We start from the raw sequence: 1,153,433 nt of genomic DNA, 5'->3' as shown, positions 1-1,153,433 counted from the left end.
GGTTGAAGGTACAGAAAATCTTGCTAGTCCATCTGGTATAGCTGGATACTTAGAATAATATCGTTAAGATATATACCATTTAAATATTGTGACTGGCCTTTTTTTTTTGAAATTAACATATGCATTGAATTAGTATGATCTCTTTTGAGGTCGTCATGTTGGGGAGCTATACCTCTAATCTGCTGCCATTGCTAAATATCTGGACACCTCTTATTAGGAATTGCTTTTAAAAATCTTTAGGGATTAAAACCAAGATTGCTGTATTATTTGTACTGGGACCACAAAAACCTCACAGAGTTCCCCCGCTGTACCTTCTACCCCCACTCTAACCCTTGGCAACTTCTAATCTGTTCTCCATCTCCACAGTTTTGTTATTTTAAGAATAATATGTAAACATAATCATGAATTACTTAATCTTCGGAGATTGGCTTTTCAAAATTTTTCCCTCGGCATCATTCCCCTGAAGTTCATTTCAATTTTTGCATATATTAATAATTTGTTCCTTTTTGTTGCTCGGTAGTATTCTATCATAAGATTTTATCACAATTTGTTTCAACATTCATCCACTGAAAGACATTTGGGTAGTTGCCAGTTTTTGGCTATTATAAATAAAACTGCTATGAACATTTATGTGTAAGTTTCTGTGGGAACTTAATTAAGTTTTTGTTTCTTTTGGATAAATGCTCAAGAGTACAATTACTGCATTGTAGGGTGAATCTACTTTTAGGATTAAAAGAGACTGTCAAGCTGTTTCTCAGAGTGGCTAAACCATTTTATTTTCCCACCAGTGATGTGATATAATTTTTCTACGTACTCACCAGCATTTGATGTTGTCACTATACTTTAATTTTAGTTGTTCTCTGACATCTCATTATGGTCTTAATTTGCATTTCCCTAATGGCTAATGATGTTGAGCATCTTTTCATGTGCTTCTTTGCCATGTGTATATTCTTTTCCATGAAATGTCTGTTCCTGTCTTCTGCCTATTTTCTAGTTGGATTTTTTTAAGTTGTTTGGAGAGTTCTTTGTATATTATAGATACAAGTCATTTGTCTCATATGGGATTTTCAAATATGTTTTCTTACTGTGTAATTTGAGTTTTCATCCACTTAAAAGGATCTTCTATGAAGCATTTTTAACTCATTTTGATGAGATCCAATTTATCAGTTTTTGCTTTTATTGATCATACTTTTGGTGTCAAGTCTAAGAATTATTCCCCTAGTTCTAGATGCCAAACATTTTCTCCTATTTGTTTTTCTAAAAATGTCCTGCTTTTATATTTAAGATTATGATCCACTTTGATTTAATTTTTGTGTAAGGTGTGGAGGTTAAGGTTCATTTTTTGTTTGTTTTTGTCGAGGGATGTCCAACTGTTTCAGTACCATTTTTTGAAAAGTCTATTCTTCCTTGATAACTTTTGCACTGCTGTCAAAAACAAGTTAAATGTATTTATGTCAGTCTATTTCTGGGTTCTCTATTCCATTCCATTGATCTATGTATCTACCCTCCATCATTACTGCAAAATCTTGAAATTGGGTAGATTAATTCCTCCCATTTTAATCTTCCTTTACAAATTGTTTTAGCTATTCTTCAGCCTCTTCTTACCACATAAATCTTAGAATAAGCTTGTCTATATCCACAAAAACCTTGAGGGCATTTTAAGAGTAATTGTGTTAAGCTTCTTGTCTTGGGGAGAATTGACATCTTTATTATGTTGTGTTTTCTAATCCATGAACAAGGTATGTCTCCCTATTTGTTTGGGACTTTTTAATTTTTCTTCATCAGCATTTTGTAATTTTCAGTATAGAGGTCCTATAAATGTCTTATTGGGCTTATATTTAAGTATTTATTTAAGTCAGTTGTAAATGGCATCACATATTTTTATTTAAGCTTCTACACATTTGTTATTAATATATAATTTGATAAAATTGTGGTGATCTTGTACTCTAAATCATTTACAAACTAATATTATTTCTCAAGCTTTTTGTGAATTCCTTGGTATTTTCTCCATTTAGATTATCATCTCATCTTCAGATACAACTTTACTTCTCCTTATGCAATATAATAGGATATATTACTATTCAACATTCAGTAGGATATGTTCCTTCCTATTCAACATAGTAGGAATAGTCCTTTTATCTTTTAAATAAACTTTTTAAAACTTTAACTTTTAAATTTATGTATTTATTTATTTTTGCTTTATTTTCTTACTAGAACCTCCAGTAATATATTTAATAAAAGTGGTGAGAGCAGATATCGGTGCCTTGTTTCTGATCTTACAGAGAAAGCATCCAGTCTTTCACAGTTAAATATAATGTCGGTATAGGTTGTTTGTAGATCATCTTTATGAGTTTCAGTATGTTCCTTTTCTATTCCTAGTTTGCTTGAAGTTTTTTTTCTTCTTTTTTTAAAATCATGAATGGGATTGGATTTGGTCAAATGCTTTCTCTGCATTAATGGATAGGATCACATGACTTTTCCCCCTTAATCTATTAGATATGGTGGATTACATTGTTTAATTTTCAAATATTTAACCAACTTTGCATAACTGGAATAAATACCACTTGGTCATGGTATACTATTCTTTTTATATATTTCTGGATTTAATTTGCTAATATTTGGCTGAGGATTTTTACAGCCAATTTCATAAAAAATATTGGTCTGTAGTTTTCTTCTTTCTATACTATCCCTGTCTGGTTTTGGTATCAAGGTAATACTGGCTTCATAAAATTAATTAGGAACTGTTCCCTCTACTTCTGTTTTTTATCAAATCATGTAAAGTTGGTGTTAATTCTTTAAGTCTTGGGTAAAAGTGAAACATCTAAGCCTGAATATTTCTTTTGGGAGTTTTTAAATGAAAAATCCGTGTTTCTAATGGTTACAGGAAAATTGAGATTATCTATTTCATCTTGGCTGAGTTTTGGTAGTTTTGGGTGTAGAAGCATTGGCCCATTTCATCTACATTTTTGAATTTGTAGTGTAGACTTGTTCATAATAACTTGTCCCTCATTAACCTGCAGGATATATCATGGTATCCCTGGTTGCATTTCTGATATCTGTGATTTGTACCATCTCTCTTTTTATCTTTATCAGTCTTGCTAGATCTTTATTGATTAGATTGTTTATTTCAAAGAACCAGCCTTTTGTTTCATTGATTCCCCCCCATTTTCCTGTTTTCAGTTTCATGGATTTCTGTTTCATCTTTATTATTTCCTTCTTTCTGCTTGTTTAGTGTTTTTCCCTCTTCCTTTTTTACTATTTTAATATAGAAAATTAGATTATTGCTTTGAATTATTTTCTTTCCCAATTTAGTGCTATGAACTTCCCTTTCAACATTGCTTTCACTTCATTCCGCAAACTTTGATCTGTTATATCTCCATTTTCTTTTATTATATGCATTTAAAAATTTTTCCTTGATGCTGTCTTTTTTACCCATGAGTTATTTGGAATTGTGATGTTTAGTTTTCATGTGATTGAAGATTTTCCTGTTGTCTTTCTCTTATTGATTTCTAGTCTGATTCCATTATGGCTAGAGAACATACTCTCTATGATTTTAATTCTTTTAAATCTGCTAATGTTTTTTTATCGCCCAGTATATGGTATATGAGTGAATGTTCCATGGACACTTGAATATGTATTATGTTCTTATTGAGGGCGTTCTTTAAATGTCAGTTATATCCTGCTGATTGATGCTGTTTTCAGTTCTTCCATATCCTTGCTGATTTTTCTCTCTGGTAGTTCTATAAATTGCTGTGTTGAAGTCTCAAATAATAATTGTGGATTTAAAACTTTCTCCTTTAACCTTTTTCAGTGTTTGCTTCATGTATTTTGAAGTTCTGTTGTTTGGTGCACACACATTTACTATCACTAGGTCATCTAGGTGGATTATTCCTGTTATCTTTATGTAATGACCCTCTTTGCCCCTAATTATTTCCTTTGCTCTGAATTCTACTTTATCTGATGTTAATATAGCCATTCCTGCTTTTTCTGATTAATGTTCACATGATATATCATTTTCATCCTTTTACATTGAACTACCTATATCATGATGTTTAAAGTAAGCTTCTTATAGACAGTATATAGTTGGACCATGCTTGCGATTTTTTAATCTACTCTTCCAATCTCTGTCTTTGACTTGGTTATTTAGATCATTTACAGTTAATGTAATTATTGCCATGTCAAAGATTTGGTCTACCATGTTATTTTTTGTTTTGTCTTTTACCTTAGTTTCTCAATCCTGTGTTTCTCTTATTTTGCCTTCTTGTGGGTTTTACTTAAACATTTTTTAATAAGTCCATTTTAATTTAATTTATTTAGAATCATTTGTGTATACTGTTTGTATAGTTTTCTTAGTGGTTGCTTTTGGCATTACACTATACGTATGTAACTTATCATAGCCTACTGGAATCAGTGTTTTATTACTTCAAGTGAAGTTTCAAAATTTTACTTCCATTTAGGTCTCTTAATATTTCCCAGTTTTAAAGTATGATTTTTTGTAGTATTTCCTTTCTCTACATTGAGAACCACATCAGGTGGTGTCATCATTTTTGCTTTGACAATCATATAGAATTTAAGAAACTCATGAGGCTAATGATAGTCTCTTATATTTACCCCATTTGTTTTCACCCATCCCATTGTTCCCCTTTTCTTTCTGAAGTTCCCAGTCTTCTGTTATTGTTTATGTTTCCATAACAGTAGGTGATACCTTGGATTTCCAGTGCCATTGGATATGAGTTTCAGGAAACACTGAGCCTGGCTCACTTAATGCTACTGAGTTGGAGGGTTTGTATATGTTGGGCCTGTTGGCACAGCAGATGCTAGCAGATTAGACTAATGTTGATGGGACTAGTGCCACAGGAGGATGGGTTCCCATTCAGGCTATGCTGCTGCTATAGTAGATCAAGTCCCCCTCTACCCCAAGTGTGGGGCAGTGACCTGCTGCTGTCACTGCTTTGTATTAGGCTGCTTTTGCCTCCAGTGTGTGGTGGGATCCCTTGGAAGCTACTGCTGCTGCTGTCAATCACAAGGTTAAATTCATTTCAGAAATACTTAAGTATAAATATATAGCCTGGCTCTTGTAGGACCTCTGTATTTTTTTTATGGCTTTCATACAAATTACCCCAAATTTAGTGACTCAAAACAATGTAAATTTATTACAAGTCTGACATTGGTCTCAATTGAGTAAAGTAAAAGTGTTGGCAGGATCGACAGATGAATGGATAAAGATGTGGCACATATATACAAAGGAATATTACTCAGCCATAAAAAGAAATGAAATTGAGTTATTTGTAGTGAGGTGGATTGACCTAGAGACTGTCATGCAGAGTGAAGTAAGTCAGAAAAAGAAAAACAAATACCGTATGCTAACACATATATATGGAATCTAAAAAAAAAAGAAAAATTGGTTATGAAGAACCTAGGGGCAGGGCAGGAATAAAGACACAGCCATAGAGAGTGGACTTGAGGACACAGGGAGGGGGAAGGGTAATCTGGGATGAAGTGAGAGAGTGGCATGGACATATATACACTACCAAATGTAAAATAGATAGCTAGTGAGAAGCAGCCACAAAGCACAGGGAGATCAGCTCTGTGCTTTGTGTCCACCTAGAGGGGTGGGATAGGGAAGGGAGGGTGGTAGGGAGATGCAAGAGGGGGGAGATATGGGGATATATGTATATGTATAGCTGATTCACTTTGTTATGAAGCAGAAATTAACACACCATTGTAAGGCAATTATACTCCAATAAATATGGTTAAAAAAGAAAAAAGAAGTGTTGGCAGAGCTACATTCTTTTCTGGAGGCTCTTATGGGTGTTTCTGTTCCCTGGACTTTATCTGCTTCCAGCGGTCACTTGTAGTCCTTGACTCAGAGTCCCCTTTCTCCACCTACAAAACCCAAAATGCTGCATCTCTCTGATTCTGCTTCTATTAGGACATCTCTCTCTTTCTCTTTCTACAGTTGGGAATGGTTTTCTGCTTTTAAGGACTCATGCAATTAGATTTGTTCCATGAGGTAATCCAGGATAATCTTTCTATCTCAAGGTCTATAACTTCAGTCATATCTGCAAAGTCCTCTTTACTATGTAAGGTAAAATATTAATAGGTTCTAGGGATCAGGGTGAAGGCATTTTTAGGAGCCATTATGCTGCCTCCCACACCCTTAACAAGTGACCTTGAGAAAATTACTGAGATTTTTAAAGCCTTACTTTCCTCAAACATAAAATGAAAAGAAAGATAACTAGTTAGTACCATGAAAGTGAAATAGTATATATGAAATGAACTAATTCAAAAATAAGATTTCTTCTTTTTCTTTATGATTTACATTATTCTCAGAGTTCAGTTACTTGAAGAGTTACTTTTTTTTTAAACAGAACTAAGGACTTTCAGGGTTCAGGTGCTGTAAGATTGTCTGAATTATCTGAGTAGCAATTAGCTAAGCACAGGTGTAAAGCATCTGATTTACTCCCTGGTGTTCTTTATCTTCTCATCCCACTAAATCCATATCCCTTGTCTAGCTCCAGCCAGTAGAGTCGGAGCTTGTTTTACTGTTTAACTAAAGTTCAATTTAAATTCTCTCTACATCTCCAGTTTCTCAGCCCTGGTTGCATATTATAATCACCTGGGGAGATTTCAAGCCCTACTGATGCCAAAGTTTTACCCATCATGGATATTTGAAGAGGGACCTGGAATGAAATGCCCTAGCTTATGGTTTTTGGAGCCAAATCATTGTCTACATTGAGCCAAATCATTTGCGAGATCACCTCTAAAAAGGAATTTATCTGTGGTGACTAATGCTCTTCCTTTGTCAGTATGCTTGTCCCTCTTTGGGGGAAAAAAGAAGGGGAAAAAAACCCCAGCAGTTGGGCTCCTTGAATTACAACCTGATGCTGTGGAATTAGTGTTGGCTCAGAGCGCACATCTTCGGATACCCATTCTCTCTCCTGCTTCCTTGCATGAGCTTATATCCTTGGGCAGTTTTTCATCCACCACCCTGTTTTGATTCTAATCTTAGCAAGTAAAGTCTCCCCTTAATGAAACAGCATTTCATGAGACTTACTGGGAGCATAGGTCTGTTCCAGACCTATCCTATGTTAGCTAAAGCAGATATAAGTGATGTATTTTTGGCATTCATCCTTGTGGGTTGGAGAGAAAAGACAGAATTTTATCCTTTAGGTGTCATCTGACTGGGCAAATGGACTCTTTCCCTCTACTGCCTACCGTGTAAAAAACTGAGGGTGTTACCTCTAGAAGATATCTTCTAGGTATCAAAATAGTTCAGATAAGTCATATTTCTCAGTAAAAGGTGACAAAACTATGGCTTAGGTGGTGAATTTTCCATGTCAATTTGTCTGGGCCACCATGCCCAGTTATTTGGTCAAATATTATTCTGGATATTTCTGTGATGGTGTTTTTGTGTTTTTTTAAATTTTTATGTTTTATTTATATTTTTGGCTGCATTGGGTCTTCGTTGCTGCACGTGGGCTTTCTCTATTTGCAGCAAGCGAGGACTACTCTTTGTTGTGGTGCGCGGGCTTCTCATTGCGGTAGCTTCTCATTGCAGAGCATGGGCTCTAGGTGCACGGGCTCAGCAGCTGTGGTGCACAGGCTTAGTTGCTCCATGGCGTGTGAGATCTTCCCAGACTAGGGCTCAAACCTGTGTCCCCTGCATTGACAGGCGGATTCTTAACCACTGTGCCACCAGGGTAGTCCCTGTGATGGTGTTTTTGGATGAAATTCATATTTAAATTGGTGGCAGACTTTGAGTAAAGCAGATTATCCTCCATAATATGCATGGGCCTCATCCAATCAGTTGAAGCTCTTAATAAAACAAAGACTGACCTCCCTGTCGCAAAAAGGAATTCTGTCAGAAGACTTACAGAAATTGAACTGCAAGTCTTCCTAGAGTCTCTAGACAGGCTAACCTGCAGATTTTGAATTTACCAAGCCTCTATTATTGTGTGAACCAATTGTTTAAAATCTCTCTCTCTCTTTCTCTATCTTTATATAGATATGGATATAGATCTAGGCATCAATATCGATATCTAGATCTATATCTATCAGTATATATGGGCACATTGTATACACATGCTGTTGGTTCTGTTTTTCTGGAGAACCTTGACTAATACAGTGGCCCATATAAATAAAAGGATGAACCCAAGTTCACCCAGGTAGAAAGTAGTACAATGAGAACTGGAACTTAAGGCCTCATGACTCATTCAGCTGTGAACACTGACCCAGAACTGGAGTCCACACACTCTGGCCCACTGATCAGATCTCGCTTGACTCCTGGTTTTGTACATAACGTTTTGCTTGAACACAGCCGCACTCATTCATTAACGTATTGTGCATGGCTGTTTCTGTGCTACAGCAGCAGATGGGCAGTTGCAACGGAGACGTATGGTACAGAAAATCCAAAATATTTACTATCTGACCCTGTACAGAAAAGATCTGCTGACGCTTGCTCTAGGATGCCATCTGATTTCTGATAGCACCGAGGAGAATAATTCATGCATATTGGGATAGATTGTTAATCTCATGTCCTCCTTAGGTCAGAGATCTCTTAAATGCTCACCCTTGCAATAGCCAGCTTGGGGAGCACTGTCTGAGGATGCAGAAATATTTCTTGACAGATCTTTCCAATCCACACTGCTCCCTGACTATGGTTCTTAAATCCTAATTTTTAAAAAAATTTTTATTGGAGTATAGTTGATTTACAGTGTTGTGTTAGTTTCAGGTGTACAGCAAAGTGAATCAGTTATACATATACATATATCCACTTTTTTTTTTCTTTTTTCGGTACGCGGGCCTCTCACTGTTGTGGCCTCTCCCGTTGTGGAGCACAGGCTCTGGACGCGCAGGCTCAGTGGCCATGGCTCACGGGCCCAGCCGCTCCGCGGCATGTGGGATCTTCCCGGACCGGGGCACAAACCCGTGTCCCCTGCATCGGCAGGCAGACTCTCAACCACTGCACCACCAGGGAAGCCCCAATTTTATTTTTTTTTAGAGTCTTTTCCAAATAGCCCATTACAGAGTATTGAGTGGAGTTCCCTGTGCTAATAAGAAGAGCAGGTTCTTATTAGTTATCTATTTTATGTATAGTAGTGTGTATATTTCAGTCCCAATCTCCCAAGTTAGCCTCCCTGCCACAATCTCCTGGTAACCCTAAATTTGTTTTCTACGTCCGTGCCTCTACTTCTAAAACCTGTCTATTTTAACCAACTACCACTCATTGCTTACTGTCTCTGGCTTCATGTACTTGATAATAAATCTACTTCTTTTTCTATCCTGGATGACATGTTCCAAGGACTGAGATAATATCTTATTCTACATAATTTGTCCTTGATATTGTCTATCTTGGGGTCTTCATCTATGTCCCAAAGAAGACAGTCACTCTGTCTTCTAGTACTACTACTAATACCACATTTTATGGCATGAATTTGACCCAATGCACTGAACTATATCCCTTTAGAAGCTGTATGCAACCTGTCATTGGGTTTTAGCACAGGGGTAGAACTCAGATTAGTGTTCATATTTAAACAAATCTACTTGACCAGAAACTTTTTGTCTCACCATTTATTACACAAGTAACTTCTGTCTTTGCATCTATGATGTAAATATTTTTAATTTCCTAAATTATCTGAAAAATTATTTAGAGGGCTTCCCTGGTGGCGCAGTGGTTGAGAGTCCGCCCGCCGATGCAGGGGACGCGGGTTTGTGCCCCGGTCCAGGAGGATCCCACGTGCCGCGGAGCGGCTGGGCCCGTGAGCCATGGCCACTGGGCCTGTGAGTCCGGAGCCTGTGCTCCGCAACGGGAGAGGCCACAACAGCGAGAGGCCCGTGTACCGCAAAAAAAAAAAAAAAAAAAAAAAAAACTTAAAAAAAAAAATTATTTAGAGCTTCCGTTTCAGTAGGCATTGGAATTGCTGTGTTATGACTATTTTATTATTTTATTTCCAAGTGTTAAATTAGGCTTCAAGCTTTGGCCAAGAGTAGACAGGAAAGGGTTTCAAAAGAAAAGAATAGTGGGAAAGACTTATGATGCAAGGGAGACTTAATAAAGATTTGATTTTGAATCAACAATTTATAATAATGGTTTGATTTTGAATCAATAATTTATGTCGGGCTTCCCTGGTGGCGCAGTGGTTGAGAGTCCGCCTGTCGATGCAGGGAACACGGGTTCGTGCCCCAGTCCGGGAAGATCCCACATGCCGCGGAGCAGCTGGGTCCGTGAGCCGTGGCCGCTGAGCCTGCGCGTCCGGAGCCTGTGCTCCGCAACGGGAGAGGCCACAACAGCGAGAGGCCCGCATACCGCAAAAACAAAAACAAAAACAAACCAAAAAAATAAAATAGTTTATGTCATTGCAAAATAGCTCCCTGGTGAAATTCCATTCTTTGGTAATCATTAAGTACAGAAATTAACAATCAAAATATGCAGTGATCTTCTTCATTTTCTAAAAACAAACCTATATCTAGATGAAAGGAGAATTCATCTCATAACTCAGGCTCTGGACTTATGACTCCAAGTCCTGTCTTCTTTCAAATATACCTGTTAAGTTTCTGTCTAACTTCTTGAGCATGAGGTAATAGCTTCAGCTTTCATCCTCTTCCTCAGTATATAGCTTGGTGAGTATGAGTAAGGGATCTAAAACTTGAGAACTTGGGTTCAAATCTTGACTCTAAAATTTACTTGCTGAGTACTCTTGAGCATGTTATCTGTTTTACCTCAGTTTTCTCACCTATAAAATAGAGATAACATTACTTCTCTTAGGGAGTTGCTATGACGGTTAAAAGAGAAAATTCATACAATGCAAGAATTTATCAGTTCTTGGAACACAATAAATACTGAAAAATAATGTTAGCCATTATCAAAGCCCCCTCATTTTATGGATAATATAGATTAGTTTATATAGGTCTAATATTTACATATACATAAACAGTTTGTACCTATGTGTGTGTATACGTTCTTCTTAGAAATTGAGCAGTCAACATTCACATCTAAAAGTATGTGCTCTGTGAAATGTAGATCTGTGTACAGACACAGTGCTATAGTTATCTATTGCTACATAATAAAGAAGTCCAAACTTAGTGGTGAAATAAACAAAAATTTTAATATGTGCCCAGATTCTGTGGGTCAGCAATTCAAACAGTACACAGAGGAGATGGCTTGTCTCTACTCCATGACTGATGTCTGAAACCTCAGCTCATGAGGATTCAGATGGCTGGGGCTGGAATCATCTAGATAATTTTAATTCACATGTCTGGCCCTTGAAGACTGGGCCCAACAAGGACTGTTGACTGGAGTGCCTATAGATGGCTGCCCATGTGGCTTGGACTTCTCATAACGTGGTAGTTAGGATTCAAGATAGAGTATCCCAAGAGAATGAGTGTCCAGGGTTGAAGCATTCCACGAGAATCATGCAAATGCTGCATGACCTTTTATGACCTAGTCTTAGATGTTACATAAGATGTACATCACTTTCATTATATACTATTGCAGGCTTTGGAGACCTTTTTCCATAAAGTGTCAGACAGTCAATATTTTAGGCTTTACAAGCCATACAGTCTCTTTTGCAACTACTTAGCTCTGCTTCTGTGATGTGAAAACAGACACAAACAATACATATACTAAGGAACATGGCTGTGTTCCAATAAAGCTTCATTTATAAAAGCCGGTAGAGGCCTAGACTTGGCCCACCAGCCATAATTTACTGACCCCTGCTCTATTGTTTGAAGCCATGGAAAGCCTGCCCAAATTCAAGGGAAAATGCCCACATCTGGATGCGAAGAATGGCAATGAATCTGAGACCCTGTATTAAAACCACTACATATGGGATATTTATAAGAGGATCTGTCTGCATACCTTGTTTCTCCCATGTATGGTGGATATGAGGTATTGGGACATCTTACATCTCTGTAAGCCTGGGTCAGGGTCAAAGTTGGAATCTGAACTCAATGACCTTGATTTCTGGAATAATTGGTAACTCTAATTATGATATGCTTACACTCCTTACCCCAATAAATATACCACAAAAGATAGATTTCAAGTAAACAATTGCTTTATGGCAGATTTTTATTAAGTCTCCATTGACTGAATTATTCCATTTTGGTTGGAAAGCATGAGTTTTGTTTCTTTCCTAAAGAGATTGCAACTTTTCAGATGTGGCATTTCATTCTACTGAGAGGATGATGTAGGTTTTTATAAACAGAAAAAGCAAGGCAGGCTGAGTTCACTCAGATCATACTAATGCTTACAGGAATAACCGAAACTGGAACACAGACTTCCAGGTTTTCCTGTCCTGTGCTCCTTCCGGTAGGTGCCATTGTCTGCTGGGTCTGGCAGTAATAATTTCTGACCTTTACCTCTCTACGCTGTTGTGAAGTGGTTTGGGGCTTTGTTAGCTTTCTTATGAGTTTGTACTAAATTGTGTCCATAAAGTAGGCTGAATTCCTCAGGGAAGGATGATAGCTGTTACTGTGTTATTACTGCTAATGTTGTGTTGGTTACCTTTTTTTCTTTTCTTTTGTCCAGTTGTATTCTGAACTTAAAAGTTATATTATCTGAAATGAAAATGTGCATTTGGTGGAAAACACTAATTTAAGGGATGAAAATTCCTGATGATTGCTTCAGTCAACCCTTAATACACACTGAGCTTCATTAGTACATAGACAACTCTCAGACCATTCCCTTGGAAGAGGTCACATAATAAGGCTTTGTGTTGATTTCACATTCTGTTCGGTAGAGACAGAACAAATTAGAATAATTAGCTGGTACAGGAAAGCACAAAGAACTTTCTTCTGTTTTTGTGATGCATCCCGTTATAAGGGTTGAAAATGAGACTGGAGGTAAGAACGTGAAACTCAGAAGAGCAAAGGAGAGAGGATATTGTTTCTTTGAAAATATTCTTTCAGTGTTGGCCCAGAAGAAATATGAAGCTGAGGATTTTTTTTTAAATGATGATTTTTGTGTTGATGATGTGAGTGTGGAATTAGTAAGAATCAGGAAGCAAGTATCCTTTTCCACAAAGGACTTGGGAGCAAATGAAACCGTAAATACTCCCTGCTCTTGGAAACCCTTTTGGAGCTATAATCAGAGAAGGGTAAAGGCAAAGCCTCAGGGCAGAGGTGTTCAGAGCAAAGGGATAGGAGGAAAACAAAAGGAGAGTGGATATGTTTAGAGCTGTCATTTTGAAATTTACCTGTTTCTGATTCAGTGCTGCTTTGCTGCTGTGTTGGTCCAGTGGAAATCCTCAAAGCAGGAGCAGCCGTATTTTAAAATAATAAGGTTAGAGCAAGTGACTTTAATCCAGGACTCTTTAGCTCAAGAGCACAGAGGAGAGTGTGAGGAAAGAGTGAGGCCACAAGGAAATGTTCACTGGGTACATTTTCCCCAAACCTCACTAACTGGGAGAAATTGACCACTGGATTATGTGCTTGAAGGAAAGCAAAAATGTTGAAAGCAAAGAGTGTGGAACTTGTTTAGAAAGCAAGCTGTATCATTTGGTCACACACTGATGATAATAGCATTGGCTGAGACCTGACCATTTACAATGAAGGCACTTCTGTAGGTAATAAGTTCCAGGAGGGCCAGAACTATGTCTCTTTCAGCATTTAGCATGGTTTAGCGTCTGAGAGGCCAGTACATTATTGGCATATAGTAGACTTAAAAATGAATATTTGTGGGTTGTCTGAATGAGTGGATGTGTGTGATTCATATCCTATTTGCAGGTCCTATGCCCTACAGTGGATTTTCAGTGTCAGGTTGTGAAAGTATTTATGACGGGGATTGGCATTGTTCCCTATCTAATGGATAAAGATTACACATGAAAGGACTTTACATTGACATCCCAAAAGCCTCATAGGAATTACTTAACAAAAAAATAAAATTGGATTCTGTATAATTTCTAATTTGTAAGGTGGCCACAAAACTGGTATTTCAGCCAGTCCTCTGGTAGTTCCGATGACGTCCCCATGATCACCCAGGCATAATCAGAATGGCTTTAGGATTTGGGAGCCAAAATGTCCCTCAGTATTTACTGCTTTGCTCATCCATTTAAGAAAATGGACTATTGAAAAAATAGCTTCAGACACAATACGGCATTTTATGATTTAGCATGAAATCTGAGAAATATAGAGGTTATCTGAAGCCTGCAATGGTAAAGTTCCCTCTGCTATTGAAGTTATTGTCTTTAAACAAAGATTCTACATCAGTAATGCTATATATATATATATATATATATAAAATGATATTCAGGTTAATTTCCTGTTCTCTCTAAGGAAGTAATTGGTTGGTTGGTATGAGAGATGCTGTGGCTTCCAAGGGTGAAAAGTATTATTTTGTTGTAATTTCCATCTACCTAAGGATGGGAGAGGCCCAGTACACTGCAGTCAGTATATTATGTGGAGCAGGTTATATTGTGGTTTCTTTATGAACTTTTACATGTTTATTTTCTATGCAAGTTTGTGTGCTCCTTTTTGAGTTTTGGTAGATAAGTGTTTTGTAACTTTGGAATACTTGGAGTTATATATATATATATATATATATAACTTATATATATATATATTTTAACGTAATAGTTAAAGCCGTGGAGAATGTACTAGCCTACCTAGGTTCAAATTCTGGCTTTACCCTATGACTTCCCTGTGGCTTCCTCTGCTCACCTATTAAAAAGGAGGATAATAAGACTGCTGTGGTGAGTTATATACTAAGTGCTATTTAAGCATTTGCTATAATGATTATGTATACTCGAAGGCAAGGAACTTGCCCCTTGATCGTCTCTGTATTCCTAGTGCTTAAGAAGTCCTAGTGCTTTTCTAGTGCATTGTCTTAGGATAGAGATAGCTCAGTATAGTTCTTCTCACTATAAAGTACTGTTACGTTGAAAGTCTTTGCTTGTGTACTAATAATCTATGACATATCTGCTGAGGACAAGGAAAGGAATAGTTTTAAAACTGCAATGGATAACAAAAGATTGTATGATGTAATGCCTTTACTAATTAATTATAAAACTAACAAATGATCATGGTAGAAAATTTGAAAAACTCCTAGACAAAAGAGAGATCAACAAAATTTGGAGTAACTTTCAGAGTGTAGAGTTGTTCGTGAATATTAGTGCTTTCATATTTTCCAGGACTTTAAGTAGACTCTGCTTCTTAAGAGTCTATTCATGATATTTTACTTTAATGATGTTTTCATCATGGGGACACACACACAGAGAAATCTGTTAAAAAAAAAAGAAAGAAAGACATGTAAATCACTGATGTTTCAGATAGCCACATGAAATAAAGTGAGAAGGGTCAACAAGCTGAAAGAATGTGGAGTAGCATCTCCTTAATTGCTTACATAACTCTGATAATTACCTCTTTGTGGATAAAGTAATTAATGGAGAATCTAATTCAAGAAAAATGTATGAACTTCAAGCCTTCTCGAGGCCAAGTATTTCTTTCCACAAAAGGTTACTTTCCACGGCCATTCTTCCCTATTATCAGACAGGGAAAGAGTATTGTATGGCAAAGGATCTTCCCGAAGGAGGGTGTTTCCCACACTGATTGTCATAAATGACTTCGGAATTACTGTTGCTGTATTACCAAAATCTTAAACTAGGATATTTTTGACAAATGCGGTAGAGCTACAAACTGTCAGATGGCTCTGAAAAACAATTGTCTGGGTATTCTTCAGGGTGATCATAATATGGTAATGACATTCAAGTATCACTAAAAAGGAGGAAGGTGTGAGTCTTCCTTTGGTTCCAGAGTGAAATGCGAGTTGGAGTTGGAGTTGGAAAAGAGGTCCACAACCAAGTGTTAGAGAAGGAAATGTGAGGTCATTAGTGAAAAACCAGGTTTAAGTTAAGGTGAAGAGGCATGAGGAAATGGTCAACTGTTACAGTATTACAAAGATCATCAAAAAGCATATCCATGAATGTGGTTCGTATTGCAATCTGCTGAAAAAGAGACAAATATCCTGGCCTGGCCTTCATGGAGATTATATTTTATTGATTCTGATAATAGATTATTGTTGAAAAGGGCCTCCTATAAATTATAACCATGCAAAGGCAGCAAGATAATTTTTTTCTTTATGTATGTGTTTCTCATTCCTACTCACTTCTCTCTTAGGGGAAGAGAAAATCACAAAAAACAAAAATGTCAAGTCTCAGCTATTCATTTTCAAAATAATTTTTTTATAAATTCCAGTGGAGGCAATAGGTTAACTGTTAAGATTTGTAAGTCTCAAAAAGCTAGATTTTTACAAAGTGTAGCCAAATTTTATTCCATAAATAATAGCTTTGGAAAGAATATGCGATGATGCAAAGTTGGAAAAAGCTGATTTTTCTTCCGTGAATGGCTTCACTGTGTTGGGAGAAGAGGCAGAGAAGAAATCAAAATAATTAAACATGGGGTGAGTTTTCCTGATAGGGGACTCTAGTGCTTTAAAATAGACTAGATAATCCTAGGGATAATCTGAGGGTAGAACAGACCAATGCCTCATTTCCAGTCTGGTACCCTGGAAGAAAACAGTGTATTTCCTTTGAGGTCTTGAGAGCTTTTTCTTCTGCTTTGTTTTGGTTTTGGTTCATTTTGTAATCAACCTTATTAAGGTATCATTTACATACAATAAAATGCAGACATTTTTAGTCAACGGTTCAGTGACTTGTAATTAATGTATACATTTGTATAACTACCACCCCCATAAAGATAGATAACAATTCTAAAACCCTAGAAAGTTTCCTCCTAGGCTTTTGCAAAAGTATCCCCATCTCCCACCCCAAGGCAACCATGGATCTGTTTTTTATCTTTAGAGATGACTTTTGCCCAGTTCAGAATTTCATGTAAGTTGAATAATACAGTAGGTGCCCTTTTGATCTGGCTTCACTTGCTCAGCACATGGTTTTTGAGATTCATTCATGTTGGGATGTTTTAAACCAGAACTTTAGCCTGGGTGGCTGATGTTGTCTGAAGGCACCTATAGGTACATCTGAGTCTCTGGCATTGTCACTGTCTGTTCTTGGCTCAGTATTTTCAACTTTACTAAGAAGCACAAGGTTGAAGTAACGAAGATCATTGTCAGTATAATGGAGGTGAAGTGGGTTCTGTTATATAATATTCTCAGCATAAATTGACCTGCTTGGAATCATTGTGTTGATAATCGACAAGGATACTCTTCCTCCAAAAACCTTGATACTATAAAACTTCTAAAGGACGCTGTCCTAGGACTCTTTTAATTTTCATGTTTTGGGAAACATTTCTGGAAAATTCAAATGCTCACAACCTGAGAGAAGCAATTATTCATCTGAAGGCTAACTCTGCTAAAGTTGAGTTGTCCGACCTTTACATGCTGATAGAACCCAAATAGCCTTGCGAAACAATGCTCTCTTATTGGATATAAGCATATAGATTGTTTAAGATGGACGTGTATATGCAGTAAAGTGAAAAAACAAAGAATCTTTGAGTTTCCCTTGCTGGGTTTTTTATTTTTTCATTTAAGTTTCTATAGCGTATGCTAATAGCTCAGGGTAACCTCAGGTTAGTTTTAGGTCCACTCTTTACATAAATATTGAAGTATTCCATACCCACCTTTTTTCTACCTTCCTTCTTCTCTTCCATCTTTCCTTTCTAAATTCTTATAATCCATTATACTTAATCCTGCATTTGCTGAGGTGGCAATTAGTGTAGGAAAATTGAAAGCACTGTGAAATTTTGCTGTTCAGAATGCATGTTGACCAAATTCTATATTGAGAAAAGGTCTGAATTTACCCAGAGTAACCCTTTCTCAGCGTCTTTGAATAAAGGCCATAGAAACTGGTCTATATATAATATCCTGACAGGTATGTAGAATTCATAGCACTTGCCCTCAAAGAGCTTACCTAGCGTAGATGCATATGAATGCATTTAATAATTGCTTAATTGGCAGCAGTGCCAACATACACAGTCTGTTTGGTTTTATATCATTCTCATTACCTGCTGATTACCACTGTATACATTGCTAATGGTGTGGTTTCTATGGCTTGTGAATTTCACGGCCAAATAATATGTAATTTATTGCACACTTTAGTGTAGAAGATGGAGACTCCATAACTTTTCGTGTGCTCTTTGCCACTTTGGAAAGCATTACACTGAGATCAGGCAAAGTAATAAATTTATTTCAAATGTGCGTGATAGCTAAACATCAATTAGGACTGATGGGCAATATTTCTTCTTCCAGCAACATAACAGTTTTTAAAGACTAAGCCATTGAACGTGGAGTCACTGAACATGGGACTCAGTTCACTGGGATCCTTCTTAGAAAAATAAAGGACAACTTGAATTGGATTTGTGTGGCTTATTCAAGTAGTAACTAATCAACTACATCTTGGTGAACTTAATTTGTCACAATCGTTTGGTATTTTATTAACTCTCTTCCCCTTCTTCCCCCAACTCTCACGAGAATGGATCATGAGTATCTTAAAACATACTAAGTCGTCTTCCATCCCTGTTAATCTAAATACAAAAGCACACTTTCCTTATCCAATGTAACTTACTGTCTTTTAGAGTAGCTGGGGTTTTAATTCTCTACAAAATTAAAACCAGCAAAGAGAAACATTTTCAAGGAGCCATCACATTGTAGAGCTTTAGAAATAAGACTTTAGAATTAAGGGCAACTATATCATTTTGTAGCTAAAGCACCTGAGGCCTAAAGTAGGAAGGTAACCATCGAGGTCAGGGAAAGGTGTGGAAGATCAGGTTTCAAGCTAAGGAAGAGTCTACAGGGACTCAATCTGAGCAGGTCAAAAACTGAAAGGAGACCACGAATGTTCTGGGAAGGCTGGCATTGGGCCTCCAGTGTGGGATTCAGACAGGGAGTGGGCCTGGGGGGAAACTGAGCTTCTGCAGTAGGCAGAGAAGTCCACCTCACCTCCGGAAAGTGCCACTGACATCAGGGAGTTGAGGGGAAAGAGCAATGAGTTCCAGTCCACCTGAGAAAGCAGGCCAGTCTGATTAACTCTGAATTTAGGCTTATTTCAGATACTTCTTGAGAAAGAACTTGGACAAGAGCAAGTCCCACGCAGCCTCTTTTAAATCCATGCCCAGTATTTTCTGGTGGAGCTGCTAAACCCTCCAAGTGACTCCAGTATTTCAATTTCACTCTATATTTAATTCCGACAGTTCTATGATTATTTAATGGGCAAATAAGTAGGGTCACAAAAGAGTGTGAATGTATTTTACAGGATGAGGATGGGTGGAGTAGAGCAGTCTGGAATGGGACACCAATGAAAAGGGATCTTGGTAAATAAGAACGTCTATTAGAAATGGAGAGGAAATCGCAAGGAAATTAGTGCCTGACACCACGCCCTTCTCTCTGCATGTTTAGAAGCTAGTCTCTAATTTTATTTTCATAGGAGATGTCCCTGTGATGAATTGTCTTTTACCTCCACACCATTTATCACATGGACATATTGTGAAGTTTGTGTGAGAGAAAGCAAGTATTAGAATTTGTCTTGCAAGGAGCTATAAACACTTCCTGGAACAATCTAGGATAGAAGGAAAAGGAAAGGAAGGTGGAACAAAGGAGAAAGACAGCTAATGATGCTGGAGTCTCTCTCTGGGATTTGTGGTATTTCGTTTTGAAACTAAGTACAGAAAGTCAGAACTTGACTGATTGTTTCTTGATCACAGTTTGTTTTCATTTTTGTTTGTTTTCTTGCTCTCTCATTAGTTACTCCAGCCAGTGCCGTGTCATTTTCAGTTTCAGTAAGCATGCCTATCTTGTTTCCATTCACATTATTCATGCAAACGTTGATGGAACTGATGACCCCGAGTTATCAAGGAAACATTAGATACACCAGTAGATACATTTCTTAATTTTAGAAAAAAATTACCGAGTGAAGGTTAAAATAACTCCTCTTAAATTTGTCATTTAAAAAAAACTTCTCCTAACATACAATACCTCATTGCCTAATAATGCCAGATAAATGAAGAATTCCTATGTATTCATGAATGCAGGCTAGTCTGTATATTTCTTGGCAGGTATGACCGTTACCGAGGGTAATGGCCTAGTTTGCTGGCCATGTCCTGTCTCCTACAAAGTTGTAGTTTCTGTTGTCTTTCAGTTGGTCCATTGGATATCAGAGGTGAATTTATAAAACTATACTTCCCTTTACACTTACTTTTTTGTTTTGTTTTGTTTTACTTGAAGTCTAGTTGATTGACAATGTTGTGTTTCAGGTGTACAGCCAAGTGATTCAGATATATATATATTTTTCAGATCCTTTTCCATTATAGGTTATTACAAGGTATTGAATATAGTTGCCTGTGCTATACAGTAGGACCTCGTAATTTATCTACTTTATATATAGTATACACTTACTTTGTGTGATCCACGCTGGTCAGACCACATGACTATTTTCACTTCTGATATCTTTTCAGGTCCAACCTCAAATCTTTGATAAGAAGATATTTTAAAATAAGTTTAGCATGTGTGTGCTCTAAATCCAACAGTAGTTATTAGAGATATGGTTTTGCACTAGGTATTCTTCGCTTTTCTGTTCTTGGCCAACCAACTGAAAATTAGCTTTTATTTTCTGGTTGGTTTGCTAAATGTTTATGACTACAGTAAAAGTCTTAAATTTTGTCTCATATCTTAAAACACAATCTGAATTAGCAATGGATATTGTGCTTTGTGCGCTGTGATATAAATATAGTTTCTCACTTCAAAAACATATAAACAAGAAGGGAACACAGACACATATGCAGCAATTATGGCAACTGCATTTGTTTACTAAGTGAAATAGTACTGAGATGGATAAAGTGCTAGCAAGCCTTGAACAGCCAAATCAGCTTCAAAAATAGATGTGCAGTTCTTTAAAAATCTTTTTAACATTTTTCCAGCTACATGTAGAATATAACTTAGCATAAAAACAGTACGGGTTTTATTTTAAGTAATTTAGCATTTTGACATCCTCATAATGAAATTAAACCCAGAAGGAGGTTTCTCTCCATGATCTCTTGAAATGGTCCTTGATCATCTACAATATTTCCCATCATCACAAAGGTGGTAGCAAGGGCAGGAAACTCCAACATTATTAAAGTTTCATAAAGCAAAGTCAATTTTAAGAATATAATGTCCCCAAACTGACAAAGGTCTTGAGAGATAATTTCAAGGGAAACATAAATTATTTCCTGTTTGTCAGAGGGCAAAAATATTTAGGTTGAGTTAATGAATGGTAGAGTTTTTGAGTGGAGAGTGTCCTTAAAATATTATGTAGATCTGTACTGTCAACAGATGCTAGCCACATGGCATTATTTATATTTAAACAAATTTAAAAATAAGATTAAAATATCAGTTCCTCAGTTGCATTTGCCATATTTCAAAGATGTTTATTAGCTCCATGTAGCTACTGAATTCTGCAATGCATGGTACAGATATAGAATATTTTCATTATCACCAAAAATTCTATTGAGCAATACTAAAATTATACCCAGATATTCACAGAGAAGGCAACCAAGTCTCAAGGAAATAATATAACTTCCCCAAGATCACACAGCTATGTGTTTAAAGAAAAACAAAATGACACAAAGGAAATAGTAACAGAGGCATTAAAGAAACCCAGTAAATTTCTGGAGCAGTCAAAGTAAGGTTTGAAAGTGCATACTTAATTGTTAGCCGGGTTGAAGCTCTTGATGGTTGGTAAGATCTACCTGCCTGAATTTGGACATTAGCATTTTATGCAATGAATTAAAAGCAAAAAATCACTTCAGCGAATGGCTGCCAGCTCCATATTTTTAGCCACTGCCGTGCTTCCAGGTTATGTTTATCACTTTCATATACAGGGCACCACTGTGAAATGTGATGGTTTATCTGACCCAGAGAAATCAAGAAATCTTGTGGGGGTTATGGCTATATTTGAAAAGGTTGATTTTTAAATGCATCATGCAGACTGGCCCTGTTTTAAAAGGGATTCCTGCCATCAAATAATCAAAATGTAAACTCCCTTCTCACCTTGCAAAAGTCAAAGATAGTCCCTGCATCTTTATTATTTCGTTGAAATCCAAATATTATTTTTCCATTCTCTAACTTGTTTTCCTCACAGTGTGATCAACTATTGCCAAGGAAGGAAAGGATTTATCAATCAAAGTTTGCTAAAGGCCCCCTAGGTAACTGAACCCTCAGGAGAAACAATCGTCATGTATTCATTTTCTGTTGTTTCAGTATCTTCGTAAAGAATCATTTCAATATGTTTGGTTCTGTAGCAGAGGTTTTGTGAAGTGCTTATCTTCCTCAGAGGTGCAGAAAGCCTGCGAGTCTGTGGGTAAAGATGGGTAAGGAGAGAGAGGGAAGGAGGCTAGAGAGAGGCTCAGGGCTGAGATAAGGACAGTGTTCTAAAGCCTCCTGGGGGTGAGGCTGGGGTGCACAAACACCCACGACTAATCTAGACAGAAACTGAATAATCAACGGGACGACCACTGTGAAGTCATGTGGCCACCTCTCCCTCTAGAAATAAACATTGCCCTCAGTAAGTCTCCTCCCGCCCCAAAAGAGCATTAGGAAGGTCTGGAGAGGGGGATTACTGGCAGAAATGGAAAAAGCAGGTTGAAGGGATTAGCCTGGAGCAGAGAGACCAAGAAACCCAAGCCAGTAGATGGAAGGCAGACATTTCATGGAAGTCTCCAAGCCCACGTCAAGTTCTGGGACCACCAAGTACAAGTCAAAGAGTGCTCATTTAACCCCTTTGGGCCCCCACGGGAGTGGAGAAAGACTGGACAGAGAGGGAGAAGGGGCCATTGAAGGTACAGTATTTACTATGGGATTTTACTCCTCAAAAGCCTCCCAGTAGCTTCAGATCTGATCAAGAATCCTTCATGTCCTGCTGGTTTGCAGTGAGTGGCTCACAGCTTCAAGGCCTCCTCTGCCAGATGGAGAACTATTTCACACATCCTGCCTCTATTTTGTACTGTAGCAATACAGACAGGAAAGCTGACCCCATTTTCAGGTTCTAAAGAGAAATTCTAAGTACCTGAAAGACTGAGGAACACGGTGGCTTTTATTTAAGATGTGGAGATAGAGAGCACATACCTGGACTTGGGCCTGCAGCAGCACCAAATTGCACCAAGAGTTCCATTTATTTTCTCTCGCATCTCTGTTTCTCCTTTTCTCTCTACTGGATTAGCCATGGGGACTCCAAGTTCTTCATTGTGTGGTCCTGGTACCAAGATTCTCCTGAGAATTATAAAGCTATTCACCTTCTACATCGAGCACTTCTTATTTTTTCCCCAGCAACGTAAGTCATCCTTAAGAGGGGTCAGGGTGCTAGCTCTTAAATATATTTTAGTCATCCCTTTGTACATTAAATTCTCTTTCTTGGAGACTGCTCCTGACATGGTGTTCACCGTGCTCTCAGCTGGCCTCCTGAAGTTCTGCCCTGCCTTCCCCACCAGGTACAGTTCAGGAGTTGCCTACCTCAGGGTGACAGGTTATCTTCTAGTTGCTTTATTCCTTTCTGTTTTACATTTAGAGAGTATAATTGGAATACATAAACTTCTCTGTGACCACAGCTTTATTTGCAACCCACAGGTTTTGTTATGGCATATTTTCATTATCATTGAATTAATAAAATTCTAATTCCCATTGCAACTTTATCTTTGACCTACATAATGATCAGAAGTATGTTTTTAATATCCAAGTATTTGGTAAAATATTGGTTATATAGTTTTACATTTCTTGCTTATTCGGAGTCTTGTTTTATAACCAGAATATAGTCAATTTTATAAATGTGCCATGTGCACCTAAAAATTTCTGCGTAATATATATATTCCATCATTGTTGGTGCAGTGTTTTATGTAAATTTAGGCCAAAGTTTTTAATGATGGTAGTCAGATCTTCTATAATCTGCTGATTTGTTGTTGTGGTTCTGTGTTACTGATCTAGGTAATTTAGATTTTTCTATTTCTACTTAGATTTTTGGAATTTCCCTTCATATATTGCATTGAAGTTTAGGTTTATAATGTATTCGTTGTAAAGTAACAGTGGGTTTTATTATCCTGCCTTATCGCCAGTGATACTTTTTGCTTTCAAATCTATGTTAACATTAAAAAATCTTCTTCAATTTTACTTATTGTTGTTATGACATAATTTTTGAATCCTTTCATTTTCAATCTGACTCTTGTCTCTTGTAGGTGGCATAGAATTAGGTTTTTTGTTTGTTTCAATAATCCTTGTCCTTTAATTTGAGTATTTACAGTTAATGTATTTTCTTATAGACCGGTTACTCCTTGTTTACTATTTGTCCCACCTTGTTATGTTCCTTTTGCTCTTCTTTCTTCCTTTGAGATTTCTTCAAATTCCATTTTCCCTTGTATTAGCTTGTTATTTTTACATAAGTAGCAGTTACACATGTACCATGACTTATTAGGTCTTTTACTGCTTCTCAAGCAATGCTGAGATCTTAAATTTCTTTTACTACTTTTTCCTCTTCCATTTGTTTTAATGCCTTCTAATTTTTGATATATTTTATTATTACCCTTCTGTGTTGTTAGATTTTATTTAGGTTTATCCACTTATTTATCCTTTCTGTTATACATAATTCTTTATAAAGTCCTTATTTTCATGTGATAATCTTCCTTCTGCCTGCAGGTCTCCCTTTATAATTTAATTCAGTCAGTTCTGATGAGAAAATATTTTCTAAATTTTGTTTGTCTGCAAATTTCCTTATTTCATCTTTCCTTCCAAACAACATTTTCTCTGCCTCTAGAATTCCCAATGGGCAGTTCTTTTCTTTAGCACTTAAAAATGTTATTCCATTATTTTCTAGTATCCAGTCAGTTTCGCTGAGAAGTAAGCTGTAATCTTAATCCTATTGTTCCATTGAAAGTAATCTCTCTCTTTTTCGGCTGCTTTTAAGATGTCATGTTTTTCTTTGCTATTCATGAATTGTACTGTGGTGATCTTAGGTGTGGTCTTCTTTGTATTTGTTGCATTTTTTTAGTGCTTATTGAATTTATGGCTCCATATATTCTTTTTAGTTTTAGAGAACTCTCAGCTGTTAATATTTCTGAAATATTGTTTTCATCCCAATCTCTCTCTCCTTTTTTCTTTGGATTCCAGTTTACACATATGATAAAAATGTTTACTGTGGCCCATATGTCTCAAATGCGCTTTTGTGTACTTTTTATTCTTTTTGTTTCCCGTGCTTTAGTCTTAATATTGTTACTACTCTATCTTCCAGTTCGCTTACCTCTCTTTACCTGTGTCCAATCCACTACCGAGTTTTAAATTTCGTATAATTTTTAATTCTATCAGTTCAACTTCAATCAGTTTATAGTTTCTAGTTGTCAAGTTAATTTCTTCACCTTGTCATCTATTTTCTTGAACTTGATAATATTTACCAAAATATGTATGAACTTTAATGTTTAGGTCATCTATGACTCTGATTCTGTTTTGTTTTTTATTCTAATTCTCCTTTTCTTGGTAATTCTTCAGTGAATACCAGACTTGGGATATGACAAGTTGTAGAGAATCTGAATGACATTACAGTTGCCCTTTGAACAACCTGGGTTTGAACTGCACAGATCCACTTATCCATGGATTTTTTTTTCAATAAGTAATACAGTACTACATGATCTGTTGTTGGTTGAAACCTCAGATTCAGAACCACAGAAAAGAAGGGCCGACCATAAAGTTATATGTAGATTTTTGACTGCACAGGGAGTCAGCTTCTCTAACCCCTACATTGTTCCAGGGACAACTGTATTTTCTTGAGGAGAGAATTTCCTATTCTTAGGTAGGGAGCAGAGGGGAAGATCACCTCAGTCACTGGACCAACTTCATACTCATTTTCCTTCTTTATAAGGTTCAGTGTAGATGTTGCATCAACCTTCCTAACTCACAGACACACACACACACACACACACACACACACACACACACACACACACACACACACACACACACGTAGAGACTTCCAATGTCCTAATTCATATCATTAGTTTTCCATTGGGCCACAAATCTTTCATAGGTTCTGAACCCCAATTTTGTCTCTTCAGCATTATGAGCCAACTAAGTCTTTGCTTTGACTTCAGTTAGCTTTTGTTTGACTTCTTAGCATCTTGTCTTGTCTACCTATTATACATGGAAAATACTGCAAGGGAACACTGTTGCTGAATCCAGCTCCGTTCTCTGAATCTTTACTCTCTCTCTGATTTTGGTCCTTAAAATTCTAGCTGCCTTGTTATTTCTCAATTCCAACTCTGGTTTCCTTAGTCCTATGACATTGTCCTAAGATCTACTGGCTTTTCTACCTCTTAGGAGCCACATTTGGTTTCTCAGACTTTTGCTCTTCATCAGTAGTTTCTAAATGACTGGGCTAGAAACGCATGTGCAGAATATTGTTCTCACTTCAGTGAGTCTCTTTCTCTATTTTACTTTTCTAGGTCATGGCTACCTCAGTAGCTTTCTAACGCTCACAGTCAAATGTTGCTTATGATTTATCTGGCCTTTCTAGTATGTTTTCCTAAGGTAAACTGATAGAGTTGGAAATAGAAGTTCGTACCCACCATTTAAAAAATTCTGTTTTGTCTTTCTATGAATTCTCTTTTTGTCCCATCTTCTGTCACTTTTTCCTACCCAAAATTCCCATTCTCACAGATAGATTATTTTAAGATTAAAAATTATTATTAAGCTAATATGTTAATTTTGAAAGGAAGTAATTTGCCTTGAACAAGAACACAGATTGGTGAATGGAATACGGAAGATTCCTTAAGACCTTTTTCATCTCTAAGAGTAGTATCCAACCATCGGTACCATCATAAGTTTGTCAACTATGGAAGAAAGCAGTCTTTATAAAATCAGCATTGTTCAGTAATCTCAAAAACTGCTTCACTTTCCTGCTCATGCCACCAATTTCCAAATGTTCAGTAGGAGCAGAGAATCATGGGATGGGACATGGAGAAATGGCCTCTCATAGTAACTATAAATATTGAAAGAATGAAATTATAAATAAAGAGGGTTTTCTATGAATATATTTGAAGTGTTTGTTCCTAAAGAACTTCTAGAAAAAGACTCAAAAGTTTAACATATAAACAAGTATGAAACTTGTTTTGATAAGTATGAAACTCAGTAAAATTTATCTCATAATAGTTTTTTCTTTTGTGTTATGTGATTGTCAGAGTCACATAAAACTATGTTTTTCTGGACTTCACAGATCTTCTTATTTTTACTATGGGATCAGTGACCCTACATTTTTGAAACGTGGCAAAATAGTTGAAATTGGAACATTTCCCCCAAATCCAGGGCATATGACTTACATTTCTGTAGAAGGAAATATTATATTTCTGTCTAGTTCTGGGGTAAACATATTCATACCTTCCAATCCAATTTGACTAATGTATTGTTTTTACAGTGCATTAAGTGGAAATTAAATGGTAAATTCAGTCAGTCATTTCATACATCAAAAAGGAAAATCAGTCAACACAACTGTCTGACAGAAATGAATGAAGAAAACAATTCAAGGCAAACAACTGTCCCAGTAGACTTGTATAAATACAGTAATGGTGTCATGTGCAGAATTAATCTTTCCTCACCTTTAACTGGAGAACATTCTGCCAGCCAATTCAGTCACTCAAATGATACTGAATTATAATATTCCAGTTTTATTTGCTCTCAGTTACTGGTGACTGCCCTTCCTTCTCCTTCATCTGTCCATCAGTGGAGAATGTCAGAGCAGGAGAATAGTAATATTGGCATATTGTAATGTACTGTCTTGAATTCTACAGTTTCAAAATTCTTAGGCTAACTCAATAATCTTAAAGAGCCTGGTGCAGAAAGGATATGTGAATTAAATCGCAGACCACTGGCTGACCCTTCCAGCACTAACATCCCTTATTCCTGGTTCTAATATATCACAGAATACTCAAGAGGAAGGTTTTGAGTGGTCAGCAGAAATATGGCTCCAAAGCAGGCACATGGAAAAGAAATGTTGTCATCTGTGAACCACTTTAAAGTTGACTTTTCTTTTACTCATAAACCAGATTCAGTGTGAATTCTGTTCTGCTAAATGTTAGAGAGTCTGTTGGAGGAGTGTGGGCAATTCTTTTGAATTTTTTACTCTCTAACTTTTTGGCTTTTTTAACATCTTTATTAGAGTATAATTGCTTTACAATGGTGTGTTAGCTTCTGCTTATAACAAAGTGAATCAGCTATACATATACATATATCTCCATATCTCTTCCCTCTTGCGTCTCCCTCCCTCCCACCCACCCTACCCCACCCCTCTAGGTGGTCACAGAGCACGGAGCTGATCACCCTGTGCTATGTGGCTGCTTCCCACTAGTATCTATTTTACACTTGGTAGTGTATATATGTCCAAGCTACTCTGTCACTTCATCCCAGCTTACCCTTCCCCCACCCCGTGTCCTCAAGTCCATTCTCTACGTCTTTATTCCTGTCCTGCCCCTAGGTTCTTCAGAACAAATTTTTTTTTTAGATTCCATATATCTGTGTTAGCATACGGTATTTGTTTTTCTCTTTCTGACTTATTTCACTCTGTATGACAGTCTCTAGGTCCATCCACCTCACTGCAAATAACTCAATTTCATTTCTTTTTATGGCTGAGTAATATTCCATTGTATATATGTGCCACATCTTCTTTATCATTAATCTGTCGATGGACACTTAGGTTGCTTCCATGTCCTGGCGATTGTAAATAGTGCTGCAATGAACATGGTGGTACATGTCTCTTTTTGAATTATGGTTTTTTTAGGGTATATGCCCAGTAGTGGGATTGCTGGGTCATACGGTAGTTTTATTTTTAGTTTTTTAGGGAACCTCCATACTGTACTCCATAGTGGCTGTATCAATGTACATTCCCACCAACAGTGCAAGAGGGTTCCCTTTTCTCCACACCCTCTCCAGCATTTATTGTTTGTAGATTTTTTTAATGATGGCCATTCTGACTGGTCACACAAAGAACTTTGGCATGGTGTTCATCATCTAGCTAATCCTAACATGCAGACATTTATGAGAGTAAAGTCAGGTCTTTGCCAGAGTGGGTTGCTTATTTGGGCAACTGGGTTAAATCAAGAAGGGCAAATGTAGGCTGCCAGAGTAAATAAGGAGAGGAAAAACAAAAAGAGCGAGACATATCATTCATCAGTGATTTTCCCCCCAATATTCTTAGCCTCCACCTATCTCCATCTTACTGGTAACACAGGAACTAGATTGAAGAATCAGGTAAAAGGTCTCTACAGAAACTGAGGTAATATAGAAAATAAAATAATAAAACATAAAATTGTAAATTTTCTTCCTAGGGATAAATGAGATGATACTTCAATAATAACATAAGATCAGGTGAAGTCTAAAGAAATTTTAGAAAACCCGGATAAAGTAAGAAAACATCTCTTCGCCAGCATCCGAATGTTAGAGAGACACCGAGACATGTGGGCCAAGTTCTGGAGAGAAGGGAAACACAGACGCAAGCTTGACATTTGGTGCAGCTTTTCTCCTTGGGGCATTTGCTGATTCAACTCATACAGCCTAGGAGCTGAAAAGCCAAGGAGTTCAGAAGACTCTAACCACAGAAGCCAAACGGCAAGAGCTCAAGCTAAAGGCAACAACTAATGGAATGACAAGCTACATGTATCCTTAGTCTCACAGGGCTGGGGGAACCATTACATTTAAAGCCCAACAAATACAAGGGTAGTTGGGAATAGGGAGAATCTAAACGTTCACATGGTAATCCCAAAGGGCAACACCCGTAGAGGAAGGTCAAGACAGAAAGAGAGCAACCTTCACACAGAGTGAAAAACGGCTTTGAATAAGCTCAAACTGAGAATGGACTAAGGTTTCCAGTCCCTATAGTAACTGTCTGCCATGGGCAAAAGGAAATCTTTTCAAGGGAACGATAACAACATCCTGAATGTGGATATCTTTATAGTTTCCTAAAATAAGTTAAGCCCAATTTTAAAATAAAAATAATTGGACATACCAGGAAAAAGACTAAATGATCAAAAGCTCAAAAAAAAAAAAAAAAAAAGAAGGAAAAAGGACAATATAAATAGACACAGGAGGACAAGAGTTAGTAGGCTTTGGTTAAAAAACAACTATGATTAAACAAAGAAAATAGACACACGGCAAATAAGCGTATGAAAAGATGCTACACTTCCATGTCATCAGGGAATTTTAAATTAGAACAATGAGATACCACTACACACCTATTCAAATGTCTAAAATCCAAATACTGAAATACCAAAGTTGTTGATGATGCAGAACAACTGGGATTCTCATTTGTTACTAGGAGGATACTTGGCAGTTTCTTACAAAACTAAACATACTTTTACCATACAGTGATCTAGTAATCATGCTATTTGGTATTTACCCATTGGAACTGAAAAGTTACATCCACATAAAAACCTGCACATGGATGTTTATAACATTTTGTTTCATAATTGCCAAAACTTGAAATCAACCAAGATGTTTTTCAATAGGTGAATGCATAAACAAACTATGGTATATCGGTACAAAGGAATAGCATTCAGCAATAAAGAGAAAAGGCTATGTAGCCATGAAAAGACATGGAAGAAGCTTAAATGCATATTGCTAAGTGAAAAAAAGCCAATCTGCAAAGGCTACATGCATATTATATGATTGCAGCTATATGAAATTTAGGAAAAGGCAAAAGTGTGGAGACAGTCAAAAGATCAGTGGTTGCCAGAGGTTGTGGGGAGGGAGAAAAGGATGGGTGAAGCCCGGAATTTTAAAGGCAGAGAAACTCCTGTGTATGGTTCTGTAATGGTGGATACAGGTTATTGCACATTTGTCAAAAATCATATAATGTACAAAACAAAGAGTGAAGTCTAAAGTAAACCATGGACATTAGTTAGTAATAATGTATCAATATTGGTTCATTAACTATAACAAATGTATTACGTTAATGTAAGATGTTAATAATAGGGGAAACTGGGTAGAGAGGTAAGGAGGTATGAGAATTCTGTCCTTTCTACTTAATTTTTCTGTAAACCACAAACTGCTCCGAAATAGTCTGTCAATTTAAAAAACAAATCTAGACCTGCATACAAAACTTGCACGTAAATCCAACCACAGCAGCATTATTCATAAGAGCCCCAAAGTGGAAATACCCCAAATGGCTATTTACTGTGAATGGATAAATGAAACCTAGTAATATCTACACCATGGAATATTATTCAGCCATAAAAAGAAATCAAGTACTGATGCATGCTACAACATGGATGAACCTTGAAGACATGCTAAGTAATTGTATGATTCCATTTGTATGCAATGTCCAGTCTAGACAAATCTGTAGAGACAAAGTATATTAGTGGCTGCCTAGGGTTTGGAGAAATGCGGGAGTGAGTGACCTATAATAGATTCTTTTTCTTTTGGGGGGTGGATGAAAGTTCTAAAATTGATTGTGGTGGTAGATGCATAACACATTAAATTGTACACGTTAAATAATATGGAAAGTAAATTATATCTCAATGAAACTATTATTTAAAATTATGATTAATGTATTAAAAAAAGGACAACATGTACAATTTAAGCAAAAATTATCTGTGAAATGCAACCAAAAGAAACTTCTAGAATTAAAAATGCTTAAATTAAGCACTCAGAAGATCAGTTGAACAGTACCTTAGTCAAACAAAAAAAAGGATTACAAATGTCAATTAAAAAATAACTACACTAAAATTTGGAGGGAAAATGATGGAAAACAGAGAAATAAGTACTTAAGACATATAGAGTATATATAAAACAATGTGTCTAGCCAGCCCCAAGTCACACAGCCTAGGGAGGAGACACACAGCCTACCTGAATCACAAGGACTTCTCCAAAGGAAAAATGAGGTTCTGATGCCAGAAGTGGATGGAATGAATTGCAAAGAAAAAGAACAATGGTAAACTATAATCTAGATATACATTGGTAAATACATAGGTTCCCTGGGGTTGTGATCTGGTACAAACAATAAAAAAAAAAAGATAAGACTCATAGTAGAGGCTGCTAGATTCTGCTGAGGAAAATGTACAGGGAGGGAAGAGTTGATTTATTTCATTATTTTTTTAAAGTCCACATTATAAGTGACATCATGCACTATTTGTCTTTGTCTTATTTCACTTAGCATAGTGTCCTCCAGTTTTATCCATGTTGACTTAAATGATAGGATTTTCTTCTTTTTTAAGGTTGAATAATATTCCATTGTATATATATACCATATTTCCTTTATCCATTAATCTACTATGGACACTTAGGTTGTTTCCATACTCTGGCTCTTGTGAATAATGCTACAATGAACATGGGAGTACAGATATCTTCAAATAATGATAAGTTTCCTTTGGATATATACTCAGAAGTGGGAGTGAGGAAGAACTTATGACACAAATCGACCATGTGTAAAAGATGTAGGAATGAAAAAGTCTGAACACCTAGGAAGAGTGTGGAGTATTTGGAAAGGTCATTGTTCAAGGTCATACACAGTTTGAAATTATGACATTTCAATGAGCCTGTGTGCATGAAGGCTTGCTTATATTTTGGGATTTGAATATAGTGCAAAGAAGTGTTGCTAAATTTTTGATCAACATCAAAAACAGTGTGGAAATTTTTCTTTTATTATGAAACTGCAGGAAAGGCAAGACTAGAATTCTAGGCCCACTAGAATTTTCCATGATGATAGTGCTAATTTAGGAGAAGAAGAAGAATCCAAGGCCATAGAACAATTGTGAAAGCAAAATAAGATTGCTGAGTCTTCACCCAGTGTATGAGATTAAGTTTTAATGGCATATGACGAAGTGGCCATGACACAGCCGGCAGAGCTCGTTGAGTTGTTGAAAATGGCTCTTGAAGCTACAGGAAATGGACAGTAGACATAGAAAAAGAACAAGGTAAATCCCAAAGAGTGGAAGGACAAAATTAATCAAGAGAAAAGTCAAAAATCGAGAAGAAAAGCAGTAAACTTGACAAATAAAACCAAAAGCTTTTTCTTTAGAAAGACAAATAAAATAAGCAATACTTGGCAAATATGATAGTGATGGGACTAGCTATAAAACAGAGAGAATTTTTTTTTAATTACAAAAGAATACTGTGGTAGCTTTATACCAACACATTTGAAAATATGGACAAAATGGCTGATTATTGATTAGTTATGTGCAGCCATTATTTACTTCACAGATGGTGGTACAATTTACTGAACAAAGGAATACTGACAAAGGACCACATTTGAAAAAGAAGGTCGAGAATTGAGACTCAAAACTTGGCAAATTTAAGGTACCTTTGAACTATATACTCATCTCCTGGGAAGGGACCAAAAGGTGCCCCAACTCTCTTCCTTCAAAGATTCATTACTGTGTGTATTCCAACCTCTTATGCTGTTCCATCAGTCAGAAGTCCTGATAGTATGTCTCAGCAAGGCCACTTCTAAATTTTTACCAGAGGAAATGAAAGTATATCATCCACACAAAGACTTGTAGACAAATATTCCTAACAGATTTAGTTATAAAAGACAAGACGGGAAACAACCCAAATGCCCATCAGGAAGTGCAGAGTTAAATTGTGGTATATTCTTGTAGTGGAATACTATTCATCCATAAATAAGTAAATGAATAAATGGAGTAAGCTATTGATATGTTCAATGACATGAATGAATCTCAAAATTATTATGCTGAGTAAAATAACCCAGACCAAGAAAAAAAAAGCATAATGCCATTTTTATAAAATTCTAGAAAATGTAAACTAATATATAGTGAGTAAAGCATAGAGAGAAGAAAGCATTGCAAAGCTGCACAAGAAAACACTGGGAATTATAACATATTTGGTATTTTGATTGGGATGCTGGGTTTGTGGGTCTATGCATATATTAAAACTCACAGTATTTAGTATACTTTAAATATGAACAATGTATTGTGTGTAAATTGTACCTCAATAAAGTTATTAAAAAGTCAAACCCCTGATCACCTTCTTCCAACCAGGTGAGCTCCCATTCCCTGTTCTGTGTCCCATCATAACAACCTATTTGATAATTAGCAGCATACCTGTTTGCTCCTTCTCTCCCTGTGGATTTCCAGCTGGGCGCCAAAAGAGATTAAGTGTCTCTTATAAACCTAACACAGTGAATGAAAGGATGAAGCATTGGTAGTCTCACTCATGCTGGTAAATATCTGAGAATGAACATCTTTTCCTATCAAATCAGGTCCTATGAGGACAGGGCAATAGGGGATGGATCAATGGTGGATACTAGGAAAGGTGTCTGCTTACTGTGCTCTGGTATGCAAGTGAGGGACAGGAGGGTAAACAGGAGAGGGAGTGAGATAGTTAGGAAACAGTGCTTTAACTTGAGACACATGTAGAAACCAGTAAAGAAAAATCTACATGGAGGTGGAACACAATATAAAAACTATCCCATTTAATTTATGCTACCTATGAGACACCAAAGAACAATGCTTACATTTTAGGAATGGTGTTGGAAGTGCAAATCGAGAGGGAGATTTTGTGCATATGTTAGATGCAGCCGTCAGGGAACACCCATTCTGGAATGAAGCGATGTCACATCACTTTGGGGTTTCACTGTCATTCAGCTTCACTCTGAGCTCATTGCCCTCAGGAAGCTAGCAGGTTAGATGCTTTAATTGAGACGGGAAAGCTTTGAGTCCTGGGAGATATTCCTGTAGCTGAGAGTTTAATTTTAACTAAATGGAAACGGCTTATGAAATAAAAGCAAGATTGAGCCTTTATGGAACATTTTAGGATGGTACATGGCGGCAGTCCCAAGATGAAAAACCAGGGTCCAAAGGTAATCTTAAAAAGATGCCTGTAGGGTCACTTAAAGCATCTGAAATGACCTACCATGGAAAATAAAATCCTAATGGGCAAATCCTTGTGCTTTATCTATACATACAATTGGAAAGTTAAATAGTTATCTAGCTGTTTTTAGATATTCAGTTTTATGCAAACAATGTTATTCTTAACGGCATTTTTGTATGGCCCTCATTGCATACCATTTTAATTAAACATTTATTTAGCCACTGTGTTCACTGCCACGGAGCTGTAAATTATAATTTAAGATATAATTATTTCCTGATTTCAAGGATTAGCCTCTCCCTGTGCTACTTAAATAATACTTAATATGATAGAAATTCTGTGATTCAACACTCAACTGAAAGATAAGAACAGTGTTTCAAGGGGGTTGGAAGAGAGAGATCTATGTAAGCAATATGGAACAAGTAACTGCAAAGAAGAGATGGGCTTTGAGGCTACTCTTGAAGGATTCTTGAACTGGGGAAGTGATATAAAATAGAGAAGGGCATCCACATAGGAGAACAGGAGGAGTACAAGAGAGATACCACAGAAAGCTCTCAGGTTTCCCTCCTTGTTAAAAAAAAACAATCTTATGGTGTCTGAGTTTGTTCAAAGTCTAAGAAAAATATTAGCATAGCAGGGCTTCTCTATAATGCGGTAATGATCGAACCTGAATTAGAAACCACCTCAGGACAGAGGGAGGGTAAAAAGGCGTCAATTTCTCATTGTTTCCCATCAACACCCACTGTAGACATAGTTCATAGATTAAAATCTTTTTTGACTGTGAACCTCAGATTGGACTGCCTGGGAATATGGTGTTCCGCAGCACAGGCTAGTTTTATCTGTTTCTGGATTTATTTTTATGCTTATTTTAAACTTCTGTAGTGAGAGATACTCTAGCAGGGTACTAAATATCAAAATGGAATTCATCTTTACTAATGGCTTTAAAGTTAATCTGGGTTAGGGATTATAAAATTATAGATATTAGTATTTCCCTACTGTGTGATGAAAGCAACCCATGCTATACCATGCATTTAAGAAATTGTCACCACACAAATCCCAAGATGGTCTTCCTCCACAATTCCAATGGCCAAATCCTTCAGGAACAGAATGCCATCCTCTTCTTAAATAATAATGTTAGATATAGTACTATTTTTAGAGTTGCTTGAGGGTTTGTTTTCTTGGTTTTTTTTTTTTTTTTTTTGCGGTACGCGGGCCTCTCACTGTCGTGGCCTCTCCCGTTGTGGAGCACAGGCTCCGGATGCACAGGCTCAGCGGCCATGGCTCACGGGCCCAGCCGCTCCACGGCATGTGGGAGCTTCCCGGACCGGGGCACGAACCCGTGTCCCCTGCATCGGCAGGCAGACTCTCAACCACTGCGCCACCAGGGAAACCCTGTTTTGTTTTGTTTTTTGATGTTAACTATAACAGGCCAAGTAGGAGGCATAACCAATATGAGAGGCAGATCAACTTGCCTAGGGCCACAGATACCGCAAATAAAAGAAAATAATTTTAACACGTATTTAATATTTTACAGGTTCTAGGCAAGATTCTATGAACTTTCACATACGTTAAAATCACCATAACAACCGTTGGAAGAGAATATTATTAGCCCCATTTTATGGATGAGGAGACCGAGGCTCAGTAAGATTAAAAGCAACAGAACACAGATACAAACTCAGGTCATCTGACCCCAATCCCAATATTCTGTGTAATCATCATGATTAAAGTAACATGTATTAGGTACTTGCTCTATGCCATCTTCTCTGCTAAGTGTTTTATATAAATCATCTCATTCCCAGCATAATGTCCCTAGAAAGGAATATCACTGGCTAACATTCACAGATTCAGAAACAGGTTGATCAAGGTCACACAGCTGATAAGTAACCCAGCTAGAACTTGAAATCTGAGTTTAGAACTAACACTCTTTATTAATATATTTTGCTGCCTCTTAAAGGATAGTGCAATCCTAAAAGTGAATTCAGTTACAGGTATTAGGACCTTATTCAGGCAATATCTATGTGATAAGGTGAGGGAGAAAATCCATTCTCTTGGGGAATCAGACAGCAAGCACACATTGAAATCTCATTAGAAATTAGTTACAGGAAATAATACGTTTAAATGTTTCAGTATATCATCCTCCTCCACAAAAAGGACATTTTCATTTTTGCTTAATATCCTATCCTTAATTAGCAATGACAAGAGCCTCAATTATGGATTGCTTTCTATATGTGCCTAAAGCCATGCTTAGCAATTTATATAAAATATCTCATTTAATCCTCACAACCAGACTATTAAGTCTATGATTTCTTCCTGTGAATCAAGGGAACAGTATACAAAGCTCAAAGAACTCGAACAGGTACTAACCTACCTAGTTAAGGGAAGCAGAGCAATTCTGGCCCACAAACACCTTGGAAGCTAATCATCTCTGCCTTTCACATGGAAGCCACAGTTGTGAGATTATTCAGCAGTCATCTGGTGAGATGTAATGCATTTTATCTGATACGACTGTGGGAAATGTGCTATAAAAATAAACCCAGCGTGCCTTGCTTGTTGTGCCGAAGAAACCTCCCTGGACAGTGTGAGTGGATAAAATATTGAAGAAATATTGCTGCCCATGATTAGAGTTAGAGAGATGGAAAAAAATGAAGCATATATTTGAGAAGGGGATAAACAGCCACAGACTTCCTTACTTTTGTCCAGAGAATGTGAGCAATTCAGCAAAGAGCTCCTAGCCTTCCTCTGTGTAAAACTTTTGCTAGATGTTAACTTGCCGGGGCTGCAGGACCCAGCACCTCCTGCATGTATACCCTGTCAATGGAATGTGAGCAAAGGTAATGAATGTCACTTCTGGGATGGAGTGATTAAGAGCAGAGCCTCTACACCCTTTTCTCCTCTGTCTTCCAACTACATTCCAAAGGCTTTGAGGCCCTAGGAAATAGAGTCAGGACATAGAAGAAGCCTGGGCTCCTAATTCACTTCATGGAGAAAAGGTCTCAGCAAATAAAAAATATCATGTTGGATTATGTCCTTAAAAGCACAAACTCTATTAGATAGATTTCTGTCTTGGGCAGGTGAATACTCAAATACATAATAAGACTAAATAAAATATTTTTCTCCTGATATTCTGTTCATAAGACTATAATGATACTTCTCCAACTGTACAATAATTATGTGTTAACCTCTATGACTCCCCTCAAGACTGGGAGACCCTCCAAGGTAATGATAATGACTTTTTCACCTTTCCAGCTCGGCACCTAGATCAATACCAGGTATAGTATCCACAGTAACAAATATTTTGTGAATATATGAACGATGTTTAACTAGATGAATACAAGTATGAATAAATGAGTGGAGAGACTGGAGTATGCAGAGAATAAAACAATTATTTTCATAACAAGACCACACAAATTACTTTCCATTTGATTTTAGAATGCATTTTTGAACTTATATTTAAATGTGGGTGTGTCCAAATCAATTCAAAATCATTCAAATAATAGAATTAAGTCAAACCGTCAGAGGTTAAAAAAAAGAAAAGAAAAAAGCTTGTCTCTTTTGTTCTTCATCCTCAATTTCGCTCCCTAAACCTTTCTGGCTTAGGCAAAGCACCAACCTAACTTGAATTGTCCTTTTTCATTCAAAGTGTGTTACCTTCCTGCTGAGTGTCTTAAGTAAAAGATAAAGAATAAATATGTTCTCAGCTCCTGTGAGGCTGCACGTTTAGTCTAGGTAAAGAAAGGGTAAAATAGAGAAGTTTGCCATTTTTTATATTACTTTCAAAGTTCTTCAAGGCTGTTTTAAGTCACATACCTGAATCAGAGGGTACCAAGCAGTCTGCTTAGGTATACAGTTCTGAATCTAATGTTTGTAAGTGGGACATGAGATAATGATTCCCTCAACCCTTGGGGCTGCCTGGTACAGCCTGGGTTACCCAGAACCCTGGAACTATTCACATTCAGCCACAAATAGCCTCTCTAGGGTCTCCCAGGAAGGTTACCCGAGAGAGTGAGTCAGACAAAAGGTCAAAAGTGGTCTCGGATGGCAGACACAGTGAGAAATGCCACACCCATGGGTGCATCAAAGTTCTCTCGCCATTCAACCAGTGGGCATCAACTTGTGCAACAGCCAGCGGCGAGTATGCCAATGCTCATGGTGAACAAGAGATTGCTAGGATTGCTACAAGAACTAATGATCCAGAGCAAAGATACAGCAGGTCAGGGGCGGGAGTCCCAGGAGACCTTGTCAGTGTGTGTTTAGGTGGTTACCCGCCCATCTCTGTCTTCATGTAAAGATGATATGACCGCCTAGTGGATGTGAAGGCTCTACCACAGTCTGTGCCTTCTACCATCATTATTGGGACATACCTTATAAAAGCAACCACCAACTTGGAACGAAATCAGTCTCATACACATCATCAGATGATACTGCAATGAGTTTTTGTGTGCCAAAGAAAGAAGAAACTAGATTCTTTTAAAAACACTGGCTTGAAAAATTTTGAATGATTGTAAAAATGATTAAAATTTTCTTGTCTAATGTGATGATCAAAAATAGAGAGATGTTATTAAAACATTGATTAGAATTACAGTCACAACTTCAAGAGTAAGATCTGGTAAATGAAACAAAACAAACAAACAAAAAAACCAAAAAACACTTATGTTTGTGGAAGCAACTACAAGTTTCTCATTAAAAATCCTGAAAAGCATTACTTGAAAATTATGTAAATTAAGTATTTGATATCTTCCCCAATACTTTATACTTTATTATGGCTTGTTATTTTAAATTTTTATTTATGTTTGTTGTTTTACTTTATCATTGTTTAATATAAAGGCTATACAATTTTTACCAAGCTCCATTTAGATCCCTTCTAGTTTATTCTAGTATAGCATACAAGTATCATTTAATAAGTGTGCCATGAAGTGAAAACAGTAAGCAGTAGTACCCAACTATATAAGCAGCATATTAATATTCACAACTAGACAATGTGTTCTAGAGTTGAAGGGGGCAGAACCCAGAAGATACCCTTAGCCTATTGATTAGGTAAATATTCAATTTAAGATTATATATTCCCTAGACCACACAAAAAATAGATACCAGTGTAATAATAAGATTTGAGGTCTGTAATTTTATCTAGCAATGTAGCCCTTAAGGCAGCAATCACTGGTGTTTCATGAATTAATTGCCTACCGTGGAGCTTTTCAACATAGAATACAAATTAATCCCACACACCTTACTATTATAAAATTTACTTACATTTTTCATGACACATGCAGAATCTAAAGATTTATAAATATGGAGTAGATAATGCTTTCCATTTAAATTTGGCATCAAGCTATCGCTCTGAGCCCAAAATAACAATGCAGACAACGCTGGTTTAAAAAAAATCCCAGATTTACTTAATTTTGGCTGTTTGTTCCTTTGCCTAAGTGTTTGGTTTTTTCTTTTTTTTTAATCTTACTCTATAAAGCCAAGCCAAAGTTCTTTATTCGAAGAATCAGATTTTTTGACTGATGGTGAAGCAGATGGATCACAAAATTAGGAGGTAGGACAACTGGATATTTCTGATTACAAGTCTTTTACAGATTTGTTTGCTTGAGTATGGTTTTTTGCTTCTTATTTGAGCTAGAGTTTCCTCATCACTAGAATGAAGATTTTCATTAAATATTTCTGAGTGTTCTTTTGAGCATCATGTGAATTTGTGATCCTGTCTAACTTGTTGCAGAAAAAATTTAAATGTATATAATCTTAGAAGTATTTATACTAGTTATAAATTCAAACAAAGGGATTTTAAACGCTGAATTATCCTGATTTTATGCCATGCTGCCACTAATAAACAAACAGCAAGTTCCCTGATAGTGATTCTCTATTATGGGATATTGACATATTTTGGGATTTGGAGGTTGGATTGACCTCCCCCTGTTTACAAGACACAACTTTCTGATTTGCCACCTGCTATGTCTCCTATTCATCTTTGTGTAAGACTTTTTAAACATTAAGAAAAACCCTCATGGTACAGAATTTCCCACAAGTGGCCCACATTTGAACAGTAGAATTCAACTGAGACTTGAAGATGGGCCACACGCAGCACACCCTGCTGACATGTTCCTCTACCCACGGCCCTCCTTTTCTCACTGCCTGGTAATTGAAGTGTTTTTTTGTCAGTGGTGTCAAAGCCTGTCTCCTAGGCTGTCTTATTATTTTTAAATCCCCGACAAGTCCACCACAGTGATCCAGCTCCTTGCACTTTATAGGTGCTCAAGATCTATTGGCCAAGCCAACACGTCTCTCTCAGTTTCTCTAGACTTGCAGGTCCTTAACTGCAGACCCTAGGGTGACTGGGAGACACAGCAGCTGGCCTGGAAGAAACTGTGCATAAACCAGATTTTTACTTATGCAGCTTTGTGCATTAATTCTGGATAAGCACATGATAGAATGTCATATGCGTGAATTTTATTTGTCAGGTGTAGTGATGGTGGGAAAGAGGCTGGTAATAGCTATTGTAGACCCCACTGCATTATAAAAAATATGATAAATCCAAGCAATTCAGTTCAAAATGGTCAATTAAGGGGAAAAATGCAGTCATTTAACTTGATAATTCTACATGATACATTAAGTCTCTCACAGACTCCACCAAAATGAAAGCGAAAAGAGTTGAACGAAGGTAGAGGAAGATTTTCTTTAAGGTCCACTACTTGATTTCTTTTAGCTCCTAAATATTTGGGAAGCAGTAAAGCATGGTGCTCAGGCCATTGTACTCACCTGATCTTGGAGTTGGGCAGTGTAATTTGTGCACTGGCTGAACAGATGGATAACTGATCATAGGCAAATTCTTAACTTTTCTCTTCCTCAGTGTCTTCATCTGTAAAATGGGGATATTATTGGTACTTACTTATTAAGAGCTTTGTGAGGATTAACTACACTAATCCATGGACAAGAGACATGTTGTCTGCATAACAGGTGCCCAATAAGTTACAGTGATTGTGTTGTGTTGTTGATAATGCCCATGACAATAATGATGGCATGTGTCTATTTTTATCATTATAGTGTGATTACACGTCATATATGTTGTATCTCCTTGTTCTGAGATTAACATAGCCTCTTTTAGAGACCACCAAAAGGCTCAACAGTGTTGGTGAGAAACATCTGTGAGCAACAAACATTCAGAAACAAACATTCAATTAAGACGACCGCTTCCAGAAGCAGTCTCTGAAGCATGTCTGATCTAGAAGGGATGCCCCCATGCACTTCCTGCTGGGAGAGAATCTTCTATTGTTGCCAGTCAGGATCATTCCCTGTTGGTTTAAATTAACCTGAAAGATCCTCAGCAGTTTAGGTATGTTTAGCTCAACATCGCAGATTGTTTATACCTGTGATGCAGGCACGTCAAAAAAACAACCACTGAGCCACTGGCTTAGGGTTTCCAGCTGAAGCTACAGCGGTTCTTTTCTGTAAGCACAGGAAATCAGCCAAGCTCAGTTTGCTTAAGACATTCAGGTAAACCGTTTGCTTTGTCAGAGCGCTCTCCCAGGAACGACCAAGATATTCCGAATCATTTACTTCTTTCCCATTTGCCATTCTTTTCATGAGGTGGATTCCCCAATCGTAAACACAAAGAAAGTGTTTAATCAGAAGCAGCCAGAAGTGATTGGTGATAACTGGGATTTAATGGCTCAATCTCAAATCTAGTTTCAGTTGTGTTTCACCAGAGATTTTTCAGATTCTTGCTATGAGAGTTTGGCAGAAGACAATAAAAATCATGATTTCCTCACTTTTTTCTGATGTTTTGCTATGGCACTAAATAATATGTCCAGTATTCCCCTGGAAATATATAAAGCACTTTACGTGGTGTGTTCATCATTTGCCTCTGACTAAAATGTCCAAATGAGTGAGAATTAATGAAAATCATTATGGATAGGAGCAAAGGATGTGTACCAAGATGTTCACTAAAGCATTGTCTACAATTGTGAAAATGAAAACATATATTATAAACTATATAACAATAGGCATGAAGTATTTACTACTACATGGACTACTATGAAACCATTAAAATAATGATGTAGAAACAAAAAAATGTGAAAAATGGGTTTTAAAATAAAACAATAACACACTAATATTAGATTATTTAGTTATTATTCTGGGTCCAACCAGAAGAAAAACAAACAGTAATTTGAGCATGGAAAGTGTAATGAAAAAACTATTAATTATGAAAGAGGATTAGAGTAAGGAAGGAATGGCCAGCGACAAGTAAAGAGAACGCCAAAACACACAGCAGAAATAAGGAGAGCCGCTAACCCTCCAGTTGAAAAGAAGACTTCCTCCTCCCTGCCCACAGGACTGAGGTCCAGACCCGGTTGAAAAGGGCATGACTGTGGCTCACTGGATGGTAAAGAAGCTGCTGTGGTGTCTCATGGTGGAACTTTCTGGAAATATGCCCTCTGTAAGTTGCTGGAAATCCACATTCTAGGGTTCCAGTTAAGCTATGCACGGGGAGATTTCTCACCTGAGGCGCTACTCCAAAACTGCTTGATAGAAGATGCTGACGGAAGCTGTCGTCCACTGCTCTCTCTGCGCACTGCTGAAGCCGACTACTGGAGAAGTTGTGAGCCCCGGGAGCAGGGCTGAGGACGCCCTCGGTGCTGCAGGAGTGAGTGGGTGCTGAAGATGCCACCAAGAGCCTTCCCAGCAAGCACCGGGGCATCACGAAGCAACACCTTCCTCAGGTGCCATCAATTAGGAAAGCCTAACATCACACGAGCTGGCCAAGGAAAAACTATTTAAAGGACCCATAGCAGTTTTCACAGAGCAAGTAACAAAAGAGTGAATTTCGAGCTGAGAGGCGGTAACCAATGTTACCTCAAGAAAAATTAAAACGGAGGTTTTTTTTTTTTTTGCGGTACGCGGGCCTCTCACTGTTGTGGACTCTCCCATTGCGGAGCACAGGCTCTGGACGCGCAGGCTCAGCGGCCATGGCTCACGGGCCCAGCCGCTCCGCGGCATGTGGCATGTGGGATCTTCCCGGACCGGGGCACGAACCCGCGTCCCCTGCATCGGCAAGCAGACTCTCAACCACTGCGCCACTAGGGAAGCCCTAAAAAGAAGTTTTTATCACATAATCAGTGAAATGCAAATTCAAGCAATAAGATGCCATTTTTGACTAAAAAACAAACTGACACACAGAGTATATAATATTAAAACGTTAACAATGGCTCTCTTTGGGTGGGAAATTACCAGTGAATTTCTCATTTTTCTTGGAGCATTGCCATATTCCTACAATATAAATGTACATAGATTTCCAATGCACAAAAATAAAATACAATTATCAACTCAGCTACCCAATAAACTTAATATTCACTCAATAACTTTTACTCTATTTAATTACAGCATAAAATGTAAGAACAAATGCAATATGGATGCTGCATATTAAAGGGGCTCGATCAGTCTTACTCATTTTGTGGAATCAAGGAAAGGACCATTCAAGCATTTCCATGAGTTTCTCTTCCATTCTACCTAAAACTCCCTCTTGCTGGAGGAATTCTGTCGATCAAATTCTAGTTATCCAAATCAACACATTTAATATATCTTACAGGGGTATTAGTGCTTTGTGTGGGGGGGGAGGGGTGGTGGGTACAGGTGAAATAAGTTTAGGAAATGATCAATGTACCAAAGGGGAACAGGTTTACATATTATTGTTTCTATCTGTACATACCACACAGGTTTGTACAGAACTGCAATAGTGTTTGGATCCAGCTAGAGCCTGGATATGATTCTGCTTTACCAACCCAACAAGGAACTTCTTCTGTGCATCTGATTGAATCAAGGTGAATTAACATGTTTGGGGGAAGTTTTAAAGGCCTACACAAAGCACTACAGCTCTGTCAAGTGATGTAATATAATTATAAAAGCTCTTTAAAAAAAATTTACTGTTGCCTTCCAGTCTACCTTCCTGTATTTTACTACACTCTACCTTATTTTAAATGTGATTTAAGGAAATGTTTTGCTCCATACTTCCTTAGTCTATCCCTCTCTTTCTTCCTCTCTGCCTTATAAAAGAATAAATATATAATCGAGCCAAAAAAAAACCCCCCAGCTTATTTGTAAAAAAAGCTTCAACTAGCAACCTAAGTGTCCATCGACGGATGAATGGATAAAGATGTGGCACATATATGCAATGGAATATTACTCAGCCATAAAAAGAAATGAAATTGCGTTACTTGTAGTGAGGTGGATGGACCTAGAGTCTGTCATACAGAGTGAAGTAAGTCAGAGAGAGAAAAACAAATACTGTATGCTAACACATATATATGGAATCAAAAAAAAAAAGAAAAAAGGCTCTGAAGAACCTAGGGGCAGGACAGGAATAAAGATGCAGGTGTAGAGAATGGACTTGAGGACATGGGGAGGGGGAAGGGTAAGCTGGGACATAGTGAGAGAGTGGCATGGACATATATACACTACCAAATGTAAAATAGATAGCTAGTGGGAAGCAGCTGCATAGCACAAGGAGATCAGCTCGGTGCTTTGTGACCACTTAGAGGGGTGGGATAGGGAGGGTGGGAGGGAGGAAGATGCAAGAGGGAAGAGATATGGGGATATATGTATGTGTATAGCTGATTCACTTTGTTATAAAGCAGAAACTAACACACCATTGTAAAGCAATTATACTCCAATAAAGATGTTAAAAAATAAAAATAAAAATAAGCTTTAAAAAAAGCTTCAACTACAAAGGGACATGTTACCGCCTGCTACCATCAATATAATACCTAACAATTTATCATTGACGCTGTAAGAAAGTTAGTGGTGTACCTAAAACCATCTTTTATTTTAAATATCCCTTGTTGTGCTAGTAATGATTTTCCTTTATTATCCCCAAGTCATATATTTAAACCTAAAGAGACAAACCCAATTTCACTTCTCTAAATTATTCTACTGTAACCACATGTGCCCTAACTGTAGGAGATGCGTGAGCCATTTTCTACTTAAAATTCTGAAAGACTCGTGCTCACATAATCCCCACTGACACTTTTGCAAATGACGAAAAATTTCATCAAGGCCACTGGATCAGAACAGTTAGTGGGTACATCAAGTAAAAAGCAATAAAAAGGGTTAACACTAAGAATACCTTGAGGGAAAAGCCTAATTGTGTGCCTCTGTAGGTAAGACATCCATATTTCTTTTAAAATGCTTTTAGGGCAATACTACAGTTGCATGTTAATATACCCTGCTTGATTTAAAAAAAAACTTTAATGGTGGAACATATCAAATTCAAATCGCACAAGTTGCAGCGCTTGATTTTTCTTAAAAGGTCCATTTTTACTCCTTACTCTTCAATCTTGACATCACCTTTAGAATGCGTCCCCAACACCTGTCCCCTGATCCAGGCAGGCAGTGATATTTCCTTACATCTATGTTTCTTTTATCACATTGCATCATAATCATTTACTTAATCAACTTTCTGCTTCACTACAATATGAGTTCTGTGAAGCCAGGATCCATGTTTTATTAAGTTTGAATCTCCAAAGTTTAGTGGATTTGCTGTTTCAACAAATATTTATTAAATGTCTACTCTTTCCCAGATGTGTGTGCTGGGTATAAATAAGGTGGCTTGTCAAAAAGAGAGATGCGGTTCTTGGGCTCATGGAATTTAGAGTTCAGTGAGGGAAACAGTAAATTAACAAGAAAACATTCTAACAAATAATTACAAATTCATACAAGTTCTATAGAATAAAAGAGAAAGACGTTGCGACACATATTAACCTGGGGGAGTTTCTCGGGATAAACAGGACAAGGCCACCCTTGGAGGCCACTTGGAAGCCACTTGTAAGTATGTGAGGCTCAACATAAGGGAATAGAGTGTGTGAAGTTTCTGAGTCCAGGAGAACTCAGCAGGAATAAATGGAGGAGTGAAGAAATAAATGATTTGGAAATGAACACTGTGGCAACATGATGGAAAGTTGAAACATTACCTGTGTCTCTAAGAAGCTTATAAACAGAAAGGAAATTGAGCCCAAGAATCCCCATCCTTTCCGTCCTGCAAGTCACTCAACCTATTACTATTCTTTTTTCTTTTAACCAAGGCAGACACTGCTAATCAATCACGGCATTCTTCCCCCCTAAGGCTGGACAGAGCTTAAATTTTTTTCTTAATTCAGTACTTCTGCCAACCATTACCACTCATTCAAAATGGGCACTCAAGATGATACCCTTTTGCCCTTCCTGATGTAAGTGGTTAATACCATTTTTACCTAATTAATAAACATTTGATATTGGCTTGAGGGGGACAAGAGGTAGCAAACTGAGCTAATATATATAAAGCAGTGAAGGTTGTAAATGGATAAGCAGCCTGGCTCATTACCGGTGTTGAATTGATAGGAGTGATTATAATGATGCTGAGAAAATATGGGGCATCCAGTAATTGATGGGAGCTAGCATTTGAGGCTACTCCTGAGGGTGAGAGAAATTACCAAGTGGGAAGCACTGAGTCACTGAAGTCACTCTTTCATAACGTCATAGTTTTTAGCTAACATAACGTCATATGTTATCTTGGGACAGCCAAGCTAATATTTTCTCAAAAATACAGAGAAAAGAATATCTTTACACTCAAGCAAGAAAAAACAAAAAAAAAGATCATCATCAGAAAGGATATATGCAGTTGGAAACTAGCATCTTGACCTAGTCCTAGTACATTTAGGAATGAAACCTCATCAGCTTTACTGACTTCACCACTTAGTCCGTGTACCAGAACTTCAGCAGCCCAGAGTTAGCCAGTCTAAAACATTCAGTTTTCCCCCACCTGCACTGAGTGAACCATGCATCTTAGGTATAAAATGATAGCATTTATAATTTAGTAAGAGCTAAACCCAGAAATACTCTAACGTATTATTAAGGTTGAACATTTCTTAGAAACCAAAGAAATACAAAGGTTTAGTTCTTATGATGACATTAATTGGAAATACGTTGCATCTACTACATGTTGAGAATCTCCTTGGATATGAATTGATGCACTGAGACCTAGCCATAGGATATAGCTACCCAATCCACTGCCTACTTGTAAGTTCTTCTGAATAAGAAGATTTTATTATATATTGTTTCACTTTAGAACTGCCTACGTTGGGCAGAGTAGTTTTCCTGAGTTATAGTAATAGTTACCACTTTGAGTGTCTGTTTTATGTCAGTGCCGTGCTAGGCCTTTTATATATATTATTTATAATGCATACAATAACCCAGTAAAGACTGACATGATTTCTACCTCACAGACAAGGCAACTGCAGTTCAGAGAATTTAAGGAACTTGTTCAATTTACGTAACTAAATCAATGATAGGGATGGGATTTGGATGCAGTTCTGTCTCACTCCAGAGCTCATGTCATTTTCACTACCCTTTGTTGCACTTTGTTTGCACGTTACCCATTCCACAGCCACACACAGATTAGGGAAAATTAGAGGACCACCCCAGACACCACATTTGTAAGGGCCTGCCTTTAGGAAGGGGGAAAGCGGGCTAGCTTGTGGGGGAGAGAGTTGTTCCCATCTGATGCTAGGGCTTGTATAGCCTCCATCAGCCCCGGAATCTCTCTGACAGCACCTGAGCAATGTATGTGATCAACACTTTCCACCTTCCTTATGGTTACATATGCTGATTAATTTTTCCTGGTGTAGATGCTCATTTTAACAAGTCACTCGTAAACAGGGCCAGGTGTAGGGCCCATTTCCTGCTCCACCCACCTTATTGAAGCCAAATACTCCATCTATATCCTTCCCGAGTTGTATCTCACAGTTATAGACAGTAGGCACTGCGAGTCTTAAGCATGAATAGATTGACATAAAAGCATTCTCTCTTCACTAAAAGGAAAAAAAAAAAGTACACTTACTGGGTGATAATATGGCAGGAAGCCTGCTATATATCTTTATAAACAGGGTACCGAGGTATAATTATTCCACTTTAGCTCACAGATGCTTTCACTCGTTTCCTGATTTTCGTTTTGTTTTGTGCGGCTCATGACAGACCAATCCATTTTTGCAGAGATCAGGCCCTGCAGCTCAGGGCCGACTCTCATAGATACTCTGAATCAAGTACAGATATGAGCAGCTGGGAAGATGAGGGAGGCGGTCAGGGAGGCAGGGAGACCTGAACAGATGAGTAACGGGGACCAGGAAGGAGGACAGAGGCTCCATACATGATTAAACATGAATATGGGCCCTCTTGCCAACCAGATGCATCATCTTTATGCAACTGGAATGACCCCTCTTCCCACACCTCCCTAGGCTACACAGAATGCTTTGACTGATTTTTAATGACAGCTCAGCATGTGCTATAACGGCAGTAGCACACCGAGTAGAACAGGTTGACAGTGTGGCAGATATCGCCATCCCTTTCCAATGTTTGTAGGCTTTCTGAGCAGGCCGTGGGCATCCTGTGCACCTCACTCCTTTTCTAGCAGAGGCCAAGCGATGCAGACATTAACTATGCACCTAAATGAGACTCCTAATGAGACAGAGCAGGACCCTATGATCCTTTCCCCTAACCATGTCCTCTGCCTGCTTTTTGTCTGTGGAAAAACTTTAGCCAAAAATTAAGTTTAACCAGAGAAGTGAGAAAATGCAGAAGCAAAAAATAAAAGCAGTCAAACAGGACAAAACAATAATAATTTATCAGTAAGCAAAGTTAAGGACCTTTAGTTCCTCCTCAGTGGCTATAGATAATATTCTGAGCCATATCCTGTGAGCTGTGTGAAACCCCACTAGGTGAAGAAGTTAAGTACCTGATGACCAGACTGTAGGCATGACATAAGCTGCCACAATTCACAATTCTGAGAACTGGCCTCAAAGAAATGAGAACCAACCGACCCTGGAACTGAAGACTAACTGTACTTAAAACAATCAAGATGACACTGGTCAGACCACCGATGACCAATTTCAAGATGACAGTCAGAGCTGACTGTGCTGTTTCTGCGTGTAGCCCCCCTCCCTCCGTCTATAAAAGCTCTTGCCCCCTGATTGGGTGGGTGCGGGGAGTTGGCCTTCGGACAGGCGTCCTCCCTCCCACACCCCCTGGTCGCCGGCACCCAAAACAAAGTAAACTTTCCTTTCCACCAACCTTGCCTCTTTACTTGCTTTTGAGCGGCGAGCAGCTAGACCCCACTTCCGGTTACACTAACAGGAAAGGCAGAGAGAAAAAATCATTTAAAAACATGATGTAGAGAACAAATGTATGGACACCGAGGGGGGAAAGTGGCGAGGGGAGGGTGGTGGTGGGATGAATTGGGAGATTGGGATTGACGTATATACACTACTATGTATAAAATGGATAACTAATGAGAACCTGCTGTATAAAATAATAAATAAAATTTAAAAAATTTAAAAAAACCATAAGTGGCATTTTATGCACCAGTTCAAATAAGGGGGAACCTGATCATTGTGAATGATAAACAAGTTTGTGAAAAACCCACTGCTTATTAGAACAGCACGCTCCATGTAAAATGAAATTTTCTAATGGTAAATATAGCAGAAGGCTACAATTAAAACCTTTCAAAGATTGCAATCCATAGAAAAGCCATTTAGTGATAAATTGGAGAGCAAGAGGAGACTATCACCTGTTTAAGCTTCCACTGATTCTATCAAGTTGTTTGCCTGGCAGTATCTAGGCTATGATGGAAAAGCTGAGAAAAACTCATTTTTCCCCTATCTAAATATTATTAATTGCAAGCATTCATTTTGAAAGATTTGTGGCTCTTTGGGAGAAAAGGATCTGCTTGACAACTACTAATTATACTTAATAATAAATAATATTTACATAATTATTTTCATATTTAAATCCTTTCACAGATTTTGTTTCCTCATATGGAATATCAGTGCAACTTGACTGCATATAATGTTATGATATTTCTGTGAAACCAGCCCCAAGTAGTAAGCTTTCATAAGAAAATTGGGGCCTTAATCTTATCTATATTTACAAGTGTTAACAAATCATTAGAATTTCCTTTTTCAGCACCTGAGGAGGCGGGCAGTATTGAACAACTATCTGAGGAGCACTGAACTGACTTTTCGGCAAAACACCCAGTTAACGCCAAAACCGTGCAAAAATATTTAGAAGAGGCAGAGACATGAGGCAACAAGGTCAATGAGAGACGTATTAAATTAAAAGAAATGCCTATCTCTCTCTCTCTATCTGCCTACCTATCTATCAACAGGGTGAAAACAAAAGAGCAAAACAAATGAAATCAATATACTTAATAGAGTTGTGAATGTAAAGGTCTGAATATAGTTTTAAAAAATTGTCTGTACGAGTTGGATATTTGACCTAGTGAGTACATGTGTAGAGATTTATTCTAAGGATTTCACAGAAATCTAGGTACCATGGCATTAATTGGAATACTATTTGTAAAAAAGAAAAACTTGGAAATAATTTGTTTCCAACAATAGGGCATTGTTTAAATAAGCGATATCATATGTTGAAATATTAAATAATTTTTAAATTTTCTAAATGAGGAATATTAGATCATGTGGGAAATTGTCATAACATTAGGTGAAAAGGTACTAGAAATGAAAATTATATAAACAGTATATCTTAACCTTATTAAATAATGTATGTATAAAATATATGTAAATATATATGTTTATATAAATATATATGCATATATAAGTGGGAAAATGCAAAAATGGAAAAGATAATATTTATCTCAAAGTTCTGCAAGTGTATTTATATTTTTCCTTTACATTTTTCTGTATTTTATAATTTTTCTACCCTAAAATATTAATTTAATTACTATATATTTTTGAACAACTCTATTTTTTAAAATTGTTTTTACATATAGAGTGGTCACGTGTTTGCTTAACAGAGTGCAGGTGAAAAATAAAGGCTGTTTTTGTGGTTCTCATGATGTTTAAAAGACTAAAACAAGTTCTGAGACCTCGAAGTCTACTTTGGCCACACAATTCCACATCTAGTCTGGGAGCTCATCATAAGACTATCAAGCAACTGGGTGAAAAAGATATTTGCTGCAACACTATTTATAATAGGAGAAACATGGAACCAACATTAAGGTCTACCGAAAGGGGGTTTATGAAATGAATGGTGGTACAGCCACTGCCTAGAGCTACAGCTATTAAAATGATCATGTTCCGGGAACACAAATTCACCCAGGAGGGGCTGTTCTTGAAGGCTGTTTGCATCAAATAGGAAACGCTGATGATGAAGCTCTCGTTGGAGAACACCTCCCAGGGCATCAGATGTACCTGAGCTTCAACTTCCCCCACACCCAGGTAAGGCTGCACACCAAGTATCACCAGACTGTCCACTTTTCAGGAGAAGCTGCAACATGCCTAGGCTTTTCAGATGTTGTGCAGGCCCAGGGGTGGGACTGGGGGGTGGGAAATAAAATGTCTACGGGCTGAATTTAACTAGTCAGCCAAGAGTTTGCAAACTTTGATGCAGAATTAAATTTATAACTATGTAATAATGTCCAATGCTTACATTAAATTTTAAAACGGGTTTAAAACATTATGTTTTTATTTAGGTTAAACTACGTGTATATGTTAGTATGTTTGTGTGATGTTCACACAAACGAACATACACACAATATAGTGAGAGAAAAAGCAGAGATGAATGGATCTGAAAGTACTTTTCTTTGGGTAATGGGTTATTTTGAATGACTTCAGGGCTTTTTTTCCATACTACTCTATATCTATATTCTATTATATAAAATATTGTATATTTATACTATTCTGTATTTTTATTTTTGAAACAAACACATGCAGATTTTATGATATAAGAATTAGACAATTATACTTAGTAGAAATATAGATTTCCTTTTTTGCATATGTTGTCTCATTCTGTCTCAAAAGGACCATGTCAGAAGCACTAGATCCAGTTCTGAGCATTGCCTTTTTGGGAGTATTTTAGAAAACAAAAGCAAGTACAAACATCAATAAACAAGATGGGAAAGGGCCTAGACATACTTTCACAGGATTTTTAGGAAAAAACATTAGATGTTTTCCTGAAGAAAAGTAGACTTCAGTTGTGTGATAATGGACTACAAAGATGTGAAGTGCAAACATGGGTATTCGAAACTCAAATATTTTTCTCTGTAGTTCCATCAGGTCAAGCTAAGACCAATGGGTGACATGCTTCAGGAAGGCAACTATAAGGAAGTACTTTGTAGAAATTATAGCTGTTCGTATGCTGGATGACTTAACTCACCAAGTAGAGCATTCAAGATACGAGGAGTGCTCAAACAGAGGCCAGATTACCAGTACTTTTATAGCATGAATTCTTACATTGGATGAGGTGATAAAACAGATGACGTAAACTTCTAAAATCGAGATCATATTTCCCTTTGAGTCCTAACACTATGATAATATAATCTCAGTTATGGTATAAAGCAGGTAACTGATTTGAGAAGGATACTGAGTTTGAGGACATATTGACTGATTCATTCCACAAATACTTTACTAAGGGACTAGGCTAAGGGCCTGGGATCCCATGAAACAAAATGCCAGCAGAAGTGGATCTCTTTAATGAAACAAAGTATGTGGAAGACAAATCATTAAATGCTTACTTACAGCAAAGCATGCAATGTATCCTGAAATAGGATATATAAATGACTATATGTCCAGGGTTTGCCCCAAGAGCAAGTCTTCTCTAAGTGGATTCTTTTCTTTTCTCTTTCTTTACCTTGTCTTCCTCACTTACACCTCTACTCTCTGCTTCAGTGAAAGATATTTCTCCTTTCCACTTCTAGCTGAAAAAAAAACAAGTCTCAGGTGTCAATTTACTATGTAACTGTGGGTCCCTCTCTGTATTACAAAAAAAGACTCAGGGGCCACTGAGTCCTGATATCATGACCTGCAAAAGGGTCACAAGGGATCTCTGAAAATTTCAATAGTTTTAGAGTCTTTTCTACATCTTTTCCAATGATTCAGGTATGGAGGTTTCTATATCTTGGGCCTAGAATTCCTTCTGAGTGGCGAGTCGATGTAGTTTTAGTGCTTATATCCTATAAGTTCTTTTAATTAGTGTCTTATAGCCTCCCAAAGTGTTTATATATATATGACTGGCCACTGTTTAAAATGAAAAAAATAATTTACATTGCTACTTATCCTCATTGAGTTGCCCATTTAAGAAGCAGAACTACACTGTCAGACCATCCACTTTTGTAATACCTTAGCCATAGTATTTTAACATATATAGTAGTTCTCAATATTTACAGTGTATTGGAAGCACCATATTAGTCAGGGTACTCCAGAGAAACAGAACCAATAGGAGATATATAATAAATATAATGTAATATATGTAATTGATTTAACATATGTAATTGATATTAAACATATTAAATATATTGTATATTAAATATAAGCTGGAAACTAGGAAATCCAGGGGTGTAGTTTTCAGAACTGACGTAAGCCACAGTCAGAGGGCAGGGGATCAGATCAAACACTCAGGCAGAGAGAGCAAATTCTCCTTTCCTCTGACTTTTTATTCTTTTGGGGCCCTCAAGAGATTGGATGAGGCCCACCTACACTGGGGAGGGAAATCTGCTTTACTCCATCTACCAATTCAAATGCTAATCTCATCTGGGAACACCCTCACAGACCCACCCAGAAATAATGTTTAGCAAAATATCTGTGTATCTCAGGATATAGTTGAGTTGACAGTTAAAATTAACCATTACATTCTGCAAACCTTAAAATACACCAATGCCTCAGTCCAACCCCCAGAAATTTATATTTAATTGGTATAAATTACAGGCTGGGCTTTAAGATTATCAAAAGCTCCCCAGGAGATTTTAATGAATCACCAAAAGTTAAGAACCATTAACATCATAGAACATTTCTTTCCTGATGAGAAATCAAAATGCTTCTCACTTTTAGTGTTGATGCCCTAGGAGAGATATTATCTACCTCTGTAAGGTGCCTTCAGAGTATCACACTGTACCCCATGTAGTCAGTATTTTCAAACAGGCCACTGCAAACATATGCCTCCAAGTCTGGTAAAAGTCAATCCAAATATTTTTCCCCAGTATGGTAGTAGACGGGTAGAATTTCTTTTATGATCACCACGTTGTATGGTAGGCATAATTATTCCCATGTAGAGGGTGAACTGAGATTCAGAGAAAAATAGGGGTGCATATTGCCAAAAAGCTAGCAAATGTAAAAAATTAGGAAAAGGTCAAGTTTTCTGATCCGATTTAAATAAGTAGTAGGTATCATTATTTTATTTATTCCACAGATACTACTGTCAGGGGTGAGTAGAAAAAAAGCAAATGAATAAAAATGTAGTCAGCCTATGAACGGGAAGATTAGCTAGCATCCTTCACACAAAAGACCTAATATGTATTCAGCCACTAGAGAGGTTTAGTCAGCTGTATTTACAGTCCCATAAATGGAAAGAAGCATCATGACAAAAGGAAATTCTATGAATCCAGGAAAAAACACATCAAATTAAATAAATAATTCACAGGCAGAGCAAAGATTACAGAGTTGGCTCTGATAACAAAGTATCTAAAATAAGTGGTGATGTGTTTCTCCAACCACACAGGCTGCCAGTCCAGGTGCAAAGGAAAATAAATAAAACTATTATAGATCTAGTAAAAGTTAAACAGACAATAAAAACCAACAATGGAGATGAATTTTAAGTTGGTGATTCTTTGAACAATCCTTAAAAGATTTCATTTGCTCTGTTAACGCAATGTCAAGTCCATTTTAGAAATAAAAGAACATTTTTCTGCTTGCTAGAGTTTTAGACATAAATCGTCAAACTGTATTAAATCAAGATGCTTCTAGAATCATAGAGCTAAAGATCATCAAGGATTATTAAATAACTATAGTCACTCCCTCCTTTTACAGGTGAGAAAACCAAGGTGGTAAATGACTGTGTGATGGGCTTAAAGTCCACATGATTCCCATCAGTGGCCAAAACAAGATTAGAATGCAGGTCTCCCATTTCCTCTTCACTTAATTATTCATCATTCTTTAGTCATTTTGAGCACAACTAGTGCACTGCTGTTTGAAACCTGACCTTTCCGATGGCAGTCAAAAAGCAATAGTGCTTCCATTGTCTTTGACCAGAATATTAAATAACTGGCAATCATGTTCTGAGCTTCTTTCCAGATGAATTATATGTTAAGCTCTATTTCAATATTGATTTGTAATATACTTTAAAGCATGTTGATCTTCCTCTGGTCTCTTCTTACAGTTCTGAGCTACATGAATGCTAGAGTTCCTAAAATTTGTGATTTTCTGAATGGCCATCTCTACTATGTCCACCAACCCAACAATAGTCACTGCTTGTTGCTAGACAGAAAAAAGAAGTTAATAAATTTACAAGTGAAATCCTGTGTTCATTTTTTTTAATGAAAAACAGAAACATATTTGATTTAGAATCTAAACCCTAGAAGCATACATAGGGCTTAAAGAAATGTGTGATTCTTCTATGGAATATTGGAGAATTCTTGTTTAATCAATGGAAGCACATCGTTAGTTTACTCAGGTCCCTAAAAAGGTGGAGGACCTCACTTAAAAGAAACAAGTGACTATCTTAGTTAATGTAAATAGAAATGCATTTCCAGCTTATTTATGGTTGTTCATTTCTATACCATACAGTGGTCTGTTTCTCAGGACATCAGTATAAAAGGCAAATTGATAGGTGAGAAGGATAAGTGGTATAATAAAAAAGTTAAAAGCATGGGCTACATGACATGGACAAGTTACTCAGCCTTTCTAATCTTCCATATGCACATCTATAAAACAGGGAATAAAACATATTACAAAGAGATATGCTTCTCCTCCCACCATGCTTTGGCCTTCACATGTTTGGGAGGCATAGGAGATCCAGTGCCTTTCCCCTCCATCCTATTCTTGGAAGAGGAATTGTTAATGTTATTGGTCAGTAACCAGAACACCTATGGAGCAATGGGTAGAATTATTACATTTGAAAGTGACAAACATGTCACAAGGTTCTGTCCCAGTAGCTCAGCTTATGATTCACAGAATAAGGCATGTTAGCTTAAGCTTGTCCCATGACCTAGTCATCTGTGATTTGGGGGCAAGAGAGAGAGAGAAGGAAAGCCTCAATTAGAATTCCAAAATGAAGTAACAGTGGCTAGCTCACTAGTAATAAATAATACTTTGGTCTTTTCTGATTATTGTTTCTTGTGTATGGATCCCTTGGCAGGAAACTTAACCACCCACTTCAGAGGTCTGTTATGAAGTCTGATATGGTATAAAAAGTGCACAGTGCAGTGCCTCATATGCAATAAGCTGTCAAAGAATATTATCTAGATGACCTTGGATTTGCACTTAAATGTTTGTTATTAAATCAGTTTGCATGGGACTAGTATCCAGAGCCTCAGGATAAAGTAGGTTCATGTGAGTTAATAAATGAAAAGCTCTCTGAAATTCTAGATGGCAGGTCATGGTAACTCAGGTAAGTGGAAGCTGGTGGCTGGGCGTTCCCTCAGGACACGTGTTTTGATGGAATGAGGACTCAGGGTGTAGAAACCAGCTTGGCAGTGGATGGTAAACCATTGCCCAGCACATGCTGCCTCCTGTTAAGCAGAAGGCTCTCATGCAAATTGCTTTCTGAGTCGTTAGCTGTCAGCAACCCTCATCTTTCCTCCTGCAGCTGTTCTTTCTGATTTTGCCTGCAAACTTTTCATATTGGGCAGGCTCCCAAGCCAAACAAGTTGCCCCTCTGCAGGCTTTGTTCCTGGGGGCGAGAAGTGAACCTCACAGATAAGTCAAAGTAAGGATGCACCATGGACTAATACACACTGAAGGAACAGACTCCTTTAAGCTAAGGTGAATGCCTTTGAAAGTAATTTTCATGCGGCTTCCTATGAGAATGTCAGCCAGGCTCCAGAAGTTATATGCTGCAATTTTAAAATTATCTGCCTCTGTAGACTTCTAAAGCTTCTATCAGCTAAGAAGTATCTTTTTTTAAAAAAAATATTTTTATACAGTTTTAAAGACTACTTTCCATTTATTACAAAATATTGGCTATATTCCCCCTGTTGTATAATACATCCTGGAGCCTACTTTACACCCAATAGTTCGTACTTCCCACTCCCCAATTCCAACTCTTAAATTGCCTTTCCCCCCTCCCCCACTGGCAATTACTAGTTTGTTCTCTATATCTGTGAGTCTGCTTCTTTTATGTTATATTCACTAGTTTATTTCTTAGATTCCACATATAAGCGATATCATACAGTATTTATCTTTCTCTGTCTGACTTGTTTCTCTTAGAATAATGCCCTCCAAGTCCATCCATGTTGCTGCAAATGGCAAAATTAATTTCATTCTTTTTTATGGCTGAGTAGTATTTATATATATATGTATGTAAATATATATATAAAAATTTAAATTATATATATATATATATATATATAAAATCTTCTTTATCCATTGATCTGTTGATGGACACTCAGGTTGTTTCCACGTCTTGGCAATCATAAATAACGCCGCTATGATGCTACGAACATTGGGGTGCATGTATCTTTTTGAATTATAGTTTTGTCTGGATATATGCCCAGGAGTGGGATTACTGGATCATATGGTAATTCTATTTTTAGCTTTTGAGGGACCTCCGTACTGTTTTCCACAGTGGCTGTACCAATTTATTGCATTCCCACAAGAGGAATATGTGGGAAATCTCTGTACCTTGTGCTCAATTTTACTGTGAACCTAAAACTTAATTAATTAATTCCCAGCAGCATCAGCAAATAAGACCATGCATTTTTTAAAAAATCTTTTTTTAAGGCATAGTAAATATTTGCTGAATAAAATGAGAAACTGTATCTCGATTGGGTGGATTAAATCAGCAGAAACTAAGCTTCACCTGTGATTTTAGCAGCTGAAGTGGTTGAGAAATTCAAAGCAGAACAGGCACAAGTCCTCTCTGAACAAGGTAAGGTACAAGAAAAGGAAGGATGGATGTTGTAGGCAAATCATAACACTCTATCATGGCTAAATATAATATCAGGAATTAAATAATTTGAAATCATATAAAAATTTCCTTTATTCGTATGCCCCCTCCCACATAAAGTGGAAGGTGAGCACAAATGTAAATCAAGCAGGCAGAGGCTCCCACTATCTTATACATGAAATCAAAATTTTAAAGTGTTTTCTTCAGAATCCCTTTTGCCTGAGTGCAGAAGAAAAAGTAGCTGGTCCAAAGGTAAAATGAAAAATAGTAAAAGAAAGTTTTTCTACATTTTTGAATTTAAAATCTGAAATACATTTCTTTAACACTCTTCTTATTTATACCCATGTACCTTAAAAACCAAAATTAAAATTAAATTGTATTAGAGCAGAGGAGCAAAAATTTCCAGCCAATCCAAAGGTTAAGTGGTGCCTGATACACTGTTTGAATAAAATTACGAATCCATATCCAGACTCAGCTAGAAAATTAAAGCGTGCTGTGATCACTTGGTACGAAGAGGGGTCATGGCAATTGATTTTATTTATACACACTTTCATACATAATAATTTATCAAATTTGTCCTATGCCACTTTCCATGCTTATTTAATCCTCATTTAATCTCTACCAAATGAATACTGTGAAACATGTTTAATCATTATTCCCATTTCCAAGATGTGGAAACTGAGGCAGGAAGTATGGTACATCAAAATTCAGAAATTTTGTCACTCCAAATATCTCCAGGTCTAGCTCTTTAACCTGTATAATAGTCTTTTTCTCTTTCCCTTGCCGTGTGAACCTTTCATCTTCTCCCACTGTCAAATTCAAGTTTTAACTCTAACCTCTCTTGACCTCCGCTATCCACTGAAGGATGCCTTCTGGCTTCCTAGAAAAGCTTCATCATTCTTAGCAGAGTACTTGAGATCTAGCAGGTGCTTTGTTAAGTGAATGAGTTAATAAACATATGAGAGAGCATTCAAATTAAAATTGCCGTTTAAGGGATGGAGAAACAGGCTCTGAAAGAGCCTTCCTTCATGTAAGGGGTCAAGCTGGAATTCAGATTCTGAAGCCCAAGTGATCATCCTCAGAATAATCTAAGTTATCTTCACTGGGATAGAATATGCTCAGTCTATATCCCTCACTAGACTCTAAGGAACAAGAAGGCAGTATTAGGTACCTAATGCACTTCACTTTGGGTAAATTTTTCATTTATGCAAAAATACTTGTGTAAAGATAGACTAAAGCCTTAAGCTTTCCCTGCTGGATTCCCTGCTCAACTGTGAGTACTCCTGTGATGAAAACTCACCTAACACACTGAATGACCTTGACCAAGCAGCTTTCCTTTACAGCCTCCATTTTCTTTTCTGTAAAATACTGTTGACAGGACATGTTCCACCTGCCTCGTAGAAATGCGTTTATAAAGCACTTTGGAAAGCATGAAGCTTTCTTCAAAAGCAAGCAAGTATTTTAAATGTCATTATTATAGGACTCCTTAAAAGGAGCCTTTTTATGGTGGAAAGAAACCTTAGCTTATCAATTGTGCAACTCAACCACAGAAAATTTAAGGCAGAACATGCATGACACAATAATAATTCCAAATAAATCCTTCTAATAGTTAACTAAAGAGAAGTCAAAATTCTTCTCTGGACTATTTTGATTGAATACAAAGGGCATCGCTTTAGAAGTTATGGAATTTCAGATACAGAGCCTCAAACTCTAGATTGCAATGCGACATTTGTTTCTGAACTTCTGCTGCCAGTCTTGCTAACAGTTCACTTGCAATGTAATATATTACTGCATTTCATTTCTAGGCAAGAACATTATTTACTCACAGGAGAAATACTTTCCTGAGGAAAGACTGTCTTTGGAAACTTTCAAGGACATTTGAGAAATGCTTCAGCCCAAGCCACAAAATTATGAGCATGCTTTTGTGCCTCTCTGTTCCCAGGGCACCATTTTAAAAAATCTTTCATTTAAGTTTATTGCAAGCATCCATCTTCCCTTTCCAGAAAAAATAGCAATTAACACAACTTCATTGATTTCCAATTTTCCTAGGTGTTATTTCATAATGCATATATTGTAAGCAGTTCACACCATCATTTTTATCGCTTTCAACATTTTCCCTGTTGTCTCCCTACCTGAATTGTGACTTTTTGTATGGAAAGTTTTATTTATCACTTGCATCTTACTTTGAATAAATCTGAAATCAACATTCAGTATTATTTAATTATTTTTATTTTCTTCAGTATGTTTCTAACTTAGCAAACTATGGGTAAAAATGCCATGTAACAGCAATATGTAATATTTACATAGAGCCCATGTAGTGAACATAGTCCTAAACTCTTACCAAATCCTCACCAGACCCTATAAAGTAGGTACTATTAACCTTGTCATTTGATAGATGAGAAAACTGACGCATAAACTGGTTAAGTAACCTGAGGTCAGATAGCTAGTGATTACTTTCCCCATCACCGCCATTGTTTAGTTAATGCGTCCTTCCCATCTCAGTTCAAATGGCACTGACACAAAAAAGCCTTTCTTTGACCTCCTGAAAATACTGGGTCTCATTGCTTTTACAGCATCATATGTTTATTATTCATTTCACATATTTGTGTGATTATCTAATTATATTTGAACGTATTTTTCCTAAGGGTAACTCTAGTCCAGCTGTGCTTTCCAAATTATGAAATCCGGGACTACATGGGCTATGTCTGGTTTGCTTATTACTGTAGTTTCAGTATTTGGTGCATGGTAAGTATTCAGGAAATGTGCTGGATGGATGAATACAGGACTTTGTAAGAACAAATAAATAAATGACTGGATAAATAAATTTGGTTGATCATAACATAAACAACAGTGCCATGTTAAAATTTTTCTCTGGGTCTATACACAAACTCTTCTCAGACAGGGTTCCTGTTTGCTGTCTACACTGCCAGTTGGAAGAGAAAAAAGCCAATCAAGGTCTGACTGTCATTATGTGTACAAGCTGAAGCTGACGCATTAGGTTGGGAGACAGGGTGATTTAGGAATAATTTTACTTCTGGTTGAACTATATATAGAACCAAGTCTTACGTAATAAAAAAAAATCTACTTTTAATATGTTTGTGTGAAGAATGAAATAGGAGCATCAAGCCCATTAATTGTGATATTTAATTATATTGTCCCATTTCCATGAATTTGGATGCCTTTAGGTCAAGCTAACCCAAGCATTTACACCACCATGATAAATAGTGAAATGTCAATGGATACACAGAAAGAAAATTTCCCAACTTTAGCAGAGAACACATTAGCATGAACTTGTAAATTTAACATTCAAGTTCATTGGCGCGCAGAGAACCAAGTGACATTTGTTAAAGTAGGAAACTTAATGACTATGTGAAGAGATGAACATTGAGAAAGTGCTCCCTATTTTAAAACCAGGACATTAGAAATATTTTAATGAATTTATTTTTTACATATCTGCCATCTAGGTGACAGTAAAACTCAATATTTATACATCAGATTTTTAAAAACACTGTGCATATATACTGTGTACTACTACAGAATGTAAGTTGCCCCAAAATCTCCAAGATACAATATGGGATCAAACAAACAAACAGAATGACAAGAAAAACCAACTGTAATATTTTGACACCTCTTAATTATTAAATAATTATGTTTAGTGAAATAAAAGTTTAAAAATTGTGCTCTGAAGAGTATTTAAAATATGAATGAACCTTCAAGATGGCAGAGGAGTAAGACGTGGAGATCACCTTCCTCCCCACAAATACATCAGAAATACATCTACAAGCGGAACAACTACAGAACACCTACTGAACGCTGGCAGAAGACCTCAGACTTCCCAAAAGGCAAGAAACTCCCCAAGTACTTGGGTAGGGCAAAAGAAAAAAGAAAAAACAGAGACAAAAGAATACGGATGGGACCTGCACCTCTGGGAGGGAGCTGTGAAGGAGGAAAAGTTTCCACACACTATGAAGCCCCTTCACTGGTAGAGACAGGGAGCAGTGGGGGAGGGGGGGAGCTTTGGAGACACGGAGGAGAGCACAGCAACAGGGGTGCGAAGGGCAAAGCAGAGAGCATCCCGCACAGATCGGTGCCGACCAGCACTCACCAGCCTCAGAGGCTTCTCTGCTCACCTGCCAGGGCAGGTGGGGGCTGGGAGCTGAGGCTCGGGCTTCAGAGGTGAGATCCCAGGGAGAGGACTGGGGTTGGCTGTGTGAACACAGCCTGAAGGGGGCTAGTGTGCCACAGCTAGCTGGGAGGGAGTCCAGGAAAATGTCTGGATCTGCCTAAGAGGTAAGACACCACTGTTTCGGGGTGCGCAAGGAGCGGGGATTAATAAAGCACTGCCGAAACGAGTTCCAGAGATGGGCGCGAGCCGCGGCTATCAGCGCGGACCCCAGAGACGGGCATAAGATGCTAAGGCTGCTGCTGCAGCCACCAAGAATCCTGTGTGAAAGCACAAGCCACTGTCCACACTTCCCCTCCCGGGAGCCTTTGCAGCCCACCATTGCCAGGGTCCCGAATTCCAGGGACAACTTCCGTGGGAGAACGCACGGCGCGCCTCAGGCTGGTGCAACATCACGTTGGCCTCTGCTGCGGCAGGCTCGCCCCGCACTCCGTACCCCACCTTCCCCCTGGCCTGAGTGAGCCAGAACCCCCGAAGCAGCTGCTCCTTTAACCCTGTACTGCCTGGGTGAAGAAAAGATGCCCTCAGGTGACCTACACGCAGAGGTGGGGCCAAATCCAAAGCTGAGCCCCAGGAGCTGTGTGAACAAAGAAGAAAAAGGGAAATCTATCCCAGCAGTGGAATACCTGAATAGACAATGAATCATCCCAAAATTGAGGCGGTGGACTTTCTGTGATTTTGTCTGTATAGTTTTGCTTATACCATTTGTCCTATGGTTCTGTCTGTACGTCTTTTGTTTTTTTGCTTTTTAGTATAGTTTATAGTGCTTGTTATCATTGGTGGATTTCTTTTTTGGTTTGGTTGCTCTATTCTTTCTTTCTTTCTTTCTTGAAATTACTTTTTAATTTTTAATAAAATTTTTATAATTTTTAATAAAATTTTTAATATTTTTTAATTTTTTATTTTAATAACTTTATTTTATTTATTTTTTACTTTCTTTCTTTTTTTCTCCCTTTTGTTCTGAGCCGTGTGGCTGACAGGGTCTTGGTGCTCTGAAGGGTGTCAGGCCTGTGCCTCTGAGGCAGGAGAGCCAAGTTCAGGACATTGGTCCACGAGAGACCCCCCCGGCACCACCTAATATCAAAAGGTGAAAGCTCTCCCAGAGATCTCCATCTAAACGCTAACACCCAGCTCCACTCAACGACCAGCAAGCTACAGTGCTGGAAACCCTATGCCAAACAACTAGCAAGGGAGGAACATAACCCCACCCATTAGCACACAGCCTGCCTAAAATCATAATAAGGTCACAGACACCCCAAAACACACCACAGGATGCGGTCTTGCCCACCTGAAAGACAAGATGCAGCTTCATCCACCAGAACACAGGCACCACTCCCATCCACCAGGAAGCCTACACAACCCACTGAACCTACCTTAGCCATGGGGGGCAGACACCAAAAACAGCAGGAACTACGAACCTGCAGCCTGCAAAAAGGAGACCCCAAACACAGTAAGTTAAGCAAAATGAGAATACAGAGAAATACACAGCAGATGAAGGAACAAGGAAAAAACCCACCAGACCAAACAAATGAGGAGGAAATAGGCAGTCCACCTGAAAAAGAACTCAGAGTAATCATAGTAAAGATGAGCCAAAAGCTTGGAAATAGAATGGAGAAAATACAATAAACGTTTAACAAGGACCTAGAAGAACTAAAGAGCAAACAAACAATGATGAAGAACACAATAAATGAAATTAAAAATTCTCTGTAAGGAATCAATAGCAGAATAACTGAGGGAGAAGAACAGAAAAGTGACCTGGAAGATAAAATAGTAGAAATAACTACTGCAGAGCAGAATAAAGAAAAAAGAATGAAAAGAATTGAGGACAGTCTCAGAGACCTCTGGGACAACATTAAACACACCAACATTCGAATTATAGGGGTCGCAGAAGACGAAGAGAAAAAGAAAGGGACTGAGAAAATATTTGAGGACAATACAGTTGAAAACTTCCCTTATATGGGAAAGGAAATAGGCAGTCAAGTCCAGGAAGCGCAGACAGTGCCATACAGGAAATATCCAAGGAGAAACATGCCAAGACACATATTAATCAAACTATCAAAAATTAAATACAAAGAAAAAATATTAAAAGCAGCAACGGAAAACAACAAATAACATACAAGGGAATCCCCATAAGGTTAACAACTGACCTTTCAGCAGAAACTCTGCAAACCAGAAGGGAGTGGCAAGACATATTTAAAATGATGAAAGGGAAAAACCTACAACCAAGATAATTCTACCCAGCAAGGATCTCATTCAGATTCGACGGAGTAATTAAAACCTTTACAGACATGCCAAACTTACGAGAATTCAGTACCACAAAAACAGCTTTACTACAAATGCTAAAGGAAATTCTCTAGATAGGAAACACAAGAGAAGGAAAAAACCTCCAATAACAAACCCAAAAGAATTAAGAAAATGGGAATAGGAACATACATATCAATAACTACCTTAAATGTAAATGAATTAAATACTCCAACCAAAGGACATAGACTGGCTGAATGGATACAAAAACAAGACCCCTATATATGCTGTCTACAAAGGAACCACTTCAGACACATACTAGGGACACATACAGACTGAAAGTGAGGGGATGGAAAAAGATATTCCATGCAAATGGATATCAAAAGAAAGCTGGAACAGCAATTCTCATATCAGACAAAATAGACTTTAAAATAAAGACTATTACAAGAGACAAAGAAGGACACTACATAATGATCAAGGGATCGATCCAAGAAGAGATATAACAATTGTAAATATTTATGCACCTAAAATAGGAGCACCTCAATACATAAGGCAAATGCTAACAGCCATAGAAGGGGAAATCAACAGTAACACAATCATAGGAGGGGACTTTAACACCCCACTTTCACCAAAGGACAGATCATCCAGAATGAAAATAAATAAGGAAACACAAGCTTTAAATGACACATTAAACAAGATGGACTTAATTCATATTTGTAGAACATTCCACCCATAAAGAATAGAATACACTTTTTTCTCAAGTGCTCATGGAACATTCTCCAGGACAGGTCATATATTGACCTGTCACAAGTCAAGCCTTGGGAAATGTAAGAAAATTAAAATCGCATCAAGTATCTATTCTGACCATAATGCTACAAGACTAGATATCAATTACAGGAAAAAAAACTGTAAAAAATACAAAAACATGGAGGCTAAACAATATGTTACTAGATAACCAAGAGATCACTGAAGGAATCAAAGAGGAAATCAAAAAATACCTAGAAACGAATGACAATGAAAACACGATGACGCAAAACCTACGGGATGTTGCAAAAGCAGTTGTAAGAGGGAAGTTTATAGCAATACAAGCCTACCTCAAGAAGGAAGAAACAACTCAAATAAACAATCTAACCTTACACTTGAAGCGAATAGGGAAAGAAGAACCAAAAAAACCCCAAAGTTAGCAGAAGGAAAGAAATCATAAAAATCAGATCAGAAATAAATGAAAAACAAATGAAGGAAACGAGAGCAAAAATCAATAAAACTAAAAGCTGGTTCTTTGAGAAGATAAACAAAATTGATAAACCATTAGCGAGACTCATCAACAAAAAAAGGAAGAAGACTCAAATCAATACAATTAGGAATGAAAAAGGAGAAGTAACAACAGACACTGCAGAAATACAATGGATCATGAGAGATCACTACAAGCAACTCTATGCCAATAAAATGGACAACCTGGAAGAAACACACAAATTCTTAGAAATGCACAACCTTCTGAGACTGAACCAGGAAGAAATATAAAATATAAAGGCACCAATCAGAAGCACTGAAATAGAGACCGTGATTAAAAATCTTCCAACAAACAAAAGCCCAGGACCAGATGGTTTCACAGGTGAGTTCTATCAAACATTTAGCGAAGAGATAACACCTATCCTGCTCAAACTCTTCCAAAATATAGCAGAGGGAGAAACATTCCCAAACATTCTACGAGGCCACCATCACCCTGATACCAAAACCAGACAAAGATGTCACAAAGAAAGAAAACTACAGGCCAATATCACTGATGAACATAGATGAGAAAATCCTCAACAAAATACTAGCAAACAGAATCCAACAGCACATTAAACGGATCATACACCATAATCAAGTGGGATTTATCCCAGGAATGAAAGCATTCTTCAATATATGCAAATCAATCAATGTGATAAACCATATTAACAAATAGAAGGAGAAAAACCATATGATCATCTCAATAGATGCAGGAAAAGCTTTCCACAAAACTCAACACCCATTTACGATAAAAACCCTCCAGAAAGTAGGCTTAGAGGGAACTTGCCTTAACATAATAAAGGCCATATATGACAAACCCACAGCCAACACCATTTTCAACGGTGAAAAACTGAAACCATTTCCTCTAAGACGAGGAACAAGACAAGGTTGTTCACTCTCACCACTATTATTCAACATAGTTTTGGAAATTCTAACCACAGAAATCAGAGAAGAAAAAGAAATAAAAGGAATCCGAATTGGAAAAGAAGAAGTAAAGCTGTCACTATTTGCAGATGACATGATACTATACATAGAGAATCCTAAAGATGCTACCAGAACACTACTAGAGCTAATCAATGAATTTGATTATATAGCAGGACACAAAATAAATGAACAGAAATCTCTTGCATTCCTATACACTAATAATGAAAAATCTGAAACACAAATTAAGGAAACACTCCCATTTACCACTGCAACAAAAAGAACAAAATACCTAGGAAAAAATCTACCTAAGGAGACAAAAGACCTTTATGCAGAAAACTGTAAGATACTGATGAAAGAAATTAAACATGAGACAAACAGATGGAGAGATATACCATGTTCTTGGATTGGAAGAATCAACATTGTGAAAATGACACTACTACCCACAGCAATCTACAGACTCAATGCAATACCTATCCAACTACCAACGGCATTTTTCACAGAATTAGAACAAAAAATTTCACAATTTGTATGGAAACACATAAGACCCTGAATAGCCAAAGCAATCTTGAGAAAGAAAAACAGAGCTAGAGGAATTACGCTCCCAGGCCTCAGACTATATTACAAAGGTACAGTAACCAAGACAGTATGGTACTGGCACAAAAACAGAAATATACATCAATGGAACAGGATAGAAAGCCCAGAGAGAAACCCACGCACATATGGTCACCTTATTTTTCATAAAGGAGGCAAGAATATACAATGGAGAAAAGACATCCTCTTCAATAATGGTGCTGGGAAAACTAGACAGCTACATTTAAAAGAATGAAATTAGAATACTCCCTAACACCATACACAAAAATAAACTCAAAATCGATCAAAGACCTAAATGTAAGACCAGATGCTATAAAACTCTTAGAGGAAAACATAGGCAGAATACTCTATGACATACATCACAGCAATATCCTTTTTGACCCACCTCCTAGAGAAATGGAAATAAAAACAAAAATAAACAAATGGGACCTAATGAAACTTAACAGCTTTTGCACAGCAAAGGAAACCATAAACAAGATGAAAAGACAATCCTGAGAATGGGGGAAAATATTTGCAAATGAAGAAACTGACAAAGGATTAATCTCAAAATATACAAGCAGCTCATGCAGCTCAATATCAAAAAAACAAACAAGCCAATCCCAAAATGGGCAGAAGCCCTAAATAGACATTTCTCCAAAGAAAATATACAGATTGACCACAAACCCATGAAAGAATGCTCAACATCACTAATCATTAGAGAAATGTAAATCAAAAGTGCAATGAGGTATCACCTCACACGGGTCAGAATGTCCATCATCAAAAAAATCTACAAACAATAAATGCTGGAGAGGGTGTGGAGAAAAGGGAACACTCTTGTACTGTTGGTGGGAATGTAAATTGATACAGTCACTATGGAGAACAGTATGTAGGGTCCTTAAAAAACTAAAAATAGAACTACCATACGACCCAGCAATCCCACTGCTGGGCATATACCCTGAGAAAATCACCATTCAAAAAGAGACATGTACCACAATGTTCTTTGAAGCTCTATTTACAATAGCCAGGACATGGAAGCATCCTAAGTGTCCAGCGACAGATGAATGGGTAATGAAGATGTGACACATATACACAATGGAATATTACTCAGCTGTAAAGAGAAACGAAATTGAGTTATTCATAGTGAGGTGGATGGACCTAGAGTCTGTCATACAAAGTGAAGTAAGTCAGAAAGAGAAAAACAAATCCCATATGCTAACACATATATATGGAATCTAAAAAAAAAAAAAAGAAAGAAAGAAAAAATGGTTCTGAAGAACCTAGGGGCAGGACAGGAATAAATACGCAGACATAGAGAATGGACTTGAGGACACGCGGAGGGGGAAGGGTAAGCTGAGACAAAGAGAGAGTGGCATGGACATATATACACTACCAAATGTAAAATACACAGGCTAGTGGGAAGTAGCCACATAGCACAGGGAGATCAGCTCAGTGCTTTGTGACCACCTAGAGGGGTGGGATAGGGAGGGTGGGAGGGAGATGCAAGAGAGAGGAGATATAGGGATATATGTATATGTATAGCTGATTCACTTTGTTATAAAGCAGAAACTAACACACCATTGTAAAGCAATTATACTCCAATAAAGATATTTAAAAATAATAAAAAATAAATAAATAAAATGTGAATGACTGTTTTACATGTGATTCATCACAAAATCATAAAAGTGCAATTCTCCATTTTATATGTTTAAGAATATATTCATGATGCTGACTAAGGTCCTCATATGACCGTGGCTTTGGTCTTGAAACACGTAGAAATTTTTTCTTGAATTTCTATCAAACACAACTACCCAGCTGCCATTAACAAGTGATGTGCAAAGTCAGACAGGGTCAACGCTTGTAGGATTAGGGAAAATTTTCTCCATTCTGTGAAGTGTCGAAGTCATTTATTGAACACCCACTAAGTGTAAAACAGGGCAGGATATTAAAATACTGGAAAAATGGACAACATATACTTTAAGTCTTCAAAGAGGTGATACTGACATTAAAACGTGAAAATAACCAACAAAATGAAGAGTGCTATACTATCATTTTAGATAACAAATATGTGAGTTAAAATACATTTCTATGTGATCAAATATAAGCTGTTATTATTAAGGATTGACAACTATATTTGTATTGAGGAGAACTGTATTGAAGCAGCCTATGAACTTATTAATGGTTTATTGATTGATTGACTTATAGATCTTGGAAAGCAAAAATTTTCTTAAGGTCAAGTTGTAAAGGTAGGAAAGTAAAGACCATGTAGGATTTAGGATTGTGAAGAATTTGAAAGACTTCCTAGGCAGATGAAATAGGGATATATTGGAATATAAGGAAAAGAACCTGTACTCCAGATAAGTGAATGCAGTTGGGTGAATGGATATTTGCTGTATGAAAGAAGTGGGGAGAACTACTGGAAGTGGATTTTGGTGGATTAGAGTATGAGTATCTTGAATGCCAAGCTAGGGGATTGAGATTCCATCTGGCAGGCTGTTTTTGAAGGATGGCATGCCCAGGAAGCCAGGGCTGAGTAGTTCATTGCTAGTCATGGTCAGGGACTCAATCATTCAGCCTGGTTGTCTAATTTTTCTACTGCAGGAAATTCATCTGAAGAAAGGTTGGGTGGAAGACTGTGACGGGCTGAAGACCACTTATCCTTACCCTTACTACTAAAATCACTAAAATGCTAAACCTTTAATGGAACAGCCTTCTGGCTTGACTAGGAACACTACTTCACAAAGAAAGGATGAAACCAAAAGGTTTATCAAACTCAGACCTAGAAGTGGGGAGAATGGTGCGAAGGCTGCAAATAGTCAATACTTTATTACTGAATGGAGAATTAAGGACTCTAGAACTAACCTTTGGAGAAAAGTAAGAGCAGAAAAGATAAGATTTGGAACACTCATTATTATTCCTGTTTTCATATAACAGGGTTTCTTGTCATCCAACTATTTGTTATCTACATCCTAATTTTAAGGTGTCTATAGATTCCAGCCCGTCTAAGTCAGCAAACTGCTCATCCTGTTTCAGAAAATTACTCACTGATGGATTCATAACATAAACATAATACCGTATAATAGAAATAAAATTCAAATCAACTTTAAAGTGAAATTCTGAATTTTAAAGATATAATATCATGAAGCCATTGTAAATAATACCAGAGATCTGCTTGGTTAAACATACAAAGCCACTGATAAATGAGGATGTGTAGTTAACAATGTAAAAAAGAGATATAATAGAAGTAAAAGAAAAAACAGTTGAGTATCAAATAATTAAGAGAAGGCCTTGGAAAACTGTTGAATTTTTACCAGAATTAGCCTGTTTGAGCTGCTAACATTGAACATGCAGTGAAGGACAGTTTACTGTCCCATAAACCAGTTTTGCTGAAATAAACACTCGAAACAGAATGTAATTCTTTTTTTTAATTGTAGCACTTGTGCTTAATTAAAATTTAACCTAAATTTTACTGGCTATAAGAGAAAATATACTGGATTCGTTCATATAATAACATATTTTGACATAAATTTCAAATGAAAATTATTTTCAAACGTATTTTCAATTACTCTTCAGTCACTATTTACAGATGATTTTAAGTATATGGATTTATTTTTCATGTACAAATCATCCTTGAAAAATAAGGATTCTTTTACTTGAGTAGGACTTATCTTAATCCAGAGGTCAGATCTAGGTCCAATAAACAAAATTTTAAAACTTAAAATTTTCTGATAGTAAAAGGCACTTAAAAGGTTAAAACCTCCTAATAGACCAGCATTCTGACTATAGAATCAGCCGATTTATGGGTAGTGAGCATTTTGTTATCAAAATACTCATCCACAGCTGAGTGAGCCTATAGCATGGATACATTGTAGATTTCTGTACCAGAAATTGGATGAGCTTGTGTGTGGATCTCCTTCCAAATGCTAAGATTTCAAGGGCTTAACTGAGACCAGAACAGCATTTTCCAAAGTTGCTAGAAACAGAGAGTCCTTTAAAATGTTCCACTGACAAAGGGTTGTAGAGCCAAATAAAGTTGAAAAACACTTCAGACCAAACTCTACTTAACAGTGAAATTCACAGAGCACATTATAGCTCATTCCACATCTCAAAAGTCCTGCAGTCACGAAACATGTTTAAATTTACTGAACCCAGGATTTCTCAAGTTTATTTTACTACAAAATCCTTTTTTTTCTTTTTTGTTGACTTCACATTCACTAATGTGCCATGGGAGCATAGGTGATATTCAAAATATTTAACAAACTTCAAGTGAAGGCACTAAACAATCAGAAGGCTGTCTGACTAATTAGACTGACCCTAAAACTAGTGTTCTTTGGATCACTATTTAGAGGAAAAATCTGGTTTAAAACTGAGATTTTAATTGATAATCTAATGCCATCAATCTGCAAAGTTGCCTTAATTAGTAGGGTTTTTTTTTCTTTCTTTTTTTTTGGTTACAGTTGCTGGACTTAAAATGTAGCTGATATAATGTAAATCATTTCAAAAAGGTCAAATGTATGATGTCACATGTTCTCTAGCATCAAATCCATTTCACTAAGTCTAAAATAATCTCTTTCAAGAGACACAATATTTTTTTAACCCTGGAAGGTTCGGTTCTAACCTTAAAATAACTTAAAGACACGTTTCAAAACTAAACTAAAAATTAAAAAAATAAATAATAAGTAGAAAAAGGCAAGAGCTAAAGTAAGAGATATTTTCACTGGCCATTAAAAAAATTCTCTTCTTAAATCTGATTTTTAAAAATTAATAGAAAAGACTGGCAATTAACTTATTTTCCCTGGTGACTACTGCCTGTTTGGGGTGATACTAACATTCACCTAGATAACTGTGATTTAGGAGTAATAAGAATTATATTTTTGGTCTCCGTCCCAGTTTCTGCCACAGAGTTTCTAAAACCCTTGGGATTTCCTAAGTGATGAGATGATAATGGTGTCTTTTGTTATGTTAACAAGGTGATCTTTGGAAAGCACCTAAGGATGGGAGCAGGCAGCCTGTGGAGCCAACCTTGTGATTAGAGGTTGGAACTTTCAGTCCCACCCCCTTGCCCTCAGGGCAGGGAAGAGCCACTCAAGATTGAGCTCAATCGCCCATGGCCAATGAGTCATTCAGTCACACCTGTGTACTGAAGCCTCCATAAACCCCCAAGGACAGGGTTCAGGGAGCCTCCCAGTTGGTGAGCACATGGAGATTTGGGGAGAGTGGGCTCCATGCTTTCTCCCCATACCTCGTCCTATACATGTTCTCTATCTGGCTGTTGCTTTTATCATTTTATAATACACCGGTTAATCTAGTTAATAGAATATTTCTGTGAGTTCTATGAGTCACTTGGGCAAATTAATTAAAGCTAAGAAGGGGGTTGTTGGAACTTCTGACCTGTGGTACAAGGGTCAGAAGCACAGGTGACAACATATACTTGGTGACTGGCACCTGAAGTGTGTGTGTGCATTCCTGCTGCACTGAGCCCTTAACATGAGAGATCTGATGCTATCTACAGGTAGATAGTGCCAGAATTGAGTTGAATTATAGGACACCCAGCCGTTTGAGCACTGCTACGCTCTCTCATTGGAATGGGGTGCTCAGGACCACTTAATGCTTTCCAGGCTCTGGCTTCTGTGAATTCATGACAACAGTAACCTCTGAAACATACACATGTACCTTTGCCACAAAACACTTCTGATAGACACATAAGAAATTAATAAAAGTTGCTAAAAAGGGGGGTAAGGGACCTAACGTTGTTTGGATGAGGGGCAAAAATATTCCAGAAGGAATTACTACTTCTATTTATCTTTTGATAGTATGTGATTTTTAAATATGTGATCTCATTAGATTTTCCAAATACAAATAAACAAGATAATTATCATTTTTTAAAAAAAGGCTGAAGAAAATGTAGTTTTATATACTTCAGAAAAAAGAAAATCGAGGGAGGATTTGATTATAGTGTTCAGTAGGCCAAGAAATGTGAATAAATAAAGAATTACTATAAAGGGGCCAGAAAAATGATTTAGGAGACAAGACTTTAGGAGACACTTTCTGATAAGCAGAGCAGTAACTCTTCCCATTTCCTTTGTTTTTGGCCACGAATGGTTAAAGGCTCCTGTGAGAGGGCTATGAGGGGACTAGTGTCCACATCAAGTGGATAGCTTAGATCCTGACACCAACTACTGGAAATTATCCAGGGCCCAGGAAAGAAGTACTGGTAAGCTGCAGTTGCCAGCACGGTGCTTGGTAGATGTAAATATTTGTGGGTCTGCTAAATTAACGGTAAGACTATAATTCATAATATCTTGCACACTAACTAGACTGGTAAGCTTTCAGTGGATGACTTTATTACCATTCCGAATTCAGTTAGATGGAACAGTACTCCTCAATGATTGAGAAATCAATCTTCCTCAATCTTCATGTGTCACCATCTGCAAACATTGCTCTCTCTCACAGATTACCTGCCTTCAGCTATGGATGAGACAGTGAGATGCATTTCATTCTCCTCTTCCTGGACACACAGAACAATGACCTTTTCTAACATCCCTTGGAGGATTTCAACATATGAATTTTGGGGGAGGCAAATGTTCAATCTATAGCAGAGGTACTTTCCCCATAGGATGGGGGAGAGGGAAAGTATGTAAGCACCTGTCATAGGGCCTGGTGTGGAGCAGGTGCCCCATACAGATGTTATTACAAAATATTGAGTATAGTTCCCTGTGCCATAGAGGAGATCCTTCTATCTATTCTATGCCTTCTTTGAATGACCGTAGCACTTGTTGTCTGTATCATTTTTATGTCTGTTGTTGCTTTGTGACTGAAAATGAAAAATTTCTATTTGTCCATTTCCTGGCCCTTACATAAAAATGTGTTCATTTATCTATTTCATATTTATTGACTACATCTTAGACACCGTGTTAACTGCTGGTTCTAGATGTTAGTAAAATATAGACCTGCTCAAAGGGTCACAGTATTTGTGGGAAAACAAAAAAATGAACAACCTATGTCTCTAAGAGCTTTGTACTTCCCAAAGAGAACACACCTCGTAGGTATAATAAATCCATGTATCGTACGTAAATGTATAAATAGTTAATAGGATTATACACCTGAGATAACTGCTTTTCGATTCTGAGGAAATGATGATTATATTTCACCAGGAGCTCAATACCACTCTGAGAATGAGGGCTTAACCCCCGACTTGACTCACTGCATCGCTTTCCTATATAAAAATACACAAGTCTGTCCATACGCTCTAGAAAAAGGCTTACCTGGCATGAATTTCAGATAGCAAGAAGAAAACTTCAAGAGGTTCAGAGAAGCATCCAGAAGCTCAGATGACTCTCTGGCACTAATACAACTTGCTTGACAGGAAAATAGAGCTGTAAATCTCACAAAATCAGATGATCTTTTAAGCATTTCAAAACCTCCTGCTATTAATTGGAAATCCTAGAAGAATAGCTTCTTTTAAAATGTACTGATAATATGCTTTACAGCTTAATATTCAGAAGCCTATGTTTTGGCTAAGTGAGCTTCAGGAAGGAAGGAAATTTGTGGTTTACCTCCACTTACTTTGGAACCGCTGGTTCCAAACATCTACTTCTATGCACAGTCATCTTATCATCTGTAAAATGGAGGCAACTCTAAGACAACAGAGTAACAGAGATGTTGCACAGCTCCATGTGTCACTGTCTTCATTTGTTTCAGAATACCAATAACATCTAAGCTACTACTGAAAGAGTGCTATATTATTTGGGGTCATCTAGTGCAGCTCTGTCAAAGTAAAGAAAAGGGACCTAGAATGACTATAATTTTCCCAAGAGGACACAATTATTTTATGGTAAATCTGGGACAAGAACCCTGATCTCTTTGATCCCATTCCACTGTTCTTTCATTGGGTTCTGAACAACCCAGAGAAATAAAGAGAAATAAAACTCCTGTGTGCTGTGTCACTGGTACAGGACATGGCAAGATTAGAATTGGAGCACTACATATTAAGAGGTATCTGAGAAATTCTTCAAACTAATTGAGATATATACCAGGTACATAGAAAACAGTATGTTTTATGAAGATGATTCTGTGCAATGAACAGAACTGGTAACACACACTGGAAGGTGAATTCTCATTTTCTGGCACCTTGAAAACTCCACCTCAACATACACGTTAAAATAAACATTTGAACTGGGTCATATTTAATTCTGCGTGCTCTTGTAAGTCAGCAAAATATTCCATATATCATTTAAGTTGTCACTCACTTTTTAACTTGACTTTCAATTTCTAAAAGTCTTTCCAAACATAAAACAGAGGTGGGAAAATGGTACATGGGAAGCTGCAGAGATGAAATAAGCTTATTTCATTAGGCATAAAGATGAATATCCAAACAACTTCTTCATGGCTGAAAGTGTCCAAATCTACTGTCTTCATTTTGTAGTCAAGGCTTCCGGAAAAATATGCTAATGGTTCCTTATTACCTAAATGCCCCATATCAGTTTCAGTAGGTATCATTATATATTATGGAAATTTTTCTCAGTGACAGTGAAAGACATCCTGACTGAACATCCCCCTGCCCATGACACAGAGATGATGGTCTCAAGCTATCTTGAAGGCATTGGAGCCCACACTATCCGTTACTAATATTAATGGAGGATAAAACTTCATATTCTGTTTGCTCTATATTTGTTCAATCACTTCTTCCCTTCATTAAACTGGGTTGCCCATAATTGAGTCTGTAGTGTGTCTATCATTGGAAACTGAACAAAGTTTTGTTGGTTTTATTAATGCCATACGTTTCTAGGGAGGGTCTATTCAATAACTAAGTCTAGTTTCACAGTTAAAAATAAATTATGATGTAACTTTGAATAAATTAAGCTCATCATAAAGGAAGGATACTGAGAGTTGCTACTACCCCTTCCTTGAGGGGCTCTCGTAAAGCACTAAGTAAAGTAAGAGGTGTATATGTATGCATATATTTTCAATGATATTTGTACAGACTTAAAAAGAACTCTATGGAATGCATTATAAAAACCTTAATGCTGTGTGTCCCTAGTTCCCAGCTCTCTCATTAAAACTACTTAAATGAACACAATCTTATCTGTTAGGATAGCTATCAGAGTACTCCAAATACTACTTCTTGCAGTACCCTGTCCCAACCATTTGCCATCCTCTTCCCATTAGTCCTCAAGTCAGAAGCCCCGAAGATCTGTTCATTAATTTATGAACACATTTCTTCATCCAGCCAAGAAAATTGATTGATCCCTTACCAAATTTCAGGCACCATTTTTCAGTATGATTTATAGGCATGTTCAGGAAACACAGCAGTGATTAACACAGATGAATATAGTCTCTCTTGAGCTGAGGGGGGAGACAAAAGTAAATAAGCAAATATAAAATCATAAGTATAGGGCTTCCCTGGTGGCGCAGTGGTTGAAAGTCCCCCTGCCGATGCAGGGGACACCGGTTCGTGTCCCAGTCCGGGAAGATCCCACATGCCGCGGAGTGGCTGGGCCTGTGAGCCATGGCCGGCCACTGAGCCTGCGCGTCCGGAGCCTGTGCTCCGCGTCGGGAGAGGCCACAACAGTGAGAGGCCCGCATATCGCCAAAAAAAAAAAAAGCTATGAAAACAAAACCTATGGATGGAGACCTACATGAAAGATGGAAGAGTATAATAATGGCCAGAGTACATTATTGAGGCAGAAGCAGCAGCCCTTAAGGAGGACAACTTTACAAATTACAAATTGCATTTAAATAGACAGGGAATTGAAAGTGGAGACATTATTTTCTGCAGAAGATGATGGACAGGGGAGAACAAAGAAAATAAAACTGAGGTTGTTAACAAAATACAATGCTAAGCATATAAGTTAGGACTGAGTCCTTAACTTTCATTTTTATTAATGACAGGGTGAGTATAGATTACTGACTACACAGAACCAAGGCTGGGAACACATTTTATATTTATGATCTTTGTGCCTAAAACTAGATTCTCCTGCAATTTAATATGACACTAGGACAATGACTGGCCAAGTTTTAGATTAATCACTCTTACACAAAGATTTTTCATTCATATAATCTCAAACAAATACTGCGTCACCAATTAAGTTCCAGATCCTATGCACTCTGGCTGAAGATATAAATATCTTGCAAGCACAGCGTCACTTTCCTCTTTCTCTGGTAACAAATCACACTTTCTATTATGACAATGGCCCCAGTTATCGGCCCAGGAATAAACACTTGACTCAGGAAGAGCCAATTAAAGCCCTCCTTTAGAGTTGATCGAGAGCTTTAAGGTTAGAGTATTTCAATCTTATGAAATTTTTGTAAAACAAAATTATTTCAAAATCTACTAATTATTCTTTAAGTTCTAGAAACTGCATTCTGTGACTAAGAGGACAATTTATTTGCCGTCGTTTCTGCTCTGCCCACTTTATGTTTCTGTTATTGTGAGATAAAGGCAGTGGGGAATGGCAAACCAATTCTGATTCATTCAACACATGAGTGCTTCTTAGGGTACAAAACACCATTCTGAACATTGTCCGAGGTAAAAAGATAAATAATACCTAGCCCCTTATAATACCTAGCCCCTTACCCTCAAGGATCTTCCAGCTTAGCAAGGGAAATAAAACATGCACACAGATGACTGCAACAAAAAGAAGATAATGATTGCTGCCAGATGTTTGGGGAGAATGAGTAGAGCAAAGAGAGAACACAGAATAAGGCAACATTCAACAGTCAGCCAAGAACTATTTGTTGAGCAATTGCAAGCTGTGACCTGGAAATGGAAGAGGAGAACATAGATCTTCACATGGGCAGGTGAAAAATCAAGTGTTATTACTTGTAACACAGCTCTTCAAATATATTTTTTGGCACCAAGTGCCTACTAAATAGCCTTAAATTAAAAACTAAATAAGGATACAGTCTCTATCAAATATAGCCTGAGGTACTGATGCCTAAATACTAGGATCACAGTATTTGTGTTCCCAAGGATGCCTTTCTATTGCTTTGCTTCTTTCCCCCTTTCCAAATTAGCTAATGCTGCCTTAACAGGATATCTATTTCACTTGTTCCAGCCTTTTTGATCCAATGTATTGAATAGCAGAATAGGTGAGTTACAAGAGGATATTTTGACTTCAAACAACAGAAATAAAATACTATATAATTGAAAAAAAAGAGGCAATCTTTCAGGCACATGTGGATCCAGGAGTTCACATGTTTTAACCAGGTCCCTCTCTCTCTTCCCCACCCCTTCTTCTCTCTGCCTTTTCTCCTCTCTGGTATCTCTCATTAAGGGATTCAAATATTTCCCTGTTTATGTGGGAGCTTCTGGCACAGCTGCGGGCTTATACGCTCGCAGCTCCAGGGCTGGCTGGAAGGGGCGGGCGCATCACAGCATAAGGTTGCACAAGGTGTGCACTTATATAGCAGGGCATCACATCTATGAGTGACGGATGATCACATTGTATACAGGGGTAGCTTCGCATAGTTTTTACATCACTTTTCTTGAACATGGCAGTAAAATGGTATGTTTTTACAAAATCAAATAGTGTAACATTGTCCAAAAGATATACATAAAGCATTTAGAGGAAGGAGGCTCCTTTTTCTTTTAACTCCGGCACGGATTGTCTATTGGACAGTGGTAACCCTATGTCATCACCCTCGTTACTCCAACAGAAGTCCAGGGATTAGCCCGGCATAACTCTTGTTAGCCTCTATTCCCTTCCTTGAACACTGTAGCCAGAAGGTTTTTTTCCTCCTCAAACATTAAGTATTGAAACCTGGAGGAGGCGCATGTCTGAAAAGAAAATGATGGACTGGACTCTCCCTAGAAGGAAGATAAATGGGTGGTCAACAAGAAAAAAAATAAAATCCTCTGTACCAGGAAATGTTTGAAGTGTTGTTTGGGTATCAAAAAACGGGTGCCCTACACATAAAGCAACAAAGGATATTGGTCTAAAAAGAACACCATGGCCAAAGGTGCATGGCCTATTTCAACAGAGGATTTGAAAGTTCAAAGTTAACCTGTAAAACATTCAATTCAATGTCATCATTTTACAGATGGGCAAAGTAAAACTCAGGCACAGGAACAGAAGTGCCAAGGTCATACAGGTGGTTGGTGGAAGAGACAACCAACTTCCCAACTTCTGACTTTTTAGGTGTGTGTGTGTGTGTGTTGTTTTGTTTATGTGCAAGGACATTTTTCTTTAGTACACTAACATTACAACAGAAAGTATAGTCTTGTTTTGGTTTTCTCTGTGCCCTCAATTGTGTATAAGACCGTTTTGCTGCACTCCAACAGAAAGGCTCAGCAAGAGTAGAGACCACCATAAGCAGTACACGTGGGCAACAAGGGCAGATACATTGCCCTTCCTTGTGTAGGAACTAGGGCCACTTGTTGCTTTAATGGGCCAAGTTTGGGCTGGACCTGCAGGAGGGGACACCTTTGAAAAACAGCTTCCTAACTGCACTACAACCTGCTCTGGCATCCTGATCCCACTCTCCAAACCCCCCAAATCTTCAGCCAGAAAAAAACAAAAAAGAATGGATCACTGGATCGATGGGGAGATTTCTGTCTGCTCCTCCTACTGTCACCTCTTTCTTGCTATTTCCTGCCCGAGGAAACCTGACATCAGCCCAAAAGCATCTCTGGAAATGGGTAGGAGGGAGCCTTACACCTGTCAGCGCCAGAGAAGAAAGTGCGCTCTGCAGAGTTCTCAGTTGTTGCATCTCTTGCGATGAAAGGAAGAAAAGGAGCGAATCCGCCACAGATTTACTGGAGACCAGGGTTACTTCATCCGGCTCCGGCCACAGTAACCCCTGAAGACCAAAGATGCATTTCCATTCCCAGCATTTCTTGTTGGCGTCTTTCCCTACAGGCTAGCCCAGTGCCTGGCCCCGGAGAAGTCTCTGCGTAAAGGTTCTTTAGGTCATAAATCAGGCCCCTGTGTGTATGTGTGTTTTTCTTAGGAAAAACTGGCACAGACGAATTCGCAGTAGAGACTGGGGTCTCCCTACTACCCTTCATGCTTGGCGGCATCACCTTCGACTACCTCGCATTCTCCCGGCGCTGACAGCCCCGGCTCCGGACCTCAGGGTTGGAAGCAGTCAGCCCCAGCTAGAACCGCCCTGTCCGGGGCTGATGCCACCCTGTGCCTAGAATGTGCGTGTGGGTGCAGGCGGGCGAGCGAGCGGCTTCTACAGTGAGACCGAAGCAGGAGCTCAGCCTTCGCCTGCGACCTGCAATCCCCAGATTCCCTGGGGACCTCGAAACTCCCAATCGGAGGTACTCCCCCCCCCCACAGCCGCCCACCCATTCCCTCCCCCCTTACCTCAGCACGCAGCCCCTCCCTGCGTGATGATGCAAAACCCTGGGGAGGGTGGGCGCTGGGAAGGGTGGGGAGAGCCTGAGAGCGAGCGAGGGTGGGAGGGAGTGGGCGGAGGAGGAGAGGGAGCCGAACGCGCATTTAAAGCGATAGCCATCCTCGCTCTCTCCCCAGTGCTGGGCTGTTGGAGAGCTCGAGCTGCAAGCCACAGAGCGCGAGCTCGAGCGCGGCGCGCTGGCCGGGGAACCCAAGAGCGCATTGCGCCCCAAGCTGGCAGGCGCCGCGGGAACCCCACCCTCGCCGGCTGCCCTTCCCCGGGCGCCCCTACCCTCCTCGCCCGCAGGAGACCCTGGGCTTCCCCGGAGGAGCTCACCCCAAGGGGCCAGGACTCCGGCGAGCCCGCCACCGTCCCCTCGAGTGCCGCCGCCACCACCGCAGCCGCGGGAGCAGCATGGTCCAGCTGGGGAAGCTGCTCCGCGCCCTGACTTTGCTGAAGTTTCCCTGCTGCGTGCTGGAGGTGCTTCTGTGCGCGCTGGCGGCGGCGGCTCGCGGCCAGGAGATGTACGCCCCGCACTCCATTCGGATCGAGGGGGACGTCACCCTCGGGGGGCTGTTCCCGGTGCACGCGAAGGGTCCCAGCGGAGTGCCCTGCGGCGACATCAAGAGGGAGAACGGGATCCACAGGCTGGAAGCGATGCTCTACGCCCTGGACCAGATCAACAGCGATCCCAACCCGCTGCCCAACGTGACGCTGGGAGCGCGGATCCTGGACACTTGTTCCAGGGACACTTATGCGCTCGAACAGTCGCTCACTTTCGTCCAGGCGCTCATCCAGAAGGACACCTCCGAAGTGCGCTGCACCAACGGCGAGCCTCCGGTTTTCGTCAAGCCCGAGAAAGTAGTTGGAGTGATTGGGGCTTCGGGGAGTTCGGTCTCCATCATGGTAGCCAACATCCTGAGGCTTTTCCAGGTAGGGGGGCGCTCCCTCCGGGGCAGAGCGCGCCGTAGCTCCCCGCGCTCTTTATCCTGAAGGCTGGCTTGGACTCCAGGGGTGCGGGGTCTGGTCGGCCTTCGCTCATTTCCACCCTGGAGATCCTGCCGAATCCCTCCCACCTCACCCGAGGAGGTACTTTCCCTGCTTGATTCATTTCCCTTCCATCTCTCCCCTGTCCGCGCTCCACTCCATCCGGCTTGACATTCTGGATTTATGGCCCCATTGACAAGAAACAGTCTCCGAAAAACAAGGCGATGATTTAAATGGGTTTGCATTCGAGTGAAATATGGTTCCAAAACAGGCTTGTACAAGTGCCGGGCTCCTGTGAGAGCCACTTAGGCGCAAGGAATATGAAAGATGAGAAGACGCCTAGAAACTAGGCATTTCTCAACTCCCCAGCTTCCCTGCCCCAAGCCGCCCGACAAGCTGCAGCTGTCTTGGAAATTTTCGAGAAGAGCTTAGGGAGGCAGTTCTTAAACCGAAGGCTAGGTCTTCACCTACATTTGGACGTGAATTGCCCATTTCGCTCGGGTTGGATTTCCCGACCTGTAACCTGTCTCTGCGAGGGCATGGGGCGGAAGGCGTGGGGACTGTCCTCAAGCGGGGAGAAGCCACCGGCAGACGTGCCCCCAGGTGATTTGCTCTGGGCAGTTGTTTGCACCGTCTAAACAGCCTTTGCGATCCGGCCACTGGCAGGAGCCGGGCGATCAGCTTTCTACTCCTGCCAGCTCAGAGCCCGGAGGTGAGCTCATGCTAACTGCGAAACACAGTCGCTTTTTCTGCACCCACCCTGTGCCCATCCTTTCCCACGACCTCCCTAACGCAGCCCCCAACCCCAGTCCTGGGTTTTGAGGACGATTCTCAGAGCCAGACAAGAAGGCGCCTGGAGGGAGGCAGTAGGGTGCGCTGAGCAAGGCCGGGCGGTCCTCTAGCTCCGGGTGCAGGCGGGCAACGGCGGAAGATGCGAGGACGGCGGATCGGGCCCGCTGAGCGGTGGGCGGTGCTGCAGTGCTCTCTCACCGCCTGCTCCCGCAGCCTCGGCCCCACGGCTCCTGTGCCGCCCTGGGGTATAGATGGATGGCTTCTGGATGAAGAAATTGAGTTTCAGGGTCTGCGTGACTATGGGTTCTCTTGTTTCTCTGTCTTTCTTCCTGTGTGTCTCTCTCCTTGTGTCTTTCTCCCTGCTTTTTTTTTTTGTCTGTTTTTATGTTCTCCCTTTCAATTTCTGCCTCTCTTTTCCTTCTCTACCCCTATCTCCAAGTTTTTTGTTCATCTCTGTCTTGAAGTGATCCTTTCCTAATGCACAGCTCTCTCCCTGCCTGGTAGGACCCAAGCTCAGTTAGTCCCTTCTCCAGATGTTCTGGCTGACCCTTATGCTCCCCGTAGCTAAAAAGTTGGCTCCCTCTCAAGTGCCTTTCCTGAAGCATGTTGGGTTTCTGGAGGGGACTCCTTGTGAGATTCAAGCTGTCACTACATCAGCACCCAGGGCTATGAAGTTTGTGTTTGTGCCAGAAGGAGGGGTGCCTGTCTAAAGCTGCAGCCTGGTATGGCCCCTCTGAGCCTCTGAGCATCCCTAGCACCTGTTGAGTATGCCACCTCTAGATGTTTGCAAGGCCAACAGTGCTTCTGGGCAGCCTTCACTTTGAGGTAATGCTTTCAGGAAGAGCCTGGGTTGTTGTAAGCAAAACCCAGAAGCACTTCCTTTACCTCTGAGCTTAAACTAGAGAACCTGAGGAGGCAGCGCTGCAGGGAGGATGAGGCCAGAGGTCACCTGAGAACCACAGGGGCAACTCACAGTATTTTTACTGGACCTCTGGGGGTTGAAGGCACATTTGCTGTTTGACATTTTAAAAATTATTTTGGTGCCTTCACTTGGAGCTTGGGAGCTTGCAGATGGGCCTGCCTGTCGAAAAAAGAGTGAAATCTTAAAGTCAAGAGAGAGCTTGCAGACTAGGCTGAAGGATTGTGTTTGCTGAAAGATTCCAGGGGGAGCTGATTCCTTCTCTGGTGTGTGGATCTGAGGCACTTGCAAGAAAAGAGAACGCTTGCCTTATGCTTAGTTCCCCCGTTCCCTGGGCTGGGAAGGAAAGGAACTGAATGCCAGCATTAGCAGTGTGCGTTGGGACCAAAACCATTCAGAGAAAACACTGTCATTTTCCTCTAATTTGCAAATTGCCGCTATTAATGTTGGATTGAACAGCTGAGGGAAAAGAGACCCCAGTTTTCACCTGCATTTATTGAGAAGAGGCTGGTAGTAGGAGGGATGCACCAACTTGTAGCTTGTGCTGCAAGCTGGATATAAGCTTGGTGTGAGCATCCTGGTTAACCACTGCCCATGTTCAAATATACAGAGATAGATTCCCACAATCTCTTCCAGTAGCCTTATTTTTGCGTGTGATCTTAGAAGCTCCTGGCATGTAAGTCCAGTCCCCAGTTTCCCAGCCTCTGTAAACCTGCAAAATGAATAGAGAGAATAGTGGAACACAGACCCATTGTTCAAAGACACAGTCACTTTAGGGAAAGAGGAAAAGAACGGGTAGGTGAATCTTCTCTGGGATTGCAGGGTTCAGCTCAATGAAGACTGTCCTGTATAAAAGAAACTCCTCTAAATGGTTGAATTCTTAGCTCTCCAGAGATTTGAGTTTTCTTTTCCCCAGTCCCTGTGGGTTGCTGTGGGGAATGTGCCAAACCTCTCATTTGAGATAAAAATTTATGGTGAGGTAAGCTTCTAGGCTGGGGGAAGGAAGACTTAGTGACTGAAATGGGGGATGCTAAGCACTGGGGGGCAGGAAGGAACAAGGAGCTAGTAATGGATGTAACAAATGCTGCAGCTGCCAGCAAAGCCTGGATTGAACTTCCTTCCTGAAAATGAGGACCCGGGCAAGAATGACCACTCAGATGTAAACAGTGTCTCTGACTGGGAATTCTCATCTGCCTGCCGGTGGGCCAGAGCTGAGCAAGTCCTTTCTCTCCTCTGTATGCACACTGAATTGGTTAGTAAGTGACATGTCAGAGGGCAGGAATCATATTCAGTGGATCTTTCAAATCCAGGAGTTTGAGGCTAATGAAATTAGTGTGTGGCCAGGGCTCTGCCAACTAGAATTAAGTCACTGCAGCCACCCTGCAATGCATTTTCAGCCTGAAGGGAGCATCAGGGAGGAATTTCGGGAGATTTGTTTCTGAGCCTGTACAAAATAATACTCTCCTAATGCTAAGAAAGATTAAATGTAAATTAATATTGACTACGAGTAACATATTTAAAAAATAATCGCCGAGTGGGGGATGGCTTAAAGTGGAGAGATTATATAATATGGTGTCCAAAGAATAAATCTCCTCTGACCACTGTTTCATCGGCTATAAGTAAGATATATTACAATGGAAAGTAATGGGAACGTTTTTATTCAAGGCTTCTCTGCTATTGACTTGAGAGCAAACACTCTATGTACTGACTCTGAATGAACAATATTTCATGTGCAGTGACATGGTCTAAGCTATAGACTTGGAATTGAATGGCATCTGTTTCAATTGTTTTGTTCTCTCAAGAGCAACTAGATAGAAAAAAGTGGTCAATTTGACCCTTGTGGGAGCGTGTTGCAAATCTAAACCTGTGTCCCTCATACCATAAATGAAATACATTTGTAAATTTGTAAGTGTTTTCCTTCTGTTCATTGATGCTTGAGTATAATCTCAAACTTTGGGAGCAACATTTTATACCTAAGTACTTGGTTTTCTTCCTTTCTTCTTTCTCTTTCTCCTCTCTCTCTCTCTCTCTCTCTCTCTCTGTTTCTATCTCTCGCTCTCTCTTTCTCCATCTTATGTAATTGGATAGAACTGGGCACCTAGGATGATGTGGTGTTACTATAGTGGGATTTTTTTTAAAAAAAAAAACAACTCTAACTTACCCTTTTAAAAATTTCATAAATACAGGTGTCAGTGCCATTTGGAATAGTCTCTATAACAATTTCTGTCTCCACATTTACTGTGTTTCAGCAAATTTACCTAACAGATGGTGAGTGGGCAATTTTTAAAGGGGCATTTTTTAAAAGAGCGGAGAGGGAAGGAATAGAGACAGGCACATACTATATTTGAAGTTACCTCCACGTGTATTTTATGTATGTATACCCATACAATTAAGAAGTCTTTGGATGTTTTATCTTCAAGAATAATTCAGATAATGGATTACTTGAATATCATAAACATTTAGGGTTTAACAGATTTGTTACATATAGACGTTGTATCATGGATTTAAAAGACCATAGCCAGCGGGCAGCGGCGGGCGGAGCGACCGAGGGGCGGCGCGGGCTGGGCGGCGGGTGCGGGGGGTCGGTGCTTCCTCGTGGTGGAGGGCTGGGGTTCGCCGGAGACGCCGGGTTGCTCCGCGTTGCCAGGTTACCGAGCGCGTGCCCCGCGCCCGCTCTTCCGCCCGGGCCGCCCTCGGCGCCGCCTGAGCCGCGGTGCGGGCTGCGCGGGGCGCCGGTTCCGCGGAAGCCTGGGTCGGGCGCTGCGTGCGGGACTCTCGTCGCTTGTGGACGGGGCGCGAGCGCGCGGGGGACGTAGGGCGCCGACCTGGGCCTACCCGGCGCTCCGGCTCCGCTCAGGGCGCCCGCTCAGGGGCCTCCGGCGCGAGGCCCCCTTTGTGGTCAAGATGGCGGCGCCCCGGCGGGCCGTGCCGAGGTGAGCTGGAGCCGGGCCCGGAGAGGGGCGAGTCTGCCACGCCCAGGACTTGGACCCCGGGCTGGTCTCCCGTCTCCCGGGGAGCGGCGGGTGAGTGGGCGCGGCCGCGCGTAGGTCCCTCTCGTGGGGTGGTCAGCTCTCCGTGCGTCCGCAGACTTCTGTCGTCTGATAGTCAGATTTGGGGTGGCCCAGGTTGGAGGCGAGGGTGCTTGACTGGGGAAACCTGAGGGGTTTAAGGACTCTATTGGGATCGTTTCAGACCCCAGCAAGAAGCTGAGCAAGTTTTCTCCTCTCTTCCCGGCTAAGTTTTCTCCCTTCTCTGAAGGCGCCAGCTTTTCTGAATCACCTTGTTACCCGGGGGGATACAGTTGGTGGTTCTGACCGTGGAACGTAGGACCCGGCGCGGGGAAGCCTGAGCTGGTTCTAGTTACTTTGTTTGCAAAGCACTTGCCTTGTCTTTGGAATCTTTGTGTATGTAACCGACGTTGGGAAGAGCCAGCGTTTTCTCCTCCAAAACACTGCGAGGGGTAACTTTATACGTAAGAAACAAGTGGGCGTTCACATCCATCTCTTTTCCAACCACTGAGTTTTGGTTGTGTTTCCTTTCTTTAAGTTTGTCTCGTTCTGAAGTGATAACAAAAACAAAACAAAACAAAAAAAAGACTATAGCCAATTACACAAAGTATACTCTAGTCTCAGTCCTGCCATTAGTTAGCTTAAGTCATTTAATTTTTCTAGGCCTCATTTTTCTCATGTGATGTTTTTTCTTTGAAAAAGTATAGTTTCTAGAAGTCTCTAATCTCTGTGTCATAGTTCAGCTTGGAGAAAATCTGTTCTTATTCAAACTCCATGACATTGTATTTCCAGCTCCAACTTTGGACTTTGAGTGAGTTGGGGGCAACTTTTTAAGGATATTTTCACACAGCTTTTTTAGTTAATATCAGTCTAGCTGACTTGTCATACTCAGACTTTCTCCCATATTCTTTTACCAGTGTGTTCCTTAGTCATATATATAAAGACTGTTGTGGGAAAAATGACCTCCTGGGTCAGCTTACTGCATGGTCATCGACACAGGGCAGGGAGTAAGATTCTGTGGATTTTACAGAAGCAGATACAGGTTTCATTATCCATGTCCTCTCCCCTTTCATCTTACAAAAACAGCAGGCTTTTCTTGGAGAACTGCCAGATAATGCCATCCTGCCTCCTCACGGCCCAGGGACTGAACTCCAGTAAAGCAGGTGATTGGCTCATGGGTAGGCATCTGACCTCGGCTAAGGCTATCAGACTCCTCCCCAGGACTTTTGTCTCAGAGAAAAATGGAAGAATTGTCTTTTCTCTCTGGAATTTCTAAGCTGGGGAGATATGACTCTGGGACTCCCAGTGACCATCCAGCACAAGAAGAGACTTTCTATAAAATAAAGTCTTGCAGAGGTAAGCAGGGCTGAGCGATGGAGAGAGAGCTGGAACCCTGCTGATACTCTGGAACTTCCAGATCCAACTGTATCTGAATATGGCTGCATCCCTGAATTTCTAGTACTTGTTTGTTGAGGTTGTTGTTGTTGTTTGGTTTTTGTTTTTAAATTTCCTTTGACTATTTTGAATTTGTTTTCAGTAATGTGCATTTGAAAGCATCATAGCTGAAAGAGCTAATTTCCTACATTAATGTCAGGTTTGCTGACTGGCATTCCTTAAGTGAAAAGTAATATCCTCTATTTTCTTTAAATAAAATCCTTCTAGCTCAGGTTTGAGATATTCAAAACTCTGCCTGCTACCCGCCTCTTTCCAACATTTACTGTATCACCTTGAAGCATTTGTGACCGCATCTTTCCCATCTAGACGCAGTTGAGAGAGAGAACAAATACTTCTGATATAAACTGCAACCTATACGCCTCCTACCTGGAAGCTTTAGAACATACTTGATTCTTGTCATTAAAGCAAATCTTTTGTTGTTGTCTCCAGGGCACAGAAGCATTTTCATGGCATAATGGAGTACAAAGTACATTAAGCCTAACTCTACTTCTCACCCTCTTTTACTTTAAATAGGCAGAAAAGAACAATCTCAAACACATTTTCCCAACAAATAAAATACATATACGATTATGTTTAGAAGACGTTTATGCAACATATAGTTAGACTGATTAATTAATGGACCTCTCGCCAATTGGCACAGTAAATATATATGTTCAATGTGCTTAATTAAAAAGAAGACAATAACATATTTTTACAGGTTAATTATCTGAGAAGAGTATTGTGCCAGCACACTTGATGCTACAGTATTTCATGCTTGACAGGTAACCTTCTTTCAATTATATTTACTGCTAAATGTTTCTTGGATCAAGCTATTAAATTATAAGGTCAAAAGTAAAATGATATGAAATTACAATGATAAAGGGACACATATCCCACTTTATGAGAATCGAAGTTCTAATTTCTTTTCAATACTACTAGTAGTGACCACAGTACTAATTTGAGCCCTTACTATGAGCCACTGTGCCCATATACATTTAGTTCTTACAGTAGTTCTGCAAAGGGCATATAATAATCCACACTGTAAAGCTGAAGAAAGTGATTCTCATAGCTGAAAGTCACATAGCTGGTGAGTGGCAAAGTCTAGATTCAAACTTAGAGTCGTCTGACAATGCCCAGGTTGTTGACCACTATGTACACTGCTCAATTGTTGCACCAGTAAAGAAGTGCTTGAAATAATTATAGATTTGCCTACCCTGAAACTGCAGTGATTTAAAGACATCAAAGTTGCCAGTTGCTTAACCACATCTACTTACTGTAAGAAATTACATTTTATTTCATTTCTAAAACAAGATTAATTCTGCAGGCCCATAGAAACTTGAGCACACAAATCCTACCTGCAAATGAAAGATGCTTGTTTTCCATTATTCAACAGATGGCCCTGTACAGAGGCAATAAATATATAGTAGAATTTTCATTCAAATAAATGAGAAGAGAGGTTTCTTCTTGTCCTGATTCAGTGCCCATCATTATGGATTATGATGGCTCTTCCCAAACTTTACTTCATTCACTCCACTCTTTCTACAAAACTCCAGTAATGGAATCCATCATTCAGATATATGTACAAAGTGAAAGGACTGTATTAATACAGTTGCTGAAAGTCAAGTTGATAGAGCACAGGAAATACATCCTAATAAATGCAGCATTAATGTGTGTGGGCCTTGGAGTGAGGGGTAGAAGAATTTTCAGTTTAATGGAATATTTTGCCTCTTGCTATGAAAGTGTGGCTTAATAGTCTTGTAATTGGTCATTTACAGAATCCTCCATCTCTGGGTTTCATGCTTTCTTTACTCTGCAGCTGTTGATTCCTTCTCTTGTTCTGGATGGAGGATAGCAACGAAGCCACTTCAAAGGGCTCAGCCTGCCTTTTTGTGTTATTGTTTAGATGAAGATATTTCCATTTATTAAAGCACACTATTTAAACATTTTTATCATGTTTCAAACTTGACTGTGTTCTGAAGGTATGAGCACAGGCAGACATAATGGGGGATGTTTTCAGGAGAGAACATACCCTTATCAAAGGAATTATCAGAATTTTCATGTATGGATTGAGAATCAAATTCTGGAGTTAGACCTGAATTTAAATTCATACTCACAACTTATTACCAGTCTCATCTTGATCAAATGGTTACCACACTTCTCATCAATTTCCTTATCTTTGAAAGCGGAATAAGAGAAGTATGCCTGGTGGAGTTACACATAAAGCTCATCTGATAGAATATTCATAAGGATTTTGCACAAACTATACATGGAAATATTTTAGCACCGAGTTTAGCATGCGATTCGTCTTCAATACATTTAAGAGCTATTATTTTATTATTATTATGCTATCATTAAATATCACTATTACCTAAATGTCATTATTGCTAAAATTGCTGTAAAACTACCGCAATAACCCATGATGAATTCCCTTCTTCTGTTTCCTTTGTTTAAATGGAGAATATATATATAAATCTAGACAGAGAACACTTTAGTGATCCTATTCAGTGGAGTGAGAATTTCCATGGCACTGATTAAAACAAATCCTGAATTGCATGGACTTAAGATAGCAGAGAAGGGCTTCCCTAGTGGCGCAGTGGTTGAGAGTCCACCTGCCGATGCAGGGGACATGGGTTCGTGACCCAGTCCGGGAAGATCCCATATGCCGCGGAGCGGCTGGGCCTGTGAGCCATGGCTGCTGAGTCTGCGCGTCCGGAGCCTGTGCTCCGCAACAGGAGAGGCCGCAGCAGTGAGAGACCCGCGTACCGCAAAGAAAAAAAAAAAAAAAAAAGATAGCAGAGAGGCTAAGAGATTTGAAGTTAGACATCCCCAAGTGTGAATTCTACTGTGACCCTCTTCTAGCACTAGAACCTTGAGGAAGTTGCTTAAACTTTCTGAGCTTTACTAATAGTTTCCTCATCTGTATCTTTTTCAGGACTGTTTATCAAGCATCTTCCTGTTCTCTATGCTTGGACGTATCAATGAATAAATTAGACAAGAGCCTTTGCCTGCGTGCTCCTTCTTGCATGCTTTCTCCCTCCTTACACTCTCGTGTGGAAACGGATGTTATAAATAAATTCTATGCTTTGTCACAGGTTGATGGGCGCTACGGGATAAGGAAAAGGATGTGAAGCTCACTGAAGAGGCTTGGGTTGGGAGTGCTGGAGGAGTGTACAGGTAGGTTCTGATTTTAAATAGGGTAGTCAGGGTGGATTTTATAAGTTGACATTTGAGCAAAGACTTGAAGTGAGGGAGTTGTCAGAATGTATGATGGGGAGACCACTCCCTGGGAGCAAGAATAACCAGGCAGAAATATGCCGGGCAGCTTGGAGGAATATCAAGGAGGCCACCCTGGCTGACTTAGTCAGTGGAGAGGAAGAGACAGCAGGAGGGCTGGAGATCAGATATGTGATGGGATGGATTGTGTAAGTCCTGGGAGGCCATCACATGCATTGTGTCTTTTACTCTAAATGTAGGCAGCCAGGGGCAGGATTTTAGCCGAGGTGTGGCATGAACTGTCTCTTGTTTGAAAAGCATAACTCTATCTGTGGTCTTGAGGATGTGGGGAGAGAGTGGAGTCAGGGAGAACCTTGGGAGGCGACTACAGGATCCTCGAGGTCTATGTTGGTGGCCTGCACCAGGCTGCTAGCGGCTGGTAATTCTCAGAAGTGGCACATTGGGAAGGTTGTGACAGCATTTCGTGGTAGATTGAAAGCAAGAATGGAAAGGAAGAGGAGGTCAAGGGTGAATTCGAGATTTAGGGCCTGGGGAACTGGAAAGGTGTGGTTACTGTCACCTAAGATGGAAAAAGTTTGGGGTAGAGCATGTTTGGGGCATTAAAGACCAGTTTTGGAGGTATAAGATTTGAGATGTTTTCGTGACGTCCAAGTAGAGATGCTGAGTACACAGTTGGATACACAAGTCTGCAGTTCTGAAGAAAGGTCTAAACTAGAGATACACTTTAATACAATGGAGATATTAAGAATAATTACATGGAAGCGCTGTTTTAAAGATAAAATGAAGTAATGCAGTTAGCACTCTGTCTTCTCAAAACATTTAATAACTGTTAGCTAAAATAATTACCTGAAATGAAAAAATACCTATAGTTTTGTTGTTTGCAGTAAAAGTGAATAAAATGTCACAATTATTTTAATAGTATTTGTGACACAGTAGTTTTAGTTAAGACACCATGACTACAAACATTTACAATAAACATTTCAGTCTCCTACTTTTCACTCTGATAGGGTACTTGGAACCATATTTTGTAAGGTTTAAGTTAGTTGTCATAGAGTACCTCTTTAATTAGAAGTAATTCTGAACTGTCTAGTTCCATGCAGTTTTATATACATATATGTATAATTATTATTTTATGATTTATCAAACTCAGTTGAAAATTTGCATCACTGATATACATTAGAATTTAAGCGTTTACCCAGGTATTCAAGGAAAAAAATGTACTTGTCTTGTAATTTCCATAGGGGTACTTACTTTCACATCTTCCCTTCACTTTGCAATTGAAAATATGGCAGGGGAAATATTATCTTACTGGTCTTTGAGTTCCCCTTAGCTATCTGCAAGTCCTTAAACAGCCTTTGTGGCTTAACCAAAATTCTCTTCCATCTTCATTCCGCTAACAGATATTGGTCTAAGCACGTACTTATACTAAAAAATGCATGACCACGTTGTCTCTACACATCTGTAATTTTATGTTAACACTATCATTATGTAAGCTATACTTTAATTGTAATTATAACAGATTTTATGTCAACACACATCCATTTCTAGTGTTCATCTGGTGTTCAGGGGGAGAGCAGCATGTCGTAAATTTTATCAAAATATAATATCTGAAGAATAGAACAGAGGGTAATTGTGTAATTCTGTATTCACTCTAATTAAGTTCAGTGGAGTTGGCATAATAGAATTAAGATGAAAAAAAAAAGACTTTGAGGTACCTTGGCTCCCTCTCCTAACACACCCTTTTCGTATCCGAGAGCAGAGACTCAGCACCTTTCTGTACAGAAATGGAGACAGGAAGAGGCCAGAGGATGAATGACAGGCACGAATGAGGTGGAACTTTGAAGAGCAACATGGAAATGAAATACTTCTTTTGTATTTGGTAGTTGGGGAAAATGTACCAGCGTGTATGCCTACTGGGACCATGTTTTCCAGAACAGTTAAGCCCAGTGTCAACTATGCTGTCCCACCTTCCTCGTAAGTAGGAACATACTGTTACTTGAATCTTTGCTTCCTGTTTCTTGATACCTGGTTGAGAAGATTATCACAGGAACTGCATCTTGTTAGCAAATACACTGTTTTGAAATGATTGACACTCACTGAAGTGTGGCAACTCCAAGCTTGCTCTCTCTTGATCTTGGACTATTTAAGTCTGGAGTGCAGGAGTGGGTTATGGGGAAAGACCATTGGAATTCTTATGTCTTCAGCATAATGGTTATAGCATAATGGTTAGGAGTGTAGGTGCTGGTTCAAATCTCTGCTTTCCACTTGCTAACCATATGAGCTTGGGCAATTTACCTGATTACCTGAACCTCAATACTCCTGCCTATAAAATGATGTTAATAATATTTCATCCCCATAGACTTGTTTTCAATGTTAAAATGAAGTCACTTACACCAAGCACTTAATACAATGCCTAGAGCATAGTAAAGTCTATTATTATTACTATTACTACTACTACTACTATTATTATTATTACTATCACGATGCCAGGTGCTATTTTTCCTATGCCTTATTCCATTATCTTGTGCCCTGTCGCCCCATTTCTGTCTTGTTTCTGTACAAGGGTAGGTTTGTCACAGAGCATTTTCTTTCCCTAGTGTCTGACTCTTAGTCATCAAGGTGACTGGTCCACGACCCGGCATTCATTGCTACTCGTTGAAGCAACCCATTTTGAGAAGGGGAGTTGGATATTGATGCCAAGTTGGGTCAAGGAGAGAGAATTTTCTCTCTTCTGCACTCAGCTAAGTGAAATATTCAGGCCTCGGAGAATCAGGCAAAGGGCAACATGCTTAATTTCATACCTTAGTGATTAAGAACAAGTCAGACAGGCTGGATTTGAACTCATTTCCGTCATGTACTGACAACGGGATCTTAGGTGCTTTTGTAACCCATCCTGTTACATACAGGAATTCCATAATTCCTGTTATGGAATGGGGCTTGGTGATAGAAGCCTGGTTTGTCCTCCACTGATAAAACTAAGACATACTCATATGAGTTTATAGGCATCTTGAAGCCATGGGATAGTAACACACATGAATCTTACCATTTTTGCCTGGGATTAATGATATAAAGGCTTTGGATTTGGGTATGGAAAATGGGTACAATTATGGGTGTGTTGGTTCTACATATATATGGACATCACGTGTCATCAGCCTGCAGCTACCTGCCATTCCTCACTACTCCTTCTTTTCACAAACCAAACAAGTACCTTCTTATCTCTCCTGTGGATGAGCTCTTGACAGTGGCACTAGGGCCTCCCTCAATAAGTACATCATTGGCTAAACCAGTGGTTTCTCAGATATGCTCATTGAACAACCCTTAAGGTGGATTGACATTCCACTGCCTAGAATAGAATATGGTGTTCTTTAGGAATCGGGGGGAAAAAATAGGCCACCAGATGTACTTTCTTTAATTTAAATTGTATATCTATCTATCTATCTGTCTATCTATCTATATATATATGAACAATTGTTATATATGTGTATGTATACTTGTTCATATATATGAATGATTTAAAATTGAAGATATATATATATATATACACACACATATATATATATGTATATTTAAATTTTGGCTTCTGTTAGCAAGTAGTAAATTAAATTATTAGCAGATCCATACTGCAGGGAAATAACCAATCAGATTTCGTTCAGTTGCTCGCTTTTTTGTAGATTTATGGTTGTGATTTTATATCTGCAGGTATGTTTGCTGAAGAAAATATTTCTACCACTTTACACAAAATTAAATTCATTTAATACCAATGTGGCATGTCTCAAATGTCTTAATACAGTTTTAATCTTTAATCGCATCAGAAGTATGAAATTAGAAACATACCCCAAAATCATTTGAAGATATAATTACTTTCATTTCCCTTATACTTTTGAGACTTTTGAAAAATAAGTATTTAGTTGTACTTATCTGTTTCTGTCTCTCTAAGGATAGCAAACACTGAAACACAATTCTTTTTAAAAGTCAATATTAAAAATATATTGTCCAAGATGATCAAAACTAAGGAAGTGGCAAAGAAATTCAAAAATTTAAACTTTCAAAGGGTGCTTTTTTTGTGAATGTGTAGTACTTGTTCTTCTGAAGGAATTAATCTTTTTAAAAATTTAATTAACTTATTTTTTATTGAAGTATACTTGGTTTACAGCGTTGTGTTAATTACTGCTGTACAGCAAAGTGACTCTGTTATACATATGTATATACATTCTTTTTCATATTCTTTTCCATTATGGTTTATCACAGGATATTGAATATAGTTCCCTGTGCTATATAGTAGGACCTTGTTGTTTAGCCAATCTATATATACCAGTTTGCATCTGCTAATCCCAAACTCCCAGTTCATCCCTCTCCCACCTGCTTCCCCCTTGGCAGCCACCAGTCTATTCTCTATGTCTCTGATTCTGTTTCATAGATAGGTTCATTTGTGTCATATTTTAGATTCCACATATAAGTGGTATCATGGTATTTGTCTTTCTCTTTCTGACTTACTTTGCTTAGTATGATAATCTCTAGTTGCATCCATGTTGCTGCTGCAAATGGCATTTCATTCTTTTTTTTATGGCTGAGTAGTATTTCATTGTATATACGTACCACATCGTCTTTATCCATTCATCTGTTGATGGACATTTAGGTTGTTTCCATGTCTTGGCTATTGTGAATATTGCTGCTGTGAAGATCAGGGTGAATGTGTCTTTTTGAATTATAGTTTGGTCTGGATATACGCCCAGGAGTGGGATTGCTGGATCATATGGTAGGTCTATTTTTAGTTTTCTGAGGAACCTCCATACTGTTTTCCACAGTGGCTGCACCAACTTACATTCCCACCAACAGTGTTGTAGGCGGGTTCCCTTTTCTCCACACCCTCTCCAGCATATGTTATTTGTAGACTTTTTAATGATGGCCATTCTGACTGGTGTGAGGTGGTACCTCATGGTAGTTTTGATTTGCATTTCTTTAATAATTGGCAGTGTTGAGCATCTTTTCATGTGCCTATTGGCCATCTGTATTTCTTCTTTGGAGAAATGTCTCTTTAAGTCTTCTGCCTATTTTTTTGATTGGGTTGTTTGCTTTTATTGTCATCAAGTTGTATGAGCTGTTTGTATATTTTGGAAATTAAGCCCTTGCTGGTTGCATCATTTGCAAATATTTTCTCCCATTCTGTAGGTTGTCTTTTCATTTTGTTTATGGTTTCCTTTACTGTGCAAAAGCTTGTAAGTTTGATTCGGTCCCCTTTGTTAATTTTCATTTTTATTTCTATTGTCTTGGGAGACTGACCTAAGAAAACATTGGTATGATTTATGTCAGAGAATATTTTGCCTGTGTTCTCTTCTAGAAGTTTTATGGTGTCATGTCTTATGTTTAAGTCTTTAAGACATTTTGAGTTTATTTTCGTGTATGGTGAAAGGATGTGTTCTAACTTCACTGGTTTATATAAGGCTGTCCAACTTTACCAACACCACTTGCGGAAGAGACTGTCTCTTTCCTATTATATATTCTTGCCTCCTTTGTCAAAGATTAATTGTCAAAGGTTAACTGAGGTGTGTGGGTTTATTTCTGGGCTCTGTATTCTGTTCCATTGATCCATATGTCTGTTTTTGTGCCAATACCATGCTGTTTTGATTACTGTGACTTTGGAGTACTGTCTGAGTCTGGGGTGGCTATGCCTCCAACGTTGTTCTTTTTCTTCAGGATTGCTTTGGCAATTCTGGGTCTTTTATGGTTCTGTATGAATTTTAGGATTATTTGTTCTAATTGCGTGAAAAATGTCATGGGTAATTTGATAGGGATCGCATTAAATCTGTAGATTGCTTTGGGTAGTATGAGCATTTTAACAATACTAATTCCTCCAACCCAAGAACATGAGATGTCTTTCCATTTCTTTGAATCATCTTCACTTTCCTTTATTAATGTCTTACAGTTCTCAGCGTATAAGTCTTTTGCCTTCTTGGTGAGGTTTATTCCTAAGTATTTTATTTTGAGGGTTATGATTTTAAAAGGCATTGTTTTTTTACATTCCCTTTCCGATATTTCATTGTTGGTATAAAGAAATGCAACCAATTTCTGTATGTTAATCTTGTATTCTGCTGCCTTGCTGAATTCGTTTATCAGTTGTAGTAGTTTTCATGTAGAGTCTTTAGGGTTTTCTATATATAGTATCATATCATCTGCATCTAATGACAATTTTACCTCTTCCTGAAGGAATTAATCTTGAAGTTCTACTAGGACTTTTGGGATACCTGTTTTAATGAGCCACTACTTCCTGCCTGAGATTGCACTATGCACCAGAGATTCTAGAATTAGCATAATAAAACTAATAATGCAAACAACAGCAACAAATCTTCACAAACCTTTCTTGCAAGGAAGTAAAGTCCACTGGAAAAACAGACAAGTGAAACACACATTCAAAATGGCAGTGATTCTCAAACATTTATGTGCTGAAAAATCATGACAAGCATGATAACCAGGGCAATTACTAGAGCCCTTCTCCAGCTGGTCAGGTGTAAGGTCCTGTAACTCTATTTTTGGTGAATGCCTCCAGGAGAGTCTGAGACAGGTGTTCTCAGTTGTCGTCAACCTTTAGTGTGCATCAGATTTGCCTGAGAATATTGTTAAAACACAGATTGCTGGGCTCCAGTGCCAGAGTTCTAACCAGTTCCCAGGTGTGGCTGATATTGCTGGCCCAGGGACCACATTTTGAGAACCACCTTTCAAAACTCTGCAGTATGCGGTTGTGTGTGTTGTGAATGAGATGGGCCCAGAGAACCAAAGGAGGGCAAAGGGACTCTGCCCTAAATTAGTCAAAGGTAACAATAGCAGCTAGAATTGATTGACCCAAGAAAAAATTATAAGAACTTTACCTGCATTTGCTCATTTAATCCTTTCAGTAAGGTACATAGGTGCTACTTAGTGTTCCTCTTTTACAGGGGTGTCCAGAGAAGGTAACTACTTTGCCCACGTCCTAAACTGGTAAGTAACAGATTAAGAATTCAAGTCTAGGAAGTCTGATTCCAGAGCCCACACCTCTACCCTTTCTGCATGTAGAGAGGAGTAAAGGGTTGTCAGTGAAGCCTTCCTGGGGGCCCTGGCCTCTGAGTGTAGATAGAAGGATGAGTAGACATAAAGATCATTATTTGTGTGTGGTGGGGTAGGGGAGGAAGTATCAGGGCTTCCAGAAGAGCCCGCCCTCCCCATACATCTGCTATAAGCAAGTCTGATGATCAGGAGTCCGGAACATGAGTATGACTATGGGATACTGAGAAGGGTTCTAGAACCCTGAGGTTAGAGTTCTGGATCAGTTAGTAGGTAACAGAAAGTGAATGAGTGATTTACCTTACTTTCCACGGGTAGCAGGAAGTTTGGAGATAGTCCCTCTAGCGTTAGTCCAGCTGCTGAAGGGCATCACCAGGGGACTGGGTTGCTTCACTCTTCCAGCTTCCACATCTCTAGCATGTCCACATAGCTTCAAAGTGACCCCAAAATCTCCAATAGTGTTCCAACAATTTGGGCAGGAAGAAAGAAGAGGAAAAAAAAAAAGAAGTAAGAAAAAAAAGGCAGTGTCTAACTCAGAGAGCAAATTTTTTACCACAGATGGTCAGCAGACTTGCACTTAGATCTCATCAGCTCGGATTTTAAACTGGCCACCTTAGCCTTAAGGATAATGGGGTCTCCTAAACCAGGGCTCTGATAGTAAGGAATAAGGAGAGAGTGGTACTGATTAGCAGTGCCTGCTGTCCCAAACAAATATTATCCCCAAACTATTTTTTTTATCCTATATTTTACTTTAAAGAATGGAGGGGAAACATTATGTATCTGTAAATAGCCTTTTAGAAAGGGTACAATTATATAGTTATACAACCCCCTAGAGGGCTCCTTTCTTCTAAAATCTCTTTAAAAACTGTTCAAGGTTAAGGACATTTTTATCTTAATTTAGTAACTTGCAGTCGATTATCTTGGAATGACATCCTCTCTCTGCAGATGTTCTGTCAGGCTTTAGAAAATTCTAGAAGTTGACAGAGAAGTGTTATGGTACATGTATTTGCAATATGCACGTCTTTGAAATGAAATCCATTTAGGGACCAAAAGGCATTTCATGTCTTTGCTATACATTTTCACATATTTGCCTTTCCAGAATTCCTTTGAGCAAATCTGTTAGATGTAACCCATCCGTTTCTCCCATCTGAATTCTTTATTACTAAACATTCTTCAGTAAGCTCTCACTCCCCTCTGTCAAAGGCGTTTCTCTGGATCCTCACCCTTCTCATCTCATATGTGAATGCGTATCTTAAACTGAAGCAACAGTCTGCTATGACTTCTCCATAACTTGAAGAACCCGTCTTTGTGGGAAAAGAAGTAGACTTACTAACTTAAAAGGTAAAATGCGCGCAATGTTTCTGAGAATTAAAAACTAAGATAAAAACATAAGCAATGGAAAAAACTTACAGTGGATCCTTTTCAAAGACTAGTTTACAGAGAAGGCAACTGAGGTTTAAAGAAAAAATGCGTTAGTTAAACACTAAATAATAAACCTTAAACCTCAGTGGAGCAACACATGGACAGTTCATTTCTCACTCACTCAGGAGTGTAGTATGGACTTTGGTGGTCTGAGGGTCAGTTTTCTGCTCAGTTATTCAGGGACCCACCACCTTCATCAAGTGGCTCTACGTTTGTCCTAAAAAGGAAAGGAGAGAGGAAGCTGCAAGCTACAATTATCAGCTCGTTATCCTTCAGACATAAACTCTTCAGGTCACCTCTGGTCACATTCTTTGGGATAGAACCATACCCAGATGCAAGCGGAAATGGAGAATGTTGTTCCTATCTTGGTCCTAGTGATGCCTCTACAGGCTGGAGGAGCTAATTAAAGTGTAGTCAACAGCTCGTTGTTTCTGCCACAATGAGTGATTAGCCTAAGACTGTGGATTAATTATGTGTGTGTGTCACATATACATATAATACACACAAACATATATATGTGTGTCTATATATACATTTTTTAGCATGAGTTGACACATGGGGCTTCTGCCGTATCAAAAGAGTACAAACTGCCTCTTGTTGCTTTTTCTTAATTGAAATTGACTACTACTATCTATTTCCCTTCATTTTGCTACCTCCCCCCCCGCCTTTCAGTATTATATGAAAATTCTGAAAGAAATAATTTCAAAGTTTCCAGTGCTTTTAAAGGTAATAGAATACTCAGACCTTAACAATTTTCCTGTGTGAAACTCTTGCCAGACTAAAATAGTTAACTTATGAAAAGTAAATTTAGATTGATACAAAAGAGAAAATAAGCTGATTTTTTTGTTTTTTTTTTTTTACAGAAATACCCTGAGCCAAGGTGGAAAATAAATGGAAAACTGGAGGAATTTAGATCCTTTTGTTGTAAATATAAATATTTTTAATTGTAAAAATAATACAGGTTCATTGCAGAAACTCCAAAATTGAAAGGATTTAAAGAAAAAAGGAAAACTCAAAATCCCATTTCTGATAAGTCATTTCTGTAACATTTTTGAGGGTGTCTTTTGAAACTTTTTTGTGATGAGGTGCATATAAATACAGTGCAAGTATAAAATACCTTTAATTATTATATCAAACTACAAAACAGTTCTATAACATTTTTATTTAGTAATATAAGTATGATTACTCATCACCTAATAAAAATCTGCAGCATCATTTTTAATGGTTGAACAGCATTCTATTATTTATTTAACCAGTCCCTACTGTTCAACATTTAGATTATTCCTGTTTTGCTTTGCTAAACAATGAGACAAGCATCCTTGTTCATATGTCTTTGAGCATTTGTTTATTTCCTTAGAATGGACTTCTAGAACTTGAATGGCTGGTTGTCAGTTCTGGTACACACTGACATATTGTCTTCCAGAAAGGTTACCGTGCTTTTTATTTCTACCAAGAATTTAACATCCAGTGTGGTTTCTTACACACACTCATCAGTACCAGCATTATCAATATCAATACCAGTATTACTAAGTTTTTTAGAACTTTGTCATTCTAGTCAGTAAAATATGACACCTGAATTATTTTATTTGTATTTCTTTGATTAATAATAGCAAGGTTGAACATATTTTCATATCTTTATTGGCTGTTAATACTTTTTAGTTTGTGACTTTATGACATCCATTTTTCATCGATGTATAACAACCTTTTATATCTCAATGTGTTTATTTTGTTTGTTGTCAATGCAATTTTTTTCCTTCATTTATTAATTTTTATTTTGTGTGTGTTGAACTTCTTTAATACTGTCAAGTCTATTCAAAAACCCTTTAATGAACACAACAAATGTGGAAAATCAGTCATTCTCCTGCATTTTGTAATCAATTTATTTCCTTTTGGGCAGTATGGAAATGTAAGTTTTTATTTCATCTTATGGTTGGAAAGAATCTATTCCCTCGGAAAGGGATCATAGTCTCCATGATGCAGTAATGGGAGATTTTATAGGGTAGGCAGGGTCTACAGAAGAAAAAACCCTAAATCACACTCCATTGGTGGTTGCCTTATTTATTAAAATGGCATTTGAGGTTGTGTGACTGCCATCAGGTAAGCAAAATTAATTTTTAGCATGAAGTACTCCTGTCAGCAAGAACAGCCTAGGATAGGCTAGCAGTAAGAAGTGAGGGGTTATGGGATTGGGGCATAGCCTCTGTTTCCTCCAATGCAGCTGGAAATTTAAATTCTGGGGCTCCTGCTTGATCCAGTCAGCCCAGCTAGTATGTGTTGCCAGGTAGGGTGAATAGACTCAGAAGTACAAGAGCTCATCCTTGGTCCCCTCTGGAAATGAGCAGAGAATACTGTGTCAAGCAGAGGTGATCAGTCCATGGTCTGGAGACTTGGATCTCCTCACATAGTCCTTAAAGTCAGGGTGAGACAAAATGCCAATACAAATTATATTGATGACAGTATCAATGAGGTGACATTCAATCCTTTGACCCAACGTGTGTCTGCAGTGTGCCTGCCATCCATTAGTAAATGGGCAAAGCCATTTGACAGATCTATCTGATACAATGAATGAATCTGACAGTCACATTTTGAAAAACTGAAACTGTATCCATTTGTCAAGAACAGTGGCTACTTGTTCTGCTTTATTCCCCCTGGTAGAACTAGGTAACATTGCAGGCAGTAAGATGTTCCGGCATTTCACCCTGGAGTAGCCCCAAAACTGAAGAAGCTGTCTTATCAGTAGTTAGCTCCTTGTCACCAAGAATATTAAAGTAGATTTGTATGATTAGCAAATTAAAGAGACTGTAGTGCCTACCACTACTGTATTCACTAAGGCACCCAAGTTATTCTGAAGAAATCCTAATAATACATTAGGACCGTTTTGAATATTTTTATTTGATTAGCCGTACTCTTCTAGTTATAACATCCATCACCATTTTGACCACTGAAACTTGGCCTTCTTTTCTTACAGCCTAGCCCTGTGGTCTTGGGCTAATCAGTAACCTGCTTAGATACAATTTTCTTCTCTATGAAATAGAAACAATATTATATGCTTTGAAGGACTGCAGGAAGATGAGCTGTAATGTTTATCAAGTGCCTAGTAAGTAGCCTGGCCCATAATAAATACTTGGCTAATTGTAGATGTTAGTTTCATTTTTAGTTTTATTTCCAAACATTGCTCTTTACTTTTGGAACTCTAAAATTTGTTTTGAGAGTGGAGGACTTGTTGTTTGGATTCCTCCAACACTCTCTGTATATTCTGTACTTCTATCCCTACATCATTTATATTAATGGAATAAATGATCTTTGGTCTGGTGATTCCAAGGTGACGAGGAGCTAAGTGGAGGTTCAGTATACACCTGGAAGTATGGATTTTCATGCCCAGTGCAAATGTGGGAAGGGCATTATTCCCACATTATAAAGGGGGTAAAGACCTCCAACTTGAGGAGACTCTGGGTTGAGAGATGTACAGGTACTGTGTTTATCCTACAGGGTACCACAGGGGCTTTTATGTTCTGTATGAAGAATTTGCACCTTATACCCTTGTAGTTAGAAGTAAAGCATACCACATAACTAATATCTAGTAAGCATTAGAGTTAGAATAAATACCATTTATTTAACGTTTCCTTTGTGTTAAGCATTTTACAGTTACAACATATGGATGGATACTATATTGTAATGGTTAAGAGTGTAGTTTTTTGAGCTGGATAATCCTGGATTGGAGTCTCATCTTTATTACCTCTTTTTTTTTCTGTTTTATTGAGGTATAATTGACAAAATTGTAAGATAGTCAAAGAGTATATCATGATGATTTGACATACATATGCGTTGTAAAAGGATCCTTCCCATCACGTTAATTAATACATCTAACAGCTCATGACACCTTTTTCCTTTTTTTCTTTTTGTGGTGAGAACACTTAAGTTCTATTCTCTCAGAAAATGTTTGTTATACAATAGAGTATTATTGACTGTAGTAACTATGTTATACAGTAGATCCTCAGACCTTATTCATCCTGCAGCTGAAAGTTTGTACCCTTTTACCAGTCTTCCCCTCTTTTCCCCACCCACACCCCAGCCCCTGGCAACCAGTTTTCTACTCTGTTTCTATGAGTGTGGCTTTTTTTCTTTTTAGATTCCATATATAAATGATATCATTCGTATTTATCCTGTCTGGCTTATTTCATCAGCATAATGCACTCCTGTTTCATCTATATTGTCACAAATGAAAGGATCTCCTTCATTTTTTAAGGCTGAATAATATTCCATTACCTCTTAAATGAGTGACTTTTGGTACATTGTTTACACTTTCTAAGCCTCAGGGTTTCTTTTCTTCTGTAAAAAAAAAAAAATATATATATATGTATATACTAACAGGTTATTTTCTGATATGTGGAATGTTTGTTGAATCAAGAGATAATTAGTTGAGATCATAAATGTGACACTTAGCACTGTATTAACATTTATTAATACTCTCCCTGTTAATTTCTACAATAAATTGTATAATAAGTAACAATAATAATAGTACTACTAGTAGTTTTAGAAAATGCATAGGATGTGCCTGGCATCATATACTGTACTACCCTCCTTCATGTGTACCACAAGTTACATGTGGATATCATCTTCCACGTTGTTTCCTTTAAAGAAAATTGAAGCTCAGCAAGATTGAGTAGCTTGCTCCAGATGTGAACTCAGGTCTGAATCACTCCATATATAGGTTCTTAATGACTCCATGTCTTTAATTCCACATCTGCATTTGTTTGTTGTTGTTGTTTTTAACTTTCCAAGCATCTGATCTGAAATTCCTTTCTCTTTGGGGAATTTTCCACTTTGTGGGTCTTGGTGAGAAACAGAGCCTTCCTCTCGTTATACAAGCTGAACATGTCAGATACACTGTTTACTCACATGCTCAGTCTCCCTTACAGATGGAAAACAGTCGGGCGACCTTGGGTTGGCCAACTGCACCCCTCTCTTGGATTTTGAATGACAAATAAATGATGTAAAGAAGCAAGGCCAGCAGTGCTGGGTCAACCTCCTGTTTCCTGTTCCTGCTTGGTAGCAAGGCCAGCTAGGACTTATAACATCACTTTGGCCTGATCCTATAATTGCAATAGCATAGCCTTGGCTTTCGGCTGTTTAGTCTGCTTCTAGTTACTGAGACCTAACCATAAACTTCCAAAAGTTTCCTTTTCTGCTCAAATTAGCCGTATCTGGTTCCTGATGATTACAAATAAGACCTTTCCTGATATACAATGGTGACCTACTTATCCAGGCAGATGTAACATCGTCCTGGCAGGGACAGAGGGCAGGCAAGTTCCTTGAACAGCTGAACAAGAAGAAAAAGACCTAAGAAGGAAGAACTGAAGCCAGTTCTGCTTGTGTTATAATTCTACCCGCAGCTGCCTCTGTTTTACAGACCACATGCTAAGGACCGTGTCCCTTCCCCTGTAACAGACGAGCAAAGTAGACCCAGGCCTTCCAACCCAGAGACCAGCTGAGCTGTACCGTGGACAATGTAGGATGTGAAAGACTTCACTCAATGTCTTTGTCACTTGACACATTGTTCCTCTCTTTGGGAAGTAGCTTCTTTGTGTGACAAGAATATGCTAAACCAACACTTAAGTGGACACAGGTGAAAGATGCCAAAATTAGCTACAGAAAAAAAGGCCTAAAGACTTGTATTTTCTGTTATTTGAAGGCGTTAAGACCCCACATAGAATATGAGTCCTTTAAAGGAAAGTTGTGAATGGCCCAGGGAATGTTGAATTTCCATGTGGCAATATGTTCTTGATCGGTCATGATGATGATGATGGTAGCATCAGTAGCATTTATCAGTGTTTCCTGGGTGAGAGGCACTTTATCCTAATGACCTTTTATCCCCATGACGACCCTGTGAAGTAGGAAATACTGTTCAGCATCTTCAGGGTTTTTCTTTTCTTTTCTTTTTTTTATCAGGAATTTACCCTAGATCACAGTTGGGTGGTAGGACGACCAGAACTGGACACTAGCCTTTCCTGAATTCCCAGAGTGTGATCTTAGCAGTTGTGTTGCCTGATGCAGAGCCATGTAAATGTTGCCAAAGCAATGAAACGTGTACCTATTTCTAACAGATTCTAACTCAGAAGCTCTGGGGTTAAGTGCAGAGCAGTTGAGTGTGATTGTCTTTACAGACAGTAGATAACTTAAGAGAAGTTGTTTAAAAGTATATTTGCATATTGCACTACACTGTCATATCTGTGATTGGTTAGCTATTGAGTAACTAACACAAATCCCAATCCCATCTCTAATCTCATTCATCTCTTGTATGATATTTGACCTAATTGAGGCAGTTTTTTTTTGTTCTTTCCCACAAACACGCATCGAATATCCAAAACATGCTTACCATTTGTGAGCATATTCTCTTAGTTATTTAGGAGTTGAGTAAGAGTGAGAGAGAAGGGCTTCCCTGGTGGCGCAGTGGTTGAGTGTTCTGCCTGCTGATGCAGGGGACGCGGGTTCGTGCCCCGGTCTGGGAAGATCCCACATGCCGCGGAGCGGCTGGGCCCGTGAGCCATGGCCGCTGAGCTTGCGCGTCCGGAGCCTGTGCTCCGCAATGGGAGAGTCCACAACAGTGAGAGGCCCGCGTACCGCAAAAAAAAAAAAAAAAAAAAAAAAAAAAAAAAAAAGAGTGAGAGAGAAAAAGACACATAAATATGAAATACGGTCATCATTTTTTAAATATCCTTTATGTTGTTAATCCCTCTTAGCAATTACTGCCATTCACTCATTTGTATTATTTGGGGTATAGCAGTTTATTCACACAGCATTTTTACATATGGCTTATCATTTGTATTCTATTTTAATAACACTAATAATTATAGACTATTGACAGACTCATCAGACCCTACATATTCATTTCAAAATCATGAAAATAAGGTGGAAAATGAGGTGTAAAATCTATGTGTATGTTTTCATTGGTGGAATGAGGAGCTACCTGAATATCACTCCTTTAGCTTTTCCTTCAAATGGTGCAGTTTTTCGTGCATGCATAGGAGTCACTTCCATTAGGTAAACAGTAGTCTTGAGGGCAAACCTCAGAAGTAGAAACAGAACTTTTCAGTTACGGTAAAATCAAACATATTTTTCTTCAGTAGTGAAAAAAAAAATTCGTCATGAGAAGTTCAACCACCGTGAGTTCCACTTTCCACTTATAGATGCAACTTCTTCCAGAATTCTGAGAAATGTCGGTAATAGAGAGGGGTGTTGCATACACCTGTTTCATTTCCCTCTGACTTTTCCTTCTCCTTTCTCTATTGACATTAAAATCTATAGTGAAAGCACATAGTAAGCAGTCTAGGACAATTGATATGACATTTGATCTAAATCTCCAAAGTCTATTTTAGATGGGGATGCTGTGAGAGTCACAGGAGGGGAAAAAATCTAGAATTATTCTTATGTGATCAAATGTACTAAAATAACAAAAGCAAATCTTATTTCTAGCTAATAAAATAGCATTTCTTATATGATGTCATATTATGGCAGAAAAGAAATATATGCGTCTATTTTCTTCTATATTAAAACTGCTAAGGAGTGGGGACCGATGAACTAAATCAATTGTTTTGGGTTCAAGTTGTAGTTTTTAGTAGCCATCCTTCTTAGCAAGTTTTCAAAAGCAAATGTAGTTCGTTTACTATCACCACTAAATGTGCAATTGTGTAGATTTGTGGAAAAAAGTATTATCAAATATATATACTTTAAAATGACTTGTGTAAATTTATCTATTCATATTATTCTCCCCAAGTAAATCAAAATCTACTATATACTGTGTTTTTCTTCTATAGCTTAAAAGGGGAATGTATGTTGAAACTTATTCAAATATTTATTAGGTGTCTACTAAGTGCTAGGCACTCTACTAGGCAGTAGAGATGTTGTATTAGAGGTGGAAAATGTCCTTGACCTCCAGAACTGATACTCTTGTAAGAGAAATACTGGGTCAAACTAAGTCAACAGTTTCTTTGCTACAGAGCTTTTTACGAGTCTTGTGAATTATGAGTCTCTGATAAGGAGATGTAGTGGACAACAGATCCCAAATTTATTTGAAATCTTTTCCTTCATGGACTGTCTCATAGGATTTATGATCCACTGAACACACCTTGAGAGACACTAGTATTCTGTAGTGGTTAGTTAATTGTTTTCTATTAAACAACTATATACTGAATCCATGATATTATTATCTGGATTTTTTGGAGGATACAATGATGTACATGGCCACTGTGATGATAAGGGGGTCCAGTTTAGTTAAGAAGAGAAACCACAGGAGTTATAACTTAATGTAACAAAGAAACACACACACATATACATATATTTATATGTAAATTACTATTTATATAGTATACAATGTCTTCTGAAGAAGATAGAGTTGTTTGTAACTTGGGATCTCGCAGGAGGTTTCACAGAGAAGGTAGACCCTGAGCTGGGCAGAATTTCAGTAAGTTAATTTGGTTCTGACCGTACGATAAAATCAGGTATTTGCACTGGTCAATCTGACCTTGATGGAACAGCATTCCATTTGCAGGGAACAGTGTGATCAAACATGCAGTGGTGGAGATGGCCAGATTGTAATATTCCAGTACCTGGAAAGTGTTGGAACATCTGCTTTCTCCACGGTCTAGAAAAGTGAATCTCAAGTGAAATGCACGTATAATGGAGGCCAGTGCTCTTTGCTTTGTACACTGCTTTGATTCTACAACATGCAACAATGTAGTGATCTGTTTCAGATTGTCATTATTCGAGAGGGTTCTTAGTAACAGGAGTGGAAAAGGAAGACCTCTCTTCCTGTGTTTCTGCCCTATGCTCTTAAGCCAGAAAAGGTACCAACACCACTGACCTGACCTTGTCTCAGGTATCTATCAGGATCTACTAGAATCATTCTAGTAAAAGGTAACTAGATGTCCAAAGGACTTAAAAGATACACTATAACCTTTGTATACTTTATATACCTGGTGAAACAAAAATGTCACCTGAGTGGTCCCCTTCCCGAGAAATACCAGTATGTTTTTCCAGTGCATGGCAGAACTTTGCAGGTAAAACTGGGATAAAGGTGAAGAACAGTCTTAAAATTCTAGTCCTTGAACAGCACCTAACACACAACAGGTTTTCAATAATCTTAGCAACAGTATTCACAAATAATGACCATCAGCGTAACTGCTCTTTTGTGCCAAAATACATTACCATATTACTTTTTTTCCTTCAGCTTTACAACTTGGGTTCTATTATTGTTTCCATTTTACAGATTAGGAAAGTGAGGCTCAGAGATGCTAAGTCACTTGGGCAAGGTCACAGAGCTTGTAGGAGATAAACCTGCACCCTTGCTGTTGGATCCTACAAACCAGACCATAATTTAAGTCCTTCAAAATATACCTCAGAACATTTGAGTAAATTAATGAATAAATCCTCCTAGTCAGACTGACCAGATCATTATATTAGGTTCAGCTATAAGTGGAGGAAAGTCATAATCATAGTTGGACAGTTAATACAGTAATTTACTTGCTTTGAATTTTCTAAATGATGTTTAGCTGGTAGTTTCATGATGATAACCATCGAATAAAAACAGGCATATTTTGGTGTTTGGAATAAGATCTCATATTGAGTAAAATACATATTGATTCCTAGACCTATATGATGTGAGTAACAGATGACATTGAGATGTCATCTCGAAGTACTCCTGTGTAGTTCATCATGTCAACCCAGCTAATAATTTTAGAATGTTCAGAGTGAATAATATATGCAGCCATAAAGCATATTTCTAATCAATGCAAATAATATTTTTCCTATGCTAAACCCAGAGTTAAGTTATAACACGCATCATAAGATTAATGGGCCATTTTTTCTTCATCACTTTGCTAAATTACTTAGTCTGGAAACCATTCAGAAGGTTGCGAATTGGAGCTGAGCAGTAGTAGTGAGACTGTGCCTCTGATGATGAAACTATTTCCACCCCGACCCCTACTGCTCCCTTCTTGGGAAAGAAGGCAACATTTCTCCTAGAAAAAGTCACAGGTTTATAAGCTGGCTTGTATAATACGTTTGGAGGAATAGTGTGTCTTTTAAGCAGAGCCTATCTCGGCATATAAAATAATTTTTACCTGCCATTTAATGAAATTAACACTCACTTTGAGGCTAGGTCTTTTGCCATTTGACTCCTGGATCACGTCTATGGATATATTTTTTTCTTGAGACAAAGTGTGAACCCAATATAGTATCCATTATTCGGTGTATCTAGCTGATGTACATCATCTGAAGCACAAGCTCCCTGAGGCCAGGCACTTTATCTGCTCTATCAGTGTAGCCCTGATGCCTAGTGTCTAGCTTTTGGAGATTCTTAATAAACATTTGTACTGAATAAGGTATGTATATGGTGAGCAAAAGTTGGCTTCCCATTTTACAGTCAAGAGTATCCCACTCATGTTCTGTGAACACTGGATAGCAGAATCTTACTATGTTATTTTTCTGTTCCCTTTGCAAGTTTCCTGAAAGGGCATTCCTGTCCTTAGAATGTCCATCTCCTCCCATCTTCCTGGAGAATAACTCTTCTTTCTTAAATACTTAGCCCCATTATTGACTCTTTAAGATTGAATGTATTACCTCCTTACAAACAGGAAAATGCAGTGCTTTTTTTTTTTTTTCCGACAATTTATCACCAGAAAATTATTCTAACACCTGAAATTCTGGACCTAAAATGCCTGGACTAGTGGTTCTCAAAGTCTGGTACCCAGATCAGCACATCAGCTGCACGTAGGAATTTTTAGAAGTGAAAGTCTTGGGCCCTGCTCCAGACCTACAGACTCGGACACTCTGGGGGTGGGGCCCACTACCTGTTTCAGCAAGCTGTCTTGGTGATGCTGATGCATACTCAAGTTTGAGACCCACTGCTTAGACCTAGAACTTAAGGTTTAGGCTTTGGACAGATCTGAGTCCTAAACACTACTGAGACACTGGAGTGACCATGAGCAAGTTACTTCTGGGAACCTCTTAGCATCTGTGTGCCTTGCTTAGCTATACATATAATAGTGATTTTAATATATATAATAGTGATTTTAATATATATTTTAAAAATATATTTTAATATATATAATAGTGATTTTAATTAATTAGAATAATGCACACGGTGTACTCAAGAGAGTAACCAAAGCATACTTTATGTTCCATAAATTCTAGCTGTTTACCATTATCATCAATCAGAGCTTACTGCCACATCCTGAAGACATTCTTCTAATAAGTGTAATAACGTGGTTTGTAAAATTAACAGCTTAGAAGAGCATATTACGAAGTTCATCAGACAGGGTCTCAGCAGGAAATCAGGGGTACATCAGTAAGGATAAATTGAGCCCAATGTAGAGAATCAAGAGAGAGTGTAGTGCCCTGGGTTCAGTAAAAGTGTGGCTACTTTATAGGAGATGAAAGAGAAAGGAAGCCTTGCTGGAGAGAGAGTCCTGCCCAAAGATGCTGTGACGCCCCACAGAGAAGCACTATACGTTAGTTGGGGGATGCAGCCAACTCCCAGCAATTTGGCAAGAATTAATACCCTAACTTCACTCCCCTCCTTCATTCCCTACAATCTTCTATTGGTACTCTTCATTGGTGAGCCAAACAGAAACCAGAGCAAGGACACTTACTAAGATAGGCCATGCAAGCCATCCATATAGAGTTGGGTGGAGAAAGGATGTGGAAGGGCAAATAGGACATATTTCCCGCAGGTGGTGAGCGAGCTGTAAAATCACTCACCCTTCTAACATCATTGCCATTGCAGGAGCACGGAGGAGCAAGTGGTTAGTTCTGACTTGGCAGATCCAGGAGACTGCAGGACAGAACTGGTATATGAGTTGGGCTTTAAAGGTAGATTTGAATTTTAATGGAGAGTATGGAGTAAGAAATGGTGAAGAACCAAGGGAAAGGGAGATTCATTGCAAATGGAGAAAAGAAAAGTGGCATAAAGACAAGAAAAGTCAAGACTTTTGGAAGAGATAGCAAATACTCTGTGTGTGACTGGAGCAGAGAATGGGTAGACGAAGGCTGGAAGTTAAGATGAAGTCATCCTTGAATAACATTAAAGTTTCCTCCTTTAACCTCAATTTCCACCTTCTACTCCCTTCATTAACATTGGAAAATTAAAAGTGAATTTGACTGGGCTGGTGACAATGGCAGTATGAAGCAAAGAGAGGAGAATAAGAGTAAAAAATTTAGTAGTACCTTGGTGAAGCTGGGTAAATGATGGGTGATGATGTCACGTCAAAGCATGGGCAAGTGATTGTGACAAATATAGGCTTATTTCTTGACTATATGAATTCACTTAAGGTACTTAAGCCCTCTAGGCTGCAGTCTCCCAACCTGTAAAATGGGGATAAAACCTCGCTTCCTCCAGGGTTTCTGTGAGGATCTAATGAGAAATGGAAGTAAGAGTTGAGTCCAGTAATCAGTTTTTAATACATATAAACTAATGTGAGGATAAGGGTAAGAATACTTGCTATCATTTATTGAATACTTATTATGTGTCCAATATTGTGCTAGTCTATTTACATATCTTTTCTCACTTAGCTTTCTTTTATCTGCCTTTCTATAGGCAAGAGATAACTGATGGTTCAGTTATGAGGAAACCCAGTTGTGAGGAAAATGTCAGAGGGAAAATGTACCAGAAAGTTAATTCCTAATGGATCTGTCAGCCTTAAACAGAGCATGTCTGTGCTAAAATGTGTAAAATATCTGTGCTAAAACTACTCAGTTGGACAAGTTTTGATAAAGTATTAACTTAATGAATAGGCATAAACAGCTTGGAGCTTTTTGGAGGGTATGTGGTAATATTAGTATTGGTGTGATGACTTTTGAAAGTTCTATGGCGTATAGAAGTCAAAAAGAAGACCCGGAAAGGGGGAAAACGCTCTCTGAAAGTTATTGGGGAAGTCTGACTAGTAAGACTCCAAAAGGGAGAATCAGTAAGAGGCCAGGTTATTCATAGGCCTTCTAAGAATGTGTCCACAAGAAATATTTACAATGATTGGATGCCGGAATAAAGGAGAACACTGGCTCCATAAATGGTAACTTATTTTACACAAACAGGCTAATGATAAAAATAATGAAAATCTGATGGATTTTTGAGAGTTTCATTGACCAAACTGAGACAGAAGTGCATAACAGCTAGATGCTCATAGTTTTAATCAGTTCCCTTTGGAGTCAAGCAAAGATAGCACCTGAAATGGTAAGGGACGTTTATGCAAGGTCACAAAGATTTTTGGTGGTGCATTTGGGATATAAACCCATTTCCATAAGAATTCTTTCAGAAGTCAAATGTTTGCTTGTCAAAAATAGCATGAACTTACTTCCAGGAAAAGTTCTTAAGAAAAAATAATTTGAGTAATGAAAAACACTGATGTAACAGTTAATTTAAGAACCCAGAAATAGAGGTAAAGAGTAAAGCAATTATGGGTTAAGAGTCTGCATAAATTCCCCTGGAAGGGGGATATGGTCAGAGATGGCAATTTGAAAACAGTGAGTCACCAAAAGTAAAAGTTTAAATTACAAGCTGTTTTGGGGGTCTTCAAGAGAGATTTTATAGATTGAACAACAACAGCAGCAAGGATAAGGTATAACGCTGTCATGTAGACTGCAGCCTGAAAAGAAAGCATTGCAGAAAAGCCACATCATCCTGAATTTATATTTCCATGCATTTGAACAGATTGGAGAGCAGTAAAGTTGCTTTAAGAGCGAGTGATTTAAGTCAGCCAGCTTGTGAATAATACGAGATATTTTTGCATTTACATTAACTTATGTCCATAAATAACAAACTTTAACAATGAACAAAATCCATAATCCTGATAATGCTAAGAAAACTGGAAAGATACCTTTACCTTGAAAAGACAGGATAAAGAAGACAGCATAGAAATTTAGGGAGACGGCAGTTTTGGAAAAATTATATTAACAGTTATTAGCTGCTACAGCTTTGAAATGTGATGATTTAAAGAAAGAAGTAGACTGTTGATTTCTAAAAGGTAATGTGTTGGCTGAAAGAGAAGAGAATCTTGTTGAGACCTAAAGTGTTCTTTTAAGGATATATTTCAATGTCATTTCAAAAAATAAACACATTTCCCATAACAAAACAGTGAGGTTAATGGAATAATGCAGGTGAAAGCTTTTTGGCCCGAAGGAGTTCCATCCTTTGGAACAAAGTTTTATTGTTGAACACACCATGACCCGGGCCTGTGAGCGCCAGCACAGTGGCTGTTTTTACAAGATCTGGTACAATATTCACAGTAGTTCTGGCCTTAGCGCTAGGCAAGGATCATTCTTTTTGTATCTTCCTGATTGCTTCCTCTACAGAAATGGGATAATCCCTCCTCTTCTAAACTGGAAAGTAGTTTCTTCCCTCAATAAAACTAGTTTCTTCTCCAGGTTGAGCTTTTCCAACTCTTAGAGGTCTAAAATGAATGATATGAAACATACTATATTTGCATCTATTTTTATTTAAGAGTTATCTAAGGAGATTTATCTAATTAAATAGGAATTTCCTAACAGATGCCAAAATAAACAATCAACAAGTTTTCTTTAAAGATCATATATATTATATAACAAGATCCACCTAAGAGTTAAAATGTAAGTAGGTATACAATTTAACTATTTGAAGATAATTTTTCTTCTTACCACTGAAGCAATAAGCAGGTAGTAGTACAATTTGGGGAAAACAATATTTCTGGCTTTTGTTTGTTTTATTTTAATTTGTGATATTCATGAGATCTTTTGTGAAGCCTTTGGGTATATAGTAAAATTCATGGGTTTTTAACTTTGTATTGACTCGTATTTTTGTAGGTTTTAAATTTTTCTTCTGGCTTTAATTTATTCTATCTCCTTTTACTTTTTCATTTAGAAATAATGTATTTTTCTCAGGATTGCAATCTCAGTGCAGTCCTCTACTTTTCTATTTGTTGGACGTTCTCTTAGACGTCTACATTTTTGTCTAGTTAGTACATTTCTAGTTTTTTATACAATTGATAAGAACTCTTTAATCTTATGAATTCTTTATATTTTCTCTTTGGAGACAAGATTTATGGGGATTTCCTTGGGCTTAAACTAGAAAGAAAAACGAATTTGCATATGAAATGTTGAAGACTTTGTTACAAAGTGGGTTAACATTATATGTATGTTTGAAATAAACTACTTCAACCAGAGCATCTAGCTGTTAACCTCCAGATTAATATCTATCATAAAATATGTGCATGCTTCCAACACATGGCATTGCCTCCTATTACTGCATGTCCAGGAGAAATTGTTTTGTCTTGTAGCAAAAGGCATTAGCTCTTTGCACATTTTTTTTTTTTAATGACAGCTATCCAAAAATCAAGCTGAACCCTTGTATGTGAGGACAGAAAAGGACAATTTTTAGACAGGTCTAATATCCAGTTGTACCTTTCAGTCACTTAGAGAGAAGGCTTAGACCCCAGAAGCCCAAAGTCACAGGTTTTTTAGGATTATGGTGGTATATACCTCCAGTTTATAGAAAAAAAATGCGTTGTAGAAAATCCAAGTTAAATTAGGACTAAAATCCAAGTTAAATCTAGAACTAAAGTTTTACTGCCCCAAATACTTGTAAACTCTAGGTTACTGCTCTGTTGTCCATTTCATCAGTTGCAGAATATTCAAGTTAGTCTTTCAATGCTAACAAGAACATAAAAATGCATTATGTCTAAAAGCAGAACGTGATTGCCAAGCCAGATCTGCGCATTACCTGAGAGTTTGGGGGGCCACCCAAGCGGCATCTACTTGTTTGCTACTGACCTTCAGTTAGACTTGCTCAAGAATTGTTACAATGTAATAACATACACCCTTATGTACTCTTGAGTTTATTGAAAACACACAGCAAATGTGCACACACACACACATACACACGAGCACACCTGCACGCACCTACTCTAGAATTTTAAGAGTCAGAACTTTTTATTTGCTTCTGCATTAAGATGGACCCTGTATTTCCTCAGCATGCTAATTAGAAACTCTATAAACAATTCAAAACCAGCTTCTTAAAATTCTGTTTTACAAAAATTGATGTTAAATATTGTCCTCAGAGAGTTCTACTCTGACTTTTCAAATTGTTTTTTTCTCCCTTCATGGGATAAACAGTTAGGGTTTCTTTTTGTTTGTTTTTTATCTCTCATTTTAAAAAATTCTATCTTAAAAGCTGATTTATTATTTCTTCCTTAGCATGGATGACATGGGAACAAAGATGATATTTCATCAGTCTTGTTTTTATTTAAGTTGAAAGGTTATATATTTCTACTATCTACTGCAATAATGCTAAATATTTTTATAGTGCTTGTAAATCTTATGACATTATTTTTTTAGTTTGTATTTAAGGCATTTACTCAAAAGGGACCATATGCCTCAGTTCATGTCACTCTATCATCAGTGTGTATGGTCACTCTATTTTCTAATACTTTTAAGATTGGTTTTGGCCCCGACGTTCCTCTGCCAGATTTATTTCCTTTATTTTCCCCTATATAGGGGGAAATATGTAATTTAATATTTAATTTAATATGTAATTTATATGTAATTTAATATGTAATTTCCCAACTCACCTTTCATAGTTATTTTAAACATATGTATATATTTGAAATACCGAATTGTTTTGTATTTTCTAATTTTTGCAAAAGTAGTATCTACTAAAATCACATCCTATTCTTTTATTTTTTCTACACAAAAGTATTGTTTTAAAATGTGTCTGTGTTGCTCCATAGAAATTATTGCTTCTGGCCACTGTCTAATATTCCACCATATGTTAATACCATGTTTTGCTTATCCATTACCCTGGTGATACATACTTAGGCTATTTTCAACACTTTATGTCCGCCATAAAGCATTAATACACTCTTTCCACATGTCCCCTTGAGTAACAGTGCAGAGTAACAGTGCAGCCGTGGAATGGCTGAGGTAGAAGTCATATATATGCCTTATTTCACAGATTCCTCCCCAGAATAGCTGTACCATTTTCCCCTCACCAGCAATACTTGGAATTTCTCTCTTGCCATATCCTTTGTCACCACATGCTGTTAATCTGCATTTTTAAAAATTAAGTTATTTATTTTTGGCTGCATTGGGTCTTCGTTGCTACACTCAGGCTCTCTCTAGTTGCAGTGAGCGGGGTCTACTCTTCGTTGCGGTGCGCAGGCTTCTCATTGCAGTGGCTTCTCTTGTTGCGGAGCACAGGCTCTAGGCGCGCGGGCTCAGTAGTTGTGGCTCCCAGGCTCTAGAGTGCAGGCTCAGTAGTTGTGGTGCGCAGGCGTAGTTGCTCCACAGCATAATTTGCATTTTAACTTCTGGAAATTTGGCATGTGTGGATTCATATGAAGTAAGGTGTTTTAATTCTGCATTGCTCTGATTTTAGAAAAGTTAGGTCTTCATATACTTTCTTGCTATTCATGTTTTCCATTCTATGAATTGCCTATCATGACCTTCGCTCATTTTTCTATTGAGTATTCTGTGTCTTTAGAGATGTAGAAGTTTTTGTATTCAGATGTTGAGTCCTTTATTGGGTTTTAGATAATGTATATGTCTTCTACCCATCAACTGTTTTTCAGTCTGACTTTGGTATCCTTTATTGTACATAAAATTCTAATTTTTTATTAAAGTATAATTGATTTACAATATTATGTTAATTTCAGGTGTACAACATGGTGATTCAATATTTTTATGGATTATGCTCCATTGAAAGTTATTATAAAATATTGGCTATATTCCCCATGCCCTACAATATATCCTTGTATCTCATTTATTTTATACATAAGTTGTCTGCACTTCCTAATTCCCAGTCTGTCTCTTGCCCCTCTCGCTTCCCTCTCCCCACTGGTAACCACTAGATTGTTTTCTATATCTGTGAATCTGTTTCTATTCTGTTGTATCCATTCATTTGTCTTATTTTTTAGATTCTACTTATAAGTGATATCATTACAGTATTTGTCTTTGTCTGACTTATTTCACTAAGCATAATACCCTCCAGGTCCACCTATGTTGTTGCAAATGGCACAATTTAATCATTTTTTATGGCTGAGCAGTGTTCCATTGTGTATATATGGCACGTATTCTTTATTCATTCATCTGTTGATGGACACTTAGGTTGCTTCCATATCTTGGCTATTGTAAACAATGCTGTTATAAACACTGGATGTGGGTGCATGCATCTTTTCAAATCAGTGTTTCTGTTTTCTTCAGATATATATGCAGGAGTGGAATTACTGGATTATATGGTTGTTCTGTTTTGTTTTTGTTTTTATTAACATCTTTATTGGAGTATAGTTGCTTTACAATGGTGTGTTAGTTTCTGCTTTATAACAAAGTGAGTCAGCTATACATATACATATGTCCCCATATCTTCTTCCTCTTGTGTCTCCCTCCCACCCTCCCTATCCCACCCCTCTAGTGGCTACATCAGTTAACATTCCCACCAACAGTGTACCAGGGTTCCCTTTTCTCCACATCCTCGCCAAGGCTTGTTTGTTTTGTTCTTTTTTATGATAGCCATTCTGACATGTGTGAGGTGATCTCTCATTGTGGTTTTGATTTGCATTTCCCTGATGGCTAGTGATGTTGAGCATCTTTTCATGTGCCTGTTGGCCATCTGTATGTTTTCTTTGGAAAAATGTCTATTCAGCTCTTCTGCCCATTTTTTTAAATCAGATTTTTTATATTAATAAATTTATAATTTTAATATAGTTAAATTCATCACTTTTGCTTCATACAATGTATGCTTCTTTATTTTTCAAAGATCTATTTCATCTCTTACCCTGAAATCACAAATATATTACCTTGCAATTTCTTTTATTCTCTCTAGATTTTATTTTTCACATTTAGATATTAAAACTATTGTATTTTAGTTTTGTACATTAGGTGGAATTATATAACATAATGGTTAATAGAATGATTTCTGTGGGGTTTAAGTTCCAGCTCCACCATGTACTTCTTAGGCTAGTCATTTTATCTCTCATACCTCAGTTTTTCCACCTGTAAAATGAGGATAATAGTTTATGCCTTGTGGATTTTTTTGTGAAGATTAGGTGAGCTATATAGGACTGGGTACAACATAAGTGATATCACTAGGTTAAGATCCAGTCTCATATCTCTTTTTAAAATGAGACTGTTTCCCCAAAACCTGTAATTCAACTTCCTCCATTGGACTATGATTCCATCTCTTTCATGTGCCAACTTCCTATCTGTATATAGCTCTATTTCTAGGCCACCTGTTTGATTTGTTTTCTTGTTTGCCGTTTCTTCCAAGGGCATCACACAGTTCTTATCTATCATGACTTCCCAATATATCTTAATGTATAGGGCACATTCTCCATTTTGAGCTTATTTTTCAAAACTACCTTAGCTGTATGGAGAACTTTATTCTTCCAGATACATTTATTTTATTTTAATGTTTTTATAGGAGATAGAGCAATCTGCTCTTTTTTTTTCTTTTCGTTTTTTTTGGCTGCGTTTGGTCTTCATTGCTGCATGTGAGCTTTGTCTTGTTGCAGCGAGGGGTGGGGCAGGAGGCTACTCTTTGTTGTGGTGCACAAGCTTCTCATTGCAGTGGCTTCCCTTGTTGCGGAGCACAGGCTCCAGGCTCGTGGGCTTCAGTAGTTGTGGCTCGTGGGCTCTAGAGTGCAGGCTCAGCAGTTGTGGTGCACCAGCTTAGTTGCTCCGTGGCATGTGGGATCTTCCTGAACCAGGGATTGAACCCATGTTCCCTCCATTGGCAGGTGGATTTTCAACCACTGCACCACCAGGGAAGTCCCCCAGATACATTTTAGAATCACTTTTTTATGCTGTCCCTCAAAAAAAAAGAGCTTGGCCTTTTATTACAGTTGCATTTAATTTTATAGATTAATATAAGGACATTTATATTATTATAGTAAGTCATCTCATCCATACCTGTGATATATATTTCTTTTACTCATGTGTCCTCTAGTAAAGTTTTCATTATGAAGATTTTCTGCATAATTTATTAGGTGAAACCCCATACTCTATAGGTTTTGTTACTATGGTAAATTCATCTTGTATTGTATCTAGATATTGATGCTATGGAGGAACACAATTGATTTTGGTGTATTAATTTTTTTCCAGCCCCTATGTTGAGCTCTTTTCTTAGATTTAATAGCTTATTGATTTCCCTTTGTTTCCAATGAAATACATAATCAAAACAATCTATAAATATGACATTTTTATCTATATTCTTCTAAACCTTCTCTCTCTTTCTATTTCTCTCAATACGCAGCTCCAAAAAGGTTGGTTCCAATAGACCAGTAATGTTAGAAATCTTTATCTCAATTCTCTCCTTAAAGGAAATGCTAATTTTTAAAAAAAATTAGTAGTATAATAATTTTTGTTAGTGTATACATGTGCCATGTATTTTTGGTATATAGCCTTTATCAAGGAAAGATAGTTATTATTTGGATCTAGTTTTATAAAATTTACCCTACCCAATAGATTTTGAACCTCATGGGATGCTTTTTATCTCTTCTATCTAAAAAGAATGATGATATGATTTTCTCCTTTTATGTAACTAATACAGTGAATCACATGATTTGACTGGCTGATACTGAACCAACCTTGCATTCTCAAGGATAAACCCACTTGACCAAATTGTATTATAGTATAGATTAGCTTTTGCTGTATTACAAACCACCTCAAAACTTAGTGGCTTAGGGAGATCAGCTTGGTGCTTTGTGACCACCTAGAGGGGTGGGATAGGGAGGGTGAGAGGGAGGGAGACGCGAGGGGGAAGAGATATGGGGATATATGTATATGTATAGCTGATTCACTTTGTTATAAAGCAGAAACTAACACACCATTGTAAAGAAATTATACTCCAATAAAGATATAAAAAACAAAACAACAACAACAAAAAACTTAGTGGCTTAAAATAGCAATTACTTGGCCATTTGGGACTGGATTCATCTGGGTAGTGTTTTACTTTTGGTTTTATCTGGGCTCCTTCATGCAGTTTTAGTCAACTGATGGATCAGCTGAGTGAGAGCTGGTCTGAGACAGCCTCACTCACAGGTTTGGTGGTTGGCATGGACAGTGGGAGCACCTGGTCCACTTGTCTTCAGAACCTAGTGGGCTAGTCCTCGGCAACTGAGCCATCAAGCTCTTTTGCTATTGTCTCATCATGTGGGTTGAGTATGCCAAACCCAGTCCTGCTGAAGTGGTGACTCAGGAATGAGGGTGTCAGAAGGGGATTGTACCATAATTTTTGAAACATCCTATCACAATGTTTTTAATATACCTTAAAACTCTGTGGAATAATATTGTATTTAGGTTTTTGACTTATATTTTTAATAAGGAAAATTTGATTGTAATTTTTTTTATATTGCCCCTGTTTGGTATAATATTCTTCTTGCACCTGTAGCCCCATTATTCTAGCTTGGGGTACTTAAAATGTATTGAAGGGGATAGAAATGAGTATTGCATCTTAAATAAAATAGTCTTGGACAAGTGGTTCCCACTTATCACTGAGGTTGTTCAAAAGGCTGCACTCTCGCAGTGGACTATTGAACCCTTATGCACACCAAGCATTACATCTCACTTATACCTTACTAGCATTCTTGTGCTGGTTCCTTGATTTTAATTTAAAAAGTAATAAGTCCTTGAAAAAATAGAAAGTAAGAAGCAAAAACCCTCCATCACCCTAGTCTCTTTCCCTCACAGGGGAAGCAACTATAAAGTTAAGATGTCAATTAAAAAATATTTACAAGATGAAAATGATGCTTAAAAGTCCTTGGGGGCATTTAATCATTGAAGGGTATGCTGAAGAAGGTAAGTAACAGTTTGACCTCCAATCCAGAGACTATTGGCAATAAGTGTAAACAGTGCTCTAACAACATGGCCTGATAGAACTATAGAACTAAAGGAAAAGCTAGGATTAGGATTATTGGGCCCAAATTCACATTTTTCATAATGAAGAACCTTAAAATCATGAAATATTGACTGATCTCTAATTCTAAGTCATTCCAGAATGCTATTTTCTATGTCAAGGAGTGGAGTTTGAGAGAGAAATAAGAAGGAATAAAGTCCAATTTGGTTTTAAAGAATCATGGAGAAATGAAGATTATTTCTTTCATAATTTCCCTGTAGATAGAGCTCTTCTATGACTGACTGTTTCACTAAAGCAGGGAAATACAGGGTGTTATCCAGAAAATCATATCAGTTTACTTCAAGTCAGTCCTCTTCTGGGCAAACACATCTTTAACTTCATTTGTATTATATAGTATTTTAAATTATGAATTGTTTTGTCTTCTCAGGTCAGTTTCTTTTAGCCACGTGGGTTTGTTCTCTGTTTATTCCTTCCTCCTTCCCTCTCTTCCTTCTTCTCTCCTGTACTCCCTTTTTTATTAGTGAATTGGAAAGACGATTTCCTTATATATGCTAAACTATGCAATAGCAAAACCCCAAAATATAACTAACGTTTTATGAAGAAGACAATAATGAAAAAAAATTATAGTGGAAAAATCTTAGGAAACTGGAAGGAATTTGGGGGTCTTTCTGTCTCGAAGTAGATTTGGAATGTGAATTTCAGGTTCTCTTTTTTAAAGCAGGGTTGCTAGTTGAGCCTTTATTTTGTTTCCAGAAAAACAGTCAGCTTACATATTTTTTTAACAAGGTTTTCTTCACCTTTGGAAATTAGTAATGATTAAAAAGAATATTATACAGTTAAGTGATGTCTAATTTTTTTCCTCATGAGTTCACCGTACTTCAGGTTATAGCCCTGATCTGTTTAATCCTCCAACAATCCTGAGAGGGAGCAAAGGGGCAGATGTTCTTTCCTCATTTCACAGATGAGAAAACTGAGGTTCAAAGATTCAAAGTGAGGTTAAGTGCTTCTGCCAAGGTCATTCTCTGAGGTGAAGCCGGAGCCGGGAATAGCACCTCATCCTCTTGTTTTCTCTCATGTGATTCTCCATCCGCTGACCCACTCTGACTATAAAAACGCACTGTACCAGGCCTCACACAGTCCCTGAAACGTCCTTTTAGTAGGACACGATGGTAGTGACAAGATTGAACAGATATAAAGAATGCTGTAAAAAAGGACCTGTCTTTTTTGTTGACTCCATCCCATAAAATTCCACAGCCACGCTGCATGAGAAACATGAGACATCCATTAAGATCATGTTCCCATTAGTTCCCAAAATCTAGCTAGAACTAGATTTTGCAGAAATTGAAGACACATCTTGTGGCCTGACTGCTGAAAATGAGTGTCTCAGGAGTCAGAGAGGCATTGCTGCTCAACGAAGTCAAGAATGCCCTTTGCTAATTGTTTCTCCTCCATTTCTGAGGGAATTTAAATTCATGATCGGCACCATATATTATACTTCAATACTATTCACCATCCATCTTGTACGTATTTGCAGGAAAGAATGTTGCCCAAGTCATTATATCCCACCATGATTCACAGTCGTATGACCTTAGGTGGCAGCTCAGCAGGAGCTTACCGGTGCCTTAAATCATCCCTGTTGTGGACATACAAGAGCGTGACCTCTGACTTCCCAAGCTGTCTCTTCATGAAATGAAAATGGAACTGAGAGTTTAGGGGAAAGTTTTGAAAGTGTCTGGCTCTTGTAGTCATCTAATGAGGTCCTCATTTCTAGCTGCTAAGCATGCCCTTTAATTGGTGGTCACTCGAAAATCAATGATAATATAACTGTCCAACTCTTTGGAGCTATTTTTCTCTCTGCTTTCTATCCTGCAAGTACACGATAAAAGACACCACCCATTCAGCCATTATCTTGTGTTACTTACTATTCAGAGATCAGTCTTCCTTTATGTGCTCCTTCAGGAAAGACCTGGGTTGTATTTTTCACTTGCCTTTCAGGCAGAGCGTAGAGTCCTTGGCACAGATTAAGTCCTCAAAAATGTTAGATGGGTGGATGGGTGGGCAGTGGATTGCAGCACATGAGCAACTACAGTAGCATTGTGATTTTTTACTGTACATGACAAGGAAATGACCTCAGTTGGGGAAATAAATGCCTAGCACATATGCCACCACTTTCCCCTTCCATCTTCATTACAGTCCTTACTAATCTATTATGACATTTTTTCCTATTGGGTCTAGACATGACCTCAGGATCCTTGTAGAATATAAACAGTCCTGTGCAATGTAAACCTTGTATAATGTAAACAATGCTTTACTGTTTGATTTGAGTTGGGACACGAGAAGAACCCTATTTTCCGTCCATAACATAGACGTTGGGAATAATAGCTAATGCTCATGTAAACATACAGATTCATAGGATAGAAAAAATAATTTTTAAGAAATGACCTAGTACAGACTCAGGGGGAAAATATATGTTAACTTGATTATAGAAATTTGGTTCAGCCACTCAGCTTCAACCTTCAAAAATCATGTCACTTTTTATTTTAAACCAACATATGAATCCAAGGTATAGCAAAATAAACCATTAACCTTGCAGAACAGGGCCCTTCTAGATACGATCTCGTTAGGACCTGATCCTCCATGGTTGTATCTACACAGAGGGGTAATGCCAGGTCCCCTACTGGGAAGTTGAATTGGAGGAAGAGATAGACATAGAGGTACTATGGATAATTCTAGACTGACATGGTCATCAAGAAGTCCTATGAAAAATAATTTCTGGTGAGTATAGAGTAAATCAGCAATGAGAAATGGAGAGGATTGGAATTAAGTAGACTCATCACTAGTCCATGGTTATTACCAGTGTACCAGTTTAGCAATGAATTACTCAAGGTAATTGATGCTAGGTAGTCTAACAAACACTCCTGAAAGCCAAGTGTCTTAACTTAATAAATGTTTATTTCTCTTGTCAGAGACCAGTGTGAATTAGGTGGTTCATTCTTAGCAGATTGCTTTCAAGTAGTGAATCAGGAACCCATGCCCCCTCCACCTTGAGGTGTTGTCTTAAATGCATGACTACCTAAACTACAGCAGAAGGGAACATGGGCAATCATGCATAATATCTCCTGGCCAGGCCTGAAAGTGGTAGACCCATACCCTTTCAACAAGAATGCAAAAACTTGACCTCTGCCTGGCTCCAAGGGAGGTGAGAAAAGGTCATTGTTCTGTGTGTCCAGGAAGAGGAGAATGAAATGCATCTCACTGTGTCATCCATAGCTGAAGGCAGGTAATCTGTGAGAGAGAGCAATGTTTGCAGATGGTGATACATGAAGTTTGAGGAAGATTGATTTCTCAATCATTGAGGAGTACTGTTCCATCTAACTGAGTTCGGAATGGTAATAAAGTCATCCACTGAAAACTTACCAATCTAGTTTGTGTGCAAGATATTATGAATTATAGTCTTACCGTTAATTTAGCGGACCCACAAATATTTACATCTACCAAGCACCGTGCTGGCAACTGCAGCTTACCAGTACTTCTTTCCTGGGCCCTGGATAATTTCCAGTAGTTGGTATCAGGATCTAAGCTATCCACTTGATGTGGACACTAGTCCCCTTGTAGCCCTCTCACAGGAGCCTTTAACCATTCGTGGCCAAAAACAAAGGAAATGGGCAAGAGTTACTGCTCTGCTTATCAGAAAGTGTCTCCTAAAGTCTTGTCTCCTAAATCATTTTTCTGGCCCCTTTATAGTAATTCTTTATTTATTCACATTTCTTGGCCTACTGAACACTATAATCAAATCCTCCCTCAATTTTCTTTTTCCTGAAGTATATAAAACTACATTTTCTTCAGCCTTTTTTTAAAAAAATGATAATTATCTTGTTTATTTGTATTTGGAAAATCTAATGAGATCACATATTTAAAAATCACATACTATCAAAAGATAGATAGTAGTAGTAATTCCTTTTGGAATATTTTTCCCCCTCATCCAACCAATGTTAGGTCCCTTACCCCCTTTCTTAGCAACTTTTATTAATTTCTTATGTGTCTATCAGAAGTTTTTTGTGGCAAAGGTACATGTGTATGTTTCAGAGGTTACTGTTGTCATGAATTCACAGAAGCCAGAGCCTGGAAAGCATTAAGTGGTCCTGAGCACCCCATTTCCAATGAGAGAGCGTAGCAGTGCTCAAACGGCTGGGTGTCCTATAATTCAACTCAATTCTGGCACTATCTACCTGTAGATAGCATCAGATCTCTCATGTTAAGGGCTCAGTGCAGCAGGAATGCACACACACACTTCAGGTGCCAGTCACCAAGTATATGTTGTCACCTGTGCTTCTGACCCTTGTACCACAGATCAGAGGCTCCAATGACCCCCTTCTTAGCTTTAATTAATTTGTCCAAGTGACTGATAGAACTCACAGAAATATTCTATTAACTAGATTAACCGGTGTATTATAAAATGATAAAAGCAACAGCCAGATAGAGAACATGTATAGGACGAGGTATGGGGAGAAAGCATGGAGCCCACTCTCCCCAAATCTCCATGTGCTCACCAACTGGGAGGCTCCCTGAACCCTGTCCTTGGGGGTTTATGGAGGCTTCAGTACACAGGTGTGACTGAATAACTCATTGGCCATGGGCGATTGAGCTCAATCTTGAGTGGCTCTTCCCTGCCCTGAGGGCAAGGGGGTGGGACTGAAAGTTCCAACCTCTAATCACAAGGTTGGCTCCACAGGCTGCCTGCTCCCATCCTTAGGTGCTTTCCAAAGATCACCTTGTTAACATAACAGAAGACACCATTATCATCTCATCACTTAGGAAATCCCAAGGGTTTTAGAAACTCTGTGGCAGAAACTGGGACAGAGACCAAAAATATAATTCTTATTACTCCTAAATCACAGTTATCTAGGTGAATGTTTGTATCACCCCAAACAGGCAGTAGTCACCAGGGAAAATAATTTAATTGCCAGTCTTTTCTATTACTTTTTAAAAATCGGATTTAAGAAGAGAATTTTTTTAATGGCCACTGAAAATGTCTCTTACTTTAGCTCTTGCCTTTTTCTACTTATTATTTATTTTTTTAATTTTTAGTTTAGTTTTGAAACGTGTCTTTAAGTTATTTTAAGGTTAGAACCGAACCTTCCAGGGTTAAAAAAATATTGTGTCTCTTGAAAGAGATTATTTTAGACTTAGTGAAATGGATTTGATGCTAGAGAACATGTGACATCATACATTTGACCTTTTTGAAATGATTTACATTATATCAGCTACATTTTAAGTCCAGCAACTGTAACCAAAAAAAAAGAAAGAAAAAAAAACCCTACTAATTAAGGCAACTTTGCAGATTGATGGCATTAGATTATCAATTAAAATCTCAGTTTTAAACCAGATTTTTCCTCTAAATAGTGATCCAAAGAACACTAGTTTTAGGGTCAGTCTAATTAGTCAGACAGCCTTCTGATTGTTTAGTGCCTTCACTTGAAGTTTGTTAAATATTTTGAATATCACCTATGCTCCCATGGCACATTAGTGAATGTGAAGTCAACAAAAAAGAAAAAAAAGTAAGAAAAAGGATTTTGTAGTAAAATAAACTTGAGAAATCCTGGGTTCAGTAAATTTAAACATGTTTCGTGACTGCAGGACTTTTGAGATGTGGAATGAGCTATAATGTGCTCTGTGAATTTCACTGTTAAATAGAGTTTGGTCTGAAGTGTTTTTCAACTTTATTTGGCTCTACAACCCTTTGTCAGTGGAACATTTTAAAGGACTCTCTGTTTCTAGCAACTTTGGAAAATGCTGTTCTGGTCTCAGTTAAGCCCTTGAAATCTTAGCATTTGGAAGGAGATCCACACACAAGCTCATCCAATTTCTGGTACAGAAATCTACCATGTATCCATGCTATAGGCTCACTCAGCTGTGGGTGAGTATTTTGATAACAAAATGCTCACTACCCATAAATCGGCTGATTCTATAGTCAGAATGCTGGTCTATTAGGAGGTTTTAACCTTTTAAGTGCCTTTTACTATTAGAAAATTTTAAGTTTTAAAATTTTGTCTATTGGACCTAGATCTGACCTCTGGATTAAGATATGTCCTACTCAAGTAAAAGAATCCTTATTTTTCAAGGATGATTTGTACATGAAAAAAAAAATCCATATACTTAAAATCATCTGTAAATAGTGACTGAAGAGTAATTGAAAATACGTTTGAAAATAATTTTCATTTGAAATTTATGTCAAAATGTTATTATATAAACGAATCCAGTATATTTTCTCTTATAGCCAGTAAAATTTAGGTTAAATTTTAATTACGCACAAGTGCCACAATTAAAAAAAAAGAATTACATTTTGTTTTGAGTGATTATTTCAGCAAAACTGGTTTATGGGACAGTAAACTGTCCTTCACTGCATGTTCAATGTTAGCAGCTCGAACAGGCTAATTCTGGTAAAAATTCAACTGTTTTCCAAGGCCTTCTCTTAATTATTTGATACTCAATTGTTTTTTCTTTTACTTCTATTATATCTCTTTTTTAAATTGTTAACTACACATCCTCATTTATCAATGGCTTTGTATGTTTAACCAAGCAGATCTCTGGTATTATTTACAATGGCTTCATGATATTATATCTTTAAAATTCAGAATTTCACTTTAAAGTTGAATTTTATTTCTATTATACGGTATTATGTTTATGTTATGAATCCATCAGTGAGCAATTTGCTGAAACAGGATGAGCAATTTGCTGACTTAGAAGGGCTGGAATCTATAGACATCTTAGGATGTAGATAACGAATAGTTGGATGACAAGAAACCCTGTTATATGAAAACAGGAATAATGAGTGTTCCAAATCTTATCTTTTCGGTTCTTACTTTTCTCCAAAGGTTAGCTCTAGAGTCCTTAATTCTCCATTCAGTATTAAATTATTGACTATTTTGCCACAACTACTGAGCCTGCGCTCTAGAGCCTGCAAGTCACAACTACTGAAGCCTGTGTGCCACAACTACTGAACTCCATGCACCTAGAGCCTGTGCTCTGCAAGGAGAAGCCACCACAATGAGAAGCCTGCACACCGCATAGAAGAGTAGCCCCCGCTCACCGCAACTACAGAAAGCCCGCGTGTAGCAATGAAGACCCAACACAGCCAAAAATAAAATACATTTATTTTTTAAAAAAGTGGATGTATTTAAAAAAACCCAAAAAGGTCCTACTGTATAGCACAGGGAACTATATTCAATATCCTGTGATAAACCATAATGGAAAAGAATATGAAAAAGAATGTATATAAATGTATAACTGAGTCACTTTTCTGTGCAGCAGTAATTAACACAACACTGTAATTCTACTATACGTCAATAAAAAATAAAATTTTAAAAAACTGCCATAAAAATCACCACAGAAGGGGGACTTCCCTAGTGGTCCGGTGGTTAAGACTTTGCCTTCCAATGGAGGGGGTGAGGGTTCGATCCCTGGTTGGGGAGCTAAGATCCCACATGCCTTGTGGCCAAAAAACCAAAACATAAAACAGAAGCAATACTGTAACAAATTCCATAAAGACTTTAAAAATAGTCGACATCAAAAAAAATCTTTAAAAAAATCACATAAATCAGAAACAAATGAAACATAATAAAGTCCATACATAAAAAAAAAGAGCATGGGTTCTGGTCACATCCCAGCTTCCCACTTACTTACAGCTGTGTAATTCTGGGCAACTCACAAAATGTCTCCTCAGACTCCTCATCTATAAGTGGGGATGGTAATAGTTCCCTACCTCATAGTGTTGCTGTAATCCATAAACACGGTTAAGTGCCTTGGTAAATTGTTTGATGCTCTCTGGTTATTGTGAATTAAAATATGTCAATGGCTTCTGGCCATACGATTTATAATAGTTTGACAGTTAACCAAATAGTAAAACTATTCCATTTATTATTCCCATCTCTTTTTACCCCTTACCCTGTTTTGTTGTTTATGTTTTCTCCCACCACAGAGTGTTAGTTCCAGGAGAGTAAAAGCTTTATTTTGTTCACTGCTGAAAGCAATAGCACCCAGAAAAGGACTGTACATATGAAGCCCTCAGTAAACACTAGCTGAATGAATGGTGCAAACTGTCACAAGGAAAAATACACCAAAACTTCCATTATAATAAAAAAGTATAGACAAATCTTTCTCTAATGGCTTCCAGTCAAGTATTTTAAAACACCATATGCTATAATAAAAACATAAGTAATTTATTAAAATTTGAAGGCAAAAACATAATTTTAAAAGATTTTAAAAGATTTAGACCTATGTTAGGCGTGATGGAATATGGATGCTTTCTGGAAATTCACAATCAGATCCAAGAGTATCACTTTCAGAATGTTCTAGTAGACTGAGTTTACTTTTAGTTGTCTTTGAAGAAACAGTCACTATTGTACTCTCTTTCTTAACAGAAATGTGTTTTTTCGAAGACTCACTTCTAATTGGTTCATTAAGCAAAGAATTATTTTGCCCAATTCCTTTGCTTTTCTGCTTTACAGGTGAGTCAGAGCAAGAATGCAGGTCCTTCCCAGGTTGTTTCTTAGCAGAGTAGTTTTTGGTATATTATGCTCTGGTCATTTTCTCTGAAGAAGACCTGCTATTTCTAAGTAATTCCTCTTCTTTTCTTTGACTTCCAGTTCCAGAAATGACGTCTGCTGAAGGAGAATATGTTCTAGCAATGAAATCTTCAAAAGACTCCTGCCGCTGCTCTGTGACTGCGACCCCCAGGTTGTCTTTGGAAGTTTCTAAGGCCTCCTGAGTAGAGACTGGGACATGGAAGGAGTCGACAGGCAAAGGAATCCCAGCATCACCTGTAATTTTCTGAAACTGGAGGGAAAAACAAAAGACAAGACAAAAATTCGGTGATGAACAAAGCCAACCATTAAAAAGTAGAGTTCAAAACTTCAATGTTACTCTGTGATCTTATTATTAACACAGTCAATTGATTATTCAGAAGATTTCAGAGCCAGTTTTTCTCTATATCCTGCCAAGTGATTCTCAGCTTAACCTAGCTATATCCAAGGCTATGTCCGCTACATTTTCAGACTTTGGTGACTGGGGTAGTTATTACCCATTTCCTTTCCCTCACTAAAAATAAAACCCTACTCTGTAAGAAAATTAATTTCTTTGCTATCCTCCAGGCACATGTAAACAGTATATAATATAGTTTGTGACCAGACTGTCAGTTCCCAAGACCAGCCTGAGATTGGCTGAGCTGGGCGAAGGGGGCTCCAAGTGAGGCTGGAGGAAAAGCTGACAGGTTTCCCCTCCCATTCCCATGACCAGGTGAGTCACTGTAATATCTTACGTATCAGCTATGTCAAGATTACTTACTTTAAAAATTGTATCAGTACGTGTACCTCCATTAGTGTTCCTTCATTGTTAAGCTGACTGCATACAAATAGAAACCTAGATAAAATATGAATAGAACAGACATTTATACAATTTAAAATTTGGGATATTTTCTGTAATGTTTTCTTTCTTCATTAAGGAGAGTTTGCTTTAACTCATACATTTTCTAAAGAACTTCCAGTTTTCTTATGTACAACAATACAGTATCATGAAACGGGTCCACATTTACTAATCTCAGATTTGGAGAGGACTCCAGAGTCTTCTAGCTCCCGAGCATGTGAACTATTAGAGACTGACCATTATTATTTTCTCTCTGACTTGGTCATTTCCTTTTTGCTAATCACTCTTAGAATCCTTAAGTGCTGTCCTCTCCACTTACTTGGAGATTTTGCGTTGGTCCTGGGGCACTCTGCTTTGATTCTGATTTTTCTTCTTCAAGTGCCTTCTTTTCTTCTTTAGGTGGGCTACTAACAGTAGAATTCATCTGGGGACGACCTAGTAAATGAAAATCTGACTGATCTATACCAGCCATTGTGGCCAGCTGCCCAAGCCTGGACCAGAGGAGGAAAGAGAAAAGACAAAGGTTATTATAATCACAGAAGAGCAGTTTAGATTTCCCCAGACCTACAATCATGAAATATTTCTAAAATCTTAAAAGCCAACATCCTACTCCAGACTACAAGCCTCTCTCTCCCCCAAATTCTCAGCCCTTTCCAGATTCATCCTCTAGGAGACATCCCACTGTCTCACTAGCAGCTTCAACATGTACCATGCACCCCGTCCACTGCCAGTCACACCTCCATTCCCACACTTCTTTACCACCTTTCCTCCAGTTTCCAAGAATGTGTTTGTTCCTTCCTTCCCAACACCAACTCATTCACTGACAAAACACCACTCCATCAACTATCAATCTCCACTCCCCTCTTTCAGCAAAATTGCTCACGGTTGAGAACCACTGACCTATATCTTCCCTGCAGATTAATAATAATTTTTATGTCTAAGACAAAAATAACTTTAATTCAAACTTATCAAACAAGCAAAGTAAATGAAAGATAGGAAAATTCTTATCCATTCCCGAATATTTTCAATGAAAACTGCCTTCAATTTAGTCTGTACAAAAAACTGTACCTACTAATTACTCTGTCTACAGGTTACTCTTTTATAATAGGCTCCCCACTCTACCAAAGCAGGCTCCCCTATTTGCATTTCTTAAAAAATTTAATTCCTCCTTTTAAAACGTCAACTATATTACCTATAATTACACTAAATTTGGCTAAATAAGGCCACGTAAGTGATGAAAATTGCTCCAGTTCCTCAGCAAACTACCATTATAGTTGGAAAGAGAAGAACGCCATGAAGAGAAATGAACTAACACAGCATATTTAAGGAGATCCAAGAAATTCTTCTGAAAAGAATTCTTCTGAAAAGAATTCTCAATGCTGCCCAAAACACCTTCATCATCCAGGATCATGCTTGTCAATGAGTCGACATGAAGGGCTTCAGACAAAGAGAAATTTATATTTCTTAACTGGGCATTTTCATGTTCCAGCTATAAAAGAAGACGGAAAATGTCTGACATGATTTTTTCTCATTGTCATCAAAAGTAGTCTTGCCTAGTTTCAAGGAACAAAACTAAAACACTCAAAATGTAATTAATCTGTAATTAAGCTAACTCTCCACCAGTAAAGACAGAGACCATATCACATAATAACCAAAACCCCCAGGCACCCAACAAAGTTTCCTATATAACGCTTAGGTGGTATATAAATAAACCAAAGTTATCGTTTTATTAACGATCTTTCACAAAAGATCACATTTCTAACTGGTTCAATTCATAATGGAGCCTCATTCCACATTAGAAAATTACCTGCTTTAAGTTTCCCTTAAATTAGAAAGTAAATTATAGAATCTGACCTGAACAAAACATATTACAACTCTGATGGATGTTAAGAATTAACTTTAGCGAGCAAAATATCTAATGCTTACGTTTAGAAGTCCTAAATCATACCAAACCCAATTTATTAAATGTACGATCACCAATGTTTTCTTTGGCTCCTTCAAAATGTTCACTCCCGTGCACTCTTCCCCTTCCGCTCATCACCTATGCACTTAAAGCCCCCTATAAGCTCAACTCCAGTACTTCTCAGAAAGGCTGTTATGTTCATGATGCCCCTTTTGCCTTATATAAGCAGGTGCTCACAATTTATTGAATGAGTGTCCGCCAATCCAGTGGATGCACTTTGAAAAATTCCTCCCTACGCTCAACCTCTGATAAAGTATATTTAGATAGAACTTTTTAGATTATGCCCTGCTTTCATGCACATTACCTGATGTAATTCTTATAGTATATAATTTTATCTTTCATTACATTCTTAGAAGTTTTCCAATATCTTAAATTTATTTAAATGATTCACTTTCCTAATTCATTGCCAGGAGAGTCTCATTATGTCTTTTATGCTACTGTATATATAGTATATGCACAAAAAGTGCCTTCTTGAATCAAAGAATCATGAACAGGAAATAAGCTAATGTCATATAAAAGCACACGTGCGCACGCGCGCACACACACACACAAAACGAGATTTTCACATTTTTAAAAACATGCTTTCTGGAATATAGATCATATGATCACTAAATACCAGTAAATGCAAAAGTCCATATGATACAACCAATTTGCAACATATTACAGTTTTAAAGTTTACAAACTATGTGTATATGGATTAAAATCAAATCGAAATAAAACCAAAACACTCCCAAAAGTATAAGAAATTGTTTACTTCATTGACTCATTTATCAGCCTTAAGTCTTATTAGTCTTTCCTCCTTTAACTGCTTTAGGCACTCCTCCAGTTTTTCCTAAACAAACAGAGTAAATGTTATAACTAATTCGTAGTATAATATCCAAAAGCCTTTCCAGCTATAGGACTCAACAGGATTTAGGGGCAGAGCCAGAAGTGAACTCACATTTTAGTCTGCTACTGGTAATATCATACCATGCTAGTGAAATGAATTATCAAAATCTATCAAATTAACATAGTAAAGATTTATTTAAATTCCACTTTTTCCAACATAAATTTGTGGCAGCCCATCATAAAAGGCATATATGCGTATAACATAGCAAGTCAGAAATAAATAGTTAAGAACAAGAAAGAAAAGTTCTATTTTTATTTGTGGGTCTCTTTATAGTAGGAAGTCCTATTAATGAACATGCTTAACACACCTGAATTGCATTAACTGCAGATTCAAAAGAATTTTTTTAAAAAGTAATCACTTTTTTTTTTTTTATTGCGGTACACGGGCCTCTCACTGTTGTGGCCTCTCCCGTTGCGGAGCACAGGCTCCGGACGCGCAGGCTCAGCGGCCATGGCTGACGGGCCCAGCCACTCCACGGCAAGTGGGATCTTCCCCAGATCGGGCATGAACCCGTGTCCCCTGCATCGGCAGGCAGGCGGACTGTCAACCACTGCACCACCAGGGAAGCTCCAAAAGTAATCACTTTTAAAGCAATTTACAGTCAAGCACTGTTCCTGGAGTTCCCTGGGCATTAAATCTAATTATCAAAACCCTAAGAGGGGGCTTCCCTGATGGAGCAGTGGTTAAGAATGCCTGCCAGTGCAGGGGACACGGGTTCGAGCCCTGGTCCGGAGAGATCCCACGTGCCTCGGAACAACTAAGCCCGTGTGCCACGACTACTGAACCTACGCTCTAGAGCCCCCGAGTCACAACTACTGAGCCCGCGTGCCACAACTACTGAAGCCTGCGCACCTAGAGCCCGTGCTCCGCAACAAGAGAAACCACCGCGATGAGAAGCCCGCACACCACTACGAAGAGTAGCCCCCACTCGACGCAAGTAGAGAAAGCCCGAGAGCAGTATCAAACACCCAGCGCAGCCAAAAATAGATAAATAAAATTAATTTATTTAAAAAAAAAAAACCGTACGAGGAAAGAACAATCACTAACTCTATGTTATTTTACAGATGAGGGAAACAGAGGCAGAGAAGTAGAGTAAGTAGAGCAGCACAGCCAAGGTCACACCACTAAGTAGCAGAGCCACACTGTGGACTCAGGACGCTGGGTGCCATTCCTGCTCACGGAGGTGGTAGTCTTCCCATTCACCAAGGTCACTGAAATAAAATGAACACTGATAAACTCCCTTAGGAGTTTCAGGAAATAAGACACTTCGGTCCGTGAAGTGGGGACACTGCTTGCAATAGGCAGAATTCTAACAGAGCCCCTAAGACTCCTACTTACTGAAGTACACAAACCTTCCACTTATCCAATCAACCTCTAAATCTAGGTGCTGCAGTGAAGGGATTTTGCAGACGGAATTAAGGTTCAAAATCAGTTGATTTTTTTAAGATAGGGAGATTATTCTAGGTGGATATGGCCTACTCAGGCACCCCATGAAAAGGACCTGAACTCTTCCTGAATTGAAGTACAAAAGGGACAAGAGGGAGACTCTCCATTGCTGGCTCTGAAGAAGTCAAATGCTGCAGCAGGGAAGGCAAGCGAGAGGCCTCTAGGAGCTGAGACTGTCCCCCGACTGACAGCCAGCAAGGAAATGGGGACCTCTGTCCTGCAACTGCAGAATCTGAATTATGCCAACAAGCCGAAGAAGCCTGGAGGCATTCTTTCCCAGAGCCTCTGGATGCTAACACAGCCTGACTGACATCTTGATTTCAGCTCTGTGACCCACACAAACTATGGTGAACATCCAACGTTTGGGGCTCAATGTCTTACACTTAAATTTCACGTGCTTTAACACTCTCAGGAGGGAACCCACATGTTTCCGTGTGTATCTGAGCAGGAAACCCAGTCACGCTGTGCCTGGACTTCTGACCTGCAGAACTGTGAGCTAGTCAAATAGGTATTGTTTTCAGTCAGTAAGAGTGTAGTAAAAGAATCAATATCCTACTCAACCTCCAGGTTCGTGAACAAAATAAATGACTAGTCATTGTTTTAGGCCACTGTTTCGGGGTGGTTTCTTATGCAGCGATAAACAACCAGAATTCCTATACTTATGAAAACAGTACGGTATATTTATACCTTTTAACTGCTTTGAACAATCACTTAAAGAATGAGGAACTCTATTATATGCCATCATTGGGAGAGGAATTGGTATCACTTTCTGGAGAGTAGCTCTTGGTACCTAACAACAATCCTACATCAGGAGTTTACCCTAAGGAAATCAAAGATGTGGGCAAAGATTTATCTACCAACATGATATCATAAGATTGTTTATAACCAAACCCTAGAAGAAAGCTAAGAGCCTCCAAATTGGGACTGGCTTAAAGAAAAACAGCTCACCGTCTGAAGGAATGTGCTATGAAGCCACTAAGAAAAGAATGACAAGAGGTCTCAACCAGAGTTAATGAATGGGCTTCAGGAGTTCTACATTCATAATATATCTGTGCGTTTTTCCTGGGAGATGATGCATAAGCTTAATCAAATTCTCTGATATAGAAGAGTATTTAGTGACATGGCAAAATATTTTTGATACTTTTTTAAGACAAAAGAGCAGATTAGGTGTGTGTACATGCAGAGGTGGCTTCTATTTCCTTCAAGAAGCTGTTCATTGTTTACAAACATTTGCTCAATGAACATATATTTTTATATTCAGAACATGTTTAAAAAATTGAGAGTCTAAGAACTTCAAATTCTTTAATGTTTCATTACTAAAGCCAGTCAAGTTTTCAATGGGGAAAAAGGAAAAAAAATTGCAAAATTCCTCTACTTTTAATATGATGGTTTAATCAATCTTCTAAAACTGATTTCAAAGAAATCCTAAACAAATAAGCAAACAAACAAAAAACCCTCACCACAGTCAGAGAAAAGTAGACTAAAATTCCTGACTGGTTCTAAATAGCACATCAAAGTGCAATTACATGCAACAGTTTCTCCCTCTAATGGAGGGAATTAGAACACAGTGTTAAATTTTTGTGAAAAAGTGTACTGTCCTCCTACAAAGTATTCATAATTCATGTCCCTTACATGGAAATATGGAATGAAAAAGTTAGAAAGTAAAATTGCTTGATATTCTATTACTTAAGTAAGACTAATGATAAGGCTTTGGAATAATTTTCCTTCCTGTCGTCTGCTCTCCTTCCTCCCTTCTGTACACCGGCTAGGGTGATTTTTCTGGGACAAAGCTCCCATCATATTGGATATCAAATTTTATGTTCAACTTTTCTCCATTTAACATTGAAATCAATCATTTCTCATATAATCAGGAGATTCATAACCTTGATTTTTTTTGTGTGGGCTACAAAATATTCCACTGAGTGGGTTTACTGGTTAACCATTTTACACATTTAAATTCTTTCCAACTTTTCAATATTATCAGACAATAACCGTTTTTATGCATGAAAGCTTTTTTCCATATTGAGAATACGTTCTTACAATAAATCCATAAAAATGAGTTTGAGATCAAAGCAAATGAACATTTTTAAGGCTCTGAGGTAGCTATCTCCAAACTTCTTTTCAAAAGATTTGAGATTTTATACTGCCATCAGCGATGTATCACTTGGTATATAACCTCTACTACTGTTGGCTTATTTCCTCACGTAGAGTGCAAGTTATTTGAAGATAGGGGGTGTATTTTATTAAGTGTTTATCCCCAGCACCTGTGCCTAGCACAACTAGACGGTCAATAAATAATTGCTTAATAAGGAAAATCCCTGCCAATACAAGATGTACGTGTGTGAAAGACAGACTGTGTGTTTTTCTCTAACTGGATAGATGAAAACTTGTCATCTTCTTTAATGTGCAATTTTTTTTCTTATAATTAGCAATTAAATTTCTCTTTTAGATTATATTGTAAAAATTCAGATTCTCTGAGGCAAATGGGCCTGGCACTACCCATTAGCTATATAACCTTGGACAAGTTCTATAACTCTAGGTCTCAACTTCCTTATCTATAAAATGGAGATAAGCTCCCATATCACAGAGCTCTTGTGAGGATTACATGAGTTAAAACACATATAAAATTAGAAGAGTGCTTGGTACACAGCATATGTTCAATTAACGCTGAATGAATAACATGTGAACGCAAACAGTAGTGAAGGGCTTAAAATGAAATAGTCTCATCCCACTCCCACATCCAGCACTCAAGAAGCGACCAATTCTTTACTCAGGTTTTTAATTATAAAATAAGATATGCGTACTGAGAAGTGCACAGAACAAAACTGTCAATGTGACAAATAAAAAGAGAATACTTACATAAACACTACTCGAATCTGAAAGTATTGATACTTGTCAGCATCTCAAACCCCCCCCATATCCTTTTCCCATCACAATCTCCTTCTCTCTTCCCAGTTAAACACCATCCTCATTTCTTAACAATCCTTTCCTTTAACCTGCATGCATCCCTAACAAAAGAGTTTAGTTTTGTCAACATCTAACTTTATGTAGATGATCATAGTATATGAAATCTTTTCTATCTTATTTCTTTCACTCAACATTGGTTTAAAAAATTCATCCACATTGCAGCCTGTAGCTCTAGTTCATTCAATTTTATTGCTTGATAGTTTTCCCACTGTACGAATACACATAATTTATTAAATTTTTGACTCTTAATGGACATTTGGTTTGTTTTCAGTTTGTGCTAATGCAAATCATGGACAGGAATCCTGCTGTACCGGTTATTCTGGTGCATTTACACAGGGCGGGGGTGAGGGCTGCTGGCTCACAGGCTATTTATATACCTTCAGTTAATGGAGAGTGCTAAATGCTTTCCAAAGTAGTTGTGTTGATTTATACTCCAGTGTAAGCAGGGTAGAGGAGTCCCATAGTACTCCAGGTCTACAATACCTGATAGTACCACACTTTATTTATGTATTTGTCAAACTGATTGGCATGTAGTTTCATTGGTTTTGACTCACTTTTCTCTTATTATTTAATGAAGTCGTACACTTTTCTGTGTTTACTGGCTGTTTGGATTTCCTTTTTTATGAGGTTTACGTCAACTATTGTTATTTTATTATTATTATTTTTTTTTTGGCTGAGTTGGGTCTTCGTTGCTGCGTGCTGGCTTTCCCTAGTTGCGGTGAGCGGGGGCTACTTTTCATTGCAGTGGCTTCTCTTGTCGTGAAGCACAGGATCTAGGCGGGCGGGCTTCAGTAGTTGTGGCACGTGGGCTCAGTAGTTCTGTCTCACAGGCTCTAGAGCGCAGGCTCCGTAGTTGTGGCACACAGGCTTCGTTGCTCTGCGGCCTGTGGGATCTTCCCGGACCAGGGCTCGAACCCGTGTCCCCTGCCTTGGAAGGCAGATTATTAACCACTGCGACACCAGGGAGGTCCAGCTGTTGTTATTTTGAATTCTTCTCCATTTCCAAGTAATACTCTTACATGACCATTTTCTGACTAAATTGGTGGCATTATCTGTTCACTTTCTATTTTACTAAGTAAGGGTTTAGTTCCTCTACACTCTTCCTATGTCCACACTGCTCAGTAAAGTTATGTCATCATTAGTTATTCCACTGTTCATGATCTCTTTGACTTGTAGTGATATACTTAAACACCTACATTGTTGATCAACTATAAACTCTCTCAACGTCACGCTTTGTAAAATGAGGACATTCATACCATCTTCCCTTTTTTCTACCTCCTGTCTACCTTCCAAACCTAGCTTTTACATTGTCAAAGTTGAAATTTATATTCTGTTCTATGTGCAGTTAAGTCTTCTGTTATTTGAGAGTCAGTAGGCAGTAAGGTTTAAGACAACAGGCAGAGAACCTAAACTCAAAGCCTCGATCCAACCCTAATTTAGGTACAGCCTGGGCAAGTTCCTACCCTGTCTTAGCTTCCTTTTCACAAAAGTGGGAATGATATTAGCATCAACATCATAAGGCTATACAGTGGATTAAATGAGTTAATATATGCAAAAACACTTAGAGCCTAATATATACTAAGTACATACTAGTACATTTCAGTACATACCAAGTTAATGCAAATACATACTAAGTATAGTTTAGGTTAGTTATTTGTTATTACATGCAAGTTGACAATAAAAGCTGCAAGCCAAGACAGTATTGCTATTATTACAATGAAATTAATATTGCCCACTGCAGATGTACTGTCTCTGTGTATAGACTACACCTCGTTCCATACTGTGTCAGTGTCACTGCCCTTGTGCAGGGTGACCACATACCCCAAGCCGCCTTGGGCTGTTCCAGTTTATACCTGTTGTCCTGATGTTACAATATTAGAGCGCCTCCTTACACTATTGAAGTGTAAGGAGTTTGGACAAGTTCTGGTTTGGACAACAAATTAGATAGGTGGTCATTACCCCTGTGTGTCACTGAAAAGGGGGACATCTATAGTGTCAAGTTTAAGTGGATTCTTCTCTTCCTCACCAATAGTACGTTAAAAATCAACCATAGCTTAGTTTGCTTCATGTTTATGTCAGTATAGCCTTTTGTCCTCTGGAGTTCAAGTTCCTTCTCCTCTTCCTCTCCCTCCTCCCTTCCAACAGTGCCTAATACCTAGTAAGTACAATATGCCTCAAGGTGTTTCTAAGCTCTCAATCACACAATCAATAGAAGCCTCTCCAATCTAGACTAGTTGCTCTCTGCACTGAATCACTTATTACCTTCCTTCTTGGTTTATTGCCTCATTTTGCTGGATTATTTCTATAAATAGCTTAAGATGTAGCACAGGAGGTCAATTTTTCAAATTTCTTTGTGTACAAAATATCTTCTTCAGCCTCCACTTATGACTGATAGTTTGGCTGGATACAAACCCCTAGGGTGAAAATTATGTGTCTGAGAAACTTTGGAGGTATCTTTCTAATTCTTTCCAGGATCTATGGTGCTGAGGACAAGTATGATAAAGTCAGATTTTAACTTTTTTTTTTTAGGTGACCAGTATTTTTCTCTCTGGAATGGATGTATCCTGTCAGTATTTTATTCTATGTTAATTTATTTTTTCAGTATTTTAAAGTTTCACAATGAAGGGTGCCTAGGTGTGAGTCTATTCTTGTTCATCTCGCTCAAAACATGAGTAACTATTTTCAATCTGAGGCCTGATGTCTACTTTCAGCTGTGGGGAATTTTGTTGCCCTTTGACAGCTTTCCTCCATTTTTTTTCTGGGTCTGGAGTTTCTAATAGTAACATGTTGCATCTCCCAGATGCAGCCTCTCTAACTTATTGCTATTACATTTTCCATTGTGTCTTTCTTTTTTATATAATGAGAAATTTTTTAGATTCCTACTGAATTTATTTCAGCAACCATATTTTCATTTCCAAGAGACCTCTCTTGCTTTCTGACCATTCTCTTTTTAATTAACACCCTAATCTTATTTTATAGTTGCTAGCTCTTTTTAAACCTCTCTCAGGATACTAATTAGGGTTTTTTCTTAAATTATTTTGTTCCCTAAATTGTCCCTGGTCCTACTAGGATATGTTTTCACTCTTTTTCCCCCTCTCATGTTGGAAGCTTTACTCAACTATCAGGCAAATGACAGTTATTTTCTATTTAAGAGTGAGTGCAGAAAGCTCCCTGAAGTCAACGATTGATTGGTTTCTTATGCAGGAAAAAGCGGGGAGTAACTGTAATAGGATCCCCCCCAAACACAATTTTCTAGGGTGTAAAAACTCACACTAGCTGCCCTAGTTCTCGCCAGTTTCACTGTTTTCAAAATGAAAGCATCTCATTTCAGGAGCGTGAGGGCAGGGCTGGGAGTCCACTCCTCCAAACACAACCCTTCAATGAGCTCCCCTATTTCAGTCACACTTTTAACTAACTCCACCCTCTCTCCTACATGCGCATCTGAGCATGGGGCTACTTCTGCAGGTGGGGTCAGAATCCTCCTCAGTTGCAGGTGGTCCCTGTGCATATTCTAGATGATGCTTTTCCTCTGTTCTACTGCTTCGGTTTCACACTCTTCCACTTGTCTTCTGTCTTTCAAAACTATGTTGAAATCTCTTGATTGTTGTGGGCTTATATAATTAAACACTTTGATACCATCCTTGTAGTGTCTTGTCAAAACGGAGAAGAGCTGAAAGGGTTCTCAGTGCATTCTGAATCTGCTATTCTGTGGTCCCAGTGTGTAAACTTCTTGGTCTTCCCCAGTGTCTATCATTGCTATTAGAAATACAATCTCCTGGTCTACTCGTGAAGGAAATGAATACAACACATCTAAAATGACAAGGAATGCGGGTTAGATGCTCTAGGGTCTTGTCGTACTCTGCCATTTACTAATAAACCACTTACGTGCTACAAATTGTAGGTGCTCATTTATAAAATGAAAGAGGGTAACTCTACATGAACTATAAATTTCTCCTACTCTAACATTTCATAATTTTCTAAGTTTTTTTCTTAAAATTTCTCTATATTATCATTAATTTTAATTAAAAAAATAAAATCTAACTTTCTCTTTTGAAAATCAAAGAGTTAATTCCCATAGTCCTACAATAATGGGATAATTAGTTCTGAAACCGGACAAGTTCCATACGAAAAGAAAATCATATTAAATAATTTTAAAAAATTAAACATGGGACTTTGTAGCACAAAGACAAGGTCCCCCCCAAATGGTGTTCCTTTATTTACTAGAAATGTTCAGCTCTTCATTAAAGTTGAAATAAAATAAATGTATTATTTTTCAGGTGCAAAAATTTCTTATGAAAATCCATTTTTCTTTTCTGTCCATACAAACAATAGTATGGAATGACATTAGAGGTCAGGTTTGTTTGGTAATGGAATGTAGCTTCTTGATATTTTTTTAGTTTAGGAAAGGAGAATATCAACATCAAAACTTTTTTCAACTTTACTTTTATTTAAAATGAGGCCATATTTTCCTCTTGTAAAAAGAGAGTTCAACTAGAACTGTCAATTTTCTCATCTGTAAAACAAGAGCACTGAATCAGCTGACTATATTCATTCAGAACTCAATTTCTTTATCGTATGATCACTAAGGTTCTCCCTAAATCTAATATACTAAGGTTCTAAGGAAAGGAAAATATATTGCTAACGACATGTTTTGATTTTTATTTCTTAGAGTTCAAATGTCCACCATTCACCTTGGTCTAAGCTTAACCATTCAAGGGGATACAATGCAGATGGGAGGAGAAAACAGAACCCTCACACAAGCTGTGCCGTGTTGCAATTAGCCTTCCGTTTGAAAAATAATCTTCTCTATAGCTTTAAAGTGATACCTTTGTACCGGCAATGCTTCTTGTTTCAAACAAATTTTCTCTGGCTCTTCCTAAACACTTTCTGAGGAATCATCGACCTCTTCAATTTCTGAGGAGGAAGGACTCTCTACTGTCACAGTCACAGGAAATTCTGATGAACCTGAGTGTCACAAGAAGAAGATAGGAAACCACAGAGTTGTTAAACTACAGTGCAAAGAAAGAAAACAAGATTGTATAAAAGACAACACAAGCCAGATACCAAATATGCAAATATTAGAGGACATTTAACAAAAGTGATCTGAGGTATCATTATTTATAAACGTCTCTCACTGCTCCTTAGTCTAAAACAGGCAATGACTAAGTAAAAGTACAGTAACTTATTTTTGCTATGTTACTGTACAGACCTCTGTTGTACATGGTTAAGATTAGTAATGGGAATTGCCCATATTATTTTATTAAGTTTCTTTCACAGAAGCCAAGGGAAGATCCAAGGTAACCATTTTTTCTCAGATCAACTTTAGACTGCAAATGAAAAATTTATTTTTCACTATCAGACAAAAACAGTCTGGAAGAAAATGTAGTTTTTTGGAGGAAAATACATCAGTAAAGGGACTGATAAACAATCAGAAGAATAATCAGAAAGTCAACATATCTAAGCTGTGTATAATAGATGTTAGAATTTTAAAAAGTAAATCACATACACATACATAACTAAAACTGACCCATCAAAATTTCATCTTCTCATCACCCTTAAGCCAAAACTAGGGTAACAGTAATACAATTCTCCTGTCAAGCTTCACTGCCACTGCAATGTTGTTCAATTGGACATTTCCAAACATTTAAAACCTGACTTGGCCACAACCCCACAAAATTCTACAGATCATAAAGAAGTGTGCTGGGATTATGTAACTATGCAGAAGACAAGTCACTAGGACATCATTTTGACAACAAGCAGCAAACCTGCAGCATAGAAAAACCCTAACAGGAGAACGAGGTGCACACCTCTCTCTCTGGGCATGCAAGGGCAGCACTGACACCCAAGATGCTCTTCTCTCAACCTCAGCAGTGGTGTCTTTCACAGAGCAACTATGCAGTCTCCTAGAACCACTGGGAAGGAGAATCTGATACTGACAGTATTAGCTTGCCATGAGGCCAGAAGCGAGGGAATGTGTGTGGCCTTGGTGAGAGAGCAGAGGTTTGGGAGATGTTGCTTTATATTGGCTTTTCGATCAGGAATTTGTACATATAGCCCTCAAACAACGTTTCTTGAAAACATATGAACATTCTTGAGTATGACAGCTCCATGTGAGGGGTCAGAAATGGCAGTCAAGTTCATTTCACTGGGTAACAGCTGATGTGCGGACTGGAGAACAGGTTTCCTTGTTTACAGACAACCACAAGGCTGCCAGTTGTGTGCCAAATCCACACAACTACACAGTTGCATTGGGAGAGCGACCAGACAAGTTCTACACAGATTTATTTCAGAGAGGGAAATGCTTCTTGTAAGGCTCTGTCAGTTTAAAAAGCAATAAGAATGACCATCCACCTCTCCCAATTCAAGCCCTACATATCATAAATATGATAGCTACACACCAGCAACTGATTACATACATCACGAGCTTTGATGAATGGCAAGCCCCTAAAAAGATAACAAAACGAAGTTAGATCTTGATGTAAATACATCACCAGTTAAACCCAGTTAATACAACTATTTAGTATTATGTACAGTAACCACACAGAATTGTGTATAAAAATAAATAACCTCAAAAGAAGGACCTGGAAGGCTCTGCTACAGAGAAAACTGAGCAGAATTCAGCCGACTGGCTTGGTAATAACTCTGAACTGCTGAGAGGCCCCTTCAGTTCCTATGTTCAGGATGCTTGAGATTTCAGTCTCACTTCTGTAAATGGTGATATTAATCGTTCTCTAATTTACCACTCTGTGTGACAAGGATGGACCTGAGATAGTGTCTCAGGAAGAAGATAGAAAACCACAGAGTTGTTAAACTCAAGTGCAAAGACTGGGGATTCAACACTATACTTTATGCAACAGCAATTCACATTACCATTTGGTCAGATTCTTTCAACAAAACAGAAGCTGCACTCACATGTATTAAAAGACAAAAATTAACTGCCATCTGTATTAATATGTTAATCTGCTTCAATCACATGTTTTCATGAAAGTTTAAACATAAAATCACCTTTAAGATCTAGGCCATGTGATCTGCTCCCTGCCATGTCAGATTATACCCCGTGAAGTTTACTGTCTTAAGAGTGATAGAGTTCTTTATACCTTGACAAATAACTAAAAGGAAAATAAAAACACACACACACAATAAGATGAAGAGCCTATACATTTGTCAATCTTGATTTATTTGCTTTTCTTGAGTCAATTGGAAGTTTATAGCCACATTCTTTTTTTTTTTTTTTTTTCCTTTGGTACACGGGCCTCTCCCGTTGCGGAGCACAGGCTCCGGACGCGCAGGCTCAGCAGCCATGGCTCACGGGCCCAGCTGCTCCGTGGCATGTGGGATCTTCCCAGACTGGGGCACGAACCCACATCCCCTGCATTGGCAGGCGGACTCTCAACCACTGCGCCACAAGGGAAGCCCTATAGCCACATTCTTAAAATCATTAACTGCAATCTTCCCAAACAGGTAATTGATGAACTGATGCATTCTAAAACTTGTCAGTAACCAAGTGTTATTCCAGTTTACAGCAACAGTTTAATTCTATTTAGGTACTAAAACTGAATACACTGGATACTGCAAACTTTCTTCCCAACCACTCAGTAAAGTACTACATACTTTTGAGACAAAGGAAAAAAAAGAAAACCTAAAGAGCATAAGACTCTTCCGATTTTCATTTCCAATGATACATGCCAATCTTGATGATCAATCAGCGATTTAAATGTCAACTATAAACCCAGTATTTTATTAGCTGCTATGCAGTATACTAGAGCAATAGAAGAGGGAGGACCTCAAACCCTCTGTTCCCCCAAATTGAAAGGCAGGCTTCCTGACCCCTCCAGACCACTACTGGACACAGGGAACACACACTAATGTTTCAGGACCCCAACCAACAGTCACCTGCTTTGATTACTTCCATGACACACCCTCACCAACACGACTGAGTTTGCTGCTCCTACGGGACGTTACATATATTTCCTATTTGAACACATACCACAGTGCATTATAATTATGATTGCAGATACATATTCTAACAATTTAAAGATCATGATGACTTTTTTGCTCTTTACATCTTGCTATTTCCCTTCCCATAATATTTCTTGAAGAGAAACCATAAAAATATAGACAAACACAAAAAACAGAAAATATACAAAACATGTGGTTTGTGGCTTAACACAAACTTAAGTAAGATTAATTCTGACAGTATCCAGCATGACAAACTTCCATGGTACATGTGATCCAGGCATGAACAACACCAAGAAAAGGCAGACAGGAAGTAACATGGTGTGTAGGAAATCACGAGACCAGTCTGATGGGAAGAGACTTAAACAAGACTGAAACTCACTTTCTAAACCACCATCTCCAATTGGACAATTCGCAAGACACTGGTGCCCCAAAGTGGCCGATTTATTCAGTCCCTTTAATGGGGAGGAACAGTTTAAAATTTTACCCCTTTAGTTTGCCCCAAAAGCAACTATCAAATGTTGGCAGGACACAGTGAAGGCTTACCACCTTTGTTAACATAGTTACGTCTCTCTCTCTCACAACTAGCCCACTTAGCTCCAGGTTCCTTAGCGCACCTGACGCACTTACACAGCATCTAAGAGCTTTACACAACTGGAAGGTCACATCTTTATTTCTTATTGCAGGAACACAACTTCTGGAAACTTTATTTCTGTCAAAACCTAAAGCAAAATTATTGTAAAATGAGTGATTTAAACCATACATTTTATCACCGTTAAAAAGCAGCTAAAAAGAAAAAACACATCTGCTCTGTGCTAAGGATTAGAAACGACTCCTGCCCTTAAAGCCTCATTAAGGAGGGACATGTATAAACTCAAAATTTCAATCACATGATATAAAGAACCATAACCTTTATGAACAGAGGTTCCTATGGAGGCAAAAAGTTATGTCTAAGCGACGGCTTCATGATAAACCTGAAGTACAATCAAGAAAGATGAGGCTATGCAGAGTTGGAGGAGGAGGTGCATTAACTGCAGAGGGAGCACCTGTGCAAAGACACTCAAGCCTGACTCCTGCTGGTCACTGTAAATACTGCAGGTGGCGATGACTAAAGGCCAGGGGTCCAAGTGTGAGAAGGGACAGAAAATAGAGATGTCGGTCGAATCAAGCCTGGGAGAGAGCATGGCTTGTATCCCACAGGTGATGAGGCCCGGGGCTACCACTGGCTGAGTAAGGGTGCCTCCGCTGATTAGAGAAAGGCACCCCGCTGCCGAAGGACCAATTAGATAAAGGGAGTGATCACAAAAAGCTCCCCTTCCTCAGGGCCAAAGAGCCCCAGGAGGCTCGGTAGAGCACAGTTCAGACTACACGCCTCTGGGCAGAGCACAGACTGGGCGGCTAGTATGCACTAACTCTGTGTGGGCAAGCCATTAGCAGCATTATTTTAGGCGTATCTTTTCATGTTAGAAGATCACTCAACCCCAGTAGGCAGATGAACTTAGAGGAACTGAGTCCAGGGGCTGCGAAACCACCCAGGAGCTTCTGCCATAGTCCGGGCAAAATGCAATGTGGATGAAGAAGCAAATTTAGGAAGAGGCCAAAATCTACAAGCTGGACCCACTGGATGCAAGACATAAAGAAAGTTCAGTGAAGGAACTCTGAAGAGAATGGGCTCTGCAATAAATTTTTCTTACAATCAATGTAAAATATTAGGCAAAATTAAGTACTGTGGTCTTTAAGGTCCCTTCCAGCTCTAATTTCTTTTGATTTCTAACTTATTACTCTGGTTAAGTAAAGTCCCTTCAGAGGTATGGAACAGTTCCTACACCTGAATGGGATGCAAAGAAAAATCTGATTTCTCTTCACTAGGGGATGAGTTGAACTGTCCTTGCAGAAGAGATAACACATGGTGTGAACCCCAGATCCTAGAAAAAGGCCAGGCACACGATAAGTATTCAGCTTTTTGAAAACAAATGAACAATCATTTCCTCTCCTAAATCTTCACACCCTTCCTCTGCTGGCTACTTTCTCTCAGCTTATAAACATCCTCAAATATACTCACTTAAGAGAGGCCCGCGCACTGCGATAAAGAGTGGCCCACACTTGCCACAACTAGAGAAAGCCGTCGCACAGAAATGAAGACCCAACACAGCCATAAATAAATAAATAAAATTTAAAAATGTATATATATATATATATATATATATATACTCACTTAAAAAACTCTCAGACCGGAGGACTTCCGGGAAGATGGCGGAAGAGTAAGACGCGGAGATCACCTTCCTCTCCACAGATACACCAGAAGTACATCTACGCGTGGAACAACTCCTACGGAGCACCTACTGAACGCTGGCAGAAGACCTCAGACCTCCCAAAAGGCAAGGAACCCCCCACGTACCTGGTTAGGGCAAAAGAAAAAACTAAACAGAGACAAAAGGATAGGGACGGGTCCTGCACCAGCGGGAGAGAGCTGTGAAGGAGGAAAAGTGTCCACACACTAGGAAGCCCCTTCGCGGGTGGAGACTTCGGGAGGCGGAGTGGGGGAGCTTGGGAGCCGCGGAGGAGAACACAGCAACAGGGGTGCGGAGGGCAAAGCGGACAGATTCCAGCGCAGAGGATCGGGCCGACCGGCACTCACCAGCCGAGAGGCTTGTCTGCTCGCCCGCCGGGGCGGGCGGGACTGGGAGCTGAGGCTCCGGCTTTTGTCGGAGCGCCAGGAGAGGACTGAGGTTGGCGGCGTGAACACAGCCTGCAGGGCGTTGGTGCGCCGCGGCTGGCCGGGAGAGAGTCCGGGGAGGGGTCTGGACCTGCCGAAGAGGCAAGAGACTTTTACGTCCCTCTTTGTTCCCTGGTGCACGAGGAGAGGGGATTAAGAACGCTGCTTGAGAGAGCTCCAGGGACGGGCGTGAGCCGCGGCTAAGATTGCGGAGCCCAGAGACGGACATGGGACGCTGAGGCCGCTGCTGCTGCCGCCAGGAGGCCTGTGTGCGAGCACAGGTCACTAGCCACACGCCCTTCCGGGGAGCCTGTGCAGCCCGCCACTGCCAGGGTCCCGGGATCCAGGGACGGCTCCCCCGGGAGAGCGCACGGCGCCCTCAGGCTGCAGCGTCACGCCGGCCTCTGCCGCTGCAGGCCCGCCCCGCACTCCGTGACCCTCCCTACCCCCCGGCCTGGGTGAGCCAGAGCCTCCGAATCAGCGGCTCCTTTAACCCCGTTCTGTCTGAGCAAAGAACAGATGCCCTCCGGCGACCTACACGCACAGGCGGGGCCAAATCCAAAGCTGAGCCCCTGGGAACTGTCAGAACAAAGAAGAGAAAGGGAAATCTCTCCCAGCAGCCTCAGAAGCAGCGGATTAAAGCTCCACAATCAACTTGATATATCCTGCATCTGTGGAATACCTGAATAGACAACGAATCATCCCAAATTAAGGAGCCCTGTGGATGAAAGGCTCTTGGTGCTGCAGCCAGGAGTCAGTGCTGTGCCTCTGAGGTGGGAGAGCCAACTTCAGGACACTGGTCCACAAGAGGCCTCCCAGCTGCACGTAATATCAAACAGCAAAAATCTCCGAGAGATCTCCATCTCAACACCAGCACCCAGCTTCACTCAACGACCAGCAAGCTACAGTGCTGGACATCCTATGCCAAACAACTAGCAAGACAGGAACACAACCCCACCCATTAGCAGAGAGGCTGCCCAAAATCATAGTAAGTCTACAGACACCCCAAAACACACCACCAGACGTGGACCTGCCCACCAGAAAGACAAGATCCAGCCTCATACACCAGAACACAGGCACTAGTACCCTCCACCAGGAAGCCTACACAACCCACTGAACCAAGCTTAGCCACTGGGGACAGACACAAAAAACAACAGGAACTACGAACCTTCAGCCTGCAAAAAAGGAGACCCCAAACACAGTAAGATAAGCAAAATGAAAAGACAGAAAAACACACAGCAGATGAAGGAGCAAGATAAAAACCCACCAGACCTAACAAATGAAGAGGAAATAGGCAGTCTACCTGAAAAAGAATTCAGAATAATGATAGTAAGGTTGATCCAAAATCTTGGAGATAGAATGGACAATAGAATGGACAAATTGCAAGAATCAGTTAACAAGGACCTAGAAGAACTAAAGATGAAACAAGCAACGATGAACAACACAATAAATGAAATTAAAAGTACTCTAGATGGGATCAATAGCAGAATAACTGAGGCAGAAGAACGGATAAGTGACCTGGAAGATAAAATAGTGGAAATAACTACTGCAGAGCAGAAAAAAGAAAAAAGAATGAAAAGAACTGAGGACAGTCTCAGAGACCTCTGGGACAACATTAAACACACCAACATTCGAATTATAGGGGTTCCAGAAGAAGAAGAGAAAAAGAAAGGGACTGAGAAAATATTTGAAGAGATTATAGTTGAAAACTTCCCTAATATGGGAAAAGAAATAGTTAATCAAGTCCAGGAAGCACAGAGAGTCCCATACAGGATAAATCCAAGGAGAAATACGCCAAGACACATATTAATCAAACTGTCAAAAATTAAATACAAAGAAAACATATTAAAAGCAGCAAGGGAAAAACAACAAATAACACACAAGGGAATCCCCATAAGGTTAACAGCTGATCTTTCAGCAGAAACTCTGCAAGCCAGAAGGGAGTGGCAGGACATATTGAAAGTGTTGAAGGAGAAAAACCTGCAACCAAGATTACTTTACCCAGCAAGGATCTCATTCAGATTTGATGGAGAAATTAAAACCTTTACAGACAAGCAAAAGCTGAGAGAGTTCAGCACCACCAAACCAGCTCTACAACAACTGCTAAAGGAACTTCTCTAGGCAAGAAACACAAAAGAAGGAAAGGACCTACAATAATGAACCCAAAACAATTAAGAAAATGGGAATAGGAACACACATATCGATAATTACCTTAAATGTAAATGGACTAAATGCTCCCACCAAAAGACACAGATTGGCTGAATGGATACAAAAACAAGACCCATATATTTGCTGTCTACAAGAGACCCACTTCAGACCTAGAGACACATACAGACTGAAAGTAAGGGGATGGAAAAAGGTATTTCATGCAAATGGAAACCAAAAGAAAGCTGGAGTAGCAATTCTCATATCAGACAAAATAGACTTTAAAACAAAGACTATTAGAAGAGACAAAGAAGGACACTACATAATGATCAAGGGATCGATCCAAGAGGAAGATATAACAATTGTAAATATTTATGCACCCAACTTAGGTGCACCTCAATACATAAGGCAAATACTGACAACCATAAAAGGGGAAATCGACAGTAACACATTCATAGTAGGGGACTTTAACACCCCACTTTCACCAATGGACAGATCATCCAAAATGAAAATAAATAAGGAAACACAAGCTTTAAATGATACATTAAACGAGATGGAGTTAATTGATATTTATAGGACATTCCATCCAAAAACAACAGAATACACATTTTTCTCAAGTGCTCATGGAACATTCTCCAGGATAGATCATATCTTGGGTCACAAATCAAGCCTTGGTAAATTTAAGAAAATTGAAATTGTATCAAGTATCTTTTCTGACCACAACGCCATGAGACTAGATATCAATTACAGGAAAAGATCTGTAAAAAATACAAACACATGGAGGCTAAACAATACACTACTTAATAATGAAGTGACCACTGAAGAAATCAAAGAGGAAATCAAAAAATACCTAGAAACAAACGACAATGGAGACACAACGACCCAAAACCTGTGGGATGCAGCAAAAGCAGTTCTAAGGGGGAAGTTTATAGCAATACAAGCCCACCTTAAGAAGCAGGAAACATCTCGAATAAACAACCTAACCTTGCACCTCAAGCAATTAGAGAAAGAAGAACAAAAAAACCCCAAAGCTAGCAGAAGGAAAGAAATCATAAAAATCAGATCAGAAATAAATGAAAAAGAAATGAAGGAAACAATAGCAAAGATCAATAAAACTAAAAGCTGGTTCTTTGAGAAGATAAACAAAATAGATAAACCACTAGCCAGACTCATCAAGAAAAAAAGGGAGAAGACTCAAATCAATAGAATTAGAAATGAAAAAGGAGAGGTAACAACTGACACTGCAGAAATAAAAGAGATCATGAGAGATTACTACAAGCAACTCTATGCCAATAAAATGGACAATCTGGAAGAAATGGACAAATTCTTGGAAATGCACAACCTGCCAAGACTGAATCAGGAAGAAATAGAAAATATGAACAGACCAATCACAAGCACTGAAATTGAAACTGTGATTAAAAATCTTCCAACAAAGAAAAGCCCAGGACCAGATGGCTTCACAGGCGAATTCTATCAAACATTTAGAGAAGAGCTAACACCTATCCTTCTCAAACTCTTCCAAAATATAGCAGAGGGAGGAACACTCCCAAACTCCTTCTACGAGGCCACCATCACCTTGATACCAAAACCAGACAAGGATGTCACAAAGAAAGAAAACTACAGGCCAATATCACTGATGAACATAGATGCAAAAATCCTCAACAAAATACTAGCAAACAGAATCCAACAGCACATTAAAAGGATCATACACCATGATCAAGTGGGGTTTATTCCAGGAATGCAAGGATTCTTCAATATACGCAAATCTATCAATGTGATAAACCATATTAACAAACTGAAGGAGAAAAACCATATGATCATCTCAATAGATGCAGAGAAAGCTTTTGACAAAATTCAACACCCATTTATGATAAAAACCCTCCAGAAAGTAGGCATAGAGGGAACTTTCCTCAACATAATAAAGGCCATATATGACAAGCCCACAGCAAACATCATCCTCAATGGTGAAAAACTGAAAGCATTTCCACTAAGATCAGGAACAAGACAAGGTTGCGCACTCTCACCACTCTTATTCAACATAGTTTTGGAAGTTTTAGCCACAGCAATCAGAGAAGAAAAGGAAATAAAAGGAATCCAAATCGGAAAAGAAGAAGTAAAGCTGTCACTGTTTGCAGATGACATGATCCTATACATAGAGAACCCTAAAGATGCTACCAGAAAACTACTAGAGCTAATCAATGAATTTGGTAAAGTGGCAGGATACAAAATTAATGCACAGAAATCTCTGGCATTCCTATATACTAATGATGAAAAATCTGGAAGTGAAATCAAGAAAACACTCCCATTTACCATTGCAACAAAAAGAATAAAATATCTAGGAATAAACCTACCTAAGGAGACAAAAGATCTGTATGCAGAAAATTATAAGACACTGATGAAAGAAATTAAAGACGATACAAATAGATGGAGAGATATACCATGTTCTTGGATTGGAAGAATCAACATTGTGAAAATGACTCTACTACCGAAAGCAATCTATAGATTCAATGCAATCCCTATCAAACTACCACTGGCATTTTTCACAGAACTAGAACAAAAAATTTTGCAATTTGTATGGAAACACAAAAGACCCCAAATAGCCAAAGCAATTTTGAGAACGAAAGAAGGAACTGGAGGAATCAGGGTCCCAGACTTCAGACTATACTACAAAGCTACAGTTATCAAGACGGTATGGTACTGGCACAAAAACAGAAAGATAGATCAATGGAACAGGATAGAAAGCCCAGAGATAAACCCACGCACATATGGTCACCTTATCTTTGACAAAGGAGGCAGAAATGTACAGTGGAGAAAGGACAGCCTATTCAATAAGTGGTGCTGGGAAAACTGGACAGCTGCATGTAAAGGTATGAAATTAGATCACTCCCTAACACCATACACAAAAATAAGCTCAAAATGGATTAAAGACCTAAATGTAAGGCCAGAAACTATCAAACTCTTAGAGGAAAACATAGGCAGAACACTCTATGACATAAATCACAGCAAGGTCCTTTTTGACCCACCTCCTAGAGAAATGGAAATAAAAACAAGAGTAAACAAATGGGACCTAATGAAACTTAAAAGCTTTTGCGCAGCAAAGGAAACCATAAAGAAGACCAATAGACAACCCTCAGAATGGGAGAAAATATTTGCAAATGAAGCAACTGACAAAGGATTGATCTCCAAAATTTATAAGCAGCTCATGCAGCTTAATAACAAAAAAACAAACAACCCAATCCAAAAATGGGCAGAAGACCTAAATAGACATTTCTCCAAAGAAGATATACAGAGTGCCAACAAACACATGAAAGAATGCTCAACATCACTAATCATTAGAGAAATGCAAATCAAAACTACAATGAGATATCATCTCACACCAGTCAGAATGGCCATCATCAAAAAATCTAGAAACAATAAATGCTGGAGAGGGTGTGGAGAAAAGGGAACCCTCTTACACTGTTGGTGGGAATGTAAATTGATACAGCCACTGTGGAGAACAGTATGGAGGTTCCTTAAAAAGCTACAAATAGAACTACCATATGACCCAGCAATCCCACTACTGGGCATATACCCTGAGAAAACCATAATTCAAAAAGAGTCATGTACCAAAATGTTCATTGCAGCTCTATTTACAATAGCCCGGAGATGGAAACAACCTAAGTGTCCTTCATCGGATGAATGGATAAAGAAGATGTGGCACATATATACAATGGAATATTACTCAGCCATAAAAAGAGACGAAATTGAGCTATTTGTAATGAGGTGGATAGACCTAGAGTCTGTCATACAGAGTGAAGTAAGTCAGAAAGAGAGAGACAAATACCGTATGCTAACACATATATATGGAATTTAAAAAAAAATGTCATGAAAAACCTAGGGGTGAAACAGGAATAAAGACACAGACTTACTAGAGAATGGACTTGAGGTTATGGGGAGGGGGAAGGGTAAACGGTGACAAAGCGATAAAGAGGCATGGACATATATACACTACCAAACGTAAGGTAAATAGCTAGTGGGAAGCAGCCGCATAGCACAGGGAGATCAGCTCGGTGCTTTGTGACCGCCTGGAGGGGTGGGATAGGGAGGGTGGGAGGGAGGGAGACGCAAGCGGGAAGAGATATGGGAATATATGTATGTATATAACTGATTCATTTTGTTGTGAAGCTGAAGCTAACATACCATTGTAAAGCAATTAAACTCCAATAAAGATGTTAAAAAAAAAAAAACAAACTCTCAGACCTATGATTCTTTGTATCGTCTTGTGGGTAACCTAAGTATCTCACATGCCTTCAAACACCTGTCCTCCCAAAAAGCCCAGATCTGAACCTTGGGCCCAGACCCGTCTACCAGGCCCCTCTAAAGCACTGAAGATGAAGTAAGATCCTCTCGCCACCCCCAATCCCTTCCTACTGTGCTCTGTATCTCACAAAAAGATGCAGCTGTAAACTGTCACCCACGCTTGCTGCCCTCCCTTTTCTAACTGGTCACCAGGCCCCACCCATTCTCTCTCGAATCTCCAAAATGCAGTCCAACCTTTTATAACTTAAGTGGGACCTTTAGATTACAATTCACGCTGCACCCAATCAACTGCCTTCCACATGGAGGTCCGAGTGAGCCTCTAAACCAGAAGTCCATCTTATTGTTTATTAGGGTTTCCCACAGCCTTCAGGATAAACATCCAATCTTCTGACAGGACAAACAAGGCGCCTTTCTGTTGGGCCCCACTAAGTTCTCAGTATCAACTCTCATTTCTTTCCCAAACCCTGAGTTCCAGTCCTGTACATTAGTTTTGCCATATTTTCTTACATTTCTCAAACTTCAACACACTGCTTTCTCCTGCCACCCCAGGAGCTTCTACATATCCTTAGAAAGGATGGCACTTCCTCCAAGAAGCCTACCCTGAACTTTCCCTTCCAAGTTTCTGTGCTCTGCAAAGGGGAAAGATGGCGGGGAGGGATACATTAGGAGTTTGGCATTAACATATACACACGACTATATATAAAATAATCAACAAGGACCTACTGCATAGCACAGGGACCTCTACTCCATATCCTGTAACAAACTGTATGGGAAAAGAATCTGAAAAGGAATGGATATATGTATAACTGAATCACTTTACTGTACACCTGAAACTAACACAATATTGTAAATCAACTATCCTCCAATATAGAATAAAAATTAAATTAAAAAACAAAAAGATTTTGCGCTCTGTAGCACCAGAACTCACTTCTTCCAGAGCACTGACTACTGTGCTTGTGTTTACCTGCTGCCCAGTAGAAGGGGAGATTACCTAGGGCAGAAGCATCGTCTCCAGCAGCCCCTGGTTCTGACAACTCATTCAAGTGCCAGGATACTTTACACACATAAGGTGCTTAATTAATTGTAAGAACCCTCAGAAAGAGTGGTTTTTAATGTCATTTTACAAGTGTGGGGATTGCAGTTCAAAAGTAACCTGCGCAGGCCACAGACAGCATAAGCCCTGGAATTCAAACCCTAAGCTGCCTTCACACCGGTGCTCTTTCCACTATATGATATGACTATTGAAAAAAAGACTTTTTTGGGCTTCCCGGGTGGTGCAGTGGTTGAGAATCTGCCTGCCAATGCAGGGGACACCGGTTCGAGCCCTGGTCTGGGAAGATCCCACATGCCGCGGAGCAACTGGGCCCATTGAGCCTGCGCATCTGGAGCCTGTGCTCCGCAACAGGAGAGGCCGCGACAGTGAGAGGCCCGCGCACCGCGATGAAGAGTGGCCCCTGCTCGCCGCAACCAGAGAAAGCCCTCGCACAGAAACGAAGACCCAACACAGCCAAATAAATAAATTAATTAATTAAACGAATTTATTTTTTAAAAAAAGATTTTTTTATCCTGAGCCCTGTTTTAATGGAAAGGAAATGAAGCTGGGATATATCAATTTCCTAATCGCTTTGGTCTGTACCAGGCAAAGTCATTCAACAGACCAGGTTACATCTGGTCTGTTGAACAATTAACGATGCTCCAAACTGTGCTAAGTGTTCTACATTGCAGAGTCTACAAGCATTAACAGAGTGAGTCCTTGCAACCGCCACAGAGAGTGGGTCCTGTTAAGCCCATGCTACAGATGAGAACACTGAGACCTAGAAGCCTTAAGGCACTCGGCCGGGGTCACCGAGCTGGCAGGAGTCCTAAGCCGCACGCCCTGTCTAGTGCACGCACACCCGGGCACTGGGCACCGATTCTAGTGCCCACCCTCCACCTTGCACCATCTAAAACCCCGCTTCGCAGCGCCCACACGAGAGCCCCTGGAAGCGGGAACTACAAACCTGCCTCGCCCAGCCGTGGCTGGAAGAAGCTCTGGATACAGATCAGGGGCAGAGGGTGCTCAGGAGCGGCGCCCAGTCCACCCTGCGGAGGCGGTCGGCGTTAAGTCCAGCAGGCCCTCCCGCAGGGAAGGGCGCAAGGCGGGCAGAGGCACTGAGTCCTGCAGCGCGCACAGGTCCTCACAGCGCGGGAAGAAGTCGGCCGCGGTGTCGCCGCGCAGCTTCACCGAGTGATCATGGCCCGAGCGCGGCTTAGGGGACGCAAGCTGTGGACACGATGCCCACACCCGCCTGGGGGTCCTCGGCTCGCCATGAGGTTAGCCTCATGGCTCGCCTCCCGGCCCCTCGGGCGCTCACCGCCCTGCAGCGTGCGCAGGATCCGCGTCGCAGCCAGACGACGTAGGGCCACGGGCCCCAGCTAGGCCAGCACCTCCCTGCCGCGCTCCCGCGCCACCTCCCGCGGCGAATCGCCGGCCCTTGGCGCCAGCCCCATCGTCCTCCGCGCGCGGGGATGCGGTTCAAACCGGCAGGCGGCTCCGTGGGGGCGGGGCTCGAGGACGACTGCGCGCTCGCCGTGCGTCCGCACGCAGCCTCGCCTCACATGGGGACGCGGCCTGAGGAGCAGGGGCGGGCGCTTTGAGACTAGGGCCGCGCCAAAGGTAGGAGGTGTGGAGAATTTGGGGTTTACAAAAAGCGTTTGCTAACTCATCCAGTGAGACATGGTTGTATCAATGCATTTTAAAAGTAGTACAACTCCCGATAAGTGTCTGTGCTCGCCCTGCCCAGGAGAGAGCGTGCACTCCCTGAGGGACTCCCTGAAAGGCTGAGTGAACTTCTGCCTGTGGTCCCTTACCTGGTGCACGGGTGTGTGAATTTCTGCGGTGAGCTCTTAATTTCTGTAGTTTCTGCTGACTTGACACGGTGGTTGGCAAATGGTGACGTATTCCATGCATTCACGACATGATCGTGGTTACTAATAATTACTTTGTTCTCTCTGCATGTCTGTGTCCTAATATTTTCTTTTTATAAGAACACCAGTCATATTGGAATAGAGCCCACCCATCTGACCTCATTTTACGTCAGTTACCTATTTAAGGGCCTTATCTCTAAATACAGTCATATTACGAGGTATTGGGGGTTAAGACTTCCACATATTAACTTGAGCAGGACACAATTCAGCTGATAATAGAAGGTAAGAGTAATTTAAGCAAGTAAGTAACTATTTCTTAAAGTGAGTTGCTTAAAGATATGAATTTACTCAAGAAGAACAGGAAGAAATTACATAACACTGTATGTTATACAAAGATATTAAATTAATCATCATAACATCCTGTGAGATGGGCATTAAATTAGACTAAGCAAGATTAAGCAACTTATCCAGAATTGCATAGTTGGTACTTTCCAGAATTTAAACCAGGTTTTTTCCCAGTTACATTCTACATTATATCTTCATTTCATTATTTGAAATGAATTTTGAGTCTTCATTTTGCTTAGTTTCTGAAGTTATATGGGGATAGAATGGAGTTGGATATTTTCAGTGACATTCACACATGGGGAAGGAAATTGAGTCCAGAAGCTTCAGCAATGTTTCCATGGAGAACGCTAACAACAGAACCAGAAACACTGTTATCCTTTTGGTTCAGTCATCTTTCGTAACACACTACAAGAATTAATTTTAAGAAGCCCAATGTTTTCCAAACTTTCACCAATGGGTTCTGTGGGGTCCTCTAATAATATCTAAGAGACTTCTTAGTTTCACATTCCAAGCCACTTAAGACCAGGAGTTCTGATTGTTCTTTGTGAGAAAATCAAGTGACAATCATAGCTCGTAATTTAGGATGGTTTCTTCAGGGCCCAGGCAAAACCTAATACACAGTAATAATCATTGTTAATTGCATCTTTGACAATGATTAATCGGGTATCAAAGAGGTGTATAAATCGGGAGAAATTATGATCAAAGAGAAACATAGGCCACAGATGCTCAATTATTTATGAGTTTAACTTTGGTTAAGCTAATTTTCCTTCTTCTAGACAATTTCCAATTCATCTCTGCAAAGAGACCAGAATAACCACCTTCCAATACAAGATTTATTGTGTTCCTTTAATTAAGAGCCTACAGTGACTTCGATATTCACTCCGCGAAGTTTTGCTATGAGAGAAAAGGAGCCATTGTATTTTGTCTTGAATTAGATATGCCACCATACTTGGCTTACCTCATCTTACTGGAAGCACTTTGAGGGCAGACCCTACAGTCTTGTCTTATTACATCCTCTACAGTAATAAAACCAAGGGAATCACACATAGTTACAGCTGGAAAAACACTTGTTCTGGGTTGATATTTTTAGACTTTACCACCAAGACTTTATCACCAAGACCTATATTTAGAGTCTCTAAACAGAAGACCTTCTTGCCTTCCGTTTTCGTATTGACTAGGAATGTAAAGGGAAGAACTGAGAAGTAGCCATAGTCTGCTAGCAGCCAGCACAGATAAATCATCTGCGGAGGTATTGTTTCTTTCAAAAGATATAAACATAAGAGGAAGTCCTAGAGTTTGTAACAATTGTGCATAATAAAATTCCATGGAAACCTAGAAATCCATTTGCAGATCAGTAACATATTGGTTAAATAAGCTGTTATGTTCATGCAGTGGACAAGTGTACATACATTAAGAAGAACGAGATACTCTTTTCTATGAGATTCTCTTTTCACTGAACTCATCAGTGCTGCAAAGACAATGTTACATAATTCTTTTTCTTTAACATTATATCAGGCATCTTCATCTTGTCCTGTATTTATTGCCAGTGTTACTAAAGTTTATCATTTACCTCTTTCTCTTTTAGATATATAATTTCGTCTTACTGTAGAAGCATTCATCAATCCCTATTTTACTCTTTCTTTTAAATTAGAAATGAATATTTAATTTTATAAAATATCTTTGGAGGATATTTCAAGTGATTGTATAGTTTTGTTCTCTTTTGACCTTGTTATATGGTAAATTATATTTTGTTATATTATGCTATTTATTATATATGGTATTATGTTTACTAATTACATTTATTATATTATAATTACATTATAATTAAGGTAGCATTTTGTTTCAGATAGACAAAACAACCAGTGGGATAGGAAACATCTTAAAATTAGATGCAAGAGCATAAGAGATTTGAGATTAAAATAAAATTCACATTTTGGGTCAATAGCAAAACTTATTCAACAAAAGTGGGAGAATATGGCTATCATTACTAAATTCTAGATACAGCAACTAGTTAAAAGTAAAAAAATAATGAAACTGTAAAAGTATCAGAAACCTGGGAGACTTGAAATAAATTATTCATGAGGAACACCTTTCTAAGATTCAAAGAAAAAAAGGATACATTTAATTATATAAGAATTAAAATTTTCCTCATGGCAGAATGCACTACAAAGGTCAGAAAACAAGCAAAAGAAATTGGGAAATGTATTTAGAAATGGATATGCTTTCTTTACAACTTTTGAGAGAAGCACATGTTTCTTTTTCCTTTAACCTGTTATGTGGGTATTAATCTGTAATATAAGTGCATAGTTCCTTTCCTTTCATCTGTAATGTGAGTGTCAACATGGGGCACTGTTTCCAAGCACAGACTTTGGATGTTCCTGTACTGGTTCCATCACTTACCATCCACAAAAACTTACAAATGTTGCTTTACTTTCCTGGGGGTTAGAGTCTTAGCTAAGAAATGGAAGCAAAATAGAACTTTCCCCCAGGGATGATAGAAGGTTTAAAGGAGTAAATATGTAAGTGATTTAGCACAGTGCCTAGTACAAGAGAGATCAATATAAGTACTTATCCATTTTTTAAAGAGACAGATGAAAGAAATAAAATGTGGTGACTTCAATCTATTGATATATATTCTTGACATTAAACTACCTTTTCATTCATTGGATGACCTAACTTACTCATGCTTTTTCTTACTCTAGTGAACTTGGGTAGCTAATATCGTAGATCAAAATTTTTGCTTTTATACTTACAAGTAAATTTGACGTGTAAATTTCTTTTTCCTTATAGTCCTAATGTATTTTCAGTATTAGGATTATATAGACTTCATAAGATGAATAAAGGAGCATTCTTCCTTTGCTACTCTCTAGAAGTTTTTCTTTATTAATACTGATGTTATCTGTTTAATAGAAGTTTGATAGAATTCCCCACCCAAAAGATCTGGGTGGGTCTGGTATTTTCTTGGTGAAAGATTGTAAACTATTGACCTAATTCCTTTACTGGTGCAAGAACTCCAGCTGCAAATTTCCTCTTGTGTCAGTTTTGGTAAACTCTAGGAGCTAGGAAACTGTCCACTTTACATAAATGTTCAAATTTACTGGCATTTCATATATTCTCTGTTTTTACTCTCTACTATGACATTGTCCTGATTCTTTCTGTGTATTATTTACTTTTGTTTTTGTCTTGCTTAATCAAAGTGTGTTTTTAAAATATTTTCAAAGAATATTTTTTGACTTACTAAATCACCTCAATTTTATACTTTTTTCTGTTTTATTAAGTTCTGCTCATATCTTTATTATCTAATTTTTCTATGTTCTGAGGGTTTATTGTTTTGCTCTTCTGATGTCAATTAAAACACTTGGTTATTAATTTTAAGAAATCTTTTTAGTTATAAATAGTTGAACTTTTTGAAGATTCCAGCTTAGTTGTAAGTATCTAAGGGTCAGCTCCTCCTCATAGTTGCTGGCCTAAGGCTTAGTTCACCCTATAGCAATGTATATATTGACATTTTTTCCCCTCCACTTTCTGTGTTTTGCTACTTCACACTTTTCTTTGGCGAGAAGCCCTCTGAAATATCCTTTAGTTATTTTACAGCCAATAAGTCTTTAAAATATGTGTATTTTTTAAGAGAAATCTACTTATATAATTAGGCAGAAAATCTGATTTGCCATATTTTTAAAAACAGCATAATTTCACTCTTCTCCATGATTAATCTGCTGTTTACACAACCTTTGAGTTTTTAGCTTTATCAATGACATGTACTTTAAAAATGTTTTAAAGATCCTACCCAGTCTTTTAAAACATCCTTGCTCCTTGTTTCAGTTCTAGTTTTATGTATATTTTCTGCCTTGCACCTGATCATTCCAACATTCAATGGATGGCCTTGGGAATCTAATTCTGGTATTGATTGTTTTTGCTGATTCTCTCCCATTGTAGCTGATTTCTTCATTATTGTGTAAATTTAGATCATGAGCTCATGTTTAGCTAAACTTTATCTGTGGGAACGCTATAGGCCTGGGTTGAAGGTCTACCTCTCCAGAGAGTGTTTAGTTCTGTGTTTGGAATACCACCATTCTGGGAGCATTTTAAGGTAATTTCTTACCTTCTGTTTGCAAGACCACAAATAAATTTGCAACCCAAACACTGTGAACACAGATCGGGGGTTCAGAATTCTCAAGATTTCCTACCTGTTTCCTACCCAGAGCAGAGGCCAAGAGAATTTGGTCTTAGTCTCCCTTTGCCAGCAGATATTTTTTTTTACTGACACACCCTTTCATTAAAGGTGAAGCTAGGGATAGATAGGTTTAGTTCTAACTTCCCATCTAGTAGGGTTGGAGTCTTACTTCCTGCCTCCCATGTGGTCATGGCCATTTAAAAACAAGTCTCTATACCAGGTGTGTCATTCAACTACGGCCTGTATTCCAAATCCAGACAGCTGCCTACTTTTTATGGCCTATGAGCTATGAATAATTTTCACATTTTAACTGGTAATATTTTAAATGGTTACCTAAGTACCTAAATAATATCCTCAATTTTGCCTCTTTGGTCCACAAAGCCTAAAATATTTGCTATTTCGCTCCATAAAAACAGGATTGCCAGCTTCTGTTCTAAGCTATCAAGATCTTCAATCCACTCTTAATATAGCTATAACTCTCACACATGTACCACCCTTCCTTCATGGGTCCTGGAAATTTCGACTGCACACTTCAAAAATCAGAGTTGCACTTAAAAATAAGTTGTTTACATTTAACCTAGCATACCTAACTCTTTTCTTTCAGGAGAGTTTTTCAAGTAATCTTGCCCACCATATTCTTCAGAGCTTCATTAATAATGGCAAAAAATTAAAACAACTTAACATTCAACAAATGGGAATTGTTCATAACAATTATAGAAGCACATACAGTAGAAAACTATAATCTGTTATTGAAACAGTGAGGCATAACTAGTTTTATTTTTCGAGAACTATGTTTATTTAGGTCTCTTTTGTTTAATTAAGTCTGTGTGTGTGTATGTATATAATCATGTATTTATATACACATACATTATTTATATGATATATTTATATAAATATGTGAAATACATATCTTTACACATACTTTTTTTTTTTTTTTTTTGCTGTACATGGGCCTCTCACTGTTGTGGCCTCTCCCGTTGCGGAGCACAGACTCCAGATGCGCAGGCTCAGTGGCCGTGTTTCACGGGCCCAGCCGCTCCGTGGCATGTGGGATCTTCTGGACCGGCGCACGATCCTGTGTCCCCTGCATCGGCAGGCGGACTTTCAACCACCGCGCCACCAGGGAAGCCCTTTGATTTATATTTGTATACATACACAGGAATATAATTATATATATCATATATTTATATACATTGAACTGAAAACTGGTAGTATACATATATATTGTGTATAAATGTGTGTATATGTGCATGTGTAGAAAAACAGGTTGAGAGATATGTAAGCATGATTTAGACAGGGTTCAAGATTTTAAAAGTAGTTATGTGTAGGTAGTGAGATTATGGCCCACTTGATTTAAAATATTGCATATTTTTACATCAATTGTTATGAACAGATTCCTACGTAAATAAAATGATAAATAGTTATACATACTTGTATGTGTAATATATAATTTAAAAATATATACTATTTATATTGTATAATATACTTGTCTTATAATAATACATTATGTATTGTGTTATATAGAATACTTTAAATATAATGTATTATATCAGATAATAATAATTATATATTTATATATTATGATGTAATTGTTTTATAATCAATATTAATGATATATCATATTAGTATTGTGAACATATTAAAAATATAAATACATTGCATTAGTCATATATTTTGTGTACAATATATGCTATGCAAAAATACATGTTAATATAAAACATAATTGTTATACATTAATTTAAACAGTAATATATTACATTTATACACCAATATAATATTTAATATTGGTTATATGTATATTATATTTAATATATACATAGCTAATGCTCTTTAAAGCCAACTGCTACAAGAAGTAGAATGAGACCAGGAGTATGGCCAAAGCAAATTCTAAAACTATTAGATTATTTATATTCATTTATATGTCATTTTCCTGGAATCTGCATCTGGCTATTAGAGAGCACACACAGCAAAATCACGATAAAGTGCCCAGGAGGACATGGGATAAAAAGAAGAGGAAAAGGAAAATAAAAGTTTCCAGTTTGACACTCAAGCTGTCTTCTGCATCCATTTCATCCCAAGACCACCAAGCCAATGTGGAGGCTTTTTCCTCCTTCCCTTTTCTTTTCATGAGACTGATCACAACCAGCACTGCAGAGTCCATTAAATTAAGAAATGCTGTTGTATACATGTGTGAATGAGCTGTGAGTAAAGTGCTGAACTAGAGGACACCTAAAGTAAAACGTCCTCATGAATGTCCATGTGGCTGAGCAGGAAGTTAACCTGTCATAGATGTGCTAAATAAGAATAGTTGGGTTTTATTTTATTACATTTCCCTGGACTGTGTTGAATGACTGTCATCTACAAGTTCAGGCTACTTTTTGCTGAGGATTAATGCACTGGGAGAGCTGAGAGAAAACTGAACAGTAGAGCTGTCTTTTCCTTGACCAGTTCACCTTACTTTCTCAAACTCAAAGTCTTTCCCTATTTCTTTCTCCTTTTTTATTGTAATAAAATGAACATAACATAAAATTCACCATTTTGATCATTTTACAATTCACTGTACCATTCAGTGGAAATTAGTACTGTCACAGTGCTGTGAAACTGTCACCACTGCCTAGTTGCAAAACATTTTCATAACCCCAAAAGGAAACCTACACCCATTTTAAGCAGTCATTCCCTATTTCCGTCTCATCCAAATCCCTGGCAACCACAAATGTATAATATTTTCCGTGTGTATGGATTTGCCATTGCTGGACATTTTGTATAAATGGAACCATACAATATGTGGCCTTTTGTGTCTGATTTCTTTCACTTAGTTGCATCCATGATGTAGCATGTATCAGTAATCCATTCACTTTTATGGCTGAATTCCCTGATCCTGTTTTCTTCATACTGTTTGAATACAAACTTTAAAATATGTTGAGGGTGCAGCTCTGTTTTAATGGCACATCTATGAGGCCAATTCATTTAAAGAAGGTGAAAATAGAGATATTGTGAAATGATCATCGTTGAGAAGCCTCAGCTAATTTGATAATGAAAAGTTTGGGAAATGTTGCAAAACATTATTTGCTTTATATTAAAAGCCTTTTAAACAAGGATTCAGGAGATTGTCTTTTTCTTGAGGTAACTTAAATAAGGCAGAAGAAAATAACTGCCCTTTAAAACAGATTTTGAAAGGATTCTATTTATTCTTAATAGATGAATGGGAGTACAGGTAGTTCACATCCAATATGGACTCCCTGTCCAAACACTGTTTATCATTCTAGCCACCACTATCGAATAATATTTCTTGAGAGTAATGCAGCTTAATTCCTGCATATTACTTTTTAAAATTCATCTATCAAGTCCATTAATACAGTATAAACGAGAAGTTCATGTTTCAGTGCAGTTCAAATATCACGTATAAAGAACCACCAGTAAGAAAAATAATCCTATATCTCTTGCCAGAATGTGGTCAGCTCTGGGGTGCTTTGCTAGCTGAAAGACACTTTTATTGTTAAGAGAATAGAGGTTGTCTAAGAGGGATGAGAGGCAAAAAATTTTAAGTACTTGTTTGTGTTGAAAACAGTGCTAGGCTATCTCATACTCTATATCAGTCAAGGCTCACCATTTTACATATGTGAGAAGCGAAGTTAAAAGTGTTTTAGTAACTTACTAAAAGGCACGCAACCACTAAATTCAAGCAAGACTTCAATCCCAGATGTGTCACACTGAAGTTTGAGCTAATATTGAGATTAATAAAAATAGCACTAAATTAAAAGTTCTGAGGTATATTTTATTTTGTACTCTTTCACTAACCCTCTTTGGAGATAAATCATTTCATTTATATGGGCCTTAGTTTTCACAACTATAATAGTTGGAAGTTTGACTAGGTGACCTCTATGTAGCCTTCCAATTCTAAAATCTTCCATTAATTTGGATTCCTACAATAATTGCCCTTGCAATACATGCATGCTGCCACCAAGTAGCAGTAGAGAGCACTAGTTCCTTTTTTAACCCTAGTGGGGAGTGCATTTTGACATCAGACTTATCTGTGAATAGTACAGCCTGTTAATATAACTATAAAATAACAAAATAATATGGTATTATTCCCTGTAAAGCAGAAGCTTTACATTGTGTCTGTGAATCCTATCAGAATCACCTGTAGATTTTGAAACATAGAGGAAATCCGGAACCCATTGAATGAGGATTTTCAGAGATGGGATTTGGGTATCTGGATTTTTGGGCTCCCATCATTTGTATATTTTATTTTATTTTATTTTATTTTTTGCCTATGTACAACATTTGTCACATCCTCTTGAATCTTTAGCAATTTCTGTTTGTTTTAAAAGTTTCAAGTATTCCATAATCTTCACCCACTTTTCATAAGGTGTTATCTGTTATTTTTATTCACTCTTGTGCTTCTCCTGGTTGAAACTTCTTTTTTTCTTTTATTTTTTGGGGGGCCCTGCCTCATGCCTTGCAGAATCTTAGTTCCCTGACCAGGGATTGAATCCCAGGCCCCCAGCAGTGAAAGCTCCAAGTCCTAACCACTGGGCCACCAGGGAATTCCCAAGACTTCTTTTTTAAATGACTTTTTTTCCCACTCTAATTCATTTCTGGGATCAGTTTCATGTGGGAACATTAAACCAACCTTGCATTACTAGAATAAAGCCACTTTGATTGTGATATATTACTGTTTTACATACCATGGATACAGTTTGTGCTTTTGTTTACAAATTTTGCATACATGTTCAAAAGAGAAACTGGCCTATGATTCTATTCTTGTAATATTCTTTTTAGTTTTGATCTGAAGCTTATGTTGGCCTTATAAAATTTTTGAGCAATATATTATTTTCTGTTTCCTGGAAGGATTTATGTAAGATTACCAGTATTTCTTCCCTGAGTATTTGGAAGAATTTACTTGGAAAGCCATTTATCCCTGGAAATCATTTTCTGTAAAGGTACTTCATTTTACAAACAACTTTTTAAGTAGATATAGATTTTTTAGATATTTCTTTTCTTGGGTTATTCTTGTTAGGTTGCATGTTTTAAGAATTTGTCATTTTGGATGAATTTTCAAATTTATAAATATAAAATTATAATTTTAACAGCTTTATTAGGATGTAATTTACATACCATAATTTAACCCTTTAATGTATACAATTCAGTGGTTCTTAGTGTAACCACTAAAAGACGTGTGTAACCATCGCAACAATCCAACTTTAGATTTCTGTCCCCCCACAAAGAAACCCATTACACATTAACAATGTTTTTTGATTCTCTCAACACTCTCAGCTCTAGGCAACCACTAATCTCCTTTCTGTCTCTACAGATTTGCTATTATGGGCATTTCATATAAATGGGACCATGCAATATGTGATCTTTTGAGAGTGGCTGCTTTTCTTTATATAATGCTTTCATGGTTCATCCATGTTGTAACATGGATCAATAGATCATTCCTTTCTATAGCTGAATGCTATTCTATTGTACGGATATTCCACATTTTGTTTATTCATTTGTCAGATTGACATTTGAATTTTTTCCACCTTTTGTTTTCAGAAATATACTTCTATGAACATTCACGTGCAAGCTTTTGTGCAGACATAAGTTTTTATTTCCCTTAGGTATATATTTAGTAGTGGAACTGCTGGGTCATAGGGTAACTCTATGTTTAACACTTGCAGGAACTGTCAAGCTGTTTTGTAAAATGGCCACACATTTTGTAAAATGGCTCAGACTGTACTTTCTATCCAAAGGTATCCAAAGCCACTTTAGATGCAAAATGTTTAACGTTGCCCTTTGCTGCTGCCAAAATCGTAGCCACTGTGGGCAGTCTGCAAGATGGCATCTTAGGTTTCTGAGGAAGAAATTAGAATACACAAAGGGGGAAATAAGTGTACAATTACATAATGTAGATTTCATATTTAATTTTATGGGAAAAGCAATAATTAGTTGGCTTTTGGTTTTAAATGGAAATAGCCACTCATTGGGAAATAATTAGTCTAATTTCAATTTATTTTACTTTAAATCATTCTGTGATGAAAACAGTTATCAAAAAAGGTCTCCAGAATGGAAGGAGTGCCAAGTCAGAGGTCTATAACATGTTTTAATTCTCTCGGAAGAATTTCTCTTTAATGGCTTTTCTTTCCTTCTTAAAAGAAAATTATCAAGGTACTTTCTGCCATCTTAAAACTAAGTTTTTAGTCAAATGAAATGGCTTTTCTGTTTTTGAAAATGTTGTGTGATGCTTTAATTTAGTTTCCCAGAAATGCAGATTGAAGACCTTTTATTAACTTAAAATATCTTAATTTCCAATGAAGATCAAACCCTCCTAAATTACCTGTAACTTAAATGGCATATTTATCATTTCTGTCTCAGTACCAGTGGATAACTTCTCCATCGGTGAAGGAACCATACAAAGCTGCTAGACAGAAAAGGAGAACTATAATTTTGGAAAGTGGTTGAAAAGGAAAAGCTACTATTAGAATTGGTAACTCTTTCTTTTTTTTAATGCTACTAGAACTTATACCCCTTTTATATCCGGTGTGCTAAAATTAAAACAGCATTAATGGTTATTCCTTAACGGTTAGCTGTCAATATTATTTGTGGTTCTTATGGAACACACCTAGGATGTTCCTGACACATAGTGTTTAATATGTATTAGATATTAATTTTAATATGATAAAGCTCTTGAAGTGACAAAATCCATATCCAGATACAAGGACACCCTTTCATGTGGGGTCCATGCCTTAGGAAAGAGAGGGACGCATGTGATGTGTCTAGTGACAACCCCAAGATAAAATAAAGTAGGCAGAGCCCTTGGCACTTTACAGATATGAATACATTTTATTGTCATCACAATCCTGTGAACAGACAGTGTTTTACAGCAGCGCAGACAGGTTAGAGTCAGGTGCAGCGGGGAAGTGGGATCAGGCAGGAGAAGAACATGGGGAGAGTCGGGGGGGTGGTGGGCCGGTTCTGGAGCCTTTACTAAGGAAAGAACAAAAATCACAGATGATAATGACTGCTTTTTCCAAATGCAGGAATCAGTGGAAAAACTAGAAATGATCATGTTCAGAATTGTGATCAGGTATGTCTAAGTATGTAAAAGTCAGTTACTTTCCCATAAGCCAGATATAACACTAAAAAACAAGGAAAGATCCCATTCGCAACAGTCACAAAAATTAGTAAATATCTAGATGTCAGTTCATTGTTCACCTGAAAAAGTTATTGCAAAAGGATAGATGAAACATTTTGAACATATATGTTAACATTAATAAAATGTAATCTTAACATATGATCTATTAACATATAAAGCCACTGACAGAGGGAATGACAGATCGGTGGAAAAGTCCAGAAACTGGTCCCTGTTTACTTGAGAATTGTATTTTAACTTAGACAATTTTAAAGTCTAACTTGACTTTTTGTCTAATTGACTGATTGAAGCATTGATAATTCATTTAAACAGAAATTATATATTTGCATCACAGCATACACAAATTCTAATCAGTCGAAAAGATGTAAATGCAACTAAATGCAAGAAGCAGATATAAAATACAGGAAAGAATTTCTGTGTAAATGTAGGGAGTACAGAAGCCTTCCTAAGTAAGCCATAAAACTCAGAAGCCATAAAGTAAAAGATATTTAATTACATGAAAATTTAAAACTTTCCTACAGTTCAAGACATAAAGAAAACAAAATGACAGACACAAAAGTTTGGTAGTGTATTAACATATAAAGGTTACTGTTGATATAGAGAATAACCCACAAATAAATGAAAAAGGATAACCAAATTTTAAAAAGGCAGGGGATGGTTTCTACCTGTATGAGCAAACAACTCAGAAGAAACACAGCTGGCTACTAGACAAATGAAGAGGGGCCAACTTCTTTAGGAAATGCAGATGAAAACCATGGGATTTTCTTCCCCTCTGATGGGCAGAAATTCTTAAGACTGATAACATCTGGTGTAGACGAGGGAACAAGCACACTTTGCCTATGTTAAGTATAATAAATGTGTTCAATCATGGAGCGAGGTTTGCAGTGTCCATCAAAGTTCAAAACTCTCTTGCTCTTTGACCAAAGACTTTTACTTCTAGGCACCTGCCCTCTGCCAGTACTCTGCCTTGCACAGAAGTGTGCATAAAGTCAGGCACCCGCAAGTCCAATGAGGGATACTTACGTAATGGGGAAAATCTAGAGACAACCCGGATACCCTTCAGGAGGGGTCTGATGAAGGAAATTAGGATCCATCCGTGGTATGGAGTAACGTGTGTGGAGAACGGGGAAGGTCTGTGAGCAAACTGGGAAGATGACCTGATACGTCATCAGGTCAAAAGGAAAAAGAGCAGGTGTAGAAAAGGACATGTCTATTATTCCACTTAGAAACCCACAGTGTTTGTATTTGTAAATACTATATATGTATATATGTACATATGGAAACATGCATATATACACTTATACACATTTGTGTATCTGATCCTGAAAATGCACAAAAGACTGTTAATGGCAACCACCTGTATGGAAGGGAATAGATCTTTATATTTTTACTCTAGTTTTCCTAATCATGTGCAAATTTAGAGTTATTTTTTATTTAAAAGTTAGGCAGTCAGGAGAGGCCTAGTGACTCTTTTGTGGGCTTCTCTCACCTCAGGATGCACTCGTCGCGCCCTTGTTGTTTCTGGTTTGTCTTTTGGAGCAGACACCACTGAAACGAGCGTCTTGTCATCGCTTGCCAACTGCCTGCGGTTTTCTTGCGCCCTCCTAACCCTCACCACCTTTGTGAGATGCTGTTTCGCGCTGAGGTGGTGCCTTTCCCCTCACACACACCCCTCTTATACCTTGGGAAGTCCCGGGGTTTCTCAGTGGGCATTCTAGAATACTCATCCCAGAGATGCAGTGGGTTTTTCAGCCACATGCATTTGGGGAAAACTCTGTTCCTGTATGAATTATCCTCTTGGGAGTTCACGATTCACCGGAGCTCTTGAGACGCTCTAGGAAGTTGAGTCAAGAAACCCTTGTAGCCCTGTTAATTCAGGATTTCCTAAATTTCTATGACTGACTGTGGCACCGCTTTTCCAGTCACAACCATCCTTATCAGCTTCTGTCATAGACTCCCTGGGGAGCGCTGCTCAGACTCTGTCCTGGAAGCTTTGCAGTCCCAGGATTACCCACTGCTTCCACACCCTCCCGGCCCCCTGCTAGCACTCTGTCAGCCTGGCACCTTCTCCCTGCCCCCCAACTCATTCAGGCCACAGGCCCTGCCCTCGCTGTGGGATTCAGTGATAACGCCTGGGAGCAGTGGCCCAGCACAGCCCACGGCAGTGCTCGGTGTGGCTCACAGGGTTTAAAACACGCAATTTGAGCCCTTACTGGAACATGGGAAGATGATTTAAAGCCAGATGTCTTATTTCATAATCCCCGTGTCTCTGAAAGTGGGAGAAACAGACTGGGAGGGCCGTATGTTTCAAGCAAAAGGGAGACTGTTTCTCTGTGGAAGTAAAGAACAGGCCCTCACAGTTAACAGGTAACGTAGGGAGTTTGTGCTGAGTCTGTCATGTTGGGCCTGTTATACTCATTTATATGACCGTTGGGTCCCTATTGGCATTTGCATTTACTGCCCATGCTTGTAACTCCCCAGTGTCCCTGTCTTGGTCACAAGCCCTAATTCTGTTGACCTAGAAAGTTCTTTGTGGGAGCTTTCTAGCAGGGCTCTCCCGCAGTGTCCCCACCCTCCAGCCCCTATGTCCTAGTGCTTCTTTTACAATGCAGAACTCCTTGTTGTGCAGACCTGATTGCTCCTCGTTGCTCCAGGATCCGATCGATCCAGTTCCCAGGAGAGCGTATCTGCAGGGCCCTCTGCGGTCTGCAGTCCTGCCCCCAACCAGGCACCCAGCATCCCAGGTGCTGCCCACAAACACATGGAAGAATTCTCAACATCACTAATCATTAGAGAAATGCAAATCAAAACCACAATGAGGTATCACCTCACACTAGTCAGAATGGCCATCACCAAAAAGTCTACAAACAATAAATGCTGGAGAGGGTGTGGAGAATAGGGAACCCTCTTGTACTGTTGTTGGGAATGTAAATTGATACAACCACTATGGAGAACAGTAAGGAGGTTCCTTAAAAAACCAAAAATAGAACTACCACACGACACAGGTGTTCCACTACTGGGCATATACCCTGAAAAAACCATAATTCAAAAAGAGTCATGTACCACAATGTTCATTGCAGCTCTATTTACAATAGCCAGGACATGGAGGCAACCTAAGTGTCCATCGACAGATGAATGAGTAAAGAAGATGTGGCACATATATACAATCAAATATTACTCAGCCATAAAAAGAAATGAAACTGAGTTATTTGTAGTGAGGTGGATGGACCTAGAGTCTGTCATACAGAGTGAAGTAAGTCAGAAAGAGAAAAACAAATATCGTATGCCAACACATATATATGGAATCTTAAAAAAAAATGGTTATGAAGAACCTAGGGACAGGACAGGAATAATGATGCAGACGTAGAGAATGGACTTGGGGATGGGGGAAGGGGAAGGGGAAGTTGGGACGAAGTGAGAGAGTGGCATGGACATATATACACTACGAAATGTAAAATAGATAGCTAGTGGGAAGCAGCCGCATAGCACAGGGAGATCAGCTCAGGGCTTTCTGAGCACCTAGAGGGGTGGGATAGAGCGGGTGGGAGGGAGATGCAAGAGAGAGGAGATATAGGGATATATGTATATGTATAGCTGATTCACTTTGTTATAAAGCAGAAACTAACACACTATTGTAAAGCAATTATACTCCAATAAAGTTGTTAAAAAAAAGTTTCACACAGATAATTTCATATAATCCCATAATAACCCCTTTTCTTCCCCTACCCCTTATATTGACCCTCCCCTTTCCCTCTCCCCACTTGTAACCACTATTTTTTTCTCTGTATCTGTGAGTCTGCTTCATTTTTGTTATATTCACTAGTTTGTTGACAACAGGCTGGCTTCGACACTCATGGTTTCAGATCACACACCTCTTTGAACATACAGCCTTCACAGTCAGCCACAAGGAACCACCCCAAGTCAGGTAGTTGACCAGAGCCCAGAGTCAGCCTCTCTCATGAAGAAACACCTTGGCTTGAGATGAGAGAAAATTTTTCCTTCTCCTGATCCCAGGCCTGCCAGTTTCCTGCCTTGACATTTCTTTCCACAGCAAGCAGCCCACCATTAAACAACAAATAACTTGTGAGCAGTGGCAGTGCCAGCTTAATGAGTCTGGGCATCCACCCCCAGCCCCTTTCTGCACATCACCACCTACCCCTCCTTTGTTACACACTTATGAACATGTTCTAAGTTATTTGCTCCGTGTCTTTTTGAATCACATTGCCCCTAGAAGCCTCACTCTAGCTCATTTAGACTAGGGTTTTCTGACTCAGACAAGGGCTCTATGCCATGGTTAGGGTTCTTAGATGTCATGGGATTCAGAGGAGTTCTTCTAGAAATTATGAGCTGAAAACTGAATAATGTCATAAGTCTTTTAGAATGACTAAAAAATCAGCCTGCAAAGCAATTTAAGGCCCAACCATACTTACTGACTAGGCCTCATAATTTTTTAATTTAAATCTTCGGGGTTCACTGAGTTTCCTGAGTGCTGGGCTTAGGTCAGAAAAATATCTAGAGTACCGTCCTATTTGGCAACCGTATTGCATGGCAAGAAGCCACCCAAGGCTTCTAAAAGGGTGAAGCGTTGGTGATACTCAAAGGCCAAGCAGTCATGTCATGTTGAAAGTTGCTCTCTGGTCAGAAGACTGGAGATGTGGAGCGAGTAAGGATTTCTTTGCTTGTCTTTTCTCTTCTAACATAGTCTCCAGCTGCAAATTATGACACCCTAAAGGAAAACACATGTGGTGATTATTTCGCTGTATATTTACATCAAAGCATCATGTTGTACAACTAAAACAAATCCAATGTTATACGTCATTCATATCTCACAAAAAATAAAACTGGGGAAAAAAGGTTCAAATCTTAAAAATAATTCACACAATGTGCTAATTGATTATAAATAAAATTTAAAACTCTGTATTAAGGCAGAGGTTTATTTTTTCTTTTACTTGTCTTCAATTTATGGATAATAATAGTTTATTATTATTTATTTTAACAATATTAATTAACAGTATTATTTATATTTAGTAATAGTATGATATTATTACCCCATAATTACCCCTTAATCTCCTCTGCCTGTTATGTTGTGCTGGGCTATTATAGCCTAGCTGGAAATCCTAGAGATAAATTCTAGACAAAGGATTTATCTCTACTAACTTTTGTTATAAGAATTTGGGCAACTCAGCAAGTCACTGAACCTCTCAATTTCATCTGCCATAAGTATCATATTACTTACTTTTCAAGGTTTCCGGGAAGACGGTGATGTTTGCAGCAGTTTGTATAAGACTTGTCATATGGTATCATGTAAAGTAGTTATTATTTTTATCAATAAACACATACAATCCCATGCACATTTTCCTTTCTCTGTCCCTCTTTTCCTTGTGAAGTGATTGCCTGGACTCATGTCTCTGAGTCCATAGTCACTTAAGTTGTCTGATCATAGACAAGTATAACAAATATCTGAGTAACCTTCATAATTTTCCATTCCTTACCTTTTAACTTTATTGCACTGACTCCATCAGTCTGTAGGCTTACCATATCTGTACAACAGTTCCATCACAATTCACTTGAACAGAGCTGGCTCCTTTAGCTAGCTTAGAAATATCAATTGACCACTAGATGTCAGACTTGCTCAGAAACCACATTTATTTCTTCACAACCGGTTCTTCACAAACGGTTCTTAACAACCGTTTCATGAATCAATTTTATTTGAGTTTGCAAGTCTATGTTTCTTGCCAGTATAATTTGTTTTCTTCAAAGATAAAACTTAAGCACAGATTCTGCTATCTTTGCACCCCACGTGATGGAGTGGCTGACACACACTTGTCCATGGACCCAAGTTACACTGAGGAATAAAGACAACTGCAAAGCCCTAAATAAATCAAATGGCAATGAAAGACCAGATTCAGAGAGCGGTCTGATGACAGTGACAGTTAGAAGCTACATCTAAAAGAAAATATCTATTATGATACGAAAGAAAACAGTCATCAAAAAACGTCATCAAAAGACATCAAGCCTTTTGGAATAAAAGGTCTCTTCTTTTTCTTTAATTGCACTGGGATCCTGAACCAGAGCAGTGGGCATGTGAGTTTGCAATCTTGGAGGGGCTGTTTAAAGAACTGGCTCACAGGATAGCCTACATAAGTGCCTAGCGGCATTAGTGCTTAGTTCAAAAAGTCATCTAAATGTGGTCTGAACATAACAGTAGACATAAGCTATAACAAGACTGATGAGAGAGAAAAAGGAGAGTGAACTATAGAGGAGAGACCTCTGTGGCAAGAATAAATGTACCAAGGCACACAGAACATTATTTTTTATAAATTAAGTTCCTAGGGTCTAAAAGAGTGTATAGCAAGACAAAAAAAATAAATTTGATGTGAAATTTATTCATTTTACTTCATTTTCTTCCCTACATAGGTTTATAATCTGTGAATTAAAAATATAACTTACTTTTATTTTTGGACAGTCATACCCAAATTAATAGTCCAGAGCTAACCATTACGCTATGAACCCTCCATAGTACATTTCAAAGCAGCTATACTGTTGTCTCTTAAAAGGCAATATTATTCTGATGATTCTATCTTCATATTTGACCCTTGTTCTCAAAACTCCAGAAAGTAATCCTAGGAAACACTTTTCTTGTGTTCTGATGAAAGAATCTTAAAAAGTATCTATTTCAATTACCTACATTTTCAGGAGAAGGAAATACATACTTGTAGGTAATTAACTGCGCAAGATCCTATGTCTAGTCAGGGCAAGATAATTTTGGGGGTCCCTTTATGTCTTATGAACAGTTTGATCAGACAAGACAAGCATTCTTCAATGTTTTGCAAAGCAGGCAGGAGAGGGAGACTTTCCTGGTATGATATAGCACAATATATCTTAATCACAATGGCCAAGGGGACATCCTCAGAATTTGAAGACAGTTGGCAGACTCAGTTCCCCAAGACCATGCTCTCACTCAAAGGTTAATACCTTCACTGGTGACAAAGGAGGCTCTTAACTTTATACCTTCTCAAAGTCACTCAAGCAAAACTTTGTAGGTTAGTGGAATAAACACAGGGCTTGGGATAGATGGCTTGGGTTAAAATCCTACCTGACTTGTCAATTAGCCTTGAGCTAATTCTCTGAGTGTCAGGCAAGTCAATTGTTAAGGTCAAAACTGCCCATTTAACCTCCTATTATAATGGTCAGAATTAAAGGTAGTTTCCTGAGAATCTGGAAGGGAAAAATAGACCTGAACACAACTCATGCAGTATAAAACGTGGCAGCATAGATAATTTGGGGAATCACGTTCTGTTTTTTCCAGGACAGTCTCACATTTCAGGTAACAAAATGTATTAAATGAGTAACTTTATGTAAAGTATTATTACACCTCTGTAAGATTTCTTTTGTATGTAGATTAATTTTTATTTATACAAACCTCATTTCCTAAGGGATTTGAAATGGCTTATAGGAGCAAGTCAGTCACAAGTAAAATAAAATTAACTGTATTAGTCAGCATGTATTTGCATATAAACACATTTATATGCTGGAAAAATTTCTGGGTTATGTTTTATTTCTAAAAATATACTCATGATATGTCTAAGAGTAGAAGAACAAAAATGTGCTTTAGTGTTCTGAGGAGGAAATGATTATTTCAGTGAAGATAATCAAGAAGGGCTCCATGGAGCCAGCAGAGCTGGGCCTGCACTAAAAGATGTCAATGGGTGAGTCTTTCAGGGAGCCTGGAGGCATCCTCATAAACACCTGTGGGCCACTTCCCACCACCACCCGCCCCAGCCAGATGGCTCCCTATGGAAAAGGTCTGGGAGCTGCCCTATGTGGATACTATTGTGATTCTTGCTTGTCCTACTTAGATTCTTCCTTAGGGGAGCAGCAATATTAGGATTCCTACATGGCATCTTCATAATGTCAGTGATATAAATGCAGTTATATAAATCCCCCTGCTCTCCTGCCCTTCCCGCCTTTTCCTCCTCTCCCCTTTCCACTTCTCTCTTTCCCTCTCCTCCCCTGCTCTTTCCTTTCATTTTATTTGCTTTTCAGTTTTCAATTTTTTCTTTTCCTTCTTTTACCCCCATACCTACCTCCCCCACACTTTGAGGTTTGATTTGCTAATGACCAACGAAAACAGCAAATACCAGGGAAAGTATAAATGGATCAAAAGTCCTCAAACTAATTATCCATTACTTGAACTAATTACCCTAATGATATATTGAAACATAAAGTGTGTTCAACTCAGCCACTCATAACCTCTTCCCCAAATCTCTGTAAAAGACTTGTGGAAGATCTGTTTTGCCCATTGGTGGATAAAAATATCATCTCTGATGAGCTTCAAACTGATGCCAAAATGCAAGTTCTCTCCTTGTTTCTTGTTGGAAATGAAGTTACACAGATTTTTACTTTTTTGTGCACTAAGCACTGTTACTGAAAATCCACTAGATTTAGATAATCATATTGGTAGAGTTGAGAGTTTTGTTTATATTTACCTCTTGGCAATCCTACAAACCTCTGCTTCACTATGCACCATTTCCTATGAGACCCTGCAATATTCAGGACAAAGATATGGTTTATCAGTGTCCCAGTCACTTTTGGCTTTTTGTTATTCTTTTATTAATTTCATAATTATTAATTTAGTTAATTTCATCATTACTAATTTAGTTTGGAATGTGCTCTTCATTAACCCTATGCATAATAATGCACATTTAGATCTACAAGATTTCTGACCCTAATTGTCTAATAAATAAACTTTAAACTGGTATACATTGCAGCTCAAAGAGACACTAACCATGATATACCCAAATACTAGGTTGTTGATACAGCTAGTATTTTTAATTCCATTCCCCTACCCATTTACTTAAACAATGACATTTCAATGCTTATATGCTGCTTATGAATTTGAGTTATATAAATAAATTTCAATATTCTGTTAAAGTAACTATAGTCAAATCACGGTATGTTTATTTATTGATTTGCCATCTGTGATGGTTAATTTTAGGTGTCAATTTGATTGGACCACGGAGTGCCCAGATATTTGGTCAAACATTATTTGGGGTGTTTCTGAAAGGATGTTTTTGGATGAGATTAACATTTTAATTGGTAGACTAAGTAAATCAGAAGACCACTCCCTAATATGCCCTCAACCAATCTGTTGAAGGCCTGAATAGAACAAAAAGTCTGACCCTTCCCCAAGTAAGAGAATTCTTTCCTGACTGAATACCAGCCACCAGCACACCATATTCCCCCTGTCTTCAAACTTGAACTGAAACATCAACTGAAACATTTGTTATTCTTGAGTCTCGAGCCTGCTGGCCTTCACACTGGAACTAAACCATCACCTCTTCTGGGTCTCCAGCTTGCTGATGTACCCTGTAGGTCTTGGGATTAGCCACTACCCTCCATCAATTCCTTATAATCTCTCTCTCTCTCTCTTCCCATATATATGTGTATATATATATATATGTACACATAAGATGATAGATAGATAGATAGATAGATGATAGATAGATAGATCTCCTATTGGTTCTATTTCTCTGGAGAACTAATACACCATCCAACATTTAGTTTTCCTTCTTAACAGCATCCCAGTCTCCCTCCTTGGGAATTATTTCCCTCACAATGCATACACATTACATACACAATGTTTCACAGTGGGACTTTAGGTGCCTGCAATTCTATTAACAAGAATAAGCTGGATACCTTATTCACTAGACAATAATAAAGATAAAAATTGACAAGATGATAAAGATAATATTGACAAGATTAATAATCATGCCTACAAAGCCCTTACTCTGTGCCAGATCCTGCTCTGATTGTATTATGTGTATAAACTCTTTTAATCACACAGCAACACTTATGTCCATTTCACAGACAATGAAAGTGAGGTACAGAAATTGAGATGGAAACTGGTGGAACCTGGATTTGAGCCATAGACATTCTGACTCCAGAGACTATGAAGAGCCAGATAAAAGGTTTGGATTTTTACTCAGGAGGCAACTAAAAGCCAGCAAGAGGTTTTTCTTAGTAAAGTCATATAGTCAGATCAGGTGTTTCAAGTCTCCCATCCACACTTATTTGGCTATGTCAATCAGAGGAGATGACCCAGAAGCAGTATGGGGAGCCCAGCTGGGGAAGAGTTGGGGAAGCCTTGACTGATTGGTACAAGAGCTTCAACTGGGCCACTCACTCCAGGGGATTTATCTCTTTATTTCCAAAAAACACTAATCCGAGCCTATTATACCAAATAAGTACTTCTTCTCAGTAGCCCCCAAATTGTCACCCAGAAATCTTGTGACTTCCACTCAAGCAATTGGAAATTTTCCACCAGGATCATGACTCAGAGAGGCAGAGATTTGGAAAATGCCTAGAGTTCTCTCCTTGTCCTGTGGGCCCAAGCAGCATGGCCAAGGTTCCCACTTCCAGGTATTTCATTTCCAAGCCTGATGCTCCAGCTTCCCACCAGCTTGTGTAAGTCCCAACAGGCCTCCAGAACCTCCTTTTTTAGCTAGTTAACTAAACTGGCTTTCTGTTGTTTGCAAATGAAGAATCTGAACTGATGTTCTAAGTTACTTGAAATTTTAGGACATTGTTTAAATATAACAATGAATGTTAGTTCATATTATTTCATGCACATTACTAAGTGATTCATATATATATATATATATATATTGCTGTGTTTTATCTGTTTTAGACAGAAAATTACTCTATCAACCTCGATTTCAGCTAGCATAATGGGGGAGATGTTCCCTCCCAATACTCCCCAATATTCCAAAATTCCTGTCTACTGAAGTGAACAGAAATTAAATTTTATTGTCAAAGTATATTTAAATTGTGTTTCCTCCATCAGTTTAGAAAGTAAAACTCTCAAAAATCTGGATCATCTAATGAAGAGATATATCATTAACATGGGTAAGTAATGATAATAATATAACTACCCATTCCTTACAGCATTTTAATGTGTCCTGATATTCTAACACTAGTATAGTGTAAAAAGGGACAGAAAGAATTTCCATATTCTAACTTTTCAATATTCCATAATAGGCTGTATTTTAACATTCAAGTGGATGAGATTAAGATGTACTTTTTTTTTTTTTTTTGCGATACGCGGGCCTCTCACTGCTGTGGCCTCTCCCGTTGCGGAGCACAGGCTCCGGACGCACAGGCTCAGCGGCCATGGCTCACGGGCCCAGCCGCTCCGCGGCATGTGGGATCTTCCCGGACTGGGATACGAACCCGTGTCCCTTGCATCGGCAGGCGGACTCTCAACCACTGCACCACCAGGGAAGCCCTAGGATGTACTTTTAAAGATGAAACTGTTCTAGTACAATGTTTTGCTAAGAACACTCAAAATCCTGGGCTCTAAACAATTTTCCTGTTGCCCAAGATGCCACAAATAGCAAGTGACAGATCCAAAGACTCTAAGACATACTTTTTTTTGCACATTTTACTTCTCTGAAACTGGGATATATCTTATAATCAACAGCATCCCGCAGTCACTGTCTCATGTCTTAGCTCTTACTACCTATGTATGCAGCCCTTGGTTGCTATTTCTGGTGCAGGACTGGGCAACTATAGCCTTCAATACTTTCGCCAACAGACCATTTAAGGACCATTTGAGGAAGGAATAATCGATTTGGTTGTTGTCTGAAAAAACTTCCACTGACATCTTCTGGTAAGATCAAGAAAAGGCCAGCATCAAAATGTACGGCAGGTTGCTCCTGATGTAGTCCTCTCCTAAGAAGTCCTACACCACTGTTCTCTTGATGACACAGATGAAAATACTTTGTGGAAGGATGAGGGTATCAATAACTGGGATGCAAAGTCATTCTGAATAACCAGATTCTGAATGAGAAGAAACTTTTGGAATCCTTTAACAATATATTTATCTCATATTTTTTCTATTTATGGATATACAAGAGTGATATATGACTGAATGTTTGAATAAGTTCTTAAAAAACTCTTTCAATAAGTTTAAAATAAAATTCTTAGTGGTACAAAAGCATTGTGTTGGTTTAATTGACAGTGGTTTGTGGGCTATTTTTTCCCCTTTTATAGTGATACATAATATAATTGTTCATTTTATAATTGGTGAATCTTTAAAGTAATGAAATATAGTAGTGTTCCAACAAGTCAATCTATTCTTCATCATACCAAACTGCTGCACCCTATTTTTATATTTTACATTTTATATGTATGTATTTTTATTTTATATATTTTTTGCCTTAAAAGAAAACTGGGGATCAGAATACAAGATCCAGATTAGCATATTAAACAAATGACTAAAGTATATATTATGAACCCATGAACAATTAATCTTACACATTTAAATGCAGATCAAGATTACTTAGAGATTTTTTTACTTATTAGCCAGGGCCAGGTTTCAGCAAGCCACTGAGTCTGGCAGACATGAATGAGTATGTAGGATTGCTTTCAATGGATGTAAAGAAGGCTTGTATACTTGGAAGTTACAGTTCGCTTTAGATCCTAAGAAGAAGGGAGCACAGACATACTCTCAACACTTGACTGTTTCATTTTAAAGGCATATAGGACTTCTGCAGCTCATCAGTAGGTTTAAAATACTTCCATCCAACTTTTCTATATTCCAGGTACTCTGCTTATTGTTGGATGGATAAGGGCAGGTTATAAGCACTCCAAATAGAGAGACAGGTACTCAAAATAAATAACACTGATATAATCTGTCTCTGGTGCTAAGATGAAAGAATGCACAGGATTCATGGGGAAGGATCCCCAAGGGCAAAAATATGTGGGAACTTGCTTAGTTTAAAACAAACAAGAAAAACCAGTTTGGGAAGGCTTATATTATTCTCTGCTTCCCCTTAATGGGTCTTACAGATTCTAACAAAAACATTAGAATAATTAATGTTAACTAAGTTGATTAACAGGAAAAAAACTGTGAGGAAAGTCTAGAGATTTTTCCCAACAAGGTAGAAATTTTAAAGGGACTTATCCCAAATGGATAAAGAAATCTTTAGATGGTTATTTAAAATGGTTATTTAAAATGGTTATTTAAATATTTAAAATTTAAGCAAAACAGACATTTATGAGATTAAAACACAAGGTTTTGATATAACACTACCTAAGGTTAAATGGACCAGAAGGGATCCCCTACTGGTCCCCAACATTAAAGGTCGAACAAATCCACTCTATTTACCCCAGTTTAAAACCTATATATCTATCTATCTATTTATCTATCTATATCAATTGATCAATAGATAGATAGATAGATAGATTTAAAGGGCTGAAAAAATTACACTGAGATACCTGACCAATAATTACTAATTACTAATAAAAAAACAACTAATAAAAAACAACAGGCCAATTAATCAAGATTGACAAAAGGACCTGAGTTCCTTGGCTCAACCCCTCTCTGGGGATCCCAGAGCCTTTTATTTAAAAATAGATAAACTGGACAGGGAATAAAAAGAAAAACTTCTAGGACTCCTCCTGTAAGATCAAAACTTGTTGACTGAGTCCTAATGAAAACTAAAGTCAAAGGTATAAAAGTTGATAGGCTCAAGATAAAGTTTACAAAAATTTATGTGTGTGTGTGTGTGTGTGTGTGTGTGTGTGTGTGTGTGTATGTATATGGGCTTTTTATGAGATGGTTACATCTCTTTTGATTATTTATATTGTGAGATAAGCATGTTTCATGGGGAAATGCTTGCCTTACATGGTATTATAAGATAAGGCATATAAATATGTCCCTCAGAAAATATTAATTACCCATACCAAAGAAAACCAATAGGGTTACCTGAACCGTACAATATAAAGTAAAACTGGAAACTAATATTCAGGGGTTAATAACAATAAAATTAGTGATTTTGCTTCAGGTTTAACTTGTGAACTCAGAAAGAGGTTCTTTGTTGAATGCCTTATACAAATTTTGAAGGCATGATAAGTTAAACCCTGAAGTTCTAGAACACTTAAATTTCAGTTTAGTTAGAAATATTCTCACCAATATAGAAAATATAGTTGGGCAAATCAATCTTTTAATATCATTTAGGTGACAGACCAGTTCTTTGGGAGAGCTAAAAACAACTGTTTTTGTCTTGCATATCTCTACAAATCAGAAATACAAACTAGCTACAAGGATCTGAGACTGAGCCTAATTTCTTAATCAGGTAAAACCTGAAACCAAGGGGGGAAAAAGTGGCAGCTTTAAACTCAAACTGCTGGGAAGCCTCCCTCAGCTGAAAATCTAGTGTCCTTAAAATTTTATCAAGGACAAATACAAATCTTAAAAGTCTTTTCCACAAATACTAAAGCCTTAGTCAGCTTTAATTTATCCCAACGGTTATATATAAACTAGTAAGTTTATATTGTAATACCTGATTCATAACTTTTTTTTTAAGAGAAGCCTTGAGATCTCTAGTTTTCTCTGTTTATATGTCTGTGTATACTTTATACATATGAGATGTCTCTATCTCTGGAAAATATTATCAAAATTAAATTTATAAAAGAGCTCTATTTAATTGACTTAACAGTAAGTGCTTACAAACTGAATATTTCTAAATATAAAAAAACCCAACCCAAATGACTTTCAGGTTCACTTGAACTGGGAAATATTCAATATTAAATTGACATCTGGTATTAAGGTTAGTTCAAGTTTGTTGAACTAATTTATACACGTCTTTAGAGTCATCAACATTAAGTATAATACTTTTATTGTACCTCAGTTTAATAGAAGTCAAATAAGATCTTGTTACATCTGTTGCAAATTTGTCAGCAAGAAAAATAAATAACTTGGTATGATGAAATTCTATTAAGTAAATGGAATGCAAATGAGATAAGAGCTTTTGGGTGAACTCCTTAAAAACAATTATATTTTTTAAAATGTCTACTTAAAATTACCTCTCCAGTTATGTTAACTGGAAATTCTAGAGTTGTGCTAAATTAAGTTAAATGATGGAAGTTTATTGAATAGCTAGGTCATTTCCAAAGAAAATAAGATGCTAGAACATTAAATTGCTAAACAGGTCTAATTTACTTACTTATGAGAGGGAAACTAAAGATGTTTCCGTTTATTAGACATGTCTTGTACCACATTGAATCAATTGTTATATGTTTCATGAGGCTATGGGATATTCCAATCAGGAAATTCTGGTATGACAGACAGTTCACAATCACTTACTGATTGTCAGTTTTTGCTAGGGATTAAGTTGTTTTCTTTTTTAATAATTTTATTTATTTTTGGCTGTGTTGGGTCTTCGTTGCTGGGCACAGGCTTTCTCTAGTTGCAGTGAGCAGGGGCTACTCTTCATTGTGGTACATGGGCTTTTCATTGCGGTGGCTTCTCTTGATGCTGAGCAGGGGCTCTAGGCACACGGGCTTCAGCAGTTGCAGCACACAGGCTCAGTAGTTGTGGTGCATGGGCTTAGTTGCTCCACAGCATGTGGGATCTTCCTAGACCAGGGATCGAACCCATGTCCCCTGCATTGGCAGGCAGATTCTTAACCACTGCGCACCATGGAAGTCCCGGGATTAAGTTTTTTAAAGGTTAAATTTGTAATATGTAATTAAAGCTACTAGGAATAATAAAGGAAATCTTTCAGTACGCAAGAAAAGTAGAATGTGTGTTTTCAGCAAAAGAACGTATGAGGAGTAGCAATATATTTTGTTAAGGGGAAAAGATTAATTTTGTCTTAGAGCTGGTTGTTTTTGGATGGAAACATAGGCACAAACTAATATGGAGACATATTATGAGAGGTTGCAGAAAAGGATGAGATGAGATGAGAGGTTGCAGAAAAGGAACCCCAAGAAAAGAGTTTGATGCATGATCAGGATTAGTTAAATTTAGATTGAATTTAATTAAGTAAATGAATTTTGTTGTTAAAAGTAAGCTAGTACAAGACTGGAGTTTGATTTTCTCTCTGTTAAGAGAACAAATTTTCTTGGAGGTCTGCTTTTTTTTTGTTTTGTTTTTGTGGTACGCGGGCCTCTCACTGTTGTGGCCTCTCCCGTTGCAGAGCACAGGCTCTGGACATGCAGGCTCAGCGGCCATGGCTCACGGGCCTAGCCACTCCACAGCATGTAGGATCTTCCCGGACCGGGCCATGAACCCGCGTCCCCTGCATCGGCAGGCAGACTCTCAACCACTGCGCCACCAGGGAAGCCCTCAGAGAGTAATATTAAACCAAGTAGGCTTATTTGGTAGGTTAAATTACTAAAGAAACATTATTAAGCGGTTGGACATAAACCTTAGGTCGTATTGTATGAATACATGTCATGAATATAGATATTCCTAACTTTATATAGAATTCCTGAAAGTCTGATATGTCCTGGTATAATGTTATTGGTTCTAATTCTAATTATTATCTTAAAGTGTTATATGTCACAGAAAAGTCCAAGTTTCTTGCCAACTGCATTGTAATCAAATCTTTAACCATGCCATTTTAAGTTTTGTCCTTTATAGACAATCATTATTTTGCACTGATGCTTTTATAAAATGGAGATCTTCAACAAAATTCATAAAAGGACTTTTTTGACAGATACAAGTTTCTGATAATTTTTAGATCATATCACTTAAATAGGGAAAGTGATGACTTCATCCAAGTCAACAGGAATTAATTAATTATGTGGAATGAGGAACTGATAAATATGATTTATAACTTTATGACTTCTTTTGAAATATACTGGCTTTTAATCTTTGTTTTCCAGAAACCTTTCTTCTTATGCTATGAACTGCAACAAGTTGATAAAGTATACCTTTGTAAACAAAGATGAAACATGCATCTTTTCTCTCTATCTGATCCTTTCAGAATTTGGCTTCTCCAGCTGGCTGTCTGGTGTACTTGATGATTTATTGCAACTAGATTACAACTAGTTATACTAATCATTGTTTTAATTTGTTCTTTATTTCCAAATTACTTATACTTTGTGTCTCCCTGCTACACTGTGACTTTGTCAATGTTATTAGTTGTATTACTTATATCCTGTTTATTTTATAGGATCCTTTTTTTTTTTTTTTTTTTTTTGCGGTACGTGGGCCTCTCATTGTTGTGGCCTCTCCCGTTGTGGAGCACAGGCTCCGGACGCGCGGGCTCAGCAGCCATGGCTCACGGGCCCAGCCGCTCCGTGGCATGTGGGATCTTCCCGGACCGGGGCACAAACCTGTGTCCCCTGCATCAGCAGGCAGACTCTCAACCACTGTGCCACCAGGGAAGCCCTATTTTATAGGATTCTTGTCTCTTACATTACCCAAAGTGTAACCTGGCCTCCAACAAAATTAATGATAGCTAAACATCTTGAGGAAATAGATTAAATTCATAACTACACATAGAATAATTGTAATAGTGTGATAGGTATGGGAAGAAGCAACAAGGGAAAACATTTTCTGGATCATAAAAAAGTAGTAAGACAGGGGATTCACAGAATTTTAAATTATCAACAGGGCTTATCCAGAAATTAGCACGCTGAGTGGCATATCAACAGAATCTTTGCCTGATTTAGGAATGAGCCTTCCTAGCAACATGGTACAAAATTGGTCATGAAATGTTTCCCAAACGTTGGTTGAATTTATGACCAAAGGGAGGGACTATCAATGAAAAAAAATGTTGCCTGTCATATCAGTAAACAAAGGATGTTGCAGCCATCAAGTCATCACATTACAGCTGCCCTGACAATAAGACTTGAGGGAACTCAGGATAGAAACAGGATGCCAGCTATCTAGCAGTCAACCACTGCAGCCACCCCCAACAGTGCACCCTGAGGAGCCTCACCATGAGAAAGCATAGGATACTGGCTCCAGATAGCTGAGGTACATATCAAAGGAATGATTCCAGTGAGCCCAGACTCTTGCATCTTCCCATACACAGAAAGTGCTAAATTCCTTAACTTTAGATATCTGATTTTCTTTAATTAACAGTAATCTTTTAAAGTCCTGACTACCTGGTCTTTGTTGCAAAAACTCCTATGTATCCTGGCTCCTCTACCTCTTCAGAGCCATCTCTCAGAGTTATCTGAGATGCTGTGTCTTGGGCTTAAGTCCTCAGTTTTGTTCACCGAATAAAAACATAGTTCTCAGCTTATAGGTTGTGAATTTTTTTCATTTAACAATACACATACAAGTGAGTTCCTACCTACTTAATTGGTATCATTCATGCAACAATTATCTACTAAGCGTATACCATGGGCCAGATACAGTGTTACTGCTGTAGGAGGAGACCTATCTGATTTGGTGAAGAACATGGGCTTTGCAGTCAGACACTCTTGACTTTGAATTCCAGATTCTACCAACTGCTAGCTGTGAAGATGGATTTACCAAGTAGCTAATAAAACTAACAATATTTTCTCCCAATCTGTGACTTTTCATTCTCTTAACAGTTTCTTCTGAAGAACAAAACTTTAAAATTTTGATGAGATCTAATTTATTAATTAATTTCTCTTTTTATGGATCATGTTTTTGGTGTCATATCTTAGAAATCTTTGACTAACTCAAAGTCACAAAAATTTTCCCATATGTTTAGTTATAGAAGTTTTATTGTGTTAGTTTTATATTTAGGTTTATGACCACTTTGAGTTAATTTTTGTGTATGGAATGAAGTTCAATTTTTTCCCTATGGATATCTAATTGTACCAGCATCATTTGTTGAAAAGATGATCTTTTCTCCACTGAATTATCTTGTTACCTTTGTCAAAAATCACTTGTCAATATATGTGAGTTGATTTTTTCCAATCCATGGACAGAATGTACTTCACCATTAAATTAGGTCTTCCTTAACTTCCCTCAGTAATGCTTGAAGTTTCAATGTACTGATCTTTCAAACATCTTGTTAAATTTATCCCTAAGTATTTCATGTTTATGATACCATTGCAAATAGTATTTTTTAAGTTTAATTTCTGATTGTTTGTTGCTACTATATAGAAACACAATTGATTTATTATTACATTTTTATTGAGATATAATTCACACATCATAACATTTATCCTTTTAACTTGTACAAATTAGTGGTTTTTAGAATATTAACAGAGTTGTACACCCATTACTACTATCTAATTTTAAAACATTTCATCACTCAGAAAAGAAACAAATTACTGGTCACTCAATATTCCCCCTTTCCTCTAGCCCATGGCAACCAGTAATCTAATTTCTGTCTCTATGTATTTTTTAATTTTGGATATTTCTTCCTCTATTTGGTGAGATAATATCTCATATTCTCCTCTAATTGTTTAGACCTGATCTCCTTTCATTGTTGGCCATATTTATAATAGCTGATTTAAAATCTTTGTTCAGTAAATTCAACATCTGGGCTTCTGCAGGAACAGTTTTTATTGATTGCTTTTTTCCCCCTGAGTATGGGCCATACTTTCCTGCCTGGGTGCACTTCTTGTAATTTGTTGGTGAAAACTGTACATTTTAGATAATACAATGTGGTAATTCTAGAAATTAGATTGGTGCCACCCTCCCTTCCCCAAATGTTTGTTATTGTTTGTTCTTGTCATTGTTTCTGCTCTTTGTTTCAAGACTTCCCTGGACTAATCCTGTTAAGTCTAATTTTTGTCATGTGCAGTCACTTAATTGTCTGCTCAGGTACCTTAGTGGTCAGCTAAAAATTAGACAGATTTCTTTAAATACCTTGAATCAATAAACTTCCAAACATTCACTGAGAGGCTCTGTATGTAAATTGCTCATATTTTCAATACTCCAGCAGGGAGTTTACAATTCTTCCTTAGCCTTCACTTCCTGTTTTCACAGAGGCTTAAGATTAGTCAAAGGTGAAAGAGTAGGGCCTTCTCAGGGTTTTCTTGGTCATATGTCCAGAACTGTACCTGTGTGTGACCTTCTAGATTCCTTGGAATATATCATAGCTTTATCATTCCTCAGTTTTTCCTTTTATGTTTTTAAGTCAGCCTCCTATAATCCCCAACTGGTATCATTGCCTCAGGTAGCTGTGATGTTAAATAATTGCTACTGATTGTTTTTTCAGCCAACACCCTAGTGATAGGGCTCTTCTCACAGTGCAAGTTCTAAGTCAGGTCAAATGAAGAGAAGACCTGAGAATAGAGCTTTTCAGGAAGCTGCCAGACAGATCCAAGAGTGATGAATCTTTTGGGGTGGGGCTGTTGTGGAGATCTAAACACACTTTCTTCTGTCTGCTGGCTGTGAGGTTGATGGCTTTCACTGTAGTTGTGAGGCTTTTGGCTTTCAAAGTGACCATGAAGCTAGGGAAAGGGGGATGGGAAAAAGATGAGTTAAAACACCAAAGACTCCCTGTTCTTACCAAAATTCATCTGGCTTTCTTGAATAAATGCTTTTCCAATTATTACAAGCCTTTAGTTAATTTCTAGATTTCTGAAAAAAATTGATTTTGATCATTTTTGCTAGCATTCTCATTGCTTTTATGGAGGATCAGACTTCTGGAAGTCTTTACCATTCTGAAAATGCTTTCAATTCAATTGGTTTTTATGTATAGATCTTTTATCTATAAATTCACTTACCAGTACCAGTCAATTTTTTTGTAGATTCAATTGCTCCAAAAGGACCAATTAATTTCAGCTTCTGACAGATCTTGTTAGCTTCTTCTTGTCCTCTGGGAAGAAAAGTTTCAGGGTAATGAGAGAGACTGGAAGTCTTGGCAGACATTACTTTGGCTCAAAAACAAGGACCAGGGCTCCTCTCCTTTCTATATACCTGTGATAAGCTCATATGGGCATATCCTCTTCTCAGGAAATAAGAGCTTCGTTGTTTCTGTTTTATCTACTGTGGGAAGTAATCTGAGGTCTTAGAGCCTGGCTAGAGAAGAAATCCCAGAGTCTGCTTTGCAGACCCAACTCTCCCTATAGCCATGTGGAGTATGTAAGTCCCATGGTTTGGGTTTGGACTTAGATTGTCTGTACTCTAACTTGGGACTTTAGCCATTTTCTCTACTCTATCATTCTTCTGAAAACTGTGATTCTAGAGAGTTGATAGGAGCTTCTTCTTGTATTAGTCATTAATTCTTAACAGAAAGCTTTCCATTTGCATATATGCAATCTATGTTTTTCAAAGCTCTGGAGGGGAGAATGAGTCTTGTGATGAAACTTCTTTGGGAGCTTAGGAAGCTAAGGTGAAAAAAATCCAGTTGTTAATATTTCTCTGAATCAATTGTGTCACATTTAATCTTACAGTGGCCTGAATGATAGAGAGGCATGTAGTCAGGTTTTAAATTTGCGATACCCTCATGTGTGGTCACAGAAGAAAATTTTGGACCTAGGAGTTAAAGGCTGAACTTCCACTTCATCTTTAAATAGTTGAGCCTTTCCACTTGTACTTGCTTCAGGTCAGAACCTCAAAAGAACCTATGTAATGAAAACAGTCAGTGAACTTGAGATGGGAATAAGCCTCTCTGAGACAGACAAGACCAAGTAAGCCACAGATTGGTTAGTATGGATGATGCAGCTTGTCTTTCTCCTTGAGGCATCTTTGATAGTGGAGACTATGGATCAGAGCTTTGAATCTTGAAGTCATCTTAAAGTCAGCAAATTGATAAAGTTCTGTTCATGCTGAGGGCATGCAGCAATTCATGTGCATCAGGCGATTTAATGGTCCTCATTTTCTGACAAGATTAGAAACCTGTTCTTAAATAAATGGTGGGTGTTAATGATAGATACAAGGGGAAAATGAAGTCTTTCTAAATACAGTATAGAAAGAATATGTATTTTTTCTCCCTTGTAGATTTCACATTAGTAAGACCTAAGAAGCCCATAAGATAATTTCCAGCACATATTCTCCCAGCAAGCATCACATCTTCTAGTCTCTGTTCAATTTATTTTGTTGCCTGGATACCATATATTATATACACTTCTGGCCTTTATTTTTCTCAAGTTTTGAAAAAGTACACAAGTTATATATGAACATATGATCATTTCTTTAAAAATTACAATGTTATGTTTAGAAATAAACTTCCATTTTGACCTTGACCTCTATCATGACCCATATTGACTAAATCTCCAAGAAGACAATTATTTTTATCGGAGTTCTCTTACGTACATTTAGACACACGCACACACACAAATATTATTGTTCTGAGCATTTTTTTTGTTTTTTTTTTTTTTGCGGTACGCGGGCCTCTCACCGCCGCAGCCTCTCCCGCTGTGGAGCACAAGCTCCGGATGCGCAGGCTCAGCGGTCATGGCTCATGGGCTCAGCCGCTCCGTGACACGCGGGACCCTCCAGGACCGGGGCACGAACCTGCGTCCCCTGCATCGGCAGGCGGACCCCCAACCACTGCGCCACCAGGGAAGCCCCTGAGTTTTTAAAACATTAAATAGTTGTACATATTATTTAAGAGCTTACTTGTTTATTCAACCATATTTTTGAGAGCTATCTATATTGATAAATACAAATATAATTCATGCTCATAACAACTAAATAATAATCCATGATATTTCATTTCACTTCATTTCATTCCCCTATTGCATCATGTGCATACTTTCTTTTACTTTTCTATAATTAAGCGGGTGCAGTACTTACCTTTGTATCTATCTCCTTGTCCATATATATTTATTTAACCCAGAGTCCTGAAAGTAGAATTGTGGAGAAATTGGGTATGTACATTTTCATATTTAATAGATGCATCAAATTCCCTTCCAGAATGGTTGTAATTATTTTTACTCTCATCAGTGATGTGTCTGAGAACTTGTTTTTCATACAGTCATCAATATGCAATACTGTTAGATCCTAAAATTTTGGCCTGATAGATGAAAAATAATGTCATGATTTTAATTTACACTTTCCTAATAATGGGTGATTTTTACCATCTTTTCATATGTTTGTTGTCTATTTGGATTCCACAAATTGTCTATTGATGCATTTTGCACACATTTTCTGTTGTCTTCTTAAATTTTGGAGTTCTCTTGGTTACATAGCTTTAAAAATAATTCTTGGTTTTATGTGTTCTACTTATATGTTGTTTGTCTTATCCTTGTAAATGTTATTTCTCATTAAGAAGAAGTTTAAAATTCTGATTATAGCCACATTTGTTAATGTTTTTCTGTTCTATGTGTGTTATTGGGATAATTTAATTAATATCTTTCTAACCTAAGGTCATAAAGTTAGTCTTCTTTTTGGCTCAAATAGTTCAGTTTTAAAAATATTTATGTTTCTGATCCATCTGGACTTTATTTTGTATTTCACGATTTTATTATTTACACAGAGATATGTAATTGTTTCAGCAAGATGTGTTAAATAGTCCAAATTCTCCCCCACTGATTCATGATGCCTCCCCATCATACAATTATTCTGTGTATGCTTCTAAGGGGGCTCTTTTCTATTGCATTTATCTATAGATTTATTCCTGGGCCAATTTCACTATTCTAAAATTACTATAACTTTATAGAATTTCTTGCTAAATTGTAGATTAAGTGGTCTTACCTTGTTCATTTTATTTTTTGCCTCATTTATTCTTGCTCATTTATGCTTCTGTATAAATTTATAATTAATTTGAAAAGTTCCACAAATAGTTCTATTTACATTTGATTGAGACTGCACTGAAATTCTAAATTATTTGAAAAAATCGATATGTGTGTAATATTATTGAAAATTCTCATTCTCCATTTTTTAGATGTTTTATGTTCTTCAACAAAATGTATTATTTTCTTTATGAGGTTCATCCACTTTGTTAAAATTATTCTTAACTGCTTTTTATTTAAAAATCATTTTGAATGGAGTATTTCACCTAATTTTTTCTTATTAGTCATTACTCTTATTTAGAATATGTTGTGTTTCACATGTGGATCCTTCCATCAGCAATGTATCTAACATACATATGAGAAACTTGCTGAAATCTATTATGATAGTTTGTTCATCGACATTTTTGAATGTTCTTATGCTTACAATCTTATGCTAACCCTATATTGTATTTCTACTTTCTTTTTTCTCTGAGGATAATCCACCTTCTTGTGAACTTAGTTATGCATTTAAAATAATTTTTTAAAATGTTGTCCAGTATTTTTAGGTGCTCCATTATAGGAGAGTTTGGTATTATATGGCCTACCTGAATGCTCTAAATTATATTCTAGAAATTTATCCACTTCATCCAGGTATTAGAGTAAAGTTACTCAGGCATTTCCCATATTTTTCTAAAAGTGAAATAAAACATTTATCTCTATTTGAAACAATTATCTTTAAACTTTTTCTTTTTCTTTTTGAAGCAAACTTCAAACTGTTGCAAATAAGTACAAAATATTTTCCCCCACAAGAATAATTTGATAGTAAGGTACTGACATAAGGCCCCAACACCGCCAAATCCTTATTTATTTATTTTTTATTGGAGTTAATAATTTCTGCTGTACAACGAAGTGAATCAGTTATATGTATACCTATATCCCCTCCCTCTTGGACCTCCCTTCCATGCCCCGCCCCCATCCCATGCATCTAGGTCATCACAGAGCACCGAGCTGTGCTTCCTGTGCTTTATAACATGTTCCCTCTAGCTGTTTTATGCGTGGTAGTGTATATATGTCAGTCTTAATCTCCCAATTCGTCCGACCCTTCCCTTCCCCCACTGTGTCCACACGTCCATTGTCTACATCTACGTCTCTATTCCTGCCCTGCAAATAGGTTCATCTGTATCATTTTTCTAGATTCCACATATATACATTAATATACGATATTTGTTTTTCTCTTTCTGGCTTCACTCAGTATGACAGACTCTAGGTCCACCCACATCTCTACAAATGACCCAATTTCATTCTTTTTATGGCTGAGTAATATTCCATTGTATATATGTACCACATCTTCTTTATCCATTCATCTGTCAATGGACATTTAGGTTGTTTCCATGTCCTGGCTATTGTAAATAGTGCTGCAATGAACATTGGGGTACATGTGTCCTTTTGAATTATGCTTTTCTCAGGGTATATGCCCAGCAGTGGGATTGCTAGGTCATACGGTAGTTCTAATTTTAGTTTTTCAAGGAACCTCCATACTATTCTCCACAGTGTCTGTAGCAATTTACATTCCCACCAACAGTGCAAGAGGGTTTCCTTTTCTCCAAACCCTCTCCAGCATTTACTGTTTGTAGATTTTTTGATGATGGCCATTCTAACCAGTGCGAGGTAATAGCTCACTGTAGTTTTGATTTGCATTTCTCTAATGATTAGTGATGTTGAGCATCTTTTCATGTGCCTCTTGACCATCTGTATGTCTTCTTTGGTGAAATGTCTATTTAGGTCTTCTGCCCATTTTTAATTGGGTTGTTTGTTTTTTTGATATTGAGCTCCATGAGCTGTTTGCATATTTTGGAGATTAATACTTTGTTGCTTCATTTGCAAATATTTTCTCCCATTCTGAGGGTTGTCTTTTCATATTGTTTATGGTTTCCTTTGCTGTGTAAAAGCTTTTAAGTTTCATTAGGTGCCATTTGTTTATTTTTGTTTTTATTTTCATTACTCTAGCAGGTGGGTCAAAAAAGGTCTTGCTGTGATTTATGTTGAAAAATGTTCTGCCTATGTTTTTCTCTAAAAGTTTTATAGTGTCTGGCCTTACATTTAGGTCTTTAATCCATTTTGACTGTATTTTTATTTATGGTGTCAGGGAGTGTTCTAATTGCATTCTTTTACATGTAGCTGTCCAGTTTTCCCAGCACCACTTATTGAAGGAAGAGGCTGTCTTTGCTCCACTGTGTGTTCTTGTCTCCTTGTCATAAATTAGGTGACCATATGTGCATGGGTTTATCTCTGGGCTTTCTAACCTCTACCATTTATCTATATTGCTATTTTTGTGCCAGTACCATACTGTTTTGATTACTGTAGCTTTGTAATATAGTTTGAAGTCAGGGAGCCTGATTCCACCAGCTCTATTTTTCTTTCTCATGATATCTTTAGCTATTCAGGGCCCTTTGTGTTTCCATACAAATTGTAAAATTTTTGTTCTAATTCTGTGAAGAATGTCACTGGTAATTTGATAGGGATTGCATTGAATCTGTAGATTGCTTTGGGTAGTAGAGTCATTTTCACAATATTGATTCTTCCAGTCCAAGAACATGGGATATCTTTCCATCTGTTTTTGTCACCTTTGATTTCTTTCATCAGTATCTTATAATTTTCTGGGTTCAGGTCTTTTGCCTCCTTGCATAGGTTTATTTCTAGGTATTTTATTCTTTTTGATGGGATGATAAATGGGATTGTTTCCTTAATTTCTGTTTCTGATCTTTTTTTTTAGTGAATAGGAATGCAAGAGATTTCTGTGTGTTAATTTTGTATCTTGCAACTTTACCAAATTAATTGATGAGCTCTAGTAGTTTCTGGTAATATCTTTAGGATTTTCTTTTTATAGTATCATGTAATCTGCAAACAGTGACAGTTTTATATCTTCTTTTCCAATTTGGATTCCATTTATTTCTTTTCTTCACTGATTGCCTTGGCTAGGACTTCCAAATCCATGTTAAATAAAACTGGTGAGAGTGGACCTCCTTGTTTTGTTCCTGATCTTAGAGGAAATGCTTTCAGTTTTTCACCATTGAGAATGATGTTAGCTGTGGGTTTGTCATATATGGCCTTTATTATGTTGAAGTATGTTTCCTCTACGCTCACTTTCTGAAGAGTTTTTATCATAAATTGGTGTTGAATTTTGTCAAAAGCTTTTTCTGCATCTATTGAGATGATCATATGGTTTTTATTCCTTAATTCTTTTGTTAATATAGTGTATCACATTGATTGATTTGCATATATTGAAGAATCCTGGGACTTCCCTAGTGGTGCAGTTGTTAAGAATCCACCTGCTAATGCACAGGACACAGGTTCAAGCCCTGGTTCAGGAAGATCCCACATGCTGTGAAGCAACTACCCCATGTACCACAACTACTGAGCCTGTACTCTAGAGCCTGTGAGCCACAACTACTGAGCCTGCGTGCCACAACTACTGAGGCCCATGCACCTAGAGCCCATGCTCCACAACAAGAGAAGCCACTACAGTGAGAAGCCTGCACACTGCAATGAAGAGTAACTCCCTCTCGCCTCAACTAGAGAAAGCCCGTGCACAGCAACAAATGCCCAATGCAGCCATAAATAAATAAATAAACTTTAAAAAAAAAGAATCCTTGCATAAATCTCACTTCATCATGGTGTATGATCCTTTTAATGTGTTATTGGATTCTGTTTGCTAGTATTTGGTTGAGGTTTTTTGCTTCTATGTTCATCAGTGATATTGGTCTGTAATTTTCTTTTTTGGTGATATATTTGTCTGGTTTTCATATCAGGGTGATGGTGGCCTTGTAGAACGAATTTGGGAGAGTTCCTCCCTCTGCAATTTTTGGGAAGAGTTTGAGAAGGATAATTATTAGCTCTTTTCTAAATGTTTGATAGAATTCACCTGTGAAGCCATCTGGTCCTGGACTTTTGTTTGTTGGAAGATTTATAATTACAGTTTCAATTTCATTATTTATGATTGGTCTGTTTATATTTTCTAATTCTTCTTGGTTCAGTCTTGGAAAGTTGTAACTTTCCAAGAATTTGTCCCTTTCTTCCAGGTTGTCCATTTTGTTGGCATATAGTTGCTTGTAGTCGTCACTTATGATCCTATGTATTTCTGTGGAGTCAGTTGTAATTTCTCCATTTTCATTCCTAATTTTAGTGATTTGAGTTCTCTGCCTTTTTTTCTTCATGAGTCTTTCTAAAGGTTTATCAGTTTTGTTTATCTTCTCAGAGAACCAGCTTTTAGTTGTATTGATGTTTGCTACTGTTGTTTTCATTTCTATTTCATTTATTTTTGCTCTGATCTTTATGATTTCTTTCCTTCTACTAACTTTGGGTTCTGTTTGTTTTTCTCTCTCTAGTTGCTTTACACGTAAGGTTAGATTGTTTATTTGATATTTTTCTTGTTTCTTGAGGTGAGATTGAATTGCTATAAACTTCCCTCATGAAACTGCTGTTGCTGCATCCCATAGGTTTTGTGTCATTTTGTTTTCATTGTCATTTGTTTCTATGTATTTCTTTTTCCTCTTTGATATCTTCAGTGATCTCTTGTTTATTTAGTAGTACACTGTTTAGCCTCCATGTATTTGTGTTTTTTATAGTTTTTTTCCTGTAATTGATTTCTAATCTCATAACATTGTGGTGAGAAAAGATGCTTGATATGATTTCAATTTTCTTTAATTTTCTGAGGCTTGATTTGCGACCCAAGATGTGATCTGCCCTGGAGAATGTTCTGTGTGCACTTGAGAAGAAAGTGTATTCTGCCACTTTCAGGTGGAATGTCCTATAAATATCAATTAAATACATCTGGTTTATTGTGTCATTTAAAGATTGTGTTTATTTATTTTCTGTTTGGATGATCTGTCCATTGGTGTAAGTGTGGTGTTAAATTCCCCCACTATTACTGTGTTACTGTCAATTTCCCCTTTTATGGTTGTTAGCATTTTTCTTATGTATTGAGGTGCTCCTATGTTGGATGAATAAATATTTATAATTGTTATATCTTCTTCTTGGATTGATCCCTTGATCATTATGTAGTGTCCTTCTTTGTCTCTTGTAACAGTCTTTATTTTAAAGCCTCTTTTATCTGATACAAGTATTGCTACTTCAGCTTTCTTTTGATTTCTGTTCTCATGGAATATCTTTTTCCATCCCTTCACTTTCAGTCTGTATGTATCCCTAGGTCTGAAGTGGGTCTCTTGTAAGTGGGTCTCTTGTCGACAGCACATATATGGGTCTTGTTTTTGTATCCATTCAGCCAGTCTGTGTCATTTGGTTGGAACATTTAATCCATTTACATTCAAGGTAATTATCAATATGTATGTTCCTATTACCATTTTCTTAATTGTTTTGGTTTTGTGGGTCTTTTTCTTCTGTTGTGTTTCCTGCCTAGAGAAGTTCCTTTAGCATTTGTTGTAAAGTTGGTTTGGTGGTCCTGAATTCTGTTAGCTTTTGCTTGTCTATAAAGCTTTTGATTTCTCTGTTAAATATGGATGAGATCCTTGCGGGGTAATCTTGGTTGTAGTTTTTTCCCTTTCATCACTTTAAGTATGTCCTGCAAGAGGAATCAACTTCCCTTGTATGTTATTTTTTGTTTTTCCCTTGCTGCTTTTATTTTTTTTCTCTGAATTTAATTTTTGTTAGTTTGATTAATATGTGTCTTGGTGTGTTTCTCCTAGGGTTTATCCTGTATGGGACTTTCTGTGCTTCCTGGGCTTGGGTGGCTATTTCCTGTCCCATGTTAGGGAAGTTTTTGACTCTAATCTCTTTGAATATTTTCTCATACCCTTTCTTTTTCTCATCTTCTTCTGGGACCCCTATAATTCGAATGTGGGTGCATTTAGTGTTGTCCCAGAGGTCTCTGAAATTGTCTTCAATTCTTTTCATTCTTCTTTCTTTATTCTGCTCTTTGACAGTTATTTCCACCATTCTGTCTAGCTCACTTATTCATTCTTCTGCCTCAGTTATTCTGTTATTGATTCCTTCTAGTGTATTATTCATTCCAGTTATTGTGTAGTTCATCTCTGTTTGTTCTTTACTTCTTCGAGATCTTTGTTAAACATTTCTTGTAATTTTGCAATCCATGTCTCCATTCTATTTCCAAGATTTTAGATCAACTTTACTATCATTACTCTTAGTTCCTTTTTAGGTAGATTGCCTATTTCCTCTTCATTTATTTGGTCTTGTAGGTTTTTACCCCATATCCCTTCCCTCTTGCGCCTCCCTTCCACACTCCCTATCATACCCCTTTAGGTGGTCAAAAAGCACCAAACTGATTTCCCTGTGCTATGCAGCTGCTTCCCACTAGCTATCTATTTTACATTTAGTAGTGTATATATGTCAGTGTTATTCTCTCACTTTGTCCCAGCTTACCCTTCCCCCTCCCCGTCTCCTCAAGTCCATTCTCTACATCTGCGTCTTAACTCTTGTCCTGCCCTTACTTCATCAGAACCATATATTTTTAGATTCCATATATATGTGTTAGCATACGGTTGTGTTCCTATCTTCCTGTCTGGCCTGAGGCTTCTAGCACTGGAGTTTGTAGGCTATTAGGTAGAGCCGGTTCTTGGTGCTGAGATGAGCACCTCCAGGAGACCTCACACCGATGAATATTCCCTGGTGTCTGAGGTTCTCTGTTAGTCCAGTGGTTCGGTCTTGGATCTCCCATCAAAGGAACTCAGGCCCGACCTCTGGTTCATGAACCAAAATCCCACAAGCTGCATGGGGCGGCAAAAAAACAAAAAAGAAAGAAAAAGAAAAAAAGGAGCAGGACAATAAGATAGAGTAAAAAGTAAAATAAGATTAGAAAACTAACAGATATATTAGAAAAAATAAAATATATAAGTGAAACTATAACTGTAAGGTATAACAGAACCACAATAGCAAAAAAGAGGAAAAAAAAAACTGGAAAAGGCCTTGGCTGTAGGAAGTGGGGCTTAGGCAGGGACATGGTTTAGGTGGGGTCCAGGACCTAGGCTTAGGACCCATGCAGCTGGAAAGGGCCCACAGTCGGGGGTGGGCAGCGGGGGGCTTAGGCTCAGTGCAGCTGGTGGGGCCCAGGAGTGCCTGTGGCCTCAGAGGTTGGAGGACCAGGCCCGGGACCCCAGCAGGCTCCCCAGGGCCTGAGTTGTCAGGAGAAATATTAGGGGCATTCCCCCTGAACCCCTGATCCTGGAGGTTCCTTCCCTGTTCACCTCTCCTCTTCTTCCCCCCCACTAGGCCCCTAGGACCCATATGGACAGAGGGGGCCCCAGAAGGCAGGGGACAAGGCCCAGAAGCCCAGCAGGCTTCCTGGGGCTTGAGCAGGTGGGAAACTAGCCATATCTCCCCTGATACGCCGATCCCGGAGTCTCCTCCCGCCATTGTCTGCCTCTCCTCCTCTTCCCCTCTCCTCCCTCCTTCCCATGCCTTTAGTACCCATGCGTCTGGAGGGGGCCTTGGAGGGTGGAGGCCCCAGCCTGGGACTCACCATGCTTCCCAGAGCCTGAGTAGGTGGTGGAAACCCCAGTCGCACCTCCCCTTATCCTCTGGCCTCAGAGGGTCCCCCCCTCTGTCTGTCTCTCCTACTCTTCCCCCTCCTCCCACCCTCCTATGCCCCTATGACCTATGCAGCCAGAGGGGGCCTTGGAGGGCAGAAGACCAGGCCTGGGAGCCCAGCAGGCTCCCTGGGGCCCAGGTGGGCAGGGGAAATGGTAGGCACATTCCCCCGATCCTCCGATCCCAGAGGGCCCCTCCCCATCCACTTCTCCTCTTCTCCCCCTCATCCCTCCCTCCTACGCCCCTAGGACCCACACGACCAGAGGAGGCCTTGGAAGGTGGAGGACCTGGTCTGGAAGTCCAACAGGCTTCCCAGGGCTCAAGTGGGTGGGGGAAATGCCAGCTGCACTTCTCCTGATCTTCTGGTCCTGGAAGGTCACCCTGTCTGCCTCTCCTCCTCTTCCTCTCTCCTTCCTATGCCCCTAGGACCCACGCAGCCGTAGGGGCCCTCAGAGGGCAGAGGACCAGCCCCTGGGAGCCCAGCAGGCTCTCCAGGGCTGAGTGGGCAGGGGAAACACTAGGCACGCTCCCCCCTGATCCTCTGATCCTGGAGGGCCCTTCCTCATCCACCTCTCCTCTTCTTGCCCCCCTTCCCTCCTAAGCCCCTAGGACCAATGTGGTCAAAGCGGGTCTTGGGAGGCCAAGGATCCAGCCTGGGACCCCAGCAGGCTCCTCAGGGCCAAGTGGGGAGGGGAAACACTAGGCGTGTTCCCCCTTGATCCTCTAAGCCCCCGAGGGTCCCTCCAGGTGTGGAAACCCCTCCGCTCTCCCAGCCACCCCTTAGGGGCACTGGTCCTGTCTGGCCTCCACTTCTTTTCCCCGCTCACTCCCCACCATGTCCTACCTGGTTGCTCGGGGGTTCCTCCCGTCTCCTTGGGTGTCGAGGTCTCCCACCAGCATCTGGTAGGTACCCTAGTCATGGGGAGACATGAACTCCGTGTCCTCCCACTCCACCATCTTGACACCCCCCAAATCCTTAGTGTGTATTTCCTACAAACAAGGACATTCTTCTATATATCAACAATCCAACTATCAACATTAGGAAATTATCACTGACTTATTACTGCAGTCTATTCAACAAAGCCAGTTCAAGCTTTGCCCATTGCCCATAAATATGCTTTATAGCAAAAGGATCCAGTCCAGAGCCATGCATTGCGTTTAGTTGCTATGTTGCTTTAGTCTTCTTCCATTTGGAATACTTTCTCAGTCCCACCTTGACTTTTTTTTTTTTTGCGGTACGCGGGCCTCTCACTGTTGTGGCCTCTCCCGTTGCGGAGCACAGGCTCCGGACGCGCAGGCTCAGCGGCCATGGCCCACGGGCCCAGCCGCTCCGCGGCATGTGGTATCTTCCCTGACTGGGGCACGAACCCGTGTCCCCTGCATCGGCAGGCGGACTCCCAACCACTGCGCCACCAGGGAAGCCCCCACCTTATTTTTTGATGCTGACAGTTTCGAACATTGTCAGTAATTTGCAGAGTGTTCCTCAATTTGAGTTTGATGTTTCCACATGGTTAAAGTTGTGCATCTTTGGCAGGAATATCACTGAAATGATGCTTATTCTTCTCATTGCATCCTTGAAAGTGGGTGCTTAATTTGGATTTGTCCCGTTACTGGGACTTGATTAACGTGGTGCCTTCCAGGCTTCTCCCTTGTAAAGTTACTCATTCCTCTTTTGTAATTGATATGATTTATGGGGAGCTACTCTGAAACTATGTAAATACCCCATCCTAATCAAATATTCAGTTCATTCATTCATTCATTTGTATTAATAATTTAGATTCAGTGATTACTATTTTATTCACTAGATTATTATTTAATCATTAGATAATCTGTTAATTTCATTACTTATTTTGATACTCAAACTGGCCAGTGAGAGCTCCTTCAAGTTGACTTCTATGTCCTTTAGACACTTCCCCATCAGTCTCTGTGTACTTCCTTAGTTTCGGGTGTTTTATCTAGACATTTTATCCTCATATATTGCCATCCCTGCCCCAGTCCTGGAATTTTCTGTTTTCTCCAAGAAGCTATAGTTCCTTTTTCCCAGGAGCATCACTTAGAAGCTGTGATCTGGGACCTTGGATTGCTTCTAGTCATTGAGATGCAGCTGCTCCTAGGCTCTCTCAGTGGACATAGGGAATTTGTTTGACCTATGTGTATGTATGTACACATTACATCTATTTATTTGACCTATGTGTATGTATGTATGTACACATTATATCTATATCCATTGCTATATAATAAAAACAAGTTCACAGTGGCATCTCTAATGCTAATCAAACATCTTAGGGTTCTTTCTAGTTGTTTCCCTTTTCATATTTCTAAACCCCTTCTCCAACAGTTAGAAGGCTGGCTGCCATTATTCCTCTCTTGACTGCCATTGCCTTTTTCCTCCTTACCTCCTCTCCCATACTTGGTACTGTGTAAGAATGCCTTCTTTACCTCTTTTGGGCTCCAACATTGCACCTACCTCTCCCCATTCCAATTGAATGCCCTATTCATCCTCCTTGGGCTGAGTCACTCCCTGCATGGTAGCCTTCTTCTATCCTTTTGGGCTCTGACATGCTGTACCAGTCCACTCACCATGTGGACTATAATATGCTTAAGCCTCTGGATGCTGTGCTGAGCCTTCCTTCTAGATAGACACATTCTCAACTTTTTCTGGCTCTGACATCTTGTGCTGGCCTCCTGTGAACATCCTCCTTACCCTGCTCAGGTTCCAATGCCCTGCTCTTAGCTGCTGCTGCCACTGCCCTCTCTATGTAAGGATTCCTTCCTCAGCATATGGCAGATCTAACATCCCATGCTGCTGGGCCAACTACCCTCTACCCCCCCAGGTGGATGCCCTCTGGCCTCCTGTGGGCCCCACTCTGGATAGCCCCTATATAGAGGTCCTCTTCCCTCTTCTCAATCTCCAAAAACCTATACCCTCAGGCCTGGGGATGCCCCCCTCACTTTGCTTGGTTTCTGATACCCTGGTTGTCCCTGGGCTGTTGCTTTGTGTGCTTTCTTATGAACACTCTCTTCACCCTGCCCAGTCTTTCATAGGCCATATTAGGTTGCCTTCCCTGTGAGGACCACCTCATCTCCCTGCTTGGTCTCTGTCTCCTTATGTTGAGCCTCTATGACTCTCCCCAAGCACCCACATTGCATAGCCACTCACCTTGCTAAGCCCCACCTAATGATGTGGGCTTTGAATAGTTGGAGAAGGAAAGGAAAAAGAAGAGGGAGAAGAAAAGAATATTGAAGACGTTAATTTGAATATTATTAATTTTGCTACATCTTTTATTTTCATGGTTAATCTGGAGATCTTACCATTTTATTTGTTTTTTTAGAGTGAGTAACAGCTTTAGTTTCTTGATCAGATAGATCTATTTTCCCAGTATTATTTAGATTTCCTTTTTAATTCAAGAATATTGTAGTTTGCTTTTTATATTCTACTTGTATTAAAGAAAGTTTATCATTTTATTGTTGATTTCTATTTTTATTGTATCTTAGCAAATAATACAAATCATTTATTCAGCCTATTTCAATAATTTATTGAGCCTATTTTGCACATAATATCTGGTCAGTATTTCTAAATGTTTTGAGAGTGTTGGAAAACCAAGTCAGTACCCTCTCTGTTGTGTGTGTTTGTGTGTGCAAATGCATGTGTGTTAGTTATATTACTCAAATATTCTATATCTTTAATAACTGTTACACTTAGTTTTTGCAAGCAGTATTTTAGTTTCCCACTGTGATTATGTATTTGTCCAATTTGGCAGTTCTGTTTAAAGTTTGAGGCTGTATTATTAGGTGAATGTAGGTTTATGATTGTTTTAAATTCTTTATGGATTATTGATTATTTATCCATATGAATGTGCCTCTTGATTTCAGTTAATGCTTTTCACATTGAATTGTTTTTTTGGATAGATATATATTCTCAAAATTTTTATGTTCCATTTTTTGGGGTAGTATTTTTTTCACTGACACATAATTGACATAATATATTAGTTTCAGATGTACAACATAGTGATTTGATATTTTTATACATTAGTTATCACCACAAAAAGTCTAGTAATCATACAAAGTTATTAAAATATTATTGACTATATTCCCTATGCTACACATTACATCCCCATGACATATATTTTACAATTGGAAGTTTGCAACTCTTAAAGCCCTTCACCTATTTTAACCATCCCTCCTTGAAGGGGACCATACTCCTCCCCTCTGGTAAACACTAGTTTGTTCTCTGTATCTATTGGTCTGTTTCTGTTTTGTTTGTTCATTTGTTTTGTTTTTTAGATTTCACACATATAAGTGAAATCACATGGTATTTGTCTTTCTCTGACTTACTGCACTTAGTATAATATCCTTTAGATCTATCTATGTTGTTACAGATGGCAATATTTAATTCTTTGTATCACTGAGTTATATTCCATTATAAATATATACCACATCTTCTCTATCCATTCATATATTGATAGACAGTTTGCTTCCATTTCTTGGCTATTTTAAATAATGCTGCAATAAACATTGGGGTGCATATATCTTTTCAAATTAGTGTTTTCATTTTCTTCAGGTAAATACCCAGTGTGGAACTGCTGGATCATATAGTAGTTCTATTATTAATTTTTTGAGGAAACTCCATACTATTTTTCATAGTGGCTGTAACAATTCCCACAGCAGTGCACAGGGGTTCCCTTTTCTCTACATCCTTGTCAACACTTGATATTTGTTATCTTTTTGATATAGCCTGACAGATGTGAGGTGATATCTCACTGTTGTTTTAATTTGCATTTCCCTGGTGATTAGAGATGTTGAGTATCTTTTCATGTGCCTGTTGGCCATCTCTATGTCTTCTTTGGAAAAATGTCTATTCAGGTTCTCTATTTTTAAAAGATCAGTTTGTTTTTGTTTTGTTTTTTTGATACAGTTGTGTGAGCTGTTTAAATGTTTTGGATATTAACCCATTATTTGTCGTACCATTTGCAAATAGTTTCCGTATATATCTATTAATTCTATCTGATCTAATATGTTGTTTAAGGCCAATATTTCCTTATTGACTTTCTGTCTGGATGATCTGTCCCTTGATGTAAGTGGGTGTTAGTCCCCTCCTATTTTATATTGCTGTCAATTTCTCCCTTTATGTCTGTTTATATTTGCTTTATATATTTATGTGTTTCTATTGTTGGGTGCTCAATATTTATGAATGTTATGTCCTCTTCTTGCATTATGTAATGGCCAACTTTTTCTTTTGTTAGAGTTTTTATTTTAAAGTCTATTTTGTCTAATATACACATTGCTACCCTTGCTTTCTGTTTCCATTTGCATATAATATCTTTTTTCCATCCCTTTACTTTCAGTCTGTGTGTCTTTAGATATGTCTTTTTATTGGAGCATTTAGTCCATTCACATTTAGAGCAAATATTAATAAGTATGTACTTATTGCCATTTTGTTACTTGTTTTCTGTTTTTTTTTTTTTTTGGTAGTTCTTTTCTGTTCCTTTCTTCTTTTCTTGAACCCTTCTCTTGTGGTTTGATGATTTTCTTTAGTGCCATGCTTGAGTGCTTTCTCCTTTTTTCCTGTATCTAATGTAGGTTTTTGGTTTGTGATTACCATAAGGTTCATATATATTGTCCTATATGTATAGTGGCTTATTTAAAGCTAATAGTTGCTTAGGTTCAAGCACATTTTAAAAGCACTACAGTTTCAATCCCTTACTGTCTACAATTTATGTTTTTGATGTCATATTTTACATTTAAAAATTTTGTGTATCCCTTACCTACTTTTTGTAGCTATAGTTATTTTTGCCTTTTAGCCTTCCTACTAGCCTTTAAAGTGGCTTATCGACTGCCTTTACCAATGAGACTTTTCTCCTATATATTTTCTTATCTCTAGTCATGGCCTTTTCTTTTCTCCTTAGAGAAGACACTTTAACTTTTATTATAAGGCTGGTTTAGTGGTGATGAAGTCCTTTAGCTTTTGCTTGTCTGAGAAACTATCTCTCCTTCAATTCTAAATAACCTTACTGGGTAGAGTATTCTTGGGTGTAAGTTTTTTATTTTTCGTACTTTAAATATATCATGCCACTCTCTTCTGTCCTGCAAAGTTTCTGCTGAAAACTTAGCTGATAGTCTTATGGAGGTTTCCTTGTATGTGACTAATTGTTTTTCTCTTGCTTACTTTAAGATTTTCTTTTTATCTTTCACTTTTTCCATTTTAATTATGATATGTCTTTGTGTGGATCTCTTTGGGTTCATCTTGTGTGGGACTCTTTGTGTTTCCTGGACCTAGATATGTTTCCTTTTCCAGGTTGGGGAATTTTTCAGCTATTATTTCTTCAAATATTTTTTCTGCCTCCTTTTATCTCTCTTCTCCTTCTGGGACTGCTATAATGCAAATGTTAGTATGTTTAATGTTGTCCTAAAGATTCCTTAAACTGTTTTCATTTTTTAAATTTGTTTTTCTTTTTGCTGTTCTGATTTCATGATTTCCACTATTCTGTCCTCCAGATCACTGGTTTTCTGCTGTATCATCTAATCCACTGTTTATTCCCTCTAGTATATTTTTCATCTTAGTTCTTGTGTTCTTCAGCTCTGATTGTTCTTCTCATATTTTCTCTTTGTTGACGTTCTCACTCTCACTGTGATTCTGCATTCTTCTCCTGAGTTCAGTGAGCATCTTCATGACTATTACTTTTCACTCTTTATGTGGTAAATTGCCTATTTTGTTCCATTAGGTTTTTTTTTTTTTCCCCTGGGGTTTTATCTTGTTCTTTTGTTTGGAACATATTCCTCTGGATCTCCTGTGTAGACTTCATGTACTGAGTGGCTTTGGCAGGCCATCTGCAGCTGAAGTGGGCATGGGCCAGGGGGGTGGAGGCACTGGGGCATGCCATGCAGGAGCTGCCTTGGCAGACAACTGGAGCAGGCATGGGCCAGGGGGGTTCCTGGGGCTGCACCAAGACCACTTTGGTGGGACAGCTGGAGCTGGAGTGCATACAGTCAGGGGAACCTGAGATGCAGTGCACCAGCACTGCCTTGGGGGGATGGCTTGAGATAGTGTGGACTGGGATCTGGGGCACACTGAGCTGGCCTTGGCAGGCTGACTTAGAGCCCTGGATCACATTCCCACCTGTGATATCAAGGTGAAAAGGGAATACAAAAAATCTTGCTGTCTTGCACCTCTGACCTTGGAGAGAGTTTCAGCAGTGTCCTTCCCGTTTGGCAGAAGTTCTAGGATTGGTAAGTGAATTTCCCTCAAATATAGTCTAGGTGCCCTTTAAACCAGTGTTTCTCCATTGTGCCCCAGGGCAAGCAAGTCTATGCGCCTGCCCTTCAGTGATATGCTTCCCTACTGCATGTCACAGTGTTGGGGGTGGGGATCCTGTCAATACTGTGTTAGGAGGTTTGAAATGGAAGCAGACTTGTTCAGGCTTCAGAGGCAACATTAGGCCTCTAACTGATTAGTGACCTTGCCTGGACTATGTGCCTGCTTGTGAGCTGCCGCCAGCAAGTCCAGAGGCACTTAAGATAAAGAAGGGGGACTTCCCTGGTGGTGCAGTGGTTGGGAATCTGCCTGCCAATGCAGGAGACATGAGTTCAATCCCTTGTTTGGGAATATCCCACATGCCTCAGAGCAACTGAGCCCATGTGCCTCAACTACTGAGCCTGCGTGCCACAACTACTGAAGCCCGCATGCCTAGAGCCCATGCTCTGCAACAAGAGAAGCCACCACAATGAGATGCACACACTCTGCAATGAAGAGTAGCCCCAACTCTCCACAACTAGAGAAAGCCCGCACAGCAATGAAGACCCAAAGCAGCCAAAAATAAATAAAAATAAATAAAATTAAAAAAAAAAAAAGATGGGAGTGGATCATGGAATTTCTTGAGCCTTGGGGACCTGGCAAGTTCCCGGGGGTCTAGAACGTCTTATAATACACAAAATGAGATAAACAGCATTGCTGAAGAAACTCAGAGCTGCATATTTGCATGCAAACTGATGATATCACTTTGCAGCCTGGTATTATAAGCGGGACTCCTCTAAACTGCAATTTGAAGTCTCACCTGCAGAGTGGACACACTGCCTGGGACTTTTCCCAGCTGGGACTCCAGATTACTGTTTTTGGGACTTCCCAGCTCTGTTGGAGTCTGGGTGTAGGTGTTGGCCCAATTTGGTGGTGTACATGCTTTTACTTTTCTTTCCCTTTTCATTTCTGTTTCTTTAATGATTTTCTATTAAAATTAAGTTGAAATTGTCATTTGTGTGACGAGTGGTGTCTTCTTGTAAACGAATCCTTCGAACCTAAAACGAAAGTAAAACTTTTGGCAAAACATACTGTGTCTCCATTTCTCCTACCCATCTCTATGGGTACACCCCTCCTACAAACGTCTCTATCATTTTTGTTGTGCAGATGCTGTTCAATTAGCTGTCAGTTCTTCTTCAGGAGGAATTTCTTTACATGCAGATGTTGATATGTTGCATCCATGAGAAAAGGTGAGTTCAGAATCTTCCCACACTGCCACCTTGGATTAGAACTTTGGGTAGTATTGTTTTAGGTGTCTCTTACAAACTATGCCCAGATGCACTTTTAGTCTAATCTGAGAATTTCTAAAAGATGATTTTAAATCATCTCCTGCATTTTAATTACTAAAATATTTGAATTTATTTCTTCCACGTTATTTTGTGTTTGCCATTTAATACGCTCTTACTTCCCTTCCCCTTTTGTATTTCCAACTGTATAGATCTAGTATTCTTTTTTCATCATTTCCCTATCATATATTTTAGAAGTGGTATTTTTCATTTCAATATTCATATTGTATATTGTATAAGTACATAGTTAAAATTTTAAATGTATTTTTTCTAGCTAAATATAAAGCTATTCTGTACTTCAGTTCTCAAAAATAAGACAAAGTTAAAATATTTTGTTTCCTTCTACTCCCTTCTACTTTTCAACTTCCAAGTTTACTTCTTGATAGAGAATGGTCTCTGTCAAGAGAAAAAGAAGAAGTGTGAAGAATATATGCAAAAAAGAAGAATGGTAAGCAAAGAAATTATTAAAAATTAGTTAACTAAATGTGTATTTTCTATAAAATAATAATAACAAAACTGAATATTTTAGTTACTAAATACCCACTTCCTTGTGTTATCCCAGGAGACCTCTGGAAATTTAGAGTGTGAGAGAGGGAGAAGTTTTTATTCTTGTACTTTGGGGCCAAAGATTCCTTTGAATACCCTGAACTGGGAAAGATAGGTAATTTCATCTCTGCTACATTATAATAACCATCAACCACCTCTAGCTCATACTGGCTAGGTTCCTGCAAAAGTTTCTTTTCTATACACAGGTGAGGCTATTGATGCTCTCTGAAAAGTCCCATTTCTATATTGCAGAGCTATAATTTCCAGAATCCACTTGTTCAAGACATAGTTTCCTTGACTTATCAATTTCAGTTTTTGGTCACCCATTTGGTCCTAATTCTTCATTGACTTTATCTGGTTGGTTCTCAACCCACCATCACACCTCACTGTTCTCTATACCTTTCCCTTGGTCTCTGGTATCCTGATTCAGCACTTGGCTTTGGTCTCCTGTCCAGCTAGGAGAGATAGTGATGGGGAATAGTAAAACCATGGAATATTTCAATGTGCTCTTTCAAGTATGTATCTAAGAACACAAAAATCATATGTGAGATGATCAGTGCATGTAGCTGGACTAAATTCATGCTGGTAGCCAAGAGTTGCCTTTCCCCATAGACCAAAATTATTAATAAACCATTGTATATCTACAAAGAGAATTGAGAACTTTACTCCTAAGTCGCAAGATCAACTCACACACTTGCAATAATGAAGAGGGAAGGTTTCTGCCTTCATTTATTTTCCTGGCATCTGACAGGAGACGGCTTAGTTAAGGTTGCTGACTACCTTTCTATTACTCTGATTCAAGCAGAAATTCCTTTGGAGATCCACCAAAAACATTACTGTAACATACACAGCAAAGGAAAGAAGCAGTTGATGCGATTTAGAGGCTATATTACATAGTTTTGCGGTGTAAGTGTAGGAACTCTGGGTCACTGCTTTGGTGAATAACTTTTTAAATTGCTTTAAGGTAGAAAAAGACTTCTTAGAAACCATTTTATTCATTAGAAACTAGAGAGATTTTTATTCTATGCCTTATAGATAAAATTGTCCCAAGGTGGGGTGGGAGACAGTTGCCCCATGCTTATTTGAGTTAGGTGCAAGGAATTCCATAACTTTTCCAAGTGCTTTTCCTGAAATACCACTGTTTTGTAACCTGAGTCTTGTCTAAACCACAGTAAAATGAGTCATTAGGCCACTTAAAACTTTTATGTACTTGAACCTAGAAACTGACTCACAATTTCACTGGGAGCTCCTGACTTAGGGATACTTGCCTGAGGGTTTCACTTCTTTGCCCTCTATTGTCATTCATATGCCTTTCATTTCTGTATAAATCCAATTCTATGATTTGGAATTAGTAAGAATGGTTTTTGAAAAATAGTCTCCAAAATGACCAATCATATTTGTGCAAGGCTTATTGTTTATGCATCATGTTCTTCTAAAAGGATTACTGTTTTCTTTCAAACAATGTTTCCTTTAGATAGGGTTTCAATTTAGCTTCAGTGCTCAAAGCTGTCCTGACTTAAGTGTTTTTAAGGGAGAACATCTATAAACTTAGGTTTATTTGCATTTTATGTATTGTTCTTAAAAAGCCATATGGGCATATAATTAAATCTTTCTTAAATTATTCACAGTGTTCAGATTATAGCCTATATATGTCTCTTCCATCTTGCGGCAGTTTATAAAGTAGCCAACAAGCTCCACTATTGATTTTGCATCAATATTGGTAAACTTTTTGGAATTTAAATTTACTCACAGTAATTAATAGCCATTAATAACTCGATCTCTTTTTCTTTTTTAAATAACCAGATTCTGCAATCCTTTGGTGGACGCAAAAGCAAACAGATTAGGCCTGTCTCTTGGCTGGGTGACCTTCTGTGTCACTGATCCAACCCTTAAAGGCAGTCAGGTTTCTTACCTGGGGTCCTTGGATGAATTTCAGAGGGTATTCTATGAATGTCTTAAAATTCAGTGCAAATATTTCCTATGTGAGAGTGTGTATGGATTTTCACTTAACTTTTACCAAAAGAATTTGTGTGGTATAGTGGATCAGCGTAGTACAGTGGGCTCTAGAGTCCTTCATCTGGATTTGTATCCCAACCCACCACTAGGCTGTGTGACTCTGAACAAGTTACTTAACCTTTCTCTGCTTCAATATTCTCAAAATTGCAGAAATAATCTTATAGGCCTGCTGTGTGGATTAAACGTGAGGATTTTATGGGCATGTGAAGCCCATAATACAGTGGTAGGTACTTAGTAAGCACTCACTAAATGTTAGTAATTACCATCATGTTCTCAAAGGAATTTGTAAGCACCAGAGTTAAGAGCCACCAATCTAGGCAGTTTAGAATTATACTTAAAAGAATCTGTTCCTGAGTTGAAAAGTTACACTAAAACATAATTCTAATAAAATATGCATTTGTAAAACACAGAGATGCATATTCATAATTAGAAAGACCTCATAAATAGCTCTGAAAATGTGGAAGGCCAATTTGTGTTGTTTTCCAGGGGAGCAAAAGCATCTACCTGATCCTGGGTGAGCTCCCAGATGAATCACTTTCAGTCTGCTCCTGGCTGCTGCACCATCCAAGCTTGTCTTGAAACCCTGAAATAAACTTCCAGGGTGAGAGCTTACATTGTGACTACATTTGTTGATGCTTTCTCAGCATTTTCATTTTCAATTAGCACAGAAGTCAAAAGTTACAAAAGCAACGAGATTATGCATCTTTTAATGAAAGATAAAACAACAATATAAACATTCACAAATTTACAGAGAAGGGATCAACTTTAATACATTTCGAGTAAAAGGTGTTTCATTTAAATATGGTATAAAAATAAATGCGAGAAACATTAACCAAGAATATACAGACAACAGACAAAGACATAAGCTTGTTTCTGACTGTGATATATTGGTGAAATGAAACTTTCTGTGCTAATTTATTTAATAAATGTGAAGCTGTATGTATACTTATTGATATATGCTTTTTTTCCTTTTACAATTCTTCCAGTTTGTGACTGAATTTTTAGTGAACTGTGTGTCTAGAAGAAGCTTTAAGATAGAGAGGGGGCGGGGAAAGATTTACTTCACTTGAATCGTTAAAAAAGGAAAAGACACAGATCCAGCTTAGTACAAGGAGGAAGTTAGCAGACATTTTGAAATGGAGGCATTGAGATGGTAGAGTCCCTTGGAGATGGCAGTGCCTTAATGTACACAAAGAAAGAACAATTCAGGTCCTTTGCTCATGCAACATCTTGGTCTAATGTCCTCTGCTGCAGGTAACAACAAAGAACTACAAAGTATATGCAATGACTCCAGTTCACTTTCATGCTACAAGATGATCCTTTTAATAAGACTGAACGAGGCTTGTTAACCTCTTTGACGTGAGAGATTTCCCCTGAGAAAAAAATATAAACAAGAAAAAAAAACAATATGATCACTGAAAACCTGCTTATGAGTAGCATCTATTTATTGCAGCTGATTTTGTGCAAGGGTCAAAATGGAACCCTTTAGGTGCATCTTAGTTCAAACTTCATGACCAAGTTCCCTCCCTCCCTCCACCAACACATCAAACAAAATGATCCTCCCTTCTTCCATCCTCCCACCCCTCCCACCCACTTCCTCCCCACTGCAAACAGACTGATGGGTTCACAGCACAAATCAGCAAATCATAAAACATGTCCAAAATGTTCCACTGAGGCTTAGCGATGATGCAACACCTAGGTTTGCAACTGGTTATAAACATGTTACAACAAACCTTAGGAAGCTGCTCTGCAATGTGAATGCATTCTTGTTCCACTGCTGAAATTAGTGTTGCATTTATAAATATCTAGGTATGCAGAGGGTATGATTTAATTAAATAAAATGATTTTTGAGGGTGAGATTGCTGGAAACTCAAGATTGAGTCTATCCCCTAACCTATATGGTAATGGAAAAACAAACAACCAGTGCCAATTATACATCTAAAGATAAAAGTCTATTTGTTCTGTACTTCAAACTGTATACACCTTCCTTTTCCACTTGATTTCTTCCAACCCCAATCCCAGAAAAATCCCATATATTCTGATTCTACATTTTATGTTAATACCTACTATACATATTCGTTTTCTGAAAACCTTGATAATCAAAACTGTCCCTGTAAATTACAAATACTCTAGAGAGGTAAGAAATTTTAAATTTCTGATCAGAATAGCAGATCATTAATTGGTTATTTCTGTTTTATCCCTCATTGTATGTTCTAGTATAAAAATAGATGGAATTTGTACTTCTCAGAGGATAAAATAATAATGGAAAAATCAAAAGATTTTTTAAGAAATATAATATTTAGTAATAACTTAGTCATAGCAATAGTCTTGATTTACCACCTAATGTGGCTCAGAGTTTGATAAATGGGTGGTATGGTTTGGGGAGAGTAATCAGCATTCATGACCATATTTTGGGAAAAGAATGATATATTTAAGAAATTGTTAATAATTCCAAAATCAAGCTTTCTTTACATACTGTACAGTAACTGAAAAGGCCTTTTTGTATACTTGAACAGCAGTGATGAAAACGAAGCATCATCTCTTTTAATTGGAGAAAGGGTTCAAAACTTAGTTTTTAGCAACTGATAGTAAAAGAGCCAAAGTTTAGCAAAGATCTTTCCCACTTAGCTATGCTCTAATCACTCTATGGGAAGAAAAATATGAAAGAAAACAAAGATTTTTAATAGGACACCCTACTTTACATTGGCCTTATAAACAAAATATGCTTTGTTTCTTCTTGCCACCACTTCTGTGCCTGTTTCCTCATTCATACAATGGGGATAATAGTAGTACCTATTTTTAAAGCTTGTTGTGAAGAATAATACAAGTAAATTACTTAAAACTGTTCTCAAAACATTCTGTATACTCAGTTTATGTTACCTATTACCTTATTATATTATTACTATTATTATTATTCTTTCTCATTAGGACACTGAGACCCAAAGTCACAATTCTGACTCTGAGAAGAGCACAAAATTTCTCATGCATTGGAAGCTGAAATTATACTACTTTTAACACTCCAAACCTGAGCAATAGGTTAATCAAATAATGTTGGAATAGAAAAACTACTTTTCTATACTTGGAGACTATATTATTTCATATATTTACTACTGTTTTATGTTATTAACATGTGTGCATATATATTCATTCTGAGGCTAACGTATTTTTAAAAAGTGCTTACTGTTTCTAGTGCCATTTGTGAGATGGCGAGAACCATATACTGGTTGAAGCATAAGAGTGAATTCTTATACAGTTGAGGAGGAGGATAAAGATGTTAATATAAAACTATTTATTTTAAAACTACAGATTAATGTAATTTGGTTCAAACTATTGAGAAGATGAATAGCATAGTTACATTGAAATAGGAAGCCATTTGCAACTCAGAGTCATTTTTCATTTGGATGGGTGGAAACTGTGTCATCTTTGTAAATGTAACAAATAGTAACATTGTTCTCTTTCTACTTTTTCCCCCCAAATATCCTTGAAGCTATTAGTATTTGTCCTGGTATAGGCTTCATTAAAAGGGGGGGGAGGTAAAAGTTTAGCTTGATAAGCTGTTTTCCCAGGAGATAATTTAAAAACACTCATTCATGGAATGAGGCCTACAGTAAACCTCGGGTTTGTGATAATAGGAAAACAGATGAACAGAAATGGGAGAACACATGTATACATCTTAACATAGCCACACAATGAAACACTTGTGAGATATGGACTCACCAAATATGTAATAAGGGTATTTGTTCTGTGTATTGAGACAATTAAAAGGCAAATTTGGGTGTAACTAATAGTAAAAAGAACTTAAGTGCCCCACTCAGGGGTCAAAGTAAATAGCATGGACACCCAAGTGAGTCATCTAGATTTGAAGACCTAGATTACTTGGATCTATCTGTAAGCCCTGTGCAAATCTTGCCTTTTTCACATACTGGAAAGAAAAATACCTAGGTGCTCTCTAGTGCACAAAGAAATACCAGTTGCTCACTCTACTGGAAAATCTTAAAAAGAACACTAATCCTTTCTTGAGGGTAGGAAATAATATAATTGCACATCAGATATTTTGTAACAATCCTTTTCAGTGAGGTTCCTTGGAGGCTGTATGAAATCACCTTGAAAGATAATTCTGCTAATTATCTTTTCATAATTTTTCTAAGTTGAAGAATCTGGGAAATTTTCTGTTTTTTTTTTTTTTGGAAATTTTCATAGTTAAGTTCTAAAATCTTAATTCTAGAAACTAAAAGGGCTAAAAATCCCTTACCAATAGCAGCTTTTACCAAATTGCTTACAACTGAATTCCATATGAATAATAATTATTTTTAACCAAATGACTACATTTGTGTTATATGATTTATACCCTTTCTTTTCTAAAGGAAAAGAATTTGAAAAAGAATAGATACATATAATGTATAACTGAATCACTTTGCTGTACACCTGAGACTAACAGAACATTGTTAATCAACTATACTCCAATATAAAATAAAAATTAAAAAAAATAAAGGAAATAGATTATATTGTAAATGGAAATCCATAGAGAAAGACAAAGACAGAAACTCAAAACAAAACAAAATAAAAACTCAAGATCCTATGAGATTTTGTAATATCTAGTTAATGGACAGTATGCTAGCAAAAGAAGCACATGATCAATTTTAGGACAAAATTAACCTGACTTTAACTGGCACTTAAGTGAAGACAGAGCCTCTGGCTACTCTACAATACAGCTACCACATAAACAAAGAAGGTTTTCTAGTGTCTCAATAAAATTTCATCTCCACCAAACCAATTCCTTCCTATCTTAAATGTTGCATAGAGATTTTGTTATAATTAGGAAAATAAAACTCCCCCAAACAAAACTACCTATTGCTGGTTCTTTGCCTTCTCAAGTTAACTATCAAAAGTTATGAATTTCACCTGATTTTTAACATCTTTCTTGGTCTTAAAGTGATAACATAAAGTTGACAAAGAGCTGTGAGCCAATAGAAATGGACATAAAGGTCAGGCTCTTAGCTCCAGTCTGAGAGCCTTGAGATGGAGGCAAATTTCCACACTCCTTTCCTGCAGACACTAATCCATAAAGGAAGTAGAGAGAAGCTATATTTGCTTGAGTGACCAACTATTTGTTTTATTACTGTCATAAAGACATACAGCAGTCTTTCTGAGTCTACAGGACACTAAACAAACCAACAATAAATGAAGGGATGGATTTTTAGAAGATAGGCATGAAAGAGCTTAAAGAGAAGAATAGGAAATTATTAGCATCTTTTGGATTAAAAAAGATGTTAACATCTTAACTCTTATAATTCCTACTTGTGTGTTTCTTATCATTGCCTCCTAGTCTTTCCCACATGTTGCTGTAGACTTAGAAGTATATTCTAGAATGCCATGTAGGCTCCAGAGGCCACAGTGAGAGGCTGAGACCAAGAGAGGGCAAATCTTGTCATTGACTTTCTACTGGTGTATATGACCCAGTTGTCTAACCTGTGCTCAGCCCCACAGCTGTGTAATAAAAAGAGCTGACTGTTTGGTGGTAATGAGATGCTGCTGGACTAGAGATAGGACATGTATGCTCTTAAAACAGGTTGAACTAACGGATGTTATCTGTTTACTCTTTTACTCGCATACTGAAAATTGCCCTGGTTTCACTTAAAAAATATAAATGTCTTTGCCTGGGTTTCAAAATCCTTCATAACCTGGTTTCCCTGGCCTTTCAAACTACCTACTGTCACTTCACAGAATGGTTCTTTGGCTGGCTTTTGCACTTGTTACTCTCTCAGCTCAGGTTCTACTCAGTCTTCAGTGAAACTTCTTACTCAGGTTTTGGCTGAAGTCTTCTAATTGCCCCTTAAGTTCTTCTGCAGTTTCCCTCTCTGGACTCTTTGCCAGTACTTGTACATTTTTTGTACATGCTATTTTGTACAATTCTCTAAGTTACCTGGCTTGGTGAAGCAATTGATACCTGTTAAACAATATTAATATTATAGAAGTCCCCAAATATGTGCTTGCTTTGCATGAGCTGAGTTCCTTGGCTGGAAATCACATTTTAAGAATAAGCTTCTAGAAACCAGGGCAACGAGATTCAAATGTATTGGGACAAGTAACTTTTATCTTGGGGGAGGAGAGGCAAGGTAGGATGAGAAATGGGAGCACTTGGTCACACCCTATTAAATAATTAAGTGGCGGAATTTGGGTCTTTTCAACTCTTATTTTGCCCTGGTTGTTCATATCAATGAAACTAACTGGGAATGTGTTAAGAAGGAAATGAACTAGGCTAGGGGTTTGGAAAGACCTTCCCTGCTTTAAATGAAACCAAGCCTCCTAGGTTAATTTGCAGGTGAGTTTACTGAATCACCATGAATAATTTTAGCAAAACTGAAAAGTGTGAGTTTCAATACAATTAAAGAAAGCTCAATTATTGAGATTTAAGAAAGAAAGGAAGGAAAGGAGGAAGAAAGAAAGGAAGGGGATTCTGTAGCTAGTTTGGAGGCTGGTATATTTAATGTTGAACGCTGGAAAAAATTCTGTTATTATGTACTTAAAAGAGATGGTTTATGAATACATTTATATGTAAGCCCTTATTACTAGCTCCCTGTGTGGTTTGAGATAGAAAAAGTAAAGCCAAATACTTTCATTTCCTTAGTTAAGAATAGTTTCCTGAAATAAAAAGTGTATATCCATTAGAGAAAATGAGGAAAACATAGAAAAATATAAAGAGAAATAAACTTTACCCAAAATACAGTTATTTACATGCTAATATATCATTTTACTTTTTATACAAAAATGTTATTTTATTTTATTTTTTTACAAAACTGATATTATATTGTGCATAGTATTATGGCTTATTATGAGTAACATGCTTATTAAAATGATCCTATTTTGATCAATTACCCATGTAACATATATTTCTTCTAAAACAATGTTTTGTTGAAATTCATGACATTAGTGGGAAAGGAAATCAATTTAGAAAGATGCTACCAACATTAAGGAAAAAATTACATATCATAGAATAAATCAAAATATATCAGGGTGCGTTGCACATAATAAGGGAATGTATTGTTTCTGAAATGTTATTTTAGTCCTACACACATATAAATGTACACAAGTACAGTTTGTATAGGGTTTCCCTGGTGGTACAGTGGTTGAGAGTCCACCTGCCGATGCAGGGGACGCGGGTTCGTGCCCCGGTCGGGGAAGATCCCACATGCTGCGGAGCGGCTGGGCCCGTGAGCCATGGCCGCTGAGCCTGCGCGTCCGGAGCCTGTGCTCCGCAGTGGGAGAGGCCACAACAGTGAGAGGACCGCATACCGAAAAAAGAAAAAAAACTGTTGAAGAACTTTGCTCATTTTTCTAATGACGTAGTGCTCTTCTGATTATTTTTTTGATAAGAACTCCCCATATAAACTATATTAGATCTTTGTCATGTACACGCTCGTTTACTCATTTTTAAAAAGAGTTTACCAGACTTGAGGAGAGGAAGTTGCTTTAAACAAAGGTTCTTGGACTAAGTAAGGCATTTAGCAGTCTTTCATGGTATCTCTGTGGATGACACAGAAAAAGGTAAGGTTCATAACTAAATAAACAACTACCTTCAAGGTGTGCTAATTTTTGGAGTAGTGGAACTCTGTCTTCCTCTCTGTACTTTATGGCATTTTAATCAATAATTTGCATTATTAAACTGATGGAATTCTGCTAAAATGAATGTATGATGCCAATTTGCTAATCTTAGTTAAAAGACAGGGTAACAAAGAGATACTCCAAAAAATTATGTAAGGCTATAACTTACAAGATAAAACTTAATGGAAAGAAGGATAAAGAACCAAACTTACATGAAAATTAATAAACAAACAATAAACCAATCTAGCAGTAAAAGAGAAGATTGGGGAGACGTAATCTGAGCTCACAAGAAAAAAAATTCTAGATTAAAAAAAAATTTTAAGCCCCAAATGACCCTACAATTTGATATGGCTGCTGTGACTGGGAGCTGGGGTGGGGAAGCTGATACAATGCTCGGACTGGATTGTAAAAGTTATATATGTTCTTTCTTTCCTGTTGGGCAGATAATATTTCCAATCTATGCTGGTTCGGTTACTTCTCAAGTATTGTGTTCAGTTATCAGTTTTGGAGGACTACTGATGAACTGGGGTGGATATAGGAGGTGAGCAATTAAGGTGGTAAAAGAACATGAGATTATTGAATGAGAAAACATTAGAAGCCCACTTTCCCAATGCAAGGCTCACTCAGATTTAATTTGATTGCAATTTTAAGGCAAGTTTATTAAGTCTTGTTAAGTGTTCAGCTTAGTTTTCATAGAAATATCTTTTTCTTTTCATACTCAAATTTCAGCAGCTTATATGACATTTACATAAATTATGTAATTACTACAAGTTCAATTATGGTAAACAGCTATGGGAACAAACACAGTTGACTCATCCATGTAATTCAAATGCTGCTTGCAAAAATGTGTGAGCATAACTGGAGAGTAGCCTCTCAGATGTGACACTAGGTGTGCCCTTGGCACCTATCAGTGGGGAGAGTGGAGGGAATCTGTTAGGCTAGGGCAGTGGTTTTCAAAGTGTGGTCTCCAAACTGGTAGTATCAGTATCACTTGAGAATTTTTAAAAAATTAAAATTCTTGGATCTTACCAGAAAACTACTTAATTAGCCTTTCTGAGAGGTGAGGTCTAGCTATCTGTGTTATGAGAAGTTCTCCAAATGATTCTGCTGCAGCTAAAGTGAAGAAGTGAGAACCACCGATCTTTGGTAAGGAGAAGTCCGGCTGCTACCTAGATCATGGTTCTTAAACTGAATTCTGAAGCGCTTGTCAACAGTGAGAGAGAGAGAGATTCTAACACAGTTTATCTGGGATAAGGTCAAGGAATCTGCATTTTCCAAGCCCCTGGTTATTTTGAGATATGGGATATGGATAGTTGAACCATACAGAAAAACGGTGAACTAGATTTTAACTAATGGAAATAAAAACAAAACTTGAGAGGAGATATAATTACACCTTCAAGTAATTCAACAGATGTCTAGATCTACTGGAATGTTTATATTATTCTGCCTAGCTCCAGGAGACAGAACTAGGATCAATACTCCGAAGTTACCAAAAAGTAGATTATTCTAAAAACAAGGAATGAAATTCTAAAAAATGGAATTGACTACCCCTGCGTTCTAAAGGTACCACGTCTCTGGAACCTACAGGCCAGCAAATGCTGGAGGCATACTTGTCATTGAGTCTACAGAGGAGATTCATGCAATGGCTGGGGATTGGACCTGGGGAAATTGATGCCTCTAAATCCCTTTTCAATTTTGAGACTCCAAAAATTCATCATTTTCAATGTCTCCCAAAAGTCCTTTGAAGACTTTTAGAATTAGAAAAGATAAAGACTTCCCAATAGTCTTTTCTTTCTGGTGTTGGAAGTATGTTCCTCCTAGATATTAATATGTATATTTCAAGTGAACAGTCTTGATAATGGGTGCTTGCTATCCCTGTTTACATCAGCCATGTCTATCGAGTAATTTTTCTATTGCTGATGAAATAGAAAGAAAAATCTTTAACACCAAAATAAGTAAATAGGAATGAATTGATGAACCAAAAAAATGACGGCTGATCTTTTATTCTCCAGAAATAATAGTCAGTGCAATTTAGAAATGGTGTTTTAAACTTCCAGTAATGACCACAAGCTTATTTTAATAATGGTAACTTCTGGACGTCGGAAAACAACAGTGACAAAAACAGCAATCAAAATGTGATGCACAATGCAGAGGATATGGGATTTTGCCCAGTCTGGGCTTGCCTTATGGTACCTGCCAAACACTTAAGAAAACACAGCAGGGTGTTTGTTTATAAACAAAATATATCTAAGTCTATAAACATGTATGCAATTCAGATAAAGATGTCTATTGTCTAGCTATTTTAAATCACTCATTTTAGAGTTATTGCCTCCAAGTACTAGCATAAATTATGGAAAAGTAAAATTCACACCCATGGCTGGTCATAAATATAAAAATGGCTTTCTTTTCTGAAAAGTGTTTCATAAAGGAATGCTAATGAACACATACAATGGGACACGTGGCTTCAGAATGGATAACAGCAAATGAGATGGCTTGATGATGATATGGGGCTGCTTAGTAAGTGATTTCATATCTAGATATAATTAAACATATGAATGTATTTTTAGTGGAAATCAAATTTAGACATAATCCCAATCTTTATCAATTTAAGTTCCATTTATATTTTTCCTAGCTATGTAAAACACATTTATAAAAAGAATATGCAAACGTATTGTCCTCAGGCTATTGACGAAATTCTATTTAACTGTATGTAATACTATTAAATTCTATTTAACTCAGGGAGGTAATTGAGATCAATACTGAGATTGATAGTTGACTGTCTTCAAGTACTTGACAAGTATTGTAACGTACACAAGCATACACAAATATTCCCCATCTTCTTGCTTTACTCAGCTACAATTTTTTGTCATAGTTGAGTAAAACTTCCATTTCATATACTGTCAAATAAAATAGAAGTGATAATGTAAAATAATTTATTAACTATTATATAACTTTCAATTCCTAATTGAGACAGTCTGAAGTTTATTTTTCTACTATCAACTCTTCCAGTAAACTTAGCTCAAAAATACTGTAGCCTATATGTAAATATACTGGTGCTAAAAGTTGTACTCTTCCTCCTTTGCTTCCTCTATCTCATTAACCAAGTTCTTGGCATTATCATCAAATATGAATTAATATAGTAGCTACTGATCCTATCATGTCCTCTTATCTTTAGGTTCTCTTAACTTGCCTTCCACCTTCATCTTCTGCATATATAAAATGGCCCATTGTTTGGATCCAGATTATGAGCTATCTTTTTGATTACCTTATTCTGTACTATATTCCTCTAACTGGAAATCTCCATGGCAGTCTTGCCTGGAACACAATTTGTCAAGCCCTTAGACCCTCTTTCTGGTTCTACCTTTGTTCTCTCCCTCCTTTAGGGCTGCTTACCCCAACTATTTAATAAGCAGATCTCTTGCTTAAGCTTAACTCTTCTTCCTGCCTACTCTGTGTTGCTTTAAGGAAAACTTTCATGATGTACGTGAAGTAAGCTAATGGGAAGCTGGTAGGAAACTAGTTCTGTTCGTTGAACAGTTCACTTTCATGAGAAGAATGAACCGACTAAGGTATACACGTTAGTGACTATTATTTCTTCTTATTATTAACTATTATTATTATTTATATTTGTCATTACTACTATTATTAGCTTATTATTATTACCTACTAGCTTCCTATTTTTATTATTTATGTATTCTTAACTAGGAAGAAGGTGCCTGACCCACAATAGGTGCTCAATAAATATTTTTTTTGTTGTTGGATAAAAGAATCCAATAATCCTTGGACACATGGGTACTACTGGGTTATAAAACTGTTAAATAGAGCCCCCAGGGTGGTCTCCAATTATGCAGGTAGCTGGGGCCTCATGATCACTGGCTTCAACCCAAGTCCTTAGGTATATGAGAGCAGTGCTTTGGGAAATACTATTGAAACTTCTGCCTCTGGCATATATAGCAGCAAAAGGGGAAGTTTACCACTGGGGATTGTCTACTCAGCAGCCTCAAAACATTCCTTAGGAGCCTCCAGAGTTGTATTGGATGCTCTTTGGCCAAAAACCACTATACAATTTATAGTTTATAGAACTTGAGTGGCAACTTAAGAACTAATGATGCCACTAGGGGAAAATAAAGATATATTGGCCAAACTAAACAGCCTACATAGTTTGATACATTTCACACCAATCAATTTACATCATGCTGCAGGGAACCTAAAACTGCTTTCTCAGGCAAGTTATCACCATAAAGCAGTTTCAATAAAAGAAGATGGATAGCCATATATGTCAACTACAAAATGATAAATGAGATGAGTTTCAGGTCCACTAGAGAAGAAAGAGGAGAATGTAGGTCATTCTTGACCAGACTCACTTTATGTGTTTAATATCTATGGTAGGGAAACCCAATGCCAAGTTTATAAATTATATTTACTTAGGGTGCTCTAGGAGTTTTCTAACATAGTTTTCTATATGAATATACCTATAACCTCAAGCAATAACTATAGCACTCAATCAGAAAAGAATATGCACAAAGTTCTCCTTAGGGTAAATTCACAGGTGCACAAATATAAAATCAAAACCTTCCCTCTCACAGTTTCTAAACTGCTTTTATATCATGATGGATGTTTATGTGAAGCAGATGATCTGCTTCATTATGAGGGATGTTTATGTGAATCGAGGATCTCATTAACTCCATGGAGGTCTAACTATAGTGTAACTTCATTAGTATAAATACAATCTACAGAATGCCCTTTCTGACTTCATTGTGATAGAAATTGGTATCAAGGGAAGTGAAAGTAAGAACAGGATGTCTTTTTTTGCGGTATGCGGGCCTCTCACTGTTGTGGACTCTCGCGCTGGGGAGCACAGGCTCCGGACGCGCAGGCTCAGCGGCCATGGCTCACAGGCCCAGCCGCTCCGCAGCATGTGGGATCTTCCCCGACCGGGGCACGAACCCGCGTCCCCTGCATCGGCAGGCGGACTCTCAACCACTGCGCCACCAGGGAAGCCCAGGATGCCTTTTTAACCACAAAGGAGTAGCACATAACCTGTGTATGGGAGCAAGATTTGCCACCCCAAAATGTCTCTTTGGCATGTGGATTATTTCAAACTGAAAATAACCAAGGCCCAAAACAGGAAGAAATTTTGACCTTCCCCCTGACTGCCTAAAGAATGTAGATAGAGAACCTGTTCCAGGAAGGGAGTAATCACCATAGATAACTATAATATGAACTAGGCAAGGAGATAGGGAGAAACCTAGGAAAGTCTGTTAAAATTCCTCTTTGTGTCCCATTGTTTCTGCATGTCCTACCAAACATTTGCTTTCCCCTCTCCATGTCAGTTGCCTTCTTCACATTTGAGGTCCCAAACCACTACCCCCAACATCCTCTTTTGTCTTTAGCTGAAGATATTTAAGTTAAAAGTTTCAGACGTTTTGATGAGTTAGTTTTCCTGGGTCTCTCCCATGTATACATATTATTAAACTTTTGATTTTTCTCTTATTAATCTGTCTCATGTCAATTTAATTCTTAGACCAGCCAGAAGAACCTAGAAGGGTAGAAGAAAGTTTCTTCTTCCCTGACACCTGTCATATAGTCAAAACTCAATATATGTTGAATGAATGAATAATCTAGGAACTAGTAACATAATATATGAAAACAATGATAAAAATGTAGCATATGAGTGGAACATAGATCACCAGGTCAATCAATTTTCTATATTGGTATTATTCATGGTGAGCAAACCCAGTGACAAGTTTATAAATTTTATTTTTAGGGGCTCTAGGATCCTTTTCCAACAGCTTATCTACACTAATGTGCTCATACAGCAAAGTCTAGAGCACTCAACCAGGAATGCCATGTTTCAATCTTAAGGAGAACCAATGTTCAGCTCAACTGCACAGTTGAGGGGTCTGCATGAGTAGATTTGACATGGCATTGCACTCTTGCAGTATTGCTCCATAGCTGGTGTGAGGCTGTATTTCCAAAACTTGGAATCTGTATTATTCATAGGGTTATACTGGGTGGAGAGGGCAGTCTCAGTGTACAATCACAGTGATTGTTAGGGTATGCAGAGGAAGTTTCATGCTAGATTTCACATTTAATAAAACCAAGTTAAAAATCATTTGACCAGGGACTAGAAATAATCCATAGTGTTTTTGACAGCGTCTTGAAAAAAAGTGTAAGGCTCCCAGAAAACACTATAATTCTTCAGAGATTGAGGACCAATTGATAAGGAAGCCCGTTATTAATGTGTAACACAAGTGGTTTTGGAAATCAAGAATATGAACTCTGATTTCTGTCTTCTGTGATAAGTTATTTTTCCCTCTAGTGTATCTCTTGCATTAGAGCAAAAGTAAAGATAAGAGAGAAAAAAATAAATAGACATCTCTTCTTTCATAATTTTGCATTCCATTTAACCAAGCAACTCAATTTTTTATGAGTATGAGAAAAAAAATCAATATTTAACTTGAAGAATGTTTACCACACTTTGAGCTGCAATGACAATGAATAAAGAAATAAATAAATAAGTAACAACATAAATGTCCACCAATAGAGGAATGGAAAAATGCATTATAGGTATATCCATTCAGAAGAATTTCATGCAGTCAATAAATATAATCATGTAGAAGAATATGAAATGACCTGGAAGATATTTCTGATGCAATTTAAGTAAATAAAGCATGTTTCAAAAGCATAATTAAAGTAGTTCTTAAATTTATTTAATTAATTTATTTATTTATCTATCTATCTATTTATTTATTTATTTTGCACAAGTACTGATTAGAGCTATTTCTGGCTAGAGAAATTGTAGATGAAGAAATTAAGGTTCAGCAGTTTAACTGATTTCTAAAAATTCATACAGCAAGAGAAGTGTAAGACTGGGTTTCAAACCTAACATTAACATGTCAGGCTTCCAGGTCTGGGCTTTTTTTTAAACCACATTTTGCTGCTTGTATAAAATCTGCATAAGGTGTATTAACTAGGAACTCCATGATGGGCTTAGAAAAATAGTTTACCTAGATTTAAACAAAAAGAACATTCTAAAAGAACTAAGCATATTGTATCTTTCTCACTTTTAACACTCCAAACAAGTTATAGGATTTATATTTACATTTGTTCTTATCAATATGTATACTAATGATTTATAGAGTTAAATACAGATTTGATTGCAAAAAATCAACTGATTTCAGCGCCAACTCAGTCCTTTTGTTGAAATTCTCTCACACAGTTTCCAAAACTTCTGGTAATTTCAGTCTTGAGAGGGTACCTTACAAGCCCAATGCACTAGCATCAGTACACTGGAGGAGAGGGGGTGGGAGAGCAAAGTGGTCATTATATCTTGTATGTTGATTCTTTTAAGGCTCTGCAGTAAATTGTCTTCATTGAGATAGGGTAAAATTTTTCTCCAAAAGAGGTTAGATTAGGTGAGTTTCTGGAAGTTCAACATTAACATTCTTTAATTCTCATTTCTACTTCTGTAGCCCAAAGGCAAATTAAGGAGAAGAGGTAATAAATAATACAGTTGGCATTTGGCACTTGATTTATGAATTTTGATTGAAGGTGTAGATGATCAATCCTCCTACTTTGTTTCTCCCCTTATTTCCTATCTGTTCTCCCTTAAGGTTTATATGGCAGACAGATACTTTGATAATTTAATGGTTGGAAAGAAAACAACCGTTACATGAACTTTGTCAAAAGAGAATGAAATCAACTTAATAAGAATAACATTTAAAGGCATGAGAGGACACAGCAACCCTTGAAAGACCTGAAGAAAATTCTCTGATGGCAAGGAAAATAATAAAAAAGTAAATGATAAGAAATGAGATTTCTTGGACAACAAGCCAAGGTGAAGGTATTACACAAATGTGAGTTATTTTTATCCCTCCAGTGTTGGGTATAATGAGAAGAAAAGGAGTAGTCTATAAAGTAATGAATTTAAAGTCAGAAAACATTGCTTCTAGGCCTGGCCCTAACACTCAACAATTGATTAATATTGGTGAAATGACTTCACCCCATTAGTCCTCAGTTTGCTTATCTGTGAAATGATGGTAACACCTACCTGACCACCTCCCACGATAGTTGTGTTTGTAAAGAACAACAACAAAAATACAAACAAAAAGTAATGAGTGTCCTTGGAACACTGTAAAATGCTATGCAGCTGTTAGCTGTTTACTATAATTATTCTCTAAAGTGCCTGCAAGAATTTATTAACCTCAGTAACCAATGGGATTTCCAATGGTATTAGGAAGAGCTGTCAAGCAAAACGTTTTTGACTCTTGTGTGAAACAAAACAGTGATGCCATTTTTATAAGCCAGGTTATAAAAATAACTGTGCTGAAATGTAAATAAATTTCTACAAATAAACACTAACGGAAATGGACTCAGATTCCAGAGGAGGAGAAACCTAGGATTTATCAAGTGGATTTATCTGTCTTCTACCTAGGATTTATCAAGTGGATTTATCAAGTGGATTTATCTGTCTTCTACCGTTGGAAGAGCAAGGTGATCAGTGTAGAAAGAAAGAATTTGGGAACAAAATAAATTTGGGGTTAGTGCTAGCTCCTTAACTAACTGTATGATTCTGGGAAAATTAAGTAACTCCTCTGACCTTTCAGTGTTCTCACCTGTAAAATGGGTAAAATAATGAGTATTATATTACCTAACTTGTAGGTTCAGATTAAATTAAATTAGATAATATAAAGTGCCTAGTACAGAGCCTGGCACATGGCAGGCACTCAGTGAATGTGAGTTATTATCATTATCTCACTTTTCCTAGTTCCTTTTAAAGTCTACACACTTATTTACCTGTAATTCCCCAAGTCCATTTCTTTCTTGGATACTCTATGTTGTAGCCTCCCCGTATTTACCAGAGCAACCTGCACATAGAACTCTTTTAAAATGTTTATTTAAACTGTGTCTTTCCTCCATTATGTCTATCTGATAATAAAATCACTCATTCTTTATCTTGTGTTAAAATCATTTTATTGATCCTATAAAGGTATTCCATAAAATGTATTATGTTAAGTACTTAGGATGGCTAACACAACTTCTGACCCTAAAAGTAATCATATTATGGAGGAACACTGAACCAAGGGGAAATAAAAAAATAAATGAAAATAGAAAGTTAAAGGGAACTTTAAATAGAAATTAACCATCATAAGACAATGATATACAGTTAATATTTAAAATTTTTGTATATAAATAATTTTCAGGATGGAAATTTATTTCTCATAACTAATTAAATAAATGTTACCATTCATAATCTACTGAGGAAATCAGAGAGTCTTTCTAATTTTCTTACTCCATTTCTTTAGAGTACTACCAAAACAAAATATTCAATAAAAACATTACTTTTTATTTTCCTGGATGGAAAAGGATTAACCCTAAACAATTGTGTCTGAAGGTTATCTGAAATTTATCAGTATGTTGTGTGTATATATGTGTTATGGTATGAATGTTACTCAACTTCTCTTTCTTCAGTAATCCCAGCCTTTTTTCCCCCTTCTTCTTAAAAGGATGGTTGCCTTTCTTGGCCTAATGAAATCCTATTTATCCAGTTAAATGTAACTTCTTCTGGGAATTCTCACATTACCCATGGACCTTCCCTATCCACCCTAATACAAGTTGAAATAGTTTATCTTTCTCCTGCACAACATAACATTTTGTCTATATCATTATGTACCTTACCAATTGAGGTCTTTTTCCTAAGACATAGCAATGTCTGCAGTATAGTTGGCACTTGGCATATAAATTTTGGTTGAAGGTGTAGATGATTAATTCTCTCTTTCCTTATTTCCTACTGATCCTTTCTTAAAGTTTGCAATGAGTTACAATGTGGTACTACTTTAAGAATTGGGGAAGTTGGTGAGATTTGGGGATGGTGTTGGAGGAAAGACAACCATTTTGCTTCCCCTTTCCATATTCCTTAATTTGCATTATATGTTTTTAATTATATTACAGAAATTTCCAATCCAATCTCAAGAACAATATTCTGTCAGCGTTATGTTAGAAAAGAATGAATTTGAAACAATTCTTAAACAATACACAGAACACTGTGCAACATCCTGTGGCGACTTCCTCCAGCAAAATCTTGAGGCATTTCTTTAGCATTGTCTTTATCTTCCCATGGTGACTTATGAGGAATGCTTAAGAAAATTTTATATTAAAGGTCAGAGACTCCAAAAGATCCAGCCAAAATTTTGGGAAGTTTATAGTGTGATTAATTCCTGGAGTCCTTCATTTTCCAGCCCTTTAATTTGTGCAATCACATTGAGTGTTCAAAGTATACACTGCTTTTTAAAATCTTTCAAATACTCTGGGCACAGCCACAACTAGGAATTCATAAAAAGAACTGAGTAACATTCCCCACCGAAAGGATCCTTGAAGGAAACTAAAAACAAAAAACATATTTTTGCTGAATCCAATTTGCTTACATTTCAACACACATAACTCCACTTAACTGGCCATCACAGCAAAAGCCACAACACACACCCACAGCAGCAGCAGCATGGAGCTGACCACACAACTCAACAGACAATGCAGACAAACTTGAGTATAAACCAAGATTTTTCTACCTCTTTTCATAACAGGTTAGTGCTGGCCCTCAGTGTTGGTGTACAGTTTTTATGGCATGGGAAAATAGGGATGTTTCTGCCCTATAAAAATAAATGTGTTGAAGGCTTTAGTTTGAGCTTACACAATGTTAGAAAGTTCCAAAGGCACTGGCACAATATCAAAAAAAGAAAAAAAAAAAGAATCCCACAAACAAATATATCACTTATGCACATGGAAAGATGCTAAGAAAACACTGGTAGGGAAACTACTGGTTTCCTGGATGATTTATGCAATAGTTTTCAATACCTTCCTGAAAAATAAAGAATAAGAAAGGCATGCTAGTGGGTCTTTGGTGGGGCATATATTGTTGCCGACCCCCATTCATACTGAGTCTGGCTTTAAACTGTTCAATAAGTCATTTTCTCCCTGCAAAAGTAGAAAGCACAGAACCCTCATTGTTCTTAACCTTTTAAGCCTTAGGAAGAGCTAAGGGAAAGAGTATAGAAATGCATGCACTATCTTTAATGAAGAAAGAGATACATAGAATAAAAATTAAAATATAAAGAACAGTTTCTTCATTTTATGTATCATAATACACATTTCTTTCCAAGCCTTAGTTTGATACATATAGATTTTCACGTGTGATATCTTATCTACTCCAGAAAGTGCTGGGACAGAAAGATAAGTAGGAAGCAGGAAATTCTGAATTTGAATAAAGGCAATAAATACCTTTGCTGTTACATCAAAGGATGCAAGGTGGAAGATGGGGCTTGAAACTGGGAATGTTTCCCAATTGGACTTAATGATTTGTAATTCCTTAAAAATTAAAACTTACCACATTCTGTGCAAAGTTTTCAAAAGATGTTCTGCGATCCACTGAGTATTCCGACTTACATGTGTGGGGTTGGGTGGGGCAAAGGAACAAAGAGAGAGAGAGAAGAAAGAAAGAAAGAAAGAAAGAAAGAAAGAAAGAAAGAAAGAAAGAAAGGAAAGAAAGAAAGAAAGAAGGAAAGAAAGGAAGGAAGGAAGGAAGGAAGGAAGGAAGAAAGAAAGAAAAGAACAAAAGAAATAATGAGAAGAAGGAAGGAAGGAAGGAAGAAAGAAAGAAATAAAGAAAGAAAAAGAAAGAAAGAAAAACAGCAGAAAAAGACAGGATGATGAAATGATGCAACACCAAATTCATGTTCTAAATCATAGGGATCAGGAAGACAGGAGAGTTGCCGCAGAAGGCCATGTCACAGGACATGGGCTCTGTTTGCATTAGTGCTTTTAATTTTAACACCAAAATTCTTCTTGTGCAAACAAAATAGTGTGACTTCAAGCAAAATCAAATTACACTAAAATGAAGTAGATATGTTAAGGTTTTATGCCAACATTTTCAAAGCCTAAATGTTTGAAAATCTAGTGGCTTAACTTCAGAATTTCCTCATAATTTTCTACTGGTACTAAATTTCTGTTGATAACATCATTAATTCTGTAGAGCATTGCTGTCCAGTAGAACTTTCTGAAAGCATGGAAATTTCATTCTATACTAACTAATATTTCAGAAGTCTTTAGCTGTGGCCATTGAGCATTAGAAATTTGAGTAGAATTTTATGTAACCTTAACTAATTTAAACAGCTCCATGTGGCTAGTGGTTGCTGTACTGGACAGTGCAACTACAGAGTATCTATTTCCCATTGCAAAGTCAATGGACTCTGAAAAATACCATTAGCTTAAATGATGATCATGAATTACACAATTATAATTTCATCTCAGAATTTCAAGAAGCTATGGACTATTTTAACATTACAAAATAATGAATGATGTTGATGTTTACATCCAGATTTTCCATTCCCTGTTATACTGGTTATAGAAGGTGTTATTTACAGTGAGACTTTGATCATAAACATTAATTGAACAATGTAGCCTATTGCAGCTCTTCGAAAATGTGCTTGGCTATCATCTTAGGTATGAAACCTCATCGTAGGGATACTAAGTGACTCAGAATAAATGCCAAATGAAAATATGTGGAAGCAAACATTACTGCATTTTGGCAAGTATCATTGAAAACAATGAGTTATGGAGCATATGGCCCAAAACATACATTCTAGCTTACTGGACAAGGAAAACCCTCTTTAAGTTTTTGATCTGATGACATTGTTCTTTTCCTTTCTTTATTGTAATTTTATATTTCCTTAAACTGGCATACAGAAGACTAACATGAAACATGAAAACGGTGTCTAAACAACTTTGTAAAGCATGAACATCTGCAGAAACAAACAAACAAAGAAGAAAATAAGCAATCAACAAACAGAAACCCATACAACTTAAATGGCCCTTATAAAATGCAAAGGTTTGGGGGAGGGTCTTGGAGTATATTCACTTACCATTTGTCCAATACTGTGGGCCCAGCAGAGGTAACTACTCCAAATAACTACAACTGAGAACTAGGTCAAAAGAATTCACAAAGAACCAATACCTTTTTCTTTGCCTGTAGAAGCTCTTGATAGGCACTGGATCTTATAAAACGTGGGTATGAATCACTTTTCATCAGTTTGTAAATGTGCTCCTAAAAAGAAATAATGGTTGAGGTGCTTCCTTATTATTTCTCAGGAAAAATCAAGTACTGTGATAAGAATACAACATTTGGTTCAAAAACAAATCTGGAAGCAGCTAAAAATAATAATGATAATGCTGATGAGAATACCTTATATGCTTATAGAACATTTAGACTTTCAAATTTATTATTTTATTCAAGGATCAATGTTTAAACTGGTTTGGGAGCTAAACCACAACCAGTCCTTAAAAAAAAAAAATGGAATTTAGTTAGCAGATTGTCATGAAGTAATTTCAAATCAAGTTGTTGATTTACATAGATCATTTAAGAATATAAATAAATCTGCTGTCTCTTAAGATTACTCCAGGCCAAAAGACAATGATGTGAAGTCAAGATTCAATAATCATTCTAGAAGCCTTTGGCATTTATATGTAGTTGGAGGGTGCAGACTTCCCAAATGAATCATTTGTTTGGTGAAAACTGTCATCTACATCCACTTTAGGCCAGAGCACAAGTCCAAAAATAAATTTTGTGATATTTAATTGCTAAACCTCCCAATTTGTGTGCATGTTTTGACTTATTCATAGATAGATTAGGTAAATATTTGATAATCCTAATCAATCTGCAATGTTCTGTTTTGATGATGAATATTGGTAGATAAAGAAGAAAAAAATGTATCCATCCAGTTCAGTGTTGGCCCAATCTAGGGAGATTCTGCTTTGGCTTATTGCACTCTAGGGGAGCATAAATGCTCCTTGTTCATTCCAGTCTGTTAGACATGGAGTTTTGAACAACTTGAGAGTATCTGGAATGTCCCAGTCTCTTCTTGTTTGGAGAAAATATATATTTTAAGAAATGACTCAGTTTCCCTGGTCTTAAACACACCAGCGATAATTTGTAGTTACTGTGAATCCACTTAAAGACGTTCTGGATTAAGTCTCAATATCTAGTCTAAGGTTCATCTCCAAAAATATGGTACATTTGGAACTGCATCAGAATTTGTTGTTGGAAAAGTGAGGCAATGTCTTATTTAGAAGTCAATCGTTTTGGGATTCAGATGTTATGTTGCTCAAGATCTACCACTTATAAAATGTAAATTTTGACCACTTTATTCATTTCTCTGAGTCTAAATTTTCTAATCTATAAAATAGAGTTATTGTCAGGATTAGAGGAATGACAAATGTTTAGCAAAGTATAAGGGTATGCCTAGTAAGTGCTCAAATATGCTTGAGTATATGCCAGGTACACTTCTAAGTGCTTGCCTATATTAGTTAATTATATCCTCACAAAACCTCAACAAGGTTGGTAACCATTTTTATATCTATTTTAAATATGAAGAAACTAAAGCATGAAGAAGTGAAGTACTTGCAATAGGTCACAGAGCAAAGCTCAGACTAAAACCTAGGCAATTTGGCTCCAGAATCTGCTTTCTTATTACATTGCATCTCTTCTTAAACAGCAGCAGGAAATTCTATTATTATATTTTTGAATATATGGTTTAAAAGCCTACAAAAAGCTAGAATTAAATATCTGAGGTTGATTGAAAAAAGAAGCCTACGGTCAGGTAGTAGTGTTTTCTGTAGAAAATCATGCCTTTTCCTTTTATTGAAGACCCAATAAGCAAGAATATTCTTCAATGACAAAGATAACAAAGAAATGTTCTTTTTAATATTAAGATTTGGGGAAGGTAATTTCAAATATTTTACACGCTGTTGGCTCCAGAAAAATGCTTGAAAGTTTATCTTGAACTGAAAGAAAGAAAAACCAGCAGAGAAATAAGCAACAGAGCCAGAATTTTCATCCTGCTCTCTCTCATGTGTCTCCATAGAATGTAACTATTTCCACATAGAAGACCATAGCAGAGTCAGGGCGAATGAATGGGTTTTTGGTTGGCTGTTTCAACTTGTGTTAGTTTTCTGCACAGTGGCTCATTTCTTTTTAAACCAAAGCAAAGGATAAATATATTTTCTACCGAGAGTAAAAATAAGAAAGGAAATTTGTGTACCTTATTCTTCATCTTCTATATTTTGTTTTAGTAATGTAGTTATTTAAAAAACAAGATACTTTCTAGAGCTAACATTCTTCTCTAAAAGAGGTTTTAAGAAATTATGAAGCACGCATGTTCTGGTTTAAAAGCCAATTTCAACACATCATTAGGAAATAATATCCTCTCATTTCATGTTTATTTTTCCTATTGAGCACAATATTTTTTTAGAAAAAGTAGAAATTCAAATTGCTTCTAAGGAGGCAATTACACCCAGTTTGAGAAAAAAAGAAAAAACACATAAAAATTTGTCTTAGGATGTTAATAGTAATATCAATTTCCTTTTCTCTTCTTTTTGCAGACTGAAAAAGTAACTTGGAAAAATAATAAATGCCTAAATTTACTATTTCATTTTATCATCAGAGACAAAAGTGGTTTGAATTTTACATAACTTCAAGCTAATTTAGTTTAGTTCTGACTATCCATAATAATAAATTATTTAGGAATGTCAGAATCTTAGAATCTCCTCATTGGAAGACAAGTTAAAGAGTTCAAATACATGTTACTGAGGTGACAAAGTAGAAAATAAAGTAAAAAGTTTTCAAATATTTAAAATATTTCCCTTCAAGAAATTTTCTTGTAAAAACATTCAAATTTACAAAAATTCCCAGGCTTTAAAAACTCATTTTAAAGCATCTCTGTTTTCTTTTAGATCAATTAGTTATTTTACATACAGTTACCTAAATTGAAAATATTAGATATAGCCACCAATTATAATGAAAATAAAATAAAAGTATTCCAACTTTCAACTTCTCAGGAGAACATTTGTGACGCAATGTGAGGCCCATCCATGTACCAACCTGAGCATCTTCGAATGTGTATCGCCCGGGCTCCTTCACATTCTGTGTGGTTTTGTCATAGCTCTTAGAATCCAAGTTAATAGCACTGGGGGCTCCTGGAGCCAGAAATTCTTGCCATATTTCCTGAACTCGAGAGGGGACTTCTCTAATAGGCCTTTTCTTCAAGTCCTCCACTGCTAGCCAGAATCTATGCAAAATGTGACACCAAGCATTTACTCCAATGCCTCATAATCTGAAAATTCTTAAATTATTGACCTATCATTCAATTCACAATGAAGCATAATAATGAACTCATTTTCTCTGAAGGCTTCCAGAAACAGGCCTTTACCGATTTTTTTAATTAGCCGTATTCAAAGATATAACATTTGGGGAAAGGAAATCTTGAAAACTATCTCTTTTAGATGTTCTCTGTTAGAAACAGATCTGCCAGGGTCCTGATTCTGTACAACCTTAAATTTTACTGAAACAAAGGAGCACTGCTAAAGAACCATTTATTAGAAAGGAAGAGGAGTTTGAAGGGCATTAAGGGGAGTGACGCGGATCATCTGATTGCGGGGGATAAAGTATGCCACATATTCTATCTTTTGGATCTTTTGTCCATTTGAGCAATGAGGGTTAGTATGGAGAGGATTTTCTGCTCTACCAGGTAAGGGAATTACAGTGAAGCTTTACTGGGATTAAAAGAGGCCTGGACACAGATTAGAAAATGCCCTAGCTGGAGAAATCAGGGCAAGTAACTAATTTTAGGCGATTTAATTCAGGGAGTTATGAAATGACAGAAGCAGCAAGCTTTCACATGTAATTGTTCAAAAGGCTTAAATTTGCAGAGACATTATAACAATTCAGAAGTTCTGGAAAAAATAATACTGACTCACTGCTAAATATAAAAATATATTTGATATGCTTCTGTATAGAATATGGTATCTTCTGAAAGGAAAGAACACCAGAACATGTTTTGCTTGATAAAAGCAAATAGCAAAGTCTAATAAGAAGTCACATTCTATTAATGGGTTTCATTTTTAAAAATTTTGCTCTATATTATGTCTTTTTGGTTAGACCTAGAAATGATGACAAAATGAATATGTATATAACACATCATATAGTGTTTTTAAATTTAAAAAAGATACCTGAAAAAGGAAGTACTAGATCTATGTTATCCTCAACAGGGGCCAGATGTGATCATGAAATGGAAAAGATGACAACAGAGGTGAAGGTCACTACAGGCTACAGAGTCTTAAGAAAGGTAGAAGGGGATAAGCAGTACCTTCATAACTATTACGTTTTAACTTGCGGATTAATGAAAGTTCAAAAATAAGTAATAAAGTAGTTGAGCTACAATTAGAATATCAAATATTACTCAACCTAGTAATTTTCCAGTTTCTAGATACCATTTTCCTGTAGATAGATAACAGTAGATAATCCAACATGAACAATGCTTTAAACATAAAACTACCATGGGTTGCTTTCAGAAGTGAAAGGTCAAGACCATTTCCTTTTAAAATACAGGTTCTGACACTGTGCAATCTAATAGGAAGGCTAGGTGCAATCTGAGGGAGCATAAGTGTTATAATTCATGCTCATTCAGGTTCATTTCAGCACTCTTTGAACACACAGATAAAAAGAATGTCTTTGTCCTTGAACTAGCAAAGATACACCATTCAAATGGCCATAATACAAGGAAGCACATGAGAGATTCTCAAGGAATAGCACAAACCAGATAGTCTGGGAATGCAGAGCAGGAAGGAGCCCCTCTGCTGGGGCAAGTACTGGGTTGGAAAAGGGAGTTCTAGGAAGGCTGTACAGATGCAGTGACATCTTAAATAGACTTGAAATTATGGGTGAAATATCAAAGGGTAGAGGAGGTAATACTAAGAGCATCTACACTGACAAGTAAGTGCAGGCAATATTCTAAGTGATTTAGCTATATTAATTCATGCAATCCCTACAACTTTATAGAGTATGTGTTAATATTTCCCCCACTTTAGAGAAAACTGAAGATATGAAGGATAAGTCACTTATTTAAGTTACCCACTGTGAGTGCCACAGCTATGGTTTGCCCCCAGATCTGCAGCAGATGACATGCTCAAAACCACTCTCTTGAATGCCTCCTTAAAAGTATCACTGCCTTTCTTATCCTCAGCATAGTCATTGTAATAATTTAGTAGAATGTAAAGGGCACTGGTTATTTATTATAGCCCCTTATTATATGGTAGCTGGACTATGAGGAATTATCTTAATGTCTTCGAGCCTTGATTTTGTCATCAGTAAAATGGAATGCTAATGCCTATCTCACTGGGTTTCCATTAGATTAAATGAGATAAATTATGTAAAGGGCACTTTTGAAGTGCTTGACATATTTTTAGGCACTCATATAACATTCATATTATTACATTTACTTAGTACTTACTCTGCTTTACCTGAAAAAGGAATGAGCAAAAATACACCAAGCGAGAGCAGAAGTTATATTTGAGGAATAAGTACTTATCAATAAGCAGTTTTTCTTGACTATTGTTTCTGTCTCAATACTAGAAGAAAATGCTCATATGAGTGTCACACTTCCCTAAATAGCAGATGCTAAATAAGATGCATTGAGACTTAGTTAGGTGTAATTAGCCCTGCTGGCTAACTTGACTGTTTTGTCTCCCTCGGTCTGTGACACCAGATACCTAGGCAGAAGCAGGGGGGAGCAGTGGACAGTAGCTTGGTATTGGATTATAGAAAGCCTAGGATGCCAATGATTGTAATCTGATTCTGAAAGATGCTTAACTTCTTCCAGTCATATTTTGCTTGCCTGTAAAATGGGGCAAGAATATTTACATTTCATTTCTGAAGTTATGATTAGATGAATGATAATCAGAAATAATAAATACAAAATACAGCATGGCATACTTATAAAAGTAGTGAATATGAAGCATATTATGGCACATAGAAGGTATTCAAGAATTATATCTATATTTATCAATCCTTAGTATGGAAACATATAACAAGCTTATGGTATATACTCAAGAAATATATATGAAATATATAATATTTCATTTTTAATTTTACTTTGTTTTTATTTCAACATAACATGCAGTAAAAAAAATTAACAGGATTTATTAGCATTTACAATGCTTACAAAGAAAAAGGACTCTAAAAGCAATTTAGTTCAGATTTAAGAAATTGCTCTAATTAAACACTTATAATAAATCTATTTCCAAATGATCAGTTTAGCCCAAAATTTAAGATAGCATTTGGTAGATATTTATGTCTGCTGTCTATGTGCAATATTTTTATATAACCTCTGATTCTTGGGATATCCAGCCCCTGTTTTCCTAACACAGCAGGAAAAGACATATACATGTGGCCATTTAAATAAAAGGAAGAAATGGAGTAAGGGAGATCCTAGACTGCAAAAACATATGCAAGCATTTACCTTTTCCAGAACTAAACGCTTCTTCCATAAAAATATTAAATATCTAAGCCCTATAGAACTAGGGCCGGGACTGCTTCAAATTAACTATACTGTATTTTTAAAATTTAGGACAGAAAGCCTTTTGGATGATATTTATACATTTTCACACAATGAAATATGTAATCTTTCTTATATGCAATTACTTATCAGGCAATCTAGTGTGGCATAGAATTACTGAGATAAGAAATAGTTAAGGCACGGATTAAGAAAACAGCAGTGATTCAATTTCATTCATGAAACAGAGTTTGCACACGCTATTCCTTTTGCCCCAGCTATTCCTTTTGCCCCAAACTTCTTCCCTCTTCCTTTTTTGCCTGGTTATCTCCTTATCATCCAAGCCTAGAAGCTGTTTCTCTCAGGATGCCTTTACTGATCTCTACCTCTGGGTTTGCCATTCCTCTGTATTTCTCTGATCTAATACCCATGATTTTGTGTTGTGATCTGTTTTCTTCTCTGTATTCACCACTAGGCTGTACTTTTATTAAGAGCAGGAAGGATTTTTATTTGATTAGGTGATACTGGTGGGGCACTGCTTATTTATTTCTTCATCATGAAACCCATGATGTCAGCATTTTTTCAAAAACTTAGAGAATTAGAGGAAACTCCACCTCCCCATCCACTAAAAGGCTAAAAATAGACTTTATCTCTGCTTTATTTTTATTCATTCTTGTACTCAATAATTGATAATGTGACCTCAGGATAGAAAATATTATTTAGTAGGTCCAATAAAAATCCTTAGCAACTGAAGACCTTGTGAAAGCCCTGTCAAACAAGTGTTCTCATAAACTTGAAAGAGAATAGGAAGCTGCATCCCAACCATCCATGACAGGCATGCACATATAATTAAATTCCTCCAGACTCTGTCTGTGGTCAACTTGCTTAATCCATGGGACATCTGTCAAAATTTTATGTATTTCTGAATGGTTTGGTATTGGTATCTGTTAAATCTCCTGAAAAGAATGTGACATTTCTGGAGCTGCTTAGTTCCAGTGAAAACAAATGAATGCTGATGCCTTTCTGTAAATGAATTTCCCAGGACTGCACAAGTCATGGGAAAGTAAATTAGGGTGTTAAGTTTCAAAAGAATAATGAATGAAAGAGCTTGTAGAAAAACCATTTTATGTAGTGGAAAGTTATCACTCACTTCAGTGATCTTAGAGCCATTAAAATCTATTCCAATGTCTCACATTTAAAATTTCAATTTCCAGGTGCCTCAAGTCAGAAAAGTTTCAAAAATATGTAAGGATGCTGTTTACAACAGATGGGAAGGATGCGCACCCCTCCAGCAGGGCTCAGTGAGGTGCTGCTCTCAACTGCCCTGAGGCTGTATTTAAGTGTACAAAGTAAATGCACTCCATAGTCTTGTTTCAAGTTTTATAGAAGCACTCAATCTCTTTTTCTAGATCTTACTTGAGATGCCATATACAAAGAAGACCAATATTGATAAATAGGTGATATTTTAATTAAACTGCATAAATATTATCAATGATTCCACACTTTGCCAAATACTAGTCTAAGTGTTACACTTCTTTATGCAGGCCATTTCAAATGCATCAGATTTACATAGGTAAAAGATCAGGAGACAGCGTAAAATAAACCTTTATGAGGAAGTGATAATGTTGGACAAAGTGCTTTGCTTTCATTACCTTTTCTTCTTCCATCAGGAGGCAGAAATTCAATGGGCCCGTATCATCATCATGATGTTGGTGGGATAATAACTGGTCTATCAAGTGCAAAATAACCAGACTCATCACAGGTAGGTCTCTCTTGCATATAGTGTAAGAGTCAAACAACATGGTTTACCTTAAGTTTTCTGAGCTGAATTCTGACTCTAGAAATTTAAGGAACTGTTCTCTCCCAACTGGATCTTTCAATGCTTCATCCATGCCAAAACCCCATCGTTTTACCCTCTGCTGGCTTGGTTCTTTGCTATAGGAGATAAAACAAAGCCAAATATATTCCTTTCATTAGAAATTCTATCTTCTGCTATTATATTTCCCCTCAAAATCATATATGATTTTAATTTCCCATCCTTAGCATATTTTTCAGAAAAAAAATCTGATTGATGGATCTGCATGAAATTATCATGAGATGAAAGTTAGGCATTAATAATAAAGTTTAATGTTTATTAAGCATTAGATATAAAGAGATGGATTTTCTCTTTTAGATTTTTTCAGCAACTTTATGAGACAGATCCTATTATAATTCTTATTTTAGAAATGAAGAAATTGAGGCAGAAAGAGGGTTATAACTTGCCAATGTTGAACAGGTAATATTCCGACATTCTGACCCCAGAGCTCAATTTCTTAACCACTACACAATGAAGTCTCATGGTGGCAGGTTGTATTGGAGGAAAATACATTGAGACTCAAAAGACTTAAATCCTGGTTTATGATTCTGCTGTTGATTAAATGTGTGACCTAGTCCTGGTTGAGTCACAACATTTTGGGGTTCCAACTTTCACATGTATAAAATCTAGAATTCAACGGATGAAGAGATCTGTACTTGTCAAGCATTTAAGAACCACTGGATGGAAGAGAAGGTCCATAAATGCATTCTAGAGGAGTGCTACAGAATACTAAATCCTCACTCTGTAAAGGGGTATGCAATGATCTTTTTATGACTCCATCAAGATTGATGATATAATTCTTCCCTTAAATAGCTGATGAAAGAAACCAGGGAGTCTTAAACTGTGCTTTGGTTTTCTTAAGAAGTCAGTCTCTTGTCAGTTTCTCTTAGAGTGTTTATGGTAAATTCATTTTGTTTTAAAATTGAATTTATAAAGGCATACTTGTATTGGGCTTAAGTAACTATGGATGTAGCATTCATTTTACTTGAATAGATGGGCTTTTGTGGCTATGCAGATTTTCAAGGAAGCTAAAAACAATGAGCTAAATTTTAAGAACTAAAGACCCTAACTCTGACTAGTCTTCCTTGAACCGCTTGCACCTCTAATTTTTTGTGCCATTCTTTCTGGAAATGCAAATCTAATATAAATGCAAATATCTAACGTTCAAAAACCATTACCTTGAACAAGAGCTTTATATCATGGCTAATGTAGGCACAGAGTAAAATTACTTTTACAATTAGTCAGCCATAAGATTCTTCCTATTTCAATAAAACCCTGAAATAAGTGAAATATTTGGAAGGAAGAGAAAATGTCACTTACCTTGCTTCAAGTTCCCAGAAGGTAGTGTCATCAGACAACCATGGGTTAGAAGGGTCAGGTGGCACAAGAAATGGGTCATATTCTACATACTGTTCCGTGTAACTTAGCAGACTTGAGAGAAAGAAACATTTTCATTTTCCTTAGTTTTCTGTCTGAGGTTTTATCTGATCTTTGTAAGGGACACAATACAAAAACATCTGGCCAAGGAATCCTTGCTTGCTTATAGAATGAAATCCAATAGCAGTTTTCATGTTTCAATAACTTTAATGCATCAACTTATTGTGCTTCTTGGAAGACAAATATGGCTAAGGATTCCATCTCTCCCCATGCCTAAGCAATATGAATTAATATCCCTCCATCAAAATGAGGCAAAATGGAAGAGGTCACTGTGTAAAAGGAAGTGCTAAAGGTCAGTTCCAATCCTTGGTCAACTAGCCCACCCACAGCACAACAGAGAAGTTTAGCTCAACTTGGAGAAGGGGTTAAATGGAAATTTTTTGTCAAAAGTATTTACAGGAATTAGGTAAAGGGGGAATCACTGACAACAAGTTTTTGAAAAAAAATCTGTATCTAAAAAAACCTAAAGGGAAAAAAGAGAGGAAAAAAGTTGGAGAGGTAAGATCTGGCAATGCCCCAAAGTGAAGAACATGAATGCCTTAAAAACAGACTTAAATGAAAAATAAGAAAATATATAAAATTTGAGTTTCATTCAAATTCTGAAGTCATAAAATAACTGAGTAGTGTGAATGTTAAGATGAATTTACAAAGAGCTTCTAAGTTGCCAAAAGGTAACTTAATAAATTGAAAGTTTCATTTCTCCTAGCAGGAGTGAGAAGATTCAACTCCTTGGAATTATCTTCTGTATTTGATTCTGGTTGCACAAAGACTGGACCTCTAGATACCTAAGATTATAATGATTATTCTGCCATTCGAAGTACAACAAAAGAGCTCTTTGAAAGTTTTCCATGTTCAAAAAGGAAAAGGAAAATAATATTTCTTACAGGGCTCCAATTATTTATAACTTCTCCTCCCACCAGTTCTCTTACCATATTGAGCACATTTAATTGTCATAAGAAAATTTTTTTATTTATATGGGTTTCTTGCAATACTTACCTATCAGCAACTTTTGACATTTTTAACCGATGTCTATCTAACTGTATTTGCCAATACTTTATCTGAAAAAAGAGATAAAGAAGTAGTTACATTCTCACAATTTTCAGCTCTAAATTCTGATAGACTGAGCAATTCTAAACAAGAATATGTTCTCAACCAGTAAAATTTCAAAGTCTGTAGAAAAAATCAGACATGAGGGCTTTAAAAGAGTTAACAAAAAATTAAACTCTGTTTGAATGTAAACATAACCAGTATTGCTTTGGAACAGCAGTGAATTTGAACATTCTGCCTGCTTTAACAATATGTGACTTTATTTTAAAAGTGTTGTAGAAATTTTAGCATTTATCCAAATCAGAATCATTTCTCCCTCAAACATTAAATTCAGAAAATAAATGTGTTTGTTATTTGTTACTATAATTTCAAAATAAACCCTACTTCCTAATACTAACCCAACAAAAGCATCAGTTATATTTGTTTTAAGAATAATTGTATCAACATTTCAGGACAAATTCTCACATGGACATAATAACATGTGGAAAATTTAAAACTCTCTGAATTACTTTTCCTTCATGGTGACTATAAATATAGTAGAAAAAGTATGTATTACACAACTGATAAACCATGTTACAATAAAATATTAGGGGAAAATAAGCAAAAGGAGAAAAAGTCCCATGACTTAACTAACCAAGATATTTAACTATGATTTGATATGAGACCCTTGGTGTTCGCTTTGAAATATTACTTGGAGCCAACGCTATTGATCAATGTGTGAAACAAGAAACAATACATACTATGACTGTTCGTCAGTGCTAATGAGGGAAAACTTCAAGAGGCTTATAGATATCAGTACTGCAGAAACAAGATTAAGCACTCTTTTGTGAAGATCATGCCACATGACTGGAGGTGGAAAACACATGACCTAATGTCACCAACCTCTTGTCTTCTCATTCTTTAAGACAGAGTTCTGGAGTGTAAAATAACTCTTAATAATGGAGGCACCGATAAATCAGTGTGTGTAATTTTAAAAAATTGGTTAGAGGAAAAAGGATTTGGGGAACTAAAGAGTGAAGAGTTTTGAAAACTATCTCCATATACTGATACATTTTCAAGTGACTACGTATCTTAAAATCACCTTTTCACTACAAATCTATATGAAACAGTCAATCCTAAAAATCAGTTTTAAAAATACCTACTATTAACATCAACATCTGGTCTTCATACCTGCTACTCTGTAACCCATGTACCCTGTAAACCATTATTATAGGTTGACTTACCTGTTGTTGTAACTCATCTTCTGTTGGAGGTTTAGTTTCTGGTGTGGGTGTGTGGGTAGGACTGTGACTTCTAATATCATTTTGAAGACCATAGACAGACTATATTAAAATAAAAACAAAATATGTTAGGACCAAATACCATTTATAGTCACAGACTTTCTAAAAGGTAGTTTCGTGTTATATATCCAGTAAGGTAACTCAAAGCTTTGCTGCATATTGGATTAAGCTTCTTATCAAAATTCAAAAGGCACTGCTATCATAAACGCTATCACAAATATGGATGTAAAATAGAAGCACAGCTTTTTGGAAAAAATACGTGGTTAGATTAACTGACAGAATAATTGATTATATGAAAAAAAACTAGCTTAGTGTGATAAAGTGTGGGGGTGGGCTGAGAGTACTAAGTTGGGGAATGACAACACAACACAACACAACATCTAATACATATTGATTTCAGAATAAAATAGAGGTGGATATAGAATAGAATAAAAATGTAATAAGCCAGCGTAAAAATAATCTGAGTTGTTTTACATAGGAAAGGAATGGAGTACTAAGGAGAGAAACTAAGTTAAGAATTCCATTGCTGATTTGGTCTCTGATGGTATGATAAAGACACTCCAGGGTGCTCCTACTTTCCCATCTCAAAACTGGGTTATTTACCTTACAATACTGGCCTTGTCACTTGGTTCCATTGGATGCCATTTGCAAACATCAGTGACCCCTAAGGTTTTGCACATCTTTGAAATTCTTAATGTCCCAGTGCTTCTTTACTATTTTGTCAAAAGATCAAACCCGCTATTTAGGAATGCTCTATTTTGAGAAAGACCCATAGTATATATAAATAAAGATCTGGGGACTTAAAGGGACAAAAATTCATTCCCAACTGAAGGTGAGACATCTCATATGTCAACTCAAGGAAGAGGCCAAATTAATTTTTGTTTAAATTCAAAGTATTATTACTTAAAATAAAGAACTTAATGTAGCTACTGAGCACTTTTTCTTTGGACATGAGGATGAAGGATGAGGACATGATAAAGTTTCATGAGCCCCACAGAATTAAAGTTACCAAATAGTGGAAAGAAACTGTTGAAATCAGCAGAGGGTAGATGCTTAACCAAGCCAATTTTCAGGCACATCACCAACCTTACCAGTAACTCTAAATTCAAATGTGTTTTGTTAACGGACCTATTTTCACTTGCACTCCACCTCTTCTTAATGTTAACCTTTTGGCTCTATACCTGGGCCCCTTTTCCTTGTGACTCCCTGTTATTTGGCTCTTAGCCCATCTTTAACATATTTGACTTGGTTTTCAGACTATCTTTGGTAGGTCCTTCAATCTTCCCTCCTTTGCAATAGCCCCAGTCTATTGAAACTCAATTCTTGTTACTGGGCATACATTTCAACCCAAGGAGTAGCACATACGCTGTGAATTAATTATTAACAGGACTGAACTAAATGGATTGGACTGTTTCTTTTTCTTTCCTTTTGGCATTTATTCAACGTTTATTGAACACCTACTATATGCTGGATATAATGCTAAGCACTAGGGATATAGAGATAAACAAAAATAGGTATGCATCCTCTTTCATTGGAACTCACAACCTAAAGGTTACACAAGAATCACACAAATAAACATGATTAAAACTGTGATAAGCATCATGAAAGAAAAGAATGACAAAAGCATAGTGCCTAGAACAAAAGGAGACTTAATTTCCACTGAAGAAACAGAAAAGCCCTGCATGAACTACTACTACTTGCTTTTGAGGGTGATTAAATACCATAACCCTCTGAACTCTGAAATAACGGCTGAGGTGGCTATTTAAAAATTAGGCAAGTGGGGCTTCCCTGGTGGCGCAGTGGTTGAGAGTCTGCCTGCCGATTCAGGGGACGCGGGTTTGTGTCCTGGTCCAGGAGGATCCCACATGCCGCAGAGCGGCTGGGCCCGTGAGCCATGGCCGCTGAGCCTGTGCGTCTGGAGCCTGTGCTCCACAACGGGAGAGGCCACAGCAGTGAGAGGCCCGCATACCGCAAACAAACAAACAAACAAACAAAATTAGGCAAGTGAAAGATCACTAATAATGAAACAATCGTACTTTCCAATGTCTGCTATTTTTTCAGTTGTCTCACGCTAATTTTTGATAAAGAAAATAAAAAAGATTCTGAAGTGTGAACTTTCCATTCTTGCTTACATTGGTTTAACTACTTAAAGTTCTTTAATAAGAATCTCTAGTTCATGTAAAAAAATGTTTTTAAGACAAGTTAGCTGACAGTTCTAACAGTAAGTTTTTTGGTTAAGACTTAAAATAATTTAAAAGATTTCTAGGGCTTCCCTGGTGGCGCAGTGGTTGAGAGTCCGCCTGCCAATGCAGGGGACACGGGTTCATGCCCCAGTCCGGGAAGATCGCACATGCCGCGGAGCGGCTAGGCCCGTGAGCCATGGCCGCTGAGCCTGCGCGTCTGGAGCCTGTGCTCCGCAACAGGAGAGGCCAAGATTTATAGAAAAATTCTAGAAAATTTCTAGAAAAAAACACAATTTATGGTGTCATAGAAGTAAAATGATCCATAAATTATCTTCTAGCTCTACATTTCTAAGATTATTTCAATATGCATGCATTTCATGTCATCTTCATGAAGTTCTATATAAGACCCAAGCCATTGGGCAGTGTTGTTTCAAGTAGTCTTCCAGCAGCCTGGCCACTGGCTCTGAGGTTACTGGGAAGTTTCCTTTTTAGCCTTACATGTAAGTAAACATCATGAATTCTCCCTTTCATGATTCAGGGACCAGTGATAGCTGGACCCAGATAGCTTCATTTTCTGGGGATCAGTGATAGCTTTTAACTTTGATTCTTGGCTAGAGTGAAAATAGCCACGAATAATGCAATTTTATGTTCAGGGCTTAATTTATGGGTAAAGGAGGTAAGAAAATTGATCCTATTTTGGCTGACAAGTTATGAGGATCATTTACAATGTAAAAGGATTTGCATTTTTTAGAAAAATTAAATGTATTAGAAATCTTGGCACAGGGTGGGTAAGGCTAGAGAGAAAGATAAATAAAATTTTCTCAGTGTCTTAATATTTGCAGATGCGGGGAAATCAAATTAACTAATTGGGATCCATTTTGAATTTTAATAGCAAAGATAATTATTAAACCAAGATGCTTTGACTTGATTAACACAGCTTTTATTCCCCAGGGTGCCTGGATGAGCACTTTTCATATGTAGTATCATCCAAATGAATACTGAATAGGTTATTCATTAAATGAAACAGATTTGACTTTCTACTTAAATCTGTTCATATGTGATTTCACTTTACATTTCAGAAGAGATCTAAGAAAATTCTCTCCTACTTTTTTTTTTTTGTCAAGGGGAGGAGACTTTAAAATAAGAACTAAAGTGTGCAGGAAGCTTCTATCCCTTTCTATGTGGAGTGGAATTTCTGGGATTTTTCTAACTGGTGATGAGGGAGGGAATACTTCTCTTTCCTTTGGATTCTCAGCTCAACTGGAGAATGATTGTGACCATGTCTGATGCCATGTGGAGGAAGCCAGTGCAGACGGAGGGCAGAGAAAGGAGACTGGAGAAGAATGAGAGAGAGAGCTCTGCCTGTGTCTGAGTCCCTGCGTCCAGTAATATCCAGGGCTAACTCTGCCCTGGCCTACTCCCAAGGTTTTAGACTATTCCACTCTTTTATCTATTGTGAGCAGAGTTTCTCTTGCCTGCAAGTTTATTGTACTTCTTACTTAAAACACTTTTGTGCTGCTCTAAGATATGAATAATTTATCCCATTTTATAACACATTAAAATTTAAATTTCCACATTTTGCATATGGAAGTAAAGAAATACCAATATTTTCATGTATAAACAGCTATAAACACTGCAAACTAATGCTTCCCAAATTTTCAAAAAGAATGATGCAATGTGACGCACTGGTAAGATATCATCACTGAGTATAGTGCTAAAGGGAGAGTGTAAACAATTACTTTATTAATCTTTAAGTTCTATCTCACCAATCCATATACTTTTTCTTCTGAATCAGAGCATAGCTCACTTGGTGTCTGTTGGGGGAAACTTGACACAACGTAATGTATTCTGAACTCTTCAAAATTCATAAAGTGGAGAGAAGTGGCTTAATGTACTTTGGGAGAGCTGATAGATTTTTGAATTTGGTTCCACAAAGCTCGTCCCAGTACACTCAGGCCATGCTGTGAGCAGAGGATGAGAGGAACTGAGTAGGGCTGATCATAAGAGAGAGGGGCCAATAGGCTTGCTTTGGTCTGGCTTTGCCTCTTTTTCTGAGATATGCTAGGGGCAAAAGCTTTTGAGTACCTCATCTGAATGGATTTTATGGCACTTTTCCTGTGGCTTCTTTATCCTAACATCAAGATAAACTGTCTTACAAGAAAGAAAAGGTACTTGGATGGTACTGGGGCCTTTGAACATAATGCTATGTTTATAGGGATGGAAGAAGAAGACATTAAGAAATAAGACTACAAAAAAATGTTTAGTACCTGCTGCTGGGACACATATCCTGGAAAATGCTGCATAAGTAAAAAGCTACAGAAGAGAAGGTCTTGAAGTTTGTGGGATGTTTTGATCTAGTGGCACTGACCTTTGGCTATGTCCTCAGAGTGATTGCTCTAGGCCAGACATTCTTATGTGCATCAACCATCTTTTAATGGAATAAATAAAAATGTCTTCTACATGTATGTGTTACTTTAAAAAAATGTAGATACTTCTGCTATGTGTTTTCAAGCAATTATATTAAATGTCATTGAATTCAGAATAGCACTTTGTTTTTGTTACATACTTCCTCACATAAGAGATCCTGAACCTATAACCACTATTCTATAGTTGTGTCACTATAAATTAAATTCTGATGTTAAAACATGGTCCTCATACGATATCTATAATTAAACATCTTTATGATGATGTCTTTTTTTCTTCATGTTTTTCTCTAACAAGGCCCTTCTCTCATGAGTACCACTTTTTCTCAGATAATCTCTACCTACTTTTCCTCATTTCCTGGGCTCCAAAAGAGATACCTTTTTCTGTTAATGGCTCTTCTCTCAGCATCCCTTTCCTTTCACAGCCACCCCCCAACACACACTTTGGGACCTTGACACACTTGAGAATCAGGACGGGGGCTATTTCCTGGGGACAGAGGAACCGACAGAAGTCCAGGGCTTGAACTTCCAGATTTTCTTCCAGTCAAGCAACAAGGAAGAGCAGGGAAGATACTAGAAGCTACTCATGAAATGGAATAAAAGGGTTTTTTTGTGTGTTTGACATCCTCTAAACAGTCCAACACATTACCAAGATCAGCCCAACAAACGTCAATTTTACCTTTCGTGTTTTGTGTGGATTTCTCATTCTGGATGACTTCTTAATGTCCACTTCAGTGGTATTTACGCATCCAGGCTAGAAATGGAAAACAGAAAGACAAAGGAATCTTTGGGTGTAAAGTTTTTGATCAGTGCACTCACTCTCCAGAACCTGAGCAAATGCTGTGATGACACAAGTCCCTGGCCGCCCTTTTCAAATGGCCACAGCCACTTCTCTCAGCAGTAGCCAGTGATGAAATGCTTTGCACTCTTTTACTCCTCAAGTTTAAAAGCCTTCAGATACCATTCTAGAATAACTCCCAGAGAAACAGGAAAAAGAAATACAAGAGATTTGCATGTGAAAGTGGGTGTTAGTATTATTAGTAGCTGCTAACCCAACAGATTTAGAGCAAGGGTGTCCAGAGACTAAATGGGGTGATACCCCCAGCTGATACCTGCATTCAACTTCACTCAGAGTGTACCCTCTCTGATGACAAAGACACTGATGGTTGCTTGCTTCTCCTAAGTTAGAAATCCAATGGCATTCAGTTGAACCAGCTCATATCCCAGAGTAATTTTTCTACAATGATTCATGAAATCCAGTGACTTGGAATATTTGTTTTCTATAGACAGAATGTGCAATGGAGTTAATCGTTAAAATGAGGAAGATGAAGAAAGCAACTGGGAATGAATATACCATGCTTCTTCTCAGGAATTCCTGACTTTCTTTTTTGTTTCCCACAGGCAGGTGAACCCCTTTAAAACAGGGTGGATTGGAGGAAAAGGGTGGACAGCCTGCTCCTTGTTTTTTGACAACCACAGAAGTGTCATTTTGCCAGATTTATCATTCTGTTGCAAAGAAACAAAGAGCTGTAAAGCTTCTTTTTTATTTGGAGAAGAAGAGAGGAAGAGGGAGGGAGGAAGAAAAGAGAAAGAGAGAGAAAAAGGAAGAGGGAGGAGGAGAAAGGGAAGAGGAATAGAAAGAGAGAGGAGGTAGGGGAGAGAAAATATGAATCAGGAAACAGAAGAAAGGAGACTTAAAAATACTTGGGATCTTAAATCTAGAAAGGTCCTCAAACATCACTTATCCTTTAGAAGTGATTGGAAGTTATCAGTTACATGGTTGTCTTTCCTTTACTTTCAAGTTTTGATACAAGATGTAGGGATCTCCGGTACTAGTAAAACTTATTACATTGCACATCTCTGCTCAATTTCTCTATTTTTCCCCCACAGATTGAAAGATCATTAGAACATCAGTTATCCTTGAAAGTGACTCCAGAGAAAATATGAACGTGGAAACAATCCTTTTGAGGAGTTGGGATGGGGTGGTGGGAAAGGCAAAAGGCAGCACTGATGTGATTAGGGAAATAAGAAGTTCTCCACAAGTGCTGGTAAGCAATAGGGATTAGCTCTTTGTATAATGAGGACATAGGACATTTTCCTTAAAGAACCCTCCCCTGATAGTACAACTATTGTGACAAAACTCCACCATAATGTTGTAAGTGATAAAGAAGTAAATCATTTTTTTCTTTGTAGGTTATATGTGAAATATATATATATATACTGTAATACACTGCCCTATAAACATTAAATAAACTATAAGTTTGGTTTGCATATCTATTTAAGAATAGAAATAGCTGGTTTAGCACCGTGTCTGCTTGGAAGTGTAGGAGGAAGGAAGAGCACCCTCCTGGGTGAGACTTATTACTAACTGACACTGAGCATTCACTTAAACTTTATCAGCATGAGGCTGATCAATATATGATATTCTGATTTAATTTTCTGTGGCTGGTCTAGGCATAAGTATGTTTTAGCCTCCCCACCAACTGCTCCCCACCTGGTGATTTTAATATGCAGCCAGGAGTCATAACCATTGATCTAGAAGTAACAAAGATAATGTTTTAAAACAGGAACAATGTGTGTTCATTTCCTATTCAATTTCCATTTCCTTGCAGCCTTCCACCCCTAAGCTCATTAGGGAAGTGTAGGCAGTGAAATTCTTTAAGTTCTCATCGATATATCAAGAGCCAAGCATGGCAAGATAGATCATAGGAGATTTTCTTCTATACGTTAAGGAGTGGGATAAATGAGGATATGATATACAGGAAAAGGAAGGCATGTCCCTCTTTGACCAGGGGAAAAAGAAAAATAAAGGTAAGAGGCAGCACTCAACAGGTGTCCTCGTTTTCCTCCTCTAGAGAAGAAACCCCAGGGGGAAAGAAAAGAGTGATAGAAATGGTCAGACAATTATGAGGGAGCCTGTAATGTGTGGGTGGTATAGCTAGTCCCATTTATATACCTAGAAGAATCACCACATGCCATCACAGCCAACATGAATCCTTACAATTGGAGTTGGCAAGAGAGATGAGCCTGAAATAGTGTTTCCCGAGGCTTGTATACAGCAAGCAAGAGACCCAGAGTTTGTTGCATGCCTCAGTAGTAAAGGAGGTAGAAGTTCTGACAAGATTAACAGATGGATGGGAGCCTAAGGTTGAGACCAAGGCCGAGGTGTGCAGGGGTTTTACACTGGGAGCAAATGTCTGGAACACAAACTCCAGCAGTGAGTGCCCAGATATGAGATGGTACCCCCATGATAGCAGTCCTAGGAATAGACTCCACTGACGTAGCTAAAGCAGAAATCAGAAAGAAGCCAGAAGATCATATAAAAATAACATTTGTACCCCAAACTGCTATCAAAAACAACCTTGCATAGCAGCAGGGAGAGGTGGAAAAAAAATTCAAAGTGTGATCACTTATCCAAAAGTTTCCTAGCAGATGATTTAAATGATTGTATCATGCAGAGCACACACGTTGAAAACTATCTTTCAAATGGGTTTCTGAGAAAAATTGGCCAATTATAAAAAATACAGAAAATATATTTTCTTTATGCACATGAGAAGTCTGAACTAATAGAACTTGAAAACTCCTTCTGTTATAAGCTAGAATTCTAAATCAATCATACTTCATACCAAGTCATACCATATGGGTATTGACAAATGGCCCCAGAAATTGTGTCAACCACTGAAGGCATGAAGAGGAAAGATTTTTTTCCCTTGCATAAGAATGTATCTGACTGCAGTCTCAAAAAGAATTAGAATTTTCATTTTCAGAGTTAAAAGAGTATGGCCTTTCAAATTTAGTTAATGAGCCATTAGCAGACATCTAAAATTCTATTTGAACCAATTCTTAACACCATTAATCAGCAAATTAATAAGAAGGCATTGATCCTAAAAGTAAACATTATTAGAAGACTGAACCCTGAGGTAATGTCCCATAACTCTGCTCCCATTCCAGGCTAATGAAATATGCCAGTTCAAAATTTTTTGCTAATGGCAAAATGGTTAAAATAATAAACTGGATCTGGGATGCATGTCTCAGTGACCTTCCAGCTTCCTTTCATTTCTAAAGAGCCTCTTAGGACAGCTAATGCTTAGACAGATCTCTGGTACCTAAGTTAAATAGGGGATTCTTGAATATTAAAAAAGCTTAGATGCCCAAAGTCATCTAGTATATTTCTGAATAATTAAGGTCATGACCTCGTGTTGATACTTGCAAAATAACTGCTTTCAGACATCAGGCACTGTGGTGAATGAAACACAGCAATACATTTTTGGGGGGAATTTTAAAATAATTTAAAGAAAATTTATTTCTGTATCTAATTGTCAGATCTAGTGATAAATGGTAAGATATAAAAATGAAGGTATGAGGCTTCCCTGCTGGCGCAGTGGTTGGGAGTCTGCCTGCCCATGCAGGGGACACGGGTTTGTGCCCCGGTCCGGGAAGATACCACATGCCGTGGAGTGGCTGGGCCCGTGAGCCATGGCCGCTGAGCCTGCGTGTCCGGAGCCTGTGCTCCGCAACGGGAGAGGCCACAACAGTGAGAGGCCCGCGTACAGCAAAAAAAAATTAAAAATAAAAAAAAAGGAAGGTATGGCCGTACCTCAATATTCTGTTAATATAATAAGGATGCCAGACAGATGAATCATTGCAATGTAGGAGCATAAGGACTGGACAGAAGTTGGCAGAGGGCATTACACAACAACAGAACATTTCAGACATCCATTCTTATGTACATTCTGTTTGTCCTCACCAATATGGCAGACAAATATTTTTAAAAATTTTGCTTTTAAGCAATTTTAATCCCAATAAGACCTTGTTGGCCTTGGTATTTTAAAAAGGCAGTTATCTTTTTGAAGCATATATAATATATACCACTAGCTGCCAGCAGATCTGCTTGAAATGTTATGCATAAATTGTTTTTCTGAACTACAAAACATATCTTCCCAATAAGATATAAATAACGTTACCATTATCAAGTAGGCACTCAGTAAAAATGTTCAAATATGTACTATTTTACATATATAATATTAAGTACACAGTATTGTTGGATTTAAGGAATAATAAAGTTGTATTTACATTGGCCTAGAAAAGAAGCATACATTATTTCTAGTAATTCAAGGATGAATTTATTTTAAACAGAACTAAGCTGTGCTGTAATATTACTATAATACTATTTATTAAAAGTAGAATTTAATGTCTTGGAATCCATTCCTGAAGGGGCAAAATGATCATAATATTGAGAAATATTACTGCCATAGCATTCATTTAAGTGTCTTAATGAGTTGCAAAACAGAAGCTGGGATTCTTGCTTTCATTATTATTATTATTATTATTTATTTTTACATCTTTATTGGAGTATAATTGCTTTACAATGGTATCTTAGTTTCTGCTTCATAACAAAGTGAATCAGTTATACATATACATATGTCCCCATATCTCTTCCCTCTTGCGTCTCCCTCCATCCCACCCTCCCTTGCTTTCATTATTGATATTTTATTTAAAAGCATCTAAAAATCATTTATTTCCTCTCATGACATAATGCATTTTTATTAGTTGTAGTGGAAGGCACACTTGTTTTCAGGATAACTTAGGATATCTTCAGGATCCTTGGTGAAGAGCAGCACTATTAATAGTAATGGAGAACAACTATCTTTAAATTCAATCAACTGTAGCTGATGTGTAACTGGGCAAAACAATGTCCTAAGTGACAAATAAGTGGAGATTTAAGAATGAGGTGGCATATAGAGCTGACAGTAAGGGATACACATATTCCTGGAAATTTAAAAATCAGACATGACTCTGGGAAGATTAAAATTTTGAATATATTTAATTATTGGTTCAAACACAATTAAATTATTGAAAATGATTTGTCCTTCTGTAACACTGTACCAGTTTTAAAAACACAATTTGCAGTATATTGTACCTCAATTAAAATGATCCCTTACTCTTATACAAAGTAATTCTAGATTTTTGAAGTGTTCAACCTCAGGATATTTTTTTAAAGAGCCAATTCAAGCTTTTCTTTCTGTTTTGGGCACTTGCCAATTGATTTAGCTTCTGATTCTTTCAGCCTTGCTGACCCACCAATTTACTAAACGTTAAACACAGACTGAAAGAAGTTGTTTGTGGCAATTACCCTGGAATTCCTTCCATTCACATTCCTCTATAATACTTACTCATTTGATTCCTACTCAATCTTATTTGTTGGCTATAGATTCTTAATTAAGTAATCCTACTTCAATGTATTTTATGAATGAATTCCACATGTCAAGAGGCACGAGGAAGTCTGCTGTAGCAGAGGGGAGGGAAATGTACCATGACACTTTCGAGTCGTGGAAAGTGGTTAAGTTAGGTAGAAATCATAGACCATGGTAAAATCTTTGGTTCAGTTCTAAACACAAGTGGAAGTCATTGGAGGGTTTTAAACATGAAAGTGACTTGGTATGCTTTAGATTTTTAAAAGCTCACTCAAGCTTTATGTCTTTCACAAAAATGGACCTAAATGTAAAATGCTAAACTATAAAACTCCTAGAAGATAACATAGAAGAAAATCTAGGTGACGTTGGGTTTGGTGATGACTTTATAAATACAACAGCAAAGGCACAATCCATGAAAGAAATAATTGATCAATTGAACTTCAATAAAATTAAAAATTTCTGGGGGTGCAGTTAAGATGGCAGAGTAGGAGTATGTGGAGTTTGCATCTCCTCACCACTAGGGCACATACCAGGCACTGGTTGGGGACCTCAGACACCTAAGAGAACATGAGGAACCCCCAAGTGACCAGGTAGGACATGGGGGAGAGCAAGGGGGAAGGAGAAGTGGAGGAGGAATGGGACCGGTACCCTGAGGGGTGGCTGGGGAAGGGGAGGGGTTTCCACACTTGGAGGGGCCCACTCACCATGAGGGAATCAACAGGGATGGGGAGAAAACCTTGGGGGATCAGAGGATTGGAAGGGAACGTGGCCAGTGTTTCCCCTGCCCAATTGGGCCCCATGGAGCCTGCTTGGGTACTGGGCCTGTTCCTCCACACTCTGAGGCCCTTCTGGCCAAGCAGAGCCTAAAATCTACCACCCAACACCCCCAGGGCATTTTCGGGATCCTGAGCCTAGGCCTGCCGCCTCCCCCAGACTAAGCCCCTCCCTGCCCCAGCCCCACCCCCAGGGCATTTTCCAACTGTGAGTGTCCTGAGCCTAGGCCCCTCCCCTGCCTAAGCCCCATCCCCACAGCCAAGGCCTTTTCTGGTTTCTTTTTTTCTATTGTGGTTCTGTTTTACCTTGCTGTTGTTTCATTTATATATTTTTTTCTAATATATTTTTTACTTATTAGTTTTATTTTTTATTCTTTGTTACTGTTATGCTCCTTTTTTTTTTTGGCTGCGCCATGTGGCTTGTGGGATCGTGGTTCAGAAGCTGGGGGTCAAGCCTGAGCTCCTGTGGTGGGAGCACCAAGTCCAAACCACTGGATTAACAAAGAACCTCAGACCCCAGGGAATATTAATCAAAGTGAGGTCTCTTGGAAGTCACCATCTCAGTACCAAGACCTGGCTCTACCCAACTGCCGGTAAACTCCAGTGCTGGAAGCCTCAGGCCAAACAACCAGTAAGACAGGAACACAGCCCCACCCAGAAAAGAAAATGAGATGACAAAAACATATGTTACAGATGAAGGAGCAAGGTAAAAACCCAAAAGACCAAATAAATGAAGAGGAAATAGACAAGCTACCTGAAAAAGAATTCAGAGTAATGATAGTAAAGATGATCCAAAATCTTGGAAATAGAATGCAGGCACGGATCGAGAAAATATAAGAAATGTTGACAAAGATCTAGAAGAACTAAATAACAAACAAACAGAGATGAACAACACAATAACTGAAATGAAAAGTACACTAGAAGGAATCAATAGTAGAATAACTGAGGCAGAAGAACGAATAAGTGAGCCAGAAGATACATTGGTGAAATAACTGCTGAGGAACAGAATAAAGAAAAAAGAATGAAAAGAATTGAGGACAGCCTCAGAGACATGTGGGACAACATAAAACATCAACATTCAAATTATAGGGGTCCCAGAAGAAGAGAAAGAGAATGGGCATGAAAAAAAATTTGAAGAAGTCATAGTTGAAAAATTCCCTAACTTGGGAAAGGAAATAGCCACCCAAGTCCAAGGAGTGCAGAGAGTCCCATACAGGATAAACCCGAGGAGAACAACACCAAGACACATAGTAATCAAACTAACAAAAATTAAATTCAAAGAAAAAATATTAAAAGCAGCAAGGGAAAAGCAACAAATAACAAACAAGGGAAATCCCCATAAGGTTATCAGCCGATCTTTCAGCAGAAACTCTGCAGGCCAGAGGGAGTGGCAGGGTATATTTAAAGTGTTGAAAGGGAAAAACCTACAACAAAGATTACCCAGCAAGGGTCTCATTCATATACAACAGAAAGATCAAAAGCTTCACAGAGAAGCAAAAGCTAAGAGAATTCAGCACCAACAAACCAGCTTTACAACAAATGCTAAAGGAACTTCTCTAGGCAGGAAACACAGGAGAAGGAAAAGACCTACAATAACAAACACAAAACAATTAAGAAAATGGTAATAGGAACATACATATTGATAATTACCCTGAATGTAAATGGATTAAATGCTCCAACCAAAAGACACAGACTAGCTGAATGGATACAAAAACAAGGCCCATATATATGCTGTCTACAAGAGACCCACTTCAGACCTAGGGACACATAAGACTGAAAGTAAAGGGATGTAAAAAGATATTTCATGAAAATGGAAATCAAAAGAAAGCTGGAGTAGCAATACTCATATCAGATAAAGTACACTTTAAAATAAAATCTGTTACAAGAGATAAGGAAGGACACTATGTAATGATCAAGGGATCAATCCCAGAAGAAGATATAACAGTTATAAATGTTTATGCACCCAAAATAGGAGCACCTCAATACATAAAGCAAATGCTAACAACCATAAAAGGGAAAATCAACAGTAACACAATAATAGTGGGGGACTTTAATACCCCAATTACACCAATGGACAGTTCATCTAGATGGTAAATAAATAAGGAAACACAAGCTTTAAATGACACAATAGAGACTTCCCTCATGGCACAGTGGTTAAGAATCCACAGGTTTGAGCCCTGGTCTGGGAAGATCCCACATGCCATGGAGCAACTAAGCTTGTGCGCCACAACTACTGAGCCTCCACTCTAGATCCCACGAGCCACAACTACTGAGACCATATGCCACAACTACTGAAGTATGTGTGGCTAGAGCCCATGCTCTGCCACAAGAGAAGCCACCTAGAGCCTGTGTACCGCACGAAGAGTAGCCCCAACTTGCCACAACTAGAGAAAGCCCACACGCAGCAATGCAGCCAAAAAAATAAATAAATAAATTTATTAAAACAAATAAATAAATGATGAAATAAACCAGACAGATTTAATTGATAGTCATAGGACATAGCACCGGAAAGCAGAAGAATACACTTTCCTCTCAAATGCATACAGAACATTCTCCAGGACAGATCACATCTTGGGTCACAAATCAAGCCTCAGAAAATTTAAGAAATTTGAAATCATATCAAGCATCTTTTCTGACCACATGCTATGGAATTAGAAATCAATTACAGGAAAAAAAAACTATAAAACACACAAACACATGGAGGTTAAACAGTGCACTGCTAAATAACCAAGAGATCACTGAAGAAATCAAAGAGGAAATTAAAATATACACAGAAACAAATAATAATAAAATATTGTGACCCAAAACCTATGGGATGCAGCAAGAGCAGTTCTAAGAGGGAAGTTTACAGCAATACAATATCACCTCAAGAAAAATCTCAAACAATCTAACCTTACATGTAAAGCAACTAGAGAAAGAAGAAAGAAAACACAAAGTTAGTAAAAGGAAAGAAACAATAAAGATCAGAGCAGAAATAAATGAGATAGAAATGAAGAAAACAATAGCAAAGATCAATAAAACTAAAAGTTGGTTCTTTGAGAAGAAAAACAAAATTGATAAACCTTTTGCCAGACTCATCAAGAAAAAAAAGGGAGAGGACTCAAATCGATAAAATTAGAAATGAAAAAGGAGAAATTACAACTGACTTCACAGAAATACAAAGGATCAAAAGAGACTACTACAAGCAACTATATGCCAATAAAATGCACAACCTGGTAGAAATGGACAAATTCTTGGAAAGGTACAACATTCCAAGACTGAACCAGGAAGAATTAGAAATATAAACAGACCAATCATAAGTAATTAAATTGAAACTATAATTAAAAATCTTCCAACAAACAAAAGTCCAGGACCAGATGGCTTCACAGGTGAATTCTATCAAACATTTAGAGAAGAGCTAATACCTATCCTTCTCAAATTCTTCCAAAAACTTGCAGATTGAGGAATGCTCCCAAACTCGTTCTACAAGGCCACCATCACCCTGATATGAAAACCAAAGATATCACACAAAAAAATTACAGACCAATATCCCTGATGAACATAGAAGCAAATATCCTCAACAAAATACTAGCAAACTGAATCCAACAACACATTAAAAGGATCATACAACATGATCAAGTGGGATTTGTCCCAGGAATGCAAGAATTCTTCAATATATGCAAATCAATCAATGTGATACACCATATTAACAAATTAAAGAATAAAAACCATATGATCATCTAAATAGATGCAGAAAAAGCTTTTGACAAAATTCAACACCCATTTATGATAATAACTCTCCAGAAAGTGGGCATAAAGGGAACCTACATCAACATAATAAAGTCTGTAAATGACAAACCCACAGCAAACATCATTCTCAACGGTGAAAAACTGAAAGCATTTCCTCTAAGATCAGGAACAAGACAAGGATGTCCACTCTCACCATTGTTATGCAACATAGTTTTGGAAGTCCTAGTCATGGCAATCAGAGAAGAAACAGAAATAAAAGGAATCCAAATTGGAAAAGAAGAAGTAAAACTGTCACTATTTGCAGATGACATGATACTATACATAGAAAATTCTAAAGATGCCACCAGAAAAATACTAGAGCTAATCAATGAATTTGGAAAGTTGCAGGATACTAAATTAATGCAGAGAAATCTCTTGCATTCCCATTCACTAACAACAAAAGATCAGAAACAGAAATTAAGGAAATAGTCCCATTTCCTATTGCAACAATAATAACAAAAAGACATAGGAATAAACCTACCTAATGGAGAAAAGACAGCCTCTTCAATAAGTGGTGCTGGAAGATCTGGACAGCTACATGTAAAAGAATGAAATTAGAACACTTCCTAACACCATACACAAAAATAAACTCAAAATGGATTAAAGACCTAAATGTAAGGCCAGACATTATAAAACTCTTAGAGGAAAACAGGCAGAATGCTCTTTGCCGTAAACCACAGCATAAGATCTTTCTTGACCCACTTCCTAGAGTAATGAGACTAAAACCAAAAATATACAAATGGGACCTAATTAAACTTAAAAGCTTTTGCACAGCAAAGGAAACCATAAACAAGATGAAAAGACAACCCTCAGAATGGGAGAAAATATATGCAAATGAATCAACGGAGAAAGGATTAATCTCCAAAATATACAAACAGCTCATGCAGCTCAATATCAAAAAAACAAACAACCCAATCAAAAAAATGGGCAGAAGACTTAAATAGACATTTCTCCAAAGAAGACATACAGATGGCCCAAAAGCACATGAAAAGATGCTCAACATCACTAATTATTAGAGAAATACAAATCAAAACTACAATGAGGTATCACCTTACACAGGTCAGAATGGCCATCATCACAAAATCTACAAACAATAAATGCTGGAGGGGGTGTGGAGAAAAGGGAACCTTCTTGCACTGTTGGTGGGAATTTAGATTGATACAGCCACTATGGAGAACAGTATGAAGGCTCCTTAAAAAACTAAAAGTAGAACTACCATGTGACCCAGCAATCCCACTACCTAGAGAAAACCATAATTCAAAAATACACATGCACCCCAGTGTTCATTGCAGCAATGTTTACAATAGCCAGGACACGGAAACAACCTAAATGTCCATCAACAGAGGAATGGATAAAGAAGATGTGGTACATATATACAATGGAATATTAGTCAGCCATAAAAGGGAATGAAACTGGGTCATTTGTAGAGACGTGGATGGACCTAGAGACTGTCATACAGGGTGAAGTAAGTCAGAAAGAGAAAAACAAATATCATATATTAATGTATATATGTGGAATCTGAAAAAAATTGGTATAGATGATCTTAGTTACAAAGCAGAGAGACACAGACATAGAGAACAAACATGTGGATACCAAGGAGGGGGGTGGCATAAATTGGGAGATTGGGACTGATATATATATATATACACTATTGATACTATGTATAAAATAGATAACTAATGAGAAACTACTGTATAGCACAGGGAACTCTACTCAGTGCTCTGTGGTGACCTAAGTGGGAAGGAAATCCAAAAAATGAGGGGATATATGTATATGTATATCTGATTCACTTTGCTGTACAGTAGAAACTAACACAATATTGTAAAGCAACTATACTCCAATAAAAATTTTAAAAACAAGATGTCCTTCAGTAGCTGAATGTGGTACAGGTATGCAATGGAATATTTTTTAGCACTAAAAAGAAATGAGCTATTAAACATAAAAAGCCATGAAGAAACTGATATGCATCTTACTTAGTGAAAGAAGCCAATCTGAAAAGTCTACATATTGTACGATTCCAACTATATGACATTCTGGAAAAGGCATAACTAAGGAGAGAATAAAAAAATCAGTGGTTTCCAGGGGTTGGGGAGAGGGAGAGAAGAATTGGTGGAGCACGGAGGATTTTGGGGAGCAGTGAAACTACTCTGTATCATACTATAATGGTGGATACACGTCATTGTACATTTATTCAAACCCATAAAATGTACAATACCAAGAGTGAACCCTAGTTTAAACTATGGATTCTGGGTGACAATGATATTTCAATGTAGGTTCATCAATTATAACAAATGTACCACTCTGGTGATGTTGATAATGGGGGTGGCTGTGTGTGTGGGGAGCAGGGGGGATATGGGAACTATCTATACTTTCTGCTCAATTTTTCTGTGGACCTAGAACTGCTCTAAGAAACAAAGTTTATTTAAAAAAAAAAACTCACTCAGGAGTCGTGATTAGTTTGGGAATGGTTTATTGGGATGAGGTCAGGGCAAATAAAGAAAAACATAAAACCCCCAAAATAATTGAAATCAGAATCTCAAAGAGATATTAACAATCCTATGTTCACTGTAGCAATGTTCATAATAGCCAAAGTGTGAAAACAACCTAAGTATCCATTGACAAAAGAATACATAAATAAATTGTGGTGTCCACTGGCAGAAGAAGAGATAAATAAAACATGGTATACTCATACAATGGAATATTATTCAGCTTAAAAAAAGAAGGGAATCCTGCAACATGTGACAACCCAGATGACCCCTGAGAACATTATGCTATGTGAAGTAAACCTGTCACAGGGAGACAAATACTACATGATTCCACTTTTATGAGGTATCTAAAAATTGTCCAATTCACGGAATCAAAAGGTTGTTTCCAGGAGCTGGGGGGAAGGAGAAATAGGAAGTTGCTAATCAATGAACATAACACTTGAGTTAAGGAAGATGAATAAGCTCTAGAAAGCTGCTGTACAACATTATACCTGTGGTCAACAATAACGTATTGTACACTTAAATATTTTTATGAGGCTAGATCTCAGGTTAAGGGTTTTTTACTACAATAAAAAATACATAAAAAGTGAGTTGTAGACCTAGAGTAAAAGAGCTAAATTTCCAAAAGACTCACTGTGGTATCATTGTTCCCCATTGCTCTTTATTAAGAAATTAAAGATTAAGACCCCCAATGAAGAGAATCATTCATTGTAGAATGTAGAAAATCTTTGAATAAGTCACTTATTTAAAGGGTTATGCCACTTTTAAAAATGATACTAATATATAAAAAGAACAAAACAACACAACTACAAAAGAGTTAACATCATGGGGTATATAGTCTCAAAAGAGTTAAGCAATTGCTCCAAGTCTTGGAGTCTCCACCTACACAGAGAGGGCAATAGTAACAGCACCAAATTCAATGCTGCATGAAATAGTGTGGAACGGGTTCATCATGGCTCCTGACACAGAGCACAGGAAACACATTAGCTGTTATTATTATTAGCAGTATATCTTGACATAAAGAAAACAATCATATAGCAAAGGATTGAGTCTTTCTCCCATGCTTTCAGATGGTTTATTAGGATCTGAGAAAACTGCTAATTAAAAACAAACCAGTTGAACTCTACTGAAAAGCAACAAACAAACTTTAGCAAATTTAAGGCCAGATATCATATTTAATAAATAGATGAGTAAGTACTATTGGGGGACTTATTATATGGTGGGGATGGAGACAAGGGTGTAGAACTACGTTCAGTTCAAAATTCTTCAGATACATCAAGTCAGGCACCAGATTAATATCTTTGAATTTCATTTCATTAATGGTAGCTTCAATTTTTCATTTCCCAAGGGCTAACTGCTACATTTGAAAATATGCAATGATAAATGTCTTTATGTTGGAGTTTCTGATAATGAAATTTAATTGGTTTTGAAAATCCAGTTTTTGACTGTGAGGAAGCATATACAATTGTAAAAAGGGAAAACAGCAGAGTAGAGGAGAAATTTTCTAGAACTTTCTGGGTTTTAAAGGGGATTTACTTTTTTTCCTATGAATTTAGATTGTTTTAAATTTTAATTTAATTATTTTTCTCAAGAAAAAGTTCATTTGAAACAGATACTTGGTGTCAGTTTAAGAGAACACAGCCTTTCTTTTCTTTTTTTTCAGTACAATTTGTGTATCTGGGGAAAAGTAAATGAAAAGAACAAAACAGAGCCTAAATAATAACTTCTCTCTCTGACATCAGAACTCATACTGTCCCTGTCAGGATACTGGCAGGTTGAGCCCATTTGTTTGCCCAGTCATCCCCTTACAGACTGTGTACACGCGTGTGTGTGTGTATGTGTGTGTGTCTGTATGCACATTTTAACTTTCATATGATTTTAAACCTACTGAAAGAATTTCAAGAGTGGTTCAAAGGACTATATCGACTTTTTTTTTTATATTCTTCAGTTGTTAACATCTTGCCTGATTTATTGTCTTTCTCTCTATATACTTAAAAGATTACCTATTGACCTTTTCCCACTGGCAAACTGAATTTTAGTTCAGCTATAGTAGGAATAGTCCAAGAGGCTGGCTTCCCAGTAGCTCATTGGAGCTAGAGGTTGTCCTTCCCTCCTGACACTTGCCAAGGATACATACTATCAGTACTTGAGATCAATACTATACTCTTCCCACCTCTTTGAGTGTTGGCTGTTGGTCCACAGGGCTTTGCTCTAAGCGTCACCCCAACAATTATCCACATTCTCACCATTTCAGAAGACATAGGTCAGAAATCTAGGCACAATATTTTGAAGAGCTGTCAACCCACTGGCTATAGAAGGACTGACTTAATAATAGGGAAAGCAGTTTTTATTCTACACTTGGCTCATGTAAAAAGCATCAGATATTACATAATAATAGGACACTGTATCTCCAAGTCTATTTAAGGATGGAAAGAGCAAACAGAGGATAAAAGATATAACCAGGGAGCAAAAAAGAGTAATTTCATTCATAGAGGCTCATGATAGCCACATTGTCAAAATATTTTTCAATCCAAAGATACAGGTTAGAGTAAGAGAGAGAAACACTATTATTTTTTCATAGCACAAAGTAAGAGTTAAATTTGGATTAACACAATTTGGATTTTCTAAAACAGTTAAAAGAATCAGTAACAAGATCACAGACTATTGATAGAGAAGGCAGCATCAGGAACATGGGCTGATTTGAGGATTAAGGACAGAAAATTGCATCATTCTTACTGACTCTGATATAATTTGTTTCTCATGGACACCACAAAACTGACAATGCCAAAAGTTGCAATAGGATTATCACTGATACCTTTCAAGGGAGATATTAGGAAATATATTAAAGTTCTGCTACTGTTTAAGTATCAAATGAACACATTAAATTATGCATGTAAATTATATGTGGTACAAAATTAAAAGTCATCTCCCTTAAAATCTATAGAATACTATACCTGCTGGTTCCAGCCCAGAATCAGACCTGGGGGGTTCTAGGTTTTATACCTGTTGTACTTATAAGGCACATTCCATGTTGTGGCTTTTTCCCCAGCAGCGTAGCATGGCTGATAATATTTATCTTCCTCTCAGAGATGCTGTGACAATGGACATATACTGTCCTATGCCTTCCTCAGAGAGCAAGCAGACATGCAAGACACATTAGACCACCAAACAAATGAACAGCTCAATTAATCATTTCAGTAATATAAAATAAAAACTAGTTAATGTGCACAAAGCTGACCCTCATGCAATAAAATATCCTGATATACACTATGAATTGACAAAGAAAGATTACATACTATTTAATAGTGATTACATGGAGTTTTGGAGCAAATGCCCATCTTTTAGTCATAAGTAAAGATTGAGACTTAGCTGTATGATCGTCAACAAAACTCCTCAGAGTTTTGCTTCTCTTGTTTGTAAATTAAGGACAATAATTACCCACCCTACAAGGTCCCTGTAAAGTATGAGTGACATAATGAATGCAAAAAGCTTTTGTAATCAGATACTTCCATAAAGGTACTACTCAATATTCTTATCATCATCAACAGAAATCCACATGTATTATTATACTCTTATGTCCATGTGGTACACATTAAACATGTGTTTCAGTTGAAAAACGTACATCTGAACAGAGGCACAGCTTGAACAGCTAAGTACCTTTAGTGCATGGCCAATGCCAGAAATCATTGAGGTTTGTGATAGCTGATAAAGTTCTATTGATTTGAACCTGACCATCGATCCCTTGATTGGCTCAAATAGAGCCCAGTGACAGAAAAAACCTGTGTGCCTTTTAAACTACGCCAATGAGTGTCATTCAAAAGATGTGTGCAGGGGAGAGAGCAGGTATTATTAATTCACTGGTGAATCCAAAATACATCTATGATACAACATTAGGTTGCTATATGCCTGGCACTGGCTGAATATAGTTAGGGGCAAGCAGACTATATGTGTTAGGACTCTATCTTCTTATAAGGGGATGATTACCACCTCATGCCTGTCACTCGACTTTCAAAGCTTGCTTTGCTCAATATTGTGAGAGAGATTATAGCTCTGCTTAGAGAATGTGGAAATTAAAGTTGAGAACATATACATAACTTGCCTAAAGGTTAATATGGGTAGCAAGAGGCATTCTTTAGCTTAGGAATTACTCTTTCATGTTCTTCCTCTGGTGGTTTGGCAAGGAAATCACCTTGTTCAACTGGGAGAAATGTGTAGGGTTAGCCCTTCTCCATTGATCCAGGGCTCTGTTGTCTCCACCTCCTGCTTAGAGGTTACTATAAGATAGCTCCATCAGCATCTGCATGGGTCACCCATGTCAAGGACAGGGATGTTCATGCTAGGGTCTGACCTAGTTTTCTCTTTTCCTCCCAGTTTTGTTTCTTTCCATTGCCCAAATTCTACTGTGATACTCACCCTCCAAGATGGTTCCTAATGACCTCCTCCTCCTGGTATCTACACCCTGTATAGTCCCCATGTTGTACCAGAGTTAGTCTGTGTGAACAAATAGACCATTGTGCAAGTGACGGTATGATACTTCTGAGATTAGTTCAGATGAAGTTTCTGACTTTGGGCTTTTTCTATCTTGGGGTGTCATGGGGAAGCCATGTCTTGAGTATCCTTATGTAGAGGACTATGTTGTAAGGAACTGAAGCATCTCCTCCCGCCCACCATTTGAGTGAAGCAGATTCTCCAGTCCCTTCAGATGACTGCAGCCCAGGCCGACAACTTGATTGCAATCTCATGAGACACCTTAAGTCAGAACTACCCAGGAAAACAACTCCCAGATTCCTGACCCTCAGAACAAACAAAAAAACAAACAATTTGTTATTTTATGCTGTGAAGTTTGGGGGCAATTTGTTATGCGACAATAGATACTAATACATTTACTCAAGCTTCAAACCTTAATTCAAGCTTTTCTGATCCCCAAAAGTCTTCCCTGATTAAACCAGGTCAAAGGTATAATGCCAACTATTCTACACTCATTTACTCCTGCATTTTTTGTCTCCCTTTAAAAGCATGGTTACTAAAAAAACTTCAACCACCAATTATTAAACAATGACTATGTGCCAGGTACATAAAAGCAATTTACACATATTATTTCAATGTGTTCTCACTGGACCTATGAGGTAGGTATTATTATCCACATTTAACAAATGAGGACCCTGAGACTTGAAGACATTTAGTAAAATCACACACTTAAGCAGTAAGCTGGTATTTGAGCTACGTCTTTTTTAGCTGCTGTTACTCTTTTGATGCACTACATCGAACTTTGTGGCTGCATTAGCTTCCCCCTAGTCCTTAGCATTTGAGAGAGGGGAAAATATAAATGAAGAGAAGCCACAGTGTGTAGAGCTTATGCATGGTTGGAGGATTGGGAATAGAAGTGAGCAAAATGTTTCTCTCTGTCAAGCTTTGTGTAATCCATCATTTGGGCTCATGATAAAATGTTGCTTTACCCTACCTCGCATCATAGATATCTACATTAGAGAAATCACATAATTATGTATTAGGCTTTTCTGAAACATGGAAATATTAATGCCAAAATTAATACCATTGTGATACTTTACAGTAAATATTTCATTACAGAAATAAAAAATAAATCTAATACTAGCCAATTTTACTTTTGAATGTCCATGAAAAAGTCCTAAATAGATAAAAACAAAAAAATTCAATATCACATTAAGAAAACAACACATTAAGAAAATTCACATATTATTAATAGATATAAGGAGAAAAAAGAATCCGCCTGCCAATGCAGGGGACACGGGTTTGAGCCCTGGCCCGGAAAGATCCCACATGCCGCAGAGCACCTAAGCCCATGCGCCACAACTACTGAGCCGGCGCCCTAGAGCCCACCAGCCACAGCTACTGAGCTCATGTGCCACAACTGCTGAAGCCCACATGCCTAGAGCCTGTGCTCTGCAACAAAAGAAGCCACTGCAATGAGAAGCCCGTGCACCGCAATGAAGAGTAGACCCCACTCACCACAAATAGAGAAAAGCTCACGCTCAGCAATGAAGACCCAACACAGCCAAAAATTTTAAAAAATAAATAAATTTATAAAAAAACAGAAACAACAACACTCTACACCAGCAGTCTTCTTTCAAGGGTGTTGCAAGGTCAAAATTATTATCATAAAAATACTATGTGTACTATACTATGTGTACTATACTATACTATGTGGTTTTCTCACTGTCATTCTCTCAATAGTGTACAGTAGAGTGTCCCAGAGATTATATGATATGTGACATAGCAATGGATTGACTGAAGAAGCAGACATGAGAATACAGCTGTCTTCTATTTAGCTAAAGATGAAAATGATTTGCAAAAGTTTAAAATAGTGCCACTCTTCTCACTAATTTTCCCTTTGGTATTTAAAATATGCCAATTTTTTTCATTAAAATTGTGCTATTAGTTTATTATGCAATTGGCTTCTTCTTTTTTAAATGAGTCAACAAATACATATTTTAAAAATTCCTCAGTTTTAATTTTTAATGTAGTAAATACCAATAGATAAAAATCATATAAACAAAAACTCTTTGGGATACACAATAGTTTTTAGGAGTGAAAAGGAGTAATAAGACAAAAATGTTTGAAAATCTCACCTATATAAGATAACAGTTAATGCACACTTTCTTAATTATATACATAGTTTTTTTTAAAAAAAAGAACAATAGAAAAGAAAACTCCATTTATAACAACAACAAAAAAATTTAAAAAAATAAAAAGCACATTTTGGTGATATCAGCATCATGGTGGCATGAAATGTTCCCTTTGACTCTCCCCTTCAATCTACAACCAGCAAAACATGCATAGCACAACAAATGTTCCTCTGCCCAACATATCAAGACACCAGAGAATTCATACATCTGTACATCAAAAGGTGGGTAGACTGGAACACATAGAGGAGGCAGAACGTGAGGAAGAGCAGAAGAGGTGCTGATCCAGGCCCCCTGACCACAGAGGCTGACCTGCAACTCCAGAGAACCTAATAGTAGCAGGGGAGATGGTGCACAGCTTCCTGCACAACCTAGCCACAGCTGCACAGGTAATCAAGAAGCAGCAGCAGGAGGGCCTGAGACCCCATCCCTCTAGCAGTGGAGGTGCCTGTGACTCTGACCCCCACCCTCCCTGCAGCAGCAGAGCTGACAACCCAGGCGACACTGGACATGGTGGAGGTGCCTGCCATTCGAAAGCCCCAGGCAGCAACACCAGTGACAGTAGCAACAACAGCAGCAGCAAGGTGCCAGTGACCCTGGAGGCACAAGCAGTGACAACAGGCCACCAGAGAACACTTCTGGCAGAGACTGTATAGGGTGGAAAGTGCCTACTCCATAACCAGAGGCAGTTCAGGCAACAGAAACTTAAACTTTGTTCTATAGTGCCACCTACTGAAAAACCAAAGAAAGGCCTCCAATTACTGACCTGTTAAGTTAAAATCATGTTTAAAAAAAAAAAAAAGCTTTACCTAAAGAAGAAAGGTTTCACTAGTTCAAATATGCTAACAGAGGAACAACTCATTGAGCACCATGAAGAACCATGGTAACACAGTATCATAAAAAGAAAATGACAATTCTCCAGAAACCAAACTTAAAGTAACTGATAGAGAATTCAACTAGCTGTCATGCTCCATGCTCTCACTGCCGAGAGCCCAGGTTCAGTCCCTGGTCGGGAACTAAGATCCTACAAGCTGCACAGTGTGGTCAAAAAAAAAATAGCTGTCATGAAGAAACTCAGTGAGCTACAAGAACACTCAGAAAGGCAGGGCAATGTGCTCATGAATAAAATGAATGAACTGAAGCAACACTTTACCAAAGAGATTGAAACGCTAAAAAAGAACCAAACAGAAATTCTGTAGCTGAAGAACTCAATAAATGAGATAAAAATGCATTAGAAAGCATTGGAAACAGAACAAAACATATGTAAGAGAGAATTAGTAAGCTCTAAGAAAGAAATCTACAAAAGATATAGGTAGAAAAGAAGAGAGAACTACGATCTAAAAAAAAAATGAAGAAATTCTATGAGAGCTATCCGATTCCATTAGGAAGGGCAACATAAGGATAATGGGTACCCCAGAAGGAGAAAGGAGGAGTAGGGAATAGGGAGTTTATTTAAAGAAATAATAGCTGAGAACTTCCCAAATGTGGGAAAGGAACTGGATATACAAGTCCATAAAGCTAAGAGAATACCTAAGAGAATACCTAACTACCTCACCACAAAAAGACGTTCTCCAATACTAAATTGCCAAGTCAATGACAAAAAAGAATTTTAAAGGCAACCAGGGAAAAAGGACAGTAACCTACAAAGGAACCCTGAATAGGTTATTAGCAGATTTCTCAGCAGAAACTCTACAGGTCAGGAGACAGTGAAATAACATACTCAAAATATTGAAAGATTAGGGCTTCCCTGGTGGTGCAGTGGTTGAGAGTCCGACTGCCGATGCAGGGGACACGGGTTCATGCCCTGGTCTGGGAAGATCCCACATGCCGCGGAGCAGCTGGGCCCATGAGCCATGGCCACTGAGCCTGCACGTCCAGAGCCTGTGCTCCACAATGGGAGAGGCCACAACAGTGAGAGGCCCGCATACAGCAAAAAAAAAAAAAAAAAATTGAAAGATTAAAAGCTGTCAGCCAAAAATCTGGCAAATTTACCCTTCAGATATGAAGCAAAACTAAAAGCTTTCCCAGATAAACAAAAGCTGAGGGAGTTAACTACCACTAGACCTGGCTTACAAGAAATGCTGAAAACAGCTGCAGTCTACCTGAAATGAAAGGTAAAAGTACACAAACCATTGAGTAAGGTGAAAAATAAAATCAGAAAATTGCAACTCTATACAGGAATAGAGTTTATGCTTAATTAAGCATAACATTTATGCTTAATTAAAGCATAAATGTTAAAGGGAAAAAAGCAGTAAAAATAACTATAACTACTTCAATTTGGTAATGAACTTGCAACATAAAAAGGGATAATTTGAGACAACAAAAACATAAAAGAGGAAGATGAAAAGAATGGAACCCATATAGGCAAATGAAGATAAGATGTTATCAGCAGAGAAAGGGTTATTTTATTTATGAGATGTTTTATACAAACATCATGACAACCACAAAACATAAATCCAGAGCAGAAACATGACACATAAAAAAAGAGGAAACTGAGAAAAATATCATAGAAAACTACCAAACCAAAATGACAGATAGAAACACAAGGAAAAAGAAATAATGGAGATATAGAGCAACCAGAAAACAAAAGCTAAAATAGCAGTCCTAAGTCCTCATATATCAATAATCACCCAAAATGTAAACAGATTGAATTCACCAATCAAAAAATAGAGTGGCTGGATGGATTAAAAAATAAGACTCAACTATATGCTGCCTCCAGGAGACTCATCTCAGCTCTAAAGGCAAATATAGGCTCAAAGTGAAGGATGGATAATAAGACAAGCAAATGGCAGCCAAAAGAAAGTGGGTGTAGCCATACTCATATCAGACAAAATAGGTTTCAAGTCAGAAAAGGTAACAAGAGACAAAACTGAACGGTATATAATAATAAAGGAGACAATTCATCAAGAAGACATAATAGTTATTAATATATATGAACCTATCAAAAGAACACCAAAATATATAAAGCACTTATTAACAGACCTCACGGGGGAAACTGACAGCAATACAATAATATTAGGGGACTTTTAAACCTCACTTATACCAGTGGATAGGTCATCCAGACAGAAAGTCAACAAAGAAACAGCAGCTTTAAATGGAACGTTAGATCAAAAGAACTTTTATAGATTTATACAGAGGATTCCATCCAAGTGTAGCAGAATACACATTCTTCTCAAATGCACATGGATATTCTCAAGGATAGACCATATGTTGGGACATAAAACAAATCTCGATAAATTTAAGAAGACTGAAATCCTATCAAGCCTCTTTTCTGACCACAGTGGTATGAAACTAGAAATCAACCAAAAGAAGAAAGCTGGGAAAGTCACAAATATGTGGAGACAAAACAACATACTACTGAATAACTATTGGGTCAATGAAGAAATCAAAAAAGAAATTTAAAAAATATGTGAAGACAAATGAAAATGAAAATACAACATACCAATATGTATGTGATGCAGCAAAAGCAATACTAAGAGGGAAGTGTACAGCAATACATGCCAACCTCAAGAAAAAAGAAAGATCTCAAACAATCTAATTTTATATCTAAAGAAGCTGTTAAAAAGAAGAATAAATGAAGCCCAAATGAAGCCTCAGTAGGATGAAGGAAATAAAAAAAGAATCAGAGTAGAAATAAATTTAAAAGAGACTAAAAAGACAATAGAAAAAGATCAATGAAACAAAGCTGGTTCTTTGAAAAGATAAACTGACCAACTTTTAGTTAGACTCACTAAAAAAAGAGAGAGAGAGAGAGAGAAAGTTCAGATGAATAAAATCAGAAATGAAAGAGGAGGGACTTCCCTGGTGCACAGTGGTTAAGAATCCACCTGCCAATACAGGGGACATGGGTTTGATCCCTGGTCCTGGAAGATACCATGGATCTACTAATAAGCCTGCATGCCACAGCTGCTGAGCCTGCATTCTAGAGCCATACACCATGACTACTGAGCCCATGTGCCACAACTACTGAAGACCACGCATCTGGAGCCCGTGCTCTGCAACAAGAAGCCCACGTACTGCAATGAAGAGTAGCTCCCACTTGCCACAACTAGAGAAAGCCCACACACAGCAATGAAGACCCAATACAGCCAAAAAAAAAAAAAAAAAAAAAAAGAAATGAAAGAGGAGAATTAACAGATACCAAAGAAATACACAGGATTATAAGAAACTATTAGATTAGCCAAAAAGTTCGTTCAGGTAAGATGTTATGGAAAAACCCAAATGAACTTTTTGGCCAACACAATACTATGGACAGCTATATGTCAACAAATTAGACAACCTAGAAGAAATAGAAAATTTTAGCCTCATACAACCTTCCAAGACTGAATCATGAGGAAAGAGAAAATCTGAGTAAACTGATCACTAGTAAGGAGATTGAATCAGTAATCAAAGATCTCCCAAAAAACAAAAGCCCAGGACCAGATGGCTTCACAGGTGAATTCTAGCAAATATTCAAAGATTTAATGCTTATCCTTCTAAAATTCTTCCAAAAAAACTGAAGAGGAAGGAATATTTCATAATATTTTACAAGGCCAATATTACCCTGATACCAAACCCAGGCAAAGGACAACACAAAGAAAGAAAATTACAGGCCAATATGTCTGATGAACACAGATGCAAAAGTCCTCAATATATTAGCAAAGAAATACAACAGTAAATTAAAAAGATCACATACCATGATCAAGTGGGATTTATCCCAGCAATGAAAGAATGAATCAATATCTGCAAATTAATCAATGTTAAACACCACATTAACAAAATGAAAGATAAAAAAAAATTTGATCATCTCAATAGATGTAGAAAAATCATTTGACAACCATTTATGATAAAAACTCTCAAAAAAATGGGGATAGAAGGAACTTTCCTAGACATAATAAAGACCGTATATGATGAACCCACAGCTAACTTTATACTCAGTGGTGAAAAACTGAAAACTATCCCTCTAAGATCAGGAACAAGACAAGGATGCCCACTCTTACCACTCTTATTCAACACAGTAATATAAGTCCTAGCCAGAGCACTTAGGCACAAAAATAAATAAATCAATTGATGATAGATAGATAGATAGATAGATAGATAGCATCCAAACTGGAAAGGAAGAAGTAAACTGTCACTATTTGTGGATGACATGATTTTAGATACAGAAAACCCTAGAGACTCTACCACAAGCCTATTAGAAACAATAAACAAGTATTTCTGGGTACAAAATCAATATACAAAGTCTGCTGCACTTCTATACACTAATAACTAACAAGCAGAAAAAGAAATTAAGAAAACAATCTTATTCACAGTAGCAGCAAAAAGAACAAAATACCTAGGAATAAATTTAATCAAGGAGACCTCTACACTGAAAACAATAAAACCATTGCTGAAAGAAATTTAAGACACAAAGAAATGGAAAAATATTCCATGCTTATGGGTTAGAAGAATTAGCATTGTTAAAATGTCCATATTACCTAAAGCAATCTACAGATTCAATGTAAATGCTATCAAAATCTCAATGACAATTTTTCACAGAAAAAGAACCAAAAAGTTATTTAAATTTACATGGAATTTCAAAAGCTTCCCAATAGCCAGAGCAATCCTGAGTAAAGCTACAAGTATCACACACCTTGATTTCAAATTATACTGCAAAGCCATAGTGATCAAAACAGCATTGTATTGGCAGAAAAATGGACACACAAATCAATGAGACAGAATCAAGAACCCAGAAATAAACCCACACATATATGAACAGTTAATTCATATATGAAGGAGCAAAGAACATACAATGGAGAAAGGCCAGCCTCTTTAGTAATGGTGTTGGGAAAACTGGACAGCCACAGGCAAGAGAATGAAAGTAGACTATTCTCTTACACTATACACAAAAATCAACTGAAAATTGATGAAATACTTGAAAGTGAGACATGAAAGTATAAAACACCTGGAAGAAAACATTTGATTTAGAAACTTTCTACATATGTCCCCTCAGGTAAAGTAAACAATAGCAAAAATAAAAAATGAAACTACATCAAATTAAAAAGTTTCTGTACAGCAAAGTAAACCATCAACCAAACAAGAAGACAACCTACCAAATGGGAGATATTTGCAAATTGTATATCCAATAAGAAGTTAATATTCAAAATATACAGAGTTCATACAATTCAACATCAAAAAAAAAACCTAACAACTTGATTAAAAAATGGACAGAGGATTTGAATAGACATTTTTTCCAAAGAAGACATACAGATGGCCAACAGGTTCATGAAAGGATATTCAACATCACTCATTATTAGGGAAATGCAAATCAAAACCACAATAGGATATCACCTCACACTCATTAGAATATTTATTATAGAGAATGCAAAAAATAACAAGTGTTGAAGAGCATGTGGAGAAAATAGAACCCTCATACATTATTGGTGGGAATGTAAATTGGTGCAGCCACTATGGAAACCATCATGGAGATTCCTCAAAAAATTCAGAATAGAACTGCCATATGGTCTAGTTATTCTACCTCTGTGTATTTACCCAAAGAACACGAAAACAGTAATTCGAAAAGAAATTTGCCCCCCAGTGCTTATTGCAGCATTATTTAAAATAGCTAAGATATGGAAATAAGCCAAGTACCCATGAATGAATGAATGAAGAAGCCATAAAAAAGATTAAAAATCTTGTCGTTAGAGACAACATGGATTGACCTTGAAAGTATTATGCTAAGTGAAATAAGTCCAACAGAGAAAGACAAATACCATATGACTTCACTCATATGTAGAATCTAAAACACAAAACAGAAAAAAACAAAATAAATGAACAAACCAAACCAAATAAAAACAAACATGTAGCTACAGTGAACAGAATAGCAGGTATTAGAGGGGGAGGGGCAGGGAGGAGGGCAAAATTGTAAAGGGGGTCAACTGTACAGTGACAGATGAAAACTAAACTTTGGGGGGTGGTGAGTACTATAATGTATATAGAAGTTGAAATATAATGTACACATGAAACATATAATGTTATAATAATGTTACATCAATAAAAAATTAAAAACAAAATAAAAAGAAACCTAACAAGAAATGTGTAAAAGGTTGCATGAGGAAAATTAAAGATGTTCCTGAAAGACACAAAAGTAAATATGTCAAATGGATAGGATAACTTAACTTCATAAAGAAGTCAGTTCTCCGAAGTTTTACATAAATTTAGCAAATCCAATTAAAACGCCAAAAAGTTTTTTGTTTTTCTGATGTTAGACAATTGGTTCCAAAATTCAAATGGAAAAATAACTAGGAAAAACCTAAAATGAAGAGCATTGAGTGAGGAGCACAATGGGGATTGGGGAGATGAGACTTACTAGATATTAAAACATACTAAAGTCAAAACATCCTGGTGTAGAAGGTGAGATCTCCAACCTGGATGATGCCTTCGTCCCATTTTTAAAATCTGTGTTATCTCATCATCCATTTTCTTGCTGTGCTGGGACTCTCTAGTATCCAAAGATAATACTCCTTCTTTTCTCTCCTCTCCTTCACTCTAAATTTTGCCAGTATAATTATACTCGGTGGTGTGAGATTTCTAGACAGGCATGTCTGTTTAAAAGATTTAATCTACTTTGCCTTTAATTAAGATTGTTTCATTGAAAAGGTTATACCTTTCCTTTTCCTTGGTTTATTATAAGTCCTAACTCACCCTAATTGCTTTCCTTCAGGAACTGTCATGTTAGCCTCAGGGCCTGGCTTTGACAGGCAGCCGAGTTAGGGGAAGAAGCAATGGAATGTAATTCAGAAGACCAAGGTTCATTCCTGGCTCCTCCTAAAGGAGAACATGTCCCAGGGGAAAACAAAAGAAAACTCAGTATCTGAACTTCAGTTGCCTTATCTATGAAATGGGGCTAAAAATTAATGCAAACCTAAAGGAGTGAAGGATAGTAGAACAGCCCACCCCAAAATATCTTGCTTTGGCATATTGATTATTTTGAGATATAGCATTTAAAGCAGCTTTCTCTCAACTCGCCTTATTTGTCTAAAGACAGATCCTCCAAAAGAAACTCAATTGCCGCTAATCCCCTCCCTGGGATTCAACTGAGGAAGACTGATTCTTATGAGAGAAGAGACTAGAAGTCAACACCAAACCCAGACAAACTGTCATACCTCCCCCAACTGTTCTTCTAAGGGACCAGTCATCTTTCCTAAAAACCATTGATTCTTCTCTCACAGGCCTACATCCCTCTCCCCTTTCCCTATTAAGATGGTATTTAACCCTGAATTCTAAGCCACCGCTGTGTAACTCATGGGAGCTACACATTTTTCCTGGGTATCTTCCACGTATATATGAGGTACACATGTTAATGTTTGTTTTTTTCTTCTTGTTAATCCGTCTTTTATCAGAGGGTTCAGCTAGGAACTCAGAGAGTAGGGAGAAAATTATTCTTCCTCCCGTACAAGAGTAATATAAGGATTAAAAAGAAAATTTATAAGCAATCATATTACATGCCAATACTAGCTTCGTAGAGGGGCCCTTTGTAAGGTGTCGTGATGAAGAGGATGAGCCCTGGAGCAAATCACCTGTTCAATACTGGCTCCCCACTTACCACTTGTGGGACTTTGTGCAACTTAAGCGTTTTGTGCCTGAGAGTCCTCATTGGCAAAGAGAAAATAACAATGCTTCCTGTGGTTGTTGTGAAGGCTGGGTGAACAAATCTATATAAAGTACTGAGAACAGTGCCTGACACCCAGTGAATGCTCTCTGGGTGCTGTTGTTATCTATAGCCATCTTCTTTCCCAACATTGGAAGACTGAGGTATTTGTTCTCCCAGTGCTGCCTGTGTGTGTGTTGGGTGGTGACGGGGACGGTGCCTAAGTACGCAGGACCTCACTCTCCTTCCTCACAATCAAAGGAAGCTAAAGAACCAACCAAGACAAAAAAGGGTATCATCAATGTAAACATCACCGTCCCCTGTCTCTAAGGCACACAAAAAATCATTCGGTCTTAGGGATCTCTGGGGGTTTTTATTGCTTTCAGTGACACTTTTCAGGAACTTGAGATTTGATGAAGGAAAAAAAGACCAATTTTAGGTTACCTAGATTATAAGTAGTTACCCTTGTAAGTGTGCTTAAATATCGAACATTAATGAAGGTTGCTGAGAGTAACCTCACAATCACATAATTTTTTTTCTAGCACGTTTTTAGGTATTTTAAAAAGAAGAGATAAAATGTAAGACATCATATGAATAAATAAGATGATATAACAACTTGTATGTTTTAAGAGGTTTCTAGACCAGGATTTCTCAGAAAAATGATACTAAATATATTTTCTCTGGAGAAAATATTGTCTGCCTTGGAGAATGTATCTGTATCTAATTTGCCATCACTTCTCTTAATGTAGCAAATAAAAAATAGTCTCATCAGAAATTATCATGGTTGGAATAGAGACATTTTTAGAGGATTGTTTTCCTCAAGATAGCCAAACATGAAATAATTATAACAAAAACTGTATTATTTTTATGATGAAAACACTCTCTCAAACACAAGATGCAACTTCTTGGTCCACATTAATACTAAAACTATCAACATCCCCACTATCTAAGTTAATGAAGCCAATGATGGGAATTATTTGAAAATTTAACACCACTCCTCACAGTCAGAAAACAGTATGTTTGCAAAAATCAATTCCATTTTTAAACTGATAGGAAAAGGGAGCAGTCTCTTAATGTACAACAAATTTCAAAGCACTTTATCTATTTTAGAAATGGAAAATATGTGACAATCCATGCTCATTATGGAGCACATTAAAAAATTCAATCATATTCTCTGTGGGAATGCATCTAGCCTTCTTTCTGGAGTTACTTCAGAGAAACATCACATCTCTGTCTTTGAGGTTAAACAGAATAGAGACATTTTAGATGACTGCTTTCACAAGGGTGAAAACCACACCCTGGTCTTACTAAATTCCAAATCATTGGCTAAAAGAATATCAGATACTAATTTCACATGCAAAATAACAGCCTTTGGTCATGGGCGAAATGTGCAATCAATTATCAATCACTGTTGATAATACAACAACAAGAATTTAAACCTCAAGCTCTTTTCCTCTCTCCTGCTCCTTTATTCTTAGTGAGCTTACTATCATATATAATCTAATATATGCCAAATTTAAAATCTGAATTGATGAAAGGACTTTATGTTCTGTCTCTTTTCATTAAGTTAGTTGGAATGTGACGCTTTCCAATTTCAGTCTGAAGTCCTTTCATCAATAACTCTCCCATTGCACCTTCTTCTAATGAGGAGCACTGAATCTTAGGCATGGAGGCCCAAGCAGTGACCCAGGAGGGGTGACCCTTATGCCACAACCCTGGACTATTCAAAAGACAGAGACCTCTCTGCTCTGTGATGTCATCATGGGACAATTAAATGGATGGGAACATTCTTCATTCCGACAAAATCTGCCTCCTTTATCCAAATCACAGTAAGACAATGCCACACATTTTTCTGATAACAGCTGCTCAAACACTTGAAAACAGATGAGTAATAGCATTTAGCTTCTCTGTCCTAAGCTAAAGTTCTCAGATCCTCTCACTTATTCTCATACAGCTTATCACCGTGCCTTACCCCCTACCCTCATTTTTCTGCTCACCCTGTTCAAAAGATAGCCAGCATTTCTACACATTACCCTTGAGAATGCAGTATCTGGGACGGGATACCATACTCCAGGTGTGTCTTGGCCATTTCAGAGCATGGCAGAAACATGCCTTCCTTTCACCTGGATGATAGGGGTCAATTAACAGGGTCTAAGAATATTTTATCTTTTATAATTTTTCAGAGTATAAATGTGACACACTCCCTGTAGAAATTAAAATTACCTATGATATCAAATATCCCAGAATAACTACAATCAATATTTGGAATATTCTTTCTCTACCTGTTTCTCTAGGTGTCTATTTTTTAACAAAATTGGGATCATATTACATATAATTTTATATACAGAGAATTTCATTTCATATTTCAGCATAGGCTTTTCCCACGTCTTTAAAACTCTTTGAAACTCTCATTGTGAACAGTTATGTATCTCACCTTGTGGGCACATCTTATTTAACCATCCCTTCTTGTTAAATATTTATTATAACATAAGTGTAATATTTATAGTTTTGATTTTTATCTATCCTTGTATGTTTAACCACTCCACTTTCTCTGCATGACTTCAGATAACTTACTTGTGCAAAATATTTTAACTTTGTATTCATATTGTTGAATTATTTTCAGAAGGTAATACCAATGCACCCATCTACCACAGCTTTAGGAGCACTTATCTCACTACTACTTTTGCCAGGATTACATATGATTTATTTTAAAAATTTTAAATGAAATGGATTGAAGACAAGTGGCACCTCTTTGTTTTAATTTGCATTTTTATGACTAGAAAGGTTAAACTTAAAAAAAAATTTTTTTTAATAGCCAGTTATATATTTTCTATTGTAAATTGTCAGGTTAAGCCTGAATTGTATAGTTATTTTATACATTGCTAATACTGATAGTTTTCAAAGATTGTCTATTTTCCTTTTAATTATATTTTTAAACATAAAAACTAATTTTTAAGTTAAATTTATTTGACATTTATCTTCATGATTTCTTCTGCTGTCTTTAGGCATGAAAAGTTTCCCCTATCCTAACATTAGCTAAATGTAAACCTCTATTTTTGCTCTTTCTTTTGTTTGTTTGTTTGTTTTGGCTGTGTTGGGTCTTCATTGCTGTGCACGGGCTTTCTCTCTAGTTGCGGTGAGCGGGGGCTACTCTTCATTGTGGTGCGTGGGCTTCTCATTGCGGTGGCTTCTCTTGTGGTGGAGCATGGGCTCTAGGCATGTGGGCTTCAGTAGTTGCAGCGCAAGGGCTTAGTAGTTGTGGCATGTGGGCTCTAGAGCACAAGGGCTCAGTAGTTGTGGCACACAGGCTTAGGTGCACAGCGGTATGTGGGATCTTCCTGGACCAGGGATTGAACTGGCATCTCCTGCAGTGGCAGGCAGGTTCTCAACCACTGTGCCACCATGGAAGTCCCTAAACCTCTATTTTTGAATAGGATTTTTTCTTTTTTTCTATAGATTTCTTTCTTTGCTTCTTTTTCCTTTCTAAAAAAGAATTGCTTTTAAATCAATTTTCAATGTGTTTTCATGTGGAGAATAGGGCAAGAAATTGTTTTTTCCTCAGAATAACTTCTTTTGAGAGCATTTGTTGACTAATCTATCTCATCCTCACTAATGTGTGATGTTTTCTACCAAAAGCTTTTATTATATACCAAGAACATAAATATATCTCTATTCATTTCAGAGCTATCTATTCTACCACTATCATGAGGTTTTATTTATTGCATACTTAATAAAAATGTAAATGATTTCCATTATTTACCACCAGTCTTTTGGATTATGACTTTCACATATTTTAATTATTTATTGGATTTACCTTTGGTCAGTTGGAGGAAGTTCTCAAGTAAGATTCTTTTTCCTTAATAAAATGATTTGGGTAATAGTTTAAATTATACCTGAGAGTTTCTATATTTCCACTGTACATGGAGGACAAGTTGCCTAAGTACATTCTCTACTTCCTTAAATTATATACATGCTGTTTCACTGTCTTGTGGCATAGACTAAATTTTGATTGCATGTAGCTAACCTTTTTTTTCCTGCCTGGATAATACACATGATATACTTTTTTTGTATTTATAGAATATAGCTATAGTTTACTTTTTTAATTTGCAGAATTAATGAAAGCAAAATTTTAACTTGATCTAAATAGATAGATATGCTGTCAGTAACTTCCAAATGTAGTAGGATTTTGAAAGTGGAAGTTTCAGCTAAGTCACATTTTATGCAAGTGATAGAAAATTCAAATAGAAGGCCAAGAAGCAGACAATCCTTAACCCTCTCACTGATCTGTGAAAATCCTTCTGCCAGCATCATAGTTGATGGTAGAACAGTAAATAAACCCTTTACTCTTGAGAATAAGAATAAGGCAAGCTTGTCTGTTCTCATCAGTTCTATCAACATTGGACTGGAGGTACTAAGTAGTGCAATAGATGATTCTTAAATCCCTTGCTGACTCTGGGGTTGAGTGGGCAGAATCAGGAGTCAGAGATGAGGAGGGGACTCTAGGAGAGAAGTCTTCTGTAAGTTTTGCTTCCTCTCTGTCCAAGCCAGGAGAGGGCTTTTAATGATGTGTCTCCTTCACTGTGAGGGACACAGTTGATTGGTGATGGCACCATATCAAGACAAGGAACGCAAGCGGCTGATGAATGAGCCTGTAGCAGCAAAATAGCGAAGTTTGGGAAGTGAATTAATCCTAGGGCTCGCTGGGACAACGAATATAGGCTTCTAGAGGGCCAGTTGTAATCCAGATGAGAGTTAGCTGGCATGGGTCTTCTCAGGTTCCTTTCCAAGAGGGCTTCCTGGAGGGGTGAAGCGACAGCAAAGAAAAGCAATAGATATTACTGGATCCCTAGGGGATGAGGAAAAATTATGTAACTAGCCAAACTAGAGATCCATTCTCCCTAATCAAAGACAGCTGCAAGGGAGAAATTCCCAGAGACAGGGATGTGGTCAGCCAAGGGCCTACAAAAGCACCCACAAGAGAATGGTGGCTTCCACTTCTGCCCAACCCAGGGAGCACCAAAGTTCAATTATCATAGCAGGCAAGAAGACTGCTGGTCCCAACTTCTCCAGCCCCTTCCATTCTATCTCTGGACATATCAGAAACCATGGTTAGTGAGATGGGAACAAGGAGTAAATATGCTAGATGGGAAAAGACAGAAGAAACCAACAACTGCCCACTTTTCCATGTGTGGAACCTTGGAAAAAAGAAGCCTCACTCTTAAATTAGGTGTGCAGTTTGATTATGCCTTGCAACTGCATATTTAATCAATACTATGTTTGGGGATTTACTGTCATTATAGAATGTTTCACAGGAGAGTGACCAAAGAAATCATGGGCCCATAGAGGTTTGTGACCAGGTCCGTGGGAAGAACTAGCATCATAGAGTGAATTTGAAGCAGAAAATGGGAGCCTAAAATAAAGTTACTTTATAATCACTGGCATATACCATACCGTTTTCATTCAGCATATTTAGGTCACCCCCGCCCCCTGTATTTGACAGCCTTTCATATATAAGAAAAAGATTCCTGTTCCCTTAAGTCTTTTTTTTTTCTAGGGATAATCATAACTAATTACTCCAGTCATTCCTGTACTTTCCAGGCCACTGTATTCATAGCTCTATTATAAATCTCATCATAGTATCTACATGATAATTGTCCATCTAAGTCTCCATTCATTCATCCCCAGGCTAGAGTTCCTCAATCACACTGACAGTGTTTTATTCATCTTTGTGTTTTTAGCTTTTAGTGCAGCACACTTCTATAAATGTTGATTGAAAGATATACTAAATTAATGAGTCAATAAAGAAACGCATATATTTTTTCAATGAAAATCAAAGAAATTTAATGCTTTTATTTTATTACATTTTTTCTTGCTAAACAACTCTCCTATTACTAGTATATTTAGAAAAATGTATTCCACAGGGGCAATGAAATCTTATGGTGTACTTGTTTGTTTAAGGTGCACACTTAATGTATGGTCATGCCTCAAAATAACATGTGAGGTGTACCTACTACAGTAGTACATCTAATCCTTGAGAAACAGAATTCTGAATTTTTCTCAGTCTCTGAAGTAGTATTTTGAATGTATTTATTCCCATCCAGGAGAAACCATTGGCAGAATTTCCCAACAAATAGTATTGGGAGAAAAATATGTCTCATATGCAGCATTAGCTTGACACTTCAAAGAGATTAAAAAAAATGTCTGCAAGTCATTTTTGGCGACTGTTTTTTACCACTCTGTGTCAATAATGTATCTACCACAAAAGGAAAATAAAAACCAAGCACACTGAATAGAACAGAAGACCAATAAGTAGGCTTCATTATATTCTATTTCAAGGTCATGACTATAGAGTGCACAAAGACACACAGTGAAAGGACCCACAAATTTTCTGCAAGGATGGACCTGGTTGATATTATGCAAATAAAATTTATTTGTCTGCTGATACCGTACGACACTGGTGTGTCCTTGTGGTCAGAGATTTTGTTGGGCTCATTACTCCTCCTGTGATATGCTCTCTGTTTCACTTTTTAAAAAATCTAAGCTTTTTAAAAAAATAGACTTCTTTGAGCCATTTTAGGTTTACAGAAAAATTGGACAGAAAGTACAGAGAATTGCCCCATCTCTAGTTTCCCCTATTAGTAACATCTTACATCAGTGTAGCACATTTGTTATAATTGATGAGCCAATATTGATACATTATTATTAACTAAAGTACATAGTTAACATTAGGGTTCACTTTTTGTGTTGTAAATTCTATGAGCTTTGACATATATATAATGATATGTATCTACCATTACAGTATCCTATAGAATAGTTCCACTGCCCCTAAAATGTCCTATGCTCTACCTTGCCTCTCTCAAAATCTAAAAACCACTGATATTTTTCCTGTCTCTATAATTTTGCCTTTTCTAGGATGTCATAGAGTTGGAATTGTATAGCCTTTTCAGATTGGCTTCTTTAGCTTTGCACTATGAATTTAAGGTTCCTCCACATCTTTCTGTGGCTTGATAGCTCATTTCTTTTTATTGCTGAAAAAATATTTAACTGTATAAATGTAGCACAGTTTCCTATTGAAGAACATCTTGGTTGCTTCTAAGTCTTGACAATTATGAATGAAGATTCTATAAGCATTAATGTGCAGGTTTGTGTATAGACAATAGTTTTCAACTCATTTGGGTAAATATCATGGAGTATGAATGCTGTATCACATGGTAAGAGTATGTTTAGTTTTGTAGGAAACTGCTAAACTGTCTTCCAAAGTGGCTGTACCATTTTGCATTCCCACCAGCAATGAATGAGAGTTCCTTTTGCTCCACATTCTCACCAGCATTTGGTGGTGTCTGTGTTTTGGATTTTGACTGTTCTAATAGGCGGTTGTGGTGTCTTCATTGTTTTACTTTGAAATGTCCTAATGATATATGATGTTGAACATCTTTTCATATACTTATTTGTCATCTGTATATCTTATTTGGTGAGGTGTCTATTCAGATCTTTTGTTCATTCTTAATTGGTTGTTTCTCATTTTTGAGCTTTAAGAATTCTTTATGTATTCTGGATACTAGTCCATTTTCAGTTATTTGTTTGTTTTGTCATTATGCTCCCAGTCTGTGGTTTGTCTTCTCATTTTCTTAACAGTGTCTTTCACAGAGCCAAAAGTTTTAATTTTAATAAACTGACATCACTTTTTTCTTTCATGCCTGTGGTGTTGAATCTAAAAACATATCACCAAACCAAAAGTCATCTAGATTTTCTCCTATGTTATTTTCTAAGAATTTTTAGTTTAACATTTTACATTTGGGTGAATGATCCATTTTGAGGTAATATTTTTAAAAGGTGTAAGGTCTGTGTCTAGGTTCATTTTCTTCCTCTTTTTTTGAATGTGGATCTTCAGTTGTTCCAGCACTATTTGTTGGGAAGACTATCCTTTCTCCATTGAGCTGTTTTGCTCCTTTGTCAAATATAAGTTGACTATATTTGTGTGGGTCTATTTCTGGGCTCTCTATTCTATTCAACTGATGTATTTGCCTATTTTCTTAACAGTACTATACTGTTTTGATTACAGTAGCTTTTATAGTAAGTCTTGAAGTCAGATGGTATTAGTCCTCTTACTTTGTTATTCTGTTTCAGTATTGTGTTATTCTGTGTCATTTGTCCTTTCCATAAACTTTAGAATAAGTTTGTCAATATCCACAAAATAATTTGCTGGGATTTTGATTTGGATTGTGTTAATCTATAGATCTAATATTGAAGAACTAACATCTTGACAATATTAAGTCTTCCTATCTCCATTCATGGAATATCCCTCCGTTTATTTTGATTTAAAAAATTTTTTTCAGCAAATATTGAAATTCTTTCAGTATTTTCCCCCATATAAATCTTGTGCATATTTTGTTAGCCTTATATCTATATCTAACAGCATTTAACATTTTTGTTAAACACTAATGAAATGGTATTGTGTTTTAAAATTCAAATTCCAATTGTTCATTGCTAATATATAAGAAATCAGTTGACTTTTGTGTATTAACCTTATATCCTGCAACTTTATTATTATTACTTATTAATTCTAGGAGTTTTGTTGCTGTGGTTGTTGATTCCTTGGGATTTTCTACATAGACCATCATGTCATCTGTGAACAAAGACAGTTTTATTTCTTCCTTCGCAATCTATGTATGTTCAGTTTCCTTTTCTTGTCATTATATTAGCTAGGACCTTCAGTAAGATGTTGAATAGGAGTGGTGAGAGGGAACATCTTGCCTTGTTCCTAAACTCAGAGGGAAATCATCTAGTATTTCACAATTAAGTATGATGTTAGCTGTAGGGTTTTGGTAAATGTGCTTTATCAAGTTGAGGAAGTTCCCCTCTATTGCTAATTTGCTGAAAATTTTAATCATTGAATGGGTGTTGGATTTTGTCAAATTGATATGAGCATATGATTTTTAGCCTGTTGCCTATGGAATGTTGAACTAGCCTTGTATACCTGGAATAAATCCCACTTGGTTGTGGCATATACTTCTTTTTATACATTGTTGGATGTGATATACTCATACTTCATTGAAAAATTTTGCACCTATGTTCATGAAAGAAATTGTTTGCCTTTCTTGCAATGACTTTGTTAGGTTTGAGTATTAAGGTAATGCTGGATTCCTAGATTGAGTTAGGAAGTAGCCCCTCTGCTATTTTCACGAAAAATTGTAAAGAATTGGTATAATTTCTCCTGTAAATGTTTGCTAGAATTCATCAGTGAACTAATCTGGGCTGTTGCTTTCTATTTTGGAAGGTTATTTCTTATAGATTCAATTTATTTAGTTGAATAGACTGCTATCTTTAATAATAGATACAGGCTTATTCATTTATACATGTAGGCATATTTATATTAACTGTTTTCTTGGTGAGTTTTGGTAGATTGTGCCTTTCAAAGAGTTTGTCCATTTCATGTAGGTTTTCATATTTGTGGGCATAGAGTTGTTTACAATATTCCTTTCTTATTTTAATGTCCATGGGATCAGTAGTAATTGTCCCTCTTTTTTTCCTGATATTAGTAACTTGTGTCCGCTCTCTGACTAGAGGCTCATCAACTTTACTGATTTTTTCCAACAACCAGCTCTCTATCAGATTGTATTTCTCTATCAGTTTTCTGTTTTCAATTTCATTAATTTCTGCTCTAATTCTTATTTCTTTTCTTCTGCTTAATTGGATTTAATTTGCCCTTGTTTATCTAGTTTTCTAACGTAAAAGTTTAGATTATTGATTTTAGAGTTTTCTAACATATGCATCAATGCATATATGTATAAATTTCCAAGCACAGCTTTCACTGCATCCACAAATTTAGATAACATGTATTTTTATTTAGTTTGAAATATTTTAAAATTATTCTTGAAACTTCTTTTTGACCCATACGTTATTTAGAAGTGTGTTGCTTAACTCTAAGTATTTTGTGGTTTTCCATCTATGTTTCTGTTATTGATATCTAGTTTAATTCCACTGTGGTCTGGGAATACCTCATAAAATTTCTATTAAAACCTTTTAAATTTAGTAAGGTGTGTTTTGTGGCCCAGAATGTGGTCTCTCTTAGTGTGTTCCATGGGAATTTGAGGAGAAGGTGTATTCTGCTATATTGGATGAAGGATTTTATGATATCAATTAAATCCAGTTGATTGATGGTGCTCTTCAGTTCAATTATGTCCTTACTGATTTTCTGCCTGCTAGACTGGTCAACTGCTGACAGAGGTGTGTTGAAGACTACAGCTATAATGGTGTATTCATCTATGTCTCCTTGCAGTTCTTATCAGTTTTTGTCTCATATTTTGATGTTCTGCTGTGCACACACATTATGTCATAATTTGACACATTATGTCTTCATGAATAATTGATCTCTTTATCATTACATAATGTTGCTCCTCATCTCTGATAATTCTCCTTGCTCTGGAGCTGGCTTCATCTGAAATTAATATAGCTACTCCACCTATCTTTTGACTAGTGTTAGCATCCCTTTACTTTCTCCATTGCTTTACTTTACTTTTAGTTTTTACCTCTGTCTTTATATTTAAGGTGAGTTTCTTAATATACAATTAGGTCTTTTTTATTCACTCTGACAATCTCTGCCTTTTAATTGGTATATTTAGGCCACTGCTGTTTAAAGTGATAGTTTTTATAGCTGGATTAATATCTACCATATTTTTTTATTGTTTTCTATTGATATTTGTCACCATTGCTCAGTTTCTTTTTCTTTTCTATTTTTCTGCCCTCTATGTTTTCAACTGAGAATTTTTACAATTCCATTTTTTTCCTCCTCTCTTAACATACCAATTCTACTTCATTTTAAACTTTTCTAAGTGGTTGCCCTTGGGTTTGCAATATACATTTACATCTAATCCAACTACTCTTTCAAATCACACAATACTACTCCATTCGAGTACCTTATAATAGATTATTCCCAATTCCTTCTCCCTTCTGTACCTTATAACACTGCTTTCATTCATTCCACTTACCCTTAATCTATAATCACAGAATACACTGTTGCTATTATTATTTGAACTATTTTAAATTAAGAATAAAAACTAGATCTGAGTTTCTGACCTATGCCATTTCTTTCTTTCTGAAGACATTCTTTCTGCATTTCTTGCAAGATAAGTCTCCTGATGACAAATTCCCTCATTTTTTGTTTGTCTGAGAAAGACTTCATTTCTCTTGCACTTACAGAGGATAATTTTGCTGGATATAGAATTCTAAGGTTTTTTTTTTTTCTTTCTTTCAACACAAAATATTTCACTCTTCTCTCTTGCTTGCATGATTCCTAAAGAGAAGTCTGATGCAATTGTTAATCTTGCTCCTCTGGCTTCTTTCAAGATTTTCACTCTGTCTTCATTTTCTGCAGTTTGAATGTGATATGCTTAGGTTTAGATTTTTTGATATTTACTCTGGTTGATATTCTCTGAGCTTCTGGTTCTCAGTTTGGTATTAATTTTTGGAAACTATTGGTCATCACTGCTTCAGATATTTCTTCTCTTCCTTTCTCTTTCTGGTATTCCTATTACATGTATGTTACACCTTTAGTAATTATTTCACAGCTCTTGGATATTCTGTCTTTTTCAATCTCTTTTTCCTCTTTGCACTTGAGTTTTTGAAATTTCTATTGACATTTCTTCAAGCTCACTGACCATCTGCTTGGTCATGTCCAGTCTATTGATGAGCACATCAAAAGCATTCTTCATTTATGTTATGGTATTTTTTTATTCTAACATTTCCTTTTGATTCTTTCTTAGAGTTTCTGTGCTTCTGCTTATATTGTACCTCTATTCTTTATTCTTTTATGCTGTTCACTTCTTCCATTAGCACATTCATCATACTTACTTGTTTCAAGTCCTTGGTTTGATAATTTCAACATTTCTTCCATATTTGAGTCTGATTCTGATGCTTAATGTGTCTCTGAGCTGTTTTTCTTTTCGTTTACTGTATGTGCAGTTTTTAATTGAAAGCCAGACATGACGTACTGGGTAAAAGAAACTGAGATAAATAGGTGTTTATTGTGTGGTTTTATGTATATCTGGCTAGGGGTAGGCTGTATTTATTGTTTTCTTTTGCTGTATCAGAGGCTAAACTTTCATCTGGTTTCCTTGTTTTTGTCTTCCCAGTTGTCTTTAGGTTTCCCTGAGGCTTCTTAAATAAGGCCTGAGATGTGCAGTTCTTTCCTTTGCAATTCCCTCTTGTTATTTAGGCTCTGTTAATGTTGTGGTAAGGTGTAGGGAGAGGGGAAGCATCCTATAGTCCTGTGATTAGGTCTCAATCTTTTAGTGAGCGTGTGCCCCAGGGCTGTGACCTTTACAAATTCCTCTCAGATTTTTTTCCCCTCATTTTGGTAAGACCAGGGTTGAAGTTGGGTATTTCCCTTCCTTCATGTTGTGGCTTTGGTACAACCCCGATCAGTTTCTCTTAAAGACAGGTCTTGTTAAGAAGAAGAGAATATCCTGAGTGTATTTCAAAATAGTTTCTCTTCCCCTTCCCCTGAGAGATGTACAAAGGGATTTTTCTTCAAACTTCACTGTGAGAATCTGGTAGGGTTCCTGCAGGTAAAACTCACAAAACTGTGTGGTGTCCCCTTAAGACTCAGCTCAAGTCTGTCTACTCTGAACTTCCAGCAATTTGTCGATTACAGTTTAGGATTTCTTACCCCAGCATTGGTTCCTCAGAGGTTTCTGCTCTTGGGCTTCTGTTCTGGTAAGTTGTATTTGCCTGTCTGTCTCTCCAGTTTTGGGGACTAAGTATTTTGCCCAGTGACCTCATTCTGAGACGAATCTAAGAAAAATTGTTGATTTTCAGTTTATTCAGCTTTTTTTCTTATTGTGAGAATGGGAGTGACAACTTCCAAGTTCTTTATATGCTGGACTGGAAGTCCTTATTCACTTTTTAAAACTATTACTGATTTTTCTTGCTGTATATCTAAACATTCATTAAATTTTAATTTTAAAACAGATTAGCAAAAGGAAGAAAATCAACAGAATTTCAACATTCATAAATAACTATTGTTGATATTTGTGTATATATCTTTTCAGTCTTTTTTCTACACATGTCTGCCTGTTCCTCTATCTTTCTATCATCTATCTATCTATCTATCTATCATCTAACATCTATCTATCTTCCTATCTATCCAGCTACCTACCTATCTACTTACTTATGCCTCTCCCAACAAACAAAGAATTAAAATGGGCCTTTGGACCTAAGATGGTAAGATTGTATGCAAATATATGGTTATGATATTACCTTTTAAAAATTCTTTGCAAACTTAATAGGTAAAAATATAAATGTTTTCCATTACATTTTTTACTTCTTTGACATTTTCTCATTGATGTATGAGTTCTATATATAACAAAAGATTACTCTTTTATTATATATAATACCATATGATACACTATCATTCACCTTGTTTTTCTATTTTATTTTGAGGTCTGCATTGCTTTTGAACCTAAATTAAAGAGATTGAGTTGATGGTTTTGTGTGATAAACAAAAGTCTGGAGTAACTTAAGTTGAATCATGAACATAACAAGTTAGTGAAAATAATAAATTGAATATCAAAATTATGGATAAAATAATGGAGTAGTAACATTGTGGAAGTTAATTTAACATCAGTATATAATAAAATCCTCTACTCTCACATAATAGAATACTAATACAGTAATGAGAATAAACAAACTGCAACTACATGCAATAATATGAAAGAATCTCAAAAGATGTTGAATATAAAAAGAGTGATATTAATAATTCCATTTATATAAAGATTAAAAGTAGGCAAATTTACCTATGGTATGAGAAGTTACCATTGACCTAGGGAGTAGTGACTGGAATGGTCACTAGTAGGGCTCTGGGATCCTGGTGATTTGGCTGTGTTCATTTCATGAAAATTCATTGTGCACTTATGCTTTGTGTAGTTTTCTGTATGTATGTTATACTTTAAAAAATTATTGTTGAGCAGGACTTCCCTGGTGGTGCAGTGGTTAAGAATCCACCTGCCAGTGCAGGGGACACAGGTTTGATCCCTGGTCCGGGAAGATCCCATATACCTGTGAGTAACTAAGCCCATGTGCCACAACTACTGAAGCCCGTGTGCCACAACTACTGAAGCCTGTGTGCTGCAACTATTGAAGCCCGCGTGCCTAGATCCTGTGCTCTGCAACAAGAGAAGCCACTGCAATGAGAAGCCTGTGCACCACAATGACGAGTAGTCCCCGCTCACCACAACTAGAGAGAAAAAGCCCGTGCACAGCAACAAAGACCCAAAATAAAATCTAAAAATTAAAAAAAATTATTATTGAGATATAATTGACATATAACATTATATTCATTTCAGGTGTACAATATAATGATTCAATATTTGTATATATTGTAAAATGATCACCACAATAAGTCTAGATAACATCCATCACCACACAGTTATAAATTTTTTTCCTTGTGATGCATATTTTTTAAATCGACTGTCTTAGCAACTTTCCAATATACACTTCAGTATTATTAACTATAGTCAACATGCTGTACATTACATCCCCAGGACTTACTTCTTTTATAACTGGAAGTCTGTACCTTTTCACCCCTTTCACACCATTTCTCCCACCCTCCCAACCCCGTGGCTCTCTATAAGTGACCTCATATGGTATTTGTCATCCTCTGTCTAACTTATTTCACTTAGCATAATGTCCTCAAGTTCCACCTACATTGTCACAAATGGCAAGATTTCATTCATTTTATAGCTGAATAATATTCCATTATATATGTGTATATGTATGTACAAATATATACACAAACACACACATACATACATACATACAGGCACACCTCATTTTATCGCACTTCTCTTTATTGTGCTTTGCAGATATTGCATCATTTTACAAATCGAAGGGATTTGTGGCAACCCAAGTAAGTCTGTCAGCGCCATTCTTCCAGCAGCATTTGCTCCCTCTGTGTCTCTGAGTCACAGTTTGGTAATTCTCACAATATTTCAAACTTTTTCGTTATTATTATATTTGTTATGGTGAACTGTGATCTTTGATGTTATTACTATGACTTGCTGAAGGTTCTAATGATGGTTAGCATTTTTTAGCAACAAAGTATTTTAAAATTAAGGCATTGTTTTTTAGATGTAATGCTACTGAACACTTAATAGACTACAGTATCATGTAAACACAACTTTTATATACACCACCAAAATTTTGTAGGTGGTTGGGAACTGAACCTACAATATCGCTGAGGTATGCCTGTGTCCCACATTTTTTTAATTCACTCATCCATTAATGGACACTTAGGTCACATCTATGTCTTGGCTATTGTAAATAATGCTGCATTGAACATGAGGGTGCATATATCTTTTGAAGTTTGTGTTTTTATTTACTTCGGATAAATACCCAGAAGTGGAATTCTATTTTTAATTTTTTGAGAAACCTCCATACTGTTTCCATAGTGGTTGTACCAATTTACATTCCCACCAAGAATTCCCAGTGCACAAGAATTACTTTTGCTTCACATCCTCACCAACACTTGTTACTTCTTCTCTTTTTAGAACAGCCATTCTAACCGGTGTGAGGTGCTATTTCATTGTGATTTTGGTTTGCATTTCTAGTATGTATGTTATACTTCAATAAAAAATTTAAAAAGACCTGTACCTTGACCAAATACCAGGTTCCCTCCAACCCCCAATAAAAATGTGTCAAGGCCTTCCCTGGTGGCGCAGTGGTTGAGAATCTGCCTGCTAATGCAGGGGACACGGGTTCCAGCCCTGGTCTGGGAGGATCCCACATGCCGCGGAGCAACTAGGCCCGTGAGCCACAACTACTGAGCCTGTGCATCTGGAGCCTGTGCTCCGCAACAAGAGAGGCCGTGATAGTGAGAGGCCCGTGCACCGCGATGAAGAGTGGCCCCCGCTTGTCACAACTAGAGAAAGCCCTCGCACAGAAACAAAGACCCAACCCAGCAAAAATAAATAAATTAATTAATAAACTCCTACACCCAACATCTTCTTTGAAAAAAAAAATGTGTCAAGGTGGTGCCTGTCATAGTGTATCTGCAAGAATATCTATAATTGTGGTCTTATACTTTATAGTTTGTGGTATAAATAATGTACCCCCACAGTACTCTCTCAAAGTACTGTCTCAGTGCTCCCACCAGGTCACTATGGATTTCCAAGGTAAGAGGAAAGGTGATTCATTCTATATTGACTCCACCTTGCAATGCACACATCTGAATGTACCCAGAATTAAATTGGCCTAAATTCCCTACACTACATCTCTTTAGATCAACTCTCAGTCAGTGTTAACTCAATGGTGGGAAACCTTTCACAATGAATATGTATAAAAAATCACCATATTGTACAATTTAAATATCTTACAATTTAGTTTGTCAATTACACCTCAATAAAGCCAAAAAAAATGTAACAGACAAACAAAACAAAAACGAAGTCTGTGCAAAGGATATAAACTGGCTCCACAGCAGGGCTGTGTGGAACAAGTTTGGTTGCTCTTCACCCCTCGGACCCAGAGCATCAGCACCATTATATTTTGAAAGGCCAGTCCACTGGACTTCTTTATTTTGCTCCATGATGATTGTATTTTAAGAATCTCATTGCTCCTTTCTGTTATTGGGCCTCAGAATCACTCTGATATAACTCAATAGGTTACAACAACTTTGAATCTTATGGAACTCCTTAAACTTCTTATGCAAATCTATAACCTCTTCTTCAGAAACTTTTAAACTCCAAATTTTAATGTATTTTTGTGTGCGTGTGCACACACACACAACACACACACACACTTCACCAGACTGCTCCAAACTAATTTATTCAAAGAAAAATTTACAAAAATGTATATAAAATTTCAGACAAACTCCTGCTCTTCAAAAGACCATGATCTGATAATATTAAAACAATTACTAGGAAGTTAGTATCAATGAAACCCTTCAGCAGTGTGGCAAACAGAATTTTTATTTCAATTTAACTAGTTGCTCAAATTCAATTAATATAGACTAAGAATTCATTAGCCCTTGAAGAGGCTTCATAAAAGTATCAAAACACTAAATACACAAGTTAACCCAAATCCCAAATTATCTTTGACATTTGCTACAATTTGGTGTATTTCCCCTACTATCATCTTGAGTAGTTAGTGTGTGGCAATTCTGTCTGGAGTCCTTGATAACTGAAGAGTCCTTTTCAGTGTTAAGACCTTAATTTTTTTTCTGGAGTAAACACGGACATGCTTAAAGAAGCTAAATTTATTTCATAAAGGTATTAAATGCAATAAAATGAGTATACTGCGTTAAGTGACGGCATTTAAAAAAACTAAATCACGCTGCATATATTTTCTACATCTCTAAGTTCATGTAATATAATATTTTACATTAAATTTAAGTATACTTTAAAGATTCTGAGCTTCTTTTTGAGATTTCCTCTTCCCTACTACACTTTTGGCTAATGGTTTCCAACCTATTTTAACTAAATAAATGGCAGCATCAAGCCAGATCAAATCAAAGCAAACCAAACAAAATGCAATGTAGCACATCACTTTTACTTGAATTAGTAAAAGCTTTATAAGGATTAATTGCTCTCTGCTACATTTTTTGGAAAGGTTTAACAGTTGGATTATGCAAGAAGAAATAAAATGAAAAAAATTCAACAAATAGTACTGATAGGATAACTTCATTTCTGTTTTTTGAAAATAAAGATACTTTATATAGTAATAAAGCTAAAGCAGTTCAGGAAAATATAAATTGTGTTATGAATCTATTAAATCTGAGTAGAGATTTTTATTCTAATGAGAATACTAATTTCTACAGTTTAAAAAACTTGTAGTAGTGTGTTCATATTTTCGTAATAAGACTTTTTCAAAACCAAAATAAAAATAAGGACACTTTTTGGAGGTATGGTTATCTTAGAAAGCTCTTCTTATCATTGTTTAGTTAACACTACAGCCAATGAATAGAGATATAGTTTATGCATTGTGCTGGGGAAATAGCCATTAAAAGCTCTTATAGGAGCGTCTTGCTGCTAATGTCCCTGCCAGCATCATCTCTGTATTAACTCTCACTAAGGACCCAGAACTCTAAAAACCAGATACGAGGCAGGACCTGTGTGTCTGACATGGCCTCCAGACAAGTGTCATCACTTCACATGCACCTGGGACCACTGCAAAAAAATTTTTTTCTTTTTAAATGGGATACAGAGTTGTAATGTAAAAAATAAATAGTTGAAGGTAGGGTTGGATTAGGTGCATTCCATTCTCAGAGGCATACAGATAACCCAAAACTCTATTTTTTTCCCTCTAGAAAATAAACAATAACCAAGTATTGCATAACATGTTCATTTTAAGTGTTATAAAGCCCCTCATAAGCATCCACAAATTGAATAAGGGACATGGAACTAATGGCTTCAGGGTGGTTTCTGCCTCCAGGTGCTCCTTTGGATGACTTTCTAATTGAAAGCCTAATGAGGGGTATAGCAGGTGACCCCTTGGAGAGCACTCATATGTGCTTCTTGCTCTGTGGAGACACAGAGGACTGGAGCCTGACTTACACTGGTTAGAGCAAAGAACAACTGTGAACAGGTTCTGCTTCCAACAGGGCACATAGAAGGCAAGGGATTGGCTGAGTAATTCTTGGGGGATGGAGCAGGGGAGTGTGTTGAGGTGAGATCAATCGACATGCTGGGAGAACATGAGTTTTTGCTATAGAATGGATGTGGGCAGTGTAGGGGAACCGGCATGGAGTGAGTCCTCTTGGGTTGCCAGGAGGATATAGGCCATCAAAGTTAAACTAGGCTAGAGATGGGCCACCAGATGTCCAGGGGCATAAAGTGGAGAAACATGAGAACATAATGTATTAACCAGTTTCTAGAGATGGCTTAAAACAAACAAACAAGCGAGGAAAAATCCTACTTCATATCCTTGCAATACTTATGCATGTGGCCTCACAATCCTTTATACCATGAGTAATAAAACTCAAGCTGAATTTTGAGTAGGAAAGACAGTTAAAGCTCAGTTCTAATTTTTTTGAATTCAAAAAATTCCATACGAAATTTAACAACTGCATTACTATCTAAAATTTAAATATATATCAATATATATCCATAACTATATGTATATAGGTATAGATACAGATATATATACAAACCTTTGGAAAACAGACCTATTTTGGTCAGTTTCTAAAGGTAGTTGAGAAGAAAATTTTAAGATATTCTCAAAGAATCTTGATTTATCTCATGCTGTGATCCTGTTATTTAATAATAGTATGTAAATATTATTCTCTAGGTCTGTGTTTAAAGAAATATATAGAAAACAAAGACCTAGCATCAAAATATGCTATATGAGAGTAGACATGCTTTCTTATGAATGCTCATAACCACTGTTTAATTCCTTACACAAAGTTTTCTGGTATTAATCAAGGACATTTGTTATTTGTTACTCTGACTCACATGGTTTAACATTACTATTTAAGAAAACCAGCTAAGTTACTGTATGTAGATTCAATGACCAGTTACATCATTAGAAGTATGAGCTGAACTGAAACTGAGCCACCTAAAATGTTTCCATGAAAGTTGATATTCAAAGCATGTTGTTAGTAAGTTTTAAAAAGAAAAATTATTGGAGGAACAACATTTTGACTAATACTTTTACTATCAATCCAGAAAAATGTAGATCATAAGCCATGCAAAACTGCTTTGTTGCAGTCTTCTTTCTTTCAAGTGTATGAAAGTATCAAGCACCTCAAAAGCAAAGAATGAGCAAGCAAGTAATGTCATGTTAGAAAAATGCATAGTTTTAAAAAATATTATACTATTGAACTCTAGTCATCTTACACAAAAGTGGCAATCTTTTCTTAAATAATTCACCAAGACTTTGGGACAAGTGATGGAGTTACTGCATTCTGCATTCTTCCTTTACTTTCCAAAGGCTGAGATTATGAAGTTAGACAACGTTGGTGCGCTTGCTTACCACGGGTCTGTGTACGTCCCAGAATGCTCTCTCCTGACTATCAAGGATCTTTCTTTCAATCTTGTCTCTCTTCTTGTCCACTCTGTTAATATCATAATAATGAATAATAAGTAGTGTTAATTATAGTGCCTCTCTGGACAAAAGGCCACAACTTGGACAAATCTTCCAAAAGACTCACAAGGACTCACTTTGCTTGTGCTTCTGCTTGCATAAAAATGAACTCCCACTTCCGAGCAAATGCCCTCTGCAGCCTGGCCAAGCTCTCCTGAAAAATATACCACGGTGAAGACATTCTGGTCCTCAGCTTTACGACTCCCTTCTAGTTTATCTACCATATGTACTTACCAAAAAAACAAATCAGAATTTCTAAAGGAGTAAGTGTACTTGGAATGATAAGTCATGCTCACTGAACGCAGCTAATACTCATATTAACAGTCATAGAGGACACAGGAAAACCTATTATGAATATTATTGTTGGAGAATATAACTAAAAATCAAAAATACTAAACTTACCTTATATAAAAAAAGTGCTCAAGACTAATCCATTGGATTTTCCTGTGCTCATTTTACTGAGGAACAGGAAAGCAATACTCTCTACTACTGATTCAACCAGTCTATCCAGTTCCTGAGAAAAATTTAAACCTTCAGCCCCCTACTACCCAGTTGTAGACAGTGCTTCAAGTTTAGTAAATCAGAACATAGCAACCATCTGAACAAACTACATGAGATTAATTTAATCTGCGGATGGTGACCAACATAAAGGTTTTGCAAAAACCATTTTCCCAGTGTAAATGCTCTATAATTCTCTAAGTTTGGATATCTTCATTATATATAGTATATATATATACATATATATAAGTTTTTACATTTAAGTCAATTTTAGCAAATAAGATATGCTTCCTCCTTCTTCTCTGAGTATGTGTATTTAGAATTTCACCATCCTCAGTGTGAATGATGAGAGGAAATAAGCAAGTAAGGGATATGTTAAATCATTATGCTGCCCTTCCCTGGAAATCTGATCCCTAAGATCCATGAATGTAGAAAGTTAAGAGTGCCCAGAAATGACCGTAGGCCTTATTCTTGCTCATTTTATACCTTTCTTTGTCAGGAAGGCCTTGGTACTTACAGCTTCATAGTCAGCTAGTTCCAGCCTTGCTTTGTTTTGCATTGTTCTTTTGCAGAGGTAAACCGCTGTAAAGGAAAAAAAATCAATCATCTCTCACCTGCTTATTTACATTGAGACACTAAAAATAAAAATAGAGCATTATAAACCAAGACATGTTGGTCTTTGTCATTTTTCCCCAAGTTGTAATTTTCTCTTTTTATCTTTTTTTGGACAAAATAAGTAATCTGTAACATCATTACTGAAATTCAAACATAGCGGTAATATAAAAAGGTGTTATAAGAAAATAGATATGTTTAGAAACTTGGTAACCATTTACTTTATTTCATTAAATCGTTGTCACGATTTTAGCTTCCTCAAAATATAAGGGGAAAAAAATAAAGCCTTTTCAATAAAAGATCAAATGAATGTTAAAATCTGGATATACAAATAAAACGATTTTTAAAAAAAGAATTGCATGAAGAGGGAATCACTATTTGCACATTTAATTATTTCCGTATTCTACTGTCAACTGAAATAATTTATTAATGTAAACCGAAGGCTTCTTAGAATCTTCTTTGCTGCAATCCACAAGGATCAATCATCAATCAGTCATTTTGTCACTAGGAGAGAGGAGAGTATACATCTGACCTAACTATAATCCAATAACCTTTTAATTCTATTTTCCTTGAGGACTCTGTCTTCTCCATTACCAGGCAAAGTCCATCTGGGCAGACGATTTACAGGATAAATGACAGATAGAAAGAGGACGTTGACAGCAGCATTGCCATTGAACAATCAAATTTCTTCAGTGATTTCAGGAATATTAGTGACTCTCATGTTAATATCAAGACATTCAGAAGGGAGGAGACAGGATGTTGAAGTAGAAGGAATGGAGCTCTCTCACAAAATACCAAAATCACAACTATCTTCAGAACAACCACTGACAAAAAAGACTGTACCCTACCAAAGAAGATATTCTACATCCAAAGACAAACAGGAAGCCACAATGAGAAGGGGCATTTTCACAATATAATCAAATCTCATACCCACCAGGTGGGCAACCCACAAACTGGAAAACAATTATATCTCAGAAGTTCTCCCACAGTAGTGAGACTTCTGAGCCAGACGTCAGGCTCCCTAGTCTGAGGGTCTGGCATCGGGAGGAGGAACCACCAGAGAATTGGGCTTTGAAGGCCAGGGGACTTGAGTGCAGGAGTTCCACAGGACTGGGGGAAACAGACACGCCACTCTTGAAGTGTGCACACAAGGTTTCACGTGCCCTGGCATCCAGGACAAAGCAGTGACTCCACAGGAGCCTGGGCCAGATCTACCTGCAAGTCTTAGAGGGTCTCCTGGGGAGGCACGGGTGGGCTGTGGCACATGGTGAGGGCAAGGACACTGGTAGTGGAGGGCCAGGGAATATTCATCAGTGTGAGCTCTCCAGGAGGCTGCCATTTTGGCACTGAGACCCAACCCCACCCAACAGCCTGCAGACTCCAGTACTGGGACGCCTCAGGCCAAACAACCAACAAGGTGAGAACACAGCCCCACCCATCAGCAGACAGGCTGCCAAAAGTTGTCCTGAGCTCACAGCCTCCTCTGAACACACCTGTTGACATGGCCCTGCCCACCAGAGGGACAACACCCAGATCCCCCGACCAGTGGGCAGGCACCAGTCTCTCCTACCAGGAAGCCTGCACAAGTCCCTGGAAGAACCTAACGACCAGGGGGCAAACACCAGGAGCAAGAGGAAGTACGATCCTGCAGCCTACAGAACAGAGACCACAAACAGAAAGTTAGACAAAATGAGATGGCAGAGAAATATGTTCCAGATGAAGGAACAAGATAAAACCCCAGAAGAACAAGTAGGTGAAGTGTAGATAGGCAATCTACCTGAAAAAGAATTTGGAGTAATGATCATAAAGATGATCCAAGATCTCAGAAAAAGAATGAAGGCACAGACCAAGAAGATAAAAGAAATGTTTAACAAAGCGGTAGATAATTCAAAGAACAAAAAACAGAGATGAACAATAAAATAACTGAAATGAAAAATATACTAGAAGGAATAATTTTCAGAATAAATGAGGCATAAGAACAGACAAGTGAGCTGGAAGGCAGATTGGTGGAAATCACTGCCATGGAAAAGAATAAAGAAAAAAGAATGAAAATGAATGAAGACAGTCACAGAGAGCTCTGGGACAACATTAAATGTACCAACATTTGCATTATAGGGGTCTCAGAAGGAGAAGAGAGAGAGGAAAGGACCTGGGAAAATATTTGAACAGATAATAGGAGAAAACTTCCTTAACATGGAAAAGGAAACACTCACTCAAGTCCAGGAAGCACAGAGAGTCCCATACCGGATAAAACCAAGGAGGAATATGCAGAGACACATATTAACCAAACTAACAAAAATTAAAAGCAACGAGAAAATACTAAAAGCAACAAGGGAAGAGCAACAAATAACATACAATGGAATCCCAATAAGGCTATCAGCTGATTTTTCAGCAGAAACTCTGCAGGTCAGAAGGGAATGACATGATATATTTAAATGATGAAAGGAAAAAAACTATAACTAAGAATACTCTACTTAGCAAGGCGCTCGTTCAGACTTGAGGAGAAATGAAAAGCTTTACTGACAAGCAAAAGCTAAGAGAATTCAGCACCACCAAACCAGCTTTACAATAAATGCTAAAGGAATTTCTCTAGGCAGAAAAGAAGAGGCAACAACTAGAAAGAAAGAAACAAACAAAATTACGAATGGGAAAGTTCACCAGTAAAGGCAAACATACAGTAAAGGTTGTAAATCATCCACATGCAAATATGATATTAAAACCAGCAATCATGAGGAGAGCACAAATCCAGGATGTTGGAAATGCATTTGAAGAGACCAGCAACTTGAAAAAATCATATATATATATATATATATATATATATATATATATATATATATATACACACACACATATACACATATATATGTGTATATATATATGAATATATATATATATATAGCTAAATAAAAACCACATGGGAACCTCACATAAAAATCTACAATAGATACATACACAAAAGAAAAAACATAATAAAACACAACACTAAAGATACTCATCAAATCACAAGAGAAGAGAATAAAATAGGAAGGGAAGAAAAAAGACCTACCTAAAGAAATCAAAAACAATTAACAAAATGCCAATAAGAACATACATATTGATAATTACCTTAAATGTAAATGGAAAGAAAGGCATAGACTGGCTGAATGGATACAAAAACAAGACCTGTATATATGCTGTGTAAAAGTGACCCACTTCAGATCTAGGGACACATACAGACTGAAAGTGAGGGGATGGAAAAAGATATTCCACGCAAATGGAATTAAAAAAAAAAGCTGGAGTAGCAATACTCATATCAGACAAAATAGATGTAAAAATAAAGACTGTTACAAGAGGCAAAGAAGGACACCACATAATGATCAAGAGATGAATCCAAGAAGGTGACAAAACAATTGCAAATTTATGTTCACCCAACATAGGAGGATCTCAATATAGAAGGCAAATGCTAACAGCATTAAAGAAAAAATCAACAGTAACAGAATAACAGTGGGGGACTTTAACACCTCACTTACATCAATGGAGAGAACACGCAGACAGAAAATCAATAAGGAAACACAATAAGGCCTTAAATGACACATTAGACTAGATGGCCTTAATTGATATTTATAAAACATTCCATCCAAAAGCAGCAGAATACACATTCTTCTCAAGTACACATGGAACATTCTCTAAGATAGAACACATGCTGGACCACAAAGCAAGCCTCTATAAATTTAAGAAAATTGAAATCATATCAAATATCTTTTCTGACCACATGGCTATGACATTAGAAATCAACCACAAGAAAAAAAACAGAAACACGTGGAGGTGAAATATTATGTCACTAAACAATCAATGGATCACTGAAGAAATCAAAGAGAAAATTAAAAAATACCTAGAGACAAATGACAAGGAAAACATGACGATCAAAATCCTATGGGGTGCAGCAAAAGCAGTTCTAAAAGGGAAGTTTATAGCAATACAATCTTACCTCAGGAAACAAGGGAAATCTTAAATAAACAACCTAAACCTATACCAAATCAACTAGAGAAAGAAGAACTAAAAAATCCCAAAGTTAGTAGAAGAAAGAAAACATAAAGATGAGAGCAGAAATAAATTAAATACAGACTAAGAAAACATCTATGAAACTAAAAGATGGTTCTTTGAAAAGATAAACAAAACTGATAAACCTTTAGCCAGACTCATCAAGAAAAAATGGGAGAGGACTGAAATCAGTAACATTAGAAATGAAAAAGGAGAAGTTACAACAGACACCACAGAAATACAAAGGACCATAAGACACTACTACAAGCAACTATACACCAATAAAATGGACAACCTAGAAGAAAAGGGCAATTTTGTAGAAAGTACAATCTCCCAAGACTGAATCAGGAAGAAATAGAAAATATGAATAGACCAATCACAAGCACTGAAATTGAAACTGTGAATCACAACAAACAAAAGGCCAGGAACAAATGGCTTCACAGGCAAATTCTATCAAACATTTAGAGAGGGGTTAACATCTATCCTTCTGAAACTATTCCAAAAAATTGCAGAGGAAGGAAAACACCCAAACTCATTCTATGAGGCCACCATCACCCTGATACCAACACCAGAAAACGATATCACAAAAAAAGAAAACTACAGGTCAATATCACTGATGAACATATACACAAAAATCCTCAACAAAATACTAGCCATCTGAATCCAACAATACCTTATAAGGATCAAAATGGGATTTTGATCAAATGGGATTTATTTCAGGCGTGCAAGTGTTTTTTAATATCCACAAATCAATCAGTGTGATACAGTACATTAACAATTTGAAGAACAAAAACCATATGATCATCTCAATAGATGCAGAAAAAGCTTTTGACAAAATTCAACAGCCATTTATGATAAAAACTCTCCAGAAAGTGGGCATAGAGGGAACATACCTCAACATAATAAAGGCCATATATGACAAACCTACAGGTAACATCATATTCAATGGTGAAAAGCTGAAAGCATTTCCTCTAAGATCAGGAACAAGACAAGGATTTCCACTCTCACCACTTTTCTTCAACATAGTTTTGGAAGTCCTAGCCATGGCAATCAGAGAAGAAAAAGAAATGAAAGTAATCCAAATTGGAAAAGAAAAAGGAAAATTGTCACTGTTTGCAGGTGACATGATACTATACATAGAAAATCCTAAAGATGCTACCAGAAAACTGCTAGAGGTAATCAATGAATTCAGTAAAGTTGCAGGATACAAAATTAATACACAGAAATCTGTTCCACTTTTATACAACAACAACAAAAGATCAGAAAGAGAAATTAAAGAAACAATCACATTTACTATTGCATGAAAAATAATCAAATACTTAGGAATAAACCTACCTAAGAAGACAAAATACCTGTACTCCCCAAACTATGAGATGCTGATGAAAGAAACTGAAGATGACACAAACAGATGTAAAGATATACCATGTTCTTGAATTGGAAGAATCAGTATTGTCAAAATGGCTGTACTACACAAGGCAATCTACAGATTCAATCAATCCCTGTCAAATAACCAATGTCATTTTCCACAGAACTAGAACAAAAATCTTAAAATTTGTATTGAAACACAAAAGACCCTGAATAGCCAAAGCAATCTTGAGAAAGAAAAGTGGAGCTGGAGGAATCAGGCTCCCTGACTTCCGACTATACTGCAAAGCTACAGCAATCAAAACAGTATGGTACTGGCACAAAAACAGAAATATAGATCAATGAAACACGACAGCAAGCCCAGAAATAAACCCATGCACCTATGGTCAATTAATCTATGACAAAGGAAGCAAGAACATACAATGGAGAAAAGACAGTCTCTTCAATAAGTGGTGCTGGGAAAACTAGACGGCTACATGTAAAAAAAGAAATTAGAAATTTCTTTAACACCATACAAAAAACAAACTCAAAATGGATTAAAGACCTAAATGTAAGACTGAATGCTATAAAACTATTAGAGGAAAACATAGGTAGAACACTCTTTGATATAAATCACAGCAATATCTTTTTCGAGCCATATCCTAGAGTAATGGCAATAAAACCAAAAATAAACAAATGATCATCTCAATAGATGCAGAAAATTCTTTTGACAAAATTCAACACCCATTTATGATTAAAAACTCTCCAGAAAGTGGGCATAGAGGGAATGTACCTCAACATAATAAAGGCCATATATGACAAACCAACAGGTAACATCATAGTCAATGGTGAAAAACTGAAAGCATTTCCTCTAAGATCAGGAACAAGACAAAGATTTCCACACTTTTATTCAACATAGTTTTGGAAGTCTGAGCCACAGCAATCAGAGAAGAAAAAGAAATAAAAGGAATCCAAGACACCAATCCATTAGAGATCTAAATGGAATACTGAATACTATAAAACTCCTAGAGGAAGTAATAGGTAGGACAATTTTTGACATAAATCACAGCAATATCTTTTTGGATCCACCTCTTAAAGTAATGAAAATAAAAACAAAAATAAACAAATGAGACCTAATAATCTTACAAGCTTTTGCACAGCAAAGGAAACCACAAACAAAACAAGGCAACCCAGAGGATGGGAAACAATATTTGCAAATGAAGTGACTGACAATGGGTTAATCTCCAAAATATACAAACAGCTCATGCAGCTCAACATCAAAAAAACAAAGAACCCAATCAAAAAATGGGCAGAAGACCTAAATAGACATTTCTCCAAAGAAGACATACAGATGGCCAAAAAACACATGAAAAAATGCTCAACATCACTAATTATTAGAGAAGTGCAAATCAAAACTATAACAAGGTATCACCTTACACTATTCAGAATAGCCATCATCAAAAAATCTACAAAGAATAAATGCTGGAGATGGTGTAGAGTAAAGGGAACCCTCTTGCACTGTTGGTGGTAATGTAAATTGATACAGCCACTATGTAGAACAGTATGAAGGTTCCTTAAAAAACTAAAAATAGAACTACCATATGACCCAGCAATCCCACTACTGGGCATATACCCTGAAAAAATCATAATTCAAAAAGACACATGCTCCTCAATATTCACTGCAGCACTATTTACAATAGCCAGGACATGGAAGCAACATAAATGTCCATCAACAGAGGAATGGATATAGAAGATGTGGTACATATATACAATGGACTATTACTCAGCCATAAAAAGGAACAAAACTGTGTCATTTGCAGAGACATTAATGGACCTAGAGACTGTCATACAGAGTGAAGTAAGTCAGAAAGAGAAAAACAAATATCGTATATTAACACATATATGTGGTATCAAGAAAAATGGTAATGATGATCTTACTTGCAAAGCAGAAATTAGAGACACAAACATATGGATACCAAGGGTGAAGGGGGGGGGGATGAATTGGGAGATTAGGATTGACATATATACACTATTAAGTATAAAATAGATGACTAATGAGAACCTACGGTGTAGCACAAGGAACTCTACTTGGTGCTCTGTGGTGACCTAAATGGGAAGGAAATCCAAACAATAGGGGATATATGTATATGTATGGCTGAGTCGCTTTGCTGTACAGCAGAAACTGACACTGACACAGCACTGTAGAAAAAGTATACTCCAATTAAAAAAACAACAAACAAACAAACAAAATGGGCAGAAGACCTAAATAGACATTTCTCCAAAGAAGACATACAGATGGCCAAAAAGCACATGAAAAGATGCTCCACATAGCTAATTATTAAAGAAATGTAAATCAAAACTACAGTGAGGTAATATCTCACAACAGTCAGAATGGCCATCATCAAAAAGTCTAAAAACAATTAATGCTGGAGAGGGTATGAAGAAAACAGAACCTTCCTACACTGTTGGTGGGAATGTAAATTGGGACACTCCCTATGGAGAACAGTATGGTGGTTCCTTAAAAAACTAAAAATTGAACTACCATATGATCCAGCAATCCCACTTCTGGGCATATACCCAGAGAAAACCATAATTCAAAAAGATACATGCACCTCAATGTTCACTGCAGCACTATTTACAATAGTCAAGACATGCAAGCAACCTAAATGCCCATCGAAGGCAGAATGGATAAAAAAGATTTTGTACATATATACAATGGAATACTACTCAGCCATAATAAAGAATGAAATAATGCCATCTGCATCAACATGGATGGACCTAGAGATTATCATACTAAGTGAAATAAGTCATACAGAGGAAGACAAATATCACATGATACCACTTATATGTGGAATCAAAAAAAATGATACAAATGAACTTATTTACAAAACAGACTCACAGACTTTGAAAACAAACTTATGGTTACCAGGGGGAAAGGTGGTGGGGAGGAATAAATTAGGAGTTTGGGATTAACATACACACACTACTATATATAAAATAGATAATCAACAAGGGCCTACTGTATAGCCAGGGAACTCTACTCAATATTCTGTAATAACCTATATGGAAAAGAATCTGAAAAAGAATGGATATTTGTATGTGTATAACTGAATCACTTTGCTGTACATCTGAAACTAAGACAATATTGTAAATCAACTGTACTCCAATATACAATAAAAATTAAATTAAAATAAACAAAATATGACCAACCAAAAACAAAAAAGTTATTCAGAGCCCTCTGGAAAGTCTCATTTTCAGAATATTTTTGTAATTTTCCATAACATATGGTATTTGAGTCTCATAAAATTCAAGATAAACTCTATCAATTCTAGATGCCAAATAAATCCATTGGATAAAGAGTGTCAAATATCACTTTTTGTAAGGCTAGCCCTGGGGGATCTCTTATAAATACAACTTTTGCACTAATCTGTACCACCTTCAGTTTTTGATAATGAAATCCAGCTGATATCAGTGAGGAAATAACTTATACAAAAAATCTGAGGCCACTGAAAACACTGATGCTATTTATTCAATTTCTGCCCTCTAAGATTTCCTGTATGAAAGTCATGGGAAAGGAGAGACCAACCTTGGAATGACGCTAATATTACTACAAACACTAAAAACCTAGGATAGATTTTAGAACACTTCTCTCTATAATCTACTATGGTAATTTTATTTTTCTATTAATATTAGTAATTTTCATATGTAGATTACAAAATAACTGATTTTAAAAATTATTAATTTTCAAAATTTACAAAATTGAAAATTGAAAAACAAAATTGATATGATGTAATTTCCTAATTGGATATAATTTACACTCTCTCCTGAAGAAACTCTTAATGTACAGGCCACCGTGATTTTAACAAAATATCTAAAATGTTTTCAGCAGTTGGTGAAAGAGATTGTAATGTATATGCAACATTCCTGAGAGTATCTCTTCATGAGAGAAAGATTGAATTTTCTTAAATACCTAATTAAATAATTTCAGATTTCCTATGGAATCACCTTTAATCAAATTTCAAGCCCCATCAGTCAGCCCTCCTCTATATATATGCAGAAGGCTGCATCAGCCTCTACTTGTTTTATTGATTGTGGTCATCTAAACTTTGTTCTTTTCAAAATAAGACCCCTTTTGGGAAACATATTTCTAACCTCATTAGGTAAACTAATGAATAAAGCAGGAGCAGAGTGATATTTTTAAGATGAATGTTCACTAAGAATTTATGCATCCTTTATTATAGGTAAATGCAATTTTCTTTAACTGTCTAGGAAACAAAATGAAGGTATGGACAGGCAGTGCCAGTTATAGAGCAGATGTTTCATATGTATTTGTTGAATGAGTGAATGAATGAATAAATGAATGTACAGGATATTTTCAGAAGAAGCTATTGAGAAGTTGAATTAATTCAAGTAATTTCTACTAGACTCTTTGGTAAAGAGAAAGAAGGGAAAAGGTGAGGGCTGTATTAGCAGAGTAGGGAACACTCTGAAATTCTGTTGAAAATAGACCAAATATGGTCATGACTGGAATGGCCCAAACCTCACCAATCTAGTCTAGACACGGTACACCATGTTGACAGGAACAGATGATACTTTTATTCTTCATCAGCAGAGAGTATCAGCATTGGGCTGATATGGATGAGGGAGGAGGATCAAGCAGATGAAAAAGAGTTTCAAATTAATTCAATTTATCAAAGATTGAAAAAATGGGAGTACTTGGGCATAGTCAAAACTATGGCTCAGTTCGATTCTTTTTGTACTGATCTCTAATTATTTAGGCACTAAAAGTGCCCTATGATGTTGTGTATGGACCTAGGCCCTGGTACAAAGTATGAATACTTTTTAATATAATGCTTGAATTTTTTTCTGTACTGCCGAATTATTGAAAATACAATGAAAAAACCCATTTCTGCAGTTCTATTTAAGATATTTCCCATTATCAAGGTTTAACTTCAATTTAAAATGTAAATATATCTCTTTGCAGTAGTTTTCTGGGAGACTATAATGAGATAGTTTTGAAGACTTAAAGGGTCAACAAACAAGTAGTTTAATAGGAAGCTCTGCCACTAAGTGGAAGAAAGTTTGAGAAACCCTGAAGTGTTACTCTGGCTTAAATAGTTGTGTAGTAAAGGCATAGAATTTGGCTTAAATACAACTTAGAATTTAGATGGAAAAGTCGAAGTTTCTGGATCACATGTCTAATTGAGTAGAAAGTAAAATCTGACATCAGTTTTTCCATTTAATTTCATAAAGCTCTAAATGTAGAGTAGCCTGTTGAGCAAACACTGATACTCATGACAAAAGGGTACAGAATTGTATCACAGAGGTCGGTGAGAAAATCACTGAGATCCTAATATCTAAATATGGACAGGACATAAATATAATTCATAAAGACTAGAAATACAATTGCCAAGTAAATACTGGAAAAATATCCAACTTTCAACCAAAGTAATACAAATGTAACACATAGAGTCATAATGCAACTCTTTTTTATCTTTTAAAGTTTACTTTGTGGTATAATAATAAAAATTCAGGCAAGTTTCACAGTCTTGTTTGTCACTCTTGGGTAATTCAAAAAGTCCCAGTTTATGAATAAGAATGTGCATCCAAGTAATAGTCGAAACTCCAAGCTTGGTTTAAGGTCTTGAAGGCTTCCCCTTTCCCCCAGCTTCTGTGAAATAAGTGTGAGTGCCTTCTTTCTCCACCTTGTTTTTCTGTGTCCGCCTCAAAGTATTGTAACCAAGGCTTCTCGTCTTCTGGGATTGGAGTACAGCAAGGAAAGAGCGGAAAGGTGAGTGCTGATATTCTTACCCTACTGGTACCACCGTGATGATCTAGTGTTGCCATTCTCTGGACTTGGCAGGGGTTTAAAGTTTACTGTATTTCTCAGGTACTTTTGTGGATGCTTTGGAGAATCTCTCCCCTGCGAGATCTCCTGTGGGGATCTCTCACCTGCAGCACCCTTTTGCTGGGGCTGGCAAATGCCATAGCCCTTGATTTGTACCTTTAGCTTCTCTTTGCAATGCTGTTTGTCCCTCCAGGCTGCCTTCTAAGACAGGACTACCTCTCACACATGGCTTAGAAACATTCATGCACTCTTTGCCCTGAAAGTAGGCCACAGAACATAGCCACCTCCCTTTCAATGCCCCATCCATAGCTAGACGGCCTGTCTCTTGCCCTTTGTAATTCTGAGGCCTGGAAGTTCATGGTCCAGTGTGTCCCCCGGGGTAGGTGACTGCTGTCAAGCACTCTCAGAAGCCCATTGAACTGTCTCTGGGCTTGAAGTGGAGGCACTCCCCACCCACTCCTCCCACTTGGGCTGGTGGGGGCAATGACTCCCAGCACCTAACAGCCACGAAATGAGCCTCAAGCCAATGTCTTAGCCTTAAATAATCTCAATGTGAGTCGATGGCAACTACTATGGTACTCTGTGTGTCAGTGTTGCATGGTGCGTTCATGTCTACTCTTTTTTTTTGGTACGCGGGCCTCTCACTGCTGTGGCCTCTCCGATTGCGGAGCACAGGCTCCGGATGCGCAGGCTCAGCGGCCATGCCCAGCCTCTCCACGGCATGTGGGATCTTCCCGGACCGGGGCACCAACCCGTGTCCCCTGCATTGGCAGGCGGAATCTCAACCACTGCGCCACCAGGGAAGCCCTTGGAAAGGGTTTTGACAATGAGTAATAAAGCCTTAAAACATTCATGGCCATTGTTCCAGTACTTGCTCTTCTGAGACCATAACCCAAGGAAATAACACAAGAGGCACCAGAGACTTAAGCATCCACGATGTGGATACAGGAATGACAATGGGGAACAGGCAAAGAAAGCATGCATATTTGTTCAATGAGATATTATATTGCCATTCAAAGTGTGTGCAAATTGTTTTACCTCAAAGTTGAAGTAGTTTAAAATTTAAAATCCTTAATCCCTCATTGTAAAAGTTCAGACAATGTAGAAAATATATAAATATTAAAGTAAAAAATCATTGTCAAGTATAATCTCACTGCCACTATTTTGGTATATATTCTGGGTTTTCTTCTATATACATCCACTACTATACACATGAATATGTATATTTATATAAAAATCTAACTGCATATATTTATTTACAATGTACTCAAACTGTACTACAAATGCTGTCTTAGAAACTTTTTTCTTTAATAGTATATTGTGGCTAAATTTTCATATCAATAAGTGTTGCTCTTTATATTTAAAAAATTATTTCACGACAGTCCTGTGTTGAGATGTACTATAATTTTTTTAAAGATTGTTTTGATGTGGACCATTTTTAAAGTCTTTATTGAATTCGTTACAATAATGCTTCTGTTTTATGTTTTGGTTTTTTGGCCTTGAGGCATGTGGGATCTTAGCTCCCCAACCAAGGATTGAACCCACACCCCCTGCACTGAAAGGCGAAGTCTTAACCACTGCACCACCAGGGAAGTCCCAAGATGTACTATAATTTAATTAAATGATCCCTTATTGCTGGACACTTGGGTTATATCCATAGTTTTGCTATTATATACTAATATTTCTGCATGTATGTATACATGCATGTGTTTTACTTTTTAGAAATTGTTTATTTCCTGAAAGTGTTATTGCTGATTAGGGACTAAGCACCTTTCAAACATTTTGATCCTTAAAAACAAATTCTGTAAAGTTTAGACATGAGTGTGACTCATACCCTCTCCAACTCTGGAGAGTCTATTTTCAGCAAAGCAATCAGAATTATTCTGTTAAAATAAATCAGATTGCCACTGTGTTGAAACTCTCCATTTTTCCAACTGCTTCCCATCTCATCTCACTCTAAAAGCCAAAGTTCTTGCTTCCCCATTAAGTTGTCCTCTGACCTCCTTTCCTGCTGCTCTCTAGCTGTGCTTGAGCTGCATAACAGACGTTCTGCTTCTGGCCTTTGCTCCTTTACCTATTTCTGGAAAGCTTGGGCTCTGCCCTCAGGGCTGAACTGGTATTCTCTCAGCAACATCTCCCCTCCCCACCCCTTACTAGCCCCTTTCCCATTGCCTTCCTCCGTTCAACATTTTACCTCCTAATATACAATTCATGTATTCATTTATGTAGTTTGCTTATTAGCTTAATTTCCCCCCCTACTGCCCTCACTAGAATGTCAGCTCCAAGAGGACAGAGATTTTTGCTTGTTTTGTTTTCCCAAGTATCCCCCTGCCTACAATAGTACTTGGCACATAGTAGATGTTCAAAACAGATTTGTTGAGTGAAAACATCAATGAATGTTTACTGACTATTTGAGTACTTTTTCCTTCTGTGAGTTAGCTATTCATGACTTTGCTAGTTTTTCTATTGGGGGATTTGAGGTTTTATTTATTAGACCTATGACATATATATATATATATATATATATATATATATATATATAAACGGACAAAAACATAATTTTATTTATATATATATATATATATATATATATATATATATATATATATATATACCACCCCCGCCCCAGGCTTTTGGAGAGAAATTTAATAATGATACAGACATATGGCATCTGCAGTACACGTTCAGAAACCTGCTTTTTTTTTTTAACTCAGCATAACATCATTGAGATTTACTCAGGCTGTTTTCTATAGATATAGCTTGTTTCTCTTGACTGCTGTAGTCTATCCTATGACTGAATCACATATTATTTAGCCATATCCGTATATTTAAATACTTAGATGTTTCTAGTTTTTTTCTTTCTTTCTTTTTTCTAAAGCTATTACAGGGGACTTCCCTGGTGGTCCAGTGGTTAAGACTTTGCCTTCCAATGCAGCAGGTGAGGTTTCAATCCCTGGTTGGGGATCTAAGATCCTACATGCCTCGTGGCCAAAAAACCAAAACATAAAACAGAAGCAATATAGTAACAAATTCAATAAAGACTTTAAAATTGGTCCACATCATAAAAAAATCTTTTAAAAAATAAAGCTATTATAAATAATTATCCAGTGAATTATTATAGCATATACTCCTGGAATTGGTATCAGGGGTTTGAGGGACAGGCACATTCTGAATTTTATAAGACACTGCCAAATTTCTACTCATTATACCTTTTCAGCAATATGCTAATATCCTCTCCTAAATGCCAGACTTGAATTTTTGCCATTGTGGCTTGAAAGAGGTATGTTAAGTGCAACACTTTCATCATGTTTCTTTATGTGTTTTCTTATATTTCCAATACTTTTCATATCATAGATTTTAATATAAAAATTTTTATGGATTGTTTTCTTCACTGATTTGGCTCCATTTAATACTTTGTACCTTGAACTATTTTTCATCTGGTGTATATTGCAACCCCTAATTTCATTTTCCACTGTTATTTTCACCATTTATGCTAACTGAAAGAGTCAGTTTGTTTCACTTGTCTTCCTTGTAGAAAGATATTGTTGAATTTTATTCATGACCTAACATAAAGATATTGTTCTTTTAATAGACAAATATTTATATTCATTTGTGTAAGTTAATGTTTGTTATTCCTTTTCTTATGTCATCATGTCCCTCTCTCTCTCTCTGATTGAAATTCTGTTTTCTGCCTTTTGTTACATGGAGTGTTCTCTAACTCCTACTTTAATAATTTAGAAGTAATAAAACTTGTTACTGTTCCTTTAGTGGCACTCATATATTTAAATAAATGCTTAAATACATATTTCTTGAAAGTTAACCTCAGAAATTAAACACTGTCTAATGCTTACCTTCATAAATGATGAATAACTTAACCTATCTTCACTTCCTCCTATCTTCCTAATTCTTTTAGTGACCAGAATTTATCCTATGCTCTGTCATAGTTTTTAAAAATTACTTACAGTATTCACATTCCATTTGTAAACTATTTTTAATCACAGTTATTGAATCCTGGAGGCCAGGAAGAGAAAGCTATTGTCTTGGATAATTAAAGAAAGGAAGTTTTGTTTTTGCACAACTTTTAAAAAATATAAATTTGATGGGATGTATATTTACCCAGGAAAGGAGAGATAGCACCCGTTATGGTGACCCTTCTTATTTCTGGTTTCTTTTGGTGTTTGCTCACTCATTTTGGAGTGAGGCCACTACACTGATGAAGGCGAGCTGGAAAAGATGTTGATAATCCTGGGTTCTCTGTGGTAGCTGTTGGCCAGCAGCAACTACCCTTCAAGGTACTTCATTGCTCTTCTCTCAGTCTCTCCCCTCTACTCTTAAGCTTGCTTCCCAAATGTCTGAGAGAACCTGAGATGCTTTATGAAATCTAGGTCAGGGACAAAACATTAGGCAATGCTGTCTTTTCCAATGCTGTGTTTAAGCCTAAGAAACCTTGATCCAAGATGGAGCAAGTCTTTCTCTGCCATCCAAGACTTACATCTCTAGCTCTCATGTATAGATATTGGAAATCATTAATGGGTTGGTCAGAATTTCATCTAATTTCATTCTATAAAGCTGCCCTAATTTCTTGAGAAAAGAAATGATATCACCATCTTCCTGTCTTGACTAAATTCCATTGATTCCAGAAAAGAGATACATCTTTCAAGTGAGTGATGTGTGGTATCACTCTCTAATTTTCACTGTTCTAATGATACATTCTAGTCTAGATTTTCTATCTTTGTTTTTTATTCCATTCAGTGGTGAGGGGGAGCAATATGGGAAAATTTCTGGGAAGTATGCTGTGTCAGTCAGTTCTTCTTACACCTACCCAAAGATGCAAATATATTTTGTAATTATATCTATGCTGAATGGACATATATTTAAAACCTCAATAATTTTTGGACCTTCTAAAAACAAAGTGAAATTAATCTTAATTTCACTCTGAAAAAAGAGATAATTATCTTCTTTAAAAACATAGTTTCCAAAGTAATTCCTTGGAAGTACTTTAAATTTGCTGTTAATACAGTACTATAAAATCTAAGAATCATTTAACTATTTAGTCATTAGGAATGCACTTAGAGGAATGAAAAGGTAAGAAATAACAGTAATTAAGGTAATTTTATTTTTTTAAATTTATGACTCTACAGCAACTCAAACATTAACAGCAAGATAAATTAAATCTTAAAAGAAAACTAACTAGGAGAATATATTATACAAATTATTTTTAAATTATTTAATTTTCTGACTATGTTAATAATGAAGACTATGTTATTATAAAATAGGAGTATGAATTTGTTACTGTATGGGATCAAATGCCTTTATTAGAGAAGATTTATCAAGATAAAAACCCAGAAGAAAAACTAAGTGAAGTGAAGATAGGCAGTCTACTTGAGAAAGAGTTCAGAATAATGATATTAAAGATGATCAAAAAACTCAGGAAAATAATGGATGCACAAAACACAGGAAAATAATGGATGCACAGAGCGAGAAGTTAGAAGTTTTTAACAAAGAGTTAGAAAATTTAAAGAACAACCAAACAGAGATGAAGAATACACTAGAAGGACTCAGTAGTAGACTAAATGATTCAGAAGAAGGGATCAGTGAGCTGGAAGACAGGGTAATGGAAATCACCACTGCTACAGAAAAAAGAAAAAAGAATTAAAAGAAATGAGGACAGTTTAAGAGACCTCTGGGACAACATCAGTTGCACTAATACACACATTATAGGGGTCCTAGAAGGAGATGAGAGAGAGAAAGGGACCTGGAAAATATTTGAAGAATAATAGCTGAAAACCTCCTTAACTGGGGAAACGAGACAGTCACCCAAGTCCAGGAAGCCCAGAGAGTCCCATATAGGATTGACCCAAAGAGGAACACACCAAAACACATTGTAATCAAAATGACAAAAATTAAAGATAGAGAATATTAAAAGCAGCAAGGGGAAAGCAGCAAATAACATAAAAAGGAGCTCCCATAAGGCTGTCAGGTGATTTTCAGCAGAAACTCTGCAGGCCAGAAAGGAGTGGTATGATATATTTAAAGTGATGAAAGGGAAAAACTTACAACCAAGATACTCTACTCAACATGGTTCTCATTCAGATTTGATGGAAAAATCAAAAGCTTTACAAACAAGCAGAAGATAAAATAATTCAGCACCACAAAACCAGCTTTACAGCAATCTTAAAGGAACTTCTCTAGGCAAAAAAGAAAAGGCTAGAACTAGAAACAAACAAACAAAAAAATATGGCATGAAAAAGCTCACTGGTAAAGGCAAACATAGATTAAAGGTATGAAATCATCCACAAACAAAGCTAGTAGGGAGGTTAAAAGACAAAAGTAATGAAATCATCCACCTCAGCAATAAGCAGTTAAGGGGTACACAAAACAATTAGATATAAAATATGCTATCAAAAACTAATTGTGGGGGGCTTCCCTGGTGGCTCAGTGGTTAAGAGTCCTCCTGCTGATGCAGGGGACATGGGTTCGTGCCCTGGTCCGGAAGGATCCCACATGCCATGGAGTGGCTAGGCCCGTGAGCCATGGCCACTGAGCCTGCACGTCCGGAGCCTGTGCTCCACAACCGGGAGAGGCGACAACAGTGAGAGGCCCGCGTACCGCAAAAAAAAAAAAAAAAAAATTGTAGGGGAGAAGCAATCAAGGTCGTGGAGGAGTAGGATGTGAAGCTCACTTCCTCCCACAAATACATCAAAAATACGTCCACAGGTGGAACGATTCTCACAGAGTATCTGAACTCTGTCAGAAGAACTCAGACTTCTGAAAGGGCAAGAAAATCTCCATGTAACTGGGTAGGACAAAAGAAAAAAAAAAAGAAAATGAGAAAGGAATCTGGACAGGACCTGTGCCCCTGGGAGGAAGCAACCTGGGAAGTCCCCTCACTGGCAGGGAAATCAGGCAGGACAGAAGGGGGAACTTCATAGCCTTGGAGGAGATTGCAGTAACCGGTTTGCAGCAGGTAGAACAGAGAGAGACCTGCACAGATGGTCAGTGCCACTGCCCGGCACTCCACAGACTGAGATCAGTGTCTGCTGGTGTGGGCATGGGCTGGGTGCTGGAACTGGGCTTTGGAGATCAAACCCAGGGAGAAGACTGGTATGGGATTAGTGGAAACAGACTGAAGAGGCTGGAGTCTGGTGCAACTGCCACTGAGGGTGTATGCAGGGGAAGCCTGGCCCACCTTAGAGGCCAGGTGCCATTGTTTGGGGGGTGCATGAGGGCAGTGGGGAGACCTGCCATTGCAGGCTTTTCCCTTGCATGTACTCTCAGGTGGCAGGACACCACCTACATGAGGTACAAATCGCTAGCCACTGCTGCCACACCCCCTCAGGCTACAGCAGTGGTTGCAAGCCAGCACTGCCACCCTTACAGAATCTAGGAGCAGTTGCAAGCTGCCACCACCACCCCATCACCCCCCGCTCTGGGCTTAAGGAACAGTCACAAGCCCCTACCACCACACCCCTGGGCTTCAGGATCAGTCAGAAGCCATCACCACTGCCCTTTAGGGCTCTGGGAATGGTCGTGAGCCATCTCTGCTCCCATCGTGTGCTCCAGGGGTGCACATGAGCTGCCACCACCGCTGAGAATCCCAGGACTGGGCTCCAGCCACTGCATCTGCACATCCCCTTACAAGGGGATAATGGCCAGCATACAGTGAGGAAAGAGGTGACAGGCATCCATTCTAAAAACATCCCTTGCACCAAAAATATTAAACCCACACCAAGCTACACAGGGATGCTCCCACATCTAAATAGCCCTCCAAGACAACAGTAGATAATTGTTTCTCCTAAACTCACAGAATAAGAGAAATATGAGTAAAATGAAGAAGCAGAGGAACCACTCCCAATTAAAAGACCAAGAGAATTCTCCCGAAAGAACAAACAATGAAATAGACCTCTTCAATCTAATAGACACTAGTTTCAAAAAGGAGACAATGAAAATACTGAAGGAATTAAGAAAGGCTATTGAAAGAAATGCAGAGTAATGTAAAACTGAATTAGAAACTATAAAGAGGAACCAAGAAAAAATAGAAAACTCATTTGCTGAGATGAAAGCTGAGCAATGAATAGCAGAATGAATAATGCAGAAGCGTGAATAAGTGATCTGGAAGATAGAATAATGGAAATTACCCAATCAGGACAGCAGACAGAAAGCCAAATGAAAAAATTGAAAGCAATATAAGAGACCTATGGGATAATATAAAGCATGCCAATCTATGCATAATAGAGATTCCAGAAGGGGAAGAAAGAGAGAAGGGGATCAAAAACGTATTTGAAGAAATTATGGCTGAAAATTTCCCAAACCTAAAGAAGTAAAAAGATATCCAGGTACAGAAAGCACAGAGAGTCCCAAACAAGATAAACCCAACAGACCTATACCAAGATGTATTATAATAAAAATGGCAAAAGTTAAAGGTAAAGAGAGGATTCTAAAGGCAGCAAGCGAAAAACAAAGAGTAAATAACAAGGGAACCCCCATAAGGCTATCATCTGGTTTCTCTACAGAAATGTTGCAGCTAGAAGGGGTGGTGAGATATATTCAAAGTCCTGAAAGGGAAAAATCTGCAACCTAGGATATTCTACCCAGCAAGATCATCATTTAGAATACAGGGAGAGGTAAAGAATACCTCAGACAAGCAAAAATTAAAAGAATACAGCAATACTAAACCTATCCTAAAGGAAATATTGAAAGGTCTTCTCTAAATAGAAAAGAGGTAAGAATCTATAGGAAAGAGAAAATCACAATTGGAAAGGAAGTCACCTAAATAAGCCAGTACGCATATTAAAAAAAATTTTTTTGATAACCACAATGAAGAGCAGAAGGATGAACATGAAGCTGTAAAAGAGGACATAAAAATCATAAAATGTGGGGAACCAGAGTAAGAAAATGTAGATTTTTTTTCATTTCCTAGAATGTGTTTGAGCTTATATGACTACCAGTCTAAGGCAAGTAGATATAGGAAGGGGTTAACATACTTGAAAAACAGGGTAACCACAGATCAAAAATATACAATAGTTTCACCAAAAATAAAAAGAAGAGAACATAAGGATAATACAAAAGAAAATCATCAAACCACAGAAGGAAAAACAGAAAGAAAAAGAAAGGGACAAAGAAGGAATATAAAATCAAGAGGAAAACAAGGCTTAAAATGGCAATAAATACATACCTATCAATAATTACCTTAAATGTCAATGGACTAAATGCACCAGTCAAAAGACAGAGTGGTAGATTGGATAGAAAAACAAGAGCCTACAATATGCTGCCTACAAGAGACCCATTTTAGGGCAAAGGACACACATAGATTAAAAGTGAGGGGATGGAAAAAGATGTTTCATACAAATAGAAATGATAGGAAAACAGGGGTCGAAATACTCCTATCAGGCAAAACAGACTTTAGAACAAAGGCCATTAAGAAAGATAAAGGACACTGTACGATGGTAAAAGTAACAATACAAGAAGAGGGTTTCACACTCATCAACATATAAGCACCTAATATACAGCACCCAAATACATAAAACAAATACTAACAGACATAAAAGGAGAAACTGACAGAAAAACAATAATAGTAGGAGACTTTAACCCCCCACTCACATCAATGGACGGATCATACAAATAGAAAATTAATAAGGCAACAGTGATTTTAAATGATACAGTAGACCAGTTGGACTTAATAGATATCTAAAGGACACTCCATCCAAAAACAGCAAAATACACATTCTTTTCAAGTGAACAAGGAAGATTCTCTAGAATAGATCACATGTTTGGTCACAAAACAAGTCTCAACACATTTAAGAGATAGGCATTATATCAAGCACTTTTATCCAACCACAACAGTATGAAACTAGAAATTAATTACAGGGAAAAAAATGGGAAAAGCAGAAAGATGTGTACACTAAACAACATTCTACTAAAAAAACAAATGGGTCAACAATGAAATCAAAGAGGAAATTTAAAAATACCTTAAGACAAATGACAATAAAAACACAACTATACAAAATCTGTGGGATACAGTGAAAACTGTTCTCAGAGGGAAGTTCATAGCAATACAGATTTCCTCAAAAAAACAAGAAAAGCCTTAAATAAACAACCTAACCTATCACCAAAAAGAATTAGGAAAAGAATAAGCAAAACTTAAAGTCAGCAGAAGGAAGGAAATAATAAAGATCAGAGAGGAATTAATAAAAGAGAACTTAAAAAACAATAGAAAAGATCAATAAAACCAAGAGCTGGTTCTTTGAAAGGGTAAAGAAGATTGACAAACCTCTGGTCAGGCTTACCAAAAAGAAAACAGAGAGAACCCAAATAAACAAAATAAGAGATGAAAAAGGAGACGTAACAACTGATACCACAGAAATCCCAAAAAAAACCCCAACAAGGGAATACTATGAAAAATTATATGCCAACAAATTCAACAACCTTGAAGGAATGGACAAGTTTTTAGAAACATACAGCCCACCAAAATGAATCAAGAAGAAATAGATAATTTGAACAAACCAATCACTAAAAGTGAATTAGAATCTGTAATTTAAAAACTCCCTACAAACAAAAGTCTAGGACCACATGGCTTCACAGGCAAAACATATAAGGAAGAACTTATACTGATCCTTCTCAAACTCTTCCAAAAAACTGAATAGGAGGCAACACTCCCAAATACATTCTATTAAGCCAATATCACTGATGAACATAGACACAAAAATCTTCAAACATAATAACCAACAATATATTAAAAGGATCATACACCATGATCAAGTGGGATCTGTCCCAGGGATACAAAGATTTTTCAATATCTACAAATCAATCAGTGTGATACACCACATTACCAATCGAAGAATAAAAACCATATGATCATCTTAACAGATGCATAAATCTTTTGAAAAAATTCAACACACATTTATGATAAAACTCTCCAAAATATGGGCTTAGAGGAAACTTACATCAACATGATAAAGGCTATATATAACATACCTACAGCTAACATTATACTCAATGGTGAAAAGCTGAAAGCATTTCCTCTAAGATCAGGAAGAAGACAAGGAGGCCCACTCTTGCCACTTTTTTTTTTTTTTTGTGGTACACGGGCCTCTCACAGTTGTGGCCTCTCCCGTTGAGGAGCACAGGCTCCAGATATGCAGGCTCAGCAGCCATGGCTCATGGGCCCAGCTGCTCCGCGGCATGTGGGATCTTCCCGGACCGGGGCACAAACCCGTGTCCCCTGCATCGGCAGGCGGACTCTCAGCCACTGCGCCACTAGGGAAGCCCTCTTGCCACTTTTATTCAACATAGTTCTGGAGGTCTTAGCCACAGCAATCAGGCAAGAAAAAGAAATAAAAGGAATCCAAATTGGATAGGAAGAACTAAAACTGTCACTGTTTGCAGATGACATGATACTATACAGAGAAAATCCTAAAGATGTCACCAAAAGCTACTAGAGTTCATCAATGAATTCGGCAAAGTTTCAGGGTACAAGATTAATATGCAGAAATCTGTTGCATTTCTATACACTAACATATCAGAAAGAGAAATTAGGGAAACAATCCCATTTACCATTGCATCAAAAAGAATAAAATACCTAGGTTAAACTTACCTAAGGAGGCAAAAGACCTCTACTCGGAAAACTTTAAGATCTGATGAAAGAAATTGAAGATGACATAAACTGATTGAAAGATATACCATGTTCTTGGATTGGAAGAATCAATATTGACAAAATGACTATACTACCCAAGGCAAGCTACAGAATCAATGCAATCCCTATTAAATTACCCATGACATTTTTCACAGAACTAAACAATTAATCCAAAAATTTAAATGGAACCATGAAAGACCCAGAATTGCCAAAGCAATCCTGAGGAAAAAGAACAAAGCTGGAGGCATAACCCTCCCTGCCTTCAGACTAAACTACAAAGCTACAGTCATCAAAACAGTATTGTACTGGAAGAAAAACAGAAATATAGATCAATGGAACAGAATAGAAAGCCCAGAAATAAACCCACGCACCTATGGTCAATTTATCTATGACAAAGGAGGCAAGAATATACAATGGCGAATAGACAGTTTCTTCAATAAGTGCTGCTGGGAAAACTGGAAAGTCCCATGTAAAAGAATAAAATTAGAACATTCTCAAAATGGATCAAAGACCTAAATGGAAGACCGGATACTATAAAAATCCTAGAGGAAAACATAGGCAGGACACTCTTTGACATAAATTGCAGCAATATCTTTTTGGATCCATCTCCTAGAATAATGGAAATAAAAACAAAAATAAACAAATGGGACCTAATTAAACTTAAAAGTTTTTGCATAGCAAAGGAACCATCAACAAAACTTAAAGAAAACCCACAGAATGGGAGAAAACATTTGCAAACGAAGCGACTGACAAGGGATTAATCTCCAAAGTACACAAACAGCTCATGCAGCTCAATATCAAAAAAACAAACAACCCAATTAAAAAATGGGTGGAAGCCCTAAACAGACATTTCTCCAAAGAAGACATACAGATGGCCAAGAGGCACATGAAAAGAAGCTCAACATCACTCATTATTAGAGAAATGCAAATCAAAACTACAATGAGATATCACCTCTCACCAGTCAGAATGGCCATCATCAAAAAGCCTACAAGCAATAAATGCTGGAGAGGGTGTGAGGAAAAGGGAAACCGCCTACACTGTTGGTGGGAATGTAAACTGGTACAGCCACTATGGAGAACAATATGGAGGTTCCTCAAAAAAACTGAAAATACAGCTACCATATGATCCTGCAGTCCCACTCCTGGGCTTATACCTGGAGAAAACCATAATTCGAAAGGACACATGCACCCCCATGTTCTTTGTAGCACTATTTACAGTAGCTAGGACATGGAAGCAACCTAAATGTCCATTGTCAGGTGAGTGTATAAAAAAGATGTGGTGTATAATATATATATATATATATATATATATATATATATATACAGACAATGGAATGTTAGCCATAAAAAGAATGAAATAATGTCAATAATATCAACATGGATGGACCTAGAGATTACCATACTAAGTGAAGTAAGTCAGACAGAGAAAGACAAATATCATATGATATCACTTATATGCAGAGTCTAAAAAAATGATGCAAATAAACTTATTTACAAAACAGACTCACCGACATAGATAACAACTTATGGTTACCAAAGGGGAAAGGAGGGGGTAGATAAATTAGGGATTTGAGATGAAAAGATACACACTACCATATGTAAAATAGGTAAACAACAAGGACCTACTGTATAGCACATGTAACTATATTCAATATCTTGTAATAACCTATAATGGAAAAGAATGTGAAAAAGAATATATATACATGTATATATATTTGAATCACTTTGCCATACACATGAAACACTGTAAATCAACTATACTTCTATTTAAAATAGGGAGATCTGCTATGGTAATTGAACACTTGGACTTTTAAAATCTTCAAATACTTACCTTGAAGGTCTAGTTTTAAGGAGACAGAATTCCTTTAGGACATCTCTGGAATAAAAGCCAAGAACTATAAATATGAAAATAATTAAAGCTGTGGACTTCTGTCTCCTCCTTAAGGAAAAGGAAATGTCATCTGATCATGCTTCCATGAGCCTTGCTCTATCTTAAGGCATTTACATGTATTATCTTATCCAGACCCTTAAATCAACTGTCTCAGAAAGGAGGTACTGATGCTGACAGTGAAACCCAAAGAGCTTAAGTCCACTCCCAGGGCCATACAAATTATAAGTAGGTGAGTCAGAGTGTTCTTGGGCCATCTGACACTTAGTAACCAGAGAGTATGCTCTGGTTACTCATATTGTGACACAGGTTTCAGTAGGGAAGTCATCTATGTCTATGTTAACTACAGTGGCCTAAGGCATAGAAATGCTAGATGGAGACCAGGATCTCTAAGCAAATTTTTATAAAGTTCACCCAAGGCTGTGCCAGTCACTTTGGAAAGAGGCTGTGGAACTATTCACTTTGATAACTTCTCATGTAACTGTGCCCTAGACAGGCTGCCAGGTATAACATTAAAAGTCCTCTCAGGGTACTGCACCGCCTTTGGACAGGATTTAACCTTCAAAAAGCACTCAGCAATTGCTAAGTCATGTCCCAGTGATTCCATTTTGTGAAGTCACTCTTGACACATTTTAACTCCAAGGTATTTCATTTGTTGGTTTGAATTGAATAGTCAGTCAGCTGGGCAGAAGAATTCTAGTTCCTTCCTATAAATTAAGCAGAGATATTGTTTTTCCCCAGCTCGTAAACTATATCTAAAATGGAAATATGTTTAAGATGGCTTTGCAGTTCTTGCCCTTTGCCTCTCCCTCCAGGAAATCAGCCTGATGAATAGTACAAGAACTTGACAAATAGCACGGTAATCTGGGAGTACAGTGTGTTATCACTGTTACTTTTATTATAATAGCTGGAAGCTGGCCAACAATTTACAAAGAAACCAGGAAGCAACAGTAGGAGACTGGGCAGCCTTAGGATAATATTTCTAGGCTTGCAGAGAAACTTAACAAGAACCTGACACCTCAAACTTAGCATGAAAGCATAGCCCAGGTCAGTCACAGAAAACTTATCTTGCCAGAATTTGTTCCATAACAATGATAGAAATGCAAAGGCATAGCACATTTGGTATATGTCCTTAATAGCCTGAGAAAAGTAGCAACTATTCAATAAGTTATTGAAAGTCTTTATTGAATGCTCTGCTAAGTAAGAATTCAGCAGTCTTCTACTTATCTAACTTTTAGTGTGTTCTAAACTCGGCCAATAACTTGTGACCTTGGCTTGGCAAATCCTATCACTCTCTGGAACTCAGCTGCCTCCTCTTTAGCTGAGATGGTCGAATTGGATGATCTCAGGTTCCCTGCAGCTCTGAAATTCCATTACTGGGGAAAGTCATGTTTTAACCCTGACATTGACATTCTGAGGCAAGAAGACTTGTAGCACATGCAATTGCTATGCCAACAGAAAATTCAGAACCTAGCCAGGTGCTCAAGTTTACTCTCTTGCTTCACTTTCTCCATGGTTCCCATGAGGACCTTTTTCTAGTGTGATTTAAAATAATCTAAATCTCCCTTCTATTAAGAGAATGTAGAAACAAAATATTAAGTCCCCCTACCCTCTCCTTGCTCAAGGAAAATATGAAATCAGATATGCAAATTTCCCTTTAAGCAGGTTTTAATTAAAGAAAACAAAAATTATTTTTTGAAAATCACTTGGATTTAGAAGTAGTCTTATTTCAGCTTTATGCCACAAAAATTTCTGTTACCTAACCAGAGAGTCATAGGATATAGAATATTTACCATCCAGGGTGTGAAGGTTCTACCTCTAACTTCCCAGGCTGAGAAAATTTCAAGGACCAAAAAATGAGTGAACAGTAGTCTGCACGCCCCCAGCCACTCTATATTAAAACAATGAAAAAATAATGCCGCTTTAATTGCTAGACTTGAGAAAACTGAGTCTTCATAAAATAGTATTGCTAATTTGTAAAATGCATTGCCTATTAGTATTTACTTAAATTATAAATGATCTTACCAATGATCTTTGTTATTTTTAAATTTTCCCTTCCATTCTTTGATCTTCAAAAAAGTCTCCATAAGGAGTGTGAATGTGTTTTTTTTTCTCATGGTTACCATGATTAACTATTTTCTTTAGTAAAACTTTAAATGAAATAATGTGCTTCCTGTAATTATTAAGCCTAAGCAAAATGGGAAGTTTTGCTTGTACACTGATACTGTCAAAGCCCCTTACCCCCTTTTTATCCCAACCCCACCAGGTAAAAAAAAAAGCTCCACCTAAGCCAGAATATTTCTATCCTGATCCAGGTCCCAAATAAACCACAGTTACAATTTTTAATACATGAAATTGTAATTACAAAATTGTAATTACAAAATTGTAATGAAAATAGCCAAATAACAAGTGAATAACCACAACTACAGTTTTCTAAGTACTTCTACTGTATTGTCACTTGAAGAAAGGCACCTGATTATGTGATTCAATTAATTCACAACAAAGCTAGAAGGCGTACTTGGTATATCCAAGGAATTGGTACTGGGAGAGCTTGTTAATCCAAACAAATACCCAAATCCATGATTCTCAGAACTAGGCCCACAGCCCACTGCTCTAAGGCTCTTTCTGAAGGGCTGTGAAATGACCCAATGCTGCAAGTGTTTCCTTCAGTCTGCATCAGGATATGACAACCAAAAAGGTTACACTAAAATTTGAAATTCATAAACTTAAATTAGCCCGTTAATAGAATTTACTGTGGTCTCTAAGTAAGATTTTCCTGGGAAGTCTTACTGTCACATGACACTTGGCAATGTCACAGTTTTGAACACATGTATCCATGGATCATTGGGATTCCAGTAATTTTTGAAGAGGATATTATAGCATCTGCAGTGTTGTTCTGAGTTGGTCATAATTTTCAATGACTTTAAATTGAAAATTAATGCTTATTTTATATTATCACCACTATCCAGATTGCTATAAATTATTTAGTTAATCCCACAGTGTGTCATGATGCATATTTACATCAAGGCATTCCAAGACAATAGGTTTCCAATAATTTCACAAAAAAACATGCATACATTACAGTTCACATATGAGTTATCCATATTCCTTTGTTTGAAACAAACATATCTATTCCACAGTTTTTCCTATACAGTGCCACTTTATTGTTATTGAGGTTTTTTTTTCTACCTAAAACTTACTTAGGGTAAGATAATGGAGCCATACAGTCTTTTACCCTACTAAAATGTGCCATAATCAGTTTGAAATTCAGTTCTAAATGATAGCACGGATGGATGGGAAATTATTATTCCAAAGGGTATTGCCTGTTAAGAATCAGCACACTAGAGAGAGAAAGAAGTGCTAGATTCTGGACTGAATTAGGAATCCTCTGCTCTTTCTTACTGTATCCTGGGCAAACATCTGTAGAAGATGCATTGTTCATCCTACTTTTTCTAGTCTCTATCCCTTCATTAAAACGTCCCTTTATTTTCCAAATAAATCCATCTTTCTTCCATATTGAACGACATACCACTAACCCTGCATCATCATTTCCATCTACTGAGCAAGCTTGCTTTTTCCATTTTTTTCTTTCTATCCCATTCATTCATTCATCCATCCACCCATCCATCCTTTTCTATCTTCTCACTTCATTGTCAAATAGTTGGGAAACAGTCTGAGCTTATCAGCTTATTACTGCCTTTGTTTCCTAACTTCCCAACCCTTCACTGAAATCTGATCTCCACATCTCTTACTCATTCTCTTTTGCTGGTTCCTCTTCTGGTAATTTGTCTGTAAATGTTGATATAATCTAGGTTTCAACCTGGGTCCTCTATTTGACTCACTGTGCAGGTCCTTCCTGAATTATCTTGTGCATAACAATGCCTTTAACTATAATATCATTGCATAGGCAGCTGCATATTGGCCACATGTAGCTAAATACCCAGCTAGCTATGTCTTATAAATGCCACCATGGTATGGCGTAACTGAGAAACACCCATGCCCAGTGGACCATGAAAGAAAGGCAAGTATAGTAGAATGGGAATAGCATAAAACTCAGTCAGAAGTCCTGAGTTCCAATCCTGGCTCTGTCATTTTTAGCAGCAGGGTAGATCCTTTACCTCTCTAGTCCTTTGTTTTTTCTTGGTTTTGTTTTTTTGTTTGTTTTGTTTTGTTTTTTTTTCATCTGTAGAGTATGGCTAATAATACTCTGAAGACTTCCTGAGAGGGATTAAAGTAAATAATGTATGTAAAGTTATAATATAAGCTGTTAAGTGTTATTCAAATTTCTGATATACCATTATTTAAAATGTAGTTGAACAAACAGGAATGATCATTCAAAATGAGAGAAAATGTAGAGACACCGGAAATACAAATATCAAGTTAATCAGACTTGGTAAACTAAATAAATAATGACTGCCTGTTTTTCAAACTATAGTGTACATCTGGAAGAGTTAATTAATAATGCTAATTCTCAGGTTGAAGTCTCAGATTCAATTGGTCAGGAAAGAGACCAGGAATCTGCATTTTAAAATCATCAGAGCTGATGCAGACAAATCAGGGCCACACTTCAAGAAACAGTGAAATATAAAGCACTTGAGAGATAGCAGGTCCTAAAAATTCCATTCTCGTGACTTGCAAAGACACAGAATTAGTTCCTTGTTGGGAAGCATGTTGCTGATTTTGCTTATTTAAAATTGTAATGTATTTCAATCCTTCCAAAATTGGTCTTTCCATACAAAAAAATCATCCCTCATCCACCTCCAATACACATACACAAACATGAACACAATATATTTACATATGTATATCATACATAGCACAGTTAATGGAAAACTTTTCCCTGCTTAATATATGAATAAATAATAATGTAAAGATACAAAATAACAATGCTGACATTAGGCAGTTAAGAATTGAATATCTTTTGCTATAAAATATCAAATATGTCAAATATGTTTCTCTTTTTTCATATCATTATTGGTAGCTGACAGGAAGAAAAGACTCATAAGGAAATGTAAGGATGGAGCCAAACCAGAAACCAATAAGTAGCACAAATCATTAGGTATGAATCTTCTCAACAGGCTTGTTTCACCACTTGGAGAGATAAGCGACATGATACTTCCAAGCTGGTGGCTTGGTTAACTGCAGTTATTTTCAGTATAACAGACAGCATTTCTAGAGATTGAGGTTATAAACTAGGCTGGTATTTCAAAAATATTAATATAGCCTTAATTTTATTTTGTAGATACTATGTTTAGGACTTATTTTAATTTTCTATCTGGATAACTATATGTGTATTTTATGTAGGCGTGATGCAAGTATACATTTGTAAACAAAAAGAACAAAGAGTGTCATTCATTATCCCCTTACACAAAGGGTTAAGTGGCAACCCACTGCAGTTGCCCACAGACAGTGTGCCCTGAGGGGAATTCAAGATGGAAAAATAGGATGAAGCATTCTGTGCTTTGAACATACAGGCTCCTGGATGGTTAAGATGCATGTCTAAGGAAGAATTTCAATGACCCCAGATTCTTGCATCTTCCTATACATAAAAAAGCACTAAAATAATTAACTTGAGATATCTGCTCTTTGTGATTAGCAGTAATCATTTTATGCTTGATTACATGCATTTCCCAGCCAGAAATTCATATATATATTGGCTCCTCCCCTACCTCAGAGTAGTTTCTCAGAGCTATCTGAGAGGCTGTCTCCTGGGCTCTAGTCCTCAGTAAGGTCCCTGGATAAAACTGAAACTCACTGCTCTTACATTGTGTGTTTTTTATTTCAGTCGACACACACAATACATTTAAATGTTTGTGCAGGATAGAAAGCCCAGAGATAAACCCACAAACATATGGTCACCTTACCTTTGATAAAGGAGGCAAGAATATACAATGGAGAAAAGACAGCCTCTTCAATAAGTGGTGCTGGGGAAACTGGACAGCTACATGTAAAAGAATGAAATTAGAACACTTCCTAACACCATACACAAAAATAAACTCAAAATGGATTAAAGACCTAAATGTAAGACCAGACACTATAAAACTCTTAGAGGAAAACATAGGAAGAACACTCTGACATAAAACACAGCAAGATCCTTTTTGATCCACCTCCTAGAGATATGGAAATAAAGACAAAAAATACACAAATGGGACCTAATGAAACTTCAAGGCTTTTGCACAGCAAAGGAAACCATAAACAATACAAAAAGACAACCTTCAGAATGGGAGAAATATTTGCAAAAGAAGCAACTGACAAAGGATTAATCTCCAAAATATACAAGCAGCTCAATATCAAAAAACAAACAACCCAATCCAAAAGTTAGCAGAAGATCTAAATAGACATTTCTCCAAAGGAGATATACAGATTGCCAACAAACACATGAAAGGATGCTCAACATCACTAATCATTAGAGAAATGCAAATCAAAACTACAATGAGGTATCACCTCATACCTGTCAGAATGGCGATCATCAAAAAATCTACAAACAATAAATGCTGGAGAGGGTGCGGAGAAAAGGGAGCTCTTTTGCACTGTTGGTGGGAATGTAAATTGATACAGCCACTATGGAGAACAGTATGGAGGTTCCTTAAAAAACTAAAAATAGAACTACCATACGACCCAAAACCTAAAAAAAAAAAAAAAAAAAAAAAATCGTTCTGATGAACCCAGGGGCAGGACAGGAATAAAGATGCAGGCGTAGAGAATGGACTTGAGGACACCAGTAGGGGGAAGAGTAAGCTGCGACGAAGTGAGAGAGTAGCATTGACATATATACACAACCAAATGTAAAATAGATAGCTAGTGGGAAGCAGCTGTATCACATGGGGAGATCAGCTCTGTGCTTTGTGACCACCTAGAGGGGTGGGATAGGGAGAGTGGGAGAGAGAAGCAAGGAGGAGATATGGGTATATATGTATAGCTGATTCACTTTGTTATAAAGCAGAAACTAACACAACATTGTAAAACAATTATACTCCAATGAAGATGTTAAAAAAAAAGTTCAAATTTAGAGAGGGATGTAACAAGTCATAACTAAATCATTGTAATATTATATTTTCTAACTCACTAAAATATGTATCATCCTTAAATAAAAATTCTAAGTTTATGTGTAAAGTCCATGGAATGATGTTAGCAAACTCCCAAACCAAAGTGCATTATTAATATGTATTTACAAATGGCATTTGAAGAAAGCACTGCTTCAATCAATCACACATAACTATGGATACTGGAACTATTTAACTATTAGAGATGATCTATTTATCTTAAATAAATAAATAAATGTGTGTGCAATATTCATATGCATATGTAAAAGCATATAATATTTGGGAAAGAGAGTAAATAAGGTGTCTTAATCTTTGCATAAGTCAGGTAAAAACCAAGCCATTTAATGGTTTATTCCTTTTGTAAGCAGCTCTTGCAGAAAACTGCCCTCAGGAGGAAGCCTCTTTTCTGTCACTTTAGGAAAGCTATATTTTAATTAACTTTTAAACCAGGCACCCCCATGCTCTACTCATCTCTGGCACAAGCACACCTTTCAAATCTTTTTTTTTTAATTGGAATATAGTTGATTAACAGTGTGTTAGTTTCTGCTGTATGGCAAAGTGAGTCAGTTATACATACACATATATCCACTCTTTTTTTAGGTTCTATTCCCATATAGGTCATTACAGAGTATTGAATATAGTTCCCTGTGCTATTCAGTAGGTACTTAATTAGTTATTTATTCTATATATAGTAGTGTGTATATGTCAACAACAATCTCCCAATTTATCCCTCCCTCCCCTTTCCCCTGGTAAAATTTTCTTTTCTATATCTGTGACTAAACTTCTGTTTTATAAATAGGTTCATTTGTACCATTTCTTTAGATTCCACATACAAGTGATACCATACGACATTTGTCTTTCTCTGTCTGACTTACTTCACTTAGTATGATCATCTCTAGGTCCATCCATCTATGTTGCTGTGAATGACATTATTTCATTCATTTTAATGGCTGAGTAATATTCCACTGTATATATGTATCACATATTCTTTATCCATTCCTCTTTTGATGGCCATTTAGGTTGCTTCCATGTCCTGGCTGTTGTAAATAGTACTGCAATGAACATTGGGGTGCATGTATCCTTTCAAATATGGTTTTCTCCAGATACATGCCCAGAAGTGGGATTGCAGGATCATATGGCAGCTCTATTTTTAGTTTTTTAAGGAATCTCCATACTGTTCTTCATAGTGGCTGTACCAATTTACATTCCCACAAACAGTATAGGAGGGTTCCCTTTTCTCCATGCCCTCTCCAGCATTTATTGCTTGTAGATTTTTTGATGATGGCCATTCTGACCAGTGTGAGGTGATTTCTCTAATAATTAGTGATGTTGAGCATCTTTTCATGTGACACTTGGCCATCTGTATGTCTTCTTTGGAGAATGTCTATTTAGATCTTCTGCCCAGTTTTTGATTGGGTTGTTTGTTTCTTTTGATATTGAGCTGCATGAGCTATGTGTATATTTTGGAGATTAATCCCTTGTTGGTTGCTTTGTTTGCAAATATTTTCTCCCATTCTGTAGGTCTTTTCATTTTGTTGCTGGTTTCCTTTGCTGTGCAAAAATTTTTAAGATTAATTAGGTCTCATTTGTTTATTTATTTATTTATTTTCATTATGCTTAGAGGTGGATCAAAAAGGTTCTTGATGCGATTTATGTCAGAGAGCCTATGTTTTCCTCTAAGAGTTTTATAGCATCCGATGTTACATTTAGGTCTTTAATCCATTTTGAGTTTATTTTTGTTTATGGGGTTAGGGAGTGTTCTAATTTCATTCTTTTACATGTAGCTGTTCAGTTTCCCCAGCACCACTTATTGAAGAGACTGTGTTTTCTCCATTGTACATTCTTGCCTCCTTTGTCATAGATTAGGTGACCATAAGTGTGTGGGTTTATCTCTGAATTTTCTATCTTGTTCCATTGATCTACATGTGTTTTGTGCCAGTACCATACTGTTTTGATGACTGTAGCTTTGTAGTATAGACGGAAGTCAGGGATCCTGACCCCTCCAAGTCATTTTTTCTTTTTCAAGATTGCCTTGGCTATTTGGTGTCTTCTGTGTTTCCATACAAGTTGTAAATTCTTTTGTTCTAATTCTGTGAAAAATGCTACTGGTAATTTGATAGAGATTGCATTGAATCTGTATATTACTTTGGGTAGTATAGTCATTTTGACAATATTGATTCTCCCAATCAAAGAACATGGTATATCTCTCCATCTGTTTATGTCGTTTTTGATTTCTTTCATCAGTATGTTATAGTTTTCTGAGTATAGGTCTTTTGCTTCCTTAGTTAGGTTTATTTCTAGGTATTTAATTAATTAATTAATTAATTTGATGTGATGGTAAATGGGATTGTTTCTTTAATTTCTCTTTCTGATCTTTTGTTGTTAGTGTATAGAAGTGAAACAGATTTCTGTGTATTAATTTTGTATCCTGCAACTTTAATCACACAATACCTTGCCTAACTTGTCAGTTCCATAGATCAAAGAAGTAGAAGTGAAGAATACATAATTAACAGATGACCATATCTCTTCCCTGCTTCCCTTTCAGTAATCACCTGATCTAACTCTGTGACCAAACTGTGTGAAAAGATAACATCTAGAGGAAGATCATGAGGAGTCCACAAGCCTGCACACAGTGGGAGACTGCAATGATTCTGACCCCCATCTCAATAATTACCTGAGATTACTTCTCTGTTTGTCTTTAAGAGTGTTTATGGCTGAGCAGAATTTTTGGAGGTGGTTTTTGGGGAGCGCTGAGTCCAATATCTCCCCAGATTGCTGGCACTCTCATTAAAGGCACCTTTCCTTTCTCCTGACATTTGTGAGTATGTAATTGATTTTGTAAGCAGTGAGCAGCAGGACCCAATTCATTCAATAACATTTTTATCAGTACGTTTTATGTCTTGAAATGACAAAAACTTGGGACATTTTATAAAGGAGAACAATTTGTGCCAATATTTGTATTTTTAAGATGTCATAAATGCTTTAGCTCTAAAATTAAAAAGTCTTAAACAATAAAGTAGTTCTGTTTATTGAGTAAATGCATTTTGTTTTTAAGACATAATTTGTTGTTGTTTTTGCTAAAACATGGTGAATATTTAGTTTATAAAATAGATTATATTACCAATACTACCCTTTATAACTACAGTAATAAAATATTAAATATAGATTTTCATTTTTATTAAGAGAGATGTATGGGAGTCCATCATTTCCACAAATTAGATTACTGCAAAGTGGCTGGATCAGTGAAGATTTTCATTTTATTCATTTTGTGGTTTAAACTTTTAACTATTCCAGATAATCTGTAATTTTGAATCATGATGGGACATTTCTGGTAAGATGTGACATTTTATTCTTCTTTCTGAATCCACCTCTGATTTTGATCCAGGGCACATCAATTTAGAAATGACCACTGATCATGATAGCTTTTGGGAAAAAGTGTTGGAACATAACATGTAAATTATGTTCTTTACAGGTTTATAGTAGAACATATATAAAATTTAAGAACATGAAAGGCTTACTAGAATTCTGCTTAAACACACTTTTATCTTGTTTCTCTGCCCTTATATCATGCTTTTCCAATCGAGAGTGCCACGTTTCTCTCCCTTTCCATTCTAGAGCAGCTCCAAAGCTGTCTACAGGGAAATCAAGGGGAAAACAACAACCTCAAAAGACGCTAATGGTTGCTTTTCAGATACTCTCCAAAGCCCAGTGGGAAGGGAGAACACATAGAGCAGAAAGAAGCAACTTTATGTTTTCCATTTCTCTTAGATGTTGGCTCAGAAACCATCCCAAGATTCAATACTGAAGAAAAAAAAAATGAAAGAAAAGCAGATACAAAGTAAACAAAAACAACAAGCTTGGTCATGATCTGTTCATTTTTCCCCCTATAAAAATATGCTCTCTGGGGGCTTCCCTGGTGGAGCAGTGGTTGAGAATCTGCCTACCAATGCAGGGGACACGGGTTCGAGCCCTGACCTGGGAAGATCCCACATGCCACGAAGCAACTAGGCCCGTGAGCCACAATTACTGAGCCTGCACGTCTGGAGCCTGTGCTCTGCAACAAGAGAGGCCATGATAGTGAGAGGCCTGAGCACTGCGATGAAGAGTGGTCCCCGCTTGCCGCAACTAGAGAAAGTCCTTGCACAGAAACGAAGACCCAACACAGCCAAAAATAAATAAATAAAATATAAAAATAAAGGAGTTAACTTAAAAAAAATGCTCTCTGACTGTTGGTCCATCCTATAAGTAGCTTGGAAATTGTTACTGCTGAACAAAATAAAAACCAACAATTCTTCCAGAACTGTGAGAAAAAAAAATTTTTGTTGTTGTTTAAGCCAGGTAGTCAGTGGTATTTTGTTATGGCAGCCCTAGGAAACCAATAGACATTAAAACCACAGATCCAGGAAACTCATATATAACACCAAGCATGATTAATACCAAAAATACTATACCTATATATATCATATTCTAAATGCAGAAAACCAAAGACAAAGTGAAAACCTTGAACAAAGCTGGGGTGGGAGTAGGAGGGAACACCTTACATATAGAGGACAAAGGCTAAGAATTACATCAAATTTTCATTTAAAACTCTAGGGCAATCTTAAAAATTTAAAAAGAAGTATAATTGATATACTTAGATACGAGAGAAAATTGAATCATATAAAATGCTCAATTAAAATCAGGGAAGGCAGAAAAAGGGTGGAAGAAAAAAGAAAAATAAAGCAAGACAAAGAAAAAGGGAAATGAATAGAAAACAGTTACAAATATGATATATATCAATCCAACAATACTAATAATCACTTCTAGTGGGAATGGTCTAAATATAATAATTAAAAGACAAAGATTGTCAGAGTGTACTAAAAACTGGATCTAATTATGTGCTGTCTATAATAAACCCACTTTAAATATAAAGACACAGATAGATTACAAATAAAGGGGAGGAAAGACATGCCATGTTAACACTAATAAAGAGAAAACAAGAGTAGAGACTGCAGAAAAAAATTATTAGGAATAAATAGGGGCATTACATGATAAAGGAGTTAATTCTCATGAAGACATAAAAATCCTTAATGTTTATGCTCTTAACAACAGAGCATTAAAATACTGGAGGCAAAAACTGAGAGACTTAAGGAAAAATAGACAAGTATTATAACTGAAGACTTCAACACACATCTATCTGTAGTTGACAGATCCACTGGGCAGAAAAATCAGTGAAGACATAGTTGAATAGAATAGCACCATCAATCAACTGGATCTAATTGAAATTTATAAAATACTTCATCCAACAAAAGCTGAATATACAACTTTCTCAAGTTCCCAGGTAATGCACCAAAATGGACCACATTCTAGGCCATAAAACACACTTTAACAAATTATTAAAAGTAGAAATCATACAAAGTGTACTCTCAGACATCAATGGAATTAAGTCAGAAATTAATAACAGAAACACAGCTAGAAAGCCCTCAAATGCCTGTTATTAAACAACACACTTGTAAATAACATATAGTCAAAGAAATCCCAAGAGAAATTGAAAAATATTTTTGACTAAATGAAAATAAAAATACAACTTAATCAAAATCTGTGATGTAGTAAAAGCTGTGCTTAGAGGGAAACTTATAGCATTGAATACATATATTAGAAAACAATAAAGATCTAAAATCAATAACCTAAGCTTCCAGCATAGAAAACAAAAAAAGGAAAAGAAAATATTAAATCCAAGGTAAGCTGAAGAAAAGAAATACTAAAATTTTAGAGCAGAAATCAATGAACTAAAAAAAAAAAGAAGTCATGAACTTGAAAACAGGAAACCAATAAAGTAATTCAGCAAAACCAAAAGCTGGTTCTTTGAAGAGATCAATATTAATAAACCTCTAGCCAAACTAAAAGAAACAAGATAAGACACAAATTACTGACATAAGAAATAAAAGAGGGGCTCTCACTACTGATTCCATTGATTTAAAAAAGATAATAAAGGGATATTATAAACAACTCTAGCTCACAGGTTTGATAAACAGATAAACCTAGATAAAACAGACCAATTTTTTGAAAGACAAAATCTACCGATACTGACACAAGGAGAAAAAGATAATATGAATAGGCTTACATCAGTTAAAGAAATTTATTCAGTAATTGATAACCTACCAAAACAGAAAGCACAAAGCTAATATGGTTTCACTGGTGAATTCTACCAAACATTAAAATGGAAGAAATAATACCAGTTCTCCACAATTGCTCCCAGAAAATAGAAGGAGAAGGAATACTTCCTAACTTACTCTTTGAGGCCAGTATTATCCTAATACCAAAACCTAAAAAGGCATTACAAGAATGGAAAACTACAGGGCTTCCCTGGTGGCGCAGTGGTTGAGAGTCTGCCTGCTGATGCAGGGGACACGGGTTCGTGCCCCGGTCTGGGAAGATCCCACATGCCGCGGAGCGGCTAGGCCTGTGAGCCATGGCCGCTGAGCCTGTGCGTCCGGAGCCTGTGCTCCGCAACGGGAGAGGCCACAACAGTGAGAGGCCCGCGTACCGAAAAAAAAAAAAAAAAGAATGGAAAACTACATATCAATGTTCTCATGAACATAAATGCAAATATCTCCAATGGGGGGGGATAAATTAGGAATTGAGGATTAACAGATGCACACTACTATATATAAAACAGATAAACAACAAGTGTTACTGTATAGTACTGGGAACCACATTCAATATCTTATAATAACCTAATATGGAAAACAATCTGAAAAAGAATATATGTGTATATATTTATGTGTATGTAATTGAATCACTTTGCTGTACACATGAAAACACTGTAAATCATCTATACTTCAATTTTAAAAAGACCCCCAATAAAATATTAGCAAATCACATCCAACAATGTATAAAAAGAATTATACATCATAGCCAAGTGAGATTTATTCTTGTTATGAAAGACTGGCTGACTAAAAGTCAATTAAGGTAATCTGTCATATCAACAGAATAAAGAAGAAAAATCCTATGAACATGTCAATAAATGCAAAGAAAGTATTTGATGAAATATAGTACTGATTATAAACAAACAAAAACAAATAAGTAAATAAAACTCTTGAAAAACTAGGATTGGACAGGAAACTTCCTCAACTTGATAAAGAACATCTACAAAAAACCTAGAGCTAACATGATAATAAATGGTTAGAAACTAGATGCATTACTGTTAAGGTGAGGAAAAAAGCAAGGATGTCCCCTTGCACCACTCCTATTCAACATCTTACAAGACATGCTAGCTAATGCCATAAGACAAGAAAAAAGGAATTAAAAGTATATAGTTTGAAAAGGAAAATAGAAAACTGTCTTTGTTCACAGATGACAGATATTTGTCTGTATAGAAAATCCAAAGAAACAACTAAAAAACTCTTAGAACTAAAAAGTGATTATAGCAAGTTAATGTTATAAAATTTGCTTTTCTATAAATCAGTAATGAGTAATTGGAATTTGAAATTAAAAATATGATGCCATTTACATTAGCACACAACTGTAAATAGTGTGCTAAATAAAAAGTACTTAGGTATAAATTTAACAAAATGAGTACTAGAGCTTTATTAAAAGTCCAAATTCTGATGAAAAATATCAAAGAAGAAATAAATGGAAAGATAATCCATGTTCTATGGATAGGAAGACTCAATATTGTCAAGATATCAGTTATTTCTAATTTGATCTGCAATCCCAAATTCCAGCAGGTTATTTTGTGGGTATTGAAAAACTGATCCTACAGTTTTTGGAAAGCAAAATACCCAGAATATATAACATAATACTGAAGGAGAAGTACAAATATAGAGGACTGACAGTATCCAATTTCAAGACACTGTATAAATCTATAGTAATCAGGAAAGTGCTGTATTAGAGAAAGAACAGACAAATAGATCAATGGAACAGAACAGAAATAGCACCACATAAATATAGTCAACCAATATTTGACAAAGGATCAAAGGCAATTCAATGGAGAAAGGATAGTGCTTTCAACAAATGGTGCTGGAACAAATGGACATCCAAGATGTTCTTCAACTTCATTCAAAGACTCAGAAGGAACTAAAGTGAATAAAGCTAATCTGAAAAGGCTCCATTCTGTGTGATTCCAACTATATAACATTCTGAAAAAGGGAAAACTAAGGAGATAGTAAAAATAGCAGTGGTTGACAGGGGTTCAGGAGGAGAGAGGGAGAGATGAACAGGTAGAACTCTGGGAAATTTTAGGGCAGTGGTAGATACATGTCATTATACATTTGTCAAAACCCACAGAATGCACAATACAAAGAGTGAACTCTCATGTAAACTATGAACTTTAGTTAATAATAATGTTTCAATATTGGATCATCAATTGTAGCAAATTTACTACACTAATGTGACATATTAATAATAGGAAAGAGTGTGGGTGGTATTGAGGTGGTTTAGGGGAATTCTCCTACTTTCTGTTCAATTTTTTGTATACTTAAAACTGTACCAAAAATAGAAATTTAAAAAATTCTTCTCTAAAACATGGTTTTAGGAACCACTAACATGTACTTCAAAAATAGACATAGCAGGGACAGAGTCATCAAAAGTGAACGGCAAAGGTTTTAGGTGTTCTATGTAGGACTATTACACAGAACTGTAGAGGCTCTATTAAAGGTCTTATGAAACAAACAATTTAAAACTTAAGTGCCAAAGAGAATGAAGTAGGAACCGCACTACACCACACAATTTTATTAACGGGATGAATATTTTGGAAAGCATTTCAGTCTTAGGTCAAGAAACAAACTAATTTTTAGAAAAGTGAAGTTCTTCTATTTTCCCCCAAATCTTGAATTCTAAGTTTTTCAATATTATATATCATGGAATTATTAATATACAAAGATTTAAGGCATTGGTATTTTGTCAACTAAGATTTAAGACACAGACATGAAGTTATATATGCTATTAATTTGATTTTGCTCATGCATTTATTTTAAAGTTCACTGATTTATTGTGTATTCAATCTCTCTAATCATAAATTCCTTGTCATCCATCCCCAAAATGCAGTATTTGGTTATAGCAATCTTTATACCAATGTTAACTAACCAACTTAAAATCTGTCCCTGAAGGAAAAAATTACTATTTATCTCAAAGCTGCTGTGATTATTTTATGTCAGCATACAATTGCTATGATTGGCCAACCAGAACTCTAATATTATTTCAGCATGGTTTTCACAGGTGGAACTTAGTGATATCTAGTTCTTAGGGTCAGTAAGTGGAGTCTCTCTCCCTAGGCCCGAAAGACCTCACAACATCCTGGAGAAAATACAGGCCTTTGGTTGAATGTTTTCTGAGGCACAACCATCATCCTACAAGATAATGCAAGTTCCGGACAATTTTCATTGTTAAAAGGTCCTTATGTTGAGAACACCTCTGCCTTTCTGCAATTGTCATATGTTGGTCTCAGTTGGCCCTAGGATGAGATGAGTATGGCACTTGCCTAGGGGGCGAAAGTCAAGGGAGTGCCAAAAAACTCACTAATCAAGAAAAATAATACTTTAATGTAATATATGAAAAAATAAAACTGCAAAAAAATCTACAATGAACAAAATACAAAAGTATTCAATAAAGATATGCTCCAACAGGGCTAGGATTTGGGTGAAGTGAGTGACGTAAGTCATACAAGTATAGGGTCAGCTCCTGTCTTTATTGGAAATTTTGATTTCTTGGGGTTCAAGTCCTATATGAACATTGGAGATTTAACCCTCAAAAGGAGCCAGACGAAAGATATTGGTCAATGTGTGATCATCTGTAGGAACTTCAATGTGCAATGTGTGTGCTTAGAGATATCAGTGAACTTCCTGTCTCTCGCTTCTGTTTTAGTTTGCTACCACCACTACTGTCTCTACTTCTTATCACAGTTCTCTTAAACTTCCTCGTGTCTTGGCCTCCTGCCCTCATTGCAATCCTTTTATACTAGATGATTCTTATGCAAATACACCTGGGAAGTCCATTCCAGACTCCATTTTAATTGGCTTGGATTGGAATAATTTTGTACTTGGGTGAAAAAATACCAGAAATCTCACACAACTTGATTTTCAAAGTACTGTGTTTTTTCATAGCCCTTTAGTCCATATTGCCTTGTCTTAGCCATTAAACATGATCAACATATTCTATTTTTCTACAAAACCAAGGTAACCATGGAAAAGTGTTTCTCCACATAAACTGACCTAAGAGGTTTATGTTTTGCAGAGGCTTCCTAGTAAGTTTGAATTGGTGATGGAAATAGACATTAGATACTAATAGAATATAAGAAACCATTCTTTAAACCTGCTTTAAGCAATAAACTCCTGTCTGCCCCAAGCTGTCTCAGAATAAACAGCCTAACTAATCACTATTATTTCTATTGGGCCTCACACCCAACTACATCACAGTATCAACATCCTCTTTATAAGCAAGTGTTCATACTTTATAAATGTTCTTTAAATAAATGGTGGTAGAAAATTCGAAGTTGGATAATTTGAATTGCTTCTATACTTGTACCTAAAAAGAAAAATCATAGAAGACAAAGCATCATTGCCTGTAGGAGTGGAACAGTGTCTGAGATCATTATCATCTCACTTCCTCTAATTTTTTCTATAACTTTTTATTGAATAATTATTTTATTCTTCACTTGTATATAATCCAAGCAAATGAGACTTAAACAGGTATATGTTTATTCAGGGGGGGAAACAAATAGAATAATAAAGACTATGCTTATTTTTAGTTAAAAATTGCAGGCTCTCCAGGTTTCGGGAGAAAGTTTAGAAGATGATTCCCTTTGAAATGGACACCAATAAGAGCTAATGTTAAACTGAATGACATTAATAATTTTGAGATGACTGACTTTGAGGAATGTTCTGTAAATGATTTTCTGTGTAAGCCATGCCATTTCCTTGGCCTTACCACAGAAACATTAATCTACTGTGAAGTGCTGAAACACGAACTGCAATTGGGAACACTAACATATTTATGAAAAACACAAAATATGGACTGAGAGAACATTAAGAATAAGAATTTGCTTTTCTGTAAGGAACAGAGGCAGTTTATCTGTCAGGCAATAACGATGACGACCGAAAACAATTTTGATTTATTAAGTATCATAGGAGCAATACCAGTTTTTTAGGCATATTAATTTGGGTTATTTCAACAACTTTAGAAAGTCAATATTATTATTTCTGCTTGAATAGTGAGCAGACTGAGGCTCAAAGATGTTACATGCTTGCCCAAGTCACACAGTTAGTATGTGGTACATCGTTGTGGCAGTATCTGTGGTCAGGTCTGTCTGCCTCCAACACCTGGGTTTTTCTCCATGACCTCCTTCTCAGGTGTGCAGGTATTTTCTCCACTAGAACTTCATACTCTTTGGTGAAATAATTCCCAGGTATCATCCCAGGTTGGAGAAAATACATCACAAAGTTCTCCAACTCAGATCCACAAATCGGCAGGTTTTTTGTTTGTTTGTTTTTTGTTTTTTTTAATTAACTTCTTTCTCCAAGTGCGTCAGTTTTGAAGAATGTGTACCCTGGATGAAAAAAAATCAACATTCCCACTACTGGAAGGGAATCATCTATTCTCTCTATTAATGGTTCAGTATTCTGGTTTTCAGATTGTCTTCCATAAATTATGTTAGTTTGAATCTTTGGTTGGCACCTGACTACCCTTGGATGAACTATGAAATTCAACTTTCTGAAATGACAAAAATGAGGGATGACTCCATGGGCTTTCCTATGGTTTTCTTACAAAACGTCTCTCCAGGAGCCAACAAAAGCCAGATTGCTGTGAAGTTTCTGTCTTTGAACATGCTGGCACTCTGCCTCAAATGCCTTTTCTGCCTTGTTTCCTGAAAAATCTCCCCTCCTTTAAAATCCAACTCAGATGCCCTCAGTTCTTTTGTGAAATCACTCTAGAAACCCTCAAAGTCACTCTCTTATTCTTTTAAACTTCCATATATTTTACACATACCACTATTATATTCCCTCAGCACTTCCCAGCAACTCCTTCTGTATAATTCCCTTTTCTCGTCTAGCCTATGAGTTACTCAACAGTGTAGATAAAGTCAGAGTCTCCTTGTTATCCTAGCACCTACTATAACACTTTGCATTGGAACAAATCCTCAATGAATACTTGTAGAAATGACATTTAAAAACCATACATACAATATTATTTTTGAAAACTGTAGCCTTCAGGAAGATGTAAGAAGATGAGCACTTATTAGGGGCCTATTTCCTTGAAGAGCTTAACTAAGATCATGGTTGTTGAACTGAGTTCATTCTAAGTTGACTGAAGTTGATTCACTATGATTAAATTTCCTATTGTATCTTTTCTTTTGCTTGCATTTGGCCTTTCATGTTTAACAAAACCTTCTGCTTGTAGAATCATAGGATGCCTCAAATAATAGTGAGAAAAATGGAGTCTGGGAAAGGCAAGGGATTTACCACAAATCATAGCTAAATAGGAGAGGTGAACTAAAACTCTGGCTCTCTGAGCCCCTTTGTTACTCTTTCTAGTAGACCAAGGTGGTACAGAAAAAAAAAAAAAAAAACCCTTTTAAGCTTGTTTATAGCTCTTTCATCTATTCAGAAGAAAGTATTTTTTTTAATAGTCACAGGGGGCACTATAACATGGAATAAGCTGCCACCAGGTTTGGTGACTTTCCAAACAAGGCCATTCATAAATTCAATGTTAGAAATATTAGTCCCATACTGAAAACTGTGCTTTTCTTTTCTCAGTGACAAATAATAAAATGCAAGCATGGGTTCATCCATACACACTAGTTGTCAATAATAAAATGAGGAGATATTGCACTGACCATAGTCTGTGTTTTCTGGCTCCCAACAATTTGATGGCCAAAAATAGGGTGTCTGTGGAATGAAAAGAAGTGGAACTTAGGTTAGGCACATAAAGAATTAGTGGGGTTCCTGGTTTATGAGCTGTGTTTATCTTCAGCAATTACCTAGAATTTTGCTAACAATGTATGTTTTATTACCCAGAAAAAGTACTCAGAGAGGCATTGTAAGGTTTTTCTTTTACATTTACTTTGCTAAGCAATTGTTCAGCTTCCAAATAGGTGCAGCACCAGCAGGTATTTAAGACAGTGTTCATTTGCTACAATTGTATGTCATCTGACAAAAAGGTAAAAGGACTGATTGCATTATTCAAATAAAAAGTGTTAATACACAAAGACTGAAAGCAAAGTATTATATTCAGGAAGACTCATGATGAGCTATGTTTAAATTTAGCAAATTGTTTTTTATGATTTATGTATTTCATCATTGCCCTCAGTAGATCCAAAAGTTCAACCGTCAGAATCTTTCCTTAAGATCTGGCAATCATTTGCTTGGTTCTATTAATTATATAATGCAGCTCTCAACATTATCCAGCTAGATTAAAACAACTTTTCCCCCTCACTTTAAAAAATATTTCTGGATAGAGACAGTTATTACTCTAAATTTTTAAACTGCACAAGTCAGAGATGATTTTTTTTAACTAATAACTTAGTTGATTGCTTAACAATAGACAGATACATGATTCTGTGAAATTCTGGAAACTGATGAAACTACAAAGAAAATATCTGATTGAGAAAACCCAATTATTATCATCAGCATGTTATATTTTCTGATAGGGCTTTTCTAGCCCTCATGGCTGGACATGCTTGGCTCCAGACCCCGAGGATACTCCATCACCACCAGTCTACTCTTTCAAACTGTTTCCTTGGATGATGATGGCTCTGGGATTCAATGGAACAGTGACTACAGACGTCAGCCTTGTGGGTTTAATTATATTTATTAGTCAATTATACTAACAATCTGTGTGTAACAAGCATATTTAGGGTAATCTCTGATTACCTGTTTGATAATTCTGCCTTCTAGAAGAGGGACTCTCAAGGGGGGAAAAGGGTAATTGGGAGAACTGTTTGAATCTCTGGGAGAGAGCCCTTCCAAACAGTTTAGGACTCCCAGGGGATTTGATTTACCCTCTATGCTTTCTTGGGAATTGCTCCAGTATCATAAAGAAGGATACTAATACTAATTTTGTATATATATGAACAAAGTGACAGAATACATTTAGAGGGTAAAAAAGCTGAAGCACTAGATAAAGGGGGATATCAAGGCTTTATACAGCACCCCCTCCTTGGCAAATGAATCCACTTAAACTAGTCTGAGAGTAAAACTGGGTCACTACTCTAGGAGAACCATAGAGAAACAAAGTAGTTAAAAAATCTTCCTTTCATGTGGGCTGCTAGCTTTTGAGATACTTCTCATAGAATGCATTATTCCCTTTGGGTTGCTTCTTTATTTTGGGAGGTGTGTGTGTGTGTGTGTGTGTGTGTGTGTGTGTGTACGTGCACGCATGCGTATGCATACCTATTTATCTAACTCTAAAAATATATACTCTAGTCAGACTGGTCAGACACATACTTTTTTTCTCAAAACCACAAGGAATGTTTTCAATAGCATTCTTATAATTTTTCTTTATTTTTCTATCATTTACTTTAGTGAAAATTTCCTGACTGTAAAAATAAATGAATGAAGCTATTTTATCCTGTGATATTATGTGGAAAAGGCACAAAACCAACACTCTTCACTAATATTGCAAGATTTTTTTTTTAGGAAAAATATTTTGATTTATAGTAAAAGAAAATTTAAATAACAAACTCCTATAGTTTGTTGGAATTTAAAAATTTACTTTCACAGTCAAACTAGGCTTTAGGACATTTTAATGTATGAGTTTCTCTGCTTTTCAGAGTTTGCTTCTTTAGCCATAATAAAACGGATCCAAAACTGTCTAGCCACTGCTCAGTAATCTTTGGCACCTATACTAATGTGATGAAAGTCATGAAAGTGACCTGGATAATCATGTCAGAACTCAATTTCAGTTAGCTAAGGAGGATAAATTAGACAATTGCAAGTTTACAGTAAATACAAAAATCATATGATTGAAAAATTGAGACACATTTACTGCGGCATACCAGTGAAATTAAAGTAAGAGTTCTGTTTGCCTCAAACTCATGCCCCAAAGCTTTTTCATATTCCTAATGATGGTTAGAATCTCAATCATTCACTGGAGTAATTGTAAACACAATATTGCAAGTTTCCTATTTTAACCCATGATTTTTAAAATCCTTCCATGGAGTTGAATTTCAATTCAATGTAATAAAGAACTTAATGCTGCTTGGAACCAACACAAAAATGGAAGTAAACACTTTGAACAATAATGTATTTTCTGTTATTAGAGCTGTTCAAATATAAACTAATTAATGCCTTGGTAGACACTGTAGCAGGAATTAAATAATCCCTGATTTTTCTGGGGTTTCTTTTGTTTGTTTTTAAACCCTTGGTTTTTAGATTGTATGGTTATTAGATTTACAAATATGTCATGTTTCTATCCTATTTTGAATGTGGATGTGTCATTAAAATAGTTAACATTTAATATTTAACATTAATTCATGTAATTTAAAAGATTATCTATCATCTATTTAGGCATATTGAACTTGATAATCTTCTGCCTATACCTAGTAGTGATGTAATTAGTTTGTCATTTGTACTCATTCCCTTGCTTTGTTGTAAAGTTCTTTAAAAACAGTCTCTCCTTTTCTGCAGAATGCAGGGTGATCCATTCCCAGCTTTGCTCATCTTTGACCCATGAGCATGACAATAAAACCTTGTCTGGGGCCTCCCTGGTGGCGCAGTGGTTGAGAGTCCGCCTGCCGATGCAGGGGACACGGGTTCATGCTTGGTCCGGGAGGATCCCACATGCTGTGGAGCGGCTAGGCCCGTGAGCCATGGCCGCTGAGCCTGCGCGTCCGGAGCCTGCGCTCCGCGACGGGAGAGGCCACAGCAGTGAGAGGCCCGCGTACCGCAAAAAAGAAAAGAACACCTTGTCTGCCTACTAACTTCAGTCTGGAAATGACAACAGCAGAGTTAAAGGTTGTAAATTATACTAATTCAAGACATCACCACTAATTTTAGGCCATGTCTCAGCTAGTTTGTTTTGAGGGAAATTTTTGAATTAGATAATTGTTAACAGATAGACTATATTCAATGTTTCCCTTATAAATATATTATATTATACACAGATGATTTTACTTGTAATATTGATAGCGAAGATGGATAAAAGTTGGTATTTTTGTTAAAAAAATACATTTCATTTAGAATTTGTAAGAAATTTTTAGGCCTAACGTTTACTTAGAGTCTGCATATGAAAAACTTGTAAAAGAAAATAAAATTTTATGGAAAATGTGATCCTGCAATAGCAAAGTAACTCCTTTTAAAATATCAAAAAGTGTTAGTAACACATACATAATTTGTTTGCTAATCACTAATAATTTCTATTTATTAAATTGCTAACTTTAGGACCACAAGTTACTCTAACTTAATAATAAGCTGTTTTAAGCTACCATTACTTTAAATTTAACTCTATAAAGGATAAAGCTTCATTATTTTAAAGCCTTTTAAAATTAAGTGATTCAACTAATTTAAATTGCTTGAATACTTAGGTCAGTATCACAGTTTCAGGAGACTGCTTTATTTACTAGTCATTCAGTGCAGAAAGTCCTATGATTATTTGCCTTCGATAGAGGTGCCCTAAGGAAGTGGTAGTGAGAGTTTTCTAGGAGGACAATGATCTTTGAGAACAATTTTTTAAAACATATTCCCTCTGTTTTCAACTGCAAAGTCCAAGCAAGTCCTTAGGCATCCAAGTCACTTTATTTAGATATAGAACATCTAATCATTCAGAGCTAGTGAGAAGAATGCTCCAATGTCTAAAAGTTGGACGATGGGGAGAATCCTCTGAAAGTACCTAGAGCTAGAGTTTGAACTCTGGCATATATGCCTTAATTTTTTTAGGCTGGAATCTTCCAGTCAGTTACTAATGAACCATAATGTCTAATGAAATGTAGAATACACTTCAGGTAAACCACTGTAAACTCAAGTGTCAACTGAATGCTCAATAACTGAAATTAGAGTCCACAATCATTTCCTGAAAGATTATTCTTTATAGGTATCTCATTTGAAAAATGACCTAGAACGACTCTTGTCAGTTTATAAGTTATCTAAGGTGGCTTCCTGTCTCAGATAAGTATATGCATGCAAAGCATCATGCATGTCAGTCTTCATAGACTTGTAGGTCTCAGACATGCAGAGGATATGTATTTATTAGCTAAATTCTATCCTGGAGCTTCAAGCATTCCCATGACTATTTGCTTGGACTGTAGATGGCTCTGGATCACGCAGGGTCTAGAGTGTAACAGATTTAGTTAATCTCTCAACTTCCTTCCTAGCAAATAAATGTTACTTACAGATGAACTCTCTCATCTTCGTGAATTCCATTGTCACTCTCTGAATTTTTCTCAAACATTTTATATAAAATATAATTTAAATCATCACACAATTTAGCTTTCACAAATCATTAGATTCTAACTAGCTTAAGTCAAAGTAAAATAAGTCATAATTTTCAAAATTTTTGTAAAACAATGAAAATGCAGACTTGTTTTTACTGTTAAAGAATATTTTTATTAAACTTACTTGGAACCGGTAAAAGGTGCCATCATCCTTGAGTGTGAGGACATGATCCGAGATTGGAAAGAAGTAGCCATGGGCAGCCATTAGTGTTCCCAAATGGAGTGCCTCAACTGTTTCATGAAAATAAACAAACCAAAAAACACATATAAAAGCTCTCTTTAAAACTGTTGACTTATAGCCATGTAGAATTTTATCTTGTTCCATTTGAACACATTCTTGCATTGGAATTCTCAGCATCCTGAAAAGCCTGTCTTTGTACTTCTTCTTTCAGCTCTTCCACATAAGGTACTAAGATGGCTCTGCTTCCTGGTAGTGACTGTGCAATGACCAACACTGCATGGCGACCAGCCCATGAGAACATAAAGTTATGGAACATTGAAACTGAAGGTTTTTCCTGAAATCACAGAATCTGGTTCCTTCATTTTATAGATGGGACATATTTTGCTATATGTTAATAACCTTCCACAAACAATTCTATTTGGCATTTATATAGCACTTTAAACTTTAAAAAGTGTTCTTGCTTGCATCACACCCTGCCCTGTAATATGAATTTCCAATACTATCAGCAATTTTTCTAATGATATGGACCATTACTAGAGGCAATGTTAACAGGCAATGTTAAGGCATCTAGAAAAATTTATGCTGCACTAAGTGAGCCTGCAGTCTGTGGTTGGCCAGACTGTTCTAGCTTTTACTACTCTGTATACAGTATTCTACATATGAACTATGTAGAGGTTTATATGACAATGAAAACATTATATTTTCCCAGTAGTCTGGGAAATAGTTGGAACATAATACTTTAATTTATGCAGTAAATTACTCTCCTCACTTCCATGCCTATATTGGCTAATAATAAGATAATTGTTAAATTTTACCTGTAATGGGCTACTACAGTGCCCCTTTTAATTATTATCTAACATCTTGCAAATATTTTAATTGGTAACTTCTTCTACCTCCGGCCTCCACTCCACTGATTTTGTCAATAATAAAGAACAACTGCCAATCATCCTCTTTGTCATGTGTCCAGAGACTGTTATTAAGTGTCCCAGTCATCTTGTTCACACTACCAATCAAGTCTCTCCCTGCATAGAATGTTCTTTTGCACAGAATCCTCAAAGGAGGATTTTTTCATCACTTACGCATCCCTTTAGTTCAAAGTCAAGGTCTTCTCAAAGTCTAAGCTGCTTGTAAGTATATACCCATATATTCTGTGATTCTTATTAAAGCTCAGGAGGTAGTGTGATATTGTGGGAAGAACAAAACCTTTGGAGATACTCACTAGCTTTCGTTACTTAAATTCTCTGTAACTCTCCTATCCATTAATAGAGGTAATAAACCCACCTTGCAGAGCTGGTATGAAAATCAAATAAGAATATATATAAAGAAGAAGATGGAATAGTACCCTGTGCATAGTAGATACTCAACAGGTGGTAGCTATTGTGCTTCATTATTTACACACTGAATGATTTTTACTTTTCTTTAAAGTACTTTCAGGAAATCCACTTCCATAAATTTGCCTTCAACTCGGCTGAGTGGGGGAGCTGGCAGTCCTAAATAGCATCAGCCAGTTATGTCTTCTTTTTGTGGATTATTTATAAAATTAAAATGGCAAGAGGATCTGTGAAGAATGCTGGCCTATAATAATGAGCAGGTGCTTACAGCCTTGGCCATGTTCAGAATCCCTGGGTGTTCCTGTCTGGTAGCCCTGGGCAGAGCAATATATTACATCTGTTTGGGGATTTCAAAGTCAGGTGGTCCACCTATCTTGTTACAATCATCTTATTCATTTTATTCCAGGAGTCTGTGGCCTAGGAAAATATTATTAGCACTACTTTCCAGAAAGGTAAATTGAATTATGGCACATGGGGAAATTTTCAGAGTATAGATACAAGAAAGGAGAACAGATGCCCAGAAAGATTAATAGTAAAGTTTCTAAACTCTAAGCACAGGGAAGAGTGTGACTAAAATAAAACAAAGAAACATCAAAAAACAGGTGCTAATGTGTTGATGAGGATTAGAAAAACATAGTGTAAGTAAATATAGGGAAGCTGCAGAAAAGAAAATCAGAAGCAAATGAACATAAGCAAGTTCTTACATTTCTGTATTCAATAGATACTAATTATATGATAAATCATACATTTCTAGAGGGCAAGATGAATGTCTGCAGGTTTTCTTCACATAACACTACCATAATTAGTCCTGCATAAATGTTTGCTGAAGAGAATAATAGTGAATTAGCAAGTAATCTCAACCTCTTTTTTCAAGGTACAATACTCCGTTTTTGTTTGGTTTAATGATATATATTCTCATTTTGCAACCCTCCAACAGATTCTCATGCTCCATAATTTTATTAATAAGGAAAATTGGTTTTGATAGGTTTTTTAAATGCCTTGAATTCAATAGATGTACATTTGTGGCGGTATCAATAAGATCAAAATTTAGTTTCTGCATGGCCCACACATAGTTCTATGTAGAGGTCAAATCAAACTATTTAACTTAATATATAAGAGGACTGAACTTCTAACAAACCTTATAAAATGATTTCAAGGTCATTGGTCAAACAGTAACCTAGAGAGATTGAGATTGGACAAGTTACATGCTCTATCACAGGACCTCCAGAGAACATGACCAAGACAGGATGAATGGTTAGATGAAAATCAGGGCAGCGGGGTGAATTTTCTGTCTCATTTAAGGCTATAAGCTTGACATGTAGCATAGCAATAGCAAAAGTAGCTATTGAATCAGTATTTACTGAATGAGTGAATAAGTAAATTTATGAATAAATGACATATGGAATATGAAAAACATATATTGCACAAAAAATACTAGTTATCTTGTGTCGTGATGATGAGCAGCTTACGCTTTGCCAAGATAATTTAGATGTTCATAATATCTTTTCAAAATACTTTTAAAGCTTTTGAGGTGGGACTGTTCTAAGTGTTTTATATGGGAAAAGATAATAGTGATATAAATGGCATAAACACCACTAAGAGATCTTAGGGTGGGCTTGGGATAGTTTTCTCAAGGTTGAATTGTTTATTGTGAGTAATAAGCATGGAGCTACATTTCCCCATGATCCAGCTGCCCCTGAATCTCAGCACAGCCTTAATCTAATAAGAAGCTGGAGGACCACTGGCAGTCTTGGAACTAAGTGTTGAAAGAATCTAATGGGTAGTCTATCAAGATCACCCTCCCAATAATGGCGCACCAGATAGGCCCACAACATTATGCTTCTTAGCAAAATAATTACTAATAAATCGTCTTGCACATGTGTTTTCCACGTCACCCACACAACTGGATAAACTTCAACAATAAACTTACCATTAAGATTCCAGTTTATTTTCCATTTGGATGTTCAAGCCATGAACAAACCGAGAAGTAAAAATGCATCTCTAAACAAATGTTACTATGTGAACAACGTAGTGTAGCTGTGTTAAGCCTGATGCACTCATTGCATTACTTCGCCTTAAACGCTTAAACAACAGAATTATCAAAATCCTTTAAAAGTAAAAGGAATTCTGCATGGTGTAATTTGCTTTTGAATCACAATGACTTCAGAAAGTTAATAGGATAAAAAGCATACTATAAAAGAGACTTGTGTGTTCAGTTCTATATTTCCATATGTAGAAATATATATTTCTATATTCAGTTCTGTATTTATAACATATTTTCAGAACTCAGTAATATCTTCTTTATCCAGGGATCCCACAGCGGGTAATCTCAGCATCTCCCAAATATATCCTATAATTTCACAGCGATGGAACAATGCCTCTGAGTGAAGAAATAATAATACAAAATTTCACTAAATCTTCTATTTTTATTCCTGTCATGCATTTTTACTTTTATGTGTATATATTAGCAAATGTGATCGTTTCATTATCAACACAGCATACGTGATGTAGCAAATATGATTAGTGTTATGGGGAGTAGTATTTTAGAAGGAAATCCACTCAAAATAGAAAAAAAATGACAGCTGATGATACGACATCAAGGAAAGAAAAACTAAAAAGTAGACAGAGGTAAGTTATTAAATAGTAAAATAACAGACATTTATCATGATGATTCTGAGTCATAAAGGAAAGATTTTGTTAAACTTGTTATTCTCTAAGAAGACAGGGAAGTGGTCATTAGAGAAATATTTCAAAATATTATACGTTTTTTAGAATAGGCATTTGCAAGGTAAGATTAATCATGTAGAAAAATCACATACGCAGAAGATTTTTTTTCTCTGACAAGGCCAAATAAAAGTGAACTATTACTACAGTTAGGGATTTCTGAGGTAGGTCTATCTTCTCGATAGTAAGAGTTAGTGAAAGAAGTAAGTATTAGGGTTTTTCTCCTTTTTTTTAAAAAAAAAAATCATTTCCACATAGAAAAATGAAGTGCCACTTGCCTTTTAGCAATCAAAAATCAGGATTTAGAAGCGTACAATATGGTAAAATAGATTAAATAAGATAAAATAGATTCTATTTGGGAGAAATAAAAACAGAAGCATAATTTATACCAACTTTGAAGCTTACACTAGGTAATTAATGCAAGCGAATAATATTTCCAAACAAAGGAGCACAGTGTTGGGTGAAGCAGCTAGGATGTACAAGCCAGCCACTTGGGTTCAAACTCTGACTCCCTCATGTGCTAGCTGTATGACTGGGGCAGAAGGCTCACATTCTCTGGGCCTGTGTCCTCATCTGTAAAACAAAGATAATAAAATGCTGATGTTAAAAGTCTGTTGTGAGGAACAATTGAGATAAATGTGCAAGGCACGTAAAATAAGGCCAGCCACATAGAAGTGCTCCAAAAATGTGAGTTATTATCGGTTAGTTGATATTATGAAAGGACACATTCAGTAGCACTTAGTCTAGTGCAAAAGGCAGTGGGGAAACTAGTAGCTGGTATTGATCCAGGCTTCAAGATCATGTTAAACACTTCCAACTGAACACTATTTAAAGTCTTCCAGGTGATCAGACTGGGATCTTTAGTGTACAGATGATGAATCTGCTCTGGAATACACTTACACTTATTCCTAGGCAGCAAAGAACACTACCCAAATCCCAAAGATTTGGTATCATAGTTATAGGAAGAGATTTCCAAAGGTAACATATTCTGCACACCAGGTTTACAATCTGAAACACGAAAATGCAACAGATCAGTGAGAACTCCCACAGTTCAGGAGCTGGGGGCTGGGAGGAATGATATGAGGACACACCAAGAATGGCAATGCTGAAAAACAACAGTGACAGAGGAAGCACAGGAACAGCAGTCAGAATGGAGAGGATTTCTTAAGGAAGCATAATATTTTCCCAGGACTCAAAAAAATTAACTTATTAAAAAATTGGTACTGAAAGTAACAGGATCAAACATCAATGGCCCTTATCACACACTTAGGGTAGAAAAGTCTAGTTGCCTAGTATCAGTAAGTATGACACCTTAAGAGATTATTTCAATATGAAGAATAATGCTGAAATTTTTAAAAAGAGAGAGAAAGACCTATGTGATATTGGTGTGGAGAATTGGTTTAAGATCTATGTTATCTGGTAACTATAGGATATCAGCACGTTCATTTCACTGATATAGTATATCCTTCTGTATAAATGGTAGTTCCATCATTGTGTAAAATCAGCTGCACTTCAATAAGATTCTATTTTATTTATATGCGTGATTAGGTGCTAGAATAGTATTCAGATGAGAGAAAACTCACACTGAGTTTATTCAAGAATAGTGTAAGCAATCTACAACAATCACAAAAGCAAGGCAATAATAAATGACAGTGGAAAGCAACATTCCCTCTAAAATTCAGTATATATTCTGCAAAGTTTCCACCAGTTAGTCTGGTTGAATCAGTTGGAAGGAAAGTAAGACACTAAGCTAACTTTAATAGACAGGGACTACTATATATAAAAAAAGATAACCAGAAAGGACCTACTGTATAGCACAGAAAACTATACTCAATACTTTGTGATAACCTATAAGGGAAAAGAATCTGAAAAAGTATATATATAAAATGGAATCACCTTGTTGTACACCTGAAACTAATAAAACATTGTAAATCCACTACAGTTCAATTTTTAAAAAGACAGGGAGCTTCTGCAGCTTATGTTGCTTCAAATCAAAGACAGCACATGCTACTTAACAAGAATGCGTGCATATCATGGAAAAACACGCTCAACTGCAAGTCATGGGATTTGAATTCCAATCAGAGTCTAGTTTCTGTGACTGCGTATCTTAAGTTATCTCATTTCTCTGGACCTTAAAGTAGGCATCTGGAAATGCAGGGGTGGATCACTAAACTGTTTCCAACTCTGATTCTATGACATGGTGTGCAATCAACACCCATGCTGGAAGTTGTGGCAGAGATGCTGCCACATTTATTTTGCCTCATTGTATCAAATGGAAATAGATATTTTTCTTTCTTCCTCAGATACTCTTGCCATTGTGCCTGCCCCAATAAAACAAACAATAAATTTAAATGTACAATATGAAATACAATAGCAGATTTGAATTTCAGTTGCTTAAAACTCAATCCTATGGTAAATTAAGAGTGATTTGTGCACAGAGCAAATGTAATACTTATTCCAAATAGATAAAAACTGGATTGATGTATGTTCTATCTATATATTTTCAAAAGCTAGTTGTAAAAATGCACACAAATACCCAGTAACTCATGCCATGTGACAGAATGCCCTAAATGCATTTGGTTTGAAAATCACATGTCACTCCTAAAGAATAAGCCACATAGTGGGATTGCTGGGTGGTATGGTAGGTCTATTTTTAGTTTTTTAAGGAACCTCCATACTGTTCTCCATAGTGGCTGTATCAGTTTACATTCCCACCAACCCTGAGAAAACCATACTTCAAAAAGAGTCATGTACCACAATGTTCGTTGCAGCTCTATTTACAATAGCCAGGACATGGAAGCAACCTAAGTGTCCATCAACAGATGAATGGATAAAGAAGATGTGGCACATATATACAACGGAATATTACTCAGCCATAAAAAGAAATGAAATTGAGTTATTTGTAGTGTGGTGGATGGACCTAGAGTCTGTCATACAGAGTGAAGTAAGTCAGAAAGAGAAAAACAAATACTGTATGCTAACACATCTATATGGAATCTTAAAAAAAAAAAAGGTCTGAAGAACCTAAGGGCAGGACATGAATAAAGATGCAGATGTAGAGAATGGACTTGAGGACACGGGGAGGGAGAAGGGTAAGCTGGGACAAAGTGAGAGAGTGGAATGGACATACATATACTACCAAATGTAAAATAGATAGCTAATGGGAAGCAGCCGCATAGCACAGGGAGATCAGCTTGGTGCTTTGTGTCCACCTAAAGGGGTGGGATAGGGAGGGTGGGAGGGAGATGCAAGAGGGAGGAGATATGGGGATATATGTATATGTATAGACAATTCACTTTGTTATCAAGCAGAAACTAACACACACACACATACAAAAAGAATAAGCCACATAGTCTTCTGATATTACCTGCTCATGGTACTATGTTTTTAAAATCACTATTCCTTAATGATATTTAAACCATAATGAAGTATAAAGCTAATTTCAAAGCTATACCCTTGGATCATGGAAATAGTCAGTTTTTATGAAATTTCTAAGCAAAACAAGATAAAATTTCCTTTTATCTCTATTTTGCAGAAATCATTGCTTCAACTGGGGGTGTAGTGTGGGATATCAGGACTGATGTCAGCAACTGTTTAAATAATCATTACAACATTCAAAGTGAAAAAATTCCAGTTTGCATAAGTACATGTACTTATCAGTTTTCTTTTCTTCTCTCTGTGTTTATATACTGGCTTATGTGTGTGTTGGAAACCTGCAAACAAGTGATGTCTAGAATTCTAGTACACAATATATCCCATGGATCTAATCAATAGAGATACTCTTTTGCAAAGAAAAAGTTTGGAGACTAGAGGAAGTAAATTTATTAAAATGAGATGTATTAAAATAATTTTTATTTTTGCTGTTTTAAAATCAGCACAAACTTCCATCAACAATTTTCATTTTAAATATTGAAACTATGATTATTGTATAATACTACAATAAGGCAGGTTCAGAAACATAAAGAAGAAATATGGATGAGCTAATAAAAGGATTAACACCCCTCCACAAAATTATTTTCTATTTTTTCACAATAAGCCAGAATTTATAAACACCAGATATTTTTAAAGGATTAAAATCAATCAGCCTCTAAAAAGTATATGGTTTCATAAGATTCTTCTAATAAAATACATAGAGTAGAAGACTCTATTGCCAGAATTCAAATCAAGAAATTCTAGAGGAGTGGCCAAGATGGTAGGAGTAGAAGGACCCTGAGCTCACGTCCTCCCATTACAATTACAACTATTTACAGAGAAACTACAACTATTTACAGAGAAACTAATTACAACTATTTACAGAGAAATTACAACTATTTACAGAGAAACTATTGATGAGAAAAAACTGGAAGCTAGCAGAAAACATCTTTTACAACTAAAGGTATAAAGAAGGAACAACAACAGATGGGTAGGAGGGGCAGAGACCCAGTATAGTCAAGACCCACACCCCTGGGTGGGCTACTCACAAATGGCATGATAATTACAGTTGCAGAGGTTCTCCCCAAGGAGCTAGTGGTCTGAGTCCCACATTGGGTTCCCCAGTGCAGGGGTTCTGCACCAGGAAGACAAGCCCCCAGAGCATTTGGCTTTGAAGGCCAGTGGGGCTTAATTTTGGGAGAGCCAGAGGACTGTGGGAAATAGGGAATCACTCTTAAAGGGTACACACAAAATCTCACATGCTCTAGACCCAGGGCAGAAGCAGTAATTTGACAGGAGCCTGGGGCAGACCCACCTGCTGATCTTGGAGAGCTTCCTGGAGAGGCAGGAGGCAGCTAGAACTCACCCTGGGGACACAGACAATGGTGGCAGCCATTGTGGGGAACTTGTTTTATCATATGGTCACTGGTGCTGGTAAGCCCCATTTTAGAATCTTCCCTCTAGCTAATTAGTACCAGCCCCAACCCCTCCCACCAGCCTGTCTGCACCAGAACTGGGACAACTCAGTCCAAGCAACTAGCTAGGCAGAGACACAGCCCCATCAAACAAGCAGGCTTGCTTCCTTAAGACCTCCGAAGTCCACAACTGCCCTGAGACCCAGCAATGTTGACCAGAGGTCCCAGGACCAGGCCTCTCACACCAATGCACTAGCACTAGCCCCGGGACCCCCAGGGCCCTGCAGCCAGAGACCTTGGGACCTGGCTCTGTCCACCAGTGGGCTGGCACTAGTCCTAGGACCACCATCATTCACAGTGGGTAGGCACCAGACCCAGGACCCCCTGGGGCCCAGCCCCACCAACCAGTGGGCCAAAAATCTCCAGGACCCCAGCGTCCTACAGTCCAAGACCCCAGGACCCAGCATCACCCCCTAGTGGGCTGGCACTATCCCAAGGACCTGATTTTACCTACCAGTGGGAGGGCATCAGCCTCGAGACTCCTTGGGTCCTGGCTGTGGTCAACAGCAGGCCAAGACCAGTTCCAAGACATCTTGGAACCCCAGCCATATTGGGATCCAGACCCTCTCACCAATGGGCCAACACCAGCTTTGGGACACCCTGAACCCCACAGCCAGCTGTATCAGGAACTGGCCCCACCCTCAAGCAGATCAGCACTAGATCCAGGACCCCCAGCCATGCAACTATCAACTCTAGAACCTGGTTCCACCTACCAGTTGGCCAACACTAGCCCTGGTACACAACTGGGGCCCCAGAGCCAGCAGCCTTGTGACCTCTCCCCTCCAACCAGTGGCTGGCAGCCTGTGCACAAGGCAGGCCCTGGCAACCAACCAGACCAGTGCCAGCCATGCTCACCAACAACAGTAGTCAGCCCATTACAACAGAAGAACCCATGCAGCCCAAATAGGGGGCACCCCTAGAGCATATAGAGCTGGTGATAAGAGAGGAGTGCATTGCTGGGATGCACAGGATGTCTCCTACAAAACGTGACTTCTATGAGGTTGGCAAATGTAACCAACCTACCAAATACACAAAAATAATAAATTAGGCAAAATGAGGTGACAGAGGAATATGTTCCAAATGAAGGAACAAGATAAAACTCCAGAAGAACTAAGTGACGTGGAAATAGGCAATCTACCAGATAAAAAGTTCAAGGTAGTGATTGTAAAGACTTTCAAAGAACTTGAGAAAAGATTAAATGAATAGAGTGAGAAGTCAAAACTTTTTAACAGAGTTAGAAAATATGAAGAAGAACCAGAGATGAAGAATACAATAACTGCAATGCAAAATACACTAGAAGGAATCAACAGTAGATAAATAATATGGAAGAACGGATCAGCAAGCTGGAAGACAGATATTCAAGCTGAACAGAAAAAAGAAAAAAAAATAGAAATGAGGTCAGTTTAAAAGACCTCTGAGAACATCTAGCATACTGACATTCTCATTATAGGGGTCTCAAGGGGGAGAAGAGAGAGAGAAAGGAGCAGAGAATAGATTTAAAGTCATAATAGCTGAAAACTTCCCTAACCTGTAAAAGGAAACAGACATCCATGTCCAGAAGCACAGAGACTCCCAACAGGATCAAGCCAAAGAGGATCACACTAAGGCACACTGTAATTAAAATGGCAAAAATTAAAGATAAAGAGAGAATAATTAAAAGTAGCAAGGGAAAAACAAGTTACATACAAGGAAACTCCCACAAGGGGAACTCCTGCAAGGCTATCAGCTGAATTTGTAGCAGAAATTCTGCAGGCCAGAAGGGAATGGCACCCCCAACATCAAAACAATGAACAAAATGGCAATAAAAACATACATATCAATAATTACTTTAAATGTAAGTGGACTAAATGCTGTAATCAAAAGACATAGAGTGGCTGAATGAATACATGTGCATATATATGCTATCTACAAGCAAACTCACTTCAGATCTAAACTCACTTCAGACACACAGTCAGAAAGTGAAGGGATGGAAAAAGTTACCCCATGCAAATGCGTATCAAAAGAAAGCTAGGGTAGCAATAGTTATTTCAGACAAAATAGTCTTTAAAATAAAGACTGTAACAAGAGACAAAGAAGGATGTTACATAATGATCAAGGGAGTGATCCAAGAAAATGTAACAATTGGAAATATATATGTACCCAACGTAGGAGAACCTAAATACATAAAACAAATATTAACAGACACAAAAGGAGAAATTAACAGGAACACAATAAAATTAGGGGACTTTAACACCCCACGCACATCAATGGACAGATAATCCAGACAGAACATCAATAAGGCCTAAAATGACACATTAGAATAAAAGGACTTAATAGATCTATATAGAACATTCCATGCAAAAGCAGCAGAATACACACTCTTTTCAAGTGCACATGGAACATTCTCCAAGGTAGATAACATGCTAGGCCATCAAACAAGTCTCAGTAAATTTAAGAAAATTGAAATCATATCAAGCATCTTTTGCGACCATAACACTATGAGAGTAGAAGTCAGCTATAAGAGAAAAACTGCATAAAACAGAAACATGGATGCTAAAAAATATGCTATTTAACAACCAATGGATCACTGAAGAAATCAAAGAAGAAATAAGAAAAATACCTGGAGATAAATGAAATAAAAAACACAATGATCCAAAATCTATGGAACACAGCAAAAGCAGTTATAAGAGGGAAGTGTATAGTAATACAAACCTACCTCATGAAACAAGAAAAATTTCAAACAACCTAACCTTACACCTAAAGAACTAGAAAAAACAAACAAAAAAACCCCTACATTAGTAGAAGGAAATAACTCATAAAGATCAGAGCAGAAATAAATGAAATAGAGACCACAACAATAGAAAAGTTTAATGATTCTTTGAAAAGATAAACAAAATTGATAAACATTTAGCAGACTCATCAAGAAAAAAAGAGGGCCCGAATCAATAAAATCAGAAATGGTGAAAAAGAAGTTACACTCAACACCACAAAAATACAAAACATCCTCAAAATGTAAAATCTCCCAAGACTTATCAGGAAGAAACAGAACATATGAACAGACTAATTACCAGTAATGAAATTAAATCAGGAAAACAAAACAAAACGAACAAACAAAAACTCCCCCAAAACAAAAGTTCCAGACCAGACAGCTTTACAGGTGAATTCTACCAAACACGTAGAGAAGAGTTAACCCCTATCCTTCTCAAACTATTTCCAAAAATTTCAGAGGCAGGAATGCTTCAAAACTCATCCTATAAGGCAAGCATCATCCTGATACCAAAACCAGACAAAGACATCACAATGGAATAAAAGAACAAACTTAACAAAACAGAAACAGAGTTACAGATACAGAGAACAAACAGGTGATTGCCAGAGGGGAGGTGGGCAGAGAAGGAGAGAAATAGGTGAGGGAGATTTTTTCATCTCTCTTCATCAATGATATTGGCCTGTAATTTTCAGTATTTGATACCTGTCTTTCTCCCATTCATCACATCCAGTCCGTGAGAACATTCTTATGATTCTACCTGATGAGCTCAGAATCTACCTATTTAATACCCACTTCTGCCATCACCACCTCAGTCCAATCTGGTATCATCTTTTGGCTGAATCACTGAAACAACATTTCAATGAGTTTCCATTCATGCCCTGCTCTTTTCCACAGTGATTATTTAAAAATGTAAATCTGGTCATGTCACTCTTACTAAAATCCTCCAATAATTTTTCATATTTCTCAGGATAGAGTTCAAAGTGCTTGCTTTGGCCTTAAAAAAAATCCTACATGATCTAGCCACTAGTTACTTCTCTGTCTTCCTCCCCTTCACATATCCTGCTCTAGCACACAGAGCTCCTCACTCTTCCTCAAACTTACTACGCATATTCATGCCTTGAGGTTTTGCAATTGCTGCTCTCTCTGCCTGAGACGCTCAGCACTCTTCCTCCAGAGGGCTGAACATCCTCCTTTCTTCCCCCAGTTGATGTCTGGTGAAATCTACCACATCAGGGTACTATAACCTGACTACACAGAATAATATAGGATTTACTCACTACATACCATTTTACTTTGCTTTAATTATATGCATATCACTCATTACCACTTATAATTTTACATGTTTATCTATTTGTTACTTAGTATTAACCTTTTCCAATAAACATTTAAGTTCTATGTGAGTTGGAACTTTTTTATTTTTGGTTTATTTTTTTGGCCTGCTCTCTTATTAGTGCCTTAACTTTCCAGAATATTACAAACAACTAAAAGGTATACTAGCAAAAACAGATAAATGAATCCTACATTATTTCATAGAACAAATTCTTAGAAATAAGTAATGAAGTCAAAAGTTACACACATTTTTTTTTTTTCTTTTCAGTACGCGGGCCTCTCACTGTTGTGGCCTCTCCCGTTGCAAAGCACAGGCTCCGGATGCGCAGTCTCAGCGGTCATGGCTCACGGGCCTAGCCGCTCTGTGGCATGTGGGATCCTCCCGGACGGGGGCACGAACCCGTGTCTCCTGCCTCGGCAGGCAGACTCTCAACCACTGCGCCACCAGGGAAGCCCATTTTTTCTTTTATAGTTACACATATTTTTAAAGTGTTTCTGTACACTACAAAATTAATTTCCAGAAATGCATACAATTTAAATTCTCACCAGGAGGTTGTAAATGTGTTGGTATCCCTGCAAACTTGTGAACCACTTGGCATTACTATTTATTTCCTCATTCTTCATTTGATGGAATAAATGGTGTCTTGCTTTAATTTGCATTAATTTGAGTTGTGCTGCATTATATTGAATTTTAGATAAAATGAATAGTCTTATTATATAGAGCATGAGTGAAAAAAAAAAAGACATCCACCAGTTTCCAATGAAAGCTTTGAGAAAGCCTGGTGTAGACTAGACATGGAATGATATTAGACTCATGGTGAAGAGAAAGGTCCTTTAATTTATCTCCAATTCGCCTAAATGTGCTCTCCCTTCTAATTCTTGTCACTATTCATTCTGGATTTGTTTCCTAGGCTTATCTTATATAATTAATTAATAAAATTATATCTCCTTCTTATTTCCTTTAAACTTTTTCTCCATTATTGATTCATACCAGGTTTTAGCAATTTATGAGTCTTCATTTCTTCACCCATCTATACGTCCATATATCCATCCTGTTATCCATACAATTATTCACTGTATGCTTAGTTTCATCCCATGGATACAAAAGTGAATATGATGTTGTCTCTAGGTCCATCCTCAAGAGACTCACAATGCAGTGGAATATGCTGTGCTTAAAAATTCAAACAGTGACTTCTGGTTTCAGCTGAGACAAGTAAAGTGCTTAGAAGTTGTTACTCTCATCCTTACAACAAGGAAAAGCTGGACAAGCTGAAAATCAACTAATTTTTTTGGACCAATCAAAGAACTGAAGTTGAAGGACAAACCTCCACCCCAAAGTCTGCAGAGACAGACTCATCCAGGGACACAGCCAAGATTTACTTACTTTGAGGAGAGTTGTTAGATCCATTAGCTAGTAAAACACTAAAATAACAATTTTGACAAAGACCTTGGGGCTAAGTATAGACTAGCAGAAGAGTGAGAAACACCAGGGGCTTGTCCTGGGGAGGCACCACACTTTCATGGGCTATAATTCTAGGATCCCACTAGATCCCTATAATGAAGACCCAAGAAAGACCCCTCATGGCTCTCAAAGGAGGAGAGAAAGAATAGTCATTGTGAAATATGCTCAGAGCTTTCTCCACAACACAGGACTATACTGCAGGGGAAAAAACTTTTCCAGACCTATTCCCACTGGAGAAAGGGCATTTCTTCCATGCCAGCCCTCCCTAGACTTCCTATCTCACCTAGCCAAGAGGAATGAAAACATAGCTGATAGGAAAGTATTTCAAGAAAATAGTTTAGGAAAGCTACAGCCAGGGAATAAAGGTAGTTGTAAACAGATGGAAGACCTATACAACTGGAGAATATTTGTGAAGGTCACAGCTCCAAGACACAGGCATATTAACACACTGGGATTTAGTTGGAGATTATAGAATTCCCCCACTCCTCAATACCTAACCATAACACCTGAAGGATCCAGTATAATATCAGGACATTACACCTCAAAGCTGAAATAAACAGATGTTCTCTGAGGTGGAGTGCTTAGAGAAGCCCAAAGTCAAGCGCAGGGACAAAAATGAAAGCATTAGAGGAATTTGAAGCCTCTGTCATTGATCACTATAGCAAACATTAAACACAGCCTAACTACTTGCCAGATTACTAAAAATCAGTACATTAAAGGCCTTAGTTCCTATTATAAGGAAGAGGATGCCCAGCTTTCAATGAAATTACAAGGCGTGCAAAATGCAAGACAAATACAGTGTAAAGAAACAAAACAATCATCAGAACCAAATCAGATATGACACAGAAGTTGAAATTATCAGAGAGGAAATTAAAAATAACTATGATTATTCTGGTAAGGGCTCTAATGGAAAAAGTGGAAAACATGCAAAAATAGATGGGTAATGTAAGAAGAGAGATGCTAAGAAAGAGTCAAAAGGAAATGCTAGAAATCAAAAACATTGTAACAGAAATGAAAAATGTCTTACTGGACTCATTAGTAGACTTCATAAGACTGAGAAAAGAATCAGTGAGCTCGGAGATAGAAATCCACCAAACTGAAATTCAGAGAAAAAAAATAATAAAAAAAGAACAAAACAGAGTATCCAAGAATTGTGAGACAATATAAAAAGGTTTAGTATGTGTATATGTATGTTTAGTATGTGTATATGTGTTTAGTATGTGTATATAGAAAATACCAGGAGAAAATAATTCAGCAGAAGAAATATTGAAATAATAATGGTGAGGAACTTCGCAAAATTAATGTCAGACACCAAATCTAAACCCAGGAAGCTCAGAGAACACCAAAAAGAATAAATACCAAATAATCTAAACCTCTGTTAGTAAATTAGGCATATTTACTAAATTTAGGAGGCCAGTTGGGAGCTAGAAGGCATTAATAAAACTAAGGGTGCATGTTTGTAAAAAACTGAGGCGATGGGAATTTGTCTATTGTACAGGGACAAGATGCTCTCCTTCCTTAATAGCTGTTCACTACACACCAGATCGAGTAGAAAGGTCCCAGAAGAGTAAGTAATTCAGTAGTCATGTGATCCAACCCACAATATCATCTTATCTCCTGATACTTGTTGGTATAAATGTGTCATTCCAGAAACGCTGTTCTACTTACTCACTCTCCTGAACTGTATGAAAAGAAATGTCTACAACTGCTACTTTTCTAAGCTGGAAGCAAGTGGAGAGCCCTTGAATCATGTTTAAAAAAGAATTCCTGCTGGGTTTCAGGATACTTTCTAACAGCTTTATATTTTTTGAAAAATTCTCAGAAAAATAATCAAAGTATAACCTAAAGCAGCAATTTCACTTAATATGATATTATTTGAGGCCTAAAGATAAACTTCCAAACTATGTTGTCTTTTTATGATTTTTATGAGACTCTCATTATGTCATTGCTATGCCTTTGCTTGGGTTTTCAGAGTGCTGCAATATTTCAACACGTAAATCATGTTTTATTTCTAACAGGAGCTACTATTTGCTCAAAAAACTCATTTTCCATGCAATAAAAACAACTTCCTTAGGCTGTTTCAGAAAAGTTTCCTGCAGTTGGATAACATTTATCCTTGCCTTTACTTAGAGAAAAATAGGTTATATGAAACCTATGGATTGATAACCCCAGGATGTTTCATTTTCTGTTCTATAACTAAACGCTTTCTGTGTGATATAGGGTAATGGGAACCTAGGGCTTTTCACTTCGAGATAAACCTCTATCTAGAGCTTGAGCCATAAATATGAAAATGCCCTCAATATAACGTTAAGTGAAATATGAAAGATAAAAAACAGTCTATTTTTTATGTTAATATTCTCTTTGTTAAAAATATTCAATTAAATAATATTTAAATGCCCAATAGGTATGCCAGGCATAGTAAAGATGCTAGATATGGAGCAAAGAACAAAACAAAGTCCTTCTACTTACAAAGTTCACAGTCTAGTGAATATCTGCCCCAGACTTTGGAAAATGTCCTGAAATCAGACCATCATGTGACAACAGAAGGACAATCCAGGCCTGTCAACAGGGGTGGTGTTATGTCAACAAGCCCTTGGAAGAGGTCAATCCAAAAACATATCCTTAGAAAAGGTCAGCCCTCAGATGTCCTTGGAAAAGTCCAATCCTAGAGTCAGCTATGAGAATTTAGAAACTGTGGCTAAGAGTAGGATGAAGGCAAATTTCATCTTTTCTCATTGGCTAGGAGTTAATTTAGCCCAGATGCTGGGCCTGAATATGCCTGGAAGATTGTCAGTGTTGGGGATGTTGGCCACTGTCACTAGACATGAGAAGGGCAAGAGGCAATCTGCTTCTAAAGGACTCAAAGACAGATTTGGACTGTGAAGGGGTAATAGTTACGCTTCCTGATGTATTTTCCTTCTACTCTCCATAAGGCTCAAACAAATCTTGTGTAGAGTCAGAGTCTGGGAGATGAAGGTAGAAGTCTGGGAAGAAGCGCAGGCTTCGTAGCTTCCAGGAAGGAATGGTGCCCGTAGCTGGGGTCAAGCGATGGTGGCAGGGGGTCATCGTGCTGGGACACAGCAAACTTATAAGGGCAATTGAAGCTGTGGCAAGGATGTGGGTATCACAAACAGATGAGGGCAAAGGGACATGAGATACTGGTTCCTGAGTGGCCCAGGAAAACTCCCAGATGTGGGGAGGGAAAGACTGAGTGAGACAAATTCCAATGAAAAAACTCAGGCCTTCAAAGAAGACTAAAAAAATATGCCAGAATTTTAGTGGTTATCTGACTGCTTTTTATGAGAACTTTTTATTCTCCTCTTTATATTTTTCCACATTTCCCAAATTACATATGGTGGACTTATATTGCTTTTTAATAATCCAAAATGTTTTAAGAAAAATGTGCGCATTATAGGGTACTATGTGTGACATCTGACATCTATCCCCCCAAAAGATATATTGAACCACCTACCAAGCAGAAGGCGCACTTGAGGAAATACCCAAGGAAAACCTGGCAGATCATTAAATGAAGGCCAAGTCTTCACTGGTGAAACAGTCAGAAGAAGATTAAAGAAGTGGTATGTTTATCATTGCTTACACAGCAGCTCCCAATTACCCAAACCACAGATATTTTAATGGATGAAACTCAGCAAAGGAAGAATCAAATGTCAGGTTTGCTGAAACAGACAAGTAACTCTCCAGAGTCTGAAAATCTGACACTTCCTTTTGGCCATTCAAAAGGATCAAAGTGCTAGTGACACCTGGAAGATCCCCTTCCAAAAATTTAGATTAAATCAAAAGAGCCGTTATTTATAGAAAAATGACACAAACCATATTCTGAGTGTGTGCCTCAGGTGAAATGTAGTTAACCAGAATTCTACAGTATGTACTCTAATGGGCCTCGGTGCCCAGGTATTAGGAAGGAGGAATTCTGGATAATTCAAGAGGTCCAATCACTTACATTTAAATATAACTGCAAAATTTAAAAAAGCATTTTAGTTTTATTAGACCCACGACTTTCTCATTTACATGGGAATTTTCAAAATTTAAAAATCATATTATATGTTACATTGAATTTCTCAGACTCATTATTTTATAAAGCATAATCTTTTTACTGTGAAAGAAGTAATCTTTATGTATGGTTTGTGACCAAGTGATAGTGAACAGACCGGTATATTCATGCCATAGTAGGATCGTATTTAGGTTACAAAGCTTCTATCAGCACTCATCATGTTTTCTGTACTACTGTAGCTAGCATTTCCTAGCATTCTTAGTTGTAATAAAAGGAAAAGCTTCACAATTATGACATAGGAATAGAGCAAGTAGTATTGCCCTCAACTCAAATACAGAGGGGGAAAAAAACCTAACTCATTCTTCAGCTAGGAGATAAAAAATACTGTTATATTTAATAAAAGATAAAGGAGCCTGACTTTTTAGATAGCTTTTACACAACTGTCTATGGCTCCTTCTGGATAACAGATATAATCACTTACATTTCCCTTCTTTTTCTGAGTAGCCTACCTTGATGAATAGACATATTTTCAATATCTTATGCTCTAGGCCTTATTAGCTTTACCAATCCTTTCTACTTTTCCTTCCTTCTTTCTAATTTTTTTCTATTTTCCTTAATTTTTCCTACTTTCCTTCCTTTCTTTAATTTTATTCTATTTATTTATTTATTTTTATTTTTTTGCGGTACGTGGACCTCTCACTGCTGTGGCCTCTCCCGCTGGGGAGCACAGGCTCCGGATGCACAGGCTCAGCGGCCATGGCTCACGGGCCTAGCCGCTCTGTGGCATGTGGGATCTTCCCGGACCGGGGCACGAACCCGCATCCCCTGCATCCACAGGTGGACTCTCAACCACTGCCCACCAGGGAAGCCCTCCTTTTTTTTTTAAAAGGTTGTACATGCCCTATTTCTTCTTCAAAACAAAAATATTCAACTTGGCTTATAAAAGGAACATGTGTACATAAAAAGGTTAATAATAAAGAAAGTGAAGACCTAAAAAGAAGAAGACAGCAAATAGGCCAACCAGCTCCTGGAAGAATTTAGACAACACCACAGGGCAGTTTGGTCTGTGGAGTAATCTTTATTTTTGGTTTTTCTAGTGGATAAGGTAGAAATATCAAGCTCTGCTGAGACAGAAAATGCTCCTAAGTGGAATTAATAACCTAGTTAAAAGTACACTAAATGATGCTATCATTATGCTTGTTCAAGTTTTACAAACGAAAAGACTGCAATTCTAATTACATTCCCAGCTACTTTTAGTATATTCCTTAATAAATAGTTGGCAACTATAAATAAAATACAGAAAATCATCCACTCAGGTAAACTTGAGAGAGGTTACAAAACTCTGGGACTGACATTTATAGATGCATGGGCTAGCCAGTACAAATCAAATGACGGAACTAGCATAGCTAGAGGGTACCTGCTGAATCTCTAACAAATGCATTGTGTTGGCATCATGTCTGACACAGCAGGTGTGAATCCCAGCTCCACATCTCAGGTCTGTTCTGAGTCTTAGGAACCTCACCTGTAAAGTGAAATTGATATTCCTTGTCTGGACCTGAAAGGGTTCATTTTTTGATATCAAATGTATCTGGATTTGAATACTGGTTCTCTCTCTCTTAGTAGTTTCACGATCTGAGACTTAGTTTTCTAGTCTACCACCTACTTTATGAAGTTTCTCTCTCTTTTTTCTTTAAGATTGAATAACATACAGTTGACCCTTGAACAGTGCCGACCCTCTACACAGTTGAAAATCTGAGTATAATTTTACAGTCAGTCCCCTCCATATCCAGGGTTCTGCATGTTCAGATTCAAAAACTTCAGATTGTGTAGTACTGTAGTATTTACAATTGAAAAAATCTGCAAATAAGTGGACCTGTGCAGTTCAAACCTGTGTTTTTCAAGGGTCAACTGTATACCAAGTTTTCAACAGGTGCTTGGCATACAGTTGGTGTTCAATACATGTGAACTTTTTTGTCTCCTTCCTATTTATAATGATTTAAATAGGAAGAAAACATACAGTATGCTACCTGGGGACACCCAATTCATTAATGCTAATGTATTATAATTTTTTTCTACTGTTATTGCAATATAGTAATCAAGGTGGGAGATGAAGACAGCCAGAGCCCAAACCAGAAAAAGCATCTATCAGCAGGAAAAATGGCCTGCCTATGGCTAAAACCATGGCAGACAAGCTGGGAGTAATAGCCTCCATTCTGGAAATCAAAACTTTGATTTATGGACTTTATGAACATTTTGCAGTACATTCTGGGTTTTGAGTTTTAATTATGTACAGCAACTGCATTATTATATTAATAAAATGACAATAGCACTCACTTTCTCCATTATGAAATATGGTATTTAAATGCAAATGCAAAACATAAATAAATAGATAGAAAAATGGGGGAGAGGAGGAGAAGGAAGTGTGGCTAGGATATAAGTTAAATGAAAGAGTTGATACCAATAGGCTAGATATGACTGGGCTTTACTTGTTGGTATGGATTACTTTGATTGGAAGATATCATAGAGTAAACATTTGCAGACTTTTTTACTTTCTGCCTTGCTAGAGTATTCGCAAGGGGCAAAGGCCACCAAAAGACAGGCTCCTCATTATATTCCATATAAAGATACCATGATTTGTATTTTAAAGAACTGGGATACCAATAGAATATATGCAAAAAGGAATTACTGCTCTCTTCTCAGGAAAAGCTAATAAGTCACTAAAATGAATACATATAGGAAACTATGGCTCTTGCTCATCTCACATAAAAATAATTAGAACAACGTATAGTATTCCCTATGTACATATGAATAACTATGAAGCTCTGGCTTCAGTAGCAGGGACATGGGTTGGGAGCAGGTACTCAAAGATATGAGGAATTTATTAGTGTTTTCTTTAAGCATTATTTTAAACAAAAAATGCACATTTGCAAGATGTATGCTTGGGTAATATCTATCACACGGTCAAAGTAATCAATCTTGTTAGAGGTGTGTGTGATGGCTCCAATCTATGATTTCTTACATATTATCATCAGAATTTAAAATTATGCCGTAGAAAGAAAGCATATTTTCCTCTACTGGTTCATTAGCATTGGAACAATAAATAATAAAGGGGTCACTTTTATCTATTTCATATTGACATGATAACTTGTAGACTGGACAATAAAATATGTATTTTTATAGGTGCAGAGTGTTTTAAATGCTTCTTTCCTCCCACTACCCAAATAAGACTATTGTTTGAAACAAGAGCATACAGAAAAGATCTCTTTTTATTTTGCCTATAATACATATGAGTTGAAATATATAGGAAATAGCTCTAACAAAGGGTATGGCCAGGATGCAATAGGTAAGTACAACAACAAATCTGAGAAAATCAATTTCTTTATTCCAAAAGACAGTATATAATGATACATCTGGTCAGGTGGATCTATGCACCTCTCATGGTTGCCAACCATTTAAGGAAAAGTAGAATCTAGGTCTGAAATAATTGTGCAAAAAGGAGCATACACACAGGGTAGAGATTGGAAGACATGTTTCTATGTATTTAAACAGGTTTTTGTCATAATTTCCTCTCAGTTGATTCTCCAATTGTAAAATTGGAGATTCTCCAATTGGACTCTCCAATTGTAAAATAACTATGTCTGAATGACTACTTCTTGATATTTTTGGGGTATTCAAATGAAATGATCTATTTAAAAACTATATGGAAAAAGCGTGAAATGCTTTGCAAGTAAACGTTATCAAGGATAACAGAGATACTATATACTTTCTCAATTCTGATACATTCTGATTTCACTGGCAAGCTAACCAAATCCATAGAATACTAAGGCCACTTGTAACAGAGTTTTATTATATTTAACAGAATTTATATCACTTTTTCTAGAGAACTTGTGGCAGGATTTAGAGGCAGATGACAGACTCTGTATAATGGTGAACATAATAGGTTGATTCAATTAATTCAGTGACAAGATATTCAATCCAGTTTGATAATATGTAAGCAAAATATCTGGTTGAATATCAATTTTGTCTGAATCTCAATCTTCACAGGTTTTTTTTTTTTTTACAACAGATGATACTTCTAAAGGAAGAAATTTTGCAACTATTCAAAATTAAGTTTTTATCCTGGATAAATCTATATTTATCCTTAAACTTATTCTTCTGTCTGCATTTTAAACCATTTCTTTTTTTTTTTTTTTTGGTGGTACGCGGGCCTCTTACCATTGTGGCCTCTCCCGCTGCAGAGCACAGGCTCTGGAGGTACAGGCTCAGTGGCCATGGCCCACAGGCCCAGCCACTCCGCAGCATGTGGGATCCTCCCAGACCGGGGCATGAACCCGTGTCCCCTGCATCGGCAGGTGGACTCTCAACCACCGTGCCACCAGGGAAGCCCCCAAACCATTTCTTTTATATTGGGTTTGGTTTAGATGAAGAAAAGTTCATTTGAAATTTCTTCCTCCTCACTTCTCATCTATTTAGGAGATCACAAACTAAATCAGTAGTTACCGAGTTACTAAATTACTAAATCAGTAGTTATCAAGTTATAAACTTGATATCACTTCAGTGGATTCCCATTAGTAAAAAAAAATCAAGTGATAATTGGGAACTGATTGATCTTGGCATTTTAGTCAATGACTGGAGGGGATATATATTCTCTGCCATTATGTTCTCTAGATTTGAATGAAGCGACAAGACCAACATGTAAAATAAAAAAATAAAAGCTAATAAAATTAAGCAAAAAATTGAGTGCTATCAAATGTAAATATGCTCAGAAAATATTCATTGTAAAGGAAAGCCAATGGGAGCTGAATGATGATGAGAAGGAATAGGTTGTGTTTGAAGGCTAGTATAAAAATTGCATATGTTTTTAAAGAATTCAATTTAGTTAAATGTGCTTGCAAATGTTCAGAGTTTAAAAGAATCTGGCCTATTTAAAAATAAAATCAGGATTTTGGCACACTTGTATGTTGACTCATTTGAGCTTCACAAAACATTGTAATAAAAGCATCTTACTGAAGAAGAAGAAAATAAAAAAATAAAGACAGAAATTAAGTAACTTGCCCAATGCTCCATAGACAGTAAGTACAGATACAGATTCAAGCTCAAGCATGTCTGCAAAGCCCATTACCCATCTTCATTTCTAGGATGCCTCTCAAGGAATACTGGAATCTCAAGAAGCATGGGCTGACAAAGAGAAGGAGAAAGGTAGAGCAAGCAGGTTGCCACTCAGGGAACATAGAAATATTTAATGTTCTTTGATATCCACGGGTCAGAGTGAGACTCATGTCAAATCCTAGCTACTCATTAGTCTGAAGTACTACTCACCTTGGTCATTATCACTTCAAGAGTTTGGTAAGAGTGACCCTTCCAGGGAGAGGCAGCAAGGATCACAAATGAGCAAGGCGATATCAAGAAGTTATTGATGTCTGTCAATCATTTTGTGAAGGATGCAAACTTCACCAAAGCTTTGTTTTTGATAAATTCACTCAAATCACATCTATAATTAGTATGATATGATATTGGACATAAAGCATATTTACTAAGAAAAAATGAACAGGTTCTGGAGGATGAATTTTGCAACTCCAAGTCAAAAGCTAGTAAGACATACCATAGGAGGGCAGACCTGAAAGGCAGAAGAAATACAGATGTGGAAGATTTTTGTAGTAATTGCCCCAATTTGCTTGCACCCTTCTGCATCCATGTTTTTGAATGTACCTTCCTACACTGGCTCTGTTCTTGGCCATGGCACTTGCTTGGCAAATGAAGCAATAGAAAATGTGACACTAGCAGAAGCTTGTGTTGTATTTGGAACCCAGAAAACACCATGGTAAAAAGCCAGTGCTAGCAGGTTGAAGGATGAGATAATGAGATGCACCTGGCTGACAGCCTACCAAGTACCAAATATGCCCCAAATTCTAGATCATCCATCCACCAGCTAGCTACAGTCCATCAGAAAGTCCAGCAGGAATCAACCAAGTAAACTCTGGTCCAGCCAATCCACAGAATCATGAGCTAAATAAAATAGCTGTTTGTTCTAAGCCACTAAATTTTGGGGTGGTTTGATACACAGCAAAACCTAATTGATATGATAGAATACTATTTCAAACAATGGGGAAAAGAACAAGCACAAGGTTAATACCTTTAGCCAAGAGCAGGGACCACCTGTTTCTTTTCCTTAATAGAGACCTGGTGACCCAGAAGGATCATACTGCAAGGACTGTATGGTTTGTCCAGGCAGAGAGGACCTCAGACAACTCAAAGAACCCCATACTTCAGAATGGTAGGAGAGCAGCAGAATTATTCTCATGCAGCTGGCAGTAAAACAGAAATATGCCACAGGGCCTTAGGAAGCACAACACACTTTCCCAGTTTGAGGCAGGATCACTTCTTGTGATCCTGGTAAAGCAAATATTGTCAAAGAAAGGAAGAGACCTTGTCAATGGGAATAAGAAACAACATGCAAGCCACTGACTGAATCACCAACTGAAGACATTGGTAGTGTACAACATGCTTTCCAGTGGATGCCAGTGAGAAAAGATGTTCACCAAGGGCTAAATTCTTCCTCTTACACTCCTACCCTATCAATTTCTCTTTCTATGAAATCAAAGTACCATTTCATTTAGTCTATCAGCTAAGCTCTAACTCTAAGGCTAATGCAATTTATTCTGTGCTTTGCATTTGCATATATATTCTATGTTCTAAGAAATAGAGTTGAAAAGTATTAATAAAATCATTAACTTCCAGCACCATGGCAACATAAGCAAAGTTTATAACTATCAACTCAGCAGCAACAAACTACAAAAATAGAAACCTGCATCAGCATTAAAAATTAGGGAAGGGTGGCAAAACATACACCCCCAAAGTCTAAGAATATAATATATATTGGACCAGATTGCAACACCTCCTAAGAAAGCACCACAGCACTGAGAAGACTTTGGAAGATCACTAATAAAACCCCAAAATCTTCATGGGAAGGGCAGAACACAGAAGAGAACAGAGCACACTATTTTGGATCCTGTTCATTCAAGTAGATCAACAGCACCCAAAAGCAGCCGAAGTGGGGCTATAACAACAGTAAAATGTTTGGACTGCTTTTCTCTACCACAGTGGAGAACAAATACCACAGAAATCTGGAAAGGCCACAGCTTGCAGGCAGCTGGGCAATTGACAAAGCAGAATATAGGGAGAGAATGTAACCCCGTGAAATGGGTTCATCACGCTCAGAGACAGTTATAATATCATGATGAAGTCCTGATATAAGGGTTTCCACAGTTCCAGCTCCTTCACCACATGACTCAGTCTATCAAAAGAAAGCTAACCTATTAAAGCAAATTAATATTACCAGCACTGAAGCTCCAGCTGAAAAAAAGGGAAACTATGGCACTGAGTTTTCTAAGGACAATCCATCCACCCTATCAATAACTAAATGTCAGTCCTATGTAGAATATTTTATGTTTGAGGAGAATAAATGGGAAAACAATTCAAAAAACAAACCCACAAACACTTCTAAGACATAAAATGACAAGAAGTAAAATTATGACAGTATTTTCTATGTGCAATTATAATGTAAAAAGTGAACAGCACTGATGTAATATAAGAAGAGATAAAAGATAACTAATAAGACAGCACACTGTGATTAGTAGGGAACTTGCAAAAGGGCAGGTAAAAATAAATAAAGAACTGGAGAAAATAAGAAAAATAATAAAAATTTAAAGTACCATAATATATTTATTTTCTATTAGCAGCAATAAAGAGCTGAATTGCCAATGAAGAAAATTAAAAGAAATCGTGTAATGTACAAAATAAGTTAAGCTAGATGGAGAAGAAAGGTGAAAAGCTAGGAAAATAATGAAAAAAATTGCAGTACAGAATGGAGTGAAATATACCAGTAAATGTTTCAAAAGAATAAACCAGAGCAAATAAACAGGAAAATAATTAGATATAACAACAACAATGAATATAAAACTAACTATAATTGTTAACATGTTCTGAGCAACTAGATGCAGTATTAACTGCTTAATTTATTTATATGTATATATTTCAATTCTCAGAAAAGCACAAAATAGTAGTCACATTTTAAAAATGAAAAATATGAAGTTTAATAACAGAAAAGGAAAAAACAATTTTCTTCATCTTAAGAAAACCTAAATCAACTTAAATGATTCAGCACATAATATAAATACACCAAAAAAAAAAAAAAAAGAAAAGTATAAACAACTAGGAACTGTGTACCTATATTTTGAATTTCAAAGAGAGGGAAGACATTATGGTAAGAATACTGGCAGGGGAAAAACAGCATATTGAATGCATAACAGCAATGAATTAATATCTACGATGTTTTAAAAATGAAAGTTTATCTCATGTACTCTATATCTAGCCATGTTATCAGCATACACACAGGCAACAAAAGTTACTGACACATATGCAAGGGCTCAGGTACTCAACCGCAACCACATATAATCCAGAAAACCTGCTGGAAGAAGTATTCTAGTTTTAAAATAAATTACAAATACAAAAATATTAACAAAAGTAAAAGTTAGTAATGTAGTGATGTATACAATTAGCATATATAACAATAATTTTCATATGTACAAACAACAATCAGTTAGTAAATATAATGGAAGGGAGAACCCACATATAATAGTTACACAAAATAAAATAACTAGGAATATGCCTAATATGAAGCATTCAGAGAAATGTGGGTTCAAGACGGCAGTACTGAAGACCCTGAACACACATCCTCCCATGGACACAACAAAGCTACAACTACATATGAAATAATTCTTTTGGAAAAGGACCTGAAAACTGAATGAACAGAATCTCCTCAACAAAGGGAAAAGGAGAGCTTCAAGACAGGAAGAAAAGGCAGAGATACTGGCTTGTCAAGGAAAAACCCACATCTCAGCCACAGCCATCCACAATTAGGAGGGATCACAAAGGTATGGAATTCTCTCTGAGGAGAAAGGGATTCAAGTTACACATCAGGCACTCTAACCCTTTGATCCTGAACAGAAGAGACAAGCCCCCAAAATGCTTAGCTTTGAAAACCAATGGGGAATATGCCCAGGAAAACTACATAACTGCAGGGGGCATAAAACCTGTTCTTAAACATCTTATGTACAGACTCATTCAACCCAAAACCAGCACAAAAAGAACAGAACAAAAAGTACACAGGGAGACTGGCCAAGACAGCAGACTAGAAAGACCCTGAGCTCACTCCTCTCATGAGCACAACAAAATCACAACTATCTGTAGAACAGCCATCAATGAAGAACACTGGAACCTACCAGAAAAGATCTACAACTAAGACATAAAGAAGGAACCACAATGATACAGGTAGGAGGGGTGGACTCACAATATAATTAAATCCCATATCCTCCAGGGAGGGGGGAGACCCACAAACTGTAGAATAATTATATTGCTGAGGCTCTCCCACAAGAGTGAGAGTACTAAACCTCACATGAGACTCCCCAGCCTGGGGTTCCAGAACCAAGAAGAAGAAACCACACAGTATTTGGCTCTGAAGGCCAGCAGGGCTTAATTACAGAGCCCCACATGACTAGGGGAAATAGAGTCTTCACTCTTAAAAGGGAGCACACAAAACCCTACCCACACCGGGACCAAGGGCAAAAGCAGTAATTTGGTAGGAGCCTGGGCCAGACTTACCTTCTGGACTCAGAGAGTCTCTTGGAGAGGTGGGGAATCTTGGGAACAAAGACACTAGTGGCAGGCATATTGAGAAACGTCCAAATATGTGAACACTGCTGGATCATTAGCACCAAGACCTGGCCCCACCCAAACCCTGTAGGTTCCAATGCTGGGATGCCTCAGGCCAAACAACTAACCTGGTATGGACCCATCAGCAGACAGGCTGCCTAAAGACTTCCTGAGCCCAGAGTCACCTCTAGGCATGCGCCTAGACACAGCCCTACCCACTAGAGGGCCAAGACCCACCTCCACACAATAGCGAGTAGGCACTGGCCCTGCCCTCCAGGAAGCTTGCACTAGCCTCTAGACCAGCCTCACTCACTAGGGGGCAGATGCCAGAACCAGGAAAACCAGTATCCCACAGCCTGTGGAATAAGACCGCCAACAGCAAGCCAGACCCTACACTGTGGCCAGCTGGGCCCTGGCCCTGCCCACTAGTAGGCCAACACAATTTTCAGGACACCTTGCACCACATACATAACTGTGTCAGGAACTAGCCTTCCCTCACCAACAATCTAAAACGAGCTATGGGATCCATGGGCCATGCAGCCAGGCTCCAAGAAACAACTCTGCCTGCTAGTAGTCCTGCACTAACCCCAGGATCTGGCTTCACATGCCAGTGTGTGGGCAAAAGCCCCTGCACAACCTAGACTCCACCCACCAGTGAGCCAGCACTAGCCCCGGGGTGCCTTAGGGTTCTGCAACCAGCCGCCTCATGACAAGGCACCATTAAACAGCAGCCAGCAACATCCACACAAGGTAGGACCTTCCAACCAACTGGACTAGGGGCCAGTAAAGCCTACGAGACCACCCATATAAGTCAGACCACCACAACAGAAGAACCCATACAGCCCTCTTTGGGGGAAGCCCTAGAGCATACAGCTGGGGTGACAAGAGGGAAGTGCACTGCTGTGACACATAGGATGTCTCCTAGAGAAGGCCACTTCTCCAAGGTTGAGAAACAGAAATAACCTAAAACATAAAAATACAAATAGGGACTTAGACAAAATGAGGCAGCAGAGGAATATGTTCCAGACAAAGGAACAAGATAAAACCCCAGAAGAACTAAGTGAAGTGAAGACAGGCAATCTACCTGAGAAAGACTTGAGAGTCATGATTGTAAGATGAGCAAAAAACTAGGGAGGAGAATGGATGCACAGAGCAAGGAGTCAGAATTTTTAACAAAGAGTTATAAAATTTAAAGAAGAGCCAAACAGAGATGAAGAATACAATAACTGAAATGAAAAATATGCTAGAAGGAATCAATAGTAGACTAAATGATATAAAAGCACAGATCAGTAACCTGGAAGACAGAGTAGTTGAAATCACTGCCATTGAACAGAAAAAAAGAATTAAGAATGAAAACAAACAAGGACAGTTTAAGAGACCTCTGGGACAACATCAAGCACACTTATATTCACATTATAGGGGTCTCAGAGGGAGAAGAGAGAAAGGGCACTAGAAAACATTTGAAGAGATAATAACTGAAAACCTCCCCAACATGGGAAAGGAAACAGTCACCCAAGTACAGGAAGTGCATAGAGTCCCATACAGAATTCATCCAAAAAGGAACACACAAAGACACATTGTAATCAAAATGACAAAAATTAAAGATAAAGAGAGCATATTAAAGGTAACAAGAGAAAAGCAACAAATAACATAATAGGGAACTCACATAAAGCTATGTGCTGATTTTTCAACAGAAACTCTGCAGGCCAGGAGGGAGTTGTATGATATATTTAATGTGGTGAAAGGAAAAAAACTATAACTAAGAATACTCTACCAAGCAAGGCTCTCATTCAGATTTGAGGGAGAAATCAAAGCATTACAAACAAGCAGAAGCTGAAAGAATTCAGCACCACCAAACTGGCATTACAACAAATGTTAAAGGAACTTCTCTAGGTGAAAAAGAAAAGGCCACAACTAGAAACAATAAAATTACAAAATGAAAGAGCTCACTGACAAAGGCAAACATACAGGAAAAGTAATAAATCATCCACAAACAAAACTAGTAAGGAAGTTAACAGATGAAAGTAGTAAAATCATCTGTAACCACAATAAGCAGTTAAGGGATACAGAAAACAATTAGAGGTAAAATATGATATTAAAAACAGAAATCGTGAGGGGAAGAGAGTACAAATGCAGGCTTTTAAAAATGCATTTGAAATTAAGAGATCAGCAACTTAAAACAATAATTCATATATATATAATATAATATATGTATACACACACACACACACACACACATATATATATATATATAGAGAGAGAGAGAGAGAGAGAGGGAGAGAGAGGGAGAAAGAGGGAGACTGCTATATAAAAACCTCACAGTAACTGCAAACCAAAAAATCTATAACAGGTATATACACAAAAAAGAAAAATGAATCCAAACGTAACACTAAGATAGTCATCACATCATAAGAGAAGAAAAAAAGGGGGAGGGAATACCAATAATTACCATAAATGTAAATTAAATAAATGTTCCAACCAAAAGACATAGAGTGGTTGAATGAAGAAAAAAGACCCATATATATGCTGCCTCCAAAAGACTTACTTCAGAACTAGAGATACATACAGACTGAAAGTGAGGATATGAAAAAGGTATTCCACACAAGTGGAAATGAAAAGAAAGCCAGAGTAGCAATATTTATTTTGAATAAAATAGACTTTAAAATAAAGACTGTTACAAGAGACAAATAAGGATACTATATAATGATCAAGTGATCAATGAAAGAAGGAGATATAAAAATTGTAAATATATATGCACCCAACATGGGAGCATCTCAATATATAAAGCAAAAATTAACAGACATAAAAGGATAAATCAACGGTAAAGCTTATTGTTTTAGGGGACTTTAACACCCCACTTACAACAATGGACTGGAAATCCAGGAGGAAAATCAATAAGGAAATACAAGCTGTAAATGACACATTAGACCAAATGAACTTAATTGATATATAGAGAGATTTCCACCCAAAAGCAGAGAATACACATTGTTTTCAAGTGCACATGGAACATTCTCTAGAGTAGATTAAATGCTAGGCCACAAAACAAGCCTTAGAAAATTGAAATTATATCAATCATATTTTCTGACCAAAATACTAGGAGACTAAAAATCAACCACAAGGAAAAAAAGGCAGAAAACACAAACGTGTGGAGGCTAAACAATGTGCTACTAATCAACCAAGGAATCACTGGAGAAATCAAAGAGGAACTCAAAAAATACCTAGAGACAAATGGAAACGAAAACACGATGATCTAAAACCTATGGGACATAGCAAAGGCAGTTCTAAAAGGGAATTTTAGATCAATACAGTCTTACATCAGGTAACAAGAAAAATCTCAAACAACTTAACCTTACACCTAAAGCAAGCAGAGAAAGGAGAACAAACATAACCCAAAGTTAGTAGAAGGAAAGAAATAAAGATCAGAGCAGAAATAAATGAAATAGAGACGAAGAAAACAATAGAAAAGATCAATGAAACTAAAAGCTTTAGTTCTTTAACCAGATAAACAAAATTGATAATCCTTTAGCCAGACTCAACAAGAAAAAATAGAAGAGGGTGCAAATCAATAAAATCAGAAATAAAAAAGAAGTTACAAGTGACATCACAGAAATATAAAGGATCATGAGACTACTATGAGTAACTATATGCCAATAAAATGGACAACCAAGAAGAAATGGACAAATTCTTAAAAAGGGACAATCTCTTAAGATTGAACCAGGAAGAAATAGAAAATATTAACTGACAAATTACCAGTACTAAAATTGAATCAGTAATTTAAAAATTTTCAACAAGCAGAAGTCCAGGACCAGATGGCTTCACAGGTGAATTCTACAAAACATTTAAAGAAGAGTTAACACCTATCCTTATGAAAGTATTCCAAAAAATTGCAGAGGAGAGAACACTTCCAAACTCATTCTATGAAGCCAGCATAACCCTGATAGCAAAACCAGACAAAGATATCGCAAAAAAAGGAAAATTACAGGCCAATATCACTGACGAACATAGATGCAAAAGTCCTTAACAAAATACTAGCAAACTCAATCCAACAACACATTAAAATGGTCATACAACATGGTCAAGTGGGATTTATACCAAAGATGTAAGGATTTTTCAATATCTGCAAATCAGTCAATGAGATACATCACATTAACAAACTGAAGAATTAAAACCGTGTGGTCATCTCTATAGCTGCAGGAAAAGCTTCTGACAAAATTCAACAGCATCTATGATAAAAACTTTCCAGAAAGTGGGCATAGAAGGAATGCACCTCAACATAATAAAGGTCATATATGACAACCCATACCTAACATCATACTCAATGGTGAAAATCTGAAAGCATTTCTTCTAAGGTCAGGTACAAGACGAGGATGCCTGCTTCCACCACTTTTACTCAACATAATTTTGGAAGTCCTAGCCACAGCAAGCAGACAAGAAAAAGAAATAAAAGGAATCCAAATTTGAAAGGAAGAAGTTAAACTGTCACTGTTTGCAGATGACATGATACTATACATTGAAAAGCCTAAAGATGCCACCAAAACTACTAGAGCTCATCAATGAATTCAATAAAGTTGCACGATACAAAATCAATATACAGAAATCTCTTCCATTTCTATACACCAACAATGAAATAGGAGAAAGAGAAATTAGGTAAACAATCCCATTTATCATCACATCCAAAAGAATAAAATACATAGGAATAAACCTATCTAAGGAGGAAAAAGACTTGTACTCTGAAAACTAGAAGATGCTGATGAAAGAAACTGAAGACAACACAAACAGGTGGAATGATATATGGTGGTATTCTTGAAGTGGGAGAATCGATATTGTTAAAATGACCATACTACCCAAGGCAATCTACAAATTCAAGGCAATCCCTATCAAGTTACCAATGGGATTTTTCACAGAACTAGAAAAATAATTTTAAAATTTGTATGGAAACACAAAAGACCTCAGATAGCCAAAAATCTTGAGAAAGCAGAATGGAAATGGAGGAATCATGTTCCCTGACTTCAGAATCTACTATAAAGCTACAGTATTCAAGAGTATGGTACTGACACAAAAACAGACACACAGATCAATGGAACAGGATAGAAAGCCCAGAAATAAACCCATGCAGCTATGGTCAATTAATCTATGAAAAAGGAGGCAAGAACAAACAATGGAAAAAAGTCTCTTGAATATGTGGTGCTGGGAAAACTGGGAAGCTAGATGCAAAAGAATGAAATTAGAACATTAGCTAACACCATATACAAAAATAAACTAAAACTGGATTAAAGACCTAAATGTAAGTTTGGATACTATAAAATTCCTGGAGGAAAACACAGAACACTCTTTGACATAAAGCAGCAATATTTTTTTTGATCCATCTCCTCGAGTAATGGAAATAAAAGCAAAAATAAACAAACGGAATCTAATTAAACTTAAAAGCTTTTGCACAGCCAAGAAACCATACACAAAATGAAAAGAGAACCTATGGAATGGGAGAAAATATCTGTAAATGATGCAACTGGCAAGGGATTAATTTCCAAAATATACAAATAGCTCATATAGCTCAATATAAAAAATAGAACAATCCAATCAAAAAATGGGCAGAAGACCTAAATAGACATTTCTCTAAAGAGGACATACAGACGGCCAGCAGGCACATGTAAAGATGTTCAACATCTCTAGTTATTAGAGAAATGCAAATCAAAACTACAATGATGATCTAACTACAATGATCAAAATTACCTCACACCAGTCACAATGGCCAACATCAAAAGTCTACAAACAAATGCTAGAGGGGGGTTGTAGATAAGGGAATCCTCCTACACTCTTTGGGGGAATGTAAACTGGTGCATCCACTATGGAGAACAGTATGGAGGTTCCTTAAAATAACTAAAAATAGAGCTACCATATGATCCAGCAATCTGACTCCTGGGGATATATCCGGAAAAGATGAAAACCCTAATTTGAAAAGATACAAGCACTCTAATGTTCATAGAAGTACTATTTACAACAGCCAAGACATGGAGCAACCTAAGTGTCCATTGACAGATAAATAAATGGATAAAGAATAGGTGGTATTTATACAATGGAATATTAGTCATAAAAATGAATAAAATGTCATTTGCAGTAACTTGGATGGAACTAGAGATTATCCCAATAAGTTAGACAGAGCAAGACAAATATCATAGGATATCTCTTATACATGGAATCTAAAAAAATGATACAAATGAACTTATTTACAAAACAGGAAAAGACTCACAGACATAGAAAATAAACTTACGGTTACCAAAGGGGAAGGCAGGGGGAGGAAGGGATAAATTAGGTGTTTGGGCTAACAGATGCACATTACTATATATAAAATTGATAAACAACAAGGACCTACTGTATTGCACAGGGAACTATATTTGATATCTTGTAATAATCTATAATGAAAACGAATCTGCAGAAGAATATATATATATATATATATATATATATATATATATATATAACTCAATCACTTTGCTGTATACCTGAAACTAACTCAACATTGTAAATCAATTATACTTCAATTTAAAAAAAAGTACACAGATCATAGGTATAGGATACCCACTTACTAACCTTGAAGCATCTGCCAGCGAGACAGGAACCAGGTGGAATACCCCCCTGGAAATGAATCACTGATTTGAGCCATTTATGTGATCGCTGGTTACCTTGCTAATACTGGCACTAGAGGGTGCCATTTTGGAATTGTCCATCTGTTAGCACCAGTGGGCATGCCTCACTAAGAGCCCTGCTGGATTAGCAATAGCCTCATCTACCAGTGCCCTTTGGCAGCTGCTCCCAGCAGCTAACCTGGGATCCAGACTCATCCACCAGTGCCACACAGCAGCCAGGATTCCACCACAACAGTAGGGTGCATGCAGCACACATAGGGGAGACCCCTTGAACACCTGGATCTAGTGGCCAGGCAGAATTGTACTTCTGAGTCCCAGGAGACATCACCTAAATAAGGCCACTCCTTCAAGACTGGGAGAGATAGCTGATATACCTATTAGTTAGAAACAAACAAAGAAAACTAGGCAAAATAAAGAGATACTGGAGTATGTCCCAATTGAAAGAGCAAGATAAAGATGCTCACTGAACCTGGAAGTAGAATAAATACACACAGTGAGAAGTTCAACAAAGAGACAGAAAATATTAAAAAGTACCAAATAGAAGTTATGACATAATTAAAAATACACTAGATGGGATCAACAGCAGACTGCATGATGTAGAAGAATTTGGTAAGCTGAAAGACAAAAAATGGAACTAACATAGACAAGAGTAGAAAAATGAAAAAAGAATTTTAAAAAGTGAAGAAATCTTAATAGAGCTTTGGAACAACATCAAATGAAATATATGCATTATAGGGGTCCTAGAATGAGAAGAGAGAAAGAGCCAGAAAAATTATTTGAAGAAACAGTAGCTGAAAACTTCCCTAATCTGGGAAAAGAAATAGACATCCAGGTCCAGGAAGCCCAGAGAGTTCCAAATAAGATGAACTCAAAGAGACACACATTAAGACACATTATAATTAAAATTGTAAAGTTTAAGGATAAAAAGAGTATCCTAAAAGCAGCAAGAGAATAACAACTTGTTACATATGAAAAGAAACCACATAAGGCTATCACAGATTTTTCAGCAGAAACTACAGGTCAGAAGGGGGTGGATGACATATTCAGAGTGCTTAAGGGAAAATACTTCCAACCAAGAATATCACACAGAATTGAAAAAGAAGTCAAGATTTTCCCAGATAGACAAAAACAAAAGGAGTTCATCACCACTAAACCATCCCTACAAGAAATATTATAAAGACTTATTTAAGGTGAAAAGAAAACGCACTAATTAATAATAAGAAACATATGAAAATAAAAATTTCACCGGTATAGATAAATATATACTACAGGAAGTGGATCAAGCATTTATAAAGCAAGCATAGTGGTTAAAAGACAAGTAAAAATAACTAAAATTATAATAATTAATTAAAGGATGCATAAAATAAATAATGTAAAATGTGTTATCATGAGTAAAACGTTTGTCCAGGGTAGGGGGGTGGGAGAGTAAAAAGATAAAAGTTTGGAATGTGTTCACATTTAAGTTGCTACCAACTTAAAACAGTCTACCATTTAAACAGGCTGTCATATGTGAAGCTCATAATAACCATAAGAAAAAAACTTGTAGTAAATACACAAAAGAAAATGAGAGAAAGAATCTCAACATAATACTAAAGAAAATCAACAAAACACAAGAGAAGAGATAAAGAGGAAAAGAAAAGAACTGAGAGTAACTATAAGAACAGCCAGTAAACAATAAACAAAATACATGATTATCACTACTTACTTTAATGTAAATGGACTAAATTCAATAATCAAAAGACACAGACTAGCTGAATGGATTAAAACACAAGACCCATCTATATGATGCCTACAAGAGACTCACTTCAGAAGAAAGGACACACATGGACTTACAGTGAAGGGATGGAAAAAGATATTCCATGCATATGGAAATGAAAAGAAAGCAAGAGTAGCTATACTCATATCAGACAAAATAGGCTTTAAACAAAAACTATAATAAAAGACAAAGAAGAACATTACATAATGATAAATAGGTCAATTCAGCAAGAAGATATAACCTTTATAAACGTATATGAACCCAACAGAGGAGCACCAAGATATATAAAGCAAATATTAATGGACTTAAGTTGAAAAATTGAAAGCAATACAACAATAGTAGGGGACTTTAACACCCTACTTAAATCAATGCATAGATCATCTAGACAAAATAAGGAAACAGTGGATGTAAATGACACATTTACATCATATACTTAAGAGATATATACATTCTGATACATATGTTTCATCTCAAAGCAACAGAATACATATTCTTCTCAAGTGCATACGGAACAATATCCAGGATAGATCACATGTTAGATTGCAAAGCAAGTCTCAAGTAATTCAAGAAGATTGAAATTATGTCAAGTATTTTCTTTTACCATAATTGTATGAAACTAGAAAACAATCACAAGGAAATAAAGAGAAAAAACACAAAAAATGGTGATTAAATAAAATCTATAATTAAATCTAATTAAATAAAATTGATACCAAAGTATCAATGGATAATCAAAGAAATCAAAAGAAGAAAAAAAAAACCTAAAGAGAAATGAGAACATAAATATGACATAGCAAAGTCTATGGGATGCAGAAAATCAGTTCAAAGAGAGAATTTCATAGCAATACATTCCTACCTCATAACAATAATATCTCAAATAAACAATCTGACTTTACACCTAAAGGAACTATAAAAAGAACAAAGGTAAAATTAGTAGAATACATGAAATAATAAAGATCAGAGTGGAAATAAGTGAAGTAGAGATTAAAAAAAAACCCATAGAAAACACCAATGAAACAAGGAGCTGGTTTTTGAAAAGATAAAATCAACAAAGCAGCTAGACTAACCACGAAAAAAAGAGAGAGGACTCAAACAAATAAAACCAGAGATTAAAAAGGAGAATTTAAAACTGATACCACAGAAAAATAAAGAATCATAAGGACTGCTACAAACAAGTATATGTAAACAAATTGGACAGTCTAGAAGAAATGGATAAATTTTTAGAAATATACAATCTTCTAAGACTGAATCATGAAGAAATAGAAAATCTTAATAGACTGATTACTAGTAGGGAAATTAAAACAGTAATTTAAAAATCTCCCAACAAACAAAAGCCCATGACCAGTAGATTTTACTGGTGAATTTTACAAAACATTCAAAAATTTAATATCGATCCTTCTTAAATTCTTCCAAAAAATTGAAGAGAAAGGAAACCTTCCAAACACATTTCATAAAGCTGGCATTACCCTGATACCAAAATCAGACAAGGTCATCACAAGAAAGAAAGTTACAATCCAAAATCCTTGGTGAACATAGAAAATCATATGATCATCCTGATAGTTGCAGAAAAACATTTGACAAAATTCAACATCAATTTATGCAAAAATGCTCAAGTAAGGGCATATTGAGGGAATGTACCTCAACATAATAAAGGTCATATATGACAAACCCACAATTAACATCATACTGAACAGAGAAAAGCTCAAAACTTTTCCTCTAAGATCAGGAACAAGACAAGGATGTCTACTCTTGCCACTTTTATTCAACATTGTATTGAAGTCCTAGCCACAGCAGTTAGGCAAGAAAAATAAATAAAAGGCATCCAAATTGGATAGGAAGAAGTAAAACTGTCACTGTTTTCAGTTTACATGATACTATACATAGAAAATCCTAAGACTACACCAAAAAACTATTAGAACTAATAAATGAATTCTGTAAAGTTTCAGGATAAAGAATTAATATACAGAAATCTGTTGTGTTTCTATACACTACTAACAAACTATCAGAAAGATAAATGAAGAAAACAATCCCATTTTCAATTGCATCAAAAAAATTAAAATACGTAGGAATAAATTTAACCAAGGAAGTGAAATACCTGTACACTGAGAACTATAAGACACTGAGGAAAGAAACTGAAGACACAAATAAATGGAAAGATATTCCATGCTCATGAATTGGAAGAATTAATATTGTTAAAATGCCCCTAATAGCCAAAGCAATCTACAGATTCAATGAAATCCTTATAAAAATTCCAAAGACATATTTTGTAGAACTAGAACAAATACTTCTAAAATTTGTATGGAACCACAAAGGATCCCAAATAGCAAAAACAAGCTTGAGAACAATGAACAAAACCTAAGGTATCGAGCGTCCTAATTTCAAACTATACCACAAAGCCATATTAATCAAAACAGTATGGTATTGACACAAAAACAGACACACAGATCAATGGAACAGAATTGACAGTCCATAAATAAACCCACAAATATATGGTCAATTAATTTACTACCAAGGAGCCAAACACATAAAAGAAAGAAATGACATTATTTTGGTGTCATAAAATGTCATTAAATGGTGTTGGAGAAACTAGACAGCCACATGTGAAAGAGCAAAACTAGATTACTATCTTATATCATACATAAAAACTAATTCAAAATGGATTAAAGACTTGAGTGTAAGACCAGAAATCATAAAATTCCTAGAAGAAAACATAGGTGGTAAACTCACTGACATAGATCTCAGTGATGTTTTGGTGGACCTGACCCCAAAGGTAAGGGACACAAAAGCAAAAATAAACAAATGGGACTAGATCAAACTAAAAATCTTTTGCTCAGTGAAGGAAACCATCATCAAAATGAAAAGGCAACCTACTGAATGGGAGAAGATATTTGCAAATCATATATCTGGTAAGTGTTAATATTCAAAATATATAAAGGATTCAATAACAAAAAATCTGATTAAAAATGGGTAGATGATCTGAATAGTCATTTTTCCAAGAAGACATACAGATGTCCACAACAGGTACTTGAAAAAGATGCTCAACATCACCAATCATCAGGGAAATGTAAATCAAAAACACAATGAGATATCACCTCACACCTGTCAGAATGGCTATTAGCAAAAAGATAATAACTAACAAATGTTGGCAAGGTTGTGGAGAAAAGGAAACCATTGTGCACTGTTGGTGTTAACTGATGCAGACACTATGAAAAAGATTATGGAAGTTCCTCAAAAAGTTAAAAATAGGGCTTCCCTGGTGGCACAGTGGTTGAGAGTCCGCCTGCCGATGCAGGGGACACGGGTTCGTGCCCCGGTCCGGGAAGATCCCACATGCCGCGGAGCAGCTGGGCCCGTGAGCCATGGCTGCTGAGCCTGCGCGTCTGGAGCCTGTGCTCCGCAACGGGAGAGGCCACAACAGTGAGAGGCCCGTGTACCGCAAAAAAAAAAAAAATAAAAATAAAAATAAAAAATGGAACTACCATATGATTCAGCAATTCCCCTTGTGGGAATTTATCCAAAGGAAACAAAAACACTAACTCAAAAAGATATTTGCACCCCAATGTTCATTGCAGCATCATTTACAATAGCCAGGATATGGAAGCAACCTAACTGTCCATCGTTGAATGAATGTAAAAGGAAAATTTGGTATGTATATGTAAATATATACTGGTGTTGGATTATGCAACCCCTTTCCCTCAGAAGTCCCTGAAGATCATGCAATCCTCTCCCCGTCTCTAAATGGATCACCAGAACCCGCTCCCATACCAAAGCATTAGTCTTTTCTTCCAACTTGCCACAAAATTCTCTTTCAACAAATTATTGATCTAGAACTTCAAATGATCCCTAGAGTTCTTCAACCACTTGACCACCAAATAAGCACAACATAGAAGCGTGGCATGGGTTTCTCTTTTATATTTAAATATCTTCAGATAATTTATGAAGTTAAAATTAGACCTAGCTTTATAATAATTACTTATCTCTTCATGAGCAGTTCTAAAATGGTATGATTAAATTAATCATGCAACCACCAAAGTAGATATCAGCTACATTCTTGATCGTATTTAACTAGAATCATCTCCCAGATTGATTCATTTTCTGTGTGTAAAATCTGTCATATCTTCAGAACAATCATCAATGCTTCTTAAAATCCAGCACAGAATTTTTCACTCCATACCAACCAACCAAAAACTAATTTTTCAGCCTGTCATAAATATGACTGAAAATCATGAATGTTCTTTCCCAGATATAATTGATTTTATCTTTTTATATACCTTCTAATGAAGCTTTACAACTTCCTTAAACGGTTGAACAAGCAAATAAAATCAGTTTTTCATATACATTATAGCTAAAATGATATTTCTTATATAAATTATAAACAACGAGTGTTTCTTACTAGCATATTATACCCGTATATTTTCCCTGCTTCTCAGACTATTACTGAAGTACACTTTCAGTCTTAATTTGCAAAAGAACTACTCTTTTGTATCTACTTCACCTTTTGAGAAATGATATTCTTTGCAAATCAGTAGTTCCCTGGTTTTCTGTGACTGTACCAGTGTTTTCTTAGCACTGGAGTCTTTTGTCTGGTGCTACAGTTTGTAAAGTCAGGAATGGCACTGAGCTGAGGCTGAAAGGTAAAACTGTCAAGACCGTGGCTTCCTTTCTCAATAATTATCTCCTTTTTTCACCTAGTAATAATTTGATGCTGGCAGTAGCTGCTTCATCTTTACTTACTTGTTTTATTCCTGTTTAACTTGATAGAATAAGTATTTTAAAAGATCATATACCAAGTGATCAGGGGATGTACACAGACATTTTTTACAGAATTAGAAGTATATTTTCTGGTGGCACGGCCTTATAAAGTTAGCTCAAAATGAGTAAAAATAAAAACTTTGCATCTCCATGTACTATTATTTCTAAATCATTCTAAGGTGGTAATCACCAGAAGCAGGAGTAAAAGCCGTAACAATTTTTTTTTTAAATTGAAGGAATAGTGTCTGTGTAGTTAGTGTATTGCCATCTTTCTCTATTATGTCATTCTGTCACTGTAATCCCAATTTTTATGTTATTTTCTTTTGTTTTTTTCAGCATATTCTCTAAACAAAATAATCTCACTTTTATTTCAGTGATGTGAAATATGCCACACATGAAGGCTTTTACATGATATTTCTTTAAAGTCATTAAATTCCTCACAATTCAGAATATGTTCTAGGCAATGAAGAAGTGTGCTGGTAGAAACTGTTCTCAAATTGTGGACATTGGTTTTGCGTTGCAGAATACAGAAAATGTCCACCACAATAAATGAGTCCATGGCTGCAATAAGGGTATTAAAAACATAATGTAGGCATGATAAAAAATTGGAATTACAAATAACATTGTTTTCAAACCTCATGCAAAAATGGAGTTAAGGCAAAATTATAAATTAATGAGATTTAGTTCTATGTGTTTTCAGAAGAGAAATTTCATTATTTCATAATCACTTGCTATAAATTATATGTATAATTATTTATGGACATGTATACTGCTCATCCATTCTAACAGTCGCTAATCACCTGAATCAAATGATATAAAATAGGACATTATATATTGAAAAAATTTTAAAGTAAACTAAATAAAATTTAGTTAAATATACATTGACTACCATAAAATCTGTATAAATGGGAAAAACATAGTTAAAATGTAATTATAACTTTTCAGGTTTGCTTGCTTGTCATGTTAGCCCTGAAAAAACATATTTCTTAAAACCACAAAGAAAATACTTTTATCGATGGGAAAATTATTTATTTACCTGGATCTTCTATGGTTAAGTTCTTTATTAACCATTGAACAATGTCTGACCCTGAAAAAAGAGAAAAAGAAACACACATATATATGAACATCTATTTATATATGTTAACCTTAAGAACTCAACATTTAGCACTCATAAGAGTAGGAATGTTTCTAGTTGTTACAATAACAGATTAAAGATCAGCCACATATGAAGTATTGAAAACAGAGCGTGAATACATTGTTTTTCTTCAGTGAGCCAAGGTGCAAACTAGTCAATTATTAAATATGAAATGTTTAAACATAAAGATTTAATATACTAGTAGTGGATAAAGTGATTCATTGATTTATTCATTTAATGAATGTTTATTGAGTGCCCACTATGTTTCAAGCACAATTCTTAGCATGGCATAACCAATACTTTATAAGATGATACCTGTCTCATTTCTGGTTTTCCCCATCCAGTCCCTGTATCTACTCTCAAGCCAACCCAAATTGGTTGTCATTTTTGGCAACAAATTTGTGTTGTTATAGTATTGTGTCTTTATAATACTATTTTCTTTGACTGAAAGGTCTTTCCACTATTTTCAAGACACTCAAGATTCATTTACACAAGAGAACTTCCCTTGACCCTCACCTTTGGCAATGTGTGTGGGGAGCCGTAGGCTGGTCAAAAGGAAAGCAGGGCAGCCAACATTTCTAGTGGGTTGTGATCCAAGATTGAAAGGATAAGGTCCTGAGCTAGTTCAGTGTACATGTGAATTAGAACAAAATTAGACTTGTTCTAGGACCTTGTGACTAGGTCTGGGGTTGGCAAGTGGGAAAATTAAGAGGACTCAAAGTTTACAGTCCAGGAGCATTAGGAATGAATGGAATGGTGAAAATATGAGCAGAAATGGGAGATTCAGGAAGAGGTGCTGATTTACCTGAGATGTTCATTTCTGTTTAATTTGGCTCTCAGCATAATTCATTTCTACATAAAACTGCAAAAAATATGTAATGTAAATAGTTACATATACTTAGTAAGCTGTATCAGGGCTGCATGAATGAAATTTTGTGTGAACTGAAATTCCATTTCTACCTCTCTTGGAGACTGGGTATAGTTGTAGCCTACCCACCTGAGACCTGGCAAATGAGTGATATTAACAATGGCCAAATAATTCTAGTTGCTTAAAGCAGAATAGTTCAAAATTAATTTCAAAATAAACTTGATCATCAAGCTTGACAATAATGTCCTAAAACTTATGAAAACAGTTACACCCAACATCAATTTCAATATGCATGCATTTAAAAAATATTAACTTCAAGTATTAACTGTTCCTTGACAACTGCTCTTGATTTAACTGCATTTGAGAGGATGACTTCAACTAGATCCTAAGGAAGCTCTGAGGGAAGGAAGGAGGGGAAACCATTCATAAGAACACAGATGTTGCAGAATGTTGACTTATTACTTACAGCCTAAGTTATCTTGAGGCATGGTCTTCCCTTTTATAAAAGGGGAAACTCAGTTTTTCAAATGTGTATGTAGTGTTACTTGACCAATGTAGAATTCCAGGTACCTAAATATTATTAGCTATCTCCAGGTGCCCTGCTCGTTTTTCACATTTGAGCATCTATTTGGGGAAAATATATGAGCAGCCACTGGAAAATTTCTACTCTTGAAGAGAGCCAAATATTGGTTCCAGGACTATAATTTTTTCTTAATGTGAAAAGTGATTTTAAAATACCTTCAGAAAAGTGTTATTAAAAAAAAATTTTCTTCTGTCTCCCTCTCTCTTTCTCCCTCTCCCCCCACCCTTTCCCGAACAGAAAGAAATACAAAGCAGTCTAATTTGAAATTACATTTAATTCAGGAAACAAGAAACTTATTTTCCTGGCCTAGTTTTGGGTATTTCTGTCACAGTGGTGGTCTCAGTTCACTGTAAAAGAGCCAATGTGATTACCTGTCAGTATCATTATAGTGGTTTTATTGTTGTGTGATCACCCAATATATGTATGGTTTTAACACATTATGAATTATTTTATTGTCAAATGTACATCCAGTTCACCATATTCATCTATTATGCATCTATGACAGCAAGACCTTAACTCCCAGTTGAGAGAGGCAGAGACAGAGAAAGGGAGAAAAAAAATTCCAGCATCTTATGGAACCAAAAGATTGAAAGAGAAATGCTATCATAGTAATGTTGAAAACTGATTCAAATGGCTTTATGGCCAGGAGGGGTGTAGAAAGGAATTGCCCCTTTCTCCCAATTTCTCAGCTTTATCTTTAATAAATAAGTGGCGGATCTGCTAAAATTTTCGTGTACAAATGTACATATCCAGGACACTTTAGAGTTCCATTTATCTTTTTTTTTTAACATCTTTATTGGGGTATAATTGCTTTACAATGGTGGTTAGTTTCTGCTTTATAACAAAGTGAATCAGTTATACATATACATATGTCCCCATATCTCTTCTCTCTTGCATCTCCTTCCCTCCCACCCTCCCTATCCCAGCACTCTAGGTGGTCACAAAGCACTGAGCTGATCTCCCTGCGCTATGCGGCTGCTTCCCACTAGCTATCTATTTTACATTTCGTAGTGTATATATATGTTCATGCCACTCTCTCACTTTGCCCCAGCTTACCCTTCCCCCTCCCCATATCCTCAACTCCATTCTCTAGTATGTCTGCGTCTTTATTCCCGTCTTGCCCCTAGGTTCTTCATGACCATTTTTTATTCTTAGATTCCATATATATGTGTTAGCATACGGTATTTGTTTTTCTCTTTCTGACTTACTTCACTCTGTATGACAGACTCTAGGTTCATCCACCTCATTACAAAAAACTCAATTTCATTTCTTTTTATGGCTGAGTAATATTCCATTGTATATATGCGCCACATCTTCTTTATCCATTCATCTGTTGATGGTCACTTAGGTTGCTTCCATGTCCTGGCTATTGTAAATAGAGCTGCAATGAACATTGTGGTACATGACTGTTTTTGAATTACGGTGTTCTCAGGGTATATGCCCAGTAGTGGGATTGCTGGGTCGTATGGTAGTTCTATTTTTAGTTTTTTAAGGAACCTCCATACTGTTCTCCATAGTGGCTGTATCAATTTACATTCCCACCAATACTGTAAGAGAGCTCCCTTTTCTCCATACCCTCTCCAGCGTTTATTGTTTGTAGATTTTTTGATGATGGCCATTCTGACCGGTGTGAGATGATATCTCATTGTAGTTTTGATTTGCATTTCTCCAATGATTATGATGTTGAGCATTCTTTCATGTGTTTGTTGGCAATCTGTATATCTTCTTTGGAGAAATGTCTATTTAGGTCTTCTGCCCATTTTTGGATTGGGTTGTTTGTTTTTCTGATATCGAGCTGCATGTGCTCCTTGTAAATTTTGGAGATTAATCCTTTGTCAGTTGCTTCATTTGAAAATATTTTCTCCCATTCTGAGGGTTGTCTTTTCATCTTATTTATGGTCCCCTTTGCTGTGCAAAAGCTTTTAAGTTTCATTAGGTCCCATTTGTTTACTTTTGTTTTTATTTCCATTTCTCTAGGAGGTGAGTCAAAAAGGATCTTGCTGTGATTTATATCATGGAGTTTTCTGCCTGTGTTTTCCTCTAAGAGTTTAATAGTGTCTGGCTTTACATTTAGGTCTTTAATTCATTTTGAGTTTATTTTTGTGTATGGTGTTATGGTGTGTTCTAATTTCATTTATCTTTATACTGAGGACATCAGAGTAACAAGCAGGATGTTTTGTTTGGCTTTGTTTATTTCTTTAAAAAAAATGTGAAACTAGTTAAGAGATGCAACAGTATCTTATACCCTAAGACAGGGATCCCCAAACCCTGGGCCACAGACCAATACCGGTCCATGGCCTGTTAGGAACTGCGCCACACAGCAGGAGGTGAGCAGCGGGAGAGCAAAGCTTCATCGTTATTTACAGCCTCTTCCCATCGCTCGCATTACTGCCTGAGCTCCGCCTCCTGTCAGATCAGCGGTGGCATTAGATTCTCATAGGAGCGCGAACCCTACTGTGAACTGCGCATGCCAGGGATCTAGGTTGTGCACTCATTATGAGAATCTAATGCCTGATGATCTGAGGTAGAGCTGAAGTGGTGGTGCTAGCGCTGGGGAGCGGCTGCAAATACAGATTATCATTAGCAGAGAGGTTTGACTGTACAGAGACCATAATAAATCAGTTGCTTGCAGACTCATGTCAAAACCCTATCTGTGGGACTTCCCTGGTGGTGCAGTGGTTAAGAATCTGCCTGCCAATGCAGGGGACACGTGTTTGAACGCTGGTGTGGGAAGATCTCACGTGCCACGGAGCAACTAAGCCCATGCACCACAACTACTGAGCCTGCGCTCTAGAGAGTCCATGAGCCACAACTACTGAAGCCTGCACGCCTAGAGCCCATGCTCCACAACAAGAGAAGCCTCCACAATGAGAAGCCCGTGCACCACAATGAAGAGTAGCCCCTGCTCACCGCAACTAGAGAAAGCCTGCACACAGCAACGAAGACCCAACATAGCCAAAAAAAAAAAAAAAAAAACCTATCAGTGAGTGGCAAGTGACAATTAAGCTGCATCTGGTGGCAGGCTTTATAGTGGCAAGTGACTTGATGTACTTCAATTGTACAGCTGCATCTGGTGGCAGGGTGTAAGTCAGAATCCGACACTTACTTTAGTCTGCGTGTGGCCCTCCCATTATTTTATTTACCACTTCTCTCTGCCTCTCTTTCCCTCACTGCACACCTGTCTCAGTCACAGTTTTGGTAAGCCCACAAGCTAACCCTAGCCAAAAAGAGGAAAAAACAAACGTCGTTAGAGAGCTTCTTTGGAAAGGGGAAAGACCCAATGGTGAAAGAGTAGAAGACTCTAAGACTGCCAACAAAAAGAAAGCTGCATTTAAAAGAAAATATCAAGAGTCCTACTTAAATTACAGGTTCATTGCAACAGGTGATTCACATTCTCCAAGCCCACTATGTATAATATGCAGCAACCGGCTATCCAACAAAGCCATGAAACCTTGAAAACTGCTTCACCACATGGAGACCAAGCACTCTGCATTAAAAGACAAGCCTTTGGAATTTTTCAAGAGAAAAAAACGTGAACAGGAAGAACAGAAGAATTGCTGAAGGCCACCACTTCATCTAAGGTGTCTGCACTGAGAGCATCATTCTTAGTGGCTAATCACATTGCTAAAGCTAAGAAGCCCTTTACTATTGGTGAAGAGTTGATCCTGCCTGCTGCTAAGGACATTTGTCGTGAACTTTTAGGAGAGGTTGCAGTTCAAAAGGTGGCACAATTGGTGCTCTTTCAGCTAGCACCATAACTAAATGAATTAATGAAACAGCAGAGAATATTGAGGCACAATTGTTAGAGAGGATTAATGAGCCACCATGATATGCAATCTAAGTTGATGAGTCTACCGATGTTGACAACAAGGCAACAATGCTTGCTTTTGTGTGATATATTTTTCAGGAGGATGTGCCTGAGGATGTGTTTCATGCACTTTTGTTGCCAACTAACACCACAGGTGCAGAGCTATTCAAGTCTTTGAATGGTTACATATCAGGAAAACTGAATTGGTCATTTTGTGTCGGTATATGCACGGATGGAGCGGCTGCCATGACTGGATAGCTTTCTGGTTTCACTACTCGGGTCAAAGAGGTTGTTTCTGAATGTGAGTCTATGCACTGTGTCATCCATAGAGAAATGTTGGCTAGTCAAAAAATATCACCTGAACTTAACAACATTTCGCAGGATGTGATTAAAATTATCAACCACATTAAGGTACATGCCCTTAACTCACGTCTGTTTGTGCAGCTCTGTGAGGAGATAGATGCAGAGCAACACATCTTCTCTTACACACAGAAGTGAGATGGCTTTCTAAAGGAAGTTCACTGGCCAGAGTTTTTGAGTTACAAGAGCCACTCCAGAGATTTCTTTAGAAAAACAGTCACCACTGGCAGCACATTTCAGTGACACAGAATGGGTCACAAAACTTGCTTACTTGTGTGACATATTCAACCTGCTTAACAAACTCAATCTGTCACTTCAGGGGAGAAGAACAACGGTGTTCAAGTCAACAGATAAAGTGGCTGCATTCAATGCAAACTGGAATTATGGGGGTGACAAGAGAACATTGGGATTTTTGACGTGTTTCAAACATTAGCAAAGATTTTGAAAGAGGCTGAGCCAGGGCCTTCTTTCTCCCAGCTGGTGCATGATCACCTATCTCAGCTTTCAGAAGAGTTTGAGCATTACTTCCTAACCACAAAAGACCCCCGAACTGGGAAGGAATGGATACACAACCCATTTGTGAATAAGCCAGGTGAAATCGACTTTGTCTGTGCTAGAAGAGGATCAACTGCTTGAGATTGCAAATGATGGTGGCCTTAAAAGTATGTTTGAGACAACTTCAAATCTCCATACGTTCTGGATTAAAGTCAAGGTGGAATATCCTGAGATTGCCACAAAAGCACTGAAAAGCCTGCTTCCATTCCCAACGCCCTATCTCTGTGAAGCAGGGTTTTCTGCAGTGACAGCGACCAAAATGAAGTTGGGGAGTAGACTGAACATAAGCAACACACTTTGAGTGTCACTGTCTCCCATCACCCCCAGGTGGGACTATCTAGTTGCAGGAAAACAAGCTCAGGGCTCCCACTGATTCTGCATTATGGTGAGTTGTATAATTATTTCATTATATATTACAATGTAATAATAATAGAAATAAAGTGCACAATAAATGTAATGCTCTTGAATCGTCCCGAAACCATCCCCCTGCACCCTGGTCCATGGAAAAACTGTCTTCCATGAAACCGGTCCCTGATGCCAGAAAGGTTGGGGACCACGGCCCTAAGAGGTAAATTTGTCTCTGTGATTGCAACTTCTGGAAAGTTTAGCCCTGATCAGTGCCCATACTCTTGTCTTGAAATCTTAGAGGCATCTAACACTTTTAGAGTTACAAAATTATGTGTTCTCTCTACTTAGCAGGAGCAGTGGAAGCTTTATTGTTGTATAATCCCATAATCTATGATTTGCAATGAAAACAAGCAAAACAAGCAAAGCAAAAATGTTCCTTACGTACTGCTCATAGTTCTGCACATGCCATATTGTTTCTTATTTCCATGACTTTGCTCACGCTATTCTGTCTCTGCCTCTTTTTCCTTTGGTTAATCCCAACTGATTTCATAAAGTTCAGTTCATATATTAACTACTCCAGGAAGTCTACTCTGCTCATTCCTATCTCACCTTGCCAGGTAAAGTCTTTCTCCGCTAAGACCTATTAATATCCTCATCATTCATTACACTTGTCAATGGTTTTTTTTGTTAATTTTGTTAATTTTTGTCTGTCTTTCCCATTGCATCATGAGTTCCTTGGAGGTAAGGGTGTGTGTTATTCATCTTTGGATCTCAAGCACCCAGACCAGTGCCTGGCATATAAAAGGTGATGAGTAAATGTTAAAAGACTAGATGAACAAACAGCAAGATTCCCCTCCTCATATGCTACTCTAAGAGAATTTACAAAACGATGGCATTGGTCATACAAAGAACATTTGACTGGCCTGTAATTTTCAGCTACCGTAATCACCCTTCACGGTGATAATTTTCCCTTTTCAAGGCTATCAATTCACCACTCCATCCATAATTAAAGCAAAGGAATCAAAGACATTTAGACATCAATATTATTTCCTCACCCATGCCATGGACCTGAGTAGTAAAGGGGCTTCCCCAAGTCTGGTCTGATGCCGAGTGACAAGGCTTGGACTATGCTCCGGGCAGAGCCTACTATACTTCCATTGCAGGCCATATACCCTCTACAAGTTAGAGCACATCCTCACCTACAAGTGACAACTATAGCTATCCACACTCTGAACCTGAAACTGAGGTTCACCAAAAGAAAAATATTGTGAAATGTTTGCAAATATGATATATGAGGACTTTGTAAGCAACCAAAATGTTACAATTTTGATTTGTATCTTTAACAAAAAACCTTCTTTTTGTAATTTCTGTTAGAGCTTTTAATGAAAACATTTAGCTCTTAATCACAATGGAAGGGTTCCAAATATTCCTGAGGCAAAGACATTGACCTTTGTAATATTTCTCTTTCAGGAAAATGAGTAGTAGGCTCTTTGCACTGCCTAAATACTTTGCTGAACCCTCAGAACCACATAGACATGGTCCTGGCAATATGAATGTATTTTATTTAACAAATACCATAAATAGTCCCTGTTTTTTATGGGTTAAGTATTCTCAGGATCTCTCACTAAATATAACATCCTGTATATCTGGAAAATATTTTTCCAACATTATTCTTGGTTCCTTGAAATAGGAACAATAAATGTTTATCATCATCATCATTAAATAGTATATAATGCACATTTATTGAGTTTCTATGAAAATCTTGCTGTAGACCTATAGTTTTAGGGACAAGTAGGAAAGAATGTGGAGTGAAGCAGATTTACTCTTCTGTGAGTCCTTTGAGGGAAGAAATGATGTCTTACTAATCACATTTCCCTCATTCTCTTCAAAGTGCTCTAACACAGATCACTATTAAACATTTACTGTAGGTATAGCTTCAATGTTTATAGACATGTACTTTATGCACAAAGGACCCCAAACACTGAAAAATCAGCCCTAACAGTCATTCCCATACAACATTTAATGACACCCTTGTGTATCGCTGTCATAATTTTTAAAATTCTTGGTGCAAAAATAATTTAATTCAGTTTAATTTTTACTGCAGTATTTCTTTAAGATTTAAAAAAATAAAGGTTTTATTTTTGTAAGCTGATATATTACCCATTTGTAAAGCTGAAAGAATGAACTGAATCTTTCCTTAATCTTTGTAATAAGTAATTGCTAATATCTAAAAACAACGTTTTGTTTCTGATGATTACTTGTGTTCCTGCTTGCTGACGTATCCTGTCCCATCTTAAATGCAACTGCACAACCATCGTCAGGTCTGAGGATCCAATAGGGCATCCAAAGTCTAAATCCTGTAATAGATTATTTCTAACACTTTGTTACTGAGACATCCTTTGGCTTCCCTAGGGTGTGTGCTCTCTCTCGCTTAAGAGTAATAAACTCAATTTGTTCAATCATAGGTGTGTTCCTGGTGGTCTTTGGCTGGAGGGCATTGATTCTTTTTTTTAACTGACATATAACATTATATTAGTTTCAGGTGTACAACATAATGATTCAGTATTTGTATATACCATGAAATGATCACCACAATAAGTCCAATTAACAACCATCACCTCATATAGCTGCAAAGTTGTTTTTTTTTTTCTTGTGGCAAGGACCTTTACAATCTACTCTCTTAGCAACTTTTAATTATCCAATACAGTATTATTAACTATATTCAATATATTGTACATTACATCCCCTGGGCTTACTTCTTTTATAACTGAAGTCTGTACCTTTCACCCACTTCACACCATTTCTCCCACCCTCCCAAATCCCGCCTCTGGCAACCACCCATTTGTTCTCTGAATCTATGAGTTCAGGTTTTTGTTGCTGTTGTTTTAGATTCCACTTGTAAGTGACATTATCTGGTGTTTCTCTTTTTCTGTCTGACTTATTTCCCTTAGCAGAATACCCTCAAGGTCCATCCATGTTGTTGCAAATGGCAAGATTTCCTTCTTTTTTATGGTTGAATAATACCTCATACCACATTTTCTCTATCCATTCATCCATCTATGGACACTTAGGTTGTTTCCATACCTTGGCTATTATAAATAATGCTGCAGTGAACTTGAGGGTGCAGATATCTTTTCAAGTAAGTGTTTTTGTTTCCTTCAAATAAATACCCAGAAGTGGAATCACTGGATCATATGGTACTTCTATTTTGAAGAGTCTCCATTGACACTTTCTTGCTAATATCTCAGATTAATATATCAATAACAATAAAATTTGAGTTCTTTCATTAGGACACTTATGATTACAAAGAACAGTCTTTGAGGGAAGTATAAAAAATAAACAAATTAATTAAGGAATTTGCTAAAAGGTATCCTGGACCAAAGGGAAAGGATACATTTGGGCCTCAAGGAAAAATGGAAACAGGACTCTGATGACATGAGAGTTCCTTGTGGTTCCTCTCTGGATGTATTTCTCTCTAAAAAACAGTCTCTGCTGTTTCTCATCCACAAAGTGGGTCCTAAGGGCTCATACTTCCTGGGTTTACATCTCCTTCACTGAAGGAAGCAGGTAGTTTGAGGCTAAAATTTTGTAGTCACAGCTCCTAATTTCTGATGGAGGGCCTTAGTTTGGGGAAGGTACTCATTCCTGTATCAGTCAACTGTGGTAAGAAAGGTGGGATCATAAACACAGCTGTGCTGGTGGGAGGCATAGATGGAAAGAGTTTCCAGAAAGAATGATTACTTGGCAGACAAACCAACAGGTTAAACCACAGTTTCCTTGAGTTCTTTAGCTTTTATATTTCTATCAGAAAAAAAAGCAGAAAAGAGAGAGGAGGTGGAGCGCAAAAGCATGTCAAATTGTGAATGAAATGAGCATGCTATTCTGCTTTGTTATAAATATAAATATTTTGTTCTATGAAATTATTATATTCCTGAAAGACTGTGAATACATTTTTGTGTGTGTGAATAAAGACACACTTCATGTGTAGTAAAAGAGCTATGCAAAAGAACCTCATGGTGTATATGCAATTGGGTGTTTTTATATGAGTGTGTATCTTTTTAAGGAAAGAATTTATTTTCTAAAATGAATAACATCCAATTGATTATTGTTAAGCTTGGATTTTTATATATCAGCTTTATTTAGAAAAGATTATCCAGTTTTCATAGAATTAAAATTATGTTGTGGTCACAGATTGAAACTGGGTCAAAGTTATAATGTAAAAGCATGTCTTACAATCTTCCATAGCTAATAACAACCCTGAACTCCAGAGTAATAATTAAAACAGATATTATTCCTTTTGCTAAACCTGGAACACATTTTAAGTCTTGGTCTACAACACTTTAAAGAAAAGAGGACATTTAAATGCCATTTGTAGATATGATGGCAAAAGCAAATTATGTGGTTGATTACATTTTCTTTCCAGGTTCTTACTCAGAGTGCTATGGCCCTGAACCAAAAGTAGAATCACAGAAAATACGGGCCTTTGTAAACATAACCTGAATCTGAAAATTAAAGAGACGGGAGGGACCTTCAAGATGGTGGAGGAGTAAGACATGGAAATCACCTTCCTCCCCACAAATACATCAAAAATACACCTACATGTGGAACAACGCCTACAGAACACCTATTGAATGCTGGCAGAAGACCAAAAAGGCAAGAAACTCCCCACATACCTGGGTGGGACAAAAGAAAAAAGAAAAAAAACAGAGATAAAAGAATAGGACAGGACCTGCACCTCTGGGAGGGAGCTGTGAAGGAGGAAAAGTTTCCACACACTAGGAAGCCCCTTCACTGGTGGAGACCGGGGTTGGGTGGGGGGAGGAAGCTTCAGAGCCACGGAGGAGAGCGCAGCACCAGGGGTGCAGAGGGCAAAGTGGAGAGATTCCCACACAGAGGATGGCTGCCAACCAGCACTCACCAGCCTGAGAGGCTTGTCTGCTCACCCGCTGGGTTGTGTGGGGGCTGGGAGCTGAGGCTTGGGCTTCGGAGGTCAGATCCCAGGGAGAGGACTGGGGTTGGTTGCGTGAACACAGCCTGAAGGGGGCTAGTGAGCCACAGCTAGCCAGGAGGGAGTCTGGGAAACGGTCTGGACCTGCCTAAGAGGTAAGAGACCATTGTTTTGGGGTGCACGAGGAGAGGGGATTCAGAGCACCACCTAAACGAGCTCCAGAGATGGGGGCGAGCCGTGGCTATCAGCGTGGACACCAGAGATGGGCATGAAACGCTAAGGCTGCTGCTGCAGCTACCAAGAAGCCTGTGTGCAAGCACAGGTCACTATCTACATCTCCCCACCAGGCAGCCTGTGCGACCCACCACTGTCAGGGTCCTGTGATCCAGGGACAACTTCCCCAGGAGAACACACAGCACGCCTCAGCTGTTGCAACATCATGCCAGCCTCTGCCACTGCGGGCTTGACCTACATTCTGTACTGCTCCCTCCCCCTGGCCTGAGTGAGCCAGAGCCCCTAATCAGCTCATACTTTAACCCTGTCCTGTCTGGGCAGGGAACAGATGGCCTCAGGTGACCTACACGCAGAGGCGGGGCCAAATCCAAAGCTGAGCCCCAGGAGCTGTGCGAACAAAGAAGAGAAAGGGAAATCTCTCCCATCAGCCTCAGGAGCAGTGGATTAAAGCTCCACAATCAACTTGATGTACCCTGCATCTGTGGAATACCTGAATAGACAAGGAATCATCCTGAAACTGAGGCAGTGGAGGCTGGAACCAATTGTAGACTTGGAGTTTGCTTTCTGCATCTAATTTGTTTCTGGTTTTATCTTTACCTTAGTTTAGTATTTAGAACTTATGATCATTGGTAGATTTGTTTATTGATTTGGTTGCTCTCTTCCTTTTTTTCTTTTATATATATATGTATTTCCTTTTTCTCCTTTTGTGAGTGTGTATGTGTATGCTTCTTTGTGTGATTTTCTCTGCATAGATTTGCTTTTACCATTTGTCCTAGTGTTCTGTGTGTCCTTTTTTTCTTTTTAGTATAGTTTTTAGCCCTTGTTAGAATTGGTGGATTTGTTTTTGGTTTGGTTGCTCTCTTCTTTCTGGCTTGCTTTTTGTTTTTATTACTTTCTTATTTTAATAATTTAAAAAAGTTTTTTATTTTAATAACTTTAAATAATTAATTAATTTTTTCTTTCTTTTTTTTCCTCCCTTTTCTTCTGAGCCGTGTAGCTGACAGGGTCTTGGTGGTCCAATCGAGTGTCAGGCCTAAGCTTCTGAGGTGGGAGAGCCGAGTTCAGGACATTGGTCCACCAGAGACCTCCTGGCTCGACATAATATCAAATGGTGAAAGCTCTCTCAGAGATCCCCATCTCAATGCAAAGACACAGCTCCACTCAACAACCAGCAAGCTATAGTGCTGGACACCCTATGCCAAACAACTGGCAAGACAGGAACACAACCCCACCCATTAGCAGAGAGGCTGCCCAAAATCATAATAAGTCTACAGACACCCCCAAACACACCACAAGACATGGTCCTGCCCACCAAAGACAAGATCGAGCCTCATCCACCAGAACACAGGCACCACTCCCCTCCACAAGGAAGCCTCCACAACCCAGTGAAAGAACCTTACCCACTGGGGGCAAACACCAAAAGCAATGGGAACTACAAACTTGCAGCCAGCAAAAAGGAGACCCCAAACACAGTAAGTTAAGCAAAATGAGAAGACAGAGAAATACACAGCAGATGAAGGAGCAAGGTAAAACCCACAAGACCAAATAAATGAAGAGGAAATAGGCAGTATACCTGAAAAAGACGTCAGAGTAATGATAGTAAAGATGATACAAAATCATGGAAATAGAATGGGGAAGATACAAGAAACGTTTAACAAGGGCCTAGAAGAACTAAAGAGCAAACAAACAATGATGAACAACACAATAAATGAAATTAAACATTCTCCAGAAGGAATCAATAGCAGAATAACTGAGGCAGAAGAACAGATGATTGACCTGGAAGATAAAATAGTGCAAATAACTACCACAGAGCAGAATAAAGAAAAAATAATGAAAAGAATTGAGGACAGTCTCAGAGACCTCTTGGACAACATTAAACGTACCAACGTTTGAATTATATGGGTCCCAGAAGAAGAAGAGAAAAAGAAAGGGACTGAGAAAATATTTGAAGAGATTATAGTTGAAAACTTCCCTGATATGGGAAAGGAAATAGTTAATCAAGTCCAGGAAGCACAGAGAGGCCCATACAGGATAAACCCAAGGAGAAACGTGCCAAGACACATATTAATCAAATTATAAAAATTAAATACAAAGAAACAATATTAAAAGCAGCAAGGGAAAAGCAACAAATAACATACAAGGGAATCCTCATAAGGTTAACAGCTGAACTTTCAGCAGAAACACTACAAGCCAGAAGGGAGGGGCAGGACATATTTAAAGTGATGAAAGAGAAAAACCTACAACTAAGATTATACCCAGAAAGGATCTCATTCAGATTCGACCAGACAAAGATGTCACTAAGAAAGAAATCTAAAGGCCAATATCACTGATGAACATAGATGCAAAAATCCTCAACAACATACTAGCAAAGAGAATCCAACAGCACATTAAAAGGATCATACAACATGATGAAGTGGGGTTTATCCCAGGAATGCAAGGTTTCTTCAATATATGCAAATCAGTCAATGTGATAAACCAAATTAACAAATGGAAAGAGAAAAACCATATGATCATCTAAATAGATGCAGAAAAAGCTTTTGACAAAAGTCAACACCGATTTACGATAAAAACCCTCCAGAAAGTGGCATAAAGGGAGTTTAACATAATAAAGGCCACATATGACAAACCCACAGCCAACATTGTCTTCAATGGTGAAAAAGTGAAACCATTTCCACTAAGATCAAGAACAAGACAAGGTTGCCCACTCTCACCACTATTATTCAACTTAGTGTTTGAAGTTTTAGCCACAGCAATCAGAGACGAAAAAGAAATAAAAGGAATCCAAATCAGAAAGAATAAGTAAAACTGTCACTGTTTGCAGATGACACGATACTATACATAGAGAATCCTAAAGATGCTATCAGAAAACTACTAGAGCTAATCAATGAATTTGGTAAAGTTGCATGATACAAAATTAATGCACTGAAATCTCATGCCTTCCTATACACCAATGATGAAAAATCTGAAAGAGAAATTAAAGAAACACTCCCATTTACTACTGCAAAAAAAAGAATAAAATACCTAGGAATAAACCTACCTAGGGAGACAAAAGACCTGTGTGCATAAAACTATAAGACACTAACTAAGGGAATTAAAGGTGATACAAACAGATGGGGAGATGCACCGTGTTCTTGGATTGGAAGAATCAACATTATGAAAATGAATATATTACCTAAAGCAATCTACATATTCAAGACAATCCCTATCAAACTACCACTAGCATTTTTCACTGAACTAGAACAAAAAATTTCACAATCTGTATGGAAACACAAGACACCCCAAATAGCAAAAGCAATCTTGAGAAAGAAAAATGGAGCTTGAAGAATCAGGCTCCCTGACTTCAGAGTATACTACAAACTACAGTAAAAAAGACAGGATGGTACTGGCACAAAAACAGAAATACAGATCAACGGACAGGATAGAACGCCCAGAGATAAACCTACAAACAGATGGTCACGTTTTCTTTGATAAAGGAGGCAAGAATACATAATGGAGAAAAGACAGCCTCTTCAACAGTGGTTCCGGGAAAACTGGACAGCTACATGTAAAAGAATGAAATTAGAACACTCCCTAACACCATACACAAAAATAAACTCAAAATGGATTAAAGACCTAAATGTAAGGCCAGAGACTATAAAACTCTTGGAGGCAAAACATAGGCAGAACACTCTATGACATAAATCACAGCAAGATCCTTTTTGACTCACCTCCTAGAGAAATGGAAGTTAAAACAAAACTAAACAAATGGGACCTAATGAAACTTAAAAGCTTTTGCACAGCAAAGGAAACCATAAACAAGATGAAAAGCTAACCTGCAGAATGGGAGAATATATTTGCAAAAGAAACAACTGATATAGGATTAATCTCCAAAATATACAAGCAACTCATGCAGCTCAATATCAAAAAAACAAACAATCCAATCCAAAAATGGGCAGAAGACCTAAATAGACATTTCTCCAAAGAAGATATACAGATTGCCAACAAACACATGAAAGGATGCTCAACATCACTAGTCATTAGAGAAATGCAAATCAAAACTACAATGAGGTATCACCTCACACCATTCAGCATGACCATCATCAAAAAATCTACAAATAATAAATGCTAGAGAGGGTGTGGAGAAAAGGGAACCCTCTTTCACTGTTGGTGGGAATGTAGATTGATACAGCCACTATGGAGAACAGTATGGAGGTTCTTTAAAAAACTAAAAATAGAACTATCATACGACCCACAAATTCCACTACTGGGCATATACCCTGAGAAAACCATAATTCAAAAAGAGTCATGTACCAAAATGTTCATTGCAGCTCTATTTATGACAGCCAGGATATGGAAGCAACCTAAGTGTCCATCGACAGATTAATGGATAAAGAAGATGTGGCACATATATACAATTGAATATTACTCAGCCATAAAAAGAAACAAAATTGAGTTATTTGTAGTGAGGTGGGTGGACATAGATACGGTCATATAGAGTGAAGTAAGTCAGAAAGAGAAAAACAAATACCATATGCTAACACATATATATGATATCTAAAAAAAAAAAGTTCTGAAGAACGTAGGGGCAGGACAGCAAATAAAGACAGAGACATGGAGAATGGACTTGAGGACATGGGGAGGGGAAGGGTAAACTGGGACGAAGTGAGAGAGTGGCATGGACATATATACATCACTAAATGTAAAACTGATAGCTAGTGGGAAACAGCCACATAGCACAGGGAGATCAGCTTGGTGTTTTGGGAGCACCTAGAGAGGTGGGGTAGGGAGGGTCGGAGGGTGACACAAGAGGGAGGAGATATGGGTAAATATGTATATATATACAGCTGATTCACTTTGTTATAAAGCAGAAACTAACACAACAGTGTATATCAATTATACTCCAATAAAAATGTTAATAAATAAATAAATAAATAAAGTATCTAACAACTCAAATAAGACTTCAAAGAATGTCACTTTTTCAAGGGGCCTATTATAAAAAGTTAAATCTATATAAATTACAATAATATAGAACTTAATAATATGAATGGAATTTTGGTTTTATAATTATAGTAGCTGTTTCTAATGTTCACATAGAAAACTAGACATGCAAAATACCCAGAATATTTTTTTAATTTTAATAATATATTTCTAAAATATTATCAATTAACTTGTCATCAATATAAAACTGAGATTGTACTTTTTTTTTTAGTGGTTATGTACATTCTTTTTTATTGAAGTATAGTTGATTTATAGTATTGTGTTAGGTCCAGGTATATAGCATAGTGACTCAGTATTTTTGTATATTTTATTCCACTCTAGGTTATTATAAGATAATGGGTATAATTTCCTGTGCTATACAGTATATCCTTGTTGCTTAGCTATGTTATATATAGCAACTTGTATCTATTAATCCCATAACCCTAATTTGTCCCTTCCAACTCCCTTCTCCCCTTTGGTAACCACAAGTTTTATTTTCTATTATCTGTGGATTCTAAAAAATAATACAAATGATTGTAGACACATTTTTTGTTGTTGTTTATTGTTTTTCTGGTTTCATTTTCATTGATTTTTGTCTTATCTTTTTTTTTGTAAGTTTATTTTTTACTTTTCTTATTAGTCATCCATTTTATACACATCAGTGTATACATGTCAATCCCAATCTCCCAATTCATCCCACCACCACAACCCGCAACCCTAGCCACTTTCCCCCACCTTGGTGTCCATACGTTTTTTCTCTACTTCTGTGTCTCAATTTCTGCTCTGCATACCGGTTCATCTGTACCATTTTCTAGGTTCCACATATATGCGTTAATATATGATATTTCTTTTTCTCTTTCTGACTAACTTCACTCTGTATGACAGTCTCTAGATGCATCCACGTCTCTACAAATGGGACCCAGTTTCGTTCCCTTTTATGGCTGAGTAATATTCCATTGTATATATATGCACCACATCTTCTTTACCCATTTGACTGTCAATGGGCATTTAGGTTGCTTCCATGACCTGGCTATTGTAAATAGTGCTGCAATGAACATTGGGGTGCATGTGTCTTTTGAACTATGGATTTCTCTGGGTATATGCCCAGGAGTGGGATTGCTGGGTCATATGGTAATTCTATTTTTAGGTTTTTAAGGAACCTCCATACTGTTCTCCATAGTGGCTTGTATCAATTTACATTCCCACCAATGGTGCAAGAGGGTTACCTTTTCTCCACACCCTCTCCAGCATTTGTTGTTTGTAGATTTTCTGATGATGCCCATTCTAACTGCTGTGAGGTGATACCTCACTGTAGTTTTGATTTGCATTTCCCTAATAATTAGTGATATTGAGCAGCTCTTCATGTACTTCTTGGCCATCTGTATGGCTTCTTGGCCACGTGTATGTCATCTTTGGAGAAATGTCTATTTAGGTCTTCTGCCCATTTTTGGATTGGGTTGTTTGTTTCTTTAATATTGAGCTGCATGAGTTGTTTATGTATTTTGGAGATTAATCCTTTGTCCATTGATTCATTTGCAAGTATTTTCTCCCATTCTGAGGGTTGTCTTTTCGTCTTGTTTATGGTTTCCTTTGCTGTGCAAAAGCTTTTAAGTTTCATTAGGTACCATTTGTTTATTTTTATTTCCATTACTCTAGGAGGTGGATCAAAAAATATCTTGCTGTGATTTATGTCAAAGATTGTTCTTCCTATGTTTTCCTCTAAGAGTTTTTACAGTGCCCAGTCTTCAATTTAGGTTTCTAATCCATTTTGAGTTTATTTCTGTGTATGGTGTTAGGGAGTATTCTAATTTCATTCTTTTACATGTAGCTGTCCAGTTTTCTCAGCACCACTTACTGAAGAGACTGCCTTTTCTCCATTCTATATCCTTGCCTCCTTTGTCATAGATTAGTTGACCATAGGTGTGTGGGTTTACCTCTGGGCTTTCTATTTTGTTCCATTGATGTATATTTCTGTTTTTGTGTCAGTACCATATTGTCTTGATTACGGTAGCTTTATGCTATATTCTGAAGTTAGGGAGTCTGTTTCCTCCAGCTCCGTTTTTTCCCCTTAATACTGCTTTGGCTATTCTGAGTCTTTTGTGTCTCCATACAAATTTTAAGATATTTTTTCTCGTCCTGTAAAAAATGCCATTGGTAATTTGATAGGGCTTGCACTGAATCTGTAGATTGCTTTGGGTAGTGTAGTCATTTTCACGATATTGATTTTTCCAATCCAAGAACATGGTATATCTCTCCATCTGTTGGTATCATCTTTAATTTCTTTCATCAGTGTGTTATAGTTTTCTGCATACAGGTCTTTGTATCCCTAGGTAGGTTTATTCCTAGGTATTTCATTCTTTATGTTGCAATGGTAAATGGGAGTTTTTCCTTAATTTCTCTGTCAGATTTTTGATCATGAGTGTACAGGAAGGCAAGAGATTTCCGTGCATTAATTTTGTATTCTGCAACTTTACCAAATTCATTGATTAGTTCTAGTAGTTTTCTGGTGGCATCTTTAGGATTCTCTATGTATAGTATCATGTCATCTGCAAACAATGACACTTTTACTTTTTCTTTTCCAATTTGGATTCCTTTTATTTCTTTTTCTTCTCTGATTGCCATGGCTAGGACTTCTAAAACTATGTTGAATAATAGTAGTGACAGAAGATATCCTTGTCTTGTTCCTGGTCTTAGAGGAAATGCTTTCAGTTTTTCACCATCGAGAATGATGTTTGCTGTGGTTTTGTCATATATGGCCTTTACTATGTTGAAATAGGTTCCCTCTGTGCCCACTTTCTGGAGAGTTTTTATCATAAATGGGTGTTGAATTTTGTCAAAAGCTTTTTCTGCATCTATTGAGATGATCATATGGTTTTTATTCTTCAAATTGTTAATATGGTGTATCACATTGACTGATGTGTGTATACTGAATTCTTGCATCTCTGGGATAAATCCCTCTTGATCATGGTGTATGATCCTTTTAATGTGTTGCTGGATTCTGTTTGCTAGTATTTTGTTGATTTTTGCATCTATATTCATCACTGATTTGGTCTGTAATTTTCTTTTTTTGTAGTATCCTTGTCTGGTTTTGGTATCAGGGTGATTGTGGCCTCACAGAATGAGTTTGGGAGTTTTCCTTCCTCTGCAATTTTTTCGAAGTTTGAGAATGACTGGTTTTCTAAATGCTTGATAGAATTCATCTGTGAAGCTATCTGCTCCTGGACTTTTGTTTGTTGGAAGGTTTTTTTTTTTGTTTTGTTTTGTTTTTTGCAGTACGCAGGCTTCTCACTGTTGTGGCCTCTCCTGTTGCACAGCACAGGCTCCAGACCCACAGGCTCAGCGCCCATGGCTCACGGGCCCAGCCGCTCTGCGGCATGTGGGATTTTCCCGGACCAGGCATGAACCCGTGTCCCCTGCATCGGCAGGCAGATTCTCAACCACTGCGCCACCAGGGAAGCCCTGTTGGAAGGTTTCAATTTCATTACTTGCAATTGGTCTGTTCATATTTTATATTTCTTCCTGGTTCAGTCTTTGAAGGTTATACCTTTCTAAGAATTTGTCCATTTCTTTCAGTTTGTCCATTTTATTGGCATAAAGTTGCTTGTAGTAGTCTCTTAGGATACTTTGTATTTCTGCGGTGTCTGTTGTAACTTCTTTTTCATTTTTAATTTTCTTGAGTCCTCTCTTTTTCTTGATGAATCTGGCTAATGGTTTATCAATTTTGTTTATCTTCTCAAAGACCCAGCTTTTAGTTTTATTGATCTTTGCTACTGTTTTCTTTGTTTCTATTTCATTTATTTCTGCTGTGATCTTTATGATTTCTTTCCTTCTCCTAACTTTGGGTTTTGTTTGTTCTTCTTTCTCTAGTTCCTTTAGGTGTAAGGTTAGATTGTTTGTTAGAGATTTTTCTTTTTTCTTGAGGTAGGCCTGTATAGCTATAAACTTCCCTCTTGTAACTGCTTTTGCTGCATCCCATAGGTTTTGGATTGTCATGTTTCCATTGTCATTTGTCTCTAGGTATTTTTTGATTTCCTCTTTGATTTCTTCAGTGATCTCTTGGTTATTTAGTAACGTATTGTTTAGCCTCCGTGTGTTTGTGTTTTTTACGTGTTTTTCCCTGTAATTCATTTCTAATCTCATAGCATTTTGGTTAGAAAAGGTGCTTGATATGATTTCAATTTTCTGAGGCTTGATTTGTGACCCAAGATGTGATCTATCCTGGAGAATGTTCCATGTGCACTTGAGAAGAAAGTGTAATCTGCTGTTTTTGGATGGAATGTCCTATAAATATCAATTAAATCTATCTGGTCTATTGTGTCATTTAAAGCTTGTGTTTCCTTATTAATTTTCTGTTTCGATGATCTGTCGATTTGTGTAAATGAGGTGTTAAAGTCCCACACTATTACTGTGCTACTCTTGATTTCCTGTTTTAGAGCTGTTAGCTGTTGCCTTAGGTATTGAGGAGCTCCTGTGTTGGGTGCATATATATTTATAATTATATTTTCTTCTTGGATTGATCCCTTGATCATTATATATTGTCCTTCCTTGTCTCTTGTAACATTGTTTATTTTAAAGTCTATTTTACCTGATATGAATATTGCTACTCCAGCTTTCTTTTGATTTCCATTTGCATGGAATATCTTTTCCATCCCCTCACTTTCAGTCTGTATGTGTCCCTCTGTCTGAAGTGGGTCTCTTGTAGACAGCATATATATGGGTCTTGTTTTTGTATCCATTCAGCAAGCCTGTATCTTTTGGTTGGAGCATTTAATACATTCATGTTTAAGGTAATTATCGATATGTATGTTCCTATTACCATTTTCTTAATTGTTTTGGGTTTGTTTTTGTAAGTCCTTTTCTTCTCTTGTGTTTCCCACTTAGAGGAGGTCCTTTAGCATTTGTTGTAGAGTTGGTTTGGTGGTGCTGAATTCTCTTAGCTTTTGCTGGTCTAAAGCTTTTGATTTCTCCATCGAATCTGAATGAGATCCTTGCGGGGTAGAGTAACCTTGGTTGTATGTTCTTCCCTTTCATCACTTTAAGTATATCATGCCACTCTCTTCTGGCTTGTAGAATTTCTGCTGAGAAATCAGCTGTTAACCTTATGGGAGTTCCCTTGTATATTATTTGTTGTTTTTTCCTTGCTGCTTTCAATAATTTTTCTTTGTCTTTAATTTTTGTTAATTTGATTACTATGTGTCTTGGCATGCTTCTCCTTGGGTTTATTCTGTATGGGACTCTCTGCACTTCCTGGTTGGGTGGCCATTTCCTTTCCCATGTTAGGGAAGTTTTCGACTGTAATCTCTTCAAATATTTTCTCTGGTCCTTTCTCTCTTTCTTGTCCTTCTGGAACCCCTATAATGCGAATGTTGTTGCATTTAATGTTGTCCCCGAGGTCTCTTAGGCTGTCTTCATTTCTTTTCATTCTTTTTTCTTTATTCTGTTCCACAGCAGTGAATTCCACCATTCTGTCTTCCAAGTCACTTATCTGTTCTTTTGCCTCAGTTATTCTGCTATTAATTCCTTCTAGTGTATAAGTTTTCATTTCAGTTATTGTATTGTTCATGTCTGTTTGTTTTTTCTTTAATTCTTCTAGATGTTTGTTAAACATTTCTTGCATCTTCTCGATCTTTGCCTCCATTCCTTTTCTGAGGTCCTGGATCATCTTCACTATGATTATTCTGAATTCTTTTTCTGGAAGATTGCCTATCTCCACTTCATTTAGCTGTTTTTCTGGGGTTTTATCTTGTTTCTTCATCTGGTACACAGTCCTCTGCCTTTTTGTCTTGTCTATCTTTCTGTGAATGTGGTTTTTGTTCCACAGGCTGCAGGATTGTAGTCCTTCTTGGTTCTGCTGTCTGCCCTCTGGTGGATGAGGCTAACTAAGAGGCTGTGTAAGTTACCTGATGGGAGGGACTGGTGGTGGGTAGAGCTGGCTGTTGCCCTGTTGTGCAGAGCTCTGTAAAACTTTAATCCGCTTGTCTGCTGATGGGTGGGGCTGAGTTCCCTCCCTGTTGGTTGTTTGGCCTGAGGCGACCCAACACTGGAGCCTCCCCGGGCTCTTTGGTGGGGCTAATGGCGGACTCTGGGATGGCTCATGCCAAGGAGTACTTCCCAGAATTTCTGCTGACAGTGTCCTTGTCCCTTGGTGAGACACAGCTGCCCCCCCGCCTCTGCAGGAGACCCTCCAACACTAGCAGGTAGGTCTGGTTCAGTCTCCTATGGGGTCACTGCTCCTTCCCCTGGGTCCTGATGTGCACACTACTTTGTGTGTGCCCTCCAAGAGTGGAGTCTCTGTTTCCCCCAGTCCTGCTGAAGTCCTGCAATCAAATCCTGCTAGTTTTCAAAGTCTGATTCTCTAGAAATTCCTCCTCCCGTTGCTGGACCCCCAGTTTGGGAAGCCTGACGTGGGACTCAGAACCTTCACTCCAGTGGGTGGACTTCTGTGGTATAAGTGTTCTCCAGTTTGTGAGTCATCCACCTAGAAGTTATGGTATTTGATTTTATTGTGATAGCGCCCCTCCTACCATCTCATTGTGGCTTCTCCTTTGTTTTTGCATGTGGGGTATCTTTTTTTGTGAGTTCCAGTGTCTTCCTGTTGATGATTGTTCAGCATTTAGTTGTGATTCTGGTGTTCTTGAAAGAGGGAGTGAGAGCGTGTCCTTCTACTCTGCCATCTTGAACGAATCTCTTGGAAGTACAAGGAGGCAGGCATCTGAAGGCACTGCTTCATCCTACAGGCAAGATGGCCCAACACAGCTGCCAGTGCCCATGGTCATGTAGGGTAAAGCTCAACAGGCTCTGTGGCTAGACCTGTTTGTCAGCATCTTGAAGTGGACTGAGCTGAGTCATGCACCGAGGCTGAAAACCACAGGATATTTTTGAAAGAGTAGAGAAATGAGAGGTAATACTACCATATATGAAGTGTATTATGACAATAAAATCATTTAAAATGTATATTAAAATGTAAAAATAAAGGTGACATTCTACCTCACCCTCTACACTAAAATATATTACCTAAATGTAAATGAAAAAAAAGAAAAAATACAGAGACAAAAGCCCAAATATTCACAGCAATTACTACTAATGTGCACTGAAGATAGAGTAAAAATACATTTCCATATCTTTTAGTGAAGCACAGTGAAAATAAGTTAGATTTATTGGGTAGAGCTCCTAGTTGTTTTTTAAGCAGATATTTAATGAAGACCATGGGAATTTATCTGGATTTTTAAAGTTTGCTGTGTAAATTCCATAAACCATAAAAAGATCTCTTTAGACACAAAGCAAGGATTTTGTGTCTTTTCAAAGCCTAAGAATCTTTAAAGATAGGCTGCAAAAACAAGAAGGCAGTAAAAATGACTATAATGAAGGGATAAAAGGAAATTGAGATGACCCTAAGGATTGTTTCTCACCCTCTCCCAGAGCTCAAGATGATTACTGACCAATCAGAGCAGCTTTTTCCAAATCGTGTTCTGAGAAAACCATAGTGTCTCTTATTTGGGACGGTGAGAGTAAGTGTGGGAAATGCTGCTTGATTTATCAGTTAGAAGAGTTTCAAAATCTCCAATCGTAATAATGGAGATGTCTATTTCTATTTTCAGTTCTACCCATTTTTGGTTTGTGTATTTTTATGTTCTCTTTTTAGGTATATACGCATTTAAGTTTGTTATGTCTTCTTAGAGAATTAAACTCTCTATTTACTATCTTTCTTTATTTCTTATGTGTTTCCTTGTAAGGAAGTCTGTTTTGTGTGAAATTTATATACCTACTCGAGCTTTCCATTGATTAAAGTTTGCATAATGTAACTTTTCCTACCCTTTTACTATATACCTGCCTATATCAGTATGTTTAAAGTTAGTTTCTAGTAGAAAGTATGTAGTTGGGTCATGATTTTTTGTCCACTGTGCCAACTTTTGTCTTTTAATTGGTGTGTTATCAAGTTTACATTTAATGTAACTATTGATATGTTAAGGCTTAAGCATGCCATTTATTTTTTGTTTTCTGGTTTTTCTACGTGTTTTTCTTCTCTCCATGTTCTTTTTTTCTGCCATCCTATGGACTGTATTAACATTTTTTAATAATTTCATTTTGAGAGATAGAGACAAAAAGTGGAAGTGAGAGAACTTTTGTGTGTTGGGAAAGAAGGCATAGATTTATTTGTCCTTTCCAAAAATGATTTAATACTCACAGAAACCCATAAGATAGGGATTTTCATCCTCATTGAACAAATGAGGAAACTTAAGATCTGAGAAATTGTTAATTGATGGAAGTTATACAAATAGAATATAATGGAACTAAGATTGGACCCAGTTGTAACAAACTCAAACTTAATTCTTGTAAGTTTTTTGTTTTTTTAATTCTTGTAAGTTTAACCAAAGTATTGAATTTCAGAGAAAGTTATATCAGTGCTGAATTCTAAAGAAAGAATTAAGCCTGTTTTAAGAAGAGGTGAACATTGGAGAAAGAATATTTTAGGCAAAGGGTGAGTAATCAAAATAACAGTTATCATTTAAAGCATTTATTATGTGTTAGATATTTGATGCAAAAGTATATAACTATCAAATTAACAGAACTTATATGGCTCTCATAACAATCTAATGAAGTAGGTGATATTTCATTCATCTTAGAGAAGACAAGATGGAGCTCAAGAAAGTTTTGAGTAACCTACAAAATGTCTGACATGTCAAAGCCTGGTTTGAAACTAAGTCCAAAGCATCACTAAAGTCTCTGTTTTTCCCAAAGTCTTAAGATCACTAGTGCAGCTGGATCTGAGTTGGGGTGGTGGGGAAGGAAAGTGGTGGGATTGAGCCTGGTGAGTTGAACAGACACAGGTCACAAAAAGCTGTGTAAGCCAAAAGCTATGTACCCCTTATTCTTAGTTGACAAGAAGCCTTTGAAAGATATTAAGTGAGGAAATGACATGATCGTATTGGAGCTTTAAGGTCATTCTGAGTAAGGGGTAAATTGCAGAGACTCATTTAAATTGAAAAGCAGAGAGACCAGTTAGTGAAAAAAAAAAAAAGAATTTCATTTTGAGTTATCTAAGTGTTTTTGAGGGTATCACTTTGTATAGCATTTCATAGTTGATGCCAAAATTACAGTATATATACATAACATCACAACTTACTGGTGTTACCACTTTACCAGTTTGAGTAAAGGATAGAAACCTTATTTTCCTTTATGTCCCTTTTAATCTCCAGTTTGTTATATTTATTAAGTAATTATTCTACCTACATTTAGAAGCATATCAGACTCTGTTATGTTTTTTCTTTAACAATGAAACAATTTAGAAAATTAAAGAGTAGAAGGAAAACCTATTGCATTTACCTACTTATTTGTTTACCATGTTTTTCTTTTTTTTTTCTGTTGTTTCAAGTTTCCTTCCTTTATTGTTTCATTTTAATTTAGAAAACTTCCTTTAGCCATTCTGTTAGAGTAGGTCAGCTAGTGACAAATTCTCTTAGTTTTCATTCATCTGAGAATGTTTTATTTTCACTTTATTCCTCAAGGAAATGCTTGCTGGGTATAGGATTCTGTGTTGACAATTCTTTCCTTACAGCATCTGAAAAATGTCATGCCATTTTTTTTTTGTTTTCTGATGAGAAATCTGTTCTCATTTGAATTATTTTTCTATTATAGTTAAAGTGTCACTTTTCCTTGACAGCTTTCAAAAATTCTTTTTGTTGTCTGTAGTTTAATTATTATATGTCTTAGTGTGGATTTCATTGATTTTTATGTATCCTATTTTAGACTAAGTTTGTGTCTTGTCCTATGTTTGGGAAATTTTCAGCCTATTTCTTTGAGTGGTTTTTTAATCCTCACCTTGTTTTTCCTCTACTTTCAGGACTCTGATGACACAAGTGTTAGATCTTTTGTTATAGTCTCACAAGTCCCAGAGGCTGTGTTCATTTTTGTCAGTCTACTGTCTATCTGCTGTCCAGATTAGGTAATTTCTATTGTTCTACCTTCCATTTTACTGATTCTTTCCTCTGTTTCATCCATTCTTTAGTCAAGCCCATCCACTGAGCTTTTTCATTTGGTTATTGTATTTTTCAGTTTTAAAATTTCTACTTGGTGGTTCTTCATATCTTACACTTCTTTGCTGAGAATTTCTATTTGTTTTCTGAGTCTTTCCAGTGTTTTGTTTTAAAAATGTTCAAGGTTATTTATTGAAAAATTTTTATCATAGCTGCTTCAAAATCTTTGTAAGATAATCTAACATCTCTGTCATCTCAGTGTTGGCATTACTGATTGTTTTTCATTAAGCTTGAGATATTTCTGGCTCTAGGTATAATAAGTGATTTTTAATTGAAATCTGAACCTTTTTATACTATGTTATGAGACTCTGGATTTTATTTAAACCTTCTGTTGGCTTTCTCTGACAGTTCTTCTTCAAGGGAAGAGGGGTTGTTTCATTAATGCCAGGTGGAGGTAGAAATATGACACTGCAATGGGGGTGGCCTGGTTGCCACTGGGTGATGGTCAAAGTCCTGGCCCTCCACTAGGTTTCTTCTGATACCACTCCAGTGAGGAGATGTAGGATGCCTTGTTACTACCAGGTGGGTGTGTCTAACCAGTGACATCAGGGCTGGAGGAAGGGACCTCTTTACTGGCCAGTGGAGACGAAATTCCTGGTTCCCTGCTTGGCCTTCTCTGACACCACTCCAGTGTCAGTATGAGATTACTTCATTATAAATGGATAGAAATCTAGGCTCCCCACCTGGCCTTTGATGGTGTGGTTGGGATGGGGGCTATAGCTTTTTCTGTGGTGTTTGGCTGGAGTGCAGCAATTATTATATAAAAGTTATCTACTTGCTAGGCTGTCTTTTCCTAATCCTTTGGTTTGAGAGCATGAGCTTAATTGGGGTTTTTCCTCTTTTTTTGTCTACACCCATTAACATTTCTGGGTTGTTGGCCTTTTTTGCTTCAAGTCTGGGATATATGAAGCAAATATATAACTGCCAGGGAACTCATAACTATGCCATTCTTTGGTTTCTCAGGTCTTGTAGCCTCACTTGTTCTATCTACCTTTCAGAGTCTAACATTTTTTTCATATATAGTGACAAGGGTTTTAAGTTGTCTTTACCAGGAAGAATAAGTAGAAATAAATGTAGTCCATCTTCCTGAAAGTAAACACTTCAACATCTATTTTTAATAGATACATGTGTTGAATGGTTACATTATGAATGGAACTTTCCTAGAATGCAGGCACTTTTAATTTTACCATTCTCACCAAAGCATTCTCTTGACGAAAAAAACCAACTGTCAAACCTTAGCTCGCCATAGTTTACTATATAGCATTCTTTATTATAGTGTTCATCTAAATTTAAGCAATAATATTAAAGCACTTTACCCCATGAAATAGTTATAAAAATAAGAATTTTTCATTATCCTTATTTTTGAACATAATATTTTGTATTTGAATCATGGGAAAACAAGTGCTCCTCAACCTATCTCCTGTTTTATTATAGTTCACTTTCACATTTCACAACTTGTTGTGATGTAGGCTAGTAAGTTGTGACACAGGCTAGATATAAATTTTTTAAAAGACATATAATAACATAATTTTTTGGCAAGTTCACGTATTTCAATGAAAAATCTGTTCATAGATATATTAATTATACTCATCTTGAACATCCTTTTTAACTTAGAATTTCTATTACGAGCCCTCAGATGGTCAGAGTGTTATTGGTTTTCTGCTTCATTTTCTTGACATAAAATCACATTATGAAGCAAAACAAAGGAAAGGGAAGTGATACCTAATTGGCAAATGAATCCTTGTCTACCCTTCCTATTTCAGCTTTTCACTGATACTCATTTTACTAACTTTGTCATAACAAATTTTCTACAGTTCATTTAATAGGTTTACTCATGATTCATTCCTTTAGAAGACTGTCTTTCACCTTTCTAAATAGGTCCATTCATTTCTTCTCTTGCAGTTTAAAATTTGGCTGCATATTATTCAAACACTGCTACTTAATTTATATGTATCATGCCTGCAGTCCAATTGTTTACTTCTGTTAAAAAAAATAGTTCTCTCTCAAAGTCTCAGTATGATGTAAAGAGAAAATACATTTTAAGCATCTTGCACAGTCCAGCCATGATGGCCACTCCATAAATGGTAGTTTCTGAAAGACTGTAGTGCCTACAGTGGGCCAGGTCCTGTTCTAGGAATAGGGAAAATAGCAGTGAACAACATTCCTGGCTCTTATACTCTGAAGAGGATAGACAGAAAATAAGCAAATAAACATGTAAATATGTCAGGTGGTGATAACTGCAGTGGAAAAAAATAAGAGTAATGAGGCAAGAAGCCTGGAGTTGGGGGTGGGTGGCATGTTACTATCTTTTATAGAGTGGTCAGTGAAGACATCTCTGGTAAAGTAAGATTTTAGCATAGATTTGAAGGAACTAATGGGATAAATTATGTAGATATCTGGGGCAAAATATTCCAGGCAGAGAAAACTAATTCCAAGGCCCAAAGTTAGAATCCTGCTTGGCATATAAGAGAAGCAGCAAGGAGGTAAGTAGAGCTGAACAGAGTCAGTAAAGTTAAAAGCAAGACGATATGAAGACAAAGAGGTCATGGGTTAATTTCTAGAAACATTAAATCTTCTAAGACTGAATGACAGAGAAATAAACAATCTGAACAGACTAATCAGTAGTAGTAAAATTTAATTAGCAATCAAAAAAATCCCAGCAAACAAAAGTCCGGGACTTGGGAATTCTACCAAACATATAAAGAAGTGTTAACATGCATCCTTCTCAAGCTATTCCAGAAAATTGACGAGAAGGGACTACTCCCGAATGCACTCTACAAGGCCACCATTACCCTGATACCAAAACCAGACAAAGACCCTAAAAAAAAGAAAATTTCAGGCCAACATATCTGATGAATATACATGAAAAAATCCTCAACAAAATATTAGCATATCAAATTCAACAATATATAAAAAGGATCATACACCATGATCAAGTGGTTTTTTTTCCAGGGATGTAAGTATAGTCTAATATCCACTAATCAATCCATGTGATAAAACACATTAACAAAAGGAAGGGTAAAAATCACATAATAATCTCAATAGACATAGAAAGATCATTTGACAAAATTTAACATCCATTCATAATAAAAACTCTCGTCAAAATTGGTATAGAGGGAACATATCTCAACATAATAAAGGCCATTTATGACAAGCTCACGAGTAATATCATACTCAACAGTGAAAAGCTGAAAGCTTTTCCTCTAAAATCAGGAAGAGGACAAGGATGTCCACTCTCACCACTTCTATTTAACCTAGTTTTGGAAGTCTTCATCACAACACTCAGACAACAAAAGGAAATAAAAGGCATCCATATTGGAAAGGAAGAAATAAAACTGTCAGTATTTGCAGATGAAATGATAGTATACATAGAAAACCCTAAAGTCTCCACCAAAAGACTATTAGAACTAATACATGAATTTGTTAAAGTTGCAGGATACAAAATTAATATACTGAAATCTTGATTTTCTGTACACTAATAATGAACTATCAGAAAGAGAAAGCAAGAAAACAGTCCGATTTAAAATCACATCAAAAAGAGTTAAATACCTAGGAATAAACTTAACCAAGGAGGTTAAAGACCAATACACTGAAAACTATAATACATAGATAAAGGAAATTGAAAATGACACAAAGAAATGGAAACATACTCTGTGTTCATGGGTTGGAGAATTAATATTGTTAAAATGTCCATATTACCAAAGCAAAGTACAGATTTAATGCAATCCTTATCAAAACACCCATAACATTTTTCACAGAACTAGAACAAATAATCCTAAAATTTATATGAAATTAAATAAGGCCCTGAATAGCTAAAGCAATCTTGAGAAAAATGAACAAAATGAAGATAACATGGCACAGTACTACAAAGCTACAGTAATTGAAACTGGCACAAAAACAGACACGTAGAGCACTGGAACAGAATACAGAGCCCAGAAATAAACCCACCAACACACTTATAGTCAATCAATCTACAGCAAAGGAGGCAAGAAATTACAATGGGTAAAAGACAGTTTCTTCAATAAACGGTGCTAGAAAAACTGAACAACTACAGGTGAAAGAATGAGTTAGAATATTTTTCTCATACCATATACACAAATAAGCTCAAAATGAATTAAATACCTAAATATAAGGGCTGAAACCATAAAACTCCTAGAAGAAAATATAGACAGAACTCTCTGACATAAATTGCAGCAATATTTTTTATGGATCTGTCTTCTAAGGCAAAAGAAACAAAAGCAAAAATAAACAAGTGGGACCTGTTTGAACTTAAAAGGTTTTTTCACAGCAAAGGAAACCATCAACAAAACAAAAAGACAACCTATTAAATGGGAGAAAATATTTCCAAATGATATGTCCAATAAGGGGTTAATATCCAAAATACATAGAAAGCTCATAGAACTCAAAAAAGCAAACAACCTGATTTAAAAATTGGCAGAAGACCTGAAGAGATTTTTTTCCAAAGAAGATATACAGATGGCCAACAGGCACATGAAAAGATGCAACATCACTAGTCATCAGAGAAATGAAAATCAAAACCACAGTGAGATATCCCCTCACACCTGTTAGAATGGTTATCATCAAAAAGACCACAAATAACAAATGCTGGACAGGATGTGGAGAAAAGGGAGCCATAGTATGCTGTAGATGGGAATGTATATTGGTGCAGCCACTTTGGAAAACAGTACGGAGGTTCCCAGAAAACTAAAAATAGAACTACAAATATGATCCAGTGATTCCACTCCTCGGTATATATTTGACGAAAACAAAAAGACTAATTCAAAAAGATACATGCACCCCAATGGTCATAGCAGCATTATTTATAATAACCAAGAAAGATATGGAAGCAACATAAACACCCATCAACAGAGGAGTGGACAAAGAAGATATGGTGTATACATACATATACAATGGAATACTACTCAGGCATAAAAAGAATAAAGTCTTGCCATTTGCATCAACATGGATGGACCTGCAGGGTATTATGCTTAGTGAAATAAGTCAGACAAAGACAAGTACTCTATGTTGTCACATACTGAATCTAAAAAACTGAAAGAAGTAAATGAACATAACAAAACAGAAACAGACTTACAGATATAGAAAACAAATTAGTGGTAACCAGTGGGGAGGGGCAAGATAGGCATAGAGGATTAAGAGGTACAAATTACTAGGTATAGAATAAATAAGCTACAAGGATATATTGTACATTACAGGAAACACAGCCAACATTTTATAATAGTTTTAAATGGAGTATAATCTGTAAAACTATTGAGTCACTATTGTACACCTGAAACTAATATATTGTAAATCACTATACTTCAATAAAAAATAAAATAAAATAAAATCTCTAGACCTCAAAAAAAAAGAGTGCATGGGTGCAGATCACATAGAGGGTTGAAAGCCATTTAAGGACTTTGGAATTTACTCTGAATGAGTTGAGAAGAGGCAGTATTTGCGTACTCAATCTGACTGTGTCAAAGGTAGACTATAGGTGCCACGGGTGGTATAAAATATAAAATAATAATAATATGATGATGATGATGAAATAGACTCTTTAAAAAAAATTTGGAATTTCTAGCTCTTTAGATCACTTCTCCCCTGACTCCTCTTTTTTTCTCCCAAACTGCTGTCCTCTCTGGTTGATCATAAGCTTTCTTATTAAGCCCATTGTGTTTACAGCAGAAAGTGAATTGTAGAAAAATGTTAATGATACAAACTAACCTCTGGTGTGAATTTAGGATGCTCAAAATCACTAGGAGATGGAGTAAAGGAGGCAGAGTTCTAAGGGAAGGAATAAAAGTGTAAATCTCTGGGCTTCCCTGGTGGCGCAGTGGTTGAGAGTCCGCCTGCCAATTCAGGGGACACGGGTTCGTGCCCCGGTCCGGGAAGATCCCACATGCCCTGAGCGGCTGGGCCCGTGAGCCAAGGCTGCTGAGCCTGCGCGTCCAGAGCCTGTGCTCTGCAACGGGAGAGGCCACAACAGTGAGAGGCCCGCATACCACACACACACACACAAAAGTATAAATCTCTGTCTTCTGTTGACAGTGGTACTTTTCCTCTTTACATGGCTTTACCTGTGTGAACCATGCCTGAGGTGCGGACCCAGGCCCACGTCCTCTGTGTGAAGAGCATGCTCTCTTTGTCCTTGAGAGAGCAAAGCAGGTGATAGGATGTGGCCTGGGAAATGAAGAGGTTTCAGCTAGAGAATAAAAGGAAGTCAGACCAGTTGACCACCATAACAGATTGTGTAGTGATAGATGCCAAATCCTAGGGAGTAATAAGGTGTTCCTCTTCCTTGCCATAAGTACCCCAAGGAGACCTGCTTCTGCAGCAGATGGTGGTACATGATTCACAGATTTGGAACCTGATATAAAATGCTTCCTTGAAACCAGCACTAGAAGTTACCATCACATAAATATTGATATTTGTTAAGTATTTCTTAAATGAATGATTAACAGAATGCTTCTCCTAAGCAAAGACCTACACAATTAAGAGTATTCTAATTTACTTTTATGTATGGTATATTGATCATTCAAATGTTTGGGTATTGGAGGTTGAGTTATACAATTATCTGCTACTGGATATGAAGTCCTAGCTCTACCCCTCAAACCCAGTTGCTTCCCTTTCAAAATGAAGAAACTCTACTGAAAGTGTCCTTGCTCTTTTTATTAAGGGTCTCTTTATTCTCACTTGCATTTTCTCTTTCTATATGTTAATACTTTCAATTAGCAGGTATGCTTTAAGAAATAGGTTACTGGCTCACTGATTATATTAGTAAAGATAAAATGCAGAATGTGGAATTTTCTCTGTTGAATGGTCTAATCCCAATGATTCTCAACCCTTATTCCTCTTTATAATCACTTTGGGATAATTTTAAACTATGAATGCCTACGCACAACCCACAACAAATCTGATTCAACATGTCAGGAGAAGGGTCTGTGCATAGGCATTGTGAAAACTCTTCCCAAGTGAATTTAATGTGTTATCAAGTTTGAAAATGAATGTTCTAACACAAACATATTTGCTAACTTTGATTAAATGGCCTCATTGAAGCTTTTATTTTTACTAATAAGGAGACAAAGACAGCCTTACCTCAAAAAACTCATCTAGAGATTTCAATAAAAAATGGTAGTGTTTTCCATCAAATAACCCAAGTGATCATAATTCAGGCTCCTACTTTGCTCTTTCTCTTTTTGGGAACTGTTTCACTAATTATGTCCACATGTTGTTAAAATCACTTTTAGAAAATTTATTTTGTTTTGTAATGGAAAAACAAAAAAATTACTGAAATTTTAATTTCAATTATATTTTAATATGTTAGAAGGCAGACATTTTATTTATAAAATAATTATACTGAATGAAAAAAGAAAATAAGAGTTCATATTGTATGATTCTATTTACATAAAATTATATGAAATGCAAATTACTCTAGATTGACAAAAACCAGAGCAGTGGTGACTGGGTCTGGGGTAGGTAGGGCTGGAGAGATAAGGAGGGTGGATTTCAAAGGGGAACAAGGAAACTTTTGGGGTTATGGAAATGTTTATTATCTTGATTGTGGTGATGGTTTTAGGAAGGTATTCATATGTCAGAATTCATCAAATTTTATACTCTAAAACTATCCAGGTTACTATAATTATATCTCACCACATATAAAGCTCAATAAAACTGGAAAGAAAGAATGGAAGAAAGGAAGAAAGGAAGAAAGAAAGAAAGAAAGAAAAAAGAAAGAAAGAAAAGAATGAAAGAGAAAGAAAAAAGAAAGAAGAGAAAGAAAGGGGCAATGAAGGAAGGAAGAAAGGAAATAACGAAGGAGGGAGGGAAGGAAGGAAGGAAGGAGAGGGAGGGAGGGAGGAAGAAAAGGAGGGAAGGGAAGGAGAAATTTTAAATGGCACTACTCATGTCTTTAATGTGATTCAAGTGGTAAGATGAAAATATTTTTTTTTACCATCAAATGGTCCAGAACTCTGCTGTCCAATATGTTATCCCCTAGCCACACGTAGCTATTAAAATTAAATTAAATTAAAAATTCAGCCAACAACACATTGAAAGGATCATACACCATGATCAGGTGGGGTTTATCCCAGGAATGCAAGGGTTCTTCAATATATGCAAATCAATCAATGTGATTCACCACATTAACAAACTGAAGAATAAAAACCATATGATTATCTCAATAGATGCAGAAAAAGCTTCTGACAAAATTCAACACTCATTAATGATAAAAGTTCACCAGAAAGTGGGCATAAAGAGAACCTACCTCAACATAATAAAGGCTATATACGATTAACCCACAGCTAACAATATTCTCAATGGTGAAAAACACTTCCTCTAAGATCAGGTACAAGAAAAAGATGTCCAATCTCACCACTTTTATTCAACATAGTTTTGGAAGTCCTAGCCATAGCAATCAGAGAAGAAAAAGAAATAAAAGAAATCCAAGTTGGAAAAGAAGAAGTAAAACTATCATTGTTTGGAGATGACATGATAATATATATAGAAAATCCTAAAGATGCTACCAGAAAACTACTAGAGTTTATCAATGAATTTGGCAAGGTTATAGGTTACAAAATTAATACACAGAAATCTCTTGCATCCCTATTCACCAACAATGAAAGGTTAGAAAGAGAAATTAAGGAAACAATCCCATTTATGAACATTCAAAAAGAATAAAACACCTAGGCATAAATCTACCTAAGGAGACAAAAGACCTGTACTTAGAAAACTATATAAGGTGCTGATGAAAGAAATCAAAGATGACACAAACAGATGGAGAGATACTCCATTGTTTTGGATTGGAAGAATCAATACTGTCAAAATGACTACACTACCCAAAGCAATCTACAAATTCAATGCAATAACAATCAAATTATTAATGGCATTTTCCACAGAACTAAAACAAAAAATTTTACAATTTGTATGGAAACACAAAGGACCCTGAATAGCCAAAGCAATCTTGAGAAAGAAAAATGGAGCTGGAAAATTCAGCATCCCCAACTTCATACTAAATGACGAAGCTACAGTAATCAAAACAGTTTGGTATTGGCACAAAAACAGAAATATAGATCAATGGAACAGGACAGAAAGTCCAGAGATAAACCCACACACCTATGTTCACCTAATCTATGACAAAGGAGGCAAAAATATACAGTGGAGAAAACACAAGCCCTTCCATAAGTGATGTTGGGAAAACTGGACAGCTACATGTAAATGAATGAAATAAGAACATTCTTTTAACACCATACACAAAAATAAACTCAAAACTGGATTAAAGACCTAAATGTAAGACTATAAAACGCTTAGAGGAAAACATAGGCTAAACACTCTGACATAAATCACAGCAAGATCTTGTTTGATCCACCTCCTAGAGTAATGAAAATAAAAATAAAAAATAAACAAATGGAACCTAATTAAACTTAAAAGCTTTTGCATAGCAAAGGAAACCATAAACAAAATGAAAAGACAACCCTCAGAATGGAAGAAAATATTTGTAAAAGAAGCGACTGACAAGGGATTAATCTCTAAAATATATAAACAGCGCATGCAACTCAATATCAAAAAGAAACAAACAACCATTCAAAAATGGGCTGAAGATCTAAATAGACATTTCTCCAAATAAGACATACAGATGGCCAAAAAGCACGTGAAAGAGGGAGACCTTCAAGATGCCGGAAAAATAAGACGTGGAGATCACCTTCCTCCCCATAAATACATCAAAAATACATCTACATATGGAACAACTCCTAGAGAACACCTACTAACTGCTAGCAGAAGACCTCAGACCTCCCAAAAGGCAAGAAACTCCCCATGTACCTGGGTAGGACAAAAGAAAAAAGAAAAAACAGAGACAAAAGAATAGGGACAGGACCTGCACCATGGGGTGGGAGCTATGAAGGAGGAAAAGTTTCCACACACTAGGAAGCCCCTTTACTGGTGGAGACAGGGCTGGTGGGGGGGAAGCTTTGGAGCCACGGAGGAGAAAGCAGCGTGTGCAGAGGGCAAAGTGGAGAGATTCCCGCACAGAGGATAGGTGCCAACCAGCACTCACCAGCCCAAGAGGCTTGTCTGCTCACCTGCCAGGGTGGGTGGGGGATGAGAGTTGAGGCTCAGATCCCAGGGAGAGGATGGGGGTTGGCTGCATAAACACAGCCTGAAGGGGGCTAGTGTGCCACAGCTAGCCAGGAGGGAGTCTGGGAAAAAATATGGAACTGTCGAAGAGACTTCTTGCCTCTTTGTTTCGCAGTGCATGAGGAGAGGGGATTAAGAGCACCATCTAAACGAGCTCCAGAGACTGCTGCATGCCGCAGCTATCTGTGTGGAACCGAGAGATGGGCATGAGACTCTAAGGCTGCTGCTGCAGCCACAAAGAAGCCTGTGTGCAAGCACAGGTCACTATCCACACCTCCCTTCCCAGGAGCCTGTGCAGCATGCCACTGCCAGGGTCCCATGATCCAGGGACAACGTCCCCGGGAGAACACACGGCATGCCTCAGGGTGTTGCAACGTCATGATGGCCTCTTCCGCCACAGGCTTGCCCCATATTCCATACCCCACCCTCCCCCCAGCCTGAGTGAGCCAGAGCCCCCTAATCAGCTGCTCCTTTAACCCCGTCCTGTCTGAACAAAGAACATATGCTCTCAGGCAACCTACATGCAAAGGCGGGGCCAAATTCAAAGCTGAACCCTGGGAGTTGTGCGAACAAAGAAGAGAAAGGGAAATCTCTCCCAGCAACCTCAGGAGCAGTGGATTAAATCTCCACAATTAACTTGATGTACCCTGCATCTGTGGAATACCTGAATAGAAAACGAATCATCCGAAATTGAGGCAGTGGACTTTGGGAGCAACAGTATATATATATTTTTCCTTTTTCTCTTTTTGTGAGTGTGTATGTGTATGCTTCTGTGTGTAATTTTGCCTGTATAGCTTTGCTTTTACCATTTGTCCTAGGGTTCTGTCTTCCCGTTTTTTTTTTTTTTTTTTTTTTTAGTATAGTTTTTAGCACTTCTTATCATTGGTGGATATGTTTTTTGGTTTGGTTGCTCTCTTCTTTCATCCTTGTTTTTAATTACTTTTCATTTTTTTTTACTTGTAATAATTATTTCTTATTTTTTATTTTAATAACTTTATTTTATTATTATTATATTTTTCTTTCTTTCTTCTTTATTTTCTCCCTTTTATTCTGAGCCGTGTAGATGACAGGATCTTGGTGCTCTGGCCGAGTGTCAGGTCTGTGCCTCTGAGGTGGGAGAGCCGAGTTCAGGACACTGGTAAACCAGAGGCCTCCTAGCTCCATGTAATATCAAATGGCAAAAATCTCCCAGAGATCTCCAACTCAACACCAGGACCCAGCTCCACTCAATGACCAGCAAGCTACAGTGCTAGACACCCTATGCCAAACAACTAGAGAGACAGGAACACAACCCTATCCACTAGTGGAAAGGCTGCCTAAAATCATAATAACGTCACAGACACCCCAAAAGACACCACTGGATGCAGACTTGCCCACCAGCAAGACAAGATCCAGCCTTATCCACCAGAACACAGGCACTAGTCCCCTCCACTAGGAAGCCTACACAACCCACTGAACCAACATTAGCCACTTGGTGCAGACACCAGAAACAATGGGAACTACGAACCTGCAGTCTGCGAAAAGGAGACCCCAAACACAGTAAGTTAAGCAAAATGAGAAGAGAGATAAACACACGGCAGATGAAGGAGCAAGGTAAAAACCCACCAGATGAAACAAATGAAGAGGAAATAGGCAGTCTACCTGAAAAAGAGTAATGATAGTAAAGAGTAATGATAGTAAAGATGATCCAAAATATTGGAAATAGAATGGAGAAAATATAAGAAACGTTTAACAAGGACCTAGAAAAACTAGAGAGCAAACAAACAATGATGAACTACACAATAAATGAAATTAAAAATTCTCTACAAGGAATCAATAGCAGAATAACTGAGGCAGAAGAATGGATAAGTGACCTGGAAGATAAAGTAGTGGAAATAACTACCGCAGAGCAGCATAAAGAAAAAATAATGAAAAGAATTGTGGACAGTCTCAGAGACTTCTGGGACAACATTAAATGCACCAATATTCAAATTATATGGGTCTCAGAAGAAGAAGAGAAAAAGAAAGGGACTGAGAAAATATTTGAAGAGATTATAGTTGAAAACTTCCCTAATATGGGAAAGGAAATAGTTAATCAAGTCCAGGAAGCACAGAGAGTCCAATAAAGGATAAACCCAAGGAGAAACATACCAAGACACATATTAATCAAACTATCAAAAATTAAATACAAAGAAGCAATATTAAAAGGAGCAAGGGAAAAATAACATACAAGGGAATCCCCATAAGGTTAACAGCTGACCTTTCAGCAGGAACTCTGTAAGCCAGAAGGGTTTTGCAGGACATATTTAAAGTGATGAAAAGGAAAAACCTACAACCAAGATTACTCTACCCAGCAAGGATCTCATTCAAAATCGATGGTGAAATTAAAACCTTTACAGAAAAACAAAACCTAAGAGAATTCGACACCACCAAACCAGCTTTACAACAAATGCTAAAGGAATTTCTCTAGGCAGGAAACACAAGAGACAGAAAAGACCTACAATAACAAACCCCAAACAATAAAGAAAATGGTAATAGGAACACGCATATCAATAATTACCTTAAATGTATGGATTAAATGCTCCAACCAGAAGACATAGACTGGCTGAATGGATACAAAAACAAGACCTGTACATATGCTGTCTACAAGAGACCCACTTCAGACCTAGGGACACATACAGACTGAAAGTGAGGGGATGGAAAAAATTATTCCATGCAAATGGAACTCAAAAGAAAGCTGGAGTAGCAATTCTCATATCAGACAAAATAGTTTTTAAAATATACTACTATTACAAGAGACAAAGAAGGACACTACATAATAATCAAGGGATCAATCCAAGAAGAATATATAAAAATGGTAAATATTTATGCACACAACAGAGGAGTACCTCAGTACATAAGGGAAATGCTAACAGCCATAAAAGGGGAAATGGACAGTAACACAATCATAGTAGGGGACTTTAGCACCCCACTTTCACCAATGGACAGATCATCCAAAATGAAAATAAATAAGGAAACACAAGCTTTAAATGATAAATTAAACAAGATGGACTTAATAGATATTTATAGCACAATCCATTCAAAAACAAAAGAATACACTTTCTTCTCAAGTGCTCATGGAACATTCTCCATGACAGATCATATCTTGGGTCACAAATCAAGCCTTGGTAAATTTAAAGAAATTGAAATCGTATCAAATATCTTTTCCGACCACAACGCTATGAGACTAGATATCAATTACAGGAAAAAATGTGTAAAAAATACAAACACATGGAGGCTAAACAATACACTACTTCATAACCAAGCAATCCTTGAAGAAATCAAAAAGGAAATAAAAAAATACCTAGAATCAAATGACAATGAAAACATGACGACAGAAAACCTATGGGATGCAGCAAAAGCAGTTCTAAGAGGGAAGTTTATAGCAATGCAATACTACATTAAGAAAGAAGAAACAACTCAAATAAATACCTAAAACAATAGCAGAAAGAAACAAAAAAAACCCAAAGTTAGCAGAAGGAAAGAAATCATAAAGATCAGATAAGAAATAAATGAAAAAAAAATGAAGGAAACAATAGCAAAGATCAATAAAACTAAAAGCTTGTTCTTTGAGAAGATAAAATTGATAAACCATTGGCCAGACTCATCAAGAAAAAGAGGGAGAGGACTCAAATCAATAGAATTAGAAATGAAAAGAGAGAAGTAACAACTGACACTGCAGAAATACAAAGGATCATGAGAGATTACTACAAGCAACTATATGCCAATAAAATGGATAACCTGAAAGAAATGGACAAATTTTTAGAAAAGTACAACCTTTGGAGACTGACCAGAAAGAAATAGAAAATATAAACAGACCAATCACAAGCACTGAAATTGAAACTGTGATTAAAAATCTTCCAAGAAACAAAAGCCCAGGATCAGATGGCTTCACAGGTGAATTCTATCTAAAATTTAGAGACGAACACCTATCCTTCTCAAACTCTTTCAAAATATACCAGAGGGAGGAATACTCCCAAACTCATTCTACAAGGCCACTATCATCCTGATACCAAAACCAGACAAAGATGTCACAAAGAAAGAAAACTACAGGTCAATATCACTGATGAACAAAGATGCAAAAAGCTTCAACAAAATACTAGCAAACAGAATCCAACAGCACATTAAAAGCATCATACAACATGATCAAGTGGGGTTTATCCCAGGAATGAAAGGATTCTTCAATATATGCAAATCAATCAATGTGATAAACCATATTAACAACTGAAGAATAAAAATCATATGATCATCCAATAGATATAGAAAAATCTTTTGACAAAATTCAACACCCATTTATGATAAAAACCCTCCAGAAAGTGGCATAGAGGGAACTTTCCTCAACATAATAAAGGCCATATATGACAAACCCACAGCCAACATTGTTTTCAGTGGTGAAAAACTGAAATCATTTCCACTAAGAACAAGACAAGGTTGCTCACTCTCACCACTATTATTCAACATTGTATTGGAACTTTTAGCCACAGCAAACAGAGAAGAAAAAAAATAAAAGGAATCCAAATCAGATAAGAAATAAAGCTGTCACTGTTTGCAGATGACATGACACTATACGTAGCGAATCCTAAAGATGCTACCAGAAAACTACTAGAGCTAATCAATGAATTTGGTAAAGTAGCAGGATACAAAATTAATGCACAAAAATCTCTTGTGTTCGTATATACTAATGATGAAAAATGTGGAAGAGAAATTAAGGAAACACACCCATTTATCATTGCAACAAAAAAGAATGAAATACCTAGGAATAAACCTACCTAAGGAGTCAAAAGACCTGTATGTAGACAATTATAAGACACTGATGGAAGAAATTAAAGATGACACAAACAGATGGAGAGATATACCATGTTCTTGGATTGGAAGAATCAACATTCAAGAATCAACAATCAAGAATCAAGTGAAAACGACTATATCACCCAAAGCAATCTACAGATTCAATGCAATCCCTATGAAACTACCACTGGCATTTTTCACAGAACTAGAACAAAAATGTTCACAGTTTGAATGGAGACACAAAAGACCCTGAATAGCCAAAGCAATCTTGAGAAAGAAAACGGAGCTGGAAGAATCAGGCTCCCTGACTTCAGACTCTACTACAAAGCTACAGTAATCAAGACAGTATGGTACTGGCACAAAAACAGAAATATAGATCAATGGAACAGGACGGAAAGCCCAGAGATAAACTCACACACATATGGTCACCTTATTTTTGATAAAGGAGGCAAGACTATACAATGGAGAAAAGACAGCTTCTTCAATAAGTGGTGCTGGGAAAACTGGACAGCTACATGTAAAAGAATGAAATTAGAACACTCCCTAACACCATACACAAAAGTAAGCTCAAAATGGATTAGAGACCTAAATGTAAGACCGGGCACTGTTAAAACTCTTAGAGTAAAATATAGGAAGAACACTCTTTGACAGAAATCACAGCAAGATCATTTTTGACCCACCTCCTAGACAAATGGGACCTAATGAAGGTTAAAAGGTTTTACACAGCAAAGGAAAACATAAACAAGAGAAAAAGACAATCTTCAGAATGGGAGAAAATATTTGCAAATGAAGCAACTGACAAAGGATTAATTTCCAAAATTTACAAGCAGCTCATGCAGCTCAATATCAAAAAAACTAAAAACCCAATCTAAGAATGGGCAGAAGACCTAAATAGACATTTCTCCAAAGAAGATATACAGATTGCCAATAAACACATGAAAGGATGCTCAACATCACTAATCATTAGAGAAATGCAAATCAAAACTACAATGAGATATCATCTCACACAGTCAGAATGGCCATCATCAAAAAATCTACAAACAATAAATGCTGGAGAGGGTGTGGAGAAAAGGGAACCCTCTTGCACTGTTAGTGGGAATGTAAATTGATATAGCTACTATGGAGAACAGTATGGAGGTTCCTTAAAAAACTAAAAATAGAACTACCATACAACCCAGCAATCCCACTACAGGGCATATACCCTGAGAAAACCATAATTCAAAAAGAGTCATGTACCACAATGTTCACTGCAGCTCTATTTACAATAGCCAAGACATGGAAGCAACCTAAGTTTCCATCAACAGATGAATGGATAGAGAAGATGTGGCACATACATACAATTGAATATTACTCAGCCATAAAAAGAAACAAAATTGAGTTATTTGTAGTGAGGTGGATGGACCTAGAGTCTGTCATACAGAGTGAAGTAAGTCAGAAAAAGAAAACAAATACCGTATGCTAATACATATATATGGAATCTAAAAAAAATAAAAATGGTTATGAAGAACATAGGGGCAGGATGGGAATAAAGACACAGACCTACTAGAGAATGGACTTGAGGACATCGGGAGAGGGTAGGGGAAGCTGGGACAAAGTGAGAGAGTGGCATGGACATATAAACACTACCAAATATAAAATTGATAGCTAGTGGGAAGCAGCCACATAGCATAGGGAGATCAGCTCGGTGCTTTGTGACCACCTAGAGGGGTCGAATAGGGAGGGTGGAAGGGAGAGAGACGCAAGAGGGAAGATATATGGGGATATATGTATATGTATAACTGATTCACTTCGTTATAAAGCAGAAACTAACACACCATTTTAAAGCAATTATACTCCAATAAAGATGTTAAAAAAATCACTTGAAAGATGCTCCACAATGCTAATTATTAGAGAAATGCAAATAAAAACTACAGTGAGGTATCACCTCATATTAATCAGAATGGCCATCATCAAAAAGTTGACAAACAGTAAATCCTGGAGAGGGTGTGGAGAAAAGGGAACCCTCCTACACTGTTGGTGGGAATGTAAATTGGGAGAATCCTTATGGAAAACAGTATGGAGGTTCCTTAAAAAACTAAAAATAGAATTACCATATAATCCAGCAATCCCACTCCTGGGCACATATTTGGACAAAACCATAATTCAAAAAGGTACATGCACTCCAATATTCATTGCAGCAGTATTTGCAATAGCCAAAACATGTAAGCAAGCTAAATGTGCATCAACAGAGGAGTGGATAAAGAAGATGAAGTACATATATACAGTGGAATATTACTCAACCATAAAAAAGAATGAAATAATGCCATTTGCAGCAACTTGGATAGACCTAGAGATTGTAATACTGAGGAAAGTAAGTCAGACAGAGAAAGATAAATATCATATGTTATCCCTTATACATGGAATCTAAAAAAAAAATTGGTACAAATGAGCTTATTTACAAAACAGAAATAGAGTCACAGATGTAGCAAACAAATGATTACCATGGGGAAAAAAGGGGGAGGGATAAATTGGGAGATTGGGATTGCCATATACACACTACTATATATGAAATAGATAACTAATACAGACTTATTTGATAGCACAGGGAGATCTACTCAATATTCTGTAATGGCCTATATGGGAAAATAATCTAAAAAAAGAGTGTATATGTATAACTGATTCACTTTACTCTATACCTGAAATTAACACAACATTGTAAATCAACTATATTCCAATAAAAATTAAAAAAAAAATTCAGTTGCAGTCACACTAGCCACACTTCAAGTGCTTAATACCCTCATTTGGCTAGTGGCTACTGTATTGGAACTGCAGATACAGAACATTTACATCATCGCAGAAAAGTCTAATGGACAGCACTTGTCCACATACTACAGTACTACAAGAACAATTCTCTGAATATGTATGTGTTTTCACAGGCTAATCTTTACTTTTTCAAAATGAAATTAACATGTAAAAGTAAATAGCACAGGACCTAACACAATATAGACATACAGCAACAACAAAAATGTGTTAGTATCTCTTCCACTCAACTTGGAAGGAACATTTCCATGAAGTAAGAGTAAGAAGAAAATCAAGGGAATTAAAAAAAGTGCTCCAAACTGAAAACAAGAGACAGAAGTTCAAATTAGCTTAGAGCAGAAGAAGAAAATTAGAAAATTTTAAAGGTAGATGAGTAAGGATGAAAGTTTTCTAAATAAGATACAAAAGCAAGAAGCTAAAAAAAATTAATAAATGACTGATATGAAGTTTTAAAATTAAAAAATTCTATACAGAAAAAAGGAAAGGCATATAAACAAAGTTTAAAAAAAAAGAACAACTGTGAAGTTTTTGTAATGAATTTGGAAAAGGAAGTATTTCTTCCATTTCTTCTTCTCAGCACTCATCATCTTGATGTTACATTTTATATTCATTAACACTAGATTTTATGGGTATTTGTTTTCATCCCCCATGAAGACAAGCATGTGATCTGCCTTGTTCATGACTGTATCTTCAGTGTCTCAAGTGGTTTGGGCATATGATAAGAATTCAATAAATGGTTGATGAATGGATGAATATAAATTTAAAACTTTGAGAAAATAACAATTAGAGACCAGTAACCCAACAGCAAAGCAGGCAGATATATGAATAAGACATTCATTAAATATTAAATGGAAATAGTCCATATTAAATAATAAAACAATATATACATAAAATTTATACTCAATACATTGGCAAAATGAAAAAAATGTTTCATAATACAGCATTTTGATGAAAGGATAGGGAACCAGAACTTTTATACACTAGTTAGAGTTCAATCCCTTTGCAGGATAATTTTGTAAAATTTATTAAATTATAGCTAGCTATCACCTTAATAGCTCAGAAAATCTGCTATTTAAAAAATGTGCCCTATTACTATACAAGGGCATAAAGATATAAACACACATAAAGATATTCACACACAAACATACTCATTTCAGCATTGTTTTCAATTACCCCCACCTCCCCAAATAAAGTGTCTCTACAACCTGATATTCTGGTGTTTTGAGCAAGTCCACTTTCCTGAGTGTCAACCTCACTCTTATAAAAGAACTTTAGTGACGAGGATAACAGAATCCCATAAAGTGTTTTGTTTTAACAAGGGATTCTGAGTTTGCATCAAAACATAATTACTACAAAAACCCAATTCTAATTCATGAAGGCGTTCTCCCTCCTACCCCTGCACCTGTCTCCATCAAAGCATCACAAGAATCCACACACATGGTCATTAAGCCAAATTCACTTAGCACTCTCTTGGGCACTGAAAGGAAACACAAGAGAAGCATGACTTCTACCTAGAGGAACTTACTTGCCTAGTCAGGGAAGGTAGTGGCATAAAGAGGAGAAAGTTGGACCCTTCTGACCCTGTGCCCTTACTCCAATACCAAGACTGAAAATCCTGAAGAATCTGCACAACTCATAGACCTCCATTAGGAACTTAGTCTCCTACCTCAGCCTTTCTCACTGGTACTCAGTAATTTATTTTCCACCCATTCACACCACAGTCATGAATACATGCTGTGTAATTATGGGGACACTGGCACACTGGAGAGGAAAGGCTAAAAGAGTATGATGATCATTCTCAAAGAACTCACTGAATGGCAGCTGAAGCAAGGAAACAGATGTGGTAAGTGCTAGGACAGACCTAAGAACAGTCCACTATAGGAGCGAGTACACAGGGTACCTAACATAGAGTGAGAGAAGGAAGGAGACGGGACATCAGGAACTGGCATTCATAGTTAGCTTCTCTCCTGTTCTTTACGGTGGCTGTTCCAACCTTCCACTACTGGCTCAAATTTCTCAACTGCTGAGGTTGCTAAAATGAATGTAAAACAGAGACGCTTAAGTTAACTAAAACTTATAGCCCTACTTTACTGAGGTACAATTTATATATACCAAAATGCACATATTTCAAGTATAAAATTTGCTAAGTCCTGACAGATGTCTGTACTACTTCAATTAAGATACAGAACATTTTCATCATCATAGTAATTGAAATGCCCTCATGATCACTTTTGGACAAGATAACCCCTTCCCCAGAGAAAACTAGGATTCTCATTTCTATCACGATGTTTTAGTTTTGCCTGTCCCAGAACTTTATAAAACAAAATTTTACAATATGCACTTATTTGTGCCTGGCTTCTTTTGCTCAACATACTGTTTTGATAATCATTCATATTATTGCATGTATCAGTGTTCCTTCTAACTGCTGAGTTCTTTTCATTGTATGAATATACTACAGTTTGTTTATAGACCTTTGGGTGTTTCTAGTTTATGGTCATTATAAATAAAACTGCTATGAATATTCCTGTCATTTCTTATTATGGACTTATGTTTTCGTTATTTTATGTAAATACCTTCCACCTGCTTTTGACAAACACAATGTAGTATTTCTGAACCTTAAAAGTTAGAAGGTGGGGATAAAAAAAACCCCAGTGGTATCAGTGGGTCAATAAATCTCAACCTAATATTCAAATGACCCCCCTTGCCTCTCACTTCAATTTAAAAATGGAGGTTAACAAAGATTAACTCCATCAACTTACTACATCCACATGTATAAATCTGTTTGTCTTTATATCTCCTCCCTCCTATTTTCCCCAGTTTCTGAAGAAGACAGTTCTATTTTCCTGTCCAGAGCAAATCCCTTTTTATCTCATTTTATTCCATCTCCTCAAGGGCTTAACTGTACTTTACCCTCAAGTTTTTTTAATATTAAGAAAAAAATGAAGCTTCATAGACAACAGTATGGCACTCAGACTCTAGCAAGAGAGAAAATACTGTACATATAATCCCAAATTAAATATATAACTAGAGTGGCAAATACTGTGACCGAAACTAAAGGGAACAATGAAAGATTAAAACAAATGATCCTGGTTTAGTTTGGAAGCTTGAGAGCCTTCTCTAAACACTTGGATGGAAAAGATTGAACCTATGTATGAGAGAGAATTATAGAAAAGGAAGGTCCTAGAAGAGATAGGATAGAATTAAAATCAAAGTACAGGACAAAGTACATGCAGGATATGAATCAAAACCCTTTTTCTGAGATGGAAAGAAAGATGGGACTAGAAATTGAAAGTACTCTCAAAGTATGGAAACTGGTATGTTTATATCTCAAATTTTCCTATGAACCAGGCGCATGGCAATCTTTTGAGTCAGTTGTGGTTATTATTTAAGAATTTGAAGGAAGAAGTGAGGAATTGTAAGTGCTGCTATGAGAAGTGGGAGAGGCTGCTGACAAAGGTTTGACAAGAGGCCCTAAGGGTCCAAGTGAGGCTGGGAAGCATGGTGTTCTGGGCAGAGAGGCTTCCACCAGCAGCAGTCAGCTATACAGGTACAAGCTCACAGAGGAAGCAGGAGGTTTTCAAGGTGTGTCTAGCGCAAGGATAGGCCCTGGAGGACATTCAATGATCTAGGGGGTTTAGAAAAATTATTGAAAGAATTAGAAAATATTCGAGAGTCTTAAAGTGACAATAAAGTTTAAAAACCTATCTTTTCTCCTGCCCCACATCAAACACATGGATATGTGGTGCATGTTCAACCACTGCTATACATGGCTGCAAAGAAAACAGTGTCTTACAGGAAAGACCAAGTTTTTATTAAGGTCAGGAATCTAAAATAATCTCTATAAAGAGACCTATAAGGGAGTTTCTATATATAAGTAAGACTTAGTAACTGAAATAAAACTCTTTAGTTTTTCTCCTCTTGAATGACAGAGATGCCAGAAAGACCAGCACTTCTCAAATATTAATGTGCATATGAATCACATTGTTTAAATCTTGTTAAAATGCAGACTGTGATTCAGTAAAACTGGATTGGGGCCTGATAGTCTCCATTTCTAACAAGTTCCCAGGTGATGTTGCTGCTGCCGGCCCTGAGGAATGTAAATCAATTCTGAGTGACTTAGTGTTGGAGAATATAGGAAAAGAAGTTGCCAGACCTCAGAGAAAGAGCAAAAGAAACACAGAAGGACCCTTGGGTCTCTATGGTGAAGAAGTCTACACTGATCTGAATTCCAAGACTATTCAATAGCTTTGGAGGTTATAGTTCCAATAGGAGGTGCGATTCACATATTTCCCCAGTCGCTGAGTTGAGAACTGGCAGGATCATTTGGCATCATCTGGCATCCTGGTAGCATCATTTGGCATCCAACGGTATATCCAGAAATGGAAGTGAATACCTCTGTCACCTTTGTCACTGAATAGCGATGTTGGAAGGCATACTGCAAACTGTTGAAAGGAGAGCCAGCAATGAGGTACAAACTGTAAAGCAGAAGGATTAAGTCAGGTGAAAGTGTAACACTGTAGAGTTAAGTGAATGTTATAGGCTGAGTTGTGTCCCCCAAATTCCTATGTTGAATTCCTAACTCCCAGTATCCTAGAATGTGACTATATTTGGACACAGAGTATTTTAAAATGTAATTAAGGTTAAATAAGGTTAAATTAGACTGGGCCCTAATCCAATATGACGGGTGTACTTATAAGAAGAGAAAATTAGGACATAGATACACAGAGGGAAGACCATATGAAGATATGGAGAAGATGGCTATCTATAAGCTAAGGAGAGAGGCCTCACCTGAAACCAACCTTGCTGTTACCTTGATCTCAGACGCACATCTCCAGAACAGTGAGACAATAAATTTCTTTTGTTTAAACCAGCCAATCTGTGATACTTTGTTATGGCAGCCCTAGCCAAGTAGTAGATTAAATGAGATGGCATTTGGGTAGTGCCTAGAATAAAAAGATAAGAGACTTGGTATGACTATCTGGGTTTGAGTATCTGAAGGGCACTTTGCTCTAAAGTGATTACCCTGTTGGTGCTGTGAATGAATATCTAATGATGTTAATAGTTCAAAGTCTGGGTGCTTGTAAAGCCAAAGAAATTGGATCCCTCTATGGATTAATATTAGCAACAGAATATACATAGATGTAAACACTTAAAGTGAAACATTTGGCAACATGTGCTTTCCTGTTCCTAACCAAACACATCAGGAGAAAGTCCCAAAAGGATTAAGAACCGTGCTCTGTGATGATCTCTCACTGGCAGGTTCAACACCCGGAAAGGAACAACTGCTGATCATTTGTAATATGCCAAGAATGAAACTGCATTTTTGGATATTTTATTCTGCTCTCCAACCTAGCAGAGAAGGCCAAGAGGAAGAAATGAAATTAAAACTCATAGATCGAAAGCTTAACTTCTCTTCTAGAAATGCATTTACACATTACTTAACATTCATAACTAATTTTGTGACTTTCAAGTTAACATCTTTCATGGCCAATGTTCCAATTTCTTGCTGATCCTATCAACGGGTCTCATCTGAGAATATGAGCATCTAGGATGGCATAATGGGGAGAATATGCTGACTGGCTCCTGTGCAAGAGGTGATGAACTCCATCAGATGTTTGATCCTCTCATCAGAAATGCTGCACACAGACTGTTTTGGTATGTAACAAGAACTATATTTATTTTTTATATGTATTTTATTTTAACTAAAACTAAATACATAACTCTAGTGATATAAAAGGAAATTTTATTTTGTCTCAAGCAGAGAAAAGCCTATAAAAGAGGTCTGGGGGAGTATGCTCCCTGGGAGTGCTAATCCTTTTGGATTAGTCTAAGAAACATACAAAGATTTTGTTTTTTCATTTATATGTTTTGAGTTCTTTTAATGCAACATTCAGCAGAAAGTACTGGTTGACTGCCACAGAAGGACAGAACCTATCAGATAGGTTTGGTGATCCAAAGGCAGAATGATTCATACGCCACTTCCTTCCTAGCACCATGGGAGCGGCCGGCCTCATTGAATGGCTGATAGCACAGTGGAGGAGACTCAGGAGAGAAACAGTGGAATCTGGCCCTGTTTGCTCAAGAAGGACCTGTGAGAGGTAGAAGAGATCCAAAAATTCTTGAGGCCCTTGAGTGCTGGGCATGGAAGCCAGATGAGAATTAAGAAATATGTTGCCTACTGAGGTTCTCTACAGTGTGGAACGAGGAACCTGTAGATAAGGGTAGCCAGTTATAGACAACAGTGCTGATGGTGGTGGTGGGGAAGGGAGTCTCTAACATTGACAAGAACAGACCATGGGCTGCATCAACGCTGGAAAATTGAACATTGGATACAGCCAGGCCAGAGGGCAAGACTCAAAGACATTAGTATGGCAAGACACCTCAGTGAAGGTCAGTGAGAGCCCAAGGAGCAAATAAGGACCTGAAGCCAGCAAGTGGTCCAAGGCTCCTCTTGCAAAACACGACATCATATTAACCTACCCCTCTGCACTGGAATGTTGTCCAAGAAAAGGAAAGGAGAAGGTAAGGGGACTTGGGAAGAAACTTTACCTAAATGCCAGGAAGTCACTGGGAAGTGACAGGATAAACAGAAAGTGATTCGGTTATATGTAATAGGAAAAATTAAGCCATATTTCAAGAAACTGGAAATGAATGAATAGAAATAGGGCTCATGAGGAAGTTCAGGTCAGTTAGTGAGAAATAAAATGGATGTATATATATGTATGTATATGTATATGTATGTGCCTATCGATGTCGTGTTGTGGTAGTTAATTTTAAAAAGCTGAACTAGGGGTTCGAAAGGGAAATTCCTTTCCATTTCATAGCTCAGAAGGCTTGACTATTGCTTTCTCCCTGATGGTGAGAAATCCAGCTCAATAAGTGTGCATCTTTCCACTCATGCAGAGCAAAAGGAAATGAACCTAGTCAATGGATTTAAGAACTATACCTTAAAATGGAAAATAGAGATGTTACCTAGTGCTACAGTGCATAATTAAAGTGTCTCTACCATATCATATTAGTGAAAGACATAGGGCAGGAGAGGACAAAGAGACGTGATGCCACTCTTGAGAGTCAGCATATTAATGGGAACTTTCAGCCTAATAATGTAAATGAATCTTGTTAAATCCTACTCTCAGTAAAATTCCAGGGAATGAGAGCTACAAAGAGAACACCCTTCTCAGGGAACCTCACTAGCATTAGGACGTTAACTTGAGAAATGATGGTGATGGTCTATTCTAGATGAAAGACTTAAAAACACTATTTCTAAAAAGGTCTTAGCTGTCAAATATGAGATTCACATCACCAAGCCTACATCTCCTTGCTTCCTTTTTTTGTGAAATGAGATCTCTTTTTTCCCCACAATCTTCCATTTTCTACATTTATTGAGATTTTTGTCTCAAAATGCAAAAACTAGATGGCATGACAGTACCTAACACAGAAAATCAAAATTATTTCACTCTGTGCATACCCTCTGTTTACATCCACCCCTCAGTATAAAATTTGAATCTATCCAATAATCAGATAGCATTGTCTAGATAGTATTTATATATATTTATGATATTAGCCTTTTATGCAATCTTACATAAGGATAAAATTTTAAACATTAATGGGCCACACAGCACTTTAATTTTAAATTCATTGAACAGATGCACTCTATATTACTTGTCTACAGGTATCTTCAGAATTAAACTTTTACAAGCTTTCTCCAGTTGTTTTTGGCTATAGCCCAAAGGATATCATAGGACTGTTAAGATAGCAGAAATTACTGGGCCAACCATGTAACTGTATCATCATTTCCTAAACATGGAGACTGCTCAACTCATTTGTTTTTTCATTAGTATTCTTTGAATATTTATCACGTTCCAGGAAGCACCATGATACTATGATGCCTAAAATCATATGAAGAAAGTAAAACATTCCCACAAATAACTACAGTATGAAAGTTTCCATATGAGTGATAGAAATAACTGAAAATCTTGGAAAGAAAGAAGTCATTCCAGGCTCTAGTGAGTAGAAAAGGCATTTCAGCCGACACATTGAAGAATACAATGAAGAATGGGTAAGTCTTCACCAGACTGAAAGATGAGATCCTCATGTGGAGATAAACAGGCTCCACAGCTTATACAAAAGACAGGAATTTTAATGGAAACAACATTGCAGTCTAGTTCAGATGGGACATAGGTAAATACAGTAAGATAAAACTAAAAGAGTCGCCAGATCTCAGAAGACCCTTCACTCTTCTGCATGCTTATGAGCACTGAAGCATGAATTGAAAAATTCTCCCATGTTCATAACTCATGATTAAGACACCTATAAATTTAAAGAACCACAGTTTCAAAAAGCTTTGCATTTTTCATCTCCAGGCTCTCAGAGAAAGTGCAAGATCTTCTAAATCAATCTCTTGGGAGATTGATGGAAAAGTCATGACTTTTAATGTTACATTTTCATTTTATCTAAAATTTTAAGTTTCATTATGTTCATCTGCCCCATACTTTCTAGGCTCATTGTTCTGCTACAGCTTAGAAGACAAAATATGATGCAAAAACCATCCAATAAAACGTCTCATTTTCAGTTAGGATTTTCACCACTTTTTCTTGGTTGCTAATGAAGTAAACTATATTCAATTAGCTTAATGTTAACTTGAACAATTAAAAATATCCAATGTACAAAACTTTAACAAATTGACCGTTATGGCTTGATTTCATAGAGATATTTCAAACCAAAGCACATGCTTTGAGATGAATGTGCTTCCCAGAAGGTTATTATGGCCTTGTAAATTATAGATTAATTGATTAATCTTATACTGATTGACAGCACTAAGTAAAGTCAACCTCTATTCTTTTTATGTTAGTGTCCTCAAATTTTTGGTAGATTACCATCACCATCAACTGAATTTATTTCAATTAATTTAATTAAATAAATGGCAATTACATATTTGGGATAATTTCACTTAGATCTTTCATCCTTCTAAAAACAAGCATTTTCTTTCTTTCCAATCTGTTATAAGTATCAAGTAAGATCAGAATAAGACATTGACGTGTCCTGATTCTCCATGTTTTACTTGTCTCTTCAAGTTAAAAAATAACTGAGTTCTGTGGCTTGTACTATACGAACTCCCATATAAACAAATTCACAAAATTTTAAAACCCAGTATGCAATTTTGTCAAGCTGTTTGTTCAGTCCATAACTGGGTCTGAATTTATTATTTAATTTATAAGGTCTCTAGAAAAATGTTCATCTAAAAATGATTAACCTGGAATTTGGCAGACCTACCTCATAAGACTATAGCAGAAATCACTTACAGGGTACAAGGCAGGACAGGATAACATGGTGCATAGAAAATGATGAAAAGTTGGAGCCTATATCATACCAAAGAAGGTTTAAACTCCTTAGCAAAAGTTTTACATGAAAACTCATAACAACATGAAAACAAATACAGATAAGGAAATGAGGTCCAGAAAGTTTAAGTGACTTTGTAATACATATCAATGGATTGGGACTAGAATCTCCTTTTTCCATCTATGTAGCGTTTATCTGAGTCTTTATATTCAAAGTGGGCTTTTTATACACAACATACTCTTGGGTATTTTTTTTTTAATCGAATCTGACGATCTCTGTCTTTACTTGGTACTTTTTTTTTTTTTTTCTTGCGGTACGCGGGCCTCCCACTGTTGTGGCCTCTCCCGTTGCGGAGCACAGGCTCTGGATGCACAGGCTCAGCGGCCATGGCTACGGGCCTAGCCGCTCCGCGGCACGTGGGATCCTCCCCGACCAGGGCACGAACCTGTGTCCCTCGCATCAGCAGGTGGACTCTCAACCACTGCGCCACCAGGGAAGCCCTACCTGGTACTTTTACACTATTCACATTTAAAGTGATTATTTATACATTTGGATTAAAATCTACCATCTTTGTACCTGTTTTCTACCCACTGCATGTGTTCTTTTTTCTTTTCACCTCTTTTACTGCTTTCTCTTACTGAGTATTTTATATCATTCTATTTTATCTCCCCTTTTTATGCTTATTTTTTAATTAAAAAATTTCTATTTAATCTAAAAACTATTTAAAAGTTGCCCTGGGATAAACAATATATATCTTAAAAAAAATTAAGTCCACTTTCAAATAACACTACACTACTTCATCAGAAGTGCAGGTACCTTATAACAGAGAATTCCTAATTCCTCTCATCCCTGATGACATTGCTATCATTTAGATCATTTGTCCATGTGCTCTAATTCCCTAATGTTATTAATATTATTGCTTTAAAAAGTTGTATTTTAGATCAGTTAAGAATAAGAAAATAAAAGATTTTGTTTTACCTTCATTTATTTCTTCTCTGATGCTCACTCTTTCTTTGTCTACACGCAAGTTTCTGACTCATGTCATTTTACTTCTGCCTGAAGAATTTCTTGCAGGGAGAGTCTGCTGGTGGTGAGCTCTTTCAGTTTTTATTTGTCTGAAAAAGGCTTTATTTCTATGTCACCTTTCAAGGACAAGTTAGCTAAACACAGAATTCTAGGAAGGCAGATTTTCTTTCAATATTTCAAGGAGTTCACTCCTTTCTCTTCTTGATTGCATAGTTTCTGATGAGAAGTCTGCTCTGATCCTTGTGCATTTTCCTACAGATGATTTTTATCCTTGTCTGTCTCCTGTCAAGATTTTCTCTTTGTCTTTAGTTTTCTACAGTTTGAGTATAATATGTTAGGTTTTTGTTCGTTTTCCTTTCAAAAAATCCTACTTCACCTTCTTTTATGTTTTCTATATTTTCCTATTAGGGTCCTTTATATTTTAATTACTGCTATGCTAAATTCTCTGTCTGATAATTCCAGTATCTGTGTTATGTCTTAGTCTGGTTCTGATGATTACTTTGTCTGTCCTGATGACTACTGCATTTTTTTCTTGCCTTTTTGCATGCCTTGTAATTTTTGTTGAAATTTTTTGTTGAAAGCCAGAAATGTTGTATCAGGTAATAGAGACTAAGGTAAATTAGGCTTTAGTGTGAGAACTTCTATTAATATGTCTAGGAGTTCAGCTGTGTTTAATATTAGTTGCAGCTATAGGATCAGAGGCTTCCAATTCCTCTAGGGTCCATTTTGTTTGTTTATTTTTGCTTTTGTGTTTTGTCTTCTCTCTTGATTTGAGGGCTACTCTTGGTACTAGTTTCAAGAAGATCTGTGCCTTACTGGTCTTCAAACTGTAATACAGTGTTATTATACTGGAGGCTTATTGGTGTGGTGGTAGGGAATAGCAGATAGGAACATTCTATAATTTTCTGATTACTTCTCAGTCATTTAGTGGGGCTGTGGCCTTCATGTGTGTTTCTGCCCCACCCTCCTCAAGGGATATAGATTTGTGGGGTTTTTCCCACTTTCCCTGCTCCCTTCTCTGGGTGTTTCTATTTCCTTGAAGGGCTGCCCCTGATGACCATGGTTTTTCTTTTTTCCTCAGGGTAGATAGTGCTTGAGTGGGGCATAATTCCCTTATCCTAGCTATGATAAAGTTCCAGAATTCCCTCTGAAAAATTCCTTTTCCCTGGAGAGAAGGCCTTTGTTGCAGAAAAGAGACTGGGACAGTCACCCTTCCATTCCCCCTGCTAAGGCTCTGAGGAGATTTTTCTTAGAACCTAACCCTGAGAACCTGGTGTGCTTTCTGAAGTGAAAGCCCACAATGTATGAGGGCCTTACTATGACTATGAGTCTCTCACTCTCATGCTACTCTGCCCTCAGTCTCCAGCAATTCATCATTGTTACTATTTAAGAGTTCCTACTAATTGACAATATCTAGCATCTTCCGTTCCCCATAAGCAATTCTGCCCATCCCTTCCTGCTCTCATGCGGTATATCCCTGTAAGTCCATCTCTATAGGTTTCAGGGTGGCAAGTAGACCTATGACCTCAGTTCTCTGATGGGTCTAAGACAGGTCCTTGATTTTCAGTTTGTCCAGGCTTTTCTTATTGTAAGGATGGGAGTGATGAATCACAAACTCTTTGTATATTGGAGGTGAAAGTGGAAGTCACACTTCTTATCTGTGAGAATCTTACCAAATTACTAAATCTATTTTTGAGGTTTTTTTTTTTATCAGGTGCTCAGTCAATGCTGATTCCATCTCTCATATGCCAAGTGACAAGTCTGACTCAATTAAAAGGAATGAATACTTGATTTGCTCACTTGATATAGAGTTATATAAACATGGCATATTTTTATAGTTAAGTGGGTTTTGTTTTATAATAGTTCATCTACTAGTTGTCTCACAAGCTGTATCTAAACAAAACAAAATAATCCAATGAATTGCTCATTCCATGGACGTGGCCTCTCTAATCAAGAAAATATGCTTGTATGCTTTCCTAGAGCTGCCATCGAAATTACCACAATCTTGGTGGCTTAAATAAATAGGAATTTATTCTTATAGTTCTGGGGGCCATAAGCACAAAATCAGGGTGTTGGTATGGCCATGCTCCCTCTGAAGGGCCTTGGGAAAAATGCTTCTTTGCTTCTTACTGCTTCTGGTGGCTCCAGGCATTCCTTGTAGTGGCATCACTCCAGTCTCTGCCTCCATCTTCACTTGGCCTTCTCTATTTCTTCTCCTTTCTTGTCTCTTATGAGAACACTCATCGTCAGATTTATGGCCTACCTAGATAAACCAGGGTGATCTAATCTCAAGATTTTTAACTTTAGCACATCTGCAAAGGCCTTTATTTTTTCCAAAGAAGTTGACATTCACAGGTTCTGGAAGTTAGGGTGTGGACATATTTTTGAGGGGTCACCATTCAACCCACTAAAATGCATTAGCTAAACTGGCCATTGCACTGAAACAATCCATCAGTTTGGTCAAAGGATCAATCTTAACTTTTTCTGTAAAGTTCTAGATTTCTCTAGAAGAACATAGTGGAATATTTTTATTTCCTTGTCCAATATAATAGATTCCACGATACAATCATCAGGGCTAAATACTCAAGGAAACATGATCAACCATATCAAATTATAGTTTTTTCCCCAAAGTGGATCACAATATTTTATCTTCAGAAGCAATTTTGGATCATTCCTTTGAATAGAGAAGAAGCAAATAATATGGTTCTTATGTTGTAAATGGGAAATTTAGACAGAAGGGTAATTCAGTTAATGTTTACAGTTTAATTAGAAATGCTGACAGAAAGACTTGCAGTGTTGGTAGACCTCCCTATTAGTACTGTGAAATAGCTGCATTGCCTCATTTTATTTTCTTTCTCAAATTTCAGTCTGGGCTCCAGAACCAAAGAAGTTCTATTATGTAGCCATAAAGTTCTATCAGTAGCCATAAACAATTTACACTCATCTATCCTCCTCTGTAACACTACAGCAGCTGCTTGGAAGTCCTCATTCTACTGTGATAAGCAGGTTTGCTATTTTATTTCTCATTGGTTCAGTGCACATGCCAGGGGTGAGGCACAGAGCTGAGTAAATAGGAGAGCAAAGACACAATAACATTCCATTTCTAAATAAACAAAAAAGGTTATTTCAAAATACAGTGTATTATCTTAATTTTCAAGGTCTGCAATTTGTTTTCAAAATGTTTAAATATACTCTTGGATATAATGCTTTAGCCTCACTTCTGAGCATATACATATCATTTGGACAGCAAACATACCTCTGACTGGTGCAGAGCAATGCAAAACTGCACAGCTTACTGGCAGGATGGATTCCAAGACCATTTACCCAATTGCAAAATAAGAACTAGGTATTAGCTGACTCAGTGATGTGTGGACAGTTTTAGATTCTCTATCTGTAAATTTTAAAATTATATAGAGAAAAAAGGGGATGGAAGGTAGACTATTAACTGGGATTGAATGTCTTTTTCTTTACTGTTAAAAATCTATGTGGAAACATTCCTAATGGATATGATAATGTTCCAGTTTTGTGTCTTAGAAAAATCTAATTAGTTTCCATTATCAAATAATCATTAACCACTTGGTGTCCCACCTCCATCACCCTAGTTTACTTTTCGATACACAAGCATATGCTCTGTTCAACCTGAGAAAAATAGTGGGAAAGGATAAGCAACTGCACACCTGGCATTCCTAAGGTAGGGATGGGTGACAGTCAGTGATGATAAATGTGGCCAGTTACCTCTTGGGTTCTCTCTGAACACTGCATGTTACGCTGTGCTGTTTAAGACAGCAGTTTTTGATGCAGAACAGGGACCTAAGAGAACTATATTAGCTATCATTTATTGAGAACTGACTATATGCAAGGCTTGTAATACTCAACCTCATTAATCCTCACAATAGCCCTATTAGATACACGTTTTCAACCTCATACAATATATGGTAAAAGTGAGGTTTAAAAGGTTAAGTAACTTGCCCATGCCCTCATTAAGTAGGAATTTATGGGCAGGTCTGTTTGACTCCAAATCCTATTCTCTAAACCATGGATGTCCTACCTATCGTGAATAATAACTAATACTCTTTGAGCATTTATGGCATTGTTTTTAGTACTTTACATTTTACTCATTTGGTTTTACTTAGTTAATGATTGTAACAACCTAAAAGGATGTAGGTGATGATCAAGATGGCCATAACATTCTCCTCAGCTTGAATAAACTGTAGACAGGCTTTTTCCTGACTCTTGGCCTCCCTTTTCTTAAAGCATTTACTTTAGAAAATTTGTAATTGAAATTCCTTTTCTGCTCCTCTGAGGTGCATTTTAAAAACACCTCTTGCCTGTTTTACAACCTAGGACTCTTTTTCAAGGAGCTGGGAGCCATCCCCTTGAAAAGAAATCATCATGAAGGATAGCACCCCTAAATCCCAGTATCTGTAGGAGGAGAGGAGCCTAACCTCAGTGGGTACCTTGCTACAAGTTGTAAAATTACCTCCTGTCACAAAGATACAGGAAAGATTACTTGCTCTTTGAGTAAGGCCAACTGGAAAACACAGATGGCCTATGATCTCCCCCACCCACGTCTCAAAAAAATTCTCCCACCCTTTGTTTCAGTGAAGTTGAGTTCAGATTGCTTTCTGGTTTATCTCCCCTACTGCAATAGTCTTGAAAAATGTCTTCTTTGCCTGTTTGAGTTTGTCCAGTGCAATTTTTGCTTTGACAATGCTTTCTATCTCCATTTTAAAGATGAGAATACTAATGTACAAACACGAAGTGATTTACCCAAGGCTACACTATTGGTGGACAGGACTAGAAGCCTGGGTTTCTAGTTTTAGAGGCCATGTCTGAATCATTATACTACAAAGGGAAATAGAATATTCACAGGGCTATGGGGAAGTTTGTGAAGCCCGGCACCTGTACGTAATAGATGCTCAAAAGCTGAAAGCTGTGCTTATAGAGGGGAAGAAGGAAAACATGGCTCAAGTCAAGCAAATCTGGTTCGGATCCAGGAAGTACCTCTTAGCAACCTTGCAGACTTGGGTGATCACAGTAAATAGTTTCAGAGTTTTGTGCTTATTCTGATGCCTTATGGCTGAATACCACGGTGCTCTCATTGCTTAAACTGGTTTTACTGCCATTCTTGACCATCCAGTGGGAAGCACAAACACCACTGAGGAATGATGGGCTAGGGTGTCTGTGACATTTTTGAGTGATATCTCACTATATTACTACTAAGGTCAAGAAAGAAATGCGAATTGACCATTTTAAAGACAATCTAATCAAATCTCAGTGTCAATCTAATCAAATCTCAATGTCATTTGATAGGTTGAACAATGCCACATGGAAGCCTAAATTATAAAGTGCAAGGTCAAATTTAGTCAAGAAACTAACACATGTATACAAAGAACAAAAGAAATTGTGGAGAGAGATGTGTATTTATTATTGTCAAAGAGAGCAGGGAGCAATCAAGATGGTGGAGGAGTAGGATGTGGAGCCCACCTCCTCCCACAAATACATCAAAAATACATCTACAAGTAGAACGATTCACAAAGAACATCTACTAAATGCTGGCAGAAGACCTCAGATTTCCAAAAGGGCAAGAAAACCTCCACGTAGCTGGATAGGACAAAAGAAAAATGAAAAAAAAAAAAGAGGGAGAGAGAGAAAGGAATCAGGATGGGACTTGTGCCCCAGGGAGGGAGCCGTGAATGAGGAAATATTCCTGCACCAGCAGGACGATCAGCCTGGACAGAGGGGGAGCATTGGAGCCTCGGAGGAGAGTGCCGCACCTGGTTTGCAGTAGGCAAGTGGAAGGTGATGTGCACAGTCAGTACTGCCGCCATGCGCTCCCCAGCCTGAGACATTTATCCCCCGGTGTGGGCAGCAGCTGGGTGCTGGCTTCAGAGGTCAGACCAAGGGAAAGGACCAGGGTTGGCTGTGTGGAGACAGCCTGAAGAGGCTGGAGTGTAGCAACTGAGTGCATACTTGGAAGAAGCCTGGGCCTGCCAGACGGGCAAGGTGCCATCATTGGTGGGGGCGGGGTGCACGAGGAGAGGGGTGGAGTCGCCATTAAAGCTTCTTTACCTGTGCATGCTCTCAGGCAATAGGACACCACCTACATGAGCTCTGGGGGTGGGCGTGAGCCGTTGCCACCATACTGGGCTCCAGAGGTGGACATGGGCCACTGCCACCATTAACAGACCATGAGCAGGGGCCAAGCACTGCCCCTGCCATCCTGGGACTGTGCAGGCTGCTGCTGTCAGTACAAGACCCAGGAGCAGGTGCCAATCACTGCCTCCACTGTCCCGGGGATATGCGAGCTACCATTGCCACTGTGAGATGCGTGAGTGGGCACTGATGGCTGCCCTCTCTGTCCCGGGAGTGCACACAGGCTGCCGCACCTGCACACTCCATACCAAGGGGACAACAGGCAACACACACTAAGAAAAGAGGCTGGAAGCATCCAAACTAAAAACATCCCCTCAATTCCAGACAAGATGGCAGAGTAGAAGGACTTGAGCTCTCCTCCTGTCATGAAAACACCAAAACCACAACTATCTACAGAACGATCATCAATGAAGAAGACTGGAACCCACCAGAAAAGATATTCTACATCCAAAGACAAAGAAGAAGCCACAACAAGATGGTAGGAGGGGCGTTTTTGTGATATAATGAAATCCCATACATGCAAACTTAAAAATAATTATGTCGCAGAGGTTCTCCCACAGGAGTGAGAGCTCTGAGCTCCATGCTAGTCTCCCCAGCCTGAGGGTCTGGCATCAAGAAGAGAAGCCAACAGAGCATTTGGCTATGAAGACCAGCTGGGCTAGAGTGTAGGAGCTCCAGAGGACTGGGAGAAACAGAGACTTCACTCTTGGAGGGCACAAACAAGGTTTCACCTTCACTGGAACCAAACACAAAGCAGTGACTCCATAGGAGCCTGTGCTAGACCTACTGGTGGGTTTGGAGGGTCTCCTAGGGAGATGGGGCTCAGCGGTGGCTCACTGTGAGGGCAAGGGCACTGGTGGCAGAGGCTCCAGGAAATATTGACCAGTGTGAGCTCTCCTGGAGGTAGCCCTTTGGGCACCAAGATGTGGCCAGACCCAACAGCCTGCAGGCTCTAGTGCTGGGATGCCTCAGACCAAACAACAGGCAAGGTGGGAACACAGCTCCACCCATGTGCAAACAGGCTGCCTAAAGTTGTACTGAGCTCACAGCCACCACTAAACACACCCCTTGACACAGCCCTGTCCACCAGAGAGAAAAGACCTAGCTCCATCCACAAGTGGGCAGGCACCAGTCTCTCCCACAACGAAGCCTACATAAGTCCCTGTACCAACCTCACCCACCAGCGGCAAGACACCAGAAGCAAGAGGAACTATGACCCAGCAGCCTGCAGAAAGTAGACCACAAACAAGACAAAATGAGATGGTGAAGAAATATGTTCAAGACGAAAGAACAAGATAAAACCCCAGAAGAACAACTAAGTGGAGTGGAGATAGGCAATCTTCCTGAAAAAGAATTCAGAATAATGATAGTAAAGATAATCCAAGATCTTGGGAAAAGGATGGAGGCACAGACCCAGAAGACACAAAAAAGTTTAACAAGGATCTAGAAGAACTAAAGAACAGAGATGAACAAAACAATAACTGCAAGAGAAGAAATCAATAGCAGAATAAATGAGGCAGAAGAACGAATGAGTGAGCAGGAAGACAGAGTGGTGTATATCACTGCTGTGAAACAGATAAAGAAAAAAGCATGAAGGAAATAAGCATGGTCTCAGAGACTTCTGGGAGAACATCAAATGCATCAAAATTCTCATTATATGGGTCCCAGAAGGAGAAGAGACTGAGAAAGGGACTGAGAAAATATTTGAGGAGATTATAGTCGAAAACTTCCCTAATGGGAAAGGAAACACTCACTCAAGTCCAGGAAGCACAGAGAGTGCTATATAGGACAAACACAAGGAGGGATATGCCGAGACACATATTAATCAAACTGACAAAAATTAAAGGGAAAAAGAGAAAATATTAAAAGCAACAAAGGAAAAGCAACAAATAACATACAAGTGAATCTCTATAAGGATGTCAGCTGATTTTTCAGCACAAACTCTGCAGGCCAGAAGGGAGTGGCATGATATATTTAAAGTGATGAAAGGGGTCTCGCAAGATAGCAGAGGAGTAGGAGGACGTGGAGTTCATCTCTCTCTACAAACACATCAAGAATACCCTTAAAGGGCTTCCCTGGTGGCACAGTGGTTGAGAGTCTGCCTGCCGATGCAGGGGACACGGGTTCATGCCCCAGTCCGGGAAGATCCCACATGCTGCAGAACAGCTGGGGACCTGTAAGCCATGGCCGCTGAGCCTGCGCGTCCAGAGCCTGTGCTCCGCAACAGGAGAGGCCACAACAGTGAGAAGCCCACATACCACACACACAAAAAAATACCCTTAAAAATGGAACATTTTTCACAGAGCACCTGCTGAAATATCAGAGGACCTTGGACACCTAAAAGGACAAAAAGATCCCCACATAACTGGGTAGGATGAAACAAAGAAAGGGAAAAGAAAGAGGAGAGGAAGCAAGATGGGACCCGTGCCCGTAGGGGGTGAGCTGAAGGTGAGAAGAGGTTCCTGCATCTGGGGAAACCCCTCACCACAGGGAGATCAGGTGGGACAGAAGGGGAGATTCAGGGGCTCAGAGGAGAGTGCAGCAACCAGTCTGTGGCAGGCAGGACAGAGTGAGAACTCCAAAGATGGTTTGTGCCATGGCCCTGTATGCACCATCCTGAGACACAGTGCACACAGGGACTGGGTGCTGGAACGTGGAGCGTGGAGAGCAGACCCAGGGAGGGGACTACTGTTGGCTGAGAGGAGACAGCCTGAGGGGACAGGAGTGAGGAGGTCCACAACCAGGAATGCTTGTGGAGGAAGCCCAGACTATCATAGAAGCAAAGTGCCATTTTGAGTGACAAGCAAATAGCAGGGCTGCCATTGCAGCATCTCTCCTCACTTACCATTCCCTGCCTCCATGGGCACTACGGAGGGCTTCTGCCAGAGCTGGTTCATGCACCCATGGCAATCGCTTCCTCCACCCCCTCCCTGTCTGGGTGGCATGCTCACCCTGATCAATTGTTTCCTCAGCACCCTCCAGCTTGGGCCACCTGCTTTCCCTGATCGTCACCTTGGCTCCCGCCCACCTCGGCTCCCGCCCACCTCATGGGCTCATGTGCTCCAGCAGCCTCAGGAGCAGACGTGCAGAGGTAGGGCTCTGCATGTGAGAGGAACACACGTAGAGCTGGGGCTGAAACTACAGTTGAGCCCCAGGGGCCATGTAAGGAAGAAGAGCTAAAATCTCTCCTCGTGGCTTCATGAACAATGGAGTTACACCTCTGCTGATGGCTTCCTAAGTTCAGCGCCTGTGGAACATCCAAAAGGACAATAAGTGCTCCTGCAGCTGAGATGGGTCTAGCTTTAGGAGCTGTGGGCTTTCTGGGCACATACATGTGGGGGTTGGGCCAGGTCAGAGTCTGAGCTGCCTCCATAACTCTCACAGCAGGTCCAAGTACACGATTACTGCAGTCCTGGGACCTGAACTCGGTGGATCTGCACCGGTGGCCTGGTGAAAACAATGCCTGAGGGACACCAGGGCTAACTGCCAGCATACCCACGATTAAGGTGGGACTGAGAGCAGTGCAACCAACAGTGTACTTTGTGATCCAGCACAGTGGGCGAAAGGCGACACAACAGAGCACATTCACAGGTGAACAGCTAGAGGGGAGGAACAGTGGTTTCTCCCAGTAGGAGTGCTCCAATACTGCCTCCCTCACAACTCAGATCAGAAACACAGCTAAGAAACAGATCTTGGGCCTCTACTCCAAAAACTATGGAGCAGATCCCACCCCTGACAGGGCAGTGACAAGCACAGATCAGAGGGGAGGCCCCACTCAATATCCAGGGCAGGCTCTGGTCACCACACCAGTCAAACCCACTATCAAGGGGAAAACAGCCAGCATACACTGAAGAAAGTGGTGGCAGTCATTCATACTATAAACAGTCCTTGCACCAAAAAAAAAAAAAAAAAAAAAAAATTAAAACCACGCAGGCTACAAAGGGATGTTCTCACACAAACAAAAGCCCTCCAAAAAATTCTGAGAGTCTGGCATTGAGAGAAAGAACCCCAGAGCACTTAGCCTTGAAGGCAAGTGGAGCTTAAGTGCAGGAGCTCCACAAGGCTGGGGGAAATAGAGACTCCACTCTTGGAGGGAGCACACAAGGTCTCTCATGCACAAAACAAAAGGAGCAGACACAAGAAGCAATAGAATCTATGATCCTGCAGACTATGGAAAGGAAAACACAAACACAGTAAGGTAGACAAATGAGATGACAAAGAAATATGCTGCAGACAAAGGAGAAAGATAAAAGCCTACAAGAACAACTAAATGAAGAGGAGATAGGCAATCTACCTGAAAAAGAATTCAGAGCAAGCACAGTAAAGATGATCCAAGATCTCAGAAAAAGAATGGAGGTGTGGATCAAGAAGATACAAGAAATGTTTAACAAAGACCTAGAAGAACTAAAGAACAAACAAACAGATGAACAATACAATAACTAAAATGAAAAATACACTAGAAGGAATCAATAGCAGAATAACTGAGGCAGGAGAACGGATAAGTGAGCTGGAAGACAGAATGGTGGAAATCACTGCTGTGGAACAGAATAAACAACAAAGAATTAAAAGAAATGAGGTCAATCTTAAAGACCTCTGGGACAACATTAAATGCATGAACATTTGAATTATAGGGGTCCCAGAAAAAGAAGAGGAAGAGAAAGGGCCTGAGAATATATTTGAAGAGATCATAATTGAAAACTTCCCTAACATGGGAAAGGAAATAGTCACCCAAATCCAAGAAGTGAAGAATCTCATACAGGATTATCCCAAGGAGGAAAACACTAAGATACATATTAAACTAAAAAACATTAAATAAAAAAAATATTAAAAGCAACAAGGAAAAAGCAACAAATAACATACAAAGGAATCCCCATAAGGTTATCAGCTGATTTTTTTCAGCAGAAACTCTGAAGGCCAGAAGGGAGTGGCATGATATATTTAAAGTGATGAAAGGAAAAAATTACAACCAAGAATACTCTACCCGGCAAGGCTCTCAACAGATTCAATGGAGACATAAAAAGCTTTACAGACAAACAAAAGCTAAGAGAATTCAGCACCAACAACCAAGCTTTACAACAAATACTAAAGAAACTTCACTAGGCAGGGAAAAAAAGGAGGTCACCATGAGAAACAAGAAAATCACAAATGGAAAAACTTGGTGGTAAAGGCAGATGGTACAATCAGGAACTCATCAATACACAAATATGATAAGAAAACCAGCAACCATGAGAAGAAAAGAGTACGAATGCAGGAAATGGGAATTGCATTTGAAATTAAGAGACCAGCAACTTAAAAAAACATTATATATATACACACACACACACAGACACACACACAGACACACTGCTATATCAAAACTTCATGGGAAATGTAAACCAAAAAACTACAATAGATGTACACAAAAAGAAAAAGCTTCCTAGACAGAACACTAAAGATGGTCATCAAACCACAAGAGAAGAGAACAAAAGAGGAAGGGAAGAAAAAAGACCTACAAAAACAAACCCAAAATAATTAAGAAAATGGCAATAGGAACACACATATGGTAATTATATTAAACATAAATGAATTAAATGCTTCAAGTAAAAGACTAAGACTGGCTGAATGGATACAAAAATAAGACCCATATATATGCTGCCTACAAGAGACCCATTTCAGACCTAGGGAAACATAAAGACTGAAAGTGAGGGGATGGAAAAAGATATCATATGCAAATGAAAGTCAAAAGAAAGAAGGAATAGTAATACTCATATCAGACAAAGTAGACTTTAAAATAAAGACTGTCACAAGAGACATGGAAGGACACTACATAATGTTCAAGGAATCAATCCAAGAAGAAGATATAACATATGTAAATATATATGCACCCAACACAGGAGCACCTCAATATATAAGGCAAATGATATCAGCTATAAAAGGGGAAATCAACAGTAACACAATAATAGTGGGGGACTTTAAGACCCTATTTACACCAATGGACAGATCATCCAGACAGAAAATTAATAAGGAAACACAAGCCTTAAATGACACATTAGACCAGATAGACTTTATTGATATTTATAGGACATTCCATCCAAAAGCAGCAGAATACACTTTCTTCTCAAGTGCACACGGAACATTCTCCAGGATACATCACATCTGGGGTCACAAATCGAGCCTCGGAAAATTTGAGAAAATTGAAATTGTATCAAGCACAAGTTTCCAAACACAATACTATGAAACTAGAAATCAATTACAGGAAAAAGACTGTAAAAACCACAGACATATGGAGGCTAAACAGTGCTGCTAAATAACCAAGAGATCACTAAAGAAATCAAAGGGGAAATAAAAAAATACATAGAAACAAATGACAATGAAAACATGATGACCCAAAATCTGTGAGATTAAGCAATAGCAGTTCTAAGAGGGAAGTTTACAGTAATTTGATCTCACCTCAAGAAACAAGAAAAATCTCAAATAAAAAATCTAACCTTACACCTAAAACAATGAAAGAATAATGTTAGTAAAAAAGTAAAATGAAAGAAATCATAAGGAACAGAGAAGAAATAAATGAAACAGAAATGAAGAAAACAATAGCAACAATCAATAAAACTAAAAGTTTATTCTTTGAGAAGATAAACAAAATTCATAAACCCTTAGCCAGACTCATCAAGAAAAAAAGGGAGAGGACTCAAATCAATAAAATTAGAAATGAAAAAGAAGTTACAATTCAAAACATAGAAATTCAGGGGATCATAAGAGACTACTACAAGCAATTATATGCCAATAAAATGGACAACCTAGAAGAAATGGACAAATTTTTAGAGAGGTACAACCTTCCAAGACTGAACCAGGAAGAAATAGAAAATATGAACAGACCAATCACAAGTACTGAAATTGAAACCGTGATGAAAAATCTTCCAATAAACAGAAGTCCAGGACTAGATGGCTGCACAGGCGACTTCTATCAAACATTTAGAACAGTTAGCACCTATCCTTCTCAAACTCTCCCAAACAACTACAGAAGGAGGAACACTCCCAAAAGTATTCTATGAGGCCACCATCACCCTGATACCAAAACCAGACAATGATATCACAGAAAAAGAAAATTATAGGCCAATATCACTAATGAACTAGACACAAAAATCCTCAACAAAATACTAGCAAACTGAATCCAACAACACATTAAAAGGATCATACACCACGATTAAGTGGGATTTATCCCAGGGCTGCAAGGATTTTTCAATATCCGCAAATCAATCAGTGTGATACACCACAGCAACAAACCAAAGAATGAAAACCACATGATTATCTCAATAGATGCAGAAAAAGCTTTTGACAAAAATTCAACACCCATTTATGATAAAAACTCTCCAGAAAGTAGGCATAGAGGGAACATACTTCAATATAATAAAGGCCATATATGACAAACCCACAGCTAACATCATTCTCAAAGGTGAAAAACTGAAAGCATTTCCTCTAAGATCAGGAACAAGACAAGGATGTCCACTCTCACCACTTTTATTGAACATAGTTTTGGAAATTCTAGCCATGGCAATCAGAGAAGAAAAAGAAATAAACGGAATCCAAACTGGTAAATAAGAAATAAAACTGTCACTGTTTGCAAATGACATGATACTATACATAGAAAATGCTACCAAAAACTACTAGAGCTCATCAATGAATTTGGTAAAGTTGCAGGATACAAAATTAATGCACAGAAATCTCTTGAGTTCCTATACACTAACAATGGAACATCAGAAAGAAAAATTAAGGAAACAATCCCATTTATCATCACATCAAAAAGAATAAAATACCTAGTAATAAACCTACCCAAGGAAGCAAAAGACCTGAAGCCAGAAAACTATAAGATACTGATGAAACAAATCAAAGATGACACAAACAGAGGGAGAGATATCACATGTTCTTGGGTTGGAAGAGTCAGTATTTTCAAATTGACAATACTACCCAAAGCAATCTACAAATTCAATGCAATTCCTATTAAATTACCAATGTCATTTTTCACAGAATTAGAACAAAATATTTTACAATTTGCATGGAAACACCAAGGACCCTGAATAGTCAAAGCAATCTTGAGAATGAAAAACGGAGCTGGAGGAATAAGGCTCCCTGACTACAGACTATACTACAAAACTACAGTCATCAAAACACTATGGTACTGGCACAAAAACAGAAATATAGATCAATGGAACAGGATAGAAAGTCCAGAGGTAATCCCACACATCTGTGGTCACCTAATCTATGACAAAGGAGGAAAGAATATACAATGGAGAAAACACAGTCTCTTCAGTAAGTGGTGCTCGGAAAACTGGACAGTTACATGTAAAAAAAAATTGAATTAGATCACTCTCTAACACCATACACAAAAATAAATTCATAATGGATTAAAGACCTAAATGTAAGACTGCACACTATAAAACTCTTAGAGGAAAACATAGGTCGGACACTCTTTTACATAAATCACAGCAAGATCTTTTTTGATCCACCTCCCAGAATAATGAAAGTAAAAACAAAAATAAAAAAATGGATCCAATTAAACTTAAAAGCTTTTGCACAGCAAAGGAAACAAAAAATAAAACAAAAAGACAACCCTCAGAGCAGGAGAAAATATTTGCAAATGAAACAACCAACAAGGGATTAATCTCCAAAATATACAAATAGCTCATGTAGCTCACTATCAAAAAACAAACAACCCAATCAAAAAATGGGCAGAAGATCTAAATAGACATTTATCCAAAGAAGACATACAGATGGCCAACAGGCACATGAAAAGATGATCAACATCACTATTTATTAGAGAAATGTAAATCAAAACTACAATGAGGTATCACCTCACACCATTCAGAATGGCCATCATCAAAAAATCTAGAAACAATAAATCCTGGTGAGGGTGTGGAGAAAACGGAACCCTCCCACACTGTTGGTGGGAATGTAAATTAGTATAGCCACTATGGAGAACAGTATGGAGGTTCTTTAAAAAAACCAAGAATAAAGTTACAATATGAGCCAGCATTCCCAATCCTTGTCATATATCTGGAGAAAACCATACTTCAAAAAGATACGTGCACCCCAACGTTCATTGCAGCAGTATTTACAATAGCCTCAACATGGAAGCAACCTAAATGTCTATCAACAGAGGAATGGATAAAGAAGATGTGGTACATATATGCAATGGAATATTAGCCAGAAAAAAGAACGAAATAATGCCACTTGCAGCAACATGGATGGACCTAGAGATTGTCACATTGAGTGAAGTAAGTCAGACACCAAAAGACAAATATGACAACACTTACATGTGGAATCTAAAAAACGGTATAAGTAAACTTATTTACAAAACAGAAATAGAGTCACAGATGTAGCAAACAAACTTATGGTTACAGGGGGCAAAGCAGAGGAGGGATAAATTGGGAGATTGGGATTGACATATACACACTACTATATATAAAATAGATAAATAATAAGACCTATTTTATAGCACAGGGAACTCTACTCACTACTCTGTAATTGCCTCTATGGGAAAAAACGAGTGGATATTTGTATATGTATAAATGATTCGCTTTACTCTACAGCTGAAACTAACACAACATTATAAATCAACTATATTCCAATAAAATTTTTTTAAAAATTAAAAGAAAATAAAGTGATTAAAGGGAAAATCCTACAAATGAAGAATACCTAGCGAGGCTCCCATTCAAATTCTACAGCAAAATTGAAAGCTTTACAGAAAGCAAAAGCTAGGGAATTCATCACCACCAAACCAGCTTACAACAAATCCTAAAGGAACTTTTCTGGGTGGAAAAGAAAAGGACACAACTAGAAACATGAAAATTATGGATGGGAAAGCTCACCAGTAAAGGCAAAATTACAGTAAAGGTAGGAGATCATCCACACACAAATATGATATCAAAACCACCAATCGTGAGAAGAGAAGTGTACATCACTTATATATGGAATCTCAAACAGTGATGCAGGGATATATTAGGACTTTGGAATTAACCTATACACACTACTATATATAAAATATATATTCAACAAGGCCCTACTATATATCACAGGGAACTCTACTCAGTATTCTTTAATATCCTATATGGGAGAAGAATATGAAAAAGAATGGATATATGTATATGTATAACTGAATCACTTTGCTGTATATCTGCAAGTAATACAAAATTGTAAATCAACTATACTCCAATATAAAATAAAATTCAAATAAAAAAACCCCTTGCAGCTCACTAATTTGAAAAGATTATGTGTTAATTAGGTGGGTAATTTAGGCCAGCTTTCTACTGTGCTCATATTAAAAAAGCAAATGTGATGCTCTCATCCCTATATCAAGAATAGAGTAGGTCAAAGCAACCGCTGATTGTAAATTAAAATGTTACTTTCTACCCATGTTACTTTTTGATAAATTCCTATTGAGTGCTACTGATGATTTTAGAAACTTTGAAGGGTTGCAATAGCTTTCATTCTATTGAGTACCCAGAAATCAGCCTCAGGGGGCAACTGGTTTCAGGCTCTATTGTGAGGAAGTCTAAAGTATTCTCAGGAAGAGTGAATACCATCTCTTGGTATCAGAGAAAAAATATTTCAACCCATGAAATGCCAAGTATTTGAAGGCAAGTGATGTACTCGCAAATGCACACAAATAGTTGAGGATATGGGCTTTCAAGGAAAGTTAAAATACACAATATTTGAAGAAGATAGGTCAGTGGTTAATAGGTAGTAGTGCTATCTATGCTTTATTGAACACTTACAAAGTGCCTATGACTGATTCAAAGCCCTTCTATGTATTAGGCACTTTAATCCTCACAACAACCCTTTAGATGCTATCTTTATCCAGGTTCACAGCTAATAAAAGTAAAACAGAGAAGTTCAGATATTTTCCCAAGGTTACACAGCTAGTAATCTGAGGTTCAAACCCTCAGTCCAATACCAGGTTCATGCTCTTAACCACTTAGAGTGCCCAGGGCTCTTGAGGCTGTGGCAGGGAGCTTTTCATATTCTGCATTGCTGAAAATCCCTAAAACCAAACTTCTGCGAGGGAGTATTGTCTTTTTCCTTTATCTGTGCCTGGAGAACCACAGAGATGAAGCATGTATAAAAAAGAGAAATTATAATTAAAAAGCTTTTATTTGAATGGAGGCTCCTACACTTCATAATAAGAACATAACTATCACAGGGATCATTTTCAATGAATTCAGTTACCTGATGGAGCTACTAAAATACAGAATCCAGGGCTTCCCTGGTGACGCAGTGGTTGGGAGTCTGCCTGCCGATGCAGAGGACATGGGTTCATGCCCCGGTCAGGGAGGATCCCGCATGCCGCGGAGCTGCTGGGCCCGTGAGCCATGGCCGCTGAGCCTGCGCGTCCGGAGCCTGTGCTCCGCAGCGGGAGAGGCCGCAACAGTGAGAGGCCCGCGTACCGCAAAAAAAAAAAAAAAAAAAAAAAAAGTATCCTTATTATATTTCAGAACCTTAAAAATGCTAATGAACATCGCATAGTTCCAAAAAGAAGTTATAGTATATAGCACATCCCACAATTATTTGATCAAGTACTTCTCTCATAAAGAATCACCTTGAGAGACTTATGCTGGGAACCGCTGCTAGTCTAGAAACACATGAAACACTTCACCATATATGTGATGTTGGCTGGTAAATATAAATGCATCATTACACTTTTCACAGAAAGAGGAAACCAAGGGACACAAATGAAATGAAGATGTAAATTCAAACATTGTGTCATGTCATTCTTGACTACAGTCTTATTATTTTTAAAATATTATTCTCTTAGCTTGGTCTGCACATCTATGAAAAATAATCCCCATTCACATACTTATACTTTCCCAAATGAAATGTCAAGCCATTGTATGATTTGAAATGCATCTTTAGACCTTTACTAAAGTTGTATTACTGTTGCCAGAATAACTATCAAATACCACCAGGCATTGGATGACAGAATAATATCTCTTCAGGTATCAAGTACTGAATAAAGCAAGAGGCTTTTGAAACATGATGAAACTGGATGTTACAAAGCTATTGCTCATGTACCTGTATATTAGAGCTAACAAGGTCCAACTGGTGACAGAAAGTCATGATAAAGTCACACAGTTCCTCTCCAAAAGGAAACAATAAATAAATACTTTTAAAAATACCAAGTAACATTACTCTTCTTTCTGTAAAATTATGCTGGTTGAATAACAGAAAGCAAGCAGTTTTATAATTAACATTTGTTTATAGATGTCTTATTCTGTGTCATGCAAGGGTTGGTAAAAGGGATTCTTATTTATTCATTCAGATAGAATTTATTGAGGCTATATGGAGAGGGAGCCAATAAACTAATGTTAAATATATTGAACAAGGGGCAAAGAACTAAAACCAGCACAAAGATGGATCAGTTAATAGACATTTATACTATCAATACAAAATATTTTAGAGGTTAGGGATATCCATCCTATTTCCTTCTTCTAGCTCTCCAGTTCTTCTCGCGCTTAATATTAATAGATGCTCAGGGTAGAATGAACCCTCTTTTCAGAGGAATTGGGGGATATGTAGTGGACTAAAGACGCTAGAGTTGCTGAAGATCTGAAGATAAAAGGAGGAAAGGCATCATTTCTTTGGGGCATAGTGTTTGGTGGCAGGGAGCTAGAACATCAAGACTAGGTCACAGCATACAGTTATCAGGTAATGTGCAGCTCAGTACTCGCTCTCAAATCAAGTGAGGTGATGGAAAGGAAATGTCTAACTTCACCCCTAGAATTTCCAAGCCAGACAGTCCTTTGAAATATTTCTACAGAAATCAGATAGAGGATATTTAAAAACAAAACTGTAAGATCATTTCAAAGAAGCATCCAAAGAAATTTAGAGTACATCATTTAGGTACATTTAGTTACATCATTTCTGGTAGGAATGATTAGGAAAAACTTCAGGAACTGGGACACAGTTCAATATACACTCAAAATAATTTTTTAATCTGCTTTCTCAATGACATGTATCAGTGACTGAAAGTTCTAAGGATTAGTAACATTTTTTTTTTTACCAAAAGCTATACCCAAATCAACTCATACAACCACATATAGCAACATCACCACCACCACCACCGCCAGCACTATCAGCACCTGCATCAATATAACCATCAGCATTTTCACCATATTACCACCACCATCACCATCACCATCATTATAGCTATATTTATAGACTACTTACTGTGTACTTATCATTATTATTCTAAACCTTTAACATAAATTAATTCTTTAAATGTAATCTTTTGTCAAAATTCCAGCTGAAATGCCATTTCCCCCTGAATATGACCCTTTTCTCTTCCTCTGTAAACTCAGTTCTTTACTGGAAAAGAATATTATTCTGCATTGTAATATAGATGTAAGAGGTCAATTAATTACCTTCATGCATCTATATCAAACTGTATGTCTCTAAAATTCCCAGAAAATGAAGGATAAGTTACATACAAACTTTAATTTAATGGTAATACCAAAGTATGAGCTGATTATTGGCACACTGAATGAAACACAAGTATGGAGAAGTGAGTATAGGTACATAGAACATCGAAACACAGGATAATTGTGCTATTGGATATTTGTATGATATATTCTTGAATTGCAACAAAGTTTTATACATAAGTTATGCCATTGAAGGTGTAAAGGGCAGAGAAATGTCATATAGAAGATAGTTTTGCTGTAGTTGTTTGGTGGTTGCTGTGTTGTTGCATTTAGCAACATTTATTACATTGAAAATCTGTCTTACTCTAAAACCCATACTTACAAAGTTAGTACACCTTCATTCCAAAAATGCCTTTGCTCAGTGCAATGCGAGCAATCAACAGAGTTTCTCTAAAAAGGTTGTTAAGTTACTTGGTAAGTTATTTACTGCTTCCATTAAAAAAATATGAATATTTGGGAACAGGATCAAATAATTTGCCCAAGTACACTGTAGTAGAGACTAGCTAACCAAATCATCCTGGACACATAGCACACACGCCCAGCTTCTCTTGTAGTTCTGGCCATGTGTAATGTGAGCAGAAATTTCCAGGTCTGGCCCATAAAAACCTTCCATGTATGAATCTCCAGACATTTTCCTGTTTCAAGCCACTGACAGGCATGGTGGTCATGAGGAGGCAGACCTGAAATCTGAGCAGTGTCCCAGTGGCTGTGTGATCCACAGATTTATGCCATATCAGAAGCTTTGTAAGCTCAGTGCCTGCAGGATATCCGAGCAGATTACTCGTGGCTCAGCGCCTCCAGCATTAATGGCTGTAGACATTGCCAGTGTGCGCACATGGAGGAGTCCCTGTGGTCTGAGCTGTTACTGTAGCTCCTACAGCAGGTCCAGGTGTGCAACTATGGCAGTGCTGGTGCCTGACTTCAGCAGATCTGCACCAAAGGATCTGTGCTAGTGGCTTTCTGAGCACAGTGCCTGAGGGACACCCAGGCCAATTGCCTGCATTCCCACAGGTGTGGTGGTGCCGAGGACAATGCCAACAGTATACTCTGTGAGACACACATGGGTGACAGGCAACACCATAGAGTGCACTTCCCAGTGGACAGCTCCCATGGAGGAATACTCAGTGGCTCCTCTCCCAGTGGAAGCGCTCCACTCTCACCTACCTCACACTGCAGCTTGGAAACGGATCTGGGGGCTTCTACTCCAACAACTGGGGGACAAACCCTGCCTCCGACAGGGCTGTGACAACTGCAGAGCAAAGAGGAGGCCCTACTCAACGTCCAGGGCAGGCTCTGTTAACCACAACACCAATCACACCTCTTATCAAGAGGTTAACAGCCAGCACATGCTAAGGAAAGATCTGGCAGGCACCCACACACTAAAAACAGCCCTTGCACCAAAAATATCAGAGTCACACAGGCTACACAGGGACACTCCCACATAAAAATAGCCCTTCAAGCACAGTAGATAACTTTCTCCTAAACTCAAAGACTCAGAGAAATATAAGTAAAATGAAGAAGCAGAGGAACCACTCCCAATTAAAAGATGAAGAGAATTGCCCTGAAAGAATAAACAATGAAACAGACCCCTCCAAACTACTAGACCCTGAGTTCAAAAAGGAGGTAATAAAAATCCTGAATTAAGAAAGGCTATCAATAAAAAGGCAGATTACTATAAAAAGGAACTAGAAACTGTAAAAAGGAGCAAAATAAAATTAGAAAACTTATTTACTGAGACAAAAGCTGAGCTAAAGGTAATAAACAGCAAACTGAATAATGCAGAAGAATGAATAAATAAGTGATCTGGACTGGGAGAAAATATTTGTAATTGATGTGACCAACAAGGGCTTAATTTCCAAAATATACAAACAGCTCATACAACTCAATAACACAAAAACATATAGCTCAATCAAAAAATGGGCAGAAGACCTAAATAGACACTTCTCCAAAGAAGACATACAGATGGCCATTAGGCACATGAAAAGATGATCAACTTTGCTTATTGTTAAGAGAAATGCAAATCAAAACTACAATGAGGTATCACCTCACAACAGTAAGAATGGCCATCATTAAACAGTATAAAAATAACAAATGCTGCAGAGGGTTTGGAGAAAACAGACCTCTCCTACACTTGGTGGAAATGTAAATTGCTTCAGTCACTATGGAAAACAGTAGGGAGGTTCCTTAAAAAACTAAAAATAGCCTTACCATATGACCCAGCATCCCAATCCTAGGCGTATATCAGGAGAAAACTCTAATTCAAAAAGATGCATGCACCCTGATGTTCATAGCAGCACTATTTACAATAACCAAGATATGGAAGCAACATAAATGTCTATTGACAGATGAAAGGATAAAGAAGATGTGGTATGTGTGTATACACACAAGCACACACACACACAATGGAATACCACTCAGCCATAAAAAAGTATGAAATAATACCATTTGCAGCAACATAGATGGACCTAGAGATTATCATACTAAGTGAACTAAGTCAGAAAGAGAATCTAATATGATATCATATCTCTTATATGATATCCCATATACAGAATCTAAAATATGATACAAATGAACTTGTTTACAAAACAGACAGACACAGAAAACAAACTCATGGCAAAGGTAAAGAGGGTGGGGGAGGGATAAATTAGGAGTTTGGGATTAGCAGATACAACAAGGTCCTACTGTATAGCACAGGGAATTATATTCAATGTCCTGTAATAAACCGTAATGGAAAAGAACATGGAAAACAATATATATAACTGAATCACTTTGTTGTACAGCAGAAACTAACATAGTATTGTAAATCAACTATACCTCAATAAAAGGTTTTAAAAAGAGATTTTTGTTGAGATTCAGATTAAGATGGTGGAAGTAGGAAGGCGTGGATATCCCCAAAGAACATATCAAAAACACATACATGTATCTATTCTTTTTCAAATTCTTTTTCCCGTTCAGGTTATTACAAAATATTGAGCAGAGTTCCCTGTGCTATACAGTTGGTCATTGTTGCTTATCTATTTTAAATATAGCAGTGTGTACATGTCAATCCCAAACTCCCAATCTATCCCCCCCTCCACACTTCCCCCCTGGTAACCATAAGTTCATTCTCTAAGTCTGTGAGTCTGTTTCTCTTTCATAAATAAGTTCATTTATAGATACATGTATATGTATACTGAATCATTTTGCTGTACGTCTGAAACTAACACATTTTTAATCAACTATACTCCAATATAAAATAAATTTTTTAAAAAATAAATAAAAGGGAGAAAAACACATCTACATGTGGTGCATTTACCACAGAAAACTAACTGGAGACTGACAGAAAGACTCTTGTACAACCAAGCCTTTAAGAAAGATTCACACATACTCAGGTAGTAAGGGAAGTGAGGTGCTCAAATTGGGACCTGTGTCCCTGGGAGAGGACATAAAAAAGAAGGGGAATTACACAGGCAAAGAGCCTAACTGTAGAGTGAGTGGTTTGAGCCACATATTGGGCACCACACCCTGGAGTTGGACACTGAGAAGATGACTCCCCTTAGCTAGTTAGAAAACCACTGGGACTAACAGAAGGGCTATAAGAAACCCAGACTCCACTCTCTTGAAACAAGGTGGAGAAAGCAGAAAAAAACTGCATGAGACTCTGGCCAGTTTCCTGCCACCACTCTTACATACATCCCAACCTGAGATAAGTGCCAGCTGTGGCTGGGTATGCCTCATGCCTGTAGCTCCACAATAGCACCCTATTGTTTCCATGGCCAAAGGGGTTCTCATCTGTGAGGGACGGAGCAAGCCCAGCCCAAAAGGGCATCTGAATGAGGTAGGGATGCTGTTACTGGTGCTTATGGAGGCAATGCATCAGAAGTGGTGTGGGATGCTAACTGGGGCTGGGATCATCACCACAACCTGTACCTAGACTCATGCCGAGTGTCTGCTCCAGCACTGCTCCAACTGGGGGCAAAGGTGCCAGAGTGGACAGAGCATACTTAGACAGAAAGGAGCCAGCTTGCACCCAAATCTCAAGGCTTCTACTTCAGCAATTTGGGTTTGAACTCTAATGCCAATAGGGTAATATTGGTCACTCAGCATGGAAGAAGCCTGGCTCACACCTGGCTCTGGCTGAAGGACTCCCATATCCAGCCTCAACACCTACTAAGTGATAGCTGACAGCACACCCGGGGGAAGATGTGATTCATGCTCATGTCAGATCAAGCTCTCCTACAAAAGACACTGGGCACACACAGACTGTATAGGGATGCTCCCACAAAAGGACACCCTTTCAATATTGGAATAGGTAATGGTTTCACCTAATTTCAAAGAGACAGAGAAAGATAATCAAAATGAGAAGAGAGATGAATTTGTTTCAGTTGAAAAAACAAGAGAAACCAACTACTGAAACAGAAATAAATAATCTACCAGATAAAGAGTTCAAAGCATTAGTAATAAGAATGCTAACTGAATTACAGAAAAGAATAGAGGAACACAGTGAGAATTTTAACAAGGAACTAGAAAATATAAAAGAGACCCAGTTGGAAATAAAGAATACAGTAACTGAAATGGAAAACATACCAAAGGGAATGAACAGCAGACTAGGTGGTGCAAAAAAAACAAGAGAAATGGAAGAAAGAATAATGGGAATCACCCAATCAGAACAGCAAAAAGGAAAACATATTTTTAAAAAATACGAACAATTTAAGGTCCTCTGGGACAACATAAAGCATATCAACATTCACATTATAGGGGTCTCAGAATTAGAAGAGAGAGACAAAAGGATCGATAATGGATGTGATGAACTTATGGCCAAAAACTTCCAGAACATTAAGAAGGAAACAGATATCCAGGTACAGGAAGCACAGAGATGAACTGAAACCGACCAAAACCAAGACATATCATAATTAAAATGGTAAAAATTAAAGATAAAGAGAGAATTCTAAAGGAAGCAAAAAACAAACAAACAAAGAGTGATATACAAGGTAACCCCCATAAGGCTATCAACTGATTTTTCTACAGAAAATTTGCAGGCCAGAAGGGAGTGGCATCATATATTTAAAGTGCTCAAAGGGAAATATGTGCAGCCTAGGATACTCTACCCAGTAAGATTATCATTCCGAATTGAAGGAGAGATGAAGAACTTTTCAGACAAGCAACAACTAAGTGTTCATCAATACTAAACCTACATTTAAAGAATTTTTAAAGGGTCTTCTCTATGAGGAAAAAAAAAAGCTACAACAAGAAGTATCTATAGGAAAAGAAAAGTCCCACTAGAAAGACAAACATATAGATAAAGCCTGAGGATCCACCACTTAAATAAGCTAGTATGAAGATTAAAAGACAAAAATTGTAAGGTCAAATATAACTACAATAAACAGTGAAGGGACGAACATTGAGATATAAAATATGACATCAAAAACATAAAATATGGGGAGGGGTGTTAAAATGTAGATATTTTAGAATGTGTTTGAATTTAAATGACTACTAGCTTCAAAGAAATAGATATAGTTATAAGTCAACACATATGAGCCCCATGGAAACCACAAATCGAAAACTTACACAAAAACTAGAGAGAAAACAAGATACACAAAAACTAGAGAGAAAGGAAACCAAGCATACCACTAAAGAAAACCATAAAGGAAGAAACTAAAAGAAGAAGAAAAGAACAGAGGAGAACTACAAAAATGATAAGAAAATAAGTAGCAAATTGAGAGTAAGTACATACTTATCAGTAATCACTTTAAAGGTCAATGGACTAAATGCTCTAGTCAAAAGACAAAGTGTGGATGATTGGGTAAAAAACAAGACCCATCTATATGCTGCTTATGAGGGACTCACTTCAGAGGAAAAGACACACACAGACTGAAAGTGAGGGTAGAGAAAAAGATATTCACTGCAAATGGAAATGAAAAGAAAGGCAGCGTAGCAATAATCATGTCAGACAACATAGTCTTTAAAACAAAGTCTATAAATAAAGACAAAGAAAAGTATGAAATAATGATAAAATGGTCAATACAAGAAGGGCATATAATGCTCATTAACATATATGCACCTAATGTAGGAGCACAGAAATATATAAATCAAATATTAACAGATGTAAAATGAGAAATTGACAATGATGCAATTATAGTAGGGGATTTTAACACCCACTTACACCAATGGACAGATCATGCAAACAGAAAATCAATAAGGAAACTGTGGTCTTAAATGACACATTAGACCTACTGAACTTAATAGATATATACAGGATATTCCATCAAAAAACAGCAGAATAAACATTCTTTTCTAGTGCACTTGAAGCATTCTCCAGGATAGATCACATGCTAGGCTACTAAACAAGTGTCAACAACCTTAATATGATAGAAATTATCTGAAGCATTTTTTCCAACCAGAATGATGTGAAACTAGAACTCAATTACAGGAAGAAAAATGGGAAAATCACAAACATGCAGAGACTAAAGAACATGCTACTAAAAAACCAATGGGTCACAAAGCACCGAGAGGCTCGGTGCTTTGTGACCACCTGGAGGGGTGGGATAGGGAGGGTGGGAGGGAAGGAGATGCAAGAGGGAAGAGATATGGGAACATATATATATGTATAACTGATTCACTTTGTTATAAAGCAGAAACTAACACACCATTGTAAAGTAATTATACCCCAATAAAGATGTTAAAAAAAAAACAAAAACCAATGGGTCAGTGAAGAAATCCAAGACGAAATCAGAAAATACCTTGAGGCAAATGAAAATGGAAACACAACTTTCCAAAATCTATGGAATGCAGCAAAAGCAGTTCTAAGTGGGAAGTTAGAGGTATACACACCTACCTCAGGAAACAAGAAAAATCTCCAATAAGCACCCTAAATTATAATCTAAAGGAATTAGAAACAGAAGAACAAACAAAACCCAAAGTCAGCAGAAGGAAGTTAATAATAAAGAATGGAAAGGACATCAATAAAATAGACATTCTCCCTCAAAAAACTAATAAAAAACATAAGTGAAATCAAAAACTGTTGTTTGAAAAGATAAACAAAACTGATAAGCCAGGTTCATTAAGAAAAAAAGAGACAGGACCCAAACAAACCAAATAAGAAATGAAACAGGAGAAACAACAACCAATATCATAGAGACACACACACAAAAATAATAAAAGAATACTACAAACAGTTATAGGCCAACAAATTGGACAACTTAGAAGGAATGGACAAAGTTTTAGAAAAATATGACATTCCAAGACTGAATCAAGGAAGAAACGGACCATCTGAACAAACTGATCACTAATAGTGCAATAGAATTTGTAATTTTAAAACTCCCAGTAAACTAAAGGCCAGGATCAGACAACTTCACAGGGGAAATCTACCAAACAAATAAAGAAGAGTTAATACTAATCCTACTGAAACTATTCCAAAAAATTGAAGAGGAAGAAATACTCCCAAATTCATTCTACAAGGTCACAATTACCCTGATACCAAAATGAGAGAAAAGCCCTACTAAAAAAAAAAAAAAAAAAAAAAAAGAAGGAAGAAAATTACAGGGCAATATATCTCATGAATATATTGCAGTAGATGCAAAAATCCTCAAGAAAAGATTAGCAAACTGAATTCAAGGGTATATAAAAAGGATCATACACCATGATCAAGTGGGATTTACTCCAGGAATCCAAGGATGTTTCAATATCCACAAATCAATCAATGTGATATACCACATTAAAGGAAGAGTAAAAATCACATGATCATCTCAATAGATGCAGAAAGTGCATTAGACAAAATTCAACATCCATTCATGATAAAAACTCTCTTCAAAGTTTGTACAGAGGGAACATATATCAACATAATAAAGACCACTTATGACAAACCCACAGCTAACATCACATTCAATAGTGAAAAACTCTTCCTCTAAAATTAGGAACAAGAAAAGGTTGGCCATTCTCAGCAGTACTATTTAACATAGTATTGGAAGGCCTAGCCATGGCACTCAGACAAGAAAAAGAAATAAAAGGCATCCATGCTGGAAAGGAAGAAGTAAAATTCTCAGTATTTGCAGATGACATGAAACTATATATAGAAAATCCTAAAGTCTCCACCAAAAAACTACGAGAACTAATAAATGAATTCATAAAGTTGTAGGATACAAGATTAATATCTAGAAATCTGCTTCTTTTCTGTACATTCTTAAAGAACTATCAGAAAGAGAAAGCAAGAAAATAGTCCCTTTTAAAATCACATCAAAAAGAATAAAATACCTAGGAATAAACTTAACTGAGAAGGTGAAAGACCTATTTTCTGAAAACTGTAATACATAGATGAAGGAAATTAAAGATGATACAAAGAAATGGAATGGTATCCTGTGTTCATGGATTAGAAGAATTAATTTTGTTAAAATGTCTATACTACCAAAAGCAATCTACAGATTTAATGCAATCCCTATCAAAATACCCTTGACATTTTCACGAACTAGAACAAATAATCCTAAAATTTCTACAGATCTACAAAATTCCCCCAATTGTCAAAGCAATCTTGAGAAAAAAGAATGAAGCTGGAGGTATCACACTCCCTGACTTCAGACTACATCACAAAGCTACTGTAATCATAAAGGCATGGTACAGGCACAAAAACAAAAACAAAACCAAAAAAACCAACAAAACAAACAAACACATAAAAAAGTGGAACAAAATAGAGAGCCCAGAAATTAACCCATGCACTTATGGGTTAATGGTGAAAAAGTCTCTTCAATAAGTGGTGCTGGAAAAACTGGACAGCCACATGTAAAAGAATGAAATTAGAACATTTTCTCACACCATATACAAAAATAAGCTCAAAATGGATTAAAGACCTAAATGTAAGAGCTGAAACTATACTCCCAGAAGAAAACATAGGCAGAACACACTTTGACATAAACCACAGCAATATGTTTTTATGGATCCCTCTCCTAAGACAAAAGAAACAAAAGCAAAAATAAACAAATGGGACCTACTTGAACTTAAAAGCTTTTGCAAAGCAAAGGAAACCATTGACAAAAGAAAAAGACAACCTACTAAATGGAAGAGAATATTTCCAAATGATATTACAGATAAGGAGTTAATATCCAAAGTATTTAGAGAGCTCATGGAACTCAATATCAAAACAAAAAGACAAAAACCAAACAACCCAATTAAAAAGTAGGCAGAAGACCTGAATAGACATTTTTCCAAAGAAGGTATATAGATGGCTAACAGGCACATGAAAAGATGTTCACCATCACTAACAATCAGAGAAATGAAAATCAAAACCATAATGAGATATTTCCTCACACCTGTCAAAATGGTTATCATCAAAAAGTCTACAAAAAAACAAACGTTGGTGAAAGTGTGGAGAAAAGGGAACCCTAGTACACTGTTGGTAGAAATGTAAATTGGTACAACCACTATGGAAAACTGTATGGAGGTTCTGCAAAATACTAAAAATAGAACTACCATATGGTCCAGCAATTCCACTCCTGGGTATATATACAAACAAAATGAAAACACTAATTCATTAAAAAGATACATGCACCTCAATGTTCATTATTTACAATAGCCAAGATATGGAAGCAACCTGTGTCCATCAACACATAAATGGATAAAGAAGATGTGATATACATATATATATATCTCCATACACAAAATGGAATATTACTCAGCCATAAAAAACAAAATTCTGCCATTTGCAACAACATGGATGGACCTAGAGAGAATTATGCTTAGTGAAATAAGTCAGAAAAAGACAAATACTCTATGTTACATTTGGAATCTAAAAAATAAAAAGAAAAATGAATGAATACAACAAAATAGAAACAGACTCACCGATATAGAGAACAAACTAGTGCTTACCATTGGTGTGGGGAAAGGGAGGAGGGACTAGATAGGAGTAGGGGATTAAGAGATACAAACTACTATGTATAAAATAAATAAGCAGCTATGATATATTGTACAGCACAGGGAAATACAGCCATGATTTTTTTAACAATTTAAATTGAGTGTAATCTATAAAAATATGGAATTACTATGATTTACACCTGAAACTAATATAAATCAACTCTACTTCAATTAAAAAATGATAATCTATAAAAATATGGAATTACTATGATGTACACCTGAAACTAATATAAATCAACTCTACTTCAATTAAAAGATGATTTTTTTCAGTTCTTATATAATCTTCAGGTATTCTAAAAATTCATGGGTTTGGTATTCATTTGGTATTTGGTATTCATTTCTTGCCTCCATATCTATAATCCTCTCTCTAAATAAGTTAACAAACGTAAAGAATTTAGAGCAGTTTCTTTCACAGAGTAAATGCTCAAAATATTAATTATTAATATAATTGTTTTAACCTCTTCTTTTTCTCTAAATTCAGGCAGCTTGATCACTGCCTCAGCTTTGAAGTGTTGATTCTTTGAGTTTTAATGAGTTTTTAATTTCTGCAATGGTAATTACTTTCTCTTTAGTTTCTTTCCTTAACGTGGCTAGTTCCCTTTACATCAAATTCTCTTGTGTGTTCATCTCATCTTTGATTTTTTTCATTCAGAACATTAGATGATATGTTTTAAATTTTATTAAATTCCTTCATGTTGTAAAATACTTGTCTAAATTTTCTTCTACTTCCTTGAGTGTGCTTTCTTCTCAAATGTGTTCTTAAATCAGTATTTTGCATGGTAGACTCCTTTCTTTTACTTTTTGGCCACATTTTGCATAAATTTAGAACAGGTAACTTATGTTACTCTAGGTAGGTTTGAATAATAAGGGTATTCCATGCAGGCCTGCTTTGCCCAAAACTAGAATAGATGCCTTCCCCTTGAAACTCATCCTTGTTTTCCTGTTTATTGTTCGAAAAATATCTTTGGAACATGACCAAGAAGGCTAGAATCCATGTTTCTACTTTTTAAAAAGTCCTTCAAGAGGGATATAGTCAAAGAAGAAAAAGGGACCCTTGGGAGTCAAGGGATTCTGTATTTTCTATCTCCTCCAACAATTCATCTGAACACCCAGCAACCTGGGCCAGCTCTACAAAATTGAAAATGTGCTCTGGTGTGTAAAAGGTACCTTTGGGATTTTAATTTGTTTCATTACTTGGGGAAGGGCAGGCAAACTTTTTATGAGATCCTTGTGGTTTATGAGTTTAGAATTTTTCAGTTTCCCTCAACATTTCATTTTCTGTTGTTATTTTAGGCAGAGCCATTTGATCTTTAAATATTTGTCTCTTTCCTTAACTGGCCAAAGGAAGGAATCATCAATTTTGTGGTGTCATTCAAATGAAAACCTTGAAAAACCATGTATCTTTAATGGAGAGAAAGAACTTCAAGTAAATTACTTCATGTCTTCCTTGAACTGCCTACACCCATATTCTTGATCTGTCAAAATCTGAGACTACCCGTGACACCATTTTTCAGAATTCTTTCCTGAAAGATCTTGCTGCAGTGATCTCTTCCAATGGAAACTCCCTCTCAAATGCTCAGGCCTTTCTTTTAGTTTGATACAAAGTGTTGTATAGCTTAGGATAATGAAAGCAAGTGATATGTTATTGAGAACTTTCTTTAGGAGGAATGTGCATTTTAAAAAATGTATTGCATTACTTCTTTCTATCCTTTCTCATGTCATATTAAGAGAGGGGCAACATGAGGTCAGGTATAAAATCATAATTTTTTTTCTGGAAGCTTTTCTTAGGTTTCTTAATACTCAGAAAGTTTTACAAATGAGAGGGAGACAATTAGGTATATCAGAAGAGGATAAGCTTCACTGAAGCCTAAAGTTTTCAAGAGTTGTTCTTGGAGTTTTAAGAAGTTGAACTACTTCTAGCATATTCTACCCCCAACCCCCAGCAAGTCTATTTATGGACTTACTACCCTTCCTCTCCTGAACTGTCTCATCAGACTTCAACTGTCCATGCTGATAGGCCTTTTCATAAACTTGGTATCATTCTTAAAATGAGTAGCCTACAAGCCACAGCACTTCCTCTGGCAAATTCTTTCTTCCAGACCCTAAGTTCGCCACACCCTATCCACAAGCACCAATATCCACGGGGTCACAGTTAGAGCCTGATGATTGTGGAATAATTACTAATCAGGGTTCTTAGTGCCGCATTTAAGCTACCTTATATCATTTTGTGGACTGGCCTAAAAAATAAAATTTTGTTAATAACACTGTCATTATAGGAAAATGCATTATATCCAAAAGACTGATTTTAAAAAACCTTTTGAAATAAAATATATTTACAATTGGGCACTTTTGTGTATTATGCTCATTTTCTTTATGTTCTTTTATCTCTTACAAATTGCAGGCCTTATGGATGGAGACAACATCTTATCTTGTTTTATTATCCACAAATACTTTGCAGGAAATTTGCTTCTCTAAAGAGCAGCGCCTATCTTTTAAAGTACTCATCTCACCATTCTCAGTTTATTAATTTAATAATAATTTTACCATCACAGGAAAGGTCAGGTCATGTAAGGGCCATGTAGTGGTTTCCAATCTCCAAAATAGACTTGTAACATATTTTAGTGAATATTTAAAATTCACTGCAAGAAGATGCTTAAGGAGCTTTGGGCTTTAAAAAGGGAAAGATGTACAAATATTTTCCAGAAACAGTAATTACTGAGTAAATAAGAAGAAGGAGGAGAGCGGGAGGAGGAAGAAGAAGGAGAAAAAGTAGTAGTAGTAGTAGTAATAGTAGTAGTAGTAGTAGTAATAGTAGTAGTAGTAGTAGTAATAGTAGTAGTAGTAGTAGTAGCAGCAGCCGTAGTAGTAGTAGCAGCAGCAGCAGTAGCAGTACTAAAATACTGAGTAGAAATATAAAATACTGAGCTCCTTGAAGACTTAGCTGAGAGGTCATTTCCTATAAGAAACTTTTCCTGAGGCTTCAGGCACCCATAGCATCCTCAGCATAATTTGTCTCAGCACTCACTAATTATTTGAAATTATCTGAATATATGTCTGTCTGTCACTAAACTGTAACTCTTACTCATGATAGGACCACACTCTACTGATTTTCCAGGAGCTATGTGTGAAGATTAATTCACCCTTGCAGAGTAACTTGAATGAGCTCTTCTCCAAATCTGTAGACAGAAGGTTTTCATGCTTCTCCCTAGCCACTAGCCTTGTCACTTCCTATTTATCCTCCTCAATCTAGCAATTACCTATAAAATGGATGAGCAGTAGCCAGCAGTGTGATTGAAACTCACACAAGTTTAAATTTCACTGCCCCCAGATCCCCACACATGCTCAGAAAGAACAGGATGAAAGGAAACGCTAGAGTTCCTCCAATGGCTTGTTCCAGCAGCAGCAATTTTCTGAGCAGCCAATGGGCCCACGTCTGAGGGTCAGTCTCACATCTGCCAAGTTGCAGAGGACTGCAGGAACTTAAAGCCTGTATTTATGGTCTTGATTACCTTTAGGTCAGGGCAAAGAGAAATGTTATAGAGAGAACAAGTCACTTTGAGGTTTGCACTGAGGCCACACCTCTCCCAGGTTGCTACCAATCAATGATTGAGCACAATAAGTTTACTAAAATGGCCCATTCCTGAGGGACACAGGACACTGCTTGTGATTTTAGCCTGAGAACTTCCAAATGGCACTGCTGAACTTTTCCTAGAACTGCACTGGAGACTAAGACACTTTCAGTCAACATTCTTTCCCTCGCCCATCCTTTTACTTTCTTTCCCTTCCTTCCTTTCCTTCCTTCCCTTCCTTTCCCTCCTTCCCTTTCCTTCCTTCCTTCCTCCCTCCACTTCTCTTTTCCCTTCTCTTTCTTTCTTCTCTTCCTTCCTCTGACAAACATATTTTTACAACAATAGAATTCAAATCGTTCAAATATTTAAATTATTTCCTTTTTAAAATTAATTAATTAATTAATTTTTGGCTGCATTGGGTCTTCGTTGCTGTGCACGGTCTTTCTCTAGTTGCAATGAGTGGAGGTTACTCTTCGTTGCAGTGTGCAGGCTTCTCTTGTTGTGGAGCATGGGCTCTAGGTGTGTGGGCTTCAGTAGTTGTGGTGCGTGGGCTCAGTAGTTGTGGCTTATGGGCTAAGTTGCTCCTCAGCGTGTGGGATCTTCCCGGACCAGGGCTCAAACCCATGTGCCCTGCGTTGGAAGGTGGATTCTTAACCACTGCACCACCAGGGAAGCCCTAAATTATTTCCTTTATTACACTTTTTTTTTTTTTTTTTTTCTGGTACGCGGGCCTCTCACTGTTGTGGCCTCTCCCGTTGCGGAGCACAGGCTCTGGACGTGCAGGCTCAGCGGCCATGGCTCACGGGCCCAGCCGCTCTGCGGCATGTGGGATCTTCCCGGACTGGGGCACGAACCCGTGTCCCCTGCATCGGCAGGCGGACTCCCAACCACTGCGCCACCAGGGAAGCCCCTTTATTACACTTTTTAATGTACTTCAAACAGGGAACTCTTTACTCAAACATCACTATTAGTACTTACCACTTAATAGAAGACAAGAAACACTTTCAAATGAGCAAATTAACTCATTACACTTGAATATTCAGGCAAATGAGAAATACACACCATTCAAATCTTCTCAATGAAATAATTGTTCACAATTCTCAATGGCCTGCTAATGGCCTCTATAAACCATCATGGTATATGTGTGTGCATGTGGGGGAGTCACTACCAAATTTGAGGAGAAAGAGTCTAAGGGTGTTCCCTTTTCTCACGAGAAAGTGTTCCCATGGTGTTACCATGTCTCTGCTTTAGATCCATCTCTGTTCATAACCCCAGGACAGGGTCAGTAATCTGGAAACCTGGCTTAGCCTCCTTAAAACAAAACATAAAGTTCAGCATCAACAATTATACTCTCATAAAAATTATTAAGCCTTTTAAAAAACTTTTAGAGAATTTTCTTGAGGAACGGATGAATCTGCTTTCCTCATACTCTCCCCTTTACCTCCAGTTGATGCCTGCATAAATCCAAGGAGAGAAGCCCACCAGTAGGGCATGGCCTCCCAGCCTCTCACTCACAGTTCATGGTGTCACTGTGACAGTATTATTATTAATACCACGTGGTACCTTTTTCGATTTAAACTCTCTGGAAGATATTAAATAAATGTGCTGAAATTTTATTTTCTAAATTTGTCAAATAATGATACATTGTGCATAACATCTTGGATGCAGCTAGAAAGTTTGCTACTAAATATATGCCTAATTTCATTGGGAAAAAAATCACATCCATGTCAAATAACATTTGTCAAATCTCTGCACCTGCATAACTCCATACTTGTCACTCAGGATTATTTAATAACATTAAGTGGAGAGGCCACCTGTCCAAGTGTAAAAGTACACAACAGTTGTGGGTCAGGACATCTGAATTCCAGCATTCTGTGATACACTGAGCTCATCACCTGGATGAGCCACCTACTCTCTTGGGGCTACAATGTCCTCACAAATCAATCAAGAAGTCTGGGGAAATTATTGATACTCTCCCTCTGATATAATGTCTTATGCCTCTAAGATAATTGCATGTACAAAGTGCTCTGTTTCTCTGGTCTTTTCACCCAATTCTCAGGCACTGTGTCTGCTTTATAGGGCTGCCATAACAAAGGACCACAAACCTGGTGGCTTCCAACAAGAGAAATGTATTGTCTCACAGTTCAGAGACTAAAAGTTTGAAATCAAAACGTCAGAAGGGCCAAGTTCCCTCTGAAATGTGTAGGAGAATCCTATTACCCTTTCCATTGACATTGTTCTGACTTTGGGGGGAATTAATGGGATTCTTTCTCCTCGTTGCGTTCACATTGTCTCCTCAACTTCACGGTACTGCTAGTCATTGTTTATATTAGAAAACAGCTGCTGTTAATAATATTCACATATATAGTGTCCCTTTCATAACAAGTTTTATTAAATTACTTTGGAAAAATGATTGTCACTTCCATTTATCTTAACCACCACACAATTCACACAAACCAGTCGCACTGCCACGGAGCTGCAACTATTCCCTTTTCACTGACAGTGTTCTGACTTTTGAGGGAAGTCCTGACAGGACCATCCAGAGACACCACCACCCCACCATGCCTCCCAAGCTGCCATGAGACAAGGACTTCCACAGTTGCCTCTGCCCCAGAGCAGCTGCACCCTCTAAGGGCAGTGTGTGCTTTAGATACCTACTTTTTTACTGGAGCCTTTGCTTTGAATTTGAATTGGTTGGGATCACAAAGAAAACAGGCATTTTAAGAAAGACAAAACTTGGTTTTTCTTATCTGGTTGCTTGCATTGAATCCCTTTATTCTTTTTTTCCTATTTTTATTTTGATGATGCTTTTTTTTGTACTAGTGACAGATTAAGACTGAGAGATTAAATGTTATAAGATCCAAATTCATCTAGATAGAGTGATGCCCTTTCATGTTGAGGTAATTTAAATACCTCCAGCCAACATTCACTAACATGTGTACAAATGTGACATTAATGGAAAATACAAAAAAGAAAGAAAATTATTTTTAGAGTCTAGAAAGCACTGTTAGATTTTGAAACATTGGGAAAGATACAGTAAACCTAAGAAATATATTCATATATTGAATCTCCTTTTTTGTCTATTACCAGAAACTTGGAAATGTTTTGCCAAAGAGGTTTTGGAATTAATCCAGCCAACATATTTTCAAATAAAGCTGCTAGTCCTCAAAAACTAGGATTTTTAAATTATTATTATTCATTAGGAAATGTGGCCCCTCTACTAAAAAAAAGGCTGGTATTGACAAATCAGCCACACTTGAGTGGGAGAGAAGAAAAAAATGCAACTACTATGTGTAGAACAGGAAGGAGAGGATACTCTTTTTTAGTTGGAAAGTTTACTTAGCCCCAATTTTCACTGAGTTCTGGTGAACCACCTCACTGTATGACATCAATCTTCATTTTATTCTTGAGAGTATAAGTATTTTTCAAGAGGTATTTTCAGTGTTATTGCTTTATGATAATGAATTTCTCTTCCAAATAAACATGCCTTTAGGAAGAAAGAGTATATGTTTTGGAGAAACCTGGAATTTAGTCAAATATGTGCAGGTATCTTTCAAGAGATTAGATTTTCACCCTAATCAGTGAAAAAATTATCTTGTTCTGGCAGACTAATGACATGATTAGGCTATATTTAAGCTCAGCTGTATAGATGCTTTCTACTTATTTTCAGGAATCAGTGTTCTATCAAAAAAAAAAAAGTCCACACTATGCACATCCCACAGAACAGGCAGACTTCTGCTCAGTGACCTGCAGGACACTTCCCATCATGGCTTTGTAGATCTCTGCTTAATCTGCTTTACTGAATATTGCCCACACTGGCCCTAAATGTTGGAGACTTTTCCTAGGTTTCCCCTGGGAAGTAGAAAAGTTATAGCTAATTTTGGGAATTTAAAAACAAAATTTCCATCACTATTTGTCAACAAAGAATATAGCAAATTCCAATGATATTCCAATGTACTCTTTGGTCACCTATTATTTCTAGATTGACTGTGAATACATTTAAATAATTCTGCATTTGGGGATTCTCCCTAACAATAAGATTCTCGATGCTGACTCACTATTGTCATCATGAGTTTTCTTTGCATGCAAAAAGCATCTACTCTTCTGTGCTCAGAAATGTTCTATGACCTATGGCTGTCATGCTCAATAAATATGCATTGAATTAATGGATTTGACAGACATAAAAGAGGTATAAGAGAGTCCTTGATCTTATTAGACCTACAATAAAGTTAGGAAGAGAATATATAAAACTAAAGATTAATAAATAAATAGTCCAGAACAATATCAAATGCAACTAAGTGTTAAACTGTGATTTGATGATGTAGTCCAGCAATGGGAGACCAGGGCACAGCAGAAGAATCAGTGAGAGCTACACAAAGGAATAAGTTTGTTTAAGATGCACAAAGCTGCCAAACTCCTGGGCAACTCCTTCCTTTAAATACTGGTGATTCCCTGGGTTTAGTCTTTATCCTTCTTTTCACCTCCATCTGCGTTGTTTCCCTAGATGAAAACATCCAATTCCATGGAGCACATACCAGTGAGTTCCACTCAATATCTCTGACACCAACCTCCCCTTTGAATACCTGATTTGAAGATCCAACCATCTACTTGACAGCTCCACTTGCATGTCTAATAGGCAGTCCAAATGTACAATGTGTTTAAAATAGAACTTTTAAATTACACTTCCTGACCTGCTACTTCCCCAATAGCCCCAAAATTCATTAAGAATGCCAACATCCTGCCAGTTACTTGGACCAAAACCTAAAAATCATCCTTGATTGTTCTCTTTTCTTTACTGCCCATATCCAATTCATCAGCAGATTCATTAGCACTCATATCAAATTCATCCAATCACTCTCACCCTCTTCACCATCACTTTGTCCAAGCCATCATCCAATCTTTTGTTTAACTGGTCCCCACTTTTGCATGTCTACTGTTCAACAAGTAGAGTTGCTTTTTAATTCCTAGTCAGTACTCTACTTAAAATGCTCCAATGGTTTTCCATTACTAATGAAATTAGTAATTTCATTACAAATTTTCTTACTATGCTTTACAAGATCCCATGCCAGTAAATCATGAACCATTAATCATATCAGTTTGGCAGATTATGACCTACATTAAAAAAAATACAGCGGAATAAATACCGTAGTGAATCATATGTAGTGGGGTAAGTCTTTTTTGTTTTGTTTTGTTTTTCAGTTTTATCTGTATAGGCTGTGTATTTGTTTGCAATGCAAAACGTATGTCTTAATACAAGTTATGCTTTTAAAAAATGTTTGCAAACCTCTGATCTACAGATAGTGTAGGTCACCTCTCCAATCTTTTCTCACACCATACTCTACCTTGTTTACTGTGCTGCAACCTTACTGACCTTCATTCTAGCTCTCAATCAGGCAAGCCATCCCTGCTTCAGGATCTTTGCACATACTATTCAATATTACCTCTGCTTGGAATGATTTATCTTTAGATTTTTAAGTGGCTGATTCTTTCTTATTATTGATCTCAATTCAAGTGTCACCTCCTAACAGGCATTGTATCTAAAGCAGTATCTTCCTTCCTGTGTTGCCTCCTATGGCTATACCATCACCCTATTTAACATTCCTCTTAACACTGTAACCATCTCATCTCATTCATTTACTTGTTTGTCTTTCTTTCTTTTTTTTTTGCGGTACACAGGCCTCTCACTGTTGTGGCCTCTCCCGTTGTGGAGCACAGACTCTGGACGCGCAGGCTCAGCGGCCATAGCTCACGGGCCCAGCCACTCCGCGGCATGTGGGATCTTCCCGGACCGGGGCACGAACCCATGTCCCCTGCCTTGGCAGGCGGACTCTCAACCACTGCACCACCAGGGAAGCCTGTTTGTCTTTATTTTCTCCATCTCTTTTTTAGAATGTAAACCTCTATGAGTTCAGGGATCACATCTGTCTGATTTACTACTTTAACAGTGCAAAGAATACTGTTTATCACACAATAGTTTTTCAATACATACTTGTTGAACAAATAAAGGAACTCGAAGACAATTATCCTGTGGAGGCATAGCTGGGGAGATCTGTGGTCTCTCTTGGGCTTCTCAGGGCTCCATTTAGAGAAGATGATGCAGTGGGATTAGCACTCACAACTCCTCCCTTTGGCTTTGTATTCAGTCCAAGAACCATTTAATATTCATTTCAGCATATTACTGTTAATTGTGGGGTCTGGCTTCTCCTTTCTTTATGTGTACAGGATAAATAGTTATTATTAGTCATTTAACAGGTTGAGATTTCTTTCAGGGCAATCATTATTAAAATTGTGCAAATACATACATAAAGACATTTATTTAAAATTAAGACAGACTAACTTAATAGTTTCCATTTATCTTCTATTCACTATCATGTGTACTGCTTCTTGGAATAAGAAGAGTCCTTTTTTGCTCTTCCTCCCAATTGATTTCCTAGCCCATGCAAACATGCGCACCATTGCTATGATCAAAGTAACTTTAATCTATTTATAGAAATTCACTTTCAAGACAGTGAATTTCGCTGGCATTACTGATTTAGTTAACATTATTTTAGACACTAAGTAATTTTTTAACTAATTGTGGAGATTTAACCAAATTGATAATCTTATATAATATGTACTCTGTAAGTATTGTTTTCTCTGAATTTTCATTGCAAGTAGATGGAACATGGTTTATTAAAAACATAGAAACCTAGATGAGACTTCAGTTATTTGGTGTCTTGGTTCCAGCTCTAACCTTAACCAGCTGATATATTTGGATAAGTCATTTAAATTCCTTGAGCCTCAGTATTCTCATTTGTACAATAAGAGGGCTAGTTTAGGTAAAAATCCCCACTATTTATTGGGATTTACTATATTATATTAAAGCCATACTTTAAATTAATCATCAGTTAATCCTCACAAACACCTTATGAAATAGTTATATTATTTATCCCATTTTTACAGATGAGGAGGAGGCAGAGAGAGAGGAAAAAAAACACAGTTAAATAGTGTAGATGGTCTGAATTTAGTTAGACTGACTTCAAAATTCATACACTTATTCACCTATCTTACTATAGGATCTGTGTTCTTGTCCCTCTCTAAGAATTAAATTTACAAGTTTTGAATCCTTGGATCTTATGTTAGCTTATCTGTATACTTAGTCTCATTCTTCTAGCAGATTGTAAACTACTTAGGACAATTAGCTTAGTGTCTTGCATGTAGTAGTTATTCAATATTTACTTTTAAAGTGGGTGGGAGTCAAGATGGATTCATGTGACAGTTCTTTGATAAACAAGATGAAATCTAAGGTCCACTCTAGAGTCTATGATTCAGGTATTAAACATTCTTCTTGAAGGACTTGGCTGTGTCTGCATGAATTCACATCTGGCTTATTCCTCAACCTACTGCAATCTGGTTTTCACCCCATCATACCATTGAAACTGCTCTTGCCAAAGTCAGCAGCAAACTTCAAAAGACATCTGAGAACATCTGATACTGTTGCTACTTCGTCACCTCCCTTGAATTGAGTGACAAATCATTATCCTGGCTTCTCTCCCAACTCTCAGGGTGCTATCTTTATTTCAGGATCTGCATGCTTAGCCTATACCTACAATGTTGGTATCTCCCAAAGCTGGCAGAGACCCTTCTCTTATCACTTTACACACTATCCTCTGAATATCACATTTGCTCCCTTGGCTTTGCTCTACCATCTACATGCTGATGATTTTTAAATCTATACCTCTAGCCCCTATCTCTCTCATGAGCTTCAGATGCAGTAAAATGGTCAAAAGTCATAATTCATTTTAAAAATATTTCAATATGAATAGTGTGATGTATGTGTGGAGTAGGTTAGTTAGCATTTGAAGCAGCCAAATAAGGAATCCACACTCCAGGGATGGACAGCTAACATTTGGAGCTGATCAGGGATCTACACTCCAGAGGCGGCTTCAAAACTGCTTCATATAATGATATCACAGTGTCTCCCAGAGGATTTAATTAAATAATAGTGTTAGAAATAAATTTTTATTTGTGAAATGAGTGATGTATACAAAGAAGGGGTCAAGATCCAGTAAGCCGAGCAGACCATTCCTTTGAAGCATCACTAAGGGAGAATAGCCTTGATGGATCTATACCTTCTCAATTTACAAAGAACTCTGTTGTCATCTAACTAACTCGACCCTATAAACTGACTGTTTCCCACATTCAATCAGTTACCAAGCTCCCTTAACTCTATCACCTAAATAATTTTCAAATCCATCTCCACTGTTTCTCTCCATCTCCACTGGCACATCCAAAATCTAGGCTGCCAGCACCCTCCCACCTTTCCTAGGTCACTACAATGACTTTCTCACTGTTTTTCTGTCTCTAGTCTTGACCCTTCTACTTTACGTTCTACCCATCAGCCAAAGGAACTCTTATAAAATGGAAATCTGTATTCTAATTACATTGTAGCTACTTACTGTAAAAAAAGGGTGATATTCAAAATATATAACTGTTAATAGTATATGCACCAACCAGTCAGAGCAAATACCAAGCTATTTACAATGAGAAACTATTATAAACACCATTTTGGACAAGCTAGGTTATCCATGCAGTTATAACCCCTGCTAGTCTGCAAACTCTGTTATGCTGTAGATTAGGTATGTCAGTGTTAACCCTGGTATCCTTAGCACCTAACTTGACATACAGTAGCCTGTTGCTGAACAAATGAAAAAATATCAATGAAGAGATACTTCAATAAATCAAATAAGGCAATATTTTCAACATGGTGTCCAGCATTTTGGTTTCTAGAACCAATTCTTAACCTACCCTGAGGGTGGGAAGTAGTGTGGATTTAAGAAATAGTGATCTAAGACTTTAAGCTCACTAAAATTAAATCACTCTTGCTGCTTTTCTAGCCCTGATATTGAATCCCACATTCACATCTTACTCTATCACTCTCTTGTCTCTTTAGGAAAGGGAGTGATTCCCTTTCCTCCCCTCCCTCTTCACTTCCACCCCCCAGGTTTGCTTCTTAAGGACTGGAGTATGCCCCAAACCTAGACGGAGAAGTTTCACTAACGCATGTTGACTGATATCCTGGACTTAGTACAACCAAATTCTCTATTGTCTACCAAGGTTCAGTTAAGTCCAGTTCAACAAATAGTTATTGACAAACTCTTATAATACGATAATAAATGAATCACACTTTCTTTCCCTTTAAGAGCTCACTGTATATTGGTGAAAATAAACACAAAAATGGGTCATTTAATTAAAAAAATTATCCAACAGAAGGACTAAACTCATACTTAGGATACTAGCATAACAGTGAACAAAGGATGTTGAGAAAAAATTTAGAGGAGTTTGATATAGTTGGTATAAAAAAGAAACAGAACAAGCACCAGTGGACAAATTCAGAGCTTTGTGGACTTCATTAACCTTACATTATCATTTAATATTACCTTAATTTTATTACATTGTTGGGTTATACAATAGTTTTGTCTTCTCAGTACAAGGGCCTCTAAAATTCTTAATCCATTCCTAATCAGTGCTAAGATAGAGACATGAACAGGATGTTATGGGAGCATACAGGAAGACAATTAAATCAGTTAAGAAAGGGGAGGGTAGCAGACAGGACTTTAGAAGAAGTGATGCTTGAACTAGGTATTGAGAAACAAACTCACCAGGTGAAGGCTTGGGAAGCAAGGTGAAACATACAATCCCTTTGGCGGGATTCTTTCATCACCCTGAGTTACAGCTTTCAATATTTCCTGCGGGCCTAGATCATCATCTGTTTCTCTCTGTAACCTATTAAATCTGCCACACTGAATCTTCACTATCTACCACCTAAAAGGTGTATCTAGCTTCAAGACCCATGCTTGGCTGCATCCCAACAGTCAAGAATCATAGATCATTTATTCCATCCCAGTAAGGCTAGCTTGCTCACAGTTTCTATTTTTGTTTTTCCTTCAGTGATCACCTGCACTTCTTAATCATTAAAAAAATGTCAGGTAGCCGGTCCGGGAAGATCCCACATGCCGCAGAGCAGCTGGGCCCGTGAGCCATGGCCGCTGAGGCTGTGCGTCCGGAGCCTGTGCTCCGCAATGGGAGAGGCCACAACAGTGAGAGGCCCACACACCGCAAAAAAAAAAAAAAAATGTCAGTTAGCATAATCACTACCCTTCAAAGCCTTATTAGAAATTATCTTTCATAGGAAGTCTTTCACAGTGAATAGAGAAGTATGCATATAAAGGGCTACCTTCTAATGAAAAGTGACCAATTGTTTAGAATTCAGTATTTATACTTATATATCCAAAGTACAGAAATCCGTATGGCTAAGCATAACTAATGACATTTAGCCAAGACTGTAAGTTTTTCAGCTGAATGTATCCAATCTCTCCTTGCTTCACACTGTCCTGTCATCATCTCAAATGCCTAGTGGAACAATACCAACACTGTAGAGCCACAACGGTTCATTGAATTCTCACCTAGTTGTTGTTGTCTTTTTTTTTTTTTAAGCATCTTTATTGGAGTATAATTGCTTTACAATGTTGTGTTAGTTTCTGCTTTCTAAGAAAGTGAATCAGCTATATGTATACATATATCCCAATATCCCCTCCCTCTTGTGTTTCCCTCCCACCCTCCCTATCCCACCCCTCTAGGTGGTCACAAAGCACTGAGCTGATCTCCCTGTGCTATGTGGCTGCTTCCCACTAGCTATCTAATTAACATTTGGTAGTGTGTATATGTCCATGCCTCTCTCTCACTTCGTCCCAGCTTACCCTTCCCCCTCCCCGCGTCCTCAAGTCTATTCTCTACGTTTTCGTCTTTATTCCTGTCCTGCTCCTAGGTTCATCAGAACCATTTTTTTCTGGATTCCATATATATGTGTTAGCATACAGTATTTGCTTTTCTCTTTCTGACTTACTTCACTCTGTATGACAGACTCTAGGTCCATCCACCTCACTACAAATAATTCAATTTCGTTTATTTTTATGGCTGAGTAATATTCCATTGTATATATGTGCCACATCTTCTTTATCCATTCATCTGTTGATGAATGAACACTTACGTTGCTTCCATGTCCTGGCTATTGTAAATAGTGCAGCAATGAATATTTTGGTACATGTGTCCTTTTGAATTATGGTTTTCTCAGGATATATACCCAGTAGTGGGATTACTGGGTCATATAGTAGTTCTATTTGTAGTTTTTTAAGGAACCTCCATACTGTTCTCCATAGTGGCTATATCAATTTACATTCCCAACAACAATAGAAGAGGGTTCCCTTTTCTCCACACCTTCTCCAGCATTTATTGTTTGTAGATTTTTTGATGATGGCCATTCTAACGGGTGGGAGATGATACCTCGTAGTTTTGATTTGCATTTCTCTAATGATTAGCGATGTTGAGCATCCTTTCATGTGTTTGTTGGCAATCTGTATATCTTCTTTGGAGAAATGTCTATTTAGGTCTTCTGCCCATTTTTGGATTGGGTTGTTTGTTTTTTTGATATTGAGCTGTATGACCTGCTTGTATATTTTGGAGATTGATCCTTTGTCAGTTGCTTCGTTTGAAAATATTTTCTCCCATTTTGAGGGTTGTCTTTTCATCTTGTTTATGGTTTCCTTTGCTGTGCAAAAGCTTTGAAGTTTCATTAGGTCCCATTTGTTTATTTTGGTTTTTATTTCCATTACTCTAGGAGGTGGGTCAAAAATGATCTTGCTGTGATTTATGTCATAGAGTGTTCTGCCTGTTTTCCTCTAAGAATTTTATACTATCTGCCTTACACTTAGGTCTTTAATCCATTTTGAGTTTATTTTTGTATACAGAGTTAGGGAGTGTTTTAATTTCATTCTTTTACATGTAGCTGTCCAGTTTTCCCAGAACCACTTATTGAAGAGGCTGTCTTTTCTCCATGGTATATTCTTGCCTTCTTTATCAAAGATAAGGTGAACATGTGTGCATGGGTTTATCTAGGGGCTTTCTATCCTGTTCCATTGATCAATATTTCTATTTCTGAGCCAGTACCATACTGTCTTGATTACTGTAGTTTTGTAGTATAGCCTGAAGTCAGGGAGCCTGATTCCTCCAGCTCTGTTTTTGTTTCTCAAGATCGCTTTGGCTATTCAGGGTCTTTTATGTTTCCATACAAATTTTGAAATTTTTTGTTCTACTTCTGTGAAAAATGCCATTGGTAGTTTGACAGGGATTGCAATGAATCTGTAGATTGCTTTGGGTAGTATAGTCATTTTCACAATGTTGATTCTTCCAATCCAAGAACATGGCATATCTCTCCATCTGTCTCTATTGTCTGTAATTTCTTTCATTAGTGTCTTATGCTTTTCTACATACAGGTCTTTTGTCTCCTTAGGTAGATTTAATCCTAGGTATTTTATTCTTTTTGTTGCAATGGTAAATGGGAGTGTTTCCTTAATTTCTCTTTCTGATTTTTCATCATTAGTGTATAGGAATGCAAGAGTTTTCTGTGCATTAATTTTGCATCCTGCTACTTTACCAAATTCATTGATTAGCTCTAGTAGGTATCTGCTAGCATCTTTGGGATTCTCTATGTATGGTATCATGTTATCTGCAAACAGTGATAGTTTACTTCTTCTTTTCCAATTTGGATTCCTTTTATTTCAAGATTTCTTCTCTGATTGTTGTGCCTAAAACTTCCAAAACTATGTTGAATAACAGTGGTCAAAGTTGTCAACCTTGTCTTGTTCTTGCTATCAGAGGAAAAGGTTTCAGCTTTTCACCATTGAGAACGTTGTTGACTGTGGGTTTGTCATGTATGGCCTTTATTATGTTGAGGTAGGTTCTCTCTATACCTACTTTCTTGAGAGTTTTCTTCATAAATGGGTGTTGAATTTTGTTGAAAGCTCTTTCTGTATCTATTCAGATTATCAAATGTTTTTTAATCCCTCAGTTTGTTAATATGGTGTATCACATTGACTGATTTGTGTATATTGTAGAATCCTTGCATTCCTGGGATTAACCCCACTTAATTATGGTGTATGATCCTTTTAATGTGCTGTTGGATTCTGTTTGCTAGTATTTTGCTGAGGATATTTGCATCTATGTTCATCAGTGATGTTGGACCATAGTTTTCTTTTTTTGTGACACCTTTGTCTGGTTTTGGAATCAGGATGATGATGGCCTCGTAGAAAGAGCTTGGGAGTGTTCCTCTCTCTGCTATATTCTGGATGAGTTTGAGAAGGATAGGTGTTAGCTCTTCTCTAAATGTTTGATAGAATAAGCCTGTGAAGCCATCTGCTCCTGGGCTTTTGTTTGTTGGAAGATTTTAAATCACAGTCTCAATTTCAGTGCTTGTGATTGGTCTGTTTACATTTTCTATTTCTTCCTGGTTCAGTCGCAGAAGGTTGTGCTTTTCTAAGAATTTGTCGATTTCTTCCAGGTTGTCCATTTTATTAGCATCTAGCTGCTTGTAGTAATCTCTCATGATCCTTTGTATTTCTGCAGTGTCAGTTGTTACTTCTTTTTCTTTTCTTATTCTGTTGATTTGAGTCTTTTCCCTGTTTTTCTTGAGGAGTCTGGCTAATGGTTTATCAGTTTTGTTTATCTTCTCAAAGAACCAGCTTTTAGTTTTATTGATCTTTGTTATTATTTCCTTCATTTCTTTTTCATTTATTTCTGATCTGATCTTTATGATTTCTTTCCTTTTGCTACCTTTGGGATTTTGGGGGATTTTTTTTGGTCTTCTTTCTCTAATTGATTAGGTGTAAGGTTGGTTGTTTATTTGAGATGTTTCTGGTTTCTTGAGGTAGGATTGTATTGCTATAAATTTCCCTCTTAGAACTGCTTTTGCTGCATCCCATAGGTTTTCTGTCATCGTGTTTTCATTGTCATTTGTTTCTAGGAATTTTTTGATTTCCTCTTTGATTTCTTCAGTTATCTCTTGGTTATTTAGTAGCATACTGTTTAGCCTCTGTGTGTTTGTATTGTTTACAGTTTTTTCCTTGTAATTGATATCTAGTCTCATAGCATTGTGGAAAAGATACTTGATATGATTTCAATTTTCTTAAATTTACCAAGGCTTGATTTTTGACCCAACATAAGATCTATCCTGGCGATGTTCCATGAGCACTAGAAAAGAAAATGTACCCTGTTTTTTTTGGATGAAATGTCCTATAAATATCAATTAAGTCCATCTCGTTTAATGTATCATTTAAAGCTTGTGTTTCCTTATTTATTTTTATTTTAGATGATCTGTCCATTGGCAAAAGTGGGCTGTTAAATTCCTCTACTATGATTGTGTTACTGTCAATTTCCCCTTTTATGGCTGTTAGCATTTGCCTTACGTGTTAAGGTGCTCCTATGTTGGGTGCATAAATACTTACGATTGTTATATCTTCTTCTTGAATTGATCCTTCAATCATTATGTAGTGTCCTTCTTCTCTCTTGTAATAGTCTTTATTTTAAAGTCAATTTTGTCTGATATGAGAATTGCTATGCCAGCTTTCTTTTGAGTTCCATTTGCATGGAATATCTTTTTCCATCCCCTCACTCTCAGTCTGTATGTGTCCTTAGGTCTGAAGTGGGTCTCTTGTAGACAGCATATATATGGGTCTTATTTTTGTATCAATTCAGCCAGTCTACGTCTTTTGGTTGGAGCATTTAATCCACTTACATTTAAGGTAGTTATCAATATGCATGTCCATATTACCATTTTCTAAATTGTTTTGGATTTGTTATTGTCGGTCTTTTCCTTTTCTTGTGTTTCCTGCCTAGAGAAGTTCCTTTAGCATTTGTTTAAAGCTTGTGTGGTGGTGCTGAATTCTCTTAACTTTTGCTTGTCTGTAAAAGTTTTAATTTCTCTGTCAAATCTGAATGAGATCCTTGCTGGGTAGAGTATTCTTGGTTGTAGGTTTTCCCCTTTCATCGCTTTAAATATGTCCTGCCACTCCCTTCTGGCTTACAGAGCTTCTGCTGAAAGATAAGCTGTTAACCTTATGGGGATTCCCCTTTATGTTATTTGTTGCTTTTCCTTTGTTGCTTTTAATATCTTTTCTTTGTATTTTACTTTTTTTTTTTTTTTTTTTTTTTGCGGTACGCGGGTCTCTCACTGTTGTGGCCTCTCCCGTTGCGGAGCAAAGGCTCCGGACATGCAGGCTCAGCAGCCATGGCTCACAGGCCCAGCCGCTCCGCTGCATGTGGGATCTCCCCGGACCGGGGCACAAACCTGCGTCCCCTGCATCGGCAGGCGGCCTCTCAACCACTGCGTCACCAGGGAAGCCCCTGTATTTTACTTTTGATAGTTTGATTAATAGGTGTCTTGGCTTGTTTTTCCTTGGATTTATCCTGTATGGGACTTTGCACTTCCTGGACTTGATTGTCTATTTCTTTTCCCATGTTAGGGAAGTTTTCAACTATAATCTCTTCAAATATTTTCTCAGACCCTTTCTTTTTCTCTTCTTCTTCTAGGACCCGGATAATTCGAATGTTCATGCATTTAATGCACAAACCCAGAGGTCTCTGAGACTGTCCTCAATTCTTTTTCTTTTTTCTGCTCTGTGGTAGGTATTTCCACTATTTTATCTTCCAGGTCACTTATCCACTCTTCTCCCTCAGTTATTCTGGTACTGATTCCTTCTAGAAAAATTTTCGTTTCATTTATTGTGTTGCTCATCACTGTTTGTTTGCTTTTTACTTCTTCTAGGTCCTTGTTAAACATTTCTTGTATTTTCTCCATTCTATGTCCTAGATTTTGGATCATCTTTACTATCATTATTCTGAATTCTTTTTCAGGTAGACTGCCTATTTCCCCTTCATTTGTTTGGTCTGGTGGGATTTTACCTTGCTCCTTCATCTCCTGCATATTTCTCTGTCTTCTCATTTTGTTTAACTTATTGTGTTTGGGTTCTCCTTTTCACAGGCTGCAATAGGCTCTAGTTCCCGTTGTTTTTGGTGTCTGCCCCCAGTTGCTAAGGTTGGTTCAGTGGCTTGTGTAGGGTTCCTGATAGAGGGGACTGGTGCCTGTGTTCTGGTGGGTGGGGCTGGATCTTGTCTTTCTGGTGGGCAGGACCATGTCCAGTGGTGTGTTTTGGGGTGTTTGTGAACTTAGTATGATTTTAGGCAGCCTCTCTGCTAATGGGTGAGGGTGTGTTCCTGTCTTGCTAGCTGTTTGGCATGGGGCGTCCAGCACTGGAGGTTGCTGGCTGTTGGGTGGAGCTGGGTCTTAGCATTGAGATAGAGGTTTCGGGGAGCGCTCTCGCCGATTGATATTACATGGGGCTGGGAGGTCTCTGGTGGTCCAATGTCCTGAACTTGGCTCTCCCACCTCAGAGGCTCAGGCCTGACACCAGGCTGGAGCCCCAAAACCCTGTCAGCCACATGGCTCAGAAGAAAAGGGAGGAAAAAAAGAAAGAAAAAAAATTATTAAAATAAAAAATAATAATAAAAAATGAAGAAGAGAGCAACCCTACCAATAAACAAATGCACCAATGATAACATGTGCTAACAACTATACTAAGATAAACTTAAAAACCAGAAACAAGGGGCTTCCCTGGTGGTGCAGTGGTTGAGAGTCCGCCTGCAGATGCAGGGGACGCGGGTTCTTGCCCCGGTGCGGGAAGATCCCACATGCCACGGAGCGGCTGGGCCTGTGAGCCATGGCCGCTGAGCTTGCGCGTCTGGAGCCTATGCTCTGCAACAGGAGAGGCCACAACAGTGAGAGGCCCGCGTACCATACACACACAAAAAAAAACCAGAAACAAATCAGTCGCAGACAGCAGACCCCAAGTCTACACCTGCTCCCAAAGTCCACCGCCTGAATTTTGGGACGATTCATTGTCTATTCAGGCATTCCACAGATGCAGCGTTCATCAAGTTGATTGTGAGGATTTAATCTGTTGCTCCTGAGGCCGCACAGAGAAATTTCCCTTTCTCTTCTTTGTTCACACAGCTCCTGGGGTTCAGCTTTGGTGTTGGCCCCACCTCTGCGTGTAGGTCGCCCTCAGGCATCTGTTCCCACCCAGACAGGAGGGAGGTTAAAGCATCTGCTCACTCATGCCAGGGGGAGGGAGGGGTACGGTAGTTAAATTTGGAATGCTGGGCAAGCCTACGGCAGCAGAGGCCAGTGTGACTTGCAACAGCCTAAGGCGCACAATGTGTTCTCCTGGGGAACTTGTCCCTGGATCACAGGACCCTGGCAGTGGCGGGCTGCACAGGCTCCTGGCGGGGGGGGGTGGTGGTGTGTGGATAGTGACCTGTGCTTGCACAGAGGATTCTTGGTGGCTGCAGCAGCAGCGTTAGCATTTCATGCCCATCTCTGGGGTCTGAGCTGATAGCTGTGGTTCACACCCATCTCTGGAGCTTGTTTTGGCAGTCCTCTGCCTTCTGTGGGCAGACAGGGAAGGAATCCCCTTTCCTCGTGCACCCCAAAACAACGGTCTCTTGCCTCTTCTGCAGGTCCAGAATTTTTCCCGTACTCCCTCCTGGCTCGCTGTGGTGCATTAGCCCCCTTCAGGCTGTGTTCACACAGCCAACCCCAGTCCTCTCCCTGGGGTCTGACCTCCGAAGCCGGAGCCTTAGCTCCCAGCCCCCACCTGCCCTGGTGGGTGAGTAGACAAGCCTCTCAGGCTGGTGAGTGCTGGTCGGCAGTGATCCTCTTTGCGGGAATCTCTCTGCTTTGCCCTCTGCAACCCTGTTGCTGCGCTCTCCTCTGTGGCTCCAAAGCTTCCCCCCTCCGCCGCCCGCAGTCTCCGCCCGCAAAGGGGCTTCCTAGTGTGTGGAAACCTTTCCTCCTTCACGGCTCCCTCCCACTAGTGCAGGTCCCCTCCCTATTCTCCTGTCTCTGTTTTTTCTTTTTTCTTTTGCCCTACCCAGGTACGTGGGGATTTTCTTGCCTTTTGGGAGGTCTGAGGTCTTCTGCCAGCGTTCAGTAGGTGTTCTGTAGGAGTTGTTCCACATGTAGATGTATTTTTGATGCATTTGTGGGGAGGAAGGTGATCTCCAAGTCTTACTCCTCTGCCATCTTGAAGGTTTCCCCTACCCCACCTAGTTTTTATTTAGTCTTATTCCTTCACAATTCCTCACTAACATTAGATTATTGGTGAAAATCTGATCAGAGTGAGTGATGTAGGAAAGCCACAGATTACTAAATCTTTTAGTGGACGTTAATAGTTTTGAAGAATTCGAGTATTTCATATGGGGATCACTCCATATTCTCCTCTTAAAAAAGGCAGTAAGAGTTTTGTTTCTGGCTTGGATTAGGGCCTGATCAATTGCCAAAGAACTGCAGGCTCTCACACAGAGATTCAGAGCAGAATTACAGCTTCTCAGCATGGAAATCTCAGAAAGCAAGTAAGTTAGGCCCCCAAACAGATATTTTAAACAGAGGACCTATTCTCTTTAAAAGTATGGGATTTATCTAATTGATAGTCATTTAAAACTTTCTGCTGTCACCTGCCTTTCTTTCTTTAGAGGCCATCCTCTATTACCAGAAGATGCTCTGAAGTAACAAATATCTAGAGAATTAATAGGATTCTAATTTAGTGCTTTACTGGGTTTCTGTAAAGCTGGTTAATTTTTCTGTAAATTAATGCAAATTATTCAAAATAGAAAAACATCACTAAGAAGAAATCATTGGCATAAAAACTCAGATGTTGATCCATGACACCATTATTTTTCATAACAATTATTTTACTCAACTCAATTAAATTATCTTTTTGCACTGGACCGATATACTGTGTCTCTTCCTATTTCCCAACTTGGAGCAATTCTTGAAATTACATTATTCATTCATTCATCTATTCATTAATTTAGCAAATATTATTGACAATCCATTGTGTGTCAGTCACTGCTCTTTTTTTATTACATTTACAAATGATGGTATTATTATAATGTATGAAATCAGCATTTACTTTTACAATCCAAGTAAATTTACCAAATTTAAGAATCTTAGAGATCTTGTCCAAAAACCTAGGCACGTGATACTTGAGAGAAATCAGATAAGGGGCAGGCTGTGCATTTTGCAGGTCAATGTTTTTCTAAGACATCTGTATTAGAAACACTTGAAGTGCTTATTTAAAATGCAGATTCATAGCCCCAAATCAGATTATCTGGGGCCATGGCCCAGGAATCTGCATTTTTAAACCAGTGCTCCAGGTATTCCTTGTGCACCTAAAGTGCCATAGGAATCTTATGGAAGAGGGAGAAGAAAGGAGCTCTGCACACAGTCCCTTCGACAGGAACATCTTCACTTTTAAGTTTTTAACTTACTGGGGTCCCTGTGTGGTGTATCCAGAAAAAAAAATAGATTCCAGTGCTAGAGTTTCTTTGAAAATCCCTTCCTTTAAGTGTAACTTCACTATAAAGTCATATATATGAGACTCTAGCTTGAACCATCATTATATTTTAAACATGGTGTAGTGAAGAAGCATGGATTTTGGAATTAGAAAGATAAACCTTCACCACTTCTAGTTGCATAAGCTTGACAAGCTAGTTAATCTGTGTGAGTCTTGGTTTTTTCTTCTATAAAACTGGGACAATACCAAGGAATAATGACAAGGTAGTTGTTCAGATTGAAAGATTCACAGATAAAACACCTGACAAAAGAGTTGGCTCAGATGGGTGCTCTCTGAGTTTTAAACATCCTCCCCACTCCCCAATTTTGTCAGTTTTTACAGAGTAGCCACACAAAAACTCTTTGCTGAAATGCTGTTCCTGAAGACATTAACCTTTCTGTTGTACAAGACATCAGATGTTAAATTCCCTTTAGAATGTGGCACCAGGATCAAGTTCACTGTTTTTTGGTTAAAATATTATGTTTCTATTTAATATCAATGGGAATTATACACACCACCATAGTTTAGTTTAAGTTACTGGTAATGTTATTAATGTTCAATAACAAAAACATTTATTACTCTCTATATATTGCTTATATTTATTTTTTAAAGTATCTCTTTCTTATTTATTCACCAATTTTTCTTATCCATCCAATTGGTTTATTGGGAGCATACACTGTCAAGTGGAAGAGCTAGAATCTGACTACCTGGGTATAAATAAACTTCATTTACTAATTAGCTGAGTGATGTTAGATGAACTATTTCTTAGCCTCAAACTTCCCAGGTGTTAAACTAGGCTAATACTTCTTTCATAGAATTGCTGTGGGAGTTAAATAAGATAAATCGTATGTAGCTCTTAGAACAATATCTGGCATTTGGTATGCACTCTAATGATGCTATTTAGTATTATTTACCACACAGAGAGTAGTTACTGACAATAAAACAGCATGTAAGTGCATACAAAGCATACATTATAAATTAATAATGTAGTAAATGATATTCTCATTTATCTCATGCAAGAAAAATTAACTACTACCTTTATGAAATTTTGATCTTTATTTCACTCCTAACTCTAACCTATTACCCATAAAGGCATTCCTCATTTACCCTCAAGATTATCTATATGAGTGAATGGATGAGCAATCAGAAATGTACATGCATTGATCCAAGTTCCATTGATCCGTGTTATGAAGAGCAGTATAACTTTGAAGGACCTAGTCCCTTCTAGGATGGCACACTCAAACAATCATGCTGACAAAAAAAGATACTTTCAGCTCTGCTTTGCTCTGGTCTCCTTAAGTATAAACACTGCAAATGAAGGAACTACACTCGCAGGACTCCTGCGAGTTGAACAAATCACTTCTGTTTCCTTCTCTCTACCCATGTGCCAAGTTCATTACTATTAAAAATAAAACTGTGAGATCTTGATTAAATATTTACAGTGGGCAACACTGTGACCTCAACACATAGTTCTTATAGCCCTCTTTCTTTATTTCCTAAGAGCCTCATCTCTTTAGATGAGCCCAATTGTCTACCTCTCATCTCTAGCTCCTCAAATAATAATTACCATCACTTCTAAGACCCACTCAGAGATACTCACTGAAGCTTTTAAATTATGGTACTTGATTGACTTAGGAACAAGAATAGCAAAACTGAAATCTATCAGAGGCATTATGTGGACCATTATTGTAAGACTTCTTGGTGTTAAGGTGGAACAGAACTGCTTGCCCTTTACCTTGCTGTAGGAAGAAATAAGAAAGAATCTTCAGGCAAACTTGGTTGTTACAGAGCTTCTGAGATCATTGGCACAAATAAGCAACTAATGTGTTGATTTGGTGGAAAGACAAGAAATGTTTCCTTCCTGCACTAAAATACAGCGTGTCCTACTTTACATTGTTTAGCATCAGGAGGTCTGAATTTCCCAAAGGGCTTAATTGCTAATTAGCTGTGTGAAGTTGCCAGATGAATGCTGTTAAGCCTTAATGTACCCATTCTGGTGAAATACCACAATAGTTAAATGAAGCTAAAGTAATGATCTCTATTACATGTTGCAGCTTGACTTAGCTGTGCCCTCCGTTGTATTATAATATTTACAACGTGGTGTTATGAAGATCATTGTGTATGTATCTTCCTCTCCCACTAGGCTGGAAACTCCTTAAGTATAAGGATTGTCCCTGATTTAACTCTGTATTCCATGATACTAGCTTGACACTTAGCAGACACTTATCAATGTTAAGTAAGCAGGGGCTGAGTGAGGACCACTGAGAACTATTTCTCCAGGACTTTGGATACCTATACATACAGTTAGTAAACATTCATGAAAAACCAGAAACCTACTCAGAAATGTGAACTTTTTCTAAGTACAAGATCTGAAAATATATTAATAATTACAGAAATCATTATAATCAGAACAATAAATTATTATGTTTTCTATGGTTGGTTTCTTACCTAATAGTTAAGATGCATAGGTAACTGCTCCCAACTAAATGATCTGGACAGAGAGTAGAGTTGATAGGCTGAGTCCAAAATGGAATATAAAGTAAAGCCATACATTGAGGTTTTTAAAAAAGCAACAATATAGAATGGAGCAGAATTGACAGCAACTTATATGAGCTTTGTTTTTGTTGACCATAAGCTACCCCACCAGCCAACAGTGGGATGAAGCTAATAAGCTATACAGAATGCATTGTATTAATTCAATGGGTAGGTATTTAGACCAGAGAAAATAAAGTTTACTTTCAGCTTTTGGGTTCTTTATCTTCCTTCCTCCCTCCCTCCCTCCCTCCCCTTCCCTCCCTCCCTCTTTCTTTCTTTCTTCCTTTCTCCCTCCCTTCTTTCCTTCCTTCCTTCCTTCCTTCCTCCCTCCCTCCCTCCCTTCATTTCTTTCTTTCTGTCCATCTATCTAAAATACTATTGGTAAATCTAATTTTGGAAAGACCCATACTGCAACCAAAGCTAAAGATATATGGACACTCTGGATTTCCTTTAGCTTTTCTTCCTTATTCTGCTCTATGACAGCTAACAACCATAGCTAAAAACTTCCTGAGCATTTATCAGCACCCAGCTACTATAGCAATAAATTACATATATTAACTCATTTAATTTTCACAACAACCACTATCACTCTTTTTCCACAGATGAAGAAACAGAAGCACAATAGAGTCTAAGGTCACAAAGTTCATGAATGGAAGGGCTGGTTTTAACTGGGGAGTGTGGCTTCAGGGTCATTCATAATCATTACCTCACAGTGCCTCTCCTCTGAGGATGTTGTAAAGGAAGGTGCAGGAAAGCAGTATAGTTGTGACATCAGGGAGAAAGATGTTTGAAACACAAGAAGCAAAATAGGAGTAGATATTTTTCCAACTTTGCTCAATATCGCAATCTTTATATTACCAGAGATATATATAGATATTTTAAAATTAGTAATGTACTTTTGTATAGTTAATACAATGATAACTCTGATTCCTCCATGTTCCGTCTCTCCAGAGAAATGGAGAAATTTGACTATGCCTAATTTAAAAGCTTTAGCACCTAGTAGTAAAATTCCAATACCTCAGAGCAATAAAGAATAACAGGTACAAATCTGCTAACACAATTTCTATATAAGTCAGTAAGAGAAAAATTTAAACATTGCATGAATGACAATCCTAATGAGGAGAAGAAATTATGCAATGATATCAGACCACTTTGGGGAGGAAGGGATAGTATAACACCTTTCGCCTTTATTCAAGTTTTCAAATATGGCTTTTTGTACTACTGAAATGGTGAGAGATTCATGAAAATGTAAAAGAAACACAGTTTACTTTATTGCTGACTTATTTTTGACCCATATGAAAATGTACTAATGTAATAATCAAAAGTGCCCTTGACAGCAACATGCTATTGGAAAAAATTACATTGAAACAAAATTAAATGACAGAAGGAAAAAATAAACAGAACCTGTACTAGGAGGAATTCATATATCATAAATGCCTTATATTTACTGGGTGTGTGCATATATGCATGTATAGATATGAGATATATATGCATATAAATTACATTTAATGTTCCAACACTCTTAAGAAAAAGGAAGGCATGGTTATACTCATTTTACTGAGAAAATGGAGTCTCAAATACACTACACTAAGCACTTTGCCCAGTGGCACATAGAAGTTAGGCAGGTTCAAAGAGGATCAGATGACAAAGCCTCTGTCTATGATAATACAGGGCCATCCAAAGAAGGGCAGCATTCTTTCTCCTGACAAGGAGACTATATGCACGTCTGCTCCCTGAACCAAGGTGAGGGAGAAAGTGGACAGATGTGGAAAGGACACATGAAGAGGGACTGTAAATGTAACATCTGGAAAGGTAAGTAGGGGAAGAAAGGAAGCAGCTGAACTGGTCACTTTTATGACACATAAGTTGATCAGTTCATTGATAATTTGCCATTCTACTCCATACAGCTCAGTAATTCAAATAAACTTGTGGGATTCTCCACAGCTTGGTAGAAATGTAAAGAAGCCTCCAGCCAAGAAGTCATTAGGGTAGGCTAAAGAAAATCAATTTATTTATGATCTGTCACTTCTATAAGCTGGGGAATTAGAGGTTTTCCAATGTTAGTCAAGCAACTGTTTTCTAGCCTCTTTGTAAAACTATTTTTAAAGTTCACCTTGACCGAAAGATGACCTTAAAAAAAGCTTTACCAAGATGAGAAAATGTTTTCCACACAGCCATCTGTGAGTGCCATAAGGAGATGCCTCTTCAGGGCTTGATTAGGGACAAAGCAAGCCTCCATAGGAGGATGTCCACACTGTGAGCAGAGCTGCCCCACTGCGAAGCAGGCACAAGGACAAACCCAGAGGATGTGCGGGCATGCCTGGAATGGGTAATAATTTTCTTAGGCATGGAATTTAGCAAGCCATTACAAGAAAATATTGTGAGAACAAACCAACAGGAGGCCATGTTTGGGTAACCAGCTATCGGGTACAATGTGGGATGTTCCTTGTTTAGAAGAGAAAATGAGACAAAATTCATTATATTCACATAACTCAGAGGGATGAATGATGGGGATAAAAAAATGCCCATTTCTCCTCAAAAAGCTGGACAAGAACATTGGGTTTCCATTATGTGCACATTTTATAAAAACTGAATCAAAAAAGGTTGATTGTCTTCCTTTTTCTGATATTTACTAAACATATATTCTCTAGTTATCTTGGTGGCATGCGGCATTTTCTATAAAAACTTTGTATTTCATGACTACTTTAATTTTTTCCTATTTCTGTAGGTATTTCACTTTAGTTTATAGCTGGAGGAGCATACTCTGCAATTTTAGTTTTCTAACTCACTTTCTAGGTAGGAGGTTTTGGACTGGACTGATTATATCTTAGCTAATAGGGTATTTCCCAGAGCCAGCATGCCTTGCCAGATATTTTAAACATCACCAAATAAAAAGATATCCATTCACCTTTCACAGCACTAGTTTAGTAGACATTCCATGGTTTCTGCTAAGAACTGCTCCTGAACAGAAGGCTGGTTTGGTTTAAGAATGTGGTTTAATTAATGAATTCCTCAGTTTCTGTTTTGTCCCTATGCTAGTTTGCTAGGGCTGCCATAACAAAATACTATAGACTGGATGGCTGAAACAACAGAAGGTCATTTTCTCACAGCTCTGGAGGCTGGAAGGCTAAGATCAAGGTGTCAGCAGGTTTGGTTTTTCCTGAGGCCTCTGTCTTTAGCTTACAGATGGCCACCTTTCTCACTGTGTCCTCATGTGGCTTTTTCTCTGTATACACCCATCCATGGTGTCTCTCTGTGTGCCCTAATCTCCTCTTTTTATAAGGATACCAGTCAGATTAGATTGGGACCCACCCCAAGGGCCTCATTTTAACTTAACCACTGCTTTAAAGGCCCTATACCTCAAAACAGTCACATTCTGAAGTACAAGGGGTTAGGGCTTTAACATATGAATTTGGAGGGGACAAAATTCAGGACATAACAGTGCCTTAGAGAACATGCATGAGATTAAAGACAATTATTACTATGTAAAAGTATGCCAGGCCTGGGTTCAAATCTTAGATATCTTATTTATTAGCAGTGTGATTCTGGTCAAGACATTTTTGCTCTCTAATCTTCAGTTACTTTGCTATAAATGGTGAAAAAGCAGTTGTGCTTACCTCACAGGGTACAGAGAGGCTCAAATAAAATGTCCTGTAAAAGCTTTGCTAATCCTTAGATGCTAAATTACTTTTAAGGTAAATTTTTACTAAGAATATTATATATGAAAGTATGCTGTGCTAAATTTTTATACATTCCTTAATTTAGTTATATGATTAATCTCACTAGACAAATACAGAGAACAATTAACAATCAAAGGTCCAATCAAGAAATCTAGATGAATGTTCAGGTCTACATCCTGACTTTCACTCACTCTCTAATATTAATTAAATCACATTTCCAATCACCTCCATCCATAGATGAACATGGGACTACACTACCTACCCCAATTAAGGCAAAAATGAAAGAGGGAGGGAAGAATAGAAAGGAGAAAGAAAAGGGGAAGGAAGGAGGATCTTCACTTTAAACATGAAGTGCTATGTGACACTTAGTCTTTTCCTTTTACTGAAAGATGTTTTACCACTTTCAAATTACATAAAAAGCGTAGAAGTTGAAATAATTAAAGAAATGGATAGAACTAGATGGCAATATTTCTGACATCTCTCAGAATAGATCCACAATCTAGTAATCTAAGTGGTAAAGATATTTTGAAAGACATCTGATACACATACAGCACATCTGATGAGTTAAGCTGGGTACACTTAAAAACTAAAGCTTTCATTAAACTATCACAGTGCTAGAAATACCAGAAGACCTTGAGAAGTGACAAATGTAGGGGACAGTTCTGCCAGAGTGCCCTGTGACCTTGCATATGCCCACAGAGACCATGCACGCAAGGCTCAACTGCAGTCTGACCATGTCTGTGCAGAATGTTCTCTGCCATCCTTCCTGGAGCATGGCAAGACAGATATTCTGTGAGGAGCTGTTGCACAGACTATCTTGCAGGAGGCTCTCCATTTTGCAGAAGGCTGCCATGAGGCTGTTTCCCATCAACCTTCCTGGTTCCAGGGAAGCATGGAATTTTCCACTTTGTCCTTCTTTGCGCATAGCTGCAGACCATAATGCCGCTTAACTACAGTGTGGAATTGACTTCTCAGCTACAGAGTGACCCACCACTTGTGTCATGTGTCATCTGGTCCCTTTGGGTTTGGTGGTATCCTGTGCGAACAGGGACATGGTGAACTAACACCATGCTGATGTTAGTGTGTAAGTGAAAACACTGAATACATTTGGGCACAGCAATGTTTCCTTACCAGCCAAGTCTATGAATAAGTCAACTGTTTTAAAATGTATCCAGGATTTCTCTTAAACATGTATGGTAAGACATACAGACACAGAAATGATAGTCATGAAGGAAGAAGGTTTATTCACAGTTTCCTATAGCAGGAGGAATGGCATGACATGTGGGGCCACATGGGGAAGCACCAGGGTCAGTCAGGAGGCAGAGAGAGATGGGGAAAAGCATGGACAAGAGCCTCATTGTCATTTTCATGGGAAAGGCAACGTAAGACAGGGTAAGCAGAATTAGGATTGCCTAGTTTGAATAATTTCAGAGGGCTCTGAGGAATAGGGGCTGTCCTGAGTTGTCTGGTACCTAGCCATGGGGTGAGTAAGATGGGATCAGTGGTCCAGAAGTGTAAGAGCCCTGTGACAACCAGAGAGAGGAGGTGGTGGGGATGTGGGCTTTGGATTTTTTGGCTTGCATATGAAAGGCGCACTTGCATGCCAATCCTTTACCTTCTCTAGAAATTGGCCAGCCCTGGAAGTGGCAGTATCTCATGGGTAAGCAAGGACCCAAGATGTCAAAGCATCAGAAAATATATAAAATAAAATTATGACTGATACATTGTTCAAGGAGATGACACTGTGCTGTTGCTTAAGGACTGCTGTACTACTCAACGATAGACACACAAAAAAGAAAACAAGCATTTATTTAGCATCTCTGTGTGTGGGGATATAGAAGTAGGTGAGACAGAGTCCTGATCTCAAGGAACTTACAGACCAAAACTAATGAAATAGAAATGAGGCACCAGACCAAACAAACAAAAAATCTTAGAAAAGATGATCATTAATGTAAGAAACTGACCATGATTTCCAAAACTATTAAGAAAAATGTAATGCATAAAAAACGTTTTAGAGACAGTAAAAAGTATACAAATCTTAAGTTACCTTTGAATTATGTTAACACAGAACCTTTTCTTTCAATGAAAACTTTAGTGTCTATAAATTAAAAGCCCAGAATAAAAATTGTAAGTTTAAAATTACTGGGAATACACAGGTAAACAGATTTTAAGTTCCATCACTTGCTCTGTAAATTCAGAAAGAGTCTACCCCTCTCACTAGCCAGTCTTGGAAACTCTCTTACCTACTGATACCCTTGATTGCACAGGGCCTTGGCTGTTGTCAACTTAAAGAAATATTTGCTGAATTACTGAAGCTGAATCAACGCCTTTCTCCAGGTGTGTGTATGTTTGCACCTGTCTTCCTGTATAATGCCATTACTTTACACTTCAAAAGAAATTTAGGATGGAAACAAATGTCAGTACATCATGGCCATTCTCTGGGGCCAGTGACTTCCTCCAGAGGGGAATTCGCTAAGCTCGCAGCTAGGCAGTAGGTTGGCACCCTGCAGGCAGACTGGGGAAAGAAGAACAAAGTCAGTAATTCAGATTTTCACTTATTTACCTTTTCCACCCCAGCTCTCCCTGCTGCATTTGGGATTCTCAAATTAGGAACTGCACAATATTTCCAGAAAATAAAACTCTGTGACTTTTCTGGAAGGTTGCATGGAGTGGGGGAGGGTCCTGGGGATCCAGCTGCTCTAGATCTATTGTTTCAATAAATCTCTTTCCAGCCTTGTTTCTCAACTAAGTCTTTCACAGAACTGAGTTCTGTGGGGCAAACTGGCTCATTTCTCACTGGGTTGGAAGTTGGGTTATATAGTTCTGTCCATTCTGCTAAGTGTGAACACTTACTTCTCCTCCATCACTTTCCTTATTCAAAAAAAAAAATTGCATCTTTCATCCGTTGCTTCATTCTCTCATTGTCCCTGTGGGTTAATACCTTTCAAACAGTCCTTTGTTGTCACTTCTGTGGGTTTGGGGAAGAATAGGAGATGATAAACTCTGTTGGTCATTCTTCCATGTTGATGAAAAACTCCCAGTGCAATTGGGTAGAATATGCCTTCTCATTTTTGTATCATCAATGTATTTCACAAAATCTGACTGTAGAAGATATTCAATGAGAAAACATTACTGAAGAGGTGACTATGTAGAATTAATAATATACACTTGGACTACAAAGTTAGATAAACTAGTTGGTTGAGCAAATATTTTCTGATCATGTATTCCATACCAGGGCCACTGATACATGATCTGAGAGTAAATAAAACACAGCTTTTACTTCTTGTGGTCCATATTGTGGTAAAACTCCCTCAGAAAGGGGTGAGCCTGAAAAATTGCAGTGGGCACAAGAGTATGCATTACCAGGCTTCTTTCTAGTGTTAAGCATCTAGGAGGAAGAAAAAGCCACAGAAACTTGATTATAGTAATATAATTAAGAAGTTAATGGGCAATACCTGGTAAAATTAATTCATCATTTATAAATGCCATCTTCTTTCTTTGAATCTCTGTAACTGTGGGAAGTCAAGTCTAGGCCGTAGACCTCAGTGATAAAAGTAGACAAAAATTAACTGTCTTTGGTCTTAGACTGCTCTATCTTTAAGCAGGAAAAATGATGCATTATTTTAGTTTTGCAACTCAAAGAAATAAAAACAGGCAACTTTAAAATTACCCCCCCCCCCCAAAAAAAATCAAAATAACTAAGTTTGGTGTCAGATGCAAAGAATCCCTTGGGAAAAAATGAGGATTGAAGATAATTAAGAGGAATGTATAATTCAGAACTCATTACCAGAAGACAAGGTTAAGCTAACTTAAGTAAAATGGAAATTTATTGGCGCAGTAGCTGAAAAGCTTCAAGTATAGCCGGATATAGGTGCTCAAAAGTTGTTCTCAAGACAAAATTTCATTCTAATCTATGGCTCTGCTCTCCTCTGTACTAGTTTCACTTTCAGACAAATTTTACCTTAGGTTTATACCTACTAGCTTAACAACATGCAGAAAGAAAGGGTCTCTTTCCTCAACTGTTCCAGCAAAAGTACTGGCCATGATTATCTGATTGGCCAAGGCTGAGTCACATTCCTTCCCCTAGCCTTGATCCAGAGATTGGGTGGCCCCACTCAAACCACTTGGACTGAGAGTGGGATGAGATAGTTACCCAAAGGAAATCCAAGGAGATAGTGCCAGGAAAAGGGAGGATGGCTTTGAAGCCATCAAATACTACAAATAGCTACAAATTGGTGTAATCTAATACTGGCCTTGGAGTTTTGGCTGTATCACCGTTTTCCAAAACTATTTAAGTTGTGAAACAAGCCAGACTGCTTGGCACTGAAGGGTGGTTTTGAGTGCAGTTATCTTGAATTATTTACTGATCTTCCAACACATTTGCCCCCAGCAACCATTAAAATCCATCTCTTGCCACCTGACCAGAAAGGTTAAGAGAAATAAATATTCAGTAACCTCTAGAGAAAGGGTAGAATACTTATTTTTAGCTTTCTGGTATTTGATCATAAATGCTTTCAGCCTGGAATGACTTCAGTGAGATTTGTACATGTGAAGGCTGCCAAAAAAGAGAAGGGGGAAAAAGCCAAACATTAAAAGAAACCTCCTTGCTCTCATCTGAAAGAGGAAGATCCTTAAATTTTTAAAGAAAATGTTAGTCCTATTTTGACCTTCCTTTTTGGGTTCTCTAAGGCTTAGTCTAACAAAGAGGTCAGGTAGCAAAAAGCTTTAAAAACCAAAGATTTTATATGTAGAACTCATTAACCCTTTATTAACATGTCTTTGATAAGGGAGAGAAAGAGAGAAAGCAGGTCTTCCCAGGCAATCCAGTCCTCTATATTCTCAGTATCTTCCACAGATGGGCCCTGGAAGATTTCTAACATGAAATTTGTTCTGAGGAAGAAAGATCACTAAAAAGCACATGATCTCATGAAGATGTATGGGTCCCAAAAACTGTCCTTCTGAAAAGAACTACCAAATTAGTTTGTCACCTTAAGATACCACTATTTGTGGGGTGAGAATGACCAAGTGACCAATGATTTTTCACATGAAGCTTACATCAGGCTTTGCTTTCCAGACATTTTACATCATCAGTGCAACTCCGTTGATTGTATCTTCTAGATTGACGCTTGGAATGATGCATCCATCATCAAACTCTGTTCCAAAATCATTTGAAATTGGCAGTTTTCAGGTATCAACTTGCAATGGCTTAACACTCAAAGCCACCCTAAGGTTATACTGAGCAGCCCACCTGGAGGACCCCCCAGAGGGTGATCCATATCTGCCATGATGTGTGGAAAAGATGATGCTATTTGATTCGAGTGCCATGTTTCTCAGACTGAGCCTCTTCTACAATGTCCTTCATCTGCCTCCATATCCCTCTCCCTTTAACTGATGAGCTTTCCCTGACCAGCCCCCAGACCTCCCGATGGCTTCCTTCCACCAGGAACCCCCACAGACACGGAACACTCAGCACTCAGCAGTAAACAATGGGGGAAATTTTGCTCAGTGAAGAACTCCAATGCTGCAAAAGAAAGGGTGTAGTTTCCAAAACTGTCATTTTGTTCACATGTGAAATTTGACCGTGTGTAAATAATTCCCCAAATCTCCAGCTAATGACAGAAATCACACTCTAAATTAATTCCACATCACAGGCTAGAGACAAACCTAAAGGTCTAATCTCACAACTTTTCTGACTCTCCCTGCTCCAAACAAACCCTCTTAAGTCAACCTTCTCCTTTCTCAATAGAGTCCTGCATATAGCAAAAGGGATAAGTAATTTTGTACATGATTTCCACAAGAAATTGTTTCAAAGAGAAATTTAAGAATAAACAACTACCCAAAATGTCTCTTTGTAACAAAATGTGACAGAGGGGAGTTAGGACAAATATCTTATATTTACACGGAAAGTAAAACCGTTTCCCTGGAAACAGATCTGAGCAGTTATGCAAATGACATGAGTTAGCAGAAATCTGACCCAAAGAATAAATGAAAGGGACAAAATGGCTAACTGGGACACAAGTCTGTTCTGCGGTCATCAAAAATAAGAACAAATGTGAAAATTATGTAATGTGACAGTCCTGGTATTTGGATAAAAGTGATGGACATAGTGCTGTGGAATTCTGGATGTGCCCCAGTTCTGGGAACATTCATGGTTTGTTCTAGGGAAGTTTACATAAGTATGGTCCCTTGTTTAGCCCTCCAGCTATTGTTCTGTTTTTGCTCTGCTTTGTTCTGTTTCTTTCCACTACACGTTCTCAGCATGTTGTTTTCTTCTCCTTCATTGACTGTGCCTATCTCCTAAATAAACATGGCACTTTTTCACTGGATAAGATACCCAAGTACTATGGTGAATGGACTGATGCTTGTAAAGTAATCAAGTCTCAAAAGAAAAGCCCCTTGATTACTACCCATGTCACCTTACCCTGAGAAGTCTCTTACTTGACTGATTTCTTTGTAAAAGAGAAAAGGGCATTTACAAGCTGAATGCAGAATGAAACAGGAAGGATTCAAATTATTTAATGGGATCAGATTATGATATATATATTATAATATTTATCACACTATATGATAATGTATTATCATAATTTGTATATATGTACACACACACACACACACACTAGATTATCCTAGATTTAAATGTCAGCTCTACAGCTTACTTAACATGTGTCCACTGTGTTCCTATAAATACCTTCCCTGCAAGCAGTTTCGCCTACAACTAACTGGCTGTGAGGCCATTTTGCTGAAAAAGACAAAATATATGGTTGACATCACACTAGAAAATGATAACATGTCAGTTTTTGCAAATCCTTTGGTGAGCTAACCTAAACCATATTCTGTTAAAATTTTCAACGTTTTCAAGAGACTTATACTCATCAGGAATCATGTAACCATTTGGGGGCCAGGAGGATAAGAGGAGGTTGATTCTCCTTTTGCCTCCAACTTCTAGTATTATGTCATAAATTTGGAAAACACAGCAAGAGAGAACAAGCCGTTGTAACTAAATTAGCTAAAGAATCGATCATTAATGCCTTCAAAAGCTGTTGGGAATTACTAGCCGCCTCTTCTATTTGCTTAACTTGGAAAACTTCTGATTCTGACAGGTGGGAGGGATGACTGCTCACCAAAGGATTTGCAGAAACTGGTATTTTATTATTTTCTACTGTAATCAAAACAAAACTGTCAATCAACCAGTTATTTTTTTCTTTTATAGCAAAATGGCTTTACAGCCAGTTAGTTGTGCTGTGAAACTACTTGTGGCAAAGGTGTTTATGATGAAAATACCTAGAACCTTTCTAACAGTCTCTCCTTAGCCAAGTTATTTAACTTCTCTGAACTTTACTTATCTTTGTGAGGACAATAATATATAAAAGAATACACCTAAAAAGTAAATATTTACTGAATATCAAGTATATTGTAAGCACTCAATAAATGCCGGTAGTTCCTATGATAGTGGTTATGACCAAAACATTGATATTCTTATAAGCATTGGAGCTGGAGCTGTCACTTAACACATAATGTTCTCCTTTGCAACATGAGATACAGGACTAAAATCCAGGTCTCTTTACTACCAGAATATATATACTTTTTGCACTATTCTAGACAGGGTTGAAGAATATTTACATTTAAATATGGGAATGTCTGATGTTGTAAATATTCACTTTAAACAAAATAAAATTTAAATTGAGAGTGTCTTGGACTCTGGAATCCATGCTGAGTCTCCATGCTGAAACCCATCTAAGCTAGTAAATGACAGCAAAGTAATTACACTGAGTGTTCTTTCCACTGCCAATGAATCGAAAAGTGGAATTTGTTGCGGATGTACCTGAATGCCTGGGACATCAGCTGTCCTATGAGAAGTCATTACATTTGCTGAGTATCTACTATCTGCCAGACACTGAATCTACAGAGGATTCAAATTGAAATGAGAAATTATTCTTGTTCTCCAAGTGCTTACAGCCACTAGTAAGAATCATAGCACATGCTCACTGAGGACAAAATGTCAGGTAAAATAAACTCCATGAAGACGAACATAGTGCTAGAAAAACTCAAAGAAAGGAATGATTAATACAGGCTGGCTTGGGGATGCCAATAGGGTAGGATGAGGGTAAGGACAGGATAGCTCTCTATCCTAGAATTTCTAGGAGGTGAAAAATGGAAGCCCTTCAAAATATGTTCAGAGAGGGAGGGAAATGAAGACAAACCCAGATGGTATCATCAGGATAAAAAGGCAGAGCAAAATGGTATACCTCGAACATTGTGCACTGATTCATCATTTCACAAAACACATACAGACCAGCAATTCAGTCATCAAGATTTATTCATTCTTGGAGATAATGAAGGCTTTAGTATCATCCCAAATAAACGTCTATCTCTACAGTCAATTTTGATCTCCTCCCAAAAGAAAGCAATGCTAATTCATTAATTTAAAGAAGTAAAGCTCCACTTTGATAGGCTTTTCTTTAGCAACCTATCATTTCTATGATTTTAGGAAAAAACTCACCAATGAGCAAAATTAAGCTTTTCAGGCCTGTTGCTTTAAAGAGAAGTCAACATTTGTGAAAATTTTCAGGGTAGGTAACTAATAAATGAAAAGTTAATATGTCTGCATCATTTAAATCTCCCAAAACAAATTTGCAAGATTGCCTCTATCACTATTTTATTCATTCACTAAGAGTCCAGATGACACAATTAGCTGGGTATTGACATTATGATAATAAAGAAGCTAGTTAAGAAAGTCAAAACGTGATTTATTAAAGGAAAAAAATCAATATCAATGTGTAATGATCTTAAGTTCCAATGGTATTATATGAAAAGAACAATTAATATGCATTCATCTCCCTAGAAGATTTCAATTTCATATGTTTAGTTACTTGTGAGGAATGAAAGATAGGACACATTAAAGCGTGCTGAAATCTATAAGGCACCTTGAGAATGTGGGAAATGATCATCAACTAATGAAAGTAATAGGTATTCAACAAATACCTTTCAAGGAGATACTAAAATAACCTTGTGCCAGATGCTACAGAGCCTCCAGCACAGGTAATTACCCCTGGTCTTGCAACAGATTAACTATCTAGGAGGAAAGAGAACGTATAAACCTGGGCCTAATCCAGGCCTCTGAAGGTGGTAATAAAAGTAATAATATTATTGGTATTAACTACAGTAATTTTTCCATTTATTGCTAATTTCCTGTGTGCCACACACAGATATATTGAATTTCCCAGTAACATCAACATCAAAAAATAAGAATAAACCCCAAGTATCCCATTTTTTCTTGCTCATCTCTTGTGCATGCATTATCTATATTTATCTAACCCTTTTGAACTGTTTATATTTTTAACACATGACCAGTAACAACTTCTACTTTTCATTACCTAGGCTTCCTTTTCAATCAGTCAAATTTTCAATCGAATTTTTTCAAACTGTTAAATCTGCCTTGAGGTTAGATTAATAAATGGCATGAAATAGCTCTAATTCTGAGGAGCTGATATTCATATGGTTCTAAATATGGGTAGGATAGTTTCCTATTTCTGTCCAATTTCCTCCTATGTTATACTCAACACCTTATTCAAGACCTCAGCGGGGTCTTGTTGATCACAGGAGCACAACGGAGCAGCAACTTTAGGGACTAGGCTATTGGTGACCCTCTAGTTCCTTTCATGGGTCTTAAATATTAGTGCTGAACCTGCCCCAGACTTGACTTTGCATTATTTTTTATAAATGTATTATTTTCTATTTGGTTAAATTTTCTCTCTCTTGATAACTTTCCAGAAAGTCCTTCACATATCCTGGTGTTCTCATCTTTGATTTTTGTTTTCTTTCATGTTTGGGTTTTTACTTTTTGGAACAATTTGGCATCATCTGTAAATCTGAAGAGTCCAGATGCCTAAAGATAATATTTAAATTCTAAGATAAAATTCAACACAAGTTGGGATTCCCCAGACTTACAGACAGTTGTTTGTTTATGAGTGCACTCTGTTTTCTGCCTTTTATCAATATATTGTTCCTTAACCATGCCAAAATACTCTCAACACTGCCATGTACAGTTCTTCTTTGTAAAAATGTAGTAGTGGTTTTTGGAAATTCTAAAAAAAGTACATCAATTGCCCTTTTTCCCCAAGTCCAAAAAATAAGCTACAATATTAGTGAGCCTCAATATTTCTCCATAGAACCTTGGCTACATGTTTGTGCATTTACCCTGTGTTTATCTATGAACCCTGTCAGATTCCCAGGTAGGAATGAGAGAACTAGAAGTTCATCATAGTTCTTAGAGTCTTTTCCAGAGAGGTCCTTAAGGATAGAAATCTGCTATTCTGTAGGCACAATGATTTTTGTCAAGTAAATTACATATTTTGGCTATTGATAATGATTTACTCTTGAGTTGTGTTCATAATCTTAAGTAAAAAGGTCCATCTCCAGAGATTTATTTACAGCTGTTGGTCATACAACAATAAAATGATTCAGTTGTGTTGGAAAGAGTCTTTGCCCTAGCGAGAACATATAGGGAGAAGCCATGTTCTGAGTAAAGGATAAGGTAACAGAACTACTCCAGAAAACCAACACAGTTGGTAGTCAGAGAAGACTCTTATCTGTAGAATTTTGACAGACATATTTATGTATTTGAACAGACTTTCCCTCTCTGGAATGAAGTTATTTGGAGGACAAAATCCAATCCAATCCCAATAATATTCACTTAAAATACAAAATAGCAAATTCAGATGTCCAAAAAGCACTCCAGAGAAACAGCACCACCATCTACAGTTACCCTGAAAGAGAAAAATAGTTCCTGGGTCTAATTGGCGTGGCTACAAAGAAAACTAAAGGTGAAATCAAAGCATTAAGGTATTACTGAATTTTTACCATTTCTTCTAACATTCTGGTGAAAACAAGAGCTTGCTTTTTATCTTGGTCAAATCAAATTGATTCAACCACATTTTAAAATAAGTCATTTATCTACAAATACAGTGAAAGCCCAATACATCGCTAACCTTATCATTTTCCCAGTAGTATTTAGCTATAGAAAAAGAATTATCTAGAACAAATGCCAGAGAGTCCAAGTAGCTGAGATTAGAATTCTTTACTATTTCTAACCACTTCATGGTGCTATTTTACAATAAGAGTGACAACCAAAATGGGGTGAAGAATCTTTCACAGCAAAGATGATTTAAATACCTGTTTGATTATGTGATAGTTCAGCTTCCCCTCTGTTCCTCAGTTTGGCTGATTGTGTAGTTACCATGTGCCAGTTGTTTTGTGACTTTGTCAGAGAGGTATGTCAAGAAGATGACAAAGAAAGGACTGGCTTTTGGCAAATGTTTATGTTTCTTGCAAATCTAGTTAAAATTTTTTGTTTTCTCCAAGAATTTATTTTTTCAGAATTGAACTTTAAGAACTGCCAATATTTTTAGATATTTTTTCTTTCTTATTTATTGCTTATAAATTTCCTCTTTAGATTCTTGAATTACCAATGGGATATTATAAAAGCAAAATATTACAAGCATGATTCATGCCAAAATATTTTACAATTGTTTTAAAAGCAATCTATTTCTCTCTGAATTTCTGTAGAACCCATGCTAGCCATTCCAATGACAGATGAAAAATATTTCACAGTAAGATGTCAGTTTCAGAAAAGAGCATCTTAGACTCTTAGAAATATCTTAGAATTACTTAGACAGTCTTACAGTCTCCAGAGAAAAATATTCCATAATATTTATTTCTAACTTTATTGTCCTTAAGTTAACTCCAGATGTAATCAGGTTTAAGTCATAAGGCACCCTGAAAGCTGTTCTCAAAAACTTTAGATGCAAAATATGTACTTATTAAACTTGCATTCAGCCAGTCCATATCACCAAGCTTTCTCCTTTTCTTTCTTACCGGTGCAGCTACCCACAAGATAAGTTTAAGACTATACAGATCATTTCTCCATGACACTAATAAACATTCATACAACCTTTGGAAGAATAAAAGATAAGAGGCAGGACATATTCAAATTATTTCATTTAAAAGCAACTTAAGTTTTAAGCTCATATATACTGCTGAGTTTCACATACATGCCTGAAAAGAACAAGGCCTCACAGAGAACTGCATACCCTGTTAGAGGACCAAAATAATAATAAAATATGAATAATGATTCATTATCCAGTAATATGAAACATAATAATTCCTATTTCCATGTAATTGGAGTAGCTCAGCATGTTACTGGTTAGGGCTTCCTTTGTTATCAAACTTGCTGAGAGTAAGAATAGAACACAGAGGGAAAAAATGGCCTGAGTGGATTCTAGAGAATTAAAGATGCTTTCTTGAGCCTAAGACTTGAGGCTAAAGTCTCAATAGAGTACTATTTAGCCTTAAAAAAGAAGGAAATCCTGCCTTTTGTGACAACATGGGTGAATCTGGAGGACATTATGCCAACTAAAATAAGCCAGACACAGAAGGACAAATACTGCATGACACCATATATATGAGGAATATAAAACAGTCAAACTCATAAAAGCAGAGAGTAGAATAGTGGTTGCCAAGCGCTGGGAGATGGGGAAGTGGGGACATATTAGTCAAAGGGTACAACTTTCAGTTACACAAGATGTAAAAGTTATAGAGATCTCCTGTACAGCATAGTGCCTATAGTTAACAAACTGTATTGCATACTTTAAAATCTGCTAAAATGGTAGCTCTTATGTTAAATGTTCTTACCCAGAATTAATTAATTAAGGCAGAAGCAAATTTTATGGGATGATGGATATGCTTATGGCATGGATAGTGGTGATGATTTCACCTGTTTATACTTATCTTCAAACTCGTCGAGTTGAATACATTAAATGTATAGAGGTTTTTATTTTAATCATGCTTCAATAAAGTAGTTTTAGAAAAAAAGACTTAAGGCTAGCTAAACCCACACATCATAAGGACTATTAAATAACTCTTCTGACTATAAATTTTGCTCTTGCCAATTGGTGGCAAGCCATTTTTATGAGAGCATGTAAAAAGTGATCCATTCAGATGAAGAATGGAAATAAGTTGCAAAAGAACAGTAACAAAAAGATGCAACTCCTTAAGTATCGATGTGCTTGTGATGGAGAATATCCTCAAGCTATTAAGACAAAAGACAGAAATATATGAAATGCAGGAATGGCTGACTTACAACCCCCAATTTATTTCTGACCATTTTAATGAAAACCTACACCATTTATAAAGAACTGAGAAGAGCGGTCAGATTTATTTCCTGTGGTGGCTTATCTGGAAACACAGTAACTTCCCAGTCAATCCATTGAAGAAAATTAAACTCATACAATGGGTAAAGGCTTATTTCACCATGATCTAGAATAAGTGAAATACTGAATGTCCAGAATATGAAAACATTCAAATGCCCACCACTGATTTCATTTCTTGAACTTGAGGGGGTCCAGTCATAAAACACCAATGGAACTGTCTAAGCTATCTCACAAGTTGAGAAGGCAATTCTGGGGGAAAACAAGGTTGTGATTGGACATTGTCCTACCCAAGGACATCTCCTATCCCATAGTTCAAGAGATCAACATGGAGTGTTCATCCAAAGATTTTTCATCTGATGTTGGGACCGTGGAAACCAGGAGGGTGAAATTAACAACTCCAAAACCAAAATAATTAGAGAAGTCTTGGATGTTTAGCTGGAAGAAAGCATTTATCAGGAGGTGGGGAAAAATAAATAAACAAAAAATTTCCAAAGCCCAAACCACTGTTATATTATCTATGTAATAGCCATGATACTGGGTTTGGATCTCAGATGTTGTGAGAGGATGGAATTGCATCATCATGTTCTTAATACAGCTGTTTTCCCCTGAGGTAGATATGAACATTACTTGGCCACCATGACATGTGTATTATATATGGGTGCTGCCCGGTAGAGCTGGATAGTTTCCATCCCTCCACATTAACTGTTAATATCCCTCAATCTTAGAGGTTGAAGAGGCTCTTGGCTTGGAGTAAAGGAGCTAGAAGGAACTAGATTCTTCTTTATAATCCCTTCTCCCTCCCACAAGAGAAATAAACAAATCAAAACAAAACCAAAACAAGAAAAAACCATTAGACAAACTGGGGTGGGCTTGATTGAGGCCAGACTGCAGAAGAAATAATCAGGGCCCTTGAAGGGAAACAGAAAGCTCTGCACAAACACGTTGGCCACTGCACCCAGTAAAAACTGAGTGCTGGCCTGGAACCCAGTCTGGCCCTGCTGCCCTACTTAAGGCAGTACCTCTTAAACTTTAGAGTTAAAATTGTGATTCAGATTCAGTAGGTCTGGAGTGGGCCCAGATACTGTATTTCTAATAAATTCCCAGGTGATGTTGATATTCTTGGTTCATGGACCATGCTTTGTTCATCAAGCCTTTAGGGAGCATAAATGGGTAACCTGAAAGAGCTAGATCAACAGTATTTGAGACAGTTTTTCCCTTGTGAAATGGTCCATAACAAAATAGACTCCTTTCCCCAACAATCACACTACCTTCCTCTCACACATTACATCACTCATCACAGTTGGTTTCTGATTGAAGTAAGGGCCTAAAGTTAGTAGATCCCTTGTTTCATTAGCGGCTCTGAAGTAGAACATGAAAAAGAGAAAGAAGAAGCAGAAAGAGGCAGGAAAGTAAGCAGTGGGTAGCAAGTCAGGCCACAAAAGAATACAGGGATTAATCCCAAATCACCATAAGAAATAGCAGGAGAAGAAAATTACTAAAAAAGACCAAAAACTGCTAGTAAAGTAGATGGAGATTCAGACCATTATAATTTGGGAATATTAATACAAAGAGGTTGGTAAAATACTAGACATAATACTAGACATACAAATTAAATCTACAGCAAAGCATCTAATTGAACCTGTGAGGCAGAGAGCTCCTAAAAGTTTCTAGGAAACACTGAATGATAATTAGAAACTAATTACAGTAATATGAAAATTGTCATTGATATTCTCTTTATTTCACAGCTAACATTGTTGGTTTATGTTAATGAACATTAAAATAATAACAGGCACTTCATGGTTCAATCTCATTCTTACTTTTTAATTAAGACCTTAATATTGTCAATCAAGAGTTCTTCCAATACAATGCTATATTGGAATTGTATTGGAGGTATTATTACTTGAAGAACTCAACCAAAATTTTAGATTTACCATTAGAGCAGGTAACTCTAACTTGAAGCTCAGCTTAAACTGATGGGCAATCCTTTTGCGTTCAGCCATTAAATTCCTGAATTAAAACGCCTCTGGATGGGCTATGCACTATTTAATTGACCACAGCTCCCAGTTCATAAGGGCAACTTAGTGAATTTATCTGCCTGGATTGTGAATGCATTTCAGTTTACAACCCCAGTATTGAAGTATTTTAAAGAGATAAGTTCTCTTTTTCATTGGTTGACAAAATACAAGTAGTTTTCATACTTGTGTTTAGAGGTAAAGTTAACTCTCTGAGTTATTGATGGCAAGGAGCTTAATACTTACTCGACGATACAGGACATATAAAAAATAACTATAAGGCAAGGTGGGGCATAATAACTACTAACAGGGAGGCAAAACAACAATAACAACAAGTCTTTTGAGAGAACAGAGAACAAAACTCAGGATAGTTTTCTCCAAAGAGCTCTCTGAGATAGCTGCTGAAGAATGGACAGAATTTAATGGTCAGAATGACCTCGAAGTCTGGAAGTAGAATACTGAGGAAGGAAGAGATAAAGTCCCAGATATGGGAAAATATAGGGCATCATCAAGGAAGAACAAGAAACTGGAACAAAGTGGGACTGAAAGGCAGTAACAGGAAAAAGAGAATATGTTTTATTAGAGCAAAATGTCATGCTACTGCAGCTCTTATCTGCTCCATTGCTTTCTCTCTTTCATCTGAGAGCAATGCAGCTATTAAACATCAACATCTGGGCCTACTTATTTATGTTCTGGACCTAATTATTACCATTGTACCAAGGCTGAAGGATTCCTGGTCATTGGTCTTCTTTTGATCCTTGTTCACAAGAAAGCATCACACAACTCTTGTTCATGAATTCCATCAAGCACCCTCCCCTCCACATGCTCAGCACCAGCCTCCTTACTCTCCTTACTGGCTGCGAAGGTTTGGGTCTTTCTGATTCTGTCTCTTCTCTAAGTCATGCCATCCAAGGACAAAGCACACCCGAGTCCCCAGAGCTTGGCCATTCACTGTCTCCTGGAGCCAGAGCACCTATTTCTAACTTATTATTATCCATTTTCTCTAGGGCTTCTCTAGTCACTTTCAACCAAATCTGTGGCGTTTCCCTATTTCTAATAATAATTCCTATATCTCACAATCACCCAATTAAAAAACAAAAACCATTGGTTCATGTCATCTTATATCCTATATACTTAGTTATTCACCAAATCTTCATGCTTTTTCCTCTCTATTCCTCCACTCCCTGGCTATCAGATCCTTAGCATTCAAACTATTCCTACAAAAGCCTTATACCTATCACAGTGACAAGGACCCTTACTGAATATCAATTCACCCCAAGCACTTTCATCATAACATTCTCTGCAAAAATTGTAGGTATCTCCATATTTTCTGTTATATCAGAATTAGATTCTTTGGTTGGCTTTCAAAGACCCTAGACCCTCCTTATTTGACCCAACTCTACCTGTTCCCATCTATCCACCCTGTTCTTAGCAGTTTGGTCACTCCCAGTTTTGCATGCAGAATTGGTTGAGGTAGTAGTCTTGAGGCTGATATAATTCCTCATTTTTCAAACTCAGCTTATCACTGCTCTTCAGGAACCTTTCTTGCCTCTTCATTGATTTTTGTCACCTTCCTAACTTTTGTATATAATCTACAGCACACTGTTTCATACATCTATATTTTAATATATATATATATTTTTTCTGTTATTTCACATTTGTTCATTATGTCTTTGCAACTACTTTTGGGTAAGGTCATGAATTTTTCTTTTTTTTGCTGTTTTGATTTGTTTTACTATCAAGTCAAGTATCCAACATGATGTTGAACATGACATAAATTTTTATAAGTAATTATTGAATAATGAGTTAGAGAGAGCGTCAATAGTAAATGACTAGAATAGATTTTACATAGTTATATGAAAAGTGCTGGAGAAAATAGTGTTACATTGAATGCAAACTTACCAGAGAAGACACTAGGTATCTTGGAAAGAAAGCTTTTGACGGTACGAATAGGAATTCCATTTTTTTCATCTTGCATGCGTGCTATGACGTCTTCCATCTAAATAACAATAATAAAATAATTAAAACGTTTTAAAAGTTGAACTTTTTGAGAAAAATCAGTCCTCATAAGAATTTTGTATACCTGTTTTCCCTAAGAATAATGCCATATTCTTGTCTTTCTATACTTTGTCACATTAATATTTTCAGTTTGGTTAAAAGATGATTGCGAAAACAGAAAGAAAGGTGGCTATTTCAGAGTTCATTAAGCTTAAGAAGAATTTTGTGCTTGGAATATTGCCTCTCTCCTGGTTTCACATTCTTTGGTTATAAATGATCAGAAAACATTGTGATAACAAGATCCACATTTCATTAATGTTATCTCTACTGAAGTCAGTGCAAAAGAAAATAGAAGACTTAAAAGCATCAATTTGGGGCTTCCCTGGTAGCGCAGTGGTTGCGAGTCCGCCCGCCGATGCAGGGGACACGGGTTCGTGCCCCAGTCCAGGAGGATCCCACATGCCGCGGAGCGGCTGGGCCCATGAGCCATGGCTGCTGAGCCTGCACGTCCGGAGCCTATGCTCCGCAACGGGAGAGGCCACAACAGTGAGAGGCCCGCGTACCACAAAAAAAAAAAAAAGTATCAATTTGGATTTTCTCTTCAAACAAGAGAGTTTATATGATTTGGTTTAACATAAATCCACAACCTGACTAGAAATACAGGACTGACTGTCAGCAACTGCTTCTTCTCTTGCCCAGGCATTTACTAAACTGACATATGAAATCTACATGCATGCACACACATGTACAAAAGTAATAAAATGAATGTCACACCATAGCCTTTTGCTAATTTAGTACCTTCCAATGTATGTATCTTTCTTTCAATCTGATTAGTACATTCTCTTTTGTTTTTGAAAATTTTTCAGTTTTAAATGGCTTTGCTTTACCAAGTCTAATGTGGAACTTAGTTCTGAATAACATTCATTCAAATCACAGCTTCAGACTTTTGTATGTGCTTCTAAGCCTGTGGCACACATATACACACAAATATACACAAGTTGTATTGATAGTATGAAACTCAAAATCTATTATTTACTCATCTCACAAGCAGTTACTTATGACTGATTCTAGACCAGACTTACAGAGGGCACTACGGACGTGAATATGAATATAATACACTTGCTGCCTTCAAAAAATTCAGTCAATATTGAAAACAATGGGTGAGTAGTGAAATTTGAGTAAGGTTTGTCGTTTAGTTAATAGTGTAGTACCAATATCAATTTCCCATTTTTGAAAATTATGTTATCATTATATAAGATGATGAAATTAGAGGAAGCTGAATAAAGGGCATACAGGGACTTCTCTGTAAGATTGTTGCATCTTTTCTGTAAATCTGAAATTATTTCAAAATAAAAAGTTTTAAAAAATCACAGTCTAAATGTTGTATCAAGTAATCATCAATCAACACGGCTTCAGAACAGTTTTCAATGAAGAGATCTTATTTGCCTGGATAAGTATTTTCAGATTTATTAACATGAGAAACTAAGATGTGGGAAAATGGGTTTCAGATCTTCTCATTATCATTCATGACACTTTGAGCAAGCTAAGCAACTTCTCTAAGGTTTCGTTTCCTCATGTGTAAAATGTATATAATAATATTTATAACAACTATTCCACAACCTTTGTAGGGTTGGGTTGGGGTGGGAGGAGTACAGTATTTTATTAAATGATACAGCATATATAAAACACCACACACAGACAATAAATATTGGACTTCAGATGTCTACACACACCACACCCCTGATACTTTGAGCTGCATATTCTCCACTCCTTATGTTCCTTTTCCATGTGGAGGGAGCACCATTAGCCTAATTCTCCTGCCTCTCTCTGTTCCCTAACTCACTCCACTCTGGGGAGCTGCGCTGACTTATCAGGTAAAAGAGTTGGGAATGAGAAATTGGCCTACAGAGCCCATCCCTTTCCTGTAGGGAAGCCCATATCCAAATCTGCTGATGTGGAGAGGCCTACCCCAGTGGGTGAGTAGTCTGTTAAGGACTGGGTTTTAGGATTAAGTCTCCTGTGTTCACAAACACTCTTCAATATAATAGCTTTGTCAGCGATCAAGGTGATACCGTGACCTCTAACTGCTTTACTCTTTGGTTGTGATATTCAGTGGGTTCAGAATTCACCTAGGAAAGGAAGCCTGTTTTTTTTTTTTTAATCAGACCCCCCAAAGACCGCAACAATATTCAGTTCTTCACATGTAATAAAATATTTCATCCAGTTATAGAAACATGAAAAAATATACACTTTTATGGCTTTATTTTGTTGTTGTTTGTCCTTCATTTACTTGACACAATGCTGAGAAATGAGGAATAAGCTGCTTTGCCTTGCCTAGTATCAGCCTGTAAACCCTTTTATCATCAGCTTAATGGTTTAAACTAGGCCAGCTTAGATGGACATGGAAACCTCTCTGACTCCCACTTTAATCACCTAAGATCCCTGGATGTGACAATCATCACCTCTGGCTGGGTGCTGAATTAAGGTCCATCTCTCAGTTCGCTGGATCCCAAAGTAGCAAGGTTAGGAATCTGGGAATTAAAAGTGACCTCTGTGGTTGTATTTTAAAATCTTCAATGTTCCTGAGCCATAAGTTCCACAGCAGAAAAAAATTTTAAACTCCATGTAAAAATAGGATTTGTGTTCTAGATTGAAAATGTGATCATCAAAATGTATTCAGCTGTTTTTATCTTAATTCAGATATGATTTACACATGAACCTTATCATGACATAGAATAAGCAAACAAACAAAACAAAACAAAAACAAAGACCCAATATAATCTAGTTTTTAAAAGCTAAAATCAGTCACAAAGGCCACATAAAAAACACATCATTCTAAACTCATTTTAAGCATTCACTCAGAGACTATTTTTATAATAAGCAGGTTTTAACATGCTTTATCATCTGCTTTCCGACTATAAGCAATGGAAAATGGATGAGGAGAATGCTAAAAGCAGACAAACAAAAAAGCAAGCTACACAGCAAGATACTAAAAAAGTAACTCTAATAAATATTAAAACTCTTTAGGGCGATTTAATTTAAGGCCAAAAGACTCAGATATCACGAGCATCCCAAAAGAAGATTATCTATCTACCTACCTATCTATCTACATATCTATCTCTAACTATCTATCTATCTATCTTCATAAGGATGATATTGAGTTATACAGGGTCAGAATGTGTTTTCACACTCATGAGCCTGTTTCTGAAGGTGAGGAGATTTTGAGCATGGGATGACATAACAGTAGACTATGGGCAGTAAAACGGGGCATGCCTTTGGTCACGGAGGCTCTCTCTCAGTCTTATTTAATTAACCCTTAAAATAAAAAGTTAGAAGCAGGTGATTTGTAAGATTTCTTCTAGCTACAAAATTACTTAATCTGGAAATAATCATCAGTGTTAGGAACTGGGTAAGTTTTCTTACTTAAGTCAAAGAGTCAAATCTCAGTCAAAAACCGATGAGCTGATTAAATTGACCAGACCTTTTACAAATGCATTTGCTTCCAGCTGTCAACACATTTCAGTTTCAATCCAAACAGCAGAGTGATTATGAACATGCACTTAGGACTGTCAGATCTAAGTTTGGTCCTGGCTGCGCTACCTGCAAGCTGTATGAACAGGTAAGTTACTTTGTTACTCTAAGACTTAGCTTTCTCATTTTTTAATGGAAAAAAAGATAGTAGTATACATATTATCAGGGGTGAAGATTAATGAAACAATACTACTTAAATGTTTATCATAATGCTGCCATGAGACACCATGGAGGCTTGCTAATGCTCAAACATCCATTTATTATTTTTAGAGATTTTAGTTTGGAGCTCTACAAATCACCATTTCACAAGCCAGCCATGAATACTATAGGATGGCAGGCAATATGTAGGAGAACTAGTTACTCAATCAAAAGTCAGTACTGACTGCCTAAAAAGTGTGGCCAAGATGGAGGAGTAGGAAGACGCTGAGCCCACCTCCTCCAATGGGCACACCAAAATTACAACTATTTACAGAGCAGCTATTGATGAGAACAACCTGAAGACTAGCAGAAAAGATCTTCCACAGCTATCGATATAAAGAAGGAATCACAATGAGAATGGTAGGAGAGGCGGAGGTGTAGTATAGTCAAGACCCATACTCTCAGGTAAGCTACCAAAACTCCCAAGGAAGAGAACCTCAAATGAGAGGATACTTAAAATTGCACAGGTTCTCCTCAAGAAGCTAGGGGTCCAAGCCCCATATCAGGCTCCCTGGCCAGGGGTCCTGCACCAGGAAGATGAGCTCCCAGAATTCATCTTTGAAGGCCAATGGGGCTTGTTTTCAGGAGAGCCAAAGGGCTGTGGGAAATACAGACCCCAATCTTAAAGGTCACACACAAAATCTCACATGTTCTGAGACTCAGAGCAGAAGCAGTAATTTGAAAGTAGCCTGGGTCAGACCCACTTGCTGATCTTAGAGAGCCTCCCAGAGAGGCAGGAGGAAAGTAGGACTCATCCTGGGGAAATAGACACCAGCGGCAGCTATTTTGGAGAACTTACTCTACCACAAGGACACTGGAGCTGGCAAGTGCCATTTTGGAGTCCTCCCTCTACCTTATTAGCACCAGGACCAGACCCTCCAGCCAGCTGGTCGGCACTAGTCCTGGGACTGCCCCAGGCCCAGCAGGGAACACAGCATCACCCACCAGAAGGCAGGCAGCAGCCATAGGCCCCCATGAACAACCCCTGCAGACACAGGAACTGGTCCCACTCCTGAGGAGGCTCAATACTTGGCCCTGCCCACCAGTGGACTGGGCACTAGCCCCAGGAGCCGACCTTACCCACCAGTGAGACAGCACCAGTCTCTAGACACCCTGGGCCCCAGCCCAGCCCCAAGTGAACACCAGCTCTAAGACACAATAAGCCATGCAGCCAGCAGTCCAGGGATCTGGCCCCAACCCCAGGGGCCAACAGCAACCTCTGACTCCCAGGACCACAAAGTCAGCCACCTTATATCCTGGCCCCACCCAGCAGCAGTTGATAGTCTCTGGGCTATGCAGGGCCTGGCAACCAACTAGCCTGGAGCCAGTCATGCCTACAAGTATGCCCACACTAGTTGGCCCTGCCACAACAGAAGGGCCCATGAAGCCCACATACAAGGCACCTCTACAGCATACAGTTCTGGTGAACAAAGGAGAGTGTGCTGCTGGACCCCATATGACATCTCAAGCATAAGGCCACATTTCCAAGATTGAGAAATGTAACTAACCTTCCTAATACACAGAAATAAAAACTGGGAATCAGGCAAAATGAAATGACAGACAGAAGAATATTTCTGAAACAAAAAAACAACATAAAGCCCAGAAGGAGAGTTAAGCAAAGTGGAGATAAGTAATCTACCCAATAAACAGTTCATGATAATAATCATAAAGATGCTCAGAGAACTTGGGAGAAAAATGGGTAAACACAGTGAGAAGTTTAACAAAGATTTAGAAAATATAAAGAAGAACAAAACAAAGCTAAAGAATACAATAACTAAAGTAAAAAATACACTAGAAGGAATCAAAAGTAGACCAGATGACACAGAGGAATGGGTCAGTGAACTGGAAGAGAGTAGTGCAAATCACCTAAGCTGAAAGGAAAAAAAAAAAAATTAGCACAGCTTAAGAAACCACTGGCAAAAATCAAGCATACTGATATTATCATTATAGGGATCACAGAAGGAGAAAAAAGAGAAAGGAGCAGAGAACATATTTGAAGACATGATAGCTGAAAATTCATTAACCTGGGAAAGAAAACAGAAATCCATTACCAGGAAACACAGAGTCTAAAACAAAACCAACCCAAAGAGGACCATACCAAGACACACAGTAATTAAAAGAGCAAAAATTAAAGAGAGAATATTAAAAACAGCAAGGAAAAAACAACCAGTTACATACAAGGGAACTGCCATAAGACAATCAGCTGATTTTGCAGTGGAAACTCTGCAGGCCAGAAGTGATGACATGATATTTTTAAAGTGATGAAAGGAAAAGACCTATAACAGAAACATCTACCCAGAAAGGCTATCATTCTGATTTTAAGGAGAAATAAAGAGTTTTACAGACAAGCAAAAACTAAATGAGTTTAGCCCCACTAAACCGACTGGAAAAGAAATGTTAAAGGAATACATCTAAGCAGGAAATAAAAGACTACAACTAAAAGCATGAAAATTATGAAAAGAAAAATCTCATTGGTAAAAGGAAATATTCAATAAAGATGGTAGATCAACCATTATAAAGCCAGCAGGAAGGTGAAAAGGCAAAAGCAGTAAAATCATCTATGTCCACAATAAGTAGTTAAAGGATACATAAAACAAAAATATTGTAAAATAGGATCTCAAAAATCATTAAATGTGTAAAAACTTAAGGTTGGTAAAATGTGTTTGACCTTAAGAGATCATCAACTCAATCACATATATGAACAGATTGCTATATACAAATGATCTGGTAAAGACAAACCAAAAATCTATAATAGATACACAGGTACAATAAAAGAAAGGATTCCAAACATAACACTAAACATAGTAATTAAATCAGAAGGGAAGACAGCAAAAGAAGAAAGGGAAAAAAAGACTACAAAAACAACCCAATAACAATTGACAAATGGCAATAAGTACACCTCTAAAAATAATTACTTTAAATGTAAATGAACTAAATACTCCATTCAAAAGACATAGAGTGGCTGAATGGATACAAAACAAGACCCATATACATATGTACATATACACTGCCTATAAGAAACTCACATCAGATCTAAAGACATAGACAGAGTGAAAGTGGGAGGATGGAAAAAGGTATTCCACGAAAACTGAAAGGTAAAGAAAGTTGGGGTAGCAGTGCTTATATTAGACAAAATAGACTTTAAAACAAACACTGTAACAAGAGACAAAGAAGGACATTGCATAATGATAAAGGCATCAGTCCAAGAAGATATAACAACTGTAAATGTGTATGTTCCCAACATAGGACCTCCTAAATACATAAAGCAAATAGTAACAGACATAAAGGAAGAAATTGACAGTAACACAATAATATTAGGGGACTTTAAACCCCACTTATATCAATGGACAGTTTATCCAGACAGAAAATCAAGAAGGAAACACTGGCCTTAAATGGCACCTTAGACAAAATAGAGTTAATAGATAAATAAAGAAAATTTCATCCAGAGGCAGCATAATGCACAATTTTTCAAGTGTATATGAAACATTCTCCAGGACAGATCACATGCTGGGCCACAGAACAAGTCTCAGTAAGTTTACGAATATTAAAATCATACCAAGCATTTTTTTTTGACCACACCATTATGATACTAGATATTAACTATAAAAAACCAATCAAATAAAAAAGTTAAGACTGCAAAAAAAAAAGAATACATAGAGGCTAAACAATATGCTACTGAAAAACCAATGAGTCACTTAAGAAATCAAAGGGGAAATTTTAAAAATACCTGGAGACAAAAAAATAAAATAAAAATAAAAACACAATGATCCAAAATCTATGGTTAGGAGAAGTTCTAAGATGGAAATTTATAGTAATAAAAGCCTACCTCAGGAAACAAGAAAAATCTGAAATAAACAACATAACCTTATACCTAAAGGAACTGGAAAAAGAAGAAAACAAAACCCAAAGTTAATAAAAGAAAAGAAATAACAAAGTTCAGAGTGGAAATAAATGAAATAGAGACTAAGAAAATAAAAGGTAGAGAAAAGATTGATGAAACTAAGCACTGGTCCTTTGAAAAGAGAAACAAAATCAATAAAACTTTAGCCAGACTCATGAGAAAAAAAAGAGGGACCAAATAAATAAAATCATAAATGAAAAAGAAGTTATTACAACTGACACCACAGGGAAATAAAATGATCATAAGAGAAAACTATGAAAAATTATATGCCAATAAATGGACAACCTAGAAGGAATGGACAAATTCCTAGAAGTGTGCAATCTCACAAGGCTGAGTCTGGAATAAATAGAAAATATAAGCTGACCAAATACTAGTAATGAAATTGAATCAGTAATCTAAAAAATCCCAAAAAACAAAAGTTCAGGACAAGATGGCTTCAAAAGTGAATTCTACCAAACATTTAAACAAGAGTTAACACCTATCCTTCTCCAACTACTCCAAAAAACTGCAGAGGAAGAAATGCTTCAAAAATCATTTTCTGAGACCACCATCACTCAGATAACAAAACCAGAAAAAGATACCACAAAAAAATAAAATTACAGGCCAATATCACTGATAAAACACAGATGCAAAAATCCACAATATATTAAGAAACAGAATTCAATTCAATAATACATTAACAACATCATAAATCATGATCAAGTGAAATATATCCCACGGTATCAAGAATGGTACAAAATCTGCAAATTAATCGATGTGATATACCACATTAACAAATTAAAGAATAAAAATTATATGGTTATCTCAACAGATGCAGAAAAAGCTTTTGACAAAATTCAATATTCTTTTATGATAAAAAAAAACACTCAACAAAGTGGGTATAGAGGGAACAAACCTCAACATAATAAAAACCATATATGACAAACCCACAGCTAACATCATACTCAAGGGTGAAAACATGAACTTCTTTCCTATAAGATCACAAAGAAGAAAAGAATGCGAACTCTCACCAATTTTATTCACCATAGTATTGGAAGTCCTAGCCACAGCAGTCAGACAAGAAAAAAGAGGAATTCTAATTGGAAAAGAAGTAAAACTGTTATTGTTTTCAGAGAACAGGATACTATATATAGAAAATCCTAAAGATGCCACCAAAAACCAATTAGAACTCATCAATGAATGGAGTAAAATTGCAGAATTTAAAATAAATATATAGAAATCTATTGCATCCCTATAAATTTACAACAAACTATCAGAAAGAGAAATTAAGAAAACTATCCCATTTATAATTGCAGCAGAATAAAAAAATACCTCACAATAAATCTAAGAACGTAAAAGACCTGTAATCGTAAAACTGTAACATGCTGATGAAAGAAAATAAAACACAAACAGATGGAAAGATATACCATGGTCTTAGATTGGAAGAACTAATATTGCTAAAATGACTATACTATCTAATCAATCTACAGCTTCAATGCAACCCCTATCAAAATACATATTGCATTTTTTCCCCAAGATCTTTGTTCTGATGCAGTCTCTGCCTAGAGGTCTGAATGTTTTCATCTGCTTGTTTTTTTTTTTTGTCATCAATTTTATACACATCAGGGTATACATGTCAATCCCAAACTCCCAATTCATCCCACCCCCACCCCCACCCCCACCACTTTCACCCCTTGGTGTCCATAAGTTTGTTCTCTACATCTGTGTCTCAATTTCTGCCCTGCAAACTGGTTCATCTCTACCATTTTTCTAGGTTCCACATATATGTGTTAATACACGATATTTGTTTTTCTCTTTCTGACTTACTTCACTCTGTATGACAGTCTCTAAATCCATCCACTTGTCTCAACAAATGACCCAATTTCGTTCCTAATTATGGCTGAGTAATATTCCATTGTATACATGTACCGCATCTTCTTTATCCATTCGTCTGTCGACGAGCATTTAGGTTGCTTCCATGACCTGGCTATTGTAAAAAGTGCTGCAGTGAACACTGGGGTGCATGTGTCTTTTTGAATTATGGTTTTCTCTGGGTATATGCCCAGTAGTGGGATTGCTGGGTCATATGGTAATTCTATTTTTAGTTTTTTAAAGAACCCCCACACGGTTCTCCATAGTGGCTGTATCAATTTACATTCCCACCAACAGTGCAACAGGGTTCCCTTTTCTCCACACCCTCTCCACCATTTGATGTATGTAGATTTTCTGATGATGGCCATTCTAATGGGTGTGAGGTGATATCTCATTGTAGTTTTGATTTGCATTTCTCTAATAATTAGTGATGTTGAGCAGCTTTTCATATGCTTCTTGGCCATTTGTATGTCTTCTTTGGAGAAATGTCTATTTAGGTCTTCTGCCAATTTTTGGATTGGATTGTTTGTTTTTTTAATATTGAGCAGCATGAGCTCTTTATATACTTTGGAGATTAATCCTTTGTCCGTTGACTCGTTTGCAAATATTTTCTCCCATTCTGAGGGTTGTCTTTTCATCTTTTTTATGGTTTCCCTTGCTGTGCAAAAGCTTTTAAGTTTCATTAGGTCCCATTTGTTTATTTTGTTTTTTATTTCCATTATTTTAGGAGGTGGATCAAAAAAGATCTTGCTGTGATTTATGTCAAAGAGTGTTCTTCCTATGTTTTCCTCTAAGAGTTTTATAGTGTCTGGTCTTACATTTAGGTATTTAATCCATTTTGAGTTTATTTTTGTGTATGGTGTTAGGGAGTGCTCTAATTTCATTCTTTTACATGTAGCTGTCCAGTTTTCCCAGCACCACTTATTGAAGAGACTGTCTTTTCTCCATTGTATAACCCTACCTACTTTGTCATAGATTAGTTGACCATAGGTGCATGGGTTTATCTCTGGGCTTTCTATCTTGTTTCATTGATGTGTATTTCTATTTTTGTGCCAGTACAATATTGTCTTGATGACTGTAGTTTTGTAGCATAGTCTGAAGTCAGGGATTCTGATTCCTCCAGCTCCGCTTTTTTCCCTCCAGACTGCTTTGGCTATTTTGGGTCTTCTGTGTCTCCACACAAATTTTAAGATTTTTTGTTCTAGTTCCGTAAGAAATGCCATTGGTAATTTGACAGTGATTGCATTGAATCTGTAGATTACTTTGGGTAGTATAGTCATTTTCACAATATTGATTCTTCCAATCCAAGAACATGGCATATATTTCTCCATCTTTCAGTATCATCTTGAATTTCTTTCATCAGTGTCTTATAGTTTTCTGCATACAGATCTTTTGTCTCCCTAGGCAGGTTTATTCCAAGGTATTTTTTTTTTTTTGCGGTATGCGGGCCTCTCACTGTTGTGGCCTCTCCCATTGCGGAGCACAGGCTCCGTACGCGCAGGCTCAGTGGCCATGGCTCACAGGCCCAGCCCCTCCACGGCATGTGGGATCTTCCTGGACCGGGGCACGAACCCGTGTCCCCTGCATCAGCAGGCGGACTCTCAACCACTGCACCACCAGGGAAGCCCTACTTCAAGGTATTTTATTCTCTTTGTTTCAATGGTAAATGGAAGTGTTTCCTTAATTTCTCTTTCAGAGTTTTCATCACTAGTATATCGGAATGCAAGAGATTTCTGTGCATTAATTTTGTATCCTGCAACTGTACCAAATTCATTGACGAGCTCTATTAGTTTTCTGGTGGCATCTTTAGGATTCTCTAAGTATAGTATCATGTCATCTGCAAACAATGACAGTTTTACTTCTTTTCCAATTTGTATTCCTTTTATTTCTTTTTCTTCTCTGATTGCTGTGGCTAGGACTTCCAAAACTATGTTGAATAATAGTGGTGACAGTGGATATCCTTGTCTTTTTCCTGATCTTAGAGGAAATGCTTTCAGTTTTTCACCATTGAGAATGATGTTTGCTGTGGGATTGTCGTATATGGCCTTTATTATATTGAGGTAGGTTCGCTCTATCCCCACTTTCTGGAGAGCTTTTATCATAAATGGGTGTTGAATTTTTGTCAAAAGCTTTTTCTGCATCTATTGAGATGACCATATGGTTTTTATTCTTCAATTTGTTAATATGGTGTATCACATTGATTGATTTGCATATATTGAAGAATCCTTGCATCCCTGGGATAAATCCCACGTGATTGTGGTGTATGATACTCTTAATGTGCTGTTGAATTCTGTTTGCTAGTATTTTGTTGAGGATTTTTGCATCTATATTCATCAGAGAGTAATTTTCTTTTTTTGTAGTATCTTTGTCTGGTTCTGGTATCAGGGTGATGGTGGCCTCATAGAATGAGTTTGGGAGTGTTCCTTCCTCTGCAATTTTTTGGAAGACTTTGAGATGGATGGATGTTAGCTCTTCTTGAAATGTTTGATAGAATTCACCTGTGAAGTCATCTGGTCCTGGACTTTTCTTTGTTGGAAAATTTTTAATCACAGTTTCAATTTCATTACTTGTGATTGGTCTGTTCACATTTTTTATTTCTTCCTGGTTCAGTCTTGGACAGTTACACCTTTCTAAGAATTTGTCCATTTCTTCCAGGTTGTCTATTTTATTAGCGTAGAGTTGCTTGTAGTAGTCTCTTAGGATGCTTTGTATTTCTGCAATGTCTGTTGTAACTTCTCCTTTTTCATTTCTAATTTTCTTGATTTGAGTCCTCTCCCTCTTTTTCTTGATGAGTCTGGCTAATGGTTTATCAATTTTGTTTATCTTCTCAAAGAACCAGCTTTTAGTATTATTGATCTTTGCTATTGTTTCTTTTGTTTCTATTTCATTTATTTCTGCTCTGATCTTTATGATTTCTTTCCTTCTCCTAACTCTGGGTTTTGTTTGTTCTTCTTTCTCTAGCTCCTTTAGGTGTAAAGTTAGATTGTTTACTTGAGATTTTTCTTGTTTCTTGAGGTAGGCTTGTATAGCTATAAACTTCCCTCTTAGAACTGCTTTTGCTGCATCCCACAGGTTTTGGATTGTTGTGTTTTCATTGTCATTTGTCTATAGGTATTTTTTTGATTTCCTCTTTGATTTCTTCAGTGATCTTTTGGTTATTTAGTAACATATGGTTTAGCCTCCATTTGTTTTTGTTTTTTACATTTATTTCCCTGTAATTCATTTCTAATCTCACAGCATAGTGGTCAGAAAAGATGCTTGATATGATTTCAATTTTCTTAAATTTACTAAGTTTTGATTTGTGACCCAAGATGTGATCTATCCTGGAGAATGTTCCATGCACACTTGAGAAGAAAGTGTAATCTGCTGTTTTTGGATGGAATGTCCTGTAAATTTCAATTAAATCTTACTGGTCTATTGTGTCATTTATAGCTTGTGTTTCCTTATTAATTTTCTGTTTGGATGATCTGTCCATTGGTGTAAGTGAGGTGTTAAAGTCCCCCACTATTATTGTGTTACTGTCAATTTCCTCTTTTAGAGCTGTTAGCTGTTGCCTTATGTATTGAGGTGCTCCTATATTGGGTGCATATATATTTAGAATTGTTATATCTTCTTCTTGGATTGATCCCTTGATCATTATGTAGTGTCCTTCCTTGTCTCTTGTAACATTCTTTAAAATCTATTTTACCTGATATGAGTATTGCTACTCCACCTTTCCTTTGATTTCCGTTTGCATGGAATATATTTTTCCATCCCCTCACTTTCAGTCTGTATGTGTCCCTAGGTCTGAAGTGGGTCTCTTGTAGACAGCATATATATGGGACTTGTTTTTGTATTCATTCAGGAAGTCTGTGTCTTTTGGTTGGAGGATTTAATCCATTCACATTTAAGGTAATTATCGATATGTATATTCCTATTACCAATTTCTTAATTGTTTTGGGTTTGTTTTTGTAGGTCCTTTTCTTCTCTTGTGTTTCCCACTTAGAGAAGTTCCTTTAGCATTTGTTGTAGAGCTGGTTCGGTGGTGTGAATTCTCTTAGCTTTTGCTTGTCTGTAAAGCTTTTGATTTCTCCATCGAATCTGAATGAGATCCTTGCTGGGTTGAGTAATCTTGCTTGTAGCTTCTTCCCTTTCATCACTTTAAGTATATCATGCCATTCCCTTCTGGCTTGTGGAGTTTCTGCTGAGACATCAGCTGTTAACCTTACGGGAGTTCCCTTGTATGTTACTTGCTGCTTTTCCCTTGCTGCTTTCTATAATTTTTCTCTGTCTTTAATTTTTGCCAATATGATTACTATGTGTCTCAGCGTGTTTCTCCTTGGGTTTATCCTGTATGGGATTCTCTGCGCTTCTTGGACTTGGATGGCTATTTCCTTTCCCATGTTAGGGAAGTTTTCGACTATAATCTCCTCAAATATTTTTTTGAGTCCTTTCTCTCTCTCCTCTCCTTCTGGGACCCCCATAATGCAAATGTTGCATTTAATGTTGTCCCAGAGGTCTCTTAGGCTGTTTTCATTTCTTTTCATTCTTTTTTCTTTATTCTGTTCCACAACAGTGAATTCCACCATTCTGTCTTCCAGGTCACTTATCTGTTCTTCTGCCTCAGTTATTCTGCTATTGATTCCTTCTAGTGTAATTTTCATTTCAGTTATTGTATTGTTCATCTCTGTTTGTTTGTTCTTTAATTCTTCTAGGTCTTTCTTAGACATTTCTTGCACCTTCTCGATATTTGCCTCCATTCTTTTTCTGAGGTCCTGGATCATCTTCACTGTCATTATCTTGAATTCTTTTTCTGGAACGTTGCCTATCTCCACTTCATTTAGTTGTTTTTCTGGTGTTTTATATTGTTCCTGCATGTGGTACATTGCCCTCTGCCTTTTCATCTTGTGTACCTTTCTGTGAATGTGGTTTTTGTTCCACAGGCTGCAGGACTGTAATTCTTGCTTCTGCTGTCTGCCCTCTGGTGGATAGATTGCATTTTTCACAGAACTAGAAAAAATAATTCTCACATTTGTATGGAAACACAAAAGACCCCCAAAAGCCAAAACAAGTTTTAGAAAGGAGAACAAAGCTGAAGGTAGCACATTTCCTGATTTCAAACTATACTCCATAATTACAGGCATCGAAACAGTATGGTGCTGGCACAAAACCAGTCACATAGATGACTAGAACAGAATAGAGAGCATAGAAATGAACCCTAACTTATATGGGCAATTAATCTATGGAAAAGGATGCAAGAATATACAGTGGGGAAAAGGCAGCCTCTTTAACAAATGGTGTTTGGAAAACTGGACAGTTAAATGCAAAAGAATCAAACTGGATTACTCTCTCACATGAAGCACAAAAATAAATTCAAAATGGATTAAAAATTTAAATGAAACACCTAAAACCATAGTAGTTCTAAAGGAAAACACAGGCAATAAGCTCTTTGCCATCAGTCTTAGTTATATTTTTATTAAATATGTCTTATCTGGCAAGGGAAACAAAAGCAAAAATAAACAAATGGGACTACATCAAAGTAAACACCTTTTGCACAGCAAAGAAATTATTAACAAAACAAAAAGTCCACCTACTTAATGGGAGAATGCATTTGAAATGATATATCTGATAAGGAGTTAATATAAAAAATATAAAAAGAACTCATACATTTCAACATCAAAAAAATAAACAACCCACTTGGGACTTCCTTGGCATCACAGTGGATAAGAGTCTGCGCTGCCAGTGCAGGGGGCCTGGATCCCTGGTCAGGGAACTAGTTCCCACACGCATGCTGCAACTAAAAGTTTGTGTCCCACAACTAAGGAGCCCAAGTGCCACAACTAAGGAGCTGGCAAGCCACAACTAAGGAGCCCTGGAGTCGCAACTAAGGAGCCCATGCGCTGCAACTAAGGAGCTGGAGAGCTGCAACAGAGGAGCCTGTAAACTGCAATTAAAGAGCCTGCCTGCTGCAACTAAGACCTGGTGCTAATTAATAAAAATAAAATAAACAACCCATTTTAAAAAATGGGTAGAGAACCTGAATAGACATTTTTCCAAAGCAGACATACAGGTGGCATATGAAAAGATGCTCAACATAGTTAATCATCAGAGAAATGCAAATTAAAACAATGATGATAATATCACCTTACACTTTTAGAATGGATATCATCAAAAAGACTACAAATAACAAATGTTGGCCAGGATGTAAAGAAAAGGGAATCCTTGTACACTGTTGGTGGGATTGTAAATGAAGCAGTCACTATGCATAGAAGTCTGGAGGTGCTTCGAAACACTAAAAATAGAGCTACCATATGATCCAGCATATCCACTCCTGGGTGTATATCAAAAAAACACAAAAACACTAATTTAAAAAGATACACACACTGCAATACACATAGCAGCCTTATTTATAAAACGAAGAAATTGAAGCCATCTAAGAGTCCATCAAAAAACGAGTAATTAAAGAAGATGTGAGATACACAAACACGCACACACACACCAAAAAAAAAAAAAAATCAACACAATGGAATACTACTCAGCCATAAAAAAGAATGAAATTCCGCCATTTGCAACAACATGGATAGACCTGGAAGGTATTATGCTTAGTGAAATGATTCAGACAGACAGGGACAAATACTGTTATATTATCACTTATATGTGGAATCTACATATTAAAACAAACAAATGAATATAGTAAAACAGAAACAGGCTCACTGGTATAGAAAAAAGACTGTCCGTTACTATTTGGGAGAGGTAGGAAGGAAGAGGCAGGTTGGGGTAGGGGCAAGGAAGTAAAAACTGCTATGTTTAAAATGGATAGTCTACAAGGAAATATAGTCATTATTTTGTGGTGAATTTAAATAGAGTATAATCTATAAAAATTTTGAAGTGCCATGTTGTGCACCTGAAACTAATATGATGTAAATGAACTACACTTCCGTTAAAAAAAGATCTGGATGAATTTATGAATGACAGAGATAAAAATGGCTACAGAGGGAAGATGGAATATAATTCAGGAGACATCAGATTCATTTTGGAGTGCATGTTAAAATATAAATGTTATTTAAGTTATAATTTACTTTCACCACAAAGTTACTTAAAAACTATAAAATGCACTTAAGTCTATCCATCCACATCTCATAAACAGCTGTATTTGTGACCAAGAATGTCATTAATATATTGTACTGAAGTTTAACATTCATGTTTAAATAGAAAAAAAGACAATAAAATCCTGAATTTATTTTACTCCTTCCTTCCTTCCTTCCTCTCAGCCTAATTAAAAATTTCTTATATCATCAAGACTAGATAAGTCATATCTTTGACTAGGGATTAAGGTGGGTAGCAGTACAGAAATCCACCTAATAAAAGTAAACACAGGAAAACTGATGCCATGTTTTATCATTTAATGAAAGATATCATCATGCATTCATTATTTCTACTTTAAGAATTTACACAGATTCTTAAAGAATGTTCTAAAAGTTCTTCTTAAAAGGTCTCATCATTACAAAATTTCCATAACAACGTTTGGCATAATGTGGAAACAAAGTCAGGAACAGTGGAACTGAACAAAGGAGGCAAAAAGTCAGGCAACACTATCCCAATTAATTTGAACATATAAAGATCCAGAGTTAGCAAAGTGTCTAGAGGTAAGAGAGGATGCTATTCAGTCTGGGCCAAGTGCGAAATAACAAAACGGGGCTAAGTTTAATACTCAGCTAGGTGGAATATTAGTTAAATAATCCTGAGCAAGTCACCTATTTTTAAGCCTTTGTGTCCTTATTCATTAAATGGAGATAATGTTACTTACCTCTCATATTCAATGAGATATACATGTAAAACAATGTTTCAAAAACTATTAAGTACTATTATGAATATGGCCCTTAAGTCATACTTCCCAGGGTCTTCTTAAGTGAAGTTGAATCCTGATTTCAGAATATTAAGCATTATGTGGTAAAGGAACAAGTAGTTAAGATAACAAGAGCTGGTCCTTTTGATCAATCTCACACTAACTTTCTTTGTTCTTTCTGTCCCCTTAGCCTGGCTAGAGCTAATAAATATAAGGTTAAGTTCTCTGAGTCCCATCACTATCAGGAAGGCTTCAGATACAGAAAACAGTCAAGAGATTTAAGACCAGAAGGGAAGGTGCACTGAGTAAGAAATTTAAGAGACAAGTGTCCTTGCAGTATTGATCAAGGTAGAAAAACTTTCTGAGTTAGGGAGATAAGAAAAGATCTGTGTTCACCCTGTGTTGCACTGTTTCCCAACCTGAAAGCACCAGGCAGCTCTTTGCCCATCTGTATGCTTGAAGACCTAGAATCTGAACATTCTTGCCAGGGTCCAGGAGTCAGAGGTGTGAGATCCCTTCCAAGGACTAGAAAAAGAGGTTTGTCCAGTGGTTTCATTGATGTATAGGTTCCCCTAGGTTGGACTATTCTTTCATAAAAATGCAAAGGACAATGCCAAATGAAGTAATACCCTGCCCAGCCTCCTTTCCCATAAGGGATTCCATTAGAGAATTAAGCCCTTCAGAATATGATGTTAGTGATTATCTTCTCAATTCTCTCGAAGTTGGTAGTGGACTAGTGGTATTCTGAAGTTAATTTATCACATAAAATGGAACCCTCAGTCAATTAGGGTTTAATATTCTCAGAAAATCCTGGTTGAGAGTGCTGGTCCAGACAGGACCTATTTGTCAGTGCATGGAGTGTTACTTTTGGGCCACAAGCCCAAGCAATAGCTGTATTCTGCTTCCACTGAGAGGGGCCACAAGCAATAGCTGTATTCTGCTTCCACTGAGAGGAAACATGAGGGCTTTGGATTAAGTGTGGGCAGAAGGGCTAAAAACTCCTATTTTAATGATGTGGTATCGATATATATTACTTAAGTAATTTACTTTATGACAACTTCTTTTGTAAAATGGATGCTCAGAGATATCTCTGGAGTGATTTCAATATTGTTTTAACAAGTGTAATCAAAATAATGACCTGTGGTCATCACCACCGTATATATGATTACTGCTTAGCCTAGGTTAATCCAGCCTGCTTAGTGTAAGAATTAATACCCTGTCTGTGGCTCCCATTTAAAACAATTTTTTAAAGGATTATAACCTGAAGACAAGGCAAAAGCACTTTAAAAGGACAAAAGTATAATCATGCCAATGATGAAGGTTTACCTACTTCAGATACACACACTAAAAATAAAGATACGATGATTTGGCTATCTGCCTTATGCTTCATGTTTTTCAGAGTTATAAATTGGTTTTTGCTGCTGCTGATTCTGACCTTTTTCTCTATGGGAAGTTCCTTGGTTTCCTTATTTCACGGCTTGATTTTTAAATTTCAATTTCTTAGAATTCTTTTGAGATCAATGAGTAAATTGTAGAAGGCAAAAGGGAAAAAAGAAACTCCTCCTTTAACTCTACCTTTCCTGGTGCTGACAATTCAAGGCACTACAAAGCTAATATCTATTTTATTTTTTCAAAAGCATTTGAACAGCCATATTGATCTTTCCAACCTACTGAACAGTTAGCTCTAAATAAGGAAAAATTCATTGTGACTTTTCTGATTCACCCTTTACATGCAGAAGGCTGGAGATGGGGATTTGGCAAAAATCACCTCCCTCTTATTGATCTGCCTACAAAAAAGTTCTCTGCACCAAGTTTAGTGCAACTATTCACTCATTCTCTAAGTGAAAAGAGAAATTAGGATGCATAATGATTGAGTTTATACAAAATCCCTAAGCAAAGTAGGTCCAAACCTAGACATACAAATGTATAATGTCTCATCCAATAACTGTGCCTTTTATCTCCCCCACAATTTTGTTTTCCTCATGAAAACAAAATTCTCATGCCAAGGAAATCAGAACCCTTGGCTGCCTTCTTCCTGACAACAATACTCAATAATTTTATGAGAAAAAAATAAAGTCAAATAAGGAGTTTGCCTTACTTACTGCTAGAACACCTATATCTATTATTTTACAGTTAAAACATGGATGTCAGGTATAATTTCACTTATATGTGGAATTTAAAAAAACAAAACAAATCAACAAACATAACAAAACAGAAATAGAATTGTAGATACAGAGAAGAAATAGGTGGTTGCTAGAGTGGAGGGGGGTAGAGGGAAAAAAGAAATAGGTGAGAGGATAAAGACTTAAAAACTTCCAGTTGTAAAACAAATGAGTCACGGGTATGAAATGTACAGTGTGGGACATATAGTCAATAACTATATAATATTTTTGCACAGTGACATATCATAACTAGGCTTACCATGGTGATCATTTTGAAATGTATAGTAATATTGAATCATTATGTTGTGTAACAGGAATTAAAAGTGTTCTAGGGCAATTTTATTGCGAAAACAAACAGAAAAACTCATAGAAACAGAGATCAGATTTGTGGTTACCAAAGCGGGTTAGGGAGAGGGGGTACTGAATGGAGGCAGTCAAAAGGCACAAACTTCCAGTTATAAGAAAAATAAGAGCTACGAATGTGATGTACAACACAATAAATATAATTAAAACTCCTGTAATGAAGTTGTTAAGTGAGTAAATCCTAAGAGCTTTCATCAAGAAGAAATTTTTTTTGTCTTTAATTTTGTATCTATATGAGATGATAGATGTTTAATAAACCGATTGTGACAATCGTTTCATATGTATATATGTCAAAAAAATGATGTTGTAGGAGATCACCCAAGATGGCCTAGTAAGAGGACATGGAGCTCACTTCTCCCCCAAAATATATCAAAAATACACCTACATGTGGAACAATTCTCACTAACCAGAAAAGTAGCAGAAGGACTCCACTACAATCAAGGCTGTAAGAAAGATACATAATCAGGCAGAAAGGGAAGAAAAGTGATCAGGTTGGGACCTGTGCTCATGGGAGGGGGCTCAGAGGAAAAGGGAGAATACACAGACATTCACCTTGGGGAGTGAGCAGTGAGAGCTACAGATTAGACACCCTTGTCCTGGGTTCCTATGTGGGGGAGATGAGCCCCACTGGCTGTATGGAGGACTGCTGGGACAATGGGGCATTAGGAAGCCTGGACTCTGCTCATAAAGAGCATGCAATATTTTGGGGGGTCTGCTTTAGCAACTGCCAAAGTATCCTGCCACTGCCTCGGTTTGCACTTCAGCCCCAGGCAAGTAAACACTCCTGCCTTACTTACTGTATCTTACAACATGGCCCTGAATCTGGAGACGAGAAGACTCAACCCCAGGATGCACAAGCAACCCAGTCCAGGAGCAGAGACTGGGCAGGGCTGTGGCACCCATTTGGGGCGCTTGCTCAAGCAGCACATCAGAAGCAGCCCAGACCTCTGACAGCACTGCTCAACCACAGCTCACATCCCGATGCATGCCAAAAGTCCACGCTGACCCTGCCAGCTCTGTGGTGTGACCCCACAACAAGCTGGGGGAGGCAGAGGCTGGGGGGCAGTGATCAGTTGTGAGGGATAAAGGAGAGTTGCACCCAAGGCTGCGTCTGAGTGGAGTGAGTGATACAAATACGGACGCCTGCACAGGCAGCACATTGGAAACAGCTCAAATCTCTGTCTACAGCCAACCACAAGCTGAGAGCCTGCATGGCCCCTCTTGCTTTGGTACTACCCTCTCTGGGGCAAGGGTCCCAGTGCAGGAAGAGGGGAAAATACACTTAAAGGGAACAAAGCCAGCTCAGTCCCAATCCTCAGGACTCCTGCTCCAGCAACTTGGGATCAGACCCCACACTGAATATGGCAGTGACAGCCACGGAGCAGAGGACAATTTCCACCTCACAACTGACTCCAGCTCTATCCCTCCCATCTCCAGCCCCACCTCCTACCAAAGTGATAGTTACCAGTACACCCTAAGGAAAGACATAACTTGCGTCCACATCAAATCCAGCTCTCCCACAAAGGCAATGGTTACAAACAGTCTATATGGGAATGCTCCCACATAAGAACACCCCTCCAAAACTGCAATAGGCAACTGTTTTACCTAAATTCACAGAAGCAGAGACAGTTAAGCAAAATGTAAAAGCAGAGGAAGTGCTCTCAATTGCTCTCTTCTCAAGAGAAAGAGAAAACCACTGAAAAAATAATGAAATAGAAATAAACAATTTACCAGGTAAACAATTCAAAGCATTGGTTATAAAAATGTTAACTGAATTAGGTAAAATAATAGATCTACACAGTGATAACATTAACAAGGAAGGAGAAAATATAAAAAAGATCCATCAGAAATGAAGAATTCAATAGCTGAAATAAAAAAAAACAAAAACAACAACAAACAAACAAAACACTAGAAGGAATGAACAGCAGACTAAGTGACATAAAAGAACACATAAGTGATCTGGAAGATAGAATTATGGAAATCATCCAAACAGAACAGCAAAGAGAAAAGCAAATTTTTAAAAATCAAAACAGTTTAAGAGATCTCCAAGATAACATTAAGCATACCAACATTCATTTTATAGGGCTCTGAGAAGGAGAAGAGAGAGAGAATGGGATAGAAATTATATTTGAGAAAATTATGGCTGAAAACTTCCCAAATGTGAAGAAGGAAACAGATATCCAACCACAGGAAGTACAGAGGGTCCCAACAAGATGAAATCAAACAGACACACACCAAGACATACCATAATTTAAAAGGCAGAAGTTAAAGACAGAATCTAAAAGGAGCAAGAGAAAAACAAAGAATCACATACAAGGGAATCCTTATAAGGCTATCAGCTGATTTCTCACAAAAACTTCTTGCAGACAAGAAGGGAGTGGCATTATATATATATATATATATATATATATATATATATATATATATATATATATATAAACCTAAACGTGTTCATCAATACTAAGCCTACCCTAAAATAAATGTTAAAAGGTCTTCTCTAAGTGGAAAAGATAGAAGAAGTTATGGGAAAGGGAAAATCCAATTATGAAAGACAAATATATAGCAAGGGCTAAGGACCAACCACTTAAATAAGCCAGTAGGAAGATGAACAGAAAAAAATTATAAAAGCAACTATAACTACAATAAATAGTTTAGGGATAAACATGAAGATATAAAATATGACATTAAAAACACAAAATGTGTGGGGGGGAATGTAGAACTTTTAGAATGTGTCTGAACTTAAAAAACTATCAGTTTAAAACTTGTAGATTTAGGTGTAGGTCAACATATATGAACCTCATGGTAACCAAAAATCAAAAATCTACAATAGATACACAAAAACTAAAAAGAAAATACATAAAAATACTATTAGAGAAAAATCATCAAATCGAAGGGAAGAAACAAAAAGAAAAAGAACAAAAAAGAACTATAAAACAAACAGAAATCAAGTAAGAAAATGGCAATAAGTATATACTTATCAATAATTACTTAAAATGTCAATGAACTAAATGTTGCAATCAAAAGACATAAGGTGGCTGACTGGATAATAAAACAACATCCACCTATATACTGCCTACAGAAGACTCACTTCAGAGCTAGAGACACAGACTGAAAGTAAGGGGATGGAAAAAGATATGGCATGCAAACAGAAAAAACAAACAAGCAGAGGTAGCAATTCTCATATTAGACTTGACTTTAAAACAAAGGCTATAAACAAAAGACAAAGAGGGGCATTATACATAATGATAAAAGGATCAATACAAAAAGAGGATATTATGCTCATTAACATATAAGCACCCCATATAGGAATACCCAAATATATTAAAAACAAATATTAACAGACAGTAATACAATAATAGTAGGGGACTTTAACACCCCACTTACATCAGTGGACAGAAAATCACAAGTCAACTGTGATCTTAAATGACACAGTATAACAGTTGGACTTAACAGCTATCTATATGACCCTGATCCAAAAAACAGCATACTACACATTATTTTAGAGTGCACATGTAAAAATTCTGCAAGATAGATCACATGCTAGGCCACAAAACAGGCATCAACAAATTTAAGAGATTAGAAATTACATCAAGCATTTTTCCAACCACAATAGTATGAAACTAGAAATCAATCACAGGAAGAAAAATGGGGAAAACACAAACACATGGAGACTAAACAACATGCTACTAAAACCCAATGGGTCAATATAGAAATCAAAGAGGAAATCAGAAAACACCTTGAGACTAACTAAAATAGAAACACAACACACCAAAATCTATGAGATGCAGCAAAAGCAGTTCTAAGAGGGAAGTGTGTAGCAACACAGGCCTTACTCAAGAAACAAGAAAAATCTCATATAAATAACCTAAACTATCACCTCAAGGAATTAGAATAAGGATAAACAAAGCCCAAAGTCAGCAGAAGAAAGGAAATAACAGAGATAAGACAGGAAATAAATAAAATAAAGACGAAAAATGCAATAGAAAAGATCAGTGAAACTAAGACTTGGTTTTTTGAATAGATAAATGAAACTTATAAGCCTTTAGCCAGGTTTATCAGGGAAAAAAAAAAAGGACCCAAATAAACCAAATAAGAAATGAAAGAGGAGAAATAACAATGAATATCACAGAGATACAAAAAAAATCACAAGAGAATACTACAAACAATTATATACCAACTGGGACATCCCTGGTTGCACAGTGGTTAAGAATCCGCCTGCCAATGCAGGGGACATGGGTCCGAGCCCTGGTCTGGGAAGATCCCACATGCCGCGGAAAAACTAAGCCCGTGTGCCGCAACTACTGAGCCTGCCCTCTAGAGCCCGTGAGCCACAATTACTGAGCCCATGTGCCACAACTACTGAAGCCCGCACACCTAGAGCCCGTGCTCTGCAATGAGAAGCCACCACAATGAGAAGCCTACACACCACAATGAAGAGTAGCCCCTGCTCACCGCAACTAGAGAAAGCTGCGTACCACAACTAAAGCCCGCATGCAGCAATGAAGACCCAATGCAGCCAAAAATAAATAAATAAATAAATAAAATAAAATAAATTATATACCAACAAATTGGACACCGTAAAAGAAAGGGACAGAGTTTTAGAAACATAGAGACTTCCAAGACTGAATCAGAAGGAAACACAATTTGAGCAGACCAATCACTAGTAGTGAAATTGAATTTGTAATTTAAAAAAAACTACCAGCAAACAAAAGTCCGGGACTGATGGCTTCACAGGGGAATTCTACCAAATATGTAAAGAAGAGATAATACCTATCCTTCTCAAACTATTCCAAAGAATTAAAGAGGATGGAACACTACCAAACTCATTCTTTGAGGCCCCCATTACCCTAATACCAAAACCAGACAAAGACACTACAAAAAAAGAAAATTGCAGGCCCATATCTTTGATGAAAATAGATGCAAAAATCCTCAACAAAATATTAGCAAAGTGAATCCAATAGTATATAAAAAAGGATCATACACCAGGATCAAGTTGGATTTATTCCAGGATCACAAGAATATTTCAATATTTGCAAATCAATCAATGTGATACACCACATTAACAAAAGGAAAAATAAAAATTACATGATCATGTCAGTAGACATAGAAAAAACCCTTGACAAAATTCAACATCCAGTCATGATAAAAACTCTTATCACAGTTGGTATAGAGAGAACATATCGCAATGTAATAAATGCCATTTATGACAAACCCATAGTTAACATCATACACAACTGTGAAAAACTGAAAGCCTTTACTCTAAAATCAGGAATAGACAAGGATGTCCATTTTTGCCATTTCTATTTGACACAGTATTAGAAGTATGCCAATTATATCTCAATAAAACGGGAAGAAAAAAAATAAAACCATGGACATCAGAAGGTCATGGGAGACTCAGTACCATAATCAAGATTGGCTTGGGCTAGTCACTGCCCTAGCTAGAAATACTAATCTGAAATCCTAATTTTGTTCTGCTGTTGCACAGAGCTCAGGCACTGCCCTAAAAATAGTTCAAATATAGTAATGTTATAACAATATATTATTATGTTATATTTATGTGCCTGTGTGTGTGCATCTAACATAATTATGAGATGTAATCACTTTTTTTTTTTTTTTTTTTGTGGTACGCAGGCCTCTCACTGTTGTGGCCTCTCCTGTTGCGGAGCACAGGCTCCGGACGCGCAGGCTCAGCGGCCATGGCTCATGGGCCCAGCTGCTCCGCGGCATGTGGGATCTTCCCAGACCGGGGCACGAACCCGTGTCCCCTGCATTGGCAGGCGGACTCTCAACCACTGCGCCACCAGGGAAGCCCTGTAATCACTTTTTAATACTGGTTTGAAGGAATAGTCCTTACATCAACTATATTTCCCCTCCAGGTTCTCTAAGAGTCATGAGTTTTACAACTATTAGGTCTCAGAGGTCTAACTGGACCTGCCATATGTGCACTTATGTGCAAAAAGGAATCACATTATAATAGTGTCTCAAAAGCAAAAATTGTATTCTATTATCTATAAAGTGCTTCCTTGAATGTTATGCAAATATGTAATGTAACACTGTGTGATGCAAAAACCTAAGTTGTATCCCTAGGGAAACATGATTGATTGAATGTAACATGATTTATTGAATATAAAATTTGTAATTAAATCATTCTTTTTTTCCATTCATGTCTACTAACTTATTCAGTTTCTAAATGTACTCCATTCCTTCCAGTGAGTGTGCTAAAGTGTAGATAGAAAATACTGAGGAAACAGACATAAATGCTAAAAGCATCCATTCACCTAAAAGGCTGGGATACATCTCAGCATCATTTATGCGTGTTTAAACCCTTGCCAGGATACATCTTGCATTAAACAGCACTTTTCTCCTGTAGGCCAAATTTCCTTATTACAAAGTATAATATCACATGCTATATAATACATACGTTATCAAGGCAACAGCAGAGATATACACCAAGCATTAAAAATAGAGATTAACCACAGACAATTACCTAGCATTACAAAGAAGGAAGGTAAAATATGACACAGCATAACTTATCTAACACACAGTGGCTGAATGGAAAAAAGAATCCAGGTGAAGGAAATCATAGTGAAGGTGTCATTAAGCATACAGAGAGATAGCTAGGATGAACTGGGAATTACATTTATGCTGGAGAAAAAGAACTTACTCCACATTTTATATATATAGGAATTTGTATGAATCCCTTTGCAGGGGGAGGGATTAATGGAATATGCAGTATGTTTGTAAAGCATAAGTGCAAAATAATAGAAAATGTATATATATTGGTCTCTGCCCCTGATTCCTGGTATAGAACTCTTAAAATCCTTGTAATTTCCTAAGTGATAAGGGTACCAGGACCATTTTTCATTCTGATATTTGATCTTTGATCCTGGTTCCTGACAGTGTTCCTAAATCCCTTGGAATTTCTTGGGTGATAAGAGTGTCTTTGGTTCTAATGAGGTAACTCTTAATAGGCTCCGTGATGGGGGCTGGCCACCAGACAAACCAAACCATGTTTAGAAGCTTGGGATTGTCAGCCCCCACACCGACCCCAATTCACCAGAGAGGCGAGAGGAGCTAGAAATGGAGTAAATTTTCAATCCTGCATAGTTGATGAAGCCTCCATAAAAATATCTCAATAATATGGGGTTCAGGGAGCTTCTAGATTGGTGAACAGATCAACATGCAGGGAGTCTGACACATCCTAACTTCATGGGGACAGAAGCTCCGGCACTTAGTACCCTCCCAGGCCTCATCCCATGTATTTCTTCATCTGGATATTCATCTGTAGCCTTTACCACATAACATAATTTATCATAAAAGTAAGCCAGTAAACATAAGTGTTTCCCTGTTCTAGCAAATAGCCAAACTCCCTTAGTCTGTGAGTTTAGGAGAAATAATTATCTCTTGTAGACTTGGAGGGCTATTTATAAGTGGGATTGTCCCTGTGTGGCTTGTGGGGGTTTAATATTTTTTTGGCATGAGAGCAGTTTTTGGTTTGGATGCTTTCCATCTCTTTTCTCAGCGTGTGCTGGCTGTTATCCCCTTGATACGGAGTGTGCAGGTGTGCAGGTGCATGGCTTGCACAGGCTCCCAGGATGGCATGGGCAGAGGTTGGCTCCTGGTTGCAGGTCCCTCCGCAACAGAGCTGGCAGGTCACGTGCCCCTAGGGAAGTTGGCCCCGGATCGTGGGACCCTAGGTGGCAGTGGGTCGTGCACCCCCATGGAGGTGGGGGCAGTGGTTGGCACTGGGTCTCAGGACCCTCAGCAGAGGTGGGCCTCACATGCTTCCGGGGAACTTTTCCCCGGATCGCGGGGCCCTCAGCAGTGGCCATGGTGGGTTGTGCACACTGCGGGTGGTGGGGGAAGTGGTCGGCACCAGGTTGCAGAGTCCTCGGCAGTGGTGGCAGGCCACACATGCCCCCGGGAAGTGGGCCCCAGATCGCAGGACCCTCAGCAGTGGCAGGCCATGCAGGCTCCTGGGAAGGTGGGGGCAATGACCTGCACCCACTGACAGAACCCGCAGCAGTGGCGGCAGCACTCCACGCCTACCTCTGGAGTCCAGGATGGCAGCCGAGGCTTGCACCTGCCCCTGGAGCTCATGGAGGCAGTGCCTTGTCACCTGCGAGTGCACAGAGAAAGAAGCTCCTATGGCAGGCCCACCTCCTCCTCTCACGCCCCCCCAGCAGTGGTCCCTTGCCTCTCTGGCAGGCCCAGGCTTCTTCCTGGACTCCCTCCATTGTGGCGCACTGCACCCTAGCCCCCTCAGGCTGTCTTCACACAGCCAACCCCAGACCCCTCCCCAGCGTCTGACCTCTGAAGCCTGAGCCTCAGTACCCAGCCCCCACCTCCCCCAGCGGGCGAGTGAACAAGCGTCTCAGGCTACGGAGCGCCAGTTGGCACCAACCCTCCGTGCAGGTCTCTCTCTGCTTTGCCCTCTGCACACCTGTTGCTGTGCTCTCCTCTGAGGCTCTGAAGCGCCCCCTCTGTCCCTGCCAGTGAGAGGACTTCCCAGTATGCAGAAACCTTTACTCTTTCACAGCCCTCACAGAGGTGCAGGTCCCATCCACATTCCTTCCTCTCTCTCTCTCGTTGTTTTCTTTTTTCTTTTTTCTTTTGCCCTACACAGTTACTTGGAGATATTCCTGCCCTTTTGGGAGTCTGAGTTCTACTGTCAGTGTTAGGTAGATGTTTTGTGAGAGTCGTTCCACAGGTAGATTTATTGTTGATGTATCTGTGGAGAGAAGGTGAGCTCCACGTGCTACTCTTCTGTCATCTTGATCTGATCTCTAAATTCGCAGAGAGAGAGAGGAAGGAATGTGGATGGGACCTGCACCTCTGTGAGGGCTGTGAAAGAGGAAAGGCAGGCTTCCGCACACTGGGAAGTCCTCTCACTGGCAGGGACAGAGGGGGCACTTCAGAGCCTCAGAGGAGAGCACAGCAACAGGTGTGCAGAGGGCAAAGCAGAGAGAGACCTGCACAGAGGGTTGGTGCCAACTGGCACTCTCTAGCCTGAGAAGCTTGTTCACTCGCCCGCTGGGGGAGGTGGGGGCTGGGTACTGAGGCTCAGGCTTCAGAGGTCAGACGCTGGGGAGGGGTCTGGGGTTGGCTGTGTGAAGACAGCCTGAGGGGGCTAGGGTGCAGTGCGCCACAATGGAGGGAGTCCAGGAAGAAGCCTGGGCCTGCCAGAGAGGCAAGGGACCACTGCTGGGGGGGCGTGAGAGGAGGAGGTGGGCCTGCCATAGGAGCTTCTTTCTCTGTGCACTCGCAGGTGACAAGGCACTGCCTCCATGAGCTCCAGGGGCAGGTGCAAGCCTCGGCTGCCATCCTGGACTCCAGAGGTAGGCGTGGAGTGCTGCCGCCACTGCTGCGGGTTCTGTCAGTGGGTGCAGGTCATTGCCCCCACCTTCCCAGGAGCCTGCATGGCCTGCCACTGCTGAGGGTCCTGCGATCTGGGGCCCACTTCCCGGGGGCATGTGTGGCCTGCCACCACTGCCGAGGACTCTGCAACCTGGTGCCGACCACTTCCCCCACCACCCGCAGTGTGCACAACCCACCATGGCCACTGCTGAGGGCCCCGCGATCCGGGGAAAAGTTCCCCGGAAGCATGTGAGGCCCACCTCTGCTGAGGGTCCTGAGACCCAGTGCCAACCACTGCCCCCACCTCCATGGGGGTGCACGACCCACTGCCACCTAGGGTCCCACGATCCGGGGCCAACTTCCCTAGGGGCACGTGACCTGCCAGCTCTGTTGCGGAGGGACCTGCAACCAGGAGCCAACCTCTGCCCATGCCATCCTGGGAGCCTGTGCAAGCCATGCACCTGCACACCTGCATACTCCGTATCAAGGGGATAACAGCCAGCACACGCTGAGAAAAGAGATGGAAAGCATCCAAACCAAAAACTGCTCTCATGCCAAAAAAATATTAAACCCCCACAAGCCACACAGGGACAATCCCACTTATAAATAGCCCTCCAAGTCTACAAGAGATAATTATTTCTCCTAAACTCACAGACTAAGAGAAATACAAGCAAAATGAAGAAGCATAGGAACCACTCTCAGTTTAAAAAACCAAGAAAATTCCTCTGAAAGAACAATCAATGAAACAGACCTCTTCTGTCTAACAGACACCAAGTTCAAAAAGGAGGTAATGAGAATACTGAGGGAATTAAGAAAGGCTATTGACAGAAATTCAGATTACTGTTAAAGGAACTAGAAACTATAAGGATGAGCCAAGAAAAATTAGAAAATTCATTTGCCGAGATGAAAGCTGAGCTCAAGGCAATGAACAGCAGAATGAATAATGCAGAAGAAAGAATAAGTGACCTGGAAGATAGACTAATGGAAATTACCCTATCAAAACAGAAGAGAGAAAGCCAAATTAAAAAAAAAAAAAACTGAAAGCAATATGAGACCTATGGAATAATATAAAGTGGAACAATCTATGCATAATAGTATCCCAGAAGGAGAAGAAAGAGAAAGGGGGAATGAAAACGTATTTTCAAAAATTATGGCTGAAAACTTCCCAAACCTAAAGAAGGAAACAGATATCCAGATACAGAAAGCACAGAGGGTCCCAAACAAGATGAACCCAAACAGACCTACACCAAGACATATTATAATAAAAATGGCAAAAGTCAAAGATAAAGAGAGGATTCTAAAGGCAGCAAGAGAAAAACAAAGATTTCTTTACAAGGGAACCCCCATAAGAATATCAGCTGATTTCTCTACAGAAACACTGCAGGCCAGAAAGGAGTGGCAAAATATACCCAAAGTCTTGAAAGAGAAAAATCTGCAACCTAGAATACTCTACCCAGCAAGATTATCATTTAGAATAAGAGCAGAAATAATTTCTCAGACCAGCAAAAATTAAGAGAATACAGCAATATGAATCCTATTCTAAAAGAAATATTGAAAGGTCATCTCTAAAGAAATAAAGCAAGAAGAAACAGGAAGGAGGAAATCACAATTGGAAAATAAATCACTTAAATTAGCCAGTATACAAATCAAAAAGAAAATAAAAACCTATTTCTGAAAGCAATGATAAACATAAGGAACAGCAGAAGGATAAAGATGAAGATGTAAAAAGGGACATCAAAATCATAAAATGTGGGGAAGGTGAGTAAGAAAATGCAGATTCTTTTTCTTTTTTTAAGAATGTGTCTGAGTCTATATCATGATCAGTCTAAAGCAAGAGGATATAGAAAGGGGTTAACATAACTGAAAAACGGGGCAACAACAAATCAAAAACATACAATAGATTCACAAAAACATAAAAGAAGAGAACACAAGGATAAGGTAAGAGGAAATCATCAAACTACAAACAAAAAAAAAAAGAAAGAAAAAGAAAGGAACAAAGAACAAAGAACCAACTGGAAAACAAGGTTTGAAATGGCAATAAATACATATGTATCAATAATTACCTTAAATGTCAATGGACTAAACGCTCCAATCAAAAGACACAGAGTGGCAGACTGGATATAAAAAACAAGAGCCTACAATATGCTGCCTACAAGAGACCAACCTTAGGGCAAAGGACACACAGAGATTAAAAGTGAGGGGATAGAAAAAGATATTTCATGCAAACAGAAATGACAAGAAAGAGCAGGAGTTGTAGTACTCATATCAAGAAAATAGAATTTAAAGCAAAGTCTATAAAGAAAGATAAAGAATGACACTATATAATGATAAAAGGATCAATACAAGAAAAGGATTTTACATCATCAACATATATGCACCTAATATAGGAGCACCCAAATACATAAAACACATACTAACAGACATAAAGGGAGAAATTGATAGGAATATAATAATATTGGAGACTTTAACACTCCACTCACATAAATGGACAGATCTTCCACACAGAGAATCAATAAGGCAACAGAGGTCCTAAATGATACAATAGAACAGGTAGACTTAGTTGATATTTTCAGGACACTACATCCAAAAAAACCCAGAATATACATTCTTTTTAAGCTCACACAGAACATTCTCTAGGATTGACCACACCCTAGGGCAAAAAATTAACCTCAACAAATTTAAGAGTATAGAAATTATTTCAAGCATCTTCAATGACCACAATGGCATGAAATTAGAAACCAACAACAGGAAAAGAAATGAGAAAAAAACGATTACATGGAGACTAAATAACATGCTACTAAGAAACCAATGGGTCAACACAGAAATCAAAAATGAAATTAAAAAATACCTTGAGACAAATGACAATTAAAAATACAACCATACAAAATCTATGGGATGCATCAAAGGCAGTTCTTAGAGGGAAGTTCATAGCGATACAGGCTTTCATCAAAAAACAAGAAAATCTCAAGTAAACAACCTAACCTATCACCTAAAAGAATTAGAAAAAGAAGAAACTAAACCTGAAGTCAGCAGAAGGAAGGAAATAAATAAAATAGAGACTAAAAACATAGAAAAAAAATCAACAAAACCAAGAGCTGGTTCTTTGAAAGGGTAAACAAAATTGACAAACCTCTGGCCAGGCTCACCAAGAAGAAAAGAAAACCAAAAAAAAAAAAAAAAGAGAAAGAAATAAAAAAGGAGAAATTTCAACTGACAGCAGAATTACAAAATACCATAAGAGAATACTAGAACAATTATATGCCAACAAATTTGACAACCTAGAAGAAATGGACAACTTTCTAGAAACATAGTATTGGAAGTCCTAGCCACAGCAATCAGACAAGAAAAAGAAATAAAAGGTATCCAAACTGGAAGGGAAGAGGTGAAACTGTCATTATATGCAGATGACATGATACAAAATATAGAAAACCCTAAGGACTCCACACAAAAGCTACTAGATCTAATAAATGAATTCAGCAAAGTAGCAGGATACAAGATTAACATTCAGAAATCAGTTGGATTCCTTTACACTAACAATGAAATATCAGAAAGGGAATGCAAAAAGACAATATCTTTTAAAATCATACCAAAAAAAACCACCTAGGAATAAACCCAACCAAGGAGGGGAAAGACTTATATGCTGAGAACTACAAAACATTAATAAAGGAAATAAAAGAGGATTAAAAGAAATGGAAAGATATTCCATGCTCTTGGATTGGAAGAATTAATACTGTTAAAATGGCAATACTACCCGAAGCTAGATTTAATGCAATCCCTATCAAATTACCCATGACATTTTTCACAGAACTAGAACAAATAATCCAAAAAACTTTATACGGAACCACAAAAGACCCAGAATTGCCAGAGCAATCCTGAGGAAAAAAAAAAAAAAAAGCAGGAGGCATAACTCTCCCAACCTTCAGATAATACTACAAACCTACAGTAATCAAAACAGTGTGGTACTGGAACAAAAACAGACATATGGATCAATGAAACAGATCACAGAGCCCAGAGATAAACCCACACACCTATGGTCAATTAATCTTCGACAAAGGAGGCAAGAATATAAAATGGGAAAAAGACAGTCTCTTCAGCAAGTGGTGCTGGGAAAGTTGGACAGCTGCATGTAAATCAAGGAAGTTAGAACACACCCTCACACCATGCACAAAAATAAACTCAAAATGGCCTAAAGACTTAAACATAAGACATGTCACCACAAAACTCCTAGAAGAGAGCATAGGCAAAACATTCTCTGACATAAATCATACCAATGTTTTCTTAGGTCAGTCTCCCAAGGCAATAGAAATAAAAACAAAAATAAACAAATGGGACCTAACCAAATTTACAAGCTTTTGCACTGCAAAGGAAACCATAAAAATAAAAAAATGAAAAGACAACCTACGGAATGGGAGAAAACATTTGAAAATGATGCAACAGACAAGAGCTTAATCTCCAAAATATACAAACAGCTCATACAACTCAACAATGACAAAACAAACAACCCAATCGAAAAATGGGCAGAAGACCTTAATAGACATTTCTCCAAAGAAGACATACAGATAGCCAGGAGGCACATGAAAAGATGCTCAACATCAAAAATTATTAGAGAAATGCAAATCAAAACTACAATGAGGTATCACTCACACCAGTCATAGTGGCCATCATTAGAAAGTCTACAAGTAACAAATGGAGAGGGTGTGAACAAAAGGGAACCTCCTACATTGTTGGTGGGAACGTAAGTTGGTACAGCCACTGTGGAAAACAGTATGGAGGTTCCTCAGAAAACTAAAAATAGAATTACCATATGATCAGCAATCCCACTCCTGGGAATATACCCGGACAAAACTATAATTCAAAAAGATACATGTACCCCTATGTTCATAGCAGTGCTGTTCACAATAGCCAAAATGTGGAAACAACCTAAATGTCCATTGACAGATGAATGGATAAAGAAGATATGGTACATATATACAATAAAATACTACTCAGCCATAAAAAAGAACAAAATAATGACTTTTTGCAGCAACATGGATGCAACTAGAGATTATCATACTAAGTGAAGTAAGTCAGAAAGAGGAAGACAAATACCATATGATATCACTTATATGTGGAACCTAAAATATGGCACAAATGAACCTACAAACAAGAAACAGATTCATAGACATAGAGAACAGACTTGTGGTTGCCAAGGGCGATGGGGGGAAGGGAGGGAAGGATTGGGAGTTTGGGGTTAGTAGATGCAAACTATTACATTTAGAATGGATAAACAACAAGGTCCTAATGTATAGCACAGGGAACTATATTCAATATCCTGTGATAAACCATAATGGAAAAGAATACAAAAAAGAATGTATGTGTATAACTGAGTCACTTTGCTGTACAGCAGAGATTGACACAAGATTGTAAATCAACTATACTTCAATAAAAAAAATGTGATAAGTAAAAAAAAAAATCAGCAAATTTAGTTCTACATAATTACACTAAAGTGCAGTGAAGTTGAATCATTAAAACTATTTCCCCTTTGACAAATGCAAATTCCACAGACTCCTAGACAATTTGAAACACCTCCATTGACAGTCATCAATTTCTGCAGGTCTCCACCAGTCAAGAGAAACTTGTGGAGATTTATTTTCTGTAGCTCGAATAATGAAAACAATAGCTTTTTTTTTATGGTCTTAAAGAAAAAATTAAAATATTAAATATATTTTTATAACTGCATCTGCTCCCTTAACATTTTGATACCCTCATAAGTATACACTTTTGGGAACTAGAAGTGAAGTAAATGACCTTTCTTGTCCAAGAGAACCAGGTGGAAATCTCAGCTCTGTCATTTGCTGAATGATTTTAGGAAAGTAATTTAACGTCTCTGAACCTTAGTCTTTTTCTCTATAAAACGAGAATGCTACTTCTTTGATGGAACATGTGCTTGTCAACATTTGTTCCCCTTCCCAGACCCTGGGATGACAGTATTTCCAAAAATGCACTACTATGAAGTGAAACTGCCTTATTTTCAGAGTGACTATTATGACTTTCTTTATTCCCTTCTTAATGACACACTCTGTATTACTATAATCATCTATGTACAATATTTTTTCTGCCCTCTTTTACTGCAAGTTTCTTGAGAAGAAGTACTTGTTTAATTACACCTGTATGTATATCCTGAACAGTACCCTCTGAGAGGCTGAATACACAGAGACAACAGCCAGACCACAAATGACAAGAGAACTCTGACCCACAAACTCTGCAACCAGCCCAAGAAGCCAAATCACAAGCTCTGCAGCAGTGAGCCTAGAACAGTAAGGACCTGGGCAATGAACAGTAGCTTCCCTAATTTTTGCCCTGCTTCCAACTCAGGACCAACCAGAGAAAGCTAAATATGGTCCCCAAGCCAATAAGATATCCACCTCCAACTTCCCCATGCCAACAACCTGCAATCAGGGCCGATCTGAAGCCTTCTCTTTTTCAATATAAAGCTTTCCCACTCCCTTGCCTGCTTTTGAATATCTGCCAAATGCTAGTGATGGTGGCTGACTCCATAGCTATGCAAGCTCTGAATATCTTTTGTTCTCATTTGGGTGGTCTATATTTCCACACTTTTAAACATATACAATTATATGTAGTAGAATTCCAGAGAAAAATTTGGAGTAAATTCTTGTCCAAACAATGCCTTTTATAGAACCAAAATCCCTCTCCAGTTCTAACATTCTATGACTAATAGAGAGGTGTTGAGGTCAAATAAAACACTGATTTAGTAGATAGTTGAGCAACTGATCAGAAATAGATTATTCTTATGTGAAAGAATGATTTGCTCTGAATCTTTGGACAGTTGTTGGTTTAAATGTTTATACCTTAAAAGTTCTAAAAGACCAAAGTAAATCCCAACCACTCCAACCCCAGCAATGCTGTACTGCTCAGTTAAGAGCCATGGGTATAAACCTAAATGATTTCTTCCAGGAGACATTTATTCTTCTATTAAATACTTATCAATTAACTTTTTCAAAATTCTGCTTATGTACCCTTGAGGGTCACGCACACTAAGAATTCTCAAATGGAGGATCATTGGATTCAGGCCCTAGTGGGGAATCATCTTTCCTCAGTGCATTTGTGGAATGTGACAGGCTGGCTTCTCCTTTCTTCTTGCCAGCTCTGTCATTTGGATTAGTTTCATTTTGGGGAGTATAAACGTTCTTTACCCTGCTTTCTAAAGGGCCACGCTGTGTCCTTCCATTGGTGCTAGGTATTGACTGACATGGAAGACAATGAATATATCCAGCCTAGGAAATCTGTGCCTAGAAAGGGGGGAGTCATGTGAGACCAAATCTTATGTGATCTATAATTAGACCTCTCTAAAATTTGCATTATATGTGTAATTTTTAAACTTTTCTTGTAGAAAAATTTAAATAGACACAGATAAACAGAATACATTGGGCCCCTATGTACTCATCACTCAGCTATAAAAACCATCAAGTTATTATGCCAACTTACTTTTTAAAAGGAATATAAATTCCTTCTACAAAAGGTATTATTTTAAGAAAACATATACTAATTTTTCAATTAGTGTGAATTTCTCACATAAAAAGTGACTGGGCTCATCTAGTAGGCTTTGGGTGCTAGCCTCCTGCCACTATGGATACTTTTGGCACTAGATCTGACCTTTTTTCATGAGCAAAATAGTTCATATACTAAAAATTTGCACTGTACTTTTATATACGTTTTTTAATTTGCTCCTAATAACCATGTAATATAGATAATGTTATTACTATTAACATCTTTTTACAGATGACAGAATTAAGGGTCTAAAAATTAAAGTGATAGATTCAAGGTTACACAGTTGGTAAGACGTGAACACTCTAGTGAGCCCACTTGCAAAGCATGGCAATGGAGAATAATATTCCAAAAAACACTGCCATCAAAAAAAGAACATCAATTTTCCTCTTAAAATACAATATAAATGTCCCTAGAACACAGTCTAGTCTCCTATTAGGGGAAATTTGAGGAAAAGACTTATACCACCTTGAAAATTTTCCATTTGATTGCATACAGTACTAACAATCCTTTGAATTTCAACCAAGACTTTGAAATACTCTCACTTCAAGTTCTGCTTGTCTTCATGCATTCCCTGGGAATAGCTGCTAAGATTTATAGAATTTTTGAAACTATACAGAAACTATGTCATTCAGTCCATATGTCAGTGGTTGAACCAACTGTTTAATAATTCTCTCTAAATGCTTCCTAAAGTTGCTAGTATTATAGTTACTGTGAAATCTATAACGTAGAAATGTCAAATGCCTACACTGTACTCTGGGGTTTGTGACAGGAAAGGAGGTGAGGAATGACTTCCCAGAGGAGAGATCTTTTGGGTTGCGCTTTGAACACTGAGTACAAATCAGATAAACTGAGTGGAGGGATGTAAACAAAACTAAGGCAGTAAGAAAGCTTTGGATTAATTTGACTAGAACAGATAGTTTGTGGAGCAGGTATTTGTAAGAGAAAGTGAGAAAGTGTTATGCACAGGCCTGAGTAGAAGTAGGACAGGGGCAACAAAGAGGAAATAATCAGAGGAAAAAGAAAAGCTGCAATATAATTCAATCCTAAGGTTGTTATGGGGAAGCCAACAAAGACAAAAAGGACCTTGGGTAAGAAATCAAGGAATGGCTTTGGGAACCAGAGCCAGTGCTGCAAAGAATCAAAACAGCATGAGCTCCGAGCTGATCTCCCTCTGCTTTGTGGCTGCTTCCCACCAGCTGGGTGTTTTGTATCCACCTAGAGGGGTGGGATTAGGAGGGTGGGAGTGAGATGCAAGAGGGAGGGGATACGGGGATATATGTATATGTATAGCTGATTCATTTTGTTATGCAGTAGAAACTAACACACCATTGTAAAGCAATTATACTCCAATAAAGATGTTAAAAAAAAAACAGCATGAGGTCAACCCAAGCAGAGGCTGGGTTAATACAACCACTTGTAAGAGCATTGTAAGATCTCTCTTGCAAAGGCTTTAAGAATTTTTACAGCAATGTACAGTGACATAAACATTTTCCATGATGACCCAGTTCAAACATGCATATTCCTATATACATATATAGATTTAATTGAAAAAAAATAGTTTCATGAAACAATAGTTGCACTTAGTCTGGGTAGTGAAGTCTGGCATTTTCCATTATATCCCCATTATATTATAATAAAAACACTAGTTACAACCTTCTCAATTGCTTCCATACCTAATAGGACATAATTAACTAGAGTTTGTAAAATACTACTCTATTGGGTGCATTCCATGAGGAAATAAATGTAAGCAAGTAGTTCCAATCCTTAAGATCCACCCAAACAATTAAACAAACAACGAAAAAAACCTCATTTCATTTAAAGCCAAAGTTCTGGTCTCTAGAAAGAGACATCTAACCCAGCTCCTCAAATTTTTTGATCTCAGAACCCCTTCACGTTGTTAAAAGTTATTGGGAACCCTAAAGAGTTTCTGTTCAAATGGGTTATACCTATTAATATTTACCATTTTTGAAATCAAAAGTAAGCAATATAAATATACATATACACATTTCATTAAAATTATAATAAATCCATTACATGTTAACATAATTTTTATCACAAAATAACTATATTTCCCAAGTCATACTTAGTAAGAAGTGTCATTATTGTACAGTTTTGCAAATCTCTTCAATGTTTGGCTTAGGAGAAGACAGCTGGATTCTTATATCTATTGTGCATTCAATCTGTTGCAGTATGTTCTTTGGTTGAAAAGGAAGAGGTATTTTAATAGCTATTTCAGACAGCTGAGGATATTCCTCTTCGATACTACACTAAAACACTATAGGTTATCAATGGTTAGTTGAGCTGTAGAATCTGACACCTTATCAATGAACGTTTCATCCTCTATTAACATTAAAATCTATTGGTCTGTTTTTCACTTTGAATGAATCTTTTACCCAGGGATATTGTGCATTGGTCATCTGAAAACTGAGTCACTGAATTATGTAGATCTCTCAAATCCTGACACATTTCATTATATAAGAGCAAACATGACATTTGTTAATATCACCACCAATCTAATGATAAACGTCTTTAACTATTAGGAAGCTGCCAGGTCCACTATGACAATTACAAGTTTTCCGAAATTCTAACTTTCACTCCGAAGACAGAACTTTGTTATTGGCAATTAATACTGTCAGGTTTTTTTTCCTTGAAGTGACAGGATCATTTTGTTCAAACAAATAAATAAGTCTGCCAAACACCCATGTCTGAAACAACAGTTTCATCGTTCTTTCAACTAACAATGGTGTTCCATGCAAAGGAAGACTAGCTCTGCTTGCAACTCAAAGGATCGCATAGGACTTATCCTGGAGACAACCACTGCACTCTGGTGTGCAGTCCCGATCTCTAAAGGCTACCCTCCACCCTGTGGTCAGAGTAGTGTGTTGTGAGTCAATCTAATTATTTTGCTCTCTTGTTGAAGATACTTTGGTGTTTCTTATTTGTCTTTAGGATAAAGTTCAAAGAGCTTGGCTTTGCATAAGAGGCCCTCCCCCATCCACAACACAATCCTCATCCCCTCGTTTCCTTCCCACATTGAAGTTTTGAGTCATTTCTCTCAAGAGAGCTGTCATGCCTCTGAGCCTTGGCCTGACCAGCCAACCTGGTAAAATTCAGCTTATCCTGCAAGATTCTACTCAGAGTCCATGGCTGTGAGTCACCTTCTCTCACACACCCTGCTCTCTGCATACCTCTAACATAGTCCTTATTGCCTGATATTGTATTTGTATTTTATTTATCTGTCTCTTCCTTTATACTGTCAACTTATGGGTAGAAACCATGTCTTGCACAGAAATGTTTTTACCTGGCACATATATATGTCCAAAATATTGATATACTTGTTGAATTAATGAGCAAGTGGGCCGGACATCCCCTGAGTTTCCTTATGTTTCCTGTTCATGGACAGAGCTGGTCTCAGACCTAGAAATACCTGGGTCTAGAGATAGAGGCAAAAAAAGAAAGTGGACCAAGCAAGAAAGGGGCTATTCATGGTACCACAGCAGCCAGTAATGAAGTTTGCCCATAGTTCAGGAAATAGGGAATGGAGGATTAGAGTAAAGGTAAATGTTAGGCACATTTTAAATAGATTAAGTAAGCCTGTTTCACACCACATTTTGGATTGTGAAGAAAGACTAGAGGCAAGGATTTTATACACATACTAAGGTCCCAGTAGAAGGCTTTGATCCCAGGAAAGTGTGTTCCCATGAACACTGCTCTCTCAATTACCATTCCACTGTAGATGGTATTTCTTATTCCATTAAATACCCTTGCCGAGGCCCCTGTGTGTTTCTTGGGACTGTGAAGGATACCCAGAGAGCAGAACACTAGTAATTTGGACAGTTTATAGATGATATCAGGAAAAGGGATTCAGTGACCAAATTGTGCAATATTGGTGGGAAAAAAAGTTTTAAACATATGTCTCCGATATAAGGCTTCCAGAGGTCTTACTCTTCTAACTTGCACCAAAGATTTCTAAAACAGGACTGTGGTATGCAGTACTTCCAAACAGTGGAGCTGTAGAACCTTATATTGTAGGGAGATTTCAGAGGCTAATGCTCAGTACAAGACACTTGGAAGGTATGTATGGGTCTAGGTTAAGGTAATGAAAGAACAACAACAAAAAGAGGAACAAAGAAAACAAGTCCATAAAAAGCAGCAACAATAAAACTGTCATTCGAAAATCTGTTTGGAAATAAACACTATAACTGATGCAGCCATACATAAAATGTAACCAACTAGTTTGACTTTCCAGCATAAAAATCGGGGTGGTGGGCTTCCCTGGTGGTGCAGTGGTTGAGAGTTCACCTGTCAATGCAGGGGACGCGGGTTCGTGCCCCGGTCCGGGAAGATCCCACATGCCGTGGAGAGGCTGGGCCCGTGAGCCATGACCACTGAGCCTGCGCTCCGCAACCGGAGAGGCCACAACAGTGAGAGGCCCGCGTACCGCAAAAAAAAAAAAAAAAAAAAAAAAAAAAAAAAAAAAAAATAATATGCCTCTTAATAAGAGCCAAAAGGTGCCTTCTACCACCAAGCTTTATAAAATCATTAGTTAGCAGATGGGGAGGCAGGTTTTGAGGACATCTGTTTTTCTCTTTAGATTTTTGTCTTATTACTACGGAAGGCAGAGGTGGGGGGTGGGTAGGAGTAGCACTCAAAGGAAAACAAAATAATAAAAAGCTGTTCCATTAAAAGAGTAACACTAGGTGGGAACCAGTACTAATGCTTTAGAACCAATCTCAGCTTCCTGCAGTTAAGTGTCCCAAACTGTGGGAGCTAGACTGTGCCTAGTGGACAGGGCAGAGCCATGTGACCCCCAACTAAACCACCAATGGTCCCTGGGAGCTGACCTGATCATGTGGACATATGAAACACACTTCGGGCCCTCCTAGGGATGCTTGGGGAAAATTGATGGGAAACAGCAAGCAGCTGCAGATAGAGGCAAGAACCAGTGAAACTGGATTGCTACTGATCAACTGATTCTCTCTGTACCATCAGACTGGTAAGGCCTAAAGAAACTTGATTATATAAAGACGTGGGAGGTCTTCTTCAGAGACTAAAGCATTTGTCTTCTCCCAAGACATTAGGCAGAAAATGCTTCTTGGTATCTTAAATATTTTTGGCATTGTCTTGCCTTTTTGCTTCAGAACCACAACCTAGATATCAGCTGGGATTCTATGTCCTTGGAGTTTATGTAGAATTTCTTTGACCCTCCAATGAACAATATGAGGAAATCTTAAGCTGTCCTGAGATTTCTGCTACTACCTTTCCTGGCTCAGCTTTATCCAGACACAAGGTCATTATTCTGTGCCTGCATATAGTGAGCTCAAAATCAGCTCTTACATAGCTCTCCACAAGAATGCTACTCACTTCAATTCAAGGTTTTCTAGAATTCACTCAATATTTGAGGGGATAACAAGGAGAGGGCTACATCTCACTGCAATGTTCGAATTTCTCTAGGTCTCTGTCCTCCCTTCTCCCTCACCCAGATACTTCCGATGCACACACACATACACTGACTTCAGCCTCCCCTTCCTCTGCAGAAAAGCCACGGGTTCCTCCTCTGCTCTCCTGCACATCAGCTTCCTCCCCCACACTCAGCCTTCAGTTTCTATTCCAAGTATGCTTTCCCAACAAAGCCAGTTCTCTATTTAAGAAAAGTTCTCGGGCTTCCCTGGTGGCGCAGTGGTTGAGAGTCCGCCTGCCAATGCAGGGGACACGGGTTCGTGCCCTGGTCCGGGAAGATCCCACATGCCGCGGAGAGGCTGGGCCCGTGAGCCACGGCCACTGAGCCTGCGTGTCCGGAGCCTGTGCTCCGCAACGGGAGAGGCCACAACAGTGAGAGGCCTGCGTACCGCAAAAAAAAAAAAGAAAAGTTCTCATGCCGGCTGTTAAAAGGATAAAGCAATCTTCCTACTTTTCAGAATTAATTTAGACACATAGTAGGTGGGTTTAGAATGTAATAGGTACATACATATTTATTGCTCTGAGTAGGGAGGTCCTCTTCACTGTGACCTGGCATGGAAACAGCCTGAGCTGATGGAGAGTTTTACATTCCCCATCTAATTTATGGCATATATTAACTCCCCTTTACTACATAGATCTTATTCCCTCTTAGGAATGTGCATTTCAGACATTATCTCACAGCTGCCCTCTAACAAAGGAAAAATGCTCTTATTTCCAATGTGCAGAGGGAACAGAGGGAGATAGATGTAAGCTGTTTAAATAACTCCAGAACTGACCCTCAGGCAGCAGAGGGCAGAACCACAGCTGGGACCTGGAGTTTTGGAAAGCCCATTCAAGGGTCAGAAGACAACTCCATTCAAGAGGACCTCCACAAAAAAAGTTTTCAAATTTTGCTCCTTCTCTCAAAATTGCTGAAATCTGAGGTTCTTCCCATTTGTACTTATTAAGGTAGTATGTATGGCATGAGGTTCAAACCACAGGCTCTAGAGCAATAATGTTTGGATAAAAACCACAGTTCTGCTATTCTCCATCTTCTGATCTTGGGAAAGTTAGTCAACATTTTAGTGCCTCAATCTCAGCATCTGAAAAATAGAATTGATAAATAATAGTATCCACCTCACAGAGCTGTTGTGAGGATTAAATGAGTTTACACCCTCCTACCCCCAGCCCCCACACACCTACTGCAGAGCTTAGGAAATTTTTTGGTACAGAAAAACACCACGTAAGTGTTGGCTATAATTGCGTCTTCTCTTCAAATTGCTCATGCTTTATTTAGCAAACCTGAGTTGATATTTTTTTTGTCTTGGTGACAGCATTATCTAAATACAGAAACCAACCTTGAAGAATCCTAAGCATATGATTAAGTTCAACATATTACCATTCTATTGTTCACTTCCCTCCTTTCTTTCTTTCTTCTTTTCTTCCTTTCTTTTTCTTTCTTTCCTCCCTTACTTCCTTATTTCCTTCCTTCCTTCCTTCCCTCCAGAAATATTTCCTGAGTGCCTACTATGTGTACTATGGTACAGTATTAAATTAGGTACAGTAGTAAAGATCAGTTAGAAGTTTCTTTTGACCTAGGATCTTATGGTCTAAGGTGGATATGCACATAAATGTATAAATTTCAATGTCAAAGTAATATTATTGGGGGAAACCAGATGAAGGATCTACCTTAAGCTATCAGAAGAGCCTCCCTGAGGAGGTGACACTATATTGGAATCTTTGAAGGATAATTAGGGATTTATCAAATAAAGAATATTTGTAATATTTGGGAAACATCTTTTCAAAATACATAATAGTTTTTTAAACTTACATGTGACAGTTATAAAAAAATGACCATATACTAGATCATAAAGTATGTCTCAACATATTTCAAGGACTGAATCATACAGAGAGTACAATTCTATTAAGCTAGAAAAAAAAATAAATTTCCATACTACTTTATCAATTAAAATTAAAATAGAGGTAAATATTTAAACAGGGTAGACTATAAACAGTGGTACTAACATGTATCTAGGTGTATATACTTAGATGTAAAAACATAGTTTTAGAGATTGTTCTCTGCAAAAAGTTTAACATATTTCATAAATATAGAAGGATAAACAAATTTTAACTGAAAATAACAAAACTGAACTTTCAAAAATGTAGCTAAATAGAGTTAAAGGGGAAATATAGAGAGATATGTTACATAAAAGTTCAGAAAAGATTTCACTATATCAAAAAGTTTAAACTATAGAATATATGTATATATGTAAGTATACATGAATGATCGACAGCTCTACAAAATATTTCAAAATTATTTTGCAGGGCTTCCCTGGTGGCGCAGTGGTTGGGAGTCCGCTTGCTGATGCAGGGGACACGAGTTCGTGCCCCAGTCCGGGAGGATCCCACATGCCGCGGAGCGGCTGGGCCCGTGAGCCATGGCCGCTGAGCCTGCGCGTCCGGAGCCTGTGCTCTGCAACGGGAGAGGCCACAACAGTGAGAAGCCCGCGAACCGCAAAAATAAAAAAAAAATAAAAAAAATTGGGGGTGTACCAAGATGTAGGGGGAATGACTCTTACACAGTCAACCTAAGTTCATCTCAGATCTCTTATATTATTAAAACTGTTTTTCAAGTAATTACTTTTATATCAAATTAATGATGTAACTGAATTTCTTCCGGGTATTTTAGAATTGCAAGCTTTTGATTAGTATAATCACTGATCCATCTCTTTGAATCTAGGGCAAGAATATAAGTCAGAAAGTTGCTATCACTGCTCAGCAAACAGTCTTCAAATTGTCAGTGTTACTATAGACTATAGATGGAGCTATTACTTCTATTGAGAATGAGCATTGTTTGGCTGACTTTCAAAAGGAGAAAAAAAACAGGTTAAGGTTACAATTTTTCTAGCCCAGCAAGCACTCACTTGGTAACCACTTCTTTGTAAAATAATCCAAAATAATACACTTCACCAGATGTTCCTTTAATTTTCCAGGGATTAATTTGAGAATTAATTACCCATTTTAAGTGATTAACAATGACAAAGAAAATAAAAAGAACTAAGCTCTGTACTTATGCTTTTAATTGTACTATGGACCATTGTTCATTCTCATTTTTAAAAACTAGAATCATTTTGACACACAAAAAAAGTCCGGGAATGAATCTCCTGTCTGCTCGGCAACATTTGAGCAAGTAATTACTTCTATAAATCCTGCAGGAAGCTTTCAAGTATTCATGTCTATTAATAAGAAGGGAGACAATAAGAAGAAGGCAAAGATGAAATCAGTAATGACTTCATGCCAAAAAATACATATTTCTTAGTCAGTAAGTCTAAAATCTTTTTCCTAACTATGCCGAATTGCTAACAAACAGTTATAAACATTCTCTGCTAAAGCAAGAGAGATCCTAAATTTGCAAGCCACTTAACTTTCTTGAATATCATTTCCTTTCCTGAACCATTAAGGGTTTGGATTGAGTGTTTTTGCTTTTTAATATTCCTTTCAGATGTAAGCTAAATATGACAACTTCTTACTCTGTCCCATTCATCTTTGGAGATAAGTGTTAATAGCAATTAAATGCAAATTAATAGGAAAAAAGATTTAATTACAAAGTGAAAGAAAACAAGAGGCCAGCATAATTCTGCTCTGAAAGGAGAGGTGGTGGTAACATGATATTGATGGCAGCAATTTAGGAAATAATATTAACTGAATTAATGCCAGTCTGAAGAATGATGTGTTTATGCCGATGACATGATTCACTTTTTAAAAAAAATTAAGCAATATATGTTTTTCTCCTTTAGACTTTACTCTCTGTACCTTATAAATAAAAACACCTTTCCAGAGTCACGCATGAATCATACTCATTCTTGAATTAAACTAAACACTCAGCACACAGGGAAAGAAACCAAATGTTTATTTGGAAAAGTAAAGGAATTTGCATCTCTGCTCATTCGCAAGAATCTAATCACCAAAATAAAGACATTATCTCACTCTTTCTAAAATAGAAGTTCTCAAACTTGAGCCTGCATCAGAATCAAAGTGAAGGCTTACAGAGATTTCTGGGTCCCACCCCCAGAGTTTATTAGTCAGTAGATCTGAAGTAGGGCCTGAAATTTTGCATTTTTAACATTTTTCCTGGATAAGCTGGCTGGTGTTGATGATATTGGGACCACTGTTCAGAATTATTGTTCTAGAAGATGGGTTAAAGTTGGTGAGAGTGAGGAAGAGACTGTCTCTTTAGACATATGTGTGGGAATTGGGCAAAGAATAGGAATATATTTTAAAAGAAAAAAAGACACCTAAACTGTTAAGGATCTACCAGAATTTCCCTCATAACATCACCGATCTCATTTTTCTGTATCTTACTTATGATTCCAAATCTAAGCAGTACAAATGTGCAAGCTAGAGCTGATTAAACCCAACATCCAATGCTACTTCACTGATGTTTTTTCTTTTAAAGAAACAAAAAACTTTGGCTTCTTTGCTAGCTATCCCATAATAAAATGCAGAAGAAATATTTGTTAACCAAGCAGAGAATGAAGGACATTTGTTTTCACTTGTCTGGCTCATTAAACCAGCTTGAAACACATTACATACCCTGTTAATAGATGATGCTTTAAAATACAGCAAACTAAATGCATCAGCAGCATCCATCCTAACTGGAAAATGTGATGTATTAGGTTTAATAAAAGGAAAGAAAGAAGTGGCAGTCTATTAGTGATGGACCTCTTGAAGGACTGTCAGTATTCACAAGCCAGGGATTCTGCTCCTTTTTTCACTAATAAGAAACTCCCATGAATACAATGTAAACCTTTTTGAAAGCCTGAAGACAATGGAAAATATTCTACTTGTTATGTGTCATACACAAAAATAATTAAAAAGTAGGATAATTTGGGGGGACTAATATTTTTCAGACAGAAATCCATAAATATTTTGTTACAATATCACAAGGACTTCGTTGAATGGTTCCCGCATCTCCACAGGTAGAGTGAAGCCCAGAGAAGTGTTCATTATGTATCTGTTCAATAATCGTTTATGGAAAACACAGGGTCAAGTCTGTGTTTTGGGTAGGGAAAAAGATCCCTGTCTTCATTAATTTTGACAGCCTATCAGCTATGAACAAAAATACAACACCTAGCAAAGAGAAAAGTCTCAAGCAATGTTATTTTTAATCAAAGTAAAAAATAATCAAGCAACTAAATAATAAGTATAACTGTCATGAGTATAGGACTATGGGATCCATTGGCACAAATTTATATGAGATACTTGCATTTCCTGGGGGGGTACATTAGCTCAAAATTTTACAGAATACAAGGAATCTCAAAGTTAAAAATCAGATTTATTTTTAAAATTTTTCAATAACAAAACTTACAAGAATGGATTTTCTATTTAAAAAGGGCTCTGAAAAATGTAAGTGAAACACTGTAAATGCATCGTAATACACTGCGGAAATGTAATAGATTGTAAAAATTGTAATACAGAGGAGGAGTGGTCAAGATGGTGGAGTAGGGAGACCCTGAGCTCACCTCCTCCCACAGGCCCACCAAAATTGCAACTACTTACACAGCAACTATTGATAAGCACAACATGAAGATTAACAGAACAGAATTGCCACAATGAAAGGTGCAATGAAGGAAGCACAATAGGATAGGTAGGAGGGGTGAAGATACAGTATAGTCAAGACTCAGACACCATGAATAGGCAACCCACAAACAGGAGGATAATCACAATTGCAGAGGTTCTCCCCAAGGAGTGAGGAGTCCAAGCCCCATGTCAAGCTCTACAGCCTGGGGTCCTGCACCAAGAAGACAAGCCACCAGAATATCCAGCTCTGAAGGCCAGTGGGGCTTGCACACAGGAGAATGGGAGGGTTACAGGAAACAGATTGCTCTAAAAGGATGCACACAAAAATCACAGATACGTTGAATCCCAGCACAGAGGCAGTAAATTAAAAGGAGCCTCTGTCAGACCCATGTGAGGCTCTTAGAGGGCCTCCTTGAGAGGCAGGAGGCAACTGGGAATCCCCCTGAGGATATAGGTGCTGGTAGCAGCCATTTGGGGAGCTCCTTCTACCACAAGGACACAGGTGCTGGCAAGCACCATTAGGAGTCCTCCCACTAATCTATTAGTGCCAGGGGGGTTACCCACCCACCAGTGGGCCAGCATCAGCTCCATGATCCCTCAGGCCATGCAGCCAGCTGCCCCAGGACCAGCCTCTTCCACTAGCAGGCCAGCAACAGACCTGGCCCCCAGGCTCTGCATCCAACTGCCCTGGGACCTGGACCTGCCCACCAGCAGGTCAGCACCAGCCCTGGGCCCCTGCATGCACTGCATCCAGCCACCCCAGGATCCAAACTCACCCACCAGCAGGCTAACAGCCACCACTAGAGGCAGGGGTTGGCAGCCAACCAGGCTGGGGGCAAGCACCACCTACTAGTGTGCACAAAGTAGTTCACCATGCCACAGCAGAAGGGCTCACACACTCACATATTGGGCAACCCTAGAGCATATAGCTCTGGTGACCAGAGGACAGTGTGCTGCTGAGCCCTATAGGAGGCTTCCTATGTAAGGCCACTTCTCCAAGTACAGGAAATGTAACCATCCTATATAATACATAGAAACAGTCACAGAGAATTAGACAAAACGAGGAGACAGGGGAATACATTCCAAATAAAGAGGACAAAACTTCAGAGGAAAAACTAAACAAAGTGGAGATAAGGAATCTACCCAATAAAGAGTTCAAATGATGATCATAAAGATGCTCAACGAACTTGAGAGAAGAATACATGAAAACAGTGAAGTTTAACAAACAGCTAGAAAATATAAAGAAGAAAAAAGGAGCTGAAGAATAAAATAACTGAAATAAAAAAGTCATTATAAGGAATGAACAGTGGATTAGATGATACAGAAGAATGAATCAGTGAACTGAAAAACAGAGTAGTGGAAATAGTCCAAACTGAAGGGAATAAAAGTAAAAACAATATTAAAAAATTAGGATAGTTTAAGAGGCCTCTGGAACAACATTAAGTGTACTACATTTGCACTATAAGTGTCCCATAAGGAGAAGAAAGAGAGAAAGGGGCAGGGAACTTATTTGAAGAAATAATAGCTGAAAACATCCCTAACCTGGGAAAGGAAATAGGCATCCAGATACAGGAAGCACAGGGTCTGGAACAACACAAAGAGTTCCACTTCAAGACACATTATAAGTAAAATGTAAGAAATAAAGGATAAAGACAGAATTTTAAAAGCAGCAAGAGAAAAGCAACTAGTTACATACATAGGAACTCGCATAAGACCATCAGCTGACTTTTCTGCAGAAACTTTGCAGGTCAAGAAGGGAGTGGCACAATATATTCAAGGGGAAGAAAGAAAAAAATCTACAACCAAGAATATTTTACTTGGAAGGCTACTATTCAGATTTGAAGGAGAGATAAAGACTTTTACAGGCAAGCAAAAGCTACAAGAGTAAAAGGACTACTAAACTGGCTCTATAAGAAATCTTAAAGGGACTTTTCTAAGAGGAAAAGAAAAGACAACTACTAGAAATGTGAAAATTATGAAAGGAAAGATCTCATTGGTAAAGGCAAACATTCAGTAAAGGTAGGAGATGTACCATTTGTAAAGCTAGTAGAAAGGTTAAAAGACAAAAGTACTAAAATCATCTATATCAACAATAAGTTGCTAAGAGATACATGAAAAAAAGACATGTAAAAGATGATGTCAAAACCACTGAATGGCAGGGGTGTGATGGGGGGAAGTACAGGGTTGTCAGAATGCATTTGAACTTAAGTGATAAGCAATGTAAAAATGTATGTTTTTTAATATACTCCTGTCATAAATGCAAAAAATATGTATAATAGATACAGCACAAAAAAGAGAAAGAAGGGACTTCCCTGATGGTTCAGTGGTTAAGACCCCATGCTTCCACTGCAGGGGCTGTGGGTTAGACCCCTGGTTGGGGAAACTAAGACCCCGCATGCCACGAGGCTTGGCTTAAAAAAAAAAAGATATCAAAACATTACACTAAAGATAAAGTCATCAAATCAAAATGGAAGAGAACAAAAGAAGAAGAGAAGAAAAAAAAGAACTACAAAAACAATTAAGAAAATGGCAATAAGTGCAAACCTATTGGTAATTACTTAAATGTAAATGGACTAAATGCTCCAATAGAAAAGAGACAGGGTGGCTGACTGGATTAAAAACAAGACCCATACATATGCTGCCTACATTTCAGATCTAATGACACACACAGAGAAAAAGTGAAGGGATAGAAAAAGGTATTCCATGCAAATGGAAAGAAAAAGAAAGCTGGGTTAGCAATACATATATCAGAGAAAACAAACTTTAAAACAAAGACTGTAACAATAGACAAAGAAGGACATTACATAATGATAAAGGGATCAATCCAAGAAGACATAAAACTGTAAATATATATGCACCTACCACAGGAGCACCTAAATACATAAAGCAAATATTAACAGGCAAAAAGGGAGAAATTTACAGTAATAAAATAATAGTAGAGGATCTTAACACCCCCTGCTTACATCAATGGACAGTTTACCCAGACAGAAAAATCAATAAAGAAACACTGGCCTTAAATGACACCTTAGATGAGACAGAGTTAATAGAAAAATAAAGAATATTTCATCCAAAAGCAGAATACACATTGTTTTCAAGTACATATGGAACATTCTTCAGGAGAGATCACATGTTAGGCCATAAAACAATTCTCAATAAATTTAAGAAGGTTGAAATCATATCAAGCACCTTTTCTGAACACAATGATGTGAAAGTAAAAATCAACTACAAGAAAAAAAATGTGAAAAACAATAATATGCTACTAAACAAAACATGGGTCATTGGAGATATCAAAGAGGAAATTAAAAATACCTGAAGACTGTGAAAATGAAAACACGATGATCCAAAATCTATGGGATGCACCAAAAGCAGTTCTAGGAGTGAAGTTGATACTGATACAAGTCTACCACACGAAATAAGAAAAATCTCAAATAAACCATCTAACTTGTACCTAAAGGAACTAGAAAAAGAACCACCAAAACTCAAAGTCAGTAGAAAAAAAGGAACAGTAATTGTCAGAGGAGAAATAAATAAAATAGTCTAAAAAATAATAAAAAAGAACAATGAAAATAGGAATTGGTTCCTTGAAAAGATAAACAAAATTGATTAATATTTAGCTAGATTTATCAAAAAAAAAAAAGAGAAAGAGAGAGAGAGAGTGTCCAGATAAAACCAGAAGTGAAAGAGGACACAACTGACATCACAGAAATACACTGAATCATAAATGATTACTATGAACAATGACATGTACATAAAATGGACAACCTAGAAAAAAATGGATTATTTCCTAGAAATGTACAATCTCTCAACATTGAACCAGGAAGGAACAGAATATATGAACAGATCTACAACAAATAATGAAAGTTAATCAGTCATTAAAAAACTCCCAAAAAACAAACGTCTTGGACCATATGGCTTCATCGGTAAATTCAACTAAATATTTAAAGAAAAGTTAACACTTATCCTTCTCAAGGAATTCCAAAAAATTGCAGAGGAGGGAACACTTCCAAACTCATTTCACGAGGCTAGCCACCGTCCTGATAACAGCATCAGACAAAGTTACCACAAACAAGAAAATTATAGGTCAATATTACTAGTGAACATAGCTGCAAAATCCTCACCAAAATTTTAATAAACTTAATTCAACAATACATTAAAAGGATTATACATCATGATCAAGTGGATTTATCCTGGGGATACAAGGATGGTTAAAACCCTTCAATCAATCACTGTGACACACGATATTAACAAATTGAAGAATAAAACTCATATGATCATCTCAATACAGAAAAAGTTTTTGACAAAATTCCACATCCATTTACGATAAAAAAAAAGCTATCACAGTCACTGTTTGCAGATGACATGATACTATACATAAAGAATCCTAAAAATGCCACCAGAAAACTACAAGCGCTAATCAATGAATTTGGTAAAGTTGAAGGATACAAAATTAATGCACAGAAACCTCTTGCATTCCTATATGCTAATGATGAAAAATCTGAAAGAGAAACTAAGGAAACACACCCATTTACCATAGCAACAAAAAGAATAAAATACCTAGGAATAAACCTACCTAGGGAGACAAAAGACCTGTATGCAGAAAACTATAAGACACTGATGAAAGAAATTCAAGATGATACCAACAGATGGAGAGATATACCAGATATACCATGTTCTTGGATTGGAAGAATCAATATTGTGAAAATGAATATACTATCCAAAGCAATCTACAGATTCAATGCAATCCCTATCAAATTACCAACGGCATTTTTTACGGAACTAGAACAAACAATCTTAAAATTTGTATGGAGACACAAAAGACCACAAATAGCCAAAACAGTCTTGAGGTAAAAAAATGGAGCTGGAGAAATCAGACTCCCCGACTTCAGACTATTTTACAAAGCTACAGTAATCAAGACAATATGGTACTGGCACAAAGACAGAACCATAGATCAATGGAACAAGACAGAAAGCCCAGAGATAAACCCACGCACCTATGGTCAACGAATCTATGACAAAGGAGGCAAGGATATACAATGGAGAAAAGACAGTCTCTTCAATAAGTGGTGCTGGGAAAACTGGACAACTACATGTAAAAGAATGAAATTAGAACACTCCCTAACACCATACACAAAAATAAACTCAAAATGGATTTGAGACCTAAATGCATGACAGGACACTATAAAACTCTTAAGAGGAAAACATAGGAAGAACACTCTTTGACATAAATCACAGCAAGATCTTTTTTGATCCACCTTCTAGAGTAATGGAAACAAAAACAAAAATAAACAAATGGGACCTAATGAAACTTAAAAGCTTTTGCACAGCAAAGGAAACCATAAACAAGATGAACAGACAATCCTCAGAATGGGAAAAAATATTTGCAAACAAATCAACAGACAAAGGATTAATCTCCAAAATATATAAACAGCTCATGCAGCTCAATATTATAGAAACAAACAACCCAATCCAAAAATGGGCAGAAGACCTAAATAGACATTTCTCCAAAGAAGACATACAGATGGCCAGGAAGCACACAAAAAGCTGCTCAACATCACTAATTATTAGAGAAATGCAAATCAAAACTACAATGAGGTATCACCTCACACCAGTTAGAATGGGCATCATCAGAAAATCTACAAACAACAAATGCTGGAGAGGGTGTGGAGAAAGGGAACCTTCTTGTACTGTTGGTGGGAATATAAATTGATACAGCCACTACGGAGAACAGTATGAGGGTTCCTTTAAAAACTAAATATAGAATTACCATATGATCCAGCAATCCCACTACTGGGCATATACCCAGAGAAAACCATAATTCAAAAAGACACATGCACCCCAATGTTCACTGCAGCACTATTTACAATAGCCAGGTCATGGAAGCAACCTAAATGCCCATTGACAGATGAATGGATAAAGAAGATATGGTACATATATACAATGGAATATTACTCAGCCATAAAAAGGAACGAAATTGAGTCATTTGTTGAGACGTGGATGGATCTAGAAACTGTCATACGGAGTGAAGTAAGTCAGAAAGAGAAAAACAAATACAGTATATTAACGCATGTATGTGGAACCTAGAAAAATGGTACAGATGAACCAGTTTGCAGGGCAGAAGTTGAGACACAGATGTCAAGAACAAACGTATGGACACCAAGTGGGGATAGCTATGGTGGGGAGTGGGATGGTGGTCTGCTGAATTGGGCAATTGGGATTGACATGTATACACTGATGTGTATAAAACTGATAACTAATAAGAACCTGCTGTATAAAAAAATAAATAAAATAAAATTTAAAAAAATAGCTATCAAAACAAAGTGGGTACAGAGGGAACCTACCTCAACATATGAAAAACATATATGACAAACCTATAGCTAGCATAATATTCAACAGGGAAACTCTGAAACCACTTGTTCTAAGATCAAGGACAAGAAAAGAATGCCCATTCTCGACAATTTTTACTCATCATAGTACTAGACATCCTAGCCACAGCAATCAGACAAGAAAAAAAAATACATGGAAGCCAAATTGGAAAGGAACAACTGAAACTGTCACTGTTTGCAGGTGACCTGATACCATATATAGAAAGGCCTAAAGAAGCCACAAAACTAAAACTATTAGAAACAATAAATGAATTCAATAAGCTACAGATACAAAATTAATATACAGAAATCTGTATGTTTCTGTATACTAAAAGTAAACTATCAGAAAGAGAAATTAAAAAAAAATCCGATTTACCTTTGCAGCAAAAATAATAGAAATAAATTTAATCAAGGAGATAAAAGTCCTGTACTTGGTAAACTATAAGACATTTATGAAAGAAACAGATGTCACAAGAAAATGGAAAAATATGCCTTGCTAATGGATTATAAGAATTAATAGTGTACAATGACTATATTCAACAAGTCAATCTACAGAATCATTGCAATTCCTATCAAAATACCAATCGTATTTTTCACAGGACTAGAACAACTAAGTCTAAAATTTGTTTGGAGACAAAAGAGGCCCCACACATCCAAAACAATCTTGAGGAAGAAAAACAATGCTTTAGGCATCATGCTCCCTGACTCCAAACTATACTACAAAGCTACAGTAATCCATATATTACTCACAAAACAGTAAAACCAGTAAACCAGTAAAAACAGTAAAACCAGTAAAACCAGTACTTTATTACAGTAAAAACAGTAAAAACCAGTACTTTATTACAGTAAAACCATATATTACTCACAAAAACACACACAAAGATCAATGGAACAGAATAGAAAACCCAGAAATAAACCCATGATTATATGGTCAATTAATCTATGATAAAGGAGACAAGAATATACAATGGGGAAAAAACATCCTCTTCAATAATTTGTGCTAGGAAAACTGGACACCTACATGCAAAAGAATCAAGCTGAACTATACTTTCTCAAACCATATCCAAAAGTAAACTCAGAATGGATCGCAGCCTTAAATGTAAGACCTGAAACCATAAAACTTCTAGAGGAAAACACAGGCAGTATGCTCTTTGGCATCAGTCTTAGCAATGTTTATTTGAATATGTCTCCACAGGCAAAGGCAAACCAAAGCATAATAAACAAATGGGATTGCATAAACTAAAAAGGGTTTGTACAGTAAAGGAAACTATCAGCTAAACTAAAGACAGCTTATGGAATAAGATGTTTGCAAATGACATACTCAAAAAGGGGTTAATATCTAAAATATACAAAGAACTCATACTACTCAAATTTTTTTTGGTAAATCTGATTAAAAAATGGGCAGAAGACTTGAAAAGACATTTTTCTAGAGAAGACAGATGGCCAACAGGAACATGAAATGATGCTAAACATCACTAGTTATCAGGGAAATGCAAATCAAAACAACAATGAGATTTTACCTCATACCTGTGAGAATGCCTGCTAATAAAAAGATAACAAACAAAAAGTGTTGGCAAGTATGTGGAGAAAAGGGAACACTTGGGCAGTATTGGTAGGATTGTAAGTTAGTCCTGCCACTATGGAAAACAGTATGGAGTTTCCCCCCAAAATTAAGAATAGAACGACCATATGATCCAGAATTCCACTTCCGGGTATTTTTTTGAAGAAAACAAAAACACTCATTCAAAAAGATACACACACCCACATGTTCATTGCAGTGTTATTTGTAACAGCAAATATATGGAAGCAACCTAAGTGTCCATCGATGGATAAATGGATAGAGAAGATGTAGTGTGTGTGTGTGTGTGTGTGTGTGTGTGTATATATATATATATATATATATATATACTCAGCCATGAAAAAGAATGAAATCTTACCTTTGTGACAAAAATGGGTGGACCTAGAGGGTATTATGTTAAGTGAAATAAGTCTAACAAAGAAAGACAAATACTGTATGATTTCACCTATACGGGGAATCTAAAAAAAATAAACAAATATTGATGTAACAAAAGGGAAACAGACTTATAAACACACATAACAAAATAATGGTTGTCATAAGGGAGGTAAGTCAGGGAATGAGTGACATGGGTAAGGGAGATTAAGAGGCATAAACTTTCAGTTATAAAATAAATAAGTCACAGTATGTAATATACAGCATATGGAATATAGTCAATAATATTATAATAACAGCATGATGGCAGATGGTAACTACACTTACCATGGTGATCATTTTGTAATGTATAAAAGTATCAAATTACTATGTTGTACACCTGAAACTAATATAATATTGTAAATCAATTATACTTCAATAAAACAATGGTAATACAAATGGAAATACTGTTTATTTACATTGGTAAAGTGAAGGAATACAGTTATGAAAGTAATTATAAAAGAAAAAAGAAAAAAGAAAACCCCTTTTTATATAAAACTAAATAGAAATAAATGAGATTAAGTATATTTCAAATTGATAACCACACAGAATAAAATTATTTCAGATAACATTTGTAATTAGCTGTCCAGTTTTAGTGATATATGAGTTTAAGAGCAAAAAAAAAAGTCTGAAAACATATCCTATATTTTATTAGTGTGTTTACTGTTTGTAGTAGTGTTGGTATTCTAGTTTTGAGACTGTTTGGTGCATTTTATTGTACAATAGAGAAAATAAGTAGATGTATTGATGATATTAGGAACGATGATGTTTACTTTAAGGGAGAAGAGATACAAATATAAAAGAAAAGTAGAAGTAGAACATCTTTTCATGTGCCTATTGGCCATCTTTTCTTCACCAAGAAGAAAAGAGAGAGGATCCAAATAAACAAAATAAGAAATGAAAGAGGAAAAATAACAACCAGTACCACAGAAATACAAAAAACCCATAAAAGAAAACTGTGAACAATTCTATGCTAACAAATTCGACAACCTAGAAGAAATGGACAAGTTTCTCAAAACATACACCCTGTCAAAACTGAATCAAGAAGAAAGAGATAATTTGAACAGACTGATCACTAGATGTGAAATGGAATCTGTAATTTAAAAACTCCCTACAAACAAAAGTCCAGGACCAGATGGCTTCACAGGCGAATTATACCTAACATATAAAGAATTATACTGATCCTTCTCAAAATCTTCCAAAAAACTGAAGAGGAGGGAACACTCCCAAGACATTCTATGAAGCCTTCATCAACCTGATACCAAAACCAGACAAAGACACCACCAGAAAATTACAGGCCAATAGCTTTGATGAATACGAATGTAAAATGTCTCAACAAAATATTAGCAAACCAAATCCAACAACACATAAAAAAGATCATACACCATGACCAAGTGGGGTTCATCCCAGGTTCACAAGGATGGTTCAACATGCACAAATCAATCAATGTGATACACCACATCAACAAAAGAAAAGACAAAAAACATATGATCATCTCAATAGATGCAGAAAAAGCATTTAACAAAATTCAACATCCATTCATGATAAAAACTCTTACCAAAGTGGGTATAAAGGGAAAACATCTCTACATAATAAAAGCTATTTATTACAAACCTGCAGCCAACATAATACTCAATGGCGAAAATCTGAAAGCCTTCCTGCTAAAGTCTGGAGTAAAACAAGGATGCCCACTCTCACCACTTCTATTCAACATAGTATTGGAAGCGCTAGCCACAGCAATCAGACAAGAAAAAGAAATAAAAGGTATCCAAATTGGAAGGGAAGAGGTAAAACTGTCATTATATGAAGATGACATGATATTATACAGAAAATTGTAAAGACTCTACACAAAAACTACTAGAACTGATAAAAGAATTCAGCAAGGCAGCAGGATACAAGATTAACATAGAGAAATTGGTTGCATTTCTTTACAGTAGCAATAAAATCTCAGAAAGGGAAAGTAAAAAAAAAAAATCCCATTTAAAATCACATCATAAAAAATAAAACACTTAAGAATAAACCTGGTCAAGGAAGTGAAAGACATACACATTGAGAACTATAAAACACTGATAAAGGACACTAAAGATGATTTAAAGATATGAAAATATATCCCATGCTCTTAGATAGGAAGAATTAATATTGTTAAAATGGCCATACTACCCAAAGCAATCTACAGATTTAATGTGATCCCCATCAATTACCCATGACATTTTTCACAGAAACAGGGCAAATAATCCTAAAATGTACATGGAACCACAAATGACCCAGAATTGCCACAGAAATCCTGAGAGAAAAGGACAAAGCTGGAATCATAACTCTCCCACACTTCAGACAATACTACAAAGCTACAGTAATCAAAACAGCATGGTATTGGCACAAACACAGATATATGGATCAATGGAACAGAATAGAGAGCCCCAAAATAAAGCCACACACATGTTCAATTAATCAATGACAAAGAAGGTAAGAATATACAATAGAGAAAAGACAGTATCTTTGGCAAGTGGTGTTGGGAAAGCTGGACAGTTGCATGTAAATCAATAAAGTTAGAACACTCCCTCACACCATATGCAAAACTACTGTAAACTCAAAATGGGTTAAAGACTTAAATATAAAATGGACACCATAAAACTCCTAGAAGAGGATATTCTCTGACATAAATCATAGCAATGTTTTCTTAGGTCAGTCTCCAAAGGCAAAAGAAATAAAAGCAAAAATAAACAAATGGGACCTAATCAAAAGCTTAAAAGCTTTTGTACAGTAAAGGAAACCATAAACAAAATGAAAAGACAACTTACAGAATGGGAGGAAATATTTGCAAATGATGCAACCAACAGGGCTTAATTTCCAAAATACACAAACAGCTCATGTAACTCAATAATACAAAACACAAACAAGCCAATCAAAAAACGAACAGAAGCCCTAAAAAGACATTTCTCCAAAGAACATACAGATGGCCAATAGGAACATGAAAAGCTGCTCAACATCACCAACTATTAGAGAAATATAAATCAAAATCACAATGAGGTACCACCTCACACTGGTCAGGAAGGCCATAATAAAAAAGTCTACAAATAATTAATGTTTGAGAGGGTGTGGAGAAAAGGGAACACTCCTACACTATTGGTGGGAATGTAAGTTGCTGCAGCCACTATGGAAAACAGTATGGACATTCTGCAAAAAACTAAAAGTAGAGTTGCCATATGATCCAGCAATCGCACTCCTGGGTATATATCCAGAGAAACCCATAGTTCGAAAAGATACATGCACCCTAATATTCATTGCAGCACTATTTACAATAACTAAGACATGAAATCAATCACTATGTCCATCGTCAGATGAATGCATAAAAAATATGTGGTATACAATGGAATGCTAATTAGCCATAAGGAGAATGAAAGAATGCCATTTGCAGCAGTGTGGATGGACCTAGAGTTTATCATACTAAGTGAAGTATGGCAGACAGAGAAAGACAAACATCATATGATATCACTTATATATGGAATCTAAAATATGATACAAATGAACTTATTTACAAAACAGAAACAAACTCACAGACACAGCAAACAAACTTATGGTTACCAAAGGGGAAAAGAGTGGGGAAGGATAAATTAGGAGTTAGGGATTAGCGGATACAAGCTACTATATAGAAAATAGATAAAAAGGACAAACTTTCAAGATGGCAGAGGAGTAAGACGTGGAGATCACCTTCCTCCCCACAAATACATCAGAAATACATCTACATGTGGAACAACTCCTACAGAACATCTACTGAATGCTAGCAGAAGACCTCAGACTTCCCAAATGGCAAGAAATTCCCCATGTACCTGGGTAGGGCAAAAGAAAAAAGAAAAAACAGAGACAAGAGAATAGGGAGAGGACCTGCACCTCTGGGAGGGAGCTGTGAAGGAGGAAAAGTTTCCACACACTAGGAAGCCCCCTCACTGGAGGAGATGGGTGTGGCGGAGGGGAAGCTTCAGAGCCACAGAGGAGAGTGCAGTAATAGGGGTGCAGAGGGCAAAGAGGAAAGATTCCCGCACAGAGGATTGGTGCCGACCACACTCACCAGCCTGAGAGGCTTGTCTGCTCACCTGCCGGGGCAGGTGGGGGATGGGAGCTGAGGCTCCAGCTTTGGAGGTCAGGTCCCAGAGAGACGACTAGGGTTAGCTGCATGAACACAGCCTGAAAGGGGCTAGTGCCCCACAGCTAGCTGGGAGGGAGTCCGGGAAAAAGTCTGGAACTGCTGAAGAGGCAAGAGACCACTGTTTTGGGGTGCACGAGGAGAGGGGATTCAGAACACCACCTAAACGAGCTCCAGAGATGGGCGCAAGCTGCAGCTATCAGCGTGGACACAAGAGATGGGCATAAAATGCTAAGGTTGCTGCTGCAGCCACCAAGAAGCCTGTGTGCGAGCACAGGTCACTATCCATTACCTCTGTTCCCAGGGAGCCTGTGCAGCCCACCACTGCCAGGGTCCCATGATCCAGGGACAACTTCCCCAGGAGAACACATGGCGCGCCTCAGGCTGTTGCAACATCACATTGGCCTCTGCCGCCCTAGGATCTCCCCGCATTTTGTACCCCTCCCATCACCCAGCCTCAATGAGCCAGAGCACCCTAAGCAGCTGCTCCTTTAACCCCCTCCTGTATGACCAAAGAACAGACGTGCTCAGGCAACCTATACACATAGGTTGGGCCAAATCTAAAGCTGACCCCCAGGAGCTGTGTGAACAAAGAAGAGAAAGGGAAATTTCTCCCAGCAGCCTCAGGAGCAGTGGGTTAAATTCCCACAATCAACTTGATGCACCCTGCATCTCTGGAATACCTGAATAGACAACAAATCATCCCAAAATTGAGGTGGTGCACTTTGGGAGCAACGATAGACTTGGGGATTGCTTTCTGCTTCTAATTTGCTTTTGATTTTAGGTTTATTTAGTTTAGTATTTAGAGTTTATTATCTTTGGTAGATTTGTTTACTGATTTGGCTGCTCACCTCCTTTTCTAATATATATAGATATAGACATATAGATATATAGATATTTTTCTCTATTTGTGAGTGTCTATGTGCATGCTTCTGTGTGATTTTGTCTGTATAGCTTTGCTTTTACCATTTATCCTAGGGTTCTGTCTGTCCGTTTTTCTTTTCTTTCTTTTTTTTTTTTTAGTATAGTTTTTAGCACTGGTTATCATTGGTGGGTTAGTCTGTTCGTTTGGTTGCTCTCTTCTTTCTTTCTTTCCTTTTTCTTTTTTTATTACTTTTTAATTTTTTTAATTTTAATAACTTTATTTTCTTTTATTTTTTCTTTCTCTCTTTCTTTTTTTCTCCCTCTTCTTCTAAGCCATGTGGCTGACAGGGTCTTGGTACTCCGGCTGGGTGTGAGGCCTGTGCCTGTGAGGAGGGAGAGCTGAGTTCAGAAAACTGGTCCACCAGAGACCTCCTGGTTTCATGTAATATCAAACAGCAAAACCTCTCCTGGAGACCTTCATCTCAATGCTAAGACCCACCTCCACTAAACGACCAGCAAGCTACAGTGCTGGACACCCTATGCCAAACAACTACCAAGACAGGTAGACAACCGCACCCATTAGCACAGAGGCTGCCTAAAATCATAATAAGGTCACAGAGACCCCAAAACACACCACCAGATGTGATTCTGCCCACCAGAAACACAAGATCCAGCCTCAGCCACCAGAACATAGGGACCAGTCCCTCCACCAGGAAGCCTACACAACTCACTGAACCAACTTTAGTCACTGGGGTCAGACACCAAAAACAAGGGGTACTATGAACTTGCAGCCTGCGAAAAGGAGATGCCAAACACACTAAGTTAAGCAAAAACTAATCCAAAACAATTAATAAAATGGCAATAAAAACATACCCGTCAAAAATTACATTAAATGTAAATAGATTAAATGGTTCAACAAAAAGGCACAGACTGGCTGAATGGATACAAAAACAAGACCCGTATATATGCTGTCTACAAGACACCCACTTCAGACCTAGGGACATGTACACACTGCAAGTGAGGGGATAGAAAAAGGTATTCCATGTAAACAGAAATCAAAAGAAAGCTGGAGTAGCAATTTTCATATCAGACAATATAGACTTTAAAATAAAGACTATTACAAGAGACAAAGAAGGACACTACATAATGATCAAGGGATCAAACCAAGAAGAAGATATAACAATTGTAAATATTTATGCACCCAACATAGGAGCACCTCAATACATAAGGCAAATACTAATAGCCATAAAAGGGGAAATCTACAGGAAGGTAACCATAGTAGGGGACTTTAACATCCCACTTTCATCAATGAACAGATCATCCAAAATGAAAATAAATAAGGAAACACAAGCTTTAAATGATACATTAAACAAGATGGACTTAATTGATATTTACGGGACATTCCATCCAAAAACAACAGAATACACTTTCTTCTCAAGTGCTCATGGATCATTCTACAGGATAGAGCATATCTTGGGTCAAAAATCAAGCCTTGGTAAATTTAGGAAAACTGAAATTGTATCAAGTATCTTTTCCAACCACAACACTATGAGACTAGATTATCAATTACAGGAAAAAACCTGTAAAAAATACCAACACATTGAGGTTAAGCAATACACGACTAAATAACCAAGAGATGACTGAAGAAATCAAAGAGGAAATCAAAAAATACCTAGAAACAAATGACAATGTAAACAAGATGACCAAAAACCTATGGGATGCAGCAAAACCAGTTCTAAGAGGGAAATTTATAGCAATACAATCATAAATCATGAAACATCTCAAGTAAACAACTTAACCTTACACCTAAAGCTATTAGAGAAGGAAGAACAAAAAAACCCAAGTTAGCAGAAGGAAAGAAATCATAAAGATCAGATCAGAAATAAATGAAAAAGAAATGAAGGAAACAATAGCAAAGATCAATAAAAGTAAAAGCTGGTACTTTGAGAAGATAAACAAAATTGATAAACCATTAGCCAGACTCATCAAGAATAAAAGGGAGAAGATGCAAATCAATAATATTAGAAATGTAAAAGGAGAAGTAACAACTGACACTGCAGAAATACAAAGGATCATGAGAGATTACTACAAGCAACTATATGCCAATAAAATGGACAACCTGGAAGAAATGGACAAATTCTTAGAAAAGCACAACCTTCCGAGACTGAACCAGGAAGAAATAGGAAATATAAACAGACCACTCACAAGCATGGAAATTGAGACTGTGATTTAAAATCTTCCAACAAACAAAAGCCCAGGACCAGATGGCTTCACAGGTGAATTCTATCAAACATTTAGAGAAGAACTAACACCTATCTTTCTCAAACTCTTCCAAAATATAGCAGAGGAAGGAACACTCCCAAATTCATTCTATGAGGCCACCATCACCATGATACCAAAACCAGACAAAGATCTCACAAAGAAAGAAAACTACAAGCCAATATCACTGATGAACATACATGCAAAAATCCTCAACCAAATACTAGCAAACATAATCCAACCACACATTAAAAGGATCATACACCATGATCAAGTGGGGGTTATCCCAGGAATGCAAAGATTCTTCAATACACGCAAATCAGTCACTGTGATAAACCATATTAACAAATTGGAGAAAAACCAAATGATCGTCTCAATCGATGCAGAAAAAGCTTTTGACAAAATTCAACACCCATTTATAATAAAAGCCCTCCAGAATGTAGGCATTGAGGGAACTTACCTCAACATAATAAAGGCCATATATGACAAACACACAGCCAACATCATTCTCAATGGTGAAAAACTGAAACCATTTCCTCTAAGATTAGGAACAAGAGAAGGTTGTCCACTCTCACCACCATTATTCAACATAGTTTTGGAAGTTTTAGCCACAGTAATCAGAGTAGAAAAAGAAATAAAAGGAATCCTAATTGGAAAAGAAGAAGTAAAGCTGTCACTGTTTGTAGATGACATGATACTATACATAGAGAATCCTAAAGATGCGACTAGAAAACTATTAGAACTATTCAATGAATTTGGTAAAGTAGCAGGAACCAAAATTAATACACAGAAATCTCTTGCATTCCTATACACTGATGATGAAAAATCTGAAAATTAAGGAAAGACTCACATTTACCATTGCAACAAAAAGTATAAAATAACTACGAATAAACCTACCTACAGTGACAAAGACCCGTATGCAGAAAATTATAAGACATGATGAAAGAAGTTAAAGATGATACAAACAGATGGAGAGATATTTCATGTTTTTGGATTGGAAGAATCAAACTGTGAAAGTGACTATATTACCCAAAGCCATCTACAGGTTAAACGCAATCCCTATCAAACTACCAGTGGCATTTTTCACAGAATTAGAACAAAAAATTTCACAATTTGTATGGAAACACAAAAGACCCCGAATAGCAAAGCAATCTTGAGAAAGCAAAATGGAACTGGAAGAATCAGGCTCCCTGACTTCAGAGTATATTACAAAGCTACAGTAATCAAGACACTAAGGTACTGGCACAAAAACAGAAATACAGATCAATGGAACAGGATAGAAAGCCCAGAGATAAACCCACGGACATATGGTCACATTATCTTTGATAAAGGAGGCAAGAATGTACAATGGAGAAAGGATAGCCTCTTCAACAGTGGTGCCGGGAAAACTGGACAGCTACATGTAAAAGAATGAAATTAGAGCACTCCCTAATACCATACAGAGAAATAAACTCAAAATGGATTAAAGACCTGAATGTAAGGCCAGACACTATAAAATTCTCAGAGGAAAACATAGGCAGAACACTCTATGACATAAATCACAGAAAGATCCTTTTTGACCCACCTCCTAGACTAATGGAAATAAAAACAAAAATAAACAAATGGGACCTAATGAAACTTAATAGCTTTTGCACAGCAAAGGAAACCATAAAAAAGATGAAAAGACAGCCCTCAGAATGGGAGAAAATATTTGCAAATGAAGCAACTGACAAACGATTAATCTCCAAAATTGACAAGCAGCTCATACAGCTCAATATCAAAAAACAAAGAACCCAATCCAAAAATGGGCAGAAGACCTAAATAGACATTTCTGTAAAGAATATATACAGATTGCCAACAAATATATGAAAGGATGTTCAACATCACTAATCATTAGAGAAATGCAAATCAAAACTATAATGAGGTATCACATCACACCAGTCAGAATGGCCATCACCAAAAAATCCACAAAGAATAAATGCTGGAGAGGGTGTGGAGAAAAGGGAACCTTCTTGCACTATTGGTGGGAATGTAAACTGATACAGCCACTATGGAGAACAGTATGGAGGTTCCTTAAAAAACTAAAAATAGAACTACCATATGACACAGCAATCCTACTGCTGGGCATATACACTGATAAAACCATCATTCAAAAAGAGTCATGTACCACAATGTTCATTGCAGCTCTATTTACAATAGCCAGGACATGGAAGCAACCTAAGTGTCCATTATCAGATGAATGAATAAGGATGATGTCACACATATATATAATGGTATATTACTCAGCCATAAAAAGAAATGAAATTGAGTTATTTGTAGTGAGGTGGATGGACCTAAAGTCTGTCATACAGAGTGAAGTCAGAAAGAGAAAAACAAATACCGTATGCTAACACATATATATGGAATCTAAAAAAAGAGAAAGAAAAATCGTTCTGAAAAACCTAGGGGCAGGACAGGAATAAAGACGCAGACATAGAGAATGGACTTGTGGACACGGGGAGGGCGAAGGGTAAGCTGCGACGAAGTGAGAGTGGCATGGACATATATACACTACCAAATGTAAAATAGATAGCTAGTGGGAAGCAGCTGCATAGCACAGGCAGATCAGCTCGGTGCTTGGTGACCACCTAGAGGCGTGGGATAGAGGGTGGGAGGGAGGGAGATGCAAGAGGGAAGAGATATGGGGATATATGTATATGTATAGCTGACTCACTTTGTTATAAAGCAGAAACTAACGCACCATTGTAAAGCAATTATACTCCAATAAAGATGTTAACAAAGAAAAGAAATCAGGAAAAAAATAGATAGACAAGGTACTACTGTGTAGCACAGGAAACTACATTGAGAATCTTGTAATAACGTATAATGGAAAATAATATGGAAAATAATATACACATATATATACGTGTATATATATACATATATATATATAAGGGAATCACTTTGCTCTACACGGGAAACTAACAAAACATTGTAAATCAAATATACTTCAATTAAAAAAAAATGAGTAGAAAAAGTCAAAAAAATAAAAAGTAAACACAAGTTTCCACTGTCTCCACAGGTAGTCATGATGGAGAGTTTTCTTGGATAGCACCTTGTGAAACCTTTCCTAATGGTTTAGAGGTGAGTGGAGACATCCACAGTATAAAGGTGTGTGTCACCCCAGAGTTCTCTCCTGCTCACACAGCTGCCAAGAAATCATACAGTGAGTGGCCATGTGGAGCATTGGGCATCTGGTAAGGAGCTCCAGGCACAAAGCCCCTAGGCAGGAACTGGGAAACTTGGGGTGAAGAAGCAACAAAAGTACCTGACTACCTGAAAATGGTTATACTCTTTATTTTTAAAGAGCACCCCAAAATAGCTAATTTGTTCTACCTTATTTTCATTTTCAATTGGTTTGGGGACTGCTCATGGTCTCAGCTCAAGTGCATTTGTAAATTCATCGGTTTAAAAATTACAAATGGGAATTATACTATTCTTATTTTGTTTTCACAACGATTTGTCATCTATTTTCTCTTCCTTTGTATTAAAAACATGTAATTTTCATATGTTAGAGTTAGGAGGGGCCCAAAGAAGCCATGAAGATGTGCCTTCTGTTAATCTGTTAGTTTCCTAGATCATCTTGATGTCCATTTAAGCAAATGTAAAATTCTATTATAAACTTCATTATTAAAACAATGTTTATTATATTTAAATATTATATTTAAATATTATATTATATTTAAACAATGTTTATTATAAACACTCCTCCCTTCAAGTCTGGTATAGATGTTCCTTGACTTCCACCAGCAAAAACTATATTTTATAGGCATCTCTTTTTACTTTTCTCCCTTTCCTACTGTGAACTGCTTGAGGGGAGTAGTTATGTTTCTTTGGTCTTCAAGTATCTGGGGCTTAAGTCAGAGAGTGGCACAGAGTCTATGTCAAATAAGTAACTTTAATGAATTATATCTGAATTAAAAACACTGAGTCTTTTTAATATATGTATGTTACTGGTATCTTTTTTTACTGTTTTTTCTTTCTTGTTGTTTTAGGGAGTATGAATATACAAGGGCTTACAAAGGGGTCTTTTATGACTTTGAACTCCCAAATTCAATATTCATTATAAGAACCTAAAAATTCAACTTCCATAACTTCCATTGTGAGCCAATTCAGACTGTCCAAGCAGGCTGCTGAACATCATTAGTCTCTACACTGGTTGCAGTGTGAGCTGGAATTGTCACACACCTGTTTGCAGGACCCAGTGGTTAAATTTTCAGGAATTGTGTGAGAGATTGTTAAACAATAGCTAGCTTGAAATTGGCCATGGCAAGAATGTTTAAACCACAGAATTTAGCAAATGTTACAAATCAGGGCCTTTATTCCCCCAGAGAGCTGGTTTACCAGTATTATCACTATTTTTACAGAATCACAAAGTGTATTTATATGCTACCTAAGAGGAACTTGAATGCTATCATTTGAGAAGATGATATGAATCAACACAAAGCTATTAGAGAATAACAAAATAAAATATATAAACAATTCCTAAATTTAATTTAATCGAGAGCCAAAATTTGTAACACTAGTAATAAATGCTATGGGCAACCAAAAAGGGAGGTATCACAGTGAACCAAAATTAAGAGAGAGGCATTAGAGAACAAGTGGAGAGAGAGGAGGAGAGAGTAGGAAGAGGAGAGATTTAAGGATACTGAACAGGCTGAGCACAATTGGGCAACTGGAGCTAAATACCCCACATGTGAATAGGAGGCCAACAAGAAGCATAGCATGCCCGCTGTGAGGGACAGCCCCCATCAGGCACACCTGGCTTCTGTAGAATTTGTTGTTAAAAGTATCTCATCTATTGTCTTGATTCAGTGATAGCCACAGATGCTTAGAATTTGATAATTAATATAATTTCGTACCCTGTGCCTCTTTATTTCACTTATCTATATCCCCCATTTTAAAAGATCATGTCCAAAAAAACTCATCTCCATCCTTTCCACTTACTACTTGAAGTTCTCTGCATAAATATTTCTTTTATATTTCTTCAAAAGCTTTGAGAATTATTTCCATTTCTCTTAAACAGCTTAGTGGAGGTCTTCCCCCCATAATATGCTTTTAAAAAAATAACATCTTCATAATCCAGATTAGGGCTGAACGAATGCCCCTGACATTAAGCTAAGTACCAACTCTAGGCCTTTTTGTAATATTTTATACAAAATCATCAATCAATAACACTCAGCTCCAGGAATGAAGAGAAGTAAAATATCGGCAAAGATTAAAAATGCTCCAAAACTCTTGTCTCCACAGATTCATCTTTGCTGGATATTTCATATAAATGGAATCATACAAAGTATGTCTGACTTATTTTATTTAGCAAAATGTTTTTTTAGGTTCATCCTTGATGCTTCATTTATTAGTAGATTGTGTCCTTCCTTCTTTCCTTCCTACCTTCCTTTCTTCCTTCTTTTTTTCCAGATAGCATTCCACTGTATGAATGTACTATATTTTGTTTATCCATCCACCAGTTGTGATGACCGTTTGGGTTGCTTCCACTTTGGGTCTATTATGAATAATGCTGCAATTAACATTAATGTACCATCTTTGGATGAAAATACGTTTTTCTTTCCCTTGGGTAGGTAATGGATACTTAGGAGGTGAATTGCTGGGTTAGATGATTAGCTTATGTGTAGCTTTTTAAGGGAATGCCAAACTGTTTCCCAAAGTGGCTGCATCATTTTTCATTCCCACCAACAAGTCTGAAGGCTCCCATTTCTCCACATCCTAACCAGCATATTATTGTCTGTCTTTTTTGATGACAGCCACTGTACCGGGTGTGTAGTTGGACCTCATAGTGCTTTTAATTTGCATTTCCCTAATGACTATTGATGTTCAGCATCTTTTCATGTGCTTATGCCATGCTTTCTTATAAAGTGTTCATTTCAAAATACTTTCATTTGACTCTTCTCAACTAATTTTTTTCTTGTCATTATAATTCCCCAATTTAGAAGTAACTCTCCTTAAAAGCTTTGCCTCAACTAATATTTACAGTCATAATCTTGATTCTACCCCAAGATTACGACTGTAATTTACTTCTAGCCCACGTAGATTCTTTTAGAGAACTATACCCAATAACCATCCTGTTTCTGAGTACTGCTCCTTACCTGAACTACCCTGCAGAGAGAGACCCTGCTGGGTATTCTTGTTGGCTCTCCACATGTGCTCTGCTCTTTTCCCTCCTCTACTCTCTGCCCTGCAGGCTGTCCTCCACACCAAGCTGCTTGTGTCTGGCTTATGACTGGGACACAGGCAGGAGGAGAGCATGATTGGAGAACATTCTTCCTCTGCCCTCTCTCTGCGGGCTGCAGTTTGGCAGTGGATAATGCCTTTCCTTTCCTATTGAATAGTCCTGCCAGGCAGGCAGGACTGGATACTCTTGACAACTCCCACCAAGACCTGTGGCTGGACACTCTTGACAACTCCCACCAAGACCCCCCTCCCCTTGTACCATCAGCCCAGAGGTGTGAAGGGCTCCTTGCCGTAACTGGTCCCTTATTTTTCTCCATTCTCTGATGGTTTCCTTAACCTTGCCCACCCTCTGGACAGAGTATCTTTCATTCTCTTCAAATAGCTCCTTTCAAGTGTGCATCCTCCTTCCTGTTGGCTCACTGACTGACACAGAGAATAAGCAAAACTCCTTATTTAAAACCAAGACCAATACTTATATGCACAAAATGGAAGGATAATACTAATAGTTATCTTGAAGTCATGGATTCAGACATATTTTGACACAATTTACCCATTAGTGTCCATTCCCCCCTGATTTCACAGCATTTGGGTTTCTTGTGAGCACTGTCATCTCCCTATCTTGCTTTGTAGTCACTCACAGTAGAAGACATTCCCACCACCTCCACCCTACTCAGCATAAAAATAGGAAAGGCATACTTCTTCAGTTTCCCTAAAGTTACCAGAGCAGCTTTCTCCAACCCAAAGGTATGTAATTACCCTAAGAGCCAGTGTGCTTTTATAATACATATTCTCTACCCAAATTGGAGATATGGATTGCTGACTACTGAACTTCTCTACTGATGCGGAGTGCGGGCAAGAGAAGAGCAAAGCCCCAGCCAAAGCCTCCAGGAGGAGCAGCCCAGGAAGGAGCAGCTATGAGGCCTGGTCAAGGGGCTGAGAATCCCCAGTGCCTCAAATGCCGGTCCCTGGCGTCCCAGATACACTGAGCTGGACTCTCTGTGGGCAGGACTGGAAATCTGCATTCTTGACAGCCCTCAGGGAGATGGCTATTCCCTCTAGAGGTAAGAACCACTGCTATACGCAGGCAGCTCTGAATGGAATATTTAAGGCAAGGGAGGGATGTATTTTCCAAAGAATTAAACCACTTACTTAGCTGAAATAATAATGTACAGATTTTACTGACTTTCCAAATTTGTTCCAATAATACACAGAAAAATAAAAACATGTTTCAGATGGACTGCTTCAGGAAGACAGACCAAATTCTCATTCAAACTGATACCCATGTGCCAGGGCATATGCTATTTATTTCACTGGTCTTTATACCAAACCTTTCTTGTAAATGCATCTACCACACACACTTGCGCAAGTGTGCACACACATACACAGACAGTAGGTATGGCCCAATACCCTCTGTGGGTCTCACAGGATGTTTGGCAAAAGGTCTTATCAATAAGAACTTCTAGACACTATTATCATTTACTGAGGCACAGAGGATTAATCACAGAAGCAGCTTTGTAAACCTTCAAAATACCCCACCTTCCCTGGGAAGCCATAAATGTAATCTTTCACTGATCTGCACTGAGGCAGAATATTAACCCGCCAGGCAAGTGCTTTCAAAGTGCTGGCACTCCTCAGCAGAAACCTAATCATCTCTGTCATTGTGCTGTCCTGGGCCTGCCTAGATAAGTGCTGCCAGATAAGTATCTGGCTGCATTTGCAAGACAGAAGCGGAGGGACGCTAAACCTGGTATTTGGAATCTTCCATCCCCCATAGCAGCAACAAACCTACAGCACAGGGTTGACATCCAGCCAGTCAACCCCAGAGCAGCCAGTGGGGCAGGAAACCCTTGAACTAGTCAATGTTGTAGGACAGCATGAGAAGCACTATCATTTTTCCTCTTCTGTTAGCTCACCTGCCTCTTCTTCTTCCTTAAAATCTCACCCTCCCAAGAAGGGGCAGCTTAGTGAGTCGGGAGGAGTTGTCCCTTTCTTCCTTTCTGCTCCTGCTTCCCCACCTCAGGCTTTGGTGTCATTTATAAAATGTTTTAGATGCCTGCTTGCTCCAGGAAGAATCTCACACCAATTAGAGCTCAATAAAAAGGGAGTATGTTGTCCTGAGAGAAAGCATCAAGCAGGATTTTTGACAAGAGATTTGTACTTTGGATTCAAGGTTGAATTAGATAGACTTCAAGGTCCTCTGCTCTTTTTAAATTCTATATTCCATGGTCTTATCCCCAGTTTAATTAGCAGTTCTAGTGGTGATAATTAGAGTGAAATTTGCATTTTCTTTGAGTGTTTTTTAACCTTGCAAATTTCCTGATACTTCTCATTGTTTTGTGGAAGACGCAAGTTATACGATTTTTATCACTTAAGTTTACCCTCAAAGGGAAAAGTCACGGTTTGGAAAGGATAAGGTGTTTTTGTCTGTTGGCTGAGGACAAAGAGGTAACCACAGCTCTGCTCTGTTGTGGGTGGGGTTGGCAGATAAAGAAGGCTGAGGAAGGGAAGGCAAGTATGCTCTGGGCTGAAGCACTTCCAGAAGCCACTGATGCAGCAAAAGAGTCACACAATTGCTCCCTTATCCTTACTCAGTAAAATGTCAGCATCAGAAGACACATCTGGAAAACCTGATCTTATCACAATAGCTGAGCTCTGAACATAAATAATTTAGGGACAAGATTCCCAACCTAAACTATACACCAAAGCAAGAAAATAAGATATTCTCTTCTTTCTCCCCAGAGGTCACTCATTGCCTTTCCCAAGAAGGTTGGTTTTTTTTGTTTCTTTGTTTGTTTTGCTTCATTGATAGCTAAGTTTTGTGACTCTACTTGCACATCTATTTCATACTTGAAGCATCCCTTGGGTTGACAATCACCACCTCCATCCAGCCTGCCTCATGGAACTAATAACACATGCACACAAGATTCCATTTTCCAGCAAAGTCAACCTCCAGAAAGAAATTACTCTCTGGCTAGTCAGAGAAAGGTGTAGAGATTATTATAAAAAACAGGGGGACACACTGACTAATGCAAAGAAATTCAATGTCCTGGGTTCTTTTCCTTCCCCACTCATTTGCATCCAATATGATCATTCCCTATATGCCAAAAGTGCAAAATCTAAGTTAATTTCAGTCTGTTGTAAGGTTACACGACCATTACTGTTTGCTCTGGTTAGCAAACCTTAACCTAGAGCCTTAACCTAGAAGTAGGATTCTCTTCTCAGTTTTGGATGAATTTACTTGCTATATGACCTTGGGTAAGCCACATTACCTGTCTTGGTCTTCTACTGTCTGTAAAATATAAATTATAATGAATTTTACTTCTCTATATTTTATGATTAAGGAAAAAACAAAAAAAAAAGATTCAATAATGACAGGCATAAATGACTCAGACAATAATTCCAATACTACCAGTAAATCACACAGTTTTAACATGTAATTTCTATGCAGGGTACCAGTAAAATGCATCTTTAAAGCATTTTGAGAATCAGTCCACAAAGTAATTAAATTTTTATTTTTTAAATTTTTTTGGCAGGTTAAATATTCCATCTAGATTAAGTATTACATATGTAAGGAATCAACACAATACCATAAAGCGACTCAAAAAAATATGCTGTTTTCTTATTTCTTTACTTTCTTCTCATTCATTCGTTTGTTCAACAAATATTCATTGAATGACTACTATTTTCCAGGAAGTATGTTAAGCCTCAGAGGCTGGAACTGCATCTATATGCCCAGTGACAAGACAACTTTACTGGTACTACGTGGTAGTTTCAAATGTTCTATTCACTTCACGTCATTTAGCCAGATGGTAATGAACAGGGTCTGCTGGTAATATTGGTCAGTATAAGTTAGAAACCCTTTTGTTTTCTACGTATGTCTTAACTTCTCATGGACTATGTCTCAATACTTTATTCCCAGCACTTAGCCCAGTACAACTATGAGTGTCAGTTGAAATATAATAATCATAATACTAAATGACAACACTCCTTCCACTCTGTGTGGCCTAAAGCAGGTCACTTCACCTGCTGTTTTCCTCACCCATAAAATAATACAGATAGTTATAGACAGGTGGTTCCCAACCAGTTGGGTCAAGTTGGGAATTACTATAAGGATCTGAAAACCCACATATAGTCTAAGGCTACGTAAAGACTGAACACACATGCATACGCACACAATAACAAAATAACAGTTTCACATATATGTAGTTTTTTGTGCCTAAGAAAACCAGTATCATTCAAAAGCATTACTGAAATTATAGTAGCTTTGGTCCGTAAATATTTTTTTAAAAAAGACTTTTTATTTTATCTTTATACCTTTCTTAAGGTTGTCCTAATTAAAAAAATTTTTTTTAAATGATTCTTTTTGTGTGTGATAGGAATACAACCTAAGGTCTACCTTCTTAGCAACTTCTTAAGTATACAATAAAGTTTTGTTAATTATGGGCTCTACACTGTTTAATAGATTTCTCTAGGACTTACGCATCTTGTATAACTAAAACTTTGTGCCCTCTGGAAAAGAATCGAAAAAAAAGAAAAAAAAAGAAGAAAAAGAGTGGATATATGTATAACTGATTCACTTTGCTGTACACCTGAAACTAACACAACACTGTAAATCAACTATTTACATTGTAAATCAATTCCAATAAAAATTGTTAAAAAATAAAATTCAAGTATGACGTATAAAAATAAATAAATAAAATAAAACTTTGTGCCCTCTGACTAATACCTTCCCATTTCCCGCTTCCCACAGCCCCTCACAACCATCATTCTACTCTCCGCTTCTGTGAACTTGACTATTTTAGATTCCTCATGTAAGTGGTACCATGTAGTATTTGACCATGGCCAGGTACCATGATCTTCTGTGTCTGGCTTATTTCGTTTAGCATAATATCCTTCCAGCTTCATCCTTGTTGTCACAAATGGCAGAAATTCCTTCTTTTTTAAGACTGTTTAATATTTCTTTGTATACATATATGTATGTATATATATATATGTGTGTGTGTGTGTGTGTGTATACACACACACACACACACACACACACACACACACACACTACATTTTCTTTATCTATTCATCTGTTGATGGACGTTTAGACTGTTTCCAGGTCTTGCCTATTGTGAATAATGATGCAGTAAACATGGGAGTTCAGATATCTCTGCAAGATCTTGATTTCAATTTTTCGGATATATACTCAAAAGTGGGATTGCTGGATCATATGGTATCTCTACTTTTAGTTTTTTGAGAAACCTTCATACTGTTTCCCATAGTGACTGTACCATTTACATTCCCATCTAGATTGTACTAGGGTGCTCTTTTCTCCACATCCTCACTAACATTTATCTTATTTGTTGTTAAATAGCCATCCCTTGGAGCCATTCTTTGGAGAAATGTTTATTCAGCTTCTTTGCCCATTTTTAAATCAGTTTATTTGGTTTTTGCTATTTATTTGTAGGAGTTCCTTATATATTTTGGATATTAACTCTTTATCAGATATATGGTTTGCAAATATTTTCTCCCATTCTGTAGGTTACCTTTTCAATCTGTTGATTGTTTCCTTTGCTGTGCAGTAGCTTTTTAGTTTGATGTAATCCTAATTGCTTATTTTTAATTTTGTTGCACATACAAAAAATACAGTAGCAACTATGTTGACATTTAAAAAGGTCCTCATGCTTCAACAGGGCATCACTGGATTGATGATCTTTAGTATACAGTCTAGCACAAATATCTGTGGTTCTAACTGAACAAAAAGCAGAAAATACTCCTCAGGTGCTTACTTTGGCTATACACACAGCAAACAAACAGCAAACAGCCAAGTGAAAAGTGGAAAATGTAACCAATTAACTTCATAAGTAGCTAATGTGAGCATTTCCTTTTTTACAAAACTACTGACATGACTTGCTGTTTTGTTGTGTCATCCTACCAGTACTATACTCACATGGCCCTGTTCTCCAGAATAAGTTCTATAGACAAACAGACTGGCTAGGCCTTATCTTATTAACCAGCAGTAGTTGTTAACTATCAGTTAACCATATCCATACCTATATCCATACCATAGTATAATAGCAATAAATGTGTTGGGGGATGAACAAAGAGACCAGCGTGGACATCTGCTGTATGTCCAATAGAGATTGACAGTGGGGGAGGGAATGATGGGCATTTCTTCTAAACCACTCTACTCGTCTTCCCTGCACATGGGGAATGTACAGACCAAGGGTACAATGCTCATGTGTTAAAGGGAGGCTGCCATCCCTTGTCACTGAATTACATATATATCAGTATGGATGAGCAAAAAAAAAATAATGTGGATCATAAAATGAAGACATGTGGTAACATGATTGCAACTTGTTTGGGAATATGAGCAACTGTAGTAACCAATAAAATTACACTTAGTGCAATATGTAACCCATTTATAGAGATGCATGTTTTCACTCTATGTTCAGTTTCACTCTATGTTCACTTGTAGACAGATCTGAGAATAAATGTCAGCACAGTAAAGATATCAAAATGTAATTATTTCAGTCTCAGTTTTGCCTGAAGCCTTAATTCCTTACCTTCCAGGATAAGAAAACAAGACCATGGGGAAAAATGATGACTTGGTCCCTCAGTCATACTGAAGATATAAAATTGATTCCCATACTGAGGTTCAAAATGGTAGGTTTGGAGATTAACAAGGGGTTTTTTGGATAAACTGTGCCATATGCCCCACTCCATAGGGAATGCTGAAGAGTTTGCCCCTCACCTCCATCCTAGAGAAAGGATTTAGAAGCTTGATCTATATCCCCTGGGGCTTGGCCCTTGATGTCATGCCTGAAAATCTGTAGGAAGAGAGATGGTGCTGGCAAGCATTTGTGCCCATGCCCTGAAGAGCAGGTACTACAACTTGTGCCCCCAAAGTGTCAGAGCAAAGAAAGCCTGAGCTCCTTAGACCATGTCCATGAAGGCAGCCCAGACATGTGTAGAGACTCCAGCAGAAGGAAACGGAAGCATTCACTTGGCATGTGGGATTGAGGAAGGGATTGTAAACAATGACCAGAGGAGAAACACCCAGTCTGTCACAGGCAGTACAGATGGGAGTTATCAAGTGTATAGAGGGAATAGTGGACTAGGAACTCTTTTAGGTCTGGACTCCAGGTTGACAAAACACTTGGGTTACATCTAATAAGATGACTCCATTTCCATTGGCTTGCTATTATGGTAAGAAAAAGCACTATAACATAACATATTTGTTAGAAGAACCAGAAAAATATCAAGTAGAATTTCTCTTAAATTATATTAAAGAACTTTATCTCAGAGGGAGAGACATTTTCATGTTAGCATCTTTAGGTATTGTGAATGTGATACCAACTCTTGTTGCCATGTGGCTGTCTATAAAAACATTTACTCTACCTTGGGCTGTGAAGTGATCCATCTTTGCAAACTATGCTCATGGTACATTCACTTTATCAACAAAGCTAGTCTAGAATATTCCACTTACTTCTTATTTGCCTTCATAACCTAAGGTTTGCCCCTGTAAGTAGCATTCTTATTGATTCAAATGAGAAATTTAATGAGTGACTTAATGGAAAATGAGGAAGAAAGGTGACTCTGTCTCACTGAGATTCAAGAAAATGGAATTTTAGGACATGCCTAAGTCCTAAGGAGTCCTAAGGGGAATGGAAAATGTAGAGCTGGATATCAGTGCCATATATGTTTTGATAGTTTTCTTGATAATTTAACTCTAACTCTGGAACAAAAAACCTCCCAGTTTAAAAATATCAATAAAATATGCCTTAATTGCAGAATGTATGTTACTTAAAAATAGGTAAATACAGGTCCCAGGTAGTGTCTTTTTGCATCATTATTGAAAATATTATTATTCATTGAAGATAGAGCAGCGGTTCCCTAGTAAAAGCTCTTTTAAGTTATTCAGACATATTGAGAACTTTACCCAATAGCAATTGCTATTTTTTTTGTCATTGAATGAAACTCTTTCATTAAGCTTGGTAAACGGTCCAGATGCTTTTAGCCACAACATAGTCTGCTTTAGTCTCTGATTCAATGTAGCCATATGCTTCACATGCTACATATGCTACAATGCTGATGTAGTCCCTAATGCCCTTTACCAAGTATTTCTAGCTGTCCACTACCTGGGGACATGTTAGGAGGATGCGAGTTGGACCCCTGTGTTGAGTAGAGCTATGTGGCTAGCTCTGGCACTGTGCTGTGAGTGGAAGGTATGACAAGCATTTTGCACGTTTGCTGCTAGGAGATCACTTTCTTCCTCCTATCACAGGAGCCAGCAGTGTTTCAGTGGGTGAGGACAAAAGTGAGAAAGAAAACTTTGTTTTAAGCCACTGAGATTTGGAGGTTATTAGTTTCCATACCCTAACTGATTCTGACTGAAACAAATATCTTATTGCCTATCTCTTTACTGATATTTGCTAATCAGATCACTTACTAAATATGTCTGGACTGCAAATCAGTGCATATTTTTATTTATGAAGATCTATGAGTTGTGTAATTGGAACTCAGAGTAATTTAGGTAATACATTCCCCATTTGTGTCACTCAGAATAAACATCAACTGATAATGAGTAGTCATTGTGGATTTACACATAAACCCACAAACGGATTATGTTCATTTTTCAAGACAAAAATGAGATACATCTGTCAGGCTGATAACAGAGTGGTAGTATTGTAAAGAATACTATCAGAACTGCTGACAACTGCAATGACAGCATAGCATCCCTGCAGGTACCAGAAGACCCAACCATTGCCTTCAAGCTGTATGCAATTCAGCTCAATCCACTTTAAAAGTAAAAATATGGGCTTATATGGAAAAATATGTTAAGGGAAATATTCTCCATTGTGCCGCCAAGGTAAGCTGTTCACAACAGAGGAGGGGTCTGGCCCAGTCAAGTGCTGCCTATGGCCACGCAGGTGAGCGTGTCTACTTTGAGTGCTCCGCACTGGGTAGCACATTTGCCTGCAGATCTAAACCCCATCTTCCAGCATAGCCTTCACCAGTAATAATGGTGGTAATGTGGTCTCAGCAGTCTGACTGCTATGTTTTGTGTCTCCACCTGCCCAGAATATGGGCAGGGAAGCAGGCACTATTTATTGGGCTCCTAAAATACAGCAACAGAAAGGTCTAATGGAGAACAGCCTAGCCTTAGGCTGAGCTTGGAAGGAAAGAAGATACAGGGCTTGGAAGTGAGGAGAGTGAGAAGTATTCCAGGGTACAGTACTACTGCACAAAATCAAGGACTAATATTCTTTTTTGGGTATACTTTAAATGCTCTAAAGTGCTTTTACATACATTATTAAAATGTTTAACTTTATGCGAATCAAAAATACAATGGGGTAACACCTCACACTGGTCAGAATGGCCAATATTAAAAAGTCTGCAAATAACAAATGCTGGAGAGGGTGTGGAGAAAAGGGAACCCTCCTACACTGTTGGTGGGAATGTAAATTGCTGCAGCCACTATGAAAAATAGTATGAGGTTCCTAAAAAACTGAAAACAGAGTTGCCATATGATCTGGCAATCCCACTCCCGGGCATATGCCCAGAGAAAACTATAATTTTAAAAGACACATGCCCCCCCTCATGTTCATAGCAACACTATTTACACAACAGCCAAACATGGAAGCAACCCAAATGTCCGTCATCAGAGGAATGGGTAAAGAAGATGTGGTACATATATACAATGGAATATTACTCAGCCATAAAAAGAATGAAATAATGCCATTTGCAGCAACATGGATGGACCTAGACATTATCACACTAAGTGAAGTAAGTCACAGAGAGAAAGACAAATACCATATGATATCACTTATATGTGGAATCTAAAATATGACACAAATGAACTTATTTACAAAACAGAACAGACTCACAGACATAGAAAACAAACATGATTACCAAAGGGGAAGGAGCTGGCAGAGGGATAAGTTAGGGGTCTGTGATTAGCAGATACAATCTTACTATATATAAAAAGATAACAAGGTCCTACTGTATAGCACAAGGAACTATATTCAATATTTTGTAATAAACCATAAGGCAAAAGAATATGATAAAAATATATATAAACCAAATCATTTTGCTGTACACCAGGAACTAACACTGTAAATCAAATATACTTCAATAAAAAATTTTAATGTATAATTTTATCAAAATGTATAATTTCCTAGAGGGTCAGTGTAAGGATCTTTGCCCTTTTGATCTTTGACCTTTGTCAGTGCAAGGACACAGGATAAACAGCGAAGGAGATAGACAAAGGTCCTGTTTTTGTGGGTGACATTGTAATGTGGGAAGATGAAAAAAATCAAGTGATAAGTATATAAAATATTTTTAGATACTAATAAATACCACGGAGAAAAATAAGGAAGGGTAAGAGAATAGAGAAGAATGTGTCTGGGCTTCCCTGGTGGCGCGATGGTTGAGAATCTGCCTGCCAATTCAGGGGACACAGGTTGGAGCACTGGTCTGAGAAGATCCCACATGCAGCGGAGCAACTAAGCCCGTGCACCACAACTACTGAGCCTGTGCGTCTGGAGCCTGTACTCTGCAACAAGAGAGGCCACGACAGTGAGAGGCCCGAGCACCGCGATGAAGAGTGGCCCCCGCTCACTGCAACTAGAGAAAGCCCTTGCACAGAAACAAAGACCCAACACAGCCAAAAATAAATATAATTAATTAATTAATTTAAAAAAAAATGGGTCTGGCTTCTTTGGGCAGATGGTTAACGCTGGTCTGTGAAAATGGAATTTTATCAGAGTCCTAAGTGTAGGGAGGGAAAGAGCCCCGCGGAGATACAGGGAGAGCAGAATCTCAAACCGAGGGAACAGCAACTGTACAGAACTCAAGGGAAAACCAGTGTGTCTTCCTAGGAGGCCAGTATGGCTCTGGCTGAAGAGAAGGGGTGAGCCCAGGACATAAGAATAACAGGCAGCAGTGACAGGAGGGGGACCTTAAGAAAAGGCCAGTGAGAGCCAGGGCAGCACCCAGAGAAAGTAAAACTATTAGAACCTCTTGAAAATGAATCTGTTGCTGGATGTAAGGTGTCTCCACAAATGCCAAGAAAACAAGCCAGAGGCCATTAAAATATTTTAAGTGTAAGATAAGTAGAACCTAGCCTTAGGCAGATATTGCAGATGCCAAAATCTGAAAACTCATACTAAGGTAAAGTTGGCAGAGCCTGGAGACATATTGGATGACAAGGGCAAAGAGGAGAGTGAAATAATAGACAATTTAGGGTCAGCTACCTGATTTCATTGTCAGTGATAGCAGAGGTGGGACACGAGGGCATCTAATAAATGATCACTCCAAGCGAAGATGTAGTCAACAATGACAGTAACTTGTAAACAAACAAAAAAAATTGTCAAAACAGCCATGTTTGTTTCAAAAAAATAGTGTAGTCCAGATATGAAAAAGAAAATCAATAAAGGCAATAAAAAAGAACTTTATCACAAACTCACTAATCTCAAGATAAACTGCCCAAAGATAAATTTCATGCTAAGTAATAAAAACAAAACAAATACTTATAACTAGCTATGATGCCTCGTCAGACATTAATTATAGTTAGTCCTTCCAGCAAATTATTTCAAGAGCTAGGCACTATGCTAGGACACACACACAGGCACACAGTAGACTGATCGATATATAGATAAATGAATGGATGGATTGATGGACAGATGGACAGAGAGTTAAGGGATAGAGAAACAGAATTCTTCATTAAAGGACTTGTAGCCTAGTCTGTGAGTAGTCAGTAGAGAGCCTTCAGCTGTCAGCCAACTGCAGAGAACAGCCTCACATAAGGTCATACCCCTTCCTGGGTGGCTCTCAATCTAATGACATAATTAGTATGAGAGCATAAAGATGTGCCTATCCTGGCCCAACGTGGGACAACTCTGATGGACAATTCTAATTACAGAGCTCCCCACAGGGTCTTTGTCTTTGGGCCTGCACAGCTGCTCAACTTCTCCCTCTACTCCCTATTGCTTCTTTTTCCTCCCTTCCAGATACTGGTCCCAAGGATACTGCCTAATTATCATTTTATATCCTAGACTCTGACTACAGCCTGCCTCCTGTACATGAGTATTGCTTCTTTTTCCTCCCTTCCAGATACTGGTCCCAAGGATACTGCCTAATTATCATTTTATATCCTAGACTCTGACTACAGCCTGCCTCCTGTACATGAGTATTGCTTCTTTTTCCTCCCTTCCAGATACTGGTCCCAAGGATACTGCCTAATTATCATTTTATATCCTAGACTCTGACTACAGCCTGCCTCCTGTACATGAGTATTGCTTCTTTTTTCCTCCCTTCCAGATACTGGTCCCAAGGATACTGCTTAATTATCATTTTATATCCCAGACTCTGACTACAACCTACCTCCTGTACATGAGTACATGTATACATACTTATGTGTGAATGTACATATATATTTTTAAAATCTCTACCAAAGGTAAGCATGCTGTTGGTCACAGCTGCTAGGACTGGCATTTCCATCAGTGCAACTTGCATTCCTAGCTTACTGGCAGTTCTTGGGAAAAAAAGGAAAACATCTATTCCAAGATATAACCTGGATACAGGGGCCACCCTTTTCCTGCTGAATGTTACTTTCCATTGCTTCTACCTACTTCCAGGAGCCCTGGCTGGCATCAGTTCCTGAAAAGTCTGATGCTCTAACATGAGTTAGTGAAGAGGGAGAGGAAGCAGTTGAGGCTAGGAAAGTTTGAAAGTAAGGATTTCCCACACCACCTTTCCTCTGTGATTCACAATGCATTCCTTGGTTTGCACCACATGGAAAACCACCTGTTGTAAAAGGTAATTAGTAGTTGGTGTGAGAATCATTCTCATCAATACTTAAGTAAAAACTGGTTTCCAAGGAAGGGATGCTTCTCATCCAGGCAACTTGGAAGTAGATCCATCAGGCAGATCCAGAAAATGATTCTAGATGCAAAGATGATCATCTTTGTCTGGAATCAGCAAACATTGCCTCATGGGCCAAATCTGGCTTGCCACCTGTTTTTGTATGGCTCATGAGCTGATAATGTTTTTTAGGTCTTTTAATGGTTGAAAAGAATAAAAAGCATAATATTTCATGATATGTGAAAATCATACAAAATTCAAATTTCAGTATCCATAAATAAAGCTTTATTAGAACACAGCCATGCTTATTCATTTACATGTTGTACATGGCTGCTTACCCTGGAATGACAGAAGCGAGAAGTTGTAACAGGTATCGTATAGCCCACAAAGCCCAATATGTATACCATCTGGCCCTTTTTAGAAAAATTGCCAACTCTTGAGCTATATGATTTAAGGTTCGATGGGCAAAATATCATACATTTGATTACTGATGAATACCCCAATTTTGGTATTCACATAGATAGACTTGCTACATATACACCTGTCTATAATTATCTCACCTCTCACAAAACACTAAACACCTTATACAGAAATGCATAATGACTTATAGACCCCAATTCAGACTCAATCCTTTCTTCACATAATTTTAGGTCAAAATATCTGTATTAAATATGGAGCTGGAAAAATAGTATTTGTCAAATAAATGGGAGCCATTTTAATGTTGCCTAGATAAATGAATGGATACATCTTCAAACATGTAAACAATAGGGAAATGTACCAGCAATGATGATACCTGTTTAAGTGTAAAGAATATTTATGATCTGCCTCCCAAACTAAGGTAGAAAATGTTTTCCCTGGACTATTCCTAAAAGTTCCAGAATTTTAATTTATCCCTGGGAGTCAGTGGCTTTGATACAATAGCACTTAGTCTCCAGATGCCTGAAACTTTATTGTCAAAGATATCAGAAGATTAGAAACAAAAATTTTAATCCCAAAGGGCACATTAATGGCCAATTGAATACTAACACGTCTGGGGTTCCCATATGCACATGCAAATCATAAAAATTTTGCCACAAATCTACCCATGAACCTTCTATCTTTCTCTCCATCAATCAATTTATTTATGCAATGTTTCTCAAAAGAGTACCCAAGAGCTTATGCCTATTCTTACTTTTCAAAGTATACTGAGCTTTATGGAGTCAGAGTTCACAAAGAAATGATACATGTGTTTATCTTTTCTATTGTTTGTAAACACATAATCCATTTCAATTACATCTGTTGCTTACCTAAGAAGTAACAATGATTTCTTTTCTGCTTACTCCAGCTTCAAAAGCCTTTCATAATTTAATCTCACCTGACCTGTCCAACACTGTTCTATTACCCACCTGATTCCACTTTATCTCATCCACTTGTCTCACTATACAGCAAAACATTAACTCCTCCCTCTACTCGCCAAGTGTTTTCATTTCTTGTCTTTGTCATGCACAGTTCTTTCTACCTACAATCCCCTTCTTTGTTCCTCTATTGACAAACACCTACCCATCCTTCTAGACAATCCAAATGTAGGAACTTTCCAACTGCCCCAGACAAAAATAAACATTTCTTCCATTCATCCCTTCATTTATTCCTTATTAAACAAACATATAGGGTATCTACTATACACTAAAAAAAATGGACAAGAAAATGAGATATTTCTACTTAGTTAATAAGAGCATTGAGGTATGAGCAGAGTGCTATGGGATCAAAGAAGAATACAGAAGAACAACACCTAAGTCAGAGTGGAAGGAGGCCAGTGTAGACAGCATCTTTAAGAGGAGGTGATGTTGAGTTAAGTCCATGCAGGACAAGCAGCATGAAGCCAGATGGATGAAGGGTGGGAAGGGCAGAAGGTGTTCTGGGCCAAAGGCAAAGCAGGTGATGAGAAATTGGAGCACCTCTGGAAAAGGTTAAGTCAATATGGCAGGAAGAAAACCTTTTCCTAGGGCCATTTTGTCATATTTTTGATAGAACATGTAGAACTTCTTATTATCATTAAGTAATATGGACCTGAGATTCCTATGTTAGCTCTTCCTTTTACAACATGTCAGATGTATGATTTCAATGTGGAAAAATTGGGGGCTAGTCATTATCATGGAAGGGAATTTGAAAAAGCAATGTTCCATCATCCTTGACTTCTTATGATACAGACAATGACTCAGCCCTCAAGATCAAGAGAGGGTATTCCTTTCTTCTAAACAGTGCAAAGAGTTCTGGGTAAGATCTCACCCTCTTTATAAAATTCAAGACAGACATTAAAATGAAAGATATTACTTTGTTCCTCTTCCAAGTAAGAGAGACTGAGTGACTCAACACCTGAATGATATGTGGACACATGAGATACGTAGCAATGAAGAACTGGGATGTGGAATGTATATTTGAATTTAAAATAGAGCGTTGTTATAGCTTTCATGCTCACAAAATTCAGTGTGAGTTTTATGTATTGGCTCTTTATTTGTATTATCAATTATACCTGCAAAATAAGAGCTGTTTCATAATAATAACAAATCAACTCAGAATTAAAATGGTGATGAGTCAATTTGATATTCAAACTGTCCTGGAATTATGGAGGAGTTGCATATTTTGTTGCACCATTCCAGCTTATTAAATATTTTAATTGAAATTTGATTTCTCTTTTCCTGACCTATCAAACCATCCAGGCCATGTTATCTATAGCAGGACTTTTCAAAGTGTATTCATTTTGTCTACCACATTTTGCTGGTTTGAAATCAGAAGGAATATGGTAGCTAATGCATTTTGAATTTGGTTAGACATCCAAATCATCTGTAGAAATGACTAAGAAATCTTCATAAAATAAAACACCCTCTTTGAGAAGTTCCAAAATAGAAACTACATCATTCCCAGGTTGTATCTGCATATGCAGAGGTACTGGAGTAACTGAAATATAATTTTTGATGGGATTTAGTCATGAGAAGGGACTATAGCTTTCAATGTATCCAAAAGTAGCAGTTAGAAGGATCTTGGAAGTTTTGCCATTGACACAGAGAACTCATTGCACCAAGAGAATCAAAATCTCCATTCAAACCTGATCAGCCCACTTCACCTGATTGGTGTTTTTAAGGCATGATTAAAAAGAGCATGTATTATAATACTATAAATAGTAATAACTAACATTCAACTTAATGCTTACTTCAATAAATGCCTGGAAATTTGCTTAACCTTATGTATATATCATGTCATTTAATCCTCACTATTCTATGAAGCAGGCAATATTATTATTCCCATTTTACAGATGGGAAAACTGAGACTTAAAGTTGTAAGTTTCTTTGCCAAGTCTACATAGCCAGTAAATAGCAGAGCGCTTATTAGAATTAAGGCAGTCTGCAACTGTTTTTAAACCATAGTTTCCAGTCCTTTGACAGTCGTTGCCTTCATTAAGCCTGTTATACCTTTAGAATGTAGACCTAGGGATTTCCCTGGTGGTCCATGGTAAAGAATCCACTTTCCAATGCAGGGGACACGGGTTCAAGCCCTGGTCAGGGGAACTAAGATCCCACATGCCGTGGGGCAAGTAAGCCGCATGCCACAACTACTGAGCTTGCGTGCCTCAACTAGAGAGCCCATGTGTCACAACTACAGAGCCCAAGTGCTCTGAAAGCCCACACGCCACAACTATAGAGGAGTCCGTGTACCCGCAACAAGTGCCACAACGAAGACCCCACATGCCGCACGGAAGACCCAATACAGCCAAATAAATAAATATATATTTTTTAAGTGTAGAATGTAGACCTATAGTTAGTATATTGGAAATGACAGCATTATGTTCCAAGAAATTGTAAAAGATGTAAGTTAAGTTGTCCTGCCTTTACCACTTTAAAAACTATATGATAGGAACAGTTATATGCAACATCTCCTTAAAGAAAGACTAGCTCCATGGGTAGGAAAGCATGATCACTTCTGGCTGAACTCAGCCAATGGGATGAATAGGGGCTTAATCAGAAGCCATGAAAAGAAGGTGCCTGAAGCAAGCAACTGTAGTGACCTTTCAATCCTTTCAGTGAAAACAGGGTGATTTAGCTCAACTCGTTCAGTACTAGGGCTATATGTGGCTTTGCGGAGATAACGGTGTAACATCCCTCTTTTCAAATAAATGTTCACAACTAGCTTTCCATTTTTATTTGGCTTCTTATGTATTTTGACTGTAGAGAGCATTTGGGTTGACTAGAGGACACAAGATTTCAGCACTCTGGCCAATTTTACTGGAAATTAATAAATTCTGCTCTGCTTTATGTCCAACTTTATGAACGGGGATGATATGTAATTGCATGCTGAGGGACAGGTTGACTTCAATTGTGTTAACCAGTCAGATCTCTGAGTTTGTAGGTCCAGGCCAACCTCTGGATCACAGTGGGTTGACCTTATCAAAACCACGCTCAGGGACTTCTTGGGAACAGGACAAAGGCAGGCCTGGGCAACACCAAAGGCTTCCCTCTTGCCTCCAATTCACAACTTCTAAAGCCAAATCAAATCAAATTATAACCTTTATTCCAACACACTAGAATAGTTACCCTGAGGGTCAATGATTTTCACTAACTACTTTCTATTATCTTTCTAGAGTTTGCCTGAGGCTTCCTACTCTCTAAATAAAATGTCATTTTGGTCAGGAACAAGTAACACATAGATTGGCCAGAAGAAAATCAGAGAAAACTGGCTCAGTTGGAAATTTAAACATGGTAGTCAATTCTAGTCATAACAATGTGCTGACCCTCAAGCCAGGACCAAGGAAAGGTAAAAAAATGAAAAGCACAGCAGGGTTTTTAACCACACACTCAGTAGGATATCCTAATTAGACTGACACAACTCCAAGTTTTCAGTGCAGCCAGACACACCAGATGACACTAACTTTAAAAGAAATCTTTCACACCATATGAATTCACACTGTTCTAAACATGTTAAGCACAAAACAATGCTTAGGACTCTTCATGTTTCAGGAGCTAGACTCTCAAGAAATACTTGCCATACTTCAGTGAAATTTTAAGGATGATTTTTATTTGTTTGCAACAACCTGATAACAATATGTATTTAATTCTTTCCTAGATTTTATCAGGTTAATTCTTATTACCTTTTAACATAAGAGACAAAAATATTTGTTTTTATATTAAAAAGAAGAGACATAAAGCAAAGATAACTTAACATCCTTGGCCAAGACAATACACTGGAAGAAAGTAGAAGTACTGAGTAGGACTGTAGGGAAAAAGAGAGAGAGTAGAAGAGAGGCATTAGTATAGGAGGGATGGAACACACGTAATAAAAAAATAAGACTCATAGAAAGTCAAATGATTTGCACTGACTGTCACATTAAGAACACTTTGAAATTCTTAATGGATCTAGCATTACACTTAATATCTCACTTTCATTTTGGCGAAAATTCTTTGTTGGTAGACCTTATTATATTGTTCAAGATAGTTTCATGTACAAAAATCTTTGGACTTTAAGCCTGAGAACCTCTTTTCTCTAGGTGATCCTGGTGCTTCATTCCTTTTCCACCAGTAATTAACACAGATAATCAGGTGCATATTCCTGGGAGTAATAAAAATTCTTTTAGGCAGAGGTCACAAGCAGAAACAAGCATGATGCCATTACAAATTATAAGGAGGAATTTCTCCAAGTGTTCCTATGCTAAATCCTACATGAAATCATATTGGGTTGGCCAAAAAGTTCATTCGGGTTTTTCCTGCAACATTGTACAGAAAAACTCGAACAAATTTTTTGTCCAACCCTATACTTCTGTCATAATTACCCAGGCAATTATCATGCTTCATACATCCAGGTTAAAAATGATGATTCTGATGAAAAGTAAAACAAGTCATTGATGAAAAGTGTCTTATACGCCAGAGTTAGCTAAAACCAAAACAGTATTGGCCAAATACAAAACATATTGGTGGCGATGGTTGGTAGTACTTTGTTTACTTAATTATTTTTATTATCATTTGTTTCTGGTGACACTGAAAAAGCAGTAATCTGAAATGAAATATTTTATCATGTGCATGACAGCATGAAGAAAGAAAAAGACAAAATCAATAAACTTGTTACCATATCGCTATCCTCAGTAGCAAAGATAAGAGAAGCACAAACTAAATGTTTTCAATAAACAAAATAGTTACATATAAAAAGGGAAAAAAGCAAAGGACAAGCCCAGTGGAAATCATGCACTTTGCCAAGAATCATTCTGCATTTTTAAAAAATCTTCCCCACATCTATGGCATTTCATCTGCGAAAGAACAAAAAACTTGGATCTTTTTTCCCTCTCTCTCGCTTCTTTGCAATAATTAGTAGTAATTCCTCTAATACTTTAGGAAAACCTCCATTATAGATATCACTTTCACCATTATAATTATTTGCTTCAGTGCCTGTCTCTCCCAATAGAACATGTGTGCTTGGAGGCCGAGGGCTGTCTTAATCATCTCTTCACATCCAATTTCAGTTCCTTATACACAGCACATGTTCTAACGTTTGTTATATAACACGACAGGTTGAAAACTCATGTGTCTACAGGAAGGCCAAGGAAGTAACGGAATGAAAGTCAGGTGTAAGATAAGCAGTGGGGTACTGTCTCTCTGAGGAGCCCCTGACCCATCTAAATGTGGTAGCTTCTAATTAGATCCGGCAGACTGTTGTTTTAAGGGCTTTTATCAAGAAGGCAGATATCTAAATATGTATGTGAAGTTTCCCACATTTAAAAAATACTGTGCAAACCAAACAAAACACATCAACTAGGCAGATTTTGCCCATGGGCCACCAGTTTGCAACCGACATATGCTAATATGTACTTGGGATCAATAAATCCCAATATTGAGGAAACGTTTTTCCTCAGTAGTCTGAATGCAAGGAACTATTCTCAGAGTTGCCAATAAGGTTTTATATAATCTGAACATCACTGGAAAAAATTTAACTCAAATGTCTATAACCATAACCATAGTACTGAACAGTAATATTCACATACAATCATATAGGTCAAATTTCCATTCCATTGTATTCAAATCCTCAGCTGCCTCTTTGTAAAGGGTTCACTCCTTCTGTATATGAAGTCTCACCATTTGATGGACTTATTTTGGTGAACAGCCAGGATACTTAGCTATTAACACCACAGAAGGAGGTAGGTACTAAATTTGTATACAACTTTATTGTTGGGCACAGCAGTTTATATTTGTAATCAGCATTCATGCTAGGTCTAGAATATGTTGAATGAGTAACCTATACAAATATGAGTTTCTTAACCTACCAACTTAATAATTCACTTAACAAATATGTAATGATCGCACACCATGTGTCAGACTCCATGCCAGGGCTCTAGTGTACAATGTTGAAAATGGCAAATCTGGTCCCAAACCTCAGAAGTTTATACCTGAGAGCAGTGGTCCTCAAAGTTTGACCCCACAGTCCAGAAGCATCATCATGAGCTGAAAAACTGTTAGGAATGTAAATTCTTAGGCCTCATCTTAGAACCTCAGACCTACTGAATCTGAAATGTTGGGGCTGGAGCCCAGCAAGTCTGTTTTAACAATCCTTCATGGTGACTCTGATGCAGGTTCATATCTGAGAAGCAGCATTCTACAGAACAGTCAGGAAAAAATCAAATAAAAATAAAAGTATATTAGTTTCCTAGGGCTGCCATAACAAATTATCACAAACTGCATAGCATAAAACAAAAAAAATTATTCTCTCTCATTTCCAGAGTCCAGAAGTCTGAAATCAAGGTATTAACAGGGTCATGTTCCCTCCAAAGGCTCAAGAGGAATATTCTTTGCCTATTCCACTCCTGGTGGCCTCTCACATTCCTTGGCTTGTGACAATATCACTCCCATTTCTGTCTCCTTCTTCACATGGCATTCTTCCCCATGTGTCTTTCTGTGTCCTCTCCTCTTCTTGCAAAGACACCAGTCATTGGGTCTGGGGCCCATCCTAAATCCAGGATAATTCTATCTCAAGATCCTTAACTGATATATCTGCAAAGATTCAATTTCCAAACAAGGTCATATTATGAGATTCTAGGTGGACATTAATTGGGGGGGGGGCAACACTACTCAACCCATTACAGAAAGCAAATTTTAAAATCATCCATTGGGTAAACATCATGAAGGAAACATGAAGACAAAATAGAGAATAAAAATGGGGGACTTTATGTACATATAGTGGTCAGAAAAGTCTCTCTTAATAGGTGACATTTGAACTTGGGAACTGGGCATGCAATGGAGTTAGTCAGTCATTGAAGGATAGGAGGAAGAATAAGAGGCTATGTGGGGAAAAACATTTCAAGGAGAAGCAGCATATGGCAATGGCCCTGAGCAGGAAAGAAAGTTCAGCTACCTGAAGAACTGAAAGAAGACACTGTAGTTGGAGCCTAACAAATGGGAAGACATAGAATATAAAATGAGATTAAATCAGCTAGTCTAGAATAGCTCCAAGGTGCAGCCACAACAGGAATGAAATGATAATCCTGTCTTACAAAAGCCCTGAAACTGAGGACAGGGAAAAGCTTAAGCTATTACTTTAGAAGATCGCAAGGAAGTCACCCTGTAGTTGACATAGGCTGCGATGAGTAGAGCCAGAGATTTTGGATTGAAAAATTTCCTAGACAGTGCCTTTGGCTATAGTTATTTGCAGATGAGACTATTATGAATAAACAGATCAGAAGTCTTTTAAGTTTTTGAAAGACTATTGCCAAATAATCCACACTCCCAGCCTGAAAAAGCCCATCAATGTTCAGACTCCATGAGAACCCTGGCCCCAAAACTAACACCAACTGAGCAACCTCAAGCATGGCATGCTCCCCAATACCCTCCCATAGAAAGGTCATGTATGATAATGCACTAAGAACAGTCTTTTGGAAGGCTGAGCCAGAGGGCACAAAGACAGTGAACAATGGAGGGCAGAACCAGGGCCTGCAGGACAAGTTCAGCAAGAAAAATGCTCTACGACCAGGGAAGGAAATCTTTGCTATTCCTAACCAGTCAGATTGGTAATTATTGGGTTGGCCAAAAAGTTCGTTCAGCTTTTTTCCATAAGATGGCTCTAGTATCGCTTAGTTGTCTTCAACTTCATTTGAAACAATTTTGTTAGACTGTATTGTGACAACTGCCATATCAGCGTGCATTAAAAAAAAAAAAAACAACAAAATATATGAATTTTTGTGTAGCCATTTTAACATTGAAGATGAAGAAAAGAAGCAACATTTTTGGCATATTATGCTTTATTATTTCAAGAAAGGTAAAAACGCAACTGAAACGCAAAAAGATTTGTGCAGTGTATGCAGAAGGTGCTGTAAGTGATCAAACGTCAAGAGTGGTTTGCGAAGGTTCGTGCTGGAGATTTCTAACTGGAGTATGTTCCGCGGTCGGGTAGACCAGTTGAGGTTGATAGTGATCAAATCAAGACGTTAACTGAGAACAATCAACATTATACCATATGAGAGATAGCTGACATACTCAAAATATCCAAATCAAACACTGAAAATCATTTGCACCAGCTTGGGTATGTGAATCGCTTTGATGTTTGGGTTCTACATAAGTTAAGTGAAAAACACCTTCTTGATCATATTTCCGCATGTGATTCTCTACTTACCATAATGAAAATGTTCCATTTTTAAAACAAATTGTGATGGGAAATGAAAAGTGGATACTGTACAATAATGTGGAATGGAAGAGATCGTGGGGCAAGAGAAATGAACCACCACAAACCACACCAAAGGCCGGTCTTCATCCAAAGAAGGTGATGTTGTGAATATGGTGGGACTGGAAGGGAGTCCTCTATTACGAGCTCCTCCAGAAAACCAAATGATTAATTCCAACAAGCACTGCTCCCAATTAGACCAACTGAAAGCAGCACTCAATGAAAAGTGTCCAGAATTAGTCAACAGAAAATGCATAATCTTCCATCAGGATAATGCAAAACCGCATGGTTTTTGATGACCAGGCAAAAACTGTTACAGCTTGGCTGGGAAGTTCTGATTCATCCACTGTATTCACCAGACATTGCACCCTTGGATTTCCATTTATTTTGGTCTTTACAAAATTCTCTTAATGGAAAAAATTTCAATTCCCTAGAAGACTGTAAAAGGCACCTGGAACAGTTCTTTGATAAAAAAAAAATTAAAAGTTTTGGGAATATGGAATTATGAAGTTGCCTGGAAAATGGCAGAAGGTAGTGGAACACAACAATGATTATGTTGCTGTGTTGTTACATTGTTCAATAAAGTTCTTGATGAAAATGAAAAATGTTTCTTTTTACTGAAAAACCGAAGGAACTTTTTGGCCAACCCAATGCTATGGAACAGTGCCTATGTCCCCCATTCTCCTCTTGTCTGAATGAGAGTTTCTATTAGTGTTTCTTATGCCATTGGTCCACTGAAATGGGATAAGCTGGGAGGGGCAAATAATATGTCATTTAGTTTATAGGTCACCAAAATAAGAAAAATACTACCCATACATGGGAGAAAGCAGGAGATTGAAGCAGATATCTTGGACTTTGGTTCAGATACAGTAAGTGGTTAGAACATTGGGCTTGCCTCCCTTGGGAAGGAGGAATTATGTCAGAGGTGTGGAGTAAAGAACACATACAAATAGTTGGGTGGCTAGGGGCACACCAAAGCAAAGATGGTAAGATTTCTTTCAGTATCCGTTCTCCCTGTCTTTCAATGTAATAAAGACACCAACCTTGGTAATAAGACCATATAACTGGATTCTATCGATTATGACATAAATGAAAATGCTGTGTGACAGCAGCAAACGCTCTCTCTCCATTTCTCCATTGTTAAGTTGGAAGAAGAAAACCACCATGAATTCTACAGCCAAAAGGAAATGAATTGTGCAAATAACCTGAGGAAACATAGAAGTGGATTCCTCCCTAGTTGAGCCCTCGGATAAGAATGTAGCCTGGTTGACATCTTGATTTCAGTCTTTTGAGCCCCTGAACAGAGGACCCAGTTAGGCTGTCTCCAGACTCCTGACCTTTGATCCACATATACTCTGAGTTCATAAATGGGTGCTGTTTTAAGTCACTAGGAAGTTTATGGTAATTTTTTCTGCAGCTATAAGAAACTATAAATATATACACACATATATATGTTATGTATGGTCATATATAAATAGATATAGAAAAGCATATATATATATATATATATATATATATATATATATATATATGAATATGCTCCTTAAGTTTATGGTCCTTAAGAAAATCAAGAGTCGTCTTCATCCAAATGTGTATGTGACAATGTGTGTATGCATATATGTATGTGTGCTTCTTTAGCCATTAATTGAAAACAACATATTGTTAACTTGAGTCTAGTAAATACACTTTACTGATGGCTAATGCAAGATGACTTGATCACTTTTTAGTTAGTAAATGAGGAATTTACCTATTAAACAGAAGCAAATTTGAATGAAATTCTTATATGTAGTTTATAAGAAATTGGTTTGGTTTTTTTCTTATATATGTTCATATGCATGTGTGTTAGTGTGTTTATAATTGATATCCTCAATTGTTAGGATGGTTCTCAACCAGCCTATTTCCCACATTAACTCAGCTGAGGATAGGTAGTTGCAGCAATAAAGAACATATCCAAATCTCAACTGATCTCCTAGTGACATCCCTAATGGAATCCTAAAATGACTCTGTTAGACAGTTACCATGTGGCTCTCCTTTCAGTTACTATCAGCATGGTGGGTAACCACTATGGCAGCTGAGTCATGCAGATAATAGTAGTATTCTCATATACAAGTGTGCTGGAATTTCCTTGACATGCCAATTGTTCATCACAAAGTGTGTTGGGGCACCATTTAGAGTTTCTACGCAAGGCATTCCAATAACCATACAGGTTTTTGCTTTCAATTAATTTCCAAAGGTTTGAAATAATGAATAAACTTAATTTTCATTTATATTCTTTCCCTCACACCTCCCTCACTTTTATTTATCGAGTGGATAGTATCTTTTTTAAAATGTCATTTAAAAAATTTTTAAATGCCATAGACATAAATCACTGCAATCAGCTAGGTAAACCCCACATCTATGGAATATCTGAATGGACAACGAGTGTTCCCACTAATGAAACTGCTCTAGCTCTAGCAGCTGTGGACACTGGGGACTAGTACCCACAGGAGTCTGCCCAAGTCAGAGTCTAAGCTGCTGCCACAGTGCCCACAGGGGGACCAAAGACCTATCTAGAGGTTTTGGAGGGCCTCTTGGGGAGGAAGAGGTTGGCTGTGACTCATGGTGGGGGCAAGGACACTGAGAGATGAGACCCCAGGAAAATACAATTTTTACTATTTTTTTAAGTTTTGATTTTTCTGTTGTTGTCTTCTTACTTGCTTTATTTTTATTATACTTTAGTTTTTTATACATATTTTTATTGTTTTTTTATATTTCTATTTCTATGTTACTTTTTTGTTGTTTTTTTCTTTTTTCTTTCCTTTGTTCTATTTTGTTTACATATTTTTTCCTTTGTTCTTATCTTTTTAAAACCATTTTTGTGTGTTTGTTTTGTTCTACTTGCTTTTTCATTCAGTTCACATTCTGCTTTTATTTTGTTTTTTATTTTTTGTTTTTGTCAATTTTGTTTTAATTGTTTGATAACATTTTGGGGTTCTTTTCTTTGTCTGGTTGTTCTCTTGCTTTTTATTTTCCCCGTTTTTCTTTTTATCCTTTTTTTGTATGTGTGTATGTTCTTAGTTTTTGTTTTTGTTTTTGTTTGGTTCTGCTTTAACCACCCATCTGGGGTTTTGTCTGTCTGTTCATTTGTTTGTTTGTTTGTTCTTAATTGTTGTTGTTGCTGTTTGCTTGTTTTTGTCTTTGTTATCTGTCTTGGGTTTTTTTGCCTCTTTGTTTTCATCTGTTTTCTATCTGCTTTTTTTTTTTCTTTGCTTTTTCCTTTTATTGCCAAGCTGTGTGGCTTGCAGGGTCTTGGTTCCCAAGCTGGGGGGTCAGGCCTGAGCCTCTGGGGTGCGAGTGCCAAGTCCAGGATGCTGGAACTCCAGAGAATTCCTGGTCCCTGGGAATATTAAACAGCAAGAGCTCTCACGGAGGTCTCCATCTCAATTCAAAGACCTGGCTGTACCCAACTGACCACATGCTCCAGTGCTGAATGTCCCACACCAAACAAGCAAGACAGGAACACAAACCCACCCATCTGCAGATAGGCTGCCTAAAGTCATACTAAGCCCACAGACACTCCAAAACACACCACCTGATGCAGCACAACCCATCAGAGGGACTAAATCCAGCTCCAAACCCCAGAATGCAGGCATCAGTCCCTCCTATCAGGAAGCGTACATAGCCACTGGACCAACCTCGCCCACTGGGGGCAGACACCAGAAGCAAGAGGAACTACAACCCTGCAGCCAGCCTGCAGGAAGGAGACCTCAAACACAGAAAGTTAGACAAAATGAGAAGACCAAGAAATATGTTGCAGACAAAGGAGAAAGATAAAAATCCACAAAACCAAGTAAATGAAGAGGAAATAGGCAATCTACCTGAAAAATAATTCAGAGTAATGATAGTAAAGATATCCAAAATCTCGGAAATACAATGGACAAAATATAAGAAACGTTTAACAAGGACCTAGAAGAACTAAAGAACAGTGATGAACAACACAATAACTGAAATTAAAAACACAGTAGAAAGAATCAATAGCAGAATAACTGAGGCAGAACAACATATAAGTGAGCTGAAAGACAGAATGGTGGAAATAACTGCCACAGACCAGAATAAAGAAAAAAGAATGAAAAGAATTGAGGACAGTCTCAGAGGTCTCGGGACAACATTAAACATTCCAACATTTGAATTATAGGGGTACCAGGAGAAGAAGAGAAAGAGAAAGGGTCTGAAAAAATATTTGAAAAGAATATAGGCGAAAATTTCCCTAACATGGGAAAGGAAATAGTCAATCAAGTCCAGGAAGTGCTGACATTCCAATAAAGGATAAACCCAAGGAGAAACACACCAAGGCATGTATTAATCATACTAACAAAAATTAAATACAAAGAAAAACTATTAAAAGCAGCAAGGGAAAAGTAACAAATAATATACAAGGGAATCCCCATAAGGTTATCAGCCAATCTTTCAGCAGAAACTCCTCAGGCCAGAAGGGAGTGGCATAATATATTTAAAGTGATGAAAGGGAAGAGCCTACAACCAAGAATACTCTACCCAGCAAGGATCTCATTCAGATTCAACAGAGAAATCAAAAGCTTTACAGACAAGCAAAAGCTAAGAGAATTCAGCACCACCAGACCATATTTACAACAAATTCTGAAAGAACTTCTCTAGGCAGGAAACACAAGAGAAGAAAAAGACCTATAAAAACAAACCCAACACAATTAAAAAATGGTAATAGAAACATACATATCGATAATTACCTTAAATGTAAATGGATTAAACGCTCCAACCAAAAGACAGAGACTGGCTGAATGGTTACAAAAACAAGAGCCATATATATGTTGTCTACAAGAGACCCACTTCAGACCCAGGGACATATACGGACTAAAAGTGAGGGGAAGGAAAAAGATATCCCATGCAAATGGAAATCAAAGGAAAGAGGGAGTAGCAATACTCTTAACAGACAAAATAGACTTTAAATAAAATAAGACTGTCACAAGAGACAAGGAAGGACACTACATAATGATCAAGGGATCGATCCAAGAAGAAGCTATAACAACTGTAAACATTTATGCACCCAACATAAGAGCACTTCAATACATAAGGCAAATGCTAACAGCCATAAAAGGGGAAATCAACAGTAACACAATAATAGTGGGGGACTTTAACATTCCACTTACACCAATGGATAGATCACCCAGACAGAAAATTAATAAGGAAACAGAAGCCTTAAATGACACATTAGACTAGATAGACTTAATTGATATTTATAGGACATTCCATCCAAAAGTAGCAGAATACACAATGGAGCAAAGATAGCCTCTTCAAAAGTGGTGCTGGGAAAATTGGACAGCTACATGTAAAAGAATGAAATTAGAGCACTCCCTAACACCATACACAAAAATAAACTCAGAATGGATTAAAGACCTAAATGTAAGGCCAGACACTATAAAACTCTTAGAGGAAAACATAGGCAGAACATTATATGACATAAATCACAGAAAGATCCTTTTTGACCCACCTCCTAGAACAAATGGAAATAAAAACAAAAATAAACAAATGGGACCTAATGAAACCTAAAAGCTTTTGCATGGCAAAGGAAACCATAAACAAGATGAAAAGACAACCCTCAGAATGGGACAAAATATTTGCAAATGAAGCAACTGACAAACGATTAATCTCCAAAATTTACAAGCAGCTCATGCAGCTCAATATCAAAAAAACAAACAACCCAATCCAAAAATGGGCAGAAGACCTAAATAGACATTTCTCCAAAGAAGATATACAGATTGCCAACAAACACATGAACTAACTAACTAATCTTTAGAGAAATGCAAATCAAAACTACAATGAGGTATCATCTCACACCGGTCATAATGGCCATCATCAAAAAATCTACAAACAATAAATGCTCGGAGAGTGTGTGGAGAAAGGGGAACCCACATGCATTGTTGGTGGGAATGTAAACTGATACTCCCACTATGGAGAACAGTATGGAAATTCCTTAAAAAACTAAAAATAGAACTACCGTATGACACAGCAATCCCACTACTGGGCATATACCCAGAGAAAACCATAATTCAAAAAAGACACATGTACCCCAATGTTCACTGCAGCACTATTTACAATAGCCAGGACATGGAAGCAACCTAAATGTCCATCAACAGATGAATGGATAAAGAAGATGTTTGTACATATATACAAACATATATATATATATATATATTTATATGTTTGTAAATATATATATTTATGTTTGTACATATATACAAACATATATATATATTCCATATATATGGAATATTACTCAGCCATAAAAGGGAACAAAATTAGGTCATTTGTAGAGACATGGATGGACCTAGAGACTGTCATACAGAGTGAAGTAAGTCAGAAAAACAAATATTGTATATTAACATATATATGTGGAATCTGAAAAAATTGGTATAGATGATCTTATTTACAAAGCAGAAACAGAGACACAAACATAGAACAAACATAAGGATACCACGGGAGGGGGTGGGTGGGATGAATTAGGAGATTGGGATTGCCATATATACACTATTGATACTATGTATAAAATAGATAACTAATGAGGACCTACTGTATAGCACAGGGACCTGTACTCAATGCCCTGTGGTGACCTAAATGAAAAGGAAATCCAACAAAGAGGGGATATATATATATAAGTATAGCTCATTCACTTTGCTATACAGTATAAACTAACAGAATATTGTAAAGCAACTATACTCCAATAAAAAATTAAAATTAAAAATTTTTTTAAAAGAAGTGAAAACAATGAATTATCCCTGGATATTATAATCAGAAACAATTATCCTTTAATATGTTTTGATTCTAGACAACTTTGCAAGCAGCCTGAAAAGACACACAACAGCCCTATTTGGAGAGACAGAGACAAAGAGAGCTGGTAAATCTCTTATGCGTTTATTTCTACAAATATTTATTATAAACTTACTATGTATGTCAGGTATAATGATAGGAGGTGTACAATTGATGATTTCTGCCCAAGTTTACCAGGCTGTCAAGGAATAGGCAGGCTGGCAGAGCAATTGGCAATTACAAATATGGGTCAATGTGCAAAGGGTAGATGGAAATCAGAGCAGAGAGCAGAAAGTGACTTTGCCTGTGCAACAGGGAAGATTTCACTCTGCTACTGTAGCACAGAAAGAGAATCCAGTTCCAGGGTGAAAATTACTTGCTTTGCATTAGATCCCCATTTTCTCCTGTCAATCCTACCTCATCCAGGCCTACAGAAAACTAAAGACTAGAAGCAATAAAGTCATCTTCTTAGGATCGTCAGAAGTGACAGATGATAGGAATAAGCTAATTAGACAAGCAAAGCAGTCAGGGGCCATTTGATGTAGGAGCCATCAGTCCTACAAACTTAATAATCAAGAAAAAATTATTACTTTGCAGCCCACTTTGTAACGATGAGTATGAGTCATTAGAGCAAGGTTAAATTATGTTCATTATGTTCTGTTTAATAAAGGAAAGAAATATATACCATATTTTAGAAAATTTCTGTCAAACTGGTTATTTTAATACTACCTAAATTGGTGAATGCCTAGAAATTTCATTCATCAAACATGTCATTTTCTCATAATGTTGGAAAAATTAAATGTTACCATACTAAATAAAGCATCATATTACATTTAAATAGTTATTTAAATGGTTTCCAAAGTTTTCTTTTTTTTCATTTCTCACTATAATCCCATAAATCAGACAGCGGTCCCATTGTGCTGATGATTCAGCTGAGACATAGCCACACAATCTTAGTCAACAACTCAGTTCTTTTAACTCCTATAAATGTTCTTTCACTTATCCATTTATTCATTCATTTAACACATACTTATAGATCATTTATATGACCCACAGTTCCATGAAATAAAATGTCAGAAATTTAAACATCTATGTAACTCTACTCTTACATAGTACTCTATTATACAAAAATCTTCTGAAGTTCAATTTTATAATCATAAGTGAGTTCTAGAGGTTTTTAAATCACTTATAGTACCTGTCATTGAGTTAACACATGGGAATATCTTAGGTATTTTGAGAAACGGATTATTTCTGTACCTAATCCATGAGTGACATAGGTACATTAAATGGAAAGGATTCCAGCTTTCTCTACATTCATCAGATAATTTGTTAATTTAAACAACTCTGTAATGTTTTCTTAATCATTCAGTTCAGTAGATGAAAAAAAATCAGTCAAAGTTAATGCATCTGTAGCAAAGGGATTGACTAGATGGTTTTTTTTCAGTTGATTCCTTTTGATATTGTGTAAATTTAGTGTTTGTGCTACTCTTGAAATATCCCGTTTATCAACCCAGAAAAAACTGCATTATCTTCACAATTTAACAAGTGGAAAATTATGAGATAGAAAGGTTAACTGAACTCATTATGCTCAGATCAACCTTTAGCAAACTAGTATTTCTCTACCGGGACTCAGCATGTTCTAAAAACTGCTTTTCAATTGATCCTATTGTTTATACAATCACTTCTGTGCTGTCAAGATACTTGTTGGTTATGTCTTCTGCTTTCTGATTCTGCTAAGTTACTTTTTAAGAAGCACAGCTTATGTGGCAATCTGGATACCAAGGTCTTTCCTGGCATCACTGGCTATTATTTTGGGTGAATGAGCACACTGACTTTGATAAGGAAACTGCAAAATATAAAGTTAAAATGGTAAAATAAAAACAGGTATTACATCCAGGATTTGAAATAATTACATTCACTCACAGAAAAAAAAAAAAAAGCAGTATCTTAAAATCCAATACTTAATCAGAAGAATATGGCAAAGAATAGGATATGGTTGCTGGACTTTGTACGTTTATAAATCACTGAATAAAATTAAGGTACTATCCATAGTTTAATGCTTTGTGGACAGCAAGTTGGACTCACATTAGACAGAATTCACCAGATTTTGAACTGACAACCCAAGGAAAAAATAAATCTGGTTTTGGGCTTCCCTAGTGGCGCAGTGGTTGAGAGTTTGCCTGCTAATGCAGGGGACACAGGTTCGAGCCCTGGTCTGGGAAGATCCCACATGCCGCGGAGCGACTGGGCCCGTGAGCCACAACTACTGAGCCTGCGCGTCTGGAGCCTGTGCTCCACAACAGGAGAGGCCACGACAGTGAGAGGCCCACGCACCGCGATGAAGAGTGGCCCCCGCTTGCCACAACTAGAGAAAGCCCTCGCACAGAAACGAAGACCCAACACAACAAAAATTAATTAATTAATTAATAAACTCCTACCCCCAACATCTTAAAAAATAAATAAATAAATCTGGTTTTGTGTCTAAACTCAGCCTGAAGTCAGTTTATTTGCTGGTGACTTTGAAAACTTTAAATCGTTGCCATCTTCAAACCTTGAGAAATGAGTCATCTGTTTGTCAAGTGGAAATGAGCAGAATGAGCAGGAAAGGAAATTTTACTTTCAAAGTTCAGAAAGAATGCAATAAACAGTGAAGATTATTTACCCGTAACTGCATTACGTTTTTTTCAAGAATTCGCAATGCTCTTTTAAAGAGCAAAAGGCAAGTAACTTTAAGTATACATGTCAATCGGGCCTTCTTTCTGTCAAAGTTTTGCAGTAAAAGGGAGCCAAGGAATTTTCTTGGCATAACTTTTTGGTCCTAGAAAGAGAAGCATAAATAGGCCATTGCAAATTTTTCCTGAGAGATTATTAGACCATCTTCATATCTTACCTACAGTTTCCAAATTATGTCCCTTGTAATAAATCCTACATAATGACTATTACAATCTTCATTTTTCAAATTCATAAGCTGAGGCTCAGAGGTTTTAAATCCCTTGGCAAAGTCACCATTATATGGGGCAGGTCTAGGATTTGAACCACAGCCTCTGGCCTCCACAATTGGGCCTCTATTCCAGCTTACTTCTTCCAGTGGATTTTTATACTTTGATTGCCTGACTCTTCTTTTCCTTTTTTGTACAGATAAATAAAGATGCCTGAGTTACCTAGGTCACAGGGTTGTTATGAATATCAAATATCATAATGTATATAAACATATTTTAGGAATTTAATAGCCAGAAGTTTTTATTTCAAAGCATATAGAAAGTATGGTTGATTAGTCTGAGAGAAAAGTAGTTATCTGGATTTAGGTTAGCTACTTTTATGGTAATCTGATAATTACCAGTTTTTGCCTCCCAACCCCGCATCCACCCAACCACCACCACTGCTCTCCTACTGGTCAAGCCAGATGATACCGCAGTTTTACAGTAAGCCATGCAGTTTGAGGCAGTACTGAGAAACAGGGGTCCACAGTCCCATCCTTCCGGGTTACTCAGAACACACTTATTCATACTTACCCTGGAGGGAGGACAAGTGAGGAAATATTGTTCATGTTTCTGAATCAGTTTACCCTAACACCATGGCATACAGAGAGTTTAACTGTTTAAAGATACAAATTATTTCCAAGTGCACTGACTTCATATGTTCACTTGCTACCCACCTTGAGGTCTGCTGAAGGGAAAGCCAAAAAAAATTGGAGCTCATAACCCTTGTTCATTAATCCTGAGGATTTTAGGATCCCAACAATTTTAGTGATCCTAAGAAATTAATACGACACAACCCAATTTTTAAATAAAATGGTTAACTTGGGGCATTGCTTGAAGCACCATGTTGAGAAAATTGAAAATCAGACATGGAAGCATTCCACCACTTTAATTATAGTCCACAAAAGCAGTTTCTATGTGTTAAAACCAGAGTCAGAAAGGACGAAGCAACTTTATAAATCTAAATCTTTACTTTGCCCGACAAATTTTTAAGAGGTTAATTCTTCTGTTCCCAATACCAGATAAGAAATGGATTTGTTCAGGTCCACAGAATTAGAGTGAGCCATTAATGCTAATGAAAATTCAATGTATTGCATGGCACACCCAAGGGAAACTTTTATTTTTAAGATCCCAATCATCCTCCTCACCAGGCACTGGGCTGAGAGCTTTATATGAATTATTTTAATTAATCCTTAAAACTCTATTGGGTGAGACTCTTTTTTTTTTTATACATATATCCCCATATCTCCTCCCTCTTTTTTTTTCTTCACACACACTGTATTTTATTTTTACAAGAGATAAATAGACTGACACCAAGCATTGTAAATGGATGACCACAACAAAAGCAAAAACGATTGCAATGACCAAACACGAAACACACTCATACTATGTCATAATATTGACATTCAGTCCAGTAATGGGTGAGGCTATTACTAATTCCCATTTTACACATCAGGAAACAGCTAGTTTGGGAACTTTGTGTTCCCAAAGCCAGAACACATTACAATCTTGAGCTATTTTCAAAAATTAAGTGAAAAACTGGTTATACTGGGACAACTCCTTCCTTCTCCTCCATACTTTGTGATTAGTAGGAAGAGCACTCCTGTCTGTGGTAGTTCTGTGAACACTGAAAAGCAAATAATGGAGTTCTTTTTTAGTGTATTTGAAAGGGGAAATATCTCCCATGTGTTTCTAGACTCCAATTCACAGAAAATACCAGAAGATACATGAGAAGAAGAAGGCATCCTTGTCTCCTGTTACAAATGAGTGGCATGTAAGATTCTTTTATACCATCACTACTTTTATACCATCACTACAAGCAGGAGAGAGGAGAGAGGGGTGGGAGATTAGTTGTCACAGCAGTCACTTCAGTCATCACCAGTTTGGTGGGGACTCATCTAGCTCTCTGAGTGTCACTTTCTCACTCACTGCTCCATGAATAACCCCCAGGATGCCACATGTGTGGAAGAGGTCTTCTCCAGAGGGAAGACCAGGCTTTGGTCCAAGGTTTACAAGTTTTCACAGACCTGCAAGACTGCAAGGTGCTTGTAGACTAGGAAAGGACGTGGATGTCTGCATCAATGCCAGAACGCTAGCCAGAATGTGGTAAGTATAATACCGTAAGAGGGCAGTTGAGAAATATGAGAATTCAAAGAGAGAGATGGGTCACGCTGTATGGTGGGAGGAGTCCATGACAGAGGAGGAAAAGAGGATTGAGCTGTCAATACATTTAAACAAGGAAAGATCAGATGCCTAATCACTAGAAAGTAACAAGAGCTGAGGCAAAGCAGAAACCCAGGCAGCCTTACCCCAGCTCCCCTTTGTTATTCTGCCATCCTTTGAAGTAAAGACATGAGAGATAAGGTTGTGAAGGGGAGCCATAGGCTGAAATCAGGAGCCCTTGAGCATTATCCTAAAATAGGATATGTAAGCAATAGAAAGCTTTGAAAGATTTTTATCAGGGTTAGTTCAGAGTTGAGCTTTGGAAAGACCAAAGCTGCCCGGGATACTGTTTTAAGATCTGGGTTATTAGTTTGTTTACTTGTTTGCACACTCATCTGAAGGACAGAGGAAAAAGTGCTTAGCTATCTCTGAGTCGGTATTTTTCAAGTGCTCATTTTACCCTCTACCACCTCCAGGAGAACATCAGTTACCTAGAAGCCAGATGAACTTTTCTAATTGGCTAAACCCAGGAGTAGTAAATGAGGGTCTGAGATTTATACGCAACCAATGGGACAGAAAACAAGGGACTGGGGCTTATATTTTAGATAAAGGCACAAAGCAGCTGCATTTTGGGTAATCAAGAGTCACACACTCTGCAGTCTCCCTGTTATAGGCCATTGTGAGCTTTGGATATGACTAACAATAATACTAACCTTATGAGGAAAAACAGACTCTACTCTGAATACTTACTACTTGAGGGAAACCCAAGAGAGTGAAGTCCCATGGCAGGATCCTCTGGTAGTCCAGTGTGCTCATTCCCTCCTCTGAGAAATGCTGAATTAGGCATGAGGCACTCTCCAGCAACAGGACTCTATGCAACTCGGCCTTTCAAGTTCTAAAATGGTGATGTGTAAAGTTGACACGGTACCGTCTCACCAAACTGAAAAGGATTTTGAGGCTATGCACAGAGCTAAGTGATTTATGCAAGCAGTATTTCCTGAGTGCCTGATAGGTACCCTGTTTGGCTGACTAGGAGAGAACAATGAATATGGAAAAGCACATGCCTTCAAGGAGCCTACATTCTTGTGTAGGGATAAAGATGCCTGTAACAGTCAGTAAAGAGATCATGAAAAAGGCTGTGAAAGAAATAAAATCAGATCATGTCACAAAGTGAGTGAAAAGCTACTTCACAGAGCTGGCCAAAGAAGACCTGTCTGAAGAAGCAGACACCAGAGTGGTAAGAAGTCAGGGGCCAGACAAGGGCATCCAATGCAGAGGGAATAGCAGATATGATGGTCTTCAGACAGGAACGCATTTGGCATGTTCAAAACAAAGAATGCCAGTGATCCTACAGCACAGAAAGGGATGGGGAACACACTGGAAAATGGGGTCAGAGAGGTTCATACTGGCCATATTTATGAATTTGAGTTTTATTGTAAATACAGAAAGCCACTAAAAAGGTTTAAACAGGAAAATGTCTTTATAGGACTAATAGTATTAAATTTATTCAAGTAACTTTATGCACTCTGAATGCTGAGTGCAGAATGGACTGCAAGAAAGCAAACTGAGACAGAATAGTTAAGAGGTTACTGCAGAAGTTCAGGTGAAAATTAATAATAGCTTGGACTGAGGGTGGCAGTGGAGAGGTAGAGGAATGAACAGAGTTAAGACATATTTTGGAGATAGAGGCAACAGGACTTCCTGTGGGAATGGGGTAGGAATGGAGAGAAAAAGAGAGTAATCACAGCCAATTCCTAGGTCTTATTCTTAAGAGCCTAAGCAACTGACTGGATGGATGTGTCATTTACTGAGACTAGGAAAACTGGGGAGGAAGGGAAGGGTGGGGGAAACCCAGAGGTTCAATTTAGTTGCAGTATGCTTGAGATACCTACTGGTAATAAGATGGAGATGTGAAAAAGGTAGTTGTATATGTAAGTCAGGAGTCTAGGATATTATTGAGAGTAAGAGATATAAATTTGGGAATCATCAGCATTTGGATGGATTTAAAACCATAGGACTAGTTGTGATCACTTAGGGAGAGACTAAGCATAGAGACAAGAAAAGTGCCCAAGATCAAACCCTGGGAGTTGACCATTTGGAGGTTGGTAGAAGGTGAATAGCCATCAAGGGCCACTTCAATAGGAGGAAAACCAAAAGAGAGGAAAACCAAAAGAAGCCAACAGAAGAGAGTGTTCCAAGGAGGATGTGGTCAACAGTGTATAATGAGGTTGATATGTTGCATTAGATTCAAACCCCTCCAAACATATCATTTTCCTTGTGGATATAGTTTCTAAGTACTACATACTAGGTTTTACTGATATGATACCAGAATCCAGTTAAAATTTAATCCATTTATTCATACCAGATGTTTGGAATAAAGAAATAAACTTTTTATTCATTATCATTTCCATTTATCTCTTGTGCATCAGTTTTAGATTCTACTGTAAGATTGATATATATCAATCTGTGCTATATACCAAGATATATACCAAACTGTGCTATATATCTTTAGTGCTCACTGTGTAGAATTCTAAAGATGCCTACTATGTTGTAGCTCAGCCTAAAGACACATGCTAATTACCTTCCATCATGGTGCATCACTGGCTACATTTCTACTGAACCATAAGCTCTGTTGAGGGTGGGAAAATGTCTGATATGTTGACAGTTGAAGTTCTAGAATTTAACAAGTGTCTAATATTTGGTAGATTCTCAAAAACTCTGGTTGATGGGGTATCTTAATCATCAATCAATTATCATTCTGAGTCACTGCAGCACCAAATCAGAGCTACTAAAAGACAGTCAGCACTCCCATTTGACATACTGGAATGAGGGAGCCACAACTAAGCAAAGTCCTGTAGGCAGGTAAATCCCAATCTAGCTCTAAAGGCCTTTCATTATTCATAATATTGGTGCACAATAAATCTCCACAAGCACGATTCATTGCCACACAGATTCAGATGGACAACATGTGACCCACAGTTTCCCTCAACACAATAATTACAGAAAGAAAGTCTAATGATTTACAGTTGATCTAAAAAGCATGTTAGTCCAATTCTGCACCAAATTCCAGAAGAATATAACATCACATTCTGTGGACGCCCAAGAAAAAATTCACCAAGAGTTTCTGTTAATATGGTGTGATTACCAGAGTTTGGTTTTAGTGACAGGTTAATTGGCAAATCAATATTAAATCATACTCACATGAGGCACTCTGATAGGCACTATGAGGGACACAAAGGAATACAGAATACACTTCCTGCCCTTTAGGGGTCCTAAAATCTAGTTGGGTAGATGCCTTTCCCTTTATGAAATGTTAAATTAAAATCTAATATTGCAATAATAAAAAAAAATTTTTAATGTTGTGATGTCCTATATAATTAACAGTCATCCATCCATCGGTGTGATTCAGATATAAGGTGGACAAGAATCTTTAGTGGAATTTTTGGTAAACAGAGGGACACAATAATATAAGGGGTGTGTGTGTGTGTGTGTTGTTCTCCCTTAAGATAAAAATGATCAGTCTAGAGCATCATGTATAAGAAACACACCTTGACACATATTTCTTGTTGCATGGCAACCATGAGGAAGTGTAATATTGAGAAACAGATCTCTAGGACATGGCTTACATGGGGGACAATGTTTCCAAGCAGAGAATAAGGTTTCTATCCCTATAATTACTCTTCTATTATAGCAGGACCTTATTTGAGAAGCAAAATGGCATTGTAGAAAGAGCAACAGATCAGGAGTCAAGGGGCTTGAAGGTTCCTGACTCTGCTACCAACAAAGGTCAGCGGGAGGAGGGGAGTCTGGAGCTCTCTCCAGCTCTGAAGTCAGACACATCTGCCACTCACTCTTTTTTTTTTTTTTTTTTTTTTGCGGTACGCGGGCCTCTCGCTGTTGTGGCCTCTCCCGTTGTGGAGCACAGGCTCCGGACGCGCAGGCTCAGCGGCCACGGCTCATGGGCCCAGCCACTCCACGGCATGTGGGATCTTCCCGGACCGGGGCACGAACCCGCGTCCCCTGCATCGGCAGGCGGACTCTCAACCACTGCACCACCAGGGAAGCCCTGCCACTCACTCTCTGTGTAATCCTAGGCAAGTCATTCAGCTTTCACAGACTGTATTTTTCTCATCTGTAAATTGGGAAGACTAGTACCTCTGGAACCTTAAATGCTTGTTACTAAGTGAAAAAAGCCAATCTGAAAAGGATACATACAGTATGATTCCAACTCTATGACATTCTGGAAAAGGGAAAACTATGGAAAAGAGGAAAATGATCAGTGGTTTCCAGAGGTTAGAGGGGTGAGGGAAGAATAAGCAGAGCACAGAGGATTTTTTAGGGCAATGAAATTATTCTATATGATGCTATAATGGTAGATACATGTCATCATACATTTGTCCAAACTCATGGAACGCAGAGCAGCAAGAGTGAACTCTACTGTTAACTATGGACTTTGGGTGATAATGATATGTCAATGTAGGTTTATCAGCTATAACAGATGTACCATTCTAGTGGGGGATGTTGACAGTTGGGGAGGCTATGCATGTGTAAGGGCAGGGAATATATGAGAAATCTCTGTACTTCCTCTGAATTTGGCTGTGGCATTTACAACTGCTCTAAAATTAGTCTATTTAAAACAAAGAATAGTATTTCTACCGTAGAGTAGTAAGAATTAAATGAGATAAAACTTGTAAAGGATTTAGCACAGAACCTGCCAGACAGACAAGGTTCAATAAATGGCAGGTATTTACACAGCTCCTAGCATATAATAGGTGCTACATCAATATTAGTATGGTTGTGAATGCTTTCTAAATGATAGCTCACACTTTCAGGTGTCAACAAAGAGCTACATCTGCTAATTATTTGGAACCTTGGTATTGTGTCTCTGTTCTGAAATTTGAGTTTGCATCCCATTCCTGAGCCTTAGTTTCTCCAGGTCTTATTTGTTTCTTAGCCTACAACAGATCAAAAGCTGCTGATTGGAATGAAAAGCCAGAACTGTGACAAGAAGCCCTACTGATGGTGGCAAGATGCATAGGGGAATACAGAAGAAAAATAGGAAGGAAGCGTAAGAATTCTGAAAGAGTTTTTGTTCTGAGACCATACAGTGGGGGAACAAATAATGTTCTGTATCTTAACAGACCAGAAAGACTAGTATATTACAGTATTACAATCGATGGCACTGTGATGCAAGAAAAGCAGGGTTGGAAATTCTGACTCTCCTTCAGTCCCATAATTTTGGTACCTTGCCTAAGTCCTTTCATTTTCCTGAACTGGGGTCTCTACCATCAGCACCTGCAACAGATTCAGCTCAGCTACTATCTGCTCCATCTCAGCAGACAGGATTAGGACCTTACTGGCCTGAGCCATCTTGTTGTAAATAACTAAGCAGGCCCCACAGAAACCCAAAGAACAATAAATCATACTCCATTTGTCACAGCTGTGATTAATGATCAATTTCTTCACCTCTAAAAATGGAGACAATGTGTACCTTACAAGGCATTTGAGAGAACTGAATGAAATGATGCAAATAAAGCATTTAGCACACACAACTCTCAGCATATAATAGGTGCTACATCAATGTTAGTATGGCTATGAATGCTTTCTAAATGATAGCTCATACTTTCAGGTGTCAGCACAGAGCAACATTTGCTGCTCTTCTGACCTTGGTATTGTATCTCTGTTCTGAAAATTGAGTTTGCATCCCATTCCTGAGCTTTAGTTTCTCTAGGTCTTATGAACAAGCTTCTTTCTAACATAGCACCAGGCACATTTAGGTTTCCATAAATGTCTTTTAAAAGAAAGAATGAATAAATGCATTCATACATGCTCCAACCCCCATTTATTTGTTTCATTTTGATAACCCTCTCCTGGTACTGGGTCCCTGCCATGTACTCACTAATCCCTTATCTAAAACCTGAAGCCTAGACTCAGAACTGAGTCTGATGGCTGGGCCCTTCTCCGTATTAGTGATCACCCAAATACCACTTGCCTTCCTGCTTGGACATAGAAGTAGACCATGTCTCAGCTTCTCAGTCCTTGGACTTCATACATGTGCCTATTACACTACCTTTTCTGGAAACCTCTATTGCTAATTGTTTCTCTGCAACAATAACTACAGTATGATTTGGGTGTGTGCCTATCTGTGGTACTTGATTTCTACTATTAGGACATGCAAAAGGCTCAGCTCAGCCGACAGCTATCTGCTCCATCTCACCAGGCCAGGTGTAGGACCTTTCTAGTCTGGCCCATCCTGTTGTAAATAGCTAAATAGGCCCTGTAGATACTCAAAGCACAATAAATCATCCTTCATTTATCACAACTGTGATGACACCTGGACTTAAGCAATCTAGGTATGTGTGGTAGATAGATGGGTCAGGCCTGTAGGTAGTCTATCTACCTATGGTACTGAAAAGTTTCCTGGGGAAAAAAATTCACTCTCAGGAAGAAGTCAAGCTGGGTCAAGTGCAAAGATAATTTGTAAAGAAGAAGAATAATTCTACAAGTTCAAATCTGTCCTCCAGCCCAGTCTTCCCATATATTCCTGTCTGAATTCTAGTAAGGGACTGGGAAAGACAGGTTTTATATATAGAAAAACATTTGTGAACCACATGGGAACCATGTGGAAAAAATGGAACAGTAATGAAAGAGGAGCATTCTCCCTACTTCTATATGGCCTTGGCACAAGAAGGATATCAGAGAACCCGACATCCCTTAGGCATCTTCAGACCAAAACACATCTGTGACATCATTGTCAGGAAAAAGCAGTAGCTAAAAGAAGTGATAGTGTTATCTGGTAGAAGCCAGATGGACAGAGCAGAAGAGGGTCGGACTAGAGAGCTACAAATTGACAGCAGCTCACCTCTGGGTATTACAAGTAAGGATGAGGCACCTCCATGCAACTTTGCATCAATCAACAGACAAAGAGGGTTACATTAGAAAAAGCAAAGTCACTTAGTAGCTAACTAGATTATTTGTGCACTCCATGATCATAAACGGCTCTGGTTAATCAAAAAATGTATTGACCAAAAAAAAAATGTATTGAGTGAAGTAGTCTACTAAGGATCATGAGTCCACAATTATTACGTGAGGTCAGGAGCCAATAAAAACATAAATTACCTAGTTGAAGATGACAGAAAATTTACACTCATTTTTATACCTATTTATTTTAAAATAACCCCTAATGGCCTAACCACATGTCAGGTTGCTATGACAAGCACTGGATAAGCAGATGGCTAAGTTATTTTTGGAAGGCAGCTCATAGATATATCAAATATAATGGAATTTCAACTGCCATGATACAGACATAATTGAAGAGATATGGAAGCTCAAATTAGTCTACTAAGGAAAAAAGTAGTTCATAGAATTTAGCTGAGACTGTAACCTTTGATTTGAACATTCTCAGTAGAATAAAGGAGAAAAAATATTGTGGAGGTGCACTTTTATAGGAAGTTGGGCTCTAAAGTAAGTACATTAGGAAAAATCAGATAAAGTTAAATTTATCTTTGTACATTCCTGAAATTATCCATGAAGTACACAGGGATTTTGGTCTACAATCATGTAGGATTTTTAACTTTAAAGTCTGAGAACCACTAAGTAGTCTAAGGGACAGAACAAAAGAAACTGTGCCCACATGGTCTATGCATGAAGATGATTCTCCTTTTAAAGTAACTTCTTAAAGAGAAATACAGAATTCTATTGTTTCTACTTGTCTATCCTATTTTAATATGAAGTCCCTATGATCACTTAAAAACAGACCTTCACAACATCACTAATCATTAGAGAAATGCAAATCAAAACTACAATGAGGTATCACCTCACACCAGTCAGAATGGCCATAGTCAAAAAATCTACAACCAATAAATGCTGGAGAGGGTGTGGAGAAAAGTGAACCTTCTTGTACTGTTGGTGGAAATGTAAATTGATAAGCCACTATGGAGAACAGTAAGGAGGTTCCTTAAAAAACTACAAATAGAACTACCATACAACCCAGCAATCCCACTACTGGGCATATACCCTGAGAAAACCATATTTCAAAAAGAGTCATGTACTACAATGTTCATTGCAGCTCTATTTACAATAGCCAGGACATGGAAGCAACCTAAGTGTCCATCGACAGATGAATGGATAAAGAAGATGTGGCACATAGATACAATGGACTATTACTCAGCCATAAAAAGAAACGAAATTGAGTTATTTGTAGTGAGGTGGATGGACCTAAAGACTGTCATACAGAGTGAAGTAAGTCAGAAAGAGAAAAACAAATACTGTATGCTAACACATATATATGGAATCTAAAAAAAAAAACAGATGGTCCTGAAGAATCTAGGGGCAGGGCAGGAATAAAGATGCATACGTAGAGAACTGATTTGAGGACACAGGGAGGGGGAGGGGTAAGCTGGGACGAAGTGAGAGAGTGGCATGGACATATATACACCAAATGTAAAATAGATAGCTAGTGGGAAGCAGCCACATAGCACAGGGAGATCAGCTCTGTGCTTTTTGTCCACCTCGGGGGGTGGGATAGGGAGGGCGGGAGGGAAATGCAAGAGGGAGGAGATATGGGGATATATGTATACATACAGCTGATTCACTTTGTTATACACCAGAAACAAACACACCATTGTAAAGCAATTATACTCCAATAAAGATGTTAAAAAAATAAAATACAATAAAATATGGATTAATCACAATAAATAAATAAATAAAAACAGAGCTTCAAAATTCATGAAGCAAAAACTGATAGAACTGAACGAAGAAAAATTCACAATTATAGCCGAATATTTCAGTACTTTTCTCTTTGTAATCAATAGAACAAATAGAAAATAGGTAAAGATACAGAAGACCTGAGAATGGTACCAACCAACTTTACCAACTGACATTTATAGGACATTCCACCCAACAGCAGAATACACATTCTTTAAAGTGCATTTGGGACAGCCACCAAGCTGAACCATAATCTGAGCCATAAAATAAACCTTAAGAAATCATAAAAATTAAAATCATATAAATTCTCTGATCATAATAGAATTAAACTAGAGCTTAACAACAAACAAAAAGATAACTGGAAAATCCCCAAATGTTTTGAAACTTAAAAACATGCCTCTAAATAACCATGGACCAAAAAAAGAAGACACAAGGAAAATTAGAAAATATTTTGAATTGAATGAAAATGAAAACACAACATATCGAACATGGTGGGATGAATTCAAAACTGCTTAGAGGAAAATTCATAGCATTAAACACTAAAATTTAAACAGAATAACTAAGTTTCCATCTTAAAAAATTAGGGAAAGGAGAGCAAACTAAACCCAAAATAAACAGAGGAAGAAAACAGCAGTTATGAAAAGAAATCAATGGAATTGAAAGCAGAAAAACATAGATAAAATCAAAGGCTGGTTCATGAAAAAAAATCTAAGAAATTGATATACCTTTAGCCAGTTTCATTAAGAGAAAAAGAGAGAAGGTTACCAGTATCAGGGATAAAAAAAGCAACCATCATTATAAACCTTACAAATATTAAAAACTGTTACGAATCAGATATTAAACCACTCCTACCTACCCCTCAAATTTTTATGCTCACCCAAAAACCTGTTCATGAAGTTCATAGAGGATTTATTCATAATTTCAACCCAAATACCCTTCATCTGGTGAATAGATAAACAATGATACATCCATGAAATAGAATATGACTTGGCAATAAAAATGGACAGAATACTGATACCTGGCAACACCACAGCTGAATTTCAAATGTTATATTAAGTGTAATAAGCCAGATTCAGAAGTCTTCATACTATATTATTCTATGTATAAAACATTCTGGAAAAGGTAAAAATATAGGCACAGAAAACAGTAAAAGGTTTCCAGGGATTGGAAGCAAGGAAAAGTATTGACTATAACATGATAGCGTGAGGGAGTCTGGGGGAGGGAGGGTAGTGATGGAACAGTTTTTGATTGGTGGTTATATGACTGTAAATGTTTGACAAAACTCATAGGATTGTAATGCAAAAAAAAGTGAATTTTACTGTTTATTTTTAAAAAGAATAGAACAATTTCTATGACCTTAGTGTATGTTTTGTGATTTGTCTCTGCTTTGAGATTAAATAAAATGATGGAGTTACATCATAGCAAAGGTCAGGTTCCAAAGTCAGTCATAAGTTCAATGCAGGTGTTAGGCAATTCTACAATGTAAGGGAAAGGGAAGATGATCAACAGAAATAATTGCATGCATTTCAGACAGACATTAAAAACTGTTAAATTTTAAAAAGTTGACAGCATATTTTTAAAAATTTTAGTGTTGAAATGTAATTTAAAATTCACCTCATAAAAATGTACAATTCAATTATTTTAAGAAAATATATAGTGCGTTAGTCACCATCACCACAATCTACTTTTAGAGCATTTCCATCACCCCAAAAGATTGCCTTGTGCTTATTTGCAATCAATCACTGCTCCTCACCCAGTCCCTGGCCACTGCTGATGTGCCTTCTGTGTCTATAAAATTTGCCTTTTATAGATGTTTCATGCAAATGAAATCATACATTATATGATCTGCTATGTCTGATTTCTTCCATTTTGCATAACTTTTCTGAGGTTTGCCCATGTTGTAACAAATATCAGCAGACTGTTTCCTTTTTCTTTTCTTTTTTTTTCAAATAGCATGCTTTTGCATCAATATACCACATTTTGTTTATCTATTACCAACTGATGGACATCCAAATTGTTTCCAAATTTTGACTCTCTCATGAATAATGCTGCTGTGAATATTCACATATAATCTTTGTGTAGGTATAGTTTCTTCATTTCTCTTCTACTGAGTAAATACTTAGGAGTAGAATTACTGCACCACATGGTTAGTTATTGTGAACTTTTAAAGTGCCAAACTGTTCTCCACAGTGTCTATATATTTTACATTTCTACCCAGCAAAGAATGAAAGTTACAGCTTCTCCGCATTGTCATCAACATTTACTATTGTCATTATTTTTCGTTATAGCCAAAAATATGCAAAAATTCTAGTGCGTGTACAGTGGTATCTCACTGTACTTTTAATTCAATCTCCCTAATGACTAATCACTTTAAACATCCTTTCAGGAGCATATTTGCCATTTGTATATCTTCCCTGTGAAAATGTCTACTCAAAGCTTTTGTACATTTTATGGGGCTGTTTTTCTTTCATTTATTAAGTTGTAAGCATGTTTTAAATATTCTAGATACAAGTCAGTTATCAGATATATATATTTTGTGTCCATTTTCTCCCAATCCGCAGCTTGACTTTTAATTTTCTTAACGATTTCTTTTGAAATGGAAAAGGTTTCAACTTTGATTAAGTCTACTTTATCAACTGATGCAGAAGATCACAAGATCCCTCATTTAAGATGGTTTTCCCTAGCATTTTTTTTTTTTTTCGGTAAGCGGGCCTCTCACCGTTGTGGCCTCTCCCGTTGCGGAACACAGGCTCTGGACGCGCAGGCTCAGCAGCCATGGCTCACGGGCCCAGCCGCTCTACAGCATGTGGGATCTTCCTGGACTGGGGCACGAACCCGCGTCCCCTGCATCGGCAGGCGGACTCTCAACCACTGCGCCACCAGGGAAGCCCTTCCAAGCATTTTTATCTGACTCTTACAGCTCTTCTCAAACCTCTTTTCCCTGAAATTCTGTTTCCTGATCATGCTTCTTATCTAACATTAGCATATGTCTACGACAAGGAACTCCACACTGAACGAAATAGAAATGTAGACAGGTGAAGAACCCTGTGGTCTTTTGTGTCAACTCCTTTCCCAAGAATGATACAGGCATATTATCTTCATATAAACTTAAGTTCCTTTAATATTGAATCCCACAGACTTCTCAGCATGCTGAAGGAGAAGAGATTGCCTATTGTAGAGATGAGAAAATTGTGATAAACTTGTTTTTCAAGTATGGAAAGGTTATAGCAGAGGGGAAAGGACCCAATACAAACCTCTGTGATTATTTTTTTAATAAAGACAAAAAGAAAGGGTAGATGTTGTGAAGGAGTGAAGGAAAAATAAAGAATAAACAGGGTAGTTTACAGTATTACATAAGATCTCAATTTAGGTTCCGCATCTACTAAGATCCTACTGGACAGCAGTCACAGTACTGTCACCTCATTTCATCCTCCTGACAATCCTGTGAGGTGGATAACAGCTCCCTATGCATAGATGAAGAGAACTAAGTTTGGAGTGATAAATGAATTGTCCAAGGCTATACTGTTAGTAAGTGAAGTAGCTAAGATTTGAACTCAAATTCGAGATTTTATACTTTTTTTCAACTGTCACTTTCAGGAGGAAAAAATCATTAAATACCAGTATAAAATTATTATTTCAGGGAGAGAAGATTTTTAGAGAAGGCAATTCTATGGTTCGGAATACTAACTGAAGGCTCTTTTCATCATCAGTTCTCTATGTCATACAGCTCAATAAAACTGGAATGCCAAAGATCAAATTTTTAGGCTCACAGGGTTGCCCCACTTCTAGGACTGAGAATCTTTTTATAAAGAAATTAACATTAACCTAGTGCATACTGCCATTTACCTTACTTCATTTCTAAAAAAGGCAAACTATAAGTTACTCCCTATAGCTATCTTCACCTTTAAGTATCTGTTTGTTTCTCTTCATCTAGCAAGGGGATTGCTTATTTCAATTCCATTATTCAATTTGGTGTTCGATCAAATGATATGAACTAACAAACATCCACTACACTGACTGCATTACAACATCATCTAAAGGTAAAAGGAGAATTAGACTCTTCTCTAACTGCCATTATAGTCCTTTCATTCCACTCTCCCAAAAGCACAGGCAGGCCTTGAGCAATCATACAGAAAGTTTTTCACAAGTGAATATGTTAATTACTTATATAACCAATCTACTTTTTAAATAGTTGAGTAGGTCTTCAGAAAAAAAGAACTTTATAATAAATATGAAATATGTATAAGAATCAAAAGAGCACCTCAATTATAAGATATTTTTCTTTATAGCAAACTGTTATAATGTGGTAACAAAAAATATGGTCTTCATCTTTCAATCCATGGAAATTTTATTTGAGGAATTTTATGATTATAGGCTCTTAACCCTCCTCACAAGTTTTACAAAGAAACCATACTTAAAATTACAAATCAGTAACAGAAATAGTAAGAATCACCTTGGAAAACCAAGGAAAAGCCCTAGGACTAATATTGACTGCCTTCTATGTTTCTGTGACATTATTTTGTGATCTTGGGTAGTAAATTAACCCCTCCATAAATTTGTTTACTTATTTAGAAAGAGAAGTACTAAGAGACCCTTCCTATCATTACCTCAAAGAAATGTTTTAAAAGTATATGAGGAAATACAAAAAATACTTCTAATGTTTAGCAATTCAGCAGAAATTCAAACTATCAACCAAAAAATACAAAATGTACCTGCTATACAAATTTTATGCTTATCTATTTCATATGTCTTCTTGAGGGTAAAGAAACAAAACAAAAATACCATTTTATTCTTCATTTTACACTTCCAACTCAATGAAGTAACAGGGTTTTGTGATAACACCACTTATCTCAGTTATTTACCCAACTGCCAAACACATTAAGTGAGGTTCACTTCCACATGCTCAGTATTGGTGCAGGAATTGTGGAGCATGTGGAAAAAGGGCATATGAAAGACATATCTCTGTGCCCAAGTGGCCCACAGTCTACCTGAGGAGGCTAAAACAACACACATAAAGAAAAAGAAATGGTCTGTGATAATGAAACAGGAATCAGATAAAATCAAGGAATTAGGTCAGCAAGTGGTAGTCTCAGTCAAGGTATTCATGGGTTTAATTTTTTTCCTCCTATGATTATTACATTTTAATAAGAATTTTTACCAAAGATATACAGATGGCAAATAAGCACATGAAAATATGTATGTTATTACCCATTAGATTAAAACCACAATTAAACACATCTATCAGAATGGTAAAATAAAAAATAGTGCCAACACTAATTGCTGGTGAGAATGTGGAGGAACTGAAATGTTCGTATATTGCTTGTGGTTATTTAAATGATTTAGCCATTTCGGAAAGCAGTTTGGCAGTTTCTTAAAAACTAAACATGCAACTACCATACTACACAGTACTTGCACTCCTGGACATTTATTGCAGAGAAATGATAACTTATGTTCACATAAAAACCTATATACAAATATTTAGAAGCTTTATTCATAATAGTCCCAAATGGGAACAGTTCAGATGTTCTTCAATGGGTGACTGGTTAAGCAAACTTAAGCAATATTACATGGTATGGTATATCCATACCATGGAACACTACTCAGCAATAAAATGAAACAAATGATTGATACATGCAACAACATGTATGACTCTCCAGAAAATTATGTGGAGTGAAGAAAGCCAATTTCAAAAGGTTATATATGATTGCATTTACATAACATTCTTAAAATGACAAAATTATACAGTTGGAGAACAAATCAGTGGTTGCCAGAAGTTAAGGAGGGCATGTGGTGGAAGGGGAAGTAAGTTCGGCTGTAAAAGGACAGCATGTGGGATCCTTGCAGTGATGAAGATGACTGTATCAATGTCAATACTCTGGTTATGAGATTATAGTATAGTTTTGCAAGATGTTACCATTGGGGGAAACTGAGTAAAGAGCACATGGGATCTTTCTGTATCATTTCTTACAGCTGCATATGATTCTATAATTATTTCAAAATAAAAATTCTTATTAAAATGTAATAATCATAGGAGGAAAAAAATTAAACCCACAAATACCTTGATTGAGACTACCACTTGCTGACCTATCTTTGCCCATGTTCTAATTGTATTGTTTGCTTGTTTCACTGTTGAATTTCGAAAATTCCTTCTAGATACTAGGCCTTTTTCATATATAGGGTTTGTAATTACTTTCTCCCAGTCTATAGCTTGTCTTTTTATCCTCTTAACAAGGTCTTTCACAGAACAAAAGTTTTTAACTTTGATAAAGTCTAATTTATCAATTTTTTGTTTTATAAATCATGCTTTTGGTATCAAGTCTTAGAGCTATTTGCCCTGGCATAGATACTGCAAAGTTTCTTCTCTTTTCTCTTAACTTATATGCTTTTACATTTTATATTTAAGTCTGTGATCCATTCTGTGTTAATATACGTGGTAGTTTTGTATAAGCTGTGAGACTGATTGAGGTTCAATTTTTTGCCCTTTGGACATCCTAATACTGCATCAACACCATTTATTGAAAAGGCTAAAGGCTATCTTTTCTCCACTGACTTGCTTTTGAAGCTTTATCAAAACTCAATTGGTGATATTTGTGCAGGTATATTTCCAATTTTCTATTCTGTTCCATTGATCTATGCATTTATTCCACTGTTAATTCCACAGTCTTGATAGCAAAATCAGGTAGACTGATTCTTCCCGCTTTATTCTTCTTTTTCAAATTGTTTTAGCTCTTCTAGTTCCTCTGAATTCCATGTGAATTTTAGAATAATCTTCTCTATATCTACAAAAATCTTGCTGGAATTTTGCGAGAAATTGTGTTGAATCAGTGAGTCGGTTTTGAAGGGAATTGACATCTTTACTACACTGAGTCTTCCAATCCACAAAAATATAATTTAAAATAAGGCATATTGCTATAGGGTGAATTGTGTCCCTCAAAAAATATATATTGAGGCCCAACCCTGGGACCTGTGAATGTGACTTATTTGGAAATAGGGTCTTTGCAGATATAAATAATCAAGTTAAAATTAGGTCATAGTGGATTAGGAAGAGTGGGTCCTAACCCAGTGACTGGTCTGGTGTCTTTATAAAATAAAGAAAATTTGGATACAGGAATGCCATGTGAAGATAGAGACACACAAGTAGAATGCCATGTGACAACAGAAGCATAGACTGGAGTACTGAGTCTACAAGCCAAAGATACCAAGGATTGCCAGTAAGGACCAGAAGCTAGGAAGAGGAAAAGGAATAGATTCTCCCTCAGAACCAACAAAAAGGAATCAACAGTGTTGACATGTTGATCTCAGATTCGAGCCTCTGAAACAGCGTGAGAATAAATTTCTATTGTTTTCAGTAATAAAAAAGATATTTCTCTCCATTTCTTTAGATTTTCTTTGATCAGCATTGTGTAGTTTTTAGCATAAGAAGTCCTGTACATTTTGTCCTGTACTTACTTTTTTATTTTGAATGATTATAAATGGTAATATCTTTTTAGTTCTGATATCCATGTGTTCACTACTCTGATAGAGAAATACAATAGGTTTTTGTATGTTTATATTAGATCTTATGACTTTGCTGAACTCACTAATTAGTTCTAGGAATTTTTTGTAGATGCATTAGGATTTTCTATGTAGACAGTCATTCCATCTGACAATAGTGGCAGTTTTATTTCTTTCTTCTTTGTCTGTATACTTTTTATATCCTTTTCTTGACATACTGCATCTGTGAGGACTTCAAGCATGATGTTAAATGAAGGTGTTGAGAGCAGCCATCTTTGCCTTGTTTTTAATTGTAGAGACACAAATGTTTGTATTGGGAACCGCAAGTTTTTCTTTTTCTATGGATTTCGCATTCCTTATAGCCAAATCTATCACCTACAAAATCAGACTTAAGTCAGTTCTGAAGACAATTCTGACTGAGGCTGGAAGTATACCAAGTGAGAAATAATTCATCCTCTTTAAGCCCCAAATCAGATAGCTAATCCAAGAATGCTAGCCACTTCCCTCAGAACCTCCTTCATCCCTTGCTGCCCCAGAGGATGGTCCTGGGTAGCCCTGTGGATCTGAGTCTCAGACACTCTCTACCACCCTCCTATACTGGAAGAAGGTCTTGGCTCCTGCCGTCTTTAGTCAGGTCTCCTACGATGATAACTCTTAACATCCTGGATCCTGAAAATTAACTAATGTGATTTCTAACCATCATGTCTCTCTAGCTGGTGAGTTTCAGAAAATGGGTAGTATAATAAAACTTCAAAGACAAGGTTTTTGTTCTTCAAAAATGAAGCGGACTTCTGGTCTGGCAATGGAGGTCATTTTGTTTCTCACCAATTTCCTGCAGAAAATAATATAAAAGCTGAAAAAAAATTATAAAACCCTTATGTTTGAACTCATCAGAGTCATGAAGATAAAGAGGATTTTCAAAGCCAAAATTCTGAGATAAGGGAAGCCAAGAGGCAGTATACCTCCAAAGCAGGTGCTGAAAGGCTCAGAGACTGAATGAGACTGAATGAAGTATTTAAAAGTTCCACAAGGAAGGGCAAAAAAAATTTGACTTCACAGCCCTTAAGGGATGAATAGCCTTGGGTGAAGATATAAGATGCCATTAGGGACCCCAGAGGGCTTCAGACTGAAAGTAAGGTAAAGAGAAAACAGATCAGCCCTCATAAAAACTTAAGAAAAGCTTCAGTTCAGCTCAACCCCTTAAAGGGTTAAGGGGATTGCCATTTCACCAAGCTGCTTTCAAGAAATAAATGTGACTCCTACCTGGAAAAAGAACATTCATTCAAGCTTCAAAATATCTTACAAGTTTTCATCTACAACATATGATATTCAATTAAAAATAACCACATTAAAAGATGTGGCCAGAGCTTCCCTGGTGGCACAGTGGTTAAGAATCCACCTGCCAATGCAGGGGACATGGCTTCAAGCCCTGGTCCGGGAAGTTCCCACATGCCGTGGAGCAATGAAGCCCATGCGCCACAACTACTGAACCTGCTCTCTAGAGCCCAAAAGCCACAACTACTGAGTCCTCATGCCCCAACTACTGAAGCCCGCGCTCCTAGAGCCCGTGCTCTGCAACAAGAGAAGCCACCACAATGAGAAGCCCATGCACCGCAACGAAGAGTAGCCCCCGCTCACCGCAACTGGAGAAAGCATGCACGCAGCAGGGAAGACCCAATGCAGCCAAAAATAAATAAATAAAATAAATTAAAAAAAAAAAAAAAAGATGTGGCCAAATAGCAAGAGGGAAAAAAAACAGACAGTACTCAAAGACCCATGAGAAATCCAGTTATTGTATTCATCTGATAGGAACTTCAAAATAACTGTGATTAAAGAATAAAATAAGGTGAAAAATCTTAGCAAAGAGCCAAAAACTCTGAAAACAAAGAAAATTTAAATTCTAGAACTGAAATTTAAAACTTTGTGGATAGACAGAACAGTAGGCTATACAGAACCAAAGAAAAGAAATCAGTGAATTGGAAGATGAGTCAGAAGAAAAAATTAAGGCCAGAAGAATAAGAAAATAATGATAGAAAATTAAGAAAAGACCATGAAGAGAGCAGCCAAGATGGTGAAGCAGAATGACCCTGAGCTCACCTCCTCTCACTAGCACACCAAACTCACAACTATCTGCAGAACAACCATCAATGAAAAAGACTAGAACCTACCAGGAAAGACCTTCTACAAATAAAGGCATAAAGAAGGAACCATGAGACTGATAGTAGGGGCAGACTCATGATACAATCAAACCCTATATCCCCCTGGGTAGGTGACCCACAAACTGGAGAATATTTATATTGCAGAGGTTCTCCCACAGAAGTGAGAGTTCTGAGCTCCACATCAGGTCCTCCAGCCTGGGGGTCCAGTACCAGGAAGACAAGCCCCTAGACAGTTGGCTTTGAAGGCCAGTGGGACATACTTACAAGTGCCCCATAGGACTGCAGAAAGGCCAAGAACCAGCTCCACCCACCATTGAGTGGGTACCAGCTCTTCCCAACAGGAAGCCTCCATTAGCCTCTAGACTAGCCTAACCCATCAGGGGCAGTCATCAGAAGGAGGTAAACTATGATCCCCAACCGGCAGACCAAATTCATGAACAGGATGCCAGAAAGTACCCCAGGAACAACTGGGCCCTAGCCCTGTCCACTTGCAGGCCAACACAACCTTCAGGACACCCTGGACCCCATATGCAACTGTGTCAGGAACAAGCACCCCCTCCATGATCTGAAACAAGCTCTGGGAACCCCAGGTCCTGCAGCCAGACTCCAGGAAACAGCTGTGCCTGTCAGTAGTGTGGAACTAACCCCAGGATCTGGCTTCACACGCCAGTGGTGGGCAACAGCCCCAGAGTTTTTAGGACCCTGACTCTACCCATTAGTGAGCCAGCACTACTCCTGGGGCCCCCTAGGGTTCTGCAACCAGGCCTTGTGACCAGGCCCTGCTAAACAGCAGCTAACAGCATCCATACAAGGCAGGGTCTGGCAACCAACAGGACTAGGGGCCAATCAGGCCTACCAGACCACCCACATAATCAGGCTTCTACAACAGAAGGACCCACACAGCCATCTTAAGGGGAAACCCTAAAGCATAAAGCTTGGGTGATGAGAAGGGAGTGCACTACTGGAACACATAGGATGTCTTCTATAGAAGGCCACTACTCCAAGCTCAAGAAACATAACTAACTTACCACATACATAAAAATACAAATAGCAATTTAGACAAAATGAGGAGGCAGAGGAATATGCTCCAGATGAAGGAAAAAAGATGAAACCCCACAAGTAGAACTAACTGAAGTGGAGATTGGCAAGCTACCTGAGAAAGTGTTCAGAGTAATGATGCTAAAGATGTTCAAAGAATTCAGGAGGAGAAGGGATGCACAGAGTGAGAAGTTAGAAGTTTTTAACACAGTTAGAAAATTTAAAGAACAACCAGAGATAGAGAACACAATAACTGAAATGAAAGATATACTAGAAGGAATCAATAGTAGACTCAGTGATACAGAAGAGCGAATCACTAAGCTGGAAGACAGAGTAGTGGAAATCACTGCCACTAGACAGAAAAAAGAAAAAAGAATGAAAAGAAATGAGGATAATTTAAGAGACCTCTGAGACAACATCATGCACACTAATATTCACATTACAGTGGTCCCAAAAAGAGAAGAGAGAGAGAGAAAGGGCCTGAGAAAAAATTTGAAGATGTAATAGCAGAAAACTTCCCTAAACTGGGAAAGAAAACAGTCACCCAAGTCCAAGAAGCATAGAGAGTCCAATACAGGATTAACCCAAAGAGGAACACATCAATACAAATTATAATCAAAATCACAAAAATTAAATATAAAGAGAAAATATTAAAAGCAGCAAGGGAAAGGCAACAAATAAAATAAAAAGGGAACTCCCATAAGGATATCAGCTGATTTTTCAGCAGAAACTCTGCAGGCCAGAAGGGAGTGGCATGATATAAAGTGATGAATGGGAAAAACCTACAACCAAGAATACTCTACCCAGCAAGTCTGTCATTCACATTTGATGGAGAAAGCAAAAGCTTTACAGACAAGCAGAATCTAAAAGAATTCAGTACCAGCAAACCAGTTTTACAAAAAATGTAAAAGGAACTTAGAAAAAGAAACACAAAACAAAAAGGCAGTAAGTAGAAACAAGAAAGTTACAAAGTAAAAACTCACTGCTAAAGGCAAACATAGAGTAAATGTAGGATATCATTCCCACACAAAGGCAGTAGAGAAATTAAAAGATAAAAGTAGTAAAATCATGAATCTGCCTGGGGGAGAGGGATCTGGAATCTACACGGTTGTGGGGGCCCCCCTTGATTTTGGATATTCTTTTGACCTTACACCACTCAAAAGGTAAAGTGAGATGAACCATTTGCAGCACGCAACAGCTATTAGAGGTTACTATTGATAGATCCTTCACACGGGTTTGTGTGAGTGTGAATGTGCGCCTGCTTTTGCGAGAAAGAGAAAGTGTGTGTCCGCGAGTGTGCTTGTTTGTATGACAACCAAAGCGGGTATATAGTACTGTAGATTTCAACAGCATGAAAATATTCTCTGGCTACTTGGGCTCCCAGTCCAAAGACCCCCAGCTTTCACCGTCCCCTTCCTTCTCCACTCCTCCCTTCTTCGTTTTACCTTTGATGAGATTTTGGCTTACTTTTTGGCAGAATCACTTGGACACATTTTTGCTGGTGCAGGGAGATCAGATCAATGGAACTTTGAAAACTGATTATTTTTCTCCTGTGTGACTTTAAAAATAGAAGAAGAGAAAATAGAGTAGTGCAAGATAAGCTAGAGGATTTTTAAATTTTCTGATGAACTTTGAGGATCCATAAAGAAGAAACCAAATGAAGTGTTTACTGTCATTATCCCTATTTGATGAAGAGAATACTGAGGCTCACAGAGAATTAATAACTTGTCCAAGATCATCTAATGTCAAGTAATCAAGAGTGAATGACCTGAAAGCACACACACCAACTGGGACGAGCCGTTGATTGAGGGGAAAACTTATAGAGACAGAGCAGTAGCAGGCCTGTGGACAGGCTCTGTCCCTGTAGGAGAGAATATCTTAAACAAACTTATGAGAAGAACACAAGGCCACTTGGATGAAAACTCACTGTACTCAGCTACAAGGGCCATGTCCTTTTTATTAATCTCTTCATCAGTACTGCAAGAAAAAGCTTCTCAGCCTCCATGTTAAGTCAGCCAACTACTTGGCTGTAGTTTCGAGTTGCTGGTGGTAATGCAAACTAGCAGCTGTGTGGTTAATGAGGGGCCTTTCCATTTGTACCAACCATTTGCTGAGTGTCCTCCTGGCCGTCACCTTCAGCCCCAGAAGCTACTGTTTGGCAAAGTTCACATAAATCTCTGGAGGAAAAAAAGATGGCAGAATAGAAGTACCATGGGCTCACCTCCTCCCACGAATACACCAAAAACACAACCAACTGCTGAACAGCCATTAATAAAAAAGACTGGAACCTGCAAAAAAAGATATTCTATATCCAAGAATATAAAGAAGAAACCATGGCAAGACAGTAGGAGGGGTGCACTCGCAATATAATCAAATACCACACCCCAAAGGTGGGCCATCTACAAACTGGAGAATAATTATACTGAAGAAGTTCTTCCACAGGCATGACAGTTCTGAGCCCCACATCAGGCTCCCCAGCCTGAGTATCTGGCATCAGGGGGAGGAGCTCCCAAAGCATTTAGTTTTGAAAGCCAGCAGGGCTTGATTGCAGGAGCTCACAGGACTGGGAAAAACAGAGACTTCACTCTTTGAGGAGACACACAAGGTCTCACACGTACCAGAGCCCAGGTCAAAGGCAGTGTCTTCACAGGAGCCTAGGCCCAAACTACCCACTAGTCTCGGAGGGGTTCGTGGGGAGGTGAGGTATGGCTGTGGTGCTCCCTGGAAATGTGGACACTGGTGGTGGAAATTTCGGGTACTGTTCAGACACATGAACCCTCGAGAAGGCAGACATCTTGCTTGGGTCATCAGCACCAAAACAGGGCCCCACCCAACAGCCTGTAGGCTTCAGTACTGAGATTCCTCAGGCCAAACAACAAAAAGGGCATAAGCACAACCCCACCAATCAACAGATGGGCAGCCTGAAGAGCTCCTGAGCCCACAACTACCTCTACACACAACCCTTGACATGGCACTGCCCACCAGAGGGCCAAGACCAAGCTCCACTCAGCAGTGGGCAGGAACCGACCCCTCGCATCAAGAAGACTGCACAAGCCTCTAGACCAGCTTCACCTACTAGGGGGCAGACAACAGAAGCAAGAAAACTATGTATGATCCAGCAGCCTGTGGAACCAACTGGGAAAACACAGAAATTTAAATAAAATAAGACATCAGAGGAATATGTTCCAGATGAAGAAAAAAGATAAAACCCCAAAAGAACAACTAGTGGAGTGGAGATTGGCAATCTAACAGAGAAAGACTTCAGAGTAATGATCATAAAGATGATCCAAGATGAATGGATAAAGATGTGGCACATATATACAATGGAATATTACTCAACTATAAAAAGAAACGAAATTGAGCTATTTGTAATGAGGTGGATAGACCTAGAGTCTGTCATACAGAGTGAAGTAAGTCAGAAAGAAAAAGACAAATACCGTATGCTAACACATATATATGGAATTTAAGAAGAAAAAAAAAAATTTCATGAAGAACCTAGGGGTAAGACAGGAATAAAAACACAGACCTACTGGAGAACGGACTTGAGGATATGGGGAGCGGGAAGGGTGAGCTGTGACAGGGCGAGAGAGAGTCATGGACATATACACACTAACAAACATAAGGAAGATAGCTAGTGGGAAGCAGCCGCATGGCACAAAGATATCGGCTCAGTGCTTTGTGACTGCCTGGAGGGGTGGGATAGGGAGGGTGGGAGAGAGGGAGATGCAAGAGGGAAGAGATATGGGAACATATGTATATGTATAACTGATTCACTTTGTTATAAAGCAGAAACTAATGCACCATTGTAAAGCAATTATACCCCAATAAAGATGTTAAAAAAAAAACCCTGATGTGGTTTACAAACTTCATCCTGAAATGAAGTTAGAGAGGCAGGCAAGGCCAGATCATAAAAAAAAAAAAAAAAAAAAGATGATCCAAGATTTCAGAAAAAGAATGAATGCACAGTGCAAGAAGTTAAAACAAAATTTTAACAAAGAATTAGAAAATATAAAGAACAACCAGAGTTGAAGAATACAATAACTGAAATGCAAAACATACTAGAAGAAATCAATGGCAGAATACATGAGGTGCAAGAACAGATAAGTGAGCAGGAAGACAGAATAGGGGAAATCACTGCTATGGATTAGAATAAAGAAAAAAGAATGTAAACAAATGAGGACAGTTTAAGAGACCTATGGGACAATATTAAATGCACCAGCATTCACATTATAGGGGTCCCAGAAGGAGAAAAGAGTGAGAAAGGGCCTGAGAACATATATGAAGGGATAATAGCTGAAAACTTCCCTAACATGAGAAACGAAATAGTCACCCAAGTCCAGGAAGCACAGAGTCCCAGGCAGGATTAACACAGGGAGGAACACGCTGATACACATATAAATTGAATTGAAAAAAATTAAAGACATACAGAAAATATTAAAAGCAACAAATAACGTAAAAGGGAATGCCCCTGAGATTACTGGGTGATTTTTCAGCTGAAACTCTGCAGGCCAGAAGGGAGTGGCATGATATATTTAAAGTGATGAAAGGGTAAAACCTACAACCAAGAATACTCCACCCAGCAAGGCTCTCATTCAAATTTGACAGAGAAATAAAAAGCTTTACAGACAAGCAAAGGCTAAGAGAATTCAGCACCACCAAACCAGCTTTACAACAAAAGCTAAAGGAAATCCTCTAGGCATAAAAGAAAAAGCCACCAGCAGAAACAAAAAAAATTACAAAATGGGAAAGCTTACCAGTAAAGACAAACATACAGTAAAGGTAGGAACTCATGCACACACAAATATAATATCTAAACCGGTAATCTTGAGAGAAAGAGAGTACAAATGCAAGATATTTGAAATGAATTTTAAATTATGAGAACAGCAACTTAAAACAATCTTGTACATATATAGACTGCTATATCAAAACCTAATGGGAAAATCTACAATACACATACACACAAAAAAGGAAAAGGAATCCAAACACAACACTGAAGACAGTCATCACATAGCAAGAGAAGAGAACAAAACAGGAAGGGAAGAGAAAACACCTACAAAAATAAATCCAAAACAATTAACAAAATGCCAATAAGAACATACATATAGACAATTACCTTAAATGTAAACGGATTAAATGCTCCAACCAAAAGGCATAGAGTGGCTTAATGGATACAAAAACAAGACTCATATATATGCTGTCTACAAGAGACCCACTTCAGATCTAGGGACACATACAAAATGAAAGTGAAGAGATGGAAATAAGTATTCCATGCAAATGAAATCAAAAGAACGCTGGATTACCAATACTCATATCAGACAAAATAGACTTTAAAATGAAGACTGTTACAAGAGACAAAGAAGGATACTACGTAATGATCAAGGGATCAATCCAAGAAGACATAACAATTGTAAATATGTATGCACCCAACAGAGGAGCACCTCTATATATATGGCAAATGCTAACAGCCATAAAAGGGGAAATCAACAGTAACACAATAATACTGGGGGACTTTAACATCCCACTTACATCAATGGACAGATCATCCAGAAAAAAAATCAACACAGAAACACAGGCCTTAAATAAAACATTAGAACAAAGGGACTTAATTGATAGTTATAGAACATTCCATCCAAAAGCAGTAGAATATACATTTTCTTCAAGTGCACGTGGGACATTCTCCAGGATAGATCGCATGCTGGGCCACAAAGCAAGCCTCGGTAAATTAAAGAAAACTGAAATCATATCAAGCATCTTCTCCGAGCACAATGTTATGAGATTAGAAATCAACTACAAGTAAAAAAATCTGTGAAAAGCACAGACACGTGCAGGCTAAACAATATGCTGCTAAATAACCAATGGCTCACTGATGAAATCAAAGAGAAAATCCAAAAATACCTAGAGACAAATGACAATGGAAACACGATGATCCAAAGCCTATGGGGTGCAGCAAAAGCAGTTCTAAGAAGGAAGTTTATAGCAACACAAGCTTACCTCAGGAAACACCACAAAACAATCTCAAATAAACAAGCTAAACTTATACCTAAAGGAACTAGAGAAAGAAGAAAAACAAAACCAAATTTAGTAGAAGGAAAGAAGTCATAAAGATCAGAGCAGACATAAATGAGATAGAGACAAAGAAAACAATAGAAAAGATCTATGAAACTAAAAGCTGGTTCTTTGAAAAGATAAACAAAATTGATAAACCTTTAGCCAGACTCATCAAGAAAAAAAGGGAGAGGGCTGAAATCAATTAAATTAGAAATTAAAAAGGAGAAGTTACAACTGACATTACAGAAATACAAGGGATCATAAGAGACTACTACAAGAAACCATATGCCAATAAAATGGATAACCTAGAAGAAATGGACAAATTCTTAGAAGGTACAAACTCCCAAGACTGAACCAGGAAGAGATGGAAAATATGAACAGACCAATCACATGTACTGAAATTGAAACTGTGGGTAAAAAACTCCCAACAAACAAAAGTCCAGGAACAAATGGCTTCACAGGCAAATTCTATCAAACATTTAGAGAGGAGTTAACACCTATCTTTCTAAAACTATTCCAAAAAATTAGAGCGGAAGAAATACTCCCGAAATTATTCTATGAGGCCACTATCACCCCAATACCAAAACCATACAAGATACTACAAAAAAGAAAACTACAGGCCAACATCACTGCAAAAGTCCTCAACAAATACTAGCAAACTGAATTTCAAAATACATTACAAAGATCATAAACCATTATCAAATGGGAATTATCCCAGGGATGCAACAATTTTTCAATATCTGCAGATCAATCAGTGTGATATTCCACATTAACAAACTGAAGAAGAAAAAACATATGATCATTTCAATAGATGCAGAAAAAGCTTTTGACAAAATTCAACATCCATTTATTATAAAAATTCTCCAGAAATTGTGTAATGAGGTAACATACCTCAACATAATAAAGGCCATCTATGACAAACCCACATCTAACACCATATTCAATGGTGAAAAGCTGAGAGCATTTCCTCTAAGATCAGGAACAAAACAAGGATGTCCCCTATAGCCACTTTTATTCAACATACTGTTGAAGTCCTAACCACAGCAATCAGACAAGAAAAAGAAAAGGAATCCAAACAGGAAAAGAAGAAGTAAAACTGTCACTGTTTGCAGATGACATGATACTATACATAGAAATTCCTAAAGATACTCCCAGAAAACTACTAGAGCTCATCAATGAATTTGGTAAAGTTGCAGTATAAAAACTTGATACACAGAAGTCTCTTCCATTCCTAAATAGTAATTATGAAAGATCAGAAAGAGAAATTAAGGACACAATCTCATTTATCATCACATCAAAAAGAATGAAATATCTAGGAATAAACCTACCACAGGAGCCAAAAGATCTGTACTCCAAAGACTATAAGAAGCTGATGAAAGAAAGAGAAGATGACACAAAAAGCTGGGAAGATATGCCATGTTCTTGGATTGGAAAAATCAATATTGTCAAAATGACTATACTACCCATGGCAATCTACAGATTCAATGCAATCCCTATCAAATTACCAATGGCATTTTTTACAGATCTAGAACAAAAAAAATCTTAAAATTTGTAAGGAAACACAAAAGACTGTGAATAGCTAAAGCAATCTTGAGAAAGATAAATGTAGCTGGAGGAATCAGGTTCCCTGACTTCAGACTATACTATAAAGCTACAGTTATCAAAACAGTATGGTACTGGCACAAATACAGACTTATAAATCAATGGAACATGATAGAAAGCCCAGAAATAAATCCATGTACCTATGGTCAATCTACAACAAAGGAAGCAAGAATATATAATGGAGAAAAGATAGTCTCTTCAATATGTGGTGCTGGGGAAACTGGACAGCTACATGGAACAGAATGAAATTAGAACATTCTCTAACATCATACACAAAAATAAACTCAAACTGGATTAAAGATCTAAATGTAAGACTGGATACTATAAATCTCAGAGGAAAACATAGGCAGAAAACTATGACATAAATCGCAGCAAGATCTTTTCTGATCCACCTCTGAGAGTAATGAAAATAAAAACAAAAGTAAACAAATGGGACATAATTAAAATTAAAAGCTTTTCCACAGCAAAGGAAACCAGCAACAAAACTAAAAGAAAACCCACAGAATGGGAGAAAATATTTGCAAATGAAGCGACTGACAAGGGCTTAATTTCCAAAATATACAAACAGCTCGTGCTGCTCAATATCAAAAAACAAACAATCCAATCAAAAGATGGGTGGAAGATCTAAATAGACATTTCTCCAAAGAAGTCATACAGATGGCCAAGAGGCACATGAAAAGATGCTCAACATCACTAATTATTAGAGAAAAGCAAATCAAAACTACAATGAGGTATCACTTCACACCAGTTAGAATGGCCATCATCAACCAAATCTACAAACAATAAATGCTGGAGAGGGTGTGGAGAAAAGGGAACCCTTCTACACTGTTGACAGGAATGTAAACTGATACAGCCACTATGGAGAACAGTATGGAGGTTCCTGTTGTATAGGCACTATGGAGAACAGTATGGAGATTCCTTAAAAAAACTAAAAATTGAGCTACCATATGATGCAGCAATCCTACTGCTGGGTGTATATCTGGAGAAAACCATAATTCAAAAGGATACATGCACCCCAATGTCCATTGCAACATTATTTACAATAGCCAGGACCGGAAGCAACCTAAATGTCCATCAATGGAGGAACAGATAAAGAAGATGTGGTACATGTATACAATGGAACAATACTCAGCCATAAAAAAGAATGAAATAATGCCATCTGCAGCAACATGGATGAACCTAGAGACTGTCATATTGAGTGAAGTAAGTCAGACAGAAAGACAAATATCATATGATACTGCTTATATGTGAAATGTAAAGAAATGGTACAAATGAACTTATTTACAAAACAAAAGTTGAGTCACAGATGTAGAAAACAAAGTTGTAGTTACCAGGGGGTAATGGGGATGGGGGGGATAAACTGGAAGATGAGGATTGACACATACACACTACTATATATAGAATAGGTAACTAATAAGAACCTACTGAATAGCACAGGGAACTCCAGTCAACCCTCTGTAATGACCTGTGTGGGACTAGAATCTAAAACAATGGATAAAATTTTTAAATTAGAAAAATAAAAATTTTAAAAAATTTAAAACAGATTAAGAGGAGGCTATTTTGAACAACTGTGTGCCAATGCATTTAAAAATTTAGATAAAATGCACAAATTCCTAAAAATCAAAAAGCTAACCAAACTAACGTAAGGAAACATTTAAAAAACATTAAAATTTTAGGTAATCCCATAATTATAACTTTCATAGCAGCTTTCTCTCTCTCCCCTTTTTCTGTTTCTATGTCTTTACACAGTTCTCTTCCACCATTATGGACACTCATCCTATAGGTGAGGGCAGGAGAAGTCTGGCCATGGCTATAGAGATTTTCGGCTTACATCATCCCAGGTAGTGAGGCTCCCAAAATGAGAGAACTTGTCTCTTCTGGCATCAGAATAGGAAACCCCAAAGGGATAGGTGTTAAAACCACAAAATTCACATCCTACATTATCAAGATTCATTCATAAATATCTACTCAGTTCTTATGATAGATATTCATGATATCTGTTTCCCCATGCCTGTGGAACTTACAAACATAGTAAACAACAATAAAATATCATCAGCTGGCATAGTTTATTAGTCTAGAAGTAGCTCATCTATGAGGCAAACATACTTTTCCCATAATAAGAAAAAGGCCTCTTTATAAGAATAATAAGGACAATTAATTTGGGCCACAGCACCAAAACTGGAAGGAATCTAGCAAAGAGAGGGATACATCCTGAAATGCTTTGTCCTCAACACTTAGCATGTAATCTTGCTGCTTGGCAGATCCTGGGCAGATTCTGTACCTTTCAGCTGTGACTTTTCTCATTCAAACCCGGACCATGTATCCATTCTGCTCTACTTTCCTGTCTTTAGAAGGCATCTGCATTTTTGGCTGCCATGACCATCTAGAGGTATCTTGGTTCCTGCTCCTTTTTTTTTTTTTTTTTTTTTTTTTGGTTCCTGCTCCTTTTCAAGCTGGGTCCTCCAGTTTCTCATTGACTCTGTGAGCACTGAATACCCCAAACAATATCCTTTCACCAAATTTCTTTCTGCTTAAATCAATCAAAGGAAGGTTCTATGACTTGAAAGCAACAATCCGGCCTGATATAATCCCAATCTCTTGATTGACACATTGAGGGCAATCACAAAACAAGTACACTAACCCCTGCAATGCTCTTTTTTTCTGTTAAAATATAATAAATTCCCTTTGTTATTTTTCATTCATTCATGAAAGGTACATTTCTAAACAATTAAGGTACAGTAGTGGCAGGATAAAAATAGTACTAACCTTCATGAAATTTACAATTCCTTTGATATTTTTGTTGTTGGCAACCAGAAGATATGACACATGCAGTCCAGATGATGACATTATTTGAAAACAGAATTTATCTTCCTGAAGCCATCATCTGAGGGTCAAACCTAATAGGAACTCTATTGCCCTTTCAAATGGCCAACAATCTAGATACACAGACTAAATGTCAAATATTACCAAATTTGTATTTTTTGGAAAAAAATGCCTCTTTGCCATTAAGCTACTAGCTCTTTACTTACTGATGCTTGTTATGATTTATTTTATTTTATTTTTAATAAATGGGGGGGGTGGGAATAATGGGTGAAGGGAGTATGAATTTACCAAAAGTAAATTAAGGGGGAAAGTTCAGTTGACCAAAGTTCAAGAAAAACTTTAGAAAGAATGAGCCTAAAATGATGAAAAGAACTTAGATATGTGTGAAGTGGGAGGGACAGAACCATATGTGGTGAAATACTCTTAGAAACCACACAAAAAAGGGAGCTCAAGAATCAGAGTCAACACACAGCAAAGAGGATAATTGGTTGAAATGAAAGGATCCCAGAGGAACAGAAAGTTGAAGAACAAAAGGTCAAGCATTGTGACTGCCTGCCAAGCTCCAGAGTGTTCTCTATCCTGTAGGACATGGGGAGAGGTTGGGATGGGTGAGTTGTGATGTGCAAGGTCTTAAAACACATAGCACACATAATAAATTTGAGGTGGGGGCTGTACAATTTTCTTAGTGAATAAAGTAGAAATTCATTTGGCAAAAAAATAAAATTAAGGTAATTATAGCACTCTTTTTCTTTCTCTGTAAAAAGCTAATAATCGTGGTGTCTGCCAATTTAGAATAGAAATATTTAAAAATGAAAGAATCCAATTTAGAGCACTCACTTTAAAAGTCAGCTAGATTGGGCTTCCCTGGTGGCACAGTGGTTGAGAGTCCGCCTGCCGATGCAGGGGACACGGGTTTGTGCCGCGGTCTGGGAAGATCCCACATACCACGGAGCGGCTGGGCCTGTGAGCCGTGGCCACTGAGCCTGCGCGTCCGGAGCCTGTGCTCCGCAACGGGAGAGGCCACAACAGTGAGAGGCCCGCGTACAAAAAAAAAAAAAAAAAAGTCAGCTAGATTTATCAACAAAAGAGAAAAGACTATTGTCTCAACTGCCTTTTTGTTTTGTTTTTGTTCTTCTTCCTACCCCTACAAAAAACAAACAAAAAAAGAATGAGTATATTGAAAGAAATGTTAATGGTGGAAAACTCTGGAGTTTTCATTAATGATTTAAACTGGCTTTTCACAGAGTGACAATACATAAGCTATAATATAGATAATACAGTTAAATTGTATCAATAATGAAATACTCCATTCGAGGGCTTTTAAGTGCCTTATACTAAAAATTCATATTTGAACATCTTGCTATCAGAACTGTTGAGTTTAAAATAATATTCACATACATATATATGCATACAGTATGTATATATATAGATACACAAAAGTAAAATTATTTATTAATAGATTTATCTCTTTTTATCCATGGTCATGAAATTCAAGAATCAATAACAGAATCTGCAGATAGGCCCCTAAATTTATGTTAATCACTATTTTTGAACTTTTTTGCTAATTCATAAAATAATTAACTAATGGAGAAAAAAATCATTAGTATTCATAGAATGTCCTATCTTGAATATTTCCTGACTCTAACTTAGAAGAAACTCCTTAAAAAAGCATTATAAGGTACCAGTAATGATTGCAAGAGGTAATGGGTCTTGATAATTCATAGCCTGGATGAATAGAACTGCAGAGGAAGTTATCAAGACACCTGACTTTTCTCACAGCTTTGAAGCTCTTTGCTCAAGCCAAAAATCTAAGCAGTAATGTCCCTTTTTTGCATTTAAGCCCCATGTCTATCTATTAGCAAATTCAATTGACTCACCCTTCAAAAGGCATCTGTTATACATCTATTTCTCCCCATCCTCATTACAACCACCTTGGTGCCACACATCATTACTAGTCATGAACTAATACAATAGCTTCTAAACTGGTCTCCTGAGGCCACTCTTACCGAGTTACAATCCATTTGCCTCATGACCAAAAGAGTGAACTTTAAAAAACCTAATCAGATGGTTTCACTCCTCTTCTAAAAATTTCTCATTGGCTTCCCATACTCTCAGCATAAATTAGAACTTCTTAACCACGACTTACAAATCTTTGTTTCATGGAGCTCCTATCAATGTGACTAACCTTATTCCTCGTCACCATCTTTTCACCTACCATGCTCACCCCACTGGCATTCAGTTCTTCAAACACCGTGAGCCGTTTCCTCCTCAGAACCATTGGACTACCTACCGCTCCGCTTGGAACTCTCTTCTTGCTCACCTTTACATATCAATCTTAAATAAATGTCACCTCTTTGAAGAGGCCATGTGACCACCAAATTTAACATAATTCTCCAGTCACATTACATGGCTCAGTCTTATTTTTCTCCATAGCACTTAATGCTTTCTCAAATTACCTCTTTCCTTCCTTCCTTCATATTCTCTCTCCCTTTCCTCCTTTTCTTTCTTTCTTTCCTTCCTTCCTTCCTTCCTTTGTGAGCTGAATGCGTCCCTCACCCCCAATTTATATGCTGCAGCCCAAACCCCTAATATGATGGTACTTGGAAATAAGACTTTTGAGAGGTAATTAAGGTTATATAAGGTCAAAAGGGTGCGGTCCCTATGATGGGATTAGTGGTTTTATAAGAAAAGGAAGAGTGAGAGAGACAGACAGAGATCTCCACATGCACACTGCAAGAAAAGGCAATGTGAGAACTCAGGGAGAAGGAAGCCATTTGCAAGCCAGGAAGAAAGCTCTCACCATGAAACAAATTGGCTGGCATCTTGATCTTGCACTTCTGAGCCTCCAGAACTGTCATAGTCATTCCTTTCTTCCTTCTTTCCCTCCTTCTTCCTTCTTATTTTCTTTCTTTCTTTTTCCTTTCCTTTCCCTTTCTTTCCTTCATCCTTCCTCCCTCCCTCCATCTCTCCATCTTTCCATCTCTCTCTCTCTCTTCCTTCCTTCGTTCCTTTTCCTTCCTTCCTTTTCTGCTTTTCCCTTCTAAAAATTAAGAATCACATAGGGCTCTTTTGTTTACCACTATGCCAGGAATAGAGAATGCACTTAAAAAATGTGTTTGCATAGTTTACATGTTGATGTAATAGAGATGGCTAGAAAATCTGATTGTTCATTCAGTGAATATTTATTAAGCAACTACCTATTCCAGGCATTGGAATATGAGACAGACAATACCATTGTCTTCATGCAGCCCACATTTAGCTGGAGGAGACAGAGAACAAACAAGCAAGAAAATTTCAGGCTGTGATAACTGCTGGGGACGAAATAAAAGGTACTAGCAAAGAGAATCACAATGGGCTTGTTCAAAAGGGTTCATTAACCAAACCCACCAAAAAAATCAAGTGAAGGGTTTCCCTGGTGGCGCAGTGGTTGAGAGTCCACCTGCCGATGCAGGGGGGACACGGGTTCATGCCCCGGTCTGGGAGGATCCCACATGACACGGAGCGGCTGGGCCCGTGAGCCATGGCCGCTGAGGCTGCATGTCCGGAGCCTGTGCTCCGCAGCGGGAGAGGCCACAACAGTGAGAGGCCTGTGTACCGCAAAAAAAAAAAAAAATCAAGTGAAGTGTTCAAGTAAAAATGTTGTGCAATTTTTTTATATCTCTTTCCCCTAGATCAATTAACAGAAGCAGTTAATTGTCCATAAAACTACACTCAAATGGAAGGTTCACTGAATTGCTGTCACTGGAAAAGAAAATAATGGCTCAATACTCAAGATTAAAGAGTAGACTGATTCTTTCTGCTTTACTTGTTGTGGGATTTTGAGTAGAAACACTGATATCTTTGCCATCTGTTTTTTCTCCAAAATGAAAATAGTAGTAATTCTTACATTTGTTTAGGACACAATTCTTCTCACTTGGTCTTTGTCCCACACTATGCATCTCATGCTCATGTCTGAGCCAATCACTGATCACAGGAATGGGGTTACTGTGACAGGCTTAGTGATGTCCACAGACCAGGAGGCATTTCCGGAACCACACCAGGATTCTCCTTTTGGAAGATGGAGGGAAGGCAGTGATAATGAGCCCCTCAATGAACTGATCTAATTTCAATCCTTAGCCCTTCCCAGTTAGCCCTGCCCCTATGCAATTTCCTCTGCCATAGCAAAGAGGAATATCCCAGGCGAAAAGTATACTACAGTTTCCCTATTTCACCCATCTGTCCCACCCCAGCCCTACACCAGAATGAGAAACAAGGTCCCAAACATGCTCACAACACTGCAGAAGCTGTGTGTTCAAGCAATAGTTTTGTTCTTTCCAATCTGCCTATGTGGTCTGGGAAACAGGGGAGGAAACCCTGAGAGATTTAAAAACACAATTAACAGAGAAATATTCAGGTGAGGTAAGAGGATCTTTGTTGTTCTAACTACATTATCAGGTACTGAAAGAACTTGCCAAAGAGATCACAGAGCCACAGTTGAAAATCTGTGAGCACTCAGGCAGAAGCGGAGCTCCTCTGAAGGCAGGGGCTCTTCCTTCATCAACACCATGTTCCTGGATGAAGGATCTATTGTGCATGGAATACAGGCTGAATGGTATAAATTCCAGTCAGCTCTTTACTGATTGGGCATCTATCTCCAAAGAAAACTAATTATTAAATCAGTGTCAACCTGGAGCAACATCTCTAGTGGTCCACTGCAGGGACCAATCTGACACTTTTAACAATGATTTAACATCCTGGGACACACAGATGATGCACTTATCACATGTGAAATAATGCACAGCCTAGAAGAACACAGCATGAATTGGATAAGAGTATCCTGATTTAGATAACATGGCATAATGGAATTTTAACAAGATTATATTTAGTAAATCCAAATCTTTCCCTTAAAGATAAAAACAAAAACCCCATTAGAATGGATGAGAAGAATGTGATTGAACATCAATATGATTAAGACTTAGGAATTTTAACTGACCATTAGTAAGAATAATAATAAAAATCATAAAATAATAGCAGCTAACATATATGAAGGGTCTACCATGTACTGGGCACTGCTCTAATCATTTAAAGTATCTAATCATTTAAAAGCATTAACTCATTCACTCTGGACAAAACCCTTAAAGTAAATTTATTGGCATTCCCATTCTACAGGTGAAGAAACTGAGGCACAAAGATATACAGTAACTTAAAATAAATCAATAATGTAATGTGCTTGTCAAAAATATTAATGTGATCTTAGGTGCTGTTAAAGAATAGTGCCCAGAATGAGAGAATTAATAATGCTTCTATAGTTTGTCCATATCAGACTGCACTGAAAATACTGTATTCTGTTCTAGGAAAAATGGGGCCTTGAAGAGAGAGGCTATGCCACCACTTAAAAAAAAGAAGAATGGAAAATATTGGTGAATTTACACCTAAATAACAGAAAGAGGAGAAGAACATGACAGCTTGCAGGGGTCCTCAAGCCTCTCTGTCCGCCTGCTGTCTGCACTGCTGCAGAGGGTAGTCATGAAAATCATAGCAGGCACATTCCACAGTGTTTAAGTTTCCCAAATTACAAACAACAAGGATTAGATGTGAAGGAGAATAAGCATGGACTCAATAAATAGATTTCTAGTGGGAATCAAACCTTGTGGAGGATGAACAAGCTTTGGACACGAGATGACAAGGACCAAGTGATTGCTAAGGATCTTTACCCTGTGATTATAAAAGGAATAAATTATAGACACTATTTTGGTAACATAGCAACATAAGTAAATTCAAGTCTAACAGTATATTATGGTCACCAAACCAAAAGTCCTCTGAGAAGGCCTCTACCTGTACCTCTACATGTTTCAATTAAATTCAATAAATATTTATTGACTTTTATATGCCTGACCACCCTGAGGCAGGGATCATACCTTATTCATAAGCTTATAGCTTACTTTCTCCTGAACTAAATAACTATTTTAAGAGAATTGTCATCTACTATTTTGCAACATGCTACAAATAGATATTTTAAGAGTGCACTGACATAAAGCAAAACTGTAACCATACAAATTTGAACTTGGCTACAAATTACCTTAACCTTAATTGTTTTCAACAGTTTCTAAACCCATTTTACATTAGTTTTAATCTGCCTTTCAGTATAATGCATATTCTGGGTAAATAAAGTAATTGAATTAAAGGTTGTATTTTTTATTGTCTTATATAATCTGATTTGGCTAATTTTACTTTTCTGAAGCTTAGTTCAGATATTTTTTGTTTTGATTGAGCTTTTTGTTTTTGTGTGCTTGTTGTTTCTTGTTAGTTCCCTTACTATTAACATTTTCCCCTAAATTCTGTTTTTATCATTTTCATTCCATTTTTGCCATCTCACTATAACCCCATTTTGCATACTGTTCATGCTAGTTCCTGGAGTGTGTCACCAAGTTGCTAATAAAATCACTCATAAAACACTGTTCTATCAACTCTTCACTTTACTTCCTAAAATAATAAATTGTTATTATCTAATTTTTATGGAGCAAACTATGTGGTTTATATTTCTTTTACTCAGCACAATAATCCTTTTTTGTTGGTACAAATATTTTCCAGTATTTTAGTGGCACAGGATGATTAAGTAAGTTGCCAAAGATCACACAGTTAGTAAGTATGGAGCTAGAATTTGAACTCCTAACCCTGTGTATTAATTCATCAGTCTATCCTCCTCTACCTACCCCAACCCCCAACATAAAATGAGAGACAGGCAGAGTATAGTATCAAGCAGATAACAGTTTCAATATTATTTGGGAAAAATGCATCTTATTCTTGAAACAGCAATTTTATTGTAAGGTTTAGAAACCCCTGATTTTCATAACTAAAGACCCCATTACTCTAGTTCAATAGCAAGAAATGCAAAGTGGGGGGGTGAAAGCCATTCACAGCAGAGGTAAGTGTCCTCTGTACTCAACAAAAGAAAAAAAAGAAATCACAAAAGACCTTGCAGCCAAGGCTATTCTAGCATATGGTTGGTATTCATAAAGGTTCTTTTGAATGGTATCTGCTGTACCAGTTCTATTTATACAAAACAGCCAAATCAATCTTCCATAAGGAATTGCACCCAGAGCCGTTTGAACTTTCTAAATAAAAGTGTCTTTGTGTTCCATCAAGTTTTATTTCAGGGAGATGATGTAGTGGGATATCATGGTCTCAAAGAAAGAAAACTGGACCAAGAGTAAAAAGAGATGGCTCTGAATCATTGTTCTGTCTCAGTGCCTCATTTTCTTAACCTGGAAAATAACTGTATTTTTCTTTGGATTCTAAGAATCCAATATAATTGTGTTAGGTGAGAAGCACTGTGTGTATGGTGACAAGTTATACAGGTTAAAAGAAAGCCAGTATCACTATAAAACTCCTAGAAGAAAAAACAGGAGAAAATCTAGATGACCTTCAGTCTGGCAATGACACTTTTTAGATACAAGACCAAAGGCACAATCCACGAACAAAAGAATTGATCAGCTGAACTTCATTAAAATGAAAATTTTCTGCTCTGCAAGAAACAAGTCAAGAGAATTTGAAGACAAGCCACAGACTGGGAGAAAATATTTGGAAAAAAAAAATCTCATAAAGGATTGTTAGCCCAAATATACAAATAACTCTTAAAACTCAACAATAAGAAAATAACCTGATTTTTAAAATGGGCCAAAGAGCTGGACAAACACCTCATCAAAGAATATAGGCAAATAGCAAATAAGCATTAAAAGATGTACCACTACACCCCTTTTAAAATGACCAAAGTTCAGAAAACTGACAGCTCCTAATGTTGGTGAGGATGTGAAGCAACAGGAACTCTCATTCATTGCTAGTGAGAATAAAAAAAATGGTACAGCCACTTTGGAAGACAGTTTGGCAGTTTCTTACAAAATTAAACATACTCTTACTATACAAGCCAGCAACTGTATACCTGGGAATTTATACAAAAGAATTTAAAACTATGTTCACACAAAACTTACACACTGATGTATACAGCAGCTTTATTCATAGTTGCCAAAACTTGGAAGCAACCAAGATGCCCTTCAGTAGGTGAATGGATAAATAAACTGTGGTGCATCCAGACAATGGAGTATTATTCAGCACTAAAAAGAAATGAGCTATCAAGTCATAAAAAGACCTGGAGAAAATTAAATGCATATTACTAAATGAAAGAAGCCAATCTGAAAAGGTTGCATATTGTATGATTCCAACTATATGACATTCTGGAAAAGGCAAAACTACGATTCAGTAGAAAGATCAGTAGTTGCCAGGGGTTAAGGGGAAGGGAAGGACAAGTAAGTGGGGCACAAAGAATTTTTAGGTTAATGAAACTACTCTATATGATACATGTCATTAAATTTGTCTAAACCCATAAAATATACGACACCAAGAGTGAACCCTAATGTACACTGTGGACTTTGGGTGACAATGATATGTCAATGTAGGCTCATCAGTTGTAACAAATGTACCACTCTGGTAAGTGATGTTGATAATAGTGGAGGCTATGCATGTGTGTGGTGGTGGGTGAGTGGTATACAGGATACATATAATACGTATTCCATATATATATCTGTACTTTCCACTCAGTTTCACTATGTACCTAAAACAGCTCTAAAAAATAAGGTCTATTAGAAAATAAATATCATTACTAGTAATTAAATTAACTCAGTCAGTAAAATTATGGTTAACCATTATCACCATTTCTCTACCATGTCAGATGTCAAATTTGTACTATGAGGAGGCAGGTTTATACAATTATGGTTTATAAATATTCCACCATCAATATGTAATATTTGCATATTTGTCATTTGGGATAATCTGTGTCACTACTAAGTTTCCATATTCAAAGTCCAGGGAGCAGAGGTGGCTTCATAGACATGTGACCTGGGCAGTCACACAGGGTACCACATTTAGAAGGCCCTGTGCTTCTAAGACATGCTCTGCTCTCTCCATCCTGAATTCTAATTAGTATCTGAACAAGGTGCCTTGCATTTTCATTTTGCACTAGACCTCACAAATTATGTAGCTGGTCCTGCCAGTGAGGATAAAAACTGAATCTGAAGGTACCAGGGTTGGGGGGGTAGGAGAAGGAGGGCTTAGTGGAGGATGCTCTTGGTTGTGCTGGAAAGGGCCTCAATTGTATCTGACTGCAGCACTGAATCAGAATCTTAGGGACCTCAGATCTCATTCAGTCCCACCCTCTCATTTCAGTTGAAAAAATTGAGGCCTCCAGAATTTTGGTGACTTTCCCAAGGTCCCCAGCTCATCAGTGCTATGCTCTCTGCATTCTGTCTAATGAATGACTTGCCCAGGAACATAAGCAGATGTTGCAGGACCAGCTTTGTGTCCCAGGTCACAGATGTCGCTTCCATAATCAACACCTCTCCTACTGCTCCTTGGTCCGAGCTGCATTTATTTGGTAACTCTCTCACATTTTCCCAAAGCCCCTGAAATCAGTTCCTGTGAAAATGGGCCAATCCTTATATTAATCCAAGTGTTTTTTTTTCTTTTTCCTATTTACCCTCAATTGTTGTCAGCCTCCTGGTGAAATATACCTGAGGATGACCTTCAGCCACATACTGTGGGCTCTGCTTTGATGCTGCTGACTTGGAACGCATTCGGGATTCTGGGTTATATATCTTTTAATTAAACTGCTTCTGAAGGATGAGGACTCATTGATAGATAATGTCTTGTTTGTAAGCATGCCCTTGGGTATCAGACACTGCACTTTTATTACCGACCGTAAATCTCACTTGCAGTGGCAAAGCACTGAAATATCTCTGCTCCAATCATTACTTTATGTTCATCGCATACACATCAGAATGAATCCTGAATGCAAATCAAGTTATCTGACTGAGGCTGTCACAACTCACGTGAAAATGGACCATATATGACAGGAGGTGAAAGTTAGCCATAGTAATGGAAACAGGAAAACTTACTTGAAGTCTGTATAAAGACTAGTCAAGGGCTTCCCTGGTGGCGCAGTGGTTGAGAATCTGCCTGCTAATGCAGGGGACACGGGTTCGAGCCCTCGTCTGGGAAGATCCCACATGCCGCAGAGCAACTAGGCCCATGAGCCAACAACTACTGAGCCTGCGCGTCTGGAGCCTGTGCTCCGCAAAAAGAGAGGCCGCGATAGTGAGAGGCCCACGCACCGCGATGAAGAGTGGCCCCGCTTGCCGCAACTGGAGAAAGCCCTCGCACAGAAACGAAGACCCAACACAGCCAAAAATAAATAAAAATCACATTACAGAAGAGTATAAAAAAAAAGACTAGTCAACATTCACCTCCCTCCTCATGGTCACACTCAACATCATTACTGAATTTTTGGGTACTCCTCTTTGTAGTAATCTTTTAGTTGCTACCATCATGATTAGGACATGCATTCTGAACTTAGCACAGTTTACCTTGAGTATTAATAATATTAATATAGTATTAATATTACACCATGATACATAATGTATGTATAAATCCATTACAGACCTCCCAATCCTTTTGCTATTGTTTAAAGTACCCTTACCCATATTATAAACTCAATAAATACACTGTCATTAGTTTAGGTATAAACATTCAGTTGAGTTTAAATAATTTTAGAAAGAAACTAAAATATTCATTATATTTATCTACATATCAATAATGTCCTTTGCTTTTCTTTCCTGTTTTAAGTTTCCATCTTGGATCATTTTCCTTCAGCCTGAAGAAATCTATTTTAGCATACCTAGCACTGCAGATCTGCCAGCAACAATTTCTCTCAGTTGTTATTTACCTGAAAATGTCTTTATTGTGCCTTCATTTTAAAAAATATGATTTTAATATAGAATTCTAGATTAACAAGTTTTTTCCCAGAACTTAAAAGATATCATTCCATTTTTGTCTGGCCTCAATTATTTCCAATGACATGTCAGCTATCTTTAAAAATTCTTAGCATTTTTATCTAATATATAATGTTCCTTTTTTCTCTGGTTGATCTTAAGATTTTTTTTTTAATCTTAAGACCTCAGCAGATGTGCCTAGGTACAGTTTTCTTTATATTCATTGACTGAGATGCTTGGATCTGTGAATTACTGTTTTAGACCAAATTTAGAAATTTTTTAGCCAAAGTTTCTTCAACTATTTTTCCTTCTTCATTTTCTCTCTTCTCTCTGCCAAGGACTACAATTAAAAGTGTATTGTACTATTTGATACTGTCCCTCAGATCATTGTGTTTGTTCATTTTTAAAATCTTTTCATTTTGTGTCTCCTTTTAGATGACTTCTATTGATTTATCGCCAAATATATTGCTTCTACTGTTGTGTCTAGTCTGCTATTAATCTCATCTCATTTCAGCTTTCATATTTTTCAGTTCTTGCATTTCTATTCAGTTTGTTTTGTTTTACATTTTTCTTATTTTTCCTCAAATTCCTCATGCCTTTTTTAATATACCTATTTTTCCTGTAGACTATATATTTATGATAAAGTACTTGTCTGCTTATTCCATATAAGTATTCTTCGTGGGTCTATTTCTATAACATTATTTTTTCCAGTGGGTCTAGTGATTTTTTATTGTATAGTGATATTGTGGATATTTCATTGTAAAATTTTAGAATCTGTTGTCTTCCTTTGAAGAGTATTGAGATTTGTACTAGCAGGCAGTTAAATCACTGGTGAATCGCCTTGACCAAGCTGAGATTTAATGTCATGTTTCATGAGGATATGCCCTATATTGGTTATGCTTTTAGTCTGGATACATAGTATTTATTCCTAAACAGTGGCCCTTCTAGGTTTTCAATGAAAAGTCCAACAACATGTTTACCAACATTCTCTTAACTTGACCGGATTCAAATTTCAAACTCTATCTCCTAGTAATAGGTAGTGGCTGACATCCCTGCTAAGCTCTTTCAAGCCTCCAGCTACTATTTTTCTCCTTAGATCCTTTGGAGATTTTCCAAGCACATGTGTAACACATGTGCAGTTCACGGGTCAAGCAAGGATTTGAGGAGAGTTTACATTATATTTTGCAGCCCCTTCTATCTCTCTCTCTTTTCTGGTATTACTTCCCTCAATTTCCAGCTACTCTGGCTATTCCAAACTTTCTTTTTACGACTCCTCAGGCTGATAGGACTTCAACTTTCTGCCTCAGTTCTAGCCCCCCATAAGATGTCATTTAGGAGGTGTTCTTGGGGGAAAAGACTTACAAATGTGAATCTTAACCAGTGTAGTTTTCTTGTTGGAGGGTTGGATGCTCTCTAACTTCTGTCTGCTTTTGATTGCTTTCCAATGACTTGAGAATTTAAAAATTTTTTCCCCAACATTTATCATTCTTATAAGCAGAAGGGTTAGTTTTACACAACTTCTTCTGATATTACCAAGACCAGAGTGTCTCCCTCAGTTGAATTTCCAACTATGTGTTATAGTATGTTCAACAAAATTATCTTAAAATAAACAGATAAAAATAGGCCATGTGCCTGTATTTACTCTCTACCCAGTTTCTTTTTATAAATGTTTAACATATCTTAACTTTTTAAATTCTCCTAACAACCCTGTGAGATAGAGTCTATTACGTTTAGTTTACAAATAAGAAAACTAAGGCCCAGAAATTTTAGGTAACTTGTGTAAGTTCACAGAGCTAATAATTAATGGAATTACTTCAGGGTTCATGATTTCAGCACTAGCCTCCCCTTTCTTTCCAGAAAATTGAGATGGCTTTGCATTTCTGTTGAGTGGACTGTCTCCCAGATTGGACTGTAAACTCCTTCATGGGGATACCTTACTTATGTCTTTTATTCACCAGCATACATAGTACAGTCATAACCACTGTTATGCCTTTCATATCAGCTGGCAAACATCCAATGCCTCAGCCTTTTATAACCCATATGAGTGAGGAAGATAATGTCTTTAAAATCCCCAACAGAAAAAAGTACATTCCAAAAACTGGCATTATTAAATACCTCATCTTTCAGCTCATCTACCTGCAAGGATAAATCACTATATAATTTATAAATTAAGTGAAGATAATACAAGGAAAATAAAATTCATAAAATAACTGAACTTCACTTCTATCTAAAATTACTCAAAAGGAAAAACACTGCTGTTTATACATCATATACATATAGAAATTTTGAAAAGAATATTAGAAAATTATACTAATTAAAAGTAGCAATGACCCATGTCATTTGAAGAGCAGGAACTTCACTGAGCTTTTAAAAAGGAGAAAGAAAGGACTTCCCTGGCGTCCAGTGGTTAAGACTTCACCTTCCACTGCAGGGGGTGAGGGTTCGATCCCTGGTTGGGGAGCTAAGATCACACATGCCTTGGGGCCAAAAAACCAAACTATAAAAAAAAACAAGCAATACTGTAACAAATTCAATAAAGACTTGAAAAATGGTCCACATCAAAAAAAAAAAAAAAAAGGAGAAGAAAGAAAAAAAGCATGGCCAGCTTAATTCTATATATTTAAAATATACCTGGTTAGATTATGACTTTTTACACTTAAACCTTCAAATGGTGTTCATGAAGTCACTCTAAATCCAGCTCACTCTTAGAAAAAATATATACCAACTAAGACAGGATCCTATCGATACCAGCCATATTTGTAGGAAGATAAATGCAGTTTTCTGAAGGAAGATCCACTCTGCTTAGGAAGTATGGTGCCTATGTTACTTCTGCCTGCCAAGAATGGGTTCTCCTTTCATCAACAGCATTTATAGTTTCCTTTGTGTAACTTCTCCTCCTTTATTCCTGATCCATATTTTTGGACATATCTGCCCCAATCCTTGATCTGGACACATAACCCAGGTCTGACCAATTGGCCTCCTGATCAATGTAATTGATTTAGGAATGAATTTATGGCTCAAATAAACTAAAAGAGGTACAGTCATAGCAATCTGAACAAAACAGTTGGTAAATTGAAGCTTTCTTTCACTGAGTTAGATGACAGAATATAAACTTGGAATTTGGTAGTGGTCATCTTGCCATCTCTTGGAGAGAGTCTGGCCGAGAATAAAAATCAATGCTAAGAAATATAGAAGAACAGAGTCCCAACAACTTCATTTAAGCTTGCATCCAGCAACTCTGATAGATAACCTGAACTTTCAGTTATATGAACATTTTAATTGCCCTTAACACATTTTCAGTTAAGTTGGTGCTATAGACTGAATGTTTGTGTCATTCCAAAATTTATATGTTGAAGCCTTAATCCCCCAGTGTGACTGTATTTGGAAATGGAGCCTCTAAGGAAGTAATCAAGGTTAAATGAGGTCATAAGGGTGGAACCCTGATCCAACAGGATTAGTATCCTTATAAGAAGAAACATCAGAAAGCTCTTCCTCTTTCTCCTACTCATCCAATCCCATGAGCACACTGAGGAAAAGCCATGTGAGGACACAGTGAGAAGGTGGCTGTCTACCAGCCAGGAAGGGAGTTCCTCACCAGAAACCAAATCTTCTGGAACCTTAATAATGGACTACCAGCCTCCAGAACTGTGAGAAAATAAATGTCTGTTGTTTAAGCCACCCAGTCTGTGGTATTTTGTCATGGTAGCCTGAGTAGACTAATACAGTTGGAGTCACTTAAAACTATGAGTACTGTGTAATACAGCAAGTTAGGGTTCCATAGGCAGATTTGTGTTACAACCTATTATGCCCATTTACTCCACTGATGAAACTTCCCTTCAGGTAAAACCCATACGCAACCAGCAAGAGACCCCACTAAAACTAAAAATCCACTGTACCAACAAAAGCCTTTTAAATACACTTTAAAAATTTTTCTTTTACCTTCCCAAGTGGTTCACTGGCAAAGATCAAGGTTCCACTTAAACTAAAAGAGCTTTCCAATCACAAGACTGCCACCAATTATTCACTTAACTATGTATGTGTTAAGCCTAGACTAATTACATTTTCCTCAAACAAGAGCCATTTCACATAAGCCATTCAGGATTATCTCAACTTGACACAAGAGGATAATACTGAAAATGGTAATAAAGAATTCTCTACTACAGGATATGCTTTCAGATGGTTTTTAATCAATTTTGAAAGTTCCAAAACTCAAAAGAACAAAGCTAACCATTTAACTGGTATATTCCTTTCTATCTTTTGAGGCATTAATAAAAAGAAAGATTTATAAGAGAATTAAATAGTTGGTGAAAAAAGAAAAAAATTTAAAAATGAGGGAGGGAGGAAAGGGAAGGGAAGGGAAGGGAAGGGAAGAAAAAGAAACAGGGAGGGAAATTTGTGTGTATGTGTGTGCATGTGTGTGGGTGTGTGTATGTGTCCTTGAATGACACGTTTCCTCGCCCTCAAATTTTGTTAACTCTAATGAGGAAGGGCACAAATGTGTTTCTTGCAAAAAACTCAAATATCCTTTCACCCTCCCTCCCTATCCCTTGTTCAGGTGAGAACTTTTGCTTTAGGGGAAATGGAATTTAATAGGTGAAATTGACTCTCGGTGAGTTTCACCACAAATAGGAACTTTATCTTATGTTATGATCCACAAAATATATGTCAAACTATCCTCATTAAATGCTAAAACCAATTCTAACTCATTGGGAAAACACGTGCATTTCCCTGACACAGTTTTAAACATAGTTAATGCACTATGCACACCAGAGAAAATCACTGTCATAGGTTCAATTAAACACTCAGACACACAAGACTACCATAGGCCACACTTGGCATCAAGATCACTCAGAGCAATGGTTCTCAATCTTGAGTATGTGTCAGAATTGCCTCAAGGGACTGTTAAGACACAGACTGCTGATCCCCAACCCTCCCCTTCCACCTGGCTTTCTGATTCAGTGGTCCTGAGATGAGGCCCCAGAATCTGAACTTTCAAGAAGTTTCCTGGAGATAATGATGATGCTGGACTGAAGAACCACCCTTTGATAACCACTAATAAGATTCTATAGGACAGTAGATACAGAATGCCAGCAGGAAAGCACCAAGTGTTCCTCCTTCTGGGGGAGTCCTTATAGTAGCTTACCCAGTTGTCAGGAGCTACCAGATTCACATCTGGCAGGTATGAGGGGCATCTTGGTTTAGAAAACACATGCCTCACATCTTTTTTGAATAACTCCATAGACATACCTTTCAGGAACCCCAAAAGGGACATGTTGATTATTCAAGTCACAGTCTGGGGCCAAAATTATGGCTTCCTATCAGGCATTTATAGGTCTCCCAGTCCAGGTACAGTACCAATCAAGGGTCAATTTCACAACGCAGCCTCGTAACAAAGTTGACCCAAGCCATCTTTATATGTTTACAGGAAAACAGAACTAGGAAGATAAGTGAAAGCCAAAGAGGAAAGGATTATTTTGCTCACTCTTTGCACACTACGTACATATCTTAATTCATATTATACTCCTATATTAAAAGGTGAATAAAAATAAAAACTAAATTATGTCCAAAATTTCCTCACTTTTTCATCCTCGGTTTAACTGAATCTCAAAACCTAGAGTTGGAATGATCATGCCAACAGAAGAAGAGGTGGTTTGCTTTGGGCTTCCTCATAAAAATCATCTGGATTCTAAATTGCCATTCATATGACAATGCACATTTTTTTAATCTGTTGTATGTGATATCACAAAACTTCCACATAAGGGCAGTCTTTAAATTCCATACCACGAATACTTGCTAATCTCTAATCTGATTTATAAATAAGAAGTAAATTTCTACTTTCGGCTCTTCTGTCATATATATTTGATGTCATATATATTTAATATGATTGCTATTATGGTCTGCTTCATTCTGTTATGTTGCCTGCTTGAAAAAGTTTTATACATAAAACTTTATACATGTATATATACACACACATACATACATATATATATATATAACTTTATATTATTTAGTATTTAAATAAATATCCAATTTTGCAATTCTAGATTTTTTTTTTTTTTTTTTTTTTTTTGCGGTACACGGGCCTCTCACTGTTGTGGACTCTCCCGTTGTGGAGCACAGGCTCCGGATGCGCAGGCTCAGCAGCCATGGCTCACGGGCCCAGCCGCTCCATGGCATGTGGGATCTTCCCAGACCGGGGTACGAACCCATGTCCCCCGCATCGGCAGGAGGACTCTCAACCATTGCACCACCAGGGAAGCCCTAATTCTAGATTTTAACACTGCCAATAAAAGTAATTTTGGAAGTAATTCTTACCCCTGGTCATATTCACCTAGGAACCTCTTTAGAAATATCAATGCCTGCGCCATACTGCAGACCAATTAATTTAAAATGTCTGGAGACAGGGTCCAACACAGAATATACTCGAAACTCCCCAGGTATTTCTAATGTGTAGCCAGGGTTAAGAACCTTTGAAAGTAGAGTCTATTCCTGAGAGAAAATTATTTTTCTTTCCTCTCATACTCCCTTATCCTCCCCCCCTTTTTTTTAAAGTAGGAAAGGGGGCAAATTCCTCTCAAATAAGGGAGAGAAAGTACTAGAAGACAGAAGTTCAAATTCTGTGGGGTGGTTATAGTTTTTCATGAACCCTATTGGGTTCTCATAAAGATCATTCTAATCTTAGGGCAGGAAGACTCTTCCTGTAGTGACAGTGTAAGTGTTAATATTATTAATATTGCTAATACTCTACAAGTATATTAAAGATTTAGATTCTACTGAAATAAAAAGAAGGAATGAAGCAAAGCTTAAAAATAGAGGGAGACAAAAATAAGGTTCTTTACTTCGGTTAAATAGGAAGAAACAAGAACAAAACCCTCTATTAGTTGATAAGAGCTAATATTTATTTCTCTGCTTTTTAAATGCAGATGTGGCATATACTGGCTAGATGTTCACCCATTTCCTCTCTTCTTGAGTGCACACCTAAACTATATTTTCCAGCTTCTCTTGTGCTTGGTTGTAGTGATGTGACTGAGTTCTAGCCAGTGAAACATGAACAGATGTAATAAATGCCACATCCAGACCTGGTTAATGAAAACTATTCAGGCTTAACTGTGATGGCTAATTTTATGTGTTAGCTTGGCTGGACCATGGGGTGCCTAGATAGATGGTCAAACATTATTCTGGATGTTTCTGTGAGGATGTTTTGGGAACAAATCACATTTAGTGCACTCTGCATAAAGCAGATTGCCCTCCAAAATGTGCTGAGCCTCATCCAATCAGTTGAAAGTCTGACTAGAACAAAAGGGTGATGTCGCCTGAGCAGGAGAGAATTCTGCAGTAGAGGGCCTTCGGATTTGCACTACTGCATCAGCTCCTCTCAGGGTCAGCCTACTAGCCCAACCTGCAGATTTTAGACTTGACACCCTTCATTATTGTGTAAGTAAATTCCTTAAAACAAATTTTTAAATAAATATAGTTATATTCATGTATATACATGAATATGTACATATATATGTATGTACATATATATGTATGTGTGTGTGTACATATCCTATTGGCTCTGTTTCTCTGGAGAGCCCTGATCAAGACAATGACTTTTTAGGAAAAACTCTAAGAATTAGAGGAGATCAGAGACAAAATGGAAGGAGTTTGGGTTTCTGCATCAGAAGTCCATATGGATGACTAGGATCATCCATATTGGACATAGTGTAAGTGAGAAATGAACTTTCATGGTGCTCAGCTACTAAGATTTGTGGATTTATTATACCTGTTAGCATTACTTAATCTGAATAACATGGTAAATGTTGAATTAGATAGTATTTAAGCTATCTTTATTCTCAGCATTCTACAGCAGTGGTTCTCAAAGTTAGCTGCATATGGAAAATTGTAAGACTTTAACAAATACTGGTGCTTGGTCTTTACTCCCAGAAAGTATTATTTAATTGGTTTCTGAAGTACAGCCTGGGCACTGGAATTTCTAACTGCTCTCCACGTGATAAGTTGGAGAACCACAGGTCTACAGGATGACAGAAACCAGATTTTAAAAGTAATGTGGGGCTTCCCTGGTGGCGCAGTGGTTGAGAGTCCGCCTGCCGATGCAGGGGACGCGGGTTCGTGCCCCGGTCTGGCAGGATCCCACATGCTGTGGAGCGGCTGGGCCCGTGAGCCATGGCCGCTGAGCCTGCGCGTCCAGAGCCTGTGCTCCGCAATGGAAGAGGCCACAACAGTGAGAGGCCCGTGTACCACAAAAAACAATAATAATAATAATAAAAGTAATGTGTAAGAGAAACCAAGAGTCTGTTAGTGAAAAGCTTAATATAAATGAACAGGGTGATGCACTTGCCTCACATCCAAGTTTTGAGCTATATTATTATTGTTATTAATAGTAACAAGAAGATTACACACATATCTTACAACAAAACTGCTTTGTAAATATTACGCTTTGCATGTTTTAGCTGAGGAAACCAAAGCTCAAACTGAGAGGCTAGGTAAACTGCTCAAGGTCTTACGGCCACAGGCAGACAGCCACAATTTAACCAATGGGCTTGCTGACTCCACAGTCCACACTCTGAACTCTACGCTATGACACCTCCCATTCACCTGAAGAAAATGCCTTGATCAAGATAAGAAGATAAGAATCTCACTGTGCCACACACAGTCAGGTATCTGCATTCTATTCCCAGCACCCCAGTTTAAAGATGATAGTAAATTTGTGTCCAGAGAGGGGTGACCAGGTTGTTGGAGAGTCTGCAAGCAATTTCCACAAGGAATAGGTTTAAATAGTATGGCAGAGTTTGACCCCAAAAAAGGCAAAATTAAGTTGATGAGTGGAGAGAAAAGATGATTGGAAAAAGAGAACATTGGTAGTACCTTCAAATATTGTTAAAGTTGTCATCTAAAAGAGGTTATTATGTTCACCCAGATAAAATAAGCATGTTCTACTTAACTCTAGAAAGTTAAATCAGGATCATAAGTTAGAGTTTGCAAAACAGAAAGTTCTGGTTGATATAAAGAAGACTTTCCAAAAATTAGTGCTGTTCTAAAAATAACAAGCGAAGCTGCTAGGAGAATTTAATAAGAAAATATGTTTTGTAAAAGCATATAAAACACTGGATATTTTTGTTTCTATTATCACATTGTGAGGTCCCATCCATTGAAATGTTCAAGTTGATACTAAAATTGTCACTCTGCACTAGAAGGGAATAAGAAGACATGGCCCAGGACAGTCCTAAGACTCTATCTTTACATATTGTGAGTTTCCAAGAAAAGATGTTTTGTGAAATGCCTTGTCTAATGACTGGTAAACAAAATACACACTCTATATTTATATAGTATATTGATTCCAAATTTATTTATTAGAATACACAGTCTCTTTCTTCCCATCACTAAAATTAGATAAAAATTCATGACAATAATTTGGTCAGATGTAGCTTGATGAAGACTTAATAGGAGACTAACTGTGAAATGTTCACTGTATTTAAATATAAACACCACCAAATACATCAGTGGATAAAATACTTCCTGAGAAAGAATGGAGGCCCATGTTTCTCCTCTTTAGCAACTACCATGGGCAATCATTCCATTTAGTTTCTTGAGTCTGTGCCTTGTCTCATCTTCTCCACAGCAAGCTTTTCTAAACAGGCCCACTATAATTTTGGTTCCCCAACAGTGTATAGAAGAGTGATTGCAGCATAGAATGTTTTCAAAAAAAGTTTGATATGGAAATGACCTAGACCAAAAAAAAAACGTTGTTTGTGGTGCTTCACTCAGAGCATAGTGGAGAACTGAGGAAAATGTGCAATTTAGGAAATATGCATTTTAGACAGGTCCCTATAATTCAAGGAAAAGTAAAAGAATTGGGCTTAAATTACCTAAATAATTCATGCAATCTCCAAGAAAGACATATATAGTAAATATACTGTCTTAAGGTATAATATACCTGACTTCATTGCTGATACCATAAGAACTGCAATAAATCTTCATATTCTGTGCTCAGCTTCCTCTCTTATAAAATGGGGTAGGACACCTGAAGGCAGGAAGGATTCTTCTCACATTCACTGCTGTATCCCCAGCACCAGGCACATAGTGTCTGCTCCACAAATATTGGCTGAATGAGCAGGCTTTGGATGCGAAATGTTTAATGTGCCTTTTAGAGAGATATTACAAGGCCTTTGAGTGACTGTGATATTTCCACCAAGCTTCTCTTTGAGCATATGACTTATTTAGCATCTTAAAGTTCATGTTGACGGAGAGGGTGAAAGTATGAATACTTTCTTGAGCTCAGTTATTTCTGACTTGTTAGGTACAGAAATCAACAGTGATAACAGTCCAGCCTGAGCGAGACATAAACAGGAGCTGTATGCCAACTTCCCAACTGCAGTTTTCATGTTAAGTTGCCTTTTCTTTGCTGCCACTGAGAAAAGAGTGCCATTTAGCAGTGGTAGGAGTGAGGAAAAATTGATTTATTGGACTAAATATTTGAAACCTCTTCAAGGGTGCTGACGTTTGCAATACCACTCGAACCTTAGGCTAGAAGCCAGGAGAAATTCATGTGATCAAGAGGGTACTGTTTCATCCACAAGGGCAGTTCAGCAGCTACATCTCAAACTAAGAGTGCTAGAGGTGAGAGCACCCCAAGTCCCTTAAAATTCCCTAACACACTCATCTGTTAAAGAAGACAATGGCATTAGCCAAATAAAGACGCTCCCTGAGTAAAGAAGAGAAAACGAGAAAATCTATTTTACCCTCTAGGTGAGGAAAACAAAATGTTTTATTAAATATTAAATGCTCCTACAAAATGTAAGGAACAATAAGCTGGCTACCATCACAGTATGCAAGTACCCTTGAGAGGGGGCTGGAGGAAGGCTAGCATCCTTTTCTGTGACCACTTGCTCCAGTCATGTTCAGGATGAGCAAGTCGCACAGAGTCTGGTGGTTAAGATGATTAGATGATCTCTTTCAATATACAGGATTGAGAGTATATCCTATTCTTCATTCCTGCATACAGTGAAACTCTGCTGAGCACCTATTAATGACCAAGCAGTGGGGGAAATAATGAGTTAGACCACCCTGGAGCTTATACAAAAGTGGAGGCAAAAAATAACAGATTCTAAATGTAAATACAGTCTAAAGAACTGACACAAATGAACTTATTTACAAAACAGAAACAGACTCACAGACTTGAAAACAAAGGGGAAAGGTGAGGGGAGGAATAAATTGGGAGTTTGGGATTAACATATACACACTGCTATGTATAAAGTAGATAGTCAACAAGGACCTACTCAGCACAGGGAACTCTACTCAATAGTCTGTAATAACCTATATGGGAAAAGAATCTGAAAAAGAATAGATATATGTATGTGTATAACTGAATCACTTTGCTGTACACCTGAAACTAACACAACATTGTAAACCAACTATACTCCAATATAAAATATAAAAAAAGAATAAAGACAATGGGAAAAAACAATATATCATTCATTGCATAATAATTATTCAATTACATAACACTTGTGACAAGTGTTATGAAGGAGATAAATAAGATATTAGGAATTTATATAATAGGGAAAATTGACTGATTACTTCCAGATGACATTTCAGCTGAACACTGAAGAATAAGCAGGAATTGATCAGAGAAAGCCACCATCACCCTTGATAAGAATAGCAAATAATTATTTTTCAAAACTCAATATATTAACAATTAATTCTGCATGTAGTTTTTGTTTTGTTTGCTTTTTAAAATTCTGAAGTTTCAAAAGTTTAAAAAACCACACAAAATAGGTTTTACTTTCCCAGATGACTTCATGAAAAATGGTCATGATCTTCTTAGGTCAAACGTTCAAATGTATAAGAACGTGTGTCGGGCTTCCCTGGTGGTGCAGTGGTTGAGAGTCTGCCAGCCGATGCAGGGGATGCGGGTTCGTGCCCCAGTCCTGGAAGATCCCAAATGCCACTGAGCGGCTAGGCCCGTGAGCCATGGCCGCTGAGCCTGCGCGTCTGGAGTCTGTGCTCCGCAACGGGAGAGGCCACAACAGTGAGAGGCCCGGGTACCGCAAAAAAAAAAAAAAAAAAAAAAAAAAAAGGTGTGTCACTTTTGCTTTCAGAAGGCAAGCTGGGATCTGATGCAGTAAAGACTGTGAACTGCCAATACAAAGGTCAGCTCTGGTGAGGAATTCCAAGGTCGTTAAAATTCACTTATGTCAGCTAGGGAAAAGTTTTCTAAGGTGGGATCTACTATAGCAAAATAAAACCCATGTATAGGGCTATATCCATGTGCACACATGCAATGAGAGAACATGACAGCTGTAGGAGAATGTAGGAACCATATATCCTGAACCCCTCACACCTCAAATTCGGGGCTCATAGAGATGAAAGAAACTGCTCAGGTTGCCCAGCCAGCAAGTGACAATGGCTGAGGATGCATTTGACTGTGATGAAATCCAACTGAGGGCAAAATAAATTCTGTGGCAAAAATTGTTCATAGAGGGAAAAGGTAAGCTGTATCAGGTAGCAGGTAACTGGTATGGAGCCTGAAAGCTCAGGACAGAGTTTTATTTGGTTTCAGTATGCAAAAGGCCAGATTTCAGGGTCAATAAAAGACATTTGTCAAATTAAAGATACTCAAAGCTTTAACAAGCAATAGTGATTTGATTAACTAGATACCCTGAGGGTACTTCTACTTAGCTTAGAACTCTTTATTAACATTACTTTATTTAATGTGGTGGCATACTGTGTTTTCCAAAGATGTTCCCCACGTATCTCTCAGCCCACGTGTTCTTCTCCAGTATGACCTTGTCATTTCTCTATTAAGGGGTGATGTCTAGAATAAATGCTGGAGAGGGTGTGGAGAAAACGGAACCCTCTTGCACCGTTGGTGGGAATGTAAATTGATACAGCCACTATGGAGAACAGTCTGGAGGTTCCTTAAAAAACTAAAAATAGAATTACCATATGACTCAGCAATCCCACTACTGGGCATACACTCAGAGAAAAATGCCATTCTTGGTAATTAGAAAGTATTCAATTTCCGTTTGCTACCCCCATCACAACTTGCTAATAAAGCAAGAACAGATGGTCTACTGACTCGCAGTTCAGGTCTTGCTTTCCGAGGCAGTATCCTAATATACTGTAGCTATACTCAAGCACGTTGCAAAGCATTTTTGAGAAAATTGACTTAGGAAGTAGATGATAGGAAACTTCCTACAGTAGTGAAATCTTTAAACCTCTTCTCTGGTCTTTGAATTCTTGGCAGCCACACGCTCTATTCTAGCCAAGAGTCCTCATGCCTGCAGCTTCCACTTCTCCTTGCCCTCATTTACAGGTGAGACATCCTCCGCACTAGTCATCTGATGCCATCTGTCTGTGGCCAAAAGCTAGCTGAAAGCTCTCTGTAACTGCCTTCCAAAGCTAACTGAGCTGCTCTAAATATATGAAGAGACAGAAATGCGGTTGCACCAAAGAACGCTGAGTAAAATATTTAAAGAGCTTTTTACAAATGGTGTAGTAGGCCACTTCCTTCTTTCCTCCTCCTCAAGAAAACATTCATTTTATCAGTTTACACTCAGAATTGAACTTGATTGGTCTGGGAACCCTGCCATACGATAAAGGGGAGAGTGAAGGATACATTTGGGGGAAATTATCAGAATCATTTAAAAATAATTTTGCCAACACCGATCTTCAAATCCTGGGAACATTCATAAAATTTATCTATGAACATAAAGATACCTAACAGAATAGCAATGGGCTTGGCCTCCTATCTCAAAACCAAAGGAATTGATTGTTCTAAAACATATGGTTGTAGATCTATAACAGAAAACAGATAACCTCTACAGTTCAGCGTAAAGGGCTACTGCCCAACATTCAGAATTTTGGCTACAGGATGATAAATCTTCATCAGTTCCTAAAACCAATAACCTCCACCATCCATATTCAAGGTTCTTTTTACTGTACTATACTGTCTCTCTAACATCAGGCTGACTTTCTACCTGAAGTCTTTGCCTTATCATTCTTGGAAATTCCTACTCGATGTGTGTCAATGGAGTAAGAAAACACATTTAATTTGGGGGCACAGAGACTGATTTTTCTGGGAAGAATTGCGGAGCATGTCACAGAGACAAACTATGGGCCATCTTTGACTCTTACAGTCTGGTACTCACTTAGTGAGCAATAATATTGACCCCAAAGCCTGTACAATGCCTGAGAGCATTTTCTGAATCATTAAGTAAAGTTAAATTATGCTTAATAAAGCCATAGGGTCAAATATGGTTTGTTTTATTATGATTCCTTGAAAATTAGTTGTCCTTAGGTTTATACAGAAAACTCTGTCAGAATCATACAAAACTAGAATGCACTGTTCTCCAACCAGACTAGATAAAGTAGCTCATTATACAAACATTATCTACTCCTGCTCATTTTTACTTCTTTATATTCAGGGAGAAATTACTTCTCTTTCTTCCTTCTTCAATTACTTCACTATTTATGAAATTAGATCACATCTTATTATCTCCATAAGATGTCAAATAACTCCTAGAAGCCTAGTTCTTGATCTGTACTACAAACAGTCACTTGATCAGGCTGCTTTGTTCTCATCCCCAACTCTCTCCCAGAGTTAGTATGAAGCAAAATATGATTCTACCACTGGAGTTCTAGGAAATCATTAAGAGGAAGACACTTCATATCTATAAAGATATTATGGTAATAAAGGAATTTTTATTAGAACTAAAGAGGGTACTATTAATTTTCATCAAATAGCCTGTTATGTTTTCATCAAATAGCCTGTTATGTTTTACATCTTCAAAAGGGATAAATAAATAGATGCTCTTTGGCTTTGTAAAATGCACAAATATTGGCAGAATCTTCCCTGTCTGGCCTCAAAGGGCATTTACGTCACCCTCCTGCCCAGTCATACATTTATTTTATGAACAAAGCAATAAAATAGAAGCCATTTCAGACCTAGTTTCATCAAAGCCAACATGAGAAAGTTTTGACCTAAGGATAAAGACAACAGTGTAGCGAACTTAAGGAGCAGAAACTCCTAGAAGGTTTACTGAGGGAAACAGGAGAGGGTACTAAGAGCTAGTAAAAGTATTAATGCTCAGAGGTAAAATTTGAAAAGATGAGGAAACAAGAATGTATGGGGCACTATGTTGCTTCTCCAGGTCCACAACTATGGCCCTCTCAGCCGACAAACTTGCTTTCTTCTACCTAGAGCACAGCGAGGTGTCAGCCCCAATGTAGGCAGAACTAAAGTGCCTGTTTCCAAGCTCAGCTCCCCATCTCCTCCCCACTTGCAAGTGCCCCTACCACCACATCCATACTCATGTTCCCCCTGTCACAGAGGGTGAGGTATGTCCAGTCCCACCCCCTGCTTGCCCACTTCTCTCCTGTGTCATCTTGATTCCTTGTCCTGTTGAATTTTCCTTCTCTTATAGAGTCAGTATTACCATGTTCACCTGATCATCCAAATCTACATTCCTGATTCTCAGACATGTCCCAAGCTGCTGCTAGTGATAATAATCATAATAGTAATTGCAAATATTCATATAATGCTCTGTGCCAGGAGCTGTTCTAAGCACATTACACATACAAACTCATTTAATCCTCACAACAACTCTATGAAGTAAGGTCTAATAAAATGAGTCTATTATCCCCATTTTATAGATAAGGAAACAGGTGCTTTAGCTTACCTCAGTTTGGGTCCTTATCTTTTTTTCCCTGAACAAGTACAATAAGCTCCTAACATATCTCTGCCTTACAGTCAAATTATCTTCAAACCCACCCTCCTCTAAATTGTCATTGTTCTATATCTAACGGATAAATGTAACCCTAGGCCTCTCCTGATTACAAGCCTTCAAGTGCCTCCCTCTTACAGTATCATCTAAAGGTACACATCAAAATCACCTGGGAGGGCTTCCCTGGTGGCGCAGTGGTTGAGAGTCTGCCTGCCGATGCAGGGGACACGGGTTCGTGCCCCAGTCCAGGAAGATCCCACATGCCGCGGAGCAGCTGGGCCCGTGAGCCATGGCTGCTGAGCCTGCGCGTCCAGAGCCTGTGCTCCGCAACGGCAGAGGCCACAGCAGTGAGAGGTCCGCGTACCGCAAAAAAAAAAAAAAAAAAAAAATCACCTGGGATCATTTCCATAAAATAAATGCCTAAGCCCACTCCAAACCTACAAGTTCAGAACAGCCTTGGGGCGGGAGGGTGGGGGGACTCTGAACATGTATATACTTATAAGTCTTCTCAGGATTTCTGCCATATGTCTCTAATTCAGAACATAGACCACTCTAATTCAGATCATTGTGTTTTGTTTTGAGAGTGCTATCGAGGTATAACTTACATACTACAAAATTCACCCATTTTTAAGTGTATAATTCAATGAGTTTTAGTAAATTTACTAAGTTTGGCAACCCCAACCACAATTCAGTTTTTGAACATTTCTATAACCCCTAAAAGATTTTTTGTCCATGTGCAGCAAAGCCTGCTTCCAACCCAGCCCCAAGGAAACCACTATCTGCTTTTTGTATCTATAGATTTGCCTGTACTACCCATTTCACATAAATGTAATCTGTTAAGTCTGGGTTCTTTCACTTGGCATAATGTTTTGGAGGTTCCTACATGTTACAACTTGTATCAGTAGTTCGTTCCTTTTAATTGCTATAAATATTCTACTATATGCATATACTCATTTTTTTAGTCATTCACCATTTGATGTATATTTGAATTGTGTGCATCTTTGGCTACTATGAATAGTTCTGCTATGAACATGTGGGTACATATTATTGTGTGACATATATTTTCAATTCCCTTGGGTCAATAGCGAAGTGTAAAATTGTTGAGTTGTATTGTAAGTTCATATTTAACTTTTCAAAAAAATGCCAAACTGTTTTCCAAAGTGGTTGAATTACTTGACATTCCCACTAGTAATGCATGAGAGTTTCATTTTCTCCACATCCTCACCAACATTGGTAATTGCCTTTTTGATAATAGACATTTTCTACTGGGTGAGAAGTGGTACTCCATTGTGGTTTTAATTTGTAATTCCCTAATGACAAAAGCTGTTGAGCATCTTTTCATGTGCTTAAGGGCTATTAATATGATATATCTTCTTTGACGAAATAGCTATTCAGCTTTTTTCCCATTTTTAAGTGAATTGTCTTATTACTGATTTGTAAGATTTCTCTTCATATTCTATAGCACATATCTTTATCAAATAAATTATTTGCAAATATTTTCTCTCAGGCTAAGGCTTGTCTTTTCAGTTTCTTAATGGTGTCTTTAAAAGAACAAAAGGTTTTAATTTTGACAAAATCCAATTTATTAATTTTTCTTTCATGATTGTGCTGTTGGTGTCATATCTAAAAACATGGGTTGACTAACCCATGATCACAAAGATTTTCTACTATGTTTTTTCTTTTAGAAGTTTAAAAATTTTAGCTCATATTTAGCCCTATGATATATCTTATGTTGATTTTGTGTGTGATAGAAGGTAAGGATCTAAATTCACCACTTTACCTGTGGATATCTAATTGTCCCACTACTACTATACAAAAAAGCTGTCCTTACCCCCTTTTAATCATCTTGACACCTTCGTTGAAAATTAGTTGACCGTAAATACAGGATTTATTTTTGGATCTCATAATTCTGTTCCACTGATCTATATGTGTATTCTTAAACCAATACCACACTGTCTAACTTACGTAAGCTCATAATAAGTTTTGAATTGAGTGGTCTAACTAGTGGTCTAATTTCTTCTTTCAATTGCTTTGGATATTCTGAGTCTTTTACATTTCCATATAAATTTTAGAACTATCTCATCAGTTTCTAGAAAAAACAAAAGCCTATGGGGACTTAGCGATTGTGTTGAATACACAGATCAACTAGAGAATTACCATCTTGACTATATTAAGTCTTCCAATCCATGAACATGTAATTTCTCTCACTCACGTTTTGTAATTTTCAATGTCCATGCCTTGCACTTCTTTTGTTACATGTAATCCTAAGTGCTTTGGCCTTTTTGGTGCTATTATGAATGAAATTGTGCTTTTATTTTCATTGTTAAATTGGTCACTGCCAGTATACATAAATAAAATTAGTTTTGTAGACCACTGGTTTTTATAAAATAAAATCTTATAATCTTTTTACAGAATTCATATGATGGTATGAGAAGATTTCCATGACACAATCTCTGCCTGCTACTTAACATCATTTCCCATCATCCATAACTCAGAGTGTTTGTTTCTTTAGCACTGAACTTTTGGTAGCACCCTGCAATCCTATGTTTCTTGCTTAAATTTTAATTTATATCTCATGTCTAGTTTATACATTACCCTATCCTAGGAACCTCTCTTGATTTCTCTCCACCTGCCTTATCTTCCACTGTGAAATGCATGTACACAGTGCACACACACACATACACACATACACATGGAGCTCCTCTTACGTGCTTCCAAAATGCTAAAACTGGAGGTCTATCATTGCTTTTTCTATATTTCATTTTTTTTTTTTTTTTCCGGTACGCGGGCCTCTCACTGTTGTGGCCTCTCCCGTTGCGGAGCACAGGCTCCAGACGCACAGGCTCAGCGGCCATAGCTCACGGGTCCAGCCGCTCCGCGGCACGTGGGATCCTCCCAGGCCGGGGCACGAACCCGTGTCCTCTGCATCGGCAGGCGGACTCTCAACCACTGCGCCACCAGGGAAGCCCTTCTATATTTCATTTTAACTAAATACTTATATACTCATCTCAAAAAACTGAATCACCATGTATAAGAAAGTCTGCTAGTTGTTCATCAGTATTCATCTTCTCCTTCCAAAGTAATGGAGCCCTTAAGTTTTCAGTAAGCACAGCAAAAAATTAAAGACTATATCTCCCAACCTCCCAGCAGTTACATGTAGCAGCATGAGTATGTTGTGGTCAGTGAGCAGGAGTTCATGAGGCAGCTTCCAGTAATCTTCCCCCCAAAACAGCCAGTGTATATCTTTTCCTTCTTTATATTTATATATATTTATAATTAGTCTTTAAATATAATTTTTTCTCCTTCTCGATAGCTAGAATCTGACCTGACCAGCAGGTCAGGAGCAGCCATTCTGACCATGAGGTGATCTTAGGAATGGGAGATCACACATAGCAAAGCAACAGTATGAGAAGAGCCTGCATCTCCATATACCACTCTGGTCACCTACTTCTGGGCTTTCCATGAGAAAGACATACAGTGTTCCCTGATTTAAGCTGTTGTGTCTCTAGGTCTCTGTTCCCTATTGTCAAACTTAATCCAAACATATACACCACACTTCACTGCATCCTCAGTAACTGGAGTAGTGTCAACACATTGTAGGTGCTTAGTTGATATTAGCTGGTTTCCTGCAAAGGAGTAGCAAAAGTAGAAAAAAAAACTTCATGGAATATCAACTTTGAATTCCATGCTATTTCCAGAGTACTAAATCTAAATTCCTAATATTTTAGGTATACAATTTGGCCTTCAGAAGCCTCTCATATTTTTTTTTCTTTGCGGTACGCGGGCCTCTCACTGTTGGGGCCTCTCCCGTTGCGGAGCACAGGCTCCGGACGCGCAGGCTCAGCGGCCATGGCTCACGGGCCCAGCCACTCCGCGGCATGTGGGATCTTCCCAGACCGGGGCACGAACCCATGTCCTCTACATCGGCAGGTGCACTCTCAACCACTGTGCCACCAGGAAAGCCCCCTCTCAGATTTTTAAATCTAATTTTTATTTTAATGTATTCATCATGATACTAATAAGCTTTGTTTTTTTGATGTAGCAGAAAAAAAGCAAATTTATTCAACCATTCTGGGAATATTCAAGAGAGAGAAGGCCTGTAATTGAATATAATAATAGATCTTACAAAATCATAGGTGTTAGTGACAATAACATGCAAAGCCGTTAAACAATTCGATTCCATAGATGAGAAGCTGAAGTTCAGAGAGGTAGCATGATTAATTTCAGAAGGTCCCACAAACACTGAATGGCAGAGCTGATGTCAGAACCCTGGCTTCTTAGTCTCTGAAAAAGTTAGTGTTCCTTTGGTAAAGAGCAAACTGGCAACATAAGCAAAAAGGGAAACATTTTTTAAATCTGGGGATGTATAAGATCAAAACTTGGAACAAACAAATCAGGCAGCTCTATAAGATTTCCATCGCAATATTAGCTCCACGGCTCATGCGGATGTGGCCAATGGAATGAATTTATAAACTCCAGCAATATTTACTGTTTGGATTTTCATCCTGATTGTGGGAGTTTTTCTTGTTTTGTTTTGTTTTTGTGCCCATTCCTCCCTTCCTTTCTTCCCTGCTGACTGAAACCTGCTTCCCAGGTATCCATTTTCCCTGTTTCCCTTAACTAGGCATAGGGAAATGAAACATAAGAGGAAGTCTCTTGAAGGTGACCTGGGAAGTGTTTGTTTTCTGAAAGAAAGAGAGTGTATGTGTTTTCTGGCTTCCTGACTACCCCTCAGTTCTGTTTTTATATGCTCCTGTGTGCCTGTGTGAATATATAACATCTGTAGTTTGGGACCATGATATGACAAATGTGAGAATGAAAAACCAGCCCTCTGAGGAAAGGGAAGCTGTTGAGTCTTCTATGCTGTTTCTAAGCTTATGAACCCTCGCGCTACCAAATGTTTCCCTCCAGATCTCTTGCTATATGAGATCATACAATTATTGCTTAAGCCACTGTAAGCTGGCTCATCTCATGCTTTCAGCCACAAAGCATTCCAACTTATCTGTCACTCGGGATTTTAAGTACATGGACAAAGGGTCTGACTAGTCAACTTTGGATTTTGTGTCTGCCTCTGAGTGGAAATGCGGCAGTGAGAGGAACAATCCAGTGGAAGGAACCTCTGGGACCCTCCAGTTTTACTGGTATGAAGCCAAGCACCTTGATTTGCTTCCTACCGAGATACTGTCAGAAAGAGGAAGAGGAGGCAGAACACCCAAGATGACAAATGTCCCTAATATATATATTCTATATCGCTGACATTTTAGAAACATAATTGAATGCATGACTAGCACAAAGCAAACTGTCTAGTGCATGAATGTACATATTTAAACACTTAGAAAGGAACCACTCACCTGTTTTTTTATTCTGGAAACTAATAAAAAGTGAAATGTATTCAGGATATTATATTATGTAACATGGAATTTTGGAGTTCAAGGTTTTTATTTTTCCTCAGTGTATAGAGTTAGTCATGAAGCAAATTTACAGACACCAAATGACCCAGTTAAACCTCCCACAGATGCTAATTTCTCTTAACACCTTGTCATTTGACCCAAAATAAGGACTTCTGAACATCCATCACATATAGAAAATGGTGTTAATTTTTTGATATTATGCTTCTAGTTAACACATTATTTACAGATAAGGAAGACCTATGTTATTAAACTGTGTACATTATCTGCCAATAAGCCACAACCTCAGTCAGACTTATGCTGAGCTTGTTTAGATTTGAGAGAATATGAACAGTATAGGACTAAGAAAATTCAAGTGGAAGGTCCCAGCATTATTATCATGCCCACGTTACATTCACTAAAGAAGCAATATGATTTTGGTCATAGAGCTGCCACATGATCCAGCAATCCCACTCCTGGGCATATATCCGGAGAAAACCATAATCCAAAAGGATACATGCACCCCTATGTTCATTGCAGCACTATTTACAGTAGCCAAGTCACCACAGAGCAAAACAGCCAAGACATGCAAGCAATCTAAATGTCCATCAACAGAGCAGTGAATAAAGAAGATGTGGTACATATCGATATATACAATTGAATATTACTCAGCCATAAAAAAGAATAAAATAATGCCATTTACAGCAACATGGGTGGACCTAGAGATTATCATACTAAGTGAATTAAGTCAGACAAAGAAAGACAAATATCATATGATATCACTCATATGTGGAATCTAATTAAAAATGGAAACAGGGCTTCCCTGGTGGCGCAGTGGTTGAGAGTCCGCCTGCCGATGCAGGGGACACGGGTTCGTGCCCCAGTCCGGGAAGATCCCACATGCTGTGGAGCGGCTGGGCCCGTGGGCCATGGCCACTGGGCCTGTGTGTCCGGAGCCTGTGCTCCGCAACGGGAGAGGCCACAACAGTGAGAGGCCCACGTACCGCAAAAAAAGAAAAAAAAAAAATGGAAACAAATGAACCTATTTACAAAACAGAAAGAGACTCACAGATATCGCAAACAAACTTATGGTTACCAAAGGGGAAATGTGGGGGGAGGGATGAAGCTTGGAATGAACACACACACACCACTATATATGAGATAAAGAACCAACAAGGACCTACTGTATACTACAGGGAACCCCACTCAATATTCTGCGATAACCTATATAAGAAAAGAATCTAAAAAAGAATGAATATATGTATATATATATAACTGAATCACTTTGCTGTATACCTGAAACTAACACAACATTGTAAATCAACTATACTCCAATAAAATTTAAAAAATAAAATTAATAATAAATTTACAAAAGGAAACAACTGGTTAGATGGTAGATTTTAATTCAACCATGTCAATAATCACATTAAATGTAAACCACACTAATTCAAATATAGACTGTTAGATTAGATAAAAGCAAGACCCCACTATATACTGCCTATAAGAATACCACTTTAAATATAAAGGCATAAATGGATTAAAAGTAAAAGAATGAAAAAAGATATTCCATTCAGATACTACTCAAAAGAAAGCTAAAGTGGTTTTATTAATCTCAAAGTAGGCTTCAGACAAGTAATATTACTAGTGATAGACAGGCTTATTACATTATGAAAAGGGATTCAATTCTCCAAGAAAACAAAAACATTAACAATTTTATGCCTATAACTTCAACAGCTTAGAGTAAGTGGAAGAATTCCTTGAAAAGCACATCTTACCAAAATTAGCACAAGAAGAAACAGAAAAATTCAAAGAGCTTTATATCCATTTTCAAAATTGAATTCATAATTTAAAACTTTTTAACAAAGAAAACCCCAGGCCCATATATCTTTACTCACAAATTCTATCAAAGGTTTAAGGACAAAACGAATACCAGTGTTATTCAAACTCTTTGAGAAAATAGAAGGAAATACTTTTCAGGTAGTTTAATGAAGCCAGCATAACCCTGTTACCAAAACCTCACAAAGACATTATAAAAAAAGAAAATTATAGACCAATAACCTACATGAATAAATATACAAAGTCCTCAATAAAATATTAACAAATCAAATTCAGCACTATACAAAAAGGATAAATTTCATTAATACATGGAGCTTATGCCAGAATTAAAGGTTGGTTTTACATTACGAAATCAATGGTGGTAATTCATCACATTAACAGAATCAAAGAGAAATAAAAATTTCAATTGATTCAAAAACATTTTTGACAAAATGTCACACCCATTCATGAAAAAAGAAAAACTCTCAAAACACTAGGAAAAGAAAGGAATTTCATCAACCTGATAGTGGGCATATATGAAGAAACAGTTAATGTCATACTTAATGGTGAATATTGAATGCTTCTTAGTTCAGGAACAAGATTTCCACTGTCTCCACATCTATTCAAAAATATACTGGAAGTTCTATGTAAGACAACAATGTAAGAAAAAAATAAAGGTATAAAAATTAAAAAGAAAGAAGCAAAACAGTCTTTTTTGAGGTTGACATGATTGTACATACAAAACATTCTAAGGAATCTACCCCCCCCCCCAACTACTGGAACTGAAAAGTGAATTTAGCAAAGTCACAGGAATTAAGATCAATATACAAAATATACAAAATTTAATTATATTTCAATATTTTATCAGTGAACTATTAGAAAATGAAACTAAAAAGCAATTCATTTACAATTGTAGGAAAAACATAAAATACTCAAAAATGAATTTAAGATAGGTAAGACTTGTATTCTGAAAACTACTACATATTGCAGAAAGTTATTAAATAAAAAGTTAGACCATATAACATGCTTAGGAATTGGAAACATTAATATTGCTAAAGTGTCAGTTCTCCCCTAATTGATCTATAAATTTAGTGCAACCCAATCAAAATTCCTTGAGGCTTGTAGTAGAAATTAACAAGCTGATTGTATATGTGTATGAAAATGCAAAAGATGAAGAATAGTAAAAATAACCTTAAAAAGAGGAACAAATTTGGAAGACTTATACTACCTGCTTTTAAGACTTACCATAAAACCACAATAATTAAGACACTTGCATAAAGGGAGATAAACAAGTCAGTGAAACAGAATAAAGTCCTGAAATACACACACACACACACACACACACACACACACACACACACACACACACACACACACGGAGCCAATAGGGAAAGGAAAGTTTTTGCAACAAATGATGCTAGATCAATTGTATATCCATATTAAAAAAAAAGAACCTCGACCCCTACCTCACACCATACACAAGAATTAGATTTAGATAGGAAGCCTTCATGCAAAATCTGAAACTAGAAAGCTTCAATGTTTTCTAAAAGGAAACACAGGAGAATGATCTTGTTGTTGGCAAAGAGTTCTTTGACAGGATACAAAAAGCACTAGGCATAAAAAAAATCATAAAACGAACATAATCAAAATTTTAAATTTCTGCTCATCAAATGACACCATTAAGAAAATGAAAAGATAAAACACAGACTGGGAGAGATATCTGCAAAGCCAACTTCTGGCAAAGAACTTGTTATCTAGAATATATAAAACTTCTATGAATCAATAATAAATAGACAACCCAATAATCCCAAAATGGAAACAACTGAGCATTAACAAGTAAATATATAAACAGTAGTATCTTCATACAGTGGAACACTGCTTGGTACTTGAAAGGAATAAATTTCTTCATGAATCTCAAAGACACTTTAATCAAGTCAGGAACAAAAACAGTACCTACTGTATGATACCATATAGAAAGTTCTAGAGCAGGTAGATATGACCTATGATGAAAGAAGTAAGAAAAGAGATTGTTTCACGGAAAGGGACTGATGGCAAAGGTGTACAAGTGAACTTTCCAGGGTGATGGAAATGTTCGACAGTTTGGTGCACAGTTACGTGGGTATAATTCATTTGTTAAAAATTATTGAACTGTACATTGAAAATCTGTGCATTTGTTGTATATAAATTATACCTTGGTTTTAAAAAAGAGTAATTAAAAGAAAATCCACTTTCATGGTAAGTGGGGGGAAAAAAAGAAATTCTGGGAATGGGGCCAGAAATCTGTAAATAAGTACAGTATACCTTACACCTGCATCTGTTGTGCTTTTATCAGACAAGACAGAAAATACACAAGCAACCAGCATGTCATCAATTACTACACTGTCCGCAATTTAGCACACATATGGCAGGAGTGAAGCCCACCAAGGCCACTTATTGAAGCTAAAACAGAAGTGGCTCAAGTAAAGTAAATGAATAATGATCCAGGGCCCCATGGCTTGAGGAGTCAGATAAACATAGAAACAGAGACTTTCTATACTTCAGACTTTCCCCCTGCAATACTTTCAACACTGAAGCGAAAGTGTTGCAGGGGGAAAAGGCTGCATGGCGAAACAGTTGAGTCATCTAATTGCCACTGACACAGGCAAGTGCCTGAGTGAACACCCCGGCAGAATGGGAAGAGTGTCATCTGCTACTCTTAATGATTCAGTGCACTGATCCTGCAGTTTAGACACCTGCCACCACAGAAGTGATGCCTCATCAGGCTTACATGATTCTGACTAATATCAGACTCAAGGAATAAGCCTGATGGAGCTAGGGAATTTGCTCTTTAAACATGGTCACAAATACTACACACGTGTGTGTGTCTGTAAACATTGCCTGTAAGAAAACAAAACGTATTAAATTCAAACTGGGTTGCCACTTTTAAGGTAGTAACCATATAAAAGAGTAGATCTCACTGAAACATGGGTCTGCTAAACGTGTGTTTATATAAATACTGAGTATAAATACATAATATACATATATGAGAAACATATCAATATAACCATAAATAAGTCTGTAACTATATATTTTAGATATAGTTAAGTTATATATATAGTTTTATATATAGCTTCACATACATATTATATTCCTATTATATATAGTTAAGCATTTTATATATTAATGGTTAGGAATTATATATATATATAATTAGAAATATAATTATTCAAAATATGAAATTATGATATGTTAATTATAACATTAAAACATTAAATTATAATGCTTTAATAACATTTAAAATTATAACATGAAAAACAAAGATAAATACTATATTATTGGGGGACATAGATTAAGGTAAACAAATCACTGCCCTGCTCCCTGAGCCACTTCTGTTCATATTAAGCACTCTTCTGACAACACATGCTGGCCTACTGGGCTTCAGGAAAACCTGGCATCCAAGTGCCTTTAAGTTCCTTCCAACAGATGCCATCACTTCTTCATCTTCATCACATGTAGTCCATCTTCCCTCCTGAGGAGGTCAGCAATAATTAGGAGGATAACCTCAGCTCACCTTCCAGCATTCCTCATCAGCTGGAACAGTCTGTTTGCTTCCCTCTTGGTCCTCTCCAGGAAGAGCCCTCTGCTTCTCTCCAGTGAGAGAGAAAGTAGGAGACTTGGGACCTCAAGACAGCCTTATTGGCCTTACAGAGGAAATGCCTTCCACTTGACAATTCAAGTAAAGGAAACAGTCCTCTGACACCTTGCCCCACATCTGATTCTGAGTCATTTTACTTTTCTAAAAAACCGATTAGCAATGCCTTAGCAAATAAATTTGGCTCAATATTTCTTGAGGCATAAATTTTCCAGAGCTGTTTTCTATTTTCATCTCAATATTCCATGGGCTTAAAGGCCACAGAGAAGGGGGAGCACATGTCTGTGGAACTGCTTGCTTTCAAAGGGGGCTACTTTGACCTTCACCCCTCTGCCTCCTAGAAGTGATTGGCAACCTCATGGAAAAGCAGACAAAATAATGCAACACTTAGAAAAATACCTTGGAGAGCCTGGTGAGCTTAAAGAACCCTCTTCACCTTTCAGGGTGCATGAGATACGTAAGACCCCTACAGCCCCTACTCTGCTAACAGTGACTCAGATACCAGAGCAAACTCATACACATCTGTGAACCTAAACAGACCCCTACTGTCCATGTTTCTTAGAAGCCTATTCTTTCACGTGGTTATCACCTGAGAAGCAACAACCTAGAGTGAAGCTATTTTCTTTTTTCACAGGTAACAAACAACACGTTTGCTTTTTGAAATTTCTTTTTTAAACATTTGTAATATCTTTTGTCACTCTTTCATTCTCCTTTGTGTCTTCTGTGTCTCCCATTCCCATTCTCTAACCCAATCCTGTTTTCTCTCTTTATCCTAGAGAAGGTGATTTAATCAGAAACCTATGCCAAGCATTTGCACTGAAGAAGCAAAGCTGATATCGCTCCCACTGCCTTCATAGCCAATAAGCCACCAAGAATCAAGGATTCTTACTTCATCACATAGGATTTCGTAAGTCATGGAAAGAAATCTGAATATTATTTTAAGTGCAGTAGGGAAATATAGTTGAGTCTTTTAGCAGGAAAGTGGCATTTGGTTTTCACTTTATTTTTTTTTAGGTTGCAAAATTATATTCTTTATTTTTTTAATTGAAGTATAGTTGATTTACAGTATTATATTAGTTTCAGGTATACAGCATAGTGATTCAATATTTTTATAGGTTATACTCCATTTAAAGTTATTACAAAATAATGGCTATATTCCCTGTGTTGTAAAAAATATCCTTGTTTCTTATGTATTTTATAAATAGTAATTTGTATCTCTTAATCCCTTATCCCATCTTGTCCCTTCCCCCTTCCCTCTCCCCGCTGGTAGCCACTAGTTTGTTTCCTATATCTGTGAGCCTGTTTCTGTTTTGCTACATACATTCATTCGCTTTATTTTTCAGATTCCACATATAAGTGATAACATAGAGTATATGTCTTTCTCTCATTTATTTCACTAAGCATAATACCTTCTAGGTCCATCCATGTTGTTGCAAATAATAGAGTTTCATTCTGTTTTTATGGCTGAGTAATATTCCACTGTATATATACCACAACTTTTTTTTTTAACATCTTTATTGGAGTATAACTGCTTTACAATGGTATGTTAGTTCCTGCTGTATAACAAAGTGAATCAGCTATACATAAACATATATCCCCATCATCTCCTCCCTCTTGCGTCGCCCTCCCACCCTCCATATCCCACCCCTCTAGGTGGACACAAAGCAACAAGCTGATCTCCCCGTGCTATGTGGCTGCTTCCCACTAGCTATCTATTTTACACTTGGTAGTGTATATATGTCCATGCCACTCTCTCACTTCGTCCCAGCTTACCCTTACCCTTCCCCGTTTCCTCAAGTCCATTATCTACATCTGCGTTTTTATTCTTGTCCTGCCCCTAGGTTCTTCAGAACCCTTTTTTTTTTTTAGATTCCATGTACATGTGTTAGCATACAGTATTTATTTTTCTCTTTCTGACTTACTTCACTCTATATGATAGTCTCTAGGTCCATCCACCTCGCTACAAAAAAACTCAATTTCATTTCTTTATATGGCTGAGTAATATTCCATTGTATATATGTGCCACATCTTCTTTATCCATTCATCTGTCGATGGACACTTAGGTTGCTTCCATATCCTGGCTATTGTAAATAGAGCTGCAACATTGTGGTACATGACTCTTTTTGAATTATGGTTTTCTCAGGGTATATGCCCAGTAGTGGGATTGCTGTGCCATATGGTAGTTCTATTTTTAGATTTTTAAGGAACCTCCATACTGTTCTCCATAGTGGCTGTATCAATTTACGTTTCCACCAGCAGTGCAAGAGGGTTCCCTTTTCTCCACACCCTCTCCAGCATTTATTGTTTTATACCACATCTTCTTTATCCATTCATCTGTTGATGGACATTTAGGTTACTTCCCTATCTTGGCTCCTGCAACTAATGCTGCTATGAGTATGGAGGTGCTTGTATCTTTTCAAATTAGTGTTTTCATTTCTTTTCAGATATATACCCAGGAATGGAGTGGTCGAATCCTATGGTAGTTCTATTTTTAGTATGTGAGGAATTTCCATGCTGTTTCTCATAATGTCTGCACCAATTTACTTTCCCACAAACTGTGTATAAGGGTTCACTTTTCTCCACATCCTTGCCAACATTTGCCATTTGTATAGCCAGAGCTATATCTTTTTGATGATAGCCATTCTGACAGACGCGAGGTGGTATCTCATTGAAGTTTTAATTTGCATTTTGCTAGTAATTAGCGATGCTTAGCATCTTTTCATGTGTCTATCAGCCATTTCTATGTCTTCTTTGGAAAAATGTCTATTCAGGTCTTTTGCCAATTTTTTGACTGGGTTGTTTGATTTTTTAATAGTTGTATGAGCTATTTATATATCTTGGAAATTAATCTCATCAGTCATATCATTTGCAAATATTTTCTCTCCCACTTGGTTTTCACTTCAAAAAAATCACTAGCTCCCAGAATATATAAGAATAGAAGCAGAAAGACCAGTTGTTTACTACAATAATCACAGGGTCACTTGACCAGAAGGGAGAGAAATAGATGAATTTGGAATATATTTTATGCAGTGCCAACAAGACTATAGTTAACAGCTTGGAAGAAAGAGAGAATGGGGAAGATGAGGAAAAGGGATGAATCCAAAAAAAATGTAGGTTTTTACTTCAGCAACCAAATTGCTGGAGTTGGCCTTTATGAAATGGGGTACAGAGGGACAGGAGAAATTTGGGCGGAGGAGGAAATCAAGAGTTCTGTTTTCACTACATCATGCTCCAGGTGCCTATTAAACATGCAAAGAGAAATGAAGAAAGTCACCTGCTTCGTTGGAAAGGCAAAAACCTGAAAACACCATGCTATTGGAGCATCCAGCAAAGACATCTTCTATGACAAGAGGTAAACAGTTGACTTTGCTTTGGAGGCAGCAATATCATCATTCAGAGAACTTTTTTTTCAGAAGGACCATGAGATATACAAATGTACAGCAGAGATTTTTCTGGATACAGAGTGTTAGAAGCCAAAAATAATACAGCATAATGATGTAAAAGTGCCCCTTTGTGGTAGGCAGAGTTGAATGTCTCCAGATTATTTCCTTTAGAGCAATTTCCTTTCCCAAGTATGGATTAAGACTGACCTATGCAATTGTACATTATTTTCTTTAAAAATGTTTGAATGTCTTTGGTGATTGGGTACGGATTAAGACTGGGGTGGCTATCTCAGAGATCAGAAATGAATACCCCAAAAATTAGCAGGAAGGATATGCAGGTCACGGGTCTGCTTGAAAGTGAGACATGACTATAAAAAGGAATGGAACCTGGCTCACTTAAATTTGACTATATTTTTCAACTTGTGTATTTCTAGACAATAATTAAAACTTAGGAAAATATACTGATTCTTCACTATTGTGGTCTAGCATGACAGTGTGCTTTTAACTCTAGGAACAGACTATGTCCCTACAGAAGTAGAAGGTGAAATGTCTTTTGAAGGAAGTAGATATTTTCACTGTCCATGTTCCAATGCAGAGATTAATTCCAGTACCAATACAAGGTTTAGGAAGGCAAGTTTTAAACTAAAAGGAATGGATATGAGAAGAACAAATCTCCCTCTTGCTCAGACTTGAAGGATGCATGGCTCTGGGTTTTGAGCAGTCCTTTACGGGTAGATAAACTAGCTTCTGCAACATGGTACTAGGCTAGAATCTGAGGGGTCTGGGCCTGTGAGCTTTAAAAGGGCCTTTCTAGTAGCCATTCTAAATTGTTCTCTTTGTTGTTATTTTCTTCTGTTATTCCTGAACATATTGTAAATCTCATAAAATTAAGCACCCATGCTTGGATGAAGCAACACAAAGGAGAGCAGCAGTGGCCCAAAGGGAGCCATTTCCAGGAAGTGGGGGCACAGAAGGAACCCAGCAGTGGCCCTAGGGCAGAACTGACATGACTGGCTGACTGGTGAAAACACAGCAACAACCAGAATAAATTCATGTATTAGTAACCATCCCCTTGGGACTCCCAGAAATACATGAAAAGAGACATGGCAAAAGACTAGAATTACTGCACTAAAGCAGGAGGGAGGCTGAAGTAATCATACACCTGGTCTTTAAAAGAGAATATATCCTCATTTTGTCTACAAAATGAGACACACTTGGAACATTTCACTGTATCCTTTTCTAAGTTGTAAGCTCTCTCAAAACAAGGCCCATCTTGTAAGAAAGATTCAATAATTATTTCTGAATGAAAGAATAAAGCTATACTTGAATTAAATCTTTTAATTCAAATAGTTCAGTTTATTTTAAAGTACCACCAAGTCGTATTTCTTGAATTTGGTTATCATGAATTCCACTGTTATTAATATTACAAGGTAAGTACTTTTGCATGAATCTGAAATTGCAATAATAGGAAGAAAGAGAATCTATGTGCATAAATCATTTAGTTGAAAGAAAAATCCCCATGCTGTTGTTCTTTACCAATAGTGCCAGGGACAGCCAGCCTAGGAGGCCCAGAGGGCAAGGCTTTGTGATAGCTTTCTTAAATAATACAATCATGTAATTGGTCTGTGTGGCCACCAAGAGCAAGAATCAAACTGGATTTAATTAGAGTAAGTTGGGAGTAAATGAGCTTCCTTTTCCCAAATGAAAAAAATAGGGATTGTGATTTTAGATTAATAAAATAATTTTAAAATATTTGTCTTTTGGAAGAATTAGAGACAGAATTAATGTCTTGTATCAATACATTTGTTTTATGACCCAAAATACAATTTCTTGATAAATATTACAGGTACACTTGTAATGAATGTGTAGCCTACATTAACTGATTATGGTGTAACTGTCAATATGGTCAAGTTGATGGATGGTGTTGATCAAGTCTTCTGTATCCTCACTGATTTTCCAACTCCTTTTTCTGTCAATTAAAGAGAGAGGAATGTTAAAATGTCTAAATATGTTTCTCTCTTTATTTCTGACAATTTTTGCTTTATATATATTGAAGTTACATTTTTAGGTACATGAACATTTAGAATTGTTATGAATTTTTTATGAATTGACCTTTTAATCCTTATTTTACCTTATCTATGATATTATTCCTTACCTTGAAATTTACTTTGATAGTAATAAAACCAACCAAGTCTTATAATATGTTTGCAATGGTATATATTTTTCTATCCATCTACTTTCAATTGATGTGTGTCTTTCTATTTAAAGTATATACATGTAGACATCATATACTTAGGTCCTGGGTTTTCTTCAATATTCAAAAAATCTGTCTTTTAGATAAAGAGTTTATCCCATCTAAATTTAATGTAAATAATGACATGGTTGTGTTTCAGTCTCCCACCGTACTGCGTTTGTTGCTTTGTCCCTCATTTCCTAAACATTTCATGTATTCTTTTGGGGTGAGTGCTATTTTTTGAAATGTGTTCCTAGAGCTGGAGACAACGTGGTGGTTTAGGAGGACTTGAGCTCACCTCCTCTCATGAAAACACCAAAATCATGACTAACTGCTGAACAACCATTGACAAAAAAACCCAGAAGCTACTAAAAAAGATATTCTACATCCGATGACAAAGAAGAAACAATGATATGGTAGGAGTGGCACATTCGTGATAAAATCAAACCCTATACCCACTGGGTGGGTAACCCACAAAATGGAAAATTGTATCGCAGACGTTCCCCCAGAGGAGTGAGAGTTCTGAGCCCCATGTCAGGCTCCCCAGTCCACGGGTCTTGCATCAGGAGGAGGAGCCCCAGAGCATTTGGCCAGGGCTTGATCGCAGGAACTCTACACGACTGGGAGAACCAGAAACTCCACTCTTGGAGGTTGCACACAAGTTCTCCTGCACACCAGAAACCAGGAAAAAAGCAGTGAGTTCACAGAAGCCTGGGCCAGACATATCTGCTAGTTTGAGAGGTCTTCTGGGGATGCAGGGGAAATGTGCCTCACTGCAGGGACAAGAACACTGGTGGTGGAGGTACCAGAGAGTACTCACTGGCTTAAGCTCTCCTGGAGACCACCCTTTAGACACTAAGACCTGGCCCCACCCAACAGCATGTAGGCTCCAGTGCTGTAATGTCTCAGACCAAACAACCAACAGGGCAGGAACACAACACCAACCATTAGCAAACAGGCTGCCGAAAATCTTCCTCAGCCCAGAGCCACCTCTAAACACACCCCTTGATATGGCCCTGCCCACCAGAGGGACAAGGCCCAGCTCCACCCAACAGTGAGCAGGCACCAGTCCCTCCCACCAGAAAGCCTGCACAAGTGTCTAGACCAGTGTCACCCACGAGGCGGCAGACACCAGTAGCAAAACAAATTATAATCCTGCAGCCTACAGAATGTAAACCACAACACAGAAAGCTAGACAAAATGAGACGGTAGAGGAATATGTTCCAGAGGAAGGAACAAGATAAAACCCCAGAAGAACAACTAAGTGAAGTGGAGATTAAGCAATGTACTTGAAAAAGAATTCGGAGGAACAACAGCATAGATGATACAAGATATAGGAAAAGGAATGGAGGCAGAGACTGAGAAGTTACAAAAAAGGTTTAACAAAAAGCTGGAAGATATAAAGAACAGAGATGAGCAATACAGATGAAAAATACACTGGAAAGAATCAAGAGCAGAATAAATCAGGCAGAAGAACAAATAAGTGAGCAGGAAGAGAGAATGGTAGAAATCACTGCTGCAGAACAGAATAAAGATAAAAGAATGAAAAGAAATGAGGACAGTCTAAGAGACCTATAGGACAATATTACATGCACCACCATTCACAATATAGGGGTCCAAGAAGGAGAAGAGAGAGAGAAAGGGCCTGAGAAAATACATGAAGAGATAATAGCTGAAAACTTTCTTAACATTAGAAAGGAACCAGTCACCCAAGTCCACAAAGTGCAGAGTCCCATACAGGATAAACCCAAGGATAAACACACCAAGACACATGTTAATCAAATTGACAAAAATTAAAGACAAAGGGGAAATATTGAATGTAACAAGAGAAAAGCAACAAGTAACATACAAGGGAATCCCCATAAGGTTATCAGCTGATTTTTCAGCAGAAACTCTGCAGGCCAAAAGGGAATGGCATGATATATTTAAAGTGATGAAAGGGAAAAATCTACAACCAAGAATACAGTAAGTCCCCGAAGTATGAACGAGTTCCATCCCAAGAATGGGTTTGTAAGTCCAATTTGTCTGTATGTCCAACAAAGTTGGATACCTAGTCTAGGTATCCAACGAACAAAATAGGCTATATAGTACTGTATTGTAATAGGTTTATAATATTTTTCACACAAATAATACATAAAAAACAAACACACAAAAATTTAAAAAAACATTTTAAATCTTACAATACAGTACCTTGAAAAGTACAGCAGTACAGTACAACAGCTTTCATACAGGGGCTAGCATCGAGTGAACAGGCAAGAATAGTTACTGACTGGAGAAGGAAGAGGCAGTGGGAGATGATAAAGCTGAAGGATCCTCAGCAACAGAAGACAAAGGGAAAGCTGCAATTTCACTCACACCTGATGTTGATAGAACACACGTTTGCATCTATGAATGTTCACAACTTGAAGGTTCGTATGTAGGGGCCTTACTGTTCTCTACCTATCAAGGCTCTCATCCAGATTTGATGGAGAAATCTAAAGTTTTACAGACAAGCAGAAGCTAAGAGAGTTCAATACCACCAAACCAGCTTTACAAGATAAGCTAAAGAAAATTTTCTAGGCAGAAAAGAAAAGGCCTCCACCAGAAAGAAGAAAATTACAAAATGTGAAAGTTCACTGGTAAAGGCAAACATACAGTAAATGTAGAAACACATACAAACACAAATATAATATCAAAACCAGTAACCTTGAGAGGACAGTACGAATGCAGGATATTTGAAATGAATTTTAAATTAAGAAACCAGCAACTTAAAATAATCTTGTACATATATAAACTGCTCAATCAAAACCTTACGGGAACCACAAATTGAAAATCAACAATAGATACACACAAAGAAAAGAAATCCAAACACAACACTAAAGTTAGTTATCAAATCACAAGAGAAGAAAACATAAGAGGAAGGAAAGAAAAAACAGTACAAAAACTAATCCAAAACAATTAACAAAATGACAATAAAAACATACCCATCAAAAATTACATTAAATGTAAAAAGATTAAATGGTTCAACCAAAAGGCACAGACTGGCTGAATGGATACAAAAACAAGACCCGTATATATGCTGTCTACAAGAGACCCACTTCAGATCTAGGGACACATACAGACTGAAAGTGAGGGTACAGGAAAAGGTATTCCATGCTAATGGAAATGAAAAGAAAGCTGTAGTAGCAGTACTCATATCAGACAAAATAGACTTTAAAATAAAGACTGTTATAACAGATAAAGAAGGACTCTACATTATGATCAAGGGATCTACTCAAGAAGAAGATATAACATTGTAAATATATATGCACCCAAAATAGGTACACTGGAATTTATAAGGCAAATACAACAGCCATAAAAGGAGAAATTGACAGTAACACCATGATAGTGGGAGACAATAACACCCCACTTACATCAAAGGACAGATCATCCAGACAGAAAATCAATAAGGAAACACAGGCTTTAAATGACACATTACACCAAATGGACTTAATTGATAACTACAGAGCATTCCATCCAAAACCAGCAGAATACACATTCTTTCCAAGAGCACATGGAACATTCTTCAGGATAGATCACACCTTGGGTCACAAATCAAGCCTCAGTAAATTTAAGAAAATTGAAATCATATCAAGCATCTTTGCTGACCAAAACACTATGAGATTATAAATCAACAACAACAAAAAAAAACCTGTAAAAAACACAAACACGAGGAGGCTAAACGATATGCTACTACACAACCAATGGACCACTGAAGAAATCAAAAAATATCTAGAGAAAAATAAAATGAAACATAAAATCCAAAGCCTATGGGATGCAGCAAAAGAAGTTCTAAGAGGGAAGTTTATAGCAATACAAACTTCCCTCAAAAAGCATGAAACATCACAAATAAACAACCTAACCTTACACCTAAAGGAACTAGAGAAACAAGAACAAACAAAACCCAAACTTAGTAAAAGGAGAGAAATCATAAAGATTGGAGGAGAAATAACTGTTATAGGGATGAAGAAAACAATAGAAAAGATCAATGAAACTGAAAGCTGAAGCTTTGAAAACATAAACAAAATTGATAAACCTTTTGCCAGACTCATCAAGAAAAAAAGGGAGAGAGTTCAAATCAATTAAATTAGAAATGAAAAAGAAGTTACAGTTGATACCACAGAACTACAAATAATCATAAGAGATTACTACAAGCAACTATACGCCAATAAAGAGGACAACCTAGAAAAAATGAACAAATTCATAGAAAGGTACAATCTCCCAAGACTAAACCAGGAAGAAATAAAAAATATGAACAGATCAGTCACAAATACTGAAATTGAAACTGTGATTAAAGAAAAACTCCCAACAAACAAAGTTCAGAACCAGGTGGCTTCACAGGCGAATTCTATCAACCATTTAGAGAAGAGTTGACACCTACCCTTCTGAAACTATTCCAAAAAATTGCAGAGGAAGGAACACTCCCAAACTCATTCTATAAGGCCACAATCACTCTGATACCAAAACCAGAGAACATACCACAAAAAAAGAAAACTACAGACCAATATCACTGATGAACACAGACGCAAAAACACAAGCAAACCAAAACCAACAAAACATTAAAAGACAAAACAACAAAACAACAAAACAACAAAACCATGATCAAGTGGGATTTATCCCAGGAATGCAAGGATTTTTCAATATCTGCAAATTAATCAGTGTGATATACTACACTAACAAATTGAAGAATAAAAACCATATGATCATCTCAATAGATGCAGAAAGAGCTTTTGACAAAATTCAACACCAATTTATGATAAAAAACTCTCCAGAAAGTAGGCATAGAGGAAACATACCTCAACATACTAAAGTCCATATGTGACAAACCCACAGTTAACATCACACTCAATGGTGAAAAGCTGAAAGCATTTCCTCTAAGAACAGGAATAAGACAAGAATGTCCACTCCCACCACTTTTATTCAACATAGTTTTGGAAGACCTAGCCATAGAAATCAGAGAAGAAAAAGTAATAAAAGGAATCCAAACTGGAAAAGTAGTAAAACTATCATTGTTTGCAGATGACATGATACTACACATAGAAAATCCTAAAGATGCCACCAGAAAACTACTAGAGTTCATCAATGAATTCGGTAAAGCTGCAGAATACAAAATTAACACACAGAAATCTGTTGTGTTTCTATACACTAACAATGGAAGATCAAAAAGAGAAATTAAGGAAACAATCCCATTTACCATCACATCAAAAAAATAAAATACCTAGGAATAAACCTACCTAAGGAGGTGAAAGACCTGTATTCCAAAAACTGTCATATGCTGTTGAAAGAAATCAAAATTGACACAAACAGATGGAAAGATATACCATGTTTTTAGACTAGCAGAAACAATATTGTCAAAATGACTATACTACCCAAGGCAATCTACAGATTCAATGCAATCCCTATCAAATTACCAATGCATTTTTCACAGAATTCGAACAAAAAAATTTTCAATTTGTATGGAAACATAAAAGACCCTGAATAGCCAAAGGAATCTTGAGAAAGAATAGTGGCACTGGTGGAATCAGGCTCCACAACTTCAGACTATACTACAAAGCAATGGTAATCAAAACAGTATGGTATTGGCACAAAAACAGCAATATAGAGCAGTGGAACAGGATAGAAAGCCAGAAATAAACCCATGCAACTATGGTCAATTAATCTATGAAAAAGGAAGCAAGAATATACAATGCAGAAAACGGTCTCTACAATAAGTGGGGCTGGGAAAACTGGATAGCTACATGTAAAAGAATGTAATTATAACATTCTCTAGCACCATACACAAAAGTAAACCTAAATGTAATATCGGATACTCTAAAACTCTTAGAGGAAAACACAGGGAGAACATTCTTTGACATAAACTGCAGCAATGTCTTTTTGGATCCACCTCTGAGAGTAATGAAAATAAACACAAAAATTAAAAAATGGAACCTAATTAAACTTAAATCCTTTGCACAGCAAAGGAAACTATAAACAAAATGAAAGGACAACCAACAGAATGGCAGAAAATATTTACAAATGATGCAACCAACGAGATTAATCTCCAAAATATACAAAACATCACATGCAGCTCAATTTGAAAAAAATAAACATGCCAAAAATGGGCAGAAGATCTAAATAGACATTTCTCCAAAGAAGACCTACAGATAGCCAAAAAGCACATGAAAACATGCTCAACATTGCTATTTAAGAAATAAAAATCAAAACTATAATGAGGTATCACTTCTCACCAGTCAGAATGGCCATCATCAAAAAGTCTACAAACAATAAATGCTGGAGAGAGTGTGGAGACAAGGGAACCCTTCCACACTGTTAGTGAGAATCTAAATTGGTACACCTACTGTGGAGAACAGTTTGGAGGTTCCTTAAAAACCTTAAAAAAAAAAAAACCTTAGAAAAATAGAGCTACCGTATAATCCAGTAATCCCACTCCTGGGCATACATCCACAGAAAACCATAATTCAAAAAGATACATGCACCCCAAGTTTCGCTACAGAACTATTTACAATAGCCAAGACATGCAAACAACCTAAATGTCCATCAACAGAGAAATGGATAAAGGTGTGGTATGTATATACAAGGGAATATTACTCATCCATAAAAAGAATGAAATAATGCCATTTGCAGCAACATGGATGTACCTAGAGATTATCATACTAAGTGAAGAAAGTCAGACAGAGAAATATCATATGATATCACTTATATGTGGAATCTAAAAAAATGATACAAATGAACTTAATTACAAAACAGAAACAGACTGGCAGACTTAGAAAACAAACTTAGGATTACCAAAGGGGAAATGTTGGGGGGGGGATAAATGAGGAGTTTGGGATTAACATATACATACGACTCTATGTAAAATAGATAATCGGACTTCCCTGGTGGCACAATGGTTAAGAATCCACCTGCCATTGCAGGGGACATGGATTCAATCACTGGTCTGGGAAGATCCCACACACTGCAGAGCAACTAAGCCTATGTGCCACAACTACTGAGCCTGCACTCTAGAGACCACGAGCCACAACTATTGAGCCCACGCACCACAACTACTGAAGCCCGCATGCTCTAGGGCCCACCTGCTGCAACTACTGAAACCCGCATGCCTACAACCCATGCTCCGCAACAAGAGGAGCCACTGCAATGAGAAGCCTATGCACCACAACAGAGTAGTCCCTGCCTGCCACAACTAGAGAAAGCCCGCACACAGCAATAAAGACCCAATGTGGCCAAAAAATAAAAAAAATTTTTTTTTAAATAATCAACAAGGTCCTACTGTATAGCACAGGGGACTCTTCAATATTCTGTAGTAACCTTAATGGGAAAAGAATCTGAAAAAGATTAGATGTATGTATACATATAACTTAATCACTTTGCTGTACACCTGAAATTAACACAACATTGTAAATCAACTATACTCCAATATAAATTTAAAAAATTTTAATGTATTTCTATCTCCTGTATTACCTTTTCCAGCTTTATTAAGATAAAATTAACTAACCCTATTGTGATAGGCATTTTGCAATTATATATGTGTATCAAATCACCAGACTGTACTACTTAAACTTAGACAATATTTCTTATAGAAACAAGTATATTTTACAAAGGTAACAACTTAATTTGGTAGCACACAAAAACTCTACCCTTTTACTCTCCCTCTTTTATGGTTCTGATGTCACAGTTTACCACTTTTTATATTGAGTATTCATTACCAAATTATTGTAGCTATAGTTTTTGTTTGTTTGTTTTTTTGAGATATGCGGGCCTCTCACTGTTGTGGCCTCTCCCGTTGCAGAGCACAGGCTCCAGACGTGCAGGCTCAGTGGCCTGAAGGAAAATTTTATTGGATTAAGTATTCAGTTTTTCTCATATAACACTATGAATATATCATCCCACTCTCTCCTGGCCTGTAAGGTTTCTGTTGAGAAATCTACTGATAACCTTATGGGGATTCCCTTGCAAGTACAAACGTTTTTTCTCTGTTTCTTTTTAGATTCTCTCTGTTTTAGATTTTTGACAGTTTTATTATAATGTGTCTTGCAGAAGATCTCTTTTGATTAAATTTGTTTCAGGAACTATATGCTTCATGAATTTGGGTGTCCAAATTTCTCCCCAGATTTGGGAAGTTTTAGTTATTATTCCTTTTTTTTTTTTTTTTTTTTTAGGCCTCACTGTTGAGGCCTATCCCATTGTGGAGTACAGGCTCCGGACGCACAGGCTCAGTGGCCACGGCTCATGGGCCCAGCTGCTCCGCGGCATGTGGGATCCTCCTGGACCGGGGCACAAACCCGTGTCCCCTGCATCAGCAGGCGGACTCTCAACCACCACGCCACTAGGGAAGCCCCTATTATTTCTTTAAATGAGCTTTCTGTCCCCTTCTCCCTCTCTTCTCCTTCTGGAATCCAATAATTTGCAGATTGCTTCTCTTCAAGATATCCCATAGTTAACACAGGCTCTCTTCACTCTTTATTTTCATTCTTCTCTGACTGGACAATTACAAAAGTACTGTCTTCTACATCACAAATTCTTTCTTTTGCTTGATCTGTTCTACTATTGATGCTCTTTATTGCATTTTTCATTTCATTAACTCTATTCTTCAACTCTAGAATTTCTGTTTGGTTCTTTGTAATGATTTTACCTCTTCGTTAACGTTTGATTTTACTAATGTATGGTTTTCCTAGTTTCATTCAATTGTCTTTCTGTGTTTTCTTGTAGCTCATTAGGCTTCCTTGAAGCAACTATTTTGAATTTTTAACAGGTAAATTGTAGACCTCCATGTATTAGGGATCTGTTACTGAAAAAAATATTTGATTTCTTCGTTGATGTTATGTTTCCTTGATTTTTCACGTTCCTTCATGTCTCGCACTGCTGTCTTCACATCTGAAGTAGCAGTCACCTCCACCATCTTTTAGTGACTAATTTCAGGAGAGAAATGCCTTCTGTTAGCCCTACTAGGGATCCTAAGGCTCACTCAGACCTTCTATGGATTTGCCTGCTCCACATTTCTTACTCTCTCGTGGCAGAATTCTTAAGCCTGTATGCCTTCTCTCCATCCTGCCAAGCCAGGCTGGATGCTGACAGCTTCCCTTTTGCTTTCACAAGGGCGGTGCTAAATGCTCAACTTTGTGGTCTCTCCCAGGCCTGCAGATCCTGGTTGGCTTTCTGCATGTACTCACTCGCCATCTACAATAGCTTGCTCTCGCTGCCATCAGGAGCATACCGATGAGCCAGGCATGGAGTGGGGGATATGTGAGTGAGGCCCATGGAGCACTAGGGGTGCCCATGGGCCAACTGGAGTTATCTGCAGGCAAGGCATCCCCAGCAGCTCATGGGCAGGCCTCCCAGTAGAGTCCATGACATGGTTAGTAGAATCCATGTTCTGATACATTCCATTCTGAGCTCTGGCTGCTCTTCTCCAAGCCACTCACTGCCACCACCACCACCCCCGCCAAATCATGCCTCTCACAATCAGTACTCTGGATGGGGAAAGAGAGAAATGAGCCTCTTTGACAGTGTCCATCATAGCTAGGGAAGTGCTCACTAACATAGTTTCACTTTCCTCCACAGCAGAAATTATGGCCCAAGATGTGTTCTCTTGGCACTGAGCTGAGGGAAGCATGACAGGGGTGAAAGTCAAAATATTCTTCTTACCCTCTCCAGTGTATCCAACAGTGTGCTACAATTTCTTTGCTGGACACTTGGACTTCCACAAAGGCTTCACTGAATATAGAATTCTAGGTTGACAGGGTTTTTTCCTTTAGCACTAAAAAATGCTGTTCCTTTTTTTTTTTTCTTTTTCATTTTTTGTCTATGGTTGTTATTAGGGAGTAGTTAGCTGCCATTCTTATCAACATTCCCATTTACTTAATATGTCTCTTTTTGGTCTCTGTGTTTAGATTTCTGTTTTTCTTTACTTTTGTTTTCCAGAAGTTTTATAATGATGTTCATAGGTGTGCTTTTCTTTTCTTCATTATTAATCTGGCTTGGGATTTTCTCAGATTCCTGAATCTTTCTTTGGCTTGTTTTAATCATACATGCACTCACTTTCACAGCCAAAATGATGACCCTGGGCTGCTAGTAAAAAGTGAATTAAGGTAAGACACTCTGATTGGCCTAGATCACAGAGTAATTTATTGGCCTGGAAGAAACGAAGTTTCTGATTGGCCAAAAATGCCTGTAATAGGCCAAATAGTACAGGCAGAAAATGGTAGAAGAAAAAAAATAAAATATAAAGAAAAAAATACTTCTGAAGCTCTGAGGGGAAGAGATATGTGGGGGCTAAAAATCAACCTGAACTTCAGTATTGCAGTATCTGAAGAAAATAAAGTAGAAAAAAATTGTTATATATATTTGTTGTGAGATAGGTAACAATTTCTGCAGGAAACTCTGGCCAAAAGCTACCAGCAATCCAGTAGTACTTTGCGTGTCAGTGTTTGATGCTACAAGGGTTACAACCTCTAAAGTCCATCTCAGGATGTGGGTAGGGTGGGGTATGTGGGATATGTGCATCTGTTGTGTAGCGTAGTAAACATTTTTATGTACCACAACTGCATTTATATTTACAGCTGTATTTTGGCATAGAAAATGCAAGAATATTCATAATGACTTCCTTAAATTATGTGCATATAATATACATAGAAAATAAAAACCTAGATGATAATCCAGTGTATTCTATTTATATTAAGGAAAAATCTGATACATTAGTCATCTATACTCATAGGCCACTCTAATGCATAAAGTTTTTTCATATATTATCTCATGTGACTCTCATACTAATCTTATTAAATAGAGCAAGTCCTACTCTTACATCCATTTAATAAATGAAAACCTCAAGGCCCAGGGTGTGTGTGGATTACCTAGTTGCTCCAATATTATAGGGCAATTCTGAAGTGCAAATCTAACCAGGTATCATACACCATATCTTATTCAATTTTTAATCTGAAACAATTGGAATGCTAGCATCTAATCCATCCCTACCTACTTTAAATCCCCAGCAATTAATGACTACTAATTCCCTGTGAGTTCAGGATAAGTAAATCTTATTCTAATGTTGTCTACAATTTTAGAACACTTACCAAAGAAGTCAATGAGGTCAGTTTTATTTATAGTTTACAGATGACCAAAATGGAAATAGGAAAATTTAAATGACTGGTTTAAGAATACACGGTGAGTTTTAGAAGATTAGGAGTTGAGCTCTAGAACAATGTACCTCATCTCAGGAGTATTATATTCTGATGAGTTTAAGACTGTAGCATCAGAGAACCTATTCTGATTTATTTTGTTTTAGATAACAAATACTTACAAAGACTTTTCACAATAACTAATCACAGTATTACAAAAACTTAAGTCAACTTAATGGGAAGATTATGTTCCCCGAAACAGAGGCCCACACAGTCATAGCCTAAGCTCTCCGGGGCCAGGAAGCTGACCTTATTATTCTTTGATTTTCCTCTACTTATACCAAGGAGCCCCCTTACTGGATGTCAGACCAGGAGAATAATTTATTAAGGCAGTGTTTTCAAACTATACTATATCTGAGATATAATTATATATATAATATATTGGGTTGGCCAGAAAGTGCCTTCAGTTTTTAAGTAAAAATGAAAGACACATTTTTCATTTTCACCAAGAACTTTATTGAACAATGTATTCACCCTTTTGTTCTACTACCTTCTGCCATTTTTCAGGCAACTTCATAATTCCATCTTCCTAGAACTTTTCATCTTTTTGAGCAAAGAACTGTTCCAGGTGCCTTTTGCAGGCTTCCAGGAAATTGTAACTTTTTCCATTAAGAGAATTTTGTAAAGACCAAAATCAATGGAAATTGAAGGTGCAATGTCTAGTGAATACAGTGGATGAATCAGAACTTCCCAGCCAAACCGTAACAGTTTTTGCCTGGTCATCAAAGAAACATGGGGTCTTACGTTATCCTGATGGAAGATTATGCATTTTCTGTTGACTAATTCCAGACGCTTTTCACCAAGGGCTGCTTTCAGTTGGTCTAACTAGGAGCAGCACTTGGAATTTATCATTTGGTCTTCCGGAAGGAGCTCATAATAGAGGGCTCCCTTCCAATCCCACTATATATATACACATCACCTTCTTTGGATGAAGACCAGCCTCCGGTGTGGTTGGTGGGGGCTCATTTTGCTTGCCCCACGAACTCTTCTGTTCCATATTATTGTACATTATCCCCTTTTCATTGTCCATCACAATTTGTTTTAAAAATGGAACATTTTCGTGAGGCTTAATTAGAGAATCACATGCGGAAATACGGTCAAGAAGGTTTTTTTCACTTAACTTACGTGGAACCCAAACATCAAAGCGATTCATATAACCAAGTTGGTGCAAACAATTTTCAGTGCTCAATTTGGATATTTTGAGTATGTTGGCTATCTCCCACGTGGTGTAACATTGATTGTTCTCAAATAATGTCTCGATTTGATCGCTATCAACTTCAACTGGTCTACCCAACCGTGGAGCATCATCCAGTGAGAAATCTCCAGCATGAAACTTCACAAACTACTTTTGAAACGTTTGATCAGTCACAGCACCTTCTTCATACACTGCACAAATCTTTTTTCTTTGCGTTTCAGTTGAGTTTTTACCTTTCTTGAAATAATAAAGCATAATATGCCAAAAATGTTGCTTTTTTCTTCCATCTTCAATATTAAAATACACAAAAATTCAGCCTTTTTTTTTTAAGTTAACCATTTTATTTATTTATTTTTGCCACGTTGGGTCTTTGTTGAGGTGCGCAGGCTTCTCATTGCGGTGGCTTCTCTTGTTGCTGAGCACGGGCTCTAGGCGCGTGGGCTTCAGTAGTTGTGGCTCACAGGCTCAGTAGTTGTGGTTCACAGGCTTAGTTGCTCCGCGACGTGGTATCTTCCTGGACCAGGGATCGAACCCATGTCCCCTGCATTGGCAGGCAGATTCTTAACCACTGCACCACCAGGGAAGTCCCCCAAATTCACCAATTTTGATAAGTCTTTTTTTAAAATGCATGCTGATATGACAGCTGTCACATACAACCCATTAAAATTGCTTTGAATGAAGCTAAAGACAACTAAGTTTACTAGAGCCATCTTATGGAAAAAAATGAATGAATCTTTTGGCCAGCCCAATATATACATATGTATATATTATGAGAAGTACTTTAAATTGTTTGCCAGAGTGAGCGTTATTATACGGACTCTACTACAAAATTTATTCCAAGATATTCTTTAAGTAGTTTAAAAACTACTGTTTGGCCATATCTGCTCTAATCTCTGAGCTCATAAGAGGAATTTTTATAAAACACACACCACCTTCAGAAATCCTGGTAACTCTGCTGAACTTACTTATGACAATCTGTAGAGAGGTGAAAATTAAATAGAAAAGGCATAAGAACAAAAGAGGGACTCTTGAAAATATACAGGTTATCTTCAAAATTATAACATTCCTAAGTCAAAGAAAGAGGAATTTTCTTTACAGAGTTCAGTGTTTTAATTTTTACAGGAAGTTTGTACAGGAGTATCTGTAGGTAGATGAAAACATTTTCAAAGTTCAAAAATTAATTAAACATATTTAAAATTAGTCAGCTTCATTTCGCTAATGAAATGATCACATGCAAAATTTAATGGCATTTTATTTAAATAATCTTTTGGATTTTGTAAAAATAATACTTGGTTGTTTGGAAAAGATCAAACAACATAAAAAAGTTAGAAGAAGAAAGTTATAGTCAGTAGAAATCTCACTACCCAAAGATGAGCACCATAAGCTTTTAAGTGACTGTATTCAAGACATCTCTTCTTATAAGCATACACTGATGTACAATAATAGGTGTGTTTTGCTTCAGCAGTTAGGGAATTAAATGATATTACATTTCTTTTAATATTCAAGTTAGGTATTAACTTTGAATCTGAATCTCATCCTGCATAAAAAGCTTTCTTCTCTCCCTAAGTTCTTTCTCTGGAGATAATAACATCATTGGAGGGAGGCTAATTCAGTCCATGGGGCAAATGTAGACATTACCACAAGGAGTATAGTCTTCTTGAGCAGTGCAAAATATTCTATCATGATTTAGAGCCACCATCTCATTATTTTCACTTGTCCATATGTATTTTCTCAGCTTTTCCTAGACTCATCCCTCTCTCCTAAACTCCCTACTGCCTCAAGCAGGGGAAGCACTTTTCTCTCCGATTGAAAAACTCTCATTTTCTGCCTCAGAACATGTAACATTTAATTCAGGAGTAACTTCACCTAGTTACACACACACATACGTGCACACACACACACACACACACACACACACACGAAGAGATAAATATGTGGATGGATAAAAGGATGGATGGAAATGGGAAAAACTGGTCAATCATCACTTTTTATAGCTATATATTCCATACTATGCATATATTACAATTTATGTAACTACTCCTCTGCTAATGAGCATTTAGGTTGTTTCTATAATTTTACTAATATAAATAGTGCTACAGTAAATATATATTTAAAAATATACAATTATTTTCTAAGTGTGTGATTGCCCAGTCCACAAGAATGAAGTTGGGATACTCAGACACACTTAGCACAATGCCCTCCAAAAAAATTCTGTGAATATACACCATCAGAAGTACTTGAAATTGCCTGTTTTGCTTTACACCTGATTTGTTTAGATTTTTTTTAATTTCTGAAATCTTGGTAAATGAAAAATATTGAGTTACTTTTATTTGCATATTTAATTATTAATGGGGTTAAATTAGTATTTTTGTTGTTTTGTTTACTGTCTATTCACATACCATCCACATTTTTCTATCACGGTATACTTTTTCTTATTGAAAAGCATTTTCTTATTATAAGCACTCCTTCTTTTAGGGATATTAACATTGGATATTAACATTTCTCCCTGTTTTTAGTTGGACTATATTGAGTTGTAAGAGTTCTTAATATAGCCTAGGTACAAGTTCTTTATTGAACATGTGCTTTGTCTGTAGCTTGTCTATTCATCCCTGTTTTTAACTTTCATTAAGTCTAACTTACTGACCTTCCTTTTATAGCTCTGTATCGCACATAAGAAAACTCTGTCAAATTTAAGGACACTAAGATTTTCTTCTAGAAGTTTTAGATTTTGATATTTTAGTATATGATTCATTTCGAGTCAACTTTTGCACATGGTACAAGGTAAAAGTCAAGGTTCATTTTTTTTCTCATATGACTACATAATTGTTATTGCACAGTTTGTTGTAGAGATTATTTTACCCATAGAATTATCCTAGCATTTTTATCAAAACCCTTCGACCATATGCGTGTGGTCTATTTATAGACTACTATTCTGTTCTGTTGTTCTAATTGTCTATCTTTACACAAATAGGATGATTATTTTGCTTACTTTCCTATAGTAAGTCCTGAAATCAGTAGTGTAAAATTTTCAGTTTTGACCTCCTTTTCCCAATTGTTTTGGCAGTTCTAGGCTTTTGGCATTTCCATATAAATTTGGAATCAACTTGTCAGTTTCTGCCTAAAACGGTTGCTGGGATTTTGACTGACATTACATTAAATCTATAAATCTTTTGTGGGAGAACTGACATACTAATAACATTGTGTCTTCTGAACATATGCAGACCTTATGACCCAGCAATCTCTTCCTAGGTATACATCTTAGAAACTCTTAGACAATTCGCCAGGAGGCATATGCAAGGATGCCTCTAGTACCACTGCTTGTACCACAGAAAGACACTGAAAATTTCCTTCAGCAGTTTAAAGGATAAATATATGGTAGTGTATTTGTACATAAATAAATTATGCGATATTATATGGCAGTTAACAATGAATTGACTCATAATGGTTAAATTTTTAAAGAATATATACAATATGATTCTATTAATATTATATTAAGAATATGAAAAGCCAGAGATGTTGTTTCAGAATGCAAACATATACGGGAAAACTGTAAAGAATTAGAGAATGATAAATAGAAGAATCAGGATAAGGGTAATTTTTCTGTGGAAGGAAAATGATGAGTACATTACACATTTAAGTGTTATTCTCTATGGCATACATTATATTTTACACTACCTTTTTATATTTCATATTTAATAAAAATTCATTTTTTAAAAGAAAGAGCAAACAATTTTGTTGGAGGAGGGAATAAGGGTAAATTAAATCTTACGTTAGTGAAACAGGTCAAAAGCACCATCTTAGTTTGTTCAGGCTGCTATAACAGATTACCATACGCTGGTGGACTTATAAACAATGGAAACTTATTTCTCATAGTTCTGGAAGTTGGGAGTCCAAGATCAAGGCACTGGGATATTCATGAGCCCACTTCCTAGTACACTGATGTCACACTGCAGCCTCACGTGGCAAAAGGGGGGAGGGAACTCTCTGGGATCTCTTTTACAAGGGTACTAATACCATTCGTGAGAGCTCTAGCTTTATGACCTAATCACCTCCCAAAGTTCTAGCCTCCAAATACTATCACATTGAGGGTTAGGATTTCAACATACAAATTTGGGGGGTACACAAACATTCAGTCTATAACAAGCACTTATGGTTCTTTTTCTTTTAAAATTGTGTAACTGATTATCCCTACCTTTCTACTTTTGACCTATGAACTACAAAATGATGCTCTAAATAATATCTGGAGTCACCATTGTGAACATTTTAGTGCTGTGGTTTTTGACATTCACCTCCTACAAAGTAACTTAAAGCACTTTAAAATGCGAGAATTAATGTTTGGATAAAAACACCAAACACCACAGAAGATAAAGCAGGCAATGCCTTTCTCTCTGCCTCTCTGTTGTCTTTCAGGTCTCTCTAGTGCACAAACCGTCTGTACTTAGGGGTAAGCACTGTGCCTTTAAAGCACTAGTCACTTTGATAAATGGCTGTTACAGGAGTGTTTGGACATTTGTCAGATGATGTCTGTCATTTGTCAAGTAACAAATATAAAACTCTATAACTCCAGAGGAAATAATAACTCATTCAAACCAAGAAATATTGGTAGCATCAGGAAGTTCAATAAACAAGGAGGCTGAGCCCAGTGGATTTCTGAAAGGCCCTTTGAATAGTGAGTTGTTCTGCTGTATTTGTTATTTTCATGTCTGCCTCCTCTGCTCAGCTCAAAGGCAGGGCTCAGCCTTGCTCATCTTTGAATCCCTTATACTTAGTATTGGCTTTCAATAAGTGTCCTTGACTGATACTCTGATATTTACCTATTGATCACTCTTTAAAATAATAACATGCTAAAGCCTCTTTCATTGTATATTTTCAAATCTTGGTTTTTGCACCAAATACCGAATCCTCTGAAAATGTAAACACACTTTTACAACATTTTGGAGACATTATTCAAGTAACTATTTGATACTGAGAAGATACTACCAGTGACACAGATTTAAAATTAATCCCTGGCTGCTTTTAATGAATTTTTGTGTTTGGTGCTAATAAAAAAGTACCTGAAGCCTTCAACAACCACCTTGGGCTTCAAAGACACTAATTATTACTCAGATATCTTACCTTTATCATTGTAGCTTAGCAAGACAAGAACCTCTGCTGAAATGTTTTACTATCATGCTCTCACTGTAGAGAGTATATGACTGTGAGGAAGAAAGAAAAGAAATAGTCTAAAGAATAAAGCACATGAAGTTTGACTGGAGTGAAGGTCTTTCCAGTCAAAGGGCTCTCCAATTCACAGGAAGCCCTGAATTTTTCAAGAATGTATGTTCAAGTTCCAAATACTAAGCTAAACATTTAAATCATAGTAGGGCAATACTTTTGCCACTGGAAGAAGCAAATTATTTGGGAGCTCTGTTAAGAGCAAAAGAACCCTCACCAGCCACACCCAGATTTACATGGCAAGGCTGCAGAGAATGGCACTGCAGGCGTGATGTAGTCCTTCATAAGCACAGGTCAAGAAAAGGTTAGCTCTTGTCCTTCTTTCTTGATGACTCTGAAAGCAAATGGAACTGAAAGGTGAGCTTATTACCAGGAGATGAAGACCAAGTTCTCATCATATCCCCGAGCAGACACCCACCCTGAAACCACCCTGTGGTTTTCTTTCTTTGGGAAACATCACAAAGTCAAGTCTCAATACTTGGGGAACATGTTACACACAGTTCAGTGCTTTCTCAGTTCATTTAGTAGCTATTTCCCAAGAGATCTTATAGAGAAATTCTGTAATATGATGCCTCTTTTCCGTGAGGATCAAAGAATTTAGAGGGACAGGAGGCCTTGAGACCATACTTGGTCGCCTCTCACCTGAGTTTTGCTAAGCCTCACAACTCTCCCCCACCCACACACATCCACTTAGTTAGTTCTACAAATTATTAGTTCTACAAATAAATATATTTTAAATCCTTCAAGGGTAGATGTTACGGCATTTTCACCTTCTCTAGCAGATGTTTGACATGGTGCATTCCTTTTTTCTTTTTTTTTTAGCATCTTAGAACAACATATATTTAATACCTCACAGTTTCCATAGGTCATGAATCTGGGCACAATTTACATCAGTCCTCTGTGTTCAGGGTCTAACAAGGCTGCAGTCAAGGCGCTGGCTAAATCTGCATCCTGTTTGAGGCTCAGGGTCTTCTTCCAACCTCACCGTTTGTTGACAAAATTTATTTCTTGTGGTTGTAGGAGCAAGGCCCTCAGCCCCTAGAGTGTGCCTATCATTTCCTGCACATAGCTATCTCCACAACACGGCCTCCAGACTAACAAGAGCTATCTTCACAACACGACCTCCAGACTAACAAGAGCCCATCTGCCGCTACTTCTTTTCTCCTACCTCTACACCAACATTGTGCATTCTCAAGGAAGATAAAGGTTATTCTGCATGGGCCTTGAGGCAGAACATCAAGTCCACTATGCCTTGCCCTAAGCACACTGTCTTTTGTTCCTCAGGATTCACTGTCTTTGTGAGAAATAAGCAGTATTCATTCCCTGAAATTCCAGAGTTTCACAGAAACTTGAGGAAAACCTATGTCATGTGTAGTAACCTAAGTCAGAAATAAGCCTTCACACAGAATTCTATAGTGGTTACTTATTTTCTTCCGAATCTGAGTTGGTTTTTGACCTATTCTCATCTCTATGGTAACTCAATTTAACTCCCAAATTTATGAAGACAAACAATATTGTTGATAAAAACTCTGGATGAGAACTATTATCGTTTGCTAGGTTTATCTACATGTAACACACTATTAGTAAGAAATAAACAATAGATTCTGGTGTTATTCTCTTTAAATTTCTTCTCACTACGAGACAGGTTAAGAAATGCAAGCGTGCAAGTTAGGAGAGTGGTTTTGGTCTGGCAGGACATGGGAGTCATTCAAGGAGGTAATAAGATCATGTTTGTAGGAAATGAAATCCAAAGAGAGGGAGTTTTGTTTTGTGTTTTTTTTTTTGAGATGTGTCTTAGTCTGTTCAAGATGCTATTAACAGAATTCCATAGCGTAAGTGGTTTAAACAACAAAAATTTGTTTCTCACAGTTCTGAAGGCTGGGAAGGCTGAACTCAGGGTGCCAGCATGACTGGGTTCTGGTGAGGGCCCTCTTCTTCTTCCTGGTTTACAGACAGCCTTCTTACTGTGCCCTCACATGGTAGAGAGAGAAAACTCCGGCCTGTTCATCCTCTCATAAGGGTACCAATTCCATCATGAAGCCTCCACCGTCAACCAAACCGAATTACTTCACCAAATCTTCACCTCCAGATATCATCACATTACAAATTAAGGACTTCAACATAGGTATCTGGGGAACACAAACATTTAGTCCACAGGATGCTGGGTTTTCAGGATTTAGTTGTATGTTTATAAATTAGTTGTAAGATGCTGACTATTCTCAAAATAATATTGACTAATCTCCGAATGTTCTCAGAAAAATAACTGAATAAATTGCAAAGCAATAATTATATACTAAGAATTATATTGCCTGGCACTTTAACACCTGGAGAGTACTAGCAACCAACATTTCTGATATTCCCCCCAAAATGTTCAATTTATTCCTGAGACTGATCCTGATTCACCAACTCAAGTGCTGAAATACCCACAACATAGTATCACAGAATTTCACAGCTGGTAGATCATCTTGTCTAATTATTCTGTCTTCATTCCTTTTGAAGATGAAGAAACTAGGCCACACAGAGGACTGAAGGTGACTGTTGAGATCTTTTCTAACCCTGAGGATATATAATCTTAGGAACTAGTTTGCTAAAGTTCTCACAATTCTAAATAAGTGAACAATACCTTACACTGATCCTGTTTATATAATTATTAGTTAGCAACTACTGATTTTCCATTTATTTGGGTGATAAACATGAAACACAGCAAGCAGAGATCACTAGTTCTGAATCAGTCATGTCCAATTTTATGAGGCATAAATAAAGGTATTCTAAGCTTCTACTGGGAATGAGAAATAACTCTATTATTTTACTCCTGAAGCCAGGTTTTGTAGAGAGACTGGCATTAATCACCACCTAAAAACCTGCTTTCCACCATGTCATTGACAGATGCAGTTAGTAATGCCCATAACTTGAACAGAGTGTCATTCAACCTGAATCAAAGAAATTCCAGGAACTAACTGCCTATGACAGGAAACACTAACACAAAAAGCACTCTCAGGACAGACAGAAAAATGAGCAGACACTGAATCTGAGGGAACAGCAACAAAAATATTCCCTGTGTTTAAACTGGATGAGGGAGGTGAAGAGTAACTGTCAACAGCATTTAGGGGGCCTACTGTCCAAATGTAAGTAGACAGGGCTCGATTCCTGGAGGATTTGCAATGTGCTTCTTTCTTCAGTTAGATATGGAGCAGAAAGGGCTCTGAATTTGGGTTTGACTGGAAGGAAGGCATTCCCTAGCTTTATGCCCTTCACTAAAACTCTCAAGTGGGTGCTTAACGACATAAGCACTCACTGCAAAACAGAATGTGGGAAATTCCATTAATGAGAGAAACCAGAAGTTATGGCTGGAATTCAAAAATATTTTTATGAAAATAATCTACTTTGTATTTCTTGAAATTTTGAGATACCAGAGGTGGAAAAAGAAATAGACTGAGAAGTCCCTGAACAACAACAGAAACTAAAAGTGGAGAAGTTGGAAACAATACTATTGAATATAAGTAGACATGGATCAGGTGAAGTTTTTTTTTTAATTTATTTTTGGCTGCATTGGGTCTTCGTTGCTGCACGTGGGCTTTCTCTAGTTGTGTCAAGCAGGGGCTACTCTTTGTTGCGGTGCATGGGATTCTCATTGCAGTGGCTTCTCTTGTTGTGAAGCACAGGCTCTAGGCACACGGGCTTCAGTAGTTGTGGCACACAGGCTCAGTAGTTGTGGCTCGCAGGCTCTAGAGTGCAGGCTAAGTAGTTATGGCACACGGGTTTAGATGCTCCGCAGCATGTGGGATCTTCCTGGACTAGGGATCGAACCCGTGTCCCCTGCATTCTTTTTTTTTTTAGACTTTAATTAATTTATTTATTTTTGCTGTGTTGCGTCTTCATTTCTGTGCGAGGGCTTTCTCTAGTTGTGGCAAGCGGGGGCCACTCTTCATCGCGGTGCGCGGGCCTCTCACAATCGCGGCCTCTCTTGTTGCAGAGCACAGGCTCCAGACGCGCAGGCTCAGTAGTTGTGGCTCACGGGCCTAGTTGCTCCGTGGCATGTGGGATCCTCCCAGACCAGGGCTTGAACCCGTGTCCCCTGCATTAGCAGGCAGGTTCTCAACCACTGCGCCACCAGGGAAGCCCTCCCCTGCATTCTTAACCACTGCACCACCAGAGAAGTCCCAGGTAAAGTTTAAAGATCTTTGAAGATCTTCATCAGTTGGTAACCCCTGTTCTGTAATCCTATAGCCCACCCCCAAAAAATTTACTGCAGCAAGTCTGAACCATCACTCCATGTGGTTTGTGTAAGATGACTTAGGAAATTAGGGTGTCAAGATCTTAAAAGTTATACATCTCTAGAATGGCTCCAGGTGTTTGGAAAAATTTAGATTCATTCTCCAAAGAGACAGAAATTATTAAAAATGACTTTATGCTCTGAACAAAATGTCTGTCCAACACCTGACATAATTTCAAAAAGTCTTCCGGCACAGAGAAGTATTAAACAACTGGTATCTGCTGAAACACATAATGGTCAACAGTTGCCGATGAGGATACATTGTAATTGTGAGGTAGTCTTGCTGTCACTTATTTACATTTTGCACTATTTCTTCAAAGGACTATCTTAGCTCAGGCTGCTATAACAAAAATACCATAGATTGGGTGGCTTATACAACACAAATTTACTTTTCACAGTTACAGAGGCTGGAAATCCAAGATCAAGGTGCTGGCATATTCAGTGTCTGGTGAAAGCCTGCTTCTTGGTTTGTAGATGGACCTCTTCTTGTTGTATCTTCATATGGCAGAGAGCAGAAAGTGCTAGAGCAAGCTCTCTCGTCTCTCCTTACAATCTCAATCATGAACTATAACCTGATGACCTAAGATAAGACCTCCCAAAGCCCCACCTCCAAATACCATCACTTTGGGGGTTAAGATTTCAACATGTGACTTTGGGGAATAGAAGCATTCAGTCCACAGCAAGGACTTTCTCAAACTTCTCCCATAGGCCAAGATGCCGATTATTTTTAAACTGCTATTAGAATAATATATGTATACATTACTGTACTGAAAACTTTGGAAGACTTTGCAAAAAAAAGTTAAAACAACCAAGATTGTGCCTAAAGGCACAAATCTATGAAATAAAAATTTGCAATATTTGGGTCTGCCCTGTACAGCCTAAATTAATATGGAGAAGGCACAAGTTCCTGTCTTTAAAATGCTTATATTCTAATTTAAGAGAAAACAATACATTTCCCTCTGGGAATTAAAATTCTGTCTAAAGTGTGAGGAAAACATCATTTTTAATTCAGTAGGACAACAGTATCGAGACTTTCCCCACTTTCTTTCTCCCCACCTCTCATTCTCTAACTCCCCTTGCAGGCTCACACAAAGGAAAGAAAAGAAAAACTATGCCTTGCCTCACAGATAAGGAACCAGAGATGCAGAGAATTGAAATGGTTTGCCAAATTTCACGCAGAAAGTGTTTGCTAGAATTAGAATCAGCTTTTACTCTATTAGACCAATCCTTAAATAAGTAGAGAGAAAATTAATTAAATTATTTTCATCATTGAAAATTAACAGTCTATAACACCACGCAGGTAGGAGGACTTAAACAGTGAATTAAAGACATATATCATGGCCTCTTAAAAACTTAGATCTGGAATCGTTGGATATAATTGATCTAATGAGATCTCATATACTGTGTTGGCAAGAGGTTTAATCCTTTTTTTTTCATTTCATCCTATTCATTTTGATTTATGGAAGGGAGAAAGACTTCCCCTTTCTTCCAGAAAAGGAATTAACTGTAGCGCTTCAATAATCACACAGTGAACCCCATTTCCCCTGCAAGAATGAGGGAAAAGCCTGAACTCAAAGTAGAGAAAACAAATTGACAGGGAATGTGGGTGGGAAAGAAATGAGAAAACTATTCTAGACTAAAAGTCTTATATGTTTCAGACACAAGAAAAGAAGAATTTGAGTGGCAGAATTTAGTTTCATTGAATCACATAATTTATAACATCTAAAGATTTTGATGACCTTTTCTAAGGCAATTAATTTACTTAAATATTTAGTGAGAGCTACAGCAGCCTTTCAGTACTCATTCATGCATGCCATGTCTTTTAAGGAACAAAATTAAGTAGATGAAATGAGGAAATCATAAAACGCCATGTTTTTATTTTCCCCAGCAACCACAGGTTCTTCTCAGTCCATGCCTACATTAGGAAAGGCCAAGGTCATGCAAGTCAAACAACTTACAGTCCTAACAAGGAACAGACAACCCTAGGGAGGTTCTAACTGAACTGATTTAGGCTAGAAATTCTGTGAACATCACCAAAGTCTGAATTTTAACAAGCAAAAATTCAGGGGGAAAGTAGGGAGAGGATTACTCAAATGATCTATCAGAGGCAAGATACACAGAAAATTTTCTACACCAATTAACTTTGCCTAGCAACATGATAATTCACATTTCCATACTACTATCCTACAGTACCTCAAAGAAAACAATTAGTCTAAATCTACACCATCATTCTTTTATTTCTACATCTAAATAGAAATGATAATTCTCCAGTAATACAGGCAATGTCAATTGCATCAGGGGAGCAGGCTCCACAGCAGGAAATTATACAAAGATAGAGATATTAGCCCCAATTCCATTTTTTTTTTTTTTGGCCCACATAACCAAGGCCACTTCTCCCTTCTTTTCCCACTCTCCCTCATCTCAGTTTCTAGCACAATTTTAAGGACCAATGAAACTTCTCTCATATTACAAAAAGTTGAAAAGCACTTTAAATGTTCTATTTAACTCTATCTGGCAAATATTTAGCAGCAAATATGTGGCATACATTGTACTAGGCAAGTATTAATTAGGTATGCTGCACTCTAGAACCTGTGAGCCACAACTACTGAGCCCACGCACCCTAGAGCCCATGTGCCGCAACTACTGAGCCCACGTGCAGCAACTACTGAAGCCTGCACACTCTAGGGTCTGTGTGCCGCAACTACTAGGCCCATGTGCTGCAACTACTGAAGCCTGAGCACCTAGAGCCTGTGCTCCACAAGAGAAGCCACCGCAATGAGAAGGCTGTACACCAGAACGAAGAGTAGCCCCCACTCACCACTAGAGAAAGCCCATGCACAGCAACAAACACCCAACGCAGCCAAAAAAAAAAAATTAGGCATGGCCCTGTTTTCAAGGAGCTTATCACAATGTACTCACTAGGATGACATATAAAGGTATTATAAGTATAAAGACTAAAAAGAAACCACAAAGAATGAAGTCAGGAACAAATTATATACCACTAAAATACTAATCTAATAGCAACAACAATTGTTTATGAGACCCAAGAATGAAAGGGTCTAGGACAAAGCAGGCAGGACGCTTTTGCCATCCCCACTTGTAGGCATCATTGGGCTTCATGACATAGTACTCAAACCTCAACTAATACCACTCTATTTAATGTGTACCATTTAAAATTATAAAATATTAGCACTAGAAGGGACCTTAGAGATCATGTAGTCTTATTCTCTCATTTTAAGACTTAGTCTAGAGATTAAAATCATAATCATAATCCCATAATCAATTTGTTGAATAGCAAAGACCAAAATGAACACAAAGTCATCTGACTCCCTATGTTTGCTCAGCTGCACCATACTGCCTCCTATTCATATGAGATTTGTCCTATATCCGCCCAAATTCTCACTGCTTGTCCACTAAAAGCTCCACCTTCACTGTGGAGCTCCTCTAACCACCGTGGCTCTACTAGCCTCAGTCTTCTTTGAGCACCTACAACACTAGCAGGCTAAGCCACACAGCTGTCCTAACAGACATTCAATAGTTTCTCCTAGGAAACTCTCACAAGCACGCTACAGATGACTGGAGGGTAGGCACTGATTACTTGGTACTGCTCTTCTGTTCCTGGCTTCTACTGGGCACAGACAAAGCGGCTCTAAATACCTGTTCAGAGGTTGAATCATCATTAAATGTAACCTAATTGTTTCTGTCCACCTATGTTCAGTATATCAATTACCTATATTGCCTGAAAAAGCCAGACTTCAAAGTAACACCTGATTTTCACAGGGTAAACAATCCAAGCATTCATGTTTCTAAAGTCAAAAGACATTCAACTTAGATAAGGCGAAAGAATAAAGTGTTATATCGTTTATTTTGGGAGGATTTGTTTTTGTTCCATAGGTAGACCTAAAACACTTAACGTCTCTGAATCTTGGGCCCCTCATCTCTAATATGGGGATAATATTATCTACCTTATATGTAGACAATATTGTCATGAAAGTCAGTAACAAAGCATTGGAATGCCCTTTCCCTCCATATCCCACTGTTCCCTAACTCCAGATCAACGCTGTGTCTCATTCTGCTAATTCCTTGTACAGTTCCAGCAAATATCCAAAGGTTTGGCTAAAATGGGCTTAATGTGGGACTCTTCCCTAAGACATCTGGTTTCAACAGAAGACTTCTAATGTAAAACTTCTTCAAGCCTCAATGGCTCCAATGTCCTCATGGATGACAGACAGTGGAGCAGGCACTTAGCAAGGGAGCCCTGCTGGCACTCCTCAAGTCACGCCACACAAGCAGCAGCCTCAAATTGTCTGGTTTCTCATGCACTATATTCCAGTTCCAGCTCTACCTGGCTTTCAAGGTGCTCCTCTCAAAAATGAGGGCAACAGCAGGTGTCCACTCCTCTGGTGAGACGGGGCTGGGAGACGCTCTCATCTCCTTGCCTCGGTGGGCAAATCAGGCACTAGGGGCGGCAGAAATCCTCGTCTGAGGGTCCCACCAAGTTCCCCGGTAAGAGTGTTGCAGCTGAGCAGAGCAGCTGCTTGGGACTACAGCTCAGGTGCTGCAGAAAGCGTTCTTGGAATCTGACATGTTATCACTTTGGGACCATTGGCCAGCTGCTCCTGACTTGGCCACATGAAGGCTCAGACTGTTCCAGTCTCTGAACAAAAGAGAACCAACACTATTAGCATATCTCTCACTACCGTGAGTGAAAGGTATTTCAATCAAGAGAATTAGGAGGACATCTAAAAATCCTAGACTGCCATATGCAAGTTCTGAGGAATGGTGGAATAACCCAATGTATCTGGGTGACCTTTGGAGACAGCTAAGACAGAGCTACAACAGGGCAGTGGCTGACACCCAACTCATAGCTGATCTTCTCCAGCCGTGGAGCTGACAGGGTCTTGGTGCTCCGGCCGGCTGTCAGGCCTGAGCTTCTGAGGTGGAAGAGCCAAATTCAGGACTTTGGTACACCAGAGACCTCCCGGCCCCACATAATATCAATCAGTGGGAGCTCTTCCAGAGATACCCATCTCAATACAAAGACCCAGCTCCACTCAACAACCAGCAAGATCCAGGGATAAACACCCCATGCCAAACAACTAGCAAGACAGGAACACAACCCCACCCATTAGCAGAGAGGTTGTCTAAAATCATACTAAGGTCACAGACAGCCCAAAACACACCACCGGACACAGTCTTGCCCACCAGGAAGACAAGATCCAGCCTCATCAACCAGAACAAAGGCACTAGTCCCCTCTACCAGGAAGCCTACACAACCCACTAAACCAACCTTACCCACTGGGGAAGACACCAAAAACAATGGGAACGATGAACCTGCAGCCTGAGACAAGGAGACTCCAAACACAGTAAGTTAAGCAAAATGAGAAGACAGAGAAATATACAGCAGATGAAGGAGCAAGGTAAAAATGCACCAGACCAAACAAATGAAGAGGAAATAGGTAGTCTACCTGAAAATGAATTCAGAGTAATGATAGTAAAGATGATCCAAAACCTTGGAAACAGAATGGAGAAAATATAAGAAATGTTTAACAAGGACCTACAAGAACAAGAGCAAACAAACAATGATGAACAACACAATAAATTATATTAAAATTTCTCTAGAAGGAATCAATAGTGGAATAACTGAGGCACAAGAACAGGTAAGTGACCTGGAAGATAAAACACTGGAAATAACTACCACAGACCAGAATACAGAAAAAAGAATGAAAAGAATTGAGGACGGACTCAGAGACCTCTGGGACAAAATTAAATGCAGCAACATTCGAATTATAGGGGTCTCAGAAGAAGAAGAGAAAAAGAAAGGGACTGAGAAAATATTTGAAGAGATTAAATTTGAAAAATTCCCTAATATGGGAAAGGAAATAGTCAATCAACTTCAGGAGGCACAGAGAGTCCCATATAGGAGAAATCCAAGTAGAAACGTGCCAAGACACATATCAATCAAACTATCAAAAATTAAATACAAAGAACAAATATTAAAAGCAGCAAGGGAGAAGCAAAAAATAACATACAAGGGAATCCCCATAAGGTTAACAGCTGATCTTTCAGCAGAAACTCTGCAAGCCAGAAGGGTGTGGCAGGATATATTTAAAGTGATGAAAGGGAAAAACCTAAAACCAAGATTACTCTACCCAGCAAGGATCTCATTCAGATTCAACGGAGAAATTAAAATCTTTACAGAGAAGCAAAAGTTAAGAGAATTCAGCACCACCAAACCAGCTTTACAACAAATGCTAAAGAAACTACTCTAGGCAGGAAACACAAGAGAAGGAAAAGACCTACAAAACCCAACCCAAAATAATTAAGAAAATGGTAATAGGAACATAAATATCGATAATTACCTTACAGGCAAATGGATTAAATGCTACAACCAAAAGATGTAGACTGACTGAATGGATACAAAAACAAGACCCGTACATATGCTGTCTACAAAAGATCCACTTCAGACTTAGGGACACATATAAACTGAAAGTGAGAGGATAGAAAAAGATATTCCCTGCAAATGGATATCAAAAGAAAGCTGGAGTAGCAATTTTCATATCAGACAATATAGACTTTAAAAGAAAGACTATTACAAGAGACAAATAAGGACACTACCTGATGATCAAGGGATCAATCCAAGAAGAAGATATAACAATTGTAAATATTTATGCACCCAACATAGCAGCACCTCCAAATATAAGGCAAATGCTAACAGCCATAAAAGGGGAAATCAAAAGTAACACAATCATAGTAGGGGACTTTAACACCCCACTTTCACCAATGGACAGATCATCCAAAATGAAAATAAATAAGGAAACACAAGCTTTAAGTGACACATTAAACAAGATGGACTTGATTGATGTTTATAGGACATTCCATCCAAAAACAACAGAATACACTTTCTTCTTAAGTGCTCATGGAACATTCTCCCGGATAAATCATATCTTGGGTCAGAAATCAAGCCTTGGTAAATTTAAAAAAACTGTAATCGCATCTAGGATCTTTTCCAACAACAACGCTATAAGACTAGATATCAATTACAGGGAAAAAACTGTAAACAATACAAACACACGGAGGCTAAACAATATGCTACTAAATAACCAAGAGATCACTAAAGAAATCAAAGAGGAAATAAAAAAATACCTAGAAACAAATGACAATGAAAACATGACTACCCAAAACCTATGGGATGCAGCAAAAGCAGTTCTAAGAGGGAAGTTTAGAGCAAAAAAATCCTACCTCAAGAAACAGGAAAAATCTCAAATAAACAACCTAACCTTACACCTAAAGCAATTAGAGAAAGACGAACAAAGGAAACCCAAAGTTAGCATAAGGAAAGAAATCATGAAGCTCAGATCAGAAATAAATGAAACAGATAGGAAGAAAAAGATAACAAAGATCAATAAAACTAAAAGTTTGTTCTTTGAGAAGATAAACAAACTTGATAAACCATTAGCCAGACTCATCAAGAAAAACAGGGAGAAGACTCAAATCAATAGAAGTAGAAATAAAAAAGAAAAGTAAGAAATGACACTACAGAAATACCAAGGATCATGAGAGATTACTACAAGCAACTATATGCCAATAAAATGGACAACCTGGAAGAAATGGACAAATTCTTAGAAAAGCACAACCTTCTGAGACTGAACCAGGAAGAAATAGGAAATATAAACAGACCAATCACAAGCACTGATATTGAGACTGTGATTAAAAATCTTCCAACAAACAAAAGCCGAGGACAAGATGACTTCACAGACGAATTCTGTCAAACATTTACAGAAGAACTAAAACCTATCCTTCTCAAACTCTTCCAAAATATAGCAGAGGGAGGAACACTCCCAAACTCTTTCTACTAGGCCACCATCACCCTGATACCAAAACCAGGCAAAGATGTAACAAAAAATGAAAACTACAGGCCAATATCAATGATGAATATAGAAGCAAAAACCCTCAACAAAATGCTAGCAAAAAGAATCCAACAGCAGGTTAAAAGGATCATACACCCTGATCAAGTGGGGTTTATCCTAGGAATGCAAGGATTCTTCAATATACGCAAATCAGTGTGATAAACCATATTAACAAACCGAAGGAGAAAAACAATATGATCATCTCAATAGACACAGAAAAAACTTTCGACAAAATTCAACACCCATTTATGATAAAAACCCTCCGGAAAATAGGAATAGAGGGAACTTTCCTCAACATAATAAAGGCCATATATGACAAACCCACAGCCAACATTGTTCTCAATGGTGAAAAACTCAAACCATTTCCACTAAGATCAGGAATAAGACAATGTGGCCCACTCTCACCACTATTATACAACATAGTTTTGGAAATTTTAGCCACAGCAATCAGAAAAGAAAAATAAATAAAAGGAATCCTAATTGGAAAAGAAGAAGTAAAACTGTCACTGTTTGCAGATGACATGATACTATACATAGAGAATCCTAAATATGTTACCAGAAAACTACTAGAGCTAAGCAATGAATGTGGTAAAGTAGCAGGATACAAAATTAGTGCACAAAAATCTCTTCCATTCTTATACATTAATGATGAAAAATCTGAAAGAGAAATTAAGGAAACACTCCCATTTACCACTGCAACAACAAAAAATAAATACCTAGGAATAAACCTACCTAAGGAGACAGAAGACCTGTATGCAGAAAACTATAAGGAACTGATGAAAGAAATTAAAGATGACACAAACAGATGGAGAGATATACCATGTTCTTGGACTGAAAGAATCAACATTGTGAAAATCACTATACTACCCAAGGCAATCTATAGATTCATTGCAACCCCTATCAAGCTACCAATGGCTTTTTTCACAGAACTAGAACAAAAAAATTCACAATTTGTATGGAAACGCTAAATACCCTGAAGAGCCAAAGCAATCTTGAGAAAGAAAAATGGAGCTGGAGGAATCAGGCTCTTGGACTTCATACTATACTACAAAGCTACAGTCATCAAGACAGTATGGTACTGGCACAAAAAGAGAAATATAGATCAATGGAACAGGATAAAAAGCCCAGAGGTAAACCCATGCGCATATGGTCACCTTATCTTTGATAAAGGAGGCAAGAATATACAATGGAGAAAAGACAGCCTCTTCAATAAGTGGTGCTGGGAAAACCAGACAGCTACATCTAAAAGAATTAAATTAGACTACTTCTTAATACCATACAGAAAAATAAACTCAAAATGCATTAAAGACCTAAATGTAAGATCAGATACTATAAAACTCTTAGAGGGAAACATAGGCAGAAAACTCTATGACATAAATCACAGCAAGATCCCTTTTGACCCACCTCCTAGAGAAATGGAAATAAAAGCAAAAATAAACAAATGGGACCTAATGAAACTTCAAAGGTTTTGCACAGCAAAGGAAACCATAAACAAGACAAAAAGACAACCTTCAGAATGGGAGAAAATATTTGCCAATGAAGCAACTGACAAAGGATTAATCTCCAAAATTTATAAGCAGTTCATGAAGCTCAATATCAAAAAAACAAACAACCCAACCCAAAAATGGGCAGAAGACCTAAATAGACATTTCTCCAAAGAAGATATACAGATTTCCAACAAACATATGAAAGGATGCTCAACATCACAAATCATTAGAGAAATGCAAATCCAAACTACAATGAGGTATCACCTCACACTGGTCAGGATGGGCATTATCAAAAAGTCTACAAACAATAAATACTGGAGAGGGTGTGGAGAAAACACAACCCTCTTGCACTGTTGGTGGGAATATAAATTGATACAGCCACTAAGGAGAACACTACGGAGGTTCCTTAAAAAACTAAAAATAGAACTACCATATGACCCAGCAATTCCACTACCAGGCATATACCCTGAGAAAACCATAATTCAAAAAGAGTCATGTACCACAATGTTCACTGCAGTTCTATTTACAATAGCCAGGATATGGAAGCAACCTAAGTGTCCATCAACAGATGAATGGATAAAGAAGATTTGGCACATATATACAGTGGAATATTACTCAGCCATAAAAAGAAACAAAGTTGAGTTATTTGTAGTGAGGTGGATGGACCTAGAGTCTGTCATACAGGGTGAAGTTAGAAAGATAAAAATAAATACCATATGCTAACACATATATATGGAATCTGAAAAAAAAAAGTTTCTGAAGAACCTAGGGACAGGACAGGAATAAAGAGGCAGATGTGGAAGTGGACTTGAGGACACAAGGAGGGGAAGGAGTGGGCTGTGATGAGGTGAGAGAGTGGCATGGACATATATACACTACCAAATGTATAATGGATGGCTAGTGGGAAGCAGCTGCATAGCACAGGGAGATCAGCTCGGTGTTTTGTGACCACCTAGAAGGGTGGGATAGCGAGGGTGGAAGGGAGCTGCAAGAGGGAGGGGATATGGGGATATGTGTATACATATGGTTGATTCACTTTGTTATACAGCAGAAGCTAACACATCATTGTAGAGCAATTATACTCCAATAAAAATGTTGGATAATAAAAAATAAGGGCAACAATTGAGGTGGTCACAAAAATCCTTTCCAGCTCCAGAATTCTATTCTACCCTTTATACCGGGAAGACAGCTGCTAAATAAGGACCAGCAGTCATGATGTTAATTGTAACCAAGGAGAGAAAAATAACCATTTAGTAATACTAGACCTATAGAAAAGTATGATAGTTGAGAGCAGAAAATAAAAAATGCTGTTTTCCCTGATTTTTACAGTGTGTTTGCACACTAAAAAAGAAAAAAATGAAGGTAATTTTCAGATTGAAATAAAAATAGTACATATTGCATATATACTATGTGGATGGGCCAGGGAAAATAACAGTTATTTTCAAAGGACAGGTGGAAAAAGGAATTTTCAAGTGAGATAAATTTAGCAACGCTAGGGCACATTTATATATCCTCAAAGTCTGAATTTCAGCCCTTCATATACAGGGTTACAGCCCACTTCCCTACTCCATTCATCATTCCCCCTTGCAATGCCTTGGTCATTCACACTATGCTAGGGAAGAAAAAGAGAAGGAAGCCTCCCTGGATGGATCCCAAGTACTGTAGACGCCACAGGAGAGATGCATGTGTCTATGGCTAATGACCCATTGCTATAATTCTTAAAATATTTAAGGTCCCTGTTCAGCTGATGAGGACCCAGGCATTCTATGGCTCCTGGATGGAAACTCCAAAGCATCTCACTGTCAATCAAATAAACGAATATTTTATCTTAATAACTTCATGCCCTGGCAGCAATACTAACTGTGGGATTATGATCAAGGCATGCCATAGCCTCCATTCCCTCAGCTACGAAATGAAGTTATCCAGGCAGACAATCTTGAAGTTTCCACCAAGCTATTTTATCTCATAATACTAAGTAGATCAATGCAGTGGGTGTGGATTGACTTTCTCCCATGATGTCGCAAGAGATGGAAAGGTAAATGCAGTGTTTGGGGCAGGAAAGGATTAAGTAGACATAAACACACAAATAGAGCAGGAGATAAAGGAAAGACCCTAAGGTTATCAAGGCTTAATATTATACATGTCTTGACAGTCTGCAGCAAACCAGGAGGGGCCTGGAATGGTCCAACTGCAAGTTCCCACAGGTAATGTCCCCTAGCTAAACAAACAGCCCTCCTTATCAAGGAGAGCAGACACAGTACCTGCTTATCCCTGAATAGTGTGCTTCAGTTCCTTGCCAGCCCCTGGAATTATTCAAACAAGCCAATCACATCCTCCCATAGGAACCAGATATCACCCCAACCTCTTATTACTACAAAGGCTATCAACCACATTGCCTTCTTGTTCACTCTGTTCCAAAGTGCAGCCTTCACATGTTCTGTGTGGTAGTCTGTTCTCCTCTGCCAGGCTGTGAGTGTATATGCTTAATAAACTGCTTTTGATCTCATCTGTCCAGTTTCAGGTGCCATGTGTTCGGCCATCCCATAATCTTAGGATGGTAATCCCTCCCTCACCAATAGGTGAAGAGAAGGTAATCAGAACAGACCCATGGGCAAAGTTAAAGCATACAGTTGATTCTGAGTACCCAGAAGGTGGTTTGCTACAGGGTATCCAGGAAGCCAGCAGAGGCCAAGAAGATGCAGAGAAATTTTCCATAGGCAGGTGGAGAACAGCCATGGGTGGTGTTCCCAGAGGCAGTCCTACAAGATCAATATCTATCCTCAGGATGCAGAGTCAGGGCAAGAGGATGGGGTAGGGGGCAGGGCTCCAAGAAGAGCCTGAATCGGTTGGACAAGCGAAAGAAAGGAAGGATTTGGATGAGTTACAAGGACCGAAGCATAGGGTAACAAATATAAAAGAGTCAACAGCACACATGAGATGGACATTTAGTCTCAGGGAAAAAAAACAGAACTGTGACTACTCAGATTGAATTATGGGGTAAAATGATTCAACATTCAATTAATGTGTGACATTAGCATCCAGGTCACACAAATCCTGAGTCATCTGAGTACTAGACAAGAGCAATTTATATTCACCTCCCTCTTGATCCTCCCTGCCTTTCAATGTACAAGACAGCCTGGTTTCCAGGGGCTGGAATAGAGGTGATCTGTAGAGGGTGTTTGTGGAGAGCTCAAGGTTTTGTGAACCACAAAATTCAGAATTCTCTACCTAGGATTCCAGAGCCGCAGAGCCGCTTGCCATTCTTCTGCCTTTATCTCATTTAAATCATTGTTGTTCTGAGGATTAACACCAAATTTTTAAGACTGTTATTCACCTATTTTAGAAACTATTATGCGACTTCTATGCATAGATCTGGTTTCATGCCAGGTCTCCATGATTTCAGAATAATTGGAAGTGCCTCATTAAGTTTGTTAGCTAAACCCCAAGGACTGGGGAATTGCATGTTGTCAAGATCACACACTGACTCCATTATCTGATTTTTGAAAGTGGTTTTTATCGGGATTATCTTGGCTCCATAATTGGCTAAATCTCTCCATTCCTTTTCCTTTATTTAAAAACTCTCTCCAGTTCTTAGTCACTGATGAACACCCCATTTCTCGAGCCTTCTCATTTGGAGTCAGGCCTCTTTCACCTGAATGTTACCTTCCCTCAAGACAGAATAGAGAACTTCTGTGCAGTCTTCTGTACTCTTCCACAATTTGTGGAACCAAGGTCCATATCTGAAACATTCATTCAACTAATATTTATTGATGGAACTCCTAACATTTTTTAAACATTGGGTACAAACTTCAGGGACATAGTGAAAAATAGAGTTTTATTTTAAGGAGTGTAAGCAAGTCTTTTGGATATATCGGGTTGGCCAAAAAGTTCATTTGGGTTTTTGGTACCACCTTATGGAAAAACCCGAGCGAACTTTTTGGCCAATCCAATAAAATGTGACAACAAAATCAGACAAATTCTTTCTTCCTTTTCCTCAGACCTCCTCAGATCTCAGATATAGCATTGTATTTATGGGAACAGCCCAATAATTCAGACCTCTGCTCTCTGTATGTGCCATGATTAAGTCAAGTCTGTGCTCCACTAATCCAACAAAACAGGAAATCATTGTTTCATTTTTCTTTACCTGGAGACTCTGCCCAAGAGCTTCTGCCTGTCTCCAGGCTGGACTGGGTGCTCACCAGACCACCTGCACAGCTGTTCTGCACCTGTCTTCAGACACTCTCTGAGGTTGGGACCTTGCTTCCAGGATCCCAGGTTCACCCCTTGTACCTTCCCCCACTTTCCAGTATCTTCCTCAAAAAAGGATGCATAAAAGGTAGATTTGGGGCCTCTTGCCTGTCAGAAAATGCCTTTATTCCTTCCTCAACCTTTCACGGAGGGTGTGACTGGGATTAGAATTCTAGTTAGATGACTGTGACCAGGTCACACCATTGTTCTTCATAACTCTGAAGGGATTGTTCCATTAACTTCTAGAGGATCAGGTTGCTGCTAAGAAGACTGATGCAATTCCTATTCCCAGTCCTTTGTTTGGACCTATTTTTTCTCTTTGGTGTTCTATAAATTCACAATGATTTGCCTTGATTTTTCTCTTTCAATTTCTGGTGCTGGCTGCTTGGCAGTTCTTCCCCTCTGGAGACTCATATTCCTTGGTTTGGGGAATTATTCTCACATTTCTTTGCCTATTATTCTCTCTCTATAGAACTTCTAGTAGACACATGTCAAAGCCCCAGCTTTCATATCTTTTCTCTCCAATTGTCAATTTGCTTCTTATTTTACTTCCTAGCAAAGTTCAACTTTCATTTAACTCTTCTATTTTTTTAGCCCCACATATTTTTAATTTCAAAAAGCTCTTTCCTGCTCTCTGATTTCTCTTTTTAGTATAGAATACATTGAAACTTCATATTATCTCTCTGAGGATATTATGAGATTTTTTTGAAGTGTTCTTTTTTCTACACTTTTTTTTTTTGGTTTTCTCTGTTTACACTTTTTACAATTTTAATTTCAGTTTAAGTGTGTGCTTTTTTTTCTGAGTCTGAAATATTTCTAAGATTATTTCCTGTCATTCATATTTAAAGATAAAATGTTAACACGTTGATTGGACCTGTGTATTGGTGGTCTTGCCAGTTGGTGGTTGGACAATCTGGCAGTGAGAGGCATCTTTATTGGCACCTCCCCTCCCCAAAAGTCACTGCCTGGTGGCCTTTTCTTCTCTCTTGCAGAAGAGACTCATCAGAGTTCCTGCCTGCCATTTGGCATTCCAAGACCAGAGTAAGGAAAGGAGCTGGGATTCCCAATGTTCAATGTGCAGACTCTGGCTTAATTCCCCTCAAGCCCTGTGCCTCTCCTTACCCCAGAGCAGGGTTTCTCAACATCAGCACTGAGGACATCTGGGGCTAGACAATCCTTTGCTATGGAAGGCCATGCCGTGCATTGCTAGACTGTTTAGCCTCTAACCACTAGATGCCAGAAGCCTCCTCAAGTTGTGACAACTAAAAATGTCTCTTGATATTGACAAACATCCCCCAGAGGGTGGGGAGCAAAACAGTCCCTGCTTGAGAACACAGGCCTGCAATGTGCCTGAGCTCCCTGAGGTAACAGTTTCTCCAGTCTGTTTTTCCAGCTGTAGACTTCTAGACTTCTATAGAAGCAAGGGTAGGAGTCGTTTCCTGACACTGTGGGGTATAGGAAGGAAAGTGAAGGTTTAAATGCTACACATGGATGGATTTTCCTGTAGTCTTGCGCTGTACTTTATCCTTGCTGTCTGTGGTACCTGAAGCCTCCAATCATGTTGCCTTTCTGGGAATCTGTGGTGTTGCTTGATGACATCTACAGGCATAAGTTACTAACAGCTTTATCTCACTGCTAAATCAGTCTCCACTCCTCCAACCTCTTTACATATTCCAAAAATGTGTGGACACCTCTAGCCCACTCCTGATTTCCCTCCTCCCTCTTCACTGTTGAACTTGATTTTTATGCCTTACACTAGCATTTAAGTGGACTTTTAAAAGGGAGCTGAGGTAAAACAGGTGTTCAAAGCTCCATGCTCATCTAGAAACCTGTACTATTATTTTAAAACTTTAATTCTTTGTTTAGATAAATATATAAGAAATTTCTTCAGTAGTTATTCTAGAGATTATATAGACTAATTATATAGAGTGATATTTACCATACCTGTCATTTTTGTTCCTAACTCAAATCAACTATCTCATGTTTCCAGGAGATTAGCTTTAATACTTTAAGGAAAATGGAAGAGTTAACAGAATCTCGGGCCTCTTTTTAAAAAATTCTCTTTTGCAACAAGCCTAAAAGCCTCAGCTGAACATGGTAGGAGGATTATGGAGGTGACACTCTAGTCCAATGATGCTTTTTGTGGAAACATGGGTAGACACCTCCTAGTGGACAAACACAATGACTGAGGATGCCAGCAAGTAAAAATAAACCTGAAAGAAGACTGGGTTCAACCACACATTTCATTCCCAGGGGTCCTCAAGCAAGGGCTCCTGCCGAGTCATGTATTTTTATCTTGATAGATTCTACTAGGTGGGAATGGTAATACAACAGTCACATAATTTTCCAAAGTTTTTTCCAAGAATAATTGCCAGAAATATGTATTCAGCTTGTCTGTTTATATGCCTCTGGTCAGATTTAGAAAGCAAGGAAAAGGGAAAAGAAAAGATTGAGTGAGAGTAATTGAAAAAGAAAGAAAAATAAAAGGGAAAGAAATTTAAAAAGAACGAAAAGTGATTCTGACAACAAAGGGGAGATCTGCTATTCTTTGAACCATAAGTACACTTCCTCTATCTAAATGCATCATAGGTATCCCAAATGAGACCTGTCCCGTTTTCAACACTTAATCTATGGATTTTCCAGTAGAAATTTACACTACTGCCTGAACAATACAAGAACAAATCCTGCATTGTAAATCATTCTAGCCATTTAGGGCCATGGACTCAAAAGTAGTTGGCAAACTTAGGTCGTTATGAAGCTGAATTAAAAACAGCTCATTCTTTCTGAACATCTTTACTTTCGGCAGTGCATTTATCAGCAAGCGAAATGACTTGGATAGCACATAGGAACAGATATGTTGTTTTTTAAATAAACTTGAAGACCTTGAATGTTATGAAATCTTAGTTAATTCATCTCAATTCCTTCAGAACTGGTTTAAGCCTCACCTTCTCTGGGAGGCCTACTGTGCCAGCCCTGCCTGACTCCACTGATGAATGCCTGCCCCTGTCTGCTCGAGTACTCTCAAGGGTCCTAGCTTTAAAATGGCAGTCCCTCTCCCACAGGGCCAATTCCCATTGAAATTCTCCATTTCGGTGGGCAGAGTAGAATAAGGCTAAGGACACTCCTATGGCACAAGCAAATTTGTGTCCTTGGCCTAACTAGCACCATATTTAAAACTGGACACATGGTACAACAGAACTGCATTCCTTCCATCTATCTCAGGGTGCAGAAATATTCCTCTTTTAATGATCTTGGGGTTATTTGTTTTTTGTACTGCAAGTCTTACAAGGATAAAACTTAATCCTAAATCTACTTAAACTTCTTTATTTTAACAGACAAAATTTAAGCCATGTTCTCATGGCTTACATGAAACCTAAAGCAATTTTTTCCAACCCGGTAGCCTTGGAAAGTGTACTGATAGCTCAAAGATCAAGTACCTGTCTGAGTAAAGAAAACTTTCAAGTTTTAACGTAGTTTAAAGAAACTTTAACACAGTTTAAAGAAAACTCCAATTGAAGCTATAGTGAATCTGCTTTTCACTCGTCAGGTAGGTTACTGGCCTAGGTCATGAGAACTACAGAAGACCTGACATTCAGAAGTAACATTCAGTTCAGAAGTAACATTCATAGAAATAAAACTCCCTGTTCAGACATTTAACGTCCCTTTTGAATTCTGCATGGCTCCTATTTTAAATATCACTACAGTGGCTGAAACATTCATCATTTCACTTCTGACCTATGTGGAAAATTAACCTGTATCTTTTCTGCTGGTGGAAAATAACCTGGCTAAAATGTTTCTTTTAAAATGTAAATTTAAAAGTCCAAAATTGTAAATAGATTTTATAACCTTTAAAATTATTTTGATCCTTACCCAAAGATGACCTCAGAGCTTCCTGATGAGCTTGATTAGAGAGACAAGTAAAGAATCTTCCCTGAATTAACATTTTTGTATCTCAAAATGTTAAAAAAAAAAAAAAAAAGGAAATCAGATGTAGAAATCTGTTTGGGTATTCCCATAGTCCAAACAATTCCCATCAAATGCATTAAGACTTGCCAATATCTTCCCATAGCAGAATTTGCCCATCACCTCTTGCAATGGCCTACTCAAGGTCATGTGATCTCACTCCTGCTGACCTCTACACATTATTTCCCACAGCTTTCCCCTCACTGGCTTCCTGCCACCCTCAAACACACCAGGATTATTTTGTTTGTTTTTTCACCCTAGAATGCTCTCAACTGTATTTTACCATGGCTAACGATTTCTGCTCAAATTACACTAATCTCATATAAGCATTCCTTGAATACCCAATCTGAAAAGAAGTTCCTAACCCCATCCACATAACCAGTCTTTCTCCAGATCTTTTGTCAAGGTTGAGGCCTTTAATCAATTTTGAAAAATTCTCACCTACTCTCTCTTCAGATATTTCTTTTCTCTCTGCTCTTCTCCTCTTTTTCCATAGGTTCTAATTACCTATGATTAGACCACTTTGAAAATGTCCCCATGTTTCAAGTAGCTTGTTTCATTTTTTTTCCTCTTTTTTTCTCTTTATTTTACACTTTGGATCATTTGTTCACTTTTCACGTGTTCAGGTTTCCTGATCCTTTCCTCTATCTATTAAGTTCATCAAGAAATTTTTTTTATTTTTTATTTTTGTAGTTTTCATTTCTAGCATATTCTTTGGCTCTTTTTTTTAGTTTCTATCTCTCTGCTGAAATTTCCTGTATGTTTACATATTTTGTCCACTTTTCCACTGATCCTTTAACATACATATCATGGGCTTTTTAAAGTCTGCCTGATAATTCCAGTCCAACCCTTAGTCCGCTTTTATTGACTATATCCTCTCTCTTGACTTCGAGCCATATTCCTTACATCTTTGCATACTTCATGTATTTTTACTGTGGTTGAGATATTGTTAGTAAAGTAATATTAGAGACTAAAGTAAATAATAGTACTTCCCAAGAAAGGATACACTCCTACTTCTGTCAGTGCTTAGTTAGGATAATCTGTAGTTGAGATGTGTCTGGGCTAAAGTTTTGCTTTAGTCAGATTTAGTTATGCACTGGCTTCAAAAGTTCAAAGACATGATCAGGACCTTCCCTTCAGCAAGACTGGGCCATTGGCAAGTCTCTAGAAATACTGTTCTTCTTTGGCATTCAGCCACCAAATTTTCAAGCTCTGAGAAATCTCTACCTACTTTTCAGTACATCTTCCAGTTTGTTTTTTTGGTCTCTAGGGAGTTATCTTTCTTCTCCAGTCCCAGTTATAGCTTTCTGCACCTCAAGATATCCCTCTTAGCACTAATACCTGACCCCTAGCCTTCAGAAGGCTTTTACAGTACATTCTGTGAAGTCCCTAATTACTCTAGTGAGACAATCTCAGCTTTCCTGCCCCACTCCCAGCCATTAGGGGGCTACTATAGTATACTTGACGATGGTCTAAAATGCATGAGAGAAATTTGTCTTAACTCCTGCCCTATCCCTAGCCTTCAGTAGTCTTCCACCTTGTATTTAAGAAAGACCTCTCATATCTCAGGGATAAATTAGTTCAGTAAACTTGTTCTGATGCCACTATTTGGCACTGTACCTCTGCACATTTGGTGAAGGTCCCTGGAAAAGAGTTGGCAGATGGCAGCAGATATGCTGTGTCTGGAGCTCTTTGGAATTCTAATCCTTCATGCCTACTCACATGCAACTGTCAAAAGTTAAGCTGGTTTCTCTTTATCCTTCTGTCTATGGTAGATTTTTCCTCTCCTATTAATCAACCAAGAATGAAAGCAACTATGGGTCTCCCCTCTCACAGAAACAGCTTGTCATTTTCTGAAATTTAGTTAATTTGGCTTTCTCTTCATACTCAGCTCTGATGGATTTGGAAGGTTATAATACTATAGAGTATCAACTTTGACTTGATGTCAAAGTTAGTGTGGGAGTGATAATGTCAAAGTTAGTGTGGGAGTGATAGTCTCTTGTAACTTCCTACATGCATCCAGAAATCTCCTTCATCTTTATATTTTCAGCATCTGGACTGGTGCTGATACTTGGTAGCCACTCAAACTTTTATTGAATGTGTAAAATGAGGAGAGTGGTATTAGACACCAAATTGGTTGTATTAACCAGACACCTAACTGGACAAAGATTAATTAAACTAAACTTCCCCTGAATTTTTTGAAGAGGCAAAGACTACACAAATAACAGAACTATTTAAATAATTTTTAGTAATGATGCCATTCTAAGGCAACTTTGCACCCAGAACTAATATTATTTATTATGATTTTGTAATATGGATATCTGAAGAAATTTTACAGATGAAGAAACATCAATGTAATCTATGCAGATATGATTATGACATTAACTGAGAAGGCTCAAGAAACTCTAATGTATTTAAGTGGAAAATATAGAAATTAAGTTAGAAATTTTTTAATGGATGGTTTGAACTTTTCCAGGTTTAAAATGAATACAATTATATTACTAATAAAACCTCATTACTGCCCATGGAAATGCCCTGTGGTTACATTCAGTATCTCCTCCCAATCTCATGACTGACAATGGAAAATTGCAAGCCTAGGTTTCCCCTGGTTTATATTAAGCTGAGGAATTATACTAAATTATCTGTATCATTGACTTTCTAAATATGTTCTTTCAGATCATATCACAACCAGAGCACTGAGAAGACCTTACCTTATACAGGATGGATTGATTATTCAAGTTAACTCTGGCAAAGTAGATGTGCTCCTATTTTATCTGGATAGCAACTTCATTTTACCGACACAAGTGAGAAGTAAGGGTAAGAACAGTATACTATGAGTGTACTTATGGTATCTGATTACCATAGGCAAGGCAGAGCTGGCTCAGCAGAACAGTTTTTCAGACCTCCCTCACCATAAAGACTGAGTATAGCTGAAAATTCAGCTCTGGGTGAAGAAACAGAATGGATTATTAGAAAGACATTTCAGAAGTGGCCACAGTCATACATTAAAGCCACAGTCCTGGACTGTGCTTTGACCCAGGACAGACAAGACTTTGCTCAGTACCTACTAATTCATATGATGACCCAAGGAAGTTGTCTATTTTTTCAATTTGAGGAAAGGTGATATTCAGTAGGAAGAGTTTATGCAATTAGTTATTTGCTTCCTTAAAAACACGTTATAACTAATCCCTAACAGGATACTTGTTTATACATTCTTAGGCTCGGTCACCTTGGGAGTATGCTAGCTTCCTATTTGCAACTTAATTTTTTTTTTTTTTTTTGCGGTACATGGGCCTCTCACTGTTGCGGCTTCTCCTGTTGCAGAGCACAGGCTCTGGACGCACAGGCTCAGCGGCCATGGTTCACGGGCCCAGCCGCTCCACGGCATGTGGGATCCTCCTGGACTGGGGCACGAACTCGTGTCCCCTGCATCGGCAGGCAGACTCTCAACCACTGCGCCACCAGGGAAGCCCGCAACTTAATTTCTTGAGGATAATTTTTTTAATTTTTATTTTACATTGGAGTATAGTTGATTAACAATGTTGTGTTAGTCTCAGGTGGACAGCAAAGTGATTCAGTTATACATATACATGTATCTATTCTTTTACAAATTCGTTTCCCAATGTAGGTTATTACAGAATGTTGAGCAGAGTTCTCTGTGCCATACAATAGGCCCTTGTTGGTTTTCTATTTTAAATATAGCAGTGCATGCATGTCAATCCCAAACACCCAATCTATCCCTCCCCACCACCCTTACACCCTGGTAACCAGAAGTTCATTCTCTGGGTCTGAGTCTGTTTCTGTTTTGTATATAAGTTCATTTATATCATTTTTTTAGATTCTGCATATAGGCGATATCATATATTTGCCTTTCTTTGTCTGACTTACTTCACTTAGTATGATAATATCCAGGTACATCCATGTTGCTGCAAATGGTATTACTTCATTCTTTTAATGGCTAAGTAATATTCCATTGTATGTGTACCACATCTTCTTTATCCATTCATCTGTCGATGAACATTTAGGTTGCTTCCACGTCTCAACTATCATAAACAGTGCTTCAATGAACATTGGGGTGAAAGTATATTTTCAAACCAAGTTTTTCTCTGGATATATGCCCAGGACTGGGACTGCTGTATCATATGATAGCTCTATTTTTAGTTTTTTAAGGAACCTCCATACCATTCTCCATAGTGGCTGTACCAACTTTCATTGCCACCAACCGTGTAGGTGAGTTCCCTTTCTCCACATCCTCTCCAGCATTTGTTTATAGATTTTTTGACCATGGTCATCCTGCCTGGTGTGAGGTGATATCTCATTGTAGTTTTGATTTGCATTTCTCTAATAATTAGCAATGCTGAACATCTTTTTATGTACCTATTGCCCATCTGTATGTCTTCTTTGGAGAAATGTCAGTTTAGGTCTTCTGCCCATTTTTTGATTGGGTTGTTTGTTTTTAAGGTATTGAGCCACATGAGCTGTTTGTAAACTTTGGAGACTACTTCTTTGTCAGTCACATCATTTGCAAATATTTTCTCCCATTTTCTGGGTTGTCTTTTCATTTTGTTTATGGTTTCCTTTACTGTACAAAAGCTTCTGAGTTTAATTAGGTCTCATTTGTTTACTTTTGTTTTTATTTCCATTACTCTGAGAGACTGATCAGAAAAGATATTGCTGCAATTTATGTCAGTGTTCTATGTTTTCCTCTAAGACTTTTATAGTATCTGATCTTACATTTAGGTCTTTAGTCCATTTTGAGTTTATTTTTGTCTGTGGTATTGAAGAGTGTTCTAATTTCACTTTTTGACATGTAGCTGTCCAGTTTTCCCAGAACCATTTATTGAAGAGACTGTCTTTTCTCCATTGTATAGTCTTGCCTCTTTTGTTGTAGATAAATTGACCATAGGTGAGTGGGTTCATTCCTGGGCTTTCTATCCTGTTTCACTGATCTATATTACTGTTTTTGTGCCAGTACCATATTGTTTTGATTACTGTTGCTTTGTAGTATAGTCTGAAGTCAGGGAGCCTGATTCCTCCAGCTCCACTATTCTTTCTCAAGATTGCCTTGGGACTTCCCTGGCAGTACAGTGGTTAAGACTTCACCTTCCAATGCAGGGGGTGTGGGTTCAATCCCTGGTCAGGGAGTTAATATCCCACATGCCTTGTGGCCAAAAACCAAAACATAAAACAGAAGCAATACTGTAAGAAATTCAATAAAGAGTTTTAAAATGGTCCACATCAAAAAATCTAAAAAAAATTTAAAAAGAAAAAAAAAGGTCCCTTTGGCTACTCAGGTTCTTTTGTGTCTCCATACAAATTGTAAGATTTTTGGTTCTAGTTCTATGAAAAATGCCACTGGTGATTTGATAGGGATTGCATTGAATCTGTAGATTGTCTTCTGTAGTACAGTCAATTTGACAATACTGATTCTGCCAATCCAAGAACATGATATATCTTTCCATCCTTTTGTGTCATCTGTGATTTCTTTCATCAGCATCTTATAGTATTCAGAGTATAGGTGTTTTGTATTCTTAGGTAGGTTTATTCCTAGGTATTTTATTCTTTTTGATGCAGCAGTAAATGAGATTGTTTCTTTAATTTCTCTTTCTAATCTCTTGTTGTTAGTGTATAGAAATGAAACAGACTTCTGTATATTAATTTTGTATCCCACCAATTTACCGAATTCACTGATGAGCTCTAACAGTTTTCCAGTAGCATCTTCAGGATTTTCTATGTATAGTATCATGTTGTCTACAAACAGTGATAGTTTTACTTCTTCCTTTCCAATTTGGACTCTTTTTATTTCTTTTTCTTCTCTGATTGCCATGGCTAGCACTTCCAAAACTATGTTGAATAAAAGTGGCGAGAGTAGACATCTTTGTCTTTTTCCTGACCTCAGAGGAAATGCTTTCCGCTTTTCACTGTTAAGAATGATGTTAGCTGTAGGTCTGTCATATGTGGACTTTATTATGTTATGTTCCTTCCATGCCCACTTTCTGGAGGGTTTTTACAATAAATGGTGTTGAATTTTGTCAAAAGCTTTTTCTGCATCTATTGATATGATCATATGGTTTTTATTCTTCAGTTTGTTGATGGGGTGTATCACAGTGATTGATTTGCGGATACTGAAAAATCCTTGCATCCCTGGGATAAAGCCCACTTGATCACTGTTTAAGATCCTTTCAATGTATTGTTGGGTATGGTCTGCTAGTATTTTGTTGAGAATTTTTGCATCTATGTTCATCAGTGATATTGGCCTGTAATTTTCTCTTTTGTGGTATCTTTGTCCGGTTTTGGTATCAGGGTAATGGTGGCCTCATAGAATGAGTTAGGGAGTATTCCTCTGCAATTTTTTGGAATAGTTTCAGAAGGATGGTTGTTAACCCTTCTCTAAATGTTTGATAGAATTTGCCTGTGAAGCCACCTGGTCCTGGACTTTTGTTTGTTGGAAGTTTTTTAATCACACTTTCGATTTCAGTACTTGTGATTGGTCTGTTCATATTTTCCAGTTCTTCCTGTTGAGTCTTGAGAGATTGTACCTTTGTAAGAATTTGTCCATTTCTTCTAGGTTGTCCATTTTATTGGCATATAGTTGATTGTAGTAGTCTCTTATGATTCTTTGTATTTCTGTGGTGTCCACTGTAACTTCTTTTTCATTTCTAATTTTACTGATTTGAGCCCTCTCCCTTTTTTTCTTTATGAGTCTGGCTAAAGGTTTGTCAATTTTATTTTTTCAAAGAACCAGCTTTTAGTTTCCTTGATCTTTTCTATTGTTTTCTTTGTTTCTATTTCATTTATTTCTGCTCTGATCTTTATGATTCCTTTCCTTCTGCTAATTTTGGGTTTTGTTTGTTCTTCTTTCTCTAGTTGCTTTAGGTGTAAAGTTAGGTCATTTATTTGTGATTTTTTGTTTGCTTGTTTCCTGAGGTAAGATTGTATTGCTATAAAAGTCCTTCTTAGAACTGCTTTTGCTGCATCCCATAGGTTTTGGATCGTTGTGCTCTCATTTTCATTTGTCTCTAAGTATTTCTTGATTTCCTCTTTCATTTCTTCAGTGATCCATTGGTTATTTAGTAGCATATTGTTTAGCCTCCACGTGTTTGTGATGTTTTACAGTTTTTTTTCCTGTAATTGATTTCTAATCTCACAGCATTGTGGTCCAAAAAGATGCTTGATATGATTTTAATTTTCTTAAATTTACTGAGGCTTGATTTGTGGCCCAGCACGAATCCTGGAGAATGTTCCATGTGCACTTGAGGAGAATGTGTATTCTGATGCTTTTGGATGGAATGCTCTATAAATATCAGTTAAGTCCATCTGGTCTAATGAACTGGTCTAATGTGACATTTAAGGCCTGTGTTTCCTTATTGATTTTCTGTCTGGATGATCCATCCATTGATGAAAGTGGGGTGTGATTTCGATTTCTCCCTTTATGACTGTTAGTATTTGCCTTATATATTGAGGTGTTCCTATTTTGGGTCCATATATATTTACAATGTTATATCTTCTTTGATTGATCCCTTGATTATTACGTAGTGTCCTTCTTTGTGTCTTGTAAGAGTCTTTATTTTAAAGTATATCTTGCCTGATTTGAGTATTCCTACTCCAGCTTTCTTCTGATTTCCATTTGCATGGAATACCTTTTTCCATCCCCTCACTTTCAGTCTATATGTGTCCCTAGGTCTGAAGTTGGGTCTCTTGTAGACAGTGTATATTCAGGTTTTGTTTTTGTATCCATTCAGCCAGCCTGTGTCTTTTGGTTGGATCATTTAATCCATTTATGTTTAAGGTAATTATTGATATAGTATGTTCTTATTACCATTTTGTTAATTGTTTTGGATTTGTTTTTGTAGGTCTTTTTTCTTCCCTTTGTCTTTTGTTCTCTTCTCTTATGATTTGATGACTAAGTTTAGTGTTGTGTTTTGATTCCTTTTTCTTTTGTGTGTGTGTACCCATTGTAGATTTTCAGTTTGCAGTTACCATGAGGTTTTGATATAGCAGTCTATATACAAACAAGATTGTTTTAAGTTACTGGTCTTTTAATTAAAAATGCATTTCCAATATCCTGCCTTGTGTTCTCCCCTTCTCACAATTGCTGGTTTTGATATCATATTTGTGTGTGGATGATTTCGTACCTTTACTGTGTGTTTACCTTTACTGGTGATCTTGCTTCTAGCTGTGGCCTTTTCTTTTCCACTTAGAGAAGTTCCTTTAGCATTTGCTGCAAAGATAGTCTGATAGTGCCAAATTCTCTTAGCTTTTGCTTGCCTGTAAAGCTTTTGATTTCTCTGTCAAATCTGAATTAGAGCCTTGCTGGGTAGAGTATTCTTGGATGTAGATTCTTCCCTTTCATCACCTTAAATATATTGTGCCACTCCCTTCAGGCCTGCACAGTTTCTGCTGAGAAATCAGCTGATAACCTTATGGGAGTTCTCTTATATGCTATTGTTGCTTTTCCCTTCTTTTTAATATTATTTCTTTGTTTTTAATTTTTATCTATTTGATTTCTATGTGTCTCAGCATTTTCCTCCTTGGGTTTATCCTGCCTGGGACTCTCTGTGCTTCCTGGGCTTGGGTGACTGGTTCCTTTCTAATGTAAGGAAAGTTTTCAGCTATTATCTCTTCATGTATTTTCTCAGGACCTTTCTCTCTCTTTTCTCCTTCTGGGACCCTTATAATACGAATGTTGGTGCATTTAATGTTGTCCCAGAGGTCTCTTAGACTGTCTTCATTTCTTTTCATTCTTTTTTCTTTATTCTGTTCTGCTGCAGTGATTACCATCATTCTGTCTTCCAGATAACTTATCCATTCTTTTGCCTCAGTTATTCTACTATTGATTCCTTCTAGTGTATTTTTCACTTTAGATATTGTACTGTTCATCTCTGTTTGTTTATTCTTTAGTTCTTCTAGGTCTTTGCTAAACATTTCTTGCATCTTCTTGATCATTACCTCCATTCTTATTCCAACATCCTGGATCATCTTCACTATCATTATTCTGAATTCCTTTTCCAGAAGGTTGCCTATCTCCACTTCACATAGTTGTTCTGGGCTTTTATCTTGTTCCTTCTTCTGCGACATATTCTGCCATTTCATTTTGTCCAACTTTCTGTGATTGTGGTTTCCATTCCACAGGCTGCAGGACTGTAGTTCTTCTTGCTTTTTCTGTCTACCTTCTGGTGGATGAAGGCTATCTAAGAGGCTTATGCTGGCTTCCTGATGGGTGGGATTGGTGGTGGGTGGAGCTGGGTCTTGTTCCTCTGGTGGGCAGGGCCATGTTCAGGAAGGTTGTGCTTTTCTGCTGACCAGTGGGGCTGTGTTCCCACCCTGTTGGTTGTTTGGCCTGAGGCTTCCCAGCACTGAAGCCTATAGGCTGTTGGGTGGGGCTAATGGCGGCCTCCAGGAGGGCTCACGCTAATAAGTACTCCCAGAATTCTGCTGCCAGTGTCTTTGTCCCCGCATGAGTCACAACCACCCCCACCTCTGCAGGAGACCCTTCAATACCAGCACGTAGGTCTGGACCAGTCTCTTACAGGGTCACTGCTCTTTTCCCCTGGGTCTTGGTGCACATGGGTCCTTGTGCATGGCCTCCAAGGGTGGAGTTTCTGTTTCCCCCAGTCCTGTGTAATTCCTGTGATCAAACCCCACTGGCATTCAAAGCCAGATTCTTTGGCGGCTCTTCCTCCCTTTGCCAGACCCCCAGGCTGGGAATCCTGACGTGGGGCTCAAAACTTTCACTCCAGTGGGAGAACTTCTGTGGTATAACTGTTTTCCAGTTTATAGGTTGCCTACCTGGTAGGTATGGGATTTGATTTTATCATGATTGCGCCCCTCCTGCCATCTTGTTGTGGCTTCTTCTTTGTCTTTGGATGCAGGGTATCTTTTTTGGTAGGTTCCAGTGTTTTCTTTGTCAGTGGTTGTTCAGCACTTAGTTGTGATTTTGTTGTTCTCGTAAGATGGAGTGCACTTCCTATTCCGCCATCTTGAGCTTTGTGTTTCCCTATTTGCATCTTACGGTAGCTTAAGGCATTGTCTTGATTCTTTAAAACCCTCTGTGGTAGGAAATGTTAGCCAACATTGAGAGCATCTTTCTCTCCCTTGTAGCAATTAAGATCAGCTGGTAGATTTTTATTAATGGCCCAGATAGAAAAACAGAGTTAAGAGTAGGCAGGGTATTCATCTATAAAAGCTTTCCAGGGACTTCCTTCTCCCAGGGATCTCAAAGAGCCCTACATGAGGACAAAAGGGAAAGAATCAAGCTTGTATGCTTTAAACTAGCCAGGGCCCAAGCACTGCCATTCCAGATAGCATTTCAGCTACTTTTCACTCAATTACTTTTCACTCAGCTCTTTTCACTCAGTTCTGTCAGTTGAATATACATTTCTCAAAAAGTTACAGTAGGAAACAAAATCAAATCAGTAAAAGAAAAACCTATTTGTTTAGTAGGGGTAGCAACAACTCAAATGGAGACTTAATCATTTGAAGCTTTTAATGAATCTAGATAGGTGCCTTATACAGGCTTGTGTGGGTTAAATCATGACCAAAATGAGCCATGCTAATGGCTGAGAAATATTGATGTGGTTGTATGTGAGATATGGAGATAATCCAATTATTTTATCACCTTCCCCTATTTAAAGCCTTTGTCTGTCATAACTCTTGTGTCAGTAGTGGGAACCACAGGGGTTACAGTGAGATTTGTCCTACAGAACTTGGAAATGAAGTAGGTGACTTTAAGATCAGCTCAGAATGGATCAGAGCACAGAATACTCTAGGGACTTCAAAAATATTCTATAAACAGTTTAGACTAAACACAATTAACTTGGGGCAACTCTTGCCATTAGTACATTTAGCTCTTGATAAAGCCTGAAAGGTAATACGATTCTACTGACAGGTCAAAAAGGAAAAATACAGTTCTTAAAGCAGAGTAAAAAATGGCTTCAAAGTGCTAATTTTATTTCTAATTCTCAATTCCATGTTTCATTTGGATAAATGGGTTTAAGGAGCAATGCTGACAATCTGGTAATACTTTCATATTCAAGCAACAATATGAATCATCTTAAGGATCCTATTTTGTTGCTTCATTTTAGCTTAGTGAATGTCCAGACAATCAGTGTTTGTTGAGCATCTTCTCTGATAAAAGTGTTCTGAAGAAAAACAAAGGAATTGTAATGGTCCATTTCTCCCAAGGGAATCACAATGTGCTATCTGACCTATGAATATCTGCACCTTAAAATGGAAATCAATGAATAAAACGGAAAGGTGACTCTAATGGTCAATTTTCAGGTGCTAGTAGAGAAGATATTTTGAATAAACAAGTCCATTTCTTTTTGTTTCAGTTCTTTATCTTAATAGCATGTGCACAGAGGAAGAAAAAAGGGACAGAGAAAGGTATCCCTCTTACCTCTGCTCAATGACAATCTCTATTATCAGTTTTTAAAAATATACCTTAAAATAATATAGAGTAGCATGTCACTGGGTTTTCTGCTTAAAATATACCTTGGAAATCATTCCAACTATTATTATTAGAGATGCTATATTCTTTTAATAGCTATATAATCTTCCATTGCATGCATATACTATAATTTAATATTATAATTCATTTAAATTGTTCTCTAATGATTGACATTTACAGATTGCTTTGATTCTTTTGCTGTTAAAAACACTGCTTCAATTTGTGGGGGGTGTACAGAAGAGTGCAGGGCCTTGCTCCAATTTCCTCTATTTCTGCTCTAGATAATTTTGTGGAAAAGTCTGGGCTCAGTTTTTTCATCTTATTATACCCCAATTATTTTTACAATTCTGAGGTCTAGTAAAGTTACTAGAATATATATCTATTTTGATTATTATGTGTCAACATTTCTTGGTCCTTGAATCCTGGTCTCAAGGCTTCTTTTGGTTATGAAAAGTTTTCTTAAATTGAATCTTTAGATTTTTTTCCATTTCATTAATTGATTCTTTTCTTCAGGAATAGTAAATATATGTATGTTGATTCACTTTCTCTTCCATATTTATCATTTTTTAAAATCATTTTACCCTTTGCTCATGTCATCATTTTGTTTGCTTTCCTCAATGCTGTCACACTCATATTTGTAACCATAGTTTTCAAATGACATTATTAATGTATGACTGACATACAAAAGTTGTACACATTTAAGTATTCAACTCATGAGTCTGGAGATAAGTATACACTCATGGAACCATCACCACAATCTATGCCATAAACATTCATCACCTCCAACAGTCTTTTACTGCCCTATTTATTATTTTTTATGATAAAAAACACTTAAGATCTACCCTCTTAATAAAATTTGAAGTATACAATAGAGTATTGTTAACTATAGATACAATGCTGTAAAGTGGATCTCCAGGACTTATTCATCTTGTATAATGAGAATTTGCATCCTTTGCCTAATACCTCCCCATTTCGCCTGCTTTATTTTCAATAATCTCTAATTTTCTTTGTGTTGCTTCCAAGCAGGACTTCATATTTGATGAATTTTTTTTCTTTCACGTTATTTCTTGACCTCAAGCAGCTCATGTTTCACATTCTTCTGTTGCCTCACCACATCTTCCATGACCTCATATGCATGGTTGAAATGTTTATTCTATGGAACTTATTGCTTTAATTTTTAAAAAACACAAATATTCTGTTCAGAGAACAGTTTTAGAGTGCACATTCTCCATCTGCCATTTGTATTTGTTTTTTCTAATCTTTTCTACATTACTTTTGTACAAAATTTATTCTTGGCTCTTCTCCTTACCCACCCCCCTTATTAATTTATCACTTGTTTTCGAAAAATGTGAGCTCTTCCTGGAGCAGGTATGTACAAGTTGTTGGAGAGGTTCTCTCTGACACAGGGTGGGTGAGGGTTCTTCAGTAGCTGTAGGCTGCCCAGTGCAGACCCTCCATTGCTGCCCGCAGCTCACAACTATAGCACGTCAGTGTCATTTCTCATTCACCCACAACTACTCATCCTTCCCTTACCAGCCCATGCACCTTGTTATCACCGTTCTCAACAGTGGATGGTTGTCTTGCCCCTCAGGTTGTTCCACCCACTTTGAAGACTTGTACTCTGTTGGCTTTGTCTATAAACTGTCACTTTGAGCATGCTGACTCAATGTCTCTGCACACGTCTCCTTGACCTCTAGTGTACTTGTCCACCCTTCCTCATACATTGTGGTTTAGGGTAGCAGATGTTTTCTAAATCCATTGAAAATGGATTGTATGTTTCCTGTTTCCATTATCCATTCTCATTTTCAGAGAGAAAGTGGGAGAAGCACTCTCTTCACTCCACCACAAAAGGAACACATACCAACAGCTATTCACATGGGGGCCTCCATCAACATACACATCTTCCCCATAGTGGGACACAATCAGTACATGCTCTGGTTGGTTCCTTCCCCAATGAAGACCACAAGAAATCATGGGCAACGTGGAAGGCAGCAATATCCCAGAACTTCTTTATAACATAGCTGAACAAAGAAATACACTGGAGTACATGGAAGATAATTAGGACAAAGATGTTACTTCCTTCAGTACCCAGTACCCAAGAAAGCTCAAGAGAGCTCCATTTAGGACTCAAGAGGAAAGACAGAGTCCAGTTACTGTGAAAAATGGGTGTTGGTACCTACTGATTTTCTTATTATTTCTACATTTGTTCTTTGAGGGAAGGTAAAAGCTAAATGTATTATGTGTAGACACAGTGCTGAAGTTATATGAAAAAAATGGTCTTTTATCAAAGATAATAACAGCATTTAGTGCTAATTTATTCATTTACTGAGTCAAATGCTCATTTACTGAACAATTAGCTATGTACCACACACTTACGTCTTAGCTATTTTTGGTATTACAAATTTATTTCGAGATAACTGCAGATTGACATGCAGTTGCAGGAAATAATACAGAGAGAGACCACTTGAAACCTTTAGTCAATATCTGCCAATGGTAACATCTTGCAAAAATATAGTACAGTATCATAACCAGGATATTGATATCAGTAAAAAACACAGACCCTGTCCATTACCACAGGAATCTCTCATATTGCCTGCCACACCCACATCCCTCTACTCCACCCCCTCCGTTACTCCTGGCAACCACTAATCAGTTATTTATTTCTATACTTTGTCATTTCAGGAATATTATATAAATGGAATTATACCACATGTAAACTTTGGGGATTGGCTTTCTTCACTCATTATAATTTTCTAGAGATTCATCCAGGTTATTGCACGTTATCAATAGTTTGTCCCTCTTTTATTGCTGGGTAGTTTTCTACAGTATATGTCACAGTTGACCCATTCACCTGTTGAAAGATTTCTAGGTTGTTTCCAGTTTGGGGTTTGTTGATTCATATGCTGAGGTCCTAACCCCCAGTATCTCAGAATATGATCTTATTTAGAAACAGGGTTCTTGCAGATAAATAATAAGATGATGTCATACTGGAGTAGGGTGGGCCCCCTAATCCATGTGACTTATGTCAGCATTAAAAGAGGAAATTTGTACCCAGGCATAAACACAGGGAGAACTCTGTGTGAACGTGAAGGCAGAGATCAGACCAAGGAACACCAGTGACTGCCAGAAAACCACCAGAAGATAGGAGAGAGGCTTAGAACAGATTCTCCCTCAGAGCCCTTAGAAAGACCCAATGCTGACTATACCTTGATCTCAGATGTCTAGTCTCCAGAAATGTGAGACAACAATTATCTGTTGTTTAAGCCACCAAAGTTTCAGTGCTTTGTTATGACATCCCTAGCAAATGAAGTCAGGGCTACTATCAATAAAACTGCTGCAATCATTCATATATAGGTTTTTGTGTGACTATAAATCTTCAATTATCTGGGATAAAAATGTCCAGGATTGCAAACTCTGGGAAAATAGAATAGTAGTTGCAGGTTTACTTTTTTAAGAAACTGCCAAATTATTTTCCAGAGCGCCTACTGCACTTTACACTCCCACCAGCAATGCATGAGTGATCCAGTTTCTTTGAATTTCCCCAGTTTTTGCTGTTGTCACTATTTTCTTATTTTAGCCATTCTGATAGCTGTGTAGTTATTTCTTATTGTTGGTTTTAAATTTCATTTCCCTTATAGGTAATGATGTTGAACATATTTTTACATACTTATTTGTCATCTGTCCTCTTTTGTGAAATGTCTCTTCGTTTCTTTTGCCATTTTTTAATTGGATTGTTTGGTTTTTTACAGATGGGTCATGAGAGCTCTTTATACACGCTCAATATTAGCCCTTTGTCAAATACATGGTTTGCAAATATTCTTTTCCAGTCTATAGCTTGTCTTTTCATCCTCTTAACAGGGTATTTCAGAGAGCAAAAGTTTTTAATTTTGATGATGTCCACTTTATTGATTTTTTTCCTTTTATGGATTATGCTTTTAGTATCATATATTCAAACTCTTTCCCTAACTCTTCATTTCAAAGGTTTTCTCCTATGTTTTTCATCAAAGCTTTATCAGTTTGACTTTATATTTAAGTCCATAATCTAGTTTCAGTTAATTTTAGTATAAAATGTGAAACATAAGAGGTTGAGGTTCATTTTTCCCCATGAGTGTCCAATTATCCCATTACCTTTTGTTGAAAATGCTACCTTTCCTCCTTCAAACTGTGCAACTTTGCCAAAAATCAGTTGGTCATATTTGTGTGGATCTGTTTCTGGTTACTCTATTCTGTTCCATTAATCTATGTATATGTCCCTCTTACCAATACCACACAGTCTTGATTACTGTAGCTATATAATAAGTTTTGAAAATTGAAAAGACTGATTCTTCCAACTTTATTCTTCTTTTCCGAGTTTGTTTTACCTAATCTAGTTCTTCTGCTTTTCATTATAAATTTTAGAGAATTCTTGCCTATATTTACAAAAAAATCTTGCTGGAATTTTGATAGGTATTATGTTAGACCTATATATCAATTTGGGGAGAATTGACATTATTAATATTTTGAGTTTTCTAATCCATGAACATGGTATGTCTCTCCATTTATTTAAATCTTTGATTTATTAGATCAGCACTGCACAGTTTTCAGCATATGTATTGTTTCACAAGGTTTACACATAATATTTCAATTTTATCTTTAGCAATTGTAAATGGTATTATATTTTTAATTTTGGTGCCAAAATTTTCATTGCTATGATATAGAAATACAATTGATTTTAAGATCAATTGTATCTTATGTATCCAATTGTATCTTACGTATCATACGTATCCTATGATCTTACTGAACTCAATAGTTCTAGGAGTTTTTTCATAGATTCCTTGGAATTTTCTACATAGTCAGTCATGTCATCTGCAAAGAGAGACCTCTTCCTTTCTAATCTGAATGTCCTTTCCTTTTCATGAGTTACTGTACTGGCTAAAACTTTAAGCACTGTGTTGAATGAGAGTGGAGAGGGTAAATATCCCCACATTGTTCACAGTTTTAGGGAGAAAGCACTCAGTTTTTCACCATTAAGAATAACACTGGCTGTAGGTTTTTTGTAGATGTTCTTAAATTGAAGAAGTTCTCTTCTATTCCTAGGTTTCCGAGAGTTTTTACCATAAAAGGCTGTTGGATTTTGTCAAATGGTTTTTCTGCACTGATTGATACGATCATGAGAATTTTCTTCTTTAGACTTCTAATACGGAGATTTATGATTGATTTTCAACTACTATATCAGTCTTGGATCACTGAAATCAACTCCAGGTAGGCATAGTGTATAATTCTTTTTATCCTACTGAATTCTACTTGTGATTGTTTTGTTAAGAATTTTTGCACTATATTAATGAGATACTGATGTGAGCTTTTCTCTTTTTGTACAGTCTTTGTTTGGTTATGGTATAAGGGTAATATGAGGCTCCTAAAATGATTGGGGAAGTGTTGTCTCCTACTCTATTTTTTGGAAGGAATTGTGTAGAATTGGTATCAACTCTTTAAACATTTGTTATAGGGCTATTCAAATTATCAAGTTTATATTGAGTAGACTGTAGTAATTTGTGTTTTTTGAAAAAGTGGTCCTTTCATCTAAGTTATCGAATTTATGTGTGTAGAGTATTTCCTTATTATCCTTATTATCTGCAGTCTATAGTGATAGCTCCTGCTACATTCTTGAGATTGGTAATATATGTCTTCTTTCTTTTTTTATTTGCTGGTCTTGCCAGAGGTTTGCTACTTTATTTGATCTTTTCAAAGAACCAGCCTGTTGCTTCATTGCTTTCTCTATTTTTTTATTTTCAATTTCATTTCTATATGTTCTTATCTTTATTACTTCCTTATTTCTTCCTGCTTTGCTCCTCTTATTGATTTGATGCTTTTCTTATTTTCTAATATATGTTTTTAATGCTCTAAATTTCTCAGTTCTACTTAACTAGGCCCCACAAATTTTGATATATTCTATTTTCATTTTCATTCAGTTCAATATTTTTAAACTATTTCCTGCTTGTCTTCCCCTTTGACTCACGATTTATTTGGAAATGTGTTGTTTAGTGGCAAGCGTTTGGAGATTTTCCTGTTACCTTTCTGTTATTAATTTCTAATTTGTTTCCTCTGTGGTCAAAGAACATATTATTTATGTGTTCGATTCTTTTAAGTTTACTGAGGTGAGTTTTATGTCCCAGGATGTGGTCTATCTGGCATGTGTTCCATAACCATTTGGGGGATATATATATATATATATATATATCTTACTTCTAGAGTGTTCTTTAAATATTGATTAGATCCTGGTGGTGGAAGATGTTGCTGAGTTCTTCTATATCCTTGCTGTCTTTCTGGCCAGTTGTTCTAATCTATTTTTGAGAGAGGAGTGCTGAAGTCTCCAGCTAAACTGTCGATCTGTCTACTTCTTTCAATTCTATGAGCTGTGCTTCAAATATTTTGCAACTATTTTTTGATGTATACACATTTCAGACTTCTATGTCTTTTTGCTGGATTGACATTTTTAGCATTATATAATGTCCTTCTTTGTTTCTAGTAATTTTTTTGACCTTGAAGCCTAATTTATGTGATATTAATATAGTCACTCATTGTTTCCTTTAATTAGTATTTGTATAAATTTATTTTTCTTTCACTTTCTGTTAATTATTATGTTTGAAGTCAGTTCCTTATAGACAGCATATAGCTCAGTCATGTTTTTAAATCCACTCTGCCAAGCTCTCTAATTTTATTGGTGTACTATGCCATTTATTTTTAATGTAATGATTGATATGTTAGGTCTTAAGTCTGCCTTTGTAATTTTTTCTATTCTCTCTGTTTTTCATGTTTTCTTTTTCCTGCCTTCCTGTGGATTATTTGAACATTTTATAGAATTTCATTTTGATATCTTTTTAAGTGAATATCCATGTATAACTTTTTTATTTGTTGCTTTAAGGTTTTACATTATAGATACGTAACTTATCAAAACCTACTTGGGTGGTTGTTGACACTTGCATGTCATTATTTTACCAATTGAGTGATATATAGAAAACTTAACTCCCTTTATGTACCTTTACCCTCTCTTCTTTATAATATAATTGCCTTAAATACTTCATTCACATACATTTAAAGTCACATCAGACAGTGTTGTAGTTTTCCCTTCAACTGCCAAACATAATGTAGAAAGCTCAAAAGGAGAAGAAAAAACTACATATTTACCCATACTTTCACTTACCATGTTCTTTGTTCCTTCCTGATGTTCTAAGATTCCTTCTTTTATAATTTATTTTCTGTTTAGAGATCTTCCTTTAGCCATTCTTTTAGGGTAGGTCTGCTGGCAATAAATTCTGTTTTCCTTCAACTGAGAATGACTTGACTTCCCCTTCATTCCTGAAGGATATTTTTGCTGGCTAGTGGGTTCTGGGTTGAAAATTATTTTCTTCCAGCACTTGAAAAATAATATGTCACTTCCTTCTAGCTTCCAATGTTTCTGATGAAAATTTTATTTTATTTTTTTTTTGCCCCATAGATGAAAATGACATTTTTTTTGGCAGCTTTTAAGATTTTTTTATTTTAGTTTAATTTGCAGAAGTTTAATTATGGTGTGTCCTTGCATGAATTTCTTTGGGTTTATTCTGGGTGTTCATTCATTCACAGTTTCTTGAATCTATAGGTGTATATCTTTTACCAAATTTGGGAAGTTCTCATCTAGTATTTCTTTGATCACCTTTTCAGCCCACCCTCGTTCTCCTCTCCTTTCAGAACTTTGATGACCCACATATTAAATCTTTTGGTATAATTCTACAGGTCCTGAGTCTGTTCATTCTGTTTCAGTCTATTTTCTGTTTTTCAGATTGTGTCATTTCTGTTGTTCTATCTTCCAGTTCATTGACTCTTTCATCTATCACCTGCATTCTGTTGTTGAGCCCATTCACTGAGCTTTCTAGTTTAGTTATTACATTATTCAGTTCTAAATTTTCCGGTTAGTTTTTTTCTTTAATATCTTCGATTTCTCTGCTGAGGCTTTTCATTTTTTCATTTGTTTCAAGTGTGCTCATATTGCTCATGGAAGTATTCTTATCATTCTTATGGCTGCTTTAAAATCTTTGTCAGATAATTCTAACATTTCTGTCATCTTGATGATGGTAGCTATTGATTTTTTTCTTTTTGTTTAGTTTGGGATCTTCCTGGTCCTCAGTATGGTTCGTGATTTTCAACTGAAACACAGCATTTTTGTCACATGTTAGGAGACTCTGGATCTTATGTTCTCTGACACTGCTCTGGCAGGGTATTGGGGAGGGTGCTACCTCATTATTGCCAGATGAAGTTCAGTTTTGTCACTTGGCTTCCACTGACACCTGGGAGTGGAGGGCGCTCCCTGTCACTCTTTGTCATGGGTGGTATTTCTAGCTCTGACACCACAATGAGGATATTCTCATTACCCCTGGGTAATGGTGAAAGTCCTGACTCTCCATTAAGCCTCCTCTGACACCACCTCAGAGGAAAAGAGAGGGTTTACCTCGTTACTGTCCAGGCTACCCATATTGTTTCCACTGACCATGGTGTGGGATGGGGGAGACAGTCTTGATACTAACAACAAGGAATGAAAGTCCCAACCCCTACTTGATCTTCTCTGGCACCACCGTGATGAAGGTGTTGGGTACCTCATTACAGCTTTGTGAGAGAAAATGTCTAGTCTCCCCACCAAGCCTTTGCTGGTATGGGTGGTGGTGGGGCCACAGTTTTTTCTGTGGTGTTTGGCTAGAGTGGAGCTGTTATTACCTAAAAGTATCTGTCTTTCTGAGTTGCCCTTTTCCTGGTCCCTCAACTAGAGAGATCAGGTTTTTGTGGCGTTTTTTTCTCGTCTGTGCCCATTGGAATTTCTGGGTTGCTGCCTTCTTCTACTCCAAGTCTGAGATATGAAGCAAAAAGATTACCCAGAGAACTCATTAGCGGTATCATTCCTCATGTTCCAAAGTCCCTAGCTAGTCTAACTTCTTATCTCCTCCTTTCATAGTCTTCTTACATTTGTTTGTATATAGTGTCCAGGACTTTTCATTGTACTTAGAGGATCTAGTAGGGAAAGGTATGTCTACTTCACCTTCTTGGAGACAGAAGTCTGTCCTACGTATTTTACATCTAATCTTCATAATATCCTCTAAAGTAAAGTTATTATCATCTCCATTTTACACACAAAGAAACTGATTCAAAAAGATATTAAGTAGCCTGTCTAAGGTCACACAGCTAAAAGTGGCAGAGCCAGGTTTCACACCCAAGAAGTGTGTCTCCAGAGTCAGTGCTTTCAAACAGTGTACTAAAACTCCTCTCAGGTAATAAATTTTCTTACCAATAAGGAAGCTCCTTATTGGTCTTGATTGACCTCTTCCTGCCGGGCTGGACTCCTGACTATTTCACAGTAGCTAGGAGTGCCCTCTGTGGAATGTGGTCCTCAAGGTTACAGCCCCAACCTTTCCCCAGCCCTCACCCACAAACATACACCAAATCTAAAAGGTTCAAGTCTCTTAGAATAAAGATTATCAATCATATTCCTTATTTTTGAAACTCTACCATAAGAGTTAATAATAACCTGAAAATGATAATTGTAAATGTAATCATAATCCTTTTGTTTACTGATCATATCCTTTTGAATTCAAAACTTTTTGTTTTCTACCAACTTTTTATTGCATTATCTTCAAGGAAATCATTCTTTCCAAGTCCCTTTTTGAGGTCACTTCCATTCTCTCTACCTTCATCTCCAGTCATACCCATTCCATCCCAGAAAACCTCAACAATTCTATTACCTTCTCCCATACCTAAGGTCATGGCAGTGCTGAGACAGAAAGAGCCTTAGGGATCTTTTCATAGGTGATAAGGCAATGAAGTGACTTGGACAATGTTATGCTACTTCTTAGTGGTAAAACTAAGATCAGAATACAGATTCTCCATTCAGTCCAGTTTGTTTTACACTGACTCCCTTCATCAGCTCTAATACAGGAGAATGAAATTGTTTCCTATTATTTTATATATGATGCTTCCTTTCCTTCCATCCAAACCTAATTCCGAAACACCATCAGGAAGAATTCCCACTGTAATTTTAAAAGGGGGGATGAAGAGACGATGGTATTATCCTATTAGCAAGTCTGAATATACAGACTATCTGCTGGTTCAATCGAATAGAGAGTATATCAAACCTGCCTCACCAGGAATCAGTCTGATTCAACCTCTGAGTTTCTTCTCCTTCTCTCCATCTAGTCCAAACAGAGATCCTTCTATCAGGTCTTTTCAGCTTCCTGAATAAAAGCCAGCCCCTTGCAGCTTGCTGCTACCAGCCTGACTATTCTATCTTCCAGAAGTCTCTAGTTATGCCACATTGTTCAAGAAAGAGTAATATCATTAAAGTGACTTCACAGTCCCATAAACATGCCACTTGAAGCCCTCTTCTTCTGTTTGGTAACCTATACACCACCCACCACAATTGACAAATGGCATCTAGATTTCAGTGCTTAATTCCTGCAAAGACTCCAACCATTGGAGAGCCTTCAAAATATAGATCCCTGTATGTCATGATAAAATAACCTGACCTTAAAGCTCAAAATACATCTGACTACAGTATTTTTTTAAAGCCACTGGACGGTGACACACACGGTTGACATCACTAAATTATTCTAAACAAAATTATTCTGATCAATGCTAAGAGAAGTCATGATGTGTCCAGGGACTTATCACAAAAGGAGTGGTTTCCGCCCATTAACATAAAGATTACAGTGAAGACAGAACCCTTTCTCTCTGGGCACAAAGGATACATGGCAATGAGGTCACTAGTACAGTGTATGACCTGTAAGTCGCTGGCTCTAGTTTCTCCGATTCTATTTTTCTGTAATACAGAAGTGTTCTGCATCATATAATGATCTTAGACAAAGGAAGATTCTTCTGGTTCTCCTCATTTCTATAGATACCTATAAACATCTACTATACATATGACAGATGAACTTCTCCCATATAAACATCACATGCATTGCCAGAAATCAGGTTTCTGCCCTGTTCTAAAGGAAGTAACAGTCAGGCTTGGACATCTGTGGTGGCCAGATTTTCTGATTGAAAAAAAAATCAAGATACATGACATAGGACAAGTCATTTGAAAGTCGAACTCTTCTAGAAAACTAGGGGCACCTCGTTGCAGATCAATTAACATTTTACTTGATGTAGAAACTTATGAGAAATAATGAAAATTTCCACAGCACAGAAACTGTGAAGTTTTGGCAACGAGAAAAAATGAACATCAACAGATCATACAATTTATGTGACCAAGCACCTGATATTTTATTACCCGTGAAGTTTTCACACATGTGAAAACTGGGCTAAGAGAGGTAAAGCAACATGCTTGAGATCACATGGCTAGAGATGAGAAGATTCAGGATTTGAGTCCAGGTTTGTTCTGCTCCAAAGCTCCTGTTCTCGTTCATGTATCTAGTTCAGGCTTCATCTCTGAGCAGGTGAGGAGACCAGCATGCCAGTTACTTGTCCTCTGAGAAGGCTTTTCAGGAAGCCTTACGAAGTGTACAGTGGATCCTCCTTCCAACTCCATTTGAATCTGTTATGAATGTGCTGAAGTGCCTGTGGGGCAGTGATGTAAAGGAAGGGAAACTTCTCTCTGATCTGTAGACTCCTCAGATGGGAAACTGCATTGCTGCAGACATCAAGGTTATCTGCCATCAAGAGGAGTAAGATAAGTAAAAAGGCCTACTTCCATTTTCAAACTGAGGGCTCCTGACAATTACAATATCCTGTAAAGGAATAAATCCATTTCTGGAAAGTCCTGAAAATTCTCTTCATGGCACCCTGCCCAAAGCCTCTCTCAAGAAATTGAGGACCTGCAGGATAGGATTCCTCCCCAACCTCTGGAACTCTGGTTCCACGTCTGATTGGTGGTTCTGGCCCCTGTAGCCTCTCCATCCTAACCTCTAGCTACTCAGCAGGAAATACGCCTTTCTGGAGCACAATTACCACTACCACAAGGATGCCTTCCAGTGACTGCACTGTTCTGATATTAGACGCCAGCCAAAACCAAAGCAACCTGCCTGCTTTAGTAACTGTATAAATCCACTCAACTTCTGCAAATGCCCAGACCATTCTTTGTTGTTGTTTTTGTTGTATAAGGCTTAATATGCAAGGCAAGTAATGACACCAATTCTTCCCTCAGTAAGGGGTGCTGGTCTCAGAGCAGCCCCATATCCAAGACAATGCAAGTCAAACTTTCCATGAGATACTAAGCACATAAGCCCTTCATGGTCTAGCTCCTGCCCCTCTGTCAGCCTCAGCATCTAAGTCTCCTTCTCCAGTCAATTCAAACTAATTGCAGGTCCCTAAATACATCATCCTTTCCTTAACTCTGCAGTATTCTTTGCATAAATTTTTTCCTCTTTCTGCCCTGTGGACCTTCTTCATCTAGTAAATGTCCACTCATACTTCAAAATTTAGTCCCATTGTCTAGTTGTCAGGAAATACTCCCTGATTTACAAGCTTGATTTATTTGTCCTCTATATTCCCCTAATAGCCTTTCCAGGCTTCCATCATAATACTCACCATGTTGCATAGTAACATCTAGTAACCCTCCTCAACAATTAGATTCTATGCAACAACTCATTCAGTTTTTCTCATTCAATTTTATAGTTCCAGATTCCACGACACAGTAGTTGTTAAGTGCCTAGTAAAAGGTGCACTTATCTCATTCATTGACTGAACAAATATTTATGGAGTAACCACAAAGCATATTTAAAAAGCACCTGGGTTCCTGAGCACTTATTCTAAATTAAGGAAGCTTTCATCACACCTCACTGTCTCAGGTGCATCAGAGATCAAACAGACTCTCAAACAATCTGCCTGGGGGTAGACGGGGAATGGTGTCGGGAGGAGGACGGAGTTGGGTCATGACTGTGCCTGCTGCTACTGAAGTGAGAAGAGGAGCAATGGAGGCAAGGTAGAGCACAGGGGCGCTCTCCACAGCTCTGCCCAGTGCACTCACATTGAAAGTAGGTGGTGCTATCACTTATTCAAGCTCAGCAGGAATCCTCTGTGGAGAAATTTCTTATCTCACCAAGGGAGATATCATTAGAATATATGCAAAAGTTAAAACAGCCCTGTATTTTCCATCTCAGTGTTTTTATGTTCTAGTTAGTTGCATACACATGTGAAAATCTCCCTTTAAAATCAAATGCCACAGCAGAAAGTAGGGTTCACATGTACAAGTGTTTGTAAATGAGAAGTATGTATTTTAGGGAGTGCATATGTAATAATGTCTCACCCAGAGCTGCTACAGGCAAGATGATCAAAAGGAAAATAGCACTAGCTGATGCCAAATGTGCGATTTACATGATTTGAAAATAAAGTGGCATTCCAAAGAACGTGTGCAAATTTCCCTCAGACACAATCCACTAGCCAACAGATTAAAATTTTAAGATACATGAATAACTTCTCTAACAAAAGCTTACTAAAAGGTAGCACTGACTTAGAAAATTAGCATGGTTACGTGAACTCCAAATATCCAAATATCTCTCTAATCATCCGCTATCTCAGGGTGCAAAATAAAAACCCTTTGTTTCATTTTTTTATTTATGCAAAGTAGAAAGGAAATTTTGGTCTATTCTCATTTCAAGTTAGGTTGATTGATTGATTAAAAAAAAACAGAATGAACTCTGTACTCAATTGCACATTAACTGAACACCTCAGCATACGTTTATAAAAAGTAGGGGGTGTGGAAGGGTGACAAAGAGGCTTTACAATTGATTTGATCTGGATTTGGATACCAGTTTTGTCACTTTATAGTTGTGTGAGTCTGGATAAATTATATAAATTCTCCAAAGCTCGGTTTTCTCAACTGTCAATGGAGAATGAGTGTAGACATTTCATGGGTTGACTAGATGGATTATAAACTTACTTACAAACACATGTATATGTGAACACTACTTTCTAATGTGACATTGGCACTTAAAGGATATCTGCATGTATGCGTGCAATTAATCAGTATAATGGAAGTATAAAATGGCACAGGTGAAGTATCATGCGCCTGACTTAGTGAGCCACAAGCACTCATGTTTGGTTTCCACTCACCCCACCTCCTTCCCAGATTTCTATTGAGAACATGGCAAGGTAAAATAAAGCGCCTCTCTGTCCTTAACGAATTTAGACTGGTAAAGGGGATTAAATGTACACAGATTATGCCAAATGAGATATACACTTTGAGAGCAGAATAATCCAAGTATTATGAGAACACAAGGGAGGAAGACAGTGAGCCAAGGTCCCCTGGACATCAGGATCAGTTCATGTAAAGGCCATTTTAGATGGGCCTTGTAGAATTGTGGGTGCTTTTGATGTGTGGCTTATAGTTCGTAAATCTAGCAACTGAAATAACGTTAACACAGAAGAAGAAGCTTAAGCAGATGGTTGTCTGATAAAGAACCCTGAGGAATTTCCACTGGTCACTAACTTGTAGAGCTGACCTGAGGATTGCTACTAGCCAGAACATGGTTTACCACCTAAAATGGGACAGTGCTACCAGCCTAAGGGGAGATCAGACATTCCTTATTCTTCTAATTCCAGCCCAGAGAATATTCAGTGTCCCAACCAAAGCACAAGGAGCACTCCTTCTACAGTGCAATCAGTGAGAGAAATTATGTCTTGGCCTCTACTTTAATCCATACTATTTTTTCCACAGCTTTCTATACAAACCAATTCCTTAAAACAAGAAGAGAGGGTGTAAAAGGGATCATTTAAGAAATAGGGCTTCCCTGGTGGCGCAGTGGTTGAGATTCCGCCTGCCGATGCAGGGGACATGGGTTCGTGCCCTGGTCCGGGAAGATCCCACATGCCGCGGAGTGGCTGGGCCCGTGAGTCATGGCCACTGAGCCTGCGCGTCCGGAGCCTGTGCTCCACAACGGGAGAGGCCACAACAGTGAGAGGCCCGGGTACAGCAAAAAAGAAAAGAAAAAAAAAAAAGAAAGAAATAAAGCACTCCCTGGAAACGGGTATTACCCCAAAAAGTAAAATGCTACAGGATGGTGAAGTGCCACTTCACCATCCTGGTAAAATGCTACTTGTATAGTGAAGTTTGAAGAGCCCTAGTAGCAAAGGGACAACAGGGCTGTGGATTTTCATGTACTTTGTCCATTTATTAGTCCATCAGAGAGACAAATAGTGAGGATAGAAGAGGATCCCATTAATCCAACGGAACAGTACAGGACTTAGAAACTCCTCATAGCACAACCAGTCCAGGTTATGGGTCTGAGAAGATGCTATCAGCAATCAAGCCAAGAGTGGGTGGATTATATACAAGCCATTGCCCCTGCTTACAGCCAAATGCTTAATCTACCCTGAACACTCCTCACCCCAGGAAAAATAAAGGGCAACAGAGAGAAGAAAGGGAGGGCAGAAGGAAATAAACCATGTGTCCTAAAGAAACAGTATAGGGATAATCATCTTAAAAATTCAACAGAAAACTATGCCTCTTTAAAATTATTTACTACACAAACCAGTAGATTTTGAATAAGTTACAGTACATCCATATGATAAAATATTTTGCAGACATTACACGTTCTCAAATAACATTTAATGCACCAGAAAATGCTTACAATGTAATTCGAAGTAAAAAGAGCTGATGTAAAACCTGTACATACAGTGTTTATCAATATCCCTAAACTAAATGTGTGGTAAATGTATATCAATGAAAATAAAGTTAAATAATATAATAGTTCTTACATCTGAGTGATGTGACTATGCAAGAATTTTAATTCCTTTCTAATATTTTCCTACTGTCTTCCAAAATTTCTGTGAGGTTACTTTCATGATTTAAAATTTGTTATATAAGAAAAATAGTTACATTTACAAATGTAAAGGTAACAAAGGTTGAGGGAAAGAGTCTTCAAAGCAAAGGGGAAATGTCAGCAAGGACAAGTCAGTAAGAAAACATAACCCATTTCCTACACAGCCAGAGCAGTGGTGTGTGGGTGCAAACAGCTGTGTTGAGGCAGAAAACAGGGAATAGGGTCAGACGACCACACTTATGAATAGAGATTTTCTTCTGTCCACAGGGCATATTTTGAATATCAGGAAAGGCTAAGTTGGAGCTGTGTTTGTGGAACTCCAGCAAGTAGCATCCTGAATCAATCAGAGGTGAAAGACTATGCTAGGAGTCCAAGTGTCAGGCAGTGACAGCTGTGGCCTCAGTGACAAAGGTGAGGATGAGGTAGATCCAAGTGTCGGGTTATAAAACTACTCAACCAATGCTTGGATACAAACGGCCTGGGAGAGGAGAGGATTGAAGATAGCCTCAAAGACTCAATTCTGGGTGGTTAGTTAGAGATCCATATTATTCACAAAAATTGAGGTAGGAGTATGAGTTTATTTTGAACAAGTTGAGTTTAAAGTGTCCACAGAGTATCTTGAGAAGATTCTAACTGGGAGTTAGAAATGTGAATTTGCAACTGGAGAGAGAATCCTGGGCTGGTAATGAGGGTTCAGGAATCATCTGTATAGACATGAGAGGTGGTCGGATAATAGAGGAGGAGACAGGGAGATGAAGAGCAGAAGGAGAGAGAGGAGAAGGGCAAAGGGACACATAAAGAGTCAGACAGAGGAGATAGGCAACAACGTTGGAGGATCACACTTCGGAAGCTAAGAGGAGAAGGAGGCACTGACTGAGCCAGGAAAAACAAACAGAAAGGTGATCCCTTATTTCAGTACCACGGGAAAGGAGCTGAGAATGCTGAGTCACCCTAAATGGTAAGCGCTGTACAAAGTTCCATCAGACTGAACTCTGAGAAATGGCTGCTGGAAATGGTGATTAGGGGGTCAAGTGACATAAAAATGTTTTCAAGTGAAAAATTAAAAATAAAGGCAACTTGTCTCAGAATAGACATTTCTCCGCAGTAACTGTCATGTTAAAAACACACCTGGAGTGCCATACCCTAAGCATCACGTCATTTCTGCCTCATGCAAATGAGCTGGAGACATTCATCTCTGAAGTGCTACCAGCTTGAGGCCATCACCACAGCAACCAACAGAATAACTGTTGTTTTTTAACTCTGCCCATCACTAACTACATGCCAGCTTTTGAAATGCATAGAAATGAAGTTGTTCTTTCAGACACTGTTGCATGGGACTTAGCCTGGTTGCAGGTGTCTGTGAACACTGCCTGACTTAGGATATTTTCTATAATAACTGTAATGATAAAATCTGCCATGCAGTTTGGTAGCAGTCAGGAGAGACAAATTAACTCCTAGCTTTGTGGACTAAAATATATATATATTTATCAATTCAAATTGGCTTTATTTTAATTAGTTGTTTCTTAAGACACAGTTTTAGCAGTTCCTTAATCAAACTGACACCTTTCCTTAATATTAAAGAGGAAATTTTTTACACCTAATACATCCCTGTAAAAGCAAACCAAAAGCTGAGTCTTGCTTATGTCTCTCCTTGCCCCCAAGGGCCAGCCTGGGAAAAGGACAAGAATCAGCTGTTCAGTCTATTCTCTTTTTCACATAAATTGATTCTTCTTTTGTTCATTTCTATGAGCCAAGGTAGATAATATTTAAAATTGTTTGAATCTATGTTACCTATCTAATTATTGTTAATAATAGTACTAAAATAACAAACAAAACATGCTTGAGAAGCAGCCCAGGGTAACTGAGAGTTGAAGATCCATGTACTAAATTTCTTACAATTATTAGACAGATTCAGAAGAAAAGTACCATTAATGCAGTGGAGAACTCCCATAAATCCCAACTGTCTGAATATGACCTTATAGCATGCAAAATCTCCAGTCTTCAACATACACAGTGATAGGCTGAATGACCACTGAGCAGAGCTACGGAAGAATACTTCCAAGTATCAACTGGTTGTTTAGATTAGACCTGTGTTTCCCAAGCTTATATTTGCATCCCAACCTTCACAATTTTTGCTATAACTATGACCCTCTTGTACTATTACTTAAGTTTTCCTTAAATCAACACTTTTTAGGTGAGCGTCTTTCAAAGTAATAACACAATTGGCCTTATAGTATAAACTGTAAACACTACCAGATAATATAGAGTTTACCAAAAAACTGACATGCTAATACCTCTGAGAATTCTGAATCTCAAAGATTTATTCCATTTTCAGCTTTAAAATTTTGTAGCACATTATTTCTTTGCTATCATTCAAATAGCTTATGTACCCATATCTCAATGAACCCCTTCCCAAATGAAGCCCAATCTCAATGTGAAACATTTATGTAAAGGAAAATCAATTACAAATAATAGGATGATCTGTTATAACCAAAGAGCTTTTTAAGGCACAAGTCACACCATAGAGCTGAACGCCATTCATTCAACAAATTCAGCTGTGAAGAAGCAAATATGGACCCTACCCAACAGGCTGGGAGCAAGACCTAAAACAGGCAGGAGGGGCCCAGGAGGTGAAGGATGGCGTGAGGGAATTAAAAAATGTGAATCCCAGAGGAATGGCTTCTAGCTTGAGGTCTCAACTCTGACATGAAAGAGGAAAATACATACCAGCGTATCAGAACAGCTACAACCAAAGTTCTTTATTTCACTCCTTGTGAGATTATGTTACTTTAAAATGAAACATGAATTCTAGCATAATTTGTATTTTTCTTCAAGTCCCTGGCCCTCCAGGACTCCATCCAAAATTCAGATGTTAAAAAGGCAACTCTGTCTCTACACATATCCTCTCCCCTCCCTCAGCCCCATTGTTCAGCACTAAATGAGACTCTAGCTCCCAGGAACCTGTCAACCACCTTCAGTGGGGAATGAGTGAGTGTGTATGTGTCAGGACTGAGGAAGGCCTGAGAATAGCCATGGGTCTTGAGAAAGGGAGGAACGAGGAGGCCTTCTGTCAAACTTCCTATCTTCTACCAAATCTGCGCTCCTCCAGTCTTCCCCATCTCTCTCTTTTTTTTTTTCTTTTTTTGCGGTACGCGGGCCTCTCACTGTTGTGGCCTCTCCCGTTGCGGAGCACGGGCTCCAGATGCGCAGGCCCAGCGGCCATGGCTCACGGGCCCAGCCACTCCGCGGCATGTGGGATCTTCCCGGACTGGGGCACGAACCCGTGTCCCCTGCATCGACAGGCAGACTCTCAACCACTGCGCCACCAGGGAAGCCCCCCCCATCTCTCTTAATAGCAACTACACACCTCCAGTTGCTTGGGCCAAAAAACTCTGAGTCATCCTTGACTTGTTGCTTTCCTTCACATGCCCATCTATCAACAAACTCTCTTAGATCTACCTTACAAATATAGCCAGAATCCTTCTCCTTCTCACCACCTCCACAGCCACCACTATGATCCAAAGCACCTTTACCTCCTGCATGGATTATTGCAACAACCTCCTAACTGGTCTCCCTGCTTCCAACTGTATCCCTTTCAGCCTATTACACAACAGCCAGAGTAAATCTGCTTATGTGTAAATCAGATCATGTCATTCCTTTCCTCAAAACTCCAGGGTCTTTCCATCTCCCTCGCAATAACTAAGCCACAGTGTCCTTGAGGTAGCCCACACAGCCCCACACGGCCTGATCCCTGTCACATATTTGACCTTATCTTCTTTCCTCTCCCTACTGGTCCTACCCCTCCGGTCTACTCATCCTTCCCTGACCATTCCAGGCATCTTTTCTCTTCTAGGATCTTCCCTCTTGCTGCTCTTCCTGTTTGGACATTCTTCCCCCAATAGTGCCATCTCATTTCCTTTACATCTGTTCTCAAAGGTTAGCTTCTCAGCTAGGTTTTCCCCTGGCCACCTGATTTAAATGTTCAATTTGCCCACCAACACTCCATCTCTCTCCCTTATTTCTTCTACGGCACTCATCACCAACTAAAATGCTATATTTTACTCATTTCTCTTACTCATTGTCTCATGCCTTTAGAATGTGAACTCCATTAAGAAAGTGATTTTTGTGTCTTTAATGGACTGCACTAGCCCCAGAACCTAGAAAACTGTCTGGCCCATAGAATGTGTTCAATGAATATTTATGGAATTAATTTGTAAAGAGAAGGATGGAAAGGACAGATAGATTATGAGAATCAATCCTTAGAAGGATAGCAGCACCATTTCAGAACCAGATTAAAATGAGTGAATTAAATTCAGAAAGAACACAACAAGAATGCCCTACCAATATAAGGTGTGAATTTTTGTAATGAGGTATAGGAATAGATAGTCAGCTTTCTTCATATCTGGTTTGAATGTGGCTTTGATTATTCAGCTCTACCAGGAGAAAAGTCAGTAACAAACTCTGTGATCCTAAAAACCTCATTTCAGAAATTTAGGAATTCATTAGCAAGTAAGAATGATCCTGTCACCAGGGGCATCACCACCAGGTGAAAATTCAACAGTAGAATTGGCCAATACTAGGAAGAACTACATTGTAAAGCTTGAGCTGCTGTGAAGTCTATAAAAGGCATGGCTGAATTCTTGACATGTAAATAATTACAGTACTAAGCCACAGACAGCTTTTGACCTCATAAATCCTTAAATCCCCCATTAATCTGGACTTCAATAATGGGTTGATTTAAGGAGTTGCAGATTTTCAGTGTCCTAATCCTGAGATATAAGTGTACGAGGTAATGAGAATCCTTTTCTTTTTTTATAATTATATATATATATATATATATATATTTTTTTTTTTTTTTGGCTGCATCTGGTCTTAGTTGCAGCACGCAGGATCTTTGTTGCAGCATGCGGGATCTTTTCGTTGTGGCACGTGGGCTTCTCTCCAGTTGTGGCGCAGGATCCAGGGCTCTATAATTGTTGCACGCAGGCTCCAGAGCACTCTCTGTAGTTTGTGGCATGCAGGCTCTCCAGTTGAGGTGCGCAGGCTCTGTTGTCTGTGGCATGCGGGATCTCTAGTTGAGGCACGCAAGCTCAGTAGTTGTGGCGTGCAGGCTTTGTTGCCCTGCGGCACGTGGGATCTTAGTTCCCTGACCAGGGATCTAACCCACATCCTCTGCATTGGAGGGCGGATTCTTTACCACTGGACCACCAGGGAAGTCCTCAAGAATCCTTTTCTAATGAACAGTATCAAAGAAAGTAAAATCAAGTGACTCGAAGTAGCATCTACTTCCATCTGAAGGTGTCCAATGAAATGGTGAAGGAACAACTGTAATATGTCGCAAAGTTTAAGTACTACAAGACCTAAATCAAACACTGAAACACAAGTGTGCTATTACTATAAATGGTAAAGCAATATATTAAAGATAGTCAACCAGAAAACCACCAAAATTATTTTATTAAAGGGAACTTGGGCAGCACAGAAAAATATTCAAGCCAAATCTCATTCATTTGCCATTGGATCTGCTACCAGTACATTAACTCACTCCCTTCAAAGGAGATGTTGGATGGACAGTGACTAATGGGACAAAGAAGAGGAATCACAAAGTAATTCAATATTACTCAAATCCAGATGATAAAGAAAGAAATATGACTCCTGATTGCAGATTACTAGGGAAGGCTAATATTAAATGGATAATTACAAAAATAATCACAAACCAGGAGAGGACCAGCATTTCAAGCCAATGTTAAGTAGCCTGTGTGAATACCCTGATCAGGGAGCTTGCTTTATGTTTGAAAAGTTGAAATAAGGTCAGTTAATCCAAGTAGAGTTGTTTGCCTTACTGACACCTACTCGTTCTTTTGGTCCCAGCTTAAATGTTACCACTTCAGGAAGATCTTGGCTCATCTCACCCCTCCGACTAAATCAGGTTTTTCCATATTCCCTAATGGCACCTTCTATTGTTTCTTCATAGCACTCAGCACAGTCATCTACACCCTTGTGTATTATTATGCTTAGGCTAAATGGAAACCAAGACCCAACTTTAGAGAAAATTCTGGTAGACCAGAAGAAGTATCTCACAAATAGTTTTCCCCAAATAAGGCTTGTTCTCTTCTATGTATGTTAAACACTAAGCAAATACTTGGTTGCACCAGTCAACAGGGAAACCATGTTAATTGGTAGTAGCAATACTGGTAAAGGTCAGTTCTCTCAAAGTCTCCAGGACTTCCATCATCTAATCTTCTGAGGAGATCACATAGCCATGGAGAAAGAATTTAGTGTCCATTGTTTTGATTCCGTTCACAACATTCTGGTGACCTTAGGATAACCTTCTAGAAAAGAAAAACAAATGTAATAAGGTCAACTGAGCTGTGCCCAAGGCTGGGGCATGTTTACCATCACATAAATCAGCAGATAAAGAACAAGAGGCTACAAAATTGCATCTCCAGGGGAGTCCAGAGCTGGTTCAGTGATCTCTGCAGACATGACAAGTACTTCTCACCCTTTAATTTTAATTCTAGTGTGTACAACCTTTTTTTTTTTTTTTTTTTGCCTGTGTTGGGTCTTCATTGCTGTGTGTGGGCTTTCTATAGCTGTGGCGAGCGGGGGCTACTCTTCATTGCGGTGTGCGGGCTTCTCATTGCAGTGGCTTCTCTTGTTGCAGAGCCCAGGCTCTAGGCACACAGGCTTCAGTAGTTGTAGCACAACTCAATACTGTAGCTCGCGGGCTCTAGAGTGCAGGCTCAGTAGCTGTGGCACACGGGCTTAGCTGCGCCGTGGCATGTGGGATCTTCCCAGACCAGGGCTTGAACCCGTGTCCCCTGCATTGGCAGGCGGATTCTTAACCACTGCACCACCAGGGAAGTCCCTAGTGTGTACAACCTTAAATCTAGGATTAGTCCCCAAGAAATGATAATATGTTTAAAGAGAAAGAAGGGCTAACTAACATGAGCTAATACAGTTCTGAAGACTCTTGGAGCTTCCCTTTCTAAACTCTGACACTCCTAGGCTTGTTAATAGTCTCCATATTTTCCAGGAAAGTCAGTGTTTCAATTATTCTGTCTAGTTACTACACTGACCATTTCATGTATGTCACTTAGATGATAGGTACATATTTTTAGCTCAAAAAAAAAATACTACTATCTTAAGTTACTAGAATAAATGCTGAAAACTTATAAGCAAAGAAATGTTCTGAAGATGAGATATGAAAAAGCCAACTATCTTGAGCAACTCCAAAGACTTTTTTGGCAAATCTCTTTTCTGAGGACTTTGTATATAAATTCCATCATCAGCTTTGGCTGCTATGGCAACTGGAATATTTAGGAAATGATCTGAAACCAGCATCACTACACATACTGCATCTTTTGCAGGAAAACAGAAAAGACTATGAGATCTAATCCACTCTAATTTCGAAACACAGCTTTGATTTTCATTCCTAAAATCTATGCTCATATTTGCAAATCAATAAATAACAATCTAGTTCATTATGGAGCAGCCTTTCATTTTATTCCTTAACTAGTCACATTAAGGCATCACTTAGGTACTCTCCTCTCAGTTTTATTAGGCCTATCTTTTTTTTAAACAGACTTAATTTTTTACAGCAAAACGGAGCTAAAGATACAGAGTTCTCATATCCTGCTGCCCCCGTAACACACACAGAGCCTCCCCTATTATCAATCCCCCACCAGAGTGGTACATTGTCACAATCCAATAAACTACACGGACACATCATAATCACCCAAAGTCCATAGTTTACATTAGGGTTACACTTTTGGTATTGTATATTCTATGAGTCCTGACAAATGTATAGTGACATGTAAATACCATTATAGGATCATATAGAGTAATTTCACTGCCCTAAGTATCCACTGTGCTCCACCTATTTATCCCTTCCTCACTGCTAATCCCCGCCAACCACTTGTCTTTTTACTGTTTCCATAGTTTTGCTTTTCCCAGAACGTCATATAGTTGGAATCATACAGTACGTAGCCTTTGCAGATTGGCTTCCTTCACTTTATAACATGCATTTAAGGTTCTTCCATGTCTTTTTATGTTTGACATCTCATTTCTTTTCAGTGCTGAATAATACTGCACTATCTGGTTATACCACAGTTTATCTATTCGCCTACTGGAGGATACCGTGGTTGCTTCCAACTTTTGACAATTTTAAATAATGTTGCTATAAATATCCATGCGAAGGTTTTTGTGTGGACACAGTTCCAATGTATTTGGATTAATAACAAAGAGTGACTGCTGGATTGTAGGAAAGAGTACGTTTAATTTCTTGAGAAACTGCCTAACTGTCTTCCAAAGTGACTACACCATTTTGCATTCCCACCAGCAATGAATGAGAGTTCCTGTTACTCCACATCCCCACCACCATTTGGTGTTGTCAGTGTTCTGGATTTCAATCATTCTGACAGGCCTGTAGTAGTATCTCATTGTTGTTTTAATTTGCATTTCCCCATCTTTTCATATGCTTATTTTCTAATAAGCCTTTCTCCTTTTACTCAATACCTGAGTGTCCCACTGAACGCTGTGCAACAGAATGAAAACCAAGCCCTCTAGTCATTAGTTGGCTGTGATTTAAGCAAAAAACCAACCATGGTTCTCACATTCTATACTGGAGTGCTCCTATTCCTGGGTCACTGAAATAGCTAATTTTGTTTGCTAGAGCAAAGAAATCGGTGCAGAAACGAAGAGTACTAAAAGGTCTACACAATTCAATATAGCATTTAGATCCATGTACCCTAACTACATGTACGAAAAAAACATCAGACAAGTTTTTGAGCTCTCTGTTTGGACCATGCCATTAGGAAGTTCATCTAGAATTAATAGTGTTTGCTTGAAAGTCCAAAAAGTGAGGAGATTTCTTCTTCCTTGAAGTTCTTACAAGATGTTCCCCTGAATATTTGGGGATGATGGTTAAGGAGTGTCAAAGTTAATCTACCTAGATGAACAAGTACTGAAAAAAGCATATATCTAAGTATATGCTGCAGATAATGGGGGAATAGTGGAGGTGGGGGAATTCTGGTTCAAGCAAATATTCTAGAATCTAAAAGATTCTAACTAAAAATTGTTTCAGCTCCTAACTAAAAATTGTAAACTCCCTAAAACAATGGCCAAGACATTTTGGAAGTAAACTAATCAAACTGTCATTCTTTTTCCTCTGGAAGCTTACTGATTCTGTTTTTAAGATACTTATTATAGTCTCTTAAAAGGTTTCTACCTCTGCACTTCTGGTGTAGAAACAAATTTATATTGAGCTTTTGAAGAGAATCTAAGATAATTTGTACTATTTTTATCAATATTAAAAAGTGTTTCCAGCAGTACCATCTTCCAAAAATATAATTTAAATGTTGTAGTCAGTGCAGGTAATATAATCAGAAGTGTCAAACAAGAGAAGAAAAATTCTGTGACATTCACAGATGTCACCTGCATCCACTCATTTTGTTCAATAAAAAATTATTTTGAGTAACCACTACATTCCAGGCACTATTCTAACTACTTAAATATGTAGTTTATATTGATTTAAATATGTAAATAATATTATGTGTTAGAAGATGATAAGTACTAGGCATCACAAGTACTAGGCTGGGGCTGTGGGCAGAATGGAGCATTCAATGGGGCCCTTATTAAGAAGATGGCATCTAAGCAAAGGCTTGAAGAAAGTGAAGGTGTGAGTTCTGTGGTCATCTGGGAGAAAGTATTCTGGGCAGAGACAGCAGCCAGTACAAAGGCCCAAAGGAGAAAGCAGGCTTAGCATACTGAAAGGCCAGCAGGGAGATCAACACCAGTGGAGCAGAGTGAAAGGAGAAGGTCAAGTGTAGGCCTCTCATGTTATAGTCAGGACTTTGGCATCTACTCAGAAAGGTAGTCCCTGGAGGATTTTCAGTAGAAGATGTGACTTACTTTTTAAAATCTTTCTATTTTAGAAAATGTAAATCATATGTAAAGTAGAGAAAAATGTATAAGAAACCCCAGTATATTTATGACTAAAATACTTTTTCATTTATACTCCCTACACACCCCCACCCCAGATCATTTTGAGGAAAACCTCAGACAACATGTCGTTTCAACTATATATATTTTAGTAGGCACTTCCAAAATATAGGCACTTTTTTTTTTTTTTAACACCACTGCAATATAATTATCACCCCCAGTGTGGGCTGGAGCAGTTCATATATTGGCTTAGCCTGAAAGCATTGGCTTAGCCTGTGTGCATCTCTTCTCATTCAGGGATCTCTGACCTTGAAATCGGCCATAGGGGGAGTATATACTTCACGGAAATCAACAAACATGAAAATCAGGGCTTTTATTTCTGGAGATCCAACAGTTAAATATTTACCATCACACCTCTGATTCAAACTTGAAAAATTAACAATGCTTTTTTAATATCATCAGATGTCCAGTGAGTGGTCATAGTTCCTTGGTAAACTTACAATTTTTTTAGTTTGTGTGTTTGAATAAGAATCAAAATAAGATCCACACTTTGTAATTGTTGCTATCTCTTAAGTCTCTTTTAATCTATAGGGTCTCCAATATCCCTTTTTTTTTTTTGCAGTACGTGGGCCTCTCACTGTTGTGGCCTCTCCCGTTGCGGTGCACAGGCTCTGGACGCGCAGGCTCAGCGGCCATGGCTCACGGGCCCAGCCACTCCGCGGCATGTGGGATCTTCCCGGACCGGGGCACGAACCCGTGTCCGCTGCATCGGCAGGCAGACTCTCAACCACTGCGCCACCAGGGAAGCCCTCCAACATCTCTTTTTTTTCTTGCATTTATTTTTGCTGTTATTGAAAAAACTGGGTTGTTTATTCTGCAGAATTTGCCACAGTATGGATTTTGTTGATTGCAGGCCTATGGCTTCATGTAACATGTTCCTCTGTCTCCTATAAATTGGCAGTAAGATCAAGTGGCTTGTTCAGACTCAGGTTCTATTTTTTGTACAAAACTCCTTCATAGGTGAAGGAAGAATACTTTTATCAGGAGGAACAGTAATGCAGGTTAAATTTTATTTTGTGGTGGTAACAGCCTACTGATAATCCTTTCAAAATGATAACAGTTTGCATTCTGTCACTTATCCTTCATTTATCATTTGAATATACCTATAAGAGAAATTTCCATTTGTCAACCATTTGGTGAATTTACATTTTAACAAGGTCACTCTGATTGCTGTGCAGAGAAAAGACCATAGAGGCAAGTGTGGAAGCAGAGATATGAGTTAGGTGTTTCACCCACCCAGGAGAGCCACAGTCATGGTTAAGGCCAGGGTGTAACCCTGGAAGTGATGAGAAGCATCAGATCCTAGATCTGTCTTGAAGTACATCCAACAAAAGTTCTCAGTGGATTGGAGTTGTTGTTTTTGCTATTTGCACGTGGCCCAGGAGGTGCCTGATGATTAAAAGTTTGTAATCCGGCTGAGGCAGGAATTTGAGTTCTAGGTGCTACAAGCTGGATAGAAAAGCAAATGACTCAACAAGGGGTTGAGAGGGGATTGGGAGAAGTGCACATGGAGAAAAGAACTGACCATTCAGTTTTCCTGTATTAACAAAGTTCGGGTTGTATACATACTGCTAAATAAGGAGTTACTTTAAAATATATAGTTATTTACTTTTGAAAGATGGTAGGGGACATCAAAGATAGTTACGGTGCTGGCTTGAAAATAAAGTAAGAAATCATGTATCTGCCATGTGTGAGGTTTGAGAAGGTCCTGGGAATGTAGTGTCAAAGATTTATTTAACTGCACATTGTTATCAGTATCTTTTATTATTACCTGTATTTAGCTATGTCACGAATTAAAACACAGTGACTAATTGTAATATGTTGTAACCCTCTTGATCTGTCAAAAAAAAGTTGTCCCAATATCTAACAACCAAACTTTACAATAAATCTGATCTACTATATTATTTAAAGGTTTAAATTTTTCAGATCTTCTGTTTATGAGTGGTACAACTGCCTAATTTCTCTAAAGGTATTCTGTGTTTTCTCTGGTAGATTCTTTTTAGGAATTTTAAACTATTTTCGCTGGCTCATATCCTTTTCCAAGTTTTAATGAAGTAATTTACAAACATATTTTTTTCCCAGCATTTCTACCTCAGTGGCTAGCTTTCTCTTATTAAAAAAAAAAAAACAAACACATAACTAGAGAAACAGGCATTAATATGAAGCTGATGCTCAATCCTACAACATTTTCGATCTCAGTTTTTCTAGATCGAGTTCCACCAAAGTGATTGCCATGCTCTCACAGGCTCAGATAACAGCCATTCTTGCTAATGAGTGTGTCAGGATATTAGAGGGTGTGTTCAAAGAACCCAGAGTGGGCACTGTCCTCAAAGACATTTATTAAAAGAACAGAGTAATCTTATAACTGGATGGACTTCAAAGGCCTTCTCAAAAACTTCACTCTCCCCACTCTCTTCTTTATAGAAGGAAAAAGATGTAAAGGGGTGAAGTAACTTCCTCCAAGGTCTAACTAACCTGTAACTAACCAGTAGAAATGAAGTTGGAATAGTTTATGGTCTTGGAGCATGGAATTCAGATCAGAATAAAGAAAAGACATATTAGTATATTTTCTAAGTAACTACATGAAGACCCCCTACTCATTCTCTCTCTCTTCTGTCTCTCTCTCTCTCTCTCTCTCTCTCTCTCTCTCATACACACACACACACACACACACACACCTACCTCTAGAAGTCTACTTTGGAACAGAAGAGGTTAACTGGCAAAATAGTGTCATATGACTGATTATCCAGTGTTTCCTTTCATAGCACACTAACAACAAGGTAAGAAGGTAATGAGATGGTTTGTAAGGGAGAAAGGCTGTAAAAATGAAATCAAAGCCCTTGGCAGGCAAATTAGTATTTGGTCACCTGTTGAGTGTTTTTTGCTAAAACAGATTTTTATTGAAAGATTCTACTGTGTTTCTTGGGGTTTAGGTATTATTTTTTCATCTTCACTATAAATGTGACCATAGAAAAATGCTCTTCTTCCTGTCCAATCTCTATATGCAATCTATTGGATGAGTCATTTATAGGAACATTTTGAGAACATCCCAAACACTATGAGTGGACCCTGGAAGTGCATACTCTCCACTCCATCCTAATGAATTTAAACGTGGTTAAAGGAAAACTTACTAAATTCACTGACCTGCTAATAAGGCCACACTGAGAAAGATTCTAATGGAAACTGGCGTAACCAACTGCCAAAAGAGATAAATAACAAACGCACATTATATAAAAATAAACAAGACATTTGAGTACATCAATTATCTTGGTACTTCCCATTGAGTAAAGGCAGTGATCAGGGCTTTCAAATACATTTCTATTAACTCACCAATAGATCTCAACAAACTGCTAAGAGATTTAGTTATTCATTCAAACCAACTAAAAGAAATAGGTTTCCTTTAGAAAAGTAAAGTTCAGGTAAGGAGAAGATAAGAAGAGGATGCTGGTCATTGATTACTCATAATGTGGCAGGCCTTTTTCCAGGCCCGTTTCATAAGTCATATCAAGACATGAATGAATGTACACTGGAATAGAAATTCCCTAAGAGCAGGAGTCTTACTTGTTTTGTGTTTCTGTTGCGTCTCCCAGCATCTGCAGTGTCTGACACACATAGATGCTCAGTTAATATTCTTAAATGAATCACTGAATGAATGGGATGTCTTACCAAAGAAGTTGCTGACGCAAAGCTCCAGAGCATTCAGCGGGGGTCCCTGGTGAAAGTCTTATCTTCCCTTGACCTCAGGGTACAGATATAGATGGCAATAAGAATATGTGTTCAGTGAGAATTCCAGCTGTATGTTGATACTCAGCTTTTCACCTCACTCCAGTAATTTTTTTCACTCTTGTGATTTTCTGCTTAAAATGTGCAGATGGATGCACACACATCTTTATCTCTGCAAAATTAGGAATAACTTTCAACACAATGATCTTTATCCTTTTTCAAGGGCTGTTTCAGGCACTGATGCCATTGCAGTTGCTAGGGAGATGAGAATAATGAGGTGGGGAGGCACTGAGTGCTTTCTTTAGCCTGCAGCCCAGGGCACACTGACCAGAATAGAAAAACAATTCCAGTCCAGCCTCCCAATCAAATCCCTTACAGTCTACTGAATATAGAAGGAACTGTGATCCCATTTTGGTATTTAAAATAGGACCATCAAAATAACAGCTTAAAACTTAGCTATATTCTAATATTTCAGTTCTGTTTAACCGAAAACAAACCAACTTTATATTTTTACACTGATGTGGATCAAGCAACTGGATAAAGTATCACACTTTAAACATTTGCCCTGTAAGATAACAGCAACAAGCCTGTTAGGGGGTCAGAGCAAATTTTTATCAGCTGGTCTATTTCCTGAGAGACCTAGAAAGGATTGTGCTCATCTGTGTAAGTACTTCTAAGGGCTTGGGCTAGACAGTTGCTAAGTATTTTTAAAGTTTCTAACATAGCCTGGATATAAGTATCCGTAATCTAGTAGATTTGACCATGACTCTTGGCTGCTTTTTACAGCATGCTCTCCAGACTTATACATTGGTTCACACCACGGATACTTACAATGAGCACACTGTGTGGGTGTCCTCCGAGCTTAATGAACACGGAAATAGTCAGCAAAAGAGAGAAAGCCGGATTTATTAAAAGAAAACTAGCTAATGCAGATTTTTAAACTAAAAATGTTTGGAATTACTTATATACTGGTTCTTATAACATCAGGTCTCCTTTGTTTTACTCTCCATCATCCTCTCTAAACTGAGGACAGCCATCACCTATGTCAGAGTGGCATTAATGAGTACATGGACAAACAGTGGGCTCAAAACTGTTCATTTTATTTCACTTGCTTATCTTTCAATAATCTCTCCTATAAAATTCAAGGCATGAAAGCACCGAAATGAAAATGACAAGAATAAACAACCCAAGGAGTCCATAAGGAACAGGAATCACCCAATCATCTTAGTCATATTGCAGACTGTTGTAATTAAAGTTCATTATCGGGCTTCCCTGGTGGTGCAGTGGTTGAGAGTCCGCCTGCTGATGAAGGGGATGCAGGTTCGTGCCCCGGTCTGGGAAGATCCCACATGCCGTGGAGCGGCTGGGCCCATGAGCCATGGCTGCTGAGCCTGCGCTCGGAGCCTGTGCTCCGCAACGGGAGAGGCCACAACAGTGAGAGGCCCGCGAACCGCAAAAAAAAAAAAGAAAACGAAAGTTCATTATCAAAAGAAATTATTCAAAAGTCACGGCATCTGGCATTAAAATTATAGACATCTGACATTTGCCACTGGAAACATAAGATTTCAGCAATAAACTCATACTTAGAAGCATTACTAGAATGCAAAAGTGACAAGGTCAGTATAATACCAAAGATCTGAGGAACGCTGTATTACAATGTTATACGTTACAGTCTCTTTTCCTACAGAAGATTCCTGATTCACTGAAAACTTAGGAAAACAATACAGATTGTGACATTTGATTGTCTGGCATAGGAGGCAAGGCAAAATGCAAATGTTAGAATTAATCTCAAATTACAATATTGTGCTTAATGTGATAATTAAAATAGCACATGATTCATGAGTCTCCATGATTGCATCAGTCTGACAGCTCACCATACAGTGCTCAGATTCTTATTATTTATTTTTTATTTTAAACATCTTTATTGGAGTATAATTGCTTTACAATGGTGTGTTAGTTTCTGCTTTATAACAAAGTGAATCAGTTATACATATACATATGTTCCCATATCTCTTGCGTCTCCCTCCCTCCCACCCTCCCTATCCCACCCCTCTAGGTGGTCACAAACCACCGAGCTGATCTCCCTGTGCTATGCGGCTGCTTCCCACTAGCTATCTATTTTACGTTTGGTAGTGTATAAAATAATCCATTTGTCACACTGGCACAAGTATCCTTGAGAATCCTAGTGAGAGGGGTTTTAATGCCACAGTCTCTGCTACTCACAAAAATATGCTAGCATTCCAGAGCAAGATAAGAGATGCATCAGCCCAAAAATGCCATTAATGCTGTCTTGTGAGTAATTCCATTACAAGTTAATAAGTCATATTTCCAAGGCACACAACATGTTTGCTTCTTCCTGAAGGTGGATTTTTTTCAAAGAACTTTCATCTTAAGGGAACAAGAAACCAATACTTGCAGTCATTCTTTTCTTTATGAAAAACGTCAAGAACTTGAGAAATTGACTCGTGGCAGCAAATACATCTTCTAATTTAGTCAAGTCAACCATTTTCCATTAAGTATATCTATCTTAAGAAACAGTGTAAATTAAGACCTGGATGAAGAAGCCGTGTGTGTGTGTATGTGTGTTGTGTGTGTGCATGTGTGTGTGTGATGAAAGACAAAGAGACAGTCAACACAGGAAGACAGGAATATGTTCTTTTCACCGATATACCGTCCCCTACAGTCAAGAAAACCCAGGACAAAATCATGACATCATAAAATTCCCAGGGAGCTAATGACTATCCATGAAAAGGAGCTTATAGGAGCAAATGATGGGTGAATCATCCTCCCTTAGCCTTTAAATGCCTCCCTCACTCAATTCAGATTTGCTCTCTTTCCTATTCTGCTGTTATGTGAAATTTTAAAATTCTTAACTTAATATTCTTGTATTGCTTTTTAAAATTCACTGCTCAATCAAAGGTATTCGGGCTTCCCTGGTGGCACAGTGGTTGAGAGTCCGCCTGCCGATGCAGGAGACACGGATTTGTGCCCCGGTCCAGGAAGATCCCACATGCCGCGGAGTGGCTGGGCCCGTGAGCCATGGCCGCTGAGCCTGCGCGTCCGGAGCCTGTGCTCCGCAGCAGGAGAGGCCACAGCAGTGAGAGGCCCGCGTACCACAAAAATAAATAAATAAAGGTATTCATTTGACTATCAGAAATATTTTTCCCACAGAGGGATATGGAATGCATATCTGCAAGACAGTGATCAAAGAAATGAGCCAGTATCCTCTCATCTTGGTCCTTGTAGTTGCTGAGGCAGAGAACTGCACTTATAGACAGAGGCTTGGATTTGACTATAGTTCTGACATTGATTTTTGACCCCTGACAAGGTTCTCAACCCTCTCTCATGTTTTGATTCTTCATTTATAAAGTATCTTACTCAAAGAATCATTATTAAAATAAAAAATTGGATAACAAATGGAACCTATAGATTGCAAAGTGTAACACAATTTTAAGGTATTATTATTACTAGACATTTTGCTAGTCCCTTTTGAAAACACAGCTAGTTCAGCTATAACACAACATAGGTGTTCCTAAAAATTATGCACTACAAAAAATTGGGCAATAGGGGCTTCCCTGGTGGCGCAGTGGTTAAGAATCCTCCTGCCAATGCAGGGGACACGAGTTCAAGCCTTGCTCTGGGAAGATCCCACATGCTGCAGACCAACTAAGCCCATGCGCCACAATGACAGAGTCTGCACTCTAGAGCCCGCGAGCCACAACTACTGAATCCCGCATGCCTACAGCCCATGCTCCACAACAAGAGAAGCCCAAACACCGCAGCGAAGAGTAGCCCCCGCTCACTGCAACTAGAGAAAGCCTGCACGCAGCAAGGAAGACCCAACGCAGCCAAAAATAAAATTAATTTAAAAATTAAATTAAAATAAATAAATAAATAATAAATCACAGAGCTTATGGAGGGAAAATGTAGTTAGAGACACAACACTCAAAACTTCATCTGTGGGAATGTAAATTGATACAGCCACTATGGAGAACAGTATGGAGGTTCCTTAAAAAACTGAAAAGAGAACTACCATATGACCCAGCAATCCCACTACTGGGCATATACCCGGAGAAAACCATAATTCAAAAAGATACATGCCTCTCAATTTCACTGCAGCACTATTTACAATAGCCAGGACATGGAAGCAACCTAAATGTCCATCAGGAGAAGAATGGATAAAGAAGATGTGGTACATATATACAGTGGAATAATGCTCAGCCATAAAAAGGAATGAAATTTGCAGAGACGTGGATGGACCAAGAGTTTGTCATACAGAGTAAAGTCAGAAAGAGTAAAATAAATATAGTATAGTATCGCTTATATGTGGAATCTAGAAAAATGATACAAATGAACTTATCTGCAAAGCAGAAACAGAGACACAGACGAAGAGAATGGATTTATAGATACTGGGGGTGAAGGGGGGATGGGATGAACTAGGAGATTGGGCTTGACATATATACACTACTATGTATAAAATAGATAACTAATGAGAACCTACTGTATAGCACAGGGAACTCTACTCAGTGCTCTGTGGTGACCTAAATGGGAAGGAAATCCAAAAAAGAGGGGATGTATTTATACATATAGCTGATTTACTTTGCTGTACAGCAGAACCTAACACAACATTGTAAAGCAACTATACTCCAATAAAAATTAATTAAAAAAAAACTTCATCTCTGACACATGAAAAAAAGACGCAAACCTATTAAAAAGGGCAGCAGTTTTTCACATGTTAATTGGTTAATAAATACATAACTTCTACAGTATTTAAGTTTTTTCAAGATAATGCATAATCTTCATCTTGAAAAGACCTGATGTTGGCTAACAGATGTGGGCATGGCAAGGGTTACAACTTGTGTTACTGTGAAGTGATAGAAAAAGGGTTGTCTGAAATTGCAAAGTGGTGACACCATATGAAGGTGGGTGTGGCTCATAGCATAGGTCTAAACTGTGAGGTAGTTGGTAGATGTTTGAGAAATGTGCGTTTTGTGTATTTCTATTGTATGTGGCTCAATTCAGTTGGGTGCAGTTTTCTTCATTCACTCACAAGTGAATTTGCATTACATGCAAATTGCTCCCTAATATATCAATTGCGTTGAAACAAACTTGTGATTTCAAATGAGTGTTATAGCAGAACTGACTGTATCGTGGAATATGTTCCCCAAATGGAAAATAAAGCCCCAAAATAATTTAAGCTGATTCTCTCTGCCCCTGATACTTAAGAGACGAGTACATACACAGGAAGAGCAACAGGGCATTGCTCTGAGCTTCTCTTTTCATCAGTAAATAGATGAACATTTGATACTTTGAAAAATTAAAGCTTTCAAAAGTGAACTTCACCACAACTGAGATTTTCTTAGCATATTACTAACTTTGAGCCTCCCAAAGGACATTTGATTAGGGAATTAATATCACTAGGTTACAAACCATAGGGAGCTTTTCCTTACTTTTTCCAATCACTCAACAAATTTTTCATTCCTCACCTTTATTCACTCAGTTACTATTTATTGAGCACCTACTATTCTAGGCATTGGGGATGCACCAGTGAACAAAACCTACAAAGGTACCTACTCTCATGGAGCTTACATTCTAGTGAGAGAAATACACTAGGAACAATAGCATAATATTACATACAATGTTAGAAAGTGATAAATGCAATGTATTAGTAGAGGGTAAAGGGAATTAGGAATATCAGGGAAACAGACTGAGCATTATTAAATTATGTGGTCAAGGAAGTCCTCATTGAAAAGCAGACAATAAACACTAAAAATCATATGTAATTATATGTAATATAATATCATGTAATGATTAATGCTAAGAAGAATAAAGCAGGGTGAAAACAAAGAGAGTAATGCAGGGAGTTCAAGAAAGTTGATGTATGAGCTAAGAGAAATCGTGACTCGTGAATATCTGAGGAAGGAGAATTTCAGACAGAAGAACAGCAGCTGTAAACTGCTTGAGGTAGGATGAGCTTGGCGCCTTCAGAACCCATCCAGAGACCAAAGCAGTTGTAGCAAAGGGCCAGAGAGAGACCCTTGCGGGAGATTTGGTGAGAGAAGCAGTCAGAGCAATGGCCAGGCCCAAGCCCCATAGGGATTTGTAGACTAAGGCAAGGACCTACAGTGCACTGAGTTTTTGAGTATGCTGTGGCATAAGCTAACTGAAATGTTTAATAGACCATTTTGTCTGTACTGTGGAGAAAAAAATAGCAGTAGTCTATGTAAGAGATGATAGTGGTAACTATGAAATGATTTAATGTGGATGAAGTCATGATGTATTTTAAAGGTAGAGCCAAGGAAACGTGTTGATGGATAGAATACAATGTGAGAAAAAGGACAGAATCAAGAATAGCTTCTAAATTTCTTTACTTAAATAATGGAATGAATGGTAGTACCATTTTTTGAGGTACAGATGATGGCAGAAATAAGTTTGGCCCCGGGGAGTGGAGGAGTGCCAGAAATGAAGATCTACTTAACAGTAGCGAGTTCAACCTAAGAAAAAGAGAAGCCTCATACAGAATTATTTTAAATTGAATAGTGATCAATCTCACAATCAACCACTTCATTTTGTTTACCAGGGGTATTTTAATGTTTTGACTTCATATTTTTTTAATAATTAACTTAAAGTGTTTCTCTTGACTCCTGTATTTCCTCCAGCATAGTTATCCTGTTAACTCTCTGTTGTCTGAAAATTGCTATGCCTTATTGCCTTAAAATTTCAGACTAGGAGAAAATAAATTTCAGGAATTTAATGGCTTAAAAAATGTATCAATAACCGAGTCACTTTCTGGTTGTACCAAAGATTTGAATGCATTCTCTAGTATGATTTCTTTTTGATAATTTCGACTAAATTATGTTTTGAACAATACCAACAATTCTCCCTTATTAACTTTCCTGCCCCTGAGCTGTGGAATGTCACATAGCGCCAGCTGACCAGAAAAGACCCTGATAAAAGAAGCAAACAAACTATTTAAACCCCACAACGGATGTTAAACTCTCCTGTGACCAATATTCATAAATAATTCTAATTCTAAACTCCTTGCTGCCATTGAACAAAATAATGAAGTGTGTAAAATTCCTCTTTGATTTCTGACTCTCCATTCTGAGCTTTTTCACTTCCACAATATCCCTGGCTCTCTAATCAATGAATCAATATAACAAATTCAAGCATACTATGATACAAATGATTAATAAAGAATAATGTCCCACTTCTCCCAAGAATGTTAACATTTTAAACAAATAGGAAGCCTTGAGTCTATGAAATAAATTTCTACTCATCAAAGGAAGGAGGAGAAAGGGCTTTTCCACAGCCTCATAATCATAGCCCCATAAACAGGCCCAAACTTTTAAGGTTAAGGGGTAGGTGGTATTGCTGTCAGCTTCTAGTTTGGCAGCACTATGCTAATGAATGACAGCACCTGGCCCTCCAAAACTGTAAGTATAAACATAAGTTTATTATAAATTATACTGATAGAATGAGTACCACACAGTTTACCAAGAATACAATATATATACTTCTTATTGTAAATTCTACACAGCCAATTGATTCTCACAGGATGCTTTCATTGGTTTCTACCCAACTGTTTTATCCATAGCCAACTGTGGTTGCAATTCAACCATAATTTGACAAATGGAGTTGCATCTCAATCCATAACTCCTTTCCAAATAGTTTTTGTTATAATTTTATATGTGGCATGAATGCTGGTTGATATTTTTATCTTAATGAGTAAAACAGTGAAGATGAATGTCAAAACTTTTCTTGTTTATCAATGACGTGAGCAACTTTGTTGAGTCAGATTACAGTTTTCAAATATCAGGAGAACATTTTCTTTTTCTTTTTTTTCTTGGCTGTTCACAATGTAACAGCTCTAAACACGATGTATTTTAAGTTTATATCTGCATTGTCAATGTTTTTGCCATCACTTTCTCAGATCTTGAGTTCAATAAAACAATCAAGTAAGCAATTCATTTGTAATGTTAGCTGATTTCTGTGCTGTAACTATCCCAATGTGGCTGATTTCAAGCTTCCAATGTATGATATGGGACCTAGAGTTGGGAAGAGATAAGCAGTTTATTTACAAGATGTAAACAGTTTTAAAAGTACAGAAAATAATAAAATTTGGAAAAAATAATTAGGAAGTGATGAGTTTTGAGTAGTTATTACCTCCTTTTAATACAATTTACTGAATTGTAAGTTTATGTTACTTAATACTAAATCATGGCTGTGTTTAAAAACCAACACAGAGACTTCCTGAGAATTTAACAGTTGGCTCTTCTTTTTAAATTTATTTTATTCAAGTATAGTTGATTTACAATATTGTGTTAATTTCTGCTGTACAGCAAAGTGATTCAGTTATACATACACAAATTATTTTTCATATTCTTTTCCATTACGGTTTATTACAGGATATTGAATACAGTTCCCTGTGCTATACAGTAGAACCTTGTTCTTTACCCATTCTATATATAATAGTTTACATCTGCTAATCCCAAACTCCCAATCCATCCCTCCCCCACCACCCCCCCTTGGCAACCACAAGCCTGTTCCCTATGTCTGTGAGTCTGTTTCTGTTTTGTAGATAAGTTCATTTGTGTCATATTTTAGATTCCACATATATGTGATATCACATGGCATTTGTCTTTGTCTTCTGACTTACTTCACTTAGTATGGTAATCTCTAGGTCCATCCATGTTACTACAAATGGCATTATTTCATTCTTTTTTATGGCTGAGTAATATCCCACTGGGTATATATACCACATCTTCTTTATCCATTCATCTGTCAATGGACATTTAGGTTGCTTCCATGTCTTGGCTATTGTAAATAGTGCTGCTATCAACATAGGGGTGCATGGATCTTTTCAACTTAGAGTTTTGTCTGGATATATGCTCAGGAGTGAGACTGCTGGTTGGCAACTCTCTTTTTAGTTTAGTGAAGGGCCTCCATACTGTTCTCCATATTGCCTGCACCAATTTACATTCCCACCAACAGTGTAGGCAGGTTCCCTTTTCTCCACACCCTCTCCATCCAGCATTTGTTAGTTGTAGACTTTTTTGATGATGGCCATTCTGATCTGTGTGAGGTGGTACCTCACTGTAGTTTTGATTTTCATTTCTCTAATAATTAGCGATGTTCAGCTTCTTTTCACGTGCCTATTGGTCATCTGTATGTTTAACAACTGACTATTGTGAAACAACGCAAGTCAGCTCTAGAACTTCAGCTTCGTCTCCAGTAAGCAAGCTGTTAAGATGACCTGGGGCCGAATATGGGGAAAAGACCTTTGCCTTGCTTTCTGCATTTACCTTTTCGTGGGTCTCTCAATGTGCCTGAGAGAAGCTGCTATCAACCCTTCAGCTGAATCAAACCCTGAACCTCGAGCCAGGCTTTTTAAGACCTCACCCAAGAACCCACTATACTAAGGACCACACGCCCAGCCACCCAGGATTCTGATGACGAGTTTTGAGAGGAGAGACCAATGTGGTCCCCACATACCAAAGTATGCGCCCTTTACAAAACATCATGGAATAAACATCTCAATTGTTTACATTATAGATGTATCTCTTTGGATTATCGAGATTTCATACATCTGCTTCGAAGCCATTCCTCAGCTGCTGTTGTTGGATATATTTTGGGTTCTGAATATATCTTCCAAGGACAATAATATCATCATCTCCTTTGCCAAAGCAGAAGATAACATTGGGCAGTAAACAGTGATTCATATGCCATACAAGTTATTCTGAGATTCCTTTTCAAGGCCTTGGCTTCCTTACATAAACCAAATCCTTTCTTGTGTATTCCATAGGAAAGCCATCTCCTGCGATCTTGATGCTCCTGACCCACTTCACCTTCTCAATGGAGAGTCTGAGCATAATATTTATTCCTTGTTTAATATATTTGTCTATGTATCACAGACATATCCCCTGCTACCCAGGAGTTTATAACCAAAGAGTAAACATTCTGATAGAAAAGCGAAAATAATAAATACATATGTATGGACAGTAAGTTAAAGTTATTAAGTCAATATGGGAATCCAAACATCAAACACTAATGGAAGTATCTCAGTTTTAATAATAAAATAACAATAAAATTGTACACATCTACAGTATTTCACATTAACTATAAAATAAGACTTGGCTGAAATGTAGCAAGTAGGTGGTCTCAAAGAGCTTGCCACTTTTTCTTTTTTTTTTTTTTTGCAGTACGCAGGCCTCTCACTGCTATGGCCTCTCCCGTTGTGAAGCACAGGCTCCAGACGCACAAGCTCAGCGGCCATGGCTCACGGGCCCAGCTGCACCACGGCATGCGGGACCCTCCTGGACCGGGTCACGAACCCGTGTCCCCTGCATCGGCAGGCAGACTCTCAACCACTGCGCCACCAGGGAAGCCCAAGAGCTCGCCACCTTTAAAAGTCAGTTCTTATATGTGATAGTATTTTAAAGTATTCTTAGGTACATGTATGGAATTGCCAGCATTTAAGTGCTTCTACTGTGAGGACTTTCAACATAGGAGTGTTGTTTTACAAGTAAAAGTAGTCAACATTCATACTATATTTTAATCATTATAAAGCAATAAAAAATTATTCAATTTTTATTACTGAATAAAATAATAATTCAACTCTCTGATTCATTTAGAAAAGGCTGCATAGACTTAACCCTTTAAACAGGCATGGCATTTGACTTTTCTTAAAAAACAGAGGGTAGAAAGAGAAGATCAAATGAAGGGCACTGATCCATAAATTACTCCTCAAGTAAGACATTTGGGTTATCTGTGATTTTTCAAGTGATTCATCAGACTGTTTAAATGATTAAGTGAACAACCAGAACTGTAGCAGGAAATCCATGCAGACATGGTAGCATCCCATAGGCACTTCTTATCTTCTAGAGATTAGAGTCTGAATTCCTTTGGCAATGTTAACTTGGTTGACTGATAATATTCAATATGAAAAACCTAACATTTTGTCTATAAATGTTAATTTTCTTCTCCCTTTCTAAAATAAAGGCCATTTAATGATTTATTGCTTGACTTTCATTTTTCCCATGTTCTACATCTATGGAATTAGATATGGAATACTGATATAAAAGAAAAAACCTACAAAAACACATGAATTATTACTGTTAATGGTATCTGTAAAATGTTGATATTTTAAAAATCAGTAAGATAATACACCAAAATATTAATGGCAGTAGTATCTCTGAATGGAGGGATTAAAGGAGGAGTTTTATTTTATTTTATCTTTTCCATGTAGTCCAAGTTACCATAATAATCATGTATTACTATTGGGTTGAAGAAAGTTTTATTTATTTATTTATTTTTTGCGGTACGCGGGCCTCTCACTGCTGTGGCCTCTCCTGTTGCGGAGCACAGGCTCCAGACGCGCAGGCTCAGCGGCCATGGCTCACAGGCCCAGCCGCTCCGCGGCATGTGGGATCTTCCCGGACCAGGGCACATACCCGTGCATGTCCCCTGCATCGATCGGCAGGCGGACTCTCAACCACTGCACCACCAGGGAAGCCCCAAAAGTTTTATTTTTAATAAGGATAAATGAAAAGAGAAAGAACATTACCATCTCATTTCACTTATTAAATATCTTTAAGAAAATATTTTATAATTTCTGTTTTAAAGTTTTAAAATGTCCAAAAGAAGCTAACTACTCTCCCAGGCTTTTTCCCATCCATGCTGAAGTACTTGTAGTTCACTGAAGCATCATGTTGACTCCAACTCTGCGCCCTTAGAGATGCTTTTCCTGATATCGTAAGTACCGTTCCCTGTGTTCTTAAAGTAATTAACTCCTGGTTTTCCTTCAAAACTCAGCGTCACCTTCCCCAGGAATCCTTTTCAGGCTCTCTAGTGCAACATAAATGTTTATCCTTTGGACAGAACCCTCCATGAATTCATCCACAGTAAGCTCTTATCACACTGAAATAACTGCAGAAAGTGTGTTATTCCCAAATGACTTAGCACAGCACCTACTGAATAAAGAGATGAGTGAACTGATAACTTTGACATTTCCATAAGTTAAACAAATGGTTGACCTTTGTTCTTTCTCTCACTTAAGCGATTGGCCCTTTGACTAGAGTAGTTAAACCAAACTAGGTGATGTGATGCCTTAGAAAAGGTTACAATTATTTATGTAAACAATCCATTAATTTAATTAATGGTATTTATTGAGTAAACATTAACTGATGGCACTGTGTTAGGCACTGGAACTAGAAAGGAGAGACAATGCCTCTTCTCTCAACAGAGACTAGTGGAGATACAAGGTAAATATACAGTTATGGTAGAGGGTGCTGAGTGTTGCAGTGAGGCAAGCACTTTCTGTAGCAGTAGCAAAAAAGGGGTGGTTGGGATGTGGGCACAAGCCTTCTCTGTTCCAATAACATATAAAATTAAAATGCAGCTGCGTCTACAATACAAAGCAAAATAGAAATTGGACTGGACAACTACCTAATATATCAGTGTAAACACTCTATGTTATATAACTTGAATGGACAGAGGAAACAGCAAAACCCACTGTTATAAGCACTGGCCCACAGTGAATGACTGGAAGACATGCAGACTGCCACTCAGTACAGGAAGTCTAGATCTGAAAAAGGGAGTTTCATAAAGATTTTATAAATATTTAAACCTGGTGTCAATTTATTCTTTCCCAAATCCAATTCCTAGGTCCAAATTTGGGAAGCGTGGTGGGGAGGAGATAATAAATCTCTCCTTAAACTGTACCACCACAGGAAGAATTTCTTTCAGATCAAATTGTTGCAGAATAACAGAGTCACTTTTGGCCATCTCATCTTTGAGCATTATTGCCCTTTCTATCTCCCAAAGAAATGAAGCTGTTTATATATTAAAAACGTAGTAAGCATGAGTAGTCTTTTTCTCTCCAATGCTTTCTGCTTCTAAGCAATTCAGAGTCTCCAGCTGGATGTGAACCCTATCTCCCTTTCAGCTCAGCCAACATGCTTCCATGACATTCCAAATATGAAGTTGGGTGGACACATCAGATTCACTTTCCAAAAGCGTAGTGAAAACTATTCCACTTGATTCAGAATCACAAGTCAGATTTTTAACTACTTCAATGTCAGACTCTTCCAAACTTCTTCCTAAAATTATTACTTCAAACCAAAGAATATTGTCATTTATACCTAACAACATGAGGCTAGGAGGTTGTGGTTGCTTCAGTTCTGTCAGAATTACCACATATATCAGATATTTACTGCCCAATTTAAAGAATAAAATATACCTAGAACTAATAACCATAATCCTAAATAATCTTCTCTAGTATATCCCACACATAGTAGACAGATTAGACTTCTTAAAACACAGCTCAAAAATGTGTATATGTGTAGGTGTATGTGTCCTGATTTAAACTGTATAATTCTTGCTTGTTATTTGTAGAATAAAGTACAAACCTCTGGTCTGGAATTCAAGCTCTTCACAAGCTGGCTCCAACCTGCCTCCTTCACTGGTAAGCCACATATCCTTTGTAAAATCTATACTTCATCTCCAAAAGACCTTGTGCTATTCTCTTAGCATTCAGAGAACTCACCCCTGCTCCATGTCTGTTCTCTCCTCTCTTTTTCAACTGGACTAACATACCTCCCATTCCACGTATTCAAACTCAACTCATCCAAACCCCTCCTCTATTAATCTGCCCAAATTATGCCATATGAGGGTAACATCTCTGTCCTCTACACTCTCAGTCTTCTGGTTTATATCTCTCTTGCCACCTCTAACACATCTTATTCATTTTTATAGCCTCCCACAGCAGTGAGGACATAGTAGGTATACAACTGCAGAATTAAAAGTGAATGACTGGATCTTTTAAAATAATTATTCAGAAGACATTCCAGGATTATTTTATTTCTCCACTTAATCCACACATATCTGCTACCATTATTTAATAGGTTCAGGTGTTGTAAGATATTAATGACTCTATGTTCACCCTATAACTGACATCAGAAGTTGTTTTAACAAATATACATATAGCAGCTTATCTGCCACTTGTTTCTCATATAAAGAAAGTTAATGAAAAAAATCTGATGGTTGAATAACCTACATGTAAAAAATTCAAGTAAAAAAACGGTTTACCCTGAATTGAATTATCAGCTGCATGAATTGCCCTTTAAGGGTAAACTGAGCCTTGATGCCAGGCAGCCCCTCAGGTGTTCTTTAAGTTCCAACCTCAGAAAACCTGAAGACCTTTATGGCATTAAATAATAAATACCAACATGATTACTACTGAAGGTGCTAGTTTCAGAAATCCTATTGGGCTATAGAGTAGCAAGTATCAGTTCCATACAATCACAGTGTCAATGGCCCTACCTTTTCCTAGCAAATAGTCTATGAAATGTAAGATAAAGATATCATAATTCATGAATTCCCAAATGAGGAACAAATGAAAACAGAATCACACAAATATTGCCCAGACCTTGAATTTTATGCTGCAGTCTTAGACTACTCCAAAGGACAGAAATCAATTTGATAGAGCTGGGAAATAAAATGATTTCTAAATTCTTCTGACAGTAAGAAACAAACATGTAAATTTTATCAAAGTAGAAAACAAAAACCAAGGGATTTTGATTAACTGATTTAATCATTTAAATATCATAGTTATTCTCATACACTACAAACTACTGTGATATTTTTATTTGGAAATTAAAAAAAAATAAAAGGTGAAGTGTTTGATTCTGTGATAATAGAAAATTTCCTGATAATAAGTTTCTGTGGCTATATTAAGTGCCAATGAACACACCAAGTTCTGGCTAATACACAGTGTTTACCAATAGATGATGTGACAATTTATTTTACTTAAATAGTGATGCATTTGTAACATATACCATCTACTTCTTCTAAACCAAAGAGGTACCTGTCAGAGCCTGTGTCACCCATCACTCTCGCTGAAGGGGCAGGCCTAGGGGAGTACAGTCTTCTCCTTCCCCCAAATCCAGTTTTAAGAAGAGAAACTGGGTTCTCATTGAAGGACAGCCAATGCACACACTAGGCAGTGGCAAACCTATGCCCAAGTATCAGAAGATAAACCAGGCAATGAGATTCTAATCTCAAAATTTTGGAATTAGAAATCAGAAGAGTGAGCCAACATAATTTAATGTTATGAGGGAGGACAAAAGGTGAAGTATAGGATGAAGGCTAACTAGTAGAAAATAGGACAAATGAAAATGCCAGACAGAAGCAGTTCCCATTAGAGAACAAGCCTGAGAGCTGTCTGAGGTCCTGACACCCTGAGAATCTGATTCCAGTCAACCCAACCCGCTGGGTTACAACTGTTCTGAAATATACCCCAAACCCCAATATGACAGATTCGTAACATACTCAAATAATTAGGGTAAATTCTGGAAGTTCATAGTAAAAGAATTTAATCTATTCTTGATATACTGCTGTAGCAAAGCGGCATAGGCAAACAGTGTCATTTTTTAAAGCCCAGGCTGCCTGAGCCCAAAGCCCAGCTCTGCCATTTACTACCTATGTGGCCCTAGGCAAGCTATTTAATCTCTCTAAGCCTCATCTATCTCATGTGTAAAATGGGTATAGTAAGAGTGCCTCAAGGGGCTATTATGAGCAATAAGTGAGATTATGAACAATAGCGGTTAGCACAGATAGCCTTCGGTGTTGTTAGATGATAGTCCTGATGACGATGATGACAATGATGATGATTTTCTTTTCTACTCAATAGAGGAAGGAATAAATGAGCTTTAAATTTAAACTAACTCTCTAGCTACTTATCACTAGCTTGTTCACTTAAAACAGACTATTATAGTGAATATTTTAAACACAGGATGCATTGCCCTGGAGACAATTTGGAATGGAAAAGAATAGATATGGAAGCAGAAACCCAGAACATTTTTTGCCTTATGACACAGATGATGGTTGCTTTTCTATTACCACCTAGTGATGCTACGTCTCATATATAACCAATGCCCTTTTTTCCATTTTCTCTGCAAATAGTATAACTTACGCCCTCACTGCCCTCCTGGGGATTTTATGAGGGCCTTATTATTGAGCCTTCTGCCTTCTCACGTGTGCAATCTTTGTATTGCTTCAGAAGACCTCCTAATTCATAGTCATCCCCAATTAAAAACTCTTCTATAGAGCACCACTGTCTGCTGAATAAATGCTAAATTCTTTTATCATGATCATCACGACCTTTCAGAATCTGATCTCACTTCTTGGCATCATTCCCTACTGTTGCCCACCAACTTTCCATGGCTTATTCTCATATCTATTAATTTTCTCTGGCTATTTTTCCCCGGCTAGACGCCTCTTCCAACTTATATGTTTAAGTCAAAATCTGACCTATTTCATAAGGCTCAGCTCATTGCTCTTTCTTTAAGAAATATATTTAATACTCATATTCAGAATGAAAACTGTTCTGTGGTCAGAGTAATCTATAACACTTCACATTCTACTACAAAGTTATGACTTTATAGTCAAAGCTACATTTTAAATGAAGAGGAATAAAAAAATGGATGTAAAGTTCATAAACAAGGTAATCTTGATATGAGAAAAATACTGGTAAACACATCTGAAACTAGTCAACGTCAGACATATTTCAATGCCCACTCGTCCCCATCAACAACCTGACTCTAAGGAGATTTAAAGGATTCTAGTAACTAAGAAAAAACAATTATTTACACAACAAAGATTTTCTCTATTTCAATGTGACAAACTTTTTACTCACTACAATGGCAGGCCTTCCTGGTGCTGTTAAGCACAACAATGTGAAACTAGATGCAAGGGACCTATGCGGCCTTTTTCAATCAATTCTTAGTGAGTGATCACTGTGATCCAAACTAGCAGGGGATCCTTGTACCTACTAGTTACACAGAAGCCATAAAATACTGAATGGATCTTCTTCCAAAGAAGATATTCAGGTGTCCAGCAAGTGTATGGAATTATTAAGAAGGTCAGAGCAGGGCTACGGTGAGGTGTCACCTCACAACTGTTGGAATGGCTGTTATCAGGGGGATGAGGGATGGTTAGTGCTGGCAGGGATGAGGGTGGGCCTCATTCACTGTTGGTGAGAGTATGGACTGATGCAGCCACTGAGGAGAACAGAACAGAGGTTCCTCAAAAAACTAGGAATGGATCTTCCATATGGTCAAGCGGTTCCACTTCTGGATATGTCTGAAGGAAACAGGATCACTATCCCCAGAGGATGTCTGCACCTCCACGTTCATTGTGGTGTGTGTTGTCTATGGTGCCGAGGACATAGAGGCAGCCTGGGTATCCATCAGCAGATGTATGGATAGAGAGGGTGTGGTGTGTGTATGTGGTGGAATACTGTTTAGTCATAAAGGGAGGAAGGTCCTGCCATTTGCAATGACATTGGTAGACCATGAGGGCATTGTGCTAGGTGAAGCGGGTCAGACAGAGAAAGACAAATACTGTATGATCTCACGTATATGTGGAATCTAAAAGAAAAAAACTCATAGAAACAGAAATCACATTTACAGTTTCCAGGGGCCAGAGAGGGGGATGGAGTAGGTGAAGGTGGTCAAAAGGTACAAACTTCTAGTTATAAGATAAGTAAGTTCTGGGGATATAATATACAGCATGATAATTAAAGTTAACAATATTGGATATCTGAGAGTTGCCAAAAAGTACATCTTAAAAGTTCTCATCAAAAGGAAAAAAATGTGTAACTATGTGATGTGATGCATGTTAACTCGACTTACTGTGGTGATCATCTCACAATATATAGAAACACCAAATCCTTATGTTATACACTTGAAACAATGTAATATGTCAATTATAGCTCAATAAAACTGGAAAAAATAAAAGGGGAAAAAGTCATACAATAAGTACTACCATGCTCACTCTCCAGTTACTCACACAAAGCTGTAAATACAAAATTGCAAAATGATCACACAACAGTAAAACGGGTATTTATGTTGTTAACATGAGTGTTGGAAGTAGGAGAAAATTAAAGGATCTGAACAGCTTCAAGCCATGTTTCATGTATGCATAATCCACTGTCAGACACAGGTGCACATACTTGCCTCCCAAATAAATCTTTTTTGACATTCACTTCATTACTATAGGAAAGTTACAGGATATGCCTATTGACAAGAGAAATGGTGATCCATTTGGGTCACTCCAACCTTTATGTAGAGACCATTTTTCAAACTCCAAGGCATCAAGCACAGATTTTAGATCTGATATCTGCTGTGCATGTGTCTGTTGTGTTGTAGGATAACATTATGCTCAGAAGTTATTAACTTTCTTTTTCTTAAGTCCAAATCAAGTATTGAGACACAGAGGGAGGGAAAGAAAGAGGGAGAAAGGTGGGGGGACAGAGAGAGAGAAAGAGAGAATATCTGTACGCTGATGAGAGGAAAATGTAATTTTTCTCACTTCTCCAGGTAAACAGGATGACTTCGAACAACCATTAGTTTTTTATTCTTTTTTTACTATGTCACATGTAGCCTCTACTCTAGAGACTACACTGTTAAATAAACTTAAGTACACGGTAACAGGATCTACCCATAAAACAGTGTAATCCCTTTGCCAAATCCCCCAGCAAAGGTCAGCTTCCCCAGGGCTATTAGCTTCCTTAGGAAAGTCATAAGCTGTTCAAACACCACCGGTAACTTCGGTTTTCCTCCCTAGGATTCCTATGCAGACAGAGGTACCTCCAGGAGCTTCATCTCCAGTCACCTCTAATGGGAAAAGACTGAGGGAAAGAAGCAATCCCTCAACATCCAACTTATGGGACCCCAGCTGTGTTATTACATCAACTCCTGAGTGAGGGGCAAAGAAACTCCACTCTTAGTCTGTCTTTCTCTCAGGACACTCCAGGAAGTAAGGCTTATCACCATAGACTGTCTGCTGGGCATATCTGGCCTCCTCATTTGCACCTTCGCTTATTAAATGTAGAGAATCCTTCTGCTATCACCTCCCCTTCTTCACTTCCCTATGAGAAGTGAAGATATGACATAAATAATAAGATATGACATAAATAATAAGTCATCATCATAATAATAAAAATAATAATAATAATAGTAAGTGAAGTCCCTTCACTTCCCTTCGCTATGTATATGTTGGAAGAGGGCATGGAAAGGACGTGACCGCAGGTTGACCCCTGAGCTGCACTGGGCAGTCAGAGGCTCTTCATCCCTCTCCAGTCCTTGGATTACACATTTCAGGCATGGTTCTCCCAGCAGAAGCCGTTCTGAAGAACGCAGACTTCCGAGAGCAATGTGGTGTTGAGACCATCTGAACTGAATATGTGACTGAACCCAGTTAAAGGCCTCTAGATAAACTTTTTTTTTTTCCAGGGTTTCTCAACCTTAGCACTATTACTATTTTTCATTGAGGTATATAGTTGATGTAACTAGATAACCTTTTTAAGTTTCTGGCGGGCAGATGTGGAGACCTATTTTAGCTGCCCAAGGCAAGTCTCATACATGAGTTTCCTGCTTATTCCACCTGCCACCTACCAAACTGGAGTGTCTGCCTCTTCCATCTCCCCTTGCCTTCCATGTATGGAGCGGGTTTCAGGTTTCACCCAGGAAGCTCCTGAGGTTTCGAACCAACAGTATCAACAGGCCTGCCCGCAACAGCTCTTACCAAATTTTGTATATGTTTATTGTCTGTACTTCATCTTGTTCTTTAAAAAACGTATTTGAAGCTTATCTATATTATTATTTATGTCATATCTTATTTTCAAAATATATTTAAGGTCAAAAATATATATATATATATTTAAGGTCAATTATAAAGATACATTAAATTTCAATGATTAGAAATTAGAATTGAAAATGATGTTTTCAAATTAGATTTTACAGAAAATACTGGTTAATAAGTCAATGAAAATTTCGTGGCAAGTTTTTAACTAAAGTGAGGGCTCATGGCTCTGTCTTCTGATGCGATCAGCTTTAAGTGGCCCATGTCACACATCTGAGAGTGAAATGGAATAGAACGTATGATCTGTCAGACCAAAAAACCCAACATGATGAAAAACTGAATGAAATTCAATAAAATGTAATTAGAAAGATTTCAACATAAAGCCAGTGTTTAGGTTTAAATAATCGATCACGAAAGTATCAACAGAACTTGAAGAGGGCCTTGCCATACAGTAGCTTCTCTGAAAAATACTTCCTTTGATTGCAAGCTCAATGTGATCTGAAGTGTAAGAGGGTTGATAAAACAAAAAGCTATTGAGGGCTTCCCTGGTGGCGCAGTGGTTGAGAGTCCGCCTGCCGATGCAGGGGACGCGGGTTCGTGCCCCGGTCCAGGAAGATCCCACATGCCGCGGAGCCGTTGGGCCCATGAGCCATGGCCGCTGAGCCTGCGCATCCGGAGCCTGTGCTCCGCAACGGGAGAGGCCACAACAGTGAGAGGCCCGTGTACGGCAAAGAAAAAAAAAAAGCTATTGAAACCATTTATGCAAAAACAGAATTATAATGTCCAGAAAATAGGTGGTAGAAGTTCCACTATACTAGTCAAGCCACTCTGTGGTTGAATTTTCTAATGGAAACTATTTATATACCCTAGAATCTAAAGGCATAATCTTCCACACTACAAAGCAAACTAAAACCCTGTTTCTATTTGGATGCAACAAATGTTTTCATCAGTCATCATTTCATCTCTATTTAGTACAGCTTTTTCATAATTCCTATATTAAATGCATTCTTCTTCAGTGGATTTTTCCTTCTATTTTTTTAAACTGTTTGCTCCAGCAGATGTCAAAAACCAACTAAAGAGACATTTAAAATATACATACTATTTTATTGCCAACTCCTAATCCTGTCTATCAAAAATGAGAGAAACAGTCTAATTTTAGAAAGAGGGTATTATCACTTATCCATTGTGCTGTTGTTTATTGAACTGAAGTCACCACTAAGATTGCAAAACCTCTTAGCTTCACTTTGAGGGTGAAAAACTGTTAATGAAACCCGATTGAGAATCTATTGCATTATAATATAATGGTGGAGAGAACAAGCTTTAAAAAAAAATCTGGGTTTGATTCCTGGCTCTGTCAATGCAGCTTAGCCTTGGCATCTTCCCTAAGTTCTCCAAATCTGTAACTAGTTTAAGGATTAAATTATATAACATATGTAAAGTGCTTAGCACAATGCCTCACATATGGTAAAGAAATAATATATTTTAACTATTATACTGTTGTTTTTGATATTCTTATTAGAGTCACTATTATTACTATTACTTATTCACTTTTACATACTGTGAGACTGTTTTAGACCTGGAATCTAGCAATCATTTTTGCTATTTTATTTCTGCATTTACTTACTAGTTTCACTCAATCCATAGACTCTCTAAAACAGCAGTGATTTAAATCTACTCATGGGTAGAACTCTGGGCAATTTTACTAGCCAGCTAGTAGTTTGCCCAGGAATGTTTTATAGAAATACGAAATGAGAAATACAGCTTATATTCAGATATTCCCAGTTAGGGGATCACAAGGTAATTATTCATTCATACACACACAATACAAAGACATATGGTAAGGCAGAGATGAAAAGTGATTCGTATCATAAAAGAAACATCAATCAAATGTTGGGAGAGTTCGACAGACAGAGGAGGAATTTTGTTGGTCCAGGAAGGTTAAAATTGTAATAGATTGTAATAGACTGAGAGCACAGTCTAGTTTCCAAAATTGTTCTTGGGGTACTTTCACACTGAATCTCCCTCTCACCCACTGTACCCTCAGCCTCCACTCCAGTCCTTTCATTTAAACATTTATTCCAAATAGTACCATTCAATTTTAAAAAGTAATTTTTTACTTCATACACTGCCAATGAAATATCACAAACAACGAAACACTTCCCTTTTAGATAAAGCCTAATTAATTGTGCAAACTGTTTTGAAAACCTGATTGTGGTGTATCTCCTAGTTGCATACCTGTAAACAAATGAGAAGCAGAAACTTATTGGCAGCTTGACCCTCCCTGGAGAATTTAGTTGGAATACTAATAAAATAAAGCCTCTGAACCCTCCCCACAAATTGACACAAACAGGAGGAAGAAAAAAATTAAAATTTCAACTTCTGAACCATATAATACAGGTTCTGACATTATAGGAATGCAACAGACAGTCCTATTTCCCCACCAGCCTTTGTTTTCACTGCCGCCTGCAAGGGATGGAGAGTTTTTTTCCAAAATGGTGAACAGTCATAACTGAGTTGGTCTCAATTCACTGTCGCCTGGGGGGAGAAAGGTAACAAATACAAGGTTTTATTTTGTTTTGAAGAGTCTCTCACAGAGAGGAAATTCAGTAGGTGGAGTTTAGAAAAAATCTCCAAACAGACCAACAGAGAGGCAGACCTAGGCTCTCCTTAAAGGCATCAACCACTACAATATTGTCATTTGCCTCGCCTAGCTTTCTCCACCACTTACTCCTCAAGGCCTGCTGGGCTACTGGTATTGATAGAAAAACACTCGGTGAGATGAGGTTACTGAGGTGACAGCAACTTCACAAAGTTTGTTTAGTCACATGTGAGAATTTGCCATGAGTAATCCAGTAGTGACTGGATATATCTCAACTGGATCATTCCAGTCTTTACTTTGAGGCCATTATAACAGGTGTATTCAAAATGGTATCTAGACAACTAAGGAAAGACTTAGGTTGGAAGAATGAGAACTACTTTGTGAGTTAGAAAACCTGGGTTTGTGTCCTCAGATCTATAATCTTGGCTAAGTCTACGACTGAGGTTTCTCATCTGCCATACTCAATAAGGATAATAACTCCCACAGGATAACTATGAGGGCTAAAAAGAAATAGCATCTCTAAAAGCACTCTGTAAAGGTCAAAATACTGCTTAAATGTTAGGCTATGGCAATCTTTTACTGAGCCTGACAGTCATGATTTGACTCCTTAAATCTCAATAATTTAACAATGATTTAAAGGAATACACTGTATTTTCTTATTTTTTGTAAGAATATCAAAACTATTTGTATATGCATTATGATCTATAAGCAAGATCAAAAGGCCATTTTGAGTTTTATTAGATCTCTTTATTAATACAAAAATGTTCTATTTATTTTGCATCTTAGTTTTCTCATCGTTTTCATAGAAAAAATAGTCCTTTGTATTTCTCTGTTTTAATAAGTTTCTGTGAAAGTTCTACATAAATAGCAAGTATAATATTATAGTTTCATGAACATTGTTTGGTTCTATAATGTTTAAGTAAAACAAAACCATAACCACAAAGGAACTTGCTCAGAAATCTATTAGTAGAATAAGTCAATGTAATATATATCAAAAAATGTTTTAGGGCTTCCCTGGTGGCGCAGTGGTTGAGAGTCCGTCTGCCGATGCAAGGGACACGGGTTCGTGCCCCGGTCCGGGAAGATTCCACATGCCGTGAAGCGGCTGGGCCCGTGAGCCACGGCCACTGGGCCTGCGCTTCCGGAGCCTGTGCTCCGCAACGGGAGAGGCCACAACAGTGAGAGGCCCGCGTACCACAAAAAAAAAAAAAAAAAAAAAAAAGTGTCTTATTCCCTTCCAATAAAAACGAGGTAAACCAGAAATACAATCATCTAGAATAAGCAGGTGAGTGGATGAGAAAAGTAAAAGCTTTTCAGAATTCTCAGCTTCTAGACTGACATTATGAAGATGGTGGTTAATTGGTGGTTTAAAATCTTTTTCCCTTGAAAGAATAATTAAGGTTTCCACTAAAAACAAGGGCAATGGTTGAAACAGCAGAATCTGTTCTCAGTCAGAGGTTATATGGGTCATATAGATCATTAAGATCATTCTAGGCCATGGAATGCTTTAATAAGCTCAATGACACTCAGTCTCACTGAACTGATGCACCTCTTAAAAAAAGAAACTTCCTATCCTGAAGGGACTCATTCTACAGTTGAATGGCTGTTAGAAAGTTCTTTTGTATATCATAGGGCAATACAGTGAGGAGGGGCAAACAGAGCATTCCTCCCAAACAGCAATAGCCACTCAACTGATAAAAGTTTCCTTCTCTAATGTAGTTTTTAAAAAGTAGCATTAAGAAAGTCCATGGATTTTTCAGTTTCCTTTGAATACTATGACCATTTTGTATTTTTATAAAAAGAGGGAACTGCAATGAAAAAGGCCATGTCTTGGCAAAAATCCATATCAGTAGTTCTAGCTATACAATCACTTCCAGAAACATCAGTTGATTTATGCAAAAGCTCTAATATATGCAAATACAAAAGAAAGCAAACATTTATTTCCAGAAGCATTATTAAATTACGACACATTAGGAGTCATTAACAACTAGCAGGAAGGGGCACTGGGTTTTGCTAGTCAAATGTTCCAAACAATCAAAAATAATATCCACGAGACAATTTCCTGCACATTGATTATTCCAATCTCCACACTAATAAGAAGGGTTAAACCAAATAAAATGAAACAGCACAGCAAGAAACTAAAGACTGAGCCCACTTGTAATGGGGTGGTCTATAACCTTGAGAGATGGATTATATCTCTCAGGTTACCGGGGGAGTATGGGAAGTTATTCCAGCACCTTGAATCATACCTTGAAACCTTAGCACTGCTTGGAAAGCATCTTTACATCAACTATGCCCTTCCCACATGCACAAACACACACACGTTTCACAAAGCAAAGAATTAAGACCCAGACAGATTGTCCAAACCAACCAGTTAGTAATGATAAGCAAAGTCGGAACCGGGGACTTCAGATTAGTCCAATGTACTTTTACTCTGTAAGGGCTTAAGTGGCTATTTAAACACTCTTGAGATTGCAGCAAATGCCACTGCTTTTAACAACTTACAAAGCAAACTGAGAAACTGTCATTTTTGTCTTAGTTTGTGGAACTACTTTTTAATAAAATAGTAGAAACAAATATTTTGAATCTGTTGTAAAAATTTTAACCACAATTCTCTTTCTTCCTTCACACAGTCCTAAATCTGTCAGTTATTAAATATCCACTAAATCTGCCAAGTGATACGTTAGTTTCTCTAGGGACACAAGGGAAACCAGAACCAGATCTTCTTACAGAGCCAAAAAGATAAAAAAAAAAAAAAAAATAAGCACACATGCAAGCAGTATCTGCAGCTGGAATCAATGGTTCCCTCCTTCAGTTTACTTAACATACAGAAGCGTTTTGCTTTGGAACCAAACTTCCCAGGGACTTTCCTCTTTCTGCTTTTTAACTTGTGACTATATAAACTACTAAGCCTGTCATCTTAAAAAAAACATTTATAATCATTTTTAATGTAAAGAGCTGGAAGTTTCGTGGAGAGAAAATAAGATGCTTTATTGCTTGCATAATGTTTACACATTTGTAAAACACTTCTACGTGTGTAATCATATACAATTGTCACAATAATCCTCTGAAGTGGCTATTCCTAGCACCTCCATATGTGAGGTAAAAAAGGCTCAGGGAGTTTAAAAGATTCCCTAAGTTCACAAAGCCACAGAAGTGTGGCCCACTGCCTTGAAGACTCGGGCTACAGGGCCCATATTCCAACCCAGTAGGGAAGTCACCTTCTATAGTTTGTAAAACACAGGATTTGGGGTTACACAGACTTGATTTCAAATCCTGACACCACCATTTTCTATCTGTGCGATCTTGGGCCAAGTCTTTACCCTCTCTGGGCCTCATTCCCCTAATATGTAGAATGAGGGAACAGTACTCCCTCATAGGACTGTTACGAAAATCAAATAAAATCACACATGGGAAACTGTGTTCTCAAAGCATTCACCTTCCCTTGTCTGCCTTTATCTACCCATTGTTCACCTCCTCTGCCTTCTTTCCTTGCACCACCCTTAGTTCAAACACACTTGCTTTTTTTCTTGCCTGGACTGGGCAGGTCTCCCTTGCTCAACGGTGAGGAGTTTAACAATCATTTGATGTAGTGTGTTTCACACAGAGTGTATTTCCATAGCAAGAATTAGTCCATAGGTAAATGAGGAAATTATGTCAGACCAACATAGAAGCCCCATAGGTTCATGCACAATATTTCTTAGCACGCTACGTTTTGTGCCACCACAATACAACAGCCAAACACAAAGTATACACATAGTGGATGCAGCAAGCACTGGAGGAATGTAGCACTGCTCACATGACCCATTCTTCCTCTTGGCTCAGTCTGGCTAAATGCTAGGTTTCAAAAGGGTTTATTGCACATTTCTCTCATATATTTGTACAAAACAAACAAGCAAACACTAGATAAGGAGCCAGAACCATTTCATGGTAAGCCTGTCACTGCTCCTCTACCTGCAAATTCTGCTGCTAACGTCCCTCTGTCCTTGTTTTCATAATTCAGCAGACAATACTTCCTTATATACTCTTCCATCAAGCCACCCTCGCCTGTATTTTCTAAAGGTAAAGTCTTGTATTACTGTGTTATTTCTTTACTTATAGGGAAGTTAGCATGTTTTTATAGACATGCTAGAAGTTTTAATAAGATTTTTTTGGTTATTGCTTAATTATAACATTAAATGTTTTGGTGGTTAAAACATTTTGAGTGATCTATTCCAATTCTATTTCCTTCAAAATGCCTGTTATTTTTAGTGTGTGATTTTGCAGAGTGTGGGGCTTTTTTAGTGGAACTTATTATGCCACAGCAGAAATGTCTATATTTTGCTTTGTTGTGTGGGTATTTCTGATATACTCAGGCACCACAGATTGATGGAATAGATGGTATAAATAAATTGTTTTCATTGCACTTACTTGACTCTCTTTGTTAAAATTCAACTCAGCACCTCATCTGCATGGTTAAGAATGTACAATTTCCCACGAAGATGCTACCAAGAAGGGTAATTCTTTTTCATAAATATGCTCAACAAAATGCTTATAAAATTTTTTATAAGCATAAAATAAGGCTCATATATAGTGTTCAAATAAACGTAGGCAGTGCTGGCCTAGCTCCACAACTTTAAGTAGCTTGTGTTTTAGTATGTAAAATGATTCAATTTTCAAATCAGCTAAAAAGACATTGCAAGAAGAGCATCTTCAGCTATAAAATCTGTCATATGAGTAATTTCTAAGGTAAAGAAATAAATTCAAAAATTTTAAAAGTGTTTACTCTTATACCTAGCATACTTAATTGGCAATAAAATGAAACATATGGGGTTTTTTGTTTGTTTTTTTAATTTTATTGTATTTATTTATTTTTGGCTGCGTTGGGTCTTCGTTGCTGTGCGTGGGCTTTCTCTAGTTGCTGCGAGTGGGGGCTACTCTTCATTGCGGTGCAGGGGCTTCTCATTGTGGTGACTTCTCTTGTTGCAGAGCACAAGTTCTAGGCGCACAGGCTTCAGTAGTTGCAGTTCGCGGGCTTTGTTCCTCCGCAGCATGTGGGATCTTCCCGGACCAGGGATCGAACCCCTGTCTCCTGCATTGGCAGGCGAATTCTTAACCACTGCACCACCAGGGAAGCCCAAACATATGGTTTTAATGTGCATTTATTTTTTGACATGGGAAAATAACCTTTCCAGGCCTTGGTTTCCTCATAGGAAAACAAGAATTTTTTTAAAATTGAGTAAGGGACCTCCCTGGTGATCCTGTGTTAAAGAATCAACCTTACAATGCAGGGTATACGGGTTGGATCCCTGGTCAGGGAACTAAGATCTCACATGCCGCAGGGCAACTAAGCCCGCACGCCACAACTACTGAGCTAGAGAGCCTGAGTGCTGCAAACTACAGAGCCCACACACTCTGGAACCTGCGCGCCACAACTACAAGAGCCCATGTGCCCTGGAGCCTGCACGCTGTAACTAGAGAGGAGAAAACCCGCACGCCACAACTAGAGAAGAGAAAAACCTGCACACCACAAATAAGGAGAAGCTCGCCTGCCACAACGAAAGATTCTGCATGCCTCAATGAAGATCAGGTGTGCCCCAACTAAGACCCAATGCGACCCAAAATAAATTAAATAAATAATAAACAAATATTTAAAAATAATAAAAAATTTAATAAGTGCACCATCAATTTTATGAGGTTTTACACATACACATATATATATATAAGAAATTCACTGTAAAACTGTTGATCCTCCAATCTTGGAATGGTAAAGTGCTCTGATAAAGAATATATGATTGTCATCACTGATTCTTTACCCCCAACACTTCTAGCAAAATTACCTAGCACAAAACAATTGTTCAGTAAATATTTACTAAATTAAATTGAACTATTTACATAATTAATGCGGCAGAATTTCTCAATTATATTATTTAAAAGAAACTAGATTTATTCCTAGAAAGCAAATAGGCTGCTTTTAAAATAAAACAAGAAACGTATATTTCAAAAGAAAAAAAAACTTTTTCCCTATTACTATCTTACAGATTAAAAATAAAAGGTTTTGGATGTCGTTGTTAAGTTGGTTAGAATTTGATTTGGTCGCAAGTAACAGAAAATCCAAATCATAGTATCTTAAAGAAGACATAAAGATGGCAATAAAACTACTCTGTATGATATTATAATGATGGATACATGTCGTTATATATTTGTTCAAACCACAGAAGGTACAACGTCAACAGTGAACCCTAAGGTAACCTATGAACTTTGGTTGATTATGATGCATCAGTATAGGTTTATCTTTTGTAAAAATCTACCACTCTGATGAGTAATGTTGATAATAAGGTTGGTTATGTAGGGTAGGGATTATATGGGAAATCTCTGTACCTTCCTCTCAATTTTGTTGTAAACCTAAAACTGCTCTAAAAAAATCTTTAAAAAATATAGAAGAAGAATTCTTAATTTTTAATTTTTCTCTAACATAGAATTATGTAGGCAGGTCAGGTTCGTATGCTGACTCTATAATCATCAGGGACCCAGGTTCATTCCCTTTTGTTGTTCTGCCATCCATAATTCCCAGCTTCTACCTCCTGGCCAAGATGACTGCATTCTAGCCAGGAAGAGTAAGAAAAGGAAAAAAGAAAGGTATACTCCCTTTCTTTAAGGGCACTTCCCAGATATACACCTCTTCTGTTTACATCTCATTGGCCGGAATATATCAAATGGCCATGCCTAGCTGCCTGGGAGCCTGAGAAATGCAATCTTTATTCTAGTGGCCATGTGCCTAGATGAAAATGCAGAGTGCTATTACTACAGAAGAAGAGGAAAAGAAATATCAAGGACAGAGGGGTTTACCACAGTTTTATAAAGTGATAATGAGCTTTGAGTCAAACAAATCAATACGGTACAAGTCAAACAAATCATAGTGTACAAGTAAGTTAATTAGTTTCTAGTAAACTTTCAGAGTAAGACAGCAATGAGGAATGCTAGAACACATTTCCAAAAGATAAAGTCCTTTTGATTGAAGCCATTGAAAGTCTCATCCCAAATGACCTATACTAAGACATCTTCAAATCAGTTAATCAGTTCAAATCAGTTAAAAGAAATGTTATGAAAAGAATATACAACTGCATAAAAACAAGATTTAAGATGAAAAGAGAAATTCATTTTAAATTATCTTTCTATACTAATCTAAATGAATAGTAACTTTTCTGATTAAAATCAATTATATCTCTATTCTTACCTTAAGAATAGAATGAGTGCTCTATATTCACTAACATTTTCCAAACATAAATGTACTAAAAATAAAAGAATGGAAAGACTAAATAAAAGTCAAGGAAAGACAATAAATATTCTAATTTGAGAGAGTCTGGAATATTCTTTAAAACATTTACAAGATTCTTTAAGAGATGTGGACTGCCTGTCCCATCCCAGTAGCCCCAAAAGCAGTTACTTTATAGATTCAAAACAAATAAAACTGAATTCATTTTTAAATGTGCTATTATTTTTAATTTTTTTATTCATTAAGCTTCATCACTACCATCACCCAAAAGAGTCAATTATGGAGGTTTCACTTTAACTGTAAACTTGGAAGCTAAGGATAGAAAGGACTTTAAAGACCTCCCCATTATTAAAAAGGTAGCTCGGAAATCCAAACAAAAATAACAGAATTTTGGTTAGACATAAATCTAAGTGGTCATGTAGTTCATAGGTCAAACCATTCCTAACTGCAATCAAATCTCTTTAAAAGTTCACAAAATCTCCAAAGAAGATATGAAAATAGCCAATAAGCAAAAGATGCTCAATCATTTGGGAAATGCAAATCAAAACCACAAAGAGATGTCACTTCATACCCATTAGTATAACTACTATCAAAAATAACAAGTGTTGGTGAGAATGTGAAGAAGTTGTAACCTTTGTGCACTGCTGGTACGAATGTAAAATAGTGTTGCCACTATGAAAAACAACATGGTGGTTCCTCAAAAAATTAGAAATACGATAACCATATGATCCAGCAATTCCGATTCTGGGAATTAAAAGCATGGACTTGAACAGATATTTATACACCAATGTTCATTGCAGCATTAGCACAACAGTCAAAGGTGGAAATAACCGAAATGCCCATCCATGTATGAAAGGATAAACAAAATGTGGTATATACATCCAATGGAGTATTTTTCAGCCTTAAAAAGGAAGAAAATTCTGACACATGCTATAACATGGGTGCACCTTGAGGAAATTATACTAAGTGAAATAAGCCAGTCACAAAAGAACAAATACTGTATAATTCCACTTATATGAGGTACAAAGAGTACTGAAATTCACAGAGACAGAGAGTAGAAGGGTGATTGTCAGGGGTTGAGGGAGAGGAGAATGGGGAACTGCTGTTTAATGGGTATAGAGTTTCAGCTTGGGAAGATGGTAAAAGTTCTGGAGATGGATGGTGGTGAGAGTTGCAGAACATTGTGAATGTACTTTATGCCACTGAACTATACATGTAAAAATGTTTAAAATGGTGAATTTTATGTTAGATGTATTTTACCACAAAGAAAAAAGAAAAAGAAAGAATGATAGACCCATTTGAGCAATATGAAAAAAATGATAAAGCTCATGGAGTAAAATATGCCATTATTTTAAGGACCTAGGACAAATTATCATTTTATTTACCTTTATTTTACCTTTATCTTCCTTAAAAGTACTTATACACACTAAAGAATTTATATCTTAAATGATATATTTTCTGAGATTTGCTTCAAAATAACCAACTGGGGGAAATCTGAAGTGAGGAAGCATAAATGAAACCAGATCTACCAGCAGTTAAGAATTGTTGACACGATGTGATGGGTACATGAAGATTCTTTATATTATTTTTCTCTACTTTTGTATTTGTTTGAATTGTGTATGATGAAAAATTTTTAATATTTATTGTACATTTACCATATGAAACAGCTTTAAACAAAATCATCAAGAACCAATGAAGAGCAGCAAATTCTAAATTCTAAAATATGTATAAGAAAGACAAATTTTAAAGGGAAATCCTCCTTATATGTCATCACTTCCACTTACAGAGAAATCCTTTGGGGGCAGCATTTATAGGTAATAGTTAACATATATTAAATGTTTCCTACTTATCCAAGCTTTACATGCACTATTTATAATAACTTATCATTATTATTATTACTATCTCCATTTTTCAGAGGAGGAAACTGGGACTCAAAGAGGCAAAGTAATTTCATTCAAGTTCACAAGTATTAAGTAAATTTTAAGTCTATGGAAGGAGACATTTGGTTTTCTAAGGGATAAGATCAACACTCTTGCCTCCTCTGTCTCCATAAATCTCTGAAGACTTTCAACATTAGCTTAGCTCAATTTAGTTCATTTATTGAGTACTTACTAAGTGTCAGAAGCTGGGCACTTTGGGCACTGTGCTAAGCACTCAGAACTGCAAACAGAAGATACATATCAACATAATATTTATTTCAGAAACCAGATGACCCAATATAAATAAATTTTCCTAACACCCAGTTCTTCCCTTCTCACAGCAGTAATCACTCTATGATAAGTTGTCTGACATCTGTCCTCACCACTGTAATATAAGCTCAGTGAGGGCTCAAACCCTATCTATCTAGACCACAACTCTATCCCCAATGCCCACACAAGGCTCAATCAGAGCTGAGGCTCAATGTATGTATGGCGTACAGAACTGAATTTTGAGTGCGCTGTCAATTCACTAACTTAAATGGAAGCAACACAGTGAAGAGGCAAGAATACGGTCTTTGGATCAAGCATTCATTCATTTATTCACCCACTGATTCATGTGCTTAGGCACTCAATATTCAGAAACAGCTATTATGTGCCATTTTTCTAGGTGCTGGGAACACAGCACTGAAAAATAGGAGTCTCCACCCTCGTGGAGCTCACCAGCTCTGTTACTAATTCCTGAGCAATCTTGGGCAGTCACTTAGTCTGCATAAGTCACTTTCAGCTTTCTTATTAGAAAAACAGGATGCTAATAATCAACGTGCAACATATTTTAAGGAAATCAGGTAATACAGATAAAAGCCTTGACACTCAATAAATAACAACTATTTTAATTACCAATAAACCAAAAGTCAAAACCCAAAATACTAAATATAAAACAGAGCAAGTGACAAATGGCATTAATTTCCAGAGGAAATGCAACTAAAAAAAGTTCAGCAAGAGAAATATTATTAATAATATGTTCTATGTGTACTTAATTTTCTTCAAAATGCTTTGGTATACATCATTTTAAATATTAAAGGTGAAAATTTTCCCTAGATTTCTGTACTAGAGAAAAACTTTCTACTGAGCCAGTTTGCCTAACGTTCAAAAGCTTCTGTGTGGCCAAAGATGGTTAGGTAGATTTATATTGGTCTTGACATCTTCCAGCAATGACCAAATGGGGGAAAGCATGTTAGCTGGACCTCTACATGACCTACAGCCATGGGGACACTCAGCAAGCAGGGAAGACTTGGCAAGGAGAGTTTTGCAAAGTTTATTCTTGCAAGGAACCTCAGTAACTTCCACAATTCCCAAAAAGAGTCTGTATTACCTGTCAATCACTCTCAGTCAAACATTCTCACTTATACTTCATCTTTCCAATGATTCTGTAAAGTAGTCTCCAGGAGAAGTTAACACACTTGCCCAAATTTACACAGCCAGTTGGGGGCAGAGCAGGAATTCACATCTAGCCCTTCTGACTTGGAGACTCTGTCACTCCGTCATGAACTACTACTTTCCCTAGACTACTGCCTTCCTTTCAACATTCTGAGACATATGAAAGAGAAGTGAGCTTAAAAACAATGGATTTCTTTATAACCCAATTTTAAACTCTGAACAAGGATTCCAACCACTTTAAATCCCTTTTACCCGGGGCTTCTGGTTTTCCCTCAGTCTTATTAGGAATTGGAATGGCTATGATGTATGTTTGAGACACCATAAGATAGAAATTAATTGGAATACTTTCAACATCAGCAAATCATCTGAGATGCTGCGAGTGCACTTCCTGGAATATTCATGGCATATGCAGACTTTAGTCTTACTGAAAGACAGCCCCTATCATCTGACCTCTGGAGGGCCAGCCTGTGCAGACAACTTAAAGTCTCCATAGGATGAAAAATAACAAAACATCAACCCTTGGTGTCATTTATTATAATATCTCCTAATATCTCCTTAGCAGACCATGGTCCTCCTTTAAAACCTTACATCTGTATTATTATTTTAAAAAATTGTTTGTTGGGCCCTACTTTGTTGCAAGCACTGCATGCCAAGTCTCAAGCTAAGTCTAGCATTTTCTTTTATCTCTTCTCTTGGGTTTGATGCTGTTTTTCCAAAGGTCTTTATTCCATAATCACTATGCTATCAAATATAATAGCCACTAGCCACAGGGGGCTATTTAAATTTAAATTATAATTAATTAAAATTAAATATAATTTATAATTCAAGTCCTTGGTCACATCAGCCACATTTCAAGCGTTCAACTACCCTCTGTGGCTAGTAGCTACTATACTGGACAGTACACAGAATATTTCCATCAAGATAGAAAGCTCTATTGGACAGTGTTGCCACAGAGCATCAAATTCTGGGTTTTCATCAGCCTAGAACTTCCAGTCAGGATCAAATCAAAGACAGAACTACTACCAGGGTAGGTCAGTCAGTCTAGTTCCCAATCTTATCATTCCTGGGGCTCCAAATGCTAAACTATAGTTGAAGGGAAAAGGGAATCTAGTAATCTGTTTATAATGGGTGATTAAATACCCTGGAATAATCCATAGATGCCACAGAGTAACCAGGATGCTGATTTCTTACTGAAACTGAACTACAAACACAAGCCTTACTGCATTTATTTTAAGAGAGAGACACACACACACACCACAGAAAGACAAATAAAGACCTGAATTCAACCTGTGTGACCTTAGACAAATCATGTTACTTACTTCTCTGATCTTAAATTTCATAATCTGCAAAATTAAAAAGTAGATAAATTCTTAGTTTCCTTTTACCTCTGAAATTCCAGAATGCAAAGGCTTTATTGAGTTTACATAATACCTAAGTAACTATGCAGACTTCAAAGATATATTAGATAATAATTCAAAGGGCTTATTAAAAATAGAAGCTAGCTATATTGAACTAATAACATAAGACAGGACACTCATTGTGTCATAAAATGGTATTACTAAATCATCTTACAGAATCTGCCTTTTCAACTACCAGAAAGACATGACTGGAAGTGGTTAAAATGTTCACATTTTCACCTTTATCAAAAAATATAGCAACATACTGGACCCCATGGAACATACAAGGTGTTTCATTAAATAAATAGTAATAATAAAAGAATAGTTATTAGAATTATATAATGTAACTATTATATATTATAAATTATGTTATAATTATATAATTATTATTATAGCATTTTTGAGACATTCATTGAGGGTCTAACATAGGCTACCTCATTTTATCATCAAACAGCTCTATGAAGGAAATGTTTCCTTATTTTTTGTCATTTTATACATAAGGAAACTGAAATGAAAGGAGTTAGGTTGCTAAACCACAACTGCAGAGCTAAACAATGGCAGAGCCATGACTTAGAACCAAAACCGCCCAACTACAATGCACATGCTTCTACTTCAGCACACTGACTCCTTAAGAAAATTTTACTTGCTAATCACCAGAAAGGACCTAACATAAGAAGGCTTCTAGACTATTCTTAAGAACGCAGCTAGAACAAAGCTGCCATTTTCCTACATATTTTTCCGGAAGACAGAACAACTTCTCTCCCTGGATAGGCCCCTCAGTCAAAATTTTTTCTAGCCTAGGCCAGGTGGCAATTTTAATGGAGCTGAAATAACCTTCATGATTGTCTATTAGAGTTCCAATGTCCTGAGACCTTTGTTAATTGAATTAGACACAAAACAAAGGGAATTAAAAAGAGGGAAAGTTAAATTTTCATATTGCCTTGGGCAAATGGCAGAGAAGTGGGTCTTTTTTTCCCTAAGGAACTGCATACCCACATTCACATTTACAATTATTTTATAATTAGATTGATATCTTGTAAGATAGAAGCCTCTGTAACTCTGACATTCAAATGCCTCCTTTTCACAGCTATGAAAGGGGGAGCAAGGGCCAACTACTTGTGTTGCTTGTTTTCCACAATATCGTTTTCAAGGAGACTTAATATTTATTAAGTCACTAAACTATCCAAACCCAAAATATTTTCATATTCTCTGCAGTGATCACATTCCATCAACCATACTACTGAAATATACCCTGCTTTCCATCACTCAATAGAGCCACAAAGGCTATTATAAGGCAATAAAATTCCTTCACAGCTTCTCCTTTCTACATCTGCACTTTCCTCTGATCCATTAGATTTGGGGAGGTTGGAGGTGAGAAACGGAAATAAAATTCAGGCCACAAATTCTTATCTTAATCCCACAAATAGTACTGATAAGCAACAACTGGTGAGGAAAAAGCTCCACCATGAAAGGCTTTCTTGCTCCGAACTCAAGTTAATTATTACCCAAAATTCAACATTAAATTATTACTCATAAAATGTCTCTATCTACTTCTCAGAAGTATCATAGATGGTGGTCCTATCCTATCTCAGGACGCATTTGTGTCACTGAGGGAAAAACAGGTCTGCATTTGATTCAAACAGATTAAATTCATATTTATAGTAGACAACATCCTTTAGTCTAGGAAGGTGCTTTCAAATAATGCATAGAGAAGACACTCCATTTTGGAATTTTTTAGAAATGGAATCTTTCTGATGCCCGCCTCCCATCTGAGCCCCTAATTTAGAAATCTGAGGGGCCTAAATACCTTTTGTGATTATCCATTTGCAAACATTCCTTCCTTTTCTAACAGGCCTTTCTCTGGTTATCACTTAGAAATATTCTTTACTGTACTAACATGTAGCTGCACCCTATACCCAGACAGATCAAGATAACTAAGGTTCAAAAATGTCAAAGGCTATTTTTGATAATGGAGTTCGAGGAGGGAGGAATGTGACACCTTCAAGGTTGACCACACTGGACAATCCTGAAGTGACAAATGCACTGAGTTAGTGCCAAAAATGTCAGCTAACTCACCCCTAAGAAACTAGTGATGTCTGTGACTAAATCTTTTCCAAAGAAGAAAACTAGTCACTCCCCTCTCTTGCAAATATATCTGTTTTCACAGAACAGACTTACTTCAGAAAAAGCTTTCAAAGGCAATGTCTAGGTCAAGCCAATCAGCAGAGGTCATCTGCCTACTGGGCTGATAGCTCCCATTACACCTTTATGTAAGAAAGGCCAGTGGTCCCATCTTACTCTGCAAAAAACAGAGCAGTCTTAATCTTTCAAGACTAACCTTCTGCCACTACCACAATATAATACCGAGTTTAAAAGCACCTGAATGTCTGTGTATAACAGGTACTCAAACAAGATGGTACCTGCTCTCATATCCAAAAGACATCATTTTCTCTTTCACAACTAAAATGAGCAGCATCTCAGGGAAAATTATATCTTCACCCTAGGTCTTTTTTTAAAATATTTATTTGGCTGCATGGGGTCTCAGTTGTAGCACACGGGATCTTTAGTTGCGGCATGCGGTACCTAGTTCTCTGACCAGGGATCAAACCTGGGCCCTCTGCATTGGGAGTACAGAGTCTTAACCGCTGGGCCACCAGGGAAGTCCCCACTTAAGTCGTTTTTGAAAAGTGAAAAGGAAGAAGCAAACGGAATGAGAGTGACTAGATGGAAAATGAAGAGAGAGGAGGGGAAGAGAGAATGGGTAAGGGAAAAGGTGGGGGGGAGGGGAGAGGCATAGTGAACTTTATAGGTTTGCTATTTCCAAAATATGTGTTCATTCCACTAAAACAGTGAATGAGGAAAATATTTTCATTTTCTTTTCTGACAACCGGAAGATAAACTGTTGCTGCAATAATAACAGAAATTATTGGTCATTTTGAGCATTCTTGCTAGTAAGAAGCCAGCATTCCAGCCAATATGAAATATTGGCCCCAAGGTGCCCTAGAAATTTTGTTTTTCAAATGCAGGAACGTCAGCTTCTGGACAAAAAGTGATGTATACTGTCTCGTGGGCAGCATGCTGGCCAGACACCAAATTTACAATGTGTCTCCTTGTAACCCTGGGTTCTAGCTCAGCGATCCTTTACAGCCAGTACCACCCCCAGGAATGAGAGCTTTACCCAAAGCAGACCAAGAATGACAGTAGTGTTTGAGTTCTGAGTTTTCACCTCTACATACTTTTCACCTCACTACATTTCAAGAAGCTAGTCTGAATCCAAGGTGAGTTGGAGCTAGGTGGGTCTCTTCTTAAAGAAGTTGATTATTTCTATTCCCTTCTAGTTAAGGTCTATCTGAAGGGAGCTTAGGAAACCCCAGAAATAAAAGTGGTTAAGCTTCACATTTTATAAACTTTTGAATGTTTTCAAATACATAAAATGACATAACCACACTAACTTAATCACTTGCTTATAAAAAAAAAAGCAGCATTATAAATTGAAAAATTTGTAAGGAAAATATTTTGTCCATATGGATTTTTTTAATGTACCTCTTATATCAAATGAAGCCTACAGAGAGCCCTCACATTAAGCCAAAAAGGTACTGGCAAATATCCGAGACTGATTTGCAGGTACCAACCCTGATTGTGAGGCAGTGTTGAGACAGGCTGGGACCTGGGACCCTTTGCTGCAGTGCTTGCACCTGGATGAACGTCTCCTGCAGCAACAGAATACAAAGAAACTATAAGGGACTAAAAATAACTGTGTGCATGTGCAGCTGGGGCAAATTATGAACAAGATACAAAAAGACCAAAACCCCAACTGCCACTTATGAGGCGTTCAGAGCAAAAGCAGGGTGCTGTGCATGATCCCTGCACCCAGCATCACCAAGGGAGTGGGCAGACCACCCAAGCCATACCTCCAGTCCAGTCTCCTGGACCCGCCCCTACCCTCACCCCATTTAAGGGACCAGCTCACCCTCCACTCAGGCAGCAAGCAAGGGGAACTGTTCCTTGTTTTCACCCCCCTGTGCTGCAGTGGGCATCCCAATAAACCCTTGCCTGAATTTCTCATCTGGCCTCTTATCAATTTCTATTGATTAAGGAGTCCAAGAACCCTGGTCGGTAACAGTGTTACTAATGCCTGTAGCCCTCACTATGGCAGCACTCACTCTGCCTGGAGGATCATAGTTCTACCCACTGAAAATACATTTTTCCCGAACATCGCTAAGGAATTCTCCATGGAAAAAAGATCCCTGGAACTTTCCCATTATTTTGAGGAATTCCAATAATCCATATGAGGATAATCATAATGGAGAGACATCAGATGAACACAAGAAATTCACAAATCCCAGCTCTTTTCTGTGCATCACACTTTGACAACCATTCACTGTTTTCACTGCCGCACAAGAATATTCCTAAACCTCATTCATAATCTACCGAGAAAAAATGGAAACAGCACATGCATATCTTTAGTAGGTATAAACCATCAGAATCCTGGGCAGTAAACAAGAGGTGGCTTGCAGGGAGGGGAAGTGGTGAGAACACAGAACCCACTTTAAGAACTGTGTTTCAACAGTGAACTAGAAGTGGAAAATTGGCATGAATCAATAAAACAGCAATTTCTCTAACTATTCTCTTCACTGATACTAAGCAATGCACTGTGAGGCTGAAGCTCTTTCCTAACCTTTGACTGACTTCATGATTAATAAGCATTTGTAACAAGTCGCTTATTCTTTCATGCAGGTTGAGCAGTTGACATATGGAGTCAACCTACTCCTTTCCTTTTTACCCCTCTCCAACTATTCTGCTGTTCTTCACATTAAAATCTGGCCTCTACTGAGAAGATATTAAATGTCAAAGCCCACATAAGATACAAAAAACAGAGGTAAAATGGTCATATAACATCATGTTGTATGTCTGTCTACAGACATGGACCATTTGACTTGGTAACCAGCAAATGCTAACCAAGAACAACTGTGTTTCTTTATACAAATTATCTGGTATTTCTTTATATATTATTATTTATATCACAAACAAAAAGATATATGTTCAGAGAATAAAAGGATAGACAGGAAATGCATAAGTAAGCATTATGAGTAAAATTTACTGGTGTCAACTTTTTTCCAACAATGATTTATCAGGGAAATCTTTTCTAGAAATAAATTGTATGTGTCATTACCCTAAACAAAAAGCTAGGAAAAGGAGGGCAAAGAAGTAGCACAAGCAGTTCCAACCTTACCCAACAGAATACAAATGCTTAAAAGAAATGAGGCATTACATTCTCTCCCTGAAGTTATCATAACCTGTTAATTTATAAGTAGCCCTAACGGCAATTTGATGCTAAACAACAATTTATAGAGTGTTTCAAAATTAGCAATATGAAGCTTAGGTACACTAAATAATCCAATAACTATCTATAAAACTCCTAGCCTCATTTTTCACATATTCTCATGATAACTGACTAAATGAGACACAGACTGATGTCATATTAAGTTTATTTCTAATCAAGATTAACTGTTAGGTGTCCAATCAATTCAGCCCCTGATCTTTTAATAGGGAAACAGAGAATATAGTGTTTGACCTAACAAAAATAGCTAACTACTGATAATTTTACAGAAGTCCAACTCTCGACATTGCACAAACCTATAAGGTAGAATTTACAATTCTCACATCTTGCATATTACAATATTCAGTCATACAAAACAATAAAGAATATTATAACTTCTTTAAAAAACACATAACTGCCCCTAAGATAGTTCTTCTCAGAACCACATCTATACAGAATGGGCAAATATCCAGTAATTTCAATCAATGTAGGAAAATAACAGTAATAACTTAGGCTCAAGTGGATTATTTTCTTGATTTATCCAGTTGGGATGCTTTAAGACTAAAATAGGCAATTTTTTTTCCCTGTGGGAAAAAAGTTTTACTGTGCTATCCCAGACCCACAAAAGTGCATTCATAGGTACACAATGCACTACGGTCTACAAGGCTAGCATTGACAGGATGTCCATGCATATTCACATCAAAGCAATAACAAGATTTCCTCAAACACATATCATCACCACCTCTTAATCATCCTGGCTCACATAGAAGGAGAGTTTTCATTTAGTATAGGGCAAGGTGGAAAGCTTTTCATCTTTATTCATAACCAGTTCTGATCCTCTAGCAAACTCATCCTAGACTCTTCAATGTGCTCGCACTAATCAAAATCTTTAACAATTTCCTTCATTTCGAGGTCTGGTTTCCTTTTTACCATTGCTAGTGTTAACTAAAGAAATCTTGCCCCATAAGCACTACAGATAATATGCTAAAGAAAAATAATCCCAGCATAAAAAGCAACAGAAACAAATGGTACAGAAGTTAAATAAAAAATACTGCTTCCTGAATTTTAGGAAGATTGTTGACTATAACCAGAATGAACTTACCTAAGCAACCACTCTGAAGCATACACAATATTCAAATACACCTTTATTATGGTGGCTTTAAAGCTAAGATTTAACTTAAAAAAAACTGGAATTGTTTAATTAAAATTATTAAACCACCCATACATTCACAGCCACATTCACTCTTGCCCCAGAATTGCAAAGTAGTCTATTTTCATTTCTAAAATGTTATACATTTATATAATCATTATAACCTAAATGCTTAGAAGGAGTATAAGAAAAAGCTTCTAAAATCTATTACAGATGCTATAAAATCATGTACGTAACAAACAAAATATGTGGGATGTCCAAACTTGCTGCTATTGCTGACTGCGGATTAATCTATGTAAGATCACCAGGGAAAGTGTGAGAACACAGTATGAGTAGCCTCATTTACTTCACTGTGTCTCTACACATATGCATTACTTGAGAATGTCAGATCATCCTCAAGTATAATGTGCAGTCACTGGGGATTTGGAGAATCCATAAGGCCACAAAATTGATCTGAGGGAAAAAATATTCAAGGAAGCCAGAAGTTTCCCTTTTTCCACAAAAGTGAAGAAATCCTTACCTTTCTGTACACCAGCATGTTGGGTGATTCATCTGCCACCCCATTGCTGGTCTGCCCATAATTATTCCCCTGGGCCATGTCACCACACACGTGGTCCACTCTTAGATACAAGAATTATCACTCCTCCCTGCAAGAGTCAGAGAGACATCAGTGAGATCCTAATGGTAGTACTTAAGAAGGTTGACTTTTTTTTTTTTTTTTTGCGATACGCGGGCCTCTCACTGTTGTGGCCTCTCCCGTTGAGGGGCACAGGCTCCGGACGCACAGGCTCAATGGCCATGGCTCACGGACCCAGCCGCTCCGCGGCATGTGGGATCTTCCCGGACTGGGGCACGAACCCGTGTCCCGTACATCGGCAGGCAGACTCTCAACCACTGCGCCACCAGGGAAGCCCTTAAGAAGGTTGACTCTTGATTCATCTCCCCCATCCACAGCACCCATCCCACAATGGAGCATGCTTAAATGCTGGGGCTGGCTTGCAAGAAATAGCACAGAAATAGATTTAAAAAAAAAAAAAAACTGAATTTACACCTACAGTACTCCCAGGGAATTATAAGTAAGAAATGAATGACAATCTTTTAGTTAAAATAGTCATTTGACTATGGTTTTAATTGACTTGATTTTCTGGGTACTCATTTTTTAAAGTGTTTAAGGCTCACTGAAAAAAAAAAAAACCACCGTTACCATTTCCATCCTATGAGTTCTCTTCTCTCCCAATACTGCATCTCCACAGTATCTTCGGTGTTTTCCCCGAATGGGCAGAAAGGCAACACCCTGTGGCAGCACACTTTCTCCCAGGTGTCTGGCTAGTTTCCCGCATGCAGGCGCATCAGAGAGGCCCATTCCCCGAGCCATTCTCCAGTCATGTGTTTCGTCTTCATTCCCCTAGGTCTCCCGCACAGAGTCAGGGAGCGTCTCCGACTTTCACCTGCCTGCACTGCCGGCCACTGGCTCCTCTCCCCTCGGCCCACTCGGCTTCGGAAGTCACGGCGTAACCCTGCCCAACCTTTGCAAGAAGGCATCAGAAGGTGTCCCGGAAACAAGACCAGGTGGGAGGTCGGCCCTTTAGGCAATTACCTGGGTCACCGTGAGCAGCACCTAACTGCGGAAGCCTCAGAGTGACCAGGCACTGAGGGGAAAACAAGCAAGCCCAGCTCGCCTGCTTGGCTCTCACGGCGGCAGCAAATGGCAGGCGAGCCCAAGCCGCGCGCGGGAGCCGGGCCAGCGGCAGTGTCAGCCCCGAAGACCGGGTCGCGGGGCTCTGGGGCGCCGCCTCCCCCCAACCCCCACCCCCAGCCACGTACCTTCTCCTGAAGGTCGCGGCCCGAGGAGCCTTCTTCCCGGCGGCTGGGTGCGGCGGTGTCAGCGCGCGGCCAGCTTCATCACCTCCGCGCGGGCACAGGGCTCTGACGGCCCGCGCTCCGCCGCTCCCTCCTTCGCTTCGCTTTGCTCCCGGGCTCTCGGACCACGAGCGCGCGCGGGACCGAGACGCCCGGCCCGTGCGCGCGACTGGGGAGGGAGGAGGGGACTGTCACGTGGGACCCGGCGTCCGTAGGTGCTGGCTAGGGGGCGGGCTCGGCTCCGCGCGGCCTCGCGGCCCCTCCGGCCCCGCCGCCCCACAGTCTCCTCTGTGGGAAGCTGCCGCCCTGCCCCAGCGCGCGCAGCCCGGGCCCTTGCACACCCGGCCCGGCGGTGTGCGCGCCGCTGAAGGCCTGGCGATGGGAGTGTAAGCCGGAGAACAGGAAGGGCGATGGGTAGGTGGGTGGATGGATGGAGGCATGCAGGAATGGATGGAGCCCCTTGCAGCCGGCAGTTTCGTCACGTGTCTGATGACTTCGCTGACTGTGCGAGCGAAGCAGATGATTGTTCATCGTTATGCTTAAATAACGAGAGTAGAGAGATATTGAGACATCCTAGGAGTGAAGGAAATGTCCAGGATCAAATGAGTCATTCAGCCCGTTTGCCTGCGACTTTCACAGCTTCCTCCTAAGTTAGAGAAACGGGAAATGATCTGGAGGCTGCCAACTCGAGGGGAACATCTTGCCACCTGTTAAAATGAAGGCACATCCCCAATATCTGGTTTCTCTCTCTGACAGATGGTGCTCAGAGGAACTTTCACTCACTTACTCTCAACCTCCAGCAGTTTTCAAAGAAGGTGTGGGGTGCTGATCCCCCATAATTATTCTTCAGGTTGCTGTCACTAATTTTTCTGTGAGGATTAGAGCCACATTAAGAAGAAAAATCACTTGTGTCCCAGTTATAGTAAAAGGAATTTGTGTGTCTGGCTTTCAGGGGCAGGGTTGTGAAGTTATAAATACCTGAAATTTTCCTTCCACAGCTGGGCCAGGTGTGGTGGAGAGACAGAAAATAATCAAGCCAGCCCCTCCTAACATCCTAGGTAAGAATAGAACTTACCCCTGGTGAGGACAACTGTTCAAAGCAAACCCAGGGGCCATGTGCACCAGTTCATTTCCCCTGTCCCACCCAGGTCCTGTCAGGTTTCACTCAGGGAACAAATATTTATTCAACCTATCCTCTGTTCTAAATACTACAGGGCAAAGATTACTAGCCCAAACTACATTTACACACACCCTAGACTGACCCATCTCCCACTCTTCCCCAATTCCCAAACCGTTTCCATGGTGTGCTCTGGAAATTGTGATCCTTTTCAGCAAAATTGCCATTTTTTCAAATTCTCTATATATGTCCTTAACCTTCTTACCATAGCCAAAAACTACCTCTTCCCCTTCGGCCCCTCTCTCTTCCCCTTCACTCAGTCAACTCCGGGAAGTTGTCATGAACTGGATTAATAAGTTTGGAAAGACTAACTGGGCATATTCACTCAGTTTGAACATTTTTCTCTTAAGGAAGAACTGCCTGAAACAAGCAGTCATTCTCCTTCACATCTCGAGGTAGAGATTCTGTCCCTATAGGGGACACCCAAGCTCAGCACTGATGGAACATTCCCATCAATCAACAAACTAACAGAATAGAGCTAACATTTCATATTTTATGAACGAGGTGTAAAATATACCCCATCCATCTATCCACCCATCATATAGATATGATATCTATATCTATGTGTAGATTATCTTAGGTAAGATATGTACATAAGATATCTATATGTAGATACAGTTATAGATAACGTGTAAAATCTCCCTTGACACACTTCCCACTTACTTCTGTCCTATTTTTCTGCTTCCTTTTACACCAAAAACTTCCTCACCCGAATTCTGTCTTGAACCCATTCTATTCTGACAATGACTTCCTTGTTACTAAATCAATGGTCAGTTCTCAATTATCATGTGAATGAACTTTTCAGAAGTTAAAGTTGATCCCTCTCACCTTCTCAAAAACTTTCTACATTTGGTTATCAGGACACCGCTGTTATTTCTTTTTTTTTCTTCTAGTTTTATTGAGACATAATGGACATACAGCACTATATAAGTTAAGGGTGTACACCATAATGATTTGACTTACATATATCATAAAATGATTACCACAATAAATTTAGTGAATGAAGATCCACCATCTCATATAGATACAAAAGAAAAGAAAAACATGTGTTTTTTCCTTGTGATGGGAACTCTTAGGATTTCCTCTTAACAACTTTCATAGGTAACATGCCACAGTGTTAATTATATTTAATTATACTTATCATGTTGTACAGTACATTCCCTAGTACTTATTTAACTTGTGACTGGCAATTTGTACCTTTTGGCTACCTTCATCCAATTCTACCTCCCCCCCACCCCTACTTCTGGTAACCGCAAATCTGATCAGTTTTTCTTTGCGTTTGTTTGTTTTTGAGGTTTAATTGACCTGTGAGGCTATGTTAGTTCCTGTTGCGCAGCATAGTGATTCAATATTTCTGTACATTTCAAAATGATCACCACAGTCAGTCTAGTTACTGTCACCATATGAAGATAGTACATAATTATTGACTATATGCCCCACACTGTACATTTCATACCTGTGACTCATATATTTTGTGTCTGTAAGTATGTACCTCTTAATCTCCCTCACCTATTTCTCTCATCCCCTCACCCCTTTTATTTCTTTTCTACATTTCTGGCTGCTGTTTCTCAGCCTCATTGCTTGTTCCTCTTTATCTTTTTCACTTCTAAATTTTGGTATGCCTCATATCTCAGTCATTGGGCTTCTACTTCTCTCAATTTACGAGCACTCCCTAGGTGAGCTAAATCAGACTCAGACCTTCAAATGCTTCCTAAATACTAATAACTCCCAAATATATACCTTTAATGTAGACCCATGCTCTGAAATCCAGTCTTTCATCTGCTTGCTTAACACCTCTATTTGAATATCTAATTGGTGTCTGATCAGCTTCATGATAACAGGGATAATGTCTGTTTATCTCACTGCTATATAACATCTCAGGCATAGTACAGTTTCTGGCACACAGTAGATGCACATTAGCTAAATGAATAGATGTATCTAATAATAATAATATGATAAGTAATTTTTATATTTAGTAATACATTCTTTACATTATTATCTCATTTAATCCTCACTAAAACCCTGCAGAGGTAGTTATAATTGTCATGTCTTTTACACTGATACACCAGTGGGTAAGGGGAAGATTAGAAAGCTTACATAAACTGTCCAGATACAGCCCACATAACCAATAAGTGGCTGTGCTGGTTGTTACTGTGTCAACTTGGTTAGCCAAAACTACATTTCCCAAGATCCCCTTCCCTGTGTGCACGTGAGCAGAGTTTGCCAAAGGAGGAATTTGTGCAAAATAAGGAAAACAAAGTGAGATAGCACCTATTCCTCTCTGAAGGACTTTGTAGTTTGACACGGTGACGCACACAGAGTCCCAGAGCGTTCTAGCATGTCCTTGCTCTCCCTCACTTCACATTCAGACATTCCTAATTCCCAACCCTTATGAGCAACCACACACATACCAAGAGTCTGAATGTGGACCTAAAGGAGCAGTAGCCATGCAAAGACCATAGCTTTCCGCTGACTTTCTACCAGCTTCCTGTAATGGTCCCCTCCAGCACCCGGCTATGTCTGGCTTCTGAGATATCCCTGTAAGCGTCAACTTGCCCACCGACACAAAGGCCTCAGAGGGTCTGGTAGTGACTTTTCTCAGATATTTCAATTGTGTAAACTATTGTTCCTAAAATACACTTCCATTATACTAATAGTGGTTCTACTTCCCTGACTGAGTGGCTGGCAGTGTTCATATCCAAGTCTTCCTGGTGCTTTTCACTATTTTATGAGAAATCCAAGTTAGGGAGCTAAAACCTTGAAACCAATAACTACATGAAAATGCAAAACTGAATGATAGAAAGTATGTGAACTGACTGAAGGGAAGGGGTTGACATTCAAACTGAACTCTTCAAGGACTGATAGGATATCTCCATGTAGAGATGATGACAGAAAGGGTTTTCAGTAAGACACAAAGGCAAGAAATTCTGAAATGCATTAGGAAATTAATAAGACCGCCATTTACAGGATTCCTACCATATCTATATTTATATATATACATAATTTATATCTATATTCGTCCTATACATTTTTTTTAATTCTCACAATTTCTGACAAAATTTACCCCAAAAGCTATGTAAAGAAACTGAGGTTCAAGCTAGGAAACTTGACCATGGTCATATACCTTCTAACTATCAGAGCCATGGAGTCAAACATGCCTCTGTGTGTCTCCAAAGCCCTATGAAAAAAAATGTGCAAAAGTGCCTCTAGCAACACCATGAGTTTAAAAAAATCCAGGGGTCTCCCACCAAGATGCCTTTCATTCTATTGTCTGTCTCATCTCTCATCCCACTGTCATCCCTCCACATACCTAACTTACACCTTTCTCTCTGTGCATTTATGACTCAAGAATGCTTCTGACTACTTACCCTTGCAAGGCAAATATCAAGGAGGAAGATTCAAGGAATAACACATTTCACCATTTCTTCTATTGTTATTATTAAGCCTCATTAAACAATTCATAATTTGTGTTACAGAATATTGGAAAAAAAATTATGTCCATCACCTTAACATTTCTAGGACTCACATTTTTCATATATAAACTGTGGAAATTAGACTAGATCACCTCTCAAAGCCTGTCTGGATCTTAGAACATAAAGCTTTAATATGTTCTTTTTTGTATTTTTGGCCTCTGTAATGACTTTTTATGTTGCAAACAGCAAAAACAACATGGATATTTTGGGATGTTTTTCTGTTTCTTTCTTTCCAAAACCATGTAAATATGTGAGTCTCAGATATCATCGCTCAAAATCACTTATCATTTTCCTCATGGACCCTATATTTTGAGATATTTTTGTCAAACAAATTAAATTGTAAAATGTAATAATGCATCCATTTTTTCATGCTATATAGAACTCCTGAGCATCAGGTAAAAGTCCTGTTACTTCACCAAATAAATGTAATTCCACCCCAAACAATGACATTTAAGGTTTTTGTTGTTGTTGTCTTTGTCTTTAGCTTCAGTCTTACCTTAGAAAAAAATAGAATTTGATTAATATTTTTGAAATATTGGAAATAGTTTATTTGTTTGCTGAGTGTTGTAACAAAGCATCACAAACTGAGTGGCTTAAACAACAGAAATGTATTCTTTCACAGCTCTGGAGGTTCGATGTCCAAAATCAGGGTGTCGGCCAGGGTGTCTGCCCTGACAGCTCTTCCCTCAGATATTGCTGAGGCACCCTCTCAGTGAAGCCTACTCTAAATAACTTATTTGAAGTTATGCCCCCTCCTGTCACTCCCCTTCCTTTTTACACTGATTTGTTTTCTTTTTCAGAGCATTTATCACCTTCAAACATACAATACAATTTACTTATTGATGATGTTTGTTGTCTGTCTCCCTCTGAAAGAATTTAAGTTCTGCGAGGTCAAGCATTTTTCCTCTCCTGTTCACTGCTATATCCCCAGGGTCTAGAACAGGACTTGACATATAGAGAGCACCCAGTAATTATTTGCTGATTTATTGAGTGAATAAATCAATGAACATGATTCTGTTTGAAAAGAACATGGTCTATGACTTTGAACAAAACTGAATTAACATCACGTTCCACAATAGATGGAAATGATATGCTCTTCAAACCTGTTTCCTGTGTGTCATAAAGGGAAAGAATAATTCCTTTTCCTACTACATGCCCACTCCACAGAGAAATGCTTTGAGAATTAATTAAACATTAACATAGAGAAAGCACTTTGAATTTCTAGAAGAAAGCACTTTACTGATTTGAGGCTTTTATTGTGTGAAAGAACTGCAAGTGACACAGGGGCAAGTACAAAGATGAGGACATGTTAAATGGATAATGCTGGTCACAATATTACATTGGCATTTTATGGGATAATTGATTTGAGATTGATATAGGCAGGGTGAAAAAAGCAGAGTGGTTTAAGAAATCTTAACCCAAATGACAGACTTTTAAGAAATACTTTCTTCTTTGTAGTCAACTCTCAATTATTTATGGCACAATACTCACGTTAATGAATTATTCTCCACTTTTACCATCCTTTTGTCTATTTTATGGCCACTTTCTTGCTAATTAGAACTCCCATACCAATGTCAGGGGGCTGGCAAAGAGGAAAAAAATAAAAACTAAACTTTGTCCTTATCAGGAGTTTATTTCTCTCTCCTTGTTTGTCAGGGCCCAGCGGTGAGGCCAGGTTAAAGATCACAGAATTAGAGAGACCTTCAAGATGGCGGAGGAGTAAGACATACAGATCACCTTCCTCCCAACAAATACATCAGAAACACACCTACATGTGGAACAACTCCTACAGAACACCTGCTGAACGCTGGCAGAAAACCTCAGGTATCCCAAAAGGCAAGAAACTCCCCAGGTACCTGGGTAGGGCAAAAGAAAAAAGAAAAAACAGACAAAAGAATAGGGACAGGACCTGCACCTCTGGGAGGGAGCTGTGAAGGAGGAAGTTTCCACACACTAGGAAGCCCCTTCACTGGTGGAGATGGGTGTGGCAGGGGAGAAGCTTCAGAGCCACAGAGGAGAACACAGCAACAGGGGTGCAGAAGACAAAGCGGAGAGATTCCCGCACAGAGGATCAGGGCCAACCAGCACTCACCAGCCTGAGAGGCTTGTCTGCTCACCCGCCGGGATGGGTGGGGGCTGGGAGCTGAGGCTCGGGCTTCAGAGGTCAGACCACAGGGAGAGGACTGGGGTTGGCTGCATGAACACAGCCTGAAAGGGGCTAGTGTGCCACAGCTAGCCGGGAGGGAGTCCAGGAAGAAGTCTGGAACTACCTAAAAGGCAAGAGACCATTGTTTCTGGGTGCACAAGGAGAGGGGATTCAGACCACCACTTAAACGAGCTCCAGAGACAGGCGTGAGCCGCAGCTACCAGTGTGGACACAAGAGACGGGCATGAAACATTAAGGCTACTGCTGCAGCCACCAAGAAGCCTGTGTGCGAGCACAGGTCACTATCCACACCTCCCCTCCCTGGAGCCTGTGCAGCCTGCCACTGCCAGGGTCCTGTGATTAAGGGACAACTTCCTCAGTAGAACACACGGCGTGCCTCATGCTGTAGCAATGTCATGTCCGCCTCTGCCGCCACAGTCTCACCCTGTATTCCGTACCCTCCCCTCCCCCCAGTCTGAGTGAGCCAGAGCCCCCTAATCATCTGCTACTTTAACCCTGTCCTGTCTGAGGGAAGAACAGACACCCTCAGGTGACCTACATGCAGAGGAGGGGCCAAATCCAAAGCTGAACCCCGGGGGCTGTGCGAACAAAGAATACAAAGGGAAATTTCTCCCAGCAGCCTCAGGAGCAGCAGATTAAATCCCCATAATCAACGTGATGTACCCTGCTTCTCTGGAATACCTGAATAGACAACAAATCACCCCAAAATTGAGGCAGTGGGCTTTGGGAGCAACTGTAGACTTGGGGTTTGCTTTCTGCATCTAATTTGTTTTTGGTTTTATGTTCATCATAGTTTAGTATTTAAAGTTTATTATCATTGGTAGATTTGTTTATTGATTTGGTTGCTCTCTTTCTTTTATTTTATATAGAGATATATATTTTTTTCTTTTTCTCCTTTTGTGAGTGTGTATGTGTATGCTTCTTTGTGTGATTTTGTCTGCATAGCTTTCCTTTTACCATTTGTCCTAGCATTCTGGCTGTCTGTTTTTTTGTTTTGTTTTGTTTTAGTATAATTTTTAGTGCTGGTTATCACTAGTGGATTTGCTGTTTTGCTAGGTTGCTCTCTTCTTTCTTATTACTTTTTAATTTTTTATTTTAAATAATTTTTATTACTTTTTATTTTAATAACTTTATTTTATTTATTTTTTCTTTCTTTCTTTTTTTCTCCTTTTCGTTCTGAGCTGTGTGGCTAAGAGGGTCTTCATGCTCTGGCCAGATATCAAGCCTGTGCTTCTGAGATGGGAGAACTGAGTTCAGGACATTGGTCCACCAGAGACCTCCCAGCTCCAAATGATATCAAACGGCAAAAGCTCTCCCAGAGATCTCCATCTTAACGCTAAGACACAGCTCCACTAAACGACCAGCAAGCTTCAGTGCTGGACACCCTATGCGAAACAACTAGCAAGACAGAAACACAGCACCACACATTAGCAGAGAGGCTGCCTAAAATCATAATAAGGTCAGACATACCCCAAAACACACCAATGGACACAGTCTTGCCCACCAGAAAGACAAGATCCAGCCTCATCAACCAGAACACAGACACCAGTCCCCTTCTACAGGAAGCCTACAAAACCCATTGAACAAACCTTAGCCACTGGGGGCAGACACTGAAAACAATGGAAACTATGAACCTGCAGCGTGCAAAAAGGAGATCCCAAACACAGTAAGTTAAGCAAAATGAGAAGACAGAGAAACACACAGCAGATGAAGGAGCAAGGTAAAAACCCAACAGACCAAACAAATGAAAAGGAAATAGGCAGTCTCCCTGAAAAAGAATTCAGAGTAATGATAGTAAAGATGGTCCAAAATCTTGGATATAGAATGGAGAAAATAAAAGAAACGTTTAACAAGGACCAAGAAGAACTAAAGAGCAAACAAACAATGATGAACAACGCAATAAATGAAATTAAAAATTATCTAGAAGGAATCAATAGCAGATTGACTGGGGGAGAAGAGTGGATAAGTGACATGGAAGATAAAATAGTGGAAATAACTACCGCAGTGCAGAATAAAGAGAAAAGAATGAAAGAATTGAGGACAGTCTCAAAGACTTCTGGGAAAACACTAAACAAACCAACATTTGAATTATAGGGGTCCCAGAAGAAGAGGAGACAAAGAAAGGGACTGAGAAAATATTTCAAGAGATTATAGTTGAAAACTTCACTAATATGGGAAAGGAAATAATCAAGTCCAGCAAGTTCAGAGGCTCCCATATAGGTTAAATCCAAGGAGAAACATGCAAAGACACATATTAATCAAACTATATAAAATTGAATACAAAGAAAAAATATTAAAAGTAGGAAGTGAAAAACAACAATAACATACAAAGGAATCACCATAAGATTAACAGCTGATATCTCAGCAGAAACTCTGAAAGCCAGAAGGGTGTGGCAGGACATATTTAAAGTGATGAAAGGGAAAAACCTAAAACCAAGATTACTCTGCCAAGCAAGGATCTCATTCAGATTCAATGGAGAAATTAAAACCTTTACAGACAAGCAAAACCTAAGAGAATTTAGCACCACCAAAATAGCTTTACAACAAATGCTAAAGGAACTTCTCTAGGCAGGAAACACAAGGGAAGGAAAAGACCTACAATAACGAACCCAAAACAATTAAGAAAATGGTCACAGGAACATACATATTGATAGCTACCTTAAATGTAAATGGATTAAATGTTCCAACCAAAAGACAAAGACTGGCTGAATGGATACAAAAACAAGACCTGTATATATGCTGTCCACAAGAGACCCACTTCAGACCTAGGGACACATACAGACTGAAAGTGAGGGGATGGAAAAAGATATTCCATGCAAATGGAAATCAAAAGAAAGCTGGCGTAGCAATTCTCATATCAGACAAAATAGACTTTAAAATAAAGACTATTACAAGAGACAAAGAAGGACACTACATAATTATCAAGTGATAAATCCAAGAAGAAGATATAACAATTGTAAATATTTATGCACCCAACATAAGAGCACCTCAATACATAAGGCAAATGCTAACAGCCATAAAAGCGGAAATCGACAGGAACAAAATCATAGTAGGGGACTTTAACCCCCCACATTCACCAATGGATATATCATCCAAAATGAAAATAAATAAGGAAACACAAGCCTTAAATGATACATTAAACAAGATGGACTTAATTGATATTTATAGGACATTCCATCTAAAAACAACAGAATACACTTTCTTCTCAAGTGTTCATGGAACATTCTCCCAGATAGACCATATCTTGGGTCACAAATCAAGACTTCATAAATTTAAGAAAATTGAAATCATATCAAGTATCTTTTCTAACCACATTACTATGAGACTAGATATCAATTACAGGAAGAAATCTGTAAAAAATACAAACACATTGAGGTTAAGCAATAAAATGTTAAATAACCAAGAGATCACTGAAGAAATCAAAGGGGAAATCAAAAAATACCTAGAAACAAATGACAATGAAAACACGACTACCCAAAACCTATGGGATGCAGCAAGAGCAGTTCTAAGAGAGAAGTTTATAGAAATAAAAGCCTACCTCAAGAAACAAGAAACATCTCATAAACAACCTAACCTCACACCTAAAGCAATTAGAGAAAGAAGAACAAAAAAAAACCCAAAGTTAGCAGAAGGAAAGAAATCATAAAGATCAGATCAGAAATAAGTGAAAAAGAAATGAAGGAAACAATAGCGAAGATGAATAAAAATGAAAACTGGTTCTTTGAGAAGATAAACAAAACTGATAAACCATTAGGCAGAGTCATCAAGAAAAAAAGGGAGAAGACCCAAATCAATAGAATTAGAAATGAAAATGGAGAAGGAACAACTGACACTGCAGAAATACAAAGGATCATGAGAGATTACTACAAGCAACTATATGCCAATAAAATGGACAACCTGGAAGAAATGGACACATTCTTAGAAAAGCACAACCTTCTGAAACTGAACCAGGAAGAAATAGAAAATATAAACAGACCAATCACAAGCACTGAAATTGAAACTGTGATTAAAAATCTTCCAACAAACAAAAGCCCAGGACCAGATGGCTTCACAGACGATTTCTGTCAAACATTTAGAGAAGAGATAACAACTATCCTTCTCAAATTCTTCCAAAATATAGAAGGGGGAGGAACATTCCCAAATTCATTCTACGAGGCCACTATCACCCTGATACCAAAACTAGACAAAGATGTCACAAAGAAAGAAAACTACAGGCCAATATCACTGATGAACATAGATGCAAAAATCCTCAACAAAATACTAGCAAACAGACTCAAACAGCACATTAAAAGGATCATACAGCGTGATCAAGTAGGGTTTATCCCAGGAATGCAAGGATTCTTCAATGTATGCAAATCAATCAATGTGATAAACCATATGAACAAACTGAAGGAGAAAAACCATATGGTCATCTCAATACATGCAGAAAAAGATTTTGAAAAATTCAACACGCATTTATGATAAAAACCCTCCTGAAAGTAGGCATAGAGAGAACTTACCTCAACATAAAAAAAGACCATATATGACAAACCAATGGACAACGTCATTCTCCATGGTGAAAAATTGAAAACATTTCCTGTAAGATCAGGAACAAGACAAGGTTGTCCACTCTCATGACTATTATTGAACATAGTTTTGGAAGTTTTAGCCACCTCAATCAGAGAAGAAAAAGAAATAAAAGAAATCAAATCAGAAAAGAAGAAGTAAAGCTGTCACTGTTTGCAAATGACATGATAATATACCTAGGTAAACCTAAAGATGCTACCAGAAAACTACTAGAGCTAATCAATGAATTCGGTAAAGTAGCAGGATACAAAATTAATGCACAGAAATCTCTTGTATTCCTATACACTAATCATGAAAAATCTGAAAGAGAAATTAAGGAAACACTCCCAATTACCATTGCAACAAAAAGAATAAAATACCTAGGAATAAACCCACCTAAGGAGACAAAAGACCTGTATGCAGAAAACTAAAAGACACTGATGAAAGAAATTAAAGATGATACAAACAGATGGAGAGATATACCATGTTCTTGGATCAGAAGAATCAACACTGTGCGAATGACTGTACTACCTAAAGCAATCTACAGATTCAATGCAATCCCTGTCAAACTACAAAGGGCATTTTTCACAGAACTAGAACAAAAACTTTCACAATTTGTATGCAAACACAAAAGACCCCAAATAGCCAAAACAATCTTGAGAAAGAAAAATGGAGCGGGAGGAATCAGGCTCCCAGACTTCAGACTATACTACAAAGCTACAGTAATCAAGATAGTATGGTACTGGCACAAAAACAGAAATATAGATCAATGGAACAGGATAGAAAGCACAGAGATAAACTCATGCACCTATGGTCACCTTATCGTTGATAAAGGAAACAAGAATATACAATGGAGAAAAGATATCCTCTTCAATAAGTGGTGCTGGGAAAACCAGACAGCTACATGTAAAATAATGAAATTAGAACACTCCCTAACACCATACACAAAAATAAGCTCAAAATGGATTAAAGACCTAAATGTAAGATCAGATACTATAAAACTCTTAGAGGAAAACATAGGCAGAACACTCTGACATAAATCACAGCAAGATCCTTTTTGACCCACCTCCTAGAGAAATGGAAAAAAAAAAACCAAAAATAAACAAATGGGACCTAATGAAACTTAAAAGCTTTTGCACAACAAAGGAAAACATAAACAAGACAAAAAGGCAACCCTCAGAATGGGAGAAAATATTTGAAAATGAAGCAGCTGACAAAGGATTAATCTCCAAAATTTACAAGCAGCTCATGCAGTTCAATATCAAAACAACAAAAACCTAATCCAAAAATGGGTTGAAAATCTAAATAGACATTTCTCCAAAGAGGGTATACAGATGGCCAAGAAAAAACATGAAAGAATGCTCAACATCACTAATCAAATGCAAATCAAAACTACAATGAGGTATCACTGCACACCTGTCAGAATGGCCATCATCAAAAAATCTGCAAACAATAAATGCTGGAGAGGCTGTGGATAAAAGGGAACCCTCTTGCACTGCTGGTGGGAATGTAAATTGATACGGCCACTATGGAGAACAGTATGGAGGTTCCTTAAAAAACTAAAAATAGAACTACCATACAACCCAGCAATCCCACTACTGGGCATATACCTTGAGAAAACCATAATTCAAAAAGAGTCATTTCCACAATGTTCATTGCAGCTCTATTTACAATAGCTAGGACATGGAAGCAACCTAAGTGTCCATCAACAGATGAATGGATAAAGAATATGTGGCACATATATACAATGGAATATTACTCAGTCATAAAAAGAAATGAAATTGAGTTATTTGTAGTGAGGTGGATGGACCTAGAGACTGTCATACAGAGTGAAGTAAGTCAGAAAGAGAAAAACAAATACTATATGCTAACGCATATATATGGAATCTAAAACAAACAAAAAAAGTTTCTGAAAAACATAGGGACAGGACAGGAATAATGCTGAGGACGTAGAGAATGGACTTGAGGACATGAGGAAGGGGAAGGGTAACTTGGGACGAAGTGAGAGAGTGGCATGGACATATATACACTACCAAATGTAAAATAGATAGCTAGTGGGAAGCAGCCGCATAGCACAGGGAGATCAGCTCGGTGCTTTGTGACCACCTAGAGAAGTGGGATGGGGAGGGCGGGAGGGAGATGCAAGAAGGAGGAGATATGGGTATATATGTATATGTGTAGCTGATTCACTTTGTTATAAAGCAGAAACTAACACAACATTGTGAAGCAATTATACTCCAATAAAGTTTTTAAAAAGAGAAAAGAATCACAGAATTATAGACTTATGAAATGTAGCCAATTCAATTCACAAATCACTAGGTACATTGCACACAATTAGCACACAACATGAGTTAGTCAAAGTGGGGAAATAGCAAGGGGGTAACAAGACGCTCCAAGGAAAAGCATGGGAAGGAGGCATCTCAGGTCCAGCAGCAGGGCTCATGAAAAGCGACAAGTATGTGTGGGAAGACATCTGTTGTTCTGAGGGAGCCCCCAGCAGTTTCCTGGAATAGCTCTCAGCAGCTCAGAGTTGGCTCCTCCAGCAAAGATCCTTCCAGTCATGCAGCTCAGTGGTCTCATTTTAAGAAGTCTGTCTGTCAGTAGGAGCAACAGTTATATCCCAGGGGATCTTGTCTCTATCAGTTACTCCTCTAGTTCCAGTGACATAAATCCTAATTTGCCTAATAAATCCCTTATCAAAATTAACACTCTTAGTTTTTTACTCAAAGACACTTGCAATCTTACAGCAGACATTTCAAAACAACTAATATGAAAGTTCACATTGGCCGCTGTGACCCCATTTGAACTACTTAGCATAGCTTAACATAGCATAAATCCTATAACTTTCACACAAGATGACTAGATATCATAACACAAAAGAAGTCACATCATAACACTCCTTCCTGTTAAAATGTTTAAATTCTGATATAGATTACTTCCAAAGTGACACAATTTTTTTTTTTTTTGGTACGTGGGCCTCTCACGCACAGGCTCAGCTGCCATGGCTCACGAGTCCAACCGCTCCGCGGCATGTGGGATCTTCCCGGACCGGGGCACGAACCTGTGTCCCCTGCATCGGCAGGCGGACTCTCCACCACTGCGCCACCAGGGAAGCCCCAAAGTGACACAATTTTTAAATATTATATACACTCTTCAATTAGTTTGCAAATTCGTTGAACACATATTATGAGTGAGATGCTGTATAATGTTTGGGAAGGAATACAGAAAGTGTTGCGACCTTGTTCCTGCCCTTTTGGAATGTTGGAGTAGGACTAGAGAGGGCATCAGAACATCTGAGTTTTAGCTGACTTCACTGCTTAAAATCTAGGCCACAGTGGGCAAGTGACTGTGCATTAATTTTGTATACTACTACTGTATCAAATTCATTGATTAGCTCTAGTAGTTTTCTGGTAGCATCTTTAGGGTTATCTAGGTATAGTATCATGTCATTTGCAAACAGTGACAGCTTTACTTCTTTTTTGATTTGAATCCTTTTTCTTCTCTGATTGCTGTGACTAAAACTTCCAAAACTATGTTGAATAATAATGGTGAGAGTGGACAACCTTGTCGTGTTCCTGATCTAACAGGAAATGGTTTCAGGTTTTCACCATGGAGAATGATGTTGGCTGTGGGTTTGTCATATATGGCCTTTATTATGTTGACGAAAATTCCCTCTATGCCTACTTTCTGCAGGGTTTTTATCATAAATGCGTGTTGAATTTTTCAAAAGCTTTCTCTGCATGTATTGAGATGACCATACGGCTTTTCTCCTTCAATTTGTTAATATGGTTTATCACATTGAGTGACTTGCGAATATTGAAGAATCTTTGGATTCCTGGGATAAACCCCACTTGATCATGGTGTATGATGCTTTTGATGTGCTGTTGATTTCTGTTTGCTAGTATTTTGTTGAGGGTTTTTACATCTATGTTCATCAGTGATATTGGTCTGTAGTTTACTTTTTCTGTGACACCTTTGTCTGGTTTTGGTGTCAGGGTGATGGTGGCCTCGTAGAATGAATTTGGCAGTGTTCCTCCCTCTGCTATGTTTTGCAAGAGCTTGAGAAGGTTAGGTGTTAGTGCTTCCCTAAATGTTTGATAGTATTCACCTGTGAAGCCATCTGACCTGGGCTTTTTTTTGTTGGAAGATTTTTTTTTTTTTTTTTTGTGGTACGTGGGCCTCTCACTGTTTTGGCCTCTCCCGTTGTGGAGCACAGGCTCCGGACGCGCAGGCTCAGTGGCCATGGCTCATGCGCCCAGCCGCTCCGCAGCATGTGGGACTTTCCCGGACCGGGGCTTGAACCCGTGCACCATGCATCGGCAGGCGGACTCCCAACCATTGTGCCACCAGGGAAGCCCCGTTTGAAGATTTTAAATCATAGTTTCAATGTCAGTGCTTGTGATTGGTCTGTTTATATTTTCCATTTCTTCCTGGTTCAGTCTCAGAAGGTTGTGCTTTTCTAAGAATGTGTTCATTTCTTCCAGGTTGTCCATTTTATTGGCATATAGTTGCTTGTAGTAATCTCTCATGATCCTTTGTATTTCTGCAGTGTCAGTTGTTCCTTCTCCATTTTCATTTCTAATTCTATTGATTTGAGTCTTTTCCCTTTTTTCTTGATGAGTCTGGTTAATGTTTTATCAATTTTGTTTATCTTCTCACAGAACCAACTTTTAGTTTTGTTGATCTTTTCTACCGTTTCCTTCATTCCTTTTTATTTATCTCTGATCTGATCCTTATGATTTCCTTCCTTCTGCTAACTTTGGGGTGTTTTATTTTCTTCTTTCTCTAATTGCTTTAGGTGTAAGGTTAGGTTGTTTATTTGAGATGTTTCTTGTTTCTTGAGGTAGGGTTGTATTTCTATAAACTTCCCTGTTAAAACTGCTTTTGCTACATCACATAGTTTTTTTTTTTGTTTGTTTGTTTGTTTTTTGCAGTACATGCGCCTCTCACTGTTGTGGCCTCTCCCATTGCAGAGCATAGGCTCAGCGAGCCCGCTCCGTGGCATGTGGGATCTTCCCTGACGGGCGCACGAACCCATGTCCCCTGCATCAGCAGGCAGACTCTCAACCACTGCGCCACCAGGGAAGCCCCATCGCATAGTTTTGGGTAGTCATGTTTTCATTGTCATTTGTTTCTAAGTATTTTTTGATTTCTTCTTTGATTTCTTCAGTGATCTCTTGGTTATTTAGTAGTGTATTGTTTAGCCTCCATGTGCTTGTATTTGTTACAGTTTTTTTTCAGTAATTGATATTATAGCATTGTGGACGGAAAAGATACTTGATATGTTTTCAATTTTCTTAAATTTAGCAAGGCTTGATTTGTGACCCAAGATGTGATCTATCCTGGAGAATGTTCCATAAGCACTTGAGAAGAAAGTGTATTCTGTTTTTTTGGATGGAATGTTATACAAATATCAATTAAATCCAACTTGTTTAATGTGTTTAATATGTGTGTCATTTAAAACTGGTGTTTCCTTATTTATTTTCATTTTGCATGATATGTCCATTGGTGAAAGTGGGGTGTTAAAGTCCCCTACTATGATTGTGTTACTGTCAATTTCCCATATTATGGCTGTTAGCGTTTGCCTTATATATTGAGATGCTCCTATGTTGGGTGCATAAATATTTACGATTGTCATATCTTCTTCTTGGATTGATCCCTTGATCATTATGTAGTGTCCTTCTTTGTCTATTGTAATAGTCTTTATTTTAAAGTCTATTTTGTTTGATATGAGAATTGCTGCTCCAGCTTTCTTTTGATTTCCGTTTGCATGGAATATCTTTTTCCAATCCCTCACTTTCAGTCTGTATTTGTCCGTAGGTCTGAAGTGGGTCTCTTGTAGGCAGCATATGTACAGGTCTTGTTTTTGTCTCCACTCAGCCAGTCCATATCTTTTGGTTGGAGCATTAATCCATTTACATTTAAGGTAATTGTCGATATGTATGTTCCTATTACCATTTTCTTAATTTTGGGGGTTTGTTATTGTAGGTCTTTTCCTTCTGTTGTGATTCCTGCCAAGAGAAGTTCCTTTAGCATTTGTCGTAAAGCTATTTTGGTGGTGCTGAATTCTTTTTGCTTTTGTTTTTCTGTAAAGGTTTTAATTTCTCTGTCGAATCTGAGTGAGATCCTTGCTGGGTAGAGTAATCTTGGTTATACGTTTTTCCGTTTCATCACTTTAAATATGTTCTGCCACACCCTTCTGGCTTACAGAGTTTCTGCTGAAAGATCAGCTGTTAACCTTATGGGGATTCCCTCGTATGTTATTTTTCCCATGCTGCTTTTAATATTCTTTCTTTGTATTTAATTTTTGATAGTTTGATTAATATGTGTCTTGGCATGTTTCTCCTTGGATTTATCCTGTATGGGACTCTCTGTTCTTCCTGGACTTGAATGACTCTTTCCTTTCCCATATTAGGGAGGTTTTCTACTATAATCTCTTGAAATATTTTCTCAGTCCCTTTGTTTTTCTCTTCTTCTGGGACCCTATAATTCACATGTTGGTTCGTTTAAGGTTGTCCCAATGGTCTCTGAGACTGTCCTCATTTGTTTTCATTCTTCTTTTCTTTATTCTGCTCTGTGGTAGTTATTTTCACTATTTTATCTTCCAGGTCACTTATCCGTTCTTCTGCCTCAGTTATTCCACTATTGATTCCTTCTAGAGAATTTTTAATTCCATGATTGTGTTGTTCATCATTTTTTGTTTGCTCTTTCATTCTTCTAGGCCCTTGTTAAACGTTTCTTGTATTTTCTCCATCTATTTCCACAATTTTGGATCATCTTTTCTATCGTTACTCTGAATTCTTTTTCAGGTACACTCCCTATTTCCTCTTCATTTGTTTGTTCTGGTGGGTTTTTACTTTGCTCCTTCATCTGCTGTGTATTTCTCTGTCTTCTCATTTTGCTTAACTTACTGTGTTTGGGGTCTCCTTTTCACAGGCTGTATGTTCGTAGTTCCTGCTGTTTTTGGTGTGTGCCCCCAGTGGGTAAGGTTGCTTCAGTGGGTTGTGTAGGCTTCCTGGTGGAGGGAACTGGTACTTGTCTTCTGGTGGATGAGGCTGCATCTTGTCTTCTGGTGGGCAGGACCATGTACAGTGGTGTATTTTGAGGTGTCTGTGACCTTATGATTATAGGTAGCCTCTCTGCTTACGGGTGGGGTTGTGTTCCTGTCTTGCTAGTTGTTTGGCATGGGGTGTCCAGCACTGGTCGTTGAGTGGAGCTGGGTCTTAGCATTGAAATGGAAATCTCTGGGAGATCTCTCACAGATTGATATTATGAGGAGCCAGGTGGTCTATGGTGGACCAATGTCCTGAACTTGGCTGTCCTACCCTAGAGGCTCAGGCCTGACACCCGGCCAGAGCACCAAGACCAGACATATAGCATCTTGATGTTGCAATGATAAGTGTAGTTCCAGGGGAAGGAGCTTGGTGGTGGTACTCTTGCTGCTCTAGGTGACCACTGCCTCTGCAGCAGCTCCAATAATCCTGAGGGTCTACAAGGTGCAGGAAGATGAGGCCACACGGGGCAGCCTGCAAACTATGATTCTTGCCATGAACCTGCTGCTGCAGTTGTGGAATCCGGCTTCCCCCGCCGCTGCCACATGTGGCTCAATGTTTTCATCTGAAAAAATGGGTCGATTAGACTTTATGATCTTTGAGCTTTCTTACAGCTCTGACACCTCTGAGAGATCAGCCTTAGCACCAACAGTGGACCTGACATGATATGGCCATGTATTTCCAGGCACACTTAGTTTATTTATTTATTCTATTTTGGTCTAAGCTACTTCCATATTCCTTTTCTTCCCATTTTCTGGCCACATGTACATAGTAGCAGAAAGCATGGCTTCTCCACAAGTGAACCTTCTTTTTTTTCTTTTAATTGAAGTATAGTTGATTTACAATATTATATTAGTTTCAGGTGTATAACATAGTCATTCAATATTTTTATAGGTTATACTACATTTAAAATTATTACAAAATAATGGTTATATTTCTCTGTACCATACAGTACATACTTGTTGCTTCCATAAGTGAACATTCTGATTTTGAATTCATTTGTAAAGAGTGAAGTGGCCCAAAAATGCCATTCATAAATGATCCTTGATAAAGCTGACTTGCAATAAGCTTCTGTCATGCTTAGCCTCTTCTGACAAAAGTCCCATTTTCAGTGAACTTGGCTGGGAGTGTGAGGTATAACCCCTATCCTAGAAAAAAATCAAGAAATTGAAAATATTTTCTAAAACTTTATATGAAAAAACACACACTTTGGAATTTAACGGAAATGTAATTGTAGGCCAAGGAAACCCAAGTCTACTTCTTTTGCATCCTGAGCACAGGACTCTCATGCAATCTCCTTGGGGGTGGGATAGTGAATATGGAAGAGGAAGTTCAGGCTTTGGAGTTAGACTAGGATTCAGAGCTCTGTTCTGCAATGTGAGAACCCTCAGTTTCCTCGTCTGAAATAGGTGGAGATAATAAAACTACCTCATAAGCCTGCCATAGGATCAAATGTGATAACACCTTTGGTCTTTTAGCATGGCCTCTGGCACATGAAGACCTACATAGAAGTTAGTCCCTTTCTTTCAACAATTTCTTGATAAAATAGCTTTAGCCATACCCGAAGAAAATCTTGTCCTCTGAAACAACTAGAGTGAAAAAACCTAGAGAACATGGTTAACCGAAACTGGCAAATATCAGTGTTTTCTGCTAATACTAGTGCCATGAAAAATCCTGTGAATTTGGCACCACTTGCAAGTAATGCAAAGGTGATTCACAGCCACATTTATAAAGTTCTTTGACCTCCTTAGGAGAAATATGTTAAATAAATACAAGCAAAATTCTGTTCATATCATTCTTCAGTGGAAATGCCACACTTAACCACATTCAAACTCTATAACATATTCTTTTTCTTTCCATGCTATGTACCCAAGTCAATATTTCAAAAATCTATGTCTGTCACCAAGAAGAATGATGAAATAGCATACAGGACAATTTAAAATAAAGAAGTGAGAGAGACTGGACAGATAGAGAACATTAGCTGCTCCCAGAAAGAAGTTTGAAAAGAGACAGCACTGAGCCCTTAGAGAAAACTTGCTTAAAATGCATGGTCATCTTACTTTGCTCATGATTTGAAATTAATTATGTTATAATTTCACTGCCTTATTCGTTTCTCTAATGTGTTATCAAGAACAGGCAGAGCCATTTAGGTATTCACACAGCCCTTTAGTGATCTAGAATTGATTAATACCCATTGGCACTGACAGTCTGTTTGGAGTGAATGAAAATGCACACTTTCAGTACTCCAGGGGAATAGAATAAGAGGTCTTCATATTTGAAACAAAAGCTGTCAAACACCTGTACTTATAAGTTAATTCTTAGCATAGTGGAGAGAAGAGCAAAACTATCCATCACTGACCCTTGATCAGTATGGAGGTTGACGTTCCCTATCCCTCTGTCATTGTGCACCTCATGGTGACACTGGTTATCTGACCTTGACACATCTGGGAGCTATTTTTCTCACTAACCAAGACATAGCTATATACCTAAGCCTTTTTCTTCCAAGGAGCATGACTAGGCTAAATTTAAGACCTATAAATTGTAGTTAGAAAACTGAAAAATACAAGAGAAACATAAATAATTGTTAGCCCATACCAGGTAAGGAAGGATAAGAGAGAAATAACATAACTAAGGGGAAATTCCTTCAAAACAGAAAGAGGGCAAGAATTCTATAAATTCTCCCCATGGAGAACAAAGAAAAAAAACATGTGAAGAAAAAGAAACTGATTTAAAAAAATTAATAATAAATTGATGTGTCTTGTGAAACAACTTTCTTCCAAGTATGAGTTGTCTGGCTATTTTGATGAAAGTCATTTTGGAATTTTCAATCCATGGACATAATAATAAATATACTTTGTCTTCTGAGGAAAGAGGAAAAAAGAACAAGTTTTTCCCTTGTTGAATTTAAATGTGAGTCTGGTTATTTTAATCAGAAATATCCTATACCACAATACAAGTGGAGCATGAAGAGTATATATGAGTCCATATTCTAGTGTAACTATGAAACATGTCCATCCCTCTAGTCTTGTTCTCAAACATAATTTGAGTGTTATAAGAATAGAACTGGAACAGATACCCAAACAAGAAAAGAGTCAAAGACATGAGTTCTTATTTCAGAAACAGAAACGCAAATGGGCTTTAAAATATGTTCTTCTGATTCATAAGATAAATGTAATTTTAAACTATACTGACAGTGCATTCAATGCAAACCCTATTGAAATATCTGCCTTTTTTTGAGAAATGTATAAGCTGATCCTAAAAATCATATAAAAATTCAAGATATCCAGAATATCCAAAACAATCTTGAAAAAGGAGAATAAAATTGGAGAATCACACTTCCCTGCTTCCAAACTTACTACAAACCTATGGAAATCAAGACAGTTTGGCACTGGCATAAAGATAGACACATAGATCAAAGAAATATAATTAAGAGTCCAAAATAAAATCCATATATCTATGGATATCTATGGCCAATTGATCTTTGTTAAGGATGCCAAGGTCATTCAATGGGGAAAGTATAGCTTCTCCACAAATGTGCTGGGACAACTAGCACCCACACACAAAAGAAAGAAAGTGGATCTTTACTCACACCACTTACCCAAAATAACTCAAAATGGATCATAGACCTAAATATCAGAACTCTAAAACGCTAAGAATAACTTATGAGTATATCTACATGTCCTTGGCTTAGGGAACAATTTCAGGTATGACAGCAAAAGCACAAAAAACAAAAGGAAAAAAATGATATAATAGACTTCATTAAAGTTAAAAACCTTTGTGCTTCAAAGGACACCATCAAGAAAGTGAAAAGACAACCTATAGAAGGGAAGAAATTATTTTGATATCATATATCTGATAAAGAGCTTGTATCCAGAATTTATAAACAACTCTTAAAATTCAACAATAAAAAGGCAAAAACCCAGTTTAAAAGTGGACAAAAGATTTTTGCCAAGAAGATATATCTATGACTGATAAGCACATGAAAAATGCTCAACATCATTAGTCATCAGGGGAATGCAACTTGAAACCACAATGGTAGCTACTTTGTTACTGAGAGCAATTATCATTTCCAGTTCCAAGGCAAGAGGCTGATAATTTGGGCTTTTCCCAGGCAGGGGGCCATAGCTGGAGGACAGAAACCAGAAGAGACTATGTAAATCTCACAAGGCTAGAGAGACAACATTGGAAGTGAGGAGGCAACATTCCAGTGAGTAAAGAGTGAAACTGAATCTGGTGGGGAAACATTTTGCCCTCTAGGAATTTGCCTATTTCTATAGCTGAATGTCTTTGGAAGATATAAACCTGAGCCGAAATCTCCTGAAATTCAGAGCCGTGCTTTATTGCAGTCTCACTGTGATATTGACATAAAAATTAGAGTTCAGGATTTGCTAGGGGAAGGGCTCCCAGTGATCATATCAGGCTATCAGAAATGTGAAAAATTAATAGAGCTTGAAGACCAGAAAGGGGAGCTGTCATGTCCTGGGACGAAGGCAGAGCTCAACGGGAAAAGATTCTTCTTCTTCCCTGGCAAGGACTAAGCCAATGAAAAGCCATGTACTCTTTGCTTACTGTAGCCCTTCCAACTTCTTTACTGTCTCCATAAAAGCATTCTCATTACCTTGCCACGTGGGGACTTGCACATGGTTTGCCATTGCAAATTGCAATTCTTTGCTGATCCTGAATAAACCCATCTTGGCTGGAGAAATATCTAGCAGTCTATTTGTTTCTGATCAACATTTTGGTGGCATGTATGGGGACCAGAGAAGACCCCTGCAGCTCTGTGGCTGGTGAGCAAATAGGTGGGGCATCCACAGTGGAGGCCATTGTCACTCACTGCTTTTCTGCCTGACCCTGGCGTTTGAAGGTACATCTTTCTCCTGGATCCAGGTTCACACTCTCTGCATTTGAAGCTCTCTAGTTTTTACTTGGGATCTATATAAAGGTTTCATCCTTGTGATTAAGGCCTTGTTCTGTATGAAGTACTTGTTTGGCACTTTGATCTGATCTTGAGATCAGACTGTTTCAACTGAAGCTGGCTAAGAATGCCTTCAGCCCAATTCTATTGGGAAGAGGCTGCTTTAAATGAAACTGTAGGGTTTTTATCATAAATGGATGTTGAAATTTGTCAAAAGCTTTTTCTGCATCTATTGAGATGATCATATGGTTTCATCCTTCAATTTGTTAATATGGTGTATCACATTGATTGATTTGCATATATTGAAGAATCCTTGCATTTCTGGGGTAAACCTCACTTCATCATGGTGTATGATCCTTTTAATGTGCTGTTGGATTCTGCTTGCTAGTATTTTGTTGAGGATTTTTGCATCTATATTCATCAGTGATATTGCCCTGTAATTTTCTATTTTTATGACATCTTTTTCTGATTTTGGTATCAGGGTGATGGTGGTCTCATAGAATGAGTTTGGGAGTGTTCCTCCCTCTGCTCTAGTTTGGAAGAGTTTGAGAAGGATATGTGTTAGCTCTTCTCTAAATATTTGATAGAATTCGTCTGTGAGACCATCTGGTCCTGGGCTTTTGTTTGTTGGAAGATTTTTAATCACAGTTTCAATTTCAGTGCTTGTGATTGGTCTGTTTATATTTTCTATTTCTTCCTGGTTCACTCTCGGAAGGTTGTGCTTTTCTAAGAATGTGTCCATTTCTTCCAGGTTGTCCATTTTATTGGCATATAGTTGCTTGTAGTAATCTCTCATGATCCTTTGTATTCTGCAGTGTCAGGAGTTACTTCTCCTTTTTCATTTCTAATTCTATTGATTTGAGTCTTCTCCCTTTTTTTGTTGATGAGTCTGGTTAGTGGTTTATCAATTATGTTTATCTTCTCAAAGAACGAGCTTTTAGTTTTACTGATCTTTGCTATAGTTTCCTTCATTCCTTTTTCATTTGTTTCTGATCTGATCTTTGTGATTTCTTTCCTTCCACTAACTTTGGGGGTTTTTTGTTCTTCTTTCTCTAATTGCTTTAGGTGTAAGATTAGGTTGTTTATTTGAGAGTTTTCTTGTTTCTTGATACAGGATTGTATTGCTAGAAACTTCCCTCTTAATGGAGGCATAGAGGGAACTTACCTCAACATAATAAAGGTCATCATATATGGCAAACCCACAGCCAACATTGTTCTCAGTGGTGAAAAACTGAAACCATTTCCACTAAGATCAGGAACAAGACAAGGTTGCCCACTCTCACCACTCTTATTCAACATAGTTTTGGAAGTTTTAGCCACAGCAATCAGATAATAAAATGAAATAAAAGGAATCCAAATCAGAAAAGAAGAATTAAGGTGTCACTGTTTGCAGATGACCTGATACTAGACATAGAGAATCCTAAATATGCTACCAGAAAACTACTAGAACTAATCAATGAGTTGGTAAAGCAGCAGGATACAAGATTAATGCACAGAAATCTCTTACATTCCTATACCCTAATGATGAAAAATCTGAAAGAGAAATTAAGGAAACACTCTCATTTACCATTGCAAAAAAAAAAAACCAAATAAAATACCTAGGAATAAACCTACCTAAGGAGACAAAAGACCTGTATGCAGAAAACTATAAGGCATGGATGAAAGAAATTAAAGATGATACAAGAGATGGAGAGATATACCATATTCTTGGATTGGAAGAATCAACACTGTGCAAATGACTATACTACCCAAAGCAATCTACAGATTCAATGCAATCCCTATCAAACTACCACTGGCATCTTTCACAGAACTAGAACAAAAAATTTCACAATTTGTATGGAAACACAAAAGACCCCAAATAGCCAAAGCAATCTTGAGAAAGAAAAACAGAGCTGGAGGAACCAGGCTCCTGGACTTCAGACTATACTACAAAGCTACAATAATCAAGATAGTATGGTACTGGCACAAAAACAGAAATATAGATCAATGGAACAGGATAGAAAGCACAGAGATAAACCCACGCACCTATGGTCACCTTAACTTTGATAAAGGAGGCAAGAATATACAATGGAGAAAAGACAGCCTCTTCAATAAGTGGTGCTTGGAAAACTGGACAGCTACATGTAAAAGAATGAAATTAGAACACTCCCTAACCCCATACACAAAATAAGCTCAAAATTGATTAAAGACCTAAATGTAAGGCTAGACATGATACAACTCTTAGAGGAAAACATAGGCAGAACATTCTATGACATAAATCACAGCAAGATTCTTTTTGACACACCTCCTAGAGAAATGGATATAAAAACAAAAATAAACAAATGGGACCTAATGAAACTTAAAAGCTTTTGCACAGCAAAGGAAAATGTAAATAAGATGAAAAGACAACCCTCAGAATGGGGGGAAATGTTTGCAAATGAAGCAACTGAAAAAAGATTAATCTGCAAAATTTACCAGCAGCTCATGTAGTTCAATATCAAGAAAACAAACAACCCAATCCAAAAATGGGCAGAAGATGTAAATAGACATTTCTCCAAAGCAGATATACAGATTGCCAAGAAAAACGTGAAAGAATGCTCATCACTAATCATTAGAGAAATGCAAATCAAAACTACAATGAGGTATTACCTCACACCAGTCAGACTGGCCATCATCAAAAAATCTACAAACAGTGAATGCTGGAGAGGCTGTGGAAAAAAGGGAACCCTCTTGCACTGTTGGTAGGAATGTAAATTGATACAGCTACTATGGAGAACAGTATGGAGGTTCCTTAAAAAACTAAAAATAAAACTACCATACAACCCAGCAATCCCACTACTGGGCATATACCCTGAGAAAAACATAATTCAAAAAGAGTCATGTACTACAATGTTCATTGCAGCTCTGTTTACAATTGCTAGGACATAGAAGCAACCTAAGTGTCCATTGACAGATGAATGGATAAAGAAGATGTGGCACATATATACAATGGAATATTACTCAGCCATAAAAAGAAATGAAATTGAGTTATTTTTTGTGAGGTGGGTGGACCTAGAGACTGTCATACAGAGTGAAGTAAGTCAGAGAGAGAAAAACAAATACCATATGCCAACACATATATATGAAATCCAAAAAAAAAAAGGATTCTGAAAAACCTAGGGGCAGGACAGGAATAAAGACGCAGACATAGAGAATGGACTTGAGGACACGGGGAAGGGAAAGGGTAAACTGGGATGAAGTGAGAGAGTGGCACGGACATATATACACTACCAAATGTAAAACCGATAGCTAGTGGGAAGCAACAGCATAGCACAGGGAAGTCAGCTCCGTGTTTTGTGACCACCTAGAAGGGTGGGATAGGGAGAGTGGGAGGGATATGCAAGAGGGAGGACATAGGGTTATATATGTATATGTATAGCTGATTCACTTTTTTATACAGCAGAAACTAACACACTATTTTAAAGCAATTATACTCCAGTAAAGATGATTAAGAAAAAATAAATGAAACTGTGCTGGTTTTTCAGCCCATAGCCCATTCCTTTAGAAGAGCTGTCTTCTGGAGACCTGGCTTCTCCCAGACAAAGTTATCTTTTTAGTATTGGCTGGGATTAGCTTGCAAGCTGTTCGAATTGAGCCGTTTGTTCTGTAAGCTCTTTAAGTTGTTTGAAAATTGTTCTTTATTCTAGAGGATAAAAGACCTGTAGGAAATGGGATCCCAGTTATCTAAGTATTTTGAGGGTGCTCCCCTCACAGGAACTCCAGCTGATTTTATTTTTAAAAATCATAACCTGGGAATTCCTTGGTGGTCCAGTGGTTAATATGTGGTGCTTACACTGCCGTGGCCCAGGTTCAATCCTTGGTCAAGGAACTAAGATCCTGCAAGCTGGACAGCACAGCAACAAAACACAGTCTTTCCTCCTGTGCATTTCTAATTAAATAGACTGACCTGACCAAAAGCAATTTAGAAGATCAATGGCCTTTATGGGGAATTTTGGAATCCCCAAACTTAATTCCCTTGAAACAGAATTGGACTACAATAGCTCAGAATTTTTCAGAACTGTGTGGAATGCTTATTCCGATTGGTATTTTGTAGCTTCCCAATGCTGTTAGGAATCTAAAATTGCCTCACTAAAGAATAAGATTTTAAGATTAACTGAGGCAAACAAATTACCAAAGAGAGATAAAAAGGTGGCTCCCGGCACCTCAGGCTCTTCTTTCTTGGCTTCTCTGTCTCAGACTCTGCCTCCAGCAGAGCCTTGTCTTGTCTCTCTCAACTCCTTGTGGTCAGACTTTGCCTCCTTGCCTTCTGTGCTGCCTATGCCTCCACTACAGCCTCGGTTCCCCCAAGTGTCTCTCCAAACTTCTCCCTTTCTCTGAAAATCTTTTCACTCTCTTTTCCTCTGAACTTGTCAGAACCTGTCCCTTTAAAGTTAAGCCATCTGAGGATCCAGAGGTTAAACCCTTAATTTCTTATACTCCCTGGACTAAAGCTGAACTGCAAGCCATAGTCAAAAAGTTTCCCAAAGTAACTGAATTCCTCAGATTTGCTAAGGAATTTAATATAGTCGTTCAGACTTATCAACCTAACAGTTCCTAGGACTTTTCTGAAGACTGTTGATTGAAACAAAATTCAGTCTTGCACACAAAAATCTGAAGAACCTGTTCTTGATTATTACAATCGACTTCAGGTTGTCTTTAAAGAAAATTCTAGTCTTCAGATATTGATTCCACCTGGGTAGCTTTTAACTCTATGTTTATTAATTTGCTGAACTGGGACCTTTTCCTTCTAGTAAGAAAGACCAGGATGGAATGGAAACTATGTCCACTCCTGATTTCGTTAATCTGGCAATCAGCTCTTAATCTTAAACTCCACCAAATGAAAGTTCCTAAACAAAACCAAAACCTTCCTGATTCCTGCTGTTATTGCAAAGAGCCAGGACATTGGAAAAGAGATCATTACAAATTGAAGTGCTTTAGGTGCCTACAGCCCTCCAACCAGCCTTTCCAACTTTCTCCCAATTCTCAATGATGGGGCTCCAAGGAACTGCAGGGGCTCTTCCCACTCTTCCCTTTCAACTGGCTTTCAGAAACATTTCTCCAGGCTGGGGATGACTTGCTTCCAATCCTAACTGACACCAGAGCCACACTCTTCGTGCTCAACCCCAATACCATAAAGCAGCCCCTACCTCAGAGTACTAAAACAGTTCAAATAGTAGACATCTCTAATAAACCTCAAAAGGTTCCTCTCTCTAAACTTATTCTCTTTTGTTTAGGCTCTTTGAGAGGTACTGACACTTTTCTCCTTAGTTCCTCCATCCCCATCTATTTATTAGGTTGAGACTTCTTCTTAGAGTAGTATCATACCAGTATGTCTTTCTTCCCAAAGACAGAAATGATTCTAAAAATTAACAGTAGTAATCAAAGGAACCCACCAAGTGAATTAAATGACCCTTGACATCTTTTATTTGTTCCATCTCTGATGGTACTAGAGGTGATTCTGGAAACACTAATAATTTATCCTTATTGAATCAGCTACCACTTTCCTTATGGGCAAAACCTCCAACTGATGTTGGCAAAATTCACAGCACAACTCCTATCAAGATGCAAATAGACCTCTCAAAACGTCTTCTCAGAATTAATCAATACCCTATAAGAAGCCTTCCAAAGCATAAAGCCCATAATAGAAGATTACAACGCTCAAGGTGTCATTATTCCTTGTACTAACCCCTATAACACTTCCATATTATTGGTGAGAAAACCTAAAGGCTGAGGGTGGAGGTTTGTCCCGGACCTCTGAGCAATAAACAGCATTGTTATCCTTCAACGCCTGTTGTTTCTAACTCCCATACACTACTAACATCCATTCCCATTGGAAGTAAACTCTTTACTGTAATTGATTTATGCAGTGCATTCTTTAGTATTCCATTTAATGAAGGTTTTTGCCTTAACCTTTTTGCCTTCACTTGGGAAGAATAATTCATCTGGACAGCAATGTCTCAGGGTAATAGTAAGAGTCCTTCTTATTTCTCTCAAATCCTAAAGGCTGGTCTGGATGTCATAAAGTTCCCTAGAGGTTCTACTTTGTTGGAATATGTGGACCATTTGCTTCTTTGCTCTACTTCTGAAACCTCCTCATGAGAAGACAGCATCTAAAAACTTTTAGCCTTAAAGGGACACAAGGTCATCAAAGAAAAATTACTGTTTTCCCAAATCCAGGTTCGGTATTTAGAGCATCTGATATTAGAACAAGGGTTACACCTAGTTCCAGATAGACTTCATGGTGTCCTATGTTTCCCAAAACCCAAAACAAAGCACCAGCTGTGAGGTTTTCTTGGACTACTTGGTTATTGCTGAAATTGAATTCCATATTTCTCTTACGCGCAAACCACTATAGGTTTTACTCAACATTAACAACACCAGTCCAATTTTATGGGGCAATGTAGCCTTTAAAACCTTAAAGGAGAATTTGATGAACTCATCTCCCCTTGGGCTCCCTAATTATCATATCTCCCCTTATATATATGAAAAGGGAATGCCCTTGGTGTACTCACCCCAAAACACAGGGACTACCATGGACCTATGGAGAATTATAGTCAGCAACTGGACCCTGTGGCATGGGGATAACACTCTGGTCTTAGAGCCATTATGGCCACTTCCCTTTTGGCTAAGGCCAAAGAGAAAATTATTGTGGAATCCCCTTTAACTATTTTTGTACTTCATGCAGTAGAAGCTCTCCTGAATTGTCATCACACTCAGTATTTCTCAGCCAGCTGCCTCACCTCCTATGAAGTCCTTTTGTTAACTGCCATGCACATAACTCTTTATATTGCAATAAACTTAACCCAGCTACTCTTCTTCCCTCCATCACTGACAAAGTCCCTCATGACTGCTTAACACTGATGGACCACTTCCTGACTCCTCATGAGGATCTACAGAAAATCCCATTGGATAATATTTACTTCTCATTGTTCACTGATGGTTCTTATTTTAAAGGTGACAGTGGCAAATATTGTGCTGAGTATGCTATTATAACTACTTTTGATGTCGAGGCAGCATTTTTACCCATTTTCAGACTGGACTGAAGCCTTCCCTTGCAGACAGTCTACTACCTTTTTTGTGGCTAAAGTACTTTTGGGAACGATTATTCAAACTTCATAGTGACCAAGGAACCTGTTTTCTTGGCCAGGTGTTTTAACAAGTCTGTGCTGTGTGTCTGGTTTTACAACACTTTCACTGTGCTCAATCTTCTAATGCACTAACAGCACTATTAACACTCAATTGACAAAATTTGTAGAGGCCCTCCAAATACCTTGGTCAAAAGCATTGCTGTTGGTCCTTCTAAATCTCAGACTTATCCCTCTTGGAGCTATAAACCCTCACCCTTTGAAATGGTCACAGGACATCCAATACAATTGGCACCTGCTTCTTTTGATCCACAACTGATAGAAGGAGAGATACTCTAATATTGCAAAGGCCTAATTGCTTCTATTAAAATAATCATGTTTTGGTAGAGCCATCTTTTCACAGTGTACTCTCTAGAGATGAAGACCTTAAGCATCACATTTTGCAACCTGGAAATTTTATCTATTGGAAAAGACACCACCACAAGAACTCTCTTCAACCTTGCTGGAAAAGCCCCTATCAAGTACTGCTAACCAACCCTTGTGCCATCAAACTCTAAGGAGTAGACTTTTGGATTCATGTTACACACCTAAAGAAAACACTGAACCCTGACTGGACATACACTTCATCTGGTGACTTGAAAGTAAAGATTTCCCAGAATTGAAGCAGATGACATCTGATGAGACAGCTTTCCTAAGATGTCTGGACCAGGTCTATTGGAAGTTTATTGCCAAACCTTTGATGATGTAATGTTTCACATGATCTCCAATGTCTATGAACTTGATAACATATGGACTTTAGATAAAAAGTGCCTGACAGTTCTCCCTCCTACCCTTAACTTGTTACTTCACTGTGACCTTAATAGGTTTTCAATCTGTGAACTTTCCTGTTGATAAGACACATGACGCCCAGGAAAGGTCCTTCCTGATGTTGAGGGACAAAAAGCTGCTGAAAATAGAAAACATGATACTTGATCAGAGATGCTTTCAGAGAATGGTCTTGATCAAAAGGGGAAAATGTAAAAAATTAATCAACAGAAACCTCAATTAAATAGAGTGGGAGACAAGAATAGGGAGTTCTCACATCCTGTAATGATAACAGTCCAACAGGAAAAAGGAAGACTCCTTTTCTTTTCTGGCAAGGACTCAACCAATGAAAAGCCATGGACTCTCTAATGTAGCCCTCCCTATTTCCTTTTCCTCTCCTTCCCTTGCCATGGGGGAAGTTGCCTGGGACTCACCATGGTTGCAGACCCCAAATTTCAATTCTCAGCAGGTCCTGAATAAACCCATCTTTTCTGGAGGAATATTTGGCAGTCTACTTGTTTAGGTTAACACAAAAAGACAGTGAAAATTTACAACCTAGGATTTAAATTAACCAGAACTAGACAAAGCCTTTCCAAAAACAAAATATAGCCTTGACTCAACAGTCTCTGACTGAAATAAAGTTATAAGCCCTTTCTCTATATGCCCAGCAGAGGAAAAGGTAAAATCTCTATGGAGAAATATAAACTGAAGCCTCTATCATTATTTTTTTCTATTCAATATCTACCTTTCAATTAAAAATTACTAATCATGCCAAGAAACAGGAACATATGATTGTAAGCCAAGAGGGAAGAAGACAAGAAACAGACTCAAAGGTAATCAAGATAATAAGTTGAAAATTAAGAATTTCAAAGTAACTATGATTGGCATGTTCAAGAACATAGAGGCAAAGATGGAGAAAATAGATTAAAAGATAAAGACCTTCACCAAAGTGTTGTAATTCATTTAATATTTAAATTCTATAACATAAAAATATAGTAACTGAATTTAAGAATCAAACAGGTCTTTGGCAGCAGTTTTGACACAGCTGAAGACAGGATTAGTGAACTGGAAGAAATGTTAACAGAAAATAATCAAACAGCAGCACTGAGATTAAAAAACAGAACCATTGAGAATAGGAAATACAGAAAAAAAGTGGAAGATATTGTGGGGTAAAATGAAGAGTTGTAATGTACAGATGAAAGAAAGAAAAGAGTAAAAACAATATTTGGAGGAAAACTATATGAGAAATTTTCAAAACTAATCAAAGCCATCAACCCACAGATCAACCACCAACCTAGAATTCTGATCCACCAAAATTATCCTATAAAAGTGAAGGAGAAATACATTCTCAGATAAATGATAATTGGAGAAATTTCTCACCAATAGACCTGACTTGCAAGAAATGTTGAAATAAGTTCTTTAGAGAGAAGCAAAATGATATAGAAGAAGCACTGCAAACCACAAGCTAAATAAGTCAAGTAAGATGTAAGCAAATAATAGTAAAGCCTTTCAGCACCAATATAACGAAAAACTTTAAAATGAATAAAAGAGAAAAATGACACATGACTTTAAAATGACAACTGAATTCTCAACAAAAATGATGGAGGTCAAGAGATAACAGAATATTTTTAAGGTGTTTAAAAAAATAACTGCCAACTTAGAATTCTTTAACAAGTGAAAATATCCATACCAAAAAAAAATCATAAAAGTCATTTCCAGAAAGAAAAAAAAAACTAAGAAATTTGTTGGCAGGAAAGATAGAAATGAATGAAGAAATAAAGTGCACTAGAAAGGGCAAATATGTGTGTAAAAATAAATAAATATTGACTTTAATAAAAACACAATATTATGTGAGAGTTAAAATATAAATAAAATTCATGGTAAGAGTAACAAAATAAGGGAACTAAAATATTCCTAACTTCTAACATTATTGGGAAGTAATAAAAATAATAGTTATTATTGAACTATAATAAGTCAAGGGTACATATTGTAATCTCTGGGGTAACCATTAAAAGAATAGTAAAAGAATAAATATATGTCAAATAAATACAGAGGGAAATGGAACAAGAAAAATATCTCACTAAGATATTAATGGTATTAATTTATTTATAATTAATAAAAGACACCAGAAAGGGATAAAAACAAAGAGAAAGGGATAAAAACAAAGAGAGGTGCTAAATAGGAAAAATATAATATAAAGATATAAATAAGTCTATATACATCAATAATAACAAAACATAAATGTGCTAAATACTAAGACTATGGATGAGTTAAAAAGAAAATATAACTACATGTTATTTATTAGAGACACACTTTAAATATAAACACACAAAATGTTAAAAATAAAGGGGTAGAAAAGTATATCCCAGTAACCCTCTCCCGCAAAAAAGGTGGAATACCTATATTAACCCCAAAAATGTACACTTTAAGCAAAAGGCATTACTAGAGACAAAGATGTACATTTCATAATCAATATTAATAATATAAAAATTAACTAAATAAAATAATTATGTTAGACTTCTTTTAGAAACCATGCAAGGAAAAAGAGAATGGAGTGAAATATTTAAAGTGTTGAAAGAACAAAAACAAACAAACCAATCAACGTAGAATTCTGTACCCAGTAAAATTATTCTTCAAATGTGAAAGAGAAACAAAGACTTTCTCAGGTAAACAACAATGAAGGAATTGCCCACCAATAAATCTGGCTAGCAAGAAATGCTAAAAAGAAGTTCTTCAGAGAGAAGGAAAATGATATAGGTCAGAAAATCAGATTTATATGAATAAAGGAATATTAGAGAAAGAGCTAATGAACTTAAAATAACATCTTTTACTTTTCTTATTTTTAACTGATCTAACAAATAGCAGTTTGTTAAAAAAAATAGTAACAATGATGATTATAGCTTACAGATAAGTGAAATATACGACAGTAATGTTATAAAGTAGGGGAGGGAGAAATTGGTAATACTCTGTTATGTTACCTGCACTACCCATAAAGCAGTATAGTATTATTTGAAAGTGGACTGAGATAGTGGAAAAATCTAGGTCTGCCACTTAAACATATTTTTAAAGAATTATAATTGATATGCTAAGAGAGAAGAGGAAATGGAATCCTATAAAATGTTCAATTAAAACCAAAAGGCAGAAAAAGATGTGGAAGACAAATAAAAGGGAAAAAGACAAGGGCAATGAATAGGACCCAGTTACAGAAGTGGTGGATACTAATCCAGCAATATAAACAATTGCTTTAAATTAGAATGGTCTAAATACAATTAAAAGACTATCAGAATGGGTTAAAAAAACCACCACCAACAACAAGACCCAGCACAATGTTTTCTATAGGAAACCCATTTTAAATATAAAAACACAAATAGATTAAAAGTAAAGGAATACTGCATGTTAAGATGGTGGTGGGGGAAGACACGGAGTTCATGTCTCCCCACAACGAGGGTGCCTGCTGGATGCTGGTGGGGGACTTTGACGCCCAAGGAGACAGGAGGAACTCCCGAGCAACCGGGTAGGATGAGGGGAGAGTGAGGGGGGAAAAGTAGTGAAGGCTGGACAGGACCAGCACCCCTAGGGTGTATCTGGGAAGAGAGAGGGTTTCCCATGCCTGGAGGGACCCTCGGGGGCTTGGAGGATCGGGAGGAGTGCACTTAGCATCTCCCCTGCCCAGCTGGGGCCCAGGAAGCCTGCAGGACACCTGGGCCGGGTCCTCTGCCCTCTGAGGCCCCTTCCGGGCTGCTTTAGTCCTAGGGGCATAGGAGGGAGATGGGGAGAGAAGAGGAGAGGCGGGAAGGAGGGGCCCTCCAGGACCGGAGGATGAGGGGAGGCTCAGCAGGCGTTTCCCCCACCCATTCAGGCCCTGGGAAGCCTGCTGGACTCCTGGGCCTGGTCCTCTGCCCTCTGAGGCTCCCTCTGGATGCAGGGGTCCTAGGGAAGTAGGAGGAAGGGAGGAAGGGAGAAGAGGAGGAGAGGCAGATGGGAGGAATATCCAGGGCTGGGGGATCAGAGGTGGCACTGTAGGTGTTTCCCCCATGCACTAGGCCCTGGGGAGCCTGTTGGGTTTCTGGGTCTTTTCCCCTGCCTTCCAGGGTCCCCACTGGCTGAATGGGTCCGAGGGTCATAGGAGGGAGGAGGCAGAAGAAAAAGAGAGACCATGGGGAGGGGCTCTCTGGGATTGGAAGATCAGGGGGGAACATGCTTAACATTTCCCCTGCCCACTTGGGCCCAGTGAGTCTGTTGGGGTCCTGGACCTGGTCCTCCACCCTCCAAGGCCAGAGGCATGCCTGGGCCCCTCCTGCTGCATTGAGCCTAAGCCCCCTCCCAGCCTCCTGAGGGCCTTTACTGGCCCTCTGGGGCCTAAACATAGACCCTGCCCACCACCTAAACCCCGCCCCAGCCTAAGTGCCGCCCTCCACAACCAAGACCTTTTCCAGCTTTTTTTGTCTTCCTTTTCTTCTCTTTTTTACTACTGTGGTTCTGTTTTACCTTCTGGTTGTTGTTTCATCTATATTTTTATTTTTTTATTCTTTCTAACATATCTTTTAGTTTTCTAGCTTAATTTTATTTTTTACCCTTTCTTATTGTTCTGCTTTTCTTTTTTCTTTTTTTGGCTCCATTGGGTCTTCATTGCTGTGCATGGACTTTCTCTAGTTGCAACGAGTGGGTGCTACTCTTTGTTGCACTGTGTGAGCTTCTCATTGCAGTGGCTTCTCTTGTTGCAGAACACAGGCTCTAGGCATGCGGGCTTCAGTAGTTGTAGAACACAGGCTCAGCAGTTGTGGCTTCGCAGGCTCTAGAGAGCAGGGTCAGACATTGTGGTGCATGGGCTTAGTTGCTCTGCGGGATGTGGGATCTTCCTGGACCATGGCTCGAACCCATGTCCCTGGCATTGGCAGGCTGATTCTTAACCACTGTGCCAACAGGGAAGTCCCTCTTTTTTTGCTTTTCTTCTTTTTGCTGCCCCATGCTGCTTACAGGGTCTTGGTTCATGAGCTGGGAGTTGGGCCAGAGCTCCTGCAATGAGACCTCTGACTCTGAACCACTGGACAAACAGAGAACCTCAGACCCCAGGGAATATTCATTGGAGTGAGATCTCCCAGAGGTTGTCACCTCAGCAGAAAGACCCAGCTCTACCCAACTCCAGTGCTGGAATCCTCAGGCCAAACAACCAGTAAGACAGGAACACAATCCCACACACCAAAAAAAAAAAAAAAAGAAAAAAAGAGACAACAAAAAAATATGTCACAGATGAAGAAGCAAAGTAAAAACCTACAAGACCAAATAAATAGAGAAAATAGGCATCTTACCTGAAAAAGTATTAAGGGTAATGATAGTAAAGATGATCCATAATCTCAGAAATAGAATGGAGGCATGGATTGAGAAAATACAAGAAATGTTTGACAAAGATCTAGAAGAACTGAAGAAAAAACAAAGGTGAACAACACAATAACTGAAATGAAAAATACACTAAAAGGAATCAATAACAGAATAACTGAAGCAGAAGAACGAATAAATGAGCTGAAAGACAGAATGGTGGAAATAACTGCCGAGGAGCAGAATAAAGAAAAAAGAATGAAAAGAATTGAAGACAATCTCAGAGACCTCTGGGACAACACTAAATGTACAAACAGTCGAATTACAGGGGTCCCAGAAGAAGAAGAGGAAAAGAGTTTCTGAGAAAATATTCAAAGAGATTATAGTGGAAAACTTCCCTAACATGGGAAAGGAAATAGTCATGCAAGTCCAAGAAGCACTGAGAGTCACATACAGGATAAACCCTAGGAGAAACACACCAAGACACATATTAATTAAACTAACAAAAATTTAATTCAAAGAAAAAATATTAAGAGCAGCAAGGGAAAAGCAAAAAATAACATACAAAGGAATCCCCATAAGGTTATCAGCTGAGTTTTCAGCAGAAACTCTGCAGGACAGAAGGGAGTGGCAGGATATACTTAAAGTGATAAAAGAGAAAAACCTACAACCAAGACTACTCTACCCAGCAAGGATCTCATTCAGATTCAACAGAGAAATCAAAAGCTTTACAGACAAGCAAAAGCTAAGACAATTCAGTATCACCAAACCAGTTTTACCTTTATGCTAAAGGAACTTCTCTAGGTGGGAAACACAAAAGATGACAAAGACCCACAAAACCAAACCCAAAACAATTAAGAAAATGGTAATAGGGACATACATATCGATAATAATCTTGAATTTAAATGGATTAAATGCTCCAACCAAAAGACACAGACTGGCTGAATGGATACAAAAAAAAGACCCATATATATGTTCTCTACAAGAGACCCACTTCAGACCTAGGGACACATAAGACTGAAAGTAAAGGAATGGAAAAAGATATTCCATGCAAATGGAAATCAAAGGAAATCTGGAGTAACAATACTCATATCAGACAAAATAGACTGTAAAATAAAGACTTTTACAAGAGATAAGGAAGGAGACTATGTAATGATCAAGGGATCCCTCCAAGAAGAAGATATAACAGTGATAAATATTTATGCACCCTCAATACATCAGACAAATGCTAATAGCCATAAAAGGGGAAATTGACAGCAATACAATAATAGTAGGGGACTTCAACACCCTACTCACACCAATGGACGGATCATCCAAACAGAAAACAAATAAGGAAACACAAACTTTAAATGACACCATAGACCAGATAGATTTAATTGATAATTATAGGACATTCCATCTGAAAGTGGCAAAATACACTTTCTTCTCAAGTGCACGTGGAACATTCCCCAGGATAGATCACATCTTGGGTCACAAATCAAGACTTGGTAAATTTAAGAAAATTGAAATTGTATCAAGTATCTTTTCCGACCACAATGCTGTGAGACTATATATCAATTACAGGAAAAAAACTGTAAAAAATACAAACACGTGGAAGCTAAACAATACACTACTAAGTAACCAAGATATCATTGAAGAAATAAAAAAGCAAATCAAAAAATACCTAGAAACAAATGACAATGAAAACATGATGACCCAAAGCCTACAGGATGCTGCAAAAACAGTTCCAAGAGGGCAGCTTATAGAAATAAAATCCTACCTCAGGAAACAAGAAGCATCTCAAATAAACAGCCTAAACTTACACCTAAAGCAATTAGAGAAAGAAGAACAAAAAAACCCAAAGTTAGCAGAAGGAAAGAAATCAGAAAGATCAGATCAGAAATAAATAAAAAAGAAATAAAGGAAATAATAGCAAAGATCAATAAAACTAAAAGGTGGTTCTTTGAGAGGATAAACAAAATTGATAAACCATTAACCAGACTCATCAAGAAAAAAAGGGAGAAGACTCAAATCAACAGAATTAGAAATGAAAAAGAAGTAACAACTGACACTGCAGAAAGCAACATAAGAGACTACTACAAGCAACTCTATGCCAATAAAATTGACAATCTGGAAGAAATTGACAAATTGTTAGAAAAGTACAACCCTCTAAGACTGAACCAGGAAAAAATAGAAAATATGAACAAATACAAGCACTGAAATTGAAACTGTGATTAAAAATCTTCCAACAAACAAAAGTCCAGGACCAGATGGCATCACCAGTGAATTCTATCAAACATTTAGAGAAGAGCTAACACCTATCCTTCTCAAACTCTTCCAAAATATAGCAGAGGGAGGAACACTCCCAAATGCATTCTATGAGGCCACCATTAGCCTGATACCAAAACCAGATAAAGATGCCAAAAAAGGAAATTACAGGCCAATATCACTGATGAACATAGATGCAAAAACCCTCAACAAAATACTAGTAGGCAGAATCCAACAGCACATTAAAAGGATCATACACCATGATCAAGTGGGGTTTATCCCAGGAATGCAAGGATTCTTCAATATATGCAAATCAATCAATGTGATAAACCATATTAAGGAATTGAAGGATGAAAAACATATGATCATCTCAGTAGATGCAGAAAAAGCTTTTGATAAAATTCAACACCAATTTATGATAAAAATTCTCCAGAAAGTGGGCATAGAGGGATCCTACCTCATCCTTATAAAGGCCATATATGACAAATCCACAGCCAATATCATTCTCAGTGGTGAAAAACTGAAATCATTTCCTCTAAGATCAGGAAAAAGACAAGGTTGCCCATTCTCAGCACTATTATTCAACATAGTTTTGGAAGATTTAGCACCAGCAATCAGAGAAGAAAAAGAAATAAAAGAAATCCAAATCAGAAAAGAAGAAGTAAAACTGTCACTATTTACAGATAACATGATATTATACATAAAGAATCCTAAAGATGCTACCAGACAACTACTAGAGTTAATCAATGAATTTGGCAAAGTAACAGGATACAAAATTAATACACAGAAATCTCTTGCATTCCTATATACTAATGATGAAAATTATGAAAGAGAAATTAAGGAAACACTCCCATTTACCACTGCAACAAAAAAAGAATAAAATACCTAGGAATAAACCTACCAAAGGAGACAAAATTCCTGTATGCAGAAAGCTATAAGACACTGATCAAAGAAATCAAAGATGATACAAACAGATGGAGAGATACACCATGTTATTGGATTGGAAGAATAAACACTGTGAAGATGACTGTACTACACAAAGCAATCTACAGGTTCAGTGCAATCCCTATCAAACTACCTAAGGCATTTTTCACAGAACTAGAACAAAAAAATTTATAATTTGTGTGGAAGCACACAAGACTCCCAAGAGCCAAAGCAATTTTGAGAAAGAAAAACAGAGCTGGAGGAATAAGGTTACCGGACTTCAAACTATACTGTAAAGCTAGAATACTCAAGACAGTATGGTATTGGCAGACAAACAGAAATATAGATCAATGGTAAAGGATAGAAAACCAGAGATAAACCCATACACATATGGTCACCAATTTATGACAAGGGAGGTAAGAACATACAATGGAGAAAAGATAATCTCTTCCATAAGTGGTCCTTGGAAAACTGGACATCTACATGTAAAAGAATGAAGTTAGAACACTCCCTAACACCATACACAAAAATAAACTCAAAATGGATTGAAGACCTAAATGTAAGACCAGACACTATAAAACTCTTAAAGGAAAACATAGGAAAACACTCTTTGACATAAACTACAGGAAGAACCTTTTTGACCCATCTCCTAGAGTAATGAGAATAAAAACAAAAATAAATGGTACCTAATGAAACTTCAAAGGTTTTGCACAGCAAAGGAAACCATAAACAAGACAAAAACACAACCCGCAGAATGGGAGAAATTATTTGCAAATGAAGCAACTGACAAAGGGTTAATGTCCAAAATATACAAACAGCTCATGGAGCTCAATATCAAAAAAACAAACAACCCAATTAAAAAATGATTGGAACACCTAAATAGACATTTCACCAAAGAAGACTTACAGGTGGCCAAGAGGCACATGAAAGGTGCTCAGCAACACTAATTATTAGAGAAATGCAAATCAAAAGGACAATGAGGTATCACCTCACACTGGTCAGAATGGCCACCATCAAAAAATCTACAAACAATAAATGCTGGAGAGAGTGTGGAGAAAAGGGAACCCTCTTGCACTGTTGGTGGGAATGTAAATTGATACAGCCACTATGGACTACAGTATGGACGTTCCTTAAAAAACGAAAAATAGAACTACCATATGACCCAGCAATCCCACTACTGGGTATATACCCTGAGAAAACCATCATTCAAAAGGACACATGCACTCCAATGTTCATTTTAGCACTATTTACAATAGCCAGGGTATGGAAACACCCTAATGTCCATCAACAGAGGCATGGATAAAGAAGATGTGGTACATATACACAATGGAATATTACTCTGCCATAAAAGGGAACAAAATTGGGTCATTTGTTGAGATGTGGATGGACACAGAGTCTGTCATACAGAATGAAGTAAGCCAGAATGAGAAAAACAAATATCGTATATTATCGCATATATGTGGACTCTGGAAAAATGGTACAGATTAACCTATTTGTAGGGCAGGAATAGACATGTAGACATAGAGAATGGACATGTCGACCCCAGGGTGGGGGGGATGGGGAAGGTGGGACGAACTGGGAGATTAGGTTTGATATAAATACACTACCATGTGTAAAATAGATAGCTAGTGGGAACCTGCTGTGGAACACAGGGAGCTCAGCTTGGTGCTGTGTGATGACCTAGATGGGTTGGATGGGGATTGGGGGGGTGGGAGGGAGCTCCAGGAGGAAGGGGATATAAATATACATATAACTGATTCATTTCATTGTACAGCAGAAACTAACACAACTTTGTAAAGCAATTTTACTCCAATAAAAAAAATAAGAGAAAAGAAAGGGATGGTGAAAGGTATACTACACTAAGGCACACAAAAAGAAAAGAGAATGGCTGTATTAATTGTAGACCAGTAGAATCAAGAGCAAGGAAAAGTATCAGTGATTAAGAGGATATTATGTAATATTAAAGAGGTCACATCTCCAAGAAATTACAATTCTTAACATGCATAAACCTAGCAAGACAGCATCAAGATACATGAAAGAAAAATTGGCAGAATTGCAAGGAGAAATAGAAAATTCCACTATTATAGTTGGAGACCTCAGCACCCCTCTATCAGTACTTAACAGGTCCAGCAGGCAAAAAGAATCAATAAGGATATAGTTGAATCAAACAACACCATCAATCGACTGGATCTGACTGACATTTATAGAATATTTCATCCAACAATAATAAAATACACATACTTCTCATGCCCACGTGGAACATTCACCAAGATAGACTGCATCCTGGGGCAGAAAACACACCTCAGCAAATTTTTTAAAGTAGAAATCATACAAAGTATGCTTTCAGACTACAACAGAATCAAATTGGAAATCAATGACAGAAAGAGAGCTAGAAAATACAAAAATATTTGAAGATTAAACAACACACTTCTAAGTAACACATGGTCAAAGAATAAGTCTCAAGAGAAGCTAAAAATATTTTGGACTAAATGAAAATGAAAATAAAACTTAATAAAATTTGTAGAATGCAGTAAAAACCATGCTAAAATATTAATTTATAATATTAAATGCATACATTAGAAAAAAAGATCTAAAATCAATTATCTAAACTTCCATTCTAAGAAACAAGAAAACAAAGGAGAAAATTAAATCCAAAGTAAATAAGAGAAGATGAAAATGGTGGACTAGAAGGACATGGAGCTCACCTCCTCCCACAAATACATCAAAAATGCATCTACAGGTGGAACAATTCTTACAGAATACTTACAGAACACTGGCAGAATATCTCATATAACCAAAGTTGCAAGAAAGATCACTAGATAACCAGGTAGGACAAAAGAAAAAAAACAAAAAAAGAGGAATCTGGATGGGATTGGTGCCCATGGGATGGAGCTGTGAAAGAGGAATGGGACTCTCAGACTGGGAAAGCTTTTTACTGATGGGAGATCAGCCAGGACACAAAGGGAGCTTCAGAGACTCAGAGGAGAATGCAGCAGCTGGATTCTGTCAGGCAGAACAGAAAGAAACCAGCACAGGCAGTCCTGGCCACCTCCCTGCACTTCCCAGACCAAGACACACAACTGTTGGTGCTTACAAGGGCTGAGAGCTGAAACTCGGGCTTCAGTAGACAGACCTGGCGAGAAGACTGGGGTTGGCTGCAAGGAGATAGCCTGAAGGGGCTGGAGTGTGGTCTGAGGTGCAACTGGGTGTGTGTAGAGGATGGAGCCCATGTCCACCATAGAAGGCCCATTGTAAACAAAGGGAGGGGCAGGATGCAGCCATAGCAGCTTCATTCTTGGTATGCTCACAGCAGGTCCAGCTCCACCTCTATGAACTCTGGGAGTATGCAAGCATGAGCAGGTTGCCCACACAAAGAGGCTGGGCTGAAATCTGAGCTGATCCCCAGGGGACATGTGACTTCATAACAAGGGCTGAAATCTAAGCAGTGTTCCAGGGCTGTTGATCCATGGATTTACTCCATGAGCAGCACCAGCTGGACATCTGAGTAGATTACTGGTGCTCCCACTGCTGGGGCGGGTCCAGTTTTAGTGGCTGTGGGTTTTGCTGGTGAACACACCTGGAGGCAGGTCAGGGTCTGTGCTGATTCCAAACCTCCCTTGGTGGACCCAGGTGCATGGCTACTGCAGTCCCAGTGCCAGACTTCAGCAGATCTGCACCAAGAGACCTGTGCTGTTGGCTTTGTGAGCACAGAGCCTGGGACACCCAGGCCAATTGCCTGCATCCCCACACTTGAGCTGGGGCCAAGGGCATGCCATCAACAGTGTACTGTGTGAACCTGCACAATAGGTGACAAGCAACACCACAGAGCACAATTCCCAGTGGACAGCTCCTATGAGGAATACTCAATGGCTCCTCTCCCAGAAGTTCTCCATTCCCACCCACCTCACACCACAGCTCAGAAATGGATCTGGGGGCTTCTACTACAACAACTGGGGAAGACTCCTGACCTGACGTGACTGTGACAACGATAGAGCAAACTCATTTGCCAAGACAAAAGGTGAGCTAAAGGCAATAATAGCAAACTGAATATTGCAGAATAATGAATAAGTGATCTGCAAGATAGAATAATGGAAATCACCCAATCCGAATAGCAGACAGAAAAACAAAAGCAAAAAAATGAAAGCAATATATGAGACCTATGGGACCTATACAGCATCCATATCTACACATAATAGGGATCCCAGAAGGAGAAGAAAAAGAAAAGGGGATTGAAAATGCATTTGAATAAATTATGGCTGAAAATTTCCCAAACTTAGAGAAGGAATCAGACATCCAGGTACAGTAAGTACAGAGGATCCCAAAGAAGATGAACCCAAACTGACATACACCAAGACATATTATAAATATAATGAAAAAAGTTAAAGGTAAAGAGAGGATTCTAAAGGTAGCAAGAGAAAAACAAAAAGTTAATTACAAGGGAACCCCCCCATACAGCTATCAGCTTACTTCTCTACAGAAAGGTTGCAGGCCAGAGGGGAGTAGCAAGGTATATTCAAAGTCCTGCAAGGGAAAAAACTGCAAACTAGAATTCTCTATGCAGCAAGATTATCATTTAGAATCGAAGGAGAGATAAAGAATTTCACAGAAAAGCAAAAACTCAAAGAAATATTGAAAGGTCTTCTCCAAATAGAAAAGAAGCAAGAAACTATAGGAAAGAGAACATCACAATTGGGAAGTAAATCACTTACTCCAGTACACAGATTAAAAAATACAACAAAAGCAAAAAAAAAAAAAAATCTTGTGAAAGCAATGATACCTAGAATGAACAGCAGAAGAATAAGCATGAAGATGTAAAAGAGGACATCAAAATCATAAAATGTGGGGGAGGGGAATAAGAAAATGTAGGGGTATTTTTTAGAATGTGTTTGCACTTATATGACTACCAGTCTAAAGCAAGTAGGTATAGTAAGGGGATAAAATACTTGAAAAGCAGGGTAACCACAAATGAAAAACATACAATAGATTTACAAACACCAAAAAGAAGAGAACACAAGAATAAAACAAAGAAAACCATCAAATCACAAAAGGAAAACAAAAGGAAAAAGAAAGGAAAAATGAAAAAATACAAAATCAAATAGAAAACATTTAAAATGGCTATAAATACATATCAATAATTGCCTTAAATTGTCAATGTACTAAATGTGCCAATCAAAAGACATAGAGTGGTGTACTGGATAATAAAGAACCTACAATACACTGCCTACAAGAGACCCAATTTAGGATGAAGGACACACAAAGATTAAAATGGAGGGGAAGGAAAAAGATATTTCATGTGAGAGTAAATGACAAGAAAGAGGAGGTAGCAATACTCATATCAGAAAAAGTATACTTTAAAACAAAGGCCATAAAGAAAGATAAAGAACAACACTTTAATTCAATATCCCATGATAAACCATAAGGGAAATGCATATGAAAAAGAATATATATGTGTATAACTGAATCACTTTGCTGTACAGCAGAAATTAACACAACAGTGTAAGTCAACTATACTTCAATAAAATAAATTTTAAAAAACTACCCATAAAAAGGACAATATATAATGATAAAAGGATCAATACAAGAAGAGGTTATTTCACCTGTTAACATATGTAAATCCAATATAGGAGCACCTAAATACATAAAACAAATCCTAACAGACAGAAAAAGAGAAATTGATGGAAATACAATAATAATAGGAGACTTTAACACCTCACTGATAACAATGGACAAATCTTTCTGGAAAAAAATCAGTAAGGCAACAGAAATCCTAAATGATAAAATAGAGCAGTTAGACTTTTGATATTTTCAGGACGTTATATCCAAAAATACAGAATACACATTCTTTTCAAGTGCACATTCTCTAGGATAGACCACATACTAGGACATAAAATAAGCCTCAACAACTTTAAGAGGATAGGAATTATTTCAAGCACCATTTCTGACCACAACAACAAGAAACTAGAAATCAACCACAGAAAGAGAAATGAAAAAAAAGAAAAGAAACAAAAAACAATTACATGGAGACTAAACAACATGCTATTAAAAAAACCAATGGTTCAATGATAAAATCAAAGAGGAAATTTAAAAATACCTTGAGACAAGTGACAATGAAAACACAACCATACAAAATCTATTGGATGTACCAAAAGAAGTCCTTAGAGGGAAGATCATAGTGATACAGGCCTTCTTCAAAAAACAAGAAAAATCTCAAATAAACATCCCAACCTACCACCTAAATGAATTATAAAGGGAAGAAACAAAAACCTAAATTCAGCAGAAGGAAGGAAATAATAAAGATCAGAGAGGATATAAATAAAATAGAGATAAAAATCAATAGAAAAAACCAATAAATCCAAGAGCTGGTTCCTTGAAAGGGTTAATGAAATAGACAACCTCTGGCCAGGCTCAACAAGAAGAAAAGAGATGACCCAATTAAACAAAATAAGAAATGAAAGAGGAGAAATAACAACTGATACCACAGAAATACACAAAAAAGTGAATACTATGAACAATTATATGCCAAAAAATTTTACAACCTAGAAGAAATGGACAAGTTTCTAGAAACATACAGCCCACCAAAACTGAATCAAGAGGAAACAGATAATTTGAACAGACTGATCACTACAAGTGAAATAGAATATGTAATTTAAAAAACTCCCTGCAAACAAAAGTCCAGGACCATACAGTTTCACTGGAGAATTCTACCAAACATAAAAAGAAGAACTTAAACCAATTCTTCTCAAACTCTTCCCAAAGATTGAAGAGGAGGAAACACTCCCAAAGTCATTCTATGAAGCCATCATCACCCTGGTACTAAAACCAGACAAGACACTACCAAAAAAGAAAATTACAGGCCAATAAGTTTGATGAATATAGGTGCAAAAGTCCTCAACAAAATATTAGCAAACTGAATCCAACAACACATGAAAAAGATCATACGCCATGATTAAGTTGGGTTCATTCTAGGGTCACAAGGTTGAATATGCAAATCAATCAACATGATATACCACATCAACAAAAGAAAAGACAAAAAGCACATGATGTCTTAACAGATGCAGGAAAAGCATTTAATAAAATTCAACATCCATTAATGATTAAAAACTCTTGCCAAAGTGGATTTAGAGGGAAAATATCTCAACATAATAAAAGCTATTTATGACAAACCCACAGCCAACAAATACTCAACAGGGAAAAGCTGAAAGCCTTCCCACTAAAATCTGGAACAAGACAAGAATACTCACTCTCACCACTTCTACTCAACATTGTTTTGGAAGTCTTAGCCACAGCAATCAGACAAGAAAAAGAAAGAAAGTGTATCCAAATTGGAAGGGAAGAGGTAAAACTGTCATTATATGCAGATGACATGATACTATATATAGAAAATCTTAAAGATTCCACATAAAAACTACTAGAACTGACAAAATTATTAAGTAAGGTAGCAAGGTACAAAATTAACATACAGAAATCCATTGCATTTCTTTATACTAACAATGAAACATCAGAAACAGAATGTAAAAAAAAAAACCCTTTTAAAATCACATAAAGGGAGACTTCCCTGGTGGCACAGTGGTTAAGAATCCACCTGCCAATGCAGGGGACACGTGTTTGATCCCTGCTCTGGGAAGATCCCACATGCCATGAAGCGACTAAGCCCAAGTGCCACAAATACTGAACCTGTACTCTAGAGCCCATGAACCACAACTACTGAGCCTGTGCACCACTTGTAAAGTACTGAAGCCCACACACTCTAGGGCCCACATACCGCAACAAGAGAAGCCACTATAATGAGAAGCCAGTGTACTGCAATGAAGAGTAGCCCCAGCTCACCACAGCTAGAGAAAGCCCACACACAGCAACGAAGACCCAACACAGCCAAAAAAAGAATTAAGGAAATTCCCTGATGGTCCAGTGCTTAGGACACAGTGATTTCACTCCCAGGGCCTGGATTCAATCCCTGGTCAGGGAACTAAGATCCCACAAGCCATGCAGCATGGCCAAAAATAAATACATAAGTAAATAAAGATTTAAAAATCACATAAAAAATACTTAGGAATAAACCTGACCAAGGAGCTGAAAGACTTATATACTGATAACAATAAAACATTGATAAAGAAAACTGAAGATGATTCAAAATAATTTAAATATATCCCATGCTCTTGGATTGCAAGAATTAATATTGTTAAAATGCTCATACTATCCAAAGCAATCTACAGGTTTAATGGACCCCAATCAAATTACCCATGACATTTTTCACAGAACTAGAACAAATAATCCTAAATTTTATATTGAACCTTAAAAGGCCCAGAATTGCCAAAGATATCTTGAAGAAAAAGAACAAAGCTGGAAGAATAACCCTCTCAGACTTCAGACAATACTACAAAGCTACAGTAAACAAAACAGCATGGTAGTGGCACAAAAACAGACATATAGGCCAATGCAACAGAATAGAGAGTCCCCCAATAAACCCACACATCTACAGTCAATTAATCTATGACAGAGGAGGCAAGAATATACAATGGAGAAAAGACCATATCTTTAACAAGTGGTGCTGGGAAACCTGGGCAGCTGCATGTAAATCAATGGAGTTAGAACACTACCTCACACTATACCCAAAAATAAATTCAAAATGGCTTAAAGACTTAAATATAAGACAGGACACCATAAAACTCCTAGAAGAGAATATAGGCAAAACATTATCTGACATACATTGTAGCAATGTTTTCTTTGGTGGTTGTCCTAAGGCAACAGAAATAAAAGCAAAACTAAACAAACAGGACCAAATCAAACTTAAAAGACTTTGCCCAGCAAGGGAAACCATCAACAAAATGAAAAGACAACCTATGGAATATGAGAAAAGTATTTGCAAATTATGCAACTGACAAGGGCTTAAAATCCAAAATACACAAACAGCTCATACAACTCAATAACAACAAAAACAGCAACAACAAAACAATCCAATCAAAAACTGGACAGAAGACCTAAATAAACGTTTATCCAAAGAAAACATACACATGGCCAATAGGCATATGAAAAATGCTCAACATTGCTAACTTTCAGAGAAATGCAAATCAAACCTACAATGAGGTATCACCTCACGCTGCTCAGAATGGCCATCATTAAAAAGTCTATAAATAATAAATGCTGGAGAGGGTGTAGAGTAAAGGGGACCTGCCTATGTTATTAATGGGATTGTAAATTGGTGCAACCGCTATGGAGAACAGTATGGTTGGTTGTTTCCCAAAGGGGAAAGCGTGTGGGAGAAAGGATAAATTAGTGATTTGAGATGAACAGATACACACTAATATGTATAAATTAGACACATATAACAAGATTCTACTGTATAATAAAGGGAACTATATTCAATATTCTATAATAAACCATAATGGAAAAAATATCCATAAGAATATATATATATATATATATATATACTGAATCACTATGCTGTAAATCAGAAACAAACACAACATTGTAAATCAACTATACTTCAATATAAATAGATAAATAAATTCGAAGTAGAAAGAAGAAAAGAAATTGTGAAAATCAGAGCAGAAATAAATACAATCAAAACCAAGATGTTAATAGAGAAAATCAACAAATCCAAAAGCTAATTCCTTGAAAAGTTCAATAAAATTGTTATATCTCTAGCCACTATAATCAAGATAACAAAGGAGACACAAATGACTGTGAAAATTAATAAATTAAACCTCAATTAAAGTTGGTCAGGAAAGTCTGTTGAAGGAGTTCTCATGTTCTACCTCTTCTGTTTGGTGTCAATTTCCTCAAACAGGAAGAGACGCACCTTGCACCTTTAACATGAAGGTGCTTCTACTTCTCTAGGAAGAGGAAGGAAGATTCTCATCTTTCCCAGCAACAAGTTCAGCCAATGAAAAATGACACAACTCAGCCAATGGGAAGCCATGGCCACCCTGAATTCTTACATTCCTCTAATGAACTTTCATTTTGAACAGACCTTCGCATCTCCTTCTTTTCCCTATAAAAGCAAGCTCCCCTCCTTTTTTCTCTGTATTTGCCCATGGCTTGCCATAGCTAGTGCTTCACAAATTGCAATTTCTCTGGCTGTTCCTGAATAAACTAACTTTGCTGGTGAGATAACTGGATGTTTTATTTTAAAGTAGACATTATTAATATTTGAAATGAAAAGGGGTCATCACTACTGATGCCATAGACATTGAAAGGGAAAAGAATAATAAAAAAATATTATGAACGTCTTCAAATATATGAAATCTTATATCCACAATTTTAATAACTTAAAAGAAGAACCAATTCCTTGAAAGATACAATCTACCAAACTCACACAAGAAGAAATAGATAATTTGAATTGGCTGATGTTTATTAACAAAATTGAATCTACAATTAATAATCTTCCAAAATAGAAAGTAACAGGCACAGATGGTTCCACTAGTGAATTCTACCTAACATTTAAGGAAGAAATTATACCAATTTTCTACAGTCTCTTCCAAAAATAAAAACAGAGGGAACACCTCATAACTCATTCTATGAGACCAGCATTATCCTAATACCAAAACCAGACAAAGAGATTACAAGAAAGGAAGAATAAAATAAATACATAAATCTTAATCAATTTGGGGGATTTTAACACATATCTTACAAAAGGTGCAAGAACCAAGAGATAGAATAATAGTAACAATATATAAAATGTGAACATTACATACTTTGCCTAAAGATAACACTATGGTCAAGAATCACAGAATGCACATGAGCATTTGCCAAAACTCTTCATATGTTGCATTAGAAAGCAAGCCTCAATACATATCCAAGAATTAAAATAACTGAAAGTGCATTCTTAAATTGTAGTGCAATTAAACTTAAATTCATCAACAAAAATACAACCAGAAAATTTACAAATGTTAGGAATATTAATCAGTAAGCTTTTAAGTAACAAATAATTCAAAAGAAGAATTGAAATAAATATTTGAAAGTATTTTTAACTTAATTTCAATGAAAATATATCATGCCAAAATATGGCATAAAGCAGAAACAGTGTTTAGAAATGAAGAATTTATAGATGTAAATACATATATTAGTGAAGAAAAAAGGCATAAAATAAATGATCCAACATTTCATCAAAATAAATAGAAAGATAATATCAAATCAAAGAAAAATAAATAATAAATATATGTCAAAATCAATTAAGTGAAATAAAATGTTCAACAGAAAAAATTCAAAATCAGGGTCTACAAAATGAGTAATGCAATTAAACAGCCTTGAGCAAGACTGATCAAGAAAAAAAAGAGAATGCATAAACTACCAATCTCAGGAATAAAAAGGAGAAATCACTACAGTCCCCACAGACAATAAAAAATAATAATATATTATCAGAAACGTAATGCTAAAACTTTTCACTATGAATTGGAAATATCCATTGAAAAAGGACCTAGCCACAGTCATAAAACAATGATCAAAACTGAACCCACTATTAGAGTTTTGTCATGAAGAAACATCCAGATCTAGATGGTCTCATTGATGAATTGTTCCAAATATTTAAAGAGGAAGTAATACCAATGTCACACAAAATTTTTCAGAGATTAGAAAGGGAAAGAGTTTGCTTCTTTTTGATGTTTTTTTTTTTGCTATTGATTATTTTTTAAATTGAAGTATAGTTGATTCAGGCATACCACACAATGTTTCAGCTGTACAGCAAAGTGATTCAGTTACACATATACATATATATATATAGAGAGAGAGAGAGAATATATGTAAAAGAATATATATCTTTATGCATATTTTTCCATTATGTTTTATTACAGGATATTGTATATAGTTCTCTGTGCTATACAGTGAACCTTGTTGTTTATCTATTTTATATATAGTAGTGTGTATCTGTTAATCTCAAATCCCTAACTTATCCCTCCCCCTTTTCCCCTTTGGAAACCATAAGTTTGTTTTCTATGTCTGTGAGTCTTTTCTGTTTTATAAATAAGTTCATTTGCATCATTATTTTAGATTCCACATGTAATATATTACTTATAAGTAATATATTACTTATATTATAAGTAATATATTACTTATATGTAATAAATTACTTATATTACATATAAGTAATATATGTGGAGTCTAAAATAATGTCTTTGTCTGACTCACTTCACTTAGTATGATAATCTCTAGGTCCATTCGTGTTGCTGCAAAAGGCGTTATTTCATTCTTTCTATGGCTGAGAAATAGTTCATTGCATATATATACCACATCTTCTTTATCCATTCATCTGTCGATGAACATTTAGGTTGCTTCCATGTCTTGGCTACTGTAAGTAGTGCTGCTGTGAACATTAGGGTGCCTGTATCTTTTCAAATTAGAGTTTTTTTCTTTTCCAGATATATGCCCAAGAGTGGGATTGCTGAATCATATGGCAACTCTATTTTTAGTTTATTAAGGAACCTCCATACTGTTCTCCATAGTGGCTGCACCAATTTACAGTCCCATTAATAGCATAGGCAGACTCCTTTTTCTCTACACCCTCTCCAGCATTTATTATTTATAGACATTTTAATCATGACCATTCTGAGCAGTGTGAGGTGATATTTCATTGTAGGTTTGATTTGCATTTCTCTGAAAGTTAGCAGTGTTGAGCATCTTTTCATGTGCCTATTGGCCATGTGTATGTTTTCTTTGGATAAACGTCTATTTAGGTCTTCTGTCCATTTTTTGATTCAATTGTTTTTTTTTATTGGGCTGTATAAGCTGTTCATATATTTTGGAAATTAATCTCTTTGTTGTATCATTTGAAGATATTTTCTCCCATTCCATAGGTTGTCTTTTCATTTTGTTGATGGTTTCCTTTGCTGTGCAAAACTTTTAAATTTAATTAGGTCACCTTTTTTTTTTTTTTTTTGCTTTTGTTTCCATTACTCTAGGAGATGGATTAAAAAAAGTTGCTGTGATTTTTTTCAAAGAGTGTTCTGCCTATATTTTCCTCTGGAATTTTTCTAGTATCTTGTCTTACATTTAGGTCTTTAATCTATTTAATTTAATTTGTTTATTTATTTTTGCAGTACGCGGGCCTCTCACTGTTGTGGCCTCTCCCGTTGCGGAGCACAGGCTCCGGACGTGCAGGCTCAGCGGCCATGGCTCACGGGCCCAGCCACTCCGCGGCATGTGGGATCCTCCCGGACTGGGGCACGAACCTGCGTCCCCTGCATCGGCAGGTGGACTCTCAACCACTGCGCCACCAGGGAAGCCCTTTAATCTATTTTGAGTTTATTTTTGTATATGGTGTTAGAGAATGTTCTAATTTCATTCCTTTACAGGTAGCTGTCCAGTTTTCCCAGCACCACTTTTTGAAGCTGTCCAGTTTTCCCAGCACCACTTTTTCCCTCACCACTTTTTGAAGAGTCTGTATTTTCTCCATTGTATATTCTTGCTTTTTTTGTTGCCCATAAGAATGTAGTTTTATTTCTGGGCCTTCTATCCTGTGCCATTAATCTACATGTCTGTTTTTGTGCCAGAACCATACTGTTTTGATGGCTGTAGCTTTATAGTATAGTCTGGAGTCAAGGAGCACAATTCCTCCAGCTCCTTCTTCTTTCTGAAGACTGTTTTGGCTATTTGGGGTCTTTTGTGTTTCTATACAAATTAAAATTTTTTTGTTCTGTGGAAAATGCCATTGGTAATTTGATAGGGATTGCATTGAATATGTAGATTGCCTTGGGTAGTATGGTCATTTTAACAATATTGATTCTTCTACCCAATTTGTTTTGAGGCCAGTATTAACACAATACCAAAATGTGACAAAGACAGTACTAGAAAGAAAAGTTAAGGTCAGTGTTTCTCATGGAAAGGTGTCAAATCTTAAACTAAAAAAGCAAATAAAACCCAGAGGTACAAAACAGAAATACATCACAAAAATACTGATTTTAACCCAAGAATGTAAAGATATTTTAACATTTAAGAACAATGAAGGTAATTCACCACATTAACAGAAGGTGAAAAATCATTGTGATAAATTCAGAAAAAAGATTTAAAATTTAACATTGATTAATAATAATGATAATAATAATAAGAAAAACTCTTAGCAAACTTGGGAGACAAGGGAACTTTCTTAACCTAGATATAGATATCTACAAAAAATCAACAGCAAACATCACATTTAATTGTGAAACACTGAAATATTTTCCCCCATGCTCAAGGACGAGATAAAGATGTTAGCATTGTAAGAAAGGTAAAGTTTCAAGCCTAAGCAATAGGGCAACAAAAGGAAATAAAAGATAATGAGGACTGGAAAGGAAGTAATATGACTCTCATTTTGTACAGAAAAGATTATTTTATATATAGAATCTGAAGATAAACTGTTAGAATTAACAAATGCACTTAGCAATATATAAATAACACATATGTCTACTTGCCTTCTGAGATTTAATATTACTTCTGGCCTCTGACTTTCCAGAAACCCAACATACTCATTGTTAAAAGGAAGTCCAGTTCCATGGCAGAATTACCCTTTTGTCAAACCTCACTGAAAGAAGAGAATGCTACCAAGCCTTTTAAAGATTCTTGTCCTTCCTTCATTTTTAAAAAATATTTATTTATTTATTCAGTTAGTTAGTTGTTATTTGGCTGTGCTGGATCTTAGTTGCAGCACGTGGGGTCTTCATTACAGCATGTGGAATCTTTTTTAGTTGTGGCATCCTGGATCTTTTAGTTGCAGCATGCACCCTCTTAGTTGTGGTATGCAGGATCTAGTTCCCTGACCAGGGATTGAACCCAGGCCCCCTGTATTGGGAGTGTGGAGTGTTAACCACTGGACCACCAGGGAAGTCCTATGATTCTGGTCCTTCTTGATTGCCTTGGTGAAGCAACCATCTTCTGACTACTCCTGTGGCAACACTGTCAAGTGATGGATTTGGGGTTTTTCATGCAAACCCATCCTCATACTCTATACCCCTGAGCGTTCTGACTCCTTCCTCAATCTTGGGCCAAGGAGATTCTGTCATCTCTATTTCATCTATTGAAGGTCATTGTCATGCCTAGCTTCAAGGAGTCATCCCAACAAAATATAAGAACCAGCTTTAAGCAAATGTCTTTGCTTGAAAAGTTCACCAACATGCCAGCCCCATGAAATTGGCACACTTGGCACACGTGTATCTTTCCAGGAAAGAATATTAAATCCCAAGTCATGAGAGAATTCTCCCCATGTCAATAAATTCTTTTCTATTCATCCTGCTCCAGCTTTCTCCATACCACGATATAATACCCTAAATATCTCCTTTCAGAAATATTCTCCCCTTTCCTACTGGTACATAGTAGTCATGCCACTTGATTATTCTGACATGTTTTGGCTATCTTTCCTGAAATAGAGGCTATGTTTCCCTTCTCAGGCTGTGCTGACATAAGGCCCTGTTTATTGGCCTGAAGCCAAAGAGGAGTAGAGAGGTGAAACTTGGACGCTAACATTATATTACAGGTAACCTCATTCAGATGATGTTTTCTACAGTTTCCAGAGAAGTAAAATTTATTCTTCTCTGGCAAGGGAAAGAAGGCTGTATTCCTTGCTAGAAGGATCTTGGGGAATTTACAAGTATAAGATGCTCAGATTAGTCCAACCCAAATGTTGTCATCCCATGTCTCAAGGTATACTGTTTCCCTGTGAGGGCCTTGACTTTGACATAGAAAACCTGTCAATCTATGCATTAAGCCTTGTTTGTAACACAGCCAAACTTATAGTTTGATCCTAGACTTGATATTTCAGCAGAGCATGCCCTGAGGCTGCAGTTGACAAACATCCCCTTTAAAATTGCCACAAAGGTACCCTAACATTCACAGTATTCCTTAAGATGGAAATTAACTACTCTGGACTTATTGTTTATATTTTTTGCAAGATCTTCAGTGCTCTCAGAAGTACTTACTTCAAAGTCAGAAAGAAAAAAACAAGTACTGTATGCTAACACATAAATATGGAATTAAAAAAGAAAAGGTTCTGAAAAACCTAGGGACAGGACAGGAATAAAGATGCAGACATAGAGAATGGACTTGAGGACACGGGGAGGGAGAAGAGTAAGCTGGGACGAAGTGAGAGAGTGGCATGGACTTATATATACTACCAAACATAAAATAGATAGCTAGTGGGAAGCAGCTGCACAGCACAGGGAGATAAGCTCGGTGCTTTGTGACCACCTAGAGGGATGGGATAGGGAGGGTGGGAGGGAGATGCAAGAGGGAGGAGATATGGGGATATATGTATATGTATAGCTGATTCACTTTGTTATACAGCAGAAACTGACACACCATTGTAAAGCAATTATACTTCAATTAAGATGTTAAAATAAAATTCAAAAAAAAAAAAAAAATAAAGCCCTGGAAGTTAGGGGGAAAAAAGTACTTACTTCACAGCACAACTTGTAATTATTCTTGCCCTTATACCAACATAGTGTAGCATGCACTTGATCTCTTTTCTCCTTCCCTTCCACGTGCATCTTGTCCCAATTAAATACATGTGAAAGCTTTAGTATTTGTTATGTTCTACATGCCAGAGGAGTTTTGCCATCACACTTACTCCAGCAGTAACTTCTTACTGACTTTATAGAGGTGGAAAGAACATTTTCAAAACCTCATGCTAAGTGTCTGCTTTCCAGAGCCACTTCTTGTACCAATTGTTATAACCAAAGCTCCCTGGAAAACAGAGGCAAAGACAAAGCTTACAAGCTAATACTTTATTCAGGGAGGAGGTACAATCCAGGAAATCAAGAATGAGGGGAAAATAAAAAAAGGGAAAACAAATACAATTTGTAACATGGCCAGGTTGGTACAGCCTCCAAAAAAGCACTGTTCTTTTGCTTGTTCTCCAGGGGATGTCTCCAGATAAGATGTTGGAACCATTGTGCCATGAAACAGTTGTCATGGGAAAGCAGAAAGAATAAGGTATCTGATGGCTCTCTCCATTTTTTGTCTTTTATTAGTCAAATTTCGCCACCTGGACCATTTACTTCCTATACTTTCAGGTTATGGGAAGCTGTTGGGGAAGCCAATCTCCCAGGGTAGTACTTCATCTGAGTCCAGAGTGGTAGGGAAACCATCACCTCCAGATGCATTCAGGCCAGGTTTGGAGGCCAGAGCTGCAGTGTCTCCCACTGTTCTGGGGACAATGGAGACTGCCAGAGCCTGGCCTTCACTAACAGTGACTGGAACTGCCAGCAGTGTTGAGAGACAGGGTAGCAAGCAGTTCAGGTTCTCCACTGAGAAAGTGGCCAAGTGCTTGGGAAGCAGAAGAAGCCAAGAAAATCTGGAGACATGTAAAAATTGGGAGTAAGATATATACCATTTAGACATCTACTGAACATCTCCACAGGAATGGAGATACAATTGGTGTGTCCAAAACTGAACACATTATCTGTACTCAAGCTTATCTCTTCTCCTCTTGTGCTCCCTACCTAAGTGAATAACACCACCATTTATTCACTTACCAAGAAGCAAACCAGGATGTCATATATCTCAACCCTCTCTCTCCTGCAAATCAGTCTATCTAACTTCTACCTCCTTAATGTTGCAATCTACTCCCTCTACAGTATTACTTCTATTTTAATTCAAGTGTGTAACACTTCTTGCCTGGAAAATTACATCAGTCTCTTAACTGGTCTCATTTTCTTCATTCTTGATTCCATCAAATCCATTCTCCAAATCATAGTATGGGGATGTTGTGGAAGTACAGTAGGGATTAAGCGCACACACTCTGGAGTCAGACTGTCTTAACTTTGAATCTGGTTCCTTTACTTATTGACTGGGTGACCTTGGACAAGTTAATTAACGTTTCTTTTCTTCAGCTCCCTGTTGCTTTTAGCATTCAGCCAATGGCATGTAAACAGGATCTCTAAAGTGAAGGAGTATGATCCATATCTAGATTTAGTTGTGGGGCCACTGAGAAGCAAAATGTTTTAGGGGTAGAAATCTACTTTTGCATTGTTTTAGTTTTGCTGCCCCCGTAATGAGGAGGTGTTGGTCACAGTCTTATCTTGCAGAAGTTTAAGTAAGGAAGAACATTTACATGGGCATTATCTGTACTGTGAAAAGTCCTGCATTTCATAGTCTTCAGCCTTTTGTAGGTTATTGGTGTGATTACTTCTGAGAGTCAATTTCTCTCTAGAAGCTAATCATTACTGACATAGCCCATTGAAAAGCAACAAACTCAGGCAAATTCAAATGCTTGCATTAATTTTTGATGCTGTCATCTGTGCTATAAGTGCCTGTATTAGGAAGTGAAGAGATGGCAAGAACAAATGAAGAGTATTTTCAAAACTGAAGTCATTTTAGATTACATTTTACTTAAGAGATTTGTAGAAGAAACACCATTTTAAAAGGTGTATTGAAGGATCTGAGTAACTGTGATATTAAATGGCTGGTGCAAAGATTATTTTGGGGAAGGGCATGATTTAGGATCATACACTGACAAAGATGAGGGGGATTTTAGAGGTCATTTAAACCAAACTCCTCATTTTACAGAAGAACAAGAATGGTTTCCAGTTTAGGTCTGTTTCTATTATACCACGTGTCAGTTTCCTAGGGCTGGCATAACAAATTACATAAATTTGCTGGTTGAAGACCACAGTAATTTATTTTGCACAGCTCTGGAGCATAGATATCTGAAATCAAAGTATCAGCAGAGCCATGTTTTCTCTGGAGACTTTAGGGAAGAATCCTTCCTTGCTTCTTCTGGCTTCCGGTGGCCCCGAGCATTCCTTGGCTTGTGATCACATCAATCCAATCTCTGCCTCTGTTTTCACATGGACTTTCCTTCTGTGTGTCTCTCTGTGTCCTCTGCTCATCTTCTAATGACACCAGTCATTGGATTTGGGGCCCACCCTAAATCCAGGATTATTTTATCTTAGATCCTTAGCTAATTTTAACCCTGTTTCCAAATAAGATTACATTCTGAAGTTTTGGCTAGACTTGAATTTTGGTGGGGACACTATTCAACCCACTATATACCATGTGTTCCTCCTTGACACAAAGAGATCATTCCTGGATCTGAGGGAGCAGCTACTGGACTCTGCACCTCTCCTATTGTTTTAGGCCATAATTCCCACATAGATGTTAAGAGTCAGACTACCTCAATTCAAATCTCATTGACCCTAGAAAACTAAATTCATTCTAAGCCTCAATTTCCTCAGGTACAAAATGGAGAAACTAGTATTCCCCTCCTCACAGGAACCCCACCCAGTTACAGTGAGGAGAAAATGAGATAACCCACAGGACCCATGGGAAGGGCTTGATAAATATTAGCTGTCACTAATCAAACCAGCACTGATGCTTTGGAAGGGTTCACATAATATACAAAATAATACTCATTCAGCCCTGGGGCCATGTGAGAAGTGTACCATCTGTCAGCTAGCTAGCTATTCCCAGCCAGTTCTCTTATTCTTCTGACTCTATTATGGGAAATGGCCTGACCTCCGTGCAGATACATTCAGTGGGGCTTGTTTTGTTGATTTTTACCTGATTTTCTGGCTATTGGCAGTTTTTTTGTGCTGTCTGACTTGTGCCAGGTTCATGTTTGGAAATTGAACTCTAGTATCTGAAGTAAAGAAGAGATGAACAGAAATGTTCAAAGACTCTCAAGATAAACAGCTCCAGGATGTAGGCTTTAAAAGGTGGTAGCTCTCAGGAACTTCTCAAAGATAGTCTCTGAATTGAGTGACTGGGTCTTGCCTCAAAGGCATGCCGTCACCTCAGGAAAAGAAGCTGGGAATGGGGCCAGGAAGACAGACGATCCCTAGGGTAGACGCCAACGGTGGCAGCTCAAATTTCAATTACAGTGTCTTAAGGAAAAGCACAGTGAGACTCTGGGAAGGAGAGTTAGGGTGAAGAGGCCCCTACTGAGTCATGGGATTGGGGCTTTACCTACTCTAGTGGATACTGTGGGCCACTACTTAGACCCCCCTTCACAACGGAAGCACTCATTTGGCCATCCCTTGAGAGTGTCAGCTCTTGGGTAATCTGCTTAAGCTAAAGAGAGCCACCTAGCCCAAGGTCAGAAACTTCCCACTGGACACAACCCACATCCAACGTCTGGTCCACAGGGAGAGGTGGGGTATAAAAACCTGAGCTTTTGCCTCAGGCAGGGCAACTCTTAAGGGTCATCTCAGCTCTAGAGCTCCTACAGGATCAGCTGAGGTTTCTGTTGCAACTGCCCAGGCCGTCAGCTTCTTGCTCAGCCCAAACTTGCTTCCCGTGCTCCCCCACAGGTGGTGATCCTGAAAACAGCCCAATAAAACTGTTGCATGCAAATTATCATTTCATTATGTTTGCCAAGGAAACAATTCCAGACACCTACCTCCGCAAAATCCCAGCAAAGCCAGGCTTTTATTAGTTTCATTTTTCAGATGAGAAAATTGAGCCATAGAGACATCAAGCAGCTTCCGCAAAGACATACAGCTGGTAAGTGGCCAAGTCCGGGTATTAAACCCAAGTATGTGCAGCCCCAAAGTCTTTGGTCCTTTCACTCCAATCTCTGTCTTCAGTGAGCCAACAGTAGTAAAATAGAGATTAAACATTCTCAGGATGGGCAAATGGGAAACTAACCATGTTGCTATAGGATAAGATTCCCTTTATGTTCTCCCTGGCTTGCCCAAAGCCCTATGATTATGGCTGCAGTTCTTTTTCCTGTTATCTCATTCAACACTGGTTAGTAAATGTTTGTTTTCTTTATTAGCCCACTGTATGCTTAGAAAAGGCTCCAGTTTCCTAGCTGTGTTTGCGTAGCTCCTTGTAAGCTTGAGCCATCTGTTCCTCTTGAGGTGAATGACATTTTCCCCCAGAGATTTCCCTACTTTTTCTTTTATAAGGGATATCAGACTAAGTGATTCATTGTCATCATCCTCATCTATATCCTTCTCCTCCTCCTCATTAACATATGAAAATAATGAGAAGAAGCCTCAGGGAACACACTGAAAATTATGTCATGTGATATCAGCAGCAAATTTATCATGTTTGGATGTAGAACTACAATCAAAGTAAAGCAGCAGAACATTGTAATTAATCAAACAGGATTTTATTTTCAAAAGCTTTATTTTTAAAAAATATTTACTTATTTGTTTATTTGGGTGCATCGGGTCCCAGACACAGCATGCGAAATTTTTTGTTGCAGCCCACAGGCCTCTCTCCAGTTGTGGCACTCGGGCTGCCTCGTGGCATGTGGGGTCCTAGTTCCCCGACCAGGGACCGAAACTGCATTCCCTGCATTGGAAGGTAGACTCTCAACCACTGGACTACCAGGGAAGTCCCTCAAACAGGAGTTTTGAAAAAAGATCTGAGTTTGGTTTCCTGTTTCAGTTCATACTAGCTACACAACCTTGAGTAAGTTACTAAACTGCTACGTACAAAGTTCTTATCTGTAAAATAGAGCTAATAACAGTAATTATTTTGTGTGTGTGTGAGAATTTGCTGATATACATATAAAGGGCTGAGCACAGTGCTGTAAATATAGCAAATGCATTTTCAAACATATCTATTGCTGTGTGGAAGTTAAGGGTGAATAAATTTGAACTGTTCATTAAAAAAATACTATGTGATATTTAAAGAAATTCAACAAAAGGATAAATTGTCTGAGGGGAGGCAGCTCTTAAAAAAGTCTTGGAAGAATGCTTTTGATATTGGAGTTTAAGGGTAAATTATTGACTTGGCCTCTGATGCAGACAACTGGTGTCTCAATTCCATGGGACTGACTAAGACTATACAGCATGCTTTCAGGATGCTTGTCCAAGTAAGATAAAAAGGGAACACATTAACTTATCAACTCTTGTCCCCTGATGGTCAAAATTTTTACCCTAAAAGGTGGTATAACTCCCTGTACATCCAGGATGCTTATGTATGGACTCATTGTGGTACTGAGAGAGATGTCCTGGGTCTGGATGCAAATACAAAATGTATAGAGAACTCCTACAAATGAATAAGCAAACATCAAACAACCCAGAAACATGAAACTAGCCCAGAAAATTGGAGGAGATGCTTGAGAATGTACTTCACAAAAAAGGATATTTAAGGGCTGGTAAGAATATGAAAACATGTTTATAATCATTAGTCATCATGAAAATGGAAATCAAAAGCACAAAGAGATATGACTACACAACCACCAGAATGGCCAAAATTAAAAAGACTGAAAAAAACGTGTTCATGTGGATGTAAAGCAACTGGAGCTCTCCTACACTGGTGATGGGAATATAAATTGGTAAATCCCTTTGGATAAATTGTAAATAAAATAAATTATAAATCCCTTCAGAAAACTGGTCATACATTCTAAAGCTGAACATGTGCCTACCCTATTAGCCAAGATTTCATTTTCCAAGTGTTTACCCAAGAGAAATGCAATGTAAATTTACCAAAAAACCCACACAATAGAGTTCATTGTTATTGCTACTGTGATAATCCTATGAGCTCTCTGGGCTGTCTTTCATATGAAGGTACTAATCCCATTCATGAGGGCTCCACTGTCATGACCTAATCACCTCCCAAAGGTCCCACATCCTAGGACCATCCCTTCAGGCATTAGGTTTCAGGGGGACACAGACATCCAGTCTCTAACTTATTGTTTTTTTCTTTTTTCAAGTGGTTCAATACTTGGACAGGGGGGAAAAATAGACGTGTACAACATCTATTGGATTGGGCCAGAAATCTGAGAACCAGACCAAAATAAGACATGGTGAGTCTTTAGCTGAGGCCAAGGCATGGGAATTTAGGTGTGGGCTTCAGTAAGTACACAGCTTGGACCCTGAAAACCTAGAGAGGCCATTCAGAGCCATGTGGCTGTGTCTTAACAACTGCGCCTTTATTTAGTTTTTAGCTGTCATCACCAAGGTACGCAGCTTTGGGTGTCAGGCTCAGCCATGTTGGATTTTTCACCTTAGTGGTTCACATGAGTTTATGGCAACTTTGCCACAGTAAACTGCTGTTTCTATGGAGACAAAGCTGAAGGTACCAGCGTTCTGGAAAACAGTGCAAAGTATCAGCATGCAGTATCTCCACAGCCTGACCTTGGCATAATTTCTCTAAGTACTTGTAGCTGAGGTAAGGATTCAACTTTAAGACAAAGAGAATTTCTCCATATATAGGCCTTTTAGGCATTGTTGAGCAGAAATTTTTGCTTTTAAATTTCAAGGCAACGAACAACATTCCAGGTATTGGAATGTTGACACTAGGGAGAATTTACCTTTAAATTATTAATTTAAAGCTTAGGTGGAAAGTGCTAGAGTCACTGCCCAAATTGCATTCTGTTCTCAGGGTGAAGGAGCAAACTGTGAATGGATAGCCTTGAATAGAGGTAGCTTATCCAAAGGCTGAATTTTTGCATGTGGAACCTTCCCGGACCGGGGCACGAACCCGTGTCCCCTGCAGCGGCAGGCAGACTCTCAACCACTGCGCCACCAGGGAAGCCCAGGCTGAATGTTTTTAAACACTTGAAGAGTAGCTGAATGAACTTCAGGGACATGTAGGTATCTCAGCCTGTGCCAGGGGGATCCTGCAGTTTTAAAGAAAGAAAGGAATGAATAAAATCAGCAAATTAAACACAACTTAGAAGTTCTAAAAAGAAAAGTGTAATAGCAGAGCTGTATCCCACACCTGCAGAAAAGGTGGAGCAGAAGGAATTGTGCTTAGAGTCTAAAAGATTGAGGCAACATGAGAAAAATTCAGTCCTCACTGGGCTCCAAAGCTTCAAAAACATCCACAGAAGCTGCTGAGTGACTCTTCAGTGGAGACAAAAGTGGAGAAGAGAAACAGCTGTTCCACAGGAGGTGGGTTTCACAGGCTTAAATAGTTCCATAGAAAGAGGAGTGGCAGTAGCCATGTGACATGACGAAAAGACACCCCAAAGTGACAATGGAGGCCACTGGGCAGAGCCCACCCTCAGGTTAGCATTCTGTCCAGAAACAAGGACTTCCAAGATTAAATTAAAATGAAGACATATGGAGTATGCTGAATAGTTAAAAGCACTTCAGATAAGATCTGCCACTTGGCAGTCACCCTGACAAACTACTCAACTTTGCATAAATGTAGCAATGCCCTCAAATGCTACTCTCTCTGAGAGAAAAACATGGCATTCATGAGGGACTTCTTGCCACAACCCCATCAGGGTATATGCATTGTGCCAAAATTAACCACTTGGTAGGTAATTTCTCTAATAAATTGATATGTATAAAAAAGCCTGCCAGGGCTTCCCTGGTGGCGCAGTGGTTGGGAGTCCACCTGCCGATGCAGGGGACACGGGTTAGTGCCCCGGTCCGGGAGGATCCCACGTGCCGCGGAGCGGCGGGGCCCGTGAGCCATGACCGCTGAGCCTGCGCGTCCGGAGCCTGTGCTCCGCGACGGGAGAGGCCACAACAGTGAGAGACCCGCATACCGCAAAAAAAAAAAGCCTGCCAGCTAAAAATTGTTGCTCACCATTTGGTTATGGAAGAAAGAAGTCGCCACTGCAGCCACTGACCTTCAACACACCCTGAAAGAAGTTCAAGGCTGAGATCAGGAATGAGACACTCTGTGCTCTGGGAAAACCAGCTGAATAGGTCTTCAGATAGGTATTTTCAGAAGACAATTTTATGACCCCAGTTTCTTGCATCTTCTCATATCTAGAAAAGCACTAAAATCATTAATGGTGACGTCTGCTCCTCATGACTAGCAGCAACCTTTTGCCAAAATGGGTGCTTGATTACACTTATCCCCCTTCACCAAAATCACGTATATACTGACCTCCCCGCTACTCTTTTTTTTTTGTGGTACGCGGGCCTCTCACTGCTGTGGCCTTTCCCGTTGCGGAGCACAGGCTCCGGACGCGCAGGCTCAGCGGCCATGGCTCACGGGCCCAGCCGCTTCACAGCATGGCATGTGGGATCTTCCCGGACCGGGGCACGAACCCGCGTCCCCTGCATCGGCAGGCGGACTCTCAACTACTGCACCACCAGGGAAGCCCCCTGTTGTCTTATTGACTAGCCCTAGCTGCAAGGAAAGCTGGGACATATAGTCTTTTAGCTGAGCACAGTGACACCCAAAATAAAATTGGGTTCTGTCATTGAGGACTATGGGAGGACAAATGTTGGATAAGCAGCTAGCATTCTCTGCCAGGGAGCAGAAGTCCCTGAGGGAGATTTTTCTTTTCTGATAAAATAGAAAAGTCACAGCCTGCATAACCTCCTGCCCTTCCTTCCTTTCCTAGCCTTGAATGTGCGTTGGTGCCAGGAAGAGGAGTGCTTATCTTACAACATAAGGTGTTGAGCGTGGGATGAAAAAACAAAAGGCAAAGCAAGTGAATCATGAGGTTTCTTATCAAGTCATTGAACCAACACTAACAGCTACTTCGATGGTCATATTACATAAGCAATTCCTATTTGCTAAGTCAGTGAAGTCATATTTTCTGCTGCCTATAGACAAACATATTCATAACTAATAAAAATCCCAAATATTGGTTTTTTGTTTTAGGTTTAGCTCCCTTTCTCCATGTGTGCGTGTGCGTGTGTGTGTGTGTGTGTGTGTGTGTGTGTGTGTGTGTGTGTGTTGAGGGAATGTTTTGGAGTTAGAGCTCTGTCTTATTGTTTCCTTTCAGAAATGACAGGAACTTTATGGGGCTTATTCAATATAAAAGTTTTCCCAAGGATCAAAAAGTTCCCTAGAATTCATTTACTCCCTTTCTATATCTATTTTCTCTATATTTTCTAAAAAGAATATCCTCTTCAAACATATTTTTCATCATCTCAAAGCCACTCATATGACCAGAGAAATTCCTTGACACCCCTGGGCCCTGGAGGACAAGTACTTCAACTTTGTTATTCTTTTGTGCTTCTCTGGACCTCTTTCATGGCCTCCATATCTTATTTCTGTAACTTGTCAGATGCCAGAAAAAAAATAAAGTCCTGATTAGTGCCTAGAATTGAGAGAGGATCATCTCAAACTCCCTTCATGATGTTCTAGCCTTGGAAATATTCCTCACCCTTTAACACTTTGATGAGTTTGGATACGTCTTATTTGTTTTAGGAAATGCTGACTATATGTTGAAGTTATCTGCAAAGCTATTAAAAAGTATCCATTCCCTGGCCCCAGTCTCAGAAATTCAGAACAGGGTCTCAGCATTGGCATTGCATTCGAGCTTTCCAGGTGAACTTAAGGCACAGACAAGTTTGAAAGCCAGTGAGCTAATCCCTCTGGCTGTTCTTTAAATTTCATCATCTCCTGCCTCCAGTTTGTTCTTGCTCCATGAATCCTCTCACAACCCCCTAGGAACTTATTCTCCATGACTGTGCCTTGTCTATAAGTAAATATACTCAGTTCTTCCCCACCTGGAATAAAATAAACAATAATTAAGCAAACAAACAAAAGTTAACCTCTGCTCTGAGAATTCCTCTAGCTATCATTCTTTTCTCCTTAATAGCCAAACTTTTGGAAAAAGCAACATACATCAACTATTTCTTCATCTTCCATTCTTTCCTCCACCCCCCTGGCTTTTTATACTTATCTCCTCACCTATACCCAAAACTATTACAGACATCAAGGTGCCAAATCTAAAATCTACTCCTCGTTTTTATTTTACTTCACTTCTGCAACAGTTGGCATTATTGTCTACACTTTCCTTTCAGAAATACTTTCTTTCCTTTCTTTAAAAAAATCTTTTACCTGTCTTTTTACCTGTCACTCTGCTTCCATGGGTTCTCTTTGCTCAACTACATTCCAAATTTGCCCAGGCACCAACCTAGTCTTCCTCTAAAATTTCTAAACATTCTCCCTGAGTAATCCTAACTTCTTGTCTTCGATTCCCTGGTTGATGTGTTCTAAATAAATCTATATATCTTAGTTCCTGTTTCCTGAGTTGCAGACCCAGTCATTCAATTGCTTTCTGGCATTTATAATATCAGGCCACTACTTCAAACTTAATATCTTCAAAGTGGAATTCATTATCTTCCCCTCCTCACACCATCCACCAATCTTCTGCTCCTTCCATTGCCTTTGTTAATATCACCACTAATCACCAAGATGCCTAAGGCAAAAGTCCAAGAGTCATCTTCAGCCTTCATTTGTGGATTGTTCCTATATTTTGGTCACAAAATCTCATTAATTCTACTTTTAGACTGTCTCTTAAAATTTCCCTCCACTGCACATCCTTTAATCCAAATCCTCAGCTCAAAAGTTAACATATATCTCTAATTGGTCTCCTTCCTCCTATCTCAGCTTTCTCTAATCCAGGGGTCCCCAACCCCCGGGCTGCAGACCCATACCGGTCTGCAGCCTGTTAGGAACTGGACCGCACAGGAGGAGGTGAGTGGCGGGCGAGTGAGAGAAGCTTCATCTGCCGCTCCCCATCACTCACATTGCCGCCTGAACCATCCCTGCCCACCCCCCCCCCCCCCCCCCCGTCCATGGAAAAATTGTCTTCCATGAAACCCGTCCCTGGTGCCAAAAAGGTTGGGGCCACTGCTCTAATCCATTTCCACACCAATGCTAGAATTATCTTCATAAGATAGGAATTTGATTACATTACTACCCCAATGAAAAGACTTCAAATGCTCCTCATTTTTACAATATACAATTCATTCATTCAGGATTTTTTGTGATTTAGTTTTTCTTTCTCTTCATTTTGACTTTCTGCCCCTCTCCCAGGCACACTGAACTTCTTGGAGTTCTCTAAACAAGTCATGTCTTAGCACTAATTATTTATTATTCCATTAATGAGAAATTAAGGCTATTATCATTAAACTGATTAAGGAGGAGCAGGCTTGTGAGGCTAGTTAGCAGGCTATGGGCAGTAGCATTAATTCAAATTATATTACTTTTTGATAGCCAAGTCAGGGGTATTAATATAATCATAGGAACAATAAATTTTAGCATTGGAGGAGGTTAAGATTTTGTACGTAGTCGGTGCCGTATATGTTTGATACTATCACTAGTAAGGATAGTCTGAGTGCGGCCTCTCAGAATGTGAGCACTAATAGGATGATTGGTATAATGCTGGCCAAGGTGAAGTGTGAATTTATGATCATTAGGGTTGCCAATAATGAAATTAGCAGCAGGGCTATGGTGAGTATTGTTTTTAGTTTATTTGAGTTGCTCAGGGGAGGGGCAGTAGAAGGACAACTTCTAGGTCAAAGAGAACGTCACTAACATTGTTAGGAATGTCACTAACAATCTTCCATCTGACAAATTCCTCCTCCTCTTTTAAGGATGGTAAGACCTGTGAGGGCTTTCTTATCTCCATTGTAACCCCATCCCTCAGCATACCATCTGAACATGGTAAGTGATCAAGGGGTATTTATTGTATGCAAGCTTCCCTGACCACCCACTCCCTACTCAGGCAGAGTTGGATCTGATAGCTATGGTCTCTTAGCACCATGTACATATGGGTATAATAGCATTCATCCCATTAGATTGTGATTATTTGCCCATTTGTCTGAATCCCTTAATGAACCATGAGCTCTTTGAACGAAGGAAATGTGTTATGTTTGCCTTTGCATTCCTATCACTCAGCAGTGTCTGGCATAGAGCATACAGTACTGATTTTTTTTATTATGTTTGTTAATTTATTCACCGAAGGGATGAAATGGAATAATCGAATTGAGAACTTAAAAAAAATGAATGTGCAGCTTTCAAAAAGAGAAGAGAGTCAAACATTAAACTATATTTGTATAGTTTAATATATATTTGCCATTTTCATGCAGAGCTTGAGAAGGAAGCCAACAAAAGAAGACCAGATGAGAAATGGAAAAGACTCTAAAAAGATGTAAATAGATGGCTCTATTTATGTGCCTAGATCAAGCAGTATGGACAAATATTCCCCTTGCCTTTTTAGTTATGTAAGTCAATAAATTATTTTTGTTTAAGCCACTCTGAGTGAGATTATTTTGTCACTTGTATTCAAGAGTCCTACTGATGGACAAATTACAAGTATCCTATGGGATTTACCTTGAAAGATGTGTTCTAGCTTACTACCTTTAAAATCCAACATAAATCAGCTGAGTCATTTAGAGACTCATCAATCAGTTGAAATGTAATATATGCTTTGCGGATTTCATTTTATTTTCCTAAAATAATATAGACCAAAATTTAATGCATAGAGATTTAGTTAAATCATGGTAAATACTTTCATTTTAATAACTGTGAAGAAAGTTTGAGAATTAAACATTTTCAATAACTGAAAAGACCTAGGCCATTGCAAAACAGGGTTAGCTAATTATCTAGACCAGAGGTTTAAAATGCACACGTCTATAAAGGTCAGGAAAATAACATGAAAGAATAAAGTATGCCTGTTAGCAAACAATAAGTGGGTGGAGACTGTGGCAAACTGGAGATAAAATAGCCAATTAGTGTCACCTGGAAATAAAAGCCCAGCATTTTCCAATATTTCCATTTTTTTCCCCAAAGAGACAAATTCAGATTAGGTGAAAATCTCTTGATTTTTAAAATGTTGATAATGAGAAAGTAAAAAAATGGCCCTACTGACAACCAGACCACAATGTTACCCCCAAATTATAATACTCAAAGCAAGACAAATAAGGTCACTCCATGACCATGTTCAGAACAAGACATAGATGAGGTCACCCCATGACACAAAAATGGCTAAAACTCCTCTTCTGGCTAACATCTCTTATTTCTGAGTGGATACTGCTTCTTTAACAATTGTATATCTAGACTCATATAATGCTCCCACCTTGTAGGTACAAATTATTAAGATACTCAATGTCTGAATTTTCCTAGTTTCTTGGTAGTCTGAAATCCAGAACTGGTATCTGCTTCCCAATTCCTCCTCAAAATTGAACACAAGCCCAACCTCTAAAAGAAGACCCTTTCAACAACACTTTACCAGAAACTTCCCCAGAGTGAGATCACCCCTATGGCAACAATATAAAGAAACCTAATGTCCTTAACTACAGATGTGTTCTTAATAGTCTCTGATCCATTGGCTTAACAACAAGTACTTAGAAAATCTCTTAAAACACTGGGCCAAACATAGCTGGCCTATGAGCCAGGTCTGATGGGCAAACCACTATGACCTTATAATCTCTGTTAAAACTAATAATGGAAGCAAAAGCAGGGATGGACAGATTTCCCCATTGTTTTATTCCATTTCTTGTTTTCTTTATCAGTATGTTAAAAGGAGAGGCATAATCATGACATCTATGTAGTACATGCTACTTGAAGATTATGATTGTTTTTATTCATGCCAGGAGGGACGACTTTATTCTGCTTGATTTGAGCAAATCCATTACCAGTGCTTTCAATTTCAGGCCTTCCAAGTTGAGGTCTGCTTGAAGCTTGGAAGCCTGCTGTATCTTAGAGGGCCTTTTCCTTTGTATTTTCTTAAAATGCAGGAACAGAAATCAGGAAAAATCAGAGACACCACTGAAATTATTCAGTTGTTTATTATACAGGTAACTAAGATGTAATCACTTTTCTTGACTAGGATTCTGTTATATATTCATTAGACAAGGAGACTCTATGCCTAATATCACATCTCATGGAATTAGTAGGTAAAAAATATATTAAAGGCAAATAAATGTCTTCCCAGGCTATTACGAGTCAAACAGGATTAACTGAGGGTGATTTGAAGGCCTAAATGATAGCTCGCCTTGCCTATCTATCCCCAACTTCCCTCAGGCATATCAGATGCTAGAAAGCGGCATACCCAGACAACTCCCCTGAACAGCCAGCACAAAACCTAAACCCAGCCTTTTTAGTCCCCTGAATGACTGTCCTCATTCAGAAGAAAATGACAGAAGAGCAGAAGACCCATGTTACAACCCAAACATGACACTTCATAGAATGTCCAGAAGATGGGGAGATCATTCTGCTGATTCTTCCACCTCTGAGTCCCAGCATGTACTAGCGAAGCTTGCTACTATGTTCCTGGGCCCAGGCAGGGTAACTCTGTTTGACACGGGCCTTTATCTGTCCCAAGGCCTTTTACCTAAGAGAGTACCACTGCCCCCTCTTGGCCTCACCTCTCCTTTTGGCCTCTGGCACAGTCACACTCTTCTGTCTCCTCAACTTCCTTAGGTACCATCACCCTCACTATATAAAGCTCACAGTTGCCTCCTTCACAACCCATTGCCATTTACATCATTTCAGGTATTGCTTCTATGGACTTCCCAAAACTAAGAATGTTTGACCTTCCTCTCTTTTCCATGATCTCTTATTTCTCTTGGCAATCAAGCCACAGTTTATTAAAATGTGGCCGTATACATGTATTTACACAAAAACTCAACTGCAGGGATTTAAACAAGTAAGGGACTTTTTAACATAAGAAGGAATCTAGAAATTGACAGTCAATCCATAGATGGTGCAACTGCTCAAGGAAGTCACCAGGAGCTAGTTTCCTGCTAGCTACCTGCTCCACCATTCTCAGCATGCAGCTTCTGTCTTAATGGTCTCAAGGTGACTCCTCCACCTTCAGGCTCTGAGTCTTAATTCCAGCCAGAAGTAAAAGAAGAGAGGAAGATGAGGGGCAAATAGTAAATGCTAAACAGCTTTATTCTTTTTTAATCAGGAAAATTAAAACTCTGGAGGCCTAGCCAATAGATTTCTGCTTGTACCTCATTAGTCCAAGTGGGTCAGATGACTATTCAAGGAAGCCTGTGGAGGTTATAGGTAAGTGGAAGGTGATTGCTAAGTGGGTGATTGATTGGTAAGTGGGATTGTTTGTTTGCCACTTCAAATAAAATTAGAGTTTCTTTAGTAAGTAAGGGGAGAATGGCTCTTGAGACAATTAGTTATATCTGTCATAGTCAACTCCTTCGGATACCCAACATTCACACACACCCTTCCTTCCAAGGCAGAATATGTTAGCATTGCTCCTCAAAGGCATCAACCTCAAAGCCTAATTTATTTGCTTCATTTAGCTCTTCAAAGTCTCTGGGTGCAACCTTTCCATCAGATCTATATGGGACTTCACATAGTCTAATGACTGGTAAACTGAAAGACAAGCTATCTTTCCCCAGAACACTCAATATTTAATGGTTAAAAAAAGGAACAGGTTAAGGGCGATATTAACTCCTATTTGGGAAAGAGAACCATGGAAAGCACATAGCAGAGATATTACCAGAGTAAATACCAAACCTTGCCAGGCAGGAAAGCTCAGAACTTCTGTGCTCTATCACTAGGATACATTCCTGGGTTTACTCAATCCAACAGCCTCACATTCTACTCCCTGGGAGACCATCTCTTGACCATTGTCATACAAGACTACATATGAAACAGGCTTTGTAGAGGATAACTTCCCTTAGGGGGCCACAGATTTTTTGGGCCCACTTCTTTTGGTTTGAATTTGGGATACAGGAATGGACTTAGAGGTTTAGTAATTATGGCCTTTGGCAGTATAGTTCCATCAAAAATTTAGATTTCCAATCTTTTTGCTCTTGGTCAGTTAATTCCATGTGTGAATAACCACAGACAAATATTTCATCTAGACATGATATTTAGCTTGAAGATTCCTTTCCCTCACCTGCTGATCTCTGGGCTCTTCCAAGTCCTCTATTCCATAGCTTAATGGCCATGTTTCGAGGTAGTTTAAAATATAATAGGCATTAGTGGGGACATATCAAGCATAATATGATCTTAGTTAATTGGCATTTGTCTAAAGAACACTTAGGAGACTGTGTATAAGAAACTCAGGTACTGAGTTTGGTAAGAATACATTTATTTTTAAAATTCTGCATGTATGCAAAATATAGGCTTCGCAGTGAATTTAGAATGCAGGCCACAGGTAAAGAATACCTCTCCCATCCCTGCTTACAGATTAGCAAACTCTAGGCTGAGTACAGAGCTCTCCTTCAGAAAAAAAAATCTATAACCTCATGCTGGCGTTCTGGATTTTTCCTACTACTTATGCTAATAGCAAAGCTGCCATAGCACATGGTCTGTATTCCAAAGAACAGCAGGTGGCAATATGACCAAATGTTTTTCCATCACATAATAAGGGTCACCAGATTTGTAGCCTGAAATATCTGAGTCCTAACTGTCCAAAGTCCCACCTCTTTCACTCAGCCAATTCCAGATTTTAGAATCTTACTTGCAGCATCCCCTTCCAGATAGAAAATTCTATTTCAGGTGGACTGAATTCAACTGCAGCTACTGAATAAATCAGCAGGAATACGGTCGCCTACCACCCAGTTCACAGAAGCAGCTTTGGAGACAGATTTGCCGATAGTAATAAATAGTGTTTCTTACACTCTAGTCATGCCAATTTCCTTGAAGAGCAGCTTAAATACATCATCTAATTTATTCCTCAAAGTAAGGCAGTGAGTGGTATGCTAATATCCCCATTTCACTGATGAGTAAACTGAGCCTCAGAGCCTAGATGACTTGCTCAGTTTCACCCATTTGCTAACTAGTGGAAAGAGGATTTGAATCCAGATTTGAGTGATGAAAAAACTGGTGCTTCTTATCATTTGATCATTTTAATCACCGAATCTGTGTTTAGGGTAAAAATGCATCACAGAAGAAGAAGAGGAGAACTACAGTGCGAGTCAGTGTGCCTGTAGCCGCATGAGGCTGTAGCTCAGCAGGCACTTTGTGAAAGCTCAGGACAGTGCCTGCACTCCTGTGCTTAGCTGTAGTCACACACGGACATCACCGCACAATGGACAGTAGTTTTAATCTGAGGACACTGATCAGGATGTAAACATTATCAGAAAATAATGAGTCATGAGTCTGCCAAGCATACGCTTCATTCCTGAGCCAAGTGTATGTAATCACTGCCAAAACTCCTTCAGGCCACTAAATCACCAAGATAAGACCCCAGCTTCAGAGTACAGTACCCAGGCACATGAATCACACACTTGCCTGAGGCAGTCTCCAGGAGTAGACCCTGTGTGTTTGCTCACTTTCCCCACCACCTTTGGGGGCCATCCGGCAATGCTTTCTGTGGGGACCTGAAAGAAAGAGTCCTCTCAAGCTGTGACTCTTTCTCCCTTGGGAAATGGGATATGTTTTCTTGGTTTGAATTGTTACTGCTTCTCTCCTACAGCTCCCTTTGATCAAAAGGTAGTGTATGGCAGCCCCTTCCTTCCTGGCCTCCAGGAGCAGTTGTGAGCCGCACTCAAGGGCTACAGGGGAGCTCAAAACCTGCCATTGCTGCCAAGAACCAGCAGCTGCATCTACATAGCCCCTACCAAGGGGATAATGGCCAGTCCATGCTGAGGAAAGAGGCAGCAGGCATCCATACTAAAAACAGCCCTTGCACCAAAAATATTAAACCCACACAAACTACACAGGGACAGTCCCACCTATAAATAGCCCCCTAAGACCACAGTCAATAATTGTTTCTCCTAAACTCACAGAGTAAGAGAAATATAAATAAAATGAAGAAGCAGAGGAACCACTCCTAGTTAAAAGACCAGGAGAATTCCCCTTAAAGAACAAACAATGAAACAGACCTCTCCAGTCTATTAGATCCCGAGTTCAAAAAGGAGGTAATAAAAATACTGAAGGAATTAAGAAAGGCTATTGACAGAAATGCAAAGTTATTGTAAAAAGGATCTAGAAACTATAAAGAAGAGCCAAGAAAAATTAGAAAACACATTTGCAGAGAGAAAGTTGAGCTAAAGGCAATGAATTGCAGAATGAATAATGCAGAACAATGCATAAGCAATCTGGAAGATAGAATAACGGAAATCACCCAATCAGAACAGCAAGAAAAAGCCAAATGAAAAAAAATAAAAGCAATATAAGAGACCTATGGGATAATATAAAACATGCCAATCTACACATAATAGCAATCCCAGAAGGGGAAGAAAGAGAAAAGGGGATCAAAAATGTATCTGAAGAAATTATGGCTGAAAACTTCCCAAACCTAAAGAAAGAAACAGAAATCCAGGTACAGGAAGCACATATACAATGGAATACTACTCAGCCATAAAAAAATCATGAAATAATGCCATTTGTAACAACATAGATGCAACTAGAGATTATAGTACTAAGTGAAGTAAGTCAGAAAGAGTAAGACAAAACACCATATCACTTATATGTGAAATCTAAAACATGACACAAATGAACATATCTATGATGCAGAAACAGACTCACAGACATAGAGAACAGACTTGTGGTTGCCAAGGGGGAGGGAGGGTCGGAGAGAGATGGATTGAGAGTTTGGGGTTAGTAGATGCAAACTATTATACATAGGATGGATAAAAAACAAGGTCCTACTGTACAAGGTCCTTACTGTATAATTCCCCTACAGGGAATTATATTCAACATCCTGTGATAAACCATAATGGAAAAGAATATTTTAAAAAAATGTATATATATGTTTAACTGAATCACTTTGGTGTACAGCAGAAATTAACAGAACATTGTAAATCAGCTGTACTTCAATTTTTTTTAAAAGGTAGTGTATGGCACACATTGGATGAATTCCATTGACATACTGTGAACATTTCATGGCCTCCCACAACCTGGCAATGGGAAGGACATTTGGTCATGAGCTATACTGGTTACCAGTGGCCTGGACAAGTGTGCTAAAGAGTCAGACTGTGAGGGGCACAAGCCCCCTGCAAACTGGGCCTGACCACAGCTCTTTCAAAAGAGAACTAGGCAGGGCTGTTTTCTTCAAAATGAAGTAAAAACATGAAAAAGAGTGAGGAATGTTCACATCTTGACTCTACTGCATAAATGATTTTGGGGTGTGCTCCTCAGCTTGCATGTAAAGAATGCAGAATCTTCTAGGCACAAGCTCCCCTGCCTGCCCTGGGTTCTCTGTTGCTGGTAGCAGAAGCTGATTTTCAGCGGTTGGATCACATGTTGGGTTTCTGTCTCTTCAGTAGTTGATAAACTCTAAGAAGACAGGGGTATGTGTATGCATGTGTGTTGTTGTTCTCCATAGCTTCTAAGGTAGCAAATGACTACTTTGTCATTTGATTTATTGAATGCCCTGAAATGTGATATACTGAAGAGAGGAAAAGTTTCACAATAATCTTTCCCTCTTGAAACTATTTTTTGTCACTCTAGATTCCAGAGTGGCTAGAATTAGAAATGGAAAGATTTTCTTGTAAAATGTAGTTATTTTGAGCAGAGATTTTTATGCTGGATGAGTAGAAGGATAGATGGCTATATAAATAGGTGATAGGTAGGTAAATGATAGATAGATAGATAGATGATAGATAGATCTGGTAAATGTGATAGATAGAATATAGTAGTACAATATATATTACATAGTGATATTTACCAAAATTATGAGTTTTTAAAATATACATATACAACATGAACACAAACAGAAAATAGAAAAGGCATTTAAAAAATAAAATATCATCTAAAAGCTTTCCCTGTGTTAGTAGGGAACTGGAAAAGTACATCTCCTTTTTCTTCTACTTGGTCTGTCCTTGAGGAAATGACAAATGAATTCCTCCCTCCCTCCTTCCTTCCCTTTCTCCCTTTGGTATAAGTAACTGCCTTCAGTTTCTGTGATACAGATTTTTATCTTCAGGGAATCTCCAGTTCCAATACTGTTATCTTTTCACTTCACAGAATTAATAGGAGTTATTACTGCTGCCAAGGTACAACTATACCTCTCTCTCTATTTAATACTTGTACCCCTAAAAAGTAATATGTCAACTGTGAATATTTAATGGATTTTATCAAAGTTTTAAATACATAAGAGGAGCTTGCCTCTTAAAGGAATTAGCTATGAATCTTTTGGTAAAATGAATAATCAGTAATTGGCCTATTGTTTAAATCTAGATCTGTGCATACTGGATTTATTTACAAATCTTTCAGATATATAAGGTACTCCTGCAACTCTGAATCCCAATAGTGATTTTACAAGACCAGAATGAGCAGAGAAAGTCACCAAGAGTGTAAGTTGACTGGGCTATAATGTGGCTAGCACGAATTTCTAACATCTCGTGTGACCCATTCCTTAATGATAGTGCAGGCAGGAGAGTTGTTCATGGCCTCAGTCACAATAATTTAATTCTGCATGGCCATGCAGAAATATTAGATGATGCTTTTAATAATGGTCCCATAACAAAGTTCCCACTGGAATGAAAGCCACTACCTTTTGAGCTCCTGGAGCTCAGAGGGTTTGCCTGTCCATTTTCATATTTCAATTTCCAGCCTGGTACTTTGAATTTTTCTTCTTTTTTAATTCGTTTCTATTATGGTTTATCCCAGGACATTGAATATAGTTCCCTGTGCTATAGAGTAGGACCTTGTTGTCCATCCATTCTATATGTAATAGTTTGCATCTATTAACCCCAAACTCTCAGCCCAAACTCTCAGTCCATCTCTCTCCCACCCTCCCTCCCCCTTGGCAACCACGAGTTTGTTCTCTGTGTCTGTGCGTCTGTTTCTGCAACATAGATAGGTTCATTTGTGTCATATTTTAGATTCCATATATAAGTGATGTCATATGGTATTTGTCTTTTCCTCTTTCTGACTTACTTCACTTAGTATGATAATCTCTAGTTGCTTCCATGTTGCTGCAAATGGCATTATTTCATTCTTTTTTTATGGCTGAGTAGTATTCCATTGTATATACGCACCACATCTTCTTTATCCATCTGTTTGTCAATGGACAATTACGTTGCTTCCATGTCTTGGCTATTGTGAATAGTGCTGCTATGAACATAGGGGTGCATGTATCTTTTTGAATTATAGTTTTGTCTGGATATATGCCCAGGAGTGAATTGCTGGATCATATCATAATTTGATTTTTAGTTTTCTAAGGAACCTCCATACAGTTTTCCGTACTGGCTGCACCAATTTACATTCCCATCAACAATGTAGGAGGGTTCCCTTTCTCCACACCATCTCCAGCATTTGTTACTTGTAGACTTTTTAACGATGGCCATTCTGACTGGTGTGAAGTGGTACTTCATTGTAGTTTTGATTTGTATTTCTCTAATAATTAGTGATGTTGAGCATCTTTTCATGTGCCTATTTTCCATCTGTATGTTTTCTTTGGAGAAATGTCTATTTAGGCCTTCTGACCATTATTTGATTGGATTGTTTGTTTTTTGTTGTTGAGTTGTATGAGCTGTTTGTATATTTTGGAAATTAAGCCCTTGTTGGTTGCATCATTTGCAAATATTTGCTCTCATTCTGTAGGTTGTCTTTTCATTTTGCTTATGGTTTCCTTTGCTGTGTAAAAGCCTGTAAGTTTGATTAGGTCCCATTTGTTCACTTTTAAATTTTATTTCTATTGTCTTTGGAGACTGACCTAAGAAAACACTGGTACCATTTATGTCCAAGAATGTTTTGCCTATGTTATCTTCTAGGAATTTTATGGTGTCATGTCTTATATTTAAGTCTTTAAGCCATTTTTAGTTTATTTTTGTCTATAGTGTGAGGGTGTGTTCCAACTTCATTGATTTATATGCAGCTGTCCAACTTTCCCAGTACCACTTGCTGAGACACTGTCTTTCTCCCATTGTATATTCTTGCCTCCCTTGTCAAAGAATAATTGACCATAGTTGCGTGGGTTTATTTCTAGACTCTCTATTCTTTGCCATTGATCAGTATGTCTGTTTTTGTGCCAGTACCACGCTGTTTTGATTACTATAGCTTTGTAGTATTGTCTGAATTCTTTGAGGGTTACTGGTGCTTTGAATTTAAATGGTGCTTGGTAAATGTTTTTTAACTTATATTTAATACATATAAATATTATTCATGTTTCAGACGAGAGGGAAAAGAGTATCAAAGAAATACAAATTGCTATTTGAGAGTAGGAACATCTGTTTCACATTCTAAATTCTAAGTTGGGTAAGAGAGAACTCATAAAAACAAAAGAGGATGAGAGAGAAGATTCTCACATTTATTTGGAAAGCTCTTCTATTCATCTTATCTTGGATTCTTTTTTAATTAATTAATTAATTTTTGGCTGCATTGGGTCTTCGTTGCTGCGTGCAGGTTTTTCTGTAGGTGAGGCAAACAGGGGATAGTCTTCAGTGTGGTGCAAAGGCTTCTTATTGTGGTGTCTTCTCTTGTTGCGGAGCACAGGCTCTAGGCGCACGGGCTTCAGTAGTTGTGGCACATGGGCTCAGTAGTTGTGGATCGCGGGCTCTAGAGCAGGCTCAGTAGTTGTGGCACACGGGCTTAGTTTCTCTGCGGCATGTGGGATATTCCTGCACCAGGGCTCAAACCCGTGTCCCCTGCATTGGCAGGTGGATTCTTAACCCCTATGCCACCAAGGAAGTCCCTTGTCTTGGATTCTTTAAGGGAATTATGTAGGTAAAAAAGGAAGAAAAACAGAGAATATAAAAGAATCAATTAACAGGTATTAAAAGAATTTCATGTAGCTACTGGCATATGCTCAAAAAATACAAAGAAAAAGAATTGTGCCCAAAGTCTTGTGTTTTCTTTGTCACATACATTGAAATTTAAAGTTTTATGTATAACTGAAAATAGGATCGTTCAGGGAAAATTCAATTATGAAACTGAAATCTTTTCACAAAACGGAGAAAAGAAAGATGAACATCAAAGAGATCAATCCCGGAAGTAAGCCTGGGGTTATAAATCGAGATTCTTAAATCAGAGACCACACTTTCCTTTTCTGGTTATTACTTGCCCCCATGTTTCCTACACTTCATTACTGTTAACATTCTAGGCTTGACTACAGCCACCTCTTCTCAGCTGCTCATCTTAGTCTAATGAAATGAACATTTGCCATGATTTTGTTCTTGTTAAGATCCAGTCTTAACCTACATGAGACATAGTAAATGCACAATGATAAATTAGACATTTAAGCTATCTCAGCCTATTCTCAACACAGCACTCTTTTAAACTTAATCAATCACTTTTTTACTCAAACACCCTCAAGGGGTCCCTATTTCAAAAAAGGTAAAAGAAAAGCCCTTCCAAAATCCTTTGTGTGCAAGTGTCTCTGTATTCCTCTCCTTCCCTCCCCTCTCCCTGACTCCCAATACTGCTCACTCTGCTTCAGTCACATCAGAGCCTTTGGAAAGTCTTCTACCACCCAGTTGCTCTCTTGACTCCTTCATGTCTTAGCTCAAATGTCATCTTCTCAATCACCACTCCATTTCAAAATGTAAACCTCCCTCTAAACCACATACAGTGTGATTCCCCTTATCTTGTTCTATTTCTTTTCTCCTGTTTATTTACACTTTTGAATATACTATACAATTTACTTATTTATTATTGTACTTATTGGTTATTTTCTATCCCTGACCCACTAGAATGTGAACTGTACAAGAAGCAAGGATTTTTGTCATTTTATTTCATTGATGTATCCCAAATGCTTAGAACAGTGCCTGATATAGAACTTATTCAATAAATGTTTTTGAATAAATGGAGGAATATGTTCAATATTCATTATCATTTATTAAGTGGTATTGGAAAAATAATGTGAAACTCAAATTTCATTATATCTGATTCTCTAGACATTGGGCTATATGTCCATAAATAGATGTTCAAGTGAGGCACTGATACTGAGAGGAAAGAAAAAGGCATAGGGATCAAATCATAATTCTGCCCTTTACCAGCTATGGAAAAGTTAAGTAAATTTCTGTGAACTTTAGTTATCCCCTTTGTGAAATGGCAGTGATGTAGATATTAAGTGAACAACTAGCACAGTTCCTGGTGTAGGAGGCACATGGTAAATGTGAGTTTCTCCATTTTTCTCCCTCTAACTTCACAGGAGACCCCACATGGTAGGGAGTAAAAGAGAAATCTAAGGCACTAGCAGAGATACACAGTGTGTCCCCAAACCTCCCATCATAAGCAATTGTGCAGGAGATTGGGAGAATGGTGAAAAGGCAGCTTTCAGATCTTTTCTAGTCCTTCTTTAATGGAGGGCCTGGCCAATGGGGATACTGAGAATGAAGATAGACAAGATCACATCTTACCCGTGACTGTGGTGGAAGGAACTGGAGACCTAATGTGGACAAAATTGTGGTTGAAAGTGCTGGCCATGCAGAGCCAAAAAAACCTGACCAAACATATAATCAAAGCAAAATAGTCACAGACCAAGTGCTAAGCCAAGGGATTAGAGAGGTAAAGAGGTCAAGAATACGAAAGTTGAATAGACGTTTCTCCAAAGAAGACACACAGATAGCCAATAGGCCCATGAAAAGATTCTCATCATCGCTAATTATTAGGGAAATGCAAATAAAAACTACAATGAGGTATCTCCTCACACCAGTCATCATTAAAAAGTCTACAAATAACAAATGCTGGAGATGGTGTGGAGAAAATGGAACCCTCCTACACTGTTGATGGGAATGTAAGTTGGTGCAGCCAGTATGGAAAACAGTATGGAGGTTCCTCAAAAAACTAAAAATAGAGCTGTCATATGATCCAGCAATCACACTCCTAGGCATATACCCAGACAAAACTATAATTCAGAAAAACTATAATTCAAAAAATTCAAAACTATAATTCAAGTATAATTCAAAACTATAATTCAAGTATATTTCAAAAACTATAATTCAAAACTGCTATACAGCCCTGTGTTCATAGCAGCACTATCCACAATAGCCAAGACATGGAAGCAACCTAAATGTCCATCAACAGATGAGTGGATAGAGAGGATGTGGTACATGTATACAACGGAATACTACTCAACCATTAAAAAGAATAAGATAATGCTGTTTGCAGCAACATGGATGGGCTTAGAGATTATCATACTAAGTAAAGTAAGTCAGAAAGAGAAAGACAAATACAATATGATATCACATATATGTGGAATCTAAAATATGACACAAATAAACATATCTAGAAACAAAAACAGACTTACAGATATAGAGTACAGGCTTGTGGTTGCCAAGGGTAGGGGGTGGGTGAGGGAAGGACTGCAAATTTTGGATTAGCAGATGCAAACTATTATATATGTTAATAGGATGGATAAACAACAAGGTCCTACTGTATAGCACAGGGAACTATATTCAATGTCCTGTGATAAACCATAATGGAGAAGAATATGAAAAAGAGTATATATATGTGTAACTGAGTCACTTTGCTGTACAGCAGAAATTAAACACGACATGGTAAATCAACTATACTTCAATAAAATACAAAAAAATAATAAGAAGGTTGAAATTGTCTATAGGGAATATGGACTCAGTGAAGTCATTGCAAATGGCCATGTCCTGCAGCTAGATTGAGAGACCTGGATGCATAAGGATGTGTGATGCCACAAGTCCTTTAGAAAGTCCTGCACAGAAAGGACAGCAACGTTTATTTGACAGTCTGGGGATCTGTCTTCACTGATACTCATCTGACATTTCTAAAGAAGGATTTCACCTTCAGGAAATTGGAAAAAGAGGCAGTACTGGGGAATACCATTCCCCTTCCTCAGGTCAGAGGGAGTAGTACTTCATACTCTGAAGTCAGAAGGAAAATTAAAGTGAAAATATGTTTTAAAAAAAATAGAATACACTTTAACCAACGCTCATGGACTCAATGAACAATCAATGGCAAGTCAATAAATGAGGATGTCCAGTTGTTCTAGCAGATTGAGCACTTTTCTAGGACTTTCATTCTGAGGGAGACAATTGGGAAAATGCTCACCTAATCTCATGTTATATTGTATAAGTGAAGAAAATGAAACCCAGAAAAATAAATTGATTTTCTGAAGGTCACACAATTAATACTAGCTACATTAAGACTAAACACTGATTTACAAAACAAAATTCCAGTTTCCACTGGAAGCTATTTTTTCAAGGGCCAAGATACTTGTATTTGTTGCCTGATGCCTTTCAAGTTGGAAAGTGTTTCCAGAGTAAATAATCAGATGGCTGAAACAGTAAAAACATTTCATTTAGATTGTGGTGTAATCTGAACATTTTTTCCTATTTTATTTTGTAGTCACCTTTTGTAGTGACAGAAATTCTTGTATCTCTCAGAGATGGTGTCTTTTTTTCTTAGTCACAATATATACACGTTAAAAAAATTAAAATTAAAAGAGTATATATATGTGTGCATGTATACTTTATATATGAGTATATATATAATGTTATAGAGTATACATATATCTTTAATTTTTTTTGTCCTTGAGTATATATACCACAATATGTATATATTGTTACCACTTGAGGCATAACATCATTAATAGTTTTACAATTTATCTTACATTAGTCATTGTCAATGCTGATAAATAACATTCAGTTCAGTTCTTTTTTACTGAGCTCCTGCTTTTTACAGGCCCAATAACAGGTGTGGAGATTTCAGAAAACCTGAGATTTTTTTTGATAAATGTTTTAGACATTCTCCCATGTCTTTGACAAGCTTTTGAAACCTTCCATAATCTTATCTCTTATGTTTGCTACACAAAGTTACCTCTATGCAGAGTTAGTCTGTTTAATTTGTGTTGACTTTCCTGACATTGTACCCAAATTCTAGAAGTTAAGACAGTTCAGGGCCTGATCATACCTAGGGACATCAATCTTCCTTTGGCTCTAACAATTGCCCCAAAATAAATATGTTAATAAGGTTTGTGAATGCAGTATCTCAATTGTCCCGTTATAGGTGATTCTGTTTTAAGGGGAAGCAGGGAATGAAAAACATTCTAAAACTGTTCTTCATTCTCTCTCTTCCTTCTGAGATTTTTCAAATAGGTAAAGCTAGAATTATGGACTGGCTACTTCAGCTGAGTACATTACCCTTTGATGGGAGGAATTCACCCATTTCATCTCTATATGAAGTAAATCAGTTTTACAAAGTGAGACCTTGTTGTCACTCGGAGCATGGCATTGAATTACAGTCTCTGCTGGACATCATCTGAGGGGGTAAATTACTTTTTCCAAAACCTAATTATCTTACCACATTGCAAAGTATTTTGCTTCTATGATTACATGTTTTGAATTGTGAGGGTAAAAACTCCATTATCTATAAGAAACCTCTATTATCTATAGATAAAATATGGGAAAGGAAGGCAATCTAGGGAGAGATATAGAACAGAATGTTTCTAAGTTCATACTCTTGACAATAATAAAAATTCAGTGAAAAGGAACAGAAAACACCAAATTTAAAAACAATGACATGACTATCTGCTTCAATCAATCAGGAACTGGCGGGGAGAAAAAAAAAATGCCGTAAGCATCAACATGAAATCCTGCATACAACTGATGTACAATCAAAATTTGTTAAATTAAATTGGCTTAAGTTAATTTGTGGTTTAATTATCTGGTGAGACACTTGAAGACTGATACTGTTCTTAATATTTATATATTTATTTTCTTTTTTTTTTTTTTTTTGCTGCGTTGGGTCTTAGTTGCAGCATATGGGATCGTTCATTGTGGTGCAGGCTCTTTATTGTGGTGCATGGGCTTCTCTCTGGTTGTGGCATGCGGATTTTCTCTCTCTAGTTGTGGCGCATGGACTCCAGGGTGCGTGGGCTCTGTAGTTGCAGCACACTGGCTCTCTCCTTGAGGCACACTAGCTCAGTAGTTGTGGCACATGGGCTTAGTTGCTCTGTGGCATGTGGGATCTTAGTTCCCTGACCAGGGATCAAACCTGTGTCCCCTGCATTGGAAGGTAGATTCTTTACCACTGGACCACCGGGGAAGTCCCAGATTGATACTGTTTAAAAGAGATAGATATACTTTAGACACCAGAGGAGTGGGAAAGCAAGTGTTTGTTTTGTTAATTTTGATTTAATATTAACTTTCAAAATACTTTTTATTTTAAAAATATACAAGCATATATAAAAGTAGAAGAAATAGTATAATGAGACCCATTATGAATCAACTAGCTTCATCAATTGTAAACACATTGTCAATCTTCTTTCATCTCTACTTGTCCAACAACTACTCCTTGCTGCTTATGATTTTTCACAGCTTCATTGAGATATAATTTACATAGCATAAAATTCACCCATCATACTGCACACTACAATGATTTTTAGTAAATTTATAAAGTTGTGCACCGTTACACAAAACTAGTTTGAGAACATTTCTATCACCTCCCAAAAGTTCCCTTGTGTTCATTTGGAGTCAATCTCCCTTCCAACTCAGACCTAGGCAAACACTGATCTGGCTTCTGTCTCTGTAGATTTGCCTTTTCTAGACATTTTATAGAAATGGAATCATATAATATGTAGTATGTGACATCTGGCTTTTCTCACTTAGCATAATATTTTTGAGGTTCATCTATTGTGCACATTTGATTGTTTCCAGTTTGGAACTATTATGAATAGTGGCTGTATAAAAATTCATGTATAAGTCTTATTATGGGCGTAGGCTTTTATTTCTCTTCTAAACACCTAGAGTGAATTGCTAGGTCATATGGTAAGATTACATTTAACTTTTTAAGAAATGACCAAATTGTTTTCCAAAGTAGTTGTACCATTTTATGGCCACTCATGGCCATAAATGTTTACATTCAGTTTAAATATTTCATAACTACCCTTGTGAATTTTTCTTCAACCAATGGGTTATTTAAAAGTGTTTTTTTTAATATCCAAATATTTGAGGATTTCTCAAATTTCATCCTACTGTTAATTTCTAATTTACATACTTTACATGATTCTAATCCTTTAAAATCTATTGAAATTTGTTTTACGACCTGGCATATGATCTATTCTGAATAATGTTGCATGTGCTTCTGAAAAGACTGTATATTCTGCTATCATTTGAAGTATTTTATAAATATTGATTAGTACAAGTTGGTTGACAGTTTTGTTCAAGTCTTGTGACTCCTTGCTATTTTTCTGCACTCTATCAATATTGAGTGTGGAATATTCAAGTCTCCAACTATTATTGTTAAATTGTATACTTCTCCTTTTAATCTTTAAAATTTTTGCTTCATGGATTTTTGAATCCTATTGTTATTTGCATATATATTTTTGAAGCTTACACTTGTACATGTATCCAGACAGGGCCAGCTCACTACTTGCATGTACTTGGGTACTTGTTAACTTCCTCTTACAAATATATAACAATAAACACTTTGACTGTTCTCTTGTAATTTCTGTGCCTCAGTTTTCACACCTTTCAATGAGAGCTGGGAGCTAATAAATGTGAAACCTCACAGAGTTTTTGCAAGGATTAAATGAAATAATTTCAATGTTCTAATAAAAGTTTTTGTTGCATTTAAAAGAAAGGAGCTGCCATGAAAATATCTTTTTTTTTTTTATGATTTGACATGGGTTAAGATGAAATACAATGCATCAACAAATTCCCAAAATGTTAAGAGGATATTTCCTTCCAGGATCAATCAAGATATGTCTGCCACATAGAAAACTAATCATCAATTGTCATTCATACATTAGAGGTTGCTGATGAAGTTCTTGGCTCCAAAATGAGAGAAGCCATAGGAAGTGTTCACTATCACATTCTCCTCAAAGTGTCAAAATGCGACTCAGCACTAACCCAAACTTAAAATACATCAAAGATTCTTCCCATGTTAGCATTTGTTTCTATAGTCCCTCAACTCTCACCTTTACAGCAGAGGAAATGTGCAGTTGTAGAATTGGTATTTGGGATTAAACATTTTCTTTTAAAGGGCTTGTATCTTCTGTTTATTCTATTTTATCAAGAGCCTGATCTATGATCAACCAAATTCATATTCTGACTGAAGTCAGATATCTGATACCCCAAAACTAGTCACCTCAGTGACTAAAAGTTAGTGAAATTCATCATTTAGAATATTATATACCAAAGTCTACTCTTCTTATTTTTTAGAAAATCAGTTGTATTGGTCTCATTTAGGGATCTAGAAATTAACTTTAAGATCCTTCAACTTAGTGAACAGCAGTGATTTGCCCTCATAACTTTAAAGATAGTAGAGCCAAGCATCTGTATTCCCTGACAACTATGCATCTATGAAAATTCTGTCCAAGCTTTTAATAAAGAGGCAGGATATTTTCTTCAAATCACTTATTTTGTCTAGTATTATTTTCAAAATAACTTTATTGAGGAATGATTGACAAATATAATTGTATATATTTAAAGTGCACAACTTGTGATATACATATACATTGTAGAATGTTTACCAAGATCGAAATAATTAACACATCTATCACCTCACATACTTAAGTCTTTTTCTTCTTGTGCTAAGATTGTTCAAAATCTGTTCTCAACAACTTTGTTATACAACACCATATTATTAACTATAGTTATCTTGTTGTACATTAGATCCTCACTATTTATTCTCATAACTAGAAATTTGTGCCTTTGGCCTACATCACCATTATGGAAAACTGGATGGGGGTTCCTCAAAAATTTAAAAATTGAACTACCTTATGATCCAGCAATCCTACTTCTGGGTATACATCCAAAGTAATTGAAATCAGTATCTCGAAGAGATATCTGCATACCCATGTTCATTACAGCATTTTTCATAATAGCCAAGATATGGAAACAACCTAAATGTCCTTCCATGGATGGATAGATTTTAAAAATGTGATCTATATAAACAATGGAATATTATTCAACCATAAAAAACCAAAGGAAGTTCTGCCATCTACAACAACATGGATAAATCTAGAGAGCATTATTCTAAGTGAAAGAAGTCAGATAAAGAAAAGCAAATACTTACATGTGGAATCTAAAAAACCCCTATGTCTAGCAGTAGTATTAATTCAAGTTTAGTCCAAACCCATTTAACACAGTATGCAGTTGTTCACTAATCTAATAAGCTCTAAGGTAGTTTTCCTCCATCTCAATACACCTTCCGAGCTGAAAATAATAGGAACAAAAGTCTTCTGGTTCATTTTATCTGGCTTTAGGTATTTTTTAAAATGCAAAGCAGAAAGGACTTACCCAAAAGCAATAGTATGTGAGGCCTACTTGTTGGATTATTTTAATAATAGTTTATAACTTTTATATCTCAAGTGGCATTTTCAAAATCGTTTTATTGTAAAAAAAAAAACTTTGAAGTCAGATGATAAAACATTATTATCTTCATTTTAAACATCAGCAACTGAATGAAGCTCAAAATGGTTAAGAGAGATGTCCAATGTCAGATAGCTAGTAAGTGGCAGAATGATAATTCAGATTAAGGCCTCTGAATCATCACATACGTGTTATTTTATTTTATTTTATTTTATTATTTTTTTTGCGGTACGCGGGCCTCTCACTGTTGTGGCCTCTCCCGTTGCGGAGCACAAGCTCCGGATGCGCAGGCTCAGCGGCCATGGCTCACGGGCCCAGCCGCTCTGCGGCATGTGGGATCTTCCCAGACCGGGGCACGGACCTGTGTCTCCTGCATCGGCAGGTGGACTCTCAACCACTGCGCCACCAGGGAAGCCCTGAAGTGTTATTTTAATAAATGAATGATTCTGGATGTTTGCTGTTACTTATACTTGTTCCTAAAATATAGCTTTACTTTCTAATCCTAATGAAATATATACTTTATAGACTATTCATTAAGGACATTTCAGGGCCACCTCAACAGAATCCTGGATTTGATTATGACCTAAAAACAAGTTCAAGGAAGAATGGTCTAAGAGTAACGTAAAGCCAAAGATTAAAGACATTAACATATCTTATTGCTTTTGCCTAATAGGTCTGCAGAAGGCAGGTTGGCTTTCTTGACAGAGCAATTACAGTTTGCCCATGATCTCCAGACTGACCATTTTAGGTTCTTAGGTATCAGTTTTCAGGGAACTAGAAACATGTCTGTCTACACAGGGTACTGGTTTTCTTCCCTGTAAATATTAAAGAAAATAAATTCCATTTAGATGACTTTTCATGATTGACACCAATAATTTGGCTCATATAGTTAATAAGACAAAATCATAAAAATAGAAGTCAAACAACCAGTTGGAAGAGTAAGAAAGGGCTAGAGTTGGTGAGGTCATCAGTTGGAAATTAGAAAATCTGGTAAAATGCACACAATGTAGATGTTGGTGATATGACCAGAACTGAGAATGTTCCATATTCTTCATGACTTTTTTTGAAATTGAAAACATAAACAACCATTTAGCTGATATCCCAACAAGACACAGTATTTTATGTCCTTATTGCCTCATTACTGAAATTTTCTTCATGAAGAAGAAATGTGGTGAGATCTTTGATTCTTCCTCTAATGACATTAACTTGGCATTAACCCTGCTGCCCTTGGGAATTATCAGTGGGCCATGTAACATTTGTAACAGAGTATGAATCCCTAGGGCTACAAATTCATCATATTCCTCAAGCTACTGAGGAACCTCATGATCCATTTAATATAAGGTGCTTGAGAACTTGGAGCTTGACTTGATGTACTGGCTGATGAATGTCTCACTGGGAAGCAGTGTTTTTTAAAGCTAATTCTCCTGATTGCATGAAAAATCACTAACTTCTGCTGGTTAGGGTGTCCTCCAAACTCAGCTGCATCTGTGGGAATAGCTATTTATATGCATTTTAGTTAACTTACTTCTTAAAGAGGGTAAAAACTGTCCTTCTGACATGTGCAATTCTAATCCTTGGGCCTGACAACCAAAAGATTCTTCATGGGAAGAATCACTTTCAGGCACACATGTACGACAAGAACGTTCTCTTGGGAGACATCAGATGTTTAACATGAAAATTATGGCTTTGACAGTAGAAGGTTTTCACCCAGTCATCTTTTCTCCACTTTCCTCTCACTAGAACTAGGAAGTGGGAGATGGCATCTGAATGTTAGGTGTACCAGAGTCTCCAGATAGGGAAAAGGTAAAGCTGATATCCTAGAACCATCTAGATGATGGGAAGTATTCTAGAACCAGCCCCTCCCTGGCCTCAGAGAACAGGGAAGAGAGCAGTTCTATAAATGGCTCTAATGTGGTGCTTGTCACTGTTTTCCTTGTATTCTTGTTCTTGGTGATGTATCTGGGCTTCTTTTGCAAAGCAAAAGTATGTCTAATAAATCTCTGTATTCCCCCAAGCATATGGGACAGCAGCACTGTAGAATATGCTCATGCCTGTGGAAATGGAAGAAAGGGAGAGAAGGAGGGCAGAAGGAAAAAAATCTCCAGCTAAGAGAGAGTCTGACTAGAGAGATATGGTACCTCTTTGATGCCCAACAAACAAACATTTCCTAGAATTTTGCCAACTTGTCACAGCACTTAGGTTCATTACTAAGAAGTCCACATATTCTGATGCCTTAGGTTTTTCACTACATTTTGACTATGTTTAAGGTAGGGAAAACAGGAGGATGGGAAACTGCATTTTATTTCTACAAATATACATGAAATGGCACTGTGTGCTGGATGTTATAAAGATTCATTCAATCACAAAAAAGTCCAAGAAGTATTGTTGTGCCCTTAATATGTGTTAGGGACTGCTCCCAGTGCAGGGTACACAGCAGTTAACAAAACAAAGTACTGGTCCTTTTGGCTGGGCCATGTGACTAGTCCATGAATGTAGACCAATGCAGTATTTATAGAAGTGAAGTATATTGAAGTGGATAAGATGCAGAAGTGCCTTCTACACCCTGCCTTTTCTCTCTTCTGGATGCCAATGAGACATCAGAGGTTGTGTGTTGAAAATGTCAGAGCCTCTGTCAATCTCGATCCCTGAATGACTTTAGGGACTGAGCCCCATCCACATCCACACCCACCCCCAACAGGAACATCTGCATTAGACCGAAATGTGAATAAGAAACTAACCTTTATTGTATTAGGCTACTGAAATTTGGGGGTTTATTCATTCCAGCAGTTACTATCCCCTTAACTAATAATGTGCCTACCCACTCCCACCCCTAGCCATGTGGACTCCTCTGAGACTTAGATATCATCTCCTTTAAGAAATTCACCCTGACCACTCCACCTCTCCAGCCCCCAGACTCACAAGTGTGCAATGTAACGCTCTTACATTTCATTTACTAGATTGTTTTATAATTATGTGTGTATTTATTGCCTTCACTAGAATTTGAGCTTCTTGAGAGAATGGATTATGTTTTACTCTTTCTTACCTCTCCAGAGCCTAGGGCAAAGACTGACACATAAAAGTGCATAATAGGGGCTTCCCTGGTGGTGCAGTGGTTGAGAGTCCGCCGGCCGATGCAGGGGATGTGGGTTCGTGCCCCGGTCCGGGAAGATCCCACATGCCGCGGAGCGGCTGGGCCCGTGAGCCATGGCCGCTGAGCCTGCGCGTCCAGAGCCTGTGCTCCGCAATGGGAGAGGCCACAACAGTGAGAGGCCCGCGTACTGAAAAAAAAAATGTGCATAATAAACATTTGTATTGAATATAAAATATATATTATGCCTGAGGAGATGTTTTAGATGACAGATGACTGGAAGGGTTTATTTTAAAGTTTAGAGGTGTATCACCTACTCTGAAAATTGGGAAATTCTTTTCTAAACTGAAACATGGAAATAACAATTGCTTGAAAATTTCTTGCAAATCTGAGCTATATATAAGCCATGGAGGCCAACATTGAAAGGGTGATAAATAGGGTCTATAGATTCATCCAGTTATACTTACACTGTTATGAAAGATACATATTGCATTGAGAAGCCCTGCATTTCCAATTTCCAATTAACTACTTAAAGAAAATTCCTAGGCTTGCAGGAGGTACCTGATTATAGCATCTTTTTTTTTTTGGCTGCACTGCATGGCTTGCGGGATCTTAGCTGCCTGGCCAGGGATCAAACCTGGGCCCTCGGCAGAGAAAGGGTGAAGTCCTAACCACTGGACCCTCAGGGAATTCCCTGATTATAGCATCTTTGAAGTCAGGAAAACTAATCTTCAAATCCATCTGCTAATCAACTCACCATGGGCAAGAAGTTACATTCCCTCTCTGAGCATTAAGGGTTTTTTTCTCTTGTAAAAATAAATACAGTGCATTAACTATGTAATTGTGAGGATTAATGAGATAGTAAATATGAACGCTCCCAACACATGGAAGGCACTCAATAAATGTTAAGAATCTTTTCCTTCATTGTACTGTATAAATTGCCTACCCAAAATGTAAATTACTGATAACTACAACATTTACCTGTCTAAACTTCAAGAAAGTCATTAATTTAAAAAGATATTTTTGCAACATATATATTTGTGTCTTTATATTTTTATATGCATATATCATGCCATATGCATTTGTAGGGCTGCGATTTGAACCTAAAACAGCAAAAATGTATAAATAAATATGAGCCATCATAGTTTATGACATTGTATCAGTTAGTATTTGCTATAAAATAAACAAAATTTAATGGTTTAAAATAATAAACATTTATTTAGTTTATGATTCTGTGCATCAGCAATTTGGGTTGTGTGGTTCTACTGCTGATCTCAGCTGGGATCACTCATGTATCTAAGGTACAATTCTGGTTAGCTAGGCAGCTTTGCTTCTGGGAAAATGTGGGTAACTGAGACACATGCATTTCATCACCAAGCAGGTTGGCCTGGGCTCACTCACATAGTAGCCCAGGGATCCAAGAACAGCAAACTAGCAAGCCCAATATGCATATACTTTTCTAGTCTTTGCATCAAGTTTGCTAATATCCTGTTAGCCAAAACAAACCACATGGCCAAACAGATTCAGGGATTAGGCAAAGAGATTCCACTGCTTGAAGTGAGGGGGGAAAGTGCTGGTCATTTTTGTAATCTACCACATATAGCCATTAAGATGATGATGAAACCACAGCTACACAGAGGCTTGGATGTTGTGATATCACTGACCAGCCATGAACTGCCCAACAGACCACTTCATCACCCTACTTACACCATGGCAAATGTCTTATTTGGGTCTCCCAGAAGTCTCAGAAGGTGAGTGTTGCACAGTGATTTTTTTTGTGGGAGTACTCTGAAAAGGATCCCGTAAAAAGAAAAAAAAAGAAAGAAAGAGCCTGTTAAAAAAAAATGAAGGGTGGGGAGGGAAGCTTCAAAATGGCAGAGGAGTAAGATGTGGAGATCACCTTCCTCCCCACAAATACATCAAAAATACATCTACATGTGGAACAACTCCTACAGAACACCTACTGAATGCTAGCAGAAGACGTCAGACTGCCCAAAAGGCAAGAAAATCCCCATGTTCCTGAGTAGGGCAAAACAAAAAAGAAAAAACAGAGACAAAAGAACAGGGACAAGACCTGCACCTCTGGGAGGGAGCTGTGAAGGAGGAAAAGTTTCCACGTACTAGGAAGCCCCTTCAGTGGCAGAGATGGGCGGTGGGGGTGGGGGGAATCTTCAGAGCCACACAGGAGAGCACAGCAACAGGGGTGCAGAGGGCAAAGTGGAGAGATTCCCGCACAGAGGATCAGTGCCAACCAGCACTCGCCAGCCTGAGAGGCTTGTCTGCTCACCTGCCAGGGCGGGTGGGGCCTGGGAGTTGACGCTTGGGCTTTGGAAGTCAGACCACAGGGAGAGGACTGGGGTTGGCAGTGTGAAGACAGCCTGAAGGGGGCTAGTGCACCACAGCTAGCCGGGAAGGAGTCCAGGAAAAAGTCTGGACCTGTAGAAGAGGCAAGGGACCATTGTTTGGGGGTGCACAAGGAGAGGGGATTCCTTTCCCATGTGCCCACAGAAGGCAGAGCACTGCCTAAGCAAGGTCCAGAGATGGGCATGAGCTGCAGCTAGCAGCCCAGACCCCAGAGATGGGCATGAAATGCTAACGCTGCTGCTGCCACCAAGAATCCTGTGTGCAAGCACAGATCACTATCCACACACCACCCGCCCCGGGAGCCTGTTCATCCCACCACTACCATGGTCCTGTGATCCAGAGACAACTTCCCTGGGAGAACACACAGCACTCCTAAGGCTGTTGCAATGTCACAGCGGCCTCTGCCACTGCAAGCTTGCCTCATATTCCAATTATGACAACCGTACCCCTCCCTATCCCCGGCCTGAGTGAGCCAAAGCACCCTAATCAGCTGCTGCTTTAACCCTCTCCTGTCTGAGCAGGAACAGATGACTGAGGGCGATCTACACGCTGAGGTGAGACCAAAACCAAAGCTGAACCCAGGAGTTGTGTGAACTAAGAAGAGAAAGGGAAATTTCTCTGTGCAGCCGCAGGAGTAGCGGATTAAATCCCCACAATCAACGTGATGTAACCTGCATCTATGGAATACCTGAATAGACAATGAAGCATCCGAAAATTGAGGTGGTGGACTTTGGGAGCAACGGTAGACTTGGGCTTTGCTGTCTGTGACTGATTTGTTTCTGATTTTTATGTTTATCTAGTTCAGGTTTTAGCGCTAGTTATCATTAGTGGATTTATTTATTGGTTTGGTTGCTCTCTTATTTTATTTATTTTTATATTTTAATAATGATTTATTTTAATTAATTAATTATTTCTTTCCTTTTTCTCTTTTCTTTAGAGCCATGGGACTGACAGGGTCTTGGTGCTGTGGCCTGGTGTCAGGCCTGACCTCCAAAGTGGGAGAGCCGAGTTCAGGACATTGGAGCACCAGAGACCTCCCAGCCCCATGTAATATCAGTCAGCAAGAGCTCTCCCAGAGATCTCTGTCTTAATGCTAAGACCCAACTCCACTCAATGTCCAGCAAGCTCCAGTGCTGGACACCCCATCCCAAACAACTAGCAAGACAGGAGCACAACCCTACCCATTAGCAGAGAGGCTGCCTAAAATCATAATAAGGTCAGACACACCCCAAAAACATCACCAGACATGGTCCTTCCACCAGAAAGACAAGATCCAACCTCATCCACCAGAACACAGGCACCAGTCCCCTCCACAAGGAAGCCTACAAAACCCACTGAACCAACCTTACCCATTTGGGGCAGACACCAAAAACAATGGGAAATATGAACCTGCAGCCTGTGAAAAGGAGACCCCAAACACAGTAATTTAACAAAATAAGACAGAGAAATATGCAGCAGATGAAGGAGCAACGTAAAAACCCACTAAACCAAAAAAATGAAGAGGAAATAGGCAGTCTACCTGAAAAAGAATTCAGAGTAATGATAGTAAGGATGATCCAAAATCTTGGAAATAGAATAGAGAAAATACAAGAAATGTTTAACAAGGACCTAGAAGAACTAAAGAGCAAACAAACAATGATGAACAACACAATAAATGAAATTAAAAATTCTCTAGAAGCAGTCAATAGCAGAAAAACTGAGGCAGAAGAACAGATAAGTGACCTGGATGATAAAATAGTGGAAATAACTACCTCAGAGCAGGATAAAGGAAAAAGAATGAAAAGAATTGAGGACAGTCTCAGAGACTTCTGGGACAACATTAAACGCACCAATATTTGAATTATAGAGGCCTCAGAAGAAGAGAAAAAGAAAGGGACTGAGAAAATACTTGAAGAGATTATAGTTGAAAACTTCCTTAATATAGGAAAGGAAATAGTCAATCAAACCAGGAAGTGCAGAGAGTTCCATACTGGATAAATCCAAGGAGAAACATGCCAAGATACATATTAATCAAACTATAAGAAATTAAATACAAAGAAAAAATATTAAAAGCAGCAAGAGAAAAGCAACGAATAACATACAAAGGAATCCCCATAAGGTTAACAGCTGATCTTTCAGGAGAAACTCTGCAAGCCAGAAGGGAGTGGCAGGACATATTTAAAGTGATGAAAGAGAAAAAGCTACAGCCAAGATTACTCTATTCAGCAAGGATCTCATTCAGATTCTATGGAGAAATTAAAACCTTTACAGACAAGCAAAAGTTAAGAGAATTCACCACCAAATCAGCTTTACAAAAAATGCTAAAGGACTAATCTAGGCAGGAAACACAAGAGAAGGAAAAGACTTACAAAAACAAACCCAAAACAATTAATAACATGGTAATGGGAACATACATATTGATAATTACCTTAAAGGTAAATGCTCCAACCAAAAGACACAGACTGGCTGAATGGATACAAAAAGAATACCCATATACCTGTTGTCTACAAGAGGCCAAGTTCAGACCCAGGGGCACATACAGACTGAAAGTAAAGGAATGGAAGAAGATATTCCATGCAAATGGAAATCAAAAGAAATCTGGAATAGCAATACTCACATCAGAGAAATAGACTTTAAAGACTATCACAAGAGACAAAGAAGGACAATACCTAATGATCAAGGGATTAATCCAAGAAGAAGATATTACAATTGTCAATATATATGCATCCAACATAGGAGTAACTCAATACATAAGGCAAATGCTAACAGCCATAAAATGGGAAATCGACAATAACACAATAATAGTAGGGGATTTTAACACCTCACTTTCACCAATGGACAGGTCATCCAAAATAAAAATAAATAAGGAAAAACAAGGTTTAAATGATACATTAGACAAGATGGACTTAATTGATAGGACATTCCATCCAAAAACAACAAAATACACTTGCTTCTCAAGTACTCATGGAAAATTCTCCTGGATAGATCATATCTTGGGTCAGAAATCAAGCCTTGGTAAATTTAAGAAAATTCAAATCATATCAAGTATCTTATCAGACCACAACGTTATGAGACTAGATATCAATTACTGGAAAAAATTGTAAAAAACACAAACATATGGAGGCTAAAAAATGCACTACTAAATAACCAAGATAACACTGAAGAAATCAAAGAGGAAATAAAAAAATACCTAAAAACAAATGACAATGAAAACATGATGACCCAAAACCTATGGGATGCAGCAAAAGCAGTTCTAAGAGGGAAGTTTATAACAATACAATCCTACCTCAAGAAACATCTCAAATAAACAACCTAACCTTACACCTAAAGCAATTACAGAAAGAAAAACAAAAGAACCCCTAAAGTTAACAGAAGGAAAGAAATCATAAAGATCAGATCAGAAATAATGAAAAAGAAATGAAGGAAACAATAGCAAAGATCAATAAAACTAAAAGCTGTTTCTTTGAGAAGATAATCAAAATTGATAAACCATTAGCCAGACTCATCAAGAAAAAAAGGCAGAAGACTCAAATCAATAGAATTAGAAATGAAACAGAAGTAACAACTGACACTGCAGAAATACAAAGGATCATGAGAGATAACTACACACAACTATATGCCAGTAAAATGGACAACCACATAGAAATGGACAAATTCTTAGAAAAACACAACCTTCCAAGACTGAACCAGGAAGAAATAGAAAATATAAACAGACCTATCACAAGCACTGAAATTGAGACTGTGATTAAAAATCTTCAAACAAACAAAAGCCCAGGACCAAATGGACTGGCAGGAGAATTCTATCAAACATTTAGAGAAGAGGTAACACTTATTCTTCTCAAACTCTTCCAAATATAGCAGAGGGAGGAACACTCCCAAACTCATTCTACAAGACCACCATCACCCTAATACCAAAACCAGAAAAAGATTTCAGAAAAAAATAAACAAAACTACAGACCAGTATCACTGATGAACATGGATTCAAAAATGCTCAGCAAAATAGTAGCAAACAGAATCCAACAGCACATTAAAAGGATCATACACCATGATCAAATTGGGTTTATGCCAGGAATGCAAGGATTCTTCAATATATGCAAAGTAATCAATGTGATACACCATATTAACAAATTGAGGAGAAAAACCATATGATAATCTCAATAGATGTAGAAAAAACTTTTGACAAAATTCATATATTCATTTATGATAAAAACTCTCCAGAAAGTAGACATAGAGGGAACCTACCTCAACCTAATAAGGGTCATATATGACAAACCCACAGTGAACATCGTTCTCAATGGGGAAATATTGAAACAATTTCCTCTAAGATCAGGAACAAGACAAGGTTGCCCAATCTCACCACTATTATTCAACATAGTTTTGAAACTTTAAGCCACAGCAATCAGAGAAGAAAATGAAATAAAAGGAATTCAAATTGGAAAAGAAGAACAAAAACTGTCTCTGTTTGCAGATGACATGATACTATGCATAGAGAATGCTAAAGATGTTACCAGAAAACTACTAGAGCTAATTAATGAATTGGGTAAACTAGCAGGATACAAAATTAATGCACCAAAATCTCTTGCATTCCTATACACTAATGATGAAAAATCCAAAAGAGAAATTAAGGAAACACTCTCATTTACCATTGCAACAAAAAGAATAAAACACCTAGGAATAAACCTACCTAAGGAGACAAAAGACCTGTATGCAGAAAATTATAAGACAGTGATGAAAAAAATTAAAGGTGATACAAACAGATGGAGAGATATACTATGTTCTTGGATTGGAAGAATCAACATTGTGAAAATGACTATACTATGCAAAGCAATCTACAGATTCAATGCAATCCCTATCAAACTACCACTGGCATTTTTCACAGAAGTAGAAAAAAAATTTCACAATTTGTATGGAATCACAAAAGACCCCAAATAACCAAAGCAATCTTGAGAAAGAAAAACAGAGCTGGAGGACTCAGGCTCCCAGACTTCAGAGCTACAGTAATCAAGACAGTATGGTACTGGCACAAAAACAGAAATATAGATCAATGGGACAGGATAGAAAGCACAGAGATAAACCCACGCACATATGTTCACCTTATCTTTGATAAAGGAAGCAAGAATATACAATGGAGAAAAGACAGCCTCTTCAATAAGTGGTGTTGGGAAAACTGGACAGCTACATGTAAAAGAATGAAATTAGAACACTCCCTAACACCATACACAAAAATAAACTCAAAATGCATTAAAGACCTAAATGTAAGGCCAGAAACTATCAAACTCTCAGAGGAAAAGATAGACAAAACACTCTATGACATAAATCACAGCAAGATCCTTTTTGACTCACCTCCTAGAGAAATGGGAATAAAAAAGAAAGAAACAAATGAGATCTAATTAAACTTAAGACCTTTTGCACAGCAAAGGAAACCATACACAAGATGAAAAGACAACTCTCAGAATGGGAGAAAATATTTGCAAGTGAAGCAACTTACAGAGGATTAATCTTCAAAATATACAAGCAGCTCATGCAGCTCAATATCAAAAAAACAAACAACCCATCCAAAAATGGGTGGATGACCTAAAAAGACATTTCTCCAAAGAAGATATACAGATTGCCAACAAATACATGAAAGGATGCTCAACATCACCAATCATTAGAGAAATGCAAATCAAAACTACAATGAGGTATCACCTCACACCAGTCAGAATGGCCATCACTAAAAAATCTACAAACAATGAATGCCGGAGAGGGTGTGGAGAAAACAGAACCCTCCTGCACTGTTGGTGGGAATGTAAACTGATACAACCACTATGGAGAACAATATGGAGGTTCCTTAAAAAACTAAAAGTAGAACTACCATATGACCCAGCAATCCCACTGCTGGGCATATACCCTGAGAAAACCATAACTCAAATAGAGTCATGTACCAAAATGTTCATGGCAGCACCATTTACAATAGCCAGGACTTGGAAGCAACCTAAGTGTCCATCAACAGATGAATTGGTAAAGAAGATGTGGCACATATAAACCATGGAATATTATTCAGCCATTAAAAGAAATGAAATTGAGTTATTTGTAGTGATGTGGATGGACATAGAGTCTGTCATACAGAGTGAAGTAATTCAGAAAGAAAAAACAAATACTGTATGCTAACACATATATATGGAATCTAAAAAAAAAAAAAATGAGAAATGGTTCTCAAAAACCTAGGGGCAGGACAGGAATAAAGACACAGACGTAGAGCATGGACTTGAGGACACCAGGAGGGGGAAGGGTAAGCTGCAACGAAGTGAGAGAGTAGCATTGACATATGTACACGACCAAATGTAAAATAGATAACTAGTGGGAAGAAGCTGCATAGCACAGGGAGATAAGCTCAGTGCTTTGTGACCACCTAGAGGGGTGGGATAGGGAGGGTTGGAGGGAGACACAAGTGGGCAGGGATATTGGGATATACGTATACATATAGCTTATTCACTTTGTTATACACCATAAAATAACACAACATTGTAAAGCAATTATACTCCAATAAGGACACTTAAAACAAAGAGACACTGGAGTGGGCAGAGGAAGACGCTAAGAAAAGACATAGCTTCATCTGGTCCCTCAGGGAGCTCAGGAGCATGAATGGCAGCAGTGGTGTCCTGACTTGAAGCAGCAGTGCCAATCTTCTATTCCCCAACATCACTGTCTCAGTCAGTGACTGCAGGCTTTCCCTAGGTGGAGTGGGCATAAGCTTTTAGGTATCTCCAGGTAAGGCTGCCATCTCCAGGCTTGGCACCTCTCCCATGTTGAAGAAAATGCTCTGGAGAAATAACAAATGTGACACGATAGCATCTCAGTCCTTGTTATGGACTAAATGTTTGTGTCCCTCCCAAATTTATCTGTTGAAACCTTACCTCCAACGTGATGGTATGAGGAGGTGGGACCTTTGGTAAGTGATTAGGATTAGATGAAGTGATGGGGGCTCCACTCTCATCAATGGGATTAGTGCCCTTACAAGTATCTCCAAAGAGCTTGCTTCTCCTCTCTGCTGTCCTCCCTGTGAGGTCACAGAGAGAAGCTGGCAGTCTGCAGCCTGGAAGAGTGCTCTCTCCAGAACCAGACCATGTTAGCACCCTGATCTCAGACTTCCAGCCTCCAGAGCTGTAAGAAGTAAATTTCTGTTGTTTATAAGCCACCCAGTCTGTGGTACTTTGTTAAAGGAGCCCCAGCTGAGGGTCTTGGAAGTTAAAAATGTATCCATGCCTTAGCCTTAGGTTTAGGTTTCTCCTCACTTGGATAGTTTCATCCAAAGACCCAGCTCTAGAAATCTTCAGCTCTGATCCTTCACTGAGAAATGGTCCCTTTATAGAACTGCATTTGTCACTCATGCCTCCTTAGGTAAGTTTATTCCTAAACACTTATTCCTAAGTGTTTTATTTTTTTTGATGTGATGGTAAATGGGATTGTTTCCTTAATCTCTCTTTCTGGTCTTTCATTGTTAGTGTATAAGCATGCAAGGGATTTTTGTGTATTAATTTTGTATCCTGCAACTTTACCAAATTCACTGATGAGTTCTACTAGTTTTCTGGTAGGATTTCATGTTTAGGATTTTCTATGTATAGTATCATGTCATTTGCAAACGTGACAGTTTTACTTCTTTTCCAATTTGTATTCCTTTTATTTCTTTTTCTTCTCTGACTGCCATGGCTAGGACTTCCAAAACTATGTTTAACAAAAGTGGAGAGAGTGGACATCCTTGTTTTGTCTTGATCTTAGAGGAAATCCTTTCAGGTTTTCACCATTGAGTATGATGTTAGTTGTAGTTTTGTCATATATGGCCTTTATTATGTTGAGGTAGGTACCCTCTAAGTCTACTTTTGGAGAGTTTTTATCATAAATGGTGTTGAACTTTGTCAGAAGCTTTTCCTGCATCTATTGAGATCATATGGTTTTTATTCTTCAGTTTGTTAATGTGGTATATCACGTTTATTGATTTGCACATATTGAAGAATCCTTGCATCCCTGGGATAAATCCCACTTGGTCAAGGTGTATAATCCTTTTAAAGTGTTGTTGATTTGGTTTGTGAGTATTTTGTTGAGGATTTTTGTGTCTATGTTCATCAGTGATATTGGCCTGTACTTTTCTTTTTTTGTGATATCTTTTTCTGGTTTTGGTATCAGGGTGATGGAGGCCTCATAGAATGAGCTTGGGAGTGTTCTTTCCTCTGAAATTTTTTGGAAGAGTTTGAGAAGGATAGGTGTTAACTCTTCTCTAAATTTTTGATAGAATTCACCTGTGAAGCCATCTGGTCCTGGACTTTTGTTTGTTGAAAGATTTTTAATCACAGTTTGAATTTCAGTACTTGTGATTGGTCAGTTCACATTTTGTATTTCTTCCTGGTTCAGCCTTGGAAGGTTTTATCTTTCTACGAATTTGTCCATTTCTTCTAGGTCATCCAATTTACTGGCTTATAGTTGCTTGTAGTAATCTCTTATGGTCCTTTGTATTTCTCCTTTTTCATTTCTAATTTTATTGATTTGAGTCCTCTCCCTTTTTTTCTTGATGAGTCTGGCTAAAGGTTTAACAGTTTTGTTTTTCTCAAAGAATCAGGATTTAGTTTCATTGATCTTTGCTATTTTTTTGTCTCTATTTCATTTATTTCTGCTCTGATGTTTATGATTTCTTTCCTTCCACTAACTTTGGGTTTTGTTTGTTTTTCTTTCTCTAATTGCTTTAGGTATAAGAATAGGTTGTTTATTTGAGATTTTTCTTGTTTCTTGATTTTAGGATTTTATTGCTATAAACTTCCCTCTCAGAACTGCTTTTGCTGTGTCCCATACGTTTTGGACTGTTGTGTTTTCATTGTCATTTATCTCTAGGAATTTTCTGATTTCCTCTTTGATTTCTTCAGTGATCCTTGATAATTTAATAATGCATTGTTTAGCCTCCATGTGTTTGTGTTTTTACAGGGTTTTTTCCCCCTGTAATTGATTTCTAATCTCATAGTGTTGTGGTTGGAAAAGATGCTTGTTATGATATTAAATTTACCAAGGCTGGATTTTTGACACAAGATGTGATCTGTTCTGGAGAATGTTCTGTCTGCACTTGAGAAGAAAATGTATTCTGCTGCTTTGGGGTCGTATTTCCTATAAATTAAATCTTAATTAATAATTTAAGTCTTAACTAATAAATTAAGTCTATTGGTCTAATGTGCTATTTAAGGCTTGTGTTTCCTTATTAATTTTCTGTCTGGATGATCTCTCCATTGGTAAAAGTGCAGTGTTAAAATCCCCCACTACTCTTGTGTTACTGTCAATTTCCCATTTTATGGCTGTTAGCACTTTCCTTATATTTGAGGTGCTCCTATGTTGGATGCATATATATTTACAATTGCTATGTCTTCTTCTTGGACTCATCCCTTGATCATTATGTAGTGTCCTTCCTTGTCTCTTGTAACAGTCTTTATTTTAGAGTCTATTTGTCTGATATAAGAATTGCTACTCCAGTTTTCTTTTGATTTCCATTTGCATGGAATATATTTTTCCATCCTCTCACTTTCAGTTTGTTTGTGTCCCTAGGTCTGAAGTGGGTCTCTTGTAGACAGTGTATATATGCGTTTTGTTTTTGTATCCATTCATCCAGTCTGTGTCTTTTGGTTGGAACATTTAATCCATTTACATTTAAGGTAATTATCAATATGTATATTCCTATTGCCATTTTCTTAATTGTTTTGGGTTTGTTTTTGTAAGTCTTTTTCTTCTCTTGTGTTTCCCACCTAGAAAAATTCCTTTAGAATTTGTTGTAAAGCTGATTTGGTGGTGCTGAATTCTCTTAACTTTTGCTTGTCTGTAAAGGTTTTAATTTCTCCATTGAATCTGAATGAGATCCTTGCTGGGTAGAGTAATCTTTGTTGTAGGTTTTTCCCTTTCATCACGTTAAATATATCCTGCCACTCCCTTCTGGCCTGCAGAGTTTCTGTTGAAAAAGCTGATAACCTTATGGGGATTTCCCTGTATGTTATTTGTTGCTTTTCTCTTGCTGCTTTTAATATTTTTCTTTGTCTTTAATTTTTGTTAGTTGGATTAATATGTGTTTCAGCATATTTCTCCTTGTGTTTATCCAGTATGGGACTCTCTGTGCTTCCTGGGCTTGGGTGACTATTTCCTTTCCCATGTTCTGGAAATTTTCAACTATAGTCTCTGCAAATATTTTCTCAGTCCCTTTCTCTGTCTCTTCTTCTTCTGAGACCCCTATAATTCAAATGTTGGTGCATTTAACATTGTCCCAGAAGTCTCTGAAACTGTCCTCATTTCTTTCCATTCTCTTCTTTATTTGGCTCCACGGCAGTTATTTCCACCATTCTATCTTCCAGCTCACTTATTCGTTCTTCTGCCTCAGTTATTCTGCTATTGATTCCTTCTAGTGTATTTTTCATTCAGTTATTGTGTTGTTCATCACTGTTTATTTGTTCTTTAGTTCTTCTAGGTCCTTGTTAAATATTTCTTGTATCTTCTCAATCGGTGCCTCCATTCTATTTCCGAGATCTTGGATCATATCTGAATTCTTTTTCAGGTAGATTGCCTATTTCCTCTTCATGTATTTGGTTTTGTGAGTTTTTATCTTCCTCTTTCATCTGCAACATATATTTCTGTCATCTCATTTTGTCTAACTTACTGTGTTTATGGTCTCCTTTCCACAGGGTGCAGGGTCGTAGTTCCTCTTGCTTCTGGTGTCTTCCCCTGTTGGTCCAAACACTTGTGTAGGCTTCCTGGTGGGAGGGACTGGTGCTTGTGCTCTGGTGGTTGGAGCTGAGTCTTGTCCCTCTGATGGGCAGGGCTGTGCCAGGTGGTGTGTTTTGGGGTGTCTGTGAGCTTAATACAACTTTAGGCAGCCTTTCTGTTGATGGTTGGGGATGTGTTCCTGTCTTGCTGGTTGCTTGGCCTGAGGCATCCAGCACAGAAACTTGCAGGCAGTTGGGTGGAGCTGGGTCTTGGTGCTGGGATGGGAACCTCCAGATGAGATCACACTGATTAATATTCCTTCAGGCCAGGAATTCTCTGGTGGTCCAGCATCCTGAATTCAGTGCTTCCCCCTGCTGTGGGCACAGGCCTGACCCCTGGCTGGGGGACCAAGACCCTGCAAGCCACGTGGTGCAGCCAAAAAAAACACAAAAGACAAGGAAACAAACAGTGAAACAAAACCGAAGAAAAATAACAAAAATAAAAACAAAAGAAAATGAAAAGAAACAGACAACCAAAACCCAAGACAAGTAATAAAAACAAAACCAAACAAACAAACCAAAAAGAAACAAACAAAAAAGGAAAAGAAAATAAACAGTCAAACAAAACCCAAGGCAAATAACAAAACTAACAAGCAACAATGAAAAAGAAAAGAAAACAAACAAAACCCAAGACAAGTAATAAAAACAAAAACAAACAAAAAACTAACTAAAGAAACAAACACTATGAGAAGAAACAAGAAACCAACCAAAGAAAGGAACCCCAAAACAAACAAGAAAAGAACAAACAAATAAAAAAACAAAACAAAAACAGAAAGCAAAGTAAAAAAAGCAAAGAAAACAAAAAACAAACACACAAAAACGACCAAAAAAAAGATAAAATCAGAAAAAAATTTAAAAATCAAAAAACCAAAAGTAAACAAAAACAAACAAAAATAAATGGACCCTCAAAAAAGTAAAATAAAAGTAGAAAAATAAAAAATGTATTTAAAAATTTCAAAAAATAAGTTAAAAGTTTTGAAAATTTGAAAAATAAAAAAATAAAACGACCACAAAACAAAACAAAACAAAATTTTCCTGGGGTCTTTGCTATCAGTGTGCTTGCAGCTACCGTGAGCCACAGCCAACCCCCACTTCCCCAGGAGGCCCTCCAAGACCTCTGGGTAGGTCTCTTGTACCCACTGTGGGCACTGTGGGGGCAGCTCAGACTCTGACCTGGCCCAGTTCCCACATGTTCTTGCCCCCAAATTCCACAGCTGGTAAAGCTAGACTGGTCTCAATTGTGAGAGCACTTTTTGTCCATTCAGATATTCCACAGATGCAGGGTTTACCAAACCAATCATAGGAGTTTGATCTGTGGCTTGTGCAGCTCCACAGAGAGATTTCAGTTACTCTTCCTTAGTCCTATAGTCCCTGGGGCTCAACTTTGGTTTTGGCTCCACCTCTGTGTGTGGGCCACCCTCAGGCATCTGTTCCTTACCCAGGCAAAAGGGGGAGATGGCAAGATTTCTCACTCAGGCAGGAGAGGGATAAGGTGGCCATGACTGGGGCTCACATGCTCATTCTGATGGGATCCCCCTCTAGAGCCTGTGGAGGCAGGGGCTGGCAGGAAGCTGTGATAGATTAGGGCATGCTCACTCTGGTGGGAGTTCCTCCCACTGCCTGCGGAGGCAGGGACTGGAATGTATGGAGAGAGTCCGTTATGGTGGCCTTGCCCTTTGCATGCCACTCAATGATGGTGTCTCATTTCCAAGGCAGAACCCACTTAGTCCAGGAGCATTCTTGGCAGCGGAGCTCCTCAATCCCATCCACTCAGGTCATCTCTGCACAGCCAACAGCAGTCCTCTCCCCAGGTCTGCTCTCCTAACCCCATACTTTAACACCCAGCCCCCACCAGCATTGGCGGACACCCATCTTAGGCTGGGGTGCCCAGAGCTGACTCCCAAGGAGGATTTGGCAGGTGTGGCATGTGGGTCCCTGGAGTCTGTGGAGGTTGGGGAGTCCTTGGCTTGAGGGGTGGGTGAGCCTGCTGAGATGGGCACCTCTCCCAGTGCCCGTGGAGGCAGGGGCCAGCAGCTGGAGAAGGGGGGTGCAATGGCAGCCCCACTCCTTGCACACTACTCAACAATGGTGCCTTGCTTCTATGGTGGCCCAGGCTTCTTCCACAAACTTTCCTGGTCATGGAATTCCTTACTCCTGTCCCTTCAGGCTGTCTCTTCACAGCCAACAGCTGCCCACTTCCTGGGCTCAGTCTCCAAACCCCACTTTCCAGCACCCAGACCCCCTCCACACCAGGAGACACACAACTCAGGCTGGGGTGCTCAGGGCTGCAGCATGGACCATGCATGCAGATCTTACTCTGTCCTGCCTTCCACTGACCAGTTGCTGCATTCCCCTTTGATACCATGAAGTTCCCTCTCTGTCCTAGCTGAGTTCCCTGCTGTGAGAGGGCTTCTCTGAGTGTGGGAAACTCTCCTCTCTTTCAGCTCCCTGCCAGGGGTGCTTTTTCCTTCCTATTTTCCCTTTTCTTTTGTTCTTTCTTTAGTCTTACCCAGTTGCATGGAGATTTTTCTTGTACTTTTAGGTTTAAGGTCCTCCACTAGTGTTCTGCAGGTGCTCTGTGTGATTTGTTCCATTTATAGATGTATTCTTGATCTACTTGTGAGGAGAAGTGAACTCCACGTCCTCCTATTCTGCCATCTTGACTCCAGAAATAAATTTTAATACATGTACCTGGAGGTCCCATAGAAATAGGACCTCAGAAGTGGCCAAAGCAAGCAGCTTTTATACTTTTTAGACAAAGAAACAATAAATTTGTGAGGAATTGATAGGACAAAGAAACTTAGGTTTTGGGTGCTCAGTTAGTGAAGAATCTAAGCAGAGTTTGGACTTGGGGTAGTAATTTAAAGAAGTAACAAGTTTTGTTTATACAGTCTTCTGAGCCTGAACTTCATATCTTTAGTGATAAGCATGCCCTTCTACCTCCAGATGCAAGGAATGCATCTTTCACTTGGGATATTTATTTCATGCTTTACAGGGAAACAGAAAGGAGACTCAGAGTGTCCCCATTGCATTGGCCATTTAAGTAAGTTTAATTCAGAATACTCAATATGCCATTGAGTCTCATTTTGGTGTGGCCTACTCTGAGCCCCAACAATATATTATGGTATTTGGTGTTGTTTTGTTTTTGTTTTAAACCAATCTGAAAGTTTTTCACTTTAATAAGAGAATTTAGTCCATTTACATTGTCAGACATATTGATATGTTTAACTCATGTCAAATTTCTTTCTTTCTTTCTTTCTTTCCTTCCTTCTTTCAAATCCATTCTCTTCTTGCTTTTTCCTATTCTGCTGTATGGACTGTGTTTGGAAAATTACCTTTCTCTCAAGTGTTCTATAGTTTTCTCTAATTCTTGCATCAGGGAGTAAAAGACTAACTTTTGATTTCTCCCAACCATCCTTTCATTTATAATTATTAATTAGTAACTTTTACTTTCCCTATGTCCTCTCCTAACCATCTTTTTGTTTTCAAAAAATACATTTTTCATCTCCATGTAATCTTTCTGTCCTAAAATTATGTTCATTTCACAAATACTTATTATAAAATCATATGTATACAATGGACTAACGATTTTGCTAGAAGTTAGAATTTCCTTCTTAATCAGGCAGAAAATCCATTTCTGAAGAAGGCAATAGAAGTAATTATTTTTGAGTGATCCATTTTATGTGTACTGCAGTATATTTTCATACATCCTACAATATTTCAGTTAACTCATCTCATAGTGAACTTTTTTTTTAACAGAGATTTCTCCTTTCTTTCTTTCTTTCTTTCTTTTGGCTGTGTTGGGTCTTTGTTGCTGTGTGTGGGCTTTCTCTAGTTGCAGTGAGTGAGGGCTACTCTTGTTGTGGTGTGCTGGCTTCTCATTGCAGTGGCTTCTCTTGTTGCAGAGCATGGGCTCTAGGCATGCGGGCTTCAGTAGTTGCAGCACACAGGCTCAGTAGTTGTGGCACATGGGCTCTAGTGCACACGGGTTTCAGTAACTGTGGTACGTGGTCTCAGTAGTTGTGGCTCACAGGCTCTAGATTGCAGGCTCAGTAGTTGTGGTACATGGGCTTAGTTGCTCTGTGGCATGTTGGATCTTCCCAGACCAGGGCTCAAACCCATGTCCCCTGCATTGGCAGGTGGATTTTTAACCACTGTGTTACCAGGGAAGTCCTCTCATGGTGAACTTTTGAGGCAAGCAAGAAATAGGTTGAATACCTTTGATCTCAGTCCACACATTTTAAAGAAATGTTTATAGTTATAAACCACTGTCATGATCTAACAGTCTGGGGCATGGAGACGGAACATAAATCATAGATTTTCACTTAATGAATATTCATCTATGCCACTAATACTGTCAGTTCACTAGAGAGAAGTCTCCAGCCACTTTTCTCCTCAGTCTCACAAGAGTAAAGAGCAAACCTTAGCTGAACTCTAATTCTCTACTTTCTAGACTGAAACAAGAATGAACACAGGGACCTATGAGTTTACTAGTGAAACACAAATCCTATTGGTGGGAAAAGGCAGGTGGGAGTTTTAGCTCCAGGGCCTATTTTTGCTTCAGTTCTTGAAACTTATAGCTTGTCAGAAGAGCTCTTCTAGGGTTTTGTATTCACTTCCTCTAATGTGTGGATAATATTCATGTCTAGTTTTTAGTTATTTAAAAATATATTTGTATATTTTACTGTTCATTTAAATAGGAATTTGGGAGCAAGAATAAAAATGCCTTCTTCTCATGCCACCATCTTGCTCAAAAGCATTTTCTTTGTATTTACTTAGTAGCAAGCATGCTAGGAAAAGTCTGAGAAACAGTTCTGGTAGCCAGCTTACTAGATGGTCAGCTTATTTATTTATTCATATATTTTTTAAATAAAACTTTATTGGAGTACAATTGCTTCACAACACTGTGTTAGTTTCTGTTGCACAACAAAGTGAATCTGCCATATGCATACACATGTCCCCATGTCCCCTACCTCTTGAGCTTCCCTCCCATGACCCTCTAGGTCATCACAAAGCACTGAGCCGATCTACCTGTGCTATGCTGCTGCTTCCTACCAGCGAACTATTTTACATTTGGTAGTGTATATATATGTCAATGCTACTCTCACTTCGCCCAGCTTTGCCCTCCCACCCCATGTCCTCAAGTCCATTTTCTATGTATACCTCTTTATTCCTGCCCTGCAACTAGGTTCATCAGTACCATTTATTTTTTTAGATTCCATATATATGTGTTAGCATATGGTATTTGTTTTTCTCTTTCTGACTTACTTCACTCTGTATGACAGACTCTAGGTCCATCCACCTCACTACAAATAACTCAATTTCGTTCCTTTTCATGGCTGAGTAATATTCCATTGTATATACCACATCTTCTTTATCTATTCATCTGTCAATAGACATTTAGGTTGGTTCCATGTCCTGGCTATTGTAAATAGAGCTGCAATGAACATTGTACATGTCTCTTTTTGAATTATGCTTTTCTCAGGGTATATGCCCAGTAGTGGGAGTGCTGGGTCATATGGTAGTTCTATTTTTAGTTTTTTAAGGAACCTCCATACAGTTTTCCATAGTGGTTTTATCAATTTATGTTCCCACCAAAAGTGCAGGAGGGTTCCCTTTTCACCACACCCTTTCCAGCATTTATTGTTTCTAGATTTTTTGATAATGGCCATTCTGACTGGCATGAGGTGATATCTCATTGCAGTACTGATTTGTATTTCTCTAATAATTAGTGATGTTGAGCATCTTTTCACGTGCCTCTTGGTCATCTGTATGTCTTCTTGGTGAAACATCTATTTAGGTCTTCTGCCCACTTTTTAACTGGATTGTTTGTTTTTTGATATTAAGCTCCATGAGCTGTTTGTATTATTTTGGAGATTAATCCTTTGTCTGTTGTTTCATTTTCAAAATTTTTTTTCCCATTCTGAGGGTTGCCTTTTTGTCTTGTTTATGGTTTCCTTAGCTGTGCAAAAGCTTTTAAGTTTAATTAAGTCCCATTTGTTTATTTTTGTTTTTATTTCCGTTACTTTAGGGGGTGGGTCAAAAAAGATCTTGCTGTGGTTTATGTCAAAGAGTGTTTTTCCTAAGTTTTTCTTTAAGAGTTTTATAGTATCTGGTCTTACAATTAAGTCTTTAATTCATTTTGAGTTTATTTTTGTGTATGGTGTTAGGTAGTGTTCTAATTTCATTCTTTTACATGTGGCTGTCCAGTCTTGCCAGCACCACTTATTGAAGAGGCTGTTTTTTCTCCATTTGTATGTTCTTGCCTCTTTTGTCATAAATTAGGTGCCCAAATGTGCGTGGGTTTATCTCTGAGCATTCTATCCTGTACCACCGATCTATATTTCTGTTTTTGTGCCAGTAACATACTGTCTTGATTACTGGAGATTTGTGGTATAGTTTGAAGTCTGGGAGCTTTATTTCTCCAACTACATTTTTCTTTCTCAAAGTTGCATTGGCTATTTAGGGTATTTTGTGTTTCCATATGAATTGTGAAATTTTTTGTTCTAATTCTGTGAAGAATGCCATTGGTAGTTTGACAGGGATTGCACTGAATCTGCAGATTGCTTTAGGTAGTATAGTCATTTTCACAATATTGATTCTTCCAATCCAAGAACATGGTATATTTCATCTGTTTATGTCATCTTTGATTTCTTTCATCAGTATTTTATAGTTTTCTGAGTACAAATATTTTGCCTCCTTAGGCAGGTTTATTCCTAGGTATTTTATTCTTTTTGTTGCAGTGATAAATAGGAGTGTTTCCTTAATTTCTCTTTCTGATTTTTCATTGTTGGTGTATAGGAATGCCAGAGATTTCTGTGCATTAATTTTGTATCCTGCAACCTTACCAAATTCATTGATTAGTTCTAGTATTTTTCTGGTGGCATCTTTAGGATTTTCTGTGTATAGTATCATGTCATTGGCAAACAGTGACAGTTTTAATTCTTTTCCAGTTTGTATTATTTTATTTCCTTTTCTTCTCTGATTGTTGTGGCTAGGGTTTCCAAAACTATGTTGAATAAGAGTGGTGAGAGTGGACATCCTTGTCTTGTTCCTTATCTTAGGGTAAATGCTTCCATTTTTTCACCATTGAGTATGATGCTTGCTGTGGGTTTGTCATATATGGCCTTTATTATGTTGAGGTAGGTTCCCTCTATGCCCACTTTCTGTAGAGTTTTTATCATAAATGGTGTTGAATTTTGTCAAAAGCTTTTTCTGCATCTATTGAGATGATCATATGGTTTTTATTCCTTAACTTGTTCATGTGGTGTATCATATTGATTGATTTGTGTATATTGAAGAATCCTTGCATCCCTGGGGTAAATCCCACTTGATCATGGTGTATGATCCTCTTAATGTGCTGTTGGATTCTGGTTACTAGTATTTTGTTCAGGATTTTTGCATCTATGTTCATCTGTGATATTGGTCTATAATTTTCTTTTCTTGTGATATATTTTTCTGGTTTTGGTATCAGGATGATGGTGGCTTTGTAGAATGAATTTGGGAGTTTTTCTCCCTTTGCGATTTTTGGGAAGACTTTGAGAAGGATGGGTGTTAGTTCTTCTCTAAATGTCTGTTAGAATTCACCTGTGAAGCCATCTGGTCCTGGACTTTTGTTTATTGGAAGATTTTAAATTATGGTTTCAATTTCATTACTTGTGATAGATCTGTTTATATTTTCTCATTCTTCCTAGTTCAGTTTTGGAAAATTGTACCTTTCCAAGAATTTGTCCATTTCTTTGTGGTTGTCCATTTTATTGGCATATCATTTGTAGGAGTCTCTTACAATCCTTTGTATTTCCTCACTGTCTGTTGTGATTTCCTCTTTTTCATTTCTAATTTTATTGATTTGAGTCTTCTCCCTTTTTTTTCATGGTGAGTCTGTCTAAGGGTTTATCAGTTTTGTCTATCTTCTCAAAGAACCAGCTTTTAGCTTTATTGATCTTTGCTGTTGTTTTCTTCATTTCTATTTCATTTATTTCTTCTCTCATCTTTATGGTTTCTTTCCTTCTACTGACTTTGGATTTTCTTTGTCCTTCTTTCTCTAGTTGTTTTGAGTGTAGGGTTAGATTGTTTATTTGAGATTTTTCTTGTTTCTTGAGGTGAGATTGTATAGCTATAAACTTCCCTCTTAGAACTGTTTTTGCTGCATCTCATAGGTTTTGGGTCATTATGTTTTCATTGTCATTTGTTTCTATGTATTTTTTAAATTTTTTCTTTGATTTCTTCAATGATCTCTTGGTTATTTAGCAGCGCACTGTTTAGCCTCCATGTATTTGTGTATTTTAGGTTTTTTTCCCCCTGTAATTGATTTCCAATCTCATAGCATCACGTTCAGAAAAGATGCTTGATATGATTTCAATTTTTTAAAATTTTCTGAGGCTTGATTTGTGACCCAAAATGTGATCTATCCTGGAGAATGTTCCATGTGCACTTGAGAAGGAAGTGTATTCTGCCACTTTTGGGTGGAATGTTCTATAAATGTCAATTAGATCTATCTGGTCTATTGTGTCATTTAAAGCTTGTGTTTCCTTATTTATTTTCTGTTTGGATGATCTGTCTACTGATGTAAGTAGGGTGTTAAAGTCCCCTAGTATTATTGTGTTACTGTCGATTTCTCCTTTCATGGTTGTTACCATTTGACTTATGTATTGAGGTGTTCCTATGTTGAGTGCATAAGTATTTATAATTGTTATATCTTCTTCTTGGATTGATCCTTTGATCACTATGTAGTCTCCCTCCTTGTCTCTTGTAACATTCTTTATTTTAAAGTCTATTTTATCTGATACGAGTACTGCTACTCTAGCTTTCTTTTGATTTCCATTTGCATGGAATATCTTTTTCCATTCCCTCACTTTCAGTCTGTATGTGTCCCTAGGTCTGAAATAGGTCTCTTGTAGACAACATATATATGGGTCTTCTTTTTGCATCCATTCAGCCCGCCTGTGTCTTTTTGTTGGGGCATTTAATCCATTTACATTCAAGGTATTATTAATATGTATGTTTCTATTACCATTTTCTTAATTGATTTGGGTTTGTTTTTGTGAGTCTTTTTCTTCTCTTGTGTTTCCCGCCTAGAGAAGTTTCTTTAGCATTTGTTGTAAAGCTGGTTTGGTGGTGCTGAATTCTCTTAGCTTTTGCTTGTCTGAAAAGCTTTTGACTTCTCCATTGAATCTGAATGAGATCCTTGCTGGGTAGAGTAATCTTGGTTATAGGTTTTTCTCTTTCATCACTTTAAGTATATCCTGCCACTCCCTTCTGGCCTGCAGAGTTTCCACTGCAAATCAGCTGATAACCTTATGGGGATTCCTTTGTATGTTATTTTTTGTTTTTCTCTTGCTGCTTTTAATATTTTTCTTAGAATTTAATTTTTGTTAGTTTGTTTAATATGTGTCTTGGTATGTTTTTCCTAGGGTTTAACCTGTATGGGACTCTACATTTCCTGGATTTGAGTAACTGTTTCCTTTCCCATGTTAGGGAAGTTTTCAGCTTCCTTCTTCTCCTTCCTCCTATCTCTTCAAATGTTTTCTCAGACCCTTTCTTTTTCTCTTCTTCTTCTGGGACCCCTATAATTAGAATGTTGCTGTGTTTAGTCTTGTCCCAGGGATCTCTGAGATTGTCTTCAATTCCTTTCATTCTTTTTTCTTTATTCTTCTCCTCAGCAGTTATTTCCACCATTTTGTCTTCCAGCTCACTTATTCATTCTTCTGCCTCCATTATTCTGTTATTGATAGGTTCTAGTGCATTTTTCATTTCAGTTATTGTGTTGTTCATTTCTGTTTGTTTGTTCTTTTGTTCTTCTAGATCTTTGTTAAACATTTCTTGTATTTTCTCAATCAGTGCCTCCATTCTATTTCCGAGATTATGGATCATCTTTAATATCATTACTCTGAATTCTTTTTCAGGTAGACTGCCTATATCCACTTCACTTATTTGGCCTTGTAGGCTTTAACCTTGTTCCTTCATCTGTGACTTTTTTTGCCATCTCTCTCTTTTTTTTTTTATGATTGGGATTGTGTTCCTGTCTCACTGGTTGTTTGGCCTGAGGCTTCCAACACTGGGGTTTGTAGGCTATTGGGTAGAGCTGGGTCTTCGTGCTGAGATGAGGAATTCTGTGAGACCTCACTCTGATGAATATTCCCTGGGGTATGAGGTTCTCTGTTAGTCCAGTGGTTTGGACTCAGAGCTCCCACTGCAGGAGCTTCAGGCTGACCCTGGGCTCATGAACCAAGATCTTGCAAGCCACCGGTTCACTTTGGGGTTCCTTCCATCTCCTTGGGCATCAGAGTTCCCCATCAGTGGCTGGCAGGTGCCCTAGCTGTGGGGAGATGCTAACTCCACGTCTTCCCACACCACCATCTTGACTCCCTCTACTGGTCAGCTTATTTATTGAATGCTGTTATCAAATCAATTTTGATTGTGTGAACTCACATATATCACAATCTCTATAATTATCCAAATCTAGGAAGTAATTATTGATATACACTAGGTGATGAAGAAGAAAGAAGGAAAATTAGGGAGAAGTGAGTGACCATTTTTTTAATTTCACTTAAACTGTGAAGGGAGGTTGGGAGATGTGAAAAGAGAAATAATGGCTTTTCTCAATATTTATTATCCTCCAAAAACCAAGATACCAATAAGTATGAGATGTATGAAAATAATAAATATCAATAAGCTGAAGAAGAAGACAAATTTGTATACCTAATCTCAAGTTCTGATTAAAAAGCAAATAGTAGGATTTCATGTCTCCTGTATTTAAAATCATGTATTAATTTTTCTATCACATTTTATGTGGGCAATTCAGCAAATGATTTAATGTTAATTGCCCTAAACTTTCCCTTCTGATGTCTATTCATTACATTACTCATCTTACTTTCTTACCAAAACTGTCAGGAGACAGATTCTCAAGGAAGTGATCAGCAGTTCTGTGTCACATAAACAGTTGTCAGGTTTCAGTGGTGAATGCAGTGGTAGATTTACATAGATACCTCTGGCTATTTAATTAATAGATTTAAGCAAGACTAAAGGCTAAACTAATGCCACTGTGGGGTTAATTTGAAAGAACAATAGTTCATTACCATAATAAAACATTATCATTAACATATAATATAATTATGTTATTAACACCATGTTCATGCAGGCAAGTAGCAGATATTAGCAGCTTTTCTGGGTTTGTTAATTTGCTCTCAAATCACAACTATAATAAACATAAAATCCACGGTTTCATAATCAACCTAAAAGAGGCTCTCTAGCTTTTGATATTAGCTAAGACATTTGGAGTATTATTCATGGACTTGCTGGGAAATGTTTGGAAGGATAAAGTCCACAATCTAGAGTGGCCTTAGGTAGTGAAGGTAGATTGCAGGGTATAGGCTTATATGCAGAAAGTAGAGCCTTGGGAGATGCCTGGAGAAGTGGTCATGGGAACAATACTTGGTGGCACTGGTGGTGGGCTAGGAGTGCAGAAGGATGTTGGGAATGCATGGGGTGAGCAGACAGATGGAGAGTTGGAGGGTTCCTTATAGATTTAGCTAATTTCCCCTTACTTCTAAGTATAATTCAGAGGCAAATCAAATCTGAAACATTTTATTTTCAAAAACTAAAAACTTCTTCATTTTTATTCATATGAAAGTCCAAGGTGGTGCCAAATATATAAAATGTGTGATCACATACTCCAAGTCCTGTGATTCTGCTGCTATTTCCTCACTAAGCTTGGCTAAGACATTTCTTGCTCACAACTATTACTAAGCTGCATTTTCTATTTGGAAACAACCCAGGTGCTTCACAGGGAGAGAAGAACAATTCAATTTCATTTGTATTACCTTGCAATTTGACTGTCCTGTTCTACTGGTTTCGGAATGACAGCAGTGAGCAGCCGCTGGAAGCAAGACTGGGATTAAACCCTGGTTGCAGCAGTGAGAGTGCCAAATCCTAGCCGCTAGACCACGAGGGCCAGTGGCTAAAGTCTGGGCCTCAGTTCTTGTCTGCCTTGAAAAAAATTTTTTTTGACAAGGAGATAGAAGGTAGAAAGTCTAAGGTGTGTATTTCAAAAGCAGAGTACATGCCGACAGACACACGGTGAACTCAGACAAAAGTCATGCCTTTGGGAAGTTTAAATCATTTATAAGGGGGTAGTCTTCTGAATCTTTGTTTTCCTCTGGTCAATCGTCTTACTTTGTTCTTTGACTCAGGACCATTCCTTTTTGACCTCTGAGGAGTCTTTCTGTGCATGTGCAGTCGAGGTCTCCCTGACCCCAAGGATGAGAAATACGTGACCTCTTGATCTTTTACCCAAGCAGCGTTTAGTCCCTTTCTGTCCCTGCCATTACTGTTACCTTAGCATGTCCACTGGAGACAAAGGCCAGCTATTTACTTTGTTCCTGTTGTTATTTCTGTCTGGAAGTATAAAGAGGAGGCTGGCTGTAAATGTCTAACCTGGAGTCCCTCTATTTCCTGCCTCAGGAAATATAAACAGGAGGCTAGTTGTAAATGTCTAGCCTGGAGCCCATGTATCTCCTGCCTTACTACAAAGTGACCTAGTTTCAAATGTTGAGCTAGCAGGAACCTTAAGGATCTTTTAACTTCTACCATTTTATAGATGATGAAACCAGGGATCAGAAAAATTAATGGACATACTAGAACCTGCTTTCCTAGAACTTTGAATTAGCTCTCTTTAAATTTAGAGAGAAAGTAAGAAAGTAAGTTAAGAGACTACAAAGGAGCAGCTACCATATTTTATTGAATTCCAAGCTCTCATAAATTTTATGTTTCACTAAGAAAAAGAAAAGTTAACCAATTATAAAATACCAATTATAAAATGCATCTCTAAAACTTTTTTTAAAGCATCTTAGAATTATTAAAATATGGTAATATAAATCTCTGGTGTTTCCTCCAAATTGGAAGCTTATCAAGGTAGCATATTCTACTCTTATTTCTCAGATGAAAACCAACCATAGTGCCACACTCAATAGCTTTGACTAGTTTAGTTAGTTGCTTAGTCTATTTTAAGTCCTCTATGGTAAGCTTATTCTATAGTTGGTGATTCTATAGTATTTGTTTTGTAAAAATCCATTTATATTCTGTACACTTTTGCATATTTTTAATTAATTGAGCAGAAAGTATACTTGTTACAATTGATAAACCAATATGGATGAATTATTATAAACTGAAATCCATATTTTGTATTGGGGTTTATTAGTTGTGTTGTATAGTTCTGCAGGTTTTGACAAATGCATAATGCCATGTATATATCATTACAGTTTCACACAGAGTAGTTTCACTGCTCTAAAAATGCTTGTTACCTCTTGTAACCACTACTTTTTTTTACTGTCTCCATAGTTTTATCTTTTCCAGAATGTCATATAGTTGAATTCATATGGTATGTAGTCTTTTTAGACTGGCTTCTTTCACTTTCATTTAGCACCTTTCACTAAAGGTGGATTTAAGTTTCTTCCATGTCTTGTCATGGCTTGATAGGTCATTTCTTTTTATCACCGAATAGTATTCCACTGTATGGATATACCAGAGTTTGTTTGTTCATTCACTCATTGAGAGAATTTTTTTCCCCTAATTTTTGGAAATTATGAGTAAAGTAGTGCATGTTTTTGTGTGGACATAAGTTTTCAACTCATTTGTATAAACACCATAAAACCAGAACAATTTCTGGTTTTATGGTAAGTGTATGTTAGATTTGTAAGAAACTGTCAAATTGCCTTCCAAAGTGGCTGTACCATTTTGCATTCCCACCAGCAATGAATGAGAGTTCCTGGTGCTCCACATCCTCAATTGTATTTGGTGTTGTCAGTGTTTGGGATTTTCACCATTCTAATAGGTGGTAATGGTATGTCATCATTGTTGTAATTGCAATTACCTAATGACAATAATGTTGAGCATCTTTTCATATACTCATTTTCCATTTGTATATCCTTTTTGTTAAGGTGTCTGCTCAGATCCTTTGCCCACTTTTTAATTGGGTTGTTTGTTTATTGTTAAATTTTAAGAGTTCTTTGTATATTTTACTTTTTAAATTTTTCAAAATGAAACATTTTACATAATTCACAAGTAAAAGGATTTAAATAATTTACAAATAAAATAGTGTATTTTTCATCAGAATCAGAAATTTCAATTAGCAATAAAAGTAACCTCTAAGTAAGATAATAAATTTCAGTTCTAGCCACATAAAATATGTTGTTTTGATAAGATTTTTTTAAGCACCAAAAAACTTCTTATAATGTTAAGTCACTAAAGTCAGATAAATAATTTTCCTCCTTCCAACTTTGATGAATAGTGAAAGATTGACTATTGGTTAATAGTCAGAACCAAGTAAAATAATTTTCACTCATTCAGCAATCAATTTACACAAAGGAAGGAATTACAGAAGTACATACAGATAAGCAGTTAGAAAGTCTCATTTTATATATCATCATTGTATTTACAAAAGGCCAAAACAATTTGCAGGTTTGGTCAATTTCTTGAAAAACAATAAAACATTAGTTCTGATTGTCAGAAAGAACTGTTAAACTGGATCAAATGGTCCATTCTTTCTAGATATCCCGTGTTTAGGGATCTTTTTCAATCTCTTTGTATGAAATTTATGTAAAATAAGATTAACAGTATTTTTAATGGAGCTTCTATGAGAACTTATTTTGTTTCTAAAACTCTTTAGCAATTTAAAGTGTTAGTTAATTATGATGAAATAGAAAAACCGAAGTAAATCAATTCCTGAAGAACAGAGACCATACTTCTTAATCCACTTCCTAAAATGTACCCAAAATAAGATTATTTCAAATATAATGTTCCCTGAGTGATCTGACCTAACCAATCTGGAGATATGAAGTTGGGAAAGTCAACCTTCTATTTTATGGAGAAAACTGAACCCGTATGGTACATATATCTTCTCCCTCCGGCTGTCATACCTGTAGATGTGGATGGAGGTAAGGGATGAGGTAAGGTTTAGTTTTACACATATTTCTTGGTTATAAAATGAAACTAAAGGCATTCATTTCCCCCTCAAAACCTGAAAGGCTCAATGTGTGTTGTATTTTGATGTGTTATAACATAACTAGGAAAGCTGTCAGTTTTAATTCTTACAGAACTATTTGATCTATTTATCATGTTTGAAAACAGCTCTTCTGTTTAGATTTTTCAATAGTATGCCATGCTTTGCTAATCAACCAACATTTGGTGTTCATCTCCTCTGTATGAAAGTTTATCAGAGCTTTGTTATTATGAGTTTCATACTTAATAAGGAACTGAAGCAGATAATCTGTAGGTGTGTTCCAGCTTTATGCTTAGGTGATATAACGGGACACATCATGGCTTACATTCTATTTAGTAATTGAATGTAGTCTTTCTGTAGGATTATCTGCCCAAACTCCATTCATCATGCTGGTGAAAAGAAAATTGAATTATGAACTATAGCATCCAAACGGCATACCTTTGAAACCCAAGACTTCATGCAGCTGGTGATAGCATGATAATAGGGCAGCTAGCTGAGCAATTGTAGGCTTGGAAATCTACTTTAAAATAAATTTGCTTTTAAAATGTGAGTAATAACTCCAACTTTAAGATTAAAACAGATTATTCTCATTGTGTAGATTTCTTCCCATAACCTACCACCCCACCTCCACAATGGTAATAGATTTATGACTAAGACTGGTGTCACCATAATGTTCTTGGGACAGAATGATAGTCCAATGACTCATCAGGCACTAGAAAGGGAAAATATTCAAGAAATCTAACATCATTGGCATTTGAAATATTTCAACACTGTGAATATCTTCCTAAAAATAAGGACAACAAAATAACTTTATACACTGATAAAAGCCACAAATCAAAACAACTGTGACAAAGTACGGAACAAATTATAATTACTTTAAAAATCATCATGATTACTCATAAAAACCTTAACATTTGCCAACCAATTTTTCTGGTCAAAATACATTGTTTCTTCTGGGGTTTATACCCTCAACTTGCCCAATTACTCTCCATAAATGTTCTTTTTGGTGGCTGAGATACACAATAGTACTCAGAGTCTAACGACTTCTTTCTGTAGGAACATTTGAGAAGCAGATGAATACCTTTCAAAGGCAATTGTAGTTGAAATTGTGGGTGAGAATGATAGAAAAAAGTTATCTGAGGGCTCTGGCCTATGCCAAGAAATGGTTGAGTAGAGCAGGAACTCTGAAACACAGCCCAGGTAACTAATGGCAGGCAGCTCTCAGACTGTTAGCATCTCATTTTTTCCTTTCTAGCCCTTATTTTTCCCTGCTTCTTCCTTCCTTCACTCAATCCATGCTCCTGTCACTTCTCTTCTCCTACTCCCTCTCCTCTGTCCTCCTTTTCCTGTGGTTTTCTCTGTGCATATTGGCCTTATGAGATCTATACTTCAGAGATAACTGGGTTGTGGGACCTGCAAAAATGGGTGTCTATCCCTTTCTGATTTCTTCTAGGAAATACTAACCATATTCAAGATATGATTAATTCCATAATGTCTTATCCCCAGTAAGATAGAGACTCAAACTCATTAAAATTTGTATAGGCACAGAACTTATTCCCAGGAAGTTTTTCACATTTGCTTAGTGTCTGTTTTTGGAAACCTTCTCTTAATTTTGAGTGTTCCTCTTTCAATGCATTTAACTTCCTCTAGCTCCCTACTGCTCAGCAACCACCTGCCCCAACACCATAGTTTTACCTTCCTTACTCAATAATATCCCACGGTCTAGACCTCATTTGTGAAAACTATGTTCCATTCCCCAAGGATATTACTACATGGCTGAAGTTAATTTGATTGATTAAGCCAATGTTAATGATTTAATAATGTTTGGTTTATCAGGGATTGTTGCCTAGAGTCAAGGTTTTCTCAAAGAAGGAGTTTGAATAATGCCCTTATTTGATCAACAAATATTTATGAAATACTTACTATGTGTCAAGTACTGTGTAAGATGTTGGATATTCAGAGGTAGACAAAATACACATGGTCACTATATTCATGGAGCCCTATACTGTAGTGATTCTTCAAGCCAGCATTGAGAGGGACTGTTTCCAGACCATTTAAATAATATCTGGTATGGCGACCACCTACTCTGTCACCACAGGCCAGACAACGTTTAGAAGGTCATCCTTGGTAGTAGTTACATTCTGGGACTTATAGCAGCACAAACAACAACCATGTGAATTAGAAAGTTCTACTCCTGTTTTGCAAAGAAAGTTGGTTTTACAAAGCTAAGTCCTCTACTTAGGGTATCAGGACAAGCAAGTAGCAATCTCAAGATCTGGAGAGGACTTTGACATCCAAGTCCAGAATTGTCCACTCCACCACAGAAGTCACTTCAAATCCTTCCCAAGGGCCCCTTGGATATGTGGTAAGTAGATAATCAGGAATCGCATGCCATCTTCAGCTTCTCATTGAATACATACCATTTTCTCCCACCAGAGAGACAGAGCTGTAATGCAGGTTTTAAACTACTGCTATTGCAACAGTCCCATGCTAATAACGTTCCTGCTGCATAAAGTATGCTGACAAGAGTCATCCAGCTAGCACCCTCTTTGCCCTTTACTTCATTAATTTTTATATGTATGAACTCACCTTATTCCTATGTCTTCCCCCAAAGTGTTAGTATGGCATTGGAGGTTGAGTCCAATTGATCTTTTTCTGTCTGGTATTGAATATTTTATCTCTAGGCACAAACTGTTATCCATTACTCACCCTCCTCTTCTGTCAGATGATTGACAATGGCTTAGCCCTCCAGCTCACCCTCAATAATCATTCATTATATTGATGGCACTGAGAGTTGATGTGGCATGAGAAAAGTGTGGTACAACTTTATGTTTATTATATAAATGAGTCAAAGATGGCTTCTTTGTAATGGACCCTAGCTTATTTATTTCTTCACTGCTTCAAAGACCTCTTAGCTCAAAAGCCTACCAGAGACAAACAAATTTTTACACATCCAGCTATTTTAAACATGGTCCAAAAAAGCAGATTTTTAACCATTAGAGCTTGCCTGTTTTGTGTACGTCATGAAAAACTGCACCCAACATATGCTAACTATAGATAGGATAAGATCCAAGCCATAAAGACCCCAAGATACTGTTTCCTTTTGGCACTGTCTGACTGAAAGACTCCCACCATGCTGCTAGGTGACTTCACTCTTGTGTCCACATAAATCCCATCTCTGATGCACCTCTACCTTAAGAGTTCCCTTGTCTTCCTACCCTTCTGAGTGATGACCCCCTAATCTTTAGACTCTAGGAGGTCAAATACTATGAGAGATTTTGCCCTCATTCACATCTATCAAAGTGTCACCCAATAAAGCTTGGGTGTACTACTTCCATCTTATGGTCATGCCTTACCTTGGACAACCCCCAAATCCCTTGAAACCCCTACAATAATATGAAGTATACTTAGGTTCATTTGGAGGTATGCACATCAACAATTTTGTAAGTTAGATGTGATTTCAGTTTATTATTTTTCATTTATGTGTGGTATTTGGTAATACTCATCTACCCACTTTATGTGACATTGGTATCACTGAGGTGCAGGCAATTCTCAATTTTACAATTGTGTTGGTTATAACATAAAAATGAACTAATTAATGGAGAAGATAATTACCAGTCACATTAACTCATCAGTTTTCTACTTCAAAGTGAACACTTTGCACAGGTAAGATCATCATAGAAATGTTTGGAGATCATGTAGTTACAAAGGATGAAAATCTTTTAGTACCAGGAAAGTTAAAATGCACTTGAAATAAGAGAGCTTGTCAAAAGAACATAAGGGGTAGCCTAACCTGAATAACCAAATTTAGAGCAAATTGAGTCACAAAATTAATAATGTTTTTATTGGTTTTAACATAGAGAATAAAAGTAATTTTCCACAGTTTCATACTGATATAAATAAATAACAAAATAAGTAATAAATGATGAAAAGTACAGCTCTTCTTTAAGGAAAGAAAAAAAAAGAGAATCACCACCATTAAGCAAATACCACAATAATAATTGATGCAGAAAAGATCTACACGCGGATGCAAAAATTCGTGAGAGAAATAGGACTTGCATACTTTCAACATACTTCCTTGAGATATTTATTAACTACAAAGGGAGAGATAGTAACTTTACATTAGAGAAACATGGAAGGCAACAGCTTAACCAAGACATCAAGGTAAACAACATTGGTAATAAGGTAAAGATAGAGACCTTCAAGATGGCAGAGGAGTAAGATATGGAGACCACCTTCCTCCCGACAAATACATCAGAAATACATGTACATGTGGAACAACTCCTACAGAACACCTACTGAATGCTGGCAGAAGACCTCAGACTTCCCAAAAGGCAAGAAACTCCCCATGTATGTGGGTAGGGAAGAAGAAAAAGGAAAAAACAGAGACAAAAGAATAGGGACAGGACCTGAAATGCTTGGATGGAGCTGTGAAGGAGGAAAAGTTGCCACACACTAGGAAGTCACTTCACTGGCAAAGACGACGGGTGGCGGTGGGGGAGGGGAAGCTTCGGAGCCACAGAGGAGAGTGCAGCAACAGGGGTGCAGAGGGCAAAGCAGAGAGATTCCTGCACAGAGGATCGGTGCCGACCAGCACTCACCAGCCCATGAGGCTTGTCTGCTCACCCACCGGGGAAGGCAGGGACTGGAGCTGAGGCTTCTGCTTTGGAGGTCAGATCCCAGGGAGAGGACTGGGGTTGGATGCTTGAACACAGCCTGAAGGGGACTAGTGCACCACAGCTAGCCAGGAGAGAGTCTGGGGAAAAGTCTGGAACTGCCTAAGAGGCAAGAGACCATTGTTTCAGGATGCCCGAGGAGAGAGGATTCAGAGTACCGCCTAACCGAGCTCCAGAGACCGGTGCAAACTGTGGTTATCAGTGCAGACACCAGAGTCGGGCATGAAATGTTAAGGCTGCTGGAGCCACCAAGAAGCCTGTGTGCAAACACAGGTCACTATCCACAACTCACCTCCCAGGAGCCTGTGCAACCCACCACTGCCAGGATACCGTGTTCTAGGGACCACTTCCCTGGGAGAACACACAGCATGCCTCAGGCTGTTGCAACATCAAAGTGGCCTCTGCCGCCTCAGGCTCCCCCCACATTCCATACCACTCTCTCCCCCAGGCCTGAGTGAACCAGAGCCCCCTAATCAGCTACTACTTTAACCCTGTCCTGTCTGAGTGAAGAACAGATGCCCTCAGGCGACCTACACACAGAGGCAGGGCCAAATCCAAAGCTGAACCCCAGGAGCTGTGCAAACAAAGAAGAGAAAGGGAAATTTCTCCCAGTAGCCTCAGGAGCAATGGATTAAATCTCCACAATCAACTTGATGTACCAAGCATCTCTGGAATACCTGAATAGACAACGAATCATCCCAAAATTGAGGCGGCGGACTTTAGGAGCAACTGCAGACTTGGGGTTTGCTTTCTGCATCTAATTTGTTTTTGGTTTTATGTTTATCTTAGTTTAGTATTTAGAGTTTATTACCATTAGTAGATTTGTTTATTGATTTGGTTGCTCTCTTTCTTTTATATATATATATATATATATATATTTCTTTTTCTCTTTTTGTGAGTGTGTATGTGTATGCTTCTTTGTGATTTTGTCTGATTTTGCTTTTACCATTTGTCCTAGGGTTCTGGCTGCCTGTTTATTTATTTATTTATTTATTTTTTAAGTATAGTTTTTAGCACTGGTTATACTTGGTGGGTTTGCTTTTTGTTAGGTTGCTCTCTTCTTTCTTTCTTTTTCATTACTTTTTAATTTTTTTACTTTTAATAATTTTTAATTATTTTTTATTTTAATAATTTCTTTTTATTTTCTTCTTTCTTTCTTTCTGTTTTTCTCCTTTTTCTTCTGAGCTGTGTGGCTGACAGGGTTTTTGTGCTCTGGTTGGGTGTCAGGCCTCTGAGGTGAGAGGGCCAAGTTTAGGATATTGATTCACCAGAGACCTCCTGGCTCCACATAATACCAAATGGCAAAAGCTGTCCCAGAGATCTCCATCTCAATGCTAAGGCCCAGTTACACTCAAAGACCAGCAAGCTACAGTGCTGGACACCCTATGCCACACAGCTAGCAAGACAGGAACACCACCCCACCCATTAGCAGAGAGGCTGCCTAAAATCATAATAAGGTCACAGACACCCCAAAACACACCAACAGATGTGGTCCTGCCCACCAGAAGGACAAGATCGAGCCTTATCAAGCAGAATATAAGCACCAGTCTCCTCCACCAGGAATCCCACACAATCCACTGAACCAACGTTAGCCACGGGAGACAGACACCAAAAACAATGGGGACTATGAACCTGCAGCCTGCAAAAAGGAGACCACAAACACAGTAAGTTACGCAAAATGATAAAACAGAGAAATACACAGCAGATAAAGGAAAAAGATAAAAAACCACCAGAAGAAACAAATGAAGAGGAAATAGGCAGTAGACCTGAAAAAGAATTCAGAGTAATGATAGTAAAGATGTTCCAATATCTAGGAAGTAGAATGAAGAAAATACAAGAAACGTTTAATAAGGACCTAGAAGAACTAAAGAGTAAAGAAACAATGATGAACAACAAAATAAATAAAATTAAAAATTCTCTAAAAAGAATCAATAGCAGAATAACTGAGGCAGAAGAAAGGATAAGTGATCTGGACAATAAAATAGTGGAAATAACTACAGCAGTGCAGAATAAAGAAAAAAGAATGAAAAGAACTGAGGACAGTCTCAGAGACCTCTGGGACAATATTAAATGCACCAACATTAGAATTATAGGGGTCCCAGAGGAAGAAGAGAAAAAGAAAGGACTGAGAAAATATTTGAAGAGATTATAGTTGAAAACTTCCCTAATATGGGAAAGGAAATAATCAATCAAGTCCAGGAAGTACAGAGAGTCCCATAGGGGATAAATCCAAGGAGAAACACACCAAGACACATATGAATAAAACTATCAAAAATTAAACACATACAAAAAATATTAAAAGCAACAAGGGAAAAGCAACAAATAACATACAAGGGAATCCCCATAAGGTTAATAGCTGATCTTTCAGCAGAAACTCTGCAAGCCAGAAGGGAGTGGCATGACATATTTAAAGACATGAAAGGGAAAAACCTACAGTCAAGATTACTCTACCCAGCAAGGATCTCATTCAGATTCAATGGAGAAATTAAAACCTTTACAGACAAGCAAAAGTTAAGAACAAGCAAAAACTAAGAGAATTCAGCACCACCAAACCAGCTTTACAACAAATGCTAAAGGAACTTCTCTAGGCAGGAAACACAAGAGAAGGAAAAGACCTACAATAAAAACTCAAAACAATTAAGAAAATGGTAATAGGAACATATCTATTAATAATTACCTTAAATGTAAATGGATTAAAGGCTCTCACCAAAATACATAGACTGGCTGAATGGATACAAAAACAAGACCCATATATATGCTGTCTACAAAAGACCCGCTTCAGACCTAGGGACACATACAGAATGAAAGTGAGGGGAAGGAAAAAGATACTCCATGCAAATGGAAATCAAAAGAAGGCTGGAGTAGCAATTCTCATATCAGACAAAATAGACTTTAAAATAAAGACTATTACAAGAGGCAAAGAAGGACACTAAATATGATCAAGAGATCAATTCAAGAAGAAGATATAACAATTGTAAATATTTATGCACCCAACATAGGAGCACCTCAATGCATAAGGCAAATGCTAAAGCCATAAAAGGGGAAATCGACCGTAACACAATTATACTAGGGGAGTTTAACACCACACTTTACTAATGGACACATCATCCAAAATGAAAATAAAAAGGAAACACAAGCTTTAAATGATACATTAAACAAGATGAACTTAATTGATATTTATAGGACATTCCATCCAAAAACAACAAAATACACTTTCTTCTCAAGTGCTCATGGAACATTCTCCAGGATAGATCATATCTTGGGCCACCAATCAAGCCTTGGTAAATTTAAGAAAATTGAAATTGTATCAAGTATCTTTTCTGACCACAATGCTATAAGACTAGATATCACTTACAGGGAACAATCTGTAAAAATTACAAACACACGGAGGCTAAACAATACACTATTAAATAACCAAGAGATCACTGAAGAAATCAAGTGGAAATCAAAAACTACCTAGAAACATATGACAATGAAAACATGATGACCCAAAACCTATGGGATGGAGCAAAAGCAGTTCTAAGAGGGAAGTTTATAGCAGTACAATCCTACCTGAAGAAACAAGAAACATCACAAATAAACAACCTAATCTTACACCTAAAACAATTAGAGAAAGAACAAAAAAACCCCAAAATTAGGAGAAAGAAAGAAATCATAGAGATCTATCAGAAATAAATGAAAAAGAGATGAAGGAAACAATAGCAAATATGAATAAGACTAAAAACTGGTTCTTGGGCTTCCCTGGTGGTGCAGTTCTTGAGAATCAGCCTGCCAATGCAGGGGACACAGGTTCGATCCCTGGTCTGGGAAGATCCCACATGCTGCGTAGCAACTAGGCCCGTGAGCCACAACTACTGAGCCTGTGCATCTAGAGCTTGTGCTCCACAGCAAGAGAGGCCGCGATAGTGAGAGGCCCCTGCACCGCGATGAAGAGTGGCCCCCACTCGCTTCAACTAGAGAAAGCCCTCGCACAGAAACGAAGACCCAACACAGCCAAAAATAAATAAATAAATAAATTTCTTAAAAACCAAAAAACAAACAGAAAAACCGGTCTTTGAGAAGATAAACAAAATTGATAAACCATTAGCTGGACTAATCAAGAAAAAAAGGGAGAAGACTCAAATCAATAGAATTAGAAATGAAAATGGAGAAGTAACAACTGACACTGCAGAAATACGAAGGATCATGAGAGATTACTACAAGCAACTATATACCAATAGAATGGACAATATCGAAGACATGGACAAATTCTTAGAAAAGCTCAACCTTCCAGGACTGAACCAGGAAGAAATAGAAAATATGAACAGACCAATCACAAGCACTGACATTGAAACTGTGATTAAAAATCTTCCAAGAAACAAAAGCCCAGGACGAGATGGCTTCACAGCCAAATTCTATCAAACATTTAGAGAAGAGATAACACCTATTCTTCTCAAACTCTTCCAAAATAAAGCAGAGGGAGGAATACTCCCAAACTCATTCTGTGAGGCCACCATCACCCTGATACCAAAACCACACAAAGATGTCACAAAGAAAGAAAACTACAGGCCAATATCACTGATGAACATAGATGCAAAAATCCTCAACAAAATACTAGCAAACAGAATCCAAAAGTACATTAAAAGGATCATACACCATGATCAAGTGGAGTTTACTCCAGGAATGTAAGGATACTTCAATATACGCAAATAAATCAATGTGATACACCATATTAATAAATTGAAGGAGAAAAACAATATGATCATCTCAATAGATGCTGGGAAAGTTTTTCACAAAATTCAACACCCATTTATGATAAAAACCCTCCAGAAAGCAGGCATAGAGGGAACTTACCTCAACATAATAAAGGCCATATATGACAAACCCACAGCCAGCTTTGTCCTCAATGGTGAAAAACTGAAACCATTTCCACTAAGATCAGGAACAAGACAAGGTAACCCACTCTCACCACTATTATCCAACATAGTTTTGGAAGTATTAGCAACAACAATCAGAGAAGAAAAAGAAATAAAAGGAATCCAAATCGGAAAAGAAGAAGTAAATCTGTCACTGTTTGCAGATGACATGATACTATACATAGAGAATCCTAAAGATGCCACCAGAAAACTACTAGAGCTAATCAATGAATTTGGTAATGTAGCAGGATACAAAATTAATGCACAATCTCTTGCATTCCTATACATTAATGATGAAAACTCTGAAAGTGAAATTAAGAAAAAACTCCCATTTACCATTGCAACAAAAAGAATAAAATATCTAGGAATAAAACTACCTAAGAAGACTAAAGACCTGTATGCAGAAAATTATAAGACTGATGAAAGAAATTAAAGGCAATACAAACAGATGGAGAGATATACCATGTTCTTGGATTGGAAGAATCAACATTGTGAAAATGACTCTACTACCCAAAGCAATCTACAAATTCAATGCAATCCTTGTCACACTACCACTGGCATTTTTCACAGAGCTAGAACAAAAAAATCTCAGTTTGTATGGAAACACAAAAGACCCCGAATAGCCAAAGCAATCTTGAGAAAGAAAAACGGAGCTGGAGGGATCAGGCTCCCTGACTTCATACTATACTACAAAGCTAGAGTAATCAAGACAGTATGATACTGGCACAAAAACAGAAATATAGATGAATGGAACAGGATAGAAAGCCCAGAGATAAACCCACACACATATGGTCACCTTATTTTTGATGAAGAGGCAAGGATATACAGTGGAGAAAAGACAGCCTCTTCAATAAGTGGTGCTTGGAAAACTGGAAAGCTACATGTAAAAGAATGAAATTAGGACACTCTGTAACACCATACACAAAAATAAACTCAAAATACATTAAAGACCTAAATATAAGGCTAGACACTATCAAACTCTTAGAGGAAAACATAGGCAGAACACTCTATGACATAAATAACAGCAAGACCCTTTTTGACCCACCTCCTAAAGATATGGAAATAAGAACAAAAATAAACAAATGGGACCTAATGAAACTTAAAAGCTTTTGCACAGCAAAGGAAACCATAAACAAGACGAAAAGACAACCCTCAAAGTGACGAAAATATTTGCAAATGAAGCAACTGACAAAGGATTAATCTCCAAAATTTACAAGTAGCTCATGCAGCTTGATATCATAAAAACAAACAACCCAATTAAAAAATAGGAAGAAGACCTAAATAGACATTTCTCCAAAGAAGATACACAGATTGCCAGCAAACACATGAAAAGATGCTCAACATTACCAATCATTAGAGAAATGCAAATCAAAACCACAATGAGGTATCACCTCACACCAGTTAGAATGACCATCATCAAAAAATCTGCAAACAATAAATGCTGGAGAAGGTGTGGAGAAAAGGGTACCCTGTTGCACTGTTGGTGGGAATGTATATTGATACAGCCACTGTGGAGAACAGTATAGAGGTTCTTTAAAAACTAAAAATAGAATTACCATACGACCCAGCAATCCCACTACTGGGCATATACCCTGAGAAAACCATCACTCAAAAACAGTCATGTACCACAATGTTCATTGCAGCTCTATTTACAATAAATAGCCAGGACTGGAAGCAATCTAAGTGTCCATCGACAGATGAATAGATAAAGAAGAATTGACACATATATACAATGGAATATTACTCAGCCTTAAACAGAAACGAAATTGAGTTATTTGTAGTGAGGTGGATAGACACAGTCTGTCATATAGAGTGAAGTAAGTCAGAAAGAGAAAAACAAATACCGTATGCTAACACATATATATGGCATCTAAAAAAAAAAAAAACTTTCTGAGGAACCTAGGAGCAGGACAGGAATAAAGACGCAGACATAGAGAATGCACTTGAGGACATGGGGAGGGGAAAGGTAAGCTGAGATGAGGTAAAGGTAAGCTGGCATTGACATATATATGCTACAAAATGTAAAATAGGTAGCTAGTGGGAAGCATCTGCATAGCACAGGGAGATCAGCTCGGTGCTTTGTGACCACCTAGATGGGTAGGATAGGGAGGGTGGGAGGGAGACCCAAGAGGGAGGAGATATCGGGGTATATGTATATATATATATATATATATAGCTGATTCAGTTTGTTATAAAGCAGAAACAAACACACCATTGTAAAGTAATTGTACTCCAATAAAGATTTAAAAAAAAATAAGACACCATGAAACTCTTGATATGATGTTACTGAGAAGAACACCATATCATTCTTTGTTACTCTTGTCAAAATTGTATAATTTCATCCCCCAAATGAGAAAATATTAGAGGAATACAAATTGAGGAATATTCTATAATTTAAATGGTCAATACACTTTAAAAGTGTCAAGGTCATAAAAGGTAAGGAAAGACTGAGAAACTGTTAAAGACTGGAAGCAACTAAAGGGAATTAACAACTAAGTGCAGTTTGGGACATCAGATAGAATCCTGGAACAGAGAAGGAATAATAATGGGAAAATTGCTGAAATTTGTGAGAAAGGTTATAGTTTAGTTAATAATACTGTATGAATGCTTATTTCCTGTTCTTGATCATTGTACTGCTATGTAAGATGATAATATTAGGGGAAGGAGGATGAGAGCTATAAAGGAACTTTTTGTATTATTTTTTCAACTTTTCTGTAAGTCTAAAATAGTTCTAAATGAATAGCTTGATAAAATAAGGTAAAATAAAAATAGTGGGTAGTCAGTGAGGAAAACACTAGGATGCCATTCAAACAGCTGGAAAAATTAGATGATGGGAAGATTTTGATCCAATTTTTTCAGTTTAAATAATTGAGAAATAGAGAAGATCCATGACTTAAGCATAGCAAACTAGACACAAATACCTTGGTCTTCAACTCAGGTTTGACTATTACTATCCTATGACAAGTAGAGTTATATAGAATGAGAAAATGTTATGTGATATACTTATTGTATTCACAAAGTTAGGATGATTTTTTGGAATACATGTTCATTTATGATTGGGGAGTATTGAAATGGGCAGTGAGGAATCTCAATAAAATTACATCTAACAATTATGAAAATATAAAGTCACATATTGCTTATGTTAAAATAAGAATAGCAGTAGACAATATGTGCTATGTGTGTGTGTGCATGTGTGTGTGTGGGTGGGCAGGGGGAATTTTTATTTTGGGAAAGTATCACAACATTCCAAGAAACTGTGACTTTACTATTCTCTCCAAAATGCTGTTAGTAATACAGAAAAATTACTTTTGAAAAATGTTTGATTATAAAATAAAATGGCAATGAAAAATTTCTCCCATATAATCAAGGCCCTTTAAGACTCCAAGGAAATAAAGGAGAAATAACTAGAGAATTTAAAATAACATAAGTAATTGATAATGTGAAATCCTGCCCAGATGATTTAAACAGTGTCATAACAAGAACCGCACAATGTGCATTCATTAGACATACTAAAAATGACTACATTTTATCTGGGTTGTAGTGAATTGCTTATTTATATATGGAAAAAATTACCACTGTGTTATATAGGTTGGTGGTTACCAATCCTGGCTAGACATAAAAATCACCTGGGAAGCTTTCTACAAAAATGACAATGCCTGGGGCCCTCCCTCAGAAACTGATTTAATACATGAGGATGGAGTAAGACATTGATTTACTTTTTAAACTTCCCCCAAAGATTCTAATGTGTCACTCCCACTACCAACTGGGGTAAGAATCACTGTTACAGTTGCTTTTTGCTCAAATATGTCTGTAATTTGATATACAAGATAAATACTATAGTCAAAAATTACATTTTGGCAAATATACAATAATTTATTCCTAGAAGTAATGTAATAGAAAATGAGGCAGAAATATGCTAAATAAATTGAATCTAAATAATTATAAGTATAAACATGACCAAAAGATAATTAAAATCAGAATTTAGTTTATTATCATCTCATCCCAGTAGAATGGAAATTCATCCTATTTCATTTAAGATTATTTTGGTATAAAAAATGTGGTTAGTTTATTGATACTTTATAGAGAGACCCCTAAAATCTCCACACAGAAATTATTAAAACTAGTAAATGAATTCAGCAATGTAGCAGAATACAAGATTAACATACAGAAATCCATTTCTTTACACTAACAATGAAATATCAGAAAGAGAATGTAAAAAAAACTCCCGTTTAAAATTGAGTCAGGGCTTCCCTGGTGGCGCAGTGGTTGAGAGCCCGCCTGCCGATGCAGGGGACATGGGTTCTTGCCCCGGTCTGGGAAGATCCCACATGCCGCGGAGTGGCTAGGCCCGTGAGCCATTGCCGCTGAGCCTGCGTGTCTGGAGCCTGTGCTCCACAACGGGAGAGGCCACAACAGTGAGAGACCCGCGTACCGCAAATAATAATAATAATAAATAAATAAATAAATAAAATAAAATAAAATTGAGTCAAACAATAAAATACCTAGAAATAAACTTAACCAATGAAGTGAAAAACCTATATGCTGAGAACTATAAAACTTTGATAAAGGAACTTGAAGATAGTTCAAAGAAATGGAAAGATAACCCATGCTTTTGGATTGTAATGACCATACTACCAACAGCAATTTGTAGATTTAATGCAATCCCTATCAAAATACCCATGACATTTTTCACAGAACAAATAATTCTAAAATTTATATGGAACCAGAAAAGACCCAGAATTGCCAAAGCAATCCTGAGGGAAAAGAACAAAGCTGGAGACATAATCTTCCCAGACTTCAGACAATACTACAAAGCTACAGTAATTGAAAGAGCATGGTATTGGCACAAAAACAGACATATAGAGCAATGGAACAGAATAGAGAGCCCAGAAATAAACCCACACTTATATGGGCAACCAATCTGTGACAAAGGAGGCAAGAATATACAATGGAGAAAAGACTGTCTCTTTAACAAGTGGTGTTGGGAAAGCTGGACAGCTGCATGTAAATCAATGAAGTTAGCACACTTCCTCACATCATATTCAAAAATAAACTCAAAATGGTTTAAAGACCTAAATATAATACATGACACCATAAAACTCCTAGAAATGAACATAGGTATGACATTCTCTGATGTAAATCACAGCAATATTTTCTTAGATCAGTCTCCCAAGGCAAAATAAATAAAAGCAAAAATAAACAAATGGGACTTAAAAGCTTTTGCACAGCAAAGGAAACCATCAACAAAAACAAAAAACACAATCTACTGAATGGGATAAAATATTTGCAAAAATGTGACTGACAAGGAATTAATATCCAAAATATACAAACGACACATACAATTCAGTATCAAAAAAACAAATAACCCAATCAAAAAATGGGCAGACCTAAATAGACACTTCTCCAAAGAAGACATAACAGATTGTCAATAGGCACATGAAAAGATATTCAACATCACTAATTAGAGAAATGCAAATCAAAACCACAATGAAGTATCACCTCACATGGGTCAGAGAGGCTATCAGCAAAATGTCTACAAATAATAAATGCTAGAGAGGGTGTGGAGAAAAGGGAACTCTCCTACACTGTTGGTGGGAAAGTAAATTGGTGCAGTCACTGTGGAAAACAGTAGGTATGTTGCTTAAAAAAACTAAAAATAGAACTACCATATGACCCAGCAATCCCACTCCTGGGTATATGTCCAGAAAAGATGAAAATTCTAATTTGAAAAGACACATGCACCCCAATGTTCACAGCAGCACTATTTACAATAGCCAAGACATGGAAACAACCCAAGTGCCCATCAACAGATGACTGGCTTAAGAAGACGTGGCATATATATATAATATGGCATATAAATATATATAATGGAATATTAGCCATAAAGAATGAAGTATTGCCATTTGTAACAACAGAGATGGACCTAAAGAATATTATACTTAGTGAAGTAAGACAGAGAAAGACAAATATTATATGATGTCATTTATATGTGGAATCTAAAAATAATACAAAACAGAAACAGACCCCCAGACATAGAAAATAAACTTATGGTTAACAAAGGGGAAAGGGAGAGGAGCAGATAAATTGGGAGTATGGGATTAACAGATATAAACTATTACACATAAAAATAGATAAGCAACAAGGATTTATTGTATAGCAAAGGGAACTATATTTAATATCTTATAATAACCTATAATGCAAAATAATCTGAAAAAATATATATAAATGAATCCCTTTTCTTACACTTGAAACTAACACAATATAGTAAATCAAGTATACTTCAATTAAAAATAAAAAGTGGTCAGTTTAAATTCCAGCCCCCCTCCCAAAAAATAACTACAGAGTATAAATCTAATCCATAGTTTTGTTTTGTGTGTTTATTCATACATCAAATAGAACCATATATAGATACATAATCCAAAATCAAAATTCATAAGTTATATTGATAATTTTCATGATTAATGATTAAAAAAAAGACAAAGTGCAAAGCACTTCTCATCTTGTCAAAACTGTGAAATACATTAGGAACAGCTTAAACTAAAATGAAAATTAACACATCTTTTGCTACTGTTGTGAGGAAGTGACTATTTTCATCATCTTTTCTGGTTGGTTTGACAATTGCAAGGACATACACGTTTTATTTAAACTAGCCTTTGCCATCCTCCTTGCACACTGTACAGGACATGGTTGATGTGATAAATCAATCTGGCTTGATCCACAGAATTCTGGGTGATGGTTTTCTCAGCAATTCAGTCTGCAGGACAGTAGTAAAGTCCTATAAGTGAGGTTTTTTGACTGGAAAGGCAGTTATCCATCTGCTATTGAGCAGGAACAGACTAAATAGCAATCTTTTCCTTTCATTCTTGGTTTCTAAAGAAAATTTTAGGGGATAATGATTGAGACTTTTCATCTCAATGAGCTAAGGATGCACCCATCTATTGTATTGCTTCAGTCAATAAAATACTCTTTCAAATATTTACTTGGCAGGCATGGTATTCAAAGAAACAAAAGACTCATTGTAGTACAAAAAAAATGTGTTATACCTCAGTAAAGCTGCAATCTTTTTATAAATGTGGTTTAGGAGAGAGTCCTTGATTATAACCCAGCTACACATTAAACCTTCAACCCCTGAAGGATTTGTTGAGCACCCACCAACCATGTGCCAGGCCCTCTGAAGAATAGAGACACCAGAAAAGAATAAGATCCCTTTCCTTGGGTCTCCTTAATTGCTCCTCACTTCTGCATCCCCAGTTTAAAATATAAACTCTGTCCTATTTCTTGCCAAATCTAAACTATCCATGACACTCATTCTTGTTTCTTCTGGGACTTTACTCCATCCAACACTTTTTCTCTTGTATCTTTGGTGTCTTTTCAAATCTACTTCTATGTCAATAAAAAGTTTAAGTTTTAGCATTTAAAAAAAAAGAAGGAAAGGAAGGAGGGAAGGAAGGAAGGAAGAAAGGAAGGAATGGAGGGAGAGAAGGATGGAGGGAGGGAGATATGGAGGGAGGGAGGGCAAGAGAGAAGGAGAGAAAGAAGAAAAGCAAAGACACTGGAATAAAACTTCCCTGGATTCTCCTTGTCCCTCAAATTATACCCCTGTCTCTTTCTTTTGCTTCCAAATATCTTGAAACAGCCAAAGGGAAAAGTTGACAGATTTGAGTGCTCCATAAAAAATGAAAAATCCCTGCATGTCAAAATATACTACAAATTCAGCTATCAGGAAAACAGAAAAATTGGAAAAAATATTTACATTCATTATATCAAAGCTTGATAAACTAGATACATACAAAGCTCATTCAAATTGGTACAAAAACACTAAAACCCATTAGAAAAATTAACAAAGTTCAGGAACAAAAAACCAAATTAATAAATGGGTTAAAAAATTGACTACAGTAGGAACAGAAGAAATTTAAACTAACGATGAGATACCATCAAAAAACGAAACTGTTAGTTGGGCAATTTTTTGAAGTGAAAACCCTCATTGTTTGCTGAAAGATTATCCCCATACAATTATTACTAGTTGTAAAAATTTGTACAATTTTTCTAGAAAAGTGTTTTGTAATACAGTCAACCTTAATTATTTACAGATTCTATAGAATAGTAGTAGTTCAAATAGTAATAGTGAGTAGTTCACCTACTCACTAAAATTTATTTGTAACCCCAAATTAATACTGATAGTGCTTTTGTGGTCCATTTGTGAACATGTTCAGAGCGGTGAAAAATTTGGGTTGCTTGACACACATGCTCCTAGCTGAGTTCAAATAAGGTAAGCTTGGGCTTCTTGTTTTAGCTCTCATTCTGTAAACAAGTGTCCTTTTCTTGGTCTAGTTAGTGCTATGTTTTTCTCATTTTTGTGCTTTTTGTTGGTCACTTTGCTGTTTAAAATGCCCCCCAAATGCAGTGCTTTCCAGTATTCCCAAGCACAAGAAGGCTGTGACTTGGCTTCCTGAGAAAGCATGTGCATGAGATAAGCTTGATTCGGCATGAGTTACAGCGTTGTTGGCATGAGTTCAATGTTAATCAATAAACCATAGATACACATATATATTCATACGTATATATACATATATTCATATATATATGAATGAAACTTATATACATTAAATAAGATATTTTAAAACAGAAACACACATAAAACAAGGTTATATATTAATTAGTTGACGAAAATATGTTGCCCAGGGGTTTGTGAAATCCTAACTTTCTATTTCTCATGGGAGCAGTGCTTTAGTATTCACTAAATCAGTCTTTGCTGTGACTTTTGTAGAACATAACTGCCACAAATAATGAGAATCAACTGTATATATCTAAAAGTTCATGCCCTTTTGCCTCCAAATTCTCCCCTACTGCTTTATGTAAGAAAAAAAGTAAGAGTGGCCAAAATTTAGAGTATGCAGTAGTTCATGACAGTGTTGTAATAATAATTTAAAATACTCAGTGGTAGAGGGAAGATGTGTTTGATGTAGTCATTCCTGCCAGAATGAGTAGCAGAAAATGTGAGGACAGAAGCAAGACAATGGAGCATTGCAAGGAAGAGCCAGTGAGCCAAGAAATGCAAGGCAGCCTCTGAAGCTGGAAAAGGCAAGGCAACAGGTGCTTCCTTAGGGCCCCCCAGAAGGAACCAGTCCTGCAGAAGAGCAATAACGAACCCAAAACAATTAAGAAAATGGGAATAGGAACATACATATCGATAATTACCTTAAATGTAAATGTACTAAATGCTCCCACCAAAAGACACAGACTGGCTGAATGGACACAAAAACAAGACCCATATATATGCTGTCTACAAGAGACCCACCTCAGACCTAGGGACACATACAGACTGAAAGTAAGGGTATGGAAAAAGATATTCCATGAAAATGGAAACCAAAAGAAAGCTGGAGTAGCCATTCTCATATCAGACAAAATAGACTTTAAAATAAAGATTGTCACGAGTTAAAGAAGGACACTACCTAATGATCAAGGGATCAATCAAAGAAGAAGATATAACAATTGTAAATCTTTATGCACCCAACATAGGAGCACCTCAAAACATAAGGTAAATACTAACAGCCATAAAAGGGGAAATCGACAGTAACATAATAATAGTAGGGGACTTTAACACCCCACTTTCACCCATGGACAGATCATCCAAAATGAAAATAAATAAGGAAGTACAAGCTTTAAATGATACATTAAACAAGATGGACTTAATTGATATTTATAGGACATTCCATCCAAAAACAACAGAATACACTTTCTTCTCAAGTGCTCATGGAACATTCTCCGGCATAGATCATATCTTGGGTAACAAATCAAGCCTTGGTAAATTTAAGAAAATTGAAATCATATCAAGTATCTTTTCCAACCACAACACTATGAAACTAGATATCAATTACAGGAAAAAATATGTAAAAAATACAAGCACATGGATGCTAAACAATATACTACTTAATAACCAAGAGATCACTGAAGAAATCAAAGAGGAAATCAAAAATTTCCTAGAAACAAATGACAATGAAATCACGACGACCCAAAACCTGTGGGTTGCAGCAAAAGCAGTTCTAAGAGGGAAGTTTAGAGCAATACAATCCTACCTTTAGAAACAAGAAACATCTCAAATAAACAACCTAACCTTACCCCTAAAGCAATTAGAGAAAGAAGAAGAACAACAAAAAAAACCCCAAAAGTAGCATAAGGAAAGAAATCATAAGGATCAGATTACATATAAATGAAAAAGAAATGAAGGAAACGATAGCAAAGATCAATAAAACTAAAAGCTGGTACTTTGAGAAGATAAACAACCCAATCCAAAAATGGGCAGGAGACCTAAATAGGCATTTCTCCAAAGAAGATATACAGATTGCCAACAAACACATGAAAGAATGCTCAACATCATTAATCATTAGAGAAATGCAAATCCAAAGTACAATGAGATATCATCTCACACCGCTCAGAATGGCCATCATCAAAAATTCTACAAACAATAAATGCTGGAGAGAGTGTGGAGAAAAGGGAACCCTCTTGTATTGTTGGTGGGAATGTATATTGATACAGCCACTATGGAGAACAGTATGGAGGTTCCTTAAAAAACTAAAAATAGAACTACCGTACGACCAGCAATCCCACTACTGGGCATATATCCTGAGAAAACCATAATTCAAAAAGAGTCATGTACCACAATGTTCATTGCAGCTCTATTTACAATATCCAGGACATGGAAACAACCTAAGTGTCCTTCAACAGATGAATGGATAAAGAAGATGTGGCACATATATACAATGGAATATTACTCAGCCATAAAAAGAAATGAAATTGAGTTATTTGTATTGAGGTGGATGGACCTAGAGTCTGTCATACAGAGTGAAGTAAGTCAGAAAGAGAAAAACAAATACCGTATGTTAACACATATATATGGAATCTAAAAAACAAAAAAGAAATGGTCATGAAGAACGTAGGGGCAAGATGGGAATAAAGACGCAGACCTACTAGAGAATGGACTTGAGGATATGGGGAGGGGGAAGGGTAAGCTGGGACAAAGTGAGACAGTGGCATGGACATATATACACTACCAAATGTAAAATAGATAGCTAGTGGGAAGCAGCTGCATAGCACAGGGACATCAGCTCGGTGCTTTGTGACCACATAGGCGGGTGGGATAAGGAGGGCGGGAGGGAGGGAGACACAAGAGGGAAGAGATATGGGGATATATGTGTATGTATAACTGATTCACTTTGTTATAAAGCAGAAACTAACACACCATTGTAAAACAATTATACTCCAATAAAAATGTTTAAAAAAAAAGCAAAAACAAACAAAATATAGTACTTAAAGTATCTTTCATTTAGAATTTGCTCTGAGCTTATCAGGTACATCAGCAGCTATAGAGCGACTAGTTGCTCAATTAAAAATATTGTAGTCTACAAAGAGTCAATTGAAAATGTAAAAGATTTATAATTATTCACCACAAATGTAGCTTTAAAGATTATAGCCAATTTTGTGGAAAAATTCAAAATAATAAGACCCTATTGGAAAAAATACATTCTTTTGAAAACACAAGTGATGCTTTATTAGAGACAGATAATAAGACACTGATCAAATTACTTTAATATGTACCATGAATAATAGTTCTGCTTCTGTTATTTTTAAAATTTGTTATTGAAGTAACTGGTTTATAATATTATATGTTTCATGTATGCAACATTATATTTCTACTTCTGTATACTGTACAGAATGTTCACCAAAAATTTAGTTTCCATCCATCACCATTTCACCCTTCCCCTGACCCTTTCCCTCTGGCTACCTCTAATGTGTTCACTGTATCTACATGTTTGTTTTAGTTTGCTTTGGTTTGTTCATTTATTTTATTATTATTTTTTAATATTCAACATATGAGGGAAATCACACAGTATTTGCCTTTCTCTGTCTGATTTATTTCATTTAGCATTAGTGAAGCATTCACTGAGTATTAATCTTCAAGGTCCATCCATGTTGATGTAAATGGCAAGATTTCATCTTTGTTTATGCTGAGTAATATTTCATCGTATATTTATGTATTACTCCTTTTTTATCCATTCATTTGTTGATGGACACATAGGTTGTTTCCATAGCTTAGCTATTGTAAATAATGCTGCAATTTATTTCTAATCTCATAGCTTTGTGGTTGGAAAAGATGCTTGATATGATTTCAATTTTCTTAAGTTTACTGAGGCTTGATTTGTGGGCCATGATGTGATCTATCCTGGAGAATATTCTGTGTGCACTTGAGAAGAAAGTGTATTCCACTGCTTTTGGATGGAATATCCTATAGATATCAGTTTAGTCTATCTGGTCTAATGTGTCATTTAAGGATTTGTTTCCTTATTAACTTTCTGTCTGGATGATCTGTCCATTGGTGTAAGTGGTGTATTAAAGTCCCCCACTATTATTGTGTTACTGTCAATTTCCCCTTTTATGGCTGTTAGCATTTGCCTCATATATTGAGCTGCTCCTATGTTGGGTGCATATATATTTACAATTGTTATATCTTCTTCTTGGATTGATCCCTTGATCATTATGTAGTGTCCTTCCTTGTCTCTTGTAACAGTCTTTATTTTAAAGTCTATTTTGTCTGATATGAGAATGGCTACTCTAGCTTTCTTTTGATTTTCATTTGCATGGAATATATTTTTCCATCCCCTCACTGTCAGTCTGTATGTGTCCCTAGGTCTGAAGTGGGTCTCTTGTAGACAGCATATATATGGGTCTTGTTTTTGTATCCATTCAGCCAGTCCGTGTCTTTTGGTTGGAGCAAACCATTTACATTTAAGGTAATTATCAATATGTGTGTTCTTATTGCCATTTTCTTAATTGTTTTGTGTTTGTAGGTCTTTTTTCTTCCCTTCCTTTTTTTGTTCTCTTCTCTTGTGGTTTAATGACCATCTTTAGTGTTGTGTTTGGGTTGCTTTTCCTTTCTTTGTGTGTATCTATTGTAGTTTTTGGGTTTGCATTTCTCATGAGGTTTTGATTTAGCAGTCTATGTATGTGCAATGTTTTTTACGTTGCTGGTCTCTTTCCCACCTAGAGAAGTTCTTTTAGCATTTGTTGTAAATCTGGTTTGGTGGTGCTGCATTCTTTTAGCTTTTGCTTCTCTGTAAAGCTTTCAGTTTCTCCTTCGAATCTGAATGAGAGCCTTGCTGGGTAGAGTATTCTTGGTTGTAAGTTTTTCCATTTCATCACTTGAAATACATTGTGCCACTCCCTTCTGTCCTGCTGAAAAATCAGCTGATAACCTTATGGAGATTCCCTTGTATTTTATTTGTTACTTTTCCCTTGTTGCTTTTACTATTTTTTCCTTTGTCTTTAATTTTTGTCAGTTTGATTAATATGTGTCTCGGTGTGTTCCTCCTTGGGTTCATCCTGCATTGGATTCTCTGCACTTCCTGGACTTGAGTGAATGTTTCTTTTCTCATTTTGGGAAAGGTTTTGGCTATAATATCTTCAAATATTTTCTCAGGCCCTTTCTCTTTCTCTTCTCCTTTGGGGACCCCTATAATGCAAACGTTGGTGCATTTAATATTGTCCCAAATTCTCTGAGACTCTCATTTCTTTTCATTTCTTTTTCTTTATTCTGTTGTGGCAGTGATTTGCACCACTCTGTCTTCCAGCTCACTTATTCCTTTTTCTGCCTCAGCTATTCTGTTACTGATCCCTTCTAGTGTATTTTTCATTTCAGTTATTGTATTGTTCATCTCTATTTGTTTGTTCTTTAAATCTTCTAGGTCCTTGTTAAACATTTCTTGTATCTTCTCCATCTGTGCCTCCACTCTTTTTCTGAGATTTTGGATCATCTTTACTATCATTACTCTGAATTCTTTTTCAGATAGATTGTCTATGTCTTCTTCATTTAGTTGTTCTTGTGGGTTTTTATCTTGTTTCTTCATTTACAACATATTTCTCTGTCATCTCATTTTGTCTAACTTTCTGTGTTTGTGGTCTCCTTTCCACAGGCTGCAGGATCATAATTCCTCTTGCTTCTGGTGTCTGTCCCCTGGTAGGTGAGGTTGGTCCAGGGGCTTGTGCAGGCTCCTGGTGGGAGGGACTGGTGCCTGCCGTCTCTTGGGTGGAGCTGGGTCTTGTCCCTCTGATGGGCAGGGCCATGTCAAAGGGTGTGTTTTGAGGTGGCTGTGAGCTCAGTATCACTTTAGGCAGCCTGTCTTCTGATGGGTGGGCCTGTGTTCCTATCTTGGTGGTTGTCTGGACTGAGGCATTCCAGCTCTGGAGCCTGCAGTTTGTTGGGTGGGGCCGGGTCTTGGTGGAGAAGTGTGGACCTCCAGGAGATCTCACTCTGATCAATATTCCCTGGGACTTCTGCTACCAGTGTCCTTGCGCTCACAGTGAGCAATAGTCGACCTTCACCTTCCCAGGAGACACTTTAAGACCCCTAGGTAAGTGTAGCCCAGGTTCCTATGGCACTATTGCTTTGTGCCAGATCCCAGTGCACATGAGACCTTATGTGTGCCCTCCAAGAGTGGAGTCTCTGTTTCTCCTGCCCTGTGGAGCTCATGCACTCAAGCCCTGATGGCCTTCAAGGCTAAATGCTCTGGGGGTTCTTCTGCCCAATGCCAGACCCTCAGACTGTCTTGGAGGGCAATTTTATGTGGGAACTTCCCTGTGTAGCCTGTTTGGGTTTAATAGTTTTTGGTGTGAGCGTTGTTTTTACCATAGATGTCTGCCACCTCTTTCCTCAGTGTATGCTGGCCATTATCTCCTTTATAGGAGGTGTGACTGATGTTGTGGTGAACAGAGCCAGCACTGGATATTGAGCACGGCCTCCCCTTTGCTCTGTGGTTGTTGCTGCCCTGTCAGAGGTAGGATCTGTTCCTTATTTGTTGGAGTAGGCCCCCAGATCTGTTTCTTAGCTGTGTATCTGATCTGCGGTATGAGGTAGGTGGGATTGGAGCACCCCCACTGGGAGGGAAGCCACTGAATATTCCTTCTCTGGACCTGTTCACCTGTGGCTGTGCTCTGTTGTGTCACCTTTCACCCGTTGTGTGAGCTCTCAGATTACACTGTTGTTGGCACTGCTCTAGGTCCCACCTTAACTGTGGGTATGCCAGCAATTGACTCTGGTGTCTCTCAGATGTTGTTTTCACCAGGCCACCAGCATAGGTCCACCTAAGTCAGGTCCCAGGATTGCAGTAATCATGGATCTGGACCTGCTGTGCATGCTATGGGGCAGCTTCAACTCTAGCCTGGCCCAACCCCCATGTGTATGTGCTCACAAAGTCTATAGCTGCTAAAGCTAAGCCTGTTTTGGCTACAGGAGGACTTGTCGTCTGTTTAGGTGTTCTGTAGGTGCTAAGTTTGCAAGGCCGGTTGAACAGGTGCCAATTTGCAGTTTGTGCAGCTGTGAGGAAAGATTTCAAACTTTCTTCCTTAGTTGCATGGTCCCTGGGGCTCAGCTGTGTTTTCAGTCCCACCTCCATGTGTGGGCCACCCACAGGGGTTTGCTCCTGAGGCTTCCCTGGAGCACAGGAGTCCACCCTGGTGAGGAGGGGGTGCAGAGGCACCATGGTGGCTGGGGTCGTTGGAGCCCTGGCAGTGACAGGTGTGTGGTGGAGCCAGTGGCCACTGGCATGAGAGAGTTGTCCTCAGCAGGAGCCCTTCCTAGCACCCAGTTGTGGGTGTGAGAGAGAGGCCCCAGGAGGGGCCCTTCCTAGCGTCAGGTCACAGGCGCAAGAGAGCCGCCTTGGTGGGGGCCTCTCCTAGTGGCCAGGGAGGCAGGGGCCAGTGCATGGGGAGAAAGGCTGTAATGGCAGCTCTGCCTCTTGCGTGTCACTTAACGATGGCGCTTTACTTCCATGGCAGTCGGGTTTCTTCCACACTCTCCAGTTGCAGATTTCCTCACTCCTATCCCCTCTGGCTGTCTCCTCGAAACCAAGAGCAGTCCTCTCCCTGGGCTTGCTCCCCAAACCCCTCGTTCCAGCACCCAGCCCCCGTCTGCACTGGGGACACACATCTCAGGCTGGGGCACGGACTGTCTGTGTAGGTCTCATTCTGTCCTGCCACAGACCTGGTGCTGCACTGTCTTGCAAGAGCCCCCAAAGCTCCCCTTCTGTCCCATCTGATCTCGCCGCCGGTGAGGGGTCTCCCCGGATGCAGGAACCTCTCCTTTCCTTCTGCTGCCCTCCAAAGGGCTGCCGTTCCCGTCCCACTTCCTCTCCTCTTTTTCCCTTCTTTCTCTCATCCTACCCAGTTATGCGGGGATCTTTCTTGTCCGTTTAGGTGTCTGAGGTCCTCTGCTAGTGTTCAGTCAGTGCTCTATGAGACTTGTTCCATTTGCAGATGTATTCTTTTTTTTTTTTTTTTGTGGTACGCGGGCCTCTCACTGTTGTGGCCTCTCCCGTTGCGGAGCACAGGCTCCGGACGCGCAGGCTCAGCGGCCATGGCTCACGGGCCCAGCTCTTCCGCGGCACGTGGGATCTTCCCGGACCGGGGCACGAACCCGTGTTCCCTGCATCGGCAGGCGGACTCTCAACCACTGCGCCATCAGGGAAGCCCTGTAGATGTATTCTTGATGCATCTGTGGGGAGAGATGAACTCCATGTCCTCCTACTCCTCCGCCATCTTGCCCCCCCCCTCCCCAGGCACATTTGAAGTAGTGAACACCTTTACACAAAGCTTTTTAAAACTTGAGTCTAGGGCTTCCCTGGTGGCGCAGTGGTTGAGAGTCCGCCTGCCGATGCAGGCAACGTGGGTTCGTGTCCCGGTCCGGGAAAATCCCACATGCCGCGGAGCGGCTGGGCCCGTGACGCATGGCCGCTGAGCCTACTCGTCCAGAGCCTGTGCTCCACAACGGGAGAGACCACAGCAGTGAGAGGCCCGCGTACCGCAAAAAACCCCCCCAAACCAAAAAAAAACCTCTTGAGTCTAAGGATTCAACAGGTTAGAAATTAGAGGCTTTTCTTTTGTTTTCCAGAAGGTGGTGCTATAGCACAAGTTTTTGGTTTCTCTTGCTTGAGCTACTTCTAGTTATATTTGAGAGCCAGCACTTTCCACGCACTGCCTTTGCCAGAGTTGATGCTCAGTGCCCTCATTGTCGTTGCTGTGCTCCAGGGTCATTTGTGCCTTGCTGCTGCTGTTGTCTCTGGCATCACTGCCTGGGGTACCAGGATGGTGGGCGCTTATGTCGCATCTGGAATTTCCTGAGCCACAGGCTCCACCACCATAGGGAGGAGTGGAAGGTTGGGGGGTGCCTGGGTTGTGGGCACTTCTGCCATGTCCAGTGTTGTCAGGTTCATGGGCTGCACTGGTGTGGTCAGGGAGCGGGGTACCAGATTCTCGGGTGCCTCCTCGACTGGAGGGATGGGAGCACAGGTTTTGCTTCCACTGCTGCCAAGTTATCTGTGACTGTGGGCACTGCTGTGGCTGGGAGGCCAGAGTTGTGTGTGCAGCCTCCCCTGCTGCTACCAGGTTTTCTGGGGCTGTAGGCTCAGCTGCTGCAATCGGAGGGCCCCAATTGCAGGCACCACCTCTGCTATTCCTCCAGTTCCACCTCCTCTATGTGTTCCAGTTTAGCCACCTTTAGATGTACAGATGTGTGGAATTCTCCAGTGTCCCAGTGTGTTGGGCAGAGGAATCTTTGTTGAGTTGTTAATGTTTTACTGGTTGTAGATTGAAGGGGAAGAGATAAAGAGAGCATCTCACCCAGTCATGATGTTGATGTCACTCTGCTTCTCTAATTTTTTTTTTTTTTTCGGTACGCGGGCCTCTCACTGCCGCGGCCTCTGCCGTTGTGGAGCACAGGCTCCAGACGCGCAGGCTCAGCGCGCATGGTTCACGGGCCCAGCCGCTCCGCGGCATGTGGGATCTTCCCGGACCGGGGCACGAACCGGGTCCACTGCATTGGCAGGCGGACTCCCAACCACTGCGCCACCAGGGAAGCCCTGCTTCTCTAATTTTTATTGTTCAGATAATCGTTTAAAAATTTTGCCTTTTAATGTACACACACACATACTCATACATGTGTTTTTAGTATTTTGGAGAAAAATCTATTTTTAAACTTAACTTTTGAGCAGCATTATTTATAGGTCCACCAATATGATAAAAATTTTTTGGTCAATAAATTTTTAAAAAATTATACGATTTAAATTAGCTTAGCACCTCCTTTTGTTCTGGAACACAAAGTGTTCCAGTTTGGATGATAAATTATATGGCTGAACAGTCTTCTTGAAGGAAAAAATGGCTAATCCAATTTTACCTTTTAAAATCTGTTTAACACTTAGTAATTTTGTCCATTCTCTTCAGGGAAGGAGACCGAGAAAGCTAATTGAGGCAGGGATTGCGCTTGGTACTTTGTAAGTATGAAATATGTTATCAATAACTCCATTTTAGGGATAAGGAAATGGGTTTATAGACATAAAGTGGTGGCCAGGAACATGACTAGTAAGCAGCTGAGGTGAAATTGAACTCCACTGGATTTACCAGCTTCCCCCTTCTCCTGCCTCAGCATCTAGACTGAACCACTCTAATTTAACCTCCATGGCCACATCTATCTCATTCAGTGGTTACCTCTCATTTTCCTTTTGCCTTTTCCTTGGCCATTCTCTTTTACAGCTTCAAATTTCACCTTTGTTTAAATGTCTTGATATGACAATTAGCCCCAAGTTACTCATGACAATGTGTAGCTTTCATCAAAAACTCTTCATTCTAAACTCCTTTCTCACCTGAGGCAAGATGATGCATACTTGACCACAAGTTTTGTTTTTTAAAGATTTTTTTTATGTGGACCATTTTTAAAGTCTTTATTGAATTTGTTACAATATTGCTTCTGTTTTGTTTTTTTGGCTGTGAGCCATGTGGGATCTTTGCTCCCTGACCAGGGATCAAACTTGCACCCCCTGCATTGGAAGGTGAAGTCTTAGCCACTGGACTGCCAGGGAAGTCCCAGACCACAAGTTCCTAGAGAGTATTGTCTTTTAGAGTATGGTGTTTTATATGGGAAACATATTTCATTATCTCCCACCCGTTAATCCTAGGGACAGAGGTCTTCTCAATCCCAGATTCCATAGGCTTATGAATGAATACGTTTGATGCTAATACAGCAAATAGATTTTAATGAGCTCCTTTGGTACTCAGCATCTTGGCCTGTGGCTGGGTAGCCATAGTTACGTCTTTTGTGGAAAGCCCTGAAGAGCAGGGTAAAGTGTCAGCAGGTTATCTCCAGGGTAATCTGAAGATACCAAGAGAATGTCCTCATCTGCCTGGCTTCACACAGTTGTTCTGTGATCTTGATGCTCTGCTTCTTGACATCACAGACGGCAGACAATGATCAGCAGCTTCATCTCACCCAGCTTGCAGATGGAAGCAGCTCTAGGTTAGTTGCTCAAAAAGTCAGTTGCTAAATGGCCAATTTAATGAATTTGCTTAAAAAAAAACTAATTCATTTTAGCTTACCAGTTTTAATCTTGTCTTTTTAAAAAAACATTAAATTTGTCTCTCCAAGATTTCTTGCTGCTGTAGTTATAGACCAATAGGACAGTTGAAGAGATATAACAGCCATATTCAAGCATATGATCTTTAAAATATACTTGAGTATGAAATATTCTCATAAATTTTTGTGAATATATACTTTTGCTGTCAACCAAATGAAAGAGTTAAATGAGTAAATTTAGCCCGTGGCTTTCTATGAACTTCCCTGCTGCATCTGTGTGGCAAGTTTGGTGTAGTTCTAGACTGATCTGTTCATAAGTCCCATGACTTTCCTCCTCTGAAATGTGTTTGCTCAAGTAAGCCCCTTGGCATTCTACATGTTTGCTAAGGATCAATGGATTGTTTTCGTCTCCATCTTAAAACATATTTACCTGGCGTTTTTGCAAGTACTTGACAGCCCCTCACCCCCATTATGTTTATCCAGCACAAATCCTTGGATACCCTGCTGGGTGTAGGTCATTCCAAGCCATGAGCACTGTGATCACTTAATGTTTCATTAACACTTTTCTGTTCATGCTCACATCTAAGATACCTCATGGTTTCAATTAATAAAGTCTCTGCAATGCCAGGATATAAATACACACAAGCAAGCAGTGAAGCCTAACTAAACAGTGAGCATTTCCAGAGATAGTAGCTTTGGGGTTTAAGTTTCTGTCTCACCACTATTGATATGTGGGGGTGGACAATTCTTTGTTGTTGGGGGTTGTCCTGTGCATTATAGGATGTTCAGCATCATCTCTTTCACCCACTAGATGCCAGCAGCATTCCTTCCTCAGTGCTACCAAAAATGTCTCTGGACATTGCCAAACGTCCCATGAGACAACACTGTCCTCAGTGTACAAATACTGAAGTTGATTTTCAGTACAACCCTCTCACAGGGAATCCTAAAACGCTTATGTAGGATTTCACCATAAAGCACAGTGTTTTACTTCACTAACATCACACAAAGATGATTGTCAGCTCAAAGGATTCAATGATGGCTCATAATACGCTAGGATATAGCAGATAGCTGTACAAAGACTGTTTGAGGCTACAAACCTGATCTGCTATTATCTTTATTACATAAGTGGTTATGTTTCTAGTTGAGCCCTCCAATGACAGCTTGTTTAGATTGAGGATGCCTGCTCAGGCAAAACATCATTCAGGTCCACAACTATAGAACAGTTGCCAGTTTGGTTATTGAGTTCCAGGCACAATCTGATTTTGTTTTATGATTTTTTCCAATAATTTTTTTTTAAACAAAATAGGCTACAGGAAATCAAACTGCACAAGCATCACATCATCACCATGTGAAAAACACTGCCAAAAACAATACTGCATGGGTTAAAAGTAGATCCTATGGGCTCCATTAAAAGGTTTGAAATCCCTTCTACAATAAAAAAAGAATACCCACTCAGGCTTAAGAGATTAGTTGTAAGAATATAATTTCATTTTTCATCACAATACTTCTACAACTTTTAAAAATTGAGGTACAATTGACATAGAACATTATATTAGAATTTTAATTATTTTTTTAAAATGCTATATATGCTATCTTCTAAATACCACAGCGGAGTTGGTGTTAATGAGCCTAATTTTCCAAGAATAAGTATCAGGAGTAAGTATTCCTTTTTTTTTTTTTAAACACACTTGATAGAGCACTACTTACAGATGAGATGCTTTAGCCAGTGGGAATCACTCTCTTCATAATCTTGTTATTTATTATACATGTGGGAGGGGAAAAAAGAACAAATTGTTCCAACTCCCTACATAATTGAGGTTGGGTCTATTTTAAACAAAGCCTTCAGTTCCAGGTTTAAATCAACTTAACCTGGATCTCCCTAGAACTGCTAATTCAAAATTCCCTGAGGTTGTGTCAAATGAACTCCTGCTGAAAAATCCTGGCACTGAGAGGTGCACAGAGAGATGATGGGCAAGACTCACTCCCATGACACCCTCCCTTTCTTTCCAAGCTTCCTGCTTGCACCCCTTATCCTTTTTAATCCATGTCCTATAATTCTTAACTCAGTCTTTCCAGTCTTCCTAGGATAATTTAAATAAGATCAGGAGGTGTGTGTGTCTGTGTAATTAGCACATAGGATATATATGTTTTAATTTTGTTAATCTATCCTATTTCCTTATATATGTGTACATATATATATTCCATATATATGCATGCATGTGTGCATGACACGTACACACATACAAACACTCACAACCCCACTTAGGAGGGCAAATGCTTGGTCAGCTTATGCTCCCAAATCACAGGAAAATAAAAGATGTCTGAAGACTTAACTTGGGAATGAGCTAACAAGTACTTTTTTACTACAGGGGAATTTTTTAAAAACAAAAATCACCCCAAAAAATTACAACTCTTTAAAAGCTGATATGGCTCTTATAAAACATTTGAAATGGTAAACACCCATACACAAAACTCACAGATTCAACTATATAATACGAGTCAATTAACATAAAAGAAAAATAAGTCTGTTTTCCTTTTGATTTTATACAATTTAATTATTTTATTTTACACTTTTAAAATTCATTTTGGACCTAGCACGTCCTGGTGTTTTATACACTGACCAAACTGCTCTGCTAGAGACAGTCAAGTTCAATAGCAGTTTCCTTTCACATTTATCCATTTTTGTTTAAGAAATATAAGGAGTCTGTTTCACTTTTTATGACAATCATTTTTATTATGAATTTATTTAAATCACTTTGGACCCAGCATGTCCTTAGGTTTTACCCACTCATCAAACTGCTCTGCTGTGAGATAGCCAAGTTCAATAGCAGTTGCCCTTAAGGTCGATCCATTTTTGTGTGCGGTCTTAGCAATCTTGGCTGCTTTGTCATACCCTAAAGAAAAAATTAAAAGGCGATGTAGGAGTTAATAGTGAAACTTGGTTTTCTAAAGCAAAAGGTAATCGTTATTATTTACTTAATGCTACTGGTCTCTTAAGTAAACATTTTTTAATCTTAAAAATATTTAGCAGTGGATTATCTTGATAGTTGTCGTTTCTTATATGGACTAAAACCTTTACTTTTCTGAAGTAATACATACTTCCCTTTCTACAAGATTTGTCCCTAAATTAAAATTGCCCACTAACCCAGATATTTTCATAAGGAGGAAAATATATACACATAGATGCATCTCTCTCTCGATATATATGTATACACATACACAAACACGCGTGCGCGCGCGCGCGCGCGCGCACACACACACACACACACACACATAATGGCACCAAGAGATAAAAGTATACATCTGACTAGTATAAATGTGCTGTTTCAGTAGCATGCTTAACCAGAAAAATTATCTTTCTAACAAAGCATTAACAAGCTCAATGCTGCAGCACTACAGAAAAGACAGGACTGCACAACCAGGAACTATATGGTAAAGGGCTCTAAGAGGGAAAAGAGAGGAGAGTCCTCTCACAATGAGGGAAGAGCTGGCAGGGCTCTGAGAGATGAGATGAGCTGCTTCCAACATCTCTCTCTGGTTCAGCACTCCATGCCCTGGCCTCCTTCCAGACATTACAAGGGTACAAGTTGGGAAGTCTTAGTATAAATATATACTTGTGCAAGAGATCACAGGTCTACTGTTTACTTCAAAGTTACTTGCTTTTAAAATTAATAAAGATAGGGGCAGGGCAATTCTGCAAGTTATCTCGGTTTAATGTTAACAACAACAAAAAAAGAAGGCAAAAACCAGAAGAAGGGAAAAAACAAAAATGAAACCAGTGAAAGAGAAAAAAAAAAAAACAAAAAAAACCAACCCAGGATTAGAGGACTATGACCAGAGAGAAGAAGCCTGCTGAAGCAATATGATTATTGACCAAGCAACACGTTATGTATCATGTGCAATTATCAACCACCTACAAGATGTTATGTGTAATATGCAATTAATCTACCTATAAACATATTAAGGACATAGTTAATAATAAAATTAATTTGTGAATGCTAAGCATGTTGAAAAGGGCATTTACTGGTCAGACTAACTTTGTGAGAAAGAATTCTCATGTCAAACCTTTGGGGTTAATATTAAACATTCTGTACTTTTATGTTAATAATGACATTAAAGTCTATGCATTATGCTAACCCTTTCAGTTCTCTTCTTCAAGCCCCACAAAACATGATTACCAATCAGCCTGTTACATATGAGCACAAACAGAACCCATGATGTGGAGTTGTAAGGCTCATGCTTTGTCAACCAGTAAGGTGTGGTTTGCCCACTTATCCTTGTATGGCCTTTATCTCACATTAAATTGTCTAAGAAAGACATCAATCATTCTGCTTTAGGAGTATCTCTAAATGCTTTTGTAACAAATTCTGAAGTATATATGTGATGAAACATTTCTCACATAAGCCTTTGGGTTCCTCTGTATATCTCTCCAGTTGAATGCTGATGTACAATTATTTCAAAAGAACCCAGTATTACTGTCAATCTTAATACTATTCCAAAGAGCAGATAGCATATTGGGCTCAGAGCTACCTGAAGCAGTTATATGAGCTCTAACTTTATAAGACTGAAATTACAGCTTGACATGAAGCCAAGAATATAAAATCAGCCTTGAAAGTTCAGGATTATTGAAGTAAGACTGTTTTAAAACAGTAATCATATCACACCAAATGACTGCATCATAACTTGTTCTGATGTAGAAAATCAAAGAATATGTTAATAACCTCAGCTCAGCAGTAAGGAGAAGGTGGGAAAAGGCTTTTAACACATTATAACAATGCAATGAATGCCTCAAAATCCATGACAAAACAGTGTATTTAATGGGGATCACTAGTCAGTCTATAATCCAAGCTAACATTTTTGAATCTACATAATGAAATATTTATAAATCTGGAAAAGGCTTGCAACACAAAAGCCATGGTTTTAGACAAAATATTTGTATTTCCCCCCTTTCCCTATAAGCTATGCATACATAACCCTTTTTCTTTTAATTTAATCCATTTCTGAGTTGAATAAAACAACAAAAACAAAGTATAGTACAGCATCTAGAGAAGGTAGAAAAACGAATTCATTCAGTGTTGTTAATCAGCCAGTGCCACCTAGTGACATTAAAAACTGAGAGGACACTTAGTATCTGAATTTAGTGTCCCACAGGATCTGAATTCCATTAAGATTAAAATAAGTTTAAAGTCTACTTCTGAACTTAGCACATTTCAAATAAAATGAAGCATAAGCAATCAAGATTTTGAAAGAAATATGATACCATAAAGGTTATATATATATATATAGCATCTTTCAACACAATGTGAAATGTCTTAAGAGATTGTCCAAAAGACATCTGTTGTTCACAAACATTGATCCAGTAGTCTCTTAAAAATTTTTCAGCCTTTAACTGTATTCAAAATGACACTATTATTCTTTAAACACATACCTATATGAGGATTAAGAGCTGTCACCAACATTAGAGACTCATTCATTAGCTTGTTGATCCTTTCTGTGTTGGCCTGGATTCCCACCACACAGTTTTCTGTGAAGGAAACTGATGCATCCCCCAACAGTCTGGCTGAGTGCAACACATTTTTAATCTAAGAGAGAGAGACAAACTTATTAAGCCTAACTTTTTTCTTTGTCCAATAACACATTATTTGCAATTCATAAATGAGTATGTAATACAATTAACATACAGCACTCCTACAACCTGTAAGGCATCATACCCAAGAAAACAAATATGAAAGAAATTATAAACGTCTGAGGGCACCAAAGTGCCCTTTTAAGAGGTATAAAGGCATAAATACAAATAAATAAAACACAAGATAGCCTGTGGTGTTATAAAATACAGGTATGAAATGTTAAAGAGCATAGAGAGAGAAGTAAATTCCAGTTGTAGGAGTTGATAAAGTTTTATTTGATGGAGAGCACTTAAATAGCCAGAGATGGAAAAAGAATCTTCTGTGCAGAAGGAAGAGAAACAAAGATGCAGAGGTTAGAAAGTTCAGCGTGAGAAGATTGGTTCAATATGGCAGAGTAGAAGGACGTGTTCTCACTCTTGCAAGAACACCAGAATCACAACTAACTGCTGAATAGTCATCGACAGGAAGACACTGGAACTCACCAAAAAAGATACCCCACATCCAAGGACAAAGGAGAAGCCACAATGAGACAGTAGGAGGGGTGCAATCACAATAAAATCAAATCCCATAGCTGCTGGGTGGGTGACTCACAAACTAGACAACACTTATACCACAGAAGTCCACCCACTGGAGTGGACTTCCCAACCTGAGCCCCACATCAGGCTTCCCAACCTGGGGGTCTGGCAACAGGAGGAGGAGTTCCTAGAGAATCAGACTTTGAAGGCTGGTGGGATTTGATTGTAGGACTTCGACAGGACTGGGGTAAACAGAGACTCTACTCTTGGAGGGCACACACAAAGTAGTGTGCTCATTGGGACTCAGGGGAAGGAGCAGTGACCCCATAGGAGACTGAACCAGACCTACCTGCTAGTGTTGGAGGGTCCCCTGCAGAGGCAGGGGATGGCCGTGTGTCACCGTGAGGACAAGGACACTGGCGGCAGAAAGTCTGGGAAGTACTCCTTGGAGTGAGCCCTCCCAAAGTCTAACATTAGCCCCACCAAAGAGCCTGGGTAGGCTCAAGTGTTGGGTCACCTCAGGCCAAACAACCAATAAGGAGGGAACCCAGCCCCACCCATCAGCAGGCAAGTGGAATAAAGTTTTACTGAGCTCTGCCCACCAGAGCAACAGCCAGCTCTATCCACCACCAGTCCCTCTTATCAGGAAACTTGCACAAGCCTCTTAGACAGCCTCATCCACCAGAAGGCAGACAGCAGAAGCAAGAAGAACTACAATCCTGCAGCCTGTAGAACAAATACCACATTCACAGAAAGATACACAAGATGAAAAGGCAGAGGGCTATGTACCAGATGAAGGAACAAGATAAAACCCCAGAAAAACAACTAAATGAAATGGAGATAGGCAACCTACCAGAAAAAGAATTCAGAATAATGATAGTGAAGATGATCCAGGACCTTGGAAAAAGAATGGAGGCAAAGATCAAGAAGATGCAAGAAATGTTTAACAAGGATCTAGAAAAGTTAAAGAACAAACAAACAGAGATGAACAACACAATAACTGAAATGAAAAATATACTAGAAGGAATCAATAGCAGAATAACTGAGGCAGAAGAACGGATAAGTAACCTGCAAGACAGAATGGTGGAATTCACTGCTGAGGAACAGAATAAAGAAAAAAGAATGAAAAGAAATGAAGACAGCCTAAGAGACCTCTGGGACAACATTAAACGCAACAACATTTGCATTATAGGGGTCCCAGAAGTAGAAGAGAGAGAGAAAGGACCAGATAAAATATTTGAAGAGATTATAGTCGAAAACTTCCCTAACATGGGAAAGGAAATAGCCACCCAAGTCTAGGAAATGCGGAGAGTCCCATACAGGATAAACCCAAGGAGAAACACGCTGAGACACATAGTAATCAAATTGGCAAAAATTAAAGACCAAGAAAAATTATTGAGAGCAACAAGGGAAAAATGACAAGTAACATAAAACGGAACTCCCATAAAGTTAACAGCTGATTTCTCAGCAAAAACTCTACAAGCCAGAAGGGAGTTTCATGATATACCTAAAGTGATGAAAGGGAAAAACCTACAACCAAAATTACTCTACCCAGCAAGGATCTCATTCAGATTCGATAGAGAAATCAAAAGCTTTACAGACAAGCAAAAGCTAAGAGAATTCAGCACCACCAAACCAGCTCTACAACAAATGCTAAAGGAACTTCTCTAAGTGGGAAACACAAGAGAAGAAAAGGACCTACAAAACAAACCCAAAACAATTAAGAAAATGGTCATAGGAACATACATATCGATAATTACCTTAAACGTGAATGGATTAAATGCTCCACCAAAAGACACAGGCTTGCTGAATGGATACAAAAACAAGACCCATATATATGCTGTCTACAAGAGACCCACTTCAGACCTAGGGGCACATTCAGACTGAAAGTGAGGGGATGGAAAAAGATATTCCATGCAAATGGAAATCAAAATAAAGCTGGAGTAGCAATACTCATATCAGATAAAATAGACTTCTAAATAAAGAATGTTACAAGAGACAAGGAAGGACACTACATAATGATCAAGGGATCAATCCAAGAAGAAGATATAACAATTACAAATATATATGCACCCAACATAGGAGCACCCCAATACATAAGGCAACTGCTGAAAGCTCTAAAAGAGGAAATCGACAGTAACACAATAATAGTGGAGGACTTTAACACCTCACTTACACCAATGGACAGATCATCCAAACAGAAAATTCATAAGGAAACACAAGCTTTAAATGACACAACAGACCAGATACATTTAATTCATATTTATAGGACATTCTATCCAGAAACAGCAGATTACAATTTCTTCACAAGTGTGCACGGAACATTCTCCAGGATAGATCACATCTTGGGGCACAAATCCAGCCTCAGTAAAGTTAAGAAAATTGAAATCATATCAAGCATCTTTTCTGGCCCCAATGCTATGAGATTAGAAATCAATTACAGGGAAAAAAACATAAAAAGCACAAACACATGGAGGCTAAACAATACATTACTAAACAACCAAGAGATCACTGAAGAAATCAAAGAGGAAATAAAAAAATACCTAGAGACAAATGACAATGAAAACATGATGATCCAAAACGTATGGGATGCAGCAAAAGCAGATCTAAGAGGGAAGTTTATAGCTATACAAGCCTACCTCAAGAAACAAGAAACATCTCAAACAATCTAATGTTACACTTAAAGGAACTAGAGAAATAAGAACAATCAAACCCAAAGTTAGCAGAAGGAAGAAATCATAAAGATTATATCAGAAATAAATGAAATAGAAACAAAGAAAACAATAGCAAGGATCAATAAAACTAAAAGCTGGTTCCTTGAGAAGATAAACAAAATTGATAAACCATTAGCAAGACTCGTCAAGAGGGAGAGGACTCAAATCAATAAAATCAGAAATGAAAAAGGAGGAATCACAACTGACACTGCAGAAATACAAAGGATTATAAGAGATTACTACAAACAACTATATGCCAATAAAATGGTCAACCTGGAAGAAATGGACAAACTGTTAGAAAGGTATAACCTTACAAGACTGAACCAGAAAGAAATAGAAAATATGAACAGACCAATCACAAGTAATGAAATTGAAACTGTGATTAAAAATCTTCCAACAAACAAAAGTCCAGGACCAGATGGCTTCACACGTGAATTCTATCAAACATTTAGAGAAGAGCTAACACCCATCCTTCTCAAAGTCTTCCAAAAAATTGTAGAGGAAGGAAAACTCCCAAACTCATTCTATGAGGCCACCATCACCCTGATACCAGAACCAGACAAAGATACTACAAAATAAGAAAATACCAGACCAATATCACTGATGAATATAGATGCAAAATTCCTCAACAAAATACAAGCAAACAGAATCCAACAACACATTAAAAGGATCATACACCATGATCAAGTGGGATTTATCCCAGGGATGCAAGGATTCTTCAATATATGCAAATCAATCAATGTGATACACCGTATTAACAAATTGAAGGAGAAAAACCATATGATCATCTCAATAGATGCAGAAAAAGCTTTTGACAAAATTCAACACCCATTTATGATAAAAACGCTACAGAAAGTGGGCGTAGAGGGAACCTACCTCAACATAATAAAGGCCATATATGACAAACCCACAGCAAACATCATTCTCAATGGTGAAAAACTGAAAGCATTTCCTCTAACAACTCTGTTGTTGGAACTCCTAGCCACGGCAATCAGAGAAGAAAAAGAAATAAAAGGAATACAAATTGGAAAAGAAGTAAAACTGTCACTGTTTGCAGTTCACATGATACTACACATAGAGAATCCTAAAGATACCACCAGAAAACTACCAGAGCTAATCAATGAATTTGGTAAAGTTGCAGGATACAAAACTAATGCACAGAAATCTCTTGCATTCCTATACACTAATGACGAAAAATCTGAAAGAGAAATTAAGGAAACACTCCCATTTACCATTGCAACAAAAAGAATAAAATACCTAGGAATAAACCGACCTAGGGACACAAAAGACCTGTATGCAGAAAACTGTAAGACACTGTTGAAAGAAATTAAAGTTGATACCAACAGATGGAGAGATATACCATGTTCTTGGATTGGAAGAATCAATATTGTGAAAATGAGTATACTACCCAAAGCAATCTACAGATTCAATGCAATCCCTATCAAATTACCAATGGCATTTTTTACAGAACTAGAACAAAAAATCTTAAAATTTGTATGGAGACACAAAAGACCCTGAAAAGCCAAAGCAGTCCTGAGGGAATAAAAAGGAGCTGGAGGAATCAGACTCCCTGACTTCAAACTATACTACAAAGCTACAGTAATCAAGACAATATGGTACTGGCACAAAAACAGAAATATAGATCAATGGAACAGGATAGAAAGCCCAGAGATAAACCCACGCACCTATGGTCAACTAATCTATGACAAAGGAGGCAAGGATACAATGGAGAAAAGACAGTCTCTTCAATAAGTGGTGCTGGGAAAACTGGACAGCTACATGTAAAAGAATGAAATTAGAACACTCCGTAACACGATACACAAAAATAAACTCAAAATGGATTACAGACCTAAATGTAAGACCGGACACTATAAAACTCTTAGAGGAAAACATAGGAAGAACACTCTTTGACGTAAATCACAGCAAGATCTTTTTTGATCCACCTCCTAGAGTAATGGAAATAAAAACAAAAATAAGCAAATGGGACCTAATGAAACTTAAAAGCTTTTGCAAAGCAAAGGAAACTACAAACAAGACAAAGAGACAACCCTCAGAATGGGAAAAAAAAATTTGCGAATGAATCAACAGACAAAGGATTAATCTCCAAAATATATAAACAGCTCATGCAGCTCAATATTAAAAAAACAACCCAATCAAAAAACAGGCAGAAGACCTAAATAGACATTTCTCCAGAGTACATACAGATGGCCAAGAAGCACATTAAAAGCTGCTCAACATCACTAATTATTACAGAAATGCAAGTCAAACTACAATGAGGTATCACCTCACACCAGTTAGAATGGGCATCATCAGAAAATCTACAAACAACAAATGCTGGAGAGGGTGTGGAGAAAAGGGAACCCTCTTGCACTGTTGGTGGGAATGTTAATTGATACAGCCACTATGGAGAACAGTATGCAGGGTCCTTAAAAAACTAAAAATAGAATTACCATGTGACCCAGCAATCCCACTACTGGGCATATACCCTGAGAAAACCATAATTCAAAAAGACACATGCACCCCAATGTTCACTGCTGCGCTATTTACAATAGCCAGGTCATGGAAGCAACCTAAATGCCCATCGACAGACGAACGGATAAAGAAGAGGTGGTACGTATATACAACGGAATATCACTCACCCATAAAAAGGAACGAAATTGGGTTATTTGTAGAGACGTGGATGAATCTAGAGACTGTCTTACAGAGTGAAGTAAGTCAGAAAGAGAAAAACAAATATATATTAATGCATATATATGGAATCTAGAAAAATGGTACAGATGAACCTGTTTGCAGGGCAGAAATAGAGACACAGGTCAGATGTAGAGACCAAACGTATGGACACCGAGGGGGGAAAGCAGCAGTAGGTGGTGGTGGTGGTGTGATGAATTGGGAGATTGGGATTGACATGTATACACTGATGTGTATAAGATGGATGACTAATAAGAACCTGCTGTAGAAAAAAATAAAATAAAATTCAAAAAGAAAAAAGTTCAGCGTGAGCTTGAGGCAATCAGTGAAATCAGGGCTTCTCAGTTCTTAATGATCACATTTTTTATGCTTAACAAAACAAATATTCCATAATCCCTTGAAAATAACCTTTCACACAGTATTTTAAAACAGTATAAAGTCAATTAGTTTGTTTTAGCAGTTCTTTTTCTTTTTGATAACATTTCCAATATATATTAAGATATATATCCACATCCTAATCTCTGTGGTCTAAAATCCCAGGGTCTGAAAACCAGACTCCCAACAATGGACTCTAGTAGAAGACACAGAACTTCAAGGTTTAATTTGATACTAATGACTTTATTATATGGCAAATGTTGATTATCTTGACTTATTTTCTATTAAAAACAAAACAGACCTTTGTTTAAAAAAATTTGGCAAGACACTTATTGTTATGCACATATATTTGCCAGGCAGCTGGTGTTAACTGTTTGGAATTTGACCTGAAAGCAAATGCTTATCGGTCTGGGGCTTCCCTGGTGGTGCAGTGGTTAAGAATCCGCCTGCCAACGCAGGGGACACGGGTTCAAGCCCTGGTCCGGGAAGATCCCACATGCCGTGGAGCAACTAAGCCCATGCACCACAACTACTGAGCCTGCAAGCCACAACTACTAAGCCCACGTGCCACAATTACTGAAGCCCGTGCACCTAGAGCCTGCACCCTGCAATGAAGAGAAGCCCCTGCTCACCACAACTAGAGAAAGCCCATGCAGAGCAACAAAGACCCAATGCAGCCAAAAATAAATAAATTAATTAAAAAAAAAAAGTTTATCAGTCTGAGTTGTGCTTTGGTCTCTCTTCTTTCTATTTTCCACCAGAATGTACATTCCATAAGGGCAAAAAAAAAAATCTGTCTTGTTCATTGTTCTATCACTAGCAATGAGTACAGTGCCTGACACAGACCTGTACTCAATAAATATTTGATGAATACACTGAATGAATACACTTAATATTTGTTATTTGCATATTCTTATCAAATTAAAATCAGACTTTACACCAGACACAAACAGGAAATAAGCCTCTAATATGTACTCAGATATAACACTTCACACAAATAAAGGATTGTAAATGATAATAGCTCCATTATCTGGAGTTGGGGAAACTGGATAAAAGATGATGCCATTTTGTTCTGTCTTCATAAAGATGAAGGAAAAAGAATAGATTGAGTGGACACAATGTTTTCAAGGTATGTGGAAGAGTAAAACCAATGGAAGAAAGCCTTGAGAAAGGGAAGAGAACTGGAGAGAAAGTGCTGAAGAAACCAAGGACACAGAGTGTTTCAAGGAGCAACAAGTCAAGGTCAGATGTTAGTTGAGAGCCGTGGCATGTCTGCTGGACTCAAGAGGTCAGAAGTGCTACAAGAACAATTCAAACATAAGTGCAGGGGTGGAAGCCAGACTGCAGTGCAAATGAGAGTGAGAGTGGGTATTTCTTTAAAAAGGCTGAATTCAGAGAGAGGAAGAAAGCAGCAGCATGAGAAGGAGACAGGCTGGAAGGAGAGTTTCTTTTTTTTTCTTTAACTGAGGAGACTGGAACTTATTTCTAACAATTGGCATCCCCAGTGGTGAGGGAAAAGAAAGAAACTTATACCCTACTTCCAGAATTTTTCTTCCTATTATAAAAAGCAAACCACCAATTACTTAAGCTAAAAGTCACCTAATTAAATATACAGGATTAGTCCTCTAACATTAACATATGTTTAACTTCCAACTGCTAGGTATATTATCCAAGTACCTAAAGAACTGTAGGAAACCTTAATGAAAGACAGAAACCAAGACAACTAGCTTTCGGTTAAAGACATTAAAAATCAAATTTAAAGCTTACCATCAATGGCTTGAAAACATTCAACTCAAAATGTCCACTGCTGCCTCCAATGGTAATGGCGACATGATTGCCCATGACCTGGGCTGCAACCATGGTCAGTGCCTCACACTGGGTAGGGTTCACCTTGCCTTCAAGAAAACCACCATAGAGAGAAATCACATCAAACACACTTGTGGCTTCAAATATGAGTTTAAGATTAGGTTTTATATCAAATAACCAAGAGAAGAAGTAAAACTAACTTCATTAAATAAAGACATATAATAAAGCAATGTCCCAACCATCAGTGCTGTTTAATGAAACAAACCATATAGGCAGAAACTCTGAATCATGCAATGGCTAATAAGTAGAGTACCTACAACTACACAGTAAATATAGCTCTTTTCACCTTCATGGCTTACATGCACTCTAGAAATATTTATGGAGCCAGGCACTGAATATACAACAGTGAGGAAGAAGGATGCAGCCCCTGCCCTCATAGAACTTGGAGGCGAGGGAGAGGGAACTGGCAATTATAATAGATAAGGGGTCAATACAGAGAAGTGCAGACTGCTATGGGAATACTTATAAAAGAAGCACCTCACCAACATCTGGGAGGCTTCCCAGACGAAACTGATGTTAAGCTGGAATTTTCCTATTTGAGTTTCCAGAACCCTACCACCCTGTAACACTCCTCTGACAAGCTCAAGTTTGAACCGAACATCCCTGATTCCTCTGACAAGTACAAAGCAACGCAGTGGGAAGATTAGTTCTTTATCTGTGACTCTGCATTTCTCTTTTTTAGGTAATCACCTTGAATTTGCAATCAACTGAACTCATGTCATTTTTCAACATGACATACGTTAAAATCAGATCTTTTCTCATTCTACACATGCCTAGATCTAAAAGAATCTATAGTCAGGTCTTTCTTTTTCACTTTTGTCAGTTTTAGTCCAACTACAGAGTCCTTTATGAATTTAGACTCTGTCATCTGATGTACTGCTATTTCAACTTTATCTGCTAATATGATCAACACATATTCTCTACCTTCACCCTCAGTCACCAGTAAAGTGGTGAAAGGGCACAGCCCTTCAGCTTGCTGCCAAGATATCCCTCCAGTCTGAAGTCAACTCATTAGGCACTCCTTAAATGTCACTGTTCACCCAGCTACATTCATCTAACAGTACTGCCCACACTTCTCCACTGGATTCCATGAATATCAAGTGAGTCCACCAAATGACTTACTAGAATCCAGACATCAAGAAAAGAAGGAAATCCAACTTCATTAAATAAAGTAAGACATATAATAAAGCAAGGCCCCAACCATATTTGTGGAGCCTCCCTTACCTAACTGGCCAAAACCTAAAGCAAAAAATGAAATAAGAGGCATTTGATATAATTCATCTTTATTCATCCCATGCAGATCACTTTAACAGCCTGTTTTAGAATTCTATTTGCTTTGGATTGTGAAAGATAGAACTATTACATATTTTCTAAGGTGGAAATCAAAATATATGCTGCTAACTAAAATTCTTTTCTCCTATATTGTTGGGTGATGTCCCCAGAAGTCCTGATCAAAAGCAGCCCACAAAGACATTGTGAAACAAGTGCACCACACATGTCCCTATCCACTTTGAGATCACGTTAAACAAAAGCAGATATGCTTTGTAGATGAGAATGCCTGGGTTCTAGTCAAGTTCCAGTTCTAACATTTACCAGCTATGTGATTACCTGGCATGATACTGCTTCCTGGTTCATTTTCAGGCAAAATCAGTTCTCCCAGACCTGAGCGAGGACCAGAACCCAGAAAACGAATATCATTTGCAATCTTCATCAGACTGCAAGCGGCAGTGTTCATGGCTCCACTGAGTTCAACCAAAGCATCATGAGCAGCCAAAGCTTCAAATTTATTTGGAGCTGTGACGAAAGGCAAGCCTGAAGAAAAATAATAACCTATATGAGCTAACAGGTAAAATTCAACATTTTTCTAATATCAGCAAGTTAAACAGAAAGTGCCAGTATATGAAAAGCAAAAAAAGAACAGAATAAAAATCTTACTTCAGAAAAAAATGCTTAAGACTCAAGCTTTGTCTACCTTTCTTCAAGAAGTCCTAAAGGGGTAGAAAATCTGATGATACTAGCAAACTTAAAAGATAAAAAGAACAAGTACAATAAATGTTGAAAGAAATATAAAATATTGAAAGAAAAATATTATCCTACTGCAAACACCTGTGTATGATGCCTGACTACGCTTGAGTAAAGAGGAAAAGTAGGTAAAATTCACTCTGCTTTATTCCACACTCCTTTCCTAGTACAATTTTTCCCCCATTTTAGGTGTTCTATTCTCTTCTCTAGCCAGGACCCACAAGGTCCTCTGAGAGATTAGGGAGCCAGAATGAGTTAGACATTCTCAATCTCTCCCATGTTCAAATTTTAAAAAATCTACATATTCTAAACCCCATAATACAGTTCTTCTTGATTAAAATTTGATTTAAAAAAATCTCTGCTAGTAAGCAATAAGCAGCATTGTATAATTATCTGTACCCTAACTCTCTGGTAATATCTGCATCTTAATAAGAGTTTTCTGGAGATAATAGCTCTAATAACAGTTATCATTATCAAGAGCACAGTACTCTACTAAAGGAAAGAGAATTCAAAAAGGTCATTAATTCAACGAAATGTCACAGCATGCCATAGGAAAAAAAGAAATTAAGCCTGTCAATCTCTAACATATTTGTCATTCAAATGAATTTCTCAACCATCAGTTGATTCCTCCTGCTTTGAAAATGAGTATTCAAAACAGCTTTAAATGGAAAATAATTGAATACTACCAGATAGTAAGCAAATTAGCACTGACAGATTTTAATAATTACATGCTGTATGAACTTACAGATGGAAAACTTTAAAAAAGCAAAAGGTTAACATTACAACTTCTGAAATAGACACAAAGTACGTGTTTGATGGGAAAATATTATTTCTAACTTTAAATTTGTAAGAATTCAAAGCAGAAACACCCAAAAAAATACAGACTACTATAATGGAAATGAGTAATAAACCGTGTTATCACCTACCTGTGAGTGCAGCCACTTTTGCAGCAACCTTTTCTGCAAAGCCAATTCTAGTATTTAAACCAGTACCGACAGCAGTGCCCCCAGCTGCGAGCTCGTAGATTCTTGGCATGGCACCTTTTATTCTTGTTGTTGCATATTTCACTTGTTGAACATAACCACTAAATTCCTGAAAAGCAAAAGAAATTAAGGTGAGAATATATAATTTTCTAATGGCATACAAGTTACTCTAACTACATTAAATTCAAGTTTTTAAAAAACACGTTTCAGGTACAAAATTAGAAGCTACTCAAGTGGTAACTGTATTATTTGATTCATACAATAAACAAAGTATAGGAGAGAAAGAGAATTTATAAACCTATCAGGTAGACAATGCCACTGATAACATGTGGCCTATTTATAAACTAGTCTTTCCATAGAAAGCAAAGAAAAACAACACAGGAAATTAAAAAAAAAATTTACTAGATTAAATTATTGGTTTATTTGTAAATTATTTACTTTTTGGTGTATCTCAAACAACTCTGAGAAAGAAAAAAACTGAATCCCCTCAAGAAAAATGCAAACATAGAAATATCCTCCATACAATTTCAGTTAAAAAACCTGATATGGAATTTGAGGATGTTTTACAGGGACTCAAGAAGCTACGTGACTCACTGAACAGCACAAGAAGGTAACAGCTTTGAGTTAAGACTATAGCTTCAAGATGCATTTTAATTCTGCTATTAATGCCACACTGGTTCCCACCGTATAACATCCTTTAAGTAAAGTAACCACAGAATTCATCATGTTTAGAACATAGCAAGGGCCCTATCAAGAATTATGCAGGGACAGAAGGCATAAGCTAGAACTCAACTGAGCAAGCTGGGATATAGGGTTACACTAAATCTTTTTTTCCTGCCTAAAAACACTGAAAAATCATGAATACTTTTGATTAGTACTAGGATTTCACACTGCTCTAAAGAAAATGTTTTAGAAGATACAACTCCTTTCAGGTAGACCTGATCCATCTGATCTAACACCACTTACATATATACCAACTGGATTCACTTCAGGAATATATTTTTATTGAGGAAAAAAACTGCACTCAAAAACCTCAAAAAACAATTACAATACAAGTATAAATGCTTCTGATAAGATAAAATCAAAGAGAAAAAAAAAACTTTGTCATAATATGAAGAATGATGATTTTACATAGGAGGCTGAGTAAATGGCCCAACCAGACTTCAGCATATAATGGTTTTCCTACATGTAACACACACAAAAAGGAGTATCCAGAGGGATACTCAAAAGTTTCAAAAACATATATTGTATCTCCTTAGAAATTATGCATGGTACTAAGAGCCAATGATGTAAAGAGAAATAAGATACAGCCTAAGAAACAACTTAATTTAGCAAGCTCAGTTTAGTCATATCATCTGTATGTCAATTAATCACTTCCAGTTTTCCTCATTCCTTCCGTGATAAAGTTAAGGTAAATGATCAAGTTTTTTTTCAGTGTCTGCTGTCATCTGAACAAAACTACAAATGAAATCTTTCCAAATAACCAGCAGCCAAACTCTCTCCCTCACCTGAATTTCTACAAAAATACTGTTATTGGATACCTATCTTTTGATACTTGATATAGAATTTGCATATGTCCTACCTCCCAAACTGGAGTGAACTTAACTGAGACAAAAACTGTTCCTTGTATTTTTTGCAATATATACTATTAGGCATTCTTTAAAGTATCAATAAAGAAACATAAAAATACTTTCTGGTATTTTGGAAAAGAGAGAAATACCTCTTTTACATGTGGCCAAAACAATTGTAAAGAGTAAGATATGCCCCATTTAATCATTTTAAAATTAATTTTTAAAGAACTTACTAATTTTGAGTAAGAGAGACAATGGAAGAAATTATGATAATGATACTGATGAAGATGATGATGACAGCTAACACCAACATGTGCTTATAATGTATCAGGGACGGTTCTAAGCACTCTACATGAATCAGCTTATTTAAACCTCATAACTAACCTATGAAAGAGATATTTTCCTCATTGTACAGCTCAGAAAACTGATGCACAGAAAGGCTAAATAATTTTCCTAAGGTCCAATAGTTTGCACATAGCAAAGTAAGATTTGAACTCAAGTAGACTGATGTGGAGTCTGGCTCATAGCCAGTATGCTCTGCTCTTCTGAGTGGATACCAATAAAAACTACTGACTGGTTAATGCAGAATCATCTGTCACTGAACTGAATTGTTATAAATTTGGCCTTTTAAACCAGTGTGATTTAGAGGGTAATATGCTGGCCGTTTGTACCAAGCCCGCAATTGAACCAAATCTAATTGCACGCAATATACCTGCCCAAGAGTAAGTGGAACAGCATCCTGTGTATGAGTACGCCCAATTTTGATGATCTGGGCAAATTCTTTGGATTTTGCATCAAGGGCATCATGTAGCTTCTGTAGTCCTGGTAGCAGTACTTCATGAACTTCTACTGCAGCAGCAATATGCATTGCTGTGGGAAAAGTATCATTTGAGCTCTGTTGGAAAATTTTCAAAAGAAATGTAAAATGTTAAATCAGAGGCAAAAATAAACCAAACTTGAATGCCTCAATTAAAAATCTCACTAAATGACTACTCAAAACTTGGCATATTTAGTACTCAATTACATTTACCTGTGGCAAGTCACTTAGGATCAAGTAAGAAGCAACCTGATTTCCTTTGTGGAAGGTATTTAGGACTGTATTACATATACCACCTACAATGAATGTATTATATGTTACTCTATCTGCCTGCTAAGAAATGACAGCAAGACATAGAGAAGTACAACTAGCAAATGTATGTAAGGATAGCAATAATAAAATATCTTACAGTTAAATAGCACATACAGTCTTTCACAAACACTTCTTCCTTTACTAAACTTGAGGAAAATTCTGTGAGGTAGGTCACCACTTTAAAAATAGAAAAGCTAAACTGTCAAAGAAATTATGTGACTTGCCAAAATTTTTACAGTTGGCAGAACTGGGACCTGACCAGGTAGTCTAAACTCCATGCTCTTTCCTCAACTGTAAACCCGTACTTTTAAATTACGATGCTATTTAAAAAAATATATTCATTACTCATTTGTTAAACTTTGTATTATGGACATTATCAAACTACTTACAAAAGTAGGATGAATGGTATAATGAACACTCATGTATCTACCACCTGAATTCAAACAACTAGCATATAGCCAATCTTGTTTCATCTATAACTCCACCTCACTCCTCCATCTGACCATACACACTAGATTATTCTGAAGTAGATTTCAGACTTCAGTATATGTAAAAGATAAACTCGGGCTTCCCTGGTGGCGCAGTGGTTTAGAGTCCGCCTGCCGATGCAGGGGACGCGGGTTCGTGCCCCGGTCCGGGAAGATCCCACATGCCGCGGAGCGGCTGGGCCCGTGAGCCATGGCCGCTGAGCCTGCGCGTCCGGAGCCTGTGCTCCGCAACGGGAGAGGCCACAACAGTGAGAGGCCCACGTACCGCCAAAAAAAAAAAATAATAATAAGATAAACTCATATTTAAAGGCAAGCCTTGGGTTTACAAAATCCTTCATACAATGGATTTATGTGAAAAAACTTCCTCACTACTTAAAAATATATTAAATTATACTCAGAACCCAGATCTTGGTTTTTAAATATCACTTCCCAATAAGTGATAAGATCCTCCAAGAGCTCTTTGGAAAAATGAGTGCTTATGAGGGCTAGGGCAGGAAAAATACAAGATGAGAAGCCTGGAGCATCTTATAGTGCAAAAAATTAATCAGTGCCTTAAAAAAGAAAAAGGATGGTGGCATGTCCAAAGGACACAGGAGCCAACAAGCTGTGGCTCTGTGGCAACAATATGAGTAGCAATATAAATATCAAAAATATTGGATTATAACCTTAAGAAAAAAATATTAATGAATTCATACTGATATACATAAATGATTAAATAAATAAATGTCAGGGGAGAGAGAAGACAGTATTCCTTACAGAAAAATTTCAATTAATAAATGTAGAAAGAATGAGGGAAACAGAAAATCACTACTGAAACACTAATGTAGTTGTTATTGGCAAGATCCATTGATGAATGTTAAAATGAATAGGCAAAAGTTTAAGGAAAAAGAGGCTATTAGAATAGCCTCAAAGTTCTCTATTAATTGTGTGGTGATCTTAACACATGTCCAAAAATTTCTTGATACTCTTCCGTTTAGGAAGTGAGCTTAAGTGTAGTAGCTGGAGTATAGGCCGGACACAGTGGCTTACTTCTACCAAATAGAGAATAGAAGATGGAGAAACCAGGGAGACACCATCTTAAACAAGTGATTCAAGTTAACATCACCAGTACCGAGTCATGTTGCTATCATGTACCCCTGATACGATGCAAGAAGAGCCCTTCATTTCTATAAGTCTTTCCAAAAATCCAGTCTCAGTCTAATCATGAGAAAACAACAGACAAACCCATATTGAGGGACATTCTATTAAATACCTGGCCACTGCTTTCAAGAGTCACAAAGACAAAAGACAAGCTCTCATAGAATAGAGGAGACTAAGGGGATATGATGACTAAATACAATGTGGAGCATGGACTGGATCCTGGTTAAGAGAAAAAAGAGATCAATAGAAAACTAGGGAAATCCTAATAAAGCCTGTTTAATTAAGAGTATTGTACCAATGTTAATTTCTTAGTGTGACAAATGTACCAGGGCTATGTAAAATATTTAATATTAAGGGTAGCTGGGTGAAGGGTATACAGGAACTCTGAAATATCTTTGCAATTCTTATAAATAATTTTATATTTCAAAAGAAAGAGTTTTTAAAATATAAATCAAACAGTGAAAATATATATATATACTAAATTCAGGTGTCCTAAAAGTGATTTTTTTTCCCTAAAGGTGCTTTTTATGAAAATTTAAGACATAGACTCAAGATTCCTAAAAGAAATAAGGAGAAGTCCTTTCCATTAAAGAATATAAGCAGAATGAACACTCCCTGTCAAAAGTTAATGCCTGGGGCTTCCCTGGTGGCGCAGAGGTTAAGAATCCTCCTGCTAATGCAGGGGACACAGGTTCGAGCCCTGGTCTGGGAAGATCCCACATGCCGCGGAGCAACTAAGCCCGTGCACCACAACTACTGAGCCTGTGCTCTACAGCCCGTGAGCCACAACTACTGAAGCCTTTGCGCCCTAGAGCCGTGCTCTGCAACAAGAGAAGCCACCACAATGAGAAGCCCATGCACAGTAATGAAGACCCAATGCAGCCAAAAATAAATAAATTTAAAAAGAAAAAAAAAAAACCTCATTAAAAAAAAAGTTAATGCCTGTTTTACAAGGAAAATCTCAGGATTCTTTTCAAGTTATAACAAAGAAAAGATCGTATACCGACCTGGCTTTTATTAACATGATCGTTGGGATGCACGGGTTTCTTGCTGCCAAGTTCACCTCCTAGCATTTCAATTGCTCTATTGCTAATGACTTCATTTACATTCATATTTGTCTGGGTTCCTGATCCAGTCTGCCATACCACGAGAGGAAAATGATCATTTAATTTACCTTCAGCTACCTGCAGAGCAAAATGTTACAAAATGAATTTTAAAAAATAAGAAATATTCATTTAGCTAATTAAATCAAATATGATTAAGTTGGTACTATTTATAGTACTATTTTAAAGGTATTCACTTTTTTCATATGCTAGTGATGGTGCCAAATAGTTCGTGGTTGTCCAGCAAATTGAAGCTCCTGCAGTCTAACCACTGCTACTTTAAAAGGTGAAAGATTGGAGCATCCCTGGTGGCGCAGTGGTTGGGAGTCTGCCTGCTAATGCAGGGGACACGGGTTCGAGCCCTGGTCTGGGAGGATCCCACATGCCGCGGAGCAACTGGGCCTGTGAGCCACAACTACTGAGCCTGCGCATCTGGAGCCTGTGCTCCGCAACAAGAGAGGCCGCGATAGTGAGAGGTCCGTGCACCGTGATGAAGAGTGGCCCCCGCTTGCCACAACTGGAGAAAGCCCTCGCACAGAAACGAAGACCCAACACAGCAAAAATAAACAAATAAAATTAATAAACTCCTACCCCCAACATTTAAAAAAAAAAGGTGAAAGATTATCTATTGTGAATGGTATAACAATTTCACTGATTCCAAATGAAAACTGAATCAAAGATATCTTTCTCCTATTTCTCAACTGCCCTCTAATAATATACAGACAGACCCACCCACCCATTAAGGCTGGCAAATGTGTTAAGTCTCTAGATAAATTTACTGTTGGTACTCAGCAAGAATATCCAACAGATGTTACAGCCAGAGTCAGCATGATAATGAACGAGTGACTTAACACTGTGAGCTCACTAATAGCTACTGCATCCCACACATGTCCTATGAGTAGCAACCTCCAAGCATAGACATAAATATGGTCTAGATTTGTCCTTATTTTTGTCATATTTTTGTCCTTTTAGTTAATTTGTTAGTTTTTGGATTATAAGCTTTCTAAGAGAGTGGGTGCTTAACTTCACCTTCTGGAATGATTTTAGCTTAAAAAAAATCAGCATGCACTTTAGAAATCTATTACCTTAAACAACTGATTCACTTTAAAGTAAAACTTTTTTCCTAGTTGTATAAAAATAACAGGTGATCAGTGTAAAAAATTCTGAGAACTAAGAAAAGCATAATAGTCATCATAGTTCTACCCTCAGAAATAAAGATGATTAGCATTTTGGCATCACCTTCTAGTCTCTACTTTCAGCAATGGGAGTACATATGTAGATGTAGAAAAACATATTTTTCTGTTCATTTTTTCTAAATAAAATTAGGATCATAAAATACATGCATTTTGCAATCTTTCCTCCCCACTTCTTATATGGTAGGGTTTGTTCTATGACATTCTTTAAAAAACTAAATTTCCATGGCTTCACAATATAACTTACATAAGCAGCTGTTATAATAAATAGTACTGCAATGAACAACATTATATTCAGAGCTTTTAAACTGTTATCTCTGACTGCTTATCTTTAATTGCGTAAGCAATTAATTATGTTATTAGTGAAATAGTGAAATTACATTCTCCACACATAGTATCAAATAACCAACTAGCTTTAAAAGGAATCATCTATACATAAAACAAGAAATCAAATATATAAGTTCAAAGGGTATCTCTTCAAAGTTTTCTTTAAACTATATAAATTAAAAGGAAAAGTAAAGAAAATTAAAAATAAAAGGTATAAAATCACCCAGAAAATTTGCCACAATATTTTAAGCGCCATATTAATATCCTCACCAAATAATAATGCTGCCATCCTATGCTGAAACTCATTAACTAAAGAATTGACAGTGCCCCTTTCCTCGTGTCAGCACTTATCATTATCCAGCAGTTAATATGGGTCTGATGCCATTAAGTAAACACACTTATCACCTCTTACCTCATCTGCTGCCTTCATTATTGCATTAGCAATCTTTGGATCCAGACCATAATCCTGGTTTACTTCAGCAGCTGCTCGCTTCAAGACGCCAAATGCTTTAATAACTGGGATCTAGAGTTAATCAGAAAAATATCTCAAATTTGCAACTTTAGTTAAGCATGAAAGTTTAAGATTACTATCTTATGCAGGTACAAAAATTTAAGATTACTATCTTATGCAGGTTCAAAAAAATGCAGGTACAGAAAAAAGCATGAAAGTTTAAGATTACTATCTTATGCAGGTACATAAAACAATAACTTAAGTAACATTATGACCCTAAAATGTTTAGGATATAGAGAAAGATTAAAAATAGATATATAAAAACCAAGAATCATCATTTATCTATTTGTTTAGGGAACCAAACAAAAGCAAATACAATGACTTTTCATAGATATATACGTATGCCTCACACACACATATACACACATTCACACATATGTACCATTCGTCCTATTTATTATAAGACATTATAATGTATATGTTTTTATTTCATATATTTAAAAACAAATGATAACCATTTCACCAGCCTTCACCATTATTTCCCCTCACTGGATCCCGTGCTACATTATAAGTTTTCCTTCTCTTTAGAAAAAACTAAAAGTAGCAAATAAAATAAAGGTAGCAAAATGGTGCTGGGAAAACTGGCCACATGCAAAAGAATGAAACTGGACCACTATCTTATACCATACATAAAAATGAACTCAAAATGGATTAAAGACTTGAACATTAAGATCTGAAACCATAAAACTCCTAGAAGAAAATATAGGCAGTAACCTCCTTGACATCAGTCTTGGCAATGATTTTCTGGAGGAGTCCAAAAGAAAAAGCAACAAAAGCAAAAATAAACAAATGGGACTACATCAAACTAGAAAGCCTCTTCACAGCAAAGCAAACGTCAAAAAAACGAAAATGCAGCAGCTGGAGGGTGCAGGACCTGAGTGCTGGAAGCCAGGGCCCCCTCATTGACAGTGGCCCTGTGTGGAGGCCAGAGGCTGCCAATGCCTCCAAGGAACAGGGTGCTGAGGGGCCCAGGGTCCAAGTCCCTAGCTCCCCAAGGGCCACAGAAGCTCCTTGCTGTCCTGGAGCACTGAGCACAGGAGCATCAGGCCAAACGGGGCTTCAGGAGTCTACCTTCACCACCGCTGAGGGAGCCTGCGCCTGGGGCATGCTGGGAAGGGAGCGAGCGGCCCAGCCAGGCCTGGCCTGTGCGAGGCTCTCACCGCTGAGGCCCAGGGTGCTCTGACCTAGCTGGCATCTGACTCTGCAGTTTTGGATTTTGTGGGTCAATTTTACATACATATGGCTTATGGGCAAGACCTCATACACTTATATCTGTAAGTGTAAAATGGGCTTGCCTTGGAGATGGGGGTGTGTACACATGAAGTCATGGCTCTTCTGTGAGCTGAAGAGTCTTAAAGCGGAGCTGTCATCTGTGGCTGCTGTCACAGTATGCTGGCAGGACAAGCGACTTGAGCGTTTCGCTGCCCGATTTGAGGCTCAGTCCCTCCCTCCCTGCCCTTCAGGGCTCGAGACAGGTGACACACCCAGGCCTTGACTGTGTTTCTCCTGTTAGCAGGACTTGGGCAGCTCTGGCTCTCCTAGCTTCCCTGGAAGCTCCTTTGCTTCTCTTGACCTAGAAAAGGGGTTGCCAGGCAGAGTGTTGATTGGGCGCTCCAAGCCAGCGATGAAACTGCTTCCCTGCCTAGGACAAGGGACTTGGAGAATGTTCTGTGTGGGATGATGTGCTGTTAGGGAGCCCCTCAGGCACCACTTCCTCTACCCTCTGGTAGTGCCAGGACCATGCCAATGACGTTTCGCAGTAGCCTTATCATTCACAGGTGCCTCTCTAGCCTGCACAAATGATTGACAAGAGATCACCCAAAGGATTTTTTCTAAAGGTTTTTGGGTTTTGTTTTGTTTCCTTTGTTTTTGTTTTGCACGTGACAGTGTTTGTATTGAGGATCTTCTGAGGAAGAAGGGGTGTTTTAGGGGTGGTGCCAGGGTTCCTGGCCTCTAGTGCCCCACTCCCCTCAGCACCCCACCTGGTACCTTTGCCATGTTGGTGCTGAGGTTTCCTGCTTGATGAAATCAGATTGTTTAGAGTAAGAAAAAGGAAAGGGCTTCTGATGGCTTTGCCACAAGCTTACCTGTGGTTTTAATCTTGGGAGGCTACTGCTGATGCCATCACCACTATCTCCATGCAGTAGTTGCTGGGCCCCGGGCCCAACTGTCCCCTTGGCTTTATGAGTCTGTTTCTGCTTCCTACACCCATACCCGCAGTGTACAATCTTTTGAGATTTTCTCTGATCTTGTTGCCCAAGTAATAAGAGCTATGTCCTTCTTGACATCTTACTTCTTCTTATGTGGGAGCCCCCAGGTCTTGTCTGACAGCTTATGGATAAGAATGAGACTCAGCCATTGACTAAGCCTCAGAAATCCACAAAAATGGCTGCAAACAGTTATGTCTGTTCCTTCTCTACCCCCACTCCCACCCCTTATACATGATACCCTATACTCTGAAAGTCCTGCTAACTGCAAACTTGCCAGAGTATTAGCCAATCTTTGTACAGAACAATGTTCTGGAACAGCAGAATGAGTCTTGGGTCAGGAAGCAGGGCTACACTGGGCTTGGGGTACTGTAACTCCATCTCCATCTGGGGCTCAGCTTCAGTGTACCTGAGGGAGCCACAGACCAAGATGAATCAGATGCTTGAGTTTTTGCTTCTTCCTGTATTTTCTTGAAGTCGATTCATTATCTTACAAATAGCCTACTCTTTCAGCCCTTAACTTAAATCCTTCAGATAATTAAGTTCATGAAGAGTACTCCTGAATTATGTTAGGACTTAGACCAGAGATGGCAAATGAATGGCACATCACTTCCCCTCTTCCCCCATGGTAGGTACCACTAATCTGCTTCAGAGTATTTCCTGCTAAATCCCTGGTATATATTCTCATTTCTCAAGATTCCCCCAGCAGCCAGTATAAGTGTTGAGACCTATCTGCCATCCCTGGCTGAGGGGATACTACTCTACTCTGCTGAGGAACATAAGAGCTGCCAATCCCATACAGGGTTTGCTGGGCTAACGAAGCATGGGGAAGAGGCAGAAGTTTCTGCCTGCCCCCAGCAGGAAGGCTTGCAGTAGCCCACATGATTGCCTGCCCCACTTCAGTTACCTCTTAAAGTCCTAATGTTGGCAGGGAGGGGACTGTTGGAGTCCAGTGTGGTGTGGGAAATCACAGCCGCACAGGACAGCAATGCTCAGAAACCAAGTCTAGCTGCTGTGGAGCTACAGTGAGCAAGGTGGTCCCAGCTGTGCAGGGTACAACCTCTGCTCTCACCTCCAGCCATCTGTCTCTAGGCATCCAGGCCAGGCTATGGATGGGGATCCCCTTCTTCTTCCTCTCCATTGACCAAATCTTATCAACCACTACAGGTGCTCTGCTTTCCAAATTCAGCCCAGGCTCCTGGGTGCTGCCCACACCAGCCAGGGTCCTGGGCCAGATGAAGAGGTGGCCTATCCATGAGTGAAGGCCAGTTCCTTCCTCACTGGGGCAGGTCTTATGCCCCAGTTTTAGGACCAAGAGTTGTGTATTGGGTTCTTAGATTGCTAGCTTTTCCTGCAGGAGACCACAGCAGGTGAGGATCTGCTGACAGTAATCTGCGTTCAGGGTCTTGTCCAGCTGAGAGCTTTGTGTACACCAGATTCTACGAGGTGTCAGCAGTACTTTTTAAAATTTGTTTTCTGTGAGGTTTTTGGACCATGGGCTGAGCTCAGGCACTTTCTGTAAGAGAATGTTATGTCTGTAAAGATGGTTATTTCCCCTCCTCCACCCACATCATGGTGGCCCTGTGGAAGGCTGACCAGAAGGCCAGTGGAGCTGCCCTATGTCTATGGGGGAGGGCGAGGCCTGCTGAGTTGGTGCTCTAGCCCTCTCACCTTGCACAGCACAGAGGAGGTAACCCCAGGGACAGCCAGGCACCTGCCTGAGGGAGGGGTGCTGCCTTCTGTCCCTGTAACTGCTTCCCTTATGGCCCAAACTGGCCGCCCAGATTTGTTTGAAGGTGTGCTGAAAACTTTTTGGTATACAGAACAGCCAGGGACTTGATTTTGATGTATTTTAAAACCGCATCAAATAAAGAGTCTGCTGCCTTTAAAAGAAAAAGAAAAAGAAAAGAAAATGCAATCTACTGAACGAAAATATTTGCAAATCATATATCTGATAAGCAGTTAACATTCAAAATATATAAAGAACTCATACTACCCAGTAGCAAAAAACAAACTGATTAAAAAATGGGCAGATGATGAGAACAGACATTTTTCCAAAGAAGATATACAGATGGCTGACAGATACATGAAATGATGCTCAACATCACTAATCACCAGAAAAATGCAAATCAAAACCACAATGAGATACCACCTCACACCTGTTAGAATGGCTATTATCAAAAAGACAACAGGGGCTTCCCTGGTGGCGCAGTGGTTGGGAGTCCACCTGCCAATGCAGGGGACATGGGTTCGAGCCCTGGTCTGGGAGGATCCCACACACCGTGGAGCAACTAGGCCCGTGAGCCACAACTACTGAGCCTGCGCGTCTGGAGCCTGTGCTCCGCAATGAGAGGCTGCGATAGTGAGAGGCCCGTGCACCGCGATGAAGAGTGGGCCCTGCTTGCCACAACTAGAGAAAGCCCTCTCACCCACGAAGACCCAACACAGCAAATATAAATAAATAAATTAATAAACTCCTACTCCCAAAATTAAATAAATTAATAAACTCCTACTCCCAAAATTAAAAAAAAGACAACAAATAATTGTTTGCGAGGATGTGGAGGAAAGGCAAATCTTGTATGCTGTTGGGAGGAATGTAAATTGGTGCAGCCACTTTGGAAAACAGTATGGAGATTCCTCAAAAAACTGAAGTATGTCTACTGTCTGATCCAGCAATTCCAGGTATTTACTGGGTATTTACTTGAAAATGAAAACACTAATTCGAAAAGATATATGCATCCCCATGTTCAGAGCAGCATTATTTACAATAGCCATGATATGGAAATAACCTGTATCCATCAATGAATGAATGGATAAAGAAGATGTGGTAAAAAATACAATGTAATATTACTTGGCCATAAAAAAGAATGAAATCTTGTCATTTGTGACAACATGGATGGACCTTGAGGGCATTACGCCAAGTGAAATAAGCCAGACAGGTAAACACAAATACCACATGATCCCACTTATATGTAGAATTTAAAAAGCAAAACAAACAACAATCAGAAAACCAAGCCCATAGACAGAACAAACTGGTGGTTGCCAGGGGCAGGGGGTGGACAAAATGTATAAAGGATGTCAATAGGTACAAACTTCCAGTTATAAAATAAATAAATCATGGGGATGTAATGTATTGCATGGTAACTATAGTTAATAATACTGTATTGCATATTTGAAAGTTGCAAAGAGATTTTAAAAGTCCTCATCACAAGAAAAAAAATTTTCTTGTAACTACGTAGAGTGATGGATGTTACTAGGCATGTAACTAGTAACTAGTAACTAGACTTACTGTGGTGATCATTCTGCAATGTATACAAATATCGAATCATTATGCTGTACACCTGAAACTAATGTTATATGTAAATTATACCTCAACTAGATAAACAAATAATAAAAAGAAATAATATATTTAACTGCTAATTAGTATGAAATACCCAGTTACTGAATGGGTATCATTTCATCCCAAAGCCAAAAAACATGATATTTTATTTAGTCAGTGAAGCCTTGACACTCAATAAATCACTGGACATTTCTCTCAGAATAATTTTTTTTAAAAACCCAGAGTTCTACAGACTTAAAGGTGATAGCTTCTGATATATATAACCACATATCAAACCCTTTTAGTTTTCAGATCTTTTCACTTTCTACTCCAAAGCACCTCATAAAATTTAACAGGATAAATTGAGTAAATCTGATGAGGTTTCAATGAAATACAAGATAAATGAGTCTTGGGGCAGGAAGCAGGGCTACACTGGGCTTGGGGTACTGTAACTTTCCACAAGATAAATAAATTATGTGTTCTTGTCAAAGTTAATAATATAGACTGTGATTTAGATACCATACCAGGTTTGAATGAGAAAGAAGGAAGAAAGGAAGGGTGAAGAAGAGAGTGATAAATTTGTAAAAGAGAAGCTATAGTCCTTAGAGGAAAATAAAGTGGAAAAACAAGAAAAAGTAATGAGTAAGACACACTGAACCTGGCTCACACAGAGGATAAACTGAAGGGCAAACAAAAGGAAAGAAAAACAAAACATTTTTACTTTGAATTTTAAGAAATCAAAATTAAAACATTACAAATGTTTTACCCAAATGAAATGGAGATATATGGCACAAAAGATTAGAAGCTTTAAAACTTTACACATGAAAAAAAATGGGAATTTAATTTTCTACAGGAACACTGCAGTGGGTTAAACCACTGCCAAAGTCACAACCAAGCCACAGTCACAACCAAATGCCAATCAACTCAGGCTACTAGAATGGAGTGACTGACCCCACAGTGCTTGTGGACTCATGAAAATGAACAAAGGTCACAGCAGAAAGTTTCACTGGACACTATTAAAACAAAATAGTAAATGTATCATTGGAGATGAAAGAAGGGTCTCATTATTCTTCATTTACTCACATAGCAGTTCATAATCTTTTTTGGTTTTATTTTCCTATGGACCTGAGGTACAAAGGGTTGGGTTTAATCATACTACTTAGCTCAAGGCACACAGTCTGCTTTATATTTAACATAGTTCAGGAAATTCATCCAGATGAAGCCAAATGTGAAAAATCGATAACCCACGTATCCATGTTTCACAGACACCTGTCCAAATCCAAACAACTTCTCTATCTCTGGGACAGCAGCAGTGGCAGCAATCATGCACTCCCAGAACCACACACCTTGCTGGTTGAAGCAGGAAATTCAAAACATGAGCCATACTTACTCCAGTCAATACTGGTTAAGACTGATCTCTTTAATCCCAGGAGTTGAACTATATGAGAATACTTTAGGATCTGCTACCCTCTGTCTCCCAACCATGTAGTCTGACCCTATGTTTACCTCACCATTAAACTGGCTGTGGGTGGCAATAACAGAGAGATTCTTCTAAGAAGATTCAGCTGTCTCTTGGGAAATTGTATGAACCTGTCAAGATTCAGTCTTGAAGCCTTAGTAATTAGCTAAACTACGGAAGTTAAATTTATTGTAAGATAAAAAGTATATTTAGAAGATAAATGTTAAACAGTATCTCACCAGATGAAGCCTGGTTCCTTCTAGGCTTACTAGCCTATCCTGCATTCCTACACTGACTATTTTTCATACCCTAGTTGGGCTCCAGTAGGATATGTAATATATTCCATCAATTCTTTTCACACTTTAACATCCCTGAAATCAAGATGCATCCTATAATCAATGACATGTCACAACTTTAATTGGCAGACTTTTTCTTTCTTAGTAGTACATATCAGTTCTAATTGAGGATCAGTTCTAATCTAAGGATTTAATGAAATATGGTAGAAAGTTTTCTAATCATTAAATCATTCATGTTAGCAATGAACAAATACTTATATATTACCTATTATATGCCAGACATCATGACAAATAGTATTTTTATGAATTTGTGTATACTTTTTTACAAACTGAAGCCAAGACAGGTAAAGTATAATATTAAAGAAAAATTGGTTTTCTTTTAAATCATTTAAAAAATCAGTAAAAAATTAAGTATCAAAATTAAAAGTGCTTACAAACTGCAAAATTCAAGTAAAAATACGAAAAATCCAAACAAGAATGAAAGACAAATCACTTAGTTCTATCAAAAATCCAAAATACTCAAAGTCATACATAGCTCAAGATATTAGTATACTAAACTTCAAAAAGTTCTTTGACACTTTACTGAGAGAGAAACATCTTATTATTCACAAAGCCAGTTCTCTAATAACTTTACATTTTAACTCTGTAAAATACTTATTTATAAGGTAAGGTGACTCACTGAATAATGCCAAGTTCATCCAAAATAAGCCAACATTTCCAAAAAAGCCACTTACTGGCATGCGTTCTGTCACCCCTCCAATCTTAAAGTTCATTGTTGATCTCACAGTCTGGGCGCCATAATACTTATCATTTGGGACCTTGAGTTCACCAAAGGTATCATATTCTATCCGAAAAGAATTTTGGCTTGCCTAAAGATAAAGACAAGACACTGTTATAGCTTGAAAAGAAACCAAGTATCAAGAACAATAACATCATATAAACAATACATCATGTACAGGTAAAGAAACCTTAATAAGTACCAAAAAGACAAAAAAATTCCATTTTGATTCTCATTCTACTCCTCCCACTTCCAGCTTTTTTCTTGAGAAATTTTTGTCACACAAATTTATTAATACATGTGTTAAAGACAGATTGTAGAATTCATACACTATGCAAATGATAAATAAAAATAATAATCTTTTCCAATTCAGGAGTATGCCTATTATTGGTCAGGCTTTGATGTACTTAGGTTAATGCTTATTTTACTGGGAACTTTGGAAAATGACCTAAGAATGATACTTTAAAATTTGAAAGTGTTTTTTTTATATATATATATATTATAATTATATATTTAAACAAAGCTCAACTATGGTCTACAAATATTATGCATGAGAGATAGCTTAGTGCCATACAAAACAGTCCAGGCTTTGCAGTGAGACAGCCCACCATCTGGTAGCTGTGTCACCTTCAGCAAGTCAGCTTTTCTCATCTATAAGTTACAGTAAATGTACAGACAAAGGGACATCAGTTCTTAACCTTTTCAGGGTGTTGGAACCTTTTGAGAATATGAGGAAAACTATGGATCTTCTCTCTAGAAGAATGAACATAAATACATATATGTAAAATCTTACATATGATTTTAAGGAGTTTATATCTTGAAACCAATCCACTCCCCAGGATAAGAACCCATGACCCCAAATCCCTTTTATGGAGAACCTAGGACGCTACTAAGTACATCAACTTACACTAATTAAAAAATATATATATACAAATCTGGAGTTTACATATGATACTTTACATTAAAGAGATTAAGAGTATCAGAGATACTCAGAACTTTAATTAATGTTCATCTTGCATTAATTATAAAATAAACATGGTCAGATGATTCAAAAGATTTAAAAACACCCAGCCAAGTAACCTTATTTTAGTAAACAGTCCTCTGAATAAGAAAAAATTAATTTTGTAGTTATCCCCTGGGACTAGAAAGATTTAAAAATCCTTTATATATTATAAAGCCTTTTAGATTGCATGAAAAGAAAAGTATCCTTGTACCTAGTTAGAAATATAGGTGTATATCCAATGAGGTACATTTTTTTTCTATGCCTAAAAGTCTGCAGAGGAGGGGAGTGGCCAAGATGGCAGAGTAGGAAGACTCTGAGCTCATCTCCTCTCATGGGCACACCAAAACTACAATCATTTACAGAGCAATGATTGATGAGTAAGGCTAGAAAATTAGAGAGAAGACCTTCTACAACTAAAGATATAAAGGAACCATGGTAAAATAGGTAGGAGGAAGGAAGACACAATAAAGTCAAAACCTATTACCACTGCCCCCCACCCCCCGAGGAGGGGTGACCCACAAACTGGAGGATTATTACAATTGCTGAGGTTCTCCCCAAGAAGCGAGGGGTCCAGGCCCCATGTCAGGCTCCCCAGCAGGGCGAAGAAGAGCCCCTTGAAAGTTTGGCTTTGGAGGCTAGCAGGGCTCATTTTTTGCCAGAGGGCTGTGGGAAAAAGAAACTCCACTCTTAAAGGGTGCACACAAAATTTCACACACTCTGGGACCCAGGGAAGAAGCAGTAATTTGAAAGGAACCTGGGTCAGAATACCTGCTGATCTTGGAGAGCCTCCCGGAGAGGTAGGAGGCAACTGGAGCTCACACTGGGAACCTACACACTGGGGGCAGCCACTAATGGGAGCTTGTTCTACCACAAGGACATCAGTTCTTGAAAGCACCATTTTGGAATACAGCTTATTAGTGCAGGGACATAGCTCCACCCACCAGCAGGCCAGCTGCCTTAAGACCTCCCGAGCCAACAACCAAAGAGAGCTAAAGAATACAACAACTGAAATAAAAAGTACACTAGAAGGAATCAACAGTAGATTAGATGACAGAGAGGAACAGTTCAGTGGGCTGAAAGAATAGTGGAAATTACTGAAATTGAACAGGAAAAAAAAAAGGATGAAAAGAAACATGGGCAGTTTAAGAGACCTCAGAGACAACATCAAGTGTACTGGCATTCACATTACAGGAGCCATAGAAGGAGAAGACAGAGAGAAAGGGGCAGAGAACATATTTGAAGACATAATAGCTGAAAATGTCCCTAACCTGGGAAAGGGAAAGGACATCCAGGTCTGGGAAGCACAGAGAGTTCCAAACACGATCAACCCAAAGAGGACCACACCAAGACACACTTTAATTAATGGCAAAAATTAAAGATAAAGAGAGAATACTAAAAGCAGCAAGGGAAAAGCAACAAGTACAGTACAAGGTAATTGTACTTAACATAAGGATTTCAGCTGAGTTTTCAGCACAAACTCTGCAGGCCTGAAAGGAGTGCATGATATATTTAAAGTGGTGAAAGGGAGAAGCCTAAATCAGAAGACTCCAACAGGCAAGGCTTTCATTATGATTTAAATGGACTGATCAAAAGTTTTACAGACAAGAAAAAGCTAAGAGTTCAGCACTACCAAACCACCTTTAAATGGGTTTCTCTAAGAGAAAAAGGCCACAACTAGATGTATGAAAATTATGAAAAAAACATCTCATTGGTAAGGCTAAATATAGTAAAGGTAGTAAATCAGTCATGTACAAAGCTAGTAGGAAGGCTGAAACACAAAACCAGTAAAATTGTCTATATCCACAATAAGAAGTTAAGGGGCACACAAGACAAAAAGATGTAAAATACAATGTCAGAAACAGAAAAAGTATGTGTGGGGAAATAAAAATGCAGGGTTCTTAAAGTGCTTTTGCACTTAAAAGATCAGGAGCTGAAAATAATCATACATACACACACACACACACTGCAATATATAAATCACATGGTAACCACAAACCAAAATCGATACACAAAAAAGAGAAAGGAATCCAAATGTAATATTAAAGACAGTCATCAAATAACAAGAGAGCAAAGTAAGTAAAAAGGAACAAAAAAGAACTATAAAAACAACCCCAAAACAAAGGACAAAATGGCAATAAGTACATATCTATCAAGAATTACTTTAAATGTAAATGGCCTAAATGCTCCAATCAAAAGATATAGAGTGGCTGAATGCTTATGGAAACAAGATTCATATATATACTGCCTACAAGAGACTCACTTCAGATCCTGAGACACACACAGACTAAAAGTGACAGGATGAAAAAAGGTATTCTATGCAAATGGAAATGAAAAGAAAGCCATGGTAGTAATACTTACATTAGACAAAACAGATTTTATAACGAAGACTGCAACAACAAACAAAGAAGCCTATTACATAATGATCATGGGATAAATCTAAGCAGATATAACAATTGTAAATATGTATGTACCCAACACAGAATCACCTACAAATATAAAGCAAATATTAACAAACACGAAGGGAGAAAATGACAGGAACACAATAATAGTAGGGGATTTTAACACTCTACTTACATCAATGGACAGATCATCCAGACAAAAAATTAACAGGGAAACACTGGCCTTAAATGACACATTAGACCAAATGGACTTAATAGCTCTATATAGAACATTCCATCCAAAAGCAGCAGAATACACATTCTTTTCAAATGCACATGGAACATTCTCCAGGACAGATCACAAGCTAGGCCACAAAACAAGTCTTAGTAAATATAAGAAAACTGATATCATATCAAGCATCTTTTCTGACCACAATGCCATGAGTCTAGAAATCAATGACAAGAAAAAACATTGCAAAAAACACAAACACATGAAGGATAAACAATACGCAGTTGAATAACCAATGGATCATTAATGAAATAAAAGAATACCTAGAGACAAATGGAAATGAAAACACAATGATGCAAAATTTATGGGACAGAGGAAAAGCAGTTCTAAGAGGGAAGTTTATAGCAATACACACCTACCTCAGGAAACAAGAAAAATCAAAAATCAACCTAACCTTACACCTAAAGGAACCTGAAAAAGAACAAAACCCAAAAGTCAACAGATGGAAAGAAATCATAAAGATCAGAGCAGAAGTAAATAAAATAGAGACAAAAAATTATGAAAGATAAATGAAACTAAGAACTGGTGCTTTGAAAAGATAAACAAAATTGATAAACCTTTAGCCAGACTCAAAGGAAAAAGAGAGAGGGCTCAAATCAATAAAATCAGAAATGAAAAGGAAGTTACAACTGACACCACAGAAATACAAAGAAACATGAGAGATTACTACCAACAATTATATACCAATAAAATGGCTATTAAGAAATGGACAAATTCCTTAAAATGTACAATCTCCCAAGACTGAACCAGGAAAAAATAGAAAATATGAACAGACCAATTACCTGTAATGAAATTAAATCAGTAATTAACAACAACAACAAACGAAAATCCAGGACCAATTGGCTTCACAGGAAAAATTCTACCAAACATTTAGAGAAGAGTAGCAACTATCCTTCTCAAACCTTTACAAAAAACTGCAGAGGAAGGAACACTTTTGAACTCATTCTACAAGGCCAGCATCACCCAGACATCAAAACCAGACAAAGCACAAAAAAAGAAAATTACAGGCCAATCTCTCTCATGAACACAGATGCAAAAATCCTTGACAAAATAGTAGCAAACAAAACTCAACAACACATTAAAAGGACCATACACCATGATCAAGTAGGATTTATTCCAGGGATATAAGGATGGTTCAATATCCACAAATCAGTCAATGTGATATACCACATTAACAAACTGAAAAACAAAAATCATAGAGTCATCTTGACAGATACAGAAAAAGCTTCTGACAAAATTCAATACCCATTTATGATAAAAATTCTCAACAAAGTGGGTATAGAATGAACATACCTCAACATAATAAAGGCTGTATATCACAAACCCACAGCTAACATTATACTCAACAGTGAAAAGCTGAAAGCATTTCCTCTAAGATCAGGAACAAGACAAGGACGCCCACTGTCATCACATTTAATCAAGATAGTATTGGAAGTCCTAGCCACAGCAATCAGACAAGAAAAAGAAAAGGAATCCAAGTGGGAAAGGAAGAAGTAAAACTGTCACTGTTTGCAGAGGACATGATACTATACATAAAAACTCTAAAGACACCACCAAAATACTATTAGAGCTCATCAATGAATTCAGTAAAGTTGCAGGGTACAAAATTAATATACAGAAATCTGTTGCATTTCTATACACTAACAATGAACTACTAGAAAGAGAAAAAGGAAACAATCCCATGTACAATCTCATAAAGAAAGAATAAAATACCTAGGAATAAATCTAACTAAGGAGGTAAAAGATCTGTACTCAAAAAACTATAAGACGCTGATGAAAGAAACTGAAGATGACACAGACATGGATTGGAAGAAATAATAATTTTAAAATGCCCATACTACCCAAGGCAATCTACAGATTCAATGCAATCCCCATCAAAATACCAATGGCATTTTCCACAGAACTAGAAAAATAATTTTAAAATTCATATGGAAACACAATAGACCCTGAACAGCTGAAACAATCTTGAGAAAGAAGACCAAAGCTGGGGGTATCATGCTCCCTGATTTCAGACTATACTACAAAGCTATAGTAATCAAAACAGTATGGCACGGGCACAAAAACAGACATTTACGTCAATGAAACAGAATAGAGATCAGAAATGAACCCACACTTATATGGGCAATTAATCCATGACAAAGGAGGCAAAATATACAATGGGGAAAAGACAGCCTGTTCAATAAATGGTGCTGGAAAAACTGGACAGCTACATGCAAAAAATCCAACTGGACTACTCTCTCACACCATGCACAAAAATAAATTAAAAAATGGATTAAAGACTTAAATGTAATACCCGAAACTTACGTAAAACTTCCAGAAGAAAACATAGGCAATAAGTTCTTTGACATGGGTCTTGGTAAAATTTTTTAGTATATGACTCCTTGGGCAAGGGAAACAAAAGACACAAAAGCAAAAATAAACAAACGGGACTACATCAAAGTAAAAAGCTTCTGCACAGTGAAGGAAACTATCAACAAAACAAAAAGGCCATCTACTGAATGGAAGAATATATTTGCAAACAATATATCTGATAAGGGGTTAATATCCAAAATATAGAAAGAACTCATATAACTCAACATCAAAAGAACAAACAACCCAATTAAAAAAATGGGTAGAGGACCCAGATAGACATTTTTCCAGGGAGACATACAGATGGCCAATAGGCACATGAAAAGATCTCAACATCACTAATCAACAGAGAAATGCAAATCCAAACCACCAAGAGTTATCATCTCACACCCGTGAGAATGGCTATTATCAAAAAGACAACAAATAACAAGTTTTGGTGAAGATGAGGAGAAAAGGGAACCCTCATGTACTGTTGGTGGGAATGTAAATTGGTGCACCCACTGTAGAAAAGAAGTTTCTCAAAAAACTAAAAATAGAACTACCATATTACCCAGCAATACCACTCCTGGGTATAAACCTGAAAAAAACAAAAACACTAATTCAAAAAGATACATGCACACCAATGTTCATAGCAATATTATTTACAATTGCCAAGATACAGAAGCAACCTTAGTGTCCATCAACAGATGAATGGATAAAGATATGGTATATATACACAATGGAAAACTATTCAGCTGTAAAAAAGAATGAAATTTTGCCATTTACAACACCATGGATGGACTTGGAGGGTATTTTGCTAAGTGAAATAAATCAGACAGAGAAAGACAAATATCACTTACATGTGGAATCTAAAAAATACAACAAACGAGTAAATATAAAAAAAAGAAAAGAAGGAGACTCACAGATATAGAGAACAAACTAGTAGTTACCAGTGGGGAGAGGGAAGGGGCAATACAGGGGTAGGGAATTAAGAGGTACAAACGATTATATGTAAAATAAGGTACAAGGCTATATTTTACAAAACAGGGAACATAGCCAATATTTTATAATAACTACAAATAGAGCATAACCTTAAAAAATTGTGAGTCACTATACTGTACACCTGTAATTTATATAATATTGTACACCAACTATACCTCAATAAAATAAATAAATAACTTTAAAAAATCACTATGTTGTTTAACAGGAATTAACATAGTATTGTAGGTCAATTATACTTCAAAAACAAACAAGCAAACAAACAAACTCATAGAAAAAGAGATCAGATTTGTGGTTACCAGAAGCAGAGGGTGGGGTTAGGCAGAATTGGATGAAGGCAGTCAAGAGTTACAGACTCCCAGTTACAAGATAAATAAGTACTAGGGATGTAATGTACAACATTATAAATATAATTATCACTGCTGTATGTTATATATGAAAGTTGTTAAAAGAGTAAATCCTAGGAGTTCTCATCACAAAGAAAAAATCTGTTCTATTTAATTCTCTATATGATATCATGCATGTTTACTAAACTTATTGTGTCAATCATTTCATGATGTACGTGAGTCAAATTATGCTGTACACCTTAAGCTTATACAGTGCTGTATGTCAATTACATTTCAATAAAAATGGAAAAAAAAAAGTCTGCAAAGGACTGGTCTAAGCCAATAAGGAGAAGCCAATAAAAATAATCATTTACTGTGCTATGTAGCAAACACTTTTTAGGTATCACCTTATTTGAATTTCACAACCACCCTAGGAGATTTTAATATCGTCATCCCCATGTTAAAGAAGGAGACACTGAGGCTACACAAGATTAAATAATCTCAGCAGATCACCCAGATAGCAAGAGGGAGGGCCTGAAACACTCAAACCCTGAACTTTCGTATTCTAAAAGCTGTTTGGATTCCCTTTTTTATCACTTCCATAAACCAAGAAATGGAGGAAGTAACTCCAGATTGGCCCACAACAACCACTACCCTGTAGGATCTGAAGATGTACAGTTAGATTTTTCTCTAATAGAGTGTGCTTACACTGACACCATTGTATGCCAACTTGCAGCTGGGGTTTTATATCTCAAATGCACAAAAAATTTTTGCATAATGATCTTTGTTTTAAATATCCTAAGTAAATATCCTTGTATGTTAAAATATACTTTGGTGCAATAACATTAGCAATGACAACAGTGGCACTGGACACATGAGCTAGGTTCTTCTTCCTCTCCATCACCTTGTTATAAGACAGCAAATAGTTACTGGCTCCAAAGAAAGGAGATTGGTTTCCATCAGTCATTTGTGAAATCAAGTTCGATTCCTTAAATTTAAAAAATCATTTTTTGTGTTCAAAATTATTAAATTTTCATCATAAAACAGGAATAATGTTGTCACCTAAATAACAGGTTGCTATGATAAAACTCATATCCAAAGTATTTTGGAAAGATTTAAATGAATAAATTTTACCTATGTTCTTCAAGTTTAAACTTTAGAAAAATTTAAATTCTAACTCAAGAAACAACGGTCTACATCAAATTCTAGATCTTGACACTGACCATTAAAAAATGGCAGATGTCAATTGTGGCTGAAATCACAATCTCAGTAAACACTTCAAAAAATATACTTCTTGTCCTTACAGTAATAAAAATAAACATCCCAAATTTCCAACAACAAACATTGTAGCAGCTTAGCTAGCTAATAAACTATTCCAAAAAACCAGAAAGTTCTCCCTTTTTTTAACCCAGGAAATATACAGGTTGCACAAATCTGTAGATCAGAAACTGAAGCAATCCTGTAAAATACTCTGAAAGGCTCCAGGCTCTATCAGTGGAGGCAATGCCTATGGTTGGTGTCTGTTAGACAAGCACATATACACAGAGGAACAATGAAACAGGTAACTTCCAAATCTCTTCAAACGTTCTTCCCAATGACCTACAGAAGAAAAACCCTTTATATTGTACATAAACACACATGTATATGCACACAAACCTGAAACAAAAATTCTGTGAAAAAATCTGTCCTGTATGCCTATTTTCTATTCTATGCTATTCTGTCAAAAAACCAATGCTGTTAACTGCCCACTACATTGATTTCTCCACCCGCTAATGAGTCCACCTGAAGTCTGAAAAACATATGTATGATTTTCAAAACCTTCCCACATTATAATGTATGTCACCTCTTCCCAGTGGCTTGGGCAAGAAGAGGAGGGCTGCTCACCTAAATTAATGGGAAAATTATCAGTGCTTTTGATGAAAAATGATGTCATGATGGTATCTATTAAATATGTTTTTAATTCATATAATATAATCCATTGTCACAAAAAACTATTTTTTTTGAAAACCATGTCTTTATAACCTGTAATTTAGAGAGCAGAATTTCTGGGAGAAGTTTAAAGAGTTAACCAGATAGGCATGGGGCAGGCACAAATGTGCAATTTCCTGATGTCCTGGGAGATGCATGTTTATTCACAATCACTTCCCCTCCTGGAGAAGCATGAATGACTAATGTGTCCAGTGTTCACCGTAGTATGATTGCTATTTAGCCCTAGAAATACCAAGTGCTATTACCAACCACTAATTCCAGTAACCTCAGGAATTGATGAGGTGGTCTCCAAATTTGCATGCCAGTCTAAATCAGAAAGGCCAGCCAAAAAAATATAGGCCTCAGGCCTATAGTATATCCCCACGCATGTGTAAGATAACCATTAACTAAACCATGGTATCTCCTAAAGAAAATATAAAATGCCTTTCAGATTCTTATCCTAAGGTGGTTTAAAAGAATATTTCAGTGTTCAAGAAAATCCAAATCATTTCCTAGGCAAAAAGACTATCTCAAGAGATAAAAATCCAAAATTTGACTTCATTGTGTTTGGGCTTTCAGTTTCTTTAAACAGACTTTTTAAAAAGTCTTTCTGTTCTTAAAATATAGGGTGACCACTAAGTCTTGAAATACTGACAAATATGTAATAAATGGTTTATTGATATTGCATTATGACACAGAATATTATCTATGTTTCCAGACTTTATAGCCATCCTGAAGATCATAAAATAAAGTAACTTTAAAAAATGTAGGACTTCCTTGTCCACCATGCTACCAAGGCAGTTTCACAGCAGGTCTCCATTATATATTCTCACTCTCCTGTACTTTTTCTCCTCGGTACCACAGTGTTATTAGCTGTGCATGACTTCTTTGCTTATTTAATATGCCTCAGTAGTCTCTAAACTCTGTGCCCATAGTGACTGTTTTACACACAGGGAGCATTCAATGTAATCTTCCTGTTGGATGAACTTCTTTGTGTTCTTAATTGAGATAAAAGGTAACAGGGCATTTAGGGTTATGTGAATTTCTTTGTTTTGTTAAAAAAATTTTATTGAAGTATAGTTGATTTATAATATTGTGTAATTTCTTCTATACAGCAAAGTGACTCAGTTATACATATATATTCTTTTTCATATTCTTCTACATTATGGTTTGTCACAGGATATTGAATATAGTTTATTTCTTAACACTAGCAACAAGAAAAACTTTTAATAAAATCAACTCAGAGATTTTGGAGCTGAGAAGATTAGAGAGCAAAAGATGTATTTAGGATTATATAAAAAAAAAATCTATCCGCATCTGATGTTAGCTAACATTACAACATTAAAAGCAACGCAATGCTATTTTTTTGACATTGACAGCGGGATAGAGTCAGTTCTCCAGCCTTCTATTCCCTTTTACAAAACACTAAATAAGTGAAAAACAAATTTTTAAAAGGCTCTAAAGTGCACTAAAATTATTCAAGCAGGGAGTTGCAGAAATATAAAGCACCCCTGATTTCGCAGTTTCAAGTACAGTGATGTCATCAAATTATCTTACAGTTTATAGCCCAGAAAAATGTCTTGGGCCTTTGAAATACCTTAGATGGAAGCATTCATTTAATAAGCACTCACCATATCTCAAACTCAAAGTACTTTCACAGGGGCAATCTTGATGAATATTTGTAATTATTTTCATTTTACCGGCAGACACTGAGGACAAATATTACCTGCTCCAAATCCCAACTCTGAGTAGCAGACTAGGGTCTGAAATCACATCTCCCTCAATGAAAGCTCATACAGCAGTGAAAAGTGCAGAATGTAAGTCTTCCTAAACTAGCATTTATTTCTCAAACTTTTCCTGATAATACACATGTGAGCATACGTATTTAATGCTTGTTGAAGCCCAAATTACCGAAGGTGACACTCTAAAGCGCAAAAGGGCTCATGTAAGTCAGGGTGTCACAATCTGAAATTGGACCTTTAAGTTCCTTGCAGGTCTTTCTCAATAAAAAGTGCTGATTCAGCTGTAGTTATGTTATGGTCCATGCAATTTCCTCCAACGTACTTCAGGACACTCTGCCCCTGTTTCACATTTCAGGGTTTATACAAAAGTTAAGTGGGGAAAACCAGCCTAACAAACTAAATGGCCAATTTCATGAAAAGTAAAATCTCTTAGGTTCACAAGAACTTTCAACCCGCCTGGAGGCCTAAGAACAGTTCCCTGCAGAGCTGTGACCCCAGAAGCTAGCTCAGAGGGGCTGGATCCAGCTCGGCCCATCAAAGGCAGAAGCGGAGCAGCCCCCTCCGGACACCGTCCCATTCCGGCGCCGCCCCCTCTTCACACCGTCCACCCCAGCACCGTTCCGAGGGCAGCCGCCGCGGGCAGGGGCGAAGCAGTGAGCGCGGCTGGGGCGGGGTCGGGGAGGCCCGACAGGGCTCTCGCCAACAGCTGCCGCCCCTCCCGGGCGCTCCCCCGGCGGAGGAGGCGCCCCGGGCCAGCAGCAAAGTTCCAACACGCAGCCGAGTATCGGGACCTTAGGGCCGGCAGGCGGGAGGCCTGAAGGTCACCGCGGGGCGGCCACGGCGGTTGGGCGGCACGAGCTCACCATTCGAAAGACGTTCGGAGGTCGAAGCAGCAGGAGTGCCGCGCCACCCGGGCCGGGGCCAGGGCGGGGGTCGGAAGCTGGAGCGCGCGAGAGGAAACGCGAACGCGCGAGGAGCCGTAGCGCGCGATCCATAGCGCGGCGGCCCGGGTAGAACTTCCGGGGGATATGGCCACGCCTCCGCACCGGCTGTCAGTACCAGTCCCCTCCACGGTCCTCACTCATATCCAATCAACGGCTTCAAAGACAAGCTTGTGGGGCGGGACCAGTGGCCAATGGCCAGTGAAGCGTGAGGGGCGGGCTTAACTTCTTCACTGTAGAGCCCTGGGATTCCTGGGAAACGAATGATGGGAAAGGGGGTTCGTGGTGTCCTTGAACCAGTGTTTATTTGGTTTGGTTTGGTTTTACTGTGTTACTGTGCCTAACAGAGAGGTATTAGCTAATGAGTCAGTATTTGGTTGGTGGCGTAGCCCAGAGAGGAAAATTTACTTATTCATTTATCTACCATGTAAACATTACATGTTCTATTTGCTCTTTTTTCATCTGTTCCAGATTACCTCTTAAGTACAGAAATTTTAGAAAACAAAGTATAGAGACTGAAATCATAATTATCCATAAAAAGCCAACACTAATTACTCAGTTTGTTTAACTTGTTGTTTTGAGGTCTGTACAGTTTCCTTTCTCTTCTTAGTAGGTACTCTAAGAACTCTTTTTTTAAATGTAATGGGGAAGATGTCCATAATCATAGGTGATTTCGGAATTTTAATTTTTTGCATACAGGTTCTCCAAGTCTTTTGCATTGATAACATATATTTTCAGATTAAAGGCATGTTGTTTTTATAGATGATGATAGGAAAGCAGGAACAGATATAAAATTGCATAGGAACCACAATTTTTTCTCTCCTTTCTTCTTTGAACTGTTTGGAACCAGATGACAGTTAATCAAGAAAGAGAACCATTGGATGATGTCCAGAAGTCAAAAGTCCAGGACCTGCAGAGCCAAGCTTCTTAGAGTTAGTCTCTGTAAAACCTCTAGGTAACACTGTTTGTTATTTTGTGGCTTACGAACTTGACTCGTATATATTTAAAATTTGAAAATTTAAATGAAAGAGCATAATAGTTGAACTACCATCTAAACATTCCAGAACCACCCCCTTCACCTCTTTGTATCTCAGTATCTCCTCCCTCTGTCAAACAAACCAAGATTTATTTAGAAGTTAGAAGTTCAGAATAAAAAAAATTCAGAGTAAAAGACAGTGGAATGGTTTTAGAAAACAATGAACCATCCATCCCTTATGGTTATGCTTTCCACCATTAAAAGACAGACAACACTGAATAAGAAGACAGCACACCAAAGTTTAGTGTGAAGGTAATATTGTTAGCGTTGTCATCGGTTTGACAGAAAACTACAGAAACAAGCACTTACTAATAATTACTCCCATTTCCTAGGAAATGCTAGCATTTTGATATATTTGCTTCATACCCTTTGTAAAATAAAATAAATTACTAATAATGGAGTGGCATTTTCTTCCCCATCTTCCCAGAAACTGTCATTGTTTTGATATAATATTCACCAGTGTATTTTTTGGTTTGCATATTGGTATGCAAACAACGGTTTTTAAAAATTTACAGTTTTACTGTTCTATAACCGGATTCTGTTTTTAACATCTAGCCATGATGTTTTTACTTAATAGTATTCCATCACATGAATTTAGCACATTTTATGTATGACATTTTCTTAATAATCTTTTAACTTAACAGTATTTCATTGAATGAATGTAAAACTTTTTATTTATACAGTTTTTAATGAAGGGTAATTTTTTGCTGTTATACACAATGCTCCAATGATTTCTTTATAGGTAGTCTCTCTTCATTGGGAACATCACTCTTTATTTCTGTTACTTGTTATTTTAAATTCTTTTAAATATTGTTTTCTATGCCAGTTGTATAGTGGTTATTTGCCTGATGTATGTTTCTCATTTTATTTTAGATAATTCTGTTTCATTTTATTTTGAGTGTATCTTCTGTTTCCACCATACATTTTAACTTAAAATGTTAACTGACAGATGTTTTATAAATGGGCTATTTTAATCCCTTTTAACAATCACCTATTGATACATGTTATGATCTAGAAAATTTTCTAGCACTTATATGTATTAATTCTTTTAACACTGAGAACAACCCTATGAGGTAGGTCCTATTATTCCTATTTATAGAAGAGAAAATTGATGCCCAGTATCATCTAACTAACCCACAATCTTAACTATTTTGCAGGCACATAGTGTGATTTTTTTTGTATCATTATTAATATTTCTCAGGAAATGGAGCTTGGCACTGCAGAATGATTAAAAATAATTTAAAAAAATAAATAAATGGGTGTGGCAAAATTTATTTTCCAACAGCAGTATCTCCCATCCCATCTGCTTTTCTACAGTGTGACTTTTTCACAGGTGAGTCTAAATAGTATCTTCCCCTTTAATTTAGCCTGGTCTTATGACTCACTGATAACAAATAGAATCTGAGCGCTGCTGAAGATAGGTCAGAAAAGGCTGTGCTACTTCCCCATGAGTCTTTTGAGACACTTACCCTGTGCTAAGTCAGCCACCATGTAAAAAGTTTGACTGCCCTAAGACAGTTGTCCTGGAGAGGCCACAGGCAGGCATTCTAGTCAACAGCTTAGCTGAGCTCACAGCTGGCACCCAGCATCAATTCTCAGCCATGTGAGTGAGCTGTCTTGGATATCCAGCCCAGATGGACTCACATAACTAAAACTGTTACCCAACTGGACTTGTGTCTGCTTGCCTGTGCACAGTAAAGCCAATCTACTGACAACAGGTTGTGGTGAAGGTAAGTGCAGCATTTATTGCAGGCACAAGCAAGTAAGGAGTATGGGCAGCTAATGCTCAAAACCCCCGAACTCCCTGATGGGTTTCAGGGAAGGGGTTTTAAAGGGGAGATGAGGGAGAGGAGTCACAGAGAATTGTGCATGATCAGCTCATGCACAATACCCTGATTGATTGATGGTGAGGTAACAGGGTGGTGTCACAGGGATTAACATTATCAATCCTCAGGCTCCAGCATGTCTTGGAGCTACATGCTCATGGTCATCATGCCATTAGCTTCTTCCATCTGGTGGTGGTTTTGGTATCTGTAAAACAACTCAGGAATGTGCATCAGATACTGCTATCTATACCCTTCAGAGAAGAACTAAAGATTCTGCTATATGCCTGATTTATTGTTCAAATTGTCACCAGTTCTCCTGGCTCAACTACTATTTTTTGTTACTACATGTTCATATTTTTTCAATCATTAATTCTTGAGCCAGACTTTTGCAACTCAGGGGAACCTGGGACACTAAAGCTTTTCTAAAACAAGAGGCAGGTGGAGAACATTGGTAGCGCTTCTGTCCCAGGAAGGTCACATAGGGTCCTGCTTGGTTACAAATCCACAGATAGAACAGTTTCCAGACTAGATGATCTCACTGTTGTAGTTTTATCTCTCTTATGTTATCTTCATTCTGCCCTTTTCTTTGTGTAGGCTTCATCTTCAGATTTTGACAAGATGGCTGCAGCAATTCCAAACCTTGAATCTGCATGTAATAACTTTCAGTGAAAGAGGGTCTCTCCAGAAACAGTCCCCAAAAAATAAGAAAGAACTTTCCCAGAAGACTTTAGCAACCTTCTCTTCCTATACTTTTTAGCTCTTGTTCTTTTCTTCAGTTTTCTTTCTTAGCTTTCTGCAACAGAAATATTAAATAGTATAAAACTTAGATTATAAATTAAATCTTTTTGTTCAACATTCATAGCATTATGTCCCATTTTCAGAATTTCAGCTGATTTTGACTGCCACACTCAAGGGACTTGCTTAGGTTTAAATTCAGGCTAGACTTAAGGTTGCTAATGTGGTTATAGTTGTACTATGTTACTAAGAGAGGAGTACTTTACATTTATTCTTCATTTTCATTTCCATTCAAAGTCTCTGCCTACTTCAGGAAGAGCAAGACCAATTTACATTTATTCTTTATATAAGGAGTCATATGTGTAGCTCCCTGCTCACTGGAACCCTGTTTACAATTTATCCCAGGGGTATTTGGTTGCCTTTTACTGGGTTGGCACACTGTGTCACTAAGCCCAATGAGCCAGCGCTACCTTGTTTGCTGTTCCTCTTAATTTCTGGGGATATTGCACACTGGCTTTATAGAACTTATAAAATTAATTTTTAAAAAGTTGCAACTAGTTGCTCTAGCCCTCTTGGACCCATCTTTCTCACCTTATTAATTTCCTGTGACTTCTGGTGAGCCTACTTCTCAAAGTAGAGAAAAGGTAGCCATTTCAAGGAGTTTGTCAGGGAAGGGGCCCACTTCATTTCACATTTCCCATGACAATTTGTGTTTTCTAGAGATCAAATAATGGCTCAATATATGTCAACTCCTTTTTTCCTTGTTATTTTGAACGTGCTTTTTTGATTATTAATTTCTTCCTATTTTCTTTTGGTTTATTTTGTATTTCCTTTTCTTCACCACAACTTCCTGACTTAAGTCTAGTTCAGAGTTTCTGCAAGGGTGTGATATAAACCAATATTGCCATCTGTACATGGCCCAGGAATGCAACATTAAGTAACATTGGCCATTATCCCATTTTCGATCTCTATTTTGTAAGAAAGAGTCTTTTAGGTGTATGTGCAAATGTTTATTTTACACTTCTCCAACACTTGCTAATATCTCTTGTAAAAAGAGAGGGAACGCCTTTGGCTAAAGTTCATCCACAGGTGAAGAATTCAGCTACAATTTAGAATTTATTTGTATTTTTCCCTTCTATTTATCAATGAACCCAATTTCCCTTCTCCAGCAGCAGTATAATGTTACATTTTTATATAAATAAAATGTACATAAGATGAAACAAAACTTTAAGTATATTGTGAAGGTGCTATACAAATGACTGAAATTTGGGAAACATTGACTTAGTTAATTTATTTTTGTTACTTAATAATGAAAATGTAATGTAAGTGCCTTTAAATTAATAGTTGACACTATACATCTTCATTTTAGGATGCAAGCTTTTATCTATGCAAAATACGTTTTTATTTTGCTTAGAGATTTGTGTGCATGGTTTTTTAATTCTTTTTTTTCTTTTTTTACCTTGAACTTTGTCTGATGACAATATTGACCTGCTTTATTCTTGTTGATATTTGCATGGTTTGTTTGAGTTTCTCTTTGACTTTGCTTTCTGTTCAAGTTATGGAACTTGATGTCCTGCCATGAAGGCCAAATGAACAATGCAGTGGTTTTCTCTTTCCTTTGTTCTAAATCTAAACACCTTGTTGACAAAATTTATAGTAAGTTTCTATGCTTATCAGTTAAAATATTCTTATTATCCTATAATAATAATAGAGGACTGTATATAATAATGTATAATAAATAAAAACTCTGAAGATTCTAATTTAAGATACCTCCCAACCTGGGAGATTACTAGGGTATTTCTTAGAAAAAATTTAGTAGAAATGTTGGAATATATGGCTGTAAAAGTCTACAGAAAGTAGAGCAAATATTCAAAGAGAAGGAAAATGTGAGAGAGAAGTTAATTAGAGGAACAGTTCAGTATGTCCAACATCTGAATAATGTTGAAAAACAAAGAGGAAGAAACTATTAAACAAATTCAAGAAAATATTTTAGAACTAGCAGAAATGAGTTTTCAGAGTAAAGCTGTTAAATAGAAGTGGAGGCAGGTTAAAATTTTTGTTTATTTGAGAAAAACTGGATTATAACAGGGCAGCATCAAACCAGAAGTGATTAGGAGCAATCTGCCGGTAGAAGCCAGGACAAAGACTTACATAGAGAAAGTGCAGAAGCAAAGGAAATGATCTGATTAGCTATAGCTTAAAGCCAGTTGGCTGTTTGTGATTGGTTATTCTTAGGTTTCACTTTCTTAACCTTGAAGCACTTACAGGCTTAGGTTTTGGTTTGCTTATATAGGCCACAAAAGCATTAGAGCCACTTAGGTCTAATGGTTGCCTTGTGTAATTAGTTTAACAAAGTCCACTAGTGCCAGAACAATGGGGAACACAGGCCAGAATCCGTCATGTCATCAATAAATGTAACAACACTGGGAGCAGAGAGAAGAGCTTCTGGAGAGAAAAATAAGTCACGATTGAAGGATTAGGAATCTTCATGACTTCTCAACAGCAACATTAGAAATTAGAGAATAGCTGACTGATGTCTTCAAATTGTTGGAGGAAAATCATTTCCAACTTAATATTCTATACCTAGCCAAATCAAATGTGAGGATGGAATAAAAATATTTTCACATAGACAAGGTCTCAAAAAACTTACTTACCATTTACTCTTTTTCAGAAAATCCTTGGAGAAAGGGCTTCACCAAAAATAGGGAGTAAACCAAGAAAGGGGAAGTCATGGGCTTCAAGAAGTAGAGTCTCCAACATATCTGATAGATATTTAAAATCCCTAGATGAGGATATGACAGCTTGCACTTAACACAGAGAGCAACCATCCCAGATTGAAGCAGATTAGAGCATCCAGGAGCTATTTCTTCAAGAATATAAAATATCTAAAACCCTTGAATGTATTCATAAGAGATTTAGATAAATGGGGGAGATTTTGGAGATTGAATTTATGATGTCCTTGAAAATTCAGCAAAGAAAAAGATACCATTTTTAAATTGAGAAATAAAAATAGTTGTATTTTTCAGGAAAGTAAACATAATCATTATTAAATTTGACAGGCCATAGTTATAATAAATTAAATGTTAAATATCAATCTAACCAAACTTTTGATGTAACAATACTGATAGAGAAATGGAAAGAGTATAGGTGCTGGGAGAAAAGAAAAGGTAGTGAAAAACATTAATCCTCATCTTCAGTGATAGGAAGTCATGATCTAATACCTAAAACCATAAATTAAAACAACCAAAAAGTCATAACATTGCATGTTATTTAGAGATACGGATATATATACCCTGGAGTTGGAAGTGATGGTTCTGTGCAGGGACAAATTACAGAGAGATAAAGAGGATGATGACCGTTTATGTTGGCTATCTTGTAGAATTTTTTGATTTTTAAAGCTATGTGGATGTACAGTAACTTTGAAAAACACTAAATTAACAACCCAAAATAAATAAATAAATATAAAACTAAGCAACTCTCTCTCCATTCCCTAAGAAAGAAAAAAAAATCTACTAATGTGCTGGATTCCACACCCCATCAAGGACAATGCACCTTTAATTTTCTACTCTTCTTCCTACATCATCAGTTTATTTCTCTTTATTGGACCAATGCCATAAACTAATACTGTAAACTTGCTGTATTAGCTCCCATGTTTAAAAGCAAAACCAAACAAAACTCCCTCAACTTGCATCCCACTTCAACTACCTCTCCATTTCTAGGGCATATTTGCTCACCATCTACACTTCGCCTCTGATTCTCTCTTCAGTTTACTAGAGACTGCCTTCAGATCACATCACTCCACTGATACTGCTTTTGTCAAGTTCACCAATGACCATCAAGTTGCAAATCCAATGGACAGTGTCCGATATTTTCAGCAGCAGTGATGCAACTGACACTCCTTCCATTTGGAAATATCTCTTTCCTGATCTTTGCAGTATTGAATGTCCCCCTCTTCCCTTATCTAATTAGCTAGTCCTTCATGCTATTCTTTGCTAGCTCCTCACTTGAAGATGAGGAAGTGCCTCAGGGCTCAGTCTTAGATGATCTTTCCTTTTTCTTCTGTTAAAAAAAATTTTTTTTAGTGGACCTCAAGTAGAGAGGATTAAGTTAACCACACTCCTAACTTTATGGCACATTATAGAGTATAAGGTCCATTATTAATTTATTTTAATATTTATTTCCTTTTCTATTCATCCACTACACCTTTTTTCTTTTCAGACCTAAACATGCAGAGCCAGCCCTGCAAAGACAGAAGACATAGAGCTGTAAGTGCCAAAGACCTGGTGAAATGAATAAATAATTATTGAGCAAGCTGAGTTCATCTCAACTTCAACAGTATAACAATGATGAAAACAACAGAGCAAATATTGTATTAATTAATCTCTTCGAAATTTTAATTTTTTTTTTTTTTTTTTTTTTTTGCGGTACGCGGGCCTCTCACTGTTGTGGCCTCTCCCGTTGCGGATCACAGGCTCCGGATGCGCAGGCTCAGCGGCCATGGCTCACGGGCCTAGCCGCTCCGCGGCATGTGGGATCTTCCCAGACCGGGGCACGAACCGGTGTCCCCTGCATCGGCAGGCGGACTCTCAACCACTGCACCACCAGGGAAGCCCCGAAATTTTAATTTTTAATGAACTTTTATTGTTCCCAACAATGCAGATTTTTAAAACTTATAAATATATGTAGAGAAAAGTGGAAACATTCAGTGTCTTCTGTAAAGTAAAGCATACTGTAAAGTATGCTCTGCTTGGAGTCATTCTGTTGGAGAAGGACCTGATTTAGGGATTAACAAATAATCAAATCCCAATGAGGAAGAAATGCTGCTGCTCCTGACACAACAGTTACCCCATAAATCCCTAACTTGTCCCACAGCCTCACATTCTTCAGGCTCAGAGGAGGGAGAAAACAAGTTCATTAATTCCTTCTTTCCCTCAAGAAAACCTTCCATAGAAAAAGAGTGTGGTCATCTTTAAGTTTCCTGAGGCAACTCTTTCTACCTGACATTTAGGAAGAATAGAAAGACAAGTAGCCGTGGTCGAAATTGTAGCTTTGTAATAGTTAAACTTTGTTCAAGCTTTTGATGCCCTTTCTCTTATCAGACACCCAAGGCCCTCATGCCATCCTTCAATTTATAAAGTTATTGACTATGTTACTCTACTCAGATCTGTTTCCTCCTGCCCAACCTCAAGCAAAAAGTTATCTCTTTCGTTCTCCTCCAACCCAAAGAATATCAAATCCACATTATTCAGGTGTTATGAAATGTAGCTACTTTATAATTCAAATTTCATTTAGTTTTGTATTTTCAAAAAGAGAAAAAAAGGAAAAGACAAGATGAGACTTGAAAATTGTCACCTAACTGGAGAAACAGTCAAATAATACTGACTCTCCCTGTTACAGGGACTGGGGAAATTCCTGGGAGACAATAATACAAAGTAATTTTACTTGTTCTACTGAGAGTGAACTGAGACAAGAGCTGGGACTTGCTACCAAAGTAATAATGATCATTACCTATCAGTCCACTAGCATGTTTCTTATAGGCTGCATAGAACCACATGATTCATTATTAATCTCTTATCTACTTGCTTGATGCATGTTTCTTTGGCTCAGACCTGGAAAGTTACTTGATCCACCTCATTAATGATCTAGAAACATCATAGAATAACAGTTATCAGCATCCTCATAGTTAATCTCAATATCATAAAACATTGTTTTAACTAGATCATTTGTGACGTGGGTCAACAATACGTCATACAGAAGAGTTAGGTTTTGAAAGTTTTAAATGATTTTTTAAAATAATTAAAGCAGTCAGAATGTTACTCAGGTAATAATATACTACCAGATGTGCTTTTTGAGTAGAAGAGAAAGTTTACAGTTATCAAGCAGAGAATTATATGTAAACTTCAGGCTATGTTATTTGTGACTGATCTGCCAATGAGTACTTCCATACGAATTTGTCTTTCAGATGAATAACGTTCAAAATGGGCACATCACGTGTTGTGGAAAAAAACTCCTAGGCTGAAAGAGAGCAAATAGTTGAAGATAACTAGTTTAGTCTCGTAAGGGACATATAGACATCAAGGGAACACCTATTTTAGAAACAGACAGACCTCGCTAATTCTACACATCAAATGAGTGGGAAATCACCCACAGGCACTCGGCAGAAGCAGAAATACTAAGGCAATATACTGATATCTGAAGCTTTGAACTACTGCAGCCCTTTTTCTTTTTTTAAGTCATCATTTCTTTTTTTATTGAAGTATAATTCATTTACAGTGTAGTGTTAATTTCTGCTGTACAGCAAAGTGATTCAGTTATACATATATATTATTTTTCATAGTCTTTTCCTTTACTGTTTATTACAGGATATTGAATATAGTTCCCTGTGCTATACAGTAGGACCTTGTTGTATAGTAGTTTGTATCTGCTAATCCCAAACTCCTAATTTATCCCTCTCCCACTCCCTTTCCCCTTTGGTAACCATAAATTTGTTTTCTATGTCTGTGAGTCTGTTTCTGTTTTGTAAATAAGTTCATTTGTATCATATTTTAGATCCCACATATAAGTGATATCATATGGTATTTGTCTTTCTCTTTCTGACTTACTTCACTTAGTATGATAATCTCAAGGTCCATTCATGTTGCAAATGGCATTGTTCGTTCTTTTTTATGGCTGAGTACTATATATATATATATATATATATATATATATATATATATATATATATATATATATATATATATATCCATTCATCTGTTGATGGACATTTAGGTTGCTTCCATGTCTTAGATATTGTAAATAGTGCTGCTATAAATATTAGGGTGCATGTATCTTTTTGAACTATGGTCTTCTCTGCATATACACTGAGGAGTGGGATTGCTGGATCATATGGCAACTCTAGTTTTTTGAGGAACCTCCATACTGTCTTCTATAGTGGCTGCAGCAATTTACATTCCCACCAACAGTGTAGGCGAGTTCCCTTTTCTCCGTACCCTCTCCAGCATTTATTATTTGTAGATTTTTAATGATGGCCATTCTGATTGGAGTGATTTCTGCTGTACAGCAAAGTGATTCAGTTATACATATATATTATTTTTCATATTCTTTTCCTTTACTGTTTATTACAAGATATTGAATATAGTTCCCTGTGCTATACAGTAGAAGTGAGGTGATATCTCATTGTAGTTTTGCTTTGCATTTCTCTAATAATTAGTGATGTTCAACATCTTTTCATGTGCTGGTTGGCCGCCTGTATGTTTGGAGAAATGTCTATTTGGGTCTTATGCCCATTTTTAAAAATTTGTTTGTTTGTTTATTTGGTATTGAGTTGTATGAGTTGTTTGTATATTTTTGAAATTAAGCCCTGGTTTGTCGCATTGTTTGCAAATATTTTCTCGTATTCCATAGGTTGTCTTATCGTTTTGTTTCCTTTGCTGTGCAAAAGCTTTAAAGTTTGATTTGATCACATTTGTTTATTTTTGTTTCTTTTCTATTACCTTGGGAGACTGACCTAAGAAAACATTGCTATGATTTATGTCAGAGAATGTTTTGCCTATATTCTCTTCTAGGAGTTTTATGGTATCGTGTCTTATATTTAAGTCTTTAAGCCATTTTGACTTTATTTTTGTGCCTGGTATGAAAGAGTGTTCTAACTTCATTGATTTATTTGTGGCTGTCCAGGTTTCCCAGCACCACTTGCTGAAGAGATTGTCTTTTCTCCGTTGTATACTCTTGCTTCCTTTGTCATAGATCAATTGACCGTAGGTCAGTTGGTTTATTTTTGGGCTCTCTATTATGTTCCATTGATCCGTATGTGTGTTTTTGTGCCAATACCACATTGTTTTGTTTACTGTAGCTTGTAGTGTTGTCTGAAGTCTGGGAGGGTTACACCTCCAGGTTTGTTCTTTTTCCTCAGGTTTGTCCTTTCCTTGCTTTGAAAATTCTGGGTCTTTTATGTTTCCATAAAAATTTTAGGATTACTTTTTCTAGTTCTGTGAAAAATGTTTTGGGTAATTTGATAGGGATAGCATGAAGTCTGTAGATTGCTTTGGGTAGTATGGTCATATTAACAATGTTAATTCTTCCAATTCAAAAGCATGGGATATCTTTCCATTTCTTTGAATCATCTTCAATTTCCTTTAACAATGTTTTATACTTCTCAGCATATAAGTCTTTCACCTCCTTGGTCAGGTTTATTCCTATGTATTTTATTTTTTTGATGCGATTTTAAAAAGGATTTTTTTTACATTCTCTTTCTGATATTTCATTGTTAGTGTAAAGAAATGCAACTGACTTCTGTATGTTAATCTTGTATCCTGCTACCTTGCTGAATCCTTTTATCAGTTCTATTAGTTTTTGTGCAGACTCTTTAGGGTTTTCTATATATAGAATCATGTCATCTGCATATGATGACAATTCTACTGCTTCCCTTCCAATTTGGATACATTTTCTTTCTTTTTCTTGTCCAATTGCTGTGGCTGGGACTTCCAATACCATGTTGAATAGAAGTGGTGAGAGTGGGCAACCTTGTCTTGTTCCAGATTTTAGGGGGAACACTTTCAACTTTTCACCATTGAGTATTATGTTGGCTGTGGGTTTGTCATAAATAGCTTTTATTATATTGAGATATGTTCCCTCTTATACCCACTTTAGTAAGAGTTTTTATCATGATGGATGTTGAATTTTATGAAGTGCTTTCTCTGCATCTATTGAGATAATCATGTGGTTTTTGTCTTTTCTTTTGTTGATGTGGTATATTATGTTGATTGATTTGCATATGTTGAACCATCCTTGTGACCCTGGGATGAATCCAACTTGATCATGGTGTATAACCCCTTTTATGTGTCATTGGATTTGGTTTGATAATATTTTATTGAGGATTTTTACATCTGTATTCATCAATGATATTGGTCTGTAATTATATTATTTGGTATTGTCTTTGTCAGGTTTTGGTATCAGGGTGATGGTGGCTTCATAGAATGACTTTGGGAGTGTTCCCTCTTCTTCAATCTTTTGGTAGAGTATGAGAAGGGTCAGTATAATTTCTTCTTTGTATGCTTGGTAGAATTCCCCAGTGAAGCCATCTGGTCCTAGACTTTTGTTTGCAGGGAGTGTTTGTTTTGTTTTGTTTTGTTTTTAACATATTCTATTTCCCTTCTAGTGATTGGTCTGTTCAAATTATCTCTTCCTTCTTGATTCAGTTTTGGTGGGCTGTATGTTTCTAGAAAATTGTCATGAAGTAATGGTTGTCCAATTTGTTGGCATATAATTGTTAATAGTGTTCTCTTGTGGGTTTTATTGTATTTCTTCAGTACCTGTTGTTATTTCTCCTCTTTCATTTCTTATTTTGTTTATCTGGGTCCTGTTTTCTTCTTGGTGAGCCTGGCTAGATGGTTTGTCAATTTCTTTACCCTTTCAAGACCAGGTCTTTGTTTTATTGATTTTTTTTCCATTTTTTTAAATCTCTATTTTACTTATTTCCTCTCTGAACTTTATTAGGTCCTTCCATTTGCTGACTCTAGGTTTTATTTGTTCTTTTTCTAAATTCTTTCAGGTGGTAGTTTAGATTGTTTATTAGAGATTTTTCTTGTTTTTTGAGGAAAGCCTCTATCACTGTGAACCTCCCTCTTAGAACTGCTTTTGCTGCATCCCATAGATTTTGTATGGTTGTATTTTCATTTTCATTTGACTTGAAGTATTTTTAAATTTACTCTTTTATTTTTATTGTTGACCCATTGTTTTTTTTAGTACCGTGTTTTTTAGTCCCTGTGTAATTTGAGTTTTTTCCCCCTTTTTTCTCTTTCTGTGATTGATGTTTAGTTTCATGCCAGTGTGGTCAGAAAGGATGCTTGAAATAATTTCTATCCTCTTAAATTTGTTGAGGCTTGTTTTGTGTCCTAGTTTGTGGTCTATTTGAGAGAATGTTCCATGTGCACTTGAAAAAAATGTGTATTCTGGGCTTTTTTCTTTCTGATTTTTTTTTATTTTTCTAAATTTCATTTATTTCTTTGTTTATTTATTTTTATACAGCAGGTTCTTATTAGTTATCTATTTTATACATATTAGTATATATATGTCAATCCCAATCTCCCAATTCATCCCACCACCACAAACCCCACCCCCTGCTTTCCCCCCTTGGTGTCCATATGTTTGTTCTCTACATCTGTGTCTTTATTTCTGCCTTGCAAACTGGTTTGTCTGTGCCCTTTTTCTAGATTCCCCATATATGTGTTAATATATGATATTTGTTTTCCTCTTTCTGACTAACTTCACTCTGTATCACAGTCTCTAGATCCATCCATGTCTCTACAAATGACCCAATTTCATTCCTTTTTATGGCTGACTAATATTCCATTGTATATATGTACAACATCTTCTTTATCCATTAATCTGTCAGTGGGCATTTAGATTGCTTCCATGACCTGGCTATTGTAAATAGTGCTGCAATGAATATTGGGGTGCATGTGTCTTTTTGAATTATGTTTTCCTCTGGGTATATACCAAGTAGTGGGATTGCTGGGTCATATGGTAATTCTATTTTTAGTTTCTTAAGGAATCTCCATACTGTTCTCCATAGTGGCTATATCAAGTTATATTCCCACCAACAGTGCAAGACGGTTCCCTTTTCCCCACATCCTCTCCAGAATTTGTTGTTTGTAGATTTTCTGATGATGCTCATGCTAACTGGTGTGAGGTGATACCTCATTGTAGTTTTGATTTGCAATTCTCTAATGATTAGTGATGTTGAGCATCTTTTTGTGTATCTCTTGGCCATCTGTATATCTTCTTTGGAGAAATGTCTATTTAGGTCTTCTGCCCATTTTTGGATTGGATTGTTTGTTTTTTTGATATTGAGCTGCATGAGCTGCTTGTAAATTTTGGAGATTAATCCTTTGTCCATTGATTCATTTGCAAATATTTTCTCCCATTCTGAGGGTTGTCTTTTCATATTATCATTTCCTTTGCTGTGCAAAAGGTTTTCAGTTACTTAGGTCCCATTTGTTTATGTTTGTTTTAATTTCCATTACTCTAGGAGGTGGGTCAAAAAAAATCTTGCTGTGATTAATGTCAAAGAGTATTTTTTCTGTGTTTTCCTCTAAAAGTTTTATAGTGTCCAGTCTTACATTTAGGTCTTTAATCCATTTGGAGTTTATTTTTGTGTATGGTGTTAGGGAGTGTTCTAATTTCATTGTTTTACATGTAGCTGTCCAGTTTACCCATCACCACTTATTGAAGAGCCTGTCTTTTCTCCATTGTGTCCCCTTGCCTCCTTTGTCATAGATTAGTTGACCATAGGTGTGTCAGTTTATCTCCGGGCTTTCTATCCTGTCCCATTGATCTATATTTCTGTTTTTGTGCCAGTACGATATTGTCTTGATTATTGTAGCTTTGTAGTATAGTCTGAAGTCAGGGACTCTGATTCCTCCAGCTCCATTTTTTTCCCTCAAGATTGCTTTGGCTATATGGGGTCTTTTGTACCTCCATACAAATTTTAAGATTTTTTATTCTAGTTATGTAAAAAATGCCATTGGTAATTTGACAGGGATTGCATTGAATATGTAGATTCCTTTGTGGAGTATAGTCATTTTCACAATACTGATTCTTCCAATCCAAAAACATGGTGTATCTCTCCATCTGTTTGTGTCATCTTTGATTTCTTTCATCAGTGTCTTATAGTTTTCTGAGTATAGGTCTTTTACCTCATTATGTTGGTTTATTCCTAAGTATTTTATTCTTTTTGTTGCAGTGGTGAATGGGATTGTTTCCTTAATTTCTTTCTGATCTTTCATTGTTAGTGTATAGGAATGAAAGAGATTTATGTGCATTAATTTTGTATCCTGCAACTTTACCAAATTCATGATTAGCTCTAGTAGTTTTCTGGTGGCATCTTTAGGGGTTTTTATGTATAGTATCATGTCATTTGCAAACAGTGACAGTTTTACTTCTTTTCCAATTTGTGTTCCTTTTATTTCTTTTTCTTCTCTGATTGCCATGACTAGGACTTCCAAAACTATGTTGAATAGTAGTGGTGAGAGTGGACATCCTTGTCTCGTTCCAAATTTTAGAAGAAATTCTTTCAGTTTTTCACCATTGAGAATGATGTTTGCTGTGGGTTTGTCATATATGGCCTTTATTATGTTGAAGTAGGTTCCCTCTATGCCCACTTTCTGGAGTTTTTATCATAAATGTGTGTTGAATTTTGTCAAAAGCTTTTTCTGCATCTATTGGGATGATCATATTGCTTTTATTCTGAGATGGGGTGTTAAAGTCCCCAAGAATTATTTGTTGATAATTTTGTTTCCTTGTTTGTTTGTTACTGTCTATTTCCTCTTTTGGCTGTTGGCATTTGCCTTATGTATTGAGGTGCTCCTATTTTGGGTGCATAGATATTTACAGTCATTATATCTTCTTCTTGGATTGATCCCTTGATCATTATGTAGGGTCCTTCCTTTGTCTTGTAACATTATTTTAAAGTCTATTTTATCTGATATGAGTATTGCTACTCCAGCTTTCTTTTGACTTGTATTTGCGTGGAATATCTTTTTCCATCCCCTCACTTTCAGTCTGTTTGTGTCCCTAGATCTGAAGTGGGTCTATTGTTGGCAGCATATGTATGGGTCTTGTTTTTGTATCCATTCAGCCAGCCTGTGTCTTTTGGTTGGAGCATTTAATCCATTCACGTTTAAGGTAATTATTGATATGTATGTTCCTATTACCATTTTCTTAATTGTTTTGAGTTTGTTTTTGTAGGTCCTTTTCTTCTCTTGTGTTTCCCACCTAGAGAAGTTCCTTTAGCATTTGTTGTAGAGCTGGTTTGGTGGTGCTGAATTCTCTTAGCTTTTGCTTTTCTGTAAAGCTTTTCATTTCTCTGTCGAATCTGAATGAGATCCTTGTTGGGTGCTGTAATCTTGGTTGTAGCTTCTTCCTTTTCATCACTTTAAATATATCATGCCATTCCCTTCTGGCTTGTAGAGTTTCTGATGAAAAATCAGCTGTTAACCTTATGCGAGTTCCCTTGTATGTTATTTGTTGTTTTTCCCTTGTTGCTTTTAATAATTTTTCTTTGTCTTTAATGATTGTCAATTTGATTGCTATGTGTCTCGGCATGTTTCTCCTTGGGTTTATCCTGCCTGGAACTCTCTGCATTTCCTGGACTTTGGTGGATATTTCATTTCCCATTTTAGGGATGTTTTCAACTATAATCTCTTCAAATATTTTCTTGGGTCCTTTTTGTCTCTCTTCTCCTTCTGGGACCCCTCTAATGTGAATGTTGGTGCATTTAATGTTATACCAGAGATTTCTTAGGCTGTCTTCATTTCTTTTCATTCTTTTTTCTTTATTCTGTTCCATGGCATTGATTTCTCTCCATTCTCTTTTCCAGGTCACTTATCCATTCTCTGCCTTAGTTGTTCTGCTATTGATTCCTTCTAGTGTATTTTTCATTTCAGTTATTGTATTGTTCATCTCTGTTTATTTGTTGTTTAATTCTTCTAAGTCTTTGTTAAACATTTGTTGCATCTTCTCGATATTTGCCTCCATTCTTTTTCCGAGTTCTTGGATCATCTTCATTATCATTATTCTGAATTCTTTTTCTGGAAGGTTGCCTGCCTCCATTTCATTTAGCTATTTTTCTGCGGTTTTATCTTATTGCTTCATCTGGTACATAGTCCTCTGCCTTTTCATTTTGTCTATCTTTCTGTGAATGTGGTTTTCTTTCCACAGGCTGCAGAATTGTAGTTCTTCTTGCTTCTGCTGTTTGCCCTCTGGTGGATGAGGCTATCTAAGAGGCTTGTGCAAGCTTCCTGATGGGAGGGACTGGTGGTGGGTAGAGCTGGCTGTTGCTCTGGTTGGCAGAGCTCAGTAAATCTTTAATCCACTTGCCCGCTGATGGGTGGGGCTATGTTCCCTCCTTGTTGGTTGTTTGGCCTGAGGTGACCCATCACTGGAGGCTACAGGCTCTTTGGTGGGGCTAATGGTGGACTCCAGGACGGTTCATGCCAAGGAGTACTTCCCAGAACTTCTGCTGCCACTGTCCTTGTCCCTTCAGTGAGCCACAGCCACCCCCCGCCTCTGCAGGAGACCCTCCAACACTAGCATCTAGGTCTCATTCAGTCTCCTACGGGGTCACTGCTCCTTTCCCTTGGGGTCTCATGCACACACTGTTTTGTGTGTGCCCTCTAAGCATGGAGTCTCTGTTTTCCCCAGTCCTGTTGAAGTCCTGCAATCAAATCCCGCTAGCCTTCAAAGTCCAGTTTTCTGGGAATTCCTCCTCCTGTTGCCAGACCCCCAGGTTGGGAAGCCTGATGTGGGGCTTAGAGCCTTCACTCTAGTGGGTGGACTTCTGTGGTATAATTGTTCTCCAGTTTGTGAGTCACCCATCCAGTGGTTATGGGATTTGATTTTATTGTGATTGTACCCCTCCTACCATCTCATTGCAGCTTCTCCTTTGTCTTTGGATGTGGGTGTCTTTTTTGGTAAGTTCCAGTGTCTTCCTGTTGATGATTGTTCAGCAGTTAGTTGTGATTTTGGTGTTCTCACGAAATGGAGTCTCTGGTCTTTTTTGCATGTAATGTCCTGAACATATCAAGTCTAACTGTTCTATTGTGTCTTTTAGGATCTCTGTTGCCTTACTGATTTTTTCTTGAAGATCTGTCCACTGATGTTAGTGGGGTGTAAAACTCTCTTAATATGATAATATTCCATTCAATTTCTCCCTTTATGTCTCTTAGTATTTGTTTTATGTATTTAGGTGTTCCTATATCGGCTGCATATATGTTAATGAGTGTAATAGCCTTTTACTGATCCCTTTATCATTATGTAGTGTCCTTCTTTATCTTTCTTTATGTCCTTCGTTTTAAAGTCTATTTTGTCTGACATGACTTTTGCTACCCCCACTTTCTTGTCATTTCCATTTCATGAAATATCTTTTTCCATCGCCTCACTTTCAATCTGTGTGTCATTCGCCATAAGGACAGCAAGTTGTAGGCTCTTGTTTTATTATCCAATCTGCCATTCTGTTTTTTGATTGGAGCATTTAATCCATTAACATTTAAGGTAAATTTGATTAGATATGTATTTCTTCCCTTTTTAAACCTTATTTTCCAGTTGATTTTGTATTTTTTCTTTCTTCCTTTATTTTTCTTTTTGTTTTTCCTTTTGTGGTTTGATGGATTTCTTTTGCATTATGATTGTGTTCTCTGCTTTTTGATTTCTGTAAATCTATTGTATGTTTTTGATTTGTAGTTATCCTGTTTTTCAAGTATGCTAACCCATTACTATATCTACTTGCTTTAGACTGGTAGTCATATAGGGTCAAACACATTCTAAAAAATAAATCTACATTTTCTTAGCTCCCCAACCCCACATTTGATGATTTTGATGTCCCCTTTCACATCTTCATGTTTATCCTTTTGCTGTTCATTGTAGTTATCTGCTCTTTCATAAGAATTTTTTTGCTTTTTTTTTTTCTTTTTAATCTGTGTACTGGCTTATTTGAGTGATTTACATTCCAACTGTGATTTTCTCTTTCCTGTAGTTTCTTGCTTCTTTTCTATTTAGAGAAGAACTTTCAATATTTCTTTTAGGATAGGTTTAGTATTGCTGTATTCTTTTAGGTTTTGCTTATTTGAGAAATTTTTATCTCTTCTATTCTAAATGATAATCTTGCTGGTTAGAGTATCCTATGTTGCAAGTGTTTCCCTTTCAGTGCTTTGAATATATCTTGCTATTCCCTTCTGGCCTGCAAACTTTCTGTAGAGAAATTAGCTGATAGCCTTATGGGGCTTCTCTTGTAACCAACTCTTTGTTTTTCTCTTGCTGCCTTTATAATCCTCTCTTTATCTTTGACTTTTGCCATTTTAATTACAATGCATCTTGGTGTAGGTCTGTTTAGGCTCATCTTGTTTGGGACCCTGTGTGCTTCCTGTATCTGGATATCTGTTTCCTTCTTTATGTTTGGGAAGTTTTCAGGCATAAGTTATTCAAATGCAGTTTTAATCCCTTCATCTCTTTCTTCTCCTTCTGGGATCCCTATTATGTGTAGATTGGGACACTATATTATCCCATGGGTCTCGTATAGTGCTTTCATTTTTTTTTCATATATCTTTGTGTCTTCTGTTCTTATTGCATGTTTTCTATTTTTTTATCTTGCAGATCATTTATTCGTTCTTCTGCATTATTTAGTTTTGTATTTATTGCCTTTAGTGCAGCTTTCATTTTGGCAAATGAATTTTCTAATTTTTTTTTTTTTTTCGGTATGCGGGCCTCTCACTGTTGTGGCCTCTCCCATTGTGGAGCACAGGCTCCGGACGCACAGGCTCAGCAGCCATGGCTCACAGGCCCAGCCGCTCCACGGCATGTGGGATCTTCCCGGACCGGGGCACGAACCCATGTCACCTGCATTGGCAGGCGGACTCTCAACCACTGTGCCACCAGGGAAGCCCCGAATTTTCTAATTTTAATTGTCTTCTCTTTATAGTTTCTAGTTCTTTTTTACAGTGATCTACATTTCTATCAATAGCCTTTCTTAATTCCTTCAGTATTTCTGTTACCTCTTTTCTGAACTCAGGATCTAATAGACTAGAGAGTTCTGTTTCATTGTTTGTTCTTTCAGGGGAATTCTCTTGATTGTTTAACTGAGACTGGTTCCTCTGCTTCTTCATTTTACTTATGTTTCTCTATGAATTTAGGAGAAGCAGTTATCTACTATGTTCTTGAAAGGCTGTTTTTACGTGGGAGCATCCCTGTGTAGCACGCATGAGTCTAATATTTTTTGTGTAAGAGCTATTTTTAGTATGAATGCCTGCCATATCTTTCCTCAGTGTGTGCTGCTCTTTATCCCTTTGATAGGTTGTGTGATTGGTGTTGTGGTGAACACAGCCTGCACTAGATGTTGAGTGGGGCCTCCTCTTTGTCTGTGGTTGTCACAGCCCTGTTGGGGGTAGGGTCTGCTCCCCAGTTGTTGGAGCAGAAGATCCCATATCTGTTTCTCGGCTGCAGTGTGAGGTAGGTGGGACTGGAGCACTTTTGCCTGAAGAGGAGCCACTCCTCCCTAGGAGCCGTCCACTAGGAAGTGCACTCTGTGGTGTCTGTCACCCATTGTGCGGGCTCACAAAGTACATGGTTTTTGACACTGCCCTCAGCCCCACCTCAACCATGGGAATGCAGGTGATTGGCCTGGGTGTTCTTCAGACACTGTGCTCACAAAGCCACCAGTGCAGATTCATCAGTGCAGATTTGCTGAAGTTAGGCATCAGGACAACCACAGTTGTGCACTTATACCTGCCATGGGAGCTATGGAATCAGTCCAGTCCCCAGCTCTGCCTCTCCATGTGCCCACCTGCAAAGACTGCAGCTGCTATCACTGGACCCACCCCAGTTTCGGGAGCACCAGTAATCCACTTGGATGTCCAGCAGGCACTGAGTTCACAAAGCTGCCACTGGTGGCATAAATCTGTGGATCACACAGCTGCTGACACATGGCTCAGATTTCAGCCCTTCTTTCTAAGTCATGCAGCCCCTGGGGATTGGCTCAGATTTCAGCTCTGCCTCTGCATGTGGACAACCCACTGTTGCTTGCACACTCCTAGAGTTTGTAGAGGTGGAGCCATGCCCACTGTGAGCATGCTGAGAATGAAGCTGCTATGGCAGGGCAGTGTCCCCCCTTCATGCTTGTGTTAACAATGGGGCTTCTATGGTGGACCAGGACCAGTCCTGAGTACACCTGTGGTTGCTGCTCAGACCACACTCCAGCCCCCTCAGGCTGTCTCCATGGAGCCAACCCCAATCCCCTCCCCAAGTCTGTCTGCTGAAGCCCAAATTTCAGTAGCCAGCTCCTGCACACCAGCAGACATGCATTTCAGTCTGGGGAGTGCTGGGAGGTGACCAGGACTGTCTGTGCTGGTCTCACTCTGTTCTGCCTGCCACAATTCTGCTGCTGCACTCTCCTCTGAGCCTCTGAAGCTCCCTATGTATCCTGGCTGTTATCTCAGCTGTTGAAGGGTGCTCCTGGGAAATTCTCCTCTTTCACAGCTCCCTCCCAGGGATGCGGGTCCCCTACCAATTCCTTTTTCTCCCCCTTTCATTCTACTTGATTACATGGTAATCTCTCTTGAAGCTTTGGTTGTATGAGATCTTCTGTCAACATTCAGTAGGTATTCTGTGAGAATTGTTCCACATGTAGATGTATTTCTGATGTATTTGTGGGAGGAGGTGAGTTCTACATCCTTCTATTCTGCCATCTTGATCTCCCTCCTGCAGTTTTTTTTTAATTTTCAAGAAGAATTTTGAGCACTCAGTTTAAAATGCTTGTATGGAAATTAGATAACATGAGTACCTACTCCCCCCAAATAAATAACCATCAAAACAAACCCATAAGGGAAAAGGTTGATAATATTTGATATGTTAAAATTCAGAATATCTTTCCATCAAAACACATCATTAAGAAAGCAAAAAGGCAAGCTACAGAGTATAAGAAGTTATTTGCAATAGATAAAAAGAATAAAACTCATATCCAGTGTCAGTTAAAAAAAGAAGACTACCCAAAAGAAAAATGAACACTATACAGAGGAAGAAAAGCAAATGTGAATGAACAGGAGAAAAGGTGCCCAACTTCATTAATAATCAAAGAATGCAAATTAAAATGACAGTGAGATACAGTACACACCCACCAGACCAGCAAAAACTAGATGTACTAACGAAGTACATGCTGATGAGGATGTAGCAGAAGAGACATTTCTGTACACTGTGTCAAGTAAAAGTTAGTATAATACTTTGGAACATAACTGTGGTTTATTTTGGAAAGTTAAAAATATGCATAACCAGTATGTAATTCCTATACATACTCATATGTATGTGCACTACATTGTATATACAAGGTTGGTCAAGCAGCAGTATTATTCAAAATATTAAAAAATTGGAAACACCCAAATATCCATCAGCAGTAGAATGGATACATGAAAACGAGTGAACTAGAACTCCATGGAATAACACAGATGGATCTTAAGAAGCATAATATTGAGAAAAAAAGCAAATTTCAAAGAAAAAAACCCAACATAAATTCATTTACAGTAAAGTTTAAAATGAGGCAAAAGTGCAAACCTAAAGTATTTTAAGGATACTTGTATGAATGGTGGTTACCTCTGTGAAGAGGGTGGTGATCAGCAGGGAACACATGTAGACTTTTGGGGTTCTGGCAATGATTTTTTGTAGCCTGAGTAGTGAATACATGGGTGCTTGCTTTACAATAAGTTATTGTACTCTACACTTGTGTTTTATATACTTTAGTTTTTTGTGTTACAGTCCACAATTTTAAAAAACAAATGAAACTGTTCTCTGTATGTTGGAATTCTTGAGGTTATGTTGTAAATGAAAAAATAGAGCGTGGAAAAGTATGTAAAATTGGCCACTATTTATGAAAAGGAAGGGAGGAGGAGGAGAGAGAGAGAGAGAGAGAGAGAGAGAGAGAGAGAGAGAGAGAGAGAGAGAAGAGAGTGCTGTTTACAGAAGAGTAGGGAAACCCAGACACCAAAACAGTGGATGTCTCTGGGCAGGAGAAATAGGTGGCCAAGGGACAGGATTAGAAGAAAAATGACTATTCACTGTATACCCTTTTGTGCCTCTTGTATTTCATACCATGTGAATGTAATATTACCTATTGTAAATAAATAAATAAAAATTCCTAACAAATTCTTCTAGCAACTCTAACCATACTTATCCACAAGGGTCACTATTGAATGATGTCTAACTCTAGTTCCTCACCAGGGAAAAACCGTTCTGAAGTCTGTCTGCCCTCACCAGGGAGAAAGCATCTTCATTTATGTTCTTACTTTATTTTACACATCATGCTCCATTTTAAAGAAACCCTCAATTCAAAAATATGCACAAAAAATTTAAAATATGCTTTTAAAATGGGGTTAAAGAAGACAAAGAAGTGGAAAGATAATATGAAACCATGAGTGAATTTATAAAAAGCATAATATTAACCATCTCCCCTAGAGTTAATGCACAAATTAGATTCTAATGTTTCTAGCATTTGATGCAAAAAAAGACAATCCATGAGGACCATTTAGCTGAAATTCCTGACCAGTCTTAATAACAAGAATAATCCACAGATCAATTATGAAACCATGTCATCTTCTTAAGAAAAGTGTAAGATGCTCTGGGACATGAGACCAGGGAAGTATCATTCATGGTTAGTCATGGATGAAAATGAAAGTAAGAATACACAGTTTAGAAAAGGAAGAAGAAAAGCTGTAAAACTGTGCTTTAAAAATTCTGTTTTACACATAAGATAGTGAGTAGCTTCACTTGTCTGGATTTTTCAAATTTTGATTACTGCAATGAATTCCCTTTTTTCCTAAAGTTGAGCTGATTGTCCTTTGGGCAACTAACGGGTTAAATGCTACCTTCTAAGTTCAAGGAAAATTAGCCTTGCTCAAATAATGCTGCTGGCTCACAATTGCAGGGCTTTGGGCAAAGACCGGAGGAAATCAGTGTGTAGGAGACAGTCTTCTCCGTGATAAGATCAGCAAAAATTATGGAAACCACTTTGGCAGTGATGGATTCTTCTGATATTCAAAGGAAAAACATAGCTGTCATTGGTGGTGGCTTGGTAAGAATCTCTTTGGATATATTATTCCTGTTAGCAGTATTATATTAATTATCATTACTCTTTTTTATTTGTTTATCAGAGATTAACTTCTTTAATTTTTTTCTTCCAGTTTTATTGAGGTATAATTGACATACAACACTGTATAAGTTTAAAGTGTACAGCATAATGATTTGACTTATATACATCATGAGATGATTGCTGCAATAAGTTTAGTGAACATTATCCCTCATCTCATACAGATACAAAATAAAAGAAAAAGATCTTCTGTGATGAGAACTCTTAGGATTTACTGTCTTAACTTTCATATATAATATATAGCAGTATTAATTACATGTTGTACATTACACCCTTAGTGCTTATGTACATTATAACTGTAAGTTTGTACTTTTTGACCACGTGTTTGTTGTCATACAGAGATACTATATAATTATTGACTATATTCCTCACGATGTACAGTTCATTTATCTTGTAAGTGGAAGTTTGTACCTCTAATCTTCCTTACCTATTTCACGTATTTTAATGATTATTACTAATCATTTGTAAGGATTGTTCACTTTCTTTTGAAACTTTTCTGATATTTAAATACACCTTTTTAAAATGTGGTATTAGTTTAGTTTGCTCTTTTCTAGAAAAGCGATTTTATTTCCATTAAATACAAAAGTGTCTGTTTTCCCCTGCTTTTTCAGTACAGCATTTTTAAAATAGAAAATAAAGCAAATCGAATTTGATTAATCCCCAAATTGGCTACTCTTTAAAAACAGATTATTAGTGTAAATAGTCATTTTAATCAAAACATTTGCCCCACTTTGGTTAATAACTCAGTTTATACTGTCTAATAAGAATAAAAGGGTCAAGAAACATGAAGTTAACGCAAAACTATCATGTTGAATGTTCACTAGTTATCTGAGTACTTGGGAGTAAAACCTGTTTAGTCACCTTATTTGGCTGGCGCAGTGGAGCTGGTCCTAGGGTGGTGAAGTTAGGCCTCCTCTCTCACAGAGCCGGTGAGATGAAGGGGCTGAGATGGCCCACATTTAGCAAGATGTAGGAGGGGGCTCTCCTCTGCTCTGTCGTTATTATATGAAAGCTAGCTCTGCTTAATGTGGGGCTGCATCAGCTAAACTGTATTTCCCCTCCCTTAGCAGAACTCCTATTTCCCCTCCCTTAGCAGAACTCCCTTAGCAGAACTCCACATTTAGCAAGATGTAGGAGGGGGCTCTCCTCTGCTCTGTCGTTATTATATGAAAGCTAGCTCTGCTTAATGTGGGGCTGCATCAGCTAAACTGTATTTCCCCTCCCTTAGCAGAACTCCTATTTTGGAGTAAAAATATCCCCATTAGTTAAAGTTTAATCATTTTGGTTTTGCTTTTGGTCTAATGATTTGCAGGCCTTTAGCTCATTCATTCATTTACTCAACAAAAATTTATTAAGGGCCTAATATGTGCCAGACACTGTTCTGGGTTGTATATAGATCAGTATATTTTATATCGCACATAGAGTTATACAGTTTGTACTAATTCTGACTTTTGTTTTGCCTTCTTTCTTGTGTTTTCCCCAAAGTACGATGATAGTTCTAACTTTTCTGGTTCTAAATTTCAAAATTCTAAGGAAGGCTACCACATGTCTTGTTGGCCAATGCATGTGACATGTGTCATCATTTCTTATTACTTCATACCAGGCTTCAGTCCAGTTTTTTCCTTTCTAAATTTTACATAAAAGGAAAATTCATGTATTCAACAAAATCTTATTGGGTGCCAGCTATGTGCTAACATTGCTTTAGGTACTAGGGATACAGTGGTGAACATTCAGGGAGGAGAAAGACAATGGAGAAGAAAACGAATAAATAAATTCAGTGAGACCTAAGCACTATGAAAGAAATGCAAGCAGGGTAATGCGGTAGTGTCTTAACGGGTGTCCATTTAGAGTGTGCTCAGGGGCAGCCTTTCTGAGGGGGAGGCATATGACCTGAATGATGAGAAGGAAGGAACCATGCGAAGGGCTACAGAAAGAGCATCTTGGGTAGATGAACGACTGTCCGAAGAGAAACACTGAGGCGATAGATAATGGGCTGGGCACTTTCTTGGAGCAGACAGAAAGGCAGAAAGAATGAGAGTGGAGAAGAGTAGCTGCTGAGGCTGGGGAGAATGAAATAGCCAGAGATCCTAGGATCTTAGAGGGCAAGGCAGACAGATTTTATCCTAGACACAATGGAAAACCATTGGAAGATCTTAGGTAGGAAAGCAAGCTGCGATTTTAAGATTCCTTAGGCTGTTATGTAGAGAAGAGTTGGGAAAATTGTAAGAAGACCAGATACATCAGTTAAGAGGCTGTTGTGTTTGTCCAAGACTTGGACTAGGGTGGCAGCAGTGATATATCTTAAAATGTCTTAGAAGTCCAAGGGGAGATAACAAATATGTGATTGGATATATGATTTTGGAAGGCATAAAAATGGGTATCATCCACAGATTTCTCCCCGAATAACACTTGAACTCTTCATCATGTAAACACGTCATTATCTGTGCATGCATACATACATGTGCTAGAAAATAGAAGACATGAATTAATACACGTGTATTAACAAGCAACTAAAATTCCTCTGCAAAGGAATTCTATTTACCTTATTGCTCAGGTCCATGCCTAGGAATCATGTTCTTTTTTTCATTTTATGCAAACCCCATTCCTCTTTCACTCTACCAGTAAGCCTTGGTGGCTCTATATCCAAGATATATTTCAATTCTGGCCATTGCTAACATCCTAGTCCAGGCCATCAACATCCTTCATCCATAGTCCTGATTTCCTCCTAAGTGGTCTCCCAGCTTCTACTCTTATCCACAGGCAGTTACACAGCAGCCACTTTTAAATCATTAGTGTGATAATTATCACTGTTTGCTTAAAACCTTCCAGTGGTTTCCCATTACAAAAAAAATAAAATCCAAACTCCTTACCAAAGGCCCTACAGGAACTGAGCCTGTCTACCTGCCTGGCCTCATCTTTTCCCTGTTTTTTGTTTTTTTGTATTATTTATCAGTATCTGATAATAATAAGTCAAAAGAAAGGCCATCTATCCTGCACATGTGTCCTTAAGATATGTAGGTATTCAGATCCTTGGTATTCAGAAATGCTGCTTCTGAGGTGACTATTTTCAATGTTTACAGGTATGATGAAAATGACCAGAGATTTCAGTGACAACTACAGCTACTGAGCCCTCACTTTTTGCTGAAGTTTAAGAGTTTTAGCTGAAAGGACTCTTAAGCATTCCAGCCTTAGCTGCAGCCTTCTGTTGAAGTATGTGTGCATTGTTCTGGCACACACTTTGAAGATGTATTTTAGGGCAATATTGAAGCATTTCTTTTGTCCCCCCTGCTGACAAGCAACCCCACTCCATTCTCCCTATGTTTGACCCAGCAAAATTCTCCATTAAGAGCTATTTAGAGGGTAAAGTCATTCAAAACATCAGGGTAAGGAGAGTTGTGCATTTTATGACTTACTGTTGTTAATTGTGCCCTCTCCCCTAGTATTCAAGTCATTGCCTTTGAAACTGCTTGACCTTGATTCTATGAGAGGTTGTGTCTCACTTCTATAGATGATAATTCTGTCACAGGTTTATAGGCTCAATATAGTCCTGATACCAAATTGGCCCTAGATGGTGCTTTCTGCCCTTTCTCCCTAGGATCTTTCCCCTCAGAGCTCACTCTTCACTCAGCTCAGTTGGACAGAAAGAGCAGAAGACAGTGAAGAGGAGGAGGAGAGGCTGCAACCAGCTGGAAGCCCAAGAAATCTTACCCTCTCTGCATCTCGTTTGCTTCATCATGGGCAAAAACTAGGTCCCTAGATATTTTTTTCTTTTTCTACTTGTTTTATTTTTATTATTTATTTATTTATTAACATCTTTTTTTGGAGTATAATTGCTTTACAATGTTGTGTTAGTTTCTGCCGTATAACAAAGAGAATCAGCTATATGTATACATATATCCCCATATCCCCTCCCTCTTGCATCTCCCTCCCACTCTCCCTATCCCACCCCTCTAGGAGGTCACAAAGCCCCGAGCTGATCCCCCTGTGCTATGCAGCTGCTTCCCACTAGCTATCTATTTTACATTTGGTAGTGTATATAAGTCCATGCCTCTCTCTCACTTCTCTCCAGCTTATACTTACTGCTCCCCGTGTCCTCAAGTCCATTCTCTACGTCTGCGTCTTTATTCCTGTCCTGCCCCTAGGTTCTTCAGGACCAACTTTTTTTTTTTTTAGATTCCATATATATGTGTTAGCATACGGTATTTGTTTTTCTCTTTCCGACTTACTTCACTCTGTATGACAGTCTCTAGATCCATCCACCTCACTACAAATAACTCAGTTTCGTTTCTTTCATGGCTGAGAAATATTCCATTGTATATATGTGCCGGTCCCTAGGTCTTTTAATTCTACCATTATGCTGCTTCTTTTTCATGCTTCCTCACTCACAGATCGCTAGCTTTGTTCTCAATGTAGTCTTCGTAAAAACAGAAATCAAATGTCACCCAGAATTTTTACTTTCTATAAAATAAATATTCTAGACACATATAAACCATCAAATGTTTCATAATCTTTGGTCAAGGTCTATATATAATTCCATATATAGGTCTATATATAGTTGGTTCAAGTGTCTACTTTTTATTTTATGCAAATATTGATGAGACAAACCATGTAAATAACTTAATTACCGTTATTATTATTGTTGTTCTACTAATATTAAAATAAACAAAACTCTATTCACTCCACTCTTATTTTCTGCTCTTCAGGCACTAAAATCTGTGTATGAAAAACCTTTATTACTGCCCTGATATCTAGCAACTTCTACAAACAGAAGTAGAGTGGATTTATTTTGTGACCACAGACATCATCCTGCGGTTGCTCAATGGCTAGGGACAAGTTTTCATTTCACTCTACCAGCTTTCCTCAATCTCTTTTGTAATTTTGCTGTGCTTCATTTCCTCCCACCAAACAAGTTTTCTTTCAGCTATCTCGCTCAAGTATCTATATTTCTCTAACACACCAGACTAACATTTTGAGATTTTTTTTTTTTGTTTTGCTATCCTGATGGACTTCTAAGTTGCCTCATAAATCCTGTTCTCACCTACATAAAACAGAATTCCTTGCTCAGAGTTTATTTCATTTGCTACCTGATGAGCAGTACCTGGAATGGAACCAGTAACTCTAGACAGATCAAAGTATTATTAACTCCCTGCAAGGAACGTGTTTTGCTTTCCTTTTCATTGGTTCCGAAATACTCTGTTTGTCCATCTGGCCATAAACATCTATCCATCCACCTATTCATCTATCTGTCCACTCAAAGAGAAAAAAGCACTCCTCCACTGTTGATGATAATCTAAATTGGTACTTTTTTCTGGAAGACAATTTGAAAAAATACATGCTGATTGTCTTAAAAATAGGGGGGAATTGTGGAAAGCAGCATCAGCTCTCTTTCTCGAAGTCAGCCTCAGCAAGGCACTGCATTTAGAGGAACGATCGTCCTTCAACCTGAGGGGAATTAAAAGCATTAGAATCTTTAACGTGGTCCCCCCAAAACACCAAATCTGGAATATGTTCAAAACCTGTAACAAAACCTTCTAAAAATCTCACTCACTCTCAATCTCTTTCATGTACTTTGCAGCTATTCCAAAAACAAAACCAAAGAAAATACAGCAAACTCCTCCCACACTCCAGGCAATCAAAATCATCTCCTCCACTTATCTCAGATTTTCTTCTCCCTCCTTTCTTGTTACCCTGTTATATTTATTCCATTCCCCCCTGGTACTAAGGCCTAAGAACCAATGGGGCAGACAGAAAGAGGGTGTAGATCTCAGAAGTTTCTGAGAGTTTGGTCCCTGCCACTAAAACTTGTGCTTTGATGGACCATTTCATTACTGTGATTTTATCAAAAGAACTCAGTGGGTGCCATGCAATCATTTATAATCCTAAAAAATTAAAATAACTCAAATGTACAAATATAAGGGCATTGCATACAATGAAATGTAATGCAACTATCAAGTATTATGATTTAAAATATTTTATGACTTGGAAATATATTCACAGTATACAATTCATTTTTTAAAGGAAATTATGAAATAAAATATATATCCTGCTACCATTTTAAAAAGAAATATCGTTTGCTTTACATACATAGAAAATCTTAACACCGGTTCTCCCTGATGGTAAGATTGTAGGAGATTACATTTTTCTTCATGTTTATCTGTATTTTCTAATGTTTTATTAAAAAATGTTAAGGTTTTTACTAAGTATCAGGTCTGTACCAGAAATAGAAAGATTGATAAAGTACAAGCCATACACCACATATCATGATTCCCTGGGCACTCACAGCCTGGTGGGTAAGTCAGACAGGAATGTAAATAAATAATTTAGTTAATTATGAGAGACGTTAAAACACACACACACACACACACACACACACACACACACACACACATATATACATCCATGGAATTAAAGAAGAAAAGACAAGTCTTTTGGAGTAGGAGAGAGACTGAGAGAAATTGCACAGAGGACATGAGTCTTGAATGAAGGCTAAAGCAGAAAAAAATAGTCCAGGCAAAGGGAACATTAGATTCAAAGGCACATAAGTATAAAAGTGCATGGCATATTCAGGAAATATACAGTGACTTTGGTATACCTCTTACAGATAGTACAAGGGAATAGCAAAAAATGAGCTGGAGAGAGAGGCTGGGTTCCCATGTAAAAGTCTTTTATGCCATGTTGAAAATTTGGGACTTTTTCCTAAGGAGCCATTAAAGGATTTTAAGAAAGAAAATGCATCATTTGATTTCTGTTTTAGAAGATAACTAGCTCTGGTGGAAGTATGGCTTAAATAGGTAGAGACTGGGGGGGAGGGAGAGTTATTAGAAAACTTGTAGTAGTCCCAGTGAAGGGTAATGGCGTTACATACACAATTCTAGCAGATGGAATTGTTACAAAGTATGAAGACCTTTTTTAAAAATATATTTATTCATTATTTATTTATTTAGGCTGCGCCGGGTCTTAGGTGTGGCATGAGAGATCTTCGTTGTGGCACATGGGATGTTTTGTTGCGGCATGTGGGATCTTTAGTTGCGGCACATGGGATCTTTATTTGCGGCATGTGGGATCTTTTTTAGTTGCAGCATGTGGACTTCTTAGTTATGGCATGCAAACTCTTAGTTGTGGCATGCATGTGGGATCTAGTTCCCCAACCAGGGATCGAACACAGGTCCCCTGCTTTGGGAGCTCAGAGTCTTACCCACTGGACCACCAGGGAAGTCCCTGAAGACACTTTTATTTGCTTATTTCAGAGTAAGTACAGTTAACAGTCTTGTTCTTCTCATTACATTGCTATGTTCAAAGATCAAATTCTTCAGAGATCAAGCTATAGTTTCATGAGTAGGAGGTAGTAACAGACTTTACTAAAGTCTGTTTGGTGACAGACTCATAAACAAACAAACTCTGTGACTCTTAGGGAGAGTTTTATATGCTTCATTATGTTGACACTATGGGTCAACATAGGTGACACATGTTTAACATTACATTATCAGATTAATTTCAAACACATTATATTAAAAGGCATAAAAGGTATGACATGTTTATAATCATGTTGCCTCTTCCTGTCAAAGTCAGCATTTATAAATTAAAAGGTACAGTTTTCTCATGATCATTGGACACTTGAACAATCATTGCTGAAGAGGTCACATGGGAATCAGCAGAAAGTTAATGAATCCTATTACAAAAAGCCACACCTGCTGAATGCTGAGCTTATCTCACTCACATTTATATAAAAGAAATTTTCAAATTATCTTTTAAATTGGTAAGTTAGGCATCAATATAATGGGCCAGGGTGAGTCAAAGCATATGACCTTTAAAGAAGGAAGTAAGACAAGAGGAAGTAGAGAAATGGAAGAACAATAAATTGGGTAAATCTATAATTACATAACCCAGGAATCTCATCAGAGCTCTGTTTAAGCAAACAGGCTAGAGCAGTTGTTAATAAAACATTTAATTTACAAATTATTTTATGATCAAAACTGTTTACTATTGTGGACTATTGGTGTTTCAAAAGAAATATAGAGATTTTTCATAATTGTCCATGTCATTAATAGAACTGTCTTAGCTCTGTCCAGGCTTAACTCTAAGAACTGGCATGAAAACTGCTGATTGCTCCCAGGAGTCTAACCCTGCCTAGTTTCTTCTCTCCTCTCACCACCCTCCTCCCCTATTGATTTACAGGAACCAGCTGTGCCTTAACTGAGAGTTTGTGGTGTGCTCAGAATGATGTACACACATTTTCCTTTGCATTTATATCTTTATGTCTTGCTAGCCTTTTTGCCTGTGTAACAACTAAACAAGGCACTTCATTCCTGATTAAGTGCATTTTACACAAAGTAAGAAGGAGAAATAAAGTTAGAGTCTGAAAAGTACTTTATTAGCCATGTTAACTAATCCTTCTAGTTGAATTTATGTAACATCTACCAATATATTTTCTTTTAATTTTATTCAAACCTTAGTTATACAGAATTGGACACCTTATTATGACTGGTCTTGGAGAAGGCATTTTTGTTTATTCTTTTGTGTGTTTATTAATAATAATAAGCAGCAGTACTTTTGAACTCACCACTCAACCTGGAATTGATACATTGAATGACTTATAACAGCCTCTGTGCTTCTCTCCCACCCATTACATTGGCCTGAATCTCGTGTTTATCATTCTCTTGATTTTATATATATAAAAGTTTTATGTATATATGATATATGCTGATCATATATATACACACATAAATAATATGCTCCTAAAAATATATACTTCTGGTGCTTCCCTGGTGGCACAGTGGTTGAGAGTCCGCCTGCCAATGCAGGGGGGGCGGGTTCGTGCCCCGGTCCGGGAGGATCCCACGTGCCGTGGAGCGGCTGGGCCCGTGGGCCGTGGCCGCTGGGCCTGAGCATCTGGAGCCTGTGCTCTGCAATGGGAGAGGCCACAACATTAAGAGGCCCACGTACTACAAAAAAAAAAAAAAAAAAAAAAAATTCTATAAAATATATACTTCTAAAAATTGTTATATGCATGTATCTGTGGTTTAGTTGTAGTTGTCTTTATTATATGAGCATCACACAGTATGAAGTCATCTGGGACATGTTCTTTTTACTTGTAGTGTTACTAATATATTCATATTGTAGTATTTTATTGTGTAAATATATCATAATTTATTTGTCCATACCTCTGTGATGGCTATTTAGGCTGCTTCCAGTATTTTGTTTATTTTTAGTTATGAAAACTGTGGCTCTGGATATCCTGGCATGTGTCTCCTGGAGTTTCTCTTGGGTATATGCCTTGAAGAGGAATTGCTGATTTGTCAGTTATGTGAATACTCAACTTGAGATCATTGCAAGCAATGCGTAAGAGATCCTATTGGCCCTCATCCTCTCTAGCCCTTGATATTTTCATGAACCAAGATTATATTTAACCCTATTGTGTCCATATCACCTGAGGTTCCTTCTTTTCCTTCTACCTCATGAGGAACCATTTATACACACTCAATTGGTAAACACAAGAAGTGTTAGAGAGGTAGAGATCAACACTCCCAACCTTAGAAAGGATTGAAGGAGAATCTCCACCTGAGTCAGCTTCATCTCCCAAGATCCTGGAATCAAATTTTGGTCAAAGAAAAGTAACATAACAAACCCATGAAAGTAGACCATTGGCCCACCATTGGCTTGGAACTGAGCCTGTTCTGAACTCAGTCATTGAGACTCTTGTTTGTACGTCATTTGTTACAGCTCATTTACTCTATAATTCAAGTTGAATTCCCAGGAAAGAGATGAATGGATTTCTTGCTTCTGAGTCTCAGTTTCTCCACTTTTCTGTCATTGTCACCAAAGGCAAGTTCGTCTGCCTGACACACAGTGAGGCCAAACAAACCAAAATGTTGGAGTTTGGAGCAGAGGAAGATTTATTGCAGGGCCATGCCAGGAGACAGTGGCTCGTGCCCAGAAAACCCGGAACTCCCTGAAGGGTTTCAGCAAAGCATTTTTAAAGGCCAGGTGAGGGGTGGGTATCGCAGGGTATGTGATCAGCTCATGCACAATTCTCTGGTTCATTGATAGTGAGGTAACAGAGCAGGGTCACAGGGGTTAACATTATCAATCCTTAGGCTTCAGGAGGTGTGGGGGCTATGTGCTCATGGTCACCAAGTAGTTAACACCTTCCATTTGGTGGGGGGGGGAGGGGTTCACATCTGTAAAACAACTCAGGAAATGTGCATCAGATACTATTATCTAGGTACTTCAGAGAACAGCTAAAGCAGAGGACATGGCGGAAGGGCATGCCCTGGGAAGGCCCTAAAGGGTCCTGCTCGGTTACACAATTTCCCTATATTAGGTTCACTGACCTTTCATTGTTTAGATCGTGGCTTTTGTATCCTACTGTCTTTCTCCCTGGTCTGTTTTCCCAGTAAGAAAAACTCATTTCTAAATTATTTCCTCTAGCCTCATTCCAACTTTCCTGACCCAGTTGGTCTCCTGATCAATATCCTTCCCCTGTCCTGCTTTCCACAAACATAAAAGAAGCAGTTATGATTATAATACTGTGAAAGAAAGAGGAGTTTCACAAACCTTTCTCTTTTCCTTCAGTGAGACTTATTCTATCTAGCCTTTCTATTTTTTTCCCTAATGCAATAGAGCAATTTAGCCTTTGGAAGAAATTTATTTTATTGTATGAACTTTAGTTAGCTTACAGTTTTTCTTTTCCTTGATACAACTTACTACTATTGCCCTTACTAGATATTCTTTAACACACATGTGAAAGGAAGATAGGCAGGCAACTTTTCATAAGCTGGAAGAAATCAGGCGAGGAAAAAAGGGAATTAAGAAGATCAAAGGAGGGCTTCCCTGGTGGCGCAGTGGTTGAGTCCCCTACCGATGCAGGGGACACGCGTTCGTGCCCCGGTCCGGGAAGATCCCACACGCCGCGGAGCGGCTGGCCCCGTGAGCCATGGCCGCTGAGCCTGCGCGACTGGAGCCTGTGCTCCGCAACCGGAGAGGCCACAACAGTGAGAGGCCCGCGTACCGGAAAAAAAAAAAAAAAAAGATCAAAGGAGCTGTGATTAGTGAAACACAAAAGAGTCCAGGGCCTTGCTGGAGAGGTGTGAAGAAAGGCATGAAAAAGATATTAAGACACACAGTTTTTTATGCCAAGCACCAAGTCATACTGTCAGCTGAGATAGCTTGATCACTGATGAGAAAATGATGACAATACAAGGTGAAGTCACTTCAGACTGAGGGATTAAGAGGGAAGCAATTTGTAATGATCTCTTCAGACACACCAAATGTTAGCAAGTAATGTGTTCTCAATTTAAGTAGTGGCTACACAGGAAAAAATGGTTTGCTTATTTATTTATTTACTTACTTTTTTTTGTTTGGCTGCACCGGCTCTTCGTTGCTGCGCACGGGCTATCTCCAGTTGCGGCGAGTGAGAGCTACTCTTTGTTGCAGTTCTCGGGCTTCTCATTGTGGTGGCTTCCCTTGTTGTGGAGCACGGGCTCTAGAGCACGCAGGCTTCAGTAGTTGTGGTGCGTGGGCTTAGTTGCCCTGCAGCATGTGGGATCTTCCTGGACCAGGGATCGAACCTGTGTCCCCTGCATTGGCAGGCAGATTCTTCACCACTGGACCACCAGGGAAGTCCTTACTTACTTATTATGACTATATTTTTTAGAACAATTTAAGGTTCACAGCAAAATTAAGGGGAATACAGAGATTTCCCATATACTTCTGGCCCCATTATCAACCACCCCCACCAGAATGGTATATTCGTTGCAGTTGATGAACCTACACTGATACATCATTATCACTCAAATTTCATAGTTTACCTTGTTCACTCTTGGTGTTGTACATTCTGTGGGTTTGGATAAATGTATAAAATTAGGGTATCATACAGAGTATTTTCAATGTCCTAAAAATCCTCTATGTTCTGCCTACTTACCACCCCTTACCTCTGGTATATTTACTTAACAAAATAATTCAACATGGATTTCTTGGTTGGCCTTTCAGGATATTAAATATGTGAATTGCTTTGCAAAATTAAATTTTTAAACTTTCCACACACTTAATGGTTTAAATAGGGACTGACTACAAAATAACCATCACAGTCTACAGAAATTGAATAACATGAAGAAAGTTAGGTGGCTGCAGTATCCATGGTGAGAGGAGACACAAGCCCTGAACCATCAGATTATTAAGAAAAAGAATATCTAAGTGCTTAGATGCTAAGTTGCCTTGGAGCAGAGGAAAAAAAACTTAGGTGGAGTAAATAGAAGAGGACTCAGGTCCTCCTGTGCCTACAATTGTACTAATAGGTCCCCTAAACACTGCCCAGGTGCAACCCCTCTCCTTAATCCCCACATCCACTGGGGGCTGCTGAGAACACAGCAGCCTCACATCTCAGAGCTCCTCTAGTTAAGTGTGCCCTCGCAGGTGTACCCTCATCCATATCTGTGATTCCTGTCTCCCTGCTGAACTTCTCTTTTCTCCCTTCCCTTCCAAAATCTTCCACAGAGCCCACTGGATCTGTTTTTTGGTAGGCAAAATTTCCAGTATTTTTGCTTTACTTATTGCATTTCCCCTCAGACTCCTGGCCTTAGCTTAAACCTGAGGACAGCAGCTCTCTTGCAGCCTTCTCCCACAGCTCAAGTATCTCAAGATTGGGAGTTGCCATGGTACCCTTACTCTACACCGAAACTTCCAGCCCTGTCTCCATTTTTATGTGCAAATCATTTGAGGTTACTTATACTACTTATATCACCTCTGTCCCCTCACTGTGGTCATCAATCAACCTCTAGGCCACTTCTACCCAATACTGAAGACTTCATAATCTTTTTTCTATACCCCAGCCCTGATATCACACTGAGTGACTATCAGAGTTTACATTGATGACCCAACCAATTCCCTAGCCTGTTAGTTCCTAGAACTCTGTGCTTTCAATCCCTTCCACCTCCATCATACTTCAGTCTCCAAGTCCCATGACCACATCCTGGACCTCGACCTTGTCATTCCACAGAAGTGCCTCATCTACGATAATAGTGTTGGATTTAGGACTCTCTGTTCAAAGCCTCCTAACTTACTAGCTCTCTCATTCAGTTGCTTCTCCTACATCTATTCTTCACAGGGAACTCCAACTCCCCCCATTTATCAGTCCTCTCTGTTTTCCTTTCATCCCATCCAACTTAATTGTTACTGTTCATCAATCCACATAATACTTCAACTCCTTGCTTTCTATTCCATCCAAATGGATGGATCCCACTCTGCTTGATTCCAGTGGTTTTCTTCCTCTCCATAGAATCCAAGCTGTTCAGTGCTACAATGAAAAAAATATAACAAAACCTCAAATCTTGGGGCCACTCTTAATTCATGGTCTCAATCTTCAACTGTATGCTATTCACCAATACTTCTACTTTATTGATTAAGAGCCTGTGTTCTGGAGACAGATTGGATCCATTTGAATCTTGATACCAACTCCAGCACTCACTAGCTGTGTTACCTTAGGGGAGCCACTTAACTTCTCTGTGCCTCAATTTCCATATCTGTAAAACAAGATAATAAAGTATCTACTTCATATGGCTGCAGAGAAGATTAAATGAGTTAGAGCAATGAATGAATGATACATAACAACTTCTTGTTGGGTTTGTACATTATTATTATTGTTTCTTTAATTGGATTTCTGTTTTATTCTTTCTAGTAGTTATTTTTAACCTTTATCATGTGTTCCTTCTGCTTAGAACCCTCTTCCTCCTGACCCACCCACACTTATTTGGCTGACTCCCACTCAATCTTTCAGTCTCAGGTTAGATTTCATTTTTTTCTGAGAAGTCATACCCTATCTTACTCTGTAACCCTACATTTGGCTTAAGGGTCCTTTCTCCGTACTCTCATAGCTGTACTTCCCCCACCATGCTATTTATCACTGTGTTATAATCGACTGTAATCCCCTTGAGAGATCTAGATATATCTTGCTCTTGGTTGTATCCTTAGCACCTAGCACAGAGCTGGCACATAGGAAAAAATCAATATATATGTGCTAAATAAATATGTGAATAATATTTGAAAAAATGAAGATCCAGCCAAGACTGTGAACTCCCTTGGGGCAGCCATTATGTATTATCTTTGGATCACTTTTAATGCCTAACAAAGATTCTTGTAATACTTAGGAATCAATAAATATTTTCCAAATAATCATTTTTCTATATCTCTTGAAAGTTGTTTTTAAAATTCCAAAGGATTCATACTCTTTATCAATTTGCTTCTTCTCTACATGTCAAAATAGTTTCATTCTTCAACTCAACTGAAACATAGTCTTCTCCAGTAAGCTTTTACCAATCCCTTTGTTCTGGCTATCTATTGCTGTGTAATAAACTACCCCAAAACTTAGTGGCCTAAAACAACAATCTATTATTACGCCTTACAGTTCTGTGGGTGTTCTGCCATGTACCAGGGGCTGCAGTCATCTGAAGGCTTGACTAAGCTGGATGTCCAAGATGGCGCACTCCCATGGCTGGCAGTTTGTGTTGGTTGTTGATGGGTGAAACGCTCAGCTGAGGCTCTTAACTAGAGCAACTGCATGGGTACTGTCCATGTGGCTTGGGTTTCTCACACATAACAGCCTCCAGATAGATACTCTTCTTATATGATCACTGGCTTCCAAATGGCAGGAAGCAGAAGCTTCCAGGCCAGCTAAGGACAATGCCTGGAAATGGCTCAGGTGTCGCTTCTACTGCATTTTATTGATCAAGGCTATCACAGGCCCTCCTGGATTCAAGAAAGTGAAGAAATAAACTCCACTTCTTGCTGAAGGAGTGTTGAGATCAAATAACAGAAGAGGTATTGTTATGACCATCTTTGAAAAATACAATCTGCTAGATCCCTTAAGGCAAAATTAATCCCTTTCTTGTATGTTCTGTAAGATTTCCTTTAGTCCTTTTTTTTTCTTTCTTTTAACATTGATTTCCACCTCTGGGCTGAGAATTATTTTGCAGGGAAAGGTATCTCAATCTATATGCACAAAACATTGGGTAAATGGAATAAAATTATATGACTAAAACATATAATTATTTAAAAATTATATATAAATGTTTTATGATTAAATTTATTATATATATATTTTAACCAACCCATATATGAAATCCAGATACTGTGGGGAATCTGCAAAATTTTTATATAAAATCTACTAAACATTGATTAGTTTATATGTTTGTCTCTTCTTGAACTAGATTAAACTAGATTGAACTAGATTGACACCTGAACTAAATTAGGTGTCAGTGGGCCTGAGTACTTAGCTTGACAATCTTTAGATCCCTAAAATCTAGCAGATTAAATCATGCATAACAGATGCTCAATATAATTTGGCTTGGTTTGGTTATAAATTTTATTTAAAAATGTAATCTCTACCATTCATTTATACATTCAACAAATATTGATCAGGTACTGATTATGTTGCAAACACAATGGTTTTGGGCAGGGATAAAATGGTGAGCAAAAACAGTTTGCAGCTTAGTGGGGTAGACAGATATTGATTATAGAATCACCCTAAGGATGTAAACTTTCAATTGTGATAAGCACTTTGTATTAGTTTCCTAGGGCTGCCGTAACAGAATACCACAAACAAGTGGTTTAAAAAATAAATAGTTATTGTTTCACAGTTCTGGAGGCTAGAAGTCTAAAATCAAGGTGTCAGGAGGGTTGGCTCCTTCTGAGGGATGTGAGAGAAAGATCTGTTCTGGGTCTCTCTCCTTGGCTTGTAGATGGACGTCTTCTCCCTGTGTCTCTTCACATCATCTTTCCTCTATGAGTGTTTCAGTATCCAAATCCCCCTTTTTATAAGGACTCCCATCATATTGGATTTGGGGGCACCCTAGTGACCCCATTTTAACTTAATTACTTCTGTAAATACCTTGTCTCCAAATAAGGTCACACTGAGTTACTGGGGTTAAGACTTCATCATATGAATTTGGGGGTGTCACAATTCAACCCTTAACATTTCTCAAAGGAAAAGTCTGTAGCACTATGAGAACTCATAAGAAGGGGTTTGAGGTAGTTAGAGTGGCTGAAGAAGGCTTCCTTAAGGAAGTAAAGCTGAGTGGAGACCTGAGGATGAATGGGCATTTACTAGAAAAAGAGGAAAGAGAAGAAGATTGTTAGCCACAGAAATCTTTTGGTGAGGGAGAGCATGATGAGTACAAGCAGCTGAAAGAAGGCTAGCAAAGCTGGGGCAGAACAGTGATGTGATCTCCATAATGTAAAAATATTATGGAGAAAATCTTAGGCCTACAATGATGTCATTTTTCTCTGAGAAGATTATGTTTGCTTCTGTCAGGTGGCTGTGGTTACCAGCAATCCCAGATGAACATAATCCAATCAGGGCTAGAGATGATTCCTAAGCCTACTTTGGTCCTTTTGATCATTGATTTATTTCCAGTTTACCCTACTTCTAAGATATACCTGTTTAGGGTCCTAACCCAAAGCCTGGGCATTTATTAAACCCTCCTGAACAGGAGGTTGGGGTACGTGTCCTACACTCCAGATTTTGTCCCTCTAACTTCATGAATCTATCAAAAATTCTGTTGAAATTCTTTGCCTCCCCTGTAATCAGTAGATAACCTAGGTGTGGCTCCAAATGCCAAGTTCACCTGCCTGGGCTTTCTTTTTCTCTTAGCAGAAGATTTCTTTCAAATGACCCGTTTCACTATTACACCAAATGGCTGCTTGTGGAGAATCAATGGTCAAGAAGTCAGATGAATGCTGGTAGAATAAAAAGGAAACGACATTAATCGAGCACAATGATTATGATAACTAGCAGCAGAATGCTGAAAATGAAAAGAGATGGATAGATGGAGAAACATTACGGGGTAGAATTGGCAGAACTTGGAATGGATTGGATGTGGAGAATGAGAGAGAGAGAGGTGCCACAGACGACTCTTAGATTTCTAGCTTGAGCAACTGGATGGATGAGATGTCATTCATTGAGACATCCCATCCATCCCATGTGAAGAGAACTGACACAATTTGGGGCAAGGATCACAAGTTTCAATTTGTATCTGTTGATTCTGAGGTGCTTTGAGACATTTAAAAAGGTACATCAATTAAACATCTATATGCATGAGCTCAAAAAAGAGATCTGAGTGGGAGATGTAAGTTTTTGCATCACCATGGATGTGGAAGATAGACCAGGATGGAGGCTTAAGAAGCCCCAACATTTGATTGTCCTTCTTTGCAAGGGTGAAAGACAGAAAGAGGCAATGGCCAGAGATGTATGGCAAAAAACAGAAAATGAAGGAAATTTAGTGTTTCAAGAAGAAAGGTTAGTTAACAGTATTGAATGCTGCTGAAAATTCGAGTGTGATAATTAAATATAGATGGCGTTCTTAAATTTAAGTTGCTAGTGGTGAGGCATTAATCACTGCAACCTATATAAAGCTATTTAGGAGGGCAACGCTATAAAGCTTTGAGAAGACAATATACAAAAACGTTGTTATAATCTCAAAGTAGGGAAGGATTTCTTAAGCAGGACACCAAATGCATTAACAATAATGTAAAAGATTCTTAAATGTGACTACATTAAAATAGATTCTCATCATTAAAGATACCATATAGTTTAAAAAGCAAGCCACAGAATGGAAGAAGATATTTGCAACATTTAAAAATGACAGACCCTGTACTCAGATCTCTGAATAGCTCAAATGATCGATAGAAGAAAAAACAGACAACTCAACCGAAAATGGGCAAGACAGACACTTTACAAGAGAGGAGATGGAAATAGGTAATCAATATATGAAAAAGTGTTCAATCTCTTTATTAATAACTATTTATTTATGTAAATTAAATCTATACTCCTCCTCACCTTACCCAACCACTACTATGTTTAAAAGTTTGAGAACACCAAACGCTGGCAGCAAAGAACGAACTCTCAGAAGCTGCTGGTAGGAAAACACATTAGTATAAAATTTTGAAACAGTTTGGCATAATAAAGGTGAAGATACATAAACCTTTGACCAGGGATTCCACTTCTGTGCGTAAAACCCTAGAGAAAAATCATGCACATGTGTGCCAGGACACATGTACAGAAATGTTCTTTGCAGCATTGTTAATTAACCCAGGCCATCAATTCACAATATACACATATATCAAACCATTACGCTGTATACCTTAAATTTATACAATTTATATATCGATTAGATCTCAATAAAACTGGAAAAAATAATATTCTCAGGACAGAAACAACTCAAATGTCCTTCAACAGTAAAACAGTTAAATAGTCTGTGAGATTTCACATAATGAAGAATCATACAGTAATGAAAGTGGATTTTATGCGAGATCATATGGATGGATCTCATCAGCATATTATTGAGTTAAAGAAACATCTGCAAAAATAATACACAAGTGTGATTCTAATTATCTGATTCAAAAGCAGACAAAATTAAATTATATTGCCTAGGGAGGTATACCTAAGTGGTAAAAATATAAAGAAGCAAAGATTGGTTATCACAAAAGTCAGAACGTTTACCTCTAGGTGAAAGTTTGGGGATTGTAACCGGGGAGGAGTTTGGGGGAGACATAGGAGATTAGCAATGTTCTACTTTTTGATCAGAGTGGCTATATGGGTGTTCGCTTTCTAATTATTCTGTAAACAGTACACATGGTTTATGATTGTTCTGTATGAAAGTTATATCTCATCATACAAAAGTAAAAAAAAAGGAAAAACCAAAACTTCCTTGAAAATTATACCACTTAATGTTGAGTTAATCCCATTATTTTTGCAAATGGTATTTTCCTGTAGTGATTGAGTAAAGCAGTGTAATGACTGAGGCTATGACCACACATGATGTTGCATTTAGCCAGAAAAATTCCCTGTATTTGTGGAATCAGATAAAAATTTGAAAAAAATTGCTTTGATTCCTAGGTGGGATCATTAAATGCATGCTTCCTTGCCAAGAGGAATTTCCAAGTTAATGTATATGAAGCTAGAGAAGGTAAGACAATACTGAATAACATGAGATGTTGTTCTAATTCTTTGACTTCTTCCTCCTTACATTTTTTTTCTTTTATTTTTAACATCGTTATTGGAGTATAATTGCTTTACAATGGTGTGTTAGTTTCTGCTTTATAACAAACTGAATCAGCTTTACATATACATATATCCCCATATCCCCTCCCTCTTGCATCTCCCTCCCACCCTCCCTATCCCACCTCTCTAGGTGGTCACAAAGCACCGAGCTGATCTCCCTGTGCTATGCAGCTGCTTCCCACTAGCTATCTATTTTACATTTGGTAGTGTATATATGTCCATGCCACTCTCTCACTTCTTCCCAGCTTACACTTCCCCCTCCCCGTGTCCTCAAGTCCATTCTCTACATCTGCATCTTTATTCCTGTCCTGCCCCTAGGTTCTTCAGAACCATTTTTTTTTAGATTCCATATATATGTGTTTGCATACAGTATTTGTTTTTCTTTCTGACTTACTTCACTCTATATGAGAGTCTCTAGGTCCATCCACCTCACTGCAAATAACTCAACTTCATTTCTTTTTATGGCTGAGTAATATTCCATTGCATACATGTACCACATCTTTATCCATTCATCTGTCAATGGACACTTAGGTTGCTTCCATGTCCTGGCTATTGTAAATAGAGCTATAGTGAACATTGTGGTACATGTCTCTCTCTCTTTTTTTAAATTATTTATTTATTTATTTTATGGCTGGGTTGGGTCTTTGTTTCTGTGCAAGGGCCTTCTCTAGTTGTGGCAAGCGAGGGCCACTCTTCATCGCAGTGCACGGGCCTTTCACTATCGTGGCCTCTCTTGTTGCGGAGCACAGGCTTCAGACGCACAGGCTCAGTAGTTGTGGCTCACAGGCCCAGTTGCTCCGTGGCATGTGGGATCTTCCCAGACCAGGGCTCAAACCTGTGTCCCCTGCATTGGCAGGCGGACTCCCAACCACTGCACCACCAGAGAAGCCCCTACATGTCTCTTTTTGAATTATGGTTTTCTCAGTGTATATGCCCAGTAGTGGGATTGCTGGGTCGTATAGTAGTCCTATTTTTAGTTTTTTAAAGAACCTGCATACTGTTTTCCATAGTGGCTATATCAATTTACCTTCCTACCAACAGTGCAAGAGGGTTCCCTTTTCTCTACACCCTCTCCAGCATTTACTGTTTATAGATTTTTCGATGAAAAATCGGCCATTCTGACCGGTGTGAGGTGATACCTCATTGTAGTTTTGATTTGCATTTCTCTAATGATTAGTGATGTTGAGCATCCTTTCATTTGTTTGTTGGCAACTCCTTAGATTTTAAAAAGAAAAAAAATTTTAAAGATGCACTGTTAGATTTCATTAAAAACCTCAACTATCTAAATTTAATTTAATGCAAATATATTACTATCCGTGTTTTCTTTAAAAGAGTTAACAAGGTCTTTTAATTTGGTCCAGATGGCACCAGTTTTTCAGGTGCTCTATGCTCATCCTGTATTAGGATATAAGAAAGTGTGTGTAACATGGGGTTTACTTCCAATATCTTAGATATCCGAGTGACTAAATTTGCACGTGGAAGAAGCATTAATTTGGCCCTTTCTTATAGAGGACGACAAGCCTTGAAATCCATTGGCCTGGAAGATCAGGTACCTTGTTAATGCATTTTCCTTATAGAAAATAATATCTGCTGTTTTTCAACAACTGCACGGTCTTGATTTCTCCTAGTTCAAAGCACCACTTAATGCCAAAAAAACCTCTGCATGAGAGCTCATTTTACAAAGGTTTTCAAACTTCTAAATTTCACAACAGGGTGAACATTTCACACTTGAGGCACCTGGGGGGACCAGAGCAGGTTGTGGGGCAGGCAGATACTGTATCAGATGGGAACTCGATCATCACTTCTGACACTGGGCTCTCAACAGTATCGTGAACCTCTGCCTACAGAAGTGTGATCTGAGATGGCATCCAGGGTGAGAGGAGGCAGGCGAACTCTGTTCTTTTGACTACTTAGGTCCATAATCTCTTATCCACAACTCTGTACTCCAGAAGTTCTGGGACTAGAAAGCTTTTTCATCACCCGCTCAGCAGCAAACTTGACCTGATGTGAGGCTCTTTATAGGCTTTTTAAAAAAAATCTCATTTCGTGTGAATGTGTTTTACTAAAGAAATATTGTGTTAGGGGTGGTGCCCTAGACTCCTCTGTGTGTCATATAATAACCACATATGCACTACATTGCCTATCTAAAATTTGAAAACTTCTGAATTCTGAAACCAATGAGCTCTCAGTGTTTGGATTGTGTGCCTGTTGCAGATTTTCCTTATATGGATTCAATGTTGCCAAACTTCTCACTGTCATGTCTCTTGGAAATGTGAAGAGAAATAATATATTTTTATTGATAGCACTTTTGCAACAGTGTGTCTTTGAAATGATATATAAGTCAATATAACTGCCATTTGCATTTCCACATTTTTCTTAGGCATGTGTAGGAAAGCACTTTGCACTGGATTTCAGGAATCCTGGGATTTACTCCTCATGCATTACTCTCTTTTGTGTTCATGAGAAAAATAACTTAATCTCTCTGACAATGAACCATTTCTTCGCTTGTAATATTTGCTTTAGACCAAATAAACTTGATGTCTATTCTAAAATCTAAAGGTTAAAAAAAACCTAAAAAGTAAAATTTGCAGGAACATAGTTTTTATTGATTTTCTACCATACTGTGTTCTCATGGACCTTTACATTTTTTGATTTTTGGAAAATACTTGAATAAGCACATTTTAAAATCGATATCTATCTTATTTGCATGATGCCACATTATGGAAATTGAAATTGATATTTCTGATTTTATTTCAGATTGTATCCCAAGGTATCCCCATGAGAGCAAGAATGATTCACTCTCTTTCAGGAAAAAAGTCTGCAATTCCCTATGGGACAAAGTCACAGGTAGGTTTAACTGGAGATACTTTTCTTGTAAAATGGTAATAACTGAGTCTAATGTCTGGAACCTGCTACTTTCTTGTTGGCCCTGCCTTTCTTCTCTAACCCTATCTTTGACATTGCTTGCCTGTTTAGAATGCAAGAACATATACTAGTTAATTCATATGAGATGCTTAGAAAGGGCCCAGTCCCTAATAACCATTCAATAATGGTTATTATTGTTATTGCTATTAGGCTGTTTTATGCCTCTATGCTTCACTCATACTGGCCTGGGATGCCCTTTCCCTCCCATCTCCTTTCAACTAGATAGAGATTACCATGTATTTATTGTTAAGCATACTATGCAAGAACAACACTATGCAAACTTAAGTTTTATGATGCTATTGCCTCCCCCTGACTCTCTTGCCTCAAATTATTATTATTCTAGTTGTAATAGTTATAATGGAATTTATAGAATGAACTGGAAATGCTTTCAGCATTGTATAATTTCTCAAACAGAGGGCAGATGATGATGTAGTGTTTAAGAAAGAAAATCCATTATCCTACTTTGTGTTTTTCTTCTTATCTTTGAAATAGTAATGTACAGAGTTGGGCAAAGTATTTTTATCTGATTATACTTTCTTTCTATGTTTATTTCTTTGAGAGAGAGAATGAATGTACCATAAATCTATCAACCATAGAAAAACCCCAGCTTACTTTATCCAGCAATGCCTCATTTTGCAGAGCCCAAGTGAGGTTCATATTCTTCTGAGTCTCTGATCCTCTGCAGAGCGTCCATTGTAGGTAGATCAGCACTTCTCAGACTCACCTGGGATCTTGTTAAAATACACAGTCTGATTCTGTAGGGCTGGGGTGGAGGCTGAGTTTCTGCAAACCAAATTCACCCAGGTGGTGTCCATGCTGCAGGTCCACAGACCACACTTTGGGTAGCAAGAAATAAAGCACATATGCTCATGGGAGTAAGGTCTTTGTGGATCTTGTGCTGATTAAAGAAGCTGAAGCACCTCATACTCATTAGGGTGGCTACTATCAAAAAATAAGTGTTGGTGAGGGTGTGGAAAAATAGGAACCTTGTACCCTGTGGGTGAGAATGTAAATTGGTGCATCTACTGTGGAAAACAGTGTGGTGGTTCCTCAAAAAATTAAAAATAGAACTACCGTATGATTCAGCAATTCCACTTCTAGGTATATATTCAAAAGAACTGAAAGCAGGGTCTGGCAGAGATATTTGAACACCCATGATCATAGCAGCATTATTCTCAGTAGTCAACAAGTAAAAGCAACCAAAATGTCCATTGATGGATGGATAAACAAAATGTGGTATATACTAATGTGAGATAATAGAAAAAATACATACAGGTCTCTGCACTGGTTCCTGACATAGGGCTCCTAAAACCCTTGTAATCTTCTAAGTGATAAAAACACTAGGAGCATCTTTTGTTCTAATATTTGGTCTTTGGTTCCTTACACAGAGTTTCTAAATCCCTTGGAATTTCCTGGGTGACAGCAGTGTCTTTCCAGGTAACTCTGGATGGACTCCTGGATGGGGGCTGGTCACCAGAAAGACCAACTCATGATTAGAAGCTTGGAACTTTCAGACACAACCCCCATTCTCCAGAGCGGGGAGAGGGGCTGGAAATGGAGTTAATTATCCATCATGCCTACATGATAAAACCTCCATAAAAAATCCCAAAAGTATGGGGTCCAGAGAGCTTCCAGGTTCATGAAGACATGGAGGTACTGGGAGAGTGGCACACCCAGAGATGGCAAATACATACTTTATCCTATGCACCTCTTCCATCTAGATGTTCATCTGTATCCTTTATCATATTCTTTTATAATAAACTGGTAAATGTAAGTAACCTGTTTCCCTGAATTCTGTGAGCCACTCTAGCAAATTGATTGAACTTGAAGAGGGGATCATGGCAACTTCTGATTTATAGCTGATTAGTCAGAAGCACAGGTGACAAACTGCATTTGCAATTGGCGCGTGAAGGAGAGGAATGGTCTTGTAGGGCTGAGCTTTTAACCTGTGGAATCTGACGCCATCTCCAAGTTAGTAGTGTCAGAATAAACTATAGGGTGCCCAGCTGGAGTTGCAGAGAATTGCTGGTTTGAGGAAAACTCCCACATGTATATGGTGTCAGAAGTGTGGTGTGTGTGGTAATAGTATGAGAGTAAAGGAGAGACACATGGAAGAGGTGTAGGTTTTCTATACAACATAAAAAGGAATACCATTCAGCCTTCAAAAAGAAGGAAGTTCTGATATTCTACAACATAGATAAAACTTAGATAAACTAAGCTAAATAAGCCAGTCATAAAATGTTAAGTACTATATAATTCTGCTTATGTAAGGTATCTAGAGTAGTTATATTCATAGAAAGAGAAAGTAGAATGGTGGTTGACAGGGCCTGGAGGAAGGGAGGAATGGGGAGCTATTATTTAATGGGGACAGAGTTTCAGGTTTACAAGATGAAGAGTTCTGTGGATGGATGGTTCTGATAGTAGCGCAACAATGTAAATGTATTTAATGCCATCGAACTGTATATTTAAAAATGGTTAAGATGGTAAATTTTGTGTGCGTTTAAAAAGTAATTGAAGGGCTTCCCTGGTGGCGCAGTGGTTGAGAGTCCGCCTGCCGATACAGGGGACACGGGTTCGTGCCCCCGTCCGGGAAGGTCCCACATGCCGCGGAGTGGCTGGGCCCGTGAGCCATGGCTGCTGAGCCTGCGCGTCCGGAGCCTGTGCTCCGCAACAGGAGAGGCCACAGCAGTGAGAGGCCCGCGTACCGCAAAAAAAAAAAGTAATTGAAAAGTAAAACATCCCAACGACTAAATGGGAATGAGGGGGTAGTGGGGAAGGACTAAAATTTTCTATTTAATGACTTTTTAGAAATAATAACCTGCTTATTTTGGCATTATGAAAACTTAGGTACAGAATCTTAATACATGAGCCTGGCAGGGGAAGGAAGGGAAAGAAAGTCCACTGACCATCCATAGTCAGATAAATGTCTTCAGATAATTAATATGTCCTGTTTAATTGGCCCCAAATTGAGCTTGGTGCTATAAGAAAGAAAAGAATTGCCTCTTCTTGATAGGCAAGTAAGATTTACACATGCAAGTCAAGTATAAACTATACTAACTAAATGTATCTTTTCTGGAAGCAATAATTGTCCTCCTGTGCTATGCTAGCCATGCCTGTGCTAGTTGCTGAGCAACAGGAGAGGAGCTTGCAACCTGGGGAGGACAGATAGTAATCAAGTTCTTGTGAAAAGAACTCACCCGAGTGATGGCAGGGGCACTCAGCTATATGGTTCAGAGAGGGAGGAAAGCTTTCATTTTCAGAGAAGAGAAGGTGAGGCTTGAAACAGACATTTTGTTTAAATCTTAGATTGGCAGCGAAATAGCACTGTTCCAATCAAATGACAGTCTATCTATGGAGGGACGTTGGGTGAGACCAAATTTCTAAACAATGTAAATTTTTAAGTGTCACGTGTGTCCAGTGATGAGAAAACTTGCAAAGAATCTCACAGCAATCAGCAGCTTTAGATGCATTGACTCCAACCACCTTGGAGAAAGAAACAGGCTGCATGATCACATGAGGTCAGCAGCAAGGGAGAAACAAGACAGGTTTCCTTACAGACAACAGCCAGCGAGCATGGTGTAGGAGGCCCTCAGAGGAGTGCTGGTAATACTGCTGAGTTGCACTCTTTCTTTTTGCTAAAATGAGAGCGACTCGTAATAGTCATCCCACCTTTCTCTTGGATTAACATTGTGCTGAGGAGGTCCAATTCAGCATATCCATCCCTTCCCCAGAGATTTAACCAATAAAGTATGAATAGGTCAAGGAGTAAGATATGGTTCAAAAATAACAGGGAAGCTAGATGAAAAGAGTGACTTGGACTTGAGGCTAAAATTGACTTCCTTACCCTCACAGAGAAAGAAAGAGAGAGAGAGAGAGAGAGAGAGAGAGAGAGAGAGAGGAGCAGTTTTATCACCAATGACTCCCCAGGAAGTTGAAAGTGTTGGTGGGAGTTCTCATTTCAGGGCCTTCAATATGGAAGGAGGAAATGATCCTTCCCCATCAATCTTGCCATTTCTCAATTCTTAACAATTGAGTTAATGCTAAATTTATAGCTTTGCATCACTGTCTTTATACTGGAGTCGAACATGGGGTCTCCTTATCTTTTAAGAACTATATAAAATTGCTTTGAATTGGTCGATTCCACAGACTGTGGAAGTGCAAAGCCATCCCCATGACCCCAGGATTCCTTCAAATGCTCAGGGAGCCTACCTACTGTCCTATGGACTTCTTGGTGTCCACTCCCTCTCCTCTAGTATTGGCTGTGTACCATGATGGCCACACATGAAACTCACCATTTTCACCATTTTCCATACAGAAAGCACTCATTCAAAATACACATGAATATGCTGAAGACTTGGGGGTCATGGAAGGTCCAACTTGCACAGGACACAGCAAACAATTTATAAATTTCTAGTGTGTACAGTTTGACCTCTGAAATCCTTTCTATACCCCCTTCTCTGAGCCTCCCTCCCCCAGCTGTTATTTCTCTGCCCTTTCTCCCTTGTGGTGACTGTCTTACTGGTTCTTCCCATTTCCCTCCCCAGTTGCCAAATACCAAAATACTCTCCAATATACAGAGCGGGTCAGAGTTCCTCCAATTCTTCTTGCTAAACTCCTATACTCAAAATATAGAAATGGTGCCCCCTTACTAGAACGTTCTCATTTGAAGGCTTTCAGGACTAGAATGTAAACATTTTTTCCTAGCATATTTGAAAAAGTCAGCACTGCAACTATTGTCTTACGAATCTCCAAAGGAGATTATCCTACTTATTTTAGGTTTGGTTACAAGGGCCACTTTATAGCTCTTGACTTGTTTGTTCTTATTCTTACTTATTCTTCAAAAGATAAGCCTTTTAGAATATGTATTGGAGAAGTGAAGCTTGATGTGACTCTAACTTTTGGTTATAATAAGATACTGCTCAAAGATATGGAGTAGATTAGACCAGGACTCTCCCTGGCCTTCCTGCAGGACCGACATGTCTGTTGGTTCCCAGATTATTAGTTCCCAGATTATCTCAACTAAGCCTGAAAGGAATCAAGTGTAAGGGAAAGAATATTTTCCTCACATTAATAAGCCTTTATAATTTGAATGTTTCCTAATATACTTTGAATAACAAGTGTGGTTTCTATGGAAATGCAATGATTAATAATGTAGAAGACTCGAAAACAACCATGAGGCAGAGAATGAAGACATCCCTGTTAATTTTAATTTATAGCAAAGACACAGGAAGCTCCTCCTCAGTCACTGCTTCTGTATCATGACCAAGTTATTTTTACACCATGTATAGATTTAGCTGTTAATTTTAAATGCCTCTATTTGAATGAGGTGAAGATTAATAAATTACCATATTTGTGTTAAATGTTGTAATGTCCCATAATTTGGAAAATTATATGCTTTAAAATTTTAAAGCAATAGACTTGCCCTGAATTGCAAGACTGCATTATGACTTTCATGAGCTCTAGATAGGCACTTTTGCCTTTGTGAGACCCTTTCTCTATAAAACAATAAATATTGAAAATTAGATTGTATGACTGCATTGATATAAAGATTATATTAATCTTGAATATAATCCAGACTGGATTCATTCTTATATATACTCATTATATTTATTTTTCTTCTGATTTTAAAATAAACTAAAATTAAAATATTTTCATGAATCCCTGAAAATATCATGGGCCCTATGCACTGTTCTGACCGTGTCTCATGGAACAGTTGGCCCTATGAAGTCAGAAACAACCAACACATGTCCCAGCTGGGTTCCACCTACTCCTAGCAACCCTCACCCCACCACAACCACACCACACACACACATAGCCTTTCACACCGAAATGAAGGCTTTCAAAGTAGTTTCTTTGGGAAATAGTACATTTATTCTAGTAGTGCTGTCATTTCTGAAGTTTTTTACACAGCTCGATTTATAGACCTAAGATGAATATATGAGATTTATGTTTGATTGTTAAAACTATCTTAGTGAAACTAATGTTTTTGCTACCAGAAAAAGGTTTGTTTTTTATAGTATCGAAACTAAGTTTAAACGTGAACATTGTATAACATGTATTTGATTAAAGTGTTTATAGAAAAAAATTACTTAGTTAAATGGTTATAAAACTGAGCTTGCAACCTTCTGCTAAATGATTAATATTTCCTATTGCTGAGTGAATAAAATAGAAGCATATTTGTCCATTCTTCAGAAACAAACAGTATCTATTATATTTTTCTTGCAGTATATTCTTTCTATAAGCAGAGAAAATCTAAACAAGGATCTATTGACTGGTAAGTGCAGTGCTTTATTCACCAGTTGTCACTTTCTGTAAAGCACATAAGACTAATGATTGTCACATGATTTACTGAGATTTGTTTACTATTCCTTTTTGGGGGGGTTATTAAGAGCAAGACTATGTACAATACAAAGTGTTTCTTTAAAAGTAGAGGGCTTCCCTGGTGGCACAGTGGTTGAGAGTCTGCCTGCCGATGGAGGGGACACAGGTTCGTGCCCCGGTCCGCGAAGATCCCACATGCCGCCAAGCGGCTAGGCCCGTTAGCCATGGACGCTGAGCCTGCGCGTCCGGAGCCTGTGCTCTGCAACGGGAGAGGCCACAACAGTGAGAGGCCCACGTACCGCAAAAAAAAAAAAAAAAAAGTAGTGGTGATGCATCTTCCAGCATCTCTTTTTCATTTTATCAGTGGTCTAAATAAAAATCATTTGTTTAGCGTGTATTGAATTCCTATTGTTTTCTAGGCACTGGATTGAATGAGTGCTCACTCCTCAGTGAAGAACTCATGGTCTAGTGGAACAACAGATATACAGATGTAACAATTTTCAAAGAGACAATTAGATTTTCTTATCAGAAAGATGAAAAGCAATAGTGTGAAGGCTGATAGAGGGCTGCAGATTTTAGAGTATTATGATAATCCCTGTGTGCAAAAACAAGGCCCTGGGCTAAAGCTATAGCCAAGTGGTTGGGGGGAGGTATAGATTCAAGATATTTGTAGGAGACAAAACAGATTCAGGGTTTAGGAGGTTGAGAAAGAGGAAGGGGTGTATAAGCCTGAAGATGCTCATGTAACTAAAAAGACCTACCTATTAATTGAAAAGTCCCTGGATTGCAAATTAAATTTGTAGCTTGGATAATCAATCCAATCACATTCCATGTAGCCCTTTATCATAGTTTTTTCTCTTCTTCAGCATTTGTACTAAACAGATTCATTCCATGCAAAGCATGCCATTAGTATTTCTACTTTCTTTTAAATCAATCAATCCCTCAATGCGTTCCAGCAGCCTTGGATTTTTGGAGAGCAGAGGTTCCAATGATTTATCTGTGTTTCTCCTCAGTCCCCTACCCAGGGTGAGTTTGCAACATATCTGTTGAATTGAATTCAACTGGGAGGAGGAGTGATAGGGAAGGTCACTCTAGTTGATTCACCAGGTACTTAAGATATAGGGCTTAGTATTCTTATTTCTACTTCTTTACTTGTAGTTGTAAGACTGACTTTTGGATGAGTAGATAGGTGGGGGTGGGCTAGGTTGCTTGATATATTCATGTTGATCTTAAGAAAAGAAACTACAAAACAGATTTTTGAAAAAGTAGCATAGTGGACCTAAGATAATCTCTTAAGAGTATCCTATGAATTTATTGATAAAAATAATAGACAATATTCACTGATGCACCAGGCACTATGTTAATTGCTTTATATTGCATCAATTTGTATAACCCTCCAAACAACTCTGTGAAGTGGGAATTATTTTTACCTCAGTTTTATAGATGGTAAAGGAGGCTTGGAGAGCTCCACAGAGCAGCAGATTACACTGCTAATAAGTAGTAGAATCTGGATTTGAACTTGAGTTTGTCTATTCCGAAGTCCATGCTTTTAACTATTATGGTCACTGCCTCCAGTATTATATATAATATATGAAACACCTGCTAATAATAAGGAGATCCAATCTTGCATGCTCCCCTGTTTTTCATTAGGGGTGCACTGCACAGCATGCAATTTCATAAATGACATAAATATGTTGATAAAAAGAATGCTGAATCTCTTGACTCCTAAAGTTTGTTTGACATATAAAGTTCTTTTACACAGCTCTTATTCCTTTACATGGCATCAGATGTGTGAGCCACCCATTCCACAGATAAATGCTCATTCCTTCTAATAGAAGAGCCTCACCTCTGAAAGTACTGTAACTAAGTCACTTCCCTGAATCAGCTTTTCATGTAGGATTGTTTCATAGTTTACTATTTGGTGGGCTATTAATAATTGTTAAGTAAAACAAACAGAAAAAGTATATGTGGTCAGGTAAATTTAATAAACCCTTCATCAACTTAGTTTTAAAAGTCTTTTCTTACAGTACTTCTCAGGGCCTTTATTCTACTAGTCTGCAGTGTGGATTTTCTAGAGCAATGCTGTCTAAGATGTGACCACAAATGCCAGCCACATGTATAATTTAAAACTTTATATTAACCACATTAGAAAACCTAAAAAGAAATAGGTGAAATTAATTTTAATAGTATATTTAACCTAATATATCCAAAATATTATCATTTCAATGTACAATCAATGTAAGAAAGCTACTCATGAGACATTTTATTCTTTTTATTTTTTGGTACTAAGTTGTCAAAACCCAGTGGGTACATCACATCTCCATTCAGACCAGCTGCATTTCAAGCACTCTAGAGCAACATATATCTGGGGACCAGGACAGCACAGCCAGGAGGGTCAAAGTATGAGCATTTCTCTAATGACTGACCACAGAACAATTATTTTGGGGAGCATATCACAGGACTAGTGTTCCATGGAAAATTCTTTGGGATGTATTACTATACATCTAATTTGAAAATAAAATAAAATTTAATTTACAAAAAGGTTGATTCCACAAGCACATTTTGTGTTTGTATTGATAAAAGACACCCATAGTGGTTCAGGTAAACTCTGACTTCTCCAAGTTATTTGTCAAAAGGTTTCTTAAACATAGATCAGTCTTAGGCTTATCTCAGATTTCAATATTCTAAAGCTTCTAATCCCATGTCCAAGAATCTTAAAGTCTTCAGACCCCAAATCAAACTCAAGCAAAGCAGAACAAAAAAAAGACAAAACCTGAGATGAAAAGGAGAGATAAGTACAGAAGTCAGACTTCTGGATTATTTTTCCTAATTTTTTTACTTTGTATGATCTCAGGCAAATTGTCTTTCCCTCCAGGATCTTGGTTATTCCATTTATAAGATGAAGAGTTTTGAAATAAATCATCTCTGAGGTCTATTCCAGCTCTAACACCTGCATTCTGATTTGTAGCTTTAAGAACAATAAATAACCACTAATTATAGATCTCCTGCCCATGAGAACTAATAGGAACAAAAATAAATTTACTACTATGATAAGAACATAATTAATAATTCAGAAAACGAAATACACTATAGATTGTTAGCAGGCAAAGAAAGCACTAAAATAATTTGATTCTACTTATTAAGTTTCAAATCTTCTTACTCATTTTCCCCTAACTGTTGCAGTGTTTGATTACAAAAAGAATTAGTATCAATAATCTATATTTATGACAAATTGAGCTAGAAGTCTAGAGGACTTGCTAAAAAGAAATATAAAGTCAGACATAATATGAGAAAGGAAGTTTGATTGAATATTTCCGATCACAAATTAAGCCTTAAATTGGGGAAAACTTTTAAAATATGTGATGACAGCTTCTTTCCTAGGGTGCCAACAATTACAGTGATATAAGAATTTGCATAATGGAATTAGTTTTTTTTTTTTTTTGAGATGAGGATAGTTGATTTTTATTTATCTCTTTTGCTACCAAATTATCCTGGAACATTTGCCAAATAGTTGTCAAATTACCTTTTAACTAACTCATTTTTACATTGGTAAGAATAAGTATCTCTATCACACTGTTCTCAGAAAATGATTAATATTTCAATTTGATTAAGTGAAATAAGAATTGGAATTTCATTTCTATTAGTTGTCTTTCTTTGTTTCCTCAGCTGTTGAGAAATATCCCAATGCAAAGGTGCACTTTGGCCACAGGCTGTTGAAATGTAATCCTGAGGAAGGAACGATCACAGTGCTTGGGTAATCACCGGTTAGCCTTTTGACTTCAGAGGTGAAGGGTTGACGTGGAGAATTGTACCTGTAAACTTTGTTCTCTGACTCTTTTGAAAGAATTAAATGATAACTAACAGGGTAATTCAAATAGTTTCTAGAATCAAGTAATTTTATATTGAAAATAGGTCTTAGATGCCTTCTGAATACTAGCACCAGTGATTCTTCCTGATTCTACACTAGTACACTAGTAACCATACTCTGCTTCAAACACTCTCCTCCCTTGAAACAGATGACCCTCCGCTGCCCTGTCTCCTCCCCTCTTTCTGAATACTGTTTGTCTGCCTCCCCTTGGCCAACTCCATTTCCTCTAGAGTTCTAAACCTCATATCCCACTCGTGGGATATGTCATGGATTCACAGTTCATTCAACAACTACTTGTAAATTCACATTTCTATGATTAACATCTCCAGGCCAGGCCTTTTTCTTCATTCTCAATCCTTATTTCAATCTTAATCAATATTAATTTCCCATTAAACACCTTCACAACTACTTGCCATAATCTCAAACACATCTAAAACCTTGATCCTCTATTTGTCACCAAGCATCTCCCATTCCTGACTTCCCTAGTACTATTACCCAAATAATTAAAATCATCCTTGATGTAGCCCTTTCCATATTTTCTCCCACTAGACCTATAAACATGCACCAATCATTCATACTTTCTGTTTGCCTCAGAGCCTATGTCTTCCTTCTTCCTGAGCGCCACAATCCTTGGGCTCTCATCCCCACACATGCAGGCTACTACAGTCACCTTGTCCCCATTTCTTTCCCGTCTGCACTCTGGCTCCACTGCAATGTTTCCACTCCTAAGTAAGTTATCTTAAATTACTACTCTTTATACACCATCTCCCCAATGGAAAAAAATTGTTTTCTCCCATTTGCCAGAATAATGTATTTAAACCTTTTGTCTTAACATTCATTCTCTTCTCCTCCCTTCCCAATTGTATTCTTTTCTTAAATTCATCTTCTGATCCCCTCTGTTCAAGACAAATGTGTTGCTCCTAGAAGATTCTGGTCACATCCCTGTGGTTGTTCATACATTCCCTCCATTTGAAACACTTTGCTTTCTTTTCAAGGTTCTCTTCCTTCATGCAGGGAACTCAACTCTTAGTCATGCTTCTGTGGCCTAGCATGTCTTTGTTAATCAGTATGGTTGTGTGTTATCCTCATTCTCATAAGCAAACCCATGACTGGGACAATTGTTATCTTCATTTTATAGCTATCCACTCAAAGCTCTAAATCAGATAGGTAAAAGTGAGTAGTGGCCCCATTAAGTCACTACTTTTTATACCCAATAGAGGTACTTCATCATTTTCACCACTAGGCTTTTTTTTTTTTGATGATTTATTTTATTTTTCAGACATGAGAACGTTGCCAAAGATGTCACCTGTGACCTCATTGTAGGATGTGATGGAGCCTATTCCACTGTCAGAACTCACCTCATGAAGAAACCCCGCTTTGATTACAGTCAACAATACATTCCTCATGGGTTCATGGAATTGACTATTCCACCTAAGAATGGGGATGTAAGTCCTTTCCCTTTCTTTTCTTCTTTCTACAACTCTCCTCCTCCCCCTGCCCCGTATTAGTATAGAAGCATATTCTAGTGCAGTTTTTCTCATAGCATATCTTGATCAAGGCCACAAGTATTTTGTAATTAATAATAAATTGGATGTACAGGTATCTCTTTAATAATATCACTCTCACTCCCTTACCTTTTGATATGTTTTCTTGAATGGAAGAAAGGAGAGGAATTACAACTACCTTATTGGAAACACACAGGGGATTTGTCTTACACAATAATATCATTTTTCTATTATCTCTTGGGAGAAAAAAATTGGGTTGGGAATCAACTATGTATACTGACAATCCAGAGTTCTTATACTCATGATTAAATGCAAAAGTTATTAAATAAAGTGAACAGCAAGTTGTTTCAAAGAGATTTGCATTGCATGTTTCTCATTCCCTCCTTCCCATGTTAAACCGTATGTGGCCGGAGGGAAATATGTAGTATGTATATTGTGTATTGTCATAAACAAATAAATGTAGGAATTTAATAAGGAAAATTAAAACACCAACAGAAGCAATGAGGATCTTGGCTTATCAGTAATGAAAAGTAAACAGCATTAGTTAAATACTTGATTTGCATATAAAACATATATTTTTAAGGTACTGATTTAATCTATACTATTTGAAATTCAGACATCTATGAAATAGTTTGTCAGTTTGGGATAGTGGTATTATATACCACTTATATACTAAACTATCAGCCAGTCAAATCCATATTTTAACATTTCGTTGTCTTTCTATTTCTTCCTCCTGGTTAAACATGGATTTACTAATTCTTCAATGATATTTTATGGTCTTCAGGTGGGTCATATTCTAACGGCCCAGGATCTGATAATTCTGGATTATAGGATTCTGTTGAAAAATTGTCCCCAGTTTGAGTGGGATCATGCCTACTAGTGTAGATTTAAGATAGCCATTTATTTACAAGGTGTTCCTATTTAATAGTAATGATTGGTGGTTTATAGAAAGTTTTTACTCTTTTAAGAAATGCTGTTTTGACATAGTAATGTGACCAGACATGGGAATATTTTGACATGGCCCAAAAACAATTCTATGAAACTTTTTCTCCACTTCTTTCTTTCTTCCTTCCTTTCTTTTCTTTTTCCTTTTCTTCCTTCCTTTTTTCTTTTTCTAATGTAGCAGACATTTTCACTCCATCTCTGACAGGTGGAGTAGGAGGGAGAGATTGGATGAGTGACAGAGTTGGGTGAATATTAAGGGAGTGCTTTTGGGAATTATGTGGGAGCTTATCTTAAAGCTGTTTTTGCACAGCAAGCAAACTGTCTCGCTTAGACTTTATGTGTGGAGGGACTTGTAGTAAGAAGACTCATGGGAATTATGACAAATCTGACCTTGGGACCGCTGTTGCATAAGGATATCTATTGAGAGCGTGACTTGGAATAAAGAACCTGAAAATTTAAAGAGTTGTTTTCTAGGGTCATGAAATATGTATGAATATCAAAATGTTTTTGGTATCATATTTGCTTTATCAACACCATGTAGAATAGGTCAAAAGATAGCAAGAGGGAAGCAAGGAGGCTCACCTCTTCCAGGCTGGTGTCCTATTACCAGTAAGGCATCATGCTCATTTGTTCCCCCTCCACGTTGCTCAGCGTGCTCACCCTCACCAGCAGCCACTGTCCTTCACCGCTATCTAATCTACCAATCCCTTGTTTCAGCCATCCCAGACCCACAATCCTCTTACCCGACCAGTTTTTATTTCCTAAACTTCTACCTAGGCACCAAATCATTTTGTCTCTCTACCACTTGAGTTGTTGTTAAAGAGAAGTTTTTGGGAGCTTTTCATATGTATATATCTTGCCTATTCAACTGCTTTGTGAGATCTTTGGTGTCAAAGTGTTATTCACTTATTCATCTCTTTGTCTGTGTATTGGGCTTTCTTTGGGGCTCTGGGGTTAAAAAAGCCGGGAAGAAGCAGTTTCATCTCCTAAGACACAAATAACTATAAAAAAGTGTGAAAATGTTAGCTAGGAGACTAAGATGTACTTTCTGTCATCTTTTTACTACCATAAGACATATACATGGTAGGTGCTCTCTAAACATTTATAGAAAATAATACAAACTTAAAATAGTTGGGAAATGGATGGCATATTCTTATATATGTAATACCCCTGGGAACCTCAGTGGTTTGGGTCACTTGGGTCTTTGGGTCAATTCATGTGCCCAAGCCATACATACCTACTCAGGTGGCTATTGCCCTGTAGTGGCTTTGCTAAAGAGGGAGCATTTCTCTCTATTATTTATGTTGTAGTAAACAAGCAATAAGAGGCTTGTTTGTAAAATTTTGTTTTGTCCATGAAATTTAAACTTAGGATCTTTCTGTTTATACAAATAAGTACCCAAATAAGGTAAAAAATAAAGTAGAAAAATATTACACATATATACACACATCCACAGCTTATGTGTGTATATAATGTACATTTTATATATGTATGTATACATATTTGTGTATGTGTATATATGTGCGTGTGTCCGAAATAGAGGAGAGAGAGAAAATGAATATCTTACAGCATGTTCTCAAATCTTCAATTATACATGGTATCAAAAACTCACCTAAGCCTGAGTTTATAAAGACAGAACACAAAGTCTTTTCTAAGAAAACTTCTGCTTTACATAGCAATGGATGTGCACATCACCATGCATATGACACTGATTTAAATTGCTGTGGAAACAATTATAACATAAACAGAATCATCGTGTTTAATTTGTTAATGCAGATGTGCTACATTAATGCACTAATTATATATTCCTTTTTTCCCTGCAGTATGCCATGGAACCTAATTATCTACATATTTGGCCTAGAGATACCTTTATGATGATTGCACTTCCTAACATGGTAGTGTAAAATTTCTTATCAACTGTAATTTTGCATATATAATTAATGTTTTTCGTTACTTACTTTTATACTCTGTATGCATGAATGTAATCAACTTCATCATTGTTTAGTCTACTTAGTGATTATATCTGAAACTCTGGGGATACTGAGGAAAAACCTGAAGGAATCCAAACTATTTACTTTGGAGAGGATATTTAACATATATGAATGACTAATGGGGGTTTATGTGTGGTGGTACCTAACTGCCATCTTCCCCAAGACAACACAGGAAGAAATGGTCCCGAAATAAAGCCAAAGAGATTTAGGTTATATATTAGGAAGTATCTTTCATCCTTTAATATCTGTAGGACAACATTGGAAAAATCATTATCTCAAAAGAGCATGGCTGTTCTTTCATTAGAAAGAAACTTTTTTGCTATGTTAATATATAATATATACATATATATAGTTATTATTATCTATATTATCTATATAGATAATATAGACAGATATACCTATTGATATTTCTCTGGTTGGTCTTTTACTTTCTTTTTTTTTTTCTTCACTTATTAACAGTCCTAGGGTCTAATGCCTTAATATCATAACATCTTAAATGGAACAACAATAAAGAAAAAAAAGCGGAGAAATCAAATCCAACCAACCTATTAATAATCTAAGAAGTGTAATGTTTGCTTGGTGAAAATATCTTGAGTTTACAGTATAAAATTCTCCTGATAACCAAGAAGCTGGGGAGCACCTTGGGACTTGACGGAGCTTTTCCTTGGGAGTGAGGGAAGAAAGAGAGGCTGCCTTTCCTGTCTGCTTGGACATTCTTCCCAGAGGCCCCTGAGCCACAGCAAGCGGTCTGTGATTTAGGGGTCTGCCTTAGTGCCAGCATTGCCTGGCCCCCTGATCTCTCTCACACTGTTCCTCTTCTTCTCACAGAACAAATCTTTCACGTGTACTTTGTTCATGCCCTTTGAAGAGTTTGAGAAACTGCAAACTAGTAGTGATGTGCTGAATTTCTTCCAGAAGTACTTTCCGGATTCTATCCCTCTAATTGGAAAGTAAGTCTCAAGATGTGCAATTGTGCCTTTTGCCCCACTGGTTTGAGTTATTCAAAGTTCAAATAAAGGCTAATGCACTTATTTCCGTTTTTGTTAAGCATGACTAATCATGCAGTGACCTGGACAGGAAGCCTAGATTACAGCAAAAGTCCAAGAAGATCTTGTGCTGTGAACAGGAATTCTGAAAAAATCCAGGCCAGGCCAGTTTCCCTGGGAAAGACAAATCACCAATGTCCCTGGACCTTCTATGTACCCTGAGCAGGCGCTCAGTCCCCTTAGGGCTTGTCTGTGCTTCCTTCTGCCGGTGGGAACACAAATCTATATCAAGGCAGAAATAGCTGGCAACCTCAAGTCTCAAGTCCACCAGTTGCTAGCTGTATAAGCTTTCCTATGTCTCACGCCCCTCACAGTAAAATGGTGATAATAGTAGTACCTGCACCAAAGGGTTTTTGTGAGGAGTAAAGGGGATCATGCCTATAAATCATTCAGCACAGGGCCAGGCACATATAAAGTTCCCCCAAATTGATAGCTAATTGTATTAGCTGTCTGGATTATCAGTCTCAGCTCCTCTAGCCCATATCAACTTCCCCTTCATACGGACCTTGTCATTTGGTCTCACTCAGTGCCTCTCTCCCACTGTCACTCCGTCCTGGAATCCAGCTCACTTTCTATCTCCAGCGATGTCTTCATGGAGGCAGCACAATACTGCAGAAAGAGCAAGATTTTAATACTGCTCTTGTCCCTGACTTCCCTGAGTCTCAGATTTTTCATCATTAAAATAGACATCAGGTTACCTAACTTTTAGGGCTATTTTGAAAATTGAATGAGCTAATTATGTAAAAGGGATAGCCCACTGCCCACCCATAGCAAATCTATTAAAAATTGTCAGTTCTCATCCTTTCCTGCAGAAAAATTCAATTGCCTGAGTTGGCTTCTTCTCTGACTTTGAAGGGAAATCTCTGCACACCAAAATTTAGCCCTTAGCTACTTCAGAACTTGTTCTGTGGCTCTTTCTTGCCTCTCCAACTAGATTTAAGATCCTCTAGTGTATGTACTACTTCTCTACCTATAGCTTCCACAAAACCTCTGTAGATGCTTGAACAGATACTAGCTTGATTACAGTTGTTCATTTCCAAATACACATGGATTCACATTAACTTAATTTTGGTTTGTTGTGTGCTAATCAAATGCACAACTGCATCTCAAGTTTCTCCAAGGAAACCTAAAGCATTCCAACGTAGTTGAAAATTGTGTGATCTGTGTGCTTGATAATAAAATTTTCATGACATATAACACAGATAAATTTCAAGTTATTCAAATGCAGCTAAACTTGTTCTTTTTGGATGTGATTAAAACTGTTGCAAATTAAGAATATAAATAGAACAGTGGAATTTGGGAACTAGAAGAAACTTCAGTTCTCCCTCTCCTGTTTTCTTCCTGGCATTCTCACGTACTTTTCAATGAAATATTATGTTAACAAAGCCAGTAAATCTGAAAGAATTACACAATATTTAATACCCAGCTTAACATTTTTACATTTTTATTGTTTTTCTCTAAAGGCAAACCCTGGCACAAGATTTCTTTCTGTTGCCCGCCCAGCCCATGATATCTGTTAAGTGCTCTTCTTTTCACTTTAAATCACACTGTGTGTTGATGGGAGATGCAGCTCATGCCATAGTGCCCTTTTTTGGGCAGGGAATGAATGCGGTAAGTTCTTTTTCTGTAGGTAAGTCCCTTAAATTTCTCTGGGTCAGTCTCAACTAAAAAGTCTTAAATAAAAAATATGCTTAAAACTATCCTCACATAATCTCTGAGAAAACAGTCAACTCAAAAACCATACCAGCTATTTAACTAGATTGATCTCTAAATATAGTCAACTCTTGGATTACTTGATGCAGTAATTTACTGTATAAAAAAGCATAAGATAGTTTTCTGTTCAGTTAGAAAATGTATTGATGACTTGAAATTTGGAAACTTGACTATCAGCAATTCAAGACTTAACTTTTAAAGTGTATTTTTTCTAGAGATTATAATGTTAGTATCAAAAAAGAAAAATATCCCAAATTATCTTTTTTTCCCTCTGCTTTTTCATTCCAAAAGAAAAGAAAACACAATTGATAGAGTTAAATAAAATGATGAAACAGACTAGATGTTGAATACTAGCTGCTTTCATGGAAATTTTACCATTCTGGCTAAAAAATATTTCAGAAAATGAATAGTGTTCAAATATTGAACATTAATTTTAAGGAATTCTAAAATAATTGTCTAGACAAACAATTATTTTATGTGCATGTGTGTTTGATTACTATTAGTTTTATAACCATAGTCTTATATTGTTTTGGTGAATGGGATATAGTCCAAGAATAAAGAGCTTATGAATCTAATCAATTATATTTTGAGCAAAGTAGTCAAAAACATTTTGTTTTACAAAAACATAACAAGAGAGGTGGGATCAAGTTGGCAGAGTGGGAGGACCCTGAGTTCACCTCCTCCCACGAACACATCAAAACTACAGCTACACATAGAGAAACTCACTGTGAACAACCTGAAGACTAGCAGAATAGCTCTTCTACAACCAAGGCTGTAAAGAAAGAACCACATGGAGTCTGGTAGGAGGGGAGGAGAATTGATCTAGTCAAGACACACACCCCTAGTGTGTGACCCAGAAGAGGAAGGGGCTATCACAGATTTGGGGATCCTCCCTGGGGAGCGAGGAGTTTGAGCCACATATTAGACACCCCAGGTCTGGGGTTCAAGGCCAGGAAAATGAGACTCCTTAGCTGTTTTGAAAACCAGAGTGGTTTACTAGGGGGCAGTAAGAAACTGATACTCTGCTCCTGAAGAGCATGTACACAGACTTGCTTGTTCCCAATCCCAGCATGGAGGCAGCAGACTGACAACTGCTGGTTGCTCTGGATGGCCTGCCAGGGCTGCCCCAGTGTACCCCACAACCTGCACTGGGCTCCTGCTCCAGCACCTCCTACTCTGGTGCTGTTCCCCACTAAGGTGGAGGCTGCTATTGCTAATGAGCATGCACACACCAGGGAAGAAATGCAACCAGCTCAGCAGTGTGGCTCCAACCCCTCCAGCCCCCACCCTGCCTCTAACCAAGGTGTGTACACATGGGCAAAAAGCAGAACCAGTTTAGAAGTGTGGCTCCAAGCCCTCAGGAACCTGGCCATGCCCCCAACCAAGGCAGAGATTGTCATCACACTCAGCAGAAACCCACCACCCTTGGGGCTTCTACTCCAGGCCCTGGGAGCCTCAAACCCTACCCCATAGGGCAGTGACTGCCACTGAGTCTAGGAGAAGCCCTGGCTGCACCTGGATCTGGCTCTAGCCCCTCTGAATCCAGCCCTATTTCCCACCAAAGTGGTGGCTGCCAGCATACCCTAGGGGAAAGTGTGGCCCATGCTCACTTCAGATGCAGCTCTCCCACCAAAGCCAGTGGGCACGTGCAGACTGAATAGGACATCATAGGACATGCCTTCAAGACCAGGACAGGTAACTTTCACGTAATTTCATAGAGACAAACATAGAAAGTTAAACAAAATGAGAAAATGGAGGAATATGTTTCAAACAAAAGAACAAAGTAAAACCCTTGAAAAATACCCTAATGAAATAGAGATAAATAATTAACTTAATAAAGGGTTAGAAGCGATGGTCATAAAGATGCTCACCAAACTTGGGAGTAGAATGAAAGCACTCATTGAAAACTTCAATGGAGATTTAGAAAATATAAGAAAAAACCAATCAGAGCTAAAGAATATAATAACTGAAATGAAAAATACACTAGGGGGATTCAACAGCAGATTAGGTGATATAGAAGAATGCATATGTGATCTGAAAGAAGGAATAGTGGAAATCACAAAATCAGAACAGCAAAAAGAAAAACAAATTCTTAAAAATGAGACCTCTGAGACAATCAAACATACTAACATTCACATCATAGGGGTCTCAGAATAAGAAGAGAGAGAAAGAGGTAGAAAATGTATTTGATGAAATTGTGGCTGAAAACTTACCTAACCTGAAGAAGGAAACAGATATCCAGGTACAGGAAACAAAAAGAGTTCCAAACAAGATGAACCCCAAAATACCCACACCAAGACAATGAAAATGGCAAAATTAAAGAAAGAATTTTAAAGGCAACAAGAACAAAACAAAGAATCACAAACAAGGGAATGCCCATAGGCAATCATATTAGCTGATTTTTCAGTAGCAGCTTTGCAGGCCAGAAGGGAATGGAATGATATGTTTAAAGTGCTGAAAGGAAAAAACCTACAACTAAGAATACTTTACCCAGCAAGGTTATTGTTCAGAATTGAAGGAGAGATAGTTTCCCAGACAAGCAAAAAGTAAAAGAGTTTATCATTACTAAATCGACCTTACAAGAAATGTTAAAGTGTCTTCTTTAAGTAAAAAGGAAAAGGCTGTAACAAGAAATAAGAAAAATAAGAGGGAAAAATCCCACTGGTAAAGGCAAATATATGGTAAGAGCTGTGGATCAACCACTTAAATAAGCTAGAACAAAGGTTAAAAGACAAAAACTGTAAAATCAAGTATAATTAGAATAAACAGTTAAAGGATAGGCCTGAAAATGTAAAATATGACATAAAAAACACAAACCATGGGGGAGGAGTAAAAAAAGTAGGTCTTTTAGAATGTTTTTGAACTTAAATGTCTATCAGTTTAAAACAAGTAGGTATAGTTTAGGTCAACATATATGAACTCCATGGTAACCACAAATCAAAAACCTAGAATAGATACGCAAAAATTAGAGAGATAGGAACACAAACATAACACTAAAGAAAATCATCAAACCACAAAGGAAGAGACTAAAAGAAAAAGAAAAGAACAAAGAAGAACTACCAGAAAAAAAATAATAAAATGGCAATAAGTACATACCTATTAATAACCACATTAAATGTCATTGGATTAAATGCTCCAGTCAAAAGACATAGGGTGGCTGATTGGATTAAAAAATAAGATCCATCTCTCTGCTGCCTACAAGAGACTCACTTCAGAGCTAAAGACACACACACAGATTGAAAGTGAGGGGATGGAAAAAGATATTCCATGCAAATAGAAACAAAAGGAAAGCTGGGTAGCAATACTCATATCAGACAAATTAAATTTTAAAACAAAGTCTATAATAAAAGAAAAAGAAGGACATTATATAATGATAAAGGGGTCAATACAGGAAGAGGATATAAAAACTGTAAACATATATGCATCGAATATAGGAGTACTTAAATATATAAAGTGAATATTGACAGACATAAAGGGAGAAATTGACAGTAATACAATAATAGTAGAGGACTTTAACACTCCATTTGCCTTAATGGATAAATCATCCAGACAGAAAATCTAAAAGGAAACAGTGGCCTTAAATGACACATTAGACCAGGTGGACTTAATTGTTATTTACAGGATGGCAAAAGCAGTTTTAATATAGCATTTCAGGCCTACCTCAAGAAAATAGAAAAGTCTCAAGTAAACAACCTATCTTATCTGAAGAAATTAGAAAAAGAAGAAAAAACAAAGCCCAAAGTCAGCAGAAGGAAGGAAATAATAAAGATCAGAGTGGAAATAAATAAAATAGAGAACCCCCTCAAAAAAAAAAAAATAGAAAAGATCAATGAAATCAAGGGCTGGTTTTTTAAAAAGATAAACAAAAAACAGATAAACCTTTACCCAAGCTCACTAAGAAAAAAAGAGAGAGGATCCAAATAAACAAAATAATAAATGAAAGAGGAGAAGATATAACCATTATCACAGAAACACAAACAATCATAGGAGAATACTATGAATATGCCAACAAACTGGACAACCTGAGAGAAACAGATAGATTTCTAGAAACATACAATCTTCCAAGACTGAATCAGGAGGAAATAGATAATCTGAACTGACTGATTATTAGTATTGAAACTAAGTTAATAATCAAAAACACTCAACAAACAAAACCAGGACTAAGAAATTCCCAGATGAATTCTGCCAAACATTTTCCAAAAATTGAAGAGGAGGGAACACTCCCAAATTCATTCTGAGTTCAGCATTACCCTGATACCAACATATACAAAGACACTACAAAAAAATAAAAGAATATTACAGACCAATTTTTCTGATGAATATAGATATAAAAATTCTCAACAAAATATTAGCAAATAAATTTAACAATAAATTAAAAGAATCATAAACTATGATAAACTGGGATTAATCCCTGCAGTACAAGTATGGTTCAATATCTGCAAATCAACCAGTGTGATAAATCACATTATCAAAACAAAAGATAAAAATCACATGACCATCTCAATAGATGTAGAAAAGGCATTTGACAAAATTCAACATCCATTCTGATAAAAACTCTGAACAAAATTTGTACAGAGGGGACATATCTCAACATAATAAAGGTCATTTATGACAAACCCACAGATAACATCATACTCAGCAGTGAAAAGCTGAAAGCTTTTTCTCTAAGATCAGGAACAAGATAAGGATGTCCACTCTCACCATTTCTATTTAATATAGTACTGGAGGTCCTAGTCATAGCAATCAGACAAGTAAAAGAGGTAAAAGCCATCCAAATTGGAAAGGAAGAAGTAAAACTGTCACTATTTGCTGATGATGTATTATATATAGAAAACCCTAAAGTCTTCACCAAAAAAATATTAGAACTAATAAATGAATTCAGTAAAGTGGCAGGATACAAGATTAATATACAGAAACCTGTTGCTTTTCTATGCACTAATAATGAACTATTAGAAAGTGAAAGCAAGAAAACAATATTAGAATTGCACCAAAAATAATAAAACACATAGAAATAAATTTAACCAAGGAGGTGAAAGACTTATACTCTGAAAACTATAAGACATTGATAAAGATAATTAAAGATGATAAAAATAAATGAAAGATATCCTGTATTCATAGATTGGAAGAATTAATATTGTTAAAATGTCCATACTACCCAAAGCAATCTACAAACTTAATGCAATTCTTATCAAAATATTCACGACAGTTTTCATAGAACTAGAAAAAAATCCTAAAATTTGTAAGGAACTACAAAAGACCCTCAGTAGACAAAGCAATCTTGAGAAAAGAGAACAAAGCTGGAGGTATCATGGACCCTAAATTCAGACTATGCTACAAAGTTATAATCATCAAAACAGTATGGTAATGACACAAAAACAGACACATAGGTCAATGGAACAGCGAGCCCAGAAATAAACCCATGCAGATATGGTCAGTTAATCTACAGCAAAGGAGGCAAAAATATACAATGGGGAAAAGACAGTCTCTTCAATAAGTGGTGTTGGGAAAACTGGACAGCTACATGTAAAAGAATGAAATTAGAATATTTTCTCCTATTATACCCAAAAATACACTCAAAATGGATTAAAGATTTAAGTGTAGGATATGAAACCATAAAACTATTAGAAGAAAAGAAATGCTTTCACATAGGTCTTAGTAATACTTTTTTGGATCTGTCTCCTCAAGCAAAAGAAACAAAAGCAAAACAAACAAGTGAAACCTAATCAAACTTAAAAGTTTTGCACAGTGTAGGAAACCATCAACAAAAGGAAAAGGCAACCTACTGAATGGGAGATCTTTGCAAATGTAATGTCTGATAAGGGGTTAATATCAAAAATATATAAAAACTCATGGAACTCAATGTCAAGAAAACAAACAACCCAATTTAAAAAATGGGCAGAAGACCTGAATAGGCATTTTTCCAAAGAAGACATACAGATGGCCAACAGGCATATGAAAAGATGCTCAACATCACTAATCATCAAGGAAGTACAAATCAAAACCACCGTGAGATATCATCTCATAGTTGTCAGAATGGCTATCATCAAAAAGACAACAAAGAACAAGTGTTGTCAAGGATGTGGAGAAAAGGGAATTCTAGTAGTGTTGGTGGGAATGTAAATTGGTTCAGCCACTAAGGAAAACAGTATGGAGGTTCCTCAAAAAATTAAAAATAGAACTACCATATGGTCCAGAAATTCCACTCATGGTATGTATCCAAAGAAAATTAAAATGCTAATTTGAAAAGATATATACACCCCATGTTCATATCAGCATTATTTACAATAGCCAAGATATGGAAGCAACCTAACTGTCCATTAACAATGGATGGATAAAGAAGTGCTATGTATATACAACAGAATATTACTCAACCATAAAAAAGAACAAAATTTTGCCATTTGCAACAACGTGGATGGACCTGGATGGTATTATGGTTAGTGAAATAAGTCAGACAAAGAAAGACAAATACTGTACGTTTTCACTTATATGTGGAATCTAAAAAATAAAGCAAATGAACGAATATAACAAAGCAGAAACAGACTCACAGATATAGAGAACAAACTAGTGGTTACCAGTGGGTAGAAGGGTAAGGGGAGGGGCAAGATAGAGGAAGGGGATTAAGAGGTACAAACTATGAGGCATAAAATAAATAAGATGCAAGGATGTAATATACAGCACAGAATATATAGCCTATATTTTATAATACCTTTATATGGACTATAATTTATAAAAATATCAAATCACTATGTTGTATACCTGAAATAAATATAATATTGTAAGTCAACTGTACTTAAATTTTTAAAAAAGTAAGGAAACATCAATTTTAGTATAGTGGATAATTAGAACTCCCTGGTTCAAAGTCTGGCTTCATGATTTATTAGAATATGTTCTCATGCAACTAACTTATTTCTACTTCCTTATCTGTAAAATTCGGATTTTAATATACCTATCTCATAGGAATTCTCCAGGAATAAATGAATTAATTAAATAAAGAATTTAAGAGTGTTATCTCATCCCTATATGGTATCTCTCATTTCTAAATTCCTATAGCATTAACAGCCTATATAATTGACAAATTTATTTGCTTCAGGTATGATATGTATAATTGATATAGAAATATTTTATTTCTTAACCTTTACATATTTTTATATTGTCTTAAAACCATAGTTTGAATTCCTAGGATGCAGGGAAACATAGCTTTTTATTTTCTTCTCCCTACTTCATTTAGCATAGTACCTTACTAATTTTGTAGATTTGTTGATTGAAAATTTGCTTTAATCTTGGCTTATAGAAAGTAAGTTAATATGAAAGTTCTATCCTGTCATTAAATTGCTCTAAATGTGAATCTTAAAGCCCTGAATAGTTTAAATATTATTCTAATGCTCATGGTAGAACAATATAATTATTTTTGCTTCTTGAAGAAGCAAAGGAATTGTCAAAATTACAAGTAATTTAAAATTTTGATCATATTCTAAATTATATATATATATATATATATATGAGTAAATCGGGCAAAGATAAAACCATCAAACATACAGTCAATTGTCTTTTTAATCAGAATTCAATGCTAAGTGTGATTATTTGGCTGTTATGTGCTGGTTGAGAGTAAACATTCTGTGAATTATACTCACCAATGAAAAGTCTATTCAAAATTGCTAAGAAGTATTTATTATTTACAGTTTATTTTTTCTTGTTTTAGGGATTTGAAGACTGCTTGGTATTTGATGAATTAATGGATAAATTCAATAACGACCTTAGTAAGTAAAATTTCTCAACTGGACACGAACTAGCCTTGCTGATTAATTGTACACCTATTTCTGATCCTGGAAGATTACAAACCATGATGCATATTTCCTGTTCAGGATTATAAATTTTTCTATTAACAGTCTATGCCACTGTTGTTGCCCATATCAGACAAGGAACACCCAGAGAGGAAAAAATAGTTTCTTTTAAGTTTTACATGGAGGTCTATGCATCGATCAATACAAAGATAAAAGTTCCGAGCACCAAAGTTTGGCAGAGATATACTCCTTTCCCTCCCTCTCAGCCTAGTTAACCTCCATGCCTCTAATCCCTACAGCATGCCCTCAGAAACACTTTTAGAAGCTCCAGAATTTTCTTGCTTTTTGCCTTATCAAAGGTTGCATCTGATACTTCCATTTGCCTTTTGATTAAAATTAATTCCAGAAATATATTAATTTTACAAGTATTGAAGTTTTAAACTTTATTTATAATTCTGAAAGTAAGTTAAATTAAACGTACATAATTTTCACCTGTAAAAGAAATTGCAGATAATAGCCTGAGAACTGGATAACTTTTATTGCTTCTCAGCATTACATGTCCTCAAAGGTCACCTCTGAATTTAAACCTGTTTCAGGTAAGGGATAGACTTAGAGAACCAGCTTTGACTCTACACCCAGATTCCAGTCTTGACTTGCTGACTTATTAGCCCTTTGACCTTGAACAAGTCACTTTATCTTTTTAAAGTCTCAGATTTTTTTTCCCATCAATAAAATGGGGATAATACTACTTCAGGGAGTTGTGAATTTTAAATCAAATGATTTGTGGAAAGCTTTTTTTAAAAAAAGCCTAACCCACGGATTACAAACTAGTGGCTGCCAGTGGGTAAAAGGGTAGGGGGAGGGGCAAGATAGAGGAAGGGGATTAAGAGTTACAAACTATGAGGTATAAAATAAATAAGCTACAAGGATATATTGTACAACACAGGGAATATAGCCAATATTTTATAATAACTATAAATGGAGTATAACCTTTAAAAATTGTGAATTACTATGTTGTACACCCATAACTCATATAATATTGTACATCAACTATACATCAAGAAAAATAAAGAAAAAAAAAGCCTGGAACAAAGTAAGTTCACAGTGAAAATTTTTTTTATAGTGTTATAGGGAGTCAGTGAACACTGTGCTGTCTGAATCTGAAAAGATTATAGATTCCAGGGTAAATTTCTTCTGGTTTTCTTCCTTTCTTTCCCAGTTATCTCACTCAGATGCTCAGGATCCAGAAGTATTTTGTTTCCTCCCTTCTTAGCCCTTGTGTGATTGGTTAGCATGTAATGACAATGGTGGAGACAGACGGAGGGCTCATGTAACAGAACATACTGTCAATACTGGTTTTAGTTACAAGAGAATGAAGATAGAACAAAAATTATCACAATAATAACTAACGTCACTGAACATGTAATATGTGTTGGGTATCTTGCTGATTTTTATCACATTATCTCATGAAAAACATGGGGCATAGGTACTATTCTTGTCCCTATTTTACAACTGAGGGAATTTAAGCTTAGAGATGGTTAAGTAACTTGCCCAAAGTCAAGTAGCTAGAAGTGGTGAAGCTGGGACTTGCACCCATGTTCTCTGACTTTAGAAATGGCTTCCTCAGAACTAGAGCTGTTTGGCCCTGTGAAGTTATATTAGTTAGTTATTAATTTATCAAATATTTATTCAGTGTTTACCATATACCAGGTTAAGTTTTCAAACATGAATATAACATGAGTCCTGCCTCTGGGAGATAACAGAATAACAGGGTATGTTTAAGCTAATGAGGTGGCTTAGGTAAAATGAAACAAATGTATATGGGGTAGCAAAGAAGAACAAAAAGGAGAGTAGCAAATTCTAAGGATTTGGGGTCATTTACAGTCATTTATATGAACTGCTTTCCATTTGTGAAATAAAAATAATGATTCACTAATCTAGTATATATTATAACAACTTTATCATAAGTTTTATTAAATCATAGGTAATAGGAAATGCCCCTGTGTTATTGCTCAGTATTCATAGATTGTTGGTCATACAGTCTTGTTGTCCAGAGTTTTAAAAGGTTAGTAGAGACCACTGATAGAGAATACACCATTTCATTTGAACTGTGTAGAGTCAAGCACATTGTTTACAGACTGTTTTGGAAAAGATATATTATTTAACTTGGTTTCTAGGTATGTGCCTTCCTGAATTCTCAAGATTAAGAATTCCAGATGACCATGCAATTTCAGACCTATCCATGTACAATTACATAGAGGCAAGTGAGAATGTTTGGTTCTATTCAATGAGATCATGCACTGACATTCTAATAAACATTCTTTGCTTTAATGTTTCTTTGATCCCCGTCTCATGCATGCTGCATAAGAATAGGTGCCAAGAGAAAACATACACACACACACACACACACACACACACACACACACACACAGAGCATTCCTTACACATAGTTGAACTTTGACTATAAAGACAGTGATAATGACCCACACACATCACCTCCATCTACATTTCAGGGAGATTTAGGAGGTAACAAAAAAGACAAAATGTCTGGTTTCAATATCTGATAATTCATAGGCTCAAGGCTTAGACATTTAGTAGAGGTACTAATATGCTATTTTAATGAAAAATTATTTTTGATATGAGTTAACATATTTGGAAAATTTAAGAGACATTAAATAACCTTTCCATTCTTAACATTATAAGCTGCAAACTTAAATTAGCACTGAAATCCTTTGGGGTTTTTTGCACTGAAAGAAATATGTAATACCAAAGAAATTCATAGTCAGTAGGTTACTACTCAGAAGAAAAACACAATTCCATTTTAAGCCAGTCACATGAAAAGCTCACAGTAAATGGTTGTGGTTATAGTTTTTAAATAATCAAATGAAAAAATTTACAAGATAAAAATTTTAAAAAGAGTATAGTTGTTTTCCATCTCTCCTGAAGACAGAAAGAAATAAAATAGACTTCAACTCAAGCACAATTGTTTCATATGTGGTGAAGGAAGTTCTATAAGATACTGGAAGTCTCACTGATGTATTTTGCCTTGTCTTTGAAAACAAGACAACTACAATGTAATGTTTATCCTGAATATGGAATATATCAAGACAGGCCTAGTTTTAAACAGATCTCTTCTTGCCATAAATAATGTTCCAAACTGACCAGGAAGTAACAGAAATTAGTCAAGTCTTTGGGCTCACAGACTACTCACAGATCCATACAAACAGACTCTTACTGAAATAGAGTTGGCCCCCATGCAAAATAGAGTTCTCTAACAGGTTTTCCATAATTGCTCTACCTTTTCAAGTTATTGTTCTCTGACATTGACTGAAAAGGATTGGAAATGACTGAGAAGAATTGAAAATAAGAATTTATTTGACTACCTTCAGTCTGGCTTTGTGGTGAATGGGAATAAAGAGTGATAAGTTGCAGAAAACAATTAAAGGTACTTTGTTCAAGGTATTCTTTGAGACTCCTTACATTATTGCAGATGCGAGCACACGTCAACTCAAGGTGGTTCCTCTTCCAAAAGAACATAGAGAGATTTCTTCATGCTATTATGCCATCTACCTTTATCCCTCTTTACACCATGGTAAGGTCTGGATTTAAGACTTTTCCTCATTTTAATCTTCTGTTTAGCCGTTAAAGAATACACAGGAATACTTTTTAAACTTTCTTACAGGTCACCTTTTCCAGAATAAGATACCATGAGGCAGTGCTGCGCTGGCATTGGCAAAAAAAGGTTGGAACAGATTACACTTATTTTTAATCTGATGTGTTGAATTTCACAGTGTTATGGTTATGTTTACCTCAGGCAAATATGGAAATAATGTGACAGACACTAGGTGTTTGCCTTTCAAATTAAAAAATGTCCTGGATACACAGGTGGCAGAATGCCTAATGAACAAAATTACAAAAAGAGGCAATCCCTGAGGAGAAGAAATTCAAAAAAGAAATTGATGCTAATATTTCTAAACTTTCTACTTTATTTTATCAATGTGACCTTTTATTTAGCAATTGACTTTTGCTTCATGCAATACTCCTATGGGTTTAATTTACAAAACTGGACAGAAGCAAATCACTTATAAAACACAGTCTAATTCCAGTGTAATGCTATTTCACACTAATTTTGGGCAGTTGACTCACAGATGCCATTAAATGGAGATTCAAATTCCTGATCTTCCACTGTGGAAACTTTACAACTTCACTCACTAAATAAATAGTATGTAAACATTGAGCTGGGCATGGTGATGAACATAAAGCAGCCCCTACTCTTTGCATAGCTCAGAGACTAGTGGGGGAAATGGACACCTGCAGTGAAGAGGCACTGCCCTGGTGGGGAATGGGCATGGGCATAGGGAGGGGGTCGTGGAGGTTGAAGAAACCTCTCACATGTTCAGAATGGGAATGGCAAGTATTTCAGTGGACCTGGAAGAAGCACATATGTGTGAAAATGGCTAGAGGTGGAGCTGGAACAGTAAGTAGGACCTGAAACATCTTGAATATTATTTTGAGGGAAACAGGAAGACAAAGGCAGCTCATAGTCTCAGGTGTGGATTTTAGAAAGATTTAGAGGCTAGATTGGAATGAATCAAGATTTATTCATACAGAGGTGAATAAAATAAGGTCCCTGCCTTCAAGGAACTAAAAGTCCAAAGGGGAAAGAGACAGTGACAGGCAGTTAGAATGCAGGACAATAAGTGCAGTGAAAGAGACCAGGATGATACGAGAGTGCACGCAACCCAGACTAGACTGAACCTCAGCTCGTGCGGTTGATAGACTGTAGGTGGTGAAGGTGCATGTTTAAGTCTTTGAATGTGTGTCTTCCAAGTCACAGAGGCCAATGAACCCATCACTCTTCTCAGGGACACTTTGTGCAGGGTCTGAGCAATGACTGAATCATTTGTGGCTTCTTTCAAGACAGTTAACAGTTATTTTTTTTTTTCAACTGTGAATTTTTTTTATGGCTGGACAAAGGTTAACTGTTAAGAATTCTTTATACAGACACATAGATTCAGGAGTTTCTGGGAAGAGAGAGAGGAGGGAGAAAGGGAGGCAGGAAGTTCCAAATTCTTGACCTTGCCAGATATTTCAGGACTTCACCTAATGGTCATGCAATTACGTCACTGTTTCAGTTTAAAGAACAAAGAGGAAATTGTATAAAACGTCATTTAAAAATGAAGTCTACTTGAAAGATTTTAATCACTGCACAAATAAAGTGAAATTTCTTGCTCTTTTTTTACAGGTGATAAACAAAGGACTCTTTTTCTTTGGAACACTGATAGCTGTCAGTGGTACTTACCTACTTATGCGTTCCAAGTCACTGAGACCCCTGGACTACTTGAGAAGACCATGGGACTGGGTCACTTACTTCCAGAATACAGGGCATGTCTCCCTGTAAACTCCCTGGAGTCACTAGAACAAATTCCCAATGTCATTAGAAAGTGATAAAAAGATCCTGAAGTAGCAAATATTAGATTTCTCTGTAACCAAAACAGGATTAAAATCATGTTTCCATCATCATATTTAATTCACTAATAGAAGATATTTATCAGCTTATAAATTCAATGTAGAATTTCTCTGTGAGCTCACTGAAATAATTGAAAAAATAACCCACCACTTTAAGTAAAACTCAGCTTCCCCACAGCACTATGCTTAGGTCAGATCATTCTAAATATAAAAGTGCAGTGACTAAGATCTCTTTCACGTCTCAAAAAGTAAGGCCCTAGAGACCTCAATGAAGTCACTGATCACCCTTTTCTTTAAAGGACATAATAGAAGTCATGATAGGATTGACTTAACATCTGGGACTAAAAGTTGCAATTTGCCTAATATATTAACTGCATTTTTCATTACCTGGATGGAACTTACCTAAGCACAGGGCTCAGATTTTCTTGCTAAAACTAGAAGTGTAAATGAGGGATTGGGGGGCTTTTGAGAGAGTTCAAAATGAATTGATTTTATTTCCCAGTCTTCAAAAGGCAATATTACCTTCTAAGGATTTTTTTAAAAGGCTATTAAAGCCACACTAAGTGAAGGATAGGAAGAGCTTTATTTATAAACTAAATATCTATATACATAAAAGAGTGGAAAGGAAACAAGGGGAGACAATTTTCATAGAAATATGAAGCCATATTTTATTCCATTTCAGAAGCAATTTACTAACATTCTTGAACTATATGCTACAAAACTAGCAACAAACTTGATGTTTAAATGTTCATTTAGTGAAACTTTTTTTCTTGCTTCTTCCTTCTTCAATAGGCCAACTGAATCATTTAGAAGTCTTTCAAATGTGATTAATTATGAAGATGCAACACTAGTAGAACAGTCATGTAAGAAATAAAAATTAGGAAATAAAATGATTCACTTTCTTGCCTATATTGTCAAGGAAATTCTTGAGTCCTAATAATCCATGTTTAGACTAAATAATGACTCATGGAAAAATGGTCTCTTCACTAACACTGACCATTATTTATCCAGTGTATTGACTGAAGATCAATAAAGATTTTTATTTAATATTCACATTTTGTGAATATAGTTTTACACTTATTTTCATCCCTCTTCAAATGTAGGTTTGTTTGTTTTTTGCTGGAACTCCTTTTCTAAATCTCTCAATAGAATTCTTGGCAAAATTGTGGGAAATTACTAGAAGGAGGGGCTAAGCCTGCCATGTTCATATTTGAAATGAAATAGATGGAGATACCTATCTGCCATTAACATCAGCTTCACCATGTACATCATCTGCTAATGTATGATTACCAATAAACCTTGACCACCTTAACATTCTATTTTCTTTCCTGTGTTTCTTTTTAATGGTATCTTCTAGAACTTGCTCAGTAGCATATTGGTCTGAAGCTCCTCTTTATCATATTATACATAGAGCAATAGTCTTTTGTTTCACATAAAGTTAAGGAATTGATTTTCTTTTTCATCCTAAGAATTGTCTCTTTGATAAATTTGATTGAGCAAACATTTGACATGACACTGAATAGGACCCAACACTACAGAAAATTAAAGATTTTCTAGCTATTTCACACAAGTGTATGAGACAAAGTTATTTTAAGAGCTAAGTATTTTTGAGAAATGTGTTATGTGCCTTGGAAAATACAGTCTTTTAAAAATATATATTTGAAGTGAAAACTTCCAATATGTTAGAAGTTGATGGTGCCTGATGCCCACCTTGTGCAAGTCGTTTTTCATTATACAAAGCACCCGTTGAATTAAAAGAATTTGTCTTGCTCAGTTACTCCTTGAGGCCAGAGAGCAATTCAGATTTCCTGTTGGACCACAAAAGTTCTGTTGATATTACATAGAATGGGGATTCCAAAACAGTTCTTTTAATGGTAGTCTAAATGTGGTATCTGATTTAAAGCCCCATCTTTCATTACCATTATTCTTTCCTATAAAGGACAAACTTGGATTACATCGACCTATGACCCACTGGTTCTCTCACCATCAACTGATAGTGATTCATCATTAGTGATGACAAAAATGATGGAAGAAGAGTTAAAAGTCAGTTTTTTCTTTGGTCTGTCCCTATCTTTCTGTGGCATCACAATGAGTTGGATTTGCATTTCACTCCCAACTGCTGGTAGATCTTTAGCTGGTCACTGGCATCTCTGCAGTCGGAAACATAGGAGCTGCAAAAGGGCTCTTCGAAACTGGGCAGGGAGAAAATAAAGTTGAATATTAAGTAAAGGTTTGGATTGACATTCAAGAAAATTAGGTAAATTTAATTTGGGTTGTTCTTTTTTATTTGTTAGCTGACGTGGAGTTAGGTGGTCATGCTCAGATCTACTTAAGCCTGGAGTTTAATGTCTTTTATTTATTATAATTCTTATTAACTTTACCACATAGGTCTCTTTCAATACCTTATAATAGCCATAGATTCAAGTTGCATGAATCTTCCAAGCAGGCAGCTAGATGTGTTTCCTTAAGGGATTTTGAACATTAATTCATTCCATAAATATTCAATGAGCCCCTATGAGGTGAGGCAATTTGTGCTACAATCTGGGGATATTATGGGCAGCAGAGACAGACAAGGTCCTTCCTGGTAGAGTTTACAGCTTAGTGTACTCACTAATATTCCTTTAATTAGGTTAAGATTTTTTTTTTTTGGATCAAGATTACAAATCAGTTGGTGAAAATATACAACAGCAAACCAGGTTCAAATCCAGACACCAACACGTCCTGAAGCAAACAACTTCTTTTACTTCTCTGAACCTGTCTCATAATCCATAAATAAGATACTATTAGTGCCTATTTCATGGAGTTTTGTAAAGATAATTGATACAATCTGCATAGTGCAGTAAGAATTTTAAATAAATTATTAACTTTGATTGTAGTTATTATTACTAAACATAAAATGTTTTCTGATGTATTAAATACTGATTTTAATACAATTTTACCTAACAAGTGCAAACCTCCATTGGTAGGTCTTAGAATTATTATTATTTTCTCTGGGAATATTCTACATTTCTTCTTAAACCCTCTACTTTCCTATAAAATGCTTGATTTAGGTTTTTATCTTTGAAGCTGCTATGAATAATCTCTGTAAAAGTATTATATTTTCCAACAACCCCACCAACATGGTGAAAATGATCAGTTAATTACAAAGCTTACCTTTCTGATCATGAAGATATAGATAACTGGATTATACACAGTGCTTGATTTAGCAAAGAGATATCAAACAGTAGATATTATTGTAGGAGTGAACAGGTGTCCATAACCATTAAACACCAAGAAACAAATCACAATATAAGGCATCCAAAAGCTCAGAAAGGCAAATATCATGAAAAAGCACATTTTGGCCAGTTTCTTTTCATATCTTAAAATCTTGAACATTTGAATTGTCTGAAGATCTTCAACAAAACAGAGCTGCAGAAAGAAGAAGGAAAATAAAGGGGTGAAAATGAAAAAATCATTTTTGTTTGTTGTTTTCATAACAAATATGCAGGCACCATTCTTGGCCCCACCTTAATGGAAAGAGAACTGAATAGGACCTTGGGAGGCTGGCATCTGATCCAGGACCTGCAGCTGGGCCCAGCCCTTAAACTCTCTGGGCCTCAGTCTCCTCACCTTAATATAATATATTGAACTAAATAGCCTCTTAGATCCTTCAACGGTTTTTAATGTTTTCTAATTGGCTTAAAGAAGAAGAAAATGAACTCTTTTGCCTAGATCTTCAAGTCGCTAAAAGACAGCCTGAAAGAGCCATGATAGGGACTTCCCTGGTGGTCCAGTGGTTAAGAATCCACCTTCTAATGCAGGGGACGTGAGTTCCATCCCTGATTGGGGAACTCAGATCCTTCATGCCACCGGGCAACTAAGCCCTCACACTGCAACTGCTGAGTCTGTGTGCTGTAGAGCTCAAGCACCACAACTAGAGAGAGGCTGCATACCACAATGAAATATTCTGCATGCTGCAATGAAGATCCCGTGTGCCACAACTAAGACCCAACAAGGCCAAATAAATATATAAAAAGAGTCATGATAAATTGGAAAAAAATTCTCCATAATCCTAGAATCTCTTTTATCCAGAGCATAATCCTCAAATTCTCAAACCAGGCAGCAAATGTGATGTCAGTAGTTCTACATGTTAAAGCCTACAGCTGGTCTTGATGAAAACTTAATTCCTAAATAAATTCTTCCTGGAAACTACTGTGACTTCCACTTTACAGCTAATGACTATAAAGTGGAGTTTTGATGAGCAATTTGCTTGGGTTTGTTTCATCAGTGGCTCAGCTGCAGAGGATAGAGCTCAGTAAAGCCCAGATAGCCCACTTCTCTAAACTTTTTATTCCTAGTTTTACTCCTAGTTTGTCCCCACTAACAGTATTTAGGCATAATGGCCTATAGTCTGAAAGTTCTTTGACTTTCTCAGATAAAAAAACTCTTTAGAAGTATAACAGGGAATAAGAAATCTGACTTCATATTAGACCTGTTTCTTTTACTTTAACCTTTGTATTCTACTGCTTTTGCTACAAGTTAATCACTAAAGGGATGCTGCCAATAGCTGAAAATATACATAATGGTCCATATCCAGAACCCTGCTCCCATGCCTGAATGTTAAACCAAAATACCTTTGTTCTGCTCACAACATCCTGATGCAGCCCACTTGTCAAATGGCTGCAGGAAAGAAGAAATTAACACATCCTTTCCCAGAGTCTGGCTGAAATCAGGAAATAATTGCAACAACTTATGGCCTTTTAACTTTACCTCCTCACCTCCCCCCTCTTTGTTCTATAAAATAAACTAGCATCCAGACCCCAGAAACAAGATGGTTCTCTAAGACATTTGTCTGCCATCTTCTCAGACTCCTGGCTTTCCAGATAAAGCCATTAATTCCTTGCCCCAAAGCCTTGTCTCCCAATTTATTGGCCTGTCATGTGGCTGGCAGAACAATCTTGGACTTGGTAACAGAAGTTCCTCCTATTATTGTGATAAACGTGTTATTAAGAAGGGGAGAATATTCCTGTACATCAAAAGTATATTCATTCCCACGTGCCGTGGATCGGCTGGGCTCATTAGCCATGGCCGCTGAGCCTGCGCGTCTGGAGCTTGTGCTCCGCAATGGGAGAGGCCGCAACAGTGAGAGGCCCGTGTACCGCAAAAAAAAAAAAAAAAAAAAAAAAAAAGTGTATTTGTAAATAAAATGGATATTTCTGACATCTTAAGAAGCTAATTTTGCTACAAAAATACAAATGCTTTATATATTGATATAAGAAAAGGTATCTGGCATACCACTGATACTTAATATATAATTTTAACCTGGGAAATTTATTGCATTTCGACAAACTGTAAGTGTTCCTTTTATTTCTAGCATTATCATAAAAGTTAAGGAAACATTTTCCGAAGAAATCTGTTAAAACATGTGCTTATAGTATTTAAAAATATATTTGAATTGATATATCTAAATCATTGATGTCATCTAAACTTTATTTAAGAAACTATATTCTTATTAAATTATGTATTCCTATTGACAGAGAATAGAAGAAAACATAGATAATTAAAATGGTTGATTTTTTTTCTAGAGTAGAGGAAATGTGTGTATGGTAGTGAGTATTAAATTTCTGGTACTATTATTATCTGTGTGTGTATTCTATTTTAAAAGAAACTATTTTATTTAAAGTGATAGGATATTATTCTATTTTCAAAACAGGATTTTGGTGGGGGGAGGATTTTTCCCTAGAGATTTTAAGAAGGTTGTGGAGTTCTAGTAAAAACTTTAGATGTGGAATTAAAAGATCTGGGTTCATATTACAGATTCACCACTTTTGCTCCCTGTGTGATGTTGAGCAATTCAATGACCTTCTCTAAGAGTAATGATTAAAGGAGGTTAAAATGTGTAACTTATTAAACAGAAGTTGAGTCCCAGTTCCACACATACGACTTTGTGGGATTGTTTTTGAGATTATGTATTTATATTTGAATTATATTTGAAACAACCATACTTATTCATATGCATATGTACTTTTATGATAATATAGGATATTAGGAATCACGATTTATGACTCCTTGGAGTTTCAATTAACTAGTAATACACCACTTGTCAATGATCTGTGCCCCAAGTCCCCACTATCTAGGGCCCAACAATTTTATCTGTACCACTTTCTGGGCAATGTCAGTCCCCATAATTTCTCACCACTTATCAAAGCAGAGAACTCATTTATCATTCTGGAATTACATGCATACTGGAGAAATTAATTGAAGAAAATGTTGGTTTATGCTTCCCCAGTTCCTCTGGTATAAGGAAAAGATCTGACTAAAGTTTCAGATTATTTGGGTTTGTATATGTGACGTTTCCATGATTATTTTTCATTTATCTCTTTTTGGCTTCTTCGTTTCATCATTCTCAATTCCTTTACTCTGCTTATTTTCCAAATAAAGAGCTCTACTTTATGTCTTGCCCCCTTTATCCAATCATTTGAGGATATTTTTCAAAATTGTTATGGATAAAGCAAAAGTATTGATACATACACAAATTTGTCCTAAAGGAGGAACGACTTAAGACAAATCCCCCAGAATTACCTCTAATGGTGTTCTTTGCCTATATAAATGGCAACGCCTAGTGCTTGGTGATTCAGACACCTGTAGGTTTTTCAAAGACTTTACTGTGAGTCCTTCTCAAGGGAGTAGCTATGTCTCTATTGCTATTACAAATAACCTCTCTGGATAAGGAAATAGAAGCAATTCCTTGCACCAAGCTCTGTGTTGAGTTTATAGCACAGTCAGTAGTCAAATCTCTTTGTACTTTCACCACTCCCCTTTCCTAAACCCTCTGTAAATTTTTTCCAAAAATAGTTACTGGTCCCTATTGCATGTAGGTACTGTTCCAGCTATAGGTGAAAAAATAAATAAGAGTGGGTCTCTTCTCTTGAGGAATTCACTATTTGGTGAGGGTGACAGGCACATAAATATACCATTTCCATAGGTGATAACATGCCATGAGGGAGGTGATCGGAGAGGGCTATGGGAATACGCAGTAGGGGTAACAAATTCAGAGGTAGATAAGAGCAAACAGATCCTGATCTCAGCCTTCCGAGGTGAGGAGGAGTTTAGACAAGGAGGAGAGACAGAATGTTCCAGGGTTAAGGCAAAGAGGTAAAAGAACATGTCAATTTCTGGGGACAAGAAATACTGTAGTTGACTGAAGCTTGAGGTGGCAAGAGGGAGGGAATGTAAAAAAATCAGACTGGACAGGCAGATGAGAGATGGCCACACAGGACCTCATAGTCAGCTCAGGGGCCTTACTTTTAATCATGAAGGCAATGGAACCCTTAAAGGATTTTAGGCTGGGTAGTGACATAAGAAAATTTTCATTTGAGGACAATTAATCTGGTGGCAGTATGAAGAGAATGGATTAGAGGAAGGCAAGAATAAAGAAAGGAAAACTAAGACCCTTTTGAATTGAGTCTGGCAGGCAAAAAAATTGAGAGGACAAAATAGATATATGGAAATATATTTGAGGTTTGATAGATAAAAATTGATAATTGTTTGGGTGTGAGGGAGACATGGATGAAGAATAGTCAAAGATTACCCCTTAGTTTCTGGCTTAGGTAGATAGGAGTGATGACCATTCACTAAGAAAGGGAATGGAGGAGTAGAGACTTGGGGGGAAAGATGACCAATTCATCTTCACACATGTTGAATTTGACAAGTCTGTGGACTATCCACATGGAGGTATTCAATAGGCAATTGACTATGAGGATCTGATAGAGGTCATAAGAACAACCTGGATCAGAAGTAGAATTTCAAAGTCACCATGCTATTGTTAGAAGGAAAATACTGCCAATATATGAGATTGCCCATGTCTATTGCGTAGTATTGAGACAGGCTGGGACCTGGGACCCGGGACCCTTTGCTGCAGTGCTTGCACCTGGACACACGTCTCCTCAAGCAACAAAATACAAAGAAACTATAAGGGACTAAAATTAACTGCATGCATGTGCAGTTGGGGCAAATTATGGACAATGAGATACAAAGAGACCAAAAACCCAACTGCTACTTCTGAAGAGCCGGGAGCAAAAGCAGGGTGTCAAGAGCAAAAGCATGCCCCCTACACACAACACCACCAAAGGGGTGGGCAAACCACCTAAGCCACCCCTTTAGCCCATCTCTGGGCCCACTCCTACCCTCACCCCATATAAAGAACCAGCTGGCCCCGCCTCAGGAAGCGAACAAGGGAACTTGTTACTTGTTTTTCTCCTCCCTGCTGTAGCAGGGACCCCAATAAAGCCTTGCCTGAATTTCTTATCTGTCCTCTCATCAATTTCTATTGATTAAGGAAGGCCAAGAACCCTGGTCAGTGACAGAATGAGATGAGAGCTAAGCATAGAATGCTGGGGAGGCCCAAGGAAAAGAAGCCTTTGAAGGAAACATGAGATGATGGGGCCCAGAGAGTCAGCAACAAAGATAAAAGAGAATGGGGTCCTAGAAACACTGAGAGCAGAAACTCACAATTAAGTAGGAGCTGTCAACAATGCCACAAGTCTCAATGCCACAGATGCCAGAAAAAAAAGAGATTGAAATGTGTCCAATGGCTCTAACATTTGGGAGACCATCAATGACCTTAATAAGGCTGTTTCTGTGAGAGTGTGGTAGAAGAAGGAATCACCAATTTGCAATGGGTTGAGGAATAAATATGTGAATTTACTAAACTACAGACTCTGAGGCAGTGGCTATATCTTATTCACTGTGTATCCTTAGAGATTAGTAATTGCCTTTGCTTGGACTTCCATAACAAAATACTGAGTGGCTTAAACAATAGAAATTTATTTCTCACAGACTTGGAGACTGGGACGTCTAAGATCAAGGTACCAGTAAGGTGGGTTTCATTGTGAGGCCTCTTTTCTTGGCTTGTAGATAGCCAAATTCTCTCTATGTTCTCCTATCAGTGGAGAGAGAGAGTGAGAGCTCTGCTCTCTCTTTCTTTTCTTATAAGGGTACTAATCCCATCATGAGGGCCCTACCCTCGTGATCCCATTCTCATATATCCCTAATTACCTACCAAAGGCCCCATCTCCTATACCATCACATTGAATGCTGGGGAGACAACAAATATTCAGCCCATAACAGTAAATAATTGGTACATTTTAGATGCTCAATAAATATTGGTCAAATGAATGCTTATTGAGTGACGATGTAGCACCAAAAGCCACCAATGGTTCTTTGAGTTAGCAGTGATGTGGAGAGAAATAAACTGATAACTAGAGGGAGTTGAGAGTATATTTTGCTTTTGAATTAAATTATCATGGTTGTATGCTACAGATAAAGAGCCAGTACTGAGGGAGAGATTGAATATATGAGTGAAAGAGAAAATTATTACTTGAGAGAGGTCCCTGAGGCAGAGATTGGGGTGAGGAAGAAAACAAGAATCTAGGATCAGTTTGGTCCTGAGAGACCTCTCCCATTCCCTTGCAACTGAAGAGAGGGATATAAGAATGAGTGGGGGCATTTGGCACCACTGGGACTCCTGTGATCCAAGCAGTCATACCACCTTTGTGCCTGGTCCTCACAGGGATAGACCCAAGGGCTCCAAGGCAGCCTCAGGACCAGACTCCTGTTGGTGGACCACACACAGAGGTGGGGATAAAACCAAAGGTGGATGGGGTGACTAAGGAAGAAGATCAAAAATCTTTCCATCAGCTGTGCAAGCTGCAAATTAAATACCCGTGATCATCTAGGTAGACCCTGCATCTATGGAATATCTGAGTAGACAGTGAGTGTTCCCACAAGTGAAAACGGTCTAGCTCTCGCAGCTGTGGACTTTTGGGGTAAGCACATGCAAGAATTGGACCAGATCAGAGCCTGAGTAGTCCCCACAGGGCCCACAGCACATCCAGAGACCAGCCCAGAGGCACAGGAGAGCCTCTTCGGGAGGTGGAGGTGGGTTGTGGCTCATGGCATGTGCAAGGACACAGCGGAGACCCCAGGGAAACATAATTATTACTATTAATTTTATTATGTTTCAATTTGTTCTGTTGTTGGTTCCAGCTTTTTTTTTTTTTTGGTTTTTCTTTGTTTATTTGGTGGTGGAGTTTTTGTTGTTTTTCTTTTTTTAATTTAGTCTCTTGGGATCTCCATGTTTCATAACATATTTTTAAAATTTTCTTTATACATCCTATTTTTACTTTGCTTTTCTGTGGTTCTGTGTTCTTTTCCCTTATTTTTTCTTTTTTCTTCAGTATATATATGTATATATATTTTAAATATTTCCATTTCTTCTTTGCTTTTCTGTTGTCCTGTGATTTTTCCCTTTTTATTTCATTTTATTATTTTTTTAAAAATAATTTTTATTGGTTTGTTCTGTTTCCTTGCTTCATTCTTCAGTTGGCACACTGTTTTGTTTTTGTTTTTAGGTTATGTGTTTCTGTTAGCTTTAATCCTAATTGTTTGATTTCATTTTTGAGCTCTTCTATTTGTCTGGTTGTTCTCTTGCTTTCTGTTTTATTTGGCTCTGTTTGTTTCTTTTACATGTGTGCGTTTCCTTGTCTCTGTTTTTGTTTATTTGATTTTGTTTTTACCATTTCTCGGGGGTTTTGTTTGTCTTTTTTTTTCTTTAATTTTGCATTTTATTTTATTTTTTTTATATTTCTGTTTCTACATTGCCTTTCTGTTGTTCTGTCTTCTTTCCCCTTTTTCTTTTCTTTTTATTTTTTAATCATTTTTGTTGGTTTGTTTTGTTTCTTTGCTTCATTCTTCACTTGGCACTCTGCTTTGCTTTTGTGTTTTGGTTTTGTGTTTTTGTCAGCTTTCTTCTTAATTGCTCCATTTTGTGCTTGGGTTCTTTTGTTTGTCTGCTTGTTCTCTTGCTTTTTGTTTTGTTTGGTTCTGTTTTTGTTTCTTTTGTGTGTGTGCGTGTTTCCTAGTTTCTGTTTGTTTTATTTTACTTTTCACCATTTGTCTGGGGTTTTGTTAGTCTTTTAAATTACCTTTATTGTCAGGACGAGTGACTTGTGGGGTCTTGGTCCCTTGACCAGATGTCGGGCCTGAGGCTCTAGGGTGGGAGCACCGAGTCCAGGATGCTGGACCACTAGAGAATTCCCTGTCCCAGGGAAGATTAATTACCAAGAGCTCTCACAGAGACCTCTATCTGAATCCAAGACTCAGCTCCAACCAACAGCCAGCAGCTTCCAGCAATGGACGTCTCACACCAAACAACAAACAAGACAGGAACACAAGGCCACCCATCGTCACACAGACTACCTAAAGTCATACTAAGCTCATAGACACACCAAAAACACATCACCTGACATGGCCCTGCTCATCAGAGGAAAAAGACTCAACTCCACCCATCAGAACATAGGCACCAATCCCTCCCATCAGGAAGCCTACACAAGACAATGGACCAACCCACTACCGAGGGCAGAGAACTGAAGCAAGAGGAACTACTTACAACCCTGCAGTCTGGGGAAAGGAGACCTTAAATACTGTAAATTAAACAAAATGAGAAGACAGAGAAATTTCTTACAGGTAAAGGAGCACGATAAAAACCCACAAGACCAAATGAATGAAGAGGAAATAGGCAAACTACCTGAAAAAGAATTCAGAGTGATGATAGTAAAGATGATCCAAAATCTCAGAAATAGAATAGAGAAAATACAAGAAACGTTTAAAAAGGAACTAGAAGAACTAAAGAGCAAACAAACAGTAATGAACAACACAATAACTATAATTTAAAATACTCTAGAACGAATCAATGGCAGAATAACTGAGGCAGAAGAACAGATAAGTGAGATGGAAGATAAAATGGTGGAAATAACTGCCACAGAGCAGAATAAAGAAAAAAGAATGAAAAGAATGGAGGACAGTCTCAGAGACCTCTAGGACAGCATTAAGTGTGCCAACATTATAGGTGTCCCAGAAGAAGAAGAAAAAAGGAAAGGGTCTGAGAAAATATTCGAAGAGATTAGAGTTGAAAACTTCCCCAACATGGGAAAGGAAATAGTTAATCAAGTCCAGGAAGCACAGAGAGTCCCATACAGGATAAATCCAAGGAGAAACATGCTGAGACACATATTAATCAAACTAACAAAAATTAAACACAAGAAAAAATATTAAAAGCAGCAAGGGAAAAGCAACAAATAACATAGAAAGGTATCCCCATAAGGTTAACAGCTGATCTTTCAGAAGAAATTCAACAGGCCAGAAGGGAGTGGCAAGATATATTTAAAGTGGTGAAAGGGAAAAACCTACAACCAAGATTACTTTACCCAGCAAGAATCTCATTCAGATTACTCAGCCATAGAAAGGAATGAAATTGGGTCATTTGTAGAGACGTGGATGGATCTAGAGATTGTAATACAGAGTGATGTAAGTCAGAAAGAGAAAAACAAATATTGTATATTAATGCATATATGTGGAACCTAGAAAATGTTACAGATGAACCAGTGTGCAGGGCAGAAATAGACACAGATGTAGAGAACAAATGTATGGACACCAAGCGGGGAAAGTGGTGGGGGTGGGTGGGTGGTAGGATGAACTGGGAGTTAGGGATTGACATATATACACTAATATGTATAAAATAGATAACAAATAAGAACCTGATATATAATAAGTAAATAAAATAAAATTCAAAATAAAATGGATCTCAGATTCTACAGAGAAATCAAAAGCTTTAAGGAAAAGCAAAAGTTCAGAGAATTCAGCACCACCAAACCAGCTGTACAACAAATGCTAAAGGAACTTCTCTAGGCAGGAAACACAAGAGAACGAAAAGACTTACAAAAACAAACCCCAAACAATTAAGAAAATGGTAATCAGAACATACATATCAATAATTGCCTTAAATGTAAATGGATTAAATGCCCCAACCAAAAGACACAGACTGGCTGAATGGATACAAAAACAGGACTTGTATATAGGCTGTCTACAAGAAACCCACTTCAGACCTAGGGACACATACAGTCTGAAAGTGAGGGATGGAAAAAGACATTCCATGCAAACGCAAATCAAAAGAAAGCTGAAGGGCTTCCCTGGTGGCGCAGTGGTTGAGAGTCTGCCTGCTGATGCAGGGGACATGGGTTTGTGCCCCGGCCTGGGAAGATCCCACATGCTGTGGAATGGCTGGGCCCATGAGCCATGGCCGCTGGGCCTGCATGTCCGGAGCCTGTGCTTTGCAACGGGAGAGGCCACAATAGTGAGAGGCCCACATACAGCCAAAAAAAAAAAAAAAAAAAAAAGAAAGCTGAAGTATCAAGACTTGTATCAGACAAAATAGACTTTAAAATAAAGATTATTACAAGAGACAAGGAAAGACACTATATAATGATCAAAGGATCAATCAATGAAGAAGATATAACAATTGTAAATATCTATGCATCCAACATAGGAGCACCTCAATACATAAGGCAAATGCTAACAGCCATAAAAGGGAAAATCAACAGTAACACAATAATACTAGGCAGCTTTAACATCCCACCTACACCAATGGACATATCATCCAAACACAAAATAAATAAGGAAACACAAGCTTTAAATGACACGGTAGACCAGATGGACTTAATTGATTTTTATAGGACATTCCATCTAAAAATAACAGAATACAATCTCTACTCAAGTGCACATGGAACGTTCTCCAGGAGACATCATATCTTGGGTCAAAAATGAAGCCTCAGTAAATTTAAGAAAATTGAAATCATATCAAGCATCTTTTCCAACCACAGTACTGTGAGACTAGATATCTATTACAGGAAAAAAAAACCTGTAAAAAATACAAGCACATGGAGGTTAAACAATATGCTACTAAATAACCAAGAGATGACTGAGGAAATCAAAATATACCTAGAAACAAATGACAATGAAAACATGATGACCCAAACCCTATAGGATGCAGCAAAAGCAGTTCTAAGAGGGAAGTTTATAGCAATACAATGCTACCTCAAGAAACAAGAAAAATCTCAAACAAAAAACCTTACCTTACACCTAAAGGAATTAGAGAAAGAAGAACAAAACAAAACAAAACAAAACAAAAAACCAAAATTAGCAAAAGGAAAGAAATCATAAAGATCAGATCAAAATTAAATGAAAAAGAAATGAAGGAAACAATAGTAAATCTGGTTCTTTGAGAAGATAAACAAAATTGATAAACCATTAGCCAGACTCAACACGAAAAAAAGGGAGAAGACTCAAATCAACAGAATTAGAAGTGAAAAAGGAAAAGTAATGACTGACACCACAGAAATACAAAGGATCATGAGAGACTACTACAAGTAACTATATGCCAAAAAAATGGACAACCTGGAAGAAATGGATAAATTCTTAGAAATGTACAACCTCCCAAGACTGAACCAGGAAGAAATAGAAAATATGTGTATAACAATCACAAGTACTGAAATTGAAACTGTAATTAAAAATTTTCCATCAAACAAAAGCCCAGGACCAGATGGCTTCACAGGTGAATTCTATCAAGTATTTAGAGAACAGCTAACACCTATCCTTCTCAAACTCTTCCAAAATATAGCAGAGAGAGGAACACTCCCAAATTCATTTTATGAGGCCACCTTCACTCTGATACCAAAACCAGACAAAGATGTCACAAAGAAAGAAAATTACAGGCTAATAACACTGATGAACATAGTTGCAAAAATCCTCAATAAAATACTAGCAAACAAAATCCAACAGCACATTAAAGGGATCATGCACCATGATCAAATGGGGTTTATCCCAGGAATGCAAGCATTCTTCAATATATGCAAAGCAATCAATGTGATACACTATATTAACAAACTGAAGGATAAGAAACTTATGATAATCTCAATAGATGCAGAAAAAGGTTTTGACAAAATTCACCACCGATTTATGATAAAAACTTTCCAGAAAGTGGGCATAGAGGGAACCTACCTCAATATAATAAAAGCCATATATGACAAACCCACAGCCAACATCAGTCTCAGTGGTGAAAAACTGAAAAGTTTTCCTCTAAGGTCAGGAATAAGACAAGGGTGCCCACTCTCACCACTGTTACTCAACAGAGTTTTCAAAGTTTTAGCCATGGCAATCAGAGAAGAAAAAGAAATAAGAGGAATACAAATTGGAAAAGAAGTAAAACTGTCACTGTTTGCAGATGACATGATACTATACATAGAGAATCCTAAAGATGCCACCAGAAAACTGCTAGAGCTAATCAATGAATTTGGTAAAGTTGCAGCATACAAAATTAATGCACACACATCTCTTTCATTCCTATACACTAATAATGAAAGACCAGAAAGACAAATTAAACACTCCCATTTACCACTGCAACAAAAAGAATAAAATACCTAGGAATAAACCTACCTAAGGAGGTAAAAGACCTGTACTCAGAAAGCTATAAGAAACAGATGAAAGAAACCAAAGATGACACAGATGGAGAGATATACCATATTCTTGGATTGGAAGAATCAATATTGTGCAAATAACTAAACTACCCAAAGCAATCTACAGATTCAATGCAATCTCTATCAAATTACCAATGGCATTTTTTACAGAACTAGAACAAAAATCTTAAAATTTGCATGGAGACACAAAAGACCCCAAATAGCCAAAGCAATATTGAGGGGAAAAAAAAAATGGAGCTGGAGGAATCAGAGTCCCTGACTTCAGACTATATGACAAAGCTACAACAATCAAGACAATATGGTACTGGCACAAAAACAGAAATATATAGATCAATGGAACAGGATAGAAAGCCCAGCGATAAATCTATGCATGTATGGTCACCTTATCTTTGACAAAGGAGGCAAGAATATACAATGGAGAAAAGACAGGCTGTTCAACACGTGGGGCTGGGAAAACTGGACAGCTACGTGTAAAAGAATGAAATTAGAACACTTCTTAATACCATACAAAAATAAACTCAAAGTGGATTAAAGACCTAAATGTAAGACCAGACACTATAAAACTCTTAGAGGAAAACATAGGCACAATACTCTATGACATGAATCATAGCAAGATCTTTTTGACCTACCTCTTAGAGTAATGGAAATAAAATAAAAAATAAACAAATGAGACCTAATGAAACTTAAAAGCTTTTGCACAGCAAAGGAAACTATAAACGATGAAAAGACAACCCTCAGAATGGGAGAAAATATTTGCAAATTAAGCAACCAACAAGGGATTAATCTCCAAAATCCATAAGCACCTCATTCAGCTCAATATCAAAAAAACAAACAACCCAATCCAAAAACGGGTGGAAAACCTAAATAGACATTTCTCCAAAGAAGACATACAGATTGCTAACAAACACATGAAAAGATGCTCAACATCACTCATCATTAGAGAAATGCAAATCAAAACCACAATGAGGTAACACCTCACACTGGTCAGAATAGTCATCATCAAAAAATCTACAAACAATAAATGCTGGAGAGGATGTGGAGAAAAGGGAACCCTCCTGTACTGTTGGTGAGGTTGTAAGTTGGTGCAGCCACTATGGAGGACAGCATGGCGGTTCCTTAAAAAACTAAAAGTAGAACTACCATATGACTCAGCAATCCCACTACTGGGCATATACCCTGAGAAAACCATAATTCAAAGAGTCATGTACCACAGTGTTTATTGCAGCACTATTTACAATAGCCAGGACATGGAAGCAGCCTAAATGTCCATTGACAGATGATTGGATAAAGAAGATGTGGCACAGACAATGGAATATTACTCAGCCATAAAAAGGAACAAAATTGAGTTTTTTGTAATGAGGTGGATGGACATAGAGTCTGTCATACAGAGTGAAGTAAGTCAGAAAGAGAAAAACAAACACTGTATGCTAATGCACATACATGGAATCTAAAAAATTGGTACTGATGAACCTAGTGGCAGGGCAGGAATAAAGATGCAGATATAGAGAATGGACTTGAGGACACAGCAGGGAAGGGGAAGCTGGGACGAAGTGAGAGAGTAGCATGGACATATATACACTACCAAATGTACAATGGATAGCTAGTGGGAAGCTGCTGCATAGCACAAGGAGATCAGCTCAGTGCTTTGTGACCACCTAGAGGGGTGGAATAACGAGAGGGGGAGGGAGGTGCAAGAGGGTGGGGATATGGGGATATATGTATATGTATAGCTGATTCACCTTGTTTGTTGTACAGCGGAAACTAACACAACATTGTAAAGCAATTATACTCCAATAAAGATATTAAAAAAAAAAAAGAATGAGTAGGTACCTAGAAGTTTGTATAAAGGGAGGCAGAGAGTTAAGGAATTTCTTGGTAATTGCTTTATTTTGCCAAACAAACAAGAAGCATGACGGTTTGATAAGAATAAGGAGGGGAGGATAGTAGGGCAAGAGAGTAAAATGAGAATTGAGGATTTGTAATAGCAACTGCATAGAGAGTGGACCATCTAGGGATCCAAAGTTTGCTAGACACTGCTAAGAGGACATCTCACTGCTTGCTGAATGTGGGTGCTGGGAATCCAATGTGGTTTTTCTTCAACTTATTGTAGTTTGGCTACAGTCATGCAGAAAACAAAGAGTTGGATTGAACAAGGGATTTGATTTTTTTCAAAATGAATGTGCATAAAAAATGTTGGAACATGAAAGTTAAGGATAATGGGGCATGATTTAAAATAATGCATGTGGCTAAGTGATTTAAAAGAGGTGAAAGCTAGAGGGGGTTGGCAGAGTGAGCAAGAGACTGGAGAATTTGGTGAGAGAAAAGAGTAGGAAGAAGCAGTGAGTAAGGAAAACGTACATGGTTGAATTTAGAAACTGGAATATGAAGTGTGCCCCAGTCTGTTACTTCAGACGCCTTCTTGCTAGCACCTAACAGGAAACCTGCTGTGGTCAGTTCTTGTCCTTTATGACTCAAAACTGATTTCCAGACAAAATATCTGTACCATTCTCTAGTAGGTTTATGTGACTATTGGATGAATAAAGTTATGGGAAGTGTGGAATTCCCTTTATTAGAGTTCTTAAATTCTAAGAATGCTTGAAGATGTAGGGTTTTTTTTTGGTTGTTATTGATTTTGTCTGCCCAGAACGCCTTTCCTTCCTTTTTCTAGTTTAAAGAGTGACGAAGGGAGAGTAAATGCCATTCCTCATTGATCTTTTCAGAGAGTGACTCACAGTGCAAAATTTTATCAAGTGGGATGTCCCCTAGAGCTGTATCAGCTGTGGGGAAGAGCATGATTTTCTTTCACAGAAAATTTTCTACCCTGCACAATTTGGAGGAGAGGCATTCATATTCTTCAACTCACCTTTCGAATGGAATATAAAATATGGCCATAGCAATGAGCAATGACACCCACAGGTACCACCATGCAGTCAAGAAATAAGAAAAGCACAAAGGAGGAGTCGCTGGTGTCCTTGGATTTCCAATTCACAGCACAGCCTAGTACATGCACATCCAGGATATACCTGTGTCAGCCCAGGAGAGGTGACCCTGACCTCACCAGTGAGTATAGCCAGATGTACGTAATGGCCCTCCAGGCCCAGGAAAAACTGATCACTCTGTTATGGATCATGCCAATATAACGTTCACAGGCCAGTGTAGTTAGGGTGATAATGGAAAAAATATCTGCAAGAAGAGAAAGTGGGACAGCATAGCACGGCACTGTGGGGTTGTGGGAGAAGACAGGCAGAACAGAGCAATACATTCTCCGCTGGCAATACCTTACAGAGTATCTGGAACCAACAAGGTGCTCTAAAAGCCAAAATACCTTAATAGAGATAACGCCTCACAGTCCCCAGGAAACTCAGTTGGAAACATGTTTACTCATAAAGAAAATGTGGAATGGAAAATGGCATGTGAGTTATAGCAGGACAAAAATAAAAGCTCTAAAATCAGCTCTAGCCCAGTGGTACAGCTGTTGTGTTAAATTTTCTGCCAAAGAGAAACTCTGGAGCATTTCAAGAAGAGTCACTAAAAAAAAAGTCTCTTTTGGTTTTGACTTCTCTCAGGTATCTGACTCGGCTATAGAGATAAAGTCAAAGTGGGTTCCACAAATGTGAACTGACCAAAGTGATGGTAAAATTACACAAGAGCTGTCCTAACCTACCTACTAGCAGCGTCAGCCTATGAACTTTCACATGCAAGACTGCTGACAGAGATGGAAGTCTTCTGTGCTCCTGTGTCTTCATCTATACTTTTATTTTGCAACAAATAGGCTTTAACAAGATTATTCATTTATTTCTCTGCCTCTCCCGAGAGAGCAATTTATTCACTCAATAATTTATATATTTCATATATTAATTTGCTTATTCATTAACTGCATGTGTCAATAAACGGTGCTAGAAAATTGACGTGAAGTGGTGAGTGAAACAAGGTTTTGTGGAACATATTACAGTCCAGTGGGTAAAAGAGAAGAGATAATAACAAACCAAAAAGCAAAACAAGTAAATTAGTGAAGTGCTATGAAGGAACGAGACGGTGCAGAGATAGAGAATAATGTGAGGTGAGGCAGGAGAGGGCATAAAGGGAAATGTGGACAGGGTGTCAGGAAAAACCTCATTGTGCTCAGAGCTGAAATCGGGAGCCAACATTGTGATGTAAGAACACAGGAGTTTACTGAATTTTCCCTTCTTATTATTTAGTTCAAAGCAATAAGAAATTTAAAAAATATAATATAGTTTTTGACCATAACTGTGTCTTAGCAAGCACAATGGGCTTCAAGTCCTGAATTCAGTTGCTATTATTCAGTACCATGACCAGTTAGTACAGACCTAGAGAGAGCAAGCCTTGCATTCCTCAGGCCCTCCCAACAGCACGGGTATATATAAGTAGCAGGCTTAGTCACACTGACTTAGTCTTGGATGGTGACCCATTTGAACTGACCTAAACTACATCCCTTTGTTGCAAAATATATGTCAGCCTCTTTTTTTTTTACTAGCGAATTTCAATCCTGAGTCCAAATTACTTTCTATATTCTAATTGATTCCCAGATCACACCCCAGGAGGATGAAAATGCACGGATAATCTTACAACAATGTTACATGTACTTTTTAACTGATGTTAAGCCTAATTCTCTATTCCAGGTGACACTATGGGCAGGAAAGGGGAAGGTGACTGTTGCAAACTGGGCATCAGTTATGAGTCAAGCCCCATGGTAATCACTCTATATATAGTATTCCTTTGTTTTGGAAAAAGAGGTCCATGGCTCCAGAGGGTAAGAGATGGTGGAGACAATTTTGAGAACCCAGGACTGACTTCAAAACTTGATTTTGTTGTTACACAGCCTATTGTACTACAGGGCAACTTCTATTACCCTACAACTTCTATAGGGCTAGTGTGATGTCCCTGCTCCCCCTATAAAGCTGTGAATTGATCATGTATGTATTAAGTGCCTCTTACTCTGCTGAGTAGGTCTTGTAGGAGAAATCAGAGACATGTGGTCCCTACCTTCAAGGGGACTACAATATGCTTATAAAGCCAAGACTAACTCATATGCAACATTTAAGGGCAATGTAAGATGGGCAATGTAAGATGATACGTAATCATATGTTAAGTTTATTGTGCAACAACAAACCAGAAAAATGAAATCCCACTGGATTGTTTTTTGGGGATGGCTTCATGAAGAGGTAAAAGTTAAGTTGGATCTGAAAAGATGGACTAGGTGTTAAGAAACAAAAAGTATCAGGGAGGGCATTTCTGACTGGAAGGAGAACTTCTACAAAGGCAAAGGAATCCTCTTTGAATTCGTGTAAGAACCTCTAAGACTCCAGACATGTGGAGAGGTAGAAATGTTAGTCATTACCAGGCTTGTACACATCTGACCATGCCTTCTGTCACTGTCTGTGGTCCACAATAGGGGTCTTCAATCTTTTTTCTAGTGTTTTTCCTAATAGAATTTTGAGAAACTATGTATACTCTCACATTTTTAAAGAGATATATTTAAATCCTTTTTACCTTAAGTTTAAAGACTCATGCAATGTAAATATAATTTTAATAGAGAAGAACATTTTGTATTCTATTACAAGTTAATCACTAAAGGGATATTGCCTATAAGCTTAAACAGTACATAATGACCCATCTCTGGGAACACTGACTTCCAGGTAATGAGCATTAAACTAAAATAACTTTGTTTAGCTCACAGGAAACATCCTGACTAGGCCTACCTGTGAATGACTGCAGGAAGGAAGAAATTAACACATCCCCTCCAGAGGCTGACTGGAACCAGGAAAGGTTTGACTTTACTCCCTCCCCTTTTGGTATAAAAGAAGCCTGAATTCTAACTCAGACAAGATGGTTCTTTGGGACACAAGTTCACCATCTTCTCAGTCTGCTGGCTTTCAAATAAAGTCACTATTTCTTGTCCCAAAAACTCATCTCTCAATTTATTGGTCTGTTGTGCGGTGAGCACTATGAGCTTGGACTCAGTAACATAAACATTGAAAAATATATTACTTTACTCTTTAAATATATCCAATGATTCATAAATGTTAGTAATTCCATAAACATATTTGTATCTATATTTGCATATATATATACTTACATGTCTATACACAAAAACCCACACATGTAGATGATTAATCATTTAAACTCATACTTCCCTTCTGCTTTTCCCTTAAAAATTTTTTATAGCAGTTTATTTATTTTAATTTTATCTTTTTATACAGCAGGTTCTTACTAGTTATCTATTTTATACATGTTAGAGTGTATATGTCAATCCCAATATGCCAATTCACCCCACCACCACCACTCCCCACCCCACTTTCCCCCCTTGGTGTCCTTATATTTGTTCTCTACATCTGTGTCTCTATTTCTGCCTTGCAAACAGGTTCATCTGTACTATTTTTCCAGATTCCACATATATGCATTAATATACCATATTAGTTTTTCTCTTTCTGACTTATTTCACTCTCTATGACAGTCTCTAGGCCCATCCACGTCTCTACAAGTGACCCATTTTCAATTATTTTTATGGCTGAGTAATATTCCATTGCAAATATGTACCACATATTCTTTATCCATTAATCTGTCAGTGGGCATTTAGGTTGCTTCCATGACCTGTCTATTGTAAATGGTGCTGCAATGAACATTGGGGTGCATGTGTCTTTTTGAATTATGGTTTTCACTGGGTATATGCACAGCAGCGGGATTATTGGGTCATATGGTAATTCTATTTTTAGTTTTTTAAGGGACGTCCATACTGTTCTCCATAGTGGCTGTATCAATTTACATTCCCACCAACAGTGCAAGAGGGTTCCTTTTTCTCCACACCCTCTCCAGCATTTGTTGTTTGTAGATTTTCTGATGATGCCCATTCTAACCAGTGTGAGGTGATACCCCATTGTAGTTTTGATTTGCATTTCTCTAATAATTAGTGATGTTGAGCATCTTCTCATGTGCCTCATGGCCATCTGTATGTACTCTTTGGAGAAATGTCTATTTAGGTCTTTTGCCCATTTTTTGATTGGGTTGTTTGTTTTTTTGATATTGAGCTGCATGAGCTGTTTATATATTTTGGAGATTAATCCTTTGTCCATTTATTCATTTGCAAATATTTTCTCCCATTCTGAGGGTTGTCTTTTCATCTTGTTTATAGTTTCCTTTGCTGTGCAAAAGCTTTTAAGTTTCATTAGGTCCAAATTTTTATTTTTGTTTTTATTTCCATTACTTTAGGAGGTGGGTCAAAAATGATCTTGCTGGGATTTATGCCAAAGAGCGTTCTTCCTATGTTTTCCTCTAAGAGTTTAATAGTGTCTGGTCTTACATTTAGGTCTTTAATCCATTTTGAGTTTATTTTTGTGTATGGTGTTAGGGAGTGTTCTAATTTCATTCTTCTACATGTAGCTGTCCATTTTACGCATCACCACTTATTGAAGAGCCTGTCTTTTCTCCATTGTATATCCTTGCCTCCTTTGTTATAGATTAGTTGACCATAGGAGCATGGGTTTATCTCTGGGCTTTCTATCCTGTTCCATTGATCTATATTTCTGTTTTTGTGCCAGTACCACATTGTCTTGATTACTGTAGCTTTGTACTATAGTCTGAAGTCAGGGACTCTGATTCCTCCAGCTTCGATTATTTCCCTCAAGATTGCTGTGGTTATTCGGGGTCTTTTGTATCTCCATACAAATTTTAAGATTTTTTTGTTCTAGTTCTGTAAAAAATGCCATTAGTAATTTGATAGGGATTGCACTGAATCTGCAGATTGCTTTGGGTAGTATAGTCATTTTCACAATACTGATTCCTCCAATCCAAGAACATGGTATATCTCTCCATCTGTTTATGTCATCTTTGATTTCTTTAATCAGTGTCTTATAGTTTTCTGAGTACAGGTCTTTTGCCTCCTTAGGTAGGTTTATTCCAAGGTATTTTATTCTTTTTGTTGCAATGGTGAATGGGATTGTTCCCTTAATTTGTCTTTCTGATCTTTCATTATTAGTGTATAGGAAAGAAAAAGATTTATGTGCATTAATTTTGTATGCTGCAACTTTACCAAATTCATTGAGTAGCTCTAGCAGTTTTCTAGTAGCACCTTTTGGATTCTCTATGTATAGTATCATGTCATCTGCAAACAGTGAAAGTTATACTTTTTCTTTTCCAATTTGTATTCTTTTATTTCTTTTTCTTCTCTGATTGCTGTGGCTAAAACTTCCAAAACTATGCTGAATAATAGTGGCAAGAGTGGACATCCTTGTCTTCTTCCTCATTTTAGAGGAAATGCTTTCAGTTTTTCACAATTGAGAATGACTTTTGCTGTGGGTTTGTCATATATGGCCTTTATTATGTTGAGGTGTGTTGCCTCTATGCCCACTTTCTGGAGAATTTTTATCATAAATGGGTGTTGATTTTATCAAAAGCCTTTTCTGCATCTACTGAGATGATCATATGGTTTTTATTCTTCAGTTTGTTAATATGGTGTATCACATTGATTGATTTGTGTATATTGAAGAATCCTTGCATACCTGGCTAAATCCCACTGATCATGGTGTATGAGCCTTTTAATGTGTTGTTGGATTCTGTTTGCTAGTATTTTGTTGAGGATTTTTGCATCTATATTCATCAGTGATATTGGTCTCTAATTTTCTTTTTTGTAATATCTTTGTTAGGTTTTGGTATCAGGGTGATGGTGGTCTTGCAGAATGAGTTTGGGAGCATTCCTTCCTCTGCAATTTTTTGGAAGAGTTTGAGAAGGATGTGTGTTAGCTCTTCTCTAAATGTTTGATAGAATTCACCTGTGAAGCCATGTGGTCCTGGACTTTTGTTTGTTGGAAGATTTTTAACCCCAGTTTCAATTTCATTACTTGCGATTGGTCTGTTCATATTGTGTATTTTTTCCTGTTCAGTCTTGGAAGGTTATACCTCTCTAAGAGTTTGTCCATTTCTTCCTGGTTGTCCATTTTACTGACATAAAGTTGCTGGTAGTAGTCTCTTATGATGCTTTGTATTTCTGTGGTGTCCATAGTAACTTCTCCTTTTTCATTTCTAGTTTTATTGATTTGAGTTCTCTCCCTCTTTTTCTTGATGAGTCTGGCTAAAGGTTTACCAATTTTGTTTACCTTCTCAAAGAACCAACCTTTGGTTTTATTGATCTTTGCTATTGTTTTATTTATTTCTATTTCATTATTTCTGCTCTGATCTTTATGGTTTCTTTCCTTCTACTAACTTTGGGTTTTCTTTGTTCTTCTTTCTCTAGTTCCTTTAGGTGTAAGGTTAGATTGTTTATTTGAGATTTTTCTTATTTCTTGTGGTAAGATTGTATTACTATAAACTTCCCTCTTCGAACTGCTTTTGCTGCATCCCATAAGTTTTGGATCATCGTGTTTTCATTGTCATTTGTTTCTAGGTATTGTTTGATTTTCTCTTTGATTTCTTCAGTGATATTTTGGTTATTTAGTGACATATTGCTTAGCCTCCATGTGTTTGTGTTTTTTATATTTTTTCCTGTAATTGATATCTAGTCTCATAGTGTTGCAGTCATAAAAGATGCTTGATACGATTTTAATTTTCTTAAATTTCCTGATGCTTGATTTGTGACCCAAGATGTGATCTATCCTGGAGAATGTTCTGTGTGCACCTGAGAAGAAAGTGTAATCTGCTGTTTTCGGATGGAATGTCCTATAAATATCAATTAAATCTATCTGGTCTATTGTGTCATTTAAAGCTTGTGTTTCCTTATTAATTTTCTGTTTGGATGATCTGTCCATTGGTGTAAGTGAGGTGTTAAAGTTCCCCACTCTAATTGTGTTACTGTTGATTTCCTCTTTTATAGCTGTTAGCAGTTACCTTATGTATTGTGGTGCTCCTATGTTGGATGCATACATATTTATAATTGTTATATCTCCTTGGATTGATTCCTTTATCATTATGTAGGGTCCTTCCTTGTCTCTTGTAACATTATTTATTTTAAAGTCTATTTTATCTGATATGAGTATTGCTACTCCAGCTTTCTTTTGATTTCCATTTGCATGGAATATCTTTTCCCATCCCCTCACTTTCAGTCTGTATGTGTCCCTAGGTCTGAAGTGGGTCTTTTGTAAGCAGCATATATATGGGTTGTATTTTTGTATCCACTCAGCAAGCCCCTGTCTTTTGGTTGGAGCATCTAATACACTCACATTTAAGGTATTTATTGATATGTATGTTCCTATTACTATTTTATTAATTGTTCTGTGTTTGTTATTGTAGGTCTTTTCCTTCTCTTGTGTTCTCCACTTAGAGAAGTTCCTTTAGCATTTGTTGTAGAGCTGGTTTTGTGGTGCTGAATTCTCTTGGCTTTTGCTTGTCTGTAAAGTTTTTAATTTCTCCGTGGAAACTGAATGAGATTCTTGCTGTGTAGAGTCATCTTGGTTGTAGGTTCTTCCCTTTCATTTCTTTAAATATGTCATTCCTCTCCCTTCTGGCTTGTAGAGTTTCTGCTGAGAAGTCAGCTGTTAACCTTATGGGTGTTCCCTTGTATGTTATTTGTCATTTTTCCCTTGTTGCTTTTAATAATTTTTCTTTGTCTTTAATGTTTATCAATTTTGATTGCTATGTGTCTCGGCATGTTTCTCCTTGGGTTTATCCTGCCTGGTACTCTCTGCACTTCCTGGACTTTGGTGGATATTTCCTTTCCCATGTTTGGGATGTTTTCGACTATAATCTCTTCAAATATTTACTCTGGTCCTTTCTCTCTCTCTTCTCCTTCTGCGACCCCTATAATGTGAATGTTGGTGCATTTAATGTTACACCAGAGATCTCTTAGTCTGTCTTCATTTCTTTTCAGTCTTTATTCTTTATTCTGTTCTGCAGCATTGATTTTCCTCCATTCTGTTTTCCAGGTCACTTATCCATTCTTCTGCCTCAGCTGTTCTCCTGTTGATTCCTTCTAGTGTATTTTTCATTTCAGTTATTGTATTGTTCATCTCTGTTTGTTTGTTCGTTAATTCTTCTAGGTCTTTGTTAAACATTTCTTGCATCTTCTTGATATTTGCCTCCATTCTTTTTCCAAGTTCCTGGATCATCTTCACTATCATTATTATGAATTCTTTTTCTGGAAGGTTGCCTGCCTCCATTTCATTTAGCTGTTTTTCTGGGTTTTATCTTATCGCTTCAACTGGTACATCGTCCTCTGCCTTTTCATTTTGTCTGTCTTTCTGTGAATGTGGCTTTCGTTCCACAGGCTGCAGGATTGCAGTTTTTCTTGCTTCTGCTGTCTGCCCTCTGGTGGATGAGGCTATCTAAGAGGTTTGTGCAAGCTTCCTGATGGGAGGGATTGGTGGTGGGTCGAGCTGTTTGTTGCTCTGGTGGACAGAGCTCAGTAAAACTTTAATCCACTTGCCTGCTGATGGGTGAGGCTGAGTTCCCTTCCTGTTGGTTGTTTGGCCTGAGGCAACTCAGCACTGGAGCCTACAGGCTCTTTGGTGGACTAATGATCGACTCTGGGAGGGTTCATGGCAAGGAGTATTTCCCAGAACTTCTGCTGCCAGTGTCCTTGTCCCGGCAGTGAGCCACAGCCACCCCCCACCTCTACAGGATACCCTCCAACACTAGCCGGTAGGTCTGGCTCAGTCTTCTATGGGGTCACTGCTCCTTCCCCCTGGGTCCTGATGCACACACTACTTTGTGTGTGCCCTCCAAGAGTGGAGTCTCTGTTTCCCCCCATCCTGTCAAAATCCTGCAATCAAATCCCACTAGCCTTCAAAGTCTGATTTTCTGGGAATTCCTCCTCCTGTTGCAGATGCTTAGTTTGGGACCTCTGACTTGGGGCTCAGAACCTTCACTCCAGTGGGTGGACTTCTGTGGTATAACTGTTCTCCAGTTTGTGAGTCACCCACCTAGTGCTTATGGCATTTGATTTTATTGTGATTGTACCCCTCCTACCATCTCACTGCAGCTTCTCCTTTGAAACTTTGGATGTGGGGTATCTTTTTTGGTGAGTTCCAGTGTCTTCCAGTTGATAATTGTTCAGCAGTTCTGATATTCTTCTCTCCTAAAATTTTTATCCCAGTGTAATATATTCATATGGTGAAAGATTTTAAATTATTTCCCTTATTCTTTTCTTCAACAAAAATATATTTGGAAATTGATTTTAAAATTTTCTGGATAGTAAGCCTCTAAGTGTTAAGAAAATCTGTCTTATAGATTATGTTTTCACTACAATTTATATCAGCATACAATTGATCAAAATATTTTGTTAAATATTAAAAAGAAAAAATTACAAATACATATATCAAAATGATAAATACAGCTGTCCCTCACTGCAAAGAATATATCTATCCGTGGTTATTATTACCCATGCCAAAATAATGTAAGGTAAATTCTCCTCCTATTTTTCTTCTTTCTGAAGTTAAAGAGAGCTTTCTTGATCATATATAAATCCAGATGGTAATGGAAGTTTTATTACAGTCAATTTTTATTAATTTTAAGAATATGTTTCTATATTGAATTACTTAAACTCTTCTGAATTTATGTGCCAAAAATCAGTGTTTATTTTCAAAAGTTATTTTTAGTTATTTACCAACTACCATTCAATTTTATTAAAACAAATAATTGGAAACAACCTGAGTGTCATTCACTTCATCAAGATCTTCATCAATATTTTAAATTGTCCCTTTGCCATCCTGAATTTTCCTCCCACACCCCCCACTGGTAATACTCCACAGTTAAAGTTTATCTGAGAAAGGTTAGGAGCTTGCCTTTCTGTGTAAAGCGGGAGAAAGCTGATTGAAAAAGGGAGTGCCTGGATAGTAAGTATGATTTCTAGGAAGAATACAAATGGAAGCTGAGAACTTAGAAACTGATTCTCATAAACCTATCCTTGCAGAGCCATTGGAAAGAGTTTATATTCCTCTAGCAGTATGCATACTCCAATTTGAAGACAACAGACTATAAAATCTAATCTCATTGTCATATTATCAAGACTGCTTACTACTGTGAGGTATCACCTCACACCAGGCAGAATGGCCGTCATCAAAAATTCTACAAATAATAAATGCTGGAGAGCATGTAGAGGAAAAAACCTCTCCTACACTGTTGGTGGGAATGTAAGTTGGTGCAGCCACTATGGAGAACAGTATGAAGTTTCCTTAAAAAACTAAAAACAGGACTGACATATGATCCAGCAATCCCACTCCTGGGCATATATCTGGAGAAAAACATAATTTGCAAAGATACATGCACCCCAAAGTTCATAGCAGCACTATTTACAATCTCCAAGATAAGGAAGCAACCTAAATGTCCATCGACAGATGAATGTATAAAGAAGATATGGTATTTACTCAGCACTATTTACAATCTCCAAGATAAGGAAGCAACCTAAATGCCCATCGACAGATGAATGTATAAAGAAGATGTGGTATTTACTCAGATATTTACTCAGCCATAAAAAATAATGAAATAATGCCATTTACAGCAACATGGATGGACCTAGAAATTATCATACTAAGTGAAGTAAGCCAGACAGAGGACAAATATCATATGATATCACTTATATGTGGAATCTAACAAAAATGATACAAATGAAATTATATACAAAACAGAAATAGACCCACAGACATAGAAAAGAAACTTATGGTTACCAAAGGGGAAAGGGGGAGAGGGATAAATTCTGAGTTTGGTATTAATATATATATACTACTATATATAAAATAAATAACCAACAAGGACCTACTGAATAGCACAGGGAACTATGCTCAATACTTTGTAATAACCTATAAGGGAAAAAAATCTGAAAAAATAATATATGTATAACCAAATCACTTTGCTGTATACCTGATACCAACACAACACTATAAATCAACTATATTTCATTAAAAATTAAAAAAAACCCAAAACCAAAACAAAACAAAACAAAAACTGGCCTCTTTGATATTGCTGTTCCCTCTGCCTGCAATTCTGACAAAGATCTCATAGTCTGAAGGAGAAGACAGACATGTAACCAAATAATTATAAGAATGTGATCAGTGCTAAAACTGAGCTGTATTTGGGGAGCTGGAGAATGCAATGAAGGAAGTACTTATCTCTTTGCCAGAGGAAATACTGGGGAAGATTTTAAGAGAAAACAATATTTGAATTGATGCATGGGAGGGAGTTTATCAAGCTGACAAGGGTGAGGATATTTCAAGGCCAAGGATATAGTGTATACAAAAGCATGGACATGAAAAGAGGTATTCAAATGTTAACTCCATGCATCAGTTTGGGTCCAGTAAAGTTCTTTGTGATAGAACTTGATTATGCACTATTTACAACATTTATCAACAAACATACATCATGCACACACAATATACCAGGAACTGTGCTAGGTAATGGAAAAACAAAGACAAATTATAAACAGAGGAATAAATAATTATGAAACAATTTGATAAATTCTATGATATAGGAATGTTTTTGAGGCCAAAGTCCTGGATTCAATTCCAATTTCTATACATAAATACCATGACTCTGGGAAAATTAATTAACATTTCTGAACCTCAATTTGCTCACCAGTAAAATAGGAATAATTTTACCCAAACACTGTCTCATTGTGTGTGTTTGTGTGTGCGCGTGTGTGTATTAAATGAGAATATAAATGTAGTTAGTAAAGTGGTAGCATATAAAGTATTATTATTTAATAGCTGAGTATCTGGGAGCAAAATTGCTTTAAGTGGTAGAAAATTGTCAGAAGGCACAGGAGTGTGTAGAACTCTGGAGCTTAAATACGAGTTTATTAATAATATGTACAAAAGCTGAGAACCAAATCATTTTCCCTCTTTGGCCACTAGAGGTCCACATTGAACAGCTTCAATGGCCTAGACTCTGGGTAAGCAAGTTTACACTAAATAGAATAAGTGTTTAGAACAGGTATTGTTTAATCATGCCCCAGATCTGTTAATTCCTATGTGGTAGATAAAGTTAATATGACACAGTTCATGCATTCAAGGAGCTCATGCTCCTTGAAGGTGGTATAAGAAGAAACTCCAAGTGTGATAGTAGGAGAAGGAATATACATACAATTCAGGAGACTTTTCTCTGGGAAGCAGGCACGATCTGAATCTTGAATATGAATACCTTTTAACCAGGCAAAAAAGGAGTGGGTGGGGGAAAGGACTGTCAATTGTATTCCAGGAAGAGGGAACAGTTTATGTAAACACATGGAGACCTGACAGAACTTACACTATTTGGGTTCCTACAAATAATTCAATATGGTAGAAAAAGAGAGAGAAGTGAAATAAGAGAGAAGTGAAAGAGCAGGGACTCTCCCAGGAAGACCCTTAAACATCAGGCGAGGAGTTTGAAATGTATCCTGAGGGCTCTGAGGAGGCTTTAAAATGTTGTTGTTCTCTTCTACCACTGTACAAGTCTAGAGAATTTTGTTTTATTTTCTTTTGGTTTTGCTTTTGCTGATTTCCCTCATGGAAAGTTCTTTCTGACTGCATTATGGAAAAAGGCTTAGGGTGAGAGACAAGTCTGGTAATTGAGAAACCTACTGGAGCAATACAATCATAGTGATGGGGGACGGAACTAATGCAGTGACACTGAGGAAGAAGAGATGAGAAGTGTCCATAAGCTTTATGGGTGTGAATCTTTGTTGATGTGGGAATGAATGAAGAAGAATCAAATGATGGATAGTTGATCTGGAGAGGAAATTGGAGAGAGATAGATTTGGGAGAGAAGATGATTAGGGGATAAAGCACTTCATCATGGATTCTCTGGTGATTTTTGAACAAATCACTCAGTGGTCTGTGTTTCAAATTCTCTACCTATAAATTGGGGCAGACTTTAAAAACCTGACTTGTGGCAGATAAAATCTTACAGATCATATGGTAAAAATCTTTCAAACTAAGTGGGTATACATTTTTTCCAAGCAATAAAAATTCCAGTTTTGTTCATTCAAAAACATTTATTGATTTGCAAAAGTTTCAAAAGATGTAGTTTATTTCAGTCCACATAAAGCTATTTGAAGTTGCTTAATAAAAATGCTTCTTTATTACGTAACTGGTGGTTTCTACTCATACTTGAACAACATTAGAGGAAAACAGTGCATTTAATATGCTTGAAAAAGTTTGCACTCTTAGGAGAGTAACCAATTCTTCTTTGAAATCTTGTTTATGTTGCTTATTTGTTGAATAAGATTTCCCACCCCTTTTAATTTAATTAGCAATGATAATTTCAGCCACTAACACAGAGTGCTTACTATGTGTCAGGCACTGTTCTAAGCAATTTGCCTTTGTTATTTTATTTAATCCTCACAACTCTGTGAGACACGAAGAAATTATCATCCCCATTTTGCAGATGGTGAAACTGAGGCAAAAATAACTTACCATGGTCACAAGTTAACAAATAACAGAGCTGAGATTCAAATCAGTCTGCTTCCAAAGTCCATGCTATGCTATACTCATCTTCTAATTTCCTTTTAAAAATTATAAAACAATTTTATACTATTGAAGTAGGCTTTGCAGAAAGCATATTTAATCCATCTGTTATCTACTACATATGTTCTGTAACTGTGTCTACTTTTGATAGCAGAAGAGGTAATTTTTAAAACTCAACTTTTTTTTTTAGTTGAAGAATTTTAAAGGAAAATAGAGATGACCATTGTATAATGTTTCCCAGCCATTGGAATGAGCAATTCCATTTGATCGATAAAAGCAGTCCTCTGAAACACCAAAATGATGGTTGGTTTTTAGAATACATATTTTAGGCATTTATCCGATGTCTATATTAAGAAGAAAGAAATTAACGTTAGTTAATGATTCTTTCTTTATAACTGCTTCCTTCCCTTTATGAAATGCCATTTTCCAACTATTTGTTCCAAAAACAAATTTATTATTCTTCATGTTTAGTATTCAAAGACTCAGTTCCATAAGAAACCCAGCACAGCATAAAACTCTTTCCATGGGTTAACAAAATTATGATTTCATGGGCTTCCCTGGTGGTGCAGTGGTTGAGTCTGCCTGTCGATGCAGGGGACACGGGTTCATGCCCCAGTCTGGGAAGATCCCACATGCCATGGAGCGGCTGGGCCTGTGAGCCATGGCCGCTGAGCCTGCGCGTCCGGAGCCTGTGCTCCGCAACGGGAGAGGCCACAACAGTGAGAGGCCCGCGTACGGCAAAAAAAAAAATTTCAGGTAAGCAGCTTAACTGAGATTTACTTTTGACTGCCATGTAGCCACCAAATGCTTGCTGTGCATTAAGAATTGGGAGCACCCTCACCAAAAGGGCCAATGACTCCTCAGAAGAGAGTGATTCAACACGGCAGTCTCAGATTGTGGTCTGTGGACTAGCTTCTCACTGTTTAAATGTCTGTATTATTGTCTCAGTTGTCCTCACTCATGCAACACTTCACTGTGTTGGGGTTCAGGGAGGGCCACCCCGAAGTGTGCCTCAATGGCACATTGATTATTTTGAACTAAAGTTACTTAAGAAATGGCCAACACAAGAGGAACACTAACCATCTCCTCTGTCTTCCTGAAAGCAGGACATAAATCTCTCATGTGAAAGGTGTGCTCTCTGCATCTAGAGGGAGAAGGATACCTTGTCACCAGAGATAGGGAATTCAGGCCAAGAAGACTGTGTAAACAAACCTTGTTACTTCTTCCATTTACTACCCCCAGCCCAAACTGTGTTTAGATTTTTCACTTTATTGGGCACCCCAAAACTTTGTCCTCTCAATTTCTCTCAAATTTATTGTTTCTTTGTCTAAAAAAGCATAAAAGCTGCCTGCTTGGGTCACTCCTTGGTCTCATGTCTATGAGACCTTTATGTAAATGATTAATATTTTTTCTTTTTCTTCTGTTAATTCATTTTGTGTCAACCTTATTGTTAGTCCAGCGACAAAAACTCCAGACGGGTAGAGGAGGGAAATTCCCCCTTTCATGACTAGTGGTATTTCGTATATATTGAAAAAAGGAGTGCATTTTTTTCCCCATAAATCTAGTGACTTTTTTTAATAGGGGAGGCAGGGGGAAGTAGTCGTTGACGCAGGTGGTAAAACACAGCGGATTGTCTGTGTGTGTGTCCCCTCCTCCTGGGCTACCTTGGGCATCTGCACAGTAGCCTGGAAATCATTCCAGGCTCATCTCCGCCCTGCAGTCTTTGATTCATTCAATATCATCATTTCTCGGCCTCTGACCTCTCTGGCTTCAAACTTGGCTCCTTGATTTCCTACAGCCCCATTTGGACAGATAACCCAATTTTAGACTGTTTCCTTTGCCTGTTATTTGAATTTAAGGTTTGTTTTTTTCTCCCCCCTGGTAATTGTTTAACTCCATGCACCATAACCAAAGGAAAGGAGTGCCCTACCTTTGGATAGGGCATCATTAGAACTTACTCCATGCTTATGTTCCTGCTTGTCAGGGGAGGACATTGAATAAGATAGCTCACAATGGGGGAAATGGGATAATTACTACACTAAGGGACTCAACAAATGTCCATTGTGACCAGTCTACAAGTCCAGTGAAAAAGGACAGTTTGAATATATAGTAACTTCTCTGTCATATTACTTAAGATTCAGAAGAGTGACAAACACAAGCAACACTGGGACAAAAGTCTGGAAAACAGTCAGATGGAAACACTGATATATTCTGATATCTCAGTTGTGCATTTAATCCTAATTCAACTGCACTTGTAGAATGGGTATGGTACCACAGGTAAAATGGGAGGCATACACTTAGTTTTAACCACTCAATCAAAATTACTCCTTGAACACAGCATTCTAGATCTTATGATAATTCACCACAATGTACTCAAGAAAACTGTAACAGAGACTGTTCTGCTCGCAGGACCTTGACTCTGACCCACTTTAGGAGCATGTTTACTTGCTTAATTTTCACTCTTGTATTTCCCCTATCTCATATTTTCACTTAACACCAACAGAAGGCTTTTCTTCTGAAATATTTCTATATTCATCTCTGTGCTTCATACCACTCCCATTATTCTAGTGCAGGCTCACATCCCACAGGTGATCGTTCTGACCGATTTCCTCATTGATTTTTTTTTCTTTACCTGACCTCTATCATCCTCTCGTGCACCAAATACCAGTTTGAGACTGGACTCAGTTTATGTGCCATCCTACATCTCCTTGACCCAGCTCACAAGCCCCTCTCTTAACCATGGGCCTTGAACATTTACCTTGCTTTAAAGCAATGGTGGTTCCGTGACTACAGTCACCAAGCTACAGCTCCTACTGCTGTAACAACCATAGACCTACTTGCAGTACCAACCTGTACCTTTGCCCTCACTGGACTGGACCCACAGAGACTCTGTCTTCCCTAGCTGCTGCCTGGACGCAGCTGACCCAACCCAGAAGCAAGGGGACATTAACACATAATGGAGCAGACTTGGATGAATATGAGTCAGGAGACAGGAAGGACTGAAGTTAAATTGCTTGCACTCTCCTCTAACTCCATGGGTTTCATACAGCCTCTCCAAAGTTGTCCTGCAAGATGAAGCAATCAGCTCTTTTTGTGAAGCTGTGGCCAGCTTGGTATTGTATCTTTTCATATTTGACTGCCTTTCTTCCATGTCTCTTCCTCCATTCTCTCATTCTTGAGACCCTGGGAATATATCCCCAATAAATCATTAGTCCTTATGCTTTGCCTTAGGCATTATTTTGGGAAACTTGTGCTAAGATAATCATCTTAAGGTTCTCTGTAGCATAATGATCTGCAAAGCTCCCTTTGCTTAACATTCTGCTTTCAAGGAACTCTGCATATTTCTTCCACTATCTGGTCAACTTTCTCTTTCACCGTTTCTAACTTCCTTAGTGCATGCTACACTCTGCTCATACACAACACAAACAGACTATACCTTCATGGCTGCTGTTTATTACCTACTATATTTTGGTATAATTCAATATATACCCAAGTCTGCAATCAAGTTATCAACACCCTTAGGTGTTGATAGGTAGGGACCATGTCTTTTGTATCCTGACATCTTCCTTGGCACTTGGAATAGTTACCAAGGTATTATCATATATTTATTGATGATAAAAGTTAAGTATACCATGTTTCTTCTCAAATAAAGAATAAAAATCCTGGAGCAAACATGGTCACCCCTGTAAAATAAACAAACACTAAGGTTGTCACCTATGCTTAGAAATAGTCACAGTCCAATTTCAATGAAAAGGAAAAATGTTCCTAATGGAAAGTAGCAACATATAAGTTAGGAGAAATAAAATAAAACAAGCCAACTTCCTGCACTTTTCCCTAAGGGATTCCCTTTTTTTTTTTTTTTTTTCTTTGCGGTACGCGGACCTCTCACTGTTGTGGCCTCTCCTGTCGCGGAGCAACAGGCTCCGGACGCGCAGGCTCAATGGCCATGGCTCACGGGTCCAGCCGCTCCGCGGCATGTGGGATCTTCCCGGACCGTGTCCCCTGCATCGGCAGGTGGACTCTCAACCACTGCGCCACCAGGGAAGCCCGGGATTCCCTTTTCAGCTTGAAACCCTATTTGACACTTAGCACAATTTAATTTTTGACTATTAAAAAGACTCTGTAAAAAATTCATTTTTATGGATGATGGGAAGTCAAATGGTATTCTCATTAGATTTGTCATCTCTTGTTCTCCAAACACAATAATAAATTGTTACACCTTATTTCATATGGTATTTTATATTTTTCAAAGTACATTGCATATATTTTTCTCATCATATCTTCATAGACATGTGAAGCAGAAAAGGCTCATTATCACCACTGAATAAGAGTGTGGAGAAAAGGGGCTGAGATTAGTGACTAGCCTAAGGTCACAAGATTAGTAAAGTTTTGCTTGGAGGAGAACCCAGGTCTTCTGACTGCTAGTCCAGAGCTTTATTTGGATTCTCCCTGGAAAGATCTGATGAAGCGAGTTGGTTGTGATGAAGAGAAGCTTGAGGTCTTTTTAACTCTATGAAAAATATTCAACTCATGAATACATTATGGGATAGCCATGTGACCGCATGTCTGCAATGACGATTCTAATTTCTAAGTGTTCCTTCCTGGATTACTAACCTGGCACCAAGTGAAGAAAATCTGAGATACCTTGGAAGAGCAAATTCACAATATGAGGACATCTCAGAGGTACAAAATTAAATCTTAGTCATTTATAATTTACAAAGCTCTCAAAGGAGCTCAGAGTTTAGGTTTTAGAGCAGGTGGTAACACACTGGTTCCCTTTTAAGTCAAGTGGAGAGTATTAAAATACAACCAGTGTCCCTTTTCTCTCAAGAATGAATATAGCACACTATTATAATTATGTATGTGTGTGTGAGTTTGTGTGTGTGTGTGCGTGTTTGTGTATGTGTGTGCAAGTAACTAGTCGACTAAATAATGTGATATGAGATACCACAGGACCATAAAAGGAGAATGGGAAAAGAAGATAGGAAGCTTGTCAGAATGTGTTGAGGAAAAACATAATTGCTATATCCTGGGCAGTACAGTGCTGGGACACAATGCTTGAAGTTTAAAATACACATTTGTGAGGTGATAGCATGTACAGTAAAGCCCATCTTGAGCTTGACTAGTGTGGGACAATTTGGATAGACAAGAAAATATCATGAAAGTCTTAGTTATCCTGAGCTGAGAATGTCAAACGAAGAAGAGCTAAAGAAAAATTGGAGGTGGGAAAGGCAAGCTTTACAAATATGAAGTATTTTGCCTAAGGCCACAAAGCAAAGCTAGTGGGTGTTAGAGCAGGGCTGATTCCCAGGTCCATTCTGATACTACTGCTTCAAGCTTCTCCCCCACATTGTCAAATTGGGGTCACATGGATTTAACTCCCCCTTGATGTTCAATTTAAAACCCTCTAGATCTGAGCAGCAAGTCTCTCTCCCTTGGTAGGAATAGTGATTCCAAATGCCAGCTTTTGAAATAGCTACAAATGAATTTCCTGGGGAGATTATTTAAAATGCCAATTCTGAGGCTCTGCCCTTGAAGATTCTGCTTTAGTAGGTCTGGGACAGAACCTAAGAATTTGCATGTTTAAGAGCCTGCCCTGATGATTCCGACTTCAGGAATGGTTGATCTAGATTAAAATCAAATCTCCTTTAATATACTCCCTATATGGCTATTAGCTCATTTTCCAGGTTTTCCTCCACAGGCTCAATGACCAATGGAGAAACACCAGAAACCACTGTGGAAGTCTCTAACTTCTCCAATTTCAGTCCCATACCAAGAGATGCAGTGCAGAGCTCTTTCGATTGCATCATCTGCACTCACGTCAGTCAGCATGGAGGGATGGCCTTCTCATCTCTTTGACACCGACCCTGCAGGCTACCCATTTCTCCTTCAGCCCCTGAAGTCTTCCCATCATGACCTCCCTCCTTTGCGTCAGAGAAACAGCATCACCATCTGTCTCTTTGTCCGGTCAATAGCACAGGATTGGAAATATATCCACAGACTTTAGTGTTCTATGGAACGATTCTCTTCAATGAGAAGATTTTCACATGTATCATATGGTTTCAGCAGTTTAAAGTTTTCTTCTTTTTTTTTTTAACATCTTTATTGGAGTATAATTGCTTTACAATGGTATGTTAGTTTCTGCTTTATAACAAAGTGAATCAGCTATACATATACATATATCCCCATATCTCTTCCCTCTTGCATCTCCCTCCCTATCCCACCCTTCTAGGTGGTCCCAAGGCACCGAGCTGATCTCCCTGTGCTATGTGGCTGCTTCCCACTAGTTATCGGTTTTACATTTGGTAGTGTGTATATGTACATGCCACTCTCTCACTTTGTCCCAGCTTACCCTTCCCCCTCCCTGTGTCCTCAAGTCCATTCTCTAGTAGGTCTGCATCTTTATTCCTGTCCTGCCCTTAGGTTCTTCATGACCATTTTTTTTTTTTTTAGATTCCATATATATGTGTTAGCATACGGTATTTGTTTTTCTCTTTCTGACTTACTTCACTCCGTATGACAATCTCTAGGTCCATCACCTCGCTACAAATAACTCAATTCCATTTCTTTTTATGGCTGAGTAATATTCCATTGTATATATGTGCCACATCTTCTTTAACCATTCATCTGTCAGACACTTAGGTTGCTTCCATGTCCTGGCTATTGTAAATAGAGCTGCAACGAACATTGTGCTACATGACTCTTTTTGAATTATGGTTTTCTCAGGGTATATGCCCAGTAGTGGGATTGCTGGGTCGCATGCTAGTTCTATTTTTAGTTTTTTAGGGAACCTCCATACTGTTCTCCGTATCAATCAATCTCCGTGGCTGTATCAATTTACATTCCCACCAACAGTTCAAGAGGATTCCTTTTTCTCCACACTCTCTCCAGCATTCTTCTTTTCTTATATTTTTTTGCTTATCTGTCTTTTGATTCATTTACTGTTATTATTATTATCAGGTATATTTCATCCTAAGAATTCTTCTACATCTTTAAGAAATAGAGAATAATGAGATATGGCTCATGCCCACAGCAGAGAGACCAGTATAATGTATGCTTTTTCAGATATAGGTGAGGATCACCCCAGGCAGGGAAATAGCACATACCCTTCAACTGCTGTTATCGTGCTTTTTATGTTTGCAGTCTCTCATTCTTTAGCTATCTTTCTACATCAACACTCCCACATCCCTTAGCTTCCCAGTAGCGTCTTTCTGGGCTCTAAAATTTGCTTGCCTTTATTCCTATCTGGTGCTCAGGGCAATTTGTAAATTACCCCCACCTAAGAGAAACTGAACATAACTATTCCTTTGAATTAACACTTCACAAAACAGTATTCCACAGGGACACCAAAGGCTATGTCATGCACAAAGTTCCAGCTCTGAGGAAGGGGAACCTTGTCAAGTTTATATCGACAGATCTAATATTCATAATATTTTACTCATTTCTAGTTTTATTCTTCTCTACCTATTCCCTTGACTTTTGCAATTCTGCTGCTTCCTATATTCCAATTAGCTATCGTAATGCCATGTTTTATTGAACCAGATGTAGCATGTCAGAAAATGTCTGAAGGTGGTGTCATTTGAATAGGGAGCTTTATTGGCCTTGTACATGTGAGGTTCTCCCTGGCCTAGTTATCCAAACTCCAGAACCCACTAGTAAGTGAGGAGCTTGTTGGGGAGATATCAGCAGTTTCATCAGCCTGAAGACTAATGTTACTTCCTAAGGAATTTTCTCATATTATGGAGAGCAAAGTGAAGCCTGGATGCACAAGAGACTTAAGGCATATTCTAGGTAAATAAGATAAAACTGATCCAGGACAAATCACAACTTAAAAGTAGACCATGACAGGACTCTCTAAACCTTCCTGAAGTATTTAAGTGGCTCTAACATGTAGGGCCCTGAGCTTAGTGCTGGGGAAGCAAAGTCCCAAGATACAGGGACCCCAGATGTAAAAGGGAAAAGGCAACATAAAAAGACAAACCAAAATACAAAATTTGTATTTGAACTATCAAATGAGACATACAAACCTAAGTGCTGAAGGAGCTCAGAGAGAGCAAAAATCACCAAGACTGGGGGAAATGGAAGGGCTTTATATAAAGGAGTGAGACTGAGGATACTGAAAAAATCAATCTGAAAAATTATCCAGCATTTACCAGGCCCAAGAATTCTAGGTTTACTTATATACTCTAGAATAGTACTGTTCAGTAGAAATGTAATGTGAGCCATATGTTATTTAAATTTTTCTAGTAGACACACTTTAAAAGGTAAAAAGAAACAGATTAATTTTAATAATATATTTTATTTAACCTAACACCTTTAAAATATTATTTCAACTTATAATAAACATAAAATTATGAGTGAAATATTTTATATAATTTTTTGATACTAAGTCTTTAAAATACAGTGTGCATTTTACATCTCAATGTAGACTAGTTACACATCTAGTGCCCAAGAGGCATGTGGCTGGTTATTACCATATTGGACAGCACAGCCCTAGAGAAACTCTTGTACATTGGATAGGAAGAGATATATACGAGGATATACTTTGAGGCATTGTTTATCATATTATAGGAACTAACCCAACATCCATCAAAAGGGGGAAATGGGTAAATATATCATGAGCAAAAGCGTCGAAGCATTGCTTGGATTCACATTAAATTCATGTCTGCAGTGACCTCTGGAAGGGAAGAGGTAGAATGGACTAGAGAGAGGAAATACATAGATGTGAATTTTATCTGTAATATTTCAATTCTTTAAAGATAGATTAAAATAAATAAAGAAATATTAACCTCTGCTCACTTTGGGTGGTACATAGACATGTATTATATTATCCTTTGCACTTTTCTACATTTAAAAGCTTTTAAATAATTTACAAAACAAAAAATTTCATTGGGGATATGGAGGTAGCAAGTAGCAGACATTCAGAAGATAGGCTCTTTAAACAAAGAATAGAAAGGGACAACCATGAGTCAAGGGACAACTGGAGGTAGTGGCTAGACTGTAAACTGATGTGAATTATCCAGGAGGGAGAAAGAAGACTGCAAATGAGACAGGCAAGAGCCATATAAGCTCTATATGCCCTGCACGTCTTGTGATAGCATGAGTTCAAGTTTGTGACCTCACTGTGGGGTGAGTGTTGATGGAGCAAAGAGTTTTACAGGAAAAGTAGGGAGTAATGCTTTGGAAGCAGCAGTGATACTCAATGGGGCATTTACTCAACTATGTGGTTCTGGGGTATATGCAGTGTATTGAGAGTTTAGCTAAGCTACTCCATGGTATTACTGCCTCAACATCTATTTTATTTGGCCAAGAGGCCTGGAGGACTTTAAACTAACACTAACCCCTCATTCAAGCACATGCCCCTGATAGCAGCCTGCAGAGTCACAAGCAAACATAAGTTCCTGATGTGACTCCCCAACAGCCCTGACTATCACCTGCTTCCCAGGGCCTTCCTGCTATGTATCCCTTAGATAAGCCCCTGTGGAACTTAACAAAACCCTGTTATTTTTGGCTTGAATTGACCAATCCATCTTTAGCCCACCAACACCAAAGCACTCAACCCATGGACCATAATGCATCCCAGGTCCTGCCTCTTTTTTTCTGCACTCTGCCTTTACCTCCCTGTGTGACCCCTTGAAGTGTGCCATGTCCTTCCTCCAGGACTGTGAGTGCTAAACTCTATTTCAGTTTCTCTCATGGTCTGTTGTCGAAACTTCAGCTCACCATCTGAAAAAAAATAGCTTCTGCCTGGAGGTGGGAAATCAGAGTCCTTGGGGGCAGCCAGGGTTAAGGGAAAGAAATGAGGTAGAGAAAATGTTGAGAAGATGTTGAAGATATAGGAGAGTTTACTGCTTGTGAGAGGAGGCTATGAGCACACATGGTGGGAGCTCAGGACTGCACCATATCAAGAAATAATAATAATTTATCAAGAAATAAATAATATGGTGCAGCTCAGGACTGCACCATATCAAGAGAGTGCAGTCATGGCCGATTAAGAGCTTTCCCTTTTGGCAAAGACTGACCTCAGCAGGGATGTGAGGTATGACAGGATTTGTTCTGATCATCTTTTGGTGGGTCAGGAGGAGGTAAAGCATGTTTCCAGCGTCTGGGTCCTGAATGGTTTGCTCAGTGGTATGTTGATTTCTGGAACATGTGCTCCCTCAGATGTCACACAGGATCTTTGGATTATTTGCAATTTTTCACTCTTCTAACAGTGCTATGAAGAGAGACACTAAGTATAACATAGGGCGCTAAGTTCAGGTTCCATATCCTCCACTTTTATGTGACCTTGAAAAAGTTAATCTACTGGTGCATTAATTTATTTAACTGTAAAATGGGGTAATAGTATATTATCTAACTACCTTGCAGAGTCGGGGTGAAGATTGAGTTAATTAATATGCATAAAGCAGTTATAACAGTACCTGGAATATTGTACACATTTAATAATAAGTGTTAGCCATGGATATTACAATCCATTAGCTATATATTTACAAACATCCATGATTACCTCCTTAGGATAAATTCTTGGCAATAAAATTGTTAAGTGAGAAGTTGTATAAAATTTTAATGCTTTCAGTACAACTCTCTAAAATACCCACCAGAAGATAAACTAAATACCAACTACCATACCATCAAATACTTGCTTTATTACTTCTTACTTATGACATGATGCAAGACAACCCACCACCCATGCAACAATCAAATGCAATTGCCCTCTGTATACACCCTGACCCAGAATACAGGAGTGGGACCTGGTAATCTGTACTTTAAAGACATTCCCATTGGAATCATAAGAACTCTTCAGTTTAAAACCATTGCTCTATAATTTTATCAATTGATAAATCAATCAATTGCGAAAACATTTCCAATATCAACAGTTTAGAACAGGCTCTTTTTGAAATTCCCCTTGGTTCCTATAACCCCTCTCCTACCTCATGTCCTATTTTTATGCCAGTTTTGTATTTCCAGTAGAAATATAATGTGAGCCACATAAGTTAGGGACCTGAAATATGTCATCAGGGCTGTGTCTCTCTCCTCCCATCACTGGTTTGGTTGCTCTCTATTTGGTCTAAGTTTCAGACAGACTCTCTGGTAAATAAGGTACTGGCAACCTCTGATTTATATCCTTGAGGCTTAACAACTCCAGGAGGAAAAAAAGAGTGTATAACTAGGAATCCTAGAAGGAAATTTTCCTAATCCAGGACAATCCAGGGGGTCAGTTACTGCATCAAAACGGGCAGGGTACCATATTTGCATTCATAACAGGTCTCTATCTACTAGCTCTTTCTCTGTTGTTTCCTGATTTCTCTTCCTTTCTTTTGGCACTCACATTCAATCAATCACTAACTCAGCTGATTTAATCTCCTCAGTAGTTCTCAAATCTTTCCTTTGTCCTAAGTACTATTGTCCCAATTCAGACCCTCATCATTTCTTGACAAACCATTTTAAAAGCCTTCTGTCTGGTCTCCTTTCTACATTCTTGCCTCTCTTAGATTTGTCCTCCACACAGACACCAGGGTTATACATCCAAATACAACCCATTTCCTTGTTGAATACATTAAGTGGGGCTACACTAGGACAAAGTCAAAACTCTTTAGCATACAACCCTCTGAGACCTTCCAGAACCATCTCCTGATCACCCTGTATAACCAGAACCAAACCCATTTGCTTTTCTTCAAAACCTGTTCCCAATCTTGGTTAAAACCTATTACACTCATTCAAGTACCTAAGGTGAAGTTTTAATCATTTTCAATTCCTTTCTCTACCTTATCCATAACATCCAGTCATTTTCTAGGTTTCTATCTCCAAATTTTTCTCTGCCTGTTTCATTTCCATCTCCCAGCCCACCCAAGCCTTATTATATTTTTTCTCATTACCACTCATTTTCTCATTACCATTCTCATTTGCATCCAGTCTCTGCACCTTCTTTCCGGCCTCCCTCCTCACTACACCAGACTAACTTTTTTAAACATAAGCCTGATCTAGAAAAACCTTCAACAGCTCCTTACTATACACTGAATAGAAGTCTCATCGTCTTTATGACACTGATACCCTGGACACTTTCCCACATGTCCCACCTTTCCACTCTAGTTCAGTGCACTCTATGATCTAGCCATCAGAGAGTTGTCCTGGATGACACCATACCTCTGTTCCTGCTGTTGTCCGTATATGGAATGTTGTTCTTCATATCAGTCTGTAGAAATTCATTTCAACCGTCAGGGCCCAGGCCTTTTCTTTCATGAAGCCTTCCCAGATTTCCCTAGCCAGACTTAAAGTAACTTCTCTGTGCATCCATTAAAGTTTATTTATACCTATATCACAAAAATGTTCATAGCCTGGTTAATATAGTGGCTAATTGTGTATCAATGTCAGCTCCAATGGATTGGGAGTTCTACTACTTACCAATTTTATAACTTTGGGAAAGTTACTGAGTCTTATTTCTTATCTACCCATGGAAACATTAATACTACCTCACAGGGTTATTTTAAAAATTGAGATCATATATATATATATATATATATATATGTAAAGAAATCAGGACAGTTGCTGGCACATAAGTAATTACTTGTTCCTGGAATTAATATGACGTCTCTCTGAAGAAACTACACCACACTGCAATCATAGCACGTGGGTTATATAGTCAGACTGCCTGGGTTTGAAGCCTGGTTCTACCACATACCAGCTGTGTTATCTTGGTCAAGTTTTTCTTTGCAGTTTCCCCATCTGCAAAATGGGCATAAAAGTGCACCTACCCAATCGGGCTGTTATGAGGATTAAATAAGGTAAGTACAGCAAGCACTCAGAACAGTGTTTGGCATACAGTAAATGCTCAGTGTTACATACAATTATTCTCTGTATTCCCAGACTCTAGCACAGAAACTGAGGCACAGTGCTCAATAAATGTTGCATTGTATCGAATCCTATGTTTCACTTTGCGAGTAATCTACTTAAGATTCTTATCTACATGAAGAATACTGACTCATTCCCTTACTCATTCCATTTTATAGGTATTTTCTAGTTAACCCCCATCTATAAAATGTCAAGCTACTGCACTATTTCATTGCTTGGTGAACAATTAGTGAGTGTAAATATGAATATAATTCAATTATGGATGGTTTATTTAGTCTTGTATTGGCTTCTCTGAAACTCATAGGATATTGTCATATACATGTAATTTGATTAATTTGCCCATAGCTTGTCAAGTAAATAATACCCCTCCAAAAAAAAGTATGTCAAAATATTTTTACATTGATTTTGAGGTAGTTGTTTGCAGTGTATAGAAAGACACCTAAAAAGATAATGAGAACATGACAAAAAAACACTAAAACAAAACAATAGAAAAATATCATAGTTTCATTTCTATAACTGCTTTGTAGAGTTATTCTATTTCTGAATGAGATGCATGTTTTTTTTAAAACCCCACAAAATCTCAGGCTATACCTGACAATTGGGGCAGGATGAGAAATATTCCCTAAATCTCTGAATTTTGTTTTGAAGTTTATCATAAACCTTCAGAAGGAAGCCATTGCTAATTTGTGAGGGAAAGGAGAAAAAGGAGTGGGGAGGTGTTATGTAAGGAAGCAGCAGACAGCAGTTTCTACCAACAGTGACCCTGTTGAAGAAGCATTGAGGGAGTCAGAAAATGTTGAGGAAGAAAGGTAAAAGTGTGGAGCATAAAAGAAAGCAGATTCATTATAAATATTCATAACTTTTACTCTAATGCAGCTTCTCCAACTTGGCACTATGGACATTTTGGGCTGGATAATTCCTTCTTGTGGGGAGGCTGTCTTGCGCATCATAGGATGTTTAGCAGAACTCCTGCCCTCTACCCACTAGATGCCAGCAGCAGCCCATTCCCAGTTTTAACAACCAAAAATGTCTCCAGACATCGTCAAATGTCCCCTGAAGGGCAAAATCACCCTGGTTTGAGAACCACTGCCTTGATGGAAGAAAATTGGTAAAATGATTAGATGAAACATTTCATAGATTTAAATGTTCCTTTTAAGTAGTTTCATTCACTCACATAGGTTTATCCTAAAACTAATTACCTGTACTAATAATACAAAGACCCAGCACTATAATTTTGATACATTTTCCCAGATTGTTCTTCCGTACTCTGTTCGTCGGTTGGAACCTAGAAGGAAGAAAAAGGGTGTTGGAAACTGCTAGTTCGTCTGCCATTTAGCAAATCTTTTTCTGGATGCCTATGAAGTGCAAGACACTGTAGGGAATACAGAGGTACAGCACACACAGACTTTGTTTTAAAGGAGATTACAATCTCATGAAAAACTATTTCCAGTGCAGTTCTCGTCTTTTGCTTTTTCCTTTTAGTAAACACCTGGTTGGTATTTATGTTTCAACAACAGAGGGCACTACAAATAATGTTATATGCAGTCATAAAATGGAACTGTTAAAGGAACAGAAGGACATACAGCTCATTTCTCTTTAATAATTCACTTAAATCATTTAGGAACTGTTAATTGCCTAAAAACAAGATTCCCTGCTCTTCCTCAGCAGTCCATTCCCCCAAATTTCTTCTTTACAATGGGCAATAAGAATACTGAAATTGGTACAAAAACTTTAACTATAAATTACACATATAAATGAAATTAACTTATCATGAAGTAAAATTATCTTACCCATACTGATTCATAATATTTGTTATTTTTAAATATGAGGTGAATAAATGAACAAATAAAAGTCTCAAACAGGAACTGGGTGCTCAAGGGCTTTAATTATATGACCTATAATCAAGAGTTGGCCTTAATCCTACTGCACTGGTATCCCCTAGGATTCCCTTTTCTTTAAAACTTATAAAATGCCTAAATATGTTTTCCTTCTGATTGAACTACAAAAAGGTATTTATCTTCCTACTACACTTTGTCAACGCTGCACCTCCGAATCCAAAGTCATTCCTTTTCCTCTGATGATGTCTATACCTTTATTCATGCTGTTCAGAGCATATTAAGGGTTAAATATATATTTAGCAACAAGCAAATGTCAAAATTATAGGATATCAACAGGAACTAATAAAAATACTGTATTATAGAAATGAAGCTCTTGACATAAAAACCAGGAGAAAGTTTGATTTCAGGTGTGAGCAATTTGCACAATTCTAGTCAGCCCACTTGAACTATACAAATTTTAATTTATAGGATGATTTATTTATTGAAAAAAAAAGTACTCTCAAATTCTAGAAGCAACCACTTTTAAAATAGTGATTTATGTGCTGTGCACTCTTACATGCAATAAATAATCATCTTGAGATGAAGGTAAGGCAGAAGTTACATTTTAATTCTAATTAATGAATCTGAATACTTACTAGGAGAGAGTCCAGGCAAATCACTTAATTTCTCCAAGTCTTATCTGTAAAACGGATATAAATACCTGCCCTTTCTTACCTTAGGTAGTTGTCTTGAGGTTCATATAAAAAAAATGTAGTTGTCAGGAGAAAAAATCCTACAAATGCTGTAGCAGAACTGCTGTCAAAATATTCATGTTAGAGTCAAATTCTTTCAGTTGAATCACTCAGCATCTTTGTTCATGGCTTACATACAGCTGGAGGTATTGTGTCCCCTGCTTTAGAAATGTGAATATCTTTGGTTGTTGGTTAAAAGGGTAAGAACTATACTGGAAACAATGCCTCTTTATGAGTAAAAATACTGAAATAAAAATGTATAAATCTTCAAAGAGGAAGCAACTACCTCAAGGCAATAAAAGCATGACTTCTATCTGTCCTGCCAAGACAAAGGTAGGTAAACCTAATCTAATCCTAATTAGAATTTTTTGTTTTGAATCTTTATGATCTGCTTCTCTCATTTTGATTTCTTTATACTTCTATTCTCTGAGCTCTCAACGCTTTGGGCTTCTGGGACCCAATCTCTTGTACCTTCTCTTCAGTCCTTCCCACAGGCAAGACAGAAAGCTTCTGATTGTCAGAAACTTCTTAATTAACGGAATGTTAGCTGAAATAGATTTCAGAAAGTATTAACTGATCTACCGTTTAACTTTTATTAAGCTACTTGTTTGCAACTGCATAATAAAAGGTCTTGGTATTCCTTTAAAGGAATCTCATGCACCACAAATCAGATTTCTCTTTTTTCTTTGTTTTGGTGCGGGGGGAGTGCAGGTGAAAGGAGGTGGTTATGATGGGGAGTATGATGGATAGAAAACACCTTAAGTTCCCATAAAGATAAAACAAAACATACATCCTCTAGAGGATCTGTCATTTATATTTCTATTTCTAATCCCTAGAATAATTCAAATTCATAACCCACATTTGATGTTCAACTGATGTTTGTTGAATTAAATCACCTTGATTTGGATGTCTCAGACTAACAAGAAAGGGTCTGCCAGCATCCTCAGTCCCCTGAGATCTGTCCTTAACACCGGTCTCCCTGAAAGCACTCCTCAGACCCAGGCTTGGCCACTTCTACCAATCCAAACCCAACCTTCATTTCCCTGGCCTCCAAGACTCCAAAATGAAGTATGTTCTTGGATTAGGGGCCATACTTTAGTATATAATGTCTTCATGCTGATGTCCTGGAATGCATTAGTATCATTTCTATTATTTCTACCTCTGGCTCTGAGATTCCCATTTAAAAAATTATCTATCTATCTATCTATCTATCTACCTAGCATCACAATATACCTTATTTCTTAATGTTGGGCAACTGAGAAAGATGCAAAATCCATCTTGACCAAGAATTCCTTCCCACCAAGAGTCGGAAAACTTTCTGTCCATGTTTTTGGAGATTATCTTTTGACACTAACACTTATATTTTTTAATTTAAAGGAGAAATTTAGAAGTTTAGAAATCAATAATTTTCTCACCAATTCAGTAAACCATTTTACCAATTAATCTTTTATTTTTTATTTCACACATCAGTATTTTATAGAAAAAAGAACCTCTTAATGTTAAACTAATTACAATGTTCTCTTCGGATTCTTTCCAATGTATAGATCTAAATTTTTACACAATCAGTAAATACAATAATTTATGTTTTAGCACTTTCAAGTCTCATTTAAACATTTTCCCATATGGTTTTACATATATCAATACTATTTAATGGCTATATAACAGTCTATGATAGCAATAGCAATACATGAAAATTTACTTATCCAGTTCCCAATTACTGGGCTTTTTTTAAAACTCGAATGCAATCACTAGAAATATCTTTATACAAATAGACTTTTTTTTCTTTTAAAATATTTTCCTGGGCATATGCTACTCAGAGTGAGTTAGAGCTATCAAAAGACAGATTGGTTATATTCTTCTAAATAGTTCTTCAAAATGCTCTGTTCCAGGACAAAAACTGTATTAAAAGGGCTTCCTATATCCTTTCCTATCCCTTCCTAAATCCTTCCTATAGGATTATCATTCTCTGTCTGAGGAATGGAAACAGTGACCTAAAGAGAAGGAAGTTTATTTCTTCTGACAGCTCCACAAGCTTCTGCTGCTAGAGTATAACCAGTTTTATGACTTCTGGTAGTTCTGGAAAAAAATGTTTTCTATCCTCTAGATAACAGCTAAGAGGCAGGAGTTGATTACGAAGGCATTTACCTCATTATTTGTGGGGTGGGACACAACCAAAGGGACATGGCAACCCTCCTTTGATTCACTCCTATCAATTGTAGTGTTACTAATTAAAGTGGTGGAGTCAACAAGATGGTGTGCTTACTTTCACTGAGAAACCTTGGGAAATCTATTTACAGATGGATTTTAAAAACCATCTGTAATCCCAGGTTAAAAATGCTTCACTCAGTTTCTCCTTAGCAATTTCAGAACAAGCATTCTGTAATATCTTTTCCTGGAGCAATTTATTTTTTCTTTAGCCTGAGTTACTTAGAAGTTCTTTTCTTTTAGGTGCCAGAATAGTGCTCTTCAGAAATTTTCTGAAATATTAAACCAGAACTAATCTTTTCCCCTAGATTTTCTTTGGACTGAACCTCCCAAGAATGAGCTCTTCAACTACTAAATGAACTCTGACTCTTTTTGCAATGTATAAGACTGTGGTGGCATCACTGCCTCATTGGTTACAAGGCTCAAGTAGGAGAATTAAACTGCAAGATGTATTGTAGGCATCACCTTCACAAATAAAGGATCATACTTAATATATTATCTTTATATTATAAAGAAAAGACCCACATAATTTCCTCTGTGTGTGTTTCACTATTCAGAGGTGGTAGCAACTGTACTAGCTACAAAAGTAATTAAAATATTCCTTAGATGTTATTGTTCTGTAGACAATAATAAAATCTGAAGATCAGCAGATACAATACCATCTTCCTTTAAGCACCATGGCTAATATGGAACCCTCACATATATACCCAGTACTAAAATAAAGCTAATCCTGTTTAAGATTCTGGCTCATGAAACCCATTCTGAAACAAAAAGAAGTCCAATAACTAATAAATCAATTATTGATAGGTTAACAAATACATCCAATAACTGAAAGTCACAAAGAGAATTATAGACAACATCTGCATGCCATTCATCAAATAACCATTTCTAATTACTCATATAGGAAACTGTCCTTTAAATGAGAATATTCTGATACTGGATGAAGGCCCAAAGTAGCATTTCCAGTTTGCTTTTTTTCTAATTTTGAAGGTGCTTCTCTGAGCTTTCTAGGTTTTTGCTTCCCTCAGAGGATTCTAGTTGGGCTATTATTATAGTATTGGCTCCAAGAGGCTCTGGTTGCTTATCATCACCATCAAAGAAAACGTCTTCTGGATTTGGAGGTGGGGGGCAGAATTCTTCACTTGGAAAGATCTCCTTGAAGACTGTTTCAGCTTGCTTGACTGCGTGTTCATTTCCTAGTCCACAGTCAGGCCCAGTGCAGACATAAACATTGGAAGGTAAGCCATTATATGAGCTTCTGCTGACTCCTGAGGAATCTCTCATGTTAAAATAAAGAGCCCACAAGAGTCTTGGCTTTGCAAGTTCTTCCTTGTCTATTTCTGTTTCAGCATATGGGGTGAATAATTTCTTCACCACTGATTCTAAGTCTTCTCTTGCTGTTTTGGAAGATGAACAGGTCAGATGTACCAGACAGGTGTCTTTCATGCACGTCATGGTTGAAGAACACAATTCAGTGACTCGAACAGCACATGCTCCTGGTTCCACTGGAGGTACTATCAAAATGGAAATCTGCTGATCTGAATCTGTCTTTAGTATAGACTGATCCGTAATGAGCACTGCCCTGGATATCTGTTCGTACTGCACATTTGAGCATGTTTCCTCAGAAAGGTAACTATCCTCCACAATGAAATATTTAGCATTTATTCTTTGACCAAGGTGATCTATAATTGCTTTACATCTTCCAGATTCTTTGTCAACTACAAGGCATTGTACTTTATGGCGAAGACAATATATTCCACCAAAAACTGCACACATCCTGCAGAAACACTGGGGAATTTCTCCTTGGCCGTACAAGGGAAATAAAAAGGGAGTGTTGCCAAACTTTCCAAGACACTGAAGAAAGTTTTTTGTTGCTTTAAGGCCTTCTATTGTTGTGCAAGATGACTCTGACATCATTGCAATTGAGTGTAGTACAAAATGTTGGAGGCTGGGGGTTAATTTTTTGGTTTTTAAGTACTCTGAAAATGAGCATTGCGTGAAAGCTTGGTATTCATCAGGATGTTGTTCGTAGTCTAAACAAAATGTAAGAAATTTCATTAGCATCCTCTTTTCAACCATAGTGAGCTCTTTGCTATTAAAGACATCTGCTCTGGAGCAAGGCACCTGCTCTACTTTTCCTTCTCGAAATGCAAGAATCCTAGTGACATTTTTAAATTCTGCATAACGACTAACATTTGATTTGATTAAAAGATCAATTAACAGTCCTTGGGAATAAAGCAGCTTTGATACCAAATCAATATTAAACCTCCTGCCTTCTTCAACTATTTGAGAGTAAGTAATCCTGTTTCTCTTTGGTGGATCACTGTTCTCTTCCAATATAGGTTTGATTTCGTCTTTAGCACCATCTGAAACTCTGTGTTTATAAGTTTTATATCCACAATATTCTTCTTTCACCAAGGTTTCTGCTATATCAGTTACTTCTCCATTGTTTTCTGGAGTCCCTTTTGCAGGCACTTCATTGCTAGAAACATATAACGAGTGCATTTCTTCAGACAAGCATGCAGAATCCAGAGGTTTAATGAGGGTACTAGATGCTACCCAGGAAGGATTTTTCTGCAGATCATCAGTCTCTTCAATATTGCCATCCATATCCTGACTGGCATAACAAAAAACTTCTGTGTGTTGAATGGTTTCATCCTTCTTGCGAAGAGTGATGCCTTCTTCTGTTTCATGGATCATGTCTTGCCATGCAGCAGTACTTTCTTCCCCAATGTCACTGTTTTGCTGATATTCCTTTAACCAGGAGAGCAATCCTGAAAAGCTGAAACTAGCCCAGTTTCCTCCATAGTAACTTCTTGAATCAAGATGCAGAACCCTCTGACCACTTCTGGAACATGCAGCTGCAAGGATGGATTCAGGCAAACCTGTCCCTATTACAACCACATCAAATTCTGTTGGGAGCCTGTTGTCCATCCTGGGAGGTAAAGCGTCTGGTGACAACTTCTAATGAAGGAAATGTGTATGAACAAAGGCTGAGGGCTCAGATAAGGTGTGAATATGCTGTAATAAAATCTCTCCTTGTGATATTCCAGATCATCCCAGACGTAATGAAGTTGCAGGTCCTAGGTGTTTAACTGCTACCCTTTTTTAGTATTTTTTTCTTATAGGTCAGTAGCATAAAAACATGATAAAGTACATCTAATCATATCTGAGAATACTAGAATGAGTGTGTCGTGTTCACTTCTGCATTTCATCTTAGCAGTGAATGTCAAAATGTATCACATGTGCATTTGTGACTGGAACTCTTCTCTGAAAGAAGAAAATTCAAGAAAGAATACAATTGTAAACAATATTAAGAGAAAAGTAATTTCATGCAACAGCAATTACAATCCAATGGAGCCCAACTTATTTTTAGGACATAAGCCTCTACTAAAGCAAGTCATTAAATGCTTTCTCACATCTTTTCTAACTTCCTGAAAATGAACAAAAGATACAGACTCCTCCAAATCATGTAATTCAACAATGAAGAATGGATAAAATAACATCCCACAAAAATAAAGAAGAATTAACATAATACAATTCTATAATTTTTGCTTTTAAATATCTGAATAAATGATATACAACTGTGAGATTAAATTGCAAGTAACATGTGGCTCCACTGTGTTTATGGAAACAGACTATATACAATGTGCACACTGTCATGATTATGTATACTTCTGTGGCAATACAGTCTGTGCATGCTTCTAGGACAGATGAATAGAAGATTTTTCCATGTCCCACCTACCACTTGAATCTTATGGGAGCAGCATGAGACTATTTCAACTGAATTAGCTATTCAGATTATTAAAAAAGGATTAATTCAATAATACAACTAGCATTTTAAAATATTTAGGTATATGAAAGAATTGGTCTACTGAAGGGAAAATATTTTTATAAGAAATCCTTATATGAATGTACATACGCACAGGTGTGTTTTTTAGGTATAAGTTAAAAAGGAAAAGTCCTGGGTCCATATGTTAAAATATCTTAACATAAAATAACACCTATTTCTAAAACCCAAGTCAACATAGGGTGACTTGCATTTTGCGAGACTCTAGCTCTGAGACCCTGAATCCCTGTCTTCCAAGATAAAGGGCTGTCCAAACACCCTCTGCCAAGGTTAACATGTTTTTTGTTGTTCTTGTTTTTGAAGGGGTAGGAGGTGGTAGTGAAGAAAGTCTCTCCTGTCCAGCATCATCCTGATTATACTCCATGTGCAGAACACCTGTGTGGTGGTAGGTATGGCCAGAGGTGCAACAGCCAAAGGGTTGAAAGGCATACTCACCTGGAAGTCTTTAGGCTAAAGCATTACACACACATGCTAGGTGGCCTTTCTGTCATTCATCACTGCACAGTAACAGTGAGTTTCTTGAGCTCTAATTTTTCCTACCACTATACTTACTGATCAGAGCATATTGGGTCCGCCTAGGCTAAGATGACTAATTATCCTAGACATCTGTAAAACAAGCTGTTCAATTGGAACTTAGATTAAATTGACTAATTCACTGAACTGACTGCTCAGTTTGAGATGGCAATCTTAATAGTCCTGTCTAGTCAAAGCCTCTGCCTCAAGAATATCAGGGATTCACTTGCTTTCAACATTCCCTCAGAAACAAGAAACTGAGCACAGAATGAAGTGGCTGCCAGGCCTACTCACATAAGTATGTGAGTATGTTTGAGTTACTTATTCTGCTTTCTTCCAGCAGGGTGTGCAGAGGAAGACAGAACCCATGAGGGTATGTGAAGAAGTGTAACCATAGTTACATACTATGTAACTAACATACTACTAACATACTACTAACCATAGTACATACTATGTACGTACATACATAGTATGTACGTATTCTCAGTTTAGAAGCGGATACAGCTGAGGGCTGGGAGTAAGGGAGAGGATATAAGCTCTAAGTGCTAAAACCAGGCACCTTCTAACCTATAGGTATCAAAGGAGTCCTCGTAATACAAAGCAGGACAGGACAACCTTAACACATTTAGCTCAACTACCCTGCAAAAAAGATGAGAAAACTGATGGCTGGAGAAATTAAGTGACTGGGAAAGTCCACATGATGGGTAGCCACAGGATCAAGAGTGGGACCCACTCTCACACCATCAGACCAGTGGTCTTTCCACTTGATGAGGCAGCCTCTCCAGAAGCCTCTGGAGCAAGCAGCCACTTTTGGTATTTTAAAATGTTCTGCCCCTTCAGTATACTCCATGGTTGGTTAGTTCTTCCTCAGGGATAACAATGAGGGAAGCATCCTCCCTCTTTTCATCTTTAACTCTTACCTAGAAGCACAGTCTTTTGAATTTACCCCAGGCAAAGAAATTCTTAATCTTTGCTAAGAATTTTTTCAGCTCCACCATAACCCACTATTGACTTGTCTCCCAGGGCTTAAACAAGACTCAGAACCTCTTGCCCCAGAGTTTCCACCTCTAACTTAAAAACAGGTTAAAGTCATTGTTGAAAGCACTAAAGAAATGCCCAGAGAAAGAGCAGTAGTCAGGCAAAATACTGTGTGGTGAACATTTCTAGCAGTCTTAGAAAATCCCTTCTGATTGGGGTGAGACCTAAGCAGGGATGATGAGGGAGGAAAAAGGATGGAAGAGACAAGGAGACACAGCAGGGTGGGGCCACAAGATAGAAGGGATGAGGAGGAAGGGGAATGCTGGTACTAATAAAAAAAACTCAATATACCCCTGTTTTCAAATTCCCAGGCACCGAGTCAGGATAGAAGCTGAATTTCCCAGCACAGAAAAAACACTTTTTAAAGATAAGAACTTTAATGTCTGTGACCCAATTTCTGCTACTGATGACACTTTAGAGCTTGGCTTGAATTGCCCTCTTTAAAGTTTAGCCCTGCCTGAAACATTGCCTGTTAGTATTTTAAATTAATACAAAGAGTGTAATCTATAGTGTGATCTATATCACCACCTTCACACACCTACAAACCCCTCCCAAGTTTCAAATCTTTGTATAAATGAAGTTCTCAGATAAGGGGTTATTGGGGAAGGGGTAGGTAATATTAGAACATTAGAATCATTGAGACAATCAAATAAATAAAATTATGATCTCTATTGCATTTTCTTGTTTCCCTCAAAATATAAAAAAAGAATCATAACAAATATAATATTTAGATTTGTCACCACATAGAAGGTTGGTGAATAAGAAAATACTTTTGATAACACTACAAAGATTTTATTCTCATAAACCTGCCAAGATAAAGGCAGTAATAAATTATCAATGGATTTCAGGATTCTTTTTTTTTAAAAGGAAATTTAAGACCTGAGAAATATACATTTCTATTTCAAATCTTTGTACAAATGAATTCTGGAGCACACACAAAAGGATACTTTCCTAATCTTAGAAAAATCACATCTTCAATGACACACTGGGTGGTTCATCCTTCAAAATGTCAAGTCTCAGTGAGACTTAAATCTTCCATATGGGTTAAGAGTATTGTATTCACAATCAAGTTCTACTTTAATGAAATCTACTGGCTGCACAGCTAATTATTTGTTCATCTGAGTTGGGATTCTCTGGGCCATCTGCAAACTCACCTTAGATTTTGGTGTGCTGGAAACTATAAGGAGGAAATTATAGTAAAAATAGCTAATAGGGCACATGCCAATTTGCATTCTGAGGACCTGAATAAAACGATCTCACTTCCTAGGAAGCAGTCAAAGGTTTACAACTGCTAATGGGCAAATTTTTCAAAAAATTTACACATTACTACTACGTTAGGTTTCTACCTCTCACTTTAGAGAAGTAATATAGGAATTAGATCTTTCCTCATCACCCTCTCCAATTTTCACAAATCAAACACTTTCTTCCTTGAATCTCTTAACTCCACAGCCCCTCATTTCTTTCCTCAAAGTGTAAAAGCCATTGTCTCGTGCCCTGTTGAATTAAATTAGGAGATGAAAGCAGAGAAGCGAGATGAGCTGCACAGCGGCCAGAAAGGGGTATGGAGGAGGTGGGCACAGGGGACATGGGGCTGCAGACAGGCTGGGGTTTGGGTTGGCGTGAGGCCTGGTGAGCACAGGGAGGGAGGGAGATCAGCGAGTGCTGGAGAAGAGGTCGGCGGGGAAGATGCAGAGGTGGGGGGAAGCGGGTGAGATCAGGGGGAAGGCGAGGTCACAAGGGATGAGGTGAGATCAGAAGAATAGAGGTAGGGGGAGGTGAAGTCAGGGGAGCACCGCCGCGAGGTTGGGGTCCAGGAGCGGGAGGGGGCGGGGCCGGGGGCAGGAGGCCGCAGGAGCGGGAGGTCTACCCCGGCCACTCACCCCACAGGCTGTTGCTGAAGCCGTTCCACACGCAGTTCGTGGCGCCCCCCACCACGCCGCCCCTCGGGCGGAACGCGAAAGCTAGCGCGGCCCGGAGGACGGAGGGTAGCAGGTTGCCGAGGCCGACGTGAAGCAGGAAGAGGCGGGCGGGGCTGCGGAGTCGCGGGAACTTGAGGTAGAGGACGAGTACCAGCAGGCTGCTGCCGACGCCCAGCAGTCCCACGGAGCCGAGCAGAAGCACCAGGAGCTCGTAGGCGCCCTGGCTGACAGGCTACGTAAGCCTCGGCTGCCCAGGACACAGCCCCTCGCCGCCCCCCCAACCGGCTCAGCCGCCGCCGCAGTGCCTTGCCGCGTGCAAGCCGGGCGCCGGCGCGCTAGGTTCTGGGTGGGGCGCAGGGCGCTCTGAGGTATCCGTCACCCACTCCGGCCAATGCGCGGGCAGCTAGATGCCGCTCGGGGCCCCTTCCCCGCCCCCGGCGCGCCTCGTAACCCCGCCCCTTCCCGCCATTGTAGTCCCTCCGCGACGCGCCTTGTAGCCCCGCCCCTTCTCGCAGTCAGCGGAGTCCCTGCTCTCCAGGTTCCTCTTCCCTCGCCCCCTTCCGGTACCCCAGCCCCACCCGTCCAGTCAGTGAGAGACGGGAGGCACCTCAACCACCGTGATTCCTCACTCCGCAGCTTCCCCCCACCCAGCTGGAAGCCCTCTTGGCGTTCACCACCCACCGACTCATTCAGGAACATTTATGGGCTCTTGGCCCACCACGTGCTCATGAGGGGTTTACACCGTTCTTGGCTTCTCCCTTCCCAGGAAGATGTTACGACCCGCTGCAAAACGGAGTCGCACACTTAATGCAAACCCAGGCCACACCCCAGTCCTGACCATATTGTCCTTCCTGTCCTCCCTGAAGTAGCAGTGGATACACCCTGTCGCTAAGGCCCTCACTGTGGCGACCCCCCAGGCTGCGCCCTCAAGCTCCAGACCATATCTAGCAGGTGCAGAGGTGGTGCTATACTTGAAGCAGCACATTTCCTCTGGCCTTTTACACAGTGAAAACAGAGGGCAAGTCAAGCACAGGTCCGTGAACTGATCAGTCTTTGCAGGGCTGCGCTGCTGCCTCTCCACAGGCCCCAAAAGGGCCCGAGGGGATGCAGTCCCTAGCCAGACCTGCAGCCTTTCCTGGGCACTGCTGGCTAGCACAGGGTCTGTGCAAGGGCAAAGTAATTGCCCTCCACGAAGGTGTGTGCCTCCTCCCATCTCCATTCAAAAGATCGGTAGAGAATGACTAGCCTCAGTGAACCTCCATTACAAGTTCCTTGGGGGGTAAAATCTGATCGTCAGAGTGCATTGAGCAATAGCTGAGGGGCAGTGTGCTCCGTCCTTAAAATCTTGATTTGTCACTAAGGCTTCCAATCTGGATTTGTCTGTGAGACTGACTTACCCACTTCTTTAAAAAACTCATTTAATTTTGTATTTTAGATTTATGCAACCATTTAACAAGTTCTGTTTGTTTAATGTCTATGGCATTTACTGACTAGTCCACAGTAAGGTCTCAATAAATATTAGTTGAATGAATGAAGGAGGACTCATATTCTTTCCTAAAGCATTCATTCATTCATTCATTCATTCATTGGTGCTGAGTCCCTGCTCTCACAAAGCTTACATCCTGGTGGAGTTGGGAGAACAGATGATTATCAAATAAGTACATATGTAGTGTTGTGAAATGTGACATAAAGAAAAGTAAAGCAGAGAAAGGGTATTTCGGAGGGAGGGGAGAGGTTGTTATTTTGTACAGTGTGGTTACAGATAGCCTCACTGAGTACTGCAGGTACAGGGTAGATGTAATGGGGTGGGACTGTGCTTGGCATATTGGAGGAAAAACAAAGAAACCAATGTGGCTGGAGTGGAATGAGAATTATGAAATAAGGGCAGAGAAGTAGGTGAGCAGTGATTGGCCAGATAATGCAGGTTCTTGGCTATTTTAGTAAAAGGACTTTGGCTTTAGAGTAAAGTCCAGGGCAATGCCTAAGCAAGAGGAATAATATCAGTGAAGGAGAAAAAAGGGAATAAGAGGCTTCTGGCAAATGTTTAAGAATTTTGATAGATTTATTTTTATAATACAATGAACTGTTAAGGTTATTTATTATACTCGACAGAAACGGGTAATGATACTACAAATATTATTCACTTTGTCAGTAATGATATATGTTTCTATTCATTTTCAGAATTATGTAATCGTAAGATAATGCCAAAAATACTACAACTTAAAAAGCAAGTGCAGTACTGGCATAAGGACAGACTATGTAATGAATAGAGATTTCAACAAGGATGCCAAGACTACTCAGTGGGGAAAGGACATTTCAATAAATGGTGCTGGGAAAACTGGATATCCACATGCAGAAAATGAAGTTAGAACCTTACCTTATACCAGATACATAAATTGGCTCAAAGAGCTAAACTTAAATACTATAACTATAGAATTCTTAGAAGAAACAAAACATCTTCATGACATTAGGTTCAGCAATGATTTCTTGGATACGACACCAAAGGCATAGGCAGCAAAAGAAAAAATAAATTGTACTTTTGTTCATCAAAATGAAAAACGTTTGTACACTATCAAGAGAGTAAAAAGACAACACACAAAATAGGAGAAAATATTTTCAAATAATATATGTTAAGGGATTAATATCCAGAACACATAACTCATACAACACAACAACAAAAAGCCAAACATCCCTAATTCAAAAATCGTCAAAGGACTTGAATAGATATTTCTACAAAGATACACATACAAATGGCTGATAAGCACTTGAACAGCTGATCTTTAGTTATTAGGGAAATGCAAATCAAAACCACACACCCACTAGGATGACTATTATCAAAAAATAAAAACAACAACAACAAAGAAACTAAAAAGTGTTGACAAGGATGTGGAGAAGTTAGAACACTGCTGTGCCACTGGTGAGAATGTAAAATGGTGCAGCCACTGTGGAAACAGCTTGGCGTTCCTCAAAATGTTAAACACAGATTTTTCATATGATCCAGCAATTCTGCTCCTAGACGTATAGCCAAAAGAATTGAAAACAGGGACAGGAACATGTATTTGTACACCAATGTTCATAGCAGTAGTATTCACAATAACCAAAAGGTGGAACTAGACCAAATGTCCATCAACAGATAAATGGATAAACAAAATGTGTTATGTACATACAATGGAATATTATTCAGTCATAGAAATAAATGAAATTCTAATACATGCTACATCATAGATGAACCTTGAAAACATTATGCTAAGTGAAATAAGCTAGACACAAAATGACAAATATTACAGATTCCTCTTATACGGGGTACCTAGAATAGGCAAATTCAGTGACAGAGAGTAGAATAGTAGTCACCAGAGGCTGAGGGGAGGGAGGAATGGGGAGTTAGTGGTTAATGGGTACAGACCTTCAGTTTGGGATGATGCAAAACTTCTGGAAATGGATAGTGGTGATGGTTGCACAAAATTGTGAATTACTTAATGCCACTGAATTGTACACTTAAAATGGTTGAAATGGTAAATTTTATGTGGTGTGTATTTTAGTACAATAAAAAGCTTATGCCAATTATGCCTGCATCTCACTCTCTCAAAGTAGGAGAAGTACAGTGTCTGCAAATGTAACCGATTTACTGAGTGAGCTGGACTCAGTATAGTGCAAGCAAAAAGTAACTTTACTGTCTCTGGCAGTACTCATTTCAGATATATTCTTTCCACTTATTCTTCACTGCCCTTCGTTGACATTTTATCAGTTCTCAAAGCCTTTCTGCTCACTTTCAAGTAATATAAAGTCCAGAACATTGTAATAATGAAATGTTAAAACTCTTGGAAAACTCATCTGTCAACCCTCCAAAACAGAGCCTGCTGTAGCCTGGAGAACTTCTGGGGATGGGGGTTGAGGAAACAACAAACTTAGCTTCTCCTGTTTCCTTGACCACTACCTTTAGATGCTGCTCTGGGCCCCCCTCTGAGATTTTGAGGAAAAATCTTCCTTGATTGATAAAGTTGTCATCTGATGTTGGTGCCCTCTGATTATAGCAGATTTTCAATGCTGTGTTTTTCTCTCCTGGGGTGATTTGTGGGATCTCTAGAGGACTTGAGGTCACTGGAGATATTTCTCCCACAATTCCCTCGACAGGGGCAATGCCTCTGTCAGCTGGCTCCTTGGGTCTACCTCTCAGATCCTGGTTAGGGGCCCTTAGACCCTACAGGCAGTGCTAAGATGACACAGCTTGGCTCTTCTACTCAGAGTCTTGCATACGGCCCTCTGGAAATATGTATGCATCCTTGCCCTACCAAATCCTGGATGTGGCCTGCTGTTGGAGAACTGGCCACAGACTGTCCCCTTCAGTGCCAGTTGGGTAGAAAGAAGTGGATAAAAGTTATGGTCACTTGACTACTCTAAAATTTTTCTCTAAGGAAGTGCTCACCAAGGGTCTCCTCAACCTCTTAATGAACCTGCCTCCTCTTAAGTATTTTGAAGGTGAGAATAGACTCATCTGTGAAGAATCGGTTTCTCAGTGCCTCCACTTCTCAGCCCATCCTCCTACATGGGCTGTATAGCACTTTTTCTAGAATGGGGGGATTCCTCAAGCGGAGCCTCTGGCAAGACAGAAAGAAGGCCATTTTAATACCTTCCCACTCTGGAGCATTAAATCATCACAACCCTCATATTCCAAAACAAATCTTTTACAAAGTATGAGGGTGTGAATGGAGACAGGTTTTATCTGCCACTCTTGCTCAGATTCACTGATAACACTTAGCCTTCTGTGTCATGCACACGTCAGCTAAGAGGACTCTTCGACCCTTACTCAACTGAGTAATCTCCTTCCAAGGGCTGGAACTCATCCTTCCCTGACATGTCTGAACTGTGATTCCTAGTGAGAAGCAGAAAAAGCCTTGAAGAAAATCTGGCCAAATATATCTGAACAATTTCTGGCCTTAGGAAACATAAGTTAGTGAATGATATTGAACTTTTTCAAAAAAGAAAATCTGGCATACCTTCAAGTTCTGAATGTCAATTCTCTTTGTGCATACAACTTCTCAGATGTGTGAGATGTAGGGATCAGTTTAATGAAAATTGGGTACCTGTCCACATTCCCCTCCCCCCAAATACATACATTTGTTTTAAAATGGAATCTTGGGACTTCCCTGGTGGTCCAGTGGCTAAGACTCTGTGATCCTGATGCAGGGGGTCCGGGTTCGATCCCTGGTCAGGGAACTAGATCCCACATGCCACAACTAAGAGTTTGTGTGCTGCAACTAAAGATTCTGCCTACTGCAACTAAGACCCGATGAAGCCAAATAAATAATTAATTAGTATTTTTAAAAAAATGGAATCTCATTTATAATCTTGCTCTATAAAGCAGAGTTTGGGTGACAAAGGAGTTATAGAAGAATAATCATTCAATTTCTTAAAGGAACTGGTTAGTGAAGTTATGATTAATGTATATCTATCTCTAGCTATATCTCTATCTATATATACATATATTCTCCACAGCAGTACCCATTATAGTGAAATTTTGGTACAATGGGGACAAAGAGAGCATTTATAGGTTTCCTGAGGTGGGGGGGTCGGGAATAAAATAAGTTACGTACAAAGGATCAGAGATCAGAATAGCTTATAATCAGCAACAAAATCTGATCAAAATAGACTTCCTCTAATAGCAACACCAGAAGCAAAAAGACAGTGGAATGTTATCTTCAAAACACTGAAATAAAGCAATTTCCAGCCTGGAATTCTATACTTACCCAAATATCATTCAATGCAAAAGAAGATTAAGAATATTTTCAGATGGGTAAGGTATCAAACATTTATCTTCCAGGCAAATATTTCTGGATGCAAGCCACCAAAATGAGGGAATAAACCCTGGAAAAGTAAGATATAGGATAAAAGAGAAAAGATAAGGGAATTTCCAAAGTGATGGCAAAGGGAAATAACAGTATGACAGCTATGCCCTGATATATATGACATCGGTTTTGGCTGTAACTCAAGAGACAGACATGCAGAGGAGAGTTATCAAGGTATCTTCTGCTCTTGTATTATTTTTTTATCTTGTAAATACCTGGGTGAACATGGCCCAGATTCTTAGCAGTACCTGGCTGGCCAGCATCATGCAATGTTGAAGCTCCTGCCTGCCCTGCCACACACACCAGTCAAGAATTCTCATTTCACGCCAGAGGGGTCCTTCGCTTACTCATGTTGATAACTAGAGTTGACTAGGGTGAACTCAGAAGCAGAAAAAGCAGAACAACCTATTGCTTCTGGCAGGATTTCTACCAGATATCTGGTGCCTGGGCCACGTCACAGACCAGCTGAGGACCTAACTATAGGCCTTATGTCATGGCCTTGGTCACTGACTTCCACACACAAGATCTTATAAGACTCATAGAAGCTGAAGCCAAATAGCTCAGGGAAATCATTCCAACTATTTTTTTTTAAACTAGAGCCTTTCTCTAAGAGTGGCA

General features: G+C 37.7%; 5 protein-coding genes, 1 long non-coding RNA gene and 2 pseudogenes across 10 annotated transcripts; 2 read left to right on the top strand and 6 right to left on the bottom strand.

Moving 5' to 3' along the window:
- The window catches only part of LOC132516420 (ferritin light chain-like), a 25,429-nt pseudogene extending 2,320 nt beyond the window's left edge, over window positions 1-23,109 (bottom strand).
- LOC132508513 (centrosomal protein of 78 kDa-like) overlaps window positions 1-145,671 on the bottom strand; it is a 384,029-nt pseudogene extending 238,358 nt beyond the window's left edge.
- Window positions 86,580-130,824, top strand: LOC132508536 (uncharacterized). 5 transcript variants are annotated; one of them, XR_009536624.1, is made up of 6 exons: window positions 86,580-86,927; window positions 91,439-91,520; window positions 93,340-93,554; window positions 98,510-98,552; window positions 100,901-103,134; window positions 130,554-130,824. It is a non-coding gene; the product is annotated as an uncharacterized LOC132508536 (long non-coding RNA). The 5 variants fall into 5 exon arrangements; XR_009536626.1 differs by lacking the exons at window positions 98,510-98,552; window positions 100,901-103,134 and having other exon boundaries at window positions 93,340-93,558; XR_009536630.1 differs by lacking the exons at window positions 98,510-98,552; window positions 100,901-103,134 and having other exon boundaries at window positions 86,581-86,927; window positions 93,335-93,554.
- Window positions 145,672-230,536: 84,865 nt separating the features above from the next.
- Window positions 230,537-821,764, bottom strand: RGS7 (regulator of G protein signaling 7). The gene is made up of 18 exons (XM_060142082.1): window positions 821,486-821,764; window positions 820,182-820,308; window positions 816,824-816,901; window positions 521,529-521,625; window positions 390,984-391,034; window positions 348,541-348,647; window positions 343,824-343,875; window positions 299,143-299,207; window positions 298,205-298,281; window positions 298,017-298,098; window positions 250,246-250,320; window positions 244,904-245,002; window positions 243,630-243,691; window positions 242,517-242,627; window positions 241,151-241,276; window positions 235,894-236,080; window positions 232,972-233,061; window positions 230,537-230,611 (listed from the first exon to the last, which is right to left on the bottom strand). Exons 2-18 carry the CDS (start codon window positions 820,257-820,259, stop codon window positions 230,537-230,539), a joined length of 1,512 nt encoding a protein of 503 aa, XP_059998065.1. The 5' UTR covers window positions 820,260-820,308; window positions 821,486-821,764.
- A 150,060-nt stretch (window positions 821,765-971,824) lies between these two features.
- Window positions 971,825-1,013,478, bottom strand: FH (fumarate hydratase). The gene is made up of 10 exons (XM_060128645.1): window positions 1,013,325-1,013,478; window positions 1,001,385-1,001,519; window positions 993,271-993,381; window positions 991,243-991,419; window positions 988,191-988,373; window positions 985,851-986,016; window positions 984,511-984,714; window positions 982,804-982,931; window positions 974,546-974,699; window positions 971,825-972,011 (listed from the first exon to the last, which is right to left on the bottom strand). The coding sequence occupies exons 1-10, from the start codon at window positions 1,013,454-1,013,456 to the stop codon at window positions 971,869-971,871; spliced, it is 1,533 nt and encodes a 510-aa protein (XP_059984628.1). The 5' UTR covers window positions 1,013,457-1,013,478; the 3' UTR covers window positions 971,825-971,868.
- Window positions 1,013,479-1,037,532: 24,054 nt separating this feature from the next.
- On the top strand, window positions 1,037,533-1,090,276 carry KMO (kynurenine 3-monooxygenase). Its single transcript, XM_060142081.1, is given in 16 exon segments — window positions 1,037,533-1,037,607; window positions 1,056,569-1,056,638; window positions 1,058,185-1,058,282; window positions 1,059,491-1,059,580; window positions 1,065,884-1,065,932; window positions 1,069,646-1,069,733; window positions 1,071,127-1,071,292; window positions 1,074,121-1,074,192; window positions 1,075,117-1,075,238; window positions 1,076,798-1,076,945; window positions 1,084,747-1,084,804; window positions 1,087,006-1,087,088; window positions 1,088,319-1,088,420; window positions 1,088,511-1,088,570; window positions 1,090,074-1,090,211; window positions 1,090,214-1,090,276. Coding segments are annotated over 16 exon segments (1,482 nt in total).
- Window positions 1,090,277-1,092,228: 1,952 nt separating this feature from the next.
- OPN3 (opsin 3) lies at window positions 1,092,229-1,147,671 on the bottom strand. Its single transcript, XM_060142861.1, is given in 5 exon segments — window positions 1,092,229-1,092,489; window positions 1,093,451-1,093,705; window positions 1,108,511-1,108,830; window positions 1,146,934-1,147,196; window positions 1,147,352-1,147,671. Coding segments are annotated over 5 exon segments (1,419 nt in total).
- CHML (CHM like Rab escort protein) lies at window positions 1,139,327-1,142,801 on the bottom strand. The gene has a single exon (XM_060142079.1). The coding sequence runs from the start codon at window positions 1,142,584-1,142,586 to the stop codon at window positions 1,140,631-1,140,633; it is 1,956 nt and encodes a 651-aa protein (XP_059998062.1). The 5' UTR covers window positions 1,142,587-1,142,801; the 3' UTR covers window positions 1,139,327-1,140,630.
- Window positions 1,147,672-1,153,433: the final 5,762 nt, after the last annotated feature.

This window comes from Lagenorhynchus albirostris, chromosome 2 (genome assembly GCF_949774975.1).
Source record: "Lagenorhynchus albirostris chromosome 2, mLagAlb1.1, whole genome shotgun sequence".
Taxonomy (NCBI): domain Eukaryota; kingdom Metazoa; phylum Chordata; class Mammalia; order Artiodactyla; family Delphinidae; genus Lagenorhynchus; species Lagenorhynchus albirostris.
The sequence above is the reverse complement of the archived record's forward strand: the minus strand, read 5'-3'. Positions and strand labels throughout refer to the sequence as shown.

Coding starts and splice junctions, on each gene's coding strand:
- RGS7 (XM_060142082.1), bottom strand. CDS start 820,259: ATGGCCCAGGGGAATAATTATGGGCAGACCAGCAATGGGGTGGCAGAT. Junction 343,876..348,540: donor GCACCTTTTACCGGTTCCAA/GTAAGTTTAATA, acceptor TTCATTCCACAG/ACACCCTATTTTTGGCCATC. Junction 236,081..241,150: donor TTCAGCTCAGAAAACTTAAG/GTAAACCATGTT, acceptor CATTTTGCATAG/ATTCTGGCTAGCAGTGGAGG.
- FH (XM_060128645.1), bottom strand. CDS start 1,013,456: ATGGATCGCGCGCTACGGCTCCTCGCGCGTTCGCGTTTCCTCTCGCGC. Junction 984,715..985,850: donor AAAAGTGGCTGCACTCACAG/GTAGGTGATAAC, acceptor ATTTTTCTTCAG/GCTTGCCTTTCGTCACAGCT. Junction 972,012..974,545: donor AGCTCTTAATCCTCATATAG/GTATGTGTTTAA, acceptor TTTTTTCTTTAG/GGTATGACAAAGCAGCCAAG.
- CHML (XM_060142079.1), bottom strand. CDS start 1,142,586: ATGGACAACAGGCTCCCAACAGAATTTGATGTGGTTGTAATAGGGACA.